A 1153433-nucleotide genomic window follows, 5' to 3' on the forward strand; every position below is an offset into this window, starting at 1 on the left:
CAGCGCACTATCTGCCTTGCCCCCGAAGAGGTGGCTGTCATCGAACGGCATGTCCATAAGGGTGTTTTGGACATCGGCCGAAAAGTTGGCGGACCTCAGCCAGGCGTGGCGGCGAACCGCCACAGACGTGGAAATTGCTCTTCCTAGCGAGCCCATGTTATCCAGTCCACATCGTATTGAATACAGCGCTGCGTCTCTTCCCTCCGCGAGGGCTTGAGCAAGTTTCACCCGGGCCCCCTCCGGGCACTCAGGCAGTACTTCCGCGACCGTATCCCAAAGAGAGTGGGTGTAACGGCCCAAGAGGCACGCGGTGTTAACCAACCGCAATCCCAAACTAAGGGAGGAGAATATCTTCTTGCCAAATTGTTCATACCTCTTGGATTCCCGATCTGGTGGTGCAGTTGGGAATGCGGATTGGGAAGTAGAGGCCTGGATAACCAGGATCTCGGGAGTAGGGTGGGTGGACAAAAAACTAGGGTCGCCCGGGGCAGGGCGGTGGTGCCTAGCAACGCTCCTATCTACAGGAGGGCCTGTAGTGGGCCTGGACCAAGTGCCCAACAGGACGTCTGTGAGAGCCTCATTAAACGGCAGTAGAGGCTCTGGGGAGCCTAACTGCGGTTTAAGGACCTCCGTGAGGATGTTAGACCTCACCGTTGCGACGGGGAGCTCAAGAGCCAAGGCCTTGGCTGCCCTCATCAGCACCACACTATAAGCAGCCCCCTCCTCTGTTGCCACGGTAGGAGGGGAGACAAAACCAGTGTCTGGGGAGGTATCCCGGCCACTGGATTCCCCTAGTTCCTGTGTCCAGTCATGAAATGACTGGCACTCACGTGCCAGGGGGTCCTCAGACCCCCCCAGTCACCCTCGTCGTCCATGTCCTGAAATTCAGGGATAAAGGATGGACCCAGATCCTCGAAGAATTCCTCTTCGGCCGGCGCCGAATGCGGCGTCGAGCGATGCCGCTCCGGCGCCAGACCGAGGGTTGGATCAGCGCCGGCGTCGTGCGGGAACGGTGCCGGGGGTGACACCCTAGGGGTCGACACCGGCGGGGTCGTAAGGTCGACCAGCGGCGACCTGGATCCGGAACGGATCCAGTGGGGCCTGGCGGCATTGGGACCGAAGTCGGGGCCAAAGCACCCGACGGCGCCGGGGCCGAAGCACCCGGCCCGCTATGGCTCCAAGTCAGGGCCGCTGGGCCCGAAGGCACCGCGGATCCCGATGGAGGAGTGAGCGACCTCATGGCCATGAGGAAGGCCTCAATCTCCTCCGGCGTCGCGTTCTGCCCAGGGACCAGAGGTATGAAGCAGGCTGCGACGCCTGCGGCTCCAGCGGAGCCGCGTGGGCGGTGTCACTGGAATCCCCAGCCGTGTCACGCGAGCGTCGAGGGGAGCCAGAAGAGCGATGTCACCTCTTCGACTTCTTGTGTCTCTTACCTGAGGAGTTGGAGCCCGACGAGTGGTGTCGACTCGCCGAGCTGTGATGACTCCGGCCCCGCGACCGGTCACTCGACCTCCTTCCGGACCGGGACCTCGAGCGGCACGGGGCCGACTGCCGGAGCTCGAGGTGCTTATGGGACCGCTCGATGTCAAGGCCCGGCAGTCGGGGCACGACTTGTCATCGTGGCCGGGCCACAGGCAATGTAGGCAAAAGCGATGGGGGTCGGTAACAGACATCAGTCTGTTGCATTCGGCACAGGGCTTGAACCCGGGCATCCCTACCAGCACCGATGGAGTCGTAGACTCGAAACAGATCCAAAAAGGATAGAAAAATCTTAGTCAAAAAGTGACTAAAAGGTACCACTTTCTCCGGACCTGCGCTTGCTGGCGCGGAAAAAAGAAGAACTGACGTCAGCATGCGTCGGGACCGAAGTCGCCGACGGTGCCGGGGCCGAAGCACCCGATGGTAGTGGAGCCAAAGCCAACGGCCCGCTTTGGCTCCCAGATGGGTCCGCAGGGCCCGAAGGCACCTCGGCGGGACCCAACGGAAGGAAGCGCGACATCATGGCCGTGAGGAAGGCGCTGATCTCCTCCGGCATCGCATTCAGCCCAGGGACCGGCAGGTGTGGAGCTGGACGCAACGCTTGCGGCTCCGGCAGCGCCGCGTGGGCGTTGTCGCCCGCACCCCGGCCGCGTCACGCGAGCGTCGGGGGGAGTCAGAAGAGCGGTGTTGCTTCTTCGACTTCTTGTGCCTCAACTTACCTGAGGACTTTGAACCCGACGAGTGGTGTTGACTCGCCGAGCTGCGATGACTGTGGCCCCACGACTGGTCCCCCGACCTCCTCCTGGACCAGGACCTCGAGCCCCGAGGCAATAAAGGCACCGACGGTGGGGGTCGGTAACCAACATCACTCGGTTACAGTCCTCACAGGGCTTGAACCTGGGCATCCCTACCGGCACCGGAGTCGATAAACGACTCGAGAAGATCCAAAATAGATCGAAAAAAGTTAGTCAAAAAGTGACTAAGGAGTATGCTCTGTGCTGGCGCGGAAAAAAGAAGAACTGACGTCAGCGCGCGAGGGCGGCATCTAAGTACTCCGACAACATCATCCCGGCGACCACGACGCCGACGACGAACGCGGAGCCGCAGACGACCCCTACCGACTCGCAGGGGTACTGCTACGCAAAACTTTCCGGATCCAGTCTGACGCCTGGGGATATTCTAAGGTAAGGAATCTAACACTAACCTGTTTCTTTCAGATCCAGTAACTACATGTCTTCTCCCTCTAGAAGGTTGAAAAGCTACACCCGCCGCCAGGACTGGCAGGGTGTAGAATTCCAACGTATTTGACACCTTACACTACATGTTTTGATAAAGCCAAACCAAAATTAGCATTAACCACGAGGATTATAATGCACTTAAAAGTATATGGTATGGCTATATCATAGAACAGCTATAAGGAGATGGTTCCGAAAGCTGCAGAGGGGCTCAGCTCATGCTAGGGCACCCTCTCACATTAAACCAAGCACTCTGCCTCCAGGATTGTTAAGGCCTGCCATAGGAGTGACTTATAGGTGTACATGTGTCTATATGTGTATATAGATATAGGTATACTATATCTAAGTAAGGGGTGATTACACCACCTTACCCAGGCTGTATGAACAGACCTGTGGTGTCAGTTTGGAAGGCCAACCAGGGGTGGCACAATACATGCTGCAGCCCCTGGTAGGAGTAGGGTGCACCTATGCCCTGGGTATCTATGGTACACTATACAGGGGCTCACAAGGGTGACCCAGTAACCAATCTGGTATGTACCTAAAGTACATGGTATCAATTTAGAGAGAGAACAGCTGGGCTTTGGGTCGGATTAGCAGGTCCACAGCCACACTAAAGTAAAAAAAAAATGAGAATCACAGCAAAAAGTGGGGGTAACCATAGGAAGCAGATCCTACTCTCCTACACAGAGGTACTGCTGAAAAATGTATGGATCAGACTTGCGCCTGGAGAGAAGAATAAGTTACTTACCTTTGGTAACAATGTATCTGGTAGAGACAAAGTCAAGCCGCAGATTCCTTAACTTAGAATATCCACAGGCATCAGACTGGATCCTTGAAAATCTTCAGCAGTACCTCTGCGCCGCCGGGGGACGGCATCGCATGGCACCGTCCTGACGTCATCCATGGATATGACATCAATGAAGGCATACAAGTCCCTCCCGGCGCGCTGGCATCAGTTTTCTACTGACTTTTTTCCGCGCCACAACGCAGAGCCACTACCAAAACCGTCAGTGTGGGAACAGTGTGCTAAAAACGATCAAAATTCTTTGAAACAACAATGACAAGAAATCATAAAATGATAAGAAACATCACTATATATATCAATGAAAGAGTACTTTACACTGTAAGGGACTGAAGGGGGAGAGCAGAGTACTCGCCTCTAGAAACAGTGTCGCAGAAGCGAAGAGCTATGCCCTCCTATGAGGCAAAACGGCATTGGAGAGGAATGACATGGCAAACGATAGGCAATCTGCAATCACAGAATGTAACTGCAACAGAACTGGAACAATAGGAATCATGGTTATTGCACATTCTCTGTTGCAGAAATGTGGTCAATCATATACCCCATAAATTACCTATTGACTGTAGCACAGTCAAATAGACTCTAAACTAAATGACTGCAACATAGTCAAGGAGACCCCAAGTAATGGTCAAAAAATAGAAGAGGGTGGAAGGGAGGGTATAAGAACGTGATCAATCCCCACACTGGAAGAACCAGAGTGGAGGTGCATGGAAGACATTGAACCCACAACCCAATTACGAGAATGGGAGGAGAAGCAACAGATAAAACAGCATGAGACATCCTACCCTGGAGGGAGGTGAAGCAGACCATCCCGAAGGAAGGCAAAGGCCACCTGTAAGGAGGCAAGCCTGAAAAGTCCCTCGCTGAGCAGGGAGGATGGGTGGGCATTAAGGAATCTGCGGCTAGACTGTGTCTCTAACAGATACATCGTTAACGAAGGTAACAAACTCGTTCATCCAATAGAGACATCCAGCAACAGATTCCTTAACTTAGAATAGATACCAAAGCTATACCCCATTAGAGGAGGGTCTGCGACTGAAAACCACAAAGTTTCAAAGAGAACTCATCCGTCAGCAACATTGACCAAAACGAGGCAGGGACAGCAATGCCTGCGTGGCTGACACCAGACCCATTAGGCTGACACCAGACCCATTAAGCTCTGTAAGGGAGCATTAACAGGGGGAGGAAAAGGCACCACGAACTGTCAGAGGACGGCATGAGACCTCTCTTGTTCAGAAAGGGACAGAAGGGAAGCACATAACCAGAACAGCCAGTGCTTAATATTTCTCAGACTTCTGCAAGCAGTTTAACCGAGCACATGTGCCATAGATCTGCAAGAGACAAATTCCCAGAGAAGGAACAAGACAGTATGAAAGAGTCAGAGCATACAAACGGAGTATGCACAACAGTGGATGTCAAAAATAATATGTGGAAGGACAGATGTCACCATGCAGAGATTCCTTACCTTAGAATTACCCCCAGGCGTCAGACTGGATCCAGAAAGTTTTTCGTCATCAGTACCCCTGCGCGTCGGTAGGCGTCGTCGTGTGGCTCCGCGCGCATCTTTGGCGCTGGGATGACGTCGCCGGAGCTACTTAGACGCGCCTACGCGCACTGTCAGTTCTGTACATGACTTTCCGTGCCAGGAACGCAGAGCCATGCAAGAAACTGACCACTGGTGCCATGAAACTAGGGCCCTGAAAGGGATGACCTTAAGCCCAGAAATCAGTTCGCAGAACGGGGAGGATGGGTGGGGCGGTAAGGAATCTATCACTACTAATGTTACCCAAGGCAAGTAACTTGTGCATCTGAAATAAACACTTGGTGATAGATTCCTCACCCTAGAACAGATACCCCAGCAATACCAACCCCGGTGGTGGGTCTGCGAACCAAGATCACACCAGAAAGTCCTGGAGAACAGAACGGCCAAAGAGGCAGTCTCTCCGGACTTGGCTGTCCAGGAAGTAGTGCTTGGTAAACGTGTGCAGCGAGGCCCACATAGCTACCTGACAGATGTCATGCAAGGGAACTCCCCGTCCCAGAGCAGTAGTGGCTGCCGTCGCTCTGGTAGAGTGGGCGCGCAACTCCACCGGAGGCTCCTTTTTAGCCAAGGAGTAACAAGCCTTTATGCACAGAACGACCCACCGAGAGATGGTCCGCTTGTGCACAGCCCGACCTTTCTTGGCGCCCACGTAGCCAACAAAGAGTTGGTCATCCACCCGGAACTGTTGTGTGCGGTCTTCCTCTTTTTAGGGATGTGGAGTTGGAAAGAACGTGGGCAAAGTGATGGTCTGCCCGATGTGAAAGGCAGTGACAACCTTCGGCAGAAAAGAAGGAGGAGTCCTGAGAACCACTTTGTCCAGATGGACAGAGAGAAAAGGAGGCTTAGAAGAAAGAGCCTGGAGCTCACTCACTCTTCTGGCAGAGGTGATGGCAACCAGGAAAGCAGTCTTTAGAGTGAGGAGACTGTGAGAAGTTGGCCTGATATATGATGCTCACTAGTTCTAGTGATCACCTTGTATCAGTCCAAACAACCCTTATTTTTGATTGGTTGTAAGTCAACCTTATAGACCAGCTATCCTAATGGTAGCATGGACAAAGCAGTCTTAGGCTAAACTCTTTTGGCATGTGAAGCCAGCTGTTTTACCACAATATAACCCCTTGAATACCAGATGAAAGGACACCACACAGGTTGTTATGAAAATAAACAGTATATTTATTAATAACAAACACCTCTGAACTCTTTATGAGATCAGAGGGCTAAGCACATGACAATCTCTTAGGAAAAATACGATAAGTTGCACAAAATTACAATGGTGCCCTAGGGGCACGGCAAACCATATACTAAGTAAATGGTATAAGGAAATCGATAGAAGGAATGGAGCTGTCCAGAGGCTGTAGGATCGCTGGGACTACGCTATCCTAACTCTAGGTAAGTAATAGGAGGCCCACGGAACGCGTGTGCAGAGTGTGAACTCACACGTGAGATGCGTAACAACGTTTATGGACAGTACAGTTCAAGAAAAAGGTGAGTAGGGACAACCCTGACTAGTTAGGACTAAAACGACAGTGAAACTGGAGAGACAATCTACCCTTGAGCACCGAAATGCTCTTGTTACCTCACCCACGGGCTGCGGGTGCATAGGTGCAAAGTCGCGTCGGGTTCCGGCGTTGAAGTCTATGGAGCCTGGAGGAAAAGATTCTGCAGGCGACCAGGAGGAAGATGTCTGGTGTGATCCAAGGGTGGATCAGAGATGCTAAAGACCTGAAAGCAGAGGGGACAATGCTCACAGTCACTAGCCAGTGACTGGAGTGGAACCAGGAAGGAACCAGATGTCGTCGTCGCGATCAAGTGAAGAGTGGACGCTTGTCTCTGCAGCCACGTGGACCAGGAGGTGTCTTGGACGACCAGGATGGAGGCACGAGCTGTCCCACGCAGGCTCTCGCTGTCGGCGGTGTTGGTTCCGGATTCAGCATCAACAGGCCTTGGCAAATGCAACCCACGCGGTGAGTGAAAAAGGCGTCTGGTGCGGACTAGGAGAGTCCGGGGTGCCCCTCTTTTGGAAGGGAGCAAGGGCCAGTCTGGAGCAACCTGACCAGCAGTGAAGATTTCAAGGTTCGTCGTCTAGGAGGCCACTAGCCAGCTGGCAAGTGACCAGACAACGCGTCGAGCAGCATACAAGCAGAAGGGCCCCACGCAGATCTCGTGGAAGCTGGAGGGCTGATCTTCGGTGCAGGAGCTGTTCGGGGCTGGGGCTTCTCAAACCCCAAAGCACTTGCTCGAGTTTACCTCGGAAGTCGTGCTGGAAGCGAAGTGCAGTTTCTTTCAAGATAGCCGGTCCCACGTGTCTCGTCGCACCCACAGGTCTCAGCTGTGCTGCAGATGTGAGTTGAGGTCGGAGACGTCTGGGAATCTGGGTCTCGTCAGGCTCCGAAGTCTGGATCCTTGAGGGAAGACGACAAAGTGAAGCCGCTGGACGCTTGATGGTGCCTGCAGTTGCAGGGTGGACACTCCTTGCCCACAAGGGAGATTTCTTCAGTCTTCTGTGGAGCAAAACGTCAAAGTCCAGAGTTTCTTCTTGTAGAGTAGTTCAGGATTAATCTAATTTGGAATGGGACCAGCTCCTACCTTTATCCTGCTAAAGGGGGCTGTACTGGTGACTAGGTCCCTCCCCTGGGTGGGACCAGGAAGGGGGGTGGTTACATCCCCTATCCTTTGTCCGGTTTCGCGCCAGAGCTGGGGCATGGATGCCCCAGCAACTGGTTTGAACCGGTGTATGCACAGGAAACCTTGTGTGCCCCAGGCATGTCTCATTCCTTTCAGGCCTATCCTACCCAATACACAAAATCCTGTCTGGGGTGGTGCTAGCACCTCCCAAGGCAGAAACCCTTTGTCCAAGCCTCCCTTGCTGGAAGGACTCCCAGCAGCAGGAGGTCAGACTTGTGTCTGTGGTGGCAGCATCCATTTTGTGATGCCAAGGCTCGAGTTAACTTTAACCAGGGTTCATAGTTACATACATGTCGTGTCCCTCTAGAAGGGTGGAAGGCTACCACCGTCGCCAGAATTGGCGATGGGGTAGTATTCCAATTCGTATGACACCTTACTCGACATGTTTTGATAATGTTATACCAGAGTTAGCATTCAACCGCGAGGATTATAATGCACTTAAGAGTATATGGTATAGCGTTATCATGGAACAGCTATTAGGACTTGGTTCCGCAAGCTGCAGACGGGCTCAGCTCATGCCAGAGCACCATCTCACATAATTCCAAGCACTCTGCCTTCAGGATTGATAAGGCCTGCCATAGGAGTGACTGATAGGAAAATATGTGTCCATTTTAGGGTTAGATATAGGTGTACTATATCTACAGCAAAGGGTGATTACACCACCTTGCCCCAGCTGTCGTGCAGCCAGTTGTGTCTGTTTTAGATGGCCAGCCAGGAGTGGCATAACACATGCTTCAGCCCCTGGTAGGCCCTGGGTACACCTATGCCCTGGATACCTAAGGTACTCTGTACAGGGCCTGATAAGGTGACTCAGTATCCAATTAGATATGTACCTAGGGTACATGGAGTCCATTTTAACAGAGAGAGCAGGAAGCCTGGGGTCCTGAATAGCAGGATCCCAGGCCAACTAAGTCAAAAACCATATACACCAGGCAAAAAGTCAGATATCCACTTTCCTACAGAGACGAAGAGGGCAATTGTGAAGTGGCTCAAAGGGAGCCACATCAGAAAAGTAAGAACTAGATTCAAGTCCCACTGAGGCATCATGAAAGGAACAGGAGGAAACATGTGCGTGATGCTTTTCAAGAATCTATTTACAACAGGGAACTTGAAAAGGGAAGGCTGATCTGGAAGCCTTAAAAAGGCGGAAATGGCCGAGAGATAGCCCTTGATAGTGTCCAGAGCAGAGCTCTGCTGGGCCCATGCCACAAACGTATTCCACCTGCAGGCGTATACCGTCTTACTTGAGGGACGCCTGGCTGCCAAGATAACATTACAGATTTCGGGAGACAGGTAATAAGACGTCAACTGCTGCCGCTCAATCTCCACGCAAGGAGGTGGAGACTGGACAGGTTCGGGTGAAAGACCGTCCCCTGGTACTGTGACAGAAGATCCTCCCGAAGAGGCAGACGGATCAGGGGATCGATGCTCATTCTGATTAGCTCAGGATACCATACTCTTCGAGCCCAGTCCGGAGCCACAAGGATGACTTGGGCCGGGTCGCGCCTGATCTTCTTCAGCATTTTGGGCAGAAGTAGTATACCTTGCGCCACGTCCGAGTTCAGACGCCATTTGTGATCTAATAATTACAAAAAGGCTGTGCTGTTCCTAGAGATTATCAGGAATGTACAAAACTCTAAATGTGTGGAATGTTGTAGGTGTAGGAAGGTGGATACCTGACTATGGTTACCCCCAACTTTTTGCCTAGTGTTTAGCTGATTTTCGACTTAGTTGGCCTGGGATGCTGCTATTCAGGACCCCAGGCTATCTGCTCTCTCTGTAAAATGGACTCCATGTACTCTAGGTACAACCACAATTGGGAATTGGTTCACCTTATCAGCCCCTGTACAAGTGCACCCTAGGTGTCCAGGGCATAGGTGTAACCAAGGCCTACCAGAGGCTGCAGCATGTATTATGCCACCCCTGGCTGGCCACTCAAACTGACACAACTGGCTGGTCACACAGCTGGGGCAAGGTCGTGTAATCACCCCTTGCTTAGGTATAGTATTCCTATATCTACCCCTATATATAGACACACAGTCACCTATAAGTCACTCCTATGGCAGGCCTTAACAATCCTGGAGGCAGAGTGCTTGGTTATGTGTGAGATGGTGCTCTGGCATGAGCTGAGCCTGGCTGCAGCTTTCGGAACCATGTCCTTATAGCTGTTCTATGATATTGCCATACCATATACTCTTATGTGCATTATGAACCTCGCGGTTAAATGCTAACTCTGGTTTGGCTTTATCAAAACATGTCGTGTAAGGTGTCATACGCTTTGGAATACTACCCCTTCGCCAATTCTCGTGACGGGGGAAGCATTCCACCCTTCTAGAGGGAGAAGACATGTTAGTGCTGACTGTACCCGGTTAAAGTTAACCAGAGCCCCAGCATCACAAAATGGATGCTGCTGCCACAGACACAAGTCTGACCTCCTGCTGCTGGGAGTCCTTCCAGTCACGGAGGTTTGGACAATAGGTTTCCTGCCAGGAGAGGTGCGAGCACCACCCCAGACAGGACTTTGTGTATTGGGACAGGGAGGGATGAATAGATTGAGACACTGCCTGAGGCCCACTAGGTGCTTCATGCATACCCCAGTTCAAACCGGTGGCTGGGGCACTCCAGCCCCAGCTCTGGCGTGAAACTGGACAAAGGAAAGGGTATGTAACCACCCCCCTTCCTGGTCCCATCCATAGGAGGGACCTAGGAACAAATCCAGCCCCTTTTAGCTGTATAAAGGTAGGAGCTGTGCCCCTAGACTTTAGATTTGATCCTGAACTGAAACTTGAACGAAACTCTGGACCTTCGACATTCTGCTGAAGCTGAAGACTGAAGAATCACCCTTGTGGCCAAGGAGTGACCACCATGGGCAACCAGGCACCATCCAGCAAATCAATGGCTTGCTTTGTCGATGCTCCCGCCGGGACCCGAGCACAGAGCCTGACAAGACCCAGACTTCCAGACCTCTCTGACCCTCTCTTCATGTCTGCAGCATAGCTGAGATCCGTGGAGGCGACGAGACACGTGGGACCGGCCATCTTGAAAAGTCCACGACTTGCTAACTGTGCAGCTCCTGAGGTATCCTCGAAGCTGTGCACTGGGGATTGAGAAGCCCCGAATCCGAGCTCCACCTGCACTGAAGATCAGCCCTCCACACTCCACGAGTTCTGCGTGGGGCCCTTCTGCTTGTGTTCTGCTCGATGCGTTGTCCGGTTGCTGGCCCATTGGCTAGTAGCCTCGGTGATGACAATCCTTTGAAACCAACTCACTGGTCTGGTTGCTCCAGACTGGCCCTTGCCTCCCTGCAAAGGTGAGGCACCTCAGACCTTGCTGGTCTGCATCAGAAGCCTTCTTTGTATCCTGCGTGGGTTGCCTTTGCCAAGGCTTGTTGACTCCAATCCAGCGGTCGACCCCTCCATCTGTGAGAACCTTAATGGGACAGCTCCTCTCCAGCATCTGGTCATCCTCGACTACTCCTGGTCCGCGTGGCTGAAGAGACAAGTTTCATGACAGCACCTGATTGCTCCTCGACGTCGTCTGGTTCCTTCCTGGTTCCACCCGGTCACTGGCTAGTGACCCAGACTCTGTCCCCTCTGCTTTCAGGTCTTCTTAATCCTCTATCCACCCTTGGATCCACCCGGACATCTTCCTCCTGGTCGCCTGCAGCATCTTTCTTCACAGGCTCCATAGACTTCAACGCCGAAACCCGACACATCTTCACACCTATGCACCCGCTTCCTGTGGGTGAGGTAACGCAAGTACCTCAGTGCTCCCATGGGTATTGACTATCCAAGTGTCTAGGTTTTTAGTTGTTTCCTTCTAGCTAGACCGGAAGTTTCCTAAATCCTTCTTTTTCTAACTTCTAAGTTCCCATTGACTTAACATTGACTCTCGCGTGTGTGTAGAGACACTGCACGCGCCACCTGTGGGCCTCCTACTCCTAACCCAAGGGTCAGATAGTGTAGCCCCAGAGATTCTCTAGACCCTAGGCCTTTCCTTTTCTCAAGTCGTGGTTCTTATACCACTTACTTAGTATATGGTTTTACGCACCCCTAGGGCCTAACTGTAAATTGTGCTATTTAAAGTATTTCTAAGAGTAACTTGTTATGTGCTTTTGCCTCTGACCTCATAAAGAGTTCATAGGAGTGTGTTAGTAAATAAATACATATATATTTTATATATATCCTGCGTGGTGTCCTTTCATTTGGTATTCAAGGGGTTACATATGGTAAAACAGCTGGCTTTACACGCCCTCAAGAGTCTTTTAGCCTAAGACTGTTCTGTCCACGCTACCACTAGGATAGCTGGTCTATAAGGTTGACTTACAACCATCACCATAAGGGTTGTTTGGACTGGTGCAAGGTGTTCACTAGAATAGTAAACATCATATACCAGGCCAACTTCTCACAGTAGGGTCTCGTGGAGTCCTACGATTGGGCATCCATTTTGTTGGATGTAATGCCCTCACACACCCTTTCAGGTGTCATGCTTCATCATCTGGGCTTGCTCCTCGTTGGGTCGGCTGTGCAATACCCAATGGGCAACACCTCAAAGAGGGGCTCTTTGGCGGAGATCTTTTATCCAACAGCCATTTAGATGAAGTGCGGGTGGGGGGCCAGAGATGCGTAGACGTGTCTAAGTGGTTTAAAATAAAGCTAGGAGTACCGGGAATGACTTTATTCTGGAGGTCCCCTACTTTAGTTAAAATCAAACTAACTAGTACTCGCTGGGATATTATGCTCCCAAGTCACGAGTCACAAATTAGTGTGTGCTGTAGTTGGTCGGCATGTTTCTCGCTCTGGTGCAGTGGCTAGCGATTCTTCAGGACCTACAAGTGAAACTAAGTATTCTAGTCAACTGTCTACGTCAAAGTGATTGGTATCTTTTATTCAGAATACATTCAAGTTGAGTATGTATACAGAAAAAATAGTGTTTCCTGCAGGATACCTGTGTTGGGCTGCATCTACCTAAATGGTTAAATGTGCAGACAACAACAGTATCCGGCGGGTATAACAGCGGGTAAAGTCATCCAACATCTGGTTGATCATCCCGTGTAATAGCGTCTAGCACCTACCCCTCGCCGCCACTTGTGATCTATCATGCACCGGCGGCTGAGTTTCGCCGCCCTGGCGTTCAAAGAACCTGCCAGGTGTTGAACCACCACGGACATGCCCTGATGTTCCAGCCAAGCCCAGAGGTGCAGAGCTTCTTGGCAAAGGGCCCATGACCCCACCCCGCCCTGTTTGTTGCAGTACCACATGGCGGTGGTGTTGTCGGTGAACACCTACACTACTCTCCCCATGACAGAAGGAAGGAATGCCTTCATTGCAAGTCGGATCGGCCGAAGCTCCAGAAGGTTGATGTGGAGCTTGGACTCCACCAGAGGCCGCTGATCTCCGCCTCCCCCATGTGGCCGCCCCATCCCAGAAGGGAAGCACCTGTCACAACTGTATGTTCCGGTTGGGGAAGGGAGAGGGATCTGCGATTGACCCAATCGCGATTCGTGAGCCACCACTGCAATTGCCGTGCAGTGCCCTCTGAGATCTGGACGTGATCACTGGAACTTCCGGTCCCACTGCAGAGCCGGCATAAGCCATCTGGCATGATCCACCAGCAGGATGCCATCAGACCCAGTAGTCGAAGGGTCATCCTGACCGAAAGCCGGGACAGAGGCTGAAAGATTGGAATCATAGCTTGAATGTCCCGGACTCGCTGCTCGGGAGGATAATCCCAAAACTGAGTCCAGAACCGCGCTGATGAAAGGGAGCTTCTGTGAGGGAATCAGGTGTGACTTCGGCATGTTGATGGAGAACCCCAGCAAATGCAGGAGGTCGGCCATACTCTGGAGGTGGGAGACAACTGCCTAGGGCGAGCCTGCCATCAATAGCCATTTGTCGAGATAGGGGGAAGACTGAAACCCCTGATCTGCGCAGATGAGCTGCGACCACCGCCATCACTTTCGTGAATACCCGAGGGACGCTGCTAAGGCCAAAGGGGAGCAAGGTGAACTGAAGTGCTCTTGGCCTATGGTGAATCGCAGGTAGCGCCTATGGGCAGGCAGGACAGGAATATGAAAATAGGCGTCCTGCTAGTCCAACGCCACCATCCTGTCTTGCGGGTCCAGGGCAGACAAGACCTGAGCAAGTGTGAGCATCTTGAACTTCTCCTGTCGGAGGAAGCGATTGACGTTTCGAAGGTCTAAGATAGGACGCAGGCCCTTGTCCTTCTTTCGAACCACGCTGAGGTTGTTGCTGCTGTGGTCTGTGGCTCTGCGAACACTGTGGGGCGCCCCTTCCGTGGCCACAAAAGGAACGAAAAGCAGAAGGCGGAGGAGGCCGAGCGGCCGACAGGCCCAAGGACTTGGCCATAGCCCAGGAGTCCTTGAAGCGCTCCAATGCACTATTTGCCTAATGGCCAAAAAGGCGAATGCCATCAAAGGGCATGTCCATCAGAGTGTTCTGGACATCCCCTGAGAAGCCAGTTGTCCTCAACCAGGCATGGCGCTGAAGCGTCACCATCGTGGAAAATGACTTGCCCAGTGAGTCGGCGGTGTCTATCCCACAACGTATGGTGAACTTTGCTGCGTCTCTTCCGCCCGCAATCGACTTGGAAAGAACTACCTGGGCCTCCTCCGGGCAGTTAGGCAGCACCTGCGCAACCATGTCCCACAGAGAGTGGGTATGACAGCCCAAGAGGCATGCAGTGTTCACCGACCGCAGTCCTAAGCCTGCAGATGAAAACAGTTTCTTACCAAACAGATCCAACGTCTTGGATTCCCAATCTGGAGGTGTGGTAGGGAACGCACTCTGGGATGTAGAGGCTTGGACAACCAAGCTCTCAGGGGTGGGGTGTTGGGTAAGGAAGAGGGGGTCGCCCGCAGCCGGGCGATGGCGTCGGGCCACATTCCTATCCACGGAAGCCCCCGAGTTGGGCCTGGACCAGGTGCCCAAAGAACGTCGGATAGTGCTTCATTAAAAGGCAGCGAAGGCTCCGAAGAGGTAGCCTCCAGTTGGAGCACTTTTGTCAGGAGATTAGTCCTGATGGCCACCATAGGAAGTTCGAGGTGGAGAGCCTCAGCCGCCCTACTCAACACCACTGCATAACTGGCTCCCATCTCCGTAGCCACGGTAGGAGGAGACTGCATGCCAAGGTGAGGTGTCAAGACCACTGGCCTTCCCCAAATCTTCTGCCCAGTCCGGATGTACGAGTTACTTACCTTCGTTAACCATGTATCTGGTAGAGACGATTCTAGCCACAGATTCCTTAACGTACGAGGTATTTACCTTCGGTAACAATGTATCTGGTAGAGACGATTCTAGCTGCAGATTCCTTAATGTAGAATATTCCCCAGGCGTGAGACTGGACTTGGAAAACCTTCTTTCCCAACATCCCTGCATGCCAAGGGGGTGGTGCCACGTGACTCCGCCCACATCCTTCGCGGGCATGACGTCAGCAAGGTCACATAAGCCCCACCCCGGCGCGCTGACGTCAGTTTGCTTCGGAGAACTTTTCCGCGCACAATGCGGAGCCATCACAACAAAACTGTGGAGAGCATGGGAAGTGTGCAAAAAAACCAGGCAGACAAAATAGAGAGAAACTAAGGTGATAAACACCGCTAGGAGGCACCAAGCCACCAGAAGGAGACAACAGTAGGTCAGAGCAGGAAAGAGCAGAGCACCACTCTGAGGCACAATGGGTACAAACCAAGGCGAAAACACCAAGTGACAGTAAAGCACCCGCAGGCCAGAGGAGCGAAGCCACAGCATGAAAAGCGTAAGCACCACTTCGTGGAGCCACCTGCAAGCCAAGGCAAGAGCCACCCTGGAGGCACAAGCAGGAGAAAGCGTTGAGAGAGAAAGAAAGGCTGCAACCACAAGGGAAAGGGCCACAAGCCCAGAAACAGAAGAGCAACAGCAATCAAGCTCCAGACTAAACCGCTAAGAATGGCCATACCGCCTGAAAGGAGGAGGAGGTGGTCAAGGACAGGCAAAGGAACCCCCAACGAAAAGACCAGGAGGGTAACAGAGCTCCAACAACAGAGAGAAAGAGCCTAAGTCATCCCTCACACTAGAGGGAAATCAACCGGATGGATGCCTGACCAGACTGAAAAGGAAGAGGACGCCCATAGAAGACAAGACACCTAAAGGGGGGCGACTGCATTAAACCCAAGCAGAGGGTTCTTGCAGAATGGGGAGGAACGGTTGGTCATGAAGGAATCTGTGGCTAGAATTGTCTCTACCAGGTACATTGTTACCGAAGGTAACTCGTACATCTGATAGAGATTACTAGCCGCAGATTCCTTATCGTAGAATAGATAACCTAGCTATATCCAAAGGGGGAGTAGAGTCTGAGAGAAGACCTCTCAAGCTCAAAAGATCACAAGACCCCCAGCAGGGGACCAGTCCCGGGGACAGGGAAAAATAGCCCCGACCGCTGCAACAGGGGAAGAGTCACAGGCCTTGAGCTGAAGTGAACCTAAGAATTGCAACACCAGCCCCATAGGGGATGAGTCATAACGACAAGAGACAACCCAGCCTCCACCAACAGGAAAAGCAAGGGTAAAACTAAGGAGGCCAGACCACCTCAAGCCCAGTCAACGGACCAGGGACCTCCCCAGGAAGCCCCAAGGTACAACAACGCAGAGGAAGAAGAACCAGTTACAGACTCCAAGAAGGGGTAGAAGTACAGCAAAGCCCTCCACTGGAAAACAACCCAGTGAAGGGGGCCGCCAAGCCCCTCACAGCTTGAAGTCAAGACAAAACAGCACCGCAACAAGGAGGAATGCGGAAGAGGAAGAACGAGATCTCACAATGGCCCAGGCCAAGCCAAGGTCACCGGTCACAAAACAGAAGAACAGGCGGGGCAGCCAGCTGCTGACAACGCCACGAAACTAAACGCCCGGACCAAGCCAGAATCAGAACAAGACTCAGAAAAAGGGGCAGGACTATTAAACCAATCTACTAAGTAGTTAAATCACACACACAAGCGGCGGACAAGACAGGAATGGCTGCACCACTAAAAGGACAGCCTGAAGAAGAAAGAAGAGATAGCACCCGCGACATACCGCGATGCCACAGAGAGTAGAGGCCCAAAAGACGACCACACTTCTCCAGCACATGATAGGGCTATATAATAGCTACCACTACCCCACATAGGTATTTTACATCCCAAGAACATGGAAATCCTCTTAGGATAAAATATCCGCAGCAGAGGAGAACAAAGAAGAGCCGTGGAGGAACCGCAGAGGGCTTGCCAATCAGCCAAAAAGAATACATGGAAGGCCTAATCTCATGGCCCACATGGCTGACCAACAGCCAAAACCAAAATCAAACAGGGGCCAGACCAGCAGCCAACAGCACCAAAGTCCAACAAGGGACTGGAAGGCACAATAATCACCCAGAATACACACAACTGGGCTACCCCCAACAGGGCCCCAGAACATAATGGAAGAACACCTCACTAAACCAGAATGACTCACCGGTCACTCTCAAAACCAGAATGACCCCGGTCACTGAGGGGGGGGGAGGAGGAGGAGGACGAAGCCCCGCCAGAAACCTCTGAATGGCAGAGTCTGCAGGGGCATGGAACCAAAGAGGCCCATCAAAAGGAAGGTCCACCAACCGATCCCGAATGTTCTCCGGGAACACACTATCCCGTAGCCACGTATGTCAGCGAAGGGCCACAGAAGAAGCCATGGTACAACCAAGCACCTCCGAAATGTCCAGAGCTGAGCGCAGAATGAATGACGCCGGCTCCAGGCCATCCAACATATGGTGCCGCAGATCAACACAGACACCCTACCGAGAAACAGCAGACAGAAGGGTCTCAGCCGAGTCCCACTAGCAAGAAGTGGTCCTAGCCAGGACACACAGAGTGTTAAGGGCCCGCAAGGCCGCACTGGTAGAGGCGGAGAAATTGCGCCCTCAGGAATCTAACCAGCAGACCTCCCGTCACGGGGGAGACAACACCGATGGCAGGGAGGGAAAGGCAGTTTGTAGAAGAGGACTGCTGGTAGAAGGGTGAAGGTGCAGACAGACCGGGTCATGTAACGCAGGACGGTGTCGGTGCAGAAGTTGTAGGGGCACCGGGTCCCCTGTGGCTGGCCGCCCCCAAAAGTGAAGAGTGGAGCGAAGCCTCAAAGGGAAGAAGCAGCTCCCAACCACCAGAGCCCTGATGGAGGACATCCAGGAGACGATCCGTGGGGAAATTGGCAGCTGGATCGCCTATGCGCAGGATGCCCGCAGCCGTAGAAACAGCCCGAGTGAAAGCAGCACCCGCCTGTGAGAAGTTGACCTGGCATATGCTGTCCACTATTCTAGTGGGCACCTTGCACCAGTCCAAAAGACCCGTATTGATGGTAGGTTTAAGACAAGCTTTATAGAAAGCTATCCTAGTGGCAGCTGTGGAGAGCAGCCTTCAGGCCTAGTCTTGAAGGAATGTAAAGCAGCTTGTTTTACCAGTCTATAATCTCATGAATGATCAAATGAAAGGATAACCACACCAGGTATATATATATAAAATCTATGTAATTATTCTAAACACACCCCACTAGTCTCTTTATGAGGCTAGAAGCAAAAGTACAATACAATTACTTAAATAGTACACAGTAAATTAGCACAGTATACGTTTTGCCCTAGGGGCCCCACAAACCATATACTAAGAAATAGGTATAAGAACCACGAGAGAGAGAGAAGCAAGGCGTAGGGCGTGTAGAACCGCTGGGGCAACCAGGAACCACCCACGGTAGGGACGCAGGAGAACCACGGGGGGCGCGTGCAGTGCCTAAACACAGCCACGAATCACCATTGACTTCTATTTAGAAAGTCACAATTCGATTTTTAAAGAATAAGGACACTTAGGAGTGGACTAGGAACAAACCCCTTCAGTACTGGACCCTTCGAGAGTCAAGACCCACAGGAGCACCGAAGTACTTGTGTTACCTCACCTAGGGTAGCCGGGTGCATAGGTGTCTTTTCGTGTCTGGTTTCGTCATCGTTTCCTATGGAGAGCTGCAAAGAAGTGCTGCAGGCGATCAGATGAATAGTGTCCGGATGGATCCAAGGGTGGATCGGAAATCTGAAGAACCTGAAAGCAGAGGGGACAGAGTCTGGGTCACTAGCCAGTGACCAGGAAGGCGACAAGAAGATGCCGGCCGATGTCGGGTGATTTCAGGTGACGTAGGTGACGCTTGACTCTTCAGCCACGAGGTCCAGGAGGCGTCGACGACAACTAGGAGCTGGATTTGAGCTGTCTCACATCGGATGTCGGGTGCTGCAGTGTCGGTATCCGTATTGGACCCAACAAGCCTTGGCAACAGCAACCCACACAGAATGGAAAGATTGGCTTTGGTGCAGACCAGCAAGGTCTGAGGGACTCACCCATTGGAGGGGAGTCAGGGCACGTCTGGAGCAACCAGGAAAGCCCAAGAAACAAAACATTTACCTTCATGGGGACCCACCAGTCAACGGACCAGGGATCGCGAAGGAGACTCGAGCAGAAATGCAAAAAACGGGCCCACTGAACACTCGTGGAGGGTAGGCCCACAATCTTTAATGCAAAAGGCACTAAGGGCTTGCACTAACAGAAGCCCAATGCACAATTTCGGGATATCTCGGGAAGTCGATGCAATAGCAAATGTGTTGGATGTCCAGGAGTTCCAGTCCCACATTTCTTGTGATGGCTACAGGTCTCAACTTTGCTGGGGAATCGTGTCGGCCTCAGAGATGTCTGGAAGTCCGTGTCCTGTGTTTCAGATTCTTCCGGAGCCTCAAAAATGCACACCTGCAAGATGCTTCGTTGGTGCCTGTTTGAACAGGGGAGTCACTTCTTGACCCCAAGGGAGATTTCTTCCGTCTTCCAGTCTAAATGGAATGTCGAAGGTCCAAGATATATGTTTCAGAGTTTCGTCCAGAGTAAGCTAAAGTCCTAGGGACTGGGTTCCTACACTTATACCAAGTTTAGGGGATGGACTAACTCTAAGGTCCCACCAATGGGAGGACCTGGGGAGGGCGTGGTTACACCCCTTCCCCTTTGTCTAGTTTCGCGCCAGAGCTGGGGCTGAGTTCCCCAGCAACCGTTTCGAACTGGGAAATGCATGGGGACACCTTGTGTGCCCCAGGCACTGTGTGAAAAGCATTCACTGAATGCACCCACTTTGCCCCAATACACTAAAGCCTGTCTGGGGAGGTGTTTATGTTCTATGATATCGCCATACCATATACTCTTAAGTGCATTATAATCCTCGCGGTTAAATGCTAACTTTGGTTTGGCTTTATCCAAACATGTCGTGTAAGCTGTCATACGCTTTGGAATACCAATTCTGGTGACAGGGGTAGCATTCCACCCTTCTAGAGGGAGAAGACGAGTTGTTGCTGACTATCCCGGTTAAAGTTAACCAGAGCCCCAGCGTCACAAAATGGACGCTGTTGCCACTGACACAAGTCTGACCTCTTGCTACTGGGAGTCCTTCCAGTCACGGAGGTTTGGACAATAGGTTTCCTGCCTGGGGAGCACCCAGACGGTCCAGACGGTGAAGCCTCTCTTCCTCTTTTGAAGGAGGCGGAAAGAAGGTGGGCAGAGTTATGGTCTGCCCGATGTGGAAGGGCATGACAACCTTTGGCAGGAAAGGACAGGTCTTTAAAATCACCTTGTCCAGATGAACAGAAAAGTGCCGTCTTGGAAATTCCAACACACAGAACTGATGACATTGCGCGTTCTCTTCGGTGGCAAATAGATCTAACCAAGGCTCTCCCCACTGCTGAAAGTTCGAGTCCGAGTTCAGACGCCATTCATGATCCATCAGGCACCGATGGCTGAGTTTGTCCGCCGTGGCATTCAGGGAACCTGCCAGGTGTTGAACCACCAGGGTCACGCCCTGATGTTCCAGCCACTGCCAGAGGCGCAGAGCCTCCTGGCATAGGGTGCACGACCCGACCCCGCCCTGTTTGTTGCAGTACCACATGGCGGTGGTGTTGTCCGTGAATACCTGCACTACACTCCCCTGGACAGAGGGGAGGAATGCCTTCAGTGCAAGTCAGATTGCCCGCAGATCCAGAAGGTTGATATGGAGCTGGGACTCCACTGGAGACCAGAGGCCTCTGATCTCCGCCTCTCCCATGTGGCCTCCCCAGCCCTGGAGGGACGCGTCCGTCACAACCACGTGCTCCGGTTGGAGTAGGGAGAGGGATCTGCCGCTGACCCAATCGCGGTCCGTGAGCCACCACTGCAACTGTCTTGCAGTGCCCTCCGAGATCAAGACATGGTCGGACAAGTTGCCCTGATGCTGGGCCCACTGAAACTTCAGGTCCCACTGCAGAGCCCGCATCCGCCACCGGGCGTGATGCACCAGAAGGATGCAGAAGGCCATCAGCCCCAGAAGCTGCAGCCTCAACCTGACCGAGACTCGGGATAATGGCTGAAAGATCGGAATCAGAGCCTGAATATCCCAAACCCGCTGTTCGGGAGGATAAACCCGAAACTGCAACGAGTCCAGAACACCCGTGGGGCGCTGGTAAGGCCAAAGGGGAGCACAGTAAACTGAAAGTGCTCGTGGCCTACCGTGAACCGCAGGTAACGCCGGTGGGCTGGCAGGTCGGGGAAGTGAAAATAAGCATCCAGCAAATCTAACGCTATCAACCAGTCTCCCGGGTCCAGGGCAGCCAAGACCTGAGCCAGTGTCAGCATCTTGAACCTCTCCTTCCGGAGGAAGCCGTTGATGTTCCGCAGGTCCAAGATAGAGCGTAGGCCCCCTTTGCCCTTCTTGGGTACCAGAAAGTAGTGGGAGTAACAACCACACCCTACTTCTGGCCGAGGAACGTGCTTGATGGCCCCCTTGGCCAAGAGGGCCGTAACTTCCTCTTGTAGAAGTTTCAAGTGATCCCCTGACACGCGGTGGTACTGCGGTGGCATGGCTGTAGGGGACGCCTCGATGGGGAGGGAGTAGCCCCTTCGGACGATTTGCAGCACCCACCTGTCCGATGTAACAGTGCGCCAGTGGTGGTGGTGATGGCGAACCCTGCCCCCCACTGGCGTCAAATGGGCCTGAAAGCTCGGACTAGGAGGGTTTTGAGGCGGATGCTGCAGGGGCAGGTGTGGACTGGCCGTGCCGTTGTCCCCGGCCGCCGCTACGGTGGTATCCACGTCTGCCACCGCGCTGGATGGTAGTCTGCGGCCCGTGGCTGGCAGGACATGTGGGGCGCCCCTTCCTTGGCCATGAAAGGGGCGAAAGGTAGCCGTTTGCTGGCATGGGGCCAAGAGGCCCAAGGACTTGGCCGTAGCCCTGGAGTCCTTATAGCGCTCAAGCGCATGGTCTGCCTTGTCACCAAAGAGGCGCGGCCATCAAACAGCATGTCCATAAGGGTGTTTTGGACATCAGCCAAAAAGTTGGCGGACCTCAATCAGGCGTGGCAACGAATCGCCACCGTCGTTGCCATCGCTCTGCCCAGTGAGTACGTGGTATCCAGCCCACACCAGATGGAATACTGAGCTGCATCTCGACCCTCTGCAAGGGCTTGGGCAAGTTTAGTCCGGGCCTCCTCCGGACATTGTGGCAGCACGTCCGCCACCGTGTCCCACAGAGAGTGGGTGTAATAGCCCAAGAGGCATGCGTTGTTGACTGACCGCAACCCCAAACTCAGGGAGGAGAATATCTTCTTCCCGTATTGCTCATACCTCTTGGATTCACGATCGGGGGGAGCTGACGGGAATGCGGTCTGGGAGTTAGAGGCCTGGATGACCAGGCTCTCGGGGGTGGGGTGGGTGGACAGGAAGCAAGGGTCACCCGGAGCCGGGCGGTGGCGCCTGGCCATGTTCCTATTTACAGGCAGACCTGTAGCGGGCTTGGACCAAGTGCCCAGAAGAACGTGTGACAAGGCCTCATTAAAAGGCAGCAGAGGCTCGGCCGAGCTTGTCTGCGGTTTAAGGACCTCGGTGAGGAGGTTAGTCCTCATGGCCGCGACGGGGAGCTCAAGGCCCAAGGCCTTGGCAGCCCGCATCAGCACCACACTATAGGCAGCCCCCTCCTCCGTTGCCACGATAGGAGGGGAGACAAAACCAGTGTCGGGCAAAAATTCCAGACCTCTAGCCTCCCCGAGCTCACCTGTCCAGTCCTGAAAAGACTGACACTCATGTGCCAGAGGGTCCTCGGACCCCTCCCAATCCCCCTCGTCACCCATCGCCTGGTACTCCGGTTCAAAGGATGGGGCAGGGTCGTAGAAGTAAAAGTCTCCCATCGGCATCGAGAGCGGTGCCGGACCCGAATCGAGGGTAGGACCGGGGACGGCGTCGTACTTGGATGGCGCCGGGGGTGACACCCTGGGGGTCGGCGCCGACGAGGTCATGAGGTCGACCGGCGGCAACCCGGATCCGGCGGGGCCCTGCAGTGTCGGGACCGAAGTCGCCGGTGGTGTTAGGGCCGAAGCACCCGACGGCGCCGGGGCCAAAGCCCCCGGCTTGCTGGGGGACCCTGTCGGGGCCGCTTGGCCTGAAGGCACCGCGGAACCCGATGGAGGAGAAAGCGACCTCATGGCCATGAGGAAGGACTAGGATCTCCTCCGGCGTCGTGTGCTGCCCAGGGACCGGCGGGTATGGAGCAGGCCGCGACGCCTGCGGCTCCGGTGGAGCAGCGGGGGCGGTGTTGCCCGAAGCCCCGGCCACGTCGCGCGAGCATCGGGGGGGAGTCAGAAGAGCGATGTCGCCTCTTTGACTTCTTGTGCCTCTTACCTGAGGACTTCGAGCCCGAAGACTGATGACGACTTCCCGAACTGTGGTGACTCCGGCCCCGCGACCAGTCCCTCGACCTCCTTCCGGACCGGGACCTCGAGCGGCGCGGGGCTGACTGCCGGAGCTCGAGTCGCTTGCGGGACCGCTCTCGTCTAGCTTTGGACGTCAGGGCACGGCTGTCGGAGCAGGACTTGTCGTCGTGGTCGGGGCCCAAACAGTGAAGGTACCGGTGATGGGGGTCAGTAACCGGCATCAGTCGGCTGCAATCGACGAAGGGTTTGAACCCGGGCATCCCTACCGGCACAGTCGAGTCAAGAGACTTCGAAGGATGATCAAAAAGGATCGAAAAAGTTAGTCAAAAATTGACTAGGGTACAACTTTTTCCGGATCGGCGCTTGCTGGTGCGGAAAAAAGAACTGACGTCAGCGCGCGAGAGCAGCGTCTAAGTACTCCGGGGACATCATCCTGGCGCCAACGATGCCGACAACGGACGCGGAGCCGCAAATGACGCCTACCGACGCGCAAGGGTACTGCTACGCAAAAGTTTCCGGATCCAGTCTGACGCCTGGGGATATTCTAAGGTAAGGAATCTAATACTAACCTGTTTCTTTCAGATCCCGGGCATCCCTACCAGCACCGAGAGTCAACCGACTCGAAAAAGGACCCAAAAAGAATCAAACAAGTTAGTCAAAGAGTGACTAAGGAGTACTGCTTGTTCCGGATCTGCGCTTGCTGGCGCGAAAAAAGAACTGACATCAGCGTGCGAGGGCGGCGTCTAAGTACTCCGACGACGTCATCCCAGTGCTGACGACGGACGCCCAGCCGCAGACGACGCCTACCGACGCGCATTGGTACTGCTACCCAAAACTTTCCGGATCCAGTCTGACGCCTGGGGATATTCTAAGGTAAGGAATCTAACGCTAACCTGTTTCTTTCAGATTTCTTCAGCACTCTGGGCAGAAGTGGTATAGGCGGAAAGGCGTACAATAGACCGCAACTCCACTCATGACGTACGAGTTACTTACCTTCGGTAACTATGTATCTGGTAGAGGCTTTCTCTAGGCGCAGATTCCTTAACTTAGAATATCCTCAGGCGTCAGACTTGATCCGGAAATTCTTTTTGCACCAGCAACTCTGCGCGCTGAGGAACGGCACTGCATGACGCCGCCCTGACCTCGTCCACGTACTTGACGTCAGCACGCCGGGAGGGACTTATATGACCTCGTTAGTTTTCTTCTGAGAAACCTTTCCGCGGCACAATGCGGAGCCACCAACAAAAACTGTGATAGTATGGGAACAGTGTGCGAGGGATGAAAATCCGTGAATAAAAGAGGATGGTGCAAGACACCATCGTAAAAGACAGAATTAGACTCTGCCTACATATAAGTGAAAAAGCTGTGGGAAAGAGCCCTGCAAGGGAACGAAGACCATTCCCCAAGAGCAATAAAGGAAGAAAATCTCAACAGATAGAAATAGGCTGCTATTAACATGTAGATCTGTGCTGTCCAGCAAGAACTGAGCACCGAAAGAAAAACAGTCCTGTTGGACTTGGCCCTCTTGGCAGGGTCATCCCTGAACTTTTTGCCTTCCTCCAATATTCTCTCTGACCTGATTTTGTTGGTTTAATGACTCTGAGCACTTTACCACTGCTGACCAGTGCTAAAGTGCATATGCTCTCCCTACTGTAAATTGCTATATGTGATTGGTTTTCCATGATTGACCTATTTGGTTTACTGTCAGTCCCCAGTAAAGTGCACCAGGAGTGCCAGGGCTTGTAAATACAAATGCTGCTGATGGGCTTGCAGCACTGGTTGTGCCACCCACAGAAGCGGCATAGAACAATGTGTCTAAGGTCTGCCATTGCAAGACCTGCGTGCAGTCTGGTACTGTCATGCTAACTGCGCAAGTATACCTACTTGCCAGTCCCTAAACCTTCCCTTAACTTCATATTAGTCACCCCTATGGTAGGCCCAAGGGCAGGGTGCATTGTAAGCATAAGGTAGGACATGCCCTGATGTGTGTGGCATGTCCTAATAGTGAATGACAGCCATTTTCGTTTTTCACTATTGTAAAGCTACCTACTCTCCATAGGCCAGAATGGGCTGCTGGAATTATTACACTCTATATTCCCAACAGACTCAGAGAGCATGGTAGAAAGTCAAGTTTAGTATGCCTGAACTCAGAATAATAAAATACTTATTTTAGTAAAGTTTATTTTAATATCCTGTGTTTGCAAATGCTACTTTCAGAAAGTTAGCATTTGCTTGCCTGACTATTTCAGCCCGCCTCTGCCAGGATGTGTATCTGCTGTCTGGGTTGTGTGAGTGACAGGGCTGGGGATGACAGGTGGTGAATAGAGGGATTACACCAGTGTGGTTGGTGGGAGTGCCATTTGACTCTGAATAGGGCTGTGCTCTGCCACCACAATGCTGGCTCCACCCCCTGGGGAGTGACTGATGACTCTACCATGCACCTGGTCCAGGAAGAGGGAAGACTGTCAACAGAGTGCTCCTGACTGTACTTGTCGGGACAATGCTGGCTCCACCTCCTGCGGAGTGTCTGATGTCCCTGCCTTGCACACTGAAAGAAGACACCAGAGCCTGAAAAACAAAGTGTTCAGAGACTGACTGGATTAGGCAAAGGCCCCCCTGGCCTGCGAGAACAAAAGAAATGTCCTATAAAAGTAGGAGCCCTGCTCCTAACAAATCAGATCCTGTTTGCGCTAAGAAGAAACTCTGCCTGAAGAGAAGGACCTGGGAAAGCTGCATGGAGGGCTACTGTCTCTAATCCTGAGAGACTGGCCTGTGGTGGGTGCCTTGCTGCAAGAAGGAGAGAGGACAAAGACCAAGAAGGACTTTATTTATTTCAACTTGTGGATTCTTCTACAAAGATCTCCAAGGGCTTGCTGGTGAACTTGCCCCCTGAACTGCGCCCCAGGAACATTGGGCGCTACCCCCCCCAGAAGGAAGAACTGCTGTTTCAGGTGGTCTGACCCCCCCAAGCGCTGATCCAGGGAAGCGGAGTGCGTGAGGAAGCCTCCCCGCACCTTCCACGAAGCAGGGCGTCCCCCGTCCCCTGAGCACCGCGACCTCTGCTTGGCCGCACCACAGGAGCAACACTGGGCCGAGCACCGTCAACTGTGGGGAAAGCTGAGCCGTGTTCTGCAAAGTAAAGAGGACCCGTCCGACGAGCTGCTAGCCTCCACGCCGTAGCCCGTAAAGAGGACCCTCGCCCCGCCTCGACCTCCCCGCCGAGATCGCACTGAAGGAAGGCCCCGCTGCTGTGAAGTGTGCAGCTACGGAGCGTCCAGCAGGAAAGTACGTTCCGTTGCGCCCAACCCGTACTCCTGCCCGCACCACCTGCAGCCGTTCCCCCTCCTAGGTAGAAGCGTACGCTGTGGGTACGTCTGTTCTGCCCCCACAACGCACCTTCAACTAAGGAGCACCGCGCCTACATCAGCCTCGAGCTGTAGCTGCATTGTCCCCAGAAGACATTGCGACGTGACAGGACTGACCCTCGCCGCCGTCCGCCTCAAACCCACCATCAAGAAGAAAAGGTATCTGTGTTCGCTTCACAGAGAACTGTACGCTGTGTGCCACTCTGCCCTCCAAACGCTGGCATCTAGTGACCTGTGCGCATCGGACCCTGCAAATTGAGGGGCGTACGCCCAGAGTTGTGCGCTGAGAACAGTACACTTTTGGCCCGGCTGCCGGTACGCCTCGTGCGGTTAAAAGTGCCCAGTATGCTGAAATCATCCCGCAGTACGAGCCGCACAAGCCTGGTACGGCTCGTACCACTGTTTAACATTGCCGAAGGTGTACGCATCTCACGCAAGATGCGTGAGATTTGGTAGGGCCTGCGGTGTACGCGTCTCCCGCGAGATGCGTGAGATTCGGTAGGGCATTTTGCTGTAATCGTACGGAGCGCACAGGAGCATTCCCGAGGGCTCAGGCTTTTGAAAGTACAGTACCTGGCCCCTAAAGAGAGTACCTGAACATCAGAGAAGGGGTTTGTGGAGGTGTTTAACGCTTTTCAAGACAGAACATTGTATATAAAAAACTGTGGCATCCTTTTAAAGTATTGGGACAATTTTACAAGTAACTGGAACACTTATTGAAGCTTTGAAGACTGTAATTTAAATCCATCTGAACGTGATATATATAAAGACATATATTTTTACAAAAGCTTACAGTCTTGTGTCACTGTGTGGTGGGTTGGTACTTTTTGTGTGGGATATTGCAAATGCTTAACTACGTGTACTCTGGGGTCTAGCCTTGTCTGCTCGCGCCACACTACCTAAAGGGTGAGCAGGGGTTATTCCTGTGAGTAATCCTTTGCCCTGACTTAGAGGAGAGGGTCCCTGCTTGTCGCAAGTACCTACCTGCCCCAACCAGAGACCCCCAATTCTAACATTGGTGGCAGCGGTAAGGATCACGAATTTGCATTTGCAGTGTCAATACAGTGATTATTGACCATTGCACAGGGAGTAAAGTCCAGAAACTTAGCCACAGACTTTTTTAAGATTTCTGCTTTGCTAGAAGAGATCTCCATGTGTTTTTGAAGTCATGCCTGTGTCAGTGAAAATGGAAAAGGCAGCACCCATTTCTTCTATTGACTGTGATTGGGAGGAACTAGAAAACTACACCAAGAAACAGCTCAAGAGCTTCTGCAAAAATTTGAAAATTTCCATGACCCGACTCTCCAGAAGGGAGCAGTTCCAAAAGGCGCTGAGGGCCTGGGTCAAGGCAAGGAATGCCCCTGGAAAGGATACTGAATTTGAGGAGGCAGCACAGCAGCTGGAGGGACCCCTGACTCCAGAGTGGAGGGGTGCAACCTCCCCGTTGGATAGCAGTGTTTCTGCCCGATGTCTGTCGCCAGAGGAGCTGGCGGACAGACAGGCTGATGGACTTGGCCCGCAGGGCAGGTTCACCCCTAAACTTTTTGCTTTATGTGTGACCCTGTGTCAGTAATTTTGGGTCTCTGCGCACTTTCCCCTGAGTCCCAGAGTGAAAGTGCGTGCGTGTAGTATGGCTGGCCTGCCCTCCCATAGGAATGCATGGGGAATGTGTGTGTCCCTGGTAGTTCCTGATGCGTGGGGAGTGCAGGCTCGAGTTTAGTATGTGTAAACTCGTGAGAGTGAATGCTGCGAGATGGTATATGCGGCATGTATGTGTCTAGAAGGGAAGTGCTACTTCTGGACATTGAGATATGTGTGCAGTGAGGGTGCTGGAGCGTGATTGGCTGGAGCTGGCTGGCATGCCAGGCTCCAGGAAGTCTGGATGGGTCTGCCCGGTGGTGAGTGGGAGATTAGCATGAGTGATGTGTGGGAGGAGTGTACCTGTGTCCTGGATGGGCTGGGTTTTCCCCACACAATGCTGGCTCCGCCCCCCTGTGGTGTGTCTAACGACCCTAGCCTCCCCAGTGAAAGAAATGGGTGGTTGGGCCATCAAGAGTGCTCCAGAGCCAGCTGCAACTGGTTTTCCCCCACCCTGCACCCTTAGACAAAGGGATTTTACAGTATAAAGAAGGTGCTGTGTCCCCAAGAATGTGTTCTGCTTTTGGATCCTGCCAGAGGGGGCTGTTGCTGCTGCTGGGGCCAGGAGGACCGCCACTTGGGGTGTCTCCCTGCCTGGAGACCCAGTGTGCTGGCTCTGGCCCAGCCTTGCCCCCCCTGCCTGCCTCCAGCCCCTGCTGGAGCCTTGTCCTGTCCTCCAGTGCTGGGGAGCACTGAGGATTCCTTGTCTGCAGCTCTGAGAGCGCTGCTCTCTGCCCTTCAGCGCTGGGGAGCGCTGAAATTTCCTGCCTAGCGCTTGGAAGCGCTCCCTTGTGGCCCTTAGCGCTTGAGAGCGCTTTCTTGTACCTCTGAAGCGTTGGAAGCGCCTTATTTGCGGCCCTAGCGCTTAGAAGCGCTTTATTTATCGGCTAAGCGCTGGGAACGCTGTCATTGTCCTTCCGCGGCTGCCCACGCCGCTTTTGGCGATTTTAGAGTCCCCTGGCAGGTGCCCACCCTGCCCGGGACATTGCCGCTGTTTTTCTGCCGAGCGAGTGCCCACCTCGCTCGGGGTTTGGAATTGAAGCCGGCGCCCACCCGGCATTGCCCCGGTGATTTGCTGCTGTTTGTAAATTCATCCCCCGCCTAGAAGCGCCAGAGATGGGTCGCCACGCTGCCCGCGACGACCCGGAAGTGTTCCTGCCGGCCGGCCAATCAGAGAGCGGGCCGACCAGAAGTCCCGCCCCCGCAGCCGCGACCCGGAAGTCAGGCAGGCCGGGGGCAGGACAGAGAAGGAGGCGGAAGCTGCTGCCTGCCGGGGCTCTCTCGTGAAGGGAGAGCCCCGGAGAAAAGAAGAGCCCAGCAGCGAGGAGAGCCCCGCCGCCCAAGAAGAGCCCCGGACCGTCTCTACAGGACCCGGTGAGTGGCAGTGCTGGGGGGAGGGGCGCCGGGACACATTGTCGGTGTCCGCCCCCGCCCCCTTTTTCTGGTAGCGCGAGATAGCGCTAGGTTGCAGAGTGGAGCCACGAGAGGCTCCTGGGGGCAATTCCAATTTCAGAGTCCCCGGGGGGGGCTCCACCATAACGGCCGCATTGTCTGTCGAGCCCAGAGAGGCTCTTGGGGCATCTGTTGATTCTGAGTCCCCAGAGAGGGGACTCCACCGACGGCCATAGTTGTTTAGAGCCACGAGGCTCTGGGGGCATTTTCCTTGGATGCAGAGTGCCCCGTGAGGGACTCCAACCCCCCCATTTGTTCTGTGGGAGCCACGAGGCTTCCAGGTGCCAGTTCGCTTTGTGCGTGAGCCTGAGAGGCTCAAGGGGGAATGTTGATTTCGTGAGAGCCCGGAGAGAGGCTCTTGTGCCCACAGTGGTGGTTCTTGAGCCAGAGAGGCTCCAACGTTGCCCTATCTTTCCCTGCACAGCTGCCCAGCACTTTGTGGGCAGCTGCCACGTTTAGGCCCTGACATTGGGACACAGGGACAGTCACAGGTGGTGACTTGTGAATTTGGCGCCATTGCAATTGTACTTTTCTTACACCTCTGAATGAGTAGTTTATTCATCATGTGTGGTGCTTTTACACCTCTGAATGTATTGTGATGCATCATGTGTTTCATGCCTTACACCCCTACAGGTATAGCGATACATAGGTGGTTTCCTTCTTGTTAGTACAGGTGGTACTAGCGAGGCCCAGGTTCCTTGTGTGATCTCCTAAGATAGTGAGGATTGCATAGGTGGCGCTCACCTGGTACCAGTAGTAACTGGTTGTGTGTTACAAGTTCTATTTTTGTGCTACAGTGATTTTTATTTCTACAAAGTTCTAAAAGTGCATACCCTTGACAGTGGTCCAGGTGGCCCTGTCCTGTACAATATCCCTTGTAAATTCCGCCTGTGCCTGTTGGCACAGTGTAACAATATGTGTGTTTTATCTAATGTATATTTATTATAATACAAAGGCTATTTTTTACATAACCTTGTGTGGAGTGTCCTTTGTGGTGGGCCTTTGGGTGTTGTTGCTGGGGTGCGTGCGCAAATACTTAACTTACATCGCCTCCAAGTTTAGCCTTGCTGCTCGCGCCACGTTACCTAGAGGGTGAGCAGGGGTTATCTTGGCGTGTAACTCCCTTGCCCTGACTTGGGAGTGGTGGTCTCTGACTGACTTTGGCGAAAGCCCTGGCCAGCCGGGGATCCCATTTCCAACATTGGCGGCAAGCGGTGGGATAAGGATTTGTGTTTGCGTTGTACCACAGTAGCGGCTGGCCGCACTTCAAAGCTCTACATTTTTAGATAACCACATTTTGGGGATTATTGTTGTTGGTAAAATTCCATTGTTTCTTCTCCTGAAGAGTGTCATTTGATAATTGTGTTCAGTACATTTGTCCCCCGCCCTGCTTCCAGAGTTTGGTACCTGTGTCACTTTTGGTCAGGTTGAGAAGTCAGGGGTGGTAGAAACTGCCTTACCGATCCGAGGGGAGGGTGTGTGTGGATGAATGGTGTGTTTCCCTGGACGCATGAGTAAGTTCTTTTTTAAGGAGAGTGTAGAAGGTTTGGAATTGTGTACTCCTACTTCAGATTGCAAGGTCCCTTGTGTTGCACATGTCTGTGAGCATCCTGTCAAGATGGAATCTCCTTTTAACCTCTGTGGCCTGTTTAGGTACAGTGTGCCTGAGTTGGTACGGTTTTGTGAGGAGAGAGACATCCCAGTGAGTGAGTCAGACACCCAGTCCAAGCTTAGGGATAACATGATCCTGTGGCAGAAGAGTGACTGGGAGCGTGAGCACAGTGAGAGGGAGAGGGCCCGGGCCGCACACCATGAGGGTGGTGGGTCTGAGGGGAGCCCTGAAGAGTCTGATGTGGAGAGTGAGTGTGACAGTGACTGGGCGCCAGCAGAGAGCGAGTACCCCCTAGATAGGGAGTCCCTTGCTGGGTCCAGTGTCAGATGTAGCACCCCATCCCTTTCCCTGTCCCCAGAGGAGTGGTTGGATAGGAGAGAAGAGAGGGAGCACCAGCTGGCCATGGAGAAGCTCCGGTTAGAGTATGCCAGAGAGATGGCGCAGCTGGGTGTGAATGAGCGGATTGCAGAGGCTGAGAGGGCCTTGGCCAGGGAGAAGATAGCCCTAGAGTGTAGGTTATCCCCTGACCGCAGTCAAAATTTTCTGGATCCCCCAGGGAGGGTTGAGTCCAGTGGTGGCAGCTATTTAGATTCCAGTATAGGAAATCCCAGTCCCAGTTCCCCCAGTCTGGTACCTGTTTCCCCAGAGGAGGAGAATAGGTTGAGGTTTAGGAACCTTAGGAAACCGTCTCATCAGTCTTGGGAAGATTTTGTGGATGACTGTTGTGGAGCCCTGTGTGATTGGGTACGGGAGCCCACGAAATGTGATTGGGACATATTGTTCGATATGTTTCTCAGAGAGCAGTTGCTCAGTGTTGTTTATCCAGGATTGCGCAAACACCTAGTAGGGTGTGGATTGTCTGAACCATATGAACTGGCAGAGGAAGCAGACCGCTGGGAAGGTACCAGGGGTTCTGTAGAGTCATTAGGGAGTGACTCCAAAAGTAGTGGGTCAGGGATCTTCCAGCCCAGCGTGGTGGAAGAGGCTCAGTGTAGCCCAGCTAGGTCCCAGGATAGTGAGAAGGGTGGAGGGGCTGACTACCTGGCTCAGTGGAGCAGGAGTCAGTGGGTGGCTGAGAGCCCCCAGAGGCCCGAAGCCCTGTCTCAGAACCTGGGTGGTTTCTTGAGGGAACACCAGGTTGGGGACCTAGGCTGTCCTGTTAGCCCATTTGAGGAGGATCTCCTAGTGAGTAGAGGACCTGGAGCGTCTGTAACCAGAGCTCCTGTGGTTCTAGAGGCTGGCAGTACCGCTCCGGTAGGGAGGGTACAGGAGTCCAGCGTGAGGAGTGATTGGGGGATGAGTTTCCCAGTGGATGCACCAGTGGACCAGAGACTAGCCAGTTGGGCTAGATCTTCTTGGAGGGACCCGGGTGGTGCCACTTCTGGTCTGGGGGATCGTCACGCACTGTCAGGTGGACAGAGGGCGGGAGATCTGCGCCAGACAGACAGTCACACAACAGATGTGTCATTTGTTAGCCTCAGGGGGATTGTGTGTGAGTCCCCAGAAGTCCTGGAGTGCCAGGCAATTGTTCCACCAAAGGTTTTAGACCAGAGGTTGGAAGGCCAGGTTCAGGATCAGCCTGACCTGAAGGGTAGGACGACTGTAACCAGTGTCCTGACCGGTTCTTCTTCCAGAGGAACTTCTCCAGGTGGGAGAGGGCAGACCTCTGGAAGGGGGTGCAGAGGGTGGGAGAGCCCACCTCTGACCCCGGTGCAACCTGAGGGGTTAAACCCTGGGTTGGAATGGCGTTCTAGGTGTCCCCCTCGCACGGGGAGGAGGAACCCTAAAAGAAGAGGTAAGGGGAGGAGAGCCTTCCCTGAGACTCCTGGTCCACCTGAGGTTGTAGACCCTAGGCTGGAGAACCAGTGGCAGTCTGGCCCTGTCTGGCAGACAGGAAGAGTGGAGAGTGGCTACTATGGGCCTGGGGTTACTACCCCCCACTTCGTGAGTAGGCAGGAACCAGTGGCACCTGGGTGGCCTAGGGCCTGGTCCTGGCCGCGGACAGCTGAGGAGTACCAGTGGGGTAGCCCAGCTGGTCCTTACAGTAGCTTTAGAAGGAACCCTAGGGGTTCACCGTGGCATAGAACCGGAGGGTGTCCCGGCGGTGGCGGGCCTGCGTCCGTGTTCTATCGCCCCAAGCAGGGAAGTCCATCACGGTGGTGATTGTTCTCCCCTGCGTTTTGGCTGGAAGGGGGTTGTGTTGGACTTGGCCCGCAGGGCAGGTTCACCCCTAAACTTTTTGCTTTATGTGTGACCCTGTGTCAGTGATTTTTGGGTCTCTGCGCACTTTCCCCTGAGTCCCAGAGTGAAAGTGCGTGCGTGTAGTATGGCTGGCCTGCCCTCCCATAGGAATGCATGGGGAATGTGTGTGTCCCTGGTAGTTCCTGATGCGTGGGGAGTGCAGGCTCGAGTTTAGTATGTGTAAACTCCTGAGAGTGAATGCTGCGAGATGGTATATGCGGCATGTATGTGTCTAGAAGGGAAGTGCTACTTCTGGACATTGAGATGTGTGCGCAGTGAGGGTGCTGGAGCGTGATTGGCTGGAGCTGGCTGGCATGCCAGGCTCCAGGAAGTCTGGATGGGTCTGCCCGGTGGTGAGTGGGAGATTAGCATGAGTGATGTGTGGGAGGAGTGTACCTGTGTCCTGGATGGGCTGGGTTTTTCCCACACAATGCTGGCTCCGCCCCCCTGTGGTGTGTCTAACGACCCTAGCCTCCCCAGTGAAAGAAATGGGTGGTTGGGCCATCAAGAGTGCTCCAGAGCCAGCTGCAACTGGTTTTCCCCCACCCTGCACCCTTAGACAAAGGGATTTTACAGTATAAAGAAGGGGCTGTGTCCCCATGAACGTGTTCTGCTTTTGGATCCTGCCAGAGGGGGCTGTTGCTGCTGCTGGGGCCAGGAGGACCGCCACTTGGGGTGTCCCCCTGCCTGTAGACCCAGTGTGCTGGCTCTGGCCCAGCCTTGCCCCCCCTGCCTGCCTCCAGCCCCTGCTGGAGCCTTGTCCTGTCCTCCCGTGCTGGGGAGCACTGAGGATTCCTTGTCTGCAGCTCTGAGAGCGCTGCTCTCTGCCCTTCAGCGCTGGGGAGCGCTGAAATTTCCTGCCTAGCGCTTGGAAGCACTCCTTTGTGGCCCTTAGCGCTTGAGAGCGCTTTCTTGTACCCCTGAAGCGTTGGAAGCGCCTTATTTGCGGCCCTAGCGCTTAGAAGCGCTTTATTTATCGGCTAAGCGCTGGGAGCGCTGTCATTGTCCTTCCGCGGCTGCCCACGCCGCTTTTGCCGATTTTAGAGTCCCCTGGCAGGTGCCCACCCTGCCCGGGACATTGCCGCTGTTTTTCTGCCGAGCGAGTGCCCACCTCGCTCGGGGTTTGGAATTGAAGCCGGCGCCCACCCGGCATTGACCCGGTGATTTGCTGCTGTTTGTAAATTCATCCCCCGCCTAGAAGCGCCAGAGACGGGCCGCCGCGCTGCCCGCGACGACCCGGAAGTGTTCCTGCCGGCCGGCCAATCAGAGAGCGGGCCGACCGGAAGTCCCGCCCCCGCAGCCGCGACCCGGAAGTCAGGCAGGCCGGGGGCAGGACAGAGAAGGAGGCGGAAGCTGCTGCCTGCCAGGGCTCCCACGTGAAGGGAGAGCCCCGGAGAAAAGAAGAGCCCAGCAGCGAGGAGAGCCCCGCCGCCCAAGAAGAGCCCCGGACCGTCTCTACAGGACCCGGTGAGTGGCAGTGCTGGGGGGAGGGGCGCCGGGACACATTGTCGGTGTCCGCCCGCCCCCTTTTTCCGGTAGCGCGAGATACCGCTAGGTTGCAGAGTGGAGCCACGAGAGGCTCCTGGGGGCAATTCCAATTTCAGAGTCCCCGGGGGGGGCTCCACCATAACGGCCGCATTGTCTGTCGAGCCCAGAGAGGCTCGTGGGGCATCTGTTGATTCTGAGTCCCCAGAGAGGGGACTCCACCGACGGCCATAGTTGTTTAGAGCCACGAGGCTCTGGGGGCATTTTCCTTGGATGCAGAGTGCCCCGTGAGGGACTCCAACGCCCCCCATTTGTTCTGTGGGAGCCACGAGGCTTCCAGGTGCCAGTTCGCTTTGTGCGTGAGCCTGAGAGGCTCAAGGGGGCATGTTGATTTCGTGAGAGCCCGGAGAGAGGCTCTTGTGCCCACAGTGGTGGTTCTTGAGCCAGAGAGGCTCCAACGTTGCCCTAACTTTCCCTGCACAGCTGCCCAGCACTTTGTGGGCAGCTGCCACGTTTAGGCCCTGACATTGGGACACAGGGACAGTCACAGGTGGTGACTTGTGAATTTGGCGCCATTGCAATTGTACTTTTCTTACACCTCTGAATGAGTAGTTTATTCATCATGTGTGGTGCTTTTACACCTCTGAATGTATTGTGATGCATCATGTGTTTCCTTCCTTACACCCCTACAGGTATAGCGATACATAGGTGGTTTCCTTCTTGTTAGTACAGGTGGTACTAGCGAGGCCCAGGTTCCTTGTGTGACCTCCTAAGATAGTGAGGATTGCATAGGTGGCGCTCACCTGGTACCAGTAGTGACTGGTTGTGTGTTACAAGTTCTATTTTTGTGCTACAGTTATTTTTATTTCTACAAAGTTCTAAAAGTGCATACCCTTGACAGTGGTCCAGGTGGCCCTGTCCTGTACAATATCCCTTGTAAATTCCGCCCGTGCCTGTTGGCACAGTGTAACAATATGTGTGTTTTATCTAATGTATATTTATTATAATACAAAGGCTATTTTTTACATAACCTTGTGTGGAGTGTCCTTTGTGGTGGGCCTTTGGGTGTTGTTGCTGGGGTGCGTGCGCAAATACTTAACTTACATCGCCTCCAAGTTTAGCCTTGCTGCTCGCGCCACGTTACCTAGAGGGTGAGCAGGGGTTATCTTGGCGTGTAACTCCCTTGCCCTGACTTGGGAGTGGTGGTCTCTGACTGACTTTGGCGAAAGCCCTGGCCAGCCGGGGATCCCATTTCCAACACAGGCAACCCGAGATCATGAGATGAAGTTGGCAGAGCTGAAGTTAAAAGGTCAACTGGAGCTAGAGAGCAAGAAGTTGGCCCTGGAAGAAATGAAAATGCAGCTTGCGCATGACTTAAGAATGAGGAAACTTGACATGGAGCTCGAGGCCAGGAGGGCTTCAGCCAGCAACCAGAAATATGTGTAGCTCAGAGATTGAGCTTTGCTGAGGTGGAGTCCAGCTCAGATGGTGGTAGCAACATTCAGGTATCTAGCGCTGGGAGAGTAGTACACACACCCAGAGATGTGGCACCTGACTTGGAGGGGGTTAACATACACCAGGAGGTTCAAGGACATGAGGTAGCTCCAGTAGTGCGCATCGTCCCTGAAGGGAATAGGGTAGCTGGCGTAGGGGTTCCTGGTCCTAGTAGTGGGAGGGACACTCTACTGACTCTAGATGAGAGGTAGAGGGAGAGGGGATCCCCCAAAGTTGTGGTCCTGGAATGTGAGTATGGAGACCGCCCAGAAGAGTGTGGGTTGTGGGACAGAGACAGTCAGATACTGTCTTGCCAATCTCAGGAGAGTGGTGTGGAGTATGTGTGTGAGGCACTGGATGGTGAGGTGAAGGATAGTTTGGTTGACCCTTGTAGGGGGCTGTGTGATCCAATTCTGGGAGAGCATATTTTAAGTCCCTGTTTTCCAGAGCTATGCCAACACCTGTTTGAGAGTGAGTTCTCTGACCCCAGGGAGCTCACATTGGAGGCTGACCCTTTGGTGGATTCCAGAGGGTCTGAAGAAGCATTGGGGAGTGATTCCAACAAGAGTGGCTCAGGTAACTTCCAGTCCTGTGGGATGGAAGAGGTTCAGTGTAGCCCAGCTAGGTCCCAGTATAGCGGGAAGGGTGTAGGGGCTCACGTCCTGTCTCAGAGGAGAAAGAGTGAGTGTGGGTTCTGTAGGAGAGTAGGGTCTGCTTCCTATGGTCACCCCCACTTTTTGCTTTTGCTTTACTGGTTTTCGACTTAGATGTGGCTGTGGGCCTGCTAATCAGACCCACAGCCCAGATGCACGCTCTCTAAATTCACACCATGTACTCTAGGTACATCCACAATTGGGATTTGGCTCACCTTATCAGCCCCTGTAGAAGTGTACCCTAGGTACTCAGGGCATAGGTGTAACCAAGGCCTACCAGGGGCTTCAGCATGTATTATGCCACCCCTGGCTGGCCACTCAAACTGACATAACTGGCTGATCACTCAGCTGGGGCAAGGTCGTGTAATCACCCCTTGCTTAGGTATAGTATTCCTATATCTACCCTTAAATATAGACACATAGTAACCTATAAGTCACTACTACGGCAGGCCTTAACAATCCTGGAGACAGAGTGCTTGGTTATGTGTGAGATGGTGCTCTAGCAGGAGCTGAGGCTGTCTGCAGCTTTCGGAACCATGTCCTTATAGCTGTTCTATGATATTGCCATACCATATACTCTAAAGTGCATTATGAACCTCGCGGTTAAATGCTAACTTTGGTTTGGCTTTATCTAAACATGTCGTGTAAGGTGTCATACGCTTTGGAATACTACCACTTCCCCAATTCTGGCGACGGGGTATCATTCCACCCTTCTAGAGGGAGAAGACATGTTGTTGCTGACTATCCCGGTTAAAGTTAACCAAAGCCCCAGCGTCACAAGCTGTACGCTGCTGCCACAGACACAAGTCTGACCTCCTGTTGCTGGGAGTCCTTCCAGCAAGGGAGGCCTGGACAATAGGTTTCCTGCCTGGAGAGGTGCGAGCACCACCCCAGACAGGATTTTGTGTATTGGGACAGGGAGGGCTGAATAGAAAGAGACATGCCTGGGGCACATTAGGTGCTCCATGCATACCCCAGTTCAGACCGGTTGCTGGGGCCCTCCAGCCCCAGCGCGAAACTGCACAAAGGAAAGGGGTTGTAACCATCAGCCTTCCTGGTCCCACCCATAGGAGGGACCTAGCGAGTAACCCATCCCCCTTTAGTAGTACAAAGATAGAAGCTGACCCAGGAGACTTTAGATTTGATCCTGAACTGAAACTTGAAACGAAACTCTGGACCCTTCGACATTCAACCGACTTGAAGACTGAAGAATCTCCTTGTGGCCAAGGAGTGACCACCCTGGGAAACCAGGCACCATCCAGCAACTCGACGGCTTGCTTTGTCCCTGTTTCCGCCGGAACTCGAGCGCAGAGCCTGACAAGACCTCGACTCCAGGACTCCTCCTGCCCCACTGCACGACTCCAGCACAGCTGAGCTCCGTGGAAGGCGTCGGAATCCGTGGAACCAGGCAACTTGGAAAGTCTTCAACTTGCTAACAGCGCAGCTCCTGAGGCATCCTCGAAGCTGTGCAATGGGGACTGAGACACCCCAACACCGAGCTCCACCTGCACCGAAGACCAGCCCTCCACACTCCACGAGATCTGCGTGGGGCCCTTCTGCTTGTGTTCTGCTCGACGCGTTTTCCGGTTGCTGGCCCGTTGGCTAGTAGCCCTCTGACGACGATCCTTGTGAAAATCCATCACTGGTCTGGTTGCTCCAGACTGGCCCTCGCTTCCCTGAAAAGGTGAAGTACCTCAGACCCTCCTGGTCTGCACCAGAAGCCTTTTGTGTATCCTGTGTGAGTTGCCTTTGCTTAGGCTTGTTGGCTCCAATCCTGAAGTCGACCCCTCCATCTGCGAGAACCTTCGCCTGGTTGTCCTCGACACCTGCTGGTCCGCGTGGCTGCAACGACAAGCTTCACATCCGCACCTGATTGCTCCTCGACGACGTCTGGTACCTCCCTGGCTCCACCCGGTCACTGGCTAGTGACCTAGACTCTGCCCCCTCTGCTTTCAGGTCCTCTTCATCCTAGATCCACCCTTGGATCCACCCGGACATCTTCCTCCTGGTCGCCTGCAGCATCTTTCTTCAAACTCCATTGAGAACAACGACGAAACCCGACACACTTTGACACCTATGCACCCGGAGCACGTGGGTGAGGTAACGTGAGTACTTCGGTGCTCCAGTAGGGATTGACTATCCTAGTGTCCAGATTTACTAGTTGTCTCCTCCTAGCTAGACGGGAAGTGTCCTAAATCTTCATTTACTTACCTTCTAAGTTCCCATTGACTTAATATTGACTCCCGCGTGTGTAAAGACACTGCACTAATGGGATATAAATATGATAAATACATGATATTGGCCTAGTATATACAATATAACTTTATAACCACACATTAGCATTGCATTATATCATTGTATTATTGTATCTGTGAATGATTCACTTGTGTACCGCTTAAACCTATTGACGTGACTGGAGCCATGATTGTTTCGTTTCTCTGTTTCAAGTACTGTTTCCCTGAAACCATGTGATTAAGCTTTCTGCACGAAACCATGATGGCTGGCTTAGCTATTTGCTCCGCTTGCTAGCTTGTAGCGCAGGGAAACCCGAGGTCACACCTGCCCTTCTTGTGGGATGCGCACATTCTAGTAGAGCCCGTTCTTGCACTCCCCGAGCTACAGATAGAAAGGGAGGCACCTTACTGACCTGCCCCCGGAATAGCTTAAGCCTAGCTACTAGCAATCAATTGTGCCTTATATGGGTCTTCCTGCTGGCTCACTGACAAGTTGTATCTTTCCTAGTAAGGTGACATTGTGGGGTGTGCGAAACGTATATATGCTTGGTATCAATTGTATGTAGTCAGTCTCCTCTGCGCACCTCTGAGGGTTGTGTAGACTGAGGCTCCCCTGTCAGGGTTCGTATTTGCAGAATAAATGATTGAACTTTCTCCATTGCCGACTGACTTATTATTCATAAATATGGTATATGGGCTATTGGTGAGTATATTCCACTAGTGTAATATTTTGGTTCCTTCAGTTGGCGACTCCGCCGGGACTCCGTGATAGGGTCGTCCCCTCCTGTAAACAGGAGTAGAGGGACAAGGAGGAGTTCTGGCCGAGTGGGTGGACAGAAATAGGATCCTGATTTGAAACACCCGTTTGTGGTTCGAAAACAAGTAATTCCACTCTCGAGCCCAGTATCCCTCCCAGCTGCTGAAGACCCTACACCGGAGTCCTACGGGCTTAACCCGAGAGACAAACAGACTGTGCCAGTCTGTTTAGGAGTCTGCAGTGGAGAATTCGCAATCGACCTGAGTGCACCAGGTGAGTGAATTTTGATTGTATTAGAGGAAGGACACTTGGAAGAAGTGTTTCTTTGGTAGCGGTTAACTGCTTTTGTTGGTGGCCGGGGAAGCCGGACCACATGGGAATCTGGGGGTCTGACGTTGCGGCGAAGTGGCTGTGCGGGTAGATACCTCACGGACTTGTTTGGTGAAAATTTGAGACCACACCTGGTGCCTTAGCAGTGTACGGAGTTACTCGCTCGGCCGAATCCTCTTCGGGAAAGCACTGGGAGCAACTGGGTGAGCTAGGGTTCTGAGCTACGTGCCCAGAGGCCCGGCCCAACCAGAACAGGACCATGGGATGGCCTGTAAGAGGGTTTGTGGTTCGCCTATCAGGTGATATCAGAACAGTCTGGTGACTGTTTCTTTTTGTGGTTGAATTTTGCTGGTCCGGAATTCTTTTGAATCGGTTCCCCGAACAGGAGTCGACGTGCTCTGTTCGTTTTTGAAGACGTCATTTGCATAGAAAAAGTAATTGCCTTGCAACACTTTACAGCACTTTATTGTGAGAAAATAGAAGAATATGAGAGTGTGAGTGGTGAGAAGGACGCGTCTGACTGTGAATGGTTGCTGGAATATGTGAGTAGAATTGTGTGAATATTATTATAATGCCTTGTTTTAGTAAAAATATGTTTTGGGTGCTGCTGCCGGCGAGGTACACGGCTGGAAGAAAGACAGCCTGCCCCTCCCGAAGGTAGTCCCAGTTTTGATATGTATGTGAAACACGGTCTTCAACCGATTTTGTTTAACACGCTTTGGCATAAGTATACTAAAGACAATTCCGATTTGCAATGGCCTTTAACGGGTCATTTGATGAGAAAAAGATTAACTACATCCAGAATAAACTATTTATGAAGAAAAGCCGGCAGTCGATGTTTGATTCCTTGAACCTATGGTTGAAGGAGGCAAAATGACGACGGATAAGAGAAGAGAAATTGGGAAAGCTTAAATCAGGACAGACAGTCACTCAGAAAGCTATAGCTTATGATAAAGGGAAGGTGGAAGAGAACATTGTACAAATGGATAGGCAGTTCCGTTTAGAGACGGACAAAAGTTATGGGGCTCGAACTGATACTGGAGATGAATTAGAGGACTTATTAGAAGCCCGACCACCTCCTCCTTATGCCCCGCAGGGCTTATACCCCGCCGTGCCTTTGGTACGAGCAGACCAACTTGGAGCAGCATCGGCCGTTGGAGCACCGGTGGGAACGGTTGTCACGGCCCCTGCTGACGGATCAGTACGAAGTGCGTTACTCCCTCCTCCCACTCTTCGACAAACTACCTCACCTTTGATATCCTTACTGCCGGACGCGGCTGTCCCCTCCCCTTCGCACCCCGTATTTCTCTCCCCTCCGATTCAGACCGCTATAGATCCTCGATATACGGCTTGCCTAGACACCACGCCCAAACGCCTTAGACCTGACTTGAGTGATCAACGAGTCTATACTAGGTCGCTGCTGGGTGCGGAAGAAAGGAGAGCCATAATAGTTCAGGCATCCCAGTGGAGAAACGCCATTTACACCCTAGAAGACATTTGGAGCACCATGAAAGACTTTGAGCCCGTTGCACAGCAACTGGCTTTGGAGAACATGGCGATCCGATTATTTTCACTGAGGGAACAGTTTTTCGAAGAGGGACTCCCTCCTCAAATACTGCGTGATATAAGAGATCGAGCTCATAAATTCCAATTACAGGCTGATGAGGTATATCAGAATGTAGAAACACTTGTACATTATCGTGAACGAATGCACCGAAAGTGTGCTGATTGGGGAGCACAGCACCCCATGAGAGAAGTGCGCCCCCTCTTTTATCCCAAATTACCTGAATTAAGGGATGCCAATAATGTAGTAACTAGGGCTCGCGTGGATGCCAGGCTTCAGGAACAATGGGTTTATACCCCTTGGAAACGAAGCGAGGTCCTCACTCTAAAAGCTCAGCTAATTCTGCTATTATGACGATACCCGATATTGAGCTATTCTTTGGTCTTTTGATCCCGGTAGATATTTGGAGACAAATACATGACACGGACCATGGCCCCGAATTAGGAGGTACGTGGGAACAATTAAAAGCCTGGGACAAGGAAAGAAAGCCTGGAGAGAAACCTAGAGACGAAGTACTGGCAGTACCAGATAAAATTATTACTTACATGCAGACTCTCCTCCCTCCTAGAAAAGTTGATTGGGACAAATTAACAGCCTGTAAACAGAAGAAAGATGAAAGTGTGTCGGATTTCTTTACCAGATTTGAGAAGGCCTTTATAGATTTTAGTGGGCAGGACCTATCCACGGAAGGTAGGATACGTTTTTTTGTAAATAGGTTTGTTACAAATTTGCTCCCCGAAGTTATGTCCCGCCTCCAGGCAGCCGAGAGTACATGGACTATGGCTGCCCCGTCAGTAATTCTCAGTATGGCCCAATATTATGAACATCGAGAAAATGAAAGCAAAGAAAAGTCAGAAAAGAAGACTAAGGATTTAAAGACTAGAGTTTGGTTGCAGCAAGTTAGTAGAGGGCAGAATACAGGACAGGAAGTACGTGGCTCATTCCAGAGGGGTACAATGACGGGAAGAGGTAGAGGAGGTCCCCCGAACATTGGGATAAATCAATGTTCATATTGCAAACAGGAAGGGCACTGGAGGGCGGATTGCCCTCTGTTGCTAGCAAGAAATGGTCCTAACAGAGGACGAGGAAGGGGTCGAGGGAATATTGACCGAAATAGTATGCGACGAGAGGAAATACAACATGAGGGTTCTCGGAAAAATGACATTGATGATCCCCAAAACAGACAGTACTACAACGAGACCTATAGGGATGATGGGTATGACGGACCGGATTACGCATGAGACAGCCAAGGACAGAGCGGGGGCCGCTTTACAGTACCAATTGACCAGGAGGGACCTTATGTACAAGGGGAACTGTTGGGAACATCGGGAACATTTCTAGTGGATACTGGGGCAATGAATAGCTCAGTTGCCCATACGCTGGTCCCAGGGGCTGCTCTGTATGGCCAAAATAATGTATCAGTGGGATTCTCTGGAATACCGGTGGTAAGCCCCGTTTCTAAGCCTCTGCCTTTTACTATAGGCCCCATTTCTATGCATTCGCCTTTTCTTTTAACTTCAAATTGTGGGGAAAATCTTTTGGGCCTGGATATTTTGAAAAAGTTAAATGCACGGATTTATTGTTCCCCTGATGGTGTCTACTTGACAATGCAAAAGCCATCGTTGAAAGCGGCTCAATATTTTGAGAAAAATTAGAGCCTTCCTCCTGAGTTTTCCACAATTCCTCAGACACTGTGGGCTACGGGAGACACCGATGTTGGTCTGTTAAGAATAGCCCCCGAGTCAATAACCTTGAAACCTAATGCCCAGCTGCCCCGCATACCTCAGTATAAAATTTCACCAGAAGGTGAACAGGCCTTGTTGCTCATTATCCGTGACCTCATTCAGAGAGGAGTAGTAGAGGAGACAACTGCTAATGTATGTAACAGCCCGATTTGACCGATTTTGAAGAAAACAGCAATTGATGGTGCCCCGGATTATAAAAATACATATCGTTTTGTGATTGACCTCCGAGAGGTTAACAAGATTGTGGTCCCACAATACCCAGTGGTACCCGACATTACTGCAATTCTGACAATGATTCCCACTACGGCTCAATATTTTTCAGTTATCGACTTAAAAAATGCTTTCTTTAGCATCCCAATTCACCCTGATAGCAGACATATCTTTGGATTCTCATTAGCTGGCCGAAGCTTTAGATTTACGCGTGCACCTCAAGGTTATACAGAGAGTCCTAGCATTTACAGCCAAGCCTTGAAAGCTGTTCTTGATGAATTAATTTTACCAGCAGGAAATACGATCATCCAGTATGTGGATGACATCTTGGTGGCCTCCGATACAGAGGAAGGTTGTAAGGAAGCCGCGGTTAAATTGTTGAAACATTTGGCTGAAAAGGGTAATAAAGTGTCCCTTTCTAAATTTCAATATTGTTGACAGGAAGTGACCTATCTTGGCCACTTACTGTCGAAAGCGGGGAGACGATTGACTCCAGAACGGATATCTGTGATAACTAACATGTTTGTACCTTGTACTCAACGTGATGTTCGTGCTTTTCTTGGCGTAACCTCTTACTGTCGCCAGTGGATTCCTAACTATTCACTCCTCTCTAAACCCTTGTTGTATTTGACAACCAAATATGTGCATGAACCCCTACCCTGGACGGATGAATGTCAAGAAGCCTTTGACTCTTTAAAGTCTGCTCTTTGTTCTGCACCTGTCTTAGATACTCCAGATTACCGAAAGCCTTTTTCACTTTATGTGCACGAGGTGGACGGTTGTGCGCTTTCAGTGTCAACGCAGGGTTTTGGCGGGAAGCAAAGACCCTGCGCATTCTTTTCATCAGTCCTGGATATTGTTGCACGAGCCCTCCCGAGTTGCCTGAGGGCCACTGTGGCAGTAGCGGTGGCCATCCGACAATCAGAGGGAATAGTCCTGAATACGGACCTCACAGTCATGGTACCGCATGCTGTGGATATCCTTTTGAATAGAACCAAGACCCAGCACCTTACGAGTGCTCGGTTGACAGAGTATGAGTTAACCTTGTTTGCACCCCATATCACAATTAAAAGATGTGCTACTCTGAACCCAGCCACATTATTGCCTCTCCCTTCAAATGATGGAAAGGACGATGTCCATGATTGTATATTTAGAACTGAAGAAGAAACGAAGGGGCGTGTAGACCTCACTGACACCCCTTTACTAGAACCCCAGGGGGAGTTGTATGTAGATGGCTCTTGTTTTAAGTTACCAGATGGCACTGCGACAGCTGCGTATGCTGTTACGACATTAAAGACTGTGGTAGAAACTGCAAGGATTTCCTATCACTCAGCCCAGGCAGCTGAACTAATAGCTTTGTTAAGAGCATGCGAAATGAGTGAAGGGCTGAGGGTGAACATTTTTACGGACAGCCAGTATGCCTTTGGCGTGGCCCATAGCTTTGGGAGGCTGTGGAGGGAGAGGAGTTTCTTTACTACACATGGTCAGAAAATTCAACATGGCCCCTTAATTGATCGATTGTTATTTGCCTTAACATTACCAGAGAAAGTGGCCATCATCAAGTGCAGCGCCCATAAGAGAGTCGTTGATTCCACTGGAAAGGGAAACGCTTTTGCTGATTCAGTAGCGAAAGAAACAGCCCAGACTAGAATGAACCCCATGTTCCCTAGCGCATCGGCCCGGTGGGTGGCAGAGACATCCCTTTTTGACAATACCATTGAAAGCGTGAGAGAATTACAGAAGGAAGCAACCATAGATGAAGTACAGAGATGGGAACAGGAAGTAGGGAAATTAGATAAGAATGAACGTTGGATAGATCGATCTGAGAAACAGCGGTGGTTGCTACCTAATGCTTTGGTATATGCTGTAGTGACCATGGCCCATGGTCCGGCCCACATTAGTGCGAAAGGTATTTGTGCGGTGTTAGACCCAGTATGGAATAACCCAAACATTCCCAAAACCTCAGCACATATAGTAAAATACTGCCCTGAGTGTCTACGTCATAATCCTGGGGGTAGAGAATCTGTTTCGAGTGGAAATGTTGCCCCTCCATCTTTGCCTTTTGAGGTAATACAAATTGATTACATTCAGATGGAAAGTGTGAATAATTTGAAGTATGTATTGGTGGTGGTATGTGCTTTTAGTAAATGGGTCGAAGCCTACCCCACCAAAGAAGCCACTGCAGTTGCAACTGCTAAAGCCCTGATTAAAGAGTACTTCCCCCGATATTGTTTACCCCGGGTCATCTGGTCAGACAACGGGCCTCATTTTAATGCCCTGCTAGTACAAAGTGTTTGTGATGGACTGCAGATAAAACAAAAGTTCCATGCCGCCAGACATCCCCAGTCGGCGGGTCTGGTCGAAAAATATAATGGCACTCTGAAATTGAAAATGGCTCAAATCTGTGCAAGTACTGGGCTAAATTGGCCCGACGCCCTCCCATTGGCATTACTGTCCCTAAGGACAACCCCTCACACTAGAACTGGATTGTCCCCATATGAAGTGATCTTTGGTCGCCCCGCGAATGTGTGGGGAGTCCCCAGACCCCGATCCTTTAGGGATATTGATTATCCTTTGATGACAGACTACCTGTAAGCTTTGACTAAAGATTTGCGTTCTATTCACCAACAGGTATCGGACACATTGCAGCCATTACCGGAGGGTTCTGGACATCGACTGGAGCCTGGCCAGTGGGTACTGGTGAAGAATTATCAACGGAAATCGAGTTTGGAACCGAGGTGGTCGGACCCTTACCAAGTCCTCTTGGCAACGAGGACGGCGGTAAAAGTGCATGGAAGAAAGCACTGGATCCATGTCACACATCTGAAACGCCTGCCGCTGCCTTTGCCATTTGATTTGAGGAATCGAGAAGGAATTCCGAGTCAGGAAGGAGAGCTGAATCAAAGCTTTGTGCCTTTTTCGGACGCCCAAGAAATTGTAGTGTAGTTCCTATCTTCCCAATAGGCTCTGCGCATTGGAATAATACCTACAGCAGTAAAGGCCTAGGCCAGACGTTAACTAGGTCTACTACTGTCGATACTAGACTTAAAGTTTTGGGTTTGCCAGCTTAGCTCAGAGTTCACTAGAAACTTTCTCGAATGTTCAAGGAGGAATTAACTTCCCTGATTAGACAAGAAGGGATTTAGTTTCTGACAACCATAGAACATGACAACTTTGCTCTCCCCTAATCAAGAGTCAATCTCGAGAGTCATGTGAACAAAAGGCAAATTATTTTACTCAGTCAGTACGTGCATTCTTAGTCTCATCAGAATGTAGAGAAAAGGAAGAGACGGGCGTGTTCAATAAAAAGGTGTTATTTATTGATCAGTCTCTTTTCTCATACAAGAGAAATGGATCGATATTATTGCAATACTTATAGTTAAGTAAAGTGCATACATTAAAAGCAATAGTATAAAATAATACTGTAAAACATTGATATGGTTTCTAAGCCATAAGATGTTTTTAAAATGAATAAAATATATTACATACACATATACATTTGACTAAACGTACTCAACTGGTGTTTCTAGATACGCCTACCCCGTGTACCTGACCTAAGTCTAATACGTGGGCGGGAATAGATAGTTACAGTTTAAGTTAAGTTTGTTTTTGCCAAGTGAATAACTAAAGAATTCTCTGTGAGGGGTTATTCAGTTCTGTACCTGGAAGTTAGGATGAATGAGGAATGGTATCTCTCTCTCTGGTCTCGATATTCCAGGCTGCCTGCGAGGGCTGCCCAGAAACGCCGGTGCTGGATTCTCGGCAGGAGAAAGCAGCGCGTCTCTCAGCGCGTCAGAAAGGCGGGGCTGCTGCCAGCGGGGTCTGCTCTGCTCTTCGCTTCGGCAAGTATGGCTGCTCCGTCTCGTCACCACGCGTGTGTTTGCATAGGGCAAGATCGGTAATATTTATACCTTTAAGGTGCCGAGATTGACGTAAGGATGGACATAGATACGTCAATAAGGATGTCATACGACTTGCTCGTTAGCACATTCTTTTACTAAAGTTCTCGGTGAAATCAAAACAATGGCCGCAGGGTTTTGCCCAGGTTGTCATAGGTTTGATTTGTTATGAGAACTCCGTATGCCTTATCAGGGGCTGGAGGAATATCGCTTGTCTAATTAGATCACAAGTGTTATGACCTAATCAGATAACACGTTCCTGTGCCGTAGTGTGACTGCGTCAGATAACGGTATCTGCATCATGGGGGTTTTCTGCCTCATGGGCTGACTGCTAGTTAACTTGTTGGTTTGTTTAACTAGAATAGGGCCAGGAATAGGGGGATCGATTCAGAACCTATACGAATACATGACAAAATAGGGCAACCAAGTGAGGTGTTGCCCACCGGGGAAAGTGCGACAGCTCGACCAGCGGAGGCTGTTATTCCCAGGGCACCACAGGTTTCGAATGCATCAGATGCCCTTGCAGCAGAATTGTTTTCTGACCAGGAGCAACCTGGTCGTTGTAAATATGACCTGCGGCCCCGAAAACAGCGCGGTACCACAGCTTCCAATGGTAGGAGCTAGACAGAGACTTGAGTTGAGGAACATCGGATAAGAATTACTGGGGTACTGAGCGAGATACTGGACTGAACTCGTTGAGAGCCTGGAACATTGTGTTAAATAAGCTCTGCTCAGAAAGAAATACTGAGTTAAGGGCCGCAGTCGTACTACTGGGATATAAAAGTTGGTTCCCCTTGATGAACGATAGGAGTCTACCTGTGAGGCTCTAACGGACACAGGGAGAAGATCCCTTAGTGGGAAGAAAAACCCTCTGGTTGTGTGCGTGCTTTGTGGATACAAAGATTAGATTTGGACTTGTAGAGAGGAACCGAGTTAGATTTTGGACTTATAGAGAGCATGTTTCCTTTTGCCCGATTTGTGATGGAGGATGAACAACAACTTGCCCCTCGACGGTATATCGATAATATGCAATTATTTTCCGGATGGCCTACCAGAGTGAAGCATTCGTGGCTTTTATTGTTATAATCACTGTAATTTTGATGTGTGTATTTGTGTATTTAGAATTTCAGCACCCTGTACATACTTTGCTAGGAACTACCCCTGCTCCAGAGGAACACCTCTTTTATTCCTTACCTCCACATAAGGTTAGACATAGAGAAACGTATGCAAAAAAAAATTGTATTGAAATGCTACACCAGACCCATAGTACAACCAACAAGACAAATTGTTGGGTCTGTGGGTTACTCCCGTCAGTAATGCATCAACATGAGTTATTCATTTCCCTACCCTTGTCTCACTTAGCTAGCTGTGAAGCCTGGTTCCAATTATTGTCACTGATGTATTCTCACTATGTGGCTGAACCTAAGATATATACCGAAAAAGACTATGAGGCCATTCTGAAGTATATAAACAGCACCAAGGATTTGATGCTGAAGGGAATGGAGGAGAGGGATCCTTAGACCCAAATGCTTGCATGAATGTATACACTGAATATAAAAATGCTACTTGGCTACAAGAAGAAATGCAGGATTTTGAACTTTTCAACTCCAGAATGTATTTTCAGCACTTTAAAGAACGAAATGTCACCAATGATAAAGCCATGCCAATTCCCATTATAAATGGTACTTCCCCCTTTTGCAAACAAGGACGAGGTCACATAAAAGTAGGAAGCAGTAGATGTAATTACACTTACACCTTGCAGACATATAGTACTCCTCCCGTGATCACTCATCCCAACGTATATTTCGTGTGTGGTGAAAACGCATATACATGGCTTCCCCGGGGATGGGCAGGGCGGTGTTACCTCTCATTCCTATATCCCCCAGTTTATATTGCCCCATCTGATTATCATAAGACACATCAACTAGTTAGAAAAGAGATAGAATCTAGCCAGAGTATCAGGAGTTTCGATACTGATAGTACTGATCAGACTGATACCTCCTTGCAACAGTTTGAAGACTTTGCTAAAGGTCTCATCCCTTTTTGGGGACCGATTTTCAACAGCCGTAGTATAAGACGTCGGTCAAGAATAGTGGAAAATGTGGTCCAGACCACCACTGGGATTCTGACTAATATTACTGTTGAGCTTCAGGCTACGAGGCTTGTTTCGCTTCAGAACCAGATGGTTCTTGACGTCATCCTCGCAGATAGGGGTGGAGCCTGCTGCGTGATCACCAGCTCTTGTTGTGTTTTCATCCCTGATTCAGCCCCAACCATACATCTTGCAATCCAGAAGTTACACCGATTAGCCAGTGAAGCACATGTCGACAATGGTACTTGGTCCCTTAGTGAATGGTTCTGGGGTCTTCTAGCAACCTGGGGTTGGAAAATATTCATGATTCTTGCTGGAGCCTTTGGAGTCATATTTACTTGCTGTCTGTGTCTCCATTGTGGCCCAGCTTGCTGTTCTTTCTGTGCGGCCAGAATAACATCTGCCTTGACTATCTGTCGTCATGCCAAGGTCGAAAAGCAAATGATTCAGAAGGAAGTTTCAGATCTTATGCAGATCGATGAGGGAGTGTTCGTAGAATGAATCCAGTTATATTGGCTATAATAGGCCAAAAGAGCCGTCTGATGGGATATAAATATGATAAATACATGATATTGGCCTAGTATATACAATATAACCTTATAACCACACGTTAGCATTGCATTATATCATTGTATTATTGTATCTGTGAATGATTCACTTGTGTACCGCTTAAACCTACTGACGTGACTGGAGCCATGATTGTTTCGTTTCTCTGTTTCAAGTACTGTTTCCCTGAAACCACGTGATTAAGCTTTCTGCACGAAACCATGATGGCTGGCTTAGCTATTTGCTCCGCTTGCTAGCTAGTAGCGCAGGGAAACCCAAGGTCACACCTGCCCTTCTTGTGGGATGCGCACATTCTAGCAGAGCCCGTTCCTGCACTCCCCGAGCTACAGATAGAAAAGGAGGCACCTTACTGACCTGCCCCCGGAATAGCTTAAGCCTAGCTACTAGCAATCAATTGTACCTTATATGGGTCTTCCTGCTGGCTCACTGACAAGTTGTATCTTTCCTAGTAAGGTGACATTGTGGGGTGTGCGAAACGTATATGTGCTTGGTATCAATTGTATGTAGTCAGTCTCCTCTGCGCACCTCCGAGGGTTGTGTAGACTGAGGCTCCTCTGTCAGGGTTCGTATTTGCAGAATAAACGATTGAACTTTCTCCATTGCCGACTGACTTATTATTCATAAATATGGTATATGGGCTATTGGTGAGTATGGTCCACTAGTGTAATATTTTGATTCCTTCAGCATGCGCCGCCTGTGGGCCTCCTACTCCTAACCTAAGGGTCAGATAGTGTAGCCCCAGCGATTATCGAGGCCCTAGGCCTTTCCTTTTCCCGAGTCATGGTCCTTATACCACTTACTTAGTATATGGTTTTACGCGCCCCTAGGGCCTAACTGTAAATTGTGCTATTTAAAGTATTTCTAAGTGTAACTTGTTATGTGCTTTTGCCTCTGACCTCAAAGAGTTCAGAGGAGTGTGTTAGTGAATAAATATATATATATTTTATATTTATCCTGTGTGGTGTCCTTTCATTTGGTATTCAAGGGGTTACATATGGTAAAACAGCTGACTTTACATGCCCTCAAGAGTCTTATAGCCTAAGAATATTCTGTCCACGCTACCACTAGGATAGCTGGTCTATAAGGTTGACTTACAACCATCACCATAAGGGTTGTTTGGACTGGTGCAAGGTGCTCACTAGAACAGTGAACATCATATACCAGGCCAACTTCTCACATTGGTGTGCAGCGGTTGGGATTAGAGCTTGCTGTTATTTTACCACTTGTAATCTTGAGATATCATTTGAAAGATCACATAGGTACCTGTAGGTACATATAAAAACAAGTCTTAGTATACTTAAGTTCTACTGAACTTAGCTGTTGTAGAGCCTGGGCCTAGCACACCCTGATTCAACTCCTAGATAGGTTCTGTAGGAAAACACATAGTGTAGGTAGGTGCAACACCACACCTCACTAGAAACCATGTCTCAGACAGCGAACCCCAGTGGTTCTCTGCCTGCAGAGGTAGATCCCTTGGGGACTGCCTCAAGATATGAAGCCTTAGCCTTCCAAGAATTGAGACAATTGTGTACTTCTAGAAGGCTAAAACAGGGTTCAAACCCTACCCTAAAGTTCTTAGTTGAGCTCTTAGAAGAGTATGATGCTCAAAAGACACCTGACTCAGGTGCTTCAGGTAGCTCAGTGGTATCCTCCACAGAGGATACCACTGATACTATAGTACCAGATGAGGTAGATGAAGTAGAGGAAGATGATTCTGATCCTGAGACAAACAGCCAGGTCCCAGTCAGAAGACTTAGCCAGGCTAACTTAAGCATACATGGGAGTCAGTATGGGCAGCCCTCATACAGACCCCCAAATGGGCTTAACCAGGGGCAGAGAAGAGGGAGATCCCACTCCAGGGACTCTATCAGATCTCATGCTTCAAATAGCTCTCATGACCTTCCTCAGAGTGGGATGACTTGCCCTCAGAGAAGGGAACATGAGGCAAAGATGAGAGAGGCTGCTCTTAGGATTGAAAGACAAGAACTTGAGGTTGCCCTGGCCAAAGAGAAGCTTGCTCGTGCTAGAGAGCATAGAGAGAGTGGGTTAGAACCCACTGGTGGCAGCAATATCCCTAAGGATAAAGATAGGTCCTATGAAGATAGACACCTAAGCAAGATTGTGCCCCCCTATAAAGAAGGAGATGACATCCACAAGTGGATTACTGCTTCGGAGAGGGCCTGCAAAGTGCAGCAGGTACCCCAAAGTCAGTGGGCAGCAATCTTATGGCTCTCCTTTTCTGAAAAAGGTAGAGATAAGCTACTCACAGTTAGTGATGGGGATGCTAACAACTACTCTGTCCTGAAGAGTGCTCTGATTGATGGGTTTGGCCTAACCACTGAACAGTATAGGTTGATGTTCAGAGATACCCGTAAGACACAGACTCAGGACTGGACTGATTTTGTTGATTGTGCCACTAAGGCTCTGGAAGGCTGGTTATTGGGAAGTCAAGTTAGGGACTATACAGGATTGTATAATTTGATCATGAGAGAGCAAATCCTTATCAACTGTCAAAACCAGCTATTGCATCAGTACCTGATTGACTCTGATCTGACCTCTCCCCAAGAATTGGGAAAGAAGGCAGACAAATGGGTCAGAACCAGGATTAAGCAGAAAAACCAGAACCAAGGGGGTGATCAGAAAAAGGCCGACCAGAAGGGTAATGAGCAGAAACAAAAAGACCAGAAGTCTTCACCAGGCCCCCAAAAGGCACAGGGGGAGGGTGGCTCCAAAAAGATCAAACAGAAACAAGAAGGTCCAAAGAAGCCCTGGTGTGGATACTGTAAATCAGTCTCTCACTGGTTTAGTGAGTGCACCAAGAAGGGCACAGCACCAACCACCTATGCCCCTAAGGCAACTGTTCCCCCTAGTCCAGCTGTTAGTGGTGGTTCCCAGCAAAATGGTGTAGTAGGGTTAACCCTGGGAACTGAGGTGGACTCTGGCCTAGTCAGAGTAGCAACTCAGGCTGTTCTTGTCTGTGATGGGGACATAGCAATGTCCTCTACTGTAAGTCCCAGTAATCTGAGCAAGTACAGACAGACACCTTTTATTAATGACAAGATGGCTCAGGCCTACAGGGTCACATGTGCCAGTGTCACCTAGTGACACCTAACTTTGTGAACCCTGACCAGATCATACTAGGTGAAACCTACCTAGTGACCAATGCTAGCAATGCCACCACCTCCCATAGTATGGCAGTTGCCATACTATGGGAGGCCTTGCAAGAGACCTTGCATCTACGACACCACTCCTGAGGCGGAAGCCGGGAGGGGCGAGCTGTTTGTACTGAGATCTTAAATTTTAAACGGACACTTTGTTATTACTTTGGTTACTTTGCTTTTACCTGGAACCGCATCTCTGCTTCTCTCTTCTTTTTCTCCTGAGGCAGAAGCCGGGAGACGATACTTAGCGCTAGATTTTAAAATTGTATTTTATTTTGCACTGTAACACCTACCTTGCCACCTCTTATTGCTGCGCCGCATTTTCGCCACCCTTTGCCACATTTTGCCTTTGTTGCCCCCACTCAGCCGACTAGGAGCTGAGGTGTATTGTGGGACAAGGAGGCTGCGTGCAACTTTAGCGGCCATCTTAGGAGAGGCAGGCTCGCTGGTCGGCGGACTAGGCTTGCTGCCTCACGGTCAGACGCTATAAATTAATACGGCGATGGCTCCGCGCAACGGACGCGAGCAGCGGACGCGCCCTCTCCGCGCCGAAGGAGCGCCTAAGGAAAGCCCATCTGCGCCCATCAGCGTCCCGGAGGCGGGCGGGTGGGCGTTTCCTCGAATCCTTCTCCAGGTAAAACACTAAGGTACACCTCAGCACAACTTTAGAGACTGAGGGGAACTATCATTGGCACCTGCTCAGCTTTGCATCACCATTTTAAGGGCAATCTTTGCTGCCGTAGCTGTGGATGGACACTGACTAAGGGATCTATCAAGAAAGTCCCCCCTGAGTCAGAGAATCATCTGGCTCCGATGTCGGGCGTGGGGACTTTGGAAAAAAATGTCACTTGTCACTCGGTCGTTAGGTAAGCACACGCTGGATCTTTTTAACCTACTATCAGAGTGCAAACCTGCATGTTTTTTTTTAACTGAGACCTGGCTCGGTGAGTCTTCAGGTCTGGATATTGCTAATGCCCTTCCCCCTAACTATTTTATGCTTAGAAAGGATGGGGGAACTGGCAAGGGAGGCGGGGTTGCTCTGGTGATTGATAAACGGTTTGATTTCTCCATTGTCCCGACGGAAGACATTCTTGGGGCAGAGGCACTGGGCTTTTGCTTAACACTCTCACCTTATCAATCATGCGTGGGATTGCTGGTCTATAGACCCCTGGGTCCAATTAGCTCATTTCACGAGGAGCTTCACACGGTTATTTCTTCTCTTAGTGTGAAGTTTAAACATGGCCTACTTTTAGGCGATTTTAACATCCATATGGATGTGGCAGATGCTATTGATACCATTCAGATCCGGGTTACCACAAATCCACTGGGCCTGGTGCCCTGTCTTGCTACTCCCACCCACAATAAAGGCCACACACTGGATCAAATTTTGTCAACCATTCCTATTGTAGCAGCCGCACCTGAACCAGTGTTGTGGTCTGACCACTACCTGGTGATGTTTGATATTCTGCATACATCCAGGTCCACTACTAGGGGTCCTGGTCATCAATCCCTGGCCTCCCGTGCCTTCCACCAGGTATCGGCAGACATGATAGCACAATATCTGACGGCACATCTGTGATTGTTCACTGGTGACTTAGAGGAAGATTTAGAACTCTTTCAAACCTGGCTTGCGCAGTGCCTTGATGAGTCAGTACCCCCTCAGGCGGCTCGTAAAATTTCCACCCGTGCCTCGGCACCCTGGTTTACGCCGGCACTTAATACCAGTCGCAGGCGTTGCAAGAAGGCTGAAAGAGCCTGGAGATTAAATTACGATGAACCACTGAAGGAAGTTTATAGGCAGTGCGTTAAGACCTATCATAAAGAAATCTATCTGGAAAAGAAATCCTATTTCTCTAAGAGGATTGATGATGCTACTAATACCAGTAAGGAAGTTTTCTCTATAGTGAAGGAATTCACGTCGCCTACCTCCATCACGACAAAGTGTTCTCATTCAGAACCATGGGTCTTTCAATTGGCAGACTTTTTTGCCAATAAAATCCAAAGCATTCAGGCATCTTTTTTGAATACTGCCTCGGCGGTAGCCTCTAATTCATTGCCTCTTTCTCATTTGTCCGCCTTGGAGCGGCCAACACTGTCTAACTTTCCGACTCTCTTGCCAAATGCTTCGTTGGATTTCTTATCCAAACTGAAATCGGGCTCCCCGCTGGACCCTTGTCCCGCCAAGTTTCTGGCCAAAATAGCACACGTTATCAACCCCATAATCAACCCTATTTTAAATCAATCTCTTGAGATGGGTATGGTGCCGCAGGCCTGGAAACAGGCTCTTGTTCTTCCGCTCTTAAAGAAGCCTACCCTGGACTCTAGTATTCATGCCAACTATCGGCCTATTTCTCTTCTCCCGGCCCTTGCTAAGGTCATGGAAAAGCATGTGCAGTCTTTTTCTTTCGGATTTTTTGGAGACGCACGACGTCCTCCACCACACCCAGTCTGGGTTCCGGGCGAATATGAGCAGGGAAACAGAATTACTGGAGGTGTCGGAAGCCATTAAAGAGGTTCAGGATGTCGGAGGAAAAGCTATGCTAGTGATGTTAGATCTCTCGGCCGCTTTTGACACCGTCCCCCACAACCGTCTCCTTCTAAGACTCTCGGAGATCGGAGTGGGTGGGACGTGCTCAGATGGTTTGAGTCTTTTCTTGCTGACCACCAACAGACAGTCTGGGTCCCTCCGTACTCAGCCTTAGTGCCGCCATTGGAGGTGGGAGTTCCTCAGGGGTCTATCCTGAGCCCCACTCTTTTTAATATCTATATGTCCCCTTTGGCGGCGCTGGCTGAGTCATATGGTGCCCAGATTGTTTCATACGCCGATGACACACAGCTTCTCTTCACGTGTGGAAAGAACTTGGACTTTGATGGAGAGCGCATAAAGAGCTGTCTGGGGCCGTCTTTTCTTGGTTTCAATTGAACCAGTTGAAGTGTAACTCAGACAAATCGGAGGTTCTCTTTTTCGGCTACCATCCGATTTCCTGTTGGAAGTCCTGGTGGCCGGCAGCTATGTTTCCTCCTTCCACTGACACCGTGGTTGCCAAAAATCTAGGAATAAAGGTGGACAATGGTCTTACCTTTAAACCTCAGGTTTTGAGTCTGGTTGGACAGTGTTTTGGTCTTTTAAAAATGTTGAAAAAACTTCTTCCACTTCTATCCTTGGCCCATAGGAGGACTGCGGTTCAAGCCCTGATAGGCTCAAGACTGGATTACGCCAAAGTGCTATAGCTAGGCCTCCCTGAGTACCTTCTTTCGCGCTGCAGGACTTCTGAAATCTCTTCACTGGCTGCCTATACGGAAACGCATTGCCTTTAAAATGCTCACTATGGCTTTTAAGGCTTTGCTTGGCACTGGTGCCCGTTATCTGAGGAACAGAAACGGTTTTCACCATCCGTCCAGAGCTCTACGTTCTGCATCATTGGCGCTGGCTATGGTCCCGGTAATCAAGCGTGCTCGCATTGGGGGTTGCTCCTTTAGTCATCTGGCACCCCTATCTTGGAACGCACTGCCTTTGTCTTTGAGGAAGACAGATAATCTGCTGTCATTTAGAAAGGATCTCAAAACATGGCTGTTTGGCCAATGATTCCACCGATTACCGTGCTCTCTGCTGTGCTGGGTCTTGAATAGCGGTACAAAAGGGGGTGGTGATGGACGGACCATCTGAATCAATCAAACACTCACACCCAGTCAAAAGATCTGGGTTTAATCCATCACCGTTCTTTAGCCCACTCTGCCACCCCAGTTCAGACATGGCTATATGCAAATCAGTCTGACCCTGTGCCTCATGGGAACAGTCCAGCCCGAACTGCCAAGCCATGTCATCCCAGGACCCGAAACAAGCTTCCGATGACCGGTTTCTGGCATTCCAGCCGTCTTCAGCCCGGCTTGCTTGAATCCAGTGGCAAAGTGAGCAAGGGACTCACGTCTGAGCATACCCTGCCATACTTATGGCGGCCAAAAGCGGTACAAAAGGGGGTGGTGATGAACGGAGCATCTGAATCAATCAAACACTCACACCCAGTCAAAAGATCTGGGTTTAATCCATCACCGTACTTTAGCCCACTCTGCCACCCCAGTTCAGACATGGCTATATGCAACGGTGATGGATTAAACCCAGATCTTTTGACTGGGTGTGAGTGTTTGATTGATTCAGATGCTCCGTCCATCACCACACCCTTTTGTACCGCTTTTGGCCACCATAAGTGTGGCAGGGTATGCTCAGACGTGAGTCCCTTGCTCACTTTGCCACTGGATTCAAGCAAGCCGGGCTGAAGACGGCTGGAATGCCAGAAACCGGTCATCGGAAGCTTGTTTCCGGTCCAGGGAAGGCTTGGCTTGGCAGTTCGGGCTGGACTGTTCCCATGAGGCACAGGGTCAGACTGATTTGCATATAGTCATGTCTGAACTGGGGTGGCTGAGTGGGCTAAAGAACGGCGATGGATTAAACCCAGATCTTTTGACTGGGTGTGAGTGTTTGATTGATTCAGATGCTCCGTCCATCACCACCCCCTTTTGTACCGCTTTTGGCCGCCATAAGTGTGGCAGGGTATGCTCAGACTTGAGTCCCTTGCTCACTTTGCCACTGGATTCAAGCAAGCCGGGCTGAAGACGGCTAGAATGCCAGAAACCGGTCCTCGGAAGCTTGTTTCCGGTCCAGGGAAGGCTTGGCTTGGCAGTTCGGGCTGGACTGTTCCCATGAGGCACAGGGTCAGACTGATTTGCATATAGTCATGTCTGAACTGGGGTGGCTGAGTGGGCTAAAGAACGGTGATGGATTAAACCCAGATCTTTTGACTGGGTGTGAGTGTTTGATTGATTCAGATGCTCCGTCCATCACCACCCCCTTTTGTACCGCTTTTGGCCGCCATAAGTGTGGCAGGGTATGCTCAGACGTGAGTCCCTTGCTCACTTTGCCACTGGATTCAAGCAAGCCGGGCTGAAGACGGCTGGAATGCCAGAAACCGGTCCTCGGAAGCTTGTTTCCGGTCCAGGGAAGGCTTGGCTTGGCAGTTCGGGCTGGACTGTTCCCATGAGGCACTGGGTCAGACTGATTTGCATATAGTCATGTCTGAACTGGGGTGGCAGAGTGGGCTAAAGAACGGTGATGGATTAAACCCAGATCTTTTGACTGGGTGTGAGTGTTTGATTGATTCAGATGCTCCATCCATCACCACCCCCTTTTGTACCGCTTTTGGCCGCCATAAGTGTGGCAGGGTATGCTCAGACGTAAGTCCCTTGCTCACTTTGCCACTGGATTCAAGCAAGCCGGGCTGAAGACGGCTGGAATGCCAGAAACCGGTCCTCGGAAGCTTGTTTCCGGTCCAGGGAAGGCTTGGCTTGGCAGTTCGGGCTGGACTGTTCCCATGAGGCACAGGGTCAGACTGATTTGCATTTAGTCATGTCTGAACTGGGGTGGCAGAGTGGGCTAAAGAACAGTGATGGATTAAACCCAGATCTTTTGACTGGGTGTGAGTGTTTGATTGATTCAGATGCTCCGTCCATCACCACCCCCTTTTGTACCGGGTCTTGAATAGCGCCGGGACACTCTGTTTGAGTAGCTGAGCGCTCTACAAAACACTGGGTAACATAACAAGTTGTTAACTTCTCCTGGGGAGGGGTAACTGGCCTCAAAAGAGTTGTTGTGAGTTTAGACCTTCCAGTAGAGTGTCTGTTAGGTAATGATCTTGAAACCTCAGTTTGGTCTGAGGTGGAGTATAGGACCCATGCAGAAATGCTGGGAATATCAGCACATGTCCTTGCTGTGACCAGACACAGGCCAAAAAGTGCTTACCTGAACAAGTGCTGGATCTTGGAACAATAGACCAGACGCTACCCAAGAGAAAGAGCAAGAGGGTTAAGGCAGTGCCTCCCCCCCTGCCTCAGGTTGAGGATCAGCCCTCCCAGGAGGATGATTCTGAGATCCAAGAGGGAACTGTCCTGGAAGAACTTGAACCTGATCAGGTTGAGTTTCTTGGGACAGGGGGAACCTCAAGTGCAGATCTGAGGCAGGCTCAATTAGATTGTTCCTCTCTTGAACCCCTCAGACAGCAAGCTGCTGCTGAGGCTGCTGGGAATGCTCAAGGTACCCATAAAGTGTATTGGGATCATGGGCTCCTTTATTCAGAGGCTAGAGACCCCAAGCCTGGTGCTACCAGGAGGTTGGTTATACCTCTGCAATTTAGGGGCTTCCTTCTTACCTTGGCCCATGATATTCCAATAGCAGGATACCTGGGCCAGAACAAGACTTGGGACAGACTTGTCCCTCACTTTCACTGGCCCCATATGTCAGAAGATACCAAGGAGTTTTGTCGCTCCTGTGTTACCTGCCAAGTCAGTGGCAAATCAGGTGGCACAACAAAGGCCCCCCTCATACCACTACCTGTGGTGGGGGTACCCTTTGAGAGAAAGGGGATAGACATTGTAGGACCAATGGACCCCAAACAGCATCTGGGCACAGATGTATACTGTTGGTAGTGGATCATGCCACCAGGTATCCAGAAGCTATTCCCCTGAGGACCACAACAGCTCCTGTTGTGGCAAGAGCCCTACTTGGAGTTTTCTCCAGAGTGGGCTTTCCAAAGGAGGTTGTCTCTGACAGAGGTGCAAACTTCATGTCAGGATATATAACTGCAATGTGGAAGGAGTGTGGTGTCAACTATAAGTTCACCACCCCCTATCACCCACAGTGCAATGGGCTTGTGGAAAGATTCAACAAGACCCTCAAAGGGATGATAAAGGGTTACCTGAAAAGCTGAGGCGAAGATGGGACATCCTTTTACCCTGCCTTCTGTTTGCTTACAGAGAGGTCCCACAAAAGGGGGTTGGCTACAGCCCTTTTGAGCTTTTGTTTGGGCATCCTGTAAGAGGACCCATATGTCTTGTGAAGGAAGGATGGGAGTTACCTCTCAAAAAGCCTAAACTTGACATAGTGGACTATGTGCTTGGTCTCTGCTCCGGGATGGCTGAGTATATGGATAAGGCTTCTAAAAACCTTGAGGCCAGCCAAGAACTTCAGAAAGCTTGGCATGACCAAAAGGATGTGCTGACTGTGTACCAGCCAGGACAGAAAGTATGGGTGTTGGAGCCCGTGGCCCCAGCAGCACTCCAGGACAAGTGGTCTAGACCCCATATAATAGTTGAACAGAAGGGAGATGTCACCTACTTGGTGGACCTTGGAACTCCCAGAAGCCCCCACAGGGTGCTTCATGTCAACAGACTAAAAGCATTTGTTGACAGGGCAGACATGGGCTTGCTCATGGCTACAGATGAGGGGCAGGAGGAAGAGAGTGACCCTCTCCCAGACCTGATTACTCAGAACCCTGATGATGGGTCAGTAGATGGTGTTGTCTTTTCTGACAGCCTCTCTGAACATCAGCAACAGGACTGCAGACAAGTTCTTCAGTCCTTCAGACATCTGTTTTCCCTGACCCCAAGTCAGACAAGCTGGTGCACCCATGAGGTGGACACTGGTGACAGTCTGCCTGTCAAGAATAAAATCTACAGGCAACCTGACCATGTCAGGGACTGCATTAGGACAGAGGTCCAAAAGATGTTGGAGCTGGGAGTTATTGAGCCCTCAGAGAGCCCTTGGGCCAGTCCAGTAGTCCTGGTGCCAAAACCTCACACCCAAGATGGTAAGAGAGAGATGAGGTTTTGTGTGGACTACAGAGGTCTCAATGCTGTCACTAGGACATATGCCCACCCCATCCCCAGAGCAGATGAGCTCATTGATAGATTGGCTTCTGCTTCTTGAGCACATTTGACCTGACAGCAGGCTACTGGCAAATCAGATTAGCTGAGGATGCAAAAGCCAATACAGCATTTTCGATGCCAGGAGGACATTATCAATTTGTGGCAATGCCGCAGCTTATGTAGATGATATTGCTGTCTTTAGCTCCACCTGGGAGGATCACCTGGTCAACCTGAGGAATGTTTTAGAGGCTCTGCAAAAGGCAGGCCTCACTATCAAGGCTACAAAGTGCCAGATAGGATCCCAGCCTTCTTGTCTGAAAATATGGGGTCTGCAACAGTGGATGTAGTGTGGGATACCCTGAAGGCCTGCATTAGGGGCGAAACTATGCGATTTTCTTTTCAGCCTAATAAGGAAAGGAGGCTAAAAATGACAGCTCTTGAACAGAATTAATGTAATGCAGAGGAGGACCTGATCAAAGCTGTACACAAAGGCAGGGAAGTAGATCCTGTAGTAAGTAGGGTAGCAATCGCGAAGAATTACATCTCGGAAATTTTAATTGAAAAAGCGATTAGCAGGGCAAATTCGGAAAAGAGAAAATGTATGAGCTAAGCGAAAGGATAGGTCATGAATTAGCAGTTAGAACCCGAGAAGAGTCTTCGTTCTCGGCAATAAAATAAATCATTGATCCGGCAATTGTCCTGAGGGTCGAATCCTCAGATATTAGAACAGCTTTCCAGAAGTTCTATCAGAACCTATATCATGAGGCTGATAATGAGTGCAGCAATCCAGATTCATATTTGGCTTTAACCACCATAGATCGATTGGATACAGATGATCGAGATCTACTAGATAGCCCCATACAATGGGAAGAAATGTTATTATCGGTGAACTCTATGCCTAATGGCAAAGCCACAGGTATGGATGGAATACCCACAGAATTGTACGTAAAGTTTGCGCTCTAAATTAGGGGGATTATTTAAGAACTTTTTCAATACATCGAACAAGGGGGGACCCCACCGAAGTCATGGTCATTAGCTAAAATAATAGTCTTTCCAAAGAAAAAGAAAAATCCACAGGAAATGGGTTCTTACCGACCAATCACCCTGATAAATGGGGATTCAAAAATGTATTCTAAGTTGTTAGCAGCACGGCTTGCACCCATGATTCACAAAATAGTTTCTGAGAGGCAACATGGGTTTGTGCCAGGAAGGTCAACGATCGATCATGTACAAAGAGTAATTTCTCTTTTTGATTACACGGGAACTACAGGCGCTTATCCTGCTAGACGCGGAGAAGGCGTTTGATAGGGTCTCCTGGAAGTTCCTGTAGGAGTCAATGGCAAACTGTGGCATTGGTGAGAAATTCATAACTGCAATTCAACGTCTGTATGTAAACCCCAGGGCTAGTGTCTTGATCAACGGGACTTTGTCTGAAAATGTCATTATTACAAGGGGGACAAGACAAGGGTGTCCTTGTTCGCCCCTCTTATTCGCTATTTACATAGATACATTTATTCGCAGGCTGGAAAATAATGTACTAATTTCTCCCATTCAAGTGTGTGACATGGCTACAAAATGTTTAGGATATGCTGACGACATCGCCATTGTTACAGGGGACCCTCTAAATGCTATGATTGCGATAGAAGCAGAAGCACTACTTTTTGGTAAAGCTTCTGGGTACAAATGGAATGCGAGTAAGACGCAGATTGTGCTGAACAATAAGGTCATGATGAGCGACCCTAGAGTAACTGACAAGGCGACATACTTGGGGGTTAGCATCTGCGCTGGTATTGAGTTTATTGTCAGCAATAATATAGATACGCTTGTACAACGTACTAAGAAAGAACTTATTAGATTGAACAACCTACACCTAACTATTGGTGGCCGAACTAATGTAGTTAAGATGTTGTATCTACCAAAGTTTCTATATTTCTTTCAAGCCATTTGTTTAGAATTTTCTCCAAAAGTATTTAAAGAAATAGATATATTGTTCTCTAGATTTGTCTGGGGATATAATCGACCTCGCAGGGCATTGAGGTGGCTCACTAACCCAAGAGAACGTGGAGGCTGGGCTCTTCCCAACTTCAAGCTATATTACTGGGCCACAGTATTAAGATATAGCGTGAGTCTTATAACTAGTAACCCAGGAAGCCGCAATGTACCGACACCACAAGAACTTATTCTGAGAGATGGGGGTGCAGGATGTCTATGGTGACATGTTAATGATGGTTATTTAAAAAAAGTAACATTTAAGACCATTAATAACGTTAGCAAAGTTTGGGGGAATGTCAAAAAGCTATTAGGGTTAGGTCGCTATTCCCACTATACTCCCCTGATTCAGAACTCAGAGCTCCTGGAGATATTTCATGATACTTGTATTAAGAAATGGAATGATTTAGGGATTAATCAGATTGGATTTTTTTTCTCGGCTAATGGATTTAAATCATTTGACGAATTAAAGCTAGAATTTAACATTACCAATAGGGATTTTTTTAAATTTCTTCAAGTGAGAGATTTTTTAATGAAGAAAGGGGGTGGCCGGATTAAATTTCAATCATGTTTATTTATTGAAAACCTACATAGAGAAGTACCCCTAAAAATAGGTAAGATTTACGGCCTATGAACGCATTGCTGCCGGATGACATGAACAAACATATAGAGACCTGGCAGATCAAACTTGGGTTGTCTCTCCGAACTTTGGCATATTCATACGAAATGTCACTTTCTTGCTTTATGTCGATTAGGCTGCAAGCACAATATTATGTAAATGTAAATGTAGTATACTTGTAAAGCGCACAGCTGCCCCAGCAACGGGGCGTCCCGGCGCTGTATAACTCTGGGGAACCCGTCCTGGCTTTCCCTGTGAGATGGTCCCTTGCTGGGAGTCCCCACGGTGGAGCCAGGCATCCCCGGAATTGGTGGGGCCGTTGTGGAGATTAGGCAAGCTAATGCCCAGAGTTGCCGAGTGGAACCCCTGATTAGAGTAAGCACCGAAGCGAGAATTATCGAGTCCGCTGACCAAGGTCCACGACCCTGCCGCGTCGGGAATTGAACCCTGGTCCCAGGCTGACTTCTGCTCCCAGGCCTGCCGCCTCTAACCAGTGAGCCACAATACTACATATTTTTCGCTATATTACACCCCTTCCAAAATAGCTAAATGGGGAACTGGAAAGGCACAACCTGCCCACGATGTGCTCGCCACGCGGCAGATATCGTCCACATGTTTGCTTCCTGTGACTCCCTAACTAATCTGCTCGCCGAAATATCAGGCTTTCTTACAGAGATTGCACACTTTAATGTAAGCATTACAACAGCAGAAGTCATGTTAGGTGTGTCAAACAATGATAGGCCAAAACAGATACAAGGGTTAATATTTGTTGCGATGGGGGTGTTTCGGTTGTGTGTTGCTTCAGCTTGGCTCGATCCGATACCACCATCGTTTATACAATTGAGGGCCAGATTACTGGCGACATGTAGCCTGGAAGTTGCCATCTACAGGAATAAAGGGTATAACACTAGTAGAAGAGGAATGAAGATATGGGGTCCTCTGCTTGACTGGATTCAAAAGAATGATTAGGGGGACAACTGGAGATATCTGACATGGGAATAAGCTGTCGGGTTTATGCGGATTGTCCCTTGGTTTTCTTGTTTGGTTTTGTTTTCTGTTTGGGTTTTTTTGGGTTTTTTTTCTCTTCCTTCTGGATCAAGGTGTAATGTGTATCTACATATGTTTGATTTCATATATTGGTTTCTGGTCTCATGGGGGAGGTGGGTCGGGGGTGTTAGGTTGTAAAAGTTATTAAAAATGTACATTAAAGATTGTTAAAAAAAAAAAAAGTGCCAGATAGGGCAGAGCAAGGTTGTGTACCTGGGCCACCTGGTAGGTGGGGGTCAGGTTCAACCACTGGAGAGCAAGATCCAGACCATCAGAGACTGGACTCCTCCAATCACCCAGACACATGTCAGAGCTTTATTGGGCCTGTCTGGGTACTACAGGAAGTTTGTGAAAAACTATGGGTCCATTGTGACACCACTGAATGATTTAACTTCCAAAAAGATGCCAAAGAAAGTTCAGTGGACAGTTAGCTGTCAAAAGGCATTTGATGACCTGAAGCAGGCCATGTGTACTGCACCTATTCTGAAAAGTTCAGATTACTCCAAAGAGTTCATAGTCCAAACAGATGCTTCTGAGTTGGGTGTGGGAGCTGTACTTTCACAACTGAATATAGATGGTCAAGACCAGTCCATTGCTTTCCTTAGCAGAAGGCTGACCCCTAAAGAGAAACGTTGGTCAGCTATAGAGAGGGAGGCCTTTGCTGTGGTTTGGGCCCTGAAGAAGCTGAGGCCATACTTGTTTGGCACTCACTTCAAGATTCAGACAGACCACAAGCCCCTCCTATGGTTAAATCAGATGAAAGGTGAAAATCTCAAACTTCTTAGGTGGTCCATTTCCCTACAGGGGATGGACTTTACAGTGGAACATAGACCTGGGACTGACCATGCCAATGCAGATGGACTCTCCAGATATTTTCACTTAGAACATGAAGACTCAACTGGTCAAGGTTAGTTTAATGTCCCTAAGTTTGGGGGGGGGGTTGTGTAGAAGAGTAGAGTCTGCTTCCCATGGTCACCCCAACTTTTTGCTTTTGCTTTACTGGTTTTCGACTTAGATGTGGCTGTGGGCCTGCTAATCAGACCCACAGCCCAGATGCACGCTCTCTAAATTCACACCATGTACTCTAGGTACATCCACAATTGGAAATTGGCTCACCTTATCAGCCCCTGTAGAAGTGTACCCTAGGTACTCAGGGCATAGGTGTAACCAAGGCCTACCAGGGGCTGCAGCATGTATTATGCCACCCCTGGCTGGCCACTCAAACTGACACAACTGGCGGAACACTCAGCTGGGGCAAGGTTGTGTAATCACCCCTTGCTTAGGTATAGTATTCCTATATCTACCCTTAAATATAGACACACAGTAACCTATAAGTCACTCCTATGGCAGGCCTTAGCAATCCTGGAGGCAGAGTGCTTGGTTATGTGTGAGATGGTGCTCTAGCAGGAGCTGATGTTGTCTGCAGCTTTCGGAACCATGTCCTTATAGCTGTTCTATGATATTGCCATACCATATACTCTTAAGTGCATTATGAACCTCGCGGTTAAATGCTAACTTTGGTTTGGCTTTATCTAAACAAGTCGTGTAAGGTGTCATACGCTTTGGAATACTACCACCTCGCCAATTCTGGCGACGGGGGTAGCATTACACCCTTCTAGAGGGAGAAGACATGTTATTGCTGACTATCCCGGTTAAAGTTAACCAGAGCCCCAGCGTCACAAGATGGACGCTGCTGCCACAGACACAAGTCTGACCTCCTGCTGCTGGGAGTCCTTCCAGCGAGGGAGGCCTGGACAATAGGTTTCCTGCCTGGAGAGGTGCGAGCACTACCCCAGACAGGATTTTGTGTATTGGGACAGGGAGGGCTGAATAGAAAGAGACATGCCTGGGGCACACTAGGTGCTCCATGCATACCCCAGTTCAAACCAGTTGCTGAGGCACTCCAGCCCCAGCTCTGGCGCGAAACTGCACAAAAGAAAGGGGGTGTAACCACCCCCCTTCCTGGTCCCACCCATAGGAGGGACCTAGTGAGTAACCCAGCCCCCTTTAGTAGTGTAAAGATAGGAGCTGAGCCAGGAGACTTTAGATTTGATCCTGAACTGAAACTTGAAACGAAACTCTGGACCCCTTCGATATTCAACCGACTTGAAGACTGAAGAATCTCCCTTGTGGCCAAGGAGTGACCACCCTGGGAAACCAGGCACCATCCAGCAACTCGACGGCTTGCTTTGTCCCTGTTCCCACCGGAACTCAAGCGCAGAGCTTGACAAGACCTCGACTCCAGGACTCCTCTGACCACACTGCACGACTCCAGCACAGCTGAGCTCCGTGGAAGGCGTCGGAATCCGTGGAACCAGGCAACTTGGAAAGTCTTCAACTTGCTAACAGCGCAGCTCCTGAGGTATCCTCGAAGCTGTATACTGGGGACTGAGACATCCCGACACCGAGCTCCAACTGCACCGAAGACAAGCCCTCCACACTCCACGAGATCTGCGTGGGGCCCTTCTGCTTGTGTTCTGCTCGACGTGTTGTCCGGTTGCTGGCCCGTTGGCTAGTAGCCCTCAGATGACGATCCTTGTGAAAATCCATCACTGGTCTGGTTGCTCCAGACTGGCCCTCGCTTCCCTGAAAAGGTGAAGTACCTCAGACCCTCCTGGTCTGCAACAGAAGCCTTTTGTGTATCCTGCGTGGGTTGCCTTTGCTTAGGCTTGTGGGCTCCAATCCTGAAGTCGACCCCTCCATCTGCGAGAACCTTTGTGGGACAGCTCCTCTCCAGCACCTGGTTGTCCTCGACTCCTCCTGGTCCGCGTGGCTGCAATGACAAGCTTCACATCCACACCTGATTGCTCCTCGATGACGTATGGTTCCTCCCTGACTCCACCCGGTCAATGGCTAGTGACCTAGACTCTGTCCCCTCTGCATTCAGGTCCTCTTCATCCTAGATCCACCCTTGGATCCACCCGGACATCTTCCTCCTGGTCGCCTGCAGCATCTTTCTTCAAGGCACCATAGAGAACGACGACGAAACCCGACACACTTTGACACCCATGCACCCGCAGCCGTGGGTGAGGTAACGCGAGTACTTCGGTGCTCCAGTAGGGATTGACTATCCTAGTGTCCAGGTTTACTAGTTGTCTCCTCCTAGCTAGACCGGAAGTGTCCTAAATCCTCATTTTCGTACCTTCTAAGTTCCCATTGACTTAATATTGACTCCCGCGAGTGTGTAAAGACACTGCACGCTCCGCCTGTGGGCCTCCTACTCCTAACCTAAGGGTCAGATAGTGTAGCCCCAGTGATTCTCGAGGCCCTAGGCCTTTCCTTTTCCCGAGTCGTGGTCCTTATACCACTTACTTAGTATATGGTTTTACGCGCCCCTAGGCCCTAACTGTAAATTGTGCTATTTAAAGTATTTCTAAGTGTAACTTGTTATGTGCTTTTGCCTCTGACCTCATAAAGAGTTCAGAGGAGTGTGTTAGTGAATAAATACATATATATTTTATATATATCCTGTGTGGTGTCCTTTAATTTGGTATTCAAGGGGTTACATAGGATAAAACAGCTGGCTTTACACGCCCTCAAGAGTCTTTTAGACTAAGACTGTTCTGTCCACACTACCACTAGGATAGCTGGTCTATAAGGTTGACTTACAACCATCACCATAAGGGTTGTTTGGACTGGTGCATGGTGCTCACTAGAATAGTGAACATCATATACCAGGCCAACTTCTCACAGGTTCTGTCCCAATGTACCCAAACCCCAGTTTCAGGGCCTGGATGGTTTCTTAAGGGAACATCAGGTCGGGGGCCTAGGCTGTACTTGTAGGCCATTTGAGGAGGATCTCCCAGTGGTTAGAGAACGTGGAGACTCTGTAAACAGAGCTCCAGTAGTTCTGGTATCTGGCAGTACCACTCCAGTTGGGAGGGTGCAGAAGTCCAGGCGGAGGGGTGAGAGGGGGAAAGAGTCCCAGTGGGAGAACCAGTGGGTCAGAGGCCAGCCAGCAGGGCTGCGTCCCCAGGAAATGACCATGGTGACACCACTTCTGTCCAGGGGGATCTTCGCGCACTGTCAGATGGACAGGGGACGGGAGATCTGCGCCAGGCAGACTGTCACACAACACAGGAGTTATGTGTTACCCTCAGGGGGGGCATGCGTGCTCCCAAGGAAGTTCTGGTGCGCCAGGCAATTGTTCAACTGCAAGGTTGGGTCCCTGAGTTGGAAAGCCAGGTTCAGAGGCTGTCTGACTTGGAGGGTAGGACCACTCTAATTAGTGTCCTGACCCATGTCACTTCTAGGGATACCGCTTAAGTTGGGAGTGGGCAGTACTCTGGAAGGAGGTACAGAGGGAGGGAGTCCTCGCCTCTGACCCCAGTTCAACTAGAGGGTTTAGACCCTAGGTTTAAGGGCCAGGTGCAGGGTGTCCCCCCTGACCTGGTGCCCCAGTTGCAGGATAGCACCCCTGAACTGGTGGGCAAATTGTGCGGGTCCCCTGCCACAGGTGCCCTGACAATTCTGGAAGGGGGTACCACTCCAGGTGGGAGGGAACAGAGCCCCAAGGAGGACGACCGGGTGTGGGAGAGCCCACCCCAGTCTTTGGTCCAGCTGCCGGGTACAGGCCTGGGGCTGGTGGGTCAGGGCCAGGATGTCATACCTGACCTGACAGGAGGGAGAGTGGACAAAGAGTACCAAGCACCTGGGGCTACTGCCCCCCACTCTCTGACGCCAAAGACGTTTGAGAGCCCTGAGAGGCATGAGGCCTGGGTCTCATCCCTGACTACTGTCAGTGGCCACTGTGACTTGATGTCTGTCTGTTGGGGCACCCCTGTGAGCAAGTTAAGGTTAGGTGCTGCACAGGTGGTGTCCACAGAGGAAGAGAAGGGTGCCCCATGGATTGGCTTGGTGGACCCAGAGAGTATGGACAGAGGATTTGAAATAGGTTCAGATTGGCGTAGAACTGGAATATGCCCCTGCTGTTGCGGGCCAGGTCCATGTTCTATCGCCCTAAGCAGGGAAGCCCATCACGGAAGTGATTGGTCTACCCTGCGTTTTGGCTGGAAGGGGGTTGTGTTGGACTTGGCCCTCTTGGCAGGGTCATCCCTGACCTTTTTGACTTCCTCCAATATTCTCTCTGACCTGTTTTTGTTGGTTTAATGACTCTGGGCACTTTACCACTGCTGACCAGTGCTAAAGTGCATATGCTCTCCCTACTGTAAATTGCTATATGTGATTGGTTTCCATGATTGACTTATTTGGTTTACTGTCAGTCCCCAGTAAAGTACACCAGGAGTGCCAGGGCTTGTAAATACAAATGCTGCTGGTGGGCTTACAGCACTGATTGTGCCACCCACAGAAGCGGCCTAGAAAAATGTGTCTAAGGTCTGCCATTGCAAGACCTGCGTGCAGTCTGGTACTGTCATGCTAACTGCGCAAGTACACCTACTTGCCAGTCCCTAAACCTTCCCTTAACTTCATATTAGTCACCCCTATGGTAGGCCCAAGGGCAGGGTGCATTGTACGCATAAGGTAGGACATGCCCTGATGTGTGTGGCATGTCCTAATAACGAATTACAGCCATTTTCGTTTTTCACTATTGTAAGGCTACCTACTCTCCATAGGCCAGAATGGGCTGCTGGAATTATTATACTTTATAATCCCAACAGACTCAGAGAGCATGGTAGAAAGTCAAGTTTAGTATGCCTGAACTCAGAATAATAAAATACTTCTTTTAGTAAAGTTTAATTTAATATCCTGTGTTTGCAAATGCTACTTTCAGAAAGTTAGCATTTGCTTGCCCGACTATTTCAGCCAGCCTCTGCCAGGATGTGTATCTGCTGTCTGGGTTGTGTGAGTGACAGGGCTGGGGATGACAGGTGGTGAATAGAGGGATTACACCAGTGTGGGTGGTGGGAGTGCCCCTTGTCTCTGAATAGGGCTGTGCTCTGCCACCACAATGCTGGGAGCGACTGATAACTCTGCCCTACACCTGGTTCAGGAAGAGGGAAGACTGTCAACAGAGTGCTCCTGACTGTACTTGTCGTGACAATGCTGGTTCCACCTCCTGCGGAGCGTCTGATATCCCTGCCCTGCACACTGAAAGAAGACACCAGAGCCTGAAAAACAAAGTGCTCAGAGACTGACTGGATTAGGCAAAGGCCCTCTGGCCTGCGAGAACAAAAGAAATGTCCTATAAAAGTAGGAGCCCTGCTCCTAACAAATCAGATCCTGTTTGCGCTAAGAAGAAACTCTGCCTGAAGAGAAGGACCTGGGAAAGCTCATGGAGGACTACTGTCTCTAATCCTGAGAGACTGGCCTGTGGTGGGTGCCTTGCTGCAAGAAGGAGAGAGGACAAAGACCAAGAATGACTTTATTTATTTCAACTTGTGCATTCTTCTACAAAGATCTCCAAGGGCTTGCTGGTGAACTTGCCCCCTGAACTGCGCCCCAGGAGCATTGGGCGCTACCCCCCCCCCAGAAGGAAGAACTGCTGTTTAAGGTGGTCTGACCCCCCCCAGCGCTGATCCAGGGAAGGGAAGTGCATGAGGAAGCCTCCCCGCACCTTCCACGAAGCAGTGCGTCCCCGTCCCCTGAGCACCGGGACCTCTGCTTAGCCGCACCACAGGAGCAAAGTAAAGCCCAGCCACACTGGGCCGAGCAGCGTCAACTGTGGGGAAAGCTGAGCCGTGTTCTGCAAAGTAAAGAGGACCCGTCCGACGAGCTGCTGGCCTCCACGCCGTAGCCTGTAAAGTAAAGATGGAACCCCGCCCCGCCTCGACCTCCCCGCCGAGATCGCACTGAAGGAAGGACCGCTGCTGTGAAGTGTGCAGCTACAGCGTCCACCAGGAAAGTACGTTGCGTTGCGCCCAACCCGTACTCCTGCCCGCACCACCTGCATCCGCTCCCCCTCCTGGGTAGAAGCGTACGCTGCGGGTACATCTGTTCTGCCCCCACAACGCACCGTCAACTAAGGAGCACCGTGCCTACATCAGCCTCGAGCCGTAGCTGGAGTGCCCCCAAAAGAAATTGCGACGTGACAGGACTGACCCTTGCCGCCGTCCGCCTCGAACCCACCATCAAGAAGAAAAGGTATCTGTGTTCGAATCGCAGAGAACTGTGCGCTGCGTGCCACTCTCCCCTCCAAATGCTGGCATCTAGTGACCTGTGCGCATCGGACCCTGCAAATTGAGGGGCGTACGCCTAGAGTTGTGCGCTGAGAACAGTGCGCTTGTGGCCCAGCTGCCGGTACGCCTCGTGCGGTTAAAAGTGCCCAGTACGCTGAAATCATCCCGCAGTACGAGCCGCACAAGCCTGGTACGGCTCGTACCACTGTTTAACATTGCCGAAGGTGTACGTGTCTCACGCGAGATGCGTGAGATTTGGTAGAGCCTGCGGCGTACGCGTCTCACGCGGGATGCGTGAGATTCGGTAGGGCATTTTGCCGTAATCGTACGGAGCGCACAGGAGTGTTCCCGAGGGCCCAGGCTTTTGAAAGTACAGTACCTGGCCCCTAATGAGAGTACCTGAACATCAGAGAAGGGGTTTATGGAGATTTTTAACCCTTTTCAAGACAGAACATTGTATATAAAGAACTGTGGCACCCTTTTAAAGTATTGGGACAATTTCACAAGTAACTGGAACACTTATTGTAGCTTTGAAGACTGTAATTTAAATCCATCTGAATGTGATATATATAAAGACATATATTTTTACAAAAGCTTACAGTCTTGTGTCACTGTGTGGTGGGTTGGTACTTTTTGTGTGGGATATTGCAAATGCTTAACTACATGTACTCTGGGGTCTAGCCTTGTCTGCTCGCGCCACACTACCGAAAGGGTGAGCAGGGGTTATTCCTGTGAGTAAACCTTTGCCCTGACTTAGAGGAGAGGGTCCCTGCTTGTCGCAAGTACCTACCTGCGCCAACCAGAGACCCCCAATTCTAACAAGTCCATTACAGGAAGGTATGAAAAGACTGGCACTTCCCCTATAGTAATGGATGTGGAAACAGAGCTCCACAGATACCCAAAGAAGAAGATTATAGAGGAGACCAGAACACTGAGTCACAAGAGAAGGCGGGAGGAAGAGAAGGCAACAGGAGAAGAAAATGAATCTCCTGGTGAAGGTGAATCAAAAGGAAAGAAGGCCCTTAGAGGGAGTTAGCTGTATATGGCAAATCTCAAAGGGGCGCAACAATGTGAGCACCCGTGAGAGAAAAACAACGACAACTGAAAAAGGCCAGTGGAGAACACCACTTGGCAAGGTGCTCGCAGAACGGTGAGGCTGGATGGGCGTTAAGGAATCTGCGGCTAGACAATGTCTCTACCAGATACATCATTACCGAAGGTAAGTGACTCGTACATCTGATAGAGACATCTAGCTGCAAATTCCTTAACTTAGAATATATACTGTGAGAAGTTGGCCTGGTATATGATGTTCACTATTCTAGTGAGCACCTTGCACCAGTCCAAACAACCCTTATGGTGATGGTTGTAAAGTCAACCTTATAGACCAGCTATCCTAGAGGTAGCATGGACAAAGCAGTCTTAGGCGAAAACTTCAGAGGGCATGAGAAACAAGCTGTTTTACCATATGTAACCCCTTTAATACCAAATGAAAGGACACCACACAGGTTATATATAAAATATATATGTATTTATTACTAACACAACCCTCTGAACTCTTTATGAGGTCAGAGGCACAAGCACATAACAAGATACTTAATTATCATACAATAAGTTGCACAATATACAGTAGAGCCCTAGGGGCACGTAAAACCATATACTAAAATAGTGGTATTAGAACCACGTCAAGAACACAGGATAGGCCTAGGGCCTAGGGAATCGCTGGGGTTACACTGTACTAATGAGAGTTAGGGAGCAGGAGGCCCACGGGAGGCGTGTGCAGTGTCTACACACACACGCGAGTTACCATGGAGTTATAATGGGAACGAAAAAATTGGAAACTAGTTCTTTTAGGACACTTCCGGATGGACTAGGAGAAAGCTACTTAAAACTAAGACACTAGGATAGTCAATACCCACAGGAGCACCGAAGTACTCGCCTTACCTCACCCACAGGAGCCGGGTGCATAGGAGTCAAAGTGTGTCGGGTTTCGTCGCTGATTCCTATGGAGACCTGTAAAAAGATGCTGCAGGCGACCAGGAGAGAAGTGTCCGGTTGGATCCAAGGGCAGATCGAGGAGGAAGAGTACCTGAAAGCAGAGGGGACAGAGTCTGGGTCACTAGCCAGTGACCAGGAAGGAACCAGGTGATGTCGCAAAGCAATCAGGTGATGTCTTGAAGCTTGACTCTGCAGCCACGTGGACCAGGAGGTGTCGATGATGATCAGGGGCTGGATACGGACTGTCCCACAAAGGATCTCGCTCTTGGCGGCATCGGCTTCCGGATTGGAGTCAACAGGCCTTGGCAAATGCAACCCACGCAGGAATCGAATATTCGCTTTGGGTTAGACCAGCAAGGTCTATGGGGCTTCTCCTTTGCAGGGAAGCAGGGGCCCACCTGGAGCAACACGGCAGGTGGTTCAGATTTAAAGGTTTGTCGTCACAGAGGCCGTTAGCCAACGGGCAAGTAACCAGAAAGACGCGTCGAGCAGGAAAATGCAGAAGGGCCCCACGCAGAACTCATGGAGTGTGGAGGGCTGATCTTCGGTGCAGATGATGCTCCGGGCTGAGGCTTCTCAATCCCCAATGCACAACTTGGAGGGTGCCCCAGAAGCTGCACAAGTAGCAAGGAGCAGGTTTTTCAAGACGGCCGGTCGCACGTCTCTCGTCACCTCCACGGGTCTCAGCTTTGCAGGGACTGTGGATCGGGGTCAAAGAAGTCTGGAAGTCTGGCTCTTGTCGGACTCTGTGCTCGGGCTCCGGCGGGAGCATCGACAAAGTAAACTGCAGATTGCTGGACGGTGCCTGTTTGCACAGGGTGGTCACTCCTTGACCACAAGGGAGATTCTTCAGTCCTCTAGTTGCAGTAGAATGTCGAAGGTCAGGACTTTCGTTACAAGTTTCAGTTCAGGATAAATCTAAAGTCTCTTAACTCAGCTCCTACCTATATACTAATCTGAGGGGCTAGATTACCTGCTAGGTCCCTCCTATGGGTGGGACCAGGGAAAGGGGTGGTTACACCCTTTCACTTTGTCCAGTTTCGCACCAGAGCTGGGGCTGGAGTGCCCCAGCAACTGGTTTGAACCGGGCTATGCATGGGACACCTTGTGTGCCCCAGGCAGTGTCTCATTTCATTCAGCCCTCCCTGCCCCAATACACTATGGCCTGTCTGGGGTGGTGCTAGCACCTCCCAAGACAGGAAACCTATTGTCCAAGCTTCCCTCGCTGGAAGGACTCCCAGCAGCAGGAGGTCAGACTTGTGTCTGTGGCAGCAGCATCCATTTTGTGATGCTGAGGCTCTGGTTAACTTTAACTGGGATTAACAGGAACAACATGTCTTCTCCCTCTAGAAGGGTGGAATGCTACCCCCGTCGCCAGAACAGGTGAGGGGGTAGTATTCCAAAGCGTATGACACCTTACACGACATGTTTTGATAAAGCCAAACCAGAGTAAGCATTTAACTGCGAGGATTATAATGCACTTAAGAGTATATGGTATGGCTATATCATAGAACAGCTAAAAGGACATGGTTCCGAAAGCGGCAGACAGGCTCAGCTCATGCTAAAACCTCATCTCACATAAAACCAAGCACTCTGCCTTCAGGATTGTTAAGGCCTGTCATAGGAGTGACTTATAGGTATATATGTGTCTATATATAATGATAGGTATAGGAATACTATATCTAAGCAAGGGGTGATTACATGACCATGCCCCAGCTGAGTGATCAGCCAGTTGTGTCAGTTTGGATGACCAGCCAGGGGTGGCATAAGATATGCTGCAGCCCCTGGTAGGCCTTGGGTGCACCTATGCCCTGGGTACCTATGGTACACTGTACAGGGACTCACAAGGGTGACCCATTTCCCAATTGGTGATGTACCTAAAGTACATGGTATGAATTTAGAGAGAGAACAGCAGGGCTGTGGGTCTGATTAGCAGGCCTACAGCCACATCTAAGTCGAAAACCAGTGAAGCAAAAAGTGGGGTGACCATAGGAAAGCAGATCCTACTCTCCTACATAACCCCCCCCCCCAAATGCAGGGACATTAGACTAACCTTGACCAGTCGTGTCTTCATGTTTTAAGTGGAAGTACTTGGAGAGACCATCTGCATTGCCATGGTCAGTCCCTGGCCTGTGCTCCACTGTAATGTCCATCCCTGTAGGGAAATGGACCACCTAAGCAGTTTGGGATTTTCACCCTTCATCTGATTTAGCCACAAGAGGGGCTTATGGTCTGTCTGAATTTTGAAGTGAGTGCCAAACAAGTATGGCCTCAGCTTCTTCAGGGCCCAAACCACAGCAAAGGCCTCCCTCTCAATAGCTGACCAACGTTTCCCTCTAGGGGTCAGCCTTCTGCTAATAAAAGCAATGGGCTGGTCTTGCCCATCTACATTCAGTTGTGAAAGTACAGCTCCCACCCCCAACTCAGAAGCATCTGTTTGGACAATGAACTCTTTGGAGCAATGGGGGGCGTGGCTTGGCACGCAATGGCGTCGGAAGCGACTAGGTAGAGCTTCGATCCGAGCTCCCCTAACCCGGGCCGATTCTCCGTCCCTTTTCTCCTAAACGGGCCACAACTGCAGGCGGAGTGCCAGTTAACCCTCCTGCACAAGCCGGCCAAGTTTGCAGCTGATCGTTGCTCTGGATCCGCTCCGGTGCAACCTGCCGGACTGCTGCTGCGCCAGGCACCGCGGAACCGGAGAAGAAAATCACGCGAGGCCGTGGTCCCAACTTTCTCGCCAGGCCTCTTAACGCAGCCTACACTGTGCGCCACCGACTCGCCTGAGAGTCGACAACCGAATCTGGCAGCCAATTCCTACATCTCCACGATCCTGTGGCACAGTGACCCTGCGACCCACAGCGCCCACTCGCACCCACCTCTGTACAGGACCTGGGCGGAGGCCGGAGAACAGAAACGGAGCCCTGAACCCCCGGTGGCGGGAGCGGGCGGAGACAAAGAGACGTGTCTGCGGGTGAGGCACAATCGAACTGACCGCTCTGCGCACTTAAGATGGCGAGGAGACACGCAACCTACCGGACCACCAAGCAGGGAGGTGTGCCACGAGCGGCGCCATTTGCGGGGATCTGCTGCGAGAAGGCACGACTGACTGCCACTGCCTAGCAGCTAAACTCACACATCCTAGACCGGGAAACCGCATCGGACACATCCGGGATCCCTACACAGAGACGGGAACCAGCGACGAATCTCTGCAATACAAGCCTCTAGCAACCCTGACAGCGGGTCGCTGAAAACCCGAGCCACGAGCCGTGAGCACCAGCACCAAGACTCGCCGGTGCCACACCACAGCTCACGTGAAGGGACCCCCCGGGTTGGCGGTCTCGGAGACCCCACCATGGCAGACAGCAACTAACAGGTGAGGAGGGGAGAGGAAGACCACGGGACGCCCCCCCGCCTGCCCGGGGGAGATGGGGATAGCGCGCTCTGCGGCTGATGTTGGCTCCACCGAGTTAGCGGAAGAGAAAAGAGCTTCGTGAAGCGCACCAAACGTCGCACTGACACGCGGAGCCTCCATAACATCAGCCGTGCACCCTAAATGACCGGGTGAACGGCGAAACCGAGCACCATTGAACAGAGGCGCACACCCTTGAGGTCATTGAGGTGAGCCACAACGTGAAAGTGAAGTACTGGGTTTTTCAGAACCCAGCGGTGCCAGGGACACACCCTAGGACTTCGGGTTCTTCCTGTTTCAGACTACAGAAACTCAGAGTCTTCTAGGTGAAGTCAAAGATCGAGTTTATTGGCTGCAACCAAGTAACAGGCGTCCTAGAAGTACAACACGGTGTATATTCTCAGGAGACTGCTCAATCTTACAAAGCCAGCCTTCTCTTTTTATACAAAATATTATGCTTCAGGCAAACATTCCTTATTTTACAGTTGACCATTCACATATTTTCAATACAAAGAAAAAGCAGAGTCATGATGACAAGCCCATATTTCAGTTTGTTCAGCCCACAATCAATTACCCGGCAAGGCCCAGTATTTTCATCATATATCGACAAAACCCCAATAAAAACGGGCGCCTCCTCCTCCTAAAGCAAGTCATAAAGAAAGAAACAGAGGCAGGTGTGTGTAAGATGTGGAAGGGTTTGTGTGCGATGAAAGGTTTATGGCATGTTGTGCTTTGATACTATCTCGATCGGCCACTGGGAGAGGAACTGACCGAACAGGTTTTGCCTTGGGCAGTGGAGTCAGCTTGCCCAGGTCGTGCAGGAGTCAGTGAAGGTGTACGTGTCCCTCAGGCTCGTTTTTGGCCTTAGTCACCGGCCTATGTGAGGGCAATCACAAAATGGCTGCCATTCACAAAATAGAACCCGAGGGTTCTGGGCTAAAACTCAGAATACAGGGTGATTTCGTCACTCGAATATGACGAAAATGCTTGTGCATAGTCCACTAGTCATTCTCGGCCTGCTGATATCAAATTTGTCATGATACGAATATGTTTATGACACAGGTCCAAAATTTTCAGTACCACAGACCCTCCTTTTGCCCTTACATAGGCAATCAACCTATCCTCATGCTAATCTGAGTCCAGGTCTGTATTCCTAAAATCATTGAGATGTTGCTGTAGCATCATCCTATTACTTAGATCATCCCTCGATACAGGTTTCCTTACACATGATGTAGCACAGAGGCCACATATAGCAGGAGCACACTGTACACACAGACAGAACAGGAAAAGAATGGCTAAGATCATCCCAATGACCATCAGAATCTTCCATCCCCAGGCGGATAACAGTTCCCAAAACCACCCCATCAACGACCAATCTCCTTTATCCACATGAATAGATTCAGAGATCTTATGTAGTTTGGACATGGCCTGGTACACTGTTGGAGCGTTATCTGGGATGAAAACACAGCAACTCGATTGGATCACTTTACATACCCCACCTCGGTCTGCAAGTATGACGTCTAACGCGACCCTGTTCTGAAGGGTCATAAGGCGATCCGACTGGAGCTCAGCAGTCAAGTTACTAAGGGCACCAGCAGTTTCATCTACGGTGGATTTAACCACCCTCGTCAGTTGCCTTATGTTCCTGCTGTTAACCATGGGTCCCCAAAACGGCAGAAAAACCCTTCATGAAGTCTCCAAATTCTTGTCCTGCAGGGTCTTCTTTACTGAAGACATCTCTAACTATCCTTGTCTTGTGGTAATCTGCTGCAGCTGTGTAGGTGGGAGGCAACAGGAACGAAACAAAGCATATGCCCGAAAAGTCAGGGGGCAACCATGTATGGGCTCTATCATGGCAGATGAAATAGGTACCCTTCGCTGCTAAGAACGAATGGGAAGTCGGAGACGCAAAAACATATGTCTCAGTGCAGATGCTCTTCCCTAACTGAGCTCTGGGATTCTTGCCATTACCTTGCAGACATAGGTGACCCTGATGGGGTACAATCCAAATCGGGGAGGATCTCTTAGCTCGCTGTTTTTCACTCAGAGTAACTCCATATCCGGTCTCGTTCCATCCAATATATGCTAGTGTCTCATCTCTCGGGATAGTCTCATAGGAAGTATCTTCCCTAATCATATCTACTATACCCTTAACTCGAGCACTATTCTTTGGATTGTCTTTTTCAGAACGTAGGGGGTAGACTTCATGTGCGTAGATGAACATTGTTCTGTATGCCCACACAGAACCATTATGGCTGAAAGGCAGGACCAGATAAGGGATACCTTTATCCGTTGTGTGAGGCATAAGACCACACACCCAACAGTTAGTCGTGTTCATTACTAGTTGGTGTTCGTGCAAAAGCTGAACAAAGGAGTTATTAATAAACTCTAATCTCCTAACGGACTCATGCTCAGGAAAAGGGTGGAAAGAATGCGAGGAAACAGTAGGAGGAGGTATGGGCAGTGTAGTGGGTGCAAATGTCATTCGAAAAGAGAATAAAACATATCCTATTAAAAACATTATTACACTGAACAACATGAAAATGCATAATACCAAAAAACGTTTCTTGGTCATCATTCTACATATTTTAGCTTTAAAGTTCATCTCTGTGGCAGGTCTCTCCATCTCGAAAAACTCCATCCTCTCTAAATGCTGCTCGCGATGGTAGGGTGTTCTATGCTAAGGAATGCTTCTGTCAGTCCAGGGCAACTCCCTTAGACCAACCAGAACTGTCGACCTAACGTCTTCAGCTGTACTCCAAAGACTTGGGCAACCGCGACACTACAGCTGAACCCGGATGGTGGTTCGAAAAACAAAAATAAAAGAGTTTCTCAGATGAGAGAGCTGCACTTTCAAAAATTGCAAAGGAAAGAAAAAAATGTATTAGTCCATAGCTCTCGGCCTCAGGTTATAGCGTCTTTTTCCAGGTAATGTCTGGTCTTGAAACAGCAGTTCAGGCTCTGCAGTGTCCAATTGAATTGACGGTGGCACAGCTCCTTGCAAAAGTTTGTCACTTTCCTGTTCAGAAATAGTTCCTTTTATGCGTGCATCACTGAAAGGTAGAAAACGAGGCACAGTCTCAGTCTCAGAGTCAGCAACACCCTCCTGGACCCACTGGTAGTACAGCAGAGGCAAAGGGACCCTCTTACAATGTACGCCGTGGATCCAGTTCTTTTTCCCTTCCACTCGCACAGCTGATCTTGTTGATAACAGGACTAGATAGGGGCCTGTCCAGCGGGGCTGATCATTCTTTGTCCGCTGGAAATTCTTCACCAAAACCCAGGATCCAGGAGTAATAGGATGTCCTGGAGCTTCAGAGACCTGAGGCAGAGTATCGTGAACCTGTTGGTGTAAAACACGCAATTTAGCCGTCAATTCATACAAATAATCAAGCAGTACAGGGTGTTCGATCTCACTGAATTTTGTCGGCCTTGGCACTCCCCATATGTTGGCCGGACGGCCGAACACAATCTCATAGGGACTAAGTCCCACTCGCGAATGCACAGTCATTCTGGTTGATAGGAGTGCCAAAGGCAGAGCGTCAGGCCATTTAAGGCCAGAGCTCGCTTGGATTTTGGCCAATTTCAGTTTTAACGTGCCATTGTAGCACTCTACTAGTCCAGCTGATTGGGGGGGATTTGCAGCGTGGAATTTTTGCCGGATACCTAGCCCTTCACATACTTTCTTCATCACTCAACCCACAAACTCACTTCCATTGTCACTCCAGACCATTCTCGGCATTCCAAATCTGGGAAAAAATTCTTTGACAAGGGCTTTAGCTGTGGACAAGGCAGTGTTGTCCTTTAAGGGATATGCTTCTACCCATCTCGAAAAGGCACAAACAACAACGAGTACGTATTTCAAATTGTTGCACCTTTCCATGTGGATGAAATCTAGCTGCAAAACCTCAAACGGGTACGTTGGAGGCGCAAAATGACCAGCTGGAGTTGGGGTTCCCCCAATGACGAGCTGGAGTTGGGGTTCCCCTACCAGGAATGTATTTCAAGCACACCATGCAATTCTTGACTACATTCTCTGCGCATTTTGGGATTCTCGCATTTTGCCACACTGGAGCCAACAACTTACAAATCCCTTTCACACTGATGTGAGCCATTCCATGGGCCATTGTAACCACTGCAAGCACATATGCATCGGGTAACAACGACCGCTGATGTTCTGACAATTCAACCCAACAACCATTTGTATCCAATTTACCCGTACACTCTCTCCACACACTCAATTCTTTTTCTGTAGCTTCAGCTTGAATAGACTTCACACTCTCTATCGTGTCTTCACACATTCCAACATCACCAACCCATCTTGCAGGGCCTGCAACATACATTCGACTCATCACATCCCTTGCTGTTTCTTTTGCGACTTCATCAGCAAATGCATTTCCACGACCAACATCATCAGTAAGCATGAGCGCAAAATCCGCTCCGATCGCGGATTTTGCGGATTTTCGGCAAATCCGCGATCCGCGAACTCTCGCGGATTTGCCGAAAATCCGCAATCCGCGATCGGAGCGGATTTTGCGGTCAAAAGTTCAAGCGCGCCTAATTAACGATGGCGCCGGCAAGCTGCCAGCGCCCATCCTGCAATAGTTACTTAATTAGCTTCAACAGGAAGCTCTAACAGATAAGATACAGCAGGGGCTCGAGCGCCTGCTTTATTTTAGCAGTTGGAGCTTCCTGTTGAAGCTAATTAAGTAACTTTTGCAGGATGGCGCTGGCAGCTTGCCGGCGCCATCGTAAATTACTTCAACAGTGGTGTCTTCTTGAATAAATATGAAGGGCAGGGTTCATTCGGGCACGACGGTCCTGGCACAAAAAAATAAACCTCAACAGGAAACACTTGCAAATATCAATAAAGCATGTGCCCTAGTTGAAGCTTAAATTCAGTGACTCATTCATCAGCCCAAAAATTAATCTGCTGCTCTGATCGGTCTCTGACCTTTTATACACACAAGAGGCATGCTCGCATGGACGCCCCGTCCGTTTGGCCCCGCCCACACACTCGAGGTGTGCACCGTCTTCCCGCCATTTACCCACTATGATGGACATTTCACTCAAGGGACCCCTGCGCACTTCGGCGCGATTGCATAGTGACACACACTTGGTCGCTGGAACTAGTTGAAGCGCAAATGCAGTGACTCATTCAGCAGCCCAAAAAAAACGTGAGCGTTGGGAGGCTGGGCATCTTTGACTTTTACGAGCGCAACCCCCGTGCTGTTCCTGTGACCAGGGGCTTCTGTCTCTTAATCTGCTGCTCTGATCGGTCTCTGACCTTTTAGACACACAAGAGGCATGTGCGCTCGCGTGGAAGCCCCGTCCGTTTGGCCCCGCCCACACGCTCGAGGAAGCCCCGCCCCCAAATCCGCAAATCCGCTGAATCCGCGGATTTTGCGGATCCACGATCCGTGAATCCGCTGAATCCGCGAATCGTGGATCCGCAAAATCCGCCCATGCTTAATCATCAGTCACCTTCTTGTGTGCACTGCATTTACAATCGCAACTTGCAGGGGCAACGTAAGTGACTCGAGAAGCTCATTCACCAACTGACCATGCTGTATCTTAGGTCCATGCGAAGTCAGGAACCCACGTTCCTTCCACAATGGTCCAAAACTATGGGCCACACTGAATGCATACTGGCTGTCAGTATATATGGTCACTTTCATTCCTTTTAATAACACACACGCTCTTGTAAGTGCAATCAACTCTGCTGCTTGAGCTGAATTATGTGGGACACGTGCAGCTTCAACAATCGTATGCAAAGTCGTAACAGCATATGCTGCAGTCGTATCACCATTCGGAAGCTTGAAGCATGAACCATCCACCCATAAGGTACCATCACACTTCACAAGAGGGGTGTCCTGGAGATCTATTCTCCCTTTCGTTTCGTCTTCTGTTCTGAGAAAACAATCATGCTGTTCAGAAGCATCTGTCTCTGCTACAATCGGCAACAACGTGGCTGGATTCAACGTGTTGCATCTCTTTATGTGCACATGGCTCGCTAAAAGTGTCACTCATAACCTGACAATCGAGCACTAGTTAAGTGCTGTGTCTTGGTCTTATTTAACAACGTGTCCACTGCATGTGGAACCATCACAACCAATGTATTATTCATCACTAAACCAGCAGACTGCCGAATAGAAACAGCTGCTGCCGCCGTGGCTCTTAAGCAACTTGGCAATGCTTTAGCTACCGGGTCCAAAGTTGACGAAAAATACGCGCATGGACGCTGCTTGTTTCCGAACAACTGTGTCAACACTGACAATGCACAACCTTCTTTCTCATGGACATACAATGTAAAAGGCTTACTGTAGTCGGGGGTACCCAACACAGGAGCCAAACACAATGCATCACGCAATTCGGAAAAACTTTTCTGACAATCTTCAGACCATGGAAGGGGATTCGGTGTATCTTTACAGGTCAATGCCACCAAGGGTTTGGCCAGTAAAGAAAAATTTGGTATCCATTGTCTGCAATAGGATGTAATGCCCAAGAAAGCGCGCACTTCTCTCTGTGTCCTTGGCATACTCAATTTTGCAATTGCCTGAATTCTTTCTGGCGATACAAAAGGGGATGATGGACGGAGCGTTTGAACAAATCAAACACTCACCCCCAGTCAATTGATCTGGGTTTAATCCATCACCATTCAGTTTCCTTCCCTCCTTCGACAAGAGATGACCTAAGTAGGTCACTTCTTGTCGACAATATTGTAACTTTGAAAGGGACACTTTGTGATGTAAATCAGACAAATGACGCAACAATGACAACGTTGCTTCTTTGCAAATTTCCTCAGTATCTGCAGCGATTAGTAAATCATCAACATACTGAATAAGGGTAGCGCCATCAGGTAAAACAATTGTATCAAGCTGTGTTTTTAAAGCCTGACTATATATCGATGGACTCTCACAATAGCCCTGGGGAGCGCGTTTGAACCGGAAGCTTCGTGCTCCTAAACAGAAGCCGAAAATATCCCTACTCTACTCGGCAATTGGGATGCTGAAAAAGGCATTTTTCAGGTCAATCACTGAGAACCAAGTGGCGGAAGCTGGAATCATCGTTAATAAGGCAGTGATATCAGGGACAACTGGAAACTATGGCACAACTATTTTATTCACCTCTCTAAGATCAATTACAAATCTGTAAACAGGTGGCTGGGAAGGGTCAGTGCGCTTCAAAACAGGCAAAACGGGACTATTGCAAACGTTGCCTCTTGTCTCTTCAATTACATCTCTTTCAATCAAATCATAAATGATCGCTAGCAACGCTTTTTCACCTTCACTAGATATTTTATATTGGGGTATTCGTGGCATTTTAACATTGGCTTTCAATGTCACAACATATGGCGGTATTTCCAAAAGACCCACATCATTAGGACCAGTAGCCCAAAGAATATCAGGGAGAAGCGACAATTCTGTCGGAAGTTTATCCTTCGACAAATACATTGGGGAGACCACTTTCTTACCTAGTGTAAGTTGTACTCCCGAAGGAGAACAATACAATGTCGCATACAATCTTTTCAACAGGTCCAATCCTAACAAGTTTTCACCACAACCTGTTGTCAGAATAAGGGGTGCTTCTAATTCACAAGGTCCAACAGAAAGTGACATAGGACTAGAAATTGGGTTCCTAACCGGGGCGCCAGAAAAACCTACTGAAACATTCCTTTCGCCAGACAAAGGTGCGCCAGGGAGTTTAGAGTGCATAATGGAACTCTTTGTAGCACCAGTATCCAACAGAAAAGGCTCTGACACACCTGATGTAATCACCTCAACATAAGGTCCACTCTGATCTACTGGAACTGAAACAACTCCCTCTCTTTGTCTATGGCTGTCCTAGCAATCATTACCTTCCATATTCTCATCTTCTGCATAGTAGTCATCAGCATAGTACTGAGCCGTCCTACCAGACGCATTGTTCTGCTGATCAAAACTATTCATTGAATTCTGTGGCGGAAAAGAACGCGCGTTCTGGGGGAAATTTCCACGTCCTCTATTCTAGGCGCTTGTGGAGTACCTCGACCTCTTGCGCTAGAAACACCATTCATACGCTGTAGCAGAGCAGGGCAACTACTTTTAAAATGGCCCTCCTCTTTACAATATGCACACTGATTAGGGCCTACAGGAAAGCGTTGTTGAGGATATTCGGTCCTTTGCATGTTTCTCTGAAACTGCTGAGGCTGCTGATAGTTACTCTGACCACCACGAGGCGGGTACGCTTGCTGTAAAAGAACCTTGGTTTTTACCTCTTTCGTTTTCTTGTCTGCTCTATCCCTTTCATCTTTGTCCCTGTTTTCGTAATACTGCGCAGTAGCCAATATCTGTGCTGAAGAGGAAACGGCCCACAAACTTTCTGAATCTTTTAATTTCTTACACAACTCGGGAAGCAAATTATGCACGAACTTGTCAACGAACAACCGTTGACCACCTTCTGTACTCATACCTTGACCACTGTGGTCGATAAACGTCTCCTCAAACCTAGTAAAGAAATCAGACACGGTTTCCTCTTTCTTCTGCTTCCATGCAGACAATTTGTCCCAATTCACTCGCATCGCAGGCATCAAAGTCTTCTTGTAAGTAATTATCCTACCAGGGAGGTCTGCCACTAAAGGTTCGGGTTTAGCACCACCAACTTGTCTGCCATCAGCAGCAGCAATATTAACCCATGTATCACCTAACTCCTGATCATGATCAGCATGACGAATCTTTCCCCATAAAGGCTGTGGAACAACATTTCCAAACAACATGTCTATATCCGCTAAATTCATAATGCAATAGCCTGAAGTCTGTGACAATTCCTTGTAATACCCTGCAGGATTTTTACGGGGATCAGGCAAAGTCTGCTTAAGGGCCAATACTTCAGCTCGCTTCCATGGAACATGTACCCAAACATGCTGAAAATGTGCTGGCACAACTGGGGGGTTATTATTTGGACCAGCAGGTACTTCTTCCTTCCATACCGGAGGAACGTCTCTCATGGGGTACTGTCTCGCTTTCCTCCTAACAGAGGGATCATGCTCAAACAATGACCGGGAAACACCTTCACTCCTAAACGACAACAATGTCGCAACCGCTTTTTCAACATCGGGACCGACAATTGTGCCTTTTGCAAACTCGAACCGTATACGACATAACTCAGGCGGATTGGGCTCCAAATCATTTTCCTGTAAATCCTCACAAAGAAAACTACACATTTTCTCGAAAACCTATCTCTGTTTCGGCTCTTCCCACTGATGGAAGACATCCATAACAGAATCTAATTCATATCTCGTAGGGTCTGTAACCCATTTGTGTGCCAAATAATTCAATGTTTCCCGCTCTCTAGAGTCGGGCAGTTGACTACGCAATTGTTTGCTCGTTGAAACAGGGGTCATACTAGTTGCCCCAAAAAGAGGATACAGAAGACTAGCAACAGTGTTAGTCATTCTCTGTCGAACAGAAGGAGAAGTTGACGAAAGAACAGGAGTAAAAGCAGAGTGAGGCAAGGCAGATGCAGATGCAGATGCAGTAACAGTAGGAATATCAGTAGAGGCAGTCGATGCAGCAGGCAAAGTCCTAAGAAGTACAGGGGGAGCAGGTAGCAAAGTCAGCGGCCCTTGAGGAGGCTGAGCCGTAGCAGTAGGAGCCAACTGAAGAGGAGCTGGCGGTTGTGGAAGAACCTGGGGCACAACAACCGGAGGTTGCACAACTAAAGATTGCGGAGGTGCAGTAGCACTCTGCGCATAGGGGGTGGCGAACTCAATAAATGAGACATTAAAGGATCTTTCTCAAGTTCTCGTGCTGTATCCTGCTGGAGAGGTGGCAAAACTGGATAGCATTTATCGATCGCCATTTTACGTTGCTTGTGCAACTGTTCACCTGCTTGTTCTTCCTCATTATCTTTATATTGCATAGCAGCTTGCATTGTCGAAATACCCTTTTCTCTTTTATTCTTTTTAGCTAATTTAATTTCTTTCTGTTTGGCTTCCTTTCCCCATAGGCGGAAAGAGTCAAACATCGCCGGCCGGGCTTTCTTCTTAAAAACTCTAACCTCTAGATTATCTAGTATCTCTGTGTCAAAACTACCATATTGGGGCCATTTTAAAACACCATACTTTCTGGTGTATCGGATCCATACTTCATTATACGTGATGGGGCCCACGCCGTGTTTCACGTAGGGCTCATAGGTTGGAGTTCCAATCGGAGAAACCGGACACGAGTCCTCCAATCGGGAATCCCTATTACAACCAAGACAAAACAAGTTTCCTAGTCTGCTAAGACCAGGCATCTTCGCTCTCTAGTCTAGCTTCAAACTTCAAAGGATTATCGAATACGATAGTCTTGTGAATACACAAGTCCCTCGGCTTTGGTACTTGCAAGTTCCAAATCAAAGATCCCAAGGGGATACCCAAACTAAGAACCAAACTAAGGACTGGGAGGCGCTCCACTTATACTTAACTGAGGTATTGATGACGTCACCAGAAGACTCGTCTATCGTTTCACTCTACCAATCATCAAGGGTCCAAAACAGGGCGATAGTCAGGGCAGTAGTCCTTCGTAGCCGTCGGGAAGCGGGGAACCTCGCAGCAAAGACTTTTGGACCACGTCGACATGCAGGGGTCGATGAAGTGGCGGCCTTCCTCCAGAATTTTCACACAAAGCTCCTCCCGAACCTCTGGCTTGGACCGGTACCGCTGATATCGCCCTACGTTGGGCGCCAACTGAAGTACTGGGTTTTTCAGAACCCAGCGGTGCCAGGGACACACCCTAGGACTTCGGGTTCTTCCTGTTTCAGACTACAGAAACTCTAGAGTCTTCTAGGTGAAGTCAAAGATCGAGTTTATTGGCTGCAACCAAGTAACAGGCGTCCTAGAAGTACAACACGGTGTATATTCTCAGGAGACTGCTCAATCTTACAAAGCCAGCCTTCTCTTTTTATACAAAATATTATGCTTCAGGCAAACATTCCTTCTTTTACAGTTGACCATTCACATATTTTCAATACAAAGAAAAAGCAGAGTCATGATGACAAGCCCATATTTCAGTTTGTTCAGCCCACAATCAATTACTCGGCAAGGCCCAGTATTTTCATCAGATATCGACAAAACCCCAATAAAAACGGGCACCTCCTCCTCGTAAAGCAAGTCATAAAGAAAGAAACAGAGGCAGGTGTGTGTAAGATGTGGAAGGGTTTGTGTGTGATGAAAGGTTTATGGCATGTTGTGCTTTGATACTATCTCGATCGGCCACTGGGAGAGGAACTGACCAAACAGGTTTTGCCTTGAGCAGTGGAGTCAGCTTGCCCAGGTCGTGCAGGAGTCAGTGAAGGTGTACGTGTCCTTCAGGCTCGTTTTTGGCCTTAGTCACCGGCCTATGTGAGGGCAATCACAAAATGGCTCCCATTCACAAAATGGAACCCGAGGGTTCTGGGCGAAAACTCAGAATACAGGGTAATTTCGTCACTCGAATATGACGAAAATGCTTGTGCATAGTCCACTAGTCATTCTCGGCCTGCTGATATCAAATTTGTCATGAGACGAATATGTTTATGACACAGGTCCAAGGGGCGTGGCTAAGCACGCGAACGACATGGACGCCTCCGGGTAGAGCTCCGCGCTGAGCTTCCCCACCCGGTGCATTTATCCTGTCCGGCGTGGGCCGCGACCAGCGGAAACTGTCGGCGCCGACGTGGAGAGCGGTCATCCGTCACCCCGCCAACTTTGGGGACGATCGGCGCACCCGGCCCGCACCGGGGGCACAGCTGGGAAGTAGCCGCGCTAGCCGCCTCTGCGCCCGGCGTGAGCCCAGGACAGCCCGGGGCTCCAAATCTGCTGCTAGGCCTGGAGGGCCGAAACAGCGCGAAAACGCAGCACTAACCGGAGAGAAACGGCACACACAAAGGGGAGACCTGCACGAGACGCCGGAGGCACTGGGCATTACGTGTCGTACCCCTCACCGGCTACTGCGGACACTGGGCCTGCTCCGACCGGAACTACAGACGCCCACGCACCTGACCGGCGCTGAGCCACCGCGTGGGACCGGAAAGGACGCTGGGACCCGAGGTCAGCGGAGTCAGCCCCCTCGGCGAAGCGAACCCTGTGCAGGCGACTGGCGAGGGTGAGTGCCGAGGGCCTGGGCAGGGGAGAAGACTGGGGCCGAGGGCGCTTGCCGGCCGCCACTAGTGACTGCTGCGGCGGGGAGGCCTGACCGCCCGAAGCGGAGAGACGCCCGACAGGGCCGGGTGGCGTCTGCGGTGCCTCACCGACCCTGACCGGGACCGGCGCTCCGGACCTGCTCCCGGTGGGCCGCGCATGCTGCCTTGACGCCCGAAGAGTGCCCAGACCATTCCGGGGCTCCACGCACGCTGGTAGGCCCGAGGGAGAGGCCTACGCGATATGACTGCGGCACTGGCCACGCTCACCGGCCTCGCCCCATACCGCCCCTCGCTGGCCGCTGTGGACGCTGGACCCATGCCCACTGCTACCCCTGGCGCCGCGAGACACTGGTGGAGAAGCTGAGGCCCGGAGGACTAGGGGGCAGTCCCCCACCGAGGCCGGCGCTGGACGACTAGCCCACGCACAGCCCAGGAGCGACCCCCAGGTCAGCCAATCGACCAAACACATCCAAGACCTGCTGAATAGGGTGGACTTCTTGGAAGATAGAGCGGAGGATGCGGAAGGCAGGGCGCGAAGGAACAACGTGCGCCTTGTAGGCGTTCCGGAAAAATGGGAAGGGAGGCACCCAGAGGAACACATGGAACAATGGCTGCGAGGCCTACTGCCGGAGGGATCGCTATCCCCACACTTTGTGATAGAACGTGCACACCGCGTCCCCACCAAACCACTGGCAACAGGCTCTAATCCGAGACCCATGCTGCTACGTATCTTGAATTACAGGGACAGAGACTCCATCCTGAGAGAAACACGCAAGCTCCAGGAGATCAGAATTGAGAACACGTCAGTGATGTTCTTCCCGGACTACACTATACAGGTACAGAGACGGCGACACGACTTCCTGGAGGTGAAAAAACGCCTGAGGCAGCAGGGCCTACAATATTCACTGCTGTTTCCTGCGAAACTAAGGGTAGTGGCTGGAGATCGCACCCACTTCTTCACTAACCCGACCGAGGTGGAGGCATGGCTAGACAGCGGCATGGGCACGGACCCTGGGACCATGGCGGGTCCTGCGCCCAGGAGGCAGAACGGAAACGCCCGGAGGAGACGCAGACCGCGCCGGAGATCGCGATCTGTCACGCGAGAAACAGCAAGGACAACCCCCCCGGAGGACACTCGGCAGCAAGAGAAGCAAGACGCCCTTCGCCTAGTCATGGAATTGAGCTCTTCCCCAGTGCAGAGTGAGACGGCGGGAGGCAGCCAGCAAGACCCTCCCAGTGATGATGAAGCCATCTATGGCATACCAAACTCACAAGGCTCGGAGGAAAGACCGGACGTCACACCCCAGACGGCGGACTATATCAGCTGAGCGCGCCACAGAGATGAGGGACACGAATCAGACGACACCTCCACGGACGTGGAGGAATGGACAGACATGCACTCACCCCATGCCGAGTGAGAGAGTTGACCCTGCATTTTGCTTGAGGGGTGAATGCGGATCTGGAGGCCCCTGCGGCGATCATGGCCCCCAGACATGCCATCGGCGCCCAATCCCGGCTAGCATACACGCCTGGAGAAGCTGCTCCTGAACACTGCCACCCTGGGACACGTAACGTATAGTGAATTGGTGCATGTGTGCATGGGGGCCCGCATTTGCAAAGCTGTTTTTGTACTGCCGAACATTCGCCGGGTGGGTGGAGGATCTCCATGGACAGACATTGTTGGTTTGCTACCACGAACACGGTGCGCTTTGCACACCTACCCCCTTTAGTCTTAGACATTGTTACTCTCCTTGAGAGTATGGACGGGAGCACGTTCCGCACCCGACCTTTTGGTATTCTATATGTTCACCAAGTTCGAAGGTTCACTGTTCCTCCCCCCTTTTTCTGTACCCTTACCCCCTCCCCCCCTTCCATTGCTGGGAATTGTGGCCACGGGGAGGCTGCTGTGGTGTGGCGCTGGGGTGAGCTGTTTGACGATGATGTGGGGCACGAGGGGTGGCGACGGGGAGGCGGGGTGAGGACTGATATTGGGTTACTGTAATGTCTGCCATTAAGATATGCACGTGGAATGTCAGGGGCATGCACACACCATCCCGGCGCTACCAGATATACTCCTACCTCAAGCGCCATCACATACAGATAGCTCTCCTACAGGAGACGCACCTCAGTGACTCGGAAGTCTGCACCCTGCGCTGCCGATGGCGGGGGCAACTATATGCCACGCACCATTCGTCATACGCCAAGGGATCACTAGTATGGGTCAGATCAGGCACACCTTGGGCGATGTCTGACACACACATAGATCCCGGAGGAAGATTTGTAATGGTCCATGGCAGGTTAGATGGGAACCCTCTGGTGCTGGCTTCGGTATATGCACCCAACACGGGCTTGGCGGCTTTCCTGGCACAACTGTCCACCACTTTAGCTCCCTGGCATGGTGTCCCATGGGTGTTGGGTGGGGATTATAACAGCACGCTGGACGTGGCCCTGGACCGCTCGCAACCCCCGCCGCCCAACTCGCATGCACAGACTACTGCAGACACCCTCCAGGCATGGTCCACGCAATGGGGCTTACAAGACGCTTGGCGGAGCCACAACCCACACACTAGGGCCTACTCGTTCTACTCTGGGGCACACGCTCTTCATGTGAGATTAGACAGATACATGGTCACTGGCGACATTTTGCCACACGTCACAGACACCTGCTACATGGGCCGCACGCATTCTGACCACAATCCCCACACTCTGAGTATAGCGTGGGACTGCCCCCGACCCCCGACGCCCACTTGGCGGCTACAGCCTGACCTGCTCCTAGACGGCCATTTCCGAAGCTCCATTAGCGCACAGACAGCGCAGTATTTTGAGGACAACACTGGCACGGCGTCATCCCCGCAGATCGAGTGGGACGCATTTAAAGTGGTCCTCAGAGGGCAATGTCTGGGCACACAAGCCCTCTCACGCCGCCGCATAGAAGCCGACCTCAAACGCCTGGAAACAGACCTGTTACAGGCTGAACAAGAAGCAACTGACGGTGATGACGCCAAACTATTGGAAGCGCGCGCGGTACATGCCACACTGATGGACAGACTGAAACATGTTAACTACGTGGCACACTCGGCCCGCACACATCACACTGGCGACAAACCTGGCAAACTGCTGGCTTGGCTGATACAACGCGAGGAGCGAACGTCCCCCATCACTGCGATACACCCACCCACCGGCACCGCGGTATACACCCAAGCGAAGATCCATGACGCCTTTATAGCGCACTATCGAGCGCTATATGAGTCACGTCTCTCGAACCCGCACCCGAACATTGCCGAATACCTCGACGGACTCATGCTACCCGCCCTCACGGCGGACCAGCAAGACGACCTTGGGTCGCCATTGGAGGCGGATGTGCTGCGTGACGCCATCTCCGCCCTCTCGAACGGTAAAGCACCCGGACCAGATGGCCTACCGGCTGAATACTATAAGGCATGCTCCGACATCTTGATCCCGGAGCTCCTCAGAATGTATTCGGCGGCGTTGGATGACTCTGCCCTGCCTACATCCATGAATGAGGCGACACTGGTGTCGCTTCTCAAACCCGGCCGGAACGCCACACTCCTCGGCTCGTACAGACCTCTAGCGCTCCTGAATACGGATTACAAGATCCTAGCGTCCTCCCTGGCTAGGCGGCTGGCGCCATTGGTGCCATCCCTGGTACACAGCGACCAGAACGGCTTTGTGCCCACCAGGTGCACATCCCACAACATCAGGAGACTGTTTCGGGTGCAGGAATATGCGGTGCGAGACTGGCCAAGATCGGGGTGCCTAATTCTCGATCTCGAAAAAGCATTCGACTCAGTTGAGTGGCCATATCTGCGGGAGGTGCTACGCAAATTTGACCTGGGCGATAACTACATCGAAATGGTCGGCCTGCTATATAGGAATCCGGAGGTGCGCGTCCGCACGGGCAAGCTACTATCGGACGCAATAAAGGTCAGACGGGGCACCAGACAGGGATGCCCGCTGTCCCCGCTACTTTTCTCGCTGGCAATTGAGCCTCTCGCTGAGATCCTGCGTGGAAGTGGGGCGAACTGGGGCATACCGCTAGCAGACGGCACGCATGTGGTCTCGCTGTATGCTGACGATCTATTACTATACTTCAGAGACCTCGCGAGTTTACCACGGGAACTTTCGGACATATTCCGGACCTTTGAAACCATGTCTGGACTCAGAGTGAACTGGGCGAAGTCGGGAGCATACTCCTTTGCGCCCGACGTCCCAAACCCAGGCATTAGCATCGGCGGGGAGCTACTGCCATGGCATGACACTGTGTTCAAATACCTGGGAATCTATGTATACAGAACACACCCTGACATCCTGGATGGCAATCTGACACGCGCCATCACATCCATCAGGTCACAGGTATCCTTTTGGAAGACTCTCCCACTCACTGTCCCGGGCAGGATCACATTGACGAAAATGATAGTGTTGCCCAGGCTCCTCTATTACTTTGCCAACATACCGGTGTATGTCCCAACCCGCACATTTAAGGACTTGGAGTCTATGTTCAGGGATTTGATTTGGAATACTGGACGACCCAGAGTGGCGCTAAATAAGCTTTACGCACCGATCGAGGCGGGCGGCCTTGCGGTACCAAATCTGGAGCTCTACTACCTAGCGGCGCAGCTCCAGTGGGTGACTACCTGGCTCTCGGGCAGGAACCTGGCAGACACGGCCTCGCACGAAGACTCGCTCACCCTCCTACAGATACACTCACTCTTCCACCCATTAGCGCGCACGAAACACCAACCACAATTACATGTGGACGTAGCGGTGAAATGCTTTAACAGAAGCATACGGCTCACTAAGCATGTCACACCTTACGCCCCAGCGCTCCCGCTCCTGGGAACGCCTAAAACGACTACCATAGTCACGGAAGCTGCGCTGGAGCACTGGACGAGCTCGGGAGTTGAAACCATGGCGGACCTATATGCCGATGGCACCCTGATTCCCTTTGAGACACTGGCTGACGACACGGGCATTCCCGCGGGTCAATTCTTACAACACGCATCCATAGTAGCGGCATACACCCGACGATGGGGTAACATCACAGCTGAGCCCCCCACACATCAACTGATACAACACCTCCATGTCATGGGGGATGGTACGCACGTGGTACATTGGTTAGCTCAGGCCTTATTGACACACACGCACCATACCCTACAACCCCTGCGTGCTAAATGGGCAATCGACAGAGGGAGGGACTGGACAGAGAAGGAGTGGGTGATGGTGCTCGCCGGCCCCAAAAACATCCCTCGTAACGCACGCTTCAAGGTGATACAATTTTATGTGTTACACAGGGCATACCTCTCGCCAGATAGAATCAACCAATATTTCCCAGGTGCCTCGGCTGGCTGCCCAAGGTGCGCACTGACTGGAGCGGATCTGCTACACATGTTATGGCTCTGCCCGCGGATACAATCATACTGGCGGTCAGTGCTATTGATCCTTGACCGTTGCACGGCTATGCCACTACCACACACATGGGAGACATGCCTGCTGGGCCTCTATAAGAGGACCGCCCTCAACAGAGTCCCCTCCCGTTTCTGGGATCTGGGCCTCATTACGGCCAAGAGACTGCTCACTAAGCATTGGAAACGCGCGACCCCACCCCTGATGCAACATTGGCGCACCTCCCTAGACACCTGGGCGAGGGCGGAAAGCATAGTCCTCCATAACGAAGAGACGGCGAGATTGCGACAGTTCCCAATAGCAACACTGTGGGATGACATGCTCAGCGCCTTCCACAGCGACAGACACCCACTGGGAGACCACACACCTACCAACTCCCCCGAGAGGGATGGGAACACGATAGCGGATCAAGCCGACGTACATGGCAGCCCTGACGTCTCTTGCCCTGCCCCTCATGCACCCCCCTGAAATGGCGTTCATCTCGCTATTAGTCAGGCCACCCTCTGACTGGCGAGGGGACGACCTGCACGCCGTTCCCGCGCCTTGAACCTCCTGCAGGACTCCCCGTGCCCCCCCCCCTCCACACACTACGGACATCCACCGACCGACACACCGGTTGACCTCCCTAAAGCCCGCTCTTGCTGCACCACCCCCACGGCACTACGCGAGACACGTAGCTGGCCTTGCTGACCGCACTCTGCCCCTTCCTCCCCCCCCTTCTCTTTCCCCTGTTCGCCAGTTCATATAACGGAGCACATGAGACAGAAATGACATTGCTGAGACCACACTGCGAATTACCGAGTGGCAATGAGGAGCACAGTACGCAGTGCACCGAGACTTTACCTACCTCCTTGTGCATTAGAAACAAGTGGGACATGCCTCTACATTTCTCCTCCTCACACGCCATTGGTGCGTGTTGACCAGACCGGGGCTGGCCCGACCCGCACACTTCATGACCCTTGGTGGCGCCCTTCCCCTATGACACCCCACTGGCCGCGCACCTGCGACTTGTGCAGAACCACACTCACATTCACACGTACAGGTACCGCTGCCTCGACCTTCAGAGGCTTCCATTGTCCTGGAGGATGGTCGGGGGTGGAAATGGATGCGGACGGCTCATACTGGTGGGAAATGCGGAGTAGGACTGTTCTGTGTCACCACCACTGCTTTCCTCCCCTATACCCTCCATTTTTTCTCCACAGCGACACTGGATGAGCCGCGAGATGATGACACCATGCAATTTTCTCCCCTGTATTTGCTCCTAGCTGTGATTCGTATTAATCATTATTGTCTCGCCCTGTACCGTATACAGCTCTGTATTGTTGCTATATGTTGAAATAACAATAAAAACATTCGAACAAAAATGACACAGGTCCAAAATTTTCAGTACCACAAAAGGAGTACGCCTGATCCCCCCTCACACCACCACTGAGGCCTGCTGATCTGCTCGGAACAGCACAACCACAGTAGAAGAAGGCTCCCGCTGAGAGATTGGGCCAGGAGAAGGGCCCTCATGCCCCAGAATCTCTGCACTTCCTGGGAACTGGGGACTAGAGGCGGACACGCAGCACCGGTTTGCCAGAGCCTCTACAATACCGGGGCGCTCCACCGCTCTGCTGGGCTGAAATTATCTCACCGAGCGCCCGAAGCCCCCCCCGAAGCCGGTTGCTGTAGGCGGAGGCTGGCCTGCGCACCCCCAGGGGAAGTGGGGACTAGGGGACTGGCCTGACACGGCCCCGACGCAGGAGAGAGAACCGGAAGAGTCGCGCCGAATGCTGCATCATCGTGAAGCTACACAGCAATGAGGCCCTGACCCAGGGCGCTCCTAGATCGCCATAACTAACAGCTCCTGCCCGATCAGTAGGCCAAGACACAAGCTCCACTTGCTGGGTTTTGTTGAGGGGCAAGAATCGGCGACGCATGCACTGGGCGAGCCCTGGTAGCCCCCCGAAGTGATCAAACACGAGTGCCCTTCCTCACAGCGGGGTGTGGCGGAGTGGCCCCCCCAAGAGTGGACCCTCTCGGATACAACGGACGTTTCCACTCGCCGTCTCGCCCATGTCTGGGGGCGTGAAGACACGTACTGGCACCGGAGGTGCTTCCTCGAAGGGGAGGGTGGATAAACCGATCCCACACATGGACGCCGACCATGTGGCGACGAGACTGGACAATGTGCTGGCAGTCATGGAGCGCCTGGAGGAGTCACTTCAACAGACTCGTACCTCCCTAGAGACCAAGATTGACAGTGTAGCGATAGACTTAAACCACCTTAGGGCCGATCACAAAAAACTGGCGGACCGCACTAAATCTCTGGAGGGCATGGTAGCAGACCTGGAGCCCCGGGTGACTCAGACAGACAAACATATACAAGATCTTCTGAACAGAGTCGACTTTTTCGAGGACCGTGCAGAGGACGCAGAAGGGCGGGCACGAAGAAACAACATCAGACTCGTGGGCGTGCCGGAGAAATGGGAGGGGACGGACCCCACACAAAGAGTGGAGGACTGGATCAGAGCCATACTACCAGAAGGCACGCTGTCGCCATATTTCGTGGTAGAGCGCGCACACCGCGTACCCACGAGACCACTTCCAACGGGCTCCAACCCCAGACCGCTGCTCCTACGCATCCTCAAATACAGAGACAGGGATACAATCCTACGCGAAACCAGAAAGCTCGGAGAGATCCAAATTGACAACGCTAAAATAATGCTCTTCCCTGATTATACAGTTCAAGTACAACGCCAGAGACACTCATTCCTTGCAGTGGAACGACGGCTGCGACAGTTGGGACTGAAATACTCCCTCCTCTTCCCTGCCAAATTGAGAGTGGTGGCACAGGACAAGGCACACTTTTTCACTAGCCCCGAGGAAGTCGAGGCCTGGCTAGATGGCGGCGTGGACAAGACACCCCGATGCACACAGGGAACGGCCACAACATCACGCTCACGTGGATCACAGTGACGCAACAGGCGCAAATCACCCACTCCTCACCAAACACAAGACGCAACAACACGGTCCCCACCCGCGGACCTGGTTCTCCTGGAACAGCAAGATGCACTACGCAAGGTCACGGAAATTAGCAGTTCCCCGACACCGTCCTCTGTCTTGAATGCTAGCCCACGTGCATTTCCGAGCGACGATGAAGCTATTTATGGAATATCTGACTCCCAGTTATCCGTGGACCCGCCTGATGTTACGCCGCAGACAGCTGACCTACTCAATTGAAGGACAAGACAGCATGTCTATGAGTGACTTGTGGTCAGAGATGTCTTGAGAGTGGCTGACAAGCTCATCATGGTGTGAGTGGAGCCGAGTGATGATGGAAACTAGACCTCCCGACACGTGGGGGGCTACAATACCGAGACACAGTGAGTAATAATCCGGAACTTTAAATACTGTGAGTGTACAACACTAGTGACATTTTTCCCCCAATCCCACTAGCTGACCGCTGACTACTGGTGGCCGGAATGACTGGGATCCTATGCTCCTGTGAGGTCTCTCCCTTGGAGACTTGAGACGGACAGATGCGTATTAAAAGAACTGTTCCAAGGCACTCTTTGCGACACCTGATACCTGTGGCCTATATTCCACGGCCCGGGATGGGGAACCATCCCCCCTTTCTGTGGCAAACGCTGCTGAACCGCCACACCGGCACCTAACGCCCAACACCTCCCAGAACTGTAAGATTTGTTGTCACTTTTGACAGTGTGGACGGCGGCATGTTTAGCAACTGACCTTTTAGCATCTGTTATTGTTTTGACCTTTCTTGTTCTGTTGTGTTATTATACCCTCACCCTTCCTGCTACTGTGAGAATTGCGCGCCACTGTGGCTACACCTAAATATGGATATGAGGCAGGGGAGATGTGGGAGGTTCGGGGGAGGTGGAGTGGGGAGGTCCGGAGGTGGATGGAGGGTGTGTGAGTCACGTAGATGAACGACATGGCTGAGATAAAAATATGCACCTGGAACGTCAGGGGAATGCACACGCCATCGTGTAGATATCAGATATACTCCTACCTGAAACGACACTGGATACATATTGCACTCTTGCAAGAGACACATCTGAACAAAACAGAAGTAAGCGCGCTACACCGAAGGTGGCGTGGACAGTTATATGCCACAGAATACTCCTCATACGCTCGGGGAACGCTACTGTGGGTCCGACCTGGGACCCCTTTGGCAGTGTCACACAAACATATTGACCCAGATGGCAGATTTGTGGTAGTTCATGGCCGCCTAGATAGACAACCTGTGGTTCTGGCCTCCTTATACTCTCCAAACACAGATCAGGGAGATTTCTTCACACGACTCTCGCCGACACTGGCGCCATGGCATGGCGTCTCATGGATTTTGGGGGGAGACTATAACTGTATCTTGGGCGCAACATTGGACCGCTCTTCCCCACCTCAGACCGGCACACCTGCGCACGGGGCCATGAGAGCGCTGAAAAGCTGGGCCGCACAATGGGACTTACACGATGCCTGGCGCACTCGCAACCCCACAACTAAGGTGTATTCATATTACTCCGGAGCACATGCCTTACACGTGCGATTGGATAGGTACATGGTCTCCGCTGATCTGCAGCCCCACATCATTGACACACAATACCTAGGCCGCACCCATTCAGACCATAACCCACATACACTAGACATTGCATGGGAAAGACCGCACCCACCCATCCCCACCTGGAGGCTGCAACCAGCACTCTTGCTGGATGCACCTTTCCGAAATTCCCTCCTTACACAAACAACGCAATATTTCGAGGACAACTCGGGCACAGCTTCCTCCCCCCAGGTCGAATGGGACGCTTACAAAGTGGTGATCAGTGGACACTGCCTGGGCACGCAGGGATGTATGCAGAAGCAATTAGACAAAGACTTGACACGGTGGAGACGGACATGCTACAGCGAGAACAGGACACTGTGGGCGGCGCTGACGGCCCCCTGCTAGTGGCACGCGCAGAACACACAAGACTACTAGACCGGCTTTGCAATCTTAATTACGCAGCTCATTCAGCGCGCACACATCACCTCAGCGATAAACCTGGTAAACTGCTAGCCTGGCTGATTAAACAGGAAGATCGTGCAGCGCCAGTGTCGGCGATAGATATAGATGGAGGTGCGACAGTGTACACGCAGATTAAAATACATGATGCTTTCACGGAGCACCACAAACGGTTATATGACTCCCGCCTCAGGGTCCCCCAGACTGATATTGTGGAGTACCTTTCGACTCTACAAATGCAGCAATTGACCACCACACAACAGGAAGAGCTCGGGGCCCCGCTCACATCTGAGGAGGTCCGCACCGCCATTTTCAACCTGTCCAATGGCAAGTCCCCCGGGCCCGACGGCCTACCCGCCGAGCTCTACAAAGCCTGTTCGGATATCCTTATTCCCGAGCTGCTAAAAGTGTATGCGGCGGCCACGGAAGATTCCTCCCTCCCCCGATGCTTAATGAAGCCAACCTAATTTCAATTCTCAAACCCGGCAGGGATGGTGCACACATGGGCTCATATCGCCCATTAGCCCTCTTGAATACAGATTATAAAATACTCGCCTCAACCCTAGCACAGCGGCTGGCCCCTTTGGTCCCGCCACTGGTACACCGTGACCAGAATGGCTTTGTGCCCACACGTAGCACATCCAATAATATTCGCAGGCTGTTTCGAGTGCAGGAATACGCTGTTCGCCAATGGCCGAGATCGGGGTGCCTCGTACTGGACCTCGAAAAGGCATTTGACTCAGTGGAGTGGAAATACCTGGCGGCAGTGATGGATAAATATGACCTTGGGGACGGCTACACCGATATGGTGGACTTGTTATACCAGCGCCCCACCGTCCGCGTACCCACGGGCAGACTCCTCTCAGATGCCATCAGGGTGCGAAGGGGCCCCAGACAGGGCTGCCCCCTGTCCCCACTGCTGTTTTCCATGGCTATGGAACCCGTAGCTACGATACTGAGGTCACGGGGGGAGGAATGGGGAATCCCGATGGCGGATGGAATGCATGCGGTCTCGCTTTACGCGGATGATCTACTTTTATACGTCTGGGATTTAACCTGCACTCCGAGGGCTCTAACTGACATATTTCGGTCCTTTGAGGACATGTCAGGCTTACGAGTCAACTGGGCCAAATCGGACGCATACTCATTTGGCCCGGATACGCCTGAGTGCGACGTACGAATAGGAGGCGAAAAGCTTAACTGGTATCCCACTACATTCAGGTACCTGGGAATACACATATACAGGAACCCGACAGACATACTGGAGGGGAACCTGATGAGAGCGATCTCTTCTTTGCGAGCGCAGGTATCCTTCTGGAAAACCCTGCCCTTGAATGTGCCAAGCCACGTGGCGCTGACGAAAATTATAGTCCTACCACGACTATTGTATTACTACGCCAACATCCCGAACTACGTCCATGCCAGACTGTTTCGCGAGCTGGAAACCTTACTCCGCTGCCTTATTTGGAACACAGGACGACCCCGTGTGGCGCTGGCGAAGCTATATTCACCCACTGAAGCTGGGGGCCTCCCAGTCCCCAACTTGGAACTGTACTACTTGGCGGCACAAATGCAGTGGGTGTCGAGATGGCTGGACGGCAGGAACTTGACAGATACGGCCACAGACACCACTACCTGGACCCATACGCAAATCTGCACATTGTTCCACCCTCTAACTAAGACTCCCTGCCCTACACAAATACACCTAGCGGTGGCACGCAGGTGCTTTCTGCGCAGCTTAAGACTGACCCGCATAACGAGACCGTACGCCCCAGTGCTCCCCCTGCTGGGCACCCCCAGAGAAGGCGGAGTAGTCACGGAAATCTTACGCTGGACAGATGGACGCAGGCAGGAGTGGAGACACTGGGAGACCTGTACGAGAACGGACTCTGCTCCCTTTTGCAGAGCTCACTGTGGGCACAGGCCTGCCGGCCGGACAGTTTCTTCTACACGCGTCCCTAGTGTGTACACTGACAGATGCTTGGGGTGACATGTCTGAGGCACCGCCAATGCACCACTTCATACAATACCTACATGTCATGGGGAAGGGCGCACACGTGGTGCACTGGCTAGCACAGGCCTTACTGGTGCATACACAATACACTACTCAACAACTGAGAGACAAATGGGCGGCGGATAGGGGGAGAGACTGGACGGACAAAGAATGGACAATGGTACTGAATAGCCCAGTCAACGTCCCACGTAACTCCCGCTTCAAGACCATACAATTCTACATCTTGCACAGAGCGTACCTAACACCGGACAAGATCAACAGATATTTTTCAGTCACTAACACGGCATGTCAGAGATGCTCACTGGTGGGAGCAGATCTCTTGCACATGCTTTGGCTGTGCCCCAATATACAGTCATACTGGGAAATGATCACAACACTATTGACACGGTGCACTGCAGAGAACATACCGCACTAATGGGAAGCCTGCATCCTAGGGCTCTATAAAAGAACCAAGCTAAATAAGGTACCAGCGAGGTTCTGGGACCTGGGCCTTGTTACGGCTAAGCACTTGCTTACCAGGCGCTGGAAGAGCAATGAACCCCCACATATCCGGCACTGGCACACCTCTTTCACTAATTGGGCGAGGGCGGAAGGAACGGTACTGCGCCGAGAAGAGACGGCAGGGCTAAGGAAATTCCCCATTGCGCAGCACTGGGATGACACCCTGAACTCCTTCCAGCGAGCAAGTCTGGAACAAGGAATCACTTGAGAAGAGATCCACTCTCTGAACTGACCATACGCATGGGCCGAAGCAGTTACCCCGCGCCCGACACCCTCTCCCCTGTGAGGATACAAGACACGTCGCATAACACAGCAGCGCAACAACACCGCGAGAACATTTTGCACAACATACCAGACACCCACTTGCCCCCTGATATTACTGACCTCTTGAACACTGCGCAATCGCACGCTGCCCCCCACCCCCCCTCCTTCAGGGAGGGAACTCGCCCCACACACTGGACATAACCAGTGACCATGCTAAGACCTAGTGGACCTGCCCCTAAAATCGTATATTGACGCCTCGCAAATCGCACTGGCGCTCTTACCTCACTCTAATTTCATCACAAGTACTCATCTTCTTACAGCTTCCCCTTTCCTACTTGTATATCTGAGGAAGTTCCTTCTTTCCTACTATGCCTCACCTTTTTACCTTCTCTTATTCCCTATTCTATTTTGTTTTCCTGTTTCCATAACGGTTACGACATGTAACCGGGATACTTCCCCGTTAGCACGACACAGTTAAATTGGCATACAAATTATCAGTTACTACACTATAAATGACGCCCTGATCTTTTCACAAGCACCAATGGTACATGACACATTGTACACTGCCTGCAAGGAATGGACAGGGAACACAAAACTCCAGGGGAAACACACAACCCCAAACGGCGATGCATCATCATGTCTTCCCTAGAGCTGTCACTAACGCTGGACGTCAACACCCATGATGGAGTATAAGACACAGTGTATCAATAATTAACGATTTGTTTGTTGGAAAGTCGTTATGCATACGCAGTCTTCTTTTGCATCGCTATTGTAAAATGTACCTGTCGTGAAATTGTGAAAATTGCAGAGGATGTGCGTTTATCATTTACCTCTTCCTTCATCTTCTGATGACTGTCGTTATTTGTGTTAAATATAATTACAATGTTTAAAAAATGCGAATAAAATATATACAAACAAAAAAAAATGAACTCTTTGGAGTAATCAGGACTCTTCAGAATAGGTGAAGAGCACATGGCCTTCTTCAGGTCGTCAAATGCCTTTTGACAGCTTACTGTCCACTGAACTTTCTTTGGCATCTTCTTTGAGGTCAAGTCATTAAGTGGTGTCACAATGGACCCATAATTCTTAACAAACTTTCTGTAGTAACCAGACAGGCCCAAGAAAGCTCTGACCTGTGTCTGGGTGGTTGGAGGAGCCCAGTCCTTGATGGTCTGGATCTTACTCTCCAGTGGTTGAAACTGACCCCCACCTACAAGGTGGCCCAGGTACACAACCTTACTCTGCCCTATCTGGCACTTTGTGGCCTTGATAGTTAGGCCTGCCTTCTGTAGGGCCTCTAAAACCTTCTTCAAGTGGATCAGGTGATCCTCCCATGTGGAGCTGAAGACAGCAATTTCATCTAGATAAGCTGCACAAAAGTCATCCAACCCAGTGAGGACTTGGTTCACCAACCTTTGGAAACTGGCAGGTGCATTCTTCAAGCCAAAGGGCATCAACACAAATTGGTAATGAGCTCCTGGGGTTGAGAAAGCAGTTTTGGCTTTGGCATCCTCAGCTAACCTGATTTGCCAGTAGCCTGCTGTCAGGTCAAATGTGCTCAAAAACTTGGCAGAAGCTGTAGGAGAGTAGGGTCTGCTTCCTATGGTCACCCTCACTTTTTGCTTTGCTTTACTGGTTTTTGACTTAGATGTGGCTGTGGGCCTGCTAATCAGACCCACAGCCCAGATGCACTCTCTCTAAATTTAAACCATGTACTCTAGGTACATCCACAATTGGGAATAGGTTCACCTTATCAGCCCCTGTACAAGTGCACCATAGGTGCCCAGGGCATAGGTGTAACCAAGGCATACCAGGGGCTGCAGCATGTATTATGCCACCCCTGGCTGGCCACTCAAACTGACACAACTGACTGATCACTCAGCTGGGGCAAGGTCGTGTAATCATCCCTTGCTTAGGTATAGTATTCCTATATCTACCCTTATATATAGACACACAGTAACCTATAAGTCACTCCTATGGCAGGCCTTAACAATCCTGGAGGCAGAGTGCTTGGTTATGTGTGAGGTGGTGCTCTTGCATGAGCTAAGCCTGTCTGCAGCTTTCAGAACCATGTCCTTATAGCTGTTCTATGATATTGCCATACCATATACTCTTAAGTGCATTATGAACCTCGCGGTTAAATGCTAACTCTGGTTTGGGTTTACCCAAACATGTTGTGTAAGGTGTCATGCGCTTTGGAATACTACCCCCTCGCCAATTCTGGCGACGGGGGTAGCATTCCACCCTTCTAAAGGGAGAAGACATGTTAGTGCTGACTATCCCGGTTAAAGTTAACCAGAGCCCCAGCGTCACAAAATGGACGCTCCTGCCACAGACACAAGTCTGACCTCCTGCTGCTGGGAGTCCTTCCAGTCACGGAGGTTTGGACAATAGGTTTCCTGCCTGGAGAGGTGCGAGCACCAGCCCAGACAGGACTTTGTGTATTGGGACAGGGAGGGCTGAATCGATTGAGACACTGCCTGAGGCACACTAGGTGCTTCATGCATACCCCAGTTCAAACCGGTTGCTGGGGCACTCCAGCCCCAGCTCTGATGCAAAACTGGACAAAGGAAAAGGGGTGTAACCACCCCCCTTCCTGGTCCCACCCATAGGAGGGACCTAGAAAGTAATCCAGCCCCTTTTAGTTGTATAAAAGTAGGAGCTGAGTCCTGAGACTTTAGATTTGATCCTGAACTGAAACTTGACATGAAACTCTGGGCCTTCGACGTTCTGCTGAAGCTGAAGACTGAAGAATCTCTCTTGTGGCCAAGGAGTGACCACCCTGGGCAACCAGGCACCATCCAGCAAATCAACGGCTTGCTTTGTCGACGTTCCTGCCGGAACCCGAGCACAGAGCCTGACAAGACCCAGACTTCCAGACCTCTCTGACCCGCTCTTCACGACTGCAGCATAGCTGAGATCCGTGGAGGTGACGAGACACGTGGGACCGGACATCTTGGAAAGCCTGCAACTTGCTAACTGTGCAGCTCCTGAGGTATCCTTGAAGCTGTGCACTGGGGATTGAGAAGCCCCGAATCCGAGCTCCACCTGCACCGAAGATCAGCCCTCCACACTCCACCAGTTCTGCGTGGGGCCCTTCTGCTTGTGTTCTGCTCGATGTGTTGTCCGGTTGCTGGCCCGTTGGCTAGTAGCCTCTGTGACGACAATCCTTTTGAACCAACTCGCTGGTCTGGTTGCTCCAGACTGGCCCTTGCTTCCCAGCAAAGGTGAGGCACCTCAGGCCTTGCTGGTCTGCACCAGAAGCCTTCTTTGAATCCTGCATGGGTTGCCTTTGCCAAGACTTGTTGACTCCAATCCGGCAGTCGACCCCTCCATCTGAGAGAACCTTCGTGGGACAGCTCGCCTCCAGCACCTGGTCATCCTTGATGCCTCCTGGTCCGCGTGGCTGAAGAGACAAGCTTCACGACTGCACCTGATTGCTCCTCGACGTCGTCTGGTTCCTTCCTGGTTCCACCCGGTCACTGGCTAGTGACCCAGACTCTGTCCCCTCTGCTTTCAGGTCCTCTTCATCCTCGATCCACCCTTGGATCCACCCGGACATCTTCCTCCTGGTCGCCTGCAGTATCTTTCTCCAGGTCCCCATAGGCTTCAACGACGAAACCCGACACATCTTCACACCTATGCACCCACCCGTCCGTGGGTGAGGTAACGCGAGTACTTCGGTGCTCCCAAGGGTATTGACTATCCAAGTGTCTAGGTTTTTAGTTGTTTCCTCCTAGCTAAACCGGAAGTGTCCTGAATCCTCCTTTTTCTAACTTCTAAGTTCCCATTGACTTTGTATTGACTCTCGCGTGTGTGTAAAGACACTGCACGCGCCGCCTGTGGGCCTCCTACTTCTAAACTAAGGTTTAGACAGTGTAGCACCAGCGATTCCCTAGGCCTTTCCGTTTCCCGTGACGTGGTACTTATACCACTTTCTTAATATATGGTTTGCTTCGCCCCTAGGGCCTAACTGTAAATTGTGCAACTTAACATATTCTGACTAAGTATCTTGTGATGTGCTTTGGCCTCTGATCTCATAAAGAGTTCAGAGGAGTGTGTTAGAAAATAAATACATATATATTTTATATATATCCTGTGTGGTGTCCTTTCATTTGATATTCAAGGGGTTACAAATGGTAAAACAGCTGGCTTTACACGCCCTCAAGAGTCTTTTAGCCTAAGACTGTTCTGTCCACGCTACCACTAGGATATCTGGTCTATAAGGTTGACTTACAACCATCACCATAAGGGTTGTTTGGACTGGTGCAAGGTGTTCACTAGAATAGTCAACATCATATACCAGGTCAACTTCTCACAGAAGCCAATCTGTCAATGAGCTCACTGCTCTTGGAATTGGGTGTGCATCTGTCCTAGTGACAGCAATGAGACCTCTGTAGTCCACACAAAACCTCATTTCTCTCTTACCATCTTGGGTGTGAGGTTTTGGCACAAGGACTACTGGGCTGGCCCAGGGGCTCTCTGAGGGCTCACTCACTCCCAGCTCCAACATCTTCTGTACCTCAGTCTTTATGCAGTCTCTGACATGGTCAGGTTGCCTGTAGATCTTACTCTTCCCAGGCAGACTGTCACCAGTGTCAACCTCATGGGTGCACCAGTTCGTCTGACTAGGTGTCAAGGAAAACATATGTCTGAAGGACTGTAGAACTTGTCTGCAGTCCTGTTGCTGCTGGCCAGTGAGGCTGCCAGCTAAGGTCACACCATCAACTGAACCATCATCAGGGTACTGAGTCAGCAGGTCTGGGAGAGGGTCACTCTCTTCCTCCTGCCCCTCATCTGTAGCCATGAGCAAGCCCATGTCTGCCCTGTCAACATATGCGTCGAGTCTGTTGACATGGAGCACCCAGTGGGGGCTCCTGGGAGTTCCAAGGTCCACTGGCTCCAACACCCACACCTTCTGTCCTGGCTGGTACACAGTCAGTAGAGCCTTTTGGTCATGCCAAGCTTTTTGAAGTTCTTGGCTAGCCTCAAGGTTTTTAGAAGCCTTCTTCATATACTCAGCCATCCTGGAGCGGAGACCAAGTACATAGTCCACTATGTCTTGTTTAGGCTTTTTGAGAGGTAACTCCCATCCTTCCTTCACCAGACATAGGGGTCCCCTTACATGATGCCCAAACAAAAGTTCAAAAGGGCTGTAGCCAACCCCCTTTTGTGGGACCTCTCTGTAAGCAAACAGAAGGCAGGGTAGAAGAATGTCCCATCTTCGCCTAAGCTTTTCAGGTAAACCCTTGATCATACCCTTCAAGGTCTTGTTAAATCTTTCAACAAGGCCATTGCACTGTGGATGGTAGGGTGTAGTGAATTTGTAATTTACGCCACACTCCTTCCACATTGCAGTTAGATACCCAGACATGAAGTTTGTACCTCTATCTGAGACAACCTCCTTTGGAAAGCCCACTCTTGAGAAAACTCCCAGGAGGGCTCTTGCCACAACAGGTGCTGTTGTGGTCCTTAGGGAATAGCTTCTGGATACCTGGTGGCATGATCCACTACCACCAGTATAAATCTATGCCCAGAGGCTGTTTGGGGATCCAATGGTCCAACAATGTCAATCCCTACTCTTTCAAAGGGTACCCCCACCACAGTGGTATAAGGGGGGCCTTTGTTGTGCCACCTGATTTGCCACTGGCTTGGCAGGTCACACAGGAGTGACAAAACTCCTTGGTATCTTCTGACATATGGGGCCAGTGAAAGTAAGGGACAAGCCTGTCCCAAGTCTTGTTCTGGCCTAGATGTCCTGCTAAGGGAATATCATGGGCTAGGGTAAGAAGGAAACCCCTAAATGCCAGAGGTATGACCAACCTCCTGGAAGTACCAGGCTTGGGGTCTCTAGCCTCTGAATAAAGGAGTCCTTCATCCCAATACACTCTATGGGTACCCGTAGCATTCCCAGCAGCTTCAGAAGCAGCTTCCTGTCTGAGGGGTTCAAGAGAGGGGCAGTCTAACTGTGCCTGCCTCAAGTCTGCCCTTGAAGGTCCCCCTGTCCCAAGAAACTCAACCTGGTCAGGTTCAAGTTCTTCTAGGACAGTTCCTTCAGGGGTCTCACAATCAGCTTCCTGTGAAGGCTGATCTTCCCTTGAGGGCAGGGGGGAAGGCACTGCCTTAACCCTACTGCTCTTTCTCTTGGGTGGTACTTGGTCCATAGTTACAGGATCCAAGACCTGTTCAGTTTGGCACTTTTGGCATGTGACCTGGTCACAGCAAGGGCATGAGCTGATATGCCTAACATCTCTGCATGAGTCCTATACTCCACTTCTGACCATACTGAGGATTCAAGATCCTTGCCCAACAAACACTCCACAGGGAGATCTGCACTTATCACATCTCTTTTGAGGCCAGTTACCCCTCTCCAGGAGAAGTTAACAACTGCCACGCTATGTGTAGTAGTGACATTGCTTGCATTGGTCACCAGGTAATAGCACCCAGTACAATCTGTCCAGGGTCCACAAAGTTAGGCGTCACCATGGTGACACTGGCACATGTGTCCCTGTAGGCCTGAGCCACTTCATCATTAATCAAAGGTGTTTGCCTGTACTTGCCCAGAGTACTGGGACTCACAGTAGAGGACATAACCATGTCCACATTACAGACTAGAACAGCCTGAGTTGGGATCCTGACTAGGCCAGAATCCATCTCTGAAGAACCGGGTTTTCTTAGAACCCTGCGGTGCCAAGGACACACCCGAAGTCTTCGGATTCTCCTGTCTTGGAATACAGAGACACGGAATACTTCTGGATGGCGTCAAAGATCAAATTTATTAGCTGCAGCTAGTAACAGTAAACCAAGCAATACAACACAGTGTACAACTCAGGAAACTGCTCAATTTTCATAGAGCAAGACATCGCTTTTTATACACCATATTCTCATTATAAATGTACACCCACTGCGCAAACTTCTGACCAATAGGACACATTTTCTAACTGAGTATCACATTAACAAAAACCCAATTTACAGTAACCCAACCCAAAAGTTAATTATTAGGACTGTCCCAAATTCAATTTCCACAAGCCGGACAAACCCATAATTGAAAGCACTACCCATGTAATGAAAAGTCGTAAGGAAAGAAAAGATTCAGATGTTGAGTAGGATAAGATATGTGCAAGAAACTAAAAGTTAACGATATCCTCGACATTGATTGGCAATTTTAGACAAGAATCAAACTTAAGGGAAATTGGTTTTGCAAGGTCAGTTTCAGGTGAAGAGGTCAGTTTCTCTGCAATTCACTCACAAGTCAGAAAAGGGCCTGTTAATGCATACATGAACAATGAGGCCCATGCAACTTTGTTCGTTCGGTTACCTCCACGGTCTACGTGAGGGCAACACAAAAATGGCGTCTTGAACAACTCAAACAAAATGGAGTCTGGTTCGAAATCACGGAACCTCAGACCCTCCTTTTGCCATTACGTAGACAATAACCTAAACTCACGTCAATCTGAATCCAGGTCTATATCTAGTCTCATCAGGTCGTCAAGGTGTTGCTGTAACATCATCTTATTATCCTTCACTTCTCTCGGGACTGGTCTTCTCACACAGATCGTCGCACAAAGACTACAAATGGCGGGACCACACTGGATGCATAGGCAACACGAGAAAAGGATTGCTAAAGCCATACCAAGAAACATCAGAATCTTCCATCCCCATTTGGACAGCAGTTCCCAAAACCATTCTATCAATGACCAGTTCCCTTCGTCTACATGTATAGACTCAGCGGACTTATGTAACCTCAAGATGGCTTGGTACACTGTTGGGGCGTTAGCTGGTATGAAAACACAGCAACTAGATCCGATCAATTTACATACCCCACCTCTATCTGCAAGTATAATATCTAAAACAAAGCGGTTCTGTAATGTCATAAGGCGATCCGCTTGAAGCTCAGCTGTAATATTACTACGGGCACCTGCAGTCTCATTTATAGTGGCCTCGACCATTCTCGTAAGCTGACGAATATTCCTACTATTAGCCATAGGACCCCAAAAGGGCAGAGAACCCTTAAAGAAGTCCCCAACTTCTTGTGCGACAGTATCTTTTGCATCGATAATACCTCTACCATATCTTGTCTTATGGTAATTGAAAGCAGCTGTATACGTAGGGGGAAGCCAAAATGCCACATAACATGTGCCTGAAAAATCAGGAGGCAACCATGTATATGCTCTGTCGTTACAAACAAAATATGTGCCTTTAGCTGGCACGAACGGTGGAGATTTCTGGGACGTATAGACATATGTGTGAACACACACACTCTTACCAAGCTGAGCTCTCGGATTCTGACCATTACCTTGCAGGCAAAAATGACCTCGGTGGGGTACAATCCAAATAGGAGGAGACCTTTTCTGTTTCTCCTTTTCTGTCCGACTAATGCTATATCTCCTCTTGTTCCAACCAACATATGCTCATACCTCATCTTTAGGGATAGCATTATACGCATCAATATCTCTGATCATATCTACTATTCCCTGTATCAAGGCATTATTACTCGCATTATCTTTGACGGAACGTACAGGAGATGCTTCATTCGCATAGATAAACATTGCTTGGAGTGCCCATACGGACCCATTAGGCGAAAAAGGCAAAACCAAATATGGCATTCCCTTATCTGTCGTATGTGGCATAAGACCACAAACCCAACAATTTGTGGTATTTACGACTAGCTGATGCAACATCTGTATGAACGAATTGTTTACAAATTCTGATCTTCGTGTCTGTTCATGTTCAGGCAACGTATGAAACTCATGTGGGGAAACAGTAGAGAAAGAAAGAGTAGGTTGGGACGTAGATACAAGCGTCTGTTGCGTAACATAGACAATCCAACCCACACAAGCTAACGTAATATTCAAAAGCATTAGAAAACACAGTATTAAAAAACATTTGCTACGAACCAATATACACGCTTTCATTTTAGGATCAACTCTCTTAACACCCTCACCAGACCCAAAAGACTCCATCCTCTAACGTGCTGCTCACGGCTATTACCTTCTTCACTTAAGTGTGCGCCAAGATCGCACTAACGACCCTGAACCACAGACCTTATGTCAATACGCGGCTCAACCCTTAAGGCTGTACCGCGACCCTGCAGCTGAGTCCGGATGGTGACTCGAAAAAGGAAAAAAGTTAAAAAGTCTCTTGATCTGACAAGGTGTAATTCACTATATAAAAAAATTCAGATTTTATTTGTCCATGAGAACAGTCTTTCTTGGTCTCAAATTGTAGCGTTCTTTACCAAGCACAGTTGGGTCTTTAAAAAGGAGCTCCGGATTCATCGTGTCGAGCTTCAGATGTGGAGGCACAGCAGCTTGCAGAACATCATCATCTTCGCGTTCTGACCGAGTCACACTCACAACACAGAATTCTGTGCTATACGTGCTGTCTCAACAACTGTATATAAAGTTGTGACGGCATATGCCGCAGTCGTCTCACCTTTCGGAAGCTTGAAACACGAACCATCTACCCATAGGGTACCATCAATATTCGTAAGAGGAGTATCTTTCAAATCAACACTAGCCTTCGTTTCTTCCTCTGTTCGAAGAAAGCAATCATGCTGTTCTTGAGCATCTGTCTCTACAGAAATCGGCAACAACGTAGCTGGATTCAACACATTACATCTCTTAATGTGAACATGGCTAGCCAAAAGAGTCAGCTCATAACCTGACAGACGTGCACTAGTAAGGTGTTGAGTCTTAGTCCCATTCAATAAGGTATCCACTGCATGTGGAGGCACAGCAGCTTGCAGAACATCATCATCTTCGCGTTCTGACCGAGTCCATGTCAAATGAGCATCACTAAAAGGCACAAATCTAGGAACTCTTTCACATTCAACGTCGGCTACACCATCCCTCACCCACTTATCATACGGTAAGGCCAAAGGGACCTTCTTGCAATGGGTAGCATGTACCCAGTTTTTTTTACCAGCTACTCTAACAGCAGTTCTAGTTACTAACAGAACCAAATAGGGACCAGTCCATCGCGGCTCCAAATTCTTAGTTCGCTGGAAGTTTTTAGTTAGCACGTATTGTCCAGGTTGAATCGTATGGCCTGGATCTGCAGTAGCTGTTGGCAAACTGTCATAAACCTGTTGGTGGAGAACACGTAATTTAGCAGTCAAGTCATGTAAGTAATCCACCAACATAGGGTACTCAATCTCGCTGTATTTCTTAGGACGAGGCACACCCCAAACATTCGCTGGATGACCAAAAACTATTTCGTATGGGCTAAGTCCCACACGAGAATGCACTGTCGTCCTTGTTGACAAAAGAGCCAACGGCAAGGCATCCGGCCATGTAAGACCAGTGCTCGCTTGTATCTTAGCTAATTTCAGCTTCAAAGTGCCGTTATAGCACTTGACAAGTCCAGCAGACTGGGGGTGATTCGCAGCATGAAATTTCTGATTTATACCCAAACCAACACACACTTCTTCATGATTTGACCCACGAATTCACTCCCATTGTCGCTCCATACAATTCTCGGCAAACCATACCTAGGGAAGTACTCTTTAAGCAAAACCTTGACTGTAGACAAGGCAGTATTATCCTTTAGGGGGTAGGCCTCTATCCATCTGGAAAAGGTGCAAACAACCACAAGGACATACTTCAAATTGTTGCATCTCTCCATGTGAATGTAATCTAGCTGTATCACTTCAAACGGATACGTCGGTGGAGCAAAATGACCAGCTGGAGTTGGGGTTCCCTTGCCAGGATTATGCATCAAGCAAATCATACAATGCTCCACCACATTCTCAGCACATTTGGGGAATTCCAGCATTCTGCCATACCGGAGCCAACAACTTGCATATTCCTTTCGAACTAATGTGAGCCATTCCATGAGCCATAGTAACCACTGGGAGCACATATGCGCCAGGCAACAACCATCGCTGGTGTTCTGACAACTCAACCCAACAACCCGTTGAATCCAACATACCCATACTTTCTCTCCACGTACTCACTTCCTTTTCCGTAGTATCAGCTTGAATTGACTTCACACTTTCTATTGTGTCTTCACACATTCCACCAGCCATAACCCAATTAGCAGGGCCTGCAACATACATACGGCTCATCATGTCTTTCGCCGTTTCCTTCGCAACTTCATCCGCAAACGCATTCCCTCGACCTACATCATCCACAACTTTCTTATGCGCACTACACTTCACAATTGCAATCTGCTTTGGGAGAGTAAGTGATTCCAGAAGTTCATTCACTAACTGCCCATGCTGAATTTTCATGCCATGGGAAGTAAGAAATCCTCTTTCTCTCCACAAACGCCCAAAACTATGGGCAACACCAAACGCATACTGGCTATCAGTATTAACATTCACTCACTTTCCTAATGACAACACACACGCTCTAGTCAATGCAATCAACTCTGCTGCTTGCGCAGAATTCTGTGCTATACGTGCTGTCTCAACAACTGTATATAAAGTTGTGACGGCATATGCCGCAGTCGTCTCACCTTTCGGAAGCTTGAAACACGAACCATCTACCCATAGGGTACCATCAATATTCGTAAGAGGAGTATCTTTCAAATCAACACTAGCCTTCGTTTCTTCCTCTGTTCGAAGAAAGCAATCATGCTGTTCTTGAGCATCTGTCTCTACAGAAATCGGCAACAACGTAGCTGGATTCAACACATTACATCTCTTAATGTGAACATGGCTAGCCAAAAGAGTCAGCTCATAACCTGACAGACGTGCACTAGTAAGGTGCTGAGTCTTAGTCCTATTCAATAAGGTATCCACTGCATGTGGGACCATCACAAATAACGTATTATCCAATACCAAACCAGTAGACTGTCGGATAGAAACAGCCGCTGCCGCTGTAGCTCTCAGGCAGCTCGGCAACGCTTTAGCTACCGGATCGAACGTAGCTGAAAAATACGCCCATGGGCGTTGCTTGTCTCCAAACTGTTGAGTCAACACTGACAATGCACAACCTTCTCTCTCGTGAACATACAACGTGAAAGGTTTACTGTAGTCAGGAGTACCCAACACCGGAGCAGAACACAATGCATCACGTAATTCAGAAAAACTTTTCTGACAATCATCAGACCAAGGGAGAGGGTACGGAGTATCTTTAAGAGTCAATACCAACAAAGGTTTCGCTACCAAGGAAAAGTTAGGGATCCATTGCCTACAATACGAGGTGATACCTAAGAAGGCACGCAATTCTCTCTGTGTGGATGGTACAGTCATTTGCGCAATCGCTTGAATTCGTTCTGGGGTCAACCTTCTTCCCTCCTTCGACAAGAGATGACCTAAGTAGGTTACTTCTTGTCGGCAATACTGTAACTTGGAAGGTGACACTTTATGATGAAGGTCAGACAAATGTCGTAACAAAGAAAGAGTAGCCTCTTTACAAATCTCTTCGTCATCAGCAGTAATCAACAGATCATCAACGTACTGAATAAGAGTAGCACCAGAAGGCAATACAAAATCATCAAGCTGAGTTTTCAACGCCTGACTATAGATGGAGGGACTTTCACAATAACCTTGGGGAGCTCTCTTAAACCCGAAGCTTCGTCCTCCTAAAGAGAAGCCGAAAATATCTCTACTCTCCTCAGCAATTGGAATGCTAAAGAAAGCATTCTTCAGGTCGATAACAGAAAACCAGGCTGCCGAAGCAGGAATCAGAGCCAACAAAGCAGTGATATCAGGGACAACAGGAAACTGTGGCACAACAATCTTATTCACTTCTCGAAGATCGATCACAAACCGATACACAGGTGGCTGAGAAGCATCAGTACGCTTAAGGACAGGCAAAACAGGACTGTTGCACACATTACCTCTCGTTTCTTCAATTACACCCTTCTCAACCAAATCATAAATAATTGCTAGAAGAGCTCTCTCGCCATCACTAGAGATTTTATATTGCGGAATAAGAGGTAGCCTAGCATTCGACTTAAGGGTAACAACATAGGGTGGAATCTGCAAGAGACCAACATCATTGGGGCCTGTAGCCCAAAGTGTATCAGGAAGAGAACGCAATTCCAGTGGAAGACAATCTTTAGACAAATACATCGGAGAAATCACTTTCTTACCCAAGGTAAGATGTACTACCGAAGGAGAACAATGGAATGTCGCATACAATCTTTTCAGCAAGTCCAAACCCAACAGATTCTCATTACAACCAGTCGTCAGAATAAGAGGAGCTTCCAATTCACAAGGACCAATAGAAAGAGGCAAAGGACTAGAAACCGGGTTACAAACTGGGGCGCCCGAAAATCCTACTGAAACATTGGTCAAGCCAGACAAAGGTGCGCCAGGAAGTTTAGAGTGCATAATAGAACTCTTTGTCGCACCAGTATCCAAAAGAAAAGGTTCTGCCACACCTAATGTAATCACTTCAACATAAGGTCCACTCTGGTCGACTGGAACTGACACTACTCCCTCTCTTTGCCCATGGCTGTCCCAACTATCATTATAACCAGCACTTTCACTCTCGACATAATATTCATCAACATAGTACTGTGCAGACTGACCACTCGGAACAATCTGTCTGTCAAAATAATTCGCAGAATTCTTAAGGGAAGAGGAACGCTCATTCTGGGGTAACACACCACGTCCCCTACCCCTAGGAGCTTGTTGGAAACCACCACGACCTCTCTGACCAGATACGCCATTAGCACGCTGTAACAAAGCCGGGCAACTATTTTTGAAATGACCTTCCTCTCTGCGATAAGCACACTGATTAGGACCAGGAAAGAATCGCGGAGCATAAGGCTCAGGCTTCTGTAACAATCTCTGAAACTGTGGAGGTTGCTGAAACTGAGGCTGATTCTGACGAGGCGGATAAGCTTGCTGCAAAAGAACTTTCGTCTTTAGATCTTTAGTTTTTTTCTCTGCTTTATCCTTCTCATCTTTATCCCTATTCTCGTAATATTGTGCAGTAGCCAATATCTGGGCCGACGAAGAAACAGCCCATGAACTCTCAGAGTCCTTTAACTTATTAGAAAGTTCGGGAAGCAAATTAAAGACAAATTTGTCCACGAACAACCTTTGACCACCTTCAGTGCTCATATCCTGACCACTATGATCAATAAACGTTTCTTCAAACCTCCTGAAGAAATCAGACACACTCTCGTCTTTCTTTTGTTTGCATGCTGCTAACTTATCCCAATTCACTCGCAAAGCAGGCATCATAGTTTTCATTAAATTAATAATTCTACCAGGTAATTCTGCAACTAAGGGCTCAGGTTTGGCACCTCCTACCTGCCGACCATCTGCAGCAACAATATTAGCCCACGTATCTCCTAATTCTTGCGCATGATTCTCATGACGAATCTTCGCCCACAAAGGTTGAGGAACTACATTACCCATCAACATATCTATGTCAGCTAAATTCATAATACACGCTTCAACTGTCTGAGACAACTCCTTGTAATAACCGGCAGGATTCTTACGGGGGTCAGGTAAGGTCTGCTTAAGAGCCAAGACCTCTGCTCTTTTCCAAGGGACATGTACCCACACTCGCTGAAAATGTGCCGGTACACCCTGAATACCCTGATTAACATTAGCAACAACTTCCTCTCTCCATACAGGGGGAACCTCTCTCATAGGATACTGCTTCACTTTCCTCCTAACAGAGGAATCAGGTTTGTACAATGTCTGAGGCGGTAATCTAGACCTAAAAACAAGTATCGTCTCCACGGCATCTGTAACATCAGATTCCACTATCGTCCCTTTAGCAAATTCGGACTGGACATCAAGCACTTCCTGCGGAATCGGACCCAACTCATTATCTTCCCATTCCTGACGGAGAAAAGTACACATTGTATCAAAAACATACCTTCGCTTAGGCGGCTCCCACTGAAAGAAAACATCCATAACCACTGGCAAATTATACCTGGAAGCATTTAAAATCCATCTACGAGCCAACAAATCCAACACTGTCCGTTCCTCGGAACTAGGAAGCTGACTACGACTGCTTTCGTTCCGAAACAGGGGTCATATTCAGTGACCTAAACAATGGAGACAACAGATTAACAACAGTCTCAGTCATTCGTTTTCGAGCAGAAGGAGAAGAAGCAGGCATAAGAACAGGAGAATAAGTATTTTGAGGCAAAAGAGGTGTAGGGACAAGAACAGTAGGAGTCGAAGATGCAGAAGTAGAAGGCAAAGGAGTTTGAGGCAAAGCTGTTAGCAAAGCTGGCGACCCTAGAGAGGGATGCACAGTAGGAGGCAAAACCATCTGTGGAGCACCGGGTGGCTGAACAACAGCAGGAGGTTGAACAACAAAGGGTGAAACAACTGGGGGTAATGGAAATGCAGTAGCACCCTGCACATAAGGGGGTGGCAATCTCAGTAGATGAGAGATCAAAGGATCTTTTTCAGGATCTTCAATCACTTTTGGAGGAGAAGGTGGCAAGGCCGGATAACATTTATCGATGGCCATGCAACGCTGTCTATCTGAGACTTCACTCGCACGCTCTTCTCCATCTTCCCTAAACTGCCTAGCAGCTTGTAGTACTGACATATTCTTATCTTTCCTATCTCTTTTTGCTCGCTTAATTTCTCGCTGTTTGGCTTCCTTTCGCCAAAGGCGGAAAGAGTCAAACATTGCCGGCCGGGCTTTCTTCTTAAATAGCACAACTTCCAGATTATCTAAAATATTTAATTCGATTGGGGCCATCGTAAAACACCATCTTTCCTTGTATAGCGGACCCACACTTCATTATAAGTGATAGAACCCACTCCGTGTTTTGAATAGAGCTCATAAGTTGGAGTTCCAACCGGAGGTATCGGACACGAATTCTCCAATCGGGAATCCCTGTTGCAACCACAACTAAACCATTTCCTAATTTTGCTAAGACCAGGCATCTTATAGCTCACTAATCTAGCTTCAAACTTCAAGGGGTTATCAGCTATCGATACACTCGCAAATATACGAGCCCCTCGGCTTCGATTTTTGCAAGAACCGAATCAAAACAAAGATCGTGGGAGCGACCCACTTATACTTAACCAAAGTACCTGTCACGCCACCAGAAGACCGTCTATCGTCTCGCTTTACAAAGGATCAATCAAGGGTCCAAGACAGGGCGACAGTCAGGGCAGCAGTCCTTCGTAGCCGTTGGAAAGCGGGAAGCCTCGCAGAAAAGACCTTCGGTCCACGTCGACATGCAGGGGTCAATGAAGTGGCGGCCTTCCTCCAGGATTTCCTCACGTGGCTCCTCACGATCCTCAGGCTTGGACCGGTACCGCTGAAGTCGCCCCACCGTTGGGCGCCAACTGAAGAACCGGGTTTTCTTAGAACCCAGCGGTGCCAGGGACACACCTGAAGTCTTCGGATTCTCCTGTCTTGGAATACAGAGACACGGAATACTTCTGGATGGCGTCAAAGATCAAATTTATTAGCTGCAGCTAGTAACAGTAAACCAAGCAATACAACACGGTGTACAACTCAGGAAACTGCTCAATTTTGATAGAGCAAGACATCGCTTTTTATACACCATATTCTCATTATAAATGTACACCCACTGCGCAAAATTCTGACCAATAGGACTCATTTTCTAACTGAGTATCACATTAACAAAAACCCAATTTACAGTAACCCAACCCAAAAGTTAATTATTAGGAATGTCCCAAATTCAATTTCCACAAGCCGGACAAACCCATAATTGAAAGCACTACCCATGTAATGAAAAGTCGTAAGGAAAGAAACAATTCAGATGTTGAGTAGGATAAGATATGTGCAAGAAACTAAAAGTTAACAATATCCTGAACATTGATTGGCAATTTTAGACAAGAATCAAACTTAAGGGAAATTGGTTTTGCGAGGTCAGTTTCAGGTGAAGAGGTCAGTTTCTCTGCAATTCACTCACAAGTTAGAAAAGGGCCTGTTAATGCATACATGAACAATGAGGCCCATGCAACTTTGTTCGTTAGGTTACCTCCACGGCCTACGTGAGGGCAACACAAAAATGGCGTCTTGAACAACTCAAACAAAATGGAGTCTGGTTCGAAATCAAGGAACCTCATCTCAGTACCCATGGTTAACCCCATAGCCTTGGGTTGGGAACTACCACTGTTAATTGTACTAGGGGGTGCAGGTGCCTTAGGGGCTACTGTGGTAGGGGCTGTCCCTTTCTTGGTGCACTCACTGAACCAGTGAGAGGCAGATTTACAAAAGTTACACCAAGGTTTCTTTTGGCCGTCTTTCTTCTTTTTCTTGGAAGTGTGGGACACCCCCCTCATTAGAAGTTTGTTGGGGGCCTGAAGAAGACTTCTGGTCTTTTGGTTTCTGATCCCCACCTTTTTGGTCTGCCTTTTTCTGATCACCACCTTGGTTCTGGTTTTTCTACTTGACCCTGGTTCTGACCCATTTGTCTGCCTTCTTTCCAATTCTAGGGGAGAGGTCAGACCTGAGTCAATCAGGTGTTGGTGCAATAACTAATTCTGACAATTGTTAAGTATTTGCTCTCTCATGCTCAAATTATACAATCCTGTATAGTCCTTAACTTTACTTCCCAGCAACCAGCCTTCCAGAGCCTTAGTGGCACAATCAACAAAATCAGTCCAGTCCTGAGCCTGTGTCTTCTGGGTATCTCTGAACATCAACCTGTAAATGTAAATGTATTTGAGCTTGTAAAGCGCACTGCTACCCGTCCATAGGTTTCCTGGCGCTGTATAACTCTGGGGAACACGTCCGGGCTTTCCCTGTGGGATGGTCCCTGCTGGGAGTCCCCAAGGTGGAGCCAGGCATCCCTGGAATTGATGGGGCCGTTGTGGAGATTAGGCAAGCTAATGCCCAGAGTTGCCGAGTGGAACCCCTGATTAGAGTAAGCACCGAAGCGAGAATTATCGAGTCCGCTGACCCAAGTCCACGGCCCTGCCGCGTCGGGAATTGAACCCTGGTCCCGGGCCGACTTCTGCTCCCGGGTCTGCCGCCTCTAACCAGTGAGCCACACTACTCCATACCTGTACTGTTCAGTGGTTAGGCCAAACCCATCAATCAGAGCACTCTTCAGGACAGTGTAATTGTTAGCATCATCATCACTAACTGTGAGGAGCTTGTCTCTTCCTTTTTCTGAAAAGGAAAGCCACAAGATTACTGCCCACTGACTTTGGGGTACCTGCTGTACTTTGCAGGCCCTCTCCAAAGCAGTTATCCACTTGTGGATATCATTCCCAACTTTGTAGGGGGGCACAATCTTACTCACATGTCTATTGTCATAGGACCTGTCTTTATCCTTAGGGATATTGCTGCCACCAGTGGACTCTAGTCCACTTAACTTTTGCTCTCTTGCAAGAGCAAGTTTTGCCTTGGCTAGGGCAAGTTCTTCTCTCTCAATCCTGAGTTGGACTTCCCTCATCCTAGCCTGGTGTTCTCTCCTCTGAGAAGTCATTCCCCTCTGAGAACCCCTTGAAGCATTGGAGTGGAGAGACTCCCTGGAGTGGGATCTTTCCCTCCTATACCTCTGGCTAAGTCCACTTGTAGGCCTGAATCGGGCTATCCCATTCTCAGCCCCAAATAGGCTTAGGTTAGCCTGGCTAAGTCTTCTAACTTGGGCCTAGCTGTCTACTTCCTCCCCAGAATCTTCTGCCGCCACATCTTCATCATCATCTATGACAGTAGGGTCAGGGGCATCTTCTGTTGAGGGTAGTACCTCATCTCCATTGACTGACAGACCTTTGCTAGAGGCCTTGAGAGCATCATGTTCCTCCATGAGCTCTATCAGGTGTCTGAGGGTAGGGTAAGAACCCTGTTTTAACCTTCTAGAGGTGCACAAGTGCCTTACCTCTTGGAAAGTTAGGGTATGATATCTGGAAGGTATCCTTAAAGGATCTGCCTCCACTGGGAGAGATCCACTTGGTTCTGCTCTCAGAGACATGATCTAGTGAGGTGTGGTGTGTGCACCTACCTACACAAAGTGTTTCCTACTAAACCTCTCAAGGAGTTGTAGTCAGGGTGTGCTAGGCCCTTTGGTCTACAACAACTAAGTTCAGTAGAACTTAAGTATTATAATTCTTGTTATATGTACCTATGGTACCTAATGCACAAGTTACTAGTACTACTTGTGTAACGATATATCTGTAAGAGACATTAGTTGGTGATAGATTCCTTACCTTAGAATATCCCCAGGCGTCAGACTGGATCCACAAACTTTTGCGTAGCAATACCCCTGCGCGTCGGTAGGCGTCGTACGCGGCTCCGCGTCTGTCGTCGGCGTTGTTAGCGCCGGAATGACATCGCCGGAGTACTTAGACGCTGCCGTCGCACGCTAACGTCAATTCTTATACACAGCTTTTCCACACCAGATACGCAGAGCCATGATAGAACCAACACTGGTGCCATGAAACTAGGGCCCTGAAAGGGGATGATCTTAACCCTAGATATCGGTTCGCAGAACGGGGAGGATGGGTGGGTCGGTAAGGAATCTATCACTAACTAATGTCTCTTACAGGTATATCGTTACACAAGTAGTAACTTGTGCATCTGAAAGAGACACGTTAGTGATAGATTCCTTACCTTAGAATAGATACCCCAGCAATACCAACCACAGTGGTGGGTCTGCGAACCAATAATCACACGAGAAAGTCCTGGAGGACGGAACGGCCAAAGAAGCCATCCCTCCACACTTGATTGTTCAGGCAGTAGTGTCTCGCGAACGTGTGCAGCGAGGCCCACTTAGCTGCCTGACAAATGTCCTGCAAGGGGACTCCTCGGCCCAGGGCAGTAGTAGTCGCCGTGGCCCGAGTGGAGTGAGCCCTCAGCCCAACAGGAGGTTCCTTTTTACCCAAAGAGTAACACGCCTGGATGCACAATACGATCCACTGAGAGATGGTCCACTTGTGCACCGCCCGTCCTTTCTTAGCGCCCACGTAACCAACAAAGAGTTGGTCATCCACCCGGAACTGGCGTGTGCGATCCAGATAGTAAGAGAGCGCACGTTTTGGGTCCAGACGGAGGAGCATCTCTTACCTCTTTCGAGGGATGCGGAGGCGGAAAGAAGGTGGGCAAGGTGATGGACTGCCCGATGTGGAAGGCTGTGACTACCTTGAGCAAGAAAGAGGGTCTTGTCCGCAACACAACCTTGTCCGGATGGACAGAAAGGAAAGGGGGTTTGGAAGAAAGAGCCTGGAGCTCACTCACTCTCCTGGCAGAGGTGATTGTAGGAGAGTAGGGTCTGCTTCCTATGGTCACCCCCACTTTTTGCTTTTGCTTTACTGGTTTTCGACTTAGATGTGGCTGTGGGCCTGCTAATCAGACCCACAGCCCAGATGCACTCTCTCTAAATTCACACCATGTACTCTAGGTACATCCACAATTGGGAATTGGTTCACTTTGTCAGCCCCTGTAGAAGTGTACCCTAGGTACTCAGGGCATAGGTGTAACCAAGGCATACCAGGGGCTGCAGCATGTATTATGCCACCCCTGGCTGGCCACTCAAACTGACACAACTGGCTGATTACTCAGCTGGGGCAAGGTCGTGTAATCACCCCTTGCTTAGGTATAGTATTCCTATATCTACCCTTATATATAGACACACAGTAACCTATAAGTCACTCCTATGGCAGGACTTAACAATCCTGGAGGCAGAGTGCTTGATTATGTGTGAGTTGGTGGTCTAGCATGAGCTGAGCCTGTCTGCAGCTTTCGGAACCATGTCCTTATAGCGGTTCTATTATATCGCCATACCATATACTCTTAAGTGCATTATAATCCTGGCGGTTGAATGCTAACTTTGGTTTGGCTTTATCTAAACATGTTGTGTAAGGTGTCATACGCTTTGGAATACTACCCTCTCGCCAATTCTGGTGACGGGGTAGCATTCCACCCTTCTAGAGGGAGAAGACATGTTGTTGCTGACTATCCTGGTTAAAGTTAACCAGAGCCCCAGAGTCACAAAATGGACGCTGCTGCCACAGACATAAGTCTGACCTGCTGCTGCTGGGAGTCTTTCCAGTCACGGAGGTTTGGACAATAGATTTCCTGCCTGGAGAGGTGCGAGCACCACCCCAAACAGGACTTTGTGTATTGGGACAGGGAGGGCTGAATAGATTGAGACACTGCCTGAGGCACACTAGGTGCTTCATGCATACCCCAGTTCAAACTGGTTGCTGGGGCACTCCAACCCCAGCTCTGGCGCGAAACTGGACCAAGGAAAGGGAGTGTAACCACCACCCTTCCTGGTCCCACCCATAGGAGGGACCTAGGACCGAATCCAGCCCCTTTTAGCTGTATAAAGTAGGAGCGGTGTCCTTGGACTTTAGATTTGATCCTGAACTGAACCTTGAACGAAACTCTGGACCTTCGACATTCTGCTGAAGCTGAAGACTGAAGAATATCCCTTGTGGCCAAGGAGTGACCATCCTGGGCAACCAGGCACCATCCAGCAAATCAACGGCTTGCTTTGTCGACGCTCCCGCCGGGACCTGGGCACAGAGCCTGACAAGATTCAGACTTCTAGACCTCTCTGACCCTCTCTTCACGTCTGCAGCAGAGCTGAGATCCGTGGAGGCGACGAGACACGTGGGACCGGCCATCTTGAAAAGTCCACGACTTGCTAACTGTGCAACTCCTGAGGTATCCTCGAAGCTGTGCACTGGGAAGATAATCAAACAGGACTAACGGAATTCCATGAATGGCTTAATGGTTGCTCAAACAACATCAAATTCACGATAGACTTTGATACTACCTCAATTAATTTTTTGGATGTACAAATTAAGACAGAGGCCGTTTTTTTATACACCAGTTTATACAGAAAAAGCTGTGAGAGAAACTGTTGGACCTAGGGTTACCAAGTCACATAGGGTAGCCTGGCCTAGGGTAAGACAGTCAGATCCTAGAAGCACACGTGTAAAGTTTGCGCTCCACCCAGCAGTAACTCAATGTACTTCCACACAAAAACGACACTACACCAAATTTGTTGGAAAATATGGACTGGTTTATAAAAATAGTTTGATTCACTTTTTCTTTTTCACACCATTATTTCTCCTTTTCACCTTTAGGATTTGATATCACATTACAAAGTCATATTATACTTCCTTCGTCAATTACATAAGAGTTCAGCACTAAACTTTACCTTGCATGAAAGTAGTTGGCAACTAGACAGGTTTTATAAAAGATAAATCGTTACTGGTATTTTCTGGGAGACCTTCACCTCGAAGAAAGAGTTCTCTAACACCTCCTCAGCCCTAAGCAGATAAAACATGCATCATAAATTCTGGAAACTAGTAAGCATTAATCTCTCTGACATCCAGATTGAGCCATACATTTAATTCTCTTAATAGCAACCCAACATGAGATAATTCAATTTTCACATGTACATCGCCTCCATAGGATGCCTGCTCAGTTCCACCTATGGCTCACCCAGTTAGATTTAGAAAAATGCCCAAGTAATGTCTCGAAGTTGTTCACTTTCCCTGATAGGGATTTAGCAATATTTTTACCCCTACTTCACTTCCTCACTTTTATTAAAAGCACTGTCTAAAGTTTACCCCCCCAGACTTGTTCTCAGTCAACCTCAGCGCTCTACTCTTTTCTCGGTTCCACGCTGGTAGTCGGTGTTGACACAGGCTCTCCCTCACCAAGCTCTGTTAGGCACTAGCAGCACCCATTCAGACTCAACCACGCTACCCACAGTCTTACCAGGGGTTTTGTTTCGTCCTGGTCCCACAGCTCCGCTCACTTCACTCACCCCGGCGCTCTTGTACTGAAGAGCCCTCTGACCTGGCGCTGGCAACATGGAACGGTTGCCGATGCTGGATTCACCCCGCACTTTCTCCTTCCGAGTCGGAAGCAATTCACCGCCACCGGATGCACTCCTCGGGGACCGGCACCACTGGGCCTGCGCACTTCTCGACGTTGAGGCACTGCTCCCGGCGCTCTCAAACGGCTGCTGGGCCTGCGCAGTAGACGACGAAGAGACACTGCTCCCGGCGCTCCCACGCAGGCGGCTCCTTCCTCGCTGTCTCCACACGCCAGCGGTTCCGCCTCCTCCGACCAGCTTCCTCTGACGCGGCTCCGCCCCCTGTCAGCTCCCAGAGGATATCAGCCCGGCTAAGGTGCCTACGATCTCACCGGATCCATGTGCAGGGAGACCTTCCTGAAGGGATCGGTTAGCTTCTCACAGAAAGGTGGGGGTGAGTTAAGCTCTGCAGTTTCTGGGTATGATCCGACAGCGTTGGGGTTTTTCACCCTTCCAGTAGCGACTCCACACACACAGTCGCCCAAGCCTTTTTGGGAATACTCGTGGGTTGCTCAAGAGCTTTTAGGCGTGGTCCCTCACGGCAGGGTTCGGTCAACACCAGGGGGGACGGGTCATTACAGGATATCGGCTGGCCCACAGGTCAATCCCACTCCTAGTAAGCACTATCCTCCTCCTCAGAGTTGCTTCTCTCCTCACCAGTTCCACCCTGTGAATTCACTGGTCACCTCCAAAATGGCTGCCTAGTATTCCGCCTTTTATAGGCTGACCTTAGGAGGTCCAGAAGGGACCAGAAGGTTCTGGAATGCCCTATTCTATCCTATGGGTCAGGTCTCAGGGGTGACAGTTATGGCAGTTGATGACCACCATTTTGTGTGACCCTTACTTCTAGTCAGGGACAGGCACCTAGGCCTCAGGTAAAGGACTATAAGGGCAAAGAAACACCTAACCCCTAGGACAACACCACAAAAAAAATCAGTGGACATAAAAAGATAAAAGGTTTTGAGGGGCAAAAAGGGGACAAAATAAATGATTAATAGGAGGGGCTACCCAAAGGGCAGACAGGTCTAACAGAAACACATTGCTGAGATACATGAGTCATCACCCCCGTAACCTAAGGGACAATTTGCCCTTTGGGCAATTCCTGAGGGTGCGGAGGAATTGTTTCAAAAAAGAGGATTATTTTGAAGAGTCCTCTCTGCTGATAGCCGGGCTGAGCAAACGAGGCTACCCACTACGACTACTGAAAAAGGCACGTAAACGTGCCTGGCACAATCACCGGGAACACCTGTTAAATGTGAAACCCGAAACAACTGAGAATAGGCTGGTATGTGTTACGACATTTAATACACAAAGCAATGCCATAAAAAAGTGCATTAATCGGCATTGGCACCTAATCAGTGAAGAACTAGGGGGATTGCACCCCCACTACATGCATTCCGCAAGGGCAGAAACATCAGGGAGCATGTGGTAAAATCCTTATTACCTATGAGGCAGATAGTGAACCAAACGACACTTTGGGGTCTACCGGTGGTGGTTGGCCACACGAAATGTGGCATATGTAAGGCTTGCCCTCTGACAACAGAATGTACCACATTTACCCATAATGACCGTACATACAACTTGAAGGATCACAGCAATTGTAATACCTCAGGGGTAATATATGCCATTCTTTGCCCCTGTGGTTTGTTGTACATAGGGCAGACCATACAGAAGGTTAAATGCCGGATCCTGCAGCATATGAGTCGTATACGCTGCGGGACGACAGGAGCGCCTCTGGTGGATCATTTCTCTAGGTATGAACACTCTGAAAATAGCTTGAAATGGTGGGTTGTAGAGAAAGTATCAGCCAACCCACGAGGGGGTGACTTACATAATATCCTTAACAGAAGGGAGTGTAAATGGATATATTCCTTGGATACAGTTAATACTGGATTGAACGAATTGGAGGAAATCAACAGACAAGTGTCACTACTGGGGGTATAGAACATTCTTTTGGGTTGCATGATATCGATTTAAGCGATTTTTATAAACTTGGTTGATAATCATGTATGGATTACTGCTTAACTGTGTTGTTCGGTCACCCCTTAGGGAACCATTGATCATTACACTGTTGTATGGTAATAATTATCCCTACTAATATGAACATATGCATTTGGCAAGATTCGACCAAAGGTGCAGCGTTTTAAATGTTTTGTTGATGTATATTACACTTTTGGCATGTAAAATGCACCGCATGGACAAGTTGATAATCATACTGCTGCAAATCACCCCAATACTGGAGGTTTTGAAAAAATGTTCTTTCTGATGTTAAAAATGTATACGTTGATAATTATACTGCTGTAAATCACCCCAAAACTGGAGGCTTTGAAAAATGTTCTTTCTGATGTTATAAATGTATTTTTCTGATGTATATGATCTTGAAGATGTGGAAATCCACTTTAAATTTCTCAAGTAAACGGACGATTGCTCGAGGCAAATTGAGGACTCTGTTTATTTTTGGGTGATTGTTCCCAATTCAAGATGGCGCCCACAATCTGGCAACAACGATCGGAATTTAATATCGGAAAGGTGTAGTTTTGTAGGTATATATTTTTGAATTGGGTATCAGCCTCATTAACCCCTCGAGATTTTTTGAAAAAATGGGACTATAGAACCTTTATTTAATATCCAGTTCGACGAATAGTCCTTCGTCTATGTCCATTTTTCGGATCAAGTAATAGAGGGACTTAACACAGGATTCAGGTGACAGGTTTTGAAACGCGGCTAATTTCCGAACTGAGTGGAACTAGGGAGTTTAGAAGTCTGCAACTACGGCAGCACGGTAAGATACTCCCATTTCTGTTTTCGAAGGTTTGGTCTACCCCAGTAGTGTGTAGGCGGGAGACCACGTGAACCCGTTTTTAATGACGTTCTTCTTCTTTGATATAGCTTCCTGATCTGTGTGAGACAGGAGCGTTTTTGGAATCAAACGACTGATTTGAAGGTAAATTCATTTATTATAAGTAACCCTCTAATGTTGAGCCCCTCGAGTGATAATAAGCCTGATTATCCCTTATGGAAATCCTGTCGTACATACAGCTTCCTGATCGGGTGGTACAGGGCGTGAAGTAGAGTCCAAGACACGGCTGACTGGAAGTATCTTCAGCATAGGACCCCTCACGACACTCCGATGGATGATTTAATCATCCTGAGAAAGGTAATATTATGGACAGACCCATGTGATAGCTATGTACGCATGGTCTAATAGAATTAGTTGTCCATAAGTCTGCATTATTATGTTTTGCAGGAGTGAATCCCACTCGGCTGACCAAGGAGGGTTCCTTGCTTGGCTATTCACCTTGGGTAAGAACACTGCCCCTGTGGTTTTTAATTGGTTTGCAATATATCACTACAACAGGGTAATTCCCCTTTTTTATCCTTTATAGGGTCATCTTTAACCCTTGGTTGCCCTACTAATGTTTGTCCTGATGAAGACTCGCACGGTCCATGTTTAATCTACCGGATGACCATAAGTCGAGTCGAAACGTCGACGATATTATTCCCACCTTGGACCCATATTTGCAATATAAGAAGTGCACACAATTGACATGGCTGTCTGCATCTAGTTTATTCTGATATCAGTTGTTATCAATTATTACTTTGTGGGCCAGGTTGTTTGGTTACGGAAAATTGTGAGACCGTAACCATAGAATACTAATGTGAACAATTTATCTATTTATTATCCTGACTTTCCCTTCTTTCTTTATTCACTGTACACACTTTTGATCACTTCTTTTGTGCACGCTCCTTTTGGGCAACCTTTTACTTCTAAATCAATGAGAAATTTTGTAGATCATCTATTTGATTAGAGACAATGAATTAAACATTGTACTCCTCTTTGATGTACTGCGGTTGTGGTGATATTCTTTACCTTTTGAAGTGACTTAGTTCATATATGCGTTGGAGCGTATTTAGTAGGAACGCTCATGAACATATAACTGTATAAATATGTACTGATTGAATCGGATCAAAAAGAAATAGGTTCTGGACCACTGTTTATCCTTATCGTGCACTGGGGATTGAGAAGCCCCGAATCTGAGCTCCACCTGCACCGAAAATCAGCCCTCCACACTCCACGAGTTCTGCGTGGGGCCCTTCTGCTTGTGTTCTGCTCGACGCGTTGTCCGGAGGCTGGCCCGTAGGCTAGTAGCCTCTGTGACAACAATCCTTTGAAACCAACTCACTGGTTTGGTTGCTCCAGACTGGGCCTTGCCTCCCTGCAAAGGTGAGGCACCTCAGACCTTGCTGGTCTGCATCAGAAGCCTTCTTTGTATCCTGCGTGGGTTACCTTTGCCAAGGCTTGTTGACTCCAACCGGCGGTCGACCCCTCCATCTGCGAGAACCTTCGTGGGAAAGCTCCTCTCCAGCATCTGGTCATCCTCGACGCCTCCTGGTCTGCGTGGCTGAAGAGACAAGCTTCACGACAGCACCTGATTGCTCCTCGACGTCGTCTGGTTCCTTCCTGGTTCCACCCGGTCACTGGCTAGTGACCCAACCTCCGTCCCCTCTGCTTTCAGGTCTTCTTCATCCTCGATCCATCCTTGGATCCACCCGGACATCTTCCTCCTGGTCGCCTGCAGCATCTTTCTTCACAGGCTCCATAGACTTCAACGGCGAAACCCGACACATCTTCACACCTATGCACCCGCTTCCTGTGGGTGAGGTAATGCGAGTACTTCAGTGCTCCCACGGGTATTGACTATCCAAGTGTCTAGGTTTTTAGTTGTTTCCTTCTAGCTAGACCGGAAGTGTCCTAAATCATTCTTTTTCTAAACTCTAAGTTCCCATTGACTTAACATTGACTCATGCGTGTGTGTAAAGACACTGCACGCGCCGCCTGGGGGCCTTCTACTCCTAACCTAAGGGTCAGATAGTGTAGCCACAGCGATACTCTAGGCCCTAGGCCTTTCCTTTTCTCGAGTCGTGGTTCTTATACCACTTACTTAGTATATGCTTTTACGCGCCCCTAGGGCCTGACTGTAAATTGTGCTCACTAAAGTATTTCTAAGAGTAACTTGTTATGTGCTTTTGCCTCTGACCTCATAAAGAGTTCAGAGGAGTGTGTTAGTAAATAAATACATATATATTTTATATATATCCTGTGTGGTGTCCTTTCATTTGGTATTCAAGGGGTTACATATGGTAAAACAGCTGGCTTTACACGCCCTCAAGAGTCTTTTAGCCTAAGACTGTTCTGTCCACGCTACCACTAGGATAGCTGGTCTATAGGGTTGACTTGCAACCATCACCATAAGGGTTGTTTGGACTGATGCAAGGTGTTCACTAGAATAGTGAACATCATATACCAGGCCAACTTCTCACATTGGTGGGTGCGGTGGGATTAGAGCTTGCTGTTGTTTTACCACTTGTAATCTTGAGATATCATTTGAAAGATCACATAGGTACCTGTAGGTACATATAAAAACAAGTCTTAGTATACTTAAGTTCTACTGATCTTAGCTGTTGTAGACCTGATTACAACTCCTAGATAGGTTCTGTAGGAAAACACATAGTGTAGGTAGGTGCAACACCACACCTCACTAGAAACCATGTCTCAGACAGTGAACCCCAGTGGTTCTCTGCCTGCAGAAGTAGATCCCTTGAGGACTGCTTCGAGATATGAAACCTTAGCCTTCCAAGAACTGAGACAATTGTGTACTTCTAGAAGACTAAAACAGGGTTCACACCCTACCATTAAGTTCCTGGTTGAGCTCTTAGAAGAGTATGATGCTCAACAGCCACCTAAGACAGGTGACACATGTAGTGCAGATGAAGTCCTCCCCTTCTCAGATGACAATGCTGATACTCCAGTACCAGAAGAGGAAGAAGAAGAGGGGGTAGAAAGAGATGATTCTGATCTTGAGACAAACAGCCAGGTCCTAGTCAGAAGACTTAGTCAGGCTAACTTAAGCATACATGGGAGTCAGTATGGGCAGCCCTCATACAGGCCCCCAAGTGGGCTTAACCAGAGGCAGAGAAGAGGAAGATCCCACTCCAGGGAATCTCTCCTATCTCATGCTTCAAATAGCTCTCATGACCTTGCTCAGAGTGGGATGACTTCCCCTCAGAGAAAGGAACATGAGGCAAAGATGAGAGGAGCCACTCTTAGGATTGAGAGACAGGAACCTGAGGTTGCCCTGGCCAAAGAGAAGCTTGCTTGTGCTAGAGAGCATAGAGAGAGTGGGTTAGAACCCACTGGTGGCAGCAATATCCCTAAGGATAAAGATAGGTCCTATGAAAATAGACACTCAAGCAAGATTGTACCCCCCTATAAAGAAGGGGATGACATCCACAAATGGATTACTGCTTTGGAGAGGGCCTGCAAAGTACAGCAGGTACCCCAAAGTCAGTGGGCAACAATCTTATGGCTCTCCTTTTCTGAAAAAGGTAGAGATAAGCTCCTCACAGTTAGTGATGGGGATGCTAACAACTACTCTGTCCTGAAGAGTGCTCTGATTGATGGGTTTGGCCTAACCACTGAACAGTATAGGTTGATGTTCAGAGATACCCAGAAGACGCAGACTCAGGGCTGGACTGATTATGTTGATTGTGCCACTAAGGCTCTGGAAGGCTGGTTATTGGGAAGTCAAGTTAGGGACTATACAGGATTGTATAATTTGATCATGAGAGAGAAAAACTTAGCAACTGTCAAAAACAGTTATGGCATCAATACCTGATTGACTCTGATCTGACCTCTCCCCAAGAATTGGGAAAGTAGGTAGACAAATGGGTCAGGACCAGGATTAAGCAGAAAAACCAGAACCAGGGGAATGATCAGAAAAAGGCAGACCAGAAAGGGTAATGAGCAGAAACAAAAAGACCAGAAGTCTTAACCAGGCCCCCAAAAGGCACAGGAGAGGGTGGCTCCAAAAAGAACAAACAGAAACAAGAAGGTCCAAAGAAGCCCTGGTGTGGATACTGTAAATCAGTCTCTCACTGGTTTAGTGAGTGAACCAAGAAGGGCACAGCACCAACCACCATTGTCCCGAAGGCAACTGTTCCCCCTAGACCAGCTGTTAGTGGTGGTTCCCAGCAAAAGGGTGTAGTAGGGTTAACCCTGGGAACTGAGGTGGACTCTGGTCTAGTCAGAGTACCAACTCAGGTTGTTCTTGTCTGTGATGGGGACATAGCAATGTCCTCTACTGTAAGTCCCAGTAATCTGAGCAAGTACAGACAGACACCTTTTATTAATAATAAGATGGCTCAGGCCTACAGGGACACATGTGCCAGTGTCACCATGGTGATATCTAACTTTGTGGACCCTGAACAGATCATACTTGGTGAGACCTACCTAGTGACCAACGCTAGCAATGTCACTACCTCCCATAGTATGGCAGTTGTTAACTTCTCCTGGGGAGGGGTAACTGGCCTCAAAAGAGTTGTTGCGAGTTCAGACCTTCCAGTAGAGTGTCTGTTAGGTAATGATCTTGAAACCTCAGTTTGGTCTGAAATGGAGTATAGGACCCATGCAGAAATGCTGGGAATATCAGCACATGTCCTTGCTGTGACCAGGTCACAGGCCAAAAAATGCTTACCTGAACAAGTGCTGGATCTTGGAACAATAGACCAGGCACTACCCCAGAGAAGGAGCAAGAGGGTTAAGGCAGTGCCTTCCCCCCTGCCTCAGGTTGAGGATCTTCCCTCCCATGAGGATGATTCCGAGATCCAAGAGGGAACTGTCCTAGAAGAGCTTGAGCCTGATCAGGTTGAGTTTCTTGGGACAGGGGGACCCTCAAGGGCAGATCTAATGCGGTATCGGGGATCGGGGGCCAAGCAGAGGAGAGGCGTCAAAAGGGATCATAAAACGGGCGTCCTATGTGTGTTCTCTGATGTGTGTTCTCCGACGCTTTGGTTTGCTGTCGGGTAGAGGACAACGTTAATCGCATTGGGTGCTGCTCGAGGCTCACAGCTTCTAACGAGTGGGAGTCGCTGAAATAGCCCCCTTTTGTCGACCCAGGAAGGTTGAAAAGCTGAGTGTGCACACACTGGTTTTACTACACTGGCGGCTGGATGCGATTCCAAGCACTGGTAAAAATTGAGGGCTCACCAGAGGAGCACGAAGTCTAGCCTCTACTGCCCTTCCAGCTCCCAAACCTGCCAGAAATCGATGCACACGTTAACGGTGTACATTCTGTCTAAAGCCTCGATGTCTGCAAAACTTCGGACTAAAGCCCCGATTTCTGCAAAGCTTCAACAATAGTTTCTGCGTACTCACTGAGCAGAATTTACAACTAAGGTATTTACTGCTCCCTATTCGCTTGCACTCATTTTAAACCTCCTTTGTTCAAAATGGCGGGGGTCTTAAGCTGAAGCAATAAATCCCCCCTGTACATACAGGTGCCCACGAGGCTCCTCAACAACTCCAGATAAGACTCCCTTCCAGCAAGCTAGAAATGGGGCTTGCATGAATGGGAATCGAAACTGCTCCTCCCTGCTCTCAAAGCAACAGTAACAAATAGAGGACTACTGTCTCTAACTCACCCATTTGGCGGCCATCTTTGACTAGTCTCTCTCTTGGGAGGCCATCCTGGACTAGTCATTTTCACTATCTGAACATACACTAAGAACCTATCATTTTAGACTAATCTCAAATACCGAGTACTTTGCGCAGCTCTGTATCTACACCTTCCTGTGCCAGAATGTTGCCTTTTGTTGCAGTATTATACTCCTACTGGCAATTTTGTGCCAGCATGTTTGCCTTTTATTGCAGTATCATACTCCCACTTGTATTTTGTACATTCCTGTAACACATACTCAGTTCACTTTACTGCACAGATTGCTACCTCATATATCTTGGGTTGCTCACTAATGTCACTTTTTGATTGTTGAGTCATGTAACCGATGGTAGGCATTTGTATTCTGTTCCTATACTTTATCAGTACTATACTTCCAATTGTATTTTGCACTACTCTGCACAATTCTGCAACTGCACCTATCTGCACTCTTCTCTCCTGTAATGCACCGACTGCTACCTCTTACATTTTGGTCGCTCACTATTGCCACTATTGTCACCTTTACTGCATTTTTATTTCAGTATTAGACTCCTACTTGCATTTTGGGCCAGAATGTTTGCCTTTTATTGCAGTATTATACTCCTACGTGTATTTGGTACATTCCTGTAACCTATACTCAGTTCACGTTACTGCACAGATTGCTACCTCATATATTTTAGGTTGCTCACTAATGTCACTTTTTTGATTGTTGAGTCATGTAACCGATTGTTTGCATTTGTATTCTGTTCTCATTTTTTATCAGTACTATACTTCCAATTGTATTCAGCACTACTCTGCACAATTCTGCAACTGCACCCATCTTCACTCTTCTCTCCAGTGATGCACCGACTGCTACCTCATACATTTTGGTCGCTCACTAGTGTCACCTTTGCTCCCTAGGGTACCTCTTATGTGCTGGTTGCTCACTAGTGGCACTTCTGCCCACTAGTGCCATTTTTTGTTCCATGTAACCTGTTGTGTTTGCATTTGCATCTTGCTCCTGCATATCATTAGTGTTCACCCTCCCGCACTACCTATACCGCCATACCAACATGGATCCCATCGGCAAGCACACATATAAAATCAACTACCCACCCTTGCTCACCAAAAAAGCCGCTAAACGCTTTAAACACGACCTCCTTAGGTCCCACCCAGAAACCCCCTTTGCTGACTCCTATTTCTCATCGGTCAATGGACCCATGAACACCAATATCATCTTCCACACCGCACGCAGAGCTCAATGGAAAAAAGCGTTCCTCACCCTACTCACCGTCTCCACCATCAGGAAATCCGCCCATGGCCTAACACTCACCATCACACCATCCCATCTCTTCCCAGGCAGAACCACCATCACTATTTACAATAACGGGATTGTCCTAATTCAATCGACAGACAGGAACCTGGAACTACTTGACAACCTGTTCCCCACTTTCAGAGAGCACCTATCCAACCCTCGGACTTACACTCATATCACCCATGGTCCTACCACCCCTGACGTCACAGCACCCACCCACAACCCTCCTAACCCAGTTCAGCACCAGAACGACACTCACCTCACCTTCACTCCCAGCACCATAGTCAATTACCCTCCTGCTGCAGCTACCCCTCCCCACCCCTCAATCACAGACACAGCCCCTTCATTCACCACCCGCTCCCCCATCCCCCTACCAACCCTCGTACCCCCGCTCAGCTTCCCATATCCCCCTCCACACTTTGCACTCCCGTACCGTCCTTCACACCAATCTTCTCAGAACACACCTCCTCCCCCAACTGCACCCCACACAACATTACTCTCTTTCCGCCTATCTCCCCCCCTCACTTAGCACTCCCGTCACGCCTAGCCTTCACCCTTCCTGCAACCTCTCACACCCCACTCTCACTCCCCACTATCCCACCTCCACCCCCACCCCCAGCCTCCACACCGCCCCCATTCACCCTTCCCCTCTCAGCACTGATGCCCTTCCCAATAACGCCAACACCACCCCTAACACCAATCCTCCCTCTAACACTTCCAAACCCCTCACCAGCTCCACCTCTCCTCCCCGATGCCCCCCCTCTCCAGCAACCTATACGCCTGCTCACCGCCAGTACCCTCCCCCAAATCCGCGCCCAACACCACGCTAGACATGATTATGTCCACCCTCCTCCAATTGAAAGAAGAACTACACTCCATCAAAGAGTTGCTCATCACACACCCCAGACACCCTCCTCCCATCGCCACCTTTACACCTAATAACACTTCCCACTCACCTACTAGTCACCGTACCACACAACACTCCTCACACTGGACCTCTATCCCCTCTCGCAATACCACCAATCGCAACATCAATCGCAATCGCAATACCACCAAGCTCAATAATCCCTTTACACCTAACAACACTTCCTCCTCACCTCCCTCTCGCCTTATCACACAACACTCCCCACACTGGACCTCTATCCCCTCTCGCAATACCACTAATCGCCCCAGACGCACCACCAATACGATCTCAGATCATGACATACACACCCTTATCCACTCTTATGTCCCGGCTCCCCAAAATCGCCTAGACACCAACCAGCTGTCCATCCCAACGATTATCTCTAACCCCCTCAGGCACCAAAAGGATAACAACAGAGGCTCCGTCCCCAACAACCTCACAAATGTACCTCTCACTATAGAACCTTCCTCCACCCTCTGCACCCCTAGCCTCAAATGCATACTTCTCAATTGCAGATCGGCCCAAAGACACTCCGCGGGGGTCGCCGATCTCATCACTTCTATGGAACTAGATCTAGCCATTCTGACTGAAACATGGCTGTCTGATTCTTCTACACCTATCATGGATATCCTAGTCCCCCCCAACTACTGTATCATTAGACTTGACAGGCCCAAAAAGACAGGCGGTGGAACTGCCTGTATTTACAGAAGCAACCTCTCAGTTATTAAAGCGTCCGCCCCCTCTCTTACTTCCTGTGAATACCTCTGCCTTGATGTCATCAGCGAAAGCAAATCGGTATGCTCACTACACATCATATACCACCCACCTGGGGACAAGCTCTCCTTCGCCCAACAACTCATGGACACAATCTCAACCAACTCAGGACGGCAAAACACCCAAATTTTCCTTGGCGACTACAATCTCCATTGGAATGACAGCAGTGACACAGTGGTAAATAGCCTCAAAATCTTCCTCAACGCCCTTGATCTCACCCAAATATGCAATAGCCCGACCCATGAGAAAGGCTCTATTCTCGACCTTATCATCTCCAAAGAAGACGCCATTCAACTTGAGTCAATCCAACCTTGTGACTGGTCAGATCATCATATTATAAGTTTGGAAAAGAGACATGAAGAAACTCAACCCAAATTCCTTACCGCCTAACAGCTGCAATCTCCTACTTCCCCCTGCCGGCGCTACGGACGTTCAACTCCTGACTGACCAATATCTCAATGCTATGACCACAATAATCAATGAGGCGGCACCCATGCAACTGAAAAGAGTTTTGTCCAAGATGTCCAACCCATGGTATGACGGGAGCCTCAATGAAGATAGACGGGCCATGCGAATGGCAGAGCGCACCTGGAGGTCAGCCCCCTCTGCACTGCACCTAAAAACACTGAAGAAACAGAGAAACGCCTACTTCAGGAAAATAAAACGCTCAAAAAGAGATTTCTTCAGCCTCCAGCTCGCCCAAGCAAAAAACCGCCCAAGAAAACTGTTCGAACTAATCAGAACACAATCCAAAGAACAACCCCAGACACTCAGCACCATGAGCGCTACACCTTCCTGTGAAGAATTCTCTGCTTTCTTTAACCAAAAAACCGACCACATAAGAAGCGATCTCCTCAATGACGCAAGCCTCTACTCCACCCCCCAACACACAGCAGCGTCTGAACCAAAGAACAATGCTACATGGTCATCCTTTGGCACCTACTCCGAAGAAGAAATTGGCAGACTGATCAGCACCCTAAAACCATCCAATCACCTCACTGACCCGCTTCCTGCTAATGCTGTAAAAGACTTTACCCCTCTGCTCCTCCCACTCTGGACTAAGATTATCAATAGCTCTCTTCAACAAGGATCAATCCCTAACGCCCTCAAAGTCGGACAAGTCACACCGCTACTAAAAAAACCAACAGCAGACCCCACTGATCTAAACAATTACCGTCCTATTACAAATATTCCCACTCTCGCTAAACTGCTGGAAAAATGCGTACAGCTACAACTGACTAAACACATAGATAAGTTTGATCTCCTCAACGCTCATCAATCAGGCTTCCGAGCGGGGCACAGTACCGAAACTGCCATGACTCACATAGTTGACGACGCCCTCCAAATGCTAGACCAAAGCGATACCTGCCTCCTCATCCTTCTTGATCTCTCCTCAGCTTTCGACACAGTTAAACATGAGAACCTATTCGATCTGTTAAACACAAGAATGGGCATATCTGGGACTGTTCTCAAGTGGTTCACCTCCTTTCTACACAACCGGTCTAAGATTCAAAAGCAACAACCTGATGTCCTCTCCGGTACCTGTATCGCTAGGCGTCCCTCAAGGATCCTCCCTCTCACCAACACTGTTCAACCTAGTTATGGAACCTCTCACTACTTTGCTACAAGCATCCAATGTTCACTTCCACATGTATGCCGACGACACCCAACTTTATCTCAAAATACAATCTCCCAAGGACATCATGCTTCTGAACACCACGATTAGAAACACCCAATGCTGGCTTGCCAAGAATCACCTCAAACTCAATGCGCTGAAGACTGAGTTCCTCCTGATCTCACCTCCCGCAAAAATCTCTACCGCTCAAACATGGCTTAAGCACCTAACCGCTCTAAATGTACAACCTACCATCGTAGACTCAGCAAAATCTTTAGGCATAACACTCGACGCCAATCTCAACATGCAGCAGCACATCAGCAAGGCAACGAAAGGAGCGAACTTCCAAATCAATACCTTGAGAAAACTTAAACCCTTCCTTCCAGCCAAAGACTTCCAAACTGCAGTACAATCTATAGTCATCCCGCACATAGAATACGGTAGCACCGCCCTCTGCGGGCTCCCCCTAACTACAACGGCACCCCTAAGAGCGTCCCTTAACGCTGCAGCGAGACTCATCACTGGCTCAAAAAAGCACTCGCATATCTCCCCTGACCTTAAATCATTGAACTGGCTACCTTTTGAAGCCAGAATACATCTGAAAATAGCCTGCATGACACACAAGGCTTTACACATGAACTCACCCGCCTACCTCACTCAAAAGCTGACAATTTCTGGTGGTTCTAGAACTACTAGAAGCACAAACAATCTTCTGCTGAAGCCTCGAAGATTTCGGAAGGAAAAAACCTATAAACGCTCCTTCTCAGGAATGGCACCCAGGATCTGGAACTCACTCCCTCCTGAAACCAGGCTCATCTCCTCCAACAAACTTTTCAAGAAAGAAGTAAAAGCGATCCTCATGGCCAAATACACATGATCTATTATCCTGCATCTCTCAAGAATCCGCTCTGTACTACCTGCCTGACCCCTTGGACTATTTGTATTTCTTGTTTTATCAACTTATGTGATTGTATACGTTCCCTCTTTGTACATTTTTATACTGTCGACGCACCTGTCTGACTTTGCATACTGTACCTACACCACCTCAACTTTCCCTACTCTTGTACTTTTGATGCACCTGTGTGACTATACACCCTGTACTCATCCTATACCTATCTTCATGCTAAGTATTTTAAGATCGCTTAAACAAGTATATGCTCCTTATTTTTGTACTTTTATATTATTGGCACAACTGTTTGACTATGCACCTTGTACCTAATCTATGATAGAAGACACTACCTCACCTTTGACCTACCTCTTGTGACCTACCTATGTAACTATGCACCTTGTACCTATCTACCTCAACTACTACAGTCTATTAGTCTATGACCCCCTTGTCCTTGTAAAGCGCTCTGATATCTGCAAAGATCTTGTTCGCGCTATATAAAACTCTCAAAATAAATAAATAAATAATGCAGGCTCAATTAGATTGTTCCTCTCTTGAACCCCTCAGACAGCAGGCTGCTGCTGGGAATGCTCAAGGTACCCATAAAGTGTATTGGGATGATGGGATTCTTTATTCAGAGGCTAGAGACCCCAAGCCTGGTGCTTCCAGGAGGTTGGTTATACCTCTGCAATTTAGGGTCTTCCTTGTTACCTTGGCCCATGATATTCCCTTAGCAGGACACCTGGGCCAGAACAAGACTTGGGACAGACTTGTCCCTCACTTTCACTGGCCCCATATGTCAGAAGATACCAATGAGTTTTGTCGCTCCTGTGTGCCTGCCAAGCCAGTGGCAAATCAGGTGGCACAACAAAGGCCCCCCTCATACCACTACCTGTGGTGGGGGTACCCTTTGAAAGAGTGGGGATAGACATTGTAGGACCAACGGACCCCCAAACTGCATCTGGGCACAGATTTATACTGGTGGTAGTGGATCATGCCACCAGATATCCAGAAGCTATTCCCCTGAGAACCACAACAGCTCCTGTTGTGGCAAGAGCCCTACTTGGAGTTTTCTCCAGGGTGGGGTTTCCAAAGGAGGTTGTCTCTGACAGAGGTGCAAACTTCATGTCAGGATATTTAACTGCAATGTGGAAGGAGTGTGGTGTCAACTATAGGTTCACCACCCCCTATCACCCACAGTGCAATGGGCTTGTGGAAAGATTCAACAAGACCCTCAAAGGGATGATAAAAGGGTTACCTGAAAAGCTGAGGCGAAGATGGGACATCCTTTTACCCTATCTGATGTTTGCTTGCAGAGAGGTCCCACAAAAGGGGGTTGGCTATAGCCCTTTTGAGCTTTTGTTTGGGCATCCTGTAAGAGGACCCCTATGTATTGTGAAGGAAGGATGGGAGTTACCACTCAAAAAGCCTAAGCAGGACATAGTGGACTATGTACTTGGTCTCCGCTCCAGGATGGCTGAGTATATGGAGAAGGCTTCAAAAAACCTTGAGGCCAGCCAAGAGCTTCAGAAAGCTTGGCATGACCAAAAGGCTGTGCTGACTGTGTACCAGCCAGGACAGAAAGTATGGGTGTTGGAGCCAGTGGCCCCAGCAGCACTCCAGCACAATTGGTCTGGGCCCCACACAATAGTTGAAAAGAAGGGAGAGGTCACCTACTTGGTGGACTTTGGGACTCCCAGAAGCCCCCACAGGGTGCTTCATGTCAACAGACTAAAAGCATTTGTCGACAGGGCAGACATGGGCTTGCTCATGGCTACAGATGAGGGGCAGGAGGAAGAGAGTGACCCTCTCCCAGACCTGCTTACTCAGAACCGTGATGATGGGTCAGTAGATGGTGTAGTCTTTGCTGACAGCCTCTCTAAAAATCAGCAACAGGACTGCAGACAAGTTCTTCAGTCCTTCAGACATCAGTTTTCCCTGACCCCAAGTCAGACAAACTGGTGCACCCATGAGGTGGACACTGGTGACAGTCTGCCTGTCAAGAGTAAAATCTACAGGCAACCTGACCATGTCAGGGACTGCATTAGGACAGAGGTCCAAAATATGTTGGAGCTGGGAGTTATTGAGCCCTCAGAGAGCCCTTGGGCCAGTCCAGTGGTCCTGGTGCTAAAACCTCACACCCAATATGGAAAGAGAGAGATGAGCTTTTGTGTGGACTACAGAGGTCTCAATGCTGTCACTAGGACAGATGCCCACCCCATCCCCAGGGCAGATGAGCTTATTGATAGATTGGCTTCTGCCAAGTTCATGAGCACATTTGACCTGACAGCAGGCTACTGGCAAATCAGATTAGCTGAGGATGCAAAAGCCAAGACAGCATTTTCGACCCCAGGAGGACATTATCAATTTGTGGTATTGCCCTTTGGTTTGAAGAATGCACCTGCCACTTTCCAAAGGCTGGCGAATCAAGTTCTCACAGGACTGGATGACTATTGTGCAGCTTATCTAGATGATATTGCTGTCTTTAGCTCCACCTGGGAGGATCACCTGGTCCACCTGAGGAATGTTTTAGAGGCCCTGCAAAAGGCAGGCCTCACTATCAAGGCCACTAAGTGCCAGATAGGGCAGATCAAGGTTGTGTACCTGGGCCACCTGGTAGGTGGGGGTCAGGTTCAACCACTGGAGAGCAAGATCCAGACCATTAGAGACTGGACTACTCCAATCACCCAGACACAGGTCAGAGCTTTCTTGGGCCTGTCTGGGTACTACAGGAAGTTTGTGAAAAACTATGGGTCCATTGTGACACCACTGAATGACCTCACTTCCAAAAAGATGCCAAAGATAGTTCAGTGGACAGTTAGCTGTCAAAGGGCATTTGATGACCTGAAGCAGGCCATGTGTACTGCACCTATTCTGAAAAGTCCAGATTACTCCAAAGAGTTCATAGTCCAAACAGATGCTTCTGAGTTGGGTGTGGGAGCTGTACTTTCACTACTGAATATAGATGGTCAAGACCAGCCCATTGCTTTCATAAGCAGATGGCTGACCCCTAGAGAGAAACATTGGTCAGCTATAGAGAGGGAGGCCTTTGCTGTGGTTTGGTCCCTGAAGAAGCTGAGGCCATACTTGTTTGGCACTCACTTCAAGATTCAGACAGACCACAAGCCCCTCCTATGGTTAAATCAGATGAAGGGTGAAAATCCCAAACTTCTTAGGTGGTCCGTTTCCCTAAAGGGGATGGACTTTACAGTGGAACATAGACCTGGAACTGACCATGCCAATGCAGATGGACTCTCCAGATATTTCCACTTAGAACATGAAGACTCAACTGGTCAAGGTTAGTTTAATGTCCCTAAGTTTGGGGGGGGTGTGTAGGAGAGTATGGTCTGCTTCCTATGGTCACCCCCACTTTTTGCTTTTACTTTACTTGTTTTTGACTTAGATGTGGCTGTGGGCCTGCTACTCAGACCCACAGCCCAGATGCACTCTCTCTAAATTCACACCATGTACTCTAGGTACATCCACAATTGGGAATTGGTTCACCTTATCAGCCCCTGTAGAAGTGTACCCTAGGTACTCAGGGCATAGGTATAACCAAGGCCTACCAGGGGCTGCAGCATGTATTATTTCACCCCTGGCTGGCCACTCAAACTGACACAACTGGCTGATCACTCAGCTGGGGCAAGGTCGTGTAATCACCCATTGCTTAGGTATAGTATTCCTATATCTACCCTTATATATAGACACACAGTAACCTATAAGTCACTCATATGGCAGACCTTAACAATCCTGGAGGCAGAGTGCGTGGTTATGTGTGAGATGGTGCTCTAGCATGAGCTGATCCTGTCTGCAGCTTGCGGAACCATGTCCTTATAGCTGTTCTATGATATCGCCTTACCATATACTCTTAAGCGCATTATAATCCCCGCGGTTGAATGCTAACTTTGGTTTGGCTTTATCTAAACATGTTGTGTAAGGTGTCATATGCTTTGGAATACTACCCCCTCACCAATTCTGGCGACGGGGATAGCATTCCACCCTTCTAGAGGGAGAAGACATGTTAGTTCTTACTATCCCGATTAAAGTTAACCAGAGCCCCAGCGTCACAAAATGGACGCTGCTGCCACAGACACAAGTCTGACCTCCTTGCTGCTGGGAGCCATTTCAGTCACGGAGGTTTGGACAATAGGTTTCCTGCCTGGAGAGGTGCGAGCACCACCCCAGACCGGACCTTGTGTATTGGGACAGGGATGGCTGAATAGATTGAGACACTGCCTGAGGCACACTAGGTGCTTCATGCATACCCCAGTTCAAACCGGTTGCTGGGGCACTCCAGCCCCAGCTCTGGTGCAAAACTGGACAAAGGAAAGGGGGTGTAACCAGCCCCCTTCCTGGTCCCACCCATAGGAAGGACCTAGGAACGAACCCAGCTCCTTTTAGCTGTATAAAGGTAGGAGCTGTGTCCCTAGACTTTAGATTTGATCCTGAACTGAAACTTGAACGAAACTCTGGACCATCGACATTCTGTTGAAGCTGAAGACTGAAGAATCTCCCTTGTGGCCAAGGAGGGACCACCCTGGGCACCAGGCACCATCCAGCAAATCAACGGCTTGCTTTGTCGATGCTCCCGCTGGGACCCAAGCACAGAGCCTGACAAGACCCAGACTTCCAGACCTCTCTGACCCTCTCTTCACGTCTGCAGCATAGCTGAGATCCGTGGGGGCGACGAGACACGTGGGACCGGCCATCTTGAAAAGTCCACGACTTGCTAACTGTGCAGCTCCTGAGGTATCCTCACAGCTGTGCACTGGGGATTGAGAAGCCCCGAATCCAAGCTCCACCTGCACCGAAGATCAGCCCTCCACACTCCACTAGTTCTGCGTGGGGCCCTTCTGCTTGTGTTCTGCTCGACGCGTTGTCCGGTTGCTGGACCATTGGCTAGTAGCCTCTGTGACGGCAATCCTTTTGAATCTACTCACTGGTCTGGTTGCTCCAGACTGGCCCTTGTCTCCCTGCAAAGGTGAGGCACCTCAGACCTTGCTGGTCTGCACCAGAAGCCTTCTTCGAATCCTGCGTGGGTTGCCTTTGCCAAGGCTTGTCGACTCCAATCTGGCGGTCGACCTCTCCATCTGCGAGAACCTTCGTGGGACAGCTCCTCTCCAGCATCTGATCATCCTCGACGCCTCCTGGGCCGCGTGGCTGAAGAGACAAGCTTCACGACAGCGCCTGAATGCTCCTCAATGTCGTCTGGTTCCTTCCTGGTTCCACCCAGTCACTGGCTAGTGACCCAGACATTGTCCCCTCTGCTTTCAGGTCTTCTTCATCCTCCTGGTCACCTGCAGCATCTTTCTTCACAGGCTCCATAGACTTCAACGGCGAAACCCGACACATCTTCACACCTATGCACCCGCTTCCTGTGGGTGAGGTAACGCGAGTACTTCGGTGTTCCCAAGGGTATTGACTATCCAAGTGTCTAGGTTTTTAGTTGTTTCCTTCTAGCTACACCGGAAGTGTCCTAAATCCTTCTTTTTCTAAACTCTAAGTTCCCATTGACTCTCGCGTGTGTGTAAAGACACTGCACGCGCCGCCTGTGGGCCTCCTACTCCTAACCTAAGGGTCAGATAGTGTAGCCCCAGCGATTCTCTAGGCCCTTTCCTTTTATCGTGACGTGGTACTTATACCACCTTCTTAGTATATGGTTTGCTTCGCCCCTAGGGCCTAACCGTAAATTGTACAACTTAACGTATTCTGACTAAGTAACTTGAGATGTGCTTTTGCCTCTGTTCTCATAAAGAGTTCAGAGGAGTGTGTTAGTGAATAAATACATATATATTTTATATATATCCTGTGTGGTGTCCTTTCATTTGATATTCAAGGGGTTACATATGGTAAAACAGCTGGCTTTACACTCCCTCAAGAGTCTTTTAGCCTAGGACTGTTCTGTCCACGCTACCACTAGGATAGCTGGTCTATAAGGTTGACTTACAACCATCACCATAAGGGTTGTTTGGACTGGTGCAAGGTGTTCACTAGAATAGTGAACATCATATACCAGGCCAACTTCTCACAGTAGGGTCTCGTGGAGTCCTACGATTGGGCATCCATTTTGTTGGATGTAATGCCCTCACACACCCTTTCAGGTGTCATGCTTCATCATCTGGGCTTGCTCCTCGTTGGGTCGGCTGTGTAATACCCAACGGGCAACACCTCAAATAGGGGCTCTTTGACGGAGATCTTTTATCCAACAGCCATTTAGATGAAGTGCAGGTGGGGGGCCAGAGATGCGTAGACGTGTCTAAGTGGTTTAAAATAAAGCTAGGAGTAACGGGAATGACTTTATTCTGGAGGTCCCCTACTTTAGTTAAAATCAAACTAACTAGTACTCGCTGGGATATTATGCTCCCAAGTCACGAGTCACAAATTAGTGTGTGCTGTAGTTGGTCGACATGTTTCTCGTTCTGGTGCAGTGGCTAGTGATTCTTCAGGACCTACAAGTGAAACTAAGTATTCTAGTCAACTGTCTACGTCAAAGTGATTGGTATCTTTTACTCCGAATGCATTCAAGTTGAGTATGTATACAGAAAAAATAGTGTTTCCTGCATGATACCTGTGTTGGGCTGCATCTACCTAAATGGTTAAATGTGCAGACAACAACAGTATCCGGCGGGTATAACAGCGGGTAAAATCATCCAACATCTGGTTGATCATCCCGTGTAGTAGCGTCTAGCACATACCCCTCGCCGCCATTTGTGATCTATCATGCACCGGCGGCTGAGTTTCTCCGCCCTGGCGTTCAAAGAACCTGCCAGGTGTTGAACCACCACGGACATGCCCTGATGTTCCAGCCAAGCCCAGAGGCGCAGAGCTTCTTGGCAAAGGGCCCATGACCCCACCCCGCCCTGTTTGTTGCAGTCCCACATGGCAGTGGTGTTGTCGGTGAACACCTACACTACTCTCCCCATTACAGAAGAAAGGAATGCCTTCAGTGCAAGTCGGATCGCCCGAAGCTCCAGAAGGTTGATGTGGAGCTTAGACTCCACCAGAGACCAGAGGCCGCTGATCTCCGCCTCCTCCATGTGGCCGCCCCATCCCAGAAGGGAAGCACCTGTCACAACTGTATGTTCCGGTTGGGGAAGGGAGAGGGATCTGCGATTGACCCAATCGCGATTCGTGAGCCACCACTGCAATTGCCGTGCAGTGCCCTCTGAGATCTGGATGTGATCGGACAGGTTGCCCTGATGCTGTGCCCAATGGAACTTCCTGTCCCACTGCAGAGCCCGCATAAGCCATCTGGCATGATCCACCAGAAGGATGTCATCAGACCCAGTAGTCGAAGGGTCATCCTGACCGAAAGCCGGGACAGAGGCTGAAAGATTGGAATCATAGCCTGAATGTCCCGGATTCGCTGCTCGGGAGGATAATCCCAAAACTGAGTCCAGAACCGCGCTGATGAAAGGGAGATTCTGTGAGAGAATCAGGTGTGACTTCAGCACGTTGATGGAGAACCCCAGCTAATGCAGGAGGTCGACCGTACTCTGGAGGTGGGAGACAACTGCCCAGGGCGAGCCGGCCATCAACAGCCATTTGTCGAGATAGGGGGAAGACTGAAACCCCTGATCTGCGCAGATGAGCTGCGACTACCGCCATCACTTTCGTGAACATCCGAGGGACGCTGCTAAGGCCAAAGGGGAGCAAGGTGAACTGAAGTGCTCTTGGCCTATGGTGAATCGCAGGTAGCGCCTATGGGCAGGCAGGACAGGAATATGAAAATAGGCGTCCTGCTAGTCCAACGCCACCATCCTGTCTTGCGGGTCCAGGGCAGACAAGACCTGAGCAAGTGTGAGCATCTTGAACTTCTCCTGTCGGAGGAAGCGATTGACGTTTCGAAGGTCTAAGATAGGACGCAGGCCCTTGTCCTTCTTTCGAACCACGCTGAGGTTGTTGCTGCTGTGGTCTGCGGCTCTGCGAACACTGTGGGGTGCCCCTTCCGTGGCCACAAAAGGAACGAAAAGCAGAAGGCGGAGGAGGCCGAGCGGCCGACAGGCCCAAGGACTTGGCCGTAGCCCAGGAGTCCTTGAAGCGCTCCAATACACTATCTGCCTAATGGCCAAAAAGGCGAATGCCATCAAAGGGCATGTCCATCAGAGTGTTCTGGACATCCCCTGAGAAGCCAGTTGTCCTCAACCAGGCATGGCGCTGAAGCGCCACCATCGTGGAAAATGACTTGCCTAGTGAGTCGGCGGTGTCTAGCACACAACGTATGGTGAACTTTGCTGCATCTCTTCTGCCCGCAATCGACTTGGAAAGAACTACCTGGGCCTCCTCCGGGCAGTTAGGCAGCACCTGCGCAACCATGTCCCACAGAGAGTGGGTATGACAGCCCAAGAGGCATGCGGTGTTCACCGACCGCAGTCCTAAGCCTGCATATGAAAACAGTTTCTTACCAAACAGTTCCAGCTTCTTGGATTCCCTATCTGGAGGTGTGGTAGGAAACGCGCTCTGGGATGTAGAGGCTTGAACAAACAAGCTCTCAGGGGTGGGGTGTTGGGTAAGGAAGAGGGGGTCGCCCGCAGCCGGGCGATGGCGTCGGGCCACATTCCTATCCACAGAAGCCCCCGAGTTGGGCCTGGACCAGGTGCCCAAAGAACGTCGGATAGTGCTTCATTAAAAGGCAGCGAGGGCTCCGAAGAGGTAGCCCCCGGTTGGAGCACTTTTGTCAGGAGATTAGTCCTGATGGCCACCATAGGAAGTTTGAGGTGGAGAGCCTCGGCCGCCCTACTCAACACCACTGCATAACTGGCTCCCATCTCCGTAGCCACGGTAGGAGGAGACAGCATGCCAAGGTGAGGTGTCAAGACCACTGGCCTCCCCCAAATCCTCTGCCCAGTCCGGATATACGAGTTACTTACCTTCGGTAGAGACGATTCTAGCCGCAGATTCCTTAACATACGAGGTATTTACCTTCGGTAACGATGTATCTGGTAGAGACGATTCTAGCTGCAGATTCCTTAATGTAGAATATTCCCCATGCGTGAGACTGGACTTGAAAAACCTTCTTTCCCAGCATTTCTGCATGCCAAGGGGGTGGTGCCACGCGACTCCGCCCGACGTCCTCCGCGGGCATGGCGTCAGCAAGGTCACATAAGCCCCACCCCGGCGCACTGACGTCAGTTTGCTACGGAGAACTTTTCCACGCACAACGCGGAGCCATCACAACAAAACTGAGGAGAGCATGGGAACAGCGTGCGAAAAAAACAGGCAGACAAAATAGAGAGAAACAAAGGTGATAAACACCGCTAGGAGGCACCAAGCCACCAGAAGGAGACAACAGCAGGCCAGAGCAGGAAAGAGCAGAGCACCACTCTGAGGCACAACTGGTGCAAACCAAGGCGAAAACACCAAGTGACAGTAAAGCACACGCAGGCCAGAGGAGCGAAGCCACAGCAAGAAAAGCATAAGCACCACTTCGTGAAACCACCTGCAAGCCAAGGCAAGAGCCACCCTGGAGGCACAAGCGGGAGAAAGCATTGAGAGAGAGAGAAAGGCTGCAACCACAAGGGAAAGGGCCACAAGCCCAGAAACAGAAGAGCAACAGCAATCAAGCTCCAGACTATACCGCTAAGAATGGCCATACCGCCTGAAAGGAGGAGGAGGTGGTCAAGGACAGGCAAAGGAACCCCCAACGAAAAGACCAGGAGGGTAACAGAGCTCCAACAACAGAGAGAAAGAGCCTAAGTCATCCCTCACACTAGAGGGAAATCAACCGGATGGATGCCTGACCAGAATTAAAAGGAAGAGGACGCCCATAGAAGGCAAGACACCCAAAGGGGGGAGACTGCATAAAACCCAAGCAGAGGGTTCTTGCAGAATGGGGAGGAAGGGTGGGTCATGAAGGAATCTGTGGCTAGAATTGTCTCTACCAGGTACATTGTTACCGAAGGTTACTCGTACATCTGATAGAGACTACTAGCCGCAGATTCCTTAACGCAGAATAGATAACCTAGCTATATCCAAAGGGGGAGTAGGGTCTGAGAGAAGATCTCTCAAGCTCAAAAGATCACAAGACCCCCAGCAGGGGACCAGTCCCGAGGACAGGGAAAAATAGCCCCGACCGCCGCAACAGGGGAAGAGTCACAGGCCTTGAGCTGAAGTGAACCTAAGAATTGCAACACCAGCCCCACAGGGGATGAGTCATAACGACAAGAGACAATCCAGCCTCCACCAACAGGAAAAGCAAGGGTAAAACGAAGGAGGCCAGACCACCTCAAGCCCAGTCAACGGACCAGGGACCTCCACCGGAAGCCCCAAGGTACAACAACGCAGAGGAAGAAGAACCAGTTACAGACTCCAAGAAGGGGTAGAAGTACAGCAAAGCCCTCCACTGGAAAACAACCCAGTGAAGGGGGCCGCCGAGCCCCTCACAGCTTGAAGTCAAGACAAAATAGCACCGCAACAAGGAGGAATGCGGAAGAGGAAGAACGAGATCTCACAATGGCCCAGGCCAAGCCAAGGTCACCGGTCACAAAACAGAAGAACAGGCGGGGCAGCCAGCTGCTGACAACGCCACGAAAATAAACGCCTGGACCAAGCCAGAATCAGAACAAGACTCAGAACAAGGGGCAGGACTAGTAAACCAATCCACTAAGTAGTTAAATCACACACACAAGCGGCGGACAAGACAGGAATGGCTGCACCACTAAAAGGACAGCCTGAAGAAGAAAGAAGTGATCGCACCTGCGACATACCGCAATGCCACAGAGAGTAGAGGCCCAAAAGACGACCACACTTACCCAGCAAATGATAGGGCTATATAATAGCTACCACTACGCCACATAGGTATTTTACGTCCCAAGAACATGGGAATCCTCTTAGGATAAAATATCCGCAGCAGAGGAGAACAAAGAAGAGCCATGGAGGAACCGCAGAGGGCTTGCCAATCAGCCAAAAAAAATACATGGAAGGCCTAATCTCAGGGCCCGCATGGCTGACCAACAGCCAAAACCAAAATCAAACAGGGGCCAGACCAGCAGCCAACAGCACCAAAGTCCAACAAGGGACTGGAAGGCACAATAAACACCCAGAATACACAAAACTGGGCTACCCGCAACAGGGCCCCAGAACATAATGGAAGAACACCTCACTAGACCAGAATGACTCACCGGTCACTCTCAAAACCAGAATGACCCCGGTCACTGAGGGGGGGGAAGGAGGAGGAGGATGAAGCCCCGCCAGAAACCTCTGAATGGCAGAGTCTGCAGGGGCATGGAACCAAAGAGGCCCATCAAAAGGAAGGTCCACCAAATGATCCCGAACGTTCTCCGGGAACACACTATCCCGTAGCCAGGTATGTCGGCGAAGGGCCACAGAAGAAGCCATGGTACAACCAAGCACCTCCTAAATGTCCAGAGCGGAGCGCAGAATGAATGACGCCGGCTCCAGGCCATCCAACATATGGTGCCGCAGATCAACATAGACACCCTACCGAGAAACAGCAGACAGAAGGGTCTCAGCCGAGTCCCACAAGCAAGAAGTGGTCCTAGCCAGGCCCGCAAGGCCGCGCTGGTAGAGGCGAAGAAATTGCGCCCTCAGGAATCTAACCAGCGGACCTCCCGTCACGGGGGAGACAACACCTATGGCAGGGAGGGAAAGGCAGTTTGTAGAAGAGGACTGCTGGTAGAAGGGTGAAGGTAAAGACAGACCGGGTCATGTAGCGCAGGACGGTGTCAGTGCAGAAGTTGTTGGAGCACCGGGTCCCCTGTGGCTGGCCGCCCCCAAAAGTGAAGAGTGGAGCGAAGCCTCAAAGGGAAGAAGCAGCTCCGACCACCAGAGCCCTGATGGAGGACATCCAGGAGATGATCCGTGGGGAAATTGGCAGCTGGATCGCCTATGCGCAGGATGCCCGCAGCCGTAGAAACAGCCCGAGTGAAAGCAGCACCCGCCTGTGAGAAGTTGACTTGGCATATGCTGTCCACTATTCTAGTGGGCACCTTGCACCAGTCCAAAAGACCCGTATTGATGGTAGGTTTAAGCAAGCTTTATAGAAAGCTATCCTAGTGGTAGCTGTGGAGAGCAGCCTTCAGGCCTAGTCTTGAAGGAATGTAAAGCAGCTTGTTTTACCAGTCTATAATCTCATGAACGATCAAATGAAAGGAGAACCACACCAGGTATATATATATAAAATCTATGTAATTATTCTAAACACACCCCACTAGTCTCTTTATGAGGCTAGAAGCAAAAGTACAATACAATTACTTAAATAGTACACAGTAAATTAGCACAGTATATGTTTTGCCCTAGGGGCCTCACAAACCATATACTAAGAAATAGGTATAGGAACCACGAGAGAGATAGAAGCAAGGCCTAGGGCGTGTAGAACCGCTGGGGCAACCAGGAACCACCCAAGGTAGAGACGCTGGAGAACCACGGAGGGCACGTGCAGTGTCTAAACACAGCCACGAATCACCATTGACTTCTATTTAGAAAGTCGCAATTAGATTTTTAAAGAATAAGGACACTTAGGAGTGGACTAGGAACAAACCCCTTCAGTACTCGACCCTTCGAGAGTCAAGACCCACAGGAGCACCGAAGTACTTGTGTTACCTCACCTAGGGTAGCCGGGTGCATAGGTGTCTTTTCGTGTCGGGTTTCGTCGTCGTTTCCTATGGAGAGCTGCAAAGAAGTGCTGCAGGCGATCAAATGAATAGTGTCCGGATGGATCCAAGGGTGGATCGGAAATCTGAAGAACCTGAAAGCAGAGGGGACAGAGTCTGGGTCACTAGCCAGTGACCAGGAAGGCGACAAGAAGATGCTGGCAGATGTCGGGTGATTTCAGGTGACGCTTGACTCTTCAGCCACGAGGTCCAGGAGGCGTCGACGACAACCAGGAGCTGGATTTGAGCTGTCCCACGTCGGATGTCAAGTGCTGCAGTGTCGGTATCCGGATTTGACCCAACAAGCCTTGGCAACAGCAACCCACACAGAATGGAAAGATTGGCTTCGGTGCAGACCAGCAAGGTCTGAGGGACTCACCCATTGGAGGGGAGTCAGGGCACGTCTTGAGCAACCAGGAAAGCCCAAGAAACAAAAGATTTACCTTCATGGGGACCCACCAGCCAATGGACCAGGGATCGCAAAGGAGACTCGAGCAGAAATGCAAAAAGCGGGCCACGGAACACAATCTTTAATGCAAAAGGCACTAAGGGCTTGCACTAAAAGAAGCCCAATGCCCAATTTCGGGATATCTCGGGAAGTCGATGCAATAGCAAATGTGTTGGATGTCCAGGAGTTCCAGTCCCACATTTCTTGTAATGGCTACAGGTCTCAACTTTGCTGGGGACTCGTGTCGGCCTCGGAGATGTCTGGAAGTCCATGTGATGTGTCTCAGATTCTTCCGGAGCCTCGAAAATGCACACCTGCAAGATGCTTCTTTGGTGCCTGTTTGAACAGGGGAGTCACTCCTTGACCCCAAGGGAGATTTCTTCCATCTTCCAGTCGAAATGGAATGTCGAAGGTCCAAGATATATGTTTCAGAGTTTCATCCAGAGTAAGCTAAAGTCCTACGGACTGGGTTCCTACACTTATACCAAGTTTAGGGGATGGACTAACTCTAAGGTCCCACCAATGGGAGGACCTGGGGAGGGCGTGGTTACACCCCTTCCCCTTTGTCTAGTTTCGCGCCAGAGCTTGGGCTGAGTTCCCCAGCACCAGTTTGGAACTGGGAAATGCATGGGGACACCTTGTGTGTCCCAGGCACTGTCTGAAAAGCATTCACTGAATGCACCCACCCTGCCCCAATACACTAAAGCCTGTCTGGGGAGGTGTTTACACCTCCCTGTGACAGGAAACCTATTGTCCAGGCCGGAGTTTCATCCAGCAGCAGGAGGTCAGACTCGTGTCTGTGGCAGTAGCATCCATTTTGTGATGCTGGGGCTCTGTTGAACTGTTACCGGTTAGACTAGTGTGTGTAGGAAGGTGGATACCTGACTATGGTTACCCCAGATTTTTTGCCTTGTGTTTATCTGGTTTTCGACTTAGTTGGCCTGGGATCCTGCTAATCAGGACCCCAGGTTATCTGCTCTCTGTGTAAAATGGACTCCATGTACCTTCGGTACATCTCCAATTGGGAATTGGGTCACCTTATGAGCCCCTGTACAGTGTACTATAGGTACCCAGGGCATAGGTGCATCCAAGGCCTACCAGGGGCTGCAGCATGTATTATGCCACCCCTGGCTGGCCACTCAAACTGACACAACTGGCTGATCACTCAGCTGGGGCAAGGACGTGTAATCACCCCTTGCTTAGGTATAGTATTCCTATATCTACCCTTATATATAGACACACAGAAACCTATAAGTTACTCCTATGGCAGGCCTTAACAATCCTGGAGGCAGAGTGCTTGGTTATGTGTGAGATGGTGCTCTAGCATGGCCTGAGCCTGTCTACAGCTTTCGGAACCATGTCCTTATAGCTGTTCTATGATATCGCCATACCATATACTCTTAAGTGCATTATAATCATCGTGGTTGAATGCTAACTTTGGTTTGGCTTTATCTAAACATGTCGTGTAAGGTGTCATACGCTTTGGAATACTACACCCTCGCCAATTCTGGCGACGGGGGTAGCATTCCACCCTTCTAGAGGGAGAAGACATGTTGTTGCTGAATATACCGGTTAAAGTTAACCAGAGCCCCAGCGTCACAAAATGGACACTGCTGCCACAGACAAGTCTGACCTCCTGCTGCTGGGAGTCCTTCCAGTCACGGAGGTTTGGACAATAGGTTTCCTGCCTGGAGAGGTGCGAGTACCACCCCAGACAGGACTTTGTGCATTGGGACAGGAAGGGCTGAATAGATTGAGACACTGCCTGAGGCACACTAGGTGCTTCATGCATACCCCAGTTCAAACCGGTTGCTGGGGTATTCCAGCCCCAGCTCTGGCGCAAAACTGGACAAAGGAAAGGGGGTGTAATCACCCCCCTTCCTGGTCCCACCCACAGGAGGGACCTAGGAACGAATCCAGCCCCTTTTTGCTGTATAAAGGTAGGAGCTGTGCCCCTAGACTTTTAGATTTAATCCTGAACTGAAACTTGAACGAAACTCTGGACCTTCGACCTTCTGCTGAAGACTGAAGAATCTCCCTTGTGGCCAAGGAGTGACCACCCTGGGCAACCAGGCACCATCCAGCAAATCAACGGCTTGCTTTGTCGATGCTCCCGCCGGGACCCGAGCACAGAGCCTGACAAGACCCAGACTTCCAGACCTCTCTGACCCTCTCTTCACGTCTGCAGCATAGCTGAGATCTGTGGAGGCGACGAGACACGTGGGAACGGCCATCTTGAAAAGTCCACGACTTGCTAACTGTGCAGCTCCTGTGGTATCGTCGAAGCTGTGCACTGGGGATTGAGAAGCCCCGAATCCGAGCTCCACCTGCACCGAAGATCAGCCCTCCACACTCCCCGAGTTCTGCATGGGGCCCTTCTGCTTGTGTTCTGCTCTACGCCTTGTCTGGTCGCTGGCCCGTTGGCTAGTAGCCTCAGTGACGACAATCCTTTGAAACAACTCGCTGGTCTGGTTGCTCCAGACTGGCCTTTGCCTCCCTGCAAAGGTGAGGCACCTCAGACTTCAACGGCGAAACCCAACACATCTTCACACCTATGCACCCGCTTCCTGTGGGTGAGGTAACGCGAGTACTTCAGTGCTCCCTAACGTATTGACTATCCAAGTGTCAAGGTTTTTAGTTGTTTCCTTCTAGCTAGACCGGAAGGGTCCTAAAACCTTCGTTTTCTAAACTCTAAGTTCCCATTGACTTAACATTGACTCAGGCGTGTGTGTAAAGACACTGCACCCGCCGCCTGTGGGCCTCCTACTCCTAACCTAAGGGTCAGATAGTGTAGCCCCAGTGATTCTCTAGGCCCTAGGCCTTTCCTTCTCTCGAGTCGTAGTTCTTATACCACTTACTTAATATATGGTTTTACGCGCCCCTAGGGTCTAACTGTAAATTGTGCTATTTAAAGTATTTCTAAGAGTAACTTGTTATGTGCTTTTGCCCCTGACCTCATAAAGAGTTCAGAGGAGTGCGTTAGTAAATAAATACATATATATTTTATATATATATCCTGTGTGGTGTCCTTTCGTTTGGTATTGAAGGGGTTACATATGATAAAACAGCTGGCTATACACGCCCTCAAGAGTCTTTTAGCCTAAGACTGTTCTGTCCACGCTACCACTAGGATAGCTGGTCTATAAGGTTGACTTATAACCATCACCATAAGGGTTGTTTGGACTGGTGCAAGGTGTTCACTAGAATAGTGAACATCATATACCAGGCCAACTTCTCACATTGGTGTGCAGCGGTTGGGATTAGAGCTTGCTGTTGTTTTACCACTTGTAATCTTGAGATATCATTTGAAAGATCACCTAGGTACCTGTAGGTACATATAAAAACAAGTCTTAGTATACTTAAGTTCTACTGAACTTAGCTGTTGTAGAGCCTGGGCCTAGCACACCCTGACTACAACTCCTAGACAGGTTCTGTAGGAAAACAAATAGTGTAGGTAGGTGCAACACCACACCTCACTAGAAAACATGTCTCAGACAGTGAACCCAAGTGGTTCTCTGCTTGAAGAAGTAGATCCCTTGAGGACTGCTTCGAGATATAAAGCCTTAGCCTTCCAAGAATTGAGACAATTGTGTACTTCTAGAAGGCTAAAACAGGGTTCAAACCCTACCATCAAATTCCTGGTTGAGCTCTTAGAAGAGTATGATGCTCAACAGCCACCTAAGACAGGTGACACAGGTAGTGCAGATGAAGTCTTTCCCTCTTCAGATGATAATGCTGATACTCCAGTACCAGATGAGGAAGAAGAGGGGGTGGAAGAAGATGATTCTGATATTGAGGTAAACAGCCAGGTCCCAGTCAGAAGACTTAGCCAGGCTAACTTAAGCATGCATCATAATACAAGAGAGAGAGAAGGGTGACTGAGCGTTAGTTGCGCTGTGATGTGACACTATTTCTGATTAGCAATTTATCAACAGCTCAAAGGATAAGGTTATGGTCACCCACCATTAAACCAAATGGGGAATGTAAACACAAAACCACATACAAAGAATCAGAAGAGTATATCCTGAGCTAGGCGAAAATATCAGTAAGAACAAACAAATTTCAAAGGATGGACCATCTTCATATCTTCTTTAGTTTTCAATTTTATTCTTCAACAGATACACTAGCCGCCGCCAACACGTGTTTCGTCTTGGTCTATTTAGCCATAGATTTCTTCAGGGCTAGAATATTATAACATACATAATCAAACCCACAAAATTCATTCGTAATACATGACATTACAGTATTACTATTCATACTGGCTGATATATACATGTGTGATACTCAATTATTGTTATAGATGTAACTAGAGGTAACCTGAGTCCCCAGTGAGCATACTTCAACATTAACAACATAGTCAGCAAAATAATAATATCAAGAACTTCACATATTTGCTATTCAAGTTAACAAACATCTGAATAATACTGATTAAGTTCAAGAAGGAGAGAAGTGAACATGAAACAGAAATTCATTTCATGTATAGACCCCATTCAGAAATTGAGATGAATTATTAAAATCAGTTGTACGAAAGACCACATCCTATTTCATAGTGTAGGTGCCTATTAATACATCCATAAATAAATCACCATAAGAAAGGAAATTAACAACCAAGGTGAAAATTAAAGTAGATCCTAACACATGTATCCCTAGTATCATAAGTGAAATCAACTCACCTATAACTAGTATTCAAATGTTAACTTGACGCAAAAGTTCCCAAAATCCATAAAAGAATAAAGAAGGTCTATATTCAGAGAGAGATAATAGGAGACAACAAGAAAACAAAAACCGACGGTCAGGAAAAGCGAATATAAGCCAGTCTCTAAAAACCATCATATGAGATAAAAGAGTACTATCACTCACTATTTTCTCGAGGGCTCCTTGTTCAGTATAAATATTAAACTTTCAATCTTCTCTCAATCGTCAGCCCCCAAAGACACCTAATATATGAAGAGACAGTATTGAATGTTTTAGCTAATTGTTCATACCCACAGCGATGTGGTCCAATATTAAAAAGAAACAACTCGTCATATTTTGAGTTGATCACCAGAATTGATAACGTTCTTACGGTCTTTCATTGCAAGTACCATTCTAAGATTTATTCAAAATGGTAAGCATCTTATGTAGTGAACTATAAACTTAAATAATAATTTTCGAGCAAGGTTAGGGAATTAAAGTTAAAAGTCTTCATGGATATAAACCTACTCAAACAAACCCATAATCTTATTAATTCCATTCAGAAATCACATACAAAGTACCGATTGACAACCCAATCCATTTAATTTCATATGGTCTCCGCTTCATCGTTATAAGGTACATCCCCGGATTTAGCATGCCATATGCATCCTAGTATATGTAGCGTTAACGCGCTATGTACGCGGGTAATACCAACAGACATAAGTAAGCTGATAGGTTTCAACCTAAATAGTTAATAAAACCCATATCAAGAACTCAGGTGCACTCACCTTGGGATATAAAGTCGGGCAGTGTATGCAAAGTAAACTGTGGCGTGTAGCGTTCCCGCCATCTTCGTATAGCACCTAAATAGCGACCTCATGATCATAAACATAGTAGTAGGACTGTAACTCGGATATGCAGTAATCGGCCACAAAAACATATAAAACTCTATCTACTATTATATTAGATGTCAAGGAACAACAAGCATTGGCTATAATTAATTGGATGTGTTACTTAAAAAGCCAACATTATTCGCAATGCATATCACGATATCGAGTGTGTGTCAGACATCTTGGATTGGGAATAACATCTATCCTCATAACTAATGCGTTATTTGTAACATATATCATTGTTTCTATTCGTATAATCTTGACGTTACTGATTATAATTCCTCATATTAAGCCAATTCCGATATATGTATTTTAAATTGAGATATACCTTGCTCTTAGCAAAATAAAGACAAAAGAGAAATTATTATCAGCCCATGTATACGGGTAAGGAGGAGACAAAGAAAAGAAAGATCAAGTCGCATGAAGGGTTAAAACATCTTCCCATGCCAATGTGAGAGTAAAGATAGAAACCCCAAGAAAAAGTTTAAGCAATTGCACAAAACAGCTAAACAACAAAATAACGGCAGATTTAGCAATCAGATCTATTCCCTAGGTATGAACAACATATTTTCTAATAAACATTTCAGTGTTACATATTTAGAATACATGTGTAACAATCCTATTATTATTCCAATTATAAATCACATGGGAATATAGCTGTTATAGATCACTCAGTATACCAAGGTCGTTGGTTTAAATATATAACCTTCATTTTAACATCTATATTGTAAAATTCCCACAAGTTGTTTAAACACGATATATATTAGAATCATTTCCAACATTTGTTCACCAAGATATTCATTAACTTCAAATTTTACAATAGGAATACACCCATGTAATAAGCATGATAGCATACATCAGGATTCATAGTGGTAAAACAAACAAGTACATTTCACAGTACATAAAGGTAAGTTGACCCCTTCCATACAGTCAGCCTAAAAAGTACTGTAACTCATTATCAATATTCAAACCCCTCTCTACCGCATGCAATTTCATAATCCAGCGCGCTTCCAACTGTCTTAGCTTCAATTCACGATTACCACCCCTGATGTCCATAGGCATCATTTCAACACCATGAAAAGATAACATCAGGTGTTCAGTCTGAGAGTTACATTCAATAGCATGTGCGATTTCGCATCCCTGTTCTTCAGAGCCCTGAAGTGTTCAGCAACCTGATCCTTAAGTTTTCTAATGGTGCTTCCTACGTACACTTTATTACATCTACACAAAACTGCATATATCACATACGTCGTATTACAATCTATATGTGTTTTGATATGAAATGTGTTGGAATCATTATAACTAAAGTGTCGCGTTCCATGTAGGGATAGTCTGCACATGCTGCAGTTACCACAACGAAATGACCCTTTGTTCAATGAGTACAACCAGGAGGGTACATGATTTGTTCTGGGGTAACTCGGACTTATCATATTTCCAATTGTTACACTCCTTCGGTAGGTAATTGAAGGGTGAGGGGCTACATGCTGTTTTAAAATAGGATCCGAGGTCAACATAAACCAGTATTTATTCAGGATCTGATAAATTTTCGAAGACCATGGATTATAGCCGGTGACCAGCCTTATTGGATTTTTCAGTTTAGTTTTATCCGTTCTTTTTGGAATAAGTGTGTCTTTTCTTGATAATTTTAGTGCTCGAGTTTTGGCCCTAGCCACAACTTCAGGTCCATATCCCCTTGATAGAAATCTATTTTCAATGTCCAATATGCATCCCCTGAACTCTGACTCCTCACTACTGTTTCGGCGTGCCCTGTAAAATGCCCCAAAGGGGATGGCATTCACCGGAGATTTGGGGCGTGAGCTTTGACCTCGTAAGACAGAGTTACAGAACGTCTCCTTTCTGAATAACTTACTGCACAGTTTCTCTTCCTGAACATATAACACCAAATCAAGAAATGTAATTCTGCTATGACTATAGTTAATAGTAAAAGTCATATTAAATGCATTATTATTCATATATGTAAAGAAGTCATGCAATTCGTTTCCCCACCTGTCCAGATAAATAGAAGATCATCAATATATCTCCCATAATAGTTTATATATGGATGCCAGTGTGCACCGCCAGGGCCCCAGATGTGCACTGTCTCCATCCACCCCATATAAAGGCAGGTGAAGGACGGCGCAAATCTGGAACCCATGGCAACTCCACATATTTGTCGGTACCATCGGCCATTAAAGAGAAATACATTGTGTTCCAAAATAAGCTTTGACATTGTCAGTATCATTTCTGTATGGTCCAATAATTCCACTGGCCTTCTATAAAGAAAATATTTTAATGCCTCTAGCCCTTGTTCGTGTCCAATATTAGTATACAATTGCGAAACATCCATTGTAACTAAAATCATATCTGGTTCCAACATAAAGTCATTTAAAATATTAAGAACATCCTGCGTGTCCCTAATATATGACGGTAAGTATGATACATAAGGACGTAAAAAAAATCCATAAATTCTGCCAATTTTTCCGTCGGGTCCCCTATACCCGATACTATGGGTCTACCGGGTGGTGAAACTGCATCTTTGTGTACCTTGGGTAGGGTATACAGACACGGAAAACGTGGTCTGTGTACTGTTAGACATTTATATTCATCATTGGTAAGAATTATTTCTAAATGCCAGCGTTTAAGATGGTCATTAATTTTTGTTATAATAGAAAAAATTGGATTGGATGGTAATTCAGCATACCAGACTTTATTCCCTAACTGACCCAAGAGCTCATCATCATATTTAGTTTTGTCCATTAGGACCACATTTCCTCCCTTGTCTGCCTCCTTAACTACAAGGGAGGAATCATCTGCAAGAATCTTAAGCACACTTTTTTCTCTAGAAGTTAAGTTGTTCACAAACCGTAAGTTTTTAGTGTTGTTAATTTTTGTTTCAAGTATGTCTATTTCCTTATTAACAATTTTGTGAAACGCATCTATGTTGTTACCACATATTAGTTGAGGCATCCTTTTGGATTTGTTTTTAAGTCCACTCTCTTCACTCATATTTGTACAACAGTCAAGCTCTTGTAATACATGATGTAGTGTAATGGGGTCATTTTCATTTTCAGTGATAGAGAGTAACAGTTTGGTAGCATATACATCCTGAATGGTTACTTCACCACATACTAATTGAGAAGATTGATCTTTGTTCACAGCATTTGCTGCAAAAAATGTCTTTATTTTCAATTGTCTAATGAATTTATAGATATCAATTTTTACATTAGTTACATCACATTTACTAGTGGGACAAAAATGTTATCCTTTTTAAGGACAGACAAAGTATCAGTGGAGATGTCTTTACTGGACAAGTTCATTACTTGAATATCATTGGCAGTATCTACCTCCCTTGATTGGCTTTCCAGGATCGCGTCTGATATTGTACCCTTTCGCCTGCATTTGCGGCCACCTCTTTTGCCTCTCTTGGTGTGATGGTGTTTTCTACCCTTTGCTCCCTCTGTCTCGAGTTGCCAATCCGGATTCTTTGTACCTCTTTTAAAAAAGAGGACGAGCTACTACCTGCCTGTTCCTCATTCGTGTTACTGGCCCCTTCATCTCCACTCATCGATACACTACTAGATGAGACAGTATTAAGACTACTTGTAGATGACATCTTCTTATCTTTGTTCAATGTGTCATTCGTAACAAGAGCATCAAAACGCTTGGCAAAAGTAAAGACTCTTCCTATGACATAGTCATGTTCGTCACATTTAAGTTTACGTGCCTTTCTTTGTTTTATATCCTCCTCGTATTTTTCCAACACCCCACACACTTTGACACCTATGCACCCGCAGCCCGTGGGTGAGGTAACGCGAGTACTTCGGTGCTCCAGTAGGGATTGACTATCCTAGTGTCCAGATTTACTAGTTGTCTCCTCCTAGCTAGACCGGAAGTGTCCTAAATCTTCATTTACTTACCTTCTAAGTTCCCATTGACTTAATATTGACTCCCGCGTGTGTGTAAAGACACTGCACACGCCGCCTGTGGGCCTCCTACTCCTAACCTAAGGGTCAGACAGTGTAGCACCAGCGATTCTCGAGGTCCTAGGCCTTTCCTTTTCCCGAGTCGTGGTCCTTATACCACTTACTTAGTATATGGTTTTACGCGCCCCTAGGGCCTAACTGTAAATTGTGCTATTTAAAGTATTTCTAAGTGTAACTTGTTATGTGCTTTTGCCTCTGACCTCATAAAGAGTTCAGAAGAGGATGTTAAGTGAATAAATACATATATATTTTATATATATCCTGTGTGGTGTCCTTTCATTTGGTATTCAAAGGGTTACATATGGTAAAACAGCTAGCTTTACACGCCCTCAAGAGTCTTTTAGCCTAAGACTGTTCTGTCCACGCTACTACTAGGATAGCTGGTCTATAAGGTTGACTTACAACCATCACCATAAGGGTTGTTTGGACTGGTGCAAGGTGCTCACTAGAACAGTAAACATCATATACCAGGCCAACTTCTCACATTGGTGTGCAGCGGTTGGGATTAGAGCTTGCTGTTGTTTTACCACTTGTAATCTTGAGATATCATTTGAAAGATCACATAGGTACCTGTAGGTACATATAAAACAAGTCTTAGTATACTTACGTTCTACTGAACTTAGCTGGTGTAGAGCCTGGGCCTAGCACACCCTGACTACAACTCCTAGATAGGTTCTGTAGGAAAACACATAGTGTAGGTAGGTGCAACACCACACCTCACTAGAAACCATGTCTCAGACAGCGAACCCCAGTGGTTCTCTGCCTGCAGAGGTAGATCCCTTTGGGACTGCCTCAAGATATGAGCCTTAGCCTTCCAAGAATTGAGACAATTGTGTACTTCTAGAAGGCTAAAACAGAGTTCAAACCCTACCCTAAAGTTCTTATTTGAGCTCTTAGAAGAGTATGATGCTCAAAAGACACCTGACTCAGGTGCTTCAGGTAGCTCAGATGAAGTCCTGCCCTCCACAGAGGATGCCACTGATACTATAGTACCAGATGAGGTAGATGAAGTAGAGGAAGATGATTCTGATCCTGAGACAAACAGCCAGGTCCCAGTCAGAAGACTTAGCCAGGCTAACTTAAGCATGCATGGGAGTCAGTATGGGCAGCCCCCTTACAGACCCCCAAGTGGGCTTATCCAGAGGCAGAGGAGAGGAAGATCCCACTCCAGGGAATCTCTTCAATCTCATGCTTCAAATAGCTCTCATGGCCTTGCTCAGAGAGGGATGACTTCCCCTCAGAGAAGGGAACATGAGGCAAAAATGAGAGCGGCTGCTCTTAGGATTGAGAGGCAGGAACTCGAGGTTGTCATGGCCAAAGAGAAGCTTGCTTGTGCTAGAGAGCATAGAGAGAGCGGGTTAGAACCCACTGGTGGCAGCAATATCCCTAAGGATAAAGACAGGTCCTATGACAATAGACACCTGAGTAAGATTGTACCCCCCTACAAAGATGGGGATGACATCCACAAACGGATAACTGCTTTGGAGAGGGCTTGCAAAGTACAGCAGGTACCCCAAAGTCAGTGGGCAGCAATCTTGTGGCTCCCCTTTTCAGAAAAAGGCAGAGATAAGCTCCTCACAGTTAGTGATGAGGATGCTAAAAACTACTCAGCCCTGAAGAGTGCTCTGATTGATGGGTTTGGCTTAACCACTGAACAGTACAGGTTGATGTTCAGGGATACCCAGAAGACACAGACTCAGGACTGGACAGATTTTGTAGATTGTGCTACTAAGGCTCTGGAGGGCTGGTTATTGGGCAGTAAAGTACAGGACTTTACAGGATTGTATAATTTGATTATGAGGGAGCAGATCCTTAGTAATTGTCAAAACCCGCTTCTACACCAGCACCTGGTGGACTCTGATCTGACCTCTCCACAAGAATTGGATAAGAGGGCAGACAAATGGGTCAGAACCAGGATTAGGCCTAAAAATCAGGGTGGTGACCAGAAGAAAGATTCTACCAAGCCTCAAGAGAAAGGTGTGGATAAAGCAAAAGACAAGTCCTCCACAGGGCCCCAAAACTCCAATGGTGGGGGTGGGTCCCAAAACACTTCCTCTAACCAAAAGAAACCTTATTGCCATGTCTGTAAACAGCCTGGCTACTGGAAAACTGAAAGCAGTTGCCCAAGGGCCAACAATAAGGAAAACATTCCCCCAAGTAATACTCCCAGACCTCCTGTTACTGTTAGTAGTAATCCCCCAGGTGGTGGGAGTGCCCCCAAGAATTTGGCTGGGTTTACTTTGGGAACTCAGGTGGACTCTGGCCTAACCAGGTCCCCTACCACAGCTACTCTTGTCTGTGAGGATGGCATGGGGTTTGCCAACTTCACTGCTTGTCCCAACACTTTGGGAAAGTACAGACAAGAGCCCCTCATCAATGGCCAGAAAGTTGAAGCATATAGAGACACAGGGGCTAGCAGCAGTATGGTGACTAATAATCTAGTCCCCTCAGGACAACTTTTACCTGGGTTCACCTATCAGGTGACCAACATTGATGGAGTACAGAAAGATCATCCCATGGCAGTAGTACATCTCAGCTAGGGAGGTGTCACTGGCCCTAAGAGAGTGGCAGTCTCTACAAACTTGCCTGTAGATTGTCTACTAGGGAATGATCTAGAGATCTCAGCCTGGGCTGAGGTAGAACAGGAAACCCATACCAAAATGGTAGGCCTTCCCCAAAAGGTTAGTGGGGCTGTGATAGTCGCAGCCCCTGCTCAAGCAGACTTCCCTGAACAGGTTAGCAGGGCTGTGATGGTCACAGCCCACACCCAAACAGAGTTCCTTCCTGCAAAGGTTGGTAGGGCAGTGATGGTCACAGCCCAAACTCAAACAGATTTCAGTGTTGTGAAGCCTGAAACTATGGATCACTCCACTCAAAGTCAAATATTCTTTATTCGGTTTTTAAAATACATAAAAAAACAGAAAAGTAATATCACAGATAAAAACATTACGCATAATTAAAAATAGAAATGTTACAGTTCATTTAAGCACATTATCCATAAGTACCATTGGGGATCCCTCACCATGCTAGCTAATATATCAACATTCTTAATTTTTAAAATTAATTTTCAGAGAGATGGGACTTGTCAAAGGTTTAGTCTATGTTTAAAAATGCATTTCAGAAATTTGACAGTATATTCACAAGTCCATTCAGTCTCTAGAAACTGCAATCGCAGCATGGCTGGGCGACATCTTCTAAGACCCAATAATTATAGCAACGGTAACAGCCAAAGCTTACGATGACCATCATAAAACTTACAAAAGAGAACAGTGTGAATGGTTGTCTGCTCTGAAGTTTCATCACATGGACAGGATGGGAGAGTTCGATCCCAGCTATTTTGCTCTGGAAAAACCACCAACCGGTGAAAGATGTTAAACCTAAATCTTATCAAAAGGAAACGCTCAAATTGCGTCAGATCATATGATAGATATGGCTGAATTGAAAGGGTAGTCTGGACCGCCAGTGAGTGTTGAACGGAAGCTTTCGTTACTTCCTTGACCATGCGCAGCTCTTCTAAATAGCCCAAGGCCCTTATTTTCAGTTCCTTCCTAGATATTTCACAGATCGTATTAGGAGTGGTGTAACAGTTCCCCAATCCCAGATCAGTCAAAAGATTTTTCACATACCTAGGCCAACTGATTTTATGTGAGCGATCTAGTGACATACAGTCTGCCAATATTTGCTTAGTAAGTGAGTTTTCCCTTGATGACCAGATTCGGCGCCAAAGTAAAAGTGGTTGAATTTTTGCTAAATCCATCAAATACGGGATCCCCAATTCTGTGTGACATGCAAACGTGGAAACACATTTAGGTGCCGCTAATAGAAATCTTAAAAAGGTGTTCTCCGCCACTTGTAGGGGACTAATGTTGGCATACCCCCACACTCCGGCCCCATACAGGGCTATTGCCTGGCATTTAGTCTATAGATATGTAGCAATTTTGTGGGTGGCCTTTTTCCCAGCTTCTGAGAAAAGTTTATAAGTGCAGCAATTGCTCGCATTAGATGATGCTTCCTGGCCTTAATTGTGGGTTTCCAATTCATTCTATCATCAATTATAATGCCTAGATAGGAGTATTGGCCAGTACTTTCGAGTTTTTCTTTGCAAGGAATATATCTTTACCCCCTTTTTTCCCTGTACCTGCTGCCATAACATAAGTCTTTTTTATATTTATGTGTAAATCTAGGCTCCCCATGAAATCAGCATACCTGTCCAGGGCCTTCTGTAATTCGCGTGGGGTGCGAGCCAGTATCACAGCGTCATCCGCGTAGAGCAGAGTGGGGACTGGGCGATTTCTTACTTGCAGTAGATCTTGGCCCCCCTCAACATTGCCACCTCCAAACCATTTGTGTAGAGTGAAAAGAGAAAGGGGGCCAAGACGCAACCCTGCCGGACTCCACGCTCTACTCTGAAAGACGCGGACAGCTCGCCTTTTACGCCAAAACGTACCCTCGCAGAGGCATTCGAATATAATTCCCTCATAAAATCAATCAGAGGGATATCGACACCCTTGATAACAAGACGGACCACAATTTTGCATGTGAAACGCAATCAAAAGCAGCGGACAGGTCCACATAAACCATGTATAACCTGCCCTGCTTTGCACAGACGTATTTACCCATCAGCATTGATAAATTCAGGGCTTGCTCGGTCGTCCCAAAACCCTCCCGGAACCCGAATTGGAGGTCAGAGAGGATCCCACCATCGTCAGCCCACTGCTGTAGACGCTCAAGCACTACTCTCCCCACCACCTTGCCTAGCGAATCCAGCAGTGAGATTGGGCGATAGCAGGATACCTCTTGCCGGTCTCCTTTTTTAAATATCGGGACCATGATGGATTTAGTCCAGGAGACCAACAGGCCCTTCTCCATTACTGCCCTAAACACCCTAATCAATATTGGGGCCCACTGGTCTGTGTTATACTTACATAAATCTACGGGAACCCCGTCTGGGCCTGGGGCTTTCCCATTTTTACTTGCATTTAGCGCTTGAAGTACCTCACTTATAGCAAGTTCTAGCGGAATGGGATATGACACCGTGAAGGGGCTACCACTGGGGGCTGAAAAGTCCCCATTGGTACCAGGCCTTTCTGAAATATTTTCGAGAAGTGTTCCACCCAAACTGATTCCTCAATTGCTACTTCTATGGTCGGGAGATTTTTACAGTCTGTTAAAAAAGGAGATTTTACCACTCTCCAAAATGCTTCACTATTTTTATCTATGGAGCTTTTGTGCAGTTGGTCCCATAGGGCTTGTTTTAGTTCGCCCTTCCTCTCCTTACGTGCGATATTATAGTCCTTTCTTAGAATTCTTATTTCTTCTGGGTCTCTGTTCGTTTTATTTAATGCTATTTTCAGTTTTTTGTATGCTGCCGTACATTTATGGTTAAACCACCCTACTTTCCTGGGACGATCTCTTTGTATCTTTACTGTTAGTAGTTCGTTTATTTTTTCTAAAATTACCACAAAGTTTTGTAAGACTTCCTCCTCCGGGACTCCCAGATCTAAGCATTTAACTATAGATGGATAGGCTTCACAAATCACTTTTTTGGTTATTTCTCCGGGGTCTACCTTCTCCCATCTTAGGGAGTACCCATTTATCTTAGCTAAATGCAGAGTATTCTGACTTAAAGCACTCGCTATGGTCTGTGAGAAAGGCTGAGCATGTGTTAGGTAAAGTTCCAGACTAAGGGCACAGTGATCGCTTAGTGTATTAACCAGTAAATCAAAGCTCATGACTCTATTAGCCAGAGCGTTTGATACTAGGATATAATCTATTGTTGTCTCATACCCACTCCCCAAAAATGTTGGATCGCATTTATATTATTAACTATCGTGAGCCCCAGATCTGAGAGAACTTCATTCAGGTATGACCCCGTGCTAGTATGATTGAAATGCACAATTGGGTCTTCATGTGCGTCCACCAACCCACAGATGTTACTGTTACTACGTGGGCATGGATGCTGGTTAAAATCACCCCCCCATATTATGCTTACACTAGCTCTCCTTCCAACCTCCTGTGTCAACTGGGAGAGCTTGTCACGTAGGGAACGCAGAGCCTTCAGAGCCTGTTCTTCCGCTAGATTATTATAAAAATTCACCAGAAGAAAGGTCTCTTTGTTGTTAAACGATAGGCTAAGCAACTGGTAATTTACATCCGAGTGTGCTACCATTGTTTTCAGTCCCCGTATTGTGTTGGCTATGAAGATGGTTAAACCTCCCTTGGCCCTACCCAAGGCTACTGCTAATCAGTGCTTAATTTGTGCCGGTGCTTAGCACCGGCACTTATTTCTTGGGGCCGGGTCTACGTCGTAAAATAAATTCCTCAGTGACGCATGCCTTATAAAGAGGCACATTCTGCTTCCCTGGGACTGCCAGAGAGCACACAGTGGAGCAGTTTCTTCCCACGATCCAAAGGCCGAAAATGATCGTTCTCCCGGGCTGTAATGACGTACCTCCTACTGCCTAAAAAAAGCTGCACAGCCTCCCGGGCAGATTAGCCTTCTGAAACAGGCACCTTCCTCCACGCTCTAACTTCCGCCGCCTCTCTGCTTCCGCTTCCTGCCCCTGAGGTCACTCGAATATAGCAGCAAAAGGCGGGCATTTTCTTTACTGGAGGGAACGTGTGCTGCTCCTGAACCTCTTAGGTAATGTGAACTTGCTAATATATTTCATTTGTGCTGCAAGTCCCTGCTCATGTAGAGTGTGATTAGTGAGTGCACACTGTCCACAAAAAAAGTGATTAGCATGAAGCGCGAGAGGCCTCGGTGACGGTGCGGCACTCACCTCTGGGACCGAGGGACAGAGGGGCCGAACTCGCTCAGTGAGGAAGCATATATGCTGTGAGTCTGTATTTTTAAAATTACATAAATGGATTAGGTTTGCTACCTAGTACACGCTGTTTGTGCAAGTACGTGTTAACTGAACACGCAGCCCAAAACATGCTAATTATGCAGTCTGGCCTACCTCTGCTCCTTCTCGGTAGAGTTTCTGGCGCTTCTGGCCCTGTCCCAGAATCTGCTGAGGTAGTCGTGTGATTCATGGATTTCAAAGCGCAGGAGACATGGCCGTACCCAGGACCCTCCAGCGTGAGTCTGAGTGGTCACCCCACAAATTGCCCAATAGCCACTCACTGCAGCCGTGTGAAAGTTTATCCTCGTGTGTGCTTCTCTGTTCAAGCAAGAGTCTGCAGAGGCTCCAGATCTGCTGACAGCTGAAACACATGCTTGAAAAGAAAGAGGCATGTAGCATATCGGAAATTTAACTACGTGCACGTTTGTTTGCATCAAAGAAAAAACCCATAGAATTTAAAAAACGAACACTAGAATGCAAAACAACTTAAACCAGGGTGCGTGCACTGTCTGGGCACTGTTAACATCTCAGCCAACGCAGCAGCTGACACCAACAGAACATGCTTTCTCACCCTACGATAGCAGTGTCTTTCCTCGGTTGCAACACCTGCTGTGCTGTGGTAGGTTTATCCTGTATGTGCTATGCTGCCATGCCCCGGGCTGCAAGGGTGCTCAAATGCAGGCTGTGCACTCTGTAATGAGTGTGTTTGTGAGCAGGCGTCATCTGACACAGCCTAGCAACCCAGCGAGGCCAGCATGCAGATGGCCAACACCAGCGCCTGCTAACTCGTAGGGTGATGCATCACCAGCCCTTTTAACCACCTGTGACAATGAAGCAGTCACTCTTCACCAATGAATCCTAATTTAATTTACTAACTCAGAGCTCGTCAACATGAGCACAAATAAAGTCTTTTTAAAAATTACAGCAGGGCAGTAGGTTAGTGCCCTTCCATTTGTGCCACTCTGCAGCAGTTTTAAGATCTTCTTAGAGTTTCTCGTTGCTCATATGGGTGAAATTTCAGATTTTTATATGTTACCATCGTCTTCATTGCTTGATTTTGCTCGGGAGAAAGTGTCACTCGTAGTCATTGAATGTCACTCATAATTACACGGAAATTATGAAAATGTCACACATGGCAATCTGAAACCTTGGCAGCTATGCTGACTGTATGCAGTGGGGTGATAAGACTGTGTAACTGCCGGCGCACGCCTCAAAGCAGTCCCGGCGCTTCCTGAATCTGACCTCAGTTACTTCCAGGAGGAGTCACTGGTGGAAGTGGGTGGAGCCGAGGGAAGTAGGTGGGCCTCCTAAAAAAATTGGAGCACCTGCACTTCATATTTTACAAATTAAGCACTGCTGCTAATGCGGAAGTAAAATAGGTTTTATATCCTACCGGATGTAGTTCTGTCATGGCCCATGTCTCCTGCAGACAAATTACACTATGATTCTGGAGGAAGTTCAATGCGCTTCCATCTTCAACCTTTGAACGAAGACCCACAATAATCCAGGAAATGACTTTAAGTGATTGCCCGTCACTCACTGGAATGCTATTCTCTGAGGGGGTAGAGTAAGCTCCCGACTGCACCTCAGCTATAAATGAATCCACAGTGTTTTTCCCGCCTATATTTGGGACAACCCCTCCCATGGGATTTCCGGCTTTATTTTGGTCTGCAGTATTATCTACCTTCAGTATAGGTTTGGTTGAAGGGAATTTGACCCTAGTAGCCTCTTCCTGGATATACAAACCTCCTACTATTGGGAGTTCAAACGTTACATCGGCAGGGATACATGATTTCTCAATGTCTGGAGTCAATCCACACCTTCCAGCCCATACAACATCGAGAAATGGTTAAAATTTGAATACTAAAACCATAATGTTCTGTGCTATGCCTATTTAAGCCCTGGTTTCCTAAGGTGAATCTTTGTAGATAATTAAGAGTTGGATGATTGGAACCAATGTATTCTGTGCTCTGCCTATTTAAAACCTGGTTTTCTAGAGAAAAACTTTGGGAGTGCGGGACCGGCTTCTGCGGGTAAAAGTGACTTAGAAAGTGTGTAGAGATTTTTTCACTGCCTCTCGCATCAAACCACTCACCAATATGCCTCACTGCTCTGTGGTCCTTAAAATTAATGATGATGGCGTCCCCCTTTCTATCTTTGGGCCGAGTTCCGACCCAATTCACGCGCCTTACATTTAGGATTTTGTCCAATTACATGGGCCGGCAAAGGTCTATTATTACACAGCCAAAATATTACTTTGTTTTTTAGGGCTCGATGATCCTCCTTTATTCCCTCAGGGAGAACCGGGACTCCCACCATGATTACCACAAAAGGAGCAGGTTCCGGTGGTAAATCTATACTTCTGTGAGTAGGTATTTTTTTAATTTGTGAGGCAGTGGGCCTATTATCCATTTTTTGGGAAAGGTCCGTTTTTTTCCCCAATCCATTTTATCCTCCTTTTTTTGATTGCTCGTACCTGGTTTTGGTGCTACATTGGGGGGTGATGTCTTCTGTGATAGGGAAGATGTTTGGCCCTTTTTGAGGGTTTTAGGTGGTGGCCTCTGACCCACATGATTATCTTTTATGGGGACTGTGAGACACGAAGAACCTTGTTTGCTAAGCAACAGCGAGTTCTTTACCACCTCTTTTTCAATAGAGCCTAGTTGTTCACCTATTCTCTTAACCCTTTCTATTAATGGGAGGATAAATGATTTGAGCAGTTTTTCCATACTAGGCAGTAACTCATTTACGAGTGTTAATGGGAGCTGTTGTGCTGGGCTATTTTTCGAAGCAGATGTTCGTATGCTTCTCGGTTGGGCTCGGGTTACCGTCCCCCGTTTCTTGATCTTATCACCTTGATAATTTTCCACAAGCTTCCTCTTTTTTGACGGTGGGGCTGCGATGCTAATTGTTTTCGTCGGTTCCTCACTTACAGTAGGCCCATTTTTGGGTGACATGATTACAAGTTCAGAAGATATATTTAAAGAGGAGTCTAATATTGAATCGGTTTCATTTATGTCATGCGTTGATAATTCCAGAAGCGGCGACTGAGAAAGATCATTTACTATTTCAGAGTCATGCATTTGGAAAGGGGTGTCTTCTACATGCTGTCTGTGGGGAGTAACCACTGAACTAATTACACCCAGAGAAGAGCGTTTCTTAATCATTAGCTCTAGGGACAGACGTTTTTCCGTAAATACTATCTCTTTTTCCAATACGGAAGCAGCTCTGGTGATAAATGCATCTAGTGTCCCTCTCACAGAGCCCCCCACCAATGAGGGCCTACCTAGACTACAACATCGGCTCATCATTCTCTGATAAAATATCAACTATCAAAGAATGGGCAAGATAATCATATAGTCAATCAAATGTTTTTCCTCTAGAAAAAATAAAATAAAAGTAAAAAAGAAGGATTAAAACGCAACAGTCTCTACAAACTAGACGGATATAGTATTCACAATAATGCTGACAAAGAAATTCCACACAACCAACGGTTTAAAGCAAGGCTGCGTACTAGCCCCCAGCCTCTTCAACATCTACACCGCGGACCTAGAAAGTGACCTGCGTACCATTCAGGGGGACCCACCAAAATTGGACAACTCACCTATAATAAGTCTTTAATATGCAGACGACATTGTGCTCCTCTCAAAAACCCCCATCGGTCTACAACGCTTGATCTACAAACTGTCGCAGTACCTCTCCAATGCACAACTGACTATAAACCTAAAAAAAAAAAAACATCCTATGCTTCTGCGGCTCAAGAAAGAAAAAACAAAACTTCGTCTGGAAGATACATTCTACCTCTCTAACCCAGGTAGTTCAATATAAATACCTGGGAATCCTATTGGACCACCGATTAAAGTTTAAACAGCACTTGGAACAGGGGAAATCCAAAGCCAAGCAGCTTCAATTTGCTTTTAAAACTGTCCAAAAGCAATTAAACGGACATTCCACTGGCCACATTCTTAAGATTGCAGCCGCTAAATTTCTGCCATCACTAACATATGGTTCTGAATTATTGGCAACCCGGGACTTCGCAGTGTTAAATCTCGCCCAATCCAGGCTGTTCAAAAACCTATTCTCAATCCCGCGTCATATCTCTCAAGCCCAAATTCGTTTGGAGTTTGGTCTTACTAACCAGCTCCCGGCAAGACAGGGAGCACTCGTCAAATATTATTGGCGCATGAGGGACGCAGCAGACGAATCCCTGGCGCACCTTTGCTGGTCAGAAGTTGAAAAACAGGCCGGGCTTCCGGGCTCAATATATAAGACCTTGAGGCAAGCTCTCAAAGCATTAAAACTGGAAGAATCCTGGCTTTTGCCCATGACTTATTCTGCTTTCAAGCTGATAACCAAGAAAGCAGTCAAACAAGCATCATTACTCATGGATAAAGCGGCAATGGCTGGCAAAAACCATGCTTGGATCGTTTTGCCGTCATATACCCACTTAAAACCTCAGGAATATCTGAAAGAATGCTTTAGGGACCACTACAAAAGGAAACTAAGCCTGTTAAGGCTGGGCTGCTTTTCGACCAAAGATCTCACTCCAAGATGGCTACGGCTGTGGGAAACTCCCGACTGCCGCCTCTGTGGCAACGGCGCAGAGTCTTTACTGCACCTTATATGCATATGCCCGGCACTTCAGAATCTTAGAAAAATGCTTTTTCAATCACTTCTAAGAGAAGCCCAGGTGAGAACTTGTAGGGCGGCGGTGATAAGATGCCTAAGTGGAACTTGGATAGAACTCTCATGTAAAACCATAACATTTTTGAATCTCGCTGCCATAGAGCTGGAAAACAGGGCAGCAATCAAAGAGGTCTCCGGACAATAGGCCCGGCTTTGGCCGGCCACGGACTCTTCCACCCTTTTCCCCTCCTCTCCAAACGGTCGCCTTTTTGTATTACGAGTTAACGTGCCCCCTGTGTGAACTCCTATTATTCTCCCATACCTTTTCACCTCTCCCCTTCTTATTACGAGTTAAAAATAATGTGTATCCAGAACGAACACACAAGATTCCTTTTATTCCTTTTCCTTTTAGACCATTCCCCGTTAATTTTGCATATTTTATGATATTAGTTTTTAAGTTGATTCAAAGTTGATTTTGTGTTGTTTTTATGATGAAAATGTTGCTTGCATGGTGGTAAGTCCACCCTTTTATGATTTTTTTAAAATCAAATAAAGTATTATCACAATAATGCTCCTTACTTCTGCATTAATGTCCCGGGTGAATCGTAAATAAGGTGGCCCAGCCCAGCCTTAGCCAGCCCCGGACGGCCACAGACGGCCCGCCCTTTGCCCGGGCTTAGCCCGGCGCACGTCCCGCGCGCGTCCCGCGAATGCGGGTATGGGCGGGGCTATATACGAGGAGGAGGGGGCGGGAAGAGGACTAGCTGCGGCAGGTTAGAGCCGCCAGGCAGGCTGGTCCTCGCAGTCCCGCGAGTAGATGGTATTGGCTCCAGTCCAGCCCAAAGTCGGGTGCAATGTCCGCAGGTATTCCCGCTGTCAATATCCTTCCAAATGTGGGCAGAAATGTAGCCAGGGATTAGCACGGCAAAGGAATTCAGCACACCAAAGTTCGCCTCAAGATCACCTCACTCAAACAGAGAGCATTGGGGAGAAAGAAAAGTCTCCCACCACACATTAGGTGAGAGTCAGCCTCCTCAGGGAACTGACCCTACCCCTTGTGAAGAAACTGCCCCAGAGGTAGTCAGGCCTAGCCTGGCAGAGCCCCTGATGTCAGTGGACCCTTCCAAGGTGGGACCCAGTCTGGAGCAGGTAAACTGCCCCTCTCTACCCTGCCTCAGTCAGCCCAGGGCTGTAGAGGTCAGGAAGGCCAGTGGACCCAAAAAGGCCCCCTGTCCACAAGAACTCCCCCATCAGCAGATTAGGGGCACCAAAGCTAGCAGCCCTAGCAAGGTGAAAGTTTTAAAAACTCCTGAGGGATCTCCCTTACATTTAGTTAGGAACCTCCCCCAGATAGACACTGTTGGGCACAGCCAAACCTGGAACCTAAAAACCCCAAACCTGACCTGTCCCTCCAGTAAGCCAACAAAAGGGACCCAGCCTCCAGCTGTAGGCAGCCAGAGGTTGACCCTGAGAGCACAGTGCATCTCAGTCCTGGAAAGAAAGGCACACATGGTGGAAGGTGATTGGAGGAAGCTGAGCCCTACATTAGAGGAGTCTCACTTCAGTACTCCATCTCAACACCAGCCTTTTACTTTGCCAAAACACACCACAGGTAGAGATTCCCTATGGTGGAGACCCTATGATACCCTTAGGGTAAGGGATTGCTTAGTGGACCATGAGACAGGGGGTAACCATGCTAGTGCAGGTACTTCCTTATATGGCCACTTAGGCAATATAGGCTTACCTGGTCAAGGATAGCCTTATCTCCTTTCATATGGGGGGGGGGGGGGGGGTTGTGTAGGAAGGTGGATACCCGACTGTGGTTACCCCAGATTTTTTGCCTTGTGTTTAGCTGGTTTTCGACTTAATTGGCCTGGGATCCTGCTAATCAGGACCTCAGGCTATCTGCTCTCTCTGTAAAATGGACTCCATGTACCTTAGGTACATCTCCAATTGGGAATTGGGTCACCTTATGAGCCCCTGTACAGTGTACTATAGGTACCCAGGGCATAGGTGCATCCAAGGCCTACCAGGGGCTGCAGCATGTATTATGCCACCCCTGGCTGGCCATCAAAACTGACACATATGGCTGATCACTCAGCTGGGGCAAGGTCGTGTAATCACCCCTTGCTTACATATAGTATTCCTATATCTACCCTTATATATAGACACACAGTAACCTATAAGTCACTCCTATGGCAGGCCTTAACAATCCTGGAGGCAGAGTGCTTGGTTATGTGTGAGATGGTGCTCTAGCATGAGCTGAGCCTGTCTGCAGCTTTCGGAACCATGTCCTTATAACTGTGCTATGATATCGCCATACCATATACTCTTAAGTGCATTATAATCCTCGCGGTTGAATGCTAACTATGGTTTGGCTTTATCTAAACATGTCGTGTAAGGTGTCATACGCTTTGGAATACTACCCCCTTGCCAATTCTGGCAACGGGGGTAGCATTCCACCCTTCTAGAGGGAGAAGACGTGTTGTTGCTGACTATCCCGGTTAAAGTTAACCAGAGCCCCAGCGTCACAAAATGGACGCTGCTGCCACCGACACAAGTTTGACCTCTTGCTGCTGGGAGTCCTTCCAGTCACGGAGGTTTGGACAATAGGTTTCTTGCCTGGGGAGCACCCAGACTGTCCAGACGGTGAAGCCTCTCTTCCTCTTTTGAAGGAGGCGGAAAGAAGGTGACCAGAGTTATGGTCTGCCCGATGTGGAAGGGCATGACAACCTTTGGCAGGAAAGGACGGGTCTTTAAAATCACTTTGTCTGGATGAACAGAAAGGAAAGGAGGTTTACAAGAAAGAGCCTGGAGCTCACTCACTCTTCTGGCAGAGGTGATAGCTACCAGGAAAACAGTTTTGAGAGGGAGAAGACGCAAAGGACAGTTATGAAGGGGCTCGAAGGGAGCGCACATCAGATATGTCAAGACAAGGTTTAAGTCCCATTGAGGCATGAAGAACGGCAGGGGAGGGAATGTGTGCATAATTCCTTTCAGAAAACGGATAACAACCGGGGACTTAAAAAGAGAAGGCTTATCTGGAAGGCGGAGATGGCCGAAAGATAACCTTTGATAGTGCCCAGAGCAGAGCCCTGCTGGGCCAAAGAGAGAAGGAACAGAAGGACCTCGGAAAGAAGGACAGAAAGCGGATCGACAGCCTTCGCTGTGCACCATGCCACAAACTTGTTCCACCTGCAGGTGTACACCGTTTTAGTGGATGGATGCCTGGCTGCTAGAATGACATCACATACTTTGGGGGGAGGATCGAAAGCAGTCAACTGTTGCTGCTCAATCTCCACGCATGGAGGTGGAGGCTGGACAGGTTCGGGTGGAGGACCGTCCCCTGCTGCTGCGACAGGAGATCCTCCCAAGAGGCAGTCAGATCGGGGGATCGATCGCCATGCTGAGTAGCTCTGGATACCAATATCTTCGTGCCCAGTCCGGAGCCACAAGGATAACTTGGGCCCGTCGCACCTGATCTTCTTCAGCACTCTGGGCAGAAGTGGTATAGGCGGAAAGGCGTACAATACACCGCAACTCCACTCGCGACGAAAAGCGTTGCAGAGCAAGTGCCGTCTTGGAAATTCCAACACACAGAACTGATGACATTGCGCGTTCTCTTCGGTGGCAAATAGATCTAGCCAAGGCTCTCCCCACTGCTGAAAGTTCGAGTCCGAGTTCAGATGCCATTCATGATCCATCATGCACCGATGGCTGAGTTTGTCCGCCGTGGCATTCAGGGAACCTGCCAGGTGCTGAACCACCAGGGTCACGCCCTGATGTTCCAGCCACTGCCAGAGGTGCAGAGCCTCCTGGCATAGGGTGCACGACCCCACCCCGCCCTGTTTGTTGCAGTACCACATGGCGGTGGTGTTGTCCGTGAATACCTGCACTACACTCCCCCGGACAGAGGGGAGGAATGCCTTCAGTGCAAGTCAGATTGCCCGCAGATCCAGAAGGTTGATATGGAGCTGGGACTCCGCCGGAGACCAGAGGCCTCTGATCTCCGCCTCTCCCATGTGGCCTCCCCAGCCCTGGAGGGACACGTCCGTAACAACCACGTGCTCCGGTTGGGGTAGGGAGAGGGATCTGCCGCTGACCCAATCGCGGTCCGTGAGCCACCACTGCAACTGTCTTGCAGTGCCCTCCGAGATCAAGACATGGTCGGACAAGTTGCCCTGATGCTGGGCCCACTGAAACTTCAGGTCCCACTGCAGAGCCCGCATCCGCCACTGGGCGTGATGCACCAGAAGGATGCAGAAGGCCATCAGCCCCAGAAGCTGCAGCGTCAACCTGACCGAGACTCGGGATAATGGCTGAAAGATCGGAATCAGAGCCTGAATATCCCGAACCCGCTGTTCGGGAGGATAAACCCGATACTGCGACGAGTCGAGAACCGCTCCGACGAAGAGGAGCTTCTGAGAGGGGCACAGGTGCGACTTTGGCACATTGATGGAGAACCCCAGCAGGTGCAGGAGGTCGGAGGTGGCTGACGACTGTCTGGGGTGAGCCCGCCTTCAACAACCAGTCGTCGAGGTAGGGGAAGACTGAAACCCCTAACCTGCGCAGATGAGCTGCGACCACTGCCATCATTTTCGTGAACACCCGTGGGGGGCTGGTAAGGCCAAAGGGGAGCACGGTAAACTGAAAGTGCTCGTGGCCTACCATAAACCGCAGGTAACGCCGGTGGGCTGGCAGGACGGGGATGTGAAAATAAGCGTCCTGCAAGTCCAACGCTACCATCCTGTCTCCCGGGTCCAGGGCAGCCAAGACCTGAGCCAGTGTCAGCATCTTGAACTTCTCCTTCCGGAGGAAGCCGTTGATGTTCCGCAGGTCCAAGATAAGGCGTAGGCCCCCTTTGCCCCTCTTGGGTACCAGAAAGTAGTGGGAGTAACAACCACACCCTACTTCTGGCCCATGAACGTGCTTGATGGCACCCTTGGCCAAGAGGGCCGTAACTTCCTCTTGTAGAAGTTTCAAGTGATCCCCCGACACGCGGTGGTACTGCGGTGGCATGGCTGTAGGGGACGCCTCGAAGGGGAGGGAGTAGCTCCTTCGGACGATTTGCAGCACCCACCTGTCCGATGTGACAGTGCGCCAGTGGTGGTGATGATGGCGAACCCTGCCCCCCACTGGCGTCAAATGGGCCTGAAAGCTCGGACTAGGAGGGTTTTGAGGCGGATGCTGCAGGGGCAGGTGTGGACTGGCCTTGCCCTTGTCCCCGACCGCCGCTACGGTGGTTTCCACGTCCGCCACCACGCTGGATGGTAGTCTGCAGCCCGTGGCTGGCAGGACGTGTGGGGGCACCCCTTCCTTGGCCATGTAAGAGGCGAAAGGCAGCCGTTTGCTGGCACGGGGCCGAGAGGCCCAAGGACTTGGCCGTAGCCCTGGAGTCCTTAAAGCGCTTAAGCGCATGGTCTGCCTTGTCGCCAAAGAGGCGCGGCCATCAAACGGCATGTCCATAAGGGTGTTTTGGACATCAGCCGAAAAGTTGGCGGACCTCAACCAGGCGTGGCGACGAATCGCCACCGTCGTTGCCATCGCTCTGCCCAGTGAGTCCGTGGTATCCAGCCCACACCAGATGGAATACTGTGCTGCATCTCGACCCTCCGCAAGGGCTTGGACGAGTTTAGTCCGGGCCTCCTCCGGACATTGTGGCAGCAGGTCCGCGACCGTGTCCCACAGAGAGTGAGTGTAACAGCGCAAGAGGCATGTGTTGTTGACTGACCGCAACCCCAAACTCAGGGAGGAGAATACCTTCTTCCCGTATTGCTCATACCTCTTGGATTCCCGATCAGGGGGAGCTGACGGGAATGCGGTCTGGGAGTTAGAGGCCTGGATGACCAGGCTCTCGGGGGTGGGGTGGGTGGGCAGGAAGCAAGGGTCGCAGTGGCGCCTGGCCATGTTCCTATCTACAGGCAGACCTGTAGCGGGTTTGGACCAAGTGCCCAGAAGAACGTCTGACAAGGCCTCATTAAAAGGCAGCAGAGGCTCGGCCGAGCTTGTCTGCGGTTTAAGGACCTCGTGAGGAGGTTAGTCATCATGGCCGCGACGGGGAGCTCAAGGCCCAAGGCCTTGGCAGCCCGCGTCAGCACCACACTATAGGCAGCCCCCTCCTCCATTGCCACGGTAGGAGGGGAGACAAAACCAGTGTTGCAAAGTGTCCAGACCACTGGCCTCCCCAAGCTCACCTGTCCAGTCCTGAAAAGACTGACACTCACGTGCCAGAGGGTCCTCGGACCGCTCCCAATCCCCTTCGTCACCCATCGCCTGGTACTCAGGTTCAAAGGATGGGCAGGGTCGTAGAAGTAAAAGTCTCCCATCGGCGTCGAGAGCGGCGCCGGACCCGAATCGAGGGTAGGACCGGGGACGGCATCGTCCTTGGATGGCGCCGGCGAGGTCGACCGGCGGCGACCCGGATCCGGATCCAGCAGGGCCCTGCAGTGTCGGGACCGAAGTCGCCGGCGGCATTGGGGCCGAAGCACCCGACGGCGCCGGGGCCAAAGCCCCCGGCCTGCTGGGGGACCCTGTTGGTGCCGCTTGGCCCGGAGGCGCCGCGGAACCCGACAGAGGAGCTATCGACCTCATGGCCATGAGGAAGGACTTGATCTCCTCCGGCGTCGAGTGCTGCCCAGGGACCAGTGGGTATGGAGCAGGCCGCGATGCCTGCGGCTCTGGCGGAGCCGCGGGGCGGTGTCGCCCGAAGCCCCGGCCGTGTCGCGCGAGCGTCGGGGGGAGCCAGAAGAGCGATGTCGCCTCTTTGACTTCTTGTGCCTCTTACCCTGAGGACTTCGAGCCCGAAGACTGATGACTTCCAGAACTGCGGCGCGGGGCTGACTGCCAGAGCTCGAGTCGCTTGCGGGACCACTCTCGTCTAGCTTTGGACGTCAGGGCCCGGCAGTCGGAGCAGGACTTGTCGTCGTGGTCGGGGCCCAAACAGTGAAGGCACCGGTGATAGGGGTCAGTAACCGGCATCAGTCGGCTGTAATCAACGCAGGGACCCGGGCATCCCTACCGGCACCGTCGAGTCCAGAGACTTCGAAGGATGATCAAAAAGGATCGAAAAAGTTAGTCAAAAATTGACTAGGGTACAACTTTTTCCGGATCAGCTCTTGCTGGTGCAGGAAAAAAGAACTGACCGATAGAAAAGGGGATGATGGACGGAGCGTTTGAGCAAATCAAACACTCACCCCCAGTCAACTGATCTGGGTTTAATCCATCACCATTCTTTAGCCCACTCAGCCACCCCATTTCAGACATGGCTATATGCAAATCAGTCTGACCCTGTGCCTCATGGGAACAGTCCAGCCCGAACTGCCAAGCCATGTCTTCCATGGACCGGAAACAAGCATCCTGGGACCGGTTTCGGATTCATAATCCTCATCAGCCAGGCTATCTTGAATCCAGTGGCCAAGTGAGCAAGGGACTCACGTCTGAGCATACCCTGCCACACTTAGGGCGAACAAAGCGATACAAAAGGGGATGATGGACGGAGCGTTTGAGCAAATCAAACACTCACCCCCAGTCAACCGATCTGGGTTTAATCCATCACCATTCTTTAGCCCACTCAGCCACCCCATTTCAGACATGGCTATATGCAAATCAGTCTGACCCTGTGCCTCATGGGAACAGTCCAGCCCGAACTGCCAAGCCATGCCTTCCATGGACCGGAAACAAGCATCCTGGGACCGGTTTCGGATTCATAATCCTCATCAGCCAGGCTATCTTGAATCCAGTGGCCAAGTGAGCAAGGGACTCACGTCTGAGCATACCCTGCCACACTTAGGGCGAACAAAGCGATACAAAAGGGGATGATGGACGGAGCGTTTGAGCAAATCAAACACTCACCCCCAGTCAACTGATCTGGGTTTAATCCATCACCATTCTTTAGCCCACTCAGCCACCCCATTTCAGACATGGCTATATGCAAATCAGTCTGACCCTGTGCCTCATGGGAACAGTCCAGCCCGAACTGCCAAGCCATGTCTTCCATGGACCGGAAAGAAGCATCCTGGGACCGGTTTTCGATTCATAATCCTCATCAGCCAGGCTATCTTGAATCCAGTGGCCAAGTGAGCAAGGGACTCGGGTCTGAGCATACCCTGCCACACTTAGGGCGAACAAAGCGATACAAAAGGGGATGATGGACGGAGCGTTTGAGAAAATCAAACACTCACCCCCAGTCAACTGATCTGGGTTTAATCCATCACCATTCTTTAGCCCACTCAGCCACCCGATTTCAGACATGGCTATATGCAAATCAGTCTGACCCTGTGCCTCATGGGAACAGTCCAGCCCGAACTGCCAAGCCATGTCTTCCATGGACCGGAAACAAGCATCCTGGGACCGGATTCGGATTCATAATCCTCATCAGCCAGGCTATCTTGAATCCAGTGGCCAAGTGAGCAAGGGACTCACATCTGAGCATACCCTGCAACACTTAGGGCGAACAAAGCGATACAAAAGGGGATGATGGACGGAGCGTTTGAGCAAATCAAACACTCACCCCCAGTCATCTGATCTGGGTTTAATCCATCACCATTCTTTAGCCCACTCAGCCACCCCATTTCAGACATGGCTATATGCAAATCAGTCTGACCCTGTGACTCATGGGAACAGTCCAGCCCGAACTGCCAAGCCATGTCTTCCATGGACCAGAAACAAGCATCCTGGGACCGGTTTTGGATTCATAATCCTCATCAGCCAGGCTATCTTGAATCCAGTGGCCAAGTGAGCAAGGGACTCACGTCTGAGCATACCCTGCCACACTTAGGGCGAACAAAGCGATACAAAAGGGGATGATGGACGGAGCGTTTGAGCAAATCAAACACTCACCCCCAGAACAGGAGGATCTACGCGCGGATCCAAGATGGACGCGTGAGCAAAGGGCTCCCGAGACCCCTTCCGCCACCCTTATCTATCCTGGAACAAATCCTGATTTGGACGACGGGTATTTTTTGCTGATGCCCTGCTGATATCAAAAGCTTTTTCCAAAACTCGATTTGGCCACCGGGAGCCGGACTTGCTGCTCCTCATAATTTGAGGCCTCTGGCAGAGGCCATCCGGGGGATTGAGTTCCCGAGGTGCCCAGGTGGCAATTGAACAACACCGGCTGGAGAGCTGCATCCGCTGCCCCTGTGGTACTTTCGGTTTCGATTTTGGTCATTGTTGACGCCAACTCGCTGCTGATTGCTACTGCTGCCCTGGGCTAGCCGTCAATTCCATTCTGGTTGTCGCTCCTCGACCTCTCGACACAACAGGCTTGTCATAGGGGGCATCATTTTGACCAGATTCCAGAGGTCTTGTCGGAGCTCGTCGCCCACCATGACGGGCAGGACGGACTCTGAGAGGCGCAACACCTGAGGCCCGAATCGTGGAGGGGCTGTTCAGGCACAGACTATAGATCGCTTTACCCGCCCGAAGGGATCCCCGGGTGGACCGAGCAAGGCCCTGGGGGAGTCTGGTGACGATGCTCCTGCGAGTGAAGAGCCGACTCCAAAGGATGTCATGGGCGCCATTGCCAGTGTCCAGACTGCGATGGGTCGGCAATATGAAACTCTGGCCGCTAAGCTGGACACGGTGGCAATCGAGGTCAACCTTATCAGGACGGACTTGGGGAAAACCAATGAACGGGTTAAATCCCTGGACATCAAGACAGCGAGCCTGATTACGGATGTCTCGGATCTTCAGACCGAGGTCCGCGATCTTCGCGTGGCAAGAGATTCGTTCGCTCGTCGGCTGGATGATTTCGAGAGCCGGGCCAGACGCAACAACGTCCGCATCGTAGGTGTTCCAGAGGACTCTACAGACTGCCTACGGACCTTTTGGTGGAGGATCTTATTCGGAACCACTTGGCACCAAAGGGCCTTAGTAATCTTTTTGCTGTGGAGCGTGCTCACAGGATTCCAGGTGGGAAGCCCAAGCTTGGTGCCGCTCCGCGGCCTATAATAGCCAGGATTTTTAATTTCCGAGACAGACGCTATCCTGCAGGCCTCCCGTACTAATGGTCCCACAAAGTTTGAAAACGTGTCGATCAGTTTCTATTCGGACTTCACGCAGGCGGTGCAGAAGCAACGTATGGGCTTTACGGGGGTGAAGAGACGTCTCAGGGACATGGGACTGAAATACGCCATGCTTTTTCCGGCTCGCCTGAGGATTGAACATAATGAACGTGCATTCTTCTTTGATCGCCCCGAGGTGGCCAGTGACTGGCTGGACACCCTGCCGACGCAACACACCAGCCCGGAGAGCTCGGGGGGCGCCGAGGGCGGCTTGGAAGAACAGGAGTAGTGAGTCTGTGCCGACGAGCCAATTTGTTGGACGCTTTGCAGTGGCTCTGTGACTGCGATGTTTCTACGTTGTGGACACCCGGGGGTGGAGGGATTCGGGACTCTTCCTCCTCAGGGGACGTTTTTCTCTCTCTTCTTGTAGGTTAGTTTAATGGGGCGACAGGCACACTGCAAGTTTGGGTGGCTTTTTGGTCTACCGCAGGGGTGCAGGGTGGGGGGTTGTGTGTTGAGGGTTCCTTGGGGGGTGGTGGGGGGGTTCTTTACTTGTTTGCTTGTTACGAGGCTACGATTTGGTCGCTATTTTCTCATTTGTGCCTGTTTTGTGTCGGGGAGGACTGTTTGTTCCTGTCTGGGATGGTGGGTAGGGGGCTGAGGGTACTGAGCTGGAACGTTAATGGTCTCGGGGATAGGATAAAACGGGGGATAGTTTTGCAATATTTGAAGCGACAATCCCCGGATATCGTTTTACTACAGGAGACACATCTTGTAGGGAATACGTGCCATGCATTGAATAGACGAGGCTACCGCTTGGTGGCCCTATCTGGCTTCACCACTGGGTCGAGGGGGGCGGGTATCCTGGTTAGAAACTCCCTCCCCCTCGAAGTGGATGATAAGGTGCTAGATGCTAGGGGCCGCTATGCTGCTGTTGAGGGTCGCTGGGAGGGGAAGACGATCTCCATTTTGTCTGTGTATGTTCCCCCTGGTCTTCAGTCCACCACGTTTTCTGATTTGGGCGGGGTAATCCTGGGACTCCCCGATGGCTTGCTGGTAGTGGGTGGCGACTTTAATTCGGTCGTCAGTGGGGAGGAGGATCGTAGCCCCCGTAGAACCCTCCCCGCTTCGCAGTTGTGGCTGGGGAATTTCTTGGACACACTGGGATTAGCGGATTGTTGGAGACAACTCCATCCTGGACAGCTCCAATACACCTTTTATTCAGGGGCTCATGGTAGTCTCTCGAGACTCGACTACATCCTTATAACAGCGGCGCAGATGGTCTCAGTGAGGGAAATTAGACATTTGGCTAGGGAGATTTCGGACCACTCCCCACTCTGGCTCACTATTGACGTGCGGCTGGAGTCCGGGGGTCGGATCGCTCCTATTAATCCGTGGCATCTTCGTAACCCCAACATTGGTACGGAAGTGGTTAAATGTATGGATTACTATTTTGCTGAGAATGAAGGGTCGGTATCCTCCCCTGTTTCTTTATGGGAGGCATATAAAACTGTGATTCGGGGTCAGACTCTCTCTTTGATTGCCAGCGAAAGGAAGCGCAGAACTATGGAAGTGGTACGTCTGGAACATGATATCTCTGAGTTGGAGGGGCGGATGGAGTCTGGAACTACGCCTGGTAGCTTGCACTCCCTGGCGCTCAAACAGTCTGAATACAGAGCTCTGGTGACTGATGCGGCTAAGGCGATGAATCGTGAGCAGCAGGGGCGCCTATATGATGTGGGAGACAAGGTGGGGAAATTGATTGCTTGGCTTGACAGACGGGATAGATTGAACCGGGTGGTGCCCGTGATTGAACGAGTGGATGGTGTGCGAGTGGTGGACCCTGTCGAGATAGTAGAGGTCTTTGCCCAGCACTTTCGGAAGGTTTACGCGTCGGTCTCAGACAGACCCGAGGAGGACTCGCACCTGTTGCTCCGAGATATAACGTTGCCTAGTCTGTCGGACTCGGAGCTTATGGAGGCGGATTTCTCTACCGATGAAGTAGCGCTCGCTATCCGTGCGCTTCGCTCGGGAAAGGCTTCGGGCCTGAACGGTATGCCAGTCGAGCTGTATAAGCTGTGCCCCGACAAAATGGCGCCATACCTTCGTCGGATGTTCTTGGCGTCGCGAGATCTCGGGCTTCTTCCCCGGGATCAGAGACTGGCGTCCATTGTGGTCATCCATAAGGATGGAAAGCCTCGGGAACAATGTTCGTCATATCGGCCGATCTTGCTCTTGAATGTGGAGCCTAAGGTTCTCGCTAAGATCTTGGCGAGCCGAATGGTTACTGTGATTGCCGATTTGGTGCACCCTGATCAGTCCGGGTTTATCCCCCACCGTAATACCGCACTCAATCTTCGACGCCTTCATGGTGCCTTGGCGAGGGCGGCGTCTCTTGAGGAACCGGCCATCTTGGTCTCCCTTGATCCCTCGATGGCCTTTGACACGGTGGAATGGCCTTATTTGTGGGCTGCCCTTGCCAAGTTTGGTTTTGGTCCTAAGTTTATCGGGTGGGTTAGGCTTTTATATGAGCAACCGCTGGCACAGGTGGTGGTTAATGGAAGGGCTTCTGACCCTTTTGTCCTCCGCTGGGAGCCCTCGCTCAGGGGCATACGGTGGTCCCCTACCTTCGAGGATCGGGTGTCGCTTTACGCCGATGATATACTGTTATACCTTACTTCTCCCCGTAAGTCCTTGAGTTTTCTGTTTGACGTCCTGAGCTCTTTCTGGAAGAACTCTGGTTTGGTTATCAACTGGGCTAAATCCTGTATTTACCCGCTTGCAGGTGGACAGCCGTCTTTGCCCCGTTTCTGCCCTATACCTGTCTCCAGTGTTGGTTTCAAGTACTTGGGGATCTATATTTCTATGGACCCCAGGGTACGATTTGAGCGTAATCTACTGCCTCCGCTTGCCCGACTTTGGTCGGATGTGGTGGCATGGTGTGGATTGCCTCTGTCTCCTTTAGGGAGAGCGGCCCTGTTTAAAATGATGTCTCTTCCCCGATTCCTATACGCCATCCAGAACACGCTCGATCTGGTTCCGGCCGGCTATTTCCGTGAAATCGAGGGCCTTCAGAGGAAATTGGTTTGGGGTGGGCGGCCGCGTATAGCGTTGGCGAAACTGACTTTGCCCTGGTATGACGGTGGTATAGCTTTGCCGGATGTCAGGCGCTATTATTGGGCGTCACAGTTGAGTGCTATTAACCATGCCATGTATGGTCCTGTTCCTAATCCTGCCTATGATATGGATAGGTGGCAACTACCGGGGGGCGATTATAATAGAGCGCTCTACTCCAGAACCGCCAGGAGGAGTCTGACGGGCCCCACTGCGGTAGCGATACGTGTATGGGATAATGCAACATTGGCCACTGGCTAGACGGATACACTGACTAGGGCGACTCCCCTGTATGCAGCTGAGAGACTGGGTGGTCTGTGGTCCTCGAAGGGATTCGATAGATGGGACCTTATCGGTATTAGCAAAGTGGGTGATCTTTGGGCCGTTGACAGAGTCAAAACTTTTGATGAACTAAAACGGGAATATAAGCTGAGTGATAGGGAATATTTCCGATATCTTCAGGTCCGCCATGCACTTGCTTCGGTCTTCCCTGCTGGTACTTCGATCCCTGAGTCTTCTCCCCTGGAAGATAGAGTGCTGGATGGACATGCCCCTGACAGCACTATCTCCCTCATATATAAAAAACGTATTAATGCTCGTTCGGACCTTCTTGTGCAGCTACGAGAGGCATGGACTGGTGACGGTCTGGAATTAGACGATGAAGACTGGCAGGCTACAATATCCTCCCCAAAAGAAGTCGCTATTCTGGCGCGTCTCCGACTGGTGCAGCTCAAGATTCTACATCGTGTCTATGTCACGGGTCCACGATTGATCCATATGGGTTATTCTGTGGATGGGTTATGTCGGCGTGGATGTGGTTTGCTTGCTACCTTTCTCCACATTATATGGGAATGCCCGGCGGTCGTGGTTTTTTGGAATCGAGTGCATGCGGTGATGGGAGAAGTGACGGGTGTCGGGTTACTCCCCGAGGCCCGACGCTGTTTGCTGAATGTTTGGGAACCAAATGATTGTACCATTGCTCAGACTCAATGGGTCACGCTGGGCAACATGATTGCAAAGAGAGATATCGCTCAACTTTGGGGGTCTCATAGGGCACCATTGGTCTCGACCTGGGAGGAGAACATGGATTGGTGCATGTTTAGAGAAAAAATTGTGTACATCACCCGAGGTAGGCCCAAGAAGTGGGGGAGGATTTGGGGCCAGTGGAATTCGTACCGTGGAGAGATTTGTGACCCTCCCTTTGCTGAGCCCCCAGACCTTCCGAGATCTCCTTGACTGTCCATTCCAGTGTTTTGATTTTCTGTTCTTTGTGAAGTGCTATTCACTCTTGGTCCCCGCTCCCAGCCTCTACGATTGTTTGATACTTGCTTCTCGTTTGTCTCCCCCCTACCGTACACTGCAGGCCTAATATTGATAATATTGCCTCAACTCTTTTTCTTATGTTTTTTTCTTGTTGTTCGTATGTAATAAAACATGAAAACCTTTTATTTATCCTCATCTGCCAAATGCTCCGAATCACACCATACTGTTACGCTGCCGGACCCTCGGGTTGTCGGCTGATGAGCTGTGTATTGATCTGTTCTTGCTATTTCGTATGATTGACCGGCCTTGGTGGTTGTAGGTCTGTAACTATTCTTTTTCCAAAATAAAGGTTTAAGAAAAAAAACACTCACCCCCAGTCAACTGATCTGGGTTTAATCCATCACCATTCTTTAGCCCACTCAGCCACCCCATTTCAGACATGGCTATATGCAAATCAGTCTGACCCTGTGCCTCATGGGAACAGTCCAGCCCGAACTACCAAGCCATGTCTTCCATGGACCGGAAACAAGCATCCTGGGACCGGTTTCGGATTCATAATCCTCATCAGCCAGGCTATCTTGAATCCAGTGGCCAAGTGAGCAAGGGACTCACGTCTGAGCATACCCTGCCACACTTAGGGCGAACAAAGCGATACAAAAGAGGATGATGGACGGAGCGTTTGAGCAAATCAAACACTCACCCCCAGTCAACTGATCTGGGTTTAATCCATCACCATTCTTTAGCCCACTCAGCCACCCCATTTCAGACATGGCTATATGCAAATCAGTCTGACCTTGTGCCTCATGGGAACAGTCCAGCCCGAACTGCCAAGCCATGTCTTCCATGGACCGGAAACAAGCATCCTGGGACCGGTTTCGGATTCATAATCCTCATCAGCCAGGCTATCTTGAATCCAGTGGCCAAGTGAGCAAGGGACTCACGTCTGAGCATACCCTGCCACACTTAGGGCGAACAAAGCGATACAAAAGGGGATGATGGACGGAGCGTTTGAGCAAATCAAACACTCACCCCCAGTCAACTGATCTTGGTTTAATCCATCACCATTCTTTAGCCCACTCAGCCACCCCATTTCAGACATGGCTATATGCAAATCAGTCTGACCCAGTGCCTCATGGGAACAGTCCAGCCCGAACTGCCAAGCCATGTCTTCCATGGACCGGAAACAAGCATCCTGGGACCGGTTTCGGATTCATAATCCTCATCAGCCAGGCTATCTTGAATCCAGTGGCCAAGTGAGCAAGGGACTCACGTCTGAGCATACCCTGCCACACTTAGGGCGAACAAAGAGATACAAAAGGGATCCACCCCCTTTTGTACCGAAAAAAGAACTGACGTCAGCGCGCGAGAGCAGCATCTAAGTACTCCGGCGACGTCATCCCGGCGCCAACGACGCCAACGACGGACGCGGAGCCGCAGATGACGCCTACCGACGCGCAAGGGTACTGCTACGCAAAAGTTTCCGGATCCAGTCTGACGCCTGGGGATATTCTCAGGTAAGGAATCTAATACTAACCTGTTTCTTTCAGAGCCCGGGCATCCCTACCAGCACCGAGAGTCAACCGACTCGAAAAAGGACCCAAAAAGAATCAAAAAAGTTAGTCAAAAAGTGACTAAGGAGTACTGCTTGTTCCGGATCTGCGCTTGCTGGCACGGAAAAAAGAACTGACGTCAGCACGCGAGGGCGGCGTCTAAGTACTCTGACGACGTCATCCCAGTGCCGACGACAGACGCCCAGCCGCAGATGACGCCTACCGACGCGCATTGGTACTGCTACGCAAAACTTTCCGGATCCAGTCTGACGCCTGGGGATATTCTAAGGTAAGGAATCTAACACTAACCTGTTTCTTTCAGATTCACATCACAGACTTCAGGAGGCAAGTCAAATGGCCTTAACTTTCGCCGTTCAATCTCCACGCATGGAGGTGGAGGCTGGACAGGTTCAGGTGGAGAACCGTTCCCTGCTGCTGCGACAGAAGGTCCTCCTGCAGAGGCAGACGAATCGGGTGATTGACTGACATGCTGAGTAGCTCGGGATACCAAAACCGTTGTGCCCAGTCCGGAGCCACAAAGATGACTTGGGCCAGGTCACGCCTGATCTTCTTCAGCACTCTGGGCAGAAGTGGTATAGGCGGGAAGGTGTACAACAGACCACAGCTCCACGCGCGACGAAAAGCATCTCCGAGCGAGTGCCGCCTTGAAAACTCCAACGCGCAGAACTGATGACATTGCGCGTTCTTTTCAGTGGCAAATAGATCTAACCAAGGCGAGGCCTTGCGCCACGTCAGAGTTCTGACGCCATTCGTGATCCATCATGCACCGGCGGCTGAGTTCGTCCAACCTGGAGTTCAGGGAACCTGCCAGATGTTGAACCACCAGGGTGATGCCCTGGTGTTCCCACCTTGTCCAGAGGCGCAGAGCCTCCTGACAAAGGGTCCACGAACCCACCCTGCCTTGTTTGTTGCAGTACCACATGACAGTGGTGTTGTCTGTGAACAGCTGCACTACACTTCCCTAAACAGAGGGAAGGAATGCCTTCAGTGCAAGCCGGATCGCCCGCAGCTCCAGAAGGTTGATGTGGAGCCAGGACTCCGCCAGAGACCAGAGGCCTCTCATCTCGCTCTCCCCCATGTGGCCCCCCATCCCAGGAGGGACGCATCCGTCACCACTACGTGCTCCGGTTGGGGTAGGGAGAGAGATCTGCCGCTTACCCAATCGCGGTTCGTGAGCCACCACTGCAACTGTCTTGCAGTGCCCTCCGAGATCCAGACGTGGCTGGACAGATTGCTCTGATGCTGTGCCCACTGAAACTTCAGGTCCCACTGCAGAGTCCGCACCCGCCACCTGATGTGATGCACCAGAAGGATGCAGGAGGCCATCACCCCCAGGAGCCGTAGCGTCAACCTGACCGAGACTCGGGATAAAGGCTGAAAGATCAGAATCAGAGCCTGAATATCCCGAACCCCCTGTTCGGGGGGATTCCAGAACCGCTTTGATGAAAAGGAGCTTTTGAGAGGGGCACAGGTGTGACTTCGGCATGTTGATGGAGTACCCCAGCGAGTGCAGGACGTCGGCCGTAGTCTGGAGGTGGGAGAAGACTGTCTGGGGCGAGCCCGCCTTTAACAACCAATTGTCGAGATAGGGGAAGACTGAAACCCCTAATCTGTGCAGATGAGCTGCGACCACCGCCATCACTTTCGTGAACATCCGTGGGGCGAAGGTAAGGCCGAAAGGGAGCACGGTAAACTGAAAGTGCTCATGACCTACCGTGAACCACAAGTAACGCCGGTTGGCTGGCAGGACGGGGATGTGGAAATATGCGTTCTTCAAGTCCAACGCTACCATCCAGTCTTCTGGGTCCAGGGCAGCTAGGACCAGAGCCAAAGTCAGCATCTTGAACTTCTCCTTCCGGAGGAAGCCGTTGACGCTCCGTTGGTCCAAGATAGGGCGTAGGCCTCCTTTGCCCCTCTTGGGTACCAGAAAGTAGTGGGAATAGCAACCGCGTCCTACTTCTGCCCCAGGAACGCGCTCGACGGCCCCCTTGGCCAAGAGGGCCTTAACTTCCTCCTGGAGAAGTCGCAAGTGATGCCCGAACATGCGGTGGTATTGCGGTGGCATGGCTGGAGGGGACGCCTCGAAGGGGAGGGAGTAGCACCTACGGATGATTTGCAGCCACCACATGTCCGATGTGATGGAGCGCCAGTGAAGGAGGTGTTGGTGAACCCTGCCCCCCACTGGCGTTGAATGGGCCTGAAAATACGGACTAGGAGGATTTTGAGGCAGATGCTGCGGGGGCGGGTGTGGACTGACCCTGCCGGTGTCCCCCGGCACCGCCACGGCGGTTACCATGTCTGCGACCGTGTTGAGGTTGGTTCTGCGGCCTGTGGCTAGCTGGACGTGAGGGGGTGCCCCTTCCTTGGCCACGAAAGGGACGAAAGGCGGAAGTTTGCGGGCATTGGCCGAGGCCCAAGGACTTGGCCAAAGCCCTGGAGTCCTTGAAACGCTCCAGGGCACTGTCCATCTTGTCGCCAAAGAGGCGAAGGCCATCTAAGGACATGTTCATAAGGGAGGCTTGGACATCGCCCGAAAAATTGGCGGACCTCAGCCAGGGTTGGCGGACCGCAGCCAGGCGTGGCGGCGAACCACCACCGTCGTTGCAATCGCCCTGCCTAGCGAGTCCGTGGTATCCAGTCCACACCGAATGTAATAGCGTGCTGCATCCCTTCCCTCTGCAAGGGCTTGGGTAAGCTTTGCTTGGAACTCCGCCGGGCACTGCGGCAGCACTTCCGCAACCGTATCCCACAGAGAGTGGGAGTAACGCCCCAAAAGGCAGGCGGTGTTGACAGACCGCAACCCCAAATTCAGTGAGGAGAACAGTTCCTTGCCGAACTGATCGTACCTTTTGAATTCCCAATCCTGAGGGGCGGTCGGGAATGCGGTCTGGGAGGTTGAGGCCTGGATCACCAGGCTCTCACTGGTGGAGTGAACGGACAGGAAACTGGGGTCGCCCAGAGCCGGGCGGTGGCAACGGGCCACGTTCCGATCTACAGGGAGGCCTGTAGAGGGCTTGGACCAGGTGCTCAACAGAACGTCAGTGAGGGCTTCGTTGAACGGCAGGAGAGGCTCCGAGGAGCTTGCCTGCGGTTTGAGCACCTCAGTTAGGAGGTTAGTCCTCACGGCCGCGACTGGGAGCTCAAGAGCCAAAGCCTTGGCTGCCCTAGTCAACACCACACTGTAAGCAGCCCCCTCTTCCGTAACCATGGTAGGAGGGGAGACAAATCCAGTGTCTGGCGAAGTGTCCAGACCACTGGCCTCCTCCAGTTCGTCTGTCCAGTCCTGGCTCAACTGGCACTGCAGTGCCAGAGGGTCCTCAGACCCCTCCCAATCCCTCTCGTCATCCATCTCGTGAAAGTCAGGAATAAATGATGGAGCTGGGTCGTCGGTGAAGGGCTCACCAATCGGCGTCGAAGACGGCGCCGGTCCAACTCTGGATCTGGACCGTGGTGGGAACGGAGACGACGCTGCCTGGGGGACGGCGTTGGGGGCGACACCCTTGGTGACAGCGCCAGCGGAGGGGTCGTAAGGTTGACCGGCGTTGTCATGGATCCAGGCCTGGATCCTGAGGAATCCTGCAGCGTCGGGACCGAAGTAGTCGACGGCGCTGGAGCGCCCGATGGCACCGGAGCCGCTTGGGCTCCCAGACGGACCCGCGGGGCCTGAAGGCGCCTCGGCGGGACCCGACGGAGGGAAGCGCGACCTCTTGGCCGTGAGGAAGGCGCTGATCTCCTCCGGCGTCGCGTGCAGCCCAGGGACCAGCGGGTGTTGAGCTGGACGCGGCGCTTGCAGCTCCGGCGGAGCCACGTGGGCGGTGTCACCCGAACCCCCGGCCACGTCGGGGGGAGTCAGAAGAGCGATGTTGCTTCTTCGACTTTTTGTGCCTCGACTTACCGGAGGACTTGGAGCCCGACGAGTGGTGTCGACTCGCCGAGCTGTGATTACTTTGGCCCCGAGACCGGTCCCTCGACCTCCTCCTGGCCCGGGACCTCGAGCGGCACGGGGCCGACTGCCGGATCTTGAGGCACTTACAGGACCGCTCCCGCCTAGCCTTCGACATCAAGGCCCGGCAGTCGGGGCACGACTTGTCATCGTGGTCGGCCCGAGGCAGTAAAGGCACAAACGGTGGGGGTCAGTAACCGACATCATGCGGTTACAGTCGTTGCAGGGTTTGAACCCTGGCATCCCTATCGGCACCGGAGTCGAATCGCCTCGAGAAGATCCAAAAGAGATAGAAAAAGTTAGTCAAAAATTGACCAGGAGTACTGCTCTTCCCGGATCTGTGCTTGCTGGCGCAGAAAAAAGAAGAACTGACATCAGCACGCGAGGGCGGCCTCTAAGTACTCTGACGACGCCATCCTGGCGACCAGGATGACGGACGCTGAGCCGCAGACGCCTACCGACGCGCAGGGGTACTGCTACGCAAAACTTTCCAGATCCAGTCTGATGCCTGGGGATATTCTAAGGTAAGGAATCTATCACTAACCTGTTTCTTTCAGATTTCTTCAGCACTCTGGGCAGAAGTGGTATAGGCGGAAAGGCGTACAATAGACCGCAACTCCACTCATGACGTACGAGTTACTTACCTTCGGTAACTATGTATCTGGTAGAGGCTTTCTCTAGGCGCAGATTCCTTAACTTAGAATATTCTCAGGCGTCAGACTGGATCCGGAAATTCTTTTTGCACCAGCAACTCTGCGCGCTGAGGAACGGCACTGCATGACCCCGCCCTGACCTCGTCCACGTACTTGACGTCAGCACGCCGGGAGGGACTTATATGACCTTGTTAGTTTTCTTCTGAGAAACCTTTCCTCGGCACAACGCGGAGCCACCAACAAAAACTGTGATAGTATGGGAACAGTGTGCGAGGGATGAAAATCCGTGAATAAAAGAGGATGGTGCAAGACACCATCGTAAAAGACAGAATTAGACTCTGCCTACATATAAGTGAAAAAGCTGTGGGAAAGAGCCCTGCAAGGGAACGAAGACCATTCCCGAAGAGCAACAAAGGAAGAAAATCTCAACAGACAGAAATAGGCTGCTATTAACATGTAGATCTGTGCTGTCCAACAAGAACGGAGCACTGAAAGAAAAACAGTCCTGTTGGACTTGGCCCTCTTGGCAGGGTCATCCCTGAACTTTTTGCCTTCCTCCAATATTCTCTCTGACCTGATTTTGTTGGTTTAATGACTCTGGGCACTTTACCACTGCTGATCAGTGCTAAAGTGCATATGCTCTCCCTACTGTAAATTGCTATATGTGATTGGTTTCCATGATTGACCTATTTGGTTTACTGTCAGTCCCCAGTAAAGTGCACCAGGAGTGCCAGGGCTTGTAAATACAAATGCTGCTGATGGGCTTGCAGCACTGGTTGTGCCACCCACAGAAGCGGCATAGAACAATATGTCTAAGGTCTGCCATTGCAAGACCTGCGTGCAGTCTGGTACTGTCATGCTAACTGCGCAAGTACACCTACTTGCCAGTCCCTAAACCTTCCCTTAACTTCATATTAGTCACCCCTATGGTAGGCCCAATGGCAGGGTGCATTGTAAGCATAAGGTAGGACATGCCCTGATGTGTGTGGCATGTCCTAATAGTGAATTACAGCCATTTTCGTTTTTCACTATTGTAAAGCTACCTACTCTCCATAGGCCAGAATGGGCTGATGGAATTATTACACTCTATATTCCCAACAGACTCAGAGAGCATGGTAGAAAGTCAAGTTTAGTATGCCTGAACTCAGAATAATAAAATACTTCTTTTAGTAAAGTTTATTTTAATATCCTGTGTTTGCAAATGCTACTTTCAGAAAGTTAGCATTTGCTTGCCTGACTATTTCAGCCCGCCTCTGCCAGGATGTGTATCTACTGTCTGGGTTGTGTGAGTGACAGGGCTGGGGATGACAGGTGGTGAATAGAGGGATTACACCAGTGTAAGTGGTGGGAGTTAGATCAAAAGTGGTGGAGAGTCGCACAGCTAGAATCTGTCTAAAAGTTTAAGTCATTTGATGTAAATTATTAAAGGTATGAGGTGACTGCCTGGGTGGCGTCTCTTGTCAAAGACGTCGGTCAAAACGTTGCAAAAGCTGTGTTTCCAGCAGAAAAGTTGAAAGCATCCCCCGGTGCACACTCTTGTGTGGTTTTTTAAGTACTCCACAAACAGTTAATTTAGAAAAGTTCATAGACAAGTTTTTGAAGAAATAATCTTATTTTATACTCATAAGTTCATGTCTTTGTCTTGTACATTCATGTATTTCATTTCATTCAAAACATTTCACATGTTAAGTCCAATGCATTTCAGGCTTGAAGGCCCTTCATCTGGGACAAGTACTAAAAACAAGAAAACAAGAGAAAATATATATATGTACTTTTCATGTTGAACTCGATGTTTGATAATATTTTTTAATTCTATTTTTATTTGCTCATCATTTGTTTACTCTCACTGATGATTAAGATGCATATACCAGCTCTTTGCAGGCTCGGTTTCAGTGTTAATTGCCCTTTTTCTTTCAACCAAGTTGTCTTTATTCGATCAGATTGCAGTCTTTAGATAGTCTGCGATTGGTAGACTCCCGATCACGTGATTGGAACTCCAACCAATCACGGCACGTAATACAGGGACACATGTCAGGTTTTTTCCAACATCCACCGCGATTGACCGCCAATGCTGGCTGCTTCGCGGGAGATGAGGAAATATCTTTGAGGAGACGCTACGCGTCCATAAAGTAAGCTTGTGATGTTTTTAGCCTTTAATACTCTAGATGTCACACGAACGTTTTTCAGGGCAGTAACACGTTTTCCACTTTCTACAGCCTCCATAACGATTGTTAAATTATGCAAATCTGAGAGCATTACACGTGAGTGATATCGACTGTTTTTTGACATTGTATAATCACTTCCACCTGGGGTTGCACTTTATTTTTCATCACGCTTCTCTTAGCTCGCTAAAATATACATGCATGGTATAAATGTAAATTGTTTATAATCACAAACAACATGAAAAGTACATATATATATTTTCTCTTGTTTTCTTGTTTTTAGTACTTGTCCCAGATGAAGGGCCTTCAAGCCCGAAATGCATTGGACTTAACATGTAAGTGGTGGGAGTGCCATTTGACTCTGAATAGGGCTGTGCTCTGCCACCACAATGCTGGCTCCACCCCCTGGGGAGCGACTGATGACTCTGCCCTGCACCTGGTCCAGGAAAAGGGAAGACTGTCAACAGAGTGCTCCTGACTGTACTTGTCGTGACAATGCTGGCTCCACCTCCTGCCGAGTGTCTGATGTCCCTGCCCTGCACACTGAAAGAAGACACCTGAGCCTGAAAAACAAAGTGCTCAGAGACTGACTGGATTAGGCAAAGGCCCCCCTGGACTGCGAGAACAAAAGAAATGTCCTATAAAAGTAGGAGCCCTGCTCCTAACAAATCAGATCATGTTTGCGCTAAGAAGAAACTCTGCCTGAAGAGAAGGACCTGAGAAAGCTGCATGGGGGGGCTACTGTCTTTAATCCTGAGAGACTGGCCTGTGGTGGGTGCCTTGCTGCAAGAAGGAGAGAGGACAAAGACCAAGAAGGACTTTATTTATTTCAACTTGTGCATTCTTCTACAAAGATCTCCAAGGGCTTGCTGGTGAACTTGCCCCTGAACTGCGCCCCAGGAACATTGGGCGCTACCCCCCCCCCAGAAGTAAGAACTGCTGTTTAAGGTGGTCAACTGTGTGGAAAGCTGAGCCGTGTTCTGCAAAGTAAAGAGGACCCGTCCGACGAGCTGCTGGACTCCACGCCGTAGCCCGTAAAGTAAAGATGGACCCCCGCCCGCCTCGACCTCCCCGCCGAGATCGCACTGAAGGAAGGCCCCACTGCTGTGAAGTGTGCAGCTACGGAGCGTCCAGCAGGAAAGTACGATCCGTTGCGCCCAACCTCTACTCCTGCCCACACCACCTGCAGCAGCTCCCCCTCCTAGGTAGAAGCGTACGCTGCGGGTACGTCTGTTCTGCCCCCACAATGCACCGTCAACTAAGGAGCACCGCACCTACATCAGCCTCGAGCCGTAGCTGCATTGCCCCCAGAAGACATTTAGACGTGACAGGACTGACCCTCGCCGCCGTCCGCCTCGAACCCACCATCAAGAAGAAAAGGTATCTGTGTTCGCTTCGCAGAGAACTGTGCGCTGCGTGCCACTCTCCCCTCCAAACGCTGGCATCTAGTGACCTGTGCGCATCGGACCCTGCAAATTGAGGGGCGTACACCTAGAGTTGTGCGCTGAGATCAGTGCGCTTGTGGCCCGGCTGCCGGTACGCCTCGTGCGGTTAAAAGTGCCCAGTATGCTGAAATCATCCCGCAGTACAAGCTGCACAAGCCTGGTACGGCTCGTACCACTGTTTAACATTGCCGAAGGTGTACGCAAGATGCGTGAGATTTGGTAGGGCATTTTGCCGTAATCGTACGGTGCGCACAGGAGCGTTCCCGAGGGCCCAGGCTTTTGAAAGTACAGTACCTGGCCCCTAAAGAGAGTACCTGAACATCAGAGAAGGGGTTTGTGGTGGTGTTTAACCCTTTTCAAGACAGAACATTGTATATGAAGAACTGTGGCACCCTTTTAAAGTATTGGGACAATTTTACAAGTAACTGGAACACTTATTGAAGCTTTGAAGACTGTAATTTAAATCCATCTGAAAGTGATATATATATAAAGACATATATTTTTACAAAAGCTTACAGTCTTGTGTCACTGTGTGGTGGGTTGGTACTTTTTGTGTGGGATATTGCACATGCTTAACTACGTGTACTCTGGGGTCTAGCCTTGTCTGCTCGCGCCACACTACCTAAAGGGTGAGCAGGGGTTATTCCAGTAATCCTTTGCCCTGACTTAGAGGAGAGGGTCCCTGCTTGTCGCAAGTACCTACTTACGCCAACCAGAGACCCCGAATTCTAACATTGGTGGCAGCGGTAAGGATCACAAATTTGCATTTGCAGTGTCAATACAGTGATTATTGACCATTGCACAGGGAATACAGTCCAGTAACTTAGCCACAGACTTTTTTAAGATTTCTGCTTTGCTAGAAGAGATCTCCATGTGTTTTTGAAGTCATGCCTGTGTCAGTGAAATGGAAAAGGCAGCACCCATTTCTTCTATTGACTGTGATTGGGAGAAACTAGATAACTAAACCAAGAAACAGCTCAAGAGCTTCTGCAAAAATTTGAAAATATTCCATGACCGGACTCTCCAGAAGGGAGCAGTTCCAAAAGGCCCTGAGGGCCTGGGTCAAGGCAAGGAATGCCCCTGGAAAGGATACTGAATTTGAGGAGGCAGAGCAGCAGCTGGAGGGACCCCTGACTCCAGAGTGGAGGGGTGCAACCTCCCCGTTGGGTAGCAGTGTTTCTGCCCGATGTCTGTCGCCAGAGGAGCTGGCGGACAGACAGGCAACCCGAGATCATGAGATGAAGTTGGCAGAGCTGAAGTTAAAAGGTCAACTGGAGCTAGAGAGCAAGAAGTTGGCCCTGGAAGAAATGAAAATGCAGCTTGCGCATGACTTAAGAATGAGGAAACTTGACATGGAGCTCGAGGGGCTTGAGTCCAGGAGGGCTTCAGCTAGCAACCAGAAATATGTGTAGCTCAGAGATTGAGATTTGCTGAGTTGGAGGTGGAGTCCAGCTCAGATGGTGGCAGCAACATTCGGGTATCTAGTGCTGGGAGAGTAGTACACACACCCAGAGATGTGGCACCTGACTTGGAGGGGGTTAACATACACCAGGTGGTTCAAGGACATGAGGTAGCTCCAGTAGTGCGCAGCGTCCCTGAAGGGAATAGGGTAGCTGGCGTAGGGGTTCATGGTCCTAGTAGTGGGAGGGACACTCTACTGACTCTAGATGAGAGGTAGAGGGGATCCCCAGAGTTGAGGTCCTGGAATGTGAGTATAGAGACCGCCCAGAAGAGTGTGGGTTGTGGGACAGAGACAGTCAGATACTGTCATGCCAATCTCAGGAGAGTGGTGTGGAGTATGTGTGTGAGGCACTGGATAGTGAGGTGAAGGATAGTTTGGTTGACCCTTGTAGGGGGCTGTGTGATCCAATTCTGGGAGAGCATATTTTAAGTCCCTGTTTTCCAGAGCTATGCCAACACCTGTTTGAGAGTGAGTTATCTGACCCCAGTGATCTCACATTGGAGGCTGACCCTTTGGTGGATTCCAGAGGGTCTGAAGAAGCATTGGGGAGTGATTCCAACAAGAGTGGCTCAGGTAACTTCCAGTCCTGTGGGATGGAAGAGGTTCAGTGTAGCCCAGCTAGGTCCCAGTATAGCGGGAAGGGTGTAGGGGCTCACGTCCTGTCTCAGAGGAGAAAGAGTGAGTGTGGGTTCTGTAGGAGAGTAGGGTCAACTTCCTATGGTCACCCCCACTTTTTGCTTTTGCTTTACTGGTTTTCGACTTAGATGTGGCTGTGGGCCTGCTAATCAGACCCACAGCCCAGATGCACGCTCTCTAAATTCACACCATGTACTCTAGGTACATCCACAATTGGGAATTGGCTCACCTTATCAGCCCCTGTAGAAGTGTACCCTAGGTACTCAGGGCATAGGTGTAACCAAGGCCTACCAGGGGCTTCAGCATGTATTATGCCACCCCTGGCTGGCCACTCAAATTGACACAACTGGCTGATCACTCAGCTAGGGCAAGGTCATGTAATCACCCCTTGCTTAGGTATAGTATTCCTATATCTACCCTTAAATATAGACACATAGTAACCTATAAGTCACTCCTACGGCAGGCCTTAACAATCCTGGAGGCAAAGCGCTTGGTTATATGTGAGATGGTGCTCTAGCAGGAGCTGAGCCTGTCTGCAGCTTTTGGAACCATGTCCTTATAGCTGTTCTATGATATTGCCATACCATATACTCTTAAGTGCATTATGAACCTCGCGGTTAAATGCTAACTTTGGTTTGGCTTTATCTAAACATGTCGTGTAAGGTGTCATACGCTTTGGAATACTACCCCCTCGCCGATTCTGGCGACGGGGGTAGCATTCCACCCTTCTAGAGGGAGAAGACATGTTGTTGCTGACTATCCCGGTTAAAGTTAACCAGAGCCCCAGCGTCACAAGCTGGACGCTGCTGCCACAAACACAAGTCTGACCTCCTGCTGCTGGGAGTCCTTCCAGCGAGGGAGGCCTGGACAATAGGTTTTCTGCCTGGAGAGGTGCGAGCACCACCCCAGACAGGATTTTGTGTATTGGGACAGGGAGGGCTGAATAGAAAGAGACATGCCTGGGGCACATTAGGTGCTCCATGCATACCCCAGTTCAAACCGGTTGCTGGGGCACTTCAGCCCCAGCTCTGGCGCGAAACTGCACAAAGGAAAGGGGGTGTAACCACCCCCCTTCCTGGTCCCACCCATAGGATGGACCTAGTGAGTAACCCAGCCCCCTTTAGTAGTATAAAGATAGGAGCTGACCCAGGAGACTTTAGATTTGATCCTGAACTGAAACTTGAAACGAAACTCTGGACCCTTCGACATTCAACCGACTTGAAGACTGCTGAATCTTCCTTGTGGCCAAGGAGTGACCACCCTGGGAAACCAGGCACCATCCAGCAACTAAACAAATGCAAAAATGAGCTGGGAGTGCTTGTTTTATCTCAGACTCAATCAGAAATTTTAATCTTCAAAAGAAACATACATCAATTTACAATTCAAAAAATATAGTATTCTTCTTGATGTTCAGTTCAAAAATACAGTTTTATTCTTGATGTTCAACAGCCGACGCGTTTCGTCCTAGAGGCAGGACGTCATCAGGGCTGCAAATGCAAAACACATAATACAGATGCATCAGTACATATGTACAATCTCAATCCTATGCGTACAATCTCAATCAGTAATGACCTGAAAACATAACTCAAATCTCTTAAAAACCAATCATTGTGATACAGCTCAGGGTGCCGTGTGGTACTTTACAAAGAATTTAATAACTTCACACTATTAGAAAAAACAATAATAACAGATAAATAAGCGGGCACTTCTAGCCTATGATTCTCACTCTAGATACAATCTGATGTTTCCCATTTAAACAATCAAATTATGCATCCACATCCTGGGAACAGAAAAGCATGCAAACTGCTGCATAGTTATATTATTTATGTCATTGATGAATAGCTCACCTCGTACTCTTATCTTGTGGTTCCTCTGATATTACGATTTAGACTTTCAAACTAGGCAATTGTGCTACAAGAGGTCAGATCCTTCATCACAGTACCGGAAATTATCATAAACTAGGGTGGGGCAGAAGAAAAGGAAGACCAATAAATTACCAAACATGATCTGCATATCTACCCGATTGTGATTCCCAAAGCTCCACAGCTCTCTGAACTTAGAGTCACCCTATCTGTCATAATGACATTTTATATCTACAAGAAATGCGTACCTGGAAAACCCTAGATCACTGTATTTCTCAAATCGATTAATCCTTTATTCCTTTAATCGAGAGTCCTTTAAAAACTAGTCAGCAAAATGGTATTCATACCTAGAAAAGTCAAGAAAATACCTTAATGTGTTAAGTTGCTCAGCCCACCCTCTCTGATCTTAAAAGATTTCCATATTCTATCTTGACTTACCATAATCCAATACAATGTAGCCTAAGAAACAAATAACATCTATTCTCCAATGATCCTATTAATCCGTTCTGAACCAATCCATTCTGCAAAATAACAATAAACAGAATTTGTAGCCTTCCCATCTCTTGTTCTACTATTGCCTATTGCCCCAAAGCTCCGCCTGCACTCACCCTTAGCAACACGACCTCCTGCTCCACACCATCCGGACTCGATAAATTCCGAAGGTGTAATGCTCCGAACTCCCTATGCTTAAAAAGAACCGAGAGCCAATCAAATCGCTCTCAATTCCGCGCGCATTCTAACTATGTGCATCTGTAAGAAACGGAACGTTTCCAATCAGGTCCGCTGTCTGCGTACCTTGTTACTTAGTATATCCGCTCATGCGCATTGAGCTGTATCCTTGTCACTCTAAATTTCTCTGGTTTATCTAGTATTTCCGCTCATGCGCTCTTCGTTCAAATTACCGATGATGCGCATTGAGCTCATGCCAGTTACTGTTGTCAGCCATAGAGCACAACCATTTCCGGTCTTGCGCAGCTCACCATTACATCTTTGTATACAAGTTTCCAATAAGGTCCGCACTGCGCATTTCGGTTAGCGTTTGCCAAGACGGTCCGCTTCGCGCATTAGACTACATATTAATCCTTCCGATAACCTCAGTATTTCCGGCTATTCAAGTAAACAGTACCCGGTCATGCGCAGATCCTTCTTATGCCTCAATCAATAAATGTTCCCATCAAGTCTACCAAATACGAAATCCATTACTCATTAACACCGTTTCCTACTCTTTGCAACAAAATGTCCCTTTCCCAGATGCCCAATAGAAAGAAAAATAGTAAAAAATGGAAAATAAAAGATAAATTAAAAGCTGACTACATCTATAGGTCACCGCGACTGGCAAAGATCAGTCTCCCCTTCTCTTCCTCCAATCTACCATATCCTCTCTTATTGATCATACCTATGCCTGCCCCTGTTATGTAGCAGCAAATTAACATTATATTTAAATCTTATTGCTTGATAATTGAATAGTGTATTCACTTTCAAAATATTGGTAAAGAAATGATTTAAAACACGGCTGGAAAAAAAAAAAAATTTTTTTGTTACTTGGGAAAGCACTGACCCATACTTAGCCATACTGTTCGGAGCCATATCATATAAACATAATTTAAAATGAAAGAAAAAAAGAAAAAGCAGCAGTTTGTTTGCTCCACATCCCAGAATGTTTACAATAAACATACAAAAAATGCTAAAAATGCCTGTTAGGACATTCCTTATTTAAACAGGCTAAATTAAATCACATTGGTCTATCACATATCATGTTTTACTCTCGACTATGCCAAAAAGTGATGTAGTTCAGAATCAATATTTAAACCACACATTTTTGTACGAATTCGTAATTCCCAATCTCCACCTCTCACATGTTGAGACACTGAGAGGTGGAGATTGGGAATTACGAATTCGTCAAGCAGAAGCACGTTGGATAATCAAATGTCGTACAAAAATGTGTGGTTTAAATATTGATTCTGAACTACATCACTTTTTGGCATAGTCGAGAGTAAAACATGATATGTGATAGACCAATGTGATTTAATTTAGCCTGTTTAAATAAGGAATGTCCTAACAGGCATTTTTAGCATTTTTTGTATGTTTATTGTAAACATTCTGGGATGTGGAGCAAACAAACTGCTGCTTTTTCTTTTTTTCTTTCATTTTAAATTATGTTTATATGATATGGCTCCGAACAGTATGGCTAAGTATGGGTCAGTGCTTTCCCAAGTAACAAAAAATTTTTTTTTTTTCCAGCCGTGTTTTAAATCATTTCTTTACCAATATTTTGAAAGTGAATACACTATTCAATTATCAAGCAATAAGATTTAAATATAATGTTAATTTGCTGCTACATAACAGGGGCAGGCATAGGTATGATCAATAAGAGAGGATATGGTAGATTGGAGGAAGAGAAGGGGAGACTGATCTTTGCCAGTCGCGGTGACCTATAGATGTAGTCAGCTTTTAATTTATCTTTTATTTTCCATTTTTTACTATTTTTCTTTCTATTGGGCATCTGGGAAAGGGACATTTTGTTGCAAAGAGTAGGAAACGGTGTTAATGAGTAATGGATTTCGTATTTGGTAGACTTGATGGGAACATTTATTGATTGAGGCATAAGAAGGATCTGCGCATGACCGGGTACTGTTTACTTGAATAGCCGGAAATACTGAGGTTATCGGAAGGATTAATATGTAGTCTAATGCGCGAAGCGGACCGTCTTGGCAAACGCTAACCGAAATGCGCAGTGCGGACCTTATTGGAAACTTGTATACAAAGATGTAATGGTGAGCTGCGCAAGACCGGAAATGGTTGTGCTCTATGGCTGACAACAGTAACTGGCATGAGCTCAATGCGCATCATCGGTAATTTGAACGAAGAGCGCATGAGCGGAAATACTAGATAAACCAGAGAAATTTAGAGTGACAAGGATACAGCTCAATGCGCATGAGCGGATATACTAAGTAACAAGGTACGCAGACAGCGGACCTGATTGGAAACGTTCCGTTTCTTACAGATGCACATAGTTAGAATGCGCGCGGAATTGAGAGCGATTTGATTGGCTCTCGGTTCTTTTTAAGCATAGGGAGTTCGGAGCATTACACCTTCGGAATTTATCGAGTCCGGATGGTGTGGAGCAGGAGGTCGTGTTGCTAAGGGTGAGTGCAGGCGGAGCTTTGGGGCAATAGGCAATAGTAGAACAAGAGATGGGAAGGCTACAAATTCTGTTTATTGTTATTTTGCAGAATGGATTGGTTCAGAACGGATTAATAGGATCATTGGAGAATAGATGTTATTTGTTTCTTAGGCTACATTGTATTGGATTATGGTAAGTCAAGATAGAATATGGAAATCTTTTAAGATCAGAGAGGGTGGGCTGAGCAACTTAACACATTAAGGTATTTTCTTGACTTTTCTAGGTATGAATACCATTTTGCTGACTAGTTTTTAAAGGACTCTCGATTAAAGGAATAAAGGATTAATCGATTTGAGAAATACAGTGATCTAGGGTTTTCCAGGTACGCATTTCTTGTAGATATAAAATGTCATTATGACAGATAGGGTGACTCTAAGTTCAGAGAGCTGTGGAGCTTTGGGAATCACAATCGGGTAGATATGCAGATCATGTTTGGTAATTTATTGGTCTTCCTTTTCTTCTGCCCCACCCTAGTTTATGATAATTTCCGGTACTGTGATGAAGGATCTGACCTCTTGTAGCACAATTGCCTAGTTTGAAAGTCTAAATCGTAATATCAGAGGAACCACAAGATAAGAGTACGAGGTGAGCTATTCATCAATGACATAAATAATATAACTATGCAGCAGTTTGCATGCTTTTCTGTTCCCAGGATGTGGATGCATAATTTGATTGTTTAAATGGGAAACATCAGATTGTATCTAGAGTGAGAATCATAGGCTAGAAGTGCCCGCTTATTTATCTGTTATTATTGTTTTTTCTAATAGTGTGAAGTTATTAAATTCTTTGTAAAGTACCACACGGCACCCTGAGCTGTATCACAATGATTGGTTTTTAAGAGATTTGAGTTATGTTTTCAGGTCATTACTGATTGAGATTGTACGCATAGGATTGAGATTGTACATATGTACTGATGCATCTGTATTATGTGTTTTGCATTTGCAGCCCTGATGACGTCCTGCCTCTAGGACGAAACGCGTCGGCTGTTGAACATCAAGAATAAAACTGTATTTTTGAACTGAACATCAAGAAGAATACTATATTTTTTGAATTGTAAATTGATGTATGTTTCTTTTGAAGATTAAAATTTCTGATTGAGTCTGAGATAAAACAAGCACTCCCAGCTCATTTTTGCATTTGTTTAGTTGAATCTGGGGTAGGATGATGCCCCAGTAGTTGGTGGAGTGTTATCACTAATTTGATGTACTATCCCTAGTGCACCTATTATACCCTACGTCGTCCAAAAATCTTTCTGTATAAACCATCCAGCAACTAGACGGCTTGCTTTTTCCCTGTTCCCGCCGGAACTCGAGCGCAGAGCCTGACAAGACCTCGACTCCAAGACTCCTCCTGCCCCACTGCACGACTCCAGCACAGCTGAGCTCAGTGGAAGGCGTCGGAATCCATGGAACCAGGCAACTTGGAAAGTCTTCAACTTGCTAACAGCGCAGCTCCTGAGGCATCCTCGAAGATGTGCACTGGGGACTGAGACACCCCGACACCGAACTCCACCTGCACCGAAGACCAGCTCTCCACACTCCACGAGATCTGCGTGGGGCCCTTCTGCTTGTGTTCTGCTCGACGCGTTGTCCGGTTGCTGGCCCGTTGGCTAGTAGCCCTCTGACGACGATCCTTGTGAAAATCCATCACATGAGGCAAAGATGAGAGAGGCTGCTCTTAGGATTGAAAGACAGGAACTTGAGGTTGCCCTGGCCAAAGAGAAGCTTGCTCATGCTAGAAAGCATAGAGAGAGTGGGTTAGAACCCACTGGTGGCAGCAATATCCCTAAGGATAAAGATAGGTCCTATGAAAATAGACACCTAAGCAAGATTGTGCCCCCCTATAAAGAAGGGGATGACATCCACAAGTGGATTACTGCTTTGGAGAGGGCCTGCAAAGTGCAGCAGGTACCCCAAAGTCAGTGGGCAGCAATCTTATGGCTCTCCTTTTCTGAAAAAGGTAGAGATAAGCTCCTCACAGTTAGTGATGGGGATGCTAACAACTACTCTGTCCTGAAGAGTGCTCTGATTGATGGGTTTGGCCTAACCACTGAACAGTATAGGTTGATGTTCAGAGATACCCGGAAGGCACAGACTCAGGACTGGACTGATTTTGTTGATTGTGCCACTAAGGCTCTGGAAGGCTGGTTATTGGGAAGTCAAGTTAGGGACTATACAGGATTGTATAATTTGATCATGAGAGAGCAAATCCTTAGCAACTGTCAAAACCAGCTATTGCATCAGTACCTGATTGACTCTGATCTGACCTCACCCCAAGAATTGGGAAAGAAAGCAGACAAATGGGTCACAACCAGGATTAAGCAGAAAAACCAGAACCAAGGGGGTGATCAGAAAAAGGCAGACCAGAAGGGTAATGAGCAGAAACAAAAAGACCAGAAGTCTTCACCAGGCCCCCAAAAGGCACAGGGGGAGGGTGGCTCCAAAAAGAACAAACAGAAACAAGAAGGTCCAAAGACGCCCTGGTGTGGATACTGTAAATCAGTCTCTCACTGGTTTAGTGAGTGCACCAAGAAGGGCACAGCACCAACCACCTATGCCCCTAAGGCAACTGTTCCCCCTAGTCCAGCTGTTAGTTGTGGTACCCAGCAAAAGGGTGTAGTAGGGTTAACCCTGGGAACTGAGGAGGACTCTGGCCTAGTCAGAGTACCAACTCAGGCTGTTCTTGTCTGTGATAGGGACATAGCAATGTCCTCTACTGTAAGTCCCAGTAATCTGAGCAAGTACAGACAGATACCTTTTATTAATGACAAGATGGCTCAGGCCTACAGGGACACATGTGCCAATGTCACTATGGTGACACCTAACTTTGTGAACCCTGACCAGATCATACTAGGTGAAACCTACCTAGTGACAAACACTAGCAATGCCACTACCTCCCATAGTATGGCAGTTGCCATACTATGGGAGGCCTTGCAAGAGACCTTGCATCTACGACACCACTCCTGGGGTGGAAGCCGGGAGGGGCGAGCTGCTTGAACTGAGATCTTAAATTTTAAACTGACACTTTGTTATTACTTGGGTTACTTTGCTTTTAACTGGAACCGCTGTGGTTCTGAAAATTCTGGTAACCGTTCTGGACTCAAGAATTAAAACTTTGTTGAAACATGACGAATTTGGTATCAAAAGACCGAGAATGACGAGCACACCATGTACATATATTTTCAGCACATTCGAGTGACGATTTCACCTCGAAATCGTCATTTGCTTTCTGAACCCTTGGCTTCCATTTCTGTGTTGCCCTTTACATAGGCCTTAATCCAGCTGAATTCAATTCCACAAGGACACGTACACCTTAATCGACTTTTCTATGACCTATGCAAGCTGGAACCATTGCCCCAGGCCGAACTCGTTAGGTCAGTTCCCCTCCCAGTGGCCGAGCAAGATAGCATCAAGGCTCAACAAGCCATAAAACCATTTCAGTGCGCACACCTGCCGTATCTCGCCCACATCTGTCTCTACTCTTTTCTTCACTTGCTTTATGATGGGGACGGGCCCGTTTTTATTGGGGGTCCACCGATATCTGATGAAATGTTGGGCCTCGCCGAGTGATTTGTTGTGGGCAGCACGAAGTGAAATATGTACATGTCATCATGACTCTGCTTTTCTTTTGTAACCAATAACTGTAAATGGCATACTACAAATTCGAAGAATGTTTGCCTGAAGCTGAATATTCTGTATAAAGAGAGAAGCCTGACTTTGTAAATTCGAGCAGTCTCCTGAGAATATACTTCCCCGTGTGTTGTACTTCTAGAACACTTGAAGTTTGATAGAGCGAAACACTAAGACGAGTCTTCTGGTGACGTCATCAATATCTCAGTTAAGTATAAGTGGAGCGTCTCCCAGTCCTTAGTTGGTCTTAGTCTTGGGTATCCTTTGGGATAATTGTTGGTACTTGCAAGCACCAAAACCGAAGGACTCGTGTTTACACGAGAAATATCGTAATCGATAATCCTTTGAAGTTTGGAACTAGACTAGAGAGCGAAGATGCCTAGTCTTAGACTTGGAAATTTGTTTTGTCTTGGTTGTAAGAGGGACTCCCGATTGGAGGACTCATGTCCGGTTCCTCCGGTAGGAACTCCAACTTACGAGTTATATGTGAAACATGGGGTAGGCCCCATCACATACAATGAAGTGTGGATCAAATACACCAGCAAAGATGGTGTTTTAAAATGGCCCCAATATGGTAGTTTTGATACCGAAATCTTAGATGACCTTGAAGTTAAACTTTTCAAAAAGAAAGCCCGGCCGGCGATGTTTGACTCTTTCCGCCTATGGCGTAAGGAGGCCAAACAAAAGGAAATCAAATTAGCTAAGAAAAATAAGAGAGAAGGGGGACTTTCAGTAATGCAAGCTGCTATGCAGTTTCAAGACAATGAAGAAGAGCAGATGAGTGAGCAGTTGCACAGGCAACGTAAAATGGCAATGGATAAATGCTATCCAGTTTTGCAGTCTCTTCAACAAGAGGCAGCAAAAGAGCGTGGAAAAGATCCATTAATGTCGCATTTACTAAGTTCGCCACCCCCCTATGCGCAAAATGCCACCGCACCCCCGCAACCTTTAGTCGTGCAACCTACACCTCCTGTTCCTCCGCAGCACCCACCAGCTGTTCTTCAGCTGACTCCTGTCTCTACGGGGCAGCCTCCTCCAGGCCCACCGACCACATCTTCTCCACCTGTGCTTTCTACGATTTTGCCTACTATACTTTCTACTTCTCCTAATGCTCCCTCTACGATTTTGCCTAGTGCTCCTTCTATTTCTCCTGATGCCTCCTCTGCTGGTATCTGTGCCTCTGCCTTATCTCACCCCGTTCTTCCTTCAGTTTCACCTTCCATTCGGCAGAAAATGGCCAGCACTGTCACTAACCTTCTTTTGCCTCTTTTTGGGTCGCCTACTACGACCCCTAAAATGGAACGAAGACAGTTGCGAAGTCGACTGGCTGCCTATCAAGAGAGAGACTCACTGAATCATTTAGCACGAAAGTGGGTTATGGACACCGTAAAATATGATGTAGAGTCGGTCATGGAAGTCTTCCATCAATGGGAAGCACCGACGCAGAGATATGTTTTCGAACAGATGTGTGTTTTCCTTTGTGAGGATTTGGAAGACAATGATTTAGAATGCAACCCGCAGGAATTGTGTTGTGTGCGGTTCAAGTTTGGAGAGGGCATGATTGTAGGTCCTGATGTGGAGAAAGCGGTTGAAATATTGTTATCATATCGGAGTAAGGGGAGCAGTTCCGGGTCACAATCTGAGCCTGGTGCATCTAGTAGGAAAAAGGCGCGACAATACCCGATGAGAGAAGTTCCCCCACAATGGAGAGAGGATGACACAACTGTTGAACCGCCTATTCTGCCACACTTTCAGCGTGTATGGGTACATGTCCCATGGAAGCGAGCTGAAGTCTTAGCCCTTAAGCAGACATTACCTGATCCGCGTAAAAATCCTGCAGGGTATTACAAAGAGTTGTCACAAACCGCTGGGTCATGCATAATTAGCCGATATCGATATGTTATTTGGGAATGTTGTTCCACAGCCTTTATGGGGTAAAATTCGCCATACAGATCATGATCAAGAGTTGGGTGACTCATGGGCTAATATTGCCGCTGCAGATGCCCGACAAGTTGGTGGTGCCAAGCCTGAGCCTTTGATAGCAGAACTCCCTGGTAAAATAGTAGATTACATGAAAACGATAATGCCTGCAATACGTGTAAATTGGGATAAGTTGTCTGCATGCAAGCAGAAGAAAGAGGAAACAGTCTCAGATTTCTTCACCAGGTTTGAAGAAACCTTTGTCGACCACAGCGGTCAAGATATGACCACAGAAGGTGGTCAGAGATTGTTCGTTGATAAATTCGTGCACAATCTGCTTCCAGAATTGTGTAAAAAGTTAAAGGATTCAGAAAGTTCTTGGGCAGTCTCATCTTCAGCGCAGATATTAGCTACTGCCCAATATTACGAGAATAGAGACAAAGACGAGAAAGATAGAGTAGAAAAGAAAACCAAGGAATTAAAAACAAAGGTTTTGCTGCAGCAAGCATATCCGCCACGTGGTGGTGGTAATCAAAATAATAATGGTCAGAATAATTATCAGAATAATTTTCAGCAGCCTCAACGGTATCAGAGGAACTCGCAAAGAGTCGAGTATACTCAACCCCGTGTACCTGTAGGCCCCAACCAGTGTTCATATTGCAGGGAAGAGGGTCATTTTAAGTATAGTTGCCCTATTTTGTTACAGCGTGCAAATGGTGCTTCTGGTGTAAGAGGTCGTGGTGTTAAGCAAGCGCCTAGAGGTAGAGGACCTGGAAACGTCCCCCAGAACACACGTCCCCCAGAACACACGTCCCCTTCCACCACAAAATTCTATGAATAGGTTTGATCAACAGAACAACGCATCTGACAGGACAGCTCAATACTATGTTGATGATTACTATACAGAAGATGAGTATTTGGAGGGTAATAATTGCTAGGACAGCCATAGACAAAGAGAGGGAGTTGTTTCAGTTCCAGTAGATCAGAGTGGACCCTACGTTGAGGTGATTACATCAGGTGTGTCAGAACCTTTTCTGTTGGATACTGGTGCTACAAAGAGTTCTATTATGCACTCCAAACTCCCTGGCGCACCTTTGTCTGGCGAAATGAACGTTTCTGTAGGTTTTTCTGGCGCCCCAGTTAGAAATCCGATTTCTGACCCTTTATCTCTTTCTGTTGGTCCTTGCGAATTCGAAGCACCCCTCATTCTGACAACAGGTTGTGGCGAAAACTTGCTAGGATTGGATTTGTTAAAAAGATTGTATGCGACTTTGTACTGTTCTCCTTCAGGAGTACAACTTACTTTAGGTAAGACAGTGGTTTCTCCCATGTATTTGTCGAGGGATAAACTCCCAGCAGAATTGTCGTTTCTTCCGGATGTTCTTTGGGCCGCTGGTCCAAATGATGTGGGTCTTTTAGAAATTCCACCATATGTTGTAACATTGAAAGCCAATGTTAAAATGCCACGAATTCTACAATATAGGATATCTAGTGAGGGTGAAAAAGCTTTGCTAGCGATCGTTTACGAATTGATTGAAAAAGATGTGATTGAAGAAACGCGAGGCAACGTTTGCAATAGTCCAGTTCTGCCTGTTATTAAAACGAACTGACCCTTCCCAGCCACCTGTGTACAGATTCGTGATTGATCTTAGAGAGGTGAATAAAATAGTTGTGCCACAATTCCCAGTTGTTCCCGACATTACCACATTATTGACTATGATTCCAGCCTCTGCCTCTTGGTTTTCAGTGATTGACCTGAAGAATGCCTTCTTCAGCATTCCGATTGCTGAGGAGAGCAGGGATATTTTTTCCTTCAGTTTAGGAGGTCGCAGCTTCCGCTTTAAACGCGCTCCTCAGGGCTACTGTGAAAGTCCATCAATATACAGTCAAGCTCTAAAAACACAGCTTGATACGATTGTTTTGCCTGAAGGTGCTACTCTTGTACAGTATGTGGATGATTTGCTCATTGCTGCAGATACCGAGAAAATTTGTAAAAAGGCCACACTGTCATTACTGTGTCATCTGTGTGATTTACATCACAAGGTGTCACTTTCCAAACTTAATATTGCCGACAAGAAGTGACCTACCTAGGTCACCTCTTATCGAAGGAGGGAAGGAAACTGACCCCAGAAAGAATTCAGGCAATAGCGAAATTGAATGTGCCAAGAACACAGAGAGAAGTGCGTGCTTTCTTGGGCATTACATCGTACTGTAGACAGTGGATTCCAAATTTTTCGTTATTGGCCAAACCTTTGGTGGCATTAACGTGTAAAAACACACCCAATCCCATTCCTTGGTCTTCTCGAATTACGCACAGCATTGTGTTTGGCCCCTGTGTTAGGTACCCCCGACTACAGTAAGCCTTTCACATTATATGTCCACGAGAAGGAGGGCTGTGCATTATCGGTGTTGACTCAGTTGTTTGGAGGTTGGCAGCGTCCATGTGCCTATTTTTTGTCGACCTTGGATCTGGTGGCAAAAGCATTACCGAGTTGTTTAAGAGCCACAGCAGCAGCAGCTGTCTCTATTCGACAGTCTGCTGGTCTAGTAATGAATAATACACTAATCGTGATGGTCCCACATGCAGTAGACACGTTGTTAAATAGAACCGAGACACAGCACTTAACTAGTGCTCGATTGTCCAGCTACGAATTGACACTGTTAGCGAGTCATGTGCACATAAAAAGATGCAGTACCTTAAACCTAGCTACGTTGTTGCCAATTGCAGAGGAATCAGATGTTTCAGAACAGCACAATTGTTTTCTCAGAACAGAGGATGAGACGAAAGGGAGAATAGATCTATCCGATACTCCTCTTGCTGAATGTGATGGTACATTATGGGTGGATGGTTCATGCTTCAAGCTCCCGAGTGGTGACACGACTGCAGCATATGCCGTTACGACTTTGCATACAGTTGTTGAAGCTGCACGTGTCCCACATAATTCGGCTCAAGCAGCAGAATTGATTGCACTCACGAGAGCATGTGTGTTGTCTAAAGGGATGAAAGTGACTATCTACACTGATAGTCAGTATGCATTTGGAGTGGCTCACAGTTTTGGGCGATTGTGGAGAGAACGTGGATTCCTGACTTTGCATGGAGCTAAGATTCAGCATGGTCAGTTGGTGAATGAGCTTCTTGAATCACTGACCTTGCCTCTGCAAATGGCGATTGTGAAATGTAGTGCTCACAAGAAGGTGACTGATGATGTAGGTCGTGGAAATGCATTTGCTGATGAGATCGCGAAGGAAACGGCAAAGAATGTAATGAGCCGAATGTATGTTGCAGGCCCTGCAAGATGGACTGGTGATGTTGGAATGTGTGAAGACACAATAGAGAGTGTGAAGTCCATTCAAGCTGAGGCCACAGAGAAAGAATTGAGCACGTGGAGAGAAAATACGGGTAGAATGGATGCAAATGGTTGCTGGATTGAATTATCAGAGCATCAGAGATGGTTGTTACCCGATGCATATGTGCTTGCAGTGGTTACAATGGCTCATGGAATGGCTCATATCAGCGTGAAAGGGATTTGCGAGTTGTTGGCCCCAGTATGGAAGAATTCAGGGATTCCCAAGTGTGCAGAGAATGTTGTCAAGAATTGCATGGTATGTTTGAAACACAATCCTGGTAGGGGAACCCCAACTCCAGCTGGTCACTTTGCACCTCCTACGTATCCGTTCGAGGTTTTGCAGCTAGATTTCATCCACATGGAGAGGTGCAACAACTTAAAATACGTACTCGTTGTTGTTTGTGCCTTCTCAAGATGGGTAGAAGCCTATCCCCTAAAAGACAATACTGCCTTGTCCACAGCAAAAGCCCTTGTGAAAGAGTACTTCCCCAGGTTTGGAATGCCTAGAATGGTCTGGTCTGACAATGGAAGTGAATTTGTGGGTCGTGTGATGAAGAGAGTGTGTGAAGGGCTAGGTATTCGGCAGAAGTTCCATGCTGCAAATCACCCCCAATCAGCTGGTCTAGTAGAATGTTACAATGGCACTTTAAAACTCAAACTGGCCAAAATCCAAGCGAGCACAGGTCTTAAATGGCCTGACGCTCTACCCTTAGCACTCCTGTCCACTAGAATGACTGTGCATTCACGAGTGAAACTTAGTCCATATGAGATAGTTTTTGGCCGGCCAGCCAACATATGGGGAGTGCCTAGACCCACTAAGTTCAGCAAGCTTGAACACCCTATTTTGCTTAATTATCATCAGTATACTTTATTCGAAACAAATTTCATAAAAGTACAATTATACAGTATCCGGAGTACATTAACATAATCCTACCCGTATACATTAAACAAAGATAAACTATACATGTAACATTTCAGACATCGGGTAAAAGTTTTGACCTGATGAACCAAGCATTCGCCACATATTTGGCTACCCCGCAAACCATATGCATTGAAATAACATTAGTTAGAAAGATACGCATGGCTATTCTATGGTCCCTCACCCCTAAATTCCTACAAACAGGTTTCAACCATCTTTCTCTTGGTTGTTTGTAAGCTGCACATGCAAATAGGAAGTGGCCCAGTGATTCTTTCGGGCAGGCACAACCTGGACATTTTAGCTCTGTTCCTCTATATCCCTTCCAACCTTCTTTGAATGAGTTAAGGGGTAAAATACCATATCTAAATTTCAAAAACAATGTTCTATCGCGAGGGACCTGGATGAAATCCATGAAAGGCTCTAACTTTCTAAGAGGCTTGTGGTCAAGGAAGGCACTAGTTAAATGACCCCAATTTGGATTCCTGAGTTCTTTTGCAACAACCCAATCCCAGTAGAGTTTTTTAACAATTGGTTTCGAAGGTGGCATTTGTGAAATCCAACTCTCCTCCAGACCTATAGATATCACCAGCCTCTTTAAATTGTTGAGCCATTTAATTTTATTGGCTACATTCAAGCTAATCAGCTCATCCAAAACCTGGGCATAGTTAAAAAGTTCAGGGGTCCTTCTAAGACGAACCCAAAATAACCAGGGGCGAATTTGCACCAGATCAGAAATCGATTTTTTACCCAGGTCTAAAAATAAAGGTTTCAAGGGGGACGATAGGGGTAGCGAAACCATATCTCTAATAAATTTATTTTCCGCCACTGCTAAAGCTTTTGTATTTTCCGCCCCCCAAAGTTCTGAACCATATACTGCCGCTGCCAATGCTTTCCCTTCATAAACTGCCAGGGTAGGAGCTATGGGTCTACTAATGGATCGTCGCTGATTCTTAGAGATTACTCCTGAAACCCTTTTGAGATTTAAAACCATTTTGGCGATATGGGCAGACCAACTTAAATTGTTACAAAGTCTCACTCCGAGGTAATCAAATTCTTCTACCACCTCCAGCGACGTGCCATTCAACAAGAGGTTCACCCTCCTGCGTTACCGCCTTGAAACGCGTCGGATATCTGCTGAATTTAATGAAAATTCCAACATGCAATGCATCAGAGAGGCTTTTAAACCGGATGGTGAGCAGCGCGATGTGTTCCCTTTCAGAGCACAGGGGCTCTTTGCTTAAACACATTAATCACGGCTTCCCTGGCCGTGGAGAGGAGAACCGCCGTCACCCTTGACTAGAAGCAGCCAGGGCGAGTAGGAGCTTCAGAAAGGAAAACAATTTCCAGTCTGTGAAGTACGTGCTGCTCAGGGGAGAAATATGCACGCAAGTTGGACTTTCTTCCTACTAAAGGTGAAATGACTATGTAAACCTCACAGGGGGGGCCAGCCCACTCATGGATCACTGAATTCACCATTAAGGGACTACATTTACCAGCATGCTGCTGGAGGTCTTGTAAATATGCCACGCCCACTGGGGGCGGTTTTTCCAACAATGAAAGGTCGGAATAAAAGAAATGGTGAATGCTTGTGTCTTCCTGTGGCAGTCCATGATTAAGGGGCGTTACCGCCTTGAAACGCGTCGGATATCTGCTGAATTTAATGAAAATTCCAACATGCAATGCATCAGAGAGGCTTTTAAACCAGATGGTGAGCAGCGTGATGTGTTCCCTTTCAGAGCACAGGGGCTCTTTGCTTAAACACATTAATCACGGCTACCCTGGCCGTGGAGAGGAGAACTGCCGTCACCCTTGACTAGAAGCAGCCAGGGCGAGTAGGAGCTTCAGAAAGGAAAACAATTTCCAGTCTGTGAAGTACGTGCTGCTCAGGGGAGAAATATGCACGCAAGTTGGACTTTCTTCCTACTAAAGGTGAAATGACTATGTAAACCTCACAGGGGGGCCCAGCCCACTCAGGGATCACTGAATTCACCATTAAGGGACTACATTTACCAGCATGCTGCTGGAGGTCTTGTAAATATGCCACGCCCACTGGGGGCGGTTTTTCCAACAATGAAAGGTCGGAATAAAAGAAATGGTGAATGCTTGTGTCTTCCTGTGGCAGTCCATGAATAAGGGGCGTTACCGCCTTGAAACGCGTCGGATATCTGCTGAATTTAATGAAAATTCCAACATGCAATGCATCAGAGAGGCTTTTAAACCGGATGGTGAGCAGCGCGATGTGTTCCCTTTCAGAGCACAGGGGCTCTTTGCTTAAACACATTAATCACGGCTTCCCTGGCCGTGGAGAGGAGAACCGCCATCACCCTTGACTCGAAGCAGCCAGGGCGAGTAGGAGCTTCAGAAAGGAAAACAATTTCCAGTCTGTGAAGTACGTGCTGCTTAGGGGAGAAATATGCACGCAAGTTGGACTTTCTTCCTACTAAAGGTGAAATGACTATGTAAACCTCACAGGGGGGGCCAGCCCACTCAGGGATTACTGAATTCCCCATTAAGGGACTACATTTACCAGCATGCTGCTGGAGGTCTTGTAAATATGCCACGCCCACTGGGGGCGGTTTTTCCAACAATGAAAGGTCGGAATAAAAGAAATGGTGAATGCTTGTGTCTTCCTGTGGCAGTCCATGATTAAGGGGCGTTACCGCCTTGAAACGCGTCGGATATCTGCTGAATTTAATGAAAATTCCAACATGCAATGCATCAGAGAGGCTTTTAAACCGGATGGTGAGCAGCGCAATGTGTTCCCTTTCAGAGCACAGGGGCTCTTTGCTTAAACACATTAATCACGGCTTCCCTGGCCGTGGAGAGGAGAACCGCCGTCACCCTTGACTAGAAGCAGCCAGGGCGAGTAGGAGCTTCAGAAAGGAAAACAATTTCCAGTCTGTGAAGTACGTGCTGCTCAGGGGAGAAATATGCACGCAAGTTGGACTTTCTTCCTACTAAAGGTGAAATGACTATGTAAACCTCACAGGGGGGCCCAGCCCACTCAGGGATCACTGAATTCACCATTAAGGGACTACATTTACCAGCATGCTGCTGGAGGTCTTGTAAATATGCCACGCCCACTGGGGGCGGTTTTTCCAACAATGAAAGGTCGGAATAAAAGAAATGGTGAATGCTTGTGTCTTCCTGTGGCAGTCCATGATTAAGGGGCGTTACCGCCTTGAAACGCGTCGGATATCTGCTGAATTTAATGAAAATTCCAACATGCACTGCATCAGAGAGGCTTTTAAACCGGATGGTGAGCAAAGCGATGTGTTCCCTTTCAGAGCACAGGGGCTCTTTGCTTAAATATATATATATATATATATATATATATATATATATATATATATATATGTCGGGAATTTCGCCTGGGGAACTCCTACAATCCCCCAATCATCCAGAACCACACAGGAACAGACGAGCGCTGACCCAGTTGAAGGTGCAGGTGAGTAATTTTATTTAAATCACAGCATGCCTGCCTGCATGACGCATTTCAGCCTACCAGAGGCCTTGATCACATGACGCCTTGGGAGTAACAATGCCGCATTTAAAGTGCAAGGTGCAAAGTAACCTGTTACACAATTGGTTGCATGACAAAGAGATTTGTAGACATAGACAAAATACATCTTAGTTTAAGAATCTCTTTCACAGAGTCCAAAGGGAAGAGTGGCCACGGATCTCGGGATTAACCTGTTTTCTGAGGCAGTAACAAAAGAACTTGATAATCTTTCAAAAACGAGAAATAGCACACGTGAGAATCTATCAAAAACTGAACGTGAAGCTATTAAAACACTAATGGAAAATGGCAAAGTCACCATAAAGCCGGCGGACAAGGGGGGCAATATTGTACTAATGAGAACATCAGATTATGTACTTGAAGCTATGAGACAATTAAATCAAGAAAACAACTATCAGAAAATGGAAATGAATCCATATGTGAATATGAAGAGAGAACTGCAAGAACACTTGGAAAAATGGCATGCACAAGGATTAATTGATGATGATGAAAAGAAATATGTAACCATTGATCATCCCATAACACCTTGTATATATTTTCTTCCAAAAATTCACAAGACTTTAAATTACCCCCCAGGAAGACCTATTGTCTCCTCGTGTGGCTCGTTGTATGAAATTGTGTCTAACTACGTTGACAAATTTCTGGCTCCCATTGCCCAAAGTCTACCTTCTTATATTAAAGATACCGGGGATTTTTTAAGGATTTTGATGAATGTGAACTGGAATTCAGAATATTTGTTAGCTACTATAGATGTGGTATCACGTCATGAAGTCGGGATGCAAGCATGTGAATACTATCTTAAACAGCGAAGCATCACATATCTGGATCACTCAAGAATGCTGATTAAGATGATTGATCTATGTTTGAAGAATAATATATTTCTCTTCAACAAACAATTATTTAAGCAAATATGTGGTACTGCCATGGGCATTTCTCTATCTCCTAACTATGCGAACATCACCATGGGGTGGTGGGAGAAAACAACAGCATGGAATCAAGATAAACAACAGGATTTGGATCGGATAATACTATGGGTGCGTTATATCGACGACTTGTTTATTATTTGGCATGGCACAGATACTCAGTTTCAAAGCTATTTTAACAAACTGAATGAGAATGAACTGGGTCTGCAATTTACATGTAACACCAGCACAAAAGAAATAGACTTTCTGGACACCAAGATATATGTGTCTGGGGACAAACTTGAATCCACTCTATTTCGAAAGAAAACAGCAACAAACAGTGTGTTACATGGGGCTAGTTTTCATCCCAAATCCCTTCTACAGAGCATACCATACGGAGAATTCACACGTCTAAAGAGAAATTGTTCAGTACCAGAAGAAGCAGAAAGAGTGATACAAGAGAGTAAATGTAGATTCAGAGCAAGAGGATATGAAGAACGGCTTCTGACACAATGCAAAAGAAAAATTGATTTGAAAACAAGGACTCAAACCTTAATTGAACAGCCTAAAAAAACAGAAACTAATGCCCCTCCAAGATTCATAACGACCTTCAGTAAGGAAAGTGGAAACATTGCCCGTATAGTGAAAGAATATTGGCATCTCCTGTTAGGGGACCCTGACATTGGAGTAATTCTTGGTGAAGTACCATCCATAACATACAAAAAGAATGTATCCCTCAAAGATTCATTGGTCAGAAGTTATTTTCAAGAACGGCCAAAATCGAATTGGTTGCAAGATCAAAAAAGAGGGTTTCAACCATGTAATTCCTGCAAAGCTTGCAAAATCGGTAAAAGCATGAAAGTGATCGAGGAACCGGATGGCAAAAAAATGAGAATTGACCAACAAATCACGTGTTCTTCAAAAAATGTGGTATATATCGTGGAATGCAAGTGTGGAATGAAGTATGTAGGATGTACAACCTGTATGCTAAAAAAACGGATTTTGGAACACATCCGAGCGGTAAAAAATTCTAACATGCAATATGCTACTGCCAAGCACATGAATTTGTGCCAAAATGGAGACTGGAGACAAATGCAATTCTACGGGGTAAAAATGCTTGACAAAATGGAAAGAGGTGGAGACCTAGTTCGGAAACTACGTCAAATTGAGTCACGGATGATAATCAAACTGAGAACAAAACATCCGAAGGGGATGAATTTTGGAGAGGATCTGCACATTCATCTGGATTAATATGTTCCTGAAATAACCAGGGTACTATACCCTAAAATCTGAGATCAATTTCAAAATACTGGAGAACTGAAATTAAAGATAAGGGTACTACACCCAGTAATGACATTATGAGAAAATGAACTATCAGTCACAAAAGTGCATTAATTGTAAAGCACACAATGTCTTTCTTTTGCAATTTATTTTAAAATTCACACAATTGTAACTACAATTCCCATAATGCTTCATAAATGGCTGATATGGGATAGTACAAAAAGCAACACTGTTGAGGGACTAACCGACCGTGAGCAAGGCCAGTTGTGGCTGAAACGCGTTGGTGGGGTGAAGTCTAATAAAAAAGGCTTGAGAAGTATCCTGGTTGTGCCGCCTGCTTTGTATACAAACATTTCCTTGGGTCAGGATCCGACCCCTGGGCGGAGCACACACTGCGGAGCGCTCTCGTGTGGCTTTTGGATCACATTGTGCTGCGATATATATATATATATATATATGTCGGGAATTTCGCCTGGGGAACTCCTGCAATCCCCCAATCATCCAGAACCACACAGGAACAGACGAGCGCTGACCCAGTTGAAGGTGCAGGTGAGTAATTTTATTTAAATCACAGCATGCCTGCCTGCATGACACATTTCAGCCTACCAGAGGCCTTGATCACATGACGCCTTGGGAGTAACAATGCCGCATTTAAAGTGCAAGGTGCAAAGTAACCTGTTACACGATTGGTTGCATGACAAAGAGATTTGTAGACATAGACAAAATACATCTTAGTTTAAGAATCTCTTTCACAGAGTCCAAAGGGAAGAGTGGCCACGGATCTCGGGATTAACCTAGGTTTTACAGGAGAGACTCGAGAGATAGGTGGGGGGGGATGCCGGGGAGTTGAGTCCGAGGGAGCCTGAACACTCACACTATCATGATTTAGTATAGCATTGGAAGAATCGGGTGGAGTTGACAATGGGGGGTCGCCTCCTTACTCTGTTAAAGCGACCGATCACCAACAATGCATGACCACAGTGTGATTCCTCAAGCCTTCTTTGTTTTGTTGTTGTTTTTGCAAAAGTAAAAAACCAAGAACATGTACTGATTGGCAGAATAATGATTATACCGTACCTTTTACATTAATGCAGTTATAAGGATTGTGAATAGAATAACTTTCGGATCCCGTTTTGATGTTACTGCATGGTGACTGAAAGATTGTGATGGCGGCCAGCCCCATGGGTTGTAGGCCTACAGCTGTGTACACTTAAAGGTGCAGTAAAGGTTTTTGTAAAAAAAAAAAAAGAATCTCTTTAAAACCGGCATGGCTGTGTTGTATGTGCGGAGTGTGCCCCCCCTTCCCCTCCCCCTCCCGACCCCCACCAACAACCTTCCCCGGGAGGGGGAGGGGAAGGGGGGCACACTCCGCACATACAACACAGCACATTGGGCTCTGTTTCAACAAAAAAAATGGTAGATAAGGCAAAACAACTTTTTGATGTATTCTAATGACTTGTCGAATTACCTCAATTAATGTCTGTGGGCTGAACGATGTTCATAAAAGGATGCGTGTTTCTGCACTTTTTAAAACAATGGGGTTGGATCTTGTTTGTCTGCAGTAAACTCACATTGAGGGGGAAAAGGCGTTTTTGTTGGAGCAGCTGGGGTTTTCATTGCTAGCTCACACAAAGCAAGGTTCCAAGACCAGAGGCGTGGCTATTTTGGGCAAAGGGAGGGACATCTCGGTAATTAAAAAAAAGAGGACCAGTGGGGTAGATGGGTTATGGCGGAAATAGTATTCAGGGGAGAAAAGTTCACACTGGTCTCAGTATGTGGCTCTACAGAAGACGACCCTGATATTTTCTAAATCTTAGACTCGGAATTAGCCCGTTGGTCTGAACCCATTATATGCTGCGGGGATTTTAACATTAACGGTCGTGATACACAAGCAGGACGGGGATATACTGGCCGAAAGAAAAAAATGTATCGAGCAATAGCCGCTATGGCACATCATAACTCACTAATTGATCTCTGGGCTAGATTGCACCCCCAAAATGATGGCAGTACATTTTTCTCAGCACCCCATATAATCGAAGTAAGACTGGATTATTTCTGGATATCTAACTCCCTACTCAGCAGGTCCTAAATAGAAAAACACCCCCAAATAGTATCGGACCATAATCCATTGATTACAACTATTAAATTAGATAGGGTAGACAGCAGGGAAAACACCTGGACGTTTGAGAGAGCCCTACTTAAGGACGACGGATACATTAACTACATGAATAACTGGATAAGGGGATTTTGGGAGATTAATAGAGGGAGTGCATCCTCAGGCATAGTATGGGATGCATTCAAAGCAGGAGCCCGGGGGGAGACGCTGAGCTATACGAAACACAAACAAAAATGTGAGAAGGCCAGAGTGGAAGAAATAGTTCAAAAACTAGCCAAGGCAGAGGAGGAACTGAACTTGGTAATTCATCGGAAAATGCCTTAGGAACCACAACTACTTAAAATTATCTTGATTAAAGCTGAAGCAGTAGAGGGCATCGCTAGTAAAACTGCAGATAACTACCTAGCCAAGAAAGAAAGATCGTATGAGTTGAGTGAAAGGGTTGGACAAATACTAGCAATACGCACCAGGCAGAAAGTATCAGCAGGAGAAATTAAGGAGATTTCAGATAGCCAAGGCAATATTGTGTCCGAGCCTGAGGGGGTAAGGGAAATCTTCCGGCAATTTTACACAGATCTTTATGGGGTGGAAGCTGGCGGTGGGGTTGCAGATATACAGGAATACCTTGAACATAATCCAGCCACGACCCTTCCGGAAGAGGAGAAGATAGTCTTAGAATTCCCGATCAATTTAGAGGAGATTGCCTCAGCACTGGAGAATCTTTTCCCCGAGAAAGGCAGCCGGCCCGGATCAGATCCCCGTCGAATTTAATAAAGTCGTTCAAAAAGCGCTCATCCCCGATATTCTAAACAGTGTACTACAGGCTCAGCAAGGCAAGTCAATTCCAAAGTCCTGGGGGGGGGCTGATGTTATAGTAATTTTAAAGAAAGGAACATCACCTGTAGCACCGGGGTCTTATAGGCCTGTCACTTTGATGAATTACGATGCCAAGATCTTCTCTAAAATACTTGCTAAAAGACTAGCTAAGGTAATTGAGGGTATGGTTAGCCCTTCACAGCATGGGTTCATACCAGGGAAAGGCACTACTCAACACGTTAGACAGGTAACAACTCTGTTTGACGCCACTGGAGTTTCGCGGGACCCTATTGCAGCTTTATTTCTAGACGTGGAAAAGGCGTTCGATAGGGTCTCTTGGGATTACTTGTGGTTGGTAATGAGATGGTATGGCCTAGGGGAAGGCTATATCCGGGCCATCCAGGCGCTGTATGAAGAACCCACAGCCCGGATTAGTATTAACAGAGGATATGCTGCCTCGGTGCAGATAAATAGGGGGACTAGGCAGGGCTGCCCTTCCTCACCACTGTTGTTCGCGTTATATTTGGATCCTTTACTGCGTAGGCTAAGAAGCAAGCCCAAGGATTCCCTCTTTAAGGATAAACGGCAAGGAATTTAAGGCGCTGGCCTACGCGGATGATGTGGCTATTGTCACACCGAATCCTGCCCTTGCAATTGGCGAGGTTGAACTGGAAGCTCAGCAATTTGGTCAGGTTTCAGGCTATAGGCTTAACAAGGCCAATACCCAGATAGTTAAAAGCACCCACACAGTCTGCAATGATAATCGGGTAGTCAGTTCGGCAGTTTACCTAGGGGTCAAGATCTCTGCAGATCTGGACGGGGTAGTGGAACGGAACATGGTACCCCTAATGGCTAAAGTAAGATCCGATTTAGAGAGAATGCACAATCTCCATTTATCATTAGTAGGCCGCACAAATGTTATCAAAATGATAATTCTACCTACATTTCTGTATTTTTTCAGGGCAATACCGTTATTTTTTTAAGCTAAATTGTTTTCTGGATTAGAGTCAGTCCTGAACAGGTTTATTTGGGCCCATGGCAAAACAAGGAGGGCATACAGGTTTATTACCCTCCCTAGGGCTAGAGGAGGATGGGGGCCCCCAGATTTCAGCATGTACTATTGGGCCGCGGCCCTGCAGTATATGCAAGGGCTGATCGGGGGCGGAGGGTTGGATCCTAAAATCACTTCCACTTCCACTGATGTTTATGCAACTATCTTGGGGGCAGAGACGGAGAATTGTTTCCTTAACTGTACTGATTCTTCTTACTATAAAAGAACAAGGTTTAAGACAGTTTAAGCCGCCCACAAAATTTGGGCTGCCTTCCTGAAAAAATTTGGGATGGGACGGTTCAATAGATATACTGTTTGTTTAAAAATTGGTCATTACCAGCGACGATCTTTGCAGACTCGGTTATGGCAGATTGGGCAGAAAAAGGGATTGTGAAGATAGGTGATGTGGTTGGACCAGTCGGCGTTTTGCAGTTCACGGATTTAGAGACTAAATTTCACATAGATAGGAAAAGCTTCTTCAAATACTTACAGGTCCGGAGTTTTTTTAGTAATAAACATGGAGGGGCTGCAGGGTTTAACAACAATGGGATTTTGGATAGTGTAGAAAGGGGCGGGGATTGTACAATCCGCAGCTTCTATGCAGTTCTTGCGGTGGCCAAGCCAGATGATCTGGAGAAGCATGGAACCAAATGGGCTGGGAAATTGGGTATCAAGATAAGCTATTTTCAAGTTTCATTAGACTTAGGTCGCTCGATACTATGTTCAGCTGCACTCCAGGCCCAGCATTACAAGACACTATACTCCCTCTACTTCACCCCGGCAAGAATAGCTCAGTGGGGAGGTACCTCAGGGACCACTTGTTCACGCTGTGATGTACCAGAGGCAGATATAATTCACATATTCGCCACCTGTCCGCAACTGCATACACTTATTAGAGATATCGAACTTTTCCTTGCCTGGTCATTGTGGATTATTAGCACTCTCACCCAATCCTTGATTCTGCTCGGGGTTATGCTAGGTTTGGACGGCACTCATGGGGAGTTTTTATTCGTGGCCATGGCAGTTTTGAGACTTTCCAAAGCCAGGGCCTGGCTGGATAAAACACCTCCTACAATACAACAATGGCTTGCAAACCTTTTGGCTGTTTATAATTTAGAAAAAGGCATCTACGCTAGGAAGGGCAGAAGGGCGAGGCTGCTCGGAAAGAAAATCTGGGAACCAATTCAGAGATGGAAGGAGGGTATGTCGGAGGGCTGAATATATGCAATAATAATATATAGCTTCTGATCTGACTTTATTTTTATATGTGCAAAAGAATTGCCCTTAAGCAACTATAGTTTTGATTTGAGATTCTTCTTGGTATTATCTTTTGTTATGATATGTATTATGCTGTGTTGTATCACTTGGGAAAATCTTTTAATAAAAATATATATTTTTTTTTAAAACCACATGGCAATAAAATTCGGAACATAACCGGCAACATCATGAATAGCTTTAAATACTTTAAGAATATAAAAACACATTATAAGTGTAGTTACTGTTTATTAAATGTATGAGCTAAATAAAAAGGAGAATTAAAAATAATATAGACATTTCAATTCATCCCATGCACGTGCAAGATATACGCAGTTGTGCAAGCTGAGCAAAATGAGAATATAACCCCAGTGGGTGATGATTCACTTAGACAGCCTGTCCAGCTATTAATCAACAGTCCAAAGGGACATCTATGAGTCTGTGTCCAACTAGAATTGTCAGTGCAAAAATAGCGTGCAAAAGTGCAAAAAGTGATAAAAAAGATTGTGTAAAAATATTAAAATACAATGAATTCAGGAGGTTTGGTCGAAAGAGTGAATGTGTAATGTGCTTTGGTTTCTTGTTGCCGCCACGGACTTTGCTGATTTGACAGCCTATCAGCCCACTCTCCCACTTCTCGCGGCCCCCGCTTCGCGGGAGCCGCTCATCGGCTTTTGAACCCTTTTGCTCTCTGCCTTCAGCCCGGGACCCTAAGGATTCGTTTGGAGCTACCTGCCCCAGACAAGGATAGAGGCGGGACTGCGAGGACCAGCCTGCTAAGCGGCGCGGATCGGCCGCAGCTGGTCCTCTTCCCGCCCCCTCCTGCACAAAAGACCTTGCAGAGAGTGCAACCAGTGGGTGCTTTGGTTTCTTGTTGCCGCCACGGACTTTGCTGATTTGACAGCCTATCAGCCCACTCTCCCACTTCTCGCGGCCCCCGCTTTTCGGGAGCCGCTCGTTGGCTTTGGAACCCTTTTGCTCTCTGCCTTCAGCCCGGGACCCTGAGGATTCGTTTGGAGCTACCTGCCCCAGACAAGGATAGAGGCGGGACTGCGAGGACCAGCCTGCTAAGCAGCGCGGATCGGCCGCAGCTGGTCCTCTTCCCGCCCCCTCCTCCACAAAAGACCTTGCGGAGAGTGCAACCAGTGGGTGCTTTGGTTTCTTGTTGCCGCCACGGACTTTGCTGATTTGACAGCCTATCGGCCCACTCTCCCACTTCTCGTGGTCCCCGCTTCGCGGGAGCCGCTCGTCGGCTTTGGAACCCTTTTGCTCTCTGCCTTCAGCCCGGGACCCTGAGGATTCGTTTGGAGCTACCTGCCCCAGACAAGGATAGATCCATAGACTATTCTATTTAAATATTGCAGTACATCAACACTTAATAATTGAAGCTTATGAGTATGCACATTCTACTCTGGATCAGTCAATGTATCAGTGTCATAAAGCGCAACAGCCGAATATCAAGCGAAGGCAAATTATTATTTATTGCCGAACACAATTACGAACAATAAAACATTACATGTGGGTCATACTGGTTGCCCCGAGGGGAGCGTGCAAGATAGAGAGAAATAATTGAAAAAGATTGAAACAAGAGGGAAGATGAAAGATAAGTGACATAAAACACAAAACACTATTTTGTATATTTACAGTATGGATCAAAAATCATCCATTTGATTGGACTGGCCTCAAAACATTCAACGCATGGTTTCGTACATTTCTTATAGCATAGAAATGTAATCAAATAATTGTGCACAGGAAAAATGGGGTATCTAGGTCCAGGTCCAAAGGGGAGGGAGTTTTTTGTCGACGTTTCGACTCGACTTAGGGTCTATTGGTAGTTGTAGCCTTGACCATGCGAGTCTTCATCAGGACTATAAAAATAACAACGGGTAACCTTAATTTTGTGGATGACCCTATAAAACAAGAGAAATAGGTCTAAGTACGCTGTTGCTGTAAAGTTTTAAGGAGGGGGCATAAAGATAATCGCTTACCCTTACCCTCATGGGTCAGTTCCAAAGTTTTTTATTAATGATTCCTCAATCAATGATAGCGTCCTCCTACAATTGAATTAATAAAGTGTATGAGGTCCCGGTATTAAGAGGTGATTAAAAATTACATCAACAAATTAATCAGTGGTTACCTTGTCTTCTGCTAAATAGCAGAAGACAAGGTAACCACTGATTAATTTGTTGATACTTAATACCGGGGTCCTCATACACTTTATTAATTCAATTGTAGGAGGACGCTATCATTGATTGAGGAATCATTAATAAAAAACTTTGGAACTGACCCATGAGGGTAAGGGTAAGCGATTATCTTTATGCCCCCTTCTTAAAAATGTACAGCAACAGCGTACTTAGACCTATTGCTCTTGTTTTATAGGGTCATCCACAAAATTAAGGTTGCCCGTTGATGTTTTTATAGTCCTGATGAAGACTCGCATGGTCAAGGCTACAACTACCAATAGACCCTAAGTCGAGTCGAAACGTCGACAAAAAACTCCCTCCCCTTTGGACCTGGACACCCCATTTTTCCTGTGCACAATTATTTGATTAAATTTCTATGTTTTAAGAAATGTACGAAACCATGCGTTGAATGTTTTGAGGCCAGTCCAATCAAATGGATGATTTTTGATCCATACTGTAAATATACAAAACAGTGTTTTGTGTTTTATGTCACTTATCTTTCATCTTCCCTCTTGTTTCAATCTTTTTCAATTATTTCTCTCTATCTTGCACGCTCCCCTCGGGGCAACCAGTATGACCCACATGTAATGTTTTATTGTTCGTAATTGTGTTCGGCAATAAATAATAATTTGCCTTCACTTGATATTCGGCTGTTGCGCTTTATGACACTGATACATCGACTGATCCAGAGTAGAATGTGCATACTCATAAGCTTCAATTATTAAGTGTTGATGTACTGCAATATTTAAATAGAATAGTCTATGGACCATTGTTTTGTAATACTGCTTGAATACCCAGGTCCTAGATCTTTTGGGTTACCCCATTTTTGATTAATGGCCAGACAAGGATAGAGGCGGGACTGCGAGGACCAGCCTGCTAAGCGGCGCAGATCGGCCGCAGCTGGTCCTCTTCCCGCCCCCTCCTGCACAAAAGACCTTGCGGAGAGTGCAACCAGTGGGTGCTTTGGTTTCTTGTTGCCGCCACAGACTTTGCTGATTTGACAGCCTATCAGCCCACTCTCCTACTTCTCGCAGCCCCCGCTTCGCGGGAGCCGCTCGTCGGCTTTGGAACCCTTTTGCTCTCTGCCTTCAGCCCGGGACCCTGAGGATTCGTTTGGAGCTACCTGCCCCAGACAAGGATAGAGGCGGGACTGCCAGGGCCAGCCTGCTAAGCGGCACGGATCGGCCGCAGCTGGTCCTCTTCTCGCCCCCTCCTGCACAAAAGACCTTGCGGAGAGTGCAACCAGTGGGTGCTTTGGTTTCTTGTTGCAGCCACGGACTTTGCTGATTTGACAGCCTATCAGCCCACTCTCCCACTTCACGCGGCCCCCGCTTCGCGAGAGCCGCTCGTCGGCTTTGGAACCCTTTTGCTCTCTGCCTTCAGCCCGGGACCCTGAGGATTCGTTTGGAGCTACCTGCCCCAGACAAGGATAGAGACGGGACTGCGAGGACCAGCCTGCTAAGCGGCACGGATCGGCCGCAGCTGGTCCTCTTCCCGCCCCCTCCTGCGTCGCCTCCCTTAAAAGGAGCATCTACAACGCGCACGCGGGACTGAGCGCGGGGCTAAGCCCGGGCCAAGGGCGGGCCCGTTGTAGCCCGTTAGAGGCCGTGTAAGGCCGGGCTGGGCCACCCGTCTAACCTCTGAACTCAGATTGGACCCAAATGTAGGTGCACTTTCAATATTATTCCATCACGTTTCTGTCTGTAACTAGGAACATCACTGTTGTAGAGATCTTTGGGGCCAGTATTTATCTTTGATAATCATGTGCACGCGAGGGTCTAGAAGCAAAACAGCAGCGGGGGGCACATTACAAACTGGCACTTTGGATAACTTCCTTTTAAGGGCTAACTCTTTCAAAGACCAAGAAATCACCTCGCTGGGACGGAGAGTATCCCAAGATCTGGCCCATGCAAAAAGATCTTCCTAGGGTCAGTTTGCCACAGCCAAAACCCCTGAGCAACCCATGGCTCAGGCCCCCTACTAACGCCTATAATAGTTAATGCCGATATACACGCTCATAGACAGAGCCTAGCCGCTATGGTGGACCTTTCAGTATCCCACCTCTCTTCAGACCCGCAACTAAGTGTAGATCTAGAAAAAAAAACGGACTTAGTTGCTATCACTCCTCCCACTGATTTGAGCAATGCCCAGCAGAAGGCTAGGAGGGAGGGAGCCATTCCCAAAAACTCTAACCTAAACAACATAATGGGGAGGGGCAAACAACACTCGAGGAAGACCTTGGCGGCTCCTGTCCAAAACCTGACCATAGCTACAGACTGCTCTAGTAATGCCCCCACTAATGAAGCTACCCCTAGTGGGAACGCAGAAACCTTCGGTGCTTCAGATAGGATTAGCGTCAGGGATGACGAGGTAACCATTTCACTCCTACCTAGGATTGCTGAGCTCTTTAAACTCTACCTCACTCCTATTGAGGCAAGACTAGCTCGCATCGAAAAAAAGATAGCTGACATATGTGATGCCCCAAAAACTGCAAATTCCAAGGGGACTAACAAAGCAGGGGGAACCAACCCAAGTACAAATCCAAATAGACCCAATCCTCCTGCCATTAAAAAACCATCAATAACTGTGACTAACCCCAAATCTAAGCCTGACTCCTCTTTTGTGAAGTCAACTGTATCTAAAACGAAAACATGTGCTACCCCCTTGAGAGAGGGGCCCATTCCTCCTAGGGATCATTTGATGCAATCCAATAAGAATAATAATGATGGTGGGCCATATAGGAGACAGCCGGTGAACCTGCCTTCTCAGGCAAGCCCTTATGTGATGGTCATGACGGGGGTCCCAGAACTGGGTGAGGCTGAGGAGGAAGCTAACTGGTCTCTAAAAAACAAAGTCCAATATTGGCTAAATATAAACCGGCCCCTACCTCCGAATCTAATGAGTAAGATCTTGACAGTGCGTAGGGTAGCATGGGTGGGTCATGAAAGGAAAACGGTTCAGGGAGACTGTATATTGGTCAACTTTGCGGACCCCCATACGGCTGATTACATATGTACCTGGAATACCCAGGATAGACATGAGGGGATCACAACACAACGCCTTTCCTTTTTCTACCCCCCAGGAGAGGACTATCACGGGATTGGAATAACGACAGTAATTGGCATACTGTAGGGCGCCCTGCCAGGAATGGAAATTGGGGTACTTGGGGCTTACAGGGTTCCAGAGAACAAGCATATAGGGGAAATTGGGAAGGCCTCCCGACCGCTAATAGATACAGCTGCCTAGAGATGGTGGATTGACAGCCAAATTCTAGTAACCTATCAGTGGCGGGGAGGATGAACCGTGAAGCCATAAGGGGGGGGTTCAGACAGGTATTGTAAGCTCATCATACCTAGGCTGAGGGAGAAACATCACCCCCTTCTATTAAGAGGAGTTCCAGTCTGTGTAACCAGAAAAATTTCCAGCCCAAGCGGGGCGAAACAGCAGCAAAATGGCCGACTAATTCTCTTAATGCTGATTTCTGTGATAAGGGCTTTATCTCCATTGTCTCCTGGAATTTGGCGGGTTTATCTAATAAACTTGATTCTCTGACTGGGGTGAATTTATAGACTCAAAGGATGTTTGCCTTTTTCAGGAGACATGGGCTAGAGAGGATCATCAGCGTGTAGGTTTTGATACATTTTCAATCTGGGCGAACTGGAAGGGGAAGAGACGCCCATCTGGTGGACTCCTTATCTGGGTGGCTTCCCACCTGGGCTGTAAAGCTAGGGCTTTACCAACTAATTCCCTAGACGTTCAATGCGTACTCCTGGAATGGTCCGGTGTAACTAAATTGGCATTGATAAATGTCTACTCAAGACCAGCAGGTATAACAAAAGCTTCTAGTACCGTCGATGAACTAGCGCTGTTCTTGAGTACTTTTCCTCAAGGTATCCCGTATGTGGTTGGGGGAGATTTCAATTGTCAATTTGAGCCCCTTCCACTATTCCTAGAAGGTACAACCAATGAGGAAGATGAACACTGGGGAATCCCGAAATTGGCTGGCCCACCAGTGAAGTCCTGGTCGCCTTTAGCAACGCAAATTACTTGTTTTACCCTTACAAATTCCCTAAGGGCCTGCAATGGCCGGACAAGTGGTGACATTCCACCCAAACCGACTTTCAATAAATTGGGGCATAATTCTAGATTAGATTACATATTTGTGGAAATGTCTGAATGGGCTAGAATTGTGGACTTTAGTGTAATTCCCCGAACTGACAGCGATCACAATGCGCTGATTTTAAAAATTTAGGTCCCGGGTGTCACTATCCAAATGCAGGAAGGCAATGATCGTATGGATTCTAGAACGATCCTATCTACTAATCGGCGTAGAGTCCTCTGGCCCAAACTTCTGGGAAATCCTAAGGATATTCAGAGGCTGTATGCAAAAGCTGCTCTAGTCTTGGAAAAGGTTGATAACCTTATACACAATCCCGTTACGCCTGAGGAGACTCATAGAGATCTCGGTGTATTCCATCTAGAGCTGTGTAGCACCCTAGCTGATATTCTGAACCCTGAGCAGAGGCAAGGCAATGGAAAAGGTAGGGGGGCACGTGCTTCATGGTATAATGGCACCTGTAGAAAGGCCAAGGCTGACCTATTAGCGACTATGAAGCAACAATTTAATATTTCCTTGGTCAGAACTAAGAGGAAGGAGTACAAAAATCTCATTTCTAATGCCAAGATAGAATGGGATTATGTTAATTGGGAGGACATGACTGATGCTCTTAAGTTCCGTGATGCCAGGAAATTTTGGCAGATAGTAAAAAATGGCTCGGCTGATCCCACCTCGGCAGTTGAAGCCAAAATTGCACCAAGTGTCTGGGAGGATCATTTTAGATCCCTGTATACTGCGGTTAACATAGATTCTACCCGGGTCCAAGATGACTTGATGGCAGGCATGACCCACACGCCGCCTTTGGATATGGACAAATTTACCCTGCCAGAAGTAGGGGCAGCTATTGCTAGACTTGCCTCAGAAAAGGCACCTGGGTTGGACAAACTCCCTGGTGACTTATTTAAAAATGAACCCATGATTTGGGCTCCATACCTACAGGTTTTATTCAACGAAATTCTGGGGGGGATGCCGGTACCTGCTACTTGGCTGGGGGCAGAGATTGTCCCTATCTTCAAGAAGGGTTCTTCTCTGCTCCCAGCCAATTACAGGCCCATTAGCCTAATAGACGTCCCCCAAAAGATTTTTGCCAGGTTGATTATGGATCGTTTATTGGAATGGATGCAAGACCATTCAGTCCTGAGCCCATACCAAGCGGGTTTCAGGAACAAAGTGTCCACTATAGACCAAGTCTTTCGACTTCTACTATATTCTGGAAAACGGTACAGTTGGAGGTTGGCAGCCTCTATACTGTATTCGTTGACCTACGAGCAGCTTTCGACCTGGTACCTCGTAAGAAACTCTGGTTCGTCCTCTCTGGTTTAGGGGTTCCACAACATCTTTTAACTATGATTATCAGATTACACACTGGTAATTATGCCTAGGTCAGATGTGGTAGGGAGGGAATATTGTCCAACAAGTTCCCCGTTGGCAGGGGGGTTAGGCAGGGCTGTGTGCTTGCACCGACCCTGTTCTGCCTTTATGTCAACGGGGTAATTGCGCACTTGAATGGGGTTGAGAATGCTGACGCTCCCAAAATTGGAGGCAGCAGGGGGCCCGCAATTATGTTTGCGGATGACACCCTGCTGCTTTCCAAGTCCCCAATGGGAATTCAGCGAGTTCTCAATGGTTTCGAGTCATTTTGTAAAGATCATGGCCTTGAGATCAACGCTTTGAAGACCAAATACATGGTCTTCAACCCCCCAACTAGAACCCGCCCTAATCCGTACATTGGATCTAATGTACTAGAGAGGGTTCGAACCTTTGAGTACCTAGGAATTACCCTAAACGAAAAAATGTCATGGGTCCACCAAGGGGAGAAATCACAAATAAAGCTGGCCCAAATAGCAGGCGGGATCATCAAATTAGTCTCTAAGAACAAGTCTTCTTTTAAGCCGGTGGGTCCCCCTCTAGAGATATATAGAGCGCAATCCAGGGGAGCTATTATGTACGGAAGTGAACTCTGGGGCCATACGTGTAACCACGATCTGGTAGTAACTGAGAATAAATTTATCAGACAGCTCCTATCACTTCCCCCAACCACCCCACTGCTGCCCATTAGACTCGACCTGGCTTTGAGACCCCTTGATGAAGACATGGGCCTGCGGCCCCTATTATTCTGGCGCAGGATTTGGTCTGTACCAGAGCTAGCGAGTTACAGGCTAGAATTGCAGGAAATTCTTAACCTCCCAAACATAGGGAAAATTCCCTGGTTAAATTATGTTAAGAAAGAACTAGGGAAGTTAGGGCTATCCATCTTATGGTCTGACCCGCTTTCATCATGTCTCGGGGTTACACGAAGGCAGCTTATTACCCAGTACCAGGAAAGCAAAAGGCTATTTATTTCCAAGGAAGCGGCCTTGGTACCCTAACGTCATCATTTTTAATAATTAAGGACAGCTATAGGTTCGAAACTGTTTTAGATACCATATCCCCAATACTAATTAGGAAACTGTATCTCCAATGGAGGTATGGCAGTTTACCACTGCGGGCCTACACCAGTAAATGGGCAGATCTTTCCCCGTCTCATTGCCCAGGGTGCAAATCTGAACATGAAACGGATTTGCACATATTGTTCTTTTCTAGTGCTTATGTGCAGGCGCGGAGGAAATGGATCGTCCCACTATGTAAAAGCTTGGGCTTCTCCCGCTGCCTACAAGCATGTAGGGTCCTTAAGACCGACTTATCAGGGCATATAGTCTTTACCGTAGCCAAATACTTGGGGATAGTTTGGCACAAGAGGAGACATCTTTTAGATGGGGAACTATGATAATTTGTTAAACGACAAACTGTGATGTAGATATTTTTTACCCATAGAATGGTCAGTCCTCATATTTGTGTACTGATTTTATATGTTTTAATGCTTGTATATATTTTAACATCTACTGTATTAGATCTTATGTTATTTGTACCTTTTATGGCACATGTTGCTGAAATAAATATGATGATGATGATGATGAATGTGTAAAATACATGATGGTAAAATATATGGGGACCAACCTATAGGCATGTGTAGAAATCTTTGCTGGAGTTCATGCCCTGCGGAGTCTTAGTATCAAGCTCCATGATGTATTTGGTTTCCAGGGCACGTAAGAGGGCCTCCCGGTTTCCTCCTCATCTGACGGGGAGAACCGAGTCAATGACAAAATACTTAAGGAGCTCGCTCTTATTGTCATGCCGTTCTTTAAAATGGCGTGCGACTGGATAGGAGGCATCACTGACGTTGATTGCCCGGATATGCTGGAGTATCCGTTTGTGGACCTGCAACTTGGTACTAACAACATATTGCAGGCCACACGGACACTCCAGCACAAACACGGCGAAATCGGTCTTTCAGGTGAGCTGTCTAGTCATGGGCCATGGGGTATCACAGAAGGAAATTCTGAACTCGGTCTTACTGACACCTTGCCTGCAAGCTTTGCAATTGTAACACTTCCTGAAACCTTTACTAGCATGCAGCCATGATTTACTGGTACCAATTTCTGGACTGGATTTGACCAGTGAATCGCTCATAGATCGAGCTTCCTGAAAGTGATTTCAGGACTGACTGCCATTAGGTCCCCATTGACAGGGTCATTGCGTACCAAGTTCCAATTTTTATTAAAAATTCTCTGGAGTGCTTGGTGCTGGCGATTGTAAGTAAAAATTAGTCTGACTGGCTGTTTGTTTTTTTCTGTTGCTACTTTCGATGTTTTGTACAGTAAGACCTCATTCCTAGGAATCTGATTTGCCTTAGTGATCGCCCTGTCAATCACGGGAGAAGCATACCCCCCAGCTTGAAAACTTGCTTAGATGGCTTCCTGTGCCAAATAACACTCGGAATCTGTGCTGCATATGCACCTGATGCGCAGCATTTCCCCATAAGGAATGCTGCGTATCAGGTGCGCCGAATGGTGACTCATGGCGTGTGCACAGTATTGCCTGCAGTGGGCTTTCTGAATAGCCGTGTCTCCAACTTGTTGTTACTGACAACAACCTCTAAGTCTAAGAAAAAAACATGATCCTGACTTATATTAGACGTGAAATTGAGGTTGTGTGTTAACATTGATCAAATCAATGAAATCCAGTGCCTGTTGTCTAGTACCATGCCATACCAAAAATATATCATTGATATACCAATACCATTGAATCACATGTTCAGTGAAGGTGTCGTGGTGTTCGCCATAGAGGACCTGCTCCTCCCAGCAGCCCATATGCAAACAGGTATAGCTGGGAGAAAAACAGGCCCCCATAGCAACACCCCTAACCTGCTGAAAATACTGAATAAAGAACATGAAAAAGTTGTTGTTCAAACAGATGGAGATCATGGCAAGCAACATTTTGTTGTGGTCAAACATCTGAATAGGCCTCCTCCCCAGATAATGTTGCACCGCTTTCAAACCATCAAGGTGATGAGTACTGGTGCAGAGGGATGTAACATCCAATGTTATCAACCAGTACTCACGGTACCATGACAATCCATCAAGCTTCCTCAAAAAATCACCTGTGTCTTGTACATAGGAAGGCAAAGCCTTGACATGTTCCTGCAAAAAAGCATCAATGTACACAGACGTGTTTTCTAGTAGGCTATTGAGCGCCGAAATGAAGGGTCTGCCCGGCGGCTTATCAGCACATTTATGGACTTTGGGAATTAAGTAAATTACAGGAATTACTGGGTGCTCATTTTTGAGGAATTTAAGTTTGTCATGACTAAGTAATCCTGAACTTCTCCAAGCCAACAGTTGAGAGGAGAATTCCGTTTGTTCTTTTTTCACAATGACTACATTACAGCATTTGTAGCAGTGAGGATCATTCAACTGGTTGTAGGCTTCATCCAAATAGAGTGCTCGGGGCCACAACACCACGTTTCCACCTTGTCCGATTGGCGGACCATGATGTTGTTGTTGGCCTGTAATCTCTTGATAAGCTGGGTGTAGCAGCTGTTATGTGCTGTGTACTTGTGCCTTTCACGCAATGTCGCAGAATATAGTTTTTTAATTCCTGAGATAGTTAGTTCGTGGAAGATGTCAATGTTATCGTGCAACATTAAAGGAGTAAAAGTAGATTTTGGTTTGAATTTAGTGTAGCTAGGGGTGTTTAAGACCAGATGTTCTTTAGTAGTGCCAGAGCTGGAAACTTCATTGTGTAACTGCTGTAGATCTTGCAGCAAATCTAAGTCATTAGCCCACAATCCTTGTGTCATCTCTGTGGTTGTGTCAAATTTGGCTTAGGGTTTGTCTTGTTAGACATGAAATACTTCTGGAGTTTGAGTTTGCATGTGTATTTATAGAGATCAATCCGGGTCCGCGCATAATTCAAATTGCTAGCTGGGCTGTAGGTGAGACCAAGAGAAAGGACTTTTAACTCTGCTTGACTCATATGGATGTTGGTGAGATTGAGAACTGATGAACCAGATCCAGTTTGGTCTTTGTCATTTTGGAACACATTCATTTTTTATACATTCCCAGAAAGCCAAAAAAAAGTCAATGCCCGTTATGTCACATGCCTGATCTGCAAAGAAGTTCTGTCCCGAGGCACAGATAAAAAATATAGCTACGGGAACTATACTATGCATCGCCACATGCAAAGGTGGCATCCAATAAATTACAGCGTGGCTGAGGTGCGTGACCTCCGTGAAAACCCACGAACTCCTGTGGCCACCACCTCAACACAGGAAAGTATTTCGGGACCAGAGGCGAGGGAGACGGTCCCCAATATCCAGAGCAATTTTCAACACATCAAGCTAGTGTGTATTTATTGTGGGGGACTACTTTGCCACGGGGAGATGAGTGTGATTTTAATGAACAGAGCATTTGAAAATCACAAGTGCTCAAAACGCCCCAAAAAGTGATGATTTTTTTTTGCTCCTGTTGAGCCCTTTCTAATGCCTGTTTTCCGTTGTTCCCCCCCAAAAAAACCAAAAAAAACATAAAATTGTTCAAAAAATACAAATTAAAAAAAAATGTTCAGAAAAATTAAAAAAATATATAAAACAACAAAAACATTAAAAAAAGTTCTTTTCAGAACTACCTCCCATTTTTAAAAAATTACTAAAATTTTTAGCACTCTTCACTTCATTTTTCTCATGGGTGCGCTTCCCGGTACGCGCACCGGTGAGCGCCCCGTTAGCACAACACAAAAAAAAAGAAAAAAAAAAACAAGAGAAGGAGAGCATAAGAGAAAGAGAAAGAGAGAGTAATGTTAAGAGACAGACAGCAAGAGAGAGCAAAACAGATGTACTGTGGAATACATAGTAAAACAGTGTAAAAGATATAACAAAGTGTAAGAGAGAAAATGTAAAAAATATAAGGCTGTGAAACAAAGAAAGAGAAGAAGAATACTAAAGCAGAGGCACATAAAGAATGTGAGTGTCTGTAAAGACTAAAAGGAAAGAGAAAAAATGATGTACAAATAAAAGGTAATAACGGAACCAGATTTAAATAACACTGTTAAAGGAGAGAGAGAAAAAAGTAGTGTGCATAAATAAAGAGGGATGAAATAAGATGGATAACATCGAATAAAGTTAAAACATGTGGATTGACAGAGAAAAAAACTAAAAGAAGTAACAGAAAGGGAATAATTGAAGCAGCAAAGAAATGTAAATAACGTAATGTGCTTGAACTTCAGGGAGAAAGCATAATGAACAAGTAGTGAAAGAGTGAAGAGACAGAGACAATTAGAGTAAGAGAGACGGACTGAGTGAATGGGAGTGAGGAACTGTGAGAACAGAGGTACTGAGAAAAGGAGTGGAAGGAGTGCAGTAAGTAAATCACCCACACAACACAACAGCTACCCTACCTCAAAGCAATCTAAAATATTATTTTACTGTTTCTCTTTGTTTTCCCCTTGTTACGCTCCCCGGCGCGCTACCATAGTAAAAGTAAAGAGGGGTGATAGAGGGAGAAATATTGAATTAGGATAACACATGGTGAGTGACAAAGAGAGAGGACAAAGAGATTAAAAGGAACAGTACCTGAATGGGCCTGAGTACAACAGCAAAAAAAGATAAGTAATGCAGTGTGTGTGACTTACAGGGAGTTAGTGGGTGTAGGTCGGAGTGTGGGTGTGTAGAGGTGTGTCAGTGGGTGTGGTTGTGTGGAGTGTTTTGGTGTGGGTAGAGATGAGGGTGTGTGAAATATGTGTGAGAAGTGTATGAGTGTGGGGTGTATATGTGTTCAATGTATGTGTGTGTATGGAATGTGTGTGTGTTTTTGAGGAGTGTGTGTGGTAGGTTTTTTTTGTGTGTATGATGTGTAGGTGTGGTGTGTGTGTGGGGTGTATGTTACAGGTGTGTGTATGTGTTGGGAGAGGGATGAGGTATATATGTAGGAGTAAGGTAAATAATTAAGAAAAAGAGAATGAGTAAATAGGCAAAGGAAGGGAACAGAGGGTAAGTGAAGTAAAGAATAGGGATCAAAAGAAGTTGAATATGAGAGGGTAAATAATGGAAGGGGAGTAAACATGGAGAATAAAAATAAGTGAGAGAAGCAGAGTAAAAACACAGGAGTGAGGTAGATTGAGAAAATGTTAGTGACCTTAAAGCAAAGGGTGATAACAAACTACATTTTTTAGTCATACTTACCATATAATAAATGTAACTTACATTTTTTTTACTACAGTTGGTATCTGTGAAAGAGAGAAAAAAAATATAAGTTATAATTAGTAAAATATGTATTTTAAATTAAAATATACCAATGAAGAGCTAAAAACATCATAACACTCTATTTAGAAATATAGTGAGTGAAGAACACAGAAAGGGAAATAAACTAAGTTAGAAGGACAAAAAAAGGGAAAAAGAAATAGAAGGAGAGCAAATTACAATGAGTAAGGCATATAGATTCACTAAGAAAAAGAGAGAGAAGTACAGAGAAATGAACTGAAAGTAAGAAAGATACTAAAACAATGTGAATTAGCAAAACTAAATCAGGAAACACAAGTAAGTAAAAAGATAATGACTGAGACAGAAAACAGTCTAATTAATGATGCATTTAGAAGAATGAGGAATAGAAGATAACTGAGAGTAAGTGAAGAACAGTCATAGAGTGAAAGGATGAAGGGAGACAGAATAATATACAACAATTGAAGGAAATGGACTAAGGAAGTTATAAGGTAGACACACTAAGAGAAAAACAGAGTGAGGTGGAGTACAATGAGTGAGAAAAGAAAAAAAGTAAGTGAGCAAAAAAAAGGAAAGAGAGGAGAACACGACTAAAACAGTGCTACTGAGAAAAAATAATTTGGTGATGAAAGTAAAGAGAAGGACAATGAAAAAAAGGAAATGATGGATAGTAACGGAACCAGAGTAAAAGAAATGGGATGAAGAACGACGAGAGAGGAGCAGTGAAGTTGTTGTAAAAGAAGTGATAGAAGGTAGATAAACACAAGTGAAAATAATACAAGTAGAGTGAGGCACTGAGTACAGAGAAGTAGTGAACGAAAAATAGAGAGAAGAGGTCAAAAGTAAGAAGCAAACAAAGATAAGCGAGGGAGAGTGGATGTCAGAGAATGGGAATACAATTTAATTTACACAATCCAAACTATAGAATAATTTCTACAACATGTTACATAGTTTATTTTTGCTGTTCTCAGAATATATTGAATTTCACTTAAAGCAGTGAGTTCAAATTACTCATCATATGACAGCGGGAAAAAAAAACACAATCTAAAAGATTGTGTTTAAAAAAAACCTTACATACTGACAAACGACAAATGTAAGCTAATCTTTGGTTGACTTACTTTTCCTTGAGGCCAAATAGTATATCATGGAGGTCCTTTTCTCGTTACATAGTATTTTGCTGTTCACTTAGAAATCCATTTCAACGACTTTCTACAAGAAAAGCTCCAAGAACATCTGAAATATTTTCAAAAATGTAATACACTCCTTTTTTTCAGTCATGACTCTTTATTCATTCTTGCACCTTTCCATTTGGCCAAATAGTGTCAGATGTATGAGTATATATGAGTACTCCTCCCGTCTTCATAGGCCAATTACCTTTACCTAAATTTTGGCTGTAAAAACACTAGGTATGAATTTATAAAGCCAAAAGGCAAACGTTGTTTGAAAGTCAAATTATTGTCGTTACATTGGGACCAACCTTTAGAAGTTTTTAAATAGCATGTGTAATGCCCTGATGTTGTAGAAGGACCGTCATGAAAAATAATAGCTACAGTTGCAAAGGTTCTTCCTGATATCGATAACTGAGAAGCCACGAAATTTTTAATAGAAGTTGTCAATTTAGTTCCATCAGGTCTACATCGTTGGAACATTAAAATAACATAGTGACCATAATTTTGTAGAAATAATGTGGACAGCATTGCAGACTTACATTGGGTACACACCATATTGTGATCCGCTGCTTGAACTAGATTATTGAAAGACACTGATTTGCAGTCTGGTAAAGTTAAATTTATAAATCTTTCAGAGTCGATTCTAGTAGTACTTGATGAAGCACAGTTATCACAGTCACGTTGCCATTGATAAGAAAGGCCAAATAGATTTTTTATATCTACTCCTTCATCTTGTAATACATCAAACATATACATTAAAAATTCCTGACAATCCTGCTGAATATTCTGTGAAAATTGATTTTGACCTGAACAAATATCTAGAAGATTTCTAATTTCTGAAACACTTTCTATTTTAGCTCTATCACTACTACATTTCTCTAACACAGAATTCAATAAACAGCACAATGTTTGTTCCCGATTTTCAACAATCTCTCTTTCTAAATTTTGAAGAAAAAAAACAACATTAACTACTACATTAGCATAGCAGTTGACACCAGAACTGTTTTCAAACTGAAATCCAACAACATCTTCAACAGAATCCTTTTTGTTTCTCTTTACAATTACACTTTTATCTACTTTATGCCTTTTTGCTGATACCTCACTGCAATTACTCTCATTTCTTTTTTTTCGGCCTACCACACGTTTTTCAGTCAGAGGATATTGAGGCAAATGTGGAGCATACTCTCTTCTTAACCTATTGTATTCTTTTACACAATCTAAATCTGCACAAATCTTTGTTTCATCACACTCAATCAAGTATAATCATGCTAAAGTTCTGACTCGTGATAATGCCACATATGCCATACCCTCTTTAAACACAGAACTTCCAATGTTCACCAAAGCGCTATCTACACTTAAACCTTGAGACTCATGAATTGTCACCGCATATGCCAAACAAATAGGAAACTGTTTTCGGCGAACATATAAGCCTTTCACGAGCAAAAATCTAGCTGAACAACGACAAATTTGTTCGATTTCATCAATGTCATCAAATTTAATTTTTAAAATTTCAATTCCATCTCTATTTTTGTAATTCAGAAAACCAACAACATAACCCATTGCTCCATTTACTAGACCTCTTTCAACATTTAAATTCCTTCTTAAAATGACACGACAATTCAAACACACATTCAGAGTCTTTTCAAAACCAGCAGTTTTAGATATAGTCTTCTCTAATGAATCCAATTTTGATTTCAAATTTTCAGACAAAATAATTGTTGCTCCCATATGCTCTATTTTATCAATAGCTTCCAGTTTCACTATCTCTTCATTTTCTAACTGTAACATTTTGTTGTTGAACATGGAACATTCTTTCAGAGTTGGCAACAAACATATGCCAGATTTCTTCTCGTTAATTTTCTTAAATATGTTCTCTGGAAGAATGTTTTCATTTGGGTACAAATTTGAAATTAATCGTGCATGTAAATCTTCTTTCCCTTGCTCACTTACTTTTCCGATCCTTACATCTTGTAGAATATTTTTATAATCTTCATCATTTGCCTGCCGCATATTTTGAAGCAGTTCTGCATATTTAAAGTTTAACCATATATTAACGTTTCCGATGCTCCCTAAGCACTTCCTGGTATCTTCATGTGTGAGCATTTTGAACACAGGTTGTCCTTTCACTGGAGTCAACTGCAGAAGATCTCCAAAAACAATAATATGTTTTCCACCAAATAAGACATCATAGTCTGTTCTAAGAATTTCTTGCATTCTCAAATGCACAAAAGCAAGTATGATTTTTGACACCATGCTTACTTCATCAATGATAAGAAGTTTCATTTTCTTCAGTACTCTCGAAACTTCGGAACACGCATCTCCTGATAGCTTGTGATACTCCAATTTGTTATCATGCTCCACTGGCAGCATCAGTAAACGATGTAAAGTAATCCCTTTAATGTTATGTGCTGCCAGCTCAGTTGGGCAGAAACCGGTCCCAGGATGCTTGTTTCCGGTCCAGGGAAGACATGGCTTGGCAGTTCGGGCTGGACTGTTCCCATAAGGCACAGGGTCAGACTGATTTGCATATAGCCATGTCTGAACTGGGGTGGCTGAGTGAACTAAAGAATGGTGATGGATTAAACCCAGATCAGTTGACTGGGGGTGAGTGTTTGATTTGTTCAAACGCTCCGTCCATCATCCCCTTTTGTATCGCTTTGTTCGCCCTAAGTGTGGCAGGGTATGCTCAGACGTGAGTCCCTTGTTCACTTGGCCACTGGATTCAAGATAGCCTGGCTGATGAGGATTATGAATCCGAAACCGGTCCCAGGATGCTTGTTTCCGGTCCAGGGAAGACATGGCTTGGCAGTTCGGGCTGGACTGTTCCCATAAGGCACAGGGTCAGACTGATTTGCATATAGCCATGTCTGAACTGGGGTGGCTGAGTGAACTAAAGAATGGTGATGGATTAAACCCAGATCAGTTGACTGGGGGTGAGTGTTTGATTTGTTCAAACGCTCCGTCCATCATCCCCTTTTGTATCGCTTTGTTCGCCCTAAGTGTGGCAGGGTATGCTCAGACGTGAGTCCCTCGTTCACTTGGCCACTGGATTCAAGATAGCCTGGCTGATGAGGATTATGAATCCGAAACCGGTCCCAGGATGCTTGTTTCCGGTCCAGGGAAGACATGGCTTGGCAGTTCGGGCTGGACTGTTCCCATAAGGCACAGGGTCAGACTGATTTGCATATAGCCATGTCTGAACTGGGGTGGCTGAGTGAACTAAAGAATGGTGATGGATTAAACCCAGATCAGTTGACTGGGGGTGAGTGTTTGATTTGTTCAAACGCTCCGTCCATCATGCCCTTTTGTATCGCTTTGTTCGTCCTAAGTGTGGCAGGGTATGCTCAGACGTGAGTCCCTTGTTCACTTGGCCACTGGATTCAAGATAGCCTGGCTGATGAGGATTATGAATCCGAAACCGGTCCCAGGATGCTTGTTTCCGGTCCAGGGAAGACATGGCTTGGCAGTTCGGGCTGGACTGTTCCCATAAGGCACAGGGTCAGACTGATTTGCATATAGCCATGTCTGAACTGGGGTGGCTGAGTGAACTAAAGAATGGTGATGGATTAAACCCAGATCAGTTGACTGGGGGTGAGTGTTTGATTTGTTCAAACGCTCCGTCCATCATCCCCTTTTGTATCGCTTTGTTCGCCCTAAGTGTGGCAGGGTATGCTCAGACGTGAGTCCCTTGTTCACTTGGCCACTGGATTCAAGATAGCCTGGCTGATGAGGATTATGAATCCAAAACCGGTCCCAGGATGCTTGTTTCCGGTCCAGGGAAGACATGGCTTGGCAGTTCGGGCTGGACTGTTCCCATAAGGCACAGGGTCAGACTGATTTGCACATAGCCATGTCTGAACTGGGGTGGCTGAGTGAACTTAAGAATGGTGATGGATTAAACCCAGATCAGTTGACCGGGGGTGAGTGTTTGATTTGTTCAAACGCTCCGTCCATCATCCCCTTTTGTATCGCTTTGTTCGCCCTAAGTGTGGCAGGATATGCTCAGATGTGAATCCCTTGTTCACTTGGCCACTGGATTCAAGATAGCCTGGCTGATGAGGATTATGTATCCGAAACCGGTCCCAGGATGCTTGTTTCCGGTCCAGGGAAGACATGGCTTGGCAGTTTGGGCTGGACTGTTCCCATAAGGCACAGGGTCAGACTGATTTGCATATAGCCATGTCTGAACTGGGGTGGCTGAGTGAACTAAAGAATGGTGATGGATTAAACCCAGATCAGTTGACTGGGGGTGAGTGTTTGATTTGTTCAAACGCTCCGTCCATCATCCCCTTTTGTATCGCTTTGTTCGCCCTAAGTGTGGCAGGGTATGCTCAGACGTGAGTCCCTTGTTCACTTGGCCACTGGATGCAAGATAGCCTGGCTGATGAGGATTATGAATCCGAAAACGGTCCCAGGATGCTTGTTTCCGGTCCAGGGAAGACATGGCTTGGCAGTTCGGGCTGGACTGTTCCCATAAGGCACAGGGTCAGACTGATTTGCATATAGCCATGTCTGAACTGGGGTGGCTGAGTGAACTAAAGAATGGTGATGGATTAAACCCAGATCAGTTGACTGGGGGTGAGTGTTTGATTTGTTCAAACGCTCCATCCATCATCCCCTTTTGTATCGCTTTGTTCGCCCTAAGTGTGGCAGGGTATGCTCAGACGTGAGTCCCTTGTTCACTTGGCCACTGGATTCAAGATAGCCTGGCTGATGAGGATTATATATTCGAAACCGGTCCCAGGATGCTTGTTTCCGGTCCAGGGAAGACATGGCTTGGCAGTTCGGGCTGGACTGTTCCCATAAGGCACAGGGTCAGACTGATTTGCATATAGCCATGTCTGAACTGGGGTGGCTGAGTGAACTAAAGAATGGTGATGGATTAAACCCAGATCAGTTGACTGGGGGTGATTTTTGATTTGTTCAAACGCTCCGTCCATCATCCCCTTTTGTATCGCTTTGTTCGCCCTAAGTGTGGCAGGGTATGCTCAGACGTGAGTCCCTTGTTCACTTGGCCACTGGATTCAAGATAGCCTGGCTGATGAGGATTATGTATCCGAAACCGGTCCCAGGATGCTTGTTTCCGGTCCAGGGAAGACATGGCTTGGCAGTTCGGGCTGGACTGTTCCCATAAGGCACAGGGTCAGACTGATTTGCATATAGCCATGTCTGAACTGGGGTGGCTGAGTGAACTAAAGAATGGTGATGGATTAAACCCAGATCAGTTGACTGGGGGTGAGTGTTTGATTTGTTCAAACGCTCCGTCCATCATCCCCTTTTGTATCGCTTTGTTCGCCCTAAGTGTGGCAGGGTATGCTCAGACGTGAGTCCCTTGTTCACTTGGCCACTGGATTCAAGATAGCTTGGCTGATGAGGATTATGAATCCGAAACCGGTCCCAGGATGCTTGTTTCCGGTCCAGGGAAGACATGGCTTGGCAGTTCGGGCTGGACTGTTCCCATAAGGCACAGGGTCAGACTGATTTGCATATAGCCATGTCTGAACTGGGGTGCCTGAGTGAACTAAAGAATGGTGATGGATTAAACCCAGATCAGTTGACTGGGGGTGAGTGTTTGATTTGTTCAAACGCTCCGTCCATCATCCCCTTTTGTATCGCCAGCCCAGTTGGAGCAGTAACAACACAAGACAGCCGTGATTCAGTCCTTTTCTGCAGATAAGTTGCAATGGCTTTAATCAGAAAACTTTTTCCAGTTCCCGTTTCTCCACTCACGTACAGTTGGACAGGCTTAAATGATGTACATGAGCATTCTTTTTTCTCATGACTGAATCCATGTTCAATCTGTTCTGTGACTTCGTCATATATTTGTTTCTGCTCAAGGTTTAGTTGTTTCACCAAATCTTCTAAGTTAACTTCATCATCTTGACCTTGTTCCATAGCTCTTTCCACCTCATCCATGGCAGTAGCAGCTTCATTTTGGATAATTGGTCCTCCTAGTGGATCCTGACTCAATGAAGCAGAACTCTGACTGCCTTGAGAACTGTCTCTCGCAATCTCTGCAGCAATTGTGGATTCTTGCTCTATTTCTTCATTCAACATTTGCAGATAATTTGGAAAAACAGGACATTCTATGGTATCCTTCATTGCATTAAAGGAGTCTTCATAACAGAGAAAATCTCCAAGAAGTTCCTCTTCTTCACGCCATGGTTTAAACAGTTGCAAAAGAGCCAAATAACAAAATTCTCTTTTATCTGGATTATCACAACTCAATTTGCGATGATTAATCAAATGACCTTTTTTCTGTTTCACTAGACATCCTTCACATCCAATGACTCCATATATTCCATTATTAATATCTTCTCTGATGTTCCTCTTATAAATATATCTCTGCAGAACTTCATAGAGACAAGCGTTCTCAAGGTGATGACTTCTATTTGGATAGTATGTATCCAACATGTTTGTCTTCAAAATATCTGTACTTTCTGGTTCTTTCTCCGCCAAATACTCTATCTCTTGTACAGATTTCAAAACTCGATTTCGTGTTGCAGCAAGACCTAGACTCACCCAAATGATGGTTCTAGATTTGGCATAGAGACTTGCTGACGACAATCGATCAGAACATTCATACGCTCCAATTTCTCGATGCGACAACATCTTCAGACTGTAACTGTATAATTTCTTGCTTAGACTCTTTTCATGTGAAATGTCCTCCCACATTTCCTTTAGTTCTGTCTTTTCTTTTTTTGTGATGTAAGACATCACATATCGAGCCACAGCAATAGAGTTGTCAGCAACGAATTGAATATCCATGTTAGCATTCCACATGGACAAAATCACTGGGTTGTAGTCGTTGATGTACTTAGACTCTTCGTCTCTTTTTAAATTGTATGTATTTTTTGGTGATTTCCTCGTCACAGTATGTCACAGAGAAGACATCAAATGATTTACTCTTCCTTTAGAAATCACTGGTTGTGGAAAGCTGAAACGACATTTTGTGTAGAACTTGTCCTTGTTTCTGAATTTTCGACGACAGTACTTTCCACAACGATGGGATTGAAAGCGTAAAACTTGTTGCCTTAAACTGTTTTCTTCTGTAGTTTTCGGAACAGCACATGTTGAATACTCTTCAATGAAACTCATCACTGTGTCATCCGAATCTGTTCCAAATTTGGGTGAATCTTTAATCCACAACAACATATGTATGTGAGGAGCACCTCTCGCTTGATACTCCTTTCTCCAAAAGAAATCCAAAACCTCTCCAAGGGGAGGATTTTTTTTGTTGGTAATAAAAGACATCATAGCTTCAAATCTATGATTAAAATATCTGCATACATTCACTGGATCCAAAGAGCACAGTTCTCCAGGTGTTTTGAATTCTATATTTTGTATATTAGCATTGGCCTCTCGTAGAAATTGAAGTAAGTCCTCCCATGCATACTCGGCACAGCTAAGAGTGAGGAACCATGTAGGAGTTCCTAAGTTTCTTAGCATACATTTCAATTCCCCATGGCAACGGTACCAATACTCATTTGTACCACGCTGACATGCCATGAGATTGATTAGATGAGATTCTAAAATATTATCTTGAAGATTCACTTTCTCCATAAAGTCCCTCGCCGAAACATTTTGTAGATGTGCTCCACTTTTCAGAATATGGTTTACTGCATAAGAAAGCCCAGACAAGTCACTTTCATACAGTAGATGAAACAAATAGGGAATGCATTGACGAAACCTTGCATCTTCAGCATATAATCTTAGAGTTCGATATTCAGATGCAGGAATTTGAAGTGGTCAATCGTCATATCGTCCACCTCGACCTGTTGGAAATAGCTGTGGAAAACAACGAGCTTCCAAACTTTCTTCCCATACACTAATGGGACTTCCTTTTGCTGTTTTCATTTGAAACAAGTCAATTGCATTCCCCATTACTTCTTTGGAATGTAAAGGATGAACAGTATAATGTTCATATATTTCTTCACTTCTAGACACATCAACTTTTTCAATTTGGCCGCCTGAACAATCACTGTCTTCATCTGTAGCTGTTTCCTCTGCTGCAACACATACATCTTTGTAGTACTCATTGTTTTTGACTAAATACAACGTTGCCTTTTTGACTTTCCTAACATCCACTAAATCTTGCCAGATTTTTTTACTCTTTGTTGGAACCCCATTAACTAGAATAACTAAAGGTTCCTCTTCTACTTTTTCTATACCAATTGTATCAATATTTTTTTTCAAATCTAGGGGCAAATAAACAACTCTTCCCTTTAATCCTCTCTGCAAATCTGTAGGAGGCAATTTCCCTATCTTAGGTTCCATGCGAACAATTGCCTGAAAAGGATAGACACATTGAATCAAAATAGACTCATATGTATTTAAATCCATCAATTCACGGGGAATGTCTATCAACTCCAGATTATTATGAACAGCTCTAGCAGGCATTCTGTTTTGATTTAATTTGTCATAACAATATTTACAAATACGCTGATCAGAACTCAAATCAAAAGAATTCTCCACCCACAAATAAGTTGCTAAATCTTTCCACTCATAATTATCCATCTTTTCACTTTTTGCATATAAATCAACTAACCTAGTCTGAATCTTATAATGAGTCCGTCGACAACACACACAAGTAAAATTCGGCCTTTCACTTGATTTCACCTTAAACCTGGTAATTTCCTTCTCAAACTTTTCTGTATTTAAAATCTGTACATTGTCTTCCACATTACCTTGAATTGCTGTCTCAATTTCTACACTGTCCTCTTGCTCACGAAAATAACAAATCTCAATTTCTTCACAAATCTTCTTCACATCTAATTCTGTTCCATGCAAAAGAGCACTGTTTAATTGTTTAAGCTTAAGTGCTGGACTTTTTGAATAATACAACATTCTCACTAATTTCCTCATTTTGGTATGATGCACTGCTAACATCCTAAAATGATGAAAAACACTCTGACAGACTTTTCTAGAAAGACAAGCCAGTGAATGGCCTTGCAAACCTGTGATTCCTCTCACTCTGCAAGGATCTAAGTCTTGCAACAACTTCATTTTCTGCTTTAGACTTTTCTTACTATATGTACATAAGAAATTACAAAACAAATCAATTGATTCCTGTCGCACACTACAAATACTACTACACTTCCAAGTGTACACTGGACCCTTAGTACGTCTCCCTAAAACTCCATCAGATAACACCTCTTCTGGATCTCTAGGCACAAGTTTCTCTTTTTCAATCGGACAACCGTCTTTCACTTCATACGCTCGACCACTGGTGTCAACTGCATGCACTAAATCATTCTCCTGGAAGTAACTCTCCTCATTAAAAAATGGCTCACAACTTGAACTGTGCATCCATTCTCCAGAAAAAACTTTACAAAAATTAGTCCGATTAATTACTCTTTTCCATCTACTGTTTGATTTGAAAACATCAATTGTCTTGTTAAGTGTCCTAATTCTATTGATTATTAATATAAATAATTTTTTCTTAACTTCAAAAGCATGATCAACAATCTTCTCTACACTTTTCTTTTTCTTATAAAAAGCAGCTCTCTGTTTACCTTTCCTAATGTTTTTTAACAAATTTAAAACCAGCCTATTGCGAAACATTCGTCTACGAATGTCTCTAAACTGATTCTGCCTTCTATTCCTATACATATTATTCTCTCCTGCTCCAGTTTTAGGATTCTTTGAATTTCTCTCCTTCCTTTTCAATTTTACTCTCTCATTTTCTATTTGTACATGGTGTCCATTATTTTTTCTGGATGTACATATGTTGCGTAAAAAAGACTTAGTTGTCTTACCAGGAGCTTTGTTCCTGTTTTTTGAAGTATCTGTTGTGGAAGAATGCTGTAATTCTGTTGCTATTTTTAATTTTTCCCGGTTGCGTTCTTTCTTTGTCCTTTCCTTTGTGGGCATCTTTGCTTTTTCTTCAAATAACGATTTCAATCTGTGTTAAAGAAAAACAGTACCACATTATAGACCACTATTACCAAACAACAAAGCAATGACAAAAAGCAAACGATCAATACAGGGTTTCAAATCAGGTGAGGATTCTCCAGTGGTGCACAAAAGGTGAGGAGTGTATTGAAAAATATAGTGGAAGACAGCTCTGTCCACAACTACAAAGAAGATCAGACCTATGTCTAACTCCACTGCACTCTTATACACAGGCTTCACCACCTATGCTTCCCAAGAAAATATTGAGTTATATAGTTATATAAAATTGTATTTTATAAAATTGTGAAGCTCCATGAGAAAGCGTTTGCCTCAGTCTTATTCCTGTTGTGAGGCAGGTGCAAGATTTTGCCCCAGCCTTATCCCTGCTGTGAGGCAGATGATTGTAAATAGGATCTGTGCTGTTTTTCCTAAATGTGATGTCAAAAACGATTTTGGAGAAAATGATTGGTTTTTACATTTTTGATTATAATGTGGCGCAGAGGTTTAAAAAGTGACGCATCTACCTACATGCATCAATTTTTAAATATGCAGCAAAAAGGTACTTGTTTGGGTTTTCCTGGGGAGCGTAGTTGGTGAAGCTTGTGTCTAAGAGTGCAGTGGACTAGGCTTCATGAAGCATATACCTGTCTGCATTCTTAGACGCAGGTGTCAATTTGACTCTTTACAGTGATGTTAGCTGTGTTTTAAATCAGTGTAGGAATCATATTGAGTTTGTTTGCATAGAGGAATTGTATTTTGTAAAATTGTGAAGCTCCATGTGAAAGCGTTTGCCTCAGTCTTATTCCTGTTGTGAGGCAGGTGCAAGATTTTGCCTCAGTCTTATCCCTAATGTGAGGCAGATGATTGTAAATATGATCTGTGCTGTGTTTCCTAAATTTGATATCAAAAACGATTTTGGGGAAAATAAATGTATTTTACATTTTTGAGTATAATGTGGCACAAAGGTTTAAAAAATGACGCATACATGCGTCACTTTTTAAATATGGGGAAAAAAGGTACATGTTTGGGTTTTCCTGGTGAGCCTAGGTGGTGAGGATTGTATCTAAGTGTGCAGTGGACTAGGCTTCATGAAGCATATCCCTGTCTGCATTCTTAGAGACAGGTGTCAATTTGACTCTTTACAATGATGTTACCTGTGTTTTAAAACAGTGTAGGAAGCATATTGAGTTTGTTTACATAGAGGAATTGTATTTTGTAAAATTGTGAAGCTCCATGAGAAAGCGTGTGCCTCACTCTTATTCCTGTTGTGAGACAAGTGCAAGATTTTGCCTCAAAACACCTGTGTCTAAGAATGCAGCAGAGATAGGCTTCATAAAGCCTAATCCATTGCACTCTTAGACACAAGCCTCAACACCTATGTTCCCCAGGAAAGCCCAAACAAGTACCTTTTTTGCCCCATATTTAAAAAATGACACATGTAGGTAGATGCGTCACTTTTTAAACCTCTGTGCCACATTATATTCAAAAATGTAAAAAACATTTATTTTCCCCAAAATCGTTTATGACATTACATTTAGGAAACACAGCACAGATCCTATTTACAATCATCTGCCTCACAGCAGGGATAAGACTGAGGCAAAATCTTGCACCTGCCTCACAACAGGAATAAGAGTGAGGCAAACAATTTCTCATGGAGCTTCACAATTTTACAAAATACAATTCCTCTATGCAAACAAACTCAATAAGCTTCCTACATTGTTTTAAAACACAGCTAACATCATTGTAAAGAGTCAAATTGACACCTGTGTCTAAGAATGCAGACAGGGATATGCTTCATGAAGCCTAGTCCACTGCACACTTAGATACAATCCTCACCACCTAGGCTCCCCAGGAAAGCCCAAACATGTACCTTTTCTCCCCATATTTAAAAAGTGACGCATGTATGCGTCATTTTTTAAACCTTTGCGCCACATTATACTCAAAAATGTAAAATCCATTTATTTTCCCCAAAATCGTTTTTGACATCACATTTAGGAAACACAGCACAGATCATATTTACAACCATCTGCCTCACAGCAGGGATAAGACTGAGGCAAAATCTTGCACATGAAGCTTCACAATTTTACAAAATACAATTCCTCTATGCAAACAAACTCAATATGCTTCCTACACTGAGTTAACACAGGTAACATCATTGTAAAGAGTCAAATGTATTTCTATTAAACATGCACACATTTTTTATTCCTTTTAAAAAATGTAAAAACTATTTTTCCCCCAAAATCGTTTTTTACATCACATTTACAAAACACAGCACAAGTCCCACGTAGAAGCATTCCATGTCACAACTAAAGTAAAGTCCACATTTGTAAAGCGCACAATCACCCGTAAGGGTCTCTAGGCGCTGGGGGGCCGTCGGGAAGATTAAGCGAGCTATTGCCCAGAGTCACATGGTGCTGGGTTGACCTGCCGCCGGAGCCGGGGATCGAACTGTGGTCCCCAGATTCCAGCGTCAGTCGCCCTGGCCGCGGCGCCACACCTCTTCCAAAAATTCACAATTTTACAAAATACAATTACTCTGTGCAGTAAAAACTTTTTACCAAGCATTATCAAAAAGCATGACACAAAGCAACATGTAAAGACCACAATTTTCTTCCAAATCTTCTCCATAGAGTATACAAGTCTCTATGTATATTAAATGAATCATAACTCACCTTTACAAATGCTTTAGGACATTCACAACAGTGTCAGATACACACACCAATATTTCTTTAGCAGAGCAAAAGGTATGTTCTCCAACCACTGCAAACCATAAAGGCACAGAAAACCTCTAATTCTACACAGATATCCCTTTTTGTTAACCAATTAAAACTCTTCCCTCTCTATATTCAAACCAACACCCTTCCCCCATCAGCTCTTTCTACCTGTTACCATAGCAACTCCCTCCTCACTGAGCTGCCAGGGTTAAAAGTTTATTCTACAATGTTGCAAATCACCTCTGCAAGGATGTTTGACCTGCAAATACACCCGCTTATCTGGTGTAAGGTTTCTTTAAATAACTTTGTTTTAACCATTCAAATTACTTCTTACACAGAACACAACCATGCACCCTAACTTTCAGTTTTCACCTATCTCATTCTACCAATCATTGCTTGTGATTCAAGAGCACTGAAACTCCACAGGTTTTTTTTTGCAAACTCCTATTATTCCAACTGCCATTTCTTTTCCACACTTCATCTAACTGCACCAGAATCTCCTCTGACCATGTATTCTGTCTGGATTATTGGACATAGTTATATCCACTGGGCTCAAAGGTATGCTAGTAACAGAAATTTACACAACCTTGATTTATCAAACGTGAACGTAAAATGGATTGGCCACAGAGGATTAAAATGCCACCAATTGATTCCATTGGTGAAAACCTTTTTGCATTTGCCACACCCTGACCTGTTAATTCTGCACTGTGGAGGAAATGACTTGGGCACTTTGACTGGTGTAGGTCTGGAAATGCTTTTAAAGGACACCTTTGATCAATTGATGGCACTTTTTCCACAAACTGCCTTGGTATATTCCAATATATGCCAAAGGCAGAAATGGAAGTGGTCCAACCAATTTTGTCCACAATTTGAAAAAGCACGGAAACATGTGAATAAATCTGTTTCTGCTTACATGAGAGACTATGGAATGGGTTCAATATAAAACAACAACTTGCGTTACAACATGCAAGATATTTACAGAGAAGATGGTGTGCACTTCTCAGATGAAGGGAATAGAATATTCCTCCTGAATTTAAGACTGTGCATTGGTACCTACTTGTAGGTACCTAAATCAGCCACAGAACCCAAAAGCCCTTTTCAGGGCTACCCTATCTCTGATCACTCCTAATGATTATCTTTTTCTAACTTTTTTCACTATTTTTCACCAAGTACGCTCCCCGGTATGCTTCCCGGTGCGCGTACCGGGCGCTCCCCCCGCGAAAATTTAAAAATATATATATTTTTTTGTCCTATATGGGCCTCCTAAGACCCCCTCAGAAAACCTAGAGGGTCAGGGAGTGCCAACCGTGCCCCCTTATACCCATTCCCAACGTTGTTTGTCCGCCATTTTCTGACTCAAATCTACCGAAACACAAAATGGAGGACTCCCGTAGCGCTGCCGGTACGCGTACCGGGGCGCGCACCGGGAAGCGCTCCAAAAAAAATAATAAAAGATAATTTACATAAAAACCAATGGAGACACTTTCACCAAATATAGAATAGGCAATACTACATACCAGTCCCTACCATTTTCCCAAATTTGGTGGAATTCCATTCAGCCATTTGGCCTGTAGCCCTGTCTCAATATCCTGAGGTAAATTACATAACAAAAACACATCTGAAGTGTTAGAATTGACAACCAATTAAAATGTTACTTTCATTTTCTATTTTTTTTCCTGACATTTGATTGGTTATGTACATGAATATAAATGAAAAATGAGGGAAACACAGCCATTTTGACTACTACTTCCTGAAGTGCATTTGAAAAGGATTTTCACTGAGAACTTCAACTGCTTTCTCAAAGGTAAGTTGTTATTTTGGAAAGTGAAGTATGTTGTGCACTTTAAGGTAATTTGGAAAACATTTTCTGATAGTTATATACTATCCCTCTGTAATAGTTATAGATTGAGATAGGCTTCTCTGTTATAGTTATGGATGGAGTTAGGCTTGTCTTGTATAATTATGAATTTACTTAGGCTTTATCACATACACTTTTTTATATTTCTACTTCCAGCCTGATACCATACACTGCCCAAACATAACTTCACTGTTAAAAAATCAAAACTACCTGTCTGAACTTAAACCCAACAGTGCCCTATCTCTACTGATATATTTATTTTTTATGCAATTTACAGCAAGAAAATGGAAGGAGAACAGAATATTTCTTTCGAAATTGTTCTGGAGAACAACCCTGAAGAAATTATTGATGAGAATGATGACTTTGATTTTATGGATGAGTCACTGGACCATGAATTAGTTCAGTTTGTGGAAGCAATAGAATCACAGAATGAAAATGAGGACATTCCAGACAATATATTGTTAGAAGTTTTATTAAATTTTGAAAAAGAATCAGAAAAATAAATGTATATTTAATAATCAAAAATTGTTCGAGACATTATTCATTATTATATGTAATTCATAAACTATTACCAAATTGATTATAATATAAAGTCAGACTTATAGTATACTGTGCAACGTATTTGTGTTACATAGTAATTTTGCTCATAGGTACTTCCTTTCTCCCACTATATTATCTCCAATGTGTATTTGACATCTCTTTTTCATCTCCTGCCTCCATGTTGTTTCTGCTTCCCTGACAGACTATGGTATAGATTCCATATACATACCACACTAACTTCTATAACAACATGCAAATTATCTACAGAGGAAACGGTGTACATTGAATTTAAGACTCTGCATTGGTACCTACATGTTGGTACTTAAATCACCCACACAACACAACAACTCTATTCAGAGATACCCTACCTCTAAGCACTTTAAATTATTATTTTAGTGTTTCACTGAGTTTTCCCCATGTGTGGGGGTGGGGGAGGTGTGTGTAGGGGATGTGCGGGGGGTGTCTGTGAGGTGTGTATGTGTGTGTCTGTGTGTCTAGGGGGGATGAGGTGTATAGGTGTGTGGGGTATATGGATGTGGGTGGGGATATTGGTATGTAAGGTGTGTGTGTGGGTGTGGGTGTGTGGGGTGTGTGTGGGGTGTGTGTGGGTGTGGGAGGTATATCTGTAGGATATGTATGAATGTGTGAGATGTGTAGATGTGTCTGTGAGTTGTCTCTGTGTGTGTGGGGGGAGATGTGTGTGTGGGATGTGTGGGGTGTGTCTGTGAGATATTTGTGTGTATGTGCATGTGTGTGTGTGTGTGGTGGAAGGGGGTGAGGTGTGTGTTTGAGTGCGGGTGTGTGGGATGTGGATGTGGCTGTGGATGTGTAAGGTGTCGATGTGGGGGTATGGGGTGTTTGACTGTGGGTGGAAGTGTGCATGTGTGAAGTGTGTGTGGGGAGTGTGCGGGTGTGTGGGTGTGGGGTTGTGTGCATGTGGGTGTGTGTGGGACACACTTGTAGGTACCTAAAACAGCCACAGAACCCAAAAGCTCTTTTCAGAGCTACCCTACATGTAATCACTCAAAATGATTATTTTACACTATTATTTTCACTATTTTTCACCTAAGTACGCTCCCTCGTACGCTCCCCGGTGCGCGTACCGGGCGCTCCCCCCGCGAAAATCGAAAAAAAAAAAAAAAAATGTCCCTTTTATGGCCCCCACATTAAACCTAGGGGGTCAGGGGGGGTCTACCCTGCCCCCTTTTGCTCATTTCCCCCTTTGATTTTTGCCACCTCTTGTATCTCAATCCTACCGAGACACAAGATGGCGGCCGCTGCTGACTGTTTCGAATGTTTACAGACACCCGAGAACCAATCAACATGCCGTGCGCAAGTCGCGTGGCGCGCCCGGAGCGCTCCCCGGTACGCGTACCGGGGCGCGCTTACAGATATATACATTTTTTTAAACCTAAATTACTCAAAATCCACTGGAGCACATATCTTGAGACATAGCAAAGGCACATCGGGCTACCAGTCCCTACAATTTTGCCAAGTTTGGTGAAAATCCATTCAGTCGTTCGAGCTAAAACTGCGACAGACCGCCCTATGGAAATTAACATGGGGAAAACACGTTTTGGGACCCCCTTTTTATCTCAGCCCCCGCTTGACGAATCCCCCCCAAACTTTCAGGGAAAGAGCGGAGAGCCGCGAGGCAAAGTTGCTAAAAGATTCAGCCTGATTGCTCCACCGGCGCCAAAGTTATTCCAAATAGAATGTTGCGATTTCCCTATGGAAATCGATCCTAACTATATATACCTACTGGCGACCGCCAGTAGGTAATATATATATATATATATATATATATATATTTCAAGAACACACGATCCTGATCCCTCGAACCGTTCCTCAATTAAGGGCACTTCAAGCCGTATCACATAGTTTTAAATGCCAAATTCATTTCAGCGCTGCAAAATCAAGTCAAACAAACGCGTTTCCGCGTTCCCGCCTTCGTCAATGTCGACTGATTAGAAAATTGACATGTTTAAATAAAGTATATGGTGACATTTCGTCATGTGATTAAAAACAAACATAAAAAACGGCACATTCAATTCATTTCATTAATGTGGCGGCCATCTTATAGTGTCTAAATGCTTTACAATTATAATCAATTTGTCCCCATTTCTCAATATCAAACAATCTTTTAAGACAATGTGAACATAAATCACTTTGCGGTATTGTTCCATAATCATTTCATTCTGATTTTGTTATTCCGCCCTGGATGGGCTATATCTTGTTATCATCACAAGATTATTTAAGTCACTACTGACATAATAGCTTTATGGCCTATTTTAAGTGCCTGTTACATCTAGCTTGATGGTTTCCATCCTGCCTTGGATAGGCAATCTTTCCATTTTGACACAAGCATGATGATAATTAGGTTCTCTGGGAGAGGAAAGAAGAGAAGGGGGGGAGAAAAGGAGGTAAGGATACATCGGGAAGGAAAGAGAGATGCATGCGGAGCTTTATAATGAGCTCCCTTCCTGCAGGAAAACTAACCCATTTTGATTCAGTTTCTATCATCCAATATGTACCCACATCTCCTCCTCATTGTTCAGACCCATTGTTTTTTTGTTTGGAGCATTATAATGTATCTCGATTCTAAGCTTCGGAGTTTCCTAACCCAGTCACCCCCTCGCTCAGTTCGTGTTAGCTGGTCCAAGATAAAAAAAGTTAACAGATTACTGTTACTTTTGTGCACTTCTTCATAGTGCCTGGCCACTGGATAGCTCTGATCTTTTGTGTTTATAGCTCTCATGTGCTCCAGAACTCTCAGCTTTGTCTGTTTTGTGGTACTGCCCACGTATTTCTTACCACATGGGCATACCAAACAATACACAGTGAATTCCGAATTACAATTGAGTTGCTTAGAAATGATAGTTTTTTTAGGTCTTCCTGGTACCTCAAAATCCTTGACCTTGTGTGAATACTTGCACGCTTTGCACTTCATACACGAGTAAAATCCCGGGGTGAGGGCATTCTTTCGTCTCTTGGGTTCATAGTGCCTTTTCACTAAATGATCTCTAAGGCAGTTTCCCTTTCGATATGTAACCAGTGGGTAGTCTGTCATAAGCTTGCCCACCACATTATCCGACTTTAATATGTTCCAATTTCTCTTTAGAATTTGGAACACATCTGGAGATTTTTCCGTGAAATTAGTCATTAATCTCACTTTCGTGTCTTTAGTTTTAGTGTTGTCAATCAACAGTTCGTTTCTTGTTTTAATGTCACTTTTTGATTCCGCCTCATTGAGAACACCCTTACAGTATCCCCTTTGTTCAAATCTCTTTTTAGACTCTGTTCTGGCTTTGATATATTCCTCCTCTGTGGAGCAATTCCGCTTCATTCTTAGGAATTCCCCCAGAGGGATGTTATTTACTACACTACGTGGGTGGTAGCTTTCTGCATGCAGGATTGTGTTCCCTGCCGTGGGTTTTCTATATAGGGCTGTCTGAATGCAACCGTCCTGTATATATACTCTTAGATCCAGATAGAACACCTCCTCCTTACTGATACTACTGGTGAATTTTAAGCTCTGTTCATTAGTGTTCAGGATCTTAATGTATTCGTCAGCCTCGCTTTGTGTGCCACGCCATACGATGAATAAATCATCTATATAGCGTGTCCACAACGCTATCTTTTCCACCCACTTCTCATTGTCACCTGCCCAGGCCACGTGCTCCTCCCACCAGCCCACGAATAAATTTGCGCAGCTGGGGGCGAAGCATGTGCCCATCGCGGTCCCCTGTAGTTGCAAATATAGTTGGCCTGAGAACAGAAAAATTTTGTTTTTTAGGCAAAATTCTGTGAGTTCAATTAACATATGATTGTGTGTCCTGAACCTTAGTGCCCTTCTGTCCAGGAAGAAACTCATGGCCTTGAGGCCATCCTTGTGTCTTATCGAGGTGTAGAGGCTAGTAATGTCCAATGTTATTAAAACAAAGTTCTCCTCCCACACCATCCCTTGTATTATCCGCAGGAAATCTTTGGTGTCCCTCAGGTATGAACTCAGATCCTTTACCAATGGTCCAATAAAGTTATCAATATAGACAGAAGTTTTCTCCAAAAGGCTTTCCTTGGCCGACACAATTGGTCGTCCTGGCGGCCATATCTTGCAAGACATACTACAGTACATTACTATACAATGTCCGAATCTAACAGTGGGGGTCACTAGCCAATGTTACTGATTGTACATACAACTTCTTTTGCAGATTTAACTTAAATACGCGGCGGTCTGGGGCCATTATCATAGATTTAGCCTATGTTTCCAAACAGATTTCAAAAATTTCACTACAAGTTTGCAAATCCATTCAGACTCTAAGAACTGTAAACGCAGCATGGCTGGACGGCATCTTCTTAAGCCCATTAACTTCAACAAGGGTAAAAGCCAGCGCTTACGGTAATCATCATAGAACTTGCAAAACATAACAGAATGGATAGTAGACTGTTCTGAAGTGTCATCACAAGGGCATAAGGGGAGAGTATGGTCCCAGCAATTTTGAACCGGAAAAGTCACCAGACGATGGAAAATATTAAATCGAAATCTGAGCAGAAGGAAATGCTCAAACTGCGACAAATCATACAATAAGTAGGCCTGAATTGAAAAAGTTGTCTGGATTGCCATTGAATGTTGGACAGAGATTTTACTTCGTACTTTGGCGATTCGCAGCTCCTCTAAGTGGCTTAAAGCCCTCAGTTTCAATTCCTTTTTGGATATCTTGCATATTAAGTCTGGTGTTGCATAACAATCCCCTAAGCCCAAATCATTCAGAAAGTTATTTACATATCTGAGCCAGCTAATTTTAGATGCACTATCCAATGCCATACAATCAGCGAGGATTTGTTTAGTAAATGTGTTCTTACAGGACGTCCAGATTCTGCGCCACAGCAAAATTGGTTGAATCTTTGAGAAAATCCTCTAAATGTGGAATCCCCAGTTCAATATGACAAGCAAACGTTGAGATGGATTTAGGTGCCGCTAATAGGAATCTTTAAAAAGTATTCTCCGCCACTTGCAAGGGACCAACGTTTGCATGCCCCCATACTGCGGCCCCGTACAGGGCAATTGCCTGACACTTTGCTCTATAAATCTGCAAAAGTTCTAATGGTGGCCTTTTGCCCAAGTTCTGCGAAAAAGCTATAAGCGCCGCAATTGCTCGCAACAAAAGTAATCTCCGAGCTTCTATGGCGGGTTTCCAGTTTAACTTGTCATCTATTATAATACCTAGATAGGGGTATTGGCCCTATATACTATTGCGCGACCTCTGATGTGTCTGTAAAACTTATCCAATTGTCCTGAAGTTTTGTCCTGAATTTTGACCTCCTGTCCTGAATTTGTGTCTTGAATTTTGACCCTATGTCCTGAATTTTTACACTCACCGTCCTGAATTTGCACCAATGCCAGTTGGTCACCCTACTGTCATCTGAACACTGCCTCCCATCGTTACTCAAATGACCCCACCTGGCGCCATCACAGGCGGGCTCAGCCGCTCAAAATCCAAACAAAGGGTAGCCCCAATGGAAGAAGCCGTCAGGTTGATAATATTTCATTTATTGAGTGATGGCAGCTTGCAAACAGACACCGGCATGGAAACAGTCATCAGCTTCGATCAGCCAGGCCAGAAGCGTTTCGGGAAACCATTCCCTTTCTCAATGGCATATCTTGCTACTGTCGGGCAGCATTTCCGCGCACTTATAGTTCCAAGTACCTCCCCCAGTGGGCATGGCCACTCCCCTGGCCTTCTGGTTCTTGTAGTGCCGGAATGAGTACTTGCACTGAATGCGGAATCTCCAAAGAGAGAAACACCCCCTCATCTCTCTATCTCACTCAAACCAGAATACAACAGATGTCCAATGTCTGGTATGCCAGCAAGCTGGTTATGCCCCCTCAATAATATCCACAAACAAGAGCTTCATTTTACTGGGGACCACCAACCCTGCAGAGCGGCCTCTACCATCAGGAAAGGACAATCCCGTTGAAAGCATCCACTGCAAAAAGAGATTGCAGAGACCCAATTCCAACTAACATCGTACCATTTATGTTTACATCGAGTCAATGGCAGCAGATTCACCCCTTTAGTCCTTACGCATTTCAGCATTGATGCCTTTATCACAGGTGAGTGTATTTAAATCCAAGTGGTTACATAACCATCAGCAACCTACTCCAGGTCCCAGAATGCACCAAATTAGATCATCCAAGTTCGTTCTGTGGTGCTTATTTTTCTTTATTACTCAATAGCTTATTTTAACACCAGAGTCTGAATTGCATGTTGTTGTTTGTTTTGCAAGTTGCTATTTAAAATTGCCCAGTGCATATTGTTGCTGCCACTCAACTTACTTACACTGAATGCAGAATCTCCAGAGAGAAACATCTCCCTCATCTCTCTATCTCACTCGCAAAACCAGAATAACACGGAAATCCAATGTCTGGTATGCCAGTAAGCAGGTCATGCCCCCTCAATAATATTCACAAACAAGAGCTCCATTTTACTGGGGGCCACCAACCCGGCAGAGCGGCCTCTGTTATCAGGAACTGAGAATCCTGTTGAAAGCATGCACTGCAAAAAGAAAATGTAGAGGCCCGATTACGACTTACATCGTGCCATTTATTTGTACATCATGTCAGAGGCAGCAGATTCACCCCTTCAGTCCTTATGTGTTTCGGTATTGATGCCTTGATCACTGGTGAGTGTATTTAAATCCAGTGTATTTAAATCCAAGTGGTCACATGACCTGCAGCAACCTGCTCCAGGTCCCAGAATGCACCAAATTAGATCATCCAAGTTCGTTCTTTGGTGCTTATTTTTCTTTATTGCTCAATAGCTTATTTTAACACCAGAGTCCGCATTGCACATTGTTATTTGTGGTGCAAGCTGGTGGTGCTATGTTTGTTTATTTTCATTTGACATCTGAGAAAGTGCAGTAATAAATATATATTTTGTCTTTCACTTAAAACTGCTGCAGTAGTAAAGGTGTATGCTTCATTTAGAAAGTGTGTTGATAAATACATTTTTCTCATTTTGGGAGTGCTGAGTTCCTTTTTCTACGTGTGTCCTATTGTTTTAAGTCTAAAGTAACACACTTTTGGCATAGTCAGCAGGATACGATGTTAAAGGGGAAGCTGTTTCTAGGAAAACAAACGCAGATTACCAGATACCCAACATTGGTCCTGAAATTTACATAATGTATCTCTATGCTTGTTGTTGTCAGTTCCTCTGCAGCACTCTTAGCGACTGGGCAGACTGTGCTCCACTCTGACTGTACCTGAATAAACAGATATTGGTTTGTATTTTCTACTGTCTGACCGACTCTTCATTTGGTATAAAAGGCTAAGAGGTGTTCATAGTGACCTGGGTGACCCTGTAGAAAATTGACAGCGATCAGCATTTAGCTGAAGCCATCTTGTTTTCAGCAGCCATTTTGTCCGCCATGTGATCACCATGTGCTTTTTCCTTCTTCTCTGTTGTTTACCCTTATGCGCTGCTTAGAGGACTAGCTATACTTAGACTCTGCCACTCTGCACATGCGCAGAGGAATCTGTAACTGTTCATACACATGCTTTAGTCTGTAACTGTCAGGGTGATTTTACTGGAGTCAGCAACTGCTAGCTCCTCCCTTACTGTTGACTGTGCATTTCTATATGACCATTTATGTATGTAACTCTCCTATGCATGTTTGTACCGCCTGATGCACAAGTTACTTACCTTCGGTAAAGATATATCTGTAAGAAACAGTAGTTAGTATTAGATTCCTTACCTTAGAATATCCCCAGGCGTCAGACTGGATCCGGAAACTTTTGCGTAGCAGTACCCTTGCGCTTCGGTAGGCATCGTCTGCGGCTCCGCATCCGTCGTCGGCGTCGTTGGCGTCGGGATGACGTCACCGGAGTACTTAGACGCCACCCACACGCGCTGACATCAGTTCTTATACACAGCTTTTCCGCGCCAAAAACGCAGAGCCATGATAAAAACCAACACTACTGGTGCCATGAAACTAGTGCTCTGAAAGGGGATGACCTTAACCCTAGATATCGGTTCGCAGAACGGGAGGATGGGTGGGGCGGTAAGGAATCTAATACTAACTAATGTTTCTTACAGATATATCATTACCAAGGGTAACTAACTTGTTCATCTGAAAGAAACAGGTTAGTATTAGATTCCTTACCTTAGAATGGATACCCCAGCAATACCAACCCCAGTGGTGGGTCTGCGAACCAAAAAACCAAACCAAACAGCCGAAAAAGCCATCTCTCCGGATTTGGCTGTCCAGGCAGTAGTGTCTTGCAAACGTGTGCAGCGAGGCCCATGTAGCCGCCTGACAGATGTCCTGCAAGGGGACTCCCCGGCCCAGGGCAGTAGTAGCCGCCGTGGCCCGTGTGGAATGGGCAAGAAGCCCCACAGGAGGCTCCTTTTGAGCCAAAGATTAACAAGCCTTGATGCACAAGACGACCCATCGAGAAATGGTTCATTTGCGCACCGCCCGTCCCTTCTTAGCGCCCACGTAACCAACAAAGAGTTGGTCATCCACCCGGAACTGGCGTGTGCGATCCAAATAGAATGAGAGTGCACGTTTTGGGTCCAGACGGTGGAGCCTCTCTTCCTCTTTTGAGAGATGCGGAGGCGGAAAGAAGGTGGGCAAAGTGATGGACTGCCCGATGTGGAAGGCTGTGACTACCTTAGGTAGGAAAGAGGGTCGCGTCCGCAACACAACTTTGTCCGGATGGACTGAAAGGAAAGGAGGCTTAGAAGAAAGGGCCTGGAGCTCACTCACTCTCCTGGCAGAGGTGATGGCAACCAGTAAAGCGGTCTTCAGAGTAAGGAGGCGAAGAGGACAGTTATGAAGTGGCTCAAAGTGAGCGCACATCAGAAAAGTTAGAACAAGGTTCAAGTCTCACTGAGGCATCACGAAAGGAACTGGAGGAAACATATGAGTGATGCCCTTCAAAAACCTATTTACAACCGGGGACTTGAACAAAGAGGGCTGATCAGGTAGTCTTAAGAAGGCAGAAATGGCCGAGAGGTAGCCCTTCAGAGTGCCCAAAGCAGAGCCCTGCTGGGCAAGAGAAAGAAGAAAGAGGAGAACCTCTGAAAGAGGGGCAGAAAGGGGATCCACAGCCTTTGCTGTGCACCATGCCACAAATTTGTTCCACCTGCAGGCGTATACCTATTTTGTGGAGGGACACTTGGCTGCCAGAATGACATTACAGACTTCAGGAGGCAAGTCATATGGCCTCAACTGCCGCCGCTCAATCTCCACGCATGAAAGTGGAGACTGGACAGGTTCGGGTGGAGGACCCTCCCCTGCTGCTGTGACAGAAGGTCCTCCTGAAGGGGCAGACGAATCGGGGGATCGACAGACATGCTGAGTAGCTCGGGATACCAGAACCTCCGTGCCCAGTCCGGAGCCACAAGGATGACCTGGGCCCGTTCGCGCCTGGTCTTCTTCAGCACTCTGGGCAGAAGTGGAATAGGCAGAAAGGCGTACAACAGACCGCAACTCCACTCGCGATGAAAAGCATCACCGAGCGAGTGCTGCCTTGGAAATTCCAACGCGCAGAACTGATGACATTGCGCATTCTCTTCTGTGGTGAATAGATCTAACCAAGGCTCTCCTCACTGCTGAAAGAGGCCTTGCGCCACGTCCGAGTTCAGACACCATTCGTGATCCATCATGCACCGACGGCTGAGTTCGTCCGCCCTGGCGTTCAGGGAACCTGCCAGGTGTTGAACCACCAGGGTCACGCCCTGATGTTCCAGCCACTGCCAGAGGCGCAGAGCCTCCTGGCATAGGGTTCACGACCCCACCCCGCCCTATTTGTTGCAGTACCACATGGCGGTGGTGTTGTCCGTGAACACCTGCACTACACTCCCCCGGACAGAGGGGAGGAATGCCTTCAGTGCAAGCCGGATCGCCTGCAGCTCCAGAAGGTTGATATGGAGCTGGGACTCCGCCGGAGACAGGTGCAGGAGGTCGGCTGTAGTCTGGAGGTGGCTGACGACTGTCCGGGGCGAGCCCGCCTTCAACAACCAGTCGTCGAGGTAGGGGAAGACTGAAACCCCTAACCTGCGCAGATGAGCTGCGACCACTGCCATCACTTTTGTGAACACCCGTGGGGCGCTGGTAAGGCCGAAGGGGAGCACGGTAAACTGAAAGTGCTCGTGGCCTACCGTGAACGGGGATGTGGAAATAGGCGACCTGCAAGTCCAACGCTACCATCCAGTCCCCCGGGTCCAGGACAGCTAAGACCTGAGCCAGTGTCAACATCTTGAACCTCTCCTTCCGGAAGAAGCTGTTGACGTTCCGCAGGTCCAAGATAGGGCGTAGGTCCCCTTTGCCCTTCTTGGAAACCAGAAAGTAGTGGGAGTAACAACCACACCCTACTTCTGGCCCAGGAACGCGCTTGATGACCCCTTTGGCCAAGAGGGCCGCAACTTCCTCTCGTAGAAGATTCAAGTGATCCCCGACACGCGGTGGTACTGCGGTGGCATGGCTGGAGGGGTCGCCTCGAAGGGGAGGGTGTAGCCCCTTATGACGATTTGCAGCACCCACCTGTCCGATGTGATGTTGCGAAAGTGGAGGAGGTGATGGCGAACCCTGCCCCCCCACTGGCGTCACGTGGGCCTGAAAGCTCGGACTAGGTGGCCTTTGAGGCAGATGCTGCAGGGGTAGATGCGGACAGGCCTTGCCGTTGTCCCCGGGCACTGCCACAGCGGTTACCACGTCCGCCACCGCGCTGGATGTTAGTCTGCGGCCCGTGGCTGGCAGGACGTGTGGGGGCGCCCCTTCCTTGGCCACGAAAGGGGCGAAAGGCAGCAGATTGCTGACGCGGGGCCGAAAGGCCCAAGGACTTGGCCGTAGCTCTGGAGTCCTTAAAGTGCTCAAGCGCACTGTCTGCCTTGTCGCCAAAGAGGCAACGGCCATCAAACGGCATGTCCATAAGGGTGTTTTGGACATCAGCCGAAAAGTTGGCGGACCTCAGCCAGGCCTGGCGATGAATCGCCACCGTCGTTGCCAACGCTCTACCCAACGAGTCCGTTGTATCCAGCCCACATCGGATGGAGTACTGTGCAGCATCTCAACCCTCCGCTAGGGCTTGGGCAAGTTTTGTCCGGGCCTCCTCCGGACATTGTGGCAGCACGTCCGCGACCGTGTCCCACAGAGAGTGGGTATAACGGACCAAGAGGTACGCTGTGTTAACGGACCGCAACCCAAAACACAGTGAGGAGAACATCTTTTTGCTATACTGTTCATACCTCTTGGATTCCCGATCGGGGGGAGCCGTCGGGAATGCGGTCTGGGAGTTAGAGGCCTGTATGACCAGGCTCTCGGGAGTGGGGTGGGTGGACAGCAAGCAAGGGTTGCCCGGAGCAGGGCAGTGGCATCTGGCCACGTTCCTATCTACAGGGTGACCTGTAGCGGGCCTGGACCAGGTGCCCAGAAGAACGTCAGACAAGACCTCATTAAACGGCAACAGAGGCTTCGAAGAGCTTGCTTGCGGTTTAAGGACCGCAGTGAGGAGGTTAGTCCTCACGGCCGTGACGGGGAGTTCAAGGGATAAGGCCTTGGCTGCCCACGTTACCACCACACTATAGGCAGCCCCATCCTCCGAAGCCACGGTAGGAGGGGAGACAAAACCAGTGTCTGGCGAAGTATCCAAACCACTGGCATCCCCTAGCTCACCTGCCCAGTCCTGATAAGACTGGCAGTCACGTGCCAGAGGGTCCTCAGATCCCTCCCAATCCGCCTCGCTATCCAGCTCCTAGTACTCAGGGTGAAATGATGGGGCGGGATCATAGAAGAAAAAATCTCCCATCGGCGTCGAATGCGAAACCGGACCGAGGGGGGGACTGGGGATGTAGGCGACACCCTAGGGGCCGGTGCCGGCGGGGTCGTGAGGTCGACCGGCGACAACTCGGATCCGGAACCGGATCCAGTGGGGCCCTGCGGTGCCGGGACCGAAGTTGCCGACGGCGCCGGGGCCGAAGCACCCGCCCCGCTTGGGCTCCCTGTTGGGCCGCTTGGCCCGAAGGCGCCGCGGAACCTGACGGAGGAGTGAGCGACCACATGGCCGTGAGGAAGGCGTCGATCTCCTCCGGCATCGCGTTCTGCCCAGGGACCAGTGGGTATGGAGCAGGCCGCAATGTCCGAACCCCCGGCCGTGTCACGTGAGCGTCGGGGGGAGTTGGAAGAGCGATGTCGCTTCTTCAACTTCTTGTGCCTCTTACCTGAGGACTTGGAGCTCGAGGAGTGGTGACGATCCTCCGAGCCGTGATGACTCCGGCCCGCGACCGGTCCCTCGACCTCCTTCCGGACCGGGCCTCGAACGGCGCGGGGCCGACTGCCGGAGCTCGAAGCGCTTGCAGGATCGCTCCCGCCTAGCCTTCGAAATCAAGGCCCGGTAGTCGGGGCACGACTTATCATCGTGGTCGGGCCCCAGGCAATGAAGACACCAGCGATGGGGGCCGGTAACCAACATCAGTCGGTTGCAGTCGACACAGGGCTTGAACCCGGGCATCCCTACCGGCACTGTCGGAGTAGTTCGACTTCGAAGAAAGATCAAAAATGATCGAAAAAGTTTAGTCAAATATTGGTACCACTTTTTCCAGATCGGCGCTTGCTGGGGCGAAAAAAATAGGAACTGACGTCAGCGTGCGAGGGCGGCGTCTAAGTACTTTTGCGACATCATCCCGGCGCCAACGACGCCGACGACGGACGTGGAGCCGCAGATGACGCCTACCGACGCGCAAGGGTACTGCTACGCAAAAGTTTCCAGATCCAGTCTGACGCCTGGGGATATTCTAAGGTAAGGAATCTAATACTAACCTGTTTCTTTCAGATGAATCCGTTTTAGATTTCTTTATATGTTTTCAGGAAGCATTCCACAACGTTAGTGGCCAGTCATTGAAAGATGACACAGGCAGGCATCTGTTTGTCGATAAATTTGTCACAAACATGTTGCCAGGAATAGCTAATTGCCTAAAGGCCAGCGAGAATTCATGGACTACGTCTTCCCCAGTCTCTCTTTTGACTACGGCTCAGTATTATGAACCAATAGAAAACCTTATGCAGTGTAAAGTTAAGATCATTCCCATACCTGTTTACCCCATACCACCATTTGTTTAATTTTGATTACCACGGAGTGCAGCGGTCCTTCTGTTTCTCTTGTTCTTCAGTATTATGAACGACAGGAATTAGAATCTAAGGGAAATGAGGATAAGAAGAATAAGGAGTTGAAAACAAAGGTCATGATTGCTCAGGTTTACAGTCCCTCTTATGGAAATAATAGTCAAGGTGGACGTGCAATGTATCGTTCTGGTGCGCCCTCTTTTTCCTGAGCTACTTTGTCTAATTATTAGTGCGCTTACTGCAGGGAGATCGGACATTGGGCTTATGAATGTCCTCGTTTGCGCCCTCTGCAGTACCAGTGTGGTCAGGGACAAATGAGAGGTCGCCCAGGGACCCCAGCGCATAGGGGAGGTATAGATGATCGTGCTAGATCTGAGACTTTGGGGCATCCTCCAAATTCTTCGAATACGTTTGATAGGCGTAATCAAAATCAAATATATGACTATTTGACTTCGGATTTGACAGTCTCTGCTAATGCATAGGAATGCCTAGGATGGGGTAAGGAATCAGTTGAAGTTCCAGTCGATCAGAAGGGTCACTATGTCCAAGCACGTGTTTTGGGTTCTACTGATCGGTTTCTGGTTGATACAGGAGCTATTCGTAGCGCCTTGTCTAAACAATTCGTTCCAAGGGCTTCCCTGTCTGGCTTAACCATTACACTTCGATAGGTTTCGTTGGGACACCTTTCCTTAGCCCACTGTCACAACCACTTGCATTCAATGTTGATAAATGTACTGCTCCGTGCCCATTTCTGCATTCCCCTACCACACCTGACAATATTGTGGGTCTTGATATGCTCAAGTATTTCAGGGCTACGATATGTTATTCCCCGGAAGGTGTACGTGTTATTTTGAATGATAACTATCCAGTGGTTGAGAAGTCCTGTCTTCTTAGGGAACATATTGCATTGGCTCCTCTCCCTAGTATTTTGTGGGCCACTTCAGACAGTGATGTAGGGCAAATGGTTATTCCACCAGTGCATATAAGTGTCAAGGAGGGAGCTTCATTGACACGATTGCCTCAATACAAAATTTCTCGAGAAGGTGAAGAGGCACTCGTCTGCATTGTTCATGTTCTGATTGAAGTGGGGGTTGTGGAAGAAGTCCCTTATAATGTTTGCAATAGCCCTATTCTGCCTAATTTGAAGAAAGACACTGATACTAAAATCTGCAGGTTTATCATTGATTTGCGTGAGGTTAACAAGATTGTAGTACCACAATACCCAGTAGTTTCTGACATCACCACACTTCTTACTTTGGTTCCGCCGACGGCTACTACCTTTACCGTAATTGATTTGAAGAATGCCTTCTTTTCAATTCCTATTCATCATGACAGCCAGTATTTGTTTGGCTTCACTTTGAATAATCGATCCTATAGATTCTGTAGAGTTCCTCAGGGGTATTCAGAGAGTCCTAGTATTTACAGCCAAGCACTGAAAAGACAGCTTGATTGTTTCCCTTTACCTATGGGGGTGGCTCTCATAAAATATGTCGATGACATTTTGTTGGCAGCTGATACGCCCGAACAGTGTGAAAAAGGTTCACTGTCTTTGCTTTCATTCATTCCATCTCACTGTCACAAAGTTTCACGAAAGAAATTGCAGTATTGTAGAGTGAAGGTGACTTATTTGGGTCACCTTCTGTCTAAGGAGGGACGTGCACTTACACCAGATCGCATTCAAGCTATTTTAGACACACCAGTGCCCCGTACTCAGAAAGATGTCCGTGCATTCATTGGTCTTACCTCTTTTTGTGGGCAATGAATTTTAGGCTTTTCATACATTGTTAAACCCTTGTTGGCTCTTCTGACTAAAGACACTCCAATGCCCCTTCCATGGACGACTGAATGTCAGAATACTTTTCATCAATTGCGTCAAGCTCTTTGTTCTGCACCAGTATTAGGCACTCCAGATTACACTAAGACTTTTACACTCTATTTACATGAGAGAGATGGGTGTGCATTGTCAGTTTTAGTACAGACACATGGTGACAAGCAACGTCTTTGTGCATATTTTTCAGCTGTGCTTGATCCAGTTGCCCATGCATTGCCTGTGTGCTTCCGCTCTGTTACAGCGGCAGCTGTGTCTATACGTCAGAGTGAAGGGATAGTTTTGTCACACATATTATTGGTGTTAGTACCCCATGCAGATGATGCCCTTCTGAACCAAAACTAAAACGCAGCACTTAACTAGTACTCGTTTGACAGGATATGAATAGACACTTTTGGCTCCCAATATCACCTTGAAAAGATGTTCAACCCTGAATCCAGCTACTTTGTTGCCATATCCAGCGACTCGGTCTCAGTCACAGGAGTCTCATGATTGTATATTTCTTACTGAGGAACAGACAAAGGGTTGTGTCAATTTGCAAGACACGCCCCTCTCAAATCTTGATGGGGAATTGTGGGTTGATGGGTTTTGTTTGAAGATATAAGATGGCACGACATCAGCAGCATATGCGATTACAATACTTCAGATGGTTGTTGAGACAACTTGTATCCCACAGAAGTCAGCTTAGGCAGCTGAGTTAATAGCTTTGACACGAGCATGTGAACTCAGTACTGACATGTCTGTGAACATTTATACAGATAGCCGCTATGCTTTTGGAGTGGTTCATGAATTTGGGTTACTCTGGAAGAAAAGAGGATTTCTTACATCCCACGTTATGCAAATAATGCATAGAGAATTGATGCATAATCTTTTGATTGCGTTGACATACCCAAAGAGAATAGCAATTGTTAAATATAGTGCACACAAGAAAGTGACTGATAAAATAGGACAAGGCAATGCCTTTGCGGATCACACAGCTCATGAGACTGCAATGCAGCGAAGTACTACATCTATGTATGTAGTAAAGTCACAGGCCGAACAATGGCATGATGGCAAGAAGTGCTAGAGATGCAGAGATCTGCTTCCGCTGAAGACCTAGAGCAATGGTCCAAGGAAGGAACATTGAATGATGAGGGCTGCTGGAGGAATAAAGAGATGACCAAGTGGAAACTGCCCACAGCCTAATTACAACCTATGATTCACATGGCACATGGGCCGGCACATGTAGGTGCTTCCTCAATAACAAAATTGCTTATACAAGTATGGGAGCATTCAAAGATTGACGATACAGCTAAAAAGACAGTACAGTCCTGCTTGATTAATCTCCAGTATAATTATGGTAAAGGGACACAAACTCCTACAGGAGGGTTTGCTATACCAACTGCACCTTTTGAAGTTTTTCAAATGGATTATATTCCGCTTGAACGCTGCAATAATCTAAAATATGTCTTAGTAGTGGTACGTGCCTTCAGTAAGTGGATAGAGGCGTACCATACAAAAGATAATACAGCTCTGACCACAGCAATGGTGCTTCTGAAAGAAATCTTCCCCAGATTCGGTGTTTACAAACTTTTGTGGAGTGATAACGGACCCCATTTTGTTGGGCAAGTTGTTGAATATGTCCTGAAAGGATTAGGGATCAAACAGTAGTTTCATGCAGTTATTCATTCATAATCATCAGGGCTAGTGGAGAGATATAATGCTACTTTAAAATTGAAGCTAGCGAAAATACAGGCTTCTACATCCTTGAAATGGCCAGATGCACTACCTTTGGCATTGTTGTCCATCAGATCAGTGTCACACTCCTGATCTAGACTTACGCCATATGAGGTGGTATTTGGAAGGCCTATGAATATTTGGGGAATTTCTAAGCCACGTCTCATACATGATGTACCATGTGTATTGATGAGTGACTACCTATCACAGTTGACTGACAGTTTGATTTCTAATCATGGACAGGTTCGAGAAGCTCTTCCTGACAGGTCCACAGGTGAGGCCCATGGACTCCGGCCCAGTGATTATGTGATGGTCAGAGTATTTCAGAGGTCGAGCAGCTTGGAGCCCAGGTGGCAAGGACCGGAGCAGGTGCTCCTCGCGACTTGAACTGCAGTTCGAGTGATGAACAAGAAGAACTGGATTCACTCAACGCATTGTAATCGTGTGCCATCTACCCTGGTGGAACTTGCTGCCCTGATCGACCGTCGAGAGATTTTGGATACGGAGAAAGGCCAAGTTGTATTACCTGGAGAACCTGCAGAAGTCTTCCCGAACCACACGATCTCTGGTGTATCCCGATATCAACTGAGACCCCGGAAAGAACCTTCATTGTTGAAAAAGACTGGTTGAGCTACCGTCCTGGGTTAGTGAAAAGGAGCTGCTGTGGCAAGGGGGATAGGTTCTGCATAGTGACACCCGTCTTGACCCTCAGCAAAGAAACCAACAGCTGCCTAGGACTTTAGAGCTCCAACGATTTTTGTTATTTCAACCAGCAGGATGGATATGCCGAAGGAGAGAATGTCAAATGCTGCAAGAATTTGTGACAGGAAAACTATGTGCATTACTGGATTTGTTGTCACTGTGGTTGCTATGGCAGTGATAACTTGGGATGTAGAGGAAGTGGCTCCTGCTTGACAATTGCTGACTGCCACTACTCCAGTACAAATTAAGCACCACTATTTTACTCTCCCATACCATGAGCAAAAGCATAGACAATCTTATTTGAACAACACGTTCATCCAGATATTACACCATATTCCCAATGCTATGAACACTACTGACTGTTGAGTATGTGGGATGATACCTGCTCACCAGAAGAAGGGAGGAACACCTTACATTCCCCTTCCCTGCTCCCATAATGGTTCTTGTCAAGCCTGGTTTGCACTTCTAATCGCTTCTGAAAGAGCTAACATTACTGGTATGGCTGTAGGGGGAATAAACTATCATCTCAATAAAGTGTGTTATCCAGAATAAGATGGCAATCCACAGGCTGAAGGAACTAAATGAGAGTGAGAGGAGTACCGACCTGGAAATATTTTGACGCCTAATGTTTTCCCAAATATGCGAACTGCCAAGGGTAATGGACCATTTGTAATATCTGTTACTAGAGCCCGAGCAGACTTGTTTATAAGCAGTATTGGGAGAATCCCAGTAGGAAGAAGCGAATGTACTCTAGTTTTGACCATTGAAGGTGTCAATAATAGTAGTTTCATGTCTCCGCATAACACCTACTTTGTCTGCGGTAACAAGGGATACTACCATCTACCTGTAGGATGGTCCGGAATCTGCTGTGTGTCCTTTTTGTTACCACCTGTGTTTCTAGCACCTGCATCATATCATAAGGACTATCGATTGTTTAATGATATCACTAAGAACAGATACAAGAGGACAATAAGTAATGATGAGGTGGACCAGACTGACACTGCACTACAGCAATATGTTGATTTCAATCTGGGGCTATTCTTCTTTGTTGGTGCTGCCTTAAACAGTAGCAAGATCAGACGTTTGACTTGTGTAGTGGAAGCGGTGACCAACCAGACAGCTATGGCACTTGGGAACATTACAGAGGAACTGCAAATTGAAAGGATTGTTGCGCTCCAAAACCGTATGGTCCTAGATGTAGTCATGGCTGACCGAGGTGGTGCATGCCGTATCATTGGCAGTAGCTGTTGCGTCTATATACCTGACAATGCCCCCTCAGTTTTTGATGCAATCTCTAAACTACATACGATTGCTTCTGAAATCCACCCTGATACTGGCATATGGACTTTTGCCAGCTGGTTTTAGGGGTTAATTGTAACTTGGGGTTGGAAAGTAGTTACTATCTTATGAATATTATTCTCTCTTCTACTGACATGTTGCTTCTGTATACAATGTTGTCCAATGCTTTGCTCTGCTTGTATTACTGCCTGTAATCCTGCTAAACGAAATGTTGCACAAATGAATGCCCAGAAAATATTAGATGAAGAAATTAATAATTTAATGCAAATTGATATACAAGATGTATACAAGGACTATCTTAGATCATAAATTTCTTCAGCTAATGCTAAAAGGGTTGTCTTTAGAAAATTGGCAGCGATCAGTGTTAGCATTTAGCTGAAGCCATCTTGTTTTCAACAGCCATTTTGTCTGCCATGTGCTCGGAATGTGCTTTTACCTTCTTCCCTGTCGTTTACCCCTGTGCTCTGCTTAGAGGAATAGCTATACTTAGACTCTGCCACTCTGCACATGCGCAGAGGAATCTGTAACTATTCATAGTCATACACATGCTTTAGTCTGTAACTGTCAGGGTGATTTTACCAGAGTCAGCAACTGCTAGCTCCTCCCTTATTGTTGACCGTGCATTTCTGTATGACTATTTATATATGTAACTCTCCTATGTATGTTTGTACCGCCTTCCTTTGAGCTCCTGTGTGGGTATAAAAGACCCATGGTTCTTCTACTCCTTGTGTTACTTCATACACTACCGAAGGGTGCTGTGTGAATGTAGTTCCACCTCATGAGGTTTAATAAATCTTTCCTTTAACCTTTCAGTTTCCGTGCCAACTTCTATTTACTTGTCAGAGGACTTGCGTGCAGAGAAGGGCGAACCCCTAGCATTGGTAGGCCTGGCTGAGGCCCACCTCTACAGACCCTAATCGAGCCACTTCCTTCAGTTGGCGCCCGAACAGGCACTCCTTCGGGTGAGTGACCCATCTCCTTCCCGCGGACAGGGGGAGAGGTTGAGGCTATCGTCGTGTCAGACTGACGGATCAGGGATCCCTGCACAAAAAGTTACTGATACTCGCAGCTGCCCCTTCTGTGCCACCGGAGTGTTCCTCACCCAGTGGTCATCCCGACTGAAGTCCTGAACAGCAAAACCCTTGGATCTGATTATTTGGTCTGGAGAGTTGGCAGTGGAGAATTGGTTTGTTTGATCTACTCATATCAGATGAGTTTGTTTTGGTTCTTTGTGGATATGGACCATTGTTGTTTGAATTTGGTATGGTCTGAAGACCATTTTGGGGGAAATCATTTGCAATTGCTTTGTCAGCCATAAATAGTGCACTTGTTTTCCTTTTGAAAATGCCTGGCATTAGTAAGATTTTCTCGTTGTGTTGTCGCTGTTGTTCTACAGATGCTTGATTACAAGAAGCACAGCCAGCGCCTTGAGAGGCACTCCAAATTTTTATATGTATGTGAAGCATGGCCTTGGCCCTAATATGTTTAGTACAGTGTGGCACAAATATACGAGGGACAATGCAGAGTTACAGTGGCCGCTGACGGGCACTTTTGATGAACAAAAGATTGGGTTCTTACAGGAACAGTTATTTAAAAGACGAAGTAGACAGTCTATGTTTGATTCCCTCAGAACATGGCAGAAAGTAGCTAGACAGAGGCAGTTGAAGATGGAAACAAATGAACGGAAAGGGAGGATGCAGACATTGATTCAGAAAGCTGTAGCATATGATAAAGAAAAACAGGAGACAGGGTTGAATGTGCAGATAGGAGATGTCAGTTGCAAATTGACAGATCTTATTTGTCCCAAGAAGAAAATAATACTTTTGTGGAAGAATTGCTAGATACTCAACCCACACCTCTGTTTGCCCCATAGAGAATATATCCCGCTGTTCCCTCACAGTCACCACAGCCTGCCACATCTGTTCAAACTGTTCCTGTATCTACAGTTGTCGCTTCAATGGCTTTGGCCACAGCACCTCCCACTTCTTCTTTGTCTTCGCCATCTTAAACAGCTGTGGTTGTTAGCCCACCTGCTATTTCGACTCCTGTATCCTCTTCTGCTCTCCCCCCTCCGGTACAAGCGCCAGCGACGATTGTAACTGTTACTTATGTCACTTCTCCTTCACTGGTTTACCACTCCCCGATATCTTTCAGTAGTGAAACGCCAGTTTGTGGAATTCAGGCTAGAGATTTGACAAATTTAAGGAGCATATGGCTCAATTTTTTCGATCTGAGGTGGGGGATGAAGAGAAGAAAGTAGTAGCCAATCAGGCTGTGCAATGGGGTTGTTATCCCCTTTACAGTGTGGATGACGTTTGGAGTGTGATGAAAGATTATGAGCCCTTTCTACAGCAGCACACCCTTAATCATAAGTCTGCTATGTTAATTAATCTCTGGCAGCAACATTTTGGGGATGATGTACCACAAATTCTATTTGATATTAGAGATCGCGTATATGCTAGAGGTATGAAGCCTGGTCAAGTTTTTGGTAATATCACGATGTTAATTGCTAATAGGGGTAGGTTGCATGAGAAGAATCCCACCCCGGTATCTCAGTTTCCGATGCGAGAGGTTCATCCAATATATCACCTAGAAATACACAGTTAACAGACCTAAACAGAAATGTTACCAGATCGGGTGTAGAAGCCCGTTTTCGGGACCAATGGGTATATACTCTGTGGAAGAGGAGTGGGTTTTATCCTTTTAAGCTCATTTGCCCGACCCTAGGAAAAACTGACTGCTTATTATAAAGAACTGACTGAAGCTGCCACTTCTACTGTAATGACTCTTGCTGACATTGAACTGTTCTTTGGTCTTCTTGTTCTGGTTGACATTTGGAGACAGGTTCATACCATGTTGCGGGGCTGGGTGATACATGGGATGTGATCAAAGGTTGGGATCAGGAAAGAATGCCAGGTGATAAGCCCTGAGCCGAGATACTTGCTTTGCCAGGCCGTATTATTACATACATGCATTCTGTTATTCTGCCGAAGAAAGTAAGCTGGGACAAGTTGACAGCTTGTCGACAGAAGAAGGATACAAGTGTCTCTGATTCTGTCACTCGGTTTGAAGATTCATTTTTGGATTATAGTGGACAAAATATGTCTATTTAGGGGGGTGTTCGTTTGTTTGTCTACAGGTTTGTTTCTAACTTACTTATGAAATTGTGACTCGTTTGAAGGCATCTGAGAGTACCTGGACATCCTCGTCCCCCTCTGCTATTTTGAATATGGTCCAATATTATGAGCATTGTGATCAGGAAGAATAAGAACAGATAGATAAAATGAATAAGGACAAAGGTGCTGTTGCAGCAAGCATTTAGAAGAAATGGTAGAAGATGAGGTGGTCTTGCTAGACAGCTTCCTCGCACTAGTAAGCAGCCCACCAGGACACCTTTGGGGCCGAATCCGTGTTCATATTGTAAGGAGGAGGGCCATTGGGGTAGTGAGTGTCCAGTTCTTTTGCAAAAGGTGGCAGTCACTAGAGGACGAGGTCCTCGTGGAAAAGGTCGTTGGACTGATAGAGCTCATTGTGCTGCGGTTTGGCAGAGTCGTTCTGATACCAATTACTTTAATGACCCTCGTGATGGATAGTATTATCATGATGATTGCAATACGGATCAGTTGACAGGGATATCTTACAGCTAGGACAGCCAAGGACAGAGTGAGGGACTAGTGCCGATATCTGTAAATTAACGTGGTCCTTATGTCACCACAGATTTGCATGACTCAACTAAGACATTTCCGGTGGATACAATTGCAATGAAGAGCTCTGTTTCTTGTTATTTGGTCCCTGGGGCAGCTCTGTCTGTCCATAATAATGTTTTGATAGGCTTTTCAGGTGTATCGGTTGTAAGCCCCATTTCACGACCCCTTGCATTGACTATTGGTCCTCTTACTGTGGATGCTCCACTTTTATTGACATCCAATTGTGGTGAGAATTTGATGGGTTTGGACTTGTTGAAGAAATTGCATGCTACTATTTATTGTTCTCCTGAAGGTGTTTATATGACAATGGGCCCAAATTTGAGTACTAGACAGTGTCTGTCTCATCCTCTTCCTGTTGAATTTGCTGATATACAATCCACGCGACGGGTGATACGGATGTGTAGCTGCTGCATATACCACCGGTTTTGATTCAGGTTAAAGATAATGCTGCTTAGCCTCGTATTCCTAAATATAAAATATCCCAGGCGGAGAACAGGCCCGTCAACAAATTATTCAGGATTTGATATGCAAAAGAGTAGTTAAAGAGACGTCTGCCAATATTTGTAATTGTCCCATTCTTCCTATTCTTAAACGGACACCCTCAGGTTCCTCTGATGATCACGGGAATGTTTACCATTTTGTGATTGAATTGCCCGAAGTTAATAAACTAGTGGTTCCCCAGTTTCCAGTGGTTTCAGATATTACCACACTTTTGACAATGATTCCTTCGACCACTCAATTATTTTCTGTCATTGATTTTAAAAACGCGTTCTTCAGTATTCCGATTCATCCAGATAGTAGATACTTGTTTGAGCTCACCCTAGCTGGTAGGTGCTTTAGGTTCTGTCAGTCAGTTTAAAGACCCACCGTTGTTCACATTGGAATAGCAAATTTGAGACATCACTAATATGTGGTGGAATGAAGAGTTTCTCCAATATGGTCAATTCAAAATCATTTGGCTTGTGACTTTTTTCAAAAAAATGTCTAGTAAGTTTGGTCACTGTTTTCTTGCACCTAAAGGTGCTCTTATGTTCCATCATCCGGAGCTTCACTTTTCTTGTAGTCATGCCTACATATTTGTTGTTACATGGGCACGTAATTAAATAAACAAGGTTTTCACTGTTGCAATTTATGAAGAACCTCTGTTCCCAAGGTTTCGCACTTCCTATGTCAACTGACTTGGATTGTCTAGTAGACTTTTTCTTTTTTTTTTTAAATCACAAGCCAGATGATTTTGAATGGACCGTATTGGCTTTTATCGCCAGGAAGGTTCTGTTTGAGGCCCCAGTTGAATACAGCTTCCCGGTTTAAAACACATTGCTACCGGCTTTCGGAATGTTTTCAGCAAGACAGAAAGTCATTCTGTTTTGTCATTTTTCTTAATTTGTCCTCTTGTTGATATGGTGTCCGTTTTTACTGACTACGGACTAATAATGTTTTAGCATTGCGAACAGCACCTGCGAACTTCAAACCACACCCTAATTGGAAGTTTGCCTTCCGGGAATGTATATTTCTGTATGCACAACGGAAAGATTAATGTTCTCTGTTTTTCGCCGTGTGACTTATACACGATGTTCATTACATGAACAGTGTGTTTATTTATTTTTCTTATTCTGTACTAATCCTATACAAATGAATAGCAGGCTTACTTTCATAGGCTATTACTTTTACAGGCTAATACTATTCAACATTGCAGATAATGACACATTTATCTGTCAAAATTCCCATATAAAAAGACACATCAAGGGTTCTGGTTGTTCATTTTCTATCCAGGATAGGCTGAATAGAACCATAATTGAAAAACTAATTTGGGACAAAACTCCTCCATTAGGTATCAGATACATGATAGCTAGGTCCTCACTTTGTTCGTGAAGGTAGCGAGTACTTTTTAACAGTTTGCCCGGTTTTGTTATGGATATATAAATACACAGTGATAATCAGGTATATCAATGCTGTTTCCACAAACTAGTGTTGTTGGATTCTTCTTTTTAGAGCGGGGCCTCTAACACAACTTGAGCTGGTGCAGAGAGAGGTGAGGCTTACCCCTTCAGAAGTAATGGTAAGCCTTTGTCAATACAGTTTCCGAAGAAACTTTTAAATAAAAGTTAAATTGAGGTATGATGACATTGGAAAGCGATGATACACAGAGAGATGTTATGTTTATTTATTATTTGTCCTAGATGCAGTCCAGACATCATGCTTACATCAAGGATTAGAATATGAATACAACAGCATTAATACTGTATGTATGACTTCTTTTTTTGTGATTGCAGTGACAAAGGTTGTTATAGGTCCTGAAGAAAGCCAGGGAGAGTAATCCTAGTGGCTGAAATATGTTGACCGCTGAAACAGTGATTAATTTCCAAGTGTTTCGTACCTTTTCTCACTTCCACACTGATTTTAAATAGGAAAACACATGAGAGATTGTTAGCATTAGCATCAGAAAGGGTAGTATACCATCTCAGTGGTTTATCCTTTTTAGTCACATTTTTTCACAGTTTTGTTTGCACTGCACATTAGAGATTATTTCAATCACCTACTCTATAAGTAAATCCCATCTGATTTTCTCCTTTTGTAAGAATTTCACAGAAGGATACAACTCTTTCTCCCTTTTTCCTCTGATAAGCAAGAGGGTCAGGAGAGGGTTGTTTGGGACCCCAGAAGATGGCACTGGGTACATGATTGTTTATTGATGGGATACCTATTATCCTTGGTTGGTTCAGAGTATAATCTCACTGTTCTTTCTTTGCTTTTCTTGCTCTACCGTATATTTAACATCACAGTGAGTTGCTAGTACCTCTACACTTGGCTCTAGAGGTAGATTCTTAGTAGCTTTTTTAAGTTCTACGGATTCCATTATGTTTTGTGAGTATAAGTGCTTTTGCTCTGACTGCAGGACAAGGAGCCAGAGATTAATGATATAATCGGGATACCAAATATTCCTCATCCGGTGCAGTTATGTCTAATGTAAGTTGTGGAACATCCACTGGTTCTATCGCCGCATCTGGAAGTGCCCCTACCAGGGAGCAGCGGACCATGTGCAGGAGGAGTATGTCCATTTAGGATATATCTCCATGGGGGGTGAGTTCCCCCGTAGCGCGCAGTCTCGAATCCTTAAATAAATCTCCCACTTCTTGTAACTCGACTCTGCCCAGCGTGTGCTTAGTAAGGGTTTCCGTTGTGGGGGGTAGCCATGGGTTATCAGCCAGTGGTATATGTGAAGAATACAGGACCTCTGCTTGTAGATTTCGTTGTAGTTTTGACCATGCCAAGTACACTGTGGATAATGACTGAATTTCAGTGGGGCATCGAGCTAGGCCCTGTGGCAATTTGGCCGATAATAGATTTGGGTATATCAGGGAACGTTCTGGTTTAAAATACCGGAGCCGGGCATCTGGGTGACACCAATAATATGTGAAGTGGATTTGCGAGACTAGATAATATAAATAGAAATCGGGGACTCCAAATCCCCCTCACTCATTTGGCATGATGTGGGTATCCCAGCCTATATGTGGCTGTTTGCACGCTATTTAAGTCGAATAAGTAAAGTACGTAGTGTATCGAAAAATGTTGTGGTGAGTGCAATGGGAACGTTTAAAAAAAGATATAAAAAACGTGGAAGTAACACAATTTTCATGATGACGTTTCTATCTGCCATGGAGAAAGGGAGTTTAATCCACTGTTCATCTTGCAATGTTAGATTGTCAATCGCCAACTCATAATTGAGGCAAATCATCTCCGGTGCGCTACAGTGCAGAAAAATACAAAGACATTTTAGGGAGTCAATGCACCATTTTAGCGGGAATTCAACATCAACTAGGGTGATGGCCTGAGTCAGTGGGAAGACCTCTGATTTGGCCCAGTTGATAACTAGTCCTGAGTATACTCTGAAGCGGACTAGCTCGCGTAGCAATGGGGACCGGTTAGTGGCTGGCTCCCGCAAACAGCATCACGTCATTCGCATAGAGTGAGGCCACAAGAGGGCCCTATGGAGCTGCAGTCCACGACGGAGATACCTTTCCTGGATATGTCTTGCTAGGGTTCCATAGCTATATTAAATATTAGGGGGCAAGAGGGGGCACCTCTGTCTGGTGCCATGTGTCAGGGGAAACTGAGAGGTTATCTCACCATTCAGTTTCAGACAGGCAACTGTAGCTGCATATAGAAGTCGAATCAAATTGAGAAACCCAACTGGAATTCCCAGCTTCTGTAATACAGCTTATAGAAAAGGCCATTCCAAAGAGTCATATACTCTCTTAGCATTGAGTAGGACCGCTGCTGCTGGAAGGGTGGGCTCTGGATGATTCATAGCAGCAAATATGGCACGTAGATTGACTGTAGTGGAGCGGCTGGGGACAAAGCTCAACTGAAAGGGGCATATGATTATGTCAATTAATAATGATAGGCGGGTAGCTAGAATCTTGGCCAAGAGTTTGTAATCATGGTTATGTAGGGAGAGTGGTTCGTACGATGTGCAGCTGCGGGGTTTTTACCAGGCTTGAGCAGGAGTGTTACTATGGCTTCCCGCATCATGGGGGAGAGGGATCCCCTCTGCAGGGCCTCATCATATACTTCCAGCAAATGGGGGGCTAGTAATTTTGATAGGCTTTGTAAAATTCTCCTGTTAGGCCATCAGAGCCTGGGGCACGATTTCTGGCTAGGTCTTTGATCGCTTGTTTGATTTTGTCCTCATCTATTGGGGCAGCCAAACAGTTGTGTTGCCCCTTCTCTATCCATACCATGGCCACTTTCTGTAGATAATCTACAAGAGCCTGTCCCACAGAGGGATCACACGTTGTATGTAAGAGAGTGTAGTAAGAGAGATAGGCAGCAGTGATTTTGTTCCCCTGTGTCAACGTGATGTCGTTGTCCATTACTTGGTGAGTGATATATGCCAATTGATATTGAGGGCAATATAAACTAGCGAGTGCTCTGCCGGGTCTTTCCCCCTTACCATATATTTGAGCCCTAGCGTATCTGCCCAAATATTTTACTTTGTTGGTCGCTAGATCAGTGAACTCGGTCAGCAATGTCGCTCGGTCATGTAGTGTACCGGGGAAACGGCCACCTGCACAGTTGTATCTATATCTCTAATCTTCCCTTCCACAACCTCTAAGTCCCTTTGTATGAAATGTAGCCTCTCGGCATGTTTGGATATACACAACCCCCTTATATAAGCCTTAAAGACGTCCCACAGTGTGGACTATAGAGTCACTGTACTCTCATGTAACTGAAAGAATTCCCTAATGGCCTCCCTTACTTCAGCATGAAAAACCAAGTTGGGCAGGGCTTCAGCGGGAACCTCCACAGTTTATGTTGGTTGCAGTATTGTGGACAATTCCATCGTGAGACGAACCGGAGGGTGGTCTGATAGTGTGCGAGGTAAATAAAAAATTTGTCTGGCCCTCCAGTAGGAATCGAGGTGTACGGTACCAATGGCCTATTTGCGACCAGGACCCATGTGACCCTGAATAGAAGGAGTAGTTTCGGTCAGTTGGGTTTCGTGCAAGCCAGGGATCTGTCAACAGTGCGGAGTTTAGTAGCGAGGTGAGGCCCTTCATTGCATGTGGCTTCAGGATATGTCCTGGTCCTGTTGTATCTGTCATGGGATGTAGAGTAAGATTAAAGCCCCCCCATAAGTATTTTGTTGTGGTTTAATTGTGCGATGTATATTGCAATCTTAGGGGAGAAGTCTGCTGTAAAAGTTTGATGCATATATATTAATTAATAGGAGTGGTTCTCTACCCAGCGTGCCAGACACTAAAACATACCTGCCCTCTTCATCTGTCACCACCTCCTTGGCCAGAAAATGGAGCAAGCAATGCCCTCGGTCTCCTTTCATCTGAGAGTCTTCTCAGCCTCAAAATTCAGCATGTGCTGCTTGGGGTCCGTTCGCCTCATTGTGTATGGCCCACGTAGCCGGGCGTGTTGAATAGAGAGCCGAGAGTTCTTCATAGTAAAGTGTGTTTGTATATTTTGTTGGTGCAATCACTGTGTGTACCAACAGATCAGCCTCTTCCAGGGTGCGCACCACCGTCTACTCGCCCAGGGGGGTAGCACACGTCATAGATATGTCACTTAGCTGCTCAGTGCAGAGGGGCCTATTAATATCGTCGGGTATTTAAAAGAAGGAATGCACCGGGGGCTCTCAGTGTGCGTGATATATGTGCTTGTTGCTGCAGTCATCGTGATCCCCTTCCTCCCGCATTGGAACAAGCGGACACTGCTGAGGACCAGACATGGCCTCTTGCTAGCAAGGGTGTGTTGCAGCCCAGTTCCAATCTATTTGAGTCTCCAGGCACCCCCAGCCATATGTGCCCTCTTTAACATGTACAGTCACTTGTGGGTATTAGAGTATTAGAGAATTCGAGTGGGCACCAGTCACCTCCTGCATTTTTGAGCTCCTCAGTCACCTCTGGAAGTGCGGTGGGCCGATTTGTACGGGCATCGGCTCCAGAGCCAGGCGGCCATCTTGGTCGCCGGCTCGGTCACACCCCCCAAGGTTTCACTTTCTAAATTTCAGTATTGTCTACAGGAGGTCACATATTTAGGTCACCTACTGTCGAAGGAGGGTAAGAGGTTGACCCCTGAGCTCATCAGTACCATTGTTAAAATGCCCATTCCACAAACTAAAAGATGTACGCGCTTTTATAGGTATCACTTCTTACTGTGGCCAATGGATACCTAACTATTCTTTGCTAATTAAGCCTTTGCGTGCACTAACAACAAAAGAAGTGCATGAGCCTTTGCCTTGGACGCCTGAATGTCAGCAGTATTTTGAGAAATTGAAAACTGCACTTTGTTCGACTCCAGTAACCGGCACACCTAATTATGGCAAATTGTTTGTGTTGTATGTCCATGATATGGCTGGTGGTGCGCTTTCTGTTCTAACACAAAAATTGAGGGATAAGCAACGAGCGTGTGCTTATTTCTCAGATGTCCTTGATTCAGTTGTGAGAGCCCTTCCAAGTTGTCTAAGAGTGGTTGCGGCCATGGCCACTTTGATCAGACAACCGGCTGGACCAGTACCGGATACTGATCTCACAGTCATGGTACACCATGCTGTGGATACACTTTTGAATAAGACAAAGACACAGCACCTTACCAGTGCAAGTCTTACTGGCTATGAATTGACATTTTTTGCTAAACATATGATTAAAAGATGTGATACTCTGAATCCAAAAAATCAAAAAAGTGGGATGGACACTGGTAACCGCGTTACCTTGGTTTCTTACTTAAAAAACCCTCCTAAACACGGTGAGTTCGATCTTATGGGCGGTATATCTTTTTCTCCGCCCTACACTTGTGTTACGGCATAGTCATAGGGTTTGATAAGTTGTAATGTATGCCCACCTCAAACCTGAGGTAACCTCTGGTCCAGCGCGGTAGCGTCCAGAGTTAAATTCGGTGCCCACAAAAATTAAAAATTTAAAATTTAAAAACAAGCTTGCATCTGTAAAGAACTTTAATAAATCAGATGGTGCCTGTCACTAAAAAGATAAATAATTTACAACAAGGGGTGGTGATGGACAGAGTCTCTGAATTAAGCAGAGTACTCTCACCCAGTCAAGAGATCAGGGCTAGATCCAACACCGTTTTTTAGCTCATTGCACCATCCCAGTTTCAGAACCTGGCTGTATGCAAATTAGTCTGTCCCTGGCCCAGTGCATCATGGGAACAGGGCAGACCAGACTACAAAAGCCAATTCTTACACTGGGAAGGAAACAAGCTTCCGGGGACCGGTTTCTGCCATTTCAGGCGTCTCTCTTACCCGGCTTGCTTGAATCCTGATGGTGCAATGAGCAAGGGACTCACATCTGAGTATACCCTTCCACGCTTAGGGTGGACAAAATTATTTTCAACAAGGGGTGGTGATGGACAGAGTCTCTGAATTAAGCAGAGTACTCTCACCCAGTCAAGAGATCAGGGCTAGATCCAACACCGTTTTTTAGCTCATTGCACCATCCCAGTTTCAGAACCTGGCTGTATGCAAATTAGTCTGTCCCTGGCCCAGTGCATCATGGGAACAGGGCAGACCAGACTACAAAAGCCAATTCTTACACTGGGAAGGAAACAAGCTTCCGGGGACCGGTTTCTGCCATTTCAGGCGTCTTCGGCCCGGCTTGCTTGAATCCTGATGGTGCAATGAGCAAGGGACTCACATCTGAGTATACCCTTCCACGCTTAGGGTGGACAAAATTATTTACAACAAGGGGTGGTGATGGACAGAGTCTCTGAATTAAGCAGAGTACTCTCACCCAGTCAAGAGATCAGGGCTAGATCCAACACCGTTTTTTAGCTCATTGCACCATCCCAGTTTCAGAACCTGGCTGTATGCAAATTAGTCTGTCCCTGGCCCAGTGCATCATGGGAACAGGGCAGACCAAACTACAAAAGCCAATTCTTACACTGGGAAGGAAACAAGCTTCCGGGGACCGGTTTCTGCCATTACAGGCGTCTTCGGCCCGGCTTGCTTGAATCCTGATGGTGCAATGAGCAAGGGACTCACATCTGAGTATACCCTTCCACGCTTAGGGTGGACAAAATTATTTACAACAAGGGGTGGTGATGGACAGAGTCTCTGAATTAAGCAGAGTACTCTCACCCAGTCAAGAGATCAGGGCTAGATCCAACACCGTTTTTTAGCTCATTGCACCATCCCAGTTTCAGAACCTGGCTGTATGCAAATTAGTCTGTCCCTGGCCCAGTGCATCATGGGTCCCCGGAAGCTTGTTTCCTTCCCAGTGTAAGAATTGGCTTTTGTAGTTTGCTTTGCCCTGTTCCCATCATGCACTGGGACAGGAACAGACTAATTTGCATACAGCCAGGTTCTGAAACTGGGATGGTGCATTGAGCTAAAAAACGGTGTTGGATCTAGCCCTGATCTCTTGACTGGGTGAGAGTATTCTGCTTAATTCAGAGACTCTGTCCCTCACCACCCATTGTTGTAAATATTTTTGTCCACCCTAAGCGTGGAAGGGTATACTCAGACATGAGTCCCTTGCTCATTGCACCATCAGGATTCAAGCAAGCCGGGCCGAAGACGGCTGTAATGCCAGAAACCGGTCCCCGAAAGCTTGTTTCCTTCCCAGTGTAAGAATTGGCTTTTGTAGTTTGGTTTGCCCTGTTCCCATCATGCACTGGGACAGGAACAGACTAATTTGCATAGAGCCAGGTTCTGAAACTGGGATGGTGCATTGAGCTAAAAAACGGTGTTGGATCTAGCCCTGATCTCTTGACTGGGTGAGAGTATTCTGCTTAATTCAGAGACTCTGTCCCTCACCACCCATTGTTGTAAATATTTTTGTCCACCCTAAGCGTGGAAGGGTATACTCAGACATGAGTCCCTTGCTCATTGCACCATCAGGATTCAAGCAAGCCGGGCCCAAGACGGCTGTAATGCCAGAAACCGGTCCCCGGAAGCTTGTTTCCTTCCCAGTGTAAGAATTGGCTTTTGTAGTTTGGTTTGCCCTGTTCCCATCATGCACTGGGACAGGAACAGACTAATTTGCATACAGCCAGGTTCTGAAACTGGGATGGTGCATTGAGCTAAAAAACGGTGTTGGATCTAGCCCTGATCTCTTGACTGGGTGAGAGTATTCTGCTTAATTCAGAGACTCTGTCCCTCACCACCCATTGTTGTAAATATTTTTGTCCACCCTAAGCGTGGAAGGGTATACTCAGACATGAGTCCCTTGCTCATTGCACCATCAGGATTCAAGCAAGCCGGGCCGAAGACGGCTGTAATGCCAGAAACCGGTCCCCGGAAGCTTGTTTCCTTCCCAGTGTAAGAATTGGCTTTTGTAGTTTGGTTTGCCCTGTTCCCATCATGCACTGGGACAGGAACAGACTAATTTGCATACAGCCAGGTTCTGAAACTGGGATGGTGCATTGAGCTAAAAAACGGTGTTGGATCTAGCCCTGATCTCTTGACTGGGTGAGAGTATTCTGCTTAATTCAGAGACTCTGTCCCTCACCACCCATTGTTGTAAATATTTTTGTCCACCCTAAGCGTGGAAGGGTATACTCAGACATGAGTCCCTTGCTCATTGCACCATCAGGATTCAAGCAAGCCGGGCCGAAGACGGCTGTAATGCCAGAAACCGGTCCCCGGAAGCTTGTTTCCTTCCCAGTGTAAGAATTGGCTTTTGTAGTTTGGTTTGCCCTGTTCCCATCATGCACTGGGACAGGAACAGACTAATTTGCATACAGCCAGGTTCTGAAACTGGGATGGTGCATTGAGCTAAAAAACGGTGTTGGATCTAGCCCTGATCTCTTGACTGGGTGAGAGTATTCTGCTTAATTCAGAGACTCTGTCCCTCACCACCCATTGTTGTAAATATTGTCACTAAAAAGAGTCGGGTATAACACACGGACCGTGCTACTGGATCCTGTTATATCTCTTTAATAAATGTCAACATGTTTCTGCTCTCCTTCGCCCAGCCGGATCTGTAGAGCATTCATCAAGACGTTTAAAATAAAGCAATACTTACACCATTTGTGTAGTATATTTCTTTGGGTATTTTGTTCACCACAGATTCATTTGTTGAGGTTACGCTTGTACCTGTAACACAAAAACATATGCATGTAGGCAATATGGACATACACTCATTCATTATAATATTAACAAAAAATTACTATTCCCTCATTTTAGGGAGCTATCATCTTAAAAAATTGCGTCACTGCGCCATAACTAGACTGGTTAGGTGGGGGCATGGTAAACTCATTAGGTCTATGCTAGGTGGAAAAACGATTTCTAATATTGTAATATCTTATCTGTTGTGTGGGGAGGCAACAAGGGTAATTGCACTCCGGACACAGTTCATTTCCAATTTCAAGTACATGACGCCTCCACTGAGGCAGGGGTAAGTCTCTCAATGCTGACTATTCATTTGTCCAAAAGTCTGTTACATGAAGACCGGGTATAGCTGCATGTATCAAATTGACGTGTTTAAGAAACTGAATGGAGTTTATACCCATTACAGTGCGGTACACATTTTTTTTTAAATGCGGTACACATTTTTTTTAAAACACCCCTTCCCGGCGTAACTGCTCTTATCTTGTTAATGTAACAAAGGGTACAATTACCTCTTTTTACTTTGATGAGGTATCAACGGGTCACAGGCTGTAAAGATAAAGTATGTGCAGCGTTGAGAATAAAGCCAAAGAACGCTAAAATCTAGACATGTGTTACGAAGTTTAAAATAAACTCACCCGCGTTCGGACTTGCTCCAGCGTTAGTGCTGGCTCTGCCCCCGGAAACGGAAACTCCGTTCCGGAGGGCCTTTTAACTATTCTTGTCAGCAAAGATAGAGATAGAGAGAGGAAACTCTCTGCGCTCTATCGTAACTACAACTAACTTTATAGGTCTCGCATCTTTGTAACACTGCTTTTAGAGACACTGCACTTCATTTCACATGATACTATCCTATCGGATGTCTCAAAAAATAAAGTATAGTAAGCTGCAAAGGTTTACTGTCGTGTTATTCATATTTCTATGTGTGAGTAATTTTTCAATGAATTGCACCTTCGTGCCTCTGGCAGTCTTAAGTATTATGTTAATGGAGATAAAAGTACTTTACCACCAACTCACTTCTCTAGGGCCAGATATTATGCCAACAAAGTATAACTTTCACAGTCATATGGTATTAGCTTGCTACATTTGGGTATATGGTTATGTACATTCTAGTCCAAGCATACATGTCTCCATTACTGAAAACCCTCATCAGTAGTTCCTTAGTTGAGAGAAGTACGTTAAGTTCTTATATTTACATGCACAATTATTATCATTGTTCATATTATTGTATGTCCACACAAGTGTTCACACTGCATCATTGTTCAGTTTCCCCATACTTCATCTTTATGCTAACTAAACTGGTGCCAAGGTAGATTATAATTCAGTCCATTTATACACGTACCCAGATGGTCAACCCATCTTTGTTCTCTCTCAAAGAGGATGGCATCAGAGTTGTGCCCTTTATTTGTGAGCATCTCAATCACTGTCCATCGGAGATCCTCAGGGTCATGATTCTGTTCCAGGAAATATGAGCATAATTTAGTTGTATTTTTCTTTGTTCTTATGTTGCTCTTATGTTCCCCAATCCGAATCTTAACTTTTCTCGTCTTCATACCGATATATTGTTTTTCACACGGACATGTCACTAAATATATCACGTGTGTCGAATTGCAGTTAGTGTGTAGTCTTGTGTCCACTTACACGTCTCACTCAGTTGTAGCGTTTTGCTAGCTTTCGTTAGTTTGCAAACCAGACACATACCGCACGGATAGTGGCCAGATACTGGCATCATATCCAGGTTCCTTTTTGTAGTTGCCGTCCGGCGTTGTTGAGGTCGAGTATGTACCAGCATATCTCTTATGTTGCTAGTTCTTCTGTTAGCAAACCAAGGTCTTGGCCAATCAAATTTTCCAGTCGTCAAGATGCGCCAGTTCTTTTTTACGATTTTTTGGACTGTATATGTTACTGGACTGAACGTTGTAACACACATCATTAAATCTGGATTGATGTCTTTTCTTGTGGTTTCCAATAAACAGTCCCTCGGTTGATTTTTTGCCCTCTTACTGCATTTTGAAATTGTCTTTCTAGGGTAGTTTCTCTTCAACAGCTTCATACTTAGTTCTTTAGCTTGGGCGATGTAGGTGTTATTTTGACTACAATTACGTCTTAGTCTCAGGAACTGACTGTATGGCAAATTGTCACGCAGTGGTTTAGGATGAAAGCTTTGGTATGATAAAAGACTATTCTGAGATGTTGGTTTGGAATAGGTTTTCGTTTCGAGCTTCCCTTTATCCACAAAGATGGTGATGTCTAGAAAATCTAGAGATTTGTCACTTGCAGTGAAGGTGAACTTGAGACATTGATCTTGTCGATTGAGCCAATGAATAAATAAATTCAGGTCCTGATCGTTCCTCCACAACATTATGACATCATCTATGTAACGCCTCTAGAACAATATGTTCGAGGCGAAAGGGTTAGTGTTGTTCAAGACGTATTTAGACTCAAATTCACTCACATAAAGCCCTGCCACTGAAGTTCCATGGCACTGAATAAATAGTGTTCAGTTGTATTCAAAATAATTTTCTGTGAGTTCAAGCCGACAGCAATTGAGTACAAAATGTCTTGGTGTATGGTAATTCCAGTCAGTCATAAATAGGATATTCTCTAATGTTTGGAGAGTTTCTTTTTGTGGCAAGCTGGTATAAAGGGATTCCACATCAAGTCCCACCAGTAATGTGGTACCTTCTTCAAAGTCCAATCCTTTTAAGCAGTTAAGTAAATCACGAGTATCCTTTAAGTACGTTGGGGTCTTTTGAACTATTGGCTTCAGGAATTGATCAGCGAATCTCGACACGGGTTCTAATACAGAACCTATGCCCGAAACAATTGGGCGTCCAGGTGGTGGGAATCTGTTCTTATGGGTTTTGGGTAATGAATAGAAGAAGGGGGTTCATGGTTCCTTAGCCATGAGGAAATCTGCTTCCTTTTGTGATATCCAAGAATTGGTTTCTGCTTCATGGATCATCATCTTGATTGTATTTTGTAATAGTGATGTTGGATCAGTTAATATCTTCCTGTAGAAATTTTTGTCATTTAGAAGGGAGAGACATTGTTGATCGTAACCATCTTTCTCGAGGATAGCAATCCCTCCCCCCTTGTCCGCAGGTTTGATTATTATTTGATCATTAGATCGTAATTCCTCAAGGGCCTTCTTCTCTTTCTTAGGTAAGTTTGGGAACGTAGTCATTGTCTGATGTTTCAAGTCATCCACCCCTTTCAGGAGTGCCTGTTCGAAAGTTTGTATTTCCACAGGTATCATACTGTTCGGTGGATTGAATGTTGATTTATTCCTTAGATTGGTATCACCATCATTCTCTTTTGGTTCTTTCCCCATGAAAAAAGCTTTCAATTTTAAGGTTCTGCAGAACTCCGCAAGTTCACTCTTTAACTTGAAAGTGTCTAGTGTCGGTGTTGGGATAAATCCCAAGCCTCTATTCAAGGCGTTTTCTTGATACTCAGTAAGTGTCAGGTTTGTCAGGTTCACAACTGATGAGTCGCCTTGCTGGTGTTCGGCTTCTCGGTTGACATACTCCTGGTCTGGACATTTCGTTGTTGATTCTGCCATGCAAGGTTTTTTCTTTGTCCTCTCTGTTGGGAACAGCCTCTCTCTAAAAAAGGTTGTTGTTGAGGAGAATTTTCAGGTCCTATCATGTGTTGTCCCATCATATGGGGCATCGGTGCCATCCCCGTATTGTATGGATTCATCCATCCAGGGAATTGTTGCATGAAGGGCTGAAAAAAAAGGTACCTGATGTCCCATGTAGTTTGCCCTGGGCCATCTATTGCCTCGGCGGGGCCGTTGGTATCTATAGAATCCCCTAGCTCTTCTTGAGGGTTGATCATCCTGACCCCCGTCTGAGCTTTCCGATGAGTTCCATCCATTTGATTCATTGTCGGAGTTTTGTTCCGGTTGTGGTATATAAATAAATAATACCGGATCTAGGTTTGTCTAGGCATAGAAATAACAGATAGCTCAATAAATAAGAGTCAAGATTCGAGGTAGTAGGAGTTTGCAGGTTTAATGCAGCATAAAGGACAGGAACAGGACAACCTGCACGGGAACAGGATGGCAGCTGCCGGGGGCGGAATCGGGACAAGGACAACTTTTTAATAACAGTACATAAGCATATATACATAACGCAAACACATAGCATTACATTGCAATAGGCGTAGCAGTGGGTGGAGCAGTAGGCGTGACGCGCAGCAGTCGCGAAAGATAAGGGTGAAAGTGGGTGTAACAGGGCGTATACATAGACATGTGATGTAAACGTAACAGAATATGTCATAAATGGGGCGGAAACATGGAGGGGGCTACCTAAGGAGCCGGGACCTCTGACCTAATGGTGCGCGCAAACTGACAATGACGTGTTACTAGGAGAAGCTGGGGGCTATGAACTCTGGGCTAGGAGCAGAGACTGAAGTCTGGAAAGTCAGGGCGACATGTACCTAAGCAGTATCTAGTATCTGATGTTTAGAGAACATGTTGATAGAATCCAAAAGTTATCGGGGTAAAGGCTAACAGACTCTAAGACTGGAGCATGCATTATTCTACATGTAGTGCGTGATGAAGAATATTAAATGACCATTAATACAGTATTTTCTCTTACATGGAGACGTAAAGGCTAGACAATGACGGAAACTATTGATGCGATTCAGTAGCTTAGGAATGCAGAGAAGGAGGGCTGGGCTGATAACTAGAATCAAAACATACTCTTGGCAGACTCAGAGGCAGAGCCAGGCTGAACCGGGCACTGTGAGGCAGGAAGTAAGTGAAGGGTCGAGGATACAGGTGGGGGCTGTATCGCTCCTCAGCGAGGGCTCAGGAGACAGGAGCTGAAATCTGGTGTCCGGGCCCTTTTGAGGCCTAGAAACGGGGACTTTACAATGAAATAACGTGCACACTGAGAAACGTGGCAACGTAACTTTACATAGGCCTGATATTCGTAGTATTCACGAGAACTGGAATTGGCATACTAGAGATGGGCACAACTGTAATTGCGTCTTTAATCGAACATGGGGAATACATATGCATATTAATCATGCACACATAACATATGATGGAGGACGTGTAGGGACACAGAACATGGCAGAATTTACTTTTCCACATTCCCTCCTTGTCACTACGTTTCCATCAGGAAACATCAATATTCATGATACCATCTATCATTTCATACAGTATCATTTGCTCGTCTCGAATTTTCTTGGAACGGGATTTAGAACGGGACTTGGGACTAGGAATACAAGAAGTAGCACAAATGCCGCAAATCGCAGGGCCACATTGTATACAGAGGCAGCAGCTGAATATGATCGCTACTGCAATACCTAGAAAGGACAAGACTTTCCATCCCCAGGCGGAAATTATATTCCAGAACCAACCGGACCATGTCCAGGTGCCTGGATCTTGGTGTAACAGATGGGCAATTTTATGGAGTCTGGTTATAGCTGAATAAACAGACGGTGCGTTATTAGGAATGAAAATGCAGCAACTAGATCCGATGACTCTACAAGCCCCGCCCCTATCGGCCAGTATGACGTCAAGGACGAGACGATTCTGCAAAACAACAAATCTCATAGCAGATTGCTCTTCGGTTAAGTTACCTAGAGCAGAGGCAGTCTCGTTTACTACAGCTTCAAGGGTTCTGGTTAACCTACGGATTAGCTTACTATTCTGAACAGGTCCTATAAAGAAGAAGAAACCTTTATTAAAATCTGTATACTGTTCTAGAGTAGTTTCCGTATAATCGACAATGGGGGACTCCCTTCTATGTCTAATGTGTACTAGATGTGTGTTTCTATGATAATCAGATGGGGCTAGGAAAACTGGTAGCAGTAGGAAGGCAATGTAACAGGTTCCCTCCCAATCGAGGGGCAGACGAACATATGCAGTTTGACCACAAATAAAATAAGAATGACGTGAAGCTTTAAAAATAGATTTCCTACTGTCACTATACTTGACAATAGTAGTACAATCACTATGTCCTACATGTACGGAACCATAACTTCTAACACATAATTCGCCTTTGACTGGTAGTACTGAAATAGCAGGTAAGTCTGGAGTAGAATCAGACTGAACATTCAGGACCATGAAATTCGAGGAATAATTACCTAAATTGTAAACTTCGTTTTCGAGATCTAACCCTGTTCTGTGGGGAAGACCTTGCTTGTCTGGGAAACATGTACTGTTAAGAAAAGACATATCTGTTGAGGATGACGTTAACGTGGACCATGCTCCACACGAACCATTATATGAAAAAGGATAAGGAAAGAGTGGCAGAACTCCCTTCGGTGTCTGGAAAGGGGGGAGTCGACCACACACCCAACAATTAGTGGCATTGCTGGTCTGGTGTGAATAATGTAACATACGGATGAAAGAATTGTTACGCATAGCGAGGCGATAAGAGAGTTCATGAGGAGGCAGATCACTAAACGTGTGCTCTACTGTAACATTAGAAGACTTATTTACATGAGAAACTGGAAAATACAAGTAAAATGCATAACTGGTGCAGGAAATCATAATGCTGAGAAACAATATGAAACTTAGAAAAACGATACATCGGATTGAGTTTTGACTAACTCTCTCACTATGGGGGTCTATTTTATACATGTCAGAAACCGGTCTAACCGTTTCACCTAGGGGAGGACTTAGACAATCAAACTGGCTGACTTATTTTACTAGACCTTAACTTGAGCTTATACTCCTGTTGCGGAGTTTTCTCTAACGGGGAGGGTGCAGTATCATTGTCTTTTGCGGGACAGTCCTTAAGGATAGTACTTTGGCAGTCTTTTAAATGCTCGGAAATGTTCTTTGAAACAGGTTTCAGTCCATAAAACTTCTTTATATGCGATAGATGCACCCAGCCTTTGCGTCCCTCCAACTTCACGGCTGTACGGGTGGCGAGGAGGACCTGTCGGGGCTCCTTCCAGCGAGGCTCCAGCGGACTTGAACGATCGAAATTTCGCACTAGGACCATGGATCCGGGAACGATTTCATGCGGTGCCACCTCGGTATTGTCTGGAAATGCGGCAGCAACCTGTGAACGACAAGAGTTGAGGGCAGACATCAAGGAAGCTAGGTAATCTGTCAGCATATTACTTGAAACATCGGTAATACTTCGAGGTCTAGGTGTACCCCACATGTTAGGGGGGCGGCCGAAAACAACCTCATACGGGGACAGACCTGATCTGGAATGTGCGACCATGCGCATATAGAACAGGGCAACTGGCAGAGCTATTAGCCAGTCCACACCTTTCTCTTGACAAACTTTTTCAATACGGATTTTCAAAGTCTGGTTATGTCTCTCTACGAGACCGGCTGCTTCAGGATGGCGTACACAATGGAACTTCCACTGGTACCCTAACAGAAGGGAAACATGTTTCATGAGTTCGGATGAGAATGGCTGGCCGTTGTCTGAATATACGACTCTAGGGAGTCCATAACGGGGGAAGAACTCACGAACCAACTGCTTGGCAGTGGTCGCGGCTGTGTAATCTGGGACTGGATATGCTTCTGTCCACCTGGACAAAGCGCATACAACTACAAGGACATACTTGAAACCTCGACATCGCTCCATCTGAATATAATCCATTTGGAGGACCTCAAAAGGGTGGTCAGGGGGCTGGAATCCACCTTGTTCCACCGGGACACTTTTACCTGGATTAAACTGGCAACATATCATACAGGTACGGACTTTCTGCTTGGCTGCAGCTCGTAAATGCTTGTTGAACCAAATATTCTGGATACTGTCTAACATAGCTTTTTCTCCTATATGTGCTGGACTATGTGCGGTATTGATAATGATTTGAACCATAGAGTCGGGGAGAAACCATGTGGCTCTACCCTTCGTCACCCATCCCTGATCTGTCTGGACCCCTCCTTGTTCGGACCATTTCTTGATTTCTTCGGGAGTAGCATGTAACTGGATATCTATGACATCTTGAGTAGGGTCCTTAACTGTCATACATGTAGTCGGATCTGGAGTATGTGTCTGTATTGGCTTAACTGGAATGTCTGAAGTCTGTGCTGTAAGCTTGGCTGTGCGATCTGCTAGATCATTACCCTGAGAAATGATGTCAGTAACTTTCGTATGTGCTTTGCACTTCATGATAGCAATGGATGTCGGTAAGTGTATAGCATCTAACAGAGCTTGAATAAGGAGACCATGCTGAATCTTGGTTCCATGAGAAGTCATGAAACCTCTCTCCTGCCAGAGCACTCCAAAGTCGTGTACGACTCCAAATGCGTAACGTGAATCTGTGTAAACATTAACCTTCAGGTCCTTAGCGTGTATGCAGGCTTGTGTCAGAGCAACTAGCTCTGCTGCTTGAGCGGACAGAGTGTCAATACGGTGTGTTTCAATAACTTCAGTGTCAGTAGTCACTGCATACGCGGCTACTAGTTCTCCTGTACTTGTTCTTATGCATGAACCATCCACATAAAGTGTCAGGTCGGGATCTGGTAATGGAATATCTGTCAGATCTTGTCTTGGCTTTGTCGTAATGTTGACTACTTCCACACAGTCGTGTGTGGCAGGATTCGAATTAACTGACGGTAACAATGTAGCAGGATTTAGAACGTTGCAGCGTCTGATCTCTATGTGTGGCTGGAACAATGTCAGTTCATAACCTGTTAAACGTGCAATTGTCAAGTGTTGAGTTTGTGTTCGGTTTAAAAGAACTTCCACGGAGTGTGGAACTTGTACTGTCAGGGAGTGTCCTAACACTATGGAATCACTTTGTCTGATAGCTAGTGCTGTGGCTGCAACTGACTTGAGGCACGCAGGCAGAGCCTGGGCTACAGGATCTAATGTGCTCGAAAAATAAGCACAGGGCTTGTATTGTCCTGCTTGATCTTGTGTGAGGACAGATAATGCTGTACCTTCACGTTCTGTGACAAAAAGTGTGAAAGGCTTACTGTAGTTTGGTGTAGCTAGAACTGGAGCTTGACATAAAGCTTTCTTTAACTCATTGAAACTAAGTGTATGTTCAGATGTCCAAGGGAGGACAGTCGATACGGCTGCCTCCTGGGTCGTTAACTGTATCAGTGGCTTAGCTAGAAATGCATACTGAGGAATCCATTGTCTGCAATAAGAAGTAAGGCCGATAAAAGCACGTACCTCCTTCTGGGTCTTGGGCTGAGGAAGACTCGCTATTAGCTGGATACGGTCTGGTGTCAACTGCCTACCCCTCTTGGACAGTAAGTGGCCTAAATAGATCACTTGCTGGACACAGAATTGAAGCTTCGAAGGGGACACCTTGTGCCCCATCTCGGCAAGGAAATACAAGACTGTAAGTGATGCTCGTTCGCAAGTACGTTCAGAACGGGCTGTGATCAGTAGATCATCGACATACTGGAGCAGGGCAGTGTCAGTTGGCATGTGAATATTGTCTAGTTGTCTTTTAAGTGCTTGACTGTAAATACTAGGACTTTCTGTGAAACCTTGAGGAGCTCGTGTGAACATATAGCTCCTTCCATTTAAACAAAATCCGAAAAGAAACTGGCTGTCTGGATGAATGGGGACACTGAAAAACGCGTTCTTGAGGTCTATGACTGTAAAAAATGAGGCTTCGGAATCAATGGCTGTCAATAAGGAAGAAATATCTGGGACAACTGGGTACTGGGGAATAATACATTTATTAAGTTCTCGTAGGTCAATCACTAATCGATAAACTGGAGGTGCATTTGGATCAGTACGTTTCATGACAGGAATGATCGGAGAATTACATACATTGGAGTCAGTTTCTACAACTACTCCTTGAGCCATGAGCTCGTCAATAATCTTGGATAGGGCTGCTACAGCCTCCGGTGGCAATCTGTACTGTCTGATTCGTGGCAGGACTACACCTGGCTTGAGAGTCACACGATGGGGTGTGATTTGCATAAAACCAACATCAGTTGGACCTTGCGCCCATAGATGCTGCGGAACATTAGACAATCTTGAATCAAAATCTCGTAATACATAGTGACCCTTGAAGTCACGTAAGAACAATCGTATTCCCTCTGGGGAACAGCATATGACTGCACCTAATTCTTTCAGTGTCTTAATGCCTAACAGATTTTCTGGGCATGACTTCGTAAGTAACAGATCAGTAGTGCGGGACAATGGACCTACTTCTAGGGTAACTGGCTTTGATATTTCATTTACAATAGGTTTTCCTGAAAATCCAAGGGAAACATTTCTAGAGCCTGAGAGTGGAGCCCCTGGAACTTCGGCGTGGCTGATGGTGGTCCTACTTGCCCCTGTATCAATCAGAAACTTTCTGTCTTTCCCTAATACTTGACTGTGAACATAGGGACCTTCTTGATCTACAGGTATCTCGATGAGAGGCAAGCCTACCTCCCTCTCTAGGCTGTTTCATGAATATGGCTGATACTCTGGATACTCTGACTGAGCATACTGGTACATCTGCTGTGTAACATGCTGTGTTGCAGCGATGGGCTGCGGTGCGGTAACTGTCTGGTGTGCATTCTGTGGCTGAGGAGTCTGTGTAACTTGCTCTTGTCTAGGCGGACGTGGTCTTTCTTTAGTTTTACCAGTGGCTATATTATGTTTCAGAACTGCACACTTGCTTATAAAATGACCTGGCTGTTTACAATAATTGCAATTCCCTTTAACGGGAGCTGCAAGATGACTGGCTTGATTCGGACCCCTCTTCTGACTGTCTTGAGGAACAGATTGTGCAACTAGTACTTTCATTTTCGTGTCTTTCATACGTTTCCGTTCGTGTTCTTGCTCTTCTCTGATTCTATTCTGGTGGTACTGGAGCATCTGGAGCATTTGGGACGGAGTACTAGCTTGCCAGGTACTTTCGACTTTCAAAACTCGGTTCTTAACTTGTGGACTTGAATTCTCGACTAACTTAGTAACAAAAAGGTGAGGGTATGACTCACTACTTGTCTTGAGGCCACTGTTTATGGTAAAACATTTCTCAAATCTAGAATAATAATCACTAATATCTTCGTCTTGTTTCTGTTTACAGGCTGAGATTGCATCCCAGTCTTCTTTTCTAGTTGTCAATAATCTAGGCAAAACTTGAATCAATAATTCTGGTAATTCTTTACATTTATCTCCAAGACCGGTACCTGGTACTCGTGCCTTGTCTTCAGCTTCTAGGACTGCCCAATCGATCTTTTTCTCTCCCACCTCCCAATCTTTTTCCTTGAGTTTCTCATATACCCCTGCGGGCAATAGGACTTTTAACATTTTAATAACGTCTGGATACGTATATTCTCCCATACGGAGCATGTCTTTTAATTCTCGGTGGAACCCTGCTGGATCTTTATCATGACAGGGAATTAACTTTTTCATCTCTAAGAGTTCCATCTTTGTGATTGGGGTGTAAAAAAACACTCGTTGCATTTCACCACCATCTGTCTTAACTGGATGCACTTCTCGTAACGGATTCTGTCTATCTATGTAAAAGGGTTTACTTTCTGGGGGTGAGACATGAACAAAATGCGGGTTCAAGAACGTTCTATATTTGTGGCGCTGTTCTAGAATGACACTAATTAAATCGGTACCTAAACCTTTCCATTTATACTGTAGTAACTCGTTCAGGACATCGTGTAACGGACCTGGATCAGAATGTTGACCCTCATACAAAGTAATGAGGTGCTGGATCATATACATACCCGCCAGTCGTTGCTCGGCTGGGGGCGTTTTCAGAAACATTTGTGCCACTATTTCGTCTGGAAAAGTGGTAGAATCGGTAATCCATCGGACTGCTGATCGGGCTAGTTCTTGTTCATGCATGGTACTTAACTCGCTATAACCGATTCGTGATTTCAGAATGTGATCGGTAGCTTGAAATACTTGTTCTAGAGAACCTTGTTCTGGTGCGGGATGATGAAAAACTGGCTTGTGTTCTAGGCATAAATGGCGATCTGGAAATCTAGATTTTCCTACATACGCTATTCTGGCGGGATTCTCGTCCTCTACCTCTTCAGTATCAGAGTTACTTTCTTTCTCGCTTACTTGTGCTGCCTTACGTTGATCATGTAACCTTATTATTTCCTTACGAATTTTCTTGTACATACTCTCTATACTACTGATAGTCTTGTGCTTACCCTCGGCTATATTATCACTCCACCTTGTCAGGACTTTCATTTCGGCTTGATCTTTGGTCGGATAATCTTGTTCTCGTATTAAACAATTAATCAGAAACTTTAATATCATGAGCTGAATTTCAGCTTTCCTTTGAGACATGACGTCACTAATACTTTCTGGATCATTCCCTGTACGGATAAAACAATATATTTTGTCTAGATCTTCTTTCATATCTGGTAGGGTGACTAGGTACTCGGTCACCTTTCTTACGCGTAATGAATATAAAACCATATTATCCTCGCCTGGGACTGGATCATAGCCACATTCGGTAAGGGCTTTTCTTATTTCTGCAACAGACTGATATCTGGGCGTACGCTGTGACGCTTGTGCATGTAATTCGACTAACGTTAAACGCTTGTGTTGTGGCGGGGTACCAGGAGGACCTCCTCCTGCGGCCCCTAAACTAGAATCGTCAACTGATACTCTTCGTCCTGGCAGAGTGGGAAATGGAAATGCAGGCTGGACTTGTATGGCGGGCTGGACCGGGGGTACCGTAGCAGGTACTCCGGTGACTGGAGGAGCAGGATTTACATTATTTACAGGAGCTGGCGGAACAGGATTTGCATATTCTGGGACTGTGTCGTCCAAATAGGACGAAATGAAAATATCAGCTGCGGTCGGTTTGTGACGTAGCTTGGTCGGAACTAGTGGTAGCGGAAAATTACTGGATGCCTCCAGGGTCGCTTTTGGCAAGCCCTCGGCAAGAAGAGGATACATACCCTTAATGAGGGCATGCCTCTGTCTGTCTGACTGTTCGGTTTTGACTCGTTCACCTATCTCGATTAATTCTTTTTCTTGTGCTCGCTCTAAGGATTCTCTACTTAATTCAGACTTTCTGATTTCTTTTTCGGTTCTTTTATGAGATTCTTTGCGCCATAACTCGATGGCATCTTTCTGTGACTGTCTGGCTTTCTTTTTCCATAATGCTTCTTCTACTCGCATGATGCACTCGGCATCCCATGTACCCGATACGGGCCATCTATACTTTTCTTCTAACTGTTTGGTATACTCTACCCATAAATCTAGATACAATATGGCGCTTATGCCATGCTTCTGATACATAAAATGACCTGGACTGTCCCTAGGAGGGACAGGAACTGCTGCTTCCAGCAGACCTTTTCTGGTTTTTAACTGACGCAGTTTTGAAAAGAGCGGCATGACTGAACTATAATCTGGACACAATACAATATACAATAAACACGATAATTACTTCACACTCATACCACGACATTAAAATACATGAATAACATTTAAAATAACAGTTCGAACAGAATACTACCTGGAATACGGAAAACAGAATACATGAATTTTCTCGAGAACAGAACTGACTAGAACAGAAACTAGATGCACTGCTGAAACAGTACGAAACTTACCGGTCTCATAAAGAGACACGTCAGGACCCGCATCCACCGAAGTGGACACTTCGTTTGTGGGTCTGTGTACCACCAACCCACGGACCAGAGTCAATTAGATTGACCCTGTCTAGATACTACCCCAGCAATGGTACTCACCGGGCAGCAAGAACGGAAGGCCTCGGACTGGACTGCTTCGACGCCGGACAGACGAACTTCGGACTTCTGTTACGGGTGGGCCTCCGGATACCTCGGACTCTCGGCTTGGGCTCTGGTCGGGACTCGCCGCGTTCCTCCACCGCCTCGTCTGGATGCTGGACCGCCACCTCCGTCTCCTCCGTGGGCCTGAGGGATACTTGAAGCAGAAATATCTGCACGTGCACGGTATGGTTCCGTCACGGCTGCAGAGGGTCAGGGGGCCGGCGTGGCTTCACCGGCGCGTGGGGAAAGGGCAAGTCCCTATTCGGGCGCCATTATGTGGTATATAAATAAATAATACCGGATCTAGGTTTGTCTAGGCATAGAAATAACAGATAGCTCAATAAATAAGAGTCAAGATTCGAGGTAGTAGGAGTTTGCAGGTTTAATGCAGCATAAAGGACAGGAACAGGAAAACCTGCACGGGAACAGGATGGCAGCTGCCGGGGGCGGAATCGGGACAAGGACAACTTTTTAATAACAGTACATAAGCATATATACATAACGCAAACACATAGCATTACATTGCAATAGGCGTAGCAGTGGGTGGAGCAGTAGGCGTGATGCGCAGCAGTCGCGAAAGATAAGGGTGAAAGTGGGTGTAACAGGGCGTATACATAGACATGTGATGTAAACGTAACAGAATATGTCATAAATGGGGCGGAAACATGGAGGGGGCTACCTAAGGAGCCGGGACCTCTGACCTAATGGTGCGCGCAAACTGACAATGACGTGTTACTAGGAGAAGCTGGGGGCTATGAACTCTGGGCTAGGAGCAGAGACTGAAGTCTGGAAAGTCAGGGCGACATGTACCTAAGCAGTATCTAGTATCTGATGTTTAGAGAACATGTTGATAGAATCCAAAAGTTATCGGGGTAAAGGCTAACAGACTCTAAGACTGGAGCATGCATTATTCTACATGTAGTGCGTGATGAAGAATATTAAATGACCATTAATACAGTATTTTCTCTTACATGGAGACGTAAAGGCTAGACAATGACGGAAACTATTGATGCGATTCAGTAGCTTAGGAATGCAGAGAAGGAGGGTTGGGCTGATAACTAGAATCAAAACATACTCTTGGCAGACTCAGAGGCAGAGCCAGGCTGAACCGGGCACTGTGAGGCAGGAAGTAAGTGAAGGGTCGAGGATACAGGTGGGGGCTGTATCGCTCCTCAGCGAGGGCTCAGGAGACAGGAGCTGAAATCTGGTGTCCGGGCCCTTTTGAGGCCTAGAAACGGGGACTTTACAATGAAATAACGTGCACACTGAGAAACGTGGCAACGTAACTTTACATAGGCCTGATATTCGTAGTATTCACGAGAACTGGAATTGGCATACTAGAGATGGGCACAACTGTAATTGCGTCTTTAATCGAACATGGGGAATACATATGCATATTAATCATGCACACATAACATATGATGGAGGACGTGTAGGGACACAGAACATGGCAGAATTTACTTTTCCACACGGTGCTGAATAGTCTTCCTTAGTGTAAGGATGCATACGTTCCTGGCAAAAACGTTTCAGATCTTTACCTAATTTTTGCAATTTGTTCTGCATTATGTAGTCCTGTGACTCGTTAATCTCTTTGTTGATTTCCTCCAGTTTCTTTTTGAAGGATGAAATATGAACAGATTTCTTAAGATCATTTTCACAGACTTGTATCTGTACTAGTAGTTCATCTGAGAGTCGTTTTGCCGTTTTTACTATCAGGACTAAGTAACCTAAAGTGCAATTCCATGAGATGGAAGACCAATCTCGTCTAAATACAAGATCATGTAGGAAGATCCGAGGAGCGTTGTTCACCCATAGACGCCTTGGAGACGATTTTGAGCGTAAGTACTCCGTCATCATGATCCTATGGATAACTGTCCAAATTTGTTCTCTTTTTTTCTCTGTTACGGCCTCCCAATTATCTGTATGTGCAAGAACTTGTGTTAATTCCGAATTTTGTATCAATGGTTGTGCCTGTAGAATTTCATTAATATCGTTCTCCGTGAAGCTCAGTCCACAATTGTCCTCCATGCCCTTGGTTCACCAGTCGTTAGTTGTATAGATAGGTTCAAAACCACATTGGGTTTGAACCTTAAAAGGTTATTCCCCCGCAGCTGCACGCTGCTTAATAATAGGCTTAATCAATAGAAAGGGGGGGAGGAATGACTGTCTATCCAGTTCCCCGTTGCAAGGTACCAAAAAATCAAAAAAGTGGGATGGACACTGGTAACCGCGTTACCTTGGTTTCTTACTTAAAAAACCCTCCTAAACACGGTGAGTTCGATCTTATGGGCGGTATATCTTTTTCTCCGCCCTACACTCGTGTTACGGCATAGTCATAGGGTTTGATAAGTTGTAATGTATGCCCACCTCAAACCTGAGGTAACCTCTGGTCCAGGGCGGTAGCGTCCAGAGATAAATTCGGTGGCCACAAAAAACAAAAATTAAAAATTAAAAAACAAGCTTGTATCTGTAAAGAACTTTTATAAATCAGATGGTGCCTGTCACTTAAAAGAGTCGGGTATAACACACGGACCGTGCTACTGGATCCTGTTATATCTCTTTAATAAATGTCAACATGTTTCTGCTCTCCTTCGCCCAGCCGGGTCTGTAGAGCATTCATCAGGACGTTTAAAATAAAGCAATACTTACACCATTTGTGTAGTATATTTCTGTGGGTATTTTGTTCACCACAGATTAATTTGTTGAGGTTACGCTTGTACCTGTAACACAAAAACATATGCATGTAGGCAATATGGACATACACTCATTCATTATAATATGAACAAAAAATTATTATTCCCTCATTTTAGGGAGCTATCATCTTAAAAAATTGCGTCACTGCGCCATAACTAGACTGGTTAGGTGGGGGCATGGTGAACTCATTAGGTCTATGCTTGGTGGAAAAACGATTTCTAATATTCTAATATCTTATCTGTTGTGTGGGGAGGCAACGAGGGTAATTGCACTCCGGACACAGGTGATTTCCAATTTCAAATACATGGCGCCTCCACTGAGGCAGGGGTAAGTCTCTCAATGCTGACTATTCATTTGTCCAAAAGTCTGTTACGGGAAGACCGGGTATAGCTGCATGTATCAAATTGACGTGTTTAAGAAAACAAATGGAGTTTATACCCATTACAGTGCGGTACATATATTTTTTTAAATGCGGTACACATTTTTTTAAAAACACCCCTTCCCGGCATAACTGCTCTTATCTTGTTAATGTAACAAAGGGTACAATTACCTCTTTTTACTTTGATGAGGTATCAACGGGTCACAGGCTGTAAAGATAAAGTATGTGCGGCGTTGAGAATAAAGCCAAAGAACGCTAAAATCTAGACATGTGTTACGAAGTTTAAAATACACTCACTCGCGTTCGGACTTGCTCCGGCGTTAGTGCTGGCTCTGCCCCGGAAACGGAAACTCCGTTCCGGAGGGCCTTTGAACTATTCTTGTCAGCAAAGATAGAGATAGAGAGAGGAAACTCTTTGCGCTCTATCGTAACTACAACTAACTTTATAGGTCTCGCATCTTTGTAACACTGCTTTTAGAGACACTGCACTTCATTTCACATGATACTATCCTATCGGATGTCTCAAAAAATAAAGTATAGCAAGCTGCAAAGGTTTACTGTCGTGTTATTCATATTTCTATGTGTGAGTAATTTTTCAATGAATTGCACCTTCGTGCCTCTGGCAGTCTTAAGTAGTATGTTAATGGAGATAAAAGTACTTTACCACCAACTCACTTCTCTAGGGCCAGATATTATGCCAACAAAGTCTAATTTTCACAGTCAAATGGTATTAGCTTGCTACATTTGGGTATGTGGTTATGTACATTCTAGTCCAAGCATACATGTCTCCATTACTGGAAACCCTCATCAGTAGTTCCTTAGTTGAGAGAAGTACGTTAAGTTCTTATATTTACATGCACAATTATTATCATTGTTCACATTATTGTATGTCCACACAAGTGTTCACATTGCATCAGTGTTCAGTTTCCCCATACTTCATCATTATGCTAACTAAACTGGTGCCACGGTACATTATCGTTCAGTCCATTTATACACGTACCCAGACGGTCAACCCATCTTTGTTCTCTCTCAAAGAGGATGGCATCAGAGTTGTGCCCTTTATTCGTGAGCATCTCAATCACTGTCCATCGGAGATCCTCAGGGTCATGATTCTGTTCCAGGAAATGGGAGCATAATTTAGTTGTATTTTTCTTTGTTCTTATGTTGCTCTTATGTTCCCCAATCCGAATCTTAACTTTTCTCGTCGTCATACCGATATATTGTTTTTCACACGGACATGTCACTAAATATATCACGTGTGTCGAATTGCAGTTAGTGTGTTGTCTTTGTGTCCACTTACACGTCTCACTCAGTTGTAACGTTTTGCTAGCTTTCGTTAGTTTGCAAACCAGACACATACCGCACGGATAGTGGCCAGATACTGGCATCATATCCAGGTTCCTTTTTGTAGTTGCCGTCCGGCGTTGTTGAGGTCGAGTATGTACCAGCATATCTCTTATGTTGCTAGTTCTTCTGTTAGCAAACCGAGGTCTTGGCCAATCAAATTTTCCAGTCGTCAAGATGCGGCAGTTCTTTTTTATGATTTTTTGGACTGTGTATGTTACTGGACTGAACATTGTAACACACGTCATTAAATCTGGATTGATGTCTTTTCTTGTGGTTTCCAATAAACAGTCCCTCGGTTGAATTTTTGCCCTCTTACTGCATTTTGAAATTGTCTTTCTAGGGTAGTTTCTCTTCAACAGCTTCATACTTAGTTCTTTTGCTTGGGCGATGTAGGTGTTATTTTGACTACAATTACGTCTTAGTCTCAGGAACTGACTGTATGGCAAATTGTCACGCAGTGGTTTAGGATGAAAGCTTTGGTATGATAAAAGACTATTCTTAGATGTTGGTTTGGAATAGGTTTTCGTTTCAAGCTTCCCTTTATCCACAAAGATGGTGATGTCTAGAAAATCTAGAGATTTGTCACTTGCAGTGAAGGTGAACTTGAGACATTGATCTTGTCGATTGAGCCAATGAATAAATAAATTCAGGTCCTGATCGTTCCTCCACAACATTATGACATCATCTATGTAACGCCTCTAGAACAATATGTTCGAGGCGAAAGGGTTAGTGTTGTTCAAGACGTATTTAGACTCAAATTCACTCACATAAAGCCCTGCCACTGAAGTTCCATGGCACTGAATAAATAGTGTTCAGTTGTATTCAAAATAATTTTCTGTGAGTTCAAGCCGACAGCAATTGAGTACAAAATGTCTTGGTGTATGGTAATTCCAGTCAGTCATAAATAGGATATTCTCGAATGTTTGGAGAGTTTCTTTTTGTGGCAAGCTGGTATAAAGGGATTCCACATCAAGTCCCACCAGTAATGTGGTACCTTCTTCAAAGTCCAATCCTTTTAAGCAGTTAAGTAAATCACGAGTATCCTTTAAGTACGAGAGGGCAAGTCCGAACGCGAGTGAGTGTATTTTAAACTTCGTAACACATGTCTAGATTTTAGCGTTCTTTGGCTTTATTCTCAACGCCGCACATACTTTATCTTTACAGCCTGTGACCCGTTGATACCTCATCAAAGTAAAAAGAGGTAATTGTACCCTTTGTTACATTAACAAGATAAGAGCAGTTATGCCGGGAAGGGGTGTTTTTAAAAAAATGTGTACCGCATTTTTTTAAAAATGTGTACCTCACTGTAATGGGTATAAACCCCATTCGTTTTCTTAAACACGTCAATTTGATACATGCAGCTATACCCGGTCTTCCCGTAACAGACTTTTGGACAAATGAATAGTCAGCATTGAGAGACTTACCCCTGCCTCAGTGGAGGCGCCATGTACTTGAAATTGGAAATGAACTATGTCCGGAGTGCAATTACCCTCATTGCCTCCCCACACAACAGATAAGATATTACAATATTAGAAATCGTTTTTCCACCTAGCATAGACCTAATGAGTTCACCATGCCCCCACCTAACCAGTGTAGTTATGGCGCAGTGACCCAATTTTTTAAGATGATAGCTCCCTAAAATGAGGGACTAATCATTTTTTGTTCATATTATAATGAATGAGTGTATGTCCATATTGCCTACATGCATATGTTTTTGTGTTACAGGTACAAGCATAACCTCAACAAATTAATCTGTGGTGAACAAAATACCCACAGAAATATACTACACAAATGGTGTAAGTATTGCTTTATTTTAAACGTCCTGATGAATGCTCTACAGACCCGGCTGGGCGAAGCAGAGCAGAAACATGTTGACATTTATTAAAGAGATATAACAGGATCCAGTAGCACGGTCCATGTGTTATACCCGACTCTTTTTAGTGACAGGCACCATCTGATTTATTAAAGTTCTTTACAGATGCAAGCTTGTTTTTTAATTTTTAATTTTTGTTTTTTGTGGGCACCGAATTTATCTCTGGACGCTACCGCGCTGGACCAGAGGTTACCTCAGGTTTGAGGTGGGCATACATTACAACTTATCAAACCCTATGACTATGCCGTAACACAAGTGTAGGGCGGAGAGAAAGATATACCGCCCATAAGATCGAACTCACCGTGTTTAGGAGGGTTTTTTAAGTAAGAAACCAAGGTAACGCGGTTACCAGTGTCCATCCCACTTTTTTGATTTTTTGGTACCTTGCAACGGGGAACTGGATGGACAGTCATTCCTCCCCCCCTTTCTATTGATTAAACCTATTATTAGGCAGCGTGCAGCTGCGGGGGATAACCTTTTAGGTTCAAACCCAATGTGGTTTTGAACCTATCTATACAACTAACGACTGGTGAACCAAGGGCATGGAGGACAATTGTGGACTGAGCTTCACGGAGAACGATATTAATGAAATTCTACAGGCACAACCATTGATACAAAATTAAGAATTAACGCAAGTTCTTGCACATACAGATAATTGGGAGGCCCTAACGGAGAAAAAAAGAGAACAAATTCGGACAGCGATCCATGGGATCATGATGACGGAGTACTTACGCTCAAAATCGGCTCCAAGGGGTCTATGGGTGAACAACGCTCCTCAGATCTTCCTACATGATCTTGTATTTAGACGAGATTGGTCTTCCATCTCGTGGAAATGCACTTTAGATTACTTAGTCCTGATAGTAAAAACGGCAAAATGACTCTCAGATGAACTACTAGTACAGATACAAGTTTGTGAAAATGATCTTAAGAAATCTGTACATATTTCAGTCTTCAAAAAGAAATTGGAGGAAATTAACAAAGAGATTAATGAGTCACAGGACTACATAATGCAGAACAAATTGCAAAAATTAGGTAAAGATCTGAAACATTTTAGCCAGGAACGTATGCATCCTTACACTAAGGAAGACTATTCAGCACCGGAACAAAACTCCGACAATGAATCAAATGGATGGAACTCATCGGAAAGCTCAGACGGGGGTCAGGATGATCAACCCTCAAGAAGAGCTAGGGGATTCTATAGATACCAACGGCCCCGCCGAGGCAATAGATGGTCCAGGGCAAACTACATGGGACATCAGGTACCCTATTTTCAGCCCTTCATGCAACAATTCCCTGGATGGATGAATCCATACAATACGGGGATGGCACCGATGCCCCATATGATGGGACAACACATGACAGGACCTGAAAATTCTCCTCAACAACAACCTTTTTTAGAGAGAGGCCGTTCCCAACAGAGAGGAAAAAGAAAAAAACTCACATGGCAGGATCAACAACGAAATGTCCAGACCAGGAGTATGTCAACCGAGAAGCCGAACACCAGCAAGGCGACTCATTAGTTGTGAACCTGACAAACCTGACACTTACTGAGGATCAAGAAAATGTCCTCAATAGAGGCTTGGGATTTGTTCCAACACCGACACTAGACACTTTCAAGTTAAAGAGTGAACTTGCGGAGTTCTGTAGAACCTTAAAATTGGAAGCTTTTTTCATGGGGAAAGAAGCAAAAGAGAATGATGGTGATACCAATCTAAGGAATAAATCAACATTCAATCCACCGAACAGTATGATACCTGTGGAAATACAAACTTTCAAACAGGCACTCCTGAAAGGGGTGGATGATTTGAAACATCAGACGATGACTACGCTCCAAAACTTACCTAAGAAAGAGAAGAAGGCCCTTGAGGAATTACGATCTAATGATCAAATAATAATCAAACCTGGGGACAAGGGGGGAGGGATCGTTATCCTCGAGAAAGATGGTTACGATCAACAATGTCTCTCCCTTCTAAATGACAAAAAATTCTACAGGAAGATATTAACTGATCCAACATCACGATTACAAAATACAATCAAGATGATGATCCATGAAGCAGAAACCAATTCTTGGATATCACAAAAGGAAACAGATTTCCTCATGGCTAAGGAACCACGAACCCCCTTCTTCTATTCATTACCCAAAACCCATAAGAACAGATTCCCACCACCTGGACGCCCAATTGTTTCGGGCATAGGTTGTGTATTAGAACCCCTGTCGAGATTCGCTGATCAATTCCTGAAGCCAATAGTTCAAAAGACCCCAACGTACTTAAAGGATACTCGTGATTTACTTAACTGCTTAAAAGGATTGGACTTTGAAGAAGGTACCACATTACTGGTGGGACTTGATGTGGAATCCCTTTATACCAGCTTGCCACAAAAAGAAACTCTCCAAACATTCGAGAATATCCTATTTATGACTGACTGGAATTACCATACACCAAGACATTTTGTACTCAATTGCTGTCGGCTTGAACTCACAGAAAATTATTTTGAATACAACTGAACACTATTTATTCAGTGCCATGGAACTTCAGTGGCAGGGCTTTATGTGAGTGAATTTGAGTCTAAATACGTCTTGAACAACACTAACCCTTTCGCCTCGAACATATTGTTCTAGAGGCGTTACATAGATGATGTCATAATGTTGTGGAGGAACGATCAGGACCTGAATTTATTTATTCATTGGCTCAATCGACAAGATCAATGTCTCAAGTTCACCTTCACTGCAAGTGACAAATCTCTAGATTTTCTAGACATCACCATCTTTGTGGATAAAGGGAAGCTTGAAACGAAAACCTATTCCAAACCAACATCTAAGAATAGTCTTTTATCATACCAAAGCTTTCATCCTAAACCACTGCGTGACAATTTGCCATACAGTCAGTTCCTGAGACTAAGACGTAATTGTAGTCAAAATAACACCTACATCGCCCAAGCAAAAGAACTAAGTATGAAGCTGTTGAAGAGAAACTACCCTAGAAAGACAATTTCAAAATGCAGTAAGAGGGCAAAAATTCAACCGAGGGACTGTTTATTGGAAACCACAAGAAAAGACATCAATCCAGATTTAATGACGTGTGTTACAATGTTCAGTCCAGTAACATACACAGTCCAAAAAATCATAAAAAAGAACTGCCGCATCTTGACGACTGGAAAATTTGATTGGCCAAGACCTCGGTTTGCTAACAGAAGAACTAGCAACATAAGAGATATGCTGGTACATACTCGACCTCAACAACGCCGGACGGCAACTACAAAAAGGAACCTGGATATGATGCCAGTATCTGGCCACTATCCGTGCGGTATGTGTCTGGTTTGCAAACTAACGAAAGCTAGCAAAACGTTACAACTGAGTGAGACGTGTAAGTGGACACAAAGACAACACACTAACTGCAATTCGACACACGTGATATATTTAGTGACATGTCCGTGTGAAAAACAATATATCGGTATGACGACGAGAAAAGTTAAGATTCGGATTGGGGAACATAAGAGCAACATAAGAACAAAGAAAAATACAACTAAATTATGCTCCCATTTCCTGGAACAGAATCATGACCCTGAGGATCTCCGATGGACAGTGATTGAGATGCTCACGAATAAAGGGCACAACTCTGATGCCATCCTCTTTGAGAGAGAACAAAGATGGGTTGACCGTCTGGGTACGTGTATAAATGGACTGAACGATAATGTACCGTGGCACCAGTTTAGTTAGCATAATGATGAAGTATGGGGAACCTGAACAATGATGCAGTGTGAACACTTGTGTGAACATACAATAATGTGAACAAGGATAATAATTGTGCATGTAAATATAAGAACTTAACGTACTTCTCTCAATTAAGGAACTACTGATGAGGGTTTCCAGTGATGGAGACATGTATGCTTGGACTAGAATTTACATAACCACATACCCAAATGTAGCAAGCTAATACCATATGACTGTGAAAATTAGACTTTGTTGGCATAATATCTGGCCCTAGAGAAGTGAGTTGGTGGTAAAGTACTTTTATCTCCATTAACATACTACTTAAGACTGCCAGAGGCACGAAGGTGCAATTCATTGAAAAATTACTCACACATAGAAATATGAATAACACGACAGTAAACCTTTGCAGCTTACTATACTTTATTTTTTGAGACATCCGATAGGATAGTATCATGTGAAATGAAGTGCAGTGTCTCTAAAAGCAGTGTTACAAAGATGTGAGACCTATAAAGTTAGTGGTAGTTGCGATAGAGCGCTGAGAGTTTCCTCTCTCTATCTCTATCTTTGCTGACAAGAATAGTTAAAAGGCCCTCCGGAACGGAGTTTCCGTTTCCGGGGGCAGAGCCAGCACTAACGCTGGAGCAAGTCCGAACGCGGGTGAGTATACTTTAAACTTCGTAACACATGTCTAGATTTTAGCGTTCTTTGGCTTTATTCTCAACGCTGCACATACTTTATCTTTACAGCCTGTGACCCGTTGATACCTCATCAAAGTAAAAAGAGGTAATTGTACCCTTTGTTACATTAGCAAGATAAGAGCAGTTACGCCGGGAAGGGGTGTTTTTAAAAAAATGTGTACCTCACTGTAATGGGTATAAACTCCATTCGTTTTCTTAAGCACGTCAATTTGATACATGCAGCTATACCCGGTCTTCCCGTAACAGACTTTTGGACAAATGAATAGTCAGCATTGAGAGACTTACCCCTGCCTCAGTGGAGGCGCCATGTACTTGAAATTGGAAATGAACTGTGTCCGGAGTGCAATTACCCTCATTGCCTCCCCACACAATAGATAAGATATTACAATATTAGAAATCGTTTTTCCACCTAGCATAGACCTAATGAGTTCACCATGCCCCCACCTAACCAGTCTAGTTATGGCGCAGTGACGCAATTTTTTAAGATGATAGCTCCCTAAAATGAGGGAATAATAATTTTTTGTTCATATTATAATGAATGAGTGTATGTCCATATTGCCTACATGCATATGTTTTTGTGTTACAGGTACAAGCGTAACCTCAACAAATGAATCTGTGGTGAACAAAATACCCACAGAAATATACTACACAAATAGTGTAACTATTGCTTTATTTTAAACGTCCTGATGAATGCTCTACAGACCTGACTGGGCGAAGGAGAGCAGAAACATGTTGACATTTATTAAAGAGATATAACAGGATACAGTAGCACGGTTCCTGTGTTATACCCGGCTCTTTTTAGTGACAGGCACCATCTGATTTATTAAAGTTCTTTACAGATGCAAGCTTGTTTTTTAATTTTTGTTTTTTGTGGGCACCGAATTTATCTCTGGACGCTACCGCGCTGGACCAGAGGTTACCTCAGGTTTGAAGTGGGCATACATTACAACTTATCAAACGCTATGACTATGCCGTAACACGAGTGTAGGGCGGAGAAAAAGATATACCGCCCATAAGATCGATCTCACCGTGTTTAGGAGGGTTTTTTAAGTAAGAAACCAAGGTAACGCGGTTACCAGTGTCCATCCCACTTTTTTGATTTTTTGGTACCTTGCAACAGGGAACTGGATGGACAGTCATTCCTCCCCCCTTTTGATTGATTAAACCCATACTCTGAATCCAGCCACATTGCTACCCCTCCCTTCAGAGAGTGAGGAAGTCAATAAACATGACTGTATCTTCCGGACTGAAGAAGAGACGAAAGGACCTGACTAATGTTCCCTTATCTGACCCACAAGGGGGAACTATATAACGATGAGTCTCATTTTAAATTGCCCCACAACTGCAGCTTATGCTATTACCACACTGAGGGCCTCATTATGATTGCGGATAATCCGCATACTCCGGGCCGGCGGAAGCCACCGCCGGCCCGGAGTATGCGGATTATCCGCCGCAGTGCAATAGAAGACCCACTGCCAGATCAGGATGGCGGTGGGAGTGCGGTTGGACCAGCGGCAGATGGCAGGTCCGTCCGCCGCTGATCCGCGGTGTGAGGAGGGCAATTTGGTGACGGTGTCTGCAAGACACCGTCAGCCAAATTAGGATTTGCACGAACACATGCTTTTCCGCCGTGGAAAAGCATGTGGACTTTGGCTTTTGGGGGCCCGTTGCGGGCCCCCAGGGTGTCGGGGGTGCAGGGTGCACATGGGGGTACCTATGGTTCCCCCCAACATTTACATGCACAAAGCGGCAGGCACCGCACGGTGCCTGCCGCTTTGTGCATGCAAATTTAACACATGCAGTTTTAACATTGCGGCGGGTGCTGCTTCAAGCAGCACCCGCCGCAACGTTAAAACATACAGGATGTGACCGCCAGGGTGGCGGTCACATCCTAATTAGCACGGAAGGACCGCCGCTGCCCCTGCGGACAGTCCCTCCACCTCTGGGGTGGCGGACGGACGCAAGTCCGTTGCCATCCTAATCGGCCCCTGAGTACAGTAGTTGAGACATCACAGGTCCCTTATCAGTCGGCTCAAGCTGCTGAGCTTGCTGGCCTCATTCAAGCATGTGAATTGAGTCAGGGACTGGTTGTCAATATTTATACTGACAGCCAGTATGCCTTTAGGGTCGTGCATAATTTTGTGCAACTCTGGGCTGCGAGAGGGTTTCTTACTTCCCTTGGCACAAAAATCCAACATGGACACCTTATATTGAGGCTTTTGTCTGCTTTGACACTCCCTAAGAAATTGGCAATAGTAAAATGTAGTGCTCACAGGAAGATCACCAATGGTGAATGGAGGGGAAGTGCTTTTGCTGATCAGACAGCTAAGGACACGTCCCAGACAAAAATGAAAGGAATGTTTGTAGCAGGTCCAGCTAGGTGGGTTCCTGAGGTTGTTATATTTGAAGAAACTTTTGAAAGTGTAAAGGAGATACAAAGTGAAGCCACAATAGAAGAATAAGCGGTGTGACAGGAAAGTAAAGCACAATTGAATGATGAAGGATTTTGGATTGATAAATCAGGGAAACAGAGATGGATGTTGCCAGATGCATATGTTCTTCCTGTGGTTAATATGGCCCATGCTCCAGCCCATATTAGTGCTAAAGGCATTTGTAAATTGTTAGATACCGTATGACAGAATGACAATATCTCTAAGACAGCTGCACACTTAGTGAAGTACTGCATGGTATGCATGATGCATAATCCTGGGAAAGGTATCCCTACGCCACCTGGTAACTTTGCAGCACCCGCTTTTCCTTTTGAGGTCCTTCAAATGGACTATATAGTATTGGAGCGATGCAATAATTTGAAGTATGTTTTGGTGATTGTATGTGCATTCAGTAAATGGGTCGAGGGTTACCCCACCAAAAAATTATGGCCATTACGACTTCAAAAGTGCTCCTGAAGAAGTTTTTTCCTCATTTTGGCTTGCCCCGAGTGATAGCGGAAGTCATTTTCATGCAAAAGTGATTCAATTGATTTGTGGAGGTCTGCACATAAAGCAAACATTTCATGCTGCCAATCATCCACAGTAGGCGGGTTTGGTTGAGCAGTAGAATAGCACTCTTAAGCTCAAATTGGCAAGAATTCAGGAGACGACAGGGTTACAATGGCCAAATGCTTTACCGTTAGCACTTTTGTCAACAAGAACAGCTCATTTTAGAACAGGATTGTCACTGTATGAGGTCATGTTTGGACGCCCAGTAAATGTCTGGGACGTCCTGCGACCTCGTTGGTTCTCTGATATTGAGTACCCTGTGTTGTTGGATTATCTTGGCCAGGTAAAAGAAAGGTTACATATTATTCACCAACAGGTCAGGGATTCCCTGCCTTCCACCCCAGAGGGACCCAGCCATGATATTCTGACTGGAGACTTCATATCGATTAAGAAATTTCAGCGCGGGAAGAGTTTGGAGCCACAGTGGAAGGGGCCAGAGCAAGTGCTTTAAGTAATGCACACCACAGTGAAGGTCGCTGGCCGTAAGAACTGGATCATGCAACCCATTTTCGCCGGGTCACTCTGCCTTTGCCTTAAGACCAGTGAGTAAAAGACGGCATTGGGGACTCCGAGTGCGAGACGGTGCCTCGGTTTGTCCCGTTCAGCGATGCCCAACGCACAAGTTACTTACCTTCGGTAACGATATATCTGTAAGAAACAGTAGTTAGTATTAGATTCCTGCCCTTAGAATATCCCCAGGTGTCAGAGTGGATCCGGAAACGTTTGCGTAGCAGTACCCTTGCGTGTCGGTAGGCATCGTCTGCGGCTCTGCATCCGTCATCGGCGTACTTAGACGCCGCCCTCGCGCGCTGACGTCAGTTCTTAAACACAGCTTTTCCGCGCCAGAAACGCAGAGCCATGATAAAAACCAACACTGGTGCCATGAAACTAGGGCCCTGAAAGGGGATGACCTTAACCCTAGATATCGGTTCGTAGAACGGGGAGGATAGGTGGGGCTGTAAGGAATCCAATACTAACTACTGTTTCTTACAGATATATCGTTACCGAAGGTAAGTAACTTGTGCATCTGAAAGAAACAGGTTAGTATTAGATTCCTTACCTTAGAATAGATACCCCAGCAATACCAACCCCGGTGGTGGGTCTGCGAACCAATGATCACACCAGAAAGTCCTGGAGAACGGAATGGCCGAAAAAGCTTTCTATCCGGACGTGGCTGTCCAGGCAGTAGTGTCTTGCAAGCATGTGCAGCGAGGACCACGTAGCCGCCTGACAGATGTCCTGCAAGGGGACTCCCTGGCCCAGGGCAGCAGTAGCTGCCGTGGCTCGTGTGGAATGGGCACGAAGCCCCACAGGAGGCTCCTTTTGAGCCAAAGAGTAACAAGCCTTGATGCACAAGACGACCCATCGAGAAATGGTTTGTTTGTGCACCACCCGTTCCTTCTTAGCGCCCACGGAACCAACAAAGAGCTGGTCATCCACCCGGAACTGGCGTGTGCGATCCAAATAGAATGAGAGCGCACGTTTTGGGTCCAGACGGTGGAGCCTCTCTTCCTCTTTCGAGGGATGCGGCGGCGGAAAGAAGGTAGGCAACGTGATGGACTGCCCGATGTGGAAGGCGGTGACTACTTTGGGCAGGAAAGAGGGTCGCGTCCGCAACACAACTTTGTCCGGATGGACTGAAATGAAAGGAGGCTTAAAAGAAAGGGCCTGGGGCTCACTCACTCTCCTGGCAGAGGTGATGGCAACCAGGAAAGCGGTCTTCAGTGTAAGGAGGCGAAGAGGACAGTTATGAAGTGGCTCAAAGGGAGCGCACATCAGAAAAGTTAGAACAAGGTTCAAGTCCCACTGAGGCATCACGAGATGAACTGGAGGAAACATATGAGTGATGCCCTTCAAAAACCTATTTACAACCGGGGACTTGAGCAAAGAGGGCTGATCAGGTAGCCTTAAGAAGGCGGAAATGGCCAAGAGGTAGCCCTTCAGAGTGCCCAGAGCAGAGCCCTGCTGGGCAAGAGAAAGAAGAAAGAGGAGAACCTCTGAAAGAGGGGCAGAAAGGGGATCCACAGCCTTTGCTGTGCACCATGCCACAAATGTGTTCCACCTGCAGGCCTATACCGATTTTGAGGAGGGACGCCTGGTTGCCAGAATGACATTACAGACTTCAGGAGGCAAGCCAAATGGCCTCAACTGCCGCCGGTCAATCTCCACGCATGTAAGTGGAGACTGGACAGGTTCGGGTGGAGGACCGTCCTCTGCTGCTACGACAGAATGCTGAGTAGCTTGGGATACCAAAACCTTTGAGCCCAGTCCGGAGCCACAAGGATGACTTGGGCCAGGTCGCTCCTGATCTTCTTCAGCACTCTGGGCAGAAGTGGTATAGGCGGAAAGGCGTACAACTGACCGCAACTCCACTCGTGACAAAAAGCGTCTCCGAGCGAGTGCCGCCTTGGAAATTCCAACGTGCTGAACTGATGACATTGCACGTTCTCTTCTGTGGCAAATAGATCTAACCAAGGCTCTCCCCACTGCTGAAAGAGGCCTTGCACCACATCCGAGTTCAGACGCCATTCGTGATCCATCATGCACCGACGTCTGAGTTTGTCCGCCCTGGCGTTCAGGGAACCTGCCAGGTGTTGAACCACCAGGGTCACGCCCTGATGTTCCAGCCACTGCCAGAGGTGCAGAGCCTCCTGGCATAGGGTCCACGACCCCACCCCGCCCTGTTTGTTGCAGTACCACATGGCAGTGGTGTTGTCCGTGAACACCTGCACTACACTCCCCCGGACAGAGGGGAGGAATACCTTCAGTGCAAGCCGGATCGCCCGCAGCTCCAGAAGGTTGAGCTGGGACTCCGCCGGAGACCAGAGGCCTCTGAAATCCTCCTCTCCCATGTGGCCTCCCCAGCCCTGGAGGGACGCGTCCGTCACAACTACGTGTTAGGGAGAGGGGTCTGCCGCTGACCCAATCCCGGTCCGTGAGCCACCACTGCCACTGTCTTGCAGTGCCCTCTGAGATCAAGACATGGTCGGACAAGTTGCCATGATGCTAGGCCCACTGAAACTTCAAGTCCCACTGCAGAGCCCTCATCCGCCACCGGGCGTGATGCACCAGAAGGATGCAGGAGGCCATCAGCCACTGAAGCCGCAGCGTCAACCTGACCGAGACTCGGGATAAAGGCTGAAAGATCAGAATCAGAGCCTGAATATCCTGAACCCGATGTTCGGGAGGATAAACCCGAAACTGCGCCGAGTCTAGAACCGCTCCGATGAAGAGGAGCTTCTGAGAGGGACACGGGTGCGACTTCGGCACATTGATGGAGAACCCCAGCAGGTGCAGGAGGTCGGCCATAGTCTGGAGGTGGCTGACGACTGTCTGGGGCGAGCCCGCCTTCAACAACCAGTCATCGAGGTAGGGGAAGACTGAAACCCCTAACCTGCGAGGATGAGCTGCGACCACCGCCATCACTTTCGTGAACACCCGTGGTGCGCTGGTAAGGCCGAAGGGAAGCACGGTAAACTGAAAGTGCTCGTGGCCTACCGTGAACCGCAGGTAGCGCCGGTGGGCCGGCAGGACGGGGATGTGGAAATAAGCGTCCTGCAAGTCCAACGCTACCATCCAGTCTCCCGGGTCCAGGGCAGCTAAGACCTCAGCCAGTGTCAGCATCTTGAACCTCTCCTTCCGGAGGAAGCCGTTGACGTTCCGCAGGTCCAAGATAGGGCGTAGGTCCCCTTTGCCCTTCTTGGGAACCAGAAAGTAGTGGGAATAACAACCACACCCTACTTCTGGCCCAGGAACGCGCTCGATGGCCCCCTTGGCCAAGAGGGTTGCAACTTCCTCTCGCAAGATTCAAGTGATCTCACGACACGCGGTGGTACTGCGGTGGCATGGCTGGAGGGGTCACCTCGAAGGGGAGGGAGTAGCCACTTCGGACGATTTGCAGCACCCACCTGCCCGATGTGATGTTGCGCCAGTGGAGGAAGTGATGGCGAACCCTGCCCCCCACTGGCGTCACGTGGGCCTGAAAGCTCGGACTAGGAGGGCTTTGAGACGGCTGCTGCAAGGGTAGATGTGGACTGGCCTCGCCCTATTCACCGGGCACCGCCACGGCGGTTACCACGTCCGCCACCGTACTGGATGTTAGTCTGCGGCCCGTGGCTGGCAGGACGTGTGGGGGCGCCCCTTCCTTGGCCACGAAAGGGGCTAAAGGCAGCAGATTTGACCGTAGCCCTGGAGTCCTTAAAGCGCTCAAGCGCACTGTCTGCCTTGTCGCCAAAGAGGCAACGGCCATCAAACGGCATGTCCATAAGGGTGTTTTGGACATCAGCCGAAAAGTTGGCGGACCTCAGCCAGGCGTGGCGACGAATCGCCACCGTCGTTGCCATTGCTCTACCCAGTGAGTCCGTTGTATCCAGCTCACATCAGATGTGTGATATCCGTGGGCTCTAGGCCCACATGCTGAGTAAATGAGCAGACACCAACACCGTGATCGTAGTTACTGGCAATGGCCACGAGTACGTGCACTCGGGGTTCTTTATTAGCAGGGCCCCTAATTGGTAGCACCTGTGTTGGATGGGTGTAGGTGATTGTGTGGGCCAGCCCCCGAGGGAGAGGCTAGCAAAGCATTCAACTGTGTCCAACAGGACACAACAGGATGGAGTACCGTGCCGCATCTCGACCCTCCGCACGGGCCTGGGAGAGTTTAGTCCGGGCCTCATCCGGACATTGTGGCAGCACGTCTGCGACTGTGTCCCACAGAGAGTGGGTATAACGGCCCAAGAGGCACGCAGTGTTAACAAACCGCAACCCCAGACTCAGTGAGGAGAACATCTTTTTGCCATACTGTTCGTACCTATTGGATTCCTGATCGGGGGAGCCATCGGGAATGCGGTCTGGGAGTTAGAGGCCTGTATGACCAGGCTCTCGGGAGTGGGGTAGGTGGACAGGAAGCAAGGGTCGTCTGGAGCCGGGCGGTGGCATCTGGCCACGTTCCTATCTACAGGAGGACCTGTAGCGGGCCTGGACCAGGTGCCCAGAATAACGTCAGACAAGGCCTCATTAAACGGCAACAGAGGCTTCGAAGAGCGTGCTTGCGGTTTAATGACCTCAGTGAGGAGGTTAATCCTCACGGCCACGACGGGGAGTTCAAGGGATAAGGCCTTGGCCGCCCGCATCAACACCACACTATAGGCAGCCCCCTCCGCCGTAGCCACGGTAGGAGGGGAGACAAAACCAGTGTCTGGCGAAGTGTCCAAACCACTGGCATCCGCTAGCTCACCTGCCCAGTCCTGATAAGACTGGCACTCATGTGCCAGAGGGTCCTCAGACTCCTCCCAATCCGCCTCGCCACCTTTCTCCTGGTACTCAGGGTCAAATGATGGGGCCGGATCATAGAAGAAAAAATCTCCCATCGGCGTCAAATGCGGCATCGAGCGACGCCACTCCGGCGTCGGAACCGGGTCGAGGGGGGGACCGGAGATGACGTCGTACGTGGACGGTGCCGGAGGCGACACCCTAGGGGCCGGCGCCGGCGAGGTCGTAAGGTCGACCGGCGACGACCCGGATCTGGATCCAGCAGGGCCCTGCGGCGCCGGGAACGTAGTCGTCGACGGCGCCGGGGCCGAAGCACCCGGCCCTCTTGGGCTCCCAGTCGGGGTTGCTTGGCCCGAAGGCGCCACAGAACCTGACGGAGGAATGAGCGACCTCATGGCCGTGAGGAAGGCGTCGATCTCCTCCGGCGTTGCGTTCTGCTCAGGGACCGGCGGGTATGGAGCAGGACGAGACACCCGCGGCTCCGGTTGAGCCGCGTGGGTGGTGTCGCCTGAACCCCTGGCTGCATCGCACGAGCGTCGGGGGGAGTCGGAAGAGCGATGTCGCTTCTTCGACTTCTTGTGCCTCTTACCTGAGGACTTGGAGCTCGAGGAGTGGTGACGATCCTCCGAGCCGTGATGACTCCTGCCTCGCGACCGATCCCTCAACCTCCTTCCGGACCGGGACCTCGATCGGCGCAGGGCCGACTGCTGGAGCTCGAGGCGCTTGCGGGACCGCTCCCACCTATCCTTCGACGTCAAGGCTTGGCAGTCAGGGCACGACTTGTCATCGTGGTCGGGCCCCAGGCAATGAACACCGGCGATGGGGGTCGGTAACCGACATCAGTCGGTTGCAGTCGACGCAGGGCTTGAACCCGGGCATCCCTACCGGCACCGTCCGAGTCGTTCGACTTAAAAAAAAAGATAAAAATAGTCGAAAAAGTTTAGTCAAAAATTGATTAAGGGTACCACTTTTTCCAGATCGGCGCTTGCTGGCGCGGAAAAAATAGGAACTGACGTCAGCGGGCGAGGGTGGCGTCTAAGTACTCCGGTGATGTCATCCCGGTGCCAACGACGACGGACGTGGAGCCGCAGACGACGCCTACCGATGCGCAAGGGTACTGCTACGCAAAAGTTTCCGGATCCAGTCTGACACCTGGGGATATTCTAAGGTAAGGAATCTAATACTAACCTGTTTCTTTCAGATTGATGTGTACACAAACAGATAAGGAACATGATGACGTGTTGAATGCAGCTGTTCCTCTGAGAATACGAGCTATCCAGGAGCCCTTATTCGTTGATCATTCTGTGCCCGGGGCAACCACGCACAACTTGCGCCCTCGGCTTAGAGACGGTGCACCAAAACAATAGAAAGATTAGTTAGGGATGAACTGTGTAAGTTAGGATGTACTTTGTTATAGTACCAATGGAGTTAGTTCAGGTTGATGGGAGCTATGTGCACTGTTTGAACATTGGACCGGATAGATCGAAGTATACCATGAAGGTGTACCACCGTAATAGACTTGGGATACGAGCTTTGGACAGAGCAAGCTCCACCACCGGTGTTTAAGAGTGCCAACGCATTGATGGACAATAGGAGCCAATACCAGTGAGGCTCTGACAGACAATGGGAACTTATATATTTCCTTTGCATTTTATCGCCCCATTCTATCATTCGTTATGCATCCTTTTGGTAGGTTGATTGCCGAGGAAGAGCAGCCGATGGTTCTTGTTGCTCAACATAATGGGGTGTGGACCCCTAAAAGAAAATTGATTGATGTGTTGCCTGCAGTTTTGTTGATTACAATATTATGTAGGGAATTGTGTGTTTTTGAAAATGCTTATAGCGTACCTTAACACAGTGAAGGTAAAGGTATTTCTTCAAAAAGAAATAATAGAGAAGCTTTAAGTAATATATTCCTGGGGACGCATAAGAGATTCTTCGGTAATGGAACTGCATGCTAACCCACTGATTGTTTTACTAGTTTATGGACTGCAAATCCATTATCTTTACTGAATTATACATATACTGAACCCCCTGACTTTGTACAGATAAAAGGAGTGTTGGATCTGGTTATTCAGGACCATGCTTGTACCATCTGGGAAGGTTATCTTGGCTGTGATAACACCTATTGTGATAATATATATGGAAGAACAAAATATAACATTAGTAGGTTGGCATTACAAAAATTGACAATACCCCGGCAAGCTGGTCATTATCCTGCTCGTTGTCCTATTATCAACAGTACTGACATGTAGTTGTACATAAGTTGTTCTGGATTAGTGCTGTATAAAGGGACAATCCCTTTGGTAAGAGCAGATGATCCAAGTACTGCTGGAATAAATACTCAATATTCCGCAGTGGATTCTGATAGCCCCATTTATGTACATCCAGGGTTTTTCTTCTTGTCTAATGGGACATACTCTAATGTTCATAACAGGACAAAAGATGTGGCCCTTGGGATGGTGTTGCCCTTGGGCGTGCCCTGTAAAAGTGCAAGACCTAAGGTGAAAAGAACGTTGATGAAGGAGTTTTGTGAGGGAGTCACAGATATTGAGATAAATAATTACAGTAACGGTATTACCTTTGGATATATTATGTCTTCTATCTTTACATTAGGTCGAACTGCCATGGCAAGAGGTGAAAAGGCTCGAGAATACTTTGGGTATAAGTTACAAATTTTATCCAACACAACTGTGGTGATATTACCACTCAGTTAGAAAGTATGCAGATTTATTCCGAACAGACTCAATATGCAGTGGACTTTATTTTGGCTAAGAATGGTGGTGTGTGTGTGTGTGTGCACAGTAGTCGGTGACCCGTGCGTAGTTGGGATAACAAATATGGAAAAGAATATTACCAAACATATCAAGGGTGTGGAAAGCGGAAATTAGATTTGGTCTCTCCGCAGACATTTGAGAGTGCTCCCAAACAGTATCCAGCGGTTGTCTGCGATAAGATTCACAATACAAATATATTTTACTAAGGACTGTGAGAAGTTGGCCTGATATATGATGCTCACTAGTTCTAGTGATCACCTTGTATCAGTCCAAACAACCCTTATGGTGATTGGTTGTAAGTCAACCTTATAGACCAGCTATCCTAATGGTAGCATGGACAGAGCAGTCTTAGGCTAAACTCTTTTGGCATGTGAAGCCAGCTGTTTTACCACATATAACCCCTTGAATACCAGATGAAAGGACACCACACAGGTTGTTATGAAAATAAACAATATATTTATTACTAACAAACACCTCTGAACTCTTTATGAGATCAGAGGGCTAAGCACATAATAATACTCTTCAGAAAAATACAATAAGTCGCACAAATTACAATGGTGCCCTAGGGGCACGACAAACCATATACTAAGTAAATGCGTTAAGTAGAACGATAGGAGAAATGAGGATGCCCAGAGGCTGTAGAATCGCTGGGGCTACACTACCCTAACCTTAGGAAAGGAGCAGGAGGCTCACGGGACGCGTGTGCAGTGTTAAAACACACACGCAGGTTTCAATGCAAAGTCAATGGGCATGAACAAATTACGAAATAGGCAAGTAAGGACAGTTCCGACTGGTTGAGACTAAAACTACAGGATACCTGGACACTAGGAGAGTCAATTTACCTATGAGCACCGAAACGCTCTCGTTACCTCACCCACAGGCTGCGGGTGCATAGGTGTGAAAGTGCGCCAGGTTTCCGCGTTGAAGTCAATGGAGCCTGGAAGAAAAGATGCTGCAGGCGACCAGGAGGGAGATGTCCGGAGGGATCCAAGGGTGGATCGATGAAGATCGCGACCTGAAAGCAGAGGGGACAGTGTTCAAAGTCACTAGCCAGTGACCGGTGTGGAACCAGGAAGGAACCAGATGCTGTTGTCGCGATCAGGGGAAGAGGTGACGCTTGTCTCTGCAGCCACACGGACCACGAGGTGTCTTCGACAACCAGGATGGAGGCACGAGCTGTCCCTCGCAGGCTCTCGCTGTCGGCGGTGTCTGTTCTGGGATTGGAGTCAACAGGCCTTCGCAAAGGCAACCCACGCGGTGAGTGAAGATGGCATCTGGTGCGGACCAGGAGGGTCCGGGGTACTTTTCTTTTGGAAGGAAGCAAGGGCCAGTCTGGAGCAACCAGACCAGTGGTGTAGATTTCAAGGTTTGTCGTCTAGGAGGCCACAATCCAGCCGGCAAGTGACCAGACAATGCGTCAAGCAGCAACCAGGCAGAAGGGCCCCACGCAGATCTCGTGGAGGCTGGAGGGCTGGTCTTCGGTGCAGGAGCTGCTCGGGGCTGGGGCTTTTTAATCCCCAAAGCACTCACTCGAGGGTACCTCAGAGGTTGTGCTGGAAGTGAAGTGCAGTTCTTCAAAGATGGCCGGTCCCATGTGTCTCGTCGCACCCACGGGTCTCAGCTGTGCTGCAGATGTGGGTAGAGGTCGGAGAGGTCTGGGAGTCCAGGTCTCGTCGAGCTCTGAGGTCTGGTTCTGGCAGGAAGGACGACAAAGTGAACAGCTAAGACGCTTAATGGTGCCTGCAGTTGCAGGGTGGTCACTCCTTGGCCACAAGGGAGATTTCTTCAGTCTTCTGTGGAGCAGAACGTCGAAGTCCAGAGTTTCTTCTTGTAAAGTTGTTCAGGATAATCTAATTTGGAATGGGACCAGCTCCTACCTTTATTGTGCTAAAGGGGGCTGTACTAGTGACTAGGTCCCTCCCACGGGTGGGACCAGGAAGGGGGGTGGTTACACCCCCTATCCTTTGTCCAGTTTCGCGCCAGAGCTGGGGCTGGAGTGCCCCAGCAACTGGTTTGAACCGGGGTATGCACAAGGACACCTTGTGTGCCCCAGGCATGTCTCATTCCTTTCAGCCCTGCCTATCTGGATACACAAAGTCCTGTCTGAGGTGGTGCTAGCACCTCCCCAGGCAGGAAACCATTTGTCCAGGCCTCCGTTGCTGGAAGGACTCCCAGCAGCAGGAGGTCAGACTCGTGTCTGTGGTGGCAGCATCCATTTTGTGATGCTAAGGCTCGGGTTAACTTTAACCGGGGTTCTAGTTACATACATGTCTTATCCTTCTAGAAGGGTGGAATGCTACCCCCGTCACCAGAATTGGCGAGGGGGTAGCATTCCAAAGCGTATGACACCTTACACGACATGTTTTGATAATGCTATACCAAAGTTAGCAATAACCGCGAGGATTATAATGCATTTAAGAGTATATGGTATAGCGTTATCATGGAACAGCTATAAGGACTTGGTTCCGAAAGCTGCAGACAGGCTCAGCTCATGCTAGAGCACCATCTCACATAATTTCAAGCACTCTGCCTACAGGATTGATAAGGCCTGCCATAGGAGTGACTTATAGGAATCTATGTGTCCATTTTGTGGTTAGATATAGGTATACTATATCTACAGCAAAGAGTGATTACACCACCTTGCCCCAGCTGTGTTATCAGCCAGTTGTGTCTGTTTGGATGGCCAGCCAGGGGTGGCATAATACATGCTGCAGCCCCTGGTAGGCCTTGGGTGCACCTATGCCCTGGGTACCTAAGGTCCACTGTACGGGGGGCTGATAAGGTGACCCAATACCAATTGGTAAATGCACCTAAAGTACATGAGTGTCAATTTAGAGAGAGAACAGCTAGGCTGTGGGTCTGATTAGCAGGCCCACAGCCAGGGAAAGTCGTAAACCAGTGAAGCAAAAAGCAAAAATCTGGGGTGACCATAGGATTGCAGACCCTACTCTCCTACATAACCCCCCAAACTTAGGGACATTAAACTAACCTTGACCAGGTGAGTCTTCCTGTTCTAAGTGGAAATACCTGGAGAGCCCATCTGCATTGCCATGGTCAGTACCAGGTCTGTGTTCCACTGTAAAGTCCATCCCCTGTAGGGAAATGGACCACCTAAGAAGTTTGGGGGTTTCACCCTTCATTTGATTTAGCCACAAGAGGGGCTTATGGTCGGTCTGAATCTTGAAGTGAGTTCCAAACAAGTATGGCCTCAACTTCTTCAGGGCCCAAACCACAGCAAAGGCCTCCCTCTCAATAGCTGACCAACGTTTCTCTCTAGGAGTCAGCCTTCCACTTATAAAAGCAATATGCTGGTCATGACCATCAATATTCAGTTGAGATAGAACAGCTCCCACACCCAACTCAGAAGCATCTGTTTGGACAATGAAGGTTTTAGAGTAGTCAGGACTCTTGAGAATAGGTGCAGTACACATGGCCTGCTTCAGGCCATCGAATGCCTTTTGACATCTAACTGTCCACTGAACTTTCTTTGGCATTTTCTTGCTTGTCAAGTCATTAAGTGGTGTCACAATGGACCCATAATTTTTGACAAACTTCCTATAGTACCCAGACAGGCCCAAGAAAGCTCTGACTTGTGTCTGGGTGGTTCGAGGAGCCCAGTCCTTTATGGCCTGTATTTTGCTCTCCAATGGTTGAACCTGGCCTCCACCTACAAGGTGGCCCAGGTACACAACCTGACTCTGCCCTATCTGGCACTTGGTGGCCTTGATAGTGAGGCCTGCCTTCTGCAGGGCCTCCAAAACTTTCCTCAGGTGGATCAAGTGATCCTCCCAGGTGGAGCTGAAGACAGCAATATCATCTAGATATGCTGCACAAACGTCATCCAACCCAGAGAGAACTTGGTTCACCAACCTTTGAAAAGTGGCAGGTGCATTTTTTCAAACCAAAGGGCATCCCCACAAATTGGTAATGACCTCCTGGGGTCGAAAATGCTGTTTTGGCCTTGGCCTCCTCAGCTAACCTGATTTGCCAATAACCAGCTGTCAGGTCACATGTACTCAAGAATTTGGCAGAAGCCAATTTATCTATGAGTTCATCTACCCTAGGTATTGAATGGTACAAAAAGGGGTGGTGATGGACGGAGCATCCGAACCAATCAAACACTCACACCCAGTCAAAATATCTGGGTTTGATCCATTTAGCCCACTCTGCCACCCCAGTTCAGACATGGCTATATGCAAATCAGTCTGACCCTGTGTCAGTGAGAACATATGTCTGAAGGATTGAAGAACCTGTTTGCAATCCTTCTGTTGATGTTCAGAGAGGCTGTCAGAAAAGACCACACCATCTACTGACCCATCATCAGGGTTCTGAGTGAGCAGGTCTGGGAGAGGGTCACTCTCTTCCTCCTGTCCCTCATCTGTGGCCATGAGCAAGCCCATGTCCGCCCTGTCAACATATGCCTTGAGCCTGTTAACATGAAGCACCCTGTGGGGGCTCCTGGGAGTTCCAAGGTCCACCAGGTAGGTGACCTCTCCCTTTTGCTCAATGATGGTGTGGGGTCCAGACCATTTGTCTTGGAGAGCTGCTGGGGCCACTGGCTCCAACAGACACACCTTCTGTCCTGGCTGATAAACAGTGAGGACAGCCTTTTGGTCATGCCAAGCTTTTTGAAGTTCTTGGCTGGCCTCAAGGTTTTTGGTTGCCTTCTCCATGTACTCTGCCATCCTGGTGCGGAGACCAAGTACATAGTCCACTATAAAAAGCTTAGGTTTTTTGAGAGGTAACTCCCATCCTTCATTTACAAGACATAGGGGTCCTCTTACAGGATGCCCAAACAGAAGCTCAAAGGGCTGTAGCCAACCCCCTTCTGTGGGACCTCTCTGTAAGCAAACAGGAGGCAGGGTAAAAGGATGTTCCATCTTCGCCTAAGCTTTTCAGGTAACCCTTTTATCATCCCTTTTAGGGTGTTGTTGAATCTCTCCACAAGCCCATTGCACTGTGGGTGATAGGGTGGTAAATTTATAATTTACACCACACTCCTTCCACATTGCAGTCAAGTATCCTGACATGAAGTTTACACCTCTGTCAGAGACAACCTCCTTAGGAAACCCCACTCTGGAGAAAACTCCAAGTAGGGCCCTGGCCACAACAGGAGCTGTAGTGGTCCTAAGGGGAATAGCTTCTGGATACCTGGTGGCATGATCCACTACCACCAGTATAAATCTGTGCCCAGATGCTGTTGGAGGTCCATTGGTACAACAATGTCTATCCCTACTCTTTCAAAGGGTACCCCCACCACAGGTAGTGGTATAAGGGGGGCCTTTGTTGTGCCACCTGATTTGCTACTGGCTTGACAGGTGACACATGAGCGACAAAACTCTTTTGTGTCCTCAGACATGTGTGGCCAGTGAAAGTGAGGGACAAGCCTGTCCCAAGTCTTGTTCTGGCCTAAGTGTCCTGCAAGGGGAATCTCGTGGGCTAAGGTAAGAAGGAAACCTCTAAGAGACAAGGGGATGACCACCCTCCGGGTAGCACCAGGCTTGGGGTCTCTTGCCTCAGAGTATAGGAGTCCTTCATCCCAGTACACTTTGTGGGTACCTATAACACTCCCTGCAGCCTCAGCAGCAGCTTGCTGTCTTAGGGGTTCAAGGGAGGAACAGTCTAACTGTGCCTGCCTCAAGTCTGCCCTGGAAGGTCCCCCTGTCCCAAGAAACTCAACCTGTTCAGGTTCAAGTTCTTCTAGGACAGTTCCTTCTGGGGTCTTTGGGTCAGCCTCCTGAGAGGGCTGGTCCTCAACTTGAGGCAGGGGGGAAGGCACTGCCTTAACCCTATTGGGTAGTGTCTGGTCCATTGTTCCAGGATCCAGCACTTGTTCAACTGGGCATTTTCTGGCCTGTGACCTGGTCACAGCAAGGACATGTGCTGACAAACCTGACATTTCCACATGAGACCTATACTCCACTTCTGACCATAAGGAGGACTCCAAATCATTGCCCAAAAGACATTCCACTGGGAGGTCTGAACTAACTACAACCCTTTTGAGACCAGTTACCCCTCCCCAGGAGAAGTTAACAACTGCCATACTGTGATTCGTAGTGACGTTGCTAGCATTGGTCACTAGGTAGTCTGAACCTAGTATGATCTGATCAGGGTCCACAAAGGCTGGTGTCACCATAGTGACACTGGCACATGTGTCCCTGTAGGCCTGAGCCATTTTTCCATTGATCAAAGGCGTTTGCCTGTATTTGCCCAGAGTACTGGGACTTACAGTAGGGGTCATATCCATGTCCCCACTACAAACAAGAACAGCCTGGGTAGGTATTCTGACTAAGTCAGAACCCACCTCAGTTCCCAGGGTTAACCCAACTATAGCCTTGGGGGGTACACTACCACTACTAACTGTACTAGGGGGTGCAGTTGCCTTAGGGGCAGTAGTGGCAGGAGCTGAGCCTTTCTTGGCGCACTCACTAAACCAGTGAGTCTTACTTTTACAGTATTGGCACCATGGTTTCTTGTCAACATCATTCTTCTTCTTTTGGGGATTCTGGGACCCACCCTCCTTAGATTGTTGGGGCCCTGTTGAAGACTTCTGGTCATTTTGTTGATTCTGATTACTACCCTTTTGGTCTGCTTTCTTCTGGCCACCACCCTGGTTCTGGTTCTGCTGCTTAACCCTGGTTCTGACCCATCTGTCAGCCTTCTTTCCCAATTCTTGGGGAGAGGTCAGATCTGAGTCAATCAGGTACTGATGCAACAACTGGTTCTGACAATTATTTAAGATTTGTTCTCTCATTATAAGATTGTACAATCCTGTGTAATCAGTAACTTTACTTCCCAGTAACCAGCCTTCCAAAGCCTTAGTGGCACAATCAACAAAGTCAGTCCAGGGGGGGAGGAGCCAAGATGGCGATGGGAACAGTCGCATAAACGCTCGGCTCCGAGGGCCCTTCCTCCCCGCATGTCTATCCTGAAGATAATCCTGGCCGAGGTTTGCTGATCTAAGTTGTTGAAGGGAAGCGACTACTTACCGTCTGTTTCTGGAGCTCCACCGTGCAGTAGATCCGAAGAACTGTCCCCCGTCTGCTTGCCGGCCTTCGTGGCGCTGAAGCCGGGGCCTCGAGTGCAGACGTTGCCCAGCAGTGATCGTAGTGTTGGCGGCCTCGGTCGGGATGAGAAGCCGGTCAGTGGGAGCCTGAGAGCCGCGAGCCGGGAGAGTTGGTGCCAACCCACTCCCCATTGTGGGCTGCCCCGTGAACCAGAGATATTGCCGAGCCGGAGAGAGCCCATGTTGCCCGGTTCCCCTTGGGTGAGACGCCCGGCCATGTTAATAGTCCCGTCCGGGAACCAGTGGGTGGCGCCCGGCGAGCTGCGGGGAGCACGTCCGGCCTTTTGGTGACTCTCCTTTCTGCAGCAAGCGCCGACTGTCGCGGTCCAGCCGTGGGACCTGCTGACTCTAGTGGTCGGACCGGACTCGGAGGTGGAGGGGAAGTGAAGGAGACCAAGATGACTGAAATGGCGGATGGCGACTCGGAGTGCATGCCTCCCAGGGATAGAGAAACCGCTGAACTTGAGACCCCCGGAGTTCAGCTACGTGGGGAAACGTTTCCGCGTAGCCAAGTAATGGCTGCACAGACAACCTTGCGGACTGCTCTGCTCCGGGGAGCCCAGGACTTGGAAGGAAGGATCGCCGCCATTGCTGACCCGCCATTTTGTAGCGGAATGGTTCGCTTCCGAGTCGGTGCTGATGCGTCTCCCTCTGCCGCAGTGTCATGTTCCCCGGATGAGTCTTCAGTTTTGGAGGCGCGAATAGATTTGGTTCCTGAGCTTATTGTCGTCCCATCTGTTCCGCAAGTGGTTGTCACATCGGGGCCTTTTTTTGACCGGCAAGTGGAAAAGCTACATCGATTCATGGTACATGAGGCCCGGACTGTGCTGCGGTGCTTTCCACATCCTCTGCTTTCCTTTCCGTGCTTGGCAGACCTGTTCTTGGACTTGGAACTGTTGGTGGTCTGGGTATTGTTGCATTCCGGCCTCCGCCACGCATCGCTAGTTGTCTCTCGGTGGCTAGGGCCATGTTGGGCGGCGGCGCTACTGGGTTTGCCTGGAATGATTGAACCTTTTGCATCGAATTGTTTCCCGACTACAAGGCTGTTTAACATTGCTACTATTGACAGAAGGGGCCAGGGGTGATCTCGCTTGGGACCCGGAGGGACTTCTTGCTGATTAATGGTGATTCAAGGGCACGTTTCGTGGGGCTGTAATTGATTGCGTTTTCTGTGTCTGCTGATATTTGTACTTTTCCATTGCTTCTATTCATACGATTTTAGTATGCGGGGATGGGAGGGACTGGGCAACCGAATCACAGGCCCTTCTCCTCACATTTTCTCTTCTTTTTCTCTTTTCTTTTCTATATTTCAGGTTTCTTATTTAGGTCGACAGGCACGCTGCTGGGGGGGTAGGCCGTAGCCTTTTGCAGGGGTGCAGGGTGGGGGGTTGGGGGATGGGTTTGTATTCTGCTCCTTTTTTGTTTCTATGGCCCTTTCCTTTTTCGATGTCGTTGTCTTCATGTCTCCCATAGTACATTCCCTTTAGGGGTGGGGCTCGCATGCCGTGCTTGGCACGTTACTATTGCATTTATCCTGACTTTGGTACTCTTCTCCTTTCCCACTCAATCTATGTTCCTCATCGGAGTGATAATGTGTTTTAACTGACTGTGTTGGGAGCCGGAATGACAATGCGATATTCGATTTTTGATTTAATTTTTGGTTATTTTAAAATGAACCGTTTCTAATCCTTGTTCTCACGTATTATTTTTATTCTCTGCTGTATCCTGTATGTGGCTTGTAATTTCATGCAAATGGAAATAAAGGTTCTATAAAAAAAAAAAAAAAAAAAAAAAAACAAAGTCAGTCCAATCCTGAGCCTGAGTTTTCTGGGTGTCTCTGAACATCAACCTGTACTGTTCAGTCGTTAGGCCAAACCCATCAATCAGTGCATTTTTCAGGACTTGATAGTCATTAGCATCCTCATCTCTAACAGTGAGGAGCTTATCTCTACCTTTACTTTCAAAGGAGAGCCACAAGATAGCTGCCCACTGACTCTGGGGTACCTGCTGTACTTTGCAGGCCCTCTCCAGAGCAGTCATCCATTCGTGAATGTCATCTCCTGTCTTATAGGAGGGCACTATTTTACTCAGGTGTCTATTATCAAAACTCCTGTCTTTATCCCTTGGGATAATTCTGCCACCAGTGGGTTCTACCCCACTCAATTTCTGCTCTCTGGCAAAAGCAAGTTTCTCCTTGGCAAGGGCAAGTTCTTCCCTTTGGATTCTCAGATTAACTTCCTTCATCTTTGCCTCGTGTTCTCTCCTCTGAGGGGAAGTCATCCCCCTCTGAGCAGATACATTAGAGACATGGGAGTGAATAGATTTGTTAGAGTCTCTGGACTGAGATCTACTTCTTCTATTCCCAAGGTTAGGCCTGCTTGTGGTTAGGTCTGGGGGTCCCCCAGACCCATCTCCATGTAGGCTTAAGTTGGCCCTTGTAAGTCTGCTGACTAAAGCTTGGCCATTGTCTACCTCTTCATCAGATGAGTCTCCATCTTCCCTACCATCTACATTTTCTGTTTCAGGGAGGTTAGAGTCTGAGTTATCTTCTAAGGGGGGTATGCTTCCATCTGCTGGGTCTGAGGGGCCTGGATTAGAGGCCCATCTGGCATCATAGCTCTCTAAGAGTCCTAGCAGAAAAGGAAGGGTAGGGTTGGAACCCTGTTTTAGTTTCCTGGAGGTACACAATTGTCTCATCTCCTGGAAACTAAGTGCTGCATATCTGGAAAGGACCTTCGGAGGGTCACTAATCACAAGGGGAGTCACTGTGGCCTCTCCTGTGATAGACATGCTTTCTAGTTTAGGGGTGGTGTGTGCACCTACCTACACTATGGGTTTTCCTACTGATCCCTTGCTAAGAGTTGTAGTCGGGGTGTGCTAGGCCCTTTCTACTACAACAGCTGGTTCAGTAGAACTCAGAGTATTTCTAAGCTTGTTATATGTACCTATGGTACCTTATGTGATTTTTCAAATGATATCTCAAGATTATATTTGGTAAAAACAACAGCAAGCTCAAATCCCAACAGCTGCACACCAATGTGAGAAGTTGGCCTGATATATGATGCTCACTAGTTCTAGTGATCCCCTTGTATCAGTCCAAACAACCCTTAAGGTGATTGGTTGTAAGTCAACCTTATAGACCAGCTATCCTAATGGTAGCATGGACAGAGCAGTCTTAGGCTAAACTCTTTTGGCATGCAAAGCCAGCTGTTTTACCACATATAACCCTTTGAATACCAGATGAAAGGACACCACACAGGTTGTTATGAAAATAAACAATATATTTATTACTAACAAACAACTCTGAACTCTTTATGAGATCAGAGGGCTAAGCACATAACAATACTCTTCAGAAAAATACAATAAGTCGCACAAATTACAATGGTGCCCTAGGGGCACGACAAACCATATATTAAGTAAATGGGTTAAGTAGAACGATAGGAGAAATGAGGATGCCCAGAGGCTGGAGAATCGCTGGGGCAAAACTACCCTAACCTTAGGTAAGGAGCAGGAGGCCCACGGGACGCGTGTGCAGTGTTAGAACACACACGCGGGTTTCAATGCAAAGTCAATGGGCATGAACAAATTACGAAATAGGCAAGTAAGGACAGTTCCGACTGGTTGAGACTACAACTACAGGATACCTGGACACTAGGAGAGTCAATCTACCTATGAGCACCGAAATGCTCTCGTTACCTCACCCACGGGCTGCGGGTGCATAGGTGTGAAAGTGCGTCGGGTTTCCGCGTTGAAGTCAATGGAGCCTGGAAGAAAAGATGCTGCAGGCGACCAGGAAGGAGATGTCCGGAGGGATTGAAGGGTGGATCGATAAAGATCGCGACCTGAAAGCAGAGGGGACAGTGTTCAAAGTCACTAGCCAGTGACCGGTGTGGAACCAGGAAGGAACCAGATGCTGTTGTCGCAATCAGGGGAAGAGGTGACGCTTGTCTCTGCAGCCACGTGGACCAGGAGGTGTCTTCGAGAACCAGGATGGAGGCACGAGTTGTCCCACACAGGCTCTCGCTGTCGGCGGTGTCTGTTCTGGGATCGGAGTCAACAGGCCTTGGCAAAGGCAACCCACACGGTGAGTGAAGATGGCGTCTGGTGCAGACCAGGAGGGTCCGGGGTACTTCTCTTTTGGAAGAAAGCAAGGGCCCGCCTGGAGCAACCAGACCAGCAGTGTAGATTTCAAGGTTCGTCATCTAGGAGGCCACAAGCCAGCCGGCAAGGGACCAGACAACGCGTAGAGCAGCAACCAGGCAGAAGGGCCCCACGCAGATCTCGTGGAGGCTGGAGGGCTGGTCTTCGGTGCAGGAGCTGCTCGGGGCTGGGGCTCCTCAATCCCCAAAGCACTCACTCGAGGGTACCTCAGAGGTCGTGCTGGAAGCGAAGTGCAGTTCTTCAAAGATGGCCGGTCCCACGTGTCTCGTCGCACCCACGGGTCTCAGCTGTGCTGCAGATGTGGGTAGAGGTCGAAGAGGTCTGGGAGTCTGGGTCTCGTCTAACTCTGAGGTCTGGTTCCAGCAGGAAGGACGACAAAGTGAACCGCTAGGACGCTCGATGGTGCCTGCAGTTGCAGGGTGGTCACTCCTTGGCCACAAGGGAGATTTCTTCAGTCTTCTGTGGAGCAGAACGTCGAAGTCCAGAGTTTCTTCTTGTAAAGTTGTTCAGGATAATCTAATTTGGAATGGGACCAGCTCCTACCTTTATTCTGCTAAAGGGGGCTGTACTAGTGACTAGGTCCCTCCCATGGGTGGGACCAGGAAAGGAGGTGGTTACACCCCCTATCCTTTGTCCGGTTTCGTGCCAGAGCTGGGGCTGGAGTGCCCCGGCAACTGGTTTGAACCGGGGTATGCACAAGGACACCTTGTGTGCCCCAGGCATGTCTCATTCCTTTCAGCCCTGTCTATCTGAATACACAAAGTCCTGTCTGGGGTGGTGCTAGCACCTCCCCAGGCAGGAACCCCTTTGTCCAGGCCTCCGTTGCTGAAAGGACTCCCAGCAGTAGGAGGTCAGACTCGTGTCTGTGGTGGCAGCATCCATTTTGTGATGCTAAGGCTCGGATTAACTTTAACCGGGGTTCTAGTTACATACATGTCTTTACTCTCTAGAAGGGTGGAATGCTACCCCCGTCGCCAGAATTGGCGAGGGGGTAGTATTCCAAAGCGTATGACATCTTACACGACATGTTTTGATAATGCTATACCAAAGTTAGCAATAACCGCGAGGATTATAATGCACTTAAGAGTATATGGTATAGCGTTATCATGGAACAGCTATTAGGACTTGGTTCTGAAAGCTGCAGACAGGCTCAGCTCATGCTAGAGCACCATCTCACATAATTCCAAGCACGCTGCCTTCAGGATTGATAAGGCCTGCCATAGGGGTGACTTATAGGAATCTATGTGTCCATTTTGTGGTTAGATATAGGTATACTATATCTACAGCAAAGGGTGATTACACCACCTTGCCCCAGCTGTGTTATCAGCCAGTTGTGTCTGTTTGGATGGCCTACCAGGGGTGGCATAATACATGCTGCAGCCCCTGGTAGGCCTTGGGTGCACCTATGCCCTTGGTACCTAAGGTACACTGTACAGGGGTTGATAAGGTGACCCAATACCAATTGGTAAATGCACCTAAAGTACATAAGTGTCAATTTAGAGAGAGAACAACTAGGCTGTGGGTCTGATTAGCAGGCCCACAGCCAGGGAAAGTCGTAAACCAGTGAAGCAAAAAGCAAAAATCTGGGGTGACCATAGGATTGCAGACCCTACTCTCCTACATAACTCTCCAACAAGGACAGCTAGAGGATATAGGTTGGATAATAGAATATTGAATATTTTGCTTTTGGAACTCTCCCTTATAGACGTTATTAGATATTACAGCCCTGAGGAAGTTGAAGAGTGATGACCCAATGACTAAACTTGTTGGCTACGGCTACGTCTATCATCAGGTTGTGACTATAACATCCATTGTACTAACGAGAGTGAAACAACTATACTGTTGGACTTAACTGACAAGATATATGGAATGAACATTTGAAAATAAAGAAGAAGATTCTTGAACCATTTTAGTCTTCTAACCCTTTGACATTATTGTTATTTTCTCAGGATAAAGATTGACTGTCATTTATGATTTTTGGGACTTCTTATTCCATAGACATATTTGGGAACGTGGGTGTCCGTTTCCCCTTCATCCTTTGAGCATCCAGAGGAATTTAGGGGTTTCAATTGCTTTTATGGGTCTGCGCAGACTCTAACCCAGCCACACTCCTTATTGGGATATTTGGGTAGTTACCTGACAAGCTTTGTTTCTATTTTAGGTGGGATAATCATAGTTATGTCTTAGGATTTTACTGTGTTGCTTTGCCCAGTGTGTGCCTCCTCTTATATCTATGTTTCAACCTAGAACACTCTATTTTAGACCTGTCTGTTATGACAGTCGATGGTCAAAGGGTGGAATGTAATACAGTTCGTACAATGGTGACCATTGACTCCATTTTGCGCGCACAACTTCATTTTGGGCTCTTTTGCAGCTACAGGGTAGGAATGCTTTAATTCTTCACAGTACTTCTCAGCACAGAACAAAACAGTTTTAGAAATGTGTGGGATGCGTATTTGATCATTCCTCTCCTCACCCCGGTGAACTCTTCTCCTAGCTAGTTGGCGCGATTTCCTTTTATGTCCTATTGATTAACCCATCATGAAATCTCTTATCTCCTGATCGTATCAGAGTAACCAAGTTAAACCCTTACTGTGGCAATTGCTGTTTTCTTGAACTCCTTGAAACATTTTATTTTAACATAATAATCATGCTGTTTGCCTTTCAGGTTTCAAATCCTCTTTTTTCCTAGAAATCCATCTTTATTTTCCTATATTTCTATATACCTTCACTCCCATAATCAGGAATACTGCACAAAGAGCAATAATCAGCAATGGTCTCAAGATGGATCCCACTACACCACTTCCTAAACATGCTACCCATCTTCCTAAATCTACTTCCAACTTTGTCCCAAACACCCTCTTCTGCCAATCCATTCACTTTGTTATGCATGTCCGTAATCTTTATAAACTTCTGCAAATCCTTACTTTTATCTGGGACATAACACTGTTGGACTTTTAACATCGGCAGGCTCAGCCTTCTTTTGTGAGTAATATGTCTAAGGCAATCCTAATTTTGCAAAACCATAGCTCTAATAGCAACCATCTCAGCATTTACAAGCAATAAAGACACAGCAGTGTTAGTAGACAACCTATCAACAACAGTGGAAAGTGTTTTAATCTTGATACTATTTAAGATCACACCTACACTTAGAATTATAGCTCTCAAAATATCTCCTAGTATCTCTCCAGGAAAAGCACCTCATTTAGATCTAGACTTTTCCTCCCACACAGGATGATCAAAATTCTCTACGTGATAGATCTTTGGAAAAACTACTCCTACATAACATGTGCCATACCAATTGTTCTGCAATTTAACCAAGGCAATCGTTCCACAAACAAAATAAACTTCAGGAATCGCAGGGTCTGTACCATCCAAAAATAATTTCCAAGATTCTTTAACCTCAAAGGTATGATCACATTCACTTTATTCTACAGGAACAGTACCACAAGTATTCTTATCATTATGTATACACAATTTCTCTTGGTGTTGCCAATCTAATGTCAATGCTCCTGTGTTTCCTGCTGTCTTGTGTTCCTCTTTTCTTGTGACCAGCAGACAATCTTAATTTCTATAGCTGTCTTTGCCTTTACTGCTCTATATCTATCTTCTACTTTTTCCAGGAATTACTTTTCGATATCAATAAGAACACAAGTCAAATTATCTCTGTGTGCATAAGCTGTATTTAGTGTTTTGAATCTGCGAAAAATATCCGCTAACTGTTTCTGCATTCTGAGCATAGGAATGTTTGTTCAGTGTTTAAATAGAGGGATTTCTGAAAAGGCCAAATCATAGTTTGAATTATAGTCCTGGAAATGACCCTGGCTACAAAAAACAGACTACAAGTAATGCCTTACATCAACGGTATGTGATGATAGGTAATGCCCTCAGCCACTGAAGAAGGCAACTGCATGCAACTTCACAATCTCCGACTTCCTTAATCTTAATGTATTCATAAAGAAAATTAGTTTATGCATTTGATGTATTATCTCCTCTCGATGAATCAGGATGTAAATGTCATCCCTCTAATGAATACAACCCTCCACCTTGTTTATGTTTTGCCTACCGTACAACTGTGTGTGTCTCTTCTTTAACCTTAGTTGGACTCAAGCATATCCCTACAGTTAGTGCTATAAGACCTATCACTAATGTTAATAATAATGCAACTTTTATGTAATTACGTCTACAACTATTATTATTCAATTCCATACTGTTTAGATTCAGACCAAATGGGCAGAGTAATAACAGCAACATAATGTTCTCTGTTGGTCTCTACTTGTGCAAATTTCAAAACATTCTTTAATTTTTCGATCAGTCTCTTTGATTTCAACTTTATTCATACTATGTACAATCTTCATAACGCTTCCCTAACCCTACTCCATGTTCTTTTAAAGGTAATCCCTAATTGTATTCTTTTTCCACTCAGACCTAGGTTTTCCTCTTTAGACAACAACACAAAGTTCATTCATCATCTCTGATAATGTGCGGACCAAGTTCATTAATGAGCATCTCCAATAACATTTCTCTCAGTTCCGCAACTTTCTCTGGAAACTCCTCCGAATTCAGATGAGGAAATCCTATTTCATTTAATATTACCAGTCTCTAACGACTCAGTTTTGTCGGGTACGGAAGGGAAAATGTAAGAAAAATGTTCAAGCTTGTCTCCAGAATCCTCGGCAGGTCCGGAATGCTCATTCCTCTCCCTCGTTGTCATTAGTAACCATATAGGTCCACTCAGGAGAAGCGTACCTCTGACAAGGCACCTTCAGTCTTCTGGATTATCAAAGATTTGACCCTTCACCTTCATCTTCACGCCGCTTCAATTCACCAGAGGCTTTTGATATAGGTGAAAGAGCTTTTTCCGACGACGACATCAGTCGTCTCCTCTCCTTATCTTTTGGCCAGCTTTCTTCCACCACTCGTGGTGCTCCAGCACTAGCTTCTTCATTGAGGTCAGAATCTTTTTCATTCTCCAGCACAACATCCACTGGTTAGAATTCAGACTCAGCTGCAGACTCGTCGAAACCCCCTTCAAATTGTCCATGTGCTGTTTCCAACTTTAGCTGGTCCCCTACAGCTTGACTTGCATCTTCCTGCAGTCTTTAGACTACTGCTGGTGTCTCTTCTAGAAGTGATGCTTTTTCTCGCTCAATGCGTGTGGGATGCATGCACCCAGTTTGGAGGACCACCATACTTCATAGGTGTTGGAGTGACCAAGATCACCTGGTACGGACCATGCCAACAAGGCTCAAGACAGCTTTTCCTCACGTGTTTATTCATCAGGACTCAGTCTCCAGATGAAGGTCATAGCACTGCTCCTTATGTGGCGGTGCGGTAGCTGCTTCAGCTTGATGAGATACAGAACAAACTATGTCAGCAAGTCCTATACAGTAATCAAGCACCACCTCGTCTGTGATGTTTACTAACATATTACTGGGCACAGCAGGCAGTCTCGTAGCCCTCCCCATGATGATTTCATGAGGTGAGAGTCCTATTCTCTGATGTGGGACACTGGGAAGACTCATGAGCACAAGAGGCAAACCATCCACCCACTTCAAAGATGTTGAAGCACATTCTTTAGCAATTCTAGATTTCAAAGTGCCATTGACTGGCTCTACAATACCTGAAGCCTCTGGCCGATAACTGCAATGCAATCTTTCCTCCAGTTGCAATGCTGCACATAGCATTCTCAAGACCTCATTATTAAAATGAGTTCCTGGGTCTAATTCTTAAGAGGTTGGAAATCTAGATCTTGGAATGAGTTCCCTCAATAACAGCTTAGTTACAGTGAGACTATCACATCTCCTAGGCAGATAGGTTTCCTCCACCACTAAAAAGTACCTCAATCCATTTTACACTGGCATCTCAAAAAAGTCCAATTGCACCCTGTTGAAAGGGCCTCCTGATCTCCCTGTATGACTCAGTGTGACAGCAGTTTGTTTTCCCTCATTCATTTGACAAATTACACACCGGTAACACAATGCCTCAGTCATGGCTCGAAACTTAGGAAGGTTGTTTAGGCAGACTTGGTTTAATCCTATCTGCATCATCGTGATAACTAGTCATTGGGGACAACAAACTATTAGGCCATACTGGTCTCCCATCTCCTGAAAAACACAAATGGCATCATGCTCTTATCCAACTTTGTTGCCCTTCCTCGGTAACCTCCTCTTGCAATCGCTTCACTTCTTCCCATGTATCAGCAATTTTCATCAAAAGGTTGAAATCAGTTTAATCTGTTCACTCATTTGTGTATTCACCATTAAAAATACAGACATTCAGTGCACTGTAACATGTGACTTTGTTGGCTTAGCGATTGCCAACTGTCAAAAAATCATTTCCTTTAAATGAGCAGGACACTTAACAGCAAATTATCAAGCATTTGGAGGGCCTCTAACAGTTCTCTCGTCCTTTCTTTATTGTAGGTGGGAGACCCTGATGATGTCATGAAACCCCTCTGAGACCATAACTGTTCGTAATCGTGAACCACACTGAACCCATACTGGCTATTGGTGAATATTGTCACTTTTAGCTGATCTGAAAAGCAGCATGCTCTAGTAAGGGCAATCAACTCTGCCACCTGCGCTGAGAAGACTCCTTGAAGCCAGGCAGCTTCCACCACTCCGGTAACAGTACAGACAGCATGTGAAGCTCTCAGGTTTCCATCATTGTCCCAGAGACAAGAGCCATCCACAAACAGGGTGTAATCAAATTCAGGTAATTGCTCATCAGAAATGTTGGGACGGGGTGTGGTGACATCGAGACAGTCATGTTTTACTTAAGCTTTATTCACATCACAGTCAGGTAATTTTTCAAAGATCCTGTAAAATGCAGTACTTGCCGCTCTGGTTCTGGAAGCCCATAATGGGTGAGTTACATGGACTCCCCAGGATCTCCTTCAAAATGCCTTGTTCAATCATTGCTTCAATCACAGGTGTAATTCCAGCAACTGTTTCGGGCATCAAATTATACTGTGGTGTTCTCAGATATTCTGCATGCGATGAGACATAACTTGGATACCGCTTGGCTCAATCCCTCAGATTAGTCTGATGTCCTTTCCAGTAAAATGCCAAATTAGGTCTTTCACCGTATCTCTGAGGTCCAATGGAAAGTCTTCCACTGTCAACATGGGGAACAGTGAGATGCTTAAAGTTCTGGTTAGCTGACTTAAAGGCAATGTCATAATCGTTTTTCTGGAGTTCTATTCCTTTTTGCATACAATAGATGGTACAATGTAACTTGAAGTACGAGTTACTTATCTCGGGTAACGATGAATCTGGTAGAGACGATTCTAGCCGCAGATTCCTTCACGTAGAATTATCCCCAGGCGTGCGACTGGATCCTGAAAACGTTTTGCCACAGCATCCCTGCGCGCCGGGGGACGGCATCACGCGACCCCGCCCAAGCGTTGTCCGCATACGTGACGTCAGCGAGGTCACATAAGTCCCACCCCGGCGCGGCAATGTCAGTTTTCTTCGAAGAACTCTTCTGCGCCACAATGCGGAGCCAGCATAGAAACTGTGGAAGCATGGGAACAGTGTGCAAAAAAGGAAAAGGAATGGTGATGAAGAACACCATAAGGAGCAGTGCGAACACGGCAGTACCCAAGCAGGGAAAGGAGAAAGAACAGAGCACAGCTCTGAGCAGCCACCCTGCCAGTCATGAAAGCAGTACCCCCCTTAAGACAAGGAACATATGCAAAATGTCATGACAACATGCAGCGGGACTACAACCCCAACCAAGACCGATGAAGGGAAACCAGCTCCAAGACAAACAGGGAACGACAGACCTCCAAGGCAACCCCAGCACAGAGTGTGACCACCCCCCAAGGGAGCCAGGGCAGGGCACAGCCAAATGACCCAAGCCCAGAGGGTAGTAGAGGAGCCAGGACCTTCAGAAACAAGAGGGTGGGAAAGGGAGGGATAAAGAAAGGCCAGCCTCAATCCTGGAGCAACTAGAGCAGAGGAGCCCAGGAGTACCTATAGATCCAGCCTCCACTCTGCCAAGCAGAGGAAGGAACACAAAGCAAGATAATGGCTCTTCAAGAGCGAAATAATACACACACGCAAGTCATCCACCGGGAGGCGAGTGCAGAAGGACAAGCCAAATGGTCCTCGCAGAACAGGTAGGAAGGGCGGGGCGTGAAGGAATCTGCAGCAAGAATAGTCTCTACCAGATACATCGTTACCGGAGGTAAGTAACTCGTACATCTGAAAGAGACTACTAGCCGCAGATTCCTTCACGTAGAACAGATACCCTAGCCATACCCACGGGGAAGGAGGGCCTGCATATGGACCCCACCAGCCTGACCATAACAGGGAGACCCACAAAGAACTAGTCCAATGGACAGGGCGAAGAGCCCCGTCCTCCCGGGCAAGGGGGAAAAAAAACACAAGCAGAACACCACCGACCCCAAGAGGGATGTGGGAAGAAGAAAGGATTTGAAGAAACCCATTCACTCACAACAGAGGAACCAAGGACAAGGGCAGGGAGGCCCGGAAGCACCCCACGCCCCTACCAGGCAACAGAGCTTCCAGCCAATGCCAGGACAAGGAAGAGGAAGAAGAAAAGCCTAGAGGGCCCAAGGAAACGAGGGGAAAAAAGGCTAGCCAACCACAGACGGAAGGCGACAGACCAGACAGAGCTGCACCAGCAGTAATAAACCGCCGGAAGCAGGAAGAACAGCCCGGAGCCCAGGACGGCCGGGCAGTGGACGCCTGACAAAGGGAGAAACACAAAATCATCCCAGCCTCCAGGACAGGAGCACGAAGTGCCCGGACACACTACTACGAGGTGTCCGGGCACACACCCTAAAGAAGCATCGGCAACATACATAAACGCCATGGAGAGCAGGGGATCGAAGGCGAACATAAGCACAAGTTACTACTTGTGTAACGATATATCTGTAAGAGACATTAGTTAGTGATAGATTCCTTACCTTAGAATATCCCCAGGCGTCGGATCCGGAAACTTTTGCGTAGCAGTACCCTTGCGCGTCGGTAGGTGTCGTCTGCAGGTCCGCATCCGTCGTAGGCGTCGTTGGCGCCGGGATGCCGTTGCCGGAGTACTTAGATGCCGCCCTCGCGCGCTGACGTCAGCTCTTATACATAGCTTTTCCGCGGCAGAAACGCAGAGCCATGATAAAAACCAACACTGGTGCCATGAAACTAGGGACCTGAAAGGGGATGACCTTAACCCTAGATATCGGTTCGCAGAACGGGGAGGATGAGTAGGGTGGTAAGGAATCTATCACTAACTAATTTCTCTTACAGATATATCATTACACAAGCAGTAACTTGTGCATCTGAAAGAGACACGTAAGTGATAGATTCCTTACCTTAGAATAGGTACCCCAGCAATACCAACCCCGGTGGTGGGTCTGCGAACACACCAGAAAGTCCTGGAGGACGGAACGGCCAAAGAAGCCATCCCTCCGGATTTGGCTGTCCAGGCAGTAGTTGTCTGCTTCCTATGCTCACCCCCACTTTTTGCTTTTGCTTTACTGGTTTTCGACTTAGATGTGGCTGTGGGCCTGCTAATCAGACCCACAGCCCAGATGTACTCTCTCTAAATTCAAACCATGTACTCTAGGTACATACACAATTGGGAATTGGTTCACCTTGTCAGCCCCTGTAGAAGTTTCCCCTTGGTACTCAGGGCATAGGTGTAACCAACGCCTACCAGGGGCTGCAGCATGTACTATGCCACCCCTGGCTAGCCACTCAAACTGACACAACTGGCTGATCTCTCAGCTGGGGCAGGGTCGTGTAATCACCCCTTGGTTAGGTATAGTATTCCTATATCTACCCTTATATATAGACACACAGTAACCTATAAGTCACTCCTATGGCAGGCCTTAACAATCTTGGAGGCAGAGTGCTTGGTTATGTGTGAGAAGGTGCTCTAGAATGAGCTGAGCCTGTCTGCAGCTTGCGGATCCATGTCCTTATAGCTGTTCTATGATATCGCCATACCATATACTCTTAAGTGCATTATAATCCTCGCGGTTGAATGCTAATTTTGGTTTGGCTTTATCTAAACATGTTGTGTAAGATGTCATACGCTTTCGAATACTACCTCCTCGCCAATTCTGGCGACGGGGGTAGAATTCCACTCTTCTAGAGGGAGAAGACATGTTAGTTCTGACTATCCCGGTTAAAGTTAACCAGAGCCCCAGGGTCACAAAATGGACGCTGCTGCCACTGACACAAGTCTGGCCTCCTGCTGCTGGGAGTCCTTCCAGTCACGGAGGTTTGGACAATAGGTTTCCTGCCCCACCACCCCAGACAGGACTTTGTGTATTGGGACAGGGAGGGCTGAATAGAATGAGACACTGCCTGGGGCACCATAGGTGCTCCATGAATACCCCAGTTCAAACCTGCTGCTGGGGCACTTCAGCCCCAGCTCTGGCGCGAAACTGGACAAAGGAAAGGAGGTGTAACCACCCCCCTTCCTGGTCCCACCCATAGGAGGGACCTAGACAGTAATCCAGCCCCTTTTAGTTGTATAAAGGCAGGAGCTGAGCCCCGGAACTTTAGATTTGATCCTGAACTGAAACTTGAAACGAAACTCTGGACCTTCGACGTTCTGCTGAAGCTGAAGACTGAAGAATCTCCCTTGTGGCCAAGGAGTGACCACCCTGGGCAACCAAGCACCATCCAGCAAAATCAACGGCTTGCTTTATCGACACTCCCGCCAGGACCCGAGCACAGAGCCTGACAAGACCCAGACTTCCAGACCTCTCTGACCCTCTCTTCACAACTGCAGCATAGCTGAGATCCGTGGAGGCGACGAGACATGTGGGACCGGACATCTTGAAAAGTCCATGCCTTGCTAACTGTGTAGCTCCTGAGGTATCCTCGAAGCTGTGCACTGGGGATTGAGAAGCCCCGAATCCGAGCTCCTCCTGCACCGAAGATCAGCACTCCACACTCCACGAGTTCTGCGTGGGGCCCTTCTGCTTGTGTTCTACTCGACGCGTTGTCCGGTTGCTGGCCCTTTGGCTAGTAGCCTCTGTGACGACAATTCTTTCAAATCACCTCGCTGGTCTGGTTGCTTCAGACTGGCCCTTGCCTTCCTGCAAAGGTGAGGCACCTCAGACCTTGCTGGTCTGCATCAGAAGCCTTCTTTGAATCCTGCGTGGGTTGCCTTTGCCAAGGCTTGTTGACTCCAATCCGGCAGTCAACCCCTCCATCTGCGAGAACCTTCGAGGGACAGCTCCTCTCCAGCATCTGGTTGTCCTCGAAGCGTCCTGGTCCGCGTGGCTGAAGAGACAAGCTTCACGACAGCACCTGATTGCTCCTCGACGTCGTCTGGTTCCTTCCTGGTTCTACCCGGTCACTGGCTAGTGACCCAGACTCTGTCCCCTCTGCTTTCAGGTCTTCTTCATCCTTTTTTTTTTTTTTTTAAACCTTTATTGAAGCATTCAAAAGTATTACAAGCATAGGCCTACAACCACAGGGGCCGGCCGTAAACTCAGCAAATCAAATAGGGAATTTACTTATCAGTCAACAGCCCTGGCACCAGCTGTGATGCAAGGCACAGCATATGGTAGAATGCGATATCATCAAACAGGATAATACAGAGGGTTTGTTTTTCTTTTTTGAAGAAGCAGTAGTGGCATTACTATAAGAGGCGTCACACCATATAAGAAGGAGCAATTAGAGATGGGGGGATGTACCTCGCACTGCAGTCAATAGAAGATAACGAATAATATAGCCGTAGTAACGCAACGCCTAGCAGAGGCAGACAAGGAGTAAGGATAATCTATTAGCGAGCGATCTAGTGCGAGTACCATCCAGAAAACCCACTCTTAGGAGACAGTAAAGTAAAAGCTAGTATAGACGCCCAATAGAGTAAGAAGTAACTGAAGGATAAACAGCCAACCACCCTGAGAAGAAAGAAAGGAAAAGAAAGGGACCCTAGAACAAAACAAACTAAAATAACAAAACCCCCCCGTATCCCCCCACCCTGCACCCCTGTAATGGCTACGGCCTACCCCACTAACAGCGTGCCTGTCGCCCCAGAACTCACCCTAAAGGAAGGAAAAGAAAAGCGGAGGAGAAGAACAAAAAACACATTCCCGGGTTCCCATACCCCCGCCATCAGCGACCTCCCCAAGACGTATTGTCCACTGTTTGAAGCAAAGTATTAAACCCCAGCCTGGGGAGGACATCAACAAAACCACCCGACTCCCGTTACACTATAAGGTACAATCCCGGCACATCTCACGGAAATTAGCAAACCCTAAAATGCAAAGTCAACCCTGGCCAGTACGGTTCTTTATGAGAGCCCTTGTCGCCCAGGCCACAGTCACCATGAGGAAATTGAAGCGTTCATAAAAGTCCAAGTCAATGAAATCGGATCGAAGACAGGATATAAGTTTGCGACATCCACAAAACCGGCAAGGAAGAGTGAAGAAGAATGGCAAACCTCTCCGATAGTCACTGAAGAACTGTTTGTGGCGATCAAGACCTTTAGCAACGATGTTCCGCCGAGCAGGGTCCGAGCAGGGAAAACTGACGATGATCATAGGTGCGCTATCTATGAAGCCAGAGTCATCAAAGCGGGCTGAATCAGGCTTCCGCACGGGGACCTCAAAATGGTAGGTAGAGTACTCCACGGGAACCACAGTTTGCTGATAGCATGTCGGAGTGTCGTCGTCCGGTCTCAGACAGACGTTGCTCAGCGTTACAGACCACTGATGGTACATGACGGTGATTTGAGAGTGGAGCGCCCCAATGGCGGCCATTACGGACCTCAACGTTGGTGTGCCGTCCGTCCCCTCCATCAACTCCCGCGAAGCGACGAAGCAGGACTCGAACCCCGGAGAGGAACAACTTCGAGGCACCAGGCACACACGGAGCCGATGACAACAGTGGACGCTCTCAAAACTGGCAATATCGACACCTTTGCCGCTCGCGGGCCCAAGCCCGTCAACCCCGGCCCCCCAGCAGGGTCTCCGGGCGTCGGACCCCCGACCGCGGCTACCGATGTGCACTTGCGTCACTGTACCGTGTCCTTAGCGTAAGCCGGTTACTGAGTAGCCAATCGTAAATGCAAGTATGATCCGAGTTCGGAAGACCGGACGCAACCCTGGTCTCACAGCCGATGTTGATCAACTCTATCCCGGATGGGTTAGAAATCGAGGCCCCGGCTTCAGCCCTGAAGTAGGCCAAGAAGACAAACACGACATATCTTCGTCACCCGGTAAGTTGGAAATTCCGGGATTGCACCGCAGGAGTCAGGAGCACTTCATGTGCACGGGAGTCCGGCGTGAGGAAAGGATAGAAAGCAGGATATCCGAGCTGACGGCGGAGGTCAGTGGAGCCGGGAGCTTATGCGGCCATCTTGCTTCGCAGCGTAGCTCCTCCTCATCGTCTTCTTCATCCTTGATCCACCCTTGGATCCACACGGACATCTTCCTCCTGGTCGCCTGCAGTATCTTTCTTCACAGGCTCCATCAATCAATCAATCAGGAAATTTGTAGAGCGCGCTACACACCCGCTAGGGTCTCAAGGCACTGGGGGGGAGAGAAACAGCTAGTGGTCGAAGAGCCAGGTCTTGAGCAGTCTTCTGAACGCCGGGAGGCCAGCAGTCTGGCGTAGGTGGAGGGGGAGGGCGTTCCAGGTCTTGGCGGCGCGGCGGGAGAAGGATCTGCCTCCTGAGGTGGTTCTGTGGATGCGTGTGGATGCGTGGGACGGTGGCCAGGGACAGGTTGGCAGAGCGGAGATTCCTGTTGGGTACGTAGAAAGATAGTCTGCTGTTGAGGTAGGCGGGGCCGGTCTTGTGTAGTGCTTTGTGTGCGTGGATCATGAGTTTGAAGGTGATTCTTTTGTTAACAGGGAGCCAGTGTAAATCTCTCAGGTGGGGGGTGATGTGGTTTCTGCGGGGGACGTCGTGGATCAGGCGAGCGGAGGCGTTTTGGATTCTCTGGAGTCTGTTGATGAGTTTGTTTGGGGCTCCGACGTAGAGGGCATTTCCGTAGTCGAGTCGGCTGCTGATGAGGGTGTGGGAGACTGTTTTCCGAGTGTTTGTCGGGATCCATCTGTAGATCTTGCGGAGCATACGGAGGGTGTGGAAGTATGAGGAGGAGACGGTATTGACTTGGTTGGTCATACTGAGCGTAGAGTCGAGGATGATTCCTAGGTTGCGTGCGTGGTTGGTCGGTGTCGGGGGGCTTCCAGGGAGGAGGGCCACCAGGAGTTGTCCCACGCCGAGGGGTTGGGACCCAGGATGAGGATCTCCGTCTTGTCCGTGTTCAGTTTCAGCCGGCTTGCTTCCATCCAGGCGGCGACTTCAACGGCGAAACCCGACACATCTTCACACCTATGCACCCGCTTCCTGTGGGTGAGGTAACGCAAGTACTTCGGTGCTCCCACGGGTATTGACTATCCAAGTGTCTAGGTTTTTAGTAGTTTCTTTCTAGCTAGACCGGAAGCGTCCTAAATCCTTCTTTTTCTAAACTCTAAGTTCCCATTGACTTAACATTGACTCTCGCGTGTGTGTCAAGACACTGCATGCGCCGCCTGTGGGCCTCCTACTCCTAACCTAAGGGTCAGATAGTGTACCCCCAGCGATTCTCTAGGCCCTAGGCCTTTCCTTTTCTCAAGTCGTGGTTCTTATACCACTTACTTAGTATATGGTTTTACGCGCCCCTAGGGCCTGACTGTAAATTGTGCTATTTAAAGTATTTCTAAGAATAACTTGTTAGGTGCTTTTGCCTCTGATCTCATAAAGAGTTCAGAGGAGTGTGTTAGTAAATAAATATATATATATTTTATATATATCCTGTGTGGTGTCCTTTCATTTGGTACTCAAGGGGTTACATATGGTAAAACAGCTGGCTTTACATGCCCTCAAGAGTCTTTTAGCCTAAGACTGTTCTGTTCACGCTACCACTAGGATAGCTGGTCTATAAGGATGACTTACAACCATCACCATAAGGGTTGTTTGGACTGGTGCAAGGTGTTCACTAGAATAGTGAACATCATATACCAGGCCAACTTCTCACAGTGTCTCTTTCAGATCTCCCTAGCAGAGCGCAAGCTATATAACAGCTACCACTACCCCACATAGGGTAAGTTAAGACCCAAGACATGGGAACCCTCTTTAGAAGAAACTTCCACAGCAGAGGAAAAAACAAAAGAACTACGGGGAAAAAAAACACGGAAGGCTTATCAAGCAGCCCAAGAGAAAAACAGAAGGCCTTATCTTAGTGCAAAGTCTGTGCAGATAACTCTAGCAAAAACAAACAGTCAACAAAGGGCTGTCCAGCAGCCAACCACACCACAGTCCCAGCCAGGAGGACTCAAGTGGCCATAAAACACACCCAGAGCAAGGGCAACAGGCCCAGAAGAAGTTCCAGAACCAGATCAACTCAGCAGTCACTGAAGATGGTAAGAAGAAGGAGAACCTCTGGATGGCAGAGGCTGCTGGGGTATAAAATAACAGGGTACCATCAAATGGAAGATCAATCAGCAGCTCCCAAACATTTTCAGGGAACACGCCGTCCCGAAGCCAAGCATGGCGGCAGAGGGCGACTGTGGAAGCGTTGGCCCGGCCCAGCACCTCCGAGATGTCCAGAGCAAAGCGGAGAATAAACGCCGCAAGCTCACGGCCATCCAGCGCATGATGTCGTAAGTCAACCTGAACAGTCTCCTGTGAAGCGGCGGATCCCAAGGACTCAGTCGAGTCCCACACACAAGAGGAGGCCCTAGCCAACACACATAAGGTGTTAAGTGGTCGAGGCAAACATGTTGCACCCCCAAGAGTGCAGCCAGCGGGCCTTCTAGGATGGTAGGGACAACAGTGGCAGCAGGGAGGAAAAAGCAGTCCGCAAAAGTGGACTGGAGGCAGAGGGGGTGGAGGGAAAGACACGCCGGGTCACGCGGCGCAAAAAGGTGCCGGCGCAGAAGGTGTTGAGGCACTGGATCCCCGGAGGTGGGGTGCCTCCAGGCCCTCATCAGGGAAGAAAGGAGCGAACCCTCTAGGGGAAGCAATAGCTCCCTCCCACCAGAGCCCTGGTGGAGAACCTCCAAAAGATGGTCTGTCGGAAAATGAGCAGCCAAGTCACCCATGTGCAGAATACCCACAACCGTGGACACTGCGTGAGCGAAGGCTGCACCCGCCTCCGTAGGGCCCTGCGGTGGAGAAAGCAGCTCCTCCGTGGGTGACGGCTGTAAACTGAGGCAGCCATCCCCGAAGAAGAGCGGGGCAGGCAAAGGCCAGACCTGGAAGTTAGAAGGAACCGAAGAATGGGGGACCTATGGCTCCTTCGGCGAACACCTTGGCCTCGGGAATGGCGGGGAGCCGCCCTTTGATGACGCCGGTGAAAAGGCCACCACGCGGCAGCCTGTTTCCGGGGAGGATGACATAGTAGGCACCCAACCTCCGGAGAAGAGGGAGCATCCGAATACGAATCCGCAACTCGGTGCCTGTCTGGTGCCGTAGAGTCTGCCGCCCGAGGTAGGACGTCATCACCATCCGGCGCTGAAGGAGACGCCAGACAGGGCTCCTTCAAGCCACACTGCGCCGGGGACTGGCGCGGAGCCGAAGTGGCAAAGGGGCGGTGCCGGAACCGCGCCGACTTGACTTCCGATGAGGAAGCCTCTTGCTTGGAGGAACGAGAGGGACCAGGGGAGTGACACAAAGCCCTGCGCCAGCCTCGGCCCAGAATGTGACGGAGGTGGCCCGCCGACCCATGCGGTGCTGCCAGGGCTGATTCAACCTCCGACTCGCCCTCCGACGAGGTAGCCGCCTGCGCAGGGGGACGAGCTAGTCCCGGAGTATGATGGGGGGTCCCAGTCCAGCCTCGACCCAGAGCGGGACGAGGAGGGTCCACCGACCCCTGTGGTGCCACCCGGTCCAGCAGGTGCCGGCGCCGTGGCGGCTTCAGCTCGGCCGTGGATGAGGCCGCTGCCTGTCCAGAGGGCCGAGCAGGGCTCAGGGATGTGACCCCAGCCCGACCTCCCACAACACCACAGGGACTCCCACAGGAGTTTGCTGAGAGACAGAGGTGCCATGCTCTGAAGGAGGGACCCCCAAAGGGCCGCACGTCAACAGCACCACAGCCTCCAAGCCTGGAGCCGCCGGCAACGCTGCGGAGGGCCCCGCGCAATGGAAGGGATCCGCTAACACCCCAGGAGGGGAAGGAGGAGGAGGAGATGCCAGCAACGCCTGTAAAGCCACCGCATTTGTCTTCATTTGGACTTTCAACGCCCTTTCACTGGGAAACAGTGGATAGGAGGGCGACACGCCCGCATCACCCGCGGAGAGCCCACACCCCCGGCAGGCCGAACACCAGCCCCCCGGGACAAGCTGCTACACTTACCCACCATGGAGCGCCGCTCTCGCGATATCGGAGAGGGATGAGGACGCCGACGACAGCCGCTTCTGAAACCGCATGCCGAGGCTGATCGAGGGGATGAAGCCGACCTTTAAAGACACGCCGAGCAGTTTCATCCGGGGCTCCAGCCGCGACTTCGGCTTTAGCTGTTGGCACACCTCACAGTCAGTGGTGCTGTGATCTTCCCCTAAACACCACATGCAAATGAGGTGAGGGTCCGTCGCCGACATAAGACGCCCACACGACGTGAAAGTTTTGAAGCCCGAAGGCATTCGCACACTGTTCCACCAAAATATAACACAATGATGAAATAAAAACAGGGGGACCAAACAGGCCCGAACAGAGGCCGGATCTACGTTGCACGCGGAAAAGTTTAAAACTGCCGTAGGCGCACCGGGGTGGGATTTGTGTGACCTCGCTGACGTCACATACGCGGATGACGCTTGGGCGGAGTTGCGTGATGCCGTCCCCCCGGCGCGCAGGGATGCTGTGGCAAAAAGTTTTCCGGATCCAGTCTCACGCCTGGGGATAATTCTACGTGAAGGAATCTGCGGCTAGTAGTCTATCAGATGAGAAAGTCATGTCCTAAAAGGCACACAGGATTCGAGAAACATATTACAAATTGATGATTTTCTTCAAATGTCCCTACCTTAACAGGCACTTCTTCAGACAGAGGGCTTGCTAATTTCTTATTCGCATCTCCTACAACTTGGATAGTTTTTCCCAAAAGGGGTAGGTTTGTGACCTTTGCGGGTAGCACCAGTGTCTATCAAGAAAGTGACATTGTGGCCATCTACATCAGTATCAACATATGGTCCACTCTCGTCTAACTCGAAGACTGCGCCAAGTGAACAGTCTTCCTCCGCCCCCAAGGCACCACTAAAAGGACTGGTCTGAACCGTAAACGTTGGGAGTCTCAAACACTAGGTAACTCTGACACACGTTCTAATTTGCATTCATGTCCATGTTTGAATTAAATCTATGATTTCCTCCATCTTGTTGTGGCATCGGAGGTTGCAGTACTTGCATCACAGGACCTTGTGAACCCGAAAAATGTTGAGATCTCGGTCTGGGCACATTACTGCACAACGTTTTCCTGAGACTGGGCTATACTCCTATTCTGTTCCTGATATACGAGTTACTTACCTTCAGTAACGATGTAGAGACGATTCTAGCCGCAGATTCCGTAGAATTATCCCCAGGCGTGGGACTGGATCCGGAAAATTTTCCTTGCCACAGCATCTCTGCGCGTCGTGGGCGGTACCACGTAATTCTGTCCTGACGTCGTCTGCGGGCTTGATGTCAGCGAGGTCACATAAACCCCACCCCGGCGCGCCTACATCAGTTTTCTTCAGAGAACTTTTCTACGCCACAACGAGGAGCCATCACAAACAAAAACTATGAGAATATGGGAACAGTGTGCGAAATAGCAGAGAAACAGAAAGGAAAGAAGCAAATGGAGGGGTACAGACCCATTCGGGGAGTGCCAGGTACTGTGGCACCGGAATTCATAGAAGGGAAGAGCAGAGCACAGCCCAAGCAAAGCAACCCTGCAAGCAAATACAACATTCTCCCTAGAGACAGAAAAAAACATGTGAAAAACTGTGCCGCAGATGTAAAAAACCTGCAACCACCGTCCATTAACAGTGAAGGACAAAGAGTCAAGAACAGAAGAGTAACCCCAAGACAACAATGGTACTGCACATGAGTCAGAAACTCCAAGCAAGGAAAAAGGGGAAGTATGAGAAGGCCCCACACTGGAAACACCAGGATGTAGGTGTAGGAGAGTAGGGTCTGCTTCCTATGGTCACCCCCACTTTTTGCTTTGCTTTACTGGTTTTCGACTTAGATGTGGCTGTGGGCCGGCTAATCAAACCCACAGCCCAGATGCACTCTCTCTAAATTTTAACCATGTACTCTAGGTACATACACAATTGGGAATTGGTTCACCTTGTCAACCCCTGTAGAAGTTTTGACAAGGGCATAGGTGTAACTAAGGCCTACCAGGGGCTGCAGCATATATTATGTCACCCCTGGCTGGCCACCTAAATTGACACAACTGGCTGATCACTCAGCTGGGGCAAGGTCGTGTAATTACCCCTTGCTTAGGTATAGTATCCCTATAACTACCTTACATATAGACACATAGTAACCTATAAGTCACTCCTATGGCAGGCCTTAACAATCCTGGAGGCAGAGTGCTTGGTTATGTGTGAGATGGTGCTCTAGCATGAGCTGAGCCTGTCTGCAGCTTTCGGAACCATGTCCTCATAGCTGTTCTATGATATTGCCATACCATATACTCTTAAGTGCATTATGAACCTCGCGGTTAAATGCTAACTTTGGTTTGGCTTTATCCAAACATGTTGTGTAAGGTGTCATATGCTTTGGAATACTACCCCCTTGCCAATTCTGGTGACGGGGGTAGCATTCCACCCTTCTAGAGGGAGGAGACATGTTATTGCTGACTATCCCGGTTAAAGTTAACCGGAGCCCCAGCGTCACAAAATGGACGCTGCTGCCACAGACACAAGTCTGACCTCCTGCTGCTGGGAGTCCTTCCAGTCACGGAGGTTTGGACAATAGGTTTCCTGCCTAGAGAGGTGCGAGCACCACCCCAGACAGGACTTTGTGTATTGGGACAGGGAGGGCTGAATAGATTGAGACACTGCCTGGAGCACCCTAGGTGCTCCATGCATACCCCGGTTCAAACCGGTTGCTGGGGCACTCCAGCCCCAGCTCTGGCACGAAACTGGACAAAGGAGAGGGTGTGTAACCACCCCCCTTTCCTGGTCCCACCTATCGGAGGGACCTAGAAAGTAATCCAGCCCCTTTTTTTTTATTTTTTTTTATAAATCTTTATTAACATGAAGGCATATGGTGCATACACATTATTGCAGTTCATAAATAATAACTTTTCCAATGTAAGTACATTATGTTAAATCATCTTATTCAATGTACAATCAGACGTAGGTGAGTGTTGTCCTATCAAGACCTGGTTGGTACCTACTAGTTGTCTTCGTACAAGTATTGAAGCTCAGTATATTGTTTCACAGTATATGAGGTATATCCCCCGTACCCTCCTAACACAAATAGTAATATGCTAATTATACAATTCAATAACAATTAGAAATAAACTTAACCCATGTCATCATTTTCCAGTTTGTCACATATGTCCATAGTTGACCAACAGCACCTTTCAAGGCCGCTTTCCTGGCCATGGCAAGGCCAGAACTGCCTAGCAGTTTGTCGGAGACCAACATCCAGTACCCCACCGCCCATCCCCTACTCATCTTCCTCTTCGAAATCTAAGTCCTCTTCTTCTGGCAAGGGTTCGCAGATTTCCCCCCTGTAGACATTCCAAGGGGTCCAGACCTTGTTCCACTTACGGGGGCAAGCCCTGAGTACATACACCGCCCTTTCCACCACCATCAGCAGGTCCATATTTCTAGTCCATCTAGCTGCCGTAGGCAAATCCGGAGCCCCCCATTTTTGTGCAATGTCTCGCTTAGCCACTGTTACCGCCAGTGTGGCCCATATCAATCCGTACCTATCCAGGTCATTGGGGTCCCAGATATTCAACAGACACTTACGGGGTTCAGGTAGGATGGAGATCTTGAGGGTTTGGGAGACAGTGCGCATAACCTGCTTCCAGAATTCTTGGATCTTTGGGCAGTCCCAAAGTGTGTGGAATAGCGTTCCCTCCTCCCCGCAACCCCTCAGGCAGAAGGGATGTGTTGCCCTTTGTATCCTGTGAAGTAGTGTTCTAGTGTAGTAAGAGCGGTGCAGAATTTTAAGTTGCACTAATCTAAATTTTGCCGAAATACCTACTTCCTTTGGGGAGGCAAGTGCTGCATTCCATTCCGATTCATCTAAGTCGCCTATCTCCTCCACCCACTTCTCTTTAAGTTTATAATCCAGCCCCTTTTAGTTGTATAAAGGTAGGAGCTGAGTCCTGAGACTTTAGATTAATCCTGAAATCGAAACTTGACACAAAACTCTGGACCTTCGACATTCTGCTGAAGCTGAAGACTGAAGAATCTCCCTTGTGGCCAAGGACTGACCACCCTGGGCAACCAGGCACCATCCAGCAAATCAATGGCTTGCTTTGTCGACGCTCCCGCCGGGACCCGAGCACAGAGCCTGACAAGACCCAGACTTCCAGACCTCTCTGATCTTCTCTTCACGACTGCAGCATAGCTGAGATCCGTGGAGGCGACGAGACACGTGGGACCGGACCCCTTGAAAAGCCTGCAACTTGCTAACTGTGCAGCCCCTGAGGCATCCTCGAAGCTGTGCACTGGGGACTGAGAAACCCCGAACCCGAGCTCTACCTGCGCCGAAGATCAGCCCTCCACACTCCACGAGTTCTGCGTGGGGCCCTTCTGCTTGTGTTCTGCTCGACGCGTTGTCCGGTTGCTGGCCCGTTGGATAGTAGCCTCTGTGACGACAATCCTTTTGATCTACATCACTGGTCTGGTTATCCAGACTGGCCCTTGTTTCCCTGTAAAGGAAAAGCACCTCAGACCTTGCTGGTCTGCACCAGAAGCCTTCTTTGAATCATGCGTGGGTTGCCTTTGCCAAGGCTTGTTAACTCCAATCCGGCAGTCGACCCCTCCATCTTCGAGAACCTTTGTGGGACAGCTCCTCTCCAGCACCTGGTCATCCTCGACACCTCCTGGTCCGCGTGGCTGTAAAGGAAAGCTTCAAGACAGCACCTGATTGCTCCTCTACGTCGTCTGGTTCCTTCCTGGTTCCACCCGGTCACTGGCTAGTGACCCAGACTCTGTCCCCTCTGCTTTCAGGACTTCTTCATCCTTGATCCACCCGGACATCTTCCTCCTGGTCGCCTGCAGCATCTTTCTTCACAGACTCCAAAGACTTCAACGGCGAAACCCGACACATCTTCACACCTATGCACCCGCCGTCCGTGGGTGAGGTTGCGTGAGTACTTCGGTGCTCCCAAGGGTATTGACTATCCAAGTGTCTAGGTTTTTAGTTGTTTCCTCCTAGCTAAACCGGAAGTGTCCTAAATCCTTCTAAATCTAACTTCTAAGTTCCCATTGACTCACGCGTGTGTGTAAAGACACTGCACGCGCCGCCTGTGGGCCTCCTACTTCTAAACTAAGGTTCAGATAGTGTAGCCCCAGCGATTCCCTAGGCCCTAGGCCTTCCCTTTTCTCGTGACTTTCTTAATATATGGTTTGCTTTGCCCCTAGGGCCTAACTGTAAATTGTGCGACTTAACGTATTCTGACTGAGTAACTTGTTATGTGCTTTGGCCTCTGATCTCATAAAGAGTTCAGAGGAGTGTGTTAGTAAATACAAACATATATATTTTATATATATCCTGTGTGGTGTCCTTTCATTTGATATTCAAGGGGTTACATATGGTAAAACAGCTGGCTTTACACTCCCTCAAGAGTCTTTTAGCCTACGACTGTTCTGTCCAAGATACCACTAGAATAGCTGGTCTATAAGGTTGACTTACAACCATCACCATAAGGGTTGTTTGGACTGGTGCAAGGTGTTCACTAGAATAGTGAGCATCATATACCAGGCCAATTTCTCACAGTAGGGATGCAGGAGTAGTAATGAACCTACCAATCAAGAACCAGAAAGGAAGGAGTGGATGCAAACACACCGAACAAAGCATCCCGCTAGGGAGGAGTGAAAGAGGGCACTCGCAGAAGACAAAGCACCCAGAGGCAGGCGAGTGCGGAAGACCAAGCTAAGGGTCCTCACAGAACGGGGAAGAAGGGCGGGTCATGAAGGAATCTGCGGCTAAAATCGTCTCTACCAGATACATCGTTACCAAAGGTAAGTAACTTGTACATCTGATAGAGACTACTAGCCGCAGATTCCTTAACGTAGAATAGATACCCTAGCCATACCCACGGGGAAGGAGGGTCTGTGAGAGGAGCCCACCAGCCTGGACATAACAGAGGGTCCCACAGGGGACGAGTCCAATGGACAGGGCGAGGAGCCCTGTCCCCCCAGGCAAAGGGAACCCCTACAGTCAGAACACCACCGATCCCCAGGGGGGATGCGGGAAGAAGAAAAGAAGAGAAAGCCCGTTCACACTCAGCAGAGGAAACAGGGGCAAGGCAAGAGGAGGCCGAAGAACCCCACACCCATATCAGGCCACAAAACCTCCATCCAAGGCAAGGCAAGGAAGAGGAAGAAGATTAACGTAGGAGACAAGGCCGAAAGAAGGCAAGCCCCTCCACCGGGAACACACCCCGCGAAGAGGGCAGCTGAACCTACCACACCCAGAAGTCAATAGACCAGACAGAAAAAGGCCGACAGCAATAAAGCAGGCGGAAGCAGCAAGAGTAGCCCGGGGGCACCCAGGAAGACCAGGCAGGGTGCGCCTGAAAGAGGGAGGAACAGAAATCCATCTCAGCCCCCAGGACAGAGAGCAGGAAGGCGAAGAAGGGTTAGGACACACCTCAGGGAGGGGTCCACACACACAACACAAAAAGACATGGAACCAGAGCCATGACGCCAGGCCTCAGACAACAGGTCAGACCAGGCTAACAGCGCATTGACCGCGGAGAAGGATAACGCAGGGCACCACCAAAGGCATTCCAAACCAGAAGAGAAGTGCACCTGCAACGTACTTAAACACCAGGGAGAGCAGAGGCCCGAAGGCGACCACAACTCCCAAGCACAGAACAAGCTATACAATAGCTATCACTACCCCACATAGGGTATGTTAAGTCCCAAGAGATGTGAACCCTCTTAGGAAGAAACTTCCACAGCAGAGGACAACAGAAAGATTCGCAGGAAAAAAAAACACAGAAGGCTTGTCAAGCAGCCAAAGAAAAAGCAGAAGGCCTAATCTCAGGGCCAACCTGGTGTATATAACTCAAAACAAAAACACACAGTCCAGAAGGGCTGGCCAGCAGCCAACAGAACCACAGTCTCAACAAAGAGGACTTGAATCCACATGAAGCACACAGATCACACAACAGGGGCGATCTGCCCCAACGAAAGAACAGCTCCCAAAAACCAGATCAACTCGCAAGTCACTGAGGGGGTAAATAAGGAAGAGGAGGAGTAGGCCAATGCCCCGCCAAGAACCTCTGGATGGCTGAGTCTGCCGGGGCGTTGAACAAGAGAGTGCCATCAAAGGGAAGATCTACCAGCCATTCCCGAACATTTTCCGGGAACACACTGTCCCGAAGCCAAGCATGGCGGCGAACGGCAACCAAAGAAGCCATGGCACGACCAAGCACCTTCGAGATGTCCAGAGCGGAGTGAAGAATAATCGCCACCAGCTCCCGGCCATCTAACGCATGGTGCTGCAAATCAACCCCAGCACCCTCCTGAGAAGCGGTAGATCCAAGGGACTCCTGCCGAGTCCCACACGCAAGAAGTGGCCCTAGCCAACACACAAAGTGTTAAGGGCCCGCAGAGCCGCACTGGTGGAAGTGAACATATTGCGCCCCCAAGAGTCAAGCCAGCGGGCCTTCCCTGATGGCGGAGACAACAGCAGCGGCAGGGAGGGGAAGGCAGTCTGCAAAAGAGGGCTTCTGGCAAAGGGGTGGAGGGAAAGACACACCGGGTCACGCAGTGCTGTAAGGAGCTGGTGCAGAAGGTGTTGGGGCACCGGTTCCCCAGTGGCGGGGCGCCCCCATCAGAGAAGAATGGAGCGAACCATCAAAGGGAAACAGCTGCTCCCTCCTACCAGAGCCCTGGTGGAGAACTTCCAGAAGAAGATCCGCAGGGAAATACGCAGCTGGATCACCCATGCGCAAAATCCCCACAGCCGTGGAAACAGCATGAGTACAGGCCACACCCGCCTCTGTAGGGCCCCACGGTGGGGAAAGCAGCTCCTCCGTAGGCGACGGCTGCAAGCTAAGGCGGCCATCCACTAAGCCAAACGGAGTGGGGAAGGGCTAGGTCCAGAAAGGATAAAGGGGGGCCGAGGAGTGGGGGACCTGTGGCTCCTCTGGCGAAAACCGTGGCTGCGGCAACGGCGAGGAGCCGTCCTTTGAATACGTCGGGCAAAAGCCACGACGCGGTGGCCCGTCTCTGGTGAGGACGACACCAGCAGACGCCCAACCTCCGGGTAAGAGGAGGCATCCGAAGAAGAGTCCACGACCCGATGCCTGTCCGGTGCCGTAGAGTCTGCAACTTGAGGCAGGACGTCATCGTTGTCCAGCGCCAAAGGAGACGCCGGACAGGCCTCCGCCTCACCACACGGCGCAGGAGACTGGGGCTGGGCCGGAGCCAAAGCAGCTAAGGGACCAGCGCCAACTCGACCTCCGACGAGGCAGCCGCCTACGTGGAGGGACGAGAGGGACCCGGGAAGTGACAAGGAGTACCCCTCCAGCCTCAACCCATGAGGGGACGAGAGGGGCCCGCCGACCCCTTAGGCGCCACCAAGGCCGACTCGACCTTCAATGAGGCAGCCGCCTGCATGGATGGATGAGAGTGGCCCGGGGAAGGACGATGGGTCCCCCACCAGCCTTGACTCCTGATGGGACGAGGGTGGTCCGCCGACCCCTGTGGCACCGCCAGGGCCAGCAGCTGCTGGCGCCGAAGCGGTGTCACCTCAGCCTCAGACAAGATTGCCGCCTGTTCATAGGGCCGAGAGGGGCTCGGGGATGTGACCCGAGCCTCGGCAACCTCCTGCAATACCACAGGGACTCCCGCAGGAGTTTGGGGCAAAACAGGGGTGCCGTGGTCCGAAGGAGAGACCGCCGAAGGGCCACACCCCAACGGCACCATATCCTCCATGCCTGGAGCCGAGCCAGTCGGTGCCGGAGCCGCTGGCGATGCCGCGGAGGGCGCCGCACAATGCAAGGGATCCGCCGATGTCCCAGGATGGGAAGGAGGAGGAGAAGCCAGCGAGGCCTGCAACGCCGCCGCATATGTCTCCATCTGGGCTCTCGACCCCCCCTCACCGGAAAACGGTGGAGAGGGAGACGATACGTGGGGCCGCATCACCCGCTGAGAACCCACGCCTCCAACAGGCCAGAAACCAGCCCACGGGGACAAGCTGCAATACTTACCAACAGGCGAGCGATGCTCTTGCGGCGTAGGATAGGGACAAGGACGAAGACGGCAGCTTCGAAAACCTTTCACAGAATCTGACCGAGGTGAGGAAGTCGATCTGGACATGCGAGCCGAGAGGAGTTTCATCCGGCGCTCCCACCGCGACTTCGGCTTCAACTGCTGGCACGCCTCGCAATCAGTGGAGTCGTGATGTTCCCCCAAGTACCACATACAAATGAGGTGAGGGTCCGTCGCCGACATCAGGCATCCACAAGACGAGCACGTCTTAAAGGCCGAAGGCATCCGCACACTGTTCCCACAAACACATGCAATAGCGAAAGAGAAAGGCCAAAACAGGCCCGGAGCATGAGCCGGATCCGCGGAAAAGGAAAAAACTGATGTCGGCACGCTGGGGTGGGGCTTATGTGACCTCGCTGACATCACGCCCGCGGACGTCAGGACGGAATCACGTGGTACCGCCCCGGCGCGCAGAGATACTGTGGCAAAGAAAATGTTCTGGATCCAATCTCAAGCCTGGGGATAATTCTATGTTAAGGAATCTGCGGATAGTAGTCTCAATCAGATTAGCGGGATTCAAGCGCCATTCTCGCTTCCAAATGCCCCACCCTGTTGTTATAATGACATGTGTTAGTAGGTTTCAAAGTGGCAATATCATTTCCAGTCTTAGGATCTAATGGGACCACCTCTTCCTGTTCCCTGTTTCTGAAAACCTCCTCCCTGTTGCACTAGCCCCTGAATCATAGACACCCTGCTTCTAGACAATTATTTTCAAGGTGAACCACAAAAGTCACTAAATAAGCCTGTCCTTAACTCTATGGTAGCTTGGCACAAAACAGTCAGCTTAACTCTGAGGCAACGTATAAAGTATTGATGCAGTACTCAAACAGTAACAAAGTAAAAACACCACACAAGAAAAATATCTAAGCAATGTAGAAAAATATGGAATACTTTCATAATAAAATGGCACCAAAATGCAACAAGCAGAGCTAAAGGTATGAGTTTGCAAAGTTTGAATTAAAAATAGTGCCACCAAGCACCAAACATTATTATCTGGTCATGCTAGACAGGGTAAAGTCAAAAGTGAAGCCTGACTATGATGGAACACAGATGAGTTGCAGGGATCAGGTTTGTCCCAGTATTAAGTTTACCTTCTAACTCAGAAACTTTTATGGAGAAAAATTGGTTCAATCTGCAAGCTGGATCCAAAGTGGGGCTTGGCGATGACAGGTTGCAAAAGAGCAGCTCCCAGTACGGTCATCAATAATATCCACATTTGTAAAGCGCACAATCACCGGTTAGGGTCTCTAGGCACTGGGGGCCGTCGGGAAGATTAAGCAAGCTATTGCCCAGAGTCACATGGTGCTGGGCTAATCTGCCGCCGGTGCCGGGGATCGAACCGTGATCCCCAGATTCCGGAGTCAGTCGCCCTGGCCGCGGCGCCACACCTCTTCCTCAACAAATGTTGTAATGCTCAGAGCAGGCAAAGTCCAAAGTCCGTGCCCGGGAAGGCGTCAATGCTGAATGGATGCTGCTCAGAGACAGTTCGATTAAGCCTTTTATGTTCAAACTTAGAACTTTATGTGCTGGACTTCAGATCTCCTTCAGCAGGGCAAACCAGCAAGCTGAAGCTGACCGGTGAGTCAATGTTGACGCTTGTGACTTCAACAGCAGCCCTGATCTCCAACACTTCTGAAGACAAAAAGTTGGCAAAAACTTCTGAGTCCCACACCTTGCAGTTTGCGCACCAGAGGAGTACATTCTAACACCAGCCCAGGGTACGGGATGTGTAAGTCACCATTGGGGATTAGGACTCACTTCAACAGAAGCCAGCAGCAGGGTCCTGGGGAGGTCCAGCTGGAATTGGTCAGATGGGCAATTGCAGGGAAACAGGCCTCTGGAAGCTTGCAGTGTCCCTGTAGATCATAGTAGTGGTCAGCAAACTTGACCCATGGAGTCACTTCTGAGGTCCTGGTTTGAGTGGAAGCAGGTCCAGTCTTTCTTCAGGTTTCAGACAGCAGGGTGGTCCTTCTTCTGATTCTTCACAGGTCCAGGAATGCTCTGATGAGAGGTTTGTGGGGTCCACTTCTATGCCCAGTGCCAGCCTGTGGGTGGCAGGCAAGTCTTTGCCCATCCTCTAACCTGGTTCTGGTAAGTTCCTGTACTTCTACTGGATTTGGTGCCAGCCTGAATAGAGAGACAAAGGGGAGGCAGGCCTAGGTGTGAAAATCTACCAGTGACAAGGTAAGAATCATTTGACGCTCAGGAAGGGGCTGGGAACAGCCTCAGATGCCTTTCTGTCAAGGAAGGAGTCCCCCTCCTAACACCCAGAATCCCTTGTCACTCTCTGGGAGCAACATACATCTCACCACAGGGGAGCCATCAGGGGTGAGGTGGCGGCTGGAGACTGTCAGGAAAGCCATTTGCTTTTAGAAAGGAAAATGACAACTTTCTAAAAGTTTAATTTCCGAAATAAGAACATAATATCTTACTTGACCATTAAGTGAAACTTTGACGTACTATTAAAGTGAGCCCTTGCACCATTTTCCTCGCTATTCCCAAACTGCTTGTAGCACTTATTAAAGATAATAATGTAATCTAGTATTGTTCTCTAGGAGAGCTAGCCTTGCACCAGTGAAAAATTCATTTGGAGGTGTTTCAATGCTAGTACAAGTAAAACATTAAATGTACATGTCCTACTTTTTAAAAACCTACACCCTGCCATACAGCTTTTTTTGAGGTTTACCTGAGCAATGACTTATAAGTATCAAAAAGGATGGTTTAGGTCTAGCAGAAGGTTCATATCGCCATGCCCAAAATGAAGATTTGATAGAGACTTCTAGCTGCAGATTCGTTACCTTTGAAATTCCCAGGTGTCAGGCTAGATCTGGAAACTTTTGCTGAGCAATACCCCTTGGGCACGCCATCCAGTGGCTCTATTGAGCTCCACGTGATGTCGTCAGCATTGGTAGCTTCGGGAATGACACTGCGATACCTAAATAGGCGCCACCCAGGCGGGCGGACGTCAGTTCTTTTTATTTTGTGCCACTTACGCACTTATCTAGGAAGAGCTGCCCCTCTATTGCTTTTTGACAGGCCTTTTCTTGACTTTTTGTCGTATTCTAAATTTTGGCCATGAAGTGCGAGGTTGTCTTAGAAGAAGACAGGGTTCAAGCCATGCAAGGCTTGTCCCTGCATGATGTCTGTTACCGATCAACACCTTGTCTGCCTTTGGTGTCTTGATTGCGACTTTGATCTAAAGTCGTGCCTGGACTGTCTGGCTATGTCTCAGAAGACCTTGCCGGAGCAGGCATTGAAGCTCCTTGCAGCCCGGCAGTCAACATGGTCCGAGACTCTGCAGAGGTCCTGATCGAAGAAGAGTAGGTCGCTGGACCACTGCCGGAGCCCAAAGTCATTATAGTCCCACTCAAAGACGTTGCGACACTTATGCAAGAGGAACAAGAAGAACAAGAAGTTCAAACGGACTTCATCTTTACATCGAATGTCGTCCATCAACGAAGGAGGTAAGGAGCACCAGCGCTCTAGACACGGTTCAGCGGAGCCAGAGTCAACCTCGTGCCTCCCTCTCTTTCCTGGAGCCGGGGCAACCCACGCTCAAACCAAAGAATTCTACGAGCCCATGCGCCAGTTTTTTGAGCGGGCCAACCCCTGTGGTGAGCCATCGGGACCCGCGGGGTCGGAAGGGGCCCAATTGGATTCAACGCCATCAGCTCCGGCCACTGTGCCGGTGGGACCTCAAAGATCCGATCACGGATCTGGGTCGATACCAGTTATGCCACCACAAACTCCCCAGCATCAGACCAGAAGTCGGTGCCTTCAGTGCCACAGGCACCCATCAGCGGTATCAGCACCATCCTTATCCCCGATGAAATGGAGTCAGAACAATGTTGACTGACGTCGATTCAAGTGCCGATTGAACCCAGAGATTCTATGTTGTAGCCTGAACACTTTGAGGATGTATTAGACTCTGCAGAGGAGTGGAAGGGGTCTATGGACCCTTTGGGACACCAGGAGGACTCTGCAGAGCAGTTGGACTGGTATGGGGAACTTGGGGAGGACAGTGGACTGGATACTTCTCCAGATACTGGCATGCGCTCTCCGACAACTGTGGCTACGGAGAAGGGGGCATCTTATGCCATGGTGGTCAAGAGGGCATCTGAAGTCCTTGGACTGGAGTTGCCCTCCGTGGAGGTCAAGACTAATCTCCTGACTGAAGTGCTTCAGCCTGGGGCTTTCACCTCAGAACTCCTTTTGCTCCTTTATGATGCACTTACCGATGTTCGTCTAGGCAAGTGGTCCAAGACTAGCACAGGGGCTCCTGTAAATAGGACAATTGCACGCCTCCTTTGCCCATCTCCGGCCAACACCCCACCCCAGAAAGTTTGGTGGTGCAGGCCTCCACATCACAGGGCGCGTTCCTTCCTCCCCATCAGATAGGGAATCCAAGAGGTTGGATTCATTTGGTATGAAAATGTTTTCTTCCTCCAGCCTGGCATTGTGGTTGATGACTAATGCATGCTTGTTGGGCCGTTTCTCCCATTCCCTTTGTGAAACGGTTGGGCAAGTGCTGCCACAAGTCACGGAGGAAGTCAGAAGTGTCTCTCTCTGGCAGGTAAGGACCGACGAGATGCAGCAAAATTCAATATTAGGTGTGGCCTTGATACAACAGATTCGCTGATCAGATTGATTTCCGCGACAGTGGCCTCAAGGCGATATGCCTGGCTTAGGACAACTGACTTCTTGTGTGATGTCCAGGCTAATTTGATGTACATACCCTTTGATTTGCCATTTGATTGAACCCGCTTTTTTGGGGAAAAGGCAGATTCAGCCCTAGTGTGGTTCAAGGACTCTCGAGCTACGGTCAAATCCTTGGGCCTCCCTTCTACTCCATGTGGCAAGTCTACCTTTTGCCCCTTTCATGGAAAGGGGAGGGGTTTCCAGCCACATCAGACCTATCCAAGCCACCGCCCTGCACATGCTTCCCAAGCCATGCGGGGATGTGGATGCAGTTCATTCTAGCTTAGGAATGGAAGCCAGAAGTCGTCAGCCACCCTGCCTTCGGCAGCCTGCAAGCACTCCTAGTCTGACTCTGACTCCAGTTGGTGGGAGAATCCATCCTCATCTCTCCCACTTGAGGTGCATAACATCGGATAAGTGGGTCTAGCAGATCATTCAGGAGGGCTATTTTCTGCCTTTCCTTTCTTTTCCTCCTCCCACCCTGCCAAATCTCATGCTTGGGACCGGCGTTGGTGGTGCCAGATGTGGCGTCGATGACTTTGAGACCGGCGTCGATGGAAGCTCCACTGGACAGTAGAAGAGACCGGACAAGGTTGTGAGAGCCCCGGACCGAAGCCAGATAGCATCATAGAGATCGGTCCAATGGCACTCTTACCTTTAGGGACTGCACCGGTGTCAAGAACATTGGCGTTGGTGGACCCGGTTGCATCATGCGGAGTCACGTGCGGAGCCGTTCCATTGTGGCTTCCTTGTCGATGTGGAGTTATGGAGAAAAGGTTCAGTGAAATGCTGCGCATGGGGTAATTCAAAAGGTGAGGAATCCACAGGCAGATGTATCCATCAGAATGGGTACCACAGGAGGTTTGTTAAGGGATATGGGTCATTGTGACTCTCCTTAATGATCTCACCTCCAAAAGAATGCCAAAGAAATGTCAGTGGACAGTTAGCTGTCAAAGGCATTTGATGACCTGAAGCAGGCCATGTGCACTGCTCCCATTCTGAAAAGTCCTGATTACTCTGTAGGACGGTGGATATCTGACTATATGGTTACCCCAACTTTTTGCCTAGTGTTTAGCTGGTTTTTGACTTAGTTGGCCTGGGATCCTGCTATTCAGGGCCCCAGGCTATCTGCTCTCCCTATAAAATGGACTCCATGTACTTTAGGTACATACCTAATTGGTAATTGGGTCACCTCTGTGAGCCCCTGTATAGTGTACCATAGGTACCCAGGGCATAGGTGCATCCAAGGCCTACCAGGGGCTACAACATGTAATATGCCACCCCTGGCTGGCCATCCAAACTGACACCACAGGCTGATCACTAAACTTGGGTAAGGTGGTGTAATCATCCCTTACTTAGATATAGTATATCTATATCTACCTTATATATAGACACATATGCACCTATAAGTCACTCCTATGGTAGGCCTCGACAATCCTGGAGGCAGAGTGCTTGGTTTATGTGAGAGGGTGCCCTAGCATGAGCTGAGCCCCTCTGCAGCTTTTGGAATCATGTCCTTATAGCTGTTCTATGATATAGCCATACCATATACTCTTAAGTGCATTATAATCCTCGCTGTTAATGCTAACTTTGGTCTGGCTTTATCAAAACATGTCGTGTAAGGTGTCAAACACTTTGGAATACTACCTCCCCACCAGTTCTGGCGGCGGGGTAGCATTCCACCCTTCAAGAGGGGGAAGACATGTAGTTACTGCTTTACCCGGTTAAAGTTAAACAGAGCCTCAGCATCACTAAATGGATGCTGCTGCCACAGACACGAGTCTGACCTCCTGCAGCTGGATGAAACTCCGGCAAGGGAGGCCTGGACAATAGGTTTCCTGTCAAGGGAGGTGCTAGCACCTCCCCAGACAGCCTGTAGTGTATTGGGGCAAGGTGGGTTGAATGGAAAGATGCTTTTCCAGACACAAGGTGCTCCATGAATAGCCTGGTTCAAAACAGTTGCTGGGGCACTCCAGCCCCACTCTGGCGCAAAACTGGACAAAGAGAAAGGGGTGTAACCACCCCCTTCTCAGGATCCACCCATAGGAGGGACCTAGCAGGTAATCCAGCCCCTAAAATCAGTATAAAGATAGGAGCTGTGTCTAGAGACATTAGATTATCCTGGACTGAAACTCTGAAATGAAACTCTTGGACCTTCGATGTTCTATACCGACTAGAAGACTGAAGACAACTCCCTTGTGGTCAAGGAGTTACCACCCTGTGCAAACAGGCACCACCAGTAACTTGCCGGTTTGCTTTGTCGACGCTCCTGCCGGAACCCGAAGACTCAGCAACTCAGGAACTGGATTTCCAGACTTCTCCGAGTCCAACACACATCCACAGCAAAGCTGAGACCCGTGGCGGACACGAGAGATGTGGGACCGGACACCCTGGACTACCTGCACTTTGCTAAAAGTGCAACTACCAAGGCACCCTCGCAGTTGTGCATTGGGGTTTGAGAAGCCCCAGACCCAAGCGCCATTTGCACTGAAGCTCATCCCTCCACACTCCACGAGTGCCGCGCATGACCTGCTCCTGCATTTCAGCTTGACACGTCTTCCTGGTTGCTAGCCCGTTGGCTAGTTAGCCCCCCGAAGACTTCCTTTTAAAACTACACCACTTTCCTGGTTGCTCCAGGCTTGCTCCAGCTTCCCTGTGAAGGAGAATATCCCCAGACCTTGCTGGTCTGAACTGAAGCCCATCTTCCTTTCCTGCGTGGATTGTGTTTGCCAGGGCTTGTTGGGTCCAATCCGGATACCGACACCGCAGTCACCTTTGTGGGACAGCTTGAATCCAACTCCTGGTCATCTTCGATGCCTCCTGGCCCTCGTGGCTGCAGATACAAGCTTCACCTTCTTCACCTGAAACACTAGACGTCGCCTGATCCCTTCCTGGTCACTGGTTGTTAGCCCATTGGCTAGTTAGGGCTACAAAGACTTCCTTTTGAAACTACACCACTTTCCTGGTTGCTCCAGGTTTGCTCCAGCTTTCCTGTGAAGGAGAAGCTCCCCAGACCTTGCTGGTCTGAACTGAAGCCCATCTTCCCTTCCAGCGTGGATTGTGTTTGCCAAGGCTTGTTGGGTCCAATCCGGATACCGACACCGCAGTCAACTAGATCCTTTGTGGGACAGCTAGAATTCAGCTCCTGGTTGTCGTTGACACCTCCTGATCCTCGTGGGTGCAGAGACAAGCTTCACCTTCTTCACCTGAAACACTCGACATCGCCTGGTTCCTTCCTGGTTCCTTCCTGGTCACTGGCTAGTGACCTAGACTCTGTCCCCTCAGCTTTCAGGTGCTTCTCATCTTCGATCTTGGATCCACCCGGACACTTTTCTCCTGGTCGCCTGCAGCACTTCTTTGCAGCTCTCCATAGGAAACAGCGACGAAACCAGACACGGAAAGACACCTATGCACCCAGCTTCCCTGGGTGAGGTAATTCAAGTACTCCGGTGCTCCCGTGGGTGTTGACTCTCGAAGTGTCCTAGTTTAAAAGGGTTTTACCATAGTCCATCTGGAAGTGTCCTTAATCAACTACTGTGTAACTTTTACGTTCTCATTATAACTCTATGGTAACTCGTGACTGTGTTCCCACAATGCACGCATCTCCCGTGGGTCTCCTACTTCCTAACCTTTGGTTCTGTAGTGTAGCCCCAGCAATTCCTTAGGCCCTAGGCCTATTCCCTATACCTGAAGTGGTCCTTATACCACTTACTTAGTATATGGTTCGTGAGGCCCCAGAGCAGAATTGTATTTGTGCAACTTATAGTATGCTTAATGAGTAACTTGTAACGTATCTCAAACTTTTACCTCATAAAGAGTGCAGAGGGGTTGTGTTAGTAATAAATACATATATATTTGATATATACCTTGTGTGCCTTTCATTTGGTATCCAAGGGATTATATATGGTAAAACAGCTGGCTTCACATGCTCTCTGAAGTTTTAGCCTAAGACTGCTGGTCCATGCTACCACTATTCAATTAGTTTATTTTTTACGGAACTCCAACGGAGGTCCACAAAAATACACCAATACAATAAAAAAGACATACTTTGTAACAAATACAATTCTAATAAATATCCAGGAATGTTTTAAAAAATTGAAATATTCTATAAGTCATTTCATTTGGAGGGGACAACACAAAAGATCGTGCCTCCTGAGCAGAACGAATATTACATTTAATAAATAAGGGTCTCAAAAACATTCGCCTTGCCCTTAGAAGTTCTGGGCATACGAATAACACATGATTAAGATCTTGTATTTGGGAACAACAAAGTTCACAGATTCTCTCCTCTCTAGGAGTATTTTCGCAAATGCCCGTTACTTCTCTCAGGGGCAGCAAGTTAGTTCTTAAAAGTAGTATTAGCCTTCTGATTCCGTGTGGGATTTTGCATGAAAGATAGGGCTGGGGTCTGCTCCCCATCGCACTCGCACAGATCACCCCGTTACGGACTTTAAGGTGACTTAAAGCTATATCTCTTGCCGTACTAATCGTGCTTATTGACTTCTTTAGAAATAACTTCAATACAGGCTTTGGCATGGGTAAATCACAGTTTAAATTAAGCCCAAATGAATGGTTTGCATTGGCGAAAGATCTAAAAAAAGCTGATTTATCTTTTAATTTTGCAAAAATTTCCAACTTCAGGCCGGCCCTTAGGGTGTCCTCATCCCCCCAGAAGAGGGAGTTCCCCCACCTCAGAACCGCTGCCAAAGACGAAATATAAGAAGAAGCTAAATGGAATTCCAGACGAAGAACATGTGGGGCAGCCAAGGAATTTAAATTACAGATTTGACAGAAAAAACGGCCTTCAGCCTTATCAAAAGAGAGCCAGTAATTCCTATCCAAAACTTCTGCAGCATAAGTTAATGTCGGAGGGATTTTAACCTTAAATACTGTCAGAACATGATTAAAATGACGTCTCCCACAGGTCTTATAAAATCTATTTAGAGCTCCGGCCTGGGAGGCGGCCTTGCCAACACACCTTTTGATGTGCTCTGAGTCACGCCCGTTTTTTGAGAAAACCTTCCCCAGATACAGATACGTATTGCCCAATTCAAGTTCTTCATACCCCAACAGCCACTTATACCCTTTCTTTATTGGAAAACCCTTCTTGCGAAAGACTAAAATGTTGCTCTTACAATATTGATTTTTAAACAGTGGTCCTCCACATATTTAATCAAAACATCCAGACGACGCTGCAAACCAATGGGAGTTAAATCAAAAATTGCTACCACTAGGATAGCTTGTCTATAAGGTTGACTTTACAATCACTGTAGGAAGGTGGATACCTGACTATGGTTACCCCCAACTTTTTGCCTAGTGTTTAGCTGGTTTTTGACTTAGTTGGCCTGGGATCCTGCTATTCAGGACCCCAGGCTATCTGCTCTCTCTGTAAAATGGACTCCATGTACTGTAGGAACATACCAAATTGGGAATTGGTTCACCTTGTCAGCCCCTGTAAAAGTGTACCCTAGGTACTCAGGGCATAGGGGTAACCAAGGCCTACCAGGGGCTGCAGCATGTATTATGCCACCCCTGGCTGGCCACTCAAACTGACACAACTGGCTGATCACTCAGCTGGGGCAAGGTTGTGTAATCACCCTTACTTACGTATAGTATTCCTATATCTACCCTTATATATAGAGACACAGTAACCTATAAGTCACTCCTATGGCAGGCCTTAACAATCCTGGAGGCAGAGTGCTTGGTTATGTGTAAGATAGTGCTCTAGCATGAGCTGGGCCTGTCTGCAGCTTTCGGAACCATGTCCTTATAGCTGTTCTATGATATCGCCATACCATATATTCTTAAGTGCATTATAATCCTCGCGGTTGAATGCTAACTTTGGTTTGGCTTTATCTAAACATGTCGTGTAAGGTGTCATACGCTTTGGAATACTACCCTCTCGCCAATTCTGGCAACGGGGGTAGCCTTCCACCCTTTTAGAGGGAGAAGACATGTTGTTGCTGACTATCCCAGTTAAAGTTAACCAGAGCCCCAGCGTCACAAAATGGACGCTGCTGCCACAGACACAAGTCTGACCTCCTGCTGCTGGGAGTCCTTCCAGTCACGGAGGTTGGACAATAGGTTTCCTGCCTGGAGAGGTGCGAGCACCACCCCAGACAGGACTTTGTGTATTGGGACAGGGAGGGCTGAATAGAATGAGACACTGCCTGGGGCACACTAGGTGCTCCATGCATAGTCCAGTTCAAACCGGTGCTGGGGCACTCCAGCCCCAGCTCTGGCGCGAAACTGGACAAAGGAAAGGGGGTGTAACCACCCCCCTTCCTGGTCCCACCCATAGGAGGGACCTAGAAAGTAATCCAGCCCCTTTTAGTTGTATAAAGGTAGGAGCTGAACCCCAGGACTTTAGATTAATCCTGGAATCGACTTGAAACGAAACTCTGGACCCTTCGACATTCACCTGAGCTGAAGACTGAAGAATCTCCCTTGTGGCCAAGGAGTGACCACCCTGGGCAACCAGGCACCATCCAGCAACTCGACGGCTTGCTTTGTCCCCGTTCCCGCCAGAACCCGAGCACAGAGCCTGACAAGACTTCGACTCCTGGACCTCTCTGACCCAACTGCACGACTCAAGCACAGCTGAGCCCCATGGAAGGCGTCGGAACCAGTGGAACCAGGCAACTTGGAAAGTCTTTAACTTGCTAACAGCAAGTCTTTAACTTGCTAACAGCGCAGCACCTGAAGCATCCTCGAAGCTGTGCCCTGGGAACTGAGACACCCCGACACCGAGCTCCCCCTGCACCGAAGACCAGCCCTCCACACTCCACGAGATCTGCGTGGGGCCCTTCTGCTTGTGTTCTGCTCGACGCGTTGTCCCGGTTGCTGGCCAATTGGCTAGTAGCCCTGTGATGACGATCCTTTTGAAAATCCATCGCTGGTCTGGTTGCTCCAGACTGGCACTTGCTTCCCTGAAAAGGTGAAGTACCTCAGACTCTCCTGGTCTGCACCAGAAGCCTTTTGTGTATCCTGCGTGGGTTGCATTTTCTTAGGCTTGTTGGCTCCGATCTTGAAGTCGACCCCTCCATCTGCGAGAACCTTTGTGGGACAGCTCCTCTCCAGCACCTGGTCATCCTCGACGCCTCCTGGTCTGCGTGGCTGCAAAGACAAGCTTCACGACAGCACCTGATTGCTCCTCGACGACGTCTGGTTCCTTCCTGGTTCCACCCGGTCACTGGCTAGTGACCTAGACTCTGTCCCCTCTGCTTTCAGGTCCTCTTCAACTCCGATCCACCCTTGGATCCACCCGGACATCTTCCTCCTGGTCGCCTGCAGCATCTTCTTCCAAGTCTCCATAGGAATCAACGAGAAAACCCGACACACTTTGACACCTACGCACCCGCAGCCCGTGGGTGAGGTAACGCGAGTACTTTGGTGCTCCTGTAGGGATTGACTATCCTAGTGTCTAGTTTTGCTAGTTGTATCTTCCTAGTTAGACCGGAAGTGTCCTAAATCTTCGTTACTTACCTTTTGAAGTTCCTATTGACTTTCTATTGACTCTCGCGTGAGTGTACTGACACTGCACGCGCCGCCTGTGGGCCTCCCACTCCTAACCTAAGGGTCAGATAGTGTAGCCCCAGCGATTCTCTAGGCCCTAGACCTTTCCTTTTCTCCAGTCGTAGTTCTTATACCACTTACTTAGTATATGGTTTTACGCGCCCCTAGGGCCTAACTGTAAATTGTGCTATTTAAAGTATTTCAGGGGATGTACCTTGTTATGTGCTTTTGCCTCTGACCTCATAAAGAGTTCAGAGGAGTTTGTTAGTAAATAAATACATATATATATATATATATTATATATATCCTGTGTGGTGTCCTTTCGTTTGATATTCAAGGGGTTACATATGGTTAAACAGCTGGCTTTACACATCATCAAGAGTCTTTTAGCCTAAGACTGTTCTGTCCACGCTACCACTAGGATAGCTGGTCTATAAGGTTGACTTACAACCATCACCATAAGGGTTGTTTGGACTGGTGCAAGGTGTTCACTAGAATAGTGAACATGATATACCAGGCCAACTTCTCACAACCACCATCAATAAGGGTCGTTTGGACTGATGCAAGGTGCCCACTAGAATAGTGGACATCATATGCCAGGCTAACTTCTCACATTGGTGTGCAGCGGATGGGATAAGAGCTTGCTGTTGTTTTACCATATAATCTTAAGATGTCATTTGAAAGATCACATTAAGGTACTTGAAGGTACATATAAATCAAGTTCTTATAATACTTAAGTTTTACTGAACTTAGTTGTTGTAGAGCAAAGGGCTTAGCACACCCTGACTACAACTCCTAAGGAGGTTCTTGTAGATAACAATTAGTGTAGGTAGGTGCACACACCACACCTCACTAGAAAATGTCCTTAGGAGGAGAGCCTAGTGTGCCTCTCCCCACAGAAGTTGACCCTCCCAGGGCACCTTCTAGATATGACACATTAACTTTTCATGAGCTGAGAAGTTTATGTACAGCCAGAAGGCTGAGACAAGGATCAAACCCCACTCGTAAGCACCTGATAGAGATACTAGTGGAATATGATGTGGAAAAAGCATCACACCCAAATCAAACAGGTAGTGTAGAGGGGGCCATCCCTCAACAGATGATTCCACTGGTGAAGACCAGAGGGATGCTGATGCTGAAGTGGATACTAACCAGGTGCAAGTTGGAGAACTGAACCAGGTTAACCTAGGAGTACCTTGGACTGGAGAAGGAAGGATCCAATCCAGACACCTAAGTAGGCCTAACACTGAGCCCAGAAGGAGAAGATCACTTTCCAGTGGTTCCAACCATTCTGAGGACTCAATAGGGTCCCATGCCTCAGCTCTAGGGAGAATGACTTCCCCTGAGAGAAGAGAGCATAAAGCTAGGATGAGGGAATCCAAGCTTAGAATCAAGAGGCAAGAAATTGCCCTTGCAAAAGAGACCCTGGCTCTTGAGAGAGAGAGGAAATTGTGTGGACTAGAGTCCACTGGTGGCAGCAATATTCCTAGAGATAGGGAAAGGTCATATGACCATAGAAACCTAAGTAAGATTGTCCCTCCCTACAAGAGTGGGGATGGCATCCACAAGTGGATAACTGCTTTGGAGAGGGTTTGCAAAGTACAACAGGTACCCCAGAGTCAGTGGGCAGCTATACGATGGCTTTCCTTTTCAGATAAAGGCAAAGATAAGCTCCTCACAGTTAGTGATAAGGATGCTGATAACTACACTGTCCTGAAGAGTGCTTTAACCGCATGCGTGCGGGCGGAATTCCGCCCGTATGCTGGGTTTTGCGAAACCGCACTTTACGTGACGAGCTGGGCTCGTCATGAGCGTGCGAGGAGGCTACGCCATGACGAGCCCAGCTCGTCATGAGCGTCGAAGGGGTTAATAGATGGGTTTGGCTTAACCACTGAGCAGTATAGGTTGCTGTTCAGAGACACCCAGAAGACTCAGACTCAGGACTGGACTGATTTTGTAGACAGTGCTACTAAGGCTCTAGAGGGCTGGTTACTGGGCAGCAAAGTACATGACTATACAGGATTGTATAATTTGATTATGAGGGAGCAGATCCTTAATAATTGTCAAAACCAGCTTATACACCAGCACCTGGTGGACTCTGATCTGACCTCTCCCCAAGAGTTGGGTAAGAAGGTGGACAAATGGGTCAGAACCAGGATTAGGCCTAAAAATCAGGGTGGTGACCAGAAGAAAGATTCTACCAAACCTCAAGAGAAAGGTGGGGATGAATCTAAGGACACATCCACTACAGGGCCCCAAAACTCCTCTGAGGGGTCCCAAACTCCTTCCTCTAATGTTAAGAAACCTTATTGTCATATATGTAAGCATCCTGGCAATTGGAAAACTGACAGCAGCTGCCAAAAAGCCAACAATAAGGAAAATATTCCTCCAAGTAATACTCCAAAACCTCCTGTTACTACTAGTAATCCCCCAGGTGGTGGGAGTGCCCCCCAAACTGTGGCTGGGTATACTTGGGGAACTCAGGTGGACTCTGGCCTAAACAGGTCCCCTACTACAGAAACTCTAGTCTGTAAGAATGGCGTGGGGTTTGCCAACTTCACTGCTTGTCCCAATACCTTGGGCAAGTACAGACAGGAGCCCCTCATCAATGGTCAGAAAGCTGAGGCCTATAGGGACACATGGGCTAGCATCACTATGGTGACTGAGAGACTAGTCCCCTCAAAACAGCTTTTACCTGGGTTCACATATCAGGTGATCAATATTGATGGAGTGCAAAAAGATCATGCCGTGGCAGTAGTAAATCTCAGCTGGGGAGGTGTCACTGGCCCAAAGAGAGTGGCAGTGTCTACAAACTTGCCTGTAGATTGCTTACTGGGCAATGATCTAGAGATCTCAGCCTGGGCTGGGACAGAAAAAGAAATCCATTCCAAGACGGTAGGCCTTCCTGAAAAGGTTGGTAGTGCTGTGATGGTCCCAGCCCAAACTCAAACAGATTTTTGTGTTGTGAATCCTGAAACAATGGATCACTCCACTCAGACCGAGGGTATTGGGGAGGAAGAAAAGTCTCCCTCCCACCAGACATTAGGTGAGGGTCAGCCTCCTCAAGGAACAGACCCAACCCCTTGTGAAGGGACTGCCCCAGAGGTAGTCAGGCCTGGCAGAACCCTTGATGTCGGTGAACCCTTTCAAGGTGGGACCCAGTCTAGAGCAGGTAACCTGCCCCTCTCTACCCTTCCTCAGTCAGCCCAGGGCTGCAGAGGTCAGGGAGGCCAGTGGACCCCAAAGGGCCCCCTGTCCAAAGGAACCCCCGCATCAGCAGATTAGGGGCACCCAGTCTAGCAGCCCTAGCCAGGTGAAAATTCCTAAAACTTCTGAGGGATCTCCCTTACCCTTAGGTAGGAACCTCCTCCAGATGGACTCTGTTGGGCAAAGGCAAACCTGGGACCTAGTGGCCCCAAACCTGACCTGTCCCTCCAGGGGTCCAACAAAAAGGACCCAGCCTCCAGCTGTAGGTAGCCAGAGGTTGACCCTGAGAGCACAGTGCAACTCAGTCATGGAAAGAAAGGCATACATGGTGGATAGTGATTGGAGGAAGCTGAGCCCTACATTAGTGGAGCCTCACTTCAGTACTCCATCTCAGCACCAGCCTTTTACTTTGCCAAAACACACCACAGGTAGAGATCCTCTATGGTGGAGACCCTCTGATACCCTTAGGGTGCGGGATTGCTTAGTGGACCATGAGACAGGGGGTAACCATGCTAGTGCAGGTACTTCCTTATATGGCCACTTAGGCAATATAGGCATACCTGGTCAAGGATAGCCTTATCTCCTTTTGTTTGGGGGGGGGGGGTGTAGGAAGGTGGATATCTGACTATATGGTTACCCCAACTTTTTGCCTAGTGTTTAGCTGGTTTTTGACTTAGTTGGCCTGGGATCCTACTATTCAGGGCCCCAGGCTATCTGCTCTCCCTATAAAATGGACCCCATGTACTTTAGGTAAATACCTAATTGCGAATTGGGTCACCTCTGTGAGCCCCTGTATAGTGTACCATAGGTACCCAGGGCATAGGTGCATCCAAGGCCTACCAGGGGCTGCAGCATGTATTATGCCACCCCTGCCTGGCCATCCAAACTGACACCACAGGCTGATCACTCAGCTTGGGTAAGGTGGTGTAATCACCCATTTCTTAGATATAGTATATCTATATCTACCTTATATATAGACACATATGCACCTATAAGTCACTCCTATGGTAGGCCTCGACAATCCTGGAGGCAGAGTGCTTGGTTTTATGTGAGAGGGTGCCCTAGCATGAGCGAGCCCCTCTGCAGCTTTCGGAACCATGTCCTTATAGCTGTTCTATGATATAGCCATACTATATACACTTAAGTGCATTATAATCCTCGCGGTTAATGCTAACTTTGGTCTGGCTTTATCAAAACATGTCATGTAAGGTGTCAAACACTTTGGAATACTAACCCCCGCCAGTTCTGGCGGCGGGGGTAGCATTCCACCCTTCTAGAGGGAGAAGACATGTAGTTCCTGCTTTACCAAGTTAAAGTTAAACAGAGGCTCAGCATCACAAAATGGATGCTGCTGCCACAGACACAAGTCTGACCTCCTGCAGCTGGACGAAACTCCGGCAAGGGAGGCCTGGACAATAGGTTTCCTGTCGAGGGAGGTGCTAGCACCTTCCCAGACAGCCTTTAGTGTATTGGGGCAGGGTGGGTTGAATGGAAAGATGCTTTTCCAGACACTGCCTGGGGCACACAAGGTGCTCCATGAATAACCTGGTTCAAACCAGTTGCTGGGGCACTGCAGCCCCGCTCTGGCGTGAAACTGGACAAAGAGAAAGGGGTGTAACCACCCCCTTCTCAGGGTCCACCCATAGGAGGGACCTAGCAGGTAATTCAGCCCCTAAAATCAGTATAAAGATAGGAGATGTGTCTAGAGACATTAGATTATCCTGGACGGAAACTCTGAAATGAAACTCTTGGACCTTCGACGTTCTATACCGACTAGAAGACTGACGGCATCTCCCTTGTGATCAAGGAGTGACCACCCTGTGCAAACAGGCACCACCAGTAACTTAATAATCAGTAAGAGAGTGGACACTTGTAACTGCGTTACAATGGTTCTCTTAGACAACCCTCATAAACGCTATGTTGATATCGTTTCTCCGCCCCACATATGCGTTATGGCATTATCATCGGGTTCTCTAAATTTGTGCTGTATGCCAGCCTCAAGCCTGAGGCAACCTCTGGTGTAGCGCAGTAGTGTCCAGAGATATATATAGGCCCACAAAAAGTATCTAAAAAACAAACCTACATCATAGGAAGTGTTTTATTCGCCGAAGGATGAGGTTTATTAGTAAAACAGTCGGGTATAGACACAGATCGAGTTACTTGGTCTGATTATACAACTTGAAAATAAAAAAAATAAAAAGAATTTTCAAGTGGTATAATCCAGATGATAATGCCATAAAGCATATGTGGGGCAGAGAAACGATATAAACCGCAACCGAGATCAACATAGCGTTTATGAGGGTTGTCTAAGAGAACCATTGTAACGCAGTTACAAGTGTCCATTCTCTTACTGATTATTTGGATTATCTATGGGGAACAGAATGGACAGCTATTCCTCCTCCCTACCTGGTGATCGATACCACCAGTAACTTGCCAGTTTGCTTTGTCGATGCTCCTGCCAGAACCCGAAGACTCAGCGACTCAGGAACTGGACTTCCAGACTTCTCCGACTCCGACCCACATCCACAGCAAAGCTGAGACCCGTGGCGGACACGAGAGACGTGGGACCGGACACCCTGGACTACCTGCACTTTGCTAAAAGTGCAACTACCAAGGCACCGTCGCAGTTGTGCATTGAGGTTTGAGAAGCCCCAGACCTGAGCGCCATTTGCACTGAAGCTCATCCCTCCACACTCCACGAGTGCCGCGCAGGGCCTGCTCCTGCATTTCAGCTTGACACGTCTTCCTGGTTGCTAGCCCGTTGGCTAGTTAGCCCCCCGAATACTTCCTTTTAAAACTACACCACTTTCCTGGTTGCTCCAGGCTTGCTCCAGCTTCCCTGTGAAGGAGAATATCCCCAGACCTTGCTGGTCTGAACTGAAGCCCATCTTCCCTTCCTGCGTGGATTGTGTTTGCCAGGGCTTGTTGGGTCCAATCCGGATACCGACACCGTAGTCACCTTTGTGGGACAGCTTGAATCCAACTCCTGGTCATCTTCGACACCTCCTGGCCCTCGTGGCTGCAGAGACAAGCTTCACCTTCTTCACCTGAAACACTAGACATCGCCTGATCCCTTCCTGGTCACTGGCTAGTGACCCAGACTCTGTCCCCTCTGCTTTCAGGTTCTTCTCATCTTCGATCCACCCTTGGCTTCACCCGGACACTTTTCTCCTGGTCGCCTGCAGCACTTCTTTGCAGCTCTCAATGGGACACAGCGACGAAACCCGACACAGAAAGACACCTATGCACCCGGCTTCCCTGGGTGAGGTAACTTGAGTACTCCAATGCTCCCGTGGGTGTTGACTCTCGAAGTGTCCTAGTTTAGAAGGGTTTTACCGTAGTCCATCCGGAAGTGTCCTTAATCAACTACTTTGTAACTTTTACGTTCCCATTTTAACTCTATGGTAACTCGCGACTGTGTTCCCACACTGTACGCGTCTCCCGTGGGTCTCCTACTTCCTAACCTTTGGTTCTGTAGTGTAGCCCCAGCGATTCCCTAGGCCTATTCCCTATTCCTGAAGTGGTCCTTATACCACTTACTTAGTATATGGTTCGTGAGGCCCCTAGGGCAGAATTGTATTGGTGCAACTTATAGTATGCTTAATGAGTAACTTGTAACGTATCTCGAACTCTGACCTCATAGGGAGTGCAGAGGGGTTGCGTTAGTAATAAATACATATATATTTGATATATACCTTGCGTGGTGTCCTTTCATTTGGTATTCAAGGGATTATATATGGTAAAACAGCTGGCTTCACATGCTCTCTGAAGTTTTAGCCTAAGACTGCTGGTCCATGCTACCACTAGGATAGCTTGTCTATAAGGTTGACTTTACAACCACCATCAATAAGGGTCGTTTAGACTGGTGCAAGGTGCCCACTAGAATAGTGGGCATCATATGCTAGGCTAACTTCTCACATACTCCAAAACCTTCATTGTCCAGACAGATGTTTCTGTGAGACAGAGGTAGGAGCTGTGTCATCACAAGTTAATGCAGAGGACCAGGGCCAACCAGTAGCTTTCAGAAGCAGAGGGTTGACCCCCAGGGAGAAACTTTGGTCAGCTTTAGAAAGGGAGGTCTTTGCTTTGGTCTGGGTTGAGGCCATACCTGTTTAATACTCACTTCCTTGTTTAGACAGACCATAAGCCCCTCTTATGGCTTAAGCGAATGAAAGGTGAAAATCCCAAACTTTTGAGGTGGTCCATATCCCTACAGGGGATGGACTTTTCAGTGCAACACAGGCCTGGGAGTAACCATGCCAAAGGAGATGAACACTCCAGGTAATTCCACTTAGAAAATGAAGAATCAGCTGGGCAAGGTTAGTCTTATCTCCTTACATTGAAGGGGGGGAGGTTGTGTAGGAAAGTAGGATCCACTTTTATGGCCACCCCTACTGTTTGCTAGCGTCATTCATTTTTTTGACTAGTCTGACTGGGATCCTACTATTCAGGACCGCAGTCACTGTGCTTGCTCCCTAAATTGGGCTTGGTAAGTACTTTTGCTACCTTCCTAATTGGCTACTTGTGTACCCTTCTAAGTCCCTACTATATGGTACTAAGGTACCCAGGGCATAGGCACACCAAGGGGCTCCCATGGGCTGCAGCATGTATTGTGCCACCCATGAGAGGCCACTCAAATTGTGACTTCAGGCCTGCCGTTGCAAACTGTGTAAGCTGGTCCTAGCATCACTCACAACTAATATGTTTCCTTAAATCTGAGGTTACTGTTCTTAAAACCTTTAAGTCACCCCTTACGTAGGCCTTTCAGTCCTGAAGGCAGAGTGCTTGGTTATAAGTGTGACGGTGCCCTGCATGAGCAGGACACCTACTAAAAACATAGGAGTCAATTATCCCAGCTTTGTACGTGCGGTTAACCATTTTAGGCATATAGTGGATATCAAGTAAATTACAAGATGGCTAACTATATATTGGCTCACTGAAACTGGTCATGTTTGGTATCAAACATGTTTGAATCCTACCCCAACACTGAGTCCAGTGTTGGATGTAGGATACCATGTACAGGGGGCTCCCTTAGGGATCCCTTTTGTATTCCCAGTACCAGCCTTTTATGGTCTAACAGCAAGCTAGTGCTGCTGCTGACCACAAATATGATTCTTCCATCCTGCTGCTGAGCCAGGCTCAATCAGGGGAAGGTAGAACAATAGGTTTCCTGTCACAGGGATGTGTAACAACCTCCCTAACAGGACATAGGGCCAGATGTAGGTAGCCAAATACTGGTCAGTAACGGCCGATTTCGGCCGTTACCGACCGGTATTTGGCTTTTGACATGTAGGTGGCTCGGAATTTACAGAATCAGTATATTTACCGATTCGGTAAATTTACCACTTCGGTATTTTTCCAAATCGGTAAATATACCGATTCTGTAAATCCATATGTAGGTGGCACAGTTTGCAGTGCTACAGGCCCTTAGGATTTCTTATTTTACCACCCAATCCTATTGGGTGGTAAAATACCGAATTCCAGTGTACATGCACATCTGTGCATGTACACCTGTGCCATGTGACACACAGACATGCCCTTAGGGCATGTATGTGTGCCACATGGCACACATGCCTGCAATTGGGGTGCTACAGGGTGTCAAAGTGACACCCCGTTCCCCCTGCCAGGATTTGGTATTTACCGATTCTTTAAATACCGAATCGGTATTTTCCATTGATTCCTATGGGCTTCAAGGCCCATAGGAATCAATGGGAAATACCGATTCGGTATTTACAGAATCGGTAAATACCGAATCTTACAGATTCGGTAATTGAAAAATAAAAATTACCTACATCTGACTACTTCCAATTTACCTACTCTTAAATACCGAATCGGTATGATTTGGTATTTAAGAGTAGGTAAATCGGAATTACCTACATCTGGCCCTTAGTGTTTTGGGCTGGGGTGGGGCTCTTGCCAGTGCGACCAGACTGCTTTGAAGAGCACATTTGGTGCCCTTCTGGCATACTCCAGTTGGAACCAGTTCAGGGAGACTTTGGGAGGCCGGTCAAATGACATCAACTGCCGCTGCTCAATCTCCACGCAAGAAGGTGGAGGCTGCACAGGTTTGTGTGTAGGACTGTCCCCTCTGCTGCGACAGAAGATCCTCCCGAAGAGGCAGTCTGATTGGAGGATCGATGGCCATGTTAAACAATTTGGGATACCAGACTTTTCATGCCCAATCCAGAGCCACAAGAATGACTTAGGCCCGGTCGCGTTGATCTTCTTCAGCACTGAGGGCAGCAGTGGTATAGACAGATAGGCGTATAGAAGATCGCAACTCCACTTGCGATGAAAAGCGTCGCCTAGCGAGTGCCGCTTTGGACATTCCAACGTGCATAACTGCTGACATTGCATTCTTTTCAGTGGCGAATAGATCTAACCAAGGCTCTCTCCATTGCTGAAAGAGACCTTGCACCACCTTCGAGTGAAGACGCCATTCGTGATACATCATGCACCTGCGGCTGAGTTTGTCCGCTTTGGCATTCAGAGAACCTGCCAGGTGTTGAACCATCAGGGATATGCCCTGATGTTCCAGCCATGTCCAAAGGAGTAGAGACTCTTGACATAGGGTCCACGACCCCACCCCACCCTATTTGTTGCAGTACCACATGTTGGTGACATTACCCGGACAGAGGGAAGGAATGCCTTTAGTGCAAGACAAATCGCCCAAAGGTCCAGAAGGTTGATGTTGAGCCCAGACTCCGCCAGAGACCAGAGGCCAGAGGCCTCTGATCTCTGCCTCTCCCATGTGGCCACCCCACCCCAGAAGAAATGCATCCGTCACCACTGTAAACCCTGGTAGGGGAAGGGAGAGGGATCGGCCATTGACTTAATCCTGGTTTGTGAGCCACTGCTGCAATTGTTGAGCAGTGCCCTCCGAGATCTGGACGCAATCGAACAGATCCCCTGATGCTGTGCCCACTGGAACTTCAGGTCCCACTGCAGAGCCCGCATATGCCACTTGACATGATCCACCAGCAGGATGCAGGAGGCTATGAGGCCCAGCAGTCTCAGGGTCATTCTGACCAAAACCCGGGTTAGAGGCTGAATATCTGAATCATGGCCTGAATATCCCAGACTCCCTGCTCAGGAGGATAAACCCGAAACTGCATTGTGTCCAGAAGGGCTCTGATGAAAAGGAGCTTCTGAGAGGGAGTCAGGTGTGACTTTGGCACGTTGATAGTGAACCCCAGCCAATGCAGGAGGTCCGCAGTAGTCTGGAGGTGGGCGACGACTGCCTGGGGTGAGCCCGCCTTCAACAGCCAGTCATCGAGATAGGAGAAGACTTGAACCCTGATCTGAGCAGATGAGCTGCTACCACCACCATCACTTTCGTGAACACCCGAGGGGCGCTGCTAATGCCAAAGGTTAGCACAGTAAACTGAAAGTGCTTGTGGTCTACCGTGAACCGCAGGTAACGCCAGTTGGCCGGCAGGACAGGGATGTGAAAATAGGCGTCCTGCAAGTCCAACGCTACCATCCAGTCTCCAGGGTCGAGAGCAGACAGAACCTGAGTCAGAGTCAACATCTTGAACTTCTCCTTCTGGAGGAAGTGGTTGACGTACCGGAGATCCAAGATAGGATGCAGGCCCTTGTCCTTCTTTAGAAAGTAGTGGGAATAACAACCACAACCTACTTCTTGGACATGAACGCACTCAATGGCTTCCTTTGCCAAGAGAGCCGTAACTTCCTGTTGGAGAAGGGCCAGGTGATCCTCAGACATGCAATGGAACTGAGGTGTTATGGATGAAGGGGTAGTCTTGAAGGGGAGGGAGTAGCCCCTTTGGACTATCAGCAAAACCAACCTGTCCAATGTGATGTTGAGCCAGTGGGGGAGGTAATGGTGAATCCTGCCGCTCACTGGCGAATGATGGGCCTGAAAGGTTGGACAAGGAGAGTTTGGAGGCTGCTGCAGAGGGGGCGCTGGTAGACTGGCCCGCCCGATGGCCCACCTGACCCACGGCGGTAGGATCCACGTCCTCGGCCGCGCAGAGGTTGGATAGCTTGTGCAGGCCTGTGGCTCTGACGGAACGGGTGGGGCACCTCTTCCGTAGCCATGAAAAGAAGGGGAAAAGCAGACTGCGCCGGGCGGGAGGTGGAAGTGAGGCCCAAGGAATGGGCCGTAGTCCTGGTATCCTTAAGCGCTGTCTGCCTTGTTGTCAAACAGGTGACGGCCATCAAAGGGCATGTCCAAAAGCATTGCTTGGACATCCAGTAAAAAAACAGTTGACCACAACCAGGTGTAGTGTCTCAGTGCTACTGATGTGGAAATCATCCTGCCCAGTGAGTCGGCAGTGTCCACCCCACACCGGATGGTCAAATTTGCTGCGTCTCTCCCTTAGGCAACAGTACAGGAGAGCACGGCCAGGGCCTCCTCCACACACTGTGGCAGCACCTGCGCAACCATGTCCCACACAGAGTGGGAGTAATGGTCCAATAGGCATGCAGTGTGCATCGACCACAGCCATAAGCTGGAGGAAGAAAACATCTTCCCAAGGTGTTCCAGCTTCTTGGATTCCCTATCAGGAGGAGCGTTAGGGAATGCCCATTTTGACGTTGAGGCTTGGACTAAAAACCTCTCAGGGGTAGGATGAAAAGAGAGGAAAATGGGTCACCCGCGGCCAGGCTGTAGTTGCGGGCAATCATCCTGTCCACAGGAGCTCCTTTGTTGGGCTTGGACCAGGTGCACAGAAGGATGTCCGTAAGGGCCTCATTGAAAAGCAGTAGGGGCTCCGAGGAGGCCGCTGCCGGTTTAAGTACCTCTGTCAGGAGGTTAGTCCTGACCGTCACCGTAGGAAGCTTGAGGTTTAGGGCCTTGACTGCCCTAAACAACACCACTGCGTATGATGCACCCTCCTATGTAGCCACGGTAGGGGGAGATAGGATGCCGAGATCTGGGGAGGTGTTCAGACCACTGGCCTTACCCAACTCCTCTCTCCAGTCTGGTTCCTCCAACTGGTCTGCAAGAGGGTCCACAGACCCCTCCCAGTCCTCCTCACCCTCTCCTGTGAGACACTCAGTGTGGTAGGAAACATCCAGAGAGAACAAGGGTACAAAAGTACCTGTCAGAGCCAGTCCCGAAGGGGAGCCCGGGGTCGACGTCAGCTGGGGACACAACCTGTGTCAGAGGTGGCGGGGGGTCGGCACTGGATTCGGTTCAGGAGGTGTAATGAGGTCAACCGGCTCCGATCCGGATCCAGGCCTGGATACTTGGGGACCCTGTGGCACCGGAGCTGCCAACATCGAAGGCTTAGAGCCCCCAACCAAGTCCACGGGCCCAAGGGAGGGAAGGTCGGAGTCGACCCAACAGGCTCCGCGGGCGGAGGCGGCAGACCCCCTTCCACATCCCGTCGGCCGACAGACTGGTAGAACGTGAAGTGCGACAATGCTTCTTCGCCTTATTCTTCCGCTTCGACTTACTCGAAGACTTCAATGATGAGTGGTGGTGGTGCTCTGTGACTGGTCCCGTAACCTCCCTCTCGACAGGACTGGACTGGACTGGACTGACGGGCCTCGAGAAGCTTTCGGGAACGCTCCTGCAAAGACTTTGGATTCATGGTCCAGCAGTCACAGCACGACTTCGGGTCGTGGTCCTGGCACCAAAGGCACATGAGGTGTGGGTCCGTGACCGACATCAGTTTCTGACAGGAGCCACAAGCCTTGAAGCTGGTCAGACGTGACAACCGTCCTTGCTCCAGGAGTCGCTCGACTTAAAAAAAAAAAGGGGTGTTGACAAAAGTCACATAAAATAGAGTAGACTAGGTACCGCTCTCTCCAGATCTGCGCTGGCTGGCGATGAAAAAGAAAACCAACATCAGTGCGCGAGGGCGGCATCTAAGTAGATACTGCAACCTCATTCCAGCAACAACGCCACCAACGACGATTGCGGAGTTGACCTATGCCACCTATCGACGGGCAGGGATACTGTTGAAGAAAAATACTCAGAATCCAGTCTGATGCCTGGGGGTAATTCTAAAGTGAAGAATCCATAATTAACTGTCTTTCAGTTGTAGCGGGAATAACAGCCACTGCCTACTTCTGAAGCTGGGACCCTTTCCATAGCTCCTTTGGCCAAAAGAGCTGTAACTTCCTCTTGGAGCAACTTTAAATTATCCTCTGCCAGCCGTTACAGAGTTGGCGGAAAAGAATGGAAAGGAAGCGAATAGTCCTCCTGGAAAATCTGCAGGTCCCACTTGTCTGTTATAGATCTTCAGTGGGGGAGATGATGATCAATTCTCCCACCCACTGTAGTAGTGTGGTCTTGCAAAATCAGCCTAGGAGTGCTTGGAGGCTGTGGCAGCTAGGGGCAGTTTGGTAGATGACTTCCGGCCTCCATTCCGAGGACAGAATGTACCGCGTCCACATCCATGCAGGGCTTAGGTAGTCTGAGCGGGACGGTGGCTAGGATAGGGATGACACAGCTGGAAACCCCTTCTGTTGCCACAAAGGGGCAAAAGGAAGACTTACAATGAGGAGTGGAGGAGAGGCCAAAGGATCTGGCCGTAGCTCAAGAGTCCTTGAACCCGACAAGGGCAGAGTCTGCGTTTTCCCAAAAAGGCAGGTTCCATTAAAGGGCACATTCATTAATTTGGCTTGGACATACCTGGAGAAGTCAGGCGCGGCGCCTCAAGGTCACCGTCATTGTAATCGACCTGCCCAGCGAATCCGTTGTATCAAATACACACCGAATGGTGAATTTTGCTGCTTTTCTCCCGTCCTGGACAGCTTGGGAGAGCACAGCCCGGGCCTCCTCTGGGACTTGTGGCAGCACCTGCGCAACAGTCTCCCAAAGAGAATGGGAGAAACGGCCCAATAAGCATGTGGTATTCACCGATCACAATGCCAGACTGGGGGAAGAAAACATCTATCCAAATGAGTCCAGTCTCTTGGACCCCTATCCGGAGGGGCAAAGGGAAAGCACCCTGTAATGTAGAGGCCTGCACCACCAAACTTTCTGGGGTGGGGTGTTGGCTGAGGAACTTTGGGCTGACCGGAGCTGGGCGATGGCAGCGTGCAATTGTCCTATTCACAGAAGCCAAAGTGCTAGGTTTGGACCAAGTGCCAAGAAAGACATCGGTTAGTGCTTCATTAAAGGGCAAAAGGAGTTCTGAAGTCGTAGCCCTAGGCTGAAAGCACCTCAGTCAGGAGATTGGTCCTGACCTCTACTGAGGGTAGCTCCAGTCCAAGGACCTCGGCTGCCCTCTTGACCACCATGGCATAAGATGCCGCCTCCTCCTCTGTAGCCACAGTTGATAGAGAGCATGTCAGTATCTGGAGAAGTATCCAGCCCACTAGCTTCCCCACGTTCCTCATACCAGTCCAACTGCTCTGAAGAGTCATCCTGGTGTTCCAGAGGGTCCAAAGACCCCTCCCATATCTCTCCCAAGCCCAACACATCCACAAAGTGGTCAGGCAACAACATAGAACTCCTTTTGTTCAATCGACATATGAATCAGCGTTGAGAGATGTCGCTTCAAGTCTGTGTCGTTTAGGATAAGGATGGGGCTCGCACCGCCGATGGGCACCAGCAGCGCCTAAGGCAGCGACTTCGGGTCTGATGCTGGGGGAGGTTGCAGTGGTCGACCAGCGTCGGCCCAGATCCGAGATCGGATCTCCAAGGTCCCAGCGGCACAGTGGCTGGAACTGAAGACGTTGAATCCGACGGGGCCTCTTCCGACCCAGTGGGGCCTGAAGGCTCACCACAGGGATCAGACTGCTCAAATACACTGCGCATGGCCTTGTAGAATCAGGGCGGGAGTCGCTCCAGCTCCTGGAAAAGTTGGAAGGCGTGAAATCGTTCCTGGCTCCGGCTCCGTAGAACCGTGCCTAGAGCGTCAGAGCTCCTAAGCTCCTTCGTCGACGGTTTACAGTCCAGGCGAAGATAAAGTCTGCTTGGAGCTCTATTTCTTTTTGTGCCTCTTTCCCGAGTGCCCTTATGACCCTGAGTGGGACAAAGAGGAATTTGGGCTCCGAGAGGGGTCCCGCTACCTCCGTGGAGTCTCACTTGGCAGTGTCGGCTGTCGGGCAGCAAGGAGCTTCAAAGCCAGCTCCCTTAAGGTCCTAGGAGCCATGGCCTGACGGTCCGAGCATGACATTGGATCGTGGTCGCGCTCAACACTCCAGAGGCAGAAAAGGTGGGGGGCGGTTACTGACATCGTGCGAGGACAGGCCTCGCACGGCTTAAACCCTGTTTCTCATAGACATTCTGGCACAAGATGGAAAAAATCTGGAAGTTGACAAAAAGCTTGTCAGAAAGTGACAGAGGAGTAACTCTTCCCGGATCGGCACTTAACTGACTCAGAAAAGAACTGAGGGCCGTGCGTCTGGGTGGTGCCTATATCGGTACCACAACGTCATTATCTACGCCAACAAAGCTCATCCTCAGAGGCTAAGGGACAAAGGGAAACCTCCCTCGGTCAACTAAATCAATACCAGGCAAAAAATGGTACTGAGAGTAAAACATGTGCTCTCGGAGTACACCAAGTGATCAAACCAACAACAGACATCTAAAATGCCCTAACAAAGCTAACTCGCTTATAAAGAAATAGCCTTCATCTCACGTATAAAGACAAGTTACACCAGTAACAAACCACGGAAAGCTATGACTCTGAAGGGGAAACATCCTTTACAACAAAACTTTTACAACGCAGTGCTTTTACAACGCAGATTTTACAACGAAAACCATTACAACGCATTGCGCTGGGGGGCGCTCTAGGATAGGGAATAGATTTAATTTACTATCCAACACCTTCCCTAGTGTCCACGGGGACTGGAGTTGGAATAGTAAATTAAACTATTCACTATCCAGCACCGCAAAGCGCTATGCGCTGTAAAGGTTTGCGTTGTAAAAACCGCGTTGTAACAGCATGCGTGGTAAAAGCATGCGTTGTAACGTCATACAACTCTCTGAAGACCTCGGACTTTAACGGAAGTGTCTTAACGTTGCATCAGCTTGACTCCCAAAAAGATGGACACCATCAAATAGCAAGTCGACCAAAGTCGACTGGACAGCTTCTGAGAAACCCGAAGTTGCCAACCAAGCCGGTCGCCTTAATGCCACAGCCATAGCATGACCTACAGAGTCCAAAGTGTCCATACCACACCTTATAGAAAGCCTAGCAGCCTGCTGACCATCTTTAATCAAATCATCACTCTCCGAGCTGAGATTATCCGGAATATATGTTAACAAATTCTGTAGAGATTCCCATAAAGCATGGGAATATTGCTTCAGCACACAAGATGTATTTATGGATCTCAAGGCTGAGCTTTCCAAAGCAAAAATGTGTTTACCGCATGCATCAAGACTCCTAGACTCCTTATCCACTGGAGTTTTACGACAAACTATGAATTAATGTCCAAAACAGGCTGAAAGGGCCTTGCCTCTATCAACAAATGCTGTCTTTCTACAACCTCTCCCTGAGAAAGAATCAAAACCTGCATATTCCCTTCAGTCTGAGTAGTCTACTCCGCATTGAAAGTCGTATAACACCTATACAGAGGAGCAGAAGCAACTCTGACAAATGCTGCCGACGTCAGTGTCGGAGTCGGCTGATCAAAGTCCAGCGTCATACGTTGAGATCCCGATAGAACTGTGGACCTGTTCCAAAGAAGATCCAGCCGACGTCACCCGGCACTGACCGCTCTATTCCAACGGTTCAACCCTCACCGAGGGCAAACCCTATGAAGGTGCCACGCTTACCTCCTTGGGACCTAAAGGCACTCCAAGGGGAGATGGGGTACCAAAGATGAGGTGCAAGGAATTATAATATTCCCTCATCCGAGCATTCGATGACCCGGCTCACGGAAACTGAGGAAGACGCAGTGCGGAGTCGCATACGGCCTCCTTAACCATTGAACAGGAGGAGCCTTTGGAGATGGAGTCCCCTCCCGGCGAAGTCCAAGAATACTGCAACTTCACCTGCTTACCTTTTGACTTCCCTTGAGAATGATCTCCTCCAGAACGGCTTTGGCTCCTAGATCGACCCCCCAAATGCTCTTCCCGAGACAATGAAGTCCAAGGCCGGGAAGCATCAGAGGATCGCGACATGTGCCATCAACTTCAAACGCCACTCCTTTAACGACTTCGGCTTTAGTTTTTGGCAGGAGCCACAATCCTCAGCATTGTGGTGCTTGCCTAAACACGACATACAAATTGTATACAGATCCATCGCCGACATATGTCAGCTACAAGACCAACAAGGTTTGAAACCTGAAGACATTAGACCAAGGCACACCCTTCCACTGACACAAAGTGTCGAAGTAGGTCAAAAATAGAACCTAGGAACCGCTTCTCCAGATCTGTGTTTGAACAGAAAAGAGAAAATTTACATTTGCGTGTTGGAGGAGACTTATATGGCTCCACTGACATGACCAGAGTCGAAGTCATCATGGAGCCAGATGTCGCCGTCCCCAGGCATGCAGAGTGTGAGAAGTTAGCCTGGCAAATGATGTCCTAGTGGTAGCATGGACCAGCAGTCATCAGGCTAAGACTTCAGAGAGCAAGTTGTTTTACCATTTATAATCCCTTGAGTACCAAATGAAAGGACACCACACAAGGTATATATCAAATATATATGTATTTATTCTAAACACAATCCCTCTGCACGCTTTATGAGGTCAGAGGTAAAAGTACAATACAAGTTACTCAATTACTATACGATAAGTTGCACAGTATACATTATGCCCTAGGGGCCTCACAAACCATATAATAAAATAGTGGTAAAGAGACCACGAGAGAATTAGAAAGCAGGCCTGGGGCCTGTGGAATCACTGGGGCTACTCTAAACAACCAAAGGTTAGGAAGTAGGAGGCCCACGGGAGACGCGTGCAGTGTCTAAACACAGCCGCAGGTTACCATTGGCTTTCTATGGGAAATAAAGAAGTTACAAATATATAATTTAAGGACACTTCCAGATGGAATACGATGGAGCCCTCTTAAACTAGGACACTTCGAGAGTCAAGACCAACAGGAGCACCAGAGTACTCGTGTTACCTCACCCAGGGAAGCCGGGTGCATACGTGTCTTTTCGTGTCGGGTTTTGTCATCGTTTTCAATGGAGAGCTGCAAAGAAGTGCTGCAGGCGACCAGAGGAAAAGTGTCCAGGTGAATCCAAGGGTGGATCGAAGATCTGTAGAACCTGAAAGCAGAAGGGACAGAGTCTGGATCACTTGCCAGTGACCAGGGCGGTGATAGGAAGATGCCATTAGATGTCAGGTGATTTCAGGTGAGGATGTGAAGTTTGTCTCTTCAGCCACAAAGACCAGGAGGTGTCGATGTTGACCAGGAGCTGGATTCGAGCTGTACCACAAAGGATCTAGTTGACTGCGGTGTCGGTATCTGGACTGGACCCAACAAACCTTGGCAAATGCAACCCACGCAGGATGTCAAGATTGGCTTCGGAGCAGACCAGCAAGGTCTGAGGAACTTCTCCTTTGTAGGAAAGTTGTAGCAAGCCTGAAGCAACCAGGAAAGCAAGTTAGATTCAAAATGGAGTCTTCCAGGGGCTCACTAGACAACGGACTAGGAACCGGGAAGACGCGTTGAGCTGAAATACAAAAGCGGGTTCCACAGGTCACTTGTGGTGTGGGGGCCACTGAGCTTCAATGCAAATGGTGCTCGGGTCTGCGGTTACAAGTATTCCAATGCACAGCTTCAAGTTACCTCGTGAAGTGAGTGCAGCTTGGAAAATGCAGGATGTCCAGAAGTTCCGGTCCCACGTCTCTCGTGTCTGCCACGGGTCTCAGCTTTGCTGTGAGCGAAGGTCGGGGTCAGAGATGTCTGAAAGTTGATGTCCTGTGTTGCAGATTCTTCGGGAGCCTCAAAAATGCAGACCAGCAAAGATGCTGTTGGTGCCTGTTTGAACAGGGTGGTCACTCCTTGACCACACAGGAGATGTCTTTCGTCTTCCAGTCGAAATGGAATGTCGAAGTTCCAAGATTTAAGTTTCAAAGTTTCATCCAGGGTAATCTAAAGTCCTAGTGACTGGGCTCCTATACTTATACTGAGTTTAGGGGCTGGACTACCCTTAAGATCCCTCCTATGGGTGGACCTGGAAAGGGGGTGGTTACACCCCTTTCCCTTTGTCCAGTTTCGCGCCAGAGCTGGGGCAGAGTGCCCCAGCAACCGGTTTGAACTGGGAAATGCATGGAGCACCTAGTGTGCCCCAGGCAGTGTCTGGAAAGCATTCACTGAATGCAACCCTCCCTGCCCCAATACACAAAAACCTGTCTGGGGAGGTGCCAGCACCTCCTTGGACAGAAACCTATTGTCCAGGCCTCCCCTGCCAGAGTTTCATCCAGCAACAGGAGGTCAGGCTCGTGTCTGTGGCAGCAGCATCCATTGTGTGAAGCTGAGGCTCTGTTTAACTTTAACCGGGTAAAGCACAAGTTACTTACGTTCGGTAACGATATATCTGTACGAAACAGTAGTTAGTTAGATTCCTTACCTTAGAATATCCCCAGGCGTCAGACTGGATCCGGAAAGTTTTGCGTAGCAGTAACCCTGCGCGTCGATAGGCGTCGTCTGCGGCTCCGCGTCCGTCGTTGGCGTCGTGGTCGCCGGGATGATGCCGTCAAAGTACTTAGACACTGCTCTTGTGCGCTGACGTCAGCTCTTGTACATAGCTTTCCGCACCAGGAACGCACGCAGAGCCATGCCAGAGACCGACACTGGTGCCATAAAATGAGGGCCCTCAAAGCGAAATACCTTAACCCTAGATATCGGTCCGCAGAACGGGGAGGATAGGTGAGGTGGTAAGGAATCTAACACTAACTACTGTTTCTTACAGGGGGGGCATGGCTACGCAGGCGAACGAAATGGCCGCCTGATTGTAGAGCTCCGCCGAGCGGGAGTGGAACGGGGCCATTCGCAGGAGATCCGGCACTGCGCTGGGGTCGGGAAATGCCTGACACCAACCCCTAACACCACCTGATGCAGCTGGCCAAGTTTGGAGGCCGGGGGACGGCGAGAACGGGCGGAACAGCGGAGGGGTGGTGAGGCCGGCTGTGCCTCGCTGGACGTTACTCCGCAGCGCCGGAGCGCCTGGTGAGTCTTTTTGGTGGCCTCTTCGTTGTCCCCCTTGGCCTTGGGGTCGCTGTTGGGCTCTCCCGGGCCCGCTGCTTGGCCCCGGTGGTCTCCGCTGGTGGAGGGGCGGTCCCTCGGTACGCGACCGGCCCTTGCGGCCTGGTCCGGCTTTGGGAGCCGGGGCCTCGATTTTGGAGACTGCCTGGGACATGCGGCGGCGGGCGGGGGGAGCGGGCGGCGGGCTCCAGGGTTGAGTGGTGGGTGATGGGGGGTGCGACCGGTGGGCTCTGAGGCGTTCTTCGGGCGGCTACACATCACTGCACTCGGTGGGGGCACGTCACCTTTGCCCTCACCGCTAACGCGCGCCCCAGACCCACGTCTGTCCCCCAGCGGGCCCAGGAACTACGCACTCTCCTGCTCTCATGCTGCTGCAACTAGCCACAATTGTCACACGCCTATGAACATTTGCAAGTCCGGCGATGGCTACATGACCTATGTGACTTTGCCCAATTTTGCTGATGGTGCCTCGTTGACCTGAGTACCTGGTCCCCCTACTACGCTGCCATTTGCTACCGGTCTCGGCGGAGTCCTGGTCCTGCCGGCTGCTGCTGAGTGATCGTCACGGCCATCTACTGGCCCTACTTACTGCGCAGGGCCTCTAACGCTTTGCTCCAGACGGGGTGAACACCGCGACGCAGGAACCCCCTGGAACTGCGTGACTCGGCCTTGGCGTCTCTGAGGCCCCTGCGGTGCGGAACAGCCCTAACGCGAGGAGGTATGGAAGACCCCTGATCCATTGGTCCCGGCCTAAACACCTTGCTGGCGGGGTGCCCTGTGACTGTGCTCGATACTCTGGCTGGTCGCAGTTGTCGCTAGGTCCTGCGGCGCTGGTGATTTGCCCGCCACCATTTCCAACATGGTAAAGAAAGATGCTACCCAGAGGAGGCTTACCTTCGGTACGGCGTCCCTCCGTACGGTTGCGGCTTCACCTACGACTGATGCGGACACCGGGGGCCAGGCGGCGGCTAAAGACACCGCTGGTATGGTCGCTGAGATGATGGGTGAGATGCGTGCTGGATTCAAGGCCTTGGACTCTCGCTTCGACACCCTCGAAAAGAAAATGGCGGACATGGGCGCGACGATTCAATTGCACGATAGGCGCCTGGATTTGGCAGAATCCAGAGTTTCCGACATCGAAGATGGAGCTGCGTCGACGCTGAAAAGATTGGAACGCGTGGAAAAGATCCTTAAAGACGTCGCAATTAAGAACGAGGATTTAGAAGCGCGCAGTAGGCGCAATAATATTCGCATAATTGGTGTGGCGGAGACGACGGCAACCGGACGCTTTGATACTTTTGTGGAAAATCTCCTAATCGTACTATTTGGGCGAGACACGTTCACAGCTGGCTTCATAGTGGAACGCGCACATAGATCGCTTGGACCCCGGCCTAATCCAGGACTGCCGCCCGACCCATTATAGCCAGAATCATGAACTTCAGAGACAGGGACGCGGCGCTGAAGGCTGCCAGAGAGGCGGGCGAGGTTAGGTGGCAGGGTGGAGTGCTTTCTTTCTACCCAGACTTCCCAATCATGGTCCAAGATGCGCGCCGTAAGTACACTGGTGTCAAGACTGCTTTGCGCAAACTGGGGTTACGCTACGGAATGCTGTACCCTGCCAGACTCAGAGTGGACGTGGATGGCAGGTTTCGCATTTTTGACTCCCCCGCAGAGGCACAGGAATTTTGTCAAGCCTACAAAAACAGGGGGTCGCCTCGAAACTCAGGCGATGCACAAAAATCTCCGCCACACACAGACTCGCAGGCTAGTGCGGACCTTTTTGCTGAAAGCGGACAGGGTTAACTTGTTTCCGCACCATCTTTTCCATGACAGGCCATTTACTTCAGTATTACGCATCTAATGATGTTGTTAATTTTTGCAGTGTTTTCCATACTTGTTGAGAATTGAATGTTGCCCCGTTTGCGGTTCTCGCATGGCGGAGCGTTGCCAACCCCCATGGCACGAGCCGTACTGTACTTTTCTCTTACTTTGCCTTTATTTTTCAGGTACATTACTAGTCAACTGTTTTTGTCTGTTGATACTGGTTTTCTTATTAGGGGTGGGAAAAGCCTCCTAGGGCTTAAGGAGTGGCTGGGTGGTGGGAGGGTGGGGAGGGTTGTTTTATGCTTTGGTTCTAATGTTTGTGACAATGCACTGTTTTTCTCCATGAGTGATGCCTGTTTTGTGGGAGGGAGGCGGCGGTTATGCACACACATGTTTTATTGTGATTCCTTCGGATTTGAATGGCTAAGGTAGGGCAGCAATCTGGTCCTTCCAGACTTACCCTCATGTCTTGGAATGTCCGAGGTTTAAATGACACGAGAAAAAGACGACAGGTTCTAAACTACGCAGCGCGACATGGGGTAGATGTATTGTTTCTACAAGAGACACACCTGGTGAGATCTGACTCTTCCTCCTTTGCAAAAGGCTGGGGCATGCACAGGTTCTTCTCTAGCTATAGCAGATATGCGAGGGGGGTGGCGATAATGATACATAGGCGCGTCCCATTTGTGCACTCAGACAGTATATTTGATGATGATGGCAGGTATGTTATAGTTACGGGGATACTTCTTGGCTTCAAGATCACCTTTGTTGGAGTATACGGTCCCAATTCAGATTCCCCTGCCTTCTTCCAGAGTCTCCAGGATGCCCTGCTACGATTGGACACTGATATGTTGGTGATGGGGGGCGACTTTAACCTGTTGATGAACCCTACCAGAGACAGCACTTCCTCTTCTCCAGATTGTAAACCCCGTTCACACGCTGTACTGACAGATATGTGCACGCACTACCCACTAATTGACATTGAGGCCCGTTTACACTCTAACACACCCGCCTATACCCATCACTCTGGATATCACAACACTAGTACCAGAATCGACTATTGGCTCCTTTCCCCAGGGGAGGCCGGCTGGGTAAGAGATCATTCGACACTCCCACGCACGCTGTCTGATCACTCTCCCATTGTGCTAACCCTACTGATTCCCAGGCTGGGAGGATATGAGAAACAATGGCGCTTCCCTGGCAAGGCGTTATCTGACCCGGTCTTCAAGGAAGACATTCGTACGGCAATGGAGGAGTATTTTGAGCTCAACGAGGGCACAGTGGACACTTGGGCTACATTGTGGGAGGGATTCAAGGCCACTATTAGAGGGGTTTGCATCAATAAACACGTAGGGGCTTTGCGCGAGATCCGTGCCTCCCTGACACGTATCGAGACTGAAATTGCCACACTGGACATGGGCGCGCTCACAGACGCAGACGGTAGGGTAGAGGCGAAAAGGCTAGAGCTGCTGCAAGAGTTCAGAGACACTGCAGACAGGGAACTGACATATCTCTGCGCACAACACTCAGCTAGACAATACGGAGAGGGTGACAGGCCTGGCAAGCTCTTGGCTCAATTGCTCCGTCCTCCCCGCCAGGCTTCATACATCTCTGACATGGTGGATGAACTGGGCGTTCGTCATCGGACCACCCCTGCCATTTGCGATGCCTTCCTATCCTACTACAAAAAATTGTACACCTCCACTCTGACGGAAGACTGTCGCGACCCAGGCCCCTATATCAACGAGATCTCTATGGTATTCCTGGAAAAGTAGATGCAGGATTTTCTGGCGATGCCTATCGATCCAGACTGCGTTGTGGAAGCCATAGATGCATTGAAGGGCTCCTCGGCGCCGGGTCTAGATGGCTTTTCGGCCGACTTTTATAAAGAATACAAAGAGGAAATGGTACCGCGCCTGATTGAGGTGTATGCGGAGGCGCTTGAAACGGGGGTTTTGCCACCCACGCTGCGAGAAGCAGTCATCATTTTACTTCCTAAACCGGGTCGGGACCCCACGAGATGTGGATCGTACAGACCCCTTGCCCTACTCAACCTTGACTACAAGATTTTGGCAAAAGTCCTCGCAACTCGACTGTCTTTACTTATGGAATTTATCATTTCGCCGGCCCAGTCCGGATTCGTCTCCCATAGGTCCACCTCCTTTAACCTACGGACGTTGTTTTCTGTGCTCCACAGGATAGACCCACGTACACCGGCGGCTGCGGTGTTCTTGGATGCTGAGAAGGCATTTGACTCCCTGGAGTGGCCGTTTTTTCTGTCAGTCATGAACCGGATGGGCATGCCATCACTGTTTGTCTCCACGGTCGAGCTGCTTTATACCGCCCCTAGGGCACGGCTGCGCCTTAATGGCACGCTCTCTGATAGCTTCCCTCTTTCCCGGGGAACCAGACAGGGATGCCCCCTGTCCCCCCTACTATATATTCTGGCCATGGACCCTTTGGTACGACACTTTCAGGAGCGCCACCTACACCGCGGGCTCCAGTTTCGGACGGGTCCGTTACTCATCTCCCTCTACGCAGATGATACCATTCTATATGTCAGGTCTCCGGAGACAAATCTGACGCCCTTGCTGCTGGAGGTGACACGCTTTGGGGAGTACTCCGGCCTTCGTATTAATTGGCACAAATCCAACATCTTTCCACTCACCCCATCCACAGACCGCTGGGAATGTCCGTTCCCGCTTGAGTGGAATGCTGACTCGGTGAAATATCTGGGTATCCACATTCATCTGGACACGGTATCCATGATTCGTCTAAATTACGGCCAGGCGTTGGACTTTCTGGAGGATAATATAGCGCGTTGGATTCACCTCCCTCTCTCGATGGCTGGCCGTATCGCCATAATCAAAATGATTGTACTTCCCCGTTTTCTATATTTATTTAATAACATACCGATCCCACTCACTAAAATCTTCTTCACCCAACTACGCTCTCTGTTGCTGCAGTTGGTGTGGGGGGACAAGAACCCGCGAGTCTCGTGGCGAATCCTGACACTGCCTTATGAAAGAGGTGGCTTTGGAGTGCCGGACTTTTATCTTTACTACCTAGTCGCGCAATGCGCCTATGCACATCCTTGGTTCCATCCGGACGCTCGGATCCCATATCTGAGGCCTGAAGCAGACTTGGTACTACCGCTTGCCCTCAATTCGATATTGCCCAAAGGTTTACCCCGAGACCCGCTAGACATACAAACTGTGTCCACTACATCGTGAGCTTGGATGCAATTACGTAGACTGCTCCAGTTGGACGTGTTGTACTCTCCGGCTCTTCCACTACCGAACCCACACTGGCTCCCCATCACCGCGGAGACAGTGGTCCGCAAAACGTTGTCCAAATACCAGCTCACCACAATAGGAGACCTATTCCCAGACGGACATGTTTTTTCGGTGTCCGAGGATCCGCGATTCACGGACCGGACGTTTATGGATTCATTTGTCCTGACCAGAGTGCGATCCATGCTTAGAGCACAGTTTTCCTCGTTCCCACTACCGCCAGATGACATGGCTGCACTAACTTTCCTACTCCAGTCACAAACGGGAGCGCATATGGTTTCCAGGTTGTACGGACTCTGTGTAGCGGCCCTTCCTGCTTCGGACGCGAGGGTCCGTGCGGCATGGGAAACTGATCGGGTGGTACTATCACGGACGTCCAATGGACTGCCTGTTGCCGCGCCACTAAGGATGTATCCGTCAACAGTAGGCATAAGCTAATACATTTTAAATTTTTGAGGCGCCTATACTTCACGCCGGCGCTGGCCCACAAAATCGACCCAGCCAGACCTCATTACTGCCCTAAATGCAAAGCCCCACATGCTGATTTTGCACATCTCACATGGACTTGTCCAAAACTACACAACTACTGGCTACAGGTACACCGCATCTTGGGCGACATTTTAGAGTGCAAGCTGCAGCCCAGACCAGAGATTGCGCTGCTTGGGTATGTCGCTGAGTTTCCCCGTGCCACGCGGAAACTTGCTGCCATAGGTTTCTTGCTCGCAAAACGGGAAATTGCTTTACTCTGGGGATCCAGACGAATTCCCGATTCCAAGACATGGTTGCGCAGCCTTGCCCAATGCAATACCAATAGTGTGGAATACTCCACGCAGGTCCCAACAGCTTCGCGCCCAGTCGACATATGGGGCCCATATCGACAGTATGTTAGCAAGATAACGCGGGCTACACACTCCGAAGCTGCTAGCTCTATTGTCCCAGAAGGGGTGGGCTAGATATTTCTAGTAGGACAGTCGAGCGCTGCCTATTGCGTTCTGAAGGGCTTAGCGTGAACACACTATTGGAAAGGGGTAGACGTGAGCTGCTGATTCCAGGATGTATGCTGGTTGGGAACGGGATGTTTTTCTCCTCTGTTACCTTGCCTACATTGCCCCGATTGAAAATATTGCATTACCCTAGTCTTTTCATTTGTCGTTCCATCAACCCTCGTCTGCCTATGCCAGTGCTGCTACCACCTTGCTTGTAATTGATGTGTTGCTTGTCGCTCTCTCTGTCACGAAGGCTTATTCATTTTCGTTATGTTTGAAAAAGGTTATCTCTCTTTGCATTGACTTTCCACGCGTGCGATTTTCATTACGATCTGGAAAAAGGAAAATAAGAGTTCTAGAATGTTTTGCAATGCTTATAATATTATTGGTCTCGTCCTCCACTTACTTATTTTGTATAATGACCACTTAAGTTTTCATTGTAATCAGTTTACTATGTGATTGTATGCTTGCACGGACCAATCTGATGCTAATAAAGAGATTTAAAAAAAAAAAAAAAATACTGTTTCTTACAGATCTATTGTTACCGAAGGTAAGTAACTTGTGCATCTGAAAGAAACAGGTTAGCGTTAGATTCCTTACCTTAGAATAGATACCCCAGCAATACCAACTCCGGTGGTGGGTCTGCAGACCAAGATCACACCAGAAAGTCCTGGAGAACGGAACGGCCAAAAAAGCCATCTCTCCGGACTTGGCTGTCCAGACAGTAGTGTCTAGCAAAAGTGTGCAGCGAGGCCCACGTAGCTGCCTGACAGATGTCCTGCAAGGGGACTCCCCAACCCAGGGCAGTAGTAGCCACCGTGGCCCGAGTGGAATGGGCCCTCAGCCCAACAGGGGGCTCCTTTTTAGCCAAGGAGAGATGGTCCATTTGTGCATCGCCCGTCCCTTCTTTGAGCCCACGTAACCAACAAAGAGTTGGTTGTCCACCCGGAACTGGCATGTGCGATCAAGGTAGAAGGAGAGGCACGTTTTGGGTCCAGACGGTGGAGCCTCTCTTCCTCCTTGGAAGGATGCGGAAAGAAGGTGGGCAAGGTGATGGACCGCCCGATGTGAAAGGCTGTAACCACCTTGGGCTGGAAAGAAGGATGTGTTTTTAACACAACTTTGTCCGGATGGACAAAAAGGAAAGGAGGCTTAGAAGAAAGAGCCTGGAGCTCACTCACTCTCCTGGCAGAGTTGATGGCTACCAGGAATGTAGTCTTAAGAGTAAGAAGACGAAGAGGGCAATTGTGAAGTGGCTCAGAAGGAGCGCACATCAGAAATGTAAGAATAAGGTTAAAGTCCCACTGAGGCATCACGAAAGGAACAGGAGGGAACATGTGCGTGATGCCCTTCAAGAATCTATTAACAATAGGGGACTTGTAAAAAGAAGGCTGATCAGGAAGTCTCAAGAAGGCAGAAATGGCAGAGAGGTAGCCCTTAAGAGTGCCCAGAGCAGAGCCCTGCTGGGCAAGAGAAAGAAGGAAGAGGAGAACCTCTGAAAGGGGGGCAGAGAGAGGATCCACAGCCTTTGCTGTTCACCATGCCACAAATTTGTTCCACCTGCAGGCGTATACTGATTTTGTTGGGAGACACTTGGCTGCCAGAATCGCATCACATACTTCAGGTGGCAAGTCAAATGACCTCAACTGCCGCCGCTCAATCTCCACGCATGGAGGGAGAGGCTGGACAGGTTCGGGTGGAGGACCGTCCCCTGCTGCTGCGACAGAAGGTCCTCCTGAAGAGGCAGACGAATCGGAGGATCGACTGACATGCTGGGTAGCTCAGGATACCAGTATCTTTGTGCCCAGTCCGGCGCCACAAGGATGACTTGGGCCCGGTCGCGCCTGATCTTCTTCAGCACTCTGGGCAGAAGTGGTATAGGCGGAAAGGCGTACAACAGACCACAGCTCCACTCACGACGAAAAGCGCCTCCGAGAGAGTGCCTTCTTGGAAATTCCAAAAAACACACAAATGCCTAGACCACTCTTTTTTTAAAAAGAACAAAAACAATTAATGACGGTCAAGAATACTCTTTATTGAATTCTGACCTGGTAGTTATATTTTATACCTTTGACTTCTTTTTTTACTTTCAACGTTTTTTTTACATATATATTCATTAGCAAAGATAGGACAAACTGTACATATATTTACAATACTATACAAACCAATTCATAAACCAAACAAGTCACAATATATCTACACAAACTCAAAAAAACATCATCACAACAAAAAACACATTAAATTGATGTATACTTGATCTCAATAAATGAGAGACAAAATCAAAAGGAGGAAAAGAAAGGCAGGAAGGAAGGAGAGCATAAGGACTGGAGTCAAATTAATGATACTCTTTCATGATGTTAAAGCTAACAAATAGTTCTTGTAAGTAAATTATTCCTTCAAATGTGCCTCCAAGTATGCCTGTGCCTCCAAGTATGCCGACGCGTTTCGATTACAGGAAACCAGTTCCTGGAATCTCATCAGGGCCTTTTTTCTTTTGTCTGTATGATGTAGACAACAAAACAATAAAGTTTTGTGTTTAAAAATCTCATTGTTCATCTCCATTCCAGTTACACAAATAGCCAATGCAATATCTCTGACTTAAGACTACATACCAGAATTTGGCGGTGGACTGTGAAAGATTGTCTTGTTGTACTCGGAAATGTTTCTTTCTTTGAACCCCAACGTTTTAGAAGTGTAAGGAGCGGGGGGCTGTTAAGAAAATGCGCAGTGTAAATTATTCAAACCTGGAGCCTATCTAGCCTCATGTAAAAGCCGTTATGTGGCCTACCCTTGAATTCGTTGTTGGCAGATTCCCTTCTGATTCTTCGCGTTATATGTGGAGTTTACTCAACACATGTACACATTCAAACCCTCCATGTCGTAAAACTACAGAGCTGCAAAACATTTAAAAACGTTTCAATGCTGCTGTCCTGCCTCTCAAACAATTCTAACTTATTAGAGGGCTCCATAGGAGCAATCTGGCCCTTACCTGATCCTCTAGAGTGATTTAAACGGCATTTTTCTGCCACACATGATCAAGTACTGTAAGAAACAAAAGGGGAACATTGTGACCCCTTTGGGTAGCGCGCTAGTCAAGCTGGTTGTGCCAAAATTCTTGCAAAGCGCTTACCTGTTTCTTGAGTAACTCTGGATGTAACACACGTCCCGGTTGATCTCAACAAAGATGGCCGCTCATTTTGTGGGTGTGCTTTATGTCATGCTCAGACACGAGGATTGTGGTACTTGTAGTAAAATCTATTTTTTTCAATGAAAATCCCCGATAACAGTGTGGGAAATGGATCAAAGGTGTGTGTGGCTGGAGAAATGTTGCAGGCTAGTCGTGTAGTTATTCACAAAGCCCAAGGACATGTTGTGTTTGCGCCTGCCGTGTAGGCCTACCACTTAAATTGCAGTGTGTAAATTGGAAGGAGTCCTGTGCGTGGTGGCTAATGCCTTAATCCGCGCAGCCCCATGGTCACCGTTATTCATTAAGGAAGAGGGCTCAAACCCAAAAATTGAAAGCTGAAGGTCAGTGGTTACTAACTACCAACTCGGTCCAAATGAAGACGAAATTTCATAGTCTTGCAACTTCAGATAGGTTATTCAACCCTGTCTGAGTGCTATTGAATTTAAGAATAAGGTATGCTTCCCTTTGTAAAAGGACTCTTTCCACATCAAGACAGCGATTGTTTTGCTTGGCCGTGAACAGAATAGACCATTTGAAGTCATGTTCATCGTGGCCTTGAGTTACATGGACATTTTCTCCTGAAGCATCTAAAGGGAGGCACAATCCCTTGGAGTCTTCAGGTGAAGAATGTTCCTGTGATTTTCACTGAAGATAGTGACTACAGAAAAGGCTTTAGTTATATCAACACCAAATGCAGTCGTGACCTTATGGTCCATACGATTGAAACTGCTCAAAGACTGTGCCGGAAAGAAGCCAGGTGGTCACCGACGCCAAGTCGCTCCTTGAGAAGATTGAAAAAGACATCCAGGTCTTTAGAGACAACACAATCAACGACAAGAGTGCAAAATACAAAAAAGACATCAAAGCTTCTACCCGTTCTTGAAAGACGATTATTATACTCAGCCTGATTCATGTAGGGCACTCACGAACTACCAAGGTCGGTCTAGAAATAGATTTACAACCTTCTCTGACACGTCCTCATCAGATTCATCTGGATCGGACAATAGAAATATTAAAAAGAAAGGGGTTACTTTTTTAGACCAAGGCCAACAACCCAAGCCGCGGTACAAGGTACCATGGGAAATGAGGACGAGGAACCGGTTCTACAAATCGTAGGTGGTCCAAGTACTGTTGTTAATCTGTCAACAAGAGTTTTATCTGCCGAAGAAGAGTCAGTTTTGAATCTGTGTCTTAAATTTGTGCCCAGTAAAAAAACAGACTTCACAAAGCTTAAACTCGAAGCTATCGAACTTTGTAGAAAAGTGAGATTGAACGCATTTTTTGCTAGTGTACCAGCAATTGAGAATACAGAAACAACAGGCCTCAGAAATAAATCTACCTTTGTTCCCTTCAACAATATTCCCAAACAAGTATTGGCTTTTGAGCAGGTATTGTTATCATCCATCAACAAACTAGAGAGAGGTAAAAGTAACACCTATCAGAACATGAGCCAAAAACAACGAGCTTGTATAAAATCTTTGAAAGAGGATCCATCGATTGTCATAAAGCAGGCAGACAAGAGCGGGGCCGTAGTCATCTGGCCTTGCGAGAAGTATCTTTCAGAAGGTTCAAAACAAGTGTCTAATACTACTTGGTACCGCAAACTATCTGAAGATTCGGTTAAACAAATTCAAGGACAGATTGTCCAAATATTAGAACTTGGCAAAGAGAAAGGCTTTTTGGGAAACAAGGAATATGATTTCCTTGTTAAAAAATTCCCTAGGACTCCCGTCCTATATCTTCTACCGAAGATACATAAAAATCTTAAAGATCCCCCAGGCCGCCCGATAGTTTCGGGATGTGACTCTTGTCTAGAACCTATTGCAAAATATGTTGATTTTTTTTCTAAGGCCATTTCTTAGTGAGGTAAAATCATACCTTAGAGACACTACTGACTTCCTATTGAAAGTGGAAGGTACTCACTTTGACCCCGAGCTACAGATTATGGTAACGATGGACGTCACATCCCTCTATACGCAAATCCCGCATGAAGAAGCGTTGGAGGTGATGGAACTCTATTTGGACAAAAGAGAAAGACCCCACAGGGTGCCCACTTGTTTTATTTTGAAGCTTGCTGAAATCGCACTGAGAAATAATTATTTCACCTTCAATGGTGAGTTTTTCATGCAAGTGAAGGGGACTGCCATGGGTTGTCCTTATGCCCCTGAGATGGCAGTCCTCTTCATGGCACAGTATGAAGACAAATTTGTAGAAACTAACAATCCGTACAAACAAAACATCACACAGTGGTACCGCTATATAGATGATGTCTGGCTCCTGTGGCAGGGGAGCCAGGCAGATCTAGTGGCATTCCATGAGTGGTTAAATGCTCGTCATACAGACATACAATTTTCCATAGATTTCAGCACCACTAAAATGACATTTCTGGATGTGGAACTGACATGTTTCCAGGGACAATTACAGACATCTCTATACAAAAAGTCAACAGATAGGAACACCATCTTACACCATAGAAGTGCACATCCTAGAAATCTTAAGGCAAATTTGCCTTATGGCCAACTGTTGCGAATAAGGAGGAATTGCTCAGATTTGTGCCAGTTTGATGTCCATGCCCAAAATCTTTGTATGGATATGAAACAGTGCGGTTACCCAAAAAAATTGCTTAAACATTCTTTTAAAAGAGCACGCTTTACGCCCCGTGAATGCCTCCTCCAAGTAAAAAAGCAAGCAGCACTTGACAAATTAGTGTGTGTAACAACTTTTTGTCCAGATACACACAAAATGAGACAGGCTGTATTGAAGAATTGGCACTTGTTGAAAGATCTAGATTGTCCCTTTCCGAAACCAATATTTGCTTACAAGAAAACCCAGAGCATAGGGCAACAATTAATCAGGGCTGATATCACAGTGCCAAAACCCAAAAATGACTTGCTAACTCAGTGGAACATGAAACCTATCGAGGGCCATCATAAATGTGGTAATTGTGTGGCATGTCCCAATACCATCGAAAGGGAAAGAATTTTGCCATTCAGGAATACAATGGAAACATCTGGATTTCTCAAATTGCAGAACTAAGCATGTAATCTATGTGATACAGTGCCCTTGCATGATGATTTACATTGGCAAAACAAGCCAACAGGTAAATATGCGAATCAGCCAACATCGCTCACGCATCAAGAAGAAAGTCATGACCGCACCCATGGTAGAGCACTTTGTCGAGAAAGGCCACGATGAACATGACTTCAAATGGTCTATTCTGTTCACGGCCAAGCAAACCAATCGCTGTCTTGATTTGGAAAGAGTCCTTTTGCAGAGGGAAGCGTACCTTATTCTTAAATTCAATAGCACTCAGACAGGGTTGAATAACCTATCTGAAGTTGCAAGACTATGAAATTTCGTCTTCATTTGGACCGAGTTGGTAGTTAGTAACCACTGACCTTCAGCTTTCAATTTTTGGGTTTGAGCCCTCTTCCTTAATGAATAACGGTGACCATGGGGCTGCGCGGATTAAGGCACTAGCCACCATGCACAGGACTCCCTCCAATTTACACACTGCAATTTAAGTGGTAGGCCTACACGGCAGGCGCAAACACAACATGTCCTTGGGCTTTATGAATAACTACACGACTAGCCTGCGACATTTCTCCAGCCACACACACCTTTGATCCATTTCCCACACTGTTATCAGGGATTTTCATTGAAAAAATAGATTTCACTACAAGTACTACAATCCTCGAGTCTGAGCATGACATAAAGCACGCCCACAAAACGAGCGGCCATCTTTGTTGAGATCGACCGGGACGTGTGTTACATCCAGAGTTACTCGAGAAACAGGTAAGCGCTTTGCTAGAATTTTGGCATAACCAGCTTGACTAGCGCGCTATCCAAAGGGGTCACAATGTTCCCTTTTTGTTTCTTACAGTACTCGATCATGTGTGGCAGAAAAATGCCGTTTAAATCACTCTAGATGATCAGGGAAGGGCCAGATTGCTCCTATGGAGCCCTCTAATAAGTTAGAATTGTTTGAGAGGCAGGACAGCAGCATTGAAATGTTTTTTAATGTTTTGCAGCTCTGTAGTTTTACGACATGGAGTGTTTGAAAGTGTACATGTGTTGAGTAAACTCCACATATAACGCGAAGAATCAGAAGGGAATCTGCCAACAACGAATACAAAGGTAGGCCACATAACGGCTTTTACATGAGGCTAGATAGGCTCCAGGTTCGAATAATTTACACTGCGCATTTTCTTAACAGCCCCCCGCTCCTTACACTTCTAAAACGTTGGGGTTCAAAGAAAGAAAAATTTCCGAGTACAACAAGACAATCTTTCACAGTCCACTGCCAAAATCTGGTATGTAGTCTTAAGTCAGAGATATTGCATTGGCTATTTGTGTAACTGGAATGGAGATGAACAATGAGATTTTTAAACACAAAACTTTATTGTTTTGTTGTCTACATCATACAGACAAAAGAAACAAGCATTTGCAATGCAATAGGTCTCGCATTTACGCGAGTTTGAGCTATTGACATTGCAAATGACAATGCCTTTTATTTTTGTTTCCGTTTTAAAAACATAAATAAACATAAAAGACATTGTTATTTACAATGCCAATAGCTTAGACTTGCGTAAATGCAAGAGCTATTGCATTGCAAATGCTTATTAAAGACAGCGCCCACACCAAAATCAGTACAGGCACACCCCTAAAGCCAGCCCTGTACCTTTAACTTGGCAATGCAGCAGTTAGAAGCTCGCTCGCTATACTTCCATGGCACAAGTCCGTTAATGTAACGCCTGGCAATTTTTAGCACAGTTATTGTGCTTTAAACGGGACAGCACTAGCACTTCAAAAGCAGTGCTGGATTAAGTCACATTTGAAATAACAATTTCTAGATGATAGATGCTGAGGAAAACTTATATTATGGCTAGTAACAATTTCCAATTCCAATAAGTTTGTCAACAACCTTCCCCTAGCGGAAATGAAATATCAACAATGTCCAGACTCTACACAAGCACACAAGTACCTGTTTTTCAGCCTATCGAGCTAAGCAATATGATGTACATGATTAATGTGCTGATTAAGGTGAGGGAACACTATACAAAACTGCCCCCAAAAAATAAGCATTGAGAGGCGTTTAGGCGTTACCAATGAACGTGGCAAACAGGAGCCAGGCGGCACGCGATAAACAAAAAAATGTATTAACTCGGTACTCGCCATTCATTAAAACAATAGCACTCCTAATATGTGCCTGGACCGGTAACCCATTCGCCATATGCATCGCAGGCGCGAGACCTAAAAAGGTCATGGCCTCACGAAGACTACATGAGGAGAGGTCCAGGAGTCTCCATTGTCCACCTAAAATGAACTCCTAGTCCACGCTCTCTCGATCTTCTCCTGCCGGATACTGCAGGAGACAAGACTAGTGCATGCTTTTTTGGTACCCAAGCAGAAGGCGAAGAGAGATTTTTCCACACTCCTTCACCGCCAAGAATGACAGCCATTCTGGAGACTTGTGGACTCATTCTGGCGCCCCCTGCTGGTGTCACCTTAAACAACTTCTTGAATTCCTTTAGTGTAGCACTAACCCTGACTTCAGGCCTCCAAAGGCAGCCTCTGAGAAACTTGCACTCTCCCCATTTTAAAAAACTCATGAAAGCAGCACAAATGCAGTATTAAAACGAGCACTTGCAAATTCAATAAGATTAATGCTGGCACTCAGTAAGACGCCGCCAAAAATAAATAAAATATCTGCTGCAGAGTTAAAATAGGGGTTGCTTTGTATATTCAGTGCTTGGGTGGGAAATATTAAATGCCTGATCAAAGAGGGTACTTTTTCAGATGCAAAATAGTCCTTTACAAATGCCAATAAGGTAGAAAGATACAACCAATAGAAACTGAGTCTTGATTCAGCCCCTAGGACTGTTTCAGATGTGATTGAGAATGTCTCAAGCCTGTGGATGAAGGTTCCTAAGCCAATGAAGTCGATGGCTGAAGAAGGCAGGACAAAAGCCTCTGAGTATGTATAGAGTATGACAGGCCAGATCTGAACGGTGCAAGCATCACTACAACTCAAACCTAACATAGAAACGGTGCCATTTACAGAAATTTCAAACAAGACTGTAAAACACACTGCAACAAAAAAAGAAAAAATATTAAAAGAAACACTGAAGAGGAGGATATGCTTAAAACTGCAAAGCATCCACAGTGGCGCTCTGGCAAACGAATAACTCGCCTGCATGCAAAGCGTGGCGGTGATGTTTTGAAAGGCCTTCATGTAGGTATCACGCTCTGCAACTTGGGTAAATAAAGCAATTAACACAATTACTCATAAAATATAGATGAGCCCTTGTGGAGCCTTTTCGGCAGCAACCACACTCCCTCGTGTCTTCCCCTCCACTGCTCCTCTCCACCAGAGCAGACGAGGGCCTTCAAAACAGGCGTTGTAAGATGGTTATTTACCTTTGGGCTAATAATGTGTTTGTCGAAGGGCAGCAGACGTCTGCTGACGTAACCGGGCTTGCTATGTTTTGTCTGCCCAACATATGTGCACCACAGGCCTGCAAGCATCAGAGCCTAGGAGAGGCCGCATCAGCTGAACATTCAGATATTTCAGAAAGTCATTGTCCCGGTGAGTATAAAACCAAAAATAAACAAGGAGGTGCAGCGGTGGAATGGAAGTGCGTGGGAGTAGATGTAAGCGCTGAGGGGAGAGTGAAAAGACTATACTAGCTTGGATGGTCACGGGAGGGCAGTGCAATGCGAGGAGATGGAAGTACAGTGTGAAGAGCAGCCCTGCCAAGTGCGACACATCAGGCAAGAAACTAATGCATTTTAGTCTGGTGTCCGCATCGCGGCACTAAAATGCTTAGTCACGCTTAATTTGTAGCTACTAGCAAAGGAATTTGACGTGCTTCATGGGGCTCTGTTGCTTAATAACCTATTGATCCAGTGCTAGTTATGCGCTGGTGCCTCTGGTAAAAATAGCTGGGCCCAGGCTGTGGAGAGGTGACTAGTAGCTATGGGCCTAGCTAAGTAATTGTAATACTCAACGCATTTTAAAAAAACAAATCTGCAACCTGTGCCCTAAACATAAACAAGCCGGCTGCAGCCACATGAATTTAAGCATCCCCTGGCCCATCTGTGCTGACTGACGGAGCTGCAGGCCAATTCATTTCATTAGTATCAACTGAACCTTTGCAGCCCTTCCAGCATGATTTGAGCGTCGCATGTTGTTGACTAGCTGAGGAATCCGGCAGCGCCATCACCTGTCCTCGCTCCATTTCCTGTGGCACACATGAGTATGTGCATGCACTAATGCCATTGAAAGATCAGGCTTACTGTACGAACTTAAACTTTTAAAAAGTGCTGCCACCCCGAGGGCTCAGAATCTGCATCCATCACTCAGATCACTGCAGGAGTGGTCACTGGTACTGTGAAGTGGTGGCGCCGTGGGAGGGGGCAACCGGAAAAAAAGAGAAAAAATAAATAAAACTGCACTTACCTGCTCCGACGTTCGTCACCTTCCTCCCGCTCATGTCAGGAACCTGGTGCACACTGTGCAGGCTCCCAATCCCAGCGCTGCTCACATGCTGCAAATGCTTGGTCTGAGCGACACGGTTCTGCGTTTAGACAGAGTGGACGCCTGTGTTGTTTTCTATAACCAGCTGTACAATACATTTAGGTGGAGAAAGACTCAGTGTGCTTGACGGTTTGACTGGCCCTCTGGGGCAGGCCAAACCATCATGCGCTCGCCACTCTCCCCTCCTCCCTGGTGCTACAGCGTCACTGTGGCTGTCCGTGCCCCTCCTTCAGCTCGGCTGGCAGGACGCAAAATAAACTAGATCGCGCCTTTTGTTTTTCTTGTCCGACTGATGCGAGCGACGCTTGGAGAACTGGGTTTCGTGCGGGAAAGTGCCCAAAACACTGCGCAGGCGCAGAGTGTTCTTGGCCGCGTCTCCGGCTCCGACTGCTAATGGCGTACAACAGGTAATGGACGGCACTGGAGTCCCTGGCCATTCCTTGCCGCGTCGCCCCCGCCCACCGTAGCAGCACTGGAGCCCCTGGCCACATCGCACCCGTCCATCCACTGGGAGCCAGGCAGAAGGAGCACGCAAGAAAAGAGCCTGGTGAGGTAAGGGGGGGGGCCTGTGTTTATGCAGTGTGTGTGCGCGCGTGGGTGTGCGTGTGTGTATGCAGTGTGTGTGTGTATGTGCGCGTGGATCTGCGTGTGTGTATGCAGTGTGTGTGTGCCTGTGTATGCCTGTGTATTATGCCTGTGTATGTGCGCATGCGTGAGTGTAGAGTGTTTGCGCAAGGGAATGAGGCAGGAGAGGGGCACGGCGCCGTGCGCGCTCACGAGGTCAAAACTGAGCAGCTCTGCGCTCGTGCACCCTCTCCTGTCCACATTCCCGAAAACGGGCGACATAAGGTCTTTCGCTGACGCGAGACCTAAAAAGGCCCTGATGAGATTCCAGGAACTGGTTTCCTGTAATCGAAACGCGGCGGCATACTTGGAGGCACAGGCATACTTGGAGGCACATTTGAAGGAATAATTTACTTACAAGAACTATTTGTTAGTTTTAACATCATGAAAGAGTATCATTAATTTGACTCCAGTCCTTATGCTCTCCTTCCTTCCTGCCTTTCTTTTCCTCCTTTTGATTTTGTCTCTCATTTATTGAGATCAAGTACACATCAATTTAAATGTGTTTTTTGTTGTGATGATGTTTTTTTGAGTTTGTGTAGATATATTGTGACATGTTTGGTTCATGAATTGGTTTGTATAGTATTGTAAATATATGTACAGTTTGTCCTATCTTTGCTAATGAATATATATGTAAAAAAAACTTTGAAAGTAAAAAAAGAAGTCAAAGGTATAAAATATAACTACCAGGTCAGAATTCAATAAAGAGTATTCTTGACCGTCATTAATTGTTTTTGTTCTTTTTAACAAAAGAGTGGTCTAGGCATTTGTGTGTTTTTTGCAATTATAAATGGTCCAACCTTGTCCACGTCCAATAAGGACCTAACTCCTTTGGGTTACAAAGTCTTGGAAATTCCAACGCGCAGAACTGATGACATTGCGCGTTCTCTTCGGTGGCGAATAGTTCAAAGTCCTTTATTCGGTTTCAGATTCAGAAAACCATAAAACTTCATCAATACAAATGTAACAAAATAGATAAAAGACATCGAAATAATAAGAAAAACAGTGTGCTAAAACAGTGTATAATACTATAAAAATCCAATAAAAATCATTACCACAGTTATGTTTTCCCAAATTTAGAATGAATTCATTAAAACAATTTTAAAAGACGAGATAGAGTTTAACTAAGATTTGCTCTATGCCTAATGCAAAATTTAAGAAAACAGGCAATCTTTTTTGTGTATAACTCCTCTTCCAAGAATTGAAGGGCTAAAAAAAAAAGGCCCACAAGTGTGTAAGCCCATCTTTTTTAGAATTGGAATTATCCATATTTTCCTAGGCTCAGTATAAAATTTACAAAACAAGACAATGTGTATCATAGACTGGAAAGAAACGTCATCGCAAGGACACACGAGAGACTCTTAGTCCAGTCGTTAACGTGAGGAAATGATACCATTCTGTGAAAAATATTGAGCCTAAAACGAGTCAACAACAGTCTCTCAAAGTTGCTCATCTTAAATGTGAGGTACGGCTGTATGCCAAATGAGGTCTGAATAGTTAAAATATGCTGCACTGAGCTTTTTGCGACCTGTGTGGTTAATCTGAGACTTACCAGGTGGGACATAAAGATCTTTTTTAGGGAGCTTTTTGATATTTCAGAAATGGTCAATGGAGATAGATAGTATTTCTCCAGACGCAAGTCGCGAAAGAAGTTGTTTATATAAACAAGCCAGCTGATTTTGTGCCTATTTTCTAGTAGTAGACAGTCACGGAGAAGGTTTCGGGATAGTTTGCTTTTTTCGGAAGTCCAAACCCGATGCCACAAAAGAATCGGTTGGAGTTTGATGATGTCCGAAATATATGCCATGCCCAGTTCTACGTGGCGTAAGTATTCTTATGGGGTAACCCAGTATCCCTCAGAACCTGGGCAATGCAGTAATATTATCAACAATGGTCCTGTCGGGTGTGAACAAGATTGCTTCCAATACTGTACGTATCTCAAAACGTATTAATGACCAAATAGTAGATTAAATCATTGCGTGCAAACCAAACAAGAGGAAGGGTCAGAACATATTTTTAATCATAGAATTAATCTTCATTCATGTTTTCTCTTTTAGCATTCAACTGACTCCTTAATATATGCAAAATTGATTATTTACAATTGATAATTTACAAATACGGCGCATCAATTCAAAACAGTGAAAATTGTGACATAAAGTGAGTTATTGTGACTAAGTGATAAAACAATTAGTGACCTATATACATGTGAGTGGGAGGTAATGAAAGGGGAGAAATTCGAAAGCCAATCTCTGATTTAATAATTCTCAAATCCAACACGCTATATTGGTAAGCTATTTTATGCTGGACTTGGCTGATCGGTCCTTATGATATATTGTCGACGTTTCGACCCTGTGGACGCCTTAGTAGAGGGTCTCGTGCGGGTCTTCTTCAGGACGGGGGAGGGTAATATTGCGCCTGTAGGTCAATTAGAATAGAACCATCAGGTTTGGATTTGCACATAGTTGATTTAAAAAGGTTAAAAACTTTGTTGAAGGGGTTAGAATCACAAATTACCAGATATTGTGGTGACAGCCTGGGTCCCCTCTGAGGTTGGACACCTTGGAGATATGTTAGTTGGGACCTCCTCTTCTATGTTGTTATATCTGTATGACACGATAAATTACAAGGGGTAAGTGAATTGAAATCTAATTAAAAGATTTTAGTTTGCCCTGAGTGATATTGTTAACTCACCCAGTGAGGACAGAATTCTGTCTCTATAGCGATTAAATCCTGGTTGACTTGGGCGTATCCTTGTTATATTGGAGCGTCTGTCTATTATTTCCGACGATCTGCAGGTTAAGAATGTGATTCAGGTCAGATAACTAATACTTTCAGTTCACAGATAAATTAGGGCTATTAGCGTGTATGAATCGCTAGGCTCACCGTTATGTAGTCTCCACAGTTCTCTGCCTTATCTTTGCGGAGAGTCAATCCCTCGTTAATCATTTGCCGCCATCTGGGGATTTTAAATGAGGCGTATTAATGCGAATGATAGCGCATTCGTATACCACAGTTCTGGGCAAGTTTTCTCGCTATACTGGCAGTACTCACCGTGGTTATCACGTTTGTTTGTGGAATAGGGAGAACGGCCGCCATCCGTTCCGCCTTCTCACTCGTATTCTGACTCTGACTGCGGTAGCAGCTAGGACACTTGCATCCGCATTAGTCTCGAGGACGTTGCCTCGTTGCTAGGCAACCATACGTAACACGTAAGCCGTGATGACGACATTGTGTTCGTAGTTGTTGCTTGGTAACCTGCCTCGCTAGGCATTACGCTACTGCGAAGTAGCGTATGCAAATCGAAGTGTGTAAAGAAGGTCCTCGTATGCTTACGAAGGGGATTTTCGAATGTAGACCACTACTTAATTTTTAATTAAATTTCCATACACGGAACCTATATTGGATCAGGGGAACCAGCAATTATATGGGCAACATTGATTCAATACAATAGAAACATGAAACACTTGTGCATTAATAATGTTAAAAATTCACATAGACAATGTACAGACATTACTCATAAAAGCATCTCAGGAGGTTTCTCATAGGTAAAAATTGTAGAGATATAGTGGGCAACAATGGGTTACCTCAAATGATAAAATGTATGGTAATATATCAAATGCATAACAATTACCCATGTACATACAATGTAAGGAATACACAGTGGAAGGATAATGATATCCAAAGGTCTTATCTCCTACAGTTGCCCCATCTGTCTGGCTGTTTCCTCTCTCTCATTCAGGCCCTGTTGTACACTGTTTAGGGAGTGTATCCATCTACATTCTTTGTAATTCATTGTCTTTGTTAGAGAGCCTCCCCTAGCACCTACGGTTACTCTCTCCAAGACTCTCCAACCCAATTCTTCTGGTTTGTGTTTATTGGTGTTATAATGCTCTACCAGGGGGGCTCCAATTGTACTGCATCTAAGTCTACTCATATGTTGCAGTATTCTTGTTTTAACTTTTTGCGTCGTTTGCCCCACATACACCAATCCACACGGACAAGTGATAGAATAGATCACTTGGGTGCTGTTGCAATTCGTGAACTGGGGCAGTTTGTATGTCTTTGAGTTATGTGTGAAGCTTGATCCTTCTTGACAAGAATCACAGGCTTTGCAACTACCACACTTGTGGTGGCCCACCACTGGTGGCAGGTTCAACATGCTCCTTAGGTCTGGCTGTTTAGGAGGGTCTAGGAATGCTCTAATCACTGTGTCTTTGATATTACGTCCTCTTTTGAAGGCAAATAGTGGTTGTTCTTCCGTCTGTAGCTCCGCCGCCACGAGGTTCCAGTATCTTTTTATGGTTTTTTTAATAGCCGCACTCCTCGTGTTGTATGTGGTTACACACACTATGTTCCTTGTCTCATCCGTTTTCTCCCTCGGTTCAAGCAGTTGTTCCCGTGGTTGATACCATGCACGTTTCTTAGCTCGTTTGAGCAAGCCCGCTGGATATCCACGTTTCTTTAAGCGCATTGATAAATCATCAGCCGCCCTGAAGTAGTCGTTTCTCTTCTGGCAATTCCTTCTTATCCTCAAGTATTGCCCATAGGGCAAATTGTCCCTCAGGTTCCTCGGGTGATGGGATCCATACATTAGCAGCGTATTTCTTTCCATAGGTTTACGGAATAGATCTGTGTATAACAGACCTTCTTCAGACTTAAATGTGAGGTCCAGGAAGTCGATGGAGACTGAGCTATATGTCATTGTGAACTGAATATCATTGCTCTTACTGTTCAACCATGTGTGGAATTCTTTTAATTCAACTCCATCTCCGGACCAGATCATCAGCACATCATCGATGTACCGTTTCCATACATCAATTTTGGTCAAGTATGGATTATTCAGGTCATATAGATGTTCCTCTTCGTAATGGTCCATGAAAATATTCGCTAAGCTGGGGGCATATGTAGCGCCCATAGCGACTCCTTTGCATTGAAAGTAGTACTGGTTTCTAAACACAAAAAAGTTTTTCCTCATTGCTATTTCCAAGATGCTAATCAGAAAGTCAGTTGGTATCCAATGAGGTCGTTCCCTCTTGTCAAGCGTAGTTTTGATTACTTCCAATGCAGTAGTTTGAGGGATTGACGTGTACAGAGATGAAACATCTAGTGTCACCAATAACTGTTTTTTATCATCAAACGGTTGGTTTTCGAGAAGTTGGATGATGTGCATGCTGTCTCGTACGTATGATTTTGTACGTGCAACCCAGGGCTGTAAGAAGTAGTCAATGAACTTATTCAGAGGCTCTAAGATTGAGCCGCAGCCCGATACTATGGGCCTACCTGGTGGTTTTTCAAGTCTCTTATGCACTTTGGGTAGCGCGTATATGGTCGGAGTCCTGGGTTCCCGCTGGTTAAGAAAGTCATGTTCATGTTGACTCAAAAAGCCATCTTCCATTCCGTTTTTGGTTACAGTTTCAATGAGTGTCCTTATTTCCGAGGTGGGATCCCCTCTTATCTTGATGTAGCTGTCTTGCATCTGGAGTTGTTGCTCAATCTCACCGATGTAGTCTTGTGTATTTTGCACAACAATTGCTCCCCCCTTGTCGGCCGCCTTTATCACTATTGCATCATTATTTGCTAGTTCATGGAGTGCCTTCTTCTCTTCCCTGCTCGTATTGTACTTTATATACTTCCTTTCTCCCAATGTCTTCATAATTTCTTCCAGTACTATTTTTTCAAAAGCCAATATCCTTTCACTCATCAGAAATGAGGCCGGCGTAAACGTGGAAGCCGGTCTGAAAGCTGTCGCCGAACATGCTGGTGTGGGGGTATTTTTTGAAAAGAAGTATTTTAATCTGATCTTTCTAAAAAATCTCTGCAATTCTAGTCTGATTTGGAAGGTATCCGGGATGGTTGTTGGTACGAATGAGAGTCCTCTGGATAGGATGTTATTCTCTACATCCGTCAGGCTGTAATTTGATAGGTTAATTACCGGATCCAGATTATCAACTGTAGCTCTGGTTTGAATCAAATTCGATCCCTCTATTCCGATATGATTTCCATCAGTGAGTTGACTCTGAATAGGAGGCTGGGCGGGTTCGTCAGGTTCAACTTGTTGGGTTATAGACATTGTTGGTCCTATCTCTGGAGGTGCGTTTGATGTTGTTGCCATGATATGTGAGGGATTGTTGTTCCCATCTGCACTGCCTCTCTCTATACTCGGAGGGTTGGCGTTTGATGTTGTTGCCATGATGTGTGAGGGATTGTTGTTCCCATCTGCACTGCCTCTCTCTATACTCGGAGGGTTGGCATCCTCAAGTGTGATAGTTGCAATATTCACATGGGACATTACCATCGATAAGTCTGTCTCCTTGTCGATATCTCCCCATGGGAGTCCGGTTGGAAGAATCTGACCCGGGATGTACCCTGTGTTGATCTTCCCCGCCCCCATCTCCTGGGGCGATCCCAGTTCTGATGTCTCCCCCCGCCTCTGTTCCCTCTGGTGGGGCCTTCCCCTAAAAAAGGGCTCTGTGCTTGATACTCTGAAATACTTGTCGATGGCTGATTGCTTTCTGTATCAGATCCACTCCCTGCCGATGAGTTTGAGAAAGTATAAAACCTGCGCGATCCCTGCCTTCCCTTGTTAGTGAAAAAACCTTGGCTATCCTGCTGGTAGTAGTTGTCGGCGAGATATGGATATGTAACCTTTTTATCGTAATTTTTTACGTCCTTTGCTAGCTTATCAAGCTTTCTACCCAGTGTAATGGTGTTGAACTCAGCCAGGGATTTTTCGGCGCGTTCTAACGCTTCTTTAGCGTTCGTAAGCGCAGAGTCACCTAGAATTTCGGTCTTGAGATCTGCAATTTCCTGTATAAGTTTTTTTACATACTCAATGGCCGTCTCTACTCCAAGCACCATCCAGTGCCTGGAGCAATTGTTCGCCACGTGACTGAACCCTTCTCTGAACTTCGGAACATCTATGAATATTCCTGGTTCATTTCTTACCTGTAGTCCCTGTGGAATAATATTTGCTTCCAGGTATTTGGTCAGAACATGACCATGGAGTCGTGATCTGATCAATTTCTTCTCTAATCGTTCTAATTTTGCAAGCTTTTCATTAAGGCCAGCATCCGCTGGTAATCTATCGTTCCCTAAAAGGAAACTAGATGTACCCTGTTCCTGAATCAGCTTCGCTATATATTCTTCACTATATGATAGAACTTCGTTGTTAGACATATTCCGGTATGCCAACACTTGGAAGAGACAATGCAATTAACATTTAAACAATACAATACAAAACAACAATAAATGAGAGTAACAAGACCCTCGCAGGTAAAAACCTGCACTCAATAAAGTAAGTATTCTTATGGGGTAACCCAGTATCCCTCAGAACCTGGGCAATGCAGTAATATTATCAACAATGGTCCTGTCGGGTGTGAACAAGATTGCTTCCAATACTGTACGTATCTCAAAACGTATTAATGACCAAATAGTAGATTAAATCATTGCGTGCAAACCAAACAAGAGGAAGGGTCAGAACATATTTTTAATCATAGAATTAATCTTCATTCATGTTTTCTCTTTTAGCATTCAACTGACTCCTTAATATATGCAAAATTGATTATTTACAATTGATAATTTACAAATACGGCGCATCAATTCAAAACAGTGAAAATTGTGACATAAAGTGAGTTATTGTGACTAAGTGATAAAACAATTAGTGACCTATATACATGTGAGTGGGAGGTAATGAAAGGGGAGAAATTCGAAAGCCAATCTCTGATTTAATAATTCTCAAATCCAACACGCTATATTGGTAAGCTATTTTATGCTGGACTTGGCTGATCGGTCCTTATGATATATTGTCGACGTTTCGACCCTGTGGACGCCTTAGTAGAGGGTCTCGTGCGGGTCTTCTTCAGGACGGGGGAGGGTAATATTGCGCCTGTAGGTCAATTAGAATAGAACCATCAGGTTTGGATTTGCACATAGTTGATTTAAAAAGGTTAAAAACTTTGTTGAAGGGGTTAGAATCACAAATTACCAGATATTGTGGTGACAGCCTGGGTCCCCTCTGAGGTTGGACACCTTGGAGATATGTTAGTTGGGACCTCCTCTTCTATGTTGTTATATCTGTATGACACGATAAATTACAAGGGGTAAGTGAATTGAAATCTAATTAAAAGATTTTAGTTTGCCCTGAGTGATATTGTTAACTCACCCAGTGAGGACAGAATTCGCGTAATGGATTTGCACATAGTTGATTTAAAAAGGTTAAAAACTTTGTTGAAGGGGTTAGAATCACAAATTACCAGATATTGTGGTGACAGCCTGGGTCCCCTCTGAGGTTGGACACCTTGGAGATATGTTAGTTGGGACCTCCTCTTCTATGTTGTTATATCTGTATGACACGATAAATTACAAGGGGTAAGTGAATTGAAATCTAATTAAAAGATTTTAGTTTGCCCTGAGTGATATTGTTAACTCACCCAGTGAGGACAGAATTCTGTCTCTATAGCGATTAAATCCTGGTTGACTTGGGCGTATCCTTGTTATATTGGAGCGTCTGTCTATTATTTCCGACGATCTGCAGGTTAAGAATGTGATTCAGGTCAGATAACTAATACTTTCAGTTCACAGATAAATTAGGGCTATTAGCGTGTATGAATCGCTAGGCTCACCGTTATGTAGTCTCCACAGTTCTCTGCCTTATCTTTGCGGAGAGTCAATCCCTCGTTAATCATTTGCCGCCATCTGGGGATTTTAAATGAGGCGTATTAATGCGAATGATAGCGCATTCGTATACCACAGTTCTGGGCAAGTTTTCTCGCTATACTGGCAGTACTCACCGTGGTTATCACGTTTGTTTGTGGAATAGGGAGAACGGCCGCCATCCGTTCCGCCTTCTCACTCGTATTCTGACTCTGACTGCGGTAGCAGCTAGGACACTTGCTTCCGCATTAGTCTCGAGGACGTTGCCTCGTTGCTAGGCAACCATACGTAACACGTAAGCCGTGATGACGACATTGTGTTCGTAGTTGTTGCTTGGTAACCTGCCTCGCTAGGCATTACGCTACTGCGAAGTAGCGTATGCAAATCGAAGTGTGTAAAGAAGGTCCTCGTATGCTTACGAAGGGGATTTTCGAATGTAGACCACTACTTAATTTTTAATTAAATTTCCATACACGGAACCTATATTGGATCAGGGGAACCAGCAATTATATGGGCAACATTGATTCAATACAATAGAAACACTGAAAGTATTAGTTATCTGACCTGAATCACATTCTTAACCTGCAGATCGTCGGAAATAATAGACAGACGCTCCAATATAACAAGGATACGCCCAAGTCAACCAGGATTTAATCGCTATAGAGACAGAATTCTGTCCTCACTGGGTGAGTTAACAATATCACTCAGGGCAAACTAAAATCTTTTAATTAGATTTCAATTCACTTACCCCTTGTAATTTATCGTGTCATACAGATATAACAACATAGAAGAGGAGGTCCCAACTAACATATCTCCAAGGTGTCCAACCTCAGAGGGGACCCAGGCTGTCACCACAATATCTGGTAATTTGTGATTCTAACCCTTTCAACAAAGTTTTTAACCTTTTTAAATCAACTATGTGCAAATCCAAACCTGATGGTTCTATTCTAATTGACCTACAGGCGCAATATTACCCTCCCCCGTCCTGAAGAAGACCCGCACGAGACCCTCTACTAAGGCGTCCACAGGGTCGAAACGTCGACAATATATCATAAGGACCGATCAGCCAAGTCCAGCATAAAATAGCTTACCAATATAGCGTGTTGGATTTGAGAATTATTAAATCAGAGATTGGCTTTCGAATTTCTCCCCTTTCATTACCTCCCACTCACATGTATATAGGTCACTAATTGTTTTATCACTTAGTCACAATAACTCACTTTATGTCACAATTTTCACTGTTTTGAATTGATGCGCCGTATTTGTAAATTATCAATTGTAAATAATCAATTTTGCATATATTAAGGAGTCAGTTGAATGCTAAAAGAGAAAACATGAATGAAGATTAATTCTATGATTAAAAATATGTTCTGACCCTTCCTCTTGTTTGGTTTGCACGCAATGATTTAATCTACTATTTGGTCATTAATACGTTTTGAGATACGTACAGTATTGGAAGCAATCTTGTTCACACCCGACAGGACCATTGTTGATAATATTACAGTTCTACGTGGCAGCAATAGGACGAGGAGCTCTTCGGTAATGCTAACAAGTATCTCAAAAATCTATTCTCGATTTTCTGGAGAGCATCAACCATCCCATGCCCCCAAACCCCTGCTCCATAAAAGGCTACGCTGATGCATTTGGCTTTAAATATTTTAATCAATTCAGAAGCTGACCTTTTGCCCAACCTTTGTGCAAAAGCAATCAGGGCAGTTGTCGCCCTAAGAATCAGTAATTTTCTAGCCTCAATCGCCTGCTTCCATGAGGCCTTATTATCTATTAAAATCCCCAAATATGGATAAGTAGGTGTTCTTTCCAACTTTGTATTGTCAATGAAAATATACATTGTTTTCTTGGAACCCGTACCTGAATACATCGCAACGTTTTTTTTTGTTTTTTTAAAAACATTTTTATTGTTTTGCAGCAAGGAAAAAACACGTAACAAGCATGTCACTGTCAAGCAATAACCCCGCACCCCCCACCCCGCATACCCCCCAATTCCTTCGAAGCCCAGTACCCCAATGTCATAGTTTAGATGCTCATCCATCGTGATTCGCCAACTCTTTTAGGTACATTCCATCTATCCCGGACAACATTCCCTTCCATGGCATGCAACCCTGTCCATGATAATGTCTCCACTTACCCCACACTCTACGGAACTTCTTCGCGCACCCTATCGCTTTGTACATGACCCTTTCGGCCGCCATGTAGATGTCCATACCCCTTCTCCATTCCCTTATTTGAGGTACATCTGGTGCCCCCCATTTCCTAGCTATGTCCCTTTTGGCCACTACCAGGGCTAAAACTAGTAATATCAGCAACGGATGAGCTAGGTCCACATCGTTGGTCATTCCCAAGAGGATGAGTTTCGGGTCTGATGGAATGTCGATCTCCAGTACCTTACCAAGTTCAACGACAACCTCACCCCAGTAAGTCTGAATGTGTGGGCATGTTCATAATATGTGCAAGAAGCCTCCGCTGTCGTGTCCGCAGCGTAAGCAGCTCGGGTCGGGCACTCTCCCCATTTTAAAGAGCCGCACTCTATCAAAGTATGCCCTGTGCAGGACCTTAAACTGTATGAGAGGAAGACGGGATTTAATGGCCACTTCTCTAGGGTGCATCAGTACCACACCCCAATCTACGTCATCCATCTCCCCTACGTCTTGTTGCCATGTGGCCCGAAGGCCCTCCAGTCCGTTTGGCTTATTATTCATAATAGTTTTATATGTCAGGGATACGGCCTTTGCGAGGATCCTTTCCTGTAGCAATCGACCCTCCAGCGGGGCGTATTCGGGGAGTGCCTCGTGCAATGCCCCCTCTGCCCGCCATGCATTCCTCAGTTGTATGTATTTAAAAAACTGGGAGCGGAGTAGCACAAATTCCGTCTGTAGTGAAGGAAACGGCTTAAGTGTCCGGCCCTTGGCTACATCACCTAAAGTAGAGATGCCTTTGCGTCCCAACCCTTAAACCCTCTCAACTTGCCGAGTTCCTTCAACCAGGAGCAATCCCATAACGGTGTCTGCTTCGTAGGTCTGTGGACCCACCCTGTAGCTTTCGTTGCCCTTTTCCATGCCCCCAGTGTGATTTTAGTAGCCTGCAATAGTCTGGGCTGTCCCTTCCCCTCGTATAGGTAGTGTAGATAGGTGTGTGTGGCCATGACGTGTCTTTCCAATTCCTAAATACAGAAATCCCTCTCCAGTCGTCTGTAGTCTCTCCGGCAGCTGGGACCAATCATTCCGTCCTCGCAGGTCATATAAGGTCGACTTGTGCCAGTTGATCAGGTACCCTGACTTGGTGCCGTAGCGGTCCAGTTCATAAAACAGCGCCGGTATCGTGATTTCGGGTTGTGTTACATAGAGCAGTACGTCATCCGCATATAAGGACAATTTCTCTTCCTGCACCTCTGCTTGTCCCACCCGAAACCCCGTTATTCGTTCATTTTGTCTAACCGCGCAGGCCATTACCTCGATGGATAAGGCAAACAGCAGGGGTGACAGGGGGCAACCCTGTCGGGTTCCCCGTTGTATAGGCAAAGCCCTCGACATTGCCCCGTTAACTCTAACTCGCGCACTAGGGCCAGTATAAAGTAGACTAATTTTGCGTCTGTACATGGGTCCAAATCCCATGTGTTCTAGGACTCCCTCCAGGAAGGGCCAGTGGACAGCATCGAACGCCTTTTCTGCGTCTAGGGACAGGAACCAATGGGGCTCCGTTCTACTTTCCACCTCTCGGTGCCAGTTATGTGCCCTTCGTAGATTATACCTAGTTGCCCTTTCCGGCATGAACCCTGTCTGGTCCATATGAATCAGGCCCGGTATGACCCGCCGCAAACGGAGAGCCAGTATTGTTGCGTACAGCTTTGCTTCCACATTCAGTAAAGAGATTGGACGGTAGGACGCGCAGTCCTCCGCCGGCTTCCCTGACTTGTATATTGGAACAATCATGGCCTGTCTGAGGTCCAGAGGGAACTGTCCCTCCTCCTCCGATTCCCGGAAGAGGCCTAGTAGGTGACGAGTCAAAAGATCTGCCATCTTCATGAAGAACTCCGCGGGGAATCCATTTGGGCCTGGGGCCTTTCCCACACGGAGTTTGGTGAGTGCCACCCTAACTTCTTCCTCGGTGACGTCCGACTCTAGATCCGTTCGGTCAGCCTCTTTGAGTTTCGGGAGAGTAATGGTCGCCAAATATTGCAGCGCCTCCTCTTTGGATCCCAGGTCCCGGGCCTTGTAAAAAGTCTCATAGCAGTCGGTAAATGTGTCAGCTATCCTGTCGTCCGTACAGGCCCAATCATCATGACCAACCCTGACTCTTTCCACCCACCTCTCATCTCTCTCTTTCCTGGTAAGCCATGCCAAGAGCTTTCCAGATTTGTCACCTACGTCATAGATGCGGTGTAGAGTAGCCAGCACCTGTGTCCTCGCCTCCCCCGTCACTAATTGTCTATACTGGGCTTGCATATCAGCGATGCGCCTTTGCGTCCCTGGGTCTTTGGTACGAAGGTGTTCATGTTCCTGCCGTAATATCTGTGTCTCCAAGGCCTGGATCTCCGCCTGGCCCTTTTTCCTAGCTTCCGCAAGTCTACAGTGTGCCCTATGTCGGAGTACCACTTTAAGCGCTTCCCAGGGAACTACCTTAGAGTCCACTGAATCCACGTTGTCTACCAGGTATACCCTAACGTCAGCTCGTAGTCCCTTCAGGATTTCCGGGTTTTGTAGATCCCAGCCTGAGAGTCTAAGGACTTTGGGTCCTTCCCTCCTCTTCCTACCTACCTCTAGCAACAACGGCGAGTGGTCAGACACACCCCTGGCACCGTATTCTGCCGTATCCAACATTTGTAATGCCTGGCGCGCCATGAAAATATAATCCAGACAGGAGTAGACCTTGTGCGTCCCGGAAAAAAAGGAAAATGTCTCAGCATCCGGATGTAGCCATCTCCATATATCCAGGAGGCCTAGTGCAGCCATAGATTTGGCTAGTGGGATCATGGCCTGGGGTCTATTCCGTTCGCCTGTCCTGTCAACCGTGGGGTTCATCACATCGTTAAAATCCCCCCCAAGGATTTGAATCGTGTCTGATGTGTTAAGGATGATGTCCGACACTCCCTGCAGTGTACCAGCCTGCAATTTGGGTGGGGCGTAAGCTGAGATGAACGTGTATTCCCTCCTCCCCCACAACCCACGCACTCCCACGTAGGTGCCCTGTTGGTCAGTCCATACCTGCGCCACTCTCATGGGTGGGTGTTTTTTAATTAGTATCGCAACCCCTCTGGAGCCCGATGTAAACCCCGCGTGAGCTAGGACTTTATACTGACCCCTTGCCAGGAAGGTGCATTTAGTGCCCTGCAGGTGCGTTTCCTGAAGGAGTATCACGTCCGCCCGGACCTTTTGATGTAATTGTTGACCAAGCCTCGTTTAATCTTACAGCCTAGGCCATTGACATTCCAGGTCAGCAACTTAATGCCCCCACTATGTACCATTTTTCTGTCAGGGTCCCCCATAATCATAGTGTTGGAATGCAAGTGGAGCACCTCTAGCATCTAGTGCTGGTGCCCGTCGTGTGATGTGCGTGAACTCCCATCCTGGCATGCTAGAGAACATCTGGTGGCATCTTATTTCTCGTGGTGAAATGGTGAGTGGTGCTGTGAAGTGTGCGTGTATGCTCGACATGACATGAGAAAGCAAACTTCCCTTCCCCATCCCCCCTCCCCCCCAATAAACGAGATCAGGTCCCCAACTTCCCCCCACCCCACCGCCCTCCCTGTTCAGTTCCATCAGCTACCCGATCTGCCCCTAGGACTTCCTGGAGGAGGAAGGTCTGTCGCCCACCCGCTACTACCCCCCCTATAAAGCTCTTCAACAACCTAGGAATGAAGCATAGAACACAACTGTCCCCCTAATTTAACAGTGAAAAACGGAGGTTGCTTGTAACTCGCGTGCAGTCCGAGTATGAGCTGGAATCTTCGTCACCGTTGTTATCCCAGGTCAGGAGTGGGAGTCCTGGGTATCACCCTGTGTGCTCCCAGGCCGCTGGGCACTGTCCTGCTCCATCTTGTGGATTGCTACTACCAAGGGATGTAGGGATGGAGCATCCGTTGCTTCATCCCCAGAGGTTTGGCCCTCCAGTTCTTCTTCTCCCTCGGATCTCGTCGTCCTCTCTAAGCAGCGAAATCTGGACCCCTCGACACCTGCTCTATCCATCGATACCGAGTCTTTTTTTTGCCTGCTCGTCGTTCCCCGAGGAGGGTAAGGCGTCGACTGTATGTTTCTTCCACGTTTCAGGCCTCTCCGCCTTTGAGTCTTGGGCTGGCCCCACTGGGATCCGCCAGCAGGAGGCGAGGTAACCACCTCACGCGTTTCACTCTCTGCTCTCCGGGGCGCAGGGCGTTCTTCTAACCACTGCCATGCATCGTCCGGGTGAGTAAAAAAATGTGCCTTTTCCTTGTAGAGTACCTTGAGTTTCGCCGGGAAGAGCAGCATATATTGAAGATGAAGTTCTCGCAGCTTGGCCTTCACAGGGTCAAACGAGCGCCTCTGTTTTTGTACCTCTTGACTGTAGTCCGGGAATACCATTATATGTGTATTCTCGAGCCGTATGTCCCCTAGCCTTCTAGCCTCTCTTAGAAGCAAGTTTCGGTCAGCAAAGTTCAAGAATCTTGCAATAACTGGACGCAATCTTGCCCCCTCCGGTGGTTTCGCCAGCAGTGCGCGGTGGGCTCTTTCAATCAGGAAACAGGTTGAAAATCGTGCCGTCGGGATGGTTGTTTTTATCCATGAGTATAGAAACGCCACCATGTCGTCCTTTTTGATTCCTTCCCTAAAGCCCACGAAGCGTAGATTGTTCCGCCGGGCCCTATTCTCAGCATCATCCACCTTCCATTGCAGTTGATGGTGGGAGGCTTGCAGGTCTGTCATGTCTCTTTTGAGGGTGGAGAGGGAGTCCTCAGTCTCACTCACTCTGTTTTCCACCGTGGTCACCCTTTCGGTCAGATTACGAAAGTCTTGACGTAGCAACGTGACTTCTGATCCCACTTCCCCGATTTTGACTTCCAGTGCTGCGCGGGACGCCTGTATATCTTCTCTCGATGCTTGTATGGCACCCAGTAGACGTTCCGTGTCGGAGCGCGGGTCCCGGGGGGGGCCGACTCCGTGCGGGTGGGGGACGCGGCATAGCGGTCCATCGTTTCTTGGCGCGGCGGTTTGGGGGACGGGTCTTTTTTCCCCATCTCGAGAGCCTCTCCGGGCTCCCACCTGCAGAGTCGGCCCTCACGTATATCCAGTTGCGTGACCAGTGCTATGTCCGCAGACCCACGGTGGATCCTGCGGCGATGGTCGTCAGTCTGATGTTTCGGCCTGTCCCACAATGTCTCCCCGCGGGTCTTCTTCGAAGCAGGGGACAGTCTCCTCCTTGCTCATGTAGTTGGCGGCCCACTTATCGTAGGCCTCAGGGTCACTGTCCAACTTTCACTTCCCCTGTGTGCCGTCCACCCAGCACGGACCACCGGGGCTCCCCGGAGATAGAGATCTGCGTCCTCTGCCCCCTGTTGGCAATGCGGCCCCTGTTGCGACCCGTCCCGCCTCCGATCGTCCGGGGCCTCCCAAGACGTCGTCCGCGGTATGAGGGTCTGGTTTTGCAGCACTTACCGCCTCTTCCGTGGCTCCGCCGATCAGCGCCTGCAGGCCCTGTCTTCAGTCTCCGGGCAGTCTGCGCTCCACGTTGGCGGTGTACTGTCCGGCCACACAGGGAAGACCTCCAGATCCAGGTCAGGCGCCTCCGATAGACCTCTCCTATAGTGACTGTAAGGTGGCCGCCTCGTAGGGGGGTGTCATACCTTCCCTCTGGGGCCTTATCACTGGAGCCTCAATGCCGCCTAGAAGGTCGCGCCATATCGTGCCCCCGGGGCGCTCTACCAGGTCACCCGTCTGCCGGCCTGAAGTCGGGCGTCTCCCGGATCTGAGCCGCATCCGCCGTCACCCGGGGTCTTTTTGCTCCCGCCTGGTCCCTGCCGCTCACCCCCGTCACCTCTCAGCGCCGCCCGTGAGTGTCCGGGGCCGGCCGCACTCTCCTACCTTTCACAAGCCGCGCGGTGCCCCCGGGTTGCCGTCCAAGTCTCTCTCGCTGCCGCGGTCCTCAGGCCGGGTACCCGGCCGTTTCGCAGTCTCCCTGGGGCCCGGCCATTCTACGCCCCCAGACAGTAAGGCCAGAGCCCCCCGCGCAGGTCACAGTGTGATGCGTGCCAGGTCCCGGGCTTCCGCTATGATTCAGCGGCTAGCCGCCATCCTAGGCTCACCATTCAGCTCGGGGGCGGGATTCGGGCGGACGTTTTCTTGCCGTTCGCCGACTCGGGAGCTCCAGCAACGAGCACCGGACAGTGTCTGGAGCCTCCGTAGCCCCACAGGTGCGAATTCAGGAGTCTTCTCGGTGATATGATCGTCGGATAAAGATCAGCTCTACGGAGCTGCTAGGGAATGCGTCCTAACCGGCCATGCTGTTGGCCACGCCCCCCGGCAAACGTTTTTTTAATGTTAATTTTAGATCCAGGCCCTTCATAATTTTTTTTTTTTTTAATATTTCTTTTTATTAAAACTTTTAACAACATAAACAAGAATAAATCATCAAGGCAGTGCAATCAATCGAATGGCGAAGCGTCCTGCGGGGAGGAAAGCATAAGATCATGATACAATCATTGACATTGCAGGATGGGAGGATTGAGGGATGCAGCAAGTCCGGAGACAGTCCGAGCAACATAATAGCAGGAATGTCGGGTCAAGGGGAGGGAGGATCCGCCACCAAGTGTGTGAAGGGAGGTGTACATATTTCTCCCCGGTAGGAGTTCCATTGACCCCAAATCTTACCCCACTTGCGAGGCCTGCCACGTGCCACATACACCGTCTTCTCCCTGAACATGCACCAGTCCATATTCTCCTTCCATGCCAGAACTGTGGGTGGCCTCTGTGAGCCCCACAACTGGGCGATATCCCTCTTAGCGATCATATTGCCAAGGGTCACCCACTGAGTCTGTGCCAAATCATAATCATTTGGTTCCCAAACATTCAACAAGCATGGTCTAGCTTCAGGCAACAACGCAACACCCGTGACCTCTTCCATTACTGCATGCACTCGATTCCAGAAACGAACAACCACCGGGCACTCCCAGAGTATGTGAAGAAAGGAGCCCGGGAGGCCACAACCACGCCTGCACAGTCCATCCGAAGCATAACCCATACTGACCAAGCGTGGACCGGTAACATAGATCCTGTGGAGAATCTTAAGCTGTACAAACCGGAGGTGGGCCGGAATTGCAATCTCTTTCGGCGAAGATATGGCCGGCCGCCAGTCTTCGTCATCTAACTCCAAACCATCGCCAGTCCAAGCTTCCCTGAGTCGCTGTAGAAGGTCGGCCCTATCGTTTATCAACTTTTTATAAATAAGCGAAATCGTACTGTCGGGAACGTGCCCATCCAGCACCCGGTCTTCAAGCGACGACGCCTCCGGAACAGTAGTACCCGGAGGGAAAACCGCCATCAGCGCGTGTCGGATCTGAGCATATCTAAAAAACTCCCTGTCACTCAGGTCATACTCCAATCTCAACTCCTCGAAGGTTTTGACCCTATCCTTAGTCCATACATCATTCACCCTGCATATACCAATCACGTCCCACCTATCAAAGCCTTTCGTCTTCCATAGGGAGCCCAGCCTTTCGGAAGCATAAAGAGGAGTAGCGCGTGTGAGTCTATTCTTCCATCCCATGGCATCATTTGCACGATGCCATACTTGCGCCGCTATCTTGGTAGGGCCAGTGAGCGTCCTCACTGCGGATTTCGTATAAAGCGCCCTGTTGTAGTCACCACCAGGCAGCAACCATCGGTCCATTTCGAACGCGGGGTTCGACGCGGGATCGTACATGCCGTGGTTAATCGCCCCCAGTTGGGAGGCCCAGTAGTAGCGCTTAATATCCAGGAGAGCGATTCCACCGTCATACAAAGGAAGTGTTAACTTGGCAAGGGCTATGCGGGACCGCCCACCCCATATCAATTTTCTCTGCAAGCTTTCAATCTCCCGAAAGTAGCTGGCCGGGATGGTATCGCAAGTATTCTGTAGGGCATATAAAAATCGGGGCAGTGACATCATCTTGAATAGAGCCGCTCGTCCGAGCGGGGACAACGGAAGTCTACGCCGTGCCTCAACATCGGACCACAAGCGCTGAAGCGGGGGCAGCAGGTTACGTTCATTGCGAACCACAGGATCTAAGGTGATAAACACCCCCAAGTATTTGAAACCCGCGTGTACCACCTGTATTGGGCATCCACGCGGCAAGAGAGAGTCTCCCGAGAGAACGTACACGCAGGACTTGGACCAATTGATCACAAGGCCAGAATTTGTACCGAAGGCAGTCAATACATTGAATAGCACTACTAGCAACTTCCGAGGTGACGTGAGGTATAGCAGGATGTTGTCAGCATAAAACGATACTCGGTCCTCAAAATCAGGGGTCCAGCGTATACCCTTCATTGACGGCTCCCACCTCAGCCAAGCCGCCAAGGGTTCCAAAGCAAGGGCAAAAAGAAGCGGAGACAACGGGCACCCCTGGCGAGTACCCCTTCCGAGAGAAAATGTGCCAGAAACAAGACCATTACCAACCACCTGAGCCAAGGGGTCTTGATATAGTAGTTTCACCCAACTGATGAAAACAGGGCCAAAACCAAACTTAGCGAGGGCAGCCCAGAGGTATGGCCATTCCAGCGTATCAAACGCCATAGTGGCGTCCAAAGAAGCCAAAATGGCCGATTCACGAAACGAGGCACTCTCGCAAGGGCGCCATGTAGACGCCGAAGGTTCAGTGCCGTGTTTCGGTGCGAAATAAATACGGACTGATCCGGATGGATCAGGTCGCAAACAACAGTGATTAAACGATGCGCAAGCACTTTTGCGAGGATCTTAGGCTCGGCGTTTAAGAGCGAGATGGGCCTGTACGACACGCAGCAATCCCACGGCTTCTCTTTCTTGTGAATCACGACGATAGACGCAAGTCTTTGATCGAATGGGAGGGTACCCGCATCTAGCGATTCTAAAAACATTGAGCGAAGATGTGGTGCTATTTTATCTGGGCGTAGCTTATAAAGTTCGATGGGAAGTCCATTCGGACCCGTCGCCTTTCCCGATCTCACAGAGCGGACTGCGGTCACGACCTCCTCAACAGAGAGTGTCGCGTCCATCAGTTCCCTATCCAGATCCGACAAGCAGGGCAGAGCAATGTCTCTCAGAAGCAGATGCGAATCCTGTTCCGGTCTGTCCAGTTTGGAAATACTCAGAAAAACACTCCACAATCTCAACCGGGTCAGTCACTCTCACTCCATTCGCTCTCTCGATCAAAGGAACCACACGACTAGCCCTATCCTTCTTGTCCAACCAAGCTATCAACTTTCCGGCCTTATCACCCACGTCATACAAACGGCCTTGCTGCTCTCTACTCATCACCTTGGCGGCATCAGTGACCAACGCTCTATAGTCAGTTTGTTTGAGGCTGAGAAGGTGCAACCTGTCCTGGGTAACATCAGATTCCAGCTCACTTTCTATGTCTGATATCTCAGTTTCAAGTCGGACCACTGCGTCGCACTTACGTTTCTTAGCGTTATTAATTACCAATAAGGTGTGGCCGCGGATGACCGTCTTATAGGCTTCCCAGAGTGAGACAGACGATGACACAGACCCCACATTCTCCACAAAATAATGGTCGAGTTATTTGATCAATTCAGTGCTGATCTTAGGGTCACGGAGATACCAAGGGTTGATCGGGGCTACCCGGCCCTCAGTTCCCGGTCCCGTTTCCAATACGAGCCATAAGGGGGAGTGATCTGAAATACCCCTAGCCAAATGTCTGATCTCCTTAACAAGTGGGGCCTGTGTTGCGGGCATCAGGATATAGTCAAGTCTCTAGAGACTGCCGTGTGCACCAGAATGAAAGGTGTATTGTAATTGTCCAGGGTGTAGCAGCCTCCAGCAATCTATCAGTCCCAGAGTGTCAAGGAAGCCACCCAGCCAGGACTGGGACCTCCCAAGATCCCTAGGTGGGTAGCAATCGATATTTCCAGAGACCACAGAGTTAAAATCGCCGCCCACCACAAGGATGCCTTCTGGGAGCCCCAGTATCACCCTCCCCAGCTCAGCAAAGGTCGTAGTCTGAAGGCCAGGTGGAACATAAACGGAGAGCAAAGTGATGACCTTCCCCTCCCATCGTCCAGTGATAGCGGCATATCGCCCCCTGTCGTCAAGAATAACAGCATCGATCTCAAGGGGGAGGGAGACTCTGACCAAGATACCCACCCCCCTAGAGCCAGTGGTGAAGCCGGAGTGTGCCAGGAGACGGTAGCCCCTTCGATTCATGGCCTGGCATGTATTGCCTATCAGATGTGTTTCTTGCAACAGCACAACATCAGGGGAAAGACGTCTCAAGAGTTGTAACACCACGCCACGTTTTATCCTGTCCCCCAACCCATTAACATTCCAACACAGCAATTTTAGCCCCCTACCCCCCATCCCGAACGTAGTCACAGCTTCCACCCCACATTAGTCGCAACAGCCAGGTCCAAAAGTCCATCAATATAGTGCCTTGAAGTGAACCAAACAATAACAACTTCCCCCCTCCTCCCTCCAACCTACCCTCGAAACAAGACCCCCCACCCTGCACCCCTGCGTTAGACTCAAAGGCCCCCCCAACTTGCAGTGTGCCTGCCGCCCTAGCAAATAACTAATGTACGGAAAGAAACCCCAAAGGAGGAAGAGACTCACTCCCTCCACCACCCCTGGAGAACCACCTCAATTAAAGCAAGTTAAAGGATCCGCAAATCATGCCGAAAGATCTATATGTAGTCCAGAGAACCAAGTCACATTACTATTCCTGTTCCATCAGTCCACCCCCGGCTCCACCGAAATGTTCAGGGTGTTCCTGCTGCCTGGGCAGTGTGTCGAGCCAGTCACTTGCAGCCTCAGGGTGATCAAAGAAGAACGTCCGATCTCCATGTTCCACACGTAGCCGAGCTGGAAATAGCATTGCGTAGTTCATGCCCCTATCTCTCAATCGTCTCTTCACTCCCTGAAACCCCATCCTCTGCTTCTGCACCAACTGAGTGAAGTCGGGGTAGAAACTCACCGTCGTATTCTCAAATTTCGTGGGGCCACCCAAGCGCGATGCCTGCAGGATAGCGTCCCGATCACGGAAATGAAATATCCGGGCAATTATGGGTCGCGGGGTGGCACCCAGCTTAGGTTTACCACCCGGCACTCTGTGAGCCCGCTCCACAGCAAACAATTTACTCAGGCCTTTGGGTGCGAGATGATTGACAATGAGGTCCTCCACGAAGAGGTTGACATATAAGTTGTCTGAATTCTCAGGGACACCCACAATACGGACGTTGTTCCGCCTAGAACGACTTTCAAAATCCTCCAAACGATGGGAGAAGGAGTCATTAGAGGACCGTAGATCGCGGACCTCCGTTTGTAGATCGGAGACATCCGTCGTGAGGCTAGAAGTCCTCAAGTCCAGGGATTTAACTTTTTCGTTCGTTTTAGCTTAATCCGCCCTGATGAAGTTGACATCGATAGCCACTGTATCCAGTTTGTGCGCCAGGGTTTCATACTGCACACCGATTGAGGTCTGCATACTCGCAATGGCGCCCATAATATCGTGCAGAGTCGGGTCTTCGTCTGCCATAGGGTCATCTCCCTTGTCCGCCGGAGGCTTGCCCGTTCCACCGGGGGATCCTTTAGGATGGGTGTATCGGTCCATGACATTAGATTGTATGGAGCCCCCACGGTGAACAGTCTTGGTCTTTCGCTTTTCAACCTTGGGCTTGCCGGCCATTTTGGAAGCTGCGCCCCCGAGGGGACCCCGAGATCTGGTGAAAATGGCTACGTCAAATCACCCACAGATGCTCAACCAAAGGACCCTTCATAAATTTTTGATATCTTGCTACACTTCGCTGAAGCTCCAAAGGGGTTCTGGCAAGGATCACAGCGTCGTCGGCATAAAGGAGTGCCGGTATTGGGCGTGGTCCAATGCGGGGCAAGTCCCTGCTTCCCTCCCACATGGCCCCCTCCAACCCATTCGTATAGAGGGTAAAAAGGAAGGGGGCCAGGATGCAACCCTGCCTGACCCCCCTCTCCACTCCAAACGACGCCGTGAGTTCACCATTGAGCCCAAACCTTACTCTAGCCGTTGCGTTAGAATAAAGTTCACGAAGAATGGTGGCGAATAGATCTAACCAAGGCTCTCCCCACTGCCGAAAGAGGGCTTGCGCCACGTCCGAGTTCAGATGCCATTTGTGGTCCATCATGCACCAGCGGCTGAGTTCGTCTGCCCTGGCGTTCAGGGAACCTGCCAGGTGTTGAACCACAAGGGTGACGGCCTGGTGTTCCAGCCATGTCCAGAGGCGCAGAGCCTCCTGACAAAGGGTCCACGACCCCACCCCGCCCTTTTTGTTGCAGTACCACATGGCGGTGGTGTTGTCCGTAAACACCTGCACTACACTTCCCCGGACAGAGGGAAGGAATGTTTTCAGTGCAAGCTGGATCGCCCGCAGCTCCAGAAGGTTGATGTGGAGCCGGGACCCTGCCGGAGACCAGAGGCCTCTGATCTCCCTCTCTCCCATGTGGCCCCCCCATCCCAGGACGGAGGCATCCGTCACCACTACGTGCTCCGGTTGGGGTAGGGAGTGAGATCTGCCGCTGACCCATTCGCGGTTAGTGAGCAACCACTGCAACTGTCATGCAGAGCCCTCCGAGATCCGGACGTGGTCGGACAGATTGCCCTGATGCTGTGCCCACAAACTTCAGGTCCCGCTGCAGAGCCCTCATCCGCCATCGAGCGTGATGCACCAGAAGGATGCAGGAGGCCATCAGCCCCAGGAGCCACCGTGTCAACCTGACCGAGACTCGGAATAAATGCTGAAAGACCGGAATCAGAGCCTGAATATCCCAAACCCGCTGTTCGGGAGGATAAACCCGATACTGCGCCGAGTCTAGAACCGCTCCGATGAAGATGACCTTCTGAGAGGGACACAGGTGTGATTTCGGCACATTGATGGAGAACCCCAGTGAGTGCAGAAGGTCGGCCATAGTCTGAAGGTGGGAGACGACTGTTTGGGGCGAGCCCGCCTTCAACAACCAATGGTCGAGATAGGAGAAGACTGATACCCCTAATTTGCGCAGATGAGCTGCAACCACCGCCATCACTTTCGTGAACACCCGTGTGGCACTGGTAAGGCCGAAGGGGAGCACGGTAAACTGAAAGTGCTCGCGGCCTACCGTTAACCGCTGGCTTTGCCGTTGGGCCGGCAGGACGGGGGGGTGGAAATACACGTCCTGCAAGTCCAACGCAACCATCCAGTCTTCTGGGTCCAGGGCAGCTAGGACCTGAGCCAAAGTCAGCATCTTGAACTTCTCTTTCCGGAGGAAGCCGTTGAAGCTCCTTAGATCCAAGATAGGGCATAGGCCCCCTTTGCCCTTCTTGGGTACCAGAAAGTAGTGGGAATAGCAACCATGTCCTACTTCTGGCCCAGGAACGCGCTCGATGGCCCTCTTGGCCAAGAGGGCCGTAACTTCCTCCTGCAGAAGTTGCAAGTGATCCCCCGATGCACAAGTTACTTACCTTCGGTAACAATATATCTGTAAGAAACAGTAGTTAGTATTAGATTCCTTACATTAGATTCCTTACCTTAGAATATCCCCAGGCTTCAGACTGGGTCTGGACAGTTTTGCGTATCAGTACCCCTGCGCGTCGGTAGGGGTCGTTTGCGGCTCCGCGTCCGTCATCGGCGCCGGATGACTTCGTCGGAGTACTTAGACGCCGACCTCGCGCGCTGACGTCAGTTCTTATACACAGCTTTTCCGCACCAGAAAACGCAGAGCCATGATAAAAACCAACACTGGTGCCATAAAACTAGGGCCCTGAAAGGGGATGACCTTAACCCTAGATATCGGTTTGCAGAACGGGGAGGATGGGTGGGGCGGTAAGGAATCTAATACTAACTACTGTTTCTTACAGATATATCGTTACCGAAGGTAAGTAACACGTGCCTCTGAAAGAAGCCGGTTAGTATTACATTCCTTACCTGTTGGACTTGGCCCTTCTGGAAGGTTCACCCCTAAACGTTTTGCTTTTAATTGTGACCTGGTGTTAGTGATTTTTGGCTTCTGCCCACTTTACCACTGTGTCTCAGGGTAAAGTGCGTGCGTGTGGTGAGGTTGGCCTGCCCTCCCATAGGAATGCATGGGGAATGTATGTGTCCATGGTAGTTCCTGATGCGTGGGGAGTGCAGGTGCGAGTTTGGTATGTGCGGACTCGTGTGATTAAATGCTGTGCGATGATGTGTGCGGCGTTATTGTGTCTAGTGTGGAAGTGTCACTTCTAGAAGTTGGCATGTCTGTGTAATTTATGTGAATTGGCTGTCTGGCTTGTGATTGGCTGGAGCTGGCTGGTGAGCCTGGCTCCAGAAGTCAGGATTTGTCTGCCCTGGTGGTGAGTGGAGAGATCTGCATGATTGATGTGAGGGAGGAGTGCCCCTGGGACCTGAATAGGGCTGGGCTTTCCCCACACAATGCTGGCTCTGCCCCCTGTGGTGCGACTGATGACTCTAGCCTGGCCAGTGAATAGTGAAAGGGGCTGAGCACATCAGAGTGCTCCAAAACCAGCTGCGACTGGTTTTTCCCCCACCCTGAACCCTAGAGACAAAGGGATTTTGTGTATAAAAAGAGGCTGTGACCTCCTGTAAAATGTTCTTCTTTCCTGACTTGAATCTACCAGGGGCGTGCTGCTGCTGGGGCCCAGTGGAAAGCTTGCCTCCCTGGGCCCTGCCCAGCCCCTGGATGCCTGGAGTTCCTGCTTGGGTCCTAATAGGAGGAGGCTGCTGCTGGTGGGGCCCAGGAGGGACCGCGATGGGGGCTGTCTCCTGCCCTGTGTGCTGGCCCCTGGGCCCTGCCTTCCCCTCCTGATGCCCAGGACTGCTGGGACCCCTTTTTGTTTTAGGGGGATCCTCCTTTCTGGGGCCTTTGGAGGTTTCTGTGTCCCCAGCGCCTCGTGAGCGCTTTATTTCTATTCCTGGGCAGAGCGCTGGCATTTTCCCCGAGGGAATCGCTTCTGCCCTTTTGTGCCCCTCGCAGGTGCCCACCCTGCATTCTGCCAGTTTATTTGCTAATTCTTATTTACGGGTGCCCACCCTGTTTATGTGCTCCTTAGCGGGTGCCCCCCCCCCCCATTCTATGGTTTTTTTTGCCCACCGAGGGAGCCTACCCCTCGTTGCTGCCCGGGAAAAGAGATTGCCGCTGCGGTGAAACCGGAAGTCAGGCAGCATTGTGCCTAGCAGAAGGCGGGACTTCTGGGTTGCCGAAGGAAGTCCCGCCTGCCACCGCGCTGGGATTGGCTAAAAGTCCCGCGCTGGTGGAAAAACGAAGAGAAGCTGGTCAAGTCATGGCCTCCCGCGGACTGGGGCTCCCGTGAGGTCGGGAGAGCCCCGGGGCCGCCAAAAGAAACACTGCACCAGTGTTGCGAGGCTCCCAGGTGCTGGAGGGAGCCCCGGCCAAGGAGTCAGCCCGGAGCCGCGTGGGCTCCGCCTCCCAAAGTCTTGGTCCCGAGATGGGGGACCGGGTGAAGTATGGTGCATGCCCCCGCCGCCCCCGGAGAAGCAGCCGGTGAGTGGAGCTGCCCGGAGGGTGGGGAGGGGAGAGAGAGCGCCGAGGGAGTCTCGCCCAGAGTGGGGGCGGCCCCGGATGGCAGTGGGTCGCCCCATCATTTTGTACAGAGCCAGAGGGCTCCACCAGTGAGGCATTAGTTTAGTTTAGGAGCCAGAGTGCTCCAGAAGGCACATGTATTGTTTTAAGAGCCTAGTGGGCTCCGAAATGTGCAGCATTCTTCTAAGAGCCTAGATGGCTTCACCTTTTGCGCAATCTGTGTTCTAGAACCTAAAGGGCTCCAATGATTTGGCGCAGTCTTTTGTCCTGAGGGGCTAGCGAGAGCCCCCTGTCGCAGGTTTGAGTTCCCAGCTGCCCAGCAAGTAGTGGGCAGCTGCACTGTTTAGGTTTTGCTTTCTAGGGACATGTCTTGGACTCAGGAGTGAGTCGCACTCCTTCATCCCTACCTTGGCCTTCCCCAGCTGCGCAGCACTTAGTGCCAGCTGCAGCGTTTAGGCCTGTTCTTGTCCTCAGCTGCCCAGCAAGTAGGGGGCAGCTGCTACGTTTAGGTTTTGGCGCAACCTGGACTTTGATGTGAATTATGTGCTAAATGTGATTTCTGCGCTAAATGTGATTTATGTGCTTCTTAGGGTGCTAGGAAATGTACTGTGTGTAGAATGTTTTGCGCACCCTGTTCTGACACATCTAGACATATGTTTATGCTTAGGAGTTTGTTTTATCTAGTATGGGTTATACTAGTGTGTTCATGGTTCCCTGCGTGATATATGCCTAAGGTGGTTAGGATTGCGTAGGTGGTACTTACCTTTTACCAGTGGTTACTGGTTGTGGTCTACAGTTGTTATTTGGCGCTATAGTTATTATATGTGCTATTTGCTATTTCTAAAAAATACTTATTCCTGACAGTAGTCCATGTGGCCCTGCCCTATGTACATAATCCCCTGTAAATTCTGCCCGTGCCTATGGCACATTGTAAAGTGTGTGTTTCTTATCGGATGTGTTTGGTATAATACAAAGGCTATTTTTATATATAACCTTGTGTGGAGTTCCTTTTGTGGGGAGCCTGGGATGCTGTTGCTGGGGGTGCGTGCGCAAATACTTAACCTACATTGCCTCCGGGATAAGCCTTACTGCTCGTGTCACGTTACCTAGAGGGTGAGCAGGGGTTATCTTTGGCGTGTAACTCCCTTGCCCTGAGTAGAGTGGTGGTTTCTACCTGGCTTTGGCGCAAGCCTTAGCCAACTGGAAATTCCATTTCTAACATTACCTTAGAATAGATACCCCAGCAATACCAACCCCGGTGGTGGGTCTGCGAACCAATGATCACACCAGAAAGTCCTGGAGAACGGAACGGCCGTAAAAGCCATCTCTCCGGACTTGGCTGTCCAGGCAGTAGTGTCTTGCGAACGTGTGCAGCAAGGCCCATGTAGCTGCCTGACAGATGTCCTGCAAGGGGACTCCACGACCCAGGGCAGTTGTAGCCGCCGTGGCCCGAGTGGAATGGGCCCTCAGCCCAACAGGAGGCTCCTTCCTCGACAAAGAGTAGAAAATCTTGATGCACAAGACGACCCACCAAGTAATGGTTCTTTTGTGCACCGCCCGACCCTTCTTAGCGCCCACGTAACCAACAAAGAGTTGGTCATTCACCCGGAACTGGCATGTGTGATCCAGATAGAATGAGAGCCCACGTTTTGGGTCCAGACGGTGGAGCCTCTCTTCCTCTTTTGAGGGATGCGGAGGCGGAAAGAAGGTGGACAAGGTGATGGACTGCCCGTTGTGGAAGGCTGTGACTACCTTGGGCAGGAAAGAGGGTCGCGTCCGCAACACAACTTTGTCCGGATGGACAGAAAGGAAAGGAGGTTTAGAAGAAAGGGCCTGGAGCTCACTCACTCTCCTGGCAGAGGTGATTGTGAGAAGTTGGCCTGATATATGATGTTAAGAGTTGTAGTCAGGGTGTGCTAGGCCCTTTCTACTACAACAGCTGGTTCAGTAGAACTCAGAGTATTTCTAAGCTTGTTATATGTACCTATGGTACCTTATGTGATCTTTCAAATGATATTTCAAGATTATATTTGGTAAAAACAACAGCAAGCTCAAATCCCAACCGCTGCACACCAATGTGAGAAGTTGACCTGATATATGATGCTCACTAGTTCTAGTGATCACCTTGTATCAGTCCAAACAACCCTTATGGTGATTGGTTGTAAGTCAACCTTATAGACCAGCTATCCTAATGGTAGCATGGACAAAGCAGTCTTAGGCTAAACTCTTTTGGCATGTGAAGCCAGCTGTTTTATCACATATAACCCCTTGAATACCAGATGAAAGGACACCACACAGGTTGTTATAAAAATAAACAGTATATTTATTAATAACAAACACCTCTGAACTCTTTATGAAATCAGAGGGCTAAGCACATGACAATCTCTTAGGAAAAATACGATAAGTTGCACAAAATTACAATGGTGCCCTAGGGGCATGGCAAACCATATACTAAGTAAATGGGTTAAGTAGAACGATTTAGAAAATGAAGATGCCCAGAGGCTGTAGGTTCGCTGGGACTACCCTACCCTAACCTTAGGTAAGTATCAGGAGGCCCACGGGACGCGTGTGCCGAGTGTGAACTCACATGCGGGATGCGGAACAAAGTCAATGGGCAGAACAAATTACGAAAAGGTAAGTAAAAGACAGTTCCTACTAGTTACGACTAAAACAACAGGATACCTGGACACTAGGAGAGTCAATCTACCCTTGAGCACCGAAATGCTCTTGTTACCTCACCCACGGGCTGCGGGTGCATAGGTGTGAAAGTGTGTCAGGTTTCCGCATTAAAGTCAATGGAGCCTTGGAGAAAGATGCTGCAGGCGACCAGGAGGAAGATGTCCGGTGCGATCCACGGGTGGATCGAGGAAGAAGAGGACCTGAAAGCAGAGGGGATAGTGTTCAAAGTCACTAGCCAGTGACCGGAGTGGAACCAGGAGGGAACCAGATGCTGTCATCGCGATCAGGTGAAGAGTGGACGCTTGTCTCTGCAGCCACGTGGACCAGGAGGTGTCTTCGACGACCAGGATGGAGGCACAAGCTGTCCCACGCAGGCTCTCGCTGTCGGCGGTGTTGGATCCGTAATTGGAGTCAACAGGCCTTGGCAAAGGCAACCCACGCGGTGAGTGGAAACGGCTTCTGGAGTGGACCAGGAGGGTCCAGGGTGCTCCTCTTTTGGGAGGGAGCAAGGGCCAGTCTGGAGCAACCGGACCAGCAGTGTAGATTTCTTGGGTCATCGTCTAGGAGGTCACTAGCCAACCGGCAAGTGACATGACAACGCGTCGAGCAGCAATCAAGCAAAAGGGCCCCATGCAGATCTCGTGGATGCTGAAGGGCTGGTCTTTGGTGCAGGAGCTGCTCGGGGCTGGGACTTCTCAATCCCCAAAGCACTTTCTTGAGGACGCCTCAGAAGTTCTGCTGGAAGTGAAGTGCAGACTCTTCAAGATGGCCGGTCCCACATGTCTCGTCGCACCCACGGGTCTCAGCTGTGCTGCAGATGTGGGTAGAGGTCGGAGAGGTCTGGGAGTCCAGGTCTCATCGGGCTCTGAAGTCTGGATCCGGCAGGAAGGACAACAAAGTGGACCGCTAGAACGCTTGATGGGGCCTGCAGTTGCAGGGTGGACACTCCTTGCCCACAAGGGAGATTCTTCAGTCTTCTGTGGAGCAGAACGTCGAAGTCCAGAGTTTCTTCTTGTAAAGTTGTTCAGGATAATTTAACTTGGAATGGGACCAGCTCCTACCTTTATCCTGCTAAAGGGGGCTGTATTGGTGACTAGGTCCCTCCCATGGATGGGACCAGGAAGGGAGTGGTTAAACCCCCTATCCTTAGTCCGGTTTCACGCCAGAGCTGGGGCTGGAGTGCCCCAGCAACTGGTTTGAACCGGTGTATGCACAGGGACACCTTGTGTGCCCCAGGCATGTCTCATTCCTTTCAGGCCTCCTTACCTCCATACACAAAATCCTGTCTGGGGTGGTGCTAGCACCTCCCAAGGCAGGAAACCCTTTGTCCAGGCCTCCCTCACTGGAAGGACTCCCAGCAGCAGGAGGTCAGACTTGTGTCTGTGGTGGCAGCATCCATTTTGTGATGCTGAGGCTCGGGTTAACTTTAACCGGGGTTCACAGTTACATACATGTCGTGTCCCCCTAAAAGGGTGGAATGCTACCCCCGTCGCCAGAACTGGCGAGGGGGTAGTATTCCACTTCGTATGACACCTTACTCGACATGTTTTGATAATGCTATACCAAAGTTTGCAATAACCGCGAGGATTATAATGCACTAAAGAGTACATGGTATAGCGTGATCATGGAACAGCTATAAGGACTTGGTTCCGCAAGCTGCAGACAGGCTCAGCTCATGCTAGAGCACCATCTCACATAATTCCAAGCACTCTGCCTTCAGGATTGCTAAGGCCTGCCATAGGAGTGACTGATAGGAACATATGTGTCCATTTTGGGGTTAGATATAGGTATACTATATCTACAGCAAAGGGTGATTACACCACCTTGCCCCAGCTGTCTTACCAGCCAGTTGTGTCTGTTTGGATGGCCAGCCAGGGGTGGCACAATACATGCTGCAGACCCTGGTAGGCCTTGGGTTCACCTATGCCCTGGGTACATAAGGTACACTGTACAGGGGCTGATAAGGGGTCCCAATACCAATTGGTAAATGCACCTAAAGTACATGGATGTCAATTTAGAGAGAGAACAGCTAGGCTGTGGGTCTGATTAGCAGGCCCACAGCCATGGAAAGTCGTAAACCAGTGAAGCAAAAAGCAAAAATCTGGGGTAACCATAGGATTGCAGACCCCACTCTCCTACATAACCCCCCCCCCCAAACTTAGGGACATTAAACTAACCTTGACCAGGTGGGTCTTCCTCTTCTAAGTGGAAATACCAGGAGAGACCATCTGCATTGCCATGGTCAGTCCCTGGTCTGTGCTCCACTGTAAAGTCCATCCCCTGTAGGGAAATGGATCACCTAAGAAGTTTGGGGTTTTCATCCTTCATATGATTTAGCCACAAGAGGGGCTTATGGTCAGTCTGAATCTTGAAGTGAGTTCCAAAAAAGTAGGGCCTCAACTTCTTCAGGGCCCAAACCACAGCAAAGGCCTCCCTCTCAATAGCTGACCAACGTTTCTCTCTAGGGGTCAGCCTTCTACTTATAAAAGCAATGGGCTGGTCAGAACCATCAATATTCAGTTGAGATAGAACAGCTCCCACACCCAACTCAGATGCATCTGTTTGGACAATGAAGGTTTTGGAGTAGTCAGGACTCTTGAGAATAGGTGCAGTACACATGGCCTGCTTCAGGTCTTCGAATGCCTTCTGACAGCTAACTGTCCACTGAACTTTCTTTGGCATTTTCTTGCTTGTCAAGTCATTAAGTGGTGTCACAATGGACCCATAATTTTGGACAAACTTCCTATAGTAACCAGACAGGCCCAAGAAAGCTCTGACCTGTGTCTGGGTGGTTGGAGGAGCCCAGTCCTTTATGGCCTGTATCTTGCTCTCCAAGGGTTGAACCTGGCCTCCACCTACAAGGTGGCCCAGGTACACAACCTGACTCTTCCCTATCTGCCACTTGGTGGCCTTGATAGGGAGGCCTGCCTTTTGCAGGGCCTCCAAAACTTTCCTCAGGTGGATCAGGTGATCCTCCCAGGTGGAGCTGAAGACAGCAATATCATCTAGATATGCTGCACAAAAGTCATCCAACCCAGTGAGAACTTGGTTCACCAACCTTTTAAAAGTGGCAGGTGAATTTTTCAAACCAAAGGGCATCACCACAAATTGGTAATGACCTCCTGGGGTAGAAAATGCTGTTTTGGCCTTGGCATCCTCAGCTAACCTGATTTGCCAATAACCAGCTGTTGTCACGGCTGCTATTCCTCAGGGTCGGAATGATGCTCAAATGGGGTCCATCTCCTGACGTCCCCGCACTCTGACTGTGTAACTTCCAGAGTGTAAAGGCAATCAGGCGAGGGAAAACAGGGTAGGGATAGGAACAGCAGGGATAGGGACCTGGAATGACAAGAAGGGACATGTTAGCCCACTGCACTCTAAATTCCCTTGATCATATCATAAGTGCTGTTGTGAACCCTCACCTGATAAGACTCAGGATAAAAAAGACCCTTCCCTCTGTTTATGTCTTTCTACGGCTGAGGAGAATAAATACACGTTACAGCCTTTCTACAACCTGCTTGTGTTATGTGTATCATTCACCCGCCTTCATAACCCACATTCACTCACCAGTTGCCAAAAGAAGAGAAACTGAAAAGGGATCCTTAAGAGGCGTCTGATAGATCAATGTCTCTCCCAGAACCTTCTTGTAAATAAAACAGCAAACGCTGTTCATATAAGTAAAAAGAAACGAAACCCAAAGGTAGCCAGCCGGCTCTTCCTGCTCCAAAAAGGGAGGAACGGAAACAAGGTCAATAGTCAACAACAGGAGGGTGCAGTCCTGCGTCTCCTGTACGATGTTCTCAGCCGAGAACACCGTCTAAGTCTAGGTGTGCGCGGAGGGTGAAATCCCGCGTCTCCCACGCCACCTATGAGTCACAGCACCAGCCGGTGTCTGCAGCGCAGATGAGATCCGCGTCCCGTGAGTGACAGCGAGGGGGAAATCCAAGCGTCTCCTGTTCACTCACCTAACAGGATAAACAGTACCACAAGAACGCGGAGGGGGCAATCCAAGCGTCTCACGCGTCTTGCGGAATAATCTCTAGACAGTACCAGCCGGTAACTGTCTTCGCGTAATTGAACAAAACTTGCTCCACAGCCACAGAGCAAAACGAACCACACCTCCCCAGCAGCTCCGCGGGGACAGGGCGTCCGCAACATCAGCTCCCAATGGACAAATCACAAGCACCAATAGCAGGCATCCATGAGAAGATATGCCTTCTGAGGCCATCCCCCTTCATGCTAGGCATTCCGAGGAGATGTAGTTCTTATCTAGGTAGGCACCTTAGTCAGACCCTGACAGTACGCCCCCCTGCCCTGTGCCTCCTAGCGCCCGGCTTCCTCGGGTTGCGGGCAAAGAAGGAGCGGACCAGGCGTGGGGCGTGGACGTCACGGCTAGGCTCCCACGAGTCGTCCTCAGAGCCATAGCCCTTCCAGGAAACGAGAAACCACAGCTTCCCCTGACGGAACTTCGAGTCCACGATACGCCGGACTTCGAACTCCAATTGACCATCCCTCAGCACCGGCGGTGCGGCCTTGCGTCGCATTGAACCAGCTGGCTTCAACAAACTGCTGTGAAACACCGGGTGTATCCGCATAGACATAGGCAGCTTCAGTTTGTACGCCACCGGGTTGATTTTCTTGATGATGGCATAGGGACCGATAAAGCGGGGATGGAAAATGCTGCGGTATCTGAACCGAATGTTTCTTGTGGACAACCAGACCTTGTCCCCTATCTCGTACACAGGACTCTCCTGTCGATGTTTGTCTTCCCATTTCTTGTACGAGCCTTTTGCATGAACCAGGGTCTTTTGGATCTGCTGATGTGTTTCCAACAGGGCCTTCACGTGTGCAGCCACGTTGGGTTGGTTCTGGACTTCACCGGGTATGGTCAAAGGCAAGGTGTTGGTGTGGAAACCTGTATTGGCCTTAAATGGAGATTCTCCTATGGCACTGTGCCATGCATTATTGTACGAAAGCTCCGCCAACCAGAGAAGAGAGACCCATGAGCGACTAGCTTCTTCCGAATAACACCTCAGATATTGTTTGAGTGTTTGATTTAGCCGCTCTGTCTGCCCATCTGTCTGAGGGTGAAAACTGGTGGACAGAGCGTCTTCCATCCTCAGTGCCTTACACCACATGTGCCAGAACCTGGCCACGAACTGCGGCCCCCTGTCAGAGATTATCACCCGTGGAAGTCCATGAATCCGTACCACTTGTGTCAAGAGCAATTGAGCGGTTTGGCTGGCGGTAGGAAGGTTCTTGCACGGTATGAAGTGCCCCATTTTTGTCAAGCTGTCCACTACTACCATTATCGCGTTGTACCCTTGGTCCATGGGCAAACCCACGATAAAATCCAGGCTGATTGTGTGCCAAGGACGAGAAGGAGTGGGCAGCGGTCTGAGTTTCCCTCGACTCATGGAATGATCCCCCTTCGCTCTCGCACAAGTGTCACAGTGTCCTATCCATCTCTCTACGTCCTTTGCCAGAGTATCCCACCAGAAATGGCGTCTCACGAGATGGACTGTTTTTCTCACCCCAGGATGGCCTGCCATAACTTCCCCATGGCACCAGTTGAACGCCTGGAGACGCAGATCATGGGAGGGTAAAAACAATTTCCCTCCATGTAAGGGTACTCCATGATGGATGGTTCGGAGATTGTTCTGGCTTGCCCAATTCCGCCATTGGACCTGATCTCGGTCTTTCTGTACTTGTTCGATGAACCGATCTGCTGTTATCAGACACACCACTCTTTCTGGGTCGATTATCGCTCTAGATTGCTCCCTTGCCGGCACCATGTCTCCCCCTTGCCTAGAGAGAGAATCCGCTTTCTTGTTTTCTGATCTGGGACGGAACGTGACGATGAAATTGTATTCCGCGAAAAACAGCATCCACCTCATTTGTCGTTGGGACAGGTGGCGAGCAGTTTTCATAAACAGCAAATTTCTATGATCAGAGTACACAGTTATAGGATGATGTGATCCCCACAAGTAATGTCTCCATTCTTGAAATGCTCGTTTTATGGCCACCAGTTCCTTTTCAGATATGGTATAGTTGGCCTCGGCAGAGTTCAATTTCCTAGATAAAAAGGCAACTGGATGCATTTGACCTGTCTCCCTGTCTCTTTGCGATAGAACAGCCCCCACTGCTGAATCTGAGGCATCCGCCTCTACGATGAAGGGCAGGTCCAGTTGAGGATGTTTCAAGATTGGGGCAGTGACAAACGCTTCCTTCAGTGACTCAAAGGCCTCCATGGCTTCCGTATTCCACTGGAATGGAACTCCTTTCCTCAACAGTTTAGTAATGGGAGAGGCCAACAAAGAGAACTGGGAGATAAACCGTCTATAATAGTTGGCGAAGCCAAGGAAACACTGCACCTCTTTCACACAGGTTGGCACTGGCCAGGCACGCACCGCATCGATCTTTCTCTCTGCCATGTGAAACCCTCTTGGTGTCAGGATAACCCCTAGGAACTCCACCTCCTCCACACTTAACTCACATTTACTGAGTTTACAGTAGAGCCGGTACTCCAGCAACTTCTGTAAAACCAGGAGGACATGACTGGCGTGTTGTTTTCGTGTGTCTGAGTAGACCAGTATGTCATCGATATACACGATGACAAACTGATCCAGATACTCTTTCAGCACATCATTAAGGAAGTACTGGAATGCCGCCGGGGCATTACAAAGCCCGAACGGCATTACCAGATACTCAAAAAGGCCATATCTGGTTTTGAAGGCCGTCTTCCACTCATCACCGCTGCGAATTCTGACCAGGTGATAGGCACCACGAAGATCCAACCGTGTATAGATCACAGCCTCCCTCACCTGGTCCAACAGCACTGGGATGAGTGGAAGAGGGTACCGGTTTCGTATGGTCTGTTTGTTTAGCTGGCGATAGTCAATGAGGGTGCGCAGCTCCCCATTGGCCTTCGACGTAAAAAACAGAGGGGACGCTGCTGGCGACCTGGAGGGCCTGATAAAGCCTATAGCACTGTAATGTGCCAGATATTCTTGCAAGTGTTTGGATTCGGGTTCGGACAATGTGTACACTCTACAAGACGGAACAACGGCTCCTTCCACCAGGTCTATTCGGCAGTCGTACTCCCGATGTGGCGGCAGTACCTCGGCCTGACTTTCACTGAAAACCTCACTGTACTTGTGATACTCTTTAGGCAAGATGGTTACCTTTTCGGCCGCAGTAGCGACGTACATTGTCTGAGTCAGAGCTACAGTGTGTGATGTGGATGTATGTAAGCATACGCTCTGACACTCATCAGAACGAAAGGCTAAAGTTTTCTCTCTCCAGTCGATAGAAGGGTTGTGCTTTTCCAACCATGGGATACCCAATATTAGTTCGTATTGTGGAGCTTCTATTATATTCAGCACTATACTCTCAACGTGGGTTATGGTACTGTTCTCCAACACCAGCACCAATTCCTCCGTACGCTCAATGATGGGACTGGATTTGAGAGGAGTACCATCCACAGCCAACACGGTTTCTGGGTAGGCGATGGACACCCTTCCCAACCCTAGACGTCGCACCAGGCCTTCGTCCACAAAGTTCCCCGTTGCCCCCGAATCCACCATGCTCCACACGGCATGTACTTTGCCCTGAGACAGTAGAGAAGTGGGCAAGGCAACGTGCGTAACAGGGGCTTCGCTCTCAACTGAAGCCAACGATGTCAACCTCCATTCCTTCGTTTCCAGCCCTTTACTGGAAGGAACGCCTTCAGCGTTTCTCTCGGGATCGGCAGCGGCGAGAGCCACTTTCTTTCCCGAGAAAAAGGTCTTGATTCTTTTGGGTTTAGAGGGACACTCCTTGACATAGTGTCCCTTCTTCCCGCAATACATACATAGTCCCTGTGTGCGGCGGGTTTCTCTTTCTGCTCTGGTAAGGGGGGACCTGATGGCTCCAACATCCATCGGTTCAGAGGTACTATCACTAGTCCGTGGACTGGACGGAAGTACTTGTCCCATGGTTCCAGAAGGCCCATCATGTTTTCTACGATCACCTCCTCGCTCTCCCAGACGATGGTCCAAGCGGAGCGTGAGGTTGATCAAATCGACACAGGTTGCGGGTTGTGGGTCAATCTGAGCTATTACATCTTTCAACTCGTCTGACAGGCCTTGGTAATACAACGCCATCCTTTTTTCTTCGGGCCATGCTGTTTCGGCCACAAGACGATTGAAAGTGGTCATGTAAGAAACCAAATCTTTCCTCCCTTGTCGGAGTCCCAGCAACTCTCTGTCTGCACTCAGTGTTGTCGCTCTCCGGTCGAACACCCGTTCGAACTCTCGGCGGAAAGCTGTCCAATCATTCAAAATGGGATCATCATTTCTGACAAAGGGAACAGCACAGTTCGCCGCATCCCCTGATAAATAAGAGATGGCGAACGCTACTCGGGACATATTGTTTGGGAACGACGCCGGCCTACATGAAAAGTGAAGGGTGACTTGGGTCAGAAAAGCTTGGATTTTCTGAGGGTCGCCTGAATATCTCTCTGGACTAGCTAACGGTATCGGAGGAGGAACGGTTACTTGGATAGCTCGGCCACCTGTTGCAGCATCAAAAGGATTGGCCTGTTGACGATCCAGCCTTTCCTTTAATGCAGTGGTCTCTGCTTTCGATGCTGCTAATTCCCGTTGCACTAACACCAGGGCCTGAAGCACGTCATCCATAGATGCCATGATTTGAGCCTCTTTCCGACCAGGAGGAGTATATACTTGGGCTTGTGATTCTGTCACGGCTGCTATTCCTCAGGGTCGGAATGATGCTCAAATGGGGTCCACCTCCTGACGTCCCCGCACTCTGACTGTGTAACTTCCAGAGTGTAAAGGCAATCAGGCGAGGGAAAACAGGGTAGGGATAGGAACAGCAGGGATAGGGACCTGGAATGACAAGAAGGGACACGTTAGCCCACTGCACTCTAAATTCCCTTGATCATATCATAAGTGCTGTTGTGAACCCTCACCTGATAAGACTCAGGATAAAAACGACCCTTCCCTCTGTTGATGTCTTTCTACGGCTGAGGAGAATAAATACACGTTACAGCCTTTCTACAACCTGCTTGTGTTATGTGTATCATTCACCCGCCTTCATAACCCACATTCACTCACCAGTTGCCAAAAGAAGAGAAACTGAAAAGGGATCCTTAAGAGGCGTCTGATAGATCAATGTCTCTCCCAGAACCTTCTTGTAAATAAAACAGCAAACGCTGTTCATATAAGTAAAAAGAAACGAAACCCAAAGGTAGCCAGCCGGCTCTTCCTGCTCCAAAAAGGGAGGAACGGAAACAAGGTCAATAGTCAACAACAGGAGGGTGCAGTCCTGCGTCTCCTGTACGATGTTCTCAGCCGAGAACACCGTCTAAGTCTAGATGTGCGCGGAGGGTGAAATCCCGCGTCTCCCACGCCACCTATGAGTCACAGCACCAGCCGGTGTCTGCAGCGCAGATGAGATCCGCGTCCCGTGAGTGACAGCGAGGGGGAAATCCAAGCGTCTCCTGTTCACTCACCTAACAGGATAAACAGTACCACAAGAACGCGGAGGGGGCAATCCAAGTGTCTCACGCGTCTTGCGGAATAATCTCTAGACAGTACCAGCCGGTAACTGTCTTCGCGTAATTGAACAAAACTTGCTCCACAGCCACAGAGCAAAACGAACCACACCTCCCCAGCAGCTCCGCGGGGACAGGGCGTCCGCAACATCAGCTCCCAATGGACAAATCGCAAGCACCAATAGCAGGCATCCATGAGAAGATATGCCTTCTGAGGCCATCCCCCTTCATGCTAGGCATTCTGGGAGATGTAGTTCTTATCTAGGTAGGCACCTTAGTCAGACCCTGACAGCTGTTAGGTCAAATGTACTCAAGAAGGTGGTAGAAGCCAACTTATCTATGAGTTCATCTGCCCTAGGTATTGGATAGACATCTGTCCTAGTGACAGCATTGAGACCCCTGTAGTCTACACAAAACCTCATCTCTCTCTTACCATCCTGGGTGTGAGGTTTTGGCACTAGAACTACAGGACTAGCCCAAGGGCTCTCTGGGGGTTCAATGACTCCCAATTCCAACATCTTTTGTACTTCTTTCTTTATGCAGTCCCTGACGTGGTCAGGGTGCCTGTAGATTTTACTCTTGACAGGCAGACTGTCACCAGTGTCCACCTCATGGGTGCACCAGTTGGTCTGACTGGGTGTCAGTGAGAACATTTGTCTAAAGGATTGAAGAAGCTGTTTGCAATCCTTTTGTTGATGCTCAGAGAGGCTGTCAGAAAAGACCACACCATCAACTGACCCATCATCAGGGTTCTGAGTGAGCAGGTCTGGGAGAGGGTCACTCTCTTCCTCCTGTCCCTCATCTGTGGCCATGAGCAAGCCCATGTCCTCCCTGTCGACAAATGCCTTGAGCCTGTTAACATGAAGCACCCTGTGGGGGCTCCTGGGAGTTCCAAGGTCCACCAGGTAGGTGACCTCTCCCTTTTGCTCAATAATGGTATGGGGTCCAGACCATTTGTCTTGGAGAGCTGCTGGGGCCATTGGCTCCAACACCCACACCTTCTGTCCTGCATGATAAACAGTTAGGACAGCCTTTTGGTCATGCCAAGCTTTTTGAAGTTCTTGGCTGGCCTCAAGGTTTTTGGATGCCTTCTCCATGTACTCTGCCATCCTGGAGCGGAGACCAAGTACATAGTCCACTATGTCAAGTTTAGGCTTTTTGAGAGGTAACTCCCATCCTTCCTTTACAAGACATAGGGGTCCTCTTACAGGATGCCCAAACAGAAGCTCAAAAGGGCTGTAGCCAACCCCCTTCTGTTATATTATGTTATGTTCCTTTGGTTTATATAGCGCCAACTCACCAACAGGTCTCGAGGCGCTCCAAACCAAAGAAAACACACTAGATTCTTACTCGCAGAAAAGGTAAAAGTAATGTACAGGATTAACCTGTAGATCCAAAAGCCTCCCTAAACAGGATAGTTTTCAACTGCTTTCTAAAGCAAAGAAGATTTTACTCCTTGCGCAAAGAAATTGGTAGCTTATTCCATGACAGTGGAGTAAGTATGGAAAAGGACCTTCCACCTTTTGTGGCCATATTAAAACTGGGACAAGTCAACAGCTGGACATCGGACGATCTTAAGGCACGTTTCGGGTTGTAAGGCATTAAACGATCCTTAATATAGACAGGAGCTTGCCCATGAATTGCCTTATGTGCAATGCACAGGCTCTTGAATTCTACCCTCTGAATCACAGGGAGCCAATGAAGCTTAAACAATAGAGGGGATGCATGTGATCTTCTCGGAAGTTTGAAGATTAGACGTGCAGCGTCGTTCAAAAACGACCTGCAATCTGCTTATCAAGTTCTTAGGTAGGCCTAAATAAAGGACATTGCCATAGTCCAATCTTGATAATATGGTGGCCGAAACCACCGTCCGAAGCATAGATTCGGATAAAAGAGGGACTAATCTGCGCAATTGCCTAATTAGGCCAGTGCAGGTACCTACAACAGCAGAAATCTGGGTAGCCATCGACAGATCCTTGTCAATTTTTATACCCAGACTTTTCACGTTAGGCACTGGTGTTGGTGTGGGCCCAAGTTCTTTTGGCCAAAACAAATCCCCCCATGGTGAAATGCCAGTTGACACCACCAGAACCTCCGTCTTTTCGGGATTAATTTTCAGCAGATTGTCACTCATCCAGCTGACTGTATACCTAAGGACCTCCTGTATATATAGCTGTGCTGCTTTGGAGTTCTCAATGCTGAAAAGCAGTTGGGTGTCGTCTGCGTAGTTAAACACCCGACAACCCATCTGCGCTAAGGACTCAATAAGGGGTTGCAGGTAGAGATTAAAAAGTAACGGTGATAACGCAGATCCCTGCGGAACCCCACAGTCCACCCTACCCATCTCAGAAATCTCCTCTCCCAGTTAGATCCTCTGCTGCCTCCCTGTCAAAAAGGACTCTAGCCATTTGTAGGCTGTGTCCTTTATTCCAAACCTCGCCAGTCTGTCCAGGAGCAGATCATGACTGACAGTGTCGAATGCCGCTGATAGATCTAAAAGTATCAGGGCACTCAGTTTCCTACTGTCAGCCATGTCCCTGAGCTCATCCAACACCGAGAGCATTACCAACTCGGTGCTGTGATGTGCCCGAAATCCTGCTTGGCGTCCCTGGAGAAGATTGTGTGATTCCAGGAAAGCAGACATCGACTATAACACATGCTGTTCCAAAATTTTGGACATAAACGGCAGCTGAGAAATTGGTCGATATTTTTTCAGATTTGTTGGTTCTGCTCCTGGTTTTTTCAGCAAGGGTCGTACCCGGGCTTCTTTGAGCCTCATTGGGAGATAGCCCATCTGCAGTGAGCTATTTAAAAAGGAGACAATGTGGTCTAACAAAGTAACTAATGCTCCTCAGAGGATAGTTGGAGGACACGGATCTGCCGGTGAACCAGATTTTATAGAGGACATGAGATGTTCAAGCCTCATGGAGTCCAACTCTGGAAAGGTCGAAATAGTGCAATCCTGCGGTATTGCGACCAACTGCGGTGGGTAAAACCCACTCGCAGTGTTGCTCTTGATCTCAGAGAGGATAATCTCTACTTTTTCTAAGAAGTAATGTTGGAACGTATTACACTCAATCTTTGTATCCGCATTCGCTGGTTTCTTTGTCAATTCTGACAAAATGCTGAAAGTTTATTTCTGCACATTGTGTGCGCGCTTAATGCGGGTATCAAAGTATTCAGCTTTAGCCACCAACATACTTTTCTTATATACTTTTGAAAAAGCTTTATATTGCTCCCTGCCAGATTCTGTGGGACCTCTCTGTAAGCAAACAGGAGGCAGGGTAAAAGGATGTCTCATCTTCGCCTAATCTTTTTAGGTAACCCTTTTATCATCCCTTTTAGGGTCTTGTTGAATCTCTCCACAAGCCCATTGCACTGTGGGTGATAGGGAGTGGTAAATTTGTAATTTACATCACACTAATTCCACATTGCAGTCAAGTATCCTGACATGAAGTTGGCACCTCTGTCAGAGACAACCTCCTTAGGAAACCCCACTCTGGAGAAAACTCCAAGCAGGGCCCTGGCCACAACAGGAGCTGTAGTGGTCCTAAGGGGAATAACTTCTGGATACCTGGTGGCATGATCCACTACCACCAGTATAAATCTGTGCCCAGATGCTGTTGGGGGGGTCCATTGGCCCAACAATGTCTATCCCCACTCTCTCAAAGGGTACCCCCACCACAGGTAGTGGTATAAGGGGGGTCTTTGTTGTGCCACCTGATTTGCCACTGGCTTGACAGGTGACACATGAGCGACACAACTCGTTGGTGTCTTCAGACATGTGAGGCCAGTGAAAGTGTGGGGCAAGCCTGTCCCAAGTCTTGTTCTGCCTAAGTGTACTGCAAGGGGAATTTCATGGGCTAAGGTGAGAAGGAAACCTCTAAGAGACAAGGGGATGACCAGCCTCCTGGTAGCACCAGGCTTGGGGTCTCTTGCCTCAGAGTATAGGAGTCCTTCATCCCAGTATACCTTGTGGGCACCTGTAGCATTCCCTGCAGCCTCAGCAGCAGCCTGCTGTCTGAGGGGTTCAACGGAGGAACAGTCTAGCTGTGCCCGTCTCAAGTCTGCCCTGGAAGGTCCCCCTGTCCCAAGAAACTCAACCTGTTCAGGTTCAAGCTCTTCTAGGACAGTTCCTTCTGGGGTCTTTGGGTCAGCCTCCTGGGAGGGCCGAACCTCAACCTGAGGCAGGGGGGAAGGCTCTGCCTTAACCCTACTGCTCGTCCTCTTGGGTAGTGTCTGGTCCATTCTTCCAGGATCCAGCACTTGTTCAGCTGGGCATTTCTTGGCCTGTGACCTGGTCACAGCAAGGACATGTGAGGATAGACCTAACATTTCTACATGAGTCCTGTACTCCACATCTGACCACAGTGAGGATTCCAAATCATTGCCCAAGAGACAATCTACTGGGAGGTCTGAACTAACTACGACCCTTTTGAGGCCAGTTACCCCTCCCCAGGAGAAGTTAACAACTGCCATACTGTGATTGGTAGTGACGTTGCTAGCATTGGTCACTAGGTAGTCTGAACCTAGCATGATCTGATCAGGGTCCACAAATGTTGGTGTCACCATAGTGACACTGGCACATGTGTCCCTGCAGGCCTGAGCCATTTTTCCATTGATTAAAGGCGTTTGCCTGTATTTGCCCAGAGTACTGGGACTTACAGTAGGGGTCATATCCATGTCCCCACTACAAACAAGAACAGCCTGGGTAGGTATTCTGACTAAGTCAGAACCCACCTCAGTTCCCAGGGTTAACCCAACTATAGCCTTGGGGGGTACACTACCACTACTAACTGTACTAGGGGGTGCAGTTGCCTTAGGGGCAGTAGTGGCAGGAGCTGAGCCTTTCTTGGCGCACTCACTAAACCAGTGAGTTTTACTTTTACAGTATTGGCACCATGGTTTCTTTGGAACATCAGTCTTCTTCTTTTGGGAATTCTGGGACCCACCCTGCTTAGATTGTTGGGGCCCTGTTGAAGACTTCTGGTCATTTTGTGGATTCTGATTACTACCCTTTTGATCTGCTTTCTTTTGGCCACTACCCTGGTTCTGGTTCTGCTGCTTGACCCTGGTTCTGACCCATCTGTCTGCCTTCTTTCCCAATTCTTGGGAAGATGTCAGATCTGAGTCAATCAGGTGCTGAGGCAACAACTGGTTCTGACAATTATTTAGGATTTGTTCTCTCATGATAAGATTGTACAATCCTGTATAATCAGTAACTTTACTACCCAGTAACCAGCCTTCCAAAGCCTTAGTGGCACAATCAACAAAGTCAGTCCAATCCTGAGCCTGAGTTTTCTGGGTGTCTCTGAACATCAACCTGTACTGTTCAGTTGTTAAGCCAAACCCATCAATCAGTGCAGTTTTCAGGTCTTGGTAATCATTAGCATCCTCATCTCTAACAGTGAGGAGCTTATCTCTACCTTTACCTTCAAAGGAGAGCTACAATATAGCTTCCCACTGACTCTGGGGTACCTGCTGTACTTTGCAGGCCCTCTCCAGAGCAGTTATCCATTTGTGGATATCATCTCCTGTTTTATAGGAGGGCACTATTTTACTCAGGTGTCTATTATCAAAACTCCTGTCTTCATCCCTAGGGATATTGCTGCCACCAGTGGGTGCTACCCCACTCAATTGTTGCTCTCTGGCAAAAGCAAGTTTCTCTTTGGCAAGGGCAAGTTCTTCCCTTTGGATCCTCAGATTAACTTCCTTCATCTTTGCCTCATGCTCTCTCCTCTGAGGGGAAGTCATCCTCCTCTGAGCAGATGCATGAGAGGCATGGGAGTGAACAGATCTATTGGAGTCCCTAGAGTGAGACCTATCTCTTCTAATCCCAAAGTTAGGCCTGCTTGTGGATGGCACTGGGGCTCCCCCAGTTCCTTCCCTATGTAGGTCTAAGTTGGCCCTTGTAAGTCTGCTGACTAAAGGTTGGCCATTTTCTGCCTCATCCTCAGATAAGTCCCCTTCTTCCCTACTATCTACATTCTCTGTTTCAGGGAGGTTAGAGTCTGGATCACCTTGATCACCTTCTAAGGGGGGCATGCTCCCATCTGGATTAGAGGGGCCTGTGTTAGCAGCCCTTCTAGCATCATATGTCTCTAAGAGACCTAACAGAAAAGGGGTGGTAGGGTTAGAACCCTGTTTCAGTCTCCTGGAGGTACACAATTGTCTCATCTCCTGGAAGCTGAGGGCTGCATATCTGGAAAGGACCTGTGGAGGGTCACTAACCACAAGGGGAGCCACTGAGATCTCTTCTGTGGTAGACATGCTTTCTAGTGAGGTGTAAGTGATGCACTTACCTACACTATGGGTTTTCCTACTGATCCCTTGCTAAGAGTTGTAGTCAGGGTGTGCTAGGCCCTTTCTACTACAACAGCTGGTTCAGTAGAACTCAGAGTATTTCTAAGCTTGTTATATGTACCTATGGTACCTTATGTGATCTTTCAAATGATATTTCAAGTTTATATTTGGTAAAAACAACAGCAAGCTCAAATCCCAACGGCTGCACACCAATGTGAGAAGTTGGCCTGATATATGATGCTCACTAGTTCTAGTGATCACCTTGTATCAGTCCAAACAACCCTTATGGTGATTGGTTGTAAGTCAACCTTATAGACCAGCTATCATAACGGTAGCATGGACAAAGCAGTCTTAGGCCAAACTCTTTTGGCATGTGAAGCCAGCTGTTTTACCACATATAACCCCTTGAATACCAGATGAAAGGACACCACACAGGTTGTTATAAAAATAAACAGTATATTTATTAATAACAAACACCTCTGAACTCTTTATGAGATCAGATGGCTAAGCACATCACAATCTCTTAGGAAAAATACGATAAGTTGCACAAAATTACAATGGTGCCCTAGGGGCACGGCAAACCATATACTAAGTAACTGGGTTAAGTAGAACAATTTAGAAAATGAAGATGCCCAGAGGCTGTAGGTTCGCTGGGACTACCCTACCCTAACCTTAGGTAAGTATCAGGAGGCCCACGGGATGCGTGTGCCGAGTGTGAACTCACACGCGGGATGCGGAACAAAGTCAATGGGCAGAACAAATTACGAAAAGGTAAGTAAAAGACAGTTCCTACTAGTTACGACTAAAACGACAGGATACCTGGACACTAGGAGAGTCGATCTACCCTTGAGCACCAAAATGCTCTTGTTACCTCACCCACGGGCTGCGGGTGCATAGGTGTGAAAGTGTGTCGGGTTTCCGCGTTGAAGTCAATGGAGCCTTGGAGAAAGATGCTGCAGGCGACCAGGAGGAAGATGTCCGGTGCGATCCACGAGTGGATCGAGGAAGAAGAGGGCCTGAAAGCAGAGGGGACAGTGTTCAAAGTGACTAGCCAGTGACCGGAGTGGAACCAGGAGGGAACCAGATGCTGTAGTCGCGATCAGGTGAAGAGTGGACGCTTGTCTCTGCAGCCACGTGGACCAGGAGGTGTCTTCGACAACCAGGATGGAGGCACGAGCTGTCCCACGCAGGCTCTCGCTGTCGGCGGTGTTGGATCCGGAATTGGAGTCAACAGGCCTTGGCAAAGGCAACCCACGCGGTGAGTGGAAACGGCGTCTCCAGGGAAAGTCGTAAACCAGTGAAGCAAAAAGCAAAAATCTGGGGTGACCATAGGATTGCAGACCCCACTCTCCTACAGTGATGGCAACCAGGAATGCAATCTTAAAGGTAACAAGACGAAGAGGACAATTATGAAGTGGCTCGAAGGGGACGCACATCAGATAAGTCAGAAAAAGTTTCAAGTCCCACTGAGGCATCACGAAAGGAACAGGAGGGAACATATGAGTGATGCCCTTCAAGAGCCTATTTGCAACTGGGGACTTGAACAAAGAGGGCTGATCAGGTAGCCTTAAGAAGGCGGAAATGGCAGAGAGGTAGCCCTTAAGAGTGCCCAGAGCAGAGCCCTGCTGGGCAAGAGAAAGAAGAAAGAGGAGAACCTCAGAAAGAGGGGCAGAGAGAGGATCCACAGCCTTTGCTGTGCACCATGCCACAAATTTGTTCCACCTGCAGGCGTATACCGTTTTTGTGGAGGGATGCCTGGCTGCCAGAATAACATCACAGACTTCAGGAGGCAAGTCAAATGGCCTCAACTGTCACCGCTCAATCTCCACGCATGGAGGTGGAGGCTGGACAGGTTCGGGTGGAGGACCGCCCCCTGCTGCTTCGACAGAAGGTCCTCCTGAAGAGGCAGACGAATCGGGGGATCGACTGACATGCTGAGTAGCTCGGGATACCAGTATCTTCATGCCCAGTCTGGAGCCACAAGGATGACTTTGGCCCGGTCGCGCCTGATCTTCTTCAGCACTCTGGGCAGAAGTGGTATAGGCGGAAAGGCATACAACAGATCGCAACTCCACTCTTGACGAAAAACTTTACAGAGCGAGTGCCGCCTTGGAAATTCCAACACGCGGAACTGATGACATTGCGCGTTCTCTTCTGTGGCAAATAGATCTAACCAAGGCTCTCCCCACTGCTGAAAGAGACCTTGCGCCACGTCCGAGTTCAGACGCCATTCGTGATCTATCATGCACCGACGGCTGAGTTTGTCCGCCCTGGCGTTCAGGGAACCTGCCAGGTGTTGAACCACCAGGGTCACGCCCTGATGTTCCAGCCACTGCCAGAGACGCAGAGCCTCCTGGCATATGGTCCACGACCCCACCCCGCCCTGTTTGTTGGAGTACCACATGGCGGTGGTGTTGTCCATGAACACCTGAACTACACTCCCCCGGACAGAGGGGAGGAATGCCTTCAGTGCAAGCCGGATCGCCCGCAGCTCCAGAAGGTTGATATGGAGCCGGGACTCCGCCGGAGACCAGAGTCCTCTGATCTCCGCCTCTCCCATGTGGCCCCCCCAGCCCTGGAGGGACGCGTCCGTTACAACTACGTGCTTCGGTTGGGTAGGGAGAGGGATATGCCGCTGACCCAATCGCGGGCCGTGAGCCACCACTGCAACTGTCTTGCAGTGCCCTCCGAGATCAAGACGTGGTCGGACAAGTTGCCCTGATGCTGGGCCCACTGGAACTTCTGGTCCCACTGCAGAGCCCGCATCCGCCACCGGGCGTGATGCACCAGAAGGATGCAGGAGGCCATCAGCCCCAGAAGCCGCAGCGTCAACCTGACCGAGACTCGGGATAACGGCTGAAAGATCAGAATCAGAGCCTGAATATCCAGAATTCGCTGTTCGGGAGGATAAACCCAAAACTGCGCCGAGTCTAGAACTGCTACGATGAAGAGGAGCTTCTGTGAGGGACACAGGTGCGACTTCGGCACATTGATGGAGAACCCCAGCAGGTGCAGGAGGTCTGCCGTAGTCTGGAGGTGACTGACGACTGTCTGGGGCGAGCCCGCCTTCAAAAACCAGTCGTCGAGGTAGGGGGAAACTGAAACCCCTAACCTGCGCAGATGAGCTGCGTCCACCGCCATCACTTTCGTGAACACCCATGGGGCGCTGGTAAGGCCGAAGGGGAGCGCGGTAAACTGAAAGTGCTTGTGGCCTACCGTGAACCGCAGGTAACGCCGGTGGGCCGGCAGGACGGGGATGTGAAAATAAGCGTCCAACGCTACCATCCAGTCTACCGGGTCCAGGGCAACTAAGACCTGAACGAGAGTCAGCATCTTGAACTTCTCCTACCGGAGGAAGCCGTTGATGGGCCGCAGGTCCAAGATAGGGCGTAGGCCCCCTTTGCCCTTCTTGGGAACCAGAAAGTGATGGGAGTAACAACCACACCCTACTTCTGGCCCAGGAACGCGCTCGATGCCCCCCTTGGCCAAGAGGGCTACAAATTCCTCTTGCAGAAGTGATCCCCCGACACGCGGTGGTTCTGCGGTGGCATGGCTGGAGGGGTCGCCTCAAAGGGGAGGGAGTAGCCCCTTCGGATGATTTGCAGCACCCACCTGTCCGAAGTGATGGAGCGCCAGTGGAGGAGGTGATGGGGAACCCTGCCCTCCACTGGCGTCAAATGGACCTGAAAGCTCAGACTAGGAAGGCTTTGAGGCGGATGCTGCGGGGGTGGATGTGGACTGGCCGCGCCGTTGTCCCCTGTTACCGCCGCGACAGTAACCACGTCCGCCGCCGCGCTGAATTGTAGTCTGCTGCCCGTGGCTGGCAGAACGTGTGGGGGTGCCCCTTCCGTGGCCACGACAGGAGCGTTGGGCAGAAGATTGCTGGTGCGGGGCCGACAGGCCCAAGGACTTGGCCGTAGCCCTGGAGTCCTTAAAGCGTTCCAGCGCACTATCTGCCTTGCCACCGAAGAGGTGGCTGCCATCGAACGGCATGTCTATAAGGGTGTTTTGGACATCGGCCAAAAAGTTGGCGGACCTCAGCCAGGCGTGGCGGCGAACCGCCACAGACGTGGAAATTGCTCTTCCTAGCGAGCCCATGGTATCCAGTCCACATCGTATTGAATACAGCGCTGCGTCTCTTCCCTCTGCGAGGGCTTGAGCAAGTTTCACCCGGGCCCCCTCCGGGCACTCAGGCAGCACTTCCGCGACCGTATCCCAAAGAGAGTGGGTGTAACGGCCCAAGAGGCACGCGGTGTTAACCAACCGCAATCCCAAACTAAGGGAGGAGAATATCTTCTTGCCAAATTGTTCATACCTCTTGGATTCCCGATCTGGTGGTGCAGTTGGGAATGCGGATTGGGAAGTAGAGGCCTGGATAACCAGGATCTCGGGAGTAGGGTGGGTGGACAAGAAACTAGGGTCGCCCGGGGCAGGGCGGTGGTGCCTAGCAACGCTCCTATCTACAGGAGGGCCTGTAGTGGGCCTGGACCAAGTGCCCAACAGGACGTCTATGAGAGCCTCATTAAACGGCAGTAGAGGCTCTGGGGAGCTTAACTGCGGTTTAAGGACCTCCGTGAGGATGTTAGACCTCACTGTTGCGACGGGGAGCTCAAGAGCCAAGGCCTTGGCTGCCCTCATCAGCACCACACTATAAGCAGCCCCCTCCTCTGTTGCCACGGTAGGAGGGGAGACAAAACCAGTGTCTGGGGAGGTATCCCGGCCACTGGATTCCCCTAGTTCCTGTGTCCAGTCATGAAATGACTGGCACTCACGTGCCAGGGGGTCCTCAGACCCCCCCAGTCACCCTCGTCGTCCATGTCCTGAAATTCAGGGATAAAGGATGGACCCAGATCCTCGAAGAATTCCTCTTCGGCCGGCGCCGAATGCGGCGTCGAGCGATGCCGCTCCGGCGCCAGACCGAGGGTTGAATCAGCGCCGGCGTCGTGCGGGAACGGTGCCGGGGGTGACACCCTAGGGGTCGACACCGGCGGGGTCGTAAGGTCGACCAGCGGCGACCTGGATCCGGAACGGATCCAGTGGGGCCTGGCGGCATTGGGACCGAAGTCGGGGCCAAAGCACCCGACGGCGCCGGGGCCGAAGCACCCGGCCCGCTATGGCTCCAAGTCAGGGCCGCTGGACCCGAAGGCACCGCGGATCCCGATGGAGGAGTGAGCGACCTCATGGCCATGAGGAAGGCCTCAATCTCCTCCGGCGTCGCGTTCTGCCCAGGGACCAGAGGTATGAAGCAGGCTGCGACGCCTGCGGCTCCAGCGGAGCCGCGTGGGCGGTGTCACCGGAATCCCCAGCCGTGTCACGCGAGCGTCAAGGGGAGCCAGAAGAGCGATGTCGCCTCTTCGACTTCTTGTGTCTCTTACCTGAGGAGTTGGAGCCCGACGAGTGGTGTCGACTCGCCGAGCTGTGATGACTCCGGCCCCGCGACCGGTCACTCGACCTCCTTCCGGACCGGGACCTCGAGCGGCACGGGGCCGACTGCCGGAGCTCGAGGTGCTTATGGGACCGCTCGATGTCAAGGCCCGGCAGTCGGGGCACGACTTGTCATCGTGGCCGGGCCACAGGCAATGTAGGCAAAAGCGATGGGGGTCGGTAACAGACATCAGTCGGTTGCATTCGGCACAGGGCTTGAACCCGGGCATCCCTACCAGCACCGATGGAGTCGTAGACTCGAAACAGATCCAAAAAGGATCGAAAAATCTTAGTCAAAAAGTGACTAAAAGGTACCACTTTCTCCGGACCTGCGCTTGCTGGCGCGGAAAAAAGAAGAACTGATGTCAGCATGCGTCGGGACCGAAGTCGCCGACGGTGCCGGGGCCGAAGCACCCGATGGTAGTGGAGCCAAAGCCAACGGCCCGCTTTGGCTCCCAGATGGGTCCGCAGGGCCCGAAGGCACCTCGGCGGGACCCGACGGAAGGAAGCGCGACATCATGGCCGTGAGGAAGGCGCTGATCTCCTCCGGCATCGCATTCAGCCCAGGGACCGGCAGGTGTGGAGCTGGACGCAACGCTTGCAGCGCCGCGTGGGCGTTGTCGCCCGCACCCCGGCCGCGTCACGCGAGCGTCGGGGGGAGTCAGAACAGCGGTGTTGCTTCTTCGACTTCTTGTGCCTCAACTTACCTGAGGACTTTGAACCCGACGAGTGGTGTTGACTCGCCGAGCTGCGATGACTGTGGCCCCACGACTGGTCCCCCGACCTCCTCCTGGACCAGGACCTCGAGCCCCGAGGCAATAAAGGCACCGACGTTGGGGGTCGGTAACCAACATCAGTCGGTTACAGTCCTCACAGGGCTTGAACCTGGGCATCCCTACCGGCACCGGAGTCGATAAACGACTCGAGAAGATCCAAAATAGATCGAAAAAAGTTAGTCAAAAAGTGACTAAGGAGTACTGCTCTGTGCTGGCGCGGAAAAAAGAAGAACTGACGTCAGCGCGCGAGGGCGGCATCTAAGTACTCCGACGACGTCATCCCGGCGACCACGACGCTGACGACGAACGCGGAGCCGCAGACGACCCCTACCGACTCGCAGGGGTACTGCTACGCAAAACTTTCCGGATCCAGTCTGACGCCTGGGGATATTCTAAGGTAAGGAATCTAACACTAACCTGTTTCTTTCAGATCCAGTAACTACATGTCTTCTCCCTCTAGAAGGTTGAAAAGCTACCCCCGCCGCCAGGACTGGCAGGGGATAGAATTCCAACATGTTTGACACCTTACACTACATGTTTTGATAAAGCCAAACCAAAATTAGCATTAACCACGAGGATTATAATGCACTTAAAAGTATATGGTATGGCTATATCATAGAACAGCTATAAGGAGATGGTTCCGAAAGCTGCAGAGGGGCTCAGCTCATGCTAGGGCACCCTCTCACATTAAACCAAGCACTCTGCCTCCAGGATTGTTAAGGCCTGCCATAGGAGTGACTTATAGGTGTACATGTGTCTGTATGTGTATATAGATATAGGTATACTATATCTAAGTAAGGGGTGATTACACCACCTTACCCAGGCTGTATGAACAGACCTGTGGTGTCAGTTTGGAAGGCCAACCAGGGGTGGCACAATACATGCTGCAGCCCCTGGTAGGAGTAGGGTGCACCTATGCCCTGGGTATCTATGGTACACTATACAGGGGCTCACAAGGGTGACCCAGTAACCAATCTGGTATGTACCTAAAGTACATGGTATCAATTTAGAGAGAGAACAGCTGGGCTTTGGGCCGGATTAGCAGGTCCACAGCCACACTAAAGTCAAAAAAACTGAGAATCACAGCAAAAAGTGGGGGTAACCATAGGAAGCAGATCCTACTCTCCTACACAGAGGTACTGCTGAAAAATGTATGGATCAGACTTGCGCCTGGAGAGAAGAATAAGTTACTTACCTTTGGTAACAATGTATCTGGTAGAGACAAAGTCAAGCCGCAGATTCCTTAACTTAGAATATCCACAGGCATCAGACTGGATCCTTGAAAATCTTCAGCAGTACCTCTGCGCCGCCGGGGGACGGCATCGCATGGCACCGTCCTGACGTCATCCATGGATATGACATCAATGAAGGCATACAAGTCCCTCCCGGCGCGCTGGCATCAGTTTTCTACTGAATTTTTTCCGCGCCACAACGCAGAGCCACTACCAAAACCGTCAGTGTGGGAACAGTGTGCTAAAAACGATCAAAATTCTTTGAAACAATAATGACAAGAAATCATAAAATGATAAGAAACATCACTATATATATATCAATGAAAGAGTACTTTACACTGTAAGGGACTGAAGGGGGAGAGCAGAGTACTCGCCTCTAGAAACAGTGTCGCAGAAGCGAAGAGCTATGCCCTCCTATGAGGCAAAACGGCATTGGAGAGGAATGACATGGCAAACGATAGGCAGTCTGCAATCACAGAATGTAACTGCAACAGAACTGGAACAATAGGAATCATGGTTATTGCACATTCTCTGTTGCAGAAATGTGGTCAATCATATACCCCATAAATTACCTATTGACTGTAGCACAGTCAAATAGACTCTAAACTAAATGACTGCAACATAGTCAAGGAGATCCCAAGTAATGGTCAAAAAATAGAAGAGGGTGGAAGGGAGGGTATAAGAACGTGATCAATCCCCACACTGGAAGAACCAGAGTGGAGGTGCATGGAAGACATTGAACCCACAACCCAATTACGAGAATGGGAGGAGAAGCAACAGATAAAACAGCATGAGACATCCTACCCTGGAGGGAGGTGAAGCAGACCATCCCGAAGGAAGGCAAAGGCCACCTGTAAGGAGGCAAGCCTGAAAAGTCCCTCGCTGAGCAGGGAGGATGGGTGGGCATTAAGGAATCTGCGGCTAGACTGTGTCTCTAACAGATACATCGTTAACGAAGGTAACAAACTCGTTCATCCAATAGAGACATCCAGCAACAGATTCCTTAACTTAGAATAGATACCAAAGCTATACCCCATTAGAGGAGGGTCTGCGACTGAAAACCACAAAGTTTCAAAGAGAACTCATCCGTCAGCAACATTGACCAAAACGAGGCAGGGACAGCAATGCCTGTGTGGCTGACACCAGACCCATTAGGCTGACACCAGACCAATTAAGCTCTGTAAGGGAGCATTAACAGGGGGAGGAAAAGGCACCACGAACTGTCAGAGGACGGCATGAGACCTCTCTTGTTCAGAAAGGGACAGAAGGGAAGCACATAACCAGAACAGCCAGTGCTTAATATTTCTCAGACTTCTGCAAGCAGTTTAACCGAGCACATGTGCCATAGATCTGCAAGAGACAAATTCCCAGAGAAGGAACAAGACAGTATGAAAGAGTCAGAGCATACAAACGGAGTATGCACAACAGTGGATGTCAAAAATAATATGTGGAAGGACAGATGTCACCATGCAGAGATTCCTTACCTTAGAATTACCCCCAGGCGTCAGAATGGATCCAGAAAGTTTTTCGTCATCAGTACCCCTGCGCGTCAGTAGGCGTCGTCGTGTGGCTCCGCACGCATCTTTGGCGCTGGGATGACGTCGCCGGAGCTACTTAGACGCGCCTACGCGCACTGTCAGTTCTGTACATGACTTTCCGTGCCAGGAACGCAGAGCCATGCAAGAAACTGACCACTGGTGCCATGAAACTAGGGCCCTGAAAGGGATGACCTTAAGCCCAGAAATCAGTTCGCAGAACGGGGAGGATGGGTGGGGCGGTAAGGAATCTATCACTACTAATGTTTCTTACAGATATATCGTTACCCAAGGCAAGTAACTTGTGCATCTGAAATAAACACTTGGTGATAGATTCCTCACCCTAGAACAGATACCCCAGCAATACCAACCCCGGTGGTGGGTCTGCGAACCAAGATCACACCAGAAAGTCCTGGAGAACAGAACGGCCAAAGAGGCAGTCTCTCCGGACTTGGCTGTCCAGGAAGTAGTGCTTGGTAAACGTGTGCAGCGAGGCCCACATAGCTACCTGACAGATGTCATGCAAGGGAACTCCCCGTCCCAGAGCAGTAGTGGCTGCCGTCGCTCTGGTAGAGTGGGCGCGCAACTCCACCGGAGGCTCCTTTTTAGCCAAGGAGTAACAAGCCTTTATGCACAGAACGACCCACCGAGAGATGGTCCGCTTGTGCACAGCCCGACCTTTCTTGGCGCCCACGTAGCCAACAAAGAGTTGGTCATCCACCCGGAACTGTTGTGTGCGGTCTTCCTCTTTTTAGGGATGTGGAGTTGGAAAGAACGTGGGCAAAGTGATGGTCTGCCCGATGTGAAAGGCAGTGACAACCTTCGGCAGAAAAGAAGGAGGAGTCCTGAGAACCACTTTGTCCAGATGGACAGAGAGAAAAGGAGGCTTAGAAGAAAGAGCCTGGAGCTCACTCACTCTTCTGGCAGAGGTGATGGCAACCAGGAAAGCAGTCTTTAGAGTGAGGAGACTGTGAGAAGTTGGCCTGATATATGATGCTCACTAGTTCTAGTGATCACCTTGTATCAGTCCAAACAACCCTTATTTTTGATTGGTTGTAAGTCAACCTTATAGACCAGCTATCCTAATGGTAGCATGGACAAAGCAGTCTTAGGCTAAACTCTTTTGGCATGTGATGCCAGCTGTTTTACCACAATATAACCCCTTGAATACCAGATGAAAGGACACCACACAGGTTGTTATGAAAATAAACAGTATATTTATTAATAACAAACACCTCTGAACTCTTTATGAGATCAGAGGGCTAAGCACATGACAATCTCTTAGGAAAAATACGATAAGTTGCACAAAATTACAATGGTGCCTTAGGGGCACGGCAAACCATATACTAAGTAAATGGTATAAGGAAATCGATAGAAGGAATGGAGCTGTCCAGAGGCTGTAGGATCGCTGGGACTACGCTATCCTAACTCTAGGTAAGTAATAGGAGGCCCACGGAATGCGTGTGCAGAGTGTGAACTCACACGTGAGATGCGTAACAACGTTTATGGACAGTACAGTTCAAGAAAAAGGTGAGTAGGGACAACCCTGACTAGTTAGGACTAAAACGACAGTGAAACTGGACACTAGGAGAGACAATCTACCCTTGAGCACCGAAATGCTCTTTTTACCTCACCCACGGGCTGCGGGTGCATAGGTGCAAAGTCGTGTCGGGTTCCGGCGTTGAAGTCTATGGAGCCTGGAGGAAAAGATTCTGCAGGCGACCAGGAGGAAGATGTCTGGTGTGATCCAAGGGTGGATCAGAGATGCTAAAGACCTGAAAGCAGAGGGGACAATGTTCACAGTCACTAGCCAGTGACTGGAGTGGAACCAGGAAGGAACCAGATGTCGTCGTCGCGATCAAGTGAAGAGTGGACGCTTGTCTCTGCAGCCACGTGGACCAGGAGGTGCCTTGGACGACCAGGATGGAGGCACGAGCTGTCCCACGCAGGCTCTCGCTGTCGGCGGTGTTGGTTCCGGATTCAGCATCAACAGGCCTTGGCAAAGGCAACCCACGCGGTGAGTGAAAAAGGCGTCTGGTGCGGACTAGGAAAGTCCGGGGTGCCCCTCTTTTGGAAGGGAGCAAGGGCCAGTCTGGAGCAACCTGACCAGCAGTGAAGATTTCAAGGTTCGTCGTCTAGGAGGCCACTAGCCAGCTGGCAAGTGACCAGACAACGCGTCGAGCAGCAAACAAGCAGAAGGGCCCCACGCAGATCTCGTGGAAGCTGGAGGGCTGATCTTCGGTGCAGGAGCTGTTCGGGGCTGGGGCTTCTCAAACCCCAAAGCACTTGCTCGAGTTTACCTCGGGAGTCGTGCTGGAAGCGAAGTGCAGTTTCTTTCAAGATAGCCGGTCCCACGTGTCTCGTCGCACCCACAGGTCTCAGCTGTGCTGCAGATGTGAGTTGAGGTCGGAGACGTCTGGGAATCTGGGTCTCGTCAGGCTCCGAAGTCAGGATCCTTGAGGGAAGACGACAAAGTGAAGCCGCTGGACGCTTGATGGTGCCTGCAGTTGCAGGGTGGACACTCCTTGCCCACAAGGGAGATTTCTTCAGTCTTCTGTGGAGCAAAACGTCAAAGTCCAGAGTTTCTTCTTGTAGAGTAGTTCAGGATTAATCTAATTTGGAATGGGACCAGCTCCTACCTTTATCCTGCTAAAGGGGGCTGTACTGGTGACTAGGTCCCTCCTCTGGGTGGGACCAGGAAGGGGGGTGGTTACATCCCCTATCCTTTGTCCGGTTTCGCGCCAGAGCTGGGGCATGGATGCCCCAGCAACTGGTTTGAACCGGTGTATGCACAGGACACCTTGTGTGCCCCAGGCATGTCTCATTCCTTTCAGGCCTATCCTACCCAATACACAAAATCCTGTCTGGGGTGGTGCTAGCACCTCCCAAGGCAGGAAACCCTTTGTCCAAGCCTCCCTTGCTGGAAGGACTCCCAGCAGCAGGAGGTCAGACTTGTGTCTGTGGTGGCAGCATCCATTTTGTGATGCCAAGGCTCGAGTTAACTTTAACCAGGGTTCACAGTTACATACATGTCGTGTCCCTCTAGAAGGGTGGAAGGCTACCACCGTCGCCAGAATTGGCGATGGGGTAGTATTCCAATTCGTATGACACCTTACTCGACATGTTTTGATAATGTTATACCAGAGTTAGCATTCAACCGCGAGGATTATAATGCACTTAAGAGTATATGGTATAGCGTTATCATGGAACAGCAATTAGGACTTGGTTCTGCAAGCTGCAGACGGGCTCAGCTCATGCCAGAGCACCATCTCACATAATTCCAAGCACTCTGCCTTCAGGATTGATAAGGCCTGCCATAGGAGTGACTGATAGGAAAATATGTGTCCATTTTAGGGTTAGATATAGGTATACTATATCTACAGCAAAGGGTGATTACACCACCTTGCCTCAGCTGTCGTGCAGCCAGTTGTGTCTGTTTTAGATGGCCAGCCAGGAGTGGCATAACACATGCTTCAGCCCCTGGTAGGCCCTGGGTACACCTATGCCCTGGATACCTAAGGTACTCTGTACAGGGCCTGATAAGGTGACTCAGTATCCAATTAGATATGTACCTAGGGTACATGGAGTCCATTTTAACAGAGAGAGCAGGAAGCCTGGGGTCCTGAATAGCAGGATCCCAGGCCAACTAAGTCAAAAACCATATACACCAGGCAAAAAGTCAGATATCCACTTTCCTACAGAGACGAAGAGGGCAATTGTGAAGTGGCTCAAAGGGAGCCACATCAGAAAAGTAAGAACTAGATTCAAGTCCCACTGAGGCATCACGAAAGGAACAGGAGGAAACATGTGCGTGATGCTTTTCAAGAATCTATTTACAACAGGGAACTTGAAAAGGGAAGGCTGATCTGGAAGCCTTAAAAAGGCGGAAATGGCCGAGAGATAGCCCTTGATAGTGTCCAGAGCAGAGCTCTGCTGGGCCCATGCCACAAACGTATTCCACCTGCAGGCGTATACCGTCTTACTTGAGGGACGCCTGGCTGCCAAGATAACATTACAGATTTCGGGAGACAGGTAATAAGACGTCAACTGCTGCCGCTCAATCTCCACGCAAGGAGGTGGAGACTGGACAGGTTCGGGTGAAAGACCGTCCCCTGGTACTGTGACAGAAGATCCTCCCGAAGAGGCAGACGGATCAGGGTATCGATGCTCATTCTGAGTAGCTCAGGATACCATACTCTTCGAGCCCAGTCCGGAGCCACAAGGATGACTTGGGCCGGGTCGCGCCTGATCTTCTTCAGCATTTTGGGCAGAAGTAGTATACCTTGCGCCACGTCCGAGTTCAGACGCCATTTGTGATCTAATAATTACAAAAAGGCTGTGCTGTTCCTAGAGATTATCAGGAATGTACAAAACTCTAAATGTGTGGAATGTTGTAGGTGTAGGAAGGTGGATACCTGACTATGGTTACCCCCAACTTTTTGCCTAGTGTTTAGCTGGTTTTCGACTTAGTTGGCCTGGGATCCTGCTATTCAGGATCCCAGGCTATCTGCTCTCTCTGTAAAATGGACTCCATGTACTCTAGGTACAACCACAATTGGGAATTGGTTCACCTTATCAGCCCCTGTACAAGTGCACCCTAGGTGACCAGGGCATAGGTGTAACCAAGGCCTACCAGAGGCTGCAGCATGTATTATGCCACCCCTGGCTGGCCACTCAAACTGACACAACTGGCTGGTCACTCAGCTGGGGCAAGGTTGTGTAATCACCCCTTGCTTAGGTATAGTATTCCTATATCTACCCCTATATATAGACACACAGTCACCTATAAGTCACTCCTATGGCAGGCCTTAACAATCCTGGAGGCAGAGTGCTTGGTTATGTGTGAGATGGTGCTCTGGCATGAGCTGAGCCTGGCTGCAGCTTTCGGAACCATGTCCTTATAGCTGTTCTATGATATTGCCATACCATATACTCTTATGTGCATTATGAACCTCGCGGTTAAATGCTAACTCTGGTTTGGCTTTATCAAAACATGTCGTGTAAGGTGTCATACGCTTTGGAATACTACCCCTTCGCCAATTCTCGTGACGGGGGAAGCATTCCACCCTTCTAGAGGGAGAAGACATGTTAGTGCTGACTGTACCCGGTTAAAGTTAACCAGAGCCCCAGCATCACAAAATGGATGCTGCTGCCACAGACACAAGTCTGACCTCCTGCTGCTGGGAGTCCTTCCAGTCACTGAGGTTTGGACAATAGGTTTCCTGCCAGGAGAGGTGCGAGCACCACCCCAGACAGGACTTTGTGTATTGGGACAGGGAGGGATGAATAGATTGAGACACTGCCTGAGGCCCACTAGGTGCTTCATGCATACCCCAGTTCAAACCGGTGGCTGGGGCACTCCAGCCCCAGCTCTGGCGTGAAACTGGACAAAGGAAAGGGTATGTAACCACCCCCCTTCCTGGTCCCATCCATAGGAGGGACCTAGGAACAAATCCAGCCCCTTTTAGCTGTATAAAGGTAGGAGCTGTGCCCCTAGACTTTAGATTTGATCCTGAACTGAAACTTGAACGAAACTCTGGACCTTCGACATTCTGCTGAAGCTGAAGACTGAAGAATCACCCTTGTGGCCAAGGAGTGACCACCATGGGCAACCAGGCACCATCCAGCAAATCAATGGCTTGCTTTGTCGATGCTCCCGCCGGGACCCGAGCACAGAGCCTGACAAGACCCAGACTTCCAGACCTCTCTGACCCTCTCTTCATGTCTGCAGCATAGCTGAGATCCGTGGAGGCGACGAGACACGTGGGACCGGCCATCTTGAAAAGTCCACGACTTGCTAACTGTGCAGCTCCTGAGGTATCCTCGAAGCTGTGCACTGGGGATTGAGAAGCCCCGAATCCGAGCTCCACCTGCACTGAAGATCAGCCCTCCACACTCCACTAGTTCTGCGTGGGGCCCTTCTGCTTGTGTTCTGCTCGACGCGTTGTCCGGTTGCTGGCCCATTGGCTAGTAGCCTCGGTGATGACAATCCTTTGAAACCAACTCACTGGTCTGGTTGCTCCAGACTGGCCCTTGCCTCCCTGCAAAGGTGAGGCACCTCAGACCTTGCTGGTCTGCATCAGAAGCCTTCTTTGTATCCTGCGTGGGTTGCCTTTGCCAAGGCTTGTTGACTCCAATCCAGCGGTCGACCCCTCCATCTGTGAGAACCTTAATAGGACAGCTCCTCTCCAGCATCTGGTCATCCTCGACTACTCCTGGTCCGCGTGGCTGAAGAGACAAGTTTCATGACAGCACCTGATTGCTCCTCAACGTCGTCTGGTTCCTTCCTGGTTCCACCCGGTCACTGGCTAGTGACCCAGACTCTGTCCCCTCTGCTTTCAGGTCTTCTTAATCCTCGATCCACCCTTGGATCCACCCGGACATCTTCCTCCTGGTCGCTTGCAGCATCTTTCTTCACAGGCTCCATAGACTTCAACGCCGAAACCCGACACATCTTCACACCTATGCACCCGCTTCCTGTGGGTGAGATAACGCAAGTACATCAGTGCTCCCATGGGTATTGACTATCCAAGTGTCTAGGTTTTTAGTTGTTTCCTTCTAGCTAGACCGGAAGTTTCCTAAATTCTTCTTTTTCTAACTTCTAAGTTCCCATTGACTTAACATTGACTCTCGCGTGTGTGTAGAGACACTGCACGCGCCACCTGTGGGCCTCCTACTCCTAACCCAAGGGTCAGATAGTGTAGCCCCAGCGATTCTCTAGACCCTAGGCCTTTCCTTTTCTCAAGTCGTGGTTCTTATACCACTTACTTAGTATATGGTTTTACGCACCCCTAGGGCCTAACTGTAAATTGTGCTATTTAAAGTATTTCTAAGAGTAACTTGTTATGTGCTTTTGCCTCTGACCTCATAAAGAGTTCATAGGAGTGTGTTAGTAAATAAATACATATATATTTTATATATATCCTGCGTGGTGTCCTTTCATTTGGTATTCAAGGGGTTACATATGGTAAAACAGCTGGCTTTACACGCCCTCAAGAGTCTTTTAGCCTAAGACTGTTCTGTCCACGCTACCACTAGGATAGCTGGTCTATAAGGTTGACTTACAACCATCACCATAAGGGTTGTTTGGACTGGTGCAAGGTGTTCACTAGAATAGTAAACATCATATACCAGGCCAACTTCTCACAGTAGGATCTTGTGGAGTCCTACGATTGGGCATCCATTTTGTTGGATGTAATGCCCTCACACACCCTTTCAGGTGTCATGCTTCATCATCTGGGCTTGCTCCTCGTTGGGTCGGCTGTGCAATACCCAATGGGCAACACCTCAAAGAGGGGCTCTTTGGCGGAGATCTTTTATCCAACAGCCATTTAGATGAAGTGCGGGTGGGGGGCCAGAGATGCGTAGACGTGTCTAAGTGGTTTAAAATAAAGCTAGGAGTACCGGGAATGACTTTATTCTGGAGGTCCCCTACTTCAGTTAAAATCAAACTAACTAGTACTCGCTGGGATATTATGCTCCCAAGTCACGAGTCACAAATTAGTGTGTGCTGTAGTTGGTCGGCATGTTTCTCGCTCTGGTGCAGTGGCTAGCGATTCTTCAGGACCTACAAGTGAAACTAAGTATTCTAGTCAACTGTCTACGTCAAAGTGATTGGTATCTTTTATTCAGAATACATTCAAGTTGAGTATGTACACAGAAAAAATAGTGTTTCCTGCAGGATACCTGTGTTGGGCTGCATCTACCTAAATGGTTAAATGTGCAGACAACAACAGTATCCGGCGGGTATAACAGCGGGTAAAGTCATCCAACATCTGGTTGATCATCCCGTGTAATAGCGTCTAGCACCTACCCCTCGCCGCCACTTGTGATCTATCATGCACCGGCGGCTGAGTTTCGCCGCCCTGGCGTTCAAAGAACCTGCCAGGTGTTGAACCACCACGGACCTGCCCTGATGTTCCAGCCAAGCCCAGAGGCGCAGAGCTTCTTGGCAAAGGGCCCATGACCCCACCCCGCCCTGTTTGTTGCAGTACCACATGGCGGTGGTGTTGTCGGTGAACACCTACACTACTCTCCCCATGACAGAAGGAAGGAATGCCTTCATTGCAAGTCGGATCGCCCGAAGCTCCAGAAGGTTGATGTGGAGCTTGGACTCCACCAGAGAACAGAGGCCGCTGATCTCCGCCTCCCCCATGTGGCCGCCCCATCCCAGAAGGGAAGCACCTGTCACAACTGTATGTTCCGGTTGGGGAAGGGAGAGGGATCTGCGATTGACCCAATCGCGATTCGTGAGCCACCACTGCAATTGCCGTGCAGTGCCCTCTGAGATCTGGACGTGATCACTGGAACTTCCGGTCCCACTGCAGAGCCGGCATAAGCCATCTGGCATGATCCACCAGCAGGATGCCATCAGACCCAGTAGTCGAAGGGTCATCCTGACCGAAAGCCGGGACAGAGGCTGAAAGATTGGAATCATAGCTTGAATGTCCCGGACTCGCTGCTCGGGAGGATAATCCCAAAACTGAGTCCAGAACCGCGCTGATGAAAGGGAGCTTCTGTGAGGGAATCAGGTGTGACTTCGGCATGTTGATGGAGAACCCCAGCAAATGCAGGAGGTCGGCCGTACTCTGGAGGTGGGAGACAACTGCCTAGGGCGAGCCCGCCATCAATAGCCATTTGTCGAGATAGGGGGAAGACTGAAACCCCTGATCTGCGCAGATGAGCTGCGACCACCGCCATCACTTTCGTGAATACCCGAGGGACGCTGCTAAGGCCAAAGGGGAGCAAGGTGAACTGAAGTGCTCTTGGCCTATGGTGAATCGCAGGTAGCGCCTATGGGCAGGCAGGACAGGAATATGAAAATAGGCGTCCTGCTAGTCCAACGCCACCATCCTGTCTTGCGGGTCCAGGGCAGACAAGACCTGAGCAAGTGTGAGCATCTTGAACTTCTCCTGTCGGAGGAAGCGATTGACGTTTCGAAGGTCTAAGATAGGACGCAGGCCCTTGTCCTTCTTTCGAACCACGCTGAGGTTGTTGCTGCTGTGGTCTGTGGCTCTGCGAACACTGTGGGGCGCCCCTTCCATGGCCACAAAAGGAACAAAAAGCAGAAGGCGGAGGAGGCCGAGCGGCCGACAGGCCCAAGGACTTGGCCATAGCCCAGGAGTCCTTGAAGCGCTCCAATGCACTATTTGCCTAATGGCCAAAAAGGCGAATGCCATCAAAGGGCATGTCCATCAGAGTGTTCTGGACATCCCCTGAGAAGCCAGTTGTCCTCAACCAGGCATGGCGCTGAAGCGTCACCATTGTGGAAAATGACTTGCCCAGTGAGTCGGCGGTGTCTATCCCACAACGTATGGTGAACTTTGCTGCGTCTCTTCCGCCCGCAATCGACTTGGAAAGAACTACCTGGGCCTCCTCCGGGCAGTTAGGCAGCACCTGCGCAACCATGTCCCACAGAGAGTGGGTATGACAGCCCAAGAGGCATGCAGTGTTCACCGACCGCAGTCCTAAGCCTGCAGATGAAAACAGTTTCTTACCAAACAGATCCAGCTTCTTGGATTCCCAATCTGGAGGTGTGGTAGGGAACGCACTCTGGGATGTAGAGGCTTGGACAACCAAGCTCTCAGGGGTGGGGTGTTGGGTAAGGAAGAGGGGGTCGCCCGCAGCCGGGCGATGGCGTCGGGCCACATTCCTATCCACGGAAGCCCCCGAGTTGGGCCTGGACCAGGTGCCCAAAGAACGTCGGATAGTGCTTCATTAAAAGGCAGCGAAGGCTCCGAAGAGGTAGCCTCCAGTTGGAGCACTTTTGTCAGGAGATTAGTCCTGATGGCCACCATAGGAAGTTCGAGGTGGAGAGCCTCAGCCGCCCTACTCAACACCACTGCATAACTGTCTCCCATCTCCGTAGCCACGGTAGGAGGAGACTGCATGCCAAGGTGAGGTGTCAAGACCACTGGCCTTCCCCAAATCCTCTGCCCAGTCCGGATGTACGAGTTACTTACCTTCGTTAACCATGTATCTGGTAGAGACGATTCTAGCCACAGATTCCTTAACGTACGAGGTATTTACCTTCGGTAACAATGTATCTGGTAGAGACGATTCTAGCTGCAGATTCCTTAATGTAGAATATTCCCCAGGCGTGAGACTGGACTTGGAAAACCTTCTTTCCCAGCATCCCCGCATGCCAAGGGGGTGGTGCCACGTGACTCCGCCCACGTCCTTCGCGGGCATGACGTCAGCAAGGTCACATAAGCCCCACCCCGGCGCGCTGACGTCAGTTTGCTTCGGAGAACTTTTCCGCGCACAATGCGGAGCCATCACAACAAAACTGTGGAGAGCATGGGAACAGTGTGCAAAAAAACCAGGCAGACAAAATAGAGAGAAACTAAGGTGATAAACACCGCTAGGAGGCACCAAGCCACCAGAAGGAGACAACAGTAGGCCAGAGCAGGAAAGAGCAGAGCACCACTCTGAGGCACAATGGGTACAAACCAAGGCGAAAACACCAAGTGACAGTAAAGCACCCGCAGGCCAGAGGAGCGAAGCCACAGCATGAAAAGCGTAAGCACCACTTCGTGGAGCCACCTGCAAGACAAGGCAAGAGCCACCCTGGAGGCACAAGCAGGAGAAAGCGTTGAGAGAGAAAGAAAGGCTGCAACCACAAGGGAAAGGGCCACAAGCCCAGAAACAGAAGAGCAACAGCAATCAAGCTCCAGACTAAACCGCTAAGAATGGCCATACCGCCTGAAAGGAGGAGGAGGTGGTCAAGGACAGGCAAAGGAACCCCCAACGAAAAGACCAGGAGGGTAACAGAGCTCCAACAACAGAGAGAAAGAGACTAAGTCATCCCTCACACTAGAGGGAAATCAACCGGATGGATGCCTGACCAGACTGAAAAGGAAGAGGACGCCCATAGAAGACAATACACCTAAAGGGGGGCGACTGCATTAAACCCAAGCAGAGGGTTCTTGCAGAATGGGGAGGAAGGGTTGGTCATGAAGGAATCTGTGGCTAGAATTGTCTCTACCAGGTACATTGTTACCGAAGGTAACTCGTACATCTGATAGAGACTACTAGCCGCAGATTCCTTAACGTAGAATAGATAACCTAGCTATATCCAAAGGGGGAGTAGAGTCTGAGAGAAGACCTCTCAAGCTCAAAAGATCACAAGACCCCCAGCAGGGGACCAGTCCCGGGGACAGGGAAAAATAGCCCCGACCGCTGCAACAGGGGAAGAGTCACAGGCCTTGAGCTGAAGTGAACCTAAGAATTGCAACACCAGCCCCATAGGGGATGAGTCATAACGACAAGAGACAACCCAGCCTCCACCAACAGGAAAAGCAAGGGTAAAACTAAGGAGGCCAGACCACCTCAAGCCCAGTCAACGGACCAGGGACCTCCCCCGGAAGCCCCAAGGTACAACAACGCAGAGGAAGAAGAACCAGTTACAGACTCCAAGAAGGGGTAGAAGTACAGCAAAGCCCTCCACTGGAAAACAACCCAGTGAAGGGGGCCGCCAAGCCCCTCACAGCTTGAAGTCAAGACAAAACAGCACCGCAACAAGGAGGAATGCGGAAGAGGAAGAACGAGATCTCACAATGGCCCAGGCCAAGCCAAGGTCACCGGTCACAAAACAGAAGAACAGGCGGGGCAGCCAGCTGCTGACAACGCCACGAAACTAAACGCCCGGACCAAGCCAGAATCAGAACAAGACTCAGAAAAAGGGGCAGGACTATTAAACCAATCTACTAAGTAGTTAAATCACACACACAAGCGGCGGACAAGACAGGAATGGCTGCACCACTAAAAGGACAGCCTGAAGAAGAAAGAAGAGATCGCACCCGCGACATACCGCGATGCCACAGAGAGTAGAGGCCCAAAAGACGACCACACTTCTCCAGAACATGATAGGGCTATATAATAGCTACCACTACCCCACATAGGTATTTTACATCCCAAGAACATGGAAATCCTCTTAGGATAAAATATCCGCAGCAGAGGAGAACAAAGAAGAGCCGTGGAGGAACCGCAGAGGGCTTGCCAATCAGCCAAAAAGAATACATGGAAGGCCTAATCTCAGGGCTCACATGGCTGACCAACAGCCAAAACCAAAATCAAACAGGGGCCAGACCAGCAGCCAACAGCACTAAAGTCCAACAAGGGACTGGAAGGCACAATAATCACCCAGAATACACACAACTGGGCTACCCGCAACAGGGCCCCAGAACATAATGGAAGAACACCTCACTAAACCAGAATGACTCACCGGTCACTCTCAAAACCAGAATGACCCCGGTCACTGAGGGGGGGGTGAAGGAGGAGGAGGACGAAGCCCCGCCAGAAACCTCTGAATGGCAGAGTCTGCAGGGGCATGGAACCAAAGAGGCCCATCAAAAGGAAGGTCCACCAACCGATCCCGAATGTTCTCCGGGAACACACTATCCCGTAGCCACGTATGTCAGCAAAGGGCCACAGAAGAAGCCATGGTACAACCAAGCACCTCCGAAATGTCCAGAGCTGAGCGCAGAATGAATAACGCCGGCTCCAGGCCATCCAACATATGGTGCCGCAGATCAACACAGACACCCTACCGAGAAACAGCAGACAGAAGGGTCTCAGCCGCGTCCCACAAGCAAGAAGTGGTCCTAGCCAGGACACACAGAGTGTTAAGGGCCCGCAAGGCCGCACTGGTAGAGGCGGAGAAATTGCGCCCTCAGGAATCTAACCAGCAGACCTCCCGTCACGGGGGAGACAACACCGATGGCAGGGAGGGAAAGGCAGTTTGTAGAAGAGGACTGCTGGTAGAAGGGTGAAGGTGCAGACAGACCGGGTCATGTAACGCAGGACGGTGTCGGTGCAGAAGTTGTAGGGGCACCGGGTCCCCTGTAGCTGGCCGCCCCCAAAAGTGAAGAGTGGAGCAAAGCCTCAAAGGGAAGAAGCAGCTCCCAACCACCAGAGCCCTGATGGAGGACATCCAGGAGACGATCCGTGGGGAAATTGGCAGCTGGATCGCCTATGCGCAGGATGCCCGCAGCCGTAGAAACAGCCCGAGTGAAAGCAGCACCCGCCTGTGAGAAGTTGACCTGGCATATGCTGTCCACTATTCTAGTGGGCACCTTGCACCAGTCCAAAAGACCCGTATTGATGGTAGGTTTAAGACAAGCTTTATAGAAAGCTATCCTAGTGGTAGCTGTGGAGAGCAGCCTTCAGGCCTAGTCTTGAAGGAATGTAAAGCAGCTTGTTTTACCAGTCTATAATCTCATGAATGATCAAATGAAAGGATAACCACACCAGGTATATATATATAAAATCTATGTAATTATTCTAAACACACCCCACTAGTCTCTTTATGAGGCTAGAAGCAAAAGTACAAAACAATTACTTAAATAGTACACAGTAAATTAGCACAGTATACGTTTTGCCCTAGGGGCCCCACAAACCATATACTAAGAAATAGGTATAAGAACCACGAGAGAGAAAGAAGCAAGGCGTAGGGCGTGTAGAACCGCTGGGGCAACCAGGAACCACCCAAGGTAGGGACGCAGGAGAACCACGGGGGGCGCGTGCAGTGCCTAAACACAGCCACAAATCACCATTGACTTCTATTTAGAAAGTCACAATTCGATTTTTAAAGAATAAGGACACTTAGGAGTGGACTAGGAACAAACCCCTTCAGTACTGGACCCTTCGAGAGTCAAGACCCACAGGAGCACCGAAGTACTTGTGTTACCTCACCTAGGGTAGCCGGGTGCATAGGTGTCTTTTTGTGTCGGGTTTCGTCATCGTTTCCTATGGAGAGCTGCAAAGAAGTGCTGCAGGCGATCAGATGAATAGTGTCCGGATGGATCCAAGGGTGGATCGGAAATCTGAAGAACCTGAAAGCAGAGGGGACAGAGTCTGGGTCACTAGCCAGTGACCAGGAAGGTGACAAGAAGATGCCGGCCGATGTCGGGTGATTTCAGGTGACGTAGGTGACGCTTGACTCTTCAGCCACGACGTCCAGGAGGCGTCGACGACAACTAGGAGCTGGATTTGAGCTGTCTCATATCGGATGTCGGGTGCTGCAGTGTCGGTATCCGTATTGGACCCAACAAGCCTTGGCAACAGCAACCCACACAGAATGGAAAGATTGGCTTTGGTGCAGACCAGCAAGGTCTGAGGGACTCCCCCATTGGAGGGGAGTCAGGGCACGTCTGGAGCAACCAGGAAAGCCCAAGAAACAAAACATTTACCTTCATGGGGACCCACCAGTCAACGGACCAGGGATCGCGAAGGAGACTCGAGCAGAAATGCAAAAAGCGGGCCCACTGAACACTCGTGGAGGGTAGGCCCACAATCTTTAATGCAAAAGGCACTAAGGGCTTGCACTAACAGAAGCCCAATGCACAATTTCGGGATATCTCGGGAAGTCGATGCAATAGCAAATGTGTTGGATGTCCAGGAGTTCCAGTCCCACATTTCTTGTGATGGCTACAGGTCTCAACTTTGCTGGGGACTCGTGTCGGCCTCAGAGATGTCTGGAAGTCCGTGTCCTGTGTCTCAGATTCTTCCGGAGCCTCAAAAATGCACACCTGCAAGATGCTTCGTTGGTGCCGGTTTGAACAGGGGAGTCACTTCTTGACCCCAAGGGAGATTTCTTCCGTCTTCCAGTCTAAATGGAATGTCGAAGGTCCAAGATATATGTTTCAGAGTTTCGTCCAGAGTAAGCTAAAGTCCTAGGGACTGGGTTCCTACACTTATACCAAGTTTAGGGGATGGACTAACTCTAAGGTCCCACCAATGGGAGGACCTGGGGAGGGCGTGGTTACACCCCTTCCCCTTTGTCTAGTTTCGCGCCAGAGCTGGGGCTGAGTTCCCCAGCAACCGTTTCGAACTGGGAAATGCATGGGGACACCTTGTGTGCCCCAGGCACTGTGTGAAAAGCATTCACTGAATGCACCCACCCTGCCCCAATACACTAAAGCCTGTCTGGGGAGGTGTTTACACCTCCCGGTGACAGGAAACCTATTGTCCAGGTCTCCCCTGCCGGAGTTTCATCCAGCAGTAGGAGGTCAGACTCGTGTCTGTGGCAGCAGCATCCATTTTGTGATGCTGGGGCTCTGTTGAACTGTTACCGGTTAGACTAGTGTGTGTAGGAAGGTGGATACCTAACTATGGTTACCCCAGATTTTTTGCCTTGTGTTTAGCTGGTTTTCAACTTAGTTGGCCTGGGATCCTGCGAATCAGGACACCATGCTATCTGCTCTCGCTGTAAAATGGACTCCATGTACCTTAGGTACATCTCCAATTGGGAATTGGGTCACCTTATGAGCCCCTGTACAGTGTACTATAGGTATCCAGGGCATAGGTGCATCCAAGGCCTACCAGGGGCTGCAGCATGTATTATGTCACCCCTGGCTGGCCACTCAAACTGACACAACTGGCTGATCACTCAGCTGGGGCAAGGTTGTGTACTCACCCCTTGCTTAGGTATAGTATTCCTATATCTACCATTATATATAGACACACAGTAACCTATAAGTTACTCCTATGGCAGGCCTTAACAATCCTGGAGGCATAGTGCTTGGTTATGTGTGAGATGGTGCTCTAGCATGAGCTGAGCCTGTCTACAGTTTTCGGAACCATGTCCTTATAGCTGTTCTATGATATCGCCATACCATATACTCTTAAGTGCATTATAATCCTCGCGGTTAAATGCTAACTTTGGTTTGGCTTTATCTAAACATGTTGTGTAAGGTGTCATACGCTTTGGAATACTACCCCCTTGCCAATTCTGGTGACGGGGGTAGCATTCCACCCTTCTAGAGGGAGAAGACATGTTGTTGCTGACTATCCCGGTTAAAGTTAACCAGAGGCCCAGCGTCACAAAATGGACACTGCTGCCACAGACACAAGTCTGACCTCCTGCTGCTGGGAGTCCTTCCAGTCACGGAGGTTTGGACAATAGGTTTCCTGCCTGGAGAGGTGCGAGCACCACCCCAGACAGGACTTTGTGTATTGGGACAGGGAGGGCTGAATAGATTGAGACACTGCCTGAGGCACACTAGGTGCTTCATGCATACCCCAGTTCAAACCGGTTGCTGGGGTATTCCAGCCCCAGCTCTGGCGCAAAACTGGACAAAGGAAAGGGGGTGTAATCACCCCCCTTCCTGGTCCCACCCACAGGAGGGACCTAGGAACAAATCCAGCCCCTTTTAGTTGTATAAAGGTAGGAGCTGTGCCCCTAGACTTTTAGATTTAATCCTGAACTGAAACTTGAACGAAACTCTGGACCTTCGACCTTCTGCTGAAGCTGAAGACTGAAGAATCTCCCTTGTGGCCAAGGAGTGACCACCCTGGGCAACCAGGCAACATCCAGCAAATCAACGGCTTGCTTTGTCGATGCTCCCGCCGGGACCCGAGCACAGAGCCTGACAAGACCCAGACTTCCAGACCTCTCTGACCCTCTCTTCACGTCTGCAGCATAGCTGAGATCCGTGGAGGCGACGAGACACGTGGGAACGGCCATCTTGAAAAGTCCACGACTTGCTAACTGTGCAGCTCCTGTGGTATCGTCGAAGCTGTGCACTGGGGATTGAGAAGCCCCGAATCCGAGCTCCACCTGCACCGAAGATCAGCCCTCCACACTCCCCGAGTTCTGCGTGGGGCCCTTCTGCTTGTGTTCTGCTCTACGCCTTGTCTGGTCGCTGGCCCGTTGGCTAGTAGCCTCAGTGACGACAATCCTTTGAAACAACTCACTGGTCTGGTTGCTCCAGACTGGCCTTTGCCTCCCTGCAAAGGTGAGGCACCTCAGACTTCAACGGCGAAACCCAACACATCTTCACACCTATGCACCCGCTTCCTGTGGGTGAGGTAACGCGAGTACTTCAGTGCTCCCTAACGTATTGACTATCCAAGTGTCAAGGTTTTTAGTTGTTTCCTTCTAGCTAGACCGGAAGGGTCCTAAAACCTTCGTTTTCTAAACTCTAAGTTCCCATTGACTTAACATTGACTCAGGCGTGTGTGTAAAGACACTGCACCCGCCGCCTGTGGGCCTCCTACTCCTAACCTAAGGGTCAGATAGTGTAGCCCCAGTGATTCTCTAGGCCCTAGGCCTTTCCTTCTCTCGAGTCGTGGTTCTTATACCACTTACTTAGTATATGGTTTTACGCGCCCCTAGGGCCTAACTGTAAATTGTACTATTTAAAGTATTTCTAAGAGTAACTTGTTAATTGCTTTTGCCCCTGACCTCATAAAGAGTTCAGAGGAGTGTGTTAGTAAATAAATACATATATATATATATTATATATATCCTGTGTGGTGTCCTTTCGTTTGGTATTGAAGGGGTTACATATGATAAAACAGCTGGCTTTACACGCCCTCAAGAGTCTTTTAGCCTAAGACTGTTCTGTCCACGCTACCACTAGGATAGCTGGTCTATAAGGTTGACTTATAACCATCACCATAAGGGTTGTTTGGACTGGTGCAAGGTGTTCCTAGAATAGTGAACATCATATACCAGGCCAACTTCTCACATTGGTGTGCAGAGGTTGGGATTAGAGCTTGCTGTTGTTTTACCACTTGTAATCTTGAGATATCATTTGAAAGATCACATAGGTACCTGTAGGTACATATAAAAACAAGTCTTAGTATACTTAAGTTCTACTGAACTTAGCTGTTGTAGAGCCTGGGCCTAGCACACCCTGACTACAACTCCTAGACAGGTTCTGTAGGAAAACAAATAGTGTAGGTAGGTGCAACACCTCACCTCACTAGAAAACATGTCTCAAACAGTGAACCCCAGTGGTTCTCTGCCTGCAGAAGTAGATCTCTTGAGGACTGCTTCGAGATATAAAGCCTTAGCCTTCCAAGAATTGAGACAATTGTGTACTTCTAGAAGGCTAAAACAGGGTTCAAACCCTACCATCAAATTCCTGGTTGAGCTCTTAGAAGAGTATGATGCTCAAAAGCCACCTAAGCCAGGTGACACAGGTAGTGCAGATGAAGTATTTCCCTCTTCAGATGATAATGCTGATACTCCAGTACCAGATGAGGAAGAAGAGGGGGTGGAAGAAGATGATTCTGATATTGAGGTAAACAGCCAGGTCCCAGTCAGAAGACTTAGCCAGGCTAACTTAAGCATGCATCATAATACAAGTGAGAGAAGGGTGACTGAGCGTTAGTTGCGCTGTGATGTGACAATATTTCTAATTAGCAATTTATCAACAGCTCAAAGGATAAGGTTATGGTCACCCACCACTAAACCAAATGGGTAATATAAACACAAAACCACATACAAAGAATCAGAAGAGTATATCCTGAGCTAGGCGAAAACATCAGTAAGAACAAACAAATTTCAAAGGATGGACAATCTTCATATCTTCTTTAGTTTTCAATTTTATTCTTCAACAGATACACTAGCCGCCACCAACACGTGTTTCATCTTTGTCTATTTAGCCATAGACTTCTTCAGGGCTAGAATATTATAACATACATAATCAAACCCACAAAATTCGTAATACATGACATTACAGTATTACTATTCATACTGGCTGATATATACATGTGTGAAACTCAATTATTGTTATAGATGTAACTAGAGGTAACCTGAGTCCCCAGTGAGCATACTTCAACATTAACAACATAGTCAGCAAAATAATAATATCAAGAATTTCGCATATTTGCTATTCACGTTAACACACTTCTGAATAATACCGATTAAGTTCAAGAAGGAGAGAAGTGAACATGAAACAGAAATTCATTTCATGTATAGACCCCATTCAGAAATTGAGATAAATTAATAAAATCAGTTGTAAGAAAGACCACATCCCATTTCATAGTGTAGGTGCCTATTAATACATCCATAAATAAATCACCATAAGAAAGGAAATTAACAACCAAGGTGAAAATTAAAATGCATCCTAACACGTGTATCCCTAGTATCATAAGTGAAATCAACTCACCTATAACTAGTATTCAAATGTTAACTTGACGCAAAAGTTCCCAAAATCCATAAAAGAATAAAGAAGGTCTATATTCAGAGAGAGATAATATGAGACAACAAGAAAACAAAAACCGACGGTCAGGAAAAGCGAATATAAGCCAGTCTCTAAAAACCATCATATGAGATAAAAGAATACTATCACTCACTATTTTCTCGAGGGCTCCTTGTTCAGTATAAATATTAAACTTTCAATCTTCTCTCAGTCGTCAGCCCCCAAAGACACCTAATATATGAAGAGACAGTATTGCATGTTTTAGCTAATTGTTCATACCCACAGCGATGTGGTCCAATCTTAAAAAGAAACAACTCGTCATATTTTGAGTTGATCACCAGAATTGATAACGTTCTTGTGGTCTTTCATTGCAAGTACCATTCTAAGATTTATTCAAAATGGTAAGCATCATATGTAGTGAACTATAAAATTAAATAATAATTTTAGAGCAAGGTTAGGGAATTAAAGTTGAAAGTCTTCATGGATATAAACCTACTCAAAGAAACCCATAATCGTATTCATTATATTCAGAAAGTCACATACAAAAAACCGATTGACAACCCAATCCATTTAATTTCATATGGTCTCCGCTTCACGTTATAAGGTACATCCCCGGATTTAGCATGCCAAATGTATCCTAGTATATGTAGCGTTAACCCGCCATGTATTCGGGTAATACCAACAGACATAAGTAAGCCGATAGGTTTCAACCTAAATAGTTAATAAAAACCCATATCAAAAACTCAGGTGCACTCACCTTGGGATATAAAGTCGGGCAGTGTATGCAAAGTAAATCGTGGCGTGTAGCGTTCCCGCCATCTTGGTATAGTACCTAAATAGCGACCTCATGATCATAAACATAGTAGTAGGACTGTAACTCGGATATGCAGTAATCGGCCACAAAACGTATAAAACTCTATCAACTATTATATTAGATGTCAAGAAACAACAAGCATTGGCTATAATTAATTGGATGTGTTACTTAAAAAGCCAACATTATTCGCAATGCATATCACGATATCGATATCGAGTGTGTGTCAGACATCTTGGATTGGGAATAACATCTATCCTCATAACTAATGCATTATTTGTAACATATATCATTGTTTCTATTCGTATAATCTTGACGTTACTGATTATAATTCTTCATATTAAGCCAATTCCGATATATGTATTTTAAATCGAGATACACCTTGCTCTAAGCAAAATAGAGACAAAAGTGAAATTATTATCAGCCCATGTATACGGGTAAAGAGGAGACAAAGAAAAGAAAGATCAAGTCGCGTGAAGGGTTAAAACATCTTCCCATGCCAATGTGAGAGTAAAGATAGAAACCCCAAGAAAAAGTTTAAGCAATTGCACAAAACAACTAAACAACAAAATAACGGCAGATTTAGCAATCAGTCCTATTCCCTAGGTATGTACAACATATTTCTAATAAACATTTCAGTGTTACATATTTAGAATACATGTGTAACAATCCTATTATTATTCCAATAATAAATCACATGGGAATATAGCTGTTATAGATCCCACAGTATACCAAGGTCGTTGGTTTAAAGATATAACCTTCATTTTAACATCTATATTGTAAAATTCCCACAAGTTGTTTAAACACGATATATATTAGAATCATTTCCAACATTTGTTCACTAAGATATTCATTACTTTCAAATTTTACAATAGGAATACACCCATGTAATAAGCATGATAACATACATCAGGATTCATAGTGGTAAAACAAACAAGTACATTACACAGTACATAAAGGTAAATTGACCAGTACATAAAGGTAAGTTGACCCCTTCCATACAGTCAGCCTAAAAAGTACTGTAACTCATTATCAATATTCAAACCCCTCTCTACCGCACGCAATTTCATAATCCAGCGCGCTTCCAGCTGTCTTAGCTTCAATTCACGATTACCACCCCTGATGTCCATAGGCATCATTTCAATACCATGAAAAGATAACATCAGGTGTTCAGTCTGAGAGTTACATTCAATAGCATGTGCCGCTATCGGGTATTTCGCATCCCTGTTCTTCAGAGCCCTGAAGTGTTCAGCAACCCGATCCTTAATTTTTCTAATGGTGCTTCCTACGTACACTTTATTACATCTACACAAAACTGCATATATCACATACGTTGTATTACAATCTATATGGGTTTTGATATGAAATGTGTTGGAATCATTATAACTAAAGTGTCGCGTTCCATGTAGGGATAGTCTGCACATGCTGCAGTTACCACAACGAAATGACCCTTTGTTCAATGAGTACAACCAGGAGGGTACATGATTTTTTCTGGGGTAACTCAGACTTATCATATTTCCAATTGTTACACCCCTTCTGTAGGTAATTGAAGGGTGAGGGGCTACATGCTGTTTTAAAATAGGATCCGAGGTCAACATAAACCAGTATTTATTCAGGATCTGATAAATTTTCGAAGACCATGGATTATAGCCGGTGACCAGCCTTATTGGATTTTTCAGTTTAGTTTTATCCGTTCTTTTTGGAATAAGTGTGTCTTTTCTTGATAATTTTAGTGCTCGAGTTTTGGCCCTAGCCACAACTTCAGGTCCATATCCCCTTGATAGAAATCTATTTTCAATGTCCAATATGCATCCCCTGAACTCTGACTCCTCACTACAGTTTTGGCGTGCCCTGTAAAATTCCCCAAAGGGGATGGCATTCACCTGAGATTTGGGGTGTGAGCTTTGACCATGTAAGACAGAGTTACAGGACGTCTCCTTTCTGAATAACTTACTGCACAGTTTCCCTTCCTGAACATATAACACCAAATCAAGAAATGTAATTCTGCTATGACTATAGTTAATAGTAAAAGTCATATTAAATGCATTATTATTCATATATGTAAAGAAGTCATGCAATTCCGTTTCACCACCTGTCCAGATAAATAGAAGATCATCAATATATCTCCCATAATAGTTTATATATGGATGCCAGTGTGAACCGCCAGGGCCCCAGATGTGCACCGTCTCCATCCACCCCATATAAAGGCAGGCGAAGGACGGCGCAAATCTGGAACCCATGGCAACTCCACATATTTGTCGGTACCATCGGCCATTAAAGAGAAATACATTGTGTTCCAAAATAAGCTTTGACATTGCCAGGATCATTTCTGTATGGTCCAATAATTCCACTGGCCTTCTATAAAGAAAATATTTTAATGCCTCTAGCCCTTGTTCGTGTCCAATATTAGTATACAATTGCAAAACATCCATTGTAACTAAAATCATATCTGGTTCCCACATAAAGTCATTTAAAATATTAAGAACATCCTGCGTGTCCCTAATATATGACGGTAAGTTTGATACATAAGGACGTAAAAAAATATCCACAAATTCTGCCAAGTTTTCCGTCGCGCCCCCTATACCAGATACTATGGGTCTACCGGGTGGTGAAACTGCATCTTAGTGTACCTTGGGTAGGGTATACAGACACGGAAAACGTGGTCTGTGTACTGTTAGATATTTATATTCATCATTGGTAAGAATTGTTTCTAAATACCAGCGTTTAAGATGGTCATTCATTTTTGTTATAATAGAAAAAATTGGATTGGATGGTAATTCAGCATACCAGACTTTGGGCCAGATGTAGCTCGCCAATTACCGGTCGGTAACGGCCGATTTCGGCCGTTACCGACCAGTATTTGGGAATTGACATGTAGGGGGCATATTATTTACAGAATCGGTATAATTACCGATTCCGTAAATTTACAGAATCGGTAAAATACTGAATCGGTAAATATACCGATTCTGTAAATCAATATGTAGGTGGCACTGTAATCAGTGCCACAGGCCCTTACCGAATCGTTATTTACCATGGAATACTATTCCATGGTAAATAACGAATTACAGTGTACATGCACATCTGTGCATGTACACCTGTGCCATGTGGCACACAGACATGCCCTCTGATTCAAAGTGACACCCTGTCCCCCTTGTAAAATCGGTAATTTTACCGATTCGGTAATTACCGAATCGGTATTTGCTATTGAATCCTATGGGCTTCAAGGCCCATAGGAATCAATGGCAAATACCGATTCGGTTATTACCGATTCGGTAATTACCGAATCTTATAGATTCGGTATTTTTACCGAATTATTTACCTACATAGCAATTACCGAATTGTAAGTACCGAATCGGTAAAATTCGGTATTTACCATTCGGTAAATTGCTATTACCTACATCTGGGCCTTTATTCCCTAACTGACCCAAGATCTCATCATCATATTTAGTTTTGTCCATTAGGACCACATTTCCTCCCTTGTCTGCCTCCTTAACTACAAGGGAGGTATCATCTGCAAGAATCTTAATCGCAGTTTTTTCTCTAGAAGTTAAGTTGTTCACAAACTGTAAGTTTTTAGTGTTGTTAATTTTTGTTTCAAGTATGTCTATTTGCTTACTGACAATTTTGTGAAACGCATCTATGTTGTTACCACATATCAGTTGAGGCATCCATTTGGATTTGTTTTTAAGTCCACTGTCTTCACTCATATTTGTACAACAGTCAAGCTCTTGTAATACATGATGTAGTGTAATGGGGTCATTTTCATTTTCAGTGATAGAAGTAACAGTTTGGTAGCATATACATCCTGAATGGTTACTTCACCACATACTAATTGAGAAATATTGATCTTTGTCCATACCATTTGCTGCAAAAAATGTCTTTATTTTCAATTGTCTAATGAATTCATAGACATCAATTTTTACATTAGTTACATCACATTTACTAGTGGGACAAAAATGTTATCCTTTTTAAGGACAGACAAAGTATCAGTGTAGATGTCTTTACTGGACAAGTTCATCACTTGAATATCATTGGCAGTATCTACCTCTCTTGATTGGCTTTCCAATCGCGTCTGATATTGTACCCTTTCGCCTGCATTTGCGGCCACCTCTTTTGCCTCTCTTGGTGTGATGGTGTTTTCTACCCTTTGCTCCCTCTGTCTCGAGTTGCCAATCCGGATTCTTTGTACCACTTTTAAAAAAGAGGAAGAGCTACTACCTGCCTGTTCCTCATTCATGTTACTGGCCCCTTCATCTCCACTCATTGATACACTACTAGATGAGACAGTATTAAGACTAATTGTAGATGACATCTTCTTATCTTTGTTCAATGTGTCATTCGTAACAAGAGCATCAAAACGCTTGGCAAAAGTAAAGACTCTTCCTGTGACATAGTCATGTTCGTCACGTTTAAGTTTACGTGCCTTTCTTTGTTTTATATCCTCCTTGTATTTTTCCAACACCCCACACACTTTGACACCTATGCACCCGCAGCCCGTGGGTGAGGTAACGCGAGTACTTCGGTGCTCCAGTAGGGATTGACTATCCTAGTGTCCAGAATTACTAGTTGTCTCCTCCTAGCTAGACCGGAAGTGTCCTAAATATTCATTTACTTACCTTCTAAGTTCCCATTGACTTAATATTGACTCCCGCATGTGTGCAAAGACACTGCACGCGCCGCCTGTGGGCCTCCTACTCCTAACCTAAGGGTCAGATAGTGTAGCACCAGCGATTCTCGAGGCCCTAGGCCTTTCCTTTTCCCGAGTCGTGGTCCTTATACCACCTACTTAGTATATGGTTTTACGGGCCCCTAGGGTCTAACTGTAAATTGTGCTATTTAAAGTATTTCTAAGAGCAACTTGTTATGTGCTTTTGCCTCTGACCTCATAAAGAGTTCAGAGGAGTGTGTTAGTGAATAAATACATATATATTTTATATATATCTTGTGTGGTGTCCTTTCATTTGGTATTCAAGGGGTTACATATGGTAAAACAGCTGGCTTTACACACCCTCAATAGTCTTTTAGCCTAAGACTGTTCTGTCCACGCTACCACTAGGATAGCTGGTCTATAAGGTTGACTTACAACCATCACCATAAGGGTTGTTTGGACTGGTGCAAGGTGTTCACTAGAACAGTGAACATCATATACCAGGCCAACTTCTCATGGTGTGTAAATGTCTTCTCCCTCTAGAAGGGTGGAATGCTACCCCCTCTGCCAGGACTGGCGGGGGGTAGTATTCAAAAGTGTTTGACACCAAACACAACATGTTTTGATGCAGCCATTCCAAAGTTGGCATTAACCACGAGGTTATAATGCACTTAAGTGAAATCTAGGAGTTGTTCCCGTGACCACTCGCTGAGCCGTCACCACCACTCCTCTTCACCCATGGATTCGGGTAAGAGATGGCACAAAAGGAAGTCGAAGAAGCGTTTTCGCTCTCCGATGTCCCCCCCGTCGTTCCTCGGATGCGGATGAGGGGGACAGGGGCTCTGCCCCTGCGGCTCCTTTGAAGCCTGGGAGTCCGGCGGCCTACCTGCCATATCCAGGTCCATCAGTGATTCCCGCACAGATGCAAGACTACCTTGCTGCCTTGGACCGCCTGTTTAGGCTTCGGGCTCCCGTCGGTGCACCTTCGGGCCCTGCGGTCCCGTATCCGGATCCTGCTGGTCCGTTGTCTCCTACGGAAGATCCAGCCTCGGCGCCCCCGCAGTGGATACAGCTGGTTCCGCCTCTGCCCCTGTTCCCGAAGGGATTTATCCCCGCCTGGGACCCGAACTGGGAACAGGCGCAGTTTATTCCTTCACCGGTCCCTGCCCCGCCGCGAAGGCCTGTGCCTATGGTGCCAGCGGAGGAGGATGACTGTGAAGGGTCTGAGGACCCGCTTGCTTGTCAGCGTGATACTAAGCAGGACTGAGTGGACGACTTGGAGGAGGCCGGTGGCCTAGACGTCTCCTCTGATCCAGGGTTTGCCTCTCCTCCGCCCAATATGGAGGAAGGTGCCTCATATACAATGGTGCTCCGTAGGGCTGCTGAGGTCCTTAACCCCATTGATCCTGCTTTCGGCCGCTGAACATTCGGCCCACTACCTGGCTGGTGCTGCGAACGTTCAACAGCCGACGCGGCCCGCCCACTCCATAGAACACCCAGCACCGCGCCAAAATAACGGCCGCAGTAAACGGGTTAACCTCGATCTCCCCATGGTGACCCTGAAGACAAATCTCCTCACTGAGGTGCTCCAGCCGGCGTCCACTTCATCGGAGCTGCTGCTGCCCTTTAATGATGCCCTCACCGAAGCCTTGTTAGGCATTTGGTCACGGCTCGCCACAGGGGCCCCTGTGGATAAGAATATCGCCCGGCGCCGGGTGACCCTGCCTTTCTGACCACTCATCCTACACCCGAAAGTCTGGTCATTCAAGCTTCTACGTCTCAGAGTGCCTTTCCCACAGCTCCGCCAAATAAGGACTCTAAAAGATTGGAGCAGTTTGGCAAGCGGTTGTTCTCTTCGGCAAGCTTAGGACTGCGGTCAGTGAACACCGCATGTCTCCTCGGCCGCTATTCCCATGCAGTGTGGGACTCCGTGGCTGAGGTGTTGCCTCAGTGCCCGGAGGAGGTCCAAACTGTGCTGTCTCGGGCTGTGGCTGAGGGTAAGGACACGGCTAGATTCGCCATTCATTGTGGCTTGCAGACTGCCTCGGTAGGGCATTTTCCACGACCGTGGCACTTCGGCGCCACACCTTGTTGAGGTCCACCGGGTTCTCCCTGGACGTCCAGAGCTCGCTCATAGACATGCCCTTTGACGGCACTCACCTGTTTGGTGATAAGGCCGACACGGCACTGGAAAGTTTTAAGGACTCTCGGGCTACCGCCAAGTCCTTGAGCCTTTCCGTCACGCGCCCGACCATGTCTACGTTTCATTTCTTTTGTGGCCATGGCAGAGGCGCTCCTGCCCGTTCGTTCGGTCAAACTCCTACGCAGAACCAGTTTCAGCGTGCCCGTGGAGGCCGCCGAGGTAGCTCCGGGGGACGGCGTGAGTTTCAGTCCACCTCCGCCCCGTCTACCTTGAAGCCTTCCTAGTCTGAGCTTCGGGTCACACCCCACGCCGGTGGGTGGCAGGATTTGTCATCACCTCCCCCATTGGCGTTCTGTCATGTCTGACAAGTGGGTGCTACAGCTTGTCCAGAGGGACTACTCCCTCCCCTTCAAGTCTACCCCCCGGCCATGCCACCCCTGTTCCACCGCATTTCGGGGGATCACTTTGCGCTTCTCCAGCAGGAAGTTATGGCCCTCTTAGCCAAGGGGGCCATCAAGCGCGTTCCTGGGCCAGAAGTAGGACAGTGTTGTTATTCCCACTACTTTCCGGTCCCCAAGAAGGACAAAGGGGGTTTGCGCCCCATTTTGGACCTCAGGGACGTCAATCGCTTCCTCCGGAAGGAGAAGTTCAAGATGTTGACTCTGGCTCAGGTCTTGGTTGCCCTCAACCCAGGAGACTGGATGGTAGCTTTGGACTTGAGGACGCATATTTTCACATCCCTGTCCTGCCGGCCCACCAGCGTTAACTGCGATTCACGGTAGGCCAGGAGCATTTTCAGTTTGCCGTACTCCCCTTCTGCCTTACCAGCGCCCCTCGGGTATTCACGAAAGTGATGGCGGTGGTAGCAGCTCATCTGCGCAGATTAGGGGTGTAGGAGAGTAGGGTCTGCTTCCTATGGTCACCCCCATTTTTTTGCTTTTGCTTCTCTGGTTTTCGACTTAGATGTGGCTGTGGGCCTGCTGATCAGACCCACAGCCCAGATGCACTCTCTCTAAATTTACACCATGTACTCTAGGTACATCCACAATTGGGAATTGGCTCACCTTATCAGCCCCTGTACAAGTGTACCATATGGTACCCAGGGCATAGGTGCAACCAAGGCCTACCAGGGGCTGCAGCATGTATTATGCCACCTCTGGCTGGCCATCCAAACTGACACAACTGGCTGATCACTCAGCTGGGGCAAGGTCGTGTAATCACCCCTTGCTTACGTATAGTATTCCTATATCTACCCTTATAGATAGACACACAGTAACCTATAAGTCACTCCTATGGCAGGCCTTAACAATCCTCGAGGCAGTGCTTGGTTATGTGTGAGATGGTGCTCTAGCATGAGCTGAGCCTGTCTGCAGCTTTCGGAACCATGTCCTTATAGCTGTTCTATGATATCGCCATACCATATACTCTTAAGTGCATTATAATCCTCGCGGTTAAATGCTAACTTTGGTTTGGCTTTATCCAAACATGTCGTGTAAGCTGTCATACGCTTTGGAATACTACCCCCTCACCAATTCTGGTGACAGGGGTAGCATTCCACCTTTCTAGAGGGAGAAGACGAGTTGTTGCTGACTATCCCGGTTAAAGTTAACCAGAGCCCCAGCGTCACAAAATGGACGCTGTTGCCACTGACACAAGTCTGACCTCTTGCTACTGGGAGTCCTTCCAGTCACGGAGGTTTGGACAATAGGTTTCCTGCCTGGGGAGCACCCAGACGGTCCAGACGGTGAAGCCTCTCTTCCTCTTTTGAAGGAGGCGGAAAGAAGGTGGGCAGAGTTATGGTCTGACCGATGTGGAAGGGCATGACAACCTTTGGCAGGAAAGGACAGGTCTTTAAAATCACCTTGTCCGGATGAACAGAAAGGAAAGGAGGTTTACAAGAAAGAGCCTGGAGCTCACTCACTCTTCTGGCAGAGGTGACAGCTACCAGGAAAGCAGTTTTGAGAGGGAGAAGACGCAAAGGACAGTTATGAAGGGGCTCGAAGGGAGCGCACATCAGATATGTCAAGACAAGATTTAAGTCCCATTGAGGCATGAAGAACGGCAGGGGAGGGAATGTGGGCGTAATGCTTTTCAGAAAACGGATAACAACCGGGAACTTAAAAAGAGAAGGCTGATCTGGAAGGCGGAGATGGCCGAAAGATAACCTTTGATAGTGCCCAGAGCAGAGCCCTGCTGGGCCAAAGAGAGAAGGAACAGAAGGACCTCGGAAAGAAGGGCAGAAAGCGGATCCACAGCCTTAGCTGTGCACCATGCCACAAACTTGTTCCATCTGCAGGCGTACACCGTTTTAGTGGATGGATGCCTGGCTGCTAGAATGACATCACATACTTTGGGGGGAAGATCGAAAGCAGTCAACTGTTGCTGCTCAATCTCCATGCATGGAGGTGGAGGCTGGACAGGTTCGGGTGGAGGACCGTCCCCTGCTGCTGCGACAGGAGATCCTCCCAAGAGGCAGTCAGATCGGGGGATCGATCTGTAGTGTAGCTCCTATTTTCCCAATAGGCTCTGCGCATTGGAATAGTACCTACAGCAGTAAAGGCCTAGGCCAGACGTTAACTAGGTCTACTACTGTCGATACTAGTCTTAATTTTTGGGTTTGCCAGCTAAGCTCAGAGTTCGCTAGAAACTTTCTCGAATGTTCAAGGAAGGAATTAACTCCCCTGATTAGACAAGAAGGGATTTAGTTTCTGACAACCATAGAACATGACAACTTTGCTCTCCCCTAATCAAGAGTCAATCTCGAGAGTCGTGTGAGCACAAGGCAATTATTTTACTCAGTCAGTACGTGCATTCTTAGTCTCATCAGAATGTAGAGAAAAGGAAGAGACGGGCGTGTTCAATAAAAAGGTGTTATTTATTGATCAGTCTCTTTTCTCATACATGAGAAATGGATCGATATTATTGCAATACTTATAGTTAAGTAAAGTGCATACATTAAAAGCAATAGTATAAAATAATACTGTAAAAACATTGATATGGTTTCTGAGCCATATGATGTTTAAAAATGATTAAAATATATTTACATACACATATACATTTGACTAAACGTACTCAACTGGTGTTTCTAAATACGCCTACCCCGTGTACCTGACCTAAGTCTAATGCGTGGGCGGGAATAGAAAGTTACAGTTTAAGTTAAGTTTGTTTTTGCCAAGTGAATAACTAAAGAATTCTCTGTGAGCGGTTATTCAGTTCTGTACCTGGAAGTTAGGATGAATGAGGAATGGTATCTCTTTCTCTGGTCTCGATATTCCAGGCTGCCTGCGAGGGCTACCCGGAAGCGCTGGTGCTGGGTCTCTCGGCTTGAGATAGCAGCGCGTCTCTCAGCGCGTCAGGAAGGCGGGGCTGCGCCAGCGGGGTCTGCTTCTGCTCTCGGCTTCGGCAAGTATGGCTGCTCCGTCTTGTCACCACGCGTGTCTTTGCATAGGGCAAGGTCGGCAATATTTATACCTTAAAGGTGCCGAGATTGACGTAAGGATGGACATAGATACGTCAATAAAGATGTCATACGACTTGCTCGTTAGCACATTCTTTACTAAAGTTCTCTGTGAAATCAAAACAATGGCCGCACGGATTATCCAGGTTGTCATAGGTTTGATTTGTTATGAGAACGTCGTATGCCTTATCAGGGGCTGGAGGAATGTCGCTTGTCTAATTAGATCTCAAGCGTTATGACCTAATCAGATAACACGTTCCTGTGCCGTAGTGTGACTGCGTCAGATAACGGTATCTGCATCATGGGGGCTTTTCTTGCCTCATGGGCTGACTGTTAGTTAACTTGATAGTTAGTTTAACCAGAATAGGGTCAGGAATAGGGGGACTGATTCAGAACCTATAGAAATACACGACACCCACTCCACGCTAACTATGGTCATATCTACTAATCTATGCATAGTATAACATAGTACAACATACTATAGAGTATAGTGTATACCTTACCACCCCAAAATACATAAATGCATTTCGAAATTTTCAAATATACTGAAAAATTGCAGTCATATATATTGTATGCACTTAAGCTATGGTTTAAATGCAAAGGTAAACACGCATTTGTATGCATTATTGCTTATTGGTATATGAGAAATACACATGAAATGGCTCTTAATATGGCTATACAGAAAGGAAGTTCGAGACCATTTCATCACATAATAAAATGTTTGTGAACATCCCAGCGGGCAACTAAAGTTTATAAAGTATCTAAAAATAGAAATCTTAGTTCTCTAGGAATAGTTTCTTACTTTAAGCAGAAGATAAGTGTCCCGAAAAATTTGTGAAAAATAATTTGGGGCTGCTAAAAAATTGTTGTCCGTGAACTGGTGGGAAGAATTGTTCATGTGACTTTATTTTTAAAGTTGAAGGCCGAATTCAGGGAACGCCGTGTGCGAGTTTACTCAAAAAGTCTCTATTTCTGTTCTGGAGAGAACATCATATCATTCAGGCTTTCGAAAAAACTGTCAACAGCTTCATGGGAAAGTTCCACTAAGTCGGAAATAGGTGTAACCATGCATTCGTGCGCATGATTGTCTGCATTGACATTCTGATTCGCATTGCTGACAGAAGGTCGTACCTGTTCGATGCTGCTTTCATCTTGAACTTCACTACTCTTCAATCGCAGTGGTGAAGATTCCAGGAATGCCGTCATCAGGATTGGCAGCCTTTGAGGGCAGCACAAAGCGTGAACCTTGGTAGGAACCAACAGTGTATCTGCATCCACTGGCGCATCCGATTGTAGCGTCAGACAGGTGTCTAACACGCATTCTTCTCCGCATAGCAGACACCTTAGTACAGGTAAAACACACCTTTGCCACATTGGTCGAAATGATAGAAACCAAGTCATGTTTAGGTCTCTAAGCCGGGAGAGTCCCAGGATTTTTGATATCCGGTCCCGGTATCCAATGGCTAGGATCGTATCTTCCTTTGTCGCGAGAGTTTGATCTGTGACATGGGTTGCCATAACGAAAAATAAGGACTAAGAATAGGATTCCTGCAATTAGTCCCAGGATCAGGGGAAGTCCGCCAAAAATCGAATGGACGAAATCTGGAAAAATACCCAGTATGGCTTTGAATGGTGTTAATGCCATCGAAAATACTGTCTTAAATACCCCTGAGATCCCATTGGTATCAGAAATATTTTAAGATTTCGCTCAGGATTTCCGCGAAATGTACGGGGGAATTAGTTGATAATAATGTATGTATCTCTGCAGTCGTCCTTGCGACTTGTAGATCATACGTTTCTTTTGATGACGTGAGCCTTGTAGGCGTCTGAAGAAGCACTGTTTTCATTCTGCTTAAAGTATCTATTCGAATAGAAGTAATTTTCAAACTGGGCCATGCCCTTGCCTCCCTGTCTGGAAAGGAGCTGGGGAATAAAGAACATCCACAGCACTTGACCTTCGCCGTCGTAGTGACTAGATAAGGAGTCCCGGGCATAAGACTACAACATCTGCGGTCTACAATAAGAATGTAACTCCCATTATAGAGTCTTTGAAAGAATGGTTCTATTTCAGTTGCAGGTGCGCCTTGCTGGTGACATGAAAGGTTGTATGAATTCCCTTCACAGGCTCCATGCAAACTAATTCCGTTACACAGAAGCGTGCCGCTTAGTGACATAGCACAATTGTTGCCACTAAGAAACACTTTCTGTCCTTTATTACTGACACATGCATGTGAATAGGGCAGATTCCAAGTTGTTTTAAGGTACCCCTTTCCCAATTTCTCGTACATGCCAGCCTGTATATATTTTTGGCAGTATTGAAACCTGAAGGTTGAGATTGGAATATTTATGATTCCGTGGATTATCCATTCACTGACAGGTCGTTCTGACATTGTCATTGGTAATCTTTCTAGTTTTTCAATGCTCAAGATTGTATAATCAGCACCCTTTTGCGCCATACCGATTTGTCTATCAGTAAGGTTAAAGATTTGGAATAGTGACGTTGTGTTGATTAAACGCCAAGGCACATAGCCTGAACGCAGATTTTGTAACGTCCAGCCAAGCTGTACAATGGAACGCAATTGTGACTGACCATGTTGTAATAACAGTAAGTCTTGCGATAATATATCGATTGCTGAAGACACAATGCTGTCCAATGAAAAAATTCTGGAGGACAGAGTCATTAACCCATTGTCCACTACAGATAGTGATTTTTCCAAATTAATACGGTCAATTTCCCGTATTCTTTCTGCTGTCTCAATTTGAGTAACCTTCCAGGCCTCATTGTATGCTGCATATACAGAGGCTGCTATGAAACGCTTTTGACGCTGTTTGCGTGGTCCCAGTATGAAATCACGCAAGTCAGCACCATCAGTAAGTAAAGTTAGGTGTTGCTTAATTTCAGGCAGTGTGGAAGTTTGTAGCCATTGAAGGCATAATTTGCCCACACTGTAGGTTGTTATTATCCCTGGGTGATGTCTTTGGGGATATCTAGGGTCTGGCCTGGTCATTTTGAAACCCTGTGTTTTATTCAGGAATCTATCTTGACAGTAATTTGTATCTGTGGGCCAGATCAACCATTGTTTCCAATCAGGATGTGTTCTGTTTTGGTTTAATATATGGTTTACGTCTATTTCTTCATCTGTATCAGAGCTATTGCTAAACATTGTTGGCTTTGGAATAGACGGTTTAATTAAATCTTTGATTTTGGCTAAGCCAAGACAGGTGGTTTGTTGAACAGTGTCATTTAAAAATATCATTTGTTCTGGGATCATGCAGGCTCTAAACAAAGCTTCTATACCCTGTACTTGCCATTCTTTTGTACCCCAAACACTTTTCAGATCAACATTTTTGTCCCAATAATCAAATCCAAAAGTATTCATTTTTTCAAAGAATGAATCTGAATATATCAATTTTGTGTTGGTTATCATGGTTTTCATCCCTGTCTTGTTTGACAATTTAAAATAAAATGTTTCAGCATTACTTATGTTAAAACCTGAAAAATATGAATATTTGTCGTAAACGGTTCTTGAGCTCCCTTTTGGAGGTGTAGCACAATGTTCCCATTGATTGTAATTCAAAACATTTCTAGGTTGTGCAGATTTATGTAAAAAATGGTTACCATAATGGTTATAGCAATACATACTATCATAATTTGTAGAACCTTGCAAATAATCATGTTTTGTAAATTTAGCAGACATTACTAAGTCAGACATCATGTTGTTAATACTTTCGAAGTCCCAATCATCAGCAAATGAGTTTGGTTTTGCAAAGTCACTCAAGGAGATCTTGATTTGGTGTGGATATTTCAGGATCTCGACCGGACCATAAATTTCATAGTCAGTGTTGTCCCAGGCTACCCCACCAGGTATAGGATTGGCTGTGAAGTTGGCTGAAGAAAGTTCTCTTTTCTCGACGTGTGAAGATGTGTGTGGTTTGAGGACCAAGTTGATGTTCTGACTTGCTGTGTCCATTTTAGCATATTTTCCCTCAATGAAGCGTCCCAAAGTAAATACCATGATGAGCCAAAGTATGAGGATAAATGCACCAAAACCCACCCAAAATTCAATCCATGGAGAAACCAGATATGTTTCTTTCAGATGTTTCAAAAGTTCCTTCGCTTTGTCTTTAAAGGATTTTGATGATGGCTGTGTCTTTGATTCACTGAAGCCGTCAGAGGAATCATCGAAGTTGATGAAGTAACCGGATGCAGTTCTGTCAATTGTTCCAATTGGTTCAGGATTTTTGTTTTCTGCATTTTCACTTGGTACTTCAGTATAGATTGGTGTGTCTCTGCTAAATGTCTTTATTTGGGTTTTCAGAGGTCTGAGTTCTATTGCATTGTTGCATAGTCCTTCTTGTTCTTCTTTAGGCGTTTCGAATGTGATGAGCCTTTTTGTTAGGACCTCTGTGCTGGTAGCAAACCTTGGTGTTCTGCTACTTATTGGGAGTCCACTTGGCCTACTGTTTGTTATCGGCCACATGTTGTGGTTTTACCAGGTCGATGGATACAACTCGGTTCTCCTTTTTACCAGCAAGTGGCGGTAGTACAACTGATCTTGTCCCGTTGACAGACAAGACAGGAACTGCTTTTCTGTAAGAAGGCCCAAATTCCTTCTTTACCGCGATCTTCTCCCTGACTAGATCCCCGACTTTTGGAATCCAGACAGGTCTTGCTGGGACAGGTGGTGATTCTTCAGTGGTTGTTGGCTGTTGTTTCAACTGTATGTTGCTCAGGTCTTTTCTTCTTTTGTTTAAGTCCTGAAAAATAGCCAAACGGTCTTTGACATCAAAGGTTTTTTCTATTACCACTGAAGTCTGACTATCAAGGTCAGAGATCAACATCCTAGTTCCGAATAATAATTCGTACGGACTGAATCCCTTCAGAGAATTTCTTGGCAAGTTATTTAGACTACGTTGGACACTTATTAGATGTTTGACCCACCCAGCTCCCGAACCTAATATCCTTTCTATTATAGATTGCTTTCTGCCTTGGTTTTTTCTTTACACCATCCAGTACCCTCAGGAAGGAAGTGAGAAGATTCCCGCTGGACTGTGCTCATTTGGCCATGTTTCCCCCCAGGCTGGTATGCCTGAGTGAAAACAATGGTCAAACGTAACATGCTCTTAGCGTATATGCCATTTAGACTCGCAAATCTTTGTATAACAGTCCGGACGTCAGCCGAGTGCTGAGGATCTACATTATAAGTGGAAACTAGCCTGTATATGTTAATCGCAAGCCATTCTTTTTGCTGGTAATATTATCTGCCTTGATACGACGAGGTATTAAACTGTTTCTCTCCCCACTGCGATCTCTGTTGCAGTTTGGGCAGTTTTTTACAAACATGGTGTAGTGCAGGCTCATGCCTGGCCACCAGTACCGTGATTGTAATTCTTCCAGAGAATCTTTCAGTTTGAGGTGTCTGAGACCCTCGCCCATGTGTGCGTCTGCGATTAACAAGCTTCTCCTGTCCTTGTTTGGAATCACTCTATCCCCCACTCCAGGGATTCGAGCAAAAGGGACGGAGTTTGCATCGATTATGTATGTATAATTGAGTGGATAGTTGATCGGTAACGCTGAGCAGTCGCCTCTTGATGACGTTTTCACCGCCAGCATTGTTTCACCGTCAATGTATTTTAATGTACGCTTTTTTCGATCTACGGGAGCCGGTTTAGTGGCTGCCGCTGCGGCTGCTTCAGCCAATGAATTCCCCACAACGTGAACGCCATCACGCTGATGACTCAGTGAGTGTGTCACGTGAGTCTTTGGTAGTTCTTTTTTCAAAAGAGCTACTTGTTCCCAGAGCAGTTTCTGCTTTATTGGTGCATCTGTGTCATCTTTGTAACCGTTCTGAATCCATGTCTGCAAATCCTTGTTATATGCTTTGACGCAGTAATATGAATCTGACACTATAAGTGTCGGGAATTCGCGATCCGCATTATCTAGCGCCATTTTCAAAGCTATTATTTTAGTTTGTAGTTCTGAATTAGTTTCTACTGAGTGTGATTTTGTTAATAGAGGTCTTAGTTTACCTCCCCACCACACTTCTTTTGTAATCTCACATGTGGGGTTGTATGCTTGTTCTCCCCAAACGGAGGGTTGAGCATGTCCGTCTGTATAGATTACACAGGCGTAATGTCGTAGAGGCAGAATGTCGATTGGCAGAGGATACGTCTTTTCATATTTTAGATTTTTTAATTCTTCTAGTTCTTAGAAAATTGTCAACCAGGCTATACTTGATAATTCATATCCTACGTACAAGACTGTCAGATGGGCAATTCTGGATTTTTTAAAGTTGAATTTGTAACCCTCTGCAGCGAACCCAAGTATTATGGTGTTCACCCTTTTCAAGTGAGTCTCCAAGTCATCATCTGTTAAGTAAATGTCATCGACATAAGATAATGCTTCATCATCATATAGTTGTAGTAATTCTGTTACTCTCGCTGAGAATACCCCCGGGCTGTTCTTGTACCCCTGGGCTAACCGACAGAATTGTTTTTGAGTGCCATTTACTGAGAATGCAGTTAAAGATCTGCTCTCTGGTGCTATGTTTTGACAAAAGAATCCATTGGAGATGTCCAAGGTTGTTTTGTATTTTTTGCGCACTATGTTATTCATTAGTGCAGCACTGTGTGAGTTTTGCACTGCAAAGGTTTTGCAACATGTGTTAAGGTGTCGGTAATCCAAAACTAGACGATATGAATTGTCTGGTTTGGAGACCGGAAACAAAGGATTGTTCATTTGTGAGGTGCAAGTTTCAATCACCCCCTGGTATTCTAGCTGATCTAGTATTTCATTTACTTGTTTTTTAGCTTCTTGCTTAATTGGGTACTGCCTTTGTGCAGTAGGTTGTGATTTTAACTGGATTTTGTGAGGAGGAGAATCCACATCCCATCCTACATGATTTTTATATAAAGCAGGTGCTAAGGCCACTGCCCACTTTCTAGCAAGTGTGTATTTTTTATGAATCGGTATTTGATTCGAGAAGGCAGGCATAATTACTTCTTCGCCATGAGGGCACTCCCTGACAAACTCTGGTGGCCAGTCTTTTTCAGCTAGAAGGATGTCATAGCCTTTGGAGAGGTTATCCCAAAATAGTCCCCTTATTTTCCTAGTCTTATCTCCCTCTATACGTAATGTTATCTCGTATATCTTGTGGGGCTTGCTAACTCTGGTGTCTGCAGTTTCCACTTGAAGGTATTCATTCGTGTCCACTGTCTCCAGATGATTCATAAGGACTTTGCGAGCTATGCTCACCTCTGCTGCGCTGTCTAGCATTGTCTGAGCCCACTCTCCGTTTTTCAGTTGTGTCCTCAGTATTCTCGGCATTGTTAACTACCTTGATACTGGCTACCTTCTTTTTTGGAAATTGTAATTTCTTTTTTAGCTGAGCAGGTTCCTTGTCTTTGGACTTGGCGTGCTCTTCTGATCGTCCTCTTCTTTCCGATTTCTGCGAGGAATTCTGAAAAGATTGAGAGGGACGTGTATCAATGTCTTGATATCTATCAGGTTTTTTAATATTATCCCTATTTCTAAGGTTATATCTATTCCCCGAGGGGTCACTCTGCGGTGACCTCTGTCTTTGGTTTGGAGATTTCTCTCTTCGCCTAGGAGACCTTCCTCGGGACTGGAATTTCTTTTCTTTAGGATTGGATTGTTTGTTTCCATCCCAGTTCTTTTTTGGTGAATTATTATTATTAAAAAATATTTTTTCTGGACTTGTAGTCAGTTGCGGTTTTACTGGTATTCCACCTAGACTATCTCTGCCTAGTTCTTCATAGGATTTTTCTATGATTCTGGCAATTTCAGCTGGTTGGTCTGCTATATCTGTCTCTTTTAACCTCTGGCGGATCGCCACGTTTGCTGCTTCACCTTTTATGTTGGCTAGTAATATAGCCGAGACCTGCTTGAAGTCTTTCAGTAATTTCATACCAAGAGTTAAAGCAGGTTCTGGACCGTATTCATCTTGAATTTGTTTTAGCACATCTGGTATTACCGAAATGGATGGAACACCGTGCGTTTTTGTGTAGATGGAAGCAAAGACTGTACCCCAAGTGTCACAGTCCTCAATGTGTGGTGCGATTCCCATTGGTAGACATATAGTCAGAATCCTGTGCTTTTCTAGCGGGGTGGTGTCAGGAAACACCGCCTCTATTTGGGTGATTTTTTGCGCTAGCCAGAATGGTATTTGTTCCCGTTTAGCCGGTACTTTACCTAGGCAGGATTGGATGTTCTGTGGTGTAATTTTATTTGTGTTCCCCTGGTGAGGGGTCAGCTGTGGAAGTTTAATCGCTGGCTGAATTGTTGATGTCCGCATCACATACTGAACTAATTGTCTATGAATTTTTATTAATTGTTTTAGCTGTGTTAACAGCTCTGCTGCAGACATCCCATTGATGTCTGGATGTGGTGTGTATCCGGCTAGGACCGGCCACGTTGCTCCTGGTCTACCTAAAGGACCGAGCCTGGTGATGTGATTGTTATGTTTTAGGGCGCCATCAAATAAGAGCAAATGCTCTTGGAATTTGAGTGGTACTTCCACCTCCTCGAAAGGAGTGTACGTTTCAGGAGGTTCCTCTACTTTGTAATAGTGGAAGTACTTTGTTACAGCATTTGCTGCTGGAAAATGTATCCATGAATAGTATACCTCTGTCTGCCGATATTCGTGTGCCTCGATTACGAATATGACTGTGCCACCTCTAGGTGTCAGTCCATTTTCTATAAGTTTTAAGGTTATAGATCTCCTTTTAATGACCGGAATGAGTGTTATATTCGGGTCTGCTGCTTGCATGGTAGCATCAGCATCTGCGAGTTCAGTTGCTAATCTAACTGCCTCTCTTTCATCATCACTCTCTGCCATTTTACAGACAGGATGGTATTATGTTTGTTTGCAGATCAGGTTTCTTTATGGAAACAGAGATTAGATGCACAATATTTTGGAACAGTGTATCCTTCAACGTTGACTTGACCAAGAACCATACATAGGAGTTCCCTCCTGCGAGGTTTTGGAGGATATAACCTTTCACCCACTCCAGACGTCTTTGGAGTATTTGGGAAAAGGGGTCTGAGTGAGAAAGCACGACTGAGTTACTCTAAATGTCTTACGTTAGTTTTATCGCCCTTTCCAAACGCGTTGGGCGCCATGTAGTGTAGCTCCTATTTTCCCAATAGGCTCTGCGCATTGGAATAGTACCTACAGCAGTAAAGGCCTAGGCCAGACGTTAACTAGGTCTACTACTGTCGATACTAGACTTAATTTTTGGGTTTGCCAGCTAAGCTCAGAGTTCGCTAGAAACTTTCTCGAATGTTCAAGGAAGGAATTAACTCCCCTGATTAGACAAGAAGGGATTTAGTTTCTGACAACCATAGAACATGACAACTTTGCTCTCCCCTAATCAAGAGTCAATCTCGAGAGTCGTGTGAGCACAAGGCAATTATTTTACTCAGTCAGTACGTGCATTCTTAGTCTCATCAGAATGTAGAGAAAAGGAAGAGACGGGCGTGTTCAATAAAAAGGTGTTATTTATTGATCAGTCTCTTTTCTCATACATGAGAAATGGATCGATATTATTGCAATACTTATAGTTAAGTAAAGTGCATACATTAAAAGCAATAGTATAAAATAATACTGTAAAAACATTGATATGGTTTCTGAGCCATATGATGTTTAAAAATGATTAAAATATATTTACATACACATATACATTTGACTAAACGTACTCAACTGGTGTTTCTAAATACGCCTACCCCGTGTACCTGACCTAAGTCTAATGCGTGGGCGGGAATAGAAAGTTACAGTTTAAGTTAAGTTTGTTTTTGCCAAGTGAATAACTAAAGAATTCTCTGTGAGGGGTTATTCAGTTCTGTACCTGGAAGTTAGGATGAATGAGGAATGGTATCTCTTTCTCTGGTCTCGATATTCCAGGCTGCCTGCGAGGGCTACCCGGAAGCGCTGGTGCTGGGTCTCTCGGCTTGAGATAGCAGCGCGTCTCTCAGCGCGTCAGGAAGGCGGAGCTGCGCCAGCGGGGTCTGCTTCTGCTCTCGGCTTCGGCAAGTATGGCTGCTCCGTCTTGTCACCACGCGTGTCTTTGCATAGGGCAAGGTCGGCAATATTTATACCTTAAAGGTGCCGAGATTGACGTAAGGATGGACATAGATACGTCAATAAAGATGTCATACGACTTGCTCGTTAGCACATTCTTTACTAAAGTTCTCTGTGAAATCAAAACAATGGCCGCACGGATTATCCAGGTTGTCATAGGTTTGATTTGTTATGAGAACGTCGTATGCCTTATCAGGGGCTGGAGGAATGTCGCTTGTCTAATTAGATCTCAAGCGTTATGACCTAATCAGATAACACGTTCCTGTGCCGTAGTGTGACTGCGTCAGATAACGGTATCTGCATCATGGGGGCTTTTCTTGCCTCATGGGCTGACTGTTAGTTAACTTGATAGTTAGTTTAACCAGAATAGGGTCAGGAATAGGGGGACTGATTCAGAACCTATAGAAATACACGTCAGATCGCCATGCTGAGTAGCTCTGGATGCCAATATCTTCGTGCCCAGTCCGGAGCCACAAGGATAACTTGGGCCCGGTCGCGCCTGATCTTCTTCAGCACTCTGGGCAGAAGTGGTATAGGCGGAAAGGCGTACAATACACCGCAACTCCACTCGCGACGAAAAGCGTTGCCGAGCAAGTGCCGTCTTGGAAATTCCAACACACAGAACTGATGACATTGCGCGTTCTCTTCGGTGGCAAATAGATCTAACCAAGGCTCTCCCCACTGCTGAAAGTTCGAGTCCGAGTTCAGACGCCATTCATGATCCATCATGCACCGATGGCTGAGTTTGTCCGCCGTGGCATTCAGGGAACCTGCCAGGTGTTGAACCACCAGGGTCACGCCCTGATGTTCCAGCCACTGCCAGAGGCGCAGAGCCTCCTGGCATAGGGTGCACGACCCCACCCCGCCCTGTTTGTTGCAGTACCACATGGCGGTGGTGTTGTCCGTGAATACCTGCACTACACTCCCCCGGACAGAGGGGAGGAATGCCTTCAGTGCAAGTCAGATTGCCTGCAGATCCAGAAGGTTGATATGGAGCTGGGACTCCACTGGAGACCAGAGGCCTCTGATCTCCGCCTCTCCCATGTGGCCTCCCCAGCCCTGGAGGGACGCGTCCGTCACAACCACGTGCTCCGGTTGGAGTAGGGAGAGGGATCTGCCGCTGACCCAATCGCGGTCCGTGAGCCACCACTGCAACTGTCTTGCAGTGCCCTCCGAGATCAAGACATGGTCGGACAAGTTGCCCTGATGTTGGGCCCACTGAAACTTCAGGTCCCACTGCAGAGCCCGCATCCGCCACCGGGCGTGATGCACCAGAAGGATGCAGAAGGCCATCAGCCCCAGAAGCTGCAGCGTCAACCTGACCGAGACTCGGGATAATGGCTGAAAGGTCGGAATCAGAGCCTGAATATCCCAAACCCGCTGTTCGGGAGGATAAACCCGAAACTGCAATGAGTCGAGAACACCCGTGGGGCGCTGGTAAGGCCAAAGGGGAGCACGGTAAACTGAAAGTGCTCGTGGCCTACCGTGAACCGCAGGTAACGCCGGTGGGCTGGCAGGACGGGGATGTGAAAATAAGCATCCTGCAAGTCCAACGCTACCATCCAGTCTCCCGGGTCCAGGGCAGCCAAGACCTGAGCCAGTGTCAGCATCTTGAACCTCTCCTTCCGGAGGAAGCCGTTGATGTTCCGTAGGTCCAAGATAGAGCATAGGCCCCCTTTGCCCTTCTTGGGTACCAGAAAGTAGTGGGAGTAACAACCACACCCTACTTCTGGCCGACGAACGTGCTTGATGGCCCCCTTGGCAAAGAGGGCCGTAACTTCCTCTTGTAGAAGTTTCAAGTGATCCCCTGACACGCGGTGGTACTGCGGTGGCATGGCTGTAGGGGACGCCTCGATGGGGAGGGAGTAGCCCCTTCGGACGATTTGCAGCACCCACCTGTCCGATGTAACAGTGCGCCAGTGGTGGTGGTGATGGCGAACCCTGCCCCCCACTGGCGTCAAATGGGCCTGAAAGCTCGGACTAGGAGGGTTTTGAGGCGGATGCTGCAGGGGCAGGTGTGGACTGGCCGTGCCGTTGTCCCCGGCCGCCGCTACGGTGGTATCCACGTCTGCCACCGCGCTGGATGGTAGTCTGCGGCCCGTGGCTGGCAGGACATGTGGGGGCGCCCCTTCCTTGGCCATGAAAGGGGCGAAAGGTAGCCGTTTGCTGGCATGGGGCCAAGAGGCCCAAGGACTTGGCCGTAGCCCTGGAGTCCTTATAGCGCTCAAGCGCATGGTCTGCCTTGTCACCAAAGAGGCGCGGCCATCAAACGGCATGTCCATAAGGGTGTTTTGGACATCAGCCAAAAAGTTGGCGGACCTCAATCAGGCGTGGCAACGAATCGCCACCGTCGTTGCCATCGCTCTGCCCAGTGAGTACGTGGTATCCAGCCCACACCAGATGGAATACTGTGCTGCATCTCGACCCTCTGCAAGGGCTTGGGCAAGTTTAGTCCGGGCCTCCTCCGGACATTGTGGCAGCACGTCCGCCACCGTGTCCCACAGAGAGTGGGTGTAATAGCCCAAGAGGCATGCGTTGTTGACTGACCGCAACCCCAAACTCAGGGAGGAGAATATCTTCTTCCCATATTGCTCATACCTCTTGGATTCACGATCGGGGGGAGCTGACGGGAATGCGGTCTGGGAGTTAGAGGCCTGGATGACCAGGCTCTCGGGGGTGGGGTGGGTGGACAGGAAGCAAGGGTCACCCGGAGCCGGGCGGTGGCGCCTGGCCATGTTCCTATTTACAGGCAGCCCTGTAGTGGGCTTGGACCAAGTGCCCAGAAGAACGTCTGACAAGGCCTCATTAAAAGGCAGCAGAGGCTCGGCCGAGCTTGTCTGCGGTTTAAGGACCTCGGTGAGGAGGTTAGTCCTCATGGCCGCGACGGGGAGCTCAAGGCCCAAGGCCTTGGCAGCCCACATCAGCACCACACTATAGGCAGCCCCCTCCTCCGTTGCCACGATAGGAGGGGAGACAAAACCAGTGTCGGGCAAAAATTCCAGACCTCTAGCCTCCCGAGCTCACCTGTCCAGTCCTGAAAAGACTGACACTCATGTGCCAGAGGGTCCTCGGACCCCTCCCAATCCCCCTCGTCACCCATCGCCTGGTACTCCGGTTCAAAGGATGGGGCAGGGTCGTAGAAGTAAAAGTCTCCCATCGGCATCGAGAGCGGTGCCGGACCCGAATCGAGGGTAGGACCGGGGACGGCGTCGTCCTTGGATGGCGCCGGGGGTGTCACCCTGGGGGTCGGCGCCGACGAGGTCATGAGGTCGACCGGCGGCGACCCGGATCCGGCGGGGCCCTGCAGTGTCGGGACCGAAGTCGCCGGTGGTGTTGGGGCCGAAGCACCCGACGGCGCCGGGGCCAAAGCCCCCGGCTTGCTGGGGGACCCTGTCGGGGCCGCTTGGCCTGAAGGCACCGCGGAACCCGACGGAGGAGCAAGCGACCTCATGGCCATGAGGAAGGACTAGGATCTCCTCTGGCGTCGTGTGCTGCCCAGGGACCGGCGGGTATGGAGCAGGCCGCGACGCCTGCGGCTCCGGTGGAGCCGCGGGGGCGGTGTTGCCCGAAGCCCTGGCCACGTCACGCGAGCATCGGGGGGGAGTCAGAAGAGCGATGTCGCCTCTTTGACTTCTTGTGCCTCTTACCTGAGGACTTCGAGCCCGAAGACTGATGACGACTTCCCGAACTGTGGTGACGCCGGCCCCGCGACCAGTCCCTCGACCTCCTTCCGGACCGGGACCTCGAGCGGCGCTGCCAGAGCTCGAGTCGCTTGCGGGACCGCTCTCGTCTAGCTTTGGACGTCAGGGCCCGGCTGTCGGAGCAGGACTTGTCGTCGTGGTCGGGGCCCAAACAGTGAAGGTACCGGTGATGGGGGTCAGTAACCGGCATCAGTCGGCTGCAATCGACGAAGGGTTTGAACCCGGGCATCCCTACCGGCACAGTCGATTCAAGAGACTTCGAAGGATGATCAAAAAGGATCGAAAAAGTTAGTCAAAAATTGACTAGGGTACAACTTTTTCCGGATCGGCGCTTGCTGGTGCGGAAAAAAGAACTGACGTCAGCGCGCGAGAGCGGCGTCTAAGTACTCCGGCGACATCATCCCGGCGCCAACGATTCCGACAACGGACGCGGAGCCGCAAATGACGCCTACCGACGCGCAAGGGTACTGCTACGCAAAAGTTTCCGGATCCAGTCTGACGCCTGGGGATATTCTAAGGTAAGGAATCTAATACTAACCTGTTTCTTTCAGATCCCGGGCATCCCTACCAGCACCGAGAGTCAACCGACTCGAAAAAGGACCCAAAAAGAATCAAACAAGTTAGTCAAAGAGTGACTAAGGAGTACTGCTTGTTCCGGATCTGCGCTTGCTGGCGCGAAAAAAGAACTGACATCAGCGCGCGAGGGCGGCGTCTAAGTACTCCGACGACGTCATCCCAGTGCCGACGACGGACGCCCAGCCGCAGACGACGCCTACCGACGCGCATTGGTACTGCTACCCAAAACTTTCCGGATCCAGTCTGACGCCTGGGGATATTCTAAGGTAAGGAATCTAACGCTAACCTGTTTCTTTCAGATTTCTTCAGCACTCTGGGCAGAAGTGGTACAGGCGGAAAGGCGTACAATAGACCGCAACTCCACTCATGACGTACGAGTTACTTACCTTCGGTAACTATGTATCTGGTAGAGGCTTTCTCTAGGCGCAGATTCCTTAACTTAGAATATCCTCAGGCGTCAGACTGGATCCGGAAATTCTTTTCGCACCAGCAACTCTGCGCGCTGAGGAACGGCACTGCATGACGCCGCCCTGACCTCGTCCACGTACTTGACGTCAGCACGCCGGGAGGGACTTATATGACCTCGTTAGTTTTCTTCTGAGAAACCTTTCCGCGGCACAATGCGGAGCCACCAACAAAAACTGTGATAGTATGGGAACAGTGTGCGAGGGATGAAAATCCGTGAATAAAAGAGGATGGTGCAAGACACCATCGTAAAAGACAGAATTAGACTCTGCCTACATATAAGTGAAAAAGCTGTGGGAAAGAGCCCTGCAAGGGAACGAAGACCATTCCCCAAGAGCAACAAAGGAAGAAAATCTCAACAGACAGAAATAGGCTGCTATTAACATGTAGATCTGTGCTGTCCAGCAAGAACTGAGCACCGAAAGAAAAACAGTCCTGTTGGACTTGGCCCTCTTGGCAGGGTCATCCCTGAACTTTTTGCCTTCCTCCAATATTCTCTCTGACCTGATTTTGTTGGTTTAATGACTCTGGGCACTTTACCACTGCTGACCAGTGCTAAAGTGCATATGCTCTCCCTACTGTAAATTGCTATATGTGATTGGTTTTCCATGATTGACCTATTTGGTTTACTGTCAGTCCCCAGTAAAGTGCACCAGGAGTGCCAGGGCTTGTAAATACAAATGCTGCTGATGGGCTTGCAGCACTGGTTGTGCCACCCACAGAAGCGGCATAGAACAATGTGTCTAAGGTCTGCCATTGCAAGACCTGCGTGCAGTCTGGTACTGTCATGCTAACTGCGCAAGTACACCTACTTGCCAGTCCCTAAACCTTCCCTTAACTTCATATTAGTCACCCCTATGGTAGGCCCAAGGGCAGGGTGCATTGTAAGCATAAGGTAGGACATGCCCTGATGTGTGTGGCATGTCCTAATAGTGAATGACAGCCATTTTCGTTTTTCACTATTGTAAAGCTACCTACTCTCCATAGGCCAGAATGGGCTGCTGGAATTATTACACTCTATATTCCCAACAGACTCAGAGAGCATGGTAGAAAGTCAAGTTTAGTATGCCTGAACTCAGAATAATAAAATACTTCTTTTAGTAAAGTTTATTTTAATATCCTGTGTTTGCAAATGCTACTTTCAGAAAGTTAGCATTTGCTTGCCTGACTATTTCAGCCCGCCTCTGCCAGGATGTGTATCTGCTGTCTGGGTTGTGTGAGTGACAGGGCTGGGGATGACAGGTGGTGAATAGAGGGATTACACCAGTGTGGTTGGTGGGAATGCCATTTGACTCTGAATAGGGCTGTGCTCTGCCACCACAATGCTGGCTCCACCCCCTGGGGAGTGACTGATGACTCTACCATGCACCTGGTCCAGGAAGAGGGAAGACTGTCAACAGAGTGCTCCTGACTGTACTTGTCGGGACAATGCTGGCTCCACCTCCTGCGGAGTGTCTGATGTCCCTGCCTTGCACACTGAAAGAAGACACCAGAGCCTGAAAAACAAAGTGTTCAGAGACTGACTGGATTAGGCAAAGGCCCCCCTGGCCTGCGAGAACAAAAGAAATGTCCTATAAAAGTAGGAGCCCTGCTCCTAACAAATCAGATCATGTTTGCGCTAAGAAGAAACTCTGCCTGAAGAGAAGAACCTGGGAAAGCTGCATGGAGGGCTACTGTCTCTAATCCTGAGAGACTGGCCTGTGGTGGGTGCCTTGCTGCAAGAAGGAGAGAGGACAAAGACCAAGAAGGACTTTATTTATTTCAACTTGTGGATTCTTCTACAAAGATCTCCAAGGGCTTGCTGGTGAACTTGCCCCCTGAACTGCGCCCCAGGAACATTGGGCGCTACCCCCCCAGAAGGAAGAACTGCTGTTTCAGGTGGTCTGACCCCCCCAAGCGCTGATCCAGGGAAGCGGAGTGCGTGAGGAAGCCTCCCCGCACCTTCCACGAAGCAGGGCGTCCCCCGTCCCCTGAGCACCGCGACCTCTGCTTGGCCGCACCACAGGAGCAACACTGGGCCGAGCACCGTCAACTGTGGGGAAAGCTGAGCCGTGTTCTGCAAAGTAAAGAGGACCCGTCCGACGAGCTGCTAGCCTCCACGCCGTAGCCCGTAAAGAGGACCCTCGCCCCGCCTCGACCTCCCCGCCGAGATCGCACTGAAGGAAGGCCCCGCTGCTGTGAAGTGTGCAGCTACGGAGCGTCCAGCAGGAAAGTACGTTCCGTTGCGCCCAACCCGTACTCCTGCCCGCACCACCTGCAGCCGTTCCCCCTCCTAGGTAGAAGCGTACGCTGTGGGTACGTCTGTTCTGCCCCCACAACGCACCTTCAACTAAGGAGCACCGCGCCTACATCAGCCTCGAGCTGTAGCTGCATTGTCCCCAGAAGACATTGCGACGTGACAGGACTGACCCTCGCCGCCGTCCGCCTCAAACCCACCATCAAGAAGAAAAGGTATCTGTGTTCGCTTCACAGAGAACTGTACGCTGTGTGCCACTCTGTCCTCCAAACGCTGGCATCTAGTGACCTGTGCGCATCGGACCCTGCAAATTGAGGGGCGTACGCCCAGAGTTGTGCGCTGAGAACAGTACACTTTTGGCCCGGCTGCCGGTACGCCTCGTGCGGTTAAAAGTGCCCAGTATGCTGAAATCATCCCGCAGTACGAGCCGCACAAGCCTGGTACGGCTCGTACCACTGTTTAACATTGCCGAAGGTGTACGCATCTCACGCAAGATGCGTGAGATTTGGTAGGGCCTGCGGTGTACGCGTCTCCCGGCGAGATGCGTGAGATTCGGTAGGGCATTTTGCTGTAATCGTACGGAGCGCACAGGAGCATTCCCGAGGGCTCAGGCTTTTGAAAGTACAGTACCTGGCCCCTAAAGAGAGTACCTGAACATCAGAGAAGGGGTTTGTGGAGGTGTTTAACGCTTTTCAAGACAGAACATTGTATATAAAGAACTGTGGCACCCTTTTAAAGTATTGGGACAATTTTACAAGTAACTGGAACACTTATTGAAGCTTTGAAGACTGTAATTTAAATCCATCTGAACGTGATATATATAAAGACATATATTTTTACAAAAGCTTACAGTCTTGTGTCACTGTGTGCTGGGTTGGTACTTTTTGTGTGGGATATTGCAAATGCTTAACTACGTGTACTCTGGGGTCTAGCCTTGTCTGCTCGCGCCACACTACCTAAAGGGTGAGCAGGGGTTATTCCTGTGAGTAATCCATTGCCCTGACTTAGAGGAGAGGGTCCCTGCTTGTCGCAAGTACCTACCTGCCCCAACCAGAGACCCCCAATTCTAACATTGGTGGCAGCGGTAAGGATCACGAATTTGCATTTGCAGTGTCAATACAGTGATTATTGACCATTGCACAGGGAGTAAAGTCCAGAAACTTAGCCACAGACTTTTTTAAGATTTCTGCTTTGCTAGAAGAGATCTCCATGTGTTTTTGAAGTCATGCCTGTGTCAGTGAAAATGGAAAAGGCAGCACCCATTTCTTCTATTGACTGTGATTGGGAGAAACTAGAAAACTACACCAAGAAACAGCTCAAGAGCTTCTGCAAAAATTTGAAAATTTCCATGACCCGACTCTCCAGAAGGGAGCAGTTCCAAAAGGCGCTGAGGGCCTGGGTCAAGGCAAGGAATGCCCCTGGAAAGGATACTGAATTTGAGGAGGCAGCACAGCAGCTGGAGGGACCCCTGACTCCAGAGTGGAGGGGTGCAACCTCCCCGTTGGGTAGCAGTGTTTCTGCCCGATGTCTGTCGCCAGAGGAGCTGGCGGACAGACAGGCTGTTGGACTTGGCCCGCAGGGCAGGTTCACCCCTAAACTTTTTGCTTTATGTGTGACCCTGTGTCAGTGATTTTTGGGTCTCTGCGCACTTTCCCCTGAGTCCCAGAGTGAAAGTGCGTGCGTGTAGTATGGCTGGCCTGCCCTCCCATAGGAATGCATGGGGAATGTGTGTGTCCCTGGTAGTTCCTGATGCGTGGGGAGTGCAGGCTCGAGTTTAGTATGTGTAAACTCGTGAGAGTGAATGCTGCAAGATGGTATATGCGGCATGTATGTGTCTAGAAGGGAAGTGCTACTTCTGGACATTGAGATATGTGTGCAGTGAGGGTGCTGGAGCGTGATTGGCTGGAGCTGGCTGGCATGCCAGGCTCCAGGAAGTCTGGATGGGTCTGCCCGGTGGTGAGTGGGAGATTAGCATGAGTGATGTGTGGGAGGAGTGTACCTGTGTCCTGGATGGGCTGGGTTTTCCCCACACAATGCTGGCTCCGCCCCCCTGTGGTGTGTCTAACGACCCTAGCCTCCCCAGTGAAATAAATGGGTGGTTGGGCCATCAAGAGTGCTCCAGAGCCAGCTGCAACTGGTTTTCCCCCACCCTGCACCCTTAGACAAAGGGATTTTACAGTATAAAGAAGGGGCTGTGTCCCCATGAATGTGTTCTGCTTTTGGATCCTGCCAGAGGGGGCTGTTGCTGCTGCTGGGGCCAGGAGGACCGCCACTTGGGGTGTCTCCCTGCCTGGAGACCCAGTGTGCTGGCTCTGGCCCAGCCTTGCCCCCCCTGCCTGCCTCCAGCCCCTGCTGGAGCCTTGTCCTGTCCTCCAGTGCTGGGGAGCACTGAGGATTCCTTGTCTGCAGCTCTGAGAGCGCTGCTCTCTGCCCTTCAGCGCTGGGGAGCGCTGAAATTTCCTGCCTAGCGCTTGGAAGCGCTCCCTTGTGGCCCTTAGCGCTTGAGAGCGCTTTCTTGTACCCCTGAAGCGTTGGAAGCGCCTTATTTGCGGCCCTAGCGCTTAGAAGCGCTTTATTTATCGGCTAAGCGCTGGGAGCGCTGTCATTGTCCTTCCGCGGCTGCCCACGCCGCTTTTGCCGATTTTAGAATCCCCTGGCAGGTGCCCACCCTGCCCGGGACATTGCCGCTGTTTTTCTGCAGAGCGAGTGCCCACCTCGCTCGGGGTTTGGAATTGAAGCCGGCGCCCACCCGGCATTGCCCCGGTGATTTGCTGCTGTTTGTAAATTCATCCCCCGCCTAGAAGCGCCAGAGACGGGCCGCCGCGCTTCCCGCGACGACCCGGAAGTGTTCCTGCCGGCCGGCCAATCAGAGAGCGGGCCGACCGGAAGTCCCGCCCCCGCAGCCGCGACCCGGAGGTCAGGCAGGCCGGGGACAGGACAGAGAAGGAGGCGGAAGCTGCTGCCTGCCGGGGCTCTCACGTGAAGGGAGAGCCCCGGAGAAAAGAAGAGCCCAGCTGCGAGGAGAGCCCCGCCGCCCAAGAAGAGCCCCGGACCGTCTCTACAGGACCCGGTGAGTGGCAGTGCTGGGGGCAGGGGCGCCGGGACACATTGTCGGTGTCCGCCCCCGCCCCCTTTTTCCGGTAGCGCGAGATAGCGCTAGGTTGCAGAGTGGAGCCACAAGAGGCTCCTGGGGGCAATTCCAATTTCAGAGTCCCGGGGGGGGGCTCCATCATAACGGCCGCATTGTCTGTCGAGCCCAGAGAGGCTCGTGGGGCATCTGTTGATTCTGAGTCCCCAGAGAGGGGACTCCACCGACGGCCATAGTTGTTTAGAGCCACGAGGCTCTGGGGGCATTTTCCTTGGATGCAGAGTGCCCCGTGAGGGACTCCAACCCCCCCATTTGTTCTGTGGGAGCCACGAGGCTTCCAGGTGCCAGTTCGCTTTGTGCGTGAGCCTGAGAGGCTCAAGGGGGCATGTTGATTTCGTGACAGACCGGAGAGAGGCTCTTGTGCCCACAGTGGTGGTTCTTGAGCCAGAGAGGCTCCAACGTTGCACTAACTTTCCCTGCACAGCTGCCCAGCACTTTGTGGGCAGCTGCCACGTTTAGGCCCTGACATTGGGACACAGGGACAGTCACAGGTGGTGACTTGTGAATTTGGCGCCATTGCAATTGTACTTTTCTTCTACCTCTGAATGAGTAGTTTATTCATCATGTGTGGTGCTTTTACACCTCTGAATGTATTGTGATGCATCATGTGTTTCCTTCCTTACACCCCTACAGGTATAGCGATACATAGGTGGTTTCCTTCTTGTTAGTACAGGTGGTACTAGCGAGGCCCAGGTTCCTTGTGTGATCTCCTAAGATAGTGAGGATTGCATAGGTGGCGCTCACCTGGTACCAGTAGTGACTGGTTGTGTGTTACAAGTTCTATTTTTGTGCTACAGTGATTTTTATTTCTACAAGGTTCTAAAAGTGCATACCCTTGACAGTGGTCCAGGTGGCCCTGTCCTGTACAATATCCCTTGTAAATTCTGCCCGTGCCTGTTGGCACAGTGTAACAATATGTGTGTTTTATCTAATGTATATTTATTATAATACAAAGGCTATTTTTTACATAACCTTGTGTGGAGTGTCCTTTGTGGTGGGCCTTTGGGTGTTGTTGCTGGGGTGCGTGCGCAAATACTTAACTTACATCGCCTCCAAGTTTAGCCTTGCTGCTCGCGCCACGTTACCTAGAGGGTGAGCAGGGGTTATCTTGGTGTGTAACTCCCTTGCCCTGACTTGGGAGTGGTGGTCTCTGACTGACTTTGGCGAAAGCCCTGGCCAGCCGGGGATCCCATTTCCAACATTGGCGGCAAGCGGTGGGATAAGGATTTGTGTTTGCGTTGTACCACAGTAGCGGCTGGCCGCACTTCAAAGCTCTACATTTTTAGATAACCACATTTTGGGGATTATTGTTGTTGGTAAAATTCCATTGTTTCTTCTCCTGAAGAGTGTCATTTGATAATTGTGTTCAGTACATTTGTCCCCCGCCCTGCTTCCAGAGTTTGGTACCTGTGTCACTTTTGGTCAGGTTGAGAAGTCAGGGGTGGTAGAAACTGCCTTACCGATCCGAGGGGAGGGTGTGTGTGGATGAATGGTGTGTTTCCCTGGACGCATGAGTAAGTTCTTTTTTAAGGAGAGTGTGGAAGGTTTGGAATTGTGTACTCCTACTTCAGATTGCAAGGTCCCTTGTGTTGCACATGTCTGTGAGCATCCTGTCAAGATGGAATCTCCTTTTAACCTCTGTGGCCTGTTTAGGTACAGTGTGCCTGAGTTGGTACGGTTTTGTGAGGAGAGAGACATCCCAGTGAGTGAGTCAGACACCCAGTCCAAGCTTAGGGATAACATGATCCTGTGGCAGAAGAGTGACTGGGAGCGTGAGCACAGTGAGAGGGAGAGGGCCCGGGCCGCACACCATGAGGGTGGTGGGTCTGAGGGGAGCCCTGAAGAGTCTGATGTGGAGAGTGAGTGTGACAGTGACTGGGCCCCAGCAGAGAGCGAGTACCCCCTAGATAGGGAGTCCCTTGCTGGGTCCAGTGTCAGATGTAGCACCCCATCCCTTTCCCTGTCCCCAGAGGAGTGGTTGGATAGGAGAGAAGAGAGGGAGCACCAGCTGGCCATGGAGAAGCTCCGGTTAGAGTATGCCAGAGAGATGGCGCAGCTGGGTGTGAATGAGCGGATTGCAGAGGCTGAGAGGGCCTTGGCCAGGGAGAAGATAGCCCTAGAGTGTAGGTTATCCCCTGACCACAGTCAAAATTTTCTGGATCCCCCAGGGAGGGTTGAGTCCAGTGGTGGCAGCTATTTAGATTCCAGTATAGGAAATCCCAGTCCCAGTTCCCCCAGTCTGGTACCTGTTTCCCCAGAGGAGGAGAATAGGTTGAGGTTTAGGAACCTTAGGAAACCGTCTCATCAGTCTTGGGAAGATTTTGTGGATGACTGTTGTGGAGCCCTGTGTGATTGGGTACGGGAGCCCACGAAATGTGATTGGGACATATTGTTCGATATGTTTCTCAGAGAGCAGTTGCTCAGTGTTGTTTATCCAGGATTGCGCCAACACCTAGTAGGGTGTGGATTGTCTGAACCATATGAACTGGCAGAGGAAGCAGACCGCTGGGAAGGTACCAGGGGTTCTGTAGAGTCATTAGGGAGTGACTCCAAAAGTAGTGGGTCAGGGATCTTCCAGCCCAGCGTGGTGGAAGAGGCTCAGTGTAGCCCAGCTAGGTCCCAGGATAGTGAGAAGGGTGGAGGGGCTGACTACCTGGCTCAGTGGAGCAGGAGTCAGTGGGTGGCTGAGAGCCCCCAGAGGCCCGAAGCCCTGTCTCAGAACCTGGGTGGGTTCTTGAGGGAACACCAGGTTGGGGACCTAGGCTGTCCTGTTAGCCCATTTGAGGAGGATCTCCTAGTGAGTAGAGGGCCTGGAGCGTCTGTAACCAGAGCTCCTGTGGTTCTAGAGGCTGGCAGTACCGCTCCGGTAGGGAGGGTACAGGAGTCCAGCGTGAGGAGTGATTGGGGGATGAGTTTCCCAGTGGATGCACCAGTGGACCAGAGACTAGCCAGTTGGGCTAGATCTTCTTGGAGGGACCCGAGTGGTGCCACTTCTGGTCTGGGGGATCGTCGCGCACTGTCAGGTGGACAGAGGGCGGGAGATCTGCGCCAGACAGACAGTCACACAACAGATGTGTCATTTGTTAGCCTCAGGGGGATTGTGTGTGAGTCCCCAGAAGTCCTGGAGTGCCAGGCAATTGTTCCACCGAAGGTTTTAGACCAGGGGTTGGAAGGCCAGGTTCAGGATCAGCCTGACCTGAAGGGTAGGACGACTGTAACCAGTGTCCTGACCGGTTCTTCTTCCAGAGGAACTTTTCCAGGTGGGAGAGGGCAGACCTCTGGAAGGGGGTGCAGAGGGTGGGAGAGCCCACCTCTGACCCCGGTGCAACCTGAGGGGTTAAACCCTGGGTTGGAATGGCGTTCTAGGTGTCCCCCTCGCACGGGGAGGAGGAACCCTAAAAGAAGAGGTAAGGGGAGGAGAGCCTTCCCTGAGACTCCTGGTCCACCTGAGGTTGTAGACCCTAGGCTGGAGAACCAGTGGCAGTCTGGCCCTGTCTGGCAGACAGGAAGAGTGGAGAGTGGCTACTATGGGCCTGGGGTTACTACCCCCCACTTCGTGAGTAGGCAGGAACCAGTGGCACCTGGGTGGCCTAGGGCTTGGTCCTGGCCGCGGACAGCTGAGGAGTACCAGTGGGGTAGCCCAGCTGGTCCTTACAGTAGCTTTAGAAGGAACCCTAGGGGTTCACCGTGGCATAGAACCGGAGGGTGTCCCGGCGGTGGCGGGCCTGCGTCCGTGTTCTATCGCCCCAAGCAGGGAAGTCCATCACGGTGGTGATTGTTCTCCCCTGCGTTTTGGCTGGAAGGGGGTTGTGTTGGACTTGGCCCGCAGGGCAGGTTCACCCCTAAACTTTTTGCTTTATGTGTGACCCTGTGTCAGTGATTTTTGGGTCTCTGCGCACTTTCCCCTGAGTCCCAGAGTGAAAGTGCGTGCGTGTAGTATGGCTGGCCTGCCCTCCCATAGGAATGCATGGGGAATGTGTGTGTCCCTGGTAGTTCCTGATGCGTGGGGAGTGCAGGCTCGAGTTTAGTATGTGTAAACTCGTGAGAGTGAATGCTGCGAGATGGTATATGCGGCATGTATGTGTCTAGAAGGGAAGTGCTACTTCTGGACATTGAGATATGTGTGCAGTGAGGGTGCTGGAGCGTGATTGGCTGGAGCTGGCTGGCATGCCAGGCTCCAGGAAGTCTGGATGGGTCTGCCCGGTGGTGAGTGGGAGATTAGCATGAGTGATGTGTGGGAGGAGTGTACCTGTGTCCTGGATGGGCTGGGTTTTCCCCACACAATGCTGGCTCCGCCCCCCTGTGGTGTGTCTAACGACCCTAGCCTCCCCAGTGAAAGAAATGGGTGGTTGGGCCATCAAGAGTGCTCCAGAGCCAGCTGCAACTGGTTTTCCCCCACCCTGCACCCTTAGACAAAGGGATTTTACAGTATAAAGAAGGGGCTGTGTCCCCATGAATGTGTTCTGCTTTTGGATCCTGCCAGAGGGGGCTGTTGCTGCTGCTGGGGCCAGGAGGACCGCCACTTGGGGTGTCCCCCTGCCTGGAGACCCAGTGTGCTGGCTCTGGCCCAGCCTTGCCCCCCCTGCCTGCCTCCAGCCCATGCTGGAGCCTTGTCCTGTCCTCCCGTGCTGGGGAGCACTGAGGATTCCTTGTCTGCAGCTCTGAGAGCGCTGCTCTCTGCCCTTCAGCGCTGGGGAGCGCTGAAATTTCCTGCCTAGCGCTTGGAAGCGCTCCCTTGTGGCCCTTAGCGCTTGAGAGCGCTTTCTTGTACCCCTGAAGCGTTGGAAGCGCCTTATTTGCGGCCCTAGCGCTTAGAAGCGCTTTATTTATCGGCTAAGCGCTGGGAGCGCTGTCATTGTCCTTCCGCGGCTGCCCACGCCGCTTTTGCCGATTTTAGAGTCCCCTGGCAGGTGCCCACCCTGCCTGGGACATTGCCGCTGTTTTTCTGCCGAGCGAGTGCCCACCTCGCTCGGGGTTTGAAATTGAAGCCGGCGCCCACCCGGCATTGCCCCGGTGATTTGCTGCTGTTTGTAAATTCATCCCCCGCCTAGAAGCGCCAGAGACGGGCCGCCGCGCTGGCCGCGACGACCCGGAAGTGTTCCTGCCGGCCAGCCAATCAGAGAGCGGGCCGACCGGAAGTCCCGCCCCCGCAGCCGCGACCCGGAAGTCAGGTAGGCCGGGGGCAGGACAGAGAAGGAGGCGGAAGCTGCTGCCTGCCGGGGCTCCCACGTGAAGGGAGAGCCCCGGAGAAAAGAAGAGCCCAGCAGCGAGGAGAGCCCCGCCGCCCAAGAAGAGCCCCGGACCGTCTCTACAGGACCCGGTGAGTGGCAGTGCTGGGGGGAGGGGTGCCGGGACACATTGTCGGTGTCCGCCCCCGCCCCCTTTTTCCGGTAGCGCGAGATACCGCTAGGTTGCAGAGTGGAGCCACGAGAGGCTCCTGGGGGCAATTCCAATTTCAGAGTCCCCGGGGGGGGCTCCACCATAACGGCCGCATTGTCTGTCGAGCCCAGAGAGGCTCGTGGGGCATCTGTTGATTCTGAGTCCCCAGAGAGGGGACTCCACCGACGGCCATAGTTGTTTAGAGCCACGAGGCTCTGGGGGCATTTTCCTTGGATGCAGAGTGCCCTGTGAGGGACTCCAACGCCCCCCATTTGTTCTGTGGGAGCCACGAGGCTTCCAGGTGCCAGTTCGCTTTGTGCGTGAGCCTGAGAGGCTCAAGGGGGCATGTTGATTTCGTGAGAGCCCGGAGAGAGGCTCTTGTGCCCACAGTGGTGGTTCTTGAGCCAGAGAGGCTCCAACGTTGCCCTAACTTTCCCTGCACAGCTGCCCAGCACTTTGTGGGCAGCTGCCACGTTTAGGCCCTGACATTGGGACACAGGGACAGTCACAGGTGGTGACTTGTGAATTTGGCGCCATTGCAATTGTACTTTTCTTACACCTCTGAATGAGTAGTTTATTCATCATGTGTGGTGCTTTTACACCTCTGAATGTATTGTGATGCATCATGTGTTTCCTTCCTTACACCCCTACAGGTATAGCGATACATAGGTGGTTTCCTTCTTGTTAGTACAGGTGGTACTAGCGAGGCCCAGGTTCCTTGTGTGATCTCCTAAGATAGTGAGGATTGCATAGGTGGCGCTCACCTGGTACCAGTAGTGACTGGTTGTGTGTTACAAGTTCTATTTTTGTGCTACAGTGATTTTTATTTCTACAAAGTTCTAAAAGTGCATACCCTTGACAGTGGTCCAGGTGGCCCTGTCCTGTACAATATCCCTTGTAAATTCCGCCCGTGCCTGTTGGCACAGTGTAACAATATGTGTGTTTATCTAATGTATATTTATTATAATACAAAGGCTATTTTTTACATAACCTTGTGTGGAGTGTCCTTTGTGGTGGGCCTTTGGGTGTTGTTGCTGGGGTGCGTGCGCAAATACTTAACTTACATCGCCTCCAAGTTTAGCCTTGCTGCTCGCGCCACGTTACCTAGAGGGTGAGCAGGGGTTATCTTGGCGTGTAACTCCCTTGCCCTGACTTGGGAGTGGTGGTCTCTGACTGACTTTGGCGAAAGCCCTGGCCAGCCGGGGATCCCATTTCCAACACAGGCAACCCGAGATCATGAGATGAAGTTGGCAGAGCTGAAGTTAATAGGTCAACTGGAGCTAGAGAGCAAGAAGTTGGCCCTGGAAGAAATGAAAATGCAGCTTGCGCATGACTTAAGAATGAGGAAACTTGACATGGAGCTCGAGGCCAGGAGGGCTTCAGCCAGCAACCAGAAATATGTGTAGCTCAGAGATTGAGCTTTGCTGAGTTGGAGGTGGAGTCCAGCTCAGATGGTGGTAGCAACATTCAGGTATCTAGCGCTGGGAGAGTAGTACACACACCCAGAGATGTGGCACCTGACTTGGAGGGGGTTAACATACACCAGGAGGTTCAAGGACATGAGGTAGCTCCAGTAGTGCGCATCGTCCCTGAAGGGAATAGGGTAGCTGGCGTAGGGGTTCATGGTCCTAGTAGTGGGAGGGACACTCTACTGACTCTAGATGAGAGGTAGAGGGAGAGGGGATCCCCCAAAGTTGTGGTCCTGGAATGTGAGTTTGGAGACCGCCCAGAAGAGTGTGGGTTGTGGGACAGAGACAGTCAGATACTGTCTTGCCAATCTCAGGAGAGTGGTGTGGAGTATGTGTGTGAGGCACTGGATGGTGAGGTGAAGGATAGTTTGGTTGACCCTTGTAGGGGGCTGTGTGATCCAATTCTGGGAGAGCATATTTTAAGTCCCTGTTTTCCAGAGCTATGCCAACACCTGTTTGAGAGTGAGTTATCTGACCCCAGGGAGCTCACATTGGAGGCTGACCCTTTGGTGGATTCCAGAGGGTCTGAAGAAGCATTGCGGAGTGATTCCAACAAGAGTGGCTCAGGTAACTTCCAGTCCTGTGGGATGGAAGAGGTTCAGTGTAGCCCAGCTAGGTCCCAGTATAGCGGGAAGGGTGTAGGGGCTCACGTCCTGTCTCAGAGGAGAAAGAGTGAGTGTGGGTTCTGTAGGAGAGTAGGGTCTGCTTCCTATGGTCACCCCCACTTTTTGCTTTTGCTTTACTGGTTTTCGACTTAGATGTGGCTGTGGGCCTGCTAATCAGACCCACAGCCCAGATGCACGCTCTCTAAATTCACACCATGTACTCTAGGTACATCCACAATTGGGAATTTGCTCACCTTATCAGCCCCTGTAGAAGTGTACCCTAGGTACTCAGGGCATAGGTGTAACCAAGGCCTACCAGGGGCTTCAGCATGTATTATGCCACCCCTGGCTGGCCACTCAAACTGACATAACTGGCTGATCACTCAGCTGGGGCAAGTTCGTGTAATCACCCCTTGCTTAGGTATAGTATTCCTATATCTACCCTTAAATATAGACACATAGTAACCTATAAGTCACTACTACGGCAGGCCTTAACAATCCTGGAGACAGAGTGCTTGGTTATGTGTGAGATGGTGCTCTAGCAGGAGCTGAGGCTGTCTGCAGCTTTCGGAACCATGTCCTTATAGCTGTTCTATGATATTGCCATACCATATACTCTTAAGTGCATTATGAACCTCGCGGTTAAATGCTAACTTTGGTTTGGCTTTATCTAAACATGTCGTGTAAGGTGTCATACGCTTTGGAATACTACCACTTCCCCAATTCTGGCGACGGGGTATCATTCCACCCTTCTAGAGGGAGAAGACATGTTGTTGCTGACTATCCCGGTTAAAGTTAACCAAAGCCCCAGCGTCACAAGCTGTACGCTGCTGCCACAGACACAAGTCTGACCTCCTGTTGCTGGGAGTCCTTCCAGCAAGGGAGGCATGGACAATAGGTTTCCTGCCTGAAGAGGTGCGAGCACCACCCCAGACAGGATTTTGTGTATTGGGACAGGGAGGGCTGAATAGAAAGAGACATGCATGGGGCACATTAGGTGCTCCATGCATACCCCAGTTCAGACCGGTTGCTGGGGCACTCCAGCCCCAGCGCGAAACTGCACAAAGGAAAGGGGTTGTAACCACCAGCCTTCCTGGTCCCACCCATAGGAGGGACCTAGCGAGTAACCCATCCCCCTTTAGTAGTACAAAGATAGGAGCTGACCCAGGAGACTTTAGATTTGATCCTGAACTGAAACTTGAAACGAAACTCTGGACCCTTCGACATTCAACCGACTTGAAGACTGAAGAATCTCCTTGTGGCCAAGGAGTGACCACCCTGGGAAACCAGGCACCATCCAGCAACTCGACGGCTTGCTTTGTCCCTGTTTCCGCCGGAACTCGAGCGCAGAGCCTGACAAGACCTCGACTCCAGGACTCCTCCTGCCCCACTGCACGACTCCAGCACAGCTGAGCTCCGTGGAAGGCGTCGGAATCCGTGGAACCAGGCAACTTGGAAAGTCTTCAACTTGCTAACAGCGCAGCACCTGAGGCATCCTCGAAGCTGTGCACTGGGGACTGAGACACCCCAACACCGAGCTCCACCTGCACCGAAGACCAGCCCTCCACACTCCACGAGATCTGCGTGGGGCCCTTCTGCTTGTGTTCTGCTCGACGCGTTTTCCGGTTGCTGGCCCGTTGGCTAGTAGCCCTCTGACGGCGATCCTTGTGAAAATCCATCACTGGTCTGGTTGCTCCAGACTGGCCCTCGCTTCCCTGAAAAGGTGAAGTACCTCAGACCCTCCTGGTCTGCACCAGAAGCCTTTTGTGTATCCTGTGTGGGTTGCCTTTGCTTAGGCTTGTTGGCTCCAATCCTGAAGTCGACCCCTCCATCTGCGAGAACCTTCGCCTGGTTGTCCTCGACACCTGCTGATCCGCGTGGCTGCAACGACAAGCTTCACATCCGCACCTGATTGCTCCTCGACGACGTCTGGTACCTCCCTGGCTCCACCCGGTCACTGGCTAGTGACCTAGACTCTGCCCCCTCTGCTTTCAGGTCCTCTTCATCCTAGATCCACCCTTGGATCCACCCGGACATCTTCCTCCTGGTCGCCTGCAGCATCTTTCTTCAAACTCCATTGAGAACAACGACGAAACCCGACAAACTTTGACACCTATGCACCCGCAGCCCGTGGGTGAGGTAACGTGAGTACTTCGGTGCTCCAGTAGGGATTGACTATCCTAGTGTCCAGATTTACTAGTTGTCTCCTCCTAGCTAGACGGGAAGTGTCCTAAATCTTCATTTACTTACCTTCTAAGTTCCCATTGACTTAATATTGACTCCCGCGTGTGTAAAGACACTGCACTAATGGGATATAAATATGATAAATACATGATATTGGCCTAGTATATACAATATAAGTTTATAACCACACATTAGCATTGCATTATATCATTGTATTATTGTATCTGTGAATGATTCACTTGTGTACCGCTTAAACCTATTGACGTGACTGGAGCCATGATTGTTTCGTTTCTCTGTTTCAAGTACTGTTTCCCTGAAGCCATGTGATTAAGCTTTCTGCACGAAACCATGATGGCTGGCTTAGCTATTTGCTCCGCTTGCTAGCTTGTAGCGCAGGGAAACCCGAGGTCACACCTGCCCTTCTTGTGGGATGCGCACATTCTAGTAGAGCCCGTTCTTGCACTCCCGAGCTACAGATAGAAAGGGGGGCACCTTACTGACCTGCCCCCGGAATAGCTTAAGCCTAGCTACTAGCAATCAATTGTGCCTTATATGGGTCTTCCTGCTGGCTCACTGACAAGTTGTATCTTTCCTAGTAAGGTGACATTGTGGGGTGTGCGAAACGTATATATGCTTGGTATCAATTGTATGTAGTCAGTCTCCTCTGCGCACCTCCGAGGGTTGTGTAGACTGAGGCTCCCCTGTCAGGGTTCGTATTTGCAGAATAAATGATTGAACTTTCTCCATTGCCGACTGACTTATTATTCATAAATATGGTATATGGGCTATTGGTGAGTATGGTCCACTAGTGTAATATGTTGGTTCCTTCAGTTGGCGACTCCGCCGGGACTCCGTGATAGGGTCGTCCCCTCCTGTAAACAGGAGTAGAGGGACAAGGAGGAGTTCTGGCCGAGTGGGTGGACAGAAATAGGATCCTGATTTGAAACACCCGTTTGTGGTTCGAAAACAAGTAATTCCACTCTCGAGCCCAGTATCCATCCCAGCTGCTGAAGACCCTACACCGGAGTCCTACGGGCTTAACCCGAGAGACAAACAGACTAGTCTGCAGTGGAGAATTCGCAATCGACCTGAGTGCACCAGGTGAGTGAATTTTGATTGTATTACAGGAAGGACACTTGGAAGAAGTGTTTCTTTGGTAGCGGTTAACTGCTTTTGTTGGTGGCCGGGGAAGCCGGACCACATGGGAATCTGGGGGTCTGACGTTGCGGCGAAGTGGCTGTGCGGGTAGATACCTCACGGACTTGTTTGGTGAAAATTTGAGACCACACCTGGTGCCTTAGCAGTGTACGGAGTTACTCGCTCGGCCGAATCCTCTTCGGGAAAGCACTGGGAGCAACTGGGTGAGCTAGGGTTCTGAGCTACGTGCCCAGAGGCCCGGCCCAACCAGAACAGGACCATGGGATGGCCTGTAAGAGGGTTTGTGGTTCGCCTATCAGGTGATATCAGAACAGTCTGGTGACTGTTTCTTTTTGTGGTTGAATTTTGCTGGTCCGGAATTCTTTTGAATCGGTTCCCCGAACAGGAGTCGACGTGCTCTGTTCGTTTTTGAAGACGTCATTTGCATAGAAAAAGTAATTGCCTTGCAACACTTTACGGCACTTTATTGTGAGAAAATAGAAGAATATGAGAGTGTGAGTGGTGAGAAGGACGCGTCCGACTGTGAATGGTTTCTGGAATATGTGAGTAGAATTGTGTGAATATTATTATAATGCCTTGTTTTAGTAAAAATATGTTTTGGGTGCTGCTGCCGGCGAGGTACACGGCTGGAAGAAAGACAGCCTGCCCCTCCCGAAGGTAGTCCCAGTTTTGATATGTATGTGAAACACGGTCTTCAACCGATTTTGTTTAACACGCTTTGGCATAAGTATACTAAAGACAATTCCGATTTGCAATGGCCTTTAACGGGTCATTTGATGAGAAAAAGATTAACTACATCCAGAATAAACTATTTATGAAGAAAAGCCGCCAGTCGATGTTTGATTCCTTGAACCTATGGTTGAAGGAGGCAAAATGACGACGGATAAGAGAAGAGAAATTGGGAAAGCTTAAATCAGGACAGACAGTCACTCAGAAAGCTATAGCTTATGATAAAGGGAAGGTGGAAGAGAACATTGTACAAATGGATAGGCAGTTCCGTTTAGAGACGGACAAAAGTTATGGGGCTCGAACTGATACTGGAGATGAATTAGAGGACTTATTAGAAGCCCGACCACCTCCTCCTTATGCCCCGCAGGGCTTATACCCCGCCGTGCCTTTGGTACGAGCAGACCAACTTGGAGCAGCATCGGCCGTTGGAGCACCGGTGGGAACGGTTGTCACAGCCCCTGCTGACGGATCAGTACGAAGTGCGTTACTCCCTCCTCCCACTCTTCAACAAACTACCTCACCCTTGATATCCTTACAGCCGGACGCGGCTGTCCCCTCCCCTTCGCACCCCGTATTTCTCTCCCCTCCGATTCAGACCGCTATAGATCCTCGATATACGGCTTGCCTAGACACCACGCCCAAACGCCTTAGACCTGACTTGAGTGATCAACGAGTCTATACTAGGTCGCTGCTGGGTGCGGAAGAAAGGAGAGCCATAATAGTTCAGGCATCCCAGTGGATGCGAAACACCATTTACACCCTAGAAGACATTTGGAGCACCATGAAAGACTTTGAGCCCGTTGCACAGCAACTGGCTTTGGAGAACATGGCGATCCGATTATTTTCACTGAGGGAACAGTGTTTCGAAGAGGGACTCCCTCCTCAAATACTGCGTGATATAAGAGATCGAGCTCATAAATTCCAATTACAGGCTGATGAGGTATATCAGAATGTAGAAACACTTGTACATTATTGTGAACGAATGCACCGAAAGTGTGCTGATTGGGGAGCACAGCACCCCATGAGAGAAGTGCGCCCCCTCTTTTAGCCTAAATTACCTGAATTAAGGGATGCCAATAATGTAGTAACTAGGGCTCGCGTGGATGCCAGGCTTCAGGAACAATGGGTTTATACCCCTTGGAAACGAAGCGAGGTCCTCACTCTAAAAGCTCAGCTAATTCTGCTATTATGACGATACCCGATATTGAGCTATTCTTTGGTCTTTTGATCCCGGTAGATATTTGGAGACAAATACATGACACGGACCATGGCCCCGAATTAGGAGGTACGTGGGAACAATTAAAAGCCTGGGACAAGGCAAGAAAGCCTGGAGAGAAACCTAGAGACGAAGTACTGGCAGTACCAGATAAAATTATTACTTACATGCAGACTCTCCTCCCTCCTAGAAAAGTTGATTGGGACAAATTAACAGCCTGTAAACAGAAGAAAGATGAAAGTGTGTCGGATTTCTTTACCAGATTTGAGAAGGCCTTTATAGATTTTAGTGGGCAGGACCTATCCACGGAAGGTAGGATACGTTTTTTTGTAAATAGGTTTGTTACAAATTTGCTCCCCGAAGTTATGTCCCGTCTCCAGGCAGCCGAGAGTACATGGACTATGGCTGCCCCGTCAGTAATTCTCAGTATGGCCCAATATTATGAACATCGAGAAAATGAAAGCAAAGAAAAGTCAGAAAAGAAGACTAAGGATTTAAAGACTAGAGTTTGGTTGCAGCAAGTTAGTAGAGGGCAGAATACAGGACAGGAAGTACGTGGCTCATTCCAGAGGGGTACAATGACGGGAAGAGGTAGAGGAGGTCCCCCAAACATTGGGATAAATCAATGTTCATATTGCAAACAGGAAGGGCACTGGAGGGCGGATTGCCCTCTGTTGCTAGCAAGAAATGGTCCTAACAGAGGACGAGGAAGGGGTCGAGGGAATATTGACCGAAATAGTATGCGACGAGAGGAAATACAACATGAGGGTTCTCGGAAAAATTACATTGATGATCCCCAAAACAGACAGTACTACAACGAGACCTATAGGGATGATGGGTATGACGGACCGGATTACGCATGAGACAGCCAAGGACAGAGCGGGGGCCGCTTTACAGTACCAATTGACCAGGAGGGACCTTATGTACAAGGGGAACTGTTGGGAACATCGGGAACATTTCTAGTGGATACTGGGGCAATGAATAGCTCAGTTGCCCATACGCTGGTCCCAGGGGCTGCTCTGTCTGGCCAAAATAATGTATCAGTGGGATTCTCTGGAATACCGGTGGTAAGCCCCGTTTCTAAGCCTCTGCCTTTTACTATAGGCCCCATTTCTATGCATTCGCCTTTTCTTTTAACTTCAAATTGTGGGGAAAATCTTTTGGGCCTGGATATTTTGAAAAAGTTAAATGCACGGATTTATTGTTCCCCTGATGGTGTCTACTTGACAATGCAAAAGCCATCGTTGAAAGCGGCTCAATATTTTGAGAAAAATTAGAGCCTTCCTCCTGAGTTTTCCACAATTCCTCAGACACTGTGGGCTACGGGAGACACCGATGTTGGTCTGTTAAGAATAGCCCCCGAGTCAATAACCTTGAAACCTAATGCCCAGCTGCCCCGCATTCCTCAGTATAAAATTTCACCAGAAGGTGAACAGGCCTTGTTGCTCATTATCCGTGACCTCATTCAGAGAGGAGTAGTAGAGGAGACAACTGCTAATGTATGTAACAGCCCGATTTTACCGATTTTGAAGAAAACACCAATTGATGGTGCCCCGGATTATAAAAATACATATCGTTTTGTGATTGACCTCCGAGAGGTTAACAAGATTGTGGTCCCACAATACCCAGTGGTACCCGACATTACTGCAATTCTGACAATGATTCCCCCTACGGCTCAATATTTTTCAGTTATCGACTTAAAAAATGCTTTTTTTAGCATCCCAATTCACCCTGATAGCAGACATATCTTTGGATTCTCATTAGCTGGCCGAAGCTTTAGATTTACACGTGCACCTCAAGGTTATACAGAGAGTCCTAGCATTTACAGCCAAGCCTTGAAAGCTGTTCTTGATGAATTAATTTTACCAGCAGGAAATACGATCATCCAGTATGTGGATGACATCTTGGTGGCCTCCGATACAGAGGAAGGTTGTAAGGAAGCCACGGTTAAATTGTTGAAACATTTGGCTGAAAAGGGTAATAAAGTGTCCCTTTCTAAATTTCAATATTGTTGACAGGAAGTGACCTATCTTGGCCACTTACTGTCGAAAGCGGGGAGACGATTGACTCCAGAACGGATATCTGTGATAACTAACATGTCTGTACCTTGTACTCAACGTGATGTTCGTGCTTTTCTTGGCGTAACCTCTTACTGTCGCCAGTGGATTCCTAACTATTCACTCTTCTCTAAACCCTTGTTGTATTTGACAACCAAATATGTGCATGAACCCCTACCCTGGACGGATGAATGTCAAGAAGCCTTTGACTCTTTAAAGTCTGCTCTTTGTTCTGCACCTGTCTTAGATACTCCAGATTACCGAAAGCCTTTTTCACTTTATGTGCACGAGGTGGACGGTTGTGCGCTTTCAGTGTCAACGCAGGGTTTTGGCGGGAAGCAAAGACCCTGCGCATTCTTTTCATCAGTCCTGGATATTGTTGCACGAGCCCTCCCGTGTTGCCTGAGGGCCACTGTGGCAGTAGCGGTGGCCATCCGACAATCAGAGGGAATAGTCCTGAATACGGACCTCACAGTCATGGTACCGCATGCTGTGGATATCCTTTTGAATAGAACCAAGACCCAGCACCTTACGAGTGCTCGGTTGACAGGGTATGAGTTAACCTTGTTTGCACCCCATATCACAATTAAAAGATGTGCTACTCTGAACCCAGCCACATTATTGCCTCTCCCTTCAAATGATGGAAAGGACGATGTCCATGATTGTATATTTAGAACTGAAGAAGAAACGAAGGGGCGTGTAGACCTCACTGACACCCCTTTACTAGAACCCCAGGGGGAGTTGTATGTAGATGGCTCTTGTTTTAAGTTACCAGATGGCACTGTGACAGCTGCTTATGCTGTTACGACATTAAAGACTGTGGTAGAAACTGCAAGGATTTCCTATCACTCAGCCCAGGCAGCTGAACTAATAGCTTTGTTAAGAGCATGCGAAATGAGTGAAGGGCTGAGGGTGAACATTTTTACGGACAGCCAGTATGCCTTTGGCGTGGCCCATAGCTTTGGGAGGCTGTGGAGGGAGAGGAGTTTCTTTACTACACATGGTCAGAAAATTCAACATGGCCCCTTAATTGATCGATTGTTATTTGCCTTAACATTACCAGAGAAAGTGGCCATCATCAAGTGCAGCGCCCATAAGAGAGTCGTTGATTCCACTGGAAAGGGAAACGCTTTTGCTGATTCAGTAGCGAAAGAAACAGCCCAGACTAGAATGAACCCCATGTTCCCTAGCGCATCGGCCCGGTGGGTGGCAGAGACATCCCTTTTTGACAATACCATTGAAAGCGTGAGAGAATTACAGAAGGAAGCAACCATAGATGAAGTACAGAGATGGGAACAGGAAGTAGGGAAATTAGATAAGAATGAATGTTGGATAGATCGATCTGAGAAACAGCGGTGGTTGCTACCTAATGCTTTGGTATATGCTGTAGTGACCATGGCCCATGGTCCGGCCCACATTAGTGCGAAAGGTATTTGTGCGGTGTTAGACCCAGTATGGAATAACCCAAACATTCCCAAAACCTCAGCACATATAGTAAAATACTGCCCTGAGTGTCTACGTCATAATCCTGGGGGTAGATAATCTGTTTCGAGTGGAAATGTTGCCCCTCCATCTTTGCCTTTTGAGGTAATACAAATTGATTACATTCAGATGGAAAGTGTGAATAATTTGAAGTATGTATTGGTGGTGGTATGTGCTTTTAGTAAATGGGTCGAAGCCTACCCCACCAAAGAAGCCACTGCAGTTGCAACTGTTAAAGCCCTGATTAAAGAGTACTTCCCCCGATATTGTTTACCCCGGGTCATCTGGTCAGACAACGGGCCTCATTTTAATGCCCTGCTAGTACAAAGTGTTTGTGATGGACTGCAGATAAAACAAAAGTTCCATGCCACCAGACATCCCCAGTCGGCGGGTCTGGTCGAAAAATATAATGGCACTCTGAAATTGAAAATGGCTCAAATCTGTGCAAGTACTGGGCTAAATTGGCCCGACGCCCTCCCATTGGCATTACTGTCCCTAAGGACAACCCCTCACACTAGAACTGGATTGTCCCCATATGAAGTGATCTTTGGTCGCCCCGCGAATGTGTGGGGAGTCCCCAGACCCCGATCCTTTAGGGATATTGATTATCCTTTGATGACAGACTACCTGTAAGCTTTGACTAAAGATTTGCGTTCTATTCACCAACAGGTATCGGACACATTGCAGCCATTACCGGAGGGTTCTGGACATCGACTGGAGCCTGGCCAGTGGGTACTGGTGAAGAATTATCAACGGAAATCGAGTTTGGCACCGAGGTGGTCGGACCCTTACCAAGTCCTCTTGGCAACGAGGACGGCGGTAAAAGTGCATGGAAGAAAGCACTGGATCCATGTCACACATCTGAAACGCCTGCCGCTGCCTTTGCCATTTGATTTGAGGAATCGAGAAGGAATTCCGAGTCAGGAAGGAGAGCTGAATCAAAGCTTTGTGCCTTTTTCAGACGCCCAAGAAATAGGGCAACCAAGTGAGGTGTTGCCCACCGGGGAAAGTGCGACAGCTCGACCAGCGGAGGCTGTTATTCCCAGGGCACCACAGGTTTCGAATGCATCAGATGCCCTTGCAGCAGAATTGTTTTCTGACCAGGAGCAACCTGGTCGTTGTAAATATGACCTGCGGCCCCGAAAACAGCACGGTACCACAGCTTCCAATGGTAGGAGCTAGACAGAGACTTGAGTTGAGGAACATCGGATAAGAATTACTGGGGTACTGAGCGAGATACTGGACTGAACTCGTTGAGAGCCTGGAACATTGTGTTAAATAAGCTCTGCTCAGAAAGAAATACTGAGTTAAGGGCCGCAGTCGTACTACTGGGATATAAAAGTTGGTTCCCCTTGATGAACGATAGGAGTCTACCTGTGAGGCTCTAACGGACACAGGGAGAAGATCCCTTAGTGGGAAGAAAAACCCTCTGGTTGTGTGCGTGCTTTGTGGATACAAAGATTAGATTTGGACTTGTAGAGAGGAACCGAGTTAGATTTTGGACTTATAGAGAGCATGTTTCCTTTTGCCCGATTTGTGATGGAGGATGAACAACAACTTGCCCCTCGACGGTATATCGATAATATGCAATTATTTTCCGGATGGCCTACCAGAGTGAAGCATTCGTGGCTTTTATTGTTATAATCACTGTAATTTTGATGTGTGTATTTGTGTATTTAGAATTTCAGCACCCTGTACATACTTTGCTAGGAACTACCCCTGCTCCAGAGGAACACCTCTTTTATTCCTTACCTCCACATAAGGTTAGACATAGAGAAACTTATGCAAAAAATGTTTGTATTGAAATGCTACACCAGACCCATAGTACAACCAACAAGACAAATTGTTTGGTCCGTGGGTTACTCCCGTCAGTAATGCATCAACATGAGTTATTCATTTCCCTACCCTTGTCTCACTTAGCTAGCTGTGAAGCCTGGTTCCAATTATTGTCACTGATGTATTCTCACTATGTGGCTGAACCTAAGATATATACCGAAAAAGACTATGAGGCCATTCTGAAGTATATAGAACAGCACCAAGGATTTGATGCTGAAGGGAATGGAGGAGAGGGATCCTTAGACCCAAATGCTTGCATGAATGTATACACTGAATATAAAAATGCGACTTGGCTACAAGAAGAAATGCAGGATTTTGAACTTTTCAACTCCAGAATGTACTTTCAGCACTTTAAAGAACGAAATATCACCAATGATAAAGCCATGCCAATTCCCATTATAAATGGTACTTCCCCCTTTTGCAAACAGGGACGAGGTCACATAAAAGTAGGAAGCAGTAGATGTAATTACACTTACACCTTGCAGACATATAGTACTCCTCCCGTGATCACTCATCCCAACGTATATTTCGTGTGTGGTGAAAACGCATATACATGGCTTCCCCGGGGATGGGCAGGGCGGTGTTACCTCTCATTCCTATATCCCCCAGTTTATATTGCCCCATCTGATTATCATAAGACACATCAACTAGTTAGAAAAGAGATAGAATCTAACCAGAGTATCAGGAGTTTCGATACTGATAGTACTGATCAGACTGATACCTCCTTGCAACAGTTTGAAGACTTTGCTAAAGGTCTCACCCCTTTTTGGGGACCGATTTTCAACAGCCGTAGTATAAGACGTCGGTCAAGAATAGTGGAAAATGTGGTCCAGACCACCACTGGGATTCTGACTAATATTACTGTTGAGCTTCAGGCTACGAGGCTTGTTTCGCTTCAGAACCAGATGGTTCTTGACGTCATCCTCGCAGATAGGGGTGGAGCCTGCTGCGTGATCACCAGCTCTTGTTGTGTTTTCATCCCTGATTCAGCCCCAACCATACATCTTGCAATCCAGAAGTTACACCGATTAGCCAGTGAAGCACATGTCGACAATGGTACTTGGTCCCTTAGTGAATGGTTCTGGGGTCTTCTAGCAACCTGGGGTTGGAAAATATTCATGATTCTTGCTGGAGCCTTTGGAGTCATATTTACTTGCTGTCTGTGTCTCCATTGTGGCCCAGCTTGCTGTTCTTTCTGTGCGGCCAGAATAACGTCTGCCTTGACTATCTGTCGTCATACCAAGGTCGAAAAGCAAATGATTCAGAAGGAAGTTTCAGATCTTATGCAGATCGATGAGGGAGTGTTCGTAGAATGAATCCAGTTATATTGGCTATAATAGGCCAAAAGAGCCGTCTGATGGGATATAAATATGATAAATACATGATATTGGCCTAGTATATACAATATAACCACACGTTAGCATTGCATTATATCATTGTATTATTGTATCTGTGAATGATTCACTTGTGTACCGCTTAAACCTACTGACGTGACTGGAGCCATGATTGTTTCGTTTCTCTGTTTCAAGTACTGTTTCCCTGAAACCACGTGATTAAGCTTTCTGCACGAAACCATGATGGCTGGCTTAGCTATTTGCTCCGCTTGCTAGCTAGTAGCGCAGGGAAACCCAAGGTCACACCTGCCCTTCTTGTGGGATGCGCACATTCTAGCAGAGCCCGTTCCTGCACTCCCCGAGCTACAGATAGAAAAGGAGGCACCTTACTGACCTGTCCCCGGAATAGCTTAAGCCTAGCTACTAGCAATCAATTGTACCTTATATGGGTCTTCCTGCTGGCTCACTGACAAGTTGTATCTTTCCTAGTAAGGTGACATTGTGGGGTGTGCGAACCGTATATGTGCTTGGTATCAATTGTATGTAGTCAGTCTCCTCTGCGCACCTCCGAGGGTTGTGTAGGCTCCTCTGTCAGGGTTCGTATTTGCAGAATAAACGATTGAACTTTCTCCATTGCCGACTGACTTATTATTCATAAATATGGTATATGGGCTATTGGTGAGTATGGTCCACTAGTGTAATGTTTTGATTCCTTCAGCATGCGCCGCCTGTGGGCCTCCTACTCCTAACCTAAGGGTCAGATAGTGTAGCCCCAGCGATTATCGAGGCCCTAGGCCTTTCCTTTTCCCGAGTCATGGTCCTTATACCACTTACTTAGTATATGGTTTTACGCGCCCCTAGGGCCTAACTGTAAATTGTGCTATTTAAAGGATTTCTAAGTGTAACTTGTTATGTGCTTTTGCCTCTGACCTCATAAAGAGTTCAGAGGAGTGTGTTAGTGAATAAATATATATATATTTTATATTTATCCTGTGTGGTGTCCTTTCATTTGGTATTCAAGGGGTTACATATGGTAAAACAGCTGACTTTACATGCCCTCAAGAGTCTTATAGCCTAAGAATGTTCTGTCCACGCTACCACTAGGATAGCTGGTCTATAAGGTTGACTTACAACCATCACCATAAGGGTTGTTTGGACTGGTGCAAGGTGCTCACTAGAACAGTGAACATCATATACCAGGCCAACTTCTCACATTGGTGTGCAGCGGTTGGGATTAGAGCTTGCTGTTATTTTACCACTTGTAATCTTGAGATATCATTTGAAAGATCACAGAGGTACCTGTAGGTACATATAAAAACAAGTCTTAGTATACTTAAGTTCTACTGAACTTACCTGTTGTAGAGCCTGGGCCTAGCACACCCTGATTCAACTCCTAGATAGGTTCTGTAGGAAAACACATAGTGTAGGTAGGTGCAACACCACACCTCACTAGAAACCATGTCTCAGACAGCGAACCCCAGTGGTTCTCTGCCTGCAGAGGTAGATCCCTTGGGGACTGCCTCAAGATATGAAGCCTTAGCCTTCCAAGAATTGAGACAATTGTGTACTTCTAGAAGGCTAAAACAGGGTTCAAACCCTACCCTAAAGTTCTTAGTTGAGCTCTTAGAAGAGTATGATGCTCAAAAGACACCTGACTCAGGTGCTTCAGGTAGCTCAGTGGTATCCTCCACAGAGGATACCACTGATACTATAGTACCAGATGAGGTAGATGAAGTAGAGGAAGATGATTCTGATCCTGAGACAAACAGCCAGGTCCCAGTCAGAAGACTTAGCCAGGCTAACTTAAGCATACATGGGAGTCAGTATGGGCAGCCCTCATACAGACCCCCAAATGGGCTTAACCAGGGGCAGAGAAGATGGCGATCCCATTCCAGGGACTCTATCAGATCTCATGCTTCAAATAGCTCTCATGACCTTCCTCAGAGTGGGATGACTTGCCCTCAGAGAAGGGAACATGAGGCAAAGATGAGAGAGGCTGCTCTTAGGATTGAAAGACAAGAACTTGAGGTTGCCCTGGCCAAAGAGAAGCTTGCTCGTGCTAGAGAGCATAGAGAGAGTGGGTTAGAACCCACTGGTGGCAGCAATATCCCTAAGGATAAAGATAGGTCCACCTAAGCAAGATTGTGCCCCCCTATAAAGAAGGGGATGACATCCACAAGTGGATTACTGCTTCGGAGAGGGCCTGCAAAGTGCAGCAGGTACCCCAAAGTCAGTGGGCAGCAATCTTATGGCTCTCCTTTTCTGAAAAAGGTAGAGATAAGCTACTCACAGTTAGTGATGGGGATGCTAACAACTACTCTGTCCTGAAGAGTGCTCTGATTGATGGGTTTGGCCTAACCACTGAACAGTATAGGTTGATGTTCAGAGATACCCGTAAGACACAGACTCAGGACTGGACTGATTTTGTTGATTGTGCCACTAAGGCTCTGGAAGGCTGGTTATTGGGAAGTCAAGTTAGGGACTATACAGGATTGTATAATTTGATCATGAGAGAGCAAATCCTTAGCAACTGTCAAAACCAGCTATTGCATCAGTACCTGATTGACTCTGATCTGACCTCTCCCCAAGAATTGGGAAAGAAGGCAGACAAATGGGTCAGAACCAGGATTAAGCAGAAAAACCAGAACCAAGGGGGTGATCAGAAAAAGGCCGACCAGAAGGGTAATGAGCAGAAACAAAAAGACCAGAAGTCTTCACCAGGCCCCCAAAAGGCACAGGGGGAGGGTGGCTCCAAAAAGATCAAACAGAAACAAGAAGGTCCAAAGAAGCCCTGGTGTGGATACTGTAAATCAGTCTCTCACTGGTTTAGTGAGTGCACCAAGAAGGGCACAGCACCAACCACCTATGCCCCTAAGGCAACTGTTCCCCCTAGTCCAGCTGTTAGTGGTGGTTCCCAGCAAAATGGTGTAGTAGGGTTAACCCTGGGAACTGAGGTGGACTCTGGCCTAGTCAGAGTAGCAACTCAGGCTGTTCTTGTCTGTGATGGGGACATAGCAATGTCCTCTACTGTAAGTCCCAGTAATCTGAGCAAGTACAGACAGACACCTTTTATTAATGACAAGATGGCTCAGGCCTACAGGGTCACATGTGCCAGTGTCACCTAGTGACACCTAACTTTGTGAACCCTGACCAGATCATACTAGGTGAAACCTACCTAGTGACCAATGCTAGCAATGCCACCACCTCCCATAGTATGGCAGTTGCCATACTATGGGAGGCCTTGCAAGAGACCTTGCATCTACGACACCACTCCTGAGGCGGAAGCCGGGAGGGGCGAGCTGTTTGTACTGAGATCTTAAATTTTAAACTGACACTTTGTTATTACTTTGGTTACTTTGCTTTTAACTGGAACCGCATCTCTGCTTCTCTCTTCTTTTTCTCCTGAGGCAGAAGCCGGGAGACGATACTTAGCGCTAGATTTTAAAATTGTATTTTATTTTGCACTGTAACACCTACCTTGCCACCTCTTATTGCTGCGCCGCATTTTCGCCACCCTTTGCCACATTTTGCCTTCGTTGCCCCCACTCAGCCGACTAGGAGCTGAGGTGTATTGTGGGACAAGGACGCTGCGTGCAACTTTAGCGGCCATCTTAGGAGAGGCAGGCTCGCTGGTCGGCGGACTAGGCTTGCTGCCTCACGGTCAGACGCTATAAATTAATACGGCGATGGCTCCGCGCAACGGACGCGAGCAGCGGACGCGCCCTCTCCGCGCCGAAGGAGCGCCTAAGGAAAGCCCATCTGCGCCCATCAGCGTCCCGGAGGCGGGCGGGTGGGCGTTTCCTCGAATCCTTCTCCAGGTAAAACACTAAGGTACACCTCAGCACAACTTTAGAGACTGAGGGGAACTATCATTGGCTGCTGCTCAGCTTTGCATCACCATTTTAAGGGCAATCTTTGCTGCCATAGCTGTGGATGGACACTGACTAAGGGATCTATCAAGAAAGTCCCCCCTGAGTCAGAGAATCATCTGGCTCCGATGTCGGGCGTGGGGACTTTGGAAAAAAATGTCACTTGTCACTCGGTCGTTAGGTAAGCACACGCTGGATCTTTTTAACCTACTATCAGAGTGCAAACCCGCATGTTTTTTTTTAACTGAGACCTGGCTCGGTGAGTCTTCAGGTCTGGATATTGCTAATGCCCTTCCCCCTAACTATTTTATGCTTAGAAAGGATGGGGGAACTGGCAAGGGAGGCGGGGTTGCTCTGGTGATTGATAAACGGTTTGATTTCTCCATTGTCCCGACGGAAGACATTCTTGGGGCAGAGGCACTGGGCTTTTGCTTAACACTCTCACCTTATCAATCATGCGCGGGATTGCTGGTCTATAGACCCCTGGGTCCAATTAGCTCATTTCACGAGGAGCTTCACACGGTTATTTCTTCTCTTAGTGTGAAGTTTAAACATGGCCTACTTTTAGGCGATTTTAACATCCATATGGATGTGGCAGATGCTATTGATACCATTCAGATCCGGGTTACCACAAATCCACTGGGCCTGGTGCCCTGTCTTGCTACTCCCACCCACAATAAAGGCCACACACTGGATCAAATTTTGTCAACCATTCCTATTGTAGCAGCCGCACCTGAACCAGTGTTGTGGTCTGACCACTACCTGGTGATGTTTGATATTCTGCATACATCCAGGTCCACTACTAGGGGTCCTGGTCATCAATCCCTGGCCTCCCGTGCCTTCCACCAGGTATCGGCAGACATGATAGCACAATATCTGATGGCACATCCGTGATTGTTCACTGGTGACTTAGAGGAAGATTTAGAGCTCTTTCAAACCTGACTTGCGCAGTGCCTTGATGTGTCAGTACCCCCTCAGGCGGCTCGTAAAATTTCCACCCGTGCCTCGGCACCCTGGTTTACGCCGGCACTTAATACCAGTCGCAGGCGTTGCAAGAAGGCTGAAAGAGCCTGGAGATTAAATTACGATGAACCACTGAAGGAAGTTTATAGGCAGTGCGTTAAGACCTATCATAAAGAAATCTATCTGGAAAAGAAATCCTATTTCTCTAAGAGGATTGATGATGCTACTAATACCAGTAAGGAAGTTTTCTCTATAGTGAAGGAATTCACGTCGCCTACCTCCATCACGACAAAGTGTTCTCATTCAGAACCATGGGTCTTTCAATTGGCAGACTTTTTTGCCAATAAAATCCAAAGCATTCAGGCATCTTTTTTGTATACTGCCTCGGCGGTAGCCTCTAATTCATTGCCTCTTTCTCATTTGTCCGCCTTGGAGCGGCCAACACTGTCTAACTTTCCGACTCTCTTGCCAAATGCTTCGTTGGATTTCTTATCCAAACTGAAATCGGGCTCCCCGCTGGACCCTTGTCCCGCCAAGTTTCTGGCCAAAATAGCACACGTTATCAACCCCATAATCAACCCTATTTTAAATCAATCTCTTGAGATGGGTATGGTGCCGCAGGCCTGGAAACAGGCTCTTGTTCTTCCGCTCTTAAAGAAGCCTACCCTGGACTCTAGTATTCATGCCAACTATCGGCCTATTTCTCTTCTCCCGGCCCTTGCTAAGGTCATGGAAAAGCATGTGCAGTCTTTTTCTTTCGGATTTTTTGGAGACGCACGACGTCCTCCACCACACCCAATCTGGGTTCCGGGCGAATATGAGCAGGGAAACAGAATTACTGGAGGTGTCGGAAGCCATTAAAGAGGTTCAGGATGTCGGAGGAAAAGCTATGCTAGTGATGTTAGATCTCTCGGCCGCTTTTGACACCGTCCCCCACAACCGTCTCCTTCTAAGACTCTCGGAGATCGGAGTGGGTGGGACGTGCTCAGATGGTTTGAGTCTTTTCTTGCTGACCACCAACAGACAGTCTGGGTCCCTCCGTACTCAGCCTTAGTGCCGCCATTGGAGATGGGAGTTCCTCAGGGGTCTATCCTGAGCCCCACTCTTTTTAATATCTATATGTCCCCTTTGGCGGCGCTGGCTGAGTCATATGGTGCCCAGATTGTTTCATACGCTGATGACACACAGCTTCTCTTCACGTGTGGAAAGAACTTGGACTTTGATGGAGAGCGCATAAAGAGCTGTCTGGGGCCGTCTTTTCTTGGTTTCAATTGAACCAGTTGAAGTGTAACTCAGACAAATCGGAGGTTCTCTTTTTCGGCTACCATCCGATTTCCTATTGGAAGTCCTGGTGGCCGGCGGCTATGTTTCCTCCTTCCACTGACACCGTGGTTGCCAAAAATCTAGGAATAAAGGTGGACAATGGTCTTACCTTTAAACCTCAGGTTTTGAGTCTGGTTGGACAGTGTTTTGGTCTTTTAAAAATGTTGAAAAAACTTCTTCCACTTCTATCCTTGGCCCATAGGAGGACTGCGGTTCAAGCCCTGATAGGCTCAAGACTGGATTACGCCAAAGTGCTATAGCTAGGCCTCCCTGAGTACCTTCTTTCGTGCTGCAGGACTTCTGAAATCTCTTCACTGGCTGCCTATACGGAAACGCATTGCCTTTAAAATGCTCACTATGGCTTTTAAGGCTTTGCATGGCACTGGTGCCCGTTATCTGAGGAACAGAAACGGTTTTCACCATCCGTCCAGAGCTCTACGTTCTGCATCATTGGCGCTGGCTATGGTCCCGGTAATCAAGCGTGCTCGCATTGGGGGTTGCTCCTTTAGTCATCTGGCACCCCTATCTTGGAACGCACTGCCTTTGTCTTTGAGGAAGACAGATAATCTGCTGTCATTTAGAAAGGATCTCAAAACATGGCTGTTTGGCCAATGATTCCACCGATTACCGTGCTCTCTGCGGTGCTGGGTCTTGAATAGCGGTACAAAAGGGGGTGGTGATGGACGGAGCATCTGAATCAATCAAACACTCACACCCAGTCAAAAGATCTGGGTTTAATCCATCACCGTTCTTTAGCCCACTCTGCCACCCCAGTTCAGACATGGCTATATGCAAATCAGTCTGACCCTGTGCCTCATGGGAACAGTCCAGCCCGAACTGCCAAGCCATGTCATCCCTGGACCGGAAACAAGCTTCCGATGACCGGTTTCTGGCATTCCAGCCGTCTTCAGCCCGGCTTGCTTGAATCCAGTGGCAAAGTGAGCAAGGGACTCACGTCTGAGCATACCCTGCAACACTTATGGTGGCCAAAAGCGGTACAAAAGGGGGTGGTGATGAACGGAGCATCTGAATCAATCAAACACTCACACCCAGTCAAAAGATCTGGGTTTAATCCATCACCGTACTTTAGCCCACTCTGCCACCCCAGTTCAGACATGGCTATATGCAACGGTGATGGATTAAACCCAGATCTTTTGACTGGGTGTGAGTGTTTGATTGATTCAGATGCTCCGTCCATCACCACACCCTTTTGTACCGCTTTTGGCCACCATAAGTGTGGCAGGGTATGCTCAGACGTGAGTCCCTTGCTCACTTTGCCACTGGATTCAAGCAAGCCGGGCTGAAGCAGAAACCGGTCATCGGAAGCTTGTTTCCGGTCCAGGGAAGGCTTGGCTTGGCAGTTCGGGCTGGACTGTTCCCATGAGGCACAGGGTCAGACTGATTTGCATATAGTCATGTCTGAACTGGGGTGGCTGAGTGGGCTAAAGAACGGCGATGGATTAAACCCAGATCTTTTGACTGGGTGTGAGTGTTTGATTGATTCAGATGCTCCGTCCATCACCACCCCCTTTTGTACCGCTTTTGGCCGCCATAAGTGTGGCAGGGTATGCTCAGACTTAAGTCCCTTGCTCACTTTGCCACTGGATTCAAGCAAGCCGGGCTGAAGACGGCTAGAATGCCAGAAACCGGTCCTCGGAAGCTTGTTTCCGGTCCAGGGAAGGCTTGGCTTGGCAGTTCGGGCTGGACTGTTCCCATGAGGCACAGGGTCAGACTGATTTGCATATAGTCATGTCTGAACTGGGGTGGCTGAGTGGGCTAAAGAACGGTGATGGATTAAACCCAGATCTTTTGACTGGGTGTGAGTGTTTGATTGATTCAGATGCTCCGTCCATCACCACCCCCTTTTGTACCGCTTTTGGCCGCCATAAGTGTGGCAGGGTATGCTCAGACGTGAGTCCCTTGCTCACTTTGCCACTGGATTCAAGCAAGCCGGGCTGAAGACGGCTGGAATGCCAGAAACCGGTCCTCGGAAGCTTGTTTCCGGTCCAGGGAAGGCTTGGCTTGGCAGTTCGGGCTGGACTGTTCCCATGAGGCACTGGGTCAGACTGATTTGCATATAGTCATGTCTGAACTGGGGTGGCAGAGTGGGCTAAAGAACGGTGATGGATTAAACCCAGATCTTTTGACTGGGTGTGAGTGTTTGATTGATTCAGATGCTCCATCCATCACCACCCCCTTTTGTACCGCTTTTGGCCGCCATAAGTGTGGCAGGGTATGCTCAGACGTAAGTCCCTTGCTCAGTTTGCCACTGGATTCAAGCAAGCCGGGCTGAAGACGGCTGGAATGCCAGAAACCGGTCCTCGGAAGCTTGTTTCCGGTCCAGGGAAGGCTTGGCTTGGCAGTTCGGGCTGGACTGTTCTCATGAGGCACAGGGTCAGACTGATTTGCATTTAGTCATGTCTGAACTGGGGTGGCAGAGTGGGCTAAAGAACGGTGATGGATTAAACCCAGATCTTTTGATTGGGTGTGAGTGTTTGATTGATTCAGATGCTCCGTCCATCACCACCCCCTTTTGTACCGGGTCTTGAATAGCGCCGGGACACTCTGTTTGAGTAGCTGAGCGCTCTACAAAATACTGGGTAACATAACAAGTTGTTAACTTCTCCTGGGGAGGGGTAACTGGCCTCAAAAGAGTTGTTGTGAGTTTAGACCTTCCAGTAGAGTGTCTGTTAGGTAATGATCTTGAAACCTCAGTTTGGTCTGAGGTGGAGTATAGGACCCATGCAGAAATGCTGGGAATATCAGCACATGTCCTTGCTGTGACCAGGTCACAGGCCAAAAAGTGCTTACCTGAACAAGTGCTGGATCTTGGAACAATAGACCAGACGCTACCCTAGAGAAAGAGCAAGAGGGTTAAGGCAGTGCCTCCCCCCCTGCCTCAGGTTGAGGATCGCGTTATATGTAAGGGGTCCCAGACTAAAAAACAGTTCTTGTTTTCAATCACACATTTTTTTGAATAAATCCAAAGAAACATTAAATGAAGGTGCCTAGTGTTTTTAATATTCACTGCACCATTAAGCAATCAATGATTGAGAAATCAGAAATAGAGTGTACAAAATTCAATGCGCCCACGGTGAGGGGGAGGGGGGGGGTGCAGGGAGGGGGATATATTTCAATAAATTATACATCACTGGTCAGAGTTCAAAAAACATTGAGCATAAATACACAGTTCAAATCTTAATTGCCATTGATCCATACATGAGAGGCCAAGGAGAATGACACATATCAAACAGAACATTTACACATGAAAGATACTCCTATAGTGATTATTATATCAATCTAGGGTTAGGAGTACCGGTACAGGCTACATCCGGTTGGGATGTAGAGCGAGCGTGCCAGCGTCCGGCTCTTTTCGTGAAACAGTTAGGGGACCAAGTCAGTTCCCGCGGTATCCGCGTCTAATTAGAAAAAATCTGGAAAATCCTCGCAGTGGATTTTCCAGATTTTTTCTAATTAGACGCTGGCACGCTCGCTCTACATCCCAACCGGATGTAGCCTGTACCGGTACGAATTTCCTCTGCCTCGACCAAGGAACCAGTATCAATATACACGGTGATGGCCTCACAACAAGATCCCGACTACCTACACAGCGGAGTTCTAGGCATCGCCTGTTGAGGGAACACCCCCCGCTCCGCCAGAGTAAAAAGACCCACCCCTCTCTACCCATCACGTCCTGACGAAGACCCACGCAGTAAGGATCGACTATCCTACATTATCCGGGTCGAAACGTAGACATCTACAATCAGGAACTCCTAACCCTAGATTGATATAATAATCACTATAGGAGTATCTTTCATGTGTAAATGTTCTGTTTGATACGTGTCATTCTCCTTGGCCTCTCATGTATGGATCAATGGCAATTAAGATTTGAACTGTGTATTTATGCTCAATGTTTTTTGAACTCTGACCAGTGATGTATAATTTATTGAAATATATCCCCCTCCCTGCACCTCCCCCCTCCCCCTCACCGTGGGCGCATTGAATTTTGTACACTCTATTTCTGATTTCTCAATCATTGATTGCTTAATGGTGCAGTGAATATTAAAAACACTAGGCACCTTCATTTAATGTTTCTTTGGATTTATTCAAAAAAATGTGTGATTGAAAACAAGAACTGTTTTTTAGTCTGGGACCCCTTACATATAACGCAATTGATCACCCAGGTCCCACTGACTATATGGGTAAAACCCCCCTTTGTACAACATCAGGTTGAGGATCAGCCCTCCCAGGAGGATGATTCTGAGATCCAAGAGGGAACTGTCCTGGAAGAACTTGAACCTGATCAGGTTGAGTTTCTTGGGACAGGGGGAACCTCAAGTGCAGATCTGAGGCAGGCTCAATTAGATTGTTCCTCTCTTGAACCCCTCAGACAGCAAGCTGCTGCTGAGGCTGCTGGGAATGCTCAAGGTACCCATAAAGTGTATTGGGATCATGGGCTCCTTTATTCAGAGGCTAGAGACCCCAAGCCTGGTGCTACCAGGAGGTTGGTTATACCTCTGCAATTTAGGGGCTTCCTTCTTACCTTGGCCCATGATATTCCCCTAGCAGGTCACCTGGGCCAGAACAAGACTTGGGACAGACTTGTCCCTCACTTTCACTGGCCCCATATGTCAGAAGATACCAAGGAGTTTTGTCGCTCCGGTGTTACCTGCCAAGTCAGTGGCAAATCAGGTGGCACACCAAAGGCCCCCCTCATACCACTACCTGTGGTGGGGGTACCCTTTGAGAGAAAGGGGATAGACATTGTAGGACCAATGGACCCCAAACAGCATCTGGGCACAGATGTATACTGCTGGTAGTGGATCATGCCACCAGGTATCCAGAAGCTATTCCCCTGAGGACCACAACAGCTCCTGTTGTGGCAAGAGCCCTACTTGGAGTTTTCTCCAGAGTGGGCTTTCCAAAGGAGGTTGTCTCTGACAGAGGTGCAAACTTCATGTCAGGATATATAACTGCAATGTGGAAGGAGTGTGGTGTCAACTATAAGTTCACCACCCCCTATCACCCACAGTGCAATGGGCTTGTGGAAAGATTCAACAAGACCCTCAAAGGGATGATAAAGGGTTACCTGAAAAGCTGAGGCGAAGATGGGACATCCTTTTACCCTGCCTTCTGTTTGCTTACAGAGAGGTCCCACAAAAGGTGGTTGGCTACAGCCCTTTTGAGCTTTTGTTTGGGCATCCTGTAAGAGGACCCATATGTCTTGTGAAGGAAGGATGGGAGTTACCTCTCAAAAAGCCTAAACTTGACATAGTGGACTATGTGCTTGGTCTCCGCTCCGGGATGGCTGAGTATATGGATAAGGCTTCTAAAAACCTTGAGGCCAGCCAAGAACTTCAGAAAGCTTGGCATGACCAAAAGGATGTGCTGACTGTGTACCAGCCAGGACAGAAAGTATGGGTGTTGGAGCCAGTGGCCCCAGCAGCACTCCAGGACAAGTGGTCTAGACCCCATATAATAGTTGAACAGAAGGGAGATGTCACCTACTTGGTGGACCTTGGAACTCCCAGAAGCCCCCACAGGGTGCTTCATGTCAACAGACTAAAAGCATTTGTTGACAGGGCAGACATGGGCTTGCTCATGGCTACAGATGAGGGGCAGGAGGAAGAGAGTGACCCTCTCCCAGACCTGATTACTCAGAACCCTGATGATGGGTCAGTAGACGGTGTTGTCTTTTCTGACAGCCTCTCTGAACATCAGCAACAGGACTGCAGACAAGTTCTTCAGTCCTTCAGACATCTGTTTTCCCTGACCCCAAGTCAGACAAGCTGGTGCACCCATGAGGTGGACACTGGTGACAGTCTGCCTGTCAAGAATAAAATCTACAGGCAACCTGACCATGTCAGGGACTGCATTAGGACAGAGGTCCAAAAGATGTTGGAGCTGGGAGTTATTGAGCCCTCAGAGAGCCCTTGGGCCAGTCCAGTAGTCCTGGTGCCAAAACCTCACACCCAAGATGGTAAGAGAGAGATGAGGTTTTGTGTGGACTACAGAGGTCTCAATGCTGTCACTAGGACATATGCCCACCCCATCCCCAGAGCAGATGAACTCATTGATAGATTGGCTTCTGCCAAGTTCTTGAGCACATTTGACCTGACAGCAGGCTACTGGCAAATCAGATTAGCTGAGGATGCAAAAGCCAATACAGCATTTTCGATGCCAGGAGGACATTATCAATTTGTGGCAATGCCCTTTGGTTTGAAGAATGCACCTGCCACTTTCGAAAGGCTGGTGAATCAAGTTCTCACAGAACTGGATGACTATTGTGCAGCTTATGTAGATGATATTGCTGTCTTTAGCTCCACCTGGGAGGATCACCTGGTCAACCTGAGGAATGTTTTAGAGGCTCTGCAAAAGGCAGGCCTCACTATCAAGGCTACAAAGTGCCAGATAGGATCCCGGCCTTCTTGTCTGAAAATATGGGGTCTGCAACAGTGGATGTAGTGTGGGATACCCTGAAGGCCTGCATTAGGGGCGAAACTATGCGATTTTCTTTTCAGCCTAATAAGGAAAGGAGGCTAAAAATGACAGCTCTTGAACAGAATTAATGTAATGCAGAGGAGGACCTGATCAAAGCTGTACACAAAGGCAGGGAAGTAGATTCTGTAGTAAGTAGGGTAGCAATCGCGAAGAATTACATCTCGGACATTTTAATTGAAAAAGCGATTAGCAGGGCAAATTCTGAAAAGAGAAAATGTATGAGCTAAGCGAAAGGATAGGTCATGAATTAGCAGTTAGAACCCGAGAAGAGTCTTCGTTCTCGGCAATAAAATAAATCATTGATCCGGCAATTGTCCTGAGGGTAGAATCCTCAGATATTAGAACAGCTTTCCAGAAGTTCTATCAGAACCTATATCATGAGGCTGATAATGAGTGCAGCAATCCAGATTCATATTTGGCTTTAACCACCATAGATCGATTGGATACAGATGATCGAGATCTACTAGATAGCCCCATACAATGGGAAGAAATGTTATTATCGGTGAACTCTATGCCTAATGGCAAAGCCACGGGTATGGATGGAATACCCACAGAATTTTACGTAAAGTTTGCGCTCTAAATTAGGGGGATTATTTTAGAACTTTTTCAATACATCGAACAAGGGGGGACCCCACCGAAGTCATGGTCATTAGCTAAAATAACAGTCTTTCCAAAGAAAAAGAAAAATCCACAGGAAATGGGTTCTTACCGACCAATCACCCTGATAAATGGGGATTCAAAAATGTATTCTAAGTTGTTAGCAGCACGGCTTGCACCCATGATTCACAAAATAGTTTCTGAGAGGCAACATGGGTTTGTGCCAGGAAGGTCAACGATCGATCATGTACAAAGAGTTATTTCTCTTTTTGATTACACGGGAACTACAGGCGCTTATCCTGCTAGACGCGGAGAAGGCGTTTGATAGGGTCTCCTGGAAGTTCCTGTGGGAGTCAATGGCAAACTGTGGCATTGGTGAGAAATTCATAACTGCAATTAAACGTCTGTATGTAAACCCCAGGGCTAGTGTCTTGATCAACGGGACTTTGTCTGAAAATGTCATTATTACAAGGGGGACAAGACAAGGGTGTCCTTGTTCGCCCCTCTTATTCGCTATTTACATAGATACATTTATTCGCAGGCTGGAAAATAATGTACTAATTTCTCCCATTCAAGTGTGTGACATGGCTACAAAATGTTTAGGATATGCTGACGACATCGCCATTGTTACAGGGAACCCTCTAAATGCTATGATTGCGATAGAAGCAGAAGCACTACTTTTTGGTAAAGCTTCTGGGTACAAATGGAATGCGAGTAAGACGCAGATTGTGCTGAACAATAAGGTCATGATGAGCGACCCTAGAGTAACTGACAAGGCGACATACTTGGGGGTTAGCATCTGCGCTGGTATGGAGTTTATTGTCAGCAATAATATAGATCCGCTTGTACAACGTACTAAGAAGGAACTTATTAGATTGAACAACCTACACCTAACTATTGGTGGCCGAACTAATGTAGTTAAGATGTTGTATCTACCAAAGTTTCTATATTTCTTTCAAGCCATTTGTTTAGAATTTTCTCCAAAAGTATTTAAAGTAATAGATATATTGTTCTCTAGATTTGTCTGGGGATATAATCGACCTCGCAGGGCATTGAAGTGGCTCACTAACCCAAGAGAACGTGGAGGCTGGGCTCTTCCCAACTTCAAGCTATATTACTGGGCCACAGTATTAAGATATAGCGTGAGTCTTATAACTAGTAACCCAGGAAGCCGCAATGTACCGACACCACAAGAACTTATTCTGAGAGATGGGGGTGCAGGATGTCTATGGCGATATGTTAATGATGGTTATTTTAAAAAAGTAAAATTTAAGACCATTAATACGTTAGCAAAGTTTGGGGGAATGTCAAAAAGCTATTAGAGTTAGGTCGCTATTCCCACTATACTCCCCTGATTCAGAACTCAGAGCTCCTGGAGATATTTCATGATACTTGTATTAAGAAATGGAATGATTTAGGGATTAATCAGATTGGATTTTTTTTCTCGGCTAATGGATTTAAATCATTTGACGAATTAAAGCTAGAATTTAACATTACCAATAGGGATTTTTTTACATTTCTTCAAGTGAGAGATTTTTTAATGAAGAAAGGGGGTGGCCGGATTAAATTTCAATCATGTTTATTTATTGAAAACCTACATAGAGAAGTACCCCTAAAAATAGGTAAGATTTACGGCCTATGAACGCATTGCTGCCGGATGACATGAACAAACATATAGAGACCTGGCAGATCAAACTTGGGTTGTCTCTCCGAACTTTGGCATATTCATACGAAATGTCACTTTCTTGCTTTATGTCGATTAGGCTGCAAGCACAATATTATAAGACATATTTTTCGCTATATTACACCCCTTCCAAAATAGCTAAATGGGGAACTGGAAAGGCACAACCTGCCCACGATGTGCTCGCCACGCGGCAGATATCGTCCACATGTTTGCTTCCTGTGACTCCCTAACTAATCTGCTCGCCGAAATATCAGGCTTTCTTACAGAGATTGCACACTTTAATGTAAGCATTACAACAGCAGAAGTCATGTTAGGTGTGTCAAACAATGATAGGCCAAAACAGATTCAAGGGTTAATATTTGTTGCGATGGGGGTGTTTCCGTTGTGTGTTGCTTCAGCTTGGCTCGATCCGATACCACCATCGTTTATACAATGGAGGGCCAGATTACTGGCGACATGTAGCCTGGAAGTTGCCATCTACAGGAATAAAGGGTATAACACTCGTAGAAGAGGAATGAAGATATGGGGTCCTCTGCTTGACTGGATTCAAAAGAATGATTAGGGGGACAACTGGAGATATCTGACATGGGAATAAGCTGTCGGGTTTATGCGGATTGTCCCTTGGTTTTCTTGTTTGGTTTTGTTTTCTGTTTGGGTTTTTTTTGTTTTTTTTTCTCTTCCTTCTGGATCCAGGTGTAATGTGTATCTACATATGTTTGATTTCATATATTGGTTTCTGGTCTCATGGGGGAGGTGGGTGGGTGGGGGGGTGTTAGGTTGTAAAAGTTATTAAAAATGTACATTAAAGATTGTTAAAAAAAAAAAAAAAGTGCCAGATAGGGCAGAGCAAGGTTGTGTACCTGGGCCACCTGGTAGGTGGGGGTCAGGTTCAACCAATGGAGAGCAAGATCCAGACCATCAGAGACTGGACTCCTCCAATCACCCAGACACATGTCAGAGCTTTATTGGGCCTGTCTGGGTACTACAGGAAGTTTGTGAAAAACTATGGGTCCATTGTGACACCACTGAATGATTTAACTTCCAAAAAGATGCCAAAGAAAGTTCAGTGGACAGTTAGCTTTCAAAAGGCAGTTGATGACCTGAAGCAGGCCATGTGTACTGCACCTATTCTGAAAAGTTCAGATTACTCCAAAGAGTTCATAGTCCAAACAGATGCTTCTGAGTTGGGTGTGGGAGCTGTACTTTCACAACTGAATATAGATGGTCAAGACCAGTCCATTGCTTTCCTTAGCAGAAGGCTGACCCCTAAAGAGAAACGTTGGTCAGCTATAGAGAGGGAGGCCTTTGCTGTGGTTTGGGCCCTGAAGAAGCTGAGGCCATACTTGTTTGGCACTCACTTCAAGATTCAGACAGACCACAAGCCCCTCCTATGGTTAAATCAGATGAAAGGTGAAAATGTCAAACTTCTTAGGTGGTCCATTTCCCTACAGGGGATGGACTTTACAGTGGAACATAGACCTGGGACTGACCATGCCAATGCAGATGGACTCTCCAGATATTTTCACTTAGAACATGAAGACTCAACTGGTCAAGGTTAGTTTAATGTCCCTAAGTTTGGGGGGGGGGTTGTGTAGAAGAGTAGAGTCTGCTTCCCATGGTCACCCCAACTTTTTGCTTTTGCTTTACTGGTTTTCGACTTAGATGTGGCTGTGGGCCTGCTAATCAGACCCACAGCCCAGATGCACGCTCTCTAAATTCACACCATGTACTCTAGGTACATCCACAATTGGAAATTGGCTCACCTTATCAGCCCCTGTAGAAGTGTACCCTAGGTACTCAGGGCATAGGTGTAACCAAGGCCTACTAGGGGCTGCAGCATGTATTATGCCACCCCTGGCTGGCCACTCAAACTGACACAACTGGCGGAACACTCAGCTGGGGCAAGGTTGTGTAATCACCCCTTGCTTAGGTATAGTATTCCTATATCTACCCTTAAATATAGACACACAGTAACCTATAAGTCACTCCTATGGCAGGCCTTAACAATCCTGGAGGCAGAGTGCTTGGTTATGTGTGAGATGGTGCTCTAGCAGGAGCTGATGTTGTCTGCAGCTTTCGGAACCATGTCCTTATAGCTGTTCTATGATATTGCCATACCATATACTCTTAAGTGCATTATGAACATCGCGGTTAAATGCTAACTTTGGTTTGGCTTTATCTAAGCAAGTCGTGTAAGGTGTCATACGCTTTGGAATACTACCACCTCGCCAATTCTGGCGACGGGGGTAGCATTACACTCTTCTAGAGGGAGAAGACATGTTATTGCTGACTATCCCGGTTAAAGTTAACCAGAGCCCCAGCGTCACAAGATGGACGCTGCTGCCACAGACACAAGTCTGACCTCCTGCTGCTGGGAGTCCTTCCAGCGAGGGAGGCCTGGAAAATAGGTTTCCTGCCTGGAGAGGTGCGAGCACCACCCCAGACAGGATTTTGTGTATTGGGACAGGGAGGGCTGAATAGAAAGAGACATGCCTGGGGCACACTAGGTGCTCCATGCATAACCCAGTTCAAACCAGTTGCTGAGGCACTCCAGCCCCAGCTCTGGCGCGAAACTGCACAAAAGAAAGGGGGTGTAACCACCCCCCTTCCTGGTCCCACCCATAGGAGGGACCTAGTGAGTAACCCAGCCCCCTTTAGTAGTATAAAGATAGGAGCTGAGCCAGGAGACTTTAGATTTGATCCTGAACTGAAACTTGAAACGAAACTCTGGACCCTTCGACATTCAACCGACTTGAAGACTGAAGAATCTCCCTTGTGGCCAAGGAGTGACCACCCTGGGAAACCAGGCACCATTCAGCAACTCGACGGCTTGCTTTGTCCCTGTTCCCACCGGAACTCAAGCGCAGAGCTTGACAAGACCTCGACTCCAGGACTCCTCTGACCACACTGCACGACTCCAGCACAGCTGAGCTCCGTGGAAGGCGTCGGAATCCGTGGAACCAGGCAACTTGGAAAGTGTTCAACTTGCTAACAGCGCAGCTCCTGAGGTATCCTCGAAGCTGTATACTGGGGACTGAGACATCCCGACACCGAGCTCCAACTGCACCGAAGACAAGCCCTCCACACTCCACGAGATCTGCGTGGGGCCCTTCTGCTTGTGTTCTGCTCGACGTGTTGTCCGGTTGCTGGCCCGTTGGCTAGTAGCCCTCAGACGACGATCCTTGTGAAAATCCATCACTGGTCTGGTTGCTCCAGACTGGCCCTCGCTTCCCTGAAAAGGTGAAGTACCTCAGACCCTCCTGGTCTGCAACAGAAGCCTTTTGTGTATCCTGCGTGGGTTGCCTTTGCTTAGGCTTGTGGGCTCCAATCCTGAAGTCGACCCCTCCATCTGCGAGAACCTTTGTGGGACAGCTCCTCTCCAGCACCTGGTTGTCCTCGACTCCTCCTGGTCCGCGTGGCTGCAATGACAAGCTTCACATCCACACCTGATTGCTCCTCGATGACGTATGGTTCCTCCCTGATTCCACCCGGTCAATGGCTAGTGACCTAGACTCTGTCCCCTCTGCATTCAGGTCCTCTTCATCCTAGATCCACCCTTGGATCCACCCGGACATCTTCCTCCTGGTCGCCTGCAGCATCTTTCTTCAAGGCTCCATTGAGAACGACGACGAAACCCGACACACTTTGACACCCATGCACCCGCAGCCGTGGGTGAGGTAACGCGAGTACTTCGGTGCTCCAGTAGGGATTGACTATCCTAGTGTCCAGGTTTACTAGTTGTCTCCTCCTAGCTAGACCGGAAGTGTCCTAAATCTTCATTTTCGTACCTTCTAAGTTCCCATTGACTTAATATTGACTCCCGCGAGTGTGTAAAGACACTGCACGCGCCGCCTGTGGGCCTCCTACTCCTAACCTAAGGGTCAGATAGTGTAGCCCCAGTGATTCTCGAGGCCCTAGGCCTTTCCTTTTCCCGAGTCGTGGTCCTTATACCACTTACTTAGTATATGGTTTTACGCGCCCCTAGGCCCTAACTGTAAATTGTGCTATTTAAAGTATTTCTAAGTGTAACTTGTTATGTGCTTTTGCCTCTGACCTCATAAAGAGTTCAGAGGAGTGTGTTAGTGAATAAATACATATATTTTATATATATCCTGTGTGGTGTCCTTTCATTTGGTATTCAAGGGGTTACATAGGGTAAAACAGCTGGCTTTACACGCCCTCAAGAGTCTTTTAGACTAAGACTGTTCTGTCCACACTACCACTAGGATAGCTGGTCTATAAGGTTGACTTACAACCATCACCATAAGGGTTGTTTGGACTGGTGCAAGGTGCTCACTAGAATAGTGAACATTATATACCAGGCCAACTTCTCACAGGTTCTGTCCCAATGTACCCAAACCCCAGTTTCAGGGCCTGGATGGTTTCTTAAGGGAACATCAGGTCGGGGGCCTAGGCTGTACTTGTAGGCCATTTGAGGAGGATCTCCCAGTGGTTAGAGAACGTGGAGACTCTGTAAACAGAGCTCCAGTAGTTCTGGTATCTGGCAGTACCACTCCAGTTGGGAGGGTGCAGAAGTCCAGGCGGAGGGGTGAGAGGGGGAAAGAGTCCCAGTGGGAGAACCAGTGGGTCAGAGGCCAGCCAGCAGGGCTGCGTCCCCAGGAAATGACCATGGTGACACCACTTCTGTCCAGGGGGATCTTCGCGCACTGTCAGATGGACAGGGGACGGGAGATCTGCGCCAGGCAGACTGTCACACAACACAGGAGTTATGTGTTACCCTCAGGGGGGGCATGCATGCTCCCAAGGAAGTCCTGGTGCGCCAGGCAATTGTTCAACTGCAGGGTTGGGTCCCTGAGTTGGAAAGCCAGGTTCAGAGGCTGTCTGACTTGGAGGGTAGGACCACTCTAATTAGTGTCCTGACCCATGTCACTTCTAGGGATACCGCTTAAGTTGGGAGTGGGCAGTACTCTGGAAGGAGGTACAGAGGGAGGGAGTCCTCGCCTCTGACCCCAGTTCAACTAGAGGGTTTAGACCCTAGGTTTAAGGGCCAGGTGCAGGGTGTCCCCCCTGACCTGGTGCCCCAGTTGCAGGATAGCACCCCTGAACTGGTGGGCAAATTGTGCGGGTCCCCTGCCACAGGTGCCCTGACAATTCTGGAAGGGGGTACCACTCCAGGTGGGAGGGAACAGAGCCCCAAGGAGGACGACCGGGTGTGGGAGAGCCCACCCCAGTCTTTGGTCCAGCTGCCGGGTACAGGCCTGGGGCTGGTGGGTCAGGGCCAGGATGTCATACCTGACCTGACAGGAGGGAGAGTGGACAAAGAGTACCAAGCACCTGGGGCTACTGCCCCCCGCTCTCTGACGCCACAGACGTTTGAGAGCCCTGAGAGGCATGAGGCCTGGGTCTCATCCCTGACTACTGTCAGTGGCCACTGTGACTTGATGTCTGTCTGTTGGGGCACCCCTGTGAGCAAGTTAAGGTTAGGTGCTGCACAGGTGGTGTCCACAGAGGAAGAGAAGGGTGCCCCATGGATTGGCTTGGTGGACCCAGAGAGTATGGACAGAGGATTTGAAATAGGTTCAGATTGGCGTAGAACTGGAATATGCCCCTGCTGTTGCGGGCCAGGTCCATGTTCTATCGCCCTAAGCAGGGAAGCCCATCACGGAAGTGATTGGTCTACCCTGCGTTTTGGCTGGAAGGGGGTTGTGTTGGACTTGGCCCTCTTGGCAGGGTCATCCCTGACCTTTTTGACTTCCTCCAATATTCTCTCTGACCTGTTTTTGTTGGTTTAATGACTCTGGGCACTTTACCACTGCTGACCAGTGCTAAAGTGCATATGCTCTCCCTACTGTAAATTGCTATATGTGATTGGTTTCCATGATTGACTTATTTGGTTTACTGTCAGTCCCCAGTAAAGTGCACCAGGAGTGCCAGGGCTTGTAAATACAAATGCTGCTGGTGGGCTTGCAGCACTGATTGTGCCACCCACAGAAGCGGCCTAGAAAAATGTGTCTAAGGTCTGCCATTGCAAGACCTGCGTGCAGTCTGGTACTGTCATGCTAACTGCGCAAGTACACCTACTTGCCAGTCCCTAAACCTTCCCTTAACTTCATATTAGTCACCCCTATGGTAGGCCCAAGGGCAGGGTGCATTGTACGCATAAGGTAGGACATGCCCTGATGTGTGTGGCATGTCCTAATAACGAATTACAGCCATTTTCGTTTTTCACTATTGTAAGGCTACCTACTCTCCATAGGCCAGAATGGGCTGCTGGAATTATTACACTTTATAATCCCAACAGACTCAGAGAGCATGGTAGAAAGTCAAGTTTAGTATGCCTGAACTCAGAATAATAAAATACTTCTTTTAGTAAAGTTTAATTTAATATCCTGTGTTTGCAAATGCTACTTTCAGAAAGTTAGCATTTGCTTGCCCGACTATTTCAGCCAGCCTCTGCCAGGATGTGTATCTGCTGTCTGGGTTGTGTGAGTGACAGGGCTGGGGATGACAGGTGGTGAATAGAGGGATTACACCAGTGTGGGTGGTGGGAGTGCCCCTTGTCTCTGAATAGGGCTGTGCTCTGCCACCACAATGTTGGCTCCGCCCCCTGGGGAGTGACTGATAACTCTGCCCTACACCTGGTTCAGGAAGAGGGAAGACTGTCAACAGAGTGCTCCTGACTGTACTTGTCGTGACAATGCTGGTTCCACCTCCTGCGGAGCGTCTGATATCCCTGCCCTGCACACTGAAAGAAGACACCAGAGCCTGAAAAACAAAGTGCTCAGAGACTGACTGGATTAGGCAAAGGCCCCCCTGGCCTGCGAGAACAAAAGAAATGTCCTATAAAAGTAGGAGCCCTGCTCCTAACAAATCAGATCCTGTTTGCGCTAAGAAGAAACTCTGCCTGAAGAGAAGGACCTGGGAAAGCTCATGGAGGACTACTGTCTCTAATCCTGAGAGACTGGCCTGTGGTGGGTGCCTTGCTGCAAGAAGGAGAGAGGACAAAGACCAAGAATGACTTTATTTATTTCAACTTGTGCATTCTTCTACAAAGATCTCCAAGGGCTTGCTGGTGAACTTGCCCCCTGAACTGCGCCCCAGGAGCATTGGGCGCTACCCCCCCCCCAGAAGGAAGAACTGCTGTTTAAGGTGGTCTGACCCCCCCAGCGCTGATCCAGGGAAGGGAAGTGCATGAGGAAGCCTCCCCGCACCTTCCACGAAGCAGGGCGTCCCCGTCCCCTGAGCACCGGGACCTCTGCTTAGCCGCACCACAGGAGCAAAGTAAAGCCCAGCCACACTGGTCCGAGCAGCGTCAACTGTGGGGAAAGCTGAGCCGTGTTCTGCAAAGTAAAGAGGACCCGTCCGACGAGCTGCTGGCCTCCACGCCGTAGCCCGTAAAGTAAAGATGGAACCCCGCCCCGCCTCGACCTCCCCGCCGAGATCGCACTGAAGGAAGGACCGCTGCTGTGAAGTGTGCAGCTACGGAGCGTCCACCAGGAAAGTACGTTGCGTTGCGCCCAACCCGTACTCCTGCCCGCACCACCTGCAGCCGCTCCCCCTCCTGGGTAGAAGCGTACGCTGCGGGTACGTCTGTTCTGTCCCCACAACGCACCGTCAACTAAGGAGCACCGCGCCTACATCAGCCTCGAGCCGTAGCTGGAGTGCCCCCAAAAGAAATTGCGACGTGACAGGACTGACCCTTGCCGCCGTCCGCCTCGAACCCACCATCAAGAAGAAAAGGTATCTGTGTTCGAATCGCAGAGAACTGTGCGCTGCGTGCCACTCTCCCCTCCAAATGCTGGCATCTAGTGACCTGTGCGCATCGGACCCTGCAAATTGAGGGGCGTACGCCTAGAGTTGTGCGCTGAGAACAGTGCGCTTGTGGCCCAGCTGCCGGTACGCCTTGTGCGGTTAAAAGTGCCCAGTACGCTGAAATCATCCCGCAGTACGAGCCGCACAAGCCTGGTACGGCTCGTACCACTGTTTAACATTGCCGAAGGTGTACGTGTCTCACGCGAGATGCGTGAGATTTGGTAGAGCCTGCGGCGTACGCGTCTCACGCGGGATGCGTGAGATTCGGTAGGGCATTTTGCCGTAATCGTACGGAGCGCACAGGAGTGTTCCCGAGGGCCCAGGCTTTTGAAAGTACAGTACCTGGCCCCTAATGAGAGTACCTGAACATCAGAGAAGGGGTTTGTGGAGATTTTTAAAACTTTTCAAGACAGAACATTGTATATAAAGAACTGTGGCACCCTTTTAAAGTATTGGGACAATTTCACAAGTAACTGGAACACTTATTGTAGCTTTGAAGACTGTAATTTAAATCCATCTGAATGTGATATATATAAAGACATATATTTTTACAAAAGCTTACAGTCTTGTGTCACTGTGTGGTGGGTTGCTACTTTTTGTGTGGGATATTGCAAATGCTTAACTACATGTACTCTGGGGTCTAGCCTTGTCTGCTCGCGCCACACTACCGAAAGGGTGAGCAGGGGTTATTCCTGTGAGTAATCCTTTGCCCTGACTTAGAGGAGAGGGTCCCTGCTTGTCGCAAGTACCTACCTGCGCCAACCAGAGACCCCCAATTCTAACAAGTCCATTACAGGAAGGTATGAAAAGACTGGCACTTCCCCTATAGTAATGGATGTGGAAACAGAGCTCCACAGATACCCAAAGAAGAAGATTATAGAGGAGACCAGAACACTGAGTCACCAGTGGAGAACACCACTTGGCAAGGTGCTCGCAGAACGGTGAGGCTGGATGGGCGTTAAGGAATCTGCGGCTAGACAATGTCTCTACCAGATACATCATTACCGAAGGTAAGTGACTTGTAATCTGATAGAGACATCTAGCTGCAAATTCCTTAACTTAGAATATATACTGTGAGAAGTTGGCCTGGTATATGATGTTCACTATTCTAGTGAGCACCTTGCACCAGTCCAAACAACCCTTATGGTGATGGTTGTAAAGTCAACTTTATAGACCAGCTATCCTAGAGGTAGCATGGACAAAGCAGTCTTAGGCGAAAACTTCAGAGGGCATGAGAAACAAGCTGTTTTACCATATGTAACCCCTTTAATACCAAATGAAAGGACACCACACAGGTTATATATAAAATATATATGTATTTATTACTAACACAACCCTCTGAACTCTTTATGAGGTCAGAGGCACAAGCACATAACAAGATACTTAATTATCATACAATAAGTTGCACAATATACAGTAGAGCCCTAGGGGCACGTAAAACCATATACTAAAATAGTGGTATTAGAACCACGTCAAGAACACAGGATAGGCCTAGGGCCTAGGGAATCGCTGGGGTTACACTGTACTAATGAGAGTTAGGGAGCAGGAGGCCCACGGGAGGCGTGTGCAGTGTCTACACACACACGCGAGTTACCATGGAGTTATAATGGGAACGAAAAAATTGGAAACTAGTTCTTTTAGGACACTTCCGGATGGACTAGGAGAAAGCTACTTAAAACTAAGACACTAGGATAGTCAATACCCACAGGAGCACCGAAGTACTCGCCTTACCTCACCCACAGGAGCCGGGTGCATAGGTGTCAAAGTGTGTCGGGTTTCGTCGCTGATTCCTATGGAGACCTGTAAAAAGATGCTGCAGGCGACCAGGAGAGAAGTGTCCGGTTGGATCCAAGGGCAGATCGAGGAGGAAGAGTACCTGAAAGCAGAGGGGACAGAGTCTGGGTCACTAGCCAGTGACCAGGAAGGAACCAGGTGATGTCGCAAAGCAATCAGGTGATGTCTTGAAGCTTGACTCTGCAGCCACGTGGACCAGGAGGTGTCGATGATGACCAGGGGCTGGATACAGACTGTCCCACAAAGGATCTCGCTCTTGGCGGCATCGGCTTCCGGATTGGAGTCAACAGGCCTTGGCAAATGCAACCCACGCAGGAATCGAATATTCGCTTTGGGTTAGACCAGCAAGGTCTATGGGGCTTCTCCTTTGCAGGGAAGCAGGGGCCCACCTGGAGCAACACGGCAGGTGGTTCAGATTTGAAGGTTTGTCGTCACAGAGGCCGTTAGCCAACGGGCAAGTAACCAGAAAGACGCGTCGAGCAGGAAAATGCAGAAGGGCCCCACGCAGAACTCATGAAGTGTGGAGGGCTGATCTTCGGTGCAGATGATGCTCCGGGCTGAGGCTTCTCAATCCCCAATGCACAACTTGGAGGGTGCCCCAGAAGCTGCACAAGTAGCAAGGAGCAGGTTTTTCAAGACGGCCGGTCGCACGTCTCTCGTCACCTCCACGGGTCTCAGCTTTGCAGGGACTGTGGATTGGGGTCAAAGAAGTCTGGAAGTCTGGCTCTTGTCAGACTCTGTGCTCGGGCTCCGGCGGGAGCATCGACAAAGTAAACTGCAGATTGCTGGACGGTGCCTGTTTGCACAGGGTGGTCACTCCTTGACCACAAGGGAGATTCTTCAGTCCTCTAGTTGCAGTAGAATGTCGAAGGTCAGGAGTTTCGTTACAAGTTTCAGTTCAGGATAAATCTAAAGTCTCTTAACTCAGCTCCTACCTATATACTAATCTGAGGGGCTGGATTACCTGCTAGGTCCCTCCTATGGGTGGGACCAGGGAAAGGGGTGGTTACACCCTTTCACTTTGTCCAGTTTCGCACCAGAGCTGGGGCTGGAGTGCCCCAGCAACTGGTTTGAACCGGGCTATGCATGGGACACCTTGTGTGCCCCAGGCAGTGTCTCATTTCATTCAGCCCTCCCTGCCCCAATACATTATGGCCTGTCTGGGGTGGTGCTAGCACCTCCCAAGACAGGAAACCTATTGTCCAAGCTTCCCTCGCTGGAAGGACTCCCAGCAGCAGGAGGTCAGACTTGTGTCTGTGGCAGCAGCATCCATTTTGTGATGCTGAGGCTCTGGTTAACTTTAACTGGGATTAACAGGAACAACATGTCTTCTCCCTCTAGAAGGGTGGAATGCTACCCCCGTCGCCAGAACAGGTGAGGGGGTAGTATTCCAAAGCGTATGACACCTTACACGACATGTTTTGATAAAGCCAAACCAGAGTAAGCATTTAACTGCGAGGATTATAATGCACTTAAGAGTATATGGTATGGCTATATCATAGAACAGCTAAAAGGACATGGTTCCGAAAGCGGCAGACAGGCTCAGCTCATGCTAAAACCTCATCTCACATAAAACCAAGCACTCTGCCTTCAGGATTGTTAAGGCCTGTCATAGGAATGACTTATAGGTATATATGTGTCTATATATAATGATAGGTATAGGAATACTATATCTAAGCAAGGGGTGATTACATGACCTTGCCCCAGCTGAGTGATCAGCCAGTTGTGTCAGTTTGGATGACCAGCCAGGGGTGGCATAAGATATGCTGCAGCCCCTGGTAGGCCTTGGGTGCACCTATGCCCTGGGTACCTATGGTACACTGTACAGGGACTCACAAGGGTGACCCATTTCCCAATTGGTGATGTACCTAAAGTACATGGTATGAATTTAGAGAGAGAACAGCAGGGCTGTGGGTCTGATTAGCAGGCCTACAGCCACATCTAAGTCGAAAACCAGTGAAGCAAAAAGTGGGGTGACCATAGGAAAGCAGATCCTACTCTCCTACATAACCCCCCCCCCCCAAATGCAGGGGCATTAGACTAACCTTGACCAGTCGTGTCTTCATGTTCTAAGTGGAAGTACTTGGAGAGACCATCTGCATTGCCATGGTCAGTCCCTGGCCTGTGCTCCACTGTAATGTCCATCCCTGTAGGGAAATGGACCACCTAAGCAGTTTGGGATTTTCACCCTTCATCTGATTTAGCCACAAGAGGGGCTTATGGTCTGTCTGAATTTTGAAGTGAGTGCCAAACAAGTATGGCCTCAGCTTCTTCAGGGCCCAAACCACAGCAAAGGCCTCCCTCTCAATAGCTGACCAACGTTTCCCTCTAGGGGTCAGCCTTCTGCTAATAAAAGCAATGGGCTGGTCTTGCCCATCTACATTCAGTTGTGAAAGTACAGCTCCCACCCCCAACTCAGAAGCATCTGTTTGGACAATGAACTCTTTGGAGCAATGGGGGGCGTGGCTTGGCACGCAATGGCGTCGGAAGCGACTAGGTAGAGCTTCGATCCGAGCTCCCCTAACCCGGGCCGATTCTCCGTCCCTTTTCTCCTAAACGGGCCACAACTGCAGGCGGAGTGCCAGTTAACCCTCCTGCACAAGCCGGCCAAGTTTGCAGCTGATCGTTGCTCTGGATCCGCTCCGGTGCAACCTGCCGGACTGCTGCTGCGCCAGGCACCGCGGAACCGGAGAAGAAAATCACGCGAGGCCGTGGTCTCAACTTTCTCACCAGGCCTCTTAACGCAGCCTACACTGTGCGCCACCGACTCGCCTGAGAGTCGACAACCGAATCTGGCAGCCAATTCCTACATCCCCACGATCCTGTGGCACAGTGACCCTGCGACCCACAGCGCCCACTCGCACCCACCTCTGTACAGGACCTGGGCGGAGGCCGGAGAACAGAAACGGAGCCCTGAACCCCCGGTGGCGGAAGCGGGCGGAGACAAAGAGACGTGTCTGCGGGTGAGGCACAATCGAACTGACCGCTCTGCGCACTTAAGACGGCGAGGAGACACGCAACCTACCGGACCACCAAGCAGGGAGGTGTGCCACGAGCTGCGGCATTTTGCGGGGATCTGCTGCGAGAAGGCACGACTGACTGCCACTGCCTTGCAGCTAAACTCACACATCCTAGACCGGGAAACCGCATCGGACACATCCGGGATCCCTACACAGAGACGGGAACCAGCGACGAATCTCTGCAATACAAGCCTCTAGCAACCCTGACAGCGGGTCGCTGAAAACCCGAGCCACGAGCCGTGAGCACCAGCACCAAGACTCGCCGGAGCCACACCACAGCTCACGTGAAGGGACCCCCCGGGTTGGCGGTCTCGGAGACCCCACCATGGCAGACAGCAACTAAGAGGTGAGGAGGGGAGAGGAAGACCACGGGACGCCCCCCCGCCTGCCCGGGGGAGACGGGGATAGCGCGCTCTGCGGCTGATGTTGGCTCCGCCGAGTTAGCGGAAGAGAGAAGAGCTTCGTGAAGCGCACCAAACGTCGCACTGACCCGCGGAGCCTCCATAACATCAGCCGTGCACCCTAAATGACCGGGTGAACGGCGAAACCGAGCACCATTGAACAGAGGCGCACACCCTTGAGGTCATTGAGGTGAGCCACAACGTGAAAGTGAAGTACTTGGTTTTTCAGAACCCAGCGGTGCCAGGGACACACCCTAGGACTTCGGGTTCTTCCTGTTTCAGACTACAGAAACTCAGAGTCTTCTAGGTGAAGTCAAAGATCGAGTTTATTGGCTGCAACCAAGTAACAGGCGTCCTAGAAGTACAACACGGTGTATATTCTCAGGAGACTGCTCAATCTTACAAAGCCAGCCTTCTCTTTTTATACAAAATATTATGCTTCAGGCAAACATTCCTTATTTTACAGTTGACCATTCACATATTTTCAATACAAAGAAAAAGCAGAGTCATGATGACAAGCCCATATTTCAGTTTGTTCAGCCCACAATCAATTACCCGGCAAGGCCCAGTATTTTCATCAGATATCGACAAAACCCCAATAAAAACGGGCGCCTCCTCCTCCTAAAGCAAGTCATAAAGAAAGAAACAGAGGCAGGTGTGTGTAAGATATGGAAGGGTTTGTGTGCGATGAAAGGTTTATGGCATGTTGTGCTTTGGTACTATCTCGATCGGCCACTGGGAGAGGAACTGACCGAACAGGTTTTGCCTTGGGCAATGGAGTCAGCTTGCCCAGGTCGTGCAGGAGTCAGTGAAGGTGTACGTGTCCCTCAGGCTCGTTTTTGGCCTTAGTCACCGGCCTATGTGAGGGCAATCACAAAATGGCTGCCATTCACAAAATAGAACCCGAGGGTTCTGGGCGAAAACTCAGAATACAGGGTGATTTCGTCACTCGAATATGATGAAAATGCTTGTGCATAGTCCACTAGTCATTCTCGGCCGGCTGATATCAAATTTGTCATGATACGAATATGTTTATGACACAGGTCCAAAATTTTCAGTACCACAGACCCTCCTTTTGCCCTTACATAGGCAATCAACCTATCCTCATGCTAATCTGAGTCCAGGTCTGTATTCCTAAAATCATTGAGATGTTGCTGTAGCATCATCCTATTACTTAGATCATCCCTCGATACAGGTTTCCTTACACATGATGTAGCACAGAGGCCACATATAGCAGGAGCACACTGTACACACAGACAGAACAGGAAAAGAATGGCTAAGATCATCCCAATGACCATCAGAATCTTCCATCCCCAGGCGGATAACAGTTCCCAAAACCACCCCATCAACGACCAATCTCCTTTATCCACATGAATAGATTCAGAGATCTTATGTAGTTTGGAGATGGCCTGGTACACTGTTGGAGCGTTATCTGGGATGAAAACACAGCAACTCGATTGGATCACTTTACATACCCCACCTCGGTCTGCAAGTATGACGTCTAACGCGACCCTGTTCTGAAGGGTCATAAGGCGATCCGACTGGAGCTCAGCAGTCAAGTTACTAAGGGCACCAGCAGTTTCATCTACGGTGGATTTAACCACCCTCGTCAGTTGCCTTATGTTCCTGCTGTTAACCATGGGTCCCCAAAACGGCAGAAATACCCTTCATGAAGTCTCCAAATTCTTGTCCTGCAGGGTCTTCTTTACTGAAGACATCTCTAACTATCCTTGTCTTGTGGTAATCTGCTGCAGCTGTGTAGGTGGGAGGCAACAGGAACGAAACAAAGCATATGCCCGAAAAGTCAGGGGGCAACCATGTATGGGCTCTATCATGGCAGATGAAATAGGTACCCTTAGCTGCTAAGAACGAAGGGGAAGTCGGAGACGCAAAAACATATGTCTCAGTGCAGATGCTCTTCCCTAACTGAGCTCTGGGATTCTTGCCATTACCTTGCAGACATAGGTGACCCTGATGGGGTACAATCCAAATCGGGGAGGATCTCTTAGCTCGCTGTTTTTCACTCAGAGTAACTCCATATCCGGTCTCGTTCCATCCAATATATGCTAGTGTCTCATCTCTCGGGATAGTCTCATAGGAAGTATCTTCCCTAATCATATCTACTATACCCTTAACTCGAGCACTATTCTTTGGATTGTCTTTTTCAGAACGTAGGGGGTAGACTTCATGTGCATAGATGAACATTGTTCTGTATGCCCACACAGAACCATTATGGCTGAAAGGCAGGACCAGATAAGGGATACCTTTATCCGTTGTGTGAGGCATAAGACCACACACCCAACAGTTAGTCGTGTTCATTACTAGTTGGTGTTGGTGCAAAAGCTGAACGAAGGAGTTATTAATAAACTCTAATCTCCTAACGGACTCATGCTCAGGAAAAGGGTGGAAAGAATGCGAGGAAACAGTAGGAGGAGGTATGGGCAGTGTAGTGGGTGCAAATGTCATTCGAAAAGAGAATAAAACATATCCTATTAAAAACATTATTACACTGAACAACATGAAAATGCATAATACCAAAAAACGTTTCTTGGTCATCATTCTACATATTTTAGCTTTAAAGTTCATCTCTATGGCAGGTCTCTCCATCTCGAAAAACTCCATCCTCTCTAAATGCTGCTCGCGATGGTAGGGTGTTCTATGCTAAGGAATGCTTCTGTCAGTCCAGGGCAATTCCCTTAGACCAACCAGAACTGTCGACCTAACGTCTTCAGCTGTACTCCAAAGACTTGGGCAACCGCGACACTACAGCTGAACCCGGATGGTGGTTCGAAAAACAAAAATAAAAAAGTTTCTCAGATGAGAGAGCTGCACTTTCAAAAATTGCAAAGGAAAGAAAAAAATGTATTAGTCCATAGCTCTCGGCCTCAGGTTATAGCGTCTTTTTCCAGGTAATGTCTGGTCTTGAAACAGCAGTTCAGGCTCTGCAGTGTCCAATTGAATTGACGGTGGCACAGCTCCTTGCAAAAGTTTGTCACTTTCCTGTTCAGAAATTGTTCCTTTTATGCGTGCATCACTGAAAGGTAGAAAACGAGGCACAGTCTCAGTCTCAGAGTCAGCAACACCCTCCTGGACCCACTGGTAGTACAGCAGAGGCAAAAGGACCCTCTTACAATGTACGCCGTGGATCCAGTTCTTTTTCCCTTCCACTCGCACAGCTGATCTTGTTGATAACAGGACTAGATAGGAGCCTGTCCAGCGGGGGTGATCATTCTTTGTCCGCTGGAAATTCTTCACCAAAACCCAGGATCCAGGAGTAATAGGATGTCCTGGAGCTTCAGAGACCTGAGGCAGAGTATCGTGAACCTGTTGGTGTAAAACACGCAATTTAGCCGTCAATTCATACAAATAATCAAGCAGTACAGGGTGTCCGATCTCACTGAATTTTGTCGGCCTTGGCACTCCCCATATGTTGGCCGGACGGCCGAACACAATCTCATAGGGACTAAGTCCCACTCGCGAATGCACAGTCATTCTGGTTGATAGGAGTGCCAAAGGCAGAGCGTCAGGCCATTTAAGGCCAGAGTTCGCTTGGATTTTGGCCAATTTCAGTTTTAACGTGCCATTGTAGCACTCTACTAGTCCAGCTGATTGAGGGGGATTTGCAGCGTGGAATTTTTGCCGGATACCTAGCCCTTCACATACTTTCTTCATCACTCGACCCACAAACTCACTTCCATTGTCACTCCAGACCATTCTCGGCATTCCAAATCTGGGAAAAAAATTCTTTGACAAGGGCTTTAGCTGTGGACAAGGCAGTGTTGTCCTTTAAGGGATATGCTTCTACCCATCTCGAAAAGGCACAAACAACAACGAGTACGTATTTCAAATTGTTGCACCTTTCCATGTGGATGAAATCTTGCTGCAAAACCTCAAACGGGTACGTTGGAGGCGCAAAATGACCAGCTGGAGTTGGGGTTCCCCCAATGACGAGCTGGAGTTGGGGTTCCCCTACCAGGAATGTATTTCAAGCACACCATGCAATTCTTGACTACATTCTCTGCGCATTTTGGGATTCTCGCATTTTGCCACACTGGAGCCAACAACTTACAAATCCCTTTCACACTGATGTGAGCCATTCCATGGGCCATTGTAACCACTGCAAGCACATATGCATCGGGTAACAACCACCGCTGATGTTCTGACAATTCAACCCAACAACCATTTGTATCCAATTTACCCGTACTCTCTCTCCACACACTCAATTCTTTTTCTGTAGCTTCAGCTTGAATAGACTTCACACTCTCTATCGTGTCTTCACACATTCCAACATCACCAACCCATCTTGCAGGGCCTGCAACATACATTCGACTCATCACATCCCTTGCTGTTTCTTTTGCGACTTCATCAGCAAATGCATTTCCACGACCAACATCATCAGTCACCTTCTTGTGTGCACTGCATTTACAATCGCAACTTGCAGGGGCAACGTAAGTGACTCGAGAAGCTCATTCACCAACTGACCATGCTGTATCTTAGGTCCATGCGAAGTCAGGAACCCACGTTCCTTCCACAATGGTCCAAAACTATGGGCCACATTGAATGCATACTGGCTGTCAGTATATATGGTCACTTTCATTCCTTTTAATAACACACACGCTCTTGTAAGTGCAATCAACTCTGCTGCTTGAGCTGAATTATGTGGGACACGTGCAGCTTCAACAATCGTATGCAAAGTCGTAACAGCATATGCTGCAGTCGTATCACCATTCGGAAGCTTGAAGCATGAACCATCCACCCATAAGGTACCATCACACTTCACAAGAGGGGTGTCCTGGAGATCTATTCTCCCTTTCGTTTCGTCTTCTGTTCTGAGAAAACAATCATGCTGTTCAGAAGCATCTGTCTCTGCTACAATCGGCAACAACGTGGCTGGATTCAACGTGTTGCATCTCTTTATGTGCACATGGCTCGCTAAAAGTGTCACTCATAACCTGACAATCGAGCACTAGTTAAGTGCTGTGTCTTGGTCTTATTTAACAACGTGTCCACTGCATGTGGAACCATCACAACCAATGTATTATTCATCACTAAACCAGCAGACTGCCGAATAGAAACAGCTGCTGCCGCCGTGGCTCTTAAGCAACTTGGCAATGCTTTAGCTACCGGGTCCAAAGTTGACGAAAAATACGCGCATGGACGCTGCTTGTTTCCGAACAACTGTGTCAACACTGACAATGCACAACCTTCTTTCTCATGGACATACAGTGTAAAAGGCTTACTGTAGTCGGGGGTACCCAACACAGGAGCCAAACACAATGCATCACGCAATTCGGAAAAACTTTTCTGACAATCTTCAGACCATGGAAGGGGATTCGGTGTATCTTTACAGGTCAATGCCACCAAGGGTTTGGCCAGTAAAGAAAAATTCGGTATCCATTGTCTGCAATAGGATGTAATGCCCAAGAAAGCGCGCACTTCTCTCTGTGTCCTTGGCACACTCAATTTTGCAATTGCCTGAATTCTTTCTGGGGTCAGTTTCCTTCCCTCCTTCGACAAGAGATGACCTAAGTAGGTCACTTCTTGTCGACAATATTGTAACTTTGAAAGGGACACTTTGTGATGTAAATCAGACAAATGACGCAACAATGACAACGTTGCTTCTTTGCAAATTTCCTCAGTATCTGCAGCGATTAGTAAATCGTCAACATACTGAATAAGGGTAGCGCCATCAGGTAAAACAATTGTATCAAGCTGTGTTTTTAAAGCCTGACTATATATCGATGGACTCTCACAATAGCCCTGGGGAGCGCGTTTGAACCGGAAGCTTCGTGCTCCTAAACAGAAGCCGAAAATATCCCTACTCTACTCGGCAATTGGGATGCTGAAAAAGGCATTTTTCAGGTCAATCACTGAGAACCAAGTGGCGGAAGCTGGAATCATCGTTAATAAGGCAGTGATATCAGGGACAACTGGAAACTGTGGCACAACTATTTTATTCACCTCTCTAAGATCAATTACAAATCTGTAAACAGGTGGCTGGGAAGGGTCAGTGCGCTTCAAAACAGGCAAAACGGGACTATTGCAAACGTTGCCTCTTGTCTCTTCAATTACATCTTTTTCAATCAAATCATAAATGATCGCTAGCAACGCTTTTTCACCTTCACTAGATATTTTATATTGGGGTATTCGTGGCATTTTAACATTGGCTTTCAATTTCCAAAAAACCCACATCATTAGGACCAGTAGCCCAAAGAATATCAGGGAGAAGCGACAATTCTGTCGGAAGTTTATCCTTCGACAAATACATTGGGGAGACCACTTTCTTACCTAGTGTAAGTTGTACTCCCGAAGGAGAACAATACAATGTTGCATACAATCTTTTCAACAGGTCCAATCCTAACAAGTTTTCACCACAACCTGTTGTCAGAATAAGGGGTGCTTCTAATTCACAAGGTCCAACAGAAAGTGACATAGGACTAGAAATTGGGTTCCTAACCGGGGTGCCAGAAAAACCTACTGAAACATTCCTTTCGCCAGACAAAGGTGCGCCAGGGAGTTTAGAGTGCATAATGGAACTCTTTGTAGCACCAGTATCCAACAGAAAAGGCTCTGACACACCTGATGTAATCACCTCAACATAAGGTCCACTCTGATCTACTGGAACTGAAACAACTCCCTCTCTTTGTCTATGGCTGTCCTAGCAATCATTACCTTCCATATTCTCATCTTCTGCATAGTAGTCATCAGCATAGTACTGAGCCGTCCTACCAGACGCATTGTTCTGCTGATCAAAACTATTCATTGAATTCTGTGGCGGAAAAGAACGCGCGTTCTGGGGGAAATTTCCACGTCCTCTATTCTAGGCGCTTGTGGAGTACCTCGACCTCTTGCGCTAGAAACACCATTCATACGCTGTAGCAGAGCAGGGCAACTACTTTTAAAATGGCCCTCCTCTTTACAATATGCACACTGATTAGGGCCTACAGGAAAGCGTTGTTGAGGATATTCGGTCCTTTGCATGTTTCTCTGAAACTGCTGAGGCTGCTGATAGTTACTCTGACCACCACGAGGCGGGTACGCTTGCTGTAAAAGAACCTTGGTTTTTACCTCTTTCGTTTTCTTGTCTGCTCTATCCCTTTCATCTTTGTCCCTGTTTTCGTAATACTGCGCAGTAGCCAATATCTGTGCTGAAGAGGAAACGGCCCACAAACTTTCTGAATCTTTTAATTTCTTACACAACTCGGGAAGCAAATTATGCACAAACTTGTCAACGAACAACCGTTGACCACCTTCTGTACTCATATCTTGACCACAGTGGTCGATAAACGTCTCCTCAAACCTAGTAAAGAAATCAGACACGGTTTCCTCTTTCTTCTGCTTCCATGCAGACAATTTGTCCCAATTCACTCGCATCGCAGGCATCAAAGTCTTCTTGTAAGTAATTATCCTACCAGGGAGGTCTGCCACTAAAGGTTCGGGTTTAGCACCACCAACTTGTCTGCCATCAGCAGCAGCAATATTAACCCATGTATCACCTAACTCCTGATCATGATCAGCATGACGAATCTTTCCCCATAAAGGCTGTGGAACAACATTTCCAAACAACATGTCTATATCCGCTAAATTCATAATGCAATAGCCTGCAGTCTGTGACAATTCCTTGTAATACCCTGCAGGATTTTTACGGGGATCAGGCAAAGTCTGCCTAAGGGCCAATACTTCAGCTCGCTTCCATGGAACATGTACCCAAACACGCTGAAAATGTGCTGGCACAACTGGGGGGTTATTATTTGGACCAGCAGGTACTTATTCCTTCCATACCGGAGGAACCTCTCTCATGGGGTACTGTCTCGCTTTCCTCCTAACAGAGGGATCATGCTCAAACAATGACCGGGAAACACCTTCACTCCTAAACGACAACAATGTCGCAACCGCTTTTTCAACATCGGGACCCACAATTGTGCCTTTTGCAAACTCGAACCGTATACGACATAACTCAGGCGGATTGGGCTCCAAATCATTTTCCTCTAAATCCTCACAAAGAAAACTACACATTTTCTCGAAAACCTATCTCTGTTTCGGCTCTTCCCACTGATGGAAGACATCCATAACAGAATCTAATTCATATCTCGTAGGGTCTGTAACCCATTTGTGTGCCAAATAATTCAATGTTTCCCGCTCTCTAGAGTCGGGCAGTTGACTACGCAATTGTTTGCTCGTTGAAACAGGGGTCATACTAGTTGCCCCAAAAAGAGGATACAGAAGACTAGCAACAGTGTTAGTCATTCTCTGTCGAACAGAAGGAGAAGTTGACGAAAGAACAGGAGTAAAAGCAGAGTGAGGCAAGGCAGATGCAGATGCAGATGCAGTAACAGTAGGAATATCAGTAGAGGCAGTCGATGCAGCAGGCAAAGTCGTAAGAAGTACAGGGGGAGCAGGTAGCAAAGTCAGCGGCCCTTGAGGAGGCTGAGCCGTAGCAGTAGGAGCCAACTGAAGAGGAGCTGGCGGTTGTGGAAGAACCTGGGGCACAACAACCGGAGGTTGCACAACTAAAGGTTGCGGAGGTGCAGTAGCACTCTGCGCATAGGGGGTGGCGAACTCAATAAATGAGACATTAAAGGATCTTTCTCAAGTTCTCGTGCTGTATCCTGCTGGAGAGGTGGCAAAACTGGATAGCATTTATCGATCGCCATTTTACGTTGCTTGTGCAACTGTTCACCTGCTTGTTCTTCCTCATTATCTTTATATTGCATAGCAGCTTGCATTGTCGAAATACCCTTTTCTCTTTTATTCTTTTTAGCTAATTTAATTTCTTTCTGTTTGGCTTCCTTTCCCCATAGGCGGAAAGAGTCAAACATCGCCGGCCGGGCTTTCTTCTTAAAAACTCTAACCTCTAGATTATCTAGTATCTCTGTGTCAAAACTACCATATTGGGGCCATTTTAAAACACCATACTTTCTGGTGTATCGGATCCATACTTCATTATACGTGATGGGGCCCACGCCGTGTTTCACGTAGGGCTCATAGGTTGGAGTTCCAATCGGAGAAACCGGACACGAGTCCTCCAATCGGGAATCCCTATTACAACCAAGACAAAACAAGTTTCCTAGTCTGCTAAGACCAGGCATCTTCGCTCTCTAGTCTAGCTTCATACTTCAAAGGATTATCGAATACGATAGTCTTGTGAATACACGAGTCCCTCGGCTTTGGTACTTGCAAGTTCCAAATCAAAGATCCCAAGGGGATACCCAAACTAAGAACCAAACTAAGGACTGGGAGGCGCTCCACTTATACTTAACTGAGGTATCGATGACGTCACCAGAAGACTCGTCTATCGTTTAACTCTACCAATCATCAAGGGTCCAAAACAGGGCGATAGTCAGGGCAGCAGTCCTTCGTAGCCGTCGGGAAGCGGGGAACCTCGCAGCAAAGACTTTTGGACCACGTCGACATGCAGGGGTCGATGGAGTGGCGGCCTTCCTCCAGAATTTTCACACGAAGCTCCTCCCGAACCTCTGGCTTGGACCGGTACCGCTGATATCGCCCTACGTTGGGCGCCAACTGAAGTACTGGGTTTTTCAGAACCCAGCGGTGCCAGGGACACACCCTAGGACTTCGGGTTGTTCTTCCTGTTTCAGACTACAGAAACTCTAGAGTCTTCTAGGTGAAGTCAAAGATCGAGTTTATTGGCTGCAACCAAGTAACAGGCGTCCTAGAAGTACAACACGGTGTATATTCTCAGGAGACTGCTCAATCTTACAAAGCCAGCCTTCTCTTTTTATACAAAATATTATGCTTCAGGCAAACATTCCTTCTTTTACAGTTGACCATTCACATATTTTCAATACAAAGAAAAAGCAGAGTCATGATGACAAGCCCATATTTCAGTTTGTTCAGCCCACAATCAATTACCCGGCAAGGCCCAGTATTTTCATCAGATATCGACAAAACCCCAATAAAAACGGGCGCCTCCTCCTCGTAAAGCAAGTCATAAAGAAAGAAACAGAGGCAGGTGTGTGTAAGATGTGGAAGGGTTTGTGTGTGATGAAAGGTTTATGGCATGTTGTGCTTTGATACTATCTCGATCGGCCACTGGGAGAGGAACTGACCAAACAGGTTTTGCCTTGAGCAGTGGAGTCAGCTTGCCCAGGTCGTGCAGGAGTCAGTGAAGGTGTACGTGTCCTTCAGGCTTGTTTTTGGCCTTAGTCACCGGCCTATGTGAGGGCAATCACAAAATGGCTGCCATTCACAAAATGGAACCCGAGGGTTCTGGGCGAAAACTCAGAATACAGGGTGATTTCGTCACTCGAATATGACGAAAATGCTTGTGCATAGTCCACTAGTCATTCTCGGCCTGCTGATATCAAATTTGTCATGAGACGAATATGTTTATGACACAGGTCCAAAATTTTCAGTACCACAAAAGGAGTACGCCTGATCCCCCCTCACACCACCACTGAGGCCTGCTGATCTGCTCGGAACAGCACAACCACAGTAGAAGAAGGCTCCCGCTGAGAGATTGGGCCAGGAGAAGGGCCCTCATGCCCCAGAATATCTGCACTTCCTGGTAACTGGGGACTAGAGGCGGACACGCAGCACCGGTTTGCCAGAGCCTCTACAATACCGGGGCGCTCCACCGCTCTGCTGGGCTGAAATTATCTCACCGAGCGCCCGAAGCCCCCCCCCGAAGCCGGTTGCTGTAGGCGGAGGCTGGCCTGCGCACCCCCAGGGGAAGTGGGGACTAGGGGACTGGCCTGACACGGCCCCGACGCAGGAGAGAGAACTGGAAGAGTCGTGCCGAATGCTGCATCATCGTGAAGCTACACAGCAATGAGGCCCTGACCCAGGGCGCTCCTAGATCGCCATAACTAACAGCTCCTGCCCGATCAGTAGGCCAACACACAAGCTCCACTCGCTGGGTTTTGTTGAGGGGCAAGAATCGGCGACGCATGCACTGGGCGAGCCCTGGTAGCCCCCCGAAGTGATCAAACACGAGTGCCCTTCCTCACAGCGGGGTGTGGCGGAGTGGCCCCCCCAAGAGTGGACCCTCTCGGATACAACGGACGTTTCCACTCGCCGTCTCGCCCATGTCTGGGGGCGTGAAGACACGTACTGGCACCGGAGGTGCTTCCTCGAAGGGGAGGGTGGATAAACCGATCCCACACATGGACGCCGACCATGTGGCGACGAGACTGGACAATGTGCTGGCAGTCATGGAGCGCCTGGAGTAGTCACTTCAACAGACTCGTACCTCCCAAGAGACCAAGATTGACAGTGTAGCGATAGACTTAAACCACCTTAGGGCCGATCACAAAAAACTGGCGGACCGCACTAAATCTCTGGAGGGCATGGTAGCAGACCTGGAGCCCCGGGTGACTCAGACAGACAAACATATACAAGATCTTCTGAACAGAGTCGACTTTTTGGAGGACCGTGCAGAGGACGCAGAAGGGCGGGCATGAAGAAACAACATCAGACTCGTGGGCGTGCCGGAGAAATGGGAGGGGACGGACCCCACACAAAGAGTGGAGGACTGGATCAGAGCCATACTACCAGAAGGCACGCTGTCGCCATATTTCGTGGTAGAGCGCGCACACCACGTACCCACGAGACCACTTCCAACGGGCTCCAACCCCAGACCGCTGCTCCTACGCGTCCTCAAATACAGAGACAGGGATACAATCCTACGCGAAACCAGAAAGCTCGGAGAGATCCAAATTGACAACGCTAAAATAATGCTCTTCCCTGATTATACAGTTCAAGTACAACGCCAGAGACACTCATTCCTTGCAGTGGAACGACGGCTGCGACAGTTGGGACTGAAATACTCCCTCCTCTTCCCTGCCAAATTGAGAGTGGTGGCACAGGACAAGGCACACTTTTTCACTAGCCCCGAGGAAGTCGAGGCCTGGCTAGATGGCGGCGTGGACAAGACACCCCGATTCACACAGGGAACGGCCACAACATCACGCTCACGTGGATCACAGTGACGCAACAGGCGCAAATCACCCACTCCTCACCAAACACAAGACGCAACAACACGGTCCCCACCCGCGGACCTGGTTCTCCTGGAACAGCAAGATGCACTACGCAAGGTCACGGAAATTAGCAGTTCCCCGACACCGTCCTCTGTCTTGAATGCTAGCCCACGTGCATTTCCGAGCGACGATGAAGCTATTTACGGAATATCTGACTCCCAGTTATCCGTGGACCCGCCTGATGTTACGCCGCAGACAGCTGACCTACTCAATTGAAGGACAAGACAGCATGTCTATGAGTGACTTGTGGTCAGAGATGTCTTGAGAGTGGCTGACAAGCTCATCATGGTGTGAGTGGAGCCGAGTGATGATGGAAACTAGACCTCCCGACACGTGGGGGGCTACAATACCGAGACACAGTGAGTAATAATCCGGAACTTTAAATACTGTGAGTGTACAACACTAGTGACATTTTTCCCCCAATCCCACTAGCTGACCGCTGACTACTGGTGGCCGGAATGACTGGGATCCTATGCTCCTGTGAGGTCTCTCCCTTGGAGACTTGAGACGGACAGATGCGTATTAAAAGAACTGTTCCAAGGCACTCTTTGCGACACCTGATACCTGTGGCCTATATTCCACGGCCCGGGATGGGGAACCATCCCCCCTTTCTGTGGCAAACGCTGCTGAACCGCCACACCGGCACCTAGCGCCCAACACCTCCCAGAACTGTAAGATTTGTTGTCACTTTTGACAGTGTGGACGGCGGCATGTTTAGCAACTGACCTTTTAGCATCTGTTATTGTTTTGACCTTTCTTGTTCTGTTGTGTTATTATACCCTCACCCCTCCTGCTACTGTGAGAATTGCGCGCCACTGTGGCTACACCTAAATATGGATATGAGGCAGGGGAGATGTGGGAGGTTCGGGGGAGGTGGAGTGGGGAGGTCCGGGGGTGGATGGAGGGTGTGGGAGTCACGTAGATGAACGACATGGCTGAGATAAAAATATGCACCTGTAACGTCAGGGGAATGCACACGCCATCGCGTAGATATCAGATATACTCCTACCTGAAACGACACTGGATACATATTGCACTCTTGCAAGAGACACATCTGAACAAAACAGAAGTAAGCGCGCTACACCGAAGGTGGCGTGGACAGTTATATGCCACAGAATACTCCTCATACGCTCGGGGAACGCTACTGTGGGTCCGACCTGGGACCCCTTTGGCAGTGTCACACAAACATATTGACCCAGATGGCAGATTTGTGGTAGTTCATGGCCGCCTAGATAGACAACCGGTGGTTCTGGCCTCCTTATACTCTCCAAACACAGATCAGGGAGATTTCTTCACACGACTCTCGCCGTCACTGGCGCCATGGCATGGCGTCTCATGGATTTTGGGGGGAGACTATAACTGTATCTTGGGCGCAACATTGGATCGCTCTTCCCCACCTCAGACCGGCACACCTGCGCACGGGGCCATGAGAGCGCTGAAAAGCTGGGCCGCACAATGGGACTTACACGATGCCTGGCGCACGCGCAACCCCACAACTAAGGTGTATTCATATTATTCCGGAGCACATGCCTTACACGTGCGATTGGATAGGTACATGGTCTCCGCTGATCTGCAGCCCCACATCATTGACACACAATACCTAGGCCGCACCCATTCAGACCATAACCCACATACACTAGACATTGCATGGGAAAGACCGCACCCACCCATCCCCACCTGGAGGCTGCAACCAGCACTCTTGCTGGATGCACCTTTCCGAAATTCCCTCCTTACACAAACAACGCAATATTTCGAGGACAACTCGGGCACAGCTTCCTCCCCCCAGGTCGAATGGGACGCTTACAAAGTGGTGATCAGTGGACACTGCCTGGGCACGCAGGGATGTATGCAGAAGCAATTAGACAAAGACTTGACACGGTGGAGACGGACATGCTACAGCGAGAACAGGACACTGTGGGCGGCGCTGACGGCCCCCTGCTAGTGGCACGCGCAGAACACACAAGACTACTAGACCGGCTTTGCAATCTTAATTACGCAGCTCATTCAGCGCGCACACATCACCTCAGCGATAAACCTGGTAAACTGCTAGCCTGGCTGATTAAACAGGAAGATCGTGCAGCGCCAGTGTCGGCGATAGATATAGATGGAGGTGCGACAGTGTACACGCAGATTAAAATACATGATGCTTTCACGGAGCACTACAAACGGTTATATGGCTCCCGCCTCAGGGTCCCCCAGACTGATATTGTGGAGTACCTTTCGACTCTACAAATGCAGCAATTGACCACCACACAACAGGAAGAGCTCGGGCCCCGCTCACATCTGAGGAGGTCCGCACCGCCATTTTCAACCTGTCCAATGGCAAGTCCCCCGGGCCCGACGGCCTACCCGCCGAGCTCTACAAAGCCTGTTCGGATATCCTTATTCCCGAGCTGCTAAAAGTGTATGCGGCGGCCACGGAAGATTCCTCCCTCCCCCGATGCTTAATGAAGCCAACCTAATTTCAATACTCAAACCCGGCAGGGATGGTGCACACATGGGCTCATATCACCCATTAGCTCTCTTGAATACAGATTATAAAATACTCGCCTCAACCCTAGCACAGCGGCTGGCCCCTTTGGTCCCGCCACTGGTACACCGTGACCAGAATGGCTTTGTGCCCACACGTAGCACATCCAATAATATTCGCAGGCTGTTTCGAGTGCAGGAATACGCTGTTCGCCAATGGCCGAGATCGGGGTGCCTCGTACTGGACCTCGAAAAGGCATTTGACTCAGTGGAGTGGAAATACCTGGCGGCAGTGATGGATAAATATGACCTTGGGGACGGCTACACCGATATGGTGGACTTGTTATACCAGCGCCCCACCGTCCGCGTACCCACGGGCAGACTCCTCTCAGATGCCATCAGGGTGCGAAGGGGCACCAGACAGGGCTGCCCCCTGTCCCCACTGCTGTTTTCCATGGCTATGGAACCCGTAGCTACGATACTGAGGTCACGGGGGGAGGAATGGGGAATCCCGATGGCGGATGGAATGCATGCGGTCTCGCTTTACGCGGATGATCTACTTTTATACGTCTGGGATTTAACCTGCACTCCGAGGGCTCTAACTGACATATTTCGGTCCTTTGAGGACATGTCAGGCTTAAGAGTCAACTGGGCCAAATCGGACACATACTCATTTGGCCCGGATACGCCCGAGTGCGACGTACGAATAGGAGGCGAAAGGCTTAACTGGTATCCCACTACATTCAGGTACCTGGGAATACACATATACAGGAACCCGACGGACATACTGGAGGGGAACCTGATGAGAGCGATCTCTTCTTTGCGAGCGCAGGTATCCTTCTGGAAAACCCTGCCCTTGAATGTGCCAAGCCACGTGGCGCTGACGAAAATTATAGTCCTACCACGACTATTGTATTACTACGCCAACATCCCGAACTACGTCCATGCCAGACTGTTTCGCGAGCTGGAAACCTTACTCCGCTGCCTTATTTGGAACACAGGACGACCCCGTGTGGCGCTGGCGAAGCTATATTCACCCACTGAAGCTGGGGGCCTCCCAGTCCCCAACTTGGAACTGTACTACTTGGCGGCACAAATGCAGTGGGTGTCGAGATGGCTGGACAGCAGGAACTTGACAGATACGGCCACAGACACCACTACCTGGACCCATACGCAAATCTGCACATTGTTCCACCCTCTAACTAAGACTCTCTGCCCTACACAAATACACCTAGCGGTGGCACGCAGGTGCTTTCTGCGCAGCTTAAGACTGACCCGCATGACGAGACCGTACGCCCCAGTGCTCCCCCTGCTGGGCACCCCCAGAGAAGGCGGAGTAGTCACGGAAATCACGCTGGACAGATGGACGCAGGCAGGAGTGGAGACACTGGGAGACCTGTACGAGAACGGAGCTCTGCTCCCTTTTGCAGAGCTCACTGTGGGCACAGGCCTGCCGGCCGGACAGTTTCTTCTACACGCGTCCCTAGTGTGTACGCTGACAGATGCTTGGGGTGACATGTCTGAGGCACCGCCAATGCACCACTTCATACAATACCTACATGTCATGGGGAAGGGCGCACACGTGGTGCACTGGCTAGCACAGGCCTTACTGGTGCATACACAACACACTACTCAACAACTGAGAGACAAATGGGCGGCGGATAGGGGGATTGACTGGACGGACAAAGAATGGACAATGGTACTGAATAGCCCAGTCAACGTCCCACGTAACTCCCGCTTCAAGACCATACAATTCTACATCTTGCACAGAGCGTACCTAACACCGGACAAGATCAACAGATATTTTTCAGTCACTAACACGGCATGTCAGAGATGCTCACTGGTGGGAGCAGATCTCTTGCACATGCTTTGGCTGTGCCCCAATATACAGTCATACTGGGAAATGATCACAACACTATTGACACGGTGCACTGCAGAGAACATACCGCACACATGGGAAGCCTGCATCCTAGGGCTCTATAAAAGAACCAAGCTAAATAAGGTACCAGCGAGGTTCTGGGACCTGGGCCTTGTTACGGCTAAGCACTTGCTTACCAGGCGCTGGAAGAGCAATGAACCCCCACATATCCGGCACTGGCACACCTCTTTCACTAATTGGGCGAGGGCGGAAGGAACGGTACTGCGCCGAGAAGAGACGGCAGGGCTAAGGAAATTCCCCATTGCGCAGCACTGGGATGACACCCTGAACTCCTTCCAGCGAGCAAGTCTGGAACAAGGAATCACTTGAGAAGAGATCCACTCTCTGAACTGACCATACGCATGGGCCGAAGCAGTTACCCCGCGCCCGACACCCTCTCCCCTGTGAGGATACAAGACACGTCGCATAACACAGCAGCGCAACAACACCGCGAGAACATTTTGCACAACATACCAGACACCCACTTGCCCCCTGATATTACTGACCTCTTGAACACTGCGCAATCGCACGCTGCCCCCCACCCCCCCTCCTTCAGGGAGGGAACTCGCCCCACACACTGGACATAACCAGTGACCATGCTAAGACCTAGTGGACCTGCCCCTAAAATCGTATATTGACGCCTCGCAAATCGCACTGGCGCTCTTACCTCACTCTAATTTCATCACAAGTACTCATCTTCTTACAGCTTCCCCTTTCCTACTTGTATATCTGAGGAAGTTCCTTCTTTCCTACTATGCCTCACCTTTTTACCTTCTCTTATTCCCTATTCTATTTTGTTTTCCTGTTTCCATAACGGTTACGACATGTAACCGGGATACTTCCCCGTTAGCACGACACAGTTAAATTGGCATACAAATTATCAGTTACTACACTATAAATGACGCCCTGATCTTTTCACAAGCACCAATGGTACATGACACATTGTACACTGCCTGCAAGGAATGGACAGGGAACACAAAACTCCAGGGGAAACACACAACCCCAAACGGCGATGCATCATCATGTCTTCCCTAGAGCTGTCACTAACGCTTGACGTCAACACCCATGATGGAGTATAAGACACAGTGTATCAATAATTAACGATTTGTTTGTTGGAAAGTCGTTATGCATACGCAGTCTTCTTTTGCATCGCTATTGTAAAATGTACCTGTCGTGAAATTGTGAAAATTGCAGAGGATGTGCGTTTATCATTTACCTCTTCTTTCATCTTCTGATGACTGTCGTTATCTGTATTAAATATAATTACAATGTTTAAAAAATGCTAATAAAATATATACAAACAAAAAAATGAACTCTTTGGAGTAATCAGGACTCTTCAGAATAGGTGAAGAGCACATGGCCTTCTTCAGGTCGTCAAATGCCTTTTGACAGCTTACTGTCCACTGAACTTTCTTTGGCATCTTCTTTGAGGTCAAGTCATTAAGTGGTGTCACAATGGACCCAATTCAATTCAAAAAACTTTATTCGGAAGCATGTAAATCATGTCCATAAAAGTACATACATACAATACATGTTAAAAGAAAATACACTTTGACAATCGCAATCAGCTACAAATACAGTAAGATACATATAACAATCAAATGACACACTTAAAAATTTTCCAATAAATAAGATGGAATAAGAAATTTGATAAATATGTTTAAAAAATCATGCATTTCCTATAGCTGATGGCCCTAAGTAAAAAACTAGCCGTGTAAAAACAGATGTCAGGGTGATGCAAGTTAAAAAGTAATTTCATTGCCGCTTTAACAGTTCTTGCTCCAAATTTGATAAATAAAGGTTTTAAAAAGAATTTACGACATTCGCTATACAGGTTACATATAAGTAGAAAGTGCTCTGTGCTTTGTTCCAAAATATTGTCGCACCGACATGGACCAGTAGGGCGCTTCTTAATCTCAGGGAATGCAACCAATAGGTGGACCGTACCCATCCTCATCCTGGTGAGAACAAACCGGTGTTGCCCTTTAGTCACCTGGATGAGGTAAGGGTGTAGGCCCACAAATTCATTCAAATGGTTATAACGTATACAAGTGGAAAGTTTAAGATCATCCGTAGCTCGTCTTTCTGCACAATGATTTAAGAAAATTGATTTCAGACTCTCCTTAGAGAGATCCGAGGCAGAACAGTGATCTAATGTAACGTTAAGCCCAAATACACTAGAGAAAGAATCAATTGTGTACTTGATCCATGGGATTTTAAGAAAATAGTCTAGGCGTAAACAATCCTCAATGATGGCCCTATTAAATGAGGTTTCGTCTTTCATCCAGACTGAACGCCACAACATCAAAGGTCTCAACAGTAATAGATCGTTTATATGGTGTATTCCTAGTTCTTTATGGACCAAACTATTAGCAGTAGAGGTCGGGAGACACAGCAATTTTTTCAGGAACATATTTTCTTCTACCTGTAGGGATTCTACCCTGGATACCCCCCAAACCCCTGCTCCGTAGAGGGCAGCCGAGAGACACCTAGCTTCAAAAATCTTAAGCATTTCTTTAGGCCTTCTACTACCTAATTTACTTGCAAAAGCAAATATTCCATTGGCACTCCTGATCATTTTGTCGCGCACCACCTTGTGCTCGACATCCCAGTGGCCATTTTTGGAAAAGTTAACTCCCAGGTAGCAGAAGTTTTCCACAGACTGCACCACTTGGCCGTCAATGAGATACCTGTAGGGCTTTTTAATTTTTACCTTACTAGCTCCGCACTCCATCACAAATGTCTTGCTTTTATTAATGACCAACTTTCTTTTCTCAATGAAGGCCACAAATTTATCTATCAAAAGCTGTAGACCCCGGGGAGTCCTAGAGAGCAACACAGCGTCATCCGCATAGAGTAACACGGGGATGGTACTTGTGTTTACTCTAGGTGCGTCAGCTGGCGCCCTCTGTAAGATCAAGTCTATTTCATTAATAAACAGAGTGAAGAGCAAGGGTGCCAATACACACCCTTGTCTAATACCTCTCCTGACCTTAAATTTATCTGTGCATTCGCCCGAAGGCCCATACCGGACACTCGAGCTAAGCCTCTCGTATAAACGGGCCAGGAAATATATAATTTCCCTGGGTGCTCCCATTTCTAGCAAGGTAGTCCATAGTATGGCGTGATCCACCAGGTCAAAAGCGCTGCTCAGATCAGCGAAACAGAGGTAAAGTGAACCCTTTTTTGCACGGGTGTATTTCCCGATCAGTAGCTCCAGATTTAAGCATTGTTCAATGCAACCCCTCCCTTTCCTGAACCCATATTGGCAGTCTGTCATTATTTTGTTAGACTCTGCCCATTTTTCCAATCGGACGAGGAGTACACGGCTCATGATCTTGACCGACGAATCCAACAACGAGATTGGCCGGTAGTTTTTGGCGTTTCCTCGGTCCCCTTTTTTATGAATTGGAACTATTATAGATTCGGACCAGGTACACGGAATAGTATAGCGAACAGCAGCATTAAAAACTTTGGCTAGTACTGGCCCCCAAGTCTCGGGCGCAAATTTGTATACATCAACTGGTACACCATCGGGTCCCTGGGCCTTACCGCCCTTACTAGCCCTGATGCTACTTAGGACCTCCTGTAAGGTGATATCTAAATTAAGTACTGGCCAAGAGCAACTTATCGGCAACGTTACCATATCGGGGTTAAAAATGGCAGAAAAATGCTGTACCCATGATTCCTTACCCACGTTTGAGGTTAACATGGGAAGTTTATCATCTCTTAAAAAAGGGCTATTTACTGCTGCCCAAAAAAGCGTACAATTATTCGATACAGCCGCTAGATCAAATCGCTCCCAAGCTTCCTCACGTAGTTCATCTTTCCTTTGCCTAAGAGCTAAATTATAGTCAGATCTAAGCTTAACTACAACTGTTTTATCTCTAGGTTTGGTGGATAATGCTTTTTTTAATGTCTTCAATGCCACAGTGCATGCATTGTCAAACCATCCCCTAGCTTTGTAGTTGAAATTTCCAGCAGACCTAGTAAACTTACTACTAATAAAAACATTGATTTTTGTAAAGTGGGAAATACAGGCCTTCATGTTTGATTTCTCATCAATAATAGAAGTAATATCATTTAAACAACAGGAGATAATGCAATTTGAAGTTACTTCAGCCTTATCCCCTGCCCACCTTATTCTAAATCCATTCGGCCTATGTACTTCAATGTTTAAAATAGCACTACTATCTGGAATTATACAAGCTTCCCAAAACCTAGTTTCAATAACAAGACAGTTGTGGTCACTAACCATATGATCTACAACCTTGACATCAGAACTAAAATCAGCTAATTCGGAAGACATGCAAATAAAATCAATCACAGTGTTCGCCCCTCGCCCCACAAAGGTTGGCAAACTATCACCCTTCCCGTCCTGTTCAATCTCTAAAATCTCTAGATCATAGGCGAGTAGGAAAGAGTTCAAAGTTTCTCCATATGTATTGTGTTGGAAGTGCGTAGCTGGCTCTCCAACACGATTCAAAGTACCACACAACCTTTGATTAGAGAGAGGGCAAACAGAAATATTAAAATCTCCAACATATATGTATTCAAAAACCGTATTGGAGGCTTTCATCAATTGTTTGATTGCGACATCAAGTTCTAAAATAACCGTATATCTACTGGCATCAAAAACATTATTGTACATATTAATCAACAGAATGTTTTTGCCTGCATCATCCGCTAACCATAGCAATTGGGAATTATTGCCCACAGTAATATGTTCCTTCACCCGGATTCGCATTTTCACAGAAATCAGAGTTAGCAAACCACCTTTGGCCCTCCCTGAGGTAGTTGCCACTGCTGGTAACTCATAGGCTACAAAACCATCGAGGCCCTTAAAATTTAAACACCAGGTCTCTTGCAAACATAAGATATCAAATGTTCTAATTAGTTCTAGCCACCCTAGTACATTTAATTTAGAAACTAGTCCTGCTATATTCCAACTGGCAATAAGGCAAGTTGTTGACGCCCCCACTAGGGTATTGCAGGATGTACCCACAGACTTAGGCAGTATACTACCGGTTGTAATTAAGGGCTGATGTAAATCTACTCCTGCAACCACTGCGACAGACTCATGTCTGACCTCTTGTCAATCGCAGTTGTTAAGACCAGACAGGGCATCAAATCTATTGTGCAATAGCAGACTTGGGACTAGGGGGGATGCCCAGCGGTTATGCAAGTTCAGGTTGTTAATCAAATTGTTATCCCATCCTAATGCTGGCGTTTTTGGTAGGGTTACGTTTTGCTGTTCCCCATGGAAAAATTTTAGTGTTAGGGGAACCACCGTACCTCTTCTACGCTGAGGTGGGAAAATATGTGTTAAAACATTAGGAAGTATATTGGGATGTGCAAATGTTATCGCCACGCAATCCCCTTTAAATCTTTTGGGGCGATTCCCTATCCAGGGAATACGTTTAACTGCTTTGATATCATGCGCCAGTTGCTGTAACCCACCAGGCGCTAACCTCATATTACCAGAGAGCCAGTGAAGGGCCTTACTACTCAGAGAGCTGGCTGACTCGATGATACCGTCATCCAACTGGGGTACATTAGCTAACACTAATACAACAGGTGAAGCTTCCTCAATAAATTGCAGAGGGTCAGTACCGTGGACTTGTGCTTGTGGGATATTAACTATCAACGGGCACCCTTCTACTGTTGTAATATTATGATTAACTTTGGGGGCCGACGTATGGGCTGGATCAGTCAACACACCAGGTATCCCTTCTCCGGCATGATCAACCCCTTCTATAATATTTCTTGTTGATAATGAAGTATTGAGACTACCTATTTCCTCCGTCAGCTTAGTTTGCATACCTCCAAGTCTTTTTACTTCCGCCTGGAGTTTATCTATTTTAGAGATCAGAGGTTTTACAATTTCGATAAGTTTACCCTCTACAACCTCAAGCAGTTTAGCAAACAATTCATCCTCTCCTTTATTTCTTACAGTCCCGTCCCCTACTGCCTTTAGGGGATCTCTCGAGGAACCTGGAGATAATGTTCTTTTCCTTTTCGCTCTTGGTCTTTGACCACCCTGTTTCCGCTGATTCTTCACACAGGCACGCACAGGTCGAGGTGTGTGCTCTATTAGAGGTAAATCGCTCTCCACAGGACCAGTAACAGTGTCTGGGTCTGAATCAATAACGCTATCAAAGTCTACATCCAAAATAACAGGGGATACTAACGTGATCAGTGGCTGACTGTCAGATTCAATCATTGGTGAATCATTAGTTGAAACCCTTGTGTCCACCATCACAAAAGGACTATCCTCTGCTGACATAGGTAAGGTAGGGCTTAACCTGCGCAAATCTGGTGACTGGCTTAGCCCAAGTGATTCCCTCCTTTGTTCGTTTATTTTCTTTACAGTTTGCACAACATAGTTATCCATGGTATTAGCGGGCACAACAGCAGGTTTCTTTTTAGTTGCCATATATGTAACACGGTAAACAACAGAGCAACTAGATCTTACTTGTGGACGCGTCTCTGGTGAAACAGGGGGTCAGGCCCTGCCCCTGCCTCTTCCTGCCGATGAGGGCCGTAGAGGGCCCGCCCTTTGCCCGGGCTTCGCCCCGGGCGTCCCGCTCGCGTCCTGCGGAGCGGACCTCTGCGCGGATTTAAGCGCCTCCGGGCGCTGGTGTGAGGTCACTGGTGCGCGCCGCCGCTGAGGCTTCCGGGAACTGTGGTCCCGGGGCGGCGGCGCGATGAAATGCCTTGTTTGACTCTCTGGCGGTGGAAACGGCGTTCGTGGACCCCCTCGCTGCTCTCAGGTAAGTCTGGCGTGGTCCCCAAGCTCCGCCGACCTCTGCGCGGATTTAAGCGCCTCCGGGCGCTGGTGTGAGGTCACTGGTGCGCGCCGCCGCTGAGGCTTCCGGGAACTGTGGTCCCGGGGCGGCGGCGCGATGAAATGCCTTGTTTGACTCTCTGGCAGTGGAAACGGCGTTCGTGGACCCCCTCGCTGCTCTCAGGTAAGTCTGGCGTGGACCCATAATTCTTAACAAACTTTCTGTAGTAACCAGACAGGCCCAAGAAAGCTCTGACCTGTGTCTGTGTGGTTGGAGGAGCCCAGTCCTTGATGGTCTGGATCTTACTCTCCAGTGGTTGAAACTGACCGCCACCTACAAGGTGGCCCAGGTACACAACCTTACTCTGCCCTATCTGGCACTTTGTGACCTTGATAGTTAGGCCTGCCTTCTGTAGGGCCTCTAAAACCTTCTTCAAGTGGATCAGGTGATCCTCCCATGTGGAGCTGAAGACAGCAATTTCATCTAGATAAGCTGCACAAAAGTCATCCAACCCAGTGAGGACTTGGTTCACCAACCTTTGGAAACTGGCAGGTGCATTCTTCAAGCCAAAGGGCATCAACACAAATTGGTAATGAGCTCCTGGGGTTGAGAAAGCAGTTTTGGCTTTGGCATCCTCGGCTAACCTGATTTGCCAGTAGCCTGCTGTCAGGTCAAATGTGCTCAAAAACTTGGCAGAAGCTGTAGGAGAGTAGGGTCTGCTTCCTATGGTCACCCTCACTTTTTGCTTTGCTTTACTGGTTTTTGACTTAGATGTGGCTGTGGGCCTGCTAATCAGACCCACAGCCCAGATGCACTCTCTCTAAATTTAAACCATGTACTCTAGGTACATCCACAATTGGGAATAGGTTCACCTTATCAGCCCCTGTACAAGTGCACCATAGGTGCCCAGGGCATAGGTGTAACCATGGCATACCAGGGGCTGCAGCATGTATTATGCCACCCCTGGCTGGCCACTCAAACTGACACAACTGACTGATCACTCAGCTGGGGCAAGGTCGTGTAATCATCCCTTGCTTAGGTATAGTATTCCTATATCTACCCTTATATATAGACACACAGTAACCTATAAGTCACTCCTATGGCAGGCCTTAACAATCCTGGAGGCAGAGTGCTTGGTTATGTGTGAGGTGGTGCTCTTGCATGAGCTAAGCCTGTCTGCAGCTTTCAGAACCATGTCCTTATAGCTGTTCTATGATATTGCCATACCATATACTCTTAAGTGCATTATGAACCTCGCGGTTAAATGCTAACTCTGGTTTGGGTTTACCCAAACATGTTGTGTAAGGTGTCATGCGCTTTGGAATACTACCCCCTCGCCAATTCTGGCGACGGGGGTAGCATTCCACCCTTCTAAAGGGAGAAGACATGTTAGTGCTGACTATCCCGGTTAAAGTTAACCAGAGCCCCAGCGTCACAAAATGGACGCTCCTGCCACAGACACAAGTCTGACCTCCTGCTGCTGGGAGTCCTTCCAGTCACGGAGGTTTGGACAATAGGTTTCCTGCCTGGAGAGGTGCGAGCACCAGCCCAGACAGGACTTTGTGTATTGGGACAGGGAGGGCTGAATAGAAAGAGACATGCCTGGGGCACATTAGGTGCTCCATCCATACCCCAGTTCAGACCGGTTGCTGGGGCACTCCAGCCCCAGCGCGAAACTGCACAAAGGAAAGGGGTTGTAACCACCTAGAAAGTAATCCAGCCCCTTTTAGTTGTATAAAAGTAGGAGCTGAGTCCTGAGACTTTAGATTTGATCCTGAACTGAAACTTGACATGAAACTCTGGGCCTTCGACGTTCTGCTGAAGCTGAAGACTGAAGAATCTCTCTTGTGGCCAAGGAGTGACCACCCTGGGCAACCAGGCACCATCCAGCAAATCAACGGCTTGCTTTGTCGACGTTCCTGCCGGAACCCGAGCACAGAGCCTGACAAGACCCAGACTTCCAGACCTCTCTGACCCGCTCTTCACGACTGCAGCATAGCTGAGATCCGTGGAGGTGACGAGACACGTGGGATCGGACATCTTGGAAAGCCTGCAACTTGCTAACTGTGCAGCTCCTGAGGTATCCTTGAAGCTGTGCACTGGGGATTGAGAAGCCCCGAATCCGAGCTCCACCTGCACCGAAGATCAGCCCTCCACACTCCACCAGTTCTGCGTGGGGCCCTTCTGCTTGTGTTCTGCTCGATGTGTTGTCCGGTTGCTGGCCCGTTGGCTAGTAGCCTCTGTGACGACAATCCTTTTGAACCAACTCGCTGGTCTGGTTGCTCCAGACTGGCCCTTGCTTCCCAGCAAAGGTGAGGCACCTCAGGCCTTGCTGGTCTGCACCAGAAGCCTTCTTTGAATCCTGCATGGGTTGCCTTTGCCAAGACTTGTTGACTCCAATCCGGCAGTCGACCCCTCCATCTGAGAGAACCTTCGTGGGACAGCTCGCCTCCAGCACCTGGTCATCCTCGATGCCTCCTGGTCCGCGTGGCTGAAGAGACAAGCTTCACGACTGCACCTGATTGCTCCTCGACGTCGTCTGGTTCCTTCCTGGTTCCACCCGGTCACTGGCTAGTGACCCAGACTCTGTCCCCTCTGCTTTCAGGTCCTCTTCATCCTCGATCCACCCTTGGATCCACCCGGACATCTTCCTCCTGGTCGCCTGCAGTATCTTTCTCCAGGTCTCCATAGGCTTCAATGACGAAACCCGACACATCTTCACACCTATGCACCCACCCGTCCGTGGGTGAGGTAACGCGAGTACTTCGGTGCTCCCAAGGGTATTGACTATCCAAGTATCTGGGTTTTTAGTTGTTTCCTCCTAGCTAAACCGGAAGTGTCCTGAATCCTCCTTTTTCTAACTTCTAAGTTCCCATTGACTTTGTATTGACTCTCGCGTGTGTGTAAAGACACTGCACGCGCCGCCTGTGGGCCTCCTACTTCTAAACTAAGGTTTAGACAGTGTAGCCCCAGCGATTCCCTAGGCCCTAGGCCTTTCCGTTTCCCGTGACGTGGTACTTATACCACTTTCTTAATATATGGTTTGCTTCGCCCCTAGGGCCTAACTGTAAATTGTGCAACTTAACATATTCTGACTAAGTATCTTGTGATGTGCTTTGGCCTCTGATCTCATAAAGAGTTCAGAGGAGTGTGTTAGAAAATAAATACATATATATTTTATATATATCCTGTGTGGTGTCCTTTCATTTGATATTCAAGGGGTTACAAATGGTAAAACAGCTGGCTTTACACGCCCTCAAGAGTCTTTTAGCCTAAGACTGTTCTGTCCACGCTACCACTAGGATATCTGGTCTATAAGGTTGACTTACAACCATCACCATAAGGGTTGTTTGGACTGGTGCAAGGTGTTCACTAGAATAGTCAACATCATATACCAGGTCAACTTCTCACAGAAGCCAATCTGTCAATGAGCTCACTGCTCTTGGAATTGGGTGTGCATCTGTCCTAGTAGTCCACACAAAACCTCATTTCTCTCTTACCATCTTGGGTGTGAGGTTTTGGCACAAGGACTACTGGGCTGGCCCAGGGGCTCTCTGAGGGCTCACTCACTCCCAGCTCCAACATCTTCTGTACCTCAGTCTTTATGCAGTCTCTGACATGGTCAGGTTGCCTGTAGATCTTACTCTTCACAGGCAGACTGTCACCAGTGTAAACCTCATGGGTGCACCAGTTCGTCTGACTAGGTGTCAAGGAAAACATATGTCTGAAGGACTGTAGAACTTGTCTGCAGTCCTGTTGCTGCTGGCCAGTGAGGCTGCCAGCTAAGGTCACACCATCAACTGAACCATCATCAGGGTTCTGAGTCAGCAGGTCTGGGAGAGGGTCACTCTCTTCCTCCTGCCCCTCATCTGTAGCCATGAGCAAGCCCATGTCTGCCCTGTCAACATATGCGTCGAGTCTGTTGACATGGAGCACCCTGTGGGGGCTCCTGGGAGTTCCAAGGTTCACTGGCTCCAACACCCACACCTTCTGTCCTGGCTGGTACACAGTCAGTAGAGCCTTTTGGTCATGCCAAGCTTTTTGAAGTTCTTGGCTAGCCTCAAGGTTTTTAGAAGCCTTCTTCATATACCCAGCCATCCTGGAGCGGAGACCAAGTACATAGTCCACTATGTCTTGTTTAGGCTTTTTGAGAGGTAACTCCCATCCTTCCTTCACCAGACATAGGGGTCCCCATACAGGATGCCCAAACAAAAGTTCAAAAGGGCTGTAGCCAACCCCCTTTTGTGGGACCTCTCTGTAAGCAAACAGAAGGCAGGGTAGAAGAATGTCCCATCTTCGCCTAAGCTTTTCAGGTAAACCCTTGATCATACCCTTCAAGGTCTTGTTAAATCTTTCAACAAGGCCATTGCACTGTGGATGGTAGGGTGTAGTGAATTTGTAATTTACGCCACACTCCTTCCACATTGCAGTTAGATACCCAGACATGAAGTTTGTACCTCTATCTGAGACAACCTCCTTTGGAAAGCCCACTCTTGAGAAAACTCCCAGGAGGGCTCTTGCCACAACAGGTGCTGTTGTGGTCCTTAGGGAATAGCTTCTGGATACCTGGTGGCATGATCCACTACCACCAGTATAAATCTATGCCCAGAGGCTGTTTGGGGATCCAATGGTCCAACAATGTCAATCCCTACTCTTTCAAAGGGTACCCCCACCACAGTGGTATAAGGGGGGCCTTTGTTGTGCCACCTGATTTGCCACTGGCTTGGCAGGTCACACAGGAGTGACAAAACTCCTTGGTATCTTCTGACATATGGGGCCATTGAAAGTAAGGGACAAGCCTGTCCCAAGTCTTGTTCTGGCCTAGATGTCCTGCTAAGGGAATATCATGGGCTAAGGTAAGAAGGAAACCCCTAAATGCCAGAGGTATGACCAACCTCCTGGAAGTACCAGGCTTGGGGTCTCTAGCCTCTGCATAAAGGAGTCCTTCATCCCAATACACTCTATGGGTACCCGTAGCATTCCCAGCAGCTTCAGAAGCAGCTTGCTGTCTGAGGGGTTCAAGAGAGGGGCAGTCTAACTGTGCCTGCCTCAAGTCTGCCCTTGAAGGTCCCCCTGTCCCAAGAAACTCAACCTGGTCAGGTTCAAGTTCTTCTAGGACAGTTCCTTCAGGGGTCTCACAATCAGCTTCCTGTGAAGGCTGATCTTCCCTTGAGGGCAGGGGGGAAGGCACTGCCTTAACCCTACTGCTCTTTCTCTTGGGTGGTACTTGGTCCATAGTTACAGGATCCAAGACCTGTTCAGTTTGGCACTTTTGGCATGTGACCTGGTCACAGCAAGGACATGAGCTGATATGCATAACATCTCTGCATGAGTCCTATACTCCACTTCTGACCATACTGAGGATTCAAGATCCTTGCCCAACAAACACTCCACAGGGAGATCTGCACTTATCACATCTCTTTTGAGGCCAGTTACCCCTCTCCAGGAGAAGTTAACAACTGCCACGCTATGTGTAGTAGTGACATTGCTTGCATTGGTCACCAGGTAATAGCACCCAGTACAATCTGTCCAGGGTCCACAAAGTTAGGCGTCACCATGGTGACACTGGCACATGTGTCCCTGTAGGCCTGAGCCACTTCATCATTAATCAAAGGCGTTTGCCTGTACTTGCCCAGAGTACTGGGACTCATAGTAGAGGACATAACCATGTCCACATTACAGACTAGAACAGCCTGAGTTGGGATCCTGACTAGGCCAGAATCCATCTCTGAAGAACCGGGTTTTCTTAGAACCCTGCGGTGCCAGGGACACACCCGAAGTCTTCGGATTCTCCTGTCTTGGAATACAGAGACACGGAATACTTCTGGATGGCGTCAAAGATCAAATTTATTAGCTGCAGCTAGTAACAGTAAACCAAGCAATACAACACGGTGTACAACTCAGGAAACTGCTCAATTTTCATAGAGCAAAACATCGCTTTTTATACACCATATTCTCATTATAAATGTACACCCACTGCGCAAACTTCTGACCAATAGGACACATTTTCTAACTGAGTATCACATTAACAAAAACCCAATTTACAGTAACCCAACCCAAAAGTTAATTATTAGGACTGTCCCAAATTCAATTTCCACAAGCCGGACAAACCCATAATTGAAAGCACTACCCATGTAATGAAAAGTCGTAAGGAAAGAAACAATTCAGATGTTGAGTAGGATAAGATATGTGCAAGAAACTAAAAGTTAACGATATCCTCGACATTGATTGGCAATTTTAGACAAGAATCAAACTTAAGGGAAATTGGTTTTGCGAGGTCAGTTTCAGGTGAAGAGGTCAGTTTCTCTGCAATTCACTCACAAGTCAGAAAAGGGCCTGTTAATGCATACATAAACAATGAGGCCCATGCAACTTTGTTCGTTCGGTTACCTCCACGGTCTACGTGAGGGCAACACAAAAATGGCGTCTTGAACAACTCAAACAAAATGGAGTCTGGTTCGAAATCACGGAACCTCAGACCCTCCTTTTGCCATTACGTAGACAATAACCTAAACTCACGTCAATCTGAATCCAGGTCTATATCTAGTCTCATCAGGTCGTCAAGGTGTTGCTGTAACATCATCTTATTATCCTTCACTTCTCTCGGGACTGGTCTTCTCACACAGATCGTCGCACAAAGACTACAAATGGCGGGACCACACTGGATGCATAGGCAACACGAGAAAAGGATTGCTAAAGCCATACCAAGAAACATCAGAATCTTCCATCCCCATTTGGACAGCAGTTCCCAAAACCATTCTATCAATGACCAGTTCCCTTCGTCTACATGTATAGACTCAGCGGACTTATGTAACCTCAAGATGGCTTGGTACACTGTTGGGGCGTTATCTGGTATGAAAACACAGCAACTAGATCCGATCAATTTACATACCCCACCTCTATCTGCAAGTATAATATCTAAAACAAAGCGGTTCTGTAATGTCATAAGGCGATCCGCTTGAAGCTCAGCTGTAATATTACTACGGGCACCTGCAGTCTCATTTATAGTGGCCTCGACCATTCTCGTAAGCTGACGAATATTCCTACTATTAGCCATAGGACCCCAAAAGGGCAGAGAACCCTTAAAGAAGTCCCCAACTTCTTGTGCGACAGTATCTTTTGCATCGATAATACCTCTACCATATCTTGTCTTATGGTAATTGAAAGCAGCTGTATACGTAGGGGGAAGCCAAAATGCCACATAACATGTGCCTGAAAAATCAGGAGGCAACCATGTATATGCTCTGTCGTTACAAACAAAATATGTGCCTTTAGCTGGCACGAACGGTGGAGATTTCTGGGACGTATAGACATATGTGTGAACACACACACTCTTACCAAGCTGAGCTCTCGGATTCTGACCATTACCTTGCAGGCAAAAATGACCTCGGTGGGGTACAATCCAAATAGGAGGAGACCTTTTCTGTTTCTCCTTTTCTGTCAGACTAATGCTATATCTCGTCTTGTTCCAACCAACATATGCTCATACCTCATCTTTAGGGATAGCATTATACGCATCAATATCTCTGATCATATCTACTATTTCCTGTATCAAGGCATTATTACTCGCATTATCTTTGACGGAACGTACAGGAGATGCTTCATTCGCATAGATAAACATTGCTTGGAGTGCCCATACGGACCCATTAGGCGAAAAAGGCAAAACCAAATATGGCATTCCCTTATCTGTCGTATGTGGCATAAGACCACAAACCCAACAATTTGTGGTATTTACGACTAGCTGATGCAACATCTGTATGAACGAATTGTTTACAAATTCTGATCTTCGTGTCTGTTCATGTTCAGGCAACGTATGAAACTCATGTGGGGAAACAGTAGAGAAAGAAAGAGTAGGTTGGGACGTAGATACAAGCGTCTGTTGCGTAACATAGACAATCCAATCCACACAAGCTAACGTAATATTCAAAAGCATTAGAAAACACAGTATTAAAAAACATTTGCTACGAACCAATATACACGCTTTCATTTTAGGATCAACTCTCTTAACACCCTCACCAGACCCAAAAGACTCCATCCTCTAACGTGGTGCTCACGGCTATTACCTTCTTCACTTAAGTGTGCGCCAAGATCGCACTAACGACCCTGAACCACAGACCTTATGTCAATACGCGGCTCAACCCTTAAGGCTGTACCGCGACCCTGCAGCTGAGTCCGGATGGTGACTGGAAAAAGAAAAAAAGTAAAAAAGTCTCTTGATCTGACAAGGTGTAATTCACTATATAAAAAAATTCAGATTTTATTTGTCCATGAGAACAGTCTTTCTTGGTCTCAAATTGTAGCGTTCTTTACCAAGCACAGTTGGGTCTTTAAAAAGGAGCTCCGGATTCATCGTGTCGAGCTTCAGATGTGGAGGCACAGCAGCTTGCAGAACATCATCATCTTCGCGTTCTGACCGAGTCCATGTCAAATGAGCATCACTAAAAGGCACAAATCTAGGAACTCTTTCACATTCAACGTCGGCTACACCATCCCTCACCCACTTATCATACGGTAAGGCCAAAGGGACCTTCTTGCAATGGGTAGCATGTACCCAGTTTTTTTTACCAGCTACTCTAACAGCAGTTCTAGTTACTAACAGAACCAAATAGGGACCAGTCCATCGCGCCTCCAAATTCTTAGTTCGCTGGAAGTTTTTAGTTAGCACGTATTGTCCAGGTTGAATCGTATGGCCTGGATCTGCAGTAGCTGTTGGCAAACTGTCATAAACCTGTTGGTGGAGAACACGTAATTTAGCAGTCAAGTCATGTAAGTAATCCACCAACATAGGGTACTCAATCTCGCTGTATTTCTTAGGACGAGGCACACCCCAAACATTCGCTGGATGACCAAAAACTATTTCGTATGGGCTAAGTCCCACACGAGAATGCACTGTCGTCCTTGTTGACAAAAGAGCCAACGGCAAGGCATCCGGCCATGTAAGACCAGTGCCCGCTTGTATCTTAGCTAATTTCAGCTTCAAAGTGCCGTTATAGCACTTGACAAGTCCAGCAGACTGGGGGTGATTCGCAGCATGAAATTTCTGATTTATACCCAAACCAACACACACTTCTTCATGATTTGACCCACGAATTCACTCCATTTGTCGCTCCATACAATTCTCGGCAAACCATACCTAGGGAAGTACTCTTTAAGCAAAACCTTGGCTGTAGACAAGGCAGTATTATCCTTTAGGGGGTAGGCCTCTATCCATCTGGAAAAGGTGCAAACAACCACAAGGACATACTTCAAATTGTTGCATCTCTCCATGTGAATGTAATCTAGCTGTATCACTTCAAACGGATACGTCGGTGGAGCAAAATGACCAGCTGGAGTTGGGGTTCCCTTGCCAGGATTATGCATCAAGCAAATCATACAATGCTCCACCACATTCTCAGCACATTTGGGGAATTCCAGCATTCTGCCATACCGGAGCCAACAACTTGCATATTCCTTTCGAACTAATGTGAGCCATTCCATGAGCCATAGTAACCACTGGGAGCACATATGCGCCAGGCAACAACCATCGCTGGTGTTCTGACAACTCAACCCAACAACCCGTTGAATCCAACATACCCATACTTTCTCTCCACGTACTCACTTCCTTTTCCGTAGTATCAGCTTGAATTGACTTCACACTTTCTATTGTGTCTTCACACATTCCACCAGCCATAACCCAATTAGCAGGGCCTGCAACTTACATACGGCTCATCATGTCTTTCGCCGTTTCCTTCGCAACTTCATCCGCAAACGCATTCCCTCGACCTACATCATCCACAACTTTCTTATGCGCACTACACTTCACAATTGCAATCTGCTTTGGGAGAGTAAGTGATTCCAGAAGTTCATTCACTAACTGCCCATGCTGAATTTTCATGCCATGGGAAGTAAGAAATCCTCTTTCTCTCCACAAACGCCCAAAACTATGGGCAACACCAAACGCATACTGGCTATCAGTATTAACATTCACTCACTTTCCTAATGACAACACACACGCTCTAGTCAATGCAATCAACTCTGCTGCTTGCGCAGAATTCTGTGCTATACGTGCTGTCTCAACAACTGTATATAAAGTTGTGACGGCATATGCCGCAGTCGTCTCACCTTTCGGAAGCTTGAAACACGAACCATCTACCCATAGGGTACCATCAATATTCGTAAGAGGAGTATCTTTCAAATCAACTCTAGCCTTCGTTTCTTCCTCTGTTCGAAGAAAGCAATCATGCTGTTCTTGAGCATCTGTCTCTACAGAAATCGGCAACAACGTAGCTGGATTCAACACATTACATCTCTTAATGTGAACATGGCTAGCCAAAAGAGTCAGCTCATAACCTGACAGACGTGCACTAGTAAGGTGCTGAGTCTTAGTCCTATTCAATAAGGTATCCACTGCATGTGGGACCATCACAAATAACGTAGTATCCAATACCAAACCAGTAGACTGTCGGATAGAAACAGCCGCTGCCGCTGTAGCTCTCAGGCAGCTCGGCAACGCTTTAGCTACCGGATCGAACGTAGCTGAAAAATACGCCCATGGGCGTTGCTTGTCTCCAAACTGTTGAGTCAACACTGACAATGCACAACCTTCTCTCTCGTGAACATACAACGTGAAAGGTTTACTGTAGTCAGGAGTACCCAACACCGGAGCAGAACACAATGCATCACGTAATTCAGAAAAACTTTTCTGACAATCATCAGACCAAGGGAGAGGGTACGGAGTATCTTTAAGAGTCAATGCCAACAAAGGTTTCGCTACCAAGGAAAAGTTAGGGATCCATTGCCTACAATACGAGGTGATACCTAAGAAGGCACGCAATTCTCTCTGTGTGGATGGTACAGTCATTTGCGCAATCGCTTGAATTCGTTCTGGGGTCAACCTTCTTCCCTCCTTCGACAAGAGATGACCTAAGTAGGTTACTTCTTGTCGGCAATACTGTAACTTGGAAGGTGACACTTTATGATGAAGGTCAGACAAATGTCGTAACAAAGAAAGAGTAGCCTCTTTACAAATCTCTTCGTCATCAGCAGTAATCAACAGATCATCAACGTACTGAATAAGAGTAGCACCAGAAGGCAATACAAAATCATCAAGCTGAGTTTTCAACGCCTGACTATAGATGGAGGGACTTTCACAATAACCTTGGGGAGCTCTCTTAAACCGGAAGCTTCGTCCTCCTAAAGAGAAGCCGAAAATATCTCTACTCTCCTCAGCAATTGGAATGCTAAAGAAAGCATTCTTCAGGTCGATAACAGAAAACCAGGCTGCCGAAGCAGGAATCAGAGCCAACAAAGCAGTGATATCAGGGACAACAGGAAACTGTGGCACAACAATCTTATTCACTTCTCGAAGATCGATCACAAACCAATACACAGGTGGCTGAGAAGCATCAGTACGCTTAAGGACAGGCAAAACAGGACTGTTGCACACATTACCTCTCGTTTCTTCAATTACACCCTTCTCAACCAAATCATAAATAATTGCTAGAAGAGCTCTCTCGCCATCACTAGAGATTTTATATTGCGGAATAAGAGGTAGCCTAGCATTCGACTTAAGGGTAACAACATAGGGTGGAATCTGCAAGAGACCAACATCATTGGGGCCTGTAGCCCAAAGTGTATCAGGAAGAGAACGCAATTCTAATGGAAGACAATCTTTAGACAAATACATCGGAGAAATCACTTTCTTACCCAAGGTAAGATGTACTACCGAAGGAGAACAATGGAATGTCGCATACAATCTTTTCAGCAAGTCCAAACCCAACAGATTCTCATTACAACCAGTCGTCAGAATAAGAGGAGCTTCCAATTCACAAGGACCAATAGAAAGAGGCAAAGGACTAGAAACCGGGTTACAAACTGGGGCGCCCGAAAATCCTACTGAAACATTGGTCAAGCCAGACAAAGGTGCGCCAGGAAGTTTAGAGTGCATAATAGAACTCTTTGTCGCACCAGTATCCAAAAGAAAAGGTTCTGCCACACCTAATGTAATCACTTCAACATAAGGTCCACTCTGGTTGACTGGAACTGACACTACTCCCTCTCTTTGCCCATGGCTGTCCCAACTATCATTATAACCAGCACTTTCACTCTCGACATAATATTCATCAACATAGTACTGTGCAGACTGACCACTCGGAACAATCTGTCTGTCAAAATAATTCGCAGAATTCTTAAGGGAAGAGGAACGCTCATTCTGGGGTAACACACCACGTCCCCTACCCCTAGGAGCTTGTTGGAAACCACCACGACCTCTCTGACCAGATACGCCATTAGCACGCTGTAACAAAGCCGGGCAACTATTCTTGAAATGACCTTCCTCTCTGCGATAAGCACACTGATTAGGACCAGGAAAGAATCGCAGAGCATAAGGCTCAGGCTTCTGTAACAATCTCTGAAACTGTGGAGGTTGCTCAAACTGAGGCTGATTCTGACGAGGCGGATAAGCTTGCTGCAAAAGAACTTTCGTCTTTAGATCTTTAGTTTTTTTCTCTGCTTTATCCTTCTCATCTTTATCCCTATTCTCGTAATATTGTGCAGTAGCCAATATCTGGGCCGACGAAGAAACAGCCCATGAACTCTCAGAGTCCTTTAACTTATTAGAAAGTTCGGGAAGCAAATTAAAGACAAATTTGTCCACGAACAACCTTTGACCACCTTCAGTGCTCATATCCTGACCACTATGATCAATAAACGTTTCTTCAAACCTCGTGAAGAAATCAGACACACTCTCGTCTTTCTTTTGTTTGCATGCTGCTAACTTATCCCAATTCACTCGCAAAGCAGGCATCATAGTTTTCATTAAATTAATAATTCTACCAGGTAATTCTGCAACTAAGGGCTCAGGTTTGGCACCTCCTACCTGCCGACCATCTGCAGCAACAATATTAGCCCACGTATCTCCTAATTCTTGCGCATGATTCTCATGACGAATCTTCGCCCACAAAGGTTGAGGAACTACATTACCCATCAACATATCTATGTCAGCTAAATTCATAATACACGCTTCAACCGTCTGAGACAACTCCTTGTAATAACCGGCAGGATTCTTACGGGGGTCAGGTAAGGTCTGCTTAAGAGCCAAGACCTCTGCTCTTTTCCAAGGGACATGTACCCACACTCCTGAAAATGTGCCGGTACACCCTGAATACCCTGATTAACATTAGCAACAACGTCCTCTCTCCATACAGGGGGAACCTCTCTCATAGGATACTGCTTCACTTTCCTCCTAACAGAGGAATCAGGTTCGTACAATGTCTGAGGCGGTAATCTAGACCTAAAAACAAGTATCGTCTCCACGGCATCTGTAACATCAGATTCCACTATCGTCCCTTTAGCAAATTCAGACTGGACATCAAGCACTTCCTGTGGAATCGGACCCAACTCATTATCTTCCCATTCCTGACGGAGAAAAGTACACATTACATCAAAAACATACCTTCGCTTAGGCGGCTCCCACTGAAAGAAAACATCCATAACCACTGGCAAATTATACCTGGAAGCATTTAAAATCCATCTACGAGCCAACAAATCCAACACTGTCCGTTCCTCGGAACTAGGAAGCTGACTACGACTGCTTTCGTTCCGAAACAGGGGTCATATTCAGTGACCTAAACAATGGAGACAACAGATTAACAACAGTCTCAGTCATTCGTTTTCGAGCAGAAGGAGAAGAAGCAGACATAAGAACAGGAGAATAAGTATTTTGAGGCAAAAGAGGTGTAGGGACAAGAACAGTAGGAGTCGAAGATGCAGAAGTAGAAGGCAAAGGAGTTTGAGGCAAAGCTGTTAGCAAAGCTGGCGACCCTAGAGTGGGATGCACAGTAGGAGGCAAAACCATCTGTGGAGCACCGGGTGGCTGAACAACAGCAGGAGGTTGAACAACAAAGGGTGGTACAACTGGGGGTAATGGAAATGCAGTAGCACCCTGCACATAAGGGGGTGGCAATCTCAGTAGATGAGAGATCAAAGGATCTTTTTCAGGATCTTCAATCACTTTTGGAGGAGAAGGTGGCAAGGCCGGATAACATTTATCGATGGCCATGCAACGCTGTCTATCTGAGACTTCACTCACACGCTCTTCTCCATCTTCCCTAAACTGCCTAGCAGCTTGTAGTACTGACATATTCTTATCTTTCCTATCTCTTTTTGCTCGCTTAATTTCTCGCTGTTTGGCTTCCTTTCGCCAAAGGCGGAAAGAGTCAAACATTGCCGGCCGGGCTTTCTTCTTAAATAGCACAACTTCCAGATTATCTAAAATATTTAATTCAATTGGGGCCATCGTAAAACACCATCTTTCCTTGTATAGCGGACCCACACTTCATTATAAGTGATAGAACCCACTAAGTGTTTTGAATGGAGCTCATAAGTTGGAGTTCCAACCGGAGGTATCGGACACGAATCCTCCAATCGGGAATCCCTGTTGCAACCACAACTAAACCATTTCCTAATTTTGCTAAGACCAGGCATCTTATAGCTCACTAATCTAGCTTCAAACTTCAAGGGGTTATCAGCTATCGATACACTCGCAAATATACGAGCCCCTCGGCTTCGATTTTTGCAAGAACCGAATCAAAACAAAGATCGTGGGAGCGACCCACTTATACTTAACCAAAGTACCTGTCACGCCACCAGAAGACCGTCTATCGTCTCGCTTTACAAAGGATCAATCAAGGGTCCAAGACAGGGCGACAGTCAGGGCAGCAGTCCTTCGTAGCCGTTGGAAAGCGGGAAGCCTCGCAGAAAAGACCTTCGGTCCACGTCGACATGCAGGGGTCAATGAAGTGGCGGCATTCCTCCAGGATTTCCTCACGTGGCTCCTCACGATCCTCAGGCTTGGACCGGTACCGCTGAAGTTGCCCCACCGTTGGGCGCCAACTGAAGAACCGGGTTTTCTTAGAACCCAGCGGTGCCAGGGACACACCTGAAGTCTTCGGATTCTCCTGTCTTGGAATACAGAGACACGGAATACTTCTGGATGGCGTCAAAGATCAAATGTATTAGCTGCAGCTAGTAACAGTAAACCAAGCAATACAACACGGTGTACAACTCAGGAAACTGCTCAATTTTGATAGAGCAAGACATCGCTTTTTATACACCATATTCTCATTATAAATGTACACCCACTGCGCAAAATTCTGACCAATAGGACACATTTTCTAACTGAGTATCACATTAACAAAAACCCAATTTACAGTAACCCAACCCAAAAGTTAATTATTAGGAATGTCCCAAATTCAATTTCCACAAGCCGGACAAACCCATAATTGAAAGCACTACCCATGTAATGAAAAGTCGTAAGGAAAGAAACAATTCAGATGTTGAGTAGGATAAGATATGTGCAAGAAACTAAAAGTTAACGATATCCTGAACATTGATTGGCAATTTTAGACAAGAATCAAACTTAAGGGAAATTGGTTTTGCGAGGTCAGTTTCAGGTGAAGAGGTCAGTTTCTCTGCAATTCACTCACAAGTTAGAAAAGGGCCTGTTAATGCATACATGAACAATGAGGCCCATGCAACTTTGTTTGTTAGGTTACCTCCACGGCCTACGTGAGGGCAACACAAAAATGGCGTCTTGAACAACTCAAACAAAATGGAGTCTGGTTCGAAATCACGGAACCTCATCTCAGTACCCATGGTTAACCCCACTATAGCCTTGGGTTGGGAACTACCACTGTTAATTGTACTAGGGGGTGCAGGTGCCTTAGGGGCTACTGTGGTAGGGGCTGTCCCTTTCTTGGTGCACTCACTGAACCAGTGAGAGGCAGATTTACAAAAGTTACACCAAGGTTTCTTTTGGCCATCTTTCTTCTTTTTCTTGGAAGTGTGGGACACCCCCCTCATTAGAAGTTTGTTGGGGGCCTGAAGAAGACTTCTGGTCTTTTGGTTTCTGATCCCCACCTTTTTGGTCTGCCTTTTTCTGATCACCACCTTGGTTCTGGTTTTTCTACTTAACCCTGGTTCTGACCCATTTGTCTGCCTTCTTTCCAATTCTAGGGGAGAGGTCAGACCTGAGTCAATGAGGTGTTGGTGCAATAACTAATTCTGACAATTGTTAAGTATTTGCTCTCTCATGCTCAAATTATACAATCCTGTATAGTCCTTAACTTTACTTCCCAGCAACCAGCCTTCCAGAGCCTTAGTGGCACAATGAACAAAATCAGTCCAGTCCTGAGCCTGTGTCTTCTGGGTATCTCTGAACATCAACCTGTAAATGTAAATGTATTTGAGCTTGTAAAGCGCACTGCTACCCGTCCATAGGTTCCCTGGCGCTGTATAACTCTGGGGAACACGTCCGGGCTTTCCCTGTGGGATGGTCCCTGCTGGGAGTCCCCAAGGTGGAGCCAGGCATCCCTGGAATTGATGGGGCCGTTGTGGAGATTAGGCAAGCTAATGCCCAGAGTTGCCGAGTGGAACCCCTGATTAGAGTAAGCACCGAAGCGAGAATTATCGAGTCCGCTGACCCAAGTCCACGGCCCTGCCGCGTCGGGAATTGAACCCTGGTCCCGGGCCGACTTCTGCTCCCGGGTCTGCCGCCTCTAACCAGTGAGCCACACTACTCCATACCTGTACTGTTCAGTGGTTAGGCCAAACCCATCAATCAGAGCACTCTTCAGGACAGTGTAATTGTTAGCATCATCATCACTAACTGTGAGGAGCTTGTCTCTTCCTTTTTCTGAAAAGGAAAGCCACAAGATTACTGCCCACTGACTTTGGGGTACCTGCTGTACTTTGCAGGCCCTCTCCAAAGCAGTTATCCACTTGTGGATATCATTCCCAACTTTGTAGGGGGGCACAATCTTACTCACATGTCTATTGTCATAGGACCTGTCTTTATCCTTAGGGATATTGCTGCCACCAGTGGACTCTAGTCCACTTAACTTTTGCTCTCTTGCAAGAGCAAGTTTTGCCTTGGCTAGGGCAAGTTCTTCTCTCTCAATCCTGAGTTGGACTTCCCTCATCCTAGCCTGGTGTTCTCTCCTCTGAGAAGTCATTCCCCTCTGAGAACCCCTTGAAGCATTGGAGTGGAGAGACTCCCTGGAGTGGGATCTTTCCCTCCTATACCTCTGGCTAAGTCCACTTGTAGGCCTGAATCGGGCTATCCCATTCTCAGCCCCAAATAGGTTTAGGTTAGCCTGGCTAAGTCTTCTAACTTGGGCCTAGCTGTCTACTTCCTCCCCAGAATCTTCTGCCGCCACATCTTCATCATCATCTATGACAGTAGGGTCAGGGGCATCTTCTGTTGAGGGTAGTACCTCATCTCCATTGACTGACAGACCTTTGCTAGAGGCCTTGAGAGCATCATGTTCCTCCATGAGCTCAATCAGGTGTCTGAGGGTAGGGTAAGAACCCTGTTTTAACCTTCTAGAGGTGCACAAGTGCCTTAGCTCTTGGAAAGTTAGGGTATGATATCTGGAAGGTATCCTTAAAGGATCTGCCTCCACTGGGAGAGATCCACTTGGTTCTGCTCTCAGAGACATGATCTAGTGAGGTGTGGTGTGTGCACCTACCTACACAAAGTGTTTCCTACTAAACCTCTCAAGGAGTTGTAGTCAGGGTGTGCTAGGCCCTTTGGTCTACAACAACTAAGTTCAGTAGAACTTAAGTATTATAATTCTTGTTATATGTACCTATGGTACCTAATGCACAAGTTACTAGTACTACTTGTGTAACGATATATCTGTAAGAGACATTAGTTGGTGATAGATTCCTTACCTTAGAATATCCCCAGGCGTCAGATTGGATCCACAAACTTTTGCGTAGCAATACCCCTGCGCGTCGGTAGGCGTCGTACGCGGCTCCGCGTCTGTCGTCGGCGTTGTTAGCGCCGGAATGACATCGCCGGAGTACTTAGACGCTGCCGTCGCACGCTGACGTCAGTTCTTATACACAGCTTTTCCACACCAGATACGCAGAGCCATGATAGAACCAACACTGGTGCCATGAAACTAGGGCCCTGAAAGGGGATGATCTTAACCCTAGATATCGGTTCGCAGAACGGGGAGGATGGGTGGGTCGGTAAGGAATCTATCACTAACTAATGTCTCTTACAGATATATCGTTACACAAGTAGTAACTTGTGCATCTGAAAGAGACACGTTAGTGATAGATTCCTTACCTTAGAATAGATACCCCAGCAATACCAACCCCAGTGGTGGGTCTGCGAACCAATAATCACACGAGAAAGTCCTGGAGGACGGAACGGCCAAAGAAGCCATCCCTCCACACTTGATTGTTCAGGCAGTAGTGTCTCGCGAACGTGTGCAGCGAGGCCCACTTAGCTGCCTGACAAATGTCCTGCAAGGGGACTCCTCGGCCCAGGGCAGTAGTAGTCGCCGTGGCCCGAGTGGAGTGAGCCCTCAGCCCAACAGGAGGTTCCTTTTTACCCAAAGAGTAACACGCCTGGATGCACAATACGATCCACTGAGAGATGGTCCACTTGTGCACCGCCCGTCCTTTCTTAGCGCCCACGTAACCAACAAAGAGTTGGTCATCCACCCGGAACTGGCGTGTGCGATCCAGATAGTAAGAGAGCGCACGTTTTGGGTCCAGACGGTGGAGCATCTCTTCCTCTTTCGAGGGATGCGGAGGCGGAAAGAAGGTGGGCAAGGTGATGGACTGCCCGATGTGGAAGGCTGTGACTACCTTGAGCAAGAAAGAGGGTCTTGTCCGCAACACCACCTTGTCCGGATGGACAGAAAGGAAAGGGGGTTTGGAAGAAAGAGCCTGGAGCTCACTCACTCTCCTGGCAGAGGTGATTGTAGGAGAGTAGGGTCTGCTTCCTATGGTCACCCCCACTTTTTGCTTTTGCTTTACTAGTTTTCGACTTAGATGTGGCTGTGGGCCTGCTAATCAGACCCACAGCCCAGATGCACTCTCTCTAAATTCACACCATGTACTCTAGGTACATCCACAATTGGGAATTGGTTCACTTTGTCAGCCCCTGTAGAAGTGTACCCTAGGTACTCAGGGCATAGGTGTAACCAAGGCATACCAGGGGCTGCAGCATGTATTATGCCACCCCTGGCTGGCCACTCAAACTGACACAACTGGCTGATTACTCAGCTGGGGCAAGGTCGTGTAATCACCCCTTGCTTAGGTATAGTATTCCTATATCTACCCTTATATATAGACACACAGTAACCTATAAGTCACTCCTATGGCAGGACTTAACAATCCTGGAGGCAGAGTGCTTGGTTATGTGTGAGTTGGTGGTCTAGCATGAGCTGAGCCTGTCTGCAGCTTTCGGAACCATGTCCTTATAGCTGTTCTATTATATCGCCATACCATATACTCTTAAGTGCATTATAATCCTGGCGGTTGAATGCTAACTTTGGTTTGGCTTTATCTAAACATGTTGTGTAAGGTGTCATACGCTTTGGAATACTACCCCCTCGCCAATTCTGGTGACGGGGTAGCATTCCACCCTTCTAGAGGGAGAAGACATGTTGTTGCTGACTATCCTGGTTAAAGTTAACCAGAGCCCCAGAGTCACAAAATGGACGCTGCTGCCACAGACATAAGTCTGACCTGCTGCTGCTGGGAGTCCTTCCAGTCACGGAGGTTTGGACAATATATTTCCTGCCTGGAGAGGTGCGAGCACCACCCCAAACAGGACTTTGTGTATTGGGACAGGGAGGGCTGAATAGATTGAGACACTGCCTGAGGCACACTAGGTGCTTCATGCATACCCCAGTTCAAACTGGTTGCTGGGGCACTCCAACCCCAGCTCTGGCGCGAAACTGGACCAAGGAAAGGGAGTGTAACCACCACCCTTCCTGGTCCCACCCATAGGAGGGACCTAGGACCGAATCCAGCCCCTTTTAGCTGTATAAAGTAGGAGCGGTGTCCTTGGACTTTAGATTTGATCCTGAACTGAACCTTGAACGAAACTCTGGACCTTCGACATTCTGCTGAAGCTGAAGACTGAAGAATATCCCTTGTGGCCAAGGAGTGACCATCCTGGGCAACCAGGCACCATCCAGCAAATCAACGGCTTGCTTTGTCGACGCTCCCGCCGGGACCTGGGCACAGAGCCTGACAAGATTCAGACTTCTAGACCTCTCTGACCCTCTCTTCACGTCTGCAGCAGAGCTGAGATCCGTGGAGGCGACGAGACACGTGGGACCGGCCATCTTGAAAAGTCCACGACTTGCTAACTGTGCAACTCCTGAGGTATCCTCGAAGCTGTGCACTGGGAAGATAATCAAACAGGACTAACGGAATTCCATGAATGGCTTAATGGTTGCTCAAACAACATCAAATTCACAATAGACTTTGATACTACCTCAATTAATTTTTTGGATGTACAAATTAAGACAGAGGCCGTTTTTTTATACACCAGTTTATACAGAAAAAGCTGTGAGAGAAACTGTTGGACCTAGGGTTACCAAGTCACATAGGGTAGCGTGGCCTAGGGTAAGACAGTCAGATCCTAGAAGCACACGTGTAAAGTTTGCGCTCCACCCAGCAGTAACTCAATGTACTTCCACACAAAAACGACACTACACCAAATTTGTGGAAAAATATGGACTGGTTTATAAAAATAGTTTGATTCACTTTTTCTTTTTCACACCATTATTTCTCCTTTTCACCTTTAGGATTTGATATTACATTACAAAGTCATATTATACTTCCTTCGTCAATTACATAAGAGTTCAGCACTAAACTTTACCTTGCATGAAAGTAGTTGGCAACTAGACAGGTTTTATAAAAGATAAATCGTTACTGGTATTTTCTGGGAGACCTTCACCTCAAAGAAAGAGTTCTCTAACACCTCCTCAGCCCTAAGCAGATAAAACATGCATCATAAATTCTGGAAACTAGTAAGCATTAATCTCTCTGACATCCAGATTGAGCCATACATTTAATTCTCTTAATAGCAACCCAACATGAGATAATTCAATTTTCACATGTACATCGCCTCCATAGGATGCCTGCTCAGTTCCACCTATGGCTCACCCAGTTAGATTTAGAAAAATGCCCAAGTAATGTCTCGAAGTTGTTCACTTTCCCTGATAGGGATTTAGCAATATTTTTACCCCTACTTCACTTCCTCACTTTTATTAAAAGCACTGTCTAAAGTTTACCCCCCAGACTTGTTCTCAGTCAACCTCAGCGCTCTACTCTTTTCTCGGTTCCACGCTGGTAGTCGGTGCTGATACAGGCTCTCCCTCACCAAGCTCTGTTAGGCACTAGCAGCACCCATTCAGACTCGGCCACGCTACCCACAGTCTTACCAGGGGTTTTGTTTCGTCCTGGTCCCACAGCTCCGCTCACTTCACTCACCCCGGCGCTCTTGTACTGAAGAGCCCTCTGACCTGGCGCTGGCAACATGGAACGGTTGCCGATGCTGGATTCACCCCGCACTTTCTCCTTCCGAGTCGGAAGCAATTCACCGCCACCGGATGCACTCCTCGGGGACCGGCACCACTGGGCCTGCGCACTTCTCGACGTTGAGGCACTGCTCCCGGCGCCCTCAAATGGCTGCTGGGCCTGCGCAGTAGACGACGAAGAGACACTGCTCCCGGCGCTCCCACGCAGGCGGCTCCTTCCTCGCTGTCTCCACACGCCAGCGGTTCCGCCTCCTCCGACCAGCTTCCTCTGACGCGGCTCCGCCCCCTGTCAGCTCCCAGAGGATATCAGCCCGGCTAAGGTGCCTACGATCTCACCGGATCCATGCGCAGGGAGACCTTCCTGAAGGGATCGGTTAGCTTCTCACAGAAAGGTGGGGGTGAGTTAAGCTCCGCAGTTTCTGGGTATGATCCAACAGCGTTGGGGTTTTTCACCCTTCCAGTAGCGACTCCACACACACAGTCGCCCAAGCCTTTTTGGGAATACTCGTGGGTTGCTCAAGAGCTTTTAGGCGTGGTCCCTCACGGCAGGGTTCGGTCAACACCAGGGGGGACGGGTCATTACAGGATATCGGCTGGCCCACAGGTCAATCCCACTCCTAGTAAGCACTATCCTCCTCCTCAGAGTTGCTTCTCTCCTCACCAGTTCCACCCTGTGAATTCACTGGTCACCTCCAAAATGGCTGCCTAGTATTCCGCCTTTTATAGGCTGACCTTAGGAGGTCCAGAAGGGACCAGAAGGTTCTGGAATGCCCTATTCTATCCTATGGGTCAGGTCTCAGGGGTGACAGTTATGGCAGTTGATGACCACCATTTTGTGTGACCCTTACTTCTAGTCAGGGACAGGCACCTAGGCCTCAGGTAAAGGACTATAAGGGCAAAGAAACACCTAACCCCTAGGACAACACCACAAAAAAAATCAGTGGACATAAAAAGATAAAAGGTTTTGAGGGGCAAAAAGGGGACAAAATAAATGATTAATAGGAGGGGCTACCCAAAGGGCAGACAGGTCTAACAGAAACACATTGCTGAGATACATGATTCATCACCCCCGTAACCTCAGGGACAATTTGCCCTTTGGTCAATTCCTGAGGGTGCGGAGGAATTGTTTCAAAAAAGAGGATTATTTTGAAGAGTCCTCTCTGCTGATAGCCGGGCTGAGCAAACGAGGCTACCCACTACGACTACTGAAAAAGGCACGTAAACGTGCCTGGCACAATCACCGGGAACACCTGTTAAATGTGAAACCCGAAACAACTGAGAATAGGCTGGTATGTGTTACGACATTTAATACACAAAGCAATGCCATAAAAAAGTGCATTAATCGGCATTGGCACCTAATCAGTGAAGAACTAGGGGGATTGCACCCCCACTACATGCATTCCGCAAGGGCAGAAACATCAGGGAGCATGTGGTAAAATCCTTATTACCTATGAGGCAGATAGTGAACCAAACGACACTTTGGGGTCTACCGGCGGTGGTTGGCCACACGAAATGTGGCATGTGTAAGGCTTGCCCTCTGACAACAGAATGTACCACATTTACCCATAATGACCGTACATACAACTTGAAGGATCACAGCAATTGTAATACCTCAGGGGTAATATATGCCATTCTTTGCCCCTGTGGTTTGTTGTACATAGGGCAGACCATACAGAAGGTTAAATGCTGGATCCTGCAGCATATGAGTCGTATACGCTGCGGGACGACAGGAGCGCCTCTGGTGGATCATTTCTCTAGGTATGAACACTCTGAAAATAGCTTGAAATGGTGGGTTGTAGAGAAAGTATCAGCCAACCCACGAGGGGGTGACTTACATAATATCCTTAACAGAAGGGAGTGTAAATGGATATATTCCTTGGATACAGTTAATACTGGATTGAACGAATTGGAGGAAATCAACAGACAGGTGTCACTACTGGGGGTATAGAACATTCTTTTGGGTTGCATGATATCGATTTAAGCGATTTTTATAAACTTGGTTGATAATCATGTATGGATTACTGCTTAACTGTGTTGTTCGGTCACCCCTTAGGGAACCATTGATCATTACACTGTTGTATGGTAATAATTATCCCTACTAATATGAACATATGCATTTGGCAAGATTCGACCAAAGGTGCAGCGTTTTAAATGTTTTGTTGATGTATATTACACTTTTGGCATGTAAAATGCACCGCATGGACAAGTTGATAATCATACTGCTGCAAATCACCCCAATACTGGAGGTTTTGAAAAAATGTTCTTTCTGATGTTAAAAATGTATACGTTGATAATTATACTGCTGTAAATCACCCCAAAACTGGAGGCTTTGAAAAATGTTCTTTCTGATGTTATAAATGTATTTTTCTGATGTATATGATCTTGAAGATGTGGAAATCCACTTTAAATTTCTCATGTAAACGGACGATTGCTCGAGGCAAATTGAGGACTCTGTTTATTTTTGGGTGATTGTTCCCAATTCAAGATGGCGCCCACAATCTGGCAACAACGATCGGAATTTAATATCGGAAAGGTGTAGTTTTGTAGGTATATATTTTTGAATTGGGTATCAGCCTCATTAACCCCTCGAGATTTTTTGAAAAAATGGGACTATAGAACCTTTATTTAATATCCAGTTTGACGAATAGTCCTTCGTCTATGTCCATTTTTCGGATCAAGTAATAGAGGGACTTAACACAGGATTCAGGTGACACGTTTTGAAACGCGGCTAATTTCCGAACTGAGTGGAACTAGGGAGTTTAGAAGTCTGCAACTACGGCAGCACGGTAAAATACTCCCATTTCTGTTTTCGAAGGTTTGGTCTACCCCAGTAGTGTGTAGGCGGGAGACCACGTGAACCCGTTTTTAATGACGTTCTTCTTCTTTGATATAGCTTCCTGATCTGTGTGAGACAGAAGCGTTTTTGGAATCAAACGACTGATTTGAAGGTAAATTCATTTATTATAAGTAACCCTCTAATGTTGAGCCCCTCGAGTGATAATAAGCCTGATTATCCCTTATGGAAATCCTGTCGTACATACAGCTTCTTGATCGGGTGGTACAGGCAGTGAAGTAGAGTCCAAGACACGGCTGACTGGAAGTATCTTCAGCATAGGACCCCTCACGACACTCCGATGGATGATTTAATCATCCTGAGAAAGGTAATATTATGGACAGACCCATGTGATAGCTATGTACGCATGGTCTAATAGAATTAGTTGTCCATAAGTTTGCATTATTATGTTTTGCAGGAGTGAATCCCACTCGGCTGACCAAGGAGGGTTCCTTGCTTGGCTATTCACCTTGGGTAAGAACACTGCCCCTGTGGTTTTTAATTGGTTTGCAATATATCACTACAACAGGGTAATTCCCCTTTTTTATCCTTTATAGGGTCATCTTTAACCCTTGGTTGCCCTACTAATGTTTGTCCTGATGAAGACTCGCACGGTCCATGTTTAATCTACCGGATGACCATAAGTCGAGTCGAAACGTCGACGATATTATTCCCACCTTGGACCCATATTTGCAATATAAGAAGTGCACACAATTGACATGGCTGTCTGCATCTAGTTTATTCTGATATCAGTTGTTATCAATTATTACTTTGTGGGCCAGGTTGTTTGGTTACGGAAAATTGTGAGACCGTAACCATAGAATACTAATGTGAACAATTTATCTATTTATTATCCTGACTTTCCCTTCTTTCTTTATTCACTGTACACACTTTTGATCACTTCTTTTGTGCACGCTCCTTTTGGGCAACCTTTTACTTCTAAATCAATGACAAATTTTGTAGATCATCTATTTGATTAGAGACAATGAATTAAACATTGTACTCCTCTTTGATGTACTGCAGTTGTGGTGATATTCTTTACCTTTTGAAGTGACTTAGTTCATATATGCGTTGGAGCGTATTTAGTAGGAACGCTCATGAACATATAACTGTATAAATATGTACTGATTGAATCGGATCAAAAAGAAATAGGTTCTGGACCACTGTTTATCCTTATCGTGCACTGGGGATTGAGAAGCCCCGAATCCGAGCTCCACCTGCACCGAAAATCAGCCCTCCACACTCCACGAGTTCTGCGTGGGGCCCTTCTGCTTGTGTTCTGCTCGACGCGTTGTCCGGAGGCTGGCCCGTAGGCTAGTAGCCTCTGTGACAACAATCCTTTGAAACCAACTCACTGGTTTGGTTGCTCCAGACTGGGCCTTGCCTCCCTGCAAAGGTGAGGCACCTCAGACCTTGCTGGTCTGCATCAGAAGCCTTCTTTGTATCCTGCGTGGGTTACCTTTGCCAAGGCTTGTTGACTCCAACCGGCGGTCGACCCCTCCATCTGCGAGAACCTTCGTGGGAAAGCTCCTCTCCAGCATCTGGTCATCCTCGACGCCTCCTGGTCCGCGTGGCTGAAGAGACAAGCTTCACGACAGCACCTGATTGCTCCTCGACGTCGTCTGGTTCCTTCCTGGTTCCACCCGGTCACTGGCTAGTGACCCAACCTCCGTCCCCTCTGCTTTCAGGTCTTCTTCATCCTCGATCCATCCTTGGATCCACCCGGACATCTTCCTCCTGGTCGCCTGCAGCATCTTTCTTCACAGGCTCCATAGACTTCAACGGCGAAACCCGACACATCTTCACACCTATGCACCCGCTTCCTGTGGGTGAGGTAATGCGAGTACTTCAGTGCTCCCACGGGTATTGACTATCCAAGTGTCTAGGTTTTTAGTTGTTTCCTTCTAGCTAGACCGGAAGTGTCCTAAATCATTCTTTTTCTAAACTCTAAGTTCCCATTGACTTAACATTGACTCATGCGTGTGTGTAAAGACACTGCACGCGCCGCCTGTGGGCCTTCTACTCCTAACCTAAGGGTCAGATAGTGTAGCCACAGCGATACTCTAGGCCCTAGGCCTTTCCTTTTCTCGAGTCGTGGTTCTTATACCACTTACTTAGTATATGGTTTTACGCGCCCCTAGGGCCTGACTGTAAATTGTGCTAACTAAAGTATTTCTAAGAGTAACTTGTTATGTGCTTTTGCCTCTGACCTCATAAAGAGTTCAGAGGAGTGTGTTAGTAAATAAATACATATATATTTTATATATATCCTGTGTGGTGTCCTTTCATTTGGTATTCAAGGGGTTACATATGGTAAAACAGCTGGCTTTACACGCCCTCAAGAGTCTTTTAGCCTAAGACTGTTCTGTCCACGCTACCACTAGGATAGCTGGTCTATAGGGTTGACTTGCAACCATCACCATAAGGGTTGTTTGGACTGATGCAAGGTGTTCACTAGAATAGTGAACATCATATACCAGGCCAACTTCTCACATTGGTGGGTGCGGTGGGATTAGAGCTTGCTGTTGTTTTACCACTTGTAATCTTGAGATATCATTTGAAAGATCACATAGGTACCTGTAGGTACATATAAAAACAAGTCTTAGTATACTTAAGTTCTACTGATCTTAGCTGTTGTAGAGCCTGATTACAACTCCTAGATAGGTTCTGTAGGAAAACACATAGTGTAGGTAGGTGCAACACCACACCTCACTAGAAACCATGTCTCAGACAGTGAACCCCAGTGGTTCTCTGCCTGCAGAAGTAGATCCCTTGAGGACTGCTTCGAGATATGAAACCTTAGCCTTCCAAGAACTGAGACAATTGTGTACTTCTAGAAGGCTAAAACAGGGTTCACACCCTACCATTAAGTTCGTGGTTGAGCTCTTAGAAGAGTATGATGCTCAACAGCCACCTAAGACAGGTGACACATGTAGTGCAGATGAAGTCCTCCCCTTCTCAGATGACAATGCTGATACTCCAGTACCAGAAGAGGAAGAAGAAGAGGGGGTAGAAAGAGATGATTCTGATCTTGAGACAAACAGCCAGGTCCTAGTCAGAAGACTTAGTCAGGCTAACTTAAGCATACATGGGAGTCAGTATGGGCAGCCCTCATACAGGCCCCCAAGTGGGCTTAACCAGAGGCAGAGAAGAGGAAGATCCCACTCCAGGGAATCTCTCCTATCTCATGCTTCAAATAGCTCTCATGACCTTGCTCAGAGTGGGATGACTTCCCCTCAGAGAAAGGAACATGAGGCAAAGATGAGAGGAGCCACTCTTAGGATTGAGAGACAGGAACCTGAGGTTGCCCTGGCCAAAGAGAAGCTTGCTTGTGCTAGAGAGCATAGAGAGAGTGGGTTAGAACCCACTGGTGGCAGCAATATCCCTAAGGATAAAGATAGGTCCTATGAAAATAGACACCTAAGCAAGATTGTACCCCTCTATAAAGAAGGGGATGACATCCACAAATGGATTACTGCTTTGGAGAGGGCCTGCAAAGTACAGCAGGTACCCCAAAGTCAGTGGGCAACAATCTTATGGCTCTCCTTTTCTGAAAAAGGTAGAGATAAGCTCCTCACAGTTAGTGATGGGGATGCTAACAACTACTCTGTCCTGAAGAGTGCTCTGGGGTTTGGCCTAACCACTGAACAGTATAGGTTGATGTTCAGAGATACCCAGAAGACGCAGACTCAGGGCTGGACTGATTATGTTGATTGTGCCACTAAGGCTCTGGAAGGCTGGTTATTGGGAAGTCAAGTTAGGGACTATACAGGATTGTATAATTTGATCATGAGAGAGAAAAACTTAGCAACTGTCAAAAACAGTTATGGCATCAATACCTGATTGACTCTGATCTGACCTCTCCCCAAGAATTGGGAAAGTAGGCAGACAAATGGGTCAGGACCAGGATTAAGCAGAAAAACCAGAACCAGGGGAATGATCAGAAAAAGGCAGACCAGAAAGGGTAATGAGCAGAAACAAAAAGACCAGAAGTCTTAACCAGGCCCCCAAAAGGCACAGGAGAGGGTGGCTCCAAAAAGAACAAACAGAAACAAGAAGGTCCAAAGAAGCCCTGGTGTGGATACTGTAAATCAGTCTCTCACTGGTTTAGTGAGTGAACCAAGAAGGGCACAGCACCAACCACCATTGTCCCGAAGGCAACTGTTCCCCCTAGACCAGCTGTTAGTGGTGGTTCCCAGCAAAAGGGTGTAGTAGGGTTAACCCTGGGAACTGAGGTGGACTCTGGCCTAGTCAGAGTACCAACTCAGGTTGTTCTTGTCTGTGATGGGGACATAGCAATGTCCTCTACTGTAAGTCCCAGTAATCTGAGCAAGTACAGACAGACACCTTTTATTAATAATAAGATGGCTCAGGCCTACATGTGCCAGTGTCACCATGGTGATACCTAACTTTGTGGACCCTGAACAGATCATACTTGGTGAGACCTACCTAGTGACCAACGCTAGCAATGTCACTACCTCCCATAGTATGGCAGTTGTTAACTTCTCCTGGGGAGGGGTAACTGGCCTCAAAAGAGTTGTTGTGAGTTCAGACCTTCCAGTAGAGTGTCTGTTAGGTAATGATCTTGAAACCTCAGTTTGGTCTGAAATGGAGTATAGGACCCATGCAGAAATGCTGGGAATATCAGCACATGTCCTTGCTGTGACCAGGTCACAGGCCAAAAAATGCTTACCTGAACAAGTGCTGGATCTTGGAACAATAGACCAGACACTACCCCAGAGAAGGAGCAAGAGGGTTAAGGCAGTGCCTTCCCCCCTGCCTCAGGTTGAGGATCTTCCCTCCCATGAGGATGATTCTGAGATCCAAGAGGGAACTGTCCTAGAAGAGCTTGAGCCTGATCAGGTTGAGTTTCTTGGGACAGGGGGACCCTCAAGGGCAGATCTAATGCGGTATCGGGGATCAGGGGCCAAGCAGAGGAGAGGCGTCAAAAGGGATCATAAATCGGGCGTCCTATGTGTGTTCTCTGATGTGTGTTCTCCGACGCTTTGGTTTGCTGTCGGGTAGAGGACATCGTTAATCGCATTGGGTGCTGCTCGAGGCTCACAGCTTCTAACAAGTGGGAGTCGCTGAAATAGCCCCCTTTTGTCGACCCAGGAAGGTTGAAAAGCTGAGTGTGCACACACTGGTTTTACTACACTGGCGGCTGGATGCGATTCCAAGCACTGGTAAAGATTGAGGGCTCACCAGAGGAGCACGAAGTCTAGCCTCTACTGCCCTTCCAGCTCCCAAACCTGCCAGAAATCGATGCACACGTTAACGGTGTACATTCTGTCTAAAGCCTCGATGTCTGCAAAACTTCGGACTAAAGCCCCGATTTCTGCAAAGCTTCAACAATAGTTTCTGCGTACTCACTGAGCAGAATTTACAACTAAGGTATTTACTGCTCCCTATTCGCTTGCACTCATTTTAAACCTCCTTTGTTCAAAATGGCGGGGGTCTTAAGCTGAAGCAATAAATCCCCCCTGTACATACAGGTGCCCACGAGGCTCCTCAACAACTCCAGATAAGACTCCCTTCCAGCAAGCTAGAAATGGGGCTTGCATGAATGGGAATCGAAACTGCTCCTCCCTGCTCTCAAAGCAACAGTAACAAACAGAGGACTACTGTCTCTAACTCACCCATTTGGCGGCCATCTTTGACTAGTCTCTCTCTTGGGAGGCCATTCTGGACTAGTCATTTTCACTATCTGAACATACACTAAGAACCTATCATTTTAGACTAATCTCAAATACCGAGTACTTTGCGCAGCTCTGTATCTACACCTTCCTGTGCCAGAATGTTGCCTTTTGTTGCAGTATTATACTCCTACTGGCAATGTTGTGCCAGAATGTTTGCCTTTTATTGCAGTATCATACTCCCACTTGTATTTTGTACATTCCTGTAACACATACTCAGTTCACTTTACTGCACAGATTGCTACCTCATATATCTTGGGTTGCTCACTAATGTCACTTTTTGATTGTTGAGTCATGTAACCGATGGTAGGCATTTGTATTCTGTTCCTATACTTTATCAGTACTATACTTCCAATTGTATTTTGCACTACTCTGCACAATTCTGCAACTGCACCCATCTGCACTCTTCTCTCCTGTAATGCACCGACTGCTACCTCTTACATTTTGGTCGCTCACTATTGCCACTATTGTCACCTTTACTGCATTTTTATTTCAGTATTAGACTCCTACTTGCATTTTGGGCCAGAATGTTTGCCTTTTATTGCAGTATTATACTCCTACGTGTATTTGGTACATTCCTGTAACCTATACTCAGTTCACGTTACTGCACAGATTGCTACCTCATATATTTTAGGTTGATCACTAATGTCACTTTTTTGATTGTTGAGTCATGTAACCGATTGTTTGCATTTGTATTCTGTTCTCATTTTTTATCAGTACTATACTTCCAATTGTATTCAGCACTACTCTGCACAATTCTGCAACTGCACCCATCTTCACTCTTCTCTCCAGTGATGCACCGACTGCTACCTCATACATTTTGGTCGCTCACTAGTGTCACCTTTGCTCCCTAGGGTACCTCTTATGTGCTGGTTGCTCACTAGTGGCACTTCTGCCCACTAGTGCCATTTTTTGTTCCATGTAACCTGTTGTGTTTGCATTTGCATCTTGCTCCTGCATATCATTAGTGTTCACCCTCCCGCACTACCTATACCGCCATACCAACATGGATCCCATCAGCAAGCACACATATAAAATCAACTACCCACCCTTGCTCACCAAAAAAGCCGCTAAACGCTTTAAACACGACCTCCTTAGGTCCTACCCAGAAACCCCCTTTGCTGACTCCTATTTCTCATCGGTCAATGGACCCATGAACACCGATATCATCTTCCACACCACACGCAGAGCTCAATGGAAAAAAGCGTTCCTCACCCTACTCACCGTCTCCACCATCAGGAAATCCGCCCATGGCCTAACACTCACCATCACACCATCCCATCTCTTCCCAGGCAGAACCACCATCACTATTTACAATAACGGGATTGTCCTAATTCAATCGACAGACAGGAACCTGGAACTACTTGACAACCTGTTCCCCACTTTCAGAGAGCACCTATCCAACCCTCGGACTTACACTCATATCACCCATGGTCCTACCACCCCTGACGTCACAGCACCCACCCACAACCCTCCTAACCCAGTTCAGCACCAGAACGACACTCACCTCACCTTCACTCCCAGCACCATAGTCTATTACCCTCCTGCTGCAGCTACCCCTCCCCACCCCTCAATCACAGACACAGCCCCTTCATTCACCACCCGCTCCCCCATCCCCCCTACCAACCCTCGTACCCCCGCTCAGCTTCCCATATCCCCCTCCACACTTTGCACTCCCGTCCCGTCCTTCACACCAATCTTCTCAGAACACACCTCCTCCCCCAACTGCACCCCACACAACATTACTCTCTCTCCGCCTATCTCCCCCCTCACTTAGCACTCCCGTCACGCCTAGCCTTCACCCTTCCTGCAACCTCTCACCCCCCACTCTCACTCCCCACTATCCCACCTCCACCCCCACCCCCAGCCTCCACACCGCCCCATTCACCCTTCCCCTCTCAGCACTGATGCCCTTCCCAATAACGCCAACACCACCCCTAACACCAATCCTCCCTCTAACACTTCCAAACCCCTCACCAGCTCCACCTCTCCTCCCCGATGCCCCCCCTCTCCAGCAACCTATACGCCTGCTCACCGCCAGTACCCTCCCCCAAATCCGCGCCCAACACCACGCTAGACATGATTATGTCCACCCTCCTCCAATTGAAAGAAGAACTACACTCCATCAAAGAGTTGCTCATCACACACCCCAGACACCCTCCTCCCATCGCCACCTTTACACCTAATAACACTTCCCACTCACCTACTAGTCACCGTACCACACAACACTCCTCACACTGGACCTCTATCCCCTCTCGCAATACCACCAATCGCAACATCAATCGCAATCGCAATACCACCAAGCTCAATAATCCCTTTACACCTAACAACACTTCCTCCTCACCTCCCTCTCGCCTTATCACACAACACTCCCCACACTGGACCTCTATCCCCTCTCGCAATACCACTAATCGCCCCAGACGCACCACCAATACGATCTCAGATCATGACATACACACCCTTATCCACTCTTATGTCCCGGCTCCCCAAAATCGCCTAGACTCCAACCAGCTGTCCATCCCAACGATTATCTCTAACCCCCTCAGGCACCAAAAGGATAACAACAGAGGCTCCGTCCCCAACAACCTCACAAATGTACCTCTCACTATAGAACCTTCCTCCACCCTCTGCACCCCTAGCCTCAAATGCATACTTCTCAATTGCAGATCGGCCCAAAGACACTCCGCGGGGGTCGCCGATCTCATCACTTCTATGGAACTAGATCTAGCCATTCTGACTGAAACATGGCTGTCTGATTCTTCTACACCTATCATGGATATCCTAGTCCCCCCCAACTACTGTATCATTAGACTTGACAGGCCCAAAAAGACAGGCGGTGGAACTGCCTGTATTTACAGAAGCAACCTCTCAGTTATTAAAGCGTCCGCCCCCTCTCTTACTTCCTGTGAATACCTCTGCCTTGATGTCATCAGCGAAAGCAAATCGGTATGCTCACTACACATCATATACCACCCACCTGGGGACAAGCTCTCCTTCGCCCAACAACTCATGGACACAATCTCAACCAACTCAGGACGGCAAAACACCCACATTTTCCTTGGCGACTACAATCTCCATTGGAATGACAGCAGTGACACAGTGGTAAATAGCCTCAAAATCTTCCTCAACGCCCTTGATCTCACCCAAATATGCAATAGCCCGACCCATGAGAAAGGCTCTATTCTCGACCTTATCATCTCCAAAGAAGTCGCCATTCAACTTGAGTCAATCCAACCTTGTGACTGGTCAGATCATCATATTGTCTCCTTCCTTATCAATGAAAAAATTAAATTTAACACAGGTCAACCCTCTAAGCCCAAAGTTTGGAAAAGAGACATGAAGAAACTCAACCCAAATTCCTTACCGCCTAACAGCTGCAATCTCCTACTTCTCCCTGCCGGCGCTACAGACGTTCAACTCCTGACTGACCAATATCTCAATGCTATGACCACAATAATCAATGAGGCGGCACCCATGCAACTGAAAAGAGTTTTGTCCAAGATGTCCAACCCATGGTATGACGGGAGCCTCAATGAAGATAGACGGGCCATGCGAATGGCAGAGCGCACCTGGAGGTCAGCCCCCTCTGCACTGCACCTAAAAACACTGAAGAAACAGAGAAACGCCTACTTCAGGAAAATAAAACGCTCAAAAAGAGATTTCTTCAGCCTCCAGCTCGCCCAAGCAAAAAACCGCCCAAGAAAACTGTTCGAACTAATCAGAACACAATCCAAAGAACAACCCCAGACACTCAGCACCATGAGCGCTACACCTTCCTGTGAAGAATTCTCTGCTTTCTTTAACCAAAAAACCGACAACATAAGAAGCGATCTCCTCAATGACGCAAGCCTCTACTCCACCCCCCAACACACAGCAGCGTCTGAACCAAAGAACAATGCTACATGGTCATCCTTTGGCACCTACTCCGAAGAAGAAATTGGCAGACTGATCAGCACCCTAAAACCATCCAATCACCTCACTGACCCGCTTCCTGCTAATGCTGTAAAAGACTTTACCCCTCTGCTCCTCCCACTCTGGACTAAGATTATCAATAGCTCTCTTCAACAAGGATCAATCCCTAACGCCCTCAAAGTCGGACAAGTCACACCGCTACTAAAAAAAACAACAGCAGACCCCACTGATCTAAACAATTACCGTCCTATTACAAATATTCCCACTCTCGCTAAACTGCTGGAAAAATGCGTACAGCTACAACTGACTAAACACATAGATAAGTTTGATCTCCTCAACGCTCATCAATCAGGCTTCCGAGCGGGGCACAGTACCGAAACTGCCATGACTCACATAGTTGACGACGCCCTCCAAATGCTAGACCAAAACGATACCTGCCTCCTCATCCTTCTTGATCTCTCCTCCGCTTTCGACACAGTTAAACATGAGAACCTATTCGATCTGTTAAACACAAGAATGGGCATATCTGGGACTGTTCTCAAGTGGTTCACCTCCTTTCTACACAACCGGTCTCAAAGATTCAAAAGCAACAACCTGATGTCCTCTCCGGTACCTGTATCGCTAGGCGTCCCTCAAGGATCCTCCCTCTCACCAACACTGTTCAACCTAGTTATGGAACCTCTCACTACTTTGCTACAAGCATCCAATGTTCACTTCCACATGTATGCCGACGACACCCAACTTTATCTCAAAATACAATCTCCCAAGGACATCATGCTTCTGAACACCACGATTAGAAACACCCAATGCTGGATTGCCAAGAATCACCTCAAACTCAATGCGCTGAAGACTGAGTTCCTCCTGATCTCACCTCCCGCAAAAATCTCTACCGCTCAAACATGGCTTAAGCACCTAACCGCTCTAAATGTACAACCTACCATCGTAGACTCAGCAAAATCTTTAGGCATAACACTCGACGCCAATCTCAACATGCAGCAGCACATCAGCAAGGCAACGAAAGGAGCGAACTTCCAAATCAATACCTTGAGAAAACTTAAACCCTTCCTTCCAGCCAAAGACTTCCAAACTGTAGTACAATCTATAGTCATCCCGCACATAAAATACGGTAGCACCGCCCTCTGCGGGCTCCCCCTAACTACAACGGCACCCCTAAGAGCGTCCCTTAACGCTGCAGCGAGACTCATCACTGGCTCAAAAAAGCACTCGCATATCTCCCCTGACCTTAAATCATTGAACTGGCTACCCTTTGAAGCCAGAATACATCTGAAAATAGCCTGCATGACACACAAGGCTTTACACATGAACTCACCCGCCTACCTCACTCAAAAGCTGACAATTTCTGGTGGCTCTAGAACTACTAGAAGCACAAACAATCTTCTGCTGAAGCCTCGAAGATTTCGGAAGGAAAAAACCTATAAACGCTCCTTCTCAGGAATGGCACCCAGGATCTGGAACTCACTCCCTCCTGAAACCAGGCTCATCTCCTCCAACAAACTTTTCAAGAAAGAAGTAAAAGCGATCCTCATGGCCAAATACACATGATCTATTATCCTGCATCTCTCAAGAATCCGCTCTGTACTACCTGCCTGACCCCTTGGACTATTTGTATTTCTTGTTTTATCGACTTATGTGATTGTATACGTTCCCTCTTTGTACATTTTTATACTGTCGACGCACCTGTCTGACTTTGCATACTGTACCTACACCACCTCAACTTTCCCTACTCTTGTACTTTTGATGCACCTGTGTGACTATACACCCTGTACTCATCTCCTACCTCAACTATACCTATCTTCATGCTAAGTATTTTAAGATCGCTTAAACAAGTATATGCTCCTTATTTTTGTACTTTTATATTATTGGCACAACTGTTTGACTATGCACCTTGTACCTAATCTATGATAGAAGACACTACCTCACCTTTGACCTACCTCTTGTGACCTACCTATGTAACTATGCACCTTGTACCTATCTACCTCAACTACTACAGTCTATTAGTCTATGACCCCCTTGTCCTTGTAAAGCGCTCTAATATCTGCAAAGATCTTGTTCGCGCTATATAAAACTCTCAAAATAAATAAATAATGCAGGCTCAATTAGATTGTTCCTCTCTTGAACCCCTCAGACAGCAGGCTGCTGCTGAGGCTGCTGGGAATGCTCAAGGTACCCATAAAGTGTATTGGGATGATGGGATTCTTTATTCAGAGGCTAGAGACCCCAAGCCTGGTGCTTCCAGGAGGTTGGTTATACCTCTGCAATTTAGGGGCTTCCTTGTTACCTTGGCCCATGATATTCCCTTAGCAGGACACCTGGGCCAGAACAAGACTTGGGACAGACTTGTCCCTCACTTTCACTGGCCCCATATGTCAGAAGATACCAATGAGTTTTGTCGCTCCTGTGTGCCTGCCAAGCCAGTGGCAAATCAGGTGGCACAACAAAGGCCCCCCTCATACCACTACCTGTGGTGGGGGTACCCTTTGAAAGAGTGGGGATAGACATTGTAGGACCAACGGACCCCCAAACTGCATCTGGGCACAGATTTATACTGGTGGTAGTGGATCATGCCACCAGATATCCAGAAGCTATTCCCCTGAGAACCACAACAGCTCCTGTTGTGGCAAGAGCCCTACTTGGAGTTTTCTCCAGGGTGGGGTTTCCAAAGGAGGTTGTCTCTGACAGAGGTGCAAACTTCATGTCAGGATATTTAACTGCAATGTGGAAGGAGTGTGGTGTCAACTATAGGTTCACCACCCCCTATCACCCACAGTGCAATGGGCTTGTGGAAAGATTCAACAAGACCCTCAAAGGGATGATAAAAGGGTTACCTGAAAAGCTGAGGCGAAGATGGGACATCCTTTTACCCTATCTTTTGTTTGCTTGCAGAGAGGTCCCACAAAAGGGGGTTGGCTATAGTCCTTTTGAGCTTTTGTTTGGGCATCCTGTAAGAGGACCCCTATGTCTTGTGAAGGAAGGATGGGAGTTACCACTCAAAAAGCCTAAGCAGGACATAGTGGACTATGTACTTGGTCTCCGCTCCAGGATGGCTGAGTATATGGAGAAGGCTTCAAAAAACCTTGAGGCCAGCCAAGAGCTTCAGAAAGCTTGGCATGACCAAAAGGCTGTGCTGACTGTGTACCAGCCAGGACAGAAAGTATGGGTGTTGGAGCCAGTGGCCCCATCAGCACTCCAGGACAATTGGTCTGGGCCCCACACAATAGTTGAAAAGAAGGGAGAGGTCACCTACTTGGTGGACCTTGGGACTCCCAGAAGCCCCCACAGGGTGCTTCATGTCAACAGACTAAAAGCATTTGTCGACAGGGCAGACATGGGCTTGCTCATGGCTACAGATGAGGGGCAGGAGGAAGAGAGTGACCCTCTCCCAGACCTGCTTACTCAGAACCGTGATGATGGGTCAGTAGATGGTGTAGTCTTTGCTGACAGCCTCTCTGAAAATCAGCAACAGGACTGCAGACAAGTTCTTCAGTCCTTCAGACATCAGTTTTCCCTGACCCCAAGTCAGACAAACTGGTGCACCCATGAGGTGGACACTGGTGACAGTCTGCCTGTCAAGAGTAAAATCTACAGGCAACCTGACCATGTCAGGGACTGCATTAGGACAGAGGTCCAAAATATGTTGGAGCTGGGAGTTATTGAGCCCTCAGAGAGCCCTTGGGCCAGTCCAGTGGTCCTGGTGCTAAAACCTCACACCCAATATGGAAAGAGAGAGATGAGCTTTTGTGTGGACTACAGAGGTCTCAATGCTGTCACTAGGACAGATGCCCACCCCATCCCCAGGGCAGATGAGCTTATTGATAGATTGGCTTTTGCCAAGTTCATGAGCACATTTGACCTGACAGCAGGCTACTGGCAAATCAGATTAGCTGAGGATGCAAAAGCCAAGACAGCATTTTCGACCCCAGGAGGACATTATCAATTTGTGGTATTGCCCTTTGGTTTGAAGAATGCACCTGCCACTTTCCAAAGGCTGGTGAATCAAGTTCTCACAGGACTGGATGACTATTGTGCAGCTTATCTAGATGATATTGCTGTCTTTAGCTCCACCTGGGAGGATCACCTGGTCCACCTGAGGAATGTTTTAGAGGCCCTGCAAAAGGCAGGCCTCACTATCAAGGCCACTAAGTGCCAGATAGGGCAGAGCAAGGTTGTGTACCTGGGCCACCTGGTAGGTGGGGGTCAAGTTCAACCACTGGAGAGCAAGATCCAGACCATTAGAGACTGGACTACTCCAATCACCCAGACACAGGTCAGAGCTTTCTTGGGCCTGTCTGGGTACTACAGGAAGTTTGTGAAAAACTATGGGTCCATTGTGACACCACTGAATGACCTCACTTCCAAAAAGATGCCAAAGATAGTTCAGTGGACAGTTAGCTGTCAAAGGGCATTTGATGACCTGAAGCAGGCCATGTGTACTGCACCTATTCTGAAAAGTCCAGATTACTCCAAAGAGTTCATAGTCCAAACAGATGCTTCTGAGTTGGGTGTGGGAGCTGTACTTTCACTACTGAATATAGATGGTCAAGACCAGCCCATTGCTTTCATAAGCAGATGGCTGACCCCTAGAGAGAAACATTGGTCAGCTATAGAGAGGGAGGCCTTTGCTGTGGTTTGGTCCCTGAAGAAGCTGAGGCCATACTTGTTTGGCACTCACTTCAAGATTCAGACAGACCACAAGCCCCTCCTATGGTTAAATCAGATGAAGGGTGAAAATCCCAAACTTCTTAGGTGGTCAATTTCCCTAAAGGGGATGGACTTTACAGTGGAACATAGACCTGGAACTGACCATGCCAATGCAGATGGACTCTCCAGATATTTCCACTTAGAACATGAAGACTCAACTGGTCAAGGTTAGTTTAATGTCCCTAAGTTTGGGGGGGGGGTGTAGGAGAGTATGGTCTGCTTCCTATGGTCACCCCCACTTTTTGCTTTTACTTTACTTGTTTTTGACTTAGATGTGGCTGTGGGCCTGCTACTCAGACCCACAGCCCAGATGCACTCTCTCTAAATTCACACCATGTACTCTAGGTACATCCACAATTGGGAATTGGTTCACCTTATCAGCCCCTGTAGAAGTGTACCCTAGGTACTCAGGGCATAGGTATAACCAAGGCCTACCAGGGGCTGCAGCATGTATAATTCCACCCCTGGCTGGCCACTCAAACTGACACAACTGGCTGATCACTCAGCTGGGGCAAGGTCGTGTAATCACCCATTGCTTAGGTATAGTATTCCTATATCTACCCTTATATATAGACACACAGTAACCTATAAGTCACTCATATGGCAGACCTTAACAATCCTGGAGGCAGAGTGCGTGGTTATGTGTGAGATGGTGCTCTAGCATGAGCTGATCCTGTCTGCAGCTTGCGGAACCATGTCCTTATAGCTGTTCTATGATATCGCCTTACCATATACTCTTAAGCGCATTATAATCCCCGCGGTTGAATGCTAACTTTGGTTTGGCTTTATCTAAACATGTTGTGTAAGGTGTCATATGCTTTGGAATACTACCCCCTCACCAATTCTGGCGACGGGGGTAGCATTCCACCCTTCTAGAGGGAGAAGACATGTTAGTTCTTACTATCCCGATTAAAGTTAACCAGAGCCCCAGCGTCACAAAATGGACGCTGCTGCCACAGACACAAGTCTGACCTCCTTGCTGCTGGGAGTCATTTCAGTCACGGAGGTTTGGACAATAGGTTTCCTGCCTGGAGAGGTGCGAGCACCACCCCAGACCGGACCTTGTGTATTGGGACAGGGATGGCTGAATAGATTGAGACACTGCCTGAGGCACACTAGGTGCTTCATGCATACCCCAGTTCAAACCGGTTGCTGGGGCACTCCAGCCCCAGCTCTGGTGCAAAACTGGACAAAGGAAAGGGGGTGTAACCAGCCCCCTTCCTGGTCCCACCCATAGGAAGGACCTAGGAACGAACCCAGCTCCTTTTAGCTGTATAAAGGTAGGAGCTGTGTCCCTAGACTTTAGATTTGATCCTGAACTGAAACTTGAACGAAACTCTGGACCATCGACATTCTGTTGAAGCTGAAGACTGAAGAATCTCCCTTGTGGCCAAGGAGGGACCACCCTGGGCACCAGGCACCATCCAGCAAATCAACGGCTTGCTTTGTCGATGCTCCCGCTGGGACCCAAGCACAGAGCCTGACAAGACCCAGACTTCCAGACCTCTCTGACCCTCTCTTCACGTCTGCAGCATAGCTGAGATCCGTGGGGGCGACGAGACACGTGGGACCGGCCATCTTGAAAAGTCCACGACTTGCTAACTGTGCAGCTCCTGAGGTATCCTCACAGCTGTGCACTGGGGATTGAGAAGCCCCGAATCCAAGCTCCACCTGCACCGAAGATCAGCCCTCCACACTCCACTAGTTCTGCGTGGGGCCCTTCTGCTTGTGTTCTGCTCAACGCGTTGTCCGGTTGCTGGACCATTGGCTAGTAGCCTCTGTGACGGCAATCCTTTTGAATCTACTCACTGGTCTGGTTGCTCCAGACTGGCCCTTGTCTCCCTGCAAAGGTGAGGCACCTCAGACCTTGCTGGTCTGCACCAGAAGCCTTCTTCGAATCCTGCGTGGGTTGCCTTTGCCAAGGCTTGTCGACTCCAATCTGGCGGTCGACCTCTCCATCTGCGAGAACCTTCGTGGGAAGCTCCTCTCCAGCATCTGATCATCCTCGACGCCTCCTGGTCCGCGTGGCTGAAGAGACAAGCTTCACGACAGCGCCTGAATGCTTCTCAACGTCGTCTGGTTCCTTCCTGGTTCCACCCAGTCACTGGCTAGTGACCCAGACATTGTCCCCTCTGCTTTCAGGTCTTCTTCATCCTCCTGGTCACCTGCAGCATCTTTCTTCACAGGCTCCATAGACTTCAACGGCGAAACCCGACACATCTTCACACCTATGCACCCGCTTCCTGTGGGTGAGGTAACGCGAGTACTTCGGTGCTCCCAAGGGTATTGACTATCCAAGTGTCTAGGTTTTTAGTTGTTTCCTTCTAGCTACACCGGAAGTGTCCTAAATCCTTCTTTTTCTAAACTCTAAGTTCCCATTGACTCTCGCGTGTGTGTAAAGACACTGCACGCGCCGCCTGTGGGCCTTCTACTCCTAACCTAAGGGTCAGATAGTGTAGCCCCAGCGATTCTCTAGGCCCTTTCCTTTTATCGTGACGTGGTACTTATACCACTTTCTTAGTATATGGTTTGCTTCGCCCCTAGGGCCTAACCGTAAATTGTACAACTTAACGTATTCTGACTAAGTAACTTGAGATGTGCTTTTGCCTCTGTTCTCATAAAGAGTTCAGAGGAGTGTGTTAGTGAATAAATACATATATATTTTATATATATCCTGTGTGGTGTCCTTTCATTTGATATTCAAGGGGTTACATATGGTAAAACAGCTGGCTTTACACTCCCTCAAGAGTCTTTTAGCCTAGGTCTGTTCTGTCCACGCTACCACTAGGATAGCTGGTCTATAAGGTTGACTTACAACCATCACCATAAGGGTTGTTTGGACTGGTGCAAGGTGTTCACTAGAATAGTGAACATCATATACCAGGCCAACTTCTCACAGTAGGGTCTCGTGGAGTCCTACGATTGGGCATCCATTTTGTTGGATGTAATGCCCTCACACACCCTTTCAGGTGTCATGCTTCATCATCTGGGCTTGCTCCTCGTTGGGTCGGCTGTGCAATACCCAACGGGCAACACCTCAAAGAGGGGCTCTTTGACGGAGATCTTTTATCCAACAGCCATTTAGATGAAGTGCAGGTGGGGGGCCAGAGATGCGTAGACGTGTCTAAGTGGTTTAAAATAAAGCTAGGAGTAACGGGAATGACTTTATTCTGGAGGTCCCCTACTTTAGTTAAAATCAAACTAACTAGTACTCGCTGGGATATTATGCTCCCAAGTCACGAGTCACAAATTAGTGTGTGCTGTAGTTGGTCGACATGTTTCTCGCTCTGGTGCAGTGGCTAGTGATTCTTCAGGACCTACAAGTGAAACTAAGTATTCTAGTCAACTGTCTACGTCAAAGTGATTGGTATCTTTTATTCCGAATACATTCAAGTTGAGTATGTATACAGAAAAAATAGTGCTTCCTGCATGATACCTGTGTTGGGCTGCATCTACCTAAATGGTTAAATGTGCAGACAACAACAGTATCCGGCGGGTATAACAGCGGGTAAAGTCATCCAACATCTGGTTGATCATCCCGTGTAGTAGCGTCTAGCACATACCCCTCGCCGCCATTTGTGATCTATCATGCACCGGCGGCTGAGTTTCTCCGCCCTGGCGTTCAAAGAACCTGCCAGGTGTTGAACCACCACGGACATGCCCTGATGTTCCAGCCAAGCCCAGAGGCGCAGAGCTTCTTGGCAAAGGGCCCATGACCCCACCCCGCCCTGTTTGTTGCAGTACCACATGGCAGTGGTGTTGTCGGTGAACACCTACACTACTCTCCCCATGACAGAAGAAAGGAATGCCTTCAGTGCAAGTCGGATCGCCCGAAGCTCCAGAAGGTTGATGTGGAGCTTAGACTCCACCAGAGACCAGAGGCCGCTGATCTCCGCCTCCTCCATGTGGCCGCCCCATCCCAGAAGGGAAGCACCTGTCACAACTGTATGTTGCGGTTGGGGAAGGGAGAGGAATCTGCGATTGACCCAATCGCGATTCGTGAGCCACCACTGCAATTGCCGTGCAGTGCCCTCTGAGATCTGGATGTGATCGGACAGGTTGCCCTGATGCTGTGCCCACTGGAACTTCCTGTCCCACTGCAGAGCCCGCATAAGCCATCTGGCATGATCCACCAGCAGGATGTCATCAGACCCAGTAGTCAAAGGGTCATCCTGACCGAAAGCCGGGACAGAGGCTGAAAGATTGGAATCATAGCCTGAATGACCCGGATTCGCTGCTCGGGAGGATAATCCCAAAACTGAGTCCAGAACCGTGCTGATGAAAGGGAGATTCTGTGAGAGAATCAGGTGTGACTTCAGCACGTTGATGCAGAACCCCAGCTAATGCAGGAGGTCGACCGTACTCTGGAGGTGGGAGACAACTGCCCAGGGCGAGCCGGCCATCAACAGCCATTTGTCGAGATAGGGGGAAGACTGAAACCCCTGATCTGCGCAGATGAGCTGCGACTACCGCCATCACTTTCGTGAACATCCGAGGGACGCTGCTAAGGCCAAAGGGGAGCAAGGTGAACTGAAGTGCTCTTGGCCTATGGTGAATCGCAGGTAGCGCCTATGGGCAGGCAGGACAGGAATATGAAAATAGGCGTCCTGCTAGTCCAACGCCACCATCCTGTCTTGCGGGTCCAGGGCAGACAAGACCTGAGCAAGTGTGAGCATCTTGAACTTCTCCTGTCGGAGGAAGCGATTGACGTTTCGAAGGTCTAAGATAGGACGCAGGCCCTTGTCCTTCTTTCGAACCACGCTGAGGTTGTTGCTGCTGTGGTCTGCGGCTCTGCGAACACTGTGGGGTGCCCCTTCCGTGGCCACAAAAGGAACGAAAAGCAGAAGGCGGAGGAGGCCGAGCGGCCGACAGGCCCAAGGACTTGGCCGTAGCCCAGGAGTCCTTGAAGCGCTCCAATACACTATCTGCCTAATGGCCAAAAAGGCGAATGCCATCAAAGGGCATGTCCATCAGAGTGTTCTGGACATCCCCTGAGAAGCCAGTTGTCCTCAACCAGGCATGGCGCTGAAGCGCCACCATCGTGGAAAATGACTTGCCTAGTGAGTCGGCGGTGTCTAGCACACAACGTATGGTGAACTTTGCTGCATCTCTTCCGCCCGCAATCGACTTGGAAAGAACTACCTGGGCCTCCTCCGGGCAGTTAGGCAGCACCTGCGCAACCATGTCCCACAGAGAGTGGGTATGACAGCCCAAGAGGCATGCGGTGTTCACGGACCGCAGTCCTAAGCCTGCATATGAAAACAGTTTCTTACCAAACAGTTCCAGCTTCTTGGATTCCCTATCTGGAGGTGTGGTAGGGAACGCGCTCTGGGATGTAGAGGCTTGAACAAACAAGCTCTCAGGGGTGGGGTGTTGGGTAAGGAAGAGGGGGTCGCCCGCAGCCGGGCGATGGCGTCGGGCCACATTCCTATCCACAGAAGCCCCCGAGTTGGGCCTGGACCAGGTGCCCAAAGAACGTCGGATAGTGCTTCATTAAAAGGCAGCGAGGGCTCCGAAGAGGTAGCCCCCGGTTGGAGCACTTTTGTCAGGAGATTAGTCCTGATGGCCACCATAGGAAGTTCGAGGTGGAGAGCCTCGGCCGCCCTACTCAACACCACTGCATAACTGGCTCCCATCTCCGTAGCCACGGTAGGAGGAGACAGCATGCCAAGGTGAGGTGTCAAGACCACTGGCCTCCCCCAAATCCTCTGCCCAGTCCGGATATACGAGTTACTTACCTTCGGTAGAGACGATTCTAGCCGCAGATTCCTTAACATACGAGGTATTTACCTTCGGTAACGATGTATCTGGTAGAGACGATTCTAGCTGCAGATTCCTTAATGTAGAATATTCCCCATGCGTGAGACTGGACTTGGAAAACCTTCTTTCCCAGCATTTCTGCATGCCAAGGGGGTGGTGCCACGCGACTCCGCCCGACGTCCTCCGCGGGCATGGCGTCAGCAAGGTCACATAAGCCCCACCCCGGCGCACTGACGTCAGTTTGCTACGGAGAACTTTTCCACGCACAACGCGGAGCCATCACAACAAAACTGAGGAGAGCATGGGAACAGCGTGCGAAAAAAACAGGCAGACAAAATAGAGAGAAACAAAGGTGATAAACACCGCTAGGAGGCACCAAGCCACCAGAAGGAGACAACAGCAGGCCAGAGCAGGAAAGAGCAGAGCACCACTCTGAGGCACAACTGGTGCAAACCAAGGCGAAAACACCAAGTGACAGTAAAGCACACGCAGGCCAGAGGAGCGAAGCCACAGCAAGAAAAGCATAAGCACCACTTCGTGAAACCACCTGCAAGCCAAGGCAAGAGCCACCCTGGAGGCACAAGCGGGAGAAAGTGTTGAGAGAGAAAGAAAGGCTGCAACAACAAGGGAAAGGGCCACAAGCCCAGAAACAGAAGAGCAACAGCAATCAAGCTCCAGACTATACCGCTAAGAATGGCCATACCGCCTGAAAGGAGGAGGAGGTGGTCAAGGACAGGCAAAGGAACCCCCAACGAAAAGACCAGGAGGGTAACAGAGCTCCAACAACAGAGAGAAAGAGCCTAAGTCATCCCTCACACTAGAGGGAAATCAACCGGATGGATGCCTGACCAGAATGAAAAGGAAGAGGACGCCCATAGAAGGCAAGACACCCAAAGGGGGGAGACTGCATAAAACCCAAGCAGAGGGTTCTTGCAGAATGGGGAGGAAGGGTGGGTCATGAAGGAATCTGTGGCTAGAATTGTCTCTACCAGGTACATTGTTACCGAAGGTAACTCGTACATCTGATAGAGACTACTAGCCGCAGATTCCTTAACGCAGAATAGATAACCTAGCTATATCCAAAGGGGGAGTAGGGTCTGAGAGAAGACCTCTCAAGCTCAAAAGATCACAAGACCCCCAGCAGGGGACCAGTCCCGGGGACAGGGAAAAATAGCCCCGACCGCCGCAACAGGGGAAGAGTCACAGGCCTTGAGCTGAAGTGAACCTAAGAATTGCAACACCAGCCCCACAGGGGATGAGTCATAACAACAAGAGACAATCCAGCCTCCACCAACAGGAAAAGCAAGGGTAAAACGAAGGAGGCCAGACCACCTCAAGCCCAGTCAACGGACCAGGGACCTCCACCGGAAGCCCCAAGGTACAACAACGCAGAGGAAGAAGAACCAGTTACAGACTCCAAGAAGGGGTAGAAGTACAGCAAAGCCCTCCACTGGAAAACAACCCAGTGAAGGGGACCGCCGAGCCCCTCACAGCTTGAAGTCAAGACGAAACAGCACCGCAACAAGGAGGAATGCGGAAGAGGAAGAACGAGATCTCACAATGGCCCAGGCCAAGCCAAGGTCACCGGTCACAAAACAGAAGAACAGGCGGGGCAGCCAGCTGCTGACAACGCCACGAAAATAAACGCCTGGACCAAGCCAGAATCAGAACAAGACTCAGAACAAGGGGCAGGACTAGTAAACCAATCCACTAAGTAGTTAAATCACACACACAAGCGGCGGACAAGACAGGAATGGCTGCACCACTAAAAGGACAGCCTGAAGAAGAAAGAAGTGATCGCACCTGCGACATACCGCAATGCCACAGAGAGTAGAGGCCCAAAAGACGACCACACTTCCCCAGCATATGATAGGGCTATATAATAGCTACCACTACGCCACATAGGTATTTTACGTCCCAAGAACATGGGAATCCTCTTAGGATAAAATATCCGCAGCAGAGGAGAACAAAGAAGAGCCATGGAGGAACCGCAGAGGGCTTGCCAATCAGCCAAAAAAAATACATGGAAGGCCTAATCTCAGGGCCCGCATGGCTGACCAACAGCCAAAACCAAAATCAAACAGGGGCCAGACCAGCAGCCAACAGCACCAAAGTCCAACAAGGGACTGGAAGGCACAATAAACACCCAGAATACACAAAACTGGGCTACCCGCAACAGGGCCCCAGAACATAATGGAAGAACACCTCACTAGACCAGAATGACTCACCGGTCACTCTCAAAACCAGAATGACCCCGGTCACTGAGGGGGGGGGAAGGAGGAGGAGGATGAAGCCCCGCCAGAAACCTCTGAATGGCAGAGTCTGCAGGGGCATGGAACCAAAGAGGCCCATCAAAAGGAAGGTCCACCAACCGATCCCGAATGTTCTCCGGGAACACACTATCCCGTAGCCACGTATGTCAGAAAAGGGCCACAGAAGAAGCCATGGTACAACCAAGCACCTCCGAAATGTCCAGAGCTGAGCGCAGAATGAATAACGCCGGCTCCAGGCCATCCAACATATGGTGCCGCAGATCAACATAGACACCCTACCGAGAAATAGCAGACAGAAGGGTCTCAGCCGAGTCCCACAAGCAAGAAGTGGTCCTAGCCAGGACACACAGAGTGTTAAGGGCCCGCAAGGCCGCGCTGGTAGAGGCGAAGAAATTGCGCCCTCAGGAATCTAACCAGCAGACCTCCCGTCACGGGGGAGACAACACCTATGGCAGGGAGGGAAAGGCAGTTTGTAGAAGAGGACTGCTGGTAGAAGGGTGAAGGTAAAGACAGACCGGGTCATGTAGCGCAGGACGGTGTCAGTGCAGAAGTTGTTGGAGCACCGGGTCCCCTGTGGCTGGCCGCCCCCAAAAGTGAAGAGTGGAGCGAAGCCTCAAAGGGAAGAAGCAGCTCCGACCACCAGAGCCCTGATGGAGGACATCCAGGAGATGATCCGTGGGGAAATTGGCAGCTAGATCGCCTATGCGCAGGATGCCCGCAGCCGTAGAAACAGCCCGAGTGAAAGCAGCACCCGCCTGTGAGAAGTTGACTTGGCATATGCTGTCCACTATTCTAGTGGGCACCTTGCACCAGTCCAAAAGACCCGTATTGATGGTAGGTTTAAGCAAGCTTTATAGAAAGCTATCCTAGTGGTAGCTGTGGAGAGCAGCCTTCAGGCCTAGTCTTGAAGGAATGTAAAGCAGCTTGTTTTACCAGTCTATAATCTCATGAACGATCAAATGAAAGGAGAACCACACCAGGTATATATATATAAAATCTATGTAATTATTCTAAACACACCCCACTAGTCTCTTTATGAGGCTAGAAGCAAAAGTACAATACAATTACTTAAATAGTACACAGTAAATTAGCACAGTATATGTTTTGCCTTAGGGGCCTCACAAACCATATACTAAGAAATAGGTATAGGAACCACGAGAGAGATAGAAGCAAGGCCTAGGGCGTGTAGAACCGCTGGGGCAACCAGGAACCACCCAAGGTAGAGACGCTGGAGAACCACGGAGGGCGCGTGCAGTGTCTAAACACAGCCACGAATCACCATTGACTTCTATTTAGAAAGTCGCAATTAGATTTTTAAAGAATAAGGACACTTAGGAGTGGACTAGGAACAAACCCCTTCAGTACTGGACCCTTCGAGAGTCAAGACCCACAGGAGCACCGAAGTACTTGTGTTACCTCACCTAGGGTAGCCGGGTGCATAGGTGTCTTTTCGTGTCGGGTTTCGTCGTCGTTTCCTATGGAGAGCTGCAAAGAAGTGCTGCAGGCGATCAAATGAATAGTGTCCGGATGGATCCAAGGGTGGATCGGAAATCTGAAGAACCTGAAAGCAGAGGGGACAGAGTCTGGGTCACTAGCCAGTGACCAGGAAGGCGACAAGAAGATGCTGGCAGATGTCGGGTGATTTCAGGTGACGTAGGTGACGCTTGACTCTTCAGCCACGAGGTCCAGGAGGCGTCGACGACAACCAGGAGCTGGATTTGAGCTGTCCCACGTCGGATGTCGAGTGCTGCAGTGTCGGTATCCGGATTTGACCCAACAAGCCTTGGCAACAGCAACCCACACAGAATGGAAAGATTGGCTTCGGTGCAGACCAGCAAGGTCTGAGGGACTCACCCATTGGAGGGGAGTCAGGGCACGTCTGGAGCAACCAGGAAAGCCCAAGAAACAAAAGATTTACCTTCATGGGGACCCACCAGCCAACGGACCAGGGATCGCGAAGGAGACTCGAGCAGAAATGCAAAAAGCGGGCCACGGAACACAATCTTTAATGCAAAAGGCACTAAGGGCTTGCACTAAAAGAAGCCCAATGCCCAATTTCGGGATATCTCGGGAAGTCGATGCAATAGCAAATGTGTTGGATGTCCAGGAGTTCCAGTCCCACATTTCTTGTGATGGCTACAGGTCTCAACTTTGCTGGGGACTCGTGTCGGCCTCGGAGATGTCTGGAAGTCCATGTCCTGTGTCTCAGATTCTTCCGGAGCCTCGAAAATGCACACCTGCAAGATGCTTCTTTGGTGCCTGTTTGAACAGGGGAGTCACTCCTTGACCCCAAGGGAGATTTCTTCCATCTTCCAGTCGAAATGGAATGTCGAAGGTCCAAGATATATGTTTCAGAGTTTCATCCAGAGTAAGCTAAAGTCCTACGGACTGGGTTCCTACACTTATACCAAGTTTAGGGGATGGACTAACTCTAAGGTCCCACCAATGGGAGGACCTGGGGAGGGCGTGGTTACACCCCTTCCCCTTTGTCTAGTTTCGCGCCAGAGCTTGGGCTGAGTTCCCCAGCAACAGTTTCGAACTGGGAAATGCATGGGGACACCTTGTGTGTCCCAGGCACTGTCTGAAAAGCATTCACTGAATGCACCCACCCTGCCCCAATACACTAAAGCCTGTCTGGGGAGGTGTTTACACCTCCCTGTGACAGGAAACCTATTGTCCAGGCCTCCCCTGCCGGAGTTTCATCCAGCAGCAGGAGGTCAGACTCGTGTCTGTGGCAGTAGCATCCATTTTGTGATGCTGGGGCTCTGTTGAACTGTTACCGGTTAGACTAGTGTGTGTAGGAAGGTGGATACCTGACTATGGTTACCCCAGATTTTTTGCCTTGTGTTTATCTGGTTTTCGACTTAGTTGGCCTGGGATCCTGCTAATCAGGACCCCAGGTTATCTGCTCTCTGTGTAAAATGGACTCCATGTACCTTCGGTACATCTCCAATTGGGAATTGGGTCACCTTATGAGCCCCTGTACAGTGTACTATAGGTACCCAGGGCATAGGTGCATCCAAGGCCTACCAGGGGCTGCAGCATGTATTATGCCACCCCTGGCTGGCCACTCAAACTGACACAACTGGCTGATCACTCAGCTGGGGCAAGGACGTGTAATCACCCCTTGCTTAGGTACCCTTATATATAGACACACAGAAACCTATAAGTTACTCCTATGGCAGGCCTTAACAATCCTGGAGGCAGAGTGCTTGGTTATGTGTGAGATGGTGCTCTAGCATGACCTGAGCCTGTCTACAGCTTTCGGAACCATGTCCTTATAGCTGTTCTATGATATCGCCATACCATATACTCTTAAGTGCATTATAATCATCGTGGTTGAATGCTAACTTTGGTTTGGCTTTATCTAAACATGTCGTGTAAGGTGTCATACGCTTTGGAATACTACACCCTCGCCAATTCTGGCGACGGGGGTAGCATTCCACCCTTCTAGAGGGAGAAGACATGTTGTTGCTGAATATCCCGGTTAAAGTTAACCAGAGCCCCAGCGTCACAAAATGGACACTGCTGCCACACACACAAGTCTGACCTCCTGCTGCTGGGAGTCCTTCCAGTCACGGAGGTTTGGACAATAGGTTTCCTGCCTGGAGAGGTGAGAGTACCACCCCAGACAGGACTTTGTGCATTGGGACAGGAGGGCTGAATAGATTGAGACACTGCCTGAGGCACACTAGGTGCTTCATGCATACCCCAGTTCAAACCGGTTGCTGGGGTATTCCAGCCCCAGCTCTGGCGCGAAACTGGACAAAGGAAAGGGGGTGTAACCACCCCCCTTCCTGGTCCCACCCATAGGAGGGACCTAGGAACGAATCCAGCCCCTTTTAGCTGTATAAAGGTAGGAGCTGTGCCCCTAGACTTTTAGATTTGATCCTGAACTGAAACTTGAACGAAACTCTGGACCTTCGACATTCTGCTGAAGCTGAAGACTGAAGAATCTCCCTTGTGGCCAAGGAGTGACCACCCTGGGCAACCAGGCAGCATCCAGCAAATCAACGGCTTGCTTTGTCGACGCTCCCGCCGGGACCCGAGCACAGAGCCTGACAAGACCCAGACTTCCAGACCTCTCTGACCCTCTCTTCACGTCTGCAGCATAGCTGAGATCCGTGGAGGCTACGAGACACGTGGGACCGGCCATCTTGAAAAGTCCACGACTTGCTAACTGTGCAGCTCCTGAGGTATCCTCGAAGCTGTGCACTGGGGATTGAGAAGCCCCAAATCCGAGCTCCACCTGCACCGAAGATCAGCCCTCCACACTCCCCGAGTTCTGCGTGGGGCCCTTCTGCTTGTGTTCTGCTCGACGCCTTGTCTGTTCGCTGGCCCGTTGGCTAGTAGCCTCTGTGACGACAATCCTTTGAAACCAACTCGCTGGTCTGGTTGCTCCAGACTGGCCTTTGCCTCCCTGCAAAGGTGAGGCACCTCAGACTTCAACGGCGAAACCTGACACATCTTCACACCTATGCACCCGCTTCCTGTGGGTGAGGTAACGCGAGTACTTCAGTGCTCCCAAGCGTATTGACTATCCAAGTGTCTAGGTTTTTAGTTGTTTCCTTCTAGCTAGACCGGAAGTGTCCTAAAACCTTCGTTTTCTAAACTCTAAGTTCCCATTGACTTAACATTGACTCACGCGTGTGTGTAAAGACACTGCACCCGCCGCCTGTGGGCCTCCTACTCCTAACCCAAGGGTCAGATAGTGTAGCCCCAGCGATTCTCTAGGCCCTAGGTCTTTCCTTCTCTCGAGTCGTGGTTCTTATACCACTTACTTAATATATGGTTTTACGCGCCCCTAGGGTCTAACTGTAAATTGTGCTATTTAAAGTATTTCTAAGAGTAACTTGTTATGTGCTTTTGCCCCTGACCTCATAAAGAGTTCGGAGGAGTGCGTTAGTAAATAAATACATATATATTTTATATATATATCCTGTGTGGTGTCCTTTCGTTTGGTATTGAAGGGGTTACATATGATAAAACAGCTGGCTATACACGCCCTCAAGAGTCTTTTAGCCTAAGACTGTTCTGTCCACGCTACCACTAGGATAGCTGGTCTATAAGGTTGACTTATAACCATCACCATAAGGGTTGTTTGGACTGGTGCAAGGTGTTCACTAGAATAGTGAACATCATATACCAGGCCAACTTCTCACATTGGTGTGCAGCGGTTGGGATTAGAGCTTGCTGTTGTTTTACCACTTGTAATCTTGAGATATCATTTGAAAGATCACCTAGGTACCTGTAGGTACATATAAAAACAAGTCTTAGTATACTTAAGTTCTACTGAACTTAGCTGTTGTAGAGCCTGGGCCTAGCACACCCTGACTACAACTCCTAGACAGGTTCTGTAGGAAAACAAATAGTGTAGGTAGGTGCAACACCACACCTCACTAGAAAACATGTCTCAGACAGTGAACCCCAGTGGTTCTCTGCTTGAAGATAGATCCCTTGAGGACTGCTTCGAGATATAAAGCCTTAGCCTTCCAAGAATTGAGACAATTGTGTACTTCTAGAAGGCTAAAACAGGGTTCAAACCCTACCATCAAATTCCTGGTTGAGCTCTTAGAAGAGTATGATGCTCAACAGCCACCTAAGACAGGTGACACAGGTAGTGCAGATGAAGTCTTTCCCTCTTCAGATGATAATGCTGATACTCCAGTACCAGATGAGGAAGAAGAGGGGGTGGAAGAAGATGATTCTGATATTGAGGTAAACAGCCAGGTCCCAGTCAGAAGACTTAGCCAGGCTAACTTAAGCATGCATCATAATACAAGAGAGAGAGAAGGGTGACTGAGCGTTAGTTGCGCTGTGATGTGACACTATTTCTGATTAGCAATTTATCAACAGCTCAAAGGATAAGGTTATGGTCACCCACCATTAAACCAAATGGGGAATGTAAACACAAAACCACATACAAAGAATCAGAAGAGTATATCCTGAGCTAGGAGAAAATATCAGTAAGAACAAAACAAATTTCAAAGGATGGACCATCTTCATATCTTCTTTAGTTTTCAATTTTATTCTTCAACAGATACACTAGCTGCCGCCAACACGTGTTTCGTCTTGGTCTATTTAGCCATAGATTTCTTCAGGGCTAGAATATTATAACATACATAATCAAACCCACAAAATTCATTCGTAATACATGACATTACAGTATTACTATTCATACTGGCTGATATATACATGTGTGATACTCAATTATTGTTATAGATGTAACTAGAGGTAACCTGAGTCCCCAGTGAGCATACTTCAACATTAACAACATAGTCAGCAAAATAATAATATCAAGAACTTCACATATTTGCTATTCAAGTTAACAAACATCTGAATAATACTGATTAAGTTCAAGAAGGAGAGAAGTGAACATGAAACAGAAATTCATTTCATGTATAGACCCCATTCAGAAATTGAGATGAATTATTAAAATCAGTTGTACGAAAGACCACATGCTATTTCATAGTGTAGGTGCCTATTAATACATCCATAAATAAATCACCATAAGAAAGGAAATTAACAACCAAGGTGAAAATTAAAGTAGATCCTAACACATGTATCCCTAGTATCATAAGTGAAATCAACTCACCTATAACTAGTATTCAAATGTTAACTTGACGCAAAAGTTCCCAAAATCCATAAAAGAATAAAGAAGGTCTATATTCAGAGAGAGATAATAGGAGACAACAAGAAAACAAAAACCGACGGTCAGGAAAAGCGAATATAAGCCAGTCTCTAAAAACCATCATATGAGATAAAAGAGTACTATCACTCACTATTTTCTCGAGGGCTCCTTGTTCAGTATAAATATTAAACTTTCAATCTTCTCTCAGTCGTCAGCCCCCAAAGACACCTAATATATGAAGAGACAGTATTGAATGTTTTAGCTAATTGTTCATACCCACAGCGATGTGGTCCAATATTAAAAAGAAACAACTCGTCATATTTTGAGTTGATCACCAGAATTGATAACGTTCTTACGGTCTTTCATTGCAAGTACCATTCTAAGATTTATTCAAAATGGTAAGCATCTAATGTAGTGAACTATAAACTTAAATAATAATTTTCGAGCAAGGTTAGGGAATTAAAGTTAAAAGTCTTCATGGATATAAACCTACTCAAACAAACCCATAATCTTATTAATTCCATTCAGAAATCACATACAAAGTACCGATTGACAACCCAATCCATTTAATTTCATATGGTCTCCGCTTCATCGTTATAAGGTACATCCCCGGATTTAGCATGCCATATGCATCCTAGTATATGTAGCGTTAACGCGCCATGTACGCGGGTAATACCAACAGACATAAGTAAGCTGATAGGTTTCAACCTAAATAGTTAATAAAACCCATATCAAGAACTCAGGTGCACTCACCTTGGGATATAAAGTCGGGCAGTGTATGCAAAGTAAATTGTGGCGTGTAGCGTTCCCGCCATCTTCGTATAGCACCTAAATAGCGACCTCATGATCATAAACATAGTAGTAGGACTGTAACTCGGATATGCAGTAATCGGCCACAAAAACATATAAAACTCTATCTACTATTATATTAGATGTCAAGGAACAACAAGCATTGGCTATAATTAATTGGATGTGTTACTTAAAAAGCCAACATTATTCGCAATGCATATCACGGTATCGAGTGTGTGTCAGACATCTTGGATTGGGAATAACATCTATCCTCATAACTAATGCGTTATTTGTAACATATATCATTGTTTCTATTCGTATAATCTTGACGTTACTGATTATAATTCCTCATATTAAGCCAATTCTGATATATGTATTTTAAATCGAGATACACCTTGCTCTAAGCAAAATAAAGACAAAAGTGAAATTATTATCAGCCCATGTATACGGGTAAGGAGGAGACAAAGAAAAGAAAGATCAAGTCGCATGAAGGGTTAAAACATCTTCCCATGCCAATGTGAGAGTAAAGATAGAAACCCCAAGAAAAAGTTTAAGCAATTGCACAAAACAGCTAAACAACAAAATAACGGCAGATTTAGCAATCAGATCTATTCCCTAGGTATGAACAACATATTTTCTAATAAACATTTCAGTGTTACATATTTAGAATACATGTGTAACAATCCTATTATTATTCCAATTATAAATCACATGGGAATATAGCTGTTATAGATCACTCAGTATACCAAGGTCGTTGGTTTAAATATATAACCTTTATTTTAACATCTATATTGTAAAATTCCCACAAGTTGTTTAAACACGATATATATTAGAATCATTTCCAACATTTGTTCACCAAGATATTCATTAACTTCAAATTTTACAATAGGAATACACCCATGTAATAAGCATGATAGCATACATCAGGATTCATAGTGGTAAAACAAACAAGTACATTTCACAGTACATAAAGGTAAGTTGACCCCTTCCATACAGTCAGCCTAAAAAGTACTGTAACTCATTATCAATATTCAAACCCCTCTCTACCGCATGCAATTTCATAATCCAGCGCGCTTCCAACTGTCTTAGCTTCAATTCACGATTACCACCCCTGATGTCCATAGGCATCATTTCAACACCATGAAAAGATAACATCAGGTGTTCAGTCTGAGAGTTACATTCAATAGCATGTGCGATTTCGCATCCCTGTTCTTCAGAGCCCTGAAGTGTTCAGCAACCTGATCCTTAAGTTTTCTAATGGTGCTTCCTACGTACACTTTATTACATCTACACAAAACTGCATATATCACATACGTCGTATTACAATCTATATGTGTTTTGATATGAAATGTGTTGGAATCATTATAACTAAAGTGTCGCGTTCCATGTAGGGATAGTCTGCACATGCTGCAGTTACCACGACGAAATGACCCTTTGTTCAATGAGTACAACCAGGAGGGTACATGATTTGTTCTGGGGTAACTCGGACTTATCATATTTCCAATTGTTACACTCCTTCGGTAGGTAATTGAAGGGTGAGGGGCTACATGCTGTTTTAAAATAGGATCCGAGGTCAACATAAACCAGTATTTATTCAGGATCTGATAAATTTTCGAAGACCATGGATTATAGCTGGTGACCAGCCTTATTGGATTTTTCAGTTTAGTTTTATCCGTTCTTTTTGGAATAAGTGTGTCTTTTCTTGATAATTTTAGTGCTCGAGTTTTGGCCCTAGCCACAACTTCAGGTCCATATCCCCTTGATAGAAATCTATTTTCAATGTCCAGTAGGCATCCCCTGAACTCTGACTCCTCACTACTGTTTCGGCGTGCCCTGTAAAATTCCCCAAAGGGGATGGCATTCACCTGAGATTTGGGGCGTGAGCTTTGACCTCGTAAGACAGAGTTACAGAACGTCTCCTTTCTGAATAACTTACTGCACAGTTTCTCTTCCTGAACATATAACACCAAATCAAGAAATGTAATTCTGCTATGACTATAGTTAATAGTAAAAGTCATATTAAATGCATTATTATTCATATATGTAAAGAAGTCATGCAATTCCGTTTCCCCACCTGTCCAGATAAATAGAAGATCATCAATATATCTCCCATAATAGTTTATATATGGATGCCAGTGTGCACCGCCAGGGCCCCAGATGTGCACCGTCTCCATCCACCCCATATAAAGGCAGGTGAAGGACGGCGCAAATCTGGAACCCATGGCAACTCCACATATTTGTCGGGACCATCGGCCATTAAAGAGAAATACATTGTGTTCCAAAATAAGCTTTGACATTGTCAGTATCATTTCTGTATGGTCCAATAATTCCACTGGCCTTCTATAAAGAAAATATTTTAATGCCTCTAGCCCTTGTTCGTGTCCAATATTAGTATACAATTGCGAAACATCCATTGTAACTAAAATCATATCTGGTTCCAACATAAAGTCATTTAAAATATTAAGAACATCCTGCGTGTCCCTAATATATGACGGTAAGTATGATACATAAGGACGTAAAAAAAATCCACAAATTCTGCCAATTTTTCCGTCGGGCCCCCTATACCCGATACTATGGGTCTACCGGGTGGTGAAACTGCATCTTTGTGTACCTTGGGTAGGGTATACAGACACGGAAAACGTGGTCTGTGTACTGTTAGATATTTATATTCATCATTGGTAAGAATTATTTCTAAATGCCAGCGTTTAAGATGGTCATTAATTTTTGTTATAATAGAAAAAATTGGATTGGATGGTAATTCAGCATACCAGACTTTATTCCCTAACTGACCCAAGAGCTCATCATCATATTTAGTTTTGTCCATTAGGACCACATTTCCTCCCTTGTCTGCCTCCTTAACTACAAGGGAGGAATCATCTGCAAGAATCTTAAGCACACTTTTTTCTCTAGAAGTTAAGTTGTTCACAAACCGTAAGTTTTTAGTGTTGTTAATTTTTGTTTCAAGTATGTCTATTTCCTTATTAACAATTTTGTGAAACGCATCTATGTTGTTACCACATATTAGTTGAGGCATCCTTTTGGATTTGTTTTTAAGTCCACTCTCTTCACTCATATTTGTACAACAGTCAAGCTCTTGTAATACATGATGTAGTGTAATGTGGTCATTTTCATTTTCAGTGATAGAGAGTAACAGTTTGGTAGCATATACATCCTGAATGGTTACTTCACCACATACTAATTGAGAAGATTGATCTTTGTTCACAGCATTTGCTGCAAAAAATGTCTTTATTTTCAAATGTCTAATGAATTTATAGATATCAATTTTTACATTAGTTACATCACATTTACTAGTGGGACAAAAATGTTATCCTTTTTAAGGACAGACAAAGTATCAGTGGAGATGTCTTTACTGGACAAGTTCATTACTTGAATATCATTGGCAGTATCTACCTCCCTTGATTGGCTTTCCAGGATCGCGTCTGATATTGTACCCTTTCGCCTGCATTTGCGGCCACCTCTTTTGCCTCTCTTGGTGTGATGGTGTTTTCTACCCTTTGCTCCCTCTGTCTCGAGTTGCCAATCCGGATTCTTTGTACCTCTTTTAAAAAAGAGGACGAGCTACTACCTGCCTGTTCCTCATTCGTGTTACTGGCCCCTTCATCTCCACTCATCGATACACTACTAGATGAGACAGTATTAAGACTACTTGTAGATGACATCTTCTTATCTTTGTTCAATGTGTCATTCGTAACAAGAGCATCAAAACGCTTGGCAAAAGTAAAGACTCTTCCTATGACATAGTCATGTTCGTCACATTTAAGTTTACGTGCCTTTCTTTGTTTTATATCCTCCTCGTATTTTTCCAACACCCCACACACTTTGACACCTATGCACCCGCAGCCCGTGGGTGAGGTAACGCGAGTACTTCGGTGCTCCAGTAGGGATTGACTATCCTAGTGTCCAGATTTACTAGTTGTCTCCTCCTAGCTAGACCGGAAGTGTCCTAAATCTTCATTTACTTACCTTCTAAGTTCCCATTGACTTAATATTGACTCCCGCGTGTGTGTAAAGACACTGCACACGCCGCCTGTGGGCCTCCTACTCCTAACCTAAGGGTCAGACAGTGTAGCACCAGCGATTCTCGAGGTCCTAGGCCTTTCCTTTTCCCAAGTCGTGGTCCTTATACCACTTACTTAGTATATGGTTTTACGCGCCCCTAGGGCCTAACTGTAAATTGTGCTATTTAAAGTATTTCTAAGTGTAACTTGTTATGTGCTTTTGCCTCTGACCTCATAAAGAGTTCAGAAGAGGGTGTTAAGTGAATAAATACATATATATTTTATATATATCCTGTGTTGTGTCCTTTCATTTGGTATTCAAAGGGTTACATATGGTAAAACAGCTGGCTTTACACGCCCTCAAGAGTCTTTTAGCCTAAGACTGTTCTGTCCACGCTACTACTAGGATAGCTGGTCTATAAGGTTGACTTACAACCATCACCATAAGGGTTGTTTGGACTGGTGCAAGGTGCTCACTAGAACAGTGAACATCATATACCAGGCCAACTTCTCACATTGGTGTGCAGCGGTTGGGATTAGAGCTTGCTGTTGTTTTACCACTTGTAATCTTGAGATATCATTTGAAAGATCACATAGGTACCTCTAGGTACATATAAAACAAGTCTTAGTATACTTACGTTCTACTGAACTTAGCTGGTGTAGAGCCTGGGCCTAGCACACCCTGACTACAACTTCTAGATAGGTTCTGTGTGAAAACACATAGTGTAGGTAGGTGCAACACCACACCTCACTAGAAACCATGTCTCAGACAGCAAACCCCAGTGGTTCTCTGCCTGCAGAGGTAGATCCCTTGGGGACTGCCTCAAGATATGAAGCCTTAGCCTTCCAAGAATTGAGACAATTGTGTACTTCTAGAAGGCTAAAACAGAGTTCAAACCCTACCCTAAAGTTCTTATTTGAGCTCTTAGAAGAGTATGATGCTCAAAAGACACCTGACTCAGGTGCTTCAGGTAGCTCAGATGAAGTCCTGCCCTCCACAGAGGATGCCACTGATACTATAGTACCAGATGAGGTAGATGAAGTAGAGGAAGATGATTCTGATCCTGAGACAAACAGCCAGGTCCCAGTCAGAAGACTTAGCCAGGCTAACTTAAGCGTGCATGGGAGTCAGTATGGGCAGCCCCCTTACAGACCCCCAAGTGGGCTTATCCAGAGGCAGAGGAGAGGAAGATCCCACTCCAGGGAATCTCTTCAATCTCATGCTTCAAATAGCTCTCATGGCCTTGCTCAGAGAGGGATGACTTCCCCTCAGAGAAGGGAACATGAGGCAAAAATGAGAGCGGCTGCTCTTAGGATTGAGAGGCAGGAACTCGAGGTTGCCATGGCCAAAGAGAAGCTTGCTTGTGCTAGAGAGCATAGAGAGAGCGGGTTAGAACCCACTGGTGGCAGCAATATCCCTAAGGATAAAGACAGGTCCTATGACAATAGACACCTGAGTAAGATTGTACCCCCCTACAAAGATGGGGATGACATCCACAAACGGATAACTGCTTTGGAGAGGGCTTGCAAAGTACAGCAGGTACCCCAAAGTCAGTGGGCAGCAATCTTGTGGCTCCCCTTTTCAGAAAAAGGCAGAGATAAGCTCCTCACAGTTAGTGATGAGGATGCTAAAAACTACTCAGCCCTGAAGAGTGCTCTGATTGATGGGTTTGGCTTAACCACTGAACAGTACAGGTTGATGTTCAGGGATACCCAGAAGACACAGACTCAGGACTGGACGGATTTTGTAGATTGTGCTACTAAGGCTCTGGAGGGCTGGTTATTGGGCAGTAAAGTACAGGACTTTACAGGATTGTATAATTTGATTATGAGGGAGCAGATCCTTAGTAATTGTCAAAACCCGCTTCTACACCAGCACCTGGTGGACTCTGATCTGACCTCTCCACAAGAATTGGATAAGAGGGCAGACAAATGGGTCAGAACCAGGATTAGGCCTAAAAATCAGGGTGGTGACCAGAAGAAAGATTCTACCAAGCCTCAAGAGAAAGGTGTGGATAAAGCAAAAGACAAGTCCTCCACAGGGCCCCAAAACTCCAATGGTGGGGGTGGGTCCCAAAACACTTCCTCTAACCAAAAGAAACCTTATTGCCATGTCTGTAAACAGCCTGGCCACTGGAAAACTGAAAGCAGTTGCCCAAGGGCCAACAATAAGGAAAACATTCCCCCAAGTAATACTCCCAGACCTCCTGTTACTGTTAGTAGTAATCCCCCAGGTGGTGGGAGTGCCCCCAAGAATTTGGCTGGGTTTACTTTGGGAACTCAGGTGGACTCTGGCCTAACCAGGTCCCCTACCACAGCTACTCTTGTCTGTGAGGATGGCATGGGGTTTGCCAACTTCACTGCTTGTCCCAACACTTTGGGAAAGTACAGACAAGAGCCCCTCATCAATGGCCAGAAAGTTGAAGCCTATAGAGACACAGGGGCTAGCAGCAGTATGGTGACTAATAATCTAGTCCCCTCAGGACAACTTTTACCTGGGTTCACCTATCAGGTGACCAACATTGATGGAGTACAGAAAGATCATCCCATGGCAGTAGTACATCTCAGCTAGGGAGGTGTCACTGGCCCTAAGAGAGTGGCAGTCTCTACAAACTTGCCTGTAGATTGTCTACTAGGGAATGATCTAGAGATCTCAGCCTGGGCTGAGGTAGAACAGGAAACCCATACCAAAATGGTAGGCCTTCCCCAAAAGGTTAGTGGGGCTGTGATAGTCGCAGCCCCTGCTCAAGCAGACTTCCCTGAACAGGTTAGCAGGGCTGTGATGGTCACAGCCCACACCCAAACAGAGTTCCTTCCTGCAAAGGTTGGTAGGGCAGTGATGGTCACAGCCCAAACTCAAACAGATTTCAGTGTTGTGAAGCCTGAAACTATGGATCACTCCACTCAAAGTCAAATATTCTTTATTCGGTTTTTAAAATACATAAAAAAACAGAAAAGTAATATCACAGATAAAAACATTACGCATAATTAAAAATAGAAATGTTACAGTTCATTTAAGCACATTATCCATAAGTACCATTGGGGATCCCTCACCATGCTAGCTAATATATCAACATTCTTAATTTTTAAAATTCATTTTCAGAGAGATGGGACTTGTCAAAGGTTTAGTCTATGTTTAAAAATGCATTTCAGAAATTTGACAGTATATTCACAAGTCCATTCAGTCTCTAGAAACTGCAATCGCAGCATGGCTGGGCGACATCTTCTAAGACCCAATAATTATAGCAACGGTAACAGCCAAAGCTTACGATGACCATCATAAAACTTACAAAAGAGAACAGTGTGAATGGTTGTCTGCTCTGAAGTTTCATCACATGGACAGGATGGGAGAGTTCGATCCCAGCTATTTTGCTCTGGAAAAACCACCAACCGGTGAAAGATGTTAAACCTAAATCTTATCAAAAGGAAACGCTCAAATTGCGTCAGATCATATGATAGATATGGCTGAATTGAAAGGGTAGTCTGGACCGCCAGTGAGTGTTGAACGGAAGCTTTCGTTACTTCCTTGGCCATGCGCAGCTCTTCTAAATAGCCCAAGGCCCTTATTTTCAGTTCCTTCCTAGATATTTCACAGATCGTATTAGGAGTGGTGTAACAGTTCCCCAATCCCAGATCAGTCAAAAGATTTTTCACATACCTAGGCCAACTGATTTTATGTGAGCGATCTAGTGACATACAGTCTGCCAATATTTGCTTAGTAAGTGAGTTTTCCCTTGATGACCAGATTCGGCGCCAAAGTAAAAGTGGTTGAATTTTTGCTAAATCCATCAAATACGGGATCCCCAATTCTGTGTGACATGCAAACGTGGAAACACATTTAGGTGCCGCTAATAGAAATCTTAAAAAGGTGTTCTCTGCCACTTGTAGGGGACTAATGTTGGCATACCCCCACACTCCGGCCCCATACAGGGCTATTGCCTGGCATTTAGTCTATAGATATGTAGCAATTTTGTGGGTGGCCTTTTTCCCAGCTTCTGAGAAAAGTTTATAAGTGCAGCAATTGCTCGCATTAGATGATGCTTCCTGGCCTTAATTGCGGGTTTCCAATTCATTCTATCATCAATTATAATGCCTAGATAGGAGTATTGGCCAGTACTTTCGAGTTTTTCTTTGCAAGGAATATATCTTTACCCCCTTTTTTCCCTGTACCTGCTGCCATAACATAAGTCTTTTTTATATTTATGTGTAAATCTAGGCTCCCCATGAAATCAGCATACCTGTCCAGGGCCTTCTGTAATTCGCGTGGGGTGCGAGCCAGTATCACAGCGTCATCCGCGTAGAGCAGAGTGGGGACTGGGCGATTTCTTACTTGCGGTAGATCTTGGCCCCCCTCAACATTGCCACCTCCAAACCATTTGTGTAGAGTGAAAAGAGAAAGGGGGCCAAGACGCAACCCTGCCGGACTCCACGCTCTACTCTGAAAGACGCGGACAGCTCGCCTTTTACGCCAAAACGTACCCTCGCAGAGGCATTCGAATATAATTCCCTCATAAAATCAATCAGAGGGACATCGACACCCTTGATAACAAGACGGACCACAATTTCGCATGTGAAACGCAATCAAAAGCAGCGGACAGGTCCACATAAACCATGTATAACCTGCCCTGCTTTGCACAGACGTATTTACCCATCAGCATTGATAAATTCAGGGCTTGCTCAGTCGTCCCAAAACCCTCTCGGAACCCGAATTGGAGGTCAGAGAGGATCCCACCATCGTCAGCCCACTGCTGTAGACGCTCAAGCACTACTCTTCCCACCACCTTGCCTAGCGAATCCAGCAGTGAGATCGGGCGATAGCAGGATACCTCTTGCCGGTCTCCTTTTTTAAATATCGGGACCATGATGGATTTAGTCCAGGAGACCAACAGGCCCTTCTCCATTACTGCCCTAAACACCCTAATCAATATTGGGGCCCACTGGTCTGTGTTATACTTAAATAAATCTACGGGAACCCCGTCTGGGCCTGGGGCTTTCCCATTTTTACTTGCATTTAGCGCTTGAAGTACCTCACTTATAGCAAGTTCTAGCGGAATGGGATATGACACCGTGGAGGGGCTACCACTGGGGGCTGAAAAGTCCCCATTGGTACCAGGCCTTTCTGAAATATTTTCGAGAAGTGTTCCACCCAAACTGATTCCTCAATTGCTACTTCTATGGTCGGGAGATTTTTACAGTCTGCTAAAAAAGGAGATTTTACCACTCTCCAAAATGCTTCACTATTTTTATCTATGGAGCTTTTGTGCAGTTGGTCCCATAGGGCTTGTTTTAGTTCGCCCTTCCTCTCCTTACGTGCGATATTATAGTCCTTTCTTAGAATTCTTATTTCTTCTGGGTCTCTGTTCGTTTTATTTAATGCTATTTTCAGTTTTTTGTATGCTGCCGTACATTTGTGGTTAAACCACCCTACTTTCCTGGGACGATCTCTTTGTATCTTTACTGTTAGTAGTTCGTTTATTTTTTCTAAAATTACCACAAAGTTTTGTAAGACTTCCTCCTCCGGGACTCCCAGATCTAAGCATTTAACTATAGATGGATAGGCTTCACAAATCACTTTTTTGGTTATTTCTCCGGGGTCTACCTTCTCCCATCTTAGGGAGTACCCATTTATCTTAGCTAAATGCAGAGTATTCTGACTTAAAGCACTCGCTATGGTCTGTGAGAAAGGCTGAGCATGTGTTAGGTAAAGTTCCAGACTAAGGGCACAGTGCTCGCTTAGTGTATTAACCAGTAAATCAAAGCTCATGACTCTATTAGCCAGAGCGTTTGATACTAGGATATAATCTATTGTTGTCTCATACCCCCTCCCCAAAAATGTTGGATCGCATTTATATTATTAACTATCGTGAGCCCCAGATCTGAGAGAACTTCATTCAGGTATGACCCCGTGCTAGTATGATTGAAATGCACAATTGGGTCTTCATGTGCGTCCACCAACCCACAGATGTTACTGTTACTACGTGGGCATGGATGCTGGTTAAAATCACCCCCCCATATTATGCTTACACTAGCTCTCCTTCCAACCTCCTGTGTCAACTGGGAGAGCTTGTCACGTAGGGAACGCAGAGCCTTCAGAGCCTGTTCTTCCGCTAGATTATTATAAAAATTCACCAGAAGAAAGGTCTCTTTGTTGTTAAACGATAGGCTAAGCAACTGGTAATTTACATCCGAGTGTGCTACCATTGTTTTCAGTCCCCGTATTGTGTTGGCTATGAAGATGGTTAAACCTCCCTTGGCCCTACCCAAGGCTACTGCTAATCAGTGCTTAATTTGTGCCGGTGCTTAGCACCGGGACTTATTTCTTGGGGCCGGGTCTACGTCGTAAAATAAATTCCTCAGTGACGCATGCCTTATTAAGAGGCACATTCTGCTTCCCTGGGACTGCCAGAGAGCACACAGTGGAGCAGTTTCTTCCCACGATCCAAAGGCCGAAAATGATCGTTCTCCCGGGCTGTAATGACGTACCTCCTACTGCCTAAAAAAAGCTGCACAGCCTCCCGGGCAGATTAGCCTTCTGAAGCAGGCACCTTCCTCCACGCTCTAACTTCCGCCGCCTCTCTGCTTCCGCTTCCTGCCCCTGAGGTCACTCGAATAGCAGCAAAAGGCGGGCATTTTCTTTACTGGAGGGAACGTGTGCTGCTCCTGAACCTCTTAGGTAATGTGAACTTGCTAATATATTTCATTTGTGCTGCAAGTCCCTGCTCATGTAGAGTGTGATTAGTGAGTGCACACTGTCCACAAAAAAAGTGATTAGCATGAAGCGCGAGAGGCCTCGGTGACGGTGCGGCACTCACCTCTGGGACCGAGGGACAGAGGGGCCGAACTCGCTCAGTGAGGAAGCATATATGCTGTGAGTCTGTATTTTTAAAATTACATAAATGGATTAGGTTTGCTACCTAGTACACGCTGTTTGTGCAAGTACGTGTTAACTGAACACGCAGCCCAAAACATGCTAATTATGCAGTCTGGCCTACCTCTGCTCCTTCTCGGTAGAGTTTCTGGCGCTTCTGGCCCTGTCCCAGAATCTGCTGAGGTAGTCGTGTGATTCATGGATTTCAAAGCGCAGGAGACATGGCCGTACCCAGGACCCTCCAGCGTGAGTCTGAGTGGTCACCCCACAAATTGCCCAATAGCCACTCACTGCAGCCGTGTGAAAGTTTATCCTCGTGTGTGCTTCTCTGTTCAAGCAAGAGTCTGCAGAGGCTCCAGATCTGCTGACAGCTGAAACACATGCTTGAAAAGAAAGAGGCATGTAGCATATCGGAAATTTAACTACGTGCACGTTTGTTTGCATCAAAGAAAAAACCCATAGAATTTAAAAAACGAACACTAGAATGCAAAACAACTTAAACCAGGGTGCGTGCACTGTCTGGGCACTGTTAACATCTCAGCCAACGCAGCAGCTGACACCAACAGAACATGCTTTCTCACCCTACGATAGCAGTGTCTTTCCTCGGTTGCAACACCTGCTGTGCTGTGGTAGGTTTATCCTGTATGTGCTATGCTGCCATGCCCCGGGCTGCAAGGGTGCTCAAATGCAGGCTGTGCACTCTGTAATGAGTGTGTTTGTGAGCAGGCGTCATCTGACACAGCCTAGCAACCCAGCGAGGCCAGCATGCAGATGGCCAACACCAGCGCCTGCTAACTCGTAGGGTGATGCATCACCAGCCCTTTTAACCACCTGTGACAATGAAGCAGTCACTCTTCACCAATGAATCCTAATTTAATTTACTAACTCAGAGCTCGTCAACATGAGCACAAATAAAGTCTTTTTAAAAATTACAGCAGGGCAGTAGGTTAGTGCCCTTCCATTTGTGCCACTCTGCAGCAGTTTTAAGATCTTCTTAGAGTTTCTCGTTGCTCATATGGGTGAAATTTCAGATTTTTATATGTTACCATCGTCTTCATTGCTTGATTTTGCTCGGGAGAAAGTGTCACTCGTAGTCATTGAATGTCACTCATAATTACACGGAAATTATGAAAATGTCACACATGGCAATCTGAAACCTTGGCAGCTATGCTGACTGTATGCAGTGGGGTGATAAGACTGTGTAACTGCCGGCGCACGCCTCAAAGCAGTCCCGGCGCTTCCTGAATCTGACCTCAGTTACTTCCAGGAGGAGTCACTGGTGGAAGTGGGTGGAGCCGAGGGAAGTAGGTGGGCCTCCTAAAAAAATTGGAGCACCTGCACTTCATATTTTACAAATTAAGCACTGCTGCTAATGCGGAAGTAAAATAGGTTTTATATCCTACCGGATGTAGTTCTGTCATGGCCCATGTCTCCTGCAGACAAATTACACTATGATTCTGGAGGAAGTTCAATGCGCTTCCATCTTCAACCTTTGAACGAAGACCCACAATAATCCAGGAAATGACTTTAAGTGATTGCCCGTCACTCACTGGAATGCTATTCTCTGAGGGGGTAGAGTAAGCTCCCGACTGCACCTCAGCTATAAATGAATCCACAGTGTTTTTCCCGCCTATATTTGGGACAACCCCTCCCATGGGATTTCCGGCTTTATTTTGGTCTGCAGTATTATCTACCTTCAGTATAGGTTTGGTTGAAGGGAATTTGACCCTAGTAGCCTCTTCCTGGATATACAAACCTCCTACTATTGGGAGTTCAAACGTTACATCGGCAGGGATACATGATTTCTCAATGTCTGGAGTCAATCCACACCTTCCAGCCCATACAACATCGAGAAATGGTTAAAATTTGAATACTAAAACCATAATGTTCTGTGCTATGCCTATTTAAGCCCTGGTTTCCTAAGGTGAATCTTTGTAGATAATTAAGAGTTGGATGATTGGAACCAATGTATTCTGTGCTCTGCCTATTTAAAACCTGGTTTTCTAGAGAAAAACTTTGGGAGTGCGGGACCGGCTTCTGCGGGTAAAAGTGACTTAGAAAGTGTGTAGAGATTTTTTCACTGCCTCTCGCATCAAACCACTCACCAATATGCCTCACTGCTCTGTGGTCCTTAAAATTAATGATGATGGCGTCCCCCTTTCTATCTTTGGGCCGAGTTCCGACCCAATTCACGCGCCTTACATTTAGGATTTTGTCCAATTACATGGGCCGGCAAAGGTCTATTATTACACAGCCAAAATATTACTTTGTTTTTTAGGGCTCGATGATCCTCCTTTATTCCCTCAGGGAGAACCGGGACTCCCACCATGATTACCACAAAAGGAGCAGGTTCCGGTGGTAAATCTATACTTCTGTGAGTAGGTATTTTTTTAATTTGTGAGGCAGTGGGCCTATTATCCATTTTTTGGGAAAGGTCCGTTTTTTTCCCCAATCCATTTTATCCTCCTTTTTTTGATTGCTCGTACCTGGTTTTGGTGCTACATTGGGGGGTGATGTCTTCTGTGATAGGGAAGATGTTTGGCCCTTTTTGAGGGTTTTAGGTGGTGGCCTCTGACCCACATGATTATCTTTTATGGGGACTGTGAGACACGAAGAACCTTGTTTGCTAAGCAACAGCGAGTTCTTTACCACCTCTTTTTCAATAGAGCCTAGTTGTTCACCTATTCTCTTAACCCTTTCTATTAATGGGAGGATAAATGATTTGAGCAGTTTTTCCATACTAGGCAGTAACTCATTTACGAGTGTTAATGGGAGCTGTTGTGCTGGGCTATTTTTCGAAGCAGATGTTCGTATGCTTCTCGGTTGGGCTCGGGTTACCGTCCCCCGTTTCTTGATCTTATCACCTTGATAATTTTCCACAAGCTTCCTCTTTTTTGACGGTGGGGCTGCGATGCTAATTGTTTTCATCGGTTCCTCACTTACAGTAGGCCCATTTTTGGGTGACATGATTACAAGTTCAGAAGATATATTTAAAGAGGAGTCTAATATTGAATCGGTTTCATTTATGTCATGCGTTGATAATTCCAGAAGCGGCGACTGAGAAAGATCATTTACTATTTCAGAGTCATGCATTTGGAAAGGGGTGTCTTCTACATGCTGTCTGTGGGGAGTAACCACTGAACTAATTACACCCAGAGAAGAGCGTTTCTTAATCATTAGCTCTAGGGACAGACGTTTTTCCGTAAATACTATCTCTTTTTCCAATACGGAAGCAGCTCTGGTGATAAATGCATCTAGTGTCCCTCTCACAGAGCCCCCCACCAATGAGGGCCTACCTAGACTACAACATCGGCTCATCATTCTCTGATAAAATATCAACTATCAAAGAATGGGCAAGATAATCATATAGTCAATCAAATGTTTTTCCTCTAGAAAAAATAAAATAAAAGTAAAAAAGAAGGATTAAAACGCAACAGTCTCTACAAACTAGACGGATATAGTATTCACAATAATGCTGACAAAGAAATTCCACACAACCAACGGTTTAAAGCAAGGCTGCGTACTAGCCCCCAGCCTCTTCAACATCTACACCGCGGACCTAGAAAGTGACCTGCGTACCATTCAGGGGGACCCACCAAAATTGGACAACTCACCTATAATAAGTCTTTAATATGCAGACGACATTGTGCTCCTCTCAAAAACCCCCATCGGTCTACAACGCTTGATCTACAAACTGTCGCAGTACCTCTCCAATGCACAACTGACTATAAACCTAAAAAAAAAAAAACATCCTATGCTTCTGCGGCTCAAGAAAGAAAAAACAAAACTTCGTCTGGAAGATACATTCTACCTCTCTAACCCAGGTAGTTCAATATAAATACCTGGGAATCCTATTGGACCACCGATTAAAGTTTAAACAGCACTTGGAACAGGGGAAATCCAAAGCCAAGCAGCTTCAATTTGCTTTTAAAACTGTCCAAAAGCAATTAAACGGACATTCCACTGGCCACATTCTTAAGATTGCAGCCGCTAAATTTCTGCCATCACTAACATATGGTTCTGAATTATTGGCAACCCGGGACTTCGCAGTGTTAAATCTCGCCCAATCCAGGCTGTTCAAAAACCTATTCTCAATCCCGCGTCATATCTCTCAAGCCCAAATTCGTTTGGAGTTTGGTCTTACTAACCAGCTCCCGGCAAGACAAGGAGCACTCGTCAAATATTATTGGCGCATGAGGGACGCAGCAGACGAATCCCTGGCGCACCTTTGCTGGTCAGAAGTTGAAAAACAGGCCGGGCTTCCGGGCTCAATATATAAGACCTTGAGGCAAGCTCTCAAAGCATTAAAACTGGAAGAATCCTGGCTTTTGCCCATGACTTATTCTGCTTTCAAGCTGATAACCAAGAAAGCAGTCAAACAAGCATCATTACTCATGGATAAAGCGGCAATGGCTGGCAAAAACCATGCTTGGATCGTTTTGCCGTCATATACCCACTTAAAACCTCAGGAATATCTGAAAGAATGCTTTAGGGACCACTACAAAAGGAAACTAAGCCTGTTAAGGCTGGGCTGCTTTTCGACCAAAGATCTCACTCCAAGATGGCTACGGCTGTGGGAAACTCCCGACTGCCGCCTCTGTGGCAACGGCGCAGAGTCTTTACTGCACCTTATATGCATATGCCCGGCACTTCAGAATCTTAGAAAAATGCTTTTTCAATCACTTCTAAGAGAAGCCCAGGTGAGAACTTGTAGGGCGGCGGTGATAAGATGCCTAAGTGGAACTTGGATAGAACTCTCATGTAAAACCATAACATTTTTGAATCTCGCTGCCATAGAGCTGGAAAACAGGGCAGCAATCAAAGAGGTCTCCGGACAATAGGCCCGGCTTTGGCCGGCCACGGACTCTTCCACCCTTTTCCCCTCCTCTCCAAACGGTCGCCTTTTTGTATTACGAGTTAACGTGCCCCCTGTGTGAACTCCTATTATTCTCCCATACCTTTTCACCTCTCCCCTTCTTATTACGAGTTAAAAATAATGTGTATCCAGAACGAACACACAAGATTCCTTTTATTCCTTTTCCTTTTAGACCATTCCCCGTTAATTTTGCATATTTTATGATATTAGTTTTTAAGTTGATTCAAAGTTGATTTTGTGTTGTTTTTATGATGAAAATGTTGCTTGCATGGTGGTAAGTCCACCCTTTTATGATTTTTTTAAAATCAAATAAAGTATTATCACAATAATGCTCCTTACTTCTGCATTAATGTCCCGGGTGAATCGTAAATAAGGTGGCCCAGCCCAGCCTTAGCCAGCCCCGGACGGCCACAGACGGCCCGCCCTTTGCCCGGGCTTAGCCCGGCGCACGTCCCGCGCGCGTCCCGCGAATGCGGGTATGGGCGGGGCTATATACGAGGAGGAGGGGGCGGGAAGAGGACTAGCTGCGGCAGGTTAGAGCCGCCAGGCAGGCTGGTCCTCGCAGTCCCGCGAGTAGATGGTATTGGCTCCAGTCCAGCCCAAAGTCGGGTGCAATGTCCGCAGGTATTCCCGCTGTCAATATCCTTCCAAATGTGGGCAGAAATGTAGCCAGGGATTAGCACGGCAAAGGAATTCAGCACACCAAAGTTCGCCTCAAGATCACCTCACTCAAACAGAGAGCATTGGGGAGAAAGAAAAGTCTCCCACCACACATTAGGTGAGAGTCAGCCTCCTCAGGGAACTGACCCTACCCCTTGTGAAGAAACTGCCCCAGAGGTAGTCAGGCCTAGCCTGGCAGAGCCCCTGATGTCAGTGGACCCTTCCAAGGTGGGACCCAGTCTGGAGCAGGTAAACTGCCCCTCTCTACCCTGCCTCAGTCAGCCCAGGGCTGTAGAGGTCAGGAAGGCCAGTGGACCCAAAAAGGCCCCCTGTCCACAAGAACTCCCCCATCAGCAGATTAGGGGCACCAAAGCTAGCAGCCCTAGCAAGGTGAAAGTTTTAAAAACTCCTGAGGGATCTCCCTTACATTTAGTTAGGAACCTCCCCCAGATAGACACTGTTGGGCACAGCCAAACCTGGAACCTAAAAACCCCAAACCTGACCTGTCCCTCCAGTAAGCCAACAAAAGGGACCCAGCCTCCAGCTGTAGGCAGCCAGAGGTTGACCCTGAGAGCACAGTGCATCTCAGTCCTGGAAAGAAAGGCACACATGGTGGAAGGTGATTGGAGGAAGCTGAGCCCTACATTAGAGGAGTCTCACTTCAGTACTCCATCTCAACACCAGCCTTTTACTTTGCCAAAACACACCACAGGTAGAGATTCCCTATGGTGGAGACCCTATGATACCCTTAGGGTAAGGGATTGCTTAGTGGACCATGAGACAGGGGGTAACCATGCTAGTGCAGGTACTTCCTTATATGGCCACTTAGGCAATATAGGCTTACCTGGTCAAGGATAGCCTTATCTCCTTTCATATGGGGGGGGGGGGGGGGTTGTGTAGGAAGGTGGATACCCGACTGTGGTTACCCCAGATTTTTTGCCTTGTGTTTAGCTGGTTTTCGACTTAATTGGCCTGGGATCCTGCTAATCAGGACCTCAGGCTATCTGCTCTCTCTGTAAAATGGACTCCATGTACCTTAGGTACATCTCCAATTGGGAATTGGGTCACCTTATGAGCCCCTGTACAGTGTACTATAGGTACCCAGGGCATAGGTGCATCCAAGGCCTACCAGGGGCTGCAGCATGTATTATGCCACCCCTGGCTGGCCATCAAAACTGACACATATGGCTGATCACTCAGCTGGGGCAAGGTCGTGTAATCACCCCTTGCTTACATATAGTATTCCTATATCTACCCTTATATATAGACACACAGTAACCTATAAGTCACTCCTATGGCAGGCCTTAACAATCCTGGAGGCAGAGTGCTTGGTTATGTGTGAGATGGTGCTCTAGCATGAGCTGAGCCTGTCTGCAGCTTTCGGAACCATGTCCTTATAACTGTGCTATGATATCGCCATACCATATACTCTTAAGTGCATTATAATCCTCGCGGTTGAATGCTAACTATGGTTTGGCTTTATCTAAACATGTCGTGTAAGGTGTCATACGCTTTGGAATACTACCCCCTTGCCAATTCTGGCAACGGGGGTAGCATTCCACCCTTCTAGAGGGAGAAGACGTGTTGTTGCTGACTATCCCGGTTAAAGTTAACCAGAGCCCCAGCGTCACAAAATGGACGCTGCTGCCACCGACACAAGTTTGACCTCTTGCTGCTGGGAGTCCTTCCAGTCACGGAGGTTTGGACAATAGGTTTCTTGCCTGGGGAGCACCCAGACTGTCCAGACGGTGAAGCCTCTCTTCCTCTTTTGAAGGAGGCGGAAAGAAGGTGACCAGAGTTATGGTCTGCCCGATGTGGAAGGGCATGACAACCTTTGGCAGGAAAGGACGGGTCTTTAAAATCACTTTGTCTGGATGAACAGAAAGGAAAGGAGGTTTACAAGAAAGAGCCTGGAGCTCACTCACTCTTCTGGCAGAGGTGATAGCTACCAGGAAAACAGTTTTGAGAGGGAGAAGACGCAAAGGACAGTTATGAAGGGGCTCGAAGGGAGCGCACATCAGATATGTCAAGACAAGGTTTAAGTCCCATTGAGGCATGAAGAACGGCAGGGGAGGGAATGTGTGCATAATTCCTTTCAGAAAACGGATAACAACCGGGGACTTAAAAAGAGAAGGCTTATCTGGAAGGCGGAGATGGCCGAAAGATAACCTTTGATAGTGCCCAGAGCAGAGCCCTGCTGGGCCAAAGAGAGAAGGAACAGAAGGACCTCGGAAAGAAGGACAGAAAGCGGATCGACAGCCTTCGCTGTGCACCATGCCACAAACTTGTTCCACCTGCAGGTGTACACCGTTTTAGTGGATGGATGCCTGGCTGCTAGAATGACATCACATACTTTGGGGGGAGGATCGAAAGCAGTCAACTGTTGCTGCTCAATCTCCACGCATGGAGGTGGAGGCTGGACAGGTTCGGGTGGAGGACCGTCCCCTGCTGCTGCGACAGGAGATCCTCCCAAGAGGCAGTCAGATCGGGGGATCGATCGCCATGCTGAGTAGCTCTGGATACCAATATCTTCGTGCCCAGTCCGGAGCCACAAGGATAACTTGGGCCCGTCGCACCTGATCTTCTTCAGCACTCTGGGCAGAAGTGGTATAGGCGGAAAGGCGTACAATACACCGCAACTCCACTCGCGACGAAAAGCGTTGCAGAGCAAGTGCCGTCTTGGAAATTCCAACACACAGAACTGATGACATTGCGCGTTCTCTTCGGTGGCAAATAGATCTAGCCAAGGCTCTCCCCACTGCTGAAAGTTCGAGTCCGAGTTCAGATGCCATTCATGATCCATCATGCACCGATGGCTGAGTTTGTCCGCCGTGGCATTCAGGGAACCTGCCAGGTGCTGAACCACCAGGGTCACGCCCTGATGTTCCAGCCACTGCCAGAGGTGCAGAGCCTCCTGGCATAGGGTGCACGACCCCACCCCGCCCTGTTTGTTGCAGTACCACATGGCGGTGGTGTTGTCCGTGAATACCTGCACTACACTCCCCCGGACAGAGGGGAGGAATGCCTTCAGTGCAAGTCAGATTGCCCGCAGATCCAGAAGGTTGATATGGAGCTGGGACTCCGCCGGAGACCAGAGGCCTCTGATCTCCGCCTCTCCCATGTGGCCTCCCCAGCCCTGGAGGGACACGTCCGTAACAACCACGTGCTCCGGTTGGGGTAGGGAGAGGGATCTGCCGCTGACCCAATCGCGGTCCGTGAGCCACCACTGCAACTGTCTTGCAGTGCCCTCCGAGATCAAGACATGGTCGGACAAGTTGCCCTGATGCTGGGCCCACTGAAACTTCAGGTCCCACTGCAGAGCCCGCATCCGCCACTGGGCGTGATGCACCAGAAGGATGCAGAAGGCCATCAGCCCCAGAAGCTGCAGCGTCAACCTGACCGAGACTCGGGATAATGGCTGAAAGATCGGAATCAGAGCCTGAATATCCCGAACCCGCTGTTCGGGAGGATAAACCCGATACTGCGACGAGTCGAGAACCGCTCCGACGAAGAGGAGCTTCTGAGAGGGGCACAGGTGCGACTTTGGCACATTGATGGAGAACCCCAGCAGGTGCAGGAGGTCGGAGGTGGCTGACGACTGTCTGGGGTGAGCCCGCCTTCAACAACCAGTCGTCGAGGTAGGGGAAGACTGAAACCCCTAACCTGCGCAGATGAGCTGCGACCACTGCCATCATTTTCGTGAACACCCGTGGGGGGCTGGTAAGGCCAAAGGGGAGCACGGTAAACTGAAAGTGCTCGTGGCCTACCATAAACCGCAGGTAACGCCGGTGGGCTGGCAGGACGGGGATGTGAAAATAAGCGTCCTGCAAGTCCAACGCTACCATCCTGTCTCCCGGGTCCAGGGCAGCCAAGACCTGAGCCAGTGTCAGCATCTTGAACTTCTCCTTCCGGAGGAAGCCGTTGATGTTCCGCAGGTCCAAGATAAGGCGTAGGCCCCCTTTGCCCCTCTTGGGTACCAGAAAGTAGTGGGAGTAACAACCACACCCTACTTCTGGCCCATGAACGTGCTTGATGGCACCCTTGGCCAAGAGGGCCGTAACTTCCTCTTGTAGAAGTTTCAAGTGATCCCCCGACACGCGGTGGTACTGCGGTGGCATGGCTGTAGGGGACGCCTCGAAGGGGAGGGAGTAGCTCCTTCGGACGATTTGCAGCACCCACCTGTCCGATGTGACAGTGCGCCAGTGGTGGTGATGATGGCGAACCCTGCCCCCCACTGGCGTCAAATGGGCCTGAAAGCTCGGACTAGGAGGGTTTTGAGGCGGATGCTGCAGGGGCAGGTGTGGACTGGCCTTGCCCTTGTCCCCGACCGCCGCTACGGTGGTTTCCACGTCCGCCACCACGCTGGATGGTAGTCTGCAGCCCGTGGCTGGCAGGACGTGTGGGGGCACCCCTTCCTTGGCCATGTAAGAGGCGAAAGGCAGCCGTTTGCTGGCACGGGGCCGAGAGGCCCAAGGACTTGGCCGTAGCCCTGGAGTCCTTAAAGCGCTTAAGCGCATGGTCTGCCTTGTCGCCAAAGAGGCGCGGCCATCAAACGGCATGTCCATAAGGGTGTTTTGGACATCAGCCGAAAAGTTGGCGGACCTCAACCAGGCGTGGCGACGAATCGCCACCGTCGTTGCCATCGCTCTGCCCAGTGAGTCCGTGGTATCCAGCCCACACCAGATGGAATACTGTGCTGCATCTCGACCCTCCGCAAGGGCTTGGACGAGTTTAGTCCGGGCCTCCTCCGGACATTGTGGCAGCAGGTCCGCGACCGTGTCCCACAGAGAGTGAGTGTAACAGCGCAAGAGGCATGTGTTGTTGACTGACCGCAACCCCAAACTCAGGGAGGAGAATACCTTCTTCCCGTATTGCTCATACCTCTTGGATTCCCGATCAGGGGGAGCTGACGGGAATGCGGTCTGGGAGTTAGAGGCCTGGATGACCAGGCTCTCGGGGGTGGGGTGGGTGGGCAGGAAGCAAGGGTCGCAGTGGCGCCTGGCCATGTTCCTATCTACAGGCAGACCTGTAGCGGGTTTGGACCAAGTGCCCAGAAGAACGTCTGACAAGGCCTCATTAAAAGGCAGCAGAGGCTCGGCCGAGCTTGTCTGCGGTTTAAGGACCTCGTGAGGAGGTTAGTCATCATGGCCGCGACGGGGAGCTCAAGGCCCAAGGCCTTGGCAGCCCGCGTCAGCACCACACTATAGGCAGCCCCCTCCTCCATTGCCACGGTAGGAGGGGAGACAAAACCAGTGTTGCAAAGTGTCCAGACCACTGGCCTCCCCAAGCTCACCTGTCCAGTCCTGAAAAGACTGACACTCACGTGCCAGAGGGTCCTCGGACCGCTCCCAATCCCCTTCGTCACCCATCGCCTGGTACTCAGGTTCAAAGGATGGGCAGGGTCGTAGAAGTAAAAGTCTCCCATCGGCGTCGAGAGCGGCGCCGGACCCGAATCGAGGGTAGGACCGGGGACGGCATCGTCCTTGGATGGCGCCGGCGAGGTCGACCGGCGGCGACCCGGATCCGGATCCAGCAGGGCCCTGCAGTGTCGGGACCGAAGTCGCCGGCGGCATTGGGGCCGAAGCACCCGACGGCGCCGGGGCCAAAGCCCCCGGCCTGCTGGGGGACCCTGTTGGTGCCGCTTGGCCCGGAGGCGCCGCGGAACCCGACAGAGGAGCTATCGACCTCATGGCCATGAGGAAGGACTTGATCTCCTCCGGCGTCGAGTGCTGCCCAGGGACCAGTGGGTATGGAGCAGGCCGCGATGCCTGCGGCTCTGGCGGAGCCGCGGGGCGGTGTCGCCCGAAGCCCCGGCCGTGTCGCGCGAGCGTCGGGGGGAGCCAGAAGAGCGATGTCGCCTCTTTGACTTCTTGTGCCTCTTACCCTGAGGACTTCGAGCCCGAAGACTGATGACTTCCAGAACTGCGGCGCGGGGCTGACTGCCAGAGCTCGAGTCGCTTGCGGGACCACTCTCGTCTAGCTTTGGACGTCAGGGCCCGGCAGTCGGAGCAGGACTTGTCGTCGTGGTCGGGGCCCAAACAGTGAAGGCACCGGTGATAGGGGTCAGTAATCGGCATCAGTCGGCTGTAATCAACGCAGGGACCCGGGCATCCCTACCGGCACCGTCGAGTCCAGAGACTTCGAAGGATGATCAAAAAGGATCGAAAAAGTTAGTCAAAAATTGACTAGGGTACAACTTTTTCCGGATCAGCTCTTGCTGGTGCAGGAAAAAAGAACTGACCGATAGAAAAGGGGATGATGGACGGAGCGTTTGAGCAAATCAAACACTCACCCCCAGTCAACTGATCTGGGTTTAATCCATCACCATTCTTTAGCCCACTCAGCCACCCCATTTCAGACATGGCTATATGCAAATCAGTCTGACCCTGTGCCTCATGGGAACAGTCCAGCCCGAACTGCCAAGCCATGTCTTCCATGGACCGGAAACAAGCATCCTGGGACCGGTTTCGGATTCATAATCCTCATCAGCCAGGCTATCTTGAATCCAGTGGCCAAGTGAGCAAGGGACTCACGTCTGAGCATACCCTGCCACACTTAGGGCGAACAAAGCGATACAAAAGGGGATGATGGACGGAGCGTTTGAGCAAATCAAACACTCACCCCCAGTCAACCGATCTGGGTTTAATCCATCACCATTCTTTAGCCCACTCAGCCACCCCATTTCAGACATGGCTATATGCAAATCAGTCTGACCCTGTGCCTCATGGGAACAGTCCAGCCCGAACTGCCAAGCCATGCCTTCCATGGACCGGAAACAAGCATCCTGGGACCGGTTTCGGATTCATAATCCTCATCAGCCAGGCTATCTTGAATCCAGTGGCCAAGTGAGCAAGGGACTCACGTCTGAGCATACCCTGCCACACTTAGGGCGAACAAAGCGATACAAAAGGGGATGATGGACGGAGCGTTTGAGCAAATCAAACACTCACCCCCAGTCAACTGATCTGGGTTTAATCCATCACCATTCTTTAGCCCACTCAGCCACCCCATTTCAGACATGGCTATATGCAAATCAGTCTGACCCTGTGCCTCATGGGAACAGTCCAGCCCGAACTGCCAAGCCATGTCTTCCATGGACCGGAAAGAAGCATCCTGGGACCGGTTTTCGATTCATAATCCTCATCAGCCAGGCTATCTTGAATCCAGTGGCCAAGTGAGCAAGGGACTCGGGTCTGAGCATACCCTGCCACACTTAGGGCGAACAAAGCGATACAAAAGGGGATGATGGACGGAGCGTTTGAGAAAATCAAACACTCACCCCCAGTCAACTGATCTGGGTTTAATCCATCACCATTCTTTAGCCCACTCAGCCACCCGATTTCAGACATGGCTATATGCAAATCAGTCTGACCCTGTGCCTCATGGGAACAGTCCAGCCCGAACTGCCAAGCCATGTCTTCCATGGACCGGAAACAAGCATCCTGGGACCGGATTCGGATTCATAATCCTCATCAGCCAGGCTATCTTGAATCCAGTGGCCAAGTGAGCAAGGGACTCACATCTGAGCATACCCTGCAACACTTAGGGCGAACAAAGCGATACAAAAGGGGATGATGGACAGAGCGTTTGAGCAAATCAAACACTCACCCCCAGTCATCTGATCTGGGTTTAATCCATCACCATTCTTTAGCCCACTCAGCCACCCCATTTCAGACATGGCTATATGCAAATCAGTCTGACCCTGTGACTCATGGGAACAGTCCAGCCCGAACTGCCAAGCCATGTCTTCCATGGACCAGAAACAAGCATCCTGGGACCGGTTTTGGATTCATAATCCTCATCAGCCAGGCTATCTTGAATCCAGTGGCCAAGTGAGCAAGGGACTCACGTCTGAGCATACCCTGCCACACTTAGGGCGAACAAAGCGATACAAAAGGGGATGATGGACGGAGCGTTTGAGCAAATCAAACACTCACCCCCAGAACAGGAGGATCTACGCGCGGATCCAAGATGGACGCGTGAGCAAAGGGCTCCCGAGACCCCTTCCGCCACCCTTATCTATCCTGGAACAAATCCTGATTTGGACGACGGGTATTTTTTGCTGATGCCCTGCTGATATCAAAAGCTTTTTCCAAAACTCGATTTGGCCACCGGGAGCCGGACTTGCTGCTCCTCATAATTTGAGGCCTCTGGCAGAGGCCATCCGGGGGATTGAGTTCCCGAGGTGCCCAGGTGGCAATTGAACAACACCGGCTGGAGAGCTGCATCCGCTGCCCCTGTGGTACTTTCGGTTTCGATTTTGGTCATTGTTGACGCCAACTCGCTGCTGATTGCTACTGCTGCCCTGGGCTAGCCGTCAATTCCATTCTGGTTGTCGCTCCTCGACCTCTCGACACAACAGGCTTGTCATAGGGGGCATCATTTTGACCAGATTCCAGAGGTCTTGTCGGAGCTCGTCGCCCACCATGACGGGCAGGACGGACTCTGAGAGGCGCAACACCTGAGGCCCGAATCGTGGAGGGGCTGTTCAGGCACAGACTATAGATCGCTTTACCCGCCCGAAGGGATCCCCGGGTGGACCGAGCAAGGCCCTGGGGGAGTCTGGTGACGATGCTCCTGCGACTGAAGAGCCGACTCCAAAGGATGTCATGGGCGCCATTGCCAGTGTCCAGACTGCGATGGGTCGGCAATATGAAACTCTGGCCGCTAAGCTGGACACGGTGGCAATCGAGGTCAACCTTATCAGGACGGACTTGGGGAAAACCAATGAACGGGTTAAATCCCTGGACATCAAGACAGCGAGCCTGATTACGGATGTCTCGGATCTTCAGACCGAGGTCCGCGATCTTCGCGTGGCAAGAGATTCGTTCGCTCGTCGGCTGGATGATTTCGAGAGCCGGGCCAGACGCAACAACGTCCGCATCGTAGGTGTTCCAGAGGACTCTACAGACTGCCTACGGACCTTTTGGTGGAGGATCTTATTCGGAACCACTTGGCACCAAAGGGCCTTAGTAATCTTTTTGCTGTGGAGCGTGCTCACAGGATTCCAGGTGGGAAGCCCAAGCTTGGTGCCGCTCCGCGGCCTATAATAGCCAGGATTTTTAATTTCCGAGACAGACGCTATCCTGCAGGCCTCCCGTACTAATGGTCCCACAAAGTTTGAAAACGTGTCGATCAGTTTCTATTCGGACTTCACGCAGGCGGTGCAGAAGCAACGTATGGGCTTTACGGGGGTGAAGAGACGTCTCAGGGACATGGGACTGAAATACGCCATGCTTTTTCCGGCTCGCCTGAGGATTGAACATAATGAACGTGCATTCTTCTTTGATCGCCCCGAGGTGGCCAGTGACTGGCTGGACACCCTGCCGACGCAACACACCAGCCCGGAGAGCTCGGGGGGCGCCGAGGGCGGCTTGGAAGAACAGGAGTAGTGAGTCTGTGCCGACGAGCCAATTTGTTGGACGCTTTGCAGTGGCTCTGTGACTGCGATGTTTCTACGTTGTGGACACCCGGGGGTGGAGGGATTCGGGACTCTTCCTCCTCAGGGGACGTTTTTCTCTCTCTTCTTGTAGGTTAGTTTAATGGGGCGACAGGCACACTGCAAGTTGGGGTGGCTTTTTGGTCTACCGCAGGGGTGCAGGGTGGGGGGTTGTGTGTTGAGGGTTCCTTGGGGGGTGGTGGGGGGGGTCTTTACTTGTTTGCTTGTTACGAGGCTACGATTTGGTCGCTATTTTCTCATTTGTGCCTGTTTTGTGTCGGGGAGGACTGTTTGTTCCTGTCTGGGATGGGGGGTAGGGGGCTGAGGGTACTGAGCTGGAACGTTAATGGTCTCGGGGATAGGATAAAACGGGGGATAGTTTTGCAATATTTGAAGCGACAATCCCCGGATATCGTTTTACTACAGGAGACACATCTTGTAGGGAATACGTGCCATGCATTGAATAGACGAGGCTACCGCTTGGTGGCCCTATCTGGCTTCACCACTGGGTCGAGGGGGGCGGGTATCCTGGTTAGAAACTCCCTCCCCCTCGAAGTGGATGATAAGGTGCTAGATGCTAGGGGCCGCTATGCTGCTGTTGAGGGTCGCTGGGAGGGGAAGACGATCTCCATTTTGTCTGTGTATGTTCCCCCTGGTCTTCAGTCCACCACTTTTTCTGATTTGGGCGGGGTAATCCTGGGACTCCCCGATGGCTTGCTGGTAGTGGGTGGCGACTTTAATTCGGTCGTCAGTGGGGAGGAGGATCGTAGCCCCCGTAGAACCCTCCCCGCTTCGCAGTTGTGGCTGGGGAATTTCTTGGACACACTGGGATTAGCGGATTGTTGGAGACAACTCCATCCTGGACAGCTCCAATACACCTTTTATTCAGGGGCTCATGGTAGTCTCTCGAGACTCGACTACATCCTTATAACAGCGGCGCAGATGGTCTCAGTGAGGGAAATTAGACATTTGGCTAGGGAGATTTCGGACCACTCCCCACTCTGGCTCACTATTGACGTGCGGCTGGAGTCCGGGGGTCGGATCGCTCCTATTAATCCGTGGCATCTTCGTAACCCCAACATTGGTACGGAAGTGGTTAAATGTATGGATTACTATTTTGCTGAGAATGAAGGGTCGGTATCCTCTCCTGTTTCTTTATGGGAGGCATATAAAACTGTGATTCGGGGTCAGACTCTCTCTTTGATTGCCAGCGAAAGGAAGCGCAGAACTATGGAAGTGGTACGTCTGGAACATGATATCTCTGAGTTGGAGGGGCGGATGGAGTCTGGAACTACGCCTGGTAGCTTGCACTCCCTGGCGCTCAAACAGTCTGAATACAGAGCTCTGGTGACTGATGCGGCTAAGGCGATGAATCGTGAGCAGCAGGGGCGCCTATATGATGTGGGAGACAAGGTGGGGAAATTGATTGCTTGGCTTGACAGACGGGATAGATTGAACCGGGTGGTGCCCGTGATTGAACGAGTGGATGGTGTGCGAGTGGTGGACCCTGTCGAGATAGTAGAGGTCTTTGCCCAGCTCTTTCGGAAGGTTTACGCGTCGGTCTCAGACAGACCCGAGGAGGACTCGCACCTGTTGCTCCGAGATATAACGTTGCCTAGTCTGTCGGACTCGGAGCTTATGGAGGCGGATTTCTCTACCGATGAAGTAGCGCTCGCTATCCGTGCGCTTCGCTCGGGAAAGGCTTCGGGCCTGAACGGTATGCCAGTCGAGCTGTATAAGCTGTGCCCCGACAAAATGGCGCCATACCTTCGTCGGATGTTCTTGGCGTCGCGAGATCTCGGGCTTCTTCCCCGGGATCAGAGACTGGCGTCCATTGTGGTCATCCATAAGGATGGAAAGCCTCGGGAACAATGTTCGTCATATCGGCCGATCTCGCTCTTGAATGTGGAGCCTAAGGTTCTCGCTAAGATCTTGGCGAGCCGAATGGTTACTGTGATTGCCGATTTGGTGCACCCTGATCAGTCCGGGTTTATCCCCCACCGTAATACCGCACTCAATCTTCGACGCCTTCATGGTGCCTTGGCGAGGGCGGCGTCTCTTGAGGAACCGGCCATCTTGGTCTCCCTTGATGCCTCGATGGCATTTGACACGGTGGAATGGCCTTATTTGTGGGCTGCCCTTGCCAAGTTTGGTTTTGGTCCTAAGTTTATCGGGTGGGTTAGGCTTTTATATGAGCAACCGCTGGCACAGGTGGTGGTTAATGGAAGGGCTTCTGACCCTTTTGTCCTCCACTGGGAGCCCTCGCTCAGGGGCATACGGTGGTCCCCTACCTTCGAGGATCGGGTGTCGCTTTACGCCGATGATATACTGTTATACCTTACTTCTCCCCGTAAGTCCTTGAGTTTTCTGTTTGACGTCCTGAGCTCTTTCGGGAAGAACTCTGGTTTGGTTATCAACTGGGCTAAATCCTGTATTTACCCGCTTGCAGGTGGACAGCCGTCTTTGCCCCGTTTCTGCCCTATACCTGTCTCCAGTGTTGGTTTCAAGTACTTGGGGATCTATATTTCTATGGACCCCAGGGTACGATTTGAGCGTAATCTACTGCCTCCGCTTGCCCGACTTCGGTCAGATGTGGTGGCATGGTGTGGATTGCCTCTGTCTCCTTTAGGGAGAGCGGCCCTGTTTAAAATGATGTCTCTTCCCCGATTCCTATACGCCATCCAGAACACGCTCGATCTGGTTCCGGACGGCTATTTCCGTGAAATCGAGGGCCTTCAGAGGAAATTGGTTTGGGGTGGGCGGCCGCGTATAGCGTTGGCGAAACTGACTTTGCCCTGGTATGACGGTGGTATAGCTTTGCCGGATGACAGGCGCTATTATTGGGCGTCACAGTTGAGTGCTATTAACCATGCCATGTATGGTCCTGTTCCTAATCCTGCCTATGATATGGATAGGTGGCAACTACCGGGGGGCGATTATAATAGAGCGCTCTACTCCAGAACCGCCAGGAGGAGTCTGACGGGCCCCACTGCGGTAGCGATACGTGTATGGGATAGTGCAACATCGGCCACGGGCTAGACGGATACACTGACTAGGGCGACTCCCCTGTATGCAGCTGAGAGACTGGGTGGTCTGTGGTCCTCGAAAGGATTCGATAGATGGGACCTTATCGGTATTAGCAAAGTGGGTGATCTTTGGGCCGTTGACAGAGTCAAAACTTTTGATGAGCTAAAACGGGAATATAAGCTGAGTGATAGGGAATATTTCCGATATCTTCAGGTCCGCCATGCACTTGCTTCGGTCTTCCCTGCTGGTACTTCGATCCCTGAGTCTTCTCCCCTGGAAGATAGAGTGCTGGATGGACATGCCCCTGACAGCACTATCTCCCTCATATATAAAAAACTTATTAATGCTCGTTCGGACCTTCTTGTGCAGCTACGAGAGGCATGGACTGGTGACGGTCTGGAATTAGACGATGAAGACTGGCAGGCTGCAATATCCTCCCCAAAAGAAGTCGCTATTCCGGCGCGTCTCCGACTGGTGCAGCTCAAGATTCTACATTGTGTTTATGTCACGGGTCCACGATTGATCCATATGGGTTATTCTATGGATGGGTTATGTCGGCGTGGATGTGGTTTGCTTGCAACCTTTCTCCACATTATATGGGAATGCCCGGCGGTCGTGGTTTTTTGGAATCGAGTGCATGCGGTGATGGGAGAAGTGACGGGTGTCGGGTTACTCCCCGAGGCCCGACGCTGTTTGCTGAATGTTTGGGAACCAAATGATTATACCATTGCTCAGACTCAATGGGTCACGCTGGGCAACATGATTGCAAAGAGAGATATCGCTCAACTTTGGGGGTCTCATAGGGCACCATTGGTCTCGACCTGGGAGGAGAACATGGATTGGTGCATGTTTAGAGAAAAAATTGTGTACATCACCCGAGGTAGGCCCAAGAAGTGGGGGAGGATTTGGGGCCAGTGGAATTCGTACCGTGGAGAGATTTGTGACCCTCCCTTTGCTGAGCCCCCAGACCTTCCGAGATCTCCTTGACTGTCCATTCCAGTGTTTTGATTTTCTGTTCTTTGTGAAGTGCTATTCACTCTTGGTCCCCGCTCCCCGCCTCTACGATTGTTTGATACTTGCTTCTCGTTTGTCTCCCCCCTACCGTACACTGCAGGCCTAATATTGATAATATTGCCTCAACTCTTTTTCTTATGTTTTTTTCTTGTTGTTCGTATGTAATAAAACATGAAAACCTTTTATTTATCCTCATCTGCCAAATGCTCCGAATCACACCATACTGTTCCGCTGCCGGACCCTCGGGTTGTCGGCTGATGAGCTGTGTATTGATCTGTTCTTGCTATTTCGTATGATTGACCGGCCTTGGTGGTTGTAGGTCTGTAACTATTCTTTTTCCAAAATAAAGGTTTAAAAAAAAAAACACTCACCCCCAGTCAACTGATCTGGGTTTAATCCATCACCATTCTTTAGCCCACTCAGCCACCCCATTTCAGACATGGCTATATGCAAATCAGTCTGACCCTGTGCCTCATGGGAACAGTCCAGCCCGAACTGCCAAGCCAGGTCTTCCATGGACCGGAAACAAGCATCCTGGGACCGGTTTCGGATTCATAATCCTCATCAGCCAGGCTATCTTGAATCCAGTGGCCAAGTGAGCAAGGGGCTCACGTCTGAGCATACCCTGCCACACTTAGGGCGAACAAAGCGATACAAAAGTGGATGATGGACGGAGCGTTTGAGCAAATCAAACACTCACCCCCAGTCAACTGATCTGGGTTTAATCCATCACCCTTCTTTAGCCCACTCAGCCACCCCATTTCAGACATGGCTATATGCAAATCAGTCTGACCCTGTGCCTCATGGGAACAGTCCAGCCCGAACTGCCAAGCCAGGTCTTCCATGGACCGGAAACAAGCATCCTGGGACCGGTTTCGGATTCATAATCCTCATCAGCCAGGCTATCTTGAATCCAGTGGCCAAGTGAGCAAGGGGCTCACGTCTGAGCATACCCTGCCACACTTAGGGCGAACAAAGCGATACAAAAGTGGATGATGGACGGAGCGTTTGAGCAAATCAAACACTCACCCCCAATCAACTGATCTGGGTTTAATCCATCACCCTTCTTTAGCCCACTCAGCCACCCCATTTCAGACATGGCTATATGCAAATCAGTCTGACCCTGTGCCTCATGGGAACAGTCCAGCCCGAACTGCCAAGCCATGTCTTCCATGGACCGGAAACAAGCATCCTGGGACCGGTTTCGGATTCATAATCCTCATCAGCCAGGCTATCTTGAATCCAGTGGCCAAGTGAGCAAGGGACTCAGTCGGAGCATACCCTGCCACACTTAGGAAGAACAAAGCAATACAAAAGGGGATGATGGACGGAGCGTTTGAGCAAATCAAACACTCACCCCCAGTCAACTGATCTGGGTTTAATCCATCACCATTCTTTAGCCCACTCAGCCACCCCATTTCAGACATGGCTATATGCAAATCCGTCTGACCCTGTGCCTCATGGGAACAGTCCAGCCCGAACTGCCAAGCCATGTCTTCCATGGACCGGAAACAAGCATCCTGGGACCGGTTTCGGATTCATAATCCTCATCAGCCAGGCTATCTTGAATCCAGTGGCCAAGTGAGCAAGGGACTCACGTCTGAGCATACCCTGCCACACTTAGGGCGAACAAAGCGATACAAAAGGGATCCACCCCCTTTTGTACTTTTGTACCGAAAAAAGAACTGACGTCAGCGCGCTAGAGCAGCATCTAAGTACTCCGGCGACGTCATCCCGGCGCCAACGACGCCGACGACGGACGCGGAGCCGCAGATGACGCCTACCGACGCGCAAGGGTACTGCTACGCAAAAGTTTCCGGATCCAGTCTGACGCCTGGGAATATTCTCAGGTAAGGAATCTAATACTAACCTGTTTCTTTCAGAGCCCGGGCATCCCTACCAGCACCGAGAGTCAACCGACTCGAAAAAGGACCCAAAAAGAATCAAAAAAGTTAGTCAAAAAGTGACTAAGGAGTACTGCTTGTTCCGGATCTGCGCTTGCTGGCGCGGAAAAAAGAACTGACGTCAGCACGCAAGGGCGGCGTCTAAGTACTCCGACGACGTCATCCCAGTGCCGACGACGGACGCCCAGCCGCAGATGACGCCTACCGACGCGCATTGGTACTGCTACGCAAAACTTTCCGGATCCAGTCTGACGCCTGGGGATATTCTAAGGTAAGGAATCTAACACTAACCTGTTTCTTTCAGATTCACATCACAGACTTCAGGAGGCAAGTCAAATGGCCTTAACTGCCGCCGTTCAATCTCCACGCATGGAGGTGGAGGCTGGACCGGTTCAGGTGGAGAACCGTTCCCTGCTGCTGCGACAGAAGGTCCTCCTGCAGAGGCAGACGAATCGGGTGATTGACTGACATGCTGAGTAGCTCGGGATACCAAAACCTTTGTGCCCAGTCCGGAGCCACAAAGATGACTTGGGCCAGGTCACGCCTGATCTTCTTCAGCACTCTGGGCAGAAGTGGTATAGGCGGGAAGGTGTACAACAGACAACAGCTCCACGCGCGACGAAAAGCATCTCCGAGCGAGTGCCGCCTTGAAAACTCCAACGCGCAGAACTGATGACATTGCGCGTTCTTTTCAGTGGCAATTAGATCTAACCAAGGCTCTCCCCACTGCTGAAAGAGGCCTTGCGCCACGTCAGAGTTCTGACGCCATTCGTGATCCATCTTGCACCGGCGGCTGAGTTCGTCCAACCTGGCGTTCGGGGAACCTGCCAGATGTTGAACCACCAGGGTGATGCCCTGGTGTTCCCACCGTGTCCAGAGGCGCAGAGCCTCCTGACAAAGGGTCCACGAACCCACCCTGCCTTGTTTGTTGCAGTACCACATGGCAGTGGTGTTGTCTGTGAACAGCTGCACTACACTTCCCTAAACAGAGGGAAGGAATGCCTTCAGTGCAAGCCGGATCGCCCGCAGCTCCAGAAGGTTGATGTGGAGCCAGGACTCCGCCAAAGACCAGAGGCCTCTGATCTCCCTCTCCCCCATGTGGCCCCCCATTACAGGAGGGACGCATCCGTCACCACTACGTGCTCCGGTTGGGGTAGGGAGAGAGATCTGCCGCTTACCCAATCGCGGTTTGTGAGCCACCACTGCAACTGTCTTGCAGTGCCCTCCGAGATCCAGACGTGGCTGGACAGATTGCTCTGATGCTGTGCCCACTGAAACTTCAGGTCCCACTGCATTGTCCGCACCCGCCACCTGATGTGATGCACCAGAAGGATGCAGGAGGCCATCACCCCCAGGAGCCGTAGCGTCAACCTGACCGAGACTCGGGATAAAGGCTGAAAGATCAGAATCAGAGCCTGAATATCCCGAACCCCCTGTTCGGGGGGATTCCAGAACCGCTTTGATGAAAAGGAGCTTTTGAGAGGGGCACAGGTGTGACTTCGGCACGTTGATGGAGTACCCCAGCGAGTGCAGGACGTCGGCCGTAGTCTGGAGGTGGGAGAAGACTGTCTGGGGCGAGCCCGCCTTTAACAACCAATTGTCGAGATAGGGGAAGACTGAAACCCCTAATCTGCGCAGATGAGCTGCGACCACCGCCATCACTTTCGTGAACATCCGTGGGGCGAAGGTAAGGCCGAAAGGGAGCACGGTAAACTGAAAGTGCTCATGACCTACCGTGAACCACAAGTAACGCCGGTTGGCTGGCAGGACGGGGATGTGGAAATATGCGTTCTTCAAGTCCAACGCTACCATCCAGTCTTCTGGGTCCAGGGCAGCTAGGACCAGAGCCAAACTCAGCATCTTGAACTTCTCCTTCCGGAGGAAGCCGTTGACGCTCCGTTGGTCCAAGATAGGGCGTAGGCCTCCTTTGCCCCTCTTGGGTACCAGAAAGTAGTGGGAATAGCAACCGCGTCCTACTTCTGCCCCAGGAACGCGCTCGACGGCCCCCTTGGCCAAGAGGGCCTTAACTTCCTCCTGGAGAAGTCGCAAGTGATCCCCGAACATGCGGTGGTATTGCGGTGGCATGGCTGGAGGGGACGCCTCGAAGGGGAGGGAGTAGCACCTACGGATGATTTGCAGCCACCACATGTCCGATGTGATGGAGCGCCAGTGAAGGAGGTGTTGGTGAACCCTGCCCCCCACTGGCGTTGAATGGGCCTGAAAATACGGACTAGGAGGATTTTGAGGCAGATGCTGCGGGGGCGGGTGTGGACTGACCCTGCCGGTGTCCCCCGGCACCGCCACGGCGGTTACCATGTCTGCGACCGTGTTGAGGTTGGTTCTGCGGCCTGTGGCTAGCTGGACGTGAGGGGGTGCCCCTTCCTTGGCCACGAAAGGGACGAAAGGCGGAAGTTTGCGGGCATTGGCCGAGGCCCAAGGACTTGGCCAAAGCCCTGGAGTCCATGAAACGCTCCAGGGCACTGTCCATCTTGTCGCCAAAGAGGCGAAGGCCATCTAAGGGCATGTTCATAAGGGAGGCTTGGACATCGCCCGAAAAATTGGCGGACCGCAGCCAGGCGTGGCGGCGAACCACCACCGTCGTTGCAATCGCCCTGCCTAGCGAGTCCGTGGTATCCAGTCCACACCGAATGTAATAGCGTGCTGCATCCCTTCCCTCTGCAAGGGCTTGGGTAAGCTTTGCTTGGAACTCCGCCGGGCACTGCGGCAGCACTTCCGCAACCGTATCCCACAGAGAGTGGGAGTAACGCCCCAAAAGGCAGGCGGTGTTGACAGACACCTCACCCAAACTCAGTGAGGAGAACAGTTCCTTGCCGAACTGATCGTACCTTTTGAATTCCCAATCCTGAGGGGCGGTCGGGAATGCGGTCTGGGAGGTTGAGGCCTGGATCACCAGGCTCTCAGTGGTGGAGTGAACGGACAGGAAACTGGGGTCGCCCAGAGCCGGGCGGTGGCAACGGGCCACGTTCCGATCTACAGGGAGGCCTGTAGAGGGCTTGGACCAGGTGCTCAACAGAACGTCAGTGAGGGCTTCGTTGAACGGCAGGAGAGGCTCCGAGGAGCTTGCCAGCGGTTTGAGCACCTCAGTTAGGAGGTTAGTCCTCACGGCCGCGACTGGGAGCTCAAGAGCCAAAGCCTTGGCTGCCCTAGTCAACACCACACTGTAAGCAGCCCCCTCTTCCGTAACCACGGTAGGAGGGGAGACAAATCCAGTGTCTGGCGAAGTGTCCAGACCACTGGCCTCCTCCAGTTCGTCTGTCCAGTCCTGGCTCAACTGGCACTGCAGTGCCAGAGGGTCCTCAGATCCCTCTCGTCATCCATCTCGTGAAAGTCAGGAATAAATGATGGAGCTGGGTCGTCGGTGAAGGGCTCACCAATCGGCGTCGAAGACGGCGCCGGTCCGACTCCGGATCTGGACCGTGGTGGGAACGGAGACGACGCTGCCCGGGGGACGGCGTTGGGGGCGACACCCTTGGTGACAGCGCCAGAGGAGGGGTCGTAAGGTTGACCGGCGTTGTCATAGATCCAGTCCTGGATCCTGAGGAATCCTGCAGCGTCGGGACCGACGGCGCTGGAGCGCCCGATGGCACCGAAGCCGCTTGGGCTCCCAGACGGACCCGCGGGGCCTGAAGGCGCCTCGGCGGGACCCGACGGAGGGAAGCGCGACCTCTTGGCCGTGAGGAAGGCGCTGATCTCCTCCGGCGTCGCGTGCAGCCCAGGGACCAGCGGGTGTTGAGCTGGACGCGGCGCTTGCAGCTCCGGCGGAGCCACGTGGGCGGTGTCACCCGAACCCCCGGCCACGTCGGGGGGAGTCAGAAGAGCGATGTTGCTTCTTCGACTTTTTGTGCCTCGACTTACCGGAGGACTTGGAGCCCGACGAGTGGTGTCGACTCGCCGAGCTGTGATTACTTTGGCCCCGAGACCGGTCCCTCGACCTCCTCCTGGCCCGGGACCTCGAGCGGCACGGGGCCGACTGCCGGATCTTGAGGCACTTACAGGACCGCTCCCGCCTAGCCTTCGACATCAAGGCCCGGCAGTCGGGGCACGACTTGTCATCGTGGTCGGCCCGAGGCAGTAAAGGCACAAACGGTGGGGGTCAGTAACCGACATCATGCGGTTACAGTCGTTGCAGGGTTTGAACCCTGGCATCCCTATCGGCACCGGAGTCGAGAATCGCCTCGAGAAGATCCAAAAGAGATAGAAAAAGTTAGTCAAAAATTGACCAGGAGTACTGCTCTTCCCGGATCTGTGCTTGCTGGCGCAGAAAAAAGAAGAACTGACATCAGCGCACGAGGGCGGCCTCTAAGTACTCTGACGACGCCATCCTGGCGACCAGGATGACGGACGCTGAGCCGCAGACGACGCCTACCGACGCGCAGGGGTACTGCTACGCAAAACTTTCCAGATCCAGTCTGATGCCTGGGGATATTCTAAGGTAAGGAATCTATCACTAACCTGTTTCTTTCAGATTTCTTCAGCACTCTGGGCAGAAGTGGTATAGGCGGAAAGGCGTACAATAGACCGCAACTCCACTCATGACGTACGAGTTACTTACCTTCGGTAACTATGTATCTGGTAGAGGCTTTCTCTAGGCGCAGATTCCTTAACTTAGAATATCCTCAGGCGTCAGACTGGATCCGGAAATTCTTTTTGCACCAGCAACTCTGCGCACTGAGGAACGGCACTGCATGACCCCGCCCTGACCTCGTCCACGTACTTGACGTCAGCACGCCGGGAGGGACTTATATGACCTCGTTCGTTTTCTTCTGAGAAACCTTTCCGCGGCACAACGCGGAGCCACCAACAAAAACTGTGATAGTATGGGAACAGTGTGCGAGGGATGAAAATCCGTGAATAAAAGAGGATGGTGCAAGACACCATCGTAAAAGACAGAATTAGACTCTGCCTACATATAAGTGAAAAAGCTGTGGGAAAGAGCCCTGCAAGGGAACGAAGACCATTCCCCAAGAGCAACAAAGGAAGAAAATCTCAACAGACAGAAATAGGCTGCTATTAACATGTAGATCTGTGCTGTCCAGCAAGAACGGAGCACCGAAAGAAAAACAGTCCTATTGGACTTGGCCCTTTTGGCAGGGTCATCCCTGAACTTTTTGCCTTCCTCCAATATTCTCTCTGACCTGATTTTGTTGGTTTAATGACTCTGGGCACTTTACCACTGCTGACCAGTGCTAAAGTGCATATGCTCTCCCTACTGTAAATTGCTATATGTGATTGGTTTCCATGATTGACCTATTTGGTTTACTGTCAGTCCCCAGTAAAGTGCACCAGGAGTGCCAGGGCTTGTAAATACAAATGCTGCTGATGGGCTTGCAGCACTGGTTGTGCCACCCACAGAAGCGGCATAGAACAATGTGTCTAAGGTCTGCCATTGCAAGACCTGCGTGCAGTCTGGTACTGTCATGCTAACTGCGCAAGTACACCTACTTGCCAGTCCCTAAACCTTCCCTTAACTTCATATTAGTCACCCCTATGGTAGGCCCAATGGCAGGGTGCATTGTAAGCATAAGGTAGGACATGCCCTGATGTGTGTGGCATGTCCTAATAGTGAATTACAGCCATTTTCGTTTTTCACTATTGTAAAGCTACCTACTCTCCATAGGCCAGAATGGGCTGATGGAATTATTACACTCTATATTCCCAACAGACTCAGAGAGCATGGTAGAAAGTCAAGTTTAGTATGCCTGAACTCAGAATAATAAAATACTTCTTTTAGTAAAGTTTATTTTAATATCCTGTGTTTGCAAATGCTACTTTCAGAAAGTTAGCATTTGCTTGCCTGACTATTTCAGCCCGCCTCTGCCAGGATGTGTATCTGCTGTCTGGGTTGTGTGAGTGACAGGGCTGGGGATGACAGGTGGTGAATAGAGGGATTACACCAGTGTAAGTGGTGGGAGTTAGATCAAAAGTGGTGGAGAGTCGCACAGCTAGAATCTGTCTAAAAGTTTAAGTCATTTGATGTAAATTATTAAAGGTATGAGGTGACTGCCTGGGTGGCGTCTCTTGTCAAAGACGTCGGTCAAAACGTTGCAAAAGCTGTGTTTCCAGCAGAAAAGTTGAAAGCATCCCCCGGTGCACACTCTTGTGTGGTTTTTTAAGTACTCCACAAACAGTTAATTTAGAAAAGTTCATAGACAAGTTTTTGAAGAAATAATCTTATTTTATACTCATAAGTTCATGTCTTTGTCTTGTACATTCATGTATTTCATTTCATTCAAAACATTTCACATGTTAAGTCCAATGCATTATGGGCTTGAAGGCCCTTCATCTGGGACAAGTACTAAAAACAAGAAAACAAGAGAAAATATATATATGTACTTTTCATGTTGTTCGTGATTATAAACAATTTACATTTATACCATGCATGTATATTTTAGCGAGCTAAGAGAAGCGTGATGAAAAATAAAGTGCAACCCCAGGTGGAAGTGATTATACAATGTCAAAAAACAGTCGATATCACTCACGTGTAATGCTCTCAGATTTGCATAATTTAACAATCGTTATGGAGGCTGTAGAAAGTGGAAAACGTGTTACTGCCCTGAAAAACGTTTGTGTGACATCTAGAGTATTAAAGGCTAAAAACATCACAAGCTTACTTTATAGACGCGTAGCGTCTCCTCAAAGATATTTCCTCATCTCCCAATGTTTTCAAGACAGAACATTGTATATGAAGAACTGTGGCACCCTTTTAAAGTATTGGGACAATTTTACAAGTAACTGGAACACTTATTGAAGCTTTGAAGACTGTAATTTAAATCCATCTGAAAGTGATATATATAAAGACATATATTTTTACAAAAGCTTACAGTCTTTTGTCACTGTGTGGTGGGTTGGTACTTTTTGTGTGGGATATTGCAAATGCTTAACTACGTGTACTCTGGGGTCTAGCCTTGTCTGCTCGCGCCACACTACCTAAAGGGTGAGCAGGGGTTAATCCAGTAATCCTTTGCCCTGACTTAGAGGAGAGGGTCCCTGCTTGTCGCAAGTACCTACTTACGCCAACCAGAGACCCCGAATTCTAACATTGGTGGCAGCGGTAAGGATCACAAATTTGCATTTGCAGTGTCAATACAGTGATTATTGACCATTGCACAGGGAATACAGTCCAGTAACTTAGCCACAGACTTTTTTAAGATTTCTGCTTTGCTAGAAGAGATCTCCATGTGTTTTTGAAGTCATGCCTGTGTCAGTGAAAATGGAAAAGGCAGCACCCATTTCTTCTATTGACTGTGATTGGGAGAAACTAGATAACTACACCAAGAAACAGCTCAAGAGCTTCTGCAAAAATTTGAAAATATTCCATGACCGGACTCTCCAGAAGGGAGCAGTTCCAAAAGGCGCTAAGGGCCTGGGTCAAGGCAAGGAATGCCCCTGGAAAGGATACTGAATTTGAGGAGGCAGAGCAGCAGCTGGAGGGACCCCTGACTCCAGAGTGGAGGGGTGCAACCTCCCCGTTGGGTAGCAGTGTTTCTGCCCGATGTCTGTCGCCAGAGGAGCTGGCGGACAGACAGGCAACCCGAGATCATGAGATGAAGTTGGCAGAGCTGAAGTTAAAAGGTCAACTGGAGCTAGAGAGCAAGAAGTTGGCCCTGGAAGAAATGAAAATGCAGCTTGCGCATGACTTAAGAATGAGGAAACTTGACATGGAGCTCGAGGGGCTTGAGCCCAGGAGGGCTTCAGCTAGCAACCAGAAATATGTGTAGCTCAGAGATTGAGCTTTGCTGAGTTGGAGGTGGAGTCCAGCTCAGATGGTGGCAGCAACATTCGGGTATCTAGTGCTGGGAGAGTAGTACACACACCCAGAGATGTAGCACCTGACTTGGAGGGGGTTAACATACACCAGGAGGTTCAAGGACATGAGGTAGCTCCAGTAGTGCACAGCGTCCCTGAAGGGAATAGGGTAGCTGGCGTAGGGGTTCATGGTCCTAGTAGTGGGAGGGACACTCTACTGACTCTAGATGAGAGGTAGAGGGAGAGGGGATCCCCAGAGTTGAGGTCCTGGAATGTGAGTATAGAGACCGCCCAGAAGAGTGTGGGTTGTGGGACAGAGACAGTCAGATACTGTCTTGCCAATCTCAGGAGAGTGGTGTGGAGTATGTGTGTGAGGCACTGTATAGTGAGGTGAAGGATAGTTTGGTTGACCCTTGTAGGGGGCTGTGTGATCCAATTCTGGGAGAGCATATTTTAAGTCCCTGTTTTCCAGAGCTATGCCAACACCTGTTTGAGAGTGAGTTATCTGACCCCAGTGATCTCACATTGGAGGCTGACCCTTTGGTGGATTCCAGAGGGTCTGAAGAAGCATTGGGGAGTGATTCCAACAAGAGTGGCTCAAGTAACTTCCAGTCCTGTGGTATGGAAGAGGTTCAGTGTAGCCCAGCTAGGTCCCAGTATAGCGGGAAGGGTGTAGGGGCTCACGTCCTGTCTCAGAGGAGAAAGAGTGAGTGTGGGTTCTGTAGGAGAGTAGGGTCAACTTCCTATGGTCACCCCCACTTTTTGCTTTTGCTTTACTGGTTTTCGACTTAGATGTGGCTGTGGGCCTGCTAATCAGACCCACAGCCCAGATGCACGCTCTCTAAATTCACACCATGTACTCTAGGTACATCCACAATTGGGAATTGGCTCACCTTATCAGCCCCTGTAGAAGTGTACCCTAGGTACTCAGGGCATAGGTGTAACCAAGGCCTTCCAGGGGCTTCAGCATGTATTATGCCACCCCTGGCTGGCCACTCAAATTGACACAACTGGCTGATCACTCAGCTAGGGCAAGGTCGTGTAATCACCCCTTGCTTAGGTATAGTATGCCTATATCTACCCTTAAATATAGACACATAGTAACCTATAAGTCACTCCTACGGCAGGCCTTAACAATCCTGGAGGCAGAGTGCTTGGTTATATGTGAGATGGTGCTCTAGCAGGAGCTGAGCCTGTCTGCAGCTTTTGGAACCATGTCCTTATAGCTGTTCTATGATATTGCCATACCATATACTCTTAAGTGCATTATGAACCTCGCGGTTAAATGCTAACTTTGGTTTGGCTTTATCTAAACATGTCGTGTAAGGTGTCATACGCTTTGGAATACTACCCCCTCGCCGATTCTGGCGACGGGGGTAGCATTCCACCCTTCTAGAGGGAGAAGACATGTTGTTGCTGACTATCCCGGTTAAAGTTAACCAGAGCCCCAGCGTCACAAGCTGGACGCTGCTGCCACAAACACAAGTCTGACCTCCTGCTGCTGGGAGTCCTTCCAGCGAGGGAGGCCTGGACAATAGGTTTTCTGCCTGGAGAGGTGCGAGCACCACCCCAGACAGGATTTTGTGTATTGGGACAGGGAGGGCTGAATAGAAAGAGACATGCCTGCGACACATTAGGTGCTCCATGCATACCCCAGTTCAAACCGGTTGCTGGGGCACTTCAGCCCCAGCTCTGGCACGAAACTGCACAAAGGAAAGGGGGTGTAACCACCCCCTTCCTGGTCCCACCCATAGGAGGGACCTAGTGAGTAACCCAGCCCCCTTTAGTAGTATAAAGATAGGAGCTGACCCAGGAGACTTTAGATTTGATCCTGAACTGAAACTTGAAACGAAACTCTGGACCCTTCGACATTCAACCGACTTGAAGACTGCAGAATCTTCCTTGTGGCCAAGGAGTGACCACCCTGGGAAACCAGGCACCATCCAGCAACTCGACGGCTTGCTTTGTCCCTGTTCCCGCCGGAACTCGAGCGCAGAACCTGGCAAGACCTCGACTCCAAGACTCCTCCTGCCCCACTGCACGACTCCAGCACAGCTGAGCTCCGTGGAAGGCGTCGGAATCCATGGAACCAGGCAACTTGGAAAGTCTTCAACTTGCTAACAGCGCAGCTCCTGAGGCATCCTCGAAGCTGTGCACTGGGGACTGAGACACCCCGACACCGACCTCCACCTGCACCGAAGACCAGCCCTCCACACTCCACGAGATCTGCGTGGGGCCCTTCTGCTTGTGTTCTGCTCGACGCGTTGTCCGGTTGCTGGCCCGTTGGCTAGTAGCCCTCTGACGACGATCCTTGTGAAAATCCATCACATGAGGCAAAGATGAGAGAGGCTGCTCTTAGGATTGAAAGACAGGAACTTGAGGTTGCCCTGGCCAAAGAGAAGCTTGCTCATGCTAGAAAGCATAGAGAGAGTGGGTTAGAACCCACTGGTGGCAGCAATATCCCTAAGGATAAAGATAGGTCCTATGAAAATAGACACCTAAGCAAGATTGTGCCCCCCTATAAAGAAGGGGATGACATCCACAAGTGGATTACTGCTTTGGAGAGGGCCTGCAAAGTGCAGCAGGTACCCCAAAGTCAGTGGGCAGCAATCTTATGGCTCTCCTTTTCTGAAAAAGGTAGAGATAAGCTCCTCACAGTTAGTGATGGGGATGCTAACAACTACTCTGTCCTGAAGAGTGCTCTGATTGATGGGTTTGGCCTAACCACTGAACAGTATAGGTTGATGTTCAGAGATACCCGGAAGGCACAGACTCAGGACTGGACTGATTTTGTTGATTGTGCCACTAAGGCTCTGGAAGGCTGGTTATTGGGAAGTCAAGTTAGGGACTATACAGGATTGTATAATTTGATCATGAGAGAGCAAATCCTTAGCAACTGTCAAAACCAGCTATTGCATCAGTACCTGATTGACTCTGATCTGACCTCTCCCCAAGAATTGGGAAAGAAGGCAGACAAATGGGTCACAACCAGGATTAAGCAGAAAAACCAGAACCAAGGGGGTGATCAGAAAAAGGCAGACCAGAAGGGTAATGAGCAGAAACAAAAAGACCAGAAGTCTTCACCAGGCCCCCAAAAGGCACAGGGGGAGGGTGGCTCCAAAAAGAACAAACAGAAACAAGAAGGTCCAAAGACGCCCTGGTGTGGATACTGTAAATCAGTCTCTCACTGGTTTAGTGAGTGCACCAAGAAGGGCACAGCACTAACCACCTATGCCCCTAAGGCAACTGTTCCCCCTAGTCCAGCTGTTAGTTGTGGTACCCAGCAAAAGGGTGTAGTAGGGTTAACCCTGGGAACTGAGGAGGACTCTGGCCTAGTCAGAGTATCAACTCAGGCTGTTCTTGTCTGTGATGGGGACATAGCAATGTCCTCTACTGTAAGTCCCAGTAATCTGAGCAAGTACAGACAGATACCTTTTATTAATGACAAGATGGCTCAGGCCTACAGGGACACATGTGCCAGTGTCACTATGGTGACACCTAACTTTGTGAACCCTGACCAGATCATACTAGGTGAAACCTACCTAGTGACAAACACTAGCAATGCCACTACCTCCCATAGTATGGCAGTTGCCATACTATGGGAGGCCTTGCAAGAGACCTTGCATCTACGACACCACTCCTGGGGTGGAAGCCGGGAGGGGCGAGCTGCTTGAACTGAGATCTTAAATTTTAAACTGACACTTTGTTATTACTTGGGTTACTTTGCTTTTAACTGGAACCGCTGTGGTTCTGAAAATTCTGGTAACCGTTGTGGACTCAAGAATTAAAACTTCGTCGAAACATGACGAATTTGGTATCAAAAGACCGAGAATGACGAGCACACCATGTACATATATTTTCAGCACATTCGAGTGACGATTTCACCTCGAAATCGTCATTTGCGTTCTGAACCCTTGGCTTCCATTTCTGTGTTGCCCTTTACATAGGCCTTAATCCAGCTGAATTCAATTCCACAAGGACACGTACACCTTAATCGACTTTTCTATGACCTATGCAAGCTGGAACCATTGTCCCAGGCCGAACTCGTTAGGTCAGTTCCCCTCCCAGTGGCCGAGCAAGATAGCATCAAGGCTCAACAAGCCATAAAACCATTTCAGTGCGCACACCTGCCGTATCTCGCCCACATCTGTCTCTACTCTTTTCTTCACTTGCTTTATGATGGGGAGGTGCCCGTTTTTATTGGGGGTCCACCGATATCTGATGAAATGTTGGGCCTCGCCGAGTGATTTGTTGTGGGCAGCACGAAGTGAAATATGTACATGTCATCATGACTCTGCTTTTCTTTTGTAACCAATAACTGTAAATGGCATACTACAAATTCGAAGAATGTTTGCCTGAAGCTGAATATTCTGTATAAAGAGAGAAGCCTGACTTTGTAAATTCGAGCAGTCTCCTGAGAATATACTTCCCCGTGTGTTGTACTTCTAGAACACTTGAAGTTTGATAGAGCGAAACACTAAGACGAGTCTTCTGGTGACGTCATCGATATCTCAGTTAAATATAAGTGGAGCGTCTCCCAGTCCTTAGTTGGTCTTAGTCTTGGGTATCCTTTGGGATAATTGTTGGTACTTGCAAGCACCAAAACCGAAGGACTCGTGTTTACACGAGAAATATCGTAATCGATAATCCTTTGAAGTTTGGAACTAGACTAGAGAGCGAAGATGCCTAGTCTTAGACTTGGAAATTTGTTTTGTCTTGGTTGTAAGAGGGACTCCCGATTGGAGGACTCATGTCCGGTTCCTCCGGTTGGAACTCCAACTTACGAGTTATATGTGAAACATGGGGTAGGCCCCATCACATACAATGAAGTGTGGATCAAATACACCAGAAAAGATGGTGTTTTAAAATGGCCCCAATATGGTAGTTTTGATACCGAAATCTTAGATGACCTTGAAGTTAAACTTTTCAAAAAGAAAGCCCGGCCGGCGATGTTTGACTCTTTCCGCCTATGGCGTAAGGAGGCCAAACAAAAGGAAATCAAATTAGCTAAGAAAAATAAGAGAGAAGGGGGACTTTCAGTAATGCAAGCTGCTATGCAGTTTCAAGACAATGAAGAAGAGCAGATGAGTGAGCAGTTGCACAGGCAACGTAAAATGGCAATGGATAAATGCTATCCAGTTTTGCAGTCTCTTCAACAAGAGGCAGCAAAAGAGCGTGAAAAAGATCCATTAATGTCGCATTTACTAAGTTCGCCACCCCCCTATGCGCAAAATGCCACCGCACCCCCGCAACCTTTAGTCGTGCAACCTACACCTCCTGTTCCTCCGCAGCACCCACCAGCTGTTCTTCAGCTGACTCCTGTCTCTACGGTGCAGCCTCCTCCAGGCCCACCGACCACATCTTCTCCACCTGTGCTTTCTACGATTTTGCCTACTGTACTTTCTACTTCTCCTAATGCTCCTCTACGATTTTGCCTAGTGCTCCTTCTATTTCTCCTGATGCCTCCTCTGCTGGTATCTCTGCCTCTGCCTTATCTCACCCCGTTCTTCCTTCAGTTTCACCTTCCATTCGGCAGAAAATGGCCAGCACTGTCACTAACCTTCTTTTGCCTCTTTTTGGGTCGCCTACTACGACCCCTAAAATGGAACGAAGACAGTTGCGAAGTCGACTGCCTGACTATCAAGAGAGAGACTCACTGAATCATTTAGCACGAAAGTGGGTTATGGACACCGTAAAATATGATGTAGAGTCGGTCATGGAAGTCTTCCATCAATGGGAAGCACCGACGCAGAGATATGTTTTCGAACAGATGTGTGTTTTCCTTTGTGAGGATTTGGAAGACAATGATTTAGAATGCAACCCGCAGGAATTGTGTCATGTGCGGTTCAAGTTTGGAGAGGGCATGATTGTAGGTCCTGATGTGGAGAAAGCGGTTGAAATATTGTTATCATATCGGAGTAAGGGGAGCAGTTCTGGGTCACAATCTGAGCCTGGTGCATCTAGTAGGAAAAAGGCGCGACAATACCCGATGAGAGAAGTTCCCCCACAATGGAGAGAGGGTGACACAACTGTTGAACCGCCTATTCTGCCACACTTTCAGCGTGTATGGGTACATGTCCCATGGAAGCGAGCTGAAGTCTTAGCCCTTAAGCAGACATTACCTGATCCGCGTAAAAATCCTGCAGGGTATTACAAAGAGTTGTCACAAACCGCTGGGTCATGCATAATGAATTTAGCCGATATCGATATGTTATTTGGGAATGTTGTTCCACAGCCTTTATGGGGTAAAATTCGCCATACAGATCATGATCAAGAGTTGGGTGACTCATGGGCTAATATTGCCGCTGCAGATGCCCGACAAGTTGGTGGTGCCAAGCCTGAGCCTTTGATAGCAGAACTCCCTGGTAAAATAGTAGATTACATGAAAACGATAATGCCTGCAATACGTGTAAATTGGGATAAGTTGTCTGCATGCAAGCAGAAGAAAGAGGAAACAGTCTCAGATTTCTTCACCAGGTTTGAAGAAACCTTTGTCGACCACAGCGGTCAAGATATGACCACAGAAGGTGGTCAGAGATTGTTCGTCGATAAATTCGTGCACAATCTGCTTACAGAATTGTGTAAAAAGTTAAAGGATTCAGAAAGTTCTTGGGCAGTCTCATCTTCAGCGCAGATATTAGCTACTGCCCAATATTACGAGAATAGAGACAAAGACGAGAAAGATAGAGTAGAAAAGAAAACCAAGGAATTAAAAACAAAGGTTTTGCTGCAGCAAGCATATCCGCCACGTGGTGGTGGTAATCAAAATAATAATGGTCAGAATAATTATCAGAATAATTTTCAGCAGCCTCAACAGTATCAGAGGAACTCGCAAAGAGTCGAGTATACTCAACCCCGTGTACCTGTAGGCCCCAACCTGTGTTTATATTGCAGGGAAGAGGGTCATTTTAAGTATAGTTGCCCTATTTTGTTACAGCGTGCAAATGGTGCTTCTGGTGTAAGAGGTCGTGGTGTTAAGCAAGCACCTAGAGGTAGAGGACCTGGAAACGTCCCCCAGAACACACGTCCCCCAGAACACACGTCCCCTTCCACCACAAAATGCTATGAATAGGTTTGATCAACAGAACAACGCATCTAACAGGACAGCTCAATACTATGTTGATGATTACTATACAGAAGATGAGTATTTGGAGGGTAATAATTGCTAGGACAGCCATAGACAAAGAGAGGGAGTTGTTTCAGTTCCAGTAGATCAGAGTGGACCCTACGTTGAGGTGATTACATCAGGTGTGTCAGGACCTTTTCTGTTGGATACTGGTGCTACAAAGAGTTCTATTATGCACTCCAAACTCCCTGGCGCACCTTTGTCTGGCGAAATGAACGTTTCTGTAGGTTTTTCTGGCGCCCCAGTTAGAAATCCGATTTCTGACCCTTTATCTCTTTCTGTTGGTCCTTGCGAATTCGAAGCACCCCTCATTCTGACAACAGGTTGTGGCGAAAACTTGCTAGGATTGGATTTGTTAAAAAGATTGTATGCGACTTTGTACTGTTCTCCTTCAGGAGTACAACTTACTTTAGGTAAGACAGTGGTTTCTCCCATGTATTTGTCGAGGGATAAACTCCCAGCAGAATTGTCGTTTCTTCCGAATGTTCTTTGGGCCGCTGGTCCAAATGATGTGGGTCTTTTAGAAATTCCACCATATGTTGTAACATTGAAAGCCAATGTTAAAATGCCACGAATTCCACAATATAGGATATCTAGTGAGGGTGAAAAAGCTTTGCTAGCGATCGTTTACGAATTGATTGAAAAAGATGTGATTGAAGAAACGCGAGGCAACGTTTGCAATAGTCCAGTTCTGCCTGTTATTAAAACGAACTGACCCTTCCCAGCCACCTGTGTACAGATTCGTGATTGATCTTAGAGAGGTGAATAAAATAGTTGTGCCACAATTCCCAGTTGTTCCCGACATTACCACATTATTGACTATGATTCCAGCCTCTGCCTCTTGGATTTCAGTGATTGACCTGAAGAATGCCTTCTTCAGCATTCCGATTGCTGAGGAGAGCAGGGATATTTTTTCCTTCAGTTTAGGAGGTCGCAGCTTCCGCTTTAAACGCGCTCCTCAGGGCTACTGTGAAAGTCCATCAATATACAGTCAAGCTCTAAAAACACAGCTTGATACGATTGTTTTGCCTGAAGGTGCTACTCTTGTACAGTATGTGGATGATTTGCTCATTGCTGCAGATACCGAGAAAATTTGTAAAAAGGCCACACTGTCATTACTGCGTCATCTGTGTGATTTACATCACAAGGTGTCACTTTCCAAACTGCAATATTGCCGACAAGAAGTGACCTACCTAGGTCACCTCTTATCGAAGGAGGGAAGGAAACTGACCCCAGAAAGAATTCAGGCAATAGCGAAATTGAATGTGCCAAGAACACAGAGAGAAGTGCGTGCTTTCTTGGGCATTACATCGTACTGTAGACAGTGGATTCCAAATTTTTAGTTATTGGCCAAACCTTTGGTGGCATTAACGTGTAAAAACACACCCAATCCCATTCCTTGGTCTGAAGAGTGTCAGAAAAGTTTTCTCGAATTACGCACAGCATTGTGTTTGGCCCCTGTGTTAGGTACCCCCGACTACAGTAAGCCTTTCTCATTATATGTCCACGAGAAAGAGGGCTGTGCATTATCGGTGTTGACTCAGTTGTTTGGAGGTAGGCAGCGTCCATGTGCCTATTTTTTGTCGACCTTTGATCTGGTGGCAAAAGCATTACCGAGTTGTTTAAGAGCCACAGCAGCAGCAGCTGTCTCTATTCGACAGTCTGCTGGTCTAGTAATGAATAATACACTAATCGTGATGGTCCCACATGCAGTAGACACGTTGTTAAATAGAACCGAGACACAGCACCTAACTAGTGCTCGATTGTCCAGCTACGAATTGACACTGTTAGCGAGTCATGTGCACATAAAAAGATGCAGTACCTTAAACCTATTCATAAAGGGGGTGGTGATGGACAGAGTATCTGAATTAAGCAGAACACTCCTACCCAGTCAAAAGATCAGGGCTTGATCCATCACCGTTTTTTAGCTCACTGCACCATCCCAGCTCAGAACCTGGCTACATGCAAATTAGTCTGACCCTGGCCCAGTGCATCATGGGAACAGGGCAGACCAAACTACCAAGCCAATTCTTTACTGGAAAGGAAACAAGCTTCCGGGGACCAGTTTCTGGCATTACAGCCGTCTTCGGCCCGGCTTGCTTGAATCCTGATGGTGCAGTGAGCAAGGGACTCACATCTGAGCATACCCTTCCACACTTGTGGTGGCCAAAACGATTCATAAAGGGGGTGGTGATGGACAGAGTATCTGAATTAAGCAGAACACTCCTACCCAGTCAAAAGATCAGGGCTTGATCCATCACCGTTTTTTAGCTCACTGCACCATCCCAGCTCAGAACCTGGCTACATGCAAATTAGTCTGACCCTGGCCCAGTGCATCATGGGAACAGGGCAGACCAAACTACCAAGCCAATTCTTTACTGGAAAGGAAACAAGCTTCCGGGGACCGGTTTCTGGCATTACAGCCGTCTTCGGCCCGGCTTGCTTGAATCCTGATGGTGCAGTGAGCAAGGGACTCACATCTGAGCATACCCTTCCACACTTGTGGTGGCCAAAACGATTCATAAAGGGGGTGGTGATGGACAGAGTATCTGAATTAAGCAGATCACTCCTACCCAGTCAAAAGATCAGGACTTGATCCATCACCGTTTTTTAGCTCACTGCACCATCCCAGCTCAGAACCTGGCTACATGCAAATTAGTCTGACCCTGGCCCAGTGCATCATGGGAACAGGGCAGACCAAACTACCAAGCCAATTCTTTACTGGAAAGGAAACACTTACTTTTCTGCATTCCTGCATTTCTGAACGGAGGACACAGACCCAGAGAGACGAACCCTTCAAGTGCACCAGGGCACTTGGTACACGAGGTTTCCCGCCCACTCCTCGCCGCACCCGCTTCGCGGGTGCCGCATCGCTGCTCTGTTACAGCGCCAGCAGCCTTCCAGGAGGACACGCAAGGACCCATAGCGGCAAGGCGGTAAGGGGCGCGAGGCACCAGCAGGGCTGCGAGCGTGCGGGGACTTCATTTCCCAGAAGTCCCTGCGAGACCAAGGAAGAGCTTCCGGTCCGCTCTCCCTGCTGGCCCCGCCCATCAAAGTTGCTCATAAAGCGCCCCAGCTCTCGCCATCAGCGGGACACTTACTTTTCTGCATTCCTGCATTTCTGAACGGAGGACACAGACCCAGAGAGACGAACCCTTCAAGTGCACCAGGGCACTTGGTACACGAGGTTTCCCGCCCACTCCTCGCCGCACCCGCTTCGCGGGTGCCGCATCGCTGCTCTGTTACAGCGCCAGCAGCCTTCCAGGAGGACACGCAAGGACCCATAGCGGCAAGGCGGTAAGGGGCGCGAGGCACCAGCAGGGCTGCGAGCGTGCGGGGACTTCATTTCCCAGAAGTCCCTGCGAGACCAAGGAAGAGCTTCCGGTCCGCTCTCCCTGCTGGCCCCGCCCCCCGCCCATCAAAGTTGCTCATAAAGCGCCCCAGCTCTCGCCATCAGCGGGACACTTACTTTTCTGCATTCCTGCATTTCTGAACGGAGGACACAGACCCAGAGAGACGAACCCTTCAAGTGCACCAGGGCACTTGGTACACGAGGTTTCCCGCCCACTCCTCGCCGCACCCGCTTCGCGGGTGCCGCATCGCTGCTCTGTTACAGCGCCAGCAGCCTTCCAGGAGGACACGCAAGGACCCATAGCGGCAAGGCGGTAAGGGGCGCGAGGCACCAGCAGGGCTGCGAGCGTGCGGGGACTTCATTTCCCAGAAGTCCCTGCGAGACCAAGGAAGAGCTTCCGGTCCGCTCTCCCTGCTGGCCCCGCCCCCCGCCCATCAAAGTTGCTCATAAAGCGCCCCAGCTCTCGCCATCAGCGGGACACTTACTTTTCTGCATTCCTGCATTTCTGAACGGAGGACACAGACCCAGAGAGACGAACCCTTCAAGTGCACCAGGGCACTTGGTACACGAGGTTTCCCGCCCACTCCTCGCCGCACCCGCTTCGCGGGTGCCGCATCGCTGCTCTGTTACAGCGCCAGCAGCCTTCCAGGAGGACACGCAAGGACCCATAGCGGCAAGGCGGTAAGGGGCGCGAGGCACCAGCAGGGCTGCGAGCGTGCGGGGACTTCATTTCCCAGAAGTCCCTGCGAGACCAAGGAAGAGCTTCCGGTCCGCTCTCCCTGCTGGCCCCGCCCCCCGCCCATCAAAGTTGCTCATAAAGCGCCCCAGCTCTCGCCATCAGCGGGACACTTACTTTTCTGCATTCCTGCATTTCTGAACGGAGGACACAGACCCAGAGAGACGAACCCTTCAAGTGCACCAGGGCACTTGGTACACGAGGTTTCCCGCCCACTCCTCGCCGCACCCGCTTCGCGGGTGCCGCATCGCTGCTCTGTTACAGCGCCAGCAGCCTTCCAGGAGGACACGCAAGGACCCATAGCGGCAAGGCGGTAAGGGGCGCGAGGCACCAGCAGGGCTGCGAGCGTGCGGGGACTTCATTTCCCAGAAGTCCCTGCGAGACCAAGGAAGAGCTTCCGGTCCGCTCTCCCTGCTGGCCCCGCCCCCCGCCCTATCGGCGCAATCTATAACAAGCCAACTAACTCCCGCAGCGCGGGACGCAGCCCGGGCTAAGACTGGGCAAAGACAGGGCCGTTTGAGGCCGTTAGAGTACGGGAGAGTCCGGCCCGGCCCACCCCTCTAACAACTATATCTCGGCCTCCCCAAAACAGGTATTTATAATCATCCCGATTCCTCCTATAATTCGTCAACCTAGTTCCCTTTTGTAGGTGACCATTCACTGCAAAATGAACACGAGATCTACCAGGCAGAAAAAAACAAAAAAGAACGGTATAGGTGATCAACTACTAGGTCCAATGGACGACTTTCTGGCCAAAGCAAATACTTTCATAGACCAGAGTATAAGCCTAATTGAGGGCAGAGTTTCTACTGAACTGGCAATCGCACGCCGCTCATCAATGGGATTGATTGCAACAGCAAAAACTCCAGAAACACAGTCAATCTCAACGCAAATGGCGGCGACCACGAACAGACTTAGCCTACCCAACAACGTCGATTTGTCAGCATCCCAAATATCTGTAACCCTCTCAGAATCTGATCTTGAGAATACCCCTGACATCTTCCCCGATCCAACACCTGAAGAAACCAGACAAATGAGAGGCAAGCGGGAGGGGGCTGTAAAAAAAAGGAAAGCAAAGAGTAAATCAGACCATACCACAAACTCTTTTATATCTAAACATCCGATATCGGTCACCAACAAAAACGATTTGGTGATACCTGATTACTCTGATTACTCTGCTCCCCCAACTAATAACGTGGTAACTATTCACCACGTACCGCGTGACCTCTGTGACACTTTAATGCCAGATTCGATAACCTCACTAGACACAGGCAGACAAAGAGAATCAGCAAGACTAATCACAGAGATAGCTTTTCTTCTAAATTCTCATATTCGTCCACTAGAAACAAGACTTACTAACATAGAGAGGCAGTTAACAAAAATCATTGGTTCCTTACAATCCATACCCCTACAATCCATACCTTCACAATCCCATCCCAAGCTTCCGTCAATACCTGAGCCTACTCACCCCGCATCTAAGAAAACCGTAACTATACCCTCGCCAAAGTCCAAAAAGCAAACCACACTAATCCTCCCGGCAAATACTCCCATTCCACAAAACTTAGCTCCCACGCCCTTGGTTATCCCCCCACAAGCCAGTTCCCAACCAATACCAACTGCAAACCTTACTTCCTCAAAAACTTCTGCTCCTAAAACACCCGTTATAACAACTACTAAGCCACCCCAAACAATAAATGTTCCGAGGGGGACAACCGAACAACCATCTACCCTAAATTTACCACCTGAGGCTACTCCATATGTGGTAGTCATGACGGGGGTTCCCGAACTTACAGGTGAGGGAACCGAACCCAACTGGTCGTTAAAGAACAAGGTTCAGTTCTGGCTGAACACAAACCGTCCCGTCCCGCCACCCTGGAAAAGTAAAAGTAAAATAGCTTCAGTATCCCGGACTCCGTGGGTAGGATATAGAAAAAAAACAATACGAGGAGACTGCATAGTCATTACGTTCGAGGATCCCAGCATAGCTGACTATATATGCTCCTGGGAATGCAACAACTCTCCCGGGGGTATTGTAACAAGACCCTTGTCTTATTTTTACCCGAAAAGGCATAATAATACTAACCACCAACGTAAATTTGACAACATGTGGAGGAAGCCAATTCCGCAACCATGGGAACTAGAAACCGCTGCCACCAATACTGTAATGCGACCCACTGAACCCATCAACTCTCGGTACCCACTTAATCAGAGCTACTACCAGAGATAAGTCCCTTGGCAGTTCGTGGGCCCCCAAAACAGATTCGGAAACTGGGAGCGTTGGGAGAGACCACCTTACCAAATGCTTGGTCCTAACTATGAAGACACTATCAATGGGCAACACTGGCTAGGCTTTCCGACCACGAACAGGTTCAGCGGCCTGGAAATGGTCGATTGACAAACAACTAAACCCCCAGAGCCCTCGCCAACTACAGTAGTATCTTCACACTCAATCTTAACGCCTACTCCACCTATACCACACAAGTACAAGGCTGTACAAGATTGTGAACCCACTCAGCTCTCCATGGTCTTCTGGAACGTCGCCGGCCTCCGTAATAAGATTGAGGATGGATCGGCAGCGGTTTTCCTGAAGGACTATCAAATTATTTTCATCCAAGAAACATGGTCAACGGCAGCCCTCCATTTGGTGGGATACAGAACATTCACCTCTCCTGCCCTTCCCAGTACCTCAGGTAGACCGAAGGGGGGTCTGGTGATTTACATGGCTAATACAATTGTAGGCATGAAGATCATCAAGACAGACCTCCTTCCGAATTTCCAGATTCTCACATTCTCTGTAGGGAAAAAAACCCGTATTTCAACAGTAAATACATACAACAACTTGGATCCTGATAATTTTGTGAACGTTCTCGACCAAATCCAAGGCAAAATAACGGAACACACTTACTTTAAACAGAAAGGGGATACTGCTCACGTGATTTGGGGCGGCGATTTCAATTTGCACCCCTGCCCCATTATTGATACCTGTGGGATAGTAGACGACTCTGACAGTCCTTTAACGCACTTTATCCACTCAGAAGCAGGATCCGCCATGAACAAAGCACTTGCAGACTTGGACTTGCAAATTTTGAATCCCATACATCAAACAATCGATAAACTAGAGCCTACTTATAGAGGAAGGGGCCACGAAACCACAGTGGACTATATACTAGTTACAGAAGCTCTAAAACCGCAAATCGGAACATTCAAAATCTTAGAAAACTGCCTTAGCGACCACTCAGCTTTAAGTCTAAGTCTCCAAATACATCACTCGAACTCTCCGATGGTAATCATAGCCAACACCTTATCACAGAACAGGCTCGAGTTGAACAAGACTAATGGCCTCACTATCAAATGGGAAAAAGTGGATCCCAAAATCCTTACGAAGAAACTAGTTACTCTTGCTTATAAAAACATTTCGATTTGTCTTGATCCCCAAGCAGCGGCCAATCAAATACTGGAAAACTTCAATGCCATTATAGTACATGTCAAAAGCCTCTTAACCAGAACTCTCAAACAAAATAATAGAAAGACCACAGGCTGGTTTAGTCGAGATTGCACGAAAGCACAGTCTAACCTGAGGAAAGCTCTTGGGGAACCTAACAGAGACGTAACAAAGATCCAAGGTCTCAGAAGAGAATACACTATTGCTAGAAAGACGAGGAAAAAAGAACTAAAAACATCCTTGTGGAAGGCCTTGCACGAGAGCGCACTCTCGAAGGACTCTCAGGCTTTTTGGAAAATAGTCAAATCTCCTTTTTTATCCAACTCCACTGGACCAAAAATAGATGTGGCTATAGACGAGGCTACATGGATCAGTCATTTTTCGAAAATCTTTCAATCTACACCTAATAGCGGTCTGCATCAGACTAGTTACAACCCAGACACCTTCCCAATCCGTTTGGAACTTGACCTACAAGATTTCGAAAAAGCGTTATCCTTAAGTAGACCCGGAAAAGCCCCCGGCCCTGATGGGGTCCCCGTCGATTTATTTAAATTCCTTCCCGACCTGTGGACCCCAATAATCACGAGAGTCTGTATCGCAACCATGGAACTTGGACTGCTGGACTCATGGTCATCTTCAATATTGGTCCCCATTTTCAAGAAGGGGGACAGGCAAGATGTCAAGTGCTACCGCCCAATCTCCCTTCTTGATTCCCTGGGCAAAGTAGTCGGCAGAGTCCTCCTTGGCAAGTTGCAACAGTGGGTGGCTGACGAAAACATCCTCTCAGACCTACAGTTCGGCTTCAGGGAGGGCTTTGGAACTACCGAGCAAGCTTTAAATCTTTCCTTGCTTATATCCAAGTATACCCTGGCAAAACCAGGTACTATTTACATTACATATGTGGATTTGTCCTCCGCATTCGACTGTGTCTCACACACCAAGCTCTGGTCATTACTAAGCAAGATGGGAGTAGACCCTCCTCTCCTTGACTTTCTAAGAGAACTTTACAGCGGGGCCACAGCGAGAGTGAGGTTCGGGACAAAAGGAGAACTGACAGCACCATTTGGGGTAGAGCGGGGAGTGAGGCAAGGCTGCGTCCTCGCCCCCTTTCTTTTTTCTTTATACACCAACGGTCTCGAAGAGTGTATGTTGAAGGGGGGAAGAGACCTCCCAAAAGTAAAAGATCGCCTGATCCCCGCCCTGCTCTACGCGGACGATGCTGTCATTTTAGCCCGAACTCCAATTGAACTACAGAAATCCTTAACAAAATATGCTGACTTTATGGCAGCCCTGGACCTGCATATAAACGTTAAAAAAACCTTCCCTATGGCAGCCGGTGGCTCAAAAAAACCAGCAAAGACCATCTTTCTGAAAGAGCAAAAAATTGAAAGAACCTCGCAATACCCCTACTTGGGTATCATGATAGACGATGCCCAAAATTGGAAAGCGGCGGTAGAAGCCAGGAGGCATCTTTTTAAAAGAGCGATCATGGCCCTAATGAAATTCTCTAACAGATTAGGGAAAAAACCGCCAGTGGAACTGTTGCAAATATATGCTGCGAAGTGCCAATCCACAGCATTATATGGCGCCGGGATTTGGGGACACATAAACACTGCCCCAATCCAAAAAGAGGAAAACATCTTCACGAGATTCCTTCTGTCAACACCACGAGGCACTTCCATCTATGCCTCGCACATAGAATTGGGAATCCCATTCATTGAAGATTTGATTAAAATCCAACCTCTAATGCTCTGGAGAAGAGTCTGGTTATCTGAGGAAAACAACCTGACTAAAAACATTATACGAGACATTATGGAGTTGGACCATGCTAAAAAAATACCTTGGATCTCTTACATCAGAAATTTCTTCCAGGATCTGGGACTTGAGAAATACTACTTTAATCCAGAACTAATGAAAGAAATCTCTAAAAAAGATCTAAAACAAACAGCATTGAGCCACCTGGATTCCCTGAGACTATCAACGCTGGCCAGGAAAAAATCTGTCACGCATGCAATTATTATTCAGCAGACCATGAAAATCCAGCCATATCTTACCTTAGGGATTTCCACCTACGAGAAAATGCTCCTAACAAGGTTTAGGATGAACCTATTTTTCAGACTGGTGACCTTTCCTGAAAAGAATAATTGGAGTACCGATATGGTTCTGTGCCCTTGTGACGAACATTCCCAACAGTCCTCCATCCATACAGTACTTTTTTGTAAGTTCTATCATCCACACCGAAAGACATGGCTTATTCCCTTATTAAAAAAATGGGGCCATAGACAATGCCGCCCAGCGATGTTATCACTCCAATTTTTGGACTCAGAATGCACGGTATATCATGTATTAAACTTTTTAAAATGTATCATGAGACACAGAAACAATCTGTAAATCGTAACTTTTCATCTTTCGCTATTTTTATTCTAAACTGACTAAAAATTACCTTTCCGAGTTAAAAAATCAAATGTAAATTTTCCTTTTAATTAACTCAATGTTTTTAAAAAATTGTGTTATCTTTTATGGCTTTTCGAACTGCAAAAACCGAATAAAGATTATTATTATTATTATATTATTACTGGAAAGGAAACAAGCTTCCGGGGACCGGTTTCTGGCATTACAGCCGTCTTCGGCCCGGCTTGCTTGAATCCTGATGGTGCAGTGAGCAAGGGACTCACATCTGAGCATACCCTTCCACACTTGTGGTGGCCAAAACGATTCATAAAGGGGGTGGTGATGGACAGAGTATCTGAATTAAGCAGAACACTCCTACCCAGTCAAAAGATCAGGGCTTGATCCATCACCGTTTTTTAGCTCACTGCACCATCCCAGCTCAGAACCTGGCTACATGCAAATTAGTCTGACCCTGGCCCAGTGCATCATGGGAACAGGGCAGACCAAACTACCAAGCCAATTCTTTACTGGAAAGGAAACAAGCTTCCGGGGACCGGTTTCTGGCATTACAGCCGTCTTCGGCCCGGCTTGCTTGAATCCTGATGGTGCAGTGAGCAAGGGACTCACATCTGAGCATACCCTTCCACACTTGTGGTGGCCAAAACGATTCATAAAGGGGGTGGTGATGGACAGAGTATCTGAATTAAGCAGAACACTCCTACCCAGTCAAAAGATAAGGGCTTGATCCATCACCGTTTTTTAGCTCACTGCACCATCCCAGCTCAGAACCTGGCTACATGCAAATTAGTCTGACCCTGGCCCAGTGCATCATGGGAACAGGGCAGACCAAACTACCAAGCCAATTCTTTACTGGAAAGGAAACAAGCTTCCGGGGACCGGTTTCTGGCATTACAGCCGTCTTCGGCCCGGCTTGGTTGAATCCTGATGGTGCAGTGAGCGAGGGACTCACATCTGAGCATACCCTTCCACACTTGTGGTGGCCAAAACGATTCATAAAGGGGGTGGTGATGGACAGAGTATCTGAATTAAGCAGAACACTCCTACCCAGTCAAAAGATCAGGGCTTGATCCATCACCGTTTTTTAGCTCACTGCACCATCCCAGCTCAGAACCTGGCTACATGCAAATTAGTCTGACCCTGGCCCAGTGCATCATGGGAACAGGGCAGACCAAACTACCAAGCCAATTCTTTACTGGAAAGGAAACAAGCTTCCGGGGACCGGTTTCTGGCATTACAGACGTCTTCGGCCCGGCTTGCTTGAATCCTGATGGTGCAGTGAGCAAGGGACTCACATCTGAGCATACCCTTCCACACTTGTGGTGGCCAAAACGATTCATAAAGGGGGTGGTGATGGACAGAGTATCTGAATTAAGCAGAACACTCCTACCCAGTCAAAAGATCAGGGCTTGATCCATCACCGTTTTTTAGCTCACTGCACCATCCCAGCTCAGAACCTGGCTACATGCAAATTAGTCTGACCCTGGCCCAGTGCATCATGGGAACAGGGCAGACCAAACTACCAAGCCAATTCTTTACTGGAAAGGAAACAAGCTTCCGGGGACCGGTTTCTGGCATTACAGCCGTCTTCGGCCCGGCTTGCTTGAATCCTGATGGTGCAGTGAGCAAGGGACTCACATCTGAGCATACCCTTCCACACTTGTGGTGGCCAAAACGATTCATAAAGGGGGTGGTGATGGACAGAGTATCTGAATTAAGCAGAACACTCCTACCCAGTCAAAAGATCAGGGCTTGATCCATCACCGTTTTTTAGCTCACTGCACCATCCCAGCTCAGAACCTGGCTACATGCAAATTAGTCTGACCCTGGCCCAGTGCATCATGGGAACAGGGCAGACCAAACTACCAAGCCAATTCTTTACTGGAAAGGAAACAAGCTTCCGGGGACCGGTTTCTGGCATTACAGCCGTCTTCGGCCCGGCTTGCTTGAATCCTGATGGTGCAGTGAGCAAGGGACTCACATCTGAGCATACCCTTCCACACTTGTGGTGGCCAAAACGATTCATAAAGGGGGTGTGGCAGGGTATACTCAGACATGAGTCCCTTGCTCACTGCTCCATCAGGATTCAAGCAAGCCGGGCCGACGAGGCTGAAATGCCAGAAACCGGTCCCCGGTAGCTTGTCTCCTTTCTGGTGAAGAATTGGCTTGGTAGTTTGGTCTGCCCTGTTCCCATGATGCACTGGGCCAGGGACAGACTAATTTGCATATAGCCAGGTTCTGAGCTGGGATGGGGCAGTGAGCTAAATAACGGTGATGGATCAAGCCCTGATCTTTGGACTGGGTAAGAGTGGTCTGCTTAATTCAGACACTCTGTTCATCACCACCCCCTTTTCTGAATCGTTTTTGGCCACTATAGGTGTGGCAGGGTATACTCAGACATGAGTCCCTTGCTCACTGCTCCATCAGGATTCAAGCAAGCCGGGCCGACGAGGCTGAAATGCCAGAAACCGGTCCCCGGTAGCTTGTCTCCTTTCTGGTGAAGAATTGGCTTGGTAGTTTGGTCTGCCCTGTTCCCATGATGCACTGGGCCAGGGACAGACTAATTTGCATATAGCCAGGTTCTGAGCTGGGATGGGGCAGTGAGCTAAATAACGGTGATGGATCAAGCCCTGATCTTTTGACTGGGTAAGAGTGGTCTGCTTAATTCAGACACTCTGTTCATCACCACCCCCTTTTCTGAATCGTTTTTGGCCACTATAGGTGTGGCAGGGTATACTCAGACATGAGTCCCTTGCTCACTGCTCCATCAGGATTCAAGCAAGCCGGGCCGACGAGGCTGAAATGCCAGAAACCGGTCCCCGGTAGCTTGTCTCCTTTCTGGTGAAGAATTGGCTTGGTAGTTTGGTCTTCCCTGTTCCCATGATGCACTGGGCCAGGGACAGACTAATTTGCATATAGCCAGGTTCTGAGCTGGGATGGGGCAGTGAGCTAAATAACGGTGATGGATCAAGCCCTGATCTTTGGACTGGGTAAGAGTGGTCTGCTTAATTCAGACACTCTGTTCATCACCACCCCCTTGTCTGAATCGTTTTTGGCCACTATAGGTGTGGCAGGGTATACTCAGACATGAGTCCCTTGCTCACTGCTCCATCAGGATTCAAGCAAGCCGGGCCGACGAGGCTGAAATGCCAGAAACCGGTCCCCGGTAGCTTGTCTCCTTTCTGGTGAAGAATTGGCTTGGTAGTTTGGTCTGCCCTGTTCCCATGATGCACTGGGCCAGGGACAGACTAATTTGCATATAGCCAGGTTCTGAGCTGGGATGGGGCAGTGAGCTAAATAACGGTGATGGATCAAGCCCTGATCTTTGGACTGGGTAAGAGAGGTCTGCTTAATTCAGACACTCTGTTCATCACCACCCCCTTTTCTGAATCGTACCTTAAACCTAGCTACGTTGTTGCCAATTGCAGAGGAATCAGATGTTTCAGAACAGCACGATTGTTTTCTCAGAACAGAGGAAGAGACGAAAGGGAGAATAGATCTATCCGATACTCCTCTTGCTGAATGTGATGGTACATTATGGGTGGATGGTTCATGCTTCAAGCTCCCGAGTGGTGACACGACTGCAGCATATGCCGTTACGACTTTGCATACAGTTGTTGAAGCTGCACGTGTCCCACATAATTCGGCTCAAGCAGCAGAATTGATTGCACTCACGAGAGCATGTGTGTTGTCTAAAGGGATGAAAGTGACTATCTACACTGATAGTCAGTATGCATTTGGAGTGGCTCACAGTTTTGGGCGATTGTGGAGAGCACGTGGAATCCTGACTTCGCATGGAGCTAAGATTCAGCATGGTCAGTTGGTGAATGAGCTTCTTGAATCACTGACCTTGCCTCTGCAAATGGCGATTGTGAAATGTAGTGCTCACAAGAAGGTGACTGATGATGTAGGTCGTGGAAATGCATTTGCTGATGAGATCGCGAAGGAAACGGCAAAGAATGTAATGAGCCGAATGTATGTTGCAGGCCCTGCAAGATGGACTGGTGATGTTGGAATGTGTGAAGACACAATAGAGAGTGTGAAGTCCATTCAAGCTGAGGCCACAGAGAAAGAATTGAGCACGTGGAGAGAAAATACGGGTAGAATGGATGCAAATGGTTGCTGGATTGAATTATCAGAGCATCAGAGATGGTTGTTACCCGATGCATATGTGCTTGCAGTGGTTACAATGGCTCATGGAATGGCTCATATCAGCGTCAAAGGGATTTGCGAGTTGTTGGCCCCAGTATGGAAGAATTCAGGGATTCCCAAGTGTGCAGAGAATGTTGTCAAGAATTGCATGGTATGTTTGAAACACAATCCTGGTAGGGGAACCCCAACTCCAGCTGGTCACTTTGCACCTCCTACGTATCCGTTCGAGGTTTTGCAGCTAGATTTCATCCACATGGAGAGGTGCAACAACTTAAAATACGTACTCGTTGTTGTTTGTGCCTTCTCAAGATGGGTAGAAGCCTATCCCCTAAAAGACAATACTGCCTTGTCCACAGCAAAAGCCCTTGTGAAAGAGTACTTCCCCAGGTTTGGAATGCCTAGAATGGTCTGGTCTGACAATGGAAGTGAATTTGTGGGTTGTGTGATGAAGAGAGTGTGTGAAGGGTTAGGTATTCGGCAGAAGTTCCACGCTGCAAATCACCCCAATCAGCTGGACTAGTAGAATGTTACAATGGCACTTTAAAACTCAAACTGGCCAAAATCCAAGCGAGCACAGGTCTTAAATGGCCTGACACTCTACCCTTAGCACTCCTGTCCACTAGAATGACTGTGCATTCACGAGTGAAACTTAGTCCATATGAGATAGTTTTTGGCCGGCCAGCCAACATATGGGGAGTGCCTAGACCCACTAAGTTCAGCGAGCTTGAACACCCTATTTTGCTTAATTATCTGTATGAATTGACGGCTAAATTGCGTGTTTTGCATCAACAGGTCCACAACACCCTGCCACCGGTCTCTGAGACTCCGGGTCACGCCATTGACCCTGGTTCCTGGATTCTACTCAGAAACTTTCAAATAACAAAGAACGACCAGCCCAGGTGGACCGGGCCTCACCTCGTCCTTCTTTCTACAAGATCAGCCGTTCGGGTGGAGGGGAAGGCCAACTGGGTCCACGGGATCCATTGTAAGAAAATCCCTTTTCCTCTGCCCTATGACCAGTGGGTCCAGAAGGGTGTCGCTGACCCCGAACCTGATACCGTGCCACATGCCGTCCCTTTTAATGATTTACACGTAAAAAGAACTGACTCTGAACAAGAAAATGAGAACATTTCGCACAAGGCTGTGCCACCATCCAAGCTATTGAACACTACAGAGCCTGACCTTTTGTTCCAGGATCAGACAATACCTGGGAAACAACGATATAATTTGAGACCGAGAAAAACGAACTAATGAAACAATTTCTTTTGCAATTTGAGACTATGATCCATGGACTAATAAAACAGATATTTCCTTTTCCCCCAAGTACTATTTTTGAAAGTGCAGCTCTCCCATCTAGGAAACTTGCTTATTTTTGTTTTTCGAACCGCCATCCGGGTTCCGCTGCTAGGGCCGCGGTTGATTAAAGTCTTTGGGGTGCAGCTGACGACGTTAGGTCAGTAGTTCTGGTTGGTCCAAGGGAGTTGCCCTAGACTGACAGAAGCATCCCTTAGCAGAGGCAACCTCCCACCGCGGGCAGCACTTTAGAGAGGATGGAGTTTCCGGATGCGGAGAGACCTGCCAAACAAACGACCTTAAAGCACAGACTATGTAACGTGATGACAGAGAAAAGTTTTATAATATTGTGTATTTTTATGCTATTCAGTGTAATGGTATTTTTAATAAGTTATGTTTTATTCTCTTTTCGTGTAACATTTGCACCCACTGCATCACCCATACCTCCTCCTACTGTTTCCTCCCATTCTTTCCACCCTCTGCCTGACCACGAATCCAATAGGAGATTGGAGTTCATTAATAACTCTTTTGTTCAGTTGTTACACCAACACCAACTTGTAATGAACACAACTAACTGTTGGGTGTGCGGTCTTATGCCTCACACAAAGGATAAAGGTATCCCTTATCTAGTCCTGCCATTTAGTCGCAATGGTTCTGTATGGGCATATAGGACAATGTTCATATATGCACACAAACTCTACCCCCTACGTTCTGTAACAGACAATCCTAGGAAAAGTGCTCTAGTCAAGGGTATAGTGGACATGATTAAGGAAGGTATTTCTTATGAGACTATCCCGAGAGATGAGACACTAGTCTACATAGGATGGAACATGACTGGATATGGAGCTACTCTGAGTGAGAAACAGCAAGCTAAGAGATCGTCCCCGATTTGGATTGTACCCCATCTGGGTCATCTGTGTCTGCAAGGTAATGGCACGAATCCCAGGGCTCAGTTAGGAAAGAGTGTCTGTACTGAAACGTATGTTTTTGGATCTCAGACTTCCCCTGCGTTTTTAGCAGCTAAAGGTACCTATTTCATCTGCCACGATAGAGCCTATACATGGTTGCCCCCCGACTTTTCGGGCTCATGTTTTGTTTCCTTCCTGCTGCCTCCCACCTACACAGCAGCGGCAGACTACCACCGGACAAGGATAGTTAGAAGTGTTTTGAGTGATGAAGACACTGCAGGTCAAGAATTTGGGGACTTTGCAAAAGGTTTTCTGCCGTTCTGGGGATCCATGGCTAACAGCAGGAACATAAGGCAATTGACAAGGGTAGTTGAGTCCACCGTGATCGAAACTGCTGGTGCCCTTAGTAACTTGACTGCTGAGCTCCAGTCGGATCGACTTATGACCCTTCAGAACAGGGTCGCTTTAGATGTCATACTTGCAGACCGAGGTGGGGTATGCAGATTGATCCAATCGAGTTGCTGCGTCTTCATCCCTGATAACGCTCCAACAGTGTACCAGGCCATCTCCAAACTACATAAGATTTCCGAATCTATTCATGTGGATAAAGGAGATTGGTCGTTAATGGGATGGTTCTGGGAACTGATATCCGCCTCTCGCATCAAACCACTCACCAATATGCCTCACTGCTCTGTGGTCCTTAACATTAATGATGATGGCGTCCCCCTTTCTATCTTTGGGCCGAGTTCCGACCCAATTCACGCGCCTTACATTTAGGATTTTGTCCAATTACATGGGCCGGCAAAGGTCTATTATTACACAGCCAAAATATTACTTTGTTTTTTAGGGCTCTATGATCCTCCTTTATTCCCTCAGGGAGAACCGGGACTCCCACTATGATTACCACAAAAGGAGCAGGTTCCGGTGGTAAATCTATACTTCTGTGAGTAGGTATTTTTTTAATTTGTGAGGCAGTGGGCCTATTATCCATTTTTTGGGAAAGGTCCGTTTTTTTCCCCAATCCATTTTATCCTCCTTTTTTTGATTGCTCCTACCTGGTTTTGTTGCTACATTGGGGGGTGATGTCTTCTGTGATAGGGAAGATGTTTGGCCCTTTTTGAGGGTTTTAGGTGGTGGCCTCTGACCCACATGATTATCTTTTATGGGGACTGTGATGTGGAAAAGTAAATTATGCCATGTTCTGTGTCCCTACGCGTCCTCCATCATATGTTATGTGTGCATGATTAATATGCGTATGTATTCCCCATGTTCGATTAAAGACGCAATTACAGTTGTGTCCATCTCTAGTATGCCAGTTTCCAGTTCTCGTGAATACTACGAATATCAGGCCTATGTAAAGTTACGTTGCCATGTTTCTCAGTGTGCACGTTATTCCATTGTAAAGTCCCCGTTTCTAGGCCTCGAAAGGGCCCGGACACCAGATTCAGCTCCTGTCTCCTGAAGCCCTCGCTGAGGAGCGATACAGCCCCCACCTGTATCCTCGACCCTTCACTTACTTCCAGCCTCGCAGTGCCCGGTTCAGCCTGGCTCTGCCTCTGAGTCTGCCAAGAGTATGTTATGATTCGAGTTATCAGTACAGCCCTCCTTCTCTGCATTCCTAAAGCTACTGAATCGCATCAATAGTTTCCGTCATTGTCTAGCCTCTACGTCTCCATGTAAGAGAAATACTGCATTTAATGGTCATTTAATATTCTTCATCACGCACTACATGTAGAATAATGCATGCTCCAGTCTTAGAGTCCGTTAGCCTTTCCCCTCCTGATCCTTAGTTTATATCAACATGTTCCCTAAACATCAGATACTAGATACTGCTTAGGTACATGTCGCCCTGACTCTCCAGACTTCAGTCTCTGCTCCTAGCACAGAGTTCATAGCCCCCAGCTTCTCCTAGTAACACGTCATTGCCAGTTTGCGCGCACCATCAGGTTAGAGGTCCCGGCTCCTTAGGTAGCCCCCTCCATGGTTTCCGCCCCATTTATGACATATTCTGTTACGTTTGCATCACATGTCTATGTATACGCCCTGTTACACCTCTTTTCACCCTTATCTTTCGCGACTGCTACGCGTCATGCCTATTGCTCCACCCACTGCTACGCCTATTGCAATGTAATGCTATGTGTTTGCGTTATGTATATATGCTCATGTACTGTTATTAAATACCACGCTAGCCATTCCAGATCCTGACCCCGGCAGCGCTGCCAGGGTTTACCATTCTGTTCCCGTGCAGGTTGTCCTGTTCCTGTCCTTTATGCTGTATTAAACCTGCAAAACTCCTACTACCTCGAATCTTGACTCTTATTTATTGAGCTATCTGTTATTCATTTATGCATTCAAAAAGAGAGGTATTATTTATTTATTTACCACATAATGGCGCCCGAACAGGGACTTGCCCTTTCCCCACGCGCCGGTGAAGCCACGCCGGCCCCCTGACCCTCTGCAGCCGTGACGGAACCATACCGTGCACGTGCAGATATTTCTGCTTCAAGTATCCCTCAGGCCCACGGAGGAGACGGAGGTGGCGGTCCAGCATCCAGACGAGGCGGTGGAGGAACGCGGCGAGTCCCGACCAGAGCCCAAGCCGAGAGTCCAAGGTCCGAGGTATCCGGAGGTCCACCCGTAACTGAAGTCCGAAGTTCGTCGTCCGTCGTCGTAGCAGTCCAGTCCAGTCCGAGGCCTTCCGTTCTTGCTGCCCGGTGAGTACCGTTACTGGGGTAGTATCTAGACAGGGTCAATTTAATTGACTCTGGTCCGTGGGTTGGTGGTACACAGACCCACAAACGAAGTGTCCACTTCGGTGGATGCGGGTCCTGACGTGTCTCTTTATGAGACCGGTAAGTTTCGTACTGTTTCAGCAGTGCATCTAGTTTCTGTTCTAGTCAGTTCTGTTCTCGAGAAAATTCATGTATTCTGTGTTCCGTATTCCAGGTAGTATTCTGTTCGAACTGTTATTCTAAATGTTCTTCATGTATTTTGATGTTGTGGTATGAGTGTGAAGTAATTATCGTGTTTATTGTGTAATTACGTATTGTGTCTCAGTTACAGTTCAGTCATGCCCTTGTTTTCTAAGTTACGTCAGTTAAAAACTAGAAAAGGTCTGCTGGAAGCAGCAGTTCCAGTCCCGCCTAGGGACAGTCCAGGTCATTTTATGTATCAGAAGCATGGCATAAGCGCCATATTGTATCTAGATTTATGGGTCGAGTATACCAAACAGTTAGAGGAAAAGTATAGATGGCCTGTATCAGGCACATGGGATGCCGAGTGCATCATGCGAGTAGAAGAGGCATTATGGAAAAAGAAAGCCAGACAGTCACAGAAAGATGCCATCGAGTTATGGCGCAAAGAATCTCATAAAAGAACCGAAAAAGAAATCAGAAAGTCAGAATTAAGTAGAGAATCCTTAGAACGAGCCCAAGAAAAAGAACTAATCGAGATAGGTGAACAAGTTAAAGCCGAACAGTCAGACAGACAGAGGAATGCCCTTATTAAGGGTATGTATCCTCTTCTTGCCGAGGGTTTGCCAAAAGCGACCCCAGAGGCATTCAGTAATTTCCCGCCACCATTAGTTCCGACCAAGCTACGTCATAAACCGACCGCAGCTGATATTTTCATTTCGTCCTATTTGGACGACACAGTCCCAGAATATGCAAATCCTGTTCGCGCTCCGCCAGTCCCTGTAAATCAGGCACTTCCCGTTCCTCCAGACACCGGGGTACCCCTTGCAGTACCTGCTACGGTCCCCCAGGTCCAGCCCGCCACACAAGTTCAGCCCGCATTTCAATTTCCTGCCACACTAGTACGAAGAGGATCAGTCGACGATTCTAGTTTAGGGGCCGCAGGAGGAGGTCCTCCTCAGACCCCGCCGCCACATAAGCGTTTAACGTCAACCGAATTACATGCACAAGCGTCACAGCGTACGCCCAGACATCAGTCTGTAGCAGAAATAAGAAAAGCCCTTAATGAATGCGGCTATGATCCAGTCCCAGGCGAGGATAATATGGTTTTATATTCATTACGCGTAAGAAAGGTGGCCGAGTATCTAGTCACCCTACCGAATATGAAAGAAGATCTAGACAGAATATATCGTTTCATCCGTACAGGGGATGATCCAGAAAGCATTGGCGAAGTCATGTCTCAAAGGAAAGCTGAGATCCAGCTCATGATACTAAAGTTTTTGATTAATTGTTTAATAAGAGAACAAGATTACCCGTCCAAAGATCAAGTCGAAATGAGAACCCTGACAAAGTGGAGTGATAATATAGCCGAGGGTAAGCACAAGACCATCGGTAGTATAGAGAGTATGTACAAGAAAATCCGTAAAGAAATAATAAAGTTACACGAACAGCGTAAAGCAGCACAAGTAAGCGAGAAAGAAAGTAACTCTGATACTGAAGAGGTAGACGACGAGAATTCCGCCAGAATAGCGTATGTAGGAAAATCTAGATTTCCAGATCGCCATTTACGCCTAGAACACAAGTCTACTTTCCATCATCCAGCACCAGAACAAGGTTCTCTAGAACAAGTGTTTCAAGCTACCGATCACATTCTGAAATCACGAATCGGTTACAGTGAGTTAAGTACTATGCATGAACAAGAACTAGCCCGATCAGCAGTCCGATGGATTACTGATTCTACCACTTTTCCAGACGAAATAGTGGCACAAATGTTTCTGAAACTGCCCCCAGCCGAGCAGCGACTGGTGGGTATGTATATGATCCAGCACCTCATTACATTGTATGAGGGTCAGCACTCTGATCCAGGCCCGTTACATGATATCCTGAACGAGTTACTCCAGTATAGATGGAAAGGTCTAGGTACGGATTTAATTAGTGTCATTCTAGAACAGCGCCACAAATATAGAACGTTTCTGAACCCGCATTTTGTTCATGTCTCACCCCCAGAAAGTAAACCCTTTTACATAGACAGACAGAACCCGTTACGAGAAGTCCACCCAGTTAGAGGAACGGGTGGCGAAATGCAACGAGTGTTTGTTTACACTCCGATCACAAAGATGGAACTCTTAGAGATGAAAAAATTAATTCCCTGTCATGATAAAGATCCAGCAGGGTTCCACCGAGAATTAAAAGACATGCTCCGTATGGGAGAATACACGTATCCAGATATAATTAAAATGTTAAAGGTTCTGCTGCCCGCAGGGGTGTATGAAAAGCTCAAGGAAAAAGAATGGGAGGTGGGAGAGAAAAAGATAGATTGGGCAGTTCTAGAAGCTGAAGATAAGGCACGAGTACCAGGTACCGGTCTTGGAGCGAAATGTAAAGAATTGCCAGAATTATTGATCCAAGTTTTGCCTAGATTATTGACAACTAAAAAGGAAGACTGGGATGCAATCTCAGCCTGTAAACAGAAACAAGATGAGGATATCAGTGATTTTTATTCTAGATTTGAGAAATGTTTAGCATCAACAGTGGCCTCAAGACAAGTAGCGAGTCATACCCTCACCTTTTTGTTACTAAATTAGTCGAGAATTCAAGTCCACCAATTAAGAATCGAGTTTTGAAAGTCGAAAGTACCTGGCAAGCTAATACCCCGTCCCAGATGTTACAGATGCTCCAATACCACCAGAATAGGATCAGGGAAGAACAAGAACATGAGAGAAAACGTATGAAAGACACGAAAATGAAAGTACTAGTTGCACAATCTGTTCCTCAAGACAGTCAGAAGAGGGGTCCTAATCAAGCCAGTCATCCTGCAGCTCCCGTTAAAGGGAACTGCAATTATTGTAAACAGCCAGGTCATTTTATAAACGAGTGTGCAGTTCTGAAACACAACATAGCTACCGGTAAGACTAAAGAAAGACCACGTCCGCCTAGACAAGAACAAGTTTCACAGACTCCTCAGCCACAGAATGCACCACAGACAGTTACAACACCGCAGCCTATTGCTGCAACACAGCATGTTACACAGCAAATGTATCAGTATGCACAGTCCGAGTATCCAGAGTACCAGCAGTATTCATGAAACAGCCTAGAGAGGGAGGTAGGCTTGCCTCTCATCGAGATACCTGTAGATCAAGAAGGTCCCTATGTTCATAGTCAAGTATTAGGGAAAGACAGAAAGTTTTTGATTGATACAGGGGCAAGTAGGACCACAATTAGTCACGCCGAAGTTCCAGGGGCTCCGCTCTCAGGCTCAAGAAATGTTTCCCTTGGATTTTCAGGAAAACCTATCGTAAATGAAATATCAAAGCCAGTTACTCTAGAAGTAGGTCCATTGTCCCGCACTACTGATCTGTTACTTACTAAGTCATGTCCAGAAAATCTATTAGAAATATCAATATAGGACTAGCTACGTTGTATTTAGTGGAACTCAGAAGGTATATCTGCGGGCAAACCCTTAGGTTTGGACATGAAGCCCTCACACACCAACCTAGTTGGTGTCATGCTTCATCATCGGGCCCACCACAGTGACACCGAATGTGTCCCGGGTGTGCTGCGACTCCAGATTACTGAGGAGCTGGTATTCTTGCTGAGTGTGCAGTGCTAGTGAGAATGAGAGTGAAAGGTTAAAAGCTATACAGGTGGTCCCAGTTCCCGAGGGTAAAAGGTAAATTTAATACCTGGGCCCCTGTTAGCAAGATAAAAAGGCTGTGGACGATGTGGAGTGTATTAAGAGCTCCTACGTCCTTGTGGTCTACATGTTTCAGCCAGGCCTTTTGATTAAAACTGGCTTTCCTCAGGACCAATGAGTATGTGTGAGTGATGCTAAACTATATTAAGTGACAGTGTGTGGTGAAAAAGTGTTGCACTCGCTAAGGTGCCGTACGTGTAAGAGGGGGATTCCCTCTACTTTACTGTACATAAAACACAAAGACAATACAGACATACAAGGAGAACCAATGAGAATGGTATATACCAAAACACAACATATGGCCGACTTCTAGTGTGCGTGAGCGACCTAGAGCGGCAAAGAACTTGGCCATGAGTGGTTGCCATGGCTAAGGTGAACTATGGCGGTAGAATATTAAACGCGGTGGCAGTGGTGGGCTACACAGCGAAACAAGCATAGCGTGAGGTACAGGTAAGTATGGTACATAATTCCTCACACTTGCTACTTGCTGTTAAAGCCTCATGGGTCACTTGGCAGGGAGGGAGAGGAGACCCTAAACGTTGTAAAAGGTCATAGTTAGGATGGTACCTGTGGGGAGAAAATGCTGCTTACCCAGAGCGTCGTGTAGAGATCACTCGTTTACTCACGGTATTTCCGATCAGCGTGCTCCTGCGACCTATCGTCCTGCTCCAGTGTCCCGAGTGAACTGTGCATGGATCAGGTAAGGGCTTAAGTAGCCGGTTCAATTGGTATCACCTGGAGAGGGGAGAGGGTGCGGTCGCGCTGGCTAGTAGTGCGCATGCGCTGGTAGCTAGCGGCACTAGCGCTGCGCATGCGCAATGGGCGGTTGTAGCGCATGCGCGATGGGAGGCGTTAGCACTATTCATTCGCGCATGTGCCTCGGTACCCGGAGTGGTACAGCACTGTTATTAACATGTGCACTCTAGTGCGTGCGCCATGCGGGGGAATAAAAAAGGCCCGTGAGGGACCAATGAAGTTAAAAAATTAAAAAGGCAACAATAGCGAATGGAGGCATCTGGGCAAAAAGGGCAACTACAGAGTAGGGACAGACCACGAGTCTGAGCGCAGACAGGGACACGGACCATTTACATAGAAGTGTTTATCTTGCTAGAGCATTCCACGGGATAGAATCATTGAGCCCCTCTGTATGGGTAGAAAGGCGATAAATCCAGCGTTGCTCTTTAGAGAGCAGAGTTTTCTCATCGCAACACGAAGGTGCGAATTGTTCGATGACTGTCCAGGTGAAGTCGTTAGGAGTGTGATTTTGCACGATGAAGTGTTGGGTTAGTTTGCTGATATTTTTGCCACAGCGCATTGTGCTCCTGTGCTCGGTCATCCTGGTTCTGACTTTTCTGGTCGTCATACCGATGTATCTCAGACCGCAGCGACAGGTGATGAGGTATATTAAGTTAGACGAGTTACAATTAGTAAATTGCCTTTGTGTCCAGGTTTTACCAATTTCAAGGGACAATGTTTTGGAAGGGGTAGTCAGGTGGCAGACGCTGCAATTGTAACACGGTTGGTGGCCTGTTAGTTCAGGTAGACCCCATGTGTTCAAAATTGTCTGGCCTGTAGGTTGTGTCTTTCTGGGTCTCGTGGAAACCAGCTGGTCCCTCAGATTTTGTGCTCTCTTGTATGCGAACCGGGGGGGATCCCAGTTCCTTGTGCCCGAATTGATGATCTTCCAATTTTTGCGAATTATACTGGAGACCTGGTTTGAGGCGGTATTGTAGGTGGTGACGCATGTCATCAAGGGAGTTTCTGGTGGTCTGACAACAGTTTCAAGGAGGGCCTCCCTGTTCTGTCAAAGCGTAACAAGGAGTTCCTGTGCCGCTAGCTACCAGCGCATGCGCACTACTAGCCAGCGCGACCGCACCCTCTCCCCTCTCCAGGTGATACCAATTGAACCGGCTACTTAAGCCCTTACCTGATCCATGCACAGTTCACTCGGGACACTGGAGCAGGACGATAGGTCGCAGGAGCACGCTGATCGGAAATACCGTGAGTAAACGAGTGATCTCTACACGACGCTCTGGGTAAGCAGCATTTTCTCCCCACAGGTACCATCCTAACTATGACCTTTTACAACGTTTAGGGTCTCCTCTCCCTCCCTGCCAAGTGACCCATGAGGCTTTAACAGCAAGTAGCAAGTGTGAGGAATTATGTACCATACTTACCTGTACCTCACGCTATGCTTGTTTCGCTGTGTAGCCCACCACTGCCACCGCGTTTAATATTCTACCGCCATAGTTCACCTTAGCCATGGCAACCACTCATGGCCAAGTTCTTTGCCGCTCTAGGTCGCTCACGCACACTAGAAGTCGGCCATATGTTGTGTTTTGGTATATACCATTCTCATTGGTTCTCCTTGTATGTCTGTATTGTCTTTGTGTTTTATGTACAGTAAAGTAGAGGGAATCCCCCTCTTACACGTACGGCACCTTAGCGAGTGCAACACTTTTTCACCACACACTGTCACTTAATATAGTTTAGCATCACTCACACATACTCATTGGTCCTGAGGAAAGCCAGTTTTAATCAAAAGGCCTGGCTGAAACATGTAGACCACAAGGACGTAGGAGCTCTTAATACACTCCACATCGTCCACAGCCTTTTTATCTTGCTAACAGGGGCCCAGGTATTAAATTTACCTTTTACCCTCGGGAACTGGGACCACCTGTATAGCTTTTAACCTTTCACTCTCATTCTCACTAGCACTGCACACTCAGCAAGAATACCAGCTCCTCAGTAATCTGGAGTCGCAGCACACCCGGGACACATTCGGTGTCACTGTGGTGGGCCCGATGATGAAGCATGACACCAACTAGGTTGGTGTGTGAGGGCTTCATGTCCAAACCTAAGGGTTTGCCCGCAGATATACCTTCTGAGTTCCACTAAATACAACGTAGCTAGTCCTATATTGATATTTCTACATATAACCAGGGGACCCGGACTGGCTTACCTAGTCCTCTCTCTCCCTTTTGATTTGCTGATATTTGGCAGCGCGCAGCTGCGAGAGACACCTGATACAAGATGGCACAAAACACAGGCCTAACCTTCACCGAGGAAGACGTCACTGAAATCCTCGATGACCCCACACTCTTGGCAGATTTCAACACAGCAACAACAATAGCGCAAACTACAGACTGGGACACTCTTACTGAGAAAAAGCGTAACAGGATACGCACCATTTTGCATGGCGTTATCCTCGCACAATATCTAAGGACCAATACAGCGCCTAAAGGCTTACTTGTCACCAACGCCCCAAGAATATTCCTTGACGATGTCACCTTCAGGAAAGACTGGGCCCAGATAGCCTGGCACTGCACCAGGGACTGGCTCATCCTGATAATAAAAACTGCCAAACGTCTTTCAGACGCAGTTATAATAGAGATCCAAGCTACTGAGACTCATTTCAAAACTACTCTGACAGGATACAAAAAGAAATTGGAAGATCAGAATCGAGAGATGAACGATTACAAAGAATACCTAACCCAAACCAAGATAAAGAAATTTGAAAAGGACCTCAAAAATTTCAGCTATCTAAAAACTTATCCTTATGCTGATGATGCGTACACTGCACCCACAAGAGGCCAGAACACTGATAGCTCGGGCGACAACAGTTCCATCTCTAGCGGCTCCAGCAATGGATCCTACAAAACTAGAGGGAGAGGCCGTGGAGGGAAACAACAAACACAACCATGGCAAGGCCCCCCACAATTCCAGAATTTCGGACCTCCTCCGTTTGGACCAATGCCTCCATACTATGGATATCCACCATTATACCCGCCTGGCCAGATGCCATACTACCAGAACAACCCAAACCAACGGTATCCTTTTTTAGGCCAAGGCCGCAGACCTCGTGGCAAGAGAAGGAATCCGCCACAGCAGGTACAGTGGGCGCCCCAACCAGCACAGTGGTCAACAGAAGAAGACCCGGTCAGTGCCAACACAAGGAACAAAGCCAAAGAACAAGCGGGCCCGAGCAAATGACTGAACCAACTAATACTGGCACCCTAGTATTCAATCTTTCTGACATACCCCTCACCAATGAGGAAACCAATGTCCTGAACAAAGGGCTGTCTTTTGTTCCGACCACCCGACTAGATACTTTCAAACTCCACGTCGAACTGACCGAGTTTTTCAGAAAACTGAGGTTAAAAGCGTTTTTTGAGAACAAAGAGAAACCAACTGACCCAGAAATCACTAACGAAACAGGGCTGAAACTCAAATCCAACTTCACCCCGCCACCTGCCACCGTGCCAGTAGAGATCAGCACCTTCGAGTTGGCAGTATACTCAGAAGTCGAGAAATTACAACCCCAAAACCATTTCAATAATCTTTCGTTCCGAGACAGGGAAATCGTCAAGAAACTCCAAAATGACCCTACTCGCATTATAAAACCAGCGGACAAAGGTGGCGGGATAGTCATTATGAACAAAAGCGACTACGACACAGAATGCCGCAGACTCTTAAGCGACACTCGTAACTACAAGAAATTACAGAGAGATCCATCTAAAGATCTACAAAAAAAGATCATAGAACTAGTGCAAGAGGCTTCTGACGCAGAATACATCTCTAAGCAAGAGGCTGAATATCTCAACACACGTGATGCGAAGGTACCCTACTTCTACATCATGCCCAAGGTGCACAAAGGGGTCACCCCACCACCGGGCAGACCTAAAGTGTCAGGGATAAAATCCCTCCTAGAACCACTGTCACGGTTCTGTGATCACTACCTGAACCCGTTAGTCCAAAAAACTCGATCCTACATCCAAGACACAAAGCATCTCCTTAACATCATCAAAGATGTTAGTTTCGACAGCGAAAAACACCTTTTGGTTGGATTGGACGTGGAGAGTCTTTATACGAGCCTCCCCCAGGATGCCACACTGAAGGTACTCCACGATGTCCTGATGGAGATTGACTGGCAACACCACACACCTCGTCACTTCATTCTGGACTGCGCCACTCTGGCATTAAAAGAGAACTATTTCAAATATGAGGACACATTCTTTCTACAAACTAATGGTACCTCGATGGGCAGTGTCTTTGCGCCGAGCGTGGCGGGGCTATATGTCCACCATTTTGAACAGACCAACATCGAAGCCCCCACGAACCCCTACTCAGCGAATATAACAATTTGGCGTCGATATATTGACGATATTCTCATTGTCTGGGAGGGCAATGAGGAGACACTGAAAGATTTCCTCACGTGGATCAATAACCTTGATCCATTCCTCAAGTTCACCTGCACTAGCAGCCCTACGGAACTAGCGTTCCTAGACCTCAACATAAGAGCTGATCAAGGGGGTTTGACGACAACCACTCATTACAAACCAACATCCAGGAACTCCTTGTTACGCTTTGACAGTTTCCACCCCAGACCCTTGAGGGAGAATCTGCCTTTTGGGCAGTTCCTGCGCATACGCCGGAACTGCAGCAACCTCCGTGACTTCAAACACCAGTCCAAAGCCTTGGTCCACAAGTTGGAAGACCGTGGTTACCCAACTAGAATCATTTCGAAATCCTGCAAGCGAGCACGCAACCAGAACAGGGAGGCCCTCCTTGAAACTGTTGTCAGACCACCAGAAACTCCCTTGATGACATGCGTCACCACCTACAATACCGCCTCAAACCAGGTCTCCAGTATAATTCGCAAAAATTGGAAGATCATCAATTCGGGCACAAGGAACTGGGATCCCCCCCGGTTCGCATACAAGAGAGCACAAAATCTGAGGGACCAGCTGGTTTCCACGAGACCCAGAAAGACACAACCTACAGGCCAGACAATTTTGAACACATGGGGTCTACCTGAACTAACAGGCCACCAACCGTGTTACAATTGCAGCGTCTGCCACCTGACTACCCCTTCCAAAACATTGTCCCTTGAAATTGGTAAAACCTGGACACAAAGGCAATTTACTAATTGTAACTCGTCTAACTTAATATACCTCATCACCTGTCGCTGCGGTCTGAGATACATCGGTATGACGACCAGAAAAGTCAGAACCAGGATGACCGAGCACAGGAGCACAATGCGCTGTGGCAAAAATATCAGCAAACTAACCCAACACTTCATCGTGCAAAATCACACTCCTAACGACTTCACCTGGACAGTCATCGAACAATTCGCACCTTCGTGTTGCGATGAGAAAACTCTGCTCTCTAAAGAGCAACGCTGGATTTATCGCCTTTCTACCCATACAGAGGGGCTCAATGATTCTATCCCGTGGAATGCTCTAGCAAGATAAACACTTCTATGTAAATGGTCCGTGTCCCTGTCTGCGCTCAGACTCGTGGTCTGTCCCTACTCTGTAGTTGCCCTTTTTGCCCAGATGCCTCCATTCGCTATTGTTGCCTTTTTAATTTTTTAACTTCATTGGTCCCTCACGGGCCTTTTTTATTCCCCCGCATGGCGCACGCACTAGAGTGCACATGTTAATAACAGTGCTGTACCACTCCGGGTACCGAGGCACATGCGCGAATGAATAGTGCTAACGCCTCCCATCGCGCATGCGCTACAACCGCCCATTGCGCATGCGCAGCGCTAGTGCCGCTAGCTACCAGCGCATGCGCACTACTAGCCAGCGCGACCGCACCCTCTCCCCTCTCCAGGTGATACCAATTGAACCGGCTACTTAAGCCCTTACCTGATCCATGCACAGTTCACTCGGGACACTGGAGCAGGACGATAGGTCGTAGGAGCACGCTGATCGGAAATACCGTGAGTAAACGAGTGATCTCTACACGACGCTCTGGGTAAGCAGCATTTTCTCCCCACAGGTACCATCCTAACTATGACCTTTTACAACGTTTAGGGTCTCCTCTCCCTCCCTGCCAAGTGACCCATGAGGCTTTAACAGCAAGTAGCAAGTGTGAGGAATTATGTACCATACTTACCTGTACCTCACGCTATGCTTGTTTCGCTGTGTAGCCCACCACTGCCACCGCGTTTAATATTCTACCGCCATAGTTCACCTTAGCCATGGCAACCACTCATGGCCAAGTTCTTTGCCGCTCTAGGTCGCTCACGCACACTAGAAGTCGGCCATATGTTGTGTTTTGGTATATACCATTCTCATTGGTTCTCCTTGTATGTCTGTATTGTCTTTGTGTTTTATGTACAGTAAAGTAGAGGGAATCCCCCTCTTACACGTACGGCACCTTAGCGAGTGCAACACTTTTTCACCACACACTGTCACTTAATATAGTTTAGCATCACTCACACATACTCATTGGTCCTGAGGAAAGCCAGTTTTAATCAAAAGGCCTGGCTGAAACATGTAGACCACAAGGACGTAGGAGCTCTTAATACACTCCACATCGTCCACAGCCTTTTTATCTTGCTAACAGGGGCCCAGGTATTAAATTTACCTTTTACCCTCGGGAACTGGGACCACCTGTATAGCTTTTAACCTTTCACTCTCATTCTCACTAGCACTGCACACTCAGCAAGAATACCAGCTCCTCAGTAATCTGGAGTCGCAGCACACCCGGGACACATTCGGTGTCACTGTGGTGGGCCCGATGATGAAGCATGACACCAACTAGGTTGGTGTGTGAGGGCTTCATGTCCAAACCTAAGGGTTTGCCCGCAGATATACCTTCTGAGTTCCACTAAATACAACGTAGCTAGTCCTATATTGATATTTCTACATATAACCAGGGGACCCGGACTGGCTTACCTAGTCCTCTCTCTCCCTTTTGATTTGCTCAGAAAATCTATTAGGCATTAAAACACTGAAAGAATTAGGTGCAGTTATATGCTGTTCCCCAGAGGGAATACGTCTGTTCCTACGTGACTTTAAGGGTCACTATGTATTACGAGATTTTGATCCCAGATTGTCTAATGTTCCGCAGCATTTATGGGCGCAAGGTCCAACTGATGTAGGTTACATGCAAATCACACCCCATCGTGTGACTCTCAAGCCAGGTGTAGTGTTACCACGAATCAGACAGTACAGATTGCCACCTGAGGCTGTAGCAGCCTTATCCAAAATTATTGACGAGCTCATCGCTCAAGGAGTGGTTGTAGAAACTGACTCCAATGTATGCAATTCTCCGATCATTCCAGTCATGAAACGTACAGATCCAAATGCACCCCCAGTATATCGATTAGTGATTGACCTACGAGAACTTAATAAATGTATTATTCCCCAGTACCCAGTGGTCCCAGATATCTCTTCCCTATTAACAGCCATTGATTCCGAAGCCACGTTCTTTACTGTAATCGACCTCAAGAACGCGTTTTTCAGTGTTCCCATTCATCCAGACAGCCAGTTTCTTTTCGGATTCTGTTTAAATGGAAGGAGCTATATGTTCACACGAGCTCCTCAAGGTTTCACAGAAAGCCCTAGTATTTACAGTCAAGCACTCAAGCGACAACTTGATAATGTTCACATGCCAACTGACACTGCCCTGCTCCAGTATGTCGATGATCTACTGATCACAGCCCGTTCTGAACGTGCTTGCGAGCGAGCATCCCTCACAGTTCTGTATTTCCTAGCCGAGATGGGGCACAAGGTGTCCCCTTCGAAGCTTCAATTCTGTGTCCAGCAAGTGGTCTACTTAGGACACTTACTGTCCAAGAGGGGTAGGCAGTTGACACCAGACCGTATCCAGTTAATAGCGAGTCTTCCTCAGCCCAAGACCCAGAAGGAGGTACGTGCTTTTATCGGCCTTACTTCTTATTGTAGACAATGGATTCCTCAGTATGCATTTCTAGCCAAGCCACTGATACAGTTAACGACACAGGAGGCAGCCGTATCGACTGTCCTCCCTTGGACATCTGAACACACACTTAGTTTCAATGAGTTAAAGAAAGCTTTATGCCAAGCTCCAGTTCTAGCTACACCGAACTACAGTAAGCCTTTTACACTTTTCGTCACTGAACGTGAAGGTACAGCATTATCTGTTCTCACACAAGATCAAGCAGGACAATACAAGCCTTGTGCTTATTTTTCGAGCACATTAGATCCTGTAGCCCAGGCTCTGCCTGCGTGCCTCAAGTCAGTTGCAGCCACAGCACTAGCTATCAGACAAAGTGATTCCATAGTATTAGGACACTCCCTGACAGTACAAGTTCCACACTCCGTGGAAGTTCTTTTAAATCGAACACAGACCCAGCACTTGACAATTGCACGTTTAACAGGTTATGAATTGACACTGTTTCAGCCACACATAGAAATCAGACGCTGCAACGTTCTCAACCCTGCTACACTGTTACCATCAGTTACTTCAAGTCCGGACACACACGACTGTGTGGAAGTAGTCAACATTACGACAAAGCCAAGACAAGACCTGACCGATATTCCGTTACCAGACCCTGACCTGACCCTTTATGTGGATGGTTCATGCATGAGAACAAGTACAGGAGAACTAGTCGCCGCGTATGCAGTGACCACTGACACTGAAGTTATTGAGACACACCGTATTGACACCCTGTCCGCTCAAGCAGCAGAGCTAGTTGCTCTGACACAAGCCTGCATACACGCCAAGAACCTGAAAGTAAATGTTTACACAGATTCACGCTACGCATTTGGAGTCGTACACGACTTTGGAGTGCTCTGGCAGGAGAGAGGTTTCATGACTTCTCATGGAACCAAGATTCAGCATGGTCTCCTTATTCAAGCTCTGTTAGATGCCATACACTTACCGACATCCATTGCTATCATGAAATGCAAAGCACATACGAAAGTTACTGACATTATTTCCCAGGGTAACGATCTAGCAGATCGCACAGCCAAGCTCACAGCTCAGACTCCAGACATTCCAGTTAACATGACACACACTCCAGATCCGACTACATGTATGACAGTTAAGGACCCTACTCAAGATGTCATAGATATCCAGTTACATGCTACTCCCGAAGAAATCAAGAAATGGTCCGAACAAGGAGGGGTCCAGACAGATCAAGGATGGGTGACGAAGGGAAAAGCCACATGGTTTCTCCCCGACTCTATGGTTCAAGTCATTATCAATACCGCACATAGTCCAGCACATTTAGGAGAAAAAGCTATGTTAGACAGTATCCAGAACATTTGGTTCAACAAGCATTTACGAGCTGCAGCCAAGCAGAAAGTCCGTACCTGTATGATATGTTGTCAGTTTAATCCAGGTAAAAGTGTCCCGGTGGAACAAGGTGGATTCCAGCCCCCTGACCACCCTTTTGAAGTCCTCCAGATGGATTATATTCAGATGGAGCGATGTCGAGGTTTCAAGTATGTCCTTGTAGTTGTATGCGCCTTGTCCAGGTGGACAGAAGCATATCCAGTCCCAGATTACACAGCCGCGACCACTGCCAAGCAGTTGGTTCGTGAATTCTTCCCCCGTTACGGACTCCCTAGGGTCGTATATTCTGATAACGGCCAGCCATTCTCCTCAGAGTTAATGAAGCATGTTTCCCTTTTGTTAGGGTACCAGTGGAAGTTCCATTGTGTACGCCACCCTGAAGCAGCAGGTCTCGTAGAGAGACATAACCAGACCCTGAAAATTCGCATCGCCAAAGTATGTAAAGAGAAAGGTGTGGACTGGCTAGTAGCTCTGCCAGTCGCTTTGTTCTATATGCGCATGGTCGCACATTCCAGATCAGGTCTATCCCCGTATGAGGTCGTTTTCGGCCGCCCCCCTAACATGTGGGGTACTCCTAGACCCCGAAGTATTACCGATGTTTCAAGTAATATGCTGACAGATTACCTAGCTTCCTTGATGTCTGCCCTCAACTCTTGTCGTTCACAGGTTGCCGCATTTCCAGACAATACCGAGGTGGCACCGCATGAAATCGTTCCCGGATCCATGGTCTTAGTTCGCAATTTTGACCGCTCAAGTCCGCTGGAGCCACGCTGGAAGGAGCCCCGACAGGTCCTCCTCGCCACCCGTACAGCCGTGAAGTTGGAGGGTCGCAAAGGCTGGGTGCACCTTTCGCACGTAAAGAAATTTTATGGACTGAAACCAGTCTCAAAGAACATTTCCCAGGATTTGAAGGAATGCCAAAGTACTATTCTTAAGGACTGTCCCGCAAAGAACAATGATACTGAACCCCCCCTGTTAGAGAAAACTCCGCAACAGGAGTATAAGTTGAAACTCCGGTCTAGTAAAATAAGTCAGCCAGTTTGATTGTCTAAGTCCTCCCCTAGGTGAAACGGTTAGACTGTTTCTGACATGTATAAAATAGACCCCCATAGTGAGAGAGTTAGTCAAAACTCAATCCGATGTATCGTTTTTCTAAGTTTTATATTGTTTCTCAGCATTATGATTTCCTGCACCAGTTACGCATTTTACCTGTATCTTCCAGTTCCTCATGTAAATAAGTCTTCTAATGTTACAGTAGAGCACACGTTTAGTGATCTGCCTCCTCATGAACTCTCTTACCGCCTCGCTATGCGAAATAATTCTTTTATCCGCATGTTACATTATTCACACCAGACCAGCAATGCCACTAATTGTTGGGTGTGTGGTCGACTCCCCCCTTTTCGGACACCGAAGGGAGTTCTGCCACTCTTTCCTTATCCATTTTCACATAATGGTTCGTGTGGAGCATGGTCCACGTTAACGTCATCTTCAACAGATATGTCTTTTCTTAATAGTACATGTTTTCCAGACAAGCAAGGTCTCCCCCACAGAACCGGGTTAGATCTAGAAAATGAAGTGTATAATTTAGGTAATTATTCTTCGAATTTCATGGTCCTGAATGTTCAGTCTGATACCACTCCAGACTTACCTACTATTTCAGTACTACCAGTCAAAGGTGAATTATGTGTCCGAAATAATGGTTCCGTACATGTAGGACATAGTGATTGTACTACTATTGTCAAGTATAGTGACAGTGGGAAATTTATTTTCAAAGCTTCACGTCATTCATATTTTATTTGTGGTCAAACCGCATATGTTCGTCTGCCCCTCGATTGGGAGGGTACCTGTTACATTGCCTTCCTACTGCCACCAGTTTTCCTAGCCCCATCTGATTATCATAGAAACACACATCTGGTACACATTAGACATAGAAGGGAGATCGAGTCCCCAATTGTCGATTATACTGAAACTGCTCTAGAACAGTATACAGATTTCAATAGAGGTTTCTTCTTCTTTATAGGACCTATCCAGAATAGTAAGCTAATCCGTAGATTAACCAGAACCCTTGAAGCTGTAGTAAATGAGACTGCCTCTGCTCTAGGTAACTTAACCGAAGAGCAATCTGCTATGAGATTTGTAGTTTTGCAAAATCGTCTCGTCCTTGACGTCATACTGGCCGATAGGGGCGGGGCATGTAGAGTCATCGGATCCAGTTGCTGCATTTTCATTCCAAATAACGCGCCGTCTGTTTATTCAGCTATAACCAGACTTCATAAAATTGCCCATCTGTTACACCAAAATCCAGGCACCTGGACATGGTCCGGTTGGTTCTGGAATATAGTTTCCGCCTGGGGATGGAAAGTCTTGTCCTTTCTAGGTATTGCAGTAGCGATCATATTCAGTTGCTGCCTCTGTATACAATGTGGCCCTGCGATTTGCGGCATTTGTGCTACATCCTGTATTCCTAGTATAACTCCTAGTCCCAAGTCCCGTTCTAAATCCCGTTCCAAGAAAATTTGAGACGAGCAAATGATACTGTATGAAATGATAGATGGTATCATGAATATTGATGTTTCCTGAAGGAAACGTAGTGACAAGGAGGGAATGTGGAAAAGTAAATTATGCCATGTTCTGTGTCCCTACGCGTCCTCCATCATATGTTATGTGTGCATGATTAATATGCGTATGTATTCCCCATGTTCGATTAAAGACGCAATTACAGTTGTGTCCATCTCTAGTATGCCAGTTTCCAGTTCTCGTGAATACTACGAATATCAGGCCTATGTAAAGTTACGTTGCCATGTTTCTCAGTGTGCACGTTATTCCATTGTAAAGTCCCCGTTTCTAGGCCTCGAAAGGGCCCGGACACCAGATTCAGCTCCTGTCTCCTGAAGCCCTCGCTGAGGAGCGATACAGCCCCCACCTGTATCCTCGACCCTTCACTTACTTCCAGCCTCGCAGTGCCCGGTTCAGCCTGGCTCTGCCTCTGAGTCTGCCAAGAGTATGTTATGATTCGAGTTATCAGTACAGCCCTCCTTCTCTGCATTCCTAAAGCTACTGAATCGCATCAATAGTTTCCGTCATTGTCTAGCCTCTACGTCTCCATGTAAGAGAAATACTGCATTTAATGGTCATTTAATATTCTTCATCACGCACTACATGTAGAATAATGCATGCTCCAGTCTTAGAGTCCGTTAGCCTTTCCCCTCCTGATCCTTAGTTTATATCAACATGTTCCCTAAACATCAGATACTAGATACTGCTTAGGTACATGTCGCCCTGACTCTCCAGACTTCAGTCTCTGCTCCTAGCACAGAGTTCATAGCCCCCAGCTTCTCCTAGTAACACGTCATTGCCAGTTTGCGCGCACCATCAGGTTAGAGGTCCCGGCTCCTTAGGTAGCCCCCTCCATGGTTTCCGCCCCATTTATGACATATTCTGTTACGTTTGCATCACATGTCTATGTATACGCCCTGTTACACCTCTTTTCACCCTTATCTTTCGCGACTGCTACGCGTCATGCCTATTGCTCCACCCACTGCTACGCCTATTGCAATGTAATGCTATGTGTTTGCGTTATGTATATATGCTCATGTACTGTTATTAAATACCACGCTAGCCATTCCAGATCCTGACCCCGGCAGCGCTGCCAGGGTTTACCATTCTGTTCCCGTGCAGGTTGTCCTGTTCCTGTCCTTTATGCTGTATTAAACCTGCAAAACTCCTACTACCTCGAATCTTGACTCTTATTTATTGAGCTATCTGTTATTCATTTATGCATTCAAAAAGAGAGGTATTATTTATTTATTTACCACAGTGAGACACGAAGAACCTTGTTTGCTAAGCAACAGCGAGTTCTTTACCACCTCTTTTTCAATAGAGCCTAGTTGTTCACCTATTCTCTTAACCCTTTCTATTAATGGGAGGATTAATGATTTGATCAGTTTTTCCATACTAGGCAGTAACTCATTTACGAGTGTTAATGGGAGCTGTTGTGCTGGGCTATTTTTCGAAGCAGATGTTCGTATGCTTCTCGGTTTACCGTCCCCCGTTTCTTGATCTTATCACCTTGATAATTTTCCACAAGCTTCCTCTTTTTTGACGGTGGGGCTGCGATGCTAATTGTTTTCATCGGTTCCTCACCTACAGTAGGCCCATTTTTGGGTGACATGATTACAAGTTCAGAAGATATATTTAAAGAGGAGTCTAATATTGAATCGGTTTCATTTATGTCATGCGTTGATAATTCCAGAAGCGGCGACTGAGAAAGATCATTTACTATTTCAGAGTCATGCATTTGGAAAGGGGTGTCTTCTACATGCTGTCTGTGGGGAGTAACCACTGAACTAATTACACCCAGAGAAGAGCGTTTCTTAATCATTAGCTCTAGGGACAGACCGTAAATACTATCTCTTTTTCCAATACGGAAGCAGCTCTGGTGAAAAAAGGCATCTAGTGTCCCTCTCACAGAGCCCCCCACCAATGAGGGCCTACCTAGACTACAACGTCGGCTCATCATTCTCTGATAAAATATCAACTATCAAAGAATGGGCAAGATAATCATTTAGTCAATCAAATGTTTTTCCTCTAGAAAAAATAAAATAAAAGTAAAAAAGAAGGATTAAAACGCAACAGTCTCTACAAACTAGACGGATATAGTATTCACAATAATGCTGACAAAGAAATTCCACACAACCAACGGTTTAAAGCAAGGCTGCGTACTAGCCCCCAGCCTCTTCAACATCTACACCGCAGACCTAGAAAGTGACCTGCGTACCATTCAGGGGGACCCACCAAAATTGGACAACTCACCTATAATAAGTCTTCAATATGCAGACAACATTGTGCTCCTCTCAAAAACCCCCATCGGTCTACAACGCTTGATCTACAAACTGTCGCAGTACCTCTCCAATGCACAACTGACTATAAACCTAAAAAAACAAAACATCCTATGCTTCTGCGGCTCAAGAAAGAAAAAACAAAACTTGGTCTGGAAGATACATTCTACCTCTCTAACCCAGGTAGTTCAATATAAATACCTGGGAATCCTATTGGACCACCGATTAAAGTTTAAACAGCACTTGGAACAGGGGAAATCCAAAGCCAAGCAGCTTCAATTTGCTTTTAAAACTGTCCAAAAGCAATCAAACGGACATTCCACTGGCCACATTCTTAAGATTGCAGCCACTAAATTTCTGCCATCACTAACATATGGTTCTGAATTATTGGCAACCCGGGACTTCGCAGTGTTAAATCTCGCCCAATCCAGGCTGTTCAAAAACCTATTCTCAATCCCGCGTCATATCTCTCAAGCCCAAATTCGTTTGGAGTTTGGTCTTACTAACCAGCTCCCGGCAAGACAAGGAGCACTCGTCAATATTATTGGCGCATGAGGGACGCAGCAGACGAATCCCTGGCGCACCTTTGCTGGTCAGAAGTTGAAAAACAGGCCGGGCTTCCGGGCTCAATATATAAGACCTTGAGGCAAGCTCTCAAAGCATTAAAACTGGAAGAATCCTGGCTTTTGCCCATGACTTATTCTGCTTTCAAGCTGATAACCAAGAAAGCAGTCAAACAAGCATCATTACTCATGGATAAAGCGGCAATGGCTGGCAAAAACCATGCTTGGATCGTTTTGCCGTCATATACCCACTTAAAACCTCAGGAATATCTGAAAGAATGCTTTAGGGACCACTACAAAAGGAAACTAAGCCTGTTAAGGCTGGGCTGCTTTTCGACCAAAGATCTCACTCCAAGATGGCTACGGCTGTGGGAAACTGCCGACTCTGTGGCAACGGCGCAGAGTCTTTACTGCACCTTATATGCATTAATGCTTCTTCAATCACTTCTAAGAGAAGCCCAGGTGAGAACTTGTAGGGCGGCGGTGATAAGATGCCTAAGTGGAACTTGGATAGAACTCTCATGTAAAACCATAAATTTTTTGAATCTCGCTGCCATAGAGCTGGAAAACAGGGCAGCAATCAAAGAGGTCTCCGGACAATAGGCCCGGCTTTGGCCGGACACGGACTCTTCCACTCTTTTCCCCTCCTCTCCAAACGGTCGCCTTTTTGTATTACGAGTTAACGTGCCCCCTGTGTGAACTCCTATTATTCTCCCATACCTTTTCACCTCTCCCCTTCTTATTACGAGTTAAAAATAATGTGTATCCAGAACGAACACACAAGATTCCTTTTATTCCTTTTCCTTTTAGACCATTCCCCGTTAATTTTGCATATTTTATGATATTAGTTTTTAAGTTGATTCAAAGTTGATTTTGTGTTGTTTTTATGATGAAAATGTTGCTTGCATGGTGGTAAGTCCACCCTTTTATGATTTTTTTTAAATCAAATAAAGTATTATCACAATAATGCTCATTACTTCTGCATTAATGTCCCGGGTGAATCGTAAATAAGGTGGCCCAGCCTTAGCCAGCCCCGGACGCCCACAGACGGCCCGCCCTTTGCCCGGGCTTAGCCCGGCGCACGTCGCGCGAATGCGGGTATGGGCGGGGCTATATACGAGGAGGAGGGGGCGGGAAGAGGACTAGCTGCGGCAGGTTAGAGCCGCCAGGCAGGCTGGTCCTCGCAGTCCCGCGAGTAGATGGTATTGGCTCCAGTCCAGCCCAAAGTCGGGTGCAATGTCCGCAGGTATTCCCGCTGTCAATATCCTTCCAAATGTGGGCAGAAATGTAGCCAGGGATTAGCACGGCAAAGGAATTCAGCACACCAAAGTTCGCCTCAAGATCACCTCACTCAAACAGAGAGCATTGGGGAGAAAGAAAAGTCTCCCACCACACATTAGGTGAGAGTCAGCCTCCTCAGGGAACTGGCCCTACCCCTTGTGAAGAAACTGCCCCAGAGGTAGTCAGGCCTAGCCTGGCAGAGCCCCTGATGTCAGTGGACCCTTCCAAGGTGGGACCCAGTCTGGAGCATGTAAACTGCCCCTCTCTACCCTGCCTCAGTCAGCCCAGGGCTGTAGAGGTCAGGAAGGCCAGTGGACCCAAAAAGGCCCCCTGTCCACAAGAACTCCCCCATCAGCAGATTAGGGGCACCAAAGCTAGCAGCCCTAGCAAGGTGAAAGTTTTAAAAACTCCTGAGGGATCTCCCTTACATTTAGTTAGGAACCTCCCCCAGATAGACACTGTTGGGCACAGCCAAACCTGGAACCTAAAAACCCCAAACCTGACCTGTCCCTCCAGTAAGCCAACAAAAGGGACCCAGCCTCCAGCTGTAGGCAGCCAGAGGTTGACCCTGAGAGCACAGTGCATCTCAGTCCTGGAAAGAAAGGCACACATGGTGGAAGGTGATTGGAGGAAGCTGAGCCCTACATTAGAGGAGTCTCACTTCAGTACTCCATCTCAACACCAGCCTTTTACTTTGCCAAAACACACCACAGGTAGAGATTCCCTATGGTGGAGACCCTATGATACCCTTAGGGTAAGGGATTGCTTAGTGGACCATGAGACAGGGGGTAACCATGCTAGTGCAGGTACTTCCTTATATGGCCACTTAGGCAATATAGGCTTACCTTGTCAAGGATAGCCTTATCTCCTTTCGTTTGGGGGGGGGGGGGGTTGTGTAGGAAGGTGGATACCTGACTGTGGTTACCCCAGATTTTTTGCCTTGTGTTTAGCTGGTTTTCGACTTAGTTGGCCTGGGATCCTGCTAATCAGGACCTCAGGCTATCTGCTCTCTCTGTAAAATGGACTCCATGTACCTTAGGTACATCTCCAATTGGGAATTGGGTCACCTTATGAGCCCCTGTACAGTGTACTATAGGTACCCAGGGCATAGGTGCATCCAAGGCCTACCAGGGGCTGCAGCATGTATTATGCCGCCCCTGGCTGGCCATCAAAACTGACACATATGGCTGATCACTCAGCTGGGGCAAGGTCGTGTAATCACCCCTTGCTTACGTATAGTATTCCTATATCTACCCTTATATATAGACACACAGTAACCTATAAGTCACTCCTATGGCAGGCCTTAAAAATCCTGGAGGCAGAGTGCTTGGTTATGTGTGAGATGGTGCTCTAGCATGAGCTGAGCCTGTCTGCAGCTTTCGGAACCATGTCCTTATAACTGTGCTATGATATCGCCATACCATATACTCTTAAGTGCATTATAATCCTCGCGGTTAAATGCTAACTATGGTTTGGCTTTATCTAAACATGTCGTGTAAGGTGTCATACGCTTTGGAATACTACCCCCTTGCCAATTCTGGCAACGGGGGTAGCATTCCACCCTTCTAGAGGGAGAAGACGTGTTGTTGCTGACTATCCCGGTTAAAGTTAACCAGAGCCCCAGCGTCACAAAATGGACGCTGCTGCCACCGACACAAGTTTGACCTCTTGCTGCTGGGAGTCCTTCCAGTCACGGAGGTTTGGACAATAGGTTTCCTGCCTGGGGAGCACCCAGACGGTCCAGACGGTGAAGCCTCTCTTCCTCTTTTGAAGGAGGCGGAAAGAAGGTGGGCAGAGTTATGGTCTGCCCGATGTGGAAGGGCATGACAACCTTTGGCAGGAAAGGACGGGTCTTTAAAATCACTTTGTCTGGATGAACAGAAAGGAAAGGAGGTTTACAAGAAAGAGCCTGGAGCTCACTCACTCTTCTGGCAGAGGTGATAGCTACCAGGAAAACAGTTTTGAGAGGGAGAAGATGCAAAGGACAGTTATGAAGGGGCTCGAAGGGAGCGCACATCAGATATGTCAAGACAAGGTTTAAGTCCCATTGAGGCATGAAGAACGGCAGGGGAGGGCATGTGTGCATAATTCCTTTCAGAAAACCGATAACAACCGGGGACTTAAAAAGAGAAGGCTTATCTGGAAGGCGGAGATGGCCGAAAGATAACCTTTGATAGTGCCTAGAGCAGAGCCCTGCTCGGCCAAAGAGAGAAGGAACAGAAGGACCTCGGAAAGAAGGACAGAAAGCGGATCGACAGCCTTCGCTGTGCACCATGCCACAAACTTGTTCCACCTGCAGGTGTACACCGTTTTAGTGGATGGATGCCTGGCTGCTAGAATGACATCACATACTTTGGGGGGAAGATCGAAAGCAGTCAACTGTTGCTGCTCAATCTCCACGCATGGAGGTGGAGGCTGGACAGGTTCGGGTGGAGGACCGTCCCCTGCTGCTGCGACAGGAGATCCTCCCAAGAGGCAGTCAGATCGGGGGATCGATCGCCATGCTGAGTAGCTCTGGATACCAATATCTTCGTGCCCAGTCCGGAGCCACAAGGATAACTTGGGCCCGTCGCACCTGATCTTCTTCAGCACTCTGGGCAGAAGTGGCATAGGCGGAAAGGCGTACAATACACCGCAACTCCACTCGCGACGAAAAGCGTTGCAGAGCAAGTGCCGTCTTGGAAATTCCAACACACAGAACTGATGACATTGTGCGTTCTCTTCGGTGGCAAATAGATCTAACCAAGGCTCTCCCCACTGCTGAAAGTTCGAGTCCGAGTTCAGATGCCATTCATGATCCATCATGCACCGATGGCTGAGTTTGTCCGCCGTGGCATTCAGGGAACCTGCCAGGTGTTGAATCACCAGGGTCACGCCCTGATGTTCCAACCACTGCCAGAGGTGCAGAGCCTCCTGGCATAGGGTGCACGACCCCACCCCGCCCTGTTTGTTGCAGTACCACATGGCGGTGGTGTTGTCCGTGAATACCTGCACTACACTCCCCCGGACAGAGGGGAGGAATGCCTTCAGTGCAAGTCAGATTGCCCGCAGATCCAGAAGGTTGATATGGAGCTGGGACTCCGCCGGAGACCAGAGGCCTCTGATCTCCGCCTCTCCCATGTGGCCTCCCCAGCCCTGGAGGGACGCGTCCGTCACAACCACGTGCTCCGGTTAGGGTAGGGAGAGGGATCTGCCGCTGACCCAATCGCGGTCCGTGAGCCACCACTGCAACTGTCTTGCAGTGCCCTCCGAGATCAAGACATGGTCGGACAAGTTGCCCTGATGCTGGGCCCACTGAAACTTCAGGTCCCACTGCAGAGCCCGCATCCGCCACCGGGCGTGATGCACCAGAAGGATGCAGAAGGCCATCAGCCCCAGAAGCTGCAGCGTCAACCTGACCGAGACTCTGGATAATGGCTGAAAGATCGGAATCAGAGCCTGAATATCCCGAACCCGCTGTTCGGGAGGATAAACCCGAAACTGCGACGAGTCGAGAACCGCTCCGACGAAGAGGAGCTTCTGAGAGGGGCACAGGTGCGACTTTGGCACATTGATGGAGAACCCCAGCAGGTGCAGGAGGTCGGAGGTGGCTGACGACTGTCTGGGGTGAGCCCGCCTTCAACAACCAGTCGTCGAGGTAGGGGAAGACTGAAACCCCTAACCTGCGCAGATGAGCTGCGACCACTGCCATCATTTTCGTGAACACCCGTGGGGGGCTGGTAAGGCCAAAGGGGAGCACGGTAAACTGAAAGTGCTCGTGGCCTACCATAAACCGCAGGTAACGCCGGTGGGCTGGCAGGACGGGGATGTGAAAATAAGCGTCCTGCAAGTCCAACGCTACCATCCAGTCTCCCGGGTCCAGGGCAGCCAAGACCTGAGCCAGTGTCAGCATCTTGAACTTCTCCTTCCGGAGGAAGCCGTTGATGTTCCGCAGGTCCAAGATAAGGCGTAGGCCCCCTTTGCCCCTCTTGGGTACCAGAAAGTAGTGGGAGTAACAACCACACCCTACTTCTGGCCCATGAACGTGCTTGATGGCACCCTTGGCCAAGAGGGCCGTAACTTCCTCTTGTAGAAGTTTCAAGTGATCCCCCGACACGCGGTGGTACTGCGGTGGCATGGCTGTAGGGGACGCCTCGAAGGGGAGGGAGAAGCTCCTTCGGACGATTTGCAGCACCCACCTGTCAGATGTGACAGTGCGCCAGTGGTGGTGATGATGGCGAACCCTGCCCCCCACTGGCGTCAAATGGGCCTGAAAGCTCAGACTAGGAGGGTTTTGAGGCGGATGCTGCAGGGGCAGGTGTGGACTGGCCTTGCCCTTGTCCCCGACCGCCGCTACGGTGGTTTCCACGTCCGCCACCACGCTGGATGGTAGTCTGCAGCCCGTGGCTGGCAGGACGTGTGGGGGCACCCCTTCCTTGGCCATGTAAGGGGCGAAAGGCAGCCGTTTGCTGGCACGGGGCCGAGAGGCCCAAGGACTTGGCCGTAGCCCTGGAGTCCTTAAAGCGCTTAAGCGCATGGTCTGCCTTGTCGCCAAAGAGGCGCGGCCATCAAACGGCATGTCCATAAGGGTGTTTTGGACATCAGCCGAAAAGTTGGCGGACCTCAACCAGGCGTGGCGACGAATCGCCACCGTCGTTGCCATCGCTCTGCCCAGTGAGTCCGTGGTATCCAGCCCACACCAGATGGAATACTGTGCTGCATCTCGACCCTCCGCAAGGGCTTGGGCGAGTTTAGTCCGGGCCTCCTCCGGACATTGTGGCAGCAGGTCCGCGACCGTGTCCCACAGAGAGTGAGTGTAACAGCGCAAGAGGCATGTGTTGTTGACTGACCGCAACCCCAAACTCAGGGAGGAGAATACCTTCTTCCCGTATTGCTCATACCTCTTGGATTCCCGATCAGGGGGAGCTGACGGGAATGCGGTCTGGGAGTTAGAGGCCTGGATGACCAGGCTCTCGGGGGTGGGGTGGGTGGGCAGGAAGCAAGGGTCGCAGTGGCGCCTGGCCATGTTCCTATCTACAGGCAGACCTGTAGCGGGTTTGGACCAAGTGCCCAGAAGAACGTCTGACAAGGCCTCATTAAAAGGCAGCAGAGGCTCGGCCGAGCTTGTCTGCGGTTTAAGGACCTCGGTGAGGAGGTTAGTCATCATGGCCGTGACGGGGAGCTCAAGGCCCAAGGCCTTGGCAGCCCGCGTCAGCACCACACTATAGGCAGCCCCCTCCTCCATTGCCACGGTAGGAGGGGAGACAAAACCAGTGTTGCAAAGTGTCCAGACCACTGGCCTCCCCAAGCTCACCTGTCCAGTCCTGAAAAGACTGACTCTCACGTGCCAGAGGGTCCTCGGACCCCTCCCAATCCCCCTCATCACCCATCGCCTGGTACTCAGGTTCAAAGGATGGGCAGGGTCGTAGAAGTAAAAGTCTCCCATCGGCGTCGAGAGCGGCGCCGGACCCGAATCGAGGGTAGGACCGGGGACGGCATCGTCCTTGGATGGTGCCGGCGAGGTCGTGAGGTCGACCGGCGGCGACCCGGATCCGGATCCAGCAGGGCCCTGCAGTGTCGGGACCGAAGTCGCCGGCGGCATTGGGGCCGAAGCACCCGACGGCGCTGGGGCCAAAGCCCCCGGCCTGCTGGGGGACCCTGTCGGTGCCGCTTGGCCCGAAGGCGCCGCGGAACCCGACAGAGGAGCTATTGACCTCATGGCCATGAGGAAGGACTCGATCTCCTCCGGCGTCGAGTGCTGCCCAGGGACCAGTGGGTATGGAGCAGGCCGCGATGCCTGCGGCTCCGGCAGAGCCACGGGGCGGTATCGCCCGAAGCCCCGGCCGTGTTGCGCGAGCGTCGGGGGGAGTCAGGAGAGCGATGTCGCCTCTTTGACTTCTTGTGCCTCTTACCTGAGGACTTCGAGCCCGAAGACTGATGACGACTTCCAGAACTGTGGTGCCTTGGGCCCCGCGAGCAGTCCCTCGACCTCCTTCCGGACCGGGACCTCGAGCGGCGCGGGGCTGACTGCCAGAGCTCGAGTCGCTTGCGGGACCACTCTCGTCTAGCTTTGGACGTCAGGGCCCGGCAGTCGGAGCAGGACTTGTCGTCGTGGTCGGGGCCCAAACAGTGAAGGCACGGGTGATAGGGGTCAGTAACCGGCATCAGTCGGCTGTAATCGACGCAGGGACCCGGGCATCCCTACCGGCACCGTCGAGTCCAGAGACTTCGAAGGATGATCAAAAAGGATAGAAAAAGTTAGTAAAAAATTGACTAGGATACAACTTTTTCCGGTTCAGCTCTTGCTGGTGCGGAAAAAAGAACTGACCGATAGAAAAGGGGATGATGGACGGAGCGTTTGAGCAAATCAAACACTCACCCCCAGTCAACTGATCTGGGTTTAATTCATCACCATTCTTTAGCCCACTCAGCCACCCCATTTCAGACATGGCTATATGCAAATCAGTCTGACCCTGTGCCTCAAGGGAACAGTCCAGCCCGAACTGCCAAGCCATGTCTTCCATGGACCGGAAACAAGCATCCTGGGACCGGTTTCGGATTCATAATCCTCATCAGCCAGGCTATCTTCAATCCAGTGGCCAAGTGAGCAAGGGACTCACGTCTGAGCATACCCTGTCACACTTAGGGCGAACAAAGCGATACAAAAGGGGATGATGGACGGAGCGTTTGAGCAAATCAAACACTCACCCCCAGTCAACTGATCTGGGTTTAATCCATCACCATTCTTTAGCCCACTCAGCCACCCCATTTCAGACATGGCTATATGCAAATCAGTCTGACCCTGTGCCTCATGGGAACAGTCCAGCCCGAACTGCCAAGCCATGTCTTCCATGGACCGGAAACCAGCATCCTGGGACCGGTTTCGGATTCATAATCCTCATCAGCCAGGCTATCTTGAATCCAGTGGCCAAGTGAGCAAGGGACTCACGTCTGAGCATACCCTGCCACACTTAGGGCGAACAAAGCGATACAACAAGGGGGGATGATGGACGGAACGTTTGAGCAAATCAAACACTCACCCCCAGTCAACTGATCTGGGTTTAATCCATCACCATTCTTTAGCCCACTCAGCCACCCCATTTCAGACATGGCTATATGCAAATCAGTCTGACCCTGTGCCTCATGGGAACAGTCCAGCCCGAACTGCCAAGCCATGTCTTCCATGGACCGGAAACAAGCATCCTGGGACCGGTTTCGGATTCATAATCCTCATCAGCCAGGCTATCTTGAATCCAGTGGCCAAGTGAGCAAGGGACTCACGTCTGAGCATACCCTGCCACACTTAGGGCGAACAAAGCGATACAAAAGGGGATGATGGACGGAGCGTTTGAGCAAATCAAACACTCACCCCCAGTCAACCGATCTGGGTTTAATCCATCACCATTCTTTAGCCCACTTAGCCACCCCATTTCAGACATGGCTATATGCAAATCAGTCTGACCCTGTGCCTCATGGGAACAGTCCAGCCCGAACTGCCAAGCCATGCCTTCCATGGACCGGAAACAAGCATCCTGGGACCGGTTTCGGATTCATAATCCTCTTCAGCTAGGCTATCTTGAATCCAGTGGCCAAGTGAGCAAGGGACTCACGTCTGAGCATACCCTGCCACACTTAGGGCGAACAAAGCGATACAAAAGGGGTTGATGGACGGAGCGTTTGAGCAAATCAAACACTCACCCCCAGTCAACTGATCTGGGTTTAATCCATCACCATTCTTTAGCCCACTCAGCCACCCCATTTCAGACATGGCTATATGCAAATCAGTCTGACCCTGTGCCTCATGAGAACAGTCCAGCCCGAACTGCCAAGCCATGTCTTCCATGGACCGGAAACAAGCATCCTGGGACCGGTTTCGGATTCATAATCCTCATCAGCCAGGCTATCTTGAATCCAGTGGCCAAGTGAGCAAGGGACTCGCGTCTGAGCATACCCTGCCACACTTAGGGCGAACAAAGCGATACAAAAGGGGATGATGGACGGAGCGTGTGAGCAAATCAAACACTCACCCCCAGTCAACTGATCTGGGTTTAATCCATCACCATTCTTTAGCCCACTCAGCCACCCCATTTCAGACATGGATATATGCAAATCAGTCTGACCCTGTGCCTCATGGGAACAGTCCAGCCCGAACTGCCAAGCCATGTCTTCCATGGACCGGAAACAAGCATCCTGGGACCGGTTTCGGATTCATAATCCTCATCAGCCAGGCTATCTTGAATCCAGTGGCCAAGTGAGCAAGGGACTCACATCTGAGCATACCCTGCCACACTTAGGGCGAACAAAGCGATACAAAAGGGGATGATGGACGGAGCGTTTGAGCAAATCAAACACTCACCCCCAGTCATCTGATCTGGGTTTAATCCATCACCATTCTTTAGCCCACTCAGCCACCCCATTTCAGACATGGCTATATGCAAATCAGTCTGACCCTGTGACTCATGGGAACAGTCCAGCCCGAACTGCCAAGCCATGTCTTCCATGGACCAGAAACAAGCATCCTGGGACCGGTTTTGGATTCATAATCCTCATCAGCCAGGCTATCTTGAATCCAGTGGCCAAGTGAGCAAAGGACTCACATCTGAGCATACCCTGCCACACTTAGGGCGAACAAAGCGATACAAAAGGGGATGATGGACGGAGCGTTTGAGCAAATCAAACACTCACCCCCAGAACAGGAGGAGCTACACGCGGATCCAAGATGGACGCGTGAGCAAAGGGCTCCCGAGACCCCTTCCGCCACCCTTATCTATCCTGGAACAAATCCTGATTTGGACGACGGGTATTTTTTGCTGATGCCCTGCTGATATCAAAAGATTTTTCCAAAACTCGATTTGGCCACCGGGAGCCGGACTTGCTGCTCCTCATAATTTGAGGCCTCTGGCAGAGGCCATCCGGGGGCTTGAGTTCCCGAGGTGGCCAGGTGGCAATTGAACAACACCGGCTGGAGAGCTGCAACCGCTGCCCCTGTGGTACTTTCGGTTTCGATTTTGGTCATTGTTGACGCCAACTCGCTGCTGATTGCTACTGCTGCCCTGGGCTAGCCGTCAATTCCATTCTGGTTGTCGCTCCTCGACCTCTCAACACAACAGGCTTGTCATAGGGGGCATCATTTTGACCAGATTCCAGAGGTCCTGTCGGAGCTCGTCGCCCACCATGACGGGCAGGACGGACTCTGAGAGGCGCAACACCCGAGGCCCGAATCGTGGAGGGGCTGTTCAGGCACAGACTATAGATCGCTTTACCCGCCCGAAGGGATCCCCGGGTGGACCGAGCAAGGCCCTGGGGGAGTCTGGTGACGATGCTCCTGCGACTGAAGAGCCGACTCTAAAGGATGTCATGGGCGCCATTGCCAGTGTCCAGACTGCGATGGGTCGGCAATATGAAACTCTGGCCGCTAAGCTGGACACGGTGGCAATCGAGGTCAACCTTATCAGGACGGACTTGGGGAAAACCAATGAACGGGTTAAATCCCTGGACATCAAGACAGCGAGCCTGATTACGGATGTCTCGGATCTTCAGACCGAGGTCCGCGATCTTCGCGTGGCCAGAGATTCGTTCGCCCGTCGGCTGGATGATTTCGAGAGCCGGGGCAGACGCAACAACGTCCGCATCGTAGGTGTTCCGGAGGACTCTACAGACTGCCTACGGACCTTTTGGTGGAGGATCTTATTCGGAACCACTTGGCACCAAAGGGCCTTAGTAATCTTTTTGCGGTGGAGCGTGCTCACAGGATTCCAGGTGGGAAGCCCAAGCTTGGTGCCGCTCCGCGGCCTATAATAGCCAGGATTTTTAATTTCCGAGACAGACGCTATCCTGCAGGCCTCCCGTACTAATGGTCCCACAAAGTTTGAAAACGTGTCGATCAGTTTCTATTCGGACTTCACGCAGGCGGTGCAGAAGCAACGTATGGGCTTTACGGGGGTGAAGAGACGTCTCAGGGACATGGGACTGAAATACGCCATGCTTTTTCCGGCTCGCCTGAGGATTGAACATAATGAACGTGCATTCTTCTTTGATCGCCCCGAGGTGGCCAGTGACTGGCTGGACACCCTGCCGACGCAACACACCAGCCCGGAGAGCTCGGGGGGCGCCGAGGGCGGCTTGGAAGAACAGGAGTAGTGAGTCTGTGCCGACGAGCCAATTTGTTGGACGCTTTGCAGTGGCTCTGTGACTGCGATGTTACTACGTTGTGGACACCCGGGGGTGGAGGGATTCGGGACTCTTCCTCCTCAGGGGACGTTTTTCTCTCTCTTCTTGTAGGTTAGTTTAATGGGGCGACAGGCACACTGCAAGTTTGGGTGGCTTTTTGGTCTACCGCAGGGGTGCAGGGTGGGGGGTTGTGTGTTGAGGGTTCCTTGGGGGGTGGTGGGGGGTTCTTTACTTGTTTGCTTGTTACGAGGCTACGATTTGGTCGCTATTTTCTCATTTGTGCCTGTTTTGTGTCGGGGAGGACTGTTTGTTCCTGTCTGGGATGGTGGGTAGGGGGCTGAGGGTACTGAGCTGGAACGTTAATGGTCTCGGGGATAGGATAAAACGGGGGATAGTTTTGCAATATTTGAAGCGACAATCCCCGGATATCGTTTTACTACAGGAGACACATCTTGTAGGGAATACGTGCCATGCATTGAATAGACGAGGCTACCGCTTGGTGGCCCACTCTGGCTTCACCACTGGGTCGAGGGGGGCGGGTATCCTGGTTAGAAACTCCCTCCCCCTCGAAGTGGATGATAAGGTGCTAGATGATAGGGGCCGCTATGCTGCTGTTGAGGGTCGCTGGGAGGGGAAGACGATCTCCATTTTGTCTGTGTATGTTCCCCCTGGTCTTCAGTCCACCACGTTTTCTGATTTGGGCGGGGTAATCCTGGGACTCCCCGATGGCTTGCTGGTAGTGGGTGGCGACTTTAATTCGGTCGTCAGTGGGGAGGAGGATCGTAGCCCCCGTGGAACCCTCCCCGCTTCGCAGTTGTGGCTGGGGAATTTCTTGGACACACTGGGATTAGCGGATTGTTGGAGACAACTCCATCCTGGACAGCTCCAATACACCTTTTATTCAGGGGCTCATGGTAGTCTCTCGAGACTCGACTACATCCTTATAACAGCGGCGCAGATGGTCTCAGTGAGGGAAATTAGACATTTGGCTAGGGAGATTTCGGACCACTCCCCACTCTGGCTCACTATTGACGTGCGGCTGGAGTCCGGGGGTCGGATCGCTCCTATTAATCCGTGGCATCTTCGTAACCCCAACATTGGTACGGAAGTGGTTAAATGTATGGATTACTATTTTGCTGAGAATGAAGGGTCGGTATCCTCCCCTGTTTCTTTATGGGAGGCATATAAAACTGTGATTCGGGGTCAGACTCTCTCTTTGATTGCCAGCGAAAGGAGGCGCAGAACTATGGAAGTGGTACGTCTGGAACATGATATCTCTGAGTTGGAGGGGCGGATGGAGTCTGGAACTACGCCTGGTAGCTTGCACTCCCTGGCGCTCAAACAGTCTGAATACAGAGCTCTGGTGACTGATGCGGCTAAGGCGATGAATCGTGAGCAGCAGGGGCGCCTATATGATGTGGGAGACAAGGTGGGGAAATTGATTGCTTGGCTTGACAGACGGGATAGATTGAACCGGGTGGTGCCCGTGATTGAACGAGTGGATGGTGTGCGAGTGGTGGACCCTGTCGAGATAGTAGAGGTCTTTGCCCAGCACTTTCGGAAGGTTTACGCGTCGGTCTCAGACAGACCCGAGGAGGACTCGCACCTGTTGCTCCGAGATATAACGTTGCCTAGTCTGTCGGACTCGGAGCTTATGGAGGCGGATTTCTCTACCGATGAAGTAGCGCTCGCTATCCGTGCGCTTCGCTCGGGAAAGGCTTCGGGCCTGAACGGTATGCCAGTCGAGCTGTATAAGCTGTGCCCCGACAAAATGGCGCCATACCTTCGTCGGATGTTCTTGGCGTCGCGAGATCTCGGGCTTCTTCCCCGGGATCAGAGACTGGCGTCCATTGTGGTCATCCATAAGGATGGAAAGCCTCGGGAACAATGTTCGTCATATCGGCCGATCTTGCTCTTGAATGTGGAGCCTAAGGTTCTCGCTAAGATCTTGGCGAGCCGAATGGTTACTGTGATTGCCGATTTGGTGCACCCTGATCAGTCCGGGTTTATCCCCCACCGTAATACCGCACTCAATCTTCGACGCCTTCATGGTGCCTTGGCGAGGGCGGCGTCTCTTGAGGAACCGGCCATCTTGGTCTCCCTTGATCCCTCGATGGCCTTTGACACGGTGGAATGGCCTTATTTGTGGGCTGCCCTTGCCAAGTTTGGTTTTGGTCCTAAGTTTATCGGGTGGGTTAGGCTTTTATATGAGCAACCGCTGGCACAGGTGGTGGTTAATGGAAGGGCTTCTGACCCTTTTGTCCTCCGCTGGGAGCCCTCGCTCAGGGGCATACGGTGGTCCCCTACCTTCGAGGATCGGGTGTCGCTTTACGCCGATGATATACTGTTATACCTTACTTCTCCCCGTAAGTCCTTGAGTTTTCTGTTTGACGTCCTGAGCTCTTTCTGGAAGAACTCTGGTTTGGTTATCAACTGGGCTAAATCCTGTATTTACCCGCTTGCAGGTGGACAGCCGTCTTTGCCCCGTTTCTGCCCTATACCTGTCTCCAGTGTTGGTTTCAAGTACTTGGGGATCTATATTTCTATGGACCCCAGGGTACGATTTGAGCGTAATCTACTGCCTCCGCTTGCCCGACTTTGGTCGGATGTGGTGGCATGGTGTGGATTGCCTCTATCTCCTTTAGGGAGAGCGGCCCTGTTTAAAATGATGTCTCTTCCCCGATTCCTATACGCCATCCAGAACACGCTCGATCTGGTTCCGGCCGGCTATTTCCGTGAAATCGAGGGCCTTCAGAGGAAATTGGTTTGGGGTGGGCGGCCGCGTATAGCGTTGGCGAAACTGACTTTGCCCTGGTATGACGGTGGTATAGCTTTGCCGGATGTCAGGCGCTATTATTGGGCGTCACAGTTGAGTGCTATTAACCATGCCATGTATGGTCCTGTTCCTAATCCTGCCTATGATATGGATAGGTGGCAACTACCGGGGGGCGATTATAATAGAGCGCTCTACTCCAGAACCGCCAGGAGGAGTCTGACGGGCCCCACTGCGGTAGCGATACGTGTATGGGATAATGCAACATTGGCCACTGGCTAGACGGATACACTGACTAGGGCGACTCCCCTGTATGCAGCTGAGAGACTGGGTGGTCTGTGGTCCTCGAAGGGATTCGATAGATGGGACCTTATCGGTATTAGCAAAGTGGGTGATCTTTGGGCCGTTGACAGAGTCAAAACTTTTGATGAACTAAAACGGGAATATAAGCTGAGTGATAGGGAATATTTCCGATATCTTCAGGTCCGCCATGCACTTGCTTCGGTCTTCCCTGCTGGTACTTCGATCCCTGAGTCTTCTCCCCTGGAAGATAGAGTGCTGGATGGACATGCCCCTGACAGCACTATCTCCCTCATATATAAAAAACGTATTAATGCTCGTTCGGACCTTCTTGTGCAGCTACGAGAGGCATGGACTGGTGACGGTCTGGAATTAGACGAAGACTGGCAGGCTACAATATCCTCCCCAAAAGAAGTCGCTATTCTGGCGCGTCTCCGACTGGTGCAGCTCAAGATTCTACATCGTGTCTATGTCACGGGTCCACGATTGATCCATATGGGTTATTCTGTGGATGGGTTATGTCGGCGTGGATGTGGTTTGCTTGCTACCTTTCTCCACATTATATGGGAATGCCCGGCGGTCGTGGTTTTTTGGAATCGAGTGCATGCGGTGATGGGAGAAGTGACGGGTGTCGGGTTACTCCCCGAGGCCCGACGCTGTTTGCTGAATGTTTGGGAACCAAATGATTGTACCATTGCTCAGACTCAATGGGTCACGCTGGGCAACATGATTGCAAAGAGAGATATCGCTCAACTTTGGGGGTCTCATAGGGCACCATTGGTCTCGACCTGGGAGGAGAACATGGATTGGTGCATGTTTAGAGAAAAAATTGTGTACATCACCCGAGGTAGGCCCAAGAAGTGGGGGAGGATTTGGGGCCAGTGGAATTCGTACCGTGGAGAGATTTGTGACCCTCCCTTTGCTGAGCCCCCAGACCTTCCGAGATCTCCTTGACTGTCCATTCCAGTGTTTTGATTTTCTGTTCTTTGTGAAGTGCTATTCACTCTTGGTCCCCGCTCCCAGCCTCTACGATTGTTTGATACTTGCTTCTCGTTTGTCTCCCCCCTACCGTACACTGCAGGCCTAATATTGATAATATTGCCTCAACTCTTTTTCTTATGTTTTTTTCTTGTTGTTCGTATGTAATAAAACATGAAAACCTTTTATTTATCCTCATCTGCCAAATGCTCCGAATCACACCATACTGTTACGCTGCCGGACCCTCGGGTTGTCGGCTGATGAGCTGTGTATTGATCTGTTCTTGCTATTTCGTATGATTGACCGGCCTTGGTGGTTGTAGGTCTGTAACTATTCTTTTTCCAAAATAAAGGTTTAAAAAAAAAAACACTCACCCCCAGTCAACTGATCTGGGTTTAATCCATCACCATTCTTTAGCCCACTCAGCCACCCCATTTCAGACATGGCTATATGCAAATCAGTCTGACCCTGTGCCTCATGGGAACAGTCCAGCCCGAACTACCAAGCCATGTCTTCCATGGACCGGAAACAAGCATCCTGGGACCGGTTTCGGATTCATAATCCTCATCAGCCAGGCTATCTTGAATCCAGTGGCCAAGTGAGCAAGGGACTCACGTCTGAGCATACCCTGCCACACTTAGGGCGAACAAAGCGATACAAAAGAGGATGATGGACGGAGCGTTTGAGCAAATCAAACACTCACCCCCAGTCAACTGATCTGGGTTTAATCCATCACCATTCTTTAGCCCACTCAGCCACCCCATTTCAGACATGGCTATATGCAAATCAGTCTGACCTTGTGCCTCATGGGAACAGTCCAGCCCGAACTGCCAAGCCATGTCTTCCATGGACCGGAAACAAGCATCCTGGGACCGGTTTCGGATTCATAATCCTCATCAGCCAGGCTATCTTGAATCCAGTGGCCAAGTGAGCAAGGGACTCACGTCTGAGCATACCCTGCCACACTTAGGGCGAACAAAGCGATACAAAAGGGGATGATGGACGGAGCGTTTGAGCAAATCAAACACTCACCCCCAGTCAACTGATCTTGGTTTAATCCATCACCATTCTTTAGCCCACTCAGCCACCCCATTTCAGACATGGCTATATGCAAATCAGTCTGACCCAGTGCCTCATGGGAACAGTCCAGCCCGAACTGCCAAGCCATGTCTTCCATGGACCGGAAACAAGCATCCTGGGACCGGTTTCGGATTCATAATCCTCATCAGCCAGGCTATCTTGAATCCAGTGGCCAAGTGAGCAAGGGACTCACGTCTGAGCATACCCTGCCACACTTAGGGCGAACAAAGAGATACAAAAGGGATCCACCCCCTTTTGTACCGAAAAAAGAACTGACGTCAGCGCGCGAGAGCAGCATCTAAGTACTCCGGCGACGTCATCCCGGCGCCAACGACGCCAACGACGGACGCGGAGCCGCAGATGACGCCTACCGACGCGCAAGGGTACTGCTACGCAAAAGTTTCCGGATCCAGTCTGACGCCTGGGGATATTCTCAGGTAAGGAATCTAATACTAACCTGTTTCTTTCAGAGCCCGGGCATCCCTACCAGCACCGAGAGTCAACCGACTCGAAAAAGGACCCAAAAAGAATCAAAAAAGTTAGTCAAAAAGTGACTAAGGAGTACTGCTTGTTCCGGATCTGCGCTTGCTGGCACGGAAAAAAGAACTGACGTCAGCACGCGAGGGCGGCGTCTAAGTACTCTGACGACGTCATCCCAGTGCCGACGACAGACGCCCAGCCGCAGATGACGCCTACCGACGCGCATTGGTACTGCTAACGCAAAACTTTCCGGATCCAGTCTGACGCCTGGGGATATTCTAAGGTAAGGAATCTAACACTAACCTGTTTCTTTCAGATTCACATCACAGACTTCAGGAGGCAAGTCAAATGGCCTTAACTTTCGCCGTTCAATCTCCACGCATGGAGGTGGAGGCTGGACAGGTTCAGGTGGAGAACCGTTCCCTGCTGCTGCGACAGAAGGTCCTCCTGCAGAGGCAGACGAATCGGGTGATTGACTGACATGCTGAGTAGCTCGGGATACCAAAACCGTTGTGCCCAGTCCGGAGCCACAAAGATGACTTGGGCCAGGTCACGCCTGATCTTCTTCAGCACTCTGGGCAGAAGTGGTATAGGCGGGAAGGTGTACAACAGACCACAGCTCCACGCGCGACGAAAAGCATCTCCGAGCGAGTGCCGCCTTGAAAACTCCAACGCGCAGAACTGATGACATTGCGCGTTCTTTTCAGTGGCAAATAGATCTAACCAAGGCGAGGCCTTGCGCCACGTCAGAGTTCTGACGCCATTCGTGATCCATCATGCACCGGCGGCTGAGTTCGTCCAACCTGGAGTTCAGGGAACCTGCCAGATGTTGAACCACCAGGGTGATGCCCTGGTGTTCCCACCTTGTCCAGAGGCGCAGAGCCTCCTGACAAAGGGTCCACGAACCCACCCTGCCTTGTTTGTTGCAGTACCACATGACAGTGGTGTTGTCTGTGAACAGCTGCACTACACTTCCCTAAACAGAGGGAAGGAATGCCTTCAGTGCAAGCCGGATCGCCCGCAGCTCCAGAAGGTTGATGTGGAGCCAGGACTCCGCCAGAGACCAGAGGCCTCTCATCTCGCTCTCCCCCATGTGGCCCCCCATCCCAGGAGGGACGCATCCGTCACCACTACGTGCTCCGGTTGGGGTAGGGAGAGAGATCTGCCGCTTACCCAATCGCGGTTCGTGAGCCACCACTGCAACTGTCTTGCAGTGCCCTCCGAGATCCAGACGTGGCTGGACAGATTGCTCTGATGCTGTGCCCACTGAAACTTCAGGTCCCACTGCAGAGTCCGCACCCGCCACCTGATGTGATGCACCAGAAGGATGCAGGAGGCCATCACCCCCAGGAGCCGTAGCGTCAACCTGACCGAGACTCGGGATAAAGGCTGAAAGATCAGAATCAGAGCCTGAATATCCCGAACCCCCTGTTCGGGGGGATTCCAGAACCGCTTTGATGAAAAGGAGCTTTTGAGAGGGGCACAGGTGTGACTTCGGCATGTTGATGGAGTACCCCAGCGAGTGCAGGACGTCGGCCGTAGTCTGGAGGTGGGAGAAGACTGTCTGGGGCGAGCCCGCCTTTAACAACCAATTGTCGAGATAGGGGAAGACTGAAACCCCTAATCTGTGCAGATGAGCTGCGACCACCGCCATCACTTTCGTGAACATCCGTGGGGCGAAGGTAAGGCCGAAAGGGAGCACGGTAAACTGAAAGTGCTCATGACCTACCGTGAACCACAAGTAACGCCGGTTGGCTGGCAGGACGGGGATGTGGAAATATGCGTTCTTCAAGTCCAACGCTACCATCCAGTCTTCTGGGTCCAGGGCAGCTAGGACCAGAGCCAAAGTCAGCATCTTGAACTTCTCCTTCCGGAGGAAGCCGTTGACGCTCCGTTGGTCCAAGATAGGGCGTAGGCCTCCTTTGCCCCTCTTGGGTACCAGAAAGTAGTGGGAATAGCAACCGCGTCCTACTTCTGCCCCAGGAACGCGCTCGACGGCCCCCTTGGCCAAGAGGGCCTTAACTTCCTCCTGGAGAAGTCGCAAGTGATGCCCGAACATGCGGTGGTATTGCGGTGGCATGGCTGGAGGGGACGCCTCGAAGGGGAGGGAGTAGCACCTACGGATGATTTGCAGCCACCACATGTCCGATGTGATGGAGCGCCAGTGAAGGAGGTGTTGGTGAACCCTGCCCCCCACTGGCGTTGAATGGGCCTGAAAATACGGACTAGGAGGATTTTGAGGCAGATGCTGCGGGGGCGGGTGTGGACTGACCCTGCCGGTGTCCCCCGGCACCGCCACGGCGGTTACCATGTCTGCGACCGTGTTGAGGTTGGTTCTGCGGCCTGTGGCTAGCTGGACGTGAGGGGGTGCCCCTTCCTTGGCCACGAAAGGGACGAAAGGCGGAAGTTTGCGGGCATTGGCCGAGGCCCAAGGACTTGGCCAAAGCCCTGGAGTCCTTGAAACGCTCCAGGGCACTGTCCATCTTGTCGCCAAAGAGGCGAAGGCCATCTAAGGACATGTTCATAAGGGAGGCTTGGACATCGCCCGAAAAATTGGCGGACCTCAGCCAGGGTTGGCGGACCGCAGCCAGGCGTGGCGGCGAACCACCACCGTCGTTGCAATCGCCCTGCCTAGCGAGTCCGTGGTATCCAGTCCACACCGAATGTAATAGCGTGCTGCATCCCTTCCCTCTGCAAGGGCTTGGGTAAGCTTTGCTTGGAACTCCGCCGGGCACTGCGGCAGCACTTCCGCAACCGTATCCCACAGAGAGTGGGAGTAACGCCCCAAAAGGCAGGCGGTGTTGACAGACCGCAACCCCAAATTCAGTGAGGAGAACAGTTCCTTGCCGAACTGATCGTACCTTTTGAATTCCCAATCCTGAGGGGCGGTCGGGAATGCGGTCTGGGAGGTTGAGGCCTGGATCACCAGGCTCTCACTGGTGGAGTGAACGGACAGGAAACTGGGGTCGCCCAGAGCCGGGCGGTGGCAACGGGCCACGTTCCGATCTACAGGGAGGCCTGTAGAGGGCTTGGACCAGGTGCTCAACAGAACGTCAGTGAGGGCTTCGTTGAACGGCAGGAGAGGCTCCGAGGAGCTTGCCTGCGGTTTGAGCACCTCAGTTAGGAGGTTAGTCCTCACGGCCGCGACTGGGAGCTCAAGAGCCAAAGCCTTGGCTGCCCTAGTCAACACCACACTGTAAGCAGCCCCCTCTTCCGTAACCATGGTAGGAGGGGAGACAAATCCAGTGTCTGGCGAAGTGTCCAGACCACTGGCCTCCTCCAGTTCGTCTGTCCAGTCCTGGCTCAACTGGCACTGCAGTGCCAGAGGGTCCTCAGACCCCTCCCAATCCCTCTCGTCATCCATCTCGTGAAAGTCAGGAATAAATGATGGAGCTGGGTCGTCGGTGAAGGGCTCACCAATCGGCGTCGAAGACGGCGCCGGTCCAACTCTGGATCTGGACCGTGGTGGGAACGGAGACGACGCTGCCTGGGGGACGGCGTTGGGGGCGACACCCTTGGTGACAGCGCCAGCGGAGGGGTCGTAAGGTTGACCGGCGTTGTCATGGATCCAGGCCTGGATCCTGAGGAATCCTGCAGCGTCGGGACCGAAGTAGTCGACGGCGCTGGAGCGCCCGATGGCACCGGAGCCGCTTGGGCTCCCAGACGGACCCGCGGGGCCTGAAGGCGCCTCGGCGGGACCCGACGGAGGGAAGCGCGACCTCTTGGCCGTGAGGAAGGCGCTGATCTCCTCCGGCGTCGCGTGCAGCCCAGGGACCAGCGGGTGTTGAGCTGGACGCGGCGCTTGCAGCTCCGGCGGAGCCACGTGGGCGGTGTCACCCGAACCCCCGGCCACGTCGGGGGGAGTCAGAAGAGCGATGTTGCTTCTTCGACTTTTTGTGCCTCGACTTACCGGAGGACTTGGAGCCCGACGAGTGGTGTCGACTCGCCGAGCTGTGATTACTTTGGCCCCGAGACCGGTCCCTCGACCTCCTCCTGGCCCGGGACCTCGAGCGGCACGGGGCCGACTGCCGGATCTTGAGGCACTTACAGGACCGCTCCCGCCTAGCCTTCGACATCAAGGCCCGGCAGTCGGGGCACGACTTGTCATCGTGGTCGGCCCGAGGCAGTAAAGGCACAAACGGTGGGGGTCAGTAACCGACATCATGCGGTTACAGTCGTTGCAGGGTTTGAACCCTGGCATCCCTATCGGCACCGGAGTCGAATCGCCTCGAGAAGATCCAAAAGAGATAGAAAAAGTTAGTCAAAAATTGACCAGGAGTACTGCTCTTCCCGGATCTGTGCTTGCTGGCGCAGAAAAAAGAAGAACTGACATCAGCACGCGAGGGCGGCCTCTAAGTACTCTGACGACGCCATCCTGGCGACCAGGATGACGGACGCTGAGCCGCAGACGCCTACCGACGCGCAGGGGTACTGCTACGCAAAACTTTCCAGATCCAGTCTGATGCCTGGGGATATTCTAAGGTAAGGAATCTATCACTAACCTGTTTCTTTCAGATTTCTTCAGCACTCTGGGCAGAAGTGGTATAGGCGGAAAGGCGTACAATAGACCGCAACTCCACTCATGACGTACGAGTTACTTACCTTCGGTAACTATGTATCTGGTAGAGGCTTTCTCTAGGCGCAGATTCCTTAACTTAGAATATTCTCAGGCGTCAGACTGGATCCGGAAATTCTTTTTGCACCAGCAACTCTGCGCGCTGAGGAACGGCACTGCATGACCCCGCCCTGACCTCGTCCACGTACTTGACGTCAGCACGCCGGGAGGGACTTATATGACCTTGTTAGTTTTCTTCTGAGAAACCTTTCCTCGGCACAACGCGGAGCCACCAACAAAAACTGTGATAGTATGGGAACAGTGTGCGAGGGATGAAAATCCGTGAATAAAAGAGGATGGTGCAAGACACCATCGTAAAAGACAGAATTAGACTCTGCCTACATATAAGTGAAAAAGCTGTGGGAAAGAGCCCTGCAAGGGAACGAAGACCATTCCCGAAGAGCAACAAAGGAAGAAAATCTCAACAGACAGAAATAGGCTGCTATTAACATGTAGATCTGTGCTGTCCAACAAGAACGGAGCACCGAAAGAAAAACAGTCCTGTTGGACTTGGCCCTCTTGGCAGGGTCATCCCTGAACTTTTTGCCTTCCTCCAATATTCTCTCTGACCTGATTTTGTTGGTTTAATGACTCTGGGCACTTTACCACTGCTGATCAGTGCTAAAGTGCATATGCTCTCCCTACTGTAAATTGCTATATGTGATTGGTTTCCATGATTGACCTATTTGGTTTACTGTCAGTCCCCAGTAAAGTGCACCAGGAGTGCCAGGGCTTGTAAATACAAATGCTGCTGATGGGCTTGCAGCACTGGTTGTGCCACCCACAGAAGCGGCATAGAACAATATGTCTAAGGTCTGCCATTGCAAGACCTGCGTGCAGTCTGGTACTGTCATGCTAACTGCGCAAGTACACCTACTTGCCAGTCCCTAAACCTTCCCTTAACTTCATATTAGTCACCCCTATGGTAGGCCCAATGGCAGGGTGCATTGTAAGCATAAGGTAGGACATGCCCTGATGTGTGTGGCATGTCCTAATAGTGAATTACAGCCATTTTCGTTTTTCACTATTGTAAAGCTACCTACTCTCCATAGGCCAGAATGGGCTGATGGAATTATTACACTCTATATTCCCAACAGACTCAGAGAGCATGGTAGAAAGTCAAGTTTAGTATGCCTGAACTCAGAATAATAAAATACTTCTTTTAGTAAAGTTTATTTTAATATCCTGTGTTTGCAAATGCTACTTTCAGAAAGTTAGCATTTGCTTGCCTGACTATTTCAGCCCGCCTCTGCCAGGATGTGTATCTACTGTCTGGGTTGTGTGAGTGACAGGGCTGGGGATGACAGGTGGTGAATAGAGGGATTACACCAGTGTAAGTGGTGGGAGTTAGATCAAAAGTGGTGGAGAGTCGCACAGCTAGAATCTGTCTAAAAGTTTAAGTCATTTGATGTAAATTATTAAAGGTATGAGGTGACTGCCTGGGTGGCGTCTCTTGTCAAAGACGTCGGTCAAAACGTTGCAAAAGCTGTGTTTCCAGCAGAAAAGTTGAAAGCATCCCCCGGTGCACACTCTTGTGTGGTTTTTTAAGTACTCCACAAACAGTTAATTTAGAAAAGTTCATAGACAAGTTTTTGAAGAAATAATCTTATTTTATACTCATAAGTTCATGTCTTTGTCTTGTACATTCATGTATTTCATTTCATTCAAAACATTTCACATGTTAAGTCCAATGCATTTCAGGCTTGAAGGCCCTTCATCTGGGACAAGTACTAAAAACAAGAAAACAAGAGAAAATATATATATGTACTTTTCATGTTGAACTCGATGTTTGATAATATTTTTTAATTCTATTTTTATTTGCTCATCATTTGTTTACTCTCACTGATGATTAAGATGCATATACCAGCTCTTTGCAGGCTCGGTTTCAGTGTTAATTGCCCTTTTTCTTTCAACCAAGTTGTCTTTATTCGATCAGATTGCAGTCTTTAGATAGTCTGCGATTGGTAGACTCCCGATCACGTGATTGGAACTCCAACCAATCACGGCACGTAATACAGGGACACATGTCAGGTTTTTTCCAACATCCACCGCGATTGACCGCCAATGCTGGCTGCTTCGCGGGAGATGAGGAAATATCTTTGAGGAGACGCTACGCGTCCATAAAGTAAGCTTGTGATGTTTTTAGCCTTTAATACTCTAGATGTCACACGAACGTTTTTCAGGGCAGTAACACGTTTTCCACTTTCTACAGCCTCCATAACGATTGTTAAATTATGCAAATCTGAGAGCATTACACGTGAGTGATATCGACTGTTTTTTGACATTGTATAATCACTTCCACCTGGGGTTGCACTTTATTTTTCATCACGCTTCTCTTAGCTCGCTAAAATATACATGCATGGTATAAATGTAAATTGTTTATAATCACAAACAACATGAAAAGTACATATATATATTTTCTCTTGTTTTCTTGTTTTTAGTACTTGTCCCAGATGAAGGGCCTTCAAGCCCGAAATGCATTGGACTTAACATGTAAGTGGTGGGAGTGCCATTTGACTCTGAATAGGGCTGTGCTCTGCCACCACAATGCTGGCTCCACCCCCTGGGGAGCGACTGATGACTCTGCCCTGCACCTGGTCCAGGAAAAGGGAAGACTGTCAACAGAGTGCTCCTGACTGTACTTGTCGTGACAATGCTGGCTCCACCTCCTGCCGAGTGTCTGATGTCCCTGCCCTGCACACTGAAAGAAGACACCTGAGCCTGAAAAACAAAGTGCTCAGAGACTGACTGGATTAGGCAAAGGCCCCCCTGGACTGCGAGAACAAAAGAAATGTCCTATAAAAGTAGGAGCCCTGCTCCTAACAAATCAGATCATGTTTGCGCTAAGAAGAAACTCTGCCTGAAGAGAAGGACCTGAGAAAGCTGCATGGGGGGGCTACTGTCTTTAATCCTGAGAGACTGGCCTGTGGTGGGTGCCTTGCTGCAAGAAGGAGAGAGGACAAAGACCAAGAAGGACTTTATTTATTTCAACTTGTGCATTCTTCTACAAAGATCTCCAAGGGCTTGCTGGTGAACTTGCCCCTGAACTGCGCCCCAGGAACATTGGGCGCTACCCCCCCCCCAGAAGTAAGAACTGCTGTTTAAGGTGGTCAACTGTGTGGAAAGCTGAGCCGTGTTCTGCAAAGTAAAGAGGACCCGTCCGACGAGCTGCTGGACTCCACGCCGTAGCCCGTAAAGTAAAGATGGACCCCCGCCCGCCTCGACCTCCCCGCCGAGATCGCACTGAAGGAAGGCCCCACTGCTGTGAAGTGTGCAGCTACGGAGCGTCCAGCAGGAAAGTACGATCCGTTGCGCCCAACCTCTACTCCTGCCCACACCACCTGCAGCAGCTCCCCCTCCTAGGTAGAAGCGTACGCTGCGGGTACGTCTGTTCTGCCCCCACAATGCACCGTCAACTAAGGAGCACCGCACCTACATCAGCCTCGAGCCGTAGCTGCATTGCCCCCAGAAGACATTTAGACGTGACAGGACTGACCCTCGCCGCCGTCCGCCTCGAACCCACCATCAAGAAGAAAAGGTATCTGTGTTCGCTTCGCAGAGAACTGTGCGCTGCGTGCCACTCTCCCCTCCAAACGCTGGCATCTAGTGACCTGTGCGCATCGGACCCTGCAAATTGAGGGGCGTACACCTAGAGTTGTGCGCTGAGATCAGTGCGCTTGTGGCCCGGCTGCCGGTACGCCTCGTGCGGTTAAAAGTGCCCAGTATGCTGAAATCATCCCGCAGTACAAGCTGCACAAGCCTGGTACGGCTCGTACCACTGTTTAACATTGCCGAAGGTGTACGCAAGATGCGTGAGATTTGGTAGGGCATTTTGCCGTAATCGTACGGTGCGCACAGGAGCGTTCCCGAGGGCCCAGGCTTTTGAAAGTACAGTACCTGGCCCCTAAAGAGAGTACCTGAACATCAGAGAAGGGGTTTGTGGTGGTGTTTAACCCTTTTCAAGACAGAACATTGTATATGAAGAACTGTGGCACCCTTTTAAAGTATTGGGACAATTTTACAAGTAACTGGAACACTTATTGAAGCTTTGAAGACTGTAATTTAAATCCATCTGAAAGTGATATATATATAAAGACATATATTTTTACAAAAGCTTACAGTCTTGTGTCACTGTGTGGTGGGTTGGTACTTTTTGTGTGGGATATTGCACATGCTTAACTACGTGTACTCTGGGGTCTAGCCTTGTCTGCTCGCGCCACACTACCTAAAGGGTGAGCAGGGGTTATTCCAGTAATCCTTTGCCCTGACTTAGAGGAGAGGGTCCCTGCTTGTCGCAAGTACCTACTTACGCCAACCAGAGACCCCGAATTCTAACATTGGTGGCAGCGGTAAGGATCACAAATTTGCATTTGCAGTGTCAATACAGTGATTATTGACCATTGCACAGGGAATACAGTCCAGTAACTTAGCCACAGACTTTTTTAAGATTTCTGCTTTGCTAGAAGAGATCTCCATGTGTTTTTGAAGTCATGCCTGTGTCAGTGAAATGGAAAAGGCAGCACCCATTTCTTCTATTGACTGTGATTGGGAGAAACTAGATAACTAAACCAAGAAACAGCTCAAGAGCTTCTGCAAAAATTTGAAAATATTCCATGACCGGACTCTCCAGAAGGGAGCAGTTCCAAAAGGCCCTGAGGGCCTGGGTCAAGGCAAGGAATGCCCCTGGAAAGGATACTGAATTTGAGGAGGCAGAGCAGCAGCTGGAGGGACCCCTGACTCCAGAGTGGAGGGGTGCAACCTCCCCGTTGGGTAGCAGTGTTTCTGCCCGATGTCTGTCGCCAGAGGAGCTGGCGGACAGACAGGCAACCCGAGATCATGAGATGAAGTTGGCAGAGCTGAAGTTAAAAGGTCAACTGGAGCTAGAGAGCAAGAAGTTGGCCCTGGAAGAAATGAAAATGCAGCTTGCGCATGACTTAAGAATGAGGAAACTTGACATGGAGCTCGAGGGGCTTGAGTCCAGGAGGGCTTCAGCTAGCAACCAGAAATATGTGTAGCTCAGAGATTGAGATTTGCTGAGTTGGAGGTGGAGTCCAGCTCAGATGGTGGCAGCAACATTCGGGTATCTAGTGCTGGGAGAGTAGTACACACACCCAGAGATGTGGCACCTGACTTGGAGGGGGTTAACATACACCAGGTGGTTCAAGGACATGAGGTAGCTCCAGTAGTGCGCAGCGTCCCTGAAGGGAATAGGGTAGCTGGCGTAGGGGTTCATGGTCCTAGTAGTGGGAGGGACACTCTACTGACTCTAGATGAGAGGTAGAGGGGATCCCCAGAGTTGAGGTCCTGGAATGTGAGTATAGAGACCGCCCAGAAGAGTGTGGGTTGTGGGACAGAGACAGTCAGATACTGTCATGCCAATCTCAGGAGAGTGGTGTGGAGTATGTGTGTGAGGCACTGGATAGTGAGGTGAAGGATAGTTTGGTTGACCCTTGTAGGGGGCTGTGTGATCCAATTCTGGGAGAGCATATTTTAAGTCCCTGTTTTCCAGAGCTATGCCAACACCTGTTTGAGAGTGAGTTATCTGACCCCAGTGATCTCACATTGGAGGCTGACCCTTTGGTGGATTCCAGAGGGTCTGAAGAAGCATTGGGGAGTGATTCCAACAAGAGTGGCTCAGGTAACTTCCAGTCCTGTGGGATGGAAGAGGTTCAGTGTAGCCCAGCTAGGTCCCAGTATAGCGGGAAGGGTGTAGGGGCTCACGTCCTGTCTCAGAGGAGAAAGAGTGAGTGTGGGTTCTGTAGGAGAGTAGGGTCAACTTCCTATGGTCACCCCCACTTTTTGCTTTTGCTTTACTGGTTTTCGACTTAGATGTGGCTGTGGGCCTGCTAATCAGACCCACAGCCCAGATGCACGCTCTCTAAATTCACACCATGTACTCTAGGTACATCCACAATTGGGAATTGGCTCACCTTATCAGCCCCTGTAGAAGTGTACCCTAGGTACTCAGGGCATAGGTGTAACCAAGGCCTACCAGGGGCTTCAGCATGTATTATGCCACCCCTGGCTGGCCACTCAAATTGACACAACTGGCTGATCACTCAGCTAGGGCAAGGTCATGTAATCACCCCTTGCTTAGGTATAGTATTCCTATATCTACCCTTAAATATAGACACATAGTAACCTATAAGTCACTCCTACGGCAGGCCTTAACAATCCTGGAGGCAAAGCGCTTGGTTATATGTGAGATGGTGCTCTAGCAGGAGCTGAGCCTGTCTGCAGCTTTTGGAACCATGTCCTTATAGCTGTTCTATGATATTGCCATACCATATACTCTTAAGTGCATTATGAACCTCGCGGTTAAATGCTAACTTTGGTTTGGCTTTATCTAAACATGTCGTGTAAGGTGTCATACGCTTTGGAATACTACCCCCTCGCCGATTCTGGCGACGGGGGTAGCATTCCACCCTTCTAGAGGGAGAAGACATGTTGTTGCTGACTATCCCGGTTAAAGTTAACCAGAGCCCCAGCGTCACAAGCTGGACGCTGCTGCCACAAACACAAGTCTGACCTCCTGCTGCTGGGAGTCCTTCCAGCGAGGGAGGCCTGGACAATAGGTTTTCTGCCTGGAGAGGTGCGAGCACCACCCCAGACAGGATTTTGTGTATTGGGACAGGGAGGGCTGAATAGAAAGAGACATGCCTGGGGCACATTAGGTGCTCCATGCATACCCCAGTTCAAACCGGTTGCTGGGGCACTTCAGCCCCAGCTCTGGCGCGAAACTGCACAAAGGAAAAGGGGTGTAACCACCCCCCTTCCTGGTCCCACCCATAGGATGGACCTAGTGAGTAACCCAGCCCCCTTTAGTAGTATAAAGATAGGAGCTGACCCAGGAGACTTTAGATTTGATCCTGAACTGAAACTTGAAACGAAACTCTGGACCCTTCGACATTCAACCGACTTGAAGACTGCTGAATCTTCCTTGTGGCCAAGGAGTGACCACCCTGGGAAACCAGGCACCATCCAGCAACTAAACAAATGCAAAAATGAGCTGGGAGTGCTTGTTTTATCTCAGACTCAATCAGAAATTTTAATCTTCAAAAGAAACATACATCAATTTACAATTCAAAAAATATAGTATTCTTCTTGATGTTCAGTTCAAAAATACAGTTTTATTCTTGATGTTCAACAGCCGACGCGTTTCGTCCTAGAGGCAGGACGTCATCAGGGCTGCAAATGCAAAACACATAATACAGATGCATCAGTACATATGTACAATCTCAATCCTATGCGTACAATCTCAATCAGTAATGACCTGAAAACATAACTCAAATCTCTTAAAAACCAATCATTGTGATACAGCTCAGGGTGCCGTGTGGTACTTTACAAAGAATTTAATAACTTCACACTATTAGAAAAAACAATAATAACAGATAAATAAGCGGGCACTTCTAGCCTATGATTCTCACTCTAGATACAATCTGATGTTTCCCATTTAAACAATCAAATTATGCATCCACATCCTGGGAACAGAAAAGCATGCAAACTGCTGCATAGTTATATTATTTATGTCATTGATGAATAGCTCACCTCGTACTCTTATCTTGTGGTTCCTCTGATATTACGATTTAGACTTTCAAACTAGGCAATTGTGCTACAAGAGGTCAGATCCTTCATCACAGTACCGGAAATTATCATAAACTAGGGTGGGGCAGAAGAAAAGGAAGACCAATAAATTACCAAACATGATCTGCATATCTACCCGATTGTGATTCCCAAAGCTCCACAGCTCTCTGAACTTAGAGTCACCCTATCTGTCATAATGACATTTTATATCTACAAGAAATGCGTACCTGGAAAACCCTAGATCACTGTATTTCTCAAATCGATTAATCCTTTATTCCTTTAATCGAGAGTCCTTTAAAAACTAGTCAGCAAAATGGTATTCATACCTAGAAAAGTCAAGAAAATACCTTAATGTGTTAAGTTGCTCAGCCCACCCTCTCTGATCTTAAAAGATTTCCATATTCTATCTTGACTTACCATAATCCAATACAATGTAGCCTAAGAAACAAATAACATCTATTCTCCAATGATCCTATTAATCCGTTCTGAACCAATCCATTCTGCAAAATAACAATAAACAGAATTTGTAGCCTTCCCATCTCTTGTTCTACTATTGCCTATTGCCCCAAAGCTCCGCCTGCACTCACCCTTAGCAACACGACCTCCTGCTCCACACCATCCGGACTCGATAAATTCCGAAGGTGTAATGCTCCGAACTCCCTATGCTTAAAAAGAACCGAGAGCCAATCAAATCGCTCTCAATTCCGCGCGCATTCTAACTATGTGCATCTGTAAGAAACGGAACGTTTCCAATCAGGTCCGCTGTCTGCGTACCTTGTTACTTAGTATATCCGCTCATGCGCATTGAGCTGTATCCTTGTCACTCTAAATTTCTCTGGTTTATCTAGTATTTCCGCTCATGCGCTCTTCGTTCAAATTACCGATGATGCGCATTGAGCTCATGCCAGTTACTGTTGTCAGCCATAGAGCACAACCATTTCCGGTCTTGCGCAGCTCACCATTACATCTTTGTATACAAGTTTCCAATAAGGTCCGCACTGCGCATTTCGGTTAGCGTTTGCCAAGACGGTCCGCTTCGCGCATTAGACTACATATTAATCCTTCCGATAACCTCAGTATTTCTGGCTATTCAAGTAAACAGTACCCGGTCATGCGCAGATCCTTCTTATGCCTCAATCAATAAATGTTCCCATCAAGTCTACCAAATACGAAATCCATTACTCATTAACACCGTTTCCTACTCTTTGCAACAAAATGTCCCTTTCCCAGATGCCCAATAGAAAGAAAAATAGTAAAAAATGGAAAATAAAAGATAAATTAAAAGCTGACTACATCTATAGGTCACCGCGACTGGCAAAGATCAGTCTCCCCTTCTCTTCCTCCAATCTACCATATCCTCTCTTATTGATCATACCTATGCCTGCCCCTGTTATGTAGCAGCAAATTAACATTATATTTAAATCTTATTGCTTGATAATTGAATAGTGTATTCACTTTCAAAATATTGGTAAAGAAATGATTTAAAACACGGCTGGAAAAAAAAAAAAATTTTTTTGTTACTTGGGAAAGCACTGACCCATACTTAGCCATACTGTTCGGAGCCATATCATATAAACATAATTTAAAATGAAAGAAAAAAAGAAAAAGCAGCAGTTTGTTTGCTCCACATCCCAGAATGTTTACAATAAACATACAAAAAATGCTAAAAATGCCTGTTAGGACATTCCTTATTTAAACAGGCTAAATTAAATCACATTGGTCTATCACATATCATGTTTTACTCTCGACTATGCCAAAAAGTGATGTAGTTCAGAATCAATATTTAAACCACACATTTTTGTACGAATTCGTAATTCCCAATCTCCACCTCTCACATGTTGAGACACTGAGAGGTGGAGATTGGGAATTACGAATTCGTCAAGCAGAAGCACGTTGGATAATCAAATGTCGTACAAAAATGTGTGGTTTAAATATTGATTCTGAACTACATCACTTTTTGGCATAGTCGAGAGTAAAACATGATATGTGATAGACCAATGTGATTTAATTTAGCCTGTTTAAATAAGGAATGTCCTAACAGGCATTTTTAGCATTTTTTGTATGTTTATTGTAAACATTCTGGGATGTGGAGCAAACAAACTGCTGCTTTTTCTTTTTTTCTTTCATTTTAAATTATGTTTATATGATATGGCTCCGAACAGTATGGCTAAGTATGGGTCAGTGCTTTCCCAAGTAACAAAAAATTTTTTTTTTTTCCAGCCGTGTTTTAAATCATTTCTTTACCAATATTTTGAAAGTGAATACACTATTCAATTATCAAGCAATAAGATTTAAATATAATGTTAATTTGCTGCTACATAACAGGGGCAGGCATAGGTATGATCAATAAGAGAGGATATGGTAGATTGGAGGAAGAGAAGGGGAGACTGATCTTTGCCAGTCGCGGTGACCTATAGATGTAGTCAGCTTTTAATTTATCTTTTATTTTCCATTTTTTACTATTTTTCTTTCTATTGGGCATCTGGGAAAGGGACATTTTGTTGCAAAGAGTAGGAAACGGTGTTAATGAGTAATGGATTTCGTATTTGGTAGACTTGATGGGAACATTTATTGATTGAGGCATAAGAAGGATCTGCGCATGACCGGGTACTGTTTACTTGAATAGCCGGAAATACTGAGGTTATCGGAAGGATTAATATGTAGTCTAATGCGCGAAGCGGACCGTCTTGGCAAACGCTAACCGAAATGCGCAGTGCGGACCTTATTGGAAACTTGTATACAAAGATGTAATGGTGAGCTGCGCAAGACCGGAAATGGTTGTGCTCTATGGCTGACAACAGTAACTGGCATGAGCTCAATGCGCATCATCGGTAATTTGAACGAAGAGCGCATGAGCGGAAATACTAGATAAACCAGAGAAATTTAGAGTGACAAGGATACAGCTCAATGCGCATGAGCGGATATACTAAGTAACAAGGTACGCAGACAGCGGACCTGATTGGAAACGTTCCGTTTCTTACAGATGCACATAGTTAGAATGCGCGCGGAATTGAGAGCGATTTGATTGGCTCTCGGTTCTTTTTAAGCATAGGGAGTTCGGAGCATTACACCTTCGGAATTTATCGAGTCCGGATGGTGTGGAGCAGGAGGTCGTGTTGCTAAGGGTGAGTGCAGGCGGAGCTTTGGGGCAATAGGCAATAGTAGAACAAGAGATGGGAAGGCTACAAATTCTGTTTATTGTTATTTTGCAGAATGGATTGGTTCAGAACGGATTAATAGGATCATTGGAGAATAGATGTTATTTGTTTCTTAGGCTACATTGTATTGGATTATGGTAAGTCAAGATAGAATATGGAAATCTTTTAAGATCAGAGAGGGTGGGCTGAGCAACTTAACACATTAAGGTATTTTCTTGACTTTTCTAGGTATGAATACCATTTTGCTGACTAGTTTTTAAAGGACTCTCGATTAAAGGAATAAAGGATTAATCGATTTGAGAAATACAGTGATCTAGGGTTTTCCAGGTACGCATTTCTTGTAGATATAAAATGTCATTATGACAGATAGGGTGACTCTAAGTTCAGAGAGCTGTGGAGCTTTGGGAATCACAATCGGGTAGATATGCAGATCATGTTTGGTAATTTATTGGTCTTCCTTTTCTTCTGCCCCACCCTAGTTTATGATAATTTCCGGTACTGTGATGAAGGATCTGACCTCTTGTAGCACAATTGCCTAGTTTGAAAGTCTAAATCGTAATATCAGAGGAACCACAAGATAAGAGTACGAGGTGAGCTATTCATCAATGACATAAATAATATAACTATGCAGCAGTTTGCATGCTTTTCTGTTCCCAGGATGTGGATGCATAATTTGATTGTTTAAATGGGAAACATCAGATTGTATCTAGAGTGAGAATCATAGGCTAGAAGTGCCCGCTTATTTATCTGTTATTATTGTTTTTTCTAATAGTGTGAAGTTATTAAATTCTTTGTAAAGTACCACACGGCACCCTGAGCTGTATCACAATGATTGGTTTTTAAGAGATTTGAGTTATGTTTTCAGGTCATTACTGATTGAGATTGTACGCATAGGATTGAGATTGTACATATGTACTGATGCATCTGTATTATGTGTTTTGCATTTGCAGCCCTGATGACGTCCTGCCTCTAGGACGAAACGCGTCGGCTGTTGAACATCAAGAATAAAACTGTATTTTTGAACTGAACATCAAGAAGAATACTATATTTTTTGAATTGTAAATTGATGTATGTTTCTTTTGAAGATTAAAATTTCTGATTGAGTCTGAGATAAAACAAGCACTCCCAGCTCATTTTTGCATTTGTTTAGTTGAATCTGGGGTAGGATGATGCCCCAGTAGTTGGTGGAGTGTTATCACTAATTTGATGTACTATCCCTAGTGCACCTATTATACCCTACGTCGTCCAAAAATCTTTCTGTATAAACCATCCAGCAACTAGACGGCTTGCTTTTTCCCTGTTCCCGCCGGAACTCGAGCGCAGAGCCTGACAAGACCTCGACTCCAAGACTCCTCCTGCCCCACTGCACGACTCCAGCACAGCTGAGCTCAGTGGAAGGCGTCGGAATCCATGGAACCAGGCAACTTGGAAAGTCTTCAACTTGCTAACAGCGCAGCTCCTGAGGCATCCTCGAAGATGTGCACTGGGGACTGAGACACCCCGACACCGAACTCCACCTGCACCGAAGACCAGCTCTCCACACTCCACGAGATCTGCGTGGGGCCCTTCTGCTTGTGTTCTGCTCGACGCGTTGTCCGGTTGCTGGCCCGTTGGCTAGTAGCCCTCTGACGACGATCCTTGTGAAAATCCATCACATGAGGCAAAGATGAGAGAGGCTGCTCTTAGGATTGAAAGACAGGAACTTGAGGTTGCCCTGGCCAAAGAGAAGCTTGCTCATGCTAGAAAGCATAGAGAGAGTGGGTTAGAACCCACTGGTGGCAGCAATATCCCTAAGGATAAAGATAGGTCCTATGAAAATAGACACCTAAGCAAGATTGTGCCCCCCTATAAAGAAGGGGATGACATCCACAAGTGGATTACTGCTTTGGAGAGGGCCTGCAAAGTGCAGCAGGTACCCCAAAGTCAGTGGGCAGCAATCTTATGGCTCTCCTTTTCTGAAAAAGGTAGAGATAAGCTCCTCACAGTTAGTGATGGGGATGCTAACAACTACTCTGTCCTGAAGAGTGCTCTGATTGATGGGTTTGGCCTAACCACTGAACAGTATAGGTTGATGTTCAGAGATACCCGGAAGGCACAGACTCAGGACTGGACTGATTTTGTTGATTGTGCCACTAAGGCTCTGGAAGGCTGGTTATTGGGAAGTCAAGTTAGGGACTATACAGGATTGTATAATTTGATCATGAGAGAGCAAATCCTTAGCAACTGTCAAAACCAGCTATTGCATCAGTACCTGATTGACTCTGATCTGACCTCACCCCAAGAATTGGGAAAGAAAGCAGACAAATGGGTCACAACCAGGATTAAGCAGAAAAACCAGAACCAAGGGGGTGATCAGAAAAAGGCAGACCAGAAGGGTAATGAGCAGAAACAAAAAGACCAGAAGTCTTCACCAGGCCCCCAAAAGGCACAGGGGGAGGGTGGCTCCAAAAAGAACAAACAGAAACAAGAAGGTCCAAAGACGCCCTGGTGTGGATACTGTAAATCAGTCTCTCACTGGTTTAGTGAGTGCACCAAGAAGGGCACAGCACCAACCACCTATGCCCCTAAGGCAACTGTTCCCCCTAGTCCAGCTGTTAGTTGTGGTACCCAGCAAAAGGGTGTAGTAGGGTTAACCCTGGGAACTGAGGAGGACTCTGGCCTAGTCAGAGTACCAACTCAGGCTGTTCTTGTCTGTGATAGGGACATAGCAATGTCCTCTACTGTAAGTCCCAGTAATCTGAGCAAGTACAGACAGATACCTTTTATTAATGACAAGATGGCTCAGGCCTACAGGGACACATGTGCCAATGTCACTATGGTGACACCTAACTTTGTGAACCCTGACCAGATCATACTAGGTGAAACCTACCTAGTGACAAACACTAGCAATGCCACTACCTCCCATAGTATGGCAGTTGCCATACTATGGGAGGCCTTGCAAGAGACCTTGCATCTACGACACCACTCCTGGGGTGGAAGCCGGGAGGGGCGAGCTGCTTGAACTGAGATCTTAAATTTTAAACTGACACTTTGTTATTACTTGGGTTACTTTGCTTTTAACTGGACCCGCTGTGGTTCTGAAAATTCTGGTAACCGTTCTGGACTCAAGAATTAAAACTTTGTTGAAACATGACGAATTTGGTATCAAAAGACCGAGAATGACGAGCACACCATGTACATATATTTTCAGCACATTCGAGTGACGATTTCACCTCGAAATCGTCATTTGCTTTCTGAACCCTTGGCTTCCATTTCTGTGTTGCCCTTTACATAGGCCTTAATCCAGCTGAATTCAATTCCACAAGGACACGTACACCTTAATCGACTTTTCTATGACCTATGCAAGCTGGAACCATTGCCCCAGGCCGAACTCGTTAGGTCAGTTCCCCTCCCAGTGGCCGAGCAAGATAGCATCAAGGCTCAACAAGCCATAAAACCATTTCAGTGCGCACACCTGCCGTATCTCGCCCACATCTGTCTCTACTCTTTTCTTCACTTGCTTTATGATGGGGACGGGCCCGTTTTTATTGGGGGTCCACCGATATCTGATGAAATGTTGGGCCTCGCCGAGTGATTTGTTGTGGGCAGCACGAAGTGAAATATGTACATGTCATCATGACTCTGCTTTTCTTTTGTAACCAATAACTGTAAATGGCATACTACAAATTCGAAGAATGTTTGCCTGAAGCTGAATATTCTGTATAAAGAGAGAAGCCTGACTTTGTAAATTCGAGCAGTCTCCTGAGAATATACTTCCCCGTGTGTTGTACTTCTAGAACACTTGAAGTTTGATAGAGCGAAACACTAAGACGAGTCTTCTGGTGACGTCATCAATATCTCAGTTAAGTATAAGTGGAGCGTCTCCCAGTCCTTAGTTGGTCTTAGTCTTGGGTATCCTTTGGGATAATTGTTGGTACTTGCAAGCACCAAAACCGAAGGACTCGTGTTTACACGAGAAATATCGTAATCGATAATCCTTTGAAGTTTGGAACTAGACTAGAGAGCGAAGATGCCTAGTCTTAGACTTGGAAATTTGTTTTGTCTTGGTTGTAAGAGGGACTCCCGATTGGAGGACTCATGTCCGGTTCCTCCGGTAGGAACTCCAACTTACGAGTTATATGTGAAACATGGGGTAGGCCCCATCACATACAATGAAGTGTGGATCAAATACACCAGCAAAGATGGTGTTTTAAAATGGCCCCAATATGGTAGTTTTGATACCGAAATCTTAGATGACCTTGAAGTTAAACTTTTCAAAAAGAAAGCCCGGCCGGCGATGTTTGACTCTTTCCGCCTATGGCGTAAGGAGGCCAAACAAAAGGAAATCAAATTAGCTAAGAAAAATAAGAGAGAAGGGGGACTTTCAGTAATGCAAGCTGCTATGCAGTTTCAAGACAATGAAGAAGAGCAGATGAGTGAGCAGTTGCACAGGCAACGTAAAATGGCAATGGATAAATGCTATCCAGTTTTGCAGTCTCTTCAACAAGAGGCAGCAAAAGAGCGTGGAAAAGATCCATTAATGTCGCATTTACTAAGTTCGCCACCCCCCTATGCGCAAAATGCCACCGCACCCCCGCAACCTTTAGTCGTGCAACCTACACCTCCTGTTCCTCCGCAGCACCCACCAGCTGTTCTTCAGCTGACTCCTGTCTCTACGGGGCAGCCTCCTCCAGGCCCACCGACCACATCTTCTCCACCTGTGCTTTCTACGATTTTGCCTACTATACTTTCTACTTCTCCTAATGCTCCCTCTACGATTTTGCCTAGTGCTCCTTCTATTTCTCCTGATGCCTCCTCTGCTGGTATCTGTGCCTCTGCCTTATCTCACCCCGTTCTTCCTTCAGTTTCACCTTCCATTCGGCAGAAAATGGCCAGCACTGTCACTAACCTTCTTTTGCCTCTTTTTGGGTCGCCTACTACGACCCCTAAAATGGAACGAAGACAGTTGCGAAGTCGACTGGCTGCCTATCAAGAGAGAGACTCACTGAATCATTTAGCACGAAAGTGGGTTATGGACACCGTAAAATATGATGTAGAGTCGGTCATGGAAGTCTTCCATCAATGGGAAGCACCGACGCAGAGATATGTTTTCGAACAGATGTGTGTTTTCCTTTGTGAGGATTTGGAAGACAATGATTTAGAATGCAACCCGCAGGAATTGTGTTGTGTGCGGTTCAAGTTTGGAGAGGGCATGATTGTAGGTCCTGATGTGGAGAAAGCGGTTGAAATATTGTTATCATATCGGAGTAAGGGGAGCAGTTCCGGGTCACAATCTGAGCCTGGTGCATCTAGTAGGAAAAAGGCGCGACAATACCCGATGAGAGAAGTTCCCCCACAATGGAGAGAGGATGACACAACTGTTGAACCGCCTATTCTGCCACACTTTCAGCGTGTATGGGTACATGTCCCATGGAAGCGAGCTGAAGTCTTAGCCCTTAAGCAGACATTACCTGATCCGCGTAAAAATCCTGCAGGGTATTACAAAGAGTTGTCACAAACCGCTGGGTCATGCATAATGAATTTAGCCGATATCGATATGTTATTTGGGAATGTTGTTCCACAGCCTTTATGGGGTAAAATTCGCCATACAGATCATGATCAAGAGTTGGGTGACTCATGGGCTAATATTGCCGCTGCAGATGCCCGACAAGTTGGTGGTGCCAAGCCTGAGCCTTTGATAGCAGAACTCCCTGGTAAAATAGTAGATTACATGAAAACGATAATGCCTGCAATACGTGTAAATTGGGATAAGTTGTCTGCATGCAAGCAGAAGAAAGAGGAAACAGTCTCAGATTTCTTCACCAGGTTTGAAGAAACCTTTGTCGACCACAGCGGTCAAGATATGACCACAGAAGGTGGTCAGAGATTGTTCGTTGATAAATTCGTGCACAATCTGCTTCCAGAATTGTGTAAAAAGTTAAAGGATTCAGAAAGTTCTTGGGCAGTCTCATCTTCAGCGCAGATATTAGCTACTGCCCAATATTACGAGAATAGAGACAAAGACGAGAAAGATAGAGTAGAAAAGAAAACCAAGGAATTAAAAACAAAGGTTTTGCTGCAGCAAGCATATCCGCCACGTGGTGGTGGTAATCAAAATAATAATGGTCAGAATAATTATCAGAATAATTTTCAGCAGCCTCAACGGTATCAGAGGAACTCGCAAAGAGTCGAGTATACTCAACCCCGTGTACCTGTAGGCCCCAACCAGTGTTCATATTGCAGGGAAGAGGGTAATTTTAAGTATAGTTGCCCTATTTTGTTACAGCGTGCAAATGGTGCTTCTGGTGTAAGAGGTCGTGGTGTTAAGCAAGCGCCTAGAGGTAGAGGACCTGGAAACGTCCCCCAGAACACACGTCCCCCAGAACACACGTCCCCTTCCACCACAAAATTCTATGAATAGGTTTGATCAACAGAACAACGCATCTGACAGGACAGCTCAATACTATGTTGATGATTACTATACAGAAGATGAGTATTTGGAGGGTAATAATTGCTAGGACAGCCATAGACAAAGAGAGGGAGTTGTTTCAGTTCCAGTAGATCAGAGTGGACCCTACGTTGAGGTGATTACATCAGGTGTGTCAGAACCTTTTCTGTTGGATACTGGTGCTACAAAGAGTTCTATTATGCACTCCAAACTCCCTGGCGCACCTTTGTCTGGCGAAATGAACGTTTCTGTAGGTTTTTCTGGCGCCCCAGTTAGAAATCCGATTTCTGACCCTTTATCTCTTTCTGTTGGTCCTTGCGAATTCGAAGCACCCCTCATTCTGACAACAGGTTGTGGCGAAAACTTGCTAGGATTGGATTTGTTAAAAAGATTGTATGCGACTTTGTACTGTTCTCCTTCAGGAGTACAACTTACTTTAGGTAAGACAGTGGTTTCTCCCATGTATTTGTCGAGGGATAAACTCCCAGCAGAATTGTCGTTTCTTCCGGATGTTCTTTGGGCCGCTGGTCCAAATGATGTGGGTCTTTTAGAAATTCCACCATATGTTGTAACATTGAAAGCCAATGTTAAAATGCCACGAATTCTACAATATAGGATATCTAGTGAGGGTGAAAAAGCTTTGCTAGCGATCGTTTACGAATTGATTGAAAAAGATGTGATTGAAGAAACGCGAGGCAACGTTTGCAATAGTCCAGTTCTGCCTGTTATTAAAACGAACTGACCCTTCCCAGCCACCTGTGTACAGATTCGTGATTGATCTTAGAGAGGTGAATAAAATAGTTGTGCCACAATTCCCAGTTGTTCCCGACATTACCACATTATTGACTATGATTCCAGCCTCTGCCTCTTGGTTTTCAGTGATTGACCTGAAGAATGCCTTCTTCAGCATTCCGATTGCTGAGGAGAGCAGGGATATTTTTTCCTTCAGTTTAGGAGGTCGCAGCTTCCGCTTTAAACGCGCTCCTCAGGGCTACTGTGAAAGTCCATCAATATACAGTCAAGCTCTAAAAACACAGCTTGATACGATTGTTTTGCCTGAAGGTGCTACTCTTGTACAGTATGTGGATGATTTGCTCATTGCTGCAGATACCGAGAAAATTTGTAAAAAGGCCACACTGTCATTACTGTGTCATCTGTGTGATTTACATCACAAGGTGTCACTTTCCAAACTTAATATTGCCGACAAGAAGTGACCTACCTAGGTCACCTCTTATCGAAGGAGGGAAGGAAACTGACCCCAGAAAGAATTCAGGCAATAGCGAAATTGAATGTGCCAAGAACACAGAGAGAAGTGCGTGCTTTCTTGGGCATTACATCGTACTGTAGACAGTGGATTCCAAATTTTTCGTTATTGGCCAAACCTTTGGTGGCATTAACGTGTAAAAACACACCCAATCCCATTCCTTGGTCTTCTCGAATTACGCACAGCATTGTGTTTGGCCCCTGTGTTAGGTACCCCCGACTACAGTAAGCCTTTCACATTATATGTCCACGAGAAGGAGGGCTGTGCATTATCGGTGTTGACTCAGTTGTTTGGAGGTTGGCAGCGTCCATGTGCCTATTTTTTGTCGACCTTGGATCTGGTGGCAAAAGCATTACCGAGTTGTTTAAGAGCCACAGCAGCAGCAGCTGTCTCTATTCGACAGTCTGCTGGTCTAGTAATGAATAATACACTAATCGTGATGGTCCCACATGCAGTAGACACGTTGTTAAATAGAACCGAGACACAGCACTTAACTAGTGCTCGATTGTCCAGCTACGAATTGACACTGTTAGCGAGTCATGTGCACATAAAAAGATGCAGTACCTTAAACCTAGCTACGTTGTTGCCAATTGCAGAGGAATCAGATGTTTCAGAACAGCACAATTGTTTTCTCAGAACAGAGGATGAGACGAAAGGGAGAATAGATCTATCCGATACTCCTCTTGCTGAATGTGATGGTACATTATGGGTGGATGGTTCATGCTTCAAGCTCCCGAGTGGTGACACGACTGCAGCATATGCCGTTACGACTTTGCATACAGTTGTTGAAGCTGCACGTGTCCCACATAATTCGGCTCAAGCAGCAGAATTGATTGCACTCACGAGAGCATGTGTGTTGTCTAAAGGGATGAAAGTGACTATCTACACTGATAGTCAGTATGCATTTGGAGTGGCTCACAGTTTTGGGCGATTGTGGAGAGAACGTGGATTCCTGACTTTGCATGGAGCTAAGATTCAGCATGGTCAGTTGGTGAATGAGCTTCTTGAATCACTGACCTTGCCTCTGCAAATGGCGATTGTGAAATGTAGTGCTCACAAGAAGGTGACTGATGATGTAGGTCGTGGAAATGCATTTGCTGATGAGATCGCGAAGGAAACGGCAAAGAATGTAATGAGCCGAATGTATGTTGCAGGCCCTGCAAGATGGACTGGTGATGTTGGAATGTGTGAAGACACAATAGAGAGTGTGAAGTCCATTCAAGCTGAGGCCACAGAGAAAGAATTGAGCACGTGGAGAGAAAATACGGGTAGAATGGATGCAAATGGTTGCTGGATTGAATTATCAGAGCATCAGAGATGGTTGTTACCCGATGCATATGTGCTTGCAGTGGTTACAATGGCTCATGGAATGGCTCATATCAGCGTGAAAGGGATTTGCGAGTTGTTGGCCCCAGTATGGAAGAATTCAGGGATTCCCAAGTGTGCAGAGAATGTTGTCAAGAATTGCATGGTATGTTTGAAACACAATCCTGGTAGGGGAACCCCAACTCCAGCTGGTCACTTTGCACCTCCTACGTATCCGTTCGAGGTTTTGCAGCTAGATTTCATCCACATGGAGAGGTGCAACAACTTAAAATACGTACTCGTTGTTGTTTGTGCCTTCTCAAGATGGGTAGAAGCCTATCCCCTAAAAGACAATACTGCCTTGTCCACAGCAAAAGCCCTTGTGAAAGAGTACTTCCCCAGGTTTGGAATGCCTAGAATGGTCTGGTCTGACAATGGAAGTGAATTTGTGGGTCGTGTGATGAAGAGAGTGTGTGAAGGGCTAGGTATTCGGCAGAAGTTCCATGCTGCAAATCACCCCCAATCAGCTGGTCTAGTAGAATGTTACAATGGCACTTTAAAACTCAAACTGGCCAAAATCCAAGCGAGCACAGGTCTTAAATGGCCTGACGCTCTACCCTTAGCACTCCTGTCCACTAGAATGACTGTGCATTCACGAGTGAAACTTAGTCCATATGAGATAGTTTTTGGCCGGCCAGCCAACATATGGGGAGTGCCTAGACCCACTAAGTTCAGCGAGCTTGAACACCCTATTTTGCTTAATTATCATCAGTATACTTTATTCGAAACAAATTTCATAAAAGTACAATTATACAGTATCCGGAGTACATTAACATAATCCTACCCGTATACATTAAACAAAGATAAACTATACATGTAACATTTCAGACATCGGGTAAAAGTTTTGACCTGATGAACCAAGCATTCGCCACATATTTGGCTACCCCGCAAACCATATGCATTGAAATAACATTAGTTAGAAAGATACGCATGGCTATTCTATGGTCCCTCACCCCTAAATTCCTACAAACAGGTTTCAACCATCTTTCTCTTGGTTGTTTGTAAGCTGCACATGCAAATAGGAAGTGGCCCAGTGATTCTTTCGGGCAGGCACAACCTGGACATTTTAGCTCTGTTCCTCTATATCCCTTCCAACCTTCTTTGAATGAGTTAAGGGGTAAAATACCATATCTAAATTTCAAAAACAATGTTCTATCGCGAGGGACCTGGATGAAATCCATGAAAGGCTCTAACTTTCTAAGAGGCTTGTGGTCAAGGAAGGCACTAGTTAAATGACCCCAATTTGGATTCCTGAGTTCTTTTGCAACAACCCAATCCCAGTAGAGTTTTTTAACAATTGGTTTCGAAGGTGGCATTTGTGAAATCCAACTCTCCTCCAGACCTATAGATATCACCAGCCTCTTTAAATTGTTGAGCCATTTAATTTTATTGGCTACATTCAAGCTAATCAGCTCATCCAAAACCTGGGCATAGTTAAAAAGTTCAGGGGTCCTTCTAAGACGAACCCAAAATAACCAGGGGCGAATTTGCACCAGATCAGAAATCGATTTTTTACCCAGGTCTAAAAATAAAGGTTTCAAGGGGGACGATAGGGGTAGCGAAACCATATCTCTAATAAATTTATTTTCCGCCACTGCTAAAGCTTTTGTATTTTCCGCCCCCCAAAGTTCTGAACCATATACTGCCGCTGCCAATGCTTTCCCTTCATAAACTGCCAGGGTAGGAGCTATGGGTCTACTAATGGATCGTCGCTGATTCTTAGAGATTACTCCTGAAACCCTTTTGAGATTTAAAACCATTTTGGCGATATGGGCAGACCAACTTAAATTGTTACAAAGTCTCACTCCGAGGTAATCAAATTCTTCTACCACCTCCAGCGACGTGCCATTCAACAAGAGGTTCACCCTCCTGTGTTTCTTTTTGGCAGTCAGCACCATCAACTTTGTTTTCGAAGTATTTATTGACAACCCCCTATCTTTACAGAAATCGCAAAAACGATCAAGCAGTTTTTGCAAACCCATGGGGGATTTTGACATGAGAAGGGTGTCGTCGGCAAAGAGGAGAGTGGGTGTTTTCTCTCCTGCAAGGGCGGGGGCATCAGCAGGGTCCTCCCTCAAATGGTCTACCACCCCATTGATAAAGAGGGAGAACAGAGTTGGAGCCATCACACACCCTTGTCTCACTCCCCTATTTACCGGAATCTTCTCAGTCAGTTGGCCTTGGGTTCCCCAGCGAATCCTAGCATAATTCCCCTCATGGAGTTTAATAATGAGTTGTAGGAGGTAACTAGGAAAACCCATATCGGATAAGACCGACCAGAGCTTAGCCCGTGGAATGACATCAAATGCTGTCTTCAAGTCTATGAAAGCCAGGTATAGACTGCCCTTAGTAATTAACACTGACTTCCAACAGACTGCACAAAATCTAAAGACCTGGTCTATTGCACCTATATTGCACCTAAACCCGGCCTGAAAGTGGGACAAAATGCCTTTGTCCACAAGCCAAGACTCTGTACGATTTATGATCACCCTTCCAACCACCTTCTGAATAATGTCTATTAGACTTATCGGTCTGTAATTGGCGGGGTCATTCCTTTCGCCCTTTTTATAAATGGTTATCACCTCCGCACCTTTCCAGGAGTCAGGAACAGAGTGACCAGACTGAATCAGATTCATCAGACAGGATATATACTTAGCCCACACATTTGGTTCGTACTTTAACATATCTCCTGGAAGACCATCTTGGCCTGGGGCCTTCCCGGACAGTAATTTAGAGATGGCATCTAATACTTCACTCTCGGAAAATAAATCTATGTTGGGAAACAAGTATTCACAAGGCATGCTTTCGGGGATAGTAACTGGTGGTGATATCGAGCTATCCAAGCTATCCTCACAGTACAATTTTAAAAAATGGGAATACCATTCCTGTTCGGTAATGTGATTTAAAATGGGTCCTGCTCCATTTCTATCTAAAACATTAATTAATTTCCAAAATATGACAGTATTTTTTCCACATGCTGCTTCCTTCAGCTGCTGCCAATGCTCTTCCTCCCAATCTCTTTTTGCTAATTTTATACTACTTGTATAATCTTTCCTAGCCAACCGTACGGCCACAGAATCCTTACTTCGTATTGCTTTAGTAATTGCTTTCCTTTTGACTCTACAATTAATCGTGTACCACGGATTACTTTTAGGTTTAATACCATTAGAACGGGATTTTGCCAATGGCTTCTTACAAAAATGGGCTCCCAATTTGCTTATTAAATTGTTATAAGAGACCGACCAACTGGGATCAGCTAGATTAACTGGCGAGGAAACTAGGGCTGTCAATCTACTAGTTTCTTCACGTACCAATTCTTTAATATTTTGGAGCTTCCCCTCATCACATTTGACCACATTCCATTTTAGCTTCCGGTTATTATTTACAGGGAAAACTTCTTTAGTTATCAACTCTGTTTTCCGGCTAAGATCGCGGCCACTTACCCACTGAAATTGCATACATAAGGGGTTATGGTCGCTATAGGAAGACTCCCTGACCTCCATATCAATTACGTCGGGCCAGGAGTGTTCATCTAAGAGGATGTAGTCAATACGAGAGGGGCACCCTAACCTGTTAAAGGTCATCGCTCCTTAGCGATCTGACTTAGTACGGCCATTAAGAGCCCATAAATTATGATCTAACACCAAGGCATTCAACTGAATAACTCTCGATGACCATTTCTTAATTGGGCTACGTTTCAATGGTGGTATGATCTGTCTACCATCCACTACATTAGACCCCAATGCTTCTTCAACATCTAAAGGTTCGAATGTGCAGTTAAAATCCCCCCCAACCAGTATTTTGGATCTAGTTGGGAGGTTTGATAACTTCACATCCAACAATTCCAATACTGGGGAAGCGAGCCCTCCCTGGAGGCCTCTAGCATAAATACAGAAGATTTCATAACTAGCTTAATTATCTGTATGAATTGACGGCTAAATTGCGTGTTTTGCATCAACAGGTCCACAACACCCTGCCACCGGTCTCTGAGACTCCGGGTCACGCCATTGACCCTGGTTCCTGGATTCTAGTCAGAAACTTTCAAATAACAAAGAACGACCAGCGCAGGTGGACCAGGCCTCACCTCGTCCTTCTTTCTACAAGATCAGCCATTCGGGTGGAGGGGAAGGCCAACTGGGTCCACGGGATCCATTGTAAGAAAATCCCTTTTCCTCTGCCCTATGACCAGTGGGTCCAGAAGGGTGTCGCTGACCCCGAACCTGATAACGTGCCACATGCCGTCCCTTTTAATGATTTGCACGTAAAAAGAACTGACTCTGAACAAGAAAATGAGAACATTTCGCACAAGGCTGTGCCACCATCCAAGCTATTGAACACTACAGAGCCTGACCTTTTGTTCCAGGATCAGACAATACCTGGGAAACAACGATATAATTTGAGACCGAGAAAAACGAACTAATGAAACAATTTCTTTTGCAATTTGAGACTGTGATCCATGGACTAATAAAACAGATATTTCCTTTTCCCCCAAGTACTATTTTTGAAAGTGCAGCTCTCCCATCTAGGAAACTTGCTTATTTTTGTTTTTTGAACCGCCATCCGGGTTCGGCTGCTAGGGCCGCGGTTGATTAAAGTCTTTGGGGTGCAGCTGACGTTGTTAGGTCGGTAGTTCTGGTTGGTCCAAGGGAGTTGCCCTAGACTGACAGAAGCATCCCTTAGCAGAGGCAACCTCCCACCGCGGGCAGCACTTTAGAGAGGATGGAGTTTCCGGATGCGGAGAGACCTGCCAAACAAACGACCTTAAAGCGCAGACTATGTAACGTGATGACAGAGAAAAGTTTTATAATATTGTGTATTTTTATGCTATTCAGTGTAATGGTATTTTTAATAAGTTATGTTTTATTCTCTTTTCGTGTAACATTTGCACCCACTGCATCACCCATACCTCCTCCTACTGTTTCCTCCCATTCTTTCCACCCTCTGCCTGACCACGAATCCAATAGGAGATTGGAGTTCATTAATAACTCTTTTGTTCAGTTGTTACACCAACACCAACTTGTAATGAACACAACTAACTGTTGGGTGTGCGGTCTTATGCCTCACACAACGGATAAAGGTATCCCTTATCTAGTCCTGCCATTTAGTCGCAATGGTTCTGTATGGGCATATAGGACAATGTTCATATATGCACACGAACTCTACCCCCTACGTTCTGTAACAGACAATCCTAGGAAAAGTGCTCTTGTCAAGGGTATAGTGGACATGATTAAGGAAGGTATTTCTTATGAGACTATCCCGAGAGATGAGACACTAGTCTACATAGGATGGAACATGACTGGATATGGAGCTACTCTGAGTGAGAAACAGCAAGCTAAGAGATCGTCCCCGATTTGGATTGTTCCCCATCAGGGTCATCTGTGTCTGCAAGGTAATGGCACGAATCCCAGGGCTCAGTTAGGAAAGAGTGTCTGTACTGAAACGTATGTTTTTGGATCTCAGACTTCCCCTGCGTTTTTAGCAGCTAAAGGTACCTATTTCATCTGCCATGATAGAGCCTATACATGGTTGCCCCCCGACTTTTCGGGCTCATGTTTTGTTTCCTTCCTGCTGCCTCCCACCTACACAGCAGCGGCAGACTACCACCGGACAAGGATAGTTAGAGGTGTTTTGAGTGAAGAAGACACTGCAGGTCAAGAATTTGGGGACTTTGCAAAAGGTTTTCTGCCGTTCTGGGGATCCATGGCTAACAGCAGGAACATAAGGCAATTGACAAGGGTAGTTGAGTCCACCGTGATCGAAACTGCTGGTGCCCTTAGTAACTTGACTGCTGAGCTCCAGTCGGATCGACTTATGACCCTTCAGAACAGGGTCGCTTTAGATGTCATACTTGCAGACCGAGGTGGGGTATGCAGATTGATCCAATCGAGTTGCTGCGTATTCATCCCTGATAACGCTCCAACAGTGTACCAGGCCATCTCCAAACTACATAAGATTTCCGAATCTATTCATGTGGATAAAGGAGATTGGTCGTTAATGGGATGGTTCTGGGAACTGATATCCGCCTGGGGATGGAAAATTCTAATGGTCATTGGGATGGTCTTAGCCATTCTTTTCCTGTTCTGTCTATGCATACAGTGTGCTCCTGCAATATGTGGCCTCTGTGTTACATCATGTGTAAGGAAGCCTGCATCAAGAGATGAACTGAGCACTAGAATGATGTTACAGCAACATCTCAATGACTTTACGAATATAGATCTGGACTCAGATTAACATGAGGATAGATTAATTGCCTATGTAAGGGCAAAAGGAGGGTTTGTGGTTCTGAAAATTCTGGTAATCGTTCTGGACTCAAGAATTAAAACTTCGTCGAAACATGACGAATTTGGTATCAAAAGACCGAGAATGACGAGCACACCATGTACATATATTTTCAGCACATACGAGTGACGATTTCACCTCGAAATCGTCATTTGCGTTCTGAACCCTTGGCTTCCATTTCTGTGTTGCCCTTTACATAGGCCTTAATCCAGCTGAATTCAATTCCACAAGGACACGTACACCTTAATCGACTTTTCTATGACCTATGCAAGTTGGAACCATTGCCCCAGGCTGAACTCGTTAGGTCAGTCCCCCTCCCAGTGGCCGAGCAAGATAGCATCAAGGCTCAACAAGCCATAAAACCATTTCAGTGCGCACACCTGCCGTATCTCGCCCACATCTGTCTCTACTCTTTTCTTCACTTGCTTTATGATGGGGAGGTGCCCGTTTTTATTGGGGGTCCACCGATATCTGATGAAATGTTGGGCCTCGCCGAGTGATTTGTTGTGGGCAGCACGAAGTGAAATATGTACATGTCATCATGACTCTGCTTTTCTTTTGTAACCAATAACTGTAAATGGCATACTACAAATTCGAAGAATGTTTGCCTGAAGCTGAATATTCTGTATAAAGAGAGAAGCCTGACTTTGTAAATTCGAGCAGTCTCCTGAGAATATACTTCCCTGTGTGTTGTACTTCTAGGACATTTGTTACCTTGGTTGCAGCCAATAAAATCGATCCTTGACTTCACCTAGAAGACTCTGAGTTTCTGTGGTCTGGATCAGGAAGAACCCGAGGTCTCTGGGTGTACCCTGACACCGCTGGGTTACCGGTTCTGTGCCGGTTCTTAAAAACCCAGTACCTCAGCGCATCTCTGCTTCTCTCTTCTTTTTCTCCTGAGGCGGAAGCCGGGAGGCAATACTTAGCACTAGATTTTAAAATTGTATTTTATTTTGCACTGTAACACCTACCTTGCCACCTCTTATTGCTGCGCCGCATTATCGCCACCCTTTGCCACATTTTGCCTTCGTTGCCCCCACTCAGCCGACTAGGAGCTGAGGTGTATTGTGGGACAAGGAGGCTGCGTGCAACTTTAGCGGCCATCTTAGGAGAGGCAGGCTCGCTGGTCGTCGGACTAGGCTTGCTGCCTCACGGTCAGGCGCTATAAATTAATACGGCGATGGCTCCGCGCAGCGGACGCGCCCTCTCTGCGACGAAGGAGCGCCAAAGGAAAGCCCGTCTGCACCAGTCAGCGTCCCGGAGGCGGTCATATGCGGGCGGGCGTTTCCTCGAATCCTTCTCCAGGTAAAACACTAAGGTACACCTCAGCACAACTTAAGAGCCTGAGGGGAACTATCAGTGGCTGCTGCTCAGCTTTGCATCACCACTTTAAGGGCAATCTTTGCTGCGCTAGCTGCAGGATGGACACTGACTAAGGGATCTATCAAGAAAGTCCCCCCTGAGTCAGAGAATCATCTGGCTCCGATGTCGGGCGTGGGGTCTTTGGAAAAAAATTTCACTTGTGCGCGGGATTGCTGGTCTAAAGACCCCCGGGTCCAATTGGCTCATTTCACGAGGAGCTTCACACGGTTATTTCTTCTCTTAGTGTGAAGTTTAAACAGACCCCCAGGATATAGCGGCATGGATTAGCAAATTTAGCGGCACAAAAATGGAAATTTAGCGGCACAAATATGGAAATTTAGCGGCAATTTTGCGGCATTTTATGTGGCCATTTTTCCTAGAACAAACACAGATATCTTAGTTTTTTTAGTTATTTAACAACATGAAGCTATGTTTATTTGGTTTATTTACAATATGGTGCGGTGGGTGAAGGCTCACAGCTACGGTAGGTTTCATGTCTGGCTGCCGCTAGCGTTTCCATGAGCATTAAATGACATCACTCGGGTCGGAGGCTAAAGATAGCTCGCCATTCACGAAACGAGAGGCTACGTGTGTGTCTGGCCGTCACGTGTGGATCAATCCCTCCCCCCTCAGTCCCCACCCGTCTCCCACGATGCCCAGAAGTGCAGTCCCTGAGGGAGGTGCAAGTCTGCGGGACAGCAGTCTCCAGCTGATCGAAGTTAGAATAGGCGACAGGTGGCACGTGGTCTCAATGTTGCCCCTCCTTACTTTCTAGGCATTATTGTTTCAGACAGCATTGCGTTCTTTACTGAGGAAAACTGCTCTATTTGGTAGAAAAAACATTTTCCAGTGTTACTTTATAGAACCAACACGCAGGGGCGGCTGGTGACATTTGAAAGTGGTGTGGCGTAAACTAATTTGCATATTGCACCGCAGCGAGCGAGCCCGAACCACCTTGCATCCATCCATACATCATTCATGCATCCACCCATCCATCCACCCACCCATCCTGCATCCATACATCATTCATTCATGCATCCACCCATCCATCCATCATGCATCCACCCATCATGCATGCATCCATCCATACATCATTCATGCATCCACCCATCCATCCACCCACCCATCCTGCATCCATACATCATTCATTCATGCATCCACCCATCCATCCACCCATCCTGCATCCATACATCATTCATTCATGCATCCATCCACCCATCATGCATCCACCCATCATGCATGCATCCATCCATACATCATTCATGCATCGACCCATCCATCCACCCATCCTGCATCCATACATCATTCATTCATGCATCCACCCATCCATCCATCCACCCACCCAGCATCCATACATCATTCATTCATTCATTCATTCACCCACCCACCCATCCATCCACCCTGCATCCATACATCATTCATTCATGCATCCGCCCAGTCTCCACTGCATTTCTATTATATCCAAACGGTGCCTGGATAAGCTTGGGAACATGGCAGCCGAAATGTTTCTTTCTTTTTGAAATAGATCTATTTTTGTCTGTATGTGTGTGCACATTAATTCTAATTTAATAGACAGCATTGAAGCTTTCAAAATAAAATACCTCTCTTAACACAACAGTTGCGCAGCAGCTCATGCCTCGAAATATCTTTGTGGAAGATATGTTGGCAAAACAGCACGTGCCGTTACAACAAGGCAGGTAAAACAACCAAATGATTCAAAACCCTGTGTAGGTAGATGGTTTTGTAGGGCAGCTTAGAATTCAAACTGCTGCAACTTCCAAAACATCACAAGAGGCTGTGGACGCCTGAAGAAAATATCCGGGAACCTAACGTGTGGTTCTTTTTTTGCTCAATTGCTGCTGATCAAGGCTCCGATTTTCAACAGGCTCTTTCTGAGAAAAAAAAAGAGACTGTGAGAGCTGTACACGCATTGTTCTGCTTGATCGCCTTTCACAGCTTGGCCAGGAGGAAGCAGATATTGGACGGCAGCACGGAATGACGTGTGTGCGCGCACAGCCAGTAAATGAAGATTTATGTGTTTTGCTGTCTCCCAGTAGAAACTTTTACAATATCGCGGCCACAAATGTAAATATCGCGGCAATCGCGCTAGTCCTGCGATTTCGCGATTTTTTCGTGAATCGCGAAATCGCGATAAGCTGGAGGGTCTGTTTAAACATGGCCTACGTTTAGGCGATTTTAACATCCATATGGATGTGGCAGATGCTATTGATACCATTAAGATCAGGGATACAACAAATCCACTGGGCCTGGTGCCCTATCTTGCTACTCCCACCCACAATAAAGGCCACACACTGGATCAAATTTTGTCAGCCATTCCTATTGTAGCAGCCGCACCTGAACCAGTGTTGTGGTCTGACCACTACCTGGTGATGCTTGATATTCTGCATACATCCAGGTCCACTACTAGGGGTCCTGGTCGTCAATCCCTGGCCTCCCATGCCTTCCACCGGGTATCGGCGGAGATGATAGCACAATATCTGACGGCACATCCGTGCTTGTTCACTGGTGACTTAGAGGAAGATTTAGAGCTCTTTCAAAACTGGCTTGCACAGTGCCTTGATGAGTCAGTACCCCCTCAAGCGGCTCGTAAAATTTCCACCCGTGCCTCGGCACCCTGGTTTACGCCGGCACTTAATACCAGTCGCAGGCGTTGCAAGAAGGCTGAAAGAGCCTGGAGTTTAAATTACGATGAACCACTGAAGGAAGTTTATAGGCAATGCGTTCAGACCTATCATAAAGAAATCTATCTGGAAAAGAAATCCTATTTCGCTAAGAGGATTGATGATGCTACTAATACCAGTAAGGAAATTTTCACGATACTGAAGGAATTCACGTCGCCTACCTCCATCACACCAAAGTGTTCTTATTCAGAACCATGGGTCTTTCAACTGGCAGACTTTTTTGCCAATAAAATCCAAAGCATTCAGGCATCTTTTTTGTATACTGCCTCGGCGGCGGCCTCTAATTCATTGCCTCTTTCTCATTTGTCCGCCTTGGAGCGGCCAACACTGTCTAACTTTCCGACTCTCTTGCCAAATGGTTTGCAATCCCATGGCCACCCCAGATTTTTGCTTTTTTGCTTCACTGATTTACGACTTTCCCTGGCTGTGGGCCTGCTAATCAGACCCACAGCCTAGCTGTTCTCTCTCTAAATTACAACCATGTACCCTAGGTGCATTTACCAATTGGTACTGGGCCACCTTATCAGTCCCTGTACAGTATACCTTAGGTATCCAGGGCATAGGTGTACCCAGGGCCTACCAGGGGCTGCAGCATGTATTATGCCACCCCTGGCTGGCCATCCAAAGCAGACACAACTGGCTGCACGACAGCTGGGGCAAGGTGGTGTAATCACCCTTTGCTTTAGATATAGTAGTCCTATATCTAACCCTAAAATGGACACATATATTCCTATCAGTCGCTCCTATGGCAGGCCTTATCAATCCTGAAGGCAGAGTGCTTGGAATTATGTGAGATGGTGCTCTGGCATGAGCTGAGCCCGTTTGCAGCTTGCGGAACCAAGTCCTAATAGCTGTTCCATGATAACGCTATACCATATACTCTTAAGTGCATTATAATCCTCGCGGTTAAATGCTAACTTTGGTATAGCATTATCAAAACATGTCGAGTAAGGTGTCATACGAATTGGAATACTAACCCCTCGCCAATTCTGGCGACGGGGTTAGCATTCCACCCTTCTAGAGGGACACGACATGTATGTAACTGTAAACCCCGGTTAAAGTTAACTCAAGCCTCAGCATCACAAAATGGATGCTGCCACCACAGACACAAGTCTGACCTCCTGCTGCTGGGAGTCCTTCCAGCGAGGGAGGCTCAGACAAAGGGTTTCCTGCCTTGGGAGGTGCTAGCACCACCCCAGACAGGATTTTGTGTATTAGGTAGGCCAAGGCTGAAAGGAATGAGACATGCCTGGGGCACACAAGGTGCCCTGTGCATACACCGGTTCCAACCAGTTGCTGGGGCACTCCAGCCCCAGCTCTGGCGGGAAACTGGACAAAGGATAGGGGGTGTAACCACCCCCCTTCCTGGTCCCACCCAGGGGAGGGACCTAGTCGTAGTGCAGCCCCCTTTAGCTGAATAAAGGTAGGAGCTGGTCCCATTCCAGATTAGATTACTCTTGACAACTTCCACAAAGAACTCTTGACCTTCGACCTCCTGAACATCAGAAGACTGAAGAATCTCCCCTATGGTCAGGGAGTGACCATCCTGCTTCGCAGGCACCATCAAGCTCCTGTGCGGTTTGCTGCAAAGTCCTTCCATCCCGGAATCCGACAACCCAGCTCGACAAGACCCGGACCTCCAGACCTCTCTGACCTCTACCCACATCCACAGCACAGCTGGGACCCGTGGGTGCGACGAGCAACGTGGAGACGGCCATCTTGAAGAAACCTGCACAGCGCTTCCAGCACGACCCCTGAGGGTTCCTCGAGTGAGTGCATTGGGGACTGAGAAGCCCCACACCGATGCAGCTCCTGCACCAAAGACCAGCCCCCCAGCATCCCCGTGATCTGCGTGGGGCCCTTTTGCCTGGTTGCTGCCCTTCCTGTTGTCTGGTCACTTGCCGGCTGGCTAGTGACCTCTGAGACGACGACCCGAAGATTTCGAAACTGCTAGTCTGGTCCCCCAGACTGGCCCTTGCTTCCTTGTGAGAGAGAAGCACCCCGGACCCTCCTGGTCCACACCAGACGCCATCTTTGTTCCACCGCGTGGCTTGCATTAGACAAGGCCTGTTGCCCAGATCGATGATCCGACACCGCCAACAGCAGCAGACTACGTGGGACAGCTCGTGCCTCCAGCCTGGTCGTGAAGAACAGCTCCTGGTCCGCGCAGCTACAGAGAGAAGCGACCCTTCCTCCACCTGAACGCGGCAACAGCACCTGGTTCCCTCCTGGTTCCAGCATCGTCACTGGCTAGCGACCAAGACTCTGTCCCCTTCCCTTTCAGGACTTCTTCCTTCCAGTTCCATCCTTGGAACCACCGGACTCCTCCATCTGGCTGCCTGCCAGCAACTTCTTGTTTCAGGCATCACCGGGGTCAACGCAGCAAACCCGACGCAACTTCAGCCCTATGCACCCTCAGCCTGTGGGTTAGGTAACTAAAGCTTCTAGGTGCTGAAGTCTGTGTCCACTATCCTAGTGTCCAGGTCCACTGTTGTTTTCCCTCCATCCAGCCGGGTTCGTCCGGAATCCGTAACTTTGTAAACTATAGCATCCATAGACGTTGGTACGCATCCCGCGTGAGAGTTCCCACTCTGCACGTGAGTCCCGTGGGCCTCCTGCTCCTTACTTACCTAGTTCGTAGCGTAGTCCCAGCGATCCTCCAGCCTCTGGATCTCCTTACAGTACTTTCCTTCCTCGCATTCCATTGTTTTGAGTATATGGTTTGCCGTGCCCCTCAGGCACACTTGTAGATATTGTGCGAACTCGTATTTCTTTTGTAGTATTGTCATGTGCTTAGCCCTCTGACCTCATAAAGAGTTCAGAGGTATTGTTATTAATAAATATATCGTTTATTTTCATAACAACCTGTGTGGTGTCCTTTCATCTGGTATTCAAGGGGTTATATTGTGGTAAAACAGCTGGCTTCACATGCCAAAAGAGTTTAGCCTAAAGACTGCTTTTGTCCACGCTACTAGGATAGCTGGTCTATCAGGTTGACTTTACAACCAATCACCATAAGGGTTGTTTGGACTGATACAAGGTGATCACTAGAATTAGTGAGCATCATATATCAGGCCAACTTCTCACATTGGTGTGCAGCGGTTGGGATTTGAGCTTGCTGTTGTCTTACCACGTATAATCTTGAGATATCATTTGAAAGATCACATAAGGTACCTAGGTACATATAACAAGCTTAGAAATACTCTGAGTTCTACTGAACCAGCTGTTGTAGTGTAACAGGGCTTAGCACACCCTGACTACAACTCTAGCAAGGGATCAGTAGGTAAACCCATAGTGTAGGTAGGTGCATCACTTACACCACACTAGAAGCATGTCTACCCATGGAGAGTCTGCAGAGACTCCCCTAGTGGCTAGTGACCCTCCACAGGTCCTTTCCAGATATGCAGCTCTCAGTTTCCAGGAGATGAGACAATTGTGTACCTCCAGGAAATTGAAACAGGGTTCTAACCCTACCACTCCTTTTCTGTTAGGTCTCTTAGAGACATATGATGCTAGAAAAGCTACTCATATAGATGGGAGCATGCCAGCCTTAGAAGGGACCCTTGGTGATCCTGACCTCCCTGAAACTGAAGAAGTAGAGGAGGAGGAGGATGAAGAGGTTCTTTCTGGGGATGAGGCAGACAATGGTCCTGAGCTAGTCAGCAGACTTACTAGGGCCAACTTAGACCTACATAGGGAAGGATCTGGGGGACGCCCAGTACTGACCCTAAGCAGGCCTAACTTTGGAGTTAGAAGAGATAGGTCTCATTCTAGGGACTCCAATAGATCTGTGCACTCTCATGCCTCTGCTCAGAGGAGAATGACTTCTCCCCAGAGGAGAATGACTTCCCCTCAGAGAAGAGAACATGAAGCAAGGATGAAACAGGCTAATCTGAGGATTCAGAGGGAAGAACGTGCCCTTGCCAAGGAGAAGCTTGCCTTTGCTAGAGAGCAACAGTTGAGTGGGGCAGTCCCCACTGGTGGCAGCAATATCCCTAAGGATAAAGACAGGAGTTTTGATACTAGACACCTGAGTAAGATAGTGCCCCCCTTTAGTATTAAATATTTTTTATTAAGTAAGTCAACACAGTACAGGCATCAACAATCAAGAGCTCTTGTAATACGTGGCATCCCACACAGGGCCTCAAGTGCATCAAAGGGGACGGAGGTACGCAGTATATAGCAAATCGTGATTATACACAGCAAGCTGCCTACAACCCATCACGGGCCGGCCGCGTTTCAAGCAGTGCGATGTTATTCAAGGCAGCTCCAAGTTTCCCTGCCAGTCCGTCCCCTTCCTCGCTGAAGTAGAATATGGCTGGCCCCCATAGATCGAATGTGTAGGTTGCCCGGACCCTCAGGAACTTCCCCCCAAACCCACCCTCTCTTGCATCAACTAACCCCACCCCATGCCCAACACTCCCCCCCCAACGTCCCACCCCAACAAATCCAAACCCCTTCCCCCCCCCCTCCCCATGGTCCACAGTCTCACGTCAGCTGTTCACACACCATCACTTCTCCGAATTCGGGGCAGGTTCGTTGTTTCCCACTTTCGGGCCTGGCTCCGTCAACCTCAACAAGCGGAGATACCTCGGACAGGTGACTTCTACGAACTCAGAGGACAGGAGGGCTAAGAACGGTTGCCAGAGCTCAGCATACTTCGCCCCTTCCCCCGCCTTATACAGGGAGAGCCTTTCCATACCCAGGACCATCCATAGGCGATGGAGCCAACCTTGGTATGTGGGTATGTGGGTCGTGCGCCAATGTGCTATGATGTTTTGTAGCGCCGAACCTAGAGCTATAGCTATCAAGCGACCCCTTCGTGATCGTAATGGGTAGGTCAGTGCATTTGGGAGCCCCAGGACGACATAGGAGGGGAAGCGTGGGATTTCGGTGTCAAAGTGTTTGTCTACGTCGTCCACGACTCGACCCCAGTAATCCTGCAAAAGACTACACTCCCACAGTATATGCGTGAGGGTGCCTAGTTGTCCACAGCCCCGCCAGCAGAGGGGGTCTTTGCTACTGTCCATTTCATATAGTCGTTCAGGTGTGTAGTACCAGTAGGTCACCACTTTCGTCAGAGTGTCAGTGAGCCCCATATGATACGCCGAGTGCCGTGCTCTGTAGTATATACCCTCCCATTCCTTATGTGTAAAGGACCTCCCCATCTCCCTTTCCCAACGAGCCCTACTCGCGCTATAGGTGTATTCGTGTTTGTGTGTGAGCATTTTGTATAGGTCCGAGATTAGCTGCTTGTCTGATTTGCGGGTGATCAACCAGTACTCAAAATCCGTTAGTCGCCTATCCGCATCTGCTCTGACTGACTTGTTAAGGGCCCAGTGCCTGACTTGGAAATAATGGAGTCGCTCGGTCTCCGGGAGGCCGAAGTCTAGGCGTAATTGTGGAAAGGGGATTATCCCTTCGGAATCATACATGTAGCAAAGAGATCGACAGCCGGCCGACTTCCATCGTTCGAAGGCCTTCCCATCTAGCCCCGGCTGGAAGTCAGGGTTATCGAGGATGGGGGTGAGAGGTGAAATGGGGGTGGTAAGGCCGAGCTCCAGCCCAACCCGGTCCCAGATCTCAAGGGGGACTCGAGTAATGTGGGACGCATACAGGTTACGGGGCCTGTGCGCCTTGCGTATGAACGGGATCTCTTGCAGAGTGCGCCCCGCCACCGCTTGGTCCTGGAATAACCAGTGCTTCCCGGATTCCCATTGGACCCATTCCGCCAGAAAGCGTAGTTGCGCCGCCTGGAAGTATGCGGATAGATTCGGAATCCCGATCCCCCCCTGTTCGGGCGTGAGCATCGCGATCTGGGCTTTCAGACGCGGTTTCCTCCCATTCCAGACAAATCGGGAAAGTTCCGACTGCATCACTTTAATCCATCCCTTAGGGGGGGCGAGAGGTATAGTGCGAAAAATATAGAGAATCTGGGGTAAAATTGTCATCTTCATCGCCGCCACCCTGCCTAACCAGGACAACGGGTAGTGCTTCCACTGTCCCAGCTCCTGTCGTACCCTCCGCCGGAGGTGGTCATAGTTAACGTCCACCGTGGTTTGAAGGGAGGCAGCCAGTTTGATTCCCAGGTAGGGGACAGCTTCCGTAGCCCACTGCAGCGGGAACTGGGACTGCAGCGAGGCTCGCGTGTCCACAGCGAGAGATAGGTCAAGGGCCACTGATTTCGTCAGGTTGACTTTGAAGCCCGACACGCTGCCAAACCTATCAAGGTCGGCCATGCAGGCTGGGAGAGAACTTCGGGGGTCCGCGAGTGACAACAAGACATCGTCTGCATAGAGACTGATGACGTGGACGTCTGCTCCAAATTTGATTCCTTTGACCTCCGGGTCAGTTCGGATGAGCTGTGCTAGCGGTTCCATGTAGAGGGCAAACAGGAGAGGGGACAGCGGGCACCCCTGCCTGGTGCCCCTCTCAATCTGGAAACGCGGGGAGGACAAGCCATTAACCCTGACCGAGGCCGAAGGGAATTTATAGCAGTTCAGTACTCTTGTCCGGAATTTGGGCCCCATACCCGCCTTCTGCAGGACTTTCTCCAGATAGGGCCAATGAACCCTAGCAAAGGCCTTCTCTGCATCAATGGCCAGCATCATGTATTCGCCCGGTGTGCGGGCCGCCTTCTCAATGAGGTGGAGGGCCCGTTTGGTGTTGTCAGAAGTCTGACGTTCCGGGATGAAGCCCGACTGGTCCGGTTGAATTAGACCTCCCATGTAGGGGCCCAGTCTGGAGGCGAGGATCCCCGTATAGAGCTTAAGGTCAACGTTTAAAAGGGAGATGGGCCTGTATGCCCCACAGTCGGTGTGGTCTTTGCCTGGCTTGGGTATAACCGCAATGGAGGCCTCCAAGAGTTCCCGGGAGATTGCTCCGTCTTCCGCAAACGATGTGAAGAGTCTGGCAAGGAGGGGCGCAAGCTGAACACAGAAGGTTTTGTAGAAGCACGCCGGGAAGCCATCCGGCCCCGGAGCCTTCCCGAGTTTGAGCCGCGAGATCGCTGAGATGACGTCCTCTGGGCGGATGTCTCTCTCCAGAGTTTCCATTTGCTCCTGGGTCAGGGCCGGTAGAGGGATTCCGTCGAGAAAGTCTGATTCCGCCTCCGGGTCAGGCGGGTCTGCTCCGTATAGCGTGGCATAGAAGGCGCTAAAGGCCCCCGCTATTGCTCGATCGCCGGTAACTCCGGTACCGTCGCTTCGTTTCAATTCTTTAACCTCCCGTTTTTGAGCAACTGTCCGCAGTTTATGCGCCAAGAGACGCCCGCATCTGTCCCCCCCGGTGTAATAGGCGTGTTTCAGCCTCAGCGCTGCGTACTCCGCCCTGTCGATGTCCAGTGCCGCCAGCTGTTGACGAGCAGCTCGTAACTGACGCCAAATCCTCGGGCCCCTGTCCTTCTGTGAATGTGCTCCAGTTCCCTGGTCTTGTGGGTGAGCTCATCCCTCTTGGCCTGGCGTTCCGCGTTTTCCGCGGCGGAGATCGAAATGAATTCGCCCCGCAGCACCGCCTTGAGCGCGGCCCACTGAGTAGCCAGCGTGGTGTCCCCGTTACTATTATGGGACAGGTAATCTTTTATGGTTCCCTGAATTCTGGCAACCGCATCCTGTTTGTGAAGCAGAGAATCCCGAAGCCTCCACACTCTACCCGGGCGCGGTTTCTGTGGCCCTGCCAGGGCGACCACGACTGGGGCGTGGTCGGATAGGGACGCCGTACCGATTTCAGCGCTGGTGACCAGAGTGCGCGCCGCTGTGGAGACAAGCAGGTAATCTAAGCGTGCATATGTTTTACGCGCTGCTGAGAAGTGAGTGTATTCTGTCACACCCGGGTGAAGCTCGCGCCAAACATCTACAAGCCCCAGGTCGTTCAAGCGAGCCAAACCAGACGCTGACAGAGCACCCACCTGACTAACGCGCTGGCAGGAGCGGTCGAGTGAATTGTCTAGAACCAAATTCAAGTCCCCCCCTATTAGTATGTGACGATCTAGCGTCGCAGTCGCTTCCGTAAGTGCGGAATGTAGGAACCTCTCTTGACCCTCATTCGGCCCGTATAACGAGCCAATCGTGTAGGGTATGTCTCCCAGTGTAAACCTATAAACCAGTAGCCGCCCCTTAATTTCCGCCACCTTACCCAGGACTTTGCCCTTGAAAGTGCGCGCTACCAGTATTGCCACCCCTGCTTTTTTCTCCGTACAGGAGTAGAAGAATTGTTGCGGGAACCTGGGAGAGTGAAGGCGGTGGCAGTCTTTAGCTAGAAGGTGTGTCTCTTGCAATAGGCAGATGTCTGCTTTGGAGTGTTCTAAGAACAGGAGCACTGCTTTGCGTTTCACGGGATTGTTCAAGCCTCTCACATTCAAAGTGAGAACAACAATGTCATCCCGCGCCATCTAGAAATCGAATGATTGCCAGATAGCCATTATGGCAGTGCCCAGCGCTCCGACTGATAGAATCACCCACTCCCCAGCGGTGCCGCCCTACCTCCCCCAGGGGAGCCAACCCAGTACGACACCCGTCGACCATGGACCATAAACCCCCCCAATCCCTCAACCCCCATGAACTCCCCCCTACCCAACTCCCCACCCCCCTCCCCCACAACTGCAAACAGTCAATGCATACCCCAAAGAGTTCCATTGTCTCTCATCCAAGGATGAAAAGGAGAACAGGAGGTAAAGTAAGGTAGTCTTACTAGTCAATTCGGGAGTCTTCTTCCCGCCAACGGCCCGATGGCCAGAGCAGACGATCAAACCAGGCACTGTCATGAAGCTTTCATCCTGGGGGGCCGGCGTCGCCGTCCGCAGCCACTGCATCTACCGCGGCGCGTTGCCCTGCTGCGATCTCCATCGCCTGTGGCTTCTTGACCCGCCTCCGCCGCCGCTGTTGGGTCCATTGCGGCCTCCTTCCCTCTGTCGCAGGCGCCGTCCCCTGGGCCCCCGTCTCCTCCTCCGGCATCTCTATACCAAGCAAGGAGCAGGCCTCGGTGACCGATCGGAGCTGGTACTGCTTATTCTCCAGTCTGAAGACAAGACGGAAGGGGTGGCCCCAGCTGTACGGGATACCCTTCTGCTGTAGGAAGGAGGTAACCGGCTTGAAGAGCCGGCGCTTGTGTAGCTTGAGTGCCGCCAGGTCCTGATATAGTTGCGGCGAGGTGCCCTGGAACGTTATCGGATGAGTCTGGCGCGCCCTCTGTAGTATTTCCTCCTTGGTCCGGTAGTCTTGAACGCACACCAGGATGTCGGGCGGGGGGGCTGTAGCTGCGCGGGGCGGACCCGTCCTGTGGGCCCTGTCAAGCTGCAGTGGCGAGTCCAGCGGTCTCCCTAGCACATGATTGAAGAGCTCCTTGGCATACCGAAACACGTCCTGCGTGGCATCCGATGTGGCAACATTGCGAATGCGGATGTTGTGCCGCCTGGAACGATTCTCCAAGTCCTCCAGATGGAGTTGTAGATCCACTTGCTGATCATGTAGGCGGATGATCTCCTGTTGTTGAGCAGAGAGTTCCGTCTCCCGTTCATCGCCCTTGGCCTCCAAGTCCGCCACTCGTTCACCTATGCCATCCATTTCGCGCCTCACCTCGCGGATTTCGCTAGTGAATTCAGTCTTGAAGGTCTGGATATCATCCCGCAGGGAGGCAAAGAGGGACTCCAAGAAGGCCTTCGTTATGGGCTCCGCGCCCTCCTCCGTGGCCCGGTCCGTCAGCTTCGGCGCAGGGGCCATGGCATCCTTCTGTAGAGGGGATTGCGTCTTGGCGAACATTTCTTTCACCGTCTTGCCTCGGGCGGCCTGCCCGTGGACATCCCTCTGCTTGGCGGTCTGGGCGCCCCCATCCCCACAACCACCTTGCGGACAACCGGACTCCTGTCGCCGTGCGGTCGTCAACGTGTGAGTGGCCCCACCAGGCCTCCCCCACAGCGGAGGCCGTCTGCGGATTCCGGGCAAAATGGCTGGACGTCTCTCTGGCGCCTCAAACAAGTAGCCGCATAGCGCCTGTCGCGGCGTCCAGTCTTCTGGAGTCAGGGGCCTCGGGGAGTGATGAAGGCCCGCGAGGGGCGAGGGCCGCTGCCACCGGTGGGCGCGCCGCCAGAGAGCACTCTGCAGCACTACGCGGGCCGCGGTCAGATCCTCGGGACCAGGTAGATCCCCGATGTGCTAATGCGGGCCCCCTGGCGCTGTCTCTCCGTGGGCGCCGCTGATCAGGTAAGGAGGGTGGAGGGTCCGGTCACGTCCAGCGGCCAATGCACGTGCCGCGGGAGGCAGGGGGCACTCCCCCGCCGGGGCTCTAGCGCGGGCCCGGGCAAGGAAAGGGAGGCGGGCACGCAGGGCGCTGCAGGCCTCGGGCCGATGCGCCCGCCGAGGGGCCCGCCGCCAGAATCACCCTATCACCGCCCAAGTTCAGTCAAGCGCAGCCTGCCGTGCCCCGGGCCCGCTCTCACCACTCGTCCTGTCGCCGATGGTTGCTGCCGTCTTCCATGCCTCACAGGGCTCCCATGCGGCGCTCTCCGGCCGGCCGACCGGATCTCGACGCTAAGCAGGCGTGTGGCGCCCTCCGCTGGGGCCTCGGGTCTCTGTCCCCGCGGTGACGCCGCGCCAGGGTCTCTCCGCTCGGCTGTGTCTCCGGCCGCAGCCGGCCTCGCTTCCAGGCCTGAGGGGGGATGGGCGCCCGCAGTCCGCCACGCTCTGCCGCCTCCGTTAGCGGCGCCGCCAACACCCACAGCAAGGTCCGCTCTGGTGCGAGGACGGCTCCGGCAGCCCTGGGCACCGACTACGGTCGGGAGAGGCGCCGGAACCGTTGCAAAATTCGGGCCGGTGGCAGGAGCTGAGACGAGACGCGTCCGCTCACTCCGCCATCTTGGCCACGCCCCGTCAGTGCCCCCCTTTAAACAAGGGGATGACATCCACAAATGGATGACTGCTTTGGAGAGGGCCTGCACTGTCCAGTGCATCCCCCAGAGTCAGTGGGCAGCTATATTGTGGCTCTCCTTTGAAGGTAAAGGTAGAGATAAGCTCCTCACTACTAGAGCTGAGGATGCTAACAATTACCAAGTCCTGAAGAATACACTGATTGATGGGTTTGGCTTAACAACTGAACAGTACAGGTTGCTGTTCAGGGACACCCAGAAAATTCAGTCTCAGGATTGGGCTGACTTTGTTGATTGTGCCACTAAGGCTTTTGAAGGCTGGTTACTGGGAAGTAAAGTTACTGATTACACAGGATTGTATAATCTAATTATGAGAGAACAAATCTTAAGTAATTGTCAGAATCAGTTGTTGTTGCATCAGCACCTTATTGACTCAGATCTGACCTCTCCCCAAGAATTGGGAAAGAAGGCAGACAGATGGGTCAGGACAAGGGTCAAGCAGCAGAACCAGAACCAGGGTGGTGGCCAAAAGAAAGCAGACCCCAAGGGTAATGAGAATAAGCAAAATGACCAGAAGTCTTCAACAGGGCCCCAACAATCTAAGGAGGGTGGGTCCCAGAATTCCCAGAAAAAGAAGAATAATGGTCAGAAGAAATCATGGTGCCAATACTGTAAAAGTAATACTCACTGGTTTAGTGAGTGCACCAAGAAAGGCCCAACTCCTACCACTACTGCCCCTAAGGCACCTGCACGCCCTAGTACAGTAAGTAGTGGTAGTAATCCTCCCAAGGCTATAGTGGGGTTAACCCTGGGAACTGAGGCGGGCTCTGACTTAGTCAGGACACCTACTCAGGCTGTTCTTGTTTGTACTGGGGACATGGATATGACCCCTACAATAAGTCCCAGTACTCTGGGCAAGTACAGGCAAACGCCTTTGATCAATGGAAAAATGGCTCAGGCCTACAGGGACACTTGTGCCAGTGTCACTATGGTGACACCAAACCTTGTGGACCCTGACCAGGTAATACTAGGTTCAGACTACCTGGTGACCAATGCTAGCAATGCCACTACCTCCCATAGTATGGCACTTGTTAATTTCTCCTGGGGAGGGGTAAATGGCCTCAAAAGGATTGTTGTTAGTTCAGACCTCCCAGTGGACTGTCTTTTGGGCAATGATTTGGAATCCTCCTTATGGTCAGATGTGGAGTATAGGACTCATGTGGAAATGTTAGGTTTGTCAGCACATGTCCTTGCTGTGACTAGGTCACAGGCCAAGAAATGCCCAGCTGAACTAGTGATGGATCCTGGAAGAATGGACCAGACACTACCCAAGAGAAAGAGCAGTAGAGGTAAGGTTGACCCTTTCCCCCTGCCTCAGGTAGAGGATCAGCTCTCACAGGAGACTGACCCCAAGACCCCAGAAGGAACTGTCCTAGAAGAACTTGAGCCTGAACAGGTTGAGTTTCTTGGGACAGGGGGACCTTCCAGGGCAGACTTGAGGCAGGCACAGTTAGACTGTACCTCTCTTGAACCCCTTAGACAGCAGGCTGCTGCTGAGGCTGCAGGGAATGCTACAGGTGCCCATAAGGTATATTGGGACGATGGACTCCTATACTCTGAGGCAAGAGACCCCAAGCCACTTTCACTGGCCTCATATGTCTGAGGACACTAAAGAGTTTTGTCGCTTATGTATCACCTGCCAAGCCAGTGGCAAATCAGGTGGCACAACAAAGGCCCCCCTTATACCACTACCTGTGGTGGGGGTTCCCTTTGAAAGAGTGGGGATTGCCATTGTTGGACCAATGGACCCCCCAACAGCATCTGGGCACAGATTTATACTGGTGGTAGTGGATCATGCCACCAGGTATTCAGAAGCTATTCCCCTTAGGACCACTACAGCTTTGTTGTGGCCAGGGCCCTGGTTGGAGTTTTCTCCAGAGTGGGGTTTCCTAAGGAGGTTGTCTCTGACAGAGGTGCAAACTTCATGTCAGGATACTTGACTGCTATGTGGAAGGAGTGTGGTGTAAATTAAAAATTCACCACACCCTATCACCCACAATGCAATGGGCTTGTTGAAAGATTCATCAGGACCCTCAAAGGGATGATAAAGGGGTTACCTGAAAAGCTTAGGCGAAGATGGGACATCCTTTTACCCTGCCTTCTGTTTGCTTACAGAGAGGTCCCACAGAAGGGGGTTGGTTACAGCCCTTTTGAGCTTTTGTTTGGACATCCTGTAAGAGGACTCCTATGCCTTGTAAAGGAAGGATGGGAGTTACCTCTCAAAAAGCCTAAACTTGACATAGTGGACTATGTACTTGGTCTCCGCTCCAGGATGGCAGAGTACACGGAGAAGGCATCTAAAAACCTGGAGGCCAGCCAAGAACTTCAAAAAGCTTGGCATGACCAAAAGGCTGTCCTAACTGTTTACCATGCAGGACAGAAGGTGTGGGTGTTGGAGCCAGTGGCCCCAGCAGCTCTCCAAGACAAATGGTCTGGGCCCCACATCATTATTGAGCAAAAGGGAGAAGTCACCTACTTGGTGGACATGGGAACTCCCAGGAGCCCTCACAGAGTACTTCATGTGAATGACTCAAAGCATTTGTTGACAGGGAGGACATGGGCTTGCTCATGGCCACAGATGAGGGACAGGAGGAAGAGAGTGACCCTCTCCCAGACCTGCTCACTCAGAACCCTGATGATGGGTCAGTAGATGGTGTAGTCTTTTCTGACAGCCTCTCTGAGCATCAACAAAAGGATTGTAAGCAAGTCCTTCAATCCTTCAGACAAATGTTTTCTCTGACCCCCAGTCAGACAAACTGGTGTACACATGAGGTGGACACTGGAGACAGTCTGCCTATAAAGAGTAAGATCTACAGGCAACCTGACCACGTCAGGGACTGCATAAAAACTGAAGTACAAAAGATGTTGGAATTGGGAGTCATTGAACCCTCAGAGAGCCCTTGGGCTAGTCCTGTAGTTCTAGTACCTAAACCTCACACCCAGGATGGTAAGAGAGAGATGAGGTTTTGTGTAGACGACAGGGGTCTCAATGCTGTCACTAAGACAGATGCCCATCCAATACCAAGAGCAGATGAACTCATTGACAGATTGGCTTCTGCCAAGTTCTTGAGTACATTTGACCTGACAGCTGGCTATTGGCAAATCAGGTTAGCTAAGGATGCCATGGCCAAGACAGCATTTTCTACCCCAGGAGGTCATTACCAATTTGTGGTGATGCCCTTTGGTTTGAAAAATGCACCTGCCACTTTTCAAAGGTTGGTGAACCAAGTTCTCACTGGGTTGGATGACTTTTGTGCAGCATATCTAGATGATATTGCTGTCTTTAGCTCCACCTGGGAGGATCACCTGATCCACCTAAGGAAAGTTTTAGAGGCTCTGCAAAAGGCAGGCCTCACTATCAAGGCTACTAAGTGCCAGATAGGGCAGAGTCAAGTTGTATACTTGGGCCACCTTGTAGGTGGAGGCCAAGTTCAACCTCTGGAGAGCAAGATACAGGCCATAAAGGACTGGTCTCCTCCAACCACCCAGACACAGGTCAGAGCTTTCTTGGGCCTGTCTGGTTATTACAGGAAATTTGTCAGAAATTATGGAACCATTGTGACTCCACTTAATGACCTGACAAGTAAGAAAATGCCAAAGAAAGTTCAGTGGTCAGTTAGCTGTCAGAAGGCATTCGATGACCTAAAGCAGGCCATGTGCACTGCACCTATTCTCAGGAGTCCAGACTACTCCAAACTTTTCATTGTCCAAACAGATGCTTCCGAGTTGGGTGTGGGAGCTGTTCTATCTCAGGTGAATAGTGATGGTCATGACCAGCCCATTGCTTTTATAAGTAGAAGGCTGACCCCTAGAGAGAAACGTTGGTCAGCTATTGAGAGGGAGGCCTTTGCTGTGGTTTGGGCCCTGAAGAAGTTGAGGCCATACTTGTTTGGTACTCACTTCAAGATTCAGACCGACCATAATCCCCTCTTATGGCTAAATCAAATGAAGGGTGAAAACCCCAAACTTCTTAGGTGGTCCATTTCCCTACAGGGGATGGACTTTACAGTGGAGCACCGCCCAGGGACTGACCATGGTAATGCAGATGGTCTCTCCAGGTACTTCCACTTAGAGCAAGAAGACTCACCTGGTCAAGGTTAGTTTAATGTCCCTAAGTTTGGGGGGGGGTTATGTAGGAGAGTGGGGTTTGCAATCCCATGGCCACCCCAGATTTTTGCTTTTTTGCTTCACTGATTTACGACTTTCCCTGGCTGTGGGCCTGCTAATCAGACCCACAGCCTAGCTGTTCTCTCTCTAAATTACAACCATGTACCCTAGGTGCATTTACCAATTGGTACTGGGCCACCTTATCAGTCCCTGTACAGTATACCTTAGGTATCCAGGGCATAGGTGTACCCAGGGCCTACCAGGGGCTGCAGCATGTATTATGCCACCCTTGACTGGCCATCCAAAGCAGACACAACTGGCTGCACGACAGCTGGGGCAAGGTGGTGTAATCACCCTTTGCTTTAGATATAGTAGTCCTATATCTAACCCTAAAATGGACACATATATTCCTATCAGTCGCTCCTATGGCAGGCCTTATCAATCCTGAAGGCAGAGTGCTTGGAATTATGTGAGATGGTGCTCTGGCATGAGCTGAGCCCGTTTGCAGCTTGCGGAACCAAGTCCTAATAGCTGTTCCATGATAACGCTATACCATATACTCTTAAGTGCATTATAATCCTCGTGGTTAAATGCTAACTTTGGCATAGCATTATCAAAACATGTCGAGTAAGGTGTCATACGAATTGGAATACTAACCCCTCACCAATTCTGGCGACGGAGTTAGCATTCCACCCTTCTAGAGGGACACGACATGTATGTAACTGTAAACCCCGGTTAAAGTTAACTCAAGCCTCAGCATCACAAAATGGATGCTGCCACCACAGACACAAGTCTGACCTCCTGCTGCTGGGAGTCCTTCCAGCGAGGGAGGCTCAGACAAAGGGTTTCCTGCCTTGGGAGGTGCTAGCACCACCCCAGACAGGATTTTGTGTATTAGGTAGGCCAAGGCTGAAAGGAATGAGACATGCCTGGGGCACACAAGGTGCCCTGTGCATACACCGGTTCCAACCAGTTGCTGGGGCACTCCAGCCCCAGCTCTGGCGGGAAACTGGACAAAGGATAGGGGGTGTAACCACCCCCCTTCCTGGTCCCACCCAGGGGAGGGACCTAGTCGTAGTGCAGCCCCCTTTAGCTGAATAAAGGTAGGAGCTGGTCCCATTCCAGATTAGATTACTCTTGACAACTTCCACGAAGAACTCTTGACCTTCGACCTCCTGAACATCAGAAGACTGAAGAATCTCCCCTATGGTCAGGGAGTGACCATCCTGCTTCGCAGGCACCATCAAGCTCCTGTGCGGTTTGCTGCAAAGTCCTTCCATCCCGGAATCCGACGACCCAGCTCGACAAGACCCGGACCTCCAGACCTCTCTGACCTCTACCCACATCCACAGCACAGCTGGGACCCGTGGGTGCGACGAGCAACGTGGAGACGGCCATCTTGAAGAAACCTGCACAGCGCTTCCAGCATGACCCCTGAGGGTTCCTCGAGTGAGTGCATTGGGGACTGAGAAGCCCCACACCGACGCAGCTCCTGCACCAAAGACCAGCCCCCCAGCATCCCCGTGATCTACGTGGGGCCCTTTTGCCTGGTTGCTGCCCTTCCTGTTGTCTGGTCACTTGCTGGCTGGCTAGTGACCTCTGAGACAACGACCCAAAGATTTTGACACTGCTAGTCTGGTCCCACAGACTGGCCCTTGCTTCCTTGTGAGAGAGAAGCACCCCGGACCCTCCTGGTTCACACCAGACGCCATCTTTGTTCCACCGCATGGCTTGCATTAGCCAAGGCCTGTTGTCCAGATCGACGATCCGACACCGCCAACAGCAGCAGACTACGTGGGACAGCTCGTGCCTCCAGCCTGGTCGTGAAGAACAGCTCCTGGTCCGCGCAGCTACAGAGAGAAGCGACCCTTCCTCCACCTGAACGCGGCGACAGCACCTGGTTCCCTCCTGGTTCCAGCATCGTCACTGGCTAGCGACCAAGACTCTGTCCCCTTCCCTTTCAGGACTTCTTCCTTCCAGTTCCATCCTTGGAACCACCGGACTCCTCCATCTGGCTGCCTGCCAGCAACTTCTTGTTTCAGGCATCACCGGGGTCAACGCAGCAAACCTGACGCAACTTCAGCCCTATGCATCTTCAGCCTGTGGGTTAGGTAACTAAAGCTTCTAGGTGCTGAAGTCTGTGTCCACTATCCTAGTGTCCAGGTCCACTGTTGTTTTCCCTCCATCCAGCCGGGTTCGTCCGGAATTCGTAACTTTGTAAACTATAGCATCCATAGACGTTGGTACGCATCCCGCGTGAGAGTTCCCACTCTGCACGTGAGTCCCGTGGGCCTCCTGCTCCTTACTTACCTAGTTCGTAGCGTAGTCCCAGCGATCCTCCAGCCTCTGGATCTCCTTACAGTACTTTCCTTCCTCTCATTCCATTGTTTTGAGTATATGGTTTGCCGTGCCCCTCAGGCACACTTGTAGATATTGTGCGAACTCGTATTTCTTTTGTAGTATTGTCATGTGCTTAGCCCTCTGACCTCATAAAGAGTTCAGAGGTGTTGTTATTAATAAATATATCGTTTATTTTCATAACAACCTGTGTGGTGTCCTTTTATCTGGTATTCAAGGGGTTATATTGTGGTAAAACAGCTGGCTTCACATGCCAAAAGAGTTTAGCCTAAAGACTGCTTTTGTCCACGCTACTAGGATAGCTGGTCTATCAGGTTGACTTTACAACCAATCACCATAAGGGTTGTTTGGACTGATACAAGGTGATCACTAGAATTAGTGAGCATCATATATCAGGCCAACTTCTCACACTAAGGTCATGGAAAAGCATGTGCAGTCTGTTCCTTCGAATTTTTTGGAGACGCACGACGTCCTCCACCACACCCAGTCTGGGTTTCGGGTGAATATGAGCACGGAAACAGCATTACTGGAGGTGTCGGAAGCCATTAAAGAGGTTCAGGATGTCGGAGGAAAAGCTATGCTGGTGATGTTAGATCTCTCTGCGGCTTTTGACACCGTCCCCCACAATCGCCTCCTCCTAAGACTCTCGGAGATCGGAGTGGTCTGGGCCCCTACGTACTCGGCCTTAGTGCCGCCATTGGAGGTGGGAGTTCCTCAGGGGACTATCCTGAGCCCCACTCTTTTTAATATCTATATGTCCCCTTTGGCGGCGCTGGCTGAGTCATATGGTGCCCAGATTGTTTCATACGCCGATGACACACAGCTTCTCTTTACATGTGGAAAGAACTTGGACTTTGATGGAAAGATCATAAAGAGCTGTCTGGGGGCCGTCTTTTCTTGGTTTCAATTGAACCAGTTGAAGTGTAACTCAGACAAATCGGAGGTTCTCTTTTTTGGCTGCCCTCCGGTTTCCTGTTGGAAGTCCTGGTGGCCGGCGGCTATGTTTCCTCCTTCCACTGACACCATGGTTGCCAAAAATCTAGGAATAAAGGTGGACAATGGTCTTACCTTTAAACCTCAGGTTTTGAGTCTGGTTGGACAGTGTTTTGGTCTTTTAAAAATGTTGAAAAAACTTCTTCCACTTCTATCCTTGGCCCATACGAGGACTGCGGTTCAAGCCCTGATAGGCTCAAGGCTGGATTACGCCAATGTGCTATATCTAGGCCTCCCTGAGTACCTTCTTTCGCGCCTGCAAATGGTACAAAACTCCGCTGCGCGAGCAATCCTCGGCCTTAGCCGAAGATCTAGCGCTGCAGGACTTCTGAAATCTCCTCACTGGCTGCCTATATGGAAACGCATTGCCTTTAAAATGCTCACTATGGCTTTTAAGGCTTTGCATGGCACTGGTGCCCGTTATCTGAGGAACAGAATCGGTTTTCACCATCCGTCCAGAGCTCTACGTTCTGCATCATTGGCGCTGGCTACGGTCCCGGTAATCAAGCGTGCTCGCATTGGGGGTCGCTCCTTTAGTCATCTGGCACCCCTATCTTGGAACGCACTGCCTTTGTCTTTGAGGAAGACAGATAATCTGTTTCATTTAGAAAGCATCTCAAAACATGGCTGTTTGGCCAATGATTCCATCGATTACCGTGCTCTCTGCTGTGCTGGGTCTTGAATAGCGCCGAGACACTCTGTTTGAGTAGCTGAGCGCTCTACAAAACACTGGGTAACATAACAAGTTGTTAACTTCCCCTGGGGAGGGGTAACAGGCCTCAAAAGAGTTGTTGTGAGTTCAGACCTTCCAGTAGAGTGTCTGTTAGGTAATGATCTTGAAACCTCAGTTTGGTCTGAGGTGGAGTATAGGACCCATGCAGAAATGCTGGGAATATCAGCACATGTCCTTGCTGTGACCAGGTCACAGGCCAAAAAGTGCTTACCTGAACAATTGCTGGATCTTGGAATAATAGACCAGACACTACCCAAGAGAAAGAGCAAGAGGGTTAAGGCAGTGCCTTCCCCCCTGCCTCAGGTTGAGGATCAGCCCTCCCAGGAGGATGATTCTGAGATCCAAGAGGGAACTGTCTGGAAGAAATTGAACCTGATCAGGTTGAGTTTCTTGGGACAGGGGGACCCTCAAGGGCATATCTGAGGCAGGCTCAATTAGATTGTTCCTCTCTTGAACCCCTCAGACAGCAGGCTGCTGCTGAGAATGCTCAAGGTACCCATAAAGTGTATTGGGATGATGGGCTCCTTTATTCAGAGGCTAGAGACCCCAAGCCTGGTGCTACCAGGAGGTTGGTTATACCTCTGCAATTCAGGGGCTTCCTTCTTACCTTGGCCCATGATATTCCCCTAGCAGGACACCTGGGCCAGAACAAGACTTGGGACAGACTTGTCCCTCACTTTCACTGGCCCCATTTGTCAGAAGATACCAAGGAGTTTTGTTGCTCCTGTGTTACCTGCCAAGCCAGTGGCAAATCAGGTGGCACAACAAAGGCCCCCCTCATATCACTACCTGTGGTGGGGGTACCCTTTGAGAGAGTGGGGATAGACATTGTAGAACCAATGGACCCCCAAACAGCATCTGGGCACAGATTGATACTGGTGGTAGTGGATCATGCCACCAGGTATCCAGAAGCTATTCCCCTGAGGACCACAACAGCTACTGTTGTGTCAAGAGCCCTACTTGGAGTTTTCTCCAGAGTGGGCTTTCCAAAGGAGGTTGTCTCTGACAGAGGTGCAAACTTCATGTCAGGATATCTAACTGCAATGTGGAAGGAGTGTGGTGTCAACTATAAGTTCACCACCCCCTATCACCCACAGTGCAATGGGCTTGCGGAAAGATTCAACAAGACCCTCAAAGGGATGATAAAAGGGTTACCTGAAAAGCTGAGGCGAATATGGGACATCCTTTTACCCTGCCTTCTGTTTGCTTACAGAGAGGTCCCACAAAAGGGGGTTGGCTACAGCCCTTTTGAGCATTTGTGTGGGCATCCTGTAAGAAGACCCCTATGTCTTGTGAAGGAAGGATGGGAGTTACCTCTCAAAAAGCCTAAACTTGACATAGTGGACTATGTGCTTGGTCTCCGCTCCAGGACGGCTGAGTATATGGAGAAGGCTTCTAAAAACCTTGAGGCCAGCCAAGAACTTCAGAAAGCTTGGCATGACCAAAAGGCTGTGCTGACTGTGTACCAGCCAGGACAGAAAGTATGGGTGTTGGAGCCAGTGGCCCCAGCAGCACTCCAGGACAAGTGGTCTGGACCCCATACAATAGTTGAACAGAAGGGAGATGTCACCTACTTGGTGGACCTTGGGACTCCCAGAAGCCCCCACAGGGTGCTTCATGTCAACAGACTAAAAGCATATGTTGACAGGGCAGACATGGGCTTGCTCATGGCTACAGATGAGGGGCAGGAGGAAGAGAGTGACCCTCTCCCAGACCTGCTTACTCAGAACCCTGATGATGGGTCAGTAGATGGTGTTGTCTTTTCTGACAGCCTCTCTGAACATCAGCAACAGGATTGCAGACAAGGGCCGTGGCTTGGCACACAATGGCTGGGTTCACTGTAAGTAAATTTATTTTACTTTGTCACGCATGGGTTATATTCTGGAACACACCCCATTGCAAGGTAATTTTTCATCCTCTTTCCGTGAATACATAATATTCATGGCGACTATACATAGAATTACAATCTCACATTATTTCCTTTTAGACGTCCCTCACTGCCCAGTCCTGACGAGACCCTCACCTTAAGGGTCGAAACGCCATCGACGCATTAGGAAACAAACCAGACTAACACAGTGTCCATGATTGTATAGCCGCTGTTTTACATTTGGTTAAAATGATTGCCTTGAGTCAAGTTTCGTTTTTTTGTAAATAGTCACAGCTGAAACCTGTATAGCACACTCAATTGTACACGTCTTTGTTTCGCTCACAATATCACTTGGGACACATTGCACTTTGTATATTATATGTATGTCGCAGTTAAATTACAGTACTATCTGTTCTGTTTGAAAAACAAAAAATACGGTTTAAAACTGGTACAACTGTGTTTCTTTCCTTTTGCCACCCTCCCTCTAATGATTGGATTGCCATTGAGCCTGTTATATTTACTAAGTATCATATAAGTAATATGCCACAGGAACCATTGTTTTCTGGATAAACGCATTACCCTGGTTCCGCTGTGAGTAGGGTTTCCCTTGTTCTCTTTTTGGCACACAATGGCGGCGGCAGCAATTCGGTAGAGCTCCGTCCTGAGCTCCCCTTCCCTGGGCCGATTATCCGTAATACTTCCTCTGAACTGGCCGAAACTTGAGGCGGAACGACAATTGGCCATACTCTTCGCATCCAGCGATTTTGGGGCACATTGATGACCAGAGACCACTTCGGCACTGCCTGGTTGACTGTGACCGTGCAGGCAGCTACCCGCCCGGCGCGAGCAGGCACGAGAGGCCGTGGTCTGCGGCTTGCCACTGGGCCCGCCGGTGCGGCCTACAGGAGATGCAGAGAAGTCGCCCGGCACTCGGAGGCGGGACCCGGAAGATCGGCCTTGCGATCGCGGGGCACACTGCTCCTGTTGCTGCCCTGTGGTACCGATTGTCCATCGGTACGGGACCCTGTGGAAGACGGGAGTGTCATTGGAGGAGTGGAAGAGGCTCCGGCCTCTAGCGAGAGGAGGCAATTGCAGGGCTGTGCGGGGCCCACGGGGGAGACGTTATCCTCCTAGCCGTACTGTCACCGGACACCGGTGGGATCACGCGCCCGCCGCGACACTTGGGGGCAATTGCGAATTGCAAGCCTGCGGCGGGGAGATGCAACCCCATCGACCACTGCGGCTGTGACTGAGCTGGGCCCGGTGAGCCCAACAACGTGAGACCGGAGCCCAGGCGGAGCCGTTGGGCCCAGTGTTGCGGCCTGCACAGTGCCCTACTCCTTCGCCCGGCCAGCTCCCATCGCCCTGGACACTGGATTGCTGTGGCGAGCCCCCCCGCACCTGAGCACCCTCACCTGCTTTCCACGAGGCAGGAGGCTGTAGCGCTGCTGGGGCGGTGAGGAGGAAACACCCGACAGACTTCGGCGGTGCAGCGCCACTCTGCAGGACAGCGGAGGCTGTAGCGGCACTAAGCAAACTCCACTGGGAACTCGCCGCAACATAGGCACCGAGCACGCACCCGGAGGTGCCGGAGGGGGGTGCGCTACGTCATTGATGCCAACGGGATCCGCGCCCGGAGGTAGCTGCCTGATTGACCCCACGCTGCATTCCCACGTGCCTGACCCTGGGGGCTGCGTGGAGCACCACACGTGCAGAGACACCCAACTGTGGACTGCTGGGGGGGACAATCCCCTGTGAGGTGAGGAGCCTGGACTGGCGGGGATGATTGGCTGGCAGGCATGAGCTACTGGTGGCCCCCCCGGGACATTGACACTGCTGGGATAAGCTGCAGCCCTGAGGAGGGTGCTCTCCCTTGCTGCACACTGGTGTACCAACCCCGACTGTTGCCACACAATCACCTTCCCTGCCCATTGACCACAGCAGCGAGCCATGTAGTGGGGTGGAGAGACACGATTGCCCACATGATTGCTGGATGTGACGTACTACCGTTGGGGGTCCTGCTCACATGAGACTGCAGAGTGTGCAGTACAGATGTCCCACACCCTGCACCGCGCCGCCGACCGGTGTGCCGCCACATCCTTTGAACACCCTTCCTGCCTGCCCTATCCTATTGACTTTGTTCAAGCGGGCGCCGCCACTAGCTAGGATCTCCTCGGAGCGGGAACGAGTGGACACCCTGCCGGCGCTCCTGCTGTGACTGAAACAGGCCCCTCCAGTCGCTTGGGAGTTGCGGACCTGGAGGCCTGCCTGCTCCTGCGCTACCGCAGCGGCCCTCCCTCGGGACCTGTCTTCCCTGTGAGCCGTGACCACTCACACACACCGCCTTGCCCATGTCTGGAGGGGTGAAGACGCGCACTGGAACCGGCGGTACATCTACGAAACGGAAACAGGTTAAATCGCCACCTAAAATGGATGCTGAAGTGACGTCCAAATTGGATAGTGTGTTGGCTGTTATGGAACGTCTGGAAGAGTCCCTCCTGCAGACTCGCGCCTCCCTAGAAAATAAGATTGACAGTGTGGCGATTGACCTGACCCATCTCAAGGCCGACCACAAGAAACTACAGGACCGCACTACCACATTGGAAACCACGGTGGCTGATCTGGGACCCCGGGTGAGTCAAACAGACAAACATATACGTGACCTCCTCAACAGGGTTGAATTTCTGGAGGAGCGTGCTGAAGACGCAGAAGGACGGGCACGAAGAAACAACATCAGACTGGTTGGCATACCAGAAAAATGGGAAGGGACGGACCCCACGCGCCATGTGGAGGACTGGCTACGAGACCTCCTGCCGGAGGGCGCACTATCGCAGCATTTTGTGGTGGAGCGAGCCCACCGGGTGCCCACGAGACCCCTCCCCCCCCGGATCTATTCCCAGACCACTGATCTTTCGCGTTCTTAACTACAGGGACCGCGACGCCATTCTGCAAGAGTCCAGGAAACTAGGAGACGTTCGGATAGACAATGCCACAGTGATGTTTTTCCCCGACCACACCGTTCAGGTGCAGCGGCAGAGGCACTCCTTTCTGGCGGTGAAGCACAGGCCACGCCAGGCGGGTCTCAAATACTCACTCCTCTTCCCGGCGCGTCTACGAGTGGTGGCGCAGGACAAAACACACTTCTTCACCAGCCCCGAGGAGGTTGAAGCTTGGCTGGATGGAGGGGTGGAGGAGGCGCCTCGAAGAGCACAGGGCACTGTCACGATGGCGCGCTCCTGGGGGCCGAAGCGACGCCGCAGACGCAAATCACCCACACCTCACTGCTCGCAGGAGACGACGACCCACTCTCCGCCAGCAGATTTAGTCTTGCAGGAACAACAAGACGCACTGCGCAGGGTAACGGAAATCAGCGGCTCTCCTGCGCCATCCTCTGCCCCACATGCCAGTCCGCGCACTTTCCCCAGTGACGACGAAGCAATCTACGGACTACCGGACTCTCAACAGTCCACAGACCCACCTGAAGTCACGCCGCAGACAGTGGATTTACTCGGAGGAGGGCCCCTTGGGGTTTTCCGGACACTCACACAGCGGTGCCTATCGCGCCTCCGCATTCCCTGCTCGTCATGGGGTGAGTGATGCTTGGCGACAATGTACGAGGGGGGCCCCCTTGCTCCACGAGGGATGGAATCGGCGAGACGCAGTGAGTAACGTTTTACAGACATTGCACGCAATTGAACTCTGCAACTATGGCACCTTCCCCCCCTGCTGTGGTTGCTGATGGCCTGGCGATCCTCGACTCGGCCTTGCTGGAGGTGTGTGCCCTCGCACGAACTTTCCCTCCAACTATTGCAACATATGGACACTCTCCCTCTGCGCTGAATCTGCTGATGCCCGGTGAAGCCTGTTAGATATGGGCCACCTTATTCCGGCCCGGGGTGGGACATTAACCCCACTGAGAACAATACTGTTGTATCGCTATTGTGCCAATTGCTCACCACCCCCTAGAACTGTATAGTTAACAGTTTAATACAGCTCACTTGAGTGTTTGGACGGCGGCATGTTACGCAGCCGACCTTTTGGCATTTCTTATTGTATTGCCTCTTTTAGGCTCCATGTTTTCCCTTTCACCCTCACCCTTTGGGACCTGTCTGGGTCGTTCTTTAATGTGATTGCAGCTGTGTTTGGTCTGGAGGTGGGGAAGACACTGGGAGGTCTGTGGGGGGCCCCGCTTGGAGGGTTGGGGCTGGATGACGTGGGTGGGTCTTACACAAGTGATGACAATGGCTGAAATTCGGATATGTACCTGGAATGTCAGGGGCATGCACACACCGGCGAGACGGTACCAGATCTACTCCTATCTGAAGCGCCATAAGTTTCATATAGCACTGTTACAGGAAACGCACTTGAACAAGGCGGAGGTGCGTGCTCTGCACCGCATATGGAGTGGGCAACTCTACGCCACTGAGTACTCCTCCTTTGCTCGCGGTGCGCTCCTGTGGCTCCGTCCTGGGACCCCTTGGGCGGTCACGGACACGCATATAGACCCTGACGGCAGGTATGTGATAGCCCGGGGTAGATTAGATGGACAACCTGCTGACCTCTCTATACTCACCAAACACCGACCAGGGCAGTTTCTTTACTCACCTCTCGGCGGCGCTGGCGACCTGGCATGGGGTCCCGTGGATCCTCGGGGGTGACTATAACTGCATCTTAGATGCGACCCTGGACCGTTCCTCCCCACCCCCGACTGGTGCTCCGACACACGGCACCATGAAAGCACTGATCAGCTGGGCTACACAGTGGGACCTGCACGACACATGGCGGACACGCAATCCGACGACACGGACCTATTCCTACTGTTCAGGTGCGCAGGACTTGCATGTACGCCTGGACAGATTTATGGTGTCCGCTGACCTCCTCCCATGGGTTGCAGACGCACAATACATGGGCCGCACTCACTCGGGCCATAACCCGCACATTCTGGCCATTGCATGGGAACGCCCACACCCGCCCATCCCTACCTGGCGACTCCAACCGGCTCTCTCGCTGGATGCGGCTTTCCGCGACTCCCTTCTCATGCAAACTGCCCAATACTTTGAGGACAACTCTGACACGACGTCCTCCCCCCAGATCGAGTGGGACGCCTTCAAGGTGGTGATTCGAGGGCACTGCTTGGGCACACAGGGTCACATGCGGGGACAGCTGGAGGGTGACCTGACGCGACTAGAGACTGAACTGCTTGAACACGAACGGGACGCGGTGGTTGGCACAGGCGACCCCCTGGCGGAAGCGAAAACGGAACATGTGCACCTCCTGGAACGTCTGCGCAGTCTCAATTTTGCTGCACACTCTGCCCGCACGCACCACCTGGGTGATAGACCTGGCAGGCTGTTGGCCTGGCTGATTGCACGGGAAGACCGCGCGGCCCCGGTGTCGGCGATACACGTAGATGGGATGGGGCTACTCTACACACAACGCCACATACACGAGGCATTCACGACCCACTAGAAGACTTATATCGCTCCCGGCTCTGCGACCCGCATCCTGACATAGCAGAATATCTCTCACCCTTGCCGCTGCCTCATTTGACAATTGCAAAGCAGGACGACCTCGGGGCGTCACTCGCTCCTGAGGAACTCCGTGAAGCCATCTTCAATCTGTCCAACGGCAAGTCCCCTGGCCCGGACGGTTTACCAGCCGAATTTTACAAGGCTGGCTCAGACATACTCATCCCCGAGCTCTTAAAGATGTATGCTGCAGCTGCAGAGAACTCCTCCCTCCCTCCCACGCTCAATGAGGCTAACCTCATTTCAATACTCAAACCGGGCAGGGATGGCACACAAATGGGCTCATACCGCCCCCTGGCCCTCCTCAACACGGATTATAAAATCCTTGCTTCCACCCTGGCCCGGAGGCTAGCCCCCCTGGTCCCCACCCTGGTGCATCAAGATGAAAATGGCTTTGTTCCAACACGCCACACCTCCTATAACATCCGCCGCTTGTTCTGTATACAGGTGTACACCACACACCACTGGCCACAAGTGGGGTGCCTAGTATTGAACCTCGAGAAAGCATTTGACTCGGTGGAATGGCCATACCTGAGAGCGGTCATAGAGAAATTCAAACTGGGGGGGGCTATGAGACAATGGTTGACTTATTGTACCACAGACCCACAGTTCGGGTCAGCACTGGCACATTGCTTTCTGACGCTATCCGTGTACGGAGGGGCACCAGGCAGGGCTGCCCCCTGTCACCCCTGCTGTTTTCCTTGGCCATGGAGCCCCTAGCCTCGATCTTCCGGACCCAGGGTGAGGAGTGGGGAATCCCGATGGCGGATGGACTCCACGTGATCTCGCTATACGCGGATGATCTCCTCCTCTATGTCAGAGATTTGACTAATGTCCAGAGATCTCTCACTGACATTTTCCGCACCTTCGAGGAGATGTCGGGCTTGAGGGTCAACTGGTCCAAGTCGGGGGCCTATTCCTTTAACCCGGACGCGCCCGAGAGTGACGTTTATCTCGGTGGTGAGAGGCTGCAGTGGTACCCCACGACGTTCCGGTACTTGGGAATCCACATTTACTGTGACACTGCGGATATCCTGGAGGGGAACCTGATGCGAGCGCTTGCCTCCATTCGAGCACAAATTGAATTTTGGAGGACTCTGCCCCTGAACGTGTCCAGCCGTGTAGCGCTGGCCAAAATGATAGTCCTACCGAGACTGCTGTATTACTTTGCCAACATCCCGTCCTATGTCCCCAACAAGGTATTTCGGGACCTCGAAGTCCTGCTCCAGGGCCTAATCTGGAACGCGGGCCGACCCCGTGTGGCGTTGACGAAGTTGTATATGCCCACTGACTCGGGGGGCCTGGCAGTCCCTAACATGGAGCTGTATTATCTAGCGGCGCAGATGCAGTGGGTGTCGGGATGGCTGTGTGGTAAAAACCTGGGTGGCACTGCCTCGGACGTCACCACCTGGTCTCAGATACAGGTGTGCACTCTGTTCCATCCACTGGCCCAAGCTCCACGTCCCCCTCAGCTGTACCTGGCAGTGGCACGCAGGTGTTTTCTGCGGTGCCTGCGGCTCACCCGAGTGACGGTACCGTATGCCCCGATACTCGCCCTGCTGGGTACTCCCAGGGCAACTGGAGTGATGACGAACGCTATGCTGGAGAGCTGGTCCCATGCGGGCGTGGAAACGCTGGGGGACCTCTACGCTGACGGTGCCCTCCTTTCTTTTGCGGACCTCGCGGAAGGCGCGACCCTCCCAGCTGGACAATTCCTGTTGCACGCGTCCCTCATACGCATGCTGACTGCCGCCTGGGGCGACATGTCTGAGGAGTTACCAACACACCACTTTATACAGTACCTCCATGTCATGGGCAATGGTTCCCACATAGTGCATTGGCTAGCGCAGGCCCTCCTGATTCATACGCAACCTTCCACCTCGCAGTTGAGGGAGAGGTGGGCGGCGGAAAGAGGGAGAGACTGGACTGACAAGGAATGGGCGATGGTGCTAGTTGGGCCGGTTAACGTCCCACGCAACCCCCGCTTCAAGATCATACAATTCTATATATTACACCGAGCCTACCTTACGCCCGATAAGATAAACAGATATTTTTCAGTTACCGACACTGCCTGCCAACGCTGCTCCCTGGTGGGTGCGGACCTCTTACATATGCTTTGGCTGTGCCCCAACATCCAGCAATATTGGAATGAGGTAACAGCACTGCTCACGCAGTGCACCGCCGAAAACGTGCCGAAAACATGGGAGGCCTGCATCCTAGGACTTTATAAGCGCACAAAGCTGAACAAAGTACCGGTCCGGTTCTGGGACCTAGGGCTAATCACGGCCAAACGTCTGCTTACCAAGCGGTGGAAGGCCAATGCACCCCCACATATTCGGCATTGGTACATGTCCCTCACCAACTGGGCACGAGCAGAAAGCGTAGTCCTACAACGGGAGGAAACGGCGGGACTTAGAAAATTCCCCATTGCACAGCTCTGGGATGACATCCTTCAGTCCTTTCAGCAGAAATGTCTGGAACAGGGAATCACTCGAAGGGGTCTGCGTCCGAACCCCACACATACGCACAAGACACTGCGGAGTGCGCCTGCGCCCACTGCCTCCCCCTTCCCTCCCCCCCTTAGTTGGGAAACTCAGGCCGGGACCTGCGCCCCTGCATCTCCACCACACCACGAGCAAATACACCGTGCCGCGCCTGCGAACCTCCCTCACTCCGGGTTGTCTACGACGCTTGGCCCGCTGCCTACGGTGAAGCGCCCTTTGCCCTATCTACTCTTCCACACATCGGGTTCTCGCCATGCGTCCTGAACGTGACCACTGCGCCTGCCGCACTCTGAAGACATTATCAATGCGCCCCTGCTATAGCCCCCCCCCCGCGCGAACAAGTTACTACCATGCTCTATCCCAATTCCCAGCCACCGGACCTTCACTAAAGCTGCAACGCTTCCTTCCTCTTTCTCATGCACGTAGGTGCGTCTACTCATTCATTGTCTTCCTTTTCACGTATCCCCTTGTTATGGTTCACGTATTTACACATATACTGGTCCTGTTTTCTGACCAGGCTTTTTATTTTCATTGTCAAAGACATTGTGCATGTTGCGCAAGGGACTTCAGACACCGTATTCCGGTCGACAAATCAAGCCCTCCCTTTTGTACCAACATGCTACGGCACCCTAAACGCATGGCCTGAGGGGAATGGCCGATGCGCGTACTGCCCGGAGACGGGCAGATAGATCCGGGTTTTTTTTTATGATCCTGGCCATCGCGCTTACACCACCGCTATTGAGGGGCACCACATGCACAAGCTTACTAAAAACATCAACCATGGCTATGGCAGTTCCTGCCGGACGCTGCCGCCAACGCGAACCTCTCCTTTTTGACACATATCTGCTAACACAATTGAGGCATCGCAAGGGACTGCTCTCCAATTTCTCTGCCCCCCGCCCCCACGAGAGACTTACTGACGAAACCACCCGCCACACTTACGCATAGGCGCGGACTACTGATCATATGGTGAAGATGCCAAGGCGACATTATTATACTACAAAATTGATAAAAACTTACAGACATGCTTACTTATTAAGATGTGTGATATATTATGTAAGCGTATTTCTACACCATTGCGCCGCCGGACCCCAGGGTTGTCGGCTGAACGGCTGTGTTAACTTGACAATATTTCATGCGGTTATCGTTCTACGCGGCTGGCCCCTAGGGGTTGTAAGCTATGTGCTGTGTGTGTGTAACCCATTCTGTACAATAAAGGTCTTTAAACATAAAAAAAACAGGACTGCAGACAAGTTCTTCAGTCCTTCAGACATCTGTTTTCCCTGACCCCAAGTCACACAAGCTGGTGCACCCATGAGGTGGACACTGGTGACAGTCTGCCTGTCAAGAATAAAATTTACAGGCAACATGACCATGTCAGGGACTGCATTAGGACAGAGGTCCAAAAGATGTTGGAGCTGGAGTTATTGAGCCCTCAGAGAGCCCTTGGGCCAGTCCAGTAGTCCTGGTGCCAAAACCTCACACCCAAGATGGTAAGAGAGAGATGAGGTTTTGTGTGGACTACAGAGTTCTCAATGCTGTCACTAGGACAGATGCCCACCCATCCCCAGGGCAGATGAGCTCATTGATAGATTGGCTTCTACCAAGTTCTTGAGCACATTTGACCTGACAGCAGGCTACTGGCAAATCAGATTAGCTGAGGATGCAAAAGCCAAGACAGCATTTTCGACCCCAGGAGGACATTATCAATTTGTGGTAATGCCCTTTGGTTTGAAGAATGCACCTGCCACTTTCCAAAGGCTGGTGAAGCAAGTTCTCACAGGACTGGATGACTATTGTGCAGCTTATCTAGATGATATTGCTGTCTTTAGCTCCACCTGGGAGGATCACCTGGTCCACCTGAGGAATGTTTTACAGGCTCTGCAAAAGGCAGGCCTCACTATCAAGGCTACAAAGTGCCAGATAGGGCAGAGCAAGGTTGTGTACCTGGGCCACCTGGTAAATGGGGGTCAGGTTCAACCACTGGAGAGCAAGATCCAGACCATCAGAGACAGGACTCCTCCAATCACTCAGACACAGGTCAGAACTTTCGTGGGCCTGTCTGGGTACTAGAGGAAGTTTGTGAAAAACTATGGGTCCATTGTGACACCACTGAATGATTTAACTTCCAAAAAGATGCCAAAGAAAGTTCAGTGGACAGTTAGCTGTCAAAAGGCATTTGATGACCTGAAACAGGCCATGTGTACTGCACCTATTCTGAAAAGTCCAGATTACTCCAAAGAGTTCATAGTCCAAACAGATGCTTCTGAGTTGGGTGTGGGAGCTGTACTTTCACAACGGAATATAGATGGTCAAGACCAGTCCATTGCTTCCATTAGCAGAAGACTGACCCCTAGAGAGAAACGTTGGTTAGCTATAGAGAGGGAGGCCTTTGCTGTGGTTTGGGCCCTGAAGAAGCTGAGGCCATACTTGTTTGGCACTCACTTCAAGATTCAGACAGACCACAAGCCCCTCCTATGGTTAAATCAGATGAAGGGTGAAAATCTCAAACTTCTTATGTGGTCTATTTCCCTACAGGGGGTGGACTTTACAGTGGAACATAGACCTGGGACTGACCATGCCAATGCAGATGGACTCTCCAGATATTTCCACTTAGAACATGAAGACTCAACTGGTCAAGGTTAGTTTAATGTCCCTAAGTTTGGGGGGGTTGTGTAGGAGAGTAGGGTCTGCTTCCCATGGTCACCCCCACTTTTTGCTTTTGCTTTACTGGTTTTCGACTTAGGTGTGGCTGTGGACCTGCTAATCAGACCCACAGCCCAGATGCACACTCTCTAAATTCACACCATGTACTCTAGGTACATCCACAATTGGGAATTGGCTCACCTTATCAGCCCCTGTAGAAGTGTACTCTAGGTACTCAGGGCATAGGTGTAACCAAGGTCTACCAGGGGCTGCAGCATGTATTATGCCACCCCTGCCTGACCACTCAAACTGACACAACTGGCTGATCACTCAGCTGGGGCAAGGTCGTGTAATCACCCCTTGCTTAGGTATAGTATTCCTATATCTACCCTTAAATATAGGCACACAGTAACCTATAAGTCACTCCTATGGCAGGCCTTAACAATCCTGGAGGCAGAGTGCTTGGTTATGTGTGAGATGGTGCTCTAGCAGGAGCTGAGCCTGTGTGCAGCTTTCGGAACCATGTCCTTATAGCTGTTCTATGATATTGCCATACCACATACTCTTAAGTGTATTATGAACCTCGCGGTTAAATTCTAACTTTGGTTTGGCTTTATCTAAACATGTCGTGTAAGGTGTCATACGCTTTGGAATACTACCACCTCGCCAATTCTGGCGACGGGGGTAGCATTCCACCCTTCTAGAGGGAGAAGACATGTTGTTGCTGACTATCCCGGTTAAAGTTAACCAGAGCCCCAGCGTCACAAGATGGACGCTGCTGCCACAGACACAAGTCTGACCTCCTGCTGCTGGGAGTCCTTCCAGCGAGGGAGGCCTGGACAATAGGTTTCCTGCCTGGAGAGGTGCGAGCACCACCCCAGACAGGATTTTGTGTATTGGGACAGGGAGGGCTGAATAGAAAGAGACATGCGTGGGGCACACTAGGTGTTCCATGCATACCCCAGTTCAAACCGGTTGCTGGGGCACTCCAGCCCCAGCTCTGGCGCGAAAGAGCATAAACGAAAGGGGGTGTAACCACCCCCCTTCCTGGTCCCACCCATAGGAGGGACCTAGTGAGTAACCCAGCCCCTTTAGTAATTTAAAGATAGGAGCTGAGCCAGGAGACTTTAGATTTGATCCTGAACTGAAACTTGAAACGAAACTCTGGACCCTTCGACATTCAACCGACTTGAAGACTGAAGAATCTCCCTTGTGGCCAAGGAGTGACCACCCTGGGAAACCAGGCACCATCCAGCAACTCTACGGCATGCTTTGTCCCTGTTCCCGCCGGAACTCAAGCGCAGAGCCTGACAAGACCTCGACTCCAGGACTCCTCTGACCCCACTGCACGACTTCAGCACAGCTGAGCTCCGTGGAAGGCATCGGAATCCGTGGAACCAGGCAACTTGGAAAGTCTTCAACTTGCTAACAGCGCATCTCCTGAAGCATCCTCGAAGCTGTGCACTGGGGACTGAGACACCCCAACACCGAGCTCCAACTGCACCGAAGACCAGCCCTCCACACTCCACGAGATCTGTGTGGGCCCCTTCTGCTTGTGTTCTGCTTGACGCGTTGGCCGGTTGCTGGCCCGTTGGCTAGTAGCCCTCTGATGACGATCCTTGTGAAAATCCATCACTGGTCTGGTTGCTTTAGACTGGCCCTCGCTTCCCTGAAAAGGTGAAGTACCTCAGACCCTCCTGGTCTGCACAAGAAGCCATTTGTGTATCCTGCGTGGGTTGCCTTTGCTTAGGCTTGTTGGTTCCAATCCTGAAGTCGACCCCTCCATCTGCGAGAACCTTTGTGGGACAGCTCCTCTCCAGCACCTGGTCGTCCTTGACGCCCCCTGGTCTGCGTGGCTGCAACAACAAGCTTCACATCCGCACCTGATTGCTCCTCGACGACGTCTGGTTCCTCCCTGGTTTCACCCGGTCACTGGCTAGTGACCTAGACTCTGTCCCCTCTGCATTCAGGTCCTCTTCATCCTAGATCCACCCTTGGATCCACCCGGACATCTTCCTCCTGGTCGCCTGCAGCATCTTTCTTCAAGGCTCCATTGAGAACAACGACGAAACCCGACACACTTTGACACCGATGCACCCCCAGCCCGTGGGTGAGGTAACGCGAGTACTTCGGTGCTCCAGTAGGGATAGACTATCCTAGTGTCCAGATTTACTAGTGGTCTCCTCCTAGCTACACCGGAAGTGTCCTAAATCTTCATTTACTTACCTTCTAAGTTACCATTGACTTAATATTGACTCCGCGTGTGTGTAAAGACACTGCACGCGCCACCTGTGGGCCTCCTACTCCTAACCTAAGGGTCAGATAGTGTAGCCGCAGCGATTCTTGAGGCCCTAGGCCTTTCCTTTTCCCGAGTCGTGGTCCTTATACCACTTACTTAGTATATGGTTTTACGCGCCCCTAGGGCCTAACTGAAAATGGTGCTATTTAAATTATTTCTAAGTGTAACTTGTTATGTGCTTTTGCCTATGACCTCATAAAGAGTTCAGAGGAGTGTGTTAGTGAATAAATACATATATATTTTATATATATCCTGTGTGGTGTCCTTTCATTTGGTATTCAAGGGGTTACATATGGCAAAGCCTAAGACTGTTCTGTCCACACTACCACTAGGATAGCTGGTCTATAAGGTTGACTTACAACCATCACCATAAGGGTTGTTTGGACTGGTGCAAGGTGCTCACTAGAATAGTGATCATCATATACCAGGCCAACTTCTCACAGGTCCTGTCCCAAGGTACCCGAAACCCAGTTTCAGGGCCTGGATGGTTTCTTAAGGGAACATCAGGTCGGGGGTCTAGGCTGTACTTGTAGGCCATTTGAGGAGGATCTCCCAGTGGTTAGAGAACGTGGAGACTCTGTAAACAGAGCTCCAGTAGTTCTGGTATCTGGCAGTACCACTCCATTTGGGAGGGTGCAGAAGTCCAGGCGGAGGGGTGAGAGGGGGAAAGAGTCCCAGTGGGAGAACTAGTGGGTCAGAGGCCAGCCAGCAGGGCTGCGTCCCCAGGAAATGACCATGGTGACACCACTTCTGTCCAGGGGGATCTTTGCGCACTGTCAGATGGACAGAGGATGCCAAGCACCTGGGGCTACTGCCCCCCGCTCTCTGACACCACAGAGGTTTGAGAGCCCTGAGAGGCATGAGACCTGGGTCTCATCCCTGACTACTGTTAATGGCCACTGTGACTTGATGTCTGTCTGTTGGGGCACCCCTGTGAGCAAGTTATGGTTAGGTGCTGCACAGGTGGTGTCCACAGAGGAAGAGAAGGGTGCCCCATGGATTGGCTTGGTGGACCCTGAGAGTATGGACAGAGGATTTGAAATATTGATTGGCGTAGAACTGGAATATGCCCCTGCTGTTGCGGGCCAGGTCCATGTTCTATCGCCCTAAGCAGGGAAGCCCATCACGGAAGTGATTGGTCTACCCTGCGTTTTGGCTGGAAGGGGGTTGTGTTGGACTTGGCCCTCTTGGCAGGGTCATCCCTGACCTTTTTGACTTCCTCCAATATTCTCTCTGACCTGTTTTTGTTGGTTTAATGACTCTGGGCACTTTACCACTGCTGACCAGTGCTATAGTGCATATGCTCTCCCTACTGTAAATTGCTATATGTGATTGGTTTCCGTGATTGACTTATTTGGTTTACTGTCAGTCCCCAGTAAAGTGCACCAGGAGTGCCAGGGCTTGTAAATACAAATGCTGCTGGTGGGCTTGCAGCACTGATTGTGCCACCCACAGAAGCGGCCTAGAAAAATGTGTCTAAGGTCTGCCATTGCAAGACCTGCGTGCAGTCTGGTACTGTCATGCTAACTGCGCAAGTACACCTACTTGCCAGTCCCTAAACCTTCCCTTAACTTCATATTAGTCACCCCTATGGTAGGCCCAAGGGCAGGGTGCATTGTACGCATAAGGTAGGACATGCCCTGATGTGTGTGGCATGTCCTAATAACGAATTACAGCCATTTTCGTTTTTCACTATTGTAAGGCTACCTACTCTCCATAGGCCAGAATGGGCTGCTGGAATTATTACACTTTATAATCCCAACAGACTCCAAGAGCATGGTAGAAAGTCAAGTTTAGTATGCCTGAACTCAGAATAATAAAAAACTTCTTTTAGTAAAATTTATTTAAATATCCTGAGTTTGCAAATGCTACTTTCAGAAAGTTAGCATTTGCTTGCCTGACTATTTCAGCCCGCCTCTGCCAGGATGTATATCTGCTGTCTGGGTTGTGTGAGTGACAGGGCTGGGGATGACAGGTGGTGAATAGAGGGATTACACCAGTGTGGGTGGTGGGAGTGCCCCTTGACTCTAAATAGGGCTGTGCTCTACCACCACAATGCTGGCTCCGCCCCCTGGGGAGCGACTGATAACTCTTCCCTACACCTGGTCCAGGAAGAGGGAAGACTGTCAACAGAGTGCTCCTGGCTGTACTTGTCGTGACAATGCTGGCTCCACCTCCTGCGGAGCGTCTGATGGCCCTGCACACTGAAAGAAGACACTAGAGCCTGAAAAACAAAGTGCTCAGAGACTGACTGGATTAGACAAAGGCCCCCCCTGGCCTGTGAGAACAAAAGAAATGTCCTATAAAAGTAGGAGCCCTGCTCCTAACAAATCAGATCCTGTTTGCGCTAAGAAGAAACTCTGCCTGAAGAGAAGGACCTGGGAAAGCTGCATGGAGGACTTCTGTCTCTAATCCTGAGAGACTGGCCTGTGGTGGGTGCCTTGCTGCAAGAAGGAGAGAGGACAAAGACCAAGAAGCACTTTATTTCAACTTGTGCATTCTTCTACAAAGATCTCCAAGGGCTTGCTGGTGAACTTGCCCCCTGAACTGCGCCCCAGGAACATTGGGCGCTACCCCCCCATAAGGAAGAACTGCTGTTTAAGGTGGTCTGACCACCCCCCAGCGCTGATCCAGGGAAGGGGAGTGCGTGAGGAAGCCTCCCTGCACCTTCCACGAAGCAGGGCGTCCCCGTCCCTTGAGCACCGCGACCTCTGCTTGGCCGCACCACAGGAGCAAAGTAAAGCCCAGCCGCACTGGGCCAAGCACCGTCAACTGTGGGGAAAGCTGAGCCGTGTTTTGCAAAGTAAAGAGGACCCGTCCGACGAGCTGCTGGCCTCCACTCCGTAGCCCGTAAAGTAAAGATGGACCCCCGCCCCGCCTCGACCTCCCCGCCGAGATCGCACTGAAGGAAGGTCCCGCTGCTGTGAAGTGTGCAGCTACAGAGCGTCCAGCAGGAAAGTACGTTCCGTTGCGCCCAACCCGTACTCCTGCCCGCACCACCTGCAGCCGCTCCCCCTCCTGGGTAGAAGCGTACACTGCGGGTACGTCTGTTCTGCCCCCACAACGCACCGTCAACTAAGAAGCACCGCGCCTACATCAGCCTCGAGCCGTAGCTGCATTGCCCCAGAAGACATTGCGACATGACAGGACTGACCCTCGCCGCCGTCCGCCTCGAACCCACCATCAAGAAGAAAAGGTATCTGTGTTCGATTCGCAGAGAACTGTGCGCTGCGTGCCACTCTCCCCTCCAAACGCTGGCATCTAGTGACCTGTGCGCATCGGACCCTGCAAATTAAGGGGCGTACGCCTAGAGTTGTGTGCTGAGAACAGTGTGCTTGTGGCCCGGCTGCCGGTACGCCTCGTGCGGTTAAAAGTGCCCAGTACGCTGAAATCATCCCGCAGTACGAGCCGCACAAGCCTGGTACGGCTCGTACCACTGTTTAACATTGCCGAAGGTGTAGGCGTCTCATGCAAGATGCGTGAGATTTGGTAGAGCCTGCGGCGTACGCGTCTCACGCGAGATGCGTGAGATTCGGTAGGGCATATCCTCAAAGATATTTCCTCATCTCCCAATGTTTTCAAGACAGAACATTGTATATAAAGAACTGTGGCACCCTTTTAAAGTATTGGGACAATTTTACAAGTAACTGGAACACTTATTGTAGCTTTGAAGACTGTAATTTAAATCCATCTGAACGTGCTATATATAAAGACATATATTTTTACAAAAGCTTACAGTCTTGTGTCACTGTGTGGTGGGTTGGTACTTTTTGTGTGGGATATTGCAAATGCTTAACTACATGTACTCTGGGGTCTCGCCTTGTCTGCTCGCGCCACACTACCTAAAGGGTGAGCAAGGGTTATTCCTGTGAGTAATCCTTTGCCCTGACTTAGAGGAGAGGGTCCCTGCTTGTCGCAAGTACCTACCTGCGCCAACCAGAGACCCCCAATTCTAACAAGTCCACTACAGCAAGGTATGAAAAGACTGGCACTTATCCTATAGTAATGGATGTGGAAACAGAGCTCCACAGATACCCAAAGAAGAAGACTATAGAGGAGACCAGAAGACTGAGTCACTAGAGAAGGCGGGAGGAAGGGAAGGCAACAGGAGAAGAAAATGAATCTCCTGGTGAAGGTGAATCAAAAGGAAAGAAGGCCCTTAGAGGGAGTTAGCTGTATATGGCAATTCTCAAAGGGGCGCAACAATGTGAGCACCTGTGAGAGAAAAACAACGGCAACTGAAAAAGGCCAGTGGAGAACACCACTTGGCAAGGTCCTCGCAGAACGGTGAGGCTGGATGGGCGTTAAGGAATCTGTGGCTAGACAACGTCTCTACCAGATACATCATTACCAAAGGCAAGTGACTCGTACATCTGATAGAGACATCTAGCCGCAAATTCCTTAACTTAGAATAGATACTGTGAGAAGTTGGCCTGGTATATGATGTTCACTATTCTAGTGAGCACCTTGCACCAGTCCAAACAACCCTTATGGTGATGGTTGTAAAGTCAACCTTATAGACCAGCTATCCTAGAGGTAGCATGGACAAAGCAGTCTTAGGCTAAAACTTCAGAGGGCATGTGAAGCAAGCTGTTTTACCATATGTAACCCCTTTATTACAAAATGAAAGGACACCACACAGGTTATATATAAAATATATATGTATTTATTACTAACACAACCCTCTGAACTCTTTATGAGGTCAGAGGCACAAGCACATAACAAGATACTTAATTATCATACAATAAGTTGCACAATATACAGTAGAGCCCTAGGAGCACGTAAAACCATATACTAAAATAGTGGTATAAGAACCACGTCAAGAAGACAGGATAGGCCTAGGGCCTAGGGAATCGCTGGGGTTACGCTGTACTAATGAGAGTTAGGGAGCAGGAGGCCCACGGGAGGCGTGTGCAGTGTCTACACACACACGCGAGTTACCATAGAGTTATAATGTGAACGAAAAAATTGGAAACTAGTTCTTTTAGGACACTTCCGGATAGACTAGGAGAAAGCTACTTAAAACTAAGACACTAGGATAGTCAATACCCACAGGAGCACCGAAGTACTCGCCTTACCTCACCCACAGGAGCCGGGTGCATAGGTGTCAAAGTGTGTCGGGTTTCGTCGCTGATTCCTATGGAGACTTGTAAAAAGATGCTGCAGGCGACCAGGAGAGAAGTGTCCGGTTGGATCCAAGGGCGGATCGAGGATGAAGAGTACCTGAAAGCAGAGGGGACAGAGTCTGGGTCACTAGCCAGTGACCTGGAAGGAACCAGGTGATGTCGCGAAGCAATCAGGTGATGTCGTGAAGCTTGACTCTGCAGCCACGTGGACCAGGAGGCGTCGACGATGACCAGGGGCTGGATACGGACTGTCCCACAAAAGATCTCGCTGTTGGCGGCATCCACTTACGGATTGGAGTCAATAGGCCTTGGCAAATGCAACCCACGCAGGAATCAAATATTCGCTTCGGGTTAGACCAGCAAGGTCTATGGGGATTCTCCTTTGCAGGGAAGCAGGGGCCCACCTGGAGCAACACGGCAGGTGGTTCAGATTTGAAGGTTTGTCGTCACAGAGGCCACTAGCCAACGGGCAAGTAACCAGACACACACGTCAAGCAGGAAAATGCAGAAGGGCCCCACGCAGAACTCGTGGAGTGTGGAGGGCTGATCTTCGGTGCAGATAAAGCTCGGGGCTGGGGTTTCTCAATCCCCAATGCACAACTTGGAGGGTGCCTCAGAAGCTGCACAAGTAGCAAGGAGCAGGTTTTTCAAGATGGCCGGTCCCACGTCTCTCGTCACCTCCACGGGTCTCAGCTTTGCAGGGTCTGTGGATCGAGGTCAAAGAAGTCTGGAAGTCTGGCTCTTGTCAGACTCTGTGCTCGTACTCCGGCGGGAGCGTCGCCAAAGTAATCCGCAGATTGCTGGATGGTGCCTGTTTGCACAGGGTGGTCACAAGGGAGATTCTTCAGTCTTCTAGTTTCAGTAGAATGTCGAAGGTCAGGAGTTTTGTTACAAGTTTCAGTTCAGGATAAATCTAAAGTCTCTTGACTCAGCTCCTACCTATATACTAATCTGAGGGGCTGAATTACCTGCTAGGTCCCTCCTATGGGTGGGACCAGGAAAGGGGGTGGTTACACCCTTTCCCTTTGTCCAGTTTCACACCAGAGCTGGGGCTGGAGTGCCCCAGCAACTGGTTTGAACCGGGCTATACATGGGACACCTTGTGTGCCCCAGGCAGTGTCTCATTTCATTCAGCCCTCCCTGCCCCAATACACTATGGCCTGTCTGGGGTGGTGCTAGAACCTCCCAAGACAGGAAACCTATTGTCCAAGCCTCCCTCGCCGGATGGACTCCTAGCAGCAGGAGGTCAGACTTGTGTCTGTGGCAGCAGCATCCATTTTGTGATGCTGAGGCTCTGGTTAACTTTAACTGGGATTAACAGGAACAACATGTCTTCTCCCTCTAGAAGGGTGGAATGCTACCCCCGTCGCCAGAACTGGCGAGTGGGTAGTATTCCAAAGCGTATGACACCTTACACGACATGTTTTGATAAAGCCAAACCAGAGTAAGCATTTAACTGCGAGGATTATAATGCACTTAAGAGTATATGGTATGGCTACATCATGGAACAGCTATAAGGACATGGTCCTGAAAGCTGCAGACAGGCTCAGCTCATGCTAGAGCCTCATCTCACATAAAACCAAGCACTCTGCCTTCAGGATTTTTAAGGCCTGCCATAGGAGTGACTTATAGGTATATATGTGTCTATATATAATGGTAGGTATAGGAATACTATATCTAAGCAAGGGGTGATTACACGACCTTGCCCCAGCTGAGTGATCAGCCAGTTGTGTCAGTTTGGATGACCAGCCAGGGGTGGCATAAGATATGCTGCAGCCCCTGGTAGGCGTTGGGTGCACCTATGCCCTGGGTACCTATGGTACACTGTACAGGGACTCACAAGGGTGACCCATTTCCTAATTGGTGATGTACCTAAAGTACATGGTATGAATTTAGAGAGAGAACAGCAGGGCTGTGGGTCTGATTAGCAGGCCCACAGCCACATCTAAGTCAAAAACCAGTGAAGCAAAAAGTGGGGTGACCATAGGAAAGCAGACCCTACTCTCCTACATAATCCCCCCCAAACGCAGGGACATTAGACTAACCTTGACCAGTCATGTCTTCATGTTCTAAGTGGAAGTACCTGGAGAGACCATATGCATTGCCATGGTCAGTCCCTGGTCTGTGCTCCACTGTAATGTCCATCCCCTGTAGGGAAATGGACCACCTAAGCAGTTTGGGATTTTCACCCTTCATCTGATTTAGCCACAAGAGGGGCTTATGGTCTGTCTGAATTTTGAAGTGAGTGCCAAACAAGTATGGCCTCAGCTTCTTCAGGGCCCAAACCACAGCAAAGGCCTCCCTCTCAATAGCTGACCAACGTTTCCCTCTAGGGGTCAGCCTTCTGCTAATAAAAGCAATGGGCTGGTCTTGACCATCTACATTCAGTTGTGAAAGTACAGTTCCCACCCCCAACTCAGAAGCATCTGTTTGGACAATGAACTCTTTGGAGTAATCAGGACTCTTCAGAATAGGTGCAGAGCACACGGCCTTCTTCAGGTCATCAAATGCCTTTTGACAGCTTACTGTACACTGAACTTTCTTTGGCATCTTCTTTGAGGTCAAGTCATTAAGTGGTGTCACAATGGACCCATTATTCTTAACAAACTTTCTGTAGTAACCAGACAGGCCCAAGAAAGCTCTGACCTGTGTCTGGGTGGTTGGAGGATCCCAGTCCTTGATGGTCTGGATCTTACTCTCCAGTGGTTGAAACTGACCCCCACCTACAAGGTGGCCCAGGTGCACAACCTTACTCTGCCCTATCTGGCACTTTGTGGCCTTGATAGTTAGGCCTGCCTTCTGCAGGGCCTCTAAAAACTTCTTCAAGAGGATCAGGTGATCCTCCCATGTGGAGCTGAAGACAGCAATATCATCTAGATAAGCTGCACAAAAGTCATCCAACCCAGTGAGGACTTCGTTCACCAACCTTTGAAAAGTGGCAGGTGCGTTCTTCAAGCCAAAGGGCATCAACACAAATTGGTAATGAGCTCCTGGGGTTGAGAAAGCAGTTTTGGCTTTGGCATCCTCAGCTAACCTGATTTGCCAGTAGCCTGCTGTCAGGTCAAATGTGCTCAAAAACTTGGCAGAAGCTGTAGGAGAGTAGGGTCTGCTTCCTATGGTCACCCTCACTTTTTGCTTTGCTTTACTGGTTTTCGACTTAAATGTGGCTGTGGGCCTGCTAATCAGACCCACAGCCCAGATGCACTCTCTCTAAATTTAAACCATGTACTCTAGGTACATCCACAATTGGGAATAGGTTCACCTTATCAGCCCCTGTACAAGTGCACCATAGGTGCCCAGGGCATAGGTGTAACCAAGGCCTACCAGGGGCTGCAGCATGTATTATGCCACCCCTGGCTGGCCACTCAAACTGACACAACTGGCTGATCACTCAGCTGGGGCAAGGTCGTGTAATCACCCCTTGCTTAGGTATAGTATTCCTATATCTACCCTTATATATAGACACACAGTACCTTATAAGTCACTCCTATGGCAGGCCTTAACAATCCTGGAGGCAGAGTGCTTGGTTGTGTGTGAGGTGGTGCTCTTGCATGAGCTGAGCCTGTCTGCAGCTTTCAGAACCATGTCCTTATAGCTGTTCTATGATATTGCCATACCATATACTCTTAAGTGCATTATGAATCTCGCGGTTAAATGCTAACTCTGGTTTGGCTTTATCCAAACATGTCGTGTAAGGTGTCATGCGCTTTGGAATACTACCCCCTCGCCAATTCTGGCGACGGGGGTAGCATTCCACCCTTCTAGAGGGAGAAGACATGTTAGTGTTGACTATCTCGGTTAAAGTTAACCAGAGCCCCAGCATCACAAAATGGACGCTACTGCCACAGGCACAAGTCTCACCTCCTGCTGCTGGGAGTCCTTCCAGTCACGGAGGTTTGGACAAACGGTTTCCTGCCTGGAGAGGTGCGAGCACCACCCCAGACAGGACTTTGTGTATTGGGACAGGGAGGGCTGAATAGATTGAGACACTGCCTGAGGCACACTAGGTGCTTCATGCATACCCCAGTTCAAACCGGTTGCTGGGGCACTCCAGCCCCAGCTCTGACACAAAACTGGGCAAAGGAAAGGGGGTGTAACCACCCCCCTTCCTGGTCCCGCCTATAGGAGGGACCTAGAAAGTAATCCAGCCCCTTTTAGTTGTATAAAAGTAGGAGCTGAGTCCTGAGACTTTAGATTTGATCCTGAACTGAAACTTGACATGAAACTCTGGACCTTCGATGTTCTGCTGAAGCTGAAGACTGAAGAATCTCCCTTGTGGTCAAAGAGTGACCACCCTGGGCAACCAGGCACCATCCAGCAAATCAACGGCTTGCTATGCCGACGTTCCTGCCGGAACCCGAGCACAGAGCCTGACAAGACCCAGACTTCCAGACCTCTCTGACCCGCTCTTCACGACTGCAGCATAGCTGAGATCCGTGGAGGCGACGAGACACGTGGGACCGGACAGCTTGGAAAGCCTGCAACTTGCTAACTGTGCAGCTCCTGAGGTATCTTTGAAGCTGTGCACTGGGGATTGAGAAGCGCCGAATCCGAGCTCCACCTACACCAAAGATCAGCCCTCCACACTCCACGAGTTCTGCGTGGGGCCCTTCTGCTTGTGTTCTGTCGATGCGTTGTCCGGTTGCTGGCCCGTTGGCTAGTAGCCTCTGTGAAGACAATCCTTTTGAACCAACTCACTGGTCTGGTTGCTCCAGACTGGCCCTTGCCTCCCCCTAAAGGTGAGGCACCTCAGACCTTGCTGGTCTGCACCAGAAGCCTTCTTTGAATCCTGCATGGGTTGCCTTTGCCAAGGCTTGTTGACGCCAATCCGGCAGTCGACTCCTCCATCTGAGAGAACCTTCGTGGGACAGCTCGCCTCCAGCACCTGGTCATCCTCGACGCCTCCTGGTCCGCGTGGCTGAAGAGACAAGCTTCACAACAGCACCTGATTGCTCCTCGACGTCGTCTGGTTCCTTCCTGGTTCCACCCGGTCACTGGCTAGTGACCCAGACTCTGTCCCCTCTGCTTTCAGGTCCTCTTCATCCTTGATCCACCCTTGGATCCACCCAGACATCTTCCTCCTGGTCGCCTGCAGCATCTTTCTCCAGGTCTCCATAGGCTTCAACAACGAAACCCGACACATCTTCACACCTATGCACCCACCGTCTGTGGGTGAGGTAACGCGAGTACTTCGGTGCTCCCAAGGGTATTGACTATCCAAGTGTCGAGGTTTTTAGTTGTTTCCTCCTAGCTAAACCGGAAGTGTCCTGAATCCTCCTTTTTAGGTCTCGCCTAGACGAAAGCAAAAGCAAAGCTTTTGCTGTCTAGGGAGACAACTTATGTCGCCACTTTCTGGGGAATGTAGGGGAATGTGGACAGCAGACTGTTACGAATTTCTTCTGCTGGAGATTTGACCTCGTGAGCGCGCCTTGACTGCATCTAATGTGTGTGTGTTTTTTTTTTAACGTGGGCCGGGCGCTTGCTTTAGTCAGTTTCACTTTGAAAGTGCAGGCGTCAATGGGTCTGGTAGTTGTTCAAGTGGAGTGCCTTTTGACCTCGTGAGCGCGCTTTGACTGCATCTAATGTGTGTGGCTTTTTTTTAACGTGGTCCGGGCGGTTGCTTCAGTCATTTTTTTCACTTTAAGGGGCTGGCGTCAATGCGTCTGGGATTTGGGGATTGATGTATGGCGTGAAGTGGCGTGCGCGCATTACATGTTCATTTATTTGTGGGGGAGGTATTTGAAAGGGGCTGGCGTCGATGCGTCTGTTAGTTACTAAGGAAGCCTGACTTAAATGGCTTGTTAAAGTGCTGCTAAATAGCCCGATCTGGGGACTTGAAGCAAGTAGGCTCGCGCAGGCTTCCAGGGGGGGCTTCAAAGCCACTTTCTTTCGAGAGACAAAACCTACGTTTATACAGTGAGAAAAAAAACGGCGTGGTTTAGGGATTTAAAGCCCCTGCTTCCAATGACCATCATAAATCTGCCAGTTCACTTAACACGCTCGGAGAATCTGCAAAGCGCTTCCCAGCCGCCCTCCTGCTTCCCCCACCTCACCAAAACCCCCACCCCTTACACTCGAGCATATTGGCGACACACGGGACATTTGGTGTGTATTTGTCTTGTTTTCTGTTTGGTAACAATCTGAAGCAACGCGTTTGTTTGAAAAAACATGGTTACCGGGGTGGGTGCGCGCTAAGCTCCTAATGTCTTTGTAATTTTTTCATATAAACAAATAGCATGGTGGGAAACGCTGTACATGGCGTAGGGGGCGTGTTATATTACTGGTGTTAGGGACACAGTATATTGGTTCACTTTTGTGGGCTCAATGGGTTTTGCGGGCTCAATGCGTATAAGTAGGCAGGCGCGCTATATTACTAGTGTTGGGAGCGCGGTATATTTGTTCATTCACTTTTGTGGGCTCAATGCGTTTATTACTTAAAAAACACAATGTACATTATGTAATCTTTTAATGTACATGCATATTTGAAATATGTTGTGCACATTTAAATTTCGGCGGCGTACAGTATAGCTGCCTACGTTATAACTTACGAACATTTTTTTGATACAAACGAACGTTTTAAAAAAAAAAATGGTTACCAGTGTGTGTGCGCACCAAGCTCGTAATGTCTTTATTTTTCATACAAAAAAATTGCGTGGTGGGAAACGATGTACATGGCGTGGGGAGTGCAGTATATTTGTTCAGTTTTACGGGCTAAATGCGTTTTGCGGGTTCAATGCATACAAGTAGGCAGGCGCGCTATGATGTCTGTATTTGTTTTAATAAAAAAACATAGCGTGGTGGGAAACGCTGTACATGGCGTGGGGAGCGTTGTTTCATATGGACTGGGAATTGCAGGTTTTCTTTTTAAATGTCGATAAGGACGGGGTGAGTCGTGTTTGATCTCACTAGGTGAGGAGGATTGAGGCGTTACACCACAGACAATGCAATTAAAGAATCTTTGGAGGCAGGAAACACTAAGATGTCCTCAAGACCGTGGCAGGAAACTAGGAACAGGCCTCAGCGCCTGCACTTCCTTCTCAGAGGGTCGGAGATGAAAGACCCGGAAGCTGCCAGCTCTTGTCATCAAGAAAGTCTAATGTAGAACTGGGGCGGGAGACTATGGCACTGGTCGCTGCCACTGAAGGGAGAAAGTGATTCCGATGACTCACCTCCTCCCCCTTCATCTGACAAAGATCTTACGTGCCGTTATCCGTAAAACCAATCCATGGCGCACTCCAATAAAGCAGCATCACTGGAGGTTTTAAATGGGCATCTTGGCATGTAACTTTCTGTCACGTGGTAAGCATTTCCTCACAATTTACTTTAATGCAGTTGGTAATGCACAGAGTTCTTCAAATTACAGCAAAGTCAATAAATACCATGCATACAAATGAATACTTATACAGAGTATTGGATTAGGAGACATTTGATCAGGGCTTTAAGTGGGATGAAGAAAGTGTGTGTGTGGTGGCAAGGTCTCTAAAAGGGGCATGACCTATGTAGTTAAAAGCATGGCTTAAACATGTAAACTCAGTTTCTCTGAGTCTCGTTCTGTGCTACGAAATTAGTATTTTGGTTTCTCTCGCAGATTTCTGTTATTGCATTCAGATACAATAACACAACTGACTTACACCTAAAACCAGCCTGGGCTGTTGGCTTTGTCAGTGGTTGTCTTTATGCGCTCTGTACAGAAGCCAACAAGTGAATAACCATGTATTCTTAACACCCTTTGACCAGCTGATATGTCCTGACAGAAACTCACACTGACTTCAGCCCCAACTCTAGAGCTCTCAATTGTGTCCGTTCTAATACCAAGGGGGGGGCTCGTTTCAAATCATGCCCTGTACAAGAGTAATATTGTGATTGTAATTGCATTCATATAGCGCTTACTACCCATGGTTTTTGTCAGTGGTTGTCTTTATGCGCTCTGTACAGAAGCCAACAAGTGAATAACCATGTATTCTTAACACCCTTTGACCAGCTGATATGTCCTGACAGAAACTCACACTGACTTCAGCCCCAACTCTAGAGCTCTCAATTGTGTCCGTTCTAATACCAAGGGGGGACTCGTTTCAAATCATGCCCTGTACAAGAGTAATATTGTGATTGTAATTGCATTCATATAGCGCTTACTACCCCTGGTGAGGCGTTGAAGCGCTTTTCGGTGAGTAGCACGCTACTCCGAAACTCAGAAAGGATTAGCGGCGAGTAAGTATAAGAAAATATTAAATGTATTTGACTGGTGGTAATTTGAATCTGTTATTTGTGTACATCATCTCGAAAATAGCTAACTCTTTAATGGAGTGTAAGATTCGGAACAATATGTGAAATATGAACAGGAACAAAATCACTGACCTGGATAACCTCAACACTCATTACATTAATTGTTGAGAAATCACCAGTGTTTCCCCATTAAAAGTTAAGGCCATGAATATAGGCCCTGATAGGGACACGTTTCAATATCTGTTTTAAAATACTATAGGAACACAAAAAGATGTTTAGATTAAACCCAGATCTGTGACTGGGGGTGAATGTTTGCATAGTCCAGCATTCCGTCCATCAATTGTTTCTTTTGCATATAGCTTCACGATAGCCACATACGATATAACTACAACACATCTAGTTTGGACTCATTTACAAAAGCACAGCTTATCTTGAAACTTGGCAAGAATTTGTCCCTCCTGGACCTACGTTGGATGCCCGAAGGGCAATAAGATGCTTAACCCACAATGTGCAATTGCCCTGACCTTGTGAGAAGCAAACGTTTTAGGGAACATCATTAAACCCACAAAGCTCGTTCCTCACTGCCTCTACCTTCTTCTCTACTTCACCCACTGCTAATCCTTTTCGAATCTCTCCTGACCCCCTCAGCACTTTAAAGCATCCTTAATGTGGCACGAAGTGCTGAACAACAATTTATCTTATCCCCGAACTCCCATCACACTTTTCAGTGTTCGAGACTCCTTAGAATGCTACTCCACTGAATTCCCAGGCCCACCCAATTTCTAATACTTAAGTTCACACCTATTGCCAATATTCTCATTGTCTCTTGTATACACCTGCCGAACATACGACATTGCTTTCTTTGTCAGAACAATACCCTCTTGGGCTCGCCATCCTGACCAGTAAATTACCAGAAACAGCATGCTTAAAATAAACCAGCGGCTAGCACCTCAGTCCACGCCGGAGACAGAGAAGGGTGGCTCGTGTTTGCGGACGCTTGGCTCGCCAGTAGCAACAAAATAAACAAGTAGGCAGGCGCGCTATAATGTCTGTATTTGTTTTAATAAAAAAACATAGCGTGGTGGGAAACACTGTACATGGCGTGGGAGCGCAGTATATTTGTTCAGTTTTGCGGGTTCAGCGTGGTGGGTAGATTTACAGCGCAATAGCAAAAAGGAGGCGCTTTTATAATTTATACGTTCTTTATGCTGTTTAACATTGCGGCTAAAAGGTTATAGCACTTTTTAAATAAAAATGCGTTGTGTCCTTTTACATATTTTTACATTTGTGCAAATTTAAAATTTCGATTGCTATTGTACGCTAACATTGTGCTTTTTTCATCCGCTATACGTTTCTTAGCATTTCACAACATTTCAAGAAACGAAACCGAAACATTTTAGATACTATAGCTGACCTTTGATCTTTCATTGACATTGACGTTTAGCAGACCACTTCCTGTCACACGTTGACATTTCCACAACAGATTTATGCTTTTGTTAGCTTTCCTTGCATTTTATTGCCCCGAAGATCTTATCTGATGAGAAAAAAACGTACTTAACTAGAGACGTTTCTCTTCTCTAAACACATCGCTACTTGGCCACCGCTGAACTTTTCCACGTTTGCCATCGCTTTGCAAAAGGTACGTACTTGTCCTTCATTATTAACATTTGTTAATGTATTTTTTGCGCTAATTTTACAATTTATTTCAAAGTATTAATGCGCCGCGGCTAGGGCAACTGCCTTCGGAATATGGGGATCACGGTTCGATCCCCAGCACCGGCGGCAGATTAGCCCAGCAGCATGTGACTGAGCAATAGCTTGCTTAATCTTCTCAACGGCCCCCAGCGCCTAGAGACCCTTACGTGTCATTGTGCGCTTTACAAATGTGGATTATTATTAGTTTTATCATTATTATGTACTTAATTTTAGCATCACATTATATAATGTTTCCTAAACACACAATGTATACATTTCCATTGCTCTTTTATGTACAAATTTAATATATTGCTGCTTCTTTCACAGAATAATTTTCCTGCACACTTCTTAAAATTGTTGACGGAGAAAACTATACATACATAGACATAGGAGTTTGCAGTTGAACTCGCAATATCAACGTAAGTACTATCCTAATACATCAATGTGCCTTGGAACATTTTGTCATGCTTTTTTTTGTTAATCTGTTTTTGCTCGATTTGCTAATACTTGGGCATATATTTACTGGCAACATTTAAGTCTATTTGCTATAAATTCGTTATCTTACGCATTCGTTTTACCAATATACAAGTTAACCCAAAGAAAACCATACTGGTAACCTGCGCACTTTCTTTGTATGCTCCGCTGGTATACACTGAAAGTGCATAATAATAAATAGTTAAACGTTACATTTTAAATCACGGCTGCAGTTTGCACCATTCATTTGCATTTAACTTTCAATCGTCATCGTTGACATGTTACACGCCTTTAAACGTTCAATTAAATTATATACTGCCGTTGCATTATTAACACGTATTATTAGGAAATAAAGCAGCAATAATATTAAAAAGCGGCTTCAGTAGCATACGTTTGTATTCTTTAGCCGTGTTTCATTGAACAACATACAAAAAGTCTTGCTGCTTAGTTGCAATTAATTCCGATACTTTACAAGCTTCCTAAGTACAAAAGTGTTGACTAATTTGCCAAATTCGTGCGCATATTATTTGTGTCCACATACATATAAATTACCGTATTTTTAACGTTTTGCTGCAGTCAATGTAATTTATGAAATGCTGCTTTTATATTAGCGCTAGCCATCAATTTATAAATTACCCACCAGTTATATATAAAATCGGCTTTTGCAATGCATAATTTCATTTACTGGTATATTAGCGCTAGCCATCAATTTATAAATTACCCACCAGTTATATATAAAATCGGCTTTTGCAATGCATAATTTTATTTACTGGCCTCCAAAAAAGTCTTGCTGTTTACGTACGCCGTTACAATTCAGGCCGCCATTTTACAAGCTAGAGTGCATTTGTGTTAAGTAACTTGCCAAGTGCGTATGCATTATATGTAGCACATTCATATGCATTATCTTTTAATTTCATATATTCTGTTTTGCTGCAATTAGTGTAATTTGCTGAATGCTGTTTTTATAATAGCGCTTGCCTTTTATTAATAAATTACCTAGCAGTTATTTGCAAAATCGGCTTTGCAATACACTATTTAATTTACTGGCCTTCGAAAAAGTCTTGCTGTTCGCGCGCTCTTAAAAGTACACGTTTGTGTTCCTTAGGCGTGCTTCAGTGAACAACATACAAAAAGTCTTGCTGCTTCTTAAGTACAAGTGTTCACTAACTTGCCAAATTTGTGCTCATATTATTTGTGTCGACATACATGTAAATTAACGTAATTTTATATCTTACGTTTTGCTGCAGTCATTGCAATTTATTAAATGCTGCTTTTATATTACCACTAGCCTTTTATTAATAAATTACCTAGCAGTTCTGTTTTTCAAAATCGGCTTTTGCTATACACTATTTAATTTACGAGCCCCCGTAAAAGTCTTTCTGTTCACGCGCGCATAAAAATCATGCCGCCATTTTACAACGTTTCAACATACAATTTTGTTAATTAAGTGGCCAAATGCGTGCGCACAACTTTAATGGGAACATGTTACACGCCTTTAAACGTTCAATTAAATTATATACTGCCGTTGCATAATTAACACGTATTATTAGGAAATAAAGCAGCAATAATATTAAAAAGCGGCTTCAGTAGCATACGTTTGTATTCTTTAGCCGTGTTTCATTGAACAACATACAAAAAGTCTTGCTGCTTACGTTGCAATTCATTCCGATACTTTACAAGCTTCCTAAGTACAAAAGTGTTGACTAATTTGCCAAATTCGTGCGCATATTATTTGTGTCCACATACATATAAATTACCGTATTTTTAACGTTTTGCTGCAGTCAATGTAATTTATGAAATGCTGCTTTTATATTAGCGCTAGCCATCAATTTATAAATTACCCACCAGTTATATATAAAATCGGCTTTTGCAATGCATAATTTCATTTACTGGTATATTAGCGCTAGCCATCAATTTATAAATTACCCACCAGTTATATATAAAATCGGCTTTTGCAATGCATAATTTTATTTACTGGCCTCCAAAAAAGTCTTGCTGTTTACGTACGCCGTTACAATTCAGGCCGCCATTTTACAAGCTAGAGTGCATTAGTGTTAAGTAACTTCCCAAGTGCGTATGCATTATATGTAGCACATTCATATGCATTATCTTTTAATTTCATATATTCTGTTTAGCTGCAATTATTGTAATTTACTCAATGCTGTTTTTATAATAGCGCTTGCCTTTTATTAATAAATTACCCAGCAGTTATTTGCAAAATCGGCTTTGCAATACACTATTTAATTTACTGGCCTCCGAAAAAGTCTTGCTGTTCGCGCGCTATTAAAAGTACACGTTTGTGTTCCTTAGGCGAGCTTCAGTGAACAACATACAAAGAGTCTTGCTGCTTCTTAAGTACAAGTGTTCACTAACTTGCCAAATTTGTGCTCATATTATTTGTGTCGACATACATGTAAATTAACGCAATTTTATATCTTACGTTTTGCTGCAGTCATTGCAATTTATTAAATGCTGCTTTTATATTACCACTAGCCTTTTATTAATAAATTACCTAGCAGTTCTGTTTTTCAAAACCGGCTTTTGCTATACACTATTTAATTTACGAGCCCCCGTAAAAGTCTTTCTGTTCAAGCGCGCATAAAAATCATGCCGCCATTTTACAACGTTTCAACATACAATTTTGTTAATTAAGTGGCCAAATGCGTGCGCACAACTTTAATGGGAACATAAATTACAATAAAATATAAATTACTATATCGCGTTGTTACTATATGCAAAGTAAAAGTAACAACATTCGTTTACATCTAACTTTCGGCCGGCATTTTACGCTTTATAAAGTATTGCTGTTCACGCGCGCTCCAAAATAACACCACCATTTTACAATGTATTAACGTACAGTTTAATCGAGTAACTTGCAAAATGGTGCGCACTTCCTTAATGGCAACAGTCATGTTTATTAACTTACAAATTGCAATATCGCGTTATTATATGCAGAGTAAAGTTCGCAGCATTCGTGTACATTCTACTTTCTACCGGCATTTTACACTTTCTGTTATTGTTTTTATTAAAAATCATTCTGCTATTCCATTTCTATTTGTACTTAGAAATGCATGCGAAGTAAGGTTTGCAGCATTCATGTACATACAACTTTCAGCCGCTATTTTGAGTTTCTGGGATTGTTTCAATTAAATATCATTCTGCCTTTGAATATACATAATATTACTTATCATAATATAAGCAGTAGTTAGATAACAAATTAGATTTAGTACCACACTCTTTTTAAAACTCTGCCATATTAGATAACATGCCATGGCTAAAATGCCCTTTACATAGACTTGCTCGCGCTATGCAGCAAACTTTATAACATCAAAAACTCATTTTCTTTTAATATAAACAATTATCGTAAACATGGGAACATCTTTGTAAAAGTATACCACATTGCCGCTTTCTTATTTGTTATAACTATATTTTTGGTGCTGTTTGCGATTAATTATAAATTACCTTTTCGAGCTAGCTTTGTCATCACTCGAACACCCTCTGCAATGGCTACCAAGCAGCTTTTGCTCATACATACAACAATGTTTCAGTTACCTCCCTTCATACCAATACTGCATTCCTATTGGTCCTTACCAAACCCCTATCCTAACGTTCAAACAACAGTATTAACTATTTCATAGCTAAAAATAAACCGCACGTAAACAGTTCTTTATTTCTCAGTACAGGCTATATTTTCGGTATTCACATTATGTTCAAATTATTTTACATTAGATAAATAGCGCTATTATGATATTTGGTAAAATGTCAGTCTTTAGCGTGTGTTCAAACGTATATATGTGTTTTATAAATTGAGTAAGTTAGGAAATAATTTATGTTTAGTTTATCTTTTCAAAATTAAGTGCCTTGGGTAATCAGCTTGCCATTTCACTGTATGCCACGTGCACCTTTTGTGCGAGCCTAATAACTGCTTAGCAATGTAATGTAACATTTATCAACATCGTGATTTTTTCCTGACTGTTATTTAGTGTATGTCAAATATAAATGCTGTATGTACATTACATATTGAACTGGGTAAAAAGTGAGGGTAGTACTTAATTTGCAAATTTATGTACTTATTTATTTTAGCAATTTTATATAGTGCTCACTTTACACACTTGTGTCATAATATTTTACAATACAACAACGTATATTACATAATCAGCTTTATACCATCAGCAAAATGCCAAGCAGTCGTAACAGACATAATAACTGATGTCTTAATTTTACAAGTTTCTTTACAAGGAGAAATATTTAAGATTTGTTTTGAAGGTCTGCTTACAAGTGGTGTTCATTAGCCTAATTGTTTGCAACAAAGATATATTCCAGCCTTTGTAATGTATGCTAAGGTGACTTAACTTGAAGTCTATATTAATACAACTAAAATAATTTTACTTTTGCTGCCAGGATATTAGTATCTTCAATTTCAATTTTTTGATAACAGTACAAAGTAATTGCACTAATTGTAATTAAAAAGAATCAATTACCTTCAAGTGTCAATTGCTACATGTAGGATAATTTGCACTCTGCACGGAGTACACTGCATTTACTAATCTGCACTTACTACTCGCTACTCTGCACTTACTACTCTACACTCACTATTCTGCACTCAGTACTCTACACTCACTATTCTGCACTCATTGCTATGTACTAACCACTCACTACTCGGCACTCTACCTACAAAGTAGTACTGCCCTCAATATTCAGCACTGTGCGCTCACTACTCTGCACTTTGCCCTCACTAGTCTGCACTCTGCCCTCACTACTATGCACTATGCACTCATTACTCTGCACTATGCATTCACTGCTCTACACTCTGATCTAAATACTCTACACTCTGCTCTCACTACTCTGCACTTACTACTATGCACTATGCACTCATTACTCTGCACTATGCATTCACTGCTCTGCACTGTGCCCTAAATACTCTACACTCTGCTCTCACTACTATGCACTCTGCCCTCACTACTATGCACTTTGCCCTCACTACTCTGCACTCTGCCCTCACTAATTTGCATTTTGGCTTCACTACTCTGCACTCTGCACTTACTACTCTGCACTCTATACTCACTACTCTGCAATCTGCCCTCACTACTCTGCACTTTGCACTCACTACTCTGCACTCTGCCCTCACTACTCAGCACTGTGCCAACACAGTAGTACTGCCCTCACTACTCTGCACTCACTGCTCCACACTCACTACTATGCATTCTGCACTAATTACTCTACACTCTACCATCACTACTCTGCACTCTGCCCTCACTATTATTCGCTGTGCACTCACTACTCTGCACTCTACACTCACTACTCCGCACTATGCACTTACAACTCTGCACTTTGCCCTCACTACTCTGCACTCTGCCCTCACTACTATGCACTATGCACTCACTACTCTGCACTATGCATTCACTGCTCTACACTATGCCCTAAATACTCTACACTCTGCTCTCGCTACTATGCACTTTGCACTCACTACTCTGTGCTCTGCACTCATACTCTGCAATCTGCCCTAACTACTCTGCTCTCTACCCACACTACTCTGCATTTTAGCCTCACTACTATGCATTGTTCACTCACTACTCTCCACTCTGCACTCACTACTCTGCACTATGCACTCACTACTCTGCACTTTCCCCTCACTACTATTCACTGTACACTCACTACTCGGCACTATGCACTTACTACTCTGCACTATGCATTTACTACTCTGCACTTTGCACTCACTACTCTGTGCTTTGCACTCATACTCTGCAATCTGCCCTAACTACTCTGCTCTCTACCCACACTACTCTGCATTTTGGCCTCACTACTATGCATTGTTCACTCACTACTCTCCACTCTGCACTCACTACTCTGCACTTTGCCCTCACTACTATTCACTGTACGCTCACTACTCAGCACTATGCACTTACTACTCTGCACTATGCACTTACTACTCTGCACTATGCCCTCACTACTCTGCCCTCACTACTCTGCACTCTGCCCTCACTACTTTGCACTTTGCACTCACTACTCTGTGCTCTGCACTCATACTCTGCAATCTGCTCTCACTACTCTGCTCTCTACCCTCACTACTCTGCATTCTGCCCTAACTACTATGCATTGTTCACTCACTACTCTGCACTCTGCACTAACTGCTTACACTCTGCACTCACTACTCTGCATTTTGCACTAATTACTCTGCACTCTACCATGACTACTCTGCACTCTGCCCTCACTACTATGCACTATGCACTCATTACTCTGCACTCTGCCCTCACTACTCTGCACTTTGTACTCACTACTTTGTGCTCTGCACTCACACTCTCCAATCTGCCCTAACTACTCTGCTCTCTGCCCACACTACTTTGCATTCTGGCCTCACTACTATGCATTGTTCACTCACTACTCTGCACTCTGCACTCACTACTCTGCACTATGCACTCACTACTCTGCACTATGCATTCACTGCTCTGCACTATGCCATTAATACTCTACACTCTGCTATAACTACTCTACACTCTGCTATAACTACTATGCACTCTGCTCTCACTACTATTCGCTGTGCGCTCACTACTCTGCACTCTACACTCACTACTCCGCACTATGCACTTACTACTCTGCACTTTGCCCTCACTACTCTGCACTCTGCCCTCACTACTATGCACTATGCACTCACTACTATGCACTATGCACTCACTACTCTGCACTATGCATTCACTGCTCTGCACTATGCATTCACTGCTCTGCACTCTGCCATTAATACTCTACACTCTGCTATAACTACTATGCACTCTGCTCTCACTACTATGCACTTTGCCCTCACTACTCTGCACTCTGCCCTCACTACTATGCACTCTGCACTCACTACTCAGCACTGTGCCAACATAGTAGTAATGCCCTCACTACTCTGCACTCACTGCTCCACACTTTGCACTCACTACTCTGCATTCTGCACTAATTACTCTGCACTCTGCCCTCACTACTATGCACTCTGCACTCACTACTCAGCACTGTGCCAACACAGTAGTACTGCCCTCACTACTCTGCACTCACTGCTCCACACTTTGCACTCACTACTCTGCATTCTGCACTAATTACTCTGCACTCTGCCCTCACTACTATGCACTCTGCACTCACTACTCAGCACTGTGCCAATACAGTAGTACTGCCCTCACTACTCTGCACTCACTGCTCCACACTCACTAGTATGCATTCTGCACTAATTACTCTGCACTCTACCATCACTACTCTGCACTCTGCCCTCACTACTATTCGCTGTGCGCTCACTACTCTGCACTCTACACTCACTACTCCGCACTATGCACTTACTACTCTGCACTTTGCCCTCACTACTCTGCACTCTGCCCTCACTGCTCTGCACTATGCACTCACTGCTCTGCACTATGCACTCACTGCTCTGCACTATGCACTCACTGCTCTGCACTCTGCTATAACTACTATGCATTCTGCTCTCACTACTATGCACTTTGCCCTCACTACTATGCACTTTGCCCTCACTACTATGCACTATGCACTCACTACTCTGCACTCTGCCCTCACTACTCTGCACTTTGCACTCACTACTCTATGCTCGACACTCATACTCTGCAATCTGCCCTAACTACTCTGCTCTCTACCCACACTACTCTGCATTTTGGCCTCACTACTATGCATTGTTCACTCACTACTCTGCACTCTGCAGTCACTACTCTGCACTATGCACTTACTACTCTGCACTTTGCCCTCACTACTCTGCACTCTGCCCTCACTACTATGCACTATGCACTCACTGCTCTGCACTATGCATTCACTGCTCTGCACTATGCCATTAATACTCTCCACTCTGCTATAACTACTATGCACTCTGCTCTCACTACTATGCATGTTGCCCTCACTACTATGCACTATGCACTCACTACTCTGCACTCTGCCCTCACTACTCTGCACTTTGCACTCACTACTCTATGCTCGGCACTCATACTCTGCAATCTGCCCTAACTACTCTGCTCTCTACCCACACTTCTCTGCATTTTGGCCTCACTACTATGCATTGTTCACTCACTACTCTGCACTCTGCAGTCACTACTCTGCACTATGCACTCACTACTCTGCACTTTGCCCTCACTACTCTGCACTATGCACTCACTACTATGCACTATGCACTCACTGCTCTGCACTATGCATTCACTGCTCTGCACTCTGCCATTAATACTTTCCACTCTGCTATAACTACTATGCACTCTGCTCTCACTACTATGCACTTTGCCCTCACTACTATGCACTATGCACTCACTACTCTGCACTCTGCCCTCACTACTCTGCACTTTGCACTCACTACTCTATGCTCGGCACTCATACTCTGCAATCTGCCCTAACTACTCTGCTCTCTACCCACACTACTCTGCATTTTGGCCTCACTACTATGCATTGTTCACTCACTACTCTCCACTCTGCACTCACTACTCTGCACTATGCACTCACTACTCTGCACTTTGCCCTCACTACTATTCACTGTACGCTCACTACTCAGTACTATGCACTTACTACTCTGCACTATGCACTTACTACTTTGCACTTTGCCCTAACTAATCTGTACTATGCACTCATTACTCTGCACTATGCATTCGCTGCTCTGCACTATGCATTCACTGCTCTGCACTATGCATTCACTGCTCTGCACTCTGCCATTAATACTCTGCACTCTGCCATTAATACTCTACACTCTGCTATAACTACTATGCACTCTGCTCTCACTACTATGCAATTTGCCCTCACTACTCTGCACTCTGCCCTCACTACTATGCACTCTGCACTCACTACTCAGCACTGTGCCAACACAGTAGTACTGCCCTCACTACTCTGCACTCACTGCTCCACACTTTGCACTCACTACTCTGCATTCTGCACTAATTACTCTGCACTCTGCCCTCACTACTATGCACTCTGCACTCACTACTCAGCACTGTGCCAACACAGTAGTACTGCCCTCACTACTCTGCACCCACTGCTCCACACTCACTACTATGCATTCTGCACTAATTACTCTGCACTCTACCATCACTACTCTGCACTCTGCCCTCCCTATTCACTGTGCGCTCACTACTCTGCACTCTACACTCACTACTCTGCACTATGTACTTACTACTCTGCACTTTGCCCTCACTACTCTGCACTCTGCCCTCACTACTATGCACTATGCACTAGAAAATGTTTAGACACATAAGTAACTATCTGTTGATACTGACATATAAAAAGTATGCATAAATACAAAAATTTCATATACATTATTTTTTTTTTTACAGGTTCTTCTAAAAAGAAGAAGCTAACAACAAGGTAATATACTTAGTTCAAGTTTTTCTTAAAAATATGACTAATATCATTGAATGCATACATTATTAAAGTTGCTTTTCATAGTATGTTACAATAGTTCATCAAAACACTACTAGTAAGAAATTACTTTTTCATGATATAAAACAAAAATATTAGTCATGTATGCATAACTATACTGTAATATTAGCAAAATTACATATACAAGTTAATAAAAAAAAAAGTAACAGAATAACATATAAATTCTTGACTACAGTTTTACAAAGAGACAACATGATGTATAGTAACATACAAGCTCACTACAATCAAGCACATGAAAAATTTTCACAAACTTCTAGAGGTAGACAATGCTTACCAAATAGTCTATTTGCCATAATTCACAATTACAATAAACAAGCAAACATATGGGATGCACAAGATTTGCATTATATAATGGATCTTGGAAATGCATTATATTTACATATGCATCAGATTAATAAACAAGAATTTATGCATCCTGATGAACTACCAAAATATGTAATGCATGAAAATAATATATATTCAATTCATCTTCGCCAACCATACTATGGTAATATATTTGAACCTTTTGATTTGTCATATCCAGACATTCAAGAAGCATTACATATATCAGTAACACATTCTGGAGTCTTAATATGCATGGATGTATATGTAATTTCTATATTTAAAAATGAAAATACATACTTTATCTTTGATTCACATAGTCGGGATCATAATGGTATGCCACATACAAATGGCACATGTGTAGTAATCATAAAAAAAAGTTTTCAGGATATAATGCATCATATTTGTAGTTTAGCAAGTTTTATAAAACCAGATAATGCAGTAGATATACAATTTGAATTAACACCAATAGATGTTATAAAAAATAAAACAAAAATCTTTTACACAAGCATTACAAAAAGTACATACAATTGGAAAGGATGAAAGTACACTTTTAGTACATGATGCAAACATTTTAGAGCAGGAAAATAACAATAGTAGCAAAGTTGAGAGAGCAACAACATCTAAGTTACAATCTGAACAGACTAGTACTATTACATACGCACAAGTTACAAGCACATTAATACATGCAGCACCTGAACATGTTACAAAAGAGACATTAAAAAAAAAAGGTGCAACACAGATAAAATTATTTCTAAAACTGCTAAAACAGCTAAAATTAGTGCTTTATTAGAAACAGAAAAAATTGAGCAAAAAAATGTAGATCAGCAGACACATAATGTAGCTACAACAAATTTACCAGTAACAAAAGAATTGCAATTGCTAAAAAATGTAACAAGAAAGTACTTAAAAAAAAGGCATTAAAAAACATACAATTATTGAAAAGTCATTAAAAGCAAGTTTAATAACAGATAATAGTAATCAAAAACTCAAAAAAAGTAATAAAAAGAAATTAAATAAAAATGCATTATTACAATGTACTATGCATAAATTGGAATCACATGAAATAAATACTATTAATTGTAAAAATGACAATAGTAACATAGTAATAGAAGTTAACTGTAATTTAATAAATACACAATTGCAAGGAATAAAAATAGATAACACATACATTTGCAATCTACTTTTTGCTATTATTTATAGTCAAAATACAAATCCAACAAAATGGACTGCACAAGATATGCATAATATAATGCAACTTGGCAAAAACATGTATGTAGATATGACAACTTTCTATAAGAAACAAAACATACACTTTGAAAATATCCCTACTTATATTGAATATGATAATACAATATATTCAATAAAGATGCAAAAAGAGCAGTTCTATAGCATAGTAAAAAATAATACAGTACTAAAAAACACACTTAACTATAACGAATGCTTTAGCTAAACATTATTGTAATATATTATTTTTACATTCAATTGTAATTATTATTATTAATAGACATGATACCTATTGCATTTATTACTCACAAACATCAAAAAGTAGTCATAAATATACTACTGACTACATTCCAAACAGTATAGAAATAAAAACATATACAGATTTAATGCAGTATATAATGACTATATGTAAAGATATGCTAGTCAGTTCAGTTTATAACTTTATTCGAGTGTTTAAAAAAAACATCATAAAAGTATACAGTTAAAAAACATTACATATACATGATTCACAAAATGATAAACAGGGATAACCTTGTCACACGGTGTGCGGGTTGCTGCACATAAATTTACGGGAAAACCATACTAAGTCTAGCTCTAATAGATTTCAGGATAAAAGTGGCAGTAAAAAAACATATATCAGGGCTTGAAAGTGAGAAAAGAAGCCTCATGGCGTTACCTGTGGTATACATGGAATATTTAAGGAACATAGGCTTGAGGTAACAAATACGCTGCGCTTTATACAAAGGACATAGTAGTAAAAAGTGCGATGTGCTTTGTTTAGTAAAACCGTCACATGGACAAGGAGTAACTGGACGAGATTTCATTGTTGGGAAGGCAACCAGGTTATGTACTATACCTAATCTCAATCTTGAGAGAACAAACTGGTGAGACTGTCTGTGGATAACATTAAGGTACATAGGAATGCCACGACTATCATCTTTCAATGAAAAGTGAAAAATATGTGTGGAATATTCTCTGGTAGCATAACTTCGCACATCCGATTTCGCCCTAAGATAGTAATTTTTTAGTTCCTGTTTGCTTAATGAATTCAAACAGGTGGGGTCGTTACATAAGTCCATGTCAAACAAGTCCTTGACAGTCGTAACTACATATTTTAACCATGGGATACTTAAAACTTTATCCAAGAGTAAGCAGTCCTTGATGATGTCTTTGGTAAAGGCAGTTTCCGTCTTGGTAAAAATGGATTTCCATACCAGCAATGGCCTTAGTCCGGTAAAATCGGACAGGTAATCCAAATCTAGTTCCGAATGAGTTAAAACAGTAGATGCCGAGGAGGGAAGACAAAGCAGCCGTTTGATGAACTTGTTTTCTTCAGTTTGCAGGGCCCTGGCATTGCAGTGTCCCCACACCCCCGAACCATACAATGCTATCGAGGTACATCTGTGGTTGAATATAGTCAGCATGTCAACAATACGGCGGCTTCCTACTTTAGAGGCAAAGCGGAAGACGCCTGAGGATGCTTTCCCCATTCTGGCTTTGACATTAATCTCCTCTAGGGCCCATGATCCTCTGTCATTAAAAGTAACACCCAAATAACAAAAATTGGTAACAATTTCAATATGGTTTTCCTTAAAACAGAAGGGTTTAAAAAGTTTCAGCTTTTTCCCACACACCATGACAAACGTTTTGGTGTTATTGATTTTAAGTTTCCTTCTCTGTATAAAATCATAGAACCCGTCCATCAGTTTTTGGAGGCCTATAGGGGTCCTGGACAGTAGACCCGTATCGTCGGCATAGAGTAATACCGGTATGGGGGTGCCTCCTACTTGGGGGGCATCAGCATGGATTTGCTTTAATTCTTGCTCAACCGAGTTAATGAAGAGCGAAAAAAGCAACAGGGCCAATACACATCCCTGTCGGATGCCAGATCTTACTCTAATCTTTCGAGTGCACTCCCCCTCTGGGCCATAGCGGATTTGGGCAGATAAATTTGAGTAAAGTGTTGCTAAAAAATGAATAATATCAGGGGGGGCTCCCATACCCAGTAAAGTTGTCCATAACAGGGCATGGTCGACCAGATCAAAAGCGCTTGAAAGATCTGCGAAACACAAAAATAGTGATCCCGGCTTGGCCTTGGTGTACTTCCCTATTAAAAGGTTCAGGTTGATACATTGTTCAATCGTACCAAGGCCCTTTCTGAAGCCATATTGGGATGGGGCAAGAATATGGTTGTCTAAGGCCCAATCTTCCAAACGTGCTAACAGGACCCTACTCAAGATTTTTAGTGAGGAATCCAGAAGGGAGATAGGGCGGTAGTTTTTAGCCTCTCCTCTATCCCCCTTCTTATAGATTGGGATAATGATGGATTCACCCCAGGTAGAGGGAGTCCTGTTATCCATAGCAGCGTTAAAAGCTATGGTCAATAATGGGCTCCAGAGAGCTGGATCGAATTTGTATAGGTCGATTGGTACCCCATCTGGGCCTGGAGCCTTTCCCCCTTTACTATTCATTATTGCCATATCCACCTCATGGGTCGTGATTCTCGGAGTTTCAACTGGGGTAATGCAGATAGAATTAAAATTGTCATTGGGCTCTCCAATAGGATCAAAGATCCCTGAGAAGTGGGACACCCAGCCATCTTCACTAACTTGGGCAGTGAGAACAGGGAATTCCTCTTTTTGCAGGAAAGGGCTGTTGATGGTACTCCAGAATAGTTTGCTGTCCCGGAGAGCTGCAGCTTTGCTCAGATCTTCCCAGGCTATTTCTCTTAATTCTTGTTTCCTGATTTTGAGCTCATTTTTATAATTGGCCCTCAGAGATGTGACCGCTTCCCTGTCTCTCGGAGTTGTGGAGAGGGCAAGTTTAAGGGCTTTTAGTGCCCTTGTACATGCTTGGTTAAACCAACCCTGTGTATCCCGTCTAGTTTTAGCCTTCTTTGTAGTGAGGGTTTGCTTAATTATGGCACCCAACTTCTCAAAGTTATTTACAGATTGATCTGGGGGGGCTTCCGTATCAAGGCAACTAAGTATCGTATTTAGGCCAGCTTTCACCACCCTACAATGTAAATTCTCTGCTTTTTCCCCACACCACTTGATGAGAGTCCCATTTGGTCTACATGGGATAATGTCGTCAACAACCCTACCGGAAAATACATCCCTATGGTGCTCACAGTATATGATCATAGTAAGAGCATTGTGGTCACTCAGACCGAGGTCTAAGATCTGTGGGACCGAACAATGGGGAGCTACCCGGTTGGAAATGATCAGGAAATCAATGATAGAGGTAGTGTTTCTCCCCGTGAAGGTTGGCGCCAGGTTACCCTCATTATCAGGGGCATGTTGGTGGATGGATACATCAGATTTTAACATCAGGTTGTTAAGGGAAGTGCCGTATGGAGAGTGTAAAAAGTGTAGTAAATTCTCCCCATTTTCCCCATCGTATCCACATGTAGTTGAGTATGAGAGGGGGCAGGTTCTGATGTTAAAATCTCCCCCCCAAACAATATCATACGATACAGTCGAATTGCAGAGAATGGGATCCAAAACAGATTCGAGTTCGTCTACTACAGTGGTACTAGAAGGGTCAAAGATGTTATTGTAATGATTAATCAGCAATAAATTTCTGTCCCTGCCTACTGATATTTCCAAAATTTGCGAATGGGACCCCACTATGTGGCTTTTCCTTACATGTATAGGGAGGTGTACAGACAATAAAATCAGTAATCCCCCTTTGGCCCTCCCCATTGCAGATTCTACCGCATTACAGTTGTATGAAACAAAACCATCATAAAAAATATCTTCCACTGACCACGTTTCTTGCAGACATAAAATGTCAAAGTCCACAATGTGTTCCCTCCAACCCAGGGCTGAAACTTTTTGCCGCCACCCAACAATGTTCCAGCTCGCCAATAAATATCCCTTTAGCCTTGGGTCCTGTACTGTATTAATGTGGGTAGTTGGGATAGAAGGTGTAGTATTGGTCATATCTGGAGGGATCTGGTCCGGTTCAGTGGGGGTAGCTGGGATAGGAGTGATGGGAATGGTTACCGAGCATTGTGTAGTAGGGATTATAACGGGTGGAATCTGGACCGGTTTGGTGGGGATAACTGGGATAGGAGTTGGTAAATGAACCGTATGTAAGGCATCAGAATTAGCTAGGACATGGGTCGGCTCCAAGGAGGAAGAGACGGAAAAGGAAGAGACATGGTGTAGTCAGTCGACTCCCTCTAGGCCATCTAAGCAACCAAAGCGGTTATGATCCGTGAAGGGGTGGAATTGGGGTGCATATTGAGGTTGTCTAGGTGGTCTAGCATCATACGCTCGTTGCCTACCCCTCCGTTCCACAACGGTCCAGTCCCCTCTTCTCGGCTGGTAGCGGGTGTTAGTTGGTGGAAAGAAATAGGAAACAGGAAGGGTCTGGATGGTTGAATCAAAGGATCTATTGAAACCTGCACATATATGAGATACTGTGCGGGGGTCTCTGAAACTAACGGTTAGGCAGTCCCCATTGATGTTTTTAGGGGTCTTGCCTATCCAAGAAACCCTCCTGACCATAATAATTTCGTTGTGTAAGTGGCCCGGGAGTGGTCTGTTCCAGTTGAGCCATTTTATTACTTTATTTTTCAGGGAGCTAAAGGTTTCTGATTCCCCTGTTTCTAGTGGTGGTACTCCGGCTAAGATGACAGTAAACCGATTAGCCTCCGGTGGAAGATCAGGCCATCTGGGTCTAGGGGTATTATGTACCTCACTCAGTGCTCCCTGGTTTCCCTCAACCGTATGGGCTGGTGGATTAGGTTGACTTGGTTGTTGACTCGCCACATTATCGGCTGTTGGATTATTGGGCTGAGGGAGGATATGGGTTGGTATACAGGTATTCGGTGGGGGGATATTTAGTTGATTCGAGTGCGGGTTGGGAGGAGCGGCGATCAGAGGAGTTATAATAGTCGGAGGGATATGTTGGCTCTGGAGGTTACCAAGGGTGGCTAAAATGGAGGCAGATGTTTTCTCTACATTGGATATTCTGGAGCATAGCCTATCCAGTTTAGCCTCTAATGGGGATATGATTGATTTAAATATGGCCACGGCCCATTCCATGGATATTTCTCTATTCGGGAAGTGGGTGTCAGGGGGGGTTAGTAGTGGTCTTGGGTGGCACCTCCCGCACTTTAGCAGATTTTACAGCCCTTCCCATTTTAGTTTCTTTCTTGTTATACACTCTTTTCCGTTTCCTCACTGCACCCTCTCTTTCCCCTTGGCTCTTATTCTCTGTAGTGCTCACATCAAGGTGGGATAAGAGGGAGACATTATTGCTTATGGGGACACAGTTAAGATCAGCCACAATGTCAGTTGTGGTAACCAGGGTAGCCAAGGGGCCAGGATCTTCTCTAGGCGGGGATATTATCTCCGTGATAGCAGACTGATCGCTATTTCTATTGGGCGTTTTAGCGTTAGCAAGGGGTCCTAAGGATGAGTGTTTAAGGGAGATGAGTTCAGTTGACAAACGCTTTTCCAGTATGACTATCTCCTTGTCTATAATATTATTAGCCCTTACAAGGAATTTCTCCATACCTCCGGCGGTTGACAGGCTACCAGTTAAGGAGGATTTGATCCTATTGTCTCTGCCAGCCATAGTCCTTATGGAAGGAGACTCACACAGGTTAGAGGGGTGGCCCGGTCCGGTCACTCCGGGTCACGAACGGCCACAAACGGTCCCGCCCTTGTCCCGGGCTTCTCCCGGCGCCCTCCCGCGCGCTCCCGCTCAGCGGGGATGACGCTTCCCTTTTGTTGATGACTAATTGGTCTAATTGGTCTCTAGGGGCGGAGCCGGCAGGGAGAGCAGCCCAGGTGGACACGGGCGCGCGGGGACTCCTGGAGCTTGGAGTCCACCGCTACACACTCGCAGCCCTGCCGGTCTTAGGTGAACTAACAAACCCCTTCCAAATGCCAGAAGTCCGCTCCTAGCCGCGAAGCAGGACCCGCGAAGCGGGTCCGGCGAGTCGTGGCGGCAGAAGCAGGCAAGCGGCAAGCGACAGCAGGCTCCCTCAGCTCCCTCCTCAGTTCTCCAAACGCAGGTCCGTTGATAACAGGCAAGGATATGCTAGTCATTAATGAAGAATTACTATTAATAAAAGTAATACCTTTAACAGTGACTAAAATTCTTAAGTCTTCTTTTAAAAAAACACAAAAAAGACTAGCTTTAAAAAAAGTGTTGAAGATAATAAACAAATGCTTATACACTATAGCACACAATTAGCTTCTTCACCTACCACTTTCCAATCTGCAGTAATAACAAAAAAAGTTACAGAAGTAAAAAATAATACAAATAAATAAATATCTACTTCACAAACATCTATTGAACTTGCAGTTACTAAAAAAAATGGGAAAAATAAAAAATATACAAATAAAATACAAATAAATAGTAACAGTGAGAATAGCATAGTACCAGAAATAGATAGTAATAATATGCATAATATAACATTTGAGGAAAGCACTGCAAACGAAAATATCCCAATTAATAATATTAATAAAAATGCAATACCAAATAAAGATACAAATATGTTAACAATATCAAAAATAAAAGAAAATTTTCATAATGAAATACAATATGGTCCAGAATATATATGCACTATTTGTAATCAAATGTGGCATAAGCAGACAGTAAAAAATATAGGACATATCACAAACCAAACAACATTTCTATTATGTAACATTAGTGATTATCAAACTAATTATATATGTGAAACATGCTATCACTACATAACTAAAAAAAAATCCACCATGTTCTGTTTACAATGGAATGAGTTTCCCTAATATACCATCTGAATTATATTTACATAATTTAGAGGAGAGATTAATATCTCCAAGAATACCTTTTTTGCAAATTAGAACATTGCCACGTGGATTTCAAAAAGCATTAACAGGTGCTGTTGTTAATGTACCAGCTGATGTTATGACCACGATTACAATGTTGCCAAGACAAATAAGTGATAATATGACAATTCCTATAAAATTAAAAAGAAAATTACGTTATAAATCATACACACATTATGAAAATGTAAGACCTAATAAAGTAAAAAATGCAGCTGTATATTTAGCTTGCAATAGTGAATTATTTAAAGAATATGGTATAACTATAAACTCAGATTGGCAATATACACCAAATCAAGAAACAAATGATACAAATATGTCTGAAACTAACAATACTTCAAGTAGTACAGATGAACTACCTGTAGGTAATTTAGATACATTATTAACAAATGAAACTATTCCAACAGAGAACATTAATGTATTAAGTTTAGCTCCTGCTGAACATAATACTCCGCGTGGATTATATGAAGACAAAGATTCTGAATACTTAGCATTTCCAACAATTTTTTGTGGTAAACGTAGAACAGCTAATGAAAATAGACATGTACCAGTACATTATAGTACCATATGTAAATGGGAATTACGAAGTTTTGACAAAAGAGTAGCTAATAATGTTACAAATCTGTTTTTTAAGTTAAAAAGATTGCAAATTAAACAAATACAAGACAAAATTTTTATATCACTTAGAAAGTATTTTACTAATGGGAAAGTTATTACAGTGAAAGATATAAAAGATAACAGACAGCATACTACAATACAATGAAGGTTACAAAATATTGAAAAGAATACGGAGTTCTCCCCCATATTGGGAAAATTGTAAGAAAGATTTATTTGCAATGATAAGGCAATTGGGTATCCCAACTTTTTTTCTAACTTTATCAGCAGCAGAAACAAAATGGTACCATTTGATTAATATACTATTACGGATAAAAAAACAAAAAGAATGTACAAGAGATGAATTCAAAAGTATGACATGGGAAACAAAATGCAGTTTAATACAGCAAGACCCAATAACATGTGCACGACATTTCGATTATCAAGTTAGAAAATTATTCAATTGTATTTTACTTCACAAATCAAACCCAGTAGGTAAAGTAATAGATTATTTTTACAGAGTTGAATTTCAACAGAGAGGATCACCACATATACATGCATTACTTTGGATTGATGATGCACCACAATATAACATACACAAAGATGATGAAGTTATAACTTTTATAAATAAGCACATAACATGTACAAAAACAGAAGACACACCTTTAAACAGTTTACTTCCATTACAAAAACATGGGCATACAAAAAATTGCCGCATGAAACATAAAAAAACATGCAAATATCAATTTCCAAGATATCCAATGGCATGCACAATGATATTAAAGCCATTACAACTAGAAAACACAAACAATATGTTTAAGCAACACATAGATATTATTCATGCTACAATGAATACAGAACAATTTGCAAATTACACATATGAAGAATTTTTACAACACATTCAAATAACAGAAGAACAATATATAACATGCATACAATTACAAATAACTAAAACTACTATATTTTTAAAAAGAACACCAGCTGAATGTTTTATTAATAATTACAATAAAGTAATTTTAAAAGCATGGCAAGCTAACATAGATATACAGTATGTTTTAGATGCATATGCTTGTGCTGTATATATTGTATCATATATTAGTAAATCTCAGCGTGGCTTAAGTAAAATATTAGCACAAGCTGCAAAAGAAGTTGGCCATAATGTAAAGATGAAAGAGCAATTAAAGTACATTGGTAATAAATTTATAAATTGCACAGAAATTAGTGCACAAGAAGCTGCTTACCTTATATTGCAAATACCCTTAAGGAAAAGTTCAAGATCATTTGTATTTATTAATACAAGTATGCCAGAGCAGCGTACATATTTAATGAAAGACATTAATACAATAAATATGTTACCAGAAACATCAACAAAAATACAATTTGACAATGTTATTAACAAGTACAGTAAACGGCCAATAACATTAGAAGAATGTACTTTAGCTGATTATGCATCAAACTATAATACCAAACAGAAAATTAACACCCAAAAAAAAAAAATACTTATGATGACTTACTTTTAGAAACTAACTTTTATAGTTCAGATGAAGAAGAAGTTCAAATAGATGAATTGATAAGTAACAAACACAGCAAAATGTACACTGAACGTAGAAAAAAAAAATAATTAGATATAGACGTTTCAATAAAATTAACGACCCAGAAAATTATTACAGAGAGTTACTAATGCTATACTACCCTTGGAGAATAGAAAACAATATAATTTCACCAAAAAGTACATACTATGAAAGATACCTACAAGTACAAATAGAAGTAGATACTAACTATAAATTAATAATGAAGAAATGGACACATCACCAGCATCACCTACAATATCAATAGTTATAGATAATCAAGAAACAACAACACCTGCATATCAATCAGATACACAATATGATCTAGCACTAGATTTAGGAATTAGAACAATTGCAGAAGAAGAATTATTAGTGAACAATATACTACCACAGGAGGAGTACAGTAGTATTATGCAAGATTTAACAATGGAACAACTAAGTTTTGTCTACCATCACTTAAACTGGCTAAAAACAAAAACAGAATGTTTTTTTACTTTTTGTACTGGCGGTGCAGGAGTAGGCAAAAGTTATATAATTACTGCACTATATCAAACTTTAGTACGATACTATAATACAAAAGCAGGAGAAAATCCTGATAACATTTATATATTACTTACAGCACCAACAGGGCAAGCTGCACATAATATAAATGGTCAAACTTTACATAGTACATTTAAAATTCCAATCTCACAAGCATTAACATATAAGCAATTAACACATGAAAATAGAAGTACATTACAATGTAAATTAATGCATTTAAAAGTTCTGATAATAGATGAAATATCAATGGTTGGCACAAATATGTTAAATTTTATACACAATAGATTGCAAGAAATAAAAGCATCTAATGAACCATTTGGAGGTATATCAATATTAGCCATTGGAGACTTTTACCAATTGAAACCAGTTTTTGATACATATATATTTGAAAACTCAAAAAATATGTATGGACCATTAAGTACTAACTTATGGCAAACACATTTTAAAATATTTGAACTTACCAAAAATCATTAGGCAGATAAATGATATGCCATTTGCACAACTGCTAAATAGACTAAGGACGGGTGAGCAAACAATTGATGATATTCAAAAATTGAAATCACGTGAAATAGAACCAGATTCAAGTATACTACAGTCTATACCATATATAATGTTTACTAACAATGAAGTTAATGAAATAAATCATAATGTTTTGATGCAACATATCAAACATTATCCAATGTATACTACAATAGCTATAGACACAGTACCAGGAGACTTAAGTCCAGAAGTAAAAGAAGCAATTTTACAAAAATTACCTACTAATACAAATCAAACTATGTCATTGGCAAAGATATTACATATTGCAATTAAATTACGTTATGATGTAACTTCTAATATTAATGTGAATGATGGTTTAACTAATGGTGCAACAGGTATAATTGAATATGTCGAAACTACAAATAATATCCCAATTATTGTTTGGATGCATTTTGACAATCAAAAAATAGGCACACAAACAAGACAACAAAATACACACCTTTACAAAATAAATATTTCTAAAAGTTGGACACCAATATTACCGATTTCTCGTAATTTTCAATATAGCAAAAAATTAATAACAATAGTACGAAAACAGTTTCCATTACGACAATCATCTGCACGTACTATACATAGAACTCAAGGTCAAACAATAGAACCATTATATATACATTTCGGTAATACCAAAACACATCACTTACATTATGTAGCAATTAGCAGAGCAAAGTCTTTAAATAACATATATATTAAAAACTTTAAAGAAGATAAAATATTAACACACTTTAAAGTGCACGAGGAAATGTTTCGCATGAGAACAAATATGTTATTACAAATTTCAATACCACAAATACATCAATACAACAAAAGTTTCACACTAATAGCACATAACATAAGATCACTACAAAAACATTTCAAAGCAATAAAATCTGATACTAATATATTAAATGCAGACGTGTTGTGTTTAACTGAAATAAATATAACACACAAAACACCTAACGAAACATATAATATTGATCATTACAATTGTTTATTTGACAAATTTTACAACATACACACAAAACATGGAATAGCTATATATTACAACAAACAACATGTTATAAATCCAATTTTTACAACAGAAGAACAAATTGACATTTTACAGTTCACACAAACAATTAACAATACACAATACTTAATACTAATTATATACAAACCACCAAAAGTTGCAATATAAACATTACTAGCAATTTTAAGTTCTACATTAAATGCATATCCACATCATAAATATGTCATAATGGGCGATTTTAACATTGACCTACAACAAACAACATACAGTAGCAAATTACTACAAAACTACATGAAAACAAATGTTAATTGTGAGCAGAAAATTAACACACCTACAACAGATTACAACTCTTTACTAGATCACATTTTTACAAATGCACATCCTACAAATTACGGAACATTAGAATCATATTACAGTGATCATAAACCAATATGGATAGCTATTTAATGTACTATTTAATAATGTTACCCTATCAAAGTACTGTCTTTGCATAAATAGCAATATTGATTATTAATATTTACATATAATTTTACAGATGATTTCCATTGAATGTACTGCTTAAGAATGTTACCCTATCAAAGTACTATCTTTGCATAAATAACAATATTGATTATTAATATTTACATATTATTTTACAGATGATTTCCATTGAAGAATTAAAGAGCACCAAACAATTTGATTCCAAGCCATACCAGAAAGCACTACGAGTCAACATCATCAAATGTTCAGCAAAAACTTATTATCGCAATTCAAAACAAGAAAATAAAGTTTTGTATCATATGGCATTAGCTGATGAAACTAGTACTATTAAAGCAACATGTTATAATGAGGATTACTATATGCAAACGAAAGAACAAAATGGATAAATTATTCGCAATTACATTTTCAAAAATGATATATTACGGTTGACAAAGCAAACAAAAATAGCAAGAATGCCACCACTTACAATTTCAGCAGGTATTATCCAAGAAGCAGAATGCATCCTACAGCCGCCAGCCCCACCAGTATCTCCGATAAAAGCCGTTCGAGGAGCTGCTGTAAAGACACTCCTGAGTGTGTCAGGAACAATTACAGAAGTAAGCAGTATTTTATTATTATTTTACATGCAACTATTTGTCTTAGTAACTAATTATACTACAAAATGTTTGCAATTGTACAGTTATAAGTAATTATCATTATTATAAATTAAATGCTATATTTATATGTATATAATTTTACAACTTATAATTTTGATATAATCATATTAAAAGAACTGTTTTATGATATTACTATTGCTTACATGCCAATATTTAGATAGAACACTAAAAAATGACATTAAAATATGTGAGACAAGTATTATCCATTAATACAAAGTAAGTAAATTCTTTATATACATTGCAAAAATCAAAAAAAATCTATAACCTATACAACTTACCTGCAAATAATTTACTTGTTTCACATAACTACTTGTACAAAAAAGAAAATGTACAATGCTATCTGCAACAAGTAATTAATATACAATTATTTTCTTACCAAATTTTAGTAGGAACTATTTTATTATGTTAATTATACCCTCCAAAGCAAAAAACAGCTACTAATATGAAGTAAGTAAATAACTTTATATATGTTACAGAAATCCGAAAAATAACAACGCACAATACAAGTTACCTGCTATTAAGAGATTGTATTTATAAACTGTTTTATAAAGTTGCCTATATCCTCCATATCAAGCAATTGCAAACTAATACGAAGTAAGTATATGTTCGTTTTAACAATTTTAAAAACCTATTGCTGTGAGAATATGTGTTTTTAAAATTACATTTCTGTGCTCTTACTTGTTTTCTGGTCGCTACTCCCCGGTCCACCACAGCCTGTGCTGATTGTGTGGAGGGAGGCTTAAGCGACACCACTTCCTGGTTGTCCCATCCTGGGCAGCCATCTTGGGGAGGTTGACGGGCTAGTCTCCCCCCTCGCCCTCACTATTTTAGGGCGGGAATATCGCGCGCACGATCACCTACCAAACGAAGATCATAGCGCTAGCGCTTGAATGTGACCAGGATTTCTGCAAGCTGCTATTTCGTTTTTAACAATTTTAAAAACCTATTGATGTGAGAATATGTGTTTTTAAAATTACACTTCTGCAAGCTGCTATTTCGTTTTAACAATTTTAAAAACCTATTGCTGTGAGAATATGTGTTTTTAAAATTACATTTCTGTGCTCTTACTTGTTTTCTGGTCGCTACTCCCCGGTCCACCACAGCCTGTGCTGATTGTGTGGAGGGAGGCTTAAGCGACACCACTTCCTGGTTGTCCCATCCTGGGCAGCCATCTTGGGGAGGTTGACGGGCTAGTCTCCACCCTCGCCTAATCTATATGACCTCTTCCCACCCCGCGCAGCGGTGACGCGCAGCGGTAGCGCCGTATACGCGCCGAAGAGGCGCCAAAGAGAAGCCAGCCTGCGCCAGTCCGCGTCCAGACGCTTCTCGCTGGCCCGGGTCTGGGGTGGTGACCGGCACCATGGTGGGTACTCGAATTGCCTATAACTCCACGAGGTTACACTCCTTACGTCCCCCCGTCAGTCTTTCCTGTTGCCATTCTGTCTCCCCAGCTAATATCGACCATCACTGTAAACATTGTACATGGAGCACCTCCCGCCCATATAGCGACTCCCTCCCTTTGGGAGAGACTTGGAGAATGTATCTCCTTAATTGCCGGTCGCTACCCAAACATTTCACAGAGCTGCATCTGTTGATCGATGAGCTTAATCCTGACGCCCTATTTTTAACGGAAACTTGGCTTCAGATTGACAACGACCCGTCCTTAATATGGGCCACACCTCCAGGCTACACACTTAAGCGCCTCGACCGCCAATCGGGGAGAGGCGGAGGCCTGGCAATTATATACAGGGACAGCTTTAAGTGTCGGGTCACTCCTAATTCCCTGCTGACTTGCGAGAGCTTACACTTTGCACTTGATCTCTCCCCTACCACCACTTTTTCTGGTATTTTACTCTACCGCCCACCGGGTTCCCTGAATAATTTTATCACTCAAATTACTGATCTCACTGCCAACGCAGTCTTGACCTCATCTAACCTCACCCTGCTTGGGGATTTTAACATCCATTCAGATGACCCCCAGGATATGGCAGCTAATAACTTGCGTGCCAACATGCAAGCGTTAGACCTCTGCCAGAGAGGCCATCAGGCGACCCACAAGAAGGGACATCTCCTTGATCACATATACAGTAATACCAACCTTAATGTAGAGTCCCCTGTTCCACTGCCTTGGACTGATCATTTTTTGATACCGTTCACCTGGCTTTCTAACTCCTGTTCCCCCCGTGAGGCCTCTACCAAGTACATGGGCAGGAAATGGTCCTCACTTCCCCTCACCGACTGGACATTGGCTCTCACTCAAGACCCCCCGAGAAGGGCCTTGACCCCTGCCTCTGCTTCTAGCAACTTTGATCACTGGATCTCCAGCACCCTAGACCGAGTTCTTCCCAAACGCCCCTGTAAACTCATCAGAAGACCTAAAGTTGCACCCTGGTACACTCCTGCTCTGAGGTTATTAAAGCTTGACTGCCGCAAACTAGAGAGAGCGTGGAGGAAGGACCATTCTCTGTCTAGGAAAGATGATTATAGGTCCGCAATAAGGCTCTATAAATCAGAGATTAAATTGGCGCAAACCTCCTTCTACGAAGGGAAAATTAGTGCTGCAGCCAACGCGCCTAGGGAAATCTTTAGGATAGCCAAGTCCCTTATTTCACCCCCGGCTGAGCGTCCTACTGCTGAAGGGGCACAAGACCGCTGTAATGAGCTAGCTGCCTTCTTCTCCAAGAAAATTTCGACCATATACTCTTCTTTTAGTAATCCTACGGTCAACGCCCCCTCCGTCCCATCTAAGCCAGCTGATTCTCCGGCTCTCTGCAAACTGGATATAATTCCGCTTCTTGATGCCGGCAGCCTGGATAGATTAATTTCTAAAGTTTCTTCCGGGTCTCCCAATGACCCGGCACCCCCCCGGATCCTTGTCAAGGCACTGGACGTTATTCGTCCTGTCATCCTGGAAGCCTTAAACACCTCCATCGTGGCCAGGTCGGTCCCACTCCCCTGGAAGTGCGCCATGGTGAGGGCGCTTCTCAAGAAGCCCTCCCTGGACCAGAGCAACTTGTCCAACTATCGCCCCATTTCGTTGCTCCCCTGGCTGAGTAAACTGCTGGAGAGGCACGCCAACAATATCTTAACAGACTATTTGGAGTCCAACTGTCTGTTGCGTGCCTCCCAGACAGGTTTTCGCCCTCAACATGGCACAGAAACCGCTATGTTAGCGGTTACAGAGGAAGCAAGAACGACTTTGGATCGGGGAGGAAAGGTGGCCATTATCCTGTTAGACCTTAGCGCCGCGTTCGACACGGTGAACCATGCCACGCTATTACACCGACTGGCGGGCATGGGCGTGTCGGGCGCGGCTCTAGACTGGCTTACCTCCTTTGAGTGAGCGCTTTTTCCAGGTCTTCGAGGGTGAGATAGTCTCTCCCAAACACCCTCTCAGGTGTGGGGTCCCTCAGGGCTCCTCCCTGAGCCCGACCCTCTTTAACGCCTACATGGAACCTCTGGACAGGATAGTCCATCCCTTTGGTGTGCGTATAGTCACCTACGCGGATGACACGCAGCTTGTGGTCTCGTTGCCAGATGGATGCAAGCCTCCTGTTTGAAGCTTAACGGGGAGAAGACAGACATCATTCTACTCGGAAATCCCTCCCCGTCTGCTCTTGCACCCGTCTGGCCACCATGTCTTGGCGCTCCTCCTGCCCCCAAGTCCCAGATAAAGAGCCTCGGGATCTGGCTTGACACCGCCCTTGATTTCTCGGTCCAGGCTACTAAGACTGCCGCCACTTGCTTTGGACTAATGAGGATGCTCTGGCGGGTGCTCCCTTTGCTCCCTTTCCAGGCGAGGAGGACCATGGTCCAGGCCCTGATTCTCTCTCGCCTGGATTATGGGAATGCTCTCTACCTAGGAGCACCGGCTTCGGTACTGCAGAGGCTTCAGGTCACACAAAACAGTGCGGCCCGCCTACTGTTCAATCTCTCCCGTCGGCAGTCGGCGAGGAAGGCTCTGAAAGACCTCCACTGGCTCCCAATGGCTGCCAGAGTGCAGTTTAAAGCTTTGTGCATTATGCACAAATCCTTTCACCGTGTAGGCCCAGCGATTCTGCACCCTTTGGTCACGCCTTATGTCCCAGCACGCCCCCTTCGGTCTGGTACCTTGCAGCTGGCCACCTCCTCTAAAATTAACAAAGCCCGTTGGGGTGGCCGCTCTTTTTCCCATTCGGCGACCAGACTTTGGAATGCCCTCCCCTTTGCCATCCGAGGAAATAGCAACCTCCTCTCATTCAGAAAGGCCTTGAAAACGCATTTGTTTGCTAAATCCTGCTGATCTGCCCCGAGCCTGCGCTAAACCATTTTATCTTCAAGCGCTGCGAGGCCCTAGGGCAGTTATGCGCTATACAAATGCAATTTTTCATTTCATTTCATTTCATATATGTAAGAAATAAAATAAAATTGGAATGCACAATACAACTTACCTGCCAACATTTACTTGTTTTAAAAATACAAGTACAACAAAAAAAATTGTACTGTCTATCTAAAACAAGTAATAACTATTTTATTATTTTAGTAATATAACTGTCCAATGTTTTTTAACAACATGTTAACTTATAAATTTTACCCAATTCCATTATTTACTGTATAAATACCATGTCTTTGGTTGCAAACTATCACATTCAATACTAGAACAACTCAAAAGTTATTTTTAAAAAATAGTTAAACTTAAATATTGCTAATATTGATACAACTTTAACAAACAGCATTTACTTGTTTCAAATAGATACTTGTACAACAAATAAAATTGTACAATAATATCTGAAACAAGTAATTACTGCATGTTTCACAATAGCTAAGATGTAAAATATATCAAGTACACCATCAACAGCTTATCACATCTTACTGGCTTTATTGTACTATTTGCTCTATTTTGTTCCTCTTAACTCCCATCTCCCTTTCTACCCCTATAACTTCCCTTTCGTTATATGTGTAAGTGGGGCAATCTTGGCTTATGGAGAAAACTCCTAGCTGAAGAGACACTTTCTAACTCACAGTGGCTGTTACAATTCCATGGGACATGTTGCAATTGTATGAGCTTTGTAGAAGAATTTTATGTACCTATACATACAACTTGAGTACTCACAATTCTCCGTAGCTATTTCATGTTTTATTAAGCAGACTACTACCCAAAGAAGGAGAGACTCCTACCCTCCAAAACTTCCCTGCACCCCCCCCCTGCCCTTGCTTACAGCACCTGTAATGCACTAGACCCAAGGGTGTCCAAAACAGCTCCAAGAGGGCAAGAAGCATAACAAACTTTTACTTAAAACAAGAAAGCTCCTACCCTTCAACACTTCCCTGCCCCCCACCCCCTGCTAAGAGCTACTGTGTTACACTAGACCCAAGGGTGTCCAACGCAGATCCAAGAGGGCAAGAAGCATGGCACACTTCTACCCAAAACAGGAGAGGCTCCTACCATACAAATCTTACCTGACCCCCCCGCACCCTGCTAAAAGCTACTGTGTTGCACACGACCCATGGGTGTCCAACACACCTATAAGAGGGCAACAAGCATAACAGACTTGTACACAAAGCAGGGAATGCTCCTAACCTTCAGCACTTCCCTGCCACCTCCCCCCCACCCCTGCTGACAGCTCCACCCAAAGCAGAAGAGGCTCCTACCTTCCAGCACTTCCTGCCCATCCCTGCTGGAAGCTCCTATGTTGCACTCGACCCAGAGGTGTCAAGCGCAGCTCCAAGATAGCAAGAAGTATGGCAGACTTCTACCTAAAACAGTAGAGACTCCTACCTTCCAACTCTTACCTGCCCCACCTGCTAGGAGCTCATCTATTACACTCAACTTAATAGTGTCGAATGCAGCTCCAAGACAGCAAGAAGCATGGCAGACTACTACCCAAAGCAGGAGAAATTCCTGCCCTCCAACTCTTCTCTGTCCCCCCTGCTGACAACTCCTGTGTTTAGATAGAACAGTAAAAAATTATATTAAAATATGTGAGACAAGTATTATCCATTAATACAAAGTAAGTAAATTCTTTATATACATTGCAAAAATCAAAAAAAATCTATAACCTATACAACTTACCTGCAAATATTTACTTGTTTCACATAACTACTTGTACAAAAAAGAAAATGTACAATGCTATCTGCAACAAGTAATTAATATACAATTATTTTCTTACCAAATTTTAGTAGAAACTATTTTATTATGTTAATTATACCCTCCAAAGCAAAAAACAGCTACTAATATGAAGTAAGTAAATAACTTTATATATGTTACAGAAATCCGAAAAATAACAACGCACAATACAAGTTACCTGCTATTAAGAGATTGTATTTATAAACTGTTTTATAAAGTTGCCTATATCCTCCATATCAAGCAATTGCAAACTAATACGAAGTAAGTATATGTTTTCATATATGTAAGAAATAAAATAAAATTGGAATGCACAATACAACTTACCTGCCAACATTTACTTGTTTTAAAAATACAAGTACAACAAAAAAAATTGTACTGTCTATCTAAAACAAGTAATAACTATTTTATTATTTTAGTAATATAACTGTCCAATGTTTTTTAACAACATGTTAACTTATAAATTTTACCCAATTCCATTATTTACTGTATAAATACCATGTCTTTGGTTGCAAACTATCACATTCAATACTAGAACAACTCAAAAGTTATTTTTAAAAAATAGTTAAACTTAAATATTGCTAATATTGATACAACTTTAACAAACAGCATTTACTTGTTTCAAATAGATACTTGTACAACAAATAAAATTGTACAATAATATCTGAAACAAGTAATTACTGCATGTTTCACAATAGCTAAGATGTAAAATATATCAAGTACACCATCAACAGCTTATCACATCTTACTGGCTTTATTGTACTATTTGCTCTATTTTGTTCCTCTTAACTCCCATCTCCCTTTCTACCCCTATAACTTCCCTTTCGTTATATGTGTAAGTGGGGCAATCTTGGCTTATGGAGAAAACTCCTAGCTGAAGAGACACTTTCTAACTCACAGTGGCTGTTACAATTCCATGGGACATGTTGCAATTGTATGAGCTTTGTAGAAGAATTTTATGTACCTATACATACAACTTGAGTACTCACAATTCTCCGTAGCTATTTCATGTTTTATTAAGCAGACTACTACCCAAAGAAGGAGAGACTCCTACCCTCCAAAACTTCCCTGCACCCCCCCCCCCTGCCCTTGCTTACAGCACCTGTAATGCACTAGACCCAAGGGTGTCCAAAACAGCTCCAAGAGGGCAAGAAGCATAACAAACTTTTACTTAAAACAAGAAAGCTCCTACCCTTCAACACTTCCCTGCCCCCCACCCCCTGCTAAGAGCTACTGTGTTACACTAGACCCAAGGGTGTCCAACGCAGATCCAAGAGGGCAAGAAGCATGGCACACTTCTACCCAAAACAGGAGAGGCTCCTACCATACAAATCTTACCTGACCCCCCCGCACCCTGCTAAAAGCTACTGTGTTGCACTCGACCCATGGGTGTCCAACACACCTATAAGAGGGCAAAAAGCATAACAGACTTGTACACAAAGCAGGGAATGCTCCTAACCTTCAGCACTTCCCTGCCACCTCCCCCCCACCCCTGCTGACAGCTCCACCCAAAGCAGAAGAGGCTCCTACCTTCCAGCACTTCCTGCCCATCCCTGCTGGAAGCTCCTATGTTGCACTCGACCCAGAGGTGTCAAGCGCAGCTCCAAGATAGCAAGAAGTATGGCAGACTTCTACCTAAAACAGTAGAGACTCCTACCTTCCAACTCTTACCTGCCCCACCTGCTAGGAGCTCATCTATTACACTCAACTTAATAGTGTCGAATGCAGCTCCAAGACAGCAAGAAGCATGGCAGACTACTACCCAAAGCAGGAGAAATTCCTGCCCTCCAACTCTTCTCTGTCCCCCCTGCTGACAACTCCTGTGTTTAGATAGAACAGTAAAAAATTATATTAAAATATGTGAGACAAGTATTATCCATTAATACAAAGTAAGTAAATTCTTTATATACATTGCAAAAATCAAAATAAATTCTATAACCTATACAACTTACCTGCAAATAATTTACTTGTTTCACATAACTACTTGTACAAAAAAGAAAATGTACAATGCTATCTGCAACAAGTAATTAATATACAATTATTTTCTTACAAAATTTTATTCGAAACTATTTTATTATGTTAATTATACCCTCCAAAGCAAAAAACAGCTTCTAATATGAAGTAAGTAAATAACTTTATATATGTTACAGAAATCCGAAAAATAACAACGCACAATACAAGTTACCTGCTATTAAGAGATTGTATTTATAAACTGTTCTATAAAGTTGCCTATATCCTCCATATCAAGCAATTGCAAACTAATACGAAGTAAGTATATGTTTTTATATATGTAAGAAATAAAATAAAATTGGAATGCACAATACAACTTACCTGCCAACATTTACTTGTTTTAAAAATACAAGTACAACAAAAAAATTGTACTGTCTATCTAAAACAAGTAAAAACTATTTTATTGATTTTAGTAATATAACTGTCCCATATTTTTTAACAACATGTTAACTTATAAATTTTACCCAATTCCATTATTTACTGTATAAATACCATGTCTTTGGTTGCAAACTATCACATTTAATACTAGAACAACTCAAAAGTTTTTTTTTTTAAATAGTTAAACTTAAATATTACTAATATTGATACAACTTTAACAAACAGCATTTACTTGTTTCAAATAGATACTTGTACCACAAATAAAATTGTACAATAATATCTGAAACAAGTAATTACTACATGTTCCACAATAGCTAAGATGTAAAATATATCAAGTACACCATCAACAGCTTATCACCTCTTGCTGGCCTTATTGTACTTTTTGCTCTATTTTGTTCCTCTTAACTCCCATCTCCCTTTCTACCCCTATAACTTCCCTTTCATTATATGTGTAAGTGGGGGCAATCTTAGCTTATGGGGAAAACTCCTAGCTGAAGAGACAGTTCCTAACTCACAGTGGCTGTTACAATTCCATGGGACATGTTGCAATTGTATGAGTTTTGTGGAACAATTTTATGTACCTATACATACAACTTGAGTACTCACACAATTTTCCGTAGCTATTTCATGTTTTATTGAACAGACTTCTACCCAAAGAAGGAGAAGCTCCTACCCTCCAAAACTTCCCTGCACCCCCCCCCCCCCCCACCTGCCCTTGCTGACAGCTCCTGTGGTGCACTAGACCCAAGGGTGTCCAAAACAGCTCCAAGAGCGCAAGAAGCATAACAAACTTTTACTCAAAGCAGGAAAGCTCCTACCCTTCAGCACTTCCCTGCCACCTCCCCCCCACCCCTACTAACAGCTCCACCCACAGCAGAAGAGGCTCCTACCTTCCAGCACTTCCTGCCCATCTTTGCTGGGAGCTCCTATGTTGCACTCGACCCAGGAGTGTCAAGCACAGCTCCAAGATAGCAAGAAACATGGCAGACTTCTACCTAAAGCAGGAGAAGCTCCTACCCTACAACTCTTCCCTGCCCCACCTGCTAGGAGCTCATGTATTACACTCAAATTAATAGTGTCCAATGCAGCTCCAAAACAGCAAAAAGCATGGCAGACTTCTACCCAAAGCAGGAGAAACTCCTGCCCTCCAACTCTTCCCTGCCCACCTTGCTGACAGCTCCTGTGTTCCACTCAACCCAAAGGTATCCAATGCAACTCCAACAGAACAAGAAGCATGGCGGCTTCTACCCAAAATAGCAGAGGCTTCTACACTCCAGCTCTTTCCAGCTGATGTATTAACATTGATACTATTATAGTATAATATCAGCTTATGGAAAACTCTGTATACCATCAATGGACTTGCTAAATACCCAAAGTACAAATGTAAAAAGAAAAAAAAGAGAGTTTAATCAAAAGCAAGATAAAATATACTAGCAATACACCAATGGATCAGTAAACTATCAACAGCAATACAAAGTAAGTAACAACAATTATATACATTAGCATTTGTACAAAGTTCAAAAGTGAGCACTACTTGCATACCAAATAATTAATAATTTTTGTTCCCATTAATTTTATGTTGAAAATATAAAAAATGTCTATAGTATGTTTTCGAATAATTCTAACTGTACATATACCACAAAGCACAAACTTATTGTTTAACATTCATTAAAGTATAAAAAACTGCAAAAAATACCTACTTTACATACCACAGGCAGAAGATACTAAAAATATACTTGTTGGAGGTCAAGAAACTAAAATAAGGAGCATTACAATTAATGATGCAACAGATTCAGTGAAGATAAGTCTATGGAGAGACGCCACTGATTTTACGATTGAAATTGGGAAATATGTACAGCTTACACATATGGCTGTACATGAGTTCAATGGAGAGAAGATATTGAACACAACTAGACACACTACAATACAAGTAAGTAAATATTTATAGCAATATCATGATGCAATCAGAAAATTTAGAAAGTGTACTAAGACACTATTTCCATAGGTCATACAACCACCGAAAGAAAACATAACTGTAACGTTATTTGGAATGGAAAAAACTTACCAGGAGCAAAGCACAATGGTGGTGCAAATAGAAAATAATGAAAACTTGCAATCAATGGACATCCATAATACACCTTTGATGGACTACTTAGGCATTGAAACTGACACAGAAGATTTTGAAAATGCTTTAATGCCATTTTTGCCAATAACACTTAGTGTACTGTTTTGTAATGGTTGCATTACAGACATAATTAGAGAAATATAACTGCAATATAAACAATTGTTGCCATATCACGTACAAAAAATACTAAAAAGTAACGTGAATAGTTTGCATACTACTACTGATTACCTATGTTTCACTTTTTCAGATAGTTATTTGTATACAACATTGCATTTTTTGTTCATGTAACAGCGCTAAAATATATTTTTTTGTTTGAAAACTGTGCATTTCTTTATTGATTGTTGCATTATTTAAAATACTGCACTTTATCGTCATTATACCTTAACAAATTCAAAGTGACTTGAATAATTTGCATGATACTACTGATTACTTATGTTTGATTTTTCAGACACTTATTTGTATACAAAATTTAATTACTTGTTCATGTAACAGTGCTAAAATACTTTTTTCGTTTGCAAAACTGTGCATTTCTTTGTTACTTGTTGCATAATTTAAAATACTGCACTTTATCGTCATTATACCTTAACAAATTGTTAGTAAAGTGTATATTACAAAACACCAAAAAATTGCACTATCTTTTGATATAATTGTTACGTTTATTTTACTTCATATCCTACAAAATAAATACTTGTTACATTGTTACTACTTGTTTTGATAAAAGAATGTACATCAGATTATCATATTATTTACAAAATAATACCAATTATATGTACATTTGAGTATATATTTCTTTGTATCATAAAAAAAAAACTTTTTATACCACACTGTAGTTTGCCTGATTATTTTCTACAAACAAAATGCTAACTATAACATATCTATATAATTGTTGCATAAATGTGTGAAATAAATGTATGTAAATCACATAAATACAAAATATATTGCAGAAGAACTACAATATATGTAACATATGCAAAAAATAAAACTAATGCCATTACCAATAACATAACTATTAATTTGCAGAATACCAACAACAACACATGAATAAAAAATAAAACATTTGCAATGTTAATAGCCTAATCTTAACTAAGGCGAGACCTATTGCATTGCAAATGCTTGTTCTAACTTCTAAGTTCTCATTGACTTTGCATTGACTCTCGCGTGTGTGTAAAGACACTGCACGCGCCGCCTGTGGGCCTCCTACTTGTAAACTAAGGTTTAGACAGTGTAGCCCCAGCGATTCCCTAGGCCCTAGGCCTTTCCGTTTCCCGTGACGCTGTACTTATACCACTTTCTTAATGTATGGTTTGCTTCACCCCTAGGGCCTAACTGTAAATTGTGCAACTTAACGTATTCTGACTAAGTATCTTGTGATGTGCTTTGGCCTCTGATCTCATAAAGAGTTCAGAGGAGTGTGTCAGTAAATAAATACATATATTTTTTATATATATCCTGTGTGGTGTCCTTTCATTTGATATTCAAGGGGTTACATATGGTAAAACAGATGGCTTTACACGCCCTCAAGAGTCTTTTAGCCTAAGACTGTTCTGTCCATGCTACCACTAGGATAGCTGGTCTATAAGGTTGACTTACAACCATCACCATGAGGGTTGTTTGGACTGGTGCAAGGTGTTCACTAGAATAGTGAACATCATATACCAGGTCAACTTCTCACAGAAGCCAATCTGTCAGTGAGCTCATCTGCTCTTGGAATTGGGTGTGCATCTGTCCTAGTGACAGCATTGAGACCTCTGTAGTCCACACAAAACCTCATTTCTCTCTTACCATCTTGGGTGTGAGGTTTTGGCACAAGGACTACTGGGCTGGTCCAGGGGCTCTCTGAGGGTTCGCTCACTCCCAGCTCCAACATCTTCTGTACCCCAGTCTTTATGCAGTCCCTGACATGGTCAGGTTGCCTGTAGATCTTACTCTTCACAGGCAGACTGTCACCAGTGTCCACCTCATGGGTGCACCAGTTCGTCTGACTAGGTGTCAAGGAAAACATATGTCTGAAGGACTGTAGAACTTGTCTGCAGTCCTGTTGCTACTGGCCAGTGAGGCTGCGAGCTAAGGTCACACCATCAACTGAACCATCATCAGGGTTCTGAGTCAGCAGGTCTCGGAGAGGGTCACTCTCTTCCTCCTGCCCTTCATCTGTAGCCATGAGCAAGCCCATGTCTGCCCTGTCAACATAAGCTTTGAGTCTGTTGACATGGAGCACCCTGTGGGGGCTCCTGGGAGTTCCAAGGTCCACCAGGTAGGTGACCTCTCCCTTTTGCTCAACAATTGTATGGGGTCCAGACCATTTATCTTGGAGTGCTGCTGGGGCCACTGGCTCCAACACCCACACCTTCTGTCCTGGCTGGTACACAGTCAGTACAGCCTTTTGGTCATGCCAAGATTTTTGAAGTTCTTGGCTAGCCTCAAGGTTTTTAGAAGCCTTCTTCATATACTCAGCCATCCTGGAGCGGAGACCAAGTACATAGTCTACTATGTCTTGTTTAGGCTTTTTGAGAGTTAACTCCCATCCTTCCTTCACCAGACATAGGGGTCCCCATACAGGATGCCCAAACAAAAGTTCAAAAGGGCTGTAGCCAACCCCCTTTTGTGGGACCTCTCTGTAAGCAAACAGAAGGCAGAGTAGAAGGATGTCCCATCTTCGCCTAAGCTTTTCAGGTAAACCCTTGATCATACCCTTCAAGGTCTTGTTAAATCTTTCAACAAGGCCATTGCACTGTGGATGGTAGAGTGTAGTGAATTTGTAATTTACACCACACTCCTTCCACATTGCAGTTAGAAACACAGACATGAAGTTTGCACCTCTATCTGAGACAACCTCCTTTGGAAAGCCCACTCTTGAGAAAACTCCCAGGAGGGCTCTTGCCACAACAGGTGCTGTTGTGGTCCTTAGGGAATAGCTTCTGAATACCTGGTGGTATGATCCACTATCACCAGTATAAATCTATGCCCAGAGGCTGTTTGGGGATCCATTGGTCAAACAATGTCAATCCCTACTCTTTCAAAGGTTACCCCCCACCACCGATAGTGGTATAAGGGGGGCCTTTGTTGTGCCACCTGATTTGCCACTGGCTTGGCAGGTCACACAGGAGCGACAAAACTCCTTGGTATCTTCTGACATATGGGGCCAGTGAAAGGGAGGGACAAGCCTGTCCCAAGTCTTGTTCTGGCCTAGATGTCCTGCTAAGGGAATATCATGGGCTAAGGTAAGAAGGAAACCCCTAAATGCCAGAGGTATGACCAACCTCCTGGAAGCACCAGGCTTGGGGTCTCTAGCTTCTGAATAAAGGAGTCCTTCATCCCAATACATTCTATGGGTACCCGTAGCATTCCCAGCAGCCTCAGAAGCAGCTTGCTGTCTGAGGGGGTTCAAGAGAGGGGCAGTCTAACTGTGCCTGCCTCAAGTCTGCCCGTGAAGGTCCCCCTGTCCCAAGAAACTCAACCTGGTCAGGTTCAAGTTCTTCTAGGACAGTTCCTTCAGGGGTCTCACAATCAGCTTCCTGTGGAGGCTGATCTTCACTTGAGGGCAGGGGGAAGGCACTGCCTTAACCCTACTGCACTTTCTCTTGGGTGGTACTTGGTCCATAGTTACAGGATCCAAGACCTGTTCAGTTTGGCACTTTTTGGCCTGTGACCTGGTCACAGCAAGGACATGAGCTGATATGCCTAACATCTCTTCATGAGTCCTATACTCCACTTCTGACCATACTGAGGATTCAAGATCCCTGCCCAACAAACACTCCACAGGGAGATCTGCACTTACCACAACTCTTTTGAGGCCAGTTACCCCTCCCCAGGAGAAGTTAACAACTGCCACACTATGTGTAGTAGTGACATTGCTTGCATTGGTCACCAGGTAATATCACCCAGTGCAATCTGTCCAGGGTCCACAAAGTTAAGCGTCACCATGGTGACACTGGCACATGTGTCCCTGTAGGCCTGAGCCACTTCATCATTAATCAAAGGTGTTTGCCTGTACTTGTCCAGAGTACTGGGACTCACAGTAGAGGACATAGCCATGTCCACGTTTCAGACTAGAACAGCCTGAGTTGGAATCCTGACTAGGCCAGAATCCATCTCAGTACCCATGGTTAACCCCACTATAGCCTTGGGTTGAGAACTACCACTGTTAACTGTACTAGGGGGGGGCAGGTGCCTTAGGGGCTACTGTGGTAGGGGCTGTCCCTTTCTTGGTGCACTTACTGAACCAGTGAGAGGCAGATTTACAAAAGTTACACCAAGGTTTCTTTTGGACATCTTTCTTCTTTTTCTTGGAAGTTAGGGACACCCCCTCATTAGACGTTTGTTGGGGGCCTGAAGAAGACTTCTGGTCTTTTGGTTTCTGATTTCCACCTTTTTGGTCTACCTTTTTCTGATCACCACCTTGGTTCTGGTTTTTCTGCTTAACCCTGGTTCTGACCCATTTGTCTGCCTTCTTTCCAATTCTAGGGGAGAAGTCAGATCTGAGTCAATCAGGTGTTGGTGCAATAACTGATTCTGACACTTGTTAAGTATTTGCTCTCTCATGCTCAAATTATACAATCCTGTATAGTCCTTAACTTTACTTCCCAGCAACCAGCCTTCCAGAGCCTTAGTGGCACAATCATCAGTCCAGTCCTGAGCCTGTGTCTTCTTGGTATCTCTGAACATCAACCTGTACTGTTCAGTGGTTAGGCCAAACCCATCAATCAGAGCACTCTTCAGGACAGTGTAATTATTAGCATCATTATCACTAACTGTGAGGAGCTTGTCTCTTCTTCCTTTTTCTGAAAAGGAGAGCCACAAGATTGCTGGCCACTGACTTTGGGGTACCTGTTGTACTTTGCAGGCACTCTCCAAAGCAGTTATCCACTTGTGGATATCATTCCCAACTTTGTAGGGGGCACAATCTTACTCAGGTGTCTATTGTCATAGGACCTGTCTTTATCCTTAGGGATATTGCTGCCACCAGTGGACTCTAGTCCACTTAACTTTTGCTCTCTTGCAAGAGCAAGTTTTGCCTTGGCTAGGGCAAGTTCTTCTCTCTCAATCCTGAGTTGGACTTCCCTCATCCTAGCCTGGTGTTCTCTCCTCTGAGAAGTCATTCCCCTCTGAGATCCCCTTGAAGCATTGGAGTGGAGAGACTCCCTGGAGTGGGATCTTTTCCTCCTATACCTCTGGCTAAGTCCACTTGTAGGCCTGAATCGGGCTTTCCCATTCTCAGCCCCAAATAGGCTTAGGTTAGCCTGGCTAAGTCTTCTAACTTGGGCCTAGCTGTCTACTTCCTCCCCAGAATCTTCTGCCTCCACATCTTCATCATCATCTATGACAGTAGGGTCAGGGGCATCTTCTGTTGAGGGTAGTACCTCATCTCCATTGACTGACAGACCTTTGCTAGAGGCCTTGAGAGCATCATGTTCCTCCATGAGCTCAATCAGGTGTCTGAGGGTAGGGTGAGAACCCTGTTTTAACCTTCTAGAGGTGCACAAGTGCCTTAGCTCTTGGAAAGTTAGGGTATCACATCTGGAAGGTATCCTTAAAGGATCTGCCTCCACTGGGAGAGATCCACTTGGTTCTGCTCTCAGAGACATGATCTAGTGAGGTGTGGTGTGTGCACCTACCTACACAAAGTGTTTCCTACTAAACCTCTCAAGGAGTTGTAGTCAGGGTGTGCTAGGCCCTTTGGTCTACAACAACGAAGTTCAGTAGAACTTAAGTATTATAAGTCTTGTTATATGTACCTATGGTACCTAATGCACAAGTTACTAGTACTACTTGTGTAACGATATATCTGTAAGGGACATTAGTTAGTGATAGATTCCATACCTTAGAATATCCCCAGGCGTCAGACTGGATCCGCAAACTTTTGCGCAGCAATACCCCTGCGCGTCGGTAGGCGTCGTCCGCGGCTCCGCGTCCGTCGTCGGCGTCGTTAGCACCGGAATAACATCGCCGGAGTACTTAGACGCCGCCCTCGCGCGCTGACGTCAGTTCTTATACACAGCTTTTCCGCGCCAGATACGCAGAGCCATGATAGAACCAACACTGGTGCCATGAAACTAGGGCCCTGAAAGGGGATGACCTTAACCCTAGATATTGGTTCGCAGAGCGGGGAGGATGGGTCGGTCGGTAAGGAATCTATCACTAACTAATGTCTCTTACAGATATATCGTTACACAAGTAGTAACTTGTGCATCTGAAAGAGACACGTTAGTGATAGATTCCTTACCTGAGAATAGATAGCCCAGCAATACCAACACCAGTGGTGGGTCTGCGAACAAATAATCACACCAGAAAGTCCTGGAGGACGGAACGGCCAAAGAAGCCATCCCTCCGGACTTGATTGTCCAGGCAGTAGTGTCTCGCGAACGTGTGCAGCGAGGTCCACTTAGCTGCCTGACAAATGTCCTGCAAGGGGACTCCTCGGCCCAGGGTAGTAGTAGTCGCCGTGGCCGGAGTGGAGTGGGCCCTCAGCCCAACAGGAGGCTCCTTTTTACCCAAAGAGTAACACGCCTGGATGCACAATACGATCCACCGAGAGATGGTCCGCTTGTGCACCGCCCGTTCTCTCTTAGCTCCCACGTAACCAACAAAGAGTTGGTCATCCACCCGGAACTGGCGCGTGCGATCCAGATAGTAAGAGAGCGCACGTTTTGGGTCCAGACGGTGAAGCCTCTCTTCCTCTTTCGAGGGATGCGGAGGCGGAAAGAAGGTGGGCAAGGTGATGGACTGCCCGATGTGGAAGGCTGTGACTACCTTGGGCAGGAAAGAGGGTCTTGTCCGCAACACAACCTTGTCCGGATGGACAGAAAGGAAAGGAGGTTTGGAAGAAAGAGCCTGGAGCTCACTCACTCTGCTGGCAGAGGTGATTGTAGGAGAGTAGGGTCTGCTTCCTATGGTCACCCCCACTTTTTGCTTTTGCTTTACTGGTTTTCGACTTAGATGTAGCTGTGGGCCTGCTAATCAGACCCACAGCCCAGATGCACTCCCTCTAAATTCACACCATGTACTCTAGGTACATCCACAATTGGGAATTGGCTCACCTTGTCAGCCCCTGTAGAAGTGTACCCTAGGTACTCAGGGCATAGGTGTAACCAAGGCATACCAGGGGCTGCAGCATGTATTATGCCACCCCTGGCTGGCCACTCAAACTGACACAACTGGCTGATCACTCAGCTGGGGCAAGGTCGTGTAATGACCCCTTTCTTAGGTATAGTATTCGTATATCTACCCTTATATATAGACACACAGTAACCTATAAGTCACTCCTATGGCATGCTTTAACAATCCTGGAGGCAGAGTGCTTGGTTATGTGTGAGATGGTGCTCTAGCGTGAGCTGATCCTGTCTGCAGCTTTCGGAACCATGTCCTTATAGCTGTTCTATGATATTGCCATACCATATACTCTTAAGTGCATTATAATCCTCTCGGTTGAATGCTAACTTTGGTTTGGCTTTATCTAAACATGTCGTGTAAGGTGTCATACGCTTTGGAATACTACCCCCTCGCCAATTCTGGCGACGGGGTAGCATTCCACCCTTCTAGAGGGAGAAGACATGTTGTTGCTGACTATCCCGGTTAAAGTTAACCAGAGCCCCAGCGTCACAAAATGGACGCTGCTGCCACAGACACAAGTCTGACCTCCTGCTGCTGGTAGTCCTTCCAGTCACCGAGGTTTAGACAATAGGTTTCCTGCCTGGAGAGGTGCGAGCACCACCCCAGACAGGACTTTGTGTATTGGGACAGGGAGGGCTGTATAGATTGAGACACTGCCTGAGGCACACTAGGTGCTTCATGCATACCCCAGTTCAAACTGGTTGCTGGGGCACTCCAGCCCCAGCTCTGGCGCGAAACTGGACAAAGGAAAGGGGGTGTAACCACCCCCCTTCCTGGTCCCACCCATAGGAAGGACCTAGGACCGAATCCAGCCCCTTTTAGCTGTATAAAGGTAGGAGCTGTGTCCTTGGACTTTAGATTTGATCCTGAACTGAACCTTGAACGAAACTCTGGACCTTCGACATTCTGCTGAAGCTGAAGACTGAAGAATCTACCTTGCGGCCAAGGAGTGACAACCCTGGGCAACCGGGCACCATCCAGCAAATCAACGGCTTGCTTTGTCGACGATCCTGCCGGGACCCGAGCACAGAGCCTGACAAGATTCAGACTTCCAGACCTCTCTGACCCTCTGTTCACGTCTGCAGCAGAGCTGAGATCCGTGGAGGTGACGAGACACGTGGGATCGGCCATCTTGAAAAGTCCACGACTTGCTAACTGTGCAACTCCTGAGGTATCCTCAAAGCTGTGCACTGGGGATTGAGAAGCCCCGAATCTGAGCTCCACCTGCACCGAAAATCAGCCCTCCACACTCCACGAGTTCTACGTGGGGCCCTTCTGCTTGTGTTCTGCTCGAAGCGTTGTCTGGATGCTGGCCCGTCGGGTAGTAGCCTCTGTGACAACAATCCTTTGAAACCAACTCACTGGTTTGGTTGCTCCAGACTGGGCCTTGCCTCCCTGCAAAGGTGAGGCACCTCAGACCTTGCTGGTCTGCATCAGAAGCCTTCTTTGTATCCTGCGTGGGTTACCTTTGCCAAGGCTTGTTGACTCCAATCCGGCGGTCGACCCCTCCATCTGCGTGAACCTTTGTGGGAAAGCTCCTCTCCAGCATCTGGTCATCCTCGACGCCTCCTGGTCCACGTGGCTGAAGAGACAATCTTCGCGACAGCACCTGATTGCTCCTCGACGTCGTCTGGTTCCTTCCTGGTTCCACCCGGTCACTGGCTAGTGACCCAGACTCTGTCCCCTCTGCTTTCAGGTCTTCTTCATCCTCGATCTACCCTTGGATCCACCCGGACATCTTCCTCCTGGTCGCCTGCAGCATCTTTCTTCACAGGCTCCATAGACTTCAACGGCGAAACCCGACACATCTTCACACCTATGCACCCGCTTCCTGTGGGTAAGGTAACGCGAGTACTTCGGTGCTCCCACGGGTATTGACTATCCAAGTGTCTAGGTTTTTAGTTGTTTCCTTCTAGCTAGACCGGAAGTGTCCTAAATCCTTCTTTTTCTAAACTCTAAGTTCCCATTGACTTAACATTGACTAATGCGCGTGTGTAAAGACACTGCACGCGCCGCCCTAGGCCTTTCCTTTTCTCGAGTAGTGGTTCTTATAACACTTACTTAGTATATGGTTTTACGCGCCTCTAGGGCCTGACTGTAAATTGTGCTAACTAAAGTATTTCTAAGAGTAACTTGTTATGTGCTTTTGCCTCTGACCTCATAAAGAGTTCAGAGGAGTGTGTCAGTAAATAAATACAAATATATTTTATATATATCCTGTGTGGTGTCCTTTCATTTGGTATTCAAGGGGTTACATATGGTAAAACAGCTGGCTTTACACGCCCTCAAGAGTCTTTTAGCCTAAGATTGTTCTGTCCACGCTACCACTAGGATAGCTGGTCTGTAGGGATGACTTGCAACCATCACCATAAGGGTTGTTTGTACTGGTGCAAGGTGTTCACTAGAATAGTGATCATATACCAGGCCAACTTCTCACATTGGTGGGTGCGGTGGGATTAGAGCTTGCTGTTGTTTTACCACTTGTAACCTTGAGATATCATTTGAAAGATCACATAGGTACATGTAGGTACATATAAAAACAAGTCTTAGTATAGCACAAGTTACTACTTGTGTAACGATATATCTGTAAGAGACATTAGTTAGTATTAGATTCCTTAACTTAGAATATCCCCAGGCGTCAGACTGGATCCGGAAAAATTTGCTTAGCAGTACCCTTGCGCGTCGGTAGGCGTCGTCTGCGGCTCCGCGTCTGTCGTCGGCGCCGTGATGACGTCGTCGGAGTACTTAGACGCCGCCTCCGCGTGCTGACGTCAGTTCTTAGACACAGCTTTTCCGCGCCAGAAACGCAGAGCTATGCCAAAAACCAACACTGGTGCCAGTGAAACTAGGGCCCTGAAGGGGACAACCCTAACCCTAGGTATCGGTTCGCAGAACGGGGAGGATGGGTGGGTCGGTAAGGAATCTATAACTAACTAATGTCTCTTACAGATATATCGTTACACAAGTAGTAACTTGTGCATCTGAAAGAGACACGTTAGTATTAGATTCCTTACCTTAGAATAGATACCCCAGCAATACCAACCCCGGTGGTGGGTCTGCGAACCAATACTCACACCAGAAAGTCCTGGAGGACGGAACGGCCAAAGAAGCCATCCCTCCGGACTTGGCTGTCCAGGCAGTAGTGTCTAGCAAACGTGTGCAGCGATGCCCACGTAGCTGCCTGACAGATGTCTTGTAAGGGCACACCTCTGCCCAGGGCAGTGGTAGCAGCCGTGGCACGGGTGGAATGAGCCCGCAATCCAGCAGGGGGCTCCTTCCTAGCCAAGGAGTAGCATGCCTGGATACACAAGATGATCCACCGGGAGATGGTCCTCTTGTGTACCGCTTTCCCCTTCTTAGCGCCCACGTAACCAACAAAGAGTTGGTCATCCACCCGGAACTGGCGTGTGCGATCCAAATAGAACGAGAGCGCACGTTTTGGGTCCAGACGATGGAGCCGCTCTTCCTCTTTAGAGGGATGCGGTGGCGGAAAGAAGGTTGGCAAAGTGATAGACTGCCCGATGTGAAAGGCCGTGACCACCTTGGGCAGGAAAGAAGGACGAGTCCTCAGAACGACCTTGTCCGGATGGACAGAGAGGAAAGGAGGTTTAGAAGATAGAGCCTGGAGCTCACTCACTCTCCTGGCAGAGGTGATGGCAACCAGGAAAGCAGTCTTCAAAGTCAGAAGGCGAAGAGGACAGTTGTGAAGTGGCTCAAAGGGAGCGCACATCAGGAATGTTAAGACCAGGTTCAAGTCCCACTAAGGCATCACAAACGGAACAGGAGGAAACGTGTGTGTGATGCCTTTAAGAAATCTGTTTACAATAGGGGACTTGAACAAAGAAGGCTGATCAGGTAGCCTGAGAAAGGCTGAAAGGGCAGAAAGGTAGCCCTTGATAGTGCCCAGAGCAGAGCCCTGCTGGGCAAGAGAAAGAAGGAAGAGAAGAACCTCAGAAAGAGGGGCAGAAAGAGGATCCACAGCCTTTGCTGTGCACCATGCCACAAATCTGTTCCACCTGCAGGCGTATACCGACTTTGTGGAGGGACGCCTGGCTGCCAGAATGATGTTACAGACTTCAGGAGGCAAGTCAAATGGCCTCAACTGTCGCCGCTCAATCTCCAAGCATGGAGGTGGAGACTGGACAGGTTCGGGTGGAGGACCGTCCCCTGCTGCTGCGACAGAAGGTCCTCCTGAAGAGGCAGACGAACCGGGGGATCGACCGACAGACTGAGTAGCTCTGGATACCAGTACCTTCGAGCCCAGTCCGGAGCCACAAGGATGACTTGGGCCCGGTCGCGCTTGATCTTCTTCAGCACTCTGGGCAGAAGTGGTATAGGCGGAAAGGCGTACAACAGACCGCAACTCCACTCGCGACGAAAAGCGTCTCCGAGCGAGTGCCGCCTTGGAAATTCCAACGCGCAGAACTGATGACACTGCGCGTTCTCTTCGGTGGCGAATAGATCTAACCAAGGCTCTCCCCATTGCTGAAAGAGGCCTTGCGCCACGTCCGAGTTCAGACGCCATTCGTGATCCATCATGCACAGACGGCTGAGCTCGTCCGCCCTGGCGTTCAGAGAACCTGCCAGGTGTTGAGCCACCAGGGTCACGCCCTGGCGTTCCAGCCATTGCCAAAGGCGAAGAGCCTCTTGACAAAGGATCCACGACCCCACACCGCCCTGTTTGTTGCAGTACCACATGGCGGTGGTGTTGTCCGTGAACACCTGCACTACACTCCCTCGTACAGAGGGGAGGAATGCCTTCAGTGCTAGACTGATCGCCCGCAGCTCCAAAAGGTTGATATGGAGCCGGGACTCCGCCGGAGACCAGAGGCCTCTGATCTCCGCCTCTCCCATGTGGCCTCCCCAGCCCTGGAGGGACGCGTCCGTCACAACCACGTGCTCTGGGTGGGGTAGGGAGAGGGATCTGCCACTGACCCAATCGCGGTCCGTGAGCCACCACTGCAACTGTCTTGCAGTGCCCTCCGAGATCAAGACATGATCGGACATGTGCCCTGATGCTGGGCCCACTGAAACTACAGGTCCCACTGCAGAGCCTGCATCCGCCACCGGGAGTGATGCACCAGAAGAATGCAGGAGGCCATCAGCCCCAGAAGCCGCAGCGTCAACCTGACCGAGATCCGGGATAACGGCTGAAAGATGGGAATCAGAGCCTAAATATCCCGAACCCGCTGTTCGGGAGGATAAACCCGAAACTGCGCCGAGTCTAGAACCGCTCCGATGAAGAGGAGCTTCTGAGAGGGACACATGTGCGACTTCGGCACGTTGATGGAAAACCCCAGCAAGTGCAGGAGGTCGGCCGTCGTCTGAAGGTGGCTGACGACTGTCTGGGGCGAGCCCGCCTTCAACAACCAGTCGTCGAGGTAGGGGAAGACTGAAACCCCTAACCGACGCAGATGAGCTGCGACCACCGCCATCACTTTTGTGAACACCCGTGGGGCACTGGTAAGGCCGAAGGGGAGCACGGTAAACTGAAAGTGCTCGTGGCCTACCGTGAACCACAGGTAACGCCGGTGGGCCGGCAGGACGGGGATGTGAAAATAAGCGTCCTGCAAGTCCAACGCTACCATCCAGTCTCCAGGGTCCAGGGCAGCTAAGACCTGAGCCAAAGTCAGCATCTTGAACTTCTCCTTCCGGAGGAAGCCGTTGACGTTCCGTAGGTCCAAGATAGGGCGTAGGCCCCCTTTGCCCTTCTTGGGTACCAGAAAGTAGTGGGAGTAACAACCACACCCTACTTCTGGCCCAGGAACGCGCTCGATGGCCCCCTTGGCTGTGACTTCCTCTTGCAGAAGTTGCAAGTGATCCCCCGACACGCGGTGGAATTGCGGTGGCAGGGCTGGAGGGGTCGCCTCGAAGGGGAGGGAGTAGCCCCTTCGGACGATTTGCAGCACCCACCTGTCCGACGTGACAGTGCGCCAGTGGAAGAGGTAATGGCGAACCCTGCCCCCCCACTGGCGTCACATGGGCCTGAAAACACGGACTAGGAAGGTTTTGAGGCAGGTGCTGCGGAGGGAGGTGTGGACTGGCCTCGCCGTTGTCCCCGACCGCCGCCACGGCGGTTTCCACGGCCGCCACCGTGCTGTTGAACATTCTGCGGTGCGTGGCTGGCAGCACGTGTGGGGGCGCCCCTTCTGTGGCCACGAAAGGAGCGAAAGGCACCCGATTGCTGGCATGTGGCCGAGAGGCCAAAGGACTTGGCCGTAGCCCTGGAGTCCTTAAAACGCTCAAGCGCATGGTCTGCCTTGTCGCCAAAGAGGCGACGGCCATCGAACGGCATGTCCAGAAGAGTGGCCTGGACATCGGCCGAAAAGTTGGCGGACCTCAACCAGGCGTGGCGTCGTACCGCCACCGTCGTTGCCATAGCCCTGCCCTGTGAGTCCGTGCTATCCAGCCCACACCGGATGGAATATCGCGCTGCATCTCGGCCCTCCACAAGGGCTTGGGCGAGTTTAGCCCGGACCTCCTCTGGACATTATGGCAGCACGTCTGCGACCGTGTCCCACAGGGTGTGGGTGTAGCGGCCCAAGAGGCATGCGGTATTGACAGACCGCAGTCCCAAACTCAGAGACGAGAACACTTTCTTCCTGAATTGTTCATACCTCTGAGATTCCAGATCGGGTGGAGCTGTCGGGAACGCGGTCTGGGAAGTGGAGGCCTGGATGACCAGGCTCTCGGGGGTGAGATGGGTGGACAAAAAGCAAGGGTCGCCCGGGGCCGGGCAGTAGCGTCTGGCCACGTTCCTATCCACAGGCGGACCTGTGGGGGGCTTGGACCAAGTGCCCACAAGAACGTCACAGAAGGCCTCATTAAACGGCAGCAGAGGCTCAGTGGAGCTTGCCTGCTGTTTAAGGACCTCAGTGAGGACGTTAGTCCTCACGGCCGCGACGGGGAGCTCAAGGTTTAAGGCCTTGGCCGCCCTCGTCAACACCACACTGTAAGCAGCCCCCTCCTCCGTAGCCACAGTGGGAGGGGAGACAAACCCCGTGTTTGACGATGTGTCAATTCCACTGGCTTCCCCAAGCTCATATGTCCAGTCCTGTTGAGACTGGCACTCTTGTGCCAGAGGGTCCACAGACCCCTCCCAATCACCCTCGTCACCCATCTCCTGCAGAGCAGGGTCAACAGACGGGCCGGTTCGTGGAAATAGAAATCTCCAAAGGCCGTCGGAAGCGGCGCCGCTCCGGCGCCAGATCCGGACCGAAGAGAGGATTGGGGACGGCGTCCATAGTGGGCGCCGGGGGCGACACCCGCAGTGCCGGCGCGGTCGTGAGGTCGACCGGCGCTGACCCGGATCCGGAAGCGGATCCAGAGAGCGCCTGCGGCGCCGGAACCGAAGTCGCCGGCGGCGCCGGGGCCGAAGCACCCAGTCGGAGCAGGTGCGGTCGTCGTAGTCGAGGCCTAAACACTTGAGGCACCGGCAATGGGGGTCGGTAAACGACATCAGTCGATCGCACTTGGAGCAGGGTTTAAACCCGGGCATCCCTACTGGCACCGTCTGAGTCGAAGACTCGAGAAGAGAAATGATCAAAAGATCAAAAAAGTTTAGTCAAAAAATGACTAAGGGGTAGAGCTTCTCCGGATCTGCGCTAGCTGGCGCGGAAAAAAGAAGAACTGACGTCAGCGCACATGGGCGGCGTCTAAGTACTCCGACGATGTCATTCCGGCGCTAACGACGCTGACGACGAAGCCGCGGATGACACCGGACGGCGCGCAGGGGTATTGCTATGCAAAATTTTTCGGATCCAGTCTGACGCCTGGGGATATTCTAAGGTAAGGAATCTATCACCAACGTGTCTCTTTCAGATACACTCCTCTGAACTCTTTATGAGGTCAGAGGCAAAAGCACATAACAAGTTACACTTAGAAATACTTTAAATAGCACAATTTACAGTTAGACCCTAGGGGCACGTAAAACCATATACTAAGTAAGTGGTATAAGGACCACGACTTGGGAAAGGAGAAGGCCTAGGGCCTAGAGAATCGCTGGGGCTAGACTATCTGACCCTTAGGTTAGGAGTAGGAGGCCCACATGCGGCACGTGCAGTGTCATTACACACACGCGGGAGCCAATGTTAAGTCAATGGTGTAGGAAGGTGGATATCTACTATGGTTACCCCCAACTTTTTGCCTAGTGTTTAGCTGGTTTTCGACCTAGTTGGCCTGGGTCCCTGCTATTCAGGATCCCAGACTAATTGCTCTCTCTGTAAAATGGACTCCATGTACCTTAGGTACATACCTAATTCGATGCTGGGTCACCTTATCAGCCCCTGTACAGTGTACCTTAGGTACCCAGGGCCTACCAGGGGCTGCAGCATGTATTATGCCACCCCTGGCTGGCCATCCAAACTGACACAACTGGCTGCTAAGACAGCTGGGGCAAGGTGGTGTATAAAAAATTGTGGAGGCAGCACCAACTTAAAGTAAATCAACACGACCAAAGTTTTTTTATCCAAAAAATATATTTTTCTTTTTATTTTCGAATTTTGAAAGCTGTTCTCTATCTAAATTGACAAGCATGTACTTTAGGTGCATTTACCAATTGGTACTGGGCCACCTTATCAGTCCCTGTACCCAGGGCATAGGTGTACCCAGGGCATACCAGGGGCTGAAGCATGTATTATGCCACCCCTGCCTGGCCATCTAAATCTGACACAACTGGCTGCATGACAGCTGGGGCAAGGTGGTGTAATCACCCTTTGCTGTAGATATAGTATACCTATATCTAACCCCAAAATGGACACATATATTCCTATCAGTCACTCCTTTGGCAGGCCATACCAATCCTGAAGGCAGAGTGCTTGGTATTATGTGAGATGGTGCTCTAGCATGAGCTGAGCCTGTCTGCAGCTTGCGGAACCAAGTCCTTATAGCTGTTCCATGATAACGCTATACCATATACCCTTAAGTGCATTATAATCCTCGCGGTTATTGCTAACTTTGGCATAGCATTATCAAAACATGTCGAGTAAGGTGTCATACGAATTGGAATACTACCCCCTCGCCAGTTCTGGCGACGGTGGTAGCATTCCACCCTTCTAGAGGGATAAGACATGTATGTAGGAATATATGCGTTCATTTTGGGGTTAGATATAGGCATACTATATCTACAACAAAGGGTGATTACACCACCTTGCCCCAGCTGTCTTACCAGCCAGTTGTGTCTGTTTAGATGGCCAGCCAGGGGTGGCATAATACATGCTTCAGCCCCTAATAGGCCTTGGATTCACCTATGCCCTGGGTACCTAAGGTACTCTGTACAGGGGCCGATAAGGGGTCCCAATACCAATTGGTAAATGCACCTAAAGTACATGGATGTCAATTTAGAGAGAGAACAGCTAGGCTGTGGGTCTTATTAGCAGGCCCACAGCCAGGGAAAGTCGTAAACCAGTGAAGCAAAAATCTGGGGTGACCATAGGATTGCAGACCCTACACTCCTACATAACCCCCGCCCAAACGTAGGGACATTAAACTAACCTTCACCAGGTGAGTCTTCCTGTTCTAAGTGGAAATACCTGGAGAGACCATCTGCATTGCCATGGTCAGTCCCTGGTCTGTGCTCCACTGTAAAGTCCATCCCCTGTAGGGAAATGGACCACCTAAGAAGTTTGGGGTTTTCACCCTTCATTTGATTTAGCCATAAGAGGGGCTTATGGTCGGTCTGAATCTTGAAGTGAGTTCAAACAAGTATGGCCTCAACTTCTTCAGGGCCCAAACCACAGCAAAGGCCTCCCTCTCAATAGCTGACCATCGTTTCTCTCTAGGGGTCAGCCTTCTACTTATAAAAGCAATGGGCTGGTCAGGACCATCAATATTCAGTTGAGACAGAACAGCTCCCACACCCAACTCAGATGCATCTGTTTGGACAATGAAGGTTTTGGAGTAGTCAGGACTCTTGAGAATAGGTGCAGTACACATGGCCTGCTTCAGGTCATCGAATGCCTTCTGACAGCTAACTGTCCACTGAACTTTCTTTGGCATTTTCTTGCTTGTCAAGTCATTAAGTGGTGTCACAATGGACTCATAATTTTTGACAAACTTCCTATAGTAACCAGACAGGCCCAAGAAAGCTCTGACCTGTGTCTGGGTGGTTGGAGGAGCCCAGTCCTTTATGGCCTGTATCTTGCTCTCCAAGGGTTGAACCTGGCCTCCACCCACAAGGTGGCCCAGGTACACAACCTGACTCTGCCCTATCTGGCACTTGGTGGCCTTGATAGTGAGGCCTGCCTTCTGCAGGGCCTCCAAAACTTTCCTCAGGTGGATCAGGTGATCCTCCCAGGTGGGGCTGAAGACAGCAATATCATCTAGATATGCTGCACAAAAGTCATCCAACCCAGTGAGAACTTGGTTCACCAACCTTTGAAAAGTGGCAGGTGCATTTTTCAAACCAAAGGGCATCCCCACAAATTGGTAATGACCTCCTGGGGTAGAAAATGCTGTTTTGGCCTTGGCATCCTCAGCTAACCCGATTTGCCAATAACCAGCTGTTAGGTCAAATGTACTCAAGAATGTGGCAGAAGCCAATTTATCTATGAGTTCATCTGCCCTAGGTATTGGATGGGCATCTGTCTTAGTGACAGCATTGAGACCCCTGTAGTCTACGCAAAACCTCATCTCTCTCTTACCATCCTGGGTGTGAGGTTTTGGCACTAGAACTACAGGACTAGCCCAGGGGCTCTCTGAGGGTTCAATGACTCCCAATTCCAACATCGTTTGTACTTCTTTCTTTATGCAGTCCCTGACATGGTCAGGTTGCCTGTAGATTTTACTCTTGACAGGCAGACTGTCACCAGTGTCCACCTCATGGGTGCACCAGTTTGTCTGACTGGGTGTCAGTGAGAACATTCGTCTAAAGGATTGAAGAACCTGTTTGAAATCCTTTTGTTGATGCTCAGAGAGGCTGTCAGAAAAGACCACACCATCAACTGACCCATCATCAGGGTTCTGAGTGAGCAGGTCTGGGAGAGGGTCACTCTCTTCCTCCTGTCCCTCATCTGTGGCCATGAGCAAGCCCATGTCCTCCCTGTCGACAAATGCCTTGAGCCTGTTGACATGAAGTACCCTGTGGGGGCTCCTGGGAGTTCCAAGGTCCACCAGATAGGTGACCACTCCCTTTTGCTCAATGATGGTATGGGGTCCAGACCATTTGTCTTGGAGAGCTGCTGGGGCCACTGGCTCCAACACCCACACCTTCTGTCCTGCATGATAAACAGTCAGGACAGCCTTTTGGTCATGCCAAGCTTTTTGAAGTTCTTGGCTGGCCTCAAGGTTTTTGGATGCCTTCTCCATGTACTCTGCCATCCTGGAGCGGAGACCAAGTACATAGTCCACTATGTCAAGTTTAGGCTTTTTGAGAGGTAACTCCTATCCTTCCTTTACAAGACATAGGGGTCCTCTTACAGGATGCCCAAACAGAAGCTCAAAAGGGCTGTAGCCAACCCCCTTCTGTGGGACCTCTCTGTAAGCAAACAGGAGGCAGGGTAAAAGGATGTCTCATCTTCGCCTAATCTTTTTATGTAACCCTTTTATCATCCCTTTTAGGGTCTTGTTGAATCTCTCCACAAGCCCATTGCACTGTGGGTGATAGGGTGTGGTAAATTTGTAATATACACCACACTCCTTCCATATTGCAGTCAAGTATCCTGACATGAAGTTGGCACCTCTGTCAGAGACAACCTCCTTAGGAAACCTCACTCTGGAGAAAACTCCAAGCAGGGCCCTGGCAACAACAGGAGCTGTAGTGGTCCTAAGGGGAATAGCTTCTGGATACCTGGTGGCATGATCCACTACCACCAGTATAAATCTGTGCCCAGATGCTGTTGGGGGTCCATTGGTCCAACAATGTCTATCCCCACTCTCTCAAAGGGCACCCCCACCACAGGTAGTGGTATAAGGGGGGCCTTTGTTGTGCCACCTGATTTGCCACTGGCTTGACAGGTGACACATGCGCGACAAAACTCTTTGGTGTCTTCAGACATGTGAGGCCAGTGAAAGTGTGGGGCAAGCCTGTCCCAAGTCTTGTTCTGGCCTAAGTGTCCTGCAAGGGGAATTTCATGGGCTAAGGTGAGAAGGAAACCTCTAAGAGACAAGGGGATGACCAGCCTCCTGGTAGCACCAGGCTTGGGGTCTCTTGCCTCAGAGTATAGGAGTCCTTCATCCCAGTATACCTTGTGGGCACCTGTAGCATTCCCTGCAGCCTCAGCAGCAGCCTGCTGTCTGAGGGGTTCAAGGGAGGAACCGTCTAACTGTGCCTGTCTCAAGTCTGCCCTGGAAGGTCCCCCTGCCCCAAGAAACTCAACCTGTTCAGGTTCAAGCTCTTCTAGGACAGTTCCTTCTGGGGCCTTTGGTTCAGCCTCCTGAGTGGGTATGATCCTCAACCTGAGGCAGGGGGGAAGGCTCTGCCTTAACCCTACTGCTCTTCCTCTTGGGTAGTGTCTGGTCCATTTTTCCAGGATCCAGCACTTGTTCAGCTGGGCATTTCTTGGCCTGTGACCTGGTCACAGCAAGGACATGTGAGGAGAGACCTAACATTTCTACATGATTCCTGTACTCCACATCTGACCACATGGAGGATTCCAAATCATTGCCCAAGAGACAATCTACTGGGAGGTCTGAACTAACTACAACCCTTTTGAGGCCAGTTACCCCTCCCCAGGAGATGTTAACAACTGCCATACTGTGATTGGTAGTGACGTTGCTAGCATTGGTCACTAGGTAGGCTGAACGTAGCATGATCTGATCAGGGTCCACAAAGGTTGGTGTCACCATAGTGACACTGGCACATGTGTCCCTGTAGGCCTGAGCCATTTTTCCATTGATTAAAGGCGTTTGCCTGTATTTGCCCAGAGTACTGGGACTTACAGTAGGGGTCATATCCATGTCCCCAGTACAAACAAGAACAGCCTGAAAGAATGGGATTCCCCAAGCGATACGTCCAATGGGTGTCGCTAATATATACCAAACCGTGCGCCCGAGTTCGTGTAAACGGTTACGTCTTTGACACTTTTAATATAGAGCGAGGCACCAGACAAGGGTGCCCGCTATCACCGCTACTATTCGCACTAGCACTACAACCTCTGGCCTGTCTGATCAGACAAAACTACAAGTCGTCAGTGTAGGAGAGTGGGGTCTGCAATCCTATGGTCACCCCAGATTTTTGCTTTTTGCTTCACTAGTTTACGACTTTCCCTGGCTGTGGGCCTGCTAATCAGACCCACAGCCTAGCTGTTCTCTCTCTAAATTGACAAGCATGTACTTTAGGTGCATTTACCAATTGGTACTGGGCCACCTTATCAGTCCCTGTACCCAGGGCATAGGTGTACCCAGGGCCTACCAGGGGCTGAAGCATGTATTATGCCACCCCTGGCTGGCCATCTAAATCTGACACAACTGGCTGCATGACAGCTGGGGCAAGGTGGTGTAAACACCCTTTGCTGTAGATATAGTATACCTATATCTAACCCTAAAATGGACACATATATTCATATCAGTCACTCCTATCGAAGGCCTTATCAATCCTGAAGGCAGAGTGCTTGAAATTATGTGAGATGGTGCTCTGGCATGAGCTGAGACCGTTTGCAGCTTGCGGAACTAAGTCCTAATAGCTGTTCCATGATAACGCTATACCATATACTCTTAAGTGCATTATCAACCTCGCGGTTAAATGCTAACTCTGGTATAACATTATCAAAACATGTCGAGTAAGGTGTCATACGATTTGGAATACTACCCCCTCGCCAATTCTGGCGACGGGGGTAGCATTCCACCCTTCTAGAGGGACACGACATGTATGTAACTGTGAACCCTGGTTAAAGTTAACTCGAGCCTCAGCATCACAAAATAGATGCTGCCACCACAGACACAAGTCTGACCTCCTGCTGCTGGGAGTCCTTCCAGCGAGGATGGCCTGGACAAAGGGTTTCCTGCCTTGGGAGGTGCTAGCACCACCCCAGACAGGATTTTGTGTATTGAGGTAGAGAGGCCTGAAAGGAATGAGACATGCCTGGGGCACACAAGGTGCCCTGTGCATACACCGGTTCAAACCAGTTGCTGGGGCATCCCTGCCCCAGCTCTGGCGGGAAACCGGACAAAGGATAGGGGGTGTAGCCACCCCCCTTCCTGGTCCCACCCAGGGGAGGGACCTAGTCAGTAGTGCAGCCCCCTTTAGGAGAATAACGGTAGAAGCTGGTCCCATTCCAAATTAGATTATCCTGAACTATTCAACAAGAAGAAACTCTGGCCTTCGACGTTCTGCTCCACAGAAGACTGAAGAATCTCCCTTGTGGGCAAGGAGTGTCCACCCTGCAACTGCAGGCACCATCAAGCGTCCAGCGGCTTCACTTTGTCGTCTTCCCTTGATGATCCAGACTTCAGAGCCCAACGAGACCCGGATTCCCAGATCTCTCCGACCTCAACTCACATCTGCAGCACAGCTGAGATCCGTGGGTGCGACGAGACACGTGGGACCGGCCATCTTGAACAAACATGCACTTCGCTTCCAGCACGACTCCCGAGGTAAACTTGACCAAGTGCTTTGGGGATTGAGAAGCCCCAGCCCCGAGCAGCCCCTGCACCGAAGATCAGCCCTCCAGCATCCACGAGATCTGCGTTTGGCCCTCCTGCTTTGTTGCTGCTCGACGCGTTGTCTGGTCACTTGCCGGCTGGCTAGTGGCCTCCCAGACGACGAACCTTCAAATCTTTGCTGCTGGTCTGGTTGCTCCAGACTGGCCCTTGCTCCCTTCCAAAAGAGGGGCACCCCGGACTCTCCTAGCCTGCACCAGACCCTTTCTTCACTCACCGCGTGGGTTGCCTTTGCCAAGGCCTGTTGAGTCCAATCCCGGATCCGACACCGCCGACAGCGAGAGCCTGCGTGGGACAGCTCGTGCCTCCATCCTGGTCGTCGAAGACACCTCCTGGTCCACGTGGCTGCAGAGTCAAGCCTCCACTCTTCACCTGATCGCGACAACGACATTTGGTTCCTTCCTGGTTCCACTCCAGTCACTGGCGAGTGACTGTGAACATTGTCCCCTCTGCTTTCAGGTCTCCTTCTTCAACAATCCACCCTTGGATTGCACCGGACATCTTCCTCCAGGTCGCCTGCAGCATCTTTTCTTTCAGGCTCCATTGACTTCAACGCGAGAACCCGACGCACTTTGACACCTGTGCACCCGCGGCCCGTGGGTGAGGTAACGAGAGCATTTCGGTGCTCAAGGGTAGTTTAACTGTCCTAATGTCCAGTTCCACAGTCGTTTTAGTCCTACCTAGTCAGGATTGTCCGTACTCACCTTTAACTTGAACTGTACTGTCCATAGACGTTGTTACGCATCTCGCGTGTGAGTTCACACTCTGCACACGCGATCCGTGGGCCTCCTATTACTTACCTGAAGTTAGTATAGCGTGGTCCCATCGATCCTACAGCCTCTGGACAGCTCCATTCCTTTTATCGACTTTCACATTCCACTTACTTAGTATATGGTTTGTCGTGCCCCTAGGGCACCATTGTAAATTTGTGCAACTTGTAGTATTTTTCGTAAGAGATTGTCATGTGCTTAGCCCTCTGACCTCATAAAGAGTTCAGAGGTGTTGTTATTAATAAATATACTGTTTATTTTCATAACAACCTGTGTGGTGTCCTTTCACTTGGTATTCAAGGGGTTATATTGTGGTAAAACAGCTGGCTTCACATGCCAAAAGAGTTTAGCCTAAGACTGCTTTGTCCATGCTACCATTAGGATAGCTGGTCTATAAGGTTGACTTACAACCAATCACCATAAGGGTTGTTTGGACTGATACAAGGTGATCACTAGAACTAAGTGAGCATCATATATCAGGCCAACTTCTCACATTGGTGTGCAGAGGTTGGGATTTGAGCTTGCTGTTGTTTTTACCACGTATAATCTTGAAATATCATTTGAAAGATCACATAAGGTACCTAGGTACATATAACAAGCTTAGAAATACTCTGAGTTCTACTGAACCAGCTGTTGTAGTAGAAAGGGCCTAGCACACCCTGACTACATCTCTTAGCAAGGGATCAGTAGGAAAACCCATAGTGTAGGTAGGTGCATCGCTTACACCTCACTAGAAGCATGTCTACCCATGGAGAGTCTTCAGAGACTCCCCAAGTGGTTAGTGACCCTCCACAGGTCCTTTCCAGATATGCAGCTCTCAGTTTCCAGGAGATGAGACAATTGTGTACCTCCAGGAAATTGAAACAGGGTTCTAACCCTACCACTCCTTTTCTGTTAGGTCTCTTAGAGACACATGATGCTAGAAAGGCTTCTAATACAGATGGGAGCATGCCCCCCTTAGAAGGTACTCTTGGAGATCCAGACCTCCCTGAAACAGAGAATGTGGAAGAGGAGGAGGAAGAAGAAGAACAGTCTGGGGATGAGGCAGACAATGGTCCAGAGTTAGTCAGCAGACTTACAAGGGCCAACTTAGACCTACATAAGGAAAGGTTCTGGGGGACCCCCAGTACTGACCCTGAGCAGGCCTAACCTTGGAGTTAGAAGATATAGATCTCATTCTAGGTACTCCAACACGTCTGTGCACTCTCATGCCTCTGCTCAGAGGAGAAGGACTTCTCCCCAGAGGAGAATGACTTCCCCTCAGAGGAGAGAGCATGAAGCAAGGATGAGACAAGCTAATCTGAGGATCCAGAGGGAAGAACTTGCCCTTGCCAAGGAGAAGGTTGCATATGCTAGAGAGCAACAGTTGAGTGGGGTAGTCCCCACTGGTGGCAGCAATATCCCTAAGGATAAAGACAGGAGTTTTGATAATAGACACTTGAGTAAAATAGTGCCCCCCTATAAGACAGGGGATGACATCCACAAGTGGATGACTGCTTTTGAGAGAGCCTGCAAAGTACAGCAGGTACCCCAGAGTCAGTGGGCAGCTATATTGTGGCTCTCCTTTGAAGGTAAAAATAGAGACAAGCTCCTCACTGTTAGAGATGAGGATGCTAATGATTACCAAGTCTTGAAACTTGATCTGATTGATGGGTTGGGCTTAACCACTGAACAGTACAGGTTGATGTTCAGGGATACCCAGAAAACTCAGGCTCAAGATTGGACTGACTTTGTTGATTGTGCCACTAAGGCTCTGGAGGGCTGGTTACTGGGAAGTAAAGTTACTGATTACACAGGATTGTATAATCTAATTATGAGAGAGCAAATCTTAAATAATTGTCAGAACCAGTTGTTGCATCAGCACTTGATTGACTCAGATCTGACCTCTCCCCAAGAATTGGGAAAGAAGGCAGACAGATGGGTCAGGACAAGGGTCAAGCAGCAGAACCAGAACCAAGGTGGTGGCCAGAAGAAAGCAGACCAGAAGGGTAATGAGAATAAGCAAAATGACCAGAAGTCTTCAACAGGGCCCCAACAACCTAAGGAGGGTGGGTCCCAAACTTCCCAAAAGAAGAAGAATGATGGTCCTAAGAAACCATGGTGCCAGTACTGTAAAAGTAAGACTCACTGGTTTAGTGAGTGCACCAAGAAAGGCCAAGCTCCTACCACTACTGTTCCTAAGACACCTGCACCCCCTAGTACAGTTAGTAGTGGTAGTGTACCTCCCAAGGCTATAGTTGGGTTAACCCTGGGAACTGAGGTGGGTTCTGACTTAGTTAGAATTCCTACTCAGGCAGTTCTTGTTTGTACTGGGGACATGGATATGACCCCTACTGTAAGTCCTAGTACGCTGGGCAAATACAGACAAACGCCTTTAATCAATGGAAAAATGGCTCAGGCCTATAGGGACACATGTGCCAGTGTCACTATGGTGACACCAACATTTGTGGACCCTGACCAGATCATGCTAGGTTCAGATTACCTAGTGACCAATGCTAGCAATGTCACTACCAATCACAGTATGGCAGTTGTTAATTTCTCCTGGGGAGGGGTAACTGGCCTCAAAAAGGTTGTAGTTAGTTCAGACCTCCCAGTAGATTGTCTTTTGGGCAATGATTTGGAATCCTCGCTGTGGTCAGATGTGGAGTACAGGACTCATGTAGAAATGCTAGGTCTCTCCTCACATGTGCTTGCTGTGACTAGGTCACAGGCCAAGAAGTGCCCAGCTGAACTAGTGCTGGATCCTGGAAGAATGGACCAGACACTACCCCCCAAGAGAAAGAGCAGTAGGGGTAAGGTTGACCCTTCCCCCCTGCCTCAGGTTGAGGATCAGCTCTCTCAGGAGACTGACCCCAAGACCCCAGAAGGAACTGTCCTAGAAGAGCTTGAGCCTGAACAGGTTGAGTTTCTTGGGGCAGGGGGACCTTCCAGGGCAGACTTGAGGCAGGCACAGTTAGACTGTTCCTCTCTTGAACCCCTCAGACAGCAGGCTGCTGCTGAGGCTGCAGGGAATGGTACAGGTGCCCATAAAGTTTATTGGGAAGATGGACTCCTATACTCTGAGGCAAGATACCCCAAGCCTGGTGCTACCAGGAGGCTGGTCATCCCCTTGTCTCTTAGAGGTTTCCTTCTCACCTTAGCCCATGAGATTCCCCTTGCAGGTCACTTAGGCCAGAACAAGACTTGGGACAGGCTTGCCCCACACTTTCACTGGCCTCATATGTCTGAAGACACAAAAGAGTTGTGTCGCTCATGTGTCACCTGCCAAGCCAGTGGCAAATCAGGGGGCACAACAAAGGCCCCCCTTATACCACTACCTGTGGTGGGGGTTCCCTTTGAAAGAGTGGGGATTGACATTGTTGGACCAATGGACCCCCCAACAGCATCTGGGCACAGATTTATACTGGTGGTAGTGGATCATGCCACCAGGTATCCAGAAGCTATTCCCCTTAGGACCACTACAGCTCCTGTTGTGGCCAGGGCCCTACTTGGAGTTTTCTCCAGAGTGGGGTTTCCTAAGGAGGTTGTCTCTGACAGAGGTGCAAACTTCATGTCAGGATACTTGACTGCTATGTGGAAGGAGTGTGGTGTCAATTATAAATTCACCACCCCCTATCACCCACAATGCAATGGGCTTGTTGAGAGATTCAACAAGACCCTCAAAGGGATGATAAAAGGATTACCTGAGAAGCTCAGGCAAAGATGGGATATCCTTTTACCCTGCCTCCTGTTTGCTTACAGAGAGGTCCCACAGAAGGGGGTTAGTTACAGCCCTTTTGAGCTTCTGTTTGGGCATCCTGTAAGAGGACCCCTATGTCTTGTGAAGGAAGGATGGGAGTTACCTCTCAAAACTCCTAAGCTTGACATAGTGGACTATGTACTTGGTCTCCGCTCCAGGATGGCAGAGTACATGGAGAAGGCATCTAAAAACCTTGAGGCCAGCCAGGAACTTCAAAAAGCTTGGCATGACCAAAAGGCTGTCCTAACTGTGCATCATGCAGGACAGAAGGTGTGGGTGTTGGAGCCAGTGGCCCCAGCAGCTCTCCAAGACAAATGGTCTGGATCCCATACCATCATTGAGCAAAAGTGAGAGGTCACCTACTTGGTGGACATGGGAAATCCCAGGAGTCCCCACAGGGTGCTTCATGTAAACAGGCTCAAAGCATTTGTCAACAGGGAGGACATGGGCTTGCTCATGGCCACAGATGAGGGGCAGGAGGAAGAGAGTGACCCTCTCCCAGACCTGCTCACTCAGAACCCTGATGATGGGTCAGTAGATGGTGTAGTCTTTTCTGACAGCCTCTCTACCCATCAACAAGAGGATTGTAAACAGGTTCTTCAATCCTTCAGGCAAATGTTTTCACTGACCCCCAGTCAGACAAACTGGTACACCCATGAGGTGGACACTGGTGACAGTCTGCCTGTCAAGAGTAAAATCTACAGGCAACCTGACCACGTCAGGGACTGCATAAAGAAAGAAGTCCAAAAGATGTTGGAATTGGGAGTCATTGAACCCTCAGAGAGCCCTTGGGCTAGTCCTGTAGTTCTAGTGCCTAAACCTCACACCCAAGATGGTAAGAGAGAGATGAGGTTTTGTGTAGACTACAGGGGTCTCAATGCTGTCACTAAGACAGATGCCCATCCTATACCTAAGGCAGATGAACTGATAGACAAGTTGGCTTCTGCAACTTTCTTAAGTACATTTGACCTAACAGCTGGTTATTGGCAGATCAGGTTAGCTGAGGATGCCAAGGCCAAAACAGCATTTTCTACCCCAGGAGGTCATTACCAATTTGTGGTGATGCCCTTTGGTTTGAAAAATGCACCTGCCACTTTTCAAAGGTTGGTGAACCAAGTTCTCATTGGGTTGGATGACTTCTGTGCAGCATATCTAGATGATATTGCTGTCTTTAGCTCCACCTGGGAGGATCACCTGATCCACCTGAGGAAAGTTTTGGAGGCCCTGCAAAAGGCAGGCCTCACTATCAAGGCTACTAAGTGCCAGATAGGGCAGAGTCAGGTTGTGTACCTGGGCCACCTTGTGGGTGGAGGCCAGGTTCAACCATTGGAGAGCAAGATACAGGCCATAAAGGACTGGGCTCCTCCAACCACCCAGACACAGGTCAGAGCTTTATTGGGCCTGTCTGGTTACTATAGGAAGTTTGTCAAAAATGATGGGTCCATTGTGACACCACTTAATGACTTGACAAGCAAGAAAATGCCAAAGAAAGTTCAGTGGACAGTTAGCTGTCAGAAGGCATTTGATGACCTAAAGCAGGCCATGTGTACTGCACCTATTCTCAAGAGTCCTGACTACTCCAAAACCTTCATTGTCCAAACAGATGCATCTGAGTTGGGTGTGGGAGCTGTTCTTTCTCAACTGAATATTGATGGTCATGACCAGCCCATTGCTTTTATAAGCAGAAGGCTGACCCCTAGAGAGAAACGTTGGTCAGCTATTGAGAGGGAGGCCTTTGCTGTGGTTTGGGCCCTGAAGAAGTTGAGGCCATACTTGTTTGGAACTCACTTCAAGATTCAGACCGACCATAAGCCCCTCTTATGGCTAAATCAGATGAAGGGTGAAAACCCCAAACTTCTTAGGTGGTCCATTTCCCTACAGGGGATGGACTTTACAGTGGAGCACAGACCAGGGACTGACCATGGCAATGCAGATGGTCTCTCCAGGTATTTCCACTTAGAACAGGAAGACTCACCTGGTCAAGGTTAGTTTAATGTCCCTAAGTTTGGGGGGGGTTATGTAGGAGAGTGGGGTCTGCAATCCTATGGTCACCCCAGATTTTTGCTTTTTGCTTCACTGGTTTACGACTTTCCCTGGCTGTGGGCCTGCTAATCAGACCCACAGCCTAGCTGTTCTCTATCTAAATTGACAAGCATGTACTTTAGGTGCATTTACCAATTGGTACTGGGCCACCTTATCAGTCCCTGTACCCAGGGCATAGGTGTACCCAGGGCCTACCAGGGGCTGAAGCATGTATTATGCCACCCCTGCCTGGCCATCTAAATCTGACCAACTGGCTGCATGACAGCTGGGGCAAGGTGGTGTAAACACCCTTTGCTGTAGATATAGTATACCTATATCTAACCCTAAAATGGACACATATATTCCTATCAGTCACTCCTATGGAAGGCCTTATCAATCCGGAAGGCAGAGTGCTTGGAATTATGTGAGATGGTGCTCTGGCATGAGCTGAGCCCGTTTGCAGCTTGCGGAACCAAGTCCTAATAGCTGTTCCATGATAACGCTATACCATATACTCTTAAGTGCATTATCAACCTCGCGGTTAAATGCTAACTCTGGTATAACATTATCAAAACATGTCGAGTAAGGTGTCATACGATTTGGAATACTACCCCCTCGCCAATTCTGGCGACGGGGGTAGCATTCCACCCTTCTAGAGGGACACGACATGTATGTAACTGTGAACCCCGGTTAAAGTTAACTCGAGCCTCAGCATCACAAAATGGATGCTGCCACCACAGACACAAGTCTGACTTCCTGCTGCTGGGAGTCCTTCCAGCGAGGATGGCCTGGACAAAGGGTTTCCTGCCTTGGGAGGTGCTAGCACCACCTCAGACAGGATTTTGTGTATTGAGGTAGGGAGGCCTGAAAGGAAAGAGACATGCCTGGGGCACACAAGGTGCCCTGTGCATACACCAGTTCAAACCAGTTGCTGGGGCATCCCTGCCCCAGCTCTGGCAGGAAACCGGACAAAGGATAACAGGTGTAGCCACCCCCCTTCCTGGTCCCACCCAGGGGAGGGACCTAGTCAGTAGTGCAGCCCCCTTTAGGAGAATAAAGGTAGGAGCTGGTCCCATTCCAAATTAGATAATCCTGAACTATTCAACAAGAAGAAACTCTGGCCTTCGACGTTCTGCTCCACAGAAGACTGAAGAATCTCCCTTGTGGGCAAGGAGTGTCCACCCTGCAACTGCAGGCACCATCAAGCGTCCAGCGGCTTCACTTTGTCGTCTTCCCTCGAGGATCCAGACTTCAGTGCCCGACGAGACCCGGATTCCCAGACCTCTCCGACCTCAACTCACATCTGCAGCACAGCTGAGATCCGTGGGTGCGACGAGACACGTGGGACCGGCCATCTTGAACAAACATGCACTTCGCTTCCAGCACGACTCCCGAGGTAAACTCGACCAAGTGCTTTGGGGATTGAGAAGCCCCAGCCCCGAGCAGTCCCTGCACCGAAGATCAGCCCTCCAGCATCCACGAGATCTGCGTGGGCCCTTCTGCTTTGTTGCTGCTCGACACGTTGTCTGGTCACTTGCCGGCTGGCTAGTGGCCTCCCAGACGATGAACCTTCGAATCTTTGCTGCTGGTCTGGTTGCTCCAGACTGGCCCTTGCTCCCTTCCAAAAGAGGGGCACCCCGGACTCTCCTAGTCCGCACCAGACGCTTTCTTCACTCACCGCGTGGGTTGCCTTTGCCAAGGCCTGTTGAGTCCAATCCCAGATCCGACACCGCCGACAGCGAGAGCCTGCGTGGGACAGCTCGTGCCTCCATCCTGGTCATCGAAGACACCTCCTGGTCCACGTGGCTGCAGAGTCAAGCGTCCACTCTTCACCTGATCGCGACAACAACATTTGGTTCCTTCCTGGTTCCACTCCAGTCACGGGCTAGTGACTGTGAACATTGTCCCCTCTGCTTTCAGGTCTCCTTCTTCAACAATCCACCCTTGGATTGCACCGGACATCTTCCTCCTGGTTGCCTGCAGCATCTTTTCTTTCAGGCTCCATTGACTTCAACGCGAGAACCCGACGCACTTTGACACCTGTGCACCCGCGGCCCGTGGGTGAGGTAACGAGAGCATTTCGGTGCTCAAGGGTAGTTTAACTGTCCTAGTGTCCAGTTCCACAGTCGTTTTAGTCCTACCTAGTCAGGATTGTCCGTACTCACCTTTAACTTGAACTATACTGTCCATAGACGTTGTTACGCATCTCGCTTGTGAGTTCACACTCTGCACACGCGTTCCGTGGGCCTCCTATTACTTACCTGAAGTTAGTATAGCGTGGTCCCATCGATCCTACAGCCTCTGGACAGCTCCATTCCTTTTATCGACTTTCACATTCCACTTACTTAGTATATGGTTTGTCGTGCCCCTAGGGCACCATTGTAAATTTGTGCAACTTGTAGTATTTTTCGTAAGAGATTGTCATGTGCTTAGCCCTCTGACCTCATAAAGAGTTCAGAGGTGTTGTTATTAATAAATATACTGTTTATTTTCATAACAACCTGTGTGGTGTCCTTTCACTTGGTATTCAAGGGGTTATATTGTGGTAAAACAGCTGGCTTCACATGCCAAAAGAGTTTAGCCTAAGACTGCTTTGTCCATGCTACCATTAGGATAGCTGGTCCATAAGGTTGACTTACAACCAATCACCATAAGGGTTGTTTGGACTGATACAAGGTGATCACTAGAACTAAGTGAGCATCATATATCAGGCCAACTTCTCACAGTCAGCCCTACAGTTCCCTTCCAGGCCACTACATATCTCTCTATACGCAGATGATATGCTGTTATACGTTCGTGATCCCAGCACGCATTTAAACCAGTTACTGCGAGAGTATATCAAATTTGGGGGGCATTCGGGATTGGCCATAAACTGGTCCAAATCCTCCATTATCCCTCTAACGGATACAACAACTCCCCTAGACACTGACTATCCACTAGAATGGCAGACGGGATCCAATACGGTATCTGGGTGTGATGTATCACAGAGACCCCGAAGTGGTTATCAGGTCGAATTATGGGTCAACTATCTCCCAATTAGAGGACAAAGTACAGCGATGGATACAATTGCCACTGTCCTTGGCTGATCGCATAGCGATCGTGAAAATTAATATATTACCTAAACTTTTATATCTCTTCAATAACATCCCTATCACGCCCCCTGGAGAGGTCTTCCGCAGCATCAAATCACTTGTACTGAAACTTATATGGGCGGGCAAACAAGCTCGCGTGGACCTTCAGACACTAACTTTTCCATATATCCGGGGGGGTTTCGGGGTGCCAGATTTTCTACTATATTACTTATGCGCCCAGGCACAATACGCTGCTTACTGGTACCACGAGATACCATACCTAACTCACACTGCCATCGAGGAAGGGGACGCAAAGCCAATACCGTTGACAGCCATCATAACCCATGTCAGACAGCCCCTACATGCACAGGACATTAACACTATCGACACCACAGTCAAGGCCTGGTGGAAATTGGGTCAACTAGCACATAAGACCCCGCTATATGCACCTGCGATGCTGCTACATCACCATCAGGCGTTGTCGGTCACAGGTGAAAAAGTAGGCATGTCCCTGTTACAACAAGTGGGCATAGAAAGAATGGGCGACCTGTTCCATGAGGGTGTTTTTCTGGGTATTGAAGACCTGACATACATCCACAACAAGTCACCGCTGTTTCATTTCACACACTACAGATTGAAACGCGCGCTAACAGAACACTATCCTACATTCCCGAACGAACCGGTTAGTCTGGATGCGTTGCAGCTGCTCATTAACACCCAAGATTTGTCACACCTAGTATCGAGACTGTACTCCACAGCACAGGCTGAGATGCCACACACCACTGAGAGAGCCAAAGCGCGGTGGGACACGGTATTGGGAGATCCTCTTACAGACCAAGAATGGCAGCAAAGTTGCGGATTAACACAAATTCTCACTCCTAACGGCAACCTAAGAATCATTCATTACAAGTTTATTCATCAGGCATACTACACACCTGCACGTATGTGTAAATTTGGCCTACAGGACGAAGACAGGTGTAAGAGGTGCGGGCGGAGGGCGCAGATTTCACACACTTGGCTTGGTCCTGCCCTAAGGTACATGACTATTGAACGGAGGTAACGACTACACTTTCCACTATGATTGGGGTGGAGGTAGAATGCACAATACACTCCTGCCTATTGGGAATCGTGCCACAACTCAAGGCCACCAAACGCAAACTTTGTGTGATATCCCTGCTATTGGCCAAACGACAGATCGCACAATGTTGGCACAGCAAGAAAGTGCCCAAAACATTCAGACGGTCACATGACATGTCCACCTGTAGAGATAAGCTTTTAACTTATGAAGAAGAGCTCCCGGCGAAATCTAGACCCAAAGACTATTGGAGCTACTTCACAGATTATATGCGCACGCTGGACGTGGAAGTGTGACCCATATGGGCGAGTGGCCATCTGGAGGTAAACGAGGTGATGGTCGGGTGCCGAGGTACCCCGTCTGCTTGCTCATGCCATGATTTATGCAGATTGCACTGTTGTGACAGCTTGAATGTAATGGTCTCTTTTATTAATTTTTTTTTTTTTTTTAGGATTCTATGTTATTTTTACTGGTTATGTTCGACATCTATAAAAAAACATAAAACTGTAAGACTTCATAATATGCATTACGCCGCCGGACCTAGTGTTGTCGGCTGAAGGGCTGTGTACATCCATCACCGTTCCGCCCTATTTTATAACTCGCAGCCGGCCCCAGGGTTGTAGGCTCCTGGCCGTGTACAATTTGTATGTGAAAATAAAGGTCTGACAAAAAAAAAAAAAACAAGAACAGCCGGAGTAGGTATTCTGACTAAGTCAGAACCCACCTCAGTTTTAAGGGTGAACCCTACTATAGCCTTGGGGGGTACACTACCACTACTAACTGTACTAGGGGGTGCGGGTGTCTTAGGGACAGTAGTGGTAGGAGCTTGGCCTTTCTTGGTGCACTCACTAAACCAGTGAGTTTTACTTTAACAGTATTGGCACCATGGTTTCTTTGGAACATCAGTCTTCTTCTTTTGGGAATTCTGGGACCCACCCTCCTTGGATTGTTGGGGCCCTGTTGAAGACTTCTGGTCATTTTGTGGATTCTGATTACTAACCTTTTGGTCTGCTTTCTTTTGGCCACCACCCTGGTTCTGGTTCTGCTGCTTGACCCTGGTTCTGACCCATCTGTCTGCCTTCTTTCGCAATTCTTGGGGAGAGGTCAGATCTGAGTCAATCAGGTGCTGATGCAACAACTGGTTCTGACAATTATTTAAGATTTGTTCTCTCATAATAAGATTGTACAATCCTGTGTAATCAGTAACTTTAGTACCCAGTAACCAGCCTTCCAAAGCCTTAGTGGCACAATCAACAAAGTCAGTCCAATCCTGAGCCTGAGTTTTCTGGGTGTCTCTGAACATCAACCTGTACTGTTAAGTTGTTAAGCCAAACCCATCAATCAGTGCAGTTTTCAGGACTTGGTAATCATTAGCATCCTCATCTCTAACAGTGAGGAGCTTATCTCTACCTTTACCTTCAAAGGAGAGCCACAATATAGCTGCCCACTGACTTTGGGGTACCTGCTGTACTTTGCAGGCCCTCTCCAAAGCAGTTATCCATTTGTGGATATCATCTCCTGCTTTATAGGAGGGCACTATTTTACTCAGGTGTCTATTATCAAAACTCCTGTCTTTATCCCTAGGGATATTTCTGCCACCAGTGGGTGCTACCCCACTCAATTGTTGCTCTCTGGCAAAAGCAAGTTTCTCTTTGGCAAGGGCAAGTTCTTCCCTTTGGACCCTCAGATTAACTTCCTTCATCTTTGCCTCATCCTCTCTCCTCTGAGGGGAAGTCATCCTCCTCTGAGCAGATGCATGAGAGGCATGGGAGTGACCAGATCTATTGGAGTCCCTAGAGTGAGACCTATCTCTTCTAATCCCAAGGTTAGGCCTGCTTGTGGATGGCACTGGGGCTCCCCCAGTTCCTTCCCTTTGTAGGTCTAAGTTGGCCCTTGTAAGTCTGCTGACTAAAGGTTGGCCATTGTCTGCCTCATCCTCAGATAAGCTTCACTCTTCCCTACCATCTACATTCTCTGTTTCAGGGAGGTTAGAGAGTCTAGGTCTCTTCAACACCCAACATCCCCATAGCCATCCCAGACGGTTATAAAATCATCCGAAAGGACCGCATCAACCAGACAGGAGGAGGCATCGCCATTGTCCATAAGAACACCATCAGCATCACAACCAGCTCCGACGATAACCTCGCTACCGCCGAACACCTTCACTTCCAGATCCACACCAACCCCAACCCCAAGACCACACTCAGAGGCACCCTCATCTACAGACCACCAGGTCCCCGCACACAATTCAGTGAAGACATCACTGACTTCATCAGCCCACATGCCCTCACCTCCGAAAACTACATTCTACTGGGAGACCTCAACTTCCATTTGGAAAAGAAAAACGACAGCAACACCACCTCCCTTCTGGACAACCTGGACAATCTCGGTCTCAAACAACTTGTTGACACCCCCACCCACCTTGCCGGGCATACGCTCGACCCTATCTTCACGTCCAGCAAGCACATCTCCTTCGATCACACCACAACACTCCATTGGACGGACTACAACTGCGTCCACTTCAGCTACAAAAAGACCACGACCCACAACCCCCCTCATCCTACTCCTCGAAGAAATTGGAACAAAATCACCACCAACCAGCTCTTCACTTCGCTCCACCAAAACCCTCCTGCCATATCATCGGACCCAAACCAAGCAGCCACCAACCTCACACAATGGATCACCCACAGCGCCGACGAACTAGCACCCTTGAAGAACCACCTATTCAAGCAAAATAACAAAAAAGCCCCCTGGTTCAACGATGACCTTAAAAAATCCAAGAAGCACTGCCGCACTCTTGAGAAAGCCTGGAGAAAAAACCCAACCACTGACAACCTGGCCACCTTCAAGAACGCCACCCGCAAACACCACCAACTGATCCGATCCACCAAAAAATCAGCATTCAAGGATCGACTCGACAACAATGCCCAAAACAGCAAGGAACTATTCAACATCGTCAAAGAATTCACCAACCCCACCACCGGCACCAACGACATCACTCCCTCCCAAGACCTCTGCGACTCTCTATCCTCATTCTTCCACAACAAAATCGCCGACATACATAACAGCTTTGAAAACCAGTCCGAAGACCAGCCCACTCCACCCACCTCCGAACAAAAACCGCACTCTAACATCCTTTTCGCCTGGAACCCAATCACCACTGAAGACACCATCCGTCTGATGAACTCCATCCACTCAGGATCACCAACCGACCCATGTCCTCACCACATTTTCAACAAAGCAGACTCCATCATCGCACCCCACCTCCGCGATGTCATCAACTGTTCCTTCAACTCCGCTACCTTCCCAGAAAGCTGGAAACATGCCGAACTCAGCGCCCTTCTGAAGAAACCCACAGCAGACCCCACTGAACTTAAGAACTACCGCCCCATCTCGCTCCTCCCATTCCCTGCCAAAGTCATTGAGAAAGCCGTCAACAGCCAACTCGCCGCCTTCCTCGAATCCAACAAATCCCTCGACCCCTCACAGTCCGGCTTCCGAGCCAAACAGCACCGAAACTGCCCTCATCGCAGCAACAGACGACATTCGAACTCTACTAGACAACGTAGAAACAGCCGCCCTCATCCTACTCGACCTCTCCGCAGCCTTCGACACAGTCTGTCATAACACCCTCATTCAACGCCTCAGCAACATCGGAATACAAGGGAAAGCATTGGACTGGATCATCTCGTTCCTCGCTGGTAGAACCCAAAGAGTCCGCCTCCCCCCTTTTAAATCAGAGGCCACTGAAGTCATCTGCGGCGTACCACAAGGATCATCACTCAGTCCCACCCTCTTCAACGTATACATGAGTCCCCTCGCATCCATCGCTCGCCAACACAACCTCAACATCATCTCCTACGCAGACGACACCCAGCTGATCCTCTCCCTCACCAAAGACCCAAACACCGCCAAAACCAACTTACACGAAGGAATGAAAGAAGTAGCCGAGTGGATGAAGAACAGCCGTCTAAAACTAAACTCCGACAAAACGGAAGTCCTCATCTTAGGCTCATCCCCCTCTGCCTGGGACCACTCTTGGTGGCCACCGACACTGGGAACCGCACCCAGACCTACGGATCACGCACGTAACCTGCGCTTCATCCTGGACTCCTCCCTCTCGATGACCAGTCAAGCCAACGCCGTCTCATCATCTTGCTTCAACATCCTCCGCATGCTCAAAAAAATCTTCCGTTGGATCCCCACCGAAACAAGAAAGACGGTCACCCACGCACTGGTCACCAGCCGACTGGACTACGGAAACACCCTTTATGCCAGAACAACAGCCAAGCTACAGAAGAAGCTCCAACGCATCCAAAACGCCTCAGCCAGACTCATATTGGACATCCCTCGGCAAGCTCACATTTCCGGCCACCTGAAAGACCTCCATTGGCTCCCCGTCAACAAGAGAATAACGTTCCGCCTCCTCACCCACGCACACAAAGCCCTCTACGACCAAGGACCCGAATGCCTCAACACGCGACTGTCCTTCTACACCCCCTCCCGCCAACTACGATCGTCCAATCAAGCCCTCGCCGCCATTCGCGCATCCATAAATCCACCATGGGGGGAAGATCCTTCTCCTACCTGGCAGCCAAAACCTGGAATTCTCTCCCCACCCACCTCCGCCTTACACAAAAACACCTCGCCTTCAGAAAGCAACTAAAAACTTGGATATTCGATAAGTAAAGCACACCCCTCCCTCAAGCGCCTTGAGACCCTCTGGGTGAGTAGTGCGCTATACAAATCTCTGAACTTGAACTTGAACTAGGTCACCTTCTAAGGGGGACATGCTCCCATCTGGATTAGAGGGGCCTGTGTTAGAAGCCCTTCTAGCATCATATGTCTCTAAGAAACCTAACCGAAAAGGAGTGGTAGGGTTAGAACCCTGTTTCAGTTTCCTGGAGGTACACAATTGCCTCATCTCCTGGAAGCTGAGGGCTGCATATCTGGAAAGGACCTGTGGAGGGTCACTAACCACAAGGGGAGCCACTGAGATCTCTCCTGTGGTAGACATGCTTTCTAGTGAGGTGTAAGTGGTGCCCTTACCTACACTATGGGTTTTCCTACTGATCCCTTGCTAAGAGTTGTAGTCAGGGTGTGCTAGGCCCTTTCTACTACAACAGCTGGTTCAGTAGCTATTTCTAAGCTTGTTATATGTACCTATGGTACCTTTCTAATGAAATTTCAAGACTATATTTGGTAAAAACAACAGCAAGCTCAAATCCCAACCGCTGCACACCAATGTGAGAAGTTGGCCTGATATATGATGCTCACTAGTTCTAGTGATCACCTTGTATCAGTCCAAACAACCCTTATGGTGATTGGTTTTAAGTCAACCTTATAGACCAGCTATCCTAATGGTAGCATGGACAAAGCAGTCTTAGGCTAAACTCTTTTGGCATGTGAAGCCAGCTGTTTTACCACATATAACCCCTTGAATACCGGATGAAAGGACACCACACAGGTTGTTATGAAAATAAACAGTCTATTTATTAATAACAAACACCTCTGAACTCTTTATGAGATCAGAGGGCTAAGCACATGACTCTCTTAGGAAAAACACAATAAGTCGCACAATTACAATGGTGCCCTAGGGGCACGACAAACCATATACTAAGTAAATGGTATAAGTGAAACGATTTAGGAAATGAAGATGCCCAGAGGCTGTAGGTTCACTGGGACTACCCTACCCTAACCTTAGGTAAGTATCAGGAGGCCCACGGGACGCGTGTGCAGAGTGTGAACTCACACGCAGGATGCAGAACAAAGTCAATGGGCAGAAAAAATTACGAAAAGGTAAGTAAAAGACAGTTCCTATTAGTTACGACTAAAACAACAGGATACCTGGACACTGGGAGAGTCAATCTACCCTTGAGCACCGAAATGCTCTTGTTACCTCACCCACGGGCTGCGGGTGCATAGGTGTCAAAGTGTGTCGGGTTTCCGCGTCGAAGTCTATGGAGCCTTGAAGAAAGATGCTGCAGGCGACCAGGAGGAAGATGTCCGGTGCGATCCACGGGTGGATCGAGGAAGAAGAGGAACTGAAAGCAGAGGGGACAGTGTTCAAAGTCACTAGCCAGTGACCGGTGTGGAACCAGGAGGGAACCAAATGCTGTTGTCGCGATCAGGTGAAGAGTGGACGCTTGTCTCTGCAGCCACGTGGACCAGGAGGTGTCTTCGACGACCAGGATGGAGTCACAAGCTGTCCCACGCAGGCTCTCGCTGTCGGCGGTGTCGGATCCGGATTTGGAGTCAACAGGCCTTGGCAAAGGCAACCCACGTGGTGAGTGGAAACGGCGTCTGGAGTGGACCAGGAGGGTTCGGGATGCCCCTCTTTTGGAAGGGAGCAAGGGCCAGTCTGGAGCAACCAGACCAGCAGTGTAGATTTCGTGGATCATCATCTAGGAGGTCACTAGCCAGCCGGCAAGTGACCAGACAACGCGTCGAGCAGCAATCAAGCAAAAGGGCCCCAAGCAGATCTCGTGGATGCTGGAGGGCTGGTCTTTGGTGCAGGAGCTGCTCGGGGCTGGGGCTTCTCAATCCCCAAAGCACTTACTCGAGGATGCCTCAGAAGTCGTGCTGGAAGCGAAGTGCAGTCTCTTCAAGATGGCCGGTCCCACGTGTCTCGTCGCACCCACGGGTCTCAGATGTGCTGCAGATGTGGGTAGAGGTCGGAGAGGTCTGGGAGTCCGGGTCTCGTCGGGCTCTGAAGTCTGGATCCGGCAGGAAGGACGACAAAGTGGACCGCTAGGACGCTTGATGGTGCCTGCAGTTGCAGGGTGGACACTCCTTGCCCACAAGTGAGATTATTCAGTCTTCTGTGGAGCAGAACGTCGAATTCCAGAGTTTCTTCTTGTAAAGTTGTTCAGGATAATCTAATTTGGAATGGGACCAGCTCCTACCTTTATCCTGCTAAAGGGGGCTGTACTATGACTAGGTCCCTCCTATGGGTGGGACCAGGAAGGGGGGTGGTTACACCCCCTATCCTTTGTCCGGTTTCGCGCCAGAGCTGGGGCTGGAGTGCCCCAGCAACTGGTTTGAACCGGTGTATGCACAGGGACACCTTGTGTGCCCCAGGCATGTCTCATTCCTTTCAGGCCTCCCTACCTCAAACACACAAAATCCTGTCTGGGGTAGTGCAAGCACCTCCCAAGGCAGGAAACCCTTTGTCCAGGCCTCCCTCGCTGGAAGGACTCCCAGCAGCAAGAGGTCAGACTTGTGTCTGTGGTGGCAGCATCCATTTTGTGATGCTGAGGCTCTGCTTAACTTTAACCGGGGTTCACAGTTACATACATGTCGTGGCCCTCTAAAAGGGTGGAATGCTACCCCCATCGCCAGAACTGGCGAGGGGGTAGTATTCCAATTCGTATGACACCTTACTCAACATGTTTTAATAATGCTATACCAAAGTTATCAATAACCGCGAGTATTATAATGCACTTAAGAGTATATGGTATAGCGTTATCATGGAACAGCTATAAGGACTTGGTTCCGCAAGTTGCAGACAGGCTCAGCTCATGATAGAGCAACATCTCACATAATTCCAAGCACTCTGCCTTCAAGATTGGTAAGGCCTGCCATAGGAGTGACTGATAGGAATATATGTGTCCATTTTGGGGTTAGATATAGGCATACTATATCTACAGCAAAGGGTGATTACACCACCTTGCCCCAGCTGTCTTACCAGCCAGTTGTGTCTGTTTAGATGGCCAGCCAGGGGTGGCATAATACATGCTTCAGCCCCTGGTAGGCCTTGGGTTCACCTATGCCCTGGGTACCTAAGGTACTCTGTACAGGGGCTGATAAGGGGTCCCAAAACCAATTGGTAAATGCACCTAAAGTACATGGATGTCAATTTAGAGAGAGAACAGCTAGGCTGTGGGTCTGATTAGCAGGCCCACAGCCAGGGAAAGTTGTAAACCAGTGAAGCCAAAAGCAAAAATCTGGGGTGACCATAGGATTGCAGACCCTACTCTCCTACACCCAGCTAGTGCAGGAGGTCTGCCGTTGTCTAGAGGTGGCTGACGACTGTCTGGGGCGAGCCCGCCTTCAACAACCAGTCGTTGAGGTAGGGGAAGACTGAAACCCCTAACCTGCGCAGATGAACAGCGACCACCGCCATCACCTTTGTGAACACCCGTGGGGCGCTGGTAAGGTCGAAGGGGAGCACGGTAAACTGAAAGTGCTCGTGGCCAACCGTGAACTGCAGGTAGCGCCAGTGGGCCGGCAGGACGGGGATGTGGAAATAAGCGTCCTGCAAGTCCAACGCTACAATCCAGTCTTCTGGGTCCAGGGCAGCTAGGACCTGAGCCAGTGTCAGCATTTTGAACTTCTCCTTCCGGAGGAAGCCGTTGACGTTCCGTAGGTCCAAGATAGGGCGGAGGCCCCCTTTGCCCTTCTTGGGTATCAGAAAGTAGTGGGAGTAACAACCACACCCTACTTCTGGCCCAGGAACACGCTCGATGGCCCCCTTGGCCAAGAGGGCCGTAACTTCCTCCTGCAGAAGCCGCAAATGATCCCCCGATACGCAGTGGTTTTGCGGTGGCATGGCTGGTGGGGTCGTCTCGAAGGGGAGGGAGTAGCCCCTTCGGACGATTTGCAGCACCCACCTGTCCGAAGTGACAGTGTGCCAGTGGAGGAGGTGATGGCGAACCCTGCCCCCCACTGGCGACACATGGACCTGAAAGCACGGACTAGGAGGGCTTTGAGGCGGATGCCGCGGGGGAAGGTGTGGACTGACCTCGCAGTTGTCCCCAACCGCCGCCACGGCGGTTTCCACGGCTGACACCGCGTTGGGTATTACCCTGTGGTGCGTGGCTGGCAGCACATGTGGGTACACCCCTTCCGTGGCCACGAAAGGAGTGAAAGGCAGCCGATTGCTGGCGTGGGGCAGAGAGGCCCAAGTACCTGGCCGTAGCCCTGGAGTCCTTAAAACGCTCGAGCGCATGGTCTGCCTTGTCGTCAAAAAGGCGACGGCCATCAAACGGCATGTCCATGAGTGTATTCTGGACATCAGCCGAGAAGTTGGCGGATCTCAACCAGGCGTGGCGATGAATCGCCACCGTCGTTGCCATCGCTCTGCCCAGTGAATCGGTGGTATCCAGTCCACACCGAATAGAATAACGTGCCGCATCTCGGCCTTCCACAAGGGCTTGGCCGAGTTTAGCCCGTACCTCCAACGGGCATTCTGGCAGCACGTCCGTGACCGTATCCCACAGGGAGTGGGTGTAGCGGCCCAAGAGGCATGCGGTGTTGGAAGACCGCAGTCCCAAACTTAGGGAGGAGAATACCTTCTTGCCGTATTGCTCATACCTCTTGGATTCCCTGTCAGGCAGAGCCGACGGGAATGCTGTCTGGGAATTAGAGGCCTGGATCACCAGGCTCTCATGGGGGGGGGGGGAGGGGTGGGTGGACAGGAAACAAGGGTCGCCCGGGGCCAGGCGGTGGCGTCTGGCCACGTTCCTATCTACAGGCGAACCTGTAGCGGGTCTGGACCAAGTGCCCAAAAGAACGTCGGTCAAGGCCTCATTAAACGGCAGCAGAGGCTCAGCCGAGCTTGACTGCGGTTTAAGGACCTCAGTGAGGAGGTTAGTCCACACGGCCGCAACGGGGAGTTCAAGGCCCAAGGCCTTGGCCGCCCGCGTCAGCACCACACTATAGGTAGCCCCCTCCTCCGTAGCCACGGTAGGAGGGGAGACAAAACCAGTGTCTGGTGATGTGTCCACTGGCATCCCCAAGTCCACCTGTCCAGTTCTCCTGGGACTGACACTCCCATGTCAGAGGGTCCTCCTACCCCTCCCAATCATCCTCATCACCCATCTCCTGGTACCCAGGGGTGTCAAATGATGGGGCCGGCTCATGAAAGGTGGACTCTCCGAACAGCGTCTGAAGCGGCGCCGTTCCGGCGCCGGAGTCGGGTCGAGGGAGGCCTCGGGGACGGCGCCGCCCAAAGACGGTGCTGGGGGTGACACCTGACGGACCGGCGCCGGGGAGGTCGTTAGGTCCACCGGCGACGACCCGGATCCTGAACCTGATCCAGTGGGACCCTGCGGCGCCGAGGCCGAAGCACTCGACGGCATCGGGGCCGGAGCCCCCGACCCGCTAGGGCCCCCAGACGGGTCTGCTGGGCCCGAAGGTGCCGCGGAGCCCGCCGGGGGAGTGAGGGACCTCATGGCCATGGGGTACCGCTCGATCTCCTCCGGCGTCGCGTGTGGCCCAGGGACCGGAGGGTATGGGGCCGGACGCGACGCCTGCGACTCTGACGGAGCCGCGTGGGCGGTGTCACCTGAACCCCCGGTCGCATCGAGCGAGGGTCGGGGGGAGTCGGAAGAGCGATGACGTCTCTTCGACTTCTTGTGCTTACCTGACAACTTCGACCCAGAGGAGTGATGTCGACTACCGGAGCTACGATGGCTCCGCTCCCGGTCCCTCGAACTCCGTCCGGACCGGGACCTCTCTCGGCGTGGGGCCGACTGCCGGAGTTCGAGTCGTTTGCGCGCCCGTTCCTCCTATTTTTCGAAGTCAGGGCCCGGCAGTCGGAACAGGTCTTATCGTCGTGGTTGACGCCGAGACAGTGGAGACACCGACGGTGAGGGTTGGTGACCGACATCAGTCGGTTGCAATCCTCACAGGGCTTAAAACCTGGCATCCCTACCGGCACCGTTCGGAGTCAAAGACTCGAAAAAGAATGATCAAAAGAGATCAAAAAGTTTAGTAAAAAAAGACTAAGGTACCACTTTTTCCAGATCTGCGCTGCTGGCGCGGAAAAAAGAAGAACTGACGTCAGCACGCGGAGGCGGCGTCTAAGTACTCCGACAACGTCATCACGGCACCGACGACGGACGCGGAGCCGCAGACAACGCCTACCGAGGCGCAAGGGTACTGCTACGCTAAGATTTTCGGATCCAGTCTGATGCCTGGGGATATTCTAAGGTAAGGAGTCTATCACTAACGTGTCTCTTTCAGATTTCAGTATTTAGGGGCTCCCTGAACCTCCCTTCCTCAGATCCCGATACGAAAAGAAGAAAGAAGATCAAGAAGACGACCCGCGTGCAGCTGCTAACAACAGGACGACAACAACTGACTTGGCCCCAGCCCTACCAGCCTGTCGATCCTGGAACCTGCTCCTGCCTAATCCCGGTGACCACCGCGGACAGCAACCTTCGGACACCCAGAGGACCTGCCTGCCTTGACCCTCTTAACGACTGGGACTCCCATCAGCAGAGGCTCTGCTGCAACAACCCACCTGGTGACAGGCAGGAAGCTCCGGACCAGCCCACTCTGCACCCGCCGAACCGGGGCCGGGCCCAATCTAACCAAGACCACGAGGACGTCCCGCCCGGCGACTGGGACCCGAAGTCCAGTGCCCAAAGACCCTCCTCGACGAACCAGCCGACGCCTGCAGACTCAGAACCAGGGGCCACCTGTAGGAGAGTAGGGTCTGCTTTCCTATGGCCACCCCACTTTTTGCTTCACTGGTTTTCGACTTAGATGTGGCTGTGGGCCTGCTAATCAGACCCACAGCCCTGCTGTTCTCTCTCTAAATTCACACCATGTACTTTAGGTACATCACCAATTGGGATTTGGGTCACGCTTGTGAGTCCCTGTACAGAGTACTATAGGTACCCAGGGCATAGGTGCACCCAAGGCCTACCAGGGGCTGCAGCATATCTTTTGCCACCCCTGGCTGGCCATCCAAACTGACACAACTGGCTGATCACTCAGCTGGGGCAAGGTTGTGTAATCACCCCTTGCTTAGATATAGTATCCCTATATCTAACCTTATATATAGACACATATGCACCTATAAGTCACTCCTATGGCAGTCCTTAACAATCCTGAAGGCAGAGTGCTTGGTTTTATGTGAGATGGTGCTCTAGCATGAGCTGAGCCTGTCTGCAGCTTTCGGAACCATGTCCTTATAGCTGTTCTATGATATAGCCATACCATATACTCTTAAGTGCATTATTATCCTCGCAGTTAAATGCTAACTCTGGTCATACGCTTTGGAATACTACCCCCTCGCCAGTTCTGGGGATGGAGGTAGCATTCCACCCTTCTAGAGGGAGAAGACATGTTGTTCCTACTAACCCGGTTAAAGTTAACCAGAGCCCCAGCATCACAAAATGGATGCTGCTGCCACAGACACAAGTCTGACCTCCTGCTGCTGGGAGTCCTTCCAGCGAAGGAGGCTTGGACAATAGGTTTCCTGTCTTGGGAGGTGCTAGCACCACCCCAGACAGGCCATAGTGTATTGGAGCAGGGAGGGCTGAATGAAATGAGACACTGCCTGGGGCACACAAGGTGTGCCATGCATAGTCCAGTTCAAACCGGTGCTGGGGCACTCCAGCCCCAGCTCTGGCACAAAACTGGACAAAGGGAAAGGGGTGAAACCACCCCCCTTCCTGGTCCCACCCACAGGAGGGACCTAGAAAGTAATCCAGCCCCTTTTAGTTGTATAAAGGTTGGAGCTGAGCTCCAGGACTTTAGATTTTGATCCTGAACTGAAACTTGAAACGAAACTCTGGACCTTCGACGTTCTGCTGAAGCTGAAGACTGAAGAATCTCCCTTGTGGCCAAGGAGTGACCACCCTCGGCAACCAGGCACCATCCAGCAAATCAACGCTTGCTTTGTCGACGTTTCCCCCGGAACCCGAGCACAGAGCCTGACAAGACCCAGACTTCCAGACCTCTCTGACCTTCTTTTCACGTCTGCAGCATAGCTGAGATCCGTGGAGGCGACGAGATACGTGGGACCGGCCATCTTGAAAAGTTCACGACTTGCTAACTGTGCAGCTCCTGAGGAATCCTCGAAGCTGTGCACTGGGGATTGAGAAGCCCCGAATCCAAGCTCCACCTGCACCGAAGATCAGCCCACCACACTCCACAAGTCCTGCGTGGGGCCCTTCTGCTTGTGTTCTGCTCGACGTGTTGCCCGATTGTTGGCCCGTTGGCTAGTAGCCTCTGTGACGACAATCCTTTTGAACCAACTCGCTGGTCTGGTTGCTCCAGACTGGCCCTTGCCTCCCTGCAAAGGTGAGGCACCTCAGACCTTGCTGGTCTGTATCAGAAGCCTTCTTTGAATCCTGCGTGGGTTGTCTTTGCCAAGGCTTGTTGACTCCAATTCGGCAGTCGACCCCTCCATCTGCGAGAACCTTCGCGGGACAGCTCCCCTGCAGCATCTGGTCATCCTCGAGGCCTCCTGGTCCGCGTGGCTGAAGAGACAAGCTTCACAACAGCACCTGATTGCTCCTCGACGTCATCTGGTTCCTTCCAGGTTCCACCCGGTCACTGGCTAGTGACCCAGACTCTGTCCCCTCTGCTTTCAGGTCTTCTTCATCCTCGATCCACCCTTGGATCCACTCGGACATCTTTCTCCTGGTCGCCTGCAGCATCTTTCTTCACAGGCTCCATAGACTACAACAGCGAAACCCGACATCTTCACACCTATGCACCTGCTTCCTGTGGGTGAGGTAACGCGAGTACTTCGGTGCTCCCAAGGGTATTGACTATCCAAGTCTCCAGGTTTTTAGTTGTTTCCTTCTAGCTAGACCGGAAGTGTCTTGAATCGTTCTTTTTCTAAACTCTAAGTTCCCATTGACTTAACATTGACTCTCACGTGTGTGTAAAGACACTGCACGCGCCGCCTGTGGGCCTCCTACTCCTAACGAACAAGTTACTTACCTTCGGTAACGCTTTTTCTGGTAGATACAGTATCTGCCTGTGGATTCCTCACCTTGTGAATATACCCCTTGCGTCAGCAACGTTCGGAATTTTTCTTCGTAGCACGCCGGCGTGGACGTCATAGGAACGCGGCATCGCGCGCGACTCCGTCTGACGTCACCGACCCCTTATTAGGCCTACGTCGGCGTGATGACATCAGTTCCGCCCTTTTTTCCATGCCTTCGAGGCACCCGGACGTACCAATGACAGCAGATATACATATTGTACATAGTACATATAACTCAAAACTGCACACATAGTGCGTAGGAAAGGTATTAAAAACCCAATATATATACAAATATATGTATACATACAAATACATAAACTCAGGTATAGCAGAGTGGACAACGGAGAGGCGGGTGGGTCAGTGAGGAATCCACAGGCAGATACTGTATCTACCAGAAAAAGCGCTACCGAAGGTAAGTAACTTGTTCTTCTGATAGATACATCTGCCTTGTGGATTCCTCACCTTGTGAATAGAGTCCCACAGCAGTCCCCACTCCCGGAGGAGGGTGTCCACACTGCTACACCAGGAAATCTTGGAGGACAGAACGCGCGAAGTGGCCGTCCCTCCTCACCTCGGTATCTAAGCAGTAATGCTTCACGAAAGTGTGGAGGGAGGCCCAAGTCAGTCAGTCAGTCAAAACACACTTTATTCGATTTGTTTTAAAATCATAAAAGCCATAAAACAACAACAATATATGCAATTTAAAACAACCAAAATTCATGATGTATAGTTCATAAAACAGTCATTATAAACAAAGTGTGCAAAATAGGCAAAGCAAATAATTTTATCTGATCATACTACACATTGTTTCCTAAATTTGTTCTACAACAGTGGCAGGCAAGGTCCTTGTTTTAATTCTATATGCTGCCACTAAAAAACTAGCCACAAAATATGTAATACGAATACTACCAAGGGGCTGTAGGTACACCAAAGCTGGCCTTACTTGAGTAAACCCTGCTTCTTTTAAACTCGGTAACAAATATTTGATCCTCGGATCCCTATATAGAGTGCAAAACATCATAAAGTGCATAGTGTCCTGAGTAGAGCATTCGTCGCATTTACATGGCGGTCCCCTTTCTGGTAAACTCCAAGACTGAAAACAACCCAGCACGTATGGAATTAAATTAAATCTGAGTTTAATTAGCAAATGTCTATGGAAGGGTTTAGTTACAAAAGCGAGGTAGGGCTCTAGGGAAGGGGAGGATAACAGCATATAGTGTAATCTGACTGTTGTTTTTGTTAATTCTAGTTACTCCCGCGCCAATCTCATATTTCCCAGCAAGTGTTTTTTAACCTAGGCAATGTCCTCCATTCTAATAGAGGATGGCGAATAGAATAAGTTTGGACGACCAAGCTGTTCAAAAGTCTGTCTCACGTACTCCAGCCAAGGAATTCTCTTCCTGTGGTCAAGGTACACGAGATCCTACAAGATGGCGTGATTAAGTGTTAATTCTTTGTTTAGCCATGTCTTTAACCAACATGTTAGGGGAGCCAATCTGAGCTTGTCTGTTACATAATCTATACCCAACTCCCCGTGAATCAAGTAGGTGGGGGTAGATTGGGGGGACAGAAAGGAGTTGACTTAAAAACTTGTTTTCTGCCCTTTGAAGAGTTTCATGCGACAGATACCCCCATAGAGGCGCACCATACATAGCTATGGATATACACTTAGCATTGTATATCTTTAAAATAGCCTCGATAGGCCTCGCTCCCATCCTGCTAGCAAACCCCATAAGGGCTGAAGCGGCTCTTGCCATGGCAAGATTCTTTAACTTAATCTGGGGGCCCCAGGTGCCTTTCTCGTCAAAACTCACACCCAGGTAGGGAAAGTGTGAGACTCTGGTCACTACCTCCCCCTTACAAAACAGAGAATTAGATTTATCCTTCCTCCTATTGTGGGTCACCACCATTGTATGGGACTTATTGGTGTTAATTTTCAGGTCCAACTGATCCATAAATGCACCAAATGAATCTAACAGGCGTTGAAGGCCCACCCCGTGCGTGCTATCAGGACTGAATCATCCGCGTATAGGAGAGCAGGTATTCTTATCTCTCCTACACGCGGTACATCCCCCCCCCCCACACCTTCCAAGTGTTTTTCAAGGCCATTTATATAGATAGTAAAAAGGAGGGGGGCCAAGATGCAGCCCTGCCGCACTCCTCTCTCTGATTTGAAGTGGGTAGTGCATCTACCCTCTTTTGTAACTCTTACTTTAGCAAAGAGTTCCTGATGTAGGGAGGCTATAAAGTTCACAAGTGAATTGTCAACCCCATCTCCAATAAAACAGCCCACAGTTTTGCCCTATTTACTAAATCAAAAGCCGAGGAGAGGTCCATGAATGCCAGAAACAAGGACCCCTCCTTGGCAACTGTGTATTTTGATATTAACAATTGGAGGTTTAGACATTGATCCACAGTGCCTCTTTTCTCCCTGAATCCATACTGCAGGTTTGACAGTCCACCCCTCCTCTCGATGTTTTCTCTCAGTTGGTACAATAAGACTCTGCCTAGAGTCTTAATAGCAGAGTCTAGGAGGGAAATGGGCCTGTAGCACCCCGGGTCATCGCGCTGTCCCTTCTTAAAAATTGGTCCAACTGTTGGGGAAGATGTTGCTATTAGCAGCTGTGAAAACTTGGCTCAGGACCCCCGCCCAAAGTTTAGGGGAGTGCATATAAAAATCACCAGGCACCCCATCCGGCCCCGGGGCCTTCTTTTTAGATGTTTCCAAAATGGCCCTCTCCACCTCGGCCGGGGTAAAAACCAGTGGGACACACTCTAGAGGCTCCCAGCATTTGTGCAGGCTATCCGGATCACTATTGCCATACACTGTGCTAAAGTGGTTATGCCACTTTTCATCTGGTATGACACAATCCATTACCCTATTGTCGTTATCTGAAAAAAAGGGTTGGTTCACAGTAGCCCAAAATTGGGAGCTATCCCGCAAGACATCTGTAGATGTTAAGTTATCCCACGCTGCCTGTTTTATAGCTTGCTTTCTCCCCTTAATGGTGGCCTTATACACAACCTTCTTGCCTCCGCTATTTCAGCCCTGTTTCTCGGGGTGTTTTTCAGAACCGTCATTAGCAACCTATGTGCTTTGGAGCACTTAACATCGAACCACCTAGATTTATTTTCCACCCCCTGGGTACATTTAACCGTTAAGGCATCAGAGACTTCCGCGCAGATGCGCTTAAAGGCTCCCATGACTTCACGTGCGGTGGAGCCTTCTGCCTGACAGATCCCCATTGGACCCGCAATTCTGGGTAGTATTTCGTGCATAAAATTCCCAGGGACCACATTTACCCATTTGAGCCTTCTCCCCTGGTCTGTGGGACAGAGGGCTGGACCCGGGATATCAGATAGTGGGTTAGTGTCCAATCGTTCCCCTCACGCCACCGCAAGCAAAACTGGGTTGTGGTCACTGTGGGGAAAAACAATTGCATTGTAGGTCTTGACTCTAGATAAGAAGCCCAGCGATAAAAAAATATAATCAACTACAGAACCAGAGGTCGAACCTTTGTAAGTTACCGTTCTCGCCCCATCCTCCGTAATGAACAAGTTACTTACCTTCGGTAACGATATATCTGTAAGAAACAGTAGTTAGTATTAGATTCCTTACCTTAGAATATCCCCAGGCGTCAGTCTGGATCCAGGAACTTTTGCATAGCAGTACCCCTGCGCGTCGGTAGGCGTCGTCTGCAGGCGTCCCCTGCGGCTCCGCGTCGTCGGCGTCGTGCGCCGTGATGACGTCGCTGGAGTATATAGACGCCGCCTCCGCGCGCTGACGTCAGTTCTTTGCACACAGCTTTTCCGCGCCAGAACACGCAGAGCCATGTGAGAACTAACACTGGTGCCATTTGAAACTAGGGCCCTGAAAGGGATGACCTTAACCCTAGGTATCAGTTCGCAGAACGGGGAGGACGGGTGGGGCGGTAAGGAATCTAATACTAACTACTGTTTCTTACAGATATATCGTTACCGAAGGTAAGTAACTTGTTCATCTGAAAGAAACAGGTTAGTATTAGATTCCTTACCTTAGAATAGATACCCCAGCAATACCAACCCCGGTGGTGGGTCTGCGAACCAATACAAACCTACACCAGAAACTCCTGGAGGACCGAACGGCCAAAGAAGCCATCCCTCCGGACTTGACTGTCCAGGCAGTAGTGCCTCGCAAAGGTGTGCAGCGAGGCCCACGTAGCCGCCTGGCAAATGTCCTGCAAAGGGACTCCCCGGCCCAGGGCAGTAGTAGCCGCCGTAGCCCAAGTGGAATGGGCCCTCAGCCCAACAGGAGGCTCCTTCCGAGCCAAAGAGTAGCATGCTTTGATGCACAGGACGACCCACCGAGAGATGGTTCGTTTCTGTACCGCCCTTCCCTTCTTCTCACCCACGTAGCCAACAAACAGTTGGTCATCCACCCGGAACTGGCGTGTGCGATCCATGTAAAATGAAAGCGCACGTTTTGGGTCCAGACGATGGAGCCGCTCTTCATCCTTTGAAGGATGCGGAGGCGGGAAGAAGGAGGGTAAGGTGATGGACTGCCCGATGTGAAAAGCAGAAACTACTTTGGGCAGGAAAGAAGGCCTAGTCCTAAGAACCACCTTGTCAGGATGGACGGACAAGAAAGGAGGTTTAACAGAAAGAGCCTGGAGCTCACTCACTCTCCTGGCAGAGGTGATGGCAACCAGGAAGGCCGTCTTTAAAGTAAGAAGACGGAGAGGACAGGAATGAAGCGGCTCAAAGGGAGCGCACATCAAGAATGTCAGAACCAGGTTCAAGTCCCACTGAGGCATCACGAACGGAACAGGAGGATACATGTGCGTGATGCCTTTCAAGAATCTCAGTACAATAGGGGACTTGAATAAAGATGGCTGATCAGGTAGCCTTAAGAAGGCGGAAAGGGCAGAAAGGTAGCCCTTGATAGTGCCCAGAGCAGAGCCCTGCTGGGCAAGAGAAAGAAGGAAGAGGAGAACCTCGGAAAGAGGGGCAGAAAGGGGATCCACAGCCTTTGCTGTGCACCATGCCACAAATCTTTTCCACCGGCAGGCGTATACCGACTTTGTGGAGGGACGCCTGGCTGCCAGAATCACATCACAGACTTCAGGAGGCAAGTCGAATGGCCTCAACTGTCGCCGCTCAATCTCCACGCATGGAGGTGGAGACTGGACAGGTTCGGGTGGAGGACCGTCCCCTGCTGCTGCGACAGAAGGTCCTCCCGAAGGGGCAGGCGGATCGAGGGACCGACTGACATGCTGAGTAGCTCGGGATACCAGTATCTTCGAGCCCAGTCCGGAGCCACAAGGATAACTTGGGCCCGGTCGCGCCTGATCTTCTTCAGCACTCTGGGCAGAAGTGGTATAGGCGGAAAGGCGTACAACAGACCGCAGCTCCACTCGCGCTGAAAGGCGTCGCCGAGCGAGTGCCGTCTTGGAAACTCCAACGCGCAGAACTGATGACATTGCGCGTTCTCTTCTGTGGCGAATAGATCTAACAAAGGCTCTCCCCATTGCTGAAAGAGGCCGTTCGCCACGTCCGAGTTCAGACGCCATTCGTGATCCACCGAGCACCGACGGCTGAGTTCGTCCGCCCTGGCGTTCAGAGAACCTGCCAGGTGTTGAACCGTCAGAGTCACGCCCTGACGTTCCAGCCACTGCCAGAGGCGCAGAGCCTCCTGGCAAAGGGTCCACGACCCCACACCGCCCTGTTTGTTGCAGTACCACATGGCGGTGGTGTTGTCCGTGAACACCTGCACCACACTCCCGGTGACAAAGGGGAGGAATGCCTTCAGTGCTAGGCGAATCGCCCGCAGCTCCAACATGTTGATATGGAGCCGGGACTCCGCCGGAGACCAGATGCCTCTGATCTCCGCCTCTCCCAAGTGGCCACCCCAGCCCTGGAGGGACGCGTCCGTCACAACCACGTGCTCCGGTTGGGGAAGGGAGAGGGATCTGCCTCTGACCCAATCGCGGTCCGTAAGCCACCACTGCAACAGTCTCGCAGTGCCCTCCGAGATCAGGACATGGTCGGACAGGTTGCCCTGATGCTGGGCCCACTGAAACTTCAGGTCCCACTGCAGAGCCCGCATCCGCCACCTGGCGTGATGCACCAGAAGGATGCAGGAGGCCATCAGCCCCAGAAGCCGCAGCGTCAACCTGACCGAAATCCGGGACAACGGCTGAAAGATGGGAATCAGAGCCTGAATATCCCGGACCCACCGTTCCGGAGGATAAACCCGAAACTGCGCCGAGTCGAGAACCGCTCCGATGAAAAGGAGCTTTTGAGAGGGACACAGGGGAGGGGGGCCAAGATGCAGCCCTGCCGCACTCCTCTCTCTGATTTGAAGTGGGTAGTGCATCTACCCTCTTTTGTAACTCTTACTTTAGCAAAGAGTTCCTGATGTAGGGAGGCTATAAAGTTCACAAGTGAATTGTCAACCCCATCTCCAATAAAACAGCCCACAGTTTTGCCCTATTTACTAAATCAAAAGCCGAGGAGAGGTCCATGAATGCCAGAAACAAGGACCCCTCCTTGGCAACTGTGTATTTTGATATTAACAATTGGAGGTTTAGACATTGATCCACAGTGCCTCTTTTCTCCCTGAATCCATACTGCAGGTTTGACAGTCCACCCCTCCTCTCGATGTTTTCTCTCAGTTGGTACAATAAGACTCTGCCTAGAGTCTTAATAGCAGAGTCTAGGAGGGAAATGGGCCTGTAGCACCCCGGGTCATCGCGCTGTCCCTTCTTAAAAATTGGCACGATGACTGATGTGGCCCAACTGTTGGGGAAGATGTTGCTATTAGCAGCTGTGAAAACTTGGCTCAGGACCCCCGCCCAAAGTTTAGGGGAGTGCATATAAAAATCACCAGGCACCCCATCCGGCCCCGGGGCCTTCTTTTTAGATGTTTCCAAAATGGCCCTCTCCACCTCGGCCGGGGTAAAAACCAGTGGGACACACTCTAGAGGCTCCCAGCATTTGTGCAGGCTATCCGGATCACTATTGCCATACACTGTGCTAAAGTGGTTATGCCACTTTTCATCTGGTATGACACAATCCATTACCCTATTGTCGTTATCTGAAAAAAAGGGTTGGTTCACAGTAGCCCAAAATTGGGAGCTATCCCGCAAGACATCTGTAGATGTTAAGTTATCCCACGCTGCCTGTTTTATAGCTTGCTTTCTCCCCTTAATGGTGGCCTTATACACCCTTCTTGCCTCCGCTATTTCAGCCCTGTTTCTCGGGGTGTTTTTCAGAATCGTCATTAGCAACCTATGTGCTTTGGAGCACTTAACATCGAACCACCTAGATTTATTTTCCACCCCCTGGGTACATTTAACCGTTAAGGCATCAGAGACTTCCGCGCAGATGCGCTTAAAGGCTCCCATGACTTCACGTGCGGTGGAGCCTTCTGCCTGACAGATCCCCATTGGACCCGCAATTCTGGGTAGTATTTCGTGCATAAAACTCCCAGGGACCACATTTACCCATTTGAGCCTTCTCCCCTGGTCTGTGGGACAGAGGGCTGGACCCGGGATATCAGATAGTGGGTTAGTGTCCAATCGTTCCCCTCACGCCACCGCAAGCAAAACTGGGTTGTGGTCACTGTGGGGAAAAACAATTGCATTGTAGGTCTTGACTCTAGATAAGAAGCCCAGCGATAAAAAAATATAATCAACTACAGAACCAGAGGTCGAACCTTTGTAAGTTACCGTTCTCGCCCCATCCTCCGTGATGAACAAGTTACTTACCTTCGGTAACGATATATCTGTAAGAAACAGTAGTTAGTATTAGATTCCTTACCTTAGAATATCCCCAGGCGTCAGTCTGGATCCGGAAACTTTTGCATAGCAGTACCCCTGCGCGTCGGTAGGCGTCGTCTGCAGGCGTCCCCTGCGGCTCCGCGTCGTCGGCGTCGTGCGCCGTGATGACGTCGCTGGAGTATATAGACGCCGCCTCCGCGCGCTGACGTCAGTTCTTTGCACACAGCTTTTCCGCGCCAGAACACGCAGAGCCATGTGAGAACTAACACTGGTGCCATTTGAAACTAGGGCCCTGAAAGGGATGACCTTAACCCTAGGTATCAGTTCGCAGAACGGGGAGGACGGGTGGGGCGGTAAGGAATCTAATACTAACTACTGTTTTTTACAGATATATCGTTACCGAAGGTAAGTAACTTGTTCATCTGAAAGAAACAGGTTAGTATTAGATTCCTTACCTTAGAATAGATACCCCAGCAATACCAACCCCGGTGGTGGGTCTGCGAACCAATACAAACCTACACCAGAAAGTCCTGGAGGACCGAACGGCCAAAGAAGCCATCCCTCCGGACTTGACTGTCCAGGCAGTAGTGCCTCGCAAAGGTGTGCAGCGAGGCCCACGTAGCCGCCTGGCAAATGTCCTGCAAAGGGACTCCCCGGCCCAGGGCAGTAGTAGCCGCCGTAGCCCGAGTGGAATGGGCCCTCAGCCCAACAGGAGGCTCCTTCCGAGCCAAAGAGTAGCATGCTTTGATGCACAGGACGACCCACCGAGAGATGGTTCGTTTCTGTACCGCCCTTCCCTTCTTCTCACCCACGTAGCCAACAAACAGTTGGTCATCCACCCGGAACTGGCGTGTGCGATCCATGTAAAATGAAAGCGCACGTTTTGGGTCCAGACGATGGAGCCGCTCTTCATCCTTTGAAGGATGCGGAGGCGGGAAGAAGGAGGGTGTGAGAAGTTGGCCTGATGTGCAGTGCTCACTATTCTAGTGATCACTATATATCAGTCCAAACAACCCTTATTGATGATTGGTTGTAAGTCAACCTTATAGACCAGCTATCCTAGTAGCATGGATACGAGCAGTCTAAGGCTAAGACTCTAGAGGGCGTGTTAAGCCAGCTGTTTTACCATCACATTACCCCTTGAACACCCAGTGAAAGGACACCACACAAGTGTTATGAAAATAAACAATGTATTTATTAGAATCACAACAACCCTGTACTCTTTATGAGGACAGGGTGCTAAGCACACAACAAAACTCTTATGAAAATACTTAAGTTAGCACGTTATACACAAATGCCCGAGGGGCACGAAAAACCATATACTCTAAAAGTGGAATGCGAATTACTAGCAGGTAAGTAACAGTACTAGTAGGCTTTGGAATCGCTAGGACTTGTCTAGGGAATCGTTAGATTACTACTAGGAGGCCCAGGGGACTCGGGTGCAGAGTGTGCACTCTCACGCGGGATGCGGGACAAAGTCTATGGGAGCTAGAATTCACAAAGTTAGTGTTCACGGGCGAGCCCGACCTGGTAGGGAGAAAATGACAGTGGATCCTGACCCTTGGATAGTGAGGCTATGCTGGGACACCGAAGTGCCGAAGTTACCTAGCCCAGGGGCTGCAGCTGCATAGGTCTGAAAAGACGTCGGGAATCCTCGTGCCGGACCAGGAGCCTGGAAGGAAGAAGTTGCTGGCAGGCGACCAGTGAAGAAAAGTTCGATGGATCCAAGCCTGGATCAAGGAAGAAGGAGACCTGAAAGCAGAGGGGACCAAGTTCTTGAATCACTAGCCAGTGATTAAGTGGGCACCAGGATGGCACCGGGCGAAGTCACCGCAGTCAGGTGAGTGGGCGCTGCTGGGCTCTGCAGTCTCTCGGACCAGGAGGCGTTGTCGGCGACCAGGATGGAGGTGCGAGCTGTCCCACGAAGGTTCTTGCTGTCGACGTCGCTGGACCCAGGATTGGGCAACAAGTCTTGGCAAATGCAAGGCCCACGCGGTGGACCTAAAATGGCGTCTTGGGCGGACCAGGAGGGTCCAGGGTACTTCTCCGATGGAGGGAAGCAAGGGCCAGTCTGGAGCAACCAGACCAGCAGCAGTGTTGTCGTCGGGCGTCGTTCGGAAGGCCACAAGCCAGCGGGCTAGTAGCCAAACAACGCGGTGAGCAGCAGAAAGCAGAAGGGCCCCACGCCGATCGTGGAGATGCTGGGGGGCTGCTCTTCGGTGCTGGAGCTGCTCAGGGTGGGGGCTTCTCGGACCCCAAAGCACTCACCAGGAAATTACTCGGTGGGCTTGCTGTGCAGAAGTTGTGCAGTCTTGGCGATGGCCGGTCCCTCGAGGTCTCGTCGCACCCATGGTTCTCAGCTGTGCTGTAGAGGTGGGTAGAGGTCAGAGGTGCCAGGGAAGCCGGGTCTCGTCGAGCTGGGCAGTCGGATTCCGGAGGAAGGACGTGCAGCAGACCGCAGTGTTCTTAGATGGTGCCTGCGGATGCAGGGTGACTACTCCTTAGTCACAAGGGAGAAATCTTAGGAAGAAGTCTTGAGTTCCTTTCGTGGAAAGTAGTTTCAGGATTCAAAGATGATCTGATTTGGAAGGGGGCCAGTCTCTACCTTTATCTGGGAAAAGGGGGCTGGCACGCGACTAGGTCCTGCCCTATGGGTGGGACCAGGAGGGGGGTGGTTACACCCACTTCCTTGGCGGGCTTTCCCCAGGCCAGGGGCTGGAGTGCCCCTGGAACTGGTTTCAGCCGGCCTATGCACAGTGAGCACCGGGGTGCCACTTGCAGTCACCTTCCTCTAAAGCCCTGCCTACCTGGAATACACAAAACCCTGTCTGGGACGGTGCTGGCACCGCCCCTGGCAGGAAACCCTTTGTCCTTATCTCCTGCTCTGGGAGGACTCCCAGCAGCAGGAGGGCAGACTTGTGTCTCGGTGGCAGCATCCATTTTGTGGATGCTAAGGCTCTGTCTGACTTTTAACCGGGTTATAGGTTACATGCATGTCGTGTCCCTCTAGAAGGGTGGAATGCTAACCCCGTCGCCAGAATTGGCGAGGGGTTAGTATTCCAATTCGTATGACACCTTACTCGACATGTTTTGATAAAGCGATACCAGAGTTGGCATTTAACCGCGAGGATTATAATGCACTTAAGAGTATATGGTATGCGATATCATGGAAACGGCTAAGGGATGGATCCCGAATACCGCAGACAGGCTCAGCTCATGCCAGAGCACCATCTCACACGATTCCAAGCACTCTGCCTTCAGGATTGTTAAGGCCTGCCATAGGAGTGACTGATAGGAGATCTGTGTGTCCATTTTAGGGTTAGATATAGGTATACTATATCTAAAGCAAAGGGTGAGTACACCACCTTGCCCCAGCTGTCGTGCAGCCAGTTGTGTCAGTTTTAGTTAGTCAATCCAGGGGTGGCATAATACATGCTTCAGCCCCTGGGAGACTTCTGGGTGCACCTCAGCCCTGGGTACAGGGACTTGGAGAGGGCCCAGTGCCAATTCAGTACCTGAGTACAATTTGGATAGAGAGAACAGCTAGGCTGTGGGTCTGATTAGCAGGCCCACAGCCAGGGAAAGTCGTAAACCAGTGCAGCAAAAAGCAAAAATCTGGGTGATCATAGGATTGCAGACCCTACTCTCCTACATGACCCCCCCCCCAAACTTTGGGACAATAAACTAACCTTGACCAGGTGAGTCTTCTTGCTCTAAGTGGAAATACCTGGAGAGCCCATCAGCATTGCTGTGATCAGTACCAGGTCTATGCTCCACTGTAAAATCCATTCCCTGTAGGGAAATGGACCACCTAAGCAGTTTGGGGTTTTCACCCTTCATCTGATTTAGCCACAAGAGGGGCTTATGGTCTGTCTGAATGGTGAAGTGAGTGCCAAACAAGTAGGCCCTCAGCTTCTTCAGGGCCCAGACCACAGCAAAGGCCTCCCTCTCAATAGCTGACCAATTTTTCTCTCTGGGTGTCAACCTCCTACTAATGAAAGCAATAGGCTGATCATTACCATCAAAATTCAGTTGAGACAGAACAGCCCCCACACCCAACTCAGAAGCATCTGTTTGGACAATGAATGGCTTGGAGTAATCTGGACTCTTTAGGATAGGTGCTGTGCACATGGCCTGCTTTAGGTCATTGAATGCTTTCTGACAGCTTGCTGTCCACTGAACTTTCTTTGGCATCTTTTTGCTTGTCAGGTCATTAAGAGGGGTCACTATGGACCCATAATTTCTGACAAACTTCCTATAGTACCCAGTCAGGCCCAAGAAAGCTCGAACCTGAGTCTGGGTGATTGGAGGAGTCCAGTCCTTGATGGCCTGTATCTTACTCTCCAGTGGCTGAACCTGGCCTCCACCTACAAGGTGGCCCAGGTATACAACCTGTGTCTGCCCTATCTGGCACTTCGTGGCCTTGATAGTGAGGCCTGCCTTTTGCAGGGCCTCTAACACTTTCCTCAGGTGGACCAGGTGATCCTCCCAGGTGGAGCTAAAGACAGCAATATCGTCTAGATATGCTGCACAGAAGTCATCCAGCCCAGTGAGGACTTGATTCACCAACCTTTGGAAGGTGGCAGGTGCATTTTTCAGTCCAAAGGGCATTACCACAAATTGATAATGCCCTCCAGGGGTAGAAAATGCTGTCTTGGGTTTGGCTTCCTCAGCTAACCTGATTTGCCAATACCCAGCTGTCAAATCAAATGTACTTAAGAAGTTGGCAGAAGCCAATTTATCTATAAGTTCATCTGCTCTTGGTATTGGGTGGGCATCAGTCTTAGTGACTGCATTGAGGCCTCTGTAGTCTACGCAAAACCTCATCTCTCTCTTACCACCCTGGGTGTGAGGCTTTGGCACTAGAACTACTGGGCTAGCCCAAGGGCTATCTGAGGGCTCAATGACTCCCAGTTCCAACATTTTCTGCACTTCAGTTTTGATGCAGTCTCTAACATGATCAGGCTGTCTGTAGATTTTACTCTTGACAGGCAGACTGTCTCCAGTGTCAACATCATGGGTACACCAATCAGTTTGGCTGGGTGTCAGAGAGAACATATGTCTGAAGGATTGCAGAACTTGCCTGCAATCCTGTTGCTGATGTTCAGAGAGGCTGCCACAAAAGACAACACCATCAACTGATCCATCATCAGGATTCTGAGTGAGCAGGTCTGGGAGAGGGTCACTCTCTTCCTCCTGTCCCTCATCTGTGGCCATGAGCAAGCTCATGTCCTTCCTGTCAACATATGCCTTGAGCCTGTTAACATGGAGCACTCTGAGAGGGCTCCTGGGAGTTCCAAGGTCCACCAAGTAGGTAACCTCTCCCTTTTGCTCAATGATGGTGTGGGGTCCAGACCATTTGTCTTTTAGAGCTGCTGGGGCCACTGGCTCCAGCACCCACACCTTCTGTCCTGGCTGGTACACAGTCAGAACAGCCTTTTGGTCATGCCAAGCTTTTTGAAGTTCTTGGCTGGCCTCAAGGTTTTTGGATGCCTTTTCCATATACTCAGCCATCCTGGAGCGGAGACCAAGTACATAGTCCACTATGTTGGTTGCAGGCTTTTTGAGAGGTCTCTCCCATCCTTCCTTCACCAAACACAGGGGTCCTCTCACAGGATGCCCATACAGAAGCTCAAAAGGGCTGTAGCCAACCCCCTTCTGTGGGACCTCTCTGTAAGCAAACAAGAGGCAGGGGATCAGGACATCCCATCTTCTCCTAAGAGGTTCAGGTAGTCCATGAATCATCCCTTTGAGGGTCCTGTTGAATCTCTCAACAAGCCCATTGCATTGTGGATGATAGGGTGTGGTGAACTTGTAGTTCACACCACACTCTTTCCACATTGCAGTCAGATATCCTGACATGAAGTTCGTACCTCTGTCAGAAACGACCTCCTTTGGAAAACCCACTCTGGAGAACACTCCAACTAGGGCTCTTGCCACCACAGGAGCTGTGGTGGTCCTCAGGGGAATAGCTTCAGGATACCTGGTGGCATGGTCCACCACCACCAGTATAAACTTGTGCCCTGATGCTGTCTGGGGTTCCATTGGACCAACAATGTCAATCCCCACTCTTTCAAAGGGAACCCCCACCACAGGTAGTGGTATGAGGGGGGCCTTTGTTGTGCCACCTGACTTACCACTGGCTTGGCAAGTGACACAGGAGCGACAAAACTCCTTGGTATTCTCATTCATATGGGGCCAGTGAAAGTGTGAGACAAGCCTGTCCCAAGTCTTTGTCTGACCTAAGTGACCTGCAAGGGGAATCTCATGGGCCAAGGTGAGAAGGAAACCTCTCAGAGACAAGGGGATGACCAGCCTCCTGGTTGCACCAGGCTTGGGGTCTCTTGACTCAGAGTACAGGAGTCCATCTTCCCAGTATACCCTGTGGGCACCTGTGGCATTCCCTGCAGCCTCAGCAGCAGCCTGCTGTCTGAGGGGTTCAAGGGAAGGGCAGCTCAACTGTTCCTTCCCCAGGTCTGCTCTGGAGGGTCCCCCTGAGCCCAGAAACTCAACTTGATCAAGTTCAAGCTCTTTAGGCTCAGTTTCCCTCAGCTCTTCCAGATCAGCCTCCTCAGAGACTTGATCCTCAACCTGGGGCAAGGGGGAAGGCAAAGCCTTACCCTTACTGCTCTTCTTCTTGGAAGGTGTCTGGTCCATCATTTCAGGATCCAGCACCTGTTCAGTGGGGCATTTTCTGGCCTGTGACCTAGTCACAGCAAGCACATGTGCTGGCAAGCCTAACATTTCCATGTGAGTCCTCTGCTCCACTTCTGACCATTGTGATGACTCCAAATCATTGCCCAACAAACAATCAACTGGGAGGTCTGAACTGACTACAACTTTCTTTTGTCCCTTCACTCCACCCCAGGAGAAAGCCACAATTGCCACACTATGACTAGTAGTGACATTGCTGGCATTGGTCACCAGGAAATCAGTACCTGGCATGATCTGTCCAGGGTCCACAAAGTTAGGTGTCACCATGGTGACACTGGCACAAGTGTCCCTATAGGCCTGAGCCATTTTGCCATTTATCAAAGGTGTCTGCCTGTATTTGCCCAAAGTATTGGGACTTATTTCAGGGGTTATATCCATATCCCCTGTACAGACGAGGACAGCCTGAGTGAGTGTGCCAACTAAGTTGTCAGACCCCTCAGTACCCAAGGTTAACCCAACTAATGCCTTGGGAGGTACACTACCACTACTGACTGTACTAGGGGGTGCAGTTGCCTTAGGGGCTGTAGTGGCAGGAGTTTGTCCTCCTCTTTTGGTGCACTCACTAAACCAGTGAGATTTACTTTTACAGTACTGGCACCACCTTTTTGACTGGCCTTCTTGAGTCTTCTTCTTCTGGGAAGCCTGACCCCCACCCTCTTTGGTTTGTTGGGGACCTGGTGAAGACTTCTGGTCATTTTGCTCATTCTTAACATTACCCTTCTGGTCTGCTTTCTTCTGACCACCCTGGTTCTGGTTCTGGTTCTGCTTGATCCTTGTCCTGACCCATTTGTCTGCCTTCTTTCCCAATTCTTGGGGAGAGGTCAGATCTGAATCAACAAGGTGCTGGTGCAACAACTGGTTCTGACAATTGTTTAAAATTTGTTCTCTCATCATTAGATTATACAATCCTGTGTAATCTGTAACCTTGCTACCCAGCAACCAGCCCTCCAAAGCCTTAGTGGCACAATCCACAAAGTCAGACCAGTCCTGAGACTGAGTTTTCTGGGTGTCTCTGAACAGCAACCTGTACTGCTCAGTGGTTAAACCAAACCCATCAACCAGTGTATTCTTCAGGACCTGGTAATTGTTAGCATCCTCCACTCTTGTAGTGAGGAGCTTATCTCTACCTTTACCATCAAAGGAGAGCCACAGTATAGCTGCCCACTGACTCTGGGGAATGCACTGCACAGTGCAGGCCCTCTCCAGAGCAGCCATCCATTTCTGGATATCATCCCCTTGCTTAAAGGGGGGCACTATCTTAGTCAGGTGTTTAGTATCTAAACCCTTCTCTCTATCTCTTGGGAGATTGCTGCCACCAGTGGGAGCTAACCCACTCATCTGCTGCTCTCTTGCCAGGGCAAGCTTCTCTTTGGCCAGGGCAATTTCTTCCCTTTCAATCCTTAGTTCAGCTTGTCTCATCCTAGCTTCATGCTCCCTTCTCTGAGGGGAAGTAAATCTCCTCTGTGGAGGATTCCTTCTCCCCTGAGAAGAGGCATTAGAGTGCAGAGATCTATTGGAGTCCCTAGAAAGAGATCTATCTCTCCTAACTCCAAGGTTAGGCCCACTTCGGGTTAGTACTGGGGGTCCCCCAGATCCTAGCCCAAGTAAGTCTAAGTTGGTCCTGGTTAGCCTTCTGACTACCTCAAGACCTTTGTCTACCTCATCCCCAGAGAGTTCCTCCTGATCCTCCTCCTCCTCAACTGCAGTAGCAGTGTTGGGGAGGTCTGGATCCCCAGAGGTTCCCTCTAAGGCTGGCATATTCCCATCTAGCTGAGAAAGCTTTCTCGCATCATAAGTCTCTAAGAGACCTATTAAAAAGGGAATGGTGGGGTTAGACCCCTGCTTCAGTTTTCTGGAGACACAGATTTGTCTCATCTCCTGGAAACTGAGAGCTGCATATCTTGAAGTGACCTGTGGAGGGTCAACACTGACCAGGGGAGTCTCAGTAGATTCTCCCTGGGTAGACATGCTTTTCTAGTGAGGTGTAAGTGGTGCACTTACCTACACTATATGTTTGCCTACTGATCCCTTGCTAGAGTTGTAGTTTAGGGTGTGCTAGGCCCTAGGAGCTACAACAGCTGGTTCAGTAGAACTCAGAGTATTCTAAGCTAAGTTATATGTACCTTTAGTACTTATGTGATCTTTCACAAGATATTCTTAGGGCATGTGTGGTAAAACAACAGCAAGCTCAAATCCCAACCGCTGCTCACCAATGTGAGAAGTTGGCCTGATGTGCAGTGCTCACTATTCTAGTGATCACTATATATCAGTCCAAACAACCCTTATTGATGATTGGTTGTAAGTCAACCTTATAGACCAGCTATCCTAGTAGCATGGATACGAGCAGTCTAAGGCTAAGACTCTAGAGGGCGTGTTAAGCCAGCTGTTTTACCATCACATTACCCCTTGAACACCCAGTGAAAGGACACCACACAAGTGTTATGAAAATAAACAATGTATTTATTAGAATCACAACAACCCTGTACTCTTTATGAGGACAGGGTGCTAAGCACACAACAAAACTCTTATGAAAATACTTAAGTTAGCACGTTATACACAAATGCCCGAGGGGCACGAAAAACCATATACTCTAAAAGTGGAATGCGAATTACTAGCAGGTAAGTAACAGTACTAGTAGGCTTTGGAATCGCTAGGACTTGTCTAGGGAATCGTTAGATTACTACTAGGAGGCCCAGGGGACTCGGGTGCAGAGTGTGCACTCTCACGCGGGATGCGGGACAAAGTCTATGGGAGCTAGAATTCACAAAGTTAGTGTTCACGGGCGAGCCCGACCTGGTAGGGAGAAAATGACAGTGGATCCTGACCCTTGGATAGTGAGGCTATGCTGGGACACCGAAGTGCCGAAGTTACCTAGCCCAGGGGCTGCAGCTGCATAGGTCTGAAAAGACGTCGGGAATCCTCGTGCCGGACCAGGAGCCTGGAAGGAAGAAGTTGCTGGCAGGCGACCAGTGAAGAAAAGTTCGATGGATCCAAGCCTGGATCAAGGAAGAAGGAGACCTGAAAGCAGAGGGGACCAAGTTCTTGAATCACTAGCCAGTGATTAAGTGGGCACCAGGATGGCACCGGGCGAAGTCACCGCAGTCAGGTGAGTGGCCGCTGCTGGGCTCTGCAGTCTCTCGGACCAGGAGGCGTTGTCGGCGACCAGGATGGAGGTGCGAGCTGTCCCACGAAGGTTCTTGCTGTCGACGTCGCTGGACCCAGGATTGGGCAACAAGTCTTGGCAAATGCAAGGCCCACGCGGTGGACCTAAAATGGCGTCTTGGGCGGACCAGGAGGGTCCAGGGTACTTCTCCGATGGAGGGAAGCAAGGGCCAGTCTGGAGCAACCAGACCAGCAGCAGTGTTGTCGTCGGGCGTCGTTCGGAAGGCCACAAGCCAGCGGGCTAGTAGCCAAACAACGCGGTGAGCAGCAGAAAGCAGAAGGGCCCCACGCCGATCGTGGAGATGCTGGGGGGCTGCTCTTCGGTGCTGGAGCTGCTCAGGGTGGGGGCTTCTCGGACCCCAAAGCACTCACCAGGAAATTACTCGGTGGGCTTGCTGTGCAGAAGTCGTGCAGTCTTGGCGATGGCCGGTCCCTCGAGGTCTCGTCGCACCCATGGTTCTCAGCTGTGCTGTAGAGGTGGGTAGAGGTCAGAGGTGCCAGGGAAGCCGGGTCTCGTCGAGCTGGGCAGTCGGATTCCGGAGGAAGGACGTGCAGCAGACCGCAGTGTTCTTAGATGGTGCCTGCGGATGCAGGGTGACTACTCCTTAGTCACAAGGGAGAAATCTTAGGAAGAAGTCTTGAGTTCCTTTCGTGGAAAGTAGTTTCAGGATTCAAAGATGATCTGATTTGGAAGGGGGCCAGTCTCTACCTTTATCTGGGAAAAGGGGGCTGGCACGCGACTAGGTCCTGCCCTATGGGTGGGACCAGGAGGGGGGTGGTTACACCCACTTCCTTGGCGGGCTTTCCCCAGGCCAGGGGCTGGAGTGCCCCTGGAACTGGTTTCAGCCGGCCTATGCACAGTGAGCACCGGGGTGCCACTTGCAGTCACCTTCCTCTAAAGCCCTGCCTACCTGGAATACACAAAACCCTGTCTGGGACGGTGCTGGCACCGCCCCTGGCAGGAAACCCTTTGTCCTTATCTCCTGCTCTGGGAGGACTCCCAGCAGCAGGAGGGCAGACTTGTGTCTCGGTGGCAGCATCCATTTTGTGGATGCTAAGGCTCTGTCTGACTTTTAACCGGGTTATAGGTTACATGCATGTCGTGTCCCTCTAGAAGGGTGGAATGCTAACCCCGTCGCCAGAATTGGCGAGGGGTTAGTATTCCAATTCGTATGACACCTTACTCGACATGTTTTGATAAAGCGATACCAGAGTTGGCATTTAACCGCGAGGATTATAATGCACTTAAGAGTATATGGTATGCGATATCATGGAAACGGCTAAGGGATGGATCCCGAATACCGCAGACAGGCTCAGCTCATGCCAGAGCACCATCTCACACGATTCCAAGCACTCTGCCTTCAGGATTGTTAAGGCCTGCCATAGGAGTGACTGATAGGAGATCTGTGTGTCCATTTTAGGGTTAGATATAGGTATACTATATCTAAAGCAAAGGGTGAGTACACCACCTTGCCCCAGCTGTCGTGCAGCCAGTTGTGTCAGTTTTAGTTAGTCAATCCAGGGGTGGCATAATACATGCTTCAGCCCCTGGGAGACTTCTGGGTGCACCTCAGCCCTGGGTACAGGGACTTGGAGAGGGCCCAGTGCCAATTCAGTACCTGAGTACAATTTGGATAGAGAGAACAGCTAGGCTGTGGGTCTGATTAGCAGGCCCACAGCCAGGGAAAGTCGTAAACCAGTGCAGCAAAAAGCAAAAATCTGGGTGATCATAGGATTGCAGACCCTACTCTCCTACATGACCCCCCCCCCAAACTTTGGGACAATAAACTAACCTTGACCAGGTGAGTCTTCTTGCTCTAAGTGGAAATACCTGGAGAGCCCATCAGCATTGCTGTGATCAGTACCAGGTCTATGCTCCACTGTAAAATCCATTCCCTGTAGGGAAATGGACCACCTAAGCAGTTTGGGGTTTTCACCCTTCATCTGATTTAGCCACAAGAGGGGCTTATGGTCTGTCTGAATGGTGAAGTGAGTGCCAAACAAGTAGGCCCTCAGCTTCTTCAGGGCCCAGACCACAGCAAAGGCCTCCCTCTCAATAGCTGACCAATTTTTCTCTCTGGGTGTCAACCTCCTACTAATGAAAGCAATAGGCTGATCATTACCATCAAAATTCAGTTGAGACAGAACAGCCCCCACACCCAACTCAGAAGCATCTGTTTGGACAATGAATGGCTTGGAGTAATCTGGACTCTTTAGGATAGGTGCTGTGCACATGGCCTGCTTTAGGTCATTGAATGCTTTCTGACAGCTTGCTGTCCACTGAACTTTCTTTGGCATCTTTTTGCTTGTCAGGTCATTAAGAGGGGTCACTATGGACCCATAATTTCTGACAAACTTCCTATAGTACCCAGTCAGGCCCAAGAAAGCTCGAACCTGAGTCTGGGTGATTGGAGGAGTCCAGTCCTTGATGGCCTGTATCTTACTCTCCAGTGGCTGAACCTGGCCTCCACCTACAAGGTGGCCCAGGTATACAACCTGTGTCTGCCCTATCTGGCACTTCGTGGCCTTGATAGTGAGGCCTGCCTTTTGCAGGGCCTCTAACACTTTCCTCAGGTGGACCAGGTGATCCTCCCAGGTGGAGCTAAAGACAGCAATATCGTCTAGATATGCTGCACAGAAGTCATCCAGCCCAGTGAGGACTTGATTCACCAACCTTTGGAAGGTGGCAGGTGCATTTTTCAGTCCAAAGGGCATTACCACAAATTGATAATGCCCTCCAGGGGTAGAAAATGCTGTCTTGGGTTTGGCTTCCTCAGCTAACCTGATTTGCCAATACCCAGCTGTCAAATCAAATGTACTTAAGAAGTTGGCAGAAGCCAATTTATCTATAAGTTCATCTGCTCTTGGTATTGGGTGGGCATCAGTCTTAGTGACTGCATTGAGGCCTCTGTAGTCTACGCAAAACCTCATCTCTCTCTTACCACCCTGGGTGTGAGGCTTTGGCACTAGAACTACTGGGCTAGCCCAAGGGCTATCTGAGGGCTCAATGACTCCCAGTTCCAACATTTTCTGCACTTCAGTTTTGATGCAGTCTCTAACATGATCAGGCTGTCTGTAGATTTTACTCTTGACAGGCAGACTGTCTCCAGTGTCAACATCATGGGTACACCAATCAGTTTGGCTGGGTGTCAGAGAGAACATATGTCTGAAGGATTGCAGAACTTGCCTGCAATCCTGTTGCTGATGTTCAGAGAGGCTGCCACAAAAGACAACACCATCAACTGATCCATCATCAGGATTCTGAGTGAGCAGGTCTGGGAGAGGGTCACTCTCTTCCTCCTGTCCCTCATCTGTGGCCATGAGCAAGCTCATGTCCTTCCTGTCAACATATGCCTTGAGCCTGTTAACATGGAGCACTCTGAGAGGGCTCCTGGGAGTTCCAAGGTCCACCAAGTAGGTAACCTCTCCCTTTTGCTCAATGATGGTGTGGGGTCCAGACCATTTGTCTTTTAGAGCTGCTGGGGCCACTGGCTCCAGCACCCACACCTTCTGTCCTGGCTGGTACACAGTCAGAACAGCCTTTTGGTCATGCCAAGCTTTTTGAAGTTCTTGGCTGGCCTCAAGGTTTTTGGATGCCTTTTCCATATACTCAGCCATCCTGGAGCGGAGACCAAGTACATAGTCCACTATGTTGGTTGCAGGCTTTTTGAGAGGTCTCTCCCATCCTTCCTTCACCAAACACAGGGGTCCTCTCACAGGATGCCCATATAGAAGCTCAAAAGGGCTGTAGCCAACCCCCTTCTGTGGGACCTCTCTGTAAGCAAACAAGAGGCAGGGGATCAGGACATCCCATCTTCTCCTAAGAGGTTCAGGTAGTCCATGAATCATCCCTTTGAGGGTCCTGTTGAATCTCTCAACAAGCCCATTGCATTGTGGATGATAGGGTGTGGTGAACTTGTAGTTCACACCACACTCTTTCCACATTGCAGTCAGATATCCTGACATGAAGTTCGTACCTCTGTCAGAAACGACCTCCTTTGGAAAACCCACTCTGGAGAACACTCCAACTAGGGCTCTTGCCACCACAGGAGCTGTGGTGGTCCTCAGGGGAATAGCTTCAGGATACCTGGTGGCATGGTCCACCACCACCAGTATAAACTTGTGCCCTGATGCTGTCTGGGGTTCCATTGGACCAACAATGTCAATCCCCACTCTTTCAAAGGGAACCCCCACCACAGGTAGTGGTATGAGGGGGGCCTTTGTTGTGCCACCTGACTTACCACTGGCTTGGCAAGTGACACAGGAGCGACAAAACTCCTTGGTATTCTCATTCATATGGGGCCAGTGAAAGTGTGAGACAAGCCTGTCCCAAGTCTTTGTCTGACCTAAGTGACCTGCAAGGGGAATCTCATGGGCCAAGGTGAGAAGGAAACCTCTCAGAGACAAGGGGATGACCAGCCTCCTGGTTGCACCAGGCTTGGGGTCTCTTGACTCAGAGTACAGGAGTCCATCTTCCCAGTATACCCTGTGGGCACCTGTGGCATTCCCTGCAGCCTCAGCAGCAGCCTGCTGTCTGAGGGGTTCAAGGGAAGGGCAGCTCAACTGTTCCTTCCCCAGGTCTGCTCTGGAGGGTCCCCCTGAGCCCAGAAACTCAACTTGATCAAGTTCAAGCTCTTTAGGCTCAGTTTCCCTCAGCTCTTCCAGATCAGCCTCCTCAGAGACTTGATCCTCAACCTGGGGCAAGGGGGAAGGCAAAGCCTTACCCTTACTGCTCTTCTTCTTGGAAGGTGTCTGGTCCATCATTTCAGGATCCAGCACCTGTTCAGTGGGGCATTTTCTGGCCTGTGACCTAGTCACAGCAAGCACATGTGCTGGCAAGCCTAACATTTCCATGTGAGTCCTCTGGCTCCACTTCTGACCATTGTGATGACTCCAAATCATTGCCCAACAAACAATCAACTGGGAGGTCTGAACTGACTACAACTTTCTTTTGTCCCTTCACTCCACCCCAGGAGAAAGCCACAATTGCCACACTATGACTAGTAGTGACATTGCTGGCATTGGTCACCAGGAAATCAGTACCTGGCATGATCTGTCCAGGGTCCACAAAGTTAGGTGTCACCATGGTGACACTGGCACAAGTGTCCCTATAGGCCTGAGCCATTTTGCCATTTATCAAAGGTGTCTGCCTGTATTTGCCCAAAGTATTGGGACTTATTTCAGGGGTTATATCCATATCCCCTGTACAGACGAGGACAGCCTGAGTGAGTGTGCCAACTAAGTTGTCAGACCCCTCAGTACCCAAGGTTAACCCAACTAATGCCTTGGGAGGTACACTACCACTACTGACTGTACTAGGGGGTGCAGTTGCCTTAGGGGCTGTAGTGGCAGGAGTTTGTCCTCCTCTTTTGGTGCACTCACTAAACCAGTGAGATTTACTTTTACAGTACTGGCACCACCTTTTTGACTGGCCTTCTTGAGTCTTCTTCTTCTGGGAAGCCTGACCCCCACCCTCTTTGGTTTGTTGGGGACCTGGTGAAGACTTCTGGTCATTTTGCTCATTCTTAACATTACCCTTCTGGTCTGCTTTCTTCTGACCACCCTGGTTCTGGTTCTGCTTGATCCTTGTCCTGACCCATTTGTCTGCCTTCTTTCCCAATTCTTGGGGAGAGGTCAGATCTGAATCAACAAGGTGCTGGTGCAACAACTGGTTCTGACAATTGTTTAAAATTTGTTCTCTCATCATTAGATTATACAATCCTGTGTAATCTGTAACCTTGCTACCCAGCAACCAGCCCTCCAAAGCCTTAGTGGCACAATCCACAAAATCAGACCAGTCCTGAGACTGAGTTTTCTGGGTGTCTCTGAACAGCAACCTGTACTGCTCAGTGGTTAAACCAAACCCATCAACCAGTGTATTCTTCAGGACCTGGTAATTGTTAGCATCCTCCACTCTTGTAGTGAGGAGCTTATCTCTACCTTTACCATCAAAGGAGAGCCACAGTATAGCTGCCCACTGACTCTGGGGAATGCACTGCACAGTGCAGGCCCTCTCCAGAGCAGCCATCCATTTCTGGATATCATCCCCTTGCTTAAAGGGGGGCACTATCTTAGTCAGGTGTTTAGTATCTAAACCCTTCTCTCTATCTCTTGGGAGATTGCTGCCACCAGTGGGAGCTAACCCACTCATCTGCTGCTCTCTTGCCAGGGCAAGCTTCTCTTTGGCCAGGGCAATTTCTTCCCTTTCAATCCTTAGTTCAGCTTGTCTCATCCTAGCTTCATGCTCCCTTCTCTGAGGGGAAGTAAATCTCCTCTGTGGAGGATTCCTTCTCCCCTGAGAAGAGGCATTAGAGTGCAGAGATCTATTGGAGTCCCTAGAAAGAGATCTATCTCTCCTAACTCCAAGGTTAGGCCCACTTCGGGTTAGTACTGGGGGTCCCCCAGATCCTAGCCCAAGTAAGTCTAAGTTGGTCCTGGTTAGCCTTCTGACTACCTCAAGACCTTTGTCTACCTCATCCCCAGAGAGTTCCTCCTGATCCTCCTCCTCCTCAACTGCAGTAGCAGTGTTGGGGAGGTCTGGATCCCCAGAGGTTCCCTCTAAGGCTGGCATATTCCCATCTAGCTGAGAAAGCTTTCTCGCATCATAAGTCTCTAAGAGACCTATTAAAAAGGGAATGGTGGGGTTAGACCCCTGCTTCAGTTTTCTGGAGACACAGATTTGTCTCATCTCCTGGAAACTGAGAGCTGTATATCTTGAAGTGACCTGTGGAGGGTCAACACTGACCAGGGGAGTCTCAGTAGATTCTCCCTGGGTAGACATGCTTTTCTAGTGAGGTGTAAGTGGTGCACTTACCTACACTATATGTTTGCCTACTGATCCCTTGCTAGAGTTGTAGTTTAGGGTGTGCTAGGCCCTAGGAGCTACAACAGCTGGTTCAGTAGAACTCAGAGTATTCTAAGCTAAGTTATATGTACCTTTAGTACTTATGTGATCTTTCACAAGATATTCTTAGGGCATGTGTGGTAAAACAACAGCAAGCTCAAATCCCAACCGCTGCTCACCAATGTGAGAAGTTGGCCTGATGTGCAGTGCTCACTATTCTAGTGATCACTATATATCAGTCCAAACAACCCTTATTGATGATTGGTTGTAAGTCAACCTTATAGACCAGCTATCCTAGTAGCATGGATACGAGCAGTCTAAGGCTAAGACTCTAGAGGGCGTGTTAAGCCAGCTGTTTTACCATCACATTACCCCTTGAACACCCAGTGAAAGGACACCACACAAGTGTTATGAAAATAAACAATGTATTTATTAGAATCACAACAACCCTGTACTCTTTATGAGGACAGGGTGCTAAGCACACAACAAAACTCTTATGAAAATACTTAAGTTAGCACGTTATACACAAATGCCCGAGGGGCACGAAAAACCATATACTCTAAAAGTGGAATGCGAATTACTAGCAGGTAAGTAACAGTACTAGTAGGCTTTGGAATCGCTAGGACTTGTCTAGGGAATCGTTAGATTACTACTAGGAGGCCCAGGGGACTCGGGTGCAGAGTGTGCACTCTCACGCGGGATGCGGGACAAAGTCTATGGGAGCTAGAATTCACAAAGTTAGTGTTCACGGGCGAGCCCGACCTGGTAGGGAGAAAATGACAGTGGATCCTGACCCTTGGATAGTGAGGCTATGCTGGGACACCGAAGTGCCGAAGTTACCTAGCCCAGGGGCTGCAGCTGCATAGGTCTGAAAAGACGTCGGGAATCCTCGTGCCGGACCAGGAGCCTGGAAGGAAGAAGTTGCTGGCAGGCGACCAGTGAAGAAAAGTTCGATGGATCCAAGCCTGGATCAAGGAAGAAGGAGACCTGAAAGCAGAGGGGACCAAGTTCTTGAATCACTAGCCAGTGATTAAGTGGGCACCAGGATGGCACCGGGCGAAGTCACCGCAGTCAGGTGAGTGGCCGCTGCTGGGCTCTGCAGTCTCTCGGACCAGGAGGCGTTGTCGGCGACCAGGATGGAGGTGAGAGCTGTCCCACGAAGGTTCTTGCTGTCGACGTCGCTGGACCCAGGATTGGGCAACAAGTCTTGGCAAATGCAAGGCCCACGCGGTGGACCTAAAATGGCGTCTTGGGCGGACCAGGAGGGTCCAGGGTACTTCTCAGATGGAGGGAAGCAAGGGGCAGTCTGGAGCAACCAGACCAGCAGCAGTGTTGTCGTCGGGCGTCGTTCGGAAGGCCACAAGCCAGCGGGCTAGTAGCCAAACAACGCGGTGAGCAGCAGAAAGCAGAAGGGCCCCACGCCGATCGTGGAGATGCTGGGGGGCTGCTCTTCGGTGCTGGAGCTGCTCAGGGTGGGGGCTTCTCGGACCCCAAAGCACTCACCAGGAAATTACTCGGTGGGCTTGCTGTGCAGAAGTCGTGCAGTCTTGGCGATGGCCGGTCCCTCGAGGTCTCGTCGCACCCACGGTTCTCAGCTGTGCTGTAGAGGTGGGTAGAGGTCAGAGGTGCCAGGGAAGCCGGGTCTCGTCGAGCTGGGCAGTCGGATTCCGGAGGAAGGACGTGCAGCAGACCGCAGTGTTCTTAGATGGTGCCTGCGGATGCAGGGTGACTACTCCTTAGTCACAAGGGAGAAATCTTAGGAAGAAGTCTTGAGTTCCTTTCGTGGAAAGTAGTTTCAGGATTCAAAGATGATCTGATTTGGAAGGGGGCCAGTCTCTACCTTTATCTGGGAAAAGGGGGCTGGCACGCGACTAGGTCCTGCCCTATGGGTGGAACCAGGAGGGGGGTGGTTACACCCACTTCCTTGGCGGGCTTTCCCCAGGCCAGGGGCTGGAGTGCCCCTGGAACTGGTTTCAGCCGGCCTATGCACAGTGAGCACCGGGGTGCCACTTGCAGTCACCTTCCTCTAAAGCCCTGCCTACCTGGAATACACAAAACCCTGTCTGGGACGGTGCTGGCACCGCCCCTGGCAGGAAACCCTTTGTCCTTATCTCCTGCTCTGGGAGGACTCCCAGCAGCAGGAGGGCAGACTTGTGTCTCGGTGGCAGCATCCATTTTGTGGATGCTAAGGCTCTGTCTGACTTTTAACCGGGTTATAGGTTACATGCATGTCGTGTCCCTCTAGAAGGGTGGAATGCTAACCCCGTCGCCAGAATTGGCGAGGGGTTAGTATTCCAATTCGTATGACACCTTACTCGACATGTTTTGATAAAGCGATACCAGAGTTGGCATTTAGCCGCGAGGATTATAATGCACTTAAGAGTATATGGTATGCGATATCATGGAAACGGCTAAGGGATGGATCCCGAATGCCGCAGACAGGCTCAGCTCATGCCAGAGCACCATCTCACACGATTCCAAGCACTCTGCCTTCAGGATTGTTAAGGCCTGCTGTGAGAAGTTGGCCTGATGTGCAGTGTTCACTATTCTAGTGATCACTATATATCAGTCCAAACAACCCTTATTGATGATTGGTTGTAAGTCAACCTTATAGACCAGCTATCCTAGTAGCATGGATACGAGCAGTCTAAGGCTAAGACTCTAGAGGGCGTGTTAAGCCAGCTGTTTTACCATCACATTACCCCTTGAACACCCAGTGAAAGGACACCACACAAGTGTTATGAAAATAAACAGTGTATTTATTAGAATCACAACAACCCTGTACTCTTTATGAGGACAGGGTGCTAGGCACACAACAAAACTCTTACGAAAATACTTTTAAGTTAGCACGTTACACAAATGCCCGAGGGGCACGAAAAACCATATACGCTAAAAGTGGAATGCGAATTACTAGCAGGTAAGTAACAGTTCTAATAGGCTTTGGAATCGCTAGGACTGGACTAGGGAATCGTTAGATTACTACTAGGAGGCCCAGGGGACTCGGGTGCAGAGTGTGCACTCTCACGCGGGATGCGGGACAAAGTCTATGGAAGCTAGAATTCACAAAGTTAGTGTTCACGGGCGAACCCGACCTGGTAGGAAGAAAACGACAGTGGATCCTGACCCTTGGATAGTGAGGCTATGCTGGGACACCGGAGTGCCGAAGTTACCTAGCCCAGGGGCTGCAGCTGCATAGGTCTGAAAAGACGTCGGGGATCTCGTTGCCGGACCAGGAGCCTGGAAGGAAGAAGTTGCTGGCAGGCGACCAGTGAAGGAAAGTTCGATGGATCCAAGCCTGGATCAAGGAAGAAGAAAACCTGAAAGCAGAGGGGACCAAGTTCTTGAATCACTAGCCAGTGATTAAGTGGGCACCAGGATGGCACCGGGCGAAGTCACCGCAGTCAGGTGAGTGGGCGCTGCTGGGCTCTGCAGTCTCTCGGACCAGGAGGCGTTGTCGGCGACCAGGATGGAGGTGCGAGCTGTCCCACGAAGGATGAAGTCGTTGGCGTCGAAGTTACCCAGGATTGGGCAACAAGCCTTGGCTAATTCAAGCCCACGCGGTGGACTCAAAATGGCGTCTCGAGTGGACCAGGAGGGTCCGGAGTGCTCCTCTTCTGGAAGGGAGCAAGGGCCAGTCTGGAGCAACCAGACCAGCAGCAGAAATGTCGTCAGGCGTCGTCGGGAAGGCCACAAGCCAACGGGCTAGTAGCCAAACAACGCGGTGAGCAGCGGAAAGCAGAAGGGCCCCACGCAGATCGTGGAGATGCTGGGGGGCTGAACTTCGGAGCTGGGGCTGCTCAGAGTCGGGGCTTCTCGGACCCCAAAGCACTCACCAGTAGGTTACTCGGCGGGCTTGCTGGAAAGAAGTCGTGCAGTCTTGCAGATGGCCGGTCCCTTGAGGTCTCGTCGCACCCACGGTTCTCAGCTGGGCTGTAGAGGTGGGTAGAGGTCAGAGGTGCCAGGGAAGCCGGTTCTCGTCGAGCTGGGCAGTCGGATTCCGGAGGAAGGACTTACAGCAGACCGCAGTGTTCTTAGATGGTGCCTGCGGATGCAGGGTGACTACTCCTTAGTCACAAGGGAGAAATCTTAGGAAGAAGTCTTGAGTTCCTTTCGCAGAAAGTAGTTTCAGGATTCAAAGATGATCTGATTTGGAAGGGGGCCAGTCTCTACCTTTATCCTGTAAAAAGGGGCTGGCACGCGACTAAGTCCTGCCCTATGGGTGGGACTAGGAGGGGGGTGGTTACACCCACTTCCTTGGCGGGCTTTTCCCCAGCACAGGGTCTGGAGTGACCCTGGAACTGGTTCCAGCCAGCCTATGCACAGTGAGCACCGGGGTGCCACGTGCAGTCACCTTCCTCTAAAGCCCTGCCTACCTACAATACACAAAACCCTGTCTGGGACGGTGCTGGCACCGCCCCTGGCAGGAAACCCTTTGTCCTTATCTCCTGCTCTGGGAGGACTCCCAGCAGCAGGAGGGCAGACTTGTGTCTCGGTGGCAGCATCCATTTTGTGGATGCTAAGGCTCTGTCTGACTTTTAACCGGGTTATAGGTTACAGGCATGTCGTGTCCCTCTAGAAGGGTGGAATGCTAACCCCGTCGCCAGAATTGGCGAGGGGTTAGTATTCCAATTCGTATGACACCTTACTCGACATGTTTTGATAAAGCGATACCAGAGTTGGCACATAACCGCGAGGATTATAATGCACTTAAGAGTATATGGTATGCGATATCATGGAAACGGCTAAGGGATGGATCCCGAAAGCCGCAGACAGGCTCAGCTCATGCCAGAGCACCATCTCACACGATTCCAAGCACTCTGCCTTCAGGATGGTTAAGGCCTGCTATAGGAGTGACTGATAGGAGATGTGTGTCCATTTTAGGGTTAGATATAGGTATACTATATCTAAAGCAAAGGGTGAGTACACCACCTTGCCCCAGCTGTCGTGCAGCCAGTTGTGTCAGTTTTAGTTAGTCAATCCAGGGGTGGCACAATACATGCTTCAGCCCCTGGGAGACTTCTGTGTGCACCTCAGCCCTGGGTACAGGGACTTGGAGAGGGCCCAGTGCCAATTCAGTACCTAAGTACAATTTGGATAGAGAGAACAGCTAGGCTGTGGGTCTGATTAGCAGGCCCACAGCCAGGGAAAGTCGTAAACCAGTGCAGCAAAAAGCAAAAATCTGGGTGATCATAGGATTGCAGACCCTACTCTCCTACATGACCCCCCCCCAAACTTTGGGACAATAAGCTAACCTTGACCAGGTGAGTCTTCTTGCTCTAAGTGGAAATACCTGGAGAGCCCATCAGCATTGCTGTGATCAGTCCCAGGTCTATGCTCCACTGTAAAATCCATCCCCTGTAGGGAAATGGACCACCTAAGCAGTTTGGGGTTTTCACCCTTCATCTGATTTAGCCACAAGAGGGGCTTATGGTCTGTCTGAATGGTGAAGTGAGTGCCAAACAAGTAGGCCCTCAGCTTCTTCAGGGCCCAGACCACAGCAAAGGCCTCCCTCTCAATAGCTGACCAATTTTTCTCTCTGGGTGTCAACCTCCTACTAATGAAAGCAATAGGCTGATCATTACCATCAAAATTCAGTTGAGACAGAACAGCTCCCACACCCAACTCAGAAGCATCTGTTTGGACAATGAATGGCTTGGAGTAATCTGGACTCTTGAGGATAGGTGCTGTGCACATGGCCTGCTTTAGGTCATTGAATGCTTTCTGACAGCTTGCTGTCCACTGAACTTTCTTTGGCATCTTCTTGCTTGTCAGGTCATTAAGGGGGGTCACTATGGACCCATAATTTCTGACAAACTTCCTATAGTACCCAGTCAGGCCCAAGAAAGCTCGAACCTGAGTCTGGGTGATTGGAGGAGTCCAGTCCTTGATGGCCTGTATCTTACTCTCCAGTGGCTGAACCTGGCCTCCACCTACAAGGTGGCCCAGGTATACAACCTGTGACTGCCCTATCTGGCACTTTGTGGCCTTGATAGTGAGGCCTGCCTTTTGCAGGGCCTCTAACACTTTCCTCAGGTGGACCAGGTGATCCTCCCAGGTGGAGCTAAAGACAGCAATATCGTCAAGATAAGCTGCACAGAAGTCATCCAGCCCCGTGAGGACTTGATTCACCAACCTTTGGAAGGTGGCAGGTGCATTTTTCAGTCCAAAGGGCATTACCACAAATTGATAATGCCCTCCAGGGGTAGAAAATGCTGTCTTAGGTTTGGCTTCCTCAGCTAACCTGATTTGCCAATACCCAGCTGTCAAATCAAATGTGCTTAAGAAGTTGGCAGAAGCCAATCTATCTATAAGCTCATCTGCTCTTGGTATTGGGTGGGCATCAGTCTTAGTGACTGCATTGAGGCCTCTGTAGTCTACGCAAAACCTCATCTCTCTCTTACCACCCTGGGTGTGAGGCTTTGGCACTAGAACTACTGGGCTAGCCCAAGGGCTATCTGAGGGCTCAATGACTCCCAGTTCCAACATTTTCTGCACTTCAGTTTTGATGCAGTCTCTAACATGATCAGGCTGCCTGTAGATTTTACTCTTGACAGGCAGACTGTCTCCAGTGTCAACATCATGGGTACACCAATCAGTTTGGCTGGGTGTCAGAGAGAACATATGTCGAAAGGATTGCAGAACTTGCCTGCAATCCTGTTGCTGATGTTCAGTGAGGCTGCCACAAAAGACAACACCATCAACTGACCCATCATCAGGATTCTGAGTGAGCAGGTCTGGGAGAGGGTCACTCTCTTCCTCCTGTCCCTCATCTGTGGCCATGAGCAAGCTCATGTCCTTCCTGTCAACATATGCCTTGAGCCTGTTAACATGGAGCACTCTGAGAGGGCTCCTGGGAGTTCCAAGGTCCACCAAGTAGGTAACCTCTCCCTTTTGCTCAATGATGGTGTGGGGCCCAGACCATTTGTCTTTCAGAGCTGCTGGGGCCACTGGCTCCAGCACCCACACCTTCTGTCCTGGCTGATACACAGTCAGTACAGCCTTTTGGTCATGCCAAGCTTTTTGAAGTTCCTGGCTGGCCTCAAGGTTTTTAGATGCCTTCTCCATATACTCAGCCATCCTGGAGCGGAGACCAAGTACATAGTCCACTATGTTGGTTGCAGGCTTTTTGAGAGGTCTCTCCCATCCTTCCTTCACCAAACACAGGGGTCCCCTTACAGGATGCCCATACAGAAGCTCAAAAGGGCTGTAGCCAACCCCCTTCTGTGGGACCTCTCTGTAAGCAAACAAGAGGCAGGGGATCAGGACATCCCATCTTCTCCTAAGAGGTTCAGGTAGTCCATGAATCATCCCTTTCAGGGTCCTGTTGAATCTCTCAACAAGCCCATTGCATTGTGGATGATAGGGTGTGGTGAACTTGTAGTTCACACCACACTCTTTCCACATGGCAGTCAGATATCCTGACATGAAGTTTGTACCTCTGTCAGAAACGACCTCCTTAGGGAAACCCACTCTGGAGAACACTCCAACTAGGGCTCTTGCCACTACAGGGGCTGTAGTGGTCCTAAGGGGAATAGCCTCAGGATACCTGGTGGCATGGTCCACCACCACCAGTATAAACTTGTGTCCTGATGCTGTCTGGGGTTCCATTGGACCAACAATGTCAATCCCCACTCTTTCAAAGGGAACCCCCACCACAGGTAGTGGTATGAGGGGGGCCTTTGTTGTGCCACCTGACTTACCACTGGCTTGGCAAGTGACACATGAGCGACAAAACTCCTTGGTATTCTCATTCATATGGGGCCAGTGAAAGTGTGAGACAAGCCTGTCCCAAGTCTTTGTCTGACCTAAATGACCTGCAAGGGGAATCTCATGGGCCAAGGTGAGAAGGAAACCTCTCAGAGACAAGGGGATGACCAGCCTCCTGGTTGCACCAGGCTTGGGGTCTCTTGACTCAGAGTACAGGAGTCCATCTTCCCAGTATACCCTGTGGGCACCTGTGGCATTCCCTGCAGCCTCAGCAGCAGCCTGCTGTCTGAGGGGTTCAAGGGAAGGGCAGCTCAACTGTTCCTTCCCCAGGTCTGCTCTGGAGGGTCCCCCTGAGCCCAGAAACTCAACTTGATCAAGTTCAAGCTCTTTAGGCTCAGTTTCCCTCAGCTCCTCTAGATCAGCCTCCTCAGAGACTTGATCCTCAACCTGGGGCAAGGGGGAAGGCAAAGCCTTACCCTTACTGCTCTTCTTCTTGGGAGGTGTCTGGTCCATAATTTCAGGATCCAGCACCTGTTCAGTGGGGCATCTTCTGGCCTGTGACCTAGTCACAGCAAGCACATGTGCTGGCAAGCCTAACATCTCCATGTGAGTCCTCTGCTCCACTTCTGACCATTGTGATGACTCCAAATCATTGCCCAACAAACAATCAACTGGGAGGTCTGAACTGACTACAACTTTCTTTTGTCCCTTCACTCCACCCCAGGAGAAAGCTACAATTGCCACACTATGACTAGTAGTGACATTGCTGGCATTGGTCACCAGGAAATCAGTACCTGGCATGATCTGTCCAGGGTCCACAAAGTTAGGTGTCACCATGGTGACACTGGCACAAGTGTCCCTATAGGCCTGAGCCATTTTGCCATTAATCAAAGGTGTCTGCCTGTATTTGCCCAAGGTATTGGGACTTATTTCAGGGGACATATCCATATCCCCTGTACAGACAAGGACAGCCTGAGTGAGTGTGCCAACTAAGTTGTCAGACCCCTCAGTACCCAAGGTTAACCCAACTAATGCCTTGGGAGTGACACTACCACTACTGACTGTACTAGGGGGTGCAGTTGCTTTAGGAGCTGTAGTGGCAGGAGTTTGTCCTCCTCCTCTTTTGGTGCACTCACTAAACCAGTGAGATTTACTTTTGCAGTACTGGCACCACCTTTTTGACTGGCCTTCTTGAGTCTTCTTCTGGGAAGCCTGACCCCCACCCTCTTTGGTTTGTTGGGGACCTGGTGAAGACTTCTGGTCATTTTGCTCATTCTTAACATTACCCTTCTGGTCTGCTTTCTTCTGACCACCCTGGTTCTGGTTCTGGTTCTGCTTGATCCTTGTCCTGACCCATTTGTCTGCCTTCTTTCCCAATTCTTGGGGAGAGGTCAGATCTGAATCAACAAGGTGCTGGTGCAGCAACTGGTTCTGACAATTGTTCAAAATTTGTTCTCTCATCATTAGATTATACAATCCTGTGTAATCTGTAACCTTGCTACCCAGCAACCAGCCCTCCAAAGCCTTAGTGGCACAATCCACAAAATCAGACCAGTCCTGAGACTGAGTTTTCTGGGTGTCTCTGAACAGCAACCTGTACTGCTCAGTGGTTAAACCAAACCCATCAACCAGTGTATTCTTCAGGACCTGGTAATTGTTAGCATCCTCCACTCTTGTAGTGAGGAGCTTATCTCTACCTTTACCATCAAAGGAGAGCCACAGTATAGCTGCCCACTGACTCTGGGGAATGTTCTGCACAGTGCAGGCCCTCTCCAGAGCAGCCATCCATTTCTGGATGTCATCCCCTTGCTTAAAGGGGGGCACTATTTTAGTCAGGTGTTTAGTATCTAAACCCTTCTCTCTATCTCTTGGGAGATTGCTGCCACCAGTGGGAGCTAGCCCACTCATCTGCTGCTCTCTTGCCAGGGCAAGCTTCTCTTTGGCCAGGGCAATTTCTTCCCTCTCAATCCTCAGTTCGGCTTGTCTCATCCTAGCTTCATGCTCCTTTCTCTGAGGGGAAGTAAATCTCCTCTGTGGAGGATTCCTTCTCCCCTGAGAAGAGGCATTAGAGTACAGAGATCTATTGGAGTCCCTAGAAAGAGACCTATCTCTCCTAACTCCAAGGTTAGGCCCACTTCGGGTTAGTACTGGGGGGCCCCCAGATCCTAGCCCAAGTAAGTCTAAGTTGGTCCTAGTTAGCCTTCTGACTACCTCAAGACCTTTGTCTACCTCATCCCCAGAGAGTACCTCCTGATCCTCCTCCTCAACTGCTGAATCAGTGTTGGGGAGGTCTGGATCCCCAGAGGTTCCCTCTAAGGCTGGCATGCTCTCATGTAACTGAGAGAGCTTTCTGGCATCATATGTCTCTAAGAGACCTATCAGAAAGGGAATGGTGGGGTTAGACCCCTGCTTCAGTTTCCTGGAGACACAGAGTTGCCTCATCTCCTGAAAATTGAGAGCTGCATATCTTGAAGTGACCTGTGGAGGGTCAACACTGACCAGGGGAGTCTCAGTAGAGTCCCCCTGAGTCGACATGCTTTTCTAGTGAGGTGTAAGTGGTGCACTTACCTACACTATATGTTTGCCTACTGATCCCTTGCTAGAGTTGTAGTTTAGGGTGTGCTAGGCCCTAGGAGCTACAACAGCTGGTTCAGTAGAACTCAGAGTATTCTAAGCTAAGTTATATGTACCTTTAGTACTTATGTGATCTTTCACAAGATATTCTTAGGGCATGTGTGGTAAAACAACAGCAAGCTCAAATCCCAACCGCTGCTCACCAATGTGAGAAGTTGGCCTGATGTGCAGTGTTCACTATTCTAGTGATCACTATATATCAGTCCAAACAACCCTTATTGATGATTGGTTGTAAGTCAACCTTATAGACCAGCTATCCTAGTAGCATGGATACGAGCAGTCTAAGGCTAAGACTCTAGAGGGCGTGTTAAGCCAGCTGTTTTACCATCACATTACCCCTTGAACACCCAGTGAAAGGACACCACACAAGTGTTATGAAAATAAACAGTGTATTTATTAGAATCACAACAACCCTGTACTCTTTATGAGGACAGGGTGCTAGGCACACAACAAAACTCTTACGAAAATACTTTTAAGTTAGCACGTTACACAAATGCCCGAGGGGCACGAAAAACCATATACGCTAAAAGTGGAATGCGAATTACTAGCAGGTAAGTAACAGTTCTAATAGGCTTTGGAATCGCTAGGACTGGACTAGGGAATCGTTAGATTACTACTAGGAGGCCCAGGGGACTCGGGTGCAGAGTGTGCACTCTCACGCGGGATGCGGGACAAAGTCTATGGAAGCTAGAATTCACAAAGTTAGTGTTCACGGGCGAACCCGACCTGGTAGGAAGAAAACGACAGTGGATCCTGACCCTTGGATAGTGAGGCTATGCTGGGACACCGGAGTGCCGAAGTTACCTAGCCCAGGGGCTGCAGCTGCATAGGTCTGAAAAGACGTCGGGGATCTCGTTGCCGGACCAGGAGCCTGGAAGGAAGAAGTTGCTGGCAGGCGACCAGTGAAGGAAAGTTCGATGGATCCAAGCCTGGATCAAGGAAGAAGAAAACCTGAAAGCAGAGGGGACCAAGTTCTTGAATCACTAGCCAGTGATTAAGTGGGCACCAGGATGGCACCGGGCGAAGTCACCGCAGTCAGGTGAGTGGGCGCTGCTGGGCTCTGCAGTCTCTCGGACCAGGAGGCGTTGTCGGCGACCAGGATGGAGGTGCGAGCTGTCCCACGAAGGATGAAGTCGTTGGCGTCGAAGTTACCCAGGATTGGGCAACAAGCCTTGGCTAATTCAAGCCCACGCGGTGGACTCAAAATGGCGTCTCGAGTGGACCAGGAGGGTCCGGGGTGCTCCTCTTCTGGAAGGGAGCAAGGGCCAGTCTGGAGCAACCAGACCAGCAGCAGAAATGTCGTCGGGCGTCGTCGGGAAGGCCACAAGCCAACGGGCTAGTAGCCAAACAACGCGGTGAGCAGCGGAAAGCAGAAGGGCCCCACGCAGATCGTGGAGATGCTGGGGGGCTGAACTTCGGAGCTGGGGCTGCTCAGAGTCGGGGCTTCTCGGACCCCAAAGCACTCACCAGTAGGTTACTCGGCGGGCTTGCTGGAAAGAAGTCGTGCAGTCTTGCAGATGGCCGGTCCCTTGAGGTCTCGTCGCACCCACGGTTCTCAGCTGGGCTGTAGAGGTGGGTAGAGGTCAGAGGTGCCAGGGAAGCCGGTTCTCGTCGAGCTGGGCAGTCGGATTCCGGAGGAAGGACTTACAGCAGACCGCAGTGTTCTTAGATGGTGCCTGCGGATGCAGGGTGACTACTCCTTAGTCACAAGGGAGAAATCTTAGGAAGAAGTCTTGAGTTCCTTTCGCAGAAAGTAGTTTCAGGATTCAAAGATGATCTGATTTGGAAGGGGGCCAGTCTCTACCTTTATCCTGTAAAAAGGGGCTGGCACGCGACTAAGTCCTGCCCTATGGGTGGGACTAGGAGGGGGGTGGTTACACCCACTTCCTTGGCGGGCTTTTCCCCAGCACAGGGTCTGGAGTGACCCTGGAACTGGTTCCAGCCAGCCTATGCACAGTGAGCACCGGGGTGCCACGTGCAGTCACCTTCCTCTAAAGCCCTGCCTACCTACAATACACAAAACCCTGTCTGGGACGGTGCTGGCACCGCCCCTGGCAGGAAACCCTTTGTCCTTATCTCCTGCTCTGGGAGGACTCCCAGCAGCAGGAGGGCAGACTTGTGTCTCGGTGGCAGCATCCATTTTGTGGATGCTAAGGCTCTGTCTGACTTTTAACCGGGTTATAGGTTACAGGCATGTCGTGTCCCTCTAGAAGGGTGGAATGCTAACCCCGTCGCCAGAATTGGCGAGGGGTTAGTATTCCAATTCGTATGACACCTTACTCGACATGTTTTGATAAAGCGATACCAGAGTTGGCACATAACCGCGAGGATTATAATGCACTTAAGAGTATATGGTATGCGATATCATGGAAACGGCTAAGGGATGGATCCCGAAAGCCGCAGACAGGCTCAGCTCATGCCAGAGCACCATCTCACACGATTCCAAGCACTCTGCCTTCAGGATGGTTAAGGCCTGCTATAGGAGTGACTGATAGGAGATCTGTGTGTCCATTTTAGGGTTAGATATAGGTATACTATATCTAAAGCAAAGGGTGAGTACACCACCTTGCCCCAGCTGTCGTGCAGCCAGTTGTGTCAGTTTTAGTTAGTCAATCCAGGGGTGGCACAATACATGCTTCAGCCCCTGGGAGACTTCTGGGTGCACCTCAGCCCTGGGTACAGGGACTTGGAGAGGGCCCAGTGCCAATTCAGTACCTAAGTACAATTTGGATAGAGAGAACAGCTAGGCTGTGGGTCTGATTAGCAGGCCCACAGCCAGGGAAAGTCGTAAACCAGTGCAGCAAAAAGCAAAAATCTGGGTGATCATAGGATTGCAGACCCTACTCTCCTACACCTGCCATAGGAGTGACTGATAGGAGATCTGTGTGTCCATTTTAGGGTTAGATATAGGTATACTATATCTAAAGCAAAGGGTGAGTACACCACCTTGCCCCAGCTGTCGTGCAGCCAGTTGTGTCAGTTTTAGTTAGTCAATCCAGGGGTGGCATAATACATGCTTCAGCCCCTGGGAGACTTCTGGGTGCACCTCAGCCCTGGGTACAGGGACTTGGAGAGGGCCCAGTGCCAATTCAGTACCTGAGTACAATTTGGATAGAGAGAACAGCTAGGCTGTGGGTCTGATTAGCAGGCCCACAGCCAGGGAAAGTCGTAAACCAGTGCAGCAAAAAGCAAAAATCTGGGTGATCATAGGATTGCAGACCCTACTCTCCTACAGAGGGTAAGGTGATGGACTGCCCGATGTGAAAAGCAGAAACTACTTTGGGCAGGAAAGAAGGCCTAGTCCTAAGAACCACCTTGTCAGGATGGACGGACAAGAAAGGAGGTTTAACAGAAAGAGCCTGGAGCTCACTCACTCTCCTGGCAGAGGTGATGGCAACCAGGAAGGCCGTCTTTAAAGTAAGAAGACGGAGAGGACAGGAATGAAGCGGCTCAAAGGGAGCGCACATCAAGAATGTCAGAACCAGGTTCAAGTCCCACTGAGGCATCACGAACGGAACAGGAGGATACAGGTGCGTGATGCCTTTCAAGAATCTCAGTACAATAGGGGACTTGAATAAAGATGGCTGATCAGGTAGCCTTAAGAAGGCGGAAAGGGCAGAAAGGTAGCCCTTGATAGTGCCCAGAGCAGAGCCCTGCTGGGCAAGAGAAAGAAGGAAGAGGAGAACCTCGGAAAGAGGGGCAGAAAGGGGATCCACAGCCTTTGCTGTGCACCATGCCACAAATCTTTTCCACCGGCAGGCGTATACCGACTTTGTGGAGGGACGCCTGGCTGCCAGAATCACATCACAGACTTCAGGAGGCAAGTCGAATGGCCTCAACTGTCGCCGCTCAATCTCCACGCATGGAGGTGGAGACTGGACAGGTTCGGGTGGAGGACCGTCCCCTGCTGCTGCGACAGAAGGTCCTCCCGAAGGGGCAGGCGGATCGAGGGACCGACTGACATGCTGAGTAGCTCGGGATACCAGTATCTTCGAGCCCAGTCCGGAGCCACAAGGATAACTTGGGCCCGGTCGCGCCTGATCTTCTTCAGCACTCTGGGCAGAAGTGGTATAGGCGGAAAGGCGTACAACAGACCGCAGCTCCACTCGCGCCGAAAGGCGTCGCCGAGCGAGTGCCGTCTTGGAAACTCCAACGCGCAGAACTGATGACATTGCGCGTTCTCTTCTGTGGCGAATAGATCTAACCAAGGCTCTCCCCATTGCTGAAAGAGGCCGTTCGCCACGTCCGAGTTCAGACGCCATTCGTGATCCACCGAGCACCGACGGCTGAGTTCGTCCGCCCTGGCGTTCAGAGAACCTGCCAGGTGTTGAACCGTCAGAGTCACGCCCTGACGTTCCAGCCACTGCCAGAGGCGCAGAGCCTCCTGGCAAAGGGTCCACGACCCCACACCGCCCTGTTTGTTGCAGTACCACATGGCGGTGGTGTTGTCCGTGAACACCTGCACCACACTCCCGGTGACAAAGGGGAGGAATGCCTTCAGTGCTAGGCGAATCGCCCGCAGCTCCAACATGTTGATATGGAGCCGGGACTCCGCCGGAGACCAGATGCCTCTGATCTCCGCCTCTCCCAAGTGGCCACCCCAGCCCTGGAGGGACGCGTCCGTCACAACCACGTGCTCCGGTTGGGGAAGGGAGAGGGATCTGCCTCTGACCCAATCGCGGTCCGTAAGCCACCACTGCAACAGTCTCGCAGTGCCCTCCGAGATCAGGACATGGTCGGACAGGTTGCCCTGATGCTGGGCCCACTGAAACTTCAGGTCCCACTGCAGAGCCCGCATCCGCCACCTGGCGTGATGCACCAGAAGGATGCAGGAGGCCATCAGCCCCAGAAGCCGCAGCGTCAACCTGACCGAAATCCGGGACAACGGCTGAAAGATGGGAATCAGAGCCTGAATATCCCGGACCCGCCGTTCCGGAGGATAAACCCGAAACTGCGCCGAGTCGAGAACCGCTCCGATGAAAAGGAGCTTTTGAGAGGGACACAGGTGTGATTTCGGCACATTGATGGAAAACCCCAGCTCGTGCAGGAGGTCTGCCGTCATCTGAAGGTGGTGGACGACTGTGTGGGGCGAGCCCGCCTTCAACAACCAGTCGTCGAGGTAGGGGAAGACCGAAACCCCTAACCGGCGCAGATGAGCTGCGACCACCGCCATCACTTTCGTGAACACCCGTGGGGCGCTGGTAAGGCCGAATGGGAGCACGATAAACTGAAAGTGCTCGTGGCCTACCGTGAACCGCAGGTAACGCCGGTGGGCCGGCAGGACGGGGATGTGAAAATACGCATCCTGCAAGTCCAACGCTACCATCCAGTCTTGTGGGTCTAGAGCAGCCAAGACCTGAGCCAAAGTCAACATCTTGAACTTCTCCTTCCGGAGGAAGCCGTTGACGTTCGGTAGGTCCAAGATAGGACGAAGGCCCCCTTTGTCCTTCTTGGGCACCAGAAAGTAGTGGGAGTAGCAACCACACCCTACTTCTGGCCCAGGAACGCGCTCGATGGCCCCCTTGGCCAAGAGGGCCGTAACTTCCTCCTGCAGAAGTGTCAAGTGGTCCCCCGACACACGGTGGTTCTGCGGTGGCATGGCTGGAGGAGTGGACTCGAAGGGGAGGGAGTAGCCCCTTCGGACGAGCTGCAGCACCCACTTGTCCGATGTAATCGTGCGCCAGTGGGAGTGGTGATGGCGAACCCTGCCACCCACTGGCGTCACATGGGCCCGAAAGCTCGGACTAGGAAGATTTGGAGGCTGCAGCGGGGGGAGGTGTGGACTGACCTCGCCGCTGCCCTCTACCGCCACCACGGCGGAATCCACGGCCGCCACCGCGCTGGGGAGCATTCTGCGGCGCGTGGCTGGCAGCACGCGTGGGACCGCCCCTTCCTTGGCCACGAAAGGGGCGAAACGAACCCTGCTGCTGGCGCTGGGTCGAAAGACCCAAGGACTTGGCCGTGACCCTGGAGTCCTTGAAGCGCTCAAGCGCGTTGTCCGCCTTGTCACCGAACAGGCGACTGCCATCGAAAGGCATGTCCATGAGGGCAGTCTGGACATCCGGCGAGAAGTTGGCGGATCTCAGCCAAGCATGGCGACGGATCGCCACCGTCGTGGACATAGCCCGTCCCAGCGAGTCGGTCGTGTCAAGACCACACCTAATCGAATACCTCGCCGCGTCCTGGCCTTCAACCAAGGCCTGGTTGAGCTTGTCCCGCACCTCCTGCGGGCACTGCGGCAGACACTCCGCGACCGTGTCCCACAGAGAGTGGGTGTAGCGGCCCAAGAGGCATGCGGTATTACAAGACCGCAGTCCAGCACTCAAAGACGAAAAGACCTTCTTGCCAAATTGGTCATATCGCTTCGATTCCCGATCGGGCGGAGCCGACGGGAATGCGGACTGGGAAGTGGAGGCCTGGATCACCAGACTCTCCGGGGAGGGATGGGTGGAAAGGAAGGCAGGGTCGTCCGAACACAGACGGTGACGCCTGGCAACGTTCCGGTCAACCGGTGCACCGGAAGCGGGCCTGGGCCAGGTGCCCAAAAGGACATCCGTCAGGGCCTCATTAAATGGTAGCAGAGGCTCCTGTGGGCACGACTGCGGTTTAAATACTTCGGTGAGGATGTTAGGTTTCACCTTAGCGACGGGGAGCTCAAGGCGCAAAGCCTTGGCAGCCCTCATCAGGACCACCGAATAGGCAGCCCCCGCCTCCGACGCCACAGGGGAAGGCGAGACAAACCCAGGGTTGGGCGACTCGTCCAGACCACTGGCCTCACCTAAGTCACCTACCCAGTCCACGTCATACTGGCAGGCTCGTGACAAAGGGTCCTCAGACCCCTCCCAACCCTCTCCATATTCGTCCTCATCGCCATAGGACGAGTCGACGATATAAACCGGCTCCTCGGAGCCAATGGGCCCCAACGGCGCCGGACTCGGCGTCGGACGACGCCGGTCCGACTCCGCGTCAGGAGTCAGAGAGGGATCGGGGGTGGCGCCGCGCGGCGCCGGCGCCGGGGACCCGACGCCGGCCGGAACCGACGGCGGAGTCACGGCGCCGCGCGGAGGCGGCACCACGGGTTGACCCAATGGAATCGGCGCCGGGGAGGCCGGAGGACCAGCCGGCGACGACCCTGAAGGGCCCAGCAGCGCCGGGGCCGGAGCCGCCGGCGGCGCCGGGGCCGGAGCACTCGGCGGCGTCGGGGCAGGTGCACCCGAACCGCTCGGGCTCCCAGACGGGACCGACGGGCCCGCAGGCGCCGTAGGCCCCGCCGGAGGAGACATCGCCCTCATAGCCATGAGGAACTCCTCAATCTCCTCGCGTGACGCGCCTTCCCCAGGGACCGACTGGTATGGGGCAGACGGCGTCGGCGACCCACGCGGGGCCGCGGGGGTGGGGCCACCCGAACCCCCGGCCGCATCACGCGGGCGTCGGGGGGAGTCGGGGGTACGATGATGACGCCCCGACCTCTTGTGTCGCTTACCTGATGAACCGGAGGAATGGTGGCGACTCCCGGAGCGCTCATGGCGGCTCCGCGATCGCTCCCTCGACCGCTCCCTCGACCTCCGACCGGACCGGGACCGCTCTCGACGCGGGGCCGACACTCGGAGTTCGAGCAGCTTGCGGGACCGCTCCCGTCTAGCTTTACCTGTCAAGGCCCGGCAGTCGACGCAAGACTCGACGTCGTGGTCCGCGCCCAGACACCGGAGGCAGAGTCGATGGTGGTCGGTGACCGACATCATTCGGTCGCACCCGTCGCAACTCTTAAACCCGGGCTTCCTACCGGCACCTTGAAGAAAGAGTTAAAGTTAACAAAACTAGGTCAAAAGACCGGAGTACTGCTCTTCGGATCTGCGCTAACTGGCGCGGAAAAAAGAAGAACTGACGTCAGCGCACGGAGGCGGCGTCTATATACTCCAGCGACGTCATCACGGCGCACGACGCCGACGACGCGGAGCCGCAGGGGACGCCTGCAGACGACGCCTACCGACGCGCAGGGGTACTGCTACGCAAAAGTTTCCGGATCCAGACTGACGCCTGGGGATATTCTAAGGTAAGGAATCTAATACTAACCTGTTTCTTTCAGATATTTGCTTCATACAAATTATGATTAGCTAGCAGCTCCTCAAGAGCCTCCCCCCCCTTAGAATGTTCGAAGTGGGGTGCCTGGCTGCTCCACATGTCTGCCTCTTCTTCTACCACACACAAATCATTACATAAATGCACATTAAAATCACCTAATAAAACCAAGTCGAAATTCGTGTGATTATTCTGACTGAACGTAGAGAGGAAATTGTCCAAGCAATCTAAGTGCTCTGTTTCCTTATCTCTATCCCATACATAGCTATGGATATACACTTAGCATTGTATATCTTTAAAATAGCCTTGATAGGCCTCGCTCCCATCCTGCTAGCAAACCCCATAAGGGCTGAAGCGGCTCTTGCCATGGCAAGCTTCTTTAACTTAATCTGGGGGCCCCAGGTGCCTTTCTCGTCAAAACTCACACCCAGGTAGGGAAAGTGTGTGACTCTGGTCACTACCTCCCCCTTACAAAACAGAGAATTAGATTTATCCTTCCTCCTATTGTGGGTCACCACCATTGTATGGGACTTATTGGTGTTAATTTTCAGGTCCAACTGATCCATAAATGCACCAAATGAATCTAACAGGCGTTGAAGGCCCACCCCGTGCGTGCTATCAGGACTGAATCATCCGCGTATAGGAGAGCAGGTATTCTTATCTCTCCTACACGCGGTACATCCCCCCCCCCACACCTTCCAAGTGTTTTTCAAGGCCATTTATATAGATAGTAAAAAGGAGGGGGGGCCAAGATGCAGCCCTGCCGCACTCCTCTCTCTGATTTGAAGTGGGTAGTGCATCTACCCTCTTTTGTAACTCTTACTTTAGCAAAGAGTTCCTGATGTAGGGAGGCTATAAAGTTCACAAGTGAATTGTCAACCCCATCTCCAATAAAACAGACCACAGTTTTGCCCTATTTACTAAATCAAAAGCCGAGGAGAGGTCCATGAATGCCAGAAACAAGGACCCCTCCTTGGCAACTGTGTATTTTGATATTAACAATTGGAGGTTTAGACATTGATCCACAGTGCCTCTTTTCTCCCTGAATCCATACTGCAAGTTTGACAGTCCACCCCTCCTCTCGATGTTTTCTCTCAGTTGGTACAATAAGACTCTGCCTAGAGTCTTAATAGCAGAGTCTAGGAGGGAAATGGGCCTGTAGCACCCCGGGTCATCGCGCTGTCCCTTCTTAAAAATTGGCACGATGACTGATGTGGCCCAACTGTTGGGGAAGATGTTGCTATTAGCAGCTGTGAAAACTTGGCTCAGGACCCCCGCCCAAAGTTTAGGGGAGTGCATATAAAAATCACCAGGCACCCCATCCGGCCCCGGGGCCTTCTTTTTAGATGTTTCCAAAATGGCCCTCTCCACCTCGGCCGGGGTAAAAACCAGTGGGACACACTCTAGAGGCTCCCAGCATTTGTGCAGGCTATCCGGATCACTATTGCCATACACTGTGCTAAAGTGGTTATGCCACTTTTCATCTGGTATGACACAATCCATTACCCTATTGTCGTTATCTGAAAAAAAGGGTTGGTTCACAGTAGCCCAAAATTGGGAGCTATCCCGCAAGACGTCTGTAGATGTTAAGTTATCCCACGCTGCCTGTTTTATAGCTTGCTTTCTCCCCTTAATGGTGGCCTTATACACCCTTCTTGCCTCCGCTATTTCAGCCCTGTTTCTCGGGGTGTTTTTCAGAACCGTCATTAGCAAACTATGTGCTTTGGAGCACTTAACATCGAACCACCTAGATTTATTTTCCACCCCCTGGGTACATTTAACCGTTAAGGCATCAGAGACTTCCGCGCAGATGCGCTTAAAGGCTCCCATGACTTCACGTGCGGTGGAGCCTTCTGCCTGACAGATCCCCATTGGACCCGCAATTCTGGGTAGTATTTCGTGCATAAAATTCCCAGGGACCACATTTACCCATTTGAGCCTTCTCCCCTGGTCTGTGGGACAGAGGGCTGGACCCGGGATATCAGATAGTGGGTTAGTGTCCAATCGTTCCCCTCACGCCACCGCAAGCAAAACTGGGTTGTGGTCACTGTGGGGAAAAACAATTGCATTGTAGGTCTTGACTCTAGATAAGAAGCCCAGCGATAAAAAAATATAATCAACTACAGAACCAGAGGTCGAACCTTTGTAAGTTACCGTTCTCGCCCCATCCTCCGTAATATTTGCTTCATACAAATTATGATTAGCTAGCAGCTCCTCAAGAGCCTCCCCCCCCTTAGAATGTTCGAAGTGGGGTGCCTGGCTGCTCCACATGTCTGCCTCTTCTTCTACCACACACAAATCATTACATAAATGCACATTAAAATCACCTAATAAAACCAAGTCGAAATTCGTGTGATTATTCTGACTGAACGTAGAGAGGAAATTGTCCAAGCAATCTAAGTGCTCTGTTTCCTTATCTCTATCCCAAGCATTATAAAAATTAATTATAAGAACCCTACAGTTGGGTGAAACTACCCATTCTACAGCAAGAAGATTAAAAGAGTCACAATTAATCTGCCTGAATTTACCTTTCAGGTTCAAAGAAAAAAGGAACATAAGACCGCCCTTGGCCCTACCCGACCTGCTAGGAACTGCTGGTGTAGTGAAGGTAATAAAACCATCTAGCCAGAACTCAGAGGTAGTATCCCAGGTTTCCTGGCATGCTATGATATCATGGGCGCTAATGAACTCCAACCAGGCTACATCTTTCCTCTTTGCTCTTGCCCCTGCGATGTTCCAGCTAATCAACTTGCATACTCCCAGTTCTCCCATGATAAGGGGCCTGGTAAGAGTGGCTTGTACGGGAACTGGTTGTCAATCGATTTCCTCGATGTCCGAGAGGGGTGAAAATCGATTGACCAGGGTCAATGCCTCTCCCTCCCTTGCCTTCTGCGCTGAAGCACAAGTTACTACTTGTGTAACGATATATCTGTAAGAGACATTAGTTAGTATTAGATTCCTTACCTTAGAATATCCCCAGGCGTCAGACTGGATCCGGAAATTTTTTGCGTAGCAGTACCCTTGGGCGTCGGTAGGCGTCGTCTGCGGCTCCGCGTCCGTCGTCGGCGCCGTGATGACGTCGTCGGAGTACTTAGACGCCGCCTCCGCGTGCTGACGTCAGTTCTTAGACACAGCTTTTCCGCGCCAGAAACGCAGAGCCATGTTAGAAACCAACACTGGTGCCATTGAAACTAGGGCCCTGAAAGGGGGTAACCCTAACCCTAGATATCGATTCGCAGAACGGGGAGGATGGGTGGGTCGGTAAGGAATCTAATACTAACTAATGTCTCTTACAGATATATCGTTACACAAGTAGTAACTTGTGCATCTGAAAGAGACACGTTAGTATTAGATTCCTTACCTTAGAATAGATACCCCAGCAATACCAACCCCGGTGGTGGGTCTGCGAACCAATAATCACACCAGAAAGTCCTGGAGGACGGAACGGCCAAAGACGCCATCCCTCCGGACTTGGCTGTCCAGGCAGTAGTGTCTTGCAAACATGTGCAGCGATGCCCACGTAGCTGCCTGACAGATATCTTGTAAGGGCACCCCCCGGCCCAGGCCAGTTGTAGTCGCCGTGGCTCGGGTGGAATGAGCCCGTAATCCAACAGGGGGCTCCTTTCTAGCCAAGGAGTAGCATGCCTGGATACACAAGATGATCCACCGGGAGATGGTCCGCTTGTGCACCGCTTTCCCCTTCTTAGCGCCCACGTAACCAACAAAGAGTTGGTCATCCACCCGGAACTGGCGTGTGCGGTCCAAGTAAAATGAGAGCGCACGTTTTGGGTCCAGACGGTGGAGCCGCTCTTCCTCTTTAGAGGGATGCGGTGGCGGGAAGAAGGTTGGCAAGGTGATAGACTGCCCGATGTGGAAGGCCGTGACAACCTTGGGCAGGAAAGAAGGCTTGGTACGCAACACCACTTTGTCCGGAAGGACAGAAAGGAAAGGTGGAGTACAAGAAAGGGCCTGGAGCTCACTCACTCTCCTGGCAGAGGTGATGGCAACCAGGAAAGCAGTCTTCAAAGTAAGAAGGCGAAGAGGACAGTTGTGAAGTGGCTCAAAGGGAGCGCACATCAGAAACGTAAGAACCAGGTTCAAGTCCCACTGAGGCATCACAAACGGAACAGGAGGGAATGTGTGAGTGATGCCCTTTAGAAATCTATTTACAATAGGGGACTTGAACAAAGAAGGTTGATCAGGCAGCCTTAGAAAGGCTGAAAGGGCAGAAAGGTAGCCCTTGATAGTGCCCAGAGCAAAGCCCTGCTGGGCAAGAGAAAGAAGGAAGAGCAGAACCTCAGAAAGAGGGGCAGCAAGAGGATCCACAGCCTTTGCTGTGCACCATGCCACAAATCTGTTCCGCCTGCAGGCGTATACCGACTTTGTGGAGGGACGCCTGGCTGCCAGAATGATGTTACAAACTTCAGGAGGCAAGTCAAATGGCCTCAACTGTCGCCGCTCAATCTCAAAGCATGGAGGTGGAGACTGGACAGGTTCAGGTGGAGGACCGTCCCCTGCTGCTGCGACAGAAGGTCCTCCTGAAGAGGCAGACGAACCGGGGGATCGACTGACATACTGAGTAGCTCTGGATACCAGTACCTTCGAGCCCAGTCCGGAGCCACAAGGATGACTTGGGCCCGGTCGCGCTTGATCTTCTTCAGCACTCTGGGCAGAAGTGGTATAGGCGGAAAGGCGTACAGTAGACCGCAACTCCACTCGCGACGAAAAGCGTCTCCGAGCGAGTGCCGCCTTGGAAATTCCAACGCGCAGAACTGATGACATTGCGCGTTCTCTTCGGTGGCGAATAGATCTAACCAAGGCTCTCCCCGTTGCTGAAAGAGGCCTTGCGCCATGTCAGAGTTCAGACGCCATTCGTGATCCATTTTGCACCGACGGCTGAGCTCGTCCGCCCTGGCGTTCAGAGAACCCGCCAGGTGTTGAGCCACCAGGGTCACGCCCTGGCGTTCCAGCCATTGCCAGAGGCGCAGAGCCTCCTGGCAAAGGGTCCACGACCCCACCTCGCCCTGTTTGTTGCAGTACCACATGGCGGTGGTGTTATCCGTGATAAACCTGCACTACACTCCCCCGGACAGAGGGGAGGAATGCCTTCAGTGCTAGACGAATCGCCCGTAACTGCAACAGGTTGATGTGGAGTCGGGTCTCCGCCGGAGACCAGAGGCCTCTGATCTCCGCCTCTCCCATGTGGCCTCCCCAGCCCTGGAGGGACGCATCCATCTCAACTACATGCTCCGTTTGGAGAAGGGAGAGGGATCTGCCGCTGACCCAATCGCGGTCCGTGAGCATCCACTGCAGCTGTCTCGCAGTGCCCTCCGAGATCAGGACCGTGGTCGGATAGGTTGCCCTGATGCTGGGCCCACTGAAACTTCAGGTCCCACTGCAGAGCCCGCATCCGCCACCTGGCGTGATGCACCAGCAGGATGCAGGAGGCCATCAGCCCCAGAAGCCGCAGCGTCAACCTGACCGAGACCCGGGCTAACGGCTGAAAGATGGGAATCAGAGCCTGAATATCCCGGACCCGCTGTTCAGGTGGATAAACCCGAAACCGCGCAGAGTCGAGAACCGCTCCGATAAAAAGGAGCATCAGAGGGGCACAGGTGTGACTTTGGCACATTGATGGAAAACCCCAGTCGGTGCAGGAGGTCTGCCGTAGTCTGGTGGTGGCTGACGACTGTCTGGGGCGAGCCCGCCTTCAACAACCAGTGGTCGAGGTAGGGGAAGACTGAAACCCCTAACCTGCGCAGGTGAGCTGCGACCACTGCCATCACCTTTGTGTACACCCGTGGGGCGCTGGTAAGGCCGAAGGGGAGCATGGTATACTGAAAGTGCTCGTGGCCAACCGTGAACTGCAGGTAGCGCCGGTGGGCCGGCAGGACGGGGACGTGGAAATAAGCGTCCTGCAAGTCCAACGCTACCATCCAGTCTCCTGGGTCCAGGGCAGCTAGGACCTGAGCCAGTGTCAGCATCTTGAACTTCTCCTTCCGGAGGAAGCCGTTGACATTCCGTAGGTCCAAGATAGGGCGTAGGCCCCCTTTGCCCCTGCGAAGTGACGGTGCGCCAGTGGAGGTGGTGATGGCGAACCCTGCCCCCCACTGGCGTCACATGGGCCTGAAAGCACGGACTAGGAGGGTTTTGAGGCGGATGCTGCGGGGGAAGGTGTGGACTGACCTCGCCGTTGTCCCCGACCGCCGGGACGACGGTTCCCACGGCCGCCACCGCGTTGGGTATTGCCCTGTGGAGCGTGGCTGGCAGCACACGTGGGTACACCCCTTCCGTGGCCACGAAAGGAATGAAAGGCAGCCGATTGCTGGCGCGGGGCCGAGAGGCCCAAGGACTTGGCCGTAGCCCTGGAGTCCTTAAAGCGCTCGAGCGCATGGTCTGCCTTGTCGCCAAAGAGGCGACGGCCATCGAACGGCATGTCCATCAATGTGTTCTGGACATCGGCCGAAAAGTTGGCGGACCTCAACCAGGCGTGACGTCTGACCGCCACCGTCGTTGCCATCGCTCTACCCAGTGAGTCGGTGGTATCCAGCCCACACCGTATGGAATATTTGGCTGCATCCCGGCCCTCCACCAGGGCTTGGCCGAGTTTGGCCCGTACCTCCAACGGACACTCTGGCAGCACTTCCGCAACCGTATCCCACAGAGAGTGGGTGTAGCGGCCCAAGAGGCATGCGGTGTTGGAAGACCGCAGTCCCAGACTAAGGGACGAGAAGATCTTTTTGCCGTACTGCTCGTACCTCTTGGATTCCCTGTCCGGCGGCGCCGACGGGAAGGCGGTCTGGGAATTGGAGGCCTGGATGACCAGGCTCTCGGGGGTAGGGTGGGTGGATAGGAAACATGGGTCGCCCGGTGCCGGGCGGTGACATCTGGCCACGTTCCTATCTATGGGCGAACCCGTAGCGGGCTTGGACCAAGTGCCCAGAAGAACGTCGGTCAAGGCCTCATTAAAGGGCAGCAGAGGCTCGGCCGAGCTTGACTGCGGTTTAAGGACCTCAGTGAGGAGATTAGCCCTCATCAACACCACACTGTAGGTTGCCCCCTCCTCCGAAGCCACGGTAGGAGGGTAGACAAAACCAGTGTCTGGAGAGGTGTCCAGGCCACTGGCCTCCCCAAGGTCTCCTGTCCAGTCCTCATGAGACTGACACTCTCTGGTCAGAGGGTCCTCAGACCCCTCCCAATCCTCTTCATCACCTGAAACTCAGGGTTCTCAACTAATGGGGCCTGCTCATAGAAGTGAAACTCCCCAAACGACGTCTGGAGCGGCGCCCATCGGGGCCGTCCCGGCGTCGGAACAGGAATGAAGGGGGCATCGGGGACGGCGCCGCCCGAGGACGGCGCTGGAGGCAACACCTGATGGTCCGACGCCGGGGAGGTCATAAGGTCCACCGGCGACGATCCAGATCCCGAAGAAGGTCTAGCGGCGTCCCGCGGCGCCGGGCCCGAAGGCGCCGGCGGCGCCGGGACACCTGGACCCCGCGGCGCCGGGACACCTGGACCCCGCGGCGCTGGGCCCGAAGGCGGCGTCGGGATAGCGGGAACCTGCGGCGCCGGGCCCGAAGGCGCCGGCGGCGTCGGGGCCGAAGCACCCGACGGCGTCGGGGTCGAAACCCCCGACCCGCTAGGGGCCCCAGGCGGGTCCGCTGGGCCCGAATGCGCCGCGGAGCCCGTCGTAGGAGAGAGTTTCCTCATGGCCATGAGGAAGCGCTCGATCTCCTCCTGCGTCGCGTTAAGCCCAGGGACCGGAGGGTGTGGAGCTGTACGCGGCGCCCGCTACTCCGACGGAGCCGCGTGCGTGGTGTCACCTGAACCCCCGGCCCCATCGCGCGAGTGTCGGGGGTTTTGGGGGGGGGGAGTCCGCAGAGCGATGACGCCTCTTGGACTTCTTGTGCTTCTTACCTGACGACGACTTCGACCCGGAGGAGTGCGGCCTACTCTCGGAGCTGTGGTAGCTCCGAGCCCGCGACCTGTCCCTCGACCTCCCGTGGGACCGAGACCTCTCGATGCGCGGGACCGACTTCCGGAGTTCGAGTCGCCTGCGGGACCGCTCCCGCCTGGCTTTCAAAGAGAGGGCCCGGCAGTCGGAGCAGGCCTTGTCGTCGTGATCGACGCCTAGACAAGTTAAACACAGGTGGTGAGGATCCGTGACCGACATCAGGCGGTCGCAATCCTCGCAGTGCTTAAAGCCGGGCATCCCTACGGCACCAATCGGAGTCGGAAAGACTTCGAGAAATGATCAAAAGTCGATCAAAAAGTTAGTCAAAAAGTGACTAGGTTGCTGCTTTTTCCAGATCTGCGCTTGCTGGCGCGGAAAACCGAAGAACTGACGTAAGCACGCGGAGGCGGCGTCTAAGTACTCCGACGACATCATCACGGCGCCCACGACGCCGACGACGGACGCGGAGCCGCAGACGACGCCTACCGACGCGCAAGGGTACTGCTACGCAAAAAATTTCCGGATCCAGTCTGACGCCTGGGGATATTCTAAGGTAAGGAATCTAATACTAACGTGTCTCTTTCAGATCTTACATTCAACACTGATCCAGCACCTGGGTCTCTCCCGGAATTATGTTGTTTCTGTGTCACTGGTCTCAGCCCTCCTGCTATTGGGTGCATACTCCCCCTCATTCGCCCTGCATGACTATCCCGGAAACCAAGAACTGATGGTAAGGGTGGGTAAAAATACCCCAAGGGAATAGGTCTCATATGATCATCCCCCGCGATATCTGACCCATCCCAGAATAGTCTATAAGCCACATCAGGGTGATCAAAGTTAACAATGATGCAGTCACCCTGTATTTGCTTGGGTCGTTTCCCTATCCACCCTACCCTGCGTGCAAATATTACTTTATTGGCAATTTCCGTCCCGCCGCTACATGCGCCGCACACCACGTCTTTGCCTTATTGATTAGGGCAGAAGCCGATTCAACCATCCCTTCTACCAGAGGAGGTACCCCCACGAAGACTGCAACTAAGGGGGCTGCTTCTGGGGGTAGTTCCGTATTTAGCTGTCGGACCTTTTGCCCCTTAGATGGTGCTGTTTTATTAGTATTGCTGCCCCTCACTTGTTCTACTTGCTTGGTGCCCCCTGAACCTGGGCTCGGACTTGTTGTGATACCTATTTGACATCCTACCCAATCCGTATCGGGGGCCCTCCCACAACTCAGTGGGCTGGAATCAGCTATTTCTATATCGTTATTGGGTGCAACATCACATGGCGCTTTATCCCCTGCCAACTGGGATGAGATAGTAGCAAAATCTTTAACCAATTTATCAATTAGGGTGCATTTGGTAAGTAATCCAGTGAGGCAAGTGTTCAAAGTCTCAACAATGTCCTTCGCAATGCCCAGCAGAAGAAATGAAATGAAATGAAAAAGGTTCTTAATAAAGCGCACTGTGACCAAGCGGCTTCCTGGCGCTAGAGGTAAGAGCTGAGGGAGATGGGAGAAGCCAAAACTGATTAACGGGAATATGCAATAGAAAACAAATGGGTTTTTAGGGCCTTGCGAAATTGGGAGTAGATAGTGATGGATCTGATCGGTAGAGGGAGACTGTTCCAGAAAGAGGGACCCAATACAGAGAATCTAGTGCCTCCGGTTTTGGATCTACGAAACCGAGGTACATTGGAAAGGAACTGATTAGAGGAACGGAGGGAACGGTTGGGGGTGTAGGGAACGATGAGTGAGTTAATAAAGGCTGGGCCAATGCGGGCCCGAGCCATGAAAACCAGACAGCCCATCTTAAAGAGGGATCTCTGAGAGATGGGGAGCCGATGAAGTGCTTTCAAAACGGGGGTAATGTGGGAAGACTTAGGGAGGTGGAGGATGAGGCGGGCGGCCTGATTCTGCACAGCCTGTAGGCGGCGAAGTTCATACGCTTGGATGCCCACGTACAGGCTGTTCCCGTAATCGAGACGGGAAAGAATCATTGCCAGGATGATGAGCTTAAGGGCGTCAGAAGAAAAGAAACGGGACACCTTTCGGATGATTCGGAGAGAAAGAAAACAGGAGGAGACAACCGAGCTGATCTGGGCATGCATAGAGAGGTCCCGACTGACTTTAATACCCAAGGTCTTTGCCGAGGCCGCTGGTAAAGGTGGAGGGCCAGAGGTGAAAGGCCAGAAGGCGGTCGACCAAGGGGAAGGGGTAGGGCCAGTCAGGACCAACTCCGTCTTGTCCAGATTGAGCTTCAGCTGATTCCGATTCATCCAATCTGAAATAAAGACCAGGGTGGAGTGGAATTTGGATAGGGAGTGCAAGGGAGAAGATAGGTCAAAAACAAGCTGGAGGTCGTCCGCGTAGTTATACACGGAGACCCCCAAATCAAGGAGGGAAAGAATAAGGGGACGGATATAAAGGTTGAAAAGAAGAGGGGACAAAGAGGATCCTTGGGGAACTCCACAGGGAACCAAGCGGGATGGGGCGGAGTGGCAAGAAAGGTGTACCGCCTGAGTCCGATCTTTAAGAAAGGAGGCGAGCCAAGAGAGGGCATTGCCCCGAACGCCCGCTGCGCAGACACGGTCGAGAAGGATGGCATGGTCGACCGTGTCAAACGCAGCGGACAGATCGAGGAGCACCAAGGCTTGGGGCAAGTTAGAATCTGCCTTACTCTTTAGCTCGTCCAAGACGGACAAAACAAGGGGTTCAATACGTGCAGTGGTCTCCAAGAGTAACATCATGCTGTGTTTGTGTTGGAACCTTCCCCTCTGATTTCCTACTCAGTTTAGAAATGTTTTTTGAGGCTTTGGCCTGCGGTAGGGCAGGCTCCGGCAAAACAGTCACCTGGTTACCCTCTGTTGAAGGGGACCCCACAGGAATGACAGATGGATTTGCCTTTAGAATGAGCACCTCTGGCTCCAAAGGGACCGATAGGGCTATATCAGTGGAATGTGTGGGCGATGTCGGTAAGGTGAGAGGTAAGCCCAATTCAGATTCGGCATTGGCGATTTCCTTAGTGAGTGTCCCCATCGCAGAAGAGAGATAAGATATGATTAGGCTTTCCTGTTTTCAGTTTCTATTTTTGGTAAATTCTGGTGTTTTTTTTTCAGTGTTTTCAATATTCTAAAAAACAGTTATCAGTGGTTACACATTTTCGCGCCACTAAAAACAACAGAAAAAGTGTTTTTCCGGTGTTTATGGAACATTTTGCTTTCATTATTGCTTGCTTTTCCGCACGGAAAGAACATGGTATATAGACAGTGTACTTATAGTGTATATGAGGTCCAAATAGATTTTTGCAAATTAATCTATTGTAGAACACCATACACTACTTCTTCAGTGAGTCTTTGGGTCATGTGCGCTTGCTCTTTCCTTCCCATGTAAACTTCCGTGAAAAGGCCCTCTCAGGATTCATAGCCCCTTGGGCTGAGAACCATCAGCTAAGGGACACAGTTGGGATGACTCTTTCCTTGATGCCACATAAAGCACAAAATTATAAATATTTGCATTTTAGTTCCTGGGCATAAGAAAACAGTGCACCAGAATGGTCTAAAAAGTCAATAGCATCCCTCATCATTAACTCTGAAGATTGTAAAGATGCTTTCAGCATACCATCTAACAAGCGGCAAGGATCTCCTACAGGGACTCACTTCAGCTCGGTTATCAATTTTGACAGGGCATCACACAACTTTTTTTATATACGTAGCTGAATCACTGCAAATACTAACAATATCACTCCAATGTTTGTTGAACTTGGAAAGAACCTTTTTTGCAGAGCATTACAAGTGAGACTGCATTCCATGTTTTCCAAAAGTCTGGTGTCCTGTTTTCACCACTATCCCAGATGCTTGGTGATATATATACTTGTCACTATACCTTGCATTGAATGTTTAAAGCCTGAGGTGTTGGCAATTCACCTACTATCAATACTGACCCACTAGAAACTATGGCCTGATGTATTAAGGGTTTTTACCCATTCTCTGTGGGTAAATGTGATGACACATATTAGGAAAGATTTTTATGAAACCAGCCATTTTACCTATCAATGAAAGAATCAAATGCAGCCAAAATATCAAATATGATTCTTTATAGTTTATAAAATAATTAAACTAGACCTAAAACATAAAACTAAACCCTGCATCTTTAGACCAAAGGCCACAAAACTGAAAAAGTAAAAGGAAGAAGAAACAATATTTTAGTGGCATCTCTAAAGAACAAAACTCAAGCAGAATAATGTTAATGCTAGCTTGTATAAAAGAGTTACATTGTATTGACCCCTTCAAGAAGAAAATAATTATTTTCACTCTCGTTTTCCTTTCTTTGAATGGCATTTAGTTTGTGGTTGTCCAGGTGTTTTTTCAGTGTTTATATTTGTTTACCGGTGAGGGCTATTTTTCTTTCAGTGGGGTTTTATCAGTTATTATAGGTTTAAACCTAAAACCCCACAGCCTAGATATGATGGACTCAGAATGTTTAGATATTTTTGCTTTCTTACCTCCCTGGTCTGTGATAGCAGAACTTTTCCGTTTGCCCATTGTGAATTCTCAGGGGATGGGCCCAGCCCCGCCTCCTGCCAACGACTGCCAAAGACTGTACCGCCCTTGTCCCGGGCTTCTCCCGGGCAGCTCCCGCACGCGACTCGCGGGGCGAGAGGGACGTGAGCCTCTTGAAGCGCCTCCGGGCGCGCTGGTCGCGTGTCAGGTGTGCGCCGGCCCCGGGTGGTGGTGGGGAATGTAGTTCCCCGATGGAAACTACAGCCGTTGCCCTCACGGCGTTCGCGGTCAGCCAGCCGTTCCCCTCATGGCGTGTGGCTATGGAGTGTCGCGCCACTGCCCCCGCAGCAGCAGAGCAGCAAAGGTTGGTCTGTTGTCCCCCAGCAATCTCGTGGAACGTGAGCCTCTTGAAGCACCTCCGGGCGCGCTGGTCGCGCGTCAGGTGTGCGCCGGCCCCGGGTGGTGCTGGGTAATGTAGTTCCCCGATGGAAACTACAGCCGTTGCCCTCACAGCGTTCGCGGTCAGCCAGCCGTTCCCCTCACGGCGTGTGGCTATGGAGTGTCACGCCACTGCCCCCGCAGCAGCAGAGCAGCAAAGGTTGGTCTGTTGTCCCCAGGTCGCGGCTCTGCAAATGTCCTCAACAGGTACACCTCTAGACAATGCAGAAGATCAGACCATGCCCTGGTAGAATGAGCTCTTATACCCTCAGGAGGGTCCTTACCCGTCAGGGAGTAACAAATCTTGATGCACAGGATTATCCACCTGGAAAGTGTGCGCGTGTGCACCGCTCTGCCTTTCCGACAGCCAGCAAAACCAACAAACAGCTGGTCGTCCATCCGGAAGTCTTTAGTTCTGTCCAGATAAAAAGACACCGCCCTCTTAGGGTCCAGACGGTGCAGTCTCTCTTCCTCCTTAGAAGGGTGAGGGGGAGGATAGAAGGTAGGAAGGGTAATGGACTGTCCTAGATGGAAGGGAGTTACCACCTTAGGCAGAAAAGCAGCCCTGGTCCTAAGAACCATTCGTTCAGCATGAATGGTCAAGAATGGGGGCTTAGAACTAAGAGCTTGAAGCTCACTCACCCTCCTTGCCGAGGTGATTGCTACTAAGAAGACCGTCTTGAAAGACAAAAGCCTCATGGGACACTTGTGTAAGGGTTCAAAGGGAGAACCCATCAAGAAAGTCAAGACAAGATTTAAATCCCACTGTGGCTAGACAAATGGAGAAGGAGGGAACTTATTTGTGAGGCCCTTCAGAAACCTCAAAACCACTGGAGATTTAAAAAGAGATGGCTGGTCCAGCAAGCAGAGAAATGCCGATAACTCTGAGAGGTAACCTTTGACTGTGGCAACAGCAAATCCTTGCTGCGCCAAAGAGGGAGCAAACTACAAAATATCAGACAGATGAGCCCTCAAAGGATCAACAGCCTTCTCCCTACACCAAACAACAAATTTAGACCATCTATATGAATAGATGGACTTGGTGGAGTCACGCCTGGCCGAAAGAATGACATCCACCACATCGTGAGGGAGAGAAAAAGAGTTCAGGTTGCCCCGTTCAATCTCCAGGCATGAAGGTGTAATGTCTGGAGGTGGGGGTGTAGAACCTGCCCCTCCATCTGAGAGAGGAGGTCTGCCCTGTGAGGGAGACGGAGCGGCGGGTGAGAGGAGAGGAGGAGTAGGTCCGTGTACCACACCCTTCTTGGCCAATCCGGGGCGACCATAATGACTTGGGCCCGGTCCTGGTGAATCTTCCTCAGAACCCGAGGAATCAAGGGTATGGGAGGAAATGCGTAAAGGAGTTGCGAGTCCCAACTCAACTGAAACGCGTCCCCCAGTGCTCCTTGCATCGGATACTGGAGACTGCAGAATGACAGGCAGTGAGCATTCTCGCAAGTAGCGAGCAGGTCTGTAGGAAGGTGGATATCTGACTATGGTAACCCCCACCTTTTTGCCTGGTGTTTTGCTGGTTTTTGACTTAGTTGGCCTGGGATCCTGCTATTCAGGACCCCAGGCTTCCTGCTCTCTCTGTTAAAATGGACTCCATGTACCCTAGGTACATATCCAATTGGTACTGGGCCACCTTATCAGTCCCTGTACAGTATACCTTAGGTATCCAGGGCATAGGTGTACCCAGGGCCTACCAGGGGCTGAAGCATGTATTATGCCACCCCTGGCTGGCCATCTAAATCTGACACAACTGGCTGCATGACAGCTGGGGCAAGGTGGTGTAAACACCCTTTGTTGTGGATATAGTATACCTATATCTAACCCTAAAATGGACACATATATTCCTATCGAACAAGTTACTTACCTTCGGTAACGATATATCTGTAAGAAACAGTAGTTAGTATTAGATTCCTTACCTTAGAATATCCCCAGGCGTCAGTCTGGATCCGGAAACTTTTGCGTAGCAGTACCCCTGCGCGTCGGTAGGCGTCGTCTGCAGGCGTCCCCTGCGGCTCCGCGTCGTCGGCGTCGTGATGACGTCGCTGGAGTATATAGACGCCGCCTCCGCGCGCTGACGTCAGTTCTTTGCACACAGCTTTTCCGCGCCAGAACACGCAGAGCCATGTGAGAACTAACACTGGTGCCATTTGAAACTAGGGCCCTGAAAGGGATGACCTTAACCCTAGGTATCAGTTCGCAGAACGGGGAGGACGGGTGGGGCGGTAAGGAATCTAATACTAACTACTGTTTCTTACAGATATATCGTTACCGAAGGTAAGTAACTTGTTCATCTGAAAGAAACAGGTTAGTATTAGATTCCTTACCTTAGAATAGATACCCCAGCAATACCAACCCCGGTGGTGGGTCTGCGAACCAATACAAACCTACACCAGAAAGTCCTGGAGGACCGAACGGCCAAAGAAGCCATCCCTCCGGACTTGACTGTCCAGGCAGTAGTGCCTCGCAAAGGTGTGCAGCGAGGCCCACGTAGCCGCCTGGCAAATGTCCTGCAAAGGGACTCCCCGGCCCAGGGCAGTAGTAGCCGCCGTGGCCCGAGTGGAATGGGCCCTCAGCCCAACAGGAGGCTCCTTCCGAGCCAAAGAGTAGCATGCCTTGATGCAGAGGACGACCCACCGAGAGATGGTCCGTTTCTGTACCGCCCTTCCCTTCTTCTCACCCACGTAGCCAACAAACAGTTGGTCATCCACCCGGAACTGGCGTGTGCGATCCAGGTAAAATGAAAGCGCACGTTTTGGGTCCAGACGATGGAGCCGCTCTTCATCCTTTGAAGGATGCGGAGGCGGGAAGAAGGAGGGCAAGGTGATGGACTGCCCAATGTGAAAAGCAGAGACTACCTTGGGCAGGAAAGAAGGTCTAGTCCGAAGAACCACCTTATCAGGATGAACAGACAAGAAAGGAGGTTGAATAGAAAGAGCCTGGAGCTCACTCACTCTCCTGGCAGAGGTGATGGCTACCAGGAAGGCCGTCTTTAAGGTGAGAAGACGGAGAGGACAGGAATGAAGGGGCTCAAAAGGAGCGCACATCAGGAAAGTCAGAACCAGGTTCAAGTCCCACTGAGGCATCACGAACGGAGTTGGAGGATACATGTGCGTGATGCCCTTCAAGAATCTTAACACAATAGGGGACTTGAATAAAGATGGCTGATCAGGGAGCCTAAAGAAGGCGGAAAGGGCAGAAAGATAGCCCTTGATAGTGCCCAGAGCAGAGCCCTGCTGGGCAAGGGAAAGGAGGAAGAGGAGAACCTCAGACAGAGGGGCAGAAAGGGGATCCACAGCCTTTGCTGTGCACCATGCCACAAATCTGTTCCACCGGCAGGCGTATACCGACTTTGTGGAGGGACGCCTGGCTGCCAGAATGACATCACAGACTTCAGGAGGCAAGTCAAATGGCCTCAACTGTCGCCGCTCAATCTCCACGCATGGAGGTGGAGACTGGACAGGTTCGGGTGGAGGACCGTCCCCTGCTGCTGCGACAGAAGGTCCTCCTGAAGGGGCAGGCGGATCGAGGGACCGACTGTCATGCTGAGTAGCTCGGGATACCAGTATCTTCGAGCCCAGTCCGGAGCCACAAGGATAACTTGGGCCCGGTCGCGCCTGATCTTCTTCAGCACTCTGGGCAGAAGTGGTATAGGCGGAAAGGCGTACAACAGACCGCAACTCCACTCGCGCCGAAAGGCGTCGCCGAGCGAGTGCCGTCTTGGAAACTCCAACGCGCAGAACTGATGACATTGCGCGTTCTCTTCTGTGGCGAATAGATCTAACCAAGGCTCTCCCCATTGCTGAAAGAGGCCTCTCGCCACGTCCGAGTTCAGACGCCATTCGTGATCCACCGAGCACCGACGGCTGAGTTCGTCCGCCCTGGCGTTCAGAGAACCTGCCAGGTGTTGAACCGCCAGAGTCACGCCCTGACGTTCCAGCCATTGCCAGAGACGCAGAGCCTCCTGGCAAAGGGTCCACGACCCCACACCGCCCTGTTTGTTGCAGTACCACATGGCGGTGGTGTTGTCCGTGAACACCTGCACTACACTCCCGTTGACAAAGGGGAGGAATGCCTTCAGTGCTAGGCGAATCGCCCGTAGCTCCAACAGGTTGACATGGAGCCGGGACTCCGCCGGAGACCAGATGCCTCTGATCTCCGCCTCTCCCAAGTGGCCACCCCAGCCCTGGAGGGACGCGTCCGTCACAACCACGTGCTCCGGTTGGGGAAGGGAGAGGGATCTGCCTCTGACCCAATCGCGGTCCGTAAGCCACCACTGCAACTGTCTCGCAGTGCCCTCCGAGATCAGGACATGGTCGGATAGGTTGCCCTGATGCTGGGCCCACTGAAACTTCAGGTCCCACTGCAGAGCCCGCATCCGCCACCTGGCGTGATGCACCAGTAGGATGCAGGAGGCCATCAGCCCCAGAAGCCGCAGCGTCAACCTGACCGAAACCCGGGATAACGGCTGAAAGATGGGAATCAGAGCCTGAATATCCCGGACCCGCCGTTCCAGGGGATAAACCCGAAACTGCGCCGAGTCGAGAACCGCTCCGATGAAAAGGAGCTTTTGAGAGGGACACAGGTGTGATTTCGGCACATTGATGGAAAACCCCAGCTCGTGCAGGAGGTCTGCCGTCATCTGAAGGTGGTGGACGACTGTCTGGGGCGAGCCCGCCTTCAACAACCAGTCGTCGAGGTAGGGGAAGACTGAAACCCCTAACCGGCGCAGATGAGCTGCGACCACCGCCATCACTTTCGTGAACACCCGTGGGGCGCTGGTAAGGCCGAATGGGAGCACGATAAACTGAAAGTGCTCGTGGCCTACCGTGAACCGCAGGTAACGCCGGTGGGCCGGCAGGACGGGGATGTGAAAATACGCATCCTGCAAGTCCAACGCTACCATCCAGTCTTGTGGGTCTAGAGCAGCCAAGACCTGAGCCAAAGTCAACATCTTGAACTTCTCCTTCCGGAGGAAGCCGTTGACGTTCCGCAGGTCCAAGATAGGACGCAGGCCTCCCTTGTCCTTCTTGGGTACCAGAAAGTAGTGGGAGTAGCAACCACACCCTACTTCTGGCCCAGGAACGCGCTCGATGGCCCCCTTGGCCAAGAGGGCCGTAACTTCCTCCTGCAGAAGTGTCAAGTGGTCCCACGACACACGGTGGTACTGCGGTGGCATGGCTGGAGGAGTGGACTCGAAGGGGAGGGCATAGCCCCTTCGAACGAGCTGCAGCACCCACCTGTCCGATGTTATCGCGCGCCAGCGGGAGTGGTGATGGCGAACCCTGCCACCCACTGGCGTCACGTGAGCCCGAAAGCTCGGACTAGGAAGGCTTGGATGCAGCAGCGGAGGGAGGCGTGGACTGACCACGCCGCTGGCCTTTACCGCCACCACGGCGGAAACCACGGCCGCCACCGCGCTGGGGAGCGTTCTGCGGCGCGTGGCTGGCAGCACGTGTGGGACCGCCCCTCCCTTGGCCACGAAAGGGGCGAAACGAACCCGTCTGCTGGCGCTGGGTCGAAAGACCCAAGGACTTGGCCGTGACCCTGGAGTCCTTGAAGCGCTCCAGCGCGTGGTCCGCTTTGTCACCAAACAGGCGACTGCCATCAAATGGCATGTCCATGAGTGTATTTTGGACGTCTGGCGAAAAGTTGGCAGATCTCAGCCAAGCATGGCGACGAATCGCCACCGTCGTGGACATGGCCCGGCCCAGGGAGTCGGTCGTGTCCAGACCACAACGGATCGAGTACCGCGCCGCATCCCGGCCTTCAACCAAGGCCCGGGTGAGCTTGTCCCGCACTTCCTGGGGGCATTGCGACAAACACTCTTCGACCGTATCCCACAGGGAGTGGGTGTAGCGGCCCAAGAGGCACGCGGTATTACAAGACCGCAGTCCAGCGCTCAAAGAGGAAAAGACCTTTTTACCAAACTGGTCATACCGCTTTGATTCCCGATCGGGCGGAGCCGACGGAAATGCGGACTGCGAAGTGGAGGCCTGGATCACCAGACTCTCCGGGGAGGGATGGGTGGATAAAAAGGCAGGGTCGTCCGAGCATGGACGGTGACGCCTTGCAACATTCCGGTCAACCGGTGCACCGGAAGCGGGCCTGGACCAGGTGCCCAAAAGGACATCCGTCAGGGCCTCATTAAACGGCAGCAGAGGCTCCTGGGGGCATGACTGCGGTTTAAACACTTCGGTCAGAATGTTCGGTTTGACCTTCGCGACGGGGAGCTCAAGGTGCAAGGCCTTGGCAGCCCTCATCAGGACCACCGAATAGGCAGCACCTGCCTCAGACGCCACAGGGGACGGGGAGACAAACCCAGGGTTGGGCGACTCGTCCAGGCCACTGGCATCACCCAGATCACCTACCCAGTCCACATCATACTGGCAGGCACGGGATAAAGGGTCCTCAGACCCCTCCCAACCCTCTCCATACTCATCCTCATCATACCCATATTCTGGGTCGACGATATAGACATCGGGGTCAACGGGCCCCATCGGCGTCGGATCCGGCGTCGGCCGACGCCGGTCCGACTCCGTGTCCGGAGTCGGGGAGGGAATGGGGGTGGCGCCGCGCGGCGTCGGTGCCGGGGACCCGACGCCGGCCGGAGCCGACGGTGGAGTCGCTGCACCACGCGGAGGCGGTACCACGGGTTGGCCCAAAGGAACCGACGCCGGAGAGGCCGGGAGACCAGCCGGCGACGAACCTGAGGGACCCAGCGGCGCCGGGGCCGGAGCCACCGGCGGCGTCGGGGCAGAAGCACCCGAACCGCTCGGGCCCCCAGACGGGACCGACGGGCCCGCAGGCGCCGAAGGCCCCGCCGGAGGAGACCTCGCCCTCATAGCAATGAGGAAGGCCTCGATCTCCTCACGCGACGCGCCTTCCCCAGGGACCGACGGGTATGGGGTAGACGGCGTCTGTGACCCACGCGGGCCCGCGGGGGTGGGGCCACCCGAGCCCCCGGCCGCATCACGCGGGCGTCGGGGGGAGTCGGGGGTGCGATGGCGACGCCCCGACTTCTTGTGCTTACCTGACGAACCGGAGGAATGGTGGCGACTCCCGGAGCGCCCATGGCGGCTCCGCGATCGTTCCCTCGACCGCTCCCTCGACCTCCGACCGGACCGGGACCGCTCTCGACGCGGGGCCGACACTCGGAGCTCGAGAAGCTTGCGGGACCGCTCCCGCCTAGCTTTTCCAGTCAAGGCCCGACAGTCGACGCAGGACTCCACGTCGTGGTCCGCGCCCAGACACCGGAGGCAGAGTCGATGGTGGTCGGTGACCGACATCATGCGGTCGCACTCGTCGCAACTCTTAAACCCAGGCATCCTACCGGCACCGTAGAAAGATTAAGTTTTACAAACACTTGGTCAAAAGACCGGAGTACTGCTCTTCGGATCTGCGCTAACTGGCGCGGAAAAAAGAAGAACTGACGTCAGCGCGCGGAGGCGGCGTCTATATACTCCAGCGACGTCATCACGGCGCACGACGCCGACGACGCGGAGCCGCAGGGGACGCCTGCAGACGACGCCTACCGACGCGCAGGGGTACTGCTACGCAAAAGTTTCCGGATCCAGACTGACGCCTGGGGATATTCTAAGGTAAGGAATCTAATACTAACCTGTTTCTTTCAGATAGTCACTCCTATGGAAGGCCTTATCAATCCTGAAGGCAGAGTGCTTGGAATTATGTGAGATGGTGCTCTGGCATGAGCTGAGCCCGTTTGCAGCTTGCGAAACCAAGTCCTAATAGCTGTTCCATGATAACGCTATACCATATACTCTTAAGTGCATTATCAACCTCGCGGTTAAATGCTACCCCCTCGCCAATTCTGGCGACGGGGGTAGCATTCCACCCTTCTAGAGGGACACAACATGTATGTAACTGTGAACCCCGGTTAAAGTTAACTCGAGCCTCAGCATCACAAAATGGATGCTGCCACCACAGACACAAGTCTGACCTCCTGCTGCTGGGAGTCCTTCCAGCAAGGATGGCTTGGACAAAGGGTTTCCTGCCTTGGGATGTGCTAGCACCACCCCAGACAGGATTTTGTGTATTGAGGTAGGGAGGCCTGAAAGGAATGAGACATGCCTGGGGCACACAAGGTGCCCTGTGCATACATCGGTTCAAACCAGTTGCTGGGGCATCCCTGCCCCAGCTCTGGCGGGAAACCGGACAAAGGATAGGGGGTGTAACCACCCCCCTTCCTGGTCCCACCCAGGGGAGGGACCTAGTCAGTAGTTGTGAGAAGTTGGCCTGATGTGCAGTGCTCACTGTTCTAGTGATCACTATATATCAGTCCAAACAACCCTTATTGATGATTGGTTGTAAGTCAACCTTATAGACCAGCTATCCTAGTAGCATGGATACGAGCAGTCTAAGGCTAAGACTCTAGAGGGCGTGTTAAGCCAGCTGTTTTACCATCACATTACCCCTTGAACACCCAGTGAAAGGACACCACACAAGTTGTTATGAAAATAAACAGTGTATTTATTTATAACAAGACTACCCTGGCTCTTTATGAGGCAGGGAGCTAAGCACACAACAAAACTCTTATAAAAATACTTAAGTTAGCACAGTATACACAAATGCCCGAGGGGCACGAAAAACCACATACTCTGAAAGTGGAATGCAAAATTACTAGCAGGTAAGTACAGTACTAATAGGCTTTGGAATCGCTAGGACTTGACTATAGAATCGTTAGATTACTTCTAGGAGGCCCAGGGGACTCGGGTGCAGAGTGTGCACTCTCACGCGGGATGCGGGACAAAGTCTATGATAGCTAGTAAAGTTAAAGTTAGTGTTCACGGGCGAACCCGACCTGGTAGGGAGAAAACAACAGTGGATCCTGACCCTTGGATAGTGAGGCTATGCTGGGGCACCGAAATGCCGAAGTTACCTAGCCCAGGGGCTGCAGCTGCATATGTCTCATAAGACGTCGGGAATCCTCGTAGACGAACCAGGAGCCTGGAAGAAAGATGCTGGCAGGCGACCAGTGAAGAGAGTTCGAAGTGATCCAAGCCTGGATCTTGAAGATGGACGATACCTGAAAGCAGAGGGGACCAAGTTCGTGACTACTAGCCAGTAGTCAGGGGGCACCAGGAGGGCACCGGATGGTAGTCACCTCGGCTAGGTGAGTGGGCGACGCTGTGCTCTGCAGATCTCACGGACCAGGAGGCGTTGTCGGCGACCAGGATGGAGGGGCGAGCTGTCCCACGATGGATGAAGCTGTCGGCGTCGAAGAACCCAGGATTGGGCAACAAAGCCTTGGCTAATTCAAGCCCACGCGGTGGACTCAAAATGGCGTCTTGAGTGGACCAGGAGGGTCCGGGGTGCTCCTCTTCTGGAAGGGAGCAAGAGCCAGTCTGGAGCAACCAGACCAGCAGCAGTGATGTCGTCGGGCGTCGTTCAGAAGGCCACAAGCCAGCGGGCTAGTAGCCAAACAACGCGGTGAGCAGCAAAAAGCAGAAGGGCCCCACGCCGATCGTGGAGATGCTGGGGGGCTGCTCTTCGGTGCTGGAGCTGCTCAGGGTTGGGGCTTCTCGGACCCCAAAGCACTCGCCAGAAGATTACTCGGCGGGCTTGCTGTGAAGAAGTCGTGCAGTCTTGGCAATAGTCGGTCCGTTGAGGTCTCGTCGCACTCACGGTTCTCAGCTTGGCTGTAGAGGTGAGTAGAGGTCGGAGGTGCCAGGGAAGCCGGGTCTTGTCGAGCTGGGCAGTCGGATTCCGGAGGAAGGACTTACAGCAGACCGCAGTGTTCTTAGGATGGTGCCTGCGGATGCAGGGTGACTACTCCTTAGTCACAAGGGAGAATCTTGAAGAAGAAATCTTGAAGTCCTTTCGCAGAAAGTCGTGTCTCGATTCCAAAGATGATCTAATTTGGAAGGGGGCCTGCTCCTACCTTTATCTGGGAAAAGGGGGCTGGCACGCGACTAAGTCCTGCCCTATGGGTGGGACCAGGAGGGGGGTGGTTACACCCCTCTCCTTTGGCGGGCTTTCCCCAGGCCAGGGGCTGGAGTGCCCCTGGAACTGGTTTCAGCCGGCCTATGCACAGTGAGCACCGGGGTGCCACTTGCAGTCACCTTCCTCTGTAGCCCTGCCTACCTGGAATACACAAAACCCTGTCTGGGACGGTGCTGGCACCGCCCCTGGCAGGAAACCCTTTGTCCTTGCCTCCTGCTCTGGGAGGACTCCCAGCAGCAGGAGGGCAGACTTGTGTCTCGGTGGCAGCATCCATTTTGTGGATGCTAAGGCTCTGTCTGACTTTAACCGGGGTTACAGGTTACATACATGTCGTGTCCCTCTAGAAGGGTGGAATGCTAACCCCGTCGCCAGAATTGGCGAGGGGTTAGTATTCCAATTCGTATGACACCTTACTCGACATGTTTTGATAAAGCGATACCAGAGTTGGCATATAACCGCGAGGATTATAATGCACTTAAGAGTATATGGTATGCGATATCATGGAAACGGCTAAGGGATAGATCCCGAAAGCCGCAGACAGGCTCAGCTCATGCCAGAGCACCATCTCACACGATTCCAAGCACTCTGCCTTCAGGATTGTTAAGGCCTGCCATAGGAGTGACTGATAGGAGATCTGTGTGTCCATTTTAGGGTTAGATATAGGTATACTATATCTAAAGCAAAGGGTGAGTACACCACCTTGCCCCAGCTGTCGTGCAGCCAGTTGTGTCAGTTTAGTTAGTCAGCCCAGGGGTGGCATAATACATGCTTCAGCCCCTGGGAGACTTCTGGGTACACCTCGCCCTGGGTACAGGGACTTGGAGAGGGCCCAGTGCCAATTCAGTACCTGAGTACAATTTGGATAGAGAGAACAGCTAGGCTGTGGGTCTGATTAGCAGGCCCACAGCCAGGGAAAGTCGTAAACCAGTGCAGCAAAAAGCAAAAATCTGGGTGATCATAGGATTGCAGACCCTACTCTCCTACAGTAGTGCAGCCCCCTTTAGGAGAATAAAGGTAGGAGCTGGTCCCATTCCAGATTAGATTATCCTGAACTATTCAACAAGAAGAAACTCTGGCCTTCGACGTTCTGCTCCACAGAAGACTGAAGAATCTCCCTTGTGGACAAGGAGTGTCCACCCTGCAACTGCAGGCACCATCAAGCGTCCAGCGGCTTCCCTTTGTCGTCTTCCCTCGAGGATCCAGACTTCAGAGCCCAACGAGACGTGGATTCCCAGACCTCTCCGACCTCAACCTACATCTACAGCAAAGCTGAGACCCGTGGGTGAGACGAGACACGTGGGACCGGCCATCTTGAACGAACCTGCACTTCGCTTCCAGCACGACTCCCGAGGTAAACTCGACCAAGTGCTTTGGGGACTGAGAAGCCCCAGCCCCGAGCAGCCCCTGCACCGAAGATCAGCCCTCCAGCATCCACGAGATCTGCGTGGGGCCCTTCTGCTTGTTTGCTGCTCGACGCGTTGTCTGGTCACTTGCTGGCTGGCTAGTGCCCTCCTAGACGACGAACCTTTGAATCTTCACTGCTGGTCAGGTTGCTCCAGACTGGCCCTTGCTCCCTTCCAAAAGAAGGGCACCCCGGACTCTCCTAGTCCGCACCAGACGCTTTCTTCACTCACCGCGTGGGTTGCCTTTGCCAAGGCCTGTTGAGTCCAATCCCGGATCCGACACTGCCGACAGCGAGAGCCTGCGTGGGACAGCTCGTGCCTCCATCCTGGTTGTCGAAGACACCTCCTGGTCCACGTGGCTGCAGAGTCAAGCGTCCACTCTTCACCTGTTCGCGACGACGACATCTGGTTCCTTCCTGGTTCCACTCCAGTCAATGGCTAGTGACTGTGAACATTGTCCCCTCTGCTTTCAGGTCTTCTTCTTCAACAATCCACCCTTGGATTGCACCGGACATCTTCCTCCTGGTCGCCTGCAGCATCTTTTCTTTCAGGCTCCATTGACTTCAACGCGAGAACCTGACGCACTTTGACACCTATGCACCCGCAGCCCGTGGGTGAGGTAACGAGAGCATTTCGGTGCTCAAGGGTAGTTTAACTGTCCTAGTGTCCAGTTCCACAGTCGTTTTAGTCCTACCTAGCCAGGATTGTCCGTACTCACCTTTAACTTGAACTGTACTGTCCATAGACGTTGTTATGCATCTCGCTTGTGAGTTCACACTCTGCACACGCGTTCCGTGGGCCTCCTATTACTTACCTGAAGTTAGTGTCATCGATCCTACAGCCTCTGGACAGCTCCATTCCTTTTATCGACTCTCACATTCCACTTACTTAGTATATGGTTTGTCGTGTCCCTAGGGCACCATTGTAATTTCGTGCAACTTGTAGTATTTTTCGTAAGAGATTGTCATGTGCTTAGCCCTCTGACCTCATAAAAGTTCAGAGGTGTTGTTATTAATAAATATACTGTTTATTTTCATAACAACCTGTGTGGTGTCCTTTCATCTGGTATTCAAGGGGTTATATTGTGGTAAAACAGCTGGCTTCACATGCCAAAAGAGTTTAGCCTAAGACTGCTTTGTCCATGCTACCATTAGGATAGCTGGTCTATAAGGTTGACTTACAACCAATCACCATAAGGGTTGTTTGGACTGATACAAGGTGATCACTAGAACTAGTGAGCATCATATATCAGGCCAACTTCTCACAAGGTCCACCTGAGGAGTCCCCCCACATCTGAAAGATGTCGTGAACAACCTCCGGATGAAGCCTCCACTCGCGGTCGGCAGAGAACTGCCGACTGAACGTCTGCACGTACGTTCAGAACTCCGGCCAGATGATTTGTCATTAGACAAATCTGGTGGTCCTGAACCCAGGACCAGAGCCGCAGAGCCTCTTTGCAGAGACACCGCGACCCTACCCCTCCCTGCTTGTTGATATACCACATCGCGGTTGTGTTGTCCATCAGGACTTGAACCGACTGACCGCGAAGGGAAGGGAGGAAGGCCTTGAGCGCCAGACGTATCGCACGCAACTCTAGAAGGTTGATGTGAAACAACCTTTCTTCTGGAGACCAAAGACCCTTGACCTCCAGATCCCCCAGATGAGCACCCCACCCGAGAGTGGATGCATCCGTTATCACTGTGGCAACCGATGGAGGTAGTTGGAAAGGCTTTCCCTGAGACAGATTGCCTTCCACGCTCCACCATGACAGATCCGCTGCAGTTTCTCTGGAGATCCTCACAGACTCCCTGAGATCTCCGTTGTGCTGATACCACTGCCTGCGGAGGCACCACTGGAGTGCCCTCATGTGCCAGCATGCATGGTTGACCAACAGAATGCAAGAAGCCATCAGACCGAGCAGACGAAGGACCTTCAGGACTGGAACGACCGCTCCATTGTAGAATAAAGGAATCAGCTCCTGTATGTCGCGAATCCTTTGAGGTGGAGGGAATGCACGACATACAGTAGTGTCCAGTACCGCACCTATGAACAGGTTGTGCTGGGAGGGCACCAGGAGAGACTTGGGTACATTTATCGAAAAACCCAACCTGTGCAACAACTGAGTTGTCTCCTGCAGATGAAGGAGCACCTTCTCTGGCGACTCTGCTTTGATCAGCCAGTCGTCCAGATACAGAAATACAGGTATTCCCGACCTTCTGAGATGTGCCGCCACCACTGCCATCACCTTGGTGAAAATTCTAGGCACAGTAGTAAGTCCAAATGGAAGGACCGCAAACTGGTAGTGTTGCGATCCCACCGTAAAACGGAGATACTTCCTGTGCGACTTCAGGATGGGGATGTGGAAATAAGCATCCTGCAAGTCAATCGACACCATCCAGTCTTCTTCCAACAGCGCCTGAAGAACCTGCGCAAGAGTGAGCATCTTGAACTTTTCTTGTTTCAGATACAAGTTCAAGATCCTGAGATCCAGGATTGGTCGAAGTCTGCCATCCTTTTTGGTGATCAGGAAATACCGGGAGTAGCACCCTTGACCCTTCTCCTGCTCCGGAACCACCTCTATCGCACCCTTTCTGAACAATGCCAGGACTTCTTCCTGCAGGAGAAGCAGGTGGTCCTCCGAACAATAACCTTGGCAAGGAGGGTAATTGGGAGGGAACTCCTGGAAAGGAAGAGCATACCCATTTTCTACGAGATTGAGAACCCAAAGATCTGATGTAACCGATTCCCAATCCCGTAGAAAATGAGTAAGCCGACCCCCTACCGGACCCACATGATCCGGAATGGCGGCTGCTTTGCTGATGTAGGTGGGGGGTGGGTATTAGAGGAGGAAGTAGAGGAGGAAGAGGCCTGACGTCCACGTCCACGACCCCTCTGTCTACCTCTGTAAGACTTGTACAGAGGGTTCTGTTGCTGCTGCTGCTGGCCTTGTTTGAAGGAACGAAAGGAGGACCTGCCAAAGCCCCTGAACTTCCTGGTGGCTGTGCCTTTCGCTTGCAAGCCCAAAGACCTAGCCGTCGCCCGGCTTTCTTCCCAAAGAGGCCAACTCCGTCAAAAGGCAAATCCAAAAGAGTAGCCTGTACATCAGCGGAAAACTGAGGACTTTAGCCAAGCAGCTCTTCTGGTAGCCACTGAAGAACCCATCACTCTAGCCACAGAGTCTGCCGTGTCCATGCCACTCTGAATAACCTGGCGGGCTGCCGCCTGAGGGTCCAAAACAACCTCATTAAAGTTTTTCCTGTCTTCCTCCGGAAGCTTAGCTGACAATTGCTTGACCGAGTCCATTAAGGCATGCACATACCTTCCTAGTAAGCAAGTAGCATTTGTTGATTTTAAAGCCATGCTACCTGAGGAGAAAACCTTCTTAGCGGCTTCATCCAACTTCTTGGGAGTCTTTATATCCAGGAACCTGGGGAAAAGAGCCTGCTGATCTGTTCGCACAAGCGGCCTGCACCACCAGACTCTCCGGCGAAGGGTGAGATGACAAGAACTCAGGGTCTCCAGGAGCCACCCTATAACGCCTCGCCACCGATCTAGACACCGCAGGTGCAGACAAAGGCTTTTTCAAACTTCTAGAATCGGCTCGGTCAGAGCCTCAGTGAATGGTAGAGTCGGCTCAATGACTGAAGAAGGAGAATGTAAAACTTCTGTAAAAATATTAGATTTGAACTCCACTGTAGGCAAAGTCAAGTTCAGCATATCAGCAGCCTTTCTGATTACCATATGGTATGGCACTACATCCCTAGAGGGCGCATCCGAAACCACAGGCAACCCCCATTCTGGAGAAAGTTCAAGACTGCTTGCACTATGTAGATCCTCAAAGCAATCCTCATGTTCCTGAAGCTCGCCTTCCTCCACTTCAGGTTCCCCATACTCCTTCTCCTCCAAGAGACGGACTCTACGCCTCGACCGCTCCAGACGGATCGAAGTCGACGGATCTGGTAACGACTCCGACGGAGTCGGAGCCGGTGTCGAACGAGGAGCTGGAACAACAGGAGTTTGAGAAACAGGAACCGGCGTCGAGCCTCGATCCAAACTTCGAGGTCGCTCCGGAGCCGGCGAAGCCGTGCGCAGAGTCGATGACCTCGGCGGCGCCGTACCGATCCAAGAAGGATATGGAGTCGGCATAAAAGGCAGAAAGTGCGCCGGTGCATAAGCTCGGGGGGACACTCAAGTTAAGAGAAAAAGGACCCATGGGACCCGTAGGTGCTCCAGTGGGGTACATTGCCCTCGCATATACTCCAAACATAGCATTTAGGAAATGCGAAGGGTCCTTACCAGGAAAGGAAGGGTATGAACCCATTGATGGAGGTTGTTCCGGATTCGGTTCCTCCTGACCCTTTTCACCCTCCAGGTCATCCTCCGGAGTCGGTGACTGAGGAACCTCTACGACCTCCTCATGCTCCGAAGACTGGACCGAAGCCGGATTCGGATCCAACTCCGGTGTATGTTCTCGAGATTGCATCGGCGTGGCTCCACCAGCAGGCGACGGAGACAAAAATCCTTGTGAAAAAGCTTTATTCGATTTTAAAATACATAAAATCATAAAAGCAACAAGTTAATTTTAAAAATACATATATATTAACAATTAGTTAAGCTTTTCCTTTTCTTAAAAATACTTTTTAAGAAGCCCAGCATTACAGTCACACAAGTTACATCATTTAAGGATACTAAATACAGTAAAGCTGGGCAATATTGTCTCCAGGTACCTTGTTTTTTTAATAGTGGTTTAATCCATCTAGACCTTTCCGACATATAAAATTTACAGAAGCAGATTACATGCAACGTAGATGGGGTAGACAAATTGTCACATGGGCATTTACAAAGATCTCTACTCCAGTCGTTTACTTTAGGGAATGTGATTAAACGAAAAAAGACATCAAACCTGAATCTTGTCAATAAATAACGGTCAAAGCCCTCCAGACACCAAATCAGATAAGGATGAATTGAATAAGTGACTAGGGTGGATTGATGCTGTATAACAAGTTTTTTGTTTCATTCCACACCTATTCTAAGCGAGTCAACATGATACCAGCACAGCTGCTTCAAGTCCTTTCTTGAAAACTTACACAATGAATCTGGTTGGTGATAAAACTCAGGTCTTCCTAGATCCCTGGTAAATTTTAGAATATACAACAGCCAGTCTTCTCGGATGTTTCCGAGAAGACCTCTTCTTCGAGTCCGATGACCCCGAATGATGGTGAGAACTATTCTTCTTCCTCTTATGTTTTCTCTTCGAGGACCCCGAAGCATGCCCAGAAGCTGACTTTGACGCCGACTCTGATCTGGCCTTCGACCTCGATCGTGACTTCGATCGCGACCTCGATCTGGAGTGTCTTGATCTTGATCTCGAAGATCTACCGGCTTCTTTACCTTTAATCTTGGCTAATAGAAGTTTAGCCTCCCGCTCTCGCAGAGCCTTCGGATTCATCTTAGAGCAGGATCGACAGCCCTTGACGTCATGATCCGACCCTAAACACCACAAGCAATCTTCGTGTGGATCGGTAATCGACATCACCCGGGCACACGAGCCACACTGCTTGAAACCCGTCTTCTTCGACGACATCCTCGACGAAGAACAGAAACAGTAACAGACAAAAAGCAACAAAGTCTCTATCTGTAACCACAGAAGATCCCTGAAACCGTTAGCGTCGACGTCGCGGAAAAAAGGGAACTGATGTCATCACACCGACGTAGGCCTAATAAGGGGTCGGTGACGTCAGACGGAGTCGCGCGCGATGCCGCGTTCCTATGACGTCGTCCACGCCGGCGTGCTACGAAGAAAAATTCCGAACGTTGCTGACGCAAGGGGGATATTCACAAGGTGAGGAATCCACAAGGCAGATGTATCTATCAGAACTAAGGGTCAGATAGTGTAGCCCCAGCGATTCCCTAGGCCCTAGGCCTTTCCTTTTCTCGTAACGTGGTACTTATACCACTTTCTTAGTATATGGTTTGCTTCGCCCCTAGGGCCTAACTGTAAATTGTGCAACTTAACGTATTTTGACTAAGTAACTTGTTATGTGCTGTTGCCTCTGATCTCATAAAGAGTTCAGAGGAGTGCGTTAGTAAATAAATACATATATATTTTATATATACCCTGTGTGGTGTCCTTTCATTTGATACTCAAGGGGTTACATATAGTAAAATAGCTGGCTTTACACGCCCTCAAGAGTCTTTTAGCCTAAGCCTGTTCTGTCCACGCTACCACTAGGATAGCTGGTCTATAAGGTTGACTTACAACCATCACCAGAAGGGTTGTTTGGACTGGTGCAAGTTGATCACTAGAATAGTGAACATCATATACCAGGCCAACTTCTCACACTGAGTCCCAAGACTTTAGATTGTATCCTGACTGAAACTTGAAACGAAACTCTGGACCTTCGACATTCTACTCGACATAGAAGACTGAAGAATCTCCCTTGTGGTCAAGGAGTGACCGCCCTGTGCAAGCAGGCACCACCAAGCGATCAACGGTTTGCTTTGTCGACGCTCCCGCCGGAGCCCGAGCACAGAGCCTGACAAGACCCGGACTTCCAGACTTCCAACAGCCCGATCCACAGTCACAATAATTACAAAAAGGGGGTGGTGATGGACAGAGTATCTGAGTTAATCAGAACACTCCTACCCAGTCAACAGATCAGGGCTTGATCCATCACCGGTTTTTAGCTCACTGCACCATCCCAGTTCAGAACCTGGCTATATGAAAATTAGTCTGTCCCTGGCCCAGTGCATCATGGGAACAGGGCAGACCAAACTACCAAGCCAATTCTTCACTGGAAAGGAAACAAGCTTCCGGGGACCGGTTTCTGGCATTACAGCCGTCTTCGGCCCGACTTGCTTGAATCCTGATGGAGCAGTGAGCAAGGGACTCATGTCTGAGTATACCCTGCCACACCTATAGTGGCCAAAAACGATTCAGACAAGGGGGTGGTGATGAACAGAGTGTCTGAATTAAGCAGACCACTCTTACCCAGTCCAAAGATCAGGGCTTGATCCATCACCGTTTTTTAGCTCACTGCACCATCCCAGTTCAGAACCTGGCTATATGCAAATTAGTCAGTCCCTGGCCCAGTGCATCATGGGAACAGGGCAGACCAAACTACCAAGCCAATTCTTCACTGGAAAGGAAACAAGCTTTCGGGGACCGGTTTCTGGCATTACAGCCGTCTTCGGCCCGGCTTGCTTGAATCCTGATGGTGCAATGAGCAAGGGACTCATGTCTGAGCATACCCTTCCACACTCATGGTGGCCAAAATAATTACAAAAAGGGGGTGGTGATGGACAGAGTATCTGAGTTAATCAGAACACTCCTACCCAGTCAACAGATCAGGGCTTGATCCATCACCGTTTTTTAGCTCACTGCACCATCCCAGTTCAGAACCTGGCTATATGCAAATTAGTCTGTCCCTGGCCCAGTGCATCATGGGAACAGGGCAGACCAAACTACCAAGCCAATTCTTCACTGGAAAGGAAACAAGCTTCCGTGGACCGGTTTCTGGCATTACAGCCGTCTTCGGCCCGGCTTGCTTGAATCCTGATGGTGCAATGAGCAAGGGACTCATGTCTGAGCATACCCTTCCACACTCATGGTGGCCAAAATAATTACAAAAAGGGGGGTGGTGATGGACAGAGTATCTGAGTTAATCAGAACACTCCTACCCAGTCAACAGATCAGGGCTTGATCCATCACCGTTTTTTAGCTCACTGCACCATCCCAGTTCAGAACCTGGCTATATGCAAATTAGTCTGTCCCTGGCCCAGTGCATCATGGGAACAGGGCAGACCAAACTACCAAGCCAATTCTTCACTGGAAAGGAAACAAGCTTCCGGGGACCGGTTTCTGGCATTACAGCCGTCTTCGGCCCGGCTTGCTTGAATCCTGATGGTGCAATGAGCAAGGGACTCATGTCTGAGCATACCCTTCCACACTCATGGTGGCCAAAATAATTACAAAAAGGGGGTGGTGATGGACAGAGTATCTGAGTTAATCAGAACACTCCTACCCAGTCAACAGATCAGGGCTTGATCCATCACCGTTTTTTAGCTCACTGCACCATCCCAGTTCAGAACCTGGCTATATGCAAATTAGTCTGTCCCTGGCCCAGTGCATCATGGGAACAGGGCAGACCAAACTACCAAGCCAATTCTTCACTGGAAAGGAAACAAGCTTCCGGGGACCGGTTTCTGGCATAACAGCCGTCTTCGGCCCGGCTTGCTTGAATCCTGATGGTGCAATGAGCAAGGGACTCATGTCTGAGCATACCCTTCCACACTCATGGTGGCCAAAATAATTACAAACAGTCACAGCAGAGCTGAGACCCGTGGAGGCGAAGACAGACGTGGGACCGGCCATCTTTGAAAGCCAGCGAATTGCTTTCCGTGCAACTGCCGAGGCACCCTCGAAAGTTGTGCATTGGGGACTGAGAAGCCCCAGCCCCGAGCACCAATTGCACCGAAGATCAGCCCTCCACACTCCACGAGTTCTGCGTGGGGCCCTTCTGCATTTTCCTGCACGACGCGTCTGTCCGGTCACTGGCCCGTTGGCTAGTGGCCTATGTGACGACGAACCTTTTGATTTACACCGCTGGTCTGGTTGCTCCAGACTGGCCCCTGCTTCCCTGAAAAGGAGAAGCCCATCAGACCTTGCTGGTCTGATCAAGAAGCCATCTTCGATTCCTGCGTGGGTTGGCTTTGCCAAGGCTTGTTGACTCCAATCTGGAAGCCGACACCGCCGACAGCGGGAGCCTTCGTGTGACAGTCCGTATCCAGCTCCTGGTTGTCGTCAACACCTCCTGGTCCACGTGGCTGCAGAGACAAGCTTCATGACATCACCTGATTGCTTCACGACATCGCCTGGTTCCTTCCTGGTTCCATCCTTGTCACTGGCTAGTGACCCAGACTCTGTCCCCTCTGCTTTCAGGTACTCTTCATCCTTGATCCGCCCTTGGATCCAACCGGACACTTCCCTCCTGGTCGCCTGGAGCATCTTTCTCCAAGGCTCCATAGGATTCAGCGACGAAACCCAACACACTTTGTGTCAGGAAACACAGTGTCGCCTCAATCTGTGCTCCCAAGTTTCAGTCCAGGACACTGACATTTGCAAAACCCAGCTGGGTTAACATTTGGTATCCTTTTCATTAGAAACCCTTCCCTCCTAAGATGGCCGCCGCAGTGGCCATCACGCTATCCTTAGGAATCAGTGGCAGTCTAGTGGAGGAAGGAAGAGCGCGGCTTTAGAACTGCGCACTTTAACGACCTTCGTCAAAAAGAAGCACCGAGTCCTGCTGCTCCGCGTCTATTTGTCATGACGGGAGTTAGTGGCTTGCTGAAGAATATAGAATACGCTGCTCCGCGTCTATTATCATGACGGGAGTTAGCGGTTTCCTGCAGAATTAAGAATGTAGTCAGAAAAGTTACAAACGGTTCCTCAGCCTTTCCTCCATTGACAGAGTAACCGTTTTTGATATAGTTCGCCTGATTGAGAAGAAGTCTCCAAGCTGGTGAGGACAAGCGCAGCAGAGAGCTCAGTCCTAGTTGGAAGCTGTGAGGAGAATCTTCGCGCTAAGACTGCATAGCGGCATATGAATTTTGGAAGCTGAACCTAGAACCACGACAGTAAGACAGCATATTTGCCAAGCATTAAGCAGCGTTTGAGGGCCAAGTTTACCTACCCTTCTTTTGCGCTTGCCCTATCCTTTCCTTACCCCTTTGCCTTACCCTGTACCTTTTTGCGCGCTACCAGGAGGATTTACACAGGCCATAAGCTGCAAACTATTTAGCCTTTGGACTTATATCGGACTCTCGCAGAACCCAGTTACAAGGTTGCAGCAGAAAGTCTTTCAGGTATTTATAAGTGAGAATAGATAGAGAATTAGACTAGTTCAGTATTTGGGGAAAATAGGAATTAATCAAAGTTCTTTCTCTCCTCAGCAAGAAGGCTTCCTGTAAACATCATTATCAAATATAGAAGAGTAGCAATTACTTTGGAAGCAGCTGGTAGGATAAGCTTAAATTAAGTTCATAGAGTCGTGTAGAGAAGTGGGTTTGTTGTGTTATTCCTTCCCTCTCCACTTCTGTGTATTAGGCACCTCAAAACAGTACGGGAGAGTCCTGCAGAAGAATCCAACCGTCTTGTGGGTGACAGCAGCTTACAAAGTGTCTCTTCTCTTTATCCACTTCCCCTTTTACCCCTTACTGGTGACTTCGCTCCAGTAGTGTGGGCACTGGGAGGGTGGCGATTGGGACTAGCATCATCCTGCCTCTGCGAAGGGACTGGAGCCTTCTGACACTTTGACACCTATGCACCCGCTTTCAGTGGGAGAGGTAACGCAAGTACTTCGGTGCTCCTGTGGGTATTTACTATCCTAGTGTCTAACTTTCAAGTAGCTTTCTCCTTGTCCATCCGGAAGTCACCTAAAAGAACTAGTTTCCATTTCTTTTGTTCCCATTCTAACTCTATGGTAACCCGCGTGTGTGTAAAGACACTGCATGCGCATCCCGTGGGCCTCATGCTCCCTATCCTTTGGTAGTACAGCGTAGCCCCAGCGATTCTCCAGGCCCTAGGCTTTTCCTTTGTTCGTGACATGGTTCTTATGCCACTATTTTAGTATATGGTTCGAAGTGCCCTAGGGCATTATATCTCATAGAGTTCAGAGGATTGTGTTAGAAATAAATACATATATATTTTGATATACAACCTGTGTGGTGTCCTATCACTTGGTATTAAAGGGGTTACATATGGTAAAACAGCTGGCTTCACATGGCCTCTTGAGTTTAGCCTAAGACTGCTTTGTCCATGCTACCACTAGGATAGCTGGTCTATAAGGTTGACTTTACAACCATTACCATAAGGGTTGTTTGGACTGGTGCAAGGTGCTCACTAGAATAGTGAACATCATATACCAGGCCAACTTCTCACACCACCCCAACCGCGACCAGCCGAGGGTAAGCTTTTCCGACACCCAAAGACACCCCTGCACCCGGCGCCCTACAGCCCCCTGTGCATCCCTTTGGGGTACCTACCTGTGCACCAAGATCCCAACTTACCTCTCGAAATGTTGGCCGCCCCTGGAGAGTCTCCGTCCCCGAGACTGCAGCCTTTGTTCCTTTTTGGCCTTTCCCATTGGATAACATTGAGCGCCCGACGGCTCAAAAGCACCCTGCACCCAGCCGCCCGAGTGCCGCTGGCTGTGCCACCTTCGTCCTATCCTACTTCCCCCCTTGCCCTGAGCAAGTGACCAGGAGCCCTGCTCCCACAGCCGCGTGGCACGCTAGGCAGCAGCCACCAACCGAAGGCCCCCTTTCCCTCATTGGATATCATTGGGCCTAACTACCTCTGCACCCGGCCTGCCCTGTGCTGCTGGGGCTGTACTTACTGTACTTACCTGACCCTGGGGGACCACTGAGTCTATGCCCAGAACCATAACTTCACCAACCAAGTACTCACCTGGACACCGGTACCTCACTTACCTGCCATTGGATAACATTGACCAATTTTGATGCGAAATTTTTTTAAGTGTGGAGTTTTGAAAACTGAAAATATTCATATAAAATCAGCCGTATTCTGAAGTACTCACCTGTGATCAGGGGAGAAACCAGTACTGTACCTTTCAGCCCAGTACTGAACCGCAAAAGTAATCCTTATCGGGTTTACTAGTAATCTGTATTTTCTCCATAGGAACCCATTGTCTGCTTTTCTGTGAAATTTCTTCTGTCTACTTTTGAAACTTGAAATATTCTTTAAAAATCACACGAAATACTGAAACGCAATTACCTACCTGTTTTGAGTTAAGACCCCAGTGCTGGCCCTAGGAGACCAGTGCTGGGTTACAAAAGAAGTGCGATCGTACTTTACCTGCAACCTGAATTTTCTCCCATTGAATAACATTGTCAGATTTCCATTGAAAAGTTTCTAAGTGTGAACTTTTAAAACAGCTTTATATTCATGAAAATTCACTGCAGTAACTATAACGTTTTTGATAATCTGGTTTCAGCTTACACCCCAGGACTGTATATAGGATCTAGTCCTGGGACTACTAAAGTAATCTATAAAGTAATCAACTGTACTTACATGTGGAAAACCCATTGAGCTCAATGTTATAGTGTGTTTTAAGATTGTGTTTCTTACTGTCAAAACTATTAATTGTGTGCACAAACTTTATTGTTCCTTTGCAAAGTAATTACATGAGAGAACTCATAACAAGAAAAGTATATTTTTATAACTGTTGGTTCTAAAAATAAAACACCTATATCTGTGGATATAAAAACAATTGGCATGGAGTTCAGTCCTTGAGTGTGTGAAACCTTTTGCTGACTGTGAGAAGTTGGCCTGATATATGATGCTCACTAGTTCTAGTGATCACCTTGTATCAGTCCAAACAACCCTTATGGTGATTGGTTGTAAGTCAACCTTATAGACCAGCTATCCTAATGGTAGCATGGACAAAGCAGTCTTAGGCTAAACTCTTTTGGCATGTGAAGCGAGCTGTTTTACCACAATATAACCCCTTGAATACCAGATGAAAGGACACCACACAGGTTGTTATGAAAATAAACAGTATATTTATTAATAACAACACCTCTGAACTCTTTATGAGGTCAGAGGGCTAAGCCCATGACAATCTCTTAAGAAAAATACGACAAGTTGCACAAAATTACAATGGTGCCCTAGGGGCACGACAAACCATATACTAAGTAAGTGGAATTTGAGAGTCGATAAAAGGAATGGAGCTGTCCAGAGGCTGTAGCATCGATGGGACCACGCTATACTAACTCCAGGTAAGTAATAGGAGGCCCATGGAACGCGTGTGCAGAGTGTGAACTCACACGCGAGATGCGTAACAACGTCTATGGACAGAACAGTTCAAGTTAAAGGTAAGTACGGACAATCCTGACTAGGTTGGACAACAACGACTGTGGAATTGGACACTAGGACAGTTAGACTACCCTAGAGCACCGAAATGCTCTCGTTACCTCACCCACGGGCTGCCGGTGCATAGGTGCCAAAGTGTGTCGTGTTCTCGCGTTGAAGTCAATGGAGCCTGAAAGAAAAGATGCTGCAGGCGACCAGGATGGAGATGTCCGGTGCGATCCAAGGGTGGATCGGTGAAGAAGAGGACCTGAAAGCAGAGGGGACAATGTTCAAATCACTAGCCAGTGACTGGAGTGGAACCAGGAAGGAACCAGATGTCGTCGTCGAGATCAGGTGAAGAGTGGATGCTTGACTCTGCAGCCACGTGGACCAGGAGGTGTCTTCGACGACCAGGATGGAGGCACGAGCTGTCCCACGCAGGCTCTCGCTGTCGGCAGTGTCGGATCCGGGATTGGACTCAACAGGCCTTGGCAAAGGCAACCCACGCGGTGAGTGAAGAAAGCGTCTGGTGCGGACTAGGAGAGTCCGGGGTGCCCCTCTTTTGGAAGGGAGCAAGGGCCAGTCTGGAGCAACCAGACCAGCAGTGAAAATTCAAAGGTTTGTCGTCTAGGAGGCCACTAGCTAGCCGGCAAGTGACCAGACAACGTGTCGAGCAGCAAACAAGCAGAAGGGCCCCACACAGATCTCGTGGATGCTGGAGGGCTGATCTTCGGTGCAGGGGCTGCTCGGGGCTGGGGCTTCTCAGTCCCCAAAGCACTTGGTCGAGTTTACCTCGGGAGTCGTGCTGGAAGCGAAGTGCAGGTTCGTTCAAGATGGCCGGTCCCACGTGTCTCGTCGAACCCACGGGTCTCAGCTTTGCTGCAGATGTAGGTAGAGGTCGGAGAGGTCTGGGAATCCGGGTCTCGTCGGGCTCTGAAGTCTGGATCCTCGAGGGAAGACGACAAAGTGAAGCCGCTGGACGCTTGATGGTGCCTGCAGTTGCAGGGTGGACACTCCTTGTCCACAAGGGAGATTCTTCAGTCTTCTGTGGAGCAGAACATCGAAGGCCAGAGTTTCTTCTTTATGAATAGTTCAGGATAATCTAATTTGGAATGGGACCAGCTCCTACCTTTATTCTCCTAAAGGGGGCTGCACTACTGACTAGGTGCCTCCCCTGGGTGGGACCAGGAAGGGGGGTGGCTACACCCCCTATCCTTTGTCCGGTTTCCCGCCAGAGCTGGGGCAGGGATGCCCCAGCAACTGGTTTGAACCGGTGTATGCACAGGGCACCTTGTGTGCCCCAGGCATGTCTCATTCCTTTCAGGCCTCCCTACCTCAATACACAAAATCCCGTCTGGGGTGGTGCTAGCACCTGCCAAGGCAGGAAACCCTTTGTCCAAGCCATCCTCGCTGGAAGGACTCCCAGCAGCAGGAGGTCAGACTTGTGTCTGTGGTGGCAGCATCCATTTTGTGATGCTGAGGCTCGAGATAACTTTAACCGGGGTTCACAGTTACATACATGTCATGTCCCTCTAGAAGGGTGGAATGCTACCCCCGTCACCAGAATTGGCGAGGGGGTAGTATTCCAAATCATACGACACCTTACTCGACATGTTTTGATAATGTTATAACAGAGTTAGCATTTTTACCGCGAGGTTGATAATGCACTTAAGAGTATATGGTATAGCGTTATCATGGAACAGCTATTAGGACTTGGTTCCGCAAGCTGCAAACGGGCTCAGCTCATGCCAGATCACCATCTCACATAATTCCAAGCACTCTGCCTTCAGGATTGATAAGGCCTTCCATAGGAGTGACTGATAGGAATATATGTGTCCATTTTAGGGTTAGATATAGGTATACTATATCTACAGCAAAGGGTGTTTACACCACCTTGCCCCAGCTGTCATGCAGCCAGTTGTGTCAGATTTAGATGGCCAGCCAGGGGTGGCATAATACATGCTTCAGCCCCTGGTAGGCCCTGGGTACACCTATGCCCTGAGTACAGGGACGATAAGGTGTCCCAGTACCAAATGGTAAATGCACCTAAGGTACATGGAGTCCATTTTAACAGAGAGAGCAGGAAGCCTGGCCAACTAAGTCAAAAACCAGCAAAACACTAGGCAAAAAGTTGGGGGTAACCATAGTCAGATATCCACCTTCCTACAACAAACACCTCTGAACTCTTTGAGATCAGAGGGCTAAGCACATAACAAAACTCTTCAGAAAAATACGATAAGTCGCACAAATTACAATGGTGCCCTAGGGGCACGACAAACCATATACTAAGTAAATGGTATAAGGAGATCGATAGAGGAAATGAGGATGCCCAGAGGCTGTAGGATCGCTGGGGCTACACTACCCTAACCTTAGGTAAGGAGCAGGAGGCCCACGGGACGCGTGTACAGAGTGTGAACTCACACGCGAGATGCGGAACAAAGTCAATGGGCACAACAAGTTACGAAAAAGGTGGGTAAAGACAGTTACGACTAGTTACGACTAAAACGACAGGATACCTGGACACTAAGAGAGTCAATCTACCCTTGAGCACCGAAATGCTCTCGTTACCTCACCCACGGGCTGCGGATGCATAGGTGTGAAAGTGGGTCGTGTTTCCGCGTCAAAGTCATTGGAGCCTTGAAGAAAGATGCTGCAGGCGACCAGGAGGAAGATGTTCGGAGCGATCCAAGGGTGGATCGAGGAAGATGGAGACCTGAAAGCAGAGGGAACAGTGTTCAAAGTCACTAGCCAGTTACTGGAGTGGAACCAGATGCTGTCGTTGCGATCAGGTGAGGAGTGGACGCTTGACTCTGCAGCCACGTGGACCAGAGAGGTGTCTTCGACGACCAGGATGGAGGCACGAGCTGTCCCACGTAGGATCTCGCGGTCGGCGGTGTCTGATCCGGATTCGGAGTCAACAAGCCTTGGCAAAGGCAACCCACGCGGCGAGTGAAGATGGCGTCTGGTGCGGACCAGGAGGGTCCGGGGTGCTTCTCTTTTGGAAGGAAGCAAGAGCCAGTCTGGAACAACCAGACCAGCGGTGTCGATTTCTTGGGTCGTCTATGAGGCCACTAGCCAGCCGGCAAGTGACCAGACAACGAGTCGAGCAGCAATCAAGCAAAAGGGCCCCACGCAGATCTCGTGGATGCTGGAGGGCTGGTCTTCTGTGCAGGAGCTGCTCAGGGCTGGGGCTTCTCAATCCCCAAAGCACTTACTCGAGGATGCCTCTGAAGTCGTGCTGTAAGCGAAGTGCAGTTTCTCCAAGATGGCCGGTCCCACGTGTCTCGTCGCACCCACGGATCTCAGCTGTGCTGCAGATGTGGGTAGGTCGGAGAGGTCTGGGAGTCCGGGTCTCGTCGGGCTCTGAAGTCTGGTTCCGGCAGGAAGGACGACAAAGTGAACCGCTAGGACGCTTGATGGTGCCTGCAGTTGCAGGGTGGTCACTCCTTGGCCACAAGGGAGATTTCTTCAGTCTTCTGTGGAGCAGAACGTCGAAGTCCAGATTTTCTTCTTTGTAGAGTTGTTCAGGATAATCTAATTTGGAATGGGACCAGCTCCTGCCTTTATTCTGCTAAAGGGGGCTGTACTAGTGACTAGGTCCCTCCCATGGGTAGGACCAGGAAGGGGGGTGGTTACACCCCCTATCCTTTGACCGGTTTCGCGCCTGAGCTGGGGCTGGAGTGCCCCAGCAACTGGTTTGAACCGGTGTATGCACAGGGACACCATGTGTGCCCCAGGCATGTCTCATTCCTTTCAGCCCTGCCTACCTCAATGCACAAAATCCTGTCTGGGGTGGTGCTAGCACCTCCCAAGGCAGGAAACCCTTTGTCCAGGCCTCCCTCACTGGAAGGACTCCCAGCAGCAGGAGGTCAGACTTGTGCCTGTGGTGGCAGCATCCATTTTGTGATGCTGAGGCTCGGGTTAACTTTAACCGGGGTTACAGTTACATACATGTCTTATCCCTCTAGGAGGGTGGAATGCTACCCCCTTTGCCAGAACTGGCGAGGGGGTAGTATTCCAAAGCGTATGACACCTTACACGACATGTTATAATAATGCTATACCAAAGTTAGCAATAACCGCGAGGATTATAATGCACTTAAGAGTATATGGTATGGCGTTATCATGGAACAGCTATAAGGACTTGGTTCCGAAAGCTGCAGACAGGCTCAGCTCATGCTAGAGCACCATCTCACATAATTCCAAGCACTCTGCCTTCAGGATTGATAAGGCCTGCCATAGGAGTGACTTATAGGAATCTATGTGTCCATTTTGTGGTTAGATATAGGTATACTATATCTACAGCAAAGGGTGATTACACCACCTTGCCCCAGCTGTGTTATCAGCCAGTTGTGTCAATTTAGATGGCCAGCCAGGGGTGGCATAATACATGCTGCAGCCCTGGTAGGCCTTGGTGCACCTATGCCCTGGGTACCTAAGGTACACTGTACAGGGGCTGATAAGGGGACCCAATACCAATTGGTAAATGCACATAAAGTACATAAGTGTCAATTTAGAGAGAGAACAGCTAGGCTGTGGGTCCGATTAGCAGGCCCACAACCAGGGAAAGTCGTAAACCAGTGAAGCAAAAAGCAAAAATCTGGGGTGACCATAGGATTGCAGACCCTACTCTCCTACACATGGCCCGACCTTTATTGGCGCCCACGTAGCCAATAAAGAGTTGGTCATCCACCTCGAACTGTTGTGTGCGCTTCAGATAGCACAAGAGCACACATTTGGGGTCCAGGCGGTGGAGCTCTGTTCCTCTTTTGAAGGATGCCGAGGCGGAAAGAAGGTGGGCAAAGTGATGGTCCGCCCGATGTGGAAGGGTGTGACAACCTTAAGCAAAAAAGGACGGGTCCTTAAAACCACCTTGTCCAGATGAACAGAAAGGAAAGGGGGTTTAGAAGAAAGAGCCTGAAGCTCACTCACTTTTCTGACACAGGTGATAGCTACCAGGAAAGCATTCTTTAGATTAAGAAGGCGTAAAGGACAGTTATGAAGGGGCTCAAAAGCAGCACACATCAGATAGGTCAAGATAAGATTTAAGTCCCATTGAGCACTATGAAAGGCACGGGAGGAAACGTTTGTTATGCCTTTGAGAAAACTGTTAACCGGGGACTGAAAAAGAGAAGGCTGATCTGGAAGCCGTAGAAAGGTGGAGATGGCTGAAAGATAACCTTTGATAGTGCCCAGAGCAGAGCCCTGCTGGGCCAAGGGTAGAAGGAACAGAAAGAAGGACCTCAGAAAGATGGGCAGAGAGGGGATTAACAGCCTTCGCTGTGCACCATGCCACAAGCACAAGTTACTACTTGTGTAACGATATATCTGTAAGAGACATTAGTTAGTATTAGATTCCTTACCTTAGAATATCCCCAGGCGTCAGACTGGATCCGGAAAATTTTGCGTAGCAGTACCATTGCGCGTCGGTAGGCGTCGTCTGCGGCTCCGCGTCCGTCGTCAGCGTCGTGATAACGTCGTCGGAGTACTTAGACGCCGCCTCCGCGTGCTGACGTCAGTTCTTAGACACAGCTTTTCCGCGCCAGAAACGCAGAGCCATGTTAAAAACCAACACTGGTGCCATTGAAACTAGGGCCCTGAAAGGGGACAACCCTAACCCTAGATATTGGTTCGCAGAACGGGGAGGATGGGTGGGTCGGTAAGGAATCTAATACTAACTAATGTCTCTTACAGATATATCGTTACACAAGTAGTAACTTATGCATCTGAAAGAGACACGTTAGTATTATATTCCTTACCTTAGAATAGATACCCCAGCAATACCAACCCCGGTGGTGGGTCTGCGAACCAATAATCACACCAGAAAGTCCTGGAGGACGGAACGGCCAAAGAAGCCATCCCTCCGGACTTGACTGTCCAGGCAGTAGTGTCTTGCAAACGTGTGCAGCGATGCCCACGTAGCTGCCTGACAGATATCCTGTAAGGGCACACCCCGGCCCAGGGCAGTTTTAGTCGCCGTGGCTCGGGTGGAATGAGCCCGTAATCCAACAGGGGGCTCCTTCCTAGCCAAGGAGTAGCATGCCTGGATACACAAGATGATCCACCGGGAGATGGTCCTCTTGTGCACCGCTTTCCCCTTCTTCGCGCCCACGTAACCAACAAAGAGTTGGTCATCCACCCGGAACTGGCGTGTGCGATCCAAGTAGAATGAGAGCGCACGTTTTGGGTCCAGACGGTGGAGCCGCTCTTCCTCTTTAGAGGGGTGCGGTGGCGGGAAGAAGGTTGGCAAGGTGACAGACTGCCCGATGTGGAAGGCCGTGACAACCTTGGGCAGGAAAGAAGGTTTGGTACGCAGCACCACTTTATCCGGATGGACAGAAAGGAAAGGTGGAGTACAAGAAAGGGCCTGGAGCTCACTCACTCTCCTGGCAGAGGTGATGGCAACCAGGAAAGCAGTCTTCAAAGTCAGAAGGCGAAGAGGACAGTTGTGAAGTGGCTCAAAGGGAGCGCACATCAGAAATGTAAGAACCAGGTTCAAGTCCCACTGAGGCATCACAAACGGAACAGGAGGAAACGTGTGTGTGATGCCCTTAAGAAATCTATTAACAATAGGGGACTTGAACAAAGAAGGTTGATCAGGCAGACTGGGAAAGGCTGAAAGGGCAGAAAGGTAGCACTTGATAGTGCCCAGAGCAGAGCCCTGCTGGGCAAGAGAAAGAAGGAAGAGAAGGACCTCAGAAAGAGGGGCATTGAGGGGATCCACAGCCTTTGCTGTGCACCATGCCACAAATCTGTTCCACCTGCAGGCGTATACCGACTTTGTGGAGGGACGCCTGGCTGCCAGAATGATGTTACAAACTTCAGGAGGCAAGTCAAATGGCCTCAACTGTCGCCGCTCAATTTCCAAGCATGGAGGTGGAGACTGGACAGGTTCGGGTGGAGGACCGTACCCTGCTGCTGCGACTGAAGGTCCTCCTGAAGAGGCAGACGAACCGGGGGATCGACTGACAGACTGAGTAGCTCTGGATACCAGTACCTTCTCGCCCAGTCCGGAGCCACAAGGATGACTTGGGCCAGGTCGCGCCTGATCTTCTTCAGCACTCTGGGCAGAAGTGGTATAGGCGGAAAGGCGTACAACAGACCGCAACTCCACTCGTGATGAAAAGCGTCTCCGAGCGAGTGCCGCCTTGGAAATTCCAACGCGCAGAACTGATGACATTGCGCGTTCTCTTCGGTGGCGAATAGATCTAACCAAGGCTCTCCCCATCGCTGAAAGAGGCCTTGCGCCACGTCCGAGTTCAGACGCCATTCATGATCCATCATGCACCGACGGCTGAGCTCGTCCGCCCTGGCGTTCAGAGAACCTGCCAGGTGTTGAGCCACCAGGGTCACGCCCTGGCGTTCCAGCAATTGCCAAAGGCGAAGAGCCTCTTGACAACGGATCCACGACCCCACCCCGCCTTGTTTGTTGCAGTACCACATGGCGGTGGTGTTGTCCGTGAACACCTGCACTACACTCCCCCGGACAGAGGAGAGGAATGCCTTCAGTGCCAGACGAATCGCCCTGAGCTCCAACAGGTTGATGTGGAGCCGGGTCTCCGCCTCTCCCATGTGGCCTCCCGAGCCCTGGAGGGACGCGTCCGTCACAACTACGTGCTCCGGTTGGGGAAGGGAGAGGGATCTGCCGTTGACCGTATCGCGGTCCGTAAGCCACCACTGCAGCTGTCTCGCAGTGCCCTCCGAGATCAGGACGTGGTCGGATAGGTTGCCCTGATGCTGGGCCCACTGAAACTTCAGGTCCCACTGCAGAGCCCGCATCCGCCACCTGGCGTGATGCACCAGTAGGATGCAGGAGGCCATCAGCCCCAGAAGCCGCAGCGTCAACCTGACCGAAACCCGGGATAACGGCTGAAAGATGGGAATCAGAGCCTGAATATCCCGGACCCGCTGTTCGGGCGGATAAACCCGAAACCGCGCCGAGTCCAGAACCGCTCCGATGAAGAGGAGCTTCTGAGAGGGGCACAGGTGTGACTTCGGCACATTGATGGAGAACCCCAGCTGGTGCAGGAGGTCTGCCGTCGTCTGGAGGTGGCTGACGACTGTCTGGGGCGAGCCCGCCTTCAACAACCAGTCGTCGAGGTAGGGGAAGACTGAAACCCCCAACCTGCGCAGATGAGCTGCGACCACCGCCATCACCTTTGTGAACACCCGTGGGGCGCTGGTAAGGCCGAAGGGGAGCACGGTAAATTGAAAGTGCTCGTGGCCAACCATGAACCGCAGGTAGCGCCGGTGGGCAGGCAGGACGGGGATATGAAAGTAAGCGTCCTGCAAGTCCAACGCTACCATCCAGTCTCCTGGGTCCAGGGCAGCCAGGACCTGAGCCAGTGTCAGCATCTTGAACTTCTCCTTCCGGAGGAAGCCGTTGACGTTCCTTAGGTCCAAGATAGGGCGTAGGCCCCCTTTGCCCTTCTTGGGTACCAGAAAGTAGTGGGAGTAGCAACCACACCCTACTTCTGGCCCAGGAACGCGCTCGATGGCCCCCTTGGCCAAGAGGGCCGTAACTTCCTCCTGCAGAAGTCGCAAATGATCCCCCGATACACGGTGGTTCTGCGGTGGCATGGCTGGAGGAGTCGCCTCGAAGGGGAGGGAGTAGCCCCATCGGACGATTTGCAGCACACACCTGTCCGATGTGACAGTGCGCCAGTGGAGGTGGTGATGGCGAACCCTGCCCCCCACTGGCGTCACATGGGCCTGAAAGCACGGACTAGGAGGGTTTTGAGGCGGATGCTGCGGGGGAAGGTGTGGACTGACCTCGCCGCTGCCCCCGACCGCCCAGACGGCGGTTCCCACGGCCGCCACCGCGTTGGGTATTGCCCTGCGGAGCGTGGCTGGCGGCGCGTGTGGGCGCACCCCTTCCGTGGCCACGAAAGGAGTGAAAGGCAGCCGATTGCTGGCGCTGGCCCGAGAGGCCCAAGGACTTGGCCTGTAGCCCTGGAGTCCTTAAAGCGCTCAAGCGCATGGTCTGCCTTGTCGCCAAAGAGGCGACGGCCATCGAACGGCATGTCCATGAGCGTGCTCTGAACATCTGCCGAAAAGTTGGCTGACCTCAGCCAGGCGTGGCGTCTGACCGCCACCGTCGTTGCCATCGCTCTACCCAGCGAGTCAGTGGTATCCAGCCCACACCGGATGGAATACTTGGCTGCATCCCGGCCCTCCACAAGGGCTTGGCCGAGTTTGGCCCGTACCTCCAACGGACACTCTGGCAGCACTTCCGCGACCTTATCCCACACAGAGTGGGTATAACGTCCCAAGAGGCAGGCGGTGTTGGAAGACCGCAGTCCTAGACTAAGGGATGAGAAGATCTTCTTCCCATACTGGTCATACCTCTTGGACTTCCGGTCCGGCGGGGCCGACGGGAATGCGGTCTGGGAATTGGAGGCCTGGCTCTCGGGGGTAGGGTGGGAAGACAGGAAACATGGGTCGCCCGGGGCCGGGCGGTGGCGTCTGGCCACGTTCCTATCTACGGGCGAACCCGTAGCGGGCTTGGACCAAGTGCCCAGAAGAACGTCGGTCAAGGCCTCATTAAAGGGCAGCAGAGGCTCGGCCGAGCTTGACTGCGGTTTAAGGACCTCAGTGAGGAGGTTAGTCCTCACGGCCGCGACGGGGAGCTCAAGGCCCAAGGCCTTAGCAGCCCTCGTCAGCACCACACTATATGTAGCCCCCTCCTCCGAAGCCACGGTAGGAGGGGAGACAAACCCAGTGTCTGGAGAGGTGTCCAGGCCACTGGCCTCCCCAAGGTCTCCTGTCCAGTCCTCCTGAGACTGACACTCCCTGGTCAGAGGGTCCTCCGACCCCTCCCAGTCCTCTTCATCACCCATCTCCTGAAATTCAGGGTTTTCAACCAATGGGGCCTGTTCATAAAAGTGAAATTCACCAAACGTCGTCTGGAGCGGCGCCCAACGGGGCCGTTCTGACGGCTGAAAAGGAACGAAGGTAGGACCGGGGCCGCCCGAGGACGGCGCCGGAGGCGACACCGGAGGGTCCGACGCCGGGGAGGTCGTCAGATCCACCGGCGACGATCCCGATGGAGGACCAGCGGCGCCGGGCCCGAAGGCGCCGGAACAACTGGACCCCGTGGCGCCGGGCCCGAAGGCGCCATCAAGATAATGGGGGCCTGCGGCGCCGGGCCTGAAGGAGTCGGCGCCGAAGCACCCGACGGCGTCGGGGCCGGAGCCGCCGACCCGCTAGGGCCCCCAGACGGGTCCACTGGGCCCGAAGGCGCAGCGGAGCCCGTCGGAGGAGAGTTTCCTCATGGCCATGAGGAAGCGCTCGATCTCCTTCGGCGTCGCGTTCAGCCCAGGGACCGGAGGGTGTGGAGCTGCACGCGGCGCCCGCGACTCCGACGGAGCCGCGTGGGCGGTGTCACCCGAACCCCCGGCCGCATCGCCCGAGCGTCGGGGGGAGTCCGCAGAGCGATGACGCCGCTTGGACTTCTTGTGCCTCTTACCTGACGACGACTTCGACCCGGAGGAGTGCGGCCTACTCTCGGAGCTGTGGTGGCTCCGAGCCCGCGACCTGTCCCTCGACCTCCCGTGGGATCGGGACCTCTCACGGCGCGGGGCCGACTGCCGGAGTTCGAGGCGCCTACGGGACCGCTCCCGCCTGGCTTTCGAGGAGAGGGCCCGGCAGTCGGAGCAGGCCTTGTCGTCGTGGTCGACGCCCAAACAAGACAAACACACGTGGTGAGGATCCGTGACCAACATCAGACGGTCGCAATCGTCACATTGCTTGAAGCCGGGCATCCCTACGGCACCGTTCAGAGTCGAGAGACTTCGAAAAGCAATCAAAAATGATCAAAAAAGTTAGTCAAAAAATGATTAGGGTTACTGCTTTTTCCAGATCTGCGCTTACTGGCGCGGAAAAAAAAGAAAAGAACTGACGTCAGCACGCGGAGGCGGCGTCTAAGTACTCCGACGACGTCATCACGGCGCCGACGACGGACGCGGAGCCGCAGACGACGCCTACCGACGCGCAAGGGTACTGCTACGCAAAAATTTCCGGATCCAGTCTGACGCCTGGGGATATTCTAAGGTAAGGAATCTAATACTAACGAACAAGTTACTTACCTTCGGTAACGATATATCTGTAAGAAACAGTAGTTAGTATTAGATTCCTTACCTTAGAATATCCCCAGGCGTCAGTCTGGATCCGGAAACTTTTGCGTAGCAGTACCCCTGCGCGTCGGTAGGCGTCGTCTGCAGGCGTCCCCTGCGGCTCCGCGTCGTCGGCGTCGTGCGCCGTGATGACGTCGCTGGAGTATATAGACGCCGCCTCCGCGCGCTGACGTCAGTTCTTTGCACACAGCTTTTCCGCGCCAGAACACGCAGAGCCATGTGAGAACCAACACTGGTGCCATTTGAAAACTAGGGCCCTGAAAGGGATGTCCTTAACCCTAGGTATCAGTTCGCAGAACGGGGAGGATGGGTGGGGCGGTAAGGAATCTAATACTAACTACTGTTTCTTACAGATATATCGTTACCGAAGGTAAGTAACTTGTTCATCTGAAAGAAACAGGTTAGTATTAGATTCCTTACCTTAGAATAGATACCCCAGCAATACCAACCCCGGTGGTGGGTCTGCGAACCAATACAACCTACACCAGAAAGTCCTGGAGGACCGAACGGCCAAAGAAGCCATCCCTCCGGACTTGACTGTCCAGGCAGTAGTGCCTCGCAAAGGTGTGCAGCGAGGCCCACGTGGCCGCCTGGCAAATGTCCTGCAAAGGGACTCCCCGGCCCAGGGCAGTAGTAGCCGCCGTGGCCCGAGTGGAATGGGCCCTCAGCCCAACAGGAGGCTCCTTCCGAGCCAAAGAGTAGCATGCTTTGATGCACAGGACGACCCACCGAGAGATGGTCCGTTTCTGCACCGCCCTTCCCTTCTTCTCACCCACGTAGCCAACAAACAGTTGGTCATCCACCCGGAACTGGCGTGTGCGATCCATATAGAACGAAAGCGCACGTTTTGGGTCCAGACGATGGAGCCGCTCTTCATCCTTTGAAGGATGCGGAGGCGGGAAGAAGGAGGGCAAGGTGATGGACTGCCCAATGTGAAAAGCAGAGACTACCTTGGGCAGGAAAGAAGGTCTAGTCCGAAGAACCACCTTATCAGGATGAACAGACAAGAAAGGAGGTTGAATAGAAAGAGCCTGGAGCTCACTCACTCTCCTGGCAGAGGTGATGGCTACCAGGAAGGCCGTCTTTAAGGTGAGAAGACGGAGAGGACAGGAATGAAGGGGCTCAAAGGGAGCGCACATCAGGAAAGTCAAAACCAGGTTCAAGTCCCACTGAGGCATCACGAACGGAGTTGGAGGATACATGTGCGTGATGCCCTTCAAGAATCTTAACACAATAGGGGACTTGAACAAAGATGGCTGATCAGGTAGCCTCAAAAAGGCGGAAAGGGCAGAAAGATAGCCCTTGATAGTGCCCAGAGCAGAGCCCTGCTGGGCAAGGGAAAGGAGGAAGAGGAGAACCTCAGACAGAGGGGCAGAAAGGGGATCCACAGCCTTTGCTGTGCACCATGCCACAAATCTGTTCCACCGGCAGGCGTATACCGACTTTGTGGAGGGACGCCTGGCTGCCAGAATGACATCACAGACTTCAGGAGGCAAGTCAAATGGCCTCAACTGTCGCCGCTCAATCTCCACGCATGGAGGTGGAGACTGGACAGGTTCGGGTGGAGGACCGTCCCCTGCTGCTGCGACAGAAGGTCCTCCTGAAGGGGCAGGCGGATCGAGGGACCGACTGTCATGCTGAGTAGCTCGGGATACCAGTACCTTCGAGCCCAGTCCGGAGCCACAAGGATAACTTGGGCCCGGTCGCGACTGATCTTCTTCAGCACTCTGGGCAGAAGTGGTATAGGCGGAAAGGCGTACAACAGACCGCAACTCCACTCGCGCCGAAAGGCGTCGCCGAGCGAGTGCCGTCTTGGAAACTCCAACGCGCAGAACTGATGACATTGCGCGTTCTCTTCTGTGGCGAATAGATCTAACCAAGGCTCTCCCCATTGCCGAAAGAGGCCTCTCGCCACATCCGAGTTCAGACGCCATTCGTGATCCACCGAGCACCGACGGCTGAGTTCGTCCGCCCTGGCGTTCAGAGAACCTGCCAGGTGTTGAACCGTCAGAGTCACGCCCTGACGTTCCAGCCATTGCCAGAGGCGCAGAGCCTCCTGGCAAAGGGTCCACGACCCCACACCGCCCTGTTTGTTGCAGTACCACATGGCGGTGGTGTTGTCCGTGAACACCTGCACTACACTCCCGTTGACAAAGGGGAGGAATGCCTTCAGTGCTAGGCGAATCGCCCGCAGCTCCAACATGTTGATATGGAGCCGGGACTCCGCCGGAGACCAGAGGCCTCTGATCTCCGCCTCTCCCAAGTGGCCACCCCAGCCTTGGAGGGACGCGTCCGTCACAACCACGTGCTCCGGTTGGGGAAGGGAGAGGGATCTGCCCCTGACCCAATCGCGGTCCGTAAGCCACCACTGCAACTGTCTCGCAGTGCCCTCCGAGATCAGGACATGGTCGGATAGGTTGCCCTGATGCTGGGCCCACTGAAACTTCAGGTCCCACTGCAGAGCCCGCATCCGCCATCTGGCGTGATGCACCAGAAGGATGCAGGAGGCCATCAGCCCCAGAAGCCGCAGCGTCAACCTGACCGAAACCCGGGATAACGGCTGAAAGATGGGAATCAGAGCCTGAATATCCCGGACCCGCCGTTCCGGAGGATAAACCCGAAACTGCGCCGAGTCGAGAACCGCTCCGATGAAAAGGAGCTTTTGAGAGGGACACAGGTGTGATTTCGGCACATTGATGGAAAACCCCAGCTCGTGCAGGAGGTCTGCCGTCATCTGAAGGTGGTGGATGACTGTCTGGGGCGAGCCCGCCTTCAACAGCCAGTCGTCGAGGTAGGGGAAGACCGAAACCCCTAACCGGCGCAGATGAGCTGCGACCACCGCCATCACTTTCGTGAACACCCGTGGGGCGCTGGTAAGGCCGAATGGGAGCACGATAAACTGAAAGTGCTCGTGGCCTACCGTGAACCGCAGGTAACGCCGGTGGGCCGGCAGGACGGGGATGTGAAAATACGCATCCTGCAAGTCCAACGCTACCATCCAGTCTTGTGGGTCTAGAGCAGCCAAGACCTGAGCCAAAGTCAACATCTTGAACTTCTCCTTCCGGAGGAAGCCGTTGACGTTCCGTAGATCCAAGATAGGACGCAGGCCTCCCTTGTCCTTCTTGGGTACCAGAAAGTAGTGGGAGTAGCAACCACACCCTACTTCTGGCCCAGGAACGCGCTCGATGGCCCCCTTGGCCAAGAGGGCCGTAACTTCCTCCTGCAGAAGTGTCAAGTGGTCCCCCGACACACGGTGGTTCTGCGGTGGCATGGCTGGAGGAGTGGACTCGAAGGGGAGGGCATAGCCCCTTCGGACAAGCTGCAGCACCCACCTGTCCGATGTTATCGCGCGCCAACGGGAGTGGTGATGGCGAACCCTGCCACCCACTGGCGTCACGTGAGCCCGAAAGCTCGGACTAGGAAGGCTTGGATGCAGCAGCGGAGGGAGGCGTGGACTGACCACGCCGCTGGCCTCTACCGCCACCACGGCGGAAACCACGGCCGCCACCGCGCTGGGGAGCGTTCTGCGTCGCGTGGCTGGCAGCACGTGTGGGACCTCCCCTCCCTTGGCCACGAAAGGGCCGAAACGAACCCGTCTGCTGGCGCTGGGTCGAAAGACCCAAGGACTTGGCCGTGACCCTGGAGTCCTTGAAGCGCTCAAGCGCGTGGTCCGCTTTGTCACCAAACAGGCGACTGCCATCAAATGGCATGTCCATGAGTGAATTTTGGACGTCAGGCGAGAAGTTGGCAGATCTCAGCCAAGCATGGCGACGAATCGCCACCGTTGTGGACATCGCCCGTCCCAGCGAGTCGGTCGTGTCGAGACCACAACGGATCGAGTACCGCGCCGCATCCCGGCCTTCAACTAAGGTCCGGGTGAGCTTGTCCCGCACCTCCTGGGGACATTGCGGCAGACACTCCTCGACCGTATCCCACAGGGAGTGGGTGTAGCGGCCCAAGAGGCACGCGGTATTACAAGACCGCAGCCCAGCGCTCAAAGAGGAAAATACCTTTTTACCAAATTGGTCATACCGCTTTGATTCCCTATCGGGCGGAGCCGACGGAAATGCGGACTGCGAAGTGGAGGCCTGGATCACCAGACTCTCCGGGGAGGGATGGGTGGACAAAAAGGCAGGGTCGTCCGAGCATGGACGGTGACGCCTTGCGACATTCCGGTCAACCGGCGCACCAGAAGCGGGCCTGGACCAGGTGCCCAAAAGGACATCCGACAGGGCCTCATTAAACGGCAGCAGAGGCTCCTGGGGGCATGACTGCGGTTTAAACACTTCGGTCAGAATGTTCGGTTTGACCTTCGCGACGGGGAGCTCAAGGTGCAAGGCCTTGGCAGCCCTCATCAGGACCACCGAATAGGCAGCACCTGCCTCAGACGCCACAGGGGACGGAGAGACAAACCCAGGGTTGGGCGACTCGTCCAGGCCACTGGCATCACCCAGATCACCTACCCAGTCCACATCATACTGGCAGGCACGGGATAGAGGGTCCTCAGACCCCTCCCAACCCTCTCCATACTCATCTTCATCATACCCATATTCTGGGTCGACGATATAGACATCGGGGTCAACGGGCCCCATCGGCGTCGGATCCGGCGTCGGCCGACGCCGGTCCGACTCCGCGTCCGGAGTCGGGGAGGAAAGGGGGGTGGCGCCAGGCGGCGCCGGGGACCCGACGCCGGCCGGAGCCGACGGCGGAGTCGCTGCACCACGCGGGGGCGGTACCACGGGTTGGCCCACAGGAACCGACGCCGGAGAGGCCGGAAGACCAGCCGGCGACGAACCAGAGGGAACCAGCGGCGCCGGGGCCGGAGCCACCGGCGGCGCCGGGGCAGGAGCACCCGAACCGCTCGGGCCCCCAGACGGGACCGACGGGCCCGCAGGCGCCGAAGGCCCCGCCGGAGGAGACCTCGCCCTCATAGCAATGAGGAAGGCCTCGATCTCCTCACGCGACGCGCCTTCCCCAGGGACCGACGGGTATGGGGTAGACGGCGTCGGCGACCCACGCGGGACCGCGGGGGTGGGGCCACCCGAGCCCCCGGCCGCATCACGCGGGCGTCGGGGGGAGTCGGGGGTGCGATGGCGACGCCCCGACTTCTTGTGCTTACCTGACGAGCCGGAGGAATGGTGGCGACTCCCGGAGCGCCCATGGCGGCTCCGCGAACGTTCCCTCGACCGCTCCCTCGACCTCCGACCGGACCGGGACCGCTCTCGACGCGGGGCCGACACCCGGAGCTCGAGAAGCTTGCGGGACCGCTCCCGCCTAGCTTTTCCAGTCAAGGCCCGACAGTCGACGCAGGACTCCACGTCGTGGTCCGCGCCCAGACACCGGAGGCAGAGTCGATGGTGGTCGGTGACCGACATCATGCGGTCGCACTCGTCGCAGCTCTTAAACCCAGGCATCCTACCGGCACCGTAGAAAGAATTAGTTTTACAAACACTTGGTCAAAAGACCGGAGTACTGCTCTTCGGATCTGCGCTAACTGGCGCGGAAAAAAGAAGAGAACTGACGTCAGCGCGCGGAGGCGGCGTCTATATACTCCAGCGACGTCATCACGGCGCACGACGCCGACGACGCGGAGCCGCAGGGGACGCCTGCAGACGACGCCTACCGACGCGCAGGGGTACTGCTACGCAAAAGTTTCCGGATCCAGACTGACGCCTGGGGATATTCTAAGGTAAGGAATCTAATACTAACCTGTTTCTTTCAGATGTGTCTCTTTCAGATACCGCAGCGTCAACCTGACTGAGACTTGAGATAAAGGGTGAAAGATCTGAATCAGAGCCTGAATATCCCAAACCCGCTGTTCGGGAGGATAAACGCGAAACTGCGCAGAGTCTAGAATCACTCTGATGAAGAGGAGCTTCTGAGAGGGCACAGGTGTGACTTCGGCACATTAATGGAGAACCCCAGCAGGTGCAGCTGGTCGGCCGTAGTCTGGAGGTGGCTGACGACTGTCTGGGGCGAGCCCGCCTTCAACAACCAGTCGTCGAGATAGGGGAAGACTGACACCCCTAATCTGCGCAGATGAGCTGCGACCACGGCCATCACTTTCGTGAACACCCGAGGGGCGCTGGTAAGGCCGAAGGGGAGCACGGTAAACTGAAAGTGCTCGTGGCCTACCTTGAACCGCAGGTAGCGCCGGCAGGACAGGGATGTCAAAATAAGTGTCCTGCAAGTCCAATGCTACCATCCAGTCTCCCGGGTCTAGGTCAGCTAAGACCTGAGCCAGAGTCAGCATTTGAACTTCTCCTTCCGGAGGAAGCCGTTGACGTTCCGTAGGTCCAAGATAGGGCTTAGGCCCCCTTTGCCCTTCTTGGGAACCAGGAAGTAGTGGGAGTAACAACCACACCCTACTCGATGACCCCCTTGGCCAAGAGGGCCGTAACTTTCTCTTGCAGAAGTTGCAACTGATCCCCTGACACGCAGTGGTTTTGCAGTGGTATGGCTGGAGGGGTCGCCTCGAAGGGGAGGGAGTAGCCCCATCGGACGATTTGCAGCACCCACCTGTCCAATGTGATGTCGCACCAGTGGAGGAGGTGATGGCAAACCCTGCCCCCACTGGCGTTAAATGGGCCTGAAAGCTCGGACTAGGAGGGCTTTGAGGTGGATGCTGCGGGGGTGGATGTGGACTGGCCGCGCCGTTGTCCCCTCGCACCGCCACGGCGGTTACAATGTCCGCCACCGCGCTCGATGTTAGTCTGCGGCCTATTGCTGGCAGGACGTGTGGGGGTGCCCCTTCTTTGTCCACGAAAGGAGCGAAAGGTAGCAGTTTGCTGGCGTCCTGGAGTCCTTAAAGCGCTCAAGCGCACTGTATGCCTTGTCGCCAAAGAGGCGACAGCCATCACACGGCATGGTCATAATGGTGTTCTTGATATCAGCCGAAAAATTGACGGACCTCAGCCAGGCGTGGCGGCGAACCCCCACCGTTGTTGCAATAGCCCTGCCTAGAGAGTCAGTGGTATCCAGCCCACATCGAATAGAATACCGTGCCGCATCTCGCCCCTCTGTAAGGGCTTGGGCAAGTTTAACCCGGGCCTCCTCCGGGCATTGTAGCAGCACGTCCACGACCGTGTCCCACAGAGAGTGGGTATAACGGCCCCAAAGGCAAGCGGTATTGACCGACCGCAACCCCAAACTGAGTGAGGAGAACATCTTTTTTCCGTACTGTTCATACCTTTTGGATTCCCGAATAGGGGGAGGTGTCGGGAATGCTGTCTGGGAATTGGAGGCCTGGTTCTCGGGGTGGGGTGGGCGGACAGGAAACAAGGGTCGCCCGGGGCTGGGAGGTGGCGTCTGGCCACGTTCGTATCTACAGGGGGACCTGTAGCGGGCCTGGACCAAGTGCCCAACAGAATGTCAGTTAAGGCCTCATTTAACAGCAGTAGAGGCTCCGAAGAGCTTGCCTGCGGTTTGAGGACCTCAGTGAGGAGGTTAGTCCTCATGGCCGCGACAGGGAGCTCAAAAGACAAGGCCATGGCTGCCCTCGTCAACACCACACTGTAGGCAGCCCCTCCTCCGTAGCCATGGTAGGGGGGGAGACAAATCCAGTGCCGGGCGAAGTGTCCAAACCACTGGCCTCCCCTAGTTCACCTGCCCAGTCCTGAAAAGACTGGCACTCCCGTGCCAGAGGGTCCTCAGACCCCTCCCAATCCGCCACGTCCTCCATCTCCTGGTACTCAGGTTCAAATGATGGGGCCGGATCATAGAAGTAATGCTCTTCTCTCGGTGCCGAATGTGGCGTCAATCGGCGTCATTCCGACGTCAGAACCGGATCGAGGGGGGACCGGATCAGGGGGGGGGGGGGGGGAATAAAAAAAAAAGAAAAAAAAGAAAAAGAAAATCGGGGACGTCGTCGTCCGGGGGCGACACCCTAGGAGTCGATGTCGACAGAGGGGTCGTTAGGTCGACCAGCGGCAACGCGGATCCGACGGGGCCTTGCGGCGTCGGGACCAAAGTCGCCAACGGCGCCGAAGCACCCGGCCTGCTTGGGCTCCCGAAGGCGCTGCGGAACCTGACGGAGGAGTGAGCGACCTCATTAACATGAGGCAGGCATCGATCTTCGGCGTCGCATTCTGCCCAGGGACCAGCGGGTATGGAGCAGGCCGCGATGCCTGCGGCTCCGGCAGAGCCGTGTGGGCGGTGTCACCCGAACCCCCAGCCGCTTCGCGGGGGGGGGGGAGAGGGGGGGGAAGGTTTGGGGGTACTGCTATGCAAACGTTTCCAGATTCAGACTGACGCCTGGGGATATTCTAAGGTAAGGAATCTAATGCTAACCTGGTTCTTTCAGATATTGTGCAGTCTCTTCGGTGGAGAATAGATCTAACCAAGGCTCTCCCACTGCTGAAAGAGACCTTGCGCCACGACCGAGTTCAGAAGCCATTCGCAATCCATCAAGCACCGGCGGCTGAATTCGTCCGCCCTGGCGTTCAAAGAACCCGCTAGGTGTTGAACCACCAAATGCAAATGTAAACCCCACCCCGCCCGGTTTGCTGCAATACCACATGGCGGTGGTGTTGTCTGTGAACACCTGCACTACACTTCCCCGTCGGACAGAGGAAAGGAATGCCTTCAGTGCAAGTCGGATCGCTCGCCTTCAACAGCCAGTCGTCGAGGTAGGGGAAGATGGACTGACCTGCGCAGATGAGCTGCGACCACTGCCAACACTTTTGTGAACACCCGAGGGGTCCTGGTAAGGCCAAAGAGGAGCACGGTAAACTGAAAGTGCTCGTGGTCTACTGTGAACCGCAGGTAATGTCAGTGGACCAGCAGGATGGGGATGTGAAAATAAGCGTCCTGCAAGTCCAACGCTACCAACCAGTCTCCAGGGGGCTAGGGCAGACAGGACCCAAGCCAGCGTCAACATTTTGAACTTCTCATTCCCTATGCACCTAGGCTCCCTGGTGCAGGTATCTGCATCTTCTAGGTATTCACGGGTAGGGTGCCTCTCCAACCTTCCCTGATCCAAATGGTTGCTTCGGTAGTCCTTTGGAAAGGGTCCAAGAACTCTAAGTTTCCAACCATGCCTTACCCTGTGCTGTCCAATGGACGTCTGACCCGGTGTTACTATTCTGCATCTAGGCGTCTTGGGGTCCCTTACTACTCACCCTAGGTTGTTCTTTGTGTGAGAAGTTGGCCTGATATATGATGTTCACTAGTTCTAGTTGTAGGAGAGTGGGGTCTGCAATCCCATGGCCACCCCAGATTTTTGCTTTTTGCTTCACTGATTTACGACTTTCCCTGGCTGTGGGCCTGCTAATCAGACCCACAGCCTAGCTGTTCTCTCTCTAAATTACAACCATGTACCTTAGGTGCATTTTACCAATTGGTACTGGGCCACCTTATCAGTCCCTGTACAGCATACCTTAGGTATCCAGGGCATAGGTGTACCCAGGGCCTACCAGGGGCTGAAGCATGTATTATGCCACCCCTGGCTGGCCACCCAAACAGACAACTGGCTGCACGACAGCTGGGGCAAGGTGGTGTAAACACCCTTTGCTTTAGATATAGTATTCCTATATCTAACCCTAAAATGGACACATATATTCCTATCAGTCACTCCTATGGCAGGCCTTATCAATCCTGAAGGCAGAGTGCTTGGAATTATGTGAGATGGTGCTCTGGCATGAGCTGAGCCCGTTTGCAGCTTGCGGAACCAAGTCCAAATAGCTGTTCCATGATAACGCTATACCATATACTCTTAAGTGCATTATAATCCTCGCGGTTAAATGCTAACTTTGGTATAGCTTTATCAAAACATGTCGAGTAAGGTGTCATACGAACTGGAATACTAACCCCTCGCCAATTCTGGCGACGGGGTTAGCATTCCACCCTTCTAGAGGGACACGACATGTATGTAACTGTGAACCCCGGTTAAAGTCAGACATAGCCTCAGCTCCACAAAATGGATGCTGCCACCGAGACACAAGTCTGCCCTCCTGCTGCTGGGAGTCCTTCCAGCAACGGAGGCATGGACAAAGGGTTTCCTGTCAGGGGCGGTGCCAGCACCATCCCAGACAGGATTTTGTGTATTCCAGGTAGGCAGGGCTGAAAGGAAGGTGACTGCAAGTGGCACCCCGGTGCTCACTGTGCATATGCCGGCTCAAACCAGTTCCTGGGGCACACCAGCCCCTGAGCTGGGGAGAGACCGGACAAAGGAGAGGGGTGTAACCACCCCCCTCCTAGTCCCACCCATAGGGCAGGACTTAGTCGCGTGCCAGCCCCTTTTCTTAGTATAAAGATAGGAGCAGGCCCCCTTCCCAAATTAGATAATTCTGAATCTTGAAACTACTTTCCACGAAAGGAACTCTTGACTCTTCTGAAGACTCTCCCTTGTGGCTAAGGAGTAGCCACCCTGCACCAGCAGGCACCACCGAAGCTCTTGCGGTTTGCTGAGTCCATCCTCTGGATCCAGACTGCCCAGATCGACAAGACCCGGATTCCCCGCCATCTCTGACCTCTACCTACATCATCCTGCACAGCTGAGATTCGTGGGTGCGACGAGACCCGTGGGACCGGCCATTTTCAAGACCTGCACGACGCTTCTCCAGCACGACCCCCGAGAGACCCTCGAGTAAGTGCATTGGGGTTTGAGAAGCCCTAACCCTGAGCAGCTCCAGCACCGAAGTCCAGCCCCCCAGCATCCACGAGATCTGCGTGGGGCCCTTCTGCTCTTTGCTGCTCACCGCGTTGTCCGGCCACTTGCCTGCTGGCTTGTAGCCCTCCTGACTACGAACCACGACACTTCCATCGCTGGTCTGGTTGCTCCGGACTGGCCCTAGCTCCCCTCCAACAGAGAAGCACCCCGGACCCTCCTGGTCCACTCCAGACGCCATCTTGAGTCCACCGCGTGGGCTTGCCTTTGCCAAGGCTTGCTGCTCCAATCCTGGTTTCAGCAGCGCCGACAGCAGAGACCTTCGTGGGACAGCTCGCCCCTCCATCCTGGTCGCCGACAACGCCTCCTGGTCCGAGAGACTGCAGAGCCCAGCGTCGCCCACTCACCTGGTCGAGGTGACTTCATCCGGTGCCATCCTGGTGCCCATCTGATCACTGGCTGGTGATCAAGAACTGAGTCCCCTCTGCTTTCAGGTCATCTTCAACTCCGATCCAGGCTTGGATCCCATCGAACTTCATCACTGGTCGCCTGCCAGCAACAACTTCTTTCAGGCTCCATAGACTGTAACGAGGATTCCCGACGTCTTTTGAACCCTATGCAGCCGCAGCCCCTGGGCTAGGTAACTCGAGCATTTCGGTGCTCCAACGTAGGTTCACTATCTAAGTGTCCAGATCCTTTTTCGTTTTCAGCCTAACTAGTCGGATTCGTCCGATAACACTCACTTTACGAAATCTAGCATCCATAGACTTTGTCCCGCATCCCGCGTGAGAGTGCACACTCTGCACCCGATCTCCCTAGGCCTCCTGCTCCTAACCTTAGGGTTCGGTAGTGTAGTCCTAGCGATCCTGAAGCCTCTGGATCTTGTTACTTACCTGCTAGTATTTCGCATTCCACTTTTGTAGTATATGGTTTTTCGTGCCTGTGAGAAGTTGGCCTGATGTGCAGTGTTCACTATTCTAGTGATCACTATATATCAGTCCAAACAACCCTTATTGATGATTGGTTGTAAGTCAACCTTATAGACCAGCTATCCTAGTAGCATGGATACGAGCGGTCTAAGGCTAAGACTCTAGAGGGCGTGTTAAGCCAGCTGTTTTACCATCACATTACCCCTTGAACACCAAGTGAAAGGACACCACACAAGTTGTTATGAAAATAAACAGTGTATTTATTTATAACAAGACTACCCTGGCTCTTTATGAGACAGGGAGCTAAGCACACAACAAAACTCTTACGAAAATACTTTAAGTCGCACAATTTACACAAATGCCCGAGGGGCACGAAAAACCATATACTACAAAAGTGGAATGCGAATTACTAGCAGGTAAGTAACGATTCTCAGAGGCTTTAGAAACGCTAGGCCTACAATACTGAACACTCAGGTTAGGAGCAGGAGGCCTAGGGACGCCACGTGCAGAGTGGGAACTCTCACGCGTAAGGCGGGAAAAAGTCTATGGAAGCTAGAACTCACAAAGTTACTGTTCTCGGGCGAACCCGACTAGCTGGGACGAAAACGGGAGTGGATCCGAACACTTGGAGTGTTGGACTATGCTGGGGCACCGGAGTGCTGGATTTACCTAGCCCAGGGGCTGCGGCTGCATAGGGTTCAAGTTGCGTCGGAAACCCACGTTGACGGACCAGGAGCCTGAAGAAGAAGTTGCTGGCAGGCGGCCAGTGAAGGAAAGTTCGAAGAGATCCAAGCCTGGATCAGGGAAGAAGAAAACCTGAAAGCAGAGGGGACCAAGTTCTGAATCACTAGCCAGTGATTAAGTGGGCACCAGGATGGCACCGGGCGAAGTCACCGCAGTCAGGTGAGTGGGCGCTGCTGGGCTCTGCAGTCTCTCGGACCAGGAGGCGTTGTCGGCGACCAGGATGGAGGTGCGAGCTGTCCCACGAAGGTACTTGCTGTCGACGTCGCTGGACCCAGGATTGGGCAACAAGTCTTGGCAAATGCAAGGCCTACGCGGTGGACCTAAAATGGCGTCTTGAGTGGACCAGGGTGCTTCTCTGAAAAAGGGAAGCAAGGGCCAGTCTGGAGCAACCAGACCAGCAGTGTTAGTTGTCGAGGAGCGTCGTGAAGGGGCCACTAGCCAACGGGCAAGCGACCTGGACAACGCGGTGAGCAGCAAAAAGCAGAAGGGCCCCACGCCGATCTCGTGGATGCAGGGGGGCAGCACTTCGGTGCTGGAGCTGCTCAGGGTCGGGGCTTCTCTTACCCCAAGGCACTCAGTCGAGGGTCACTCAGGCGTCGTGCTGGACAAGCGTCGTGCAGTTCTGAAGATGGCCGGTCCCTCGAGGTCTCGTCGCACCCACGGATCACAGCTGGGCTGATGATGTGGGTTGAGGTCAGAGGTGCCAGGGAAGCCGTTTCTCGTCGTGATGAAGCAGTCTTGATCCCTAGGAGAGACTGGCAACAAACCGCGAAGCTTGGTTGGTGCCTGCTGCTGCAGGGTGACTACTCCTTAGTCACAAGGGAGAAATCTTGGGAAGAGTCTTGAGTTCTTCTTGAAGGTCGGTTCAGGATTCAAAGATTGATCTAATTTGGAAGGGGGCCAGTTCCTACCTTTATCCTGCAAAAAGGGGCTGGCACGCGACTAAGTCCTGCCCTATGAGTGGGACTAGGAGGGGGGTGGTTACACCCCTCTCCTTTGGCGGGCTTTCCCCAGGCGAGGGGCTGGAGTGCCCCTGGAACTGGTTTCAGCCGGCCTATGCACAGTGAGCACCGGGGTGCCACTTGCAGTCACCTTCCTCTAAAGCCCTGCTTACCTAGAATACACAAAATCCTGTCTGGGACGGTGCTGGCACCGCCCCTGGCAGGAAACCCTTTGTCCTTGCCTCCTGGGCTGGGAGGACTCCCAGCAGCAGGAGGGCAGACTTGTGTCTCGGCGGCAGCATCCATTTTGTGGAGCTAAGGCTCTGTCTAACTTTAACCGGGGTTACAGGTTACATACATGTCGTGTCCCTCTAGAAGGGTGGAATGCTAACCCCGTCGCCAGAATTGGCGAGGGGTTAGTATTCCAATTCGTATGACACCTTACTCGACATGTTTTGATAAAGCGATACCAGAGTTGGCATATAACCGCGAGGATTATAATGCACTTAAGAGTATATGGTATGCGATATCATGGAAACGGTTAAGGGATGGATCCCGAAAGCCGCAGACAGGCTCAGCTCATGCCAGAGCACTATCTCACACGATTCCAAGCACTCTGCCTTCAGGATTGTCAAGGCCTGCCATAGGAGTGACTGATAGGAGATCTGTGTGTCCATTTTAGGGTTAGATATAGGTATACTATATCTAAAGCAAAGGGTGATTACACCACCTTGCCCCAGCTGTCGTGCAGCCAGTTGTGTCAGATTTGGATGGCCAGCCAGGGGTGGCATAATACATGCTGCAGCCCCTGGTAGGCCCTGGGTACACCTATGCCCTGGGTACCTAAGGTACACTGTACAGGGACTGATAAGGTGACTCAGTATCCAATTAGATATGTACCTAGGGTACATGGAATCCATTTTACAGAGCGAGCAGTAGGCCTGGGGTCCTGAATAGCAGGGCCCCAGGTCAACTAAGTCAGAAAACCAGCAAAACACCAGGCAAAAAGTTGGGGGCAACCATAGTCAGGGATCTACCTTCCTACAGTGCCCCTCGGGCATTTGTGTAAATTGTGCAACTTAAAGTATTTTCGTAAGAGTTTTGTATTGTGCTTAGCTCCCTGACTCAAAGAGTTCAGGGTAGAACTGTTATTAATAAATATCCTATATTTTTATAACAACTTGTGTGGTGTCCTTTCACTTGGTGTTCAAGGGGTATATGTGATGGTAAAACAGCTGGCTTAACACGCCCTCTAGAGTTTAGCCTAAAGACTGCTCGTGTCCATGCTACTAGGATAGCTGGTCTGAAAGGTTGACTTACAACCAATCAATAAGGGTTGTTTGGTATGATACAAAGTGATCACTAGAATAGTGAGCACTATATATCAGGCCAACTTCTCACACTAGTGATCACCTTGTATCAGTCCAAACAACCCTTATGGTGATTGGTTGTAAGTCAACCTTATAGACCAGCTATCCTAATGGTAGCATGGACAAAGCAGTCTTAGGCTAAACTCTTTTGGCATGTGAAGCTAGCTGTTTTACCACAATATAACCCCTTGAATACCAGATGAAAGGACACCACACAGGTTGTTATGAAAATAAACAATATATTTATTAATAACAAACACCTCTGAACTCTTTATGAGATGAGAGGGTAAGCTCATGACAATCTCTTAGGAAATATACGATAAGTTGCACAAAATTACAATGGTGCCCTAGGGGCACGGCAAACCATATACTAAGTAAATGGTATAAGGAAATCGATAGAAGGAATGGAGCTGTCCAGAGGCTGTAGGATCGTTGGGACCACGCTACCCTAACTTTAGGTAAGTAATAGGAGGCTCACGGAACGCGTGTGCAGACTGTGAGCTCACACGCGAGATGCGTAACAACGTCTATGGACAGTACAGTTCAAGAAAAAGGTGAGTACGGACAATCCTGACTAGTTAGGACTAAAAACGACTGTGAATCTGGACACAGCGTCAAGCTACCCTTGAGCACCGAAATGCTCTTGTTACCTCACCCACGGGCTGCGGGTGCATAGGTGCGAAGTCGTGTCGGGTTTCTGCTTTGAAGTCTATGGAGCCTGGAGGAAAAGATGCTGCAGGCGACCAGGAGGAAGATGTCCGGTGTGATCCAAGGGTAGATCAGAGATGCTGAAGACCTGAAAGCAGAGGGGACAATGTTCAAAGTCACTAGCCAGTGACTGGAGTTGAACCAGGAAGGAACCAGATGTTGTTGTCGCGATCAGGTGAAGAGTGGACGCTTGACACTGCAACCACGTGGACCAGGAGGTGTCTTCGACGACCAGGATGGAGGCACGAGCTGTCCAACGTAGGCTCTCGCTGTCGGCGGTGTCTGTTCCAGATTCGGCGTCAACAGGCCTTGGCAAAGGCAACCCACGCGGTGAGTGAAAAAGGCGTCTGGTGCGGACTAGGAGAGTCCGGGGTGCTCCTCTTTTGGAAGGGAACAAGGGCCAGTCTGGAGCAACCAGACCAGCAGTGTAGTTTTCAAAGTTCGTCGTCTAGGAGGCCACTAGCCAGCCGGCAAGTGAACAGACAACGCGTCGAGCAGCAAACAGGCAGAAGGGCCCCACGCAGATCTCGTGTAAGCTGGAGGGCTGATCTTCGGTGCAGGAGCTGCTCGGGACTGGGGCTTCTCAATCCCCAAAGCACTTCGTCGAGTTCACCTCGGGAGTCGTGCTGGAAGCGAAGTGCAGTTTCTTTCAAGATGGCTGGTCCCACGTGTCTCGTCGCACCCACGGATCTCAGCTGTGCTGCAGATGTGAGTTGAGGTCGGAGAGGTCTGGGAATCAGTGTCTCGTCTGGCTCTGAAGTCTGGATCCTCGAGGGAAGACGACAAAGTGAAGCCGCTGGACGCTTGATGGTGCCTGCAGTTGCAGGGTGGACACCTTTTGCCCACAAGGGAGATTTCTTCAGTCTTCTGTTGTAGAAAGTTGAAGTCCAGAGTTTCTTCTTGTAGAGTTTCAGTTCAGGATTAATCTAATTTAGAATGGGACCAGCTCCTACCTTTATCCTGCTAAAGGGGGCTGTAGAACAAGTTACTTACCTTCGGTAACAATATATCTGTAAGAAACAGTAGTTAGTATTAGATTCCTTACCTTAGAATATCCCCAGGCGTCAGTCTGGATCCGGAAACTTTTGCGTAGCAGTACCCCTGCGTGTCGGTAGGCGTCGTCTGCAGGCGTCCCCTGCGGCTCCGCGTCCGTCGTCGGCATCGTGCGCCGTGATGACGTCGCTGGAGTATATAGACGCCGCCTCCGCGCGCTGACATCAGTTCTTTGTACACAGCTTTTCCGCGCCAGAACACGCAGAGCCATGCGAGAACCAACACTGGTGCCATTTCAAACTAGGGCCCTGAAAGGGATGTCCTTAACCCTAGGTATCAGTTCGCAGAACGGGGAGGATGGGTGGGGCGGTAAGGAATCTAATACTAACTACTGTTTCTTACAGATATATCGTTACCGAAGGTAAGTAACTTGTTCATCTGAAAGAAACAGGTTAGTATTAGATTCCTTACCTTAGAATAGATACCCCAGCAATACCAACCCCGGAGGTGGGTCTGCGAACCAATACAATCCTACACCAGAAAGTCCTGGAGGACCGAACGGCCAAAGAAGCCATCCCTCCGGACTTGACTGTCCAGGCAGTAGTGCCTCGCAAAGGTGTGCAGCGAGGCCCACGTAGCCGCCTGGCAAATGTCCTGCAAAGGGACTCCCCGGCCCAGGGCAGTAGAAGCCGCCGTGGCCCGAGTGGAATGGGCTCTCAGCCCAACAGGAGGCTCCTTCCGAGCCAAAGAGTAGCACGCTTTGATGCACAGAACGACCCACCGAGAGATGGTCCGTTTATGTACCGCCCGTCCCTTCTTCGCACCCACGTAGCCAACAAACAGTTGGTCATCCACCCGGAACTGGCGTGTGCGATCCATATAAAATGAAAGCGCACGTTTTGGGTCCAGACGATGGAGCCGCTCTTCATCCTTTGAAGGATGCGGAGGCGGGAAGAAGGAGGGGAGGGTGATGGACTGCCCGATGTGAAAAGCAGAGACTACTTTGGGCAGGAAAGAAGGTCTAGTTCTGAGAACCACCTTGTCTGGATGAATGGACAGGAAAGGAGGTTTGACAGAAAGAGCCTGGAGCTCACTCACTCTCCTGGCAGAGGTGATGGCAACCAGGAAGGCCGTCTTTAAAGTCAGAAGACGGAGAGGACAGGAATGAAGTGGCTCAAAGGGAGCGCACATCAAGAAGGTCAGAACCAGGTTCAAGTCCCACTGAGGCATCACGAACGGAACAGGAGGATACATGTGCGTGATGCCCTTCAAGAATCTAGTTACAATAGGGGACTTGAACAAAGAAGGTTGATCAGGCAGCCTTAGAAAGGCCGAAAGGGCAGAAAGGTAGCCCTTGATAGTGCCCAGAGCAGAGCCCTGCTGGGCAAGAGAGAGAAGAAAGAGGAGAACCTCGGAAAGAGGGGCAGAGAGAGGGTCCACAGCCTTTGCTGTGCACCATGCCACAAATCTGTTCCACCGGCAGGCGTATACCGACTTTGTGGAGGGACGCCTGGCTGCCAGAATCACATCACAGACTTCAGGTGGCAAGTCAAATGGCCTCAACTGTCGCCGCTCAATCTCCACGCATGGAGGTGGAGACTGGACAGGTTCGGGTGGAGGACCGTCCCCTGCTGCTGCGACAGAAGGTCCTCCCGAAGGGGCAGACGGATCGAGGGACCGACTGACATGCTGAGTAGCTCGGGATACCAGTACCTTCGAGCCCAGTCCGGAGCCACAAGGATAACTTGGGCCCGGTCGCGCCTGATCTTCTTCAGCACTCTGGGCAGAAGTGGTATAGGCGGAAAGGCGTACAACAGACCGCAGCTCCACTCGCGCCGAAAGGCGTCGCCGTGCGAGTGCCGTCTTGGAAACTCCAACGCGCAGAACTGATGACATTGCGCGTTCTCTTCTGTGGTGAATAGATCTAACCAAGGCTCTCCCCATTGCAGAAAGAGGCCGTTCGCCACGTCCGAGTTCAGACGCCATTCGTGATCCAACGAGCACCGACGGCTGAGTTCGTCCGCCCTGGCGTTCAGAGAACCTGCCAGGTGTTGAACCGTCAGAGTCACGCCCTGACGTTCCAGCCATTGCCAGAGACGCAGAGCCTCCTGGCAAAGGGTCCACAACCCCACTCCGCCCTGCTTGTTGCAGTACCACATGGCGGTGGTGTTGTCTGTGAACACCTGCACTACACTCCCGTTGACAAAGGGGAGGAATGCCTTCAGTGCTAGGCGAATCGCCCGCAGCTCCAACATGTTGATGTGGAGCCGGGACTCCGCCGGAGACCAGATGCCTCTGATCTCCGCCTCTCCCAAGTGGCCTCCCCAGCCCTGGAGGGACGCGTCAGTCACAACTACGTGCTCCGGTTGGGGAAGGGAGAGGGATCTGCCTCTGACCCAATCGCGGTCCGTAAGCCACCACTGCAACTGTCTCGCAGTGCCCTCCGAGATCAGGACATGGTCGGATAGGTTGCCTTGATGCTGGGCCCACTGAAACTTCAGGTCCCACTGCAGAGCCCGCATCCGCCACCGGGCGTGATGCACCAGAAGGATGCAGGAAGCCATCAGCCCCAGCAGCCGCAGCGTCAACCTGACTGAAACCCGGGATAACGGCTGAAAGATGGGAATCAAAGCCTGTATATCCCGGACCCGCCGTTCCGGGGGATAAACCCGAAACTGCGCCGAGTCGAGAACCGCTCCGATGAAAAGGAGCTTTTGAGAGGGACACAGGTGTGATTTCGGCACATTGATGGAAAACCCCAGCTCGTGCAGGAGGTCTGCCGTCATCTTAAGGTGGTGGACGACTGTCTGGGGCGAGCCCGCCTTCAACAACCAGTCGTCGAGGTAGGGGAAGACTGAAACCCCTAACCGGCGCAGATGAGCTGCGACCACCGCCATCCCTTTCGTGAACACCCGTGGGGCGCTGGTAAGGCCGAATGGGAGCACGATAAACTGAAAGTGCTCGTGGCCTACCGTGAACCGCAGGCAACGCCGGTGGGCCGGCAGGACGGGGATGTGAAAATACGCATCCTGCAAGTCCAACGCTACCATCCAGTCTAGCGGGTCTAGAGCAGCCAAGACCTGAGCCAAAGTCAACATCTTGAACTTCTCCTTCCGTAGGAAGCCGTTGACGTTCCGTAGATCCAAGATAGGACGCAGGCCCCCCTTGTCCTTCTTGGGTACCAGAAAGTAGTGGGAGTAGCAACCACACCCTACTTCTGGCCCAGGAACGCGCTTGATGGCCCCCTTGGCCAAGAGGGCCGCAACTTCCTCCTGCAGCAGTGTCAAGTGGTCCCCCGACACACGGTGGTTCTGCGGTGGCATGGCTGGAGGAGTGCTCTCGAAGGGGAGGGAGTAGCCCCTTCGGACGAGCTGCAGCACCCACCTGTCCGATGTGATGGTCCGCCAGCGGGAGTGGTGATGGCGAACCCTGCCACCCACTGGCGTCACATGGGCCTGAAAGCTCGGACTAGGAGGATTTGGAGGCCGATGCTGCGGGGGGAGGTGTGGCCTGACCTCGCCGTTGTCCCCGACCGCCTCCACGGCGGAATCCACTGCCGCCGCCGCGTTGAGAAGTATTCTGCGGTGCGTGGCTGGCAGCACGTGTGGGACCGCCCCTTCCGTGGCCACGAAAGGAGCGAAACGAACCCGTTTGCTGGCGCTGGGTCGAGAGACCCAAGGACTTGGCTGTGACCCTGGAGTCCTTGAAGCGCTCCAGCGCGTGGTCCGCTTTGTCGCCAAACAAGCGACTGCCATCGAACGGCATGTCCATCAAAGTATTTTGGACATCTGCCGAGAAGTTGGCGGATCTCAGCCAGGCGTGGCGACGAATCTCTACCGTCGTGGACATCGCTCTGCCCAGCGAGTCGGTCGTATCAAGACCACACCTGATGGAATATTGTGCTGCGTCTCGGCCTTCGATCATAGTCTTGCCGAGCTTCGCCCGTACCTCCTGCGGGCATTCTGGCAGACACTCCGCGACCGTATCCCACAGAGAGTGGGTGTAGCGGCCCAAGAGGCACGCGGTGTTGCAAGACCGCAGTCCCAAACTCAGGGACGAGAAGACCTTCTTCCCATACTGGTCGTACCTCTTTGATTCCCGGTCGGGCGGGGCCGACGGAAATGCGGTCTGGGAAGTAGAGGCCTGGATCACCAGACTCTCAGGGGTGGGATGGGTGGACAGGAACTTGGGGTCGTCCGGACACGGACGGTGGCGTCTGGCCACGTTCCTATCAACAGGCGAACCTGAAGCGGGCCTGGACCACGTGCCCAAAAGAACGTCTGTCAAGGCTTCATTGAACGGCAGCAGTGGCTCCTGTGGGCATGACTGCGGTTTGAAGACCTCAGTGAGGATGTTAGGCCTCACGACCGCGACGGGGAGCTCAAGGTGTAAAGCCTTGGCAGCCCTCATCAACACCACTGAATAAGCAGCCCCAGCCTCCGAAGCCACAGTAGGAGGCGAGACAAAGCCAGGGTTAGGAGAGTCGTCCAGACCACTGGCGTCACCCAAGTCACCTGTCCAGTCCACGTCGTACTGACACTCGCGTGACAGAGGGTCCTCAGACCCCTCCCAACCCTCTCCATAATCTACATCCTCACCATATTCAGAGTCAACGATGTAGACCGGCTCCTCGGGGTCCATGGGCCCCATCGGCGCCGGACTCGGCGTCGGACGACGCCGGTCCGACTCCGTGTCCGGAGTAGGAGAGGGAATGGGGATGGCGCCGCCCAGAGCCGGCGCCGGAGCCCCGACGCCGGCCGGAGCCGGCGTCGGAGTCCCGGCGCCGCGCGGAGGCGGCACCATGGGTTGCCCCGATGGAATCGGCGCCGGAGAGGCCGGCGGACCAGCCGGCGTCGACCCTGAAGGGCCCAGCGGCGCCGGCGTCGGGGCCGGAGCACCCGAACGGGACCACCGGGCCCGCAGGCGCCGTAGGCCCCGTCGGAGGAGACAGTGCCCTCATGGCCATGAGGAACTCCTCTATCGCGACGCGCCTTGCCCAGGGACCATCGGGTATGGAGCAGGCAGCGCCGGCGACCCACGCGGAGCCGCGGGGGTGGGGCCACCCGAACCCCCGGCCGCGTCGGGGGGAGTCGGGGGTACGATGACGACGCCCCGACTTCTTGTGCCTCTTACCTGAGGAACCAGAGGAATGGTGACTGCTTCCGGAATGCCCGTGGTGGCTCCGCGACCGTTCCCTCGACCTCCGGCCGGACCGGGACCGCTCTCGACGCGGGTCCGACACCCGGAGCTCGAGTAGCTTGCGGGACCGCTCCAGTCTAGCCTTACTCGTCAAGGCCCGGCAGTCGACGCAGGAGTCCACGTCGTGGTCCGCGCCCAGGCACCGGAGGCAGAGTCGGTGGTGGTCTGTGACCGACATCGTGCGGTCACACCCGTCACAATTCTTAAAACCGGGCATCCTACCGGCACCTTAAGAGTGAGATAGAAATTCAAAAACTTTGGTCAAAAGACCGGAGTACTGCTCTTCGGATCTGCGCTAACTGGCGCGGAAAAAAGAAGAACTGACGTCAGCGCGCGGAGGCGGCGTCTATATACTCCAGCGACGTCATCACGGCGCACGACGCCGGACGCGGAGCCGCAGGGGACGCCTGCAGACGACGCCTACCGATGCGCAGGGGTACTGCTACGCAAAAGTTTCCGGATCCAGACTGACGCCTGGGGTTATTCTAAGGTAAGGAATCTAATACTAACCTGTTTTTCAGATCTGGTGACTAGGTCCCTCCCCTGGGTGGGACCAGGAAGGGGGGTGGTTACACCCCCTATCCTTTGTCCGGTTTCGCACCAGAGCTGGGGCAGGGATGCCCCAGCAACTTGTTTGAACTGGTGTATGCACAGGACACCTTGTGTGCCCCAGGCATGTCTCATTCCTTTCAGGCCTATCCTACCCAACACACAAAATCCTGTCTGGGGTGGTGCTAGCACCTCCCAAGGCAGGAAACCCTTTGTCCAAGCCTCCCTCGCTGGAAGGACTCCCAGCAGCAGGAGGTCAGACTTGTGTCTGTGGTGGCAGCATCCATTTTGTGATGCCAAGGCTCGAGTTAACTTTAACCGGGGTTCACAGTTACATACATGTCGTGTCCCTCTAGAAGGGTGGAATGCTACCCCCGTCGCCAGAATTGGCGAGGGGGTAGTATTCCAATTCGTATGACACCTTACTCGACATGTTTTGATAATGTTATACCAGAGTTAGCATTTAACCGCGAGGCTACGGGCTTAGCTCATGCCAGAGCACCATCTCAAATAATTCCAAGCACTCTGCCTTCAGGATTGATCAGGCCTGCCATGGGAGTGACTGATAGGAATATATGTGTCCATTTTAGGGTTAGATATAGGTATATAGGTATACTAGATCTATAGCAAAGGGTGATTACACCACCTTGCCCCAGCTGTCTTGCAGCCAGTTGTGTCAGTTTTAGATGGCCAGCCAGGGTGGCATAATACATGCTTCAGCCCCTGGTAGGCCCTGGGTACACCTATGCCCTGGGTACCTAAGGTACACTGTACAGGGACTGATAAGGTGGCCCAGTACCAATTGGTAAATGCACCTAAAGTACATGGATGTCAATTTAGAGAGAGAACAGCTAGGCTGTGGGTCTGATTAGCAGGCCCACAGCCAGGAAAAGTCGTAAACCAGTGAAGCAAAAAGCAAAAATCTGGGGTGGCCATAGGATTGCAGACCCCACTCTCCTACACTTTGCTTCCCCTGGGGTCCTCCAACCATGGGTATTTGTTACGTTTTGGTACTCACCTCGCAGTCCACTATTTTAGTATATGGTTTGCCCCCCCCCCCACCGGTTGGGTCCTAAGTGGTTGTTATGCTACGTAGCGGTTCTAACTGTTCCTCATGTGCAATTGATATCTCCAGATAGGAGATATACCAAGTTAGTGTCTAGTGAGTAGTAATAAATATGAAGTAGGTTTCTACTCGTCTGATGTGGCCAATTGTGTAAGAAGCTTACTGACCGACTATAGTGGTACATGCAACTACTTTACACCCTTCTTGATAAGCCCGAGCTGCTGTCCATAGCTACCCCTTGAGAGCTTTGGTTTTCAGAGATCTAAACAACATCACTAAGGGTTGCTTGGAATCGGTGCTTCACCATAGGTAGATACTATATACCGAGCCAGCCTCCAACACTCCACCCCCCCCTTCCTATCCTAGGGTGTAACTGGAAAAGTTCCAAGATACAGCTTAGTGCACAGGAGAGGCCTGTACAATTAAGCTCTCTGGAAATGTTGGAGACAAAAAAAAATAGGTCCCCTAGTGATTGTCTGTGTAATTTCACTATCTGTCTGTTCACTTCAGGAGCAATTGACTTCTCTGATGTTGCTAAGCCTGGGCCCATGAGGGCTTCAGCAAAATGCAGGAAAGGTTTGGAGGTGCTAGATAAATGTAGGCTGAAGGGTATCGGTCAAGAAGCTGGCCTTTTTTTCTCAACTGTGGGTAAGGGAAGCTTGAGAAAATCAGCTGTTGTCTTTAACACCACATGAAATGATGCAACATCAGTGGGAAGTGGCCAAGAAGGATGCTCTAATTCTTCCTCAGGGGAGATACTAGCTTCCTGTAAGGCAAGTGAGTCTGTGCGGGATAGCGCTGAATGTTTCCAGTTTAGTGTCTAGTGATATTCAACAGGTAAGGAAACTGCTGGTGAAAGTATCCATCGAAAAACAAGTGACTACTTACAATGGGGATAGAAATGTTTTAAGTTCCAAATTCTATATTTTTATCAGTAATAAAGAAGCAAGTCAGGATATGATGTGTCCTATTGTATGTTTATTGGCAGAACAAACAGGAAAAAAGGCATCTGTCACATACAAATAGGATAGTGAAAATCTAAAAAGGACACTTACCTTTTAGAGACTCAGGCTTTATATTGCAGCTTTGATCCGCCTGGATCTCACTGTTAAGGAACAGCAGTCAAACCTTCTATACATTTGTTTGAACTAAATAGCAAAAAATTTTATCCATCAAATATATTTTCCACAAATGCAATTTGAATATGGTTCCATCCAGGCTCTCTTTGATTTTACTATGTTCAAAAAGGAATATTTATGGGTGAAAACCAATCTTAAAATCAAAAACTGCTTATTTATAAACTTTTTATAGTGAAAACAATGTCTTAAACTGTATTCAGAGTAGAAATCTTCACCATCCATGTCATTACTCACTGAAATAACATTTTTATAGAAAATTTTATTCAACATACAACATTTTCCAGCAAAAAGGCAATATACAGGAAGAGTTGTACACTGTTGCTACAGAAATTAAAAAAAAACCAGAAAATAATATAAGTGAGAATTGCTGAACCTATTTTACTGCACTCAAAACCAGACGTGGTTGCCAGTAGTTTCAAAATAAAAAAAAAACTGTTTGGGGCCAGAAATAAAACTACACACAATGAATATCAACATCAGTGAAACAGACTCACCCAACAAAATTAATCTCCATGTGTTAAATTGTACATGTTCATTCATTAAATATACAATTTCATACTTTTTACAAAGTCAACAGCTTACTAAATACTAGTGAGCATGACCTCGGTGCTGAACAGTTGGATATTTCTCATTTCCCCACCTTCTTGCTGCTTTTTCAAATGCACACCGTCTTCCATATGCTGTGGCCAGCTTTGAGTGAAATCAACATTTTATTGTAAGCAGTACAATTAACATTTTATTTTCTATATAGAACAATGTTATGAAAGTACTTCATTCTCAAAGAAAATCTGCTTTGTTAACTGGAACACGAAGTAGCAGTTCAACTCAATCAAATCTATGCAAGATAATATGTACTCTAGGCTTAAGAAACAAGAGTCCGGAATAAGTGGCAACAACGTACACAAACAGAGATGGCTATTTATTGATGAGGATTTTGCATTTACAAATACGTAATTTTTAGTTTAACTGAAGTAAAGAAATCCGACATGGTGTAAACATAAGACTTAGCAGCTGCAATGACCGTGTTGAAATTCCCACACTAGAGCGGGCAAGCAGCCATCTTATGCCATCTACAAAATGTACTATGGTTAAATTTGCCAACATTTCCACTATTGTAAATGGTACTTTTCACTCTTCCCTCAGTTTGCAGACCACAGCCTTGCTAGCTTACCATAAAATCTCTCCAATTGGCATCCAAGCTTTATAAAAACACCTTCATTTTGCTCAAAAAGGGCAGTCAATAGATAGAGAAGCCAAACGAACAGCCTCAACAAAATAAAATTAACATCAGCAGCACATCCTCTTGCTGAAGATTCCCGGTATAGTGCACGTGTACCAAAGTTCTACTGTTGTTAAAAAGGTGGACACACACACACACTTATTTGTCCATTGGCTTGAATAAAACGGTCAAGTCAGTTGTGGATTTTAATTGCTTTCTCAAGGTATGTGTATCGACTTCTCTTTGGGGCTTTATTGAAATGATCCAGCCCAAGCCAAGGCCTCGGATGCGACATATTACCTAAAACAAAATAACAAAAGTAAATTTAGGTTAATACATTTATCTTTGTTATCACTGTCTTTCTAAAGATCACAGAGATTTTATTCCATGGCATATAAAAATGTGTTTGCTTCTTTTCCTATTTCACTTGTCTAAAGTGAAAGTTTCAAGGTGCTCTTTAATAGTATTAAAACAATCAGCAAAAAAAGTAAAATAAATTCAAAATGTCACTTGACCTTTGGGCGTGGCTGCCCCCGCCGTGCAGGCGTATTCCATGCGGCCGCAAATCGGACGGCCCCTGGACATCCGACGCTCACACCGACCGTGAAGTCGGACGGCCCACAACATGCAACTGCTTAAACCCCCTGCCCCTTCAAAAATAAAAAAGGTAATACAACATAAAACCTTTAACAGAAACTGTAGTATTGCATTAAAACCCACAGGGGAAAATAATGAGAAAGTTGCATACCTGGGTAGGAAAACGCTACTTACCAGTATGCATCTGTTCTTGGCATGTACAGCGGCAGTCACAAGGTAGGTGACTCCTCCCTTAGGTGATAGTGCACACGGGCATGGAATCCATTGTTAGATTGTTTTCCAGCAGAGGGTGATAATGAAGTCAGAAAGAGATGTCCATGAATGTATGTATCCAAGTAACATGTAACTGCAACAGGTGTAGGTACCCAGGGAAGCGGGTGGGCGCATATGATTCTACAGCTCTACATGCCAAGGACAGATGCATACAGGTAAGTAGCATTTTCCGTTCCAAAGCATATGAGCTGTAGATCATATGCTTTTGCATAGACTATACAGCAGTTATCTCCCAAAGCGGTGGCTAACCTGTCGCTGTTGCAGTAGTCTGGAAGTACAAATTACTTGCCTTCGGTAATGATGTATCTGGTAGAGACTATTCTTGCCGCAGATTCCTTTACATAGAATTATCCCCAGGCGGGAGGGGAGACTGGACCCGGAAACTTTTCTGTCACAGCATTCCTGCGCCCCAGGGGAACAGCACCACATAACTCCGTCTGACGTCCTCCGCGTCCGTGATGTCAGCGAGGACACACAAGTCCCACCCCGGCGCACCTACGTCCGTTTTCTTTGGAGAATTTTTCCGTGCCACAACGCGGAGCCATCATCAGCAAAAACTGAGAATACTGGAACAGTGTGCGAAAATCCCTACTAAACAGAAGGGAAACAAACAATGGTGAGGGACATACCATCGACAATAGAGCCCAGCACTGAGCATCAAGACCTGGACTGAAAGGACAGGGCACCGCTAGTGGAAAGCAATCCTGCAAACAAATACAACAGCCTTCCCAAGGCAGAAGTAGGTGAAAGTACACATCAGACCAAGAAGGCTGCAGCCACCTCCCGAAACATAAAGGGACACCAAGGTAAGAGCGTAGAGCAATAACCAGTCAAACACATACAATACTAGTAGGGAGAAGGGGTCCAGAACACCCAAGTCGAGAACAACCTAGGCACCTCGGCCCAAAGATTGCCACGGGCAGAAACACCATCAACAAAAGGAGAAGAATGAGCAAACCCCACACTGGACACCAGAGTGCAGGGGTGCAGAAGAGCCTATAAAGTCCAGAATGGAACAATAACCACAACTAGGCGAGCAACCCCCGAAGGAGGGGGTACGAGAGACATGCACTAAAGCCAACCACCTGGAGGCAGGCGAATGCGAAAGACCCAGAGGGCCCTCGCAGGACAGGGAGGAAGGACGGGCCGTGGAGGAATCTGCGGCTAGAATCGTCTTTACCAGATACATCGTTACCGAAGGTAAGTAACTCGTACATCTGATAGAGACTACTAGCCGCAGATTTCTTCACATAGAATAGATACTCTAGCAATGCCCACGGGGAAGGAGGGTCTACGAAAGGACCCCACCAGGCTGGACAGGACAGAAGGCCCACAGGGGACCAGCCCCGTAGACCAGGGAGGCAACCTCGTCCCCACCAGGCAAGAGGATCCCCATAAGTCAAACACCAGCAGCCAAAGAGGGATGTAGGAGGAAGAAAAAAAGTGTGGAGGGTCATACACTCGCTACAGAGGAACAAGGGACAAGGCCTGAGGCCAAAACACTCCACTCCACTCCACTCGCAACCGAGATTTAACCCAACGCCAGGACAGGCAGAGGAACAAGAAGCAGCCCAGGGGGCCTGAGGAAACCATGGAAGAGGCGGGCCCACCCAGAAGGAAGGCAACGGGCCAGCCAGGACGGCAGCTATAACCATAATCAGCCAGAAGCATGAAGAACACTGAAGCGTCCCAGCTCGCAGCAAAAGAACAGGAAGGAGATGAAGGGCCACGCACACAGCCTCAAGAAGCATAAGCAACATACAGAAACGCCATGGAAAACGGGAACCTGAAGTCAACTAGCATTCCCCAGCAGAGCATAGCTATATAACAGCTAACACTACCCAACAAAGGGTACGGTAGGTCCCCAAACACGGGAATCCTATTTGGCAGAACCTCCGCAGTAGAGGAGAAGCAAAAGCACCAGTGGAAAAACAGCCCAGCGGAAGGCTTGGCATCAGCCCAAGAAAAACAGAAGGCCTAATCTCAGGGCCAAGTCTGTGTAACAATTCCAGCAAAACATACACACAGGCAACAAGGGCCATCCAGCAGCAGACAATGCCAAAAGTCCCAGCAAGGAGGACTCAAAGGCCAGAAAACCCCACCTACAGCAAGGGCAACCAAAAGGCCCAAACCCAGCTCAGTTCAGCAGTCACTGAGGAGGGGAACGAGGAGGAGGAGAATGAGGAGGAGGAGGAGAATAAGGCGGAGGAGGAGGACGGAGCCCCGCCAGGAACCTCTGGAAGGCAGAGTCATCCGGAGCATGGCACAACAGGCTGCCATCAAACGGAAAATCAATGAGTCGCTCCTGAATATTCTCAGGGAACATGCTGCCCCAAAGCCAAGCATAGCGACGAAGGGCGACTAAGGAAGCCATAGTCCAGCCCAACACCTCTGAAATGTCCAAAGCGGAGCTGAGAATAAAAGCCACTAGTTCCCGGCCATCCAAAGCATGATGCCGTAAGCCAACCTGAACAGTCTCCTGGGAAGACGCGGAACCCAGAGACTCAGAGTCCCATAGGAGGCTCTAGCCAAAACACACAAGTTGTTAAGGGCCCGCAGGGCCGCGCTGGTCGAGGCGAAAATGTTGCGCCCTCAAGAGTCCAGCCAGTGGGCTTCCCGGGACAGGGGAGTCAACAGTGGCGGCAGGGAGGGAAAAGCTGTCCTCAAGAGTGGACTGGCAACGGAGGGATAGAGGGAGGTGACGGTGCAGAAGGAGTTGAGGCACCAGATCTCCCGCGGCAGGATGCCTCCAAGCTCCCCCCAGAGAAGAAAGGAGCAAGCCCTCAAAGGGGAGTAAAATCTCCTTCCCACTAGAGCCCTGGTGGAGAACCTCCAAGAGATGGTCCGCCGGAAAATAAGCAATCTGGTCCCCCATGCGCAGAATGCCCACAGCTGTGGACACCGCGGGCGCGAAGGCCGCACCTGCCTCTGTAGGACCCTGCAGAGAAGAAATCAGCTCCTCCGTAGGAGACAGTTGTAGACTAAGACAGCTGTCCCCAAGCCAAGCGGGACAGGCAAGGGCCAAAATGTACAGAAGAATGGGGTCCTGCCACTCCACTGATTAACACCTCAGCCTCAGAAATGGCAGGGAGCCACCCTTCAACGCCGGTGATAAAGAAACCACGCGGCAGCCAGTCTCCGGCAAAGAGGACACCAAAATGCAGCCAGCCTCCGGAGAAGAGGGAGGGAAAGTCCTAAGACGAATCCGCTGCACGACCTCTGTGTGGAGCCGTGGTGTCGGCACCCTGAGGTAGGACTCCAGCACCATCCGGCGCCGGAGAGACCGGAGATGGCTCCTCCAAGTCACACCGCACAGGGGACCGGAGTGGGACAGGAGCCGAAGTGGCCAAAGGGCAGCGCCGGAAAGGTGCCGACTCTACCTCTATCGAGGCAGCCGCCTGCGTGGAGGGACGAGAGGGACCGGGGGAGTGACCCGAAGTCCTCCGCCAGCCTCGGCCCAGAATGTAGCGGAGGTGGTCCGGCAACCCATGTGGAGGTGCCAAAGACGACTCAACCTCCCACTCGCCCTCCAACGAGGCAGCTGCCTGTGGGGAGGAACGAGTAAAGCCCGGAGAGGGACGAGAAGTCCCTACCCCAGAGCGGGTCGAGGAGGTCATCAACCCTTGTGGCGCTGCCCAATGCAGACACAGGTGCCTGGACCGCGTCAGCTCAGCCTTGGACGAGGCCTTCGACTGCCCAGAGGGCCGAGTGGGGCTCCGGGCGGCGACCAGAGTCCCGGTGACCTCCCGCGACACCACAGGGACTCCCGCAGGAGTTTGCGGCGAGGCAGAGGTGCTGTGAAGGAGGGACCCCAGAGGGGCCGCACCCCAACAGCACCACACATCTTCCAAGCCTGGATCCGAACCAGTCAGCCCTGGGGCCGGAGCCGCCGCAGCGAAAGGCCACACACGAAGCGAGGGATCCTCCGGCGCCCCAGGAGGGGAAGGAGGAGGAGATGCCAGCGAGGCCCGCAAAGCCGCTGCGTACGTCTCCATCTGGACTCTCGACGCCCCCTCCCCGGGAAACGGTGGATAAGACGACCCGCATCACCAGCGGAGAGTCCACGCCCCCGGCAGGCCAGAAACCAGCCCCCGGGGACGAACTGCAACACTTACCCACTGGGGAGCGACACTCACGTGACATCGGAGAAGGGCGAAGATGACGACCACGGCCGTATCTGAAGCCATCTGCTGAAGCAGACCGATGGGAGGACGTCGACCTGGAGAGACGCGCCGATAGAAGTTTCATCCGGCGCTTCCGCTGTGATTTGGGCTTCAACTGTTGGCACGCTGCACAATCAGTGGTGCTGTGATCCTCCCCCAAACACCACATACAAATGAGGTACGGGTCCGTCGCCGACATGAGACGCCCACAAAAAGTGCAAGTTTTGAAGTCCGAAGGCATTTGCACACTATTCCACCAAAAAGAAATGGAAGGCCCGTAGCAAGGACCGGATCCGCGTTGCATGCAGAAAAAGAAAAAACTGAGGTAGGTGCACCGGGGCGGGTCTTATGTGACCTCGCTGACGTCACGTACGCGGACGAAGCCTGGGCGGAGTCGCGTGATGTCGCCCCGCCCCCCCCGGCGTGCAGTGTGTTGTGGCAGAAAAGTTTCTGGATCCAGTCTCACGCCTGGGGATAATTCTACGTGAAGGAATCTGCGGCTAGTAGTCTCTATCAAATGTGTAAGATGTTCTTGTGACATGAGGTGTGCCCTTGGAAGAATACTCGGTGGAGTGCTTGTAAGTTCCAGGCAATAACCAGATTGGATAATTTGTAGAACCCATTTGTCTGATGTAATCGTACTCCAAATCGGTGGAAATTGTGAGAGACGTCCCTAGACAGGAGTGAAATGATCTGGGGGGTATGAATGAATGAATGAATGAATGAAGGAGCATTTATAGAGTGAGTGGTTACCCAGGGGCATCCCAGCGCTATGATGCCATGTAAACTGTAAGGAGATTAAGGAAAGAGAAATGTTTTTAAACGTTTTCTGAACTTCAGGTAGTCAGGTTCAGAGCATATGTGAAGGGAGAGACTGTTCCAAAGTCTGGATGCATTGTAGGTAAACAGTCGGCCTCCACTTTAATCTTAGTTCTTGGGAACGAAGATTAAACCTTTGTTCTCAGATCTAAGGGTTCTGTTAGGTACATATGGTTGGATCCAGGAACGGATGAGAGGCAGGCCCTTTCCAAAGAATGACTTATAGGTGATACACTGAGCCTTAAATCAAATTCTTTCCTGGACAGGGAGCCAATGTAGGGTAATGAGCTGGTCTTGCAGAGTATCATCTGGAAATGTTCAGCAGCATGCGGGCCGCACAGTTCTGTACTATTTGAAGTCTTTTGTGGTGGCCTGGGGGGCTCCAAGGTATCTGGCATTGGCATAATCAAGTTGTGATAGGACAAGAGCTTTTTACCAGCAGCCGTCTAGCAGCAAAAGGGAGCAGAGGAAGTAACTTTCTAAACATTCTCAGAAGACCATAAATACTCCCTGCCCCTATGCGCGACTGTACTTTAAAATCGAGATTACCGTCAAGCCAGACTCCTAGACTTTTTATTTGTTTTTTTGGAACACGGGGAGGGCCTAGGCAGCTAGGCCAGAGGTGGTCTAATGTTTGCGGGAGCAGACTTGCCTAAGAGCAGGAGTTCGGTCTTTGATCCGTTGAGTTTCAAGAAGGAATCACTCATCCAGTTAAAGACTTTCTCAAGGCAGGTGGCTAGATCAGGGTCAAGATGGTTTGATTGCTTCAAGGATATGATTAACTGAGTATTGTCGGTGTATGTAACGATCTGTACACCAAATGGGCATACCTATGTCTATAGGAGCAAGCTCATAAAGACATTAACATAGTGGGGCTAAGGGAAGATCCAAGTGGGACCCCACAAGTCAATGGTATTTGTTTCGTAGAACATTCCCCTTCGAAGACTGTAAAAACTTTATTTTGGAGGAAAGACTGTAGCCATTTTAGTGCCAGTCCAGTCACTCCGGCCACCCTCCGTCTTTGTATCATTAGCTGGTGATTTACAGTGTTGAAGGCCGCGCTAAGGTCCAATAAGAGAAGGGCTGCACAGCCTCCATTATCAAGGGTCTTCCTGATTCCCTCCACCGCAGCCATAAGGGCCATCTCTGTGCCTTGTTGGGGCTAAATCCAGTCTGCGTAGGATAAAGACGATTGTTGGTTTCCAAGAAAGCCGATAAAATAGAGTTAATGGATTTCTCTGCTAATTTACTAACTCCTGGCAGTAAGGAGATTGGTCGATAATTTCCCCAATTATCTGGATCCAGGTTCGGTTTGTTTAGGAGTGCTTTGACCCATGCATGTTTCCATTGGGGTGGCACAATCCCTGTCTTGAGTGATGTATTTATACAATCAAGAATGGGAAATAAGTCATTGTTTGGTGTTGTTGGCGGGAGAGGTGCGTGTAGAATTACCTTTGCCTCTTTACCGGCCATCATTTCCTCTATATTCTCTTCGAAAATAACCTCTTGAAGAGGAAGACTGATTGTTGCCCTTGTAAGAAGAGGAGGCATTGTCTGTAGAGATGTTTTTGGAGCCGCCCCTGTAGAACGAGAGACAAAAGGAACCTCTGTTGGAAGGTGCTTGTAAGGCCCCCATGGACTGGGCAACCTCTGTCTTTTTTCATCTTTACCAAAGATGCATCAACAGCTGGGCCAAAGAGACGTTAGGATCAAAAGGTTGATTAAGGATAGAGGCTTGTACCCCAGGTCTAAGCCCAGAAATCCTTAACCAAGTATGTCTGCGAAGCAGTATGCTAATGTTCATTGCCCGAGCCATTATCTGCCTGATCTAAGGCACATCTGATAGCGGTATTGGTTATTAATTTACCATTTTGAATAAGGTCACTGGCTGTACCTTTATGCTCGTCAGGAAGGAACTCAATGAGCTTTTGGAGTTCATCACAATGAGCCCCATCATATCTTGCTAGTAATGCCTGGGCATTGGCAATGCACCAATTATTAGCCGCTTGTGATGCTATCCGTTTACCTGAAGCATCCAATAATTTGAACGTTTGTGTAGCCCTTTGAGATGAACTAAGGGGCTCTAATGTACAATCCTCTTCTAGACTATCCTTATGGAGCTCTACTCCAGGGTACTCTGCAGTTCTATTAATGAGCTCAATGTACCCAATATAACTGGACGGGAAGGTATAGATGGATAACAATCAGGGTCATTATCAGGTTGAGGGACATTATAATGATCCCATGGATCAGGATCCTGAGGGACTTCTTGTGGTACATAGTTGAACAAGTTACTTACCTTCGGTAAAGATATATCTGTGAGAAACTGTTAGCTATAGACTCCTTACCTTAGAATTACCCCCAGGCATCAGGAATCTAAAACTAACTAATGTTTCTTACAGATGTACATGTTACTTACCTTCGGTAACGGTGAATCTGGTACAGACTATTCTAGCCGCAGATTCCTTAGCGCAGAATTATCCCCAGGCGTGAGACTGGATCCGGAACACTTTCTTTGCCATAGCATCTCTGCGTGCCGGGAGGAGGTACCTGTTAGAATTGGGGGTCTCTGGTTGGCGCAAGTATTCACTTGTGACCAGCAGGGACCCTCTCCTCTAAGTCAGGGCGAAGGATGACTGTAGGAGAGTAGGGTCTGCAATCCTATGATCACCCAGATTTTTGCTTTTTGCTGCACTGGTTTACGACTTTCCCTGGCTGTGGGCCTGCTAATCAGACCCACAGCCTAGCTGTTCTCTCTATCCAAATTGTACTCAGGTACTGAATTGGCACTGGGCCCTCTCCAAGTCCCTGTACCCAGGGCTGAGGTGTACCCAGAAGTCTCCCAGGGGCTGAAGCATGTATTATGCCACCCCCTGGGCTGACTAACTAAACTGACACAACTGGCTGCACGACAGCTGGGGCAAGGTGGTGTACTCACCCTTTGCTTTAGATATAGTATACCTATATCTAACCCTAAAATGGACACACAGATCTCCTATCAGTCACTCCTATGGCAGGCCTTAACAATCCTGAAGGCAGAGTGCTTGGAATCGTGTGAGATGGTGCTCTGGCATGAGCTGAGCCTGTCTGCGGCTTTCGGGATCCATCCCTTAGCCGTTTCCATGATATCGCATACCATATACTCTTAAGTGCATTATAATCCTCGCGGTTATATGCCAACTCTGGTATCACTTTATCAAAACATGTCGAGTAAGGTGTCATACGAATTGGAATACTAACCCCTCGCCAATTCTGGCCACGGGGTTAGCATTCCACCCTTCTAGAGGGACACGACATGTATGTAACCTGTAACCCCGGTTAAAGTCAGATAGAGCCTTAGCATCCACAAAATGGATGCTGCCACCGAGACACAAGTCTGCCCTCCTGCTGCTGGGAGTCCTCCCAGAGCAGGAGGCAAGGACAAAGGGTTTCCTGCCAGGGGCGGTGCCAGCACCGTCCCAGACAGGGTTTTGTGTATTCCAGGTAGGCAGGGCTACAGAGGAAGGTGACTGCAAGTGGCACCCCGGTGCTCACTGTGCATAGGCCGGCTGAAACCAGTTCCAGGGGCACTCCAGCCCCTGGCCTGGGGAAAGCCCGCCAAAGGAGAGGGGTGTAACCACCCCCCTCCTGGTCCCACCCATAGGGCAGGACTTAGTCGCGTGCCAGCCCCCTTTTCCCAGATAAAGGTAGGAGCAGGCCCCTTCCAAATTAGATCATCTTTGGAATCAAGACACGACTTTCTGCGAAAGGACTTCAAGATTTCTTCTTCAAGATTCTCCCTTGTGACTAAGGAGTAGTCACCCTGCATCCGCAGGCACCATCCTAAGAACACTGCGGTCTGCTGTAAGTCCTTCCTCCGGAATCAGACTGCCCAGCTCGACAAGACCCGGCTTCCCTGGCACCTCCGACCTCTACTCACCTCTACAGCCAAGCTGAGAACCGTGAGTGCGACGAGACCTCAGGGGACCGACTATTGCCAAGACTGCACGACTTCTTCACAGCAAGCCCGCCGAGTAATCTCCTGGCGAGTGCTTTGGGGTCCGAGAAGCCCCAACCCTGAGCAGCTCCAGCACCGAAGAGCAGCCCCCCAGCATCTCCACGATCGGCGTGGGGTCCTTCTGCTTTTTGCTGCTCACCGCGTTGTTTGGCTACTAGCCCGCTGGCTTGTGGCCTTCTGAACGACGCCCGACGACATCACTGCTGCTGGTCTGGTTGCTCCAGACTGGCTCTTGCTCCCTTCCAGAAGAGGAGCACCCGGACCCTCCTGGTCCACTCAAGACGCCATTTTGAGTCCACCGCGTGGGCTTGAATTAGCCAAGGCTTTGTTGCCCAATCCTGGGTTCTTCGACGCCGACAGCTTCATCCATCGTGGGACAGCTCGCCCCTCCATCCTGGTCGCCGACAACGCCTCCTGGTCCGTGAGATCTGCAGAGCCCAGCGTCGCCCACTCACCTAGCCTAGCCGAGGTGACTACCATCCGGTGCCCTCCTGGTGCCACCTGACTACTGGCTAGTAGTCACGAACTTGGTCCCCTCTGCTTTCAGGTATCGTCCATCTTCAAGATCCAGGCTTGGATCAACTCGAACTCTCTTCACTGGTCGCCTGCCAGCATCTTTCTTCCAGGCTCCTGGTTTGTCTGCGAGGATTCCCGACGTCTTTTGAGACCTATGCAGCTGCAGCCCCTGGGCTAGGTAACTTCGGCATTTCGGTGCCCCAGCATAGCCTCACTATCCAAGGGTCAGGATCCACTGTCGTTTTCTCCCTACCAGGTCGGGTTCGCCCGTGAACACTAACTTTAACTTTACTAGCTATCATAGACTTTGTCCCGCATCCCGCGTGAGAGTGCACACTCTGCACCCGAGTCCCCTGGGCCTCCTAGAAGTAATCTAACGATTCTATAGTCAAGTCCTAGCGATTCCAAAGCCTATTAGTACTGTACTTACCTGCTAGTAATTTCGCATTCCACTTTCAGAGTATATGGTTTTTCGTGCCCCTCGGGCATTTGTGTATACTGTGCTAACTTAAGTATTTTTATAAGAGTTTTGTTGTGTGCTTAGCTCCCTGTCTCATAAAGAGCCAGGGTAGTCTTGTTATAAATAAATACACTGTTTATTTTCATAACAACTTGTGTGGTGTCCTTTCACTGGGTGTTCAAGGGGTAATGTGATGGTAAAACAGCTGGCTTAACACGCCCTCTAGAGTCTTAGCCTTAGACTGCTCGTATCCATGCTACTAGGATAGCTGGTCTATAAGGTTGACTTACAACCAATCATCAATAAGGGTTGTTTGGACTGATATATAGTGATCACTAGAATAGTGAACACTGCACATCAGGCCAACTTCTCACAATGACCCCTTAGAATTACCCTTGCTCACCCTCTAGGTGCGTGGTGTGAGCAGCCAAGGCTATTCTGCAGGCATTTCTGAGTTAAGCATTTGTAATAACACACACAGTAAATATACCAATCCCCCCACAAATGGACACCAGGCTGTGGTTATATGAAAATACGTCTCCTTTATATAAAAATATATATCTATGCAGGCAAGTATTTATCACAAGACCATTGATAACGTTTTGCTAAGCCACAAGGTTGTAAATAGTCAAGTGTTCTCTTTGTTTACAGTTCAAATATTGCTTCTTAGTCTCTTTTACTTCAAAAACTGTGCTCTTAGTTCTTTCAAACTGTTCTTAGTCCCTGAGGCCTCTTTAGGACTCCCTGGCCGCTTCTTAGCGCTTCTGTGCGCTTTCCCCGGTGAAAATGAGCGAGACCCTACCGCGACTCGCGCATCTCGCGGTGTGGGTTGAATGGAGACCAGAGAGGGGCCTTGAGAAACCATTGGCCTTTTCCGGAGGTGGGGGCTCTCAGCTGCAGTGAGGAGCAGGGAGGCGATGAGGAGCCTCGAGGAGAAACCCAGGGGCTAACCGAGGGCCTTTTCCAGAGGTGGGGGCTCTCAGCCTCGAGGAAGCCAGGGCCTTCTCAGAGGTAGGCACGTACCTTTGTGATCAGCATATAGGGAAATAAAACGTTGCGGGCCCCGGTGAAGATCCTTGGGAGGAGGCGTCTGGACTTCGGGGGATCTGTTCTCTGGGTCCGGTGGGGGCTTCAGGCGGGAGCGTGGGGGGCACACAAGCGAGCCTCCAAGGCGAGGTGACACGGCGATTTCCCACAGCGGGGGAAGGGCGGCTCGGCGGAGCAGGGCTCTTCCTCGGCGGGGACGGGAAACACAGTTGGTCACGGCCTCGACGGGAGCAGAAATCCTCACAGATACCGGCAGACGGGCAGAGAGCAGGTTGAGCCAGATGATCCTGTGGCTCAGGTCAGGGGGGCAAGCTCAGTCAAGCCCTTGGAGAAAGTTTCTAGCACAAGTCTACAAAGTCTTTTCAGCAAGTCTTTTCCTCTCTTTTCTCAGCAAGGCAATCAGCAGGCCAGTCCTTCCCGCGTCTTCTTCTCCTTCTAGTTGGGCAGAGGTTCTTTGTGGGAAACAGGATTCTGATTTACAAGGAGCAGGGCTCCTACTTTTATACAGCATATTCCTTGTTCTCACATGCAAGGGGGGCCTTTGCATAACTCCTTTCAGTCTCTGAGTACTTTGTTGGGTGTACTCTGGCTTCTGCTTTCAGTGTGAGGGGCAGGCACATCAGACGCTCCACAGGAGGTGGAGCCAGCATTGTGTGGACAGGGGAAGCCAGGAGTAGCTTGTTGACAGTGCTTCGCCCTTCCTGGGCCAGGTGCCGGCTGAGTCATCAGTCGCTCCCCAGGGGGCGGAGCCAGCATTGTGGTGGCAGAGCACAGCCCTATTCAGAGTCCAGGGGCACTACCACCTCCCACTAAGGTGTAATCCTTGCATTCACCACCTGTCATCCCCCAACCCTGTCACTCACGTAACCCAGACAGTCAGTTACACATCCAAGCAGAGGCGGGCTGAAATGGTTAGGCAAGCAAATACTAACTTTCTAAAAGTAGTATTTGCAAACACAGGATATTAAAATAAACTTTACTTTACTAAAAGAAGTATTTTATTATTCTGAGTTCAGGCATACTAAACTTTATGTTCTACCATGTTCCCTGAGCCTGCTGGGATTATAGAGTGTAATAATTCCAGCAGCCCATCTTGGCCTAAGAGAACAGGTAGCCTTACAATAGTGAAAAACGAATTTGGCTGTAATTCATTCTTAGGACATGCCACACTCATCAGAGCATTTCCTACCTTTCACTTACAATGCACCCTGCCCTTGGGCCTACCCTAATGGCTCGGGCAATGAACATTAGCATACTGCTTCGCAGACATACTTGGTTAAGGATTTCTGGGCTTAGACCTGGGGTACAAGCCTCTATCCTTAATCAACCTTTTGATCCTAACGTCTCTTTGGCCCAGCTGTTGATGCATCTTTGGAAAAGATGAAAAAAGACAGAGGTTGCCCAGTCCATGGGGGCCTTACAAGCACCTTCCAACAGAGGTTCCTTTTGTCTCTTGCTCTACAGGGGCGGCTCCAAAATATGAAGTTAAGGGAAGGTTTAGAGGCTGGCAAGTGTGTGCACTTGCCCAGCCAGCATGACAGTACCAGACTGCACACAGGTTCTGCAATGGCAGACCCTAGACACATTTTACAAGTCTGCTTCTGTGGGTGGTGCCCTGGCAATCCTGGTGCACTTTACTGGGGACTGACAGTAAATCCAAAGAACCAATCATGGAAATCAATCCCATATACATTTTGCACAGGGAGAGCATATGCACTTTAGCACTGGTCAGCAGTGGTAAAGTGCCCAGAGTCATTAAACCAACAAAAACAGGTCAGAGAGAGTAATGGAGGAAGGCAAAAAGTTTAGGGATGACCCTCCCAAGAGGGCCAAATCCAACACAACCCCCTTCCAGCCAAAACGCAGGGTAGACCAATCACCACTGCGATGAACTTCCCGGCTTTGGGCGATAGAACATGGACCTGGCCCGCAACAGCAGGGGCACATTCCAGTTCTACGCCAATCTGAACCTATTTCAAATCCTCTGTCCATACTCTCAGGGTCCACCCAGCTAATCCATGGGGCACCCTTCTCTTCCTCTGTGGACACCACCTGTGCAGCACCTAACCTTAACCTGCTCACAGGTGTGTCCCAACAGACATACATCAAGTCACAGTGCCCACTGACAGTAGTCAGGGATGAGACCCAGGCCTAATGCCTCTCAGGGCCCCCAAACCTCTGTGGCCTCAGAGAGCGGGGGGCAGTAGCCCCAGGTGCTTGGCACCCTTTGTCCACTCTCCCTCCTGTCAGGTCAGGTATGTCATCCTGGCACTGACCCACCAGCCCCAGGTCTTTACCTGGCGGCTGGACCAAAGACTGGGGTGGGCTCTCCCACGCCCGGTCCTCCTCCTTGGGGCTCGGTACCCTCCCACCTGGAGTGGTACCCCCTTCCAGAATTGTCAGGGCACCTGTGGCAGGTGACCTGCACAATTCGCCCACCAGTTCAGGGGTGCTATCCTGCAACTGGGGTACCAGGTCAGGGGGGACACCCTGCACCTGGCCCTCTATCCTAGGGTCTAAACCCTCAAACTGCACCGGGGTCAGAGGCGAGGACTCTCTCCCTCTGCACCCCCTTCCAGAGAACTGCCCACTCCCCACTGGAGTGGTACCCCTAGAAGTGACAGGGGTCAGGACACTGATTACAGTGGTCCCACCCTCCAGGTCAGACAACACCTGAACCTGGCTCTCAAACTCAGGGACCCAGCCCTGCAGTTGAACACATGCCTGGCGCACCAGGACTTCCCGGGGATCACGCACGCCCCCCCTGAGGGTTGCACATAGCTCATGTGTCGTGCGGCAGTCTGCCTGGCGCAGACCTCCCAACCCCTGTCCCTCTGACAGTGCGCGAAGATCCCCCAGGACAGAAGTGGTGTCACCATGGTCACTTCCTGGGGACGCAGCCCTTCTAGCTGGCCCCTGACCCACTGGTTCTTCCACTGGGGACTCTTTCCCCCCTCTCGCCCCTCCATCTGGACCTCTGCACCCTCCCAACTGGAGCGGTACTGCCAGACACCAGAACTACTGGAGCTCTGCTTAGAGCCTCCACGTTCTCTAGCCACTGGGGGATCCCCCTCAGAGGGTGACTCATCCGGACAGCGTAGGCTCCCCACCTGGTGTTCCCTTAAATAACCATCCAGGCTCTGAGACTGAGGTTGGGAACTACCGGGACAAAACCCATTCTCATTCCTTCCCCTTAAGGACAGGACGTGAGGCCCTACACCCCCCTCTCACTACTACAGGACCTAGCTGGGCTACTCTGCGCCACTTCCACCACTCTGGGCTGGAAGATACCTAAGCCACTCCCCACAGGGTCACACCCCAATGCCTCTGCAGACCCTCTTGAATCCACCACAAGGTCTGCATCCAATGTGAGCTCCCTGGGGTCAGAGAACTCACTCTCAAACAGGTGTTGGCATAGCTCTGGAAAACTGGGACTTACAATATGCTCTCCCACAATTAGATTACACAGCCCCCTAGCAGGGTTAACCAAACTATCCTTCACCTCACCATCCAGCGCCTCACACACATACTCCACACCATTCTCCTGAGACTGGCCAGACAGTAGCGGACTGTCTGTCACACAACCCACACTCTTCTGGGCGGTCTTCACACTCACCCTCCAGGACCTCAACCATGGGGGAATCCCTCCCACCACTAGGACTATGAACTCCTACGCCAGCTACCCTATTCCTTCAGGGACGCTGCGCACTACTGGAGCTACCTCATGCCCTTGAACCTCCTGGTGTATGTTAACCCCCTCCAAGTCAGGTGCCATATCTCTAGGTGGGCGCACTATGCTGTCAGCACTAGATACCTGAATGTTGTTGCCACCAGCTGAGCGGGACTCCACCTCCAACTCAACAAAGCTCAGTCTGCGAGCTACACAAATCTCTGGATGTTGGGTTGAAGCCCTCCTTGCTTCAAGCTCCTTGAGCTCCAAATCCAGTTCTCTCATTTTCAAGTAGTGATCTCTTTGGAGTTTTTGCGCCTCCATGGCTAATTTCTAGCTTTCTATTGCCAGCCTTTGCTTTTCCATATCCATCTGTCCCTTTAATTTTGCCATCTCCATTTCACGTGCCCTGGTTGCTGCCCTGTCTGCCAACTCCTCTGGCGACAGGCATCTGGTTGCTGCCTTTTCCATCCTCATTGAACCAGGCATGACGTTTTCAAAAACACATGGAGATCTCCCAGCAAAATTAAGAAACAATAACAACTGTGGCTGCATTATAGGTCTGCTCTCACTATGTGGTGATCAGCAATTCACTGTATGTCAACTACAAATGCAAATTCGCAAATCCTCACCGCTGCGTCCAATGTTAGAATTGGGGGTCTCTGGTTGGCGCAAGTATTCACTTGTGACATGCAGGGACCCTCTCCTCTAAGTCAGGGGGAAGGATGACCCCTTAGAATTACCTTTGCTCACCCTCTAGGTGCGTGGCGTGAGCAGCCTAGGCTATTCTCCAGGCGTTTCTGAGTTAAGCATTTGTAATAACACACACAGTAAATATACCAATCCCCCCACAAATGGACACCAGTATGAGAAGTTGGCCTGATATATCATGCTCACTAGTTCTAGTGATCACCTTGTATCAGTCCAAACAACCCTTATGGTGATTGGTTGTAAGTCAACCTTATAGACCAGCTATCCTAATGGTAGCATGGACAAAGCAGTCTTAGGCTAAACTCTTTTGGCATGTGAAGCCAGCTGTTTTACCACAATATAACCCCTTGAATACCAGATGAAAGGACACCACACAGGTTGTTATGAAAATAAACAGTATATTTATTATTAACAACACCTCTGAATTCTTTATGAGGTCAGAGGGCTAAGCACATGACAATCTCTTACGAAAAACACTACAAGTTGCACAAAATTACAATGGTGCCATAGGGGCACGACAAACCATATACTAAGTAAGTGGAATGTGAGAGTTGATAAAAGGAATGGAGCTGTCCAGAGGCTGTAGGATCGATGGGACCACGCTACACTAACTTCAGGTAAGTAATAGGAGGCCCACGGAACGCATGTGCAGAGTGTGAACTCACACACGAGATGCGTAACGTCTATGGACAGTACAGTTCAAGAAAAAGGTAAGTACGGACAATCCGGACTAGTTAGGACAACGACGACTGCGGAATTGGACACTAGGACAGTTGGACTACCCTTGAGCACCGAAATGCTCTCGTTACCTCACCCACGGGCGCATAGGTGCCAAAGTGTGTCGGATTCTCGCGTTGAAGTCAATGGAGCCTGAAAGAAAAGATGCTGCAGGCGACCAGGAGGAAGATGTCCGGTGCGATCCAAGGGTGGATCGGTGAAGAAGAGGACCTGAAAGCAGAGGGGACAGTGTTCAAAGTCACTAGCCAGTGACCGGTGTGGAACCAGGAAGGAACCAGGTGCTGTAGTCACGATCAGGTGACGAGTGGACGCTTGACTCTGCAGCCACGTGGACCAGGAGGTGTCCTCGACGACCAGGATGGAGGCACGAGCTGTCCCACGCAGGCTCTCGCTGTCTGCGGTGTCGGATCCGGAATTGGAGTCAACAGGCCTTGGCAAAGGCAACCCACGCGGTGAGTGGAAAAGACGTCTGGTGCGGACTAGGAGAGTCCGGGGTGCCCCTCTTTTGGAAGGGAGCAAGGGCCAGTCTGGAGCAACCAGACCAGCAGCAAAGATTCAAAGGTTCGTCGTCTAGGAGGTCACTAGCCAGCCGGCAAGTGACCAGACAACGCATCGAGCAGCAGACAAGCAGAAGGGCCCCACGCAGATCTCGTGGATGCTGGAGGGCTGATCTTCGGTGCAGGGGCTGCTCGGGGCTGGGGCTTCTCAGTCCCCAAAGCACTTGGTCGAGTTTACCTCGAGAGTCGTGCTGGAAGCGAAGTGCAGTTTCTTTCAAGATGGCCGGTCCCACGTGTCTCGTCGCACCCACGAATCTCAGCTGTGCTGCAGATGTAGGTTGAGGTCGGAGAGGTCTGGGAATCCGGGTCTCGTCGGGCTCTGAAGTCTGGATCCTGGAAGGAAGACGACAAAGGGAAGCCGCTGGACGCTTGATGGTGCCTGCAGTTGCAGGGTGGACACTCCTTGCCCACAAGGGAGATTTCTTCAGTCTTCTGTGGAGCAGAACGTCGAAGTCCAGAGTTTCTTCTTGTAGAGTAGTTCAGGATTAATCTAACTTGGAATGGGACCAGCTCCTACCTTTATCCTGCTAAAGGGGGCTGCATTACTGACTAGGTCCCTCCCCTGGGTGGTACCAGGAAGGGGGTGGTTACACCCCCTATCCTTTGTCCGGTTTCCCGCCAGAGCTGGGGCTGGAGTGCCCCAGCAACTGGTTTGAACCGGTGTATGCACAGGGCACCTTGTGTGCCCCAGGCATGTCTCATTCCTTTCAGGCCTATCCTACCCAATACACAAAATCCTGTCTGGGGTGGTGCTAGCACCTCCCAAGGCAGGAAACCCTTTGTCCAAGCCTCCCTAGCTGGAAGGACTCCCAGCAGCAGGAGGTCAGACTTGTGTCTGTGGTGGCAGCATCCATTTTGTGATGCCAAGGCTCGAGTTAACTTTAACCGGGGTTCACAGTTACATACATGTCGTGTCCCTCTAGAAGGGTGGAATGCTACCCCCGTCGCCAGAATTGGCGAGGGGGTAGTATTCCAAATCGTATGACACCTTACTCGACATGTTTTGATAATGTTATACCAGAGTTAGCATTTAACCGCGAGGTTGATAATGCACTTAAGAGTATATGGTATAGCGTTATCATGGAACAGCTATTAGGACTTGGTTCCGCAAGCTGCAAATGGGCTCAGCTCATGCCAGAGCACCATCTCACATAATTCCAAGCACTCTGCCTTCAGGATTGATAAGGCCTTCCATAGGAGTGACTGATAGGAATATATGTGTCCATTTTAGGGTTAGATATAGGTATACTATATCTACAGCAAAGGGTGATTACACCACCTTGCCCCAGCTGTCATGCAGCCAGTTGTGGCATAATACATGCTTCAGCCCCTGGTAGGCCCTGGGTACACCTATGCCCTGGATACCTAAGGTGTACTGTACAGGGACTGATAAAGTGGCCCAGTACCAATTGGTAAATGCACTTTAAGTACATGGTTGTAAATTTAGAGAGAGAACAGCTAGGCTGTGGGTCTGATTAGCAGGCCCACAGCCAGGGAAAGTCGTAAACCAGTGAAGCAAAAAGCAAAAATCTGGGGTGACCATAGGATTGCAGACCCCACTCTCCTACAACCAGGCTGTGGTTATATGAAAATACGTTTCCTTTATATAAAAATATATATCTATGCAGGCAAGTTTTATCACAAGACCATTGATCACGTTTTGCTAAGCCACAAGGTTGTAAATAGGCAAGTGTTCTCTTTGTTTACAGTTCAAATATTGCTTCTTAGTCTCTTACTTCAAAAGCGGTTCTCTTAGTTCTTTTAAACTGTTCTTAGTCCCCGAGGCCTCTTTAGGACTCCCTGGCCGCTTCTTAGCGCTCCTGTGCGCTTTCCCCGGTGAAAATGAGCGAGACCCTACTGCGACTCACACATCTCGCGGTGTGGGTTGAATGGAGGCCAGAGAGGGGCCTTGAGAAACCCTGGGCCTTTTCCGGAGGTGGGGGCTCTCAGCTGCAGTGAGGAGCAGGGAGGCGATGAGAGGAGCCTCGAGGAGAAACCCAGGGCCTTTTCCAGAGGTGGGGGCTCTCAGCCTCGAGGAACCCAGGGCCTTCTCAGAGGTAGGCACGTACCTTTGTGATCAGCATATGGGGAAATAAAACGTTGCGGGCCCGAGCCCGGTGAAGATCCTTGGGAGGAGGCGTCCGGTCTTAGGGGGTTCTGTTCTCTGGGTCTTTGGGGTCCGGTGGGGGCTTCAGGCGGGACCGTGGGGGGCACACCATCGAGCCTCCAAGGCGAGGTGACACGGCGATTTCCCACAGCGGGGGAAGGGCGGCTCCGCGGAGCGGGGCGGCTCCGCGGGGCGCTTCCTCGGCAGGGACGGGAAACACAGTTGGTCACGGCCTCAAGGAGGGGCTGGGGGCACCAGGGTCACGGCTCCGGCAGAAATCCTCACAGATACCGGCAGACGGGCAGAGAGCAGGTTGAGCCAGATGATCCTGTGGCTCAGGTCAGGGGGCAAGCTCAGTCAAGCCCTTGGAGAAAGTTTCTAGCACAAGTTTACAAAGTCTTTTCAGCAAGTCTTTTCCTCTCCTTCCTCAGCAAGGCAATCAGCAGGCCAGTCCTTCCAGCGTCTTCTTCTCCTAGTTGGGCAGAGGTTCTTTGTGGGAAACAGGATTCTGATTTACAAGGAGCAGGGCTCCTACTTTTATACAGCATTTTCTTTGTTCTCACAGGCTAGGGGGGCCTTTGCATAACTCCTTTCAGTCTCTGAGTACTTTGTTGGGTGTACGCTGGCTTCTGCTTTCAGTGTGAGTGGCAGGCACATCAGACGCTCCACAGGAGGTGGAGCCAGCATTGTGTGGACAGGGGCAGCCAGGAGTACCTTGTTGACAGTGCTTCGCCCTTCCTGGGCCAGGTGCCGGCTGAGTCATCAGTCGCTCCCCAGGGGGCGGAGCCAGCATTGTGGTGCCAGAGCACAGCCCTATTCAGAGTCCAGGGGCACTCCCACCTCCCACTAAGGTGTAAACCTTGCATTCACCACCTATCATCCCCTAGCCCCGTCACTCACATAACCCAGACAGTCAGATACACATCCAAGCAGAGGCGGGCTGAAATGGTTAGGCAAGCAAATGCTAACTTTCTAAAAGTAGCATTTGCAAACACAGGATATTAAAATAAACTTTACTAAAGGAAGTATTTTATTATTCTGAGTTCAGGCATACTAAACGTTGTGTTCTACCATGTTCCCTGAGCCTGCTGGGATTATAGAGTGTTATAATTCCAGCAGCCCATCTTGGCCTAAGAGAACAGGTAGCCTTACAATAGTGAAACACAAATTTGGCTGTAATTCACTCCTAGGACATGCCACACTCATCAGAGCATGTCCTACCTTACACTTACAATGCACCCTGCCCTTGGGCCTACCATAGGGGTGACTAATATGAAGTTAAGGGAAGGTTTAGAGGCTGGCAAGTGTGTGCACTTGCCCAGCCAGCATGACAGTACCAGACTGCGCACAGGTTCTGCAATGGCAGACCCTAGACACATTTTACAAGGCTGCTTCTGTGGGCGGCGCAACCAGCGCTGCAGGCCCACTAGCAGCATTGGCATTTACAAGCCCTAGCACTCCTGGTGCACTTTGCTGGGGACTGACAGTAAATCGAATGAACCAATCATAGAAATCAATCACATATACATTTTGCACAGGGAGAGCATATGCACTTTAGCACTGGTCAGCAGTGGTAAAGTGCCCAGAGTCATTAAACCAACAAAAACAGGTCAGAGAGAGTAATGGAGGAAGGCAAAAAGTTTAGGGATGACCCTGCCAAGAGGGCCAAGTCCAACAGTATCCCATGACTTCATCCTGATGTCGACCGCGGACATGACAACAGCAAGGTCACATAAGCCCCACCCCGGCGAGACGACGTCAGTTTTCTTCTGAGAACTTTTCCGCGCCACAACGTGGAGCCATCACAAACCAAAAACTGTGAGAATATGGGAACAGTGTGCGAAAAAATTAGATGAAAGGAAAGAAACAAATGGTGACAAACAGCATCATTCGGGAGAGTGGCACCGAAAGTCAGAGCAGGAAAGAGCTGAGCACAGCTACCGCAACGCAACTCTGCAAGCAACCAAGACATCCTCCCAGGGGGCAGAAAGCAGGTGAAGTACGAGTTACTTACCTTCGTTAACTATGTATCTGGTAGAGACGATTCTAGCCACAGATTCCTTAACGTAGAATTATCCACAGGTGTAAGACTGGATCAGGAAAATGTTCTTTGCCACAGAATCTCTGCGCGCCGGGGGAGGGGCAGCACAACATGACTCCGCCCGGACGTCGCCCTCCGGCGTGATGTCAGCAAGGTCACATAAGCCCCACCCCGCCGACATCAGTTTTCTTCGGTGAACTTTTCCGTGCCACAACGTGGAGCCATCACAAACAAACTGTGAAAATCTAGGAACAGTGTGCGAAAAAATCAGATAAACAGAAAGGAAAAAAGCAAATGGTGAGGAACAGCACCATTTGGGAGAGTGCCAGGCACTTTGGCACCTAAGATCATAGAAGGGAAGAGCAGAGCACAGCTACTGTGAAGCAACCCTGCAAGCAAATACGACATCCTCCCTGAGGGCAGAAAAATATGTGAAAAATGTCACAGCAGATGAAGAGGCATGCAATCATAGTCCATAAACAGTGAAGGACAACAAGGCCAGAACAGAAGAGTAACAACAAATTACCCCAAGACAACCCAAGCAAGGAGAGGCACACATCCCCGGTAAGAGGTAAGGACCGAGGCACAGCCAAGAGACCCCAACTTAGAGGACTACAGAGGAGACAGAAATTTCAAGCAATGAATAGAGGAAGAGCGTTAGTAGGCCCAACATTGGAAGACCAGGGTGCGGGGACCCAGTAGAACCCAGGAACCCACCAGCCAATCACCAGAAAGGAAGGAGTGGACCAAACAAACAGAACAAAGCATCCCACTAGGGAGGAAGTGAAAGAGGGCACTCGCAGAAGGCAAAACCACCCGGTGGCAGGCGAGTGCAGAAGACCAAGCTGAAGGTCCTCGCAGACCGGGGAGGGGGGTGCGTCGTGAAGGAATCTGCAGCTAGAATCGTCTCTACCAGATACATCGTTACCGAAGGTAAGTAACTCGTACATCTGATAGAGACTACTGGCCGCAGATTCCTTAACGTAGACTAGATACCCTAGCCATACGTAAAAGGGAGGAGGGCCGACCCGCCTTCAACAAACGGTCGTCGAGGTAGGGGAAGACGGAAACCCCTAACCTGCGCAGATGAGCTGCGACCACCGCCATCACTTCCGTGAACACCCGTGGGGCGCTTGTAAGGCCGAAGGGGAGCACGGTAAACTGCAAGTATTCGTGGCCTACCGTGAACCGCAGGTAGCGCCGGTGGGCCGGCAGGACGGGGATGTGAAAATAAGCGTCCTGCAAGTCCAACGCTACCATCCAGTCTCCTGGGTCCAGGGCAGCTAAGACCTGAGCCAGTGTCAGCATTTTGAACTTCTCCTTCCGGAGGAAGCCGTTGACGTTCCGCAGATCCAAGATAGGGCGTAGGCCCCCTTTGCCCTTCTTGGGTACCAGGAAGTAGTGGGAGTAACAACCACACCTACTTCTGGCCCAGGAACGCGCTCGATGGCCCCCTTGGCCAAGAGGGTCGTAACTTCCTCTTGCAGAAGTTGCAAATGATCCCCCGACACGCGGTGGTACTGCGGTGGCATGGCTGGAGGGGTCGCCTCGAAGGGGAGGGAGTAGCCCCTTCGGACGATTTGCAGCACCCACCTGTCCGATGTGACAGTGCGCCAGTGGAGGTGGTGATGGCGAACCCTGCCCCCCACTGGCGTCACATGGGCCTGAAAGCTCGGACTAGGAGGGTTTTGAGGCGGATGCGGTAACGCTTTTTCTGGTAGATACAGTATCTGCCTGTGGATTCCTCACCTTGTGAATATCCCCCTTGCGCCAGCAACGTTTGGAAAATTCTTTGTAGCACGCCGGCGTGGAAGACGTCATAGGAGCACGGCATCGCGCACGACTCCGTCTGACGTCACCGACTCCTTATCAGACCCACGTCGGCGTGATGACGTCAGTTTCGCCCTTTTTTCCGTGCCTTCGAGGCACCCGGACGGACCAATGACAGTAAATATACAAATATACAGTGTACACAGTACATACAAATCAAAAACCGCACACAAAGTGCATAGCAAAGGTATCAAAAACCAGAAATATAAATACATAAAAACAGGTATAGCAGAGCGGACAACGGGGAGGCGGGTGGGTCAGTGATTTTGCTCTAGTTGAATGTGCCCTAATGCCCTCAGGAGGGTCCTTACCCGCCAGAGAGTAGCAAATCTTGATGCACAGGATTATCCATCTGGAAAGTGCGCTTGTGCACCGCTCTGCCCTTCTTGCAGCCAGCAAAACCCACGAAGAGCTGATCGTCAATACGATAGTCTTTAGTCCTATCAAGATAGAAACTGACTGCTCTCTTTGGGTCCAAGCGATGAAGTCTCTCCTCCTCCTTGGAAGGGTGAGGGGGGAGGATAAAAGGTAGGAAGGTTAATGGATTGTCCTAGATGGAAGGGAGTACCACCTTAGGAAGAAAAGCAGCCCTGGTCCTGAGAACCATTCTTTCAGCATGAATGGTCAAGAACGGGGGCTTGGAACTAAGAGCCTGAAGCTCTCTTACCCTCCTTGCCGAGGTAATTGCAACCAAGAAGACAGTTTTAAAAGATAGAAGCCTCATGAGACACTTGTGCAAGTGTTCGAAGGGGGAACCCATCAAATAGGTTAACACAAGATTCAAATCCCAATGAGGAACAACAAAAGGGGAAGGAGGGAACTTATTAGTGAGACCCTTCAAAAATCTTAAAACCACTGGAGACTTAAAAAGAGAAGGCTGATCCGGCAAACAGAGAAATGCCGATAAGGCTGAAAGATACCCCTTGACCGTGGCAACAGCAAATCCTTGCTGCGCCAGAGAAAGAGCAAACTGCAAAATGTCAGACAAAGGAGCCTTCAAAGGGTCAACATCTCTCTCCCTACACCAAGAAACAAATTTAGACCACCTATACGAATAGATGGACTTAGTGGAGTCACGCCTGGCAGAAAGAATGACATCCACCACATCGTGAGGGAGAGAAAAGGAATTCAAGTTGCCCCGGTCAATCTCCAGGCATGAAGGTGTAATGTCTGGAGGTGGGGATGTAGAACTTGCCCCTCCATCTGAAAGAGGAAGTCTGCCCTGAGAGGGAGACAGAGCGGCGGGGGAGAGGAGAGGTGGAGAAGGTCCGTGTACCACACCCTTCTTCGCCAATCCGGGGCGACCAATATGACTTGGGCCCGGTCTTGGCGAATCTTCCTCAGAACCCGAAGAATCAAGGGTATGGGAGGAAACGCGTAAAGGAGTTGATTTGCTCAACTCAACTGAAACACATCCCCCAAGGCTCCTTGCATCGGATACTGGAGACTGCAGAATGCCAGGCAGTGAGCATTCTCGTGAGTGGCGAACATGTCCACTCGAGGAGTCCCCCACATCCGAAAGATGTTGTGAACCACCTCCGGGTGAAGCCTCCACTCGTGGTCGGCAGAGAAATGCCGACTGAGAACGTCTGCACGAACGTTCAGAACTCCGGCCAGATGATTTGCCATCAGACAAATCTGATGGTCCTGAACCCAGGACCAGAGACGCAGAGCCTCTCTGCAGAGACACTGCGACCCCACTCCTCCCTGCTTGTTGATATACCACATCGCGGTCGTGTTGTCCGTCAGAACTTGAACCGACTGACCGCGAAGGGAAGGGAGGAAGGCCTTGAGTGCTAGACGTATAGCCCGCAACTCTAGAAAGTTGATGTGAAGCAACCTTTCCTCTGGAGACCAAAGACCTTTGATCTCCAGATCCCCCAGATGAGCACCCCACCCGAGAGTGGATGCATCCGATATCACTGTGGCAACCGATGGAGGTAGATGGAAAGGCTTTCCCTGAGACAGATTGCCCTCCACGCTCCACCATGACAGATCCGCTGCAGTTTCTCTGGAGATCCTCACTGCCTCCCCGAGATCTCCGTTGTGCTGATATCACTGCCTGCGGAGGCACCACTGGAGTGCCCTCATGTGCCAGCGTGCATGGTTGACCAGAAGAATGCAAGAAGCCATCAGACCGAGCAGACTAAGGACCTTCAGGACTGGAACAACCGCCCCATTGTAGAATAAAGGAATCATTTCCTGTATGTCGCGAATCCTTTGAGGTGGAGGGAATGAGGGATGCCCACATTTTAAGACAATGGACCCATGGGACCAGCCGGTGCACCAGTGGGGTACATTGCCCTCGCATAAACTCCAAACATAGCATTAAGGAAATGTGAGGGGTCCTGCCCAGGACCAGGAAAGGGAGGGTACGAACCCATCGGCTGCTCCGCCATCGGTTCATCCTGGCCCTCTTGATTTACAGGGTCTTCCTCCGGAGTCGGAGCCCGAGGAACTTCCTCTTCTCCTCCATGTTCCGAAGAATGATGCGGATCCGGATCCGGATCTTGCTCCGGAACCGGGGAACCTCCACAAGATTGTATAGAAGGAGAAACGAAGTCCTTATGATGTTTTCGAGACTTTCTCTTCGAATCCGAAGACTCTTTACCAGAGTGATGTCTTGAACTATGTTTCCTCCTCTTGTGCTTCTTCTTCGAGGAGCCCGAAGCATGACCCGAAGCGGACTTGGATCCGGACCTCGACCTCTCTCTGGATCTCGACCTCGCTCTGGACCTTGAAGCCGATTTCGACCTAGACTTCGATCGCGACTTCCGTCTCGACCTCGAGCACCTGGACATCGACCTCGAAGACCTTCCAGTCTCTCTTCCTTTCACCTTTGCAAGTAGAAGCTTAGCCTCCCGCTCTCGTAAGGCTTTAGGGTTCATCTTGAAACAGGATCGACAGTTTTTTACATCATGGTCTGATCCAAGACACCACAAACGATCGTCATGCGGATCGGTAATCGACATCATTCGGGCACACAATCCGCACTGCTTGAACCCAGTCTTCCTCGACGACATCCTCGACGAAGAAGAAACACTTAACAGAGAAACAGTAACACAAAATAGTAACAAGTTACTATCTGAATCGCTGAAGATACCAGAAACCGTTTGCGTCGACGACGCGGAAAAAAGGGAACTGACGTCATCACGCCGACGTGGGTCTAATAAGGAGTTGGTGACGTCAGACGGAGTCGCGCGCGATGCCGTGCTCCTATGACGTCTTCCACGCCAGCGTGCTACAAAGAATTTTCCGAACGTTGGTGGCGCAAGGGGGATATTCACAAGGTGAGGAATCCACAAGGCAGATGTATCTATCAGAATGCCACCACGGCGGTTTCCACATCCGCCACCGCGCTGAACGTTAGTTTGCGGCCCGTGGCTGGCGGCACGTGTGGGGGCGCCACTTCCTTGGCCACGAAAGGGGCGAAAAGCAGCAGTTTGCTGGCGCGGGGCCGAGAGGCCCAAGGACTTGGCCGTAGCCCTGGAGTCCCTAAAGCGCTCGAGCGCATGGTCTGCTTTGTCGCCGAAGAGGCGACGGCTATCGAACGGCATGTCCATAAGTGTGTTTTGGACATCGGCCGAGAAATTGGCGGACCTCAAACAGGCGTGACGACGAATCGCCACCGTTGATGCCATCGCTCTGCCTAGAGAGTCGGTAGTGTCCAGCCCACACCAGATGGAATAACAAGCCGCATCTCGGCCCTCCACAAGGGCCTGGCCGAGTTTAGCCCGGACCTCCACTGAGCATTCTGGCAGCACGGCCGCGACCGTGTCCCACAGAGTGGGTGTAGCGACCCAAGAGGCACGAGTTATTGACTGACCGCAATCACAAACTCAGAGAGAATACCTTCTTTCCGTAATTCTCGTACCTTTTGGATTCCCGGTCGGGGGAGCCGACGGGAATGCGGTCTGGGAATTGGAGGCCTGGATAACCAGGCTCTCAGGGGTGGGGTGGGTGGACAGTAAGCAAGGGTCGCCCGGAGCCGGGCGGTGGCACCTGGCCACGTTCCTATCCACAGGCTGCCCTGTGGCGGGCCTGGACCAAGTGCCCAAAAGAACGTCTGACAAGGCCTTATTAAATGGCAGCAGAGGCTCGGCCGAGCTTGACTGCGGTTTAAGGACCTCAGTGAGGAGGTTAGTCCTCACGGCCGCGACGGGGAGCTCAAGGCCCAAGGTCTTGGCCGCCCTCAACCAGCACCACGCTATAGGCAGCCCCCCTCCTCCGTAGCCACGCTAGGAGGGGAGACAAAACCAGTGTTGGGGGAAGTGTCCAGACCACTGGCCTCCCCAAGCTCTCCTGTCCAGTCCTCAGAAGACTGACTCACGTGCCAGAGGGTCCTCAGACCCCTTCCAATCCTCCTCGTCACCCACCGCCTGGTACTCAGGCTCAAAAGATGGGCTCGGGTCATAGAAATAAAAATATCCCATCGGCGTCGAGAGCGGCGCCGCTCCGACACCCGTGGGGCCGACGCCGGCGAGGTCGTGAGGTTGACCGGCGGCGACCCGGATCCGGAACCGGACCCAGTGGGGCCCTGCGGCGTCGGGACCGAAGTCGCCAACGGCGCCGGGGTCGAAGCACCAGACGGCGCCGGGGCCGAAGCACCAGACGGCGCCGGGGCCGAAGCACCAGACGGCGCCGGGGCCGAAGCACCCGGCCCGCGTGGGGACCCAGTCGGAGCCGCTTGGCCCGAAGGCGCCGCGGAACCCGACGGAGGAGCGAGCAACCTCATGGCCATGAGGAAGTCTTCAATCTCCCCCGGCGTCGCGTCCTGCCCAGGGACCGGCGGGTGTGGAGCAGGCCGCGACACCGGCGGCTCCAGCGGAGCCGCGTGGGCGGTGTCGCCTGAACCCCAGGCCGCGTCGCGAGCGTTGGGGGGAATCAGAAGAGCGATGGTGCCTCTCCGACTTCTTGTGCCTCTTACCTGAGGACTTCGAGCCCGAAGACCGATGACGACTCCCGGAACTGTGGTGGCTCCGGTCCCGCGACCAGTGCCTTGACCTCCTCTCGGACCGGGACCTCGAGCGACGCGGGGCAGACTGCCGAAGCTTGAGTCGCTTACAGGACCGCTCCCGTCTAGCTTTAGACGTCTGGGCCTGGCAGTCGTAGCAGGACTTGTCGTCGTGGTCCAGGCCTAAACAGTGCAGGCACCGGCGATGGGGGTCGGTAACCGACATCAGTCGGCGCAGGGCTTGAACCCGGGCATCCCTACCAGCACCGTCGGAGTCGAGTAGACTTCGAAAGTAGATCAAAAAGGATCCTAAAAGGTTAGTCAAAAAGTAACTAGGGTACAACTTCTTCCGGATCTGTGCTAGCTGGCGCGGAAAAAAGAAGAACTGACGTCAGCACGCGGAGGCGGGTCTAAGTACTCCGACGACGTCATCACGGCACCCACGACGCTGACGACGGACATGGAGCCGCAGACGACGCCTACCGACGCGCATGGGTACTGCTACGCAAAAAATGTCCAGACCCAGTCTGACACCTGGGGATATTCTAAGGTAAGGAATCTATCACTAACGTGTCTCTTTCAGATTGGGGAAGACTGGTACCCCTTGTGAGAAGTTGGCCTGGTATATGATGTTCACTATTCTAGTGATCACCTTGCACCAGTCCAAACAACCATTATGGTGATGGTTGTAAGTCAACCTTAAAGACCAGCTATCCTAGTGGTAGCATGGTCAGAACAACCTTAGGCTAAAAGACTCTTGAGGGCGTGTGAAGCCAGCTGTTTTACCATATGTAACCCCTTGAATATCAAATGAAAGGACACCACACAGGATATATATAAAATATATATGTATTTATTTGCTAACACTCCTCTGAACTCTTTATGAGATCAGAGGCAAAAGCACATCACAAGATACTTAGTCAGAATACGTTAAGTTGCACAATTTACAGTTAGGCCCTAGGGGCGAAGCAAACCATATATTAAGAAAGTTGTATAAGTACCACGTCACGAGAAAAGGAAAGGCCTAGGGAATCGCTGGGGCTACACTATCTCAACCTTAGTTTAGAAGTAGGAGGCCCACAGGCGGCGCGTGCAGTGTCTTTACACACACACGAGAGTCAATGTAAAGTCAATGGGAACTTAGAAGTTAGAAAACGAAGGATTCAGAACACTTCTGGTTTAGCTAGGAGGAAACAACTAAAAACCTAGACACTTGGATATTCAATACCCTTGGGAGCACCAAAGTACTCGCGTTACCTCACCCACGGACTGCGGGTGCATAGGTGTGAAGATGTGTCGGGTTTCGTCCTTAAAGCCTATGGAGACCTGGAGAAAGATGCTGCAGGCGACCAGGAGGAAGATGTCCGGGTGGATCCAAGGGTGGATTGAGGATGAAGAGGACCTGAAAGCAGAGGGGACAGAGTCTGGGTCACTAGCCAGTGACCGGGTGGAACCAGGAAGGAACCAGACGATGTCGTGGAGCAATCAGGTGCTGTCGTGAAGCTGGTTTCTTCAGCCACGCGGACCAGGAGGCGTCGAGGACAACTAGGTGCTGGAGGCGAGCTGTCCCACGAAGGTTCTCGCAGAGGGAGGGGTCAACTGCCGGATTGGAGTCAACAAGCCTTGGCAAAGGCAACCCACGCAGGATTCATAGAACGCTTCTGGTGCAGACCAGCAAGGCCTGAGGTGCCTCACCTTTGCAGGGAGGCAAGGGCCAGTCTGGAGCAACCAGACCAGCGAGTTGGTTCAAAAGGATTGTCGTCACAGAGGCTATGGGCCAGCAACCGGACAACGCGTCGAGCAGAACACAAGCAGAAGGGCCCCACGAAGAACTTGTGGAGTGTGGAGGGCTGATCTTCGGTGCAGGTGGAGCTCGGATTCGGGGCTTCTCACCCCCCAGTGCACAGCTTCGAGGATACCTCAGTAGCTGCACAGTTAGCAAGTTGCAGACTTTTTAAGATGTTCGGTCCCACGTGTCTCAGCTATGCTGCAGACGTGAAGAGAGGGTCAGAGAGGTCTGGAAGTCTGGGTCTTGTCAGGCTCTGTGCTCGGGTCCCGGCGGGAACATCGAGAAAGAAAGCCGTTGATTTGCTGGATGGTGCCTGGTTGCCCAGGGTGGTCACTCCTTGGCCACAAGGGAGATTCTTCAGTCTTCAGCTTCAGCAGAACGTCGAAGGTCCAGAGTTTCGTTTCAAGTTTCAGGATCAAATATAAAAATCTCAGGACTCAGCTCCTACCTTTATACAACTAAAAGGGGCTGGATTACTTTCTAGGTCCCTCCTATGGGTGGGACCAGGAAGGGGGGTGGTTACACCCCCTTCCCTCTGTCCAGTTTCACGCCAGAGCTGGGGCTGGAGTGCCCCAGCAACCGGTTTGAACTGGGGTATGCATGAAGCACCTAGTGTGCCTCAGGCAGTGTCTCAATCTATTCAGCCCTCCCTGTCCCAATACACAAAGTCCTGTCTGGGGTGGTGCTCGCACCTCTCCAGGCAGGAAACCTATTGTCCAAACCTCCGTGACTGGAAGGACTCCCAGCAGCAGGAGGTCAGACTTGTGTCTGTGGCAGCAGCGTCCATTTTGTGACGCTGGGGCTCTGGTTAACTTTAACCGGGATAGTCAGCAACAACATGTCTTCTCCCTCTAGAAGGGTGGAATGCTACCCCCGTTGCCAGAATTGACGAGGGGGTAGTATTCCAAAGCGTATGACACCTTACACGACATGTTTAGATAAAGCCAAACCAAAGTTCGCATTGAACCGCGAGGTTCATAATGCACTTAAGAGTATATGGTATGGCGATATCATAGAACAGCTATAAGGACATGGTTTCGAAAGCTGCAGACAGGCTCAGCTCATGCTAGAGCACCATCTCACACATAACCAAGCACTCTGCCTCCAGGATTGTTAAGGCCTGCCATAGGAGTGACTTATAGGTTACTGTGTGTCTATATATAAGGGTAGATATAGGAATACTATACCTAAGCAAGGGGTCATTACACGACCTTGCCCCAGCTGAGTGATCAGCCAGTTGTGTCAGTTTGAGTGGCCAGCCACGGGTGGCATAATACATGCTGCAGCCCCTGGTAGGCCTTGGTTACACCTATGCCCTGAGTACCTAGGGTACACTTCTATAGGGGCTGACAAGGTGAGCCAATTCCCAATTGTGGATGTACCTAGAGTACATGGTTTAAATTTAGAGAGTGCGCATCTGGGCTGTGGGTCTGATTAGCAGGCCCACAGCCACATCTAAGTCGAAAAACCAGTAAAGCAAAAATTGGGGGTGACCATAGCAGACCCTACTCTCCTACACCCCTGATCTGTGCAGATGAGCTGTGACCACTGCCATCACCTTTGTAAACACCCGAGGGCCAGTGGTAAGGAGAAAGGGGAGCACAGTCAACTTAAAGTGCTTGTGGTCCACCAAGAAACTAAGTAATTTCTGTGAGCAGGCTGGACTGGAAATGGAAATAAGCATCCTGCTAGTCCAACACTACCATCCAGTCTCCTGGGTCGAGGGGAGCAAGGACCTGGGCCAAAGTGAGCATTCTGACCTTCTCCTTCCCGTGGAAGAAGTTGAGTGTCTGGAAGTCTAGGAAAGGACGCAGGCCTTTGTCCTTCTTAGGCACCAGAAAAGAGCGGGAATAACAACCACTACCTACTTCTGGCACAGGGACCCTCATAATGGGGCCTTCGGCTAAGAGAGCCGTACAAAACATTTGAAGAAGTGCCAAATAATCCTCTGACATGTGTTCTTAAGTTGGCATGGATGGAAGGGTAGCATCGAAGGGGAGGGAGTAGCCCCTTCGGACTATCTGCAGAACCCACCTGTCCGAAATGATAGACTGCCAGCAGAGATGGTTAATCCTGCCTCTGACTGGCTGATGATGGGCTTGAAACGTCAGACTAGGAAGGTTTGGGGGCAGTGGCAAAGGGGGAAGGGTATACTATCTCACCCGCAGACTCCCTGACCCATGAGGAAGCTGGGCTAAGCGGCCACATAGAGGCTGGACAGCTTGCATGACTCAGTGTCTGGTCTCGACAGGACGTGGTTGGGCGCCCCTTACGAAGCCACCAAAGTGATGAAAGGCAGACTGAGCATGGTAGCTGTGAGACCCAAGGATCTGGCCGTAGCTTGAGATGCATTGAAGAGCTCAAGAGACGAGTCTGCCTGGTCGACCGAAAAGGAGTGTGCAATCAAAGAGCATGTCTATCAGTGTAGAATGGACATCTCCTGAAAAGCCAGAAGTCCTCAACCAGGTGTAGAGTTGTAGTGCTACAGATGAGGCAACCGTTTTGCCCAGTGAGTAGGTGGTATCTAGTCCATAACAAATGGTTCATTTTGCTGCGTCTCTTCCATCTGCAACTGCCATGGGAGAGAACGGCCCAGGCCTCCTCCAGTCACTGAGGCAGCACATGCGCAACAGTATCCCAGATGGTATGGGAGTATCGGCCGAAGAAGTAAGCAGTATTCACCAACCACAATGCCAATGTGGAAGAAGAAACATCCTTCCCAAGATTGTCCTGTTTACTGGATTCCCTATCAAGGGGTGCAGAAAGGAAAGCTCATTTGGTACTAGGCTAGGACAACCAAGTCTCAGGGGAAGGATGTTGTGTAAGGCACGCTAGATCACACGGAGTGTAAAGATGGTGGCGGGCGATTGTCCTGTCCACAGGAGCCCCTGTGCTGGGATTGGGACAAGTGCCCAGAAGGACATCAGTGAGGGCTTCATTAAATGACAAAAGTGGTTCGGAAGTAGAAGCTGCAGGCTGAAGCACCTATCAGGAGGTTAGACATCCCTGCCACCAAAAAGAGCTCAAGGACAAGGACCTTGGCTTCCCTTCTCACCACCACTGCATAAGATAATCCCTCTGCCGTGGCCATGGTAGGGGGAGAAAGTTATCCAGTATCACGGGAAGTGTCCAACCCACTGGCCTCAACCAGATCCATCGGCCAGTCCATGGGGTCTTCAAGCTGGTCTGTTAAAGGGTCCAGCTGACCCTCCGAGTCCTCTTCTCCACTGCCTGGAACAAAATCAGCACCAGGGATGAAAATAGGTACTTAAGTCCCTTCCAGCATCGGAACAGACGTCAGTCTGGCTCCATGTTCACTTTGAGGACGAGGATGGGGTTGACAGCGACCGGGGGCACGGTCGATGCTGGGAGTGTTGTCGCCAGGATCAACGTCAGGGAAGGTAATGTTGGACCAACTGACAACAGTCTGGATCTGATAACAGATTCACAGGGGCCCTCGGGAGCAGAGGCCGAAGCCGCCAACGTGGAAGCCTGGGGCCCCAAACAGAATCTGTACGGCTGCAAGGCACACCAGCGGAGGCGGGCTGCCCAAAGATGAGGTGAAGGGCCTCATGAAACGTTCAAATTTGGGCTGGAGACGCTCTGGCTCTCAGAAAAATGGGAGGCGCAGAGTCATCTTGGAAAGTGACGCTTTGTCCTGAGTAGCATTATCCGACAGATTGGGTGATGTTGATGTACACCTCTGCTTCTTTATCTTTTTGTACTTACCTAAGCACTCTATTTTGAATAGGACGAGGAGTGTGGACTCTGCAACCATTCTCTGGCCCTTCCTCTCGATAGAGAGCGGTACAGAGGTGGCCGTTGTGGCGCCAGCAATATACAGATTCACCCATGCAAAGCCTTCGGATCCATGGCCGGCAATCAGAACACGACTTCGAATCATGGTTGCGCTCCAAGCATCAGAGGTGCGGATCCGTCACGGCCACTTGCGATGACAGGATCTACAGAGCTTGAATCCTGTCCAAGCTATGACATCTGGAAGATACCAGGAGTCCAAAAGTCAAAAACAAGTTGGCCCCAAAAAAAAAAAAGCGAATGGGTAGCTCTCTCTGGATCTGCATTGAGACTGGCGTGCAAAAACTAAAAAAGAACTGATGTCAGCGCTTACGGCTGGCATCTACATGGGTTCCCCAACATCATTTCCGGCGTACATGACACAGACAACGGATGCGGAGCTTCACGAAACCGCCTGCCGATGCGCAGGGGTACTGCTGATGAAATATTTCCAGACCCAAACTGACGCCAGGGGAAAATTCAAAAGGTAAGGAATCTACGACTAGAGTCTCTATCACATATATGTTTTGCAATATTGCAATTTTTAAGAATAAAAAAGGTCACTTAGTGCATTTCCCGAACAGTTCAATGTTAACCTTTGGAGGAAAAACAATGTTGCATTTTCCCAGATAAGAGCACTACTTACAGTTGCAGTCTTCAGGGTCTAGGACCAACCCTGGGCAAGGTCAGGTAACAAAAATACTACTTACCAGTATGCATCTGTTCTTGGCATGTAGAGCTGCAGATTACTACACTTAGCATTAAATCGCCACCTGGTGATGGGCTCAGATGATTGCATGTTGTTGTCTGTGAGAAGTTGGCCTGATATATGATGATCACCTTGTATCAGTCCAAACAACCCTTATGGTGATTGGTTGTAAGTCAACCTTATAGACCAGCTATCCTAATGGTAGCATGGACAAAGCAGTCTTAGGCTAAACTCTTTTGGCATGTGAAGCCAGATGTTTTACCACAATATAACCCATTGAATACCAGTTGAAAGGACACCACACAGGTTGTTATGAGAATAAACAATATATTGATTAATAACAAACACCTCTGAACTCTTTATGAGATCAGAGGGCTAAGCACATGACAATCTCTTAGGAAAAATACGATAAGTTGCACAAAATTACAATGGTGCCCTAGGGGCACGGCAAACCATATACTAAGTAAATGGAATGTGAAAGTCGATAGAAGGAATGGAGCTGTCCAGAGGCTGTAGGATCGTTGGGACCACTCTACCCTAACTCTAGGTAAGTAATAGGAGGCCCACTGAACGCGTGTGCAGAGTGTGAACTCACACGCGAGATGCGTAACAACGTCTATGGACAGTACAGTTCAAGAAAAAGGTAAGTACGGACAATCCTGACTAGTTAGGACTAAAACGACTGTGGAACTGGACACTAGGAGAGTCAATCTACCCTTGAGCACCGAAATGCTCTTGTTACCTCACCCACGGGCTGCAGGTGCATAGGTGCAAAGTCGTGTCGGGTTCCGGCGTTGAAGTCTATGGAGCCTGGAGGAAAAGATGCTGGAGGCGACCAGGAGGAAGATGTCCTGTGTGATCCAAGGGTGGATCAGAGATGCTGAAGACCTGAAAGCAGAGGGGACAATGTTCACAGTCACTAGCCAGTGGCTGGAGTGGAACCAGGAAGGAACCAGATGTCGTCGTCGCGATCAAGTGAAGAGTGGACGCTTGACTCTGCAGCCACGTGGACCAGGAGGTGTCTTCGACGACCAGGATGGAGGCACGAGCTGTCCCACGCAGGCTCTCGCTGTCGGCGGTGTCTGTTCCGGATTCGGCGTCAACAGGCCTTGGCAAAGGCAACCCACGCTGTGAGTGAAAAAGGCGTCTGGTGCGGACTAGGAGAGTCCGGGGTGCCCCTCTTTTGGAGGGGAGCAAGGGCCAGTCTGGAGCAACCAGACCAGCAGTGAAGATTTCAAGGTTCGTCGTCTAGGAGGCCACTAGCCAGCCGGCAAGTGACCAGACAACGCGTCGAGCAGCAAACAAGCAGAAGAGCCCCACGCAGATCTCGTGGAAGCTGGAGGGCTGACCTTCGGTGCAGGAGCTGCTCGGGGCTGGGGCTTCTCAATCCCCAAAGCACTTGGTCGAGTTCACCTAGTGAGTCGTGCTGGAAGCGAAGTGCAGTTTCTTTCAAGATGGCCGGTCCCACGTGTCTCGTCGCACCCACGGGTCTCAGCTTTGCTGCAGATGTGAGTTGAGGTCGGAGAGGTCTGGGAATCCGTGTCTCGTCGGGCTCTGAAGTCTGGATCCTCGAGGGAAGGCGACAAAGTGAAGCCGCTGGACGCTTGATGGTGCCTGCAGTTGCAACGTGGACACGCCTTGCCCACAAGGGAGATTCTTCAGTCTTTTGTGGAGCAGAACGTCGAAGTCCAGAGTTTCTTCTTGTAAAGTTGTTCAGGATAATCTAATTTGGAATGGGACCAGCTCCTACCTCTATTCTCCTAAAGGGGGCTGCACTACTGACTAGGTCCCTCCCCTGGGTGGGACCAGGAAGGGGGGTGGGTACACCCCCTATCCTTTGTCCGGTTTCGAGCCAGAGCTGGGGCAGGGATGCCCCAGCAACTGGTTTGAACCGGTGTATGCACAGGACACCTTGTGTGCCCCAGGCAGGTCTCATTCCTTTCAGGCCTGTCCTACCCAATACACAAAATCCTGTCTGGGGTGGTGCTGGCACCTCCCAAGGCAGGAAACCCTTTGTCCAAGCCTCCCTCGCTGGAAGGACTCCCAGCAGCAGGAGGTCAGACTTGTGTCTGTGGTGGCAGCATCCATTTTGTGATGCCAAGGCTCGAGTTAACTTTAACCGGGGTTCTGAGTTACATACATGTCGTGCCCCTCTAGAAGGGTGGAATGCTAACCCCGTCGCCAGAATTGGCGAGGGGGTAGTATTCCAATTCGTATGACACCTTACTCGACATGTTTTGATAATGTTATACCAGAGTTAGCATTTAACCGCGAGGTTGATAATGCACTTAAGAGTATATGGTATAGCGTTATCATGGAACAGCTATTACGACTTGGTTCCGCAAGCTGCAGACGGGCTTAGCTCATGCCAGAGCACCATCTCAAATAATTCCAAGCACTCTGCCTTCAGGATTGATCAGGCCTGCCATGGGAGTGACTGATAGGAATATATGTGTCCATTTTAGGGTTAGATATAGGTATACTAGATCTATAGCAAAGGGTGATTACACCACCTTGCCCCAGCTGTCTTGCAGCCAGTTGTGTCAGTTTTAGATGGCCAGCCAGGGTGGCATAATACATGCTTCAGCCCCTGGTAGGCCCTGGGTACACCTATGCCCTGGGTACCTAAGGTACACTGTACAGGGACTGATAAGGTGGCCCAGTACCAATTGGTAAATACACCTAAAGTACATGGATGTCAATTTAGAGAGAGAACAGCTAGGCTGTGGGTCTGATTAGCAGGCCCACAGCCAGGGAAAGTCGTATACCAGTGAAGTAAAAAGCAAAAATTTGGGGTGACCATAGGATTGCAGACCCCACTCTCCTACATAACCCCCCCCCCCCCCCCAACTTAGGGACATTAAACTAACCTTGACCAGGTGAGTCTTCCTGTTTTAAGTGGAAATACCTGGAGAGACCATCTGCATTGCCATGGTCAGTCCCTGGTCTGTGCTCCACTGTAAAGTCCATCCCCTGTAGGGAAATGGACCACCTAAGAAGTTTGGGGTTTTCACCCTTCATCTGATTTAGCCATAAGACGGGCTTATGGTCGGTCTGAATCTTGAAGTGAGTTCCAAACAAGTATGGCCTCAACTTCTTCAGGGCCCAAACCACAGCAAAGGCCTCCCACTCTATAGCTGACCAACGTTTCTCTCTAGGGTTCAGCCTTCTGCTTATAAAAGCAATGGGCTGGTCATGACCATCAATATTCAGTTGAGATAGAACAGCTCCCACACCCAACTCAGATGCATCTGTTTGGACAATGAAGGTTTTGGAGTAGTCAGGACTCTTGAGAATAGGTGCAGTACACATGGCCTGCTTTACGTCATCAAATGCCTTCTGACAGCTAACTGTCCACTGAACTTTCTTTGGCATTTTCTTGCTTGTCAAGTCATTAAGTGGTGTCACAATGGACCCATAATTTTTGGCAAACTTCCTATAGTAACCAGACAGGCCCAAGAAAGCTCTGGCCTGTGTCTAGGCGGTTGGAGGAGCCCAGTCCTTTATGGCCTGTATCTTGCTCTCCAAAGGTTGAACCTGGCCTCCACCTACAAGGTGGCCCAGGTACACAACCTGACTCTGCCCTATCTGGCCTTGATAGTGAGGCCTGCCTTCTGCAGGGCCTCCAAAACTTTCCTCAGGTGGATCAGGTGATCCTCCCAGGTGGAGCTAAAGACATCAAAATCATCTAGATATGCTACACAGAAGTCATCCAACCCAGTGAGAACTTGGTTCACCAACCTTTGAAAAGTGGCAGGTGCATTTTTCAAACCAAAGGGCATCACCACAAATTGGTAATGACCTCCTGGGGTAGAAAATGCAGTTTTGGCCTTGGCATCCTCAGCTAACCTGATCTGCCAATAACCAGCTGTTAGGTCAAACGTACTTAAGAAAGTTGCAGAAGCCAACTTGTCTATCAGTTCATGTGCCCTAGGTATTGGATGGGCATCTGTTTTAGTGACAGCATTGAGACCCCTGTAGTCTACACAAAACCTCATCTCTCTCTCTTACCATCCTGGGTGTGAGGTTTTGGCACTAGAACTACAGGACTAGCCCAAGGGCTCTCTGAGGGTTCAATGACTCCCAATTCCAACATCTTTTGAACTTCTTTCTTTATGCAGTCCCTGACGTGGTCGGGTTGCGTGTAGATTTTGCTCTTGACAGGCAGACTGTCACCAGTGTCCACCTCATGGGTGCACCAGTTTGTCTGACTGGGGGTCAGTGAGAACATTTGTCTAAAGGATTGAAGAACCTGTTTGCAATCCTCTTGTTGATGTTCAGAGAGGCTGTCAGAAAAGACTACACCATCTACTGACCCATCATCAGGGTTCTGAGTGAGCAGGTCTGGGAGAGGGTCACTCTTCCTCCTGCCCCTCATCTGTGGCCATGGGCAAGGCCATGTCCTCCCTGTTGACAAATGCCTTGAGCCTGTTTACATGAAGCACCCTGTGGGGGCTCCTGGGAGTTCCCATGTCCACCAGGTAGGTGACTTCTCCCTTTTGCTCAATAGTGGTATGGGGTCCAGACCACTTGTCTTGGAGAGCTGCTGGGGCCACTGGCTCCAACACCCACACCTTCTGTCCTGCATGGTAAACAGTTAGGACAGCCTTTTGGTCATTGTAGGAGAGTGGGGTCTGCAATCCTATGGTCACCCCAGATATTTGCTTTTTGCTTCACTGGTTTACGACTTTCCCTGGCTGCGGGCCTGCTAATCAGACCCACAGCCTAGCTGTTCTCTCTCTAAATTGACAAGCATGTACTTTAGGTGCATTTACCAATTGGTACTGGGCCACCTTATCAGTCCCTGTACAGTATACCTTAGGTATCCAGGGCATAGGTGTACCCAGGGCCTACCAGGGGCTGAAGCATGTATTATGCCACCCCTGGCTGGCCATCTAAAACTGACACAACTGGCTACACGACAGCTGGGGCAAGGTGGTGTAATCACCCTTTGCTGTAGATATAGTATACCTATATCTAACCCTAAAATGGACACATATATTCCTATCAGTCACTCCTATGGAAGGACTTATCAATCCTGAAGGCAGAGAGCATGGAATTATGTGAGATGGTGCTCTGGCATGAGTTGAGCCCGTTTGCAGCTTGCGGAACCAAGTCCTAATAGCTGTTCCATGATAACGCTATACCATATACTCTTAAGTGCATTATCAACCTCGCGGTTAAATGCTAACTCTGGTATAACATTATCAAAACATGTCGAGTAAGGTGTCATACGATTTGGAATACTACCCCCTCGCCAATTCTGGTGACGGGGGTAGCATTCCACCCTTCTAGAGGGACACGACATGTATGTAACTGTGAACCCCGGTTAAAGTTAACTCGAGCCTCAGCATCACAAAATGGATGCTGCCACCACAGACACAAGTCTGACCTCCTGCTGCTGGGAGTCCTTCCAGCTAGGGCGGCTTGGACAAAGGGTTTCCTGCCTTGGGAGGTGCTAGCACCACCCCAGACAGGGTTTTGTGTATTGGGTAGGATAGGCCTGAAAGGAATGAGACATGCCTGGGGCACACAAGGTGCCCTGTGCATACACCGGTTCAAACCAGTTGCTGGGGCATCCCTGTCCCAGCTCTGGCGGGAAACCGGACAAAGGATAGGGGGTGTAACCACCCCCCTTCCTGGTCCCACCCAGGGGAGGGACCTAGTCAGTAGTGCAGCCCCCTTTAGCAGGATAAAGGTAGGAGCTGGTCCCATTCCAAGTTAGATTAATCCTGAACTACTCTACAAGAAGAAACTCTGGACTTCGACGTTCTGCTCCACAGAAGACTGAAGAAAATCTCCCTTGTGGGCAAGGAGTGTCCACCCTGCAACTGCAGGCACCATCAAGAGTCCAGCGGCTTCCCTTTGTCGTCTTCCTTCCAGGATCCAGACTTCAGAGCCCGACGAGACCCGGATTCCCAGACCTCTCCGACCTGTACCTACATCTGCAGCGCAGCTGAGATCCGTGGGTGCGACGAGACACGTGGGACCGGCCATCTAGAAAGAAACTGCACTTCGCTTCCAGCACGACTCCCGAGGTAAACTCGACCAAGTGCTTTGGGGACTGAGAAGCCCCAGCCCCGAGCAGCCCCTGCACCGAAGATCAGCCCTCCAGCATCCACGAGATCAGCGTGGGGCCCTTCTGCTTGTTTGCTGCTCGACGCGTTGTCTGGTCACTTGCCGGCTGGCTAGTGGCCTCCTAGACGACGAACCTTTGCATCTTTGCTGCTGGTCTGGTTGCTCCAGACTGGCCCTTGCTCCCTTCCAAAAGAGGGGCACCCCGGACTCTACTTGTCCGCACCAGACGTCTTTTCCACTCACCGCGTGGGTTGCCTTTGCCAAGGCCTGTTGACTCCAATTCCGGATCCGACCACGCCGACAGCGAGAGCCTGCGTGGGACAGCTCGTGCCTCCATCCTGGTCGTCGAAGACACCTTCTGGTCCACGTGGCTGCAGAGTCAAGCGTCCACTCTTCACCTGATCGCGACGACAGCACCTGGTTCCTTCCTGGTTCCACACCGGTCACTGACTAGTGACTTTGAACACTGTCCCCTCTGCTTTCAGGTCCTCTTCTTCACCGATCCACCCTTGGATCGCACCGGACATCTTCCTCCTGGTCGCCTGCAGCATCTTTTCTTTCAGGCTCCATGGACTTCAACGCGAGTACCCGACACACTTTGACACCTTTGCACCCGCAGCCCGTGGGTGAGGTAACGAGAGCATTTCGGTGCTCAAGGGTAGTCTAACTGTCCTAGTGTCCAATTCCACAGTCGTTGTTGTCCTACCTAGTCAGGATTGTCCGTACTTACCTTTAACTTGAACTGTACTGTCCATAGACGTTGTTACGCATCTCGCGTGTGAGTTCACACTCTGCACACGCGTTCCGTGGGCCTCCTATTACTTACCTGAAGTTAGTGTAGCGTGGTCCCATCGATCCTACAGCCTCTGGACAGCTCCATTCCTTTTATCGACTCTCACATTCCACTTACTTAGTGTAGGAGAGTGGGGTCTGCAATCCCATGGCCACCCCAGATTTTTGCTTCACTGATTTACGACTTTCCCTGGCTGTGAGCCTGCTAATCAGACCCACAGCCTAGCTGTTCTCTCTCTAAATTACAACCATGTACCCTAGGTGCATTTACCAATTGGTACTGGGCCACCTTATCAGCCCCTGTACAGTATACCTTAGGTATCCAGGGCATAGGTGTACCCAGGGCCTACCAGGAGCTGCAGCATGTATTATGCCACCCCTGGCTGGCCATCCAAAACAGACACAACTGGCTGCACGACAGCTGGGGCAAGGTGGTGTAATCACCCTTTGCTTTAGATATAGTAGTCCTATATCTAACCCTAAAATGGACACATATATTCCTATCAGTCGCTCCTATGGCAGGCCTTATCAATCCTGAAGGCAGAGTGCTTGGAATTATGTGAGATGGTGCTCTGGCATGAGCTGAGCCCGTTTGCAGCTTGCGGAACCAAGTCCTAATAGCTGTTCCATGATAACGCTATACCATATACTCTTAAGTGCATTATAATCCTCGCGGTTAAATGCTAACTTTGGCATAGCATTATCAAAACATGTCGAGTAAGGTGTCATACGAATTGGAATACTAACCCCTCGCCAATTCTGGCGCAGGGTTTAGCATTCCACCCTTCTAGAGGGACACGACATGTATGTAACTGTAGCACAAGTTACTACTTGTGTAACGATATATCTGTAAGAGACATTAGTTAGTATTAGATTCCTTACCTTAGAATATCCCCAGGCGTCAGACTGGATCCGGAAATTTTTGAGTAGCAGTACCCTTGCGCGTCGGTAGGCGTCGTCTGCGGCTCCGCGTCCGTCGTCGGCGCCGTGATGACGTCGTCGGAGTACTTAGACGCCGCCTCCGCGTGCTGACGTCAGTTCTTAGACACAGCTTTTCCGCGCCAGAAACGCAGAGCCATGTTAAAAACCAACACTGGTGCCATTGAAACTAGGGCCCTGAAGGGGACAACCCTAACCCTAGATATTGGTTCGCAGAACGGGGAGGATGGGTGGGTCGGTAAGGAATCTAATACTAACTAATGTCTCTTACAGATATATCGTTACACAAGTAGTAACTTGTGCATCTGAAAGAGACACGTTAGTATTAGATTCCTTACCTTAGAATAGATACCCCAGCAATACCAACCCCGGTGGTGGGTCTGCGAACCAATAATCACACCAGAAAGTCCTGGAGGACGGAACGGCCAAAGAAGCCATCCCTCCGGACTTGACTGTCCAGGCAGTAGTGTCTCGCAAACGTGTGCAGCGATGCCCACGTAGCTGCCTGACAGATGTCTTGTAAGGGCACACCTCTGCCCAGGGCAGTGGTGGTCGCCGTCGCTTGGGTAGAATGAGCCCGCAGTCCAACCGGGGGCTCCTTCCTAGCCAAGGAGTAGCAAGCCTGGATAAACAGGATGATCCACCGGGAGATGGTCCTCTTGTGCACCGCTTTCCCCTTCTTAGCGCCCACGTAACCAACAAAGAGTTGGTCATCTACCCGGAACTGGCGTGTGCGATCCAAATAGAATGAGAGCGCACGTTTTGGGTCCAGACGGTGGAGCCGCTCTTCCTCTTTAGAGGGATGCGGTGGCGGAAAGAAGGTTGGCAAGGTGATAGACTGCCCGATGTGAAAGGCCGTGACAACCTTGGGCAGGAAAGAAGGCTTGGTACGAAGCACCACTTTGTCCGGATGGACAGAAAGTAAAGGTGGAGTACAAGAAAGAGCCTGGAGCTCACTCACTCTCCTGGCAGAGGTGATGGCAACCAGGAAAGCAGTCTTCAAAGTCAGAAGGCGAAGAGGACAGTTGTGAAGTGGCTCAAAGGGAGCGCACATCAGGAATGTTAAAACCAGGTTCAAGTCCCACTGAGGCATCACAATCGGAACAGGAGGAAACGTGTGAGTGATGCCCTTAAGAAATCTGTTAACAATAGGGGACTTGAACAAAGAAGGCTGATCAGGTAGCCTGAGAAAGGCTGAAAGGGCAGAAAGGTAGCCCTTGATAGTGCCCAGAGCAGAGCCCTGCTGGGCAAGAGAAAGAAGGAAGAGAAGAACCTCAGAAAGTGGATCCACAGCCTTTGCTGTGCACCATGCCACAAATCTGTTCCACCTGCAGGCGTATACCGACTTTGTGGAGGGACGCCTGGCTGCCAGAATGATGTTACAGACTTCAGGAGGCAAGTCAAATGGCCTCAACTGTCGCCACTCAATCTCCAAGCATGGAGGTGGAGACTGGACAGGTTCGGGTGGAGGACCGTCCCCTGCTGCTGCGACAGAAGGTCCTCCTGAAGAGGCAGACGAACCGGGGGATCGACTGACATACTGAGTAGCTCTGGATACCAGTACCTTCGTGCCCAGTCCGGAGCCACAAGGATGACTTGGGCCCGGTCGCGCTTGATCTTCTTCAGCACTCTGGGCAGAAGTGGTATAGGCGGAAAGGCGTACAACAGACCGCAACTCCACTCGCGACGAAAAGCATCTCCGAGCGAGTGCCCCCTTGGAAATTCCAACGCGCAGAACTGATGACATTGCGCGTTCTCTTCGGTGGCGAATAGATCTAACCAAGGCTCTCCCCATCGCTGAAAGAGGCCTTGCGCCACGTCCGAGTTCAGATGCCATTCGTGATCCATCATGCACCGACGGCTGAGCTCGTCCGCCCTGGCGTTCAGAGAACCCGCCAGGTGTTGAGCCACCAGGGTCACGCCCTGGCGTTCCAGCCATTGCCAAAGGCGAAGAGCCTCTTGACAAAGGATCCACGACCCCACCCGCCTTGTTTGTTGCAGTACCACATGGCGGTGGTGTTGTCCGTGAACACCTGCACTACACTCCCCCGGACAGAGGGGAGGAATGCCTTCAGCGCTAGACGAATCGCCCTGAGCTCCAACAGGTTGATGTGGAGCCGGGTCTCCGCCGAAGACCAGAGGCCTCTGATCTCCGCCTCTCCCATGTGGCCTCCCCAGCCCTGGAGGGACGCATCCGTCACAACTACGTGCTCCGGTTGGGGAAGGGAGAGGGATCTGCCGCTGACCCAATCGCGGTCCGTAAGCCACCACTGCAGCTGTCTCGCAGTGCTCTCCGAGATCAGGACGTGGTCGGATAGGTTGCCCTGATGCTGGGCCCACTGAAACTTCAGGTCCCACTGCAGAGCCCGCATCCGCCACCTGGCGTGATGCACCAGTAGGATGCAGGAGGCCATCAGCCCCAGAAGCCGCAGCGTCAACCTGACCGAAACCCGGGATAACGGCTGAAAGATGGGAATCAGAGCCTGAATATCCCGGACCCGCTGTTCGGGCGGATAAACCCGAAACCTCGCCGAGTCCAGAACCGCTCCGATGAAGAGGAGCTTCTGAGAGGGACACAGGTGTGACTTCGGCACATTGATGGAGAACCCCAGCTGGTGCAGGAGGTCTGCCGTCGTCTGGAGGTGGCGGACGACTGTCTGGGGCGAGCCCGCCTTCAACAACCAGTCGTCGAGGTAGGGGAAGACTGAAACCCCTAACCTGCGCAGATGAGCTGCGACCACCGCCATCACCTTCGTGAACACCCGTGGGGCGCTGGTAAGGCCAAAGGGGAGCACGGTAAACTGAAAGTGCTCGAGGCCCACCGTGAACCGCAGGTAGCGCCGGTGGGCAGGCAGGACGGGGATATGAAAATTAGCGTCCTGCAAGTCCAACGCTACCATCCAGTCTCCTGGGTCCAGGGCAGCCAGGACCTGAGCCAGTGTCAGCATCTTGAACTTCTCCTTCCGGAGGAAGCCGTTGACGTTCCGTAGGTCCAAGATAGGGCGCAGGCCCCCTTTGCCCTTCTTGGGTACCAGAAAGTAGTGGGAGTAGCAACCACACCCTACTTCTGGCCCAGGAACGCGCTCGATGGCCCCCTTGGCCAAGAGGGCCGTAACTTCCTCCTGCAGAAGTTGCAAGTGATCCCCCGATACACGGTGGTTCTGCGGTGGCATGTCTGGAGGAGTCGCCTCGAAGGGGAGGGAGTAGCCCCTTCGGACGATTTGCAGCACCCACCTGTCCGACGTGACAGTGCGCCAGTGAAGGTGGTGATGGCGAACCCTGCCTCCCACTGGCGTCACATGGGCCTGAAAGCACGGACTAGGAGGGTTTAGAGGCGGATGCTGCGGGGGAAGGTGTGGACTGACCTCGCCGCTGCCCCCCGACCACCAGGACGGCGGTTCCCACGGCCGCCACCGCGTTGGGTATTGCCCTGCGGTGCGTGGCTGGCGGCACGTGTGGGCGCACCCCTTCCGTGGCCACGAAAGGAGTGATAGGCAGCCGATTGCTGGCGCTGGCCCGAGAGGCCTAAGGACTTGGCCGTAGCCCTGGAGTCCTTAAAACGCTCAAGCGCATGGTCTGCCTTGTCGCCAAAGAGGCGACGGCCATCGAACGGCATGTCCATAAGCATGCTCTGGACATCTGCCGAGAAGTTGGCGGACCTCAGCCAGGCGTGGCGTCTGACCGCCACCGTCGTTGCCATCGCTCTACCCAGCGAGTCAGTGGTATCCAGCCCACACCGGATGGAATATTTGGCTGCATCCCGGCCCTCCACAAGGGCTTGGCAGAGTTTGGCCCGTACCTCCAACGGACACTCTGGCAGCACTTCCGCGACCTTATCCCACACAGAGTGGGTGTAACGTCCCAAGAGGCAGGCGGTGTTAGAAGACCGCAGGCCGAGGCTAATAGAGGATAAGATTTTCTTCCCATACTGGTCATACCTCTTGGATTCCCGGTCCGGGGGCGCGGACGGGAATGCAGTCTGGGAATTGGAGGCCTGGATGACCAGGCTCTCGGGGGTAGGGTGGGAGGACAGAAAACATGGGTCGCCCGGGGCCGGGCGGTGGCGTCTGGCCACGTTCCTATCAACGGGCGAACCCGTAGCGGGCTTGGACCAAGTGCCCAGCAGAACGTCGGTCAAGGCCTCATTAAAAGGCAGCAGAGGCTCGGCCGAGCTTGACTGCGGTTTAAGGACCTCAGTGAGGAGGTTAGTCCTCACGGCCGCGACGGGGAGCTCAAGGCCCAAGGCCTTGGCAGCCCTCATCAGCACCACACCATATGTTGCACCCTCCTCCGAAGCCACGGTAGGAGGGGAGACAAACCCAGTGTCTGGAGAGGTGTCCAGGCCACTGGCCTCCCCAAGGTCTTCTGTCCAGTCCTCACGAGACTGACACTCTCTGGTCAGAGGGTCCTCAGACCCCTCCCAGTCCTCTCCTTCACCCATCTCCTGAAATTCAGGGTCCTCAACCAATGTGGCCTGTTCATAAAAGTGAAAATCACCCAACGGCGTCTGGAGCGGCGCCCAACGGGGCCGTCCCGACGGCCGAACAGGAACGGAAGGAGGACCGGGGTCGGGGCCGCCCGAGGACGGCACCGGAGGAGACACCTGAGGGTCCGATGCCGGGGAGGTCGTCAGATCCACTGGCGACGAACCAGACCCCTTAGGAGGACCAGCGGCGTCGGAACAACTGGACCCCTCGGCGCCGGGCCCGAAGGCGCCGGCGGCGTCGGGATAACAGGGACCTGCGGCACCGGGCCTGAAGGCATCGGCGGCGTCAGGGCCGAAGCACCCGACGGCGTCGGGGCCGGAGCCGCCGACCCGCTAGGGCTCCCAGACGGGTCCGCTGGGCCCGGAGGCGCCGCGGAGCCCGTCGGAGGAGAGAGTTTCCTCATGGCCATGAGGAAGCGCTCGACCTCCTCCGGCGACGCGTTGAGCCCAGGGACCGTAGGGTATGGGGCTGGACGCGGCGCCCGCGACTCCGACGGAGCCGCGTGGGCGGTGTCACCCGAACCCCCGGCCGCATCGCGCGAGCGTCGGGGGGAGTCGAGGAGCGATGACGCCGCTTGGACTTCTTGTGCCTCTTACCTGACGACGACTTCCCATGGGATCGGGACCTCTATCGGCGCGGGGCCGACTGCCGGAGTTCTAGGCGCCTACGGGACCGCTCCCGCCTGGCTTTCGAAGAGAGGGCCCGGCAGTCGGAGCAGGCCTTGTCGTCGCGGTCGACGCCCAAACACGACAAACAGACGCGGTGAGGATCTGTGACCGACATCAGCCGGTCGCAATCGTCACAAGGCTTGAAGCCGGGAATCCCTATCGGCACCTTTTCGGAGTCGAGACTTCGAAATAGTAATCAAAAAGGATCAAAAAAGTTTAGTCAAAATTGACTAGGGTTACTGCTTTTTCCAGATCTGCGCTTGCTGGCGCGGAAAAAAGAAGAACTGACGTCAGCACGCGGAGGCGGCGTCTAAGTACTCCGACGACGTCATCACGGCGCCCACGACGGACGCGGAGCCGCAGACGACGCCTACCGACGCGCAAGGTACTGCTACGCAAAAAATTCCGGATCCAGTCTGACGCCTGGGGATATTCTAAGGTAAGGAATCTAATACTAACGTGTCTCTTTCAGATAACCACGGTTAAAGTTAACTCAAGCCTCAGCATCACAAAATGGATGCTGCCACCACAGACACAAGTCTGACCTCCTGCTCCTGGGAGTCCTTCCAGCGAGGGAGGCTCAGACAAAGGGTTTCCTGCCTTGGGAGGTGCTAGCACCACCCCAGACAGGATTTTGTGTATTAGGTAGGCCAAGGCTGAAAGGAATGAGACATGCCTGGGGCACACAAGGTGCCCTGTGCATACAACGGTTCCAACCAGTTGCTGGGGCACTCCAGCCCCAGCTCTGGCGGGAAACTGGACAAAGGATAGGGGGTGTAACCACCCCCCTTCCTGGTCCCACCCAGGGGAGGGACCTAGTCGTAGTGCAGCCCCCTTTAGCTGAATAAAGGTAGGAGCTGGTCCCATTCCAGATTAGATTACTCTTGACAACTTCCACGAAGAACTCTTGACCTTCAACCTCCTGAACATCAGAAGACTGAAGAATCTCCCCTATGGTCAGGGAGTGACCATCCTGCTTTGCAGGCACCATCAAGCTCCTGTGCGGTTTGCTGCAAAGTCCTTCCATCCCGGAATCCGATGACCCAGCTCGACAAGACCCGGACCTTCAGACCTCTACCCACATCCACAGCACAGCTGGGACCCGTGGGTGCGACGAGCAATGTGGAGACGGCCATCTTAAAGAAACCTGCACAGCGCTTCCAAAACGACCCATGAGGGTTCCTCGAATGAGTGCATTGGGGACTGAGAAGCCCCACACCGACGCAGCTCCTGCACCAAAGACCAGCCCCCCTGCATCCCCGTGATCTGCGTGGGGCCCTTTTGCCTGGTTGCTGCCCTTCCTGTGGTCTGGTCACTTGCCAGCTGGCTAGTGACATCTGAGACGACGACCCGAAGATTTCGACACTGCTAGTCTGGTCCCCCAGACTGGCCCTTGCTTCCTTGTGAGAGAGAAGCACCCCGGACCCTCCTGGTCCACACCAGACGCCATCTTTGTTCCACCGCGTGGCTTGCAATAGCCAAGGCCTGTTGTCCAGATCGACGATCCGACACCGCCAGCAGCAGACTACGTGGGACAGCTCGTGCCTCCAGCCTGGTCGTGAAGAACAGCTCCTAGTCCGCGCAGCTACAGAGAGAAGCGACCCTTCCTCCACCTGAACGCGGCAACAGCACCTGGTTCCCTCCTGGTTCCAGCATCGTCACTGGCTAGTGACCAAGACTCTGTCCCCTTCCCTTTCAGGACTTCTTCCTTCCAGTTCCATCCTTGGAACCACCGGACTCCTCCATCTGGCTGCCTGCCAGCAACTTCTTGTTTCAGGTATCACCGGGGTCAACGCAGCAAACCCGACGCAACTTCAGCCCTATGCACCCGCAGCCTGTGGGTTAGGTAACTAAAGCTTCTAGGTGCTGAAGTCTGTGTCCACTATCCTAGTGTCCAGGTCCACTGTTGTTTTCCCTCCATCCAGCCGGGTTCGTCCGGAATCCGTAACCTTGTAAACTATAGCATCCATAGACGTTGGTACGCATCCCGCGTGAGAGTTCCCACTCTGCACGTGAGTCCCGTGGGCCTCCTGCTCCTTACTTACCTAGTTCGTAGCGTAGTCCCAGCGATCCTCCAGCCTCTGGATCTCCTTACAGTACTTTCCTTCCTCGCATTCCATTGTTTTGAGTATATGGTTTGCCGTGCCCCTCAGGCACACTTGTAGATATTGTGCGAACTCGTATTTCTTTTGTAGTATTGTCATGTGCTTAGCCCTCTGACCTCAAAGAGTTCAGAGGTGTTGTTATTAATAAATATATCGTTTATTTTCATAACAACCTGTGTGGTGTCCTTTCATCTGGTATTCAAGGGGTTATATTGTGGTAAAACAGCTGGCTTCACATGCCAAAAGAGTTTAGCCTAAAGACTGCTTTTGTCCACGCTACTAGGATAGCTGGTCTAGCAGGTTGACTTTACAACCAATCACCATAAGGGTTGTTTGGACTGATACAAGGTGATCACTAGAATTAGTGAGCATCATATATCAGGCCAACTTCTCACACTTAGTATATGGTTTGTCGTGCCCCTAGGGCACCATTGTAATTTTGTGCAACTTGTCGTATTTTTCGTAAGAGATTGTCATGTGCTTAGCCCTCTGACCTCATAAAGAGTTCAGAGGTGTTGTTATTAATAAATATATCGTTTATTTTCATAACAACCTGTGTGGTGTCCTTTCATCTGGTATTCAAGGGGTTATATTGTGGTAAAACAGCTGGCTTCACATGCCAAAAGAGTTTAGCCTAAGACTGCTTTGTCCATGCTACCATTAGGATAGCTGGTCTATAAGGTTGACTTACAACCAATCACCATAAGGGTTGTTTGGACTGATACAAGGTGATCACTAGAACTAGTGAGCATCATATATCAGGCCAACTTCTCACAGTCATGCCAAGCTTTTTGAAGTTCTTGGCTGGCCTCAAGGTTTTTGGATGCCTTCTCCATGTACTCTGCCATCCTGGAGCGGAGACCAAGTACATAGTCCACTATGTCAAGCTTAGGCTTTTTGAGAGGTAACTCCCATCCTTCCTTTACCAGACATAGGGGTCCTCTTACAGGATGCCCAAACAGAAGCTCAAAAGGGCTGTAACCAATCCCCTTCTGTGGGACCTCTCTGTAAGCAAACAGGAGGCAGGGTAAAAGGATGTCCCATCTTCGCCTAAGCTTTTCAGGTAATCCTTTTATCATCCCTTTGAGGGTCTTGTTGAATCTTTCAACAAGCCCATTGCACTGTGGGTGATAAGTTTGCACCTCTGTCAGAGACAACCTCCTTAGGAAACCCCACTCTGGAGAAAACTCCAAGTAGGGCCCTGGCCACAACAGGAGCTGTAGTGGTCCTAAGGGGAATAGCTTCTGGATACCTGGTGGCATGATCCACTACCACCAGTATAAATCTGTGCCCAGATGCTGTTGGGGGGTCCATTGGTCCAACAATGTCTATCCCCACTCTCTCAAAGGGTACCCCCACCACAGGTAGTGGTATGAGGGGGGCCTTTGTTGTGCCACCTGATTTGCCACTGGCTTGACAGGTGACACATGAGCGACAAAACTCTTTAGTGTCCTCAGACATATAAGGCCAGTGAAAGTGTGGGGCAAGCCTGTCCCAAGTCTTGTTCTGGCCTAAGAGACCTGCAAGGGGAATCTCATGGGCTAAGGTGAGAAGGAAACCTCTAAGAGACAAGGGGATGACCAGCCTCCTGGTAGCACCAGGCTTGGGGTCTCTTGCCTCAGAGTAAAGGAGTCCATCGTCCCAGTACACTTTATGGGCACCTGTGGCATTCCCTGCAGCCTCAGCAGCAGCCTGCTGTCTGAGGGGTTCAAGGGAGGAACAGTCTAACTGTGCCTGTCTCAAGTCTGCCCTGGAAGGTCCCCCTGTCCCAAGAAACTCAACCTGTTCAGGTTCAAGCTCTTCTAGGACAGTTCCTTCTGGGGTCTTTGGGTCAGCCTCCTGAGAGGGCTGATCCTCAACCTGAGGCAGGGGGGAAGGTTCAGCCTTACCCCTACTGCTCTTCCTCTTGGGTAGTGTCTGGTCCATTCTTCCAGGATCCAGCACTTGTTCAGCTGGGCATTTATTGGCCTGTGACCTGGTCACAGCAAGGACATGTGAGGAGAGACCTAGCATTTCTACACGAGTCCTGTACTCCACATCTGACCACAGTGAGGACTCCAAATCATTGCCCAAAAGACAATCTACTGGGAGGTCTGAACTAACTACAACCCTTTTGAGGCCAGTTACCCCTCCCCAGGATAAATTAACAACTGCCATACTGTGATTGGTAGTGACATTGCTAGCATTGGTCACTAGGTAATCTGAACCTTGCATGATCTGGTCAGGGTCCACAAATGTTGGTGTCGCCATGGTGACACTGGCACATGTGTCCCTGTAGGCCTGAGCCATTTTTCCATTGATTAAAGGCGTTTGCCTGTATTTGCCCAGAGTACTAGGACTTACAGTAGGGGTCATATCCATGTCCCCAGTACAAACAAGAACTGCCAGAGTAGGAATCCTGACTAAGTCAGAACCCACCTCAGTTCCCAGGTGTAGGAGAGTAGGGTCTGCAATCCTATGATCACCCAGATTTTTTGCTTTTTGCTGCACTGGTTTACGACTTTCCCTGGCTGTGGGCCTGCTAATCAGACCCACAGCCTAGCTGTTCTCTCTATCCAAATTGTACTCAGGTACTGAATTGGCCCTGGGCCCTCTCCAAGTCCCTGTACCCAGGGCTGAGGTGCACCCAGAAGTCTCCCAGGGGCTGAAGCATGTATTGTGCCACGCCTGGATTGACTAACTAAAACTGACACAACTGGCTGCACGACAGCTGGGGCAAGGTGGTGTACTCACCCTTTGCTTTAGATATAGTATACCTATATCTAACCCTAAAATGGACACACAGATCTCCTATCAGTCACTCTGTGAGAAGTTGGCCTGATGTGCAGTGTTCACTATTCTAGTGATCACTATATATCAGTCCAAACAACCCTTATTGATGATTGGTTGTAAGTCAACCTTATAGACCAGCTATCCTAGTAGCATGGATACGAGCAGTCTAAGGCTAAGACTCTAGAGGGCGTGTTAAGCCAGCTGTTTTACCATCACATTACCCCTTGAACACCCAGTGAAAGGACACCACACAAGTGTTATGAAAATAAACAATGTATTTATTAGAATCACAACAACCCTGTACTCTTTATGAGGACAGGGTGCTAGGCACACAACAAAACTCTTACGAAAATACTTTTAAGTTAGCACGTTACACAAATGCCCGAGGGGCACGAAAAACCATATACTTTCAAAGTGGAATGCGAATTACTAGCAGGTAAGTAACAGTTCTAATAGGCTTTGGAATCGCTAGGACTGGACTAGGGAATCGTTAGATTACTACTAGGAGGCCCAGGGGACTCGGGTGCAGAGTGTGCACTCTCACGCGGGATGCGGGACAAAGTCTATGGAAGCTAGAATTCACAAAGTTAGTGTTCACGGGCGAACCCGACCTGGTAGGAAGAAAACGACAGTGGATCCTGACCCTAGGATAGTGAGGCTATGCTGGGACACCGAAGTGCCGAAGTTACCTAGCCCAGGGGCTGCAGCTGCATAGGTCTGAAAAGACGTCGGGGATCTCGTTGCCGGACCAGGAGCCTGGAAGAAGGTAGTTGCTGGCAGGCGACCAGTGAAGAAAAGTTCGATGGATCCAAGCCTGGATCAAGGAAGAAGAAAACCTGAAAGCAGAGGGGACCAAGTTCTTGAATCACTAGCCAGTGATTAAGTGGGCACCAGGATGGCACCGGGCGAAGTCACCGCAGTCAGGTGAGTGGGCGCTGCTGGGCTCTGCAGTCTCTCGGACCAGGAGGCGTTGTCGGCGACCAGGATGGAGGTGCGAGCTGTCCCACGAAGGATGAAGTCGTTGGCGTCGAAGTTACCCAGGATTGGGCAACAAGCCTTGGCTAATTCAAGCCCACGCGGTGGACTCAAAATGGCGTCTTGAGTGGACCAGGAGGGTCCGGGGTGCTCCTCTTCTGGAAGGGAGCAAGGGCCAGTCTGGAGCAACCAGACCAGCAGCAGAAATGTCGTCGGGCGTCGTCAGGAAGGCCACAAGCCAACGGGCTAGTAGCCAAACAACGCGGTGAGCAGCGGAAAGCAGAAGGGCCCCACGCAGATCGTGGAGATGCTGGGGGGCTGCACTTCGGAGCTGGAGCTGCTCAGAGTCGGGGCTTCTCGGACCCCAAAGCACTCACCAGTAGATTACTCGGCGGGCTTGCTGAAAAGAAGTCGTGCAGTCTTGAAGATGGCCGGTCCCTCGAGGTCTCGTCACACCCACGAATCTCAGCGTGACTGATGATGCAGGTAGAGGTCAGAGGTGCCAGGGAAGCCGGTTCTCGTCGAGCTGGGCAGTCTTGATCCGGAGGAGAGACTTGCAGCAGACCGCAGTGTCCTTAGATGGTGCCTGCGGATGCAGGGTGACTACTCCTTAGTCACAAGGGAGAAATCTTAGGAAGAAGTCTTGAGTTCCTTTCGTGGAAAGTAGTTTCAGGATTCAAAGATGATCTGATTTGGAAGGGGGCCAGTCTCTACCTTTATCCTGTAAAAAGGGGCTGGCACGCGACTAAGTCCTGCCCTATGGGTGGGACTAGGAGGGGGGTGGTTACACCCACTTCCTTGGCGGGCTTTTCCCCAGCACAGGGTCTGGAGTGACCCTGGAACTGGTTCCAGCCAGCCTATGCACAGTGAGCACCGGGGTGCCACGTGCAGTCACCTTCCTCTAAAGCCCTGCCTACCTACAATACACAAAACCCTGTCTGGGACGGTGCTGGCACCGCCCCTGGCAGGAAACCCTTTGTCCTTATCTCCTGCTCTGGGAGGACTCCCAGCAGCAGGAGGGCAGACTTGTGTCTCGGTGGCAGCATCCATTTTGTGGATGCTAAGGCTCTGTCTGACTTTTAACCGGGTTATAGGTTACAGGCATGTCGTGTCCCTCTAGAAGGGTGGAATGCTAACCCCGTCGCCAGAATTGGCGAGGGGTTAGTATTCCAATTCGTATGACACCTTACTCGACATGTTTTGATAAAGCGATACCAGAGTTGGCACATAACCGCGAGGATTATAATGCACTTAAGAGTATATGGTATGCGATATCATGGAAACGGCTAAGGGATAGATCCCGAAAGCCGCAGACAGGCTCAGCTCATGCCAGAGCACCATCTCACACGATTCCAAGCACTCTGCCTTCAGGATTGTTAAGGCCTGCCATAGGAGTGACTGATAGGAGATCTGTGTGTCCATTTTAGGGTTAGATATAGGTATACTATATCTAAAGCAAAGGGTGATTACACCACCTTGCCCCAGCTGTCAAGCAGCCAGTTGTGTCAGATTTGGATGGCCAGCCAGGGGTGGCATAATACATGCTGCAGCCCCTGGTAGGCCCTGGGTACACCTATGCCCTGGGTACCTAAGGTACACTGTACAGGGACTGGTAAGGTGACTCAGTATCCAATTTAGATATGTACCTAAGGTACATGGAATCCATTTTACAGAGAGAGCAGTAGGCCTGGGGTCCTGAATAGCAGGGCCCCAGGTCAACTAAGTCAGAAAACCAGCAAAACACCAGGCAAAAAGTTGGGGGCAACCATAGTCAGGGATCAACCTTCCTACACACTCCTATGGCAGGCCTTAACAATCCTGAAGGCAGAGTGCTTGGAATCGTGTGAGATGGTGCTCTGGCATGAGCTGAGCCTGTCTGCGGCTTTCGGGATCTATCCCTTAGCCGTTTCCATGATATCGCATACCATATACTCTTAAGTGCATTATAATCCTCGCGGTTATGTGCCAACTCTGGTATCGCTTTATCAAAACATGTCGAGTAAGGTGTCATACGAATTGGAATACTAACCTCTCGCCAATTCTGGCGACGGGGTTAGCATTCCACCCTTCTAGAGGGACACGACATGTATGTAACCCCTAACCCCGGTTAAAGTCAGACAGAGCCTTAGCATCCACAAAATGGATGCTGCCACCGAGACACAAGTCTGCCCTCCTGCTGCTGGGAGTCCTCCCAGAGCAGGAGATAAGGACAAAGGGTTTCCTGCCAGGGGCGGTGCCAGCACCGTCCCAGACAGGGTTTTGTGTATTGTAGGTAGGCAGGGCTTTAGAGGAAGGTGACTGCACGTGGCACCCCGGTGCTCACTGTGCATAGGCTGGCTGGAACCAGTTCCAGGGTCACTCCAGACCCTGTGCTGGGGAAAAGCCCGCCAAGGAAGTGGGTGTAACCACCCCCCTCCTAGTCCCACCCCTAGGGCAGGACTTAGTCGCGTGCCAGCCCCCTTTTACAGGATAAAGGTAGAGACTGGCCCCCTTCCAAATCAGATCATCTTTGAATCCTGAAACTACTTTCTGCGAAAGGAACTCAAGACTTCTTCCTAAGATTTCTCCCTTGTGACTAAGGAGTAGTCACCCTGCATCCGCAGGCACCATCTAAGAACACTGCGGTCTGCTGCAAGTCCTTCCTCCGGAATCCGACTGCCCAGCTCGACGAGAACCGGCTTCCCTGGCACCTCTGACCTCTACCTGCATCATCAGTCACGCTGAGATTCGTGGGTGTGACGAGACCTCGAGGGACCGGCCATCTTCAAGACCGCACGACTTCTTTCCAGCAAGCCCGCCGAGTGAATTCCTGGTGAGTGCTTTGGGGTCCGAGAAGCCCCCACCCTGAGCAGCTCCAGCACCGAAGAGCAGCCCCCCAGCATCTCCACGATCTGCGTGGGGCCCTTCTGCTTTTTGCTGCTCACCGCGTTGTTTGGCTACTAGCCCGCTGGCTTGTGGCCTTCCTGACGACGCCCGACGACATTTCTGCTGCTGGTCTGGTTGCTCCAGACTGGCCCTTGCTTCCCTCCATCGGAGAAGTACCCTGGACCCTCCTGGTCCACCCAAGACGCCATTTTAGGTGCACCGCGTGGGCCTTGCATTTGCAAAGACTTGTTGCCCAATCCTGGGTCCAGCGACGTCGACAGCAAGAACCTTCGTGGGACAGCTCGCACCTCCATCCTGGTCGCCGACAACGCCTCCTGGTCCGAGAGACTGCAGAGCCCAGCAGCGCCCACTCACCTGACTGCGGTGACTTCGCCCGGTGCCATCCTGGTGCCCACTTAATCACTGGCTAGTGATTCAAGAACTTGGTCCCCTCTGCTTTCAGGTTTTCTTCTTCCTTGATCCAGGCTTGGATCCATCGAACTTTTCTTCACTGGTCGCCTGCCAGCAACTTCTTCCTTCCAGGCTCCTGGTCCGGCAACGAGATCCCCGACGTCTTTTCAGACCTATGCAGCTGCAGCCCCTGGGCTAGGTAACTTCGGCACTTCGGTGTCCCAGCATAGCCTCACTATCCTAGGGTCAGGATCCACTGTCGTTTTCTTCCTACCAGGTCGGGTTCGCCCGTGAACACTAACTTTGCCTTTACTAGCCTCCATAGACTTTGTCCCGCATCCCGCGTGAGAGTGCACACTCTGCACCCGAGTCCCCTAGGTCTCCTAGTAGTAATCTAACGATTCCCTAGTCAAGTCCTAGCGATTCCAAAGCCTATTAGAACTGTTACTTACCTGCTAGTAATTCGCATTCCACTTTTAAAGTATATGGTTTTTCGTGCCCCTCGGGCATTTGTGTATAACGTGCTAACTTAAGTATTTTCGTAAGAGTTTTGTTGTGTGCCTAGCACCCTGTCCTCATAAAGAGTACAGGGTTGTTGTGATTCTAATAAATACATTGTTTATTTTCATAACACTTGTGTGGTGTCCTTTCACTGGGTGTTCAAGGGGTAATGTGATGGTAAAACAGCTGGCTTAACACGCCCTCTAGAGTCTTAGCCTTAGACTGCTCGTATCCATGCTACTAGGATAGCTGGTCTATAAGGTTGACTTACAACCAATCATCAATAAGGGTTGTTTGGACTGATATATAGTGATCACTAGAATAGTGAACACTGCACATCAGGCCAACTTCTCACACCAGGGTTAACCCAACTATAGCCTTGGGAGGTACACTACCACTACTAACTGTACTAGGGGGTGCAGGTGTCTTAGGGACAGTAGTGGTAGGAGTTTGGCCTTTCTTGGTGCACTCACTAAACCAGTGAGTTTTACTTTTACAGTATTGGCACCATGGTTTCTTAGGACCATCATTATTATTCAAGTTCAAGTTCAAAATAGTCTTTATCAATATTTTTTCAATCATGAAAGACATTTTACAATTAAAAAAAATGGTTGTTTTTGATACCCCACCCACTGTCCCTCAAAAGAACAGGATCCACAATGAATTATTTCGTCATACAAAAAATAAGAATAAAAATATACAATAAAAATAGAATAAATAACACCCTAACTCATCCTATTTACATTTTTACATATTCATAAGTTAAGCCTATTTTAAAAAGACATTTATAAAAGCAGGTTTAAAAACGAATTCATCAATACCAAAATACAAATTAACAGTTACTAGTGCAAAGTACATAGTTGATCACTTATTAGAATAAAGCGCGGATTTAAATAGCAGCAGACAATGGCTATCCCATAATTACTCCAGACTCATTTTGCGTGACCGAATAATCCATATCCAGTGCAAAAATTTCGACATGGCTATGACGACAGGCTGAGATGTATTAGTTCTTAAAACCCTAACAGCCTCATTTGCAGTTCTTAAGCCTAGCTGGGCACAGATCGGTTTTAGCCATGACCGTCTGGGGACACTATATTCGGGGCAAGCAAATAACACATGTCCAATATTTTCATTTTGATCAGAGCAGAAAGGGCACCTTGAGGTTTGGCTCTTATGCCATTTCTCGGTTAGGGCATTTAAAGGTAAAGTCCCCACCCTCAATTGGTGGTACCTTTTCCGGTCCCCTGGTACAGTAATCCAGTCCCAGTAAAGTTCTAGGGCCGGTGCATGCTTAAGTTCTAGAAAATCGTTAGTAAAAGATCGATCGATACGGTTTCTAAAACACTTTGTCTCAATCATGCTCCAATATAAATCTCGAAGTGCCTTTTTTGGTGGAAATGCATTGTTTACCGGATCGTCCCACAATTGGGATAATCCCATCGCCCTATATATACTTCTTACATCTCTCAACCAGACTATTTTACAACCTTTATCCAGGGTTCGAATCTCTAAAAAACCTTGGGCATACTGAGAGAGTTCTGGGGTTACCCAAAGCCTTCTCCAGTAGGCTACAGATCTATATCTAGCCATATCCTCAAAGCTATGGAATCCCAGATCATATTTTAAGGGTATCAAGGGTGTTGACATTGGTAACCCAGTAATGTTACGGAGGAATCTATTCTGTGCTACCGTCAGTTTTGTAAGATTACTGGGCCCCCAGAGTTCAGCTCCATATAGAACTGCCGCCCCTACCTTGGCATTATAAATTTTTAAAACCGGTCTGATTGGTTTAGTCTGAGATGTAAACAATTCCTTAGTAAGGGCTCCGGTTAATTGAGCATGTCTTGTCGCTAGCTCATTAGTATGATGTTTCCAATCTAAATTATAGGACAAGTTAATTCCAAGGTACTTGAAAACCTGGGTCTGTTCAAGCTGAACCCCGTCCATAGTAACCTTCCCTCTAATGTGTCGCCGTTTATGCAAAACCATAAATTTTGTTTTACTTGTATTAATTACAAGACCATGATCTGCACAGAATGATTCAAAAACTCCAATGGCCCTCTGAAGTCCCTGTTGATTATTATTCTTTTGGGAATTCTGGGACCCACCCTCCTTAGATTGTTGGGGCCATGTTGAAGACTTCTGGTCATTTTGCTTATTTTCATTATTACCCTTCTGGTCTGCTTTCTTCTGGCCACCACCCTGGTTCTGGTTCTGTTGCTTGACCCTTGTCCTGACCCATCTGTCTGCCTTCTTTCCCAATTCTTGGGGAGAGGTCAGATCTGAGTCAATCAAGTTCTGATGCAACAACTGGTTCTGACAATTATTTAAGATTTGCTCTCTCATAATTATATTATACAATCCTGTGTAATCAGTAACTTTACTTCCCAGTAACCAGCCTTCCAAAGCCTTAGTGGCACAATCAACAAAGTCAGTCCAATCTTGAGCCAGGGTTTTCTGGGTGTCTCTGAACATTAACCTGTACTGTTCAGTTGTTAAGCCAAACCCAACAATCAGTGCAGTTTTCAAGACTTGGTAATCATTAGCATCCTCATCTCTAACAGTGAGGAGCTTATCTCTACCTTTACCTTCAAAGGAGAGCCACAATATAGCTGCCCACTGACTCTGGGGTACCTGCTGTACTTTGCAGGCCCTCTCCAGAGCAGTTATCCACTTGTGGATATCATCTCCTGTCTTATAGGAGGGCACTATTTTACTCAGGTTTCTGTTATCAAAACTCCTGTCTTTATCCCTAGGGATATTGCTGCCACCAGTGGGGACTACACCACTCAACTGTTGCTCTCTAGCAAAGGCAAGCTTCTCTTTGGCAAGGGCAAGTTCTTCCCTTTGGATCCTCAGATTAGCCTCCCTCATCTTTGCTTCATGCTCCTCCTCTGGGGGAAGTCATCCTCCTCTGAGCAGATGCATGAGAGTGCACAGATCTGTTGGAGTCCCTAGAAGGAGATCTATCTCTCCTGACCCCAAAGTTAGGCCTGCTAGTGGATGGCACTGGGGCTCCCCCAGTTCCTTCCCTATGTAGGTCTAAGTTGGCCCTTGTAAGTCTGCTGACTAAAGGTTGCCTATTTTCTGCCTCATCCCCAGATACATCCCCTTCCTCCCTATCTTCATTCTCTGCTTCGGGGAGGTTGGAGTCTGGATCACCAGGTGTACCTTCTAAGGGGGCATGCTCCCATCTGGATTAGAGGGGGCCTGTGTTAGAAGCCCTTCTAGCATCATATGTCTCTAAGAGACCTAACAGAAAAGGAGTGGTAGGGTTAGAACCCTGTTTCCATTTCCTGGAGGTATACAATTGTCTCATCTCCTGGAAACCGAGAGCTGCATATCTGGAAAGGACCTGTGGAGGGTCACTAACCACTAGGGGAGTCTCTGAAGTCTCTCCATGGGTAGACATGCTTTCTAGTGAGGTGTAAGTGATGCACCTACCTACACTATGGGTTTTCCTACTGATCCCTTGCTAAGAGTTGTAGTCAGGATGTGCTAGGGCCTTTCCACTACAACAGCTGGTTCAGTAGAACTCAGAGTATTTCTAAGCTTGTTATATGTACCTAGAGTACCTTATGTGATCTTTCAAATGATATTTCAAGATTTTACGTGGTAAAAACAACAGCAATCTCAAATCCCAACCGCTGCACACCAATGTGAGAAGTTGGCCTGATATATGATGCTCACTAGTTCTAGCGATCACCTTGTATCAGTCCAAACAACCCTTATGGTGATTGGATGTAAGTCAACCTTATAGACCAGCTATCCCAATGGTAGCATGGACAAAGCAGTCTTAGGCTAAACTCTTTTGGCATGTGAAGCCAGCTGTTTTACCACAATATAACCCCTTGAATATCAGATGAAAGGACACCACACAGGTGTTCTGAAAATAAACAGTATATTTATTAATAACAACACCTCTGAACTCTTTATGAGGTCAAAGGGCTAAGCACATGACAATCTCTTACGAAAAATACGACAAGTTGCACGAAATTACAATGGTGCCCTAGGGGCACGACAAACCATATACTAAGTAAGTGGAATGTGAAAGTCGATAAAAGGAATGGAGCTGTCCAGAGGCTGTAGGATCGATGGGACCACGCTACCCTAACTCTAGGTAAGTAATAGGAGGCCCACGGAACGCGTGTGCAGAGTGTGAACTCACACGCGAGATGCGTAACAACGTCTATGGACAGTACAGTTCAAGAAAAAGGTAAGTACGGACAATCCTGACTAGTTAGGACTAAACGACTGTGGAACTGGACACTAGGAGAGTCAATCTACCCTTGAGTACCGAAATGCTCTTGTTACCTCATCCACGGGCTGCGGGTGCATAGGTGCAAAGTCGTGTCGGGTTCCGGCGTTGAAGTCTATGGAGCCTGGAGGAAAAGATGCTGCAGGCGACCAGGAGGAAGATGTCCTGTGTGATCCAAGGGTGGATCAGAGATGCTGAAGACCTGAAAGCAGAGGGGACAATGTTCACAGTCACTAGCCAGTGGCTGGAGTGGAACCAGGAAGGAACCAGATGTCGTCATCGCGATCAAGTGAAGAGTCGACGCTTGACTCTGCAGCCACGTGGACCAGGAGGTGTCTTCGACGACCAGGATGGAGGCACGAGCTGCCCCACGCAGGCTCTCGCTGTCAGCGGTGTCTGTTCAGGATTCGGCGTCAACAGGCCTTGGCAAAGGCTACCCACACGGTGAGTGGAAAAGGTGTCTGGTGCGGACTAGGAGAGTCCGGGGTGCCCCTCTTTTGGAAGGGAGCAAGGGCCAGTCTGGAGCAACCAGACCAGCAGTGAAGATTTCAAGGTTCATCGTATAGGAGGCCACTAGCCAGCCGGCAAGTGACCAGACAACGCGTCGAGCCGCAAACAAGCAGAAGGGCCCCACGCAGATCTCGTGGAAGCTGGAGGGCTGATCTTCGGTGCAGGAGCTGCTCGGGGCTGGGGCTTCTCAATCCCCAAAGCACTTGTTCGAGTTTACCTCGGGAGTCGTGCTGGAAGCGAAGTGCAGTTTCTTTCAAGATGGCCGGTCTCACGTGTCTCGTCGCACCCACGGGTCTCAGCTTTGCTGCAGATGTGAGTTGAGGTCGGAGAGGTCTGGGAATCCGGGTCTCGTCGGGCTCTGAAGTCTGGATCCTCGAGGGAAGACGACAAAGTGAAGCCGCTGGACGCTTGATGGTGCCTGCAGTTGCAGGGTGGACACTCCTTGCCCACAAGGGAGATTCTTCAGTCTTCTGTGGAGCAGAACGTCGAAGGTCAGAGTTTCTTCTTGTAAAGTTGTTCAGGATAATCTAATTTGTATTGGGACCAGCTCCTACCTTTATTCTCCTAAAGGGGGCTGCACTACTGACTAGGTCCCTCCCCTGGGTGGGACCAGGAAGGGGGCTGGCTACCCCCCCTATCCTTTGTCCGGTTTCGCGCCAGAGCTGGGGCAGGGATGCCCCAGCAACTGGTTTGAACCGGTGTATGCACAGGACACCTTGTGTGCCCCAGGCATGTCTCATTCCTTTCAGGCCTGTCCTACCCAATACACAAAATCCTGTCTGGGGTGGTGCTAGCACCTCCCAAGGCAGGAAACCCTTTGTCCAAGCCTCCCTCGCTGGAAGGACTCTCAGCAGCAGGAGGTCAGACTTGTGTCTGTGGTGGCAGCATCTATTTTGTGATGCCAAGGCTCGAGTTAACTTTAACCGGGGTTCTCAGTTACATACATGTCGTGCCCCTCTAGAAGGGTGGAATGCTACCCCCGTCGCCAGAATTGGCGAGGGGGTAGTATTCCAAATCGTATGACACCTTACTCAACATGTTTTGATAATGTTATACCAGAGTTAGCATTTAACCGCGAGGTTGATAATGCACTTAAGAGTATATGGTATAGCGTTATCATGGAACAGCTATTAGGACTTGGTTCCGCAAGCTGCAGACGGGCTCAGCTCATGCCAGAGCACCATCTCACATAATTCCAAGCACTCTGCCTTCAGGATTGATAAGGCCTGCCATGGGAGTGACTGATAGGAATATATGTGTCCATTTTAGGGTTAGATATAGGTATACTATATCTATAGCAAAGGGTGATTACACCACCTTGCCCCAGCTGTCTTGCAGCCAGTTGTGTCAGTTTTAGATGGCCAGCCAGGGGAGGCATAATACATGCTTGAGCCCCTGGTAGGCCCTGGGTACCTAAGGTACACTGTACAGGGACTGATAAGGTGGCCCAGTACCAATTGGTAAATGCACCTAAAGTACATGGATGTCAAATTAGAGAGAGAACAGCAAGGCTGTGGGTCTGATTAGCAGGCCCACAGCCAGGGAAAGTCGTAAACTAGTGAAGTAAAAAGCAAAAATCTGGGGCGACCATAGGATTGCAGACCCCACTCTCCTACATTGTCGTCATCGAAGAAGTCTTTTGTAGTCACGAGATAGGTGACTCCTCCCTTGGACGATAGTGCGCATGGGGATCGGCTCCATCCTTAGATTGTTTCTCGCCATGATGGGAAATGGAGTTAGTAGAAGTAAAGAAAAGGATGTCCATGCGTGTGCATCTAAGTAAAATAAAACTGTAACAGATACAGTTCCCAGGGTGGCAGGAGGGCGTGTAGTAATCTGCAGCTCTACATGCCAAGAACAGATGCATACTGGTAAGTAGCATTTTCCGTTCGAGGCATATGAGCTGCAGATACTACACTTCGCATCGATTGTGCAGCAGTGTCTCCCCTACCGGTGGTCACCTGTATCCGTTGCAGTAGTTTGAAATAGAGTTTTAAGGACAGCTTGGCCTACTGCAGCTTGCTGCTTGGCTTGCACATCAACACAGTAGTGTTTAGTGAAGGTGTGTGTTGTAGACCATGTTGCTGCCTTGCATATTTCTTCTAGGGGGATGTTCCCTAAGAAAGCCATAGAAGCTCCTAGTTTGCGTGTGGCGTGCGCTCTAGGAGGAACTGTTAATGTACGTTTTGCTTTTTGATAGCATATTTGTATACACTTTACAATCTACCTTGCAATTCCACCCTTAGAGATGGGTTGCCTTTATGAGGTGGAGAGAAAGATACATACAATTGTTTTGTTTTTGAAACGATTTAGTTCTATCTATATAGTAGAGAAGAGCTCTTTTAACATCTAGTGTGTGTAGAGCTCTTTCTGCTACAGAGTCAGGGTTTTGGAAAAACACAGGTAACTCTACAGATTGGTTTAAATGAAAAGGAGTAATGACTTTTGGAAGGAATTTAGGATTAGTTCTTAGAACCACTTTATGATGTAGTTGTAAAAATGGTTCATGTATTGTGAAAACTTGTATCTCACTTACTCTTCTAAGAGAGGTAAAAGCAATAAGGAAAGCTGTTTTCCACGTGAGGAATTGCAGTTCACATTTGTGTAAAGGCTCAAAAGGGGGTCCCATGAGTCTTGTAAGAACAACGTTTAGGTTCCATACTGGAGAAGGTGGTAACCTGGGAGGGATGATTCTTTTTAATCTTCCATAAATGCTTTAATAGCAGGCACTCGAAAAAGAGACAGATGTCTGTTTTGTAAATATGCTGCAATTGCTGCAAGGTGCAGGCGTATGGATGAATACGCTAAGTTACATCTTTGTAAATCTAAAAGGTAGCAAATGATATTCTGGATAGAAGCGTCCAGGGGATCAATTTAGTTATTGTTGCAATAAATGGCAAATCTCTTCCATTTAGCAGCATAACAAGCTCTGGTAGTAGGTCTCCTGGCCTCTTTAATGATGTTCATAAAGTCTGGTGGTAGGTTAAGATAACCAAACTCTAAGACTTAAGGAGCCAGATCGCCAGATTCAGTTGATTTGGGTCTGGATGTCTGATGTCTCCATGGTTCTGCGTTAGCAGGGATGGTGTGAGGCGTAACTTTTGGTGGGGAACTAGAGAGCGTTCTAGCAGTGTGGTGAACCACGGTTGGCGTGCCCATGTGGGAGCTACCAGGATTAATTTGAGAGACTGTTGTCTGAGCTTGCGTACTACTAATGGTATTAGTGGTAGTGGCGGAAAAGCGTACGCAAATCTGCCTGACCAGTTCATCCATATCGCATTGCCCTTGGACAGCGGGTGTGGAAACCTGGTGGCAAAGGTTGGGCATTTTGCGTTTTCTTGTGTGGCAAACAGATCTATGTCTGGATGACCCCACTTGTGGAAAAATGGTTGAAGAACTTGCGGATGTAGTTCCCATTCGTGAATTTGTTGTGTCTGCCGACTCAACAGATCTGCTATCTGATTGTAAACTCCTGGAAGGTGTTGTGCTAGCAGATATATATTCTGTGGAATGGCCCATTCCAAATGTTCTGTGCAAGCTGGGACAGTTGTAGAGAGTGTGTCCCCCTGTTTTTGTATATAATACATAGCTGTCATGTTTTCCATCCGGATTAAGGCAGCTTTGATTTGTAGTTGTACTTGGAATGTTTGGAGTGCTAAGAATATTGCTAGCAGCTTTAGATGGTTGATATGGAACAATCTTTGTTGAATGGTCCATTGTCCTTGTCGTATGATGTAGGAGATGGGCTCCCCATGCTGTGAGAGATGCGTTTGCTGTGAATACTATTTGTGGAACAGGTTCGAGGAACGGCCGCCCCTTTGTCAAGTTTTTGGTGTTCCACCACTGCAGAGAGCGATGTGTGCGGCTGTCGACCGACACCAGGTCTGTTAGTTGCCCTTGAGCCTGGTTCCACTGTCGTGCTAGACATTCCTGTAACGGACGCATCTGCAGTCTTGCATATGGCACAATAAAAATGCAAGATGCCATCATGCCTATTAGTCTCAGGAAGACTCTGGCTTGGAGAGAGTGTTTATGTTGGAAGACTGACTAAGGCTTGAATGCTCTGTATCCTTGCTGGACTGGGATACGCTAGAGCTGTAGACGTGTTTATTGTAGCCCCTAGATACTGATGTATATGAGAGGGTTGCAGGTGCGACTTGGTGTAGTTGATTGTGAACCCTAAGTCGTGCAATGTTTGAATTGTCTGATGTGTGTGTTGAACACACTGATTGAATGACTTGGCTTTTATGAGCCAATCGTCTAGATAAGGGAAGACATGTATTTGTAGTCTCCTGAGATATGCTGCTACTACTGCTAGGCACTTTGTGAATACTCTTGGTGCTGTTGTAACTCCGAATGGAAGGACTTTGAATTGATAATGTTGTCTTCCAGTACAAACCTTAGATATTTGCTGTGAGCAGGATGTATAGAAATGTGGAAGTAGGCGTCCTTTAGATCTAGTGTAGTAAGGAAATCGCCTTGTTGCAGCAGTGGGAGCACTTGTTGTAAAGAACAAGTTACTTACCTTCAGTAACGCTTTTTCTGGTGGATACAGTATCTGCCTGTGGATTCCTCACATTGTGGTTCCTCACCTTATGAATATTCCTCTGCGTCAGCAACGTTCAGAAAACTCTTTTGTAGCACGCTGGCGTAAATGACATCATAGGAGCACGGCATCGCGCGCGACTCCGACTGACGTCACTAACTCCTTATTAGGCCTTCGTTGGCGTGATGACATCAGTTCCGCCCTTTTTTCCGTGCCTTCGAGGCACCCGGACGGACCAATGACAGGTATATACATATACAGTATACACAGTACATATATGCAAAATAACAGTGTGTAGACAATGTATGAGAAACATAATATATATATATATATATATAAATACATTTAAATAAAGTCATGAATCTGGTATAGAAGAGTGGACAACGGGGAGGCGGGTGGGCATGTGAGGAATCCACAGGCAGATACTGTATCCACCAGAAGGAATATGCTACTTACCAGTATGCATCTGTTCTTGGCATAGAGGGCTGCAGAGTGGTACATTTATGAATAGATCGCCATCTGGTGTTGGGCTCGGATGATTGCACTTTGTTTTTCTTTTGGAGAAGTCTTTGTCGTCATAGATGACTCCTCCTCTTGGTGTTAGTGCGCATGGGCATCGGCTCCATCCTTAGATTGTTTTGCCATAGTAGGGTTAGATGGAGTAGTGTAGTATAGTACATAAAGATATGCCCATGTAAGTGTATCTAAATAAGATAATGTTGGGACAGACACAGGTTTCCGGGGAGGCTGGGAGGGCATGTACCACTCTGCAGCCCTCTATGCCAAGAACAGATGCATACTGGTAAGTAGCATATTCCGTTCGAGGCATATGGGCTGCAGATGGTACATTTATGAATAGATTGTAAAGCAGTTACCTCCCTAGCGGTGGTCACCAGTGTCTGTCGCAACTGTTTGAAATAAAGTCTTTAATACAGCTTGGCCCACTCTGGCTTGTTGTGCAGCCTGTACATCAACACAGTAGTGTTTTGTGAATGTATGTGGTGTAGACCAAGTTGCTGCTCTACATATGTCATCTAGGGGAATGTTCCCTAAGAATGCCATAGATGCTCCTAGTTTTCGTGTAGAATGAGCTCTAGGAGGAACAGTTAATGTTCTCTTTGCTTTAATGTAACATATTTGTATACATCTTACAATCCATCTAGCGATGCTTGCTTTAGAGATAGGATTGCCCTTATGTGTTGGGGAAAATGCTACAAATAGTTGTTTAGTTTTCCTGAAGTTTTGTGTTCTTTCTATGTAGTACAAAATGGCTCTTTTGACATCTAGTGTATGTAGAGCCCTTTCTGCCACCGTCTGTGGCTTTGGAAAGAAGACTGGTAATTCCACTGGCTGATTGATGTGGAATGCTGAAATTACCTTAGGCAAGAACTTTGGGTTTGTTCTAAGAACCACTTTATTCTGGTGTAACTGTAGGAATGGTTCTTGTATTGTCAATGCCTGTAATTCACTTACTCTCCTGAGTGAGGTAATGGCTATAAGGAAAGCCACCTTCCATGTAAGGAATTGTATTTCGCACCTATGCATAGGTTCGAAGGGTGGCCCCATTAGTCTGGTGAGTACTACGTTGAGGTTCCAGACTGGGGAAGGTGGTAATCTTGGTGGAATGACTCTTTTAAGGCCTTCCATGAATGCCTTTATAGCTGGTACTCTGAACAGTGATATGTGTTGCCTGTTTTGTAGGTACGCTGCTATAGCTGCTAGATGTACTCTGATAGATGTGTACGCTAGATTACATTGCTGTAAGTGTAATAAGTAGCAAATAATCTCCTTTGTTGATACGTCCAGAGGGTTGATATTGTTATTAGTACAGTGTATAGCAAACCTCTTCCACTTAGCTGCATAACATGCTCTGGTGGTGGGACGTCTCGCTTGTTTAATTATCTCCATGCAATTTTGAGGTAGATCTAAGTACCCAAATTCTAGGATTTCAGGAGCCAGATCGCTAAGTTCAATTGAGTTGGATCTGGGTGCATTATTTCTCCATGGTTCTGTGTAAGGTGCATGGGTAGAATTCGTAATTTTTGGTGTGGCACTTGTGAGCGTTGCAGTAGCGTGGTGTACCACGGCTGTCTTGCCCACGTGGGTGCCACTAGTATCATGGTCATTGAATGTTGTTGCAGCTTCCTGACCACTAATGGAATTAGTGGGAGAGGGGGAAAAGCGTATGCAAATTTGTTGGACCAATTTATCCATAACGCATTGCCCTGCGACAGGTGATGTGGATACCTGGACGCGAAGCTTTGGCATTTTGCGTTCTGATGAGTGGCAAAGAGGTCTATCTCTGGTTGTCCCCATCTTTGGAAGAATGGCTGCAGTATTTGTTGGTGCAGTTCCCATTCGTGTATTTGTTCCGACTGTCTGCTTAAGATGTCTGCTATCTGGTTTTGGACTCCTGGTAGGTGTTCGGCTAACAGATAGATGTTTTGAGGAATGGCCCATCTCCAAATTTCCTGTGCTAGTCTGGATAGTTGGAGAGAGTGCGTCCCCCCCTGTTTTTGAATATAATACATTGCTGTCATGTTGTCTGTTCTGATCAGGACTGCTTTGTTGGTAACATGTATCTGGAAGGCTTTCAATGCTAGAAACACTGCTAGTAGTTCTAGATGGTTGATGTGCAGTGTTCTTTCCTGCACACTCCACCTTCCTTGTACTGTGTACTTGTCCATATGTGCTCCCCATCCGGTGAGCGATGCGTCTGCTGTTATTGTCACCTGTGGAATTGGCTCTAGGAACGACCGCCCCTTGGTAATGTTTGTTATGTTCCACCACTTCAGAGAGCGGTGTGTGCGGTCGTCTACCAACACCAGATCTGTAATCTGCCCTTGAGCCTGATTCCACTGTGTCGCTAAGCATTCTTGTAGCGGACGCATTTGTAGTTTGGCATATGGTATTAGCAGTATGCAGGATGACATCATGCCTAATAGCTGCATGAACACTCTTGCTGTTAGTGAGTGTTGTGGCTGAAATCTTTGAATGATTGTAAGCATTGTTTGGATCCTGACTGGGTTGGGGTACACTTTGGCTTTTTCTGTGTCTATAGTAGCCCCCAGATATTGTTGAACCTTGTTTGGTTGTAGGTGTGACTTTGTGTAGTTCACCGTGAACCCTAGCTGGTGTAGTAGCTGAATTGTCTTTTGTGTGTTTTGAAGACATTCCTCTTGTGACCTGGCCTTTATTAGCCAGTCGTCCAAGTATGGGAAGACATGAATTTGTTGTCTTCTTAGGTGAGCTGCTACCACTGCCAGGCATTTTGTGAACACCCTTGGTGCCGTTGTGACACCAAACGGAAGGACCTTGAACTGATAATGTTGTCCTTCTACCACAAACCTGAGGTATTTCCTGTGGGCTTTGTGAATAGGGATATGAAAGTAAGCGTCTTTTAGATCCAGTGTAGAAAGAAAGTCCCCTTTCTTCAGTAAAGGAAGTACTTGTTGGAGCGTGACCATGTGGAAATGTTCCGAATTTATGTATGCGTTGAGAGGTCTTAGGTCCAGTATTGGCCTTAGAGACCCGTCCTTTTTGGGAATTAGGAAGTATAGGGAGTATACTCCTGTTCCTTGTTGGTGCTGTGGAACCTTCTCTATGGCATGCTTTTCTAGCAGTGATAGTACTTCTTGTTTTAACAGTGTCAGGTGATCTTGTTTCATTGGACGCTGTTTGGGGGGGATGTTTGGTGGGGTAGCTGTGAGTTCTAGGCAATAACCATGTTGGATAATTTGTCTTACCCACCTGTCTGATGTGATGTTTTCCCAGACAGGTAGGAACTGTGATAGGCGTCCCCCGACCGGTGTTATATGGTCTGGGGGAAGCTCTATGAAGTCACTGTTTTGGGGTTGGAGAGTTGCGGTTGTTGTTGTTTCCGCGACCTCTACCCTTGTTGTTACCCCTGTAGCCACCTCTAGAATTACCTCTGGGTGATGTAGGTGTAAAAGAGGTTTGCTGCTGGTTTGTACCTGTATTTTTGGATCCTCCTCTATAGGTGGATCTACGAAAGGAACCTCTTTGTGTCGGCTGTTGCAATGCTCCCATTGATTTAGCCGTTTCGGTATCCTTCTTCATCTTTTCTAGGGCCTCATCTGTCCCTGTGCCGAAAAGTGTTTTCCCATCAAAAGGTTGGTTCAGTAACGATGTTTGTACCTCTTGTTTGAACCCTGATACTCTGAGCCATGCATGTCTCCTTAACATGATGCTTGTGTTTGTAGACCTTGCCGCAGTTTCTGCCGCGTCTAGGGCGCACTTTATTGAAGTGTTAGTAATTAACTTCCCTTCTTGTATGAGTTGATCTGCCCTCTTTTGATGTTCTTTAGGGAGATGTGTGATGAGTTTTTCTAACTCATCATAATGCGCTCTGTCATACCTTGCAAGTAGTGCTTGCGTATTAGCTATGCGCCAACTGTTTGCCGCTTGAGATGCTACTCTCTTGCCAGAGGCATCTATAGTTTAGACTCTTTGTCAGGAGGTGGAGCTTCTCCTGTAGATAAAGAGTTTGCTCTCTTGCGAGCGTTTGTGACCACTAGTGAGTCTAGAGGAATTTGCCCTTTAATGTATATTGGGTCTTTTGGAGCTGCCCTATATTTTTTATCGATTCTTGGGTTCAATACCCTAGCCCTCACTGGGTCTTTGAATATCTCTGATGTATGACTGAGAAGGCCCTTAAGCATTGGTAGTGTTCCTGATGTTCTTTGTGCAGTAGGTAGTGTTTCCAATAAGAAGTCCTGTACTTGAGGTTCTGTATGTAGGTCTACCTTATGATATGTTGCTGCTCTAGTAATGAGTTGTGCAAACCCAGTATTGTCATCAGGAGGTGAAGGTTTTGAGGGATACGATTCAGGGTCGGTATCATTATCTGACCCTACATTATACTCTTCCCATGGGTCTGCCTCCTCTGGGATTGTGTCCTCATCATCCCCAGGATGTTCCCCCTCCCCTGTGTCACTCTCTACATCTGTTGTAGGTGTAGATGGTCGTGTGGGAGGAATATTTGGCCTATTGTGAGGAAGAGGAGAAGATGGTGTGTGAGGTTTGGGAGAAGAGGGAGGAGTTGTATTCGTCCCCATTGTTCTCTTCTTCGGATGAGTCTTGTCGTCCGAATGTTCATTCTTCCTCTTTTTAGGTAGTTCTGTGACTACCTTGCCAGTCTTTGGGTCAATAAACAAAGTCTTTTGTTTAGGATCCGTCCCGTGTTCCTGTGTCGGTACCGCAGTTTTCGGTTCCGAAAGGTGTTTTTTCTTTTGAATGTCCATTTGTATTTTCGGTGCCGAGATTTTGTTCGGATCCGATTTCTTCGGTATCGAAGATGTCCCCGGTGTCGAGGGTGTTTGACGCCGAAGCGTGCTTCGGTGTCGACATGGACTGCTTCGACTTCGAGCTTTCCTTGACTTGGTGCTTTGGTGTCGATGTGGTCCGTTTATCGGAACCGGAACCACTATGATGGGAGACCGAGTGTTTCGGTTTCTGTTTCGTTGCCGGGCTCGAAGGCGGGGCGTTGGAAACTTTTTTCGGTTGTCTGACCGGGCTCGAGGGCGGGGTCGACACCGTGCGGGGTCTGTTCTTTGGTAAAGGGACGTCGTCACTCACGGTTTGTTGGACATCGATTTCCTCGACGTCGGACTCGTCCGCTTCTGACCCCGCCTCGTCGGCCTCTTCTTCCTCCTCTTCTGGGTGCTGGTCCTCGAACAGCTCCGGGATTGCTTGTGACTGCATTCTCGATACCTCGTGTCTTCGGGCTCGACGGTTTCTAATCGTCGACTTTGAAGAGAACGCTGCACAGGCCTCACAGTCCCTGGATTCGTGTTCAGGGGACAAGCAGAGGTTGCACACCTCGTGTAGGTCCTTGTGTGGGAACTTAGCACCACACGTTGAACATTTTTTGAATGGAGTCCTTTCCATGGACCCCGGGCTGGACTACGTCGAGTTTCTCGTAGTCGTCGTCCTTCGAACCGCGTCGGTATGGAGTAAAGTCGCGTTCGATAACGATACCGTCGATTTGGAAAGGAGTACGCGCCGGTTATAACCTTCTTTGTTGAAGTCGGTCCGGAGCGCTTCGATCCTCATCCGAACCCGATGGCGGAAAAAAACAATCTAAGGATGGAGCCGATGCCCATGCGCACTAACACCAAGAGGAGGAGTCATCTATGACGACAAAGACTTCTCCAAAAGAAAAACAAAGTGCAATCATCCGAGCCCAACACCAGATGGCGATCTATTCATAAATGTACCATCTGCAGCCCATATGCCTCGAACAAAGCGTTACCGAAGGTAAGTAACTTGTTCTTCTGATGGATACATCTGCCAGAGGATTCCTCACCTTGTGAATAGAGTCCCACAGCAGTCCCCACTCCCGGAGGAGGGTGTCCACTCTCCTATACCAGGAAATCCTGTGACCGTCCCTCCTCACTTCGGAATCTAAGCAGTAATGCTTCGTGAAAGTGTGGAGTGAAGCCCAAGTCGCTGCTCTACAAATATCCTCTACAGGTACACCCGTAGACAAAGCAGATGTAGAAGACTTTGCCCTAGTGTAATGAGCTCTTATACCCTCGAGGGTCCTTACCCGCCAGGGAGTAGCAGATCTTGATGCATAGTATAATCCACCTTGAAAGTGTGCGCTTGTGCACAGCTTTTCCTTTTCTGCAGCCAGCAAATCCAATAAAGAGCTGGTCATCCACTCGATAGTCTCTTGTCCTATCAAGATAAAAGCTCACCGCTCTCTTAGGGTCCAGGCGGCGAAGTCTCTCCTCCTCCTTGGAAGGGTGAGGGGGAGGATAGAAGGTAGGTAGAGTAATGGACTGTCCTAGATGGAAGGTAGTTACCAATTTAGGCAGTAAAGCAGCCCTGGTCCTATGAACAATTCGTTCAGCATGAATGGTCAAGAACAGGGGCTTTGAACTAAGAACTTGAAGCTCATTTACCCTCCTTGCCGAGGTAATTGCAACCAGGAAGACAGTCTTAAAAGATAAAAGTCTCATGGGACACTTGTGCAAAGGTTCGAAAGGAGAACGCATCAGAAATGTAAGCACAAGATTCAAGTCTCATTGAGGCACAATAAAGGGAGTAGGAGGAAATTTATTCTTAAGACCCTTTAAAAACCTTAGAACCACAGGAGATTTAAATAAAGACGGCTGATCCGGCAGGCAGAGAAATGCCGACAAAGCCTAAAGATAACCTTTAACGGTAGCTACAGCAAACCCTTGCTGAGCCAGGAAAAGAGCAAATTGAAGTATATCAGATAAACAAGCCCTCTAAGGGTCAATGGACTTCTCCCCACACCAGGACACAAATTTAGACCATCTGTATGAATAGATCGACTTGGTGGAGTCACGCCTGGCCGATAGAATGACATCCACCACATCATGTGGGTGAGAAAAGGAATTCAGGTTGCCCCGTTCAATTTCCAGGCATGAAGGTGTAAGGTCTGGAGGTGGGGTGTAGAACCTGCCCCTCCATCTGAGAGAGGAGATCTGCCCTGAGAGGGAGACGGAGCGGCGGGCACGGGAGAGGTGGAGTAGATCTGTGTACCACACCCTTTTTGGCCAATCCGGGGCGATCAAAATAACTTGGGCCCGGTCTTGGCGAATCTTCCTCAGAACCCGAGGAATCAAGGGTATGGGAGGAAACGAGTCAAGGAGATGTGAGTCCCAAATCAACAAACTCGTCCCCAAAAGCTTCCTGCATCGGATACTGGAGACTGCAGAATGACGAGCAGTGAGTATTCTCGTGAGGGGCGAACAGGTCCACCCGAGGAGTTCCCCACGTCCGAAAGACGTGACAAACTACCTCTGGATGAAGCCTCCACTCGTGGTCCGCCGAGAACTGCAGACAGACTGTCTGCACGCACGTTCAGAACTCCGGCCAGATGATTTGCCATCAGACAAATCTGATGATCCTGAACCCAGGACCAGAGACGCAGAGCCTCTCTGCAGAGACACTGCGACCCTACTCCTCCCTGCTTGTTGACATACCACATCGCGGTGGTGTTGTCAGTCAGGGCCTGAACCAACCGACCGCGAAAGGAAGGGAGGAAGGCCTTGAGTGCCAGACGTATCGCCCGCAATTCCAGAAGATTAATGTGAAGCAACCTATCCTCTGGAGACCAAAAACCCTTGATCTCCAGATCCCCCAGATGAGCACCCCCCACCCTAGAGTGGATGCATCCATTATTACTGTGGCCACCGATGGAGGTAGTTGGAAGGGCTTTCCTTGAGACAGATTGACCTCCACACTCCACCAAGACCGATCCGCTGCAGTTTCTCTGGAGATCCTGATAGACTCCCTGAGATCTCCGTTGTGTTGATACCAATGCCTGCGGAGGCACCACTGGAGTGCCCTCATATGCCAGCGTGCATGGTTGACCAACAGTATGCAGGAAGCCATCAGACCGAGCAGACGAAGGACCTTCAAGACTGGAACAACCGCTCCATTGTGAAATAAAGGAATCATTTCCTGTATGTCGCAAATCCGTTGTGGAGGAGGGAATGCCCGACATACAGTTGTATCCAGTACCGCACCAATGAACAGGTTGCGCTGGGAGGGCACCAGGTGAGCTTTGGGCACATTTATCTAAAAACCCAAACTGTACAACAACTGGGTTGTGACTTGCAGATGATGGAGCACTTTCTCCGGAGATTCTGCTTTGATCAGCCAATCGTCCAGATAAGGGAATACTGGAACCCCTGACCTTCTGATATGTGCAGCCACCACAGCCATCACCTTGGTAAAGACTCGAGGTGCAGTAGTAAGACCAAACGGAAGGACCACAAACTGGTAGTGTTGTGATCCCACCGTAAATCGGAGTTACTTCCTGTGCGACTTCAGAATGGGTATGTGGAAATACGCATCCTGCAAGTCGATCGACACCATCCAGTCTTCTTACAGCAGCGCTTGAAGAACCTGCGCAAGGGTGAGCATCTTGAACTTCTCCTGCTTCAGGTAAAGGTTCAAGATCCTGAGATCGTGGATTGGACGAAGTCTGCCATCCTTCTTGGGGATCAGGAAATACCGGGAGTAGCACCCCTGACCCTTCTCCTGCTCCGGAACCACCTCTATCGCACCCTTTCTGAACAGAGCCAGGACTTCTTCCTGCAGGAGCAGCAGGTGGTCCTCCGCACAAAATCCTTGGCAAGGAGGGTAATTTTGGGGGAAATTTCCGAAAGGAAAGAGCATACCTATTCTCCAGGAGATTGAGAACCCAAAGATCCGATGTAATCAATTCCCAATCTCGCAGAAAATGGGTCAGCCGACCCCCCACTGGACCCACATGATCCGGAATGATGGAACTAGGACTGCTTTGCTATGGTGGTAGGGGGTTGGGAAGCGGAAGAGGAGGAAGAGGAAGCTTGACGACCTCTAGGACGTGCTCTTTGCCTGCCCCTGTACGACTTGTACAGCGTATTTTGCTGCTGCTGCTGTTGTGGCTGTTTGTAGGTCCGAAAGGAAGACCTGCCAAACCCTCTGAACTTCTTTACCACAATACCCCTGGACTGTAGGGCCAAAAATCTTGCTGTCGCTCTGCTGTCCTTGAACATTTCCAACGCAGCATCCGCCTTCTTTCCAAATAAACATGACCCAAAGGGCAAATCCATCAAGGCAGCCTTGACATCCGCGGAGAATTCGGAGGACTTCAGTCATGCTGCTCTTCTTGTGGCTACTGAAGATCCCATCACTCTTGCCACCGAGTCAGCAGTGTCCAACCCACTCTGAATGACCTGCCGTGCAGCAGCTTGAGTGTCAGCAATCACTTCTTGAAAGTTTTCCTATCCACCTCAGGAATCTTTGGAACCAGCTGTTTGACAGAATCCATCAAAGCATGGATATAGCGTCCCATAACACAAGTAGCATTAGTTGGTTCGAGTGCCATACTGGCCGAGGAAAATACTTTTTTGCGGCCTGGTTCTGCTTCTTCGACTCCTTATCCCCAAGAACCTGAGGAAAAGCACCCGCAGATCTTTTCGAGCAGGCAGCCTGCACAACTAAGCTCTCTGGTAAAGGGTGCGAAGACAAAGTCCGGGTCACCAGGAGCCACCCTATACCTTCTCGCAACAACCCTTGAAACAGCAGGTGATGTAAGTGGTCTTTTCCACACTTCTGATATTGGCTCCACCAAAGCATCATTGAAAGGGAGCATGGGCTCCACAACAGAAGATGGCGAATGAAGGACCTCCGTCAGAACGTTCGATTTGAACTCTGCAGTAGGAAAAGTTATGTTCAACAAATCTGACGCCTTCTTTATAACTACGTGATAAGGAGTCACATCCTTAGAAGAGGTATCAGAAACAGAGGCCGAATCCCAATCAGGAGACAGCTCAAGACCACTAGCCTCCCTTAGATCGTCGTAAAGATCCTCCGAATCCTGCAACTCACCCTCTTCCATTTCTGCATCACGGTAGCTCTGCTCTTCCAGATGTCTCTGGGCTTCACGCCTCGACCTCTCTTTCAGGAATGACGTGGACGGATCCTGAACCGACTCAGACGGAGCCGGAGTCGAAATCGAAGCCGGAGGGCCAGACCGGTGTTCACGATGTTGGTTCGGATTCGGCGTCGAAGGTCTTGGCGTCGAAGGCTTCGGCGGTGCCAAAAAATGCCAAGGCGGCGTCGGAGCCGGCATGAAAGGCATGAAAGGCGAAGGAGTATATGCCTGGGGAATACCCAGTTTGAATGCCAATGGACCCGTGGGACCAACCGGTGCTCCAGAGGGGTACATAGCTCTAGAATACACACCATACATTGCATTCAGAAACTGAGTAGGGTCCTGACCTGGAGCCGGAAAAGCAGGATAAGAGCTCACAGGCTGCTCTTGAGAAACCGGAGTCTTCTCGACCTCTACCTCAGGCTGGTGCACTGGGGTCGACGAACCCTCTGGCAAAGGAGACTCTTCTACTTCTTCTTCTCCTTCATCTTCCCTGACTGGAGAATGAGATGAAGTCGGAGAAGGATTTGACACCGGCTTAGGTGAATGAACCGGCGAATCTGCAGGTAAAGCCTCACCCTCGGAGTCTTGAACTTCTGGAGCCTGAGACACCACATCCTTGAGAAGCGACTTCACCTGCGACTTCGGTCTCGAGTACGAGCCCTTTCCAGAATGACGTTAAGACTCGTGTCTTCTCTTCTTGTGCTTCTTTTTAGATGACTTAGAAGCATGACCTGAAGACGACCTCGACCGTCGAGTCCGAGACCTTGAACTCTTCCTGTCCTTGTTCTTCCACTTGGCAACAAGGAGCTTTGCTTCCCTCTCACGAAGAGCCTTGGGATTCATTTTCTTACAAGAAGAACAGCCCTGGACGTCATGGTCCGAGCTCAAACACCATATGCAGTCCTCGTGCTGGTCCGTTATCGACATCATCTTACCGCATTCACCACAGGGCTTAAACCCGTTTTTTTTCGAAGACATGCCAATTTAGAACAATAAACACTAACAACGAAAAGTCACAATGTATCTCTCAAGCTACAGAGGATCCCTCGAAACCGTTCGTGACGACATGGAAAAAAGGGAACTGATGTCATCACGCCGACATAGGCCTAATAAGGAGTCAGTGACATCAGTTGGAGTCGCGCGCGATGCCGTGCTCCTATGACGTCGTCCACGCCGGTGTGCTACAAAGGAATTTTCCGAACGTTGCTGACGCAGGGGGATATTCACAAGGTGAGGAATCCACAGGCAGATGTATCCATCAGAAGTTATCATATGAAAATGATCCGATTGTATGTAGTGATTGAGGGGCCTGATGTCGAGAATTGGTCTTAGTGTTCCGTCCTTGGGTATTAGAAAATACAGCGAGTAAACCCCTGTTTAGAACTATTTCTATTGCGTCCTTTTGAAGAAGTGACAGAACTTCTTGTTTGAGCAGAGTAAGGTGTTTTGCAGACATTGGACGCTGCCTGGGTGGTATGTGTGGAGGGGTTGCGGTAAGTTCCAGGCAGTAGCCATACTGGATAATTTGTCTTACCCACTTGTCTGTTGTGATGGAATTCCAGACAGGTAGGAACTGTGTTAATCTGCCCCCCACAGGAGTGGAATGCTGTCGGGGGAGCAGAGGAAAGTCACTGTTTTGTGGTGGAAGAGGTTTGATTATTGTTGTTACCCCGACCTCTTCCTTTGTTGTGGTTTCCTCTACATCCTGCTCTGAAATATCCCTTGTTAGAGGATGTTTGTGTGTTAGATTTGAAGGATGTTGTATTGTCTGCTCCAGTCTGTTTGGAGACTCCTCTGTAGAAGGAGCGACGAAAGGAACTTTTAGCTTGTGTGGACTGTAAAGCTCCCATAGATTTAGCAGTATCTGTATCCTTCTTCATCTTTTCAAGTGCTGTGTCTACCTCTGGTCCAAACAATTGATTTTGATTAAATGGTTGATTTAAAATGGTAGTTTGCACTTCCTGTTTAAATCTGGAAATGCGTAGCCATGCATGTCTTTAGTAGGACACTAGTGTTTACAGCTCTATATGCAGTGTCTGCCACATCTAGTGCGCACTTGATTGAGGCATTAGAAATTAGCTTGCCTTCTTGTATAAGGTCATTTGCCTGCGCCTTATATGGTCAGGTAGATGTTCTAGTAGTTTCTCTTAACTGATTGGAGGAGAGTAGGGTCTGCTTTCCTATGGTCACCCCACTTTTTGCTTTTTACTTCACTGGTTTTCGACTTAGATGTGGCTTTGGGCCTGCTAATCAGACCCACAGCCCTGCTGTTCTCTCTCTAAATTCACACCGTGTACTTTAGGTACATCACCAATTGGGATTTGGGTCACTCTTGTGAGTCCCTGTACAGAGTACTATTGGTACCCAGGGCATAGGTGCACCCAAGGCCTACCAGGGGCTGCAGCATATCTTTTGCCACCCCTAACTGGCCATCCAAACTGACACAACTGGCTGATCACCCAGCTGGGGCAAGGTCGTGTAATCACCCCTTGCTTAGATATAGTATTCCTATATCTAACCTTATATATAGACACATATACACCTATAAGTCACTCCTATGACAGCCCTTAACAATCCTGAAGGCAGAGTGCTTGGTTTTATGTGAGATGAGGCTCTAGCATGAGCTGAGCCTGTCTGCAGCTTTCGGAACCATGTACTTATAGCTGTTCTATGATATTGCCATACCATATACTCTTAAGTGCATTATGAACCTCGCGGTTAAATGCTAACTTAGGTTTGGCTTTATCAAAACATGTCGTGTAAGGTGTCATACGCATCGAATACTACCCCCTCGCCAGTTCTGGCGACGGGGGTAGCATTCCACCCTTCTAGAGGGAGAAGACATGTTGTTCCTACTAATCCCGGTTAAAGTTAACCAGAGCCTCAGCATCACAAAATGGATGCTGCTGCCACAGACACATGTCGACCTCCTGCTGCTGGGAGTCCTTCCAGCGAGGGAGGCTTGAACAATAGGTTTCCTGTCTTGGGAGGTGCTAGCACCACCCCAGACAGGCCATAGTGTATTGGGGCTGGGAGGGCTGAATGAAATGAGACACAGCCTGGGGCACACAAGGTGTCCCATGCATTGTCCAGTTCAAACCGGTGCTGGGGCACTCCAGCCCCAGCTATGGCGCGAAACTGGACAAAGGGAAAGGGGTGTAACCATCCCCTTCCTGGGTCCCACCCATAGGAGGGACCTAGCAGGTAATCCAGCCCCTAAATTTGGTATATAGGTAGGAGCTGAGTCCCAAGACTTTAGATTTATCCTGACTGAATCTCTGATACGAAACTCTGGACCTTCGACGATCTACTTTGCAAGAAGACGACTGAAGAATCTTCCTTGTGGTCAAGGAGTGACCACCCTACACAAGCAGGCACCATCAAGCGATCAACGGTTTGCTTTGTCGACGCTCCTGCCGGAGCCCGAGCACAGAGCCTGACAAGACCAGGAATTCCAGACTTCCAACAGCCCGATCCACAGTCACAGGAGAGCTGAGACCCGTGGAGGCGAAGACAGACGTGGGACCGGCCATCTTGGAAAGCCAGCGAATTGCGTTCCGTGCAACTTCTGAGGCACCCTTGAAGTTGTGCATTGGGGATTGAGAAGCCCCAGCCCCGAGCACCAACTGCACCGAAGATCAGCCCTCCACACTCCACGAGTTCTGCGTGGGGCCCTTCTGCATTTTCCTGCTCGACACGTCTGTCCGGTCACTTGCCCGCTGGCTAGTGGCCTCTGTGACGACGAAACCTTTGATTTACAACGCTGGTCTGGTTGCTCCAGACTGGCCCTTGCTCCCTTGAAAAGGAGCAGCCCATCAGACCTTGCTGGTCTGATTAAGAAGCCATCTTCTATTCCTGCGTGGGTTGCCTTTGCCCAGGCTTGTTGACTCCAATCCGGAAGCTGACACCGCCGACAGCGAGAGCCTTCGTGGGACAGTCCGTATCCAGCGCCTGGTAGTCGTCGACACCTCCTGGTCCACGTGGCTGCAGAGACAAGCTTCACGACATCACCTGATTGCTTCGCGACACCGCCTGGTTCCTTCCTGGTTCCATCCTGGTCACTGGCTAGTGACCCAGACTCTGTCCCCTCTGCTTTCAGGTACTCTTCATCCTCGATCCGCCCTTGGATCCAACCGGACACTTCTCTCCTGGTCGCCTGCAGCATCTTTCTCCAAGGCTCCGTAGGAATCAGCGACGAAACCCGACACACTTTGACACCTATGCACCCGCTTCCTGTGGGTGAGGTAACGTGAGTATTTCGGTACTCCTGTGGGTATTGACTATCCTAGTGTCCTAGTTTCAAGTAGCTTTTCCCTAGTCCATCCGGAAGTGTCCTAAAAGAACTAGTTTCCATTTCTGTCGTTCCCATTCTAACTCTATGGTAACTCGCATGCGTGTAAAGACTCTGCACGCACATCCCGTGGGCCTCCTGCTCTCTATCCTTTGGTAGTACAGTGTAGCCGAGGTGATTCTCCTGGCCCTAGGCCTTTTCTTTCTTCGTGACGTGGTTTATACCACTATTTTAGTATATGGTTCGAAGTGCCCCATGGGCATTACTGTATTTTGTGCAACTTAAGAGTTCAGATGATTAATTTAGTAATAAATACATATATATTTTATATATATATCCTGTGTGGTGTCCTTTCATTTGGTATTAAAGGGATTACATATGGTAAAATAGCTGTCTTCACATGCCCTCTTGAGTTTAGCCTAAGACTGCTTTGTCCATGCTACCACTAGGATAGCTGGTCTATAAGGTTGACTTTACAACCATCACCATAAGGGTTGTTTGGACTGGTGCAAGGTGCTCACTAGAATAGTGAACATCATATACCAGGCCAACTTCTCACACTGATCATAATGAGCCCCATCATATCTTGAAAGGAGGGCTTGTGTGTTAGCTATTCGCCATATGCTGGTAGCTTGCGCAGCTATTCTTTTGCCTGAAGCATCTATTACTTTGGATTCTTTGTCAGGTGGGGGTGCTTCACCTGACGTTTGTGAGTTTGCCCTTTTCCTAGTATTGACACAACTAGTGAATCTTATGGTAGTTGTCCTTTAATGTAGGCTGGATCTGCAGGTGCAGGCCTATATTCTTTCTCAATTCTAGGGTTTAGGATCCTAGTATGTACAGGGTCTTTAAATATCTCCGGAGCATGTTTGATGACCCCTTTAATCATAGGAAGAATTTAAACAGACCTTTGCGATTGTTCAAATGTGTCTAACAGAAAATCTTCCTCTGCCTAATCAGAATGCATAGTGACCCCGTGGTAAATGGCAGCTCTGTTCAGCAGGTGACCAAAACCAATGTTATCTTCTGGGGGAGAAGGTTTTGATGGGTATGACTGTGGGTCAGGAATATCTGGCACATCCTGTGGGTTTGGGTACTGCCAGTCTATCATCTACAGGGTATGGGAAAGGCTCACCTGGGTCTATCCCTCTCCCTAAACTATACTCATCGTCATTTTGATTAGAGTGTGAAGACAGAAGAGGAGAATGTGGAGGACAAATCTGTGGTGAATTGTTAAGAGGAAATCAATCAGGGTGCACAATCGGTTTAGATACTTACCCCAACACCATCAGTAACCTTGCCACTTGCACTTTCGTTTCACACTTGACCCACGTTATTAAATCCACTTTGGTTAACCCATAGCAGCAGCACAAAGGCTTTAACATACTCATTTCACGTTGATTTGCAGTAGTTCTTTCTGCACTCGACATCGAGGCTGAGTCCACACACCTGAATGTATATATCTTTTAATTACAGATGCATAAGTCCCCGAGGAAGGGCACGAGTCCCGAAATGCATAGGGCCACAATCATTGCTAACGGATGTATCGGAAACCACTTGTATGATAAATCATGCTTCATGGATTAAGTCCAGATGACTAAAATCTGGTATTGATTGATTGAATAAATACTCACTGAACTCCAAAAGAACTTTTGTTTCTGTATCTACAGCGAACTATCATTAGCCTATTATCGAGAGACACCGTCTCTCTCAGGAGTGCCACCAAGGACCCAGTGTCGTCCGTTACGTCGCTCAACTTAGAATTGTTAAGAGGAACAGGGGATGAAGGAGAAGGAAGTATAGGAGAAGGGTGCATAGGAGATGTGGCAGAGTCTTTCTTCTTGGCTGGTACTACAGGTGTGGGTGTTGCATCTGCCTTCCTCTTCTTGTGTGGTGTAGTTGATACAGCACCTGTTTTTGGGTCCATGTAGATCTTCTTTTGCAGAGGATCTGGTTGGAAAAGGTCTTCTCCTTGTGGAACGTTTGTCGGCGCCGATTTTTTTGGTTCCGGACGAGGTTGCTGTCTGTCTTTAGCCTTAGGAGGTGTTACAGTGTCCTTTGGCTTAGTTTTCGGTGCCGTAGGCTGTTTCGAGGGCTTGGGAGCATCGGAATCAGGCCTTGTCGGTTTCGGTTTTAAAGACGATGGCTTCAGAGAGGAAGCTGGTCTCGTCGGCTTCGAGGCGTCGGACACTGGCTTCATACCTTTGTCTTTAGAAGTCTACTGTTTCGGAGCCGAGGGAGCTTGTGGGATCAGCACGTGCGGCTTGCTCAGTACAGAGCTACCGGAAGGCATAATTACTTTCTTTGGAACCGGGCTCGATGGCGGGGTTTTCGAAGTGGTTTTTCGGTCGCGACTGGGCCCCAGAGGCGGAGTGCTGACCTTTGCCTTCAATCTGGTTGCTGGGTGTGGTGCAGGGGCAGTAGTACTCACGCGCTGACCCGATGATATGGAGTCATCTGAGTTGCCTGCCTCTGATACGATTTAGAGATCGGAATCTTCTTCGGGAACGAGCGGAACCTCCTCATCGAAGAAATCCACCGGTTTCGGAGCTGATCTCTGCATGTCGTGTCGACGGGCCCTCAGCTCTCGGATGGTTTTCTTGGATCGAAAGGACGCGCAGGCTGTACAGCTGAATTCGTCGTGTTCTGGCGACAAGCACAGGTTGCTGTCTTCGTGGTGGTCACTTTGTGGAAACTTTGCTCCATACCCGGGGTATCTCTTGAATGGCGTCCTTTCCATGAGGTGTAGGCCTCACGGCGTAGATAGGCGCAACAGCCCGCGTCGACGACCGGAATCGAGCTGATGGAGTCGAAAACTATGTTAGTCGATATCGAAGGTAGTTCGGTAAAGTTTTAATGCACAAGTTACTACTTGTGTAACGATATATCTGTAAGAGACATTAGTTAGTGATAGATTCCTTACCTTAGAATATCCCCAGGCGTCAGACTGGATCCGAATTTTTTTGCGTAGCAGTACCCTTGCACGTCGGTAGGCGTCGTCTGCGGCTCCGCGTCCGTCGTCAGCGTTGTGGGCGCCGTGATGACGTCGTCGGAGGACTTCGACGCCAGCTCCGCGTGCGGACGTCAGTTCTTAGACACAGCTTTTCCGCGCCAGAAGCGCTGAGACATGTTAAAAACAAACACTGGTGCCATTGAAACTAGGGCCCTGAAAGGGGATGACCTTAACCCTAGATATCGGTTCGCAGAACGGGGAGGATGGGTGTGAGAAGTTGGCCTGATATATGATGCTCACTAGTTCTAGTGATCACCTTGTATCAGTCCAAACAACCCTTATGGTGATTGGTTGTAAGTCAACCTTACAGACCAGCTATCCTAATGGTAGCATGGACAAAGCAGTCTTAGGCTAAACTCTTTTGGCATGTGAAGCCAGCTGTTTTACCACAATATAACCCCTTGAATACCAAGTGAAAGGACACCACACAGGTTGTTATGAAAATAAACAGTATATTTATTAATAACAACACCTCTGAACTCTTTATGAGGTCAGAGGGCTAAGCACATGACAATCTCTTACGAAAAATACTACAAGTTGCACAAAATTACAATGGTGCCCTAGGGGCACGACAAACCGTATACTAAGTAAGTGGAATGTGAAAGTCGATAAAAGGAATGGAGCTGTCCAGAGGCTGTAGGATCGATGGGACCACGCTATACTAACTTCAGGTAAGTACTAGGAGGCCCACGGAACGTGTGTGCAGAGTGTGAACTCACACGCGAGATGCGTAACAACGTCTATGGACAGTACAGTTCAAAGAAAAGGTGAGTACGGACAATCCTGACTAGATAGGACGACAACGACTGTGGAACTGGACACTAGGACAGTTAAACTACCCTTGAGCACCGAAATGCTCTTGTTACCTCACCCACGGGCTGCGGGTGCATAGGTGTCAAATTGCGTCGGGTTCTCGGGCTGAAGTCTATGGAGCCTGAAAGAAAAGATGCTGCAGGCGACCAGGAGGAAGATGTCCGGTGCAATCCAAGGGTGGATTGTTGAAGGAGACCTGAAAGCAGAGGGGACAATGTTCACAGTCACTAGCCAGTGACTGGAGTGGAACCAGGAAGGAACCAGATGTCGTCGTCGCGATCAGGTGAAGAGTGGACGCTTGACTCTGCAGCCACGTGGACCAGGAGGTGTCTTCGACTACCAGGATGGAGGCACGAGCTGTCCCACGCAGGCTCTCGCTGTCGGCGGTGTTGGATCCGGGATTGGAGGCAACAGGCCTTGGCAAAGGCAACCCACGGTGAGTGAAGAAAGCGTCTGGTGCGGACTAGGAGAGTCCGGGGTGCCCCTCTTTTGGAAGGGAGCAAGGGCCAATCTGGAGCAACCAGATCAGCAGTGGAAATTCACAGGTTCGTCGTCTAGGAGGCCACTAGCCAGCCGGCAAGTGACCAGACAACGCGTCGAGCAGGAACCAAGCAGAAGGGCCCCACGCGGATCTCGTGGATGCTCGAGGGCTGATCTTCGGTGCAGGGGCTGCTCGGGGCTGGGGCTTCTCAGTCCCCAAAGCACTTGGTCGAGTTTACCTCGGGAGTCGCGCTGGAAGCGAAGTGCAGGTTCGTTCAAGATGGCCGGTCCCACGTGTCTCGTCGCACCCACGGGTCTCAGCTTTGCTGTAGATGCAGGTTGAGGTCGGAGAGGTCTGGGAATCCGGGTCTCGTCGGTCTCTGAAGTCTGGATCCTCGAGGGAAGACGACAAAGAGAAGCCGCTGGACGCTTGATGGTGCCTGCAGTTGCAGGGTGGACACTCCTTGCCCACAAGGGAGATTCTTCAGTCTTCTGTGGAGCAGAACGTCGAAGGCCAGAGTTTCTTCTTGTTGAATAGTTCAGGATAATCTAATTTGGAATGGGACCAGCTCCTACTTTTATTCTCCTAAAGGGGGCTACACTACTGACTAGGTCCCTCCCCTGGGTGGGACCAGGAAGGGGAGTGGCTACACCCCCTATCCTTCGTCCGGTTTCCCGCCAGAGCTGGGGCAGGGATGCAAAGAGACATGTTAGTGATACATTCTTTACCTTAGAATAGATACCCCAGTAATACCAACCCCTGTGGTGGGTCTGCGAACCAATAATCACACCAGAAAGTCCTGGAGGACGGAACGGCCAAAGAAGCTCTCCCTCCGGACTTGGCTGTCCAGGCAGTAGTGTCTTGCAAACGTGTGCAGCGAGGCCCACGTAGCCGCCTGGCAAATGTCCTGCAAGGGCACTCCCCGGCCCAAGGCAGTTGTAGTTGCCGTGGCTCGGGTGGAATGAGCCTGCAATCCAACAGGGGGCTCCTTCCTAGCCAAGGAGTAGCATGCCTGGATACACAGGATGATCCACCGGGAGATGGTCCTCTTGTGCACCGCTTTCCCCTTCTTAGCGCCCACGTAACCAACAAAGAGTTGGTCATCCACCCGGAACTGGCGTGTGCGATCCAAGTAGAATGAGAGCGCACGTTTTGGGTCCAGACGGTGGAGCCGCTCTTCCTCTTTAGAGGGATGCGGTGGCGGGAAGAAGGTTGGCAAGGTGATAGACTGCCCGATGTGAAAGGCCGTGACAACCTTGGGCAGGAAAGAAGGTTTGGTACGAAGCACCACTTTGTCCGGATGGACGGAAAGGAAAGGTGGAGTACAAGAAAGAGCCTGGAGCTCACTCACTCTCCTGGCAGAGGTGATGGCAACCAGGAAAGCAGTCTTCAAAGTCAGAAGGCAAAGAGGACAGTTGTGAAGTGGCTCAAAGGGAGCGCACATCAGGAATGTTAAAACTAGGTTCAAGTCCCACTGAGGCATCACAAACGGAACAGGAGGAAACGTGTGAGTGATGCCCTTAAGAAATCTGTTTACAATAGGGGACTTGAACAAGGAAGGCTGATCAGGTAGCCTGAGAAAGGCTGAAAGGGCAGAAAGGTAGCCCTTGATAGTGCCCAGAGCAGAGCCCTGCTGGGCAAGAGAAAGAAGGAAGAGAAGAACCTCAGAAAGAGGGGCAGAAAGAGGATCCACAGCCTTTGCTGTGCACCATGCCACAAATCTGTTCCACCTGCAGGCGTATACCGACTTTGTGGAGGGACGCCTGGCTGCCAGAATGATGTTACAGACTTCAGGAGGCAAGTCAAATGGCCTCAACTGTCGCCGCTCAATCTCCAAGCATGGAGGTGGAGACTGGACAGGTTCGGGTGGAGGACCGTCCCCTGCTGCTGCGACAGAAGGTCCTCCTGAAGAGGCAGACGAACCGGGGGATCGACTGACATACTGAGTAGCTCTGGATACCAGTACCTTCTCGCCCAGTCCGGAGCCACAAGGATGACTTGGGCCCGGTCGCGCTTGATCTTCTTCAGCACTCTGGGCAGAAGTGGTATATGCGGAAAGGCCTACAACAGACCGCAACTCCACTCGCGACGAAAAGCGTCTCCGAGCGAGTGCCGCCTTGGAAATACCAACGCGCAGAACTGATGACATTGCGCGTTCTCTTCGGTGGCGAATAGATCTAACCAAGGCTCTCCCCATCGCTGAAAGAGGCCTTGCGCCACGTCAGAGTTTAGACGCCATTCGTGTTCCATCATGCACCGACGGCTGAGCTCGTCCGCCCTGGCGTTCAGAGAACCTGCCAGGTGTTGAGCCACCAGGGTCACGCCCTGGCATTCCAGCCATTGCCAAAGGCGAAGAGCCTCTTGACAAAGGATCCACGACCCCACCCCGCCTTGTTTGTTGCAGTACCACATGGCGGTGGTGTTGTCCGTGAACACCTGCACTACACTCCCCCGGACAGAGGGGAGGAATGCCTTCAGTGCCAGACGAATCGCCTTGAGCTCCAACAGGTTGATGTGGAGCCGGGTCTCCGCCGGAGACCAGAGGCCTCTGATCTCCGCCTCTCCCATGTGGCCTCCCCAGCCCTGGAGGGAGGCGTCCGTCACAACTACGTGCTCCGGTTGGGGAAGGGAGAGGGATCTGCCGCTGACCCAATCGCGGTCCGTAAGCCACCACTGCAGCTGTCTCGCAGTGCCCTCCGAGATCAGGACGTGGTCGGATAGGTTGCCCTGATGCTGGGCCCACTGCAGAGCCCGCATCCGCCACCTGGCGTGATGCACCAGTAGGATGCAGGAGGCCATCAGCCTCAGAAGCCGCAGCGTCAACCTGACCGAAACCCGGGATAACGGCTGAAAGATGGGAATCAGAGCCTGAATATCCCGGACCCGCTGTTCGGGCGGATAAACCCGAAACCGCGCCGAGTCCAGAACCGCTCCGATGAAGAGGAGCTTCTGAGAGGGACACAGGTGTGACTTCGGCACATTGATGGAGAACCCCAGCTGGTGCAGGAGGTCTGCCGTCGTCTTGAGGTGGCTGACGACTGTCTGGGGCGAGCCCGCCTTCAACAACCAGTCGTCGAGGTAGGGGAAGACTGAAACCCCTAACCTGCACAGATGAGCTGCGACCACCGCCATCACCTTCGTGAACACCCGTGGGGCGCTGGTAAGGCCGAAGGGGAGCACGGTAAACTGAAAGTGCTCGCGGCCCACCATGAACCGCAGGTAGCGCCGGTGGGCAGGCAGGACGGGAATATGAAAGTAAGCGTCCTGCAAGTCCAACGCTACCATCCAGTCTCCTGGGTCCAGGGCAGCCAGGACCTGAGCCAGTGTCAGCATCTTGAACTTCTCCTTCCGGAGGAAGCCGTTGACGTTCCTTAGGTCCAAGATAGGGCACAGGCCCCCTTTGCCCTTCTTGGGTACCAGAAAGTAGTGGGAGTAGCAACCACACCCTACTTCTGGCCCAGGAACGCGCTCGATGGCCCCCTTGGCCAAGAGGACTGTAACTTCCTCCTGCAGAAGTCGCAAGTGATCCCCCGATACACGGTGGTTCTGCGGTGGCATGGCTGGAGGAGTCGCCTCGAAGGGGAGGGAGTAGCCCCTTCGGACGATTTGCAGCACCCACCTGTCCGACGTGACAGTGCGCCAGTGGAGGTGGTGATGGCGAACCCTGCCTCCCACTGGCGTCACATGGGCCTGAAAGCACGGATTAGGAGGGTTTAGAGGCGGATGCTGCGGGGGAAGGTGTGGACTGACCTCGCCGCTGCCCCCGACCACCTGGACGGCGGTTCCCACGGCCGCCACCGCGTTGGGTATTGCCCTGCGGTGCGTGGCTGGCGGCACGTGTGGGCGCACCCCTTCCGTGGCCACGAAAGGAGTGATAGGCAGCAGATTGCTGGCGCTGGCCCGAGAGGCCTAAGGACTTGGCCGTAGCCCTGGAGTCCTTAAAACGCTCAAGCGCATGGTCTGCCTTGTCGCCAAAGAGGCGACGGCCATCGAACGGCATGTCCATAAGCGTGTTCTGGACATCTGCCGAGAAGTTGGCGGACCTCAGCCAGGCGTGGCGTCTGACCGCCACCGTCGTTGCCATCGCTCTACCCAGCGAGTCAGTGGTATCCAGCCCACACCGGATGGAATACTTAGCTGCATCCCGGCCCTCCACAAGGGCTTGGCCGAGTTTGGCCCGTACCTCCAACGGACACTCTGGCAGCACTTCCGCGACCTTATCCCACACAGAGTGGGTGTAACGTCCCAAGAGGCAGGCGGTGTTAGAAGACCGCAGGCCGAGGCTAAGGGATGAGAAGATCTTCTTCCCATACTGGTCATACCTCTTGGATTCCCGGTCCGGGGGGGCGGACAGGAATGCGGTCTGGGAATTGGAGGCCTGGATGACCAGGCTCTCGGGGGTAGGGTGGGAGGACAGGAAACATGGGTCGCCCGGGGCTGGGCGGTGGCGCCTGGCCACGTTCCTATCTACGGGCGAACCCGTAGCGGGCTTGGACCAAGTGCCCAGAAGAACGTCGGTCAAGGCCTCATTAAAGGGCAGCAGAGGCTCGGCCGAGCTTGACTGCGGTTTAAGGACCTCAGTGAGGAGGTTAGTCCTCACGGCCGCGACGGGGAGCTCAAGGCCCAAGGCCTTGGCAGCCCTCATCAGCACCACACTATAAGTTGCCCCCTCCTCCGATGCCACGGAAGGAGGGGAGACAAAACCAGTGTCTGGAGAGGTGTCCAGGCCACTGGCCTCCCCAAGGTCTCCTGCCCAGTCCTCATGAGACTGACACTCCCTGGTCAGAGGGTCGGAGGACCCCTCCCAGTCCTCTTCATCACCCATCTCCTGAAATTCAGGGTTATCTAATGGGGCCTGTTCGTAGAGAGGGAACTCTCCAACCGGCGTCTGGCGCGGCGCCCATCGGGGCCGTCCCGAAGGTGGAACCGGGGACGGCGCCGCCTGAGGCGACACCTGAGGGTCCGACGCCGGGGAGGTCGTCAGATCCACCGGCGACGAACCAGATCCCGAAGGAGGACCAGCGGCATCCTGCGGCGCCGGGCCCGAAGGCGTCGGCGGTGTCGGAACAACTGGACCCCTCGGCGCCGGGCCCGAAGGCACCGGCGGCGTCGGGATAACGGGGACCTGCGGCGCCGGGCCCGAAGGCGTCGGGGCCAAAGCACCAGACGTCGTCGGGGCCGGAGCCGCCGACCCGCTAGGGCCCCCAGACGGGTCCGCTGGGCCCGAAGGCGCCGCGGAGCCCGGCGGAGGAGAGAGTTTCCTCATGGCTATGAGGAAGCGCTCGATCTCCTCCGGCGACGCGTTCAGCCCAGGGACCGGAGGGTGTGGAGCTGCACGCGGCACCCGCGACTCCGACGGAGGGGGGAGTCCGAGGAGCGATGACGCCGCTTGGACTTCTTGTGCCTCTTACCTGACGACGACTTCGACCCGGAGGAGTGCGGCCTACTCTCGGAGCTGTGATGGCTCCGAGCCCGCGACCTGTCCCTCGACCTCCCATGGGATCGGGACCTCTCACGGCACGGGGGCAACTGCCGGAGTTCGAGGCGCCAACGGGACCGCTCCCGCCTGGCTTTCGAAGAGAGGGCCCGGCAGTCGGAAAAGGCCTGGTCGTCGTGGTCGACGCCCAAACACGACAAACAGACGCGGTGAGTATCCGTGACCGACATCAGCCGGTCGCAATCGTCACAAGGTTTGAAGCCGGGCATCCCTAAAGGCACAGTTTCGGAGTCGAGAGACTCGAAATAGCAATCAAAAAGGATCAAAAAAGTTAGTCAAAAAGTGACTAGAGTTACTGCTTTTTCCAGATCTGCGCTTGCTGGCGCGGAAAAAAGAAGAACTGACGTCAGCACGACGGACGCGGAGCCGCAGACGACGCCTACCGTCGCGCAAGGGTACTGCTACGCAAAAATTTCCAGATCCAGTCTGACGCCTGGGGATATTCTAAGGTAAGGAATCTAATACTAACGTGTCTCTTTCAGATAGCACGGACTAGGAGGGTTTTGAGGCGGATGCCGCGGGGGAAGGTGTGGACTGACCTCGCCGTTGAACCCGACTGCCGCCACGGCGGTTTCCACAGCTGCCACCGCGTTGGGTATTACCTTGCGGCGCGTGGCTGGCAGCACGTGTGGGAACACCCCTTCCGTGGCCACGAAAGGAGTGAAAGGCAGCCGATTGCTGGCGCGGGGCCGAGGGGCCCAAGGACTTGGCCGTAGCCCTGGAGTCCTTAAAGAGCTCAAGCGCATGGTCTGCCTTGTCGCCAAAAAGGCGACGGCCATCAAACGGCATGTCCATCAGTGTATTCGGGACATCAGCCGAGAAGTTGGCGGATCTCAACCAGGCGTGGCGTCTGACCGCCACCGTCGTTGCCATCGCTCTACCTAGTGAGTCGGTGGTATCCAGGCCACACCGGATAGAATATTTGGCTGCATCCCGGCCCTCCACAAGGGCTTGGCCGAGTTTGGCCCGTACCTCCAACGGACACTCTGGCAGCACTTCCGCAACCGTATCCCACAGAGAGTGGGTGTAGCGGCCCAAGAGGCATGCGGTATTGGAAGACCGCAGTCCCAGACTAAGGGACGAGAAGATCTTTTTACCGTACTGCTCGTACCTCTTGGATTCCCTGTCCGGCGGCGCCGACGGGAATGCGGTCTGGGAATTGGAGGCCTGGATGACCAGGCTCTCTGGGGTGGGATGGGTGGACAGGAAACATGGGTAGCCCGGGGCTGGGCAGTGGCGTCTGGCCACGTTCCTATCTACGGGTGAACCCATAGCGGGCTTGGACCAAGTGCCCAGAAGAACGTCGGTCAAGGCCTCATTAAAGGGCAGCAGAGGCTCGGCCGAGCTTAACTGCAGTTTAAGGACCTCAGTGAGGAGATTAGTCCTCACGGCCGCGACAGGGAGCTCAAGGCCCAAGGCCTTGGCAGCCCTCATCAACACCACACTGTAGGTTGCCCCCTCCTCCGAAGCCACGGTAGGAGGGGAGACAAAACCAGTGTCTGGAGAGGTGTCCAGGCCACTGGCCTCCCCAAGGTCTCCTGCCCAGTCCTCATGAGACTGACACTCTCGAGTCAGAGGGTCCACAGACCCCTCCCAATCCCCTTTATCACCCATCTCCTGATACTCAGGGTTCTCAATCAATGGGGCCTGTTCATAGAAGTGAAACTCCCCAAGCGGCGTCTGGAGCGGCGCCCATCGGGGCCGCCCCGTCGGAACAGAAACGAAGGTGGTATCGGGGACGGCGCTGCCTTTGGCGACACCTGATGGTCCGACGCCGGGCAGGTCTAGAGCCACCGGCGACTACCCAGATCCCAAAGAAGGTCTAGCGGGGTCCCGCGGCGCCAGGCCCGAAGGCGCCAGGACCGCTGGACCCTGCGGCGCCAGGCCCGAAGGCACCGGCGGTGTCGGGATTGTGGGGCCCCGCGGCGCCGGGCCCGAAGGCGTCCGCGGCGTCTGGGCCGAAGCCCCCAACCCGCTAGAGGCCCCAGACGGGTCCGCTGGGCCCAAAGGCGCCACGGAGCCCGTCAGAGGAGAGAGTTTCCTCATGGCCATGAGGAAGCGCTCGATCTCCTCGGCGTCGCGTCTTGCCCAGGGACCGGAGGGTGTGGAGCTGTACGCGGCGCTCGCGACTCCGACGGAGCCGCGTGGGTGGTGTCACCCAAACCCCCGGCCGCATCGCGCGAGAGTCGGAGGGAACCCGAAGAGCGATGACGCCTCTTGGACTTCTTGTGCTTCTTACCTGACGACGACTTCGACCCGGAGGAGTGCGGCCTACTCTCGGAACTGTGGTGGCTCCGAGCCCGCGACCTGTCCCTCGACCTCCCGTGGGACCGAGACCTCTCGCGGCGCGGGACCGACTGCCGGAGTTCGAGTCGCATGCGGGACTGCTCCCGCCTGGCTTTCGAAGAGAGGGCCCGGCAGTCGGACCAGGCCTTGTCGTCGAGGTCGACGCCTAGACAAATTAGGCACAGGTGGTGAGGATCTGTGACCGACATCGTGCGGTCGCAATCCTCGCAGTGCTTAAAGCCAGGCATCCCTACGGCACCGATCGGAGTCGTAAGACTTCGAGAAATGATCAAAAATGATCCAAAAAGTTAGTCAAAAATTGACTAAGGGTTACTGCTTTTTCCAGATCTGCGCTTGCTGGCGCGGAAAAAAGAAGTACTGACGTCAGCACGGCGTCGACGACGGACGCGGAGCCGCAGACGACGCCTACCGACGCGCAAGGGTACTGCTACGCAAAAGTTTCTGGATCCAGTCTGACGCCTGGGGATATTCTAAGGTAAGGAATCGAATACTAACATGTCTCTTTCAGATACATGTTGCAGCCCTTAGAAACCCTCTTTGGTCACAATGCCCTTGGTAGCACTGGTACCTTCTACAAGGGACTTGTATGTGAGTCAGACGCGTGCCAACTGTGGAAACAAAGGTACAGTTTTGGGAAAGAACACAGGCACAGGGAAACTGAGTAGTAGGGACCGAGGGCACATTCAGTCAAAGATGCATTCAGAGTCAGGCAAAAAGTGTGTGTGTGCGTGTGTGTGTGTGGGTGGGGGGGGGGGGGGGGGGGGGGAGAGGGTAACCAGGCAGAAAGGTCTAGGATAGAACCAAGTGCTCCATCTTTTTTGGCACCATAAAGTAGCAGGAGTGTAGGAGACTGGGGTCTGCAATCCTATGGTCACCCCAGATTTTTGCTTCACTGGTTTACGGCTTTCCCCGGCTGTGGGCCTGCTAATCAGACCCACAGCCTAGCTGTTCTCTCTCTAAATCGACATCCATGTACTTTAGGTGCATTTACCAATTGGTACTGGGCCACCTTATCAGTCCCTGTACAGTGTACCGTAGGTACCCAGGGCATAGGTGTACCCAGGGCCTACCAGGGGCTGAAGCATGTATTATGCCACCCCTGGCTGGCCATCTAAACAGACACAACTGGCTGGTAAGACAGCTGGGGCAAGGTGGTGTAATCACCCTTTGCTGTAGATATAGTTACTATATCTAACCCTAAAATGGACACATATATTCCTATCAGTCACTCCTATGGCAGGCCTTATCAATCCTGGAGGCAGAGTGCTTGGAATTATGTGAGATGGTGCTCTGGCATGAGCTGAGCCTGTCTGCAGCTTGCGGAACCAAGTCCTTATAGCTGTTCCATGATAGGGCTATACCATACACTCTTAAGTGCATTATAATCCTCGCGGTTAAATGCTAACTTTTGTATAGCATTATCAAAACATGTCGAGTAAGGTGTCATACGAATTGGAATACTACCCCCTCGCCAATTCTGGCGACGGGGGTAGCATTCCACCCTTCTAGAGGGACACGACATGTATGTAACTGTGAACCCCGGTTAAAGTTAACTCGAGCCTTGGCATCACAAAATGGATGCTGCCACCACAGACACAAGTCTGACCTCCTGCTGCTGGGAGTCCTTCCAGCGAGGGAGGCTTGGACAAAGGGTTTCCTGTCTTGGGAGGTGCTAGCACCACCCCAGACAGGATTTTGTGTATTGGGTAGGATAGGCCTGAAAGGAATGAGACATGCCTGGGCACACAAGGTGTCCTGTGCATACACCGGTTCAAACCAGTTGCTGGGGCTTCCCTGCCCCAGCTCTGGGGCGAAACCGGACAAAGGATAGGGGGTGTAAACACCCCCCTTCCTGGTCCCACCCAGGGGAGGGACCTAGTCACCTGTACAGCCCCCTTTAGCAGGATAAAGGTAGGAGCTGGTCCCATTCCAAATTAGATTAATCCTGAACCACTCTACAAAAAGAAACTCTGGACTTCGACGTTCTGCTCCACAGAAGACTGAAGAAATATCCCTTGTGGGCAAGGAGTGTCCACCCAGCAACTGCAGGCACCATCAAGCGTCCAGCGGCTTCACTTTGTCGTCTTCCCTCGAGGATCCAGACTTCAGAGCCCGACGAGACCCGGATTCCCAGACCTCTCCTACCTCAACTCACATCTGCAGCACAGCTAAGACCCGTGGGTGCGACGAGACACGTGGGACCGGCCATCTAGAAAGAAACTGCACTTCGCTTCCAGTACGACTCCCGAGGTAAACTCGACCAAGTGCTTTGGGGATTGAGAAGCCCCAGCCCCGAGCAGCTCCTGCACCGAAGATGAGCCCTCCAGCTTCCACGAGATCTGTGTGGGGCCCTTCTGCCTGTTTGCTGCTCGACGCGTCGCCTGGTCACTTGCCGGCTGGCTAGTGGCCTCCTAGGCGACGAACTTCGAAAACTACACTGCTGGTCTGGTTGCTCCAGACTGGCCCTTGTTCCCTTCCAAAAGAGGAGCACCCCGGACTCTCCTAGTCCGCACCAGACACCTTTTTCACTCACCGCGTGGGTTGCCTTTGCCAAGGCCTGTTGATGCCGAATCCGGAACAGACACCGCCGACAGCGAGAGCCTACGTGGGATAGCTCGTGCCTCCATCCGGGTCGTCGAAGACACCTCCTGATCCACGTGGCTGCAGAGTCAAGCGTCCACTCTTCACCTGATCGAGACGACGACATTGTCCCCTCTGCTTTCCGGTCTTCAGCATCTCTGATCCACCCTTGGATCACACCGGACATCTTCCTCCTGGTCGCCTGCAGCATCTTTTCTTCAGGCTCCATAGACTTCAACGCAGAAACCCGACACGACTTCGCACCTATGCACCCGGTGGGTGAGGTAACAAGAGCATTTCGGTGCTCAAGGGTAGCTTGACTCTCCTAGTGTCCAGATTCACAGTCGTTTTAGTCCTAACTAGTCAGGATTGTCCGTACTCACCTTTTTCTTGAACTGTACTGTCTATAGACATTGTTACGCATCTCGCGTGTGAGTTCACACTCTGCACACGCGACCCGTGGGCCTCCTATTACTTACCTAAAGTAAGGGTAGCGTAGTCCCAGCGATCCTACAGCCTCTGGACAGCTCCATTCCTTCTATCGATTTCCTTATACCATTTACTTAGTATATGGTTTGCCGTGCCCCTAGGGCACCATTGTAATTTTGTGCAACTTATCGTATTTTTCCTAAGAGATTGTCATGTGCTTAGCCCTCTGATTTCATAAAGAGTTCAGAGGTGTTTGTTATTAATAAATATACTGTTTATTTTCATAACAACCTGTGCGGTGTCCTTTCATCTGGTATTCAAGGGGTTATATTGTGGTAAAACAGCTGGCTTCACATGCCAAAAGAGTTTAGCCTAAGACTGCTTTGTCCATGCTACCATTAGGATAGCTGGTCTATAAGGTTGACTTACAACCAATCACCATAAGGGTTGTTTGGACTGATACAAGGTGATCACTAGAACTAGTGAACATCATATATCAGGCCAACTTCTCACAAGGAGTAACAACCATGACCAACTTCCTGTGTTGGCCACCCTCTCTAAGGCTTCCTAGGCCAAGAACCGCCACTTCCTGGCAGAGTAGAGATGGTGCTCAGTCAGCCTGTTGCAAGAGGGTGGCGTGGGTGGTGGGATACTCACAAAGGGGAGGAAGTATCTCCTTCAGAAAATCTTGAGAACCCAGCAGTCTGATGTTATTGACCTCCAGTAGTGCAGGTGATGGCGTATCCTGCCTCCCACTGGTTGCCAATGACAGTTGGAGGGCAAACTAAGGACGTTTGGAGGCTGAGGCTGAAAGAGGGGTGGTGGACTGGCCAGACCTCTGGCTGCCTAACCCACAGGGTCTAGGGGTACACAGAAGCAGGGGAACTTGCATGCTGTGGAGGCTAGGCAGGCAAAGACGGCTGGAAGCTCCTTCGGAAGGAACCAAAGTCAGACTGGGGCTGGCGGGGGGTGGGGGCATGGAAAGGCACAAGGAACTGGTTGTAGCTCTGCAATCCTTTAAGTGCTCAAGGGCAAAGTCCACCCTGTGTCCAACCAAAGAGACTAGAGTCATCTGAGGGCATGTCCAAAAGCGAAGCTTGGACATCCTCTGAAAGGCCAGACTTCCTCAGCCAGGCATATCGCCTTAAGGCAACAGACAAAGACACCATTCAGCCTAGCAGGTTGGTCATGTCCAGCTCTCATCGGATAGTGAGCTTGCCTGCATCACTCCCTTCTGCCATAACTTGGTAGAGTATGGCCCAGACCTCCTCCAGGACAATGGGCAGCACTTCCCCAAACAAATCCCACAGTGCATGGAAGTAACTGTCCAAAAGACCGCATTGGCAGGCTGGTGGAAGAAATTGTTTTCTTGCATAAGATGACCTATCTGGATTCCCTATCTGGTGGGATTTTAGGGAATGAGCCAGAATTTAAACAGGAAGTGAAGGCTTGGACCACCATTCCTTCCAGGGTAGGGTGTTGTGAAAAGTTGGCCTGATATATAGTGCTCACTATTCTAGTGATCACTTTGTATCATACCAAACAACCCTTATTGATGATTGGTTGTAAGTCAACCTTATTAGACCAGCTATCCTAGTAGCGTGGACAAGAGCAGTCTTTAGGCTAAACTCTAGAGGGTGTGTTAAGCCAGCTGTTTTACCATCACATATACCCCTTGAACACCAATGTGAAAGGACACCACACAAGTCGTTATAAAAATATAGGGTATTTATTAATAACAAGTCTACCCTGAACTCTTTATGAGTCAGGGAGCTAAGCACAATACAAAACTCTTATGAAAATACTTTAAGTTGCACAATTTACACAAATGCCCGAGGGGCACGAAAAACCATATACACAAAAAGTGGAATGCGAAATACTAGCAGGTAAGTAACAAGATCCAGAGGCTTCAGGATCGCTAGGACTACACTACTGAACCCTAAGGTTAGGAGCAGGAGGCCTAGGGAGATCGGGTGCAGAGTGTGCACTCTCACGCGGGATGCGGGAAGAAGTCTATGGATGCTAGCGTTTCTAAAGTTACTGTTTCCGGACGAATCCGACTAGGTAGACTGAAAACGAAAAAGGATCTGGACACTTGGATAGTGAACCTGTGCTGGAGCACCGAAATACTCAAGTTACCTAGCCCAGGGGCCGCGGCTGCATAGGGTTCAAAAGACGTCGGGAATCCTCGTTGAAGTCTATGGAGCCTGAAAGAAGAAGTTGCTGGCAGGCGACCAGTGAAGAAGTTCGGTGTGATCCAAGGCTGGATCAGTGAAGGAGACGACCTGAAAGCAGAGGGGACTTAGTTCTTAATCACTAGCCAGTGATTATGTGGGCACCAGGATGGCACCGGATGAAGTCACCTCGACCAGGTGAGTGGGCGACGCTGGACTCTGCAGTTACACGGGCCAGGAGGCGTTGTCGGCGTCCAGGCTGGAGGTGCGAGCTGTCCCAGGAGGCTGTCGGCTGTCGGCTGTCGGCGATGCTGGCCTCAGGATTTGAGCAACAAACCTTGGCAAAGGCAAGCCCACGCGGTGGAGTCAAGATGGCGTCTGGAGTGGACCAGGAGGGTCCAGGGCACTTCTTGTTGGACAAGAAGCAAGGGCCAGTCTAGGGGACCTAGACCAGAGGTGAAAACGTCGTGGTACGTTGTCAAGAGGGTCACTAGCCAACGGGCAAGTGACCGGACAACGTGGCAAGCAGCAAAGAAGCAGAAGGGCCCCACGCAGATCTCGTGGATGCTGGGAGGCTGGACTTCGGTGCTGGAGCTGCTTAGGGTTAGGGTTTCTCAAACCCCAGTGCACTTACTCGAGGGTCTCTCGGGGGTCGTGCTGGTGAAGCGTCGTGCAGGTCTTGAAGATAGCCGGTCCCACGGGTCTCGTCACACCCACGAATCTCAGCTGGGCTGGATGATGTAGGTAGAGGTCAGAGATGGCAGGGAATCCGGGTCTCGTCGAGCTGGGCAGTCTTGATCCGGAGGATGGACGTGCAGCAACCCGCAAGAGCTTCGATGGTGCCTGCTGGTGCAGGGTGGCTACTCCTTAGCCACAGGGAGAGTCTTCAGAAAAGTCAAGAGTTCCTTTCGTGGAAAGTAGTTCAAGATTCAGAATGATCTAATTTGGGAAGGGGGCCTGCTCCTACCTTTATCCTAAGAAAAGGGGCTGGCACGCGACTAGGTCCTGCCCTATGGGTGGGACCAGGAGGGGGGTGGTTACACCCCTCTCCTTTGTCCGGTCTCTCCCCAGCTCAGGGGCTGGTGTGCCCCAGGAACTGGTTTGAGCCGGCATATGCACAGTGAGCACCGGGGTGCCACTTGCAGTCACCTTCCTTTCAGCCCTGCCTACCTGGGATACACAAAATCCTGTCTGGGATGGTGCTAGCACCGCCCCCGACAGGAAACCCTTTGTCCAGGCCTCCGTTGCTGGACGGACTCCCAGCAGCAGGAGGGCAGACTTGTGTATCGGTGGCAGCATCCATTTTGTGGAGCTGAGGCGGTGTCTGACTTTAACCGGGGTTCACAGTTACATACATGTCGTGTCCCTCTAGAAGGGTGGAATGCTAACCCCGTCGCCAGAATTGGCGAGGGGTTAGTATTCCAATTCGTATGACACCTTACTCGACATGTTTTGATAATGCTATACCAAAGTTAGCATTTAACCGCGAGGATTATAATGCACTTAAGAGTATATGGTATAGCGTTATCATGGAACAGCTATTTGGACTTGGTTCCGCAAGCTGCAAACGGGCTCAGCTCATGCCAGAGCACCATCTCACATAATTCCAAGCACTCTGCCTTCAGGATTTATAAGGCCTGCCATAGGAGTGACTGATAGGAATATATGTGTCCATTTTAGGTTTAGATATAGGTATACTATATCTAAAGCAAAGGGTGTTTACACCACCTTGCCCCAGCTGTCGTGCAGCCAGTTGTGTCTGTTTGGGTGGCCAGCCAGGGGTGGCATAATACATGCTGCAGCCCCTGGTAGGCCCTGGGTACACCTATGCCCTGGATACCTAAGGTATACTGTACAGGGACTGATAAGGTGACCCAGCATCCAATTGGATATGTACCTAAGGTACATGGAGTCCATTTTAACAGAGAGAGCAGGAAGCCTGGGGTCCTGAATAGCAGGATCCCAGGCCAACTAAGTCAAAAACCAGCACAACACCAGGAAAAAAGTTGGGGGTAACCATAGTCAGGTATCCACCTTCCTACAGGTGTCATTTGAGAAAACTGGGATCCCTGGGACAGGGCAATGGTGGCAGGCAATTGTCCTGTTCACTGGAGCCCCTGTGCAGGGCTTGGAAGAGGCCCCAAGCAGGACATCCGAAAGGGCTTCATTAAACGTGAGAAGCTGGACACTACTGGCTGAAGCACCTTTGTCAAAACGTTAGTCTTGACTGCCACTGAGAGCAAGCTACGGTCCAGGACCTTGGCCGCGCTTCTCACTACTGTGACTAAAGAGGCTCCTCCTCTGGAACCACAGTAGGAGGAGACAATGCCAGTATCTGGGAAGTGTCCAGTCCACTGACATTTGCCAATTCCTCACACCAGACCATGTTGGTCTAGGTGTTGGCACTCTTCAGGGTCCAGAGCCCCCCCAATCATCTCCAAGACCTAGCCCATAGGAATATGGTTCAGACTTTGGTCTGGAGGCCAAAGCTCCAATTGGCACTGGAGCCTAGTGACACCCCTCAGGCTCCATGTCACAATCATTGATGAGAATGGGGACAGCGCTGTCAGAGGGCACTGGGAGCATTGACATTGGCACCATCTTAGGGGAACCATTGGTGATCCTCCCAAGGCACTCATGCAAGGATGTGTCACAATAAAGAGGTGCCTGGCCTCCTAAAATTCTCAAAGTCAAGTCGGGAGGTTTGGTGGTGGTGGGTTGTCCCCCGGCAATTCAGAGAGGAGCAGTACTGGCCCAGGATCAACAGCAGAGACAGGCTTCAAATGCAGACAATCAGTTTCGTTGGAGGACTTCAATGGACGGGGTTAAGTTGAAAACTTCTTCGACTTCTTACTCTTCTTTTTGTTGGACTTACCGGAGTGGGACGACTGATCCCAGGACCTTCCTCTTCACTGGTATCATACCTGTTTCAGCAAGGCATTTCAAGCAGCAAAGAGCTTGAGGGATCGCTGACTTAAGACACTGGGGTGAATAGTGCGACAATCAACTCTTGGTGTCATGGTCGCGCTCAAGATACCAGAGGCAGACTAGGTGTGGGTCCTGGCTTGAATCTGGTAGTCCTTGCAGACATACCTGCCACAGAAGGAGACCAGTCTAAAAAAAAAAAAAAAAAAACGTTGAAAAAGAGCAATCAAAAAATTACTGGGGAGCTCTCTCTGGATCTGCGCTGACTGGAGCGGAAAGAAAAATTGATGTCAGCGCACTGGAAAGGCACTACAAAGGCACCACGCATGTCACGTCCAGCGTGGACGCCACATGAAGCTGGACACCACCACCAACAGCACGCAGGGGTACTGCTCAGGAACAAAAAATCCAGATCAAATCCGAAGCCTGGGGATAATTCTAAGGCAAAGAATCTGTGGCTAAAAGTCTCTATAGGATGATTTTATCTTTTCACAAACTATCAAAGATTGCAAAAAATAAACAAGTTATTTTCTACTGGTCATTACAAGCTTGAAAAATGGACCTGACGAAAGAAAAGCAATATTCAGTTTTCATTGCAAAGCCGCTGCTTCAATTATGCTTGGTGACCTGATCTGCAATTGCCCTCGGCTGCTGGCAGCAGGCATTGACACATCAGAACTCAACAGTAATCACTTAAAATAGTCCAGTTCTGACGTCTTTCTTGAATACTTAGCACCCAGCTGCGTCAAAAATCACAGAGAATAAAAAAATTAGAGACAAGTGAATATAAAGGGATTACAGAACTCCATGTATTATAGCAACATTATTATCAAACATTTCTGGTGCAAGGTAAAGCACTACAATTATATGTGTTTGAAAATACCTAAAAGTTGCAAAAGGAAGCTTTCATAATAAAAAAAAACACTAATATTTATTTTTTCAGTACCTCTGACAATCAATTAACTTGGTTTTTATAAAACGAATATTGATACTCACCAGGTTGAGGCTCAAAATCTTTCAAATTGACTTCATACTCCTCTTCATTAATGTACTGATGCCGACCCATCATAACAATAGCAAATTTGAACTTGTAGAAAAAAAAAAGAAGCATACATAAAAATGCTGCAAATATATACAAATCAGCATTAGTGCCCATATCATACCACATTACTAGGTCTAAAGTGATTAAACCTTTGCAATAAATTAACACAGAAGGGCATGTAATTTCCCAACATCGATTCCTACATGAAAGGGCATCATTGCATTCTTCAGGATCCATCTATATAAGAAGTAACTGATTTCCACTTCTTAACTCTTCCCCTATTTGACTCAACTCACCAGGACGTCACATTGCATGAGCATCCACAGCCAAGAGTAGAAACAGCCAATAACACTGGGTATAGGAACAAACAGGAGTCACCTGTTTGGGCCCTAGGACCAGGGAGGGCACTGGTCCAGGACTCCTGCTCCACTGTAGCAAGAGGAAGTAACTATAAGGTAGGATATCATGTGCCAGTGTCAGCTACACTCCCGATTCTCACAATTGCACCCAACCCTAAATCACAGTGCATTCTCACAAAACAGGCCCCCCCTTATGCACATCTAACTAATGGCCACACACACAAACTACCAAACGCACTCCAACTCATGGACATTAATGCACACAATGCAATACTCCACAGTCCAGACATAGCAGACATCTATAAAAAGACATCCTAGATGACTGCTCCTAAAGTCTACAGCATCGAACATATGGACACGCCATTTAAGATAGGAGGACAAGCTGTTATCCTGGTCCTTCACACTAGGCAGGTACACAACAAATTAATGTGCTCATCGCATGCAGCTTCTTTCAAGCAACTACCTACGGTAGGAAGCTGGCAGTTGAACGAGTTACTTACCTTCGGTAACAATGCATCTGGTAGAGACGCACAAGTTATTACTTGTGTAACGATATATCTGTAAGAGACGTACAAGTTACTTACCTTCGGGAACGATATATCTGTAAGAAACAGTAGTTAGTATTAGATTCCTTACCTTAGAATACCCCCAGGAGTCAGACTGGATCCGGAAACTTTTGCGTAGCAGTACCCTTGCGCGTCGGGATGACATCACCGGAGTACTTAGACGCCGCCCTCGCGCGCTGTCAGTTCTTATACACAGCTTTTCCGCGCCACAAAATGCAGGGTCATGATAAAAACTAACACTGGTGCCATAAAAACTAGGGCCCTGAAAGGGGATGACCTTAACCCTAGATATCGGTTTGCAGAACGGGGAGGATGGGTGGGGCGGTAAGGAATCTAATACTAACTACTGTTTCCTACAGATATATCGTTACCGAATGCAAGTTACTTGTGCATCTGAAAGAAACAGGTTAGTATTAGATTCCTTACCTTAGAATAGATACCCCAGCAATACCAACCCCGGTAGTGGGTTTGTGAACGAATGATCACACCCGTAAGTCCTGGAGAACGGAACGGCCGAAAAAGCCATCTATCTGGACCTGGCAGTCCAGGCAGTAGTGTCTTGCAAACATGTGCAGCGAGGCCCACGTAGCTGCCCGACAGATGTCCTGCAAGGGGGACTCTCCGGCCCAGGGCAGTAGTAGCCGCCGTGGCCAGTGTGGAATGGGCACGAAGCCCCACAGGAGGCTCCTTTCGAGCTAAAGAGTAACAAGCCTTGATGCACAAGGCGACTGTGAGAAGTTGGCCTGATGTGCAGTGTTCACTATTCTAGTGATCACTATATATCAGTCCAAACAACCCTTATTGATGATTGGTTGTAAGTCAACCTTATAGACCAGCTATCCTAGTAGCATGGATACGAGCAGTCTAAGGCTAAGACTCTAGAGGGCGTGTTAAGCCAGCTGTTTTACCATCACATTACCCCTTGAACACCCAGTGAAAGGACACCACACAAGTGTTATGAAAATAAACAATGTATTTATTAGAATCACAACAACCCTGTACTCTTTATGAGGACAGGGTGCTAAGCACACAACAAAACTCTTACGAAAATACTTAAGTTAGCACGGTATACACAAATGCCCGAGGGGCACGAAAAACCATATACTTTAAAAGTGGAATGCGAATTACTAGCAGGTAAGTAACAGTTCTAATAGGCTTTGGAATCGCTAGGACTTGACTAGGGAATCGTTAGATTACTACTAGGAGACCTAGGGGACTCGGGTGCAGAGTGTGCACTCTCACGCGGGATGCGGGACAAAGTCTATGGAGGCTAGTAAAGGCAAAGTTAGTGTTCACGGGCGAACCCGACCTGGTAGGAAGAAAACGACAGTGGATCCTGACCCTAGGATAGTGAGGCTATGCTGGGACACCGAAGTGCCGAAGTTACCTAGCCCAGGGGCTGCAGCTGCATAGGTCTGAAAAGACGTCGGGGATCTCGTTGCCGGACCAGGAGCCTGGAAGGAAGAAGTTGCTGGCAGGCGACCAGTGAAGAAAAGTTCGATGGATCCAAGCCTGGATCAAGGAAGAAGGAAACCTGAAAGCAGAGGGGACCAAGTTCTTGAATCACTAGCCAGTGATTAAGTGGGCACCAGGATGGCACCGGGCGAAGTCACCGCAGTCAGGTGAGTGGGCGCTGCTGGGCTCTGCAGTCTCTCGGACCAGGAGGCGTTGTCGGCGACCAGGATGGAGGTGCGAGCTGTCCCACGAAGGTTCTTGCTGTCGACGTCGCTGGACCCAGGATTGGGCAACAAGTCTTGGCAAATGCAAGGCCCACGCGGTGGACCTAAAATGGCGTCTTGGGTGGACCAGGAGGGTCCAGGGTACTTCTCCGATGGAGGGAAGCAAGGGCCAGTCTGGAGCAACCAGACCAGCAGCAGAAATGTCGTCGGGCGTCGTCAGGAAGGCCACAAGCCAGCGGGCTAGTAGCCAAACAACGCGGTGAGCAGCAAAAAAGCAGAAGGGCCCCACGCAGATCGTGGAGATGCTGGGGGGCTGCTCTTCGGTGCTGGAGCTGCTCAGGGTGGGGGCTTCTCGGACCCCAAAGCACTCACCAGGAATTCACTCGGCGGGCTTGCTGGAAAGAAGTCGTGCAGTCTTGAAGATGGCCGGTCCCTCGAGGTCTCGTCACACCCACGAATCTCAGCGTGACTGATGATGCAGGTAGAGGTCAGAGGTGCCAGGGAAGCCGGTTCTCGTCGAGCTGGGCAGTCGGATTCCGGAGGAAGGACTTGCAGCAGACCGCAGTGTTCTTAGATGGTGCCTGCGGATGCAGGGTGACTACTCCTTAGTCACAAGGGAGAAATCTTAGGAAGAAGTCTTGAGTTCCTTTCGCAGAAAGTAGTTTCAGGATTCAAAGATGATCTGATTTGGAAGGGGGCCAGTTCCTACCTTTATCCTGTAAAAGGGGGCTGGCACGCGACTAGGTCCTGCCCTATGGGTGGGACCAGGAGGGGGGTGGTTACACCCACTTCCTTGGCGGGCTTTCCCCAGGCCAGGGGCTGGAGTGCCCCTGGAACTGGTTTCAGCCGGCCTATGCACAGTGAGCACCGGGGTGCCACTTGCAGTCACCTTCCTCTAAAGCCCTGCCTACCTACAATACACAAAACCCTGTCTGGGACGGTGCTGGCACCGCCCCTGGCAGGAAACCCTTTGTCCTTATCTCCTGCTCTGGGAGGACTCCCAGCAGCAGGAGGGCAGACTTGTGTCTCGGTGGCAGCATCCATTTTGTGGATGCTAAGGCTCTGTCTGACTTTAACCGGGGTTAGGGGTTACATACATGTCGTGTCCCTCTAGAAGGGTGGAATGCTAACCCCGTCGCCAGAATTGGCGAGGGGTTAGTATTCCAATTCGTATGACACCTTACTCGACATGTTTTGATAAAGCGATACCAGAGTTGGCACATAACCGCGAGGATTATAATGCACTTAAGAGTATATGGTATGCGATATCATGGAAACGGCTAAGGGATAGATCCCGAAAGCCGCAGACAGGCTCAGCTCATGCCAGAGCACCATCTCACACGATTCCAAGCACTCTGCCTTCAGGATTGTTAAGGCCTGCCATAGGAGTGACTGATAGGAGATCTGTGTGTCCATTTTAGGGTTAGATATAGGTATACTATATCTAAAGCAAAGGGTGAGTACACCACCTTGCCCCAGCTGTCGTGCAGCCAGTTGTGTCAGTTTTAGTTAGTCAATCCAGGGGTGGCACAATACATGCTTCAGCCCCTGGGAGACTTCTGGGTGCACCTCAGCCCTGGGTACAGGGACTTGGAGAGGGCCCAGGGCCAATTCAGTACCTGAGTACAATTTGGATAGAGAGAACAGCTAGGCTGTGGGTCTGATTAGCAGGCCCACAGCCAGGGAAAGTCGTAAACCAGTGCAGCAAAAAGCAAAAATCTGGGTGATCATAGGATTGCAGACCCTACTCTCCTACAGCGACCCATCGAGAAGAACAAGTTACTTACCTTCGGTAACGATATATCTGTAAGAAACAGTAGTTAGTATTAGATTCCTTACCTTAGAATATCCCCAGGCGTCAGTCTGGATCCGGAAACTTTTGCGTAGCAGTACCCCTGCGCGTCGGTAGGCGTCGTCTGCAGGCGTCCCCTGCGGCTCCGCGTCGTCGGCGTCGTGCGCCGTGATGACGTCGCTGGAGTATATAGACGCCGCCTCCGCGCGCTGACGTCAGTTCTTTGCACACAGCTTTTCCGCGCCAGAACACGCAGAGCCATGTGAGAACCAACACTGGTGCCATTTGAAACTAGGGCCCTGAAAGGGATGTCCCTAACCCTAGGTATCAGTTCGCAGAACGGGGAGGATGGGCGGGGCGGTAAGGAATCTAATACTAACTACTGTTTCTTACAGATATATCGTTACCGAAGGTAAGTAACTTGTTCATCTGAAAGAAACAGGTTAGTATTAGATTCCTTACCTTAGAATAGATACCCCAGCAATACCAACCCCGGTGGTGGGTCTGCGAACCAATACAACCTACACCAGAAAGTCCTGGAGGACCGAACGGCCAAAGAAGCCATCCCTCCGGACTTGACTGTCCAGGCAGTAGTGCCTCGCAAAGGTGTGCAGCGAGGCCCACGTGGCCGCCTGGCAAATGTCCTGCAAAGGGACTCCCCGGCCCAGGGCAGTAGTAGCCGCCGTGGCCCGAGTGGAATGGGCCCTCAGCCCAACAGGAGGCTCCTTCCGAGCCAAAGAGTAGCATGCTTTGATGCACAGGACGACCCACCGAGAGATGGTCCGTTTCTGTACCGCCCTTCCCTTCTTCTCACCCACGTAGCCAACAAACAGTTGGTCATCCACCCGGAACTGGCGTGTGCGATCCATATAGAATGAAAGCGCACGTTTTGGGTCCAGACGATGGAGCCGCTCTTCATCCTTTGAAGGATGCGGAGGCGGGAAGAAGGAGGGCAAGGTGATGGACTGCCCAATGTGAAAAGCAGAGACTACCTTGGGCAGGAAAGAAGGTCTGGTCCGAAGAACCACCTTATCAGGATGAACAGACAAGAAAGGAGGTTGAACAGAAAGAGCCTGGAGCTCACTCACTCTCCTGGCAGAGGTGATGGCTACCAGGAAGGCCGTCTTTAAGGTGAGAAGACGGAGAGGACAGGAATGAAGGGGCTCAAAGGGAGCGCACATCAGGAAAGTCAAAACCAGGTTCAAGTCCCACTGAGGCATCACGAACGGAGCTGGAGGATACATGTGCGTGATGCCCTTTAAGAATCTTAACACAATAGGGGACTTGAACAAAGATGGCTGATCAGGTAGCCTCAAGAAGGCGGAAAGGGCAGAAAGATAGCCCTTGATAGTGCCCAGAGCAGAGCCCTGCTGGGCAAGGGAAAGGAGGAAGAGGAGAACCTCAGATAGAGGGGCAGAAAGGGGATCCACAGCCTTTGCTGTGCACCATGCCACAAATCTGTTCCACCGGCAGGCGTATACCGACTTTGTGGAGGGACGCCTGGCTGCCAGAATGACATCACAGACTTCAGGAGGCAAGTCAAATGGCCTCAACTGTCGCCGCTCAATCTCCACGCATGGAGGTGGAGACTGGACAGGTTCGGGTGGAGGACCGTCCCCTGCTGCTGCGACAGAAGGTCCTCCTGAAGGGGCAGGCGGATCGAGGGACCGACTGTCATGCTGAGTAGCTCGGGATACCAGTACCTTCGAGCCCAGTCCGGAGCCACAAGGATAACTTGGGCCCGGTCGCGCCTGATCTTCTTCAGCACTCTGGGCAGAAGTGGTATAGGCGGAAAGGCGTACAACAGACCGCAACTCCACTCGCGCCGAAAGGCGTCGCCGAGCGAGTGCCGTCTTGGAAACTCCAACGCGCAGAACTGATGACATTGCGCGTTCTCTTCTGTGGCGAATAGATCTAACCAAGGCTCTCCCCATTGCTGAAAGAGGCCTCTCGCCACATCCGAGTTCAGACGCCATTCGTGATCCACCGAGCACCGACGGCTGAGTTCGTCCGCCCTGGCGTTCAGAGAACCTGCCAGGTGTTGAACCGTCAGAGTCACGCCCTGACGTTCCAGCCATTGCCAGAGGCGCAGAGCCTCTTGGCAAAGGGTCCACGACCCCACCCCGCCCTGTTTGTTGCAGTACCACATGGCGGTGGTGTTGTCCGTGAACACCTGCACTACACTCCCGTCGACAAAGGGGAGGAATGCCTTCAGTGCCAGGCGAATCGCCCGCAGCTCCAACATGTTGATATGGAGCCGGGACTCCGCCGGAGACCAGAGGCCTCTGATCTCCGCCTCTCCCAAGTGGCCACCCCAGCCTTGGAGGGACGCGTCCGTCACAACCACGTGCTCCGGCTGGGGAAGGGAGAGGGATCTGCCCCTGACCCAATCGCGGTCTGTAAGCCACCACTGCAACTGTCTCGCAGTGCCCTCCGAGATCAGGACATGGTCGGATAGGTTGCCCTGATGCTGGGCCCACTGAAACTTCAGGTCCCACTGCAGAGCCCGCATCCGCCATCTGGCGTGATGCACCAGAAGGATGCAGGAGGCCATCAGCCCCAGAAGCCGCAGCGTCAACCTGACCGAAACCCGGGATAACGGCTGAAAGATGGGAATCAGAGCCTGAATATCCCGGACCCGCCGTTCCGGGGGATAAACCCGAAACTGCGCCGAGTCGAGAACCGCTCCGATGAAAAGGAGCTTTTGAGAGGGACACAGGTGTGATTTCGGCACATTGATGGAAAACCCCAACTCGTGCAGGAGGTCTGCCGTCATCTGAAGGTGGTGGACGACTGTCTGGGGCGAGCCCGCCTTCAACAGCCAGTCGTCGAGGTAGGGGAAGACTGAAACCCCTAACCGGCGCAGATGAGCTGCGACCACCGCCATCACTTTCGTGAACACCCGTGGGGCGCTGGTAAGGCCGAATGGGAGCACGATAAACTGAAAATGCTCGTGGCCTACCGTGAACCGCAGGTAACGCCGGTGGGCCGGCAGGACGGGGATGTGAAAGTACGCATCCTGCAAGTCCAACGCTACCATCCAGTCTTGTGGGTCTAGAGCAGCCAAGACCTGAGCCAAAGTCAACATCTTGAACTTCTCCTTCCGGAGGAAGCCGTTGACGTTCCGTAGATCCAAGATAGGACGCAGGCCTCCCTTGTCCTTCTTGGGTACCAGAAAGTAGTGGGAGTAGCAACCACACCCTACTTCTGGCCCAGGAACGCGCTCGATGGCCCCCTTGGCCAAGAGGGCCGTAACTTCCTCCTGCAGAAGTGTCAAGTGGTCCCCCGACACACGGTGGTTCTGCGGTGGCATGGCTGGAGGAGTGGACTCGAAGGGGAGGGCATAGCCCCTTCGGACAAGCTGCAGCACCCACCTGTCCGATGTTATCGCGCGCCAGCGGGAGTGGTGATGGCGAACCCTGCCACCCACTGGCGTCACGTGAGCCCGAAAGCTCGGACTAGGAAGGCTTGGAAGCCGCAGCGGAGGGAGGCGTGGACTGACCACGACGCTGGCCTCTACCGCCACCACGGCGGAAACCACGGGCGCCACCGCGCTGGGGAGCGCTCTGCGCCGCGTGGCTGGCAGCACGTGTGGGACCTCCTCTCCCTTGGCCACGAAAGGGCCGAAACGAACCCGTCTGCTGGCGCTGGGTCTGGGTCGAGAGACCCAAGGACTTGGCCGTGACCCTGGAGTCCTTGAAGCGCTCCAGCGCGTGGTCCGCTTTGTCACCAAATAGGCGACTGCCATCAAATGGCATGTCCATAAGCGTATTTTGGACGTCTGGTGAGAAGTTGGCAGATCTCAGCCAGGCATGGCGACGAATCGCCACCGTAGTGGACATGGCCCGTCCCAGTGAGTCCGTGGTGTCCAGACCACAACGGATCGAGTACCGCGCCGCATCCCGGCCTTCAACAAAGGCCCGGGTGAGCTTGTCCCGCACTTCCTGGGGGCATTGCGGCAAACACTCCTCGACCGTATCCCACAGGGAGTGGGTGTAGCGGCCCAAGAGGCACGCGGTGTTACAAGACCGCAGCCCAGCACTCAAAGAGGAAAACACTTTCTTTCCGAATTGGTCGTACCTCTTTGATTCCCGGTCGGGCGGAGCCGACGGAAATGCGGACTGCGAAGTGGAGGCCTGGATCACCAGACTCTCCGGGGAGGGATGGGTGGACAGGAAGGCAGGGTCGTCCGCGCAGGGACGGTGACGCCTGGCAACGTTCCGGTCAACCGGCGCACCAGAGGCGGGCCTGGACCAGGTGCCCAGAAGGACATCCGTCAGGGCCTCATTAAACGGCAGCAGAGGCTCCTGGGGGCATGACTGCGGTTTAAAAACTTCCGTCAGGATATTCGGTTTGACCTTCGCGACGGGGAGCTCAAGGTGTAAGGCCTTGGCAGCCCTCATCAGGACCACCGAATAGGCAGCACCCGCCTCGGACGCCACAGGGGACGGAGAGACAAACCCAGGGTTGGGCGACTCGTCCAGGCCACTGGCATCACCCAGATCACCTACCCAGTCCACATCGTACTGGCAGGCACGGGATAGAGGGTCCTCAGACCCCTCCCAACCCTCTCCATACTCCTCCTCGTCATACCCATATTCTGGGTCGACGATATAGACATCGGGGTCAACGGGCCCCATCGGCGTCGGGTCCGGCGTCGGCCGACGCCGGTCCGGCTCCGAGTCCGGAGTCGGGGAGGAAAGGGGGGTGGCGCCGCGCGGCGTCGGTGCCGGGGACCCGACGCCGGCCGGAGCCGACGGCGGAGTCGCTGCACCACGCGGGGGCGGTACCATGGGCTGGCCCACAGGAACCGACGCCGGAGAGGCCGGGAGACCAGCCGGCGACGAACCAGAGGGAACCAGCGGCGCCGGGGCCGGAGCCACCGGCGGCGCCGGGGCAGGAGCACCCGAACCGCTCGGGCCCCCAGACGGGACCGACGGGCCCGCAGGCGCCGAAGGCCCCGCCGGAGAAGACCTCGCCCTCATAGCAATGAGGAAGGCCTCGATCTCCTCACGCGACGCGCCTTCCCCAGGGACCGACAGGTGTGGGGTAGACGGCGTCGGCGACCCATGCGGGACCGCGGGGGTGGGGTCACCCGAGCCCCCGGCCGCAGCACGCGGGCGTCGGGGGGAGTCGGGGGTGCGATGGCGACGCCCCGACTTCTTGTGCTTACCTGACGAGCCGGAGGAATGGTGGCGACTCCCGGAGCGCCCATGGCGGCTCCGCGACCGCTCCCTCGACCGCTCCCTCGACCTCCGACCGGACCGGGACCGCTCTCGACGCGGGGCCGACAACCGGAGTTCGAGAAGCTTGCGGGACCGCTCCCGCCTAGCTTTTCCAGTCAAGGCCCGACAGTCGACGCAGGACTCCACGTCGTGGTCCGCGCCCAGACACCGGAGGCAGAGTCGATGGTGGTCGGTGACCGACATCATGCGGTCGCACTCGTCACAACTCTTGAAACCGGGCATCCTACCGGCACCGTAAAGATCAATCAGTTAACAAAAAACTTGGTCAAAAGACCGGAGTACTGCTCTTCGGATCTGCGCTAACTGGCGCGGAAAAAAGAAGAACTGACGTCAGCGCGCGGAGGCGGCGTCTATATACTCCAGCGACGTCATCACGGCGCACGACGCCGACGACGCGGAGCCGCAGGGGACGCCTGCAGACGACGCCTACCGACGCGCAGGGGTACTGCTACGCAAAAGTTTCCGGATCCAGACTGACGCCTGGGGATATTCTAAGGTAAGGAATCTAATACTAACCTGTTTCTTTCAGATATGGTTTGTTTGTGCACCTCCCGTCCCTTCTTAGCGCCCACGTAACCAACGAAGAGTTGGTCATCCACCCGGAACTGGCGTGTGCGATCCAGATAGAATGAGAGCGCACGTTTTGGGTGCAGACGGTGGAGCCTCTCTTCCTCTTTCGAGGGATGCGGAAAGAAGGTGGGCAGAGTGATGGACTGCCCAATGTGGAAGGCTGTGACTACCTTGGGCAGGAAAGAGGGTCACGTCAGCAAAACAACTTTGTCCGGATGAACTGAAAGGAAAGGAGGCTTAGAGGAAAGGGCCTGGAGCTCACTCACTCTCCTGGCAGAGGAGATGGCAACCAGGAAGTGGCTCAAAGGGAGCGCACATCAGAAAAGTTAGAACAAGGTTCAAGTCCCACTGAGGCATCACAAAAGGAACTGGAGGAAACATATGGGTGATGCCCTTCAAAAACCTATTTACAATGGGGGACTTGAACAAAGAGGGCTGATCAGGTAGCCTTAAGAATGCGGAAATGGCCGTGAGGTAGCCCTTCGGAGTGCCCAGAGCAGAGCCCTGCTGGGCAAGAGAAAGAAGAAAGAGGAGAACCTCTGAAAGAGGGGCAGAAAGGGGATCCACAGCCTTCGCTGTGCACCATGCCACAAATTTGTTCCACCTGCAGGCGTATACCGATTTTATGGAGGGACGCCTGGCTGCCAGAATGACATTACAGACTTCAGGAGGCAAGTCAAATGGCCTCAACTGCCGCTGCTCAATCTCCACGCATGTAAGTGGAGACTGGACAGGTTCGGGTGGAGGACCGTCCCCTGCTGCTGCAACAGAAGGTCCTCCTGAAGAGGCAGACGAATCGGGGGATCGACAGACAGGCTGAGTAGCTCGGGATACCAGAACCTCCGTGCCCAGTCCGGAGCCACAAGGATGACTTGGGCCCGGTCGCGCCTGATCTTCAGCACTCTGGGCAGAAGTGGTATAGGCGGAAAGGCGTACAACAGACCGCAACTCCACTCGCGACGAAAAGAGTCCCTGAGCGAGTGCCGCCTTGGAAATTCCAACGCGCGGAACTGATGACATTGCGCGTTCTCTTTTGTGGTGAATAGATCTAACCAAGGCTCTCCCCACTGCTGAAAGAGGCCTTGTGCCACGTCCGAGTTCAGACGCCATTCGTGATCCATCATGCACCGACGGTTGAGTTCGTCCGCCCTGGCATTCAGGGAAACTGCCAGGTGTTGAACCACCAGGGTCACGCCCTGATGTTCCAGCCACTGCCAGAGGCGCAGAGCCTCCTGCCATAGGGTCCACGACCCCATCCCGCCCTGTTTGTTGCAGTACCACATGGCGGTGGTGTTTGTCCGTGAACACCTGCACTACACTCCCCTGGACAGAGGGGAGGAATGCCTTCAGTTCAAGTCGGATCGCTCGCAGCTCCAGAAGGTTGATATGGAGCTGGGACTCCGCCGGAGACCAGAGGCCTCTGATCTCCGCCTCTCCCATGTGGCCTCCCCAGCCCTGGAGGGACGCGTCCGTCACAACTACGTGCTCCGGTTGGGGTAGGGAGAGGGATCTGCTGCTGACCCAATCGCGGTCCGTGAGCCACCACTGCAACTGTCTTGCAGTGCCCTCCGAGATCAAGACATGGTCGGATAAGTTGCCCTGATGCTGGGCCCACAAACTTCTGAGCCAGTGTCAGCATCTTGAACCTCTCCTTCCGGAGGAAGCCGTTGACGTTCCGCAGGTCCAAGATAGGGCGTAGGCCCCCTATGCCCTTCTTGGGTACCAGAAAGTAGTGGGAGTAAAAACCACATCCTACTTCTGGCCAAGGAACACGCTCGATGGCCCCCTTGGCAAGAGGGCCGCAACTTCCTCTCGCAGAAGATTCAAGTGATCCCCCGACACGCGGTGGCATGGCTGGAGGGGTCGCCTCGAAGGGGAGGGAGTAGCCCCTTCGGACGATTCGCAGCACCCACCTGTCCGATGTGATGTCGCGCCAGTGGAGGTGATGGCGAACCCTACCCCCCACTGGCGTCTCGTGGGCCTGAAAGCTTGGACTAGGAGGGCTTTGAGGCGGATGCTGCGGGGGTGGATGTGGACTGGCCGCGCCATTGTCCCCGGGCACGGCCACGGCGGTTACCACGTCTGCCACCGCGCTGGATGGTAGTCTGCGGCCCGTGGGGGCGCCCCTTCTTTAGCCACGAAAGGGGCGAAAGGCAGCAGATTGCTGGCGCGGGGCCGACAGGCCCAAGCACTTGGCCGTAGCCCTGGAGTCTTTAAAGCGCTCAAGCGCACTGTCTGCCATCAAACGGCATGTCCATAAGGGTGTTTTGGACATCAGGTGAAAAATTGGCAGACCACCGTCGTTGCCATCGCTCTACCTAGCGAGTCCGTGGTATCCAGTCCACATCTGATGGAGTACCGTGCCGCATCTCGACCCTCCGCAAGGGCTTGGGCGAGTTTAGTCCGGGCCTCCTCCGGACATTGTGGCAGCACGTCCGTGACCATGTCCCACAGAGAGTGGGTATAACGGCCCAAGAGGCAGGCGGTGTTAACTGATCTCAATCCCAAACTCAGGGAGGAGAACATCTTTTTGCCATATTGCTCGTACCTCTTGGATTCCCGATCGGGGGAGCCATCGGGAATGCGGTCTGGGAGTTAGAGGCCTGGATGACAAGGCTCTCGGGGGTGGGGTGGGTGGACAGGAAGCAAGGGTCACCCGGAGCCGGGCGGTGGCATCTGGTCACGTTCCTATCTACAGGAGGACCTGTAGCGGGCCTGGACCAGGTGCCCATAAGAACATCAGACAAGGCCTCATTAAACGGCAACAGAGGCTCCGAAGAGCTTGCTTGCGGTTTAAGGACCGCAGTGAGGAGGCTAGTCCTCACGGCCACTACGGGGAGCTCAAGGGATAAGGCCTTGGCTGCCAGCGTCAACACCACACTATAGGCTGCCCCCTCCTCCGTAGCCACGGTAGGAGGGGAGACAAAGCCAGTGTCTGGCGAGGTGTCCAGACCACTGGCATCCCCCAGCTCATCTGCCCAGTCCTGATAAGGTTGGCACTCATGTGCTAGAGGGTCCTCTGACCCCTCCCAATCTGCCTCGCCACCCATCTCCTGGTATTCAGGGTCAAAAGATGGGGCCGGATCATAGAAGTAAAAATCTCCCAGCGGCGTCGAGCGATGCCGCTCTGGCGCTGGAACCGGACCGAGGGGGGAACTGGGGATGGCGTTGACCGTGGTCGGCGCCGGGGCGACACCCTAGCAGCCGGCGAGGTCGTAAGGTTGACTGGCGACGACCCGGATCCGGCGGAGTCCTACGGCGTCGGGACCGAAGCCGCCGACGGCACCAGGGCCGAAGCACCCGGCCCGCTTGGGCTCCCAGTCGGGGCCACGGAACCCGACGGAGGAGTGAGCGACCACATGGCCGAGAGGAAGGCGTCAATCTCCTCCGGCGTCGCGTTCTGCCCAGGGACCGGCGGGTATGGAGCAGGCCGCGACGCCTGCCGCTCCGACGGAGCCGCGTAGGCGGTGTCACCCGAACCCCCGGCAGCGTCGCGCGAGCCTCAGTGGGAAGAGCGATGTCGCCTCTTCTAATTCTTGTGCCTCTTACTTGAGGACTTTGAGCTCGAGGAGTGGTGTCGATCCTCCGAGCCGTGATGACTCCAGCTCCGCGACCGGTCCCTCGACCTCCTTCCAGACCGGGACCTCGAACGGCGCGGGCGGACTGCCAGAGCTAGAGGCGCTTGCAGGACCGCTCCCGCCTAGCCTTCGACGTCAAGGCCCGGCAGTCGGGGCACGACTTGTCATCGTGGTCAGGCCCCAGGCAGTGAAGAACAAGTTACTTACCTTCGGTAACGATATATCTGTAAGAAACAGTAGTTAGTATTAGATTCCTTACCTTAGAATATCCCCAGGCGTCAGTCTGGATCCGGAAACTTTTGCGTAGCAGTACCCCTGCGCGTCGGTAGGCGTCGTCTGCAGGCGTCCCCTGCGGCTCCGCGTCGTCGGCGTCGTGCGCCGTGATGACGTCGCTGGAGTATATAGACGCCGCCTCCGCGCGCTGACGTCAGTTCTTTGCACACAGCTTTTCCGCGCCAGAACACGCAGAGCCATGTGAGAACCAACACTGGTGCCATTTGAAAACTAGGGCCCTGAAAGGGATGTCCTTAACCCTAGGTATCAGTTCGCAGAACGGGGAGGATGGGAGGGGCGGTAAGGAATCTAATACTAACTACTGTTTCTTACAGATATATCGTTACCGAAGGTAAGTAACTTGTTCATCTGAAAGAAACAGGTTAGTATTAGATTCCTTACCTTAGAATAGATACCCCAGCAATACCAACCCCGGTGGTGGGTCTGCGAACCAATACAACCTACACCAGAAAGTCCTGGAGGACCGAACGGCCAAAGAAGCCATCCCTCCGGACTTGACTGTCCAGGCAGTAGTGCCTCGCAAAGGTGTGCAGCGAGGCCCACGTAGCCGCCTGGCAAATGTCCTGCAAAGGGACTCCCCGGCCCAGGGCAGTAGTAGCCGCCGTGGCCCGAGTGGAATGGGCCCTCAGCCCAACAGGAGGCTCCTTCCGAGCCAAAGAGTAGCATGCTTTGATGCACAGGACGACCCACCGAGAGATGGTCCGTTTCTGTACCGCCCTTCCCTTCTTCTCACCCACGTAGCCAACAAACAGTTGGTCATCCACCCGGAACTGGCGTGTGCGATCCATATAGAATGAAAGCGCACGTTTTGGGTCCAGACGATGGAGCCGCTCTTCATCCTTTGAAGGATGCGGAGGCGGGAAGAAGGAGGGCAAGGTGATGGACTGCCCAATGTGAAAAGCAGAGACTACCTTGGGCAGGAAAGAAGGTCTAGTCCGAAGAACCACCTTATCAGGATGAACAGACAAGAAAGGAGGTTGAATAGAAAGAGCCTGGAGCTCACTCACTCTCCTGGCAGAGGTGATGGCTACCAGGAAGGCCGTCTTTAAGGTGAGAAGACGGAGAGGACAGGAATGAAGGGGCTCAAAGGGAGCGCACATCAGGAAAGTCAAAACCAGGTTCAAGTCCCACTGAGGCATCACGAACGGAGTTGGAGGATACATGTGCGTGATGCCCTTCAAGAATCTTAACACAATAGGGGACTTGAACAAAGATGGCTGATCAGGTAGCCTCAAGAAGGCGGAAAGGGCAGAAAGATAGCCCTTGATAGTGCCCAGAGCAGAGCCCTGCTGGGCAAGGGAAAGGAGGAAGAGGAGAACCTCAGACAGAGGGGCAGAAAGGGGATCCACAGCCTTTGCTGTGCACCATGCCACAAATCTGTTCCACCGGCAGGCGTATACCGACTTTGTGGAGGGACGCCTGGCTGCCAGAATGACATCACAGACTTCAGGAGGCAAGTCAAATGGCCTCAACTGTCGCCGCTCAATCTCCACGCATGGAGGTGGAGACTGGACAGGTTCGGGCGGAGGACCGTCCCCTGCTGCTGCGACAGAAGGTCCTCCTGAAGGGGCAGGCGGATCGAGGGACCGACTGTCATGCTGAGTAGCTCGGGATACCAGTACCTTCGAGCCCAGTCCGGAGCCACAAGGATAACTTGGGCCCGGTCGCGCCTGATCTTCTTCAGCACTCTGGGCAGAAGTGGTATAGGCGGAAAGGCGTACAACAGACCGCAACTCCACTCGCGCCGAAAGGCGTCGCCGAGCGAGTGCCGTCTTGGAAACTCCAACGCGCAGAACTGATGACATTGCGCGTTCTCTTCTGTGGCGAATAGATCTAACCAAGGCTCTCCCCATTGCTGAAAGAGGCCTCTCGCCACATCCGAGTTCAGACGCCATTCGTGATCCACCGAGCACCGACGGCTGAGTTCGTCCGCCCTGGCGTTCAGAGAACCTGCCAGGTGTTGAACCGTCAGAGTCACGCCCTGACGTTCCAGCCATTGCCAGAGGCGCAGAGCCTCCTGGCAAAGGGGCCACGACCCCACACCGCCCTGTTTGTTGCAGTACCACATGGCGGTGGTGTTGTCCGTGAACACCTGCACCACACTCCCGTTGACAAAGGGGAGGAATGCCTTCAGTGCTAGGCGAATCGCCCGCAGCTCCAACATGTTGATATGGAGCCGGGATTCCGCCGGAGACCAGAGGCCTCTGATCTCCGCCTCTCCCAAGTGGCCACCCCAGCCTTGGAGGGACGCGTCCGTCACAACCACGTGCTCCGGTTGGGGAAGGGAGAGGGATCTGCCCCCGACCCAATCGCGGTCCGTAAGCCACCACTGCAACTGTCTCGCAGTGCCCTCCGAGATCAGGACATGGTCGGATAGGTTGCCCTGATGCTGGGCCCACTGAAACTTCAGGTCCCACTGCAGAGCCCGCATCCGCCACCTGGCGTGATGCACCAGAAGGATGCAGGAGGCCATCAGCCCCAGAAGCCGCAGCGTCAACCTGACCGAAACCCGGGATAACGGCTGAAAGATGGGAATCAGAGCCTGAATATCCCGGACCCGCCGTTCCGGAGGATAAACCCGAAACTGCGCCGAGTCGAGAACCGCTCCGATGAAAAGGAGCTTTTGAGAGGGACACAGGTGTGATTTCGGCACATTGATGGAAAACCCCAGCTCGTGCAGGAGGTCTGCCGTCATCTGAAGGTGGTGGACGACTGTCTGGGGCGAGCCCGCCTTCAACAGCCAGTCGTCGAGGTAGGGGAAGACTGAAACCCCTAACCGGCGCAGATGAGCTGCGACCACCGCCATCACTTTCGTGAACACCCGTGGGGCGCTGGTAAGGCCGAATGGGAGCACGATAAACTGAAAGTGCTCGTGGCCTACCGTGAACCGCAGGTAACGCCGGTGGGCCGGCAGGACGGGGATGTGAAAATACGCATCCTGCAAGTCCAACGCTACCATCCAGTCTTGTGGGTCTAGAGCAGCCAAGACCTGAGCCAAAGTCAACATCTTGAACTTCTCCTTCCGGAGGAAGCCGTTGACGTTCCGTAGATCCAAGATAGGACGCAGGCCTCCCTTGTCCTTCTTGGGTACCAGAAAGTAGTGGGAGTAGCAACCACACCCTACTTCTGGCCCAGGAACGCGCTCGATGGCCCCCTTGGCCAAGAGGGCCGTAACTTCCTCCTGCAGAAGTGTCAAGTGGTCCCCCGACACACGGTGGTTCTGCGGTGGCATGGCTGGAGGAGTGGACTCGAAGGGGAGGGCATAGCCCCTTCGGACAAGCTGCAGCACCCACCTGTCCGATGTTATCGCGCGCAAGCGGGAGTGGTGATGGCGAACCCTGCCACCCACTGGCGTCACGTGAGCCCGAAAGCTCGGACTAGGAAGGCTTGGATGCAGCAGCGGAGGGAGGCGTGGACTGACCACGCCGCTGGCCTCTACCGCCACCACGGCGGAAACCACGGCCGCCACCGCGCTGGGGAGCGTTCTGCGTCGCGTGGCTGGCAGCACGTGTGGGACCTCCCCTCCCTTGGCCACGAAAGGGCCGAAACGAACCCGTCTGCTGGCGCTGGGTCGAAAGACCCAAGGACTTGGCCGTGACCCTGGAGTCCTTGAAGCGCTCCAGCGCGTGGTCCGCTTTGTCACCAAACAGGCGACTGCCATCAAATGGCATGTCCATGAGTGAATTTTGGACGTCTGGCGAGAAGTTGGCAGATCTCAGCCAAGCATGGCGACGAATCGCCACCGTTGTGGACATCGCCCGTCCCAGCGAGTCGGTCGTGTCGAGACCACAACGGATCGAGTACCGCGCCGCATCCCGGCCTTCAACTAAGGCCCGTGTGAGCTTGTCCCGCACCTCCTGGGGACATTGCGGCAGACACTCCTCGACCGTATCCCACAGGGAGTGGGTGTAGCGGCCCAAGAGGCACGCGGTATTACAAGACCGCAGTCCAGCGCTCAAAGAGGAAAAGACCTTTTTACCAAATTGGTCATACCGCTTTGATTCCCTATCGGGCGGAGCCGACGGAAATGCGGACTGCGAAGTGGAGGCCTGGATCACCAGACTCTCCGGGGAGGGATGGGTGGATAAAAAGGCAGGGTCGTCCGAGCATGGACGGTGACGCCTCGCGACATTCCGGTCAACCGGCGCACCAGAAGCGGGCCTGGACCAGGTGCCAAAAAGGACATCCGACAGGGCCTCATTAAACGGCAGCAGAGGCTCCTGGGGGCATGACTGCGGTTTAAACACTTCAGTCAGAATGTTCGGCTTGACCTTCGCGACGGGGAGCTCAAGGTGCAAGGCCTTGGCAGCCCTCATCAGGACCACCGAATAGGCAGCACCTGCCTCAGACGCCACAGGGGACGGAGAGACAAACCCAGGGTTGGGCGACTCGTCCAGGCCACTGGCATCACCCAGATCACCTACCCAGTCCACATCATACTGGCAGGCACGGGATAGAGGGTCCTCAGACCCCTCCCAACCCTCTCCATACTCATCGTCATCATACCCATATTCTGGGTCGACGATATAGACGTCGGGGTCAACGGGCCCCATCGGCGTCGGATCCGGCGTCGGCCGACGCCGGTCCGACTCCGCGTCCGGAGTCGGGGAGGAAAGGGGGGTGGCGCCGCGCGGCGTCGGTGACCCGACGCCGGCCGGAGCCGACGGCGGAGTCGCTGCACCACGCGGGGGCGGTACCACGGGTTGGCCCACAGGAACCGACGCCGGAGAGGCCGGGAGACCAGCCGGCGACGAACCAGAGGGAACCAGCGGCGCCGGGGCCGGAGCCGCCGGCGGCGCCGGGGCAGGAGCACCCGAACCGCTCGGGCCCCCAGACGGGACCGACGGGCCCGCAGGCGCCGAAGGCCCCGCCGGAGAAGACCTCGCCCTCATAGCAATGAGGAAGGCCTCGATCTCCTCACGCGACGCGCCTTCCCCAGGGACCGACGGGTATGGGGTAGACGGCGTCGGCGACCCACGCGGGGCCGCGGTCACCCGAGCCCCCGGCCGCATTACGCGGGCGTCGGGGGGAGTCGGGGGTGCGATGGCGACGCCCCGACTTCTTGTGCTTACCTGACGAGCCGGAGGAATGGTGGCGACTCCCGGAGCGCCCATGGCGGCTCCGCGATCGTTCCCTCGACCGCTCCCTCGACCTCCGACCGGACCGGGACCGCTCTCGACGCGGGGCCGATACCCGGAGCTCGAGAAGCTTGCGGGACCGCTCCCGCCTAGCTTTCCCAGTCAAGGCCCGACAGTCGACGCAGGACTCCACGTCGTGGTCCGCGCCCAGACACCGGAGGCAGAGTCGATGGTGGTCAGTGACCGACATCATGCGGTCGCACTCGTCGCCCAGGCATCCTACCGGCACCGTAGAAAGATTAAGTTTTACAAACACTTGGTCAAAAGACCGGAGTACTGCTCTTCGGATCTGCGCTAACTGGCGCGGAAAAAAGAAGAACTGACGTCAGCGCGCGGAGGCGGCGTCTATATACTCCAGCGACGTCATCACGGCGCACGACGCCGACGACGCGGAGCCGCAGGGGACACCTGCAGACGACGCCTACCGACGCGCAGGGGTACTGCTACGCAAAAGTTTCCGGATCCAGACTGACGCCTGGGGATATTCTTAGGTAAGGAATCTAATACTAACCTGTTTCTTTCAGATGACACCGCCGTTGGGGGTCGGTAACCGACATCAGTTGGTTGCAGTCGACGCAGGGCATCCCTACCGGCACCGTCGGAGTCGTTCGACTTTGAAAAATAAGATCAAAAAGTTTAGTCAAAAAATGACTAAAGGGTACCACTGTTCCCAGATTGGCGCTTGCTGGCGCGGAAAAAATAGGAACTGACGTCAGCGCGCGAGGGCGGCGTCTAAGTACTCTGGCGACGTCATCCCGGCGCCAACGACGGACGCAGTGCGCATGGGTGGTGCCTAAGTAGTCTCCTTGACGTCCTCTCCGCGCAGACGACGCCTACCGACGTGCAAGGGTACTGCTACGCAAAAGTTTCCGGATCCAGTCTGACGCCTGGGGGTATTCTAAGGTAAGAAATCTAAAACTAACCTGTTACTTTCAGATGTTAGTGATACATTCCTTACCTTAGAAAATCCCCAGGTGTTAGACTGGATCCGGAAAGTTTTTTCGTCAGCAGTACCCCTGCGCGTCTGTAGGTGGCGTTGTGCGGCTCCGTGTCAGTCGCTGGCATCGTAAGCGCGGGGAGGACGTCAAGGAGACTACTTAGGCACCACCCATGCGCACTGACGTCAGTTCTTTACAAGACTTTCCGCGCCTGGAACGCAGAGCCATGCAAGAAACTGACCACTTGGGCCATGAAACTAGGGACCTGAAAAGGATGACCTTAAACCTTAAATCAGTTCGAAGAACGGGGAGGATGGGTGGGGCGGTGTGAGAAGTTGGCCTGATGTGCAGTGCTCACTATTCTAGTGATCACTATATATCAGTCCAAACAACCCTTATTGATGATTGGTTGTAAGTCAACCTTATAGACCAGCTATCCTAGTAGCATGGATACGAGCAGTCTAAGGCTAAGACTCTAGAGGGCGTGTTAAGCCAGCTGTTTTACCATCACATTACCCCTTGAACACCCAGTGAAAGGACACCACACAAGTGTTATGAAAATAAACAATGTATTTATTAGAATCACAACAACCCTGTACTCTTTATGAGGACAGGGTGCTAAGCACACAACAAAACTCTTACGAAAATACTTTTAAGTTAGCACGTTACACAAATGCCCGAGGGGCACGAAAAACCATATACACTAAAAGTGGAATGCGAATTACTAGCAGGTAAGTAACAGTTCTAATAGGCTTTGGAATCGCTAGGACTGGACTAGGGAATCGTTAGATTACTACTAGGAGGCCCAGGGGACTCGGGTGCAGAGTGTGCACTCTCACGCGGGATGCGGGACAAAGTCTATGGAGGCTAGTAAAGGCAAAGTTAGTGTTCACGGGCGAACCCGACCTGGTAGGAAGAAAACGACAGTGGATCCTGACCCTTGGATAGTGAGGCTATGCTGGGACACCGGAGTGCCGAAGTTACCTAGCCCAGGGGCTGCAGCTGCATAGGCCTGAAAAGACGTCGGGGATCTCGTTGCCGGACCGGGAGCCTGGAAGGAAGAAGTTGCTGGCAGGCGACCAGTGAAGGAAAGTTCGATGGATCCAAGCCTGGATCAAGGAAGAAGAAAACCTGAAAGCAGAGGGGACCAAGTTCTTGAATCACTAGCCAGTGATTAAGTGGGCACCAGGATGGCACCGGGCGAAGTCACCGCAGTCAGGTGAGTGGGCGCTGCTGGGTTCTGCAGTCTCTCGGACCAGGAGGCGTTGTCGGCGACCAGGATGGAGGTGCGAGCTGTCCCACGAAGGATGAAGTTGTTGGCGTCGAAGTTACCCAGGATTGGGCAACAAGCCTTGGCTAATTCAAGCCCACGCGGTGGACTCAAAATGGCGTCTTGAGTGGACCAGGAGGGTCCAGGGTGCTCCTCTTCTGGGAGGGAGCAAGGGCCAGTCTGGAGCAACCAGACCAGCAGCAGAAATGTCGTCGGGCGTCGTCAGGAAGGCCACAAGCCAACGGGCTAGTAGCCAAACAACGCGGTGAACAGCGGAAAGCAGAAGGGCCCCACGCAGATCGTGGAGATGCTGGGGGGCTGCACTTCGGAGCTGGAGCTGCTCAGAGTCGGGGCTTCTCGGACCCCAAAGCACTCACCAGTGGAATACTCGGCGGGCTTGCTGTGCAGAAGTCGTGCAGTCTTGGCGATGGCCGGTCCCTCGAGGTCTCGTCGCACCCACGGTTCTCAGCTGTGCTGTAGAGGTGGGTAGAGGTCAGAGGTGCCAGGGAAGCCGGGTCTCGTCGAGCTGGGCAGTCGGATTCCGGAGGAAGGACGTGCAGCAGACCGCAGTGTTCTGTAGATGGTGCCTGCGGGTGCAGGGTGACTACTCCTTAGTCACAAGGGAGAAATCTTAGGAAGAAGTCTTGAGTTCCTTTCGCAGAAAGTAGTTTCAGGATTCAAAGATGATCTGATTTGGAAGGGGGCCAGTCTCTACCTTTATCCTGTAAAAAGGGGCTGGCACGCGACTAAGTCCTGCCCTATGGGTGGGACTAGGAGGGGGGTGGTTACACCCACTTCCTTGGCGGGCTTTTCCCCAGCACAGGGTCTGGAGTGACCCTGGAACTGGTTCAAGCCGGCCTATGCACAGTGAGCACCGGGGTGCTACTTGCAGTCACCTTCCTCTAAAGCCCTGCCTACCTACAATACACAAAACCCTGTCTGGGACGGTGCTGGCACCGCCCCTGGCAGGAAACCCTTTGTCCTTATCTCCTGCTCTGGGAGGACTCCCAGCAGCAGGAGGGCAGACTTGTGTCTCGGTGGCAGCATCCATTTTGTGGATGCTAAGGCTCTGTCTGACTTTTAACCGGGTTATAGGTTACAGGCATGTCGTGTCCCTCTAGAAGGGTGGAATGCTAACCCCGTCGCCAGAATTGGCGAGGGGTTAGTATTCCAATTCGTATGACACCTTACTCGACATATTTTGATAAAGCGATACCAGAGTTGGCACATAACCGCGAGGATTATAATGCACTTAAGAGTATATGGTATGCGATATCATGGAAACGGCTAAGGGATGGATCCCGAAAGCCGCAGACAGGCTCAGCTCATGCCAGAGCACCATCTCACACGATTCCAAGCACTCTGCCTTCAGGATTGTTAAGGCCTGCCATAGGAGTGACTGATAGGAGATCTGTGTGTCCATTTTAGGGTTAGATATAGGTATACTATATCTAAAGCAAAGGGTGAGTACACCACCTTGCCCCAGCTGTCGTGCAGCCAGTTGTGTCAGATTTGGATGGCCAGCCAGGGGTGGCATAATACATGCTGCAGCCCCTGGTAGGCCCTGGGTACACCTATGCCCTGGGTACCTAAGGTACACTGTACAGGGACTGATAAGGTGGCTCAGTATCCAATTTAGATATGTACCTAAGGTACATGGAATCCATTTTACAGAGAGAGCAGTGGGCCTGAGGTCCTGAATAGCAGGGCCTCAGGTCAACTAAGTCAGAAAACCAGCAAAACACCAGGCAAAAAGTTGGGGGCAACCATAGTCAGGGATCAACCTTCCTACATAACCCCCCCCCAAACGAAAGGAGATAAGGCTATCCTTGTCCAGGTAAGCCTATATTGCCTAAGTGGCCATTTAAGGAAGTACCAGTACTGGCATGGTTACCCCTTATGTCATGGTCCACTAAGCAATCCCTCACCCTAAGGGTGTCTGAGGGTCTCCACCATAGGGAATCTCTACCTGTGGTGTGTTTTGTCAAAGAAAAAGGCTGGTGCTGAAATGGAGTACTGAAGTGAGGCTCCACTAACTTTGGGCTCAGCTTCCTCCAATCATTATCCACCATAGAGGCCTTTCTTTCCAAGACTGAGTTGTTTTGGGCTCTCAGGGTCAGCCTCTGGCTACCTACAGCTGGAGGTTGGGTCCCTCTGTTTGGCTTACTGGAGGGACAGTTCAGGTCTGGGGCCCTCAGGTCCCAAGTTTGGCTGTGCCCAACAGTGTCCATCTGTGGGAGGTCCCTAACTAATTTTAAGGGGGATCCCTCAGGAGTGTGTCTTATTTTCACTTGGCTAGGTCTACTAGCTTCAGTGCCCTTAATCTGCTGATTGGGGAATTCTTTTGGACAGGGGGCCCTTTGGGGTCCAACACTGGCCTCCCTGACCTCTACAGCCCTGGGCTGACTGAGGCAGGGTAGAGAGGGGCAGGTTACCTGCTCCAGACTGGGTCCCACCTTGGAAGGGTCCACTGACATCAGGGGTTCTGCCAGGCTAGGCCTGACTACCTCTGTGGCAGTTTCTTCACAAGGGGTCAGATCAGTTCCCTGAGGAGGCTGATCTTTTCCTAAAGTCTGGTGGGAGGGAGATTTCTCTTCCTCCTCAATACTCTCTGTCTGAGTGGAGTGATCCATAGTTTCAGGCTTCACAACACTATCATCTGTCTGAGTTTGAGCTGTGGCCATCACAACTCTCCCAACCTTTTCAGGAGGGGGCTCAGTTTGGGTGTGGGCTGTTACCATGACAGCCTTGACAACCTGTTCTGGGAAGGAAGTTGTCTGAGATTGGGTTGTGACTGGCACAACCCTCCTGACCTGTTCAGGGAGGACATCTTGGACTGGGGCTGTGGCTAACACTGCCCCACTAACCTTACCATGGGTGTTTACCATTCTAGAATGGGTTTCTTGCTCTACTTCAGCCCAGGCTGAAAGCTCTAAATCATTCCCCAGTAGGCAATCTACAGGCAAGTTTGGTGACACTGCCACTCTCTTGTGGCCAGTGACACCTCCCCAGCTGAGATTGACCACTGCCATGGGATGATCTCTCTGTACTCCATCAATATTGGTCACCTGGTATGTGGCACCAGGTAAAAGTTGCCTTGAGGGGACTAGACTCTCAGTCACCATAGTGATGCTAGCCCCTGTATCTCTATAGGCCTCAACTTTTATACCATTGATGAGGGGCTCCTGTCTGTACTTGCCCAAAGTGTTGGGACAAGTTGTGAAGTTGGCAAACCCCATGCCAGTCTCACAGACAAGAGTATCTAAGTTTGGGGACCTGGTTAGGCCAGAGTCCCCAGGAACTCCCAAAGTAAATGCACCCAAATTCTTGGGGGCACTCCCACCACCTGGGGGATTACTACTAGTAGTAACAGGAGGTTTGGGAATGTTACTTGGGGGTATGTTCTCCTTATTGTTATTCTTTGGGCAACTGCTGTCAGTTTTCAAATGACCCACCTGTTTACAGGGATAACAATAAGGTTTCTTTTGGTTATTAGAAGGATTCTGGGACCCACCCCCCTCAGAGGATTTTTGGGGCCCTGATGTGGTTTGATCTGGAGATTTATTCCCACCCTTCTCTTGAGGCTTGGTTGATTCCTTTTTCTGGTCACCACCTTGGTTCTTGGGCCTAATCCTGGTTCTGACCCATTTGTCTGCCCTCTTACCCAATTCTTGTGGAGAGGTCAGATCAGAGTCTACCAGGTGCTGGTGTAATAACTGGTTCTGACAATTATTTAAGACTTGCTCTCTCATAATAAGATTATACAATCCTGTGAAGTCAGTAACCTTGCTACCCAGTAGCCAGCCTTCCAAAGCCTTAGTGGCACAATCAACAAAGTCAGACCAGTCCTGAGACTGAGTTTTCTGGGTATCTCTGAACAGCAACCTGTACTGCTCAGTGGTTAAGCCAAACCCATCAACCAGTGCATTTTTCAGGACCTGGTAATTGTTAGCATCCTCAACTCTAGTAGTGAGGAGCTTATCTCTACCTTTGCCATCAAAGGAGAGCCACAGTATAGCTGCCCACTGACTCTGGGGAATGCACTGCACAGTGCAGGCCCTCTCCAGAGCAGCCATCCATTTCTGGATATCATCCCCTTGCTTAAAGGGGGGCACTATTTTAGTCAGGTGTTTAGTATCTAAACCCTTCTCTCTATCTCTTGGGAGATTGCTGCCACCAGTGGGAGCTAGCCCACTCATCTGCTGCTCTCTTGCCAGGGCAAGCTTCTCTTTGGCCAGGGCAATTTCTTCCCTTTCAATCCTCAGTTCAGCTTGTCTCATCCTAGCTTCATGCTCCCTTCTCTGAGGGGAAGTAAATCTCCTCTGTGGAGGATTCCTTCTCCCCTGAGAAGAGGCATTAGAGTGCAGAGATCTATTGGAGTCCCTAGAAAGAGATCTATCTCTCCTAACTCCAAGGTTAGGCCCACTTCGGGTTAGTACTGGGGGGCCCCCAGATCCTAGCCCAAGTAAGTCTAAGTTGGTCCTAGTTAGCCTTCTGACTACCTCAAGACCCTTGTCTACCTCATCCCCAGAGAGTACCTCCTGATCCTCCTCCTCAACTGCTGAATCAGTGTTGGGGAGGTCTGGATCCCCAGAGGTTCCCTCTAAGGCTGGCATGCTCTCATGTAACAGAGAGCTTTCTGGCATCATATGTCTCTAAGAGACCTATCAGAAAGGGAATGGTGGGGTTAGACCCCTGCTTCAGTTTCCTGGAGACACAGAGTTGCCTCATCTCCTGAAAATTGAGAGCTGCATATCTTGAAGTGACCTGTGGAGGGTCAACACTGACCAGGGGAGTCTCAGTAGAGTCCCCCTGAGTCGACATGCTTTTCTAGTGAGGTGTAAGTGGTGCACTTACCTACACTATATGTTTGCCTACTGATCCCTTGCTAGAGTTGTAGTTTAGGGTGTGCTAGGCCCTAGGAGCTACAACAGCTGGTTCAGTAGAACTCAGAGTATTCTAAGCTAAGTTATATGTACCTTTAGTACTTATGTGATCTTTCACAAGATATTCTTAGGGCATGTGTGGTAAAACAACAGCAAGCTCAAATCCCAACCGCTGCTCACCAATGTGAGAAGTTGGCCTGATGTGCAGTGCTCACTATTCTAGTGATCACTATATATCAGTCCAAACAACCCTTATTGATGATTGGTTGTAAGTCAACCTTATAGACCAGCTATCCTAGTAGCATGGATACGAGCAGTCTAAGGCTAAGACTCTAGAGGGCGTGTTAAGCCAGCTGTTTTACCATCACATTACCCCTTGAACACCCAGTGAAAGGACACCACACAAGTGTTATGAAAATAAACAATGTATTTATTAGAATCACAACAACCCTGTACTCTTTATGAGGACAGGGTGCTAAGCACACAACAAAACTCTTACGAAAATACTTTTAAGTTAGCACGTTACACAAATGCCCGAGGGGCACGAAAAACCATATACACTAAAAGTGGAATGCGAATTACTAGCAGGTAAGTAACAGTTCTAATAGGCTTTGGAATCGCTAGGACTGGACTAGGGAATCGTTAGATTACTACTAGGAGGCCCAGGGGACTCGGGTGCAGAGTGTGCACTCTCACGCGGGATGCGGGACAAAGTCTATGGAGGCTAGTAAAGGCAAAGTTAGTGTTCACGGGCGAACCCGACCTGGTAGGAAGAAAACGACAGTGGATCCTGACCCTTGGATAGTGAGGCTATGCTGGGACACCGGAGTGCCGAAGTTACCTAGCCCAGGGGCTGCAGCTGCATAGGCCTGAAAAGACGTCGGGGATCTCGTTGCCGGACCGGGAGCCTGGAAGGAAGAAGTTGCTGGCAGGCGACCAGTGAAGGAAAGTTCGATGGATCCAAGCCTGGATCAAGGAAGAAGAAAACCTGAAAGCAGAGGGGACCAAGTTCTTGAATCACTAGCCAGTGAT

General features: G+C 49.2%; 1 protein-coding gene and 1 long non-coding RNA gene across 6 annotated transcripts in view; one reads left to right on the plus strand and one right to left on the minus strand.

The window, feature by feature from the left end:
* Nucleotides 1-169012: 169012 nt before the first annotated feature.
* On the plus strand, nt 169013-861506 carry LOC144785408 (uncharacterized). 2 transcript variants are annotated; one of them, XR_013601866.1, is made up of 4 exons: nt 169013-169083; nt 342050-342341; nt 860274-860489; nt 860565-861506. It is a non-coding gene; the product is annotated as an uncharacterized LOC144785408 (long non-coding RNA). The 2 variants fall into 2 exon arrangements; XR_013601867.1 differs by lacking the exons at nt 169013-169083; nt 342050-342341 and adding an exon at nt 651228-651297.
* A 160938-nt stretch (nt 861507-1022444) lies between these two features.
* The window catches only part of USP7 (ubiquitin specific peptidase 7), a 1709027-nt gene continuing 1578038 nt past the window's right edge, over nt 1022445-1153433 (minus strand). For all 4 annotated transcript variants that reach the window (XM_078663105.1, XM_078663106.1, XM_078663108.1 and 1 more), the window contains 2 exons: nt 1126040-1126130; nt 1022445-1023724 (listed from right to left, as the gene is read on the minus strand). In XM_078663105.1, the coding sequence (XP_078519231.1) occupies nt 1023618-1023724; nt 1126040-1126130 (198 nt within the window). In that variant the 3' untranslated portion in view covers nt 1022445-1023617. The remainder of the gene's footprint in view (nt 1023725-1126039; nt 1126131-1153433) is intronic.

Source organism: Lissotriton helveticus, chromosome 10, assembly GCF_964261635.1.
Source record: "Lissotriton helveticus chromosome 10, aLisHel1.1, whole genome shotgun sequence".
Taxonomy (NCBI): Eukaryota; Metazoa; Chordata; class Amphibia; order Caudata; family Salamandridae; genus Lissotriton; species Lissotriton helveticus.